Source organism: Anabrus simplex, chromosome 1 (genome assembly GCF_040414725.1).
Source record: "Anabrus simplex isolate iqAnaSimp1 chromosome 1, ASM4041472v1, whole genome shotgun sequence".
NCBI classification, from domain to species: domain Eukaryota; kingdom Metazoa; phylum Arthropoda; class Insecta; order Orthoptera; family Tettigoniidae; genus Anabrus; species Anabrus simplex.
The window spans coordinates 854164792-855206106 of NC_090265.1; the positions used below are offsets into that span (position 1 = coordinate 854164792).

General features: G+C 40.6%; 1 protein-coding gene across 1 annotated transcript; it reads left to right on the forward strand.

The window, feature by feature from the left end:
- Window positions 1–11431: 11431 nt before the first annotated feature.
- Window positions 11432–646779, forward strand: Slob (Slowpoke binding protein). Its single transcript, XM_067147746.2, has 11 exons — window positions 11432–11485; window positions 283707–283782; window positions 310654–310724; window positions 547130–547290; window positions 553857–554125; window positions 582849–583137; window positions 615143–615234; window positions 618503–618628; window positions 632182–632258; window positions 641197–641259; window positions 646148–646779. The coding sequence occupies exons 2-11, from the start codon at window positions 283726–283728 to the stop codon at window positions 646308–646310; spliced, it is 1368 nt and encodes a 455-aa protein (XP_067003847.2). The 5' UTR covers window positions 11432–11485; window positions 283707–283725; the 3' UTR covers window positions 646311–646779.
- Window positions 646780–1041315: the final 394536 nt, after the last annotated feature.

A 1041315-nucleotide genomic window follows, 5' to 3' on the forward strand; every position in this document is an offset into this window, starting at 1 on the left:
GTTGGCGTTCATGAAGGACATTCGGGCGTACAACAGGGCCAAATCCATGTGTGCGACACAATTCGCACCCGCGGCCCCGCAGATGTAGGAAAAGTCGTAGAAGAAGAGGAAGATTATTATTATTATTATTATTATTATTATTATTATTATTATTATTATTATTATTAATAAGTTTTTTGCTATTGGCTTTACGTCGCACTGAGACAGATAGGTCTTATGGCGACGATGGGACAGGAAAGGGCTAGGACTGGGAAGGAAGCGGCCGTGGCCTTAATTAAGGTACAGCCCCAGCATTTGCCTGGTGTGAAAATGGGAAACCACGGAAAACCATCTTCAGGGCTGCCGAAAGTGGGGTTCGAACCCACTATCTCCCGAATACTGGATACTGGCTGCACTTAAGCGACTGCAACTATCGAGCTCGGTATTATTATATTACCATTCTTCTTGTTCTTGGACTTTTCCCAATTACCTGGGGTCGACACTTTGTATGAGTTTGGCCTAGTTTTTCTGCCGAATGTCCTTCCTGAGGCCAATACTGTGTGGAGACATGTATTCACTTTTGCGCGTTGATGTGGTAGTTTGTGCTGTCATTAGAGTGACCAACTGCTGAAGGAAGGTACGATGGTCAATCCAGTCCAAAAAGGGGGTCATTCCGCAATTTCGGGGGACAGATACATGTTTAGAAGCTGTTTTATAACAACAAAATATTTAACATTTTCAAAAATGTGTTGGCACATTCCCTCTTTTTGAATCCAAAAGTACCTTTACTGAAGTAATAACAGAGAAACTGTACAATTTCTTCTTAAGTCTGCGGGTTGAAGATTCCTCATCAATCGGATGTACTGAACGTCTTCTTGCAATGTTTACAAAATGTCTTCGATCAGGAGATAAGTGCGGCGTGTTGGTTTCCCACTTCGCATTATATGCACATAAGCGTCAAGTTTTCCCTTTTGCCTTCTCGGGTTTAAATGATGGCTTTCTTTTTTGTGACGAGGTAGAAGAACAGTCATCACTATCCGACGGCGAATTCATTTCAAAAATCACAAAAAAATAAAGAAAAATACCAGGTAATGCAACACGTCTATGTTGATGCACTCCGTGCTGGCCACACACGCCATACCACGGATTAAACGGTAACTCAAGTCGGAAGGTACATCCGGAGCGCTTCTCCAAAAATGCTATAACCTGTTTCTTTGCACTTTCAAAGCGCTGGTGCCGTTTTGCGTCCCCCCTGCGGTGGAATAGTAGACGACTTCATTCCCGCTTTCGATAAGTTCGCCGAACAATAACATTCGTATTGATTCCGTTAACTTTCGGCTGGCGGCGCTTCGCCAATCCATTCCAGCTGACCTTGATTCTAGCCCCGCGCATCAGTCAGGCTTGTAAGTAGTCATTGCACTGCGTGTGAGCGATGGAGTTGGGTACAATGACAAGTGAAACGGGCGAGAAACTGTTGGTGACAGACGGTTATAAATTCTGTTTCCATAAGATTCCATGATGATGGCGTTGATAGATACATTTGCTCTGGGAGAACATGTAAGTGTTTTGTGAAATTAAATTCTTCATATTTTATTGTTGGTTTGCAATTAGACCATAATAATGAAAAGGATGACTCTGGTATATTAAGCCGTCAGAGAGTCAGTAATATTGTGAAGGGAAAGGCTGAAGAAAATGTGTGCGAGTGCCCCTCCAAATATATACGTCTCTAGTTCTAATGGTGATATTGACACTCTTACAACTCATAATTTGGTTCGAATAACGAAAAAATATTAATGTCATCCGATTACACAAACTTCCGAAGTTGCCAAGTAACTTACCAGAATTAAATGAAGCACTGGCGAAAAATGTTTTCTACACAAACAGGGGGATTTTATAAAATTTGAGACCGACTCTGAAAAGAATATTGTAGGTTTCTCATGCCAGATCAGTTTAAATTTTCTGAAAAAGTAGAGAACTTCATTTATAGATGAGTCCTTCAAGAGCTGGCCTAAGCTGTTCCATGAAATATGTATAATTTATGGGGTAAAGGAAAAATTATTTCCCAATGGTACTTTTTTGCTCCCAAACAAAAAAGTTAAACATAATTAAGCTTTGTCCTTAACTGCAAATAACACCAATCCGGGCATTATATACGTTGACTTTGATAGGGCAATTCACCAGGCAGTTGGCGTTTAGCCCCTAACGAATATAAAGGGCTGCAGATTTAATCTCGGGCAGATATGGTGGAGAATGATTCAATCATCTGGATTATTAAATAATAATAATTTCGTGTGGCTATTTCTAGCCGAGTGCAGCCCTTGTAAGGCAGACCCTCCGATGAGGGTGGGCGGCATCTGCCATGTGTAGGTAACTGCGTATTATTGTGGTGGAGGATAGTGTTATGTGTGGTGTGTGAGTTGCAGGGATGTTGGGGACAGCACAAACACCCAGCCCCTGAGCCATTGGAATTAACCAATGAAGGTTAAAATCCCCGACCCGGCCGGGAATCGAACCCGGGACCCTCTGAACCGAAGGCCAGTACGCTGACCATTCAGCCAACGAGTCGGACGATTATCAAATGATTTTTTATTATTTACAGTAATTCATACTTATATTCTTGCAGATAGCGACTTTCAACCTATTATGTGGGCCGACTTTAGAAGTAGTTCTGAACGGACTACTAATTACAATGAGGCACATCACTCAGAATTGAACGCTCAATTTTACTCTTCCCATCCCAACATATTCTATATGTTAGAGACATTAAAATGTGTTTAAACTCAAACTTACGTTAAATTGAGAAGCGGGAAGAAAACTACTAAAAAAAGAGGGATAAACAAAACTGCATAAAAGAACAAATGCTTTTTCTATTTGCTTTACGTCGCACCGACACAGATGGGTCTTATGGCGACGATGGGACAGGAAAGGCCTAGGAGTGGGAAGGAAGCGGCCGTGGTCTTAATTAAGGTACAGCCCCAGCATTTGCCTGGTGTGTAAATGGGAAACCACGGAAAACCATCTTCAGGGCTGCCGAAGGTGGGATTCGAACCCACTATCTCTCGGATGCGAGCTCACAGCTGTGCGCTCCTAACCGCACGGCCAGCTCGCCCTGTATATATCATACTTTGGGATGGAGGGAGTACATAACGTAACAGCCGTGTCGTGTCTTCAATTTCACTCGAAGGCAGATTTGCGTCACGTAATGTTGTCACGGGAATCCAGCGGGACAGCCCCTCCTCAGCTGTCCCCACTTGTATATTTTTTATCAAATATCTTGTTTATCCCGTCGGGACCCAGTCCTTGAAAATCTGATGTTCTCATCCGCCATACATGCGCCAACATTTGAAGACATGCTTAAGTTATTGACATTTAAAATACGATTAGGCACTTATATCTGATTGCATCTTCTTTGTGTATAATTGCAATTATGTGTTAATTCATCATCATCATCATCATCTGTTTACCCTCCAGGTTCGGTTTTTCCCTCGGACTTAGCGAGGGATCCCACCTCTACCGCCTCAAGGGCAGTGTCCTGGAGCTTCAGACTCTTGGTCGGGGGATACAACTGGGGAGTATGACCAGTACCTCGCCCAGGCGGCCTCACGTGCTATGCTGAACTGGGGCCTTGTGGAGGGATGGGAAGATTGGAAGGGATAGGCAAGGAAGAGGGAAGGAGGCGGCCATGGCCTTAAGTTAGGTACCATCGCCTGGAGGGGAAGTGGGAAACCACGGAAAACCACTTCGAGGATGGCTGAGGTGGGAATCGAACCCACCTCTACTCAGTTGACCTCCCGAGGCTGAGTGGACCCCGTTCCAGCCCTCGTACCACTTTTCAAATTTCGTGGCAGAGCCGGGAATCGAACCCGGGCCTCCGGGGGTGACAGCTAATCACGCTAACCACTACACCACAGAGGCGGACATGTGTTAATTTACTGCGTGATTTTTACTATATCGTCGCTGTGCCTTACAAGACCGCTATGTGGCGATATTGTCGGAGAAATACTGACCCGCAGCACACATATAATTAAGAACAAGGATTGTCTGAGATAATTCTTACAATAAAACCTTAGATGACTGAATCTTTCGGTCAGAGCTGTAAGCTGAACTATTTCACACAGCTATTTTTCTAGGTGCAGCGACGATGTATATTCTGCAATATTATTTGCTGAAATATACAGCTTCAGCACTGCTTCTTCAATGAAATGACATGGCTCTAATTATTATAGTATGTGCGGATTTTCAGGTGCCATCTGCTATTCCCTTGTAAATTACGTGGGCACACTTATTCTTCTTGTATGTGCAATGTCCAGTATCCTGAGCTTTGATTTCTGTTATAGTTTTCTTGGAAAATACAATTGTATCCTTGAGAATACACGTGAATGTGGAGACATCAGCAGTGAGAAATGCCGAATATATACAATAAATGTGGATGCTACTATTTCTTATGAGGGTGAGCGAGTGATGTGCATGAACCTCTGAGTGAAGAGGGTGATGTAGTATTTTGAGTGAGACTCTGACGAATGGGGTGGTTTAGTGTTGGGAATAGGATTATGACTAAATAGGGTGATTTAGTGTTGAAAGTGAGACTTATGAAGGTGGCGTAGCGTTCAGAGTGGGACTCTTACTGATGAGGGTGATTTAGTGTTGAAAGTGAGACTTATGAAGGTAGCGTAGCGTGAGAGTGGGACTCTTACTAATGAGGGCGATTTAGTGTTGAAAGTGAGACTCTTACTGATGAGGGTGATTTGGTGTTGAAAGTGAGACTTATGAAGGTGGCGTAGCGTTCAGAGTGGGACTCTTACTGATGAGGGTGATTTAGTGTTGAAAGTGAGACTTATGAAGGTGGCGTAGCGTGAGAGTGGGACTCTTACTAATGAGGGCGATTTAGTGTTGAAAGTGAGACTCTTACTGATGAGGGTGATTTAGTGTTGAAAGTGAGACTTATGAAGGTGGCGTAGCGATAAGTGAGACTCTTACTAATGAGGGTGATTTGGTGTTGAAAGTGAGACTTATGAAGGTGGCGTAGCGATGAGTGGGACTCTTACTGATGAGGGTGATTTAGTGTTGAAAGTGAGACTTATGAAAGTAGCGTAGCGTGAGAGTGGGACTCTTACTAATGAGGGCGATTTAGTGTTGAAAGTGAGACTCTTACTGATGAGGGTGATTTGGTGTTGAAAGTGGGCGTCTGACTGATGAAAAAGAAAACCGAGTTAGACCCGGTTTCTTCAATGAATGTTTAGTTTTAACACTGCCGTTAAGTAGACTTAACACACAATTTAACGAAGTGACCGTTTCATCAAGAATTGTTGAGACTAACAAATTGCTATTACTTGTGTGTTAAATTAACAGGGCACCATCCCTGTGTCAAACATCTCAACAGGTGTAAAACTATGAAAATGGAAGCATCTAGAGGACCTAAGTTTGAAGCTGTAATACTATATGGAAACTATCTATAAACTGAAGAAGGCAAAGGATGACCTATACTAAGAAAAATGCCCCTTTAGAGTTGGAGCAGAAGGTTTCCTACAGAGATAGGTATCTCATTACCAAAGCCATTAGGAACAAGATCCTAGAAGAATCGAAAATAGGCCAGAGTTTCCAACAGATTGAAACTTATCAGTGTATACAGTGTAGGAGTAGCTAATAATTCTTAGATATTATACTTTAGACTATTTTAATGTAACTGTAGGTGACAACGCTCACGAATGCAAGGCAAGAGTGTTGAGAATTAGCCGGACTGAGTGGCACAGACGTTTGAGGCGCTGGTCTCTGACCCCAACTAGGCAGGTTCGATCCTGGCTCAGTCCAGTGGTATTTGAAGGTGCTACAAATACGTCAGCCTCGTGTCGGTAGATTTACTGGCACGTAAAAGAACTCCCGCGGGACTAAATTCCGGCACCTCGGCGTCTCCTAAAACAGTAAAAGTAGTTAGTGGAATGCGAAACAAATGACATTATTAGGCTCTTCTTATTCTTCTTACTATTAATATTGTTTCTGAGAGTTCGGGCCGATGACCTGGCTGGTAGTCCCTTTTACACAACAAGCATCATTGGCGTCATCATTGTTGAGAATTATGAAAAGAGATTCCGGTGCATTGGCAAGGCATTACATTACTTCCCCGCAGTAAAAGTATGTCCAAATATCATTTAAGGTGTATATCAGTTATCATAATTTCCCGGTGTTGTAGGAGCCTTAGGCCAAAAGCGTGTTGGAGTTGTTCACCTCGCCACCTCGCACCTCCCCTCAGCAGAACATACTGAAGCATTTTTCGTCACCTCACTTCCCGCCGTTTAATGCACGGAGTAGTAATATTCAGTCAGTGAGCAAGTTCCTTTCAGATAACACTACTGGGGACTGTACTAACGTAATATTGAGATGCTTGCAGACTCTGATAGTGATTTATCTATGGAAGTGATTACTTTTCAGTATGAGAAGAAAATATAGCGTACATCCAGTCAATGTCCGCCTCTGTGGGGTAGTGGTTAGTGTGATTAGCTGCCACCCCCGGAGGCCCGCGTTCGATTCCCGACTCTGCCACGAAATTTGAAAATTCGTCCACTCAGCCTCGGGAGGTCAACTGGGTAGAGGTGGGTTCAATTCCCACCTCAGCCATCCTGGAAGTGGTTTTACGTGGTTTCGCACTTCTCCTCCAGGCAAATGCCGGGATGGTACCTAACTCAAGGCCACGGCCGTTTCCTTCTCTCTTCCTTGTCTATCCCTTGCCTGGTGTGAAAATGGGAAACTACGGAAAACCATTTTCAGGGCTGCCGACAGTGGGGTTCGAACCTACTATCTCCGGAATACTGGATACTGGCCGCACTTAAGCGACTGCAGCTATCGAGCTCGGTCGTAATCAAATTAAAATATGGTTGTCATATATACCGGTATATATACATATGCCTTTTTATTTTATAAAACAGTGATTAAATGACTAGAAATGAAGGCACAAGGCGTGGTGAAATACAGGAGGTCTTCTCGTAGTGGGGGGAAGTCCCAAGCTGTACAGTGTGGAGATAAGGTGTTGCATCGTGCAGCAGCAGTCAGTGTCAGTATTCATAGTGAGAGAAATTCGCATGTAGTGAAGTACAAAAGAGGAAGACCGCTCAGAAATGACCACAGGCAGTGCACTGTGAATGTGTTCAATAAACTAAGTGAACAGAATCCAGGTTTAGTCGTTTATTCAGAAGTTTGGATATTCGCACTGTTGTGGTACGCGATGCGCAGTCCTGTACGTCCGAACACGAGACACGCGCTCAGCGAATCATAACTCTTTCTTTGGCGGAGGCGAGGACATACCGTGTTTACATCAGGATTAAACTCTCGTGTAAACACATATATTATGATGTGATTTGTGACGCTGGTCCCATATAGCAGTATTTTGGAAAATTTCACTTGTTAGTTGCTCCTTGTCCATGACGACAGGGCTACGACACAACAGTTAGACATTGCATAGAGGTGACAGTATGGTGACCTTGAGATAACCAATCACGACGCTAGTTCTAGGCAGCTGCAGCCTGAAATATCAAACCAAGATTCCCGGAGAACGGCGGTGTGAGCGGCGAGATGCGTGGCTAGGTGTGCGGCTTTAGCATATTCTGAGTCATTTGCTACTGTTTGTTTTCTGATCGCCACACGGCGAGATGCGCGGCGAAGTGGACAACTCCAACATGTTTTTGGCCTAACATGCACTCATGTAAGAATATACTGAATGTTGTGATATAACCGTCCGTTATGTCTGACTCGTTGGATGAATGGTCAACGTACTGGCCTTCGGTTCAGAGGGTCCCGGGTTTGATTCCCTACCGGGTCGGGGGAATTTAACATTCATTGGTTAATTCCAATGGCTCGGGGGCTGGGTATTTGTGCTGTCCCCAACATCCCTGCAACTCACACACCACACATAACACTATCCTCCAGCACAATAACACGCAGTTACCTACACATGGCAGATGCCGCCCACCCTCATCGGGGGGTCTACCTTACAAGGGCTGCACCCGGCTAGAAATAGCCACACGAAATTTAATTTTTTACCGTCCATTCTTTTATTTATCAAGCACACCCGCATGCTTTCAAATTCAATCTATAACAGCATTTGTCTCGTATTCAATATAATAGCGCTTCCCTTCGGGCCTCTCGGAGAGAAACAGTGGTATTAAGTCGTCCTCGGACCGGCCACGGTATCCTGACTCACTCCCATCTATTGAAAGAAGAACCCCCTCCGGTGTGTACTTGCGGCGATCACCTTACCGTGGTACACATCCTTACGGAGTGTGTTGACCTGGTCGATCTGCGCCGTAGTCTTAACCTTCCTAGTACAATCTCCCTTATCTTGCGAGATGACGAGCAGTTAGCAGACGTCGTCATCCGCTTTATGAGGGATAGTGGTTTGTTTTATCGTGTGTAATGATGTCCTTTGTCCTAATGTTTTTGTGTCAATTGCGCTTTTATCCCATTGACTTCTTTTTAGTTTGTGTTGCGTATTTTAATGTGTTATTTTAACGTCTAATATAAATTATGTATATATATCTGTACTACCAGGCAATGCCTTATTCCTTTGTTTCCTGTATTTTCTCTTATTTTATTAGAAAATAAGGCATTGTGATTTAGATCCACAGACTGTCTTAATCTCATACTAATTTTTCTTCATCACCATTTTTTAAAACTCTATTCAGCGGACACATTTTAAAATTTTATCTATCATATATCATGTCGTCCATTTCGTTCCATTAGGGGCCGATGACCTTCGATGTTAGGCTCCTTAAAACAACAAGCATCATCATCATCATCATCATCATCATCATCATCATCATCATCATCATCATCATCATCATCATCATCATCATCAATATAATACCGCCTTTGTTGCCTCTTACTGCACGTTTAAGTTTTTGAAGTCTCCGTTAACCATAACCTATAATAATGTCAACCATGGTATGACAAACTACAATTCCGGTATACCGCTCCGGGCGCTTTATGTAAAGAAACCAAAAGGCGCTCACTGTAAAACACGTTCAGAAATCTCACGGAGAAGTGTTAATTTGTCTTTAACAATTGTTCCGTTACAAATGTTGGAAATGTGTTCGTGAAACACGGGACTTTTAACCGAAGTGTTAAATTAGTAACAATTGTTAGTTGACATTTGTTAAGCAAAATGTAACACAGCGCTGAAGAAACCGGGCATTAGTGCTAAGAGTGGGACTCTGGCTGATGGAGGTGTCTTAGTGTTGTGAAGGTTAGTGTGACCCATTGTTGTGGGAGAGCCGGGCGGAGTGGCTCAGACGGTTGAGGCACTGGCCTTCTGACCCCAGCTTGGCAGGTTCGATCCTTGCGCAATCCGGTGGTATTTGGCGGTGCTTAAATACGACAGCCTCGTGTCGGTAGATTTACTGGAAAGTAAATGAACTACTGCGGGACTAAATTCCGGCACCTCAGCGTCTCCAAAACAATCAAAGTTGGTAGTTGGACGTAAAACCATTATTATTATTATTATTATTATTATTATTATTATTATTATTATTATTCGATTTTGGACTACTTTGGACCACTGTAAACAATTGACTTGATGGTTAGTCCTCTTTTCTTCTCCCAGAACTGCTTCATCACTTCACTTTGGCTCCTCTTCCCCTCCTCTGACCAGATGTTCTTGGACTTTCCATTTTGTTCTTGCTGGAAGCCCCTGAATTTATCAATTTTAGCTCGAAGCATTAAAGATTTATTTTGGATTGATGCCAACTTCCTCCATGTCCTTTCTTGTTTCTTCTACCCATTTAGTAGTTACTTTTAATTTGATGATGTAGTTAAAGATTTCATTTGTTAGTCGACTCTCGTTCATTCTTGTGAGATGTCCATGAAATTTTAGCCTCCTCTTACGTGTGGTATCCGTGATCTTCTCTGTCTGTCTGTATAGATCCTCATTTCTCTTCTTCCTCCATGTACCATCTTTTCTTTTTTTCGGGTCCTAAGATGTTTCTCAAGATTTTTCTTTCTTTCTTCTCTAACTCACCCGTTTCCCCTTTCTTATTCAGTATCAGACATTCTGAGCTATAAAGTCCCCCTGGCTTGATAACCTTTACTCTGTAAGATATCGTTCTTGTATTGCATCTATTCTGTACTAATTTATAGGCTAACTCCATCTTTCTCGCCCTACCCTTATATGCTTCTTTATCAAGCCCATTCGGCTGGATCCATTCACGAAGACCTCTTGATTTTCCCATACTTTGTTTTCAGGTGCTTTTCCTTACAATGTTTGTATTCTATGTACTCTGCCTTTTCATATGAGATCCTGAGTCAAGCTTTCTCTGCAATTTCATGTAATTTTTCAAGCATTATTTGGGCTTCTTCTTTATCTCCTGCTAACAATGTCATGTCATCAGCGAATGCTAAGTAATCCGCCTTCACATTCTGCTTCTTTGAACCTAAATAGAGTTCTTCTACTTGTTCTTCTTTTATAACATTATTATTATATTATTATAATTATATCGAGAGATATAGTCTGACTGATAAGGATGACCCACTGTTGTGGGATAGACACTGACTGATAAGGCTGACCTAGTGTTGTCGAGTAGACTTCGATTGATAAGAGTGACCGTTGTGGGATAAACTGTGACTCATAAGGGTGATCTGATGTTGTGCGATAGACTCTGACTGATAAAAGTGACCCACTGTTTTGCGATAGACTCTGACTGATAAGGGCGACCTAGTGTTGTGGGATAGACTCTGACTGATAAGAATGACCCATTGTTGTGGGACAGACTCTGTCTGATAAGGCTGACCTAGTGTTGTGGGATAGACACTGACGATAACGATGACCCACTGCTGTGGGATGGACTCTGACTGATAAGGGTGACCCACTGCTGTGGGATGGACTCTGACTGATAAGGGTGACCCACTGCTGTGGGATAGACTCTGACTGATAAGGGTGACCCACTGCTGTGGGATAGACTCTGACCATAAGGGTGACCTAGTGATGTGCGAGAGACTCTGACTGATAAGGGTGACCTAGAGATGTGCGAGAGACTCTGACTGATAAGTGTGACCTAGTGATGTGCGAGAGACTCCGACTGATAAGGGTGACCCACTGCTGTGGGATAGACTCCGACTGATAAGGGTGACCCACTGCTGTGGGATAGACTCTGACTGATAAGTGTGACCTAGTGATGTGCGAGAGACTCTGACTGATAAGGGTGACCCACTGCTGTGGGATAGACTCTGACTAATAAGGGTGACCTAGTGATGTGCGAGAGACTCCGACTGATAAGGGTGACCTAGTGTTGTGGAGACAGAGATTGTTGAGCGGTGAGTTTGAGCTACGAGGATGCAGCTGCTCGCCACCTGACGATCAATGCGGTGGCCGGCCGGGCTCGATAGAAGCATGAGCCGCGCCTGAGCGTCAATGTCTCGCTTCTCGTTTCCTCCCAGAGTCGCAACGCGGGCATCCAGTAGCGTCGAGCCATTCGCCTCCGCCGCACAGCAGCAGCCATGACGCCGGTCGTCAGTCACAGCGCAGGTTAGTCGAGCTTCTTGCTTACAAGTGCATCGAAACAAATCTCGACTTGCACTCAAAAATATTTAGTAAATTCTCGTTTATATACTTATCATGAATTGTGTCGAGAATTCTTTGCTTTTTTTTTTCAATTTTAGTAATTATAATGGCAATAATACAATTTTAATTTGGAAGCATGAAATCGAAATTTTACCCATACTAACATTTTATTTGTAAATTCTGCATTCATTGATCGAAGATTAAAATTAAAATTTAGGTTTAAAAATTATAAATTATTCGAACTATTTCTAATTAATATCTGATTCATTTTAAATTATAACCTGTTCAGCACGTAGGCTGCACTTGATTGGATTTTTAAAAGTGAAGTGTTAAATGTATATTCTTTTGAAATAATCTAAATTCATTTTGCCCAAGACAGCTTGTCAGGGTATGTTTATGAAAACACTTTTTAAAATCGGTCAATTCTGCAATGAAATACGACAGCAATATTTATTTTAAAAATCATACAAGCTATCACGTTCTAACTAATGACACGTGTTGATATCTCCAGGATGGATACAGACGTCTAGTAATGGTGCAGTTGAGGTACAAGTCGTACATGCGCTCACACGGCTTCCTCATCTTGACCCACGATACTGCAGCAACCACGTGCAGAGCTACGACAACAAAGTGTGCATGCTCCTACGCTGTGTTGTAAGCTCGTGATGAGAAACACCTCCGCGTTTTTCTTAACTTAGTTAAATCCTACTCAGTTACTGACCATTCATTCATTCATTCATTCATTCATTCATTCATTCATTTCACTTCGCTCAGTTCAATTCTATTCAGTTGTATTCAGTACATTTTATTCCATCACACGTCATTCATATCATAATCTGTATTATTTAAAGCATTGACCTTGGCCGAATGATCAGCGTCATGACATTCTATTCAGTGTTCCACGTTCGATTACCTGCTGGGCCAGTGATTTTATCCTCGGCTTGTTCGGTGATTGGTTGTTTGTCGTTGGTTCAACACACCTGCCATTTACATCATATTATAAACCCCCACCGAATCCCCTTGTGGGTAGGGGTGGTTGAATAATATCCCCTGCCTGTCGTAAGAAGCGACTAAAAGGACCTCCAGAAGCTCTTAACATGGGAGAGGGGGTTGGTGAACATTGGGCCCTTAGTTGAGTCCTGGCATTCCTTCCCCTTAGGTACTTCTGCTAGGCTCCTCACTTTCATCCATTCAACCCGACCTTCCTTGTTCAAGACATGTTCTTTACCGACCCCGCTGGTATTCCGTTTACGAAGTCTAGGTAGCCTTTCATTTCATTTTCACGTCCTTGGTGGCCCTTGTCTTTCTTTGGCCGATACCTTCTTTATTCGAAATGTCGGACACCTTCCATTTTTTCCATCTGGTTGGTGTTAATAGAGGATCCGACTCGTTGGCTGAATGGTCAGCGTACCGGCCTTCGGTTCAGAGGGTCCCGGGTTCGATTCCCGGCCGGGTCGGGGATTTTAATAGCTTCTGATTAATTCTTCTGAATCGGGGACTGGGTGTTTGTGTCAGTACCAACACTCTCCTCTTCATATTCACTCAACATTAACCACAGAAACACGCAATAGTGATTACATCCCTCCATATAGGGTTGGCGTCAGGAAGGGCATCCGGAAGTAAAACAGGGCCTCATCCACATGTGGTACGCAGTTCGCACCCGCGAAGAGGTAGGAAAAGAAGAAGAAGAAGAAGAAGAAGAAGAAGAAGAAGAAGAAGAAGAAGAAGAAGTGTTAATAGATGATGGTAGTCCAGTTGTACTTCCTCTTAAAATAATAATCAACGGCCGAGTTGACCGTGCGGTTCAGGGCGCGCAGCTGTGAGCTTGCATCAGGGAGATAGTGGGTTTCAAAGTCCACTGTCGGCAGCCCTGAAGATGGTTTTCCGTTGTTTCCCATTTTCACACCAGACAAATGCTGGGGCTGTACCTTAATTAAGGCCACGACCGCTTCATTCCCACTCCTAGCCCTTTCCTATCCCACCGTCGCCATAAGACCTATTTGTGACAGTGCGACGTAAAGCAAATTAAAAGAAAGGAAGGAAAAAATACACCACCAAAACATACTTTAGTGCATATAGCACTACATAGGGGCTGCTAGGGGCTGACTGGCCGAGGCGGTAAAGGCGTGCTTGGTTCACCCTAAAAGGATGTAAATTCGATTCCCCGTCAGGAAGTCGAAAAATTTAAGAAACGAGATTTCCACTGCCGGATGTGTATATGGTCCTGAGGTTCACTCAGCCTACACCAAAAATGAATTCCTGGGCGCAAAGGCGACCAGACGTAGAGCTAAACACTCTACCCCACCAGGTACTGAGGTTACGGATAGTGGAAACCTTTACCTTCCACCCATCCAAGGGCATTTATGGCCTGTACGGGGATGACTTTGCTTTACTTTGCTTTTTACACTGGGCAGCATTGGGAAGGGCATCCGTCCGTAAAAGAGTTCCAGCAACGTGTGAGAAGAGTGGCGGTGAAGGAAGACAGTGACCGGCAGGGCGTTGTTTGTTTGTTTGTTTGTTTGTCCAACCCTTGTCCCGTTTCTCTACCGTATGGGGTATGGCGGGTTTTTATGACCGGATGCCCTTCCTGACGTCAACCTCATCAGAGGAGTTAATGAGATGCAACGAATGACGTGGTATATGATAGTAGGAAGGGAGAGGGTAAACCAGGTGCCGGCACATAGCCTACTCCTGTTGAATAGCACAAGTGAGCCTGCTCAAGGCTTAACGTCTCCATCCGAAGGAAGAATCACCACCAACAGCGTCATATGTCCTCAATCGATATGAGCACTGCGGACAGGTTTGGAATTTAATCTAGGCTTTTTGCACGCTATCTAGTGACTAGAAATTGTACTTCCACCTTCCCTACCCTGCCGGCAAAAATTCTGATGGTGAAAATGTTTTCGACAAACGGGACTCGAACCGGCTAACCTCAGTGTCAGACCGTTTAGACTTCAACGCGTTAACGATCATGGCCACCAGGCGGGCGACCGAATGTATTTTATTTTTTCGCTATTGGCTTTGCGTCGCACCCTCTCAGATAGGTTCTATGGTGACCATGGGATACCACGTTTCTAGGATTGGGAAGGAAACAACTGTTGCCTTAATTGGTGTTCAAACGGGAAGCCATGGAAAGCCATCTTCAGGGCTGCCGACAGTGTGGTTCGAACTCACTATCTCCCGAATGCAAGCTTACAGCTACATGATCCAAAACGCATGGTCAACTCACTCGGTTGTTTGCAATTTCACTACAGTATGTTTGCGATACCGCATACCTTAATAACCAGCTGAGAAGTCTATGAAATAATATATCGGGCTGAGAAGCTCAGGCGATTACAGCGCTGGCCTTCTGAGTTCAAGTTGGCGGATTCGAACCTGGCTAAGTCCGGTGGTATTTGAAGGTACTCAAATACGTCAGTCTCGTGTCGGTAGATATACTGGCACGTAAAGGAACTCCTGCGGGACAAATTTCGGGCAGCTCAGCGTCTCTGAAAACCGTAAAATTAGTTAGTGGGACGTATAGCAAACAGCATTATTAAATTATCTATGATAATGTGCTCCCTTCTTCGGTTATATTTGTCCTTTGGGACGTAGAAACTGTCAGGTAATTTTGTTTAAATGTGACAAAGTGTACAGATATTGAAATATACGTACTGGGCGAGTTGGCCGTGCGGTCAGAGGCTTGCATCCGAGTGATAGTGGGTTCGAATCCCACTGTCGGCAGCCCTGAAGATGGTTTTCCGTGGTTTCCCATTTTCACACCAGGCAAATGCTGGGGCTGTACCTTAATTAAGGCCACGGCCGCTTCCTTCCAACTCCTCGGCCTTTCCTATCCCATCGTCGCCATAAGACCTATCTGTGTGGTGCGACGTACAGAAAAAAAAAGATATACGTACAGTCGAAACCGGTTATAAGGACTCCGGAAGGATAGCCAATTAACTGTCGTTATAGGCGATAGTCTCACAAACCGGCCTTTTCTTTGGTTGTTGCTAAAAATGCCATATCTGTACGTTTCAGGCTGCATACTTATGTCCGATTAACATAATAAAGTTTAAACTTCAAAAACCATAGTCTTTGCTATACGGTATTTGTAGAATGGGACTGTGGGGAAATTTTCTTCCATGTTTACGCAGTACGTACAGCAATAAGTCAGCAAAATATACAAAATAATAAGTGAGGAAATAATTAGGAACAATGTAAATTGATCGATAATGTCGCACACGGTCTTGGCTAATAAATGAGATGTTCTTCCAAGTTGTAAAAATCTTCGTGTGAGATGCATCCAATTCCTTCGCGATGCTGAGGTTTCTTTCCCTATTCTGTAATCGCCATATTTTGTGTGACTTCTCTTCAATATTAAACACTTTCACTTTCTTTTGTTACATCTTTACAGCAATGCTTGCTGATTTGAAATCTTAAATCTACGGATAATAATATTTTTGTAAATAAGCTTTGCATTGTTTTCAACAATCCCCAAACGCGTAGCAAACAAAAATCAACATTGGATGTCGTAATAAGCGATTTCTTGAATAAAGTGTTTATATAGGATTTAGACGGAACCATTTTTAAATTATATTTGTTCGTGGCGTCGACCTTTGTACGTCTTTTGCCACTACTTGCACCATATTATATGAACCTGCGTCAAATTGTAATTGCGGAAGTGTAAAGTGTTGAATGTGACGAAAGGAACGTTAAGGACGACCACAAACACCCAGTCCCTAGGCCAGGGATATTAATCATTTACAATTAAAAACCCCTGACCCGGCCGGGAATCGAACCCGGGGCCGCCGGTTGACAGGCGGACGCCTTACCCCTACACCGCGGGGCCGGACAGACGGAGCCACTAGGTTTCGTCGTTATATTCCAATACGTTGTTAAAAGCGATTTCGCAATAAGCGGTTTCGACTGTATATCTAAAAAAATGGAATGAAAGCAGAAAGCAAGCCTGATTATGGCTATACGTGTCTGTTGATGTCGTGATCAGAACCTCAGGACCTTATCCCCCTGTGGGTGGGGGCGGTAACCCATGCCTGTCGTAAGAGGCGAATAATAGGAGCCTCAGGGGCTCTAAACTTTGGAGCGTGGGTTAGCGATCACGGGGCCCTTAGCTGAGTCCTGCTATTGCTTCCACTTGTGCCAGGCTCCTCACGTTCATCTATCCTATCCGACCTTCCTTGGTCAGCTCTTGTTCTTTTTCGACCCCGACGCTATTAGGTTTGCGAGGGCTAGGGAGTCTTCCATTTTGCGCCCTTCGTGGCCCTTGTCTTCCTTTGGCCGACACCTTCATTTTTCTAAGTGTCGGATCCCTTTTTTCCCTCTGATTACGGCTGCTTTGGTAAGAAGCTGGGGACGAAGTCACTCGGCTATCATGCCTTCCCAAATCATTGATGAAGATCAAAGCATACGAGGAAGATGAGTAAGAAAGCTACAAGGTAAGAAACGTTTTTGAAAATAGACGTAATGAAATGTAGAATGAAGAAAATATGGCCGAGTGTAGCTTACCTTGATATACAGTGGACACCGAACGTGTTATATTTGCTCAGGTGATCAGGTTAACTCACTCTCCTCAGGCCAATTGATAATCTTTCTAATACGAGAGGTGGTAGACACTGTGGAGGAGGTCAAACAATGTGGCTGAGTATATCATAACGCTGACCACGTGCCCCCCAATGTCTACCGGTATCTGGCTGGGGCAGTGGTCGTGTTGGCAGGCCTTGATGGATCGTTCTTGTTGCTCATGTACTGTGATACTGGAGTGCCACAACGGATCCCCTACTGAGTCTGGCATTGGTTAAACTAATTTATTTTAGGCTCAACACTTTCATTTTTCTGTATAATCTGTAACACCGCTAATAGGCTTATGAGACCTAAGAAATCGTTCATGCATTCTGGAGATAGTGGGTTCGAATTCCACTGTCGGATGTCCTGTAGATGGTTTCCATGGTTTCCCATTTTAACCTTGTACGGTTCTACGTAAGTTACTGTACACGCAGTGCGTAAGATTATATTAAATTGCATGTCTCCTAGGGTTATTCGAGAAACAAAACGGCGAGGACCCCATACGTTGTTTCCGATGTAAGGAAATTTTGAGGATAATGGCAGGTCGCATTTCCTACAGCTATTCACAATCGAGTTTTCTATAATAACGGCAGGCTCACTTGCCAACTGCCATTTAAATAGAGAAGGGCAGTTTTTATTATAATGACAGGAACAGTTTCCTAATGTCAGTCACAATCGAGCTGGAGAGATTTGATTATAATCGAGAAATGTTGCCCTATCTAAAGTATAAAGAATCGAGATACGACAATAAGGCATAGGATCAAAATTGAAGATCTCTCCAAATTGAGAAGCGATTGTGTAATCTGCTTTGTTAAACGACTTAACGTTTACAAAGTAGTTACCACGAAACGAAGGCCTGCAAATCATTGAAAATGCCACCGTATATCGATATTTTTCGGGGCCTAAAAGTAATACATTTGAACAGCCTGGAAATTTCCCTCAAACGAAAGAGTGTCCAATGATCAAGCGAAATTGTGTACACAAGATAAGTTGTTTAATATGAAAGCGACGATTCACATATAGTGCACGGATTTTACAGAAAATCAATAGTATACGAGAAAATGGAAGAAAACTGTTGTGATTTCCCTACATACCCCGTTTCTATTGAGTGATTTTTAAATCATACGAATACCTAAACCTTCCCCTTGGTGAGTATATTCAATATATGAAGTCTGGTCGAGATCTATCCAGCCGTTTCACAGTGATGGTGGAACAGACAGACAGACAGACAGACAGACAGACAGACAGACAGACAGACAGACAGACAGACAGACAGACAGACAGACAGACAGACAGACAGACAGACAGACACTAAAAACCTCTGATCCGTTCTTGAGTTGACCTAAATCGGATAAATATATAAAAATTGGCATAATAAAGGAAATTGACAAACAGCGGACCTCCTACAAATTTATAAACATGGGCACGTGTTTCGAGATTTACTGCTTTTAAACGGTACGTAATATCAACAAACAGGTTCCACCATCAGACGCTTTGTTTAAACGGTAGGTAATATCAACAAACAGGTTCCACCATCAGACGCTTTGTTTAAACGGTACGTAATATCAACAAACAGGTTCCACCATCAGACGCTTTGTTTAAACGGTACGTAATATCAACAAACAGGTTCCACCATCAGACGCTTTGTATAGTTTTACAAGTTGTTTTACGTCGCACCGACACAGATAGGTATTATGGTGACGATAGGATAGGAAGTGGCTAGGAGTGGGAAGGAAGCGGCCGTGGCCTTAATTAAGGCACAGTCCCAGCATCTGCCTGGTGTGAAAAGGGGAAAACACGGTAGCTTTTTTTAGTGTTTTACATAGTTGGTCATATAATATTTTCTCGTATCTCCTATATTTTTGTGTTAGATTGAGTTATACACATTAAATAGGGTGAAAGTTTGGTACATTTTTCATATATTACTTTATTTTTCGGAAACTTGTGTGGCAGCTGGAATCATAAAATTTGGCTAACATATGAACTGTGGTTCTATCAATGTGCGTACCAAATCTGATGATTCTGTCTTTCCTATGAGTGTGCCAAACGATAAGATATACGTGTATAAAGTACAAAATTAACTTAAAATTGAGAAATGCTGCTCTTTCTAGCGTATAAGGTATCGAGATACGACAATATGTCATAGGATCAAAGTTTCAGATCTGTCCAAATTGAACAGCGATTGTGCTACCTGTTTTGTGATACGACTTACCGTTTAACCACCAGTCACCCCGAAACGAAGGTCTGGATCGTCATTGAAATTGCCTCCATATTTCGATATGTTCCGGGGTCAAAAAGTTACACATTTGAGCAGCTTGGAATTTTCCTCAAAGGAAAGAGTGTCCAGGTTTCTGAATTAGCACTCGCATACATACGGAGTAATTAAGGAAGAAAGTATTACGATTAAGAAAGTTGAAATTAATAGAAAATAGGATTATAACTAAGGACAGCCGGATAGGACGAATATGTAAATAATAAGTGGATTTATTGTAAAACGAAATGTTCCTCAGTAAATTGTGATGATTGAGTTTCCGATATAAGAAGGCAGTAACTGAGGAGAAATTTAGGCGCAGGGAGTTTTAGGTAAACAGATAAGAAAATGACTTATGGTGTTATTACCTAAGCTATAGAGGCAAGATAGAGGCAAGATATAAAAGCGGAAAACAGAAGTAGAAGAGAAATGCAGTACAACTTATAGCAAATGCCAGAGAACACCTCACGGTGTGAAATCATGGGCTACTCTACGCGATACTGTTCAAGTATTAAAGGCCCTTTAGAGCTATTCGAAGGCGATTGTAACCTCCAAGGGTATTCCGCAAATTTCACGCAGAATGGCAGCGTGACAACTCTCTCGCCTTGTACGCAAGGAACAACCTCAAGTTTACAGGACCGGGCGAGTTGGCCGTGCGCGTAGAGGCGTGCGGCTGTGAGCTTGCATCCGGGAGATAGTAGGTTCGAATCCCACTATCGGCAGCCCTGAAAATGGTTTTCCGTGGTTTCCCATTTTCACACCAGGCAAATGCTGGGGCTGTACCTTAATTAAGGCCACGGCCGCTTCCTTCCAACTCCTAGGCCTTTCCTTACCCATCGTCGCCATAAGACCTATCTGTGTCGGTGCGACGTAAAGCCCCTAGCAAAAAAAAAAAAAAGTTTACAGGAATGTTGACGAAAATGATATTATGTTACTCCCCTGCTAGCAAGCAGCTAGAGACGTTGCCATGGCAACCGTTAGGTTCGTTGTCGGTCTGTCGGCCACTCAGTGCAGAGCATGAAACCCGCATGAAGTAGTAATTTTCTCCGTCATTTGAAGAGTAAGCGAAATTATGCTCGTAAGAAAAAGTTGTTTAAAATGAAGGGACGTTTCACATGTAGTCCCCGGATTTTACAGAAGATTAATAGTATAAGAGGAAATGGAAGAAAAATGTGCGGTTTCCTTATACATCCTATTCTATTGAGTGATTTTTAAATCATATGAATACCTTAACCTTTCTCTGGATGAGTATATTCTATATATGAAATTTGGTCGAGATCTATCCGGCCGTTTCGCCGTGATGCTGGAACAGACGGACAAACAGACACGAAAGCTAAAAACCACTGATACGGTCTTAACTTGACCGAAATCGGATAAATATCTGAAAAATTTGCAAAACAAACGAAGTTGTAGACAACGGAAACCCTAAAACTTTGTTTATCTAGATAACTTGATCCATTCTTTTGCTCCTTATTCACTTCTTCAATTGATGATAAGAGGGGTTGTTAATGCCATTATTCGTCATTTAAAGCAACGCAACGTAACGCAACGCAACGAAACACAACGTAGCTCAGGGGCGTAGCCAAGGTAGGGGGAGGTCACTGAGGGTTATAGCCCCCCATGCAATTTTTCAAAAGAAACTGACAATGAACAAGTGAAATTAGACTTAAATTGTTGGCTCTTTTGAACATACACAGAGACTAAATGGTAAAACCAACAGGTCTCTTGAATCTATTTTCTAGGAAGTCTCGAAAGGTGGATTTTGGATTGTAATTTGAACATATCATTAGCCGTAAAATTATTCACTTTTATAATATTTTGCTTGTTCTGTATTTTAATGTAAGATTTTGTAATGTACCTGTACTGCAATCTGAATATCAACATAATTTACTTGTATCAGTGTTCTTGTAATGACACACATGCATGCGTGCACAACACATGCAACATGTAACTATAACCCCCTCCTCACCCATCGGTCGTTCTTGGATACGCTCCTGCAACAACAACACTACCACCAATGCCCAACTTGATGGAACTCAATGATAATTAAGTGTTGTGTATTTTTCTGTATGAAACTACCGGCTGGATTGTGTCACATTTCAAATTATTACAGTTGTTCTGCGGAACACGTTCCATTGGGCGTCAGGTCCATAATTTGTAATCAGTTTCACAATCGCACATTTTGATCCTGAACCCTTTTAAACCCAATGGTCTAGGCTTTACGAGGCTTATAGAGTCGTTTATGGTTCTTCACTCCCCTGAAGATGGTTTTCCGTGGTTTCCCATTTACACACCAGGCAAATGCTGGGGCTGTACCTTAATTAAGGCCACGGCCACTACCTTCCCATTCTTAGGCCTTTCCTGTCCCATTGTCACCGTAATACCTACTGTATCTGAGTCGGTGCGACGTAAAGCAACTAGCAAAAAATTGATAATTTTGAGTCCCATACTACTACTACTACTACTACTACTACTACTACTACTACTACTACTACTACTACTACTACTACTGAGCAAGTTGACCATGTGGTTAGGGTCACGCAGCTGTGAGCTTGCATTCGGGAGATAGTGGGTTCGAACCCCACTGTCGGCAGCCCTGAAGATGTTTTCCCGTGGTTTCTCATTTTCACATCAGGCAGATGCTGGGGCTGTACCCTTATTAACGCCACGGATGCTCCCTTCCTACTCCTAGCCCTTTCCTATCCCATCGTCGCCGTGTGTGCCGTTGCGACATAAAAAATTGTAAAAAATAAAATCAAAATTTGGATTTCGAGTAGTTTTACGGTCGGATGTTCTTCCTGACAACAATACTATGTGAAGGGACGTATCTGTGTATTGCGTATCTCTCATGTGGTTGGTAGTGTGATATATTGTGTGTTTTAGGACGATAACATACACTTAGTCTCCACCAGAAGATTTAAGATTCCCGATCCGGCCGGAAATCAAACCCGGGACGCTGTGAACAAAAGGCAGCTGACCATTAAGTCAAGGAATAGACATCGTCAAATCTGACCTCTATTGAAACATTTCAGTATTTTTTTTCTAAAAATAATCTTGAGGAAAATGCAGATAGCTGCCTCAATGAATCACACACAGAATCTCGAACTGATCCCAAAAGGTAATATAGGCCGTAACAACAATACAAGGCAAAAGTTTAGTAAAATGTTCCCTGAAATGGTTTATTTTTGAGTTATCAGGCTGCCTAGTATGATCCCAGTGTCTGATATACGTTCATTGACTGGAACTAAGTAAGAGACACTGATTTGTTACCATGTTATATGCAGTATATCTTGGCTGAAGAGTGATGCCTACACGTGCACTCTGGAAGAGAATTGAGAACCTCTCAAACGATAAGAACTACGTGAAGGATGTTGGAGTTTGTTCGGAACTCGATAAGGGGACGAACGGGTGTATGTGTCGTCTTAATCAGCACGCCATCCTCATCACGACGCGCGGGTCGCCTACGGGAGTCAAACCAAAATATCTGAATCTGGTGAACCGAACTTGTCCTCGGACACTCCCGGCACTAAAAATCATACGCCATTTCATTTTACCGGATATTGTGCCCGACATTTCAAGTCACCACTCTCTCCGAATCCTCAGGAATACGGGCGCAGTATTCAATGAAACCCTGTGAAATTTCAAACCACGTTCAACAAGTATCGAAACTTCTATTAATATCATGGCGGTGCCTGTGAACACATAAGCTGTATGGTGAGTGATACTTCAATCATGGATTCCATCTCGGATGGGAAAATTAACTACTCAGCTTTAGGAACTACGAAAACGAGTTTTACGTTATCTCCTAGATTGCATGACAATCGGGGTGTCTAAATTGAAACGCAGGCCGCTTAAATTACCTCACTTCCTAAGATCTGAAATCTCGTGGGTAAGGACAAACGGAGAATGATATTATTATTATTATTATTATTATTATTATTATTATTATTAGTATCAACATCATCATCTATATACGGTACTGAAAACACTATGTTAATTTTTGTTACATTGATTTTGAGAGAACAGCTAAACCGATTGACATCGTAAAGCATTCTGACGAAAGCTCTTGGCCTGTAGATTTGTAGAGTGTTTTTAAAAGCATAAACATATCTTGCCATATATTTTTAAATTAAAGAAAAATGTAGCATTATCAATTGTCAATGCTCTTGCTAGTACTTCTAAGCCGCCTGAACCACGAGAGCGCTGAGCAGGTGGCACGATAGGGGAGGTGGAAAGGGGTAGGCACGCATGCGCAGTCGGACGTCTTACTGGTCAGCAGTACTTCGTGGACAGAAATAGCCGCTGTTTTGCTCCCCAACAGTTGAACAGTGTACATTACGTTCAAAATATCTCTAAATTTAAATGAGAGTTCGGTATCTGGATTAAAATTAAATTCCAAAGTAGGCGACGATATTCCATAAGCATTGGGAAAGCACCAATGGCAAATATTCTATCATTAATGTGTGTGAATCGTCTTCTAAAATATATCATAGGTAACGATCCATTTCTTCTGGTGCGAAAATATTGTTCTTTGGGGGTGGTGGTGGGTGGGTGGGTGGGGGTGGGGGAGATTTCATAAAATTTTGGATTGTTTTTCCACATGCTTATCGCCAAACAATTATTTAGTTATAATTGTATTAAATAGTCTCCTCTTTCACCCTTCTTCAAAACACGCAGCATACATAAAAGTACGCGCGCAAAAACACATAAAAATGGAATACACTGTTTTTTTGTTGTTGTTGCAAGAAATCAGTAACGGGGTTTATCCCTCTGTAGATGGTGACGGATCAAATGTTATTGAACAACAAATCAGAATTTTAGCGCTTGGTGATATCGTGATTGAAATTTATACCAAAACGTTCGCTTCTGCAACAGATGACATCATTTTCTCGGAAGTTGCCATTCTTAATTAATTTGAATGTCACTGGGCTTATACCCGCTAGTTCAAAACCATACACTAGCGTCAAGAGAATAATACTGAAAATGAAAGCTAGCTACTTCATTTTCCTGCATAATTCTTGACTTTATTGGAATTAGTGATTTGTCCCAACAATTTCTTATTCTAAAAATTGGAGCCATTGTTATGCTCCTTAGAAATCGGAACGTTTCTCAAAGGCTCCTAAACGGAACCAGATTAGGACGTAATCCTAAGAAGTATGTTCGAAAAATGTTTATATTTGCAAGTAATAAATGAAAATAAAGCTGGATGGAAAACTCCAACCCCACGAACGAACTTAGCAACATCCGATAAAACACTTCAATTTCCTTTCAAGGGACATTTTGTAGCAAGACCAATAAACCTCAAAGGACGTGAAGGTCACTATTTACCTCAGCCAGATTTCAGCCATGGCCAGTTAAGTGTTGTAATGTCAAGAGGGCGATATTTTAAAGTCGCAATAGTGCCAAAAGGTAATTGTACAAGAGGAATGCACCGATAAAGTGGCTGCATGGTTTGGGTCACGTAGCTGTCAGTTTGCATTCGGGAGATAGTGGGTCCGAACCCCACTGTCGGCAGCCCTGAAGATAGTTTTCCGTGGTTTCCCATATTCACACCAGGCAAATGCTGGGGATGTACATTAATGAAGGCGATGGTCTCTTCCTTTCCACATCTAGCATTTTCCTATCCCATCGTCGCCGTCTGTGTCGGTGCGACGTAAGGAAAATTGTAAAAAGATAACGTACAAAGAATGTTGTATGTATGGAAATCCTTCAATAAATATTTACTCCTTTGACCGTCATCTTGACGGGTTTCAGCTAGTTATTATTTAAAACTGAAGTGTCTGTCTTGAAACTTTCTTCTCCTGTCTTCCTTAAAATTCGCAGTGCATTTGTGAAGCTATTCTTTTTTATATACAAATTGACGTATTGTGCTAGGAACTTCCCGTATTCCTCGAAATTGACTTTGAACTCATGTGGACATCTTCTGATTATTAATGTCAATGCGGAAACATTGGTGTGTGAGATTGTCTTTGCAAGATCATTCGGTTAAATGGAGAAGTTCCCCTTTCTCTTCATCCCGTCCTGTTTGCTGTCCGAATCACGTTCCATTGTGTATAAATTGTCTTTCATATATACTAAGACCTTCGAAGCGGAGTTTTCACTCTCTGAGCCGTAAGCTGTAGTATGGGAGGCGCGCGCATAGTTCTAAACCTTGGAATCATCCTGCACGTGTTCGACCAAACAACCATCAGTCTCCAGTCTGAATCTCATCTGTTAACATGGCGAGAAAGTTATCATTACAACACCGTATTATCGTATGTAAAAGTTATGGCTTCATTTTAATTGTCATGAAATGAAATGGCGTATGGCTTTTAGTACCGGGAGTGTCCGAGGACATGTTCGGCTCACCAGGTGCAGTTCTTTCGATTTGACATCCGTAGGTGACCTGCGCGTTGTGATGAGGATGAAATGATGATGAAGACGACACATACACCCAGCCCCAGTGCCAGTGAAATTAAACAATGATGGTTGAAATTCCCGACCCTGCCGGGAATCGAACCCGGGACCCCTTTGACCAAAGGCCAGCACGCTAACCATTTAGCCATGGAGCCGGACAATTGTCATGTGAACAGTCATAACTCTCACTATTGGTGTGCAGGAAATCCGAATGTTGTTTATGAAGTCCCTCATTATGATAAGCCAACGGCCGTCGCCGTGTTGAAACACCGGATCCCGTGAGATCTCCGAAGTTAAGCAACATTGGGCGTGGTCAAGAGTTGGATGGGTTGCCACGCGCTGTTGGTGGGAATGGAGGAGTGGAAAGGAACTGGCCACCCTACCGCACGTAAACTCCGGCTCAGGAACACCTCTGCGGAGGTTCGGACCTGCCGTCGGGCAGAATAACCCGTACCTTACCTCATTATGATAAGAAGACTGGTGTTTGGTGTGCTGTTAGTGCAAGACGAATAATTGGGCCTATTTTTTTCTGGACGACAGTAAATGCAGAGAGGTACCAAGATGACATTTTGATGCTGTTTTTCCGTCAGCTAGTGGAAGAAGAAAAATCGTGTGGACGGTTTCAACAAGATTCACTTCCTGCTCGTACAGCAGATGATTCCTTTCTTACAATCTCGGACTTGTTTGCAGATAGAGTGATCAGTGCTGGTCTATTTCCCCCTCATACTCCAGATCTAACAGTGTGTGATTTTCACTTTTGAGGTAAACTGAAAAAAGTGTATCGAATAAATCCTCACACACTGGAGGAACTGAAAGAAAACATTACGAATGAAATCAAATGTATTACTGTGGAAGAACTGACTCACGTCAGCCTGAATGTGGTTACCAGGTACAATGCCTGTATAACCGAGGAAGGACGACACTTACAGCATCTTTTATAAGGTAAGATTTTATACAAGATTGTACACACCCTTAATGTAGGGCGACCGCGCGCAACATAAATTCGGCTCAGGCAGCTGCCGTAGCGCAGAGTACAAGCGCTGTGCGTTCGGTCTGAGTTTATAAGAGAGACTCTGTTCTGTATACTTATAAAATCCGAGGTAAGAATTTTGGGCGAGTCAAAAATTCCCGCAGACATCGCATGCAGGTGTTGGCTGAAGGAGATCAACCAAGCTAACTGAGAGGAAAAGCTCGCAAGAGGAGTGAATGCGAGATTATTGTGGAGCAGCATATCCCTGGACTGAAATACCGAGTTTCAAGTTATTCTGCAAAAGCCGTTTTCCCTCGATGTTGAGACAGACAGACAGACAGACAGACAGACAGACAGACAGACAGACAGACAGACAGACAGACAGACAGACAGACAGACAGACAGACAGACAGACAGACAGACATAGAGTGAACTGAACATAATTTTACTCCTCTACATCTAATCTGAGAAAAAAGAAGTATGAGCCCGAAATTTGAAGTGCACGGAATAAATTATAAATTAATTAGCTGCATCTGTGAATCAGTGGTAGAGTGTCGGCCTCCGAATCCCAAGATAGCGGGTTCAAACCTGGCAGAGGTAGTCGGATTTTTGAAGGATGGACAATCCATGTCGTACAAGGATGACATGTATAATAACTCTGGTGACATGTTTGGTGTTTACTCGATATAAATAATTAAAGCTCAGCCAAAGACGCCCAAGAGCGATTCAGTTTACTCTGCCATCTACGATGTAGGCCTAGAGTGCCAGGCTGAGTGGCTCAGACGGTTGAGGCGCTGGCGTTCTTATTCCAGCTTGGAAGGTTTGATCCAGTTTCAGTCCGGTGGTATTTGAATGTGCTCAAATACGACGGCCTCGTGTCGATAGATTTACTGGAACGTAGAAGAACTCTTGCGGGACTAAATTACGGCACCTCGGCGTCTCTGAAAACCTTAAAAATGTAGCTGGGGGGTTGTAAAGCCATTATTATTATTATTATTATTATTATTATTATTATTATTATTATTATTATTATTATTATTACTATTATTATTATTATTATTAGTAGTAGTAGTAGTAGAAGTAATACCTATCGATCGGTGGATTGTCAGAGGCCTGCTATTCGGAACAAGATGCACACTCCCTAGTCAGGCATTGACCTTCCTACAAAATTTGAAAGTTCCATTCTGCGAAATAGAAGCAATAGTAATGCAGAGTCTCTATGCAAATAACTCACTTCCATCTATACCTGAGAACGTAATTAACATTCCTCCCCCACTAACCCTGGGAAAAAGAAGATAAGAGTATTAACGATTAAATTTCCACTTTTTGATATTTTTAAGCTCCATTGAAATCGTAAATGTATTCCGGATCCGAATGGTTACCCTCAATGCAGGACGGATGATTTATTTCTTTAATGAATATCTCTCTCCTAGAGTAAAGAGAAACGTCTAAATTGACGAGCATACAGCCATATTACGTCAAACTTAAATGCCTGCACGCGGTAACTGAGCCCATATTATTATTATTATTATTATTATTATTATTATTATTATTATTATTATTATTAATGAACATATTATTAACATCGGCCACATACACTTTCAGAGGTTTGTTAACTTATTGCGATTTTCTGACAAGCGTTTGATGTATGCGTGTGTGTGTGTGAATTAATGAGGACGAAGGAAGTGGGAAGGTAATGTGAATATTTTGACCGACGTCATGTTCTTTAATGTAACATAATGTAACCCTCCTACCGGCACGTGCTCACCACTTTGCGGACGTGAATGGCATTTCCTGCCCCACCTGAATCTAGTATTCTCTCCACTTACAAACTCTTCCTCCCATTTTTCTCGTCTGACCTCCTGCGGCCAACTCCTGCATGCGATGTCTGTGGAGTTTTTTCAACTCTTCCAACTTTCATATCCCTTCCCTTCCCTTTCCTTACAGCGGTGGTATACGCCTTCTGATTCATTTTCTATTTTCTTTCCTCTCATTCTGCTTTGTCAATATTCTTCTCTTCATCTACTGTGTATATCACGACTACAGGCGATATATTTGTACCTGACGGAAGGCTAAAGATAAATATTAAATTACATTTACTAAACTGTGTTATCCTTTAGTATTTCTGTTTTATTATTATTATTATGCCTTTGCTGGTGAGACCTATTGTTTACAATGAACTATATCTTCTGGTATGGACTAGATCAAATTTATTATCTTTCACCGTGACTGTTTAGTATTGTAGAATTAAATGTGGTTTCAGTTTCTATTAACATTTTTCAATTCTTTCATCACGGAATCATATTTTTTACACAAATGAGTAAGTGCAGACATGTTATGCCTAATGTGGACAGTAATGTTTAGGGGATTCATGTTATAGGATACTTACCGTCCTCCCTTCACAGTATACTGAAGGACGATTAAATATATAAGTTGTTTATGAGTTCATTTTGACAAAGGGAAAGAATAAAAAATATAAATCCAAAATTTACAGAGCTATTGAATTTTAAATTGCATATTACCTTAGGATACTTAGTATTCAAATACTCTATTAAGATTCCTCCTTCATCCGCCAAAGGCTACCCATTTGAATCCACTCGCTGTTAAAATTTAAGGTGACACTAACTGAAATTTGAGTGGAAAATCTAACAAAATATATACTATGAATTCATGATAAGGCTGATGTTAATGTTTTGAACAATTTTCATAGATAACTATTAAATATATCGACGTTGGTATTAAAAGTTTGCATATTTCTTCCCATGACAATTTCCCACACCTTTCATTGTTATAATACTAAGGTACGTTATCTCCAAAACTAATGCATTAATTAACATGGAGTTGTACATTAATCGGATGAACAGTAATAGTTGTACTATTAATAGAACTTGAGAAAAATGAATAACTTATAGTTCTGTTAAAGGAAAAGAATTGAAGGGAAGCTTGAAATCCTATACCAATAATGTTTAGTTACTTTCTAACGTGCATTTTTTTATCTGCGTGTGCGTAATTTGAAATCTCATGATTTAATAGCTCATAACTGTACCTTTTGCTGAAAGTTTGAGGAATTTGTTCGTTTACGTAGTAGAGTCATTAAGTTCGTGGACTGGCTGTCTAGTGCCACTTCGGTGCACTACAGCGGAGAGTTGGTACCACAGGATATTACCGCGACAGTTCTTCGCTAGTCCCAGCAAGAGGTAGTTGCGTGCTACATTATAAGCTGAAATACGGTCTGTGTTGTAAAGGATAGTTGAATGTCAGTGGCGGAACTTGAGAATGTCCTAGTTTGATCAACAGGTAATTTCAAGTTCTGCTAAAAATTCGGCAAATCCGCTAGCGAGACGTTTGAGATAATCAAGTCGAAAGCACCCGGATAACCGTGACGGAAAAAAAAAAAGACGCGAAAAGACAGGTTAAAAGACTGCGTGATCCTTGAACTGTTAGCGTCAGTCCACGAACATATTGACTGCGGTATGTACACAGGTGTACACCGTGTTGCCTACACTGTAACCGCCAGTCCAAGAAGTTATTGCCTGTAGTACATGAGTGTACGCCGTGTTGCCTACACTGTAGGCGACAGTCCACGAACTTATTAACTGTAATAATGTAATGCTGATAGCGGTGAGAGGTATTTAGTTTCAGAAGATTTAATCACTGTATCTTGTAAAGTTAGCTCAATTATATACCTGTATACACTTGTATTACCCGTGAGTCTGTTGTTCTGATGGTAAAAATACAATGTGGAAGAGGAGCTATCTGATTTAAGTGTCTGTTTATAGTCGCATTCAGTCTTTTCGAGGATAAACATCCACAGTTCTAGCCTTTCAGGCAAGAAACTCAATGTTGAAAACATCCTAGGGGTATGGCCTATGAATTTGAGGTAAATAAATTATAATAAACTATGAGAATATATTATTTGTTTCTAAAAATTGAAATAATTTTCTTAATCATCGTTATCCAGTCGATTAGATTAGCTGTTTGCCTTTTTCTACCACCACGAGCACTAATGTGAGTCAATGCATTGTTTCACTTAAGCACCACTCCGAGCGCTAATGTGAGTCAATCCAGGGTTTCACTTAGCCTTTCTAACTACATTCGGTGTGCACATTTAAAAAATCAAAAGATGCCCGAGGGTATTGAACCAAGAAAAACATTACAGAATAATTATGTAAATAAGTTAAGTTGGCTAGGATTTGAATAAAAAGGAAAACTAGTAAAGAAATAAGCGATTTTAGGCTCTTTTTCCGGAACTGCATTCAGGCCGGAGGTGATCTTTGAAAATTCATTTTTATTTTGATAGAAATATCCAAGAATCATTTGAAACCTTTCCTGGTCCTTTAGCCCGTCAACTTTCGGCACAGTTGAGGAAATTGCTTAATATTACGTTTTTCGTAGTATGGGAACCTCTACTTTGTCTACGAAGAAATGTTTTCAACTTTAAATCGAGTAAAGGAACAATCGATTTTAGGCTGTTTTTCTGAAGCTGCAATTAGGCTGGAAGTAATTTTGGAAATTTGTTTTGTAAATTTGAGAAAGCTGTCGAAGAATAACAATTTGAAACCTTTTTCGGACCCTTTAGCCCTTTGACTTCCGGCACAATTGAGTAAGAAATGTTTTGAACATTAAAATTGAGAGCTGTGCTATACGAGGTCTTGGTTAGCCTAACCAACAAGAGTAGTATTCACAGAGGGGATGCATGCTACTTGAGAGGTCCTGTGCTTTGCATAGGGATTTATATTTTTGGCTTTATCTAGTCCAGTTTAGAGAAAATAAAAACATCTTGGTGTTGCTTTACGAAGATCTTCAAGTTACTTAAAGGGGCTTGTTGTAAGTCTGCATGAACCAAAGCTGCACCGCAGTATTCTAGGGATAATTTCTCATCTTCTTCAAGTTGGCTCGCTTTATTTCCCTCGTGTATTTTCCTCTTACTTTCGTATGGCCTCACTGTTCTCTCGTTAGTGAGGATTACAGCCTTCCACGGTTCTCGGAAGGAAAATAGAGGAGAGAAAATCAACGAGGAGCGGCCTTTCCTCTTAGTAGAGAGAGGACTTGGATTTTCTCCACCCATCCAGAGTCTCCTTTGTAAATATCTTCCGCTACGTTGAGAGTATAAGGAACAGGTTGAGAAGTCAGCTGTTATACTTTTCGTTGTCTGTATATCTGAAGGAGTATGTAAGTTGTATAGATGTTCGAGAAATACAAATATTTTGATAAGTAGTCGAGAGCAAATTAACAATAATAGTTTCTTCATTTCCTCTAAAGTTCAGTGTAAAGTGGATGATATCAATTAAGTAGTATTTCTGCAGGACCTCTTCTGTTGCGCGGACTATACAGGATGGTCGGAAACAACGCGACCCGGCTATATGAGCGTTAGAAGGTTTGTAATATTGATAAATGGTTTGAAAAAGTAATTCTATACCTCGCACCGCTGCCATTTTATCAGCTGCTGAAGTTAGCCTATCAAATCACTTCGAGAGTGAATTGAAATTGGCTTTGATAGGCGGTGTTGGTAAATCTGCACGTGGCTTAAGACTGGCTTGGGAGGACCAATTGAAGAGAAGGAACTACACCAGGGAGGGATTTGAACACGGACCTCCTAGGAGACAGGATCGCACGATGGTTGAAACCCAAGGAGTTTTTGTCTTATCGGCATAGCTCTCAAGCCGGTCTTAAGTCACGTGCAGATTTTTCAACACCGTCTAATAAATCCCATTTGAATTTTCCCACGAAGCGAAGAAGTCCACTGCCTCGCCGAAGGAGGCAGCACTCGCAGGATTGATATTATAGCGATTGACAGACGGAGGAACGAAGCAGAAATTATTGATCCTACGGTACGCTTTGAATCTTCAGCCTCTCAGCCGACTGACGTAGACAATGAGAAAAATGATATCTATAATCCAACCATCCCTTTCTTTCTTGAGTCGTATAACCTTAAAAAAATTACGGTGACTGGACTTTTCTTTGGCGCGAGGGGAACAATTCCCAAATCTTTCGTCACATGGCGACAAAAATATAAACTAGCGAGAAGCCTACAAGATGAGATAGTCGTCTCACTCATCAAGTACTCCGTTTCGATTCTTCGTCACCATTTATATGGAGTTCATGCCATTTAACATGGTTAATTGTAACTTATCATTTTTTTAAACATTAATCTTTTTATCTTCCCTCAAAATTGTTATTGTGTATTATTCTGTGTCTTATGGCAAATCTAGGGTGTCCTGGATCAGACTAAATAAATAAAATAAATAATTATCAAATCAATGCTTTAAAATCTATATAAGAAATTCTTGAAACCTGCCATTTAATCTAATCTCCTTTGTAATACACATTCGTTATTCTGTTACAGTCAGCACAAATGAAAAGTGGTTTACTGCCACGTTGAATAAAGGCGTTAAGAAAAGAAGGAAGGAAAATGCTCATTAGTTATCCAGTTATAACAAATCAGCACAAGGCACACCCACTGCTGGATATGTCTGGTAGGACTTCGACTGCAAAACGTTCTGTTAGTGAAACCTGTCATTTAATCTAATGCTCCTTTGTACTACACCATTTTCGTTTTGTTACCGTGAGCACAAATGAAACGTGGTTTACTGCCACATTGAATAAAGGCGTTAAGAAGGAAGAAACATGCTCATTAGTTATCCAGTTATAACAAATCAGTACCAGGAATACCCACTGCTAGGCATGTCTGTTAGGAATTCGACTGCAAAACGTGGTGTTATTGATATCTCCCTTTTTAATCTCCCATCGAAGACGTGTACAAGAGAAAACTTTAGAAATAGATTTCCAATAAGGTTGGTAGATTTCCGATAAGTTTGGTTATGTATAATCTGTGGGAGAGTAAAATCACTGTATATATATCAGTAATTTTTCAGTTAAAAGAACTCAAACAGAGAAAACTGACGGGCAAGAAACCACAGGTAAAATGTACGTAGATGCATCGTTATTACATCTGAAATAGATAACTATAAGAAAATTTCATAAATATAATCAATGAATGAAAAAATGAAATGAAATGGCGTATGGCTTTTAGTGCCAGGAGTGTTCGGGGACAAGTTCGGTTCGCCTGATGCAGGTCTTTTGATTTGACTGCCGTAGGCGACCTGCGCGTCGTGATGAGGATGAAATGATGATGAAGACGATACATACACCCAGCCTCCGTGCCAGCGAAATTAACCAATGAAGGTAAAAATTCCCGACCCTGCCGGGAATCGAACCGGGGATCTTTGTGACCAAAGGCCAGCACGATAACCAGTTAGTCATGGAGCCGGACATCAATGAATGACTTCTTTCAAATTATTTATTAGTATGACAAACCCTCTAACACTCATAAACGCGGTTCACGGTGTTTTTGACCAGCCTGTATTTCCTCTAACATGGAGAAGTTTCCGGTTAGAGAGTTGGTGGATATCTACTTAATTTATGAAGCGTGAGCGCTGTTGAATATAGAAAAATGCTCCTTCCATCACAAAACCGACGAAAATTATGACAATGGCAAGTGCCTAGAAATAGCCATTCTATTAAGCCAGAGAAGTGGAAAAAGGGTTTACTACCTTTGTTACCCGCATTTCGGTAAGAATCACAAGTTTTTTTAACAATTTTCTTTTCCTTTACGTCACGTCGACATGACGATGGGATAGGATAGGGATAGGAGTTGGAAGAAGCGACCGTGGCCTTAATTAAGTCATGTGGTCTCCTGAGAACTGTCTCAGCACGAAGAGGAATTTATGAATTCTGTAATAAGTAGAGCCTTGCGCGGATACAAAATATTATCCGTAGCCGCACTTCCTTCATCCGCACCTGCACCCGCATCCGCGAATAGTTATTGGCGGATATTGAAAGCATCCAAGGTATTGAAACGGATTGATCTGTTAACATAATGCAATTGGCCGATATCTGGCACCAGCCACTCCACAGTCACAGGTTTATGAGTGACTGCCTCTTGCTACAACTACCGACGTACTGAGCAGTTCTTTTCTGGAACCTTTGTTCCTTCTCGTACAAATTGCAGGCAGGAGCCAGTTAGGATTAGGTAAGATTTAAGACTTTTTAAGGCTGTTTGATGATGATGCCTTTTGTTTAAACGGCCCTAACATCTAGGTCATCGGCCCCTAATGGTACGATATGCGACGAAATCCAATGACAATTTAAAAGTCCAAACCATCCACTGACCAGAATTCAAAACGTGATGATGAAGAATCAGTGGATGGATATGAATTAAAAACAATCAGTGGATCTGATCCGCAATGCCCCACCTTCCCAGAAACTATATTAAACCTGAATCGTGCCGGGCTGAGTGGCTCAGACGGTTGAGGCGCTGGCCTTCTGACCCCAACTTGGCAGGTTCGATCCTGGCTCAGTCCGGTGATATTTGAAGGTGCTCAAATATGTCAGCCTCGTGTTGGTGGATTTACTGGCACGTAAAATAACTCCGGCGGGACAAAATTCCGGCACCTCGGCGTCTCCGAAAACCGTAAAAGTAGTTAGTGGGACGTAAAGCAAATAGCATTATTATTATTATTATTATTAAACCTGAATCGATGATGCTTGTTGTCTAAAGGGGTTCAAAATCCAGGTCAACCGTCCCTCATAATGGTACTTATCACTAGGAAAGTTGAACTATGGTATTTCTCAAGTTGCGGTACTAATTAAAAGTAGCGTAAACTCACGGTATTCCAAAAATTATGGTACTACTCACAAGTATTGTACGTAGTACAGTGACGCAGACCTATGGTGTTCCCCAACTAGGTGTACTAATTACTGGTGTTCCTCACATAGTGAGTACAAATCACAGGCGACTCAGACCAACGGTGTCGCTCATGTAATTACAATAATCACAGGCAACGTAAGCCCGTAATGTTTCGCACATAGTGGTACTAATCACATGTACTCAAGACCTACAGTGAACCGCTCTCTGTTGCTACTAATCACAAACCTATTGTGTACTTAACATAGTGATACTATTCGCAAGTAAAGGCGACTCATGGTGTTCCACGCGTGATGGTACTAATTACAAGTAGTTTCATAGTTCTAATTCAATCATCCCTTGGTCTCCCCTTTTAGTCGCTTCTTACGACAGACAGATGATACCGTGGGTGTACTCTTCGTTTGCATTTCGCACAAACAGGGGGTATCAATGGTCTTTAATATCACCATTATACCGATCAACGGTCATCTTACCACAAGCAAAATTAACGGCATGAAATATGTGACCGGGCGAGTTGGCCGTGCGTGTAGAGGCGCGCGGCTGTGAGCTTGCATCCGGGAGGTAGTAGGTTCGAATCCCACTATCGGCAGCCCTGAAAATGGTTTTCCGTGGTTTCCCATTTTCACACCAGGCAAATGCTGGGGCTGTACCTTAATTAAGGCCACGGCCGCTTCCTTCCAACTCCTAGGCCTTTCCTATCCCATCGTCGCCATAAGACCTATCTGTGCCGGTGCGACGTAAAGCCCCTAGCAAGAAGAAATATGTGAAAGGCTGACTTGTTAAGATTTTTAGGGTGTACCAGAGTGAAAATCAGTAAGGATCATTATTTAGAAATTATCTGCAAAATAATCCGCACTGCCATACAGGTTGCATCCGCCAAGACACTCACTTCTCGGATATCCGCGGATGACCGTACATGTGCACGGCACTGTCTATAGGATGAGCTCAGACAGTTCCCAGTTTGCGGAGAACATGGTTTCAGCACAGTTTCAAAATGAGAGCACAAACTTCAGACTTACTATTTTCACCAACTGAGAATATTACAAACGGGTCAACTCTGTCCTAGAGTAACATTTTCCGTGTAATTTCATGTAGGCCTACAAGGACTAGTTTCAACAAATTTGATGAAGGAAATTATGGATGCTCTGCCTTCTAGCAGTCCAGTCATGTTAGCTGTCCGGTGTAGAACGCGAAACTGGTCGTAGAAGACCAGCACTCTGTGTCTACTCGAGTGACATGACGCCGATAGATGACACTAGCGTGTTGCTATCATATCTGTTTGCTCCTACTTTGTCGCTACAGTACAATTTGTGTGATCCATACTGCGTTCGTATTGCATCGAGTACCGTATCCCTTACTGTATCGTCTATCGTATCACACCAGTATTCATTTCACCTTACCTTAACAATTTTTTCGATGACGTCAGATCCTGTAGATCAGGGGTTTCCAATTTGTAAGGGCTCGAGGGCCACATAAGTAATCTTAGGGATGATCGCGGGACAATTTAATAACAGGCCAATTTTCGTAAAATTTCGCAAAGAGAACAGAGGTACCAGTATGAAATGGTATGCATAGTTCAGTTGAAATGAAGGTTTAATCATTTTAATTACTTAAAATGCTATTTTAAGAGTGCATGAAAGAGTGAAATAGAAAATAAACACTGTTATACCAAGGACAGTTTAATTTTGAAGAAGAAAACCCAACGAGGTCAGTTCATTTGAGTTAATATTTGATAAATGACAAAATATAAAAATAATTACCTAAAAGACAAACTGGAATTAATAATGCAGTGAAAACAAAACTTAAAGAAGGACAATTTAGTGAGAGTAGTGTGAAGTGAACCATGATATACAGGTTATCAAGGCCTGAAATCCGTGCAATGCATTTGAAGGAGTATTCGCCTGAAAATTTCTTCGATTGTGCAGCATTGTGTACAAGCCATTACCACCAATGAGAGAAGAACGAAGAAGTGAAACCGCTTCTTACACCAACGGCAATTAAAGTATTTCTTGGTATACACTGCAAACTACATTGCATAAAATGTCCACAATGAGGTAGGCATGGATCCCATAGCCATTTTTATAATGGTGAGGGCTCATTAATTACCGCCAAAGTGTGTATTTTAAAATTTTTAAATAAAAAGTAAACTATTCAGACAAAGTGAATACTTAAAAACAGGAAATGATATTAAAGAAGTAATTAGTTCTGACTTGGCCCTCGGCGATCGAAGAATATGGTCGCCATTTGGAAACCCCTGCTGTAGATTAATGGTTAAACATTTTCTTTGTATAACGTAAAATATTTCTCTCAAAATATTAAATTTGACGTGTCCGAGTCTTTGTTTAAAAGTGAGTTAATTTTAGTTCTATTGGTATTATTTGTTAGGGGCTTCCTGGCTCAGGTTGTAAAAGCATGCTCTGTTCACCTGGAAGGACGTCGGTTCGATTCCCGACCAGGAAGTCGAAAAATTTAAGAAATGAGATTTCCACTTCCGGAGGTGCACATGGCCCTGAGGTTCACTCAGCCTATACAAAAAATGAGTACCCGGTTAATTCCTGGGGGCAAAGGCGGCCGGAGGTAGAGCTAACCACTCTAACCCACCAAGTATCGGGGTTACAGATAGTGGAAGCCCATACCTTCCACCCCTCCAAAGACCTTCATGGCCTGTACGGATATGACTTTGCTTTGGCATTATTTGTTGGGTATGCGAAACCATGTACGGATATGACTTTGCTTTGGCATTATTTGTTGGGTATGGGAAACCATGTATACATTCCTCTCACTTAGAAGAAGAAAATGTATTAAATGGACATTGGTCTGGAAACGCCTTATTTCTTGTTAGAACTCATTCTCTACAGCTCTGCATAATACTGTACGTTAATCACGGGAAGCACAAAGGAACAGAACTTACCAGCATAGCATATGAAACTCTTTCTTACATGGAATGTTCAAAATACCCTCCGTTAGTATTGATACGTGAATTAATCCGCCCTCGCATTGACATCAGCGCATCACTTTTTAACTGGTTGAGGCAACAAGTATACTTACTTGGTCGCGAAGTACAACAAAACTTCAAATATCCAATGGTGACATTCTTAAGTGCGGCCAGTATCCAGTATTCGGGAGATAGTAGGTTCGAACCCCACTGTCGGCAGCCCTGAAAATGGTTTTCCGTGGTTTCCCATTTTCACACCAGGCAAATGCTGGGCCTGTACCTTAATTAAGGTCACGGCCGCTTCCTTCGCACTCCTATCCCTTCCCTGTCCCATCGTCGCCATAAGACCTATCTGTGTCGGTGCGACGTAAAGCAACTAGAAAAAAATTGTTGACATTGAGGGGAAGAGGGTATGGAGGGAGATCCTACTTTTTTCATTAAGTTTCCATTCCCCTCCCTGGAGGGGAGGGGCGGGCCACCGTGCAGGTTACGCCTTCACTCTGTCCAACTGATAATACTTGAATACCCTCCGATACTGATTACTCTATAGGCGTCGCATAGCTGTGAGTTCTACCCACCGCATCCTTCAAGACAATGTTCCATGGTCTCCTGTTTTCACGTCAAGTAAGTAGTAGGGATCTTCTTTAATTAAGTTAACGGGTTCTATTTTTCCAGTCCAACTAGACATGCCTATCCATTGTTATCGAATAACTTTGTGTGTTACTGCGAATTTCATTAACAAAATAAATAGCTCTTATTCAGTTTAGACCTCTTTGAGATTAGAGAATGTTTTTGTGGCTAAACAGATTTTACTATACAAATCGCCTACGTAGGTTAATTCGTCCTTCCCATTTTCAATTCCAGAAGTGACACAACCTGAATTTTTTTTTCAGTGTAGCATAATACAATCATCTTGTAGGCAGTCGTCCTTCATAGGAAATTACAAACTTTATCTGAAGGAAAGGAAAGTACTGGTAAAGAAGAAAAACCCACAGGGACCGGACGGCAGAGAGAAGAAATAACTAAGAAACGTCTTTTATTTTCTCAAGACGATTGAATAAACCTATTGTTTGTTCCGTGAGAGGAAAGGCTTGTGAGGCTCTTTCTAAGCCAAGGGATATGCGTCTATCAAGACATGCCGTTATGAAAAAAGTATCGAATTGATCCGGACTTCTTTTAGTGGAATTTTAGATCTCTTATGTAGAACCATTTGCGAACAAATGAACCCTTCGTATATATATATATATATATATATATATATATATTTTGTAGTATCAGTATTCGGGAGATAATAGGTTCGAACCCCACTGTCGGCAGCCGTGAAAATGGTTTACTGTGGTTTCTCATTTTCACACCAGGCAAATGCTGGGGCTGTACCTTAATTAAGGCCACGGCCGCTTCCTTCCCACTCCTAGCCCTTCCCTGTCCCATCGTCGCCATAAGACCTATCTGTGTCGGTGCGACGTAAAGCAACTAGCAAAAAAATAAATAAATAAATTGTAGTATAGGGTAGTTTGTTTTCTGGAATGTATTTCAAGTAAGCCTAGTGAATGATTTAAAGTAATTAAAACCGGGCGAGTTGGCCGTGCGTGTAGAGGCGCGCGGCTGTGAGCTTGCATCCGGGAGATAGTAGGTTCGAATCCCACTATCGGCAGCCCTGAAAATGGTTTTCCGTGGTTTCCCATTTTCACACCAGGCAAATGCTGTGGATGTACCTTAATTAAGGCCACGGCCGCTTCTTTCCAACTCCTAGCCCTTTCCTATCCCATCGTCGCCATAAGACCTATCTGTGTCGGTGCGACGTAAAGCCCCTAGCAAAAAAATAATTAAATTCTCATTATTTCATGTACAGCAGTATTTGAAAATTATTATTATGATTATTATTATTATTATTATTATTATTGTTATTATTATTATCATCACTTCGTTTCGGTCGTCTGTGGACAATCTTTGTGCTATTTTATCCTTCTCTGCCTTCTCTGTCCTACTTCCTTCTTCTGCTCTTCTCTATAGGATCTTCCTTTTCTCACTAGTGTTTCCCAGTCTCCTGGAAACCGCGGAATGTTTCGACGAGTTGTCTAAATTTATTTCTGTCCCTAATATAAATTGCCCGCCCCGCGGTTTTGGGGTAGCGTGCTAACTCCTTACCTGGATGCCCCGGGTTCGATTCCATGCCAGGTCATGGATTTTTACCTGATTCTGAGGGCTGGTTCGAGGTCCACTCATCCTACGTGATTGCAATTGAGGAGCTATCTGACGGTGGGATGGTGGCCCCGATCTTGAAAGCCAAGAATAACGGCCGAGAGGATTCGTCGTGCCGACCACACGACACCTCGTAATCTGGAGGCCTTCGGGCTGAGCAGCGGTCTCTTGGTAGGCCAAGGCCCTTCGGGGCTGTTGCGCCATTGGGGTGAGGGTCATAATATAAACTTCCGGATCCCTCATTTTCATCAAGCCCAACCTCACTTCTCGAAGCCATTTCAGCTCTGTCTTCCTCTTCCTGAAGAAATATAAAATTCTCTTCGTTAATCTATTATTGTCCATCCTCAACAAATGTCCACAGAACTGTAACCTTCTCTTTCTCATCAGTGCAACCACTCAATTATTATTATTATTATTATTATTATTATTATTATTATTATTATTATTATTATTATCATCAGCTATCAACTTGCATTCGGGAGATAGTGGGTTGAATCCCACCGTCGGCAGCCCTGACGATGGTTTCCCGTGGTGCCCTCATTTTCACACCAGGAAAATGCTGGGGCTGTACCTTAATTAAGGCCACGACCGCTTACTTCCCACTCCTAGCCCTTTCCTATCTCATAGTTGCCATAAAACCTGTCTGTGTCGGTGCAACGTAAAGCAGATTGTAGTTTTGTCATTATTAATATTATCATTACTTTTCCACACTTACCTATTTCACCTTTCCTATATAATCTATGTTGTTTGACTCTTGTTGCTTTCTAATCTCAATGTTAAAGGAATTTCAATTTTATTTCGACTAAAACGTGCTTTCTTCTTCTGTTCGTCTGATACTGTTATTCTGGGAGGGAAAGGTATTCTCTCCTTTCTTCAGTTTAAAAATGTGAAACTAAATGCATCAAATTTCGTCTGGATACGTGCGCTGATGGGAAAGAACAATAAAGGGATGTGATTATAGGAATTATTACTTTATTATGGACTCAACTGTTGCGCATCTGCAAGTTTGTTGTAAAATTGGGAACATAGTCAATATAAAAATATCCGTACGTATAGATAATTCCTGCACAGTACAACGCCTGTCTTCTGTTAAGCCCTTTTCGATAACGGTCACTGACACTTTGAAGTTACTTCTCGAACTCAATCATTTATTATTTAATCATATTGACACTACCGAAATTATGTTGTAGTATAACAAGTAGTCCACCTTATTTTCCAAATTTTCCAGCTTTCAGATGATCATCTCCGGCAGTGAATATTCTACAACTGCTGTTGGTGAAGTGATTTACTCCGCCTTCCTCGGGCTGGTATAGAAGCTGAGCTGTAATTCAGTCACCTCTCAACGCTTTTTGGGATCGCGGCATTCTCTTTGCTTTTTCAGCATCCCTGGCTCGAGTCCAATATCACTTTAAGAACGTTATATTCCATTATCCAGACCATCTGTGGCGGATCATAATGCTTCTTCTGTAGTTTATCTGCCTTCAATACGCAATTATCCTGGATTTAGACTCCATGGAATTTTTCTTAATGTGTGTTACCAGTCTCTTTGTAGGGATTTGTTTTTAAATTTAATTTCTTAGGTAATGGTGAAGTTAGGACTCTTGGTCCTCTCTTAAACTTAACCACATCCTTGTACTGAAAAATTATGGGGAATTTTAAATATTTTAAAAGAAAATAATTTGTAATATCAATTCGAAGTAATTGCAATATGTCCACCTCTGTGGTGTAGTGGTTAGTGTGATTAGCTGCCACCACCGGAGGGCCAGAGTCGATTCGCGGCTTTGCCACAAACTTTTAAACATCCTAGGAGGACTGGAACCAGGTCCACTCAGCCTCGGGAGGTCAACTGAGTATAGGGGGCTCGATTTCGACCTCAGCCATCCTCGAAGTGGTTTTCTGTGGTTTCACACTTCTCCTCCAGGCAAATGCCGGGATGGTACCTAACTTAAGGCCACGGCCGCTGTCTTCCCTCTTTCTTGTCTATTCTTTCCAATCTTTCCTTTCCCCCTCTTCAGTATAGCATGTGAGGCCGCCTGGGAAAGGTACTGATCCTCCTTCCCAGTTGTATCCCCGACCCAAAATATCACGCTTCAGGACACTGCCCTTGAGGCGGCAAAGGTGGGCCACTCACAGAGTTTGAGGCAAAACCAACCCTGGAGGGTGAAAGGTTTAAGTAAACAAGTAAGTAATAAAGGCAACATAATAATTATATAAATATGTGGATATCTTGTCTAACTACTAAATTAAATTAAATGAAAATTAAGTTTAAATTAATGAAAATTAACAAAATTACACACACTCATCAAGATTTACACCTGTGGTTTATGTAAATAAGGTGTATTTTCTGTAGGAATATCTACAGTATTTAGATCCGAAGTACCGAGCCAGTTGGTCTTACGGTTAGGGGCGCGCAACTGTAAGCTTGCATCCGGGAGATAGTGGATCACACTGTCGGCAGCCCTGAAGATGGTTTTCCGTGGTTTCCCATTTTCGCACCAGGGAAATGCTGCAGCTGTACTTTTTTTGCTATGGGCTTTACGTCGCACCGACACAGATAGGTCTTATGGCGACGATGGGATAGGAAAGGCCTAGGAGTTGGAAGGAAGCGGCCGTGGCCTTAATTAAGGTACAGCCCCAGCATTTGCCTGGTGTGAAAATGGGAAACCACGGAAAACCATTTTCAGGGCTGCCGATAGTGGGATTCGAACCTACTATCTCCCGGATGCAAGCTCACAGCCGCGCGCCTCTACACGCACGGCCAACTCGCCCGGTGCAGCTGTACTTTAATGCCACCGTCGCTTCCTTACCACTCCTAGGCGTTTCCTATCCCATTGTCGCCGTAAGACCTATCTGTGCCGGTACGACGTAAGGCCAATTGTAAAAAAAAAGAGGATATGAAATTATACAGAACTACCATGATTGAATAGCGCAGCTAGTTGCGCATGATCCAGCCAGTTAACGTTAAGTTCTCCTAGAAAATATATCTTCGGGGATGTAACTTAAGTGTACCAATATTTTGACGTCAGTTTGAATTATCTGATGCTAATTCGTGCATTTAAGCGCCCTTTCAAGCTACCAACGTACAGTACGTAGATCGTTGTGGTGGAGCGAGAATCATGGTCAGAGAAACCCTGTGTCTGTTTGTTGCACCGTTCACATCTACCCTACCACAGATCTGCGGGAATGGTCCAGGGAAGGTGCAGGAGAACGAGAGACTACCACAGGAATATAGCTTAAGGATATATTTCAGATACGAAACTTAATGAAACCTAACAACCTGACAGATGGATCGTTCGAGATTACCCTCCCGCTCGGCCTACTCGCCCACTTAATGTATGACATAAATAATCGGAAATGTAATTATATATAACTTAAGTTATCTAGTATTTGTCGATAGGTCCACTAATGACATAAACATTTGATAATTCAATTCTAGGACTTTGGCTAAACTACCATTTCACTCAGTGTGAATAACATTATTTGTGGCCTAAACTTTATCGCCTCATCCCCCGAATTCAGATACTGATTTTCATTAAATTCTCTTCAGCCATTCTCTCATCATGCGCAGACAGACAGACAGACAGACAGACAGACAGACAGACAGACAGACAGACAGACAGACAGACAGACAGACAGACAGGGATAATGAAATATCAAAGAGTCCATTTACTTTTTACTGTGGACACTTCTGATAAAGAAATATTAAATCAATTCGGAGTAATGTACAAACAAAATTCTTATTTCATATATACAGACTGCGGAGTATGGTTATAGAATCTCGCATTGCGGCGATCGCGATGTATCTGGTTGGGACCAAAAGACTCGTGGCAAAAAACTTGGGTATTGTATTGTTGGCGTGCAAGCCTCAGCTACTGTAGGCCTATGCTTGACTGGTCGTTAAAGTACGCTGATGTTCATACCTTTCCGTCAGAAAGGTGAAAGCAATCATACCTCATTAGTTGCTCTCTAGTGAAACGAGGCTTATGACCATTGCTTTTACAAATTATTGGAAAGAAGATACCGGTCAGGCTATTGCAGTATATTGCGTTTCATTATGAAACACAGTCTGGTGGCATAATGGATAGATGTGGGAAGGTACTTGAAGAGACTGTCGTTATGGAATTTCCAGGAATTTCCAGGTAATCTGCAAATGGACCTATACCAATTGCTGGAAAGACACAGTACAAAGTGTAACAACTTAACCCTCAGTTCGTGTGTTGTTGTTGTTCAGAATTCGCATTCAGTGTTTGTGGATTTCAGTTGTAAACATTGCTTATAAATCGATGCGAGTAAATCTTGGTGAAATTTCTGGACTTAAAACGACTGTTGTATGGTTATAGACAGAAAAAAACAGTGTTTTGTAAAAAATACGGAATATCATTCAGTTATTCTGCAAGTACAAATATTTTCCAATGTCATCTTAAACATATTCATCCTTTCCAAAGTGTATCTGCATCCATCAGTGTCACTACTAGTTCATCTCCTCAGTCAGTGTTGGAGCACCTAATAGTGAAGTTTCTGTGCTTTAATACGGAAACTGACATTACAAGTAAACTAATTTAATGGGACCGAGCTCGATAGTTTCAGTCGTTTAAGTGCGGCCAGTATCCAGTATTCGGGAGATACTGGGTTCGAACCCCACTGTCAGCAGCCCTGAAGATGGTTTTCCGTGGTTTTCCATTTCCACACCAGGAAAGTACTGGGGCTGTATCTTAATTAAGGCCACGGCTGATTCCTTCCTACTCCTCGCCCTTTTCTGCCCCATCGTTGCCATAAGACCTATCTATGTCGGTGCGATGTAAAACAATTTGCGTAGACGTAATTTAATGGGTTGTGCAGGATAGTAGGCCACATAGTACTTATCGTAGCACCGAAGAGGTTTTACGAGAAGCTCTCATTTCTCACTCACCATCTTCCCTCTACAGACACGGTAACTAAATTAATTAATTGATTAATTAAAACAATAAATAATAGGCTTAAGTAAATAATAAATAAATAATAAATAATAAATAAATAATAAATAATAAATAAATAAATAAATAAATAAATAAATGACAAGTTGTATGATGTAGAAAGGTCAAAATTATTAAATGAATTGAAACAAGCAGAATTTATTCTTGGTCTTCTGTACCTAACCGTAGATACTGGATTGGTTCAAATGGGGAATATCGAAATTCAACATAATACGTTAAACATGTTAGGAAAAACCGCAATGCCGCAAACTGCGCAGAAGAGTTTGAAGATGTAGTTCGGGAATGTGGTTTGGTAGAGAAAGTTGTCGCTGTTTTCGCTGATAATGCAAGAAACATCGTTCTAGAAGATGAGAGAACAAAGTACGACAATTTTCGGTGCAGACTATACCTGCTTTACAATTCACTAAGTTTAAATAAAGCTATCAAGGACACTGTGCGAACCCGATTAAAATTTGATTATTTGACCCATTAATCGACTAAAGGCATTCGGTTAACTGATCAAAATTATTAATCTATCGACAGCCCTAATTTACACCCCCAAATACACGTTATTTTGTCATTTACACGCTAGTGTAGATGCATTTATTCGTTCGATAACCTTGAGGTCGGCACAAACAGTTGTGGAACGAGAATAACAGCTAATATGATCGCCTGCACACTGTGAGAATGCTGCTAGAAATGGTCAAGGGAAAGGAGCTTAGTTCCAAATTGAAACAGCATACTACAGTAGTTCTGTATTCCCTAAGCGCGTGAGATGCATGTACATACTGACCCGTAATACAGAGCGAGTGAAACGCATGTATACAGGGTGTTAGGTGTATACGTGCAGATATTAAGCTAGTCGGCAAAGAAAAAGACATCTCACAATATATGCTATGTACTTTTTATCTTGTCCTATTAGTTTGCCCGTAACTGAGCCAAATATTTCAGGACGTAATGTGTTTTGAACGGCCGTAGCAGGATATGCCGGTTACGCAATTCTGTCCACGCGTAGTGGAAGTACAGTAGCAGAGTCTAGGGCTTGTTGAACCTGTTTCTTATCGCAGGCCAACACATGTTGTTGTGCACTTCCCCTAAACGCTTGGCAAGTAGGAGAGGATGACTCACGTGCCAGGCCACTTGCTGTACTCGAAAACCGGTCTAGGGTACTCTGTGTGAAATGTACACAGGATCCTTACAGTGACCTCGAAGATACGCACCAGCACATACGTGCGAATAAAGTATTGTGTAGTTGTGTGTGATTTATAAGACGTCAATGGCATTACTCAGTGATCCAACCTGACAAAATGGAAGGAAATAGTTAATAAGTAAATGAAAAATGAGCGCAACATTTCTGTGCTGTTGTTGCGACAGTCTACGATGAATTTCTGACAATAGACAATGCGAGTTGTCTATGCTTATTCATAAACTTTTCAGGTCAATGAAAGGACGGTGGACACTAAAAGAAGAAGGCTGTAAGTATTCAGTCATATTGTTATTAATGAGACAGATTTCAAAAACCGTAGTTGCAACCATGCGTGAACATTGCTCGAAGGAACAATAGCTACTGTGGATTTCTTTTGCTAGATGCTTTACGTCGCACCGACACAAACATGTTTTATGGCGACGATGGGACAGGAAAGGGCTAGGAGTGGGAAGAAAGCGGCCGTGGCCTTAATTAAGGTACAGCCCCAGCATTTGCCTGGTGTGAAAATGGGAAACCACGGAAAATCATCTTCACGGCCGCCGACAGTGGGGTTCGAACCTGCTATCTCCCGAATACTGGATACTGGCCGCAGTTAAGCAACTGCAGCTATCGAGCTCGGTCTACTATGGAATTGCCGCTGGGCATTTCTAATAGAAGGCTTATTCTTCTTTTTCCTAATCTGTTTACCTTCCAGGGTTGGTTTTCCCTCGGACTCAGCGAGGGATCCCACCTCTACCGCCTGAAGGGCAGTGTCCTGGAGCGTGAGACATTGGGTCGGGGGATACAACTGGGGAGAATGACCAGTACCTCGCCCAGGCGGCCTCACCTTCTATGCTGAACAGGGGTCTTGTGTAGGCCTAGCGGGGGAATGGGGAGATTGGAAGGGATAGACAAGGAAGAGGGAAGGAAGCGGCCGTGGCCTTAAGTTAGGTACCATCCCGGCGTTTGTCTGGAGAAGTGCGAAACTACGGGAAACCACTTTCAGGATGGCTGAGGTGGGAATCGAGCCTCCTCTACCCATTTGACCTCCCGAGGCTTAGTGGACCCCGTTCCAGCCCTCTACCACTTTTCAAATTTCGTGGCGGAGATGGGAATGGAACACGGGCCTCCGGGGGTTGGCAGCTAATCACACTAACCACTATACCACAGAGGTGGACAGAAGGCTAATTACCGGACAGTAAGTGCCGATAGGTAATGTAACGGACCCGTTTAATTAAAACGTCCGTAATAATAATGTTACTACTACTACTACTACTACTACTAATATCTTTACGTTCCACTAACTAATTTTCACGGTTTTCGAAGACGCTGAAGTGCCAGAATTTTGTAAAGCAGTACGTTTTTAAATGCAAGTAAATCCACAGACACGAGAATGGCGTATTTCAGCACCTTCAAATACCACCGAACTGAGCCGCCATCGAACCTGCCAAGGTGGGATCAGAAGACTAGCGCTCTATCGTCCGAGCTACGCAGACCGGCATTGGGGCTTAGAGTAAGTTGATCGTGCGGTTAGGGGCGCGCAGCTGTGAGCTAGTATTCTGGTGATAGTGGGTTCGAACTCCACTGTCGGTAGCCGGGAAGATGGTTTTCCGTAGATTCCCATTTTCACATCAGGGAAATGCTGGAACGGTACCTTTATTAGACTTCGAACGCTTCCTTTCCACTTGTATCCCTTTTCTCTCCCACTGTCGCCGTAAGACCTATTTGTGTCGGTGCGACGTAAAACAATTTGTAAGTACATGCTTCGGTAATTTCGGAGACATGTCTGCAATTATATTATTAATAATAATTCGGACCTGTTAAAAGTTCACTATTTTCTTTAGTGTTTTCTGACAGATTACGAGCTACGAAGTTTGAGTAGGGCGATTAACTTTTATTTTCTTAATAGTCAGTAATAATAGACTAACACAGTTTTTATAATAATATTGTTAGTGGCTTTTCGACGGATGCAAGCTAATCGCACGGCCAACTCGCCCAATAATAATAATAATAATAATAATAATAATAATAATAATAATAATAATAATAATAATAATAATAATAAATCTTCACGTGCCAATGGAGACGCGCGGTGTCGGAATTTTGCCCACTGGTATTCTTTAACGTGCCCGTAAATCTACCGATCAGAAGCGGTCGTATTTGAGCACCTTCAAATACCAGCGGACTGAGCCAGGATCGAGCCTGCTAAGTTCATGGAACCAGTGCTTGAACCGTCTGAGCCACTCAGCCTGGCAACGTTTGTTTTGATACGTTGAATAGGCACTGCAAAATCAGCAGTAAGCTAGAAGGTTCTCATTTACATTTAAACATGTTCTCTTCGGTTGGAAGCACGAAATAAGGTACGTTTAATTAATTTATGTTTATAAGATGTCCCTTACTGGTATGAAGTAAAACGTTCGATGTGTTTTGACATTTCAATTCCGATACTACTCACTTTGAAATTCTATCCCATGCATTCTTTCGTTGACGTAATAAACTTTATTTACGTACACGTCAACACGGGTTGTTTCTGCATACGGCGAGCTGGACTCCCAAAAGACCATTATATTGAAATCGCACTGTGGGAGAATATTCCACGTAAGCAGTTCGACAAAAGCACTAGACCTGTCACATGCCGGTTGTCTGCTGTTCTTAGCGACGGGGATGTCGCTGGACGGGTTCCCCACCCCTACATGAAACCGGTCTGTCTGACCTTGACCTGAATAACAGCTGTCAGAGATGCGAATTATCGTCCGTACTAGTACGCGAGTTACTTCGTAGTAGAAGTAGTAGTATTTGAATAATGCCAGTGTATGAATACCACGAATACCATTATATGCTGCTAGTGTATCGTGTGGCAGAGCAGAACACGGGTCGCCCTTCATGAATCTATCGGGAAAGTCTTCCAGCAATTTATATTATGTTTCTTATTCCCTACGAGTTAAAACAGAGGACACTTTGCGTTTTAAGGGCCGATGACATTAAGACAGCAATCATCATCATCATCATCATCATCATCATCATCATCGTCGTCGTCACGTATAAATATTGAATAAAATAATCGTTTTATATTCATCATTACTGAAATAGGAACTATAAGTTAACATTTAACTTAAGAAGATTGCCTAGAGTGTTTTGTTAATTTACAAAAGAAAGTTTAACATTTCTTTTAATGCAATCTGTATGTTTTTGTTTTCTAAACTGTTGTACTGTAATGTTTAACATAGGTACATTATGTTGTTCACAGGCGTTTTCGTGTACGTTCGTAAATCCGTACTTTTCTATTCGAGATAGTCTTGTTACCGTCCACCTGGAATTACGGAGCCCGTACTGTATGTTAGTTCATTATTTTTCTACAACAGAGTGTTACGAATTCGACTGTAGTTCCCGCGACCACGCCACTCTTATGTCTGTGTCACTAATGTGCACTTTGTTCAGCTGTGTGCTGCTTGACTATGTGGCTCTCGTTACCTTCTTCTTCCTCTTCTTCTACAGCAGCCTTATGTCTTAACAGGTATACTGTATTCTACCGACATCATCTCAACACGCAGTAGCGTAATCTGCTGCGATTTACCGAGCTCGATAGCTGCAGTCGCTTAAGTCCGGCTCCATGGCTAAATGGTTAGCGTGCTGGCCTTTGGTCACAGGGGTACCGTGTTCGATTCCCGGGAGGGTCGGAAATTTAACCTTAATTGGTTAAATTTGCTGGCACGGGAAGTGGGTGTATGTGCCATCTTCATCATCATTTCATCCTTATCACGAAGCGCAGGTCGCCTACGGGAGTCAAATCAAAAGACCTGCATCTGGCGAGCCGAACTTATCCTCGGACACTCCCGGCACTAAAAGCCATACGACATTTCATTTCAGTGTGGCCAGTATCCATTATTCGGGAGATAGTGGGTTCGAACCCCACTCTCGGCAGCCCAGAAGATGGTTTTCCGTGGTTTCCCATTCTCACATCAGGCAAATGCTGGTGCTGTACCTTAATTAAGGCCACGGCCGCTTTCTTCCCTGTCCTAGCCCGTTCCAGTCCCAGCGTCGCCATAAGGCCTATCTGTGTAGGTGCGACGTAAAGCCAATAGCTGCTGCGATTTGTTATTAGCACCATCATAGTAAAATGTAATATAGTTGTGGCGGAATCTTCTTAGATAAGTTCGACATCTGTGGATTGTGTATAATTTGATAACTCATCTGTACTCATGAAAGCGACCGTCGGCCTGGCGTTCAGGTTAATAGCTACATGTCTCTAACGTGCAACCTTGTTTATGTTTCTTATATTTGTTGATGTGTATGTTTGATGTTTATACACAATACGAGATTACAGCTGACTCATCCCCACGAGCTTGACCTGGTTCTCGTTTTACGCATAGTAATCTGTAGGTAACTACTGCGACCGATGCTAACTCACGTGACATACATTTCATCTTGTTTCCTCTTAAACCACGCATATTTTACTATTTTCTTCCACGTATTTCAGCTTTTAATGACCTAATAATAATAATAATAATAATAATAATAATAATAATAATAATAATAATAATAATAATAACAATAATAATAATAATAACGTTAAGTGCTTTACGTCCCACTAACTACTTCTACGTTTTCTGAGACGCTGAGGTGCCCGAATTTAGTCCCGCACAGTTCTTTTTATGTACCAGAAAATCTGCCGACACGAGGCTGACCTACAGTATTTGAGCACCTTCAAATACAACCGGACTGGGCCAGGTTCGAACCTGTAAAGTTGGAATCAAAAGGCCTGCACCTCAACCGTCTGAGCAACTCAGCCCGGAAGGAGGCACGAAATGTAGGTACGTTTAATTTATTTAGTTGTATAACATGTCTAATATTCCTTTGAAACTAAACGTTCGATGTGTTTCGATAATTCAATTCCGATGCTACTCATTTGGGCATCCCATAACTGCTTTCGTTGGCGTAAGGACCTGCCATCTTTCTTGTACCTTTACGCAATGCACACGGGGATCTACTGTATTTCACGTCCCGGCGCGCCTATACCAACCAATAATTATATCACACGCTCGTACAGGTCCCGCACCAATTCAGGTTTTCAGGTCATTTCCATACTCACTAGACCACGGGGCTGATGACCACACATATCCCAATCCCTTAAAGGACATAACAGCAAATGAACCAGTATTAACGCTGAGAATTCGGTACATCCAGGGTCCGAAACCGATGACCAGGGTTGTCTGAAGCCCCTAAGACGGAAACTGAATACTGACAACTACGAAACCAGTCTGGCGTGAATGTAACGTAACAAGGCATACGCTACTGTAGTAGCCACCTTCAGTTGTTATCGTAGCTCAGTTGCTCTTAAACATAAAACCAGTTTGACAAGTATATTACGTAACATCTCGTGCACTGCATAGGTAGCGTTCAGCTGTTGTACGTAAACATAAAAAGAAACCAGTTTGGCACGCATGGCGCGTGACTCGCCTGTTCTGAAAGGGAAGCTATTCATTCACAGGAACAAGGCATACTACCTATTCTAAAAACATCGTATCTCTTTGCTCTCGAAAATAACTTCCGAGAATTACTAAAAGCTTGATATATAGTGGTTCGTCACATCGTTCTCTATTGCTAGAAGAAATATCTGCAGGTATACACCTAACACCTGTATACTGACCCGTAACACAGATTTGGTGCAAAGCAATTACTGTTAGAGCTACGCTCTGACCATGCTTCATATTCTCCGTAGCTCGCTTGAAACGCAAGCGGAGTAGAATGGAGTGAAAGAGAATAATAATAATAATAATAATAATAATAATAATAATAATAATAATAATAATAATAATAATAGCTTTACATCCCAATAACTACTTTTACACCGAGCTCGATAGCTGCAGTCGCTTAGGTGCGGCCAGTATCCAGTAATCGGGAGATAGTGGGTTCGAGCCCCACTGTCGGCAGCCCTGAAGATGGTTTTCCGTGGTTTCCCATTTTCACACCTGTACCTTAATTAAGGCCACGGCCGCTTCCTTCCAATTCCTAGGCCTTTCCTATCTCATCGTCACCATAAGACCTATCTGTGTCGGTGCGACGTAAAGCAAATAGCAAAAAAAAAAAAGAGAGAGAACTACTTTTACGATCTTTGGAGACAGGGAGGTGCCGGAATTTAGTCCCGCAGGAGATCTTTGACGTATTTGAGCATCTTAAAATACCACCGGACTGAGCCAGGTTCGAACCTGCCAAGTTGGGGTCAGATGGCCAGCGCCTCAACTGTCTGAGCCACTCAACTCGGCGAGTGAAAGAGAAAATGCTGGATACGTGCAGAGAGAATATTTTTTGATCATGCTTATTACATGCATGTGAGACTCTCTCTCGTTCACCTCTGTGATGTAGTGGTTAGTGTGATTAGCTGCTACCCCCGGAGGCCCGGGTTCGATTCCTGGCTCTGCTACGAAATTTGCAAAGTGGTACGAGGGCTGGAATGATGCCCACTCAGACTCGGGAGGTCATCTGAGAAGAGGGGACGGGTTCGATTACCACCTCAGCCATCTTCGAAGTGGTTTTCCGTGGTTTTCCACTTCTTCTCCAGGCAAATGATACCTAATTTAAGGCCACGTTCGTTTCCTTAGTGTGATTAGCTGCCATCCCTGGAGGCCCGGGTTCGATTCCAAGCTCTGTCACAAAATTTGAAAAGTAGTACGAGGGCTGAAACGGTGTCCACTCAGCCTCGGGAGGTCATCTGAGTAGAGGTGGTGTTCGATTCCTACTTCAGCTATCCTTGAAGTAGTTTTCCGTGGTTTCCCCTTCTCCTCCAGGCAAATGCTGGAATGGTACTTATCGTAAGGCCACGGCCGCTTCCTTCCCTCTTCCTTGTCTATCTCTTCCAATCTTCCCATCCCTCACAAGGTCCCTGTTCAGCATAGCGGGTCAAGCCGCCTGGGAGAGGTACCTATCCTCCTCCCTAGTAGTATCCCCAACCGAAAGTCTCACGCTCCAGGACACTGCCCTTTAAGCAGTAGAGATGGGATCTCTTGCTGAATCTGAGGGGAGAAAATGAACCTTGAAATGTAAACCGATTAAGAAAGATAAAATAAATAAATAAATAAATAAATAAATAAATAAATAAATAAATAAATAAATAAATAAATAAATAAATAAATAAATAAATAAATAAATAAAATAAATAAATACATTTAAACCAATAAACTAAAAGAAATCGGCACTATCAGAATGTTATTGAGACCCTGCCCTAGGGAATGAACAACAATTTTAGGAAGCATGGGGAGTTCATGTATTTAAATATCGATCTCTAGACGGCGTGTGTCATTGTTCATTGGCGCTGGGGTATCGTGGCAGCTGAGCCCAGTTCAATACGGTCCGTGTTCACATGTGAAGCTCAGTCAACTGTTTGCTGATGTGGGTCGATGGTCCCTGGTATATAACAACATACGTTTAGTTTACTACTGAGTGTTACAGATGACGACTTAATATACTAGATTATTGGACACCCATAACATTAAGAGGCATTGACTTTTTCTTGCTATCTCTTTCAAGTCGCAACGACATATGGCGGTCTTTTTTTGTTTTTTTTGTTTTTGCTCTTTGCTTTACGTCGTACCAACACAGATATGTCTTATGGCGACGATGGGGAAGGAAAGGCCTAGGATTGGGAAGGAAGTGGCCGTGGCCTTAATTAAGGCACAGTCCCAGCATTTGCCTGGTGTGAAAAATGGGAAACCACGGAAAACCATCTTCAGGGCTGCCGACAGTGGGGTTCGAACCCACTATCTCACGCATGCGACCTCACATATAGCGGTCTTAAGCGACGAAGGGATAGGGCAAGGCACGAAACAGGAAGGGAGCATAACATCAAACAACCAAATTAAAACAAATGTTTGTACTACTACTACTACTACTACTATATTATTTTTTAACATCGTAATGCCAATCTAAGGAGCGCAATTGAACTTATTTAGTAGATGAATGTGCTTTCTTCTCTTCTCTGAATCTCTTCATCGTCTCGTTGCGCTTTTTCCTCCGTTCTTCCGTCCGTGCAGGGGTGGTTCTCATCTTGTTTTTTTTTTCTTCAGAAAAATGGTGTTTGTTCACCTACGTTCCACAACTAGGCCTGTCCCATACAACTTCACCTGTTATATGCTGATTTATTCAAGGTCCTTTTCAATTTCGATTATTCAATTATTCTTGACTTTTAGTGAGGAAGCATAATTAAATACCTTTTCTTAGCAAGTCTTTCGTTGTCGATTCTTTCAATGTGGCCATTAAATTCCACTAGTTTCTTTCTAATAATATCTGATATTTTCTCAGAACGCTGGGCCATTCGATCTCCTAAGCCGTGCAGGCACAGGGCTTTCCTCGTCCGAGTGTGTACCATGAGTACGTGAATTCAGTCATAACCACCGCAGCTAGAGTGAATTGTCACGGTGTGCAATGTGTTGATTCACTCACGGTTTCAATACGGGTCTACACTGAAGTTTCAGCAACCATACCATTCAGAACCATTTCATCGCAATGGGGTGCAGAAGCCGCCGTCCCACTAGGGTACATCTGCTCACCGCACGTCAGAATGCACAAACAATGACATGGGCAAAAGAACAGCGCTATAGGACATTGGAAGCATGGAAGGTCTTCTTGACAGGTGAGTCGAGTTACCAGTTGGTACACGCCAATGGCTGGTCATCCGCATGAAGCAAAGGAGCCCTTTTGCAAGAAGGTTAGAGTTCAGGCTGGTGGTGGTGGTTTCCTCATATGGAGGCTGTTCACACGGGATTCAATGAGGCCCCTGATACACTTGCCAATATAACTCATCGGCGAATAAGGCAGGGACCTGCCACCAGATCATGTCCACCTATTTGCTGCACGGTGAAGAATATCTGTATCTACTGCAATACAGGATGTCTTTGAAGAAATGTTTCAATAGTTAGAAAAGGTAACACGCAGCGCACGAAGGAAGGAAAGTCCTATAAACATAGCTCGCAAACCCACTACCACTACCATCAGTGATCACCATATCTTTGATCTCCTCTTCACAACCTGTGCTCGATGTGACCGCCATCCATTGCAGTGCAACCTTTCAGTACTGCGGTGTTACAACAATCCATGCGCCATTTGAGTACTACCGTGCACCTGACGAAACCAACCTACCTGACTGAGAGAGCAATACGACCTGTAGTACGAGTGGAACACTGTACGTTGACTAGTACGCTTCATCTACACACAATGGTTTCTCATATGTTTCGTCACAAAGTGTTCGGAGCGTAAGATACGCCCCTCCTACATAATAAGACCATGACACAAGAGGCCAGTAGGTTTACGGCCAATATTTAGGTAGGAATGTATTTCCGTCCTTTTTTACATGCGACCCTCTGTAAATTATTAGAACATCGTCATCATTGATAGTAGTTATATCGGACCATAACACCGAAGTTATTGAGTTTGCGACCAATGTTTATAGGATATTTTATTCTCGAGTTTGTTGCGTGTTGCCTCCTCTATAAATGTTGGAACCTTTTTCAAGGACACCCTGTCCTGTATAATGCACCGGTCCAACACTCCCGTACTGTGACCAGTTCGTTCGATGAACACTCCACGGTCAGGAGAGCTCTTGCTTAGCTCCAAGGGACATCCACCCCACTGAAAACAACTAGGGTACTGTCGAGAGGAATGTGTGCACCCTGGACCCTCTTTCAACAAAACTCTGTGCATTATGGGAGGCTGTGCAGTGGTCATGGGCCAGCACGTCTTCCCCAAAGTTTCCGGTGTTGTTGTAGAGCAGAGGTGCTCGTGCTGAGCTTTTCAACCCGCGAGCGCCCAGCGCAGTAAGCGGGCGGGCAGGCAGGCGATGAGCCTGGTTAAGTCACAGGCCGTGAAGCTTGGGCGAAGTTCTCCCAGCCACTCTCGATCACTGCAGCGATACTCGAGTTTGAAATGGGAGCAGAAAACAATGAAAGGAAGGAGGCAGAAATCCACGTCATTTTCAATGTACGTTTTAGGAAATAAGTTACAGTATTTCTGTTCATTGCAGTTCATGTATTTTGACCGGATATAGTAAAGAGTTAGGTCTACAACCTCAAATATTGTTGTACTGTACATTACAATTTTTGTTATTGTATTTTAAGAGGTGCTTCAGGAATATTTATATTACAGTACGGAGTTAAGGTGGAGAAGCTGTGGCTTGTGCTTGCTTGGGTTTACATTGTGTGATTAACTCACCAACAATCCAATCACGCTTACCGGGAATAACATCAGTTAGGTAATTTATTTGAAGACGTACTGTATATCTATTTGGTAGATGAAATTACATTGTTTTATGTTAATCTTGGTTAGTAAATAACTGTCTTCACTCGTGATGAAACTCCCTTGCCATTTAGAGACTAGATATTATCATCGGAGACCTGACAAGGAAAAGGGAAAGTCACACATCACTACAATACTATGCAAAATAAAGCAGTAAACTTGTTGAATTATGTAAATATATTACGTTCTGCTGAATGGGTAACAGGAATTTTACTTTTATTGAAATGAAGGAACCGTAAATCGTAGCTTATAATTACACTTAAACCCTCTATCTTTGTAAATTTCAACACAGAAATTATGTGTCATTTTATTTGAATGAATAAATATAGGAAAATAAAACTGACTGTTTATATCGAGCAGCCGACCCCGTGGTGTAGGGGTAGCGTGCCTGCCTCTTACTCGGAGGCCCCGGGTTCGATTGCCGGCCAGGACAGGGATTTTTACCTGGACCCGAGGGCTGGTTCGAGGTCTACTCAGCCTACGTGATTAGAATTGATGAGTTGTCTGACGTTGAGATAGGGGCCCCGGTCTCGAAAGCCAAGAATAACGGCCGAGAGGAATCGTCGTGCTGACCACATGACACCTCGCAATCTGCAGGCCTTCGGGCTGAGCAGCGGTCGCTTGATACGCCAAGGCCCTTCAAGGGCTCTAGTGCCATGGGGTTGGGTGGGTTTATATCGAGCGCAGTATAAATCAAACCTGAATATATTGGAAAGGTCGGTTTTCTTGCGATTATAGCGTATGTTTAAAAAAACACCGTACCGTGACGACATTTCGCTTAGTAGTGGAGGAGAACTTCGTAGTCACAATCGGACGTCACTACTCCACTTCCCTGCAAAGTGTGTCCAATGTCGCGCTTCACTGTGATGTATGCTTGCTACGTAAGCTGACCCCATTTTCGTCAGACCAGCCCGGACGCACTGGGCTAGCCTCAGCAGGTGCCCAGCTATGCACCTCTGTTGCAGAGTGTATGTCACGCTACATCGTCACCATCATCCAGTCGAAAGTGAATGCTACACGCTGATATCCAGGTATCTTTTATTCATTTGCTCAACTACTGGACATAAAGAAATGAAATTTTGGGCATACATTCATATTAACATGTAGGTGCACGTTAAGAGAGGATTTTTGGATATTCCGTCGCTAAATGGGTGAAAAGGGGAGTGAAATTTTAAAATGAGTGTATCTATATCTCAAAACTTTAAAAGTTTACAGATGTAAAAATTGGTATTAGAATCTTCTTTAAAGAAACACGTATTTTTTGTTTTCGGAAAATCCCAATAGAAGGGGTGGAAAAGGGTAAGAAAAAGGGGTTGAATGCCTTTAATGAGGATACTTATATCTCAGAAACTGAAGATATTACAGATCTGAAAATTGATATTTGGGATCTCCTTTAAAAATGAAGAAACACGTATTTTTTGTTTTTGGAAAATTCAATTAATGGCAGGGTGAAAAGGGGGGATGAATTTTTAAAATGAGTGTAGGGCCTATCTATATCTCAAAACTTTTAAAGTTTACAAATGTAAAAATTGGTATTTAGAATCGCCTTTAAAAATAAAGAAACACGTATATTTTGTTTTCGGAAAATCACAGTAGGAGGGGTGAAAAGCGGGTTGAATGCCTTTAATGAGGATATTTATATCTCAGAAACTGAATATATTACAGACCTGAAAATTGGTATTTGGGATCTCCTTTAAAAATAAAGAAACGCGTATTTTTTGTTTTTGGAAAATCCAATTATTGGGGGTGGGGTGAAAGGGGGTGGTGGTGAATTTTTAAAGTGTAGAGATGTAAAAATTGGTATTTAGAATCCCCTTTAAATATTGAAAAACACGTATATTGTATGTTTTCGGAAAATCCCTATAGGCGGTGTGTAAAAGGGTGAAAAAGAGGTTGAATGCCTTAAATGAGGATACTTATATCTCAGAAACAGAAGATATTACAGACCTGTAAATTGGTGTTTGGGATCTCCTTAGAAAATAAAGAAACAAGTATTTTTTGTTTTTGGAAAATCCAATTAATGGAGGTTAAACAGGAGTGACAAATTGGGGTGAACTTTTAGAAAGACTATATCTACAGTATATCTCAGAAACGTAAAATGTTACAGACGTAAAACTTGGTCTTTAGAATCTCCTGTAAAAGTAAAGAAACACAGGTGATTTGTTTTTGGAAACTCCACTTAAGTGGAATAAAAAGGGGGTGAAATTTTAAAATGAACATTTCTACAGTATATCTCAAAAACTTAACATGTTCCTGAAGTGAAAAATAGTATTTTTATCTCTATTAAAAATAAAGAAACATGGATTCTTTTGTTTTCTGAAAACTACTTGAATGGAGGGGTAAAAGTGACTGAAAATGGGGTTGAATTCTTTTAATTAGGATACTGATATCTCAAAAGCTGAAGATGTTACAGACGTGAAATTTGGTATTTAGAATCCCCTTTAAAAATAAAGGAATACGTATTTTTTGTTTTTGGAAATCCACCTAAGGGGGGAGGGAAATTAAAAAAATTAGTTGAATTATTTTTATGAGGATACTATTATCTGAGAGCCTCAGTGGCTCAGACGGCAGTGCGTCGACCTCTCACCGCTGGATACCGTGGTTCAAATCCCGGTCACTCCATGTGAGGTTTGTGCTGGACAAAGCAGAGGCGGGACAGGTTTTTCTCCGGGTATTCCGGTTTTCCCTGTCATCTTTCATTCCAGCAACACTCTCCATTCTCATTTCATGGCATCTATCAGTCATTAATAAATCACTTTGGGAGTGGCTACCCCATCGTACTAATAGCCTATATATGATTCATCCATCACATCCCTGACCGGGTTAAAGACTGGAAATCAGGTTGTAGGTTTTCATTTCATTTTCACTATTATCTCAAAAACGAAAGATTTTGCAGACGTGAACATTGGTATTTGGAATACGCTTTAAAATTAAAGAAACACGTATTCACGGAAAATCCAATGAAGAGGGAGAGGTGAAATAATTGAAAAATTAATTGAATTAATTGTATGAGGATACTTACATCTAATTAAAATTAAAGTTGTTACAGACGTGAAAATTGGTATTTGGATCTCCTTTAAAAACAAAGAAAAAAGCGTTTTGGGGTGAAATCATCTTGGAGGGCGGGGGTGAAAATGAGTTGTATTCCTTTTTTGAGGATACATATCTCAAAAACTGAAGATGTTAGAATTGTAATAATTGGTATTTAGAAGATCCTTTACTAATAAAGAAACAAGTATTTTTAACGCGAAGTTCACTTGAGGGGGGTGGAGTGTGAAAGGAAGTGAAAAATGTGAATTCTTCTTATGGGGATACTTATATCTCAGAACTGAAGGTAACAGACGTGAATATTGGTATTTGGAATCTCCTTTAAACATAAGGAAACACACCACCTTTTTTTTGGGGGGGGGGGGCAAAACAACTTAACGGCGGTGGGGTGAAAAAGGAGTTGAGACCAATTGATTTTACTGTTCATAATGTACTTATTCTGACCATAAACTGATCATTTTTAATCTTTCCTGGGTTCGTTTTCAAGAACCATCTTTTCCTTTGGAGAACATAAAGTTAGATTAGCAGATTCTCCTGGCATATAAATAAAAATTTAAACACATTTGAAATAAACGATAGGAATGGCATTGACCGTGCAATTGTTCACCTCTATAATAAGGTCAATAATGCTCGAAAGTATATCATTCGTGTCGCCAGAAATCTCGCGCACTTGCCTACGCGCAACGATAGTGCTGGTCACATTGTCAGCAATGACAATGGCAGCAGATGTAATTTACCGCCAAGTAGCGGCCTTACATCTCGCTGTGGGTTTCAGACCATCAATAATAATAATAATAATAATAATAATAATAATAATAATAATAATAATAATAATAGTAATAATATTCTGGACCGTCGTCAAAATGTGCGGACCGCGCTGGAAACGGGTCTTGGCCTGGTAATGACTACGATTGCAGTCCGGCCGCGGGTTCAGTACCACCAAGGCACCCACACCACGCCAGATCTCCTCAAGGATTTGATCCATATTAAAAATTCTTATAGGAAAAGATGGCAAAGATTTAGGGACCCAGGTGACCCGGTGGAATACCTGGACCTAGCCCGGGAAGTACGAAATCGATTACTGGAAAGAAAGATTGAAAAATGGGAGGAAACTTGCTGTAATCTATTAGAAAACGAGTCAGATCGCGAATTTTGGCGGAACCTCTCAGAAAAAGAGTCAGATCGCGAATTTCGGCGGATTATATATAAAACAATAAGCATTCAATTATTAATTTCAGTATAATACCGTAGCGAAGCATGGGTATCTTGCTAGTAAGCATATATGACGGCCTATCTTTGCCCCCATGAATAAACCCCAGGTCCATCTGCCTCTTCAGAAGTGGAAGGGTAAATTCTTCCTCAACTTTTTGCAAGGGAATTGAACCCACGATCTTCCCGCTGAACCGAGTGCATCATTACCACCTCGGGTGGACAGCCCCCCAAAAATCAACTATCCTATACTTTAAAAGGGACTGTATCTCATGGAAAATTAAGATCACAATGAACTTTAGCAATGTATTGTTTGTGGTTATGAATAATGGATGGCTTAAGGCTTTACCTTCCATTCTTAAAAGAGGCCTACATGTGATATTTACACAGAATTCTTACTCTAGTAATAAGTTACAGGTCAGTAATAGCACTCTTCAAAGAATGTTGTTTGTTTAGATGTTTTACGTGATTCATTATCAATGGTAAATCACCATTCATACGGTATATGTAAAGAAAAATAACCATTTCCTGTTCGAGGATAGCTGTACAACGCCGGCCCCGTGGTGTAGGGGTAGAGTGCCTGCCTCTTACCCGGCGGCCCCGGGTTCGATTCCCGGCCAGGCCAGGGATTTTTACCTGGACCTGAGGACTCGACCTACGTGATTAGAATTGAGGAGCTATCTGACGGTGAGATAGCGGCCCGGTCTCGAAAGCCAAGAATAACGGGCGAGAGGATTCGCCGTGCTGACTACACGACACCTCGTAATCTGCAGGCCTGCGGGCTGAGCAGCGGTCGCTTGGTAGGCCAGGGCCCTTCAAGGGCTGTAGTGCCATGGGGGGATAGCTGTACAACAGGGAATTTCAAAATTCATATATATATAAGCTCATTCTATCCTAAGATAAATAGTGCGAATATTATTATCTATTTTATGCTGTTACCGTACGGCACCCCTTGTTCTAAGGCAGCTATTCCTTGTGGACTCTCTCTCTCTCTCTCTCTCTGTATATATCAACTCTAACTTTGTACAATTGTTTAGCCAGTGATGCTCAAGATAATGGACCATAGCAGGTAAGTGCTTAAGGATGAATATTATAAGTCAGCAGGTCTACATCAGACATGTCAAGGTCACGAGCTGACTGACAGTTCTGCGTGCACGAGAAACAGCTGTTACGAGCACTAGCCCAGGACGTTGAGATAGCGCACGCCTGGAGGGGTGTACATTACACGTTAATAACTATGCTACTTCGTAAAATACGCATATATTCTTTCATGAAAGGTCATACTATACATAATTGAATGTATTCAACCCAAAAAGCAAAGCAAAGTCACCTCCGTACAGGCCACGAAGGCCTTTGGAGGAGTGGAAGGTAAAGGCTTCCACCATTGTTAACCTTGGCACATGATGGGGTAGAATGGTTAGCTCTACGCCCGGCCGCCTTTGCCCCCCAGGAATTAACATGGTACTCATTTTTGGTGTAGGCTAAGCAAACCTCAGGGCCTTATGCACCTCCGGAAGTGGAAATCTCGTTTCTTAAGTTTTGCGACTTCCTGACGGAGATTCAAACCCACGTCCTTCCGGGCGAACCAAGCACGCCTTTACCGCCTCGGCCAGGCAGCTCCTGTATTCAAGCCAGCGTTTGTATAAAATGTGTCGAACAATGCAGTCACCGTATACCAGAAAAATAAATAATTTCTTTAAAGGTTACCATAAGTAATGGAGTACAAAATAATAGGTATTTACTTTTAAGGGCCTCAACAAGCTCAACTCTGCTATGAAAAATAATTATGAAGCAGAATAATACCGAATACTATGCCGCTACTATATCACTTCTATAGATAAACGCGATGCTTTTATAAACTCAAACGAAAGAAAGTCCGCCTCTGTGGTGTAGTGGTTAGCGTGATTGGCTGCCACCCCCGGAGGTCCGGGTTCGATTCCCGGCTCTGCCACGAAATTTGAACAGTGGTACGAGGGCTGGAACGGGGTCCACTCAGCCTCGGGAGGTCAACTGAGTAGAGGTGGGTTCGATTCCCACCTCAGCCATCCTGGAAGTGGTTTTCCGTGGTTTCCCACTTCTCCAGGCAAATGCCGGGATGGTACCTAACTTAAGGCCACGGCCGCTTCCTTCCCTCTTCCTTGTCTATCCCTTCCAATCTTCCCCATCCCCCGCAAGGCCCCTGTTCAGCATAGCAGGTGAGGTCGCCTGGGCGGGGTACTGGTCATTCTCCCCAGTTGTATCCCCCGACCAAGAGTCTGAAGCTCCAGGACACTGCCCTTGAGGCGGTAGAGGTGGTATCCCTCGCTGAGTCCGAGGGAAAAACCGAACCTGGAGGGTAAACAGATGATGATGATGAAACGATAGAAAATAGCTATGATAAAAGTAGCATCTCTTCAAGCGCTCATGTTGATTAAAAAAGTACACAAATACAAACACAGTAGCAAATAACTGTATCAATCTTTATGTCACGACCTATGAAGCTGTTCGTTTCAACTATTACTTGTAGATCAAAACGGGTTACAGGAGCCTGGAACCATTAGGCATGCACAGCCCTGAGTCAGTAACGTGGGGAAGTATACTAGTGTTCATTTAAATCGCGGACCAAAAATATTCATTTCAGGCAGGGGAATCAGTACAGCGAACAGAACCACCCAGTATCAGGTTACGCTCTTGCTTTAATTCGTCAGTTTCGTGCGGAAGCATAACGCACGGACCTACCTGAAGAGTGAGGGGGGAGAGGGAGATGGAGAGAGTGAATGACGGGAGAACTAACATGATCCAGACGAGAGGAAGGTGCTTGCTTTCCCGCCTTCCCACACGCCTGTCATGACCTTGAATATGCCGTAGAGAGGGAAATGAAGGTAGGAACCGCACGGGCTCGTATGCCAATTCAATGAGGCTCAAATTCTTCTATTTCTTTGTAATTGTTTTGAGAGAAGGCTGGGTGAAATGTTAGCCGTCTCGACCATGATATTATTGTCAAATGGCATCGCGCCCGACCATTTTAAGAAAGAATGACCCTTATTTTCGTCAATATAGGACTTATTAAATTTCTCTACATTAATAACTTTGCAAGCATTGTCGAATGAAGAATTGGTATATATTGCAGTAAAATATGCACGGACATCAAAATTTGCACGCAAGAAATCAAGATGAAGGAAAGTAACCTTCACTAAGAACTTAGTAAAGGCGGTTCGTGTTTCATTTAAAGACATACTCTTTTACTGAAATATCACACCATGCTTTTTCTTAATATAATTATGGGAAATGGAAGAGAAATTAAATGGGATGAAATGATGTATAAAAATAAAAGACAGAGGCAATACTTACATTTAAAATACATGTAAATGAAGAATATTATTCACAATACAAAAAATAAAGGTAGGTGAGTTGTAATAAATAAAAATAAGCTATTCTCATAATAGCATAGTAAAATGTCTGTAAAAAAAGGAGTGCATTTTGTAAGAATAAGTAAATAAATAAAACGAACTCTTCCCTCACACGAAAATAATTGTATGTGTATAAAATGAATAGTCTATATTCTTAAACAGTGCACTAGTTTTCGACAAACCGGGCGAGTTGGCCGTGCTGTTAAGGGCGCGCAGCTGTGAGCTCGTACCTGTGAGATAGTGGGTTCGAATCCCACTGTCGACAGTCCTGAAGATGGTTTTCCGTGGTTATTAAGGCCAGGGCCGCTTCCTTCCCACTCCTAGGCCTTTCCTGTCCCATCGTCGCCATAGACCCATCTGTGTCGGTGCGACGTAAAGCAAATAGCAAAAAACAAAACAAAAAACCAAAATTTTCGACAAAATTAATAATTTTCTAGCCATTAACACTAATCAGGAAACAACGAAAACTGAATGGTTCTTCATTACTTTCTTAATAGGAAAGGATTTTCGTTCTTGGCTTCTAAAAGAGTTGTCTCTTCGCGTAGTTGCCTTCTTAGGTTTTACCGGGCGAGTTGGCTGTGCGCGTAGAGGCGCGCGGCTGTGAGCTTGCATCCGGGAGATAGTAGGTTCGATTCCCACTATCGGCAGCCCTGAAAATGGTTTTCCGTGGTTTCCCATTTTCACACCAGGCAAATGCTCAAGCTGTACCTTAATTAAGGCCACGGCCGCTTCCTTCCAACTCCTAGGCCTTTCCTATCCCATCGTCGCCATAAGACCTATCTGTGTCGGCGCGACGTAAAGCCCCTAGCAAAAAAACAAAAACAAAAAAAATACCTTCTTAGGTTGCCACGATTTTCTGCGAATTTTTATGGCCCTCCGTGCCCTCTCCCTGTATTTTCTTGTCTAAAACCAAACTGTGTTTTCTAGTAAGACGGTAAAGTAAAAGCACTGGGAACTTTTTACAGTCATCGACTATTGAAGAATTTTAATATCGGTATGCAATTTGGAAACACTGAATTACATAAGATACCCGTATTCAAGTGAGCCTGATCGTGATCAGTATTTGAATGGGTCGAGGTGCTGTGTGCTATTATATATTGCCATAAATACATTAAAAGTACGTAAGTTATTCACAGGGGAAAACGTGCTAAGTACGTCAGTCTTTACCTTTTGTTTCTTTTCATGAACTGCCGTGTGGTATAAACATATTCCTTCTTAATATGACCATTTTTCTACTTGTATAAAGCCGTTGAATTTTAAATAACTGCTGAGTTTAATTCCCATAGGGTTTAATAATAATAATAATAATAATAATAATAATAATAATAATAATAATAATAATAATAATAATAATAATACTAGAAAGGCGAATCATGAGGAAAATATTAGGCCCACAAAACACAGCAGAAGGTTGGAAATTACGAAGTAATGCTGAAATATATCAAAAAATAGAAAATATGTCAGATGTAATGAGGAAAAGGAGACTTATGTTTTTTGGACATTTATATCGAATGCAAGATAGTAGATTAACCAGTAAGATTTTCAGATATTTGTGGAGTAAGAAATCAACGACAAGCTGGGTCAACGAAGTAAGAAAGGATTTAGAAAAAAACAATATAACAACAGAAGAAATAAATAATAGAGAAGGCTTTCGGTTAAAAGTATTGAAAATAGAAGGATTCCAAGGTAGGAAAGTAAAAACGACTGGTTCAAAGTGGTCTGAAGACAGAAAGAAGAAACATAGTGAACAGATGAAAGCGTACTGGAAGAAAAGGAAAGAACAAAGAAGAAGGAATTGAAATTGGCACGTGGTCCTCTGGTGGCCCATTCGAAAGAATAATAATAATAATAATAATGGAAAGTAAAAATTACAAACTTTACTGGTATAGAAGTATCACCACTGATAAAACTACTACTTGCAATAGACCAGATATAACTTTTGTAGATAAAACCAAGAAAATTTGCTTCGTAATTGACATAGCCTGCCTTAATCCTCACAGCCTCCAATCAACACATACAGAGAAGATTTCCAAGCACACAGATCTGGACACAGAAATAAAAACCATGTGGAAATTCAAAAATTTTATCATTATTCCAGTAGTGATTGAATGTAATGGTGTTATACCAAAGACACTACACAGGAACATTGAAACAATTAGTTTCCATCCTCTCGCTTACAGAGAATTACAAAATGCAGCAATCCTGGCCACTTGCTATATAGTAAGGTATGAACCATCCACCATATACAGAGGATTAATGAAAGTAGTACACTAATAATTTTGACTATTTATGTATAGTAAATATCCTATAAATATCTGTCAAATTAATCAACAATGTAAGTATAGCCTATATCGGTATGTATGAAGCATATGTGCGTATGTACTAAATAGTAGTTCTTCCATGTGCATCGTACCGAAGAAGCTCATAAACCCAATTTCAAAATTGTGAATAATAATAATAATAATAATAATAATAATAATAATAATAATAATAATAATAATAATAATATATTTCATACTCGTCAACCAAAGTAAAAATAACCTGGCATTAAATAATTATGATCATCAGAGATGCAAGGATGTTTGGAAAACCGTTTCTATGGAGTTATTGTCAGCGCTGATCAAGCACTTAAATGTTGTACGTATTGGGGAGGGGTTACATCGCTCACATGTCTTCACAATTACATTACAGTTAATTCATTGTTTTCCTTGATTAGGGGACGCCAGTATAGCCGGAATGTTTAATCATAGAAGCATCTTCATCAATTCCTGAGAAAATGGTGTTGGGTGTGACCTATGATTGCGTAAAGTCACAGGTCACACCTCCTAGAAGCCAAAAACATGTGATGTTGCCTCGCTTACTTCCCTTTCATACTCAATGTTGACCAAAATCTACGCCCAAACGTTACCTGCTTTCCTTTCCACCCAGATTTCTTGTGATCACGAGTGTACAAGCTGGGTGAGGGGAAGCGACTTGCACCCTCGTGCACAGGTACTTCTAGCACGGGCATTGAACTTACCGCGGGGAAGCTTTGATACCCGTGGCCTACAATGACGATATTTAATCTGAGGGAAACATGTGTTGAGGATTGCTATTTTCCTATATTTCAGTCCGTTAATGACTGTACATAGTTTCTTAGGTTTTGAAATAATTCTGTTATATAAACGATTAAAAGTTAGGAACAGATGTGCTGAACGTCAGTAGCAATAAAACCATGGAACAGTGAGTACAGCCTCAACGGATATTACATACGCAACTGCTCTAAAACTCGACCATGCTGGAAGAAGTGTAGCTTGTTTGCTCGTAAGACTATTGTGCCAAGGATACTCCAAGTTCCTAAAGTTCATTTAACTTTGCGGCTTACGGTGTAAACTTCCATTCCCCACTTGTAGTTCGCTACAGCGCTGAGTGAAGTGTACCCTGGGATGCAAGATTGCAGTCTGAGTCATTGGGTATAAAAGTACGGGTGACATCGGTTAGGTACAACTTGCTTATATACACCACAGCAAAAATTAATTTATTACTTGTAATAATAATGTTATTGGCTTTACGTCTAGCTAACTACTTTTACGGCTTTTGGTGGCACCGAGGAGAGGAGCTGGAATTTAGTCCCGCAAGAGTTCTTTTACGTGCCAGTAAATCTACCAACACAAGGCTGACGTATTTGAGCACCTTCAAATACAACCAGACTGAGCCAGGATCAAACCAGCCGTGCTGCGGTCAGAAAGCCAGCACCTCAATCGTCTGAGCCATTCATTCCTGATAGCCAAGAGTAAAAATAACAGTGAAATCCTATTCATTTATCTACGCCGTGTTGGTAAGAGTGAAGGAAAAAAAAGGAATTGAACGAATACTTAACGGTCAAATTCCAGTGCAATGCAAGTATTCTCAAATTGTACTTTAATACGGTTCAGTAAATCAGAAAATAGGTTAGTTCTTTACTAAAGAAAAGTATTAATTTCAACAACGTGCCATTATAATGAACCGAGTCGTTAAAGATGTGATCCATCATAGGACGTGAACTGAATTCTCCGTTAGGAAGTCGAAAAAGTTAGAGGTGGGAGTACTGGAGTACTACGGACAAAGGCGGCCGAGCACTGTATTGAACCTGTCATTCACAGTCATCAAAACGGAACCTTAAACCTACTAGCCACCATAGGTACGAGATAAGTTGTTGGGAAAGGAGCATCTATTTGTGCATCATTACTTGAAAAGCACCCTGTACCTTCGTCATGTGTGTGAGCTTGCATCCGGGAGATAGTAGGTTCGAATCCCACTATCGGCAGCCCTGAAGATGGTTTTCCGTGGTTTCCCATTTTCACACCAGGCAAATGGTGGGGCTGTACCTTAATTAAGGCCACGGCCGCTTCCTTCCAACTCCTACTCCTTTCCTATCCCATCGTCGCCATAAGACCTATCTGTGTCGGTGCGACGTAAAGCCCCTAGCAAAAAAAAAAAAAGAAACCCTTCTTCATGTTTCGTATCCAGGAGACAAGAGCTTTGAGATTGGATTTCATTTCTTTGGGCATGCAAGGAATCCTGGTTTATAAGATCCTAGGGGAGAATTTCGGATGAATTCGAGTATACCCGTGGCTAATTCTAAATACGATCATTATCCAGATGTAAATTAAAACTTTGGATTGGTACACTGGAACGTCCAGTAACTTCGAAGGAATTTTATGTTATGAATTCTCTTCCAGCCAAAGATGGAAGGATTGTATTAGGCCATGGGAATATTCGAAGCCACACGTGTATGACGTCATAGCGGAGGAAAATTATTTATCCAACCCACGCTTCAACATATTAGACCTTTTAGAAGCAAATTAAAATGATGAAATCATGAGAGTCATATACCTCGAATTTTTCTGAACATTATGAATATCAACAACAAAGATAAGACCCGTGGGATGACAGAGCTGTCTAATGTGATGCAATCTTATTATCACTTTCTCGCGCCAAAACGCAGGCATATACTAGGATTGCCGACTGAGAGCCATGCATTCTATCATAGGCAGTTCGGGAGTTAAGATCTGTGTTTCGTCTTGGTCATTTATTTATGTGCGAATGGTATTGAATACTCAAGATTGGTCATGGTAGGAATGAATACCAGCCTAGAAGAAGTATGGTAAGAACTTATGGAGTGTGAAATGAAATAAATACTCAAATTCGTGTGAATGTGAAATTTGTCCTGTATTTGGCGTGTGAAACAGTGTAAAATTAACGGCCTATCTCAGCACGCGAATTCCTCTGGCCTGTTAAAAGTGTCGGATGGCGTAAATATTAAAGTATGAATAATAAGTGAATTGATAATAAATTATATGTTATGAGTGTACAGTGTTTTATATGTCCAACTCGTTGACTGAATGGTCAGCGTACTGGCCTTCTGTTCAGAAGGTCCAGGGTTCGATTACCGGCTGGGTCGGGGATTTTAATCGCTTCTGATTAATTCTTCTATCTCGGGGACTGGTTGTTTGTATCCGTCTCAACACTCTCCTCTTCATATTCACACAACACACTACACTACCAACCGCCACAGAAACACGTAATAGTGATTAAATCCCTCCACATAGGTTTGGCGTCAGGAAGGGCATCCGGTCGTAAAACAGGGCCAAATCCACATGTGCGACGCAGCTCGCACCCGCGACCCCACAGGTGTGGGAAAAGCGGTAGGATAAGAAGAAGAAGTGTACAGTGTTTTATATGTAAGAATATCCGAGAAGAATCGTGTGAAATAACATTGACGATATACATATATTTATTAAGTATTAACATTTTCAGTGTGTAGAATGTAAGAAATAAAACTGAATAATGTTGTTAATTAAGAATCTTCGAGAAGAAGTGTGTGAAATATGCTTAATCTGTGTCAACGTGGTGCATTAAGCCCTAGTTGAGCGTTCAGTGAAAGGCAATGTCCGACAAAATGCCACTGTTAAGCAAAAATTCAGGTAGGTGACTTGATTTGTACTCTCTAAAGTGTATTCTGCATCGTTATGTTCTCTGTAAATAAGGGCCACAGTTTCAGGCCGATATCTTATTGTTTTTCATTGCTTTTGTGTAAATATTAAACGCTGTGTTTTTAGTGTGAGAAGTTTACGCAGAAGTTATGATAAAATCCCAGAGTTTCAGATAATTAATTTAAATCTGATTAAAGGAGGTATCGCATAAATATTAGCTATATACCAGTTTGTCGTTGAAGAATTAGTGAGTCAAGGTTTTGTGTCAAATTATAATGTGTAAATGTAGTTGAGTTTTGATAAATTTTGTTTCGTAGATATCGGATAGAGATATCGTAATGTCTAAATTAAGTCAAAATCAACGTGATTTTCCTGTCATTTGAAGTTTGATATTTGTTAGAAGTTTGTTCCAGTAGTCTACGTAATTTCAGTACGACGGCGAATCCGTGAAATAAGCCACGATATAAAATTAAAATAAATGAGATTAAGATAGGCCATATAAAATTGTGTACGAAATTATTCTGAGATCAAAAATAAATCCAATAGCCATGATGAGGAAGTGACGGACCATTAGGGAAAGTGTTAAATAAATTAGTGGAGTTGAATTCCAGAATGATGTGATGCCCCGAAGGAAATAATAGAAGTGAGGATGTGTGACGCTCCTGAAAAGGGTAGTGAATGGATTCCGGGCTGATGTGATGCCCCGAAGGAAATAATAGAAGTCGGGATGCGTGATGCTCCTGAAAAGGGTAGTGAATGAGTTCTGGGATGATTCCCCGAAGAAATAATGCTTTAGAATGTCGAGAAAGGCATTTGCAATGTCGTGGGTTCGAAGACTGTGTGATTCGAGGAATTATATGTTCTCAAAAGTTTAGATGTTATCTATCTATCTATCTATCTATCTATCTATCTATCTATCTATCTATCTATCTATCTATATATCTATCTATATAACATGAATGCATGTTTGTATGTATGTATGTATGTATGTATGTATGTAAATGACGCATCTGGTTCTAAACCAATGGAGCAAAATCAACGAAACTTGGTACAATTATAACGCATTATCTGGAGACGAGCACTGTGGGAGTAAGCCATCACTAGCACCCTTAAGGGTGGGAGTCAGTGGTGCTATATATAAAATTAATCGAAAATAGTGTCGAATACATAGTTTTAGGTTCACTGAGACGAATAGTGTCACTCCGGATTTTTGAAAAGTCCAAGTGATATATAAAAATATTCGAAAATAGTATCGAATCCATACATTTCGGGGTTGCTGAGATGAATAGTGACACTCCGGATATATTTAAAGTACAAGTTTGGCCCGCTTTGGGGTGGGAGGCCTACAAATATTGCCTACTCTCTGGAAACATTCTCAGGGGGCAAGACGCCCCTAATACCTATAGAGAAGGGGGTGAAATACAATCTATGTTAAAAATGATAGTCGGTTTGGAACGATCTATACAGACTGTTAGAGGTATACGTGCAGATACTGTATTTTGCTAGTCGGCAAAGAAAAATACATCTCACAATATGCTATGTACTTTTTATCTTGTCCTATTAGTTTTCCCATAACCGAGCGAAATATTTATACTTCGCAGTACTACCTCTTTTCAGAAGTAGAGATATACAGCCTAAATGTTATGCTATAAAAACCCTCATTCGCAGTATAGTGATACGTGGACCCTCCCAAAGAAAGCCGTGGAGTAGATAGATTCCTTCGAAAGGAAAATCCTGAGGAGAATTTATGGACCCGTATGCGTACAAGGTGAATGGAGAATTAGATATAACAATGAACTATATTCCCTGTATGGGAGGCACCCCTGTCGCATGCCATTCGAATTAAGAGACTTAAATGGGCAGGTCATCTAATGAGGATGGAAGAACACCGAATCCCAAAGAAGGTATTCTTAGGAGACTCTGGAGGAGGAAGGCCTGTGGGAAGGCCAGGTAACAGACGGAAAGATGGTGTACATCAGGACGCAGCACACATCCTCAAGATGAGGAATTGGAGAGTTGCTGCGCGGGATCGACAATTTTTCCGGAGAGCAACAGGGGAGGCCATGCCCCGAAAACGGACCGTCGTGCCATAGATAAGTTAAGGAGCGAAATATTTCAGGACCTAATGTGTTTTGAACGGCCGTAGCAGGATACGCCGGTTATGTCATTCTGTCTTCGTGCAGTGGAGGTACAGTAACAGAGTATAGGGGGTTGTTGAACCTGTTTCTTATCGCAGGCCAACTCATGTTGTGTTCTTCCCCTGTCCGTTTGGCAAGTAGGGGAGGCTGACTCACGTGCCAGGCCACTTGCTGTACTCGAAAATCGGTCTAGTATACTCTGTGTGAAAAGTACACACAATTCTTATATACGTATCCACACTTGTACCTTCTCATGTTGCCGCCGAGTGTTATTCTGTACTCGTTTACGAACAGTACGTGACGTCGAATATCCGTAAAAGCACATACATGCGAATGAAGTGTTGTGCAGTTGTTAATGATTTATGAGACGTCAATGACATTACTCAGTGATGCAAGCTAACAAAAATGAAGGGAAATAGTTAATGAGTTAACGAAAAGTGGATGCAACATTTCTGTGCTGTTATTGTGACAGTCTACGATGAATTTTTGACAATGCGAGTTGTCCGTGCTATGTTCATAATATTTTCAAGTCAATGAAAGGACGGTGGACATTGAAAGAAGGCTTTAAGTGTTCAGTGAAATTGTTATTAACGAGACAAATTTCAAAAACCGTAGTTGCATCCATGCGTGAACATTGCTTGAAGGTTAAAGAGGTACTGTGGAAGTGCCGCCGGGTATTTGTAATACAAAGCTTATTATTGGACAGTAAGTGCCGATAGGTGAAATGATGACTGTAATTGACCCGTTTAATTGGAGCTTCCGTAATAATAGTGTTACTACTACTACTACTACTACTACTACTAATGTTTTTACGTTCCACTAACTGAATTTTACGGTTTTCGGACACGCCGAGGTACCAGAATTTTGTACCGCAGGGGTTTTCTTTATGCAAGTAAATCTATAGACATGAGACTGGCGTACTTGAGCACCTTCAAATACCACAGAACTGAGCCACCATCGAGCCTGCTAAGTTGGGATCAGAAGACCAGCGCTCTATCATCCAAGCTACTATGCCTGGTAAGTTGGTCATGGGGTTAGAGACGCGCAGCTGTGAGATTTCATTCGGGAGATAGTGGGTTTGAACTCCACTGTCGGCAGCCCTGAAGATGGTTTTCCGTGCTTTCCCATTTTAACACCAGGAAAATGCTGGGGCTGTACCATTATTCTGGCCAAGACCGCTTCCTTCCCACTTCTATCCCGTTTCTGTCCCATGGCCATAAGAGCTATGTGTGTAATATAACGAAAGTATTTTCTGGGCCGACATTATTGGCGCGTAATCAATAATAATAACAAAAACAATAATATAAGCTTTCGTGGCTCAGCCGGCAGCGCGTCAGCCTCTTACCGCTGGGTAACGTGGTTCAGGTCCCTGCCACTCAGTGTGAGATTTATGCTGGGCAAAGTGGGGGCGGGACAGGTTTACTCCGGATACTCTGATTTTCTCTGTCATTTCTCATTCCTGCACCACAATCCAATATAATTTCATCCGTCAGTCATTAAGCATCGCTCAAGAAGGGTGGGACAGACTTCGACGTCCGGCACAATTACTATCCTCGCCGCTAGATGGGGCTTCAGTCATTCCTATTCTGACTCCTCCAGGGGGAATGAAAACAGGTTAGTAGTAGTAGTAGTAGTAGTAGTACTGTAACAGCTGCGTCAGTTCGTTCTCCCATATGAATGGTATACGTAGTGGATTTGGGCTCCACTGGCGCTGAGTCGTGGGAACAGTTGTAGAACTAACACCAATGTAGCCAGCTGATTACATACTGGAAACATTTACTTTTGTTGAGTTAGTTGATATTCACCTCGTTTACGGAGCAGCTGGAGGATCTGGTCATGCGACGATGGGACAGGAAAGGCCTGGGAATTGGAAGGAAGCGGCCGTGGCCTTAATTAAGGTACAGCCCCGGCATTTGCCTGGTGTGAAAATGGGAAACCACGGAAAACTATCTTCAGGGCTGCCGACAGTGGGGCTCGAACCCACTATCTCCCGATTACTGGATACTGGCCGCACTTACGCGACTGCAGCTATCGAGCTCGGTGCCTCGCTTCTTCCTCGGATCGAGGGTCGTGGACCGCATTGTGATCCTGCGGATGTTCGGCGGGAACAAGAAATTGTACGCCTTTTCGAAAAGAGACCAAGGATCTTGGCGAGTAGTTATCCAAAAAATTCATGATATTGAAATCACACTTTGGGAGAAAATTCAACATAAGCAGTTCGGTGACAGAACTAGAAGTTTCATGTGCCAATTCTGTGCTCGCTCTTCCTAGCGACGGGTATGTGGTTAGACGTGTTCCCGCCCCCTCGATGAAACCGGACTAAAGTTATGAGCCGCTTGCCTGACCTTCATCTGAATAACAGCTGTCAGCAAGATGAACTATCGTCCGTACTCGTCGTACGAGAGTTACGTAGTAGTAGTAGTAGTAGTAATAGTAGTATAGTAGTATGTGAATAATGCCAGTGTATTAAAACCACGAACACCTTGATAGCGCTTCGCGAATCTATCGGGAAAGGTTTCCCAACAGATGGGTGCCGAATCCAGTTGCTGTAGTACAGCGTGTTCGCGATACAGGTTGTGTTACATCACACTACGAAATGCGAGGGCCCGAACGGCCACGTGTATTCCTAGATGCGGAAGAAAACATCCTGACAGTGGTAGACCATACGCGAAGTAAGATACGTGCCATTGGTATATCAACTTGGACCGTGCGTAGGACACTGCATGAAGAGCGAATGCATCCTTACCGTATTGAAGGGTGCAGTGTCTCTCACCAGCTGATTTAATTTTTTTTTACGTCGCACCGACACAGGTAGGTCTTATGGTGATGTTGGGACAGGAAGCGGCTAAGATCAGAAAGGAAGCGATCGTGGTCTTAATTACTGTAAGGTACAGCCCGGTGTGAAAATGGGAATCAACGGAGAACCATCTTCAGGACTGCCGACAGTGGGAAATCGAACCCACTATCTTCTGAATACTGGATACTGGCCGAACTTAAGCGAGCTTGGTGATGATTACTAATGAAGAGTGGATTTCTGCCGCCGGTTAATTGATCTAGCACGCAATCTAGATTTTCTGTCGAGTGTATTCGTGACAGATGAGGCAATTTAAACACGACAAGGAATGTTTAATGTTCACAACACTCACTCATGGGCTGTGGAATATCCCCGCACAGTACGTCAAGGCAACTTCCAACACAGGTTCTCAGTTAATATCTGGGTGGGTGTAGTAAGAGGTTAGTTACTTGGACAAATAATCTTTTTTAATGTTATTTGGCTTTACGTCCCACTAATTGTTTTTACGGTTTTCAGAGACGTGTAGGTGCCAGAATGTAGTCCCGCAGAAGTTCTTTTACGTGCCAGTAAATTTACCGACTCGAGGCTGACGTATTTGAGCAACTTCAAATACCACCGGACTGAGCCAAGGTCGAACCTCCCAAGTTGGGGTCAGAAGGCCAGCGCCTTACGCAGCGCGGCACCAATCATCTTACCTGCACGACTGATCGATTGATCAATGTAACTTACCAGGAATTCCTCATAGGTACGTTACTTGAGATTTCAGAGGACGCGCTGCTTCGATTACGCAGCACCATGTGGTTTTTACTAGATGGTGCACCACCTGATTTTAGCTGTTTACTGCGTGAACATTTGGATCAGACATTTCGTCAATGGTTGACAGGACGATGTGGACCCATCACTTGGCCCGCCAGATTTACAGACCTTAATCCTATGAATATTTACACTGACTGACAGAGCAAATGCAACACCAAGAAGGAGTGGTCATAACTTTATGCAATTGCAGGGTAGACTGACGTCACTGAGGCATGCTCATGATGTGAAATGCGCCGCTGTGCTGCGCACGTAGCGAACGATAAATGGGACACGGCGTTGGCGAATGGCCCACTTCGTACCGTGATTTCTCAGCCGACAGTCATTGTAGAACGTGTTGTCGTGTGCCACAGGACACGTGTATAGCTAAGAATGCCGGGCCGCCGTCAACGGAGGCATTTCAGGCAGACAGACGACTTTGCGAGGGGTATGGTGATCGGGCTGAGAAGGGCAGGTTGGTCGCTTCGTCAAATCGCAGCCGATACCCATAGGGATGTGTCCACGGTGCAGCGCCTGTGGCGAAGATGGTTGGCGCAGGGACATGTGGTACGTGCGAGGGGTCCAGACGCAGCCCGAGTGACGTCAGCACGCGAGGATCGGCGCATCCGCCGCCAAGCGGTGGCAGCCCCGCACGCCACGTCAACCGTCAACCGCCATTCTTCAGCATATGCAAGACACCCTGGCTGTTCCAATATCGACCAGAACAATTTCCCGTCGATTGGTTGAAGGAGGCCTGCACTCCCGGCGTCCGCTCAGAAGACTACCATTGACTCCACAGCATAGACGTGCACGCCTGGCATGGTGCCGTTGCCGGGCTAGAGCGACTTGGATGAGGGAATGGCGGAACGTCGTGTTCTCCGATGAGTCACGCTTCTGTTCTGTCAGTGATAGTCACCGCAGACGAGTGTGGCGTCGGCGTGGAGAAAGGTCAAATCCGGCAGTAACTGTGGAGCGCCCTACCGCTAGACAACGCGACATCATGGTTTGGGGCGCTATTGCGTATGATTCCACGTCACCTCTAGTGCGTATTCAAGGCACGTTAAATGCCCACTGCTACGTGCAGCATGTGCTGCGGCCGGTGGCACTCCCGTACGTTCAGGGGTTGCCCAATGCTATGTTTCAGCAGGATAATGCCCGCCCACACACTGCTCTCATCTCCCAACAGGCTCTACGAGGTGTACAGATGCTTCCGTGGCCAGCGTACTCTCCGGATCTCTCACCAATCGAACACGTGTGGGATCTCATTGGACGCCGTTTGCAAACTCTGCCCCAGCCTCGTACGGACGACCAACTGTGGCAAATGGTTGACAGAGAATGGAGAACCATCCCTCAGGACACCATCCGCACTCTTATTGACTCTGCACCTCGACGTGTTTCTGCGTGCATCGCCGCTCGCGGTGGTCCTACATCCTACTGAGTCGATGCCGTGCGCAATGTGTTACCTGCATATCGGTTTGAAATAAACATCAATTATTCGTCCGTGCCGTCTCTGTTTTTTCTCCAATTTTCATCCCTTTCGAACCACTCCTTCTTGGTGTTGCATTTGCTCTGTCAGTCAGTGTATATCTGGGGAGACCCTCGTGTTTTGGCTCGATTGCGTCGCAACTGGATTCGGAGACGTGAAGCTTTCATAGAAGCCCATGGTGGTCACTTTGAACAATTGCTACGAGTTTCATTTTGATATGTCAGATGTTATGCCATTTCTGCAGCGTATTGACTTGGGAGTACAGTATATTTATATAAGCTGGCTTGTTTCAAAGTGATGCTTCCCATGTAAAGTTACTGCAAGTATAAAATGACAAGTGTTAGTCTTCGAGGAGTGATGACCGGCAAGCTGTTAGCCCGAAGGGATGATATATTTAGAACACTGCGTCCCGTTATCAGACGACTGTTTGGGAATGTTCAAGAATGCCAGAAGTAATAATAGTATTATGTATATTATGTAAAGGATATGGAGTCTTTAAGTTCTTGATTGCTGTAACAGTGCCGAATAGGAAGAGCAGTGATGGTAAAGAGTAACACAATTTTATTATTATTATTATTATTATTATTATTATTACTATTGTTATTATTATAAAAAGTAAGTTAAGTAGAATCCTGACGTAACGATACGAAGCTAATGCACAGAACTTGCAGTTGCAATCAACTGTCTTATGTAAGAAGTGAGTTATTGGATGAAATTATCATTGCATAGGTATATTTTCAGACCATCTTTTCTGTCCTGCAGTGGCAGCTGAGAGGATTCAAGACATCTTGTTTATAAGGTACAAGTAACAGATATTAAGATAACGAATTTGATAGCTTGTACAAACAGCTGGGAATAATGCCAGGAGGGCGCTAGGAATGAGGAGATTGGGGGTGGGGGTTAGGTTAGGAATGAACTGGATGGATGAAACTGTACATAAAAACCAGCTTTGGTGGTGGAATCATGCGAGGCGATTGAAGGAGATATTATTCAGAAGAATAATGGAAACGACTATAGAGTGTAAGAGAAGCAGGTGACCACAACCCCGATTTTCTAATTTTCTGATTTTCTAATAATTTCAAGGAGGCACGACGTGTGGAAGAAATGAGACCACGCTAGTAGTAAATGAAGGATTGTGGAGACGAATAGTTAATTGACAGAGGCTTGCAGATTGAGCACTGAAAGTTATAACCGTCTGTAATTGTAAATTCATGATCTCATTCCGAGGTGGTGCGGCACTTTTCAGGTACACCCCAAATGGAGGTGAGCTGCATGTATCTATTTAATCACATACCAGCCCTCCTGTCAATCTCAAATTTCTGACAGTACTGGGAATCGAACCTAGGCGCCTGACGATGGCAGCTAATATCACTAAATTTAATACTGCGGAGGTGAAAACAGTCTGTAATGAAGATATATGTATGAATGTACGTACATACGTTTTTTAAAAATTGTTTAATCACATTATACTAAGGATGAATATAATATTTCTGCGTGAATCTCTGTTAAATTCAGGTTTCCAGTGGCATTCTGAGGAATCAGGACAATCTCTTTTCACTTTGAAACTTCAGGGGATTAGGGTATTTGAATTTTTACAGAGAAGGGGAGAGACAGAGATATATAGATAGATAGATAGATAGATAGAGAGAGAGAGAGAGAGAGAGAGAGAGAGAGAGAGAGAGAGAGAGAGAGAGAGAGAGAGAGAGAGCTCTTGTGAATTTTTTAAAAAGATCTACTTCACTCCAGTGAAGCATATATAACCTTTTATCTTTGCATTCAGACAGAAAATAGTGAATGGAGCTGGAGTTGGCCTCTGCCATGAGGTCAGTGAGCACAATTCTTCATGATGGAAACCCTTTGTATCGCCTGGACCAGTTCGCTCCAGTAACCTTGAACTCTCGGGAACATTTATCAAGATCAAGCCAGACGCGCCGCGGGGAGAAGAATTGCTTCTTCAGCTAGGAGAGGGCGCACTGCACTTTCTTGAAGAAGATAAGGTCCCGCCCGATGCAATATTTTAATGGACCAAGAGCATCAAGATATTGTTAAATTACGGAGGATTTTTGACCGTTGAAGGAATAATAATAATAATAATAATAATAATAATAATAATAATAATAATAATAATAATAATAATAATAATAATAACTACTACTGACTCCCAAAAGTCCACATAGCTTTTTCTTCTGAAGTAGTTAGGGACGTGCAGATGTGAGCTTGCTTTCGGGAGTTAGTGGGTTCGAAGCTCACTGTCGGCAACCCTGAAGTTGTTCGTGGTTTCCCATTTTCAAACCTTAATTAAGACCACTCCTAGCCATTCCATCGTCACTATAAGACCTATCTGTATTGTTAGAACGTAAAGCCAACTGTAAAAAGTAAATAAATTCTTCTGAAGGTGTAAACCTTGACGTCATAATTCCTGTAATAACTCACATTTACAACTAATCTTGTCTTGAAGGGACATTTCATACTGCCAGGAAACAAGAAAACGTACGACCGTTATAAAGAACTCCAGCTTCCCTTACAGCTTCATATTATCGGGCTAACAGTATTCTATCTGTTTTATCTAGAGCACGTGAATAAATTGTTGGTTTACACGTTACCATTTACTTAAACAGATCCTAGGTCCTTTACACTCAGGTTTCAGACAAGGACACAGTATTACCACTGCCATGTTAAAGGTAACTGACGACATATGTAAAAAATATTCTTGTACTGATTGACACAAGCAAATCATTTGATACTTACTGGGCAGGTCCCAGAACAATACTCTCTGTAGGCACTGCCACAGAGGGCACGAAATGCTTGTCCGTGCGGAGATGTTAAGCAATAGTCAACACCACACGATTCGACATATGATGGCTGGCACCCTCAAGGGCTATATGCTCTACCTTACTAGGAAGTGTCTGGATTGGCAGCAAATGGAGGCACCAGCCTTTAAAGGGGAACAGAAGAACGGAATAATCATTGAGCCAACTGTGCGATTTGAATCCTAATTTTTAACCACCTCCCCCATATGAAGATGGCGGCACAATCTCCCAGACAAGTTAGAAAATTGAAATTTGGCAAAATTATAGCTTTGTTATACGTTAAATTTGGCTGTATTTCTGGATTTACCCAAATTACCACTTTGTACACGTATAATTGATGGTTTGATTCACTTATAGGAAAGATGGGACCATCAAATTTTACACGAATATTGGCTCACCCCGTAGCCATATGTGAGCGAAATTCTATGTTTGAAGCTGTCGCATAAATATCTGAAAAGTAATTCGCTATGTGGAAATCTTACACAAATTTCACTCTATTCAACGTTTCTGCAACAATCTTACCTTCAAATAGATGAGATACGAGGAAATATCATAGGGCCGGTCATTTAGATTGCTAAATGAGGTCAGATGTGTCTTACCGTACAATCCGCTTTTCGATATCATGCACCGTTTAGCAGCAGATATTCTGTAAATGTAGGTGAACATGCATACACTTCCGTATGTCGATCTACGTTTATTCATTGAAGTCGATTTGTAGCTATCTAGAAGGGGGCGTGTCTGACATTGTAATTAATATTTTACAAATCAATAGTGACTGTCAGCTGGAGGACGTCTGCTGTTGTAATCAGTACTCCCCACATCGACTTTAAGTGGCAGTAGGAATGGGGACCTCCTCCAACGCTTGTGTACAATTGTAATGAATAATGCCCTTCTCGATTTGACTAGCAGAGAGCAAGGGAGCGTGCATTTTTCAAAACTCTTTTAGCTGATTCTCTTTATCGTTAGAAATAGGTGCCCTCTTGCAAGGGTGCCACCGATTATTAAAAGAATTTACCCATCAAAATGTGATTGACGTTACGCATAGTGAATTGCGGTAGACAAGTGGACCTGTCATTATCATCACAACTCTTTAACTCGCACTTTACATTGGAAACAACGTCTGCGGACCTTCCTATGCTGTTTCTCGGATAACGTCAAGACACATGCAATTTGAAAAAATCTTATTCACTTCATGTACAGTAATTTATTTTTATATCCGTTTACAATGTAGAATACCATAGCGAAGCAAGGGTACATTTGCTAGTAAGGAAATAAAATGAAAATAATCGACATCTTACTGAGTAAACGTTTTTCACTTCACTTTTCAAACAATTTCGCATCACGGATGTATTGTTATCTTCTCATCGACGACAATATATTTCTGATGATCAGATAACATCGTTATGACACTCTGAATATTGGTGTACCACAGGGCTCTGTACTGGACCCTTTTCTGTTCTCTCCGTCTGTCAACGTTATCTCCCAGAATTTGAGATTTTCAAGCATCATATATGTGCTGATTACCTACAAGTTTACATACAAGTGGTTTCGGATGATCTGACATTGGCTATGATCATCTCAACCAAGACCAACTCACCATGGTGTCATAGTCTCGATCGCGCAGTCTTAACCCAACTAAATTTCAAGCCTTATTTATTGGATATTCCGAGCTCTTAGCAAAAAGTAAACTGAGTAAATATTTCTCCTATTTTTATTTGCGACAGTGTAATACAATTTTTATCCGTAGACTGGCTCCTTGGCTGAATGATCAGCGTAGTGGCCTTCGGTTCATAGAGCACCGAGCTCGATAGCTGCAGTCGCTTACTTGCGTCCAGTATCCACTACTTGGGAGAAAGTGGGTTCGAACCCCACTGTCGTCAGCCCTGAAGATGGCTTTCCGTGGTTTTCCATTTTCACAACAAGCAAATGCTGGGCTGTACCTTAATTAAGTCCAAGGACGCTTCCTTCCCACTCCTAGCCCTCTCCTGTCCCATCGCCGCCATAATACTTATCTGTGTCGGTGCGACGTAAAGCCAACTTGCAAAAGAAAAACTTCAGAGAGCCCGGGGTTCGATTCCCGAGTGGGTCGATGATATTAACTGTGTATCGTTATTTACTATGGCTTCGGAACTGGTTGTTGGTGTTCGACTATCAATACACATCTTCATCTACACACAACACATCACACAACTAATGCCATACAGACACGTTTTAATGATTACATCTGTTCACATACGGTTAGAGCAAGGCAGGGCATCCTGAAATAAAATTGGGCCAAGTGTACACACACGTACTGTCACCAAGAAATTGGGAAAAAGCCATGAACAATAATATCATTTTCATGCAGAATGGATTATTATTATTATTATTATTATTATTATTATTATTATTATTATTATTATTATTATTATTATTATTAACAAATACATCGCAATCTGGAAATATCCCGGTGGCAATGGTCACTTAAAGTAGTGTGATAATAGGATAAAGTTAAAACATAATTACCTAACAACAACAACAACAACAACAATAATAACAAAAACAACAACAAATAAAAGTACAACAAGCAATTTCATGGAAAGAAAATATTACAGGAAATATTACTAGTTTAACAAAGTATATCCATTGCTTTACATTACGGCTTACAATACTATAGGTAGAGCTTAATACTAGCTTAACATTACAAGTGATAATAAAGTAAAATTAAAAAACTAACTACCCAACAACACCACTACAACAGCTAGAGTACAACAAGCAATTCCATGGAAAGAAAATACGGCAAGAAATACTACTAGTTTAACATTCTAAATCCTGCATCGTCATATACATTTCACACACAACTTAAATATTTTCAGTGCTTAATACTACGGCTTATAATACTATAGGTTGAGATTACTACTAGCTTAACATTATTATCACTTGTAAACTTAAAACATAACTACCCAACAACAACAACAACAACAACAGGAGTACAAAGAGAAATTCCGTGGAAAGAAGACATACTACTAGTTTAAAATTTTTAATTCAGCATCATCATATAAAATTTCATACACAACTTAAGTATTTCCAGTGTTTCACACTACGGCTTACAATATTATAGCTTGATCTTACTCCTAGCTTAACAATACAATGCTAATAAAGTAAAGTTAAAAATATAATTGCCCAATGACAACAATAAGAACAAGCAAATCCATGGAAAGAAAATATGACAAGAAATATTACTAGTTTAACATTCTAAATCTAGTATCATATACAAATTGAAACAAAACTTAAGTATTTCAGGTCTTAACACTACAGCTTACAATACTGTAAGTTGAGGTTACTACTAGCTTAGCATTACAAGTGATAGGTAATTACCCGACAATAACAACAACTACAACATAAGTATAATACACAATTCCCCCGAAAGAGAATACTACAAGAAATACTACTAGTTTGACATTCTAAATCAAGTCATTGTCCGTAATTTAAAACTTTCACTTTTCACTTTACACTAGCACTTACATGACTTGATACCGGAAGGAAATGTATCACCGAACTTGACAGGTTCGATCCTAGCTCAGTCTGGTGGTATTTGAAGGTGCTCAAATACGTCAGCCTCGTGTTGGTAGATTTACTGGTACGTAAAAGAACTCTTGCGGGACTACATTGCGGTACCTCGACGTCTCCAGAAACCGTAAAATTAGTTAATGGGACGTAAAGCAAATAACACTAATTAATATTATATCTATCGAAGATTGCTGCAGGTAATTTATTCCAATCCCTTATGGTCCTGTTTACGAAGGAAAACTTGCCCATATCCGTATACTGGTTTCTGGCCCTACTTTTATGCTTGTGATCATTTCTCTATAAGTACGAGGGAGGTTCCAACCTATTTCTATTAATACTCTAGGCAGCCCTCCTTGTATAGCTCTTATAAATACCACACAGGCGTGCTCTAGTTCTTCTAGATTCAAGACTTTCCCATTTAATAGTATTCCTCCTATTCCCGGTCACGAAACGCATCGCTCTTCTTTGAACTTTTTCTAGGGAATTTATTATACCTACCCTGTACGGATCGTAGCACGCTAATCCATATTCGAGAATCGGTCTTATCAAGCATTTATAAGCACCAGAATTAGCTTTCTTGAGATTCTGCTTAATAAAATGTAACGATCTCCAGGATTTCTTAATATTTTCCACTTGCTTTGACCAGTTTAAGCCTTTTCTAATAGTAACACCTAAGTAATTACAACTTTAACATCACTTTCCCCTTCAAGTACGTAATCTTTCTTTCCTGTCTTTTTTTTACTGAAACATAATTTCTTGCTTTTTCCGCTGTGGATTTTCATTTGATTTTCACGTGCCCATTTATCAATCGTATCTCAATCCAGCTGAAGTAATAGTTCGTCTTCCTCTGTCTTTATCTCCAGGTATATGGCGGAATAGTCATCAAAGAGGCGCACTTCCGATTTTATCGATTGGTTTGGCATTTTCTTGGATAATGGCGTGTGGCCTACGGAGAGGCCTGGTGCAGGTCTTTCGAGTTGACGCCGTATAGGGTCTGTGAGAATCAGGCCCTATCTGATGAATTCTTATGATCAAGACGGCACACACATCCAGCCCCCGAGCCACTGGAATTAACCAATGAAGACTAAAATCCCCGACCCGGTCGGGACACGAATTTGGAACCCTCAGGACCAAAGGCCAGCACGCTAACCACTTAACCATGGGGCCAGACATAGTCTTGGGTAAAAGCCTGTCATGGAATGTTCATGTACAGGGACGCAGGAATGAGTAAACGAAATCGACTACAACGATCGTTTTAATGGCTTTAATTAATCTATAAATACAGGCAGTTGGTTCTGAGGAGGCGAAGAATCATTTTCGCTTAGAAACAAAATACTATTATGTTTACCATTCTGATCTATGAAAAAAACATATATAAAATGATTATTATTGCGGTATAATAATAATAATAATAATAATAGTAATAATAATAATAATAATAATAATAATAGTAATAATAATTTCATTGGCGGAAAAATATCCAAACACCATGAAATATTGAATGTAGAATACGGAAATTTTGGAAATATGTTTGTCGAGGTAATTTATTTCAAAGGTACAAAACTACAGGTTAATATCCGCGTGAGGAAAGCCATCGCAAATGTGCCGTGCTGGTTCATTAATAACCGGTGTAATCGCCTGACTGTTGAATGCGAACATGCAAACGTGCATGCATTGTGTCATATAGGTGCCGGATGTCAGCTTGTGGGATGGAGTTCCATGCCTGTTGTACTCGGTCTGTCAATACAGGCACGGTTAATGGCGGTTGTGAATGACGTTGGAGTTGTCGTCCAATGATGTTGCATACGTGCTCGATTGGGGACGCATTGGGGGATCGAGCAGACCAAGGTTACAACAGCGGCATGGGGGCGTGCATTAACCTGTTGGAAAACACCCCCGGAAATGCTGTTAATGAATGGCAGCACGACAGGTCGAATCACCAGACGGACGTACACATCTGCAATTATGGTGCGTGAAATAACCACAAGAGTGCTCCTGCTGTCATAGGTAATTGCTCCCCAGACCAGATTACTAGAACTCCCGGTGTATGTCCAATGTATCGACGCCGTAGACAGGTGGAATGCAAGCGCTCACCTGACCTCCTTCTAACCAACACACGGCCATCACTGGTACCAAAGCAGAACCGGCTTTCATCGGAAAACACAACGGACCTCCAACCTCCAATGAGCTCTCGCTTGACACCACTGAAGTCGCAGGCGGCGGTGGTTTGGGGTAAGTGGAATGCACGCCGCAGGGCGTCTGGCTCGGAGCTGTTCTTCAAGTAATCGATTTCGAACAGTTCGATGCGTCACTGTGGTGCCAACTGCCGCTCGAATTGCTGCTGCAGACGCAGTCTGTTGCGCCACAGCCATACGTCGAATACGGCGGTCCTCCCTCTCGGTGGTGCCACGGGGACGTCCGGAGCCCGGTCTTCTTGCGAGCGTACCTACTCGTGAGCACTGCTGCCAGCACGCGTGCACAGTGGAGACGTTCCTGCCAAGTCGTTCTGCAATAGCGCGGAAGGAAAATCCACCTTCACGTCGCCCTAGTATGCGCCCTCGTTTAAACGCAGTGAGCTGTTGATACTGGCCTCTTCGTCATCGTAAAGGCATTCTTGACCTACTCACAGTCCCTCCGTCGAATCTCACAGGTAACTAACGCTCTCGGACAGTACAGCCCGTATTTAAAGCAGAACTGACGTGCGACGTCTTGAGATAGCTGCTAGCGCCACGCTAATGCAATTTGCGGGAAATTTGAATCAACATCATCTTGCAGATGTATAAACACGCCTACCAAATTTAGTTAATCTAGCACAACCACTTCTTAGTGTTCGGATTTTTTACGCCAGTGTATTATTATTATTATTATTATTATTATTATTATTATTATTATTATTTATGCATTTCTTTTGTTCCTTGAGCTTAAGGAAAGTGTCACTCACAAATAACCTTCAAACTGGTGTATATTTTTTCTGGATAGGATTAATGAGAAGTATATACTGAAGGGTCAAATTGCATTTTTAATTTTATTGGTTTCCTTTATCGGATATGCCCTGTTTAATATGATAAAAATGTAATTATTTCCGCTACTTTAAAACCTGCTCAGGTCTATCTGTAATGAGAAAACCAAACCAAACCCCATGGCACTACAGCCCTTGAAGAGCCTTGGCCTACCAAGCGACCGCTGCTCAGCCCGAAGGCCTGAAGATTACGAGGTGTCGTGTGGTCAGCACGACGATTCCTCTAGGCCGTTATTCTTGGCTTTCTAGACCGGATCTGTATTGAGATACAGTGTGCAAACTGTATTGAGTCTTCTGGTATGGACTAAATCAAGTTTGATACATTCAGTTTTCTGTCTGGCTTAGCCTCATCCTTGGCTTTGGCGATGTAAAAGTAACTGAGGTATGAGGTAAGAGCGATGATAGGAATGCCATTCCTTATTCAGTCGGTCCCTGTAATGAATGGTGTGAAGGTGTTGTTAATTGTGTTGGTTGGTATATACATATCAGTGAGATTCGCAGGCTGATATGTAACACCACACTCTGGCCCAGTGAAAAAAAGCAACGGGAAATTATCTCATTCCTCATTTCCCTAATATGCCTCTTAAGTGATATATAGGATACTTTTGTCAGTTAATGACGGTTCTGTTGAGGTTCCAACCAGTCTTCGGGCTGAGTACTCGACATACATACTTTAAAATACGTGTTTGTATAGTCCTATGCCCATGCATGTTATTTATTACTTTTTACGCTGGCGTATGCTTGCTGCTCATTTTCCGTAATTTTCATCTTTTTCTGGCAGTAAATTCCTCTATCTTCCTCTCACAGTAAATACTACGGAAGGAGTAGATTCATCATTGGTTGATGTATAGAAATAATTATCAAACGAAACGTAAAACGCGTAATAATAATATACCAGAACATAGAAAACATAATAATGCGGTAGAAACCATTGATATTATATGAACATTTATATAGAATGGATGACTACAGGTTAACCAAACAGATCTTCAAATGTCTTTGGAACAAGAAGTCAGCAACACGCTGGATTCATGAAGCCGAGAAAGGTTTGAAAAGAAACAATATAAGAGAAGAAGCAGCAACAGAGAGAGATTTTTAGAAAGAAAGTGTTAAGAATGGAAATATTTCAAGGTCGGAAGGAAAAGAAAACAGGATCATAATGGTCCGAAGAGAGGAAAAAGGGGCATAGTGAGCAGATGTAGGAGTATTGGAGGAAGAAGAAGAAACAAAAAAAGGACGAAGCATAGAAATTGTTACATGGTACCTAGAAGATCCTAACGGGGAAGGAAAAAAGAAAGAAAGAAAGAAAGAAAGAAAATAATAATAATAATAATAATAATAATAATAATAATAATAAAAATAATCTTCTGCTGCCTTTCTCCATGTCACTGTGTTTGGGAGATTATACATTATATGCAATGTATTACTGAAATATTTTCTCGAAAATGTATAGTCTCTCTGATACAGTAGAATAAACGCATGAGTTATCATAATTCAAAAACTATTGAAGGCATTTGGATTTAATTTTTCACGGTTATGAATTTTACTTATATAGATAACATGCTTTAGTCTCTTTTCTTTGATAGATGTAATTTAAATTCTATAAAATTAATAGAAGTTCAAAATAAGAAAAATACTAGAAATGTAGATTTAGAAAACAATTCTGGAGGAATATCTGAGAGATTTTAGAATTAGTCAATAAGTCATTTAAGTATATCAATCATAGTATTTATAATGAAAACATAATTTAGCAACGAAAATTATTATAGGAATTTATTTAAAGGAATCGATCTGACAGAAACAGAGTTAAAGTTGGATTTATTTTGTCGATGTTGGTAGAAGATTATTTTGGCCACGAAGGAAGAACATTGGTAAGGGAGACGATTTGTGTTAATAAAGACTCAACATGTGAATGATTTGAGTCTAGTCTGAGTAGTTGCATAATATCTTTATTGTTGGTTGAGGCTGTAGTGAAATATGTTCAAAGAATAACTATTATAGTAATTTTCAACCAGATAAATGTCTTCTGAATTCAGTATTTTCAATTTGGAAAAGTACTTCCTCACTGTGACTAGCTCAGTCTTGCAGACAAATCATAATCGAAGTAATGTATTTAATAAAATATAGTAATCAATGTTTGTCCGTTACCCAAATTGTGTGTTCAAGTGAGCAGCGTTAAGTATTGTAATTATCAGACTCTGCGAAGGGAAATTAACGTCTGTGGAAACTAAATGAAGTGAACATAAAGCCATCCATAACGTCTGTCGATGGAGTGCTGACAAGAAGGTTGATGGTTAATGTGGATTTAATTGGCCTACCAAATCAGTTAATCTCCGTTATGCAAGAAGTTTTAATTGTTCAGTCACGCTAGGTTGTACCTTTCCCTCCCTCTCACAGTAAATCACACGGAAGGAATAAATACATTATCGGTTGCTGTTTAAAAAAGAGCATTCATATTTCAAATAATAATAATAATAATAATAATAATAATAATAATAATAATAATAATAATAATAATAGAGGGTTGATATATAAGTTCGTGCGGTATTCGTTTGGGTTGGCAACAATGCGGCATGAAGGGATTGCTTATCGTTATTCAGTTGTTTTAACTGGGTTTGGAATTCAATAAAGAAAATGTATCATGCGATAGAGCAATGCAAAGCAGATAGGATGAGACTAGAAAGCTTATCTTGAGGTGAAACATCCTGGCTTGCGTTATCCACCAGTTCGGTGCACATTTCCAAGATGCGTGACCTCCGTGAACGACTTACGGTGTAAGCCAATCGTTACACAGCTGCTAACAGTCTGCCTGTCTCTGCTGCTGCTTCCAAGTTTGCATTCCCCACGCTGAAGAGGTGGGGCGGGCCACATAGATTGTGTCGCCCTCTCCTTGGCCAGGGGATTGGAGGAAGAGGGAGATGGCGAAGAAAAGGATTATTGGGTTTGATGTTGTGTTGAATTATTGGATTGTCTTGAGGCAAGGGTGGGATTACTCTTTATTAGATAGTGCAGGCATAGGAGGGACAGGGTTTCGTGTTTATTGATTTATTTTTATTTATTTATGCTTAATTTTGTATTTACCGGGCGAGTTGGCCGTGCGGTTAAGGGCGCGCGGCTGTGAGCTTGCATCCGGGAGATAATGGGTTCGAATCCTACTGTCGCTAGCCCTGAAAATATTTTTCCGTGGTTTTCCATTTTCACACCAGGCAAGTACTGGGGCTGTACCTTAATTAAGACCACGGCAGCTTCCTTACAACTCCTAGGCCTTTCCTATCCCATCGTCGCCATTCGACCTATCTGTGTCGGTGCGATGTAAAGCCACTAGCAAAAAAAGTATTTTTTCAGGTATAATAGAGCATCTGGTTAACATACTGACATTCTGTGGTTTTTTATATTTTTACTTTTTTACAGACTTTATGGATAGCTGCGATACGAAATTCATGATTAATACACGTTGATTAACACCGTAGATATAAGGAGATATACATGTTACATACTTTGGAACAGGAGAAAAAATTTAAACGTACATAGATATTTATCGTTTCTTATCAGAGCCTAATACAAAATATGAGCGAATTATAAAAGATCTAACATGCGCGCCCCAGGTTAAAATACACAAACTTTACATTAGAAAACAGGATTGAAGCATTTACATATGATCTATATTGGATATACATAAATTAAGGGACTATCTACTAATTGTCGCTATACCAAGTATAAATTGGCATAAAAAAGGTGAGTGAAGATAAGTACAAATTGGCTACTGTGTGGTAAAAAAAGAGATGACGTGGTAACAACGAATATGGGAAATTGCCCATAAACAGCCTCCACATGCTGTCCGCGTGGAGCGGTCCGTCGAAGGGATTTGAGGATATGGAGTGGAGTGCTGATAAAAAGAGGGGTCCTGAAAGGGGATGCAGAAGAAGGGAGAGGATGGGATTGTTACAGTCAAGGGAACGTTGGAAATGGTGGGTGGTGAGAATGGAGACGGAAGTATCTGGTTTGGGAATTGGAAAGATGTTTTACAGGCTAGAGGTATGAAAGAGTGGAGGAAGGCGGAAAGCAATGCGGACTAGGCGGCGTTCCATGGATAGGAAGGTATGAAGGAGGGTAGCGTGGGAGTCGGCAACGGCCAGCCAAGCGGTGAAACCATAGACGATGGCAGGGCGGGTGCAGGCGGTGTAGGTGAGTAGGAGGAATTTGGACTTAAGACTCCAGTTGGTCCCGACAAGCCGACGAACCAAATTGGCTCGATGGGGGGATTTGTTTTGAAGGGTCCGGAAATGCGGGCGGGAAGTGATTAATTCGTCTATGGTTACACCAAGGTACTTGAGGGAGGGTTGAGTGGTAAGTGGGGTTTCGTGGATGGTGGGTCGGAGGAGGTTGGGGTCACGGGTCGCTGAGAAGCGACGGTGGCTACGACGGATTAAGATTGATTGGGTTTTGGAGGCGTTTATAAGGAGATGCCACTTGTCACCCCAGGATAGGAAGGAGTCAAGGTAAGATTGTAGGAGGTTGTTCATGCTAGTGACAGAGGGAGGGATAGTAAGATATCAGTATCGTCCGCGAATTGAAGTAACTGAATGGGGGCGGGTGGTTGAGGAATATCTGCTACGAACAAGATGAAGAGTGTGGGGGATAGTGGGGAGCCTTGAGGAACACCATTGGACATGGGAAATGAAGAGGAGAGTTTACGATTAACGGATATCCTGGCAGAGCATTGAAGATAAGAGGCGATGAGGCGAATGTTGGTAGCAGGCAGAGCAAAAAAGTGAAATTAAAAGATGAGCGCCGCGTACCAAACAGAGTCGAAAGCTTTGTTGAAATCGAAAGTAATGAGGAGGGAGGGTTTGCGTGGTTGAGCTGGTTGGAGGCTATTTGGATAAGCTTGAGGAGTTGGTCGTGGAAGGATAAGTCGGTACGGAAACCTCCTTGGGAAAGCGGGAGAAGGTGATGGGACGACAGGTAGGAGTGGAGGCGGCGGACCAGGATTTTTTCTAGAAGTTTGGATAGGACGGAAATGAGACATATTGATCGGTGCCAGTCTAGGTCGGACAGGGTTTTTCCGGATTTGGGAAACAGGAGCATGATGGATTTCTTCTGGCGGTTGGGTAGAAGCCAAAATGCAGGATGAATGTGAAAAGGTTGGCTAGAAGGGTGAAGAGGATAGGAGGTGCTTTGCTTCACGGATATTGTCAGGGCCGGGTACGGTGTTGCGAGTTTTGGAGAGGGCGAAATGAATATCGGTGGAGGTGATAGGAGAATTGCAAGGGTGAGGGGAGGGTGTGTGTGTGTGTAGCAGAGGGCATGAGTTCAGGAGAGTATTGAACGGTATGATAGAGTGGTGCATCAGCAAGGCGGATTGGGAGATTTGGTTGTTGAAGCGCCAGAGAAGATCTCCAACTTTCCCGTGGTGTTAGCTGGAGCCTTTCCTTGGTGAATGATAGGATAGGCAGGGGTGCTATGCCGGTCGAGGAGGCTGGAAAGACGACGCCAGTATTGGGAGGGATGAGCATATAGAGAGTTGAGGGTTGTACAGGTTTGGGACCATGAGCGACGTTTATGAGCGATAAGGTAGTTACGCACTGCACAGAGTAGTTGACGGTGCAGGTGGAGAAAATAGGTGTCACGGGCGCGAGTGTAATCCTGGAGATAGGTTAGGGAAGGTTCTGGAGACGGAGAAATTTGGGCGGGAGGCGCGGTTTGGAGGGGGAATGTGAAGTGGTGGGGATGTTGGCTTAGGAAGTAGAGGTGATAGAAGATTGCAGGAGATCCTGGAGGGTGTTAACTGAGGCCTAGTCGGTCAGGGGGATGGGGGAGGGTGGGGAGTGTGGGAACAGAGGGCGGAGCGATATGAATTCCAATTGGCATGGGCGAAATCGGGTACTGGTTGGATAGTGGTGGGTTTGAGGATGGGTGATGAGCGGGCATTTGTAAAAGAACAGGTAGATGATCACTGCCAATGTTGGGAAGGAGTGTAATATTGATGAGATGTGTAAGAGTGTTTTGGGTGATGATTGCATCAGGTGTGGTCTGGGATGAGGGGCGTGTTGGGCCGGGGAGTGAAATAAGGGAGGCATCGATGTCACTGAGGAGGGAGTGGAGGCTGTGCATTTCTCGAAAGGATCTGCCTGTGAGATTTAGGTCGGCAAGAAGAATGTAATGCGGAAAGGTGCCACGCCTATATAAAAACCCCAGGCGGCCTAATGTCACAGTCTCGTCAGGGAGCTCTCTGAGAAATACATTGTGTTCCCGAAGACTCGCTGTGTAGTGCGTTGACTTCAAACAGGTGAGGTGGCACCACAGCAGTTATGATCTGTCCAGATTCATCTCTGGCGAGATACTTTATTGAAAGTATTAGCTAGAAGAGGTTTATTACTTTCATTATCTACCTCAATCTCACCCTTGACTTTGATAATGTGAATGTAACGGGGGTTCGATCGATGGTTGTAACATCATTCCTTCTGCAGTCAGTCCCTCTGATGAAAGGAGTGGAAATGTATCTCATAGGGTTGGCTAATGTATGCTTCTTAACGAGACGGGCAGACTCATTTCTAACAGCTCCTTTTGTCTCGGCGTGGAAAGCAATGGGAAACCATTTAATTCTTTATTTGCCTCCTTGTGTAAATAATCCACGTCACACGTTACGTGACATCACAGAGATACTCAACACATCGTCCGTCGTTGCTCCTGAAAAGACGATGTAGAAGAAATACTGACCCGCAACACACACATCATAAAGAACGTCTTCTTCTTTGATATAACTCCTGCACATAACTTACTTACAAGGTTTTCAATCTGTTGAAACACGATACACAATTCTTAGAATCTAATGTCCGAATCCCTGAAGATGGTTCTGCGTTGTTTTCTATTATCACACCAGGTAAATGCCGGGGTTGTACCTTAATTGAGGCCCGAGTCGCTTCCTTCCCACTCCTAGCCCTTTCCAATCTCATCGTCACCGTAAGACCTTATTGTGTTGGCCCGACGTAAAACAAACAGTAACATTTAGAACGCTATAATATAAGGCACGAGGGCAGAGGGGGGGGGGGGGGTCCGTCCCAGTACCTAACTTCGTCCCCCTAGGGATTTCCAGTTTACACGGTTGATACATAATGTTTAGCCGCGAGCACATGCGTATCCTCATCCCGTTGTCTTGTTGTGAGAGTTAGTTGTGTGCACCACGTTTAGTTCCCGTGTACAAGGAGGATTCACATTTCATGCTGAGCTGAGTTAATGCAGCATTCCTAGAGTGAGCACTCATATGTGAATGAAATACTGGACTGCATTTCAGTCATGTGGAGAAGTTCCTGGCGTGTAATCACTACAGTGAGGTGGTTGGCGTGAGTTACTGTAGCGGCCTTTATAATAAACCAGGCAATTTCGTAATTTCGTCCCCCTTCATCTTATTTGTTATTTGTGAAGTTTATTATTATTTTAGGATAGGAAAACGCAACCAGTGAGATAAGGAGGCTAAAGGCTATTAAGGCAATGAGAGACAAGATAATGGGTTACAAACGTGTAAATAAAGCCTTTAACATCTCACGAGCAACGCTGAAAGACTATGTTAAAAAAGAATACCAAGAAAACATTTTTCATAAATGCTCTTCAGGTAATTATTTATAGGGAAAGTGCTTGGTAAGGTTAGAAAGGAAAAGAAGATTAAAATTATTTGTTCTTTTTATAAATTTGATGGTAGTTTTAGTAGTTTTTGCAGTGTTTATGTTTATGTCAAATATTGACTACCTTACACTATAACATTTCCACTGTAACTTGCTCGAAAGTGGAGAATATATATATACCAATTTCTAGCCTTCTTCAAATATTCCTGAATTTCTACAGGTCAAAATCTGCTAAGGGGACCAAATATGGGCCCCCTACCTTACCTGTGAAAAATGGACAGTTAATTCCTCACAGATACACTTTCCTCAGAAACAATTGCATCTATAAAATGTTCGTTGTAGGTAACCACAGGGTTTGTGTCTACATGGGAGGTGGATTATATATTGATAATAATTGAAATTAAGTCCGATAAAATATTTAATGTGAGGAACATACAGTACAATGCGCTCACTTATTCTTTGAGCGACTGTACATCTTTGTTTCATCGAACAATTTATACAAACTTCTCGTACAAACTGATATAAAATACACGGTTTCAAAATGTTGCTCAGAAGCTGAAGTAGCCCATAGTGGGATCGAAATACACGTACTACAACTTTTAATAATAATAATTAATAATAATAACAATAATAATATTTGATTTACGTCCAAATAACTAATTTCACGGTTTGCGGAGACGCTGAGGTGCTGGAATTTAGTACCGCAGGAGTTCTATTACGAGCCAGTAAATCTACCGACACGGGGCTGACATTTTTGAGCACCTTCAAATACTACTGGAGTTAGCCAGGATGGAACTTGCCAAGTTGTGGCCAACCGTCTGAGCCACTCAGCCCGGTACTACAAACTTTGAATACGAACATATATTCTAGGACGAAACCCTACATTGAATATAGTGTGTGACAGTTCGAATAGCTTCTTTAAATAACATTCATTATCTGGTGTCGAACTTCTCTGTGTGCACAAACAACTATCACTTCACTGATTGCCAGTTATGAGTTATTTAAGAATGTAGAAAATTTTCAAATGCATAAAAAAATACATTGTCCATTATGCCATTTTTTACATTCCCTGACGCAGATAACTTTCGCATACATTTATTTCAAGTTACTTTAAATGTAACTGGCCTTGTTTGGTCTCTAAGCTCATGCGATAATACCTGTAGGGAGAATGTTTCCCATTGGATGCAAAAATGCTTAATCTTGTCCATTGACTCTGTTTTCTATTTGATCTCAAATTTAGAACGTCCCAGTTCTGCCCCATCGATGGATTTGGGAACGTTTAGAATTTTTGAGGGATCATGGGGGTATATCAGGTTTTTAGGAACTAAGTTTACGTTTCTAGAATGCTCAGTAGTGCCTCATTAATCCGTGTCTATTTTCATTTTCATGCCTACCTTTATTCTATCCTTCGACTTCGGTTTTCTTGGTGCACTTATATGTATTCACGGTTGTACTTGATGTAGCTTAACAGATCATAGCAACTTATTTTATACCTGTTTTAGAACACGCCAGCTGGCTGAAGAACAATGCAATGGAGATACATAACTCACTTGCTGCTGCTGTTACTACTACGTACTCCAAGAAATGTTGTTGTACTTGACTATAGATACCGTGATTATAACTAAAAGGACCTTCACTTTGAACGTGGAATACGATCTGCAGGGTCATAAGCTTTGAATCCGAAAATCTCACATGCCTTGACGGGGACTTCAGCCGCAGCCATCTTAGTGAGTAGCCAGATAAAATGTCAATCGGCTACTACTACTACCACTACTACTACTACTACTACTACTACCTAACGACGAACCAGTGTGCTACACATGAAACAAATAGGGATCCAGACCTACTAGAGTGGAACTGTTTCTTCTCACGATTCGTGTAGCCCCCCGTTATGGGGCGAAGACTTGCAAGCTAACCAACATTTTTGTCTCAAGGAAATGAGGTTCTGCAGTCGAGGAGAGAGAGAGAGAGAGAGAGAGAGAGAGAGAGAGAGAGAGAGAGAAAAGTCGCTGGCTTCTCATGGAAGCGAGTACACTGGGAGAATCGCAAGTAGTTCTGCGGTGTACGTGTAATGGAGAGTGTCCAAAAATATCCTAGTGCTCTTCTTATTTTCCTGATTATTTCTTTCCTACTGAACATTTTTCTATTGAACTACTTAATAATTTTTTAAAGCATACCAAATTATTTTCATTTCTTTGGAAGTTTTCTTTCAGCTGATAATACGAACGGTGATAATCAACAGGAAATTGTACCGTAAGTCGGAAAATGCCATTTTCGTTTATGTTATTATTTATTATTTATTAATACATAATATAACGATCGTCCGTCTCCTTAGCGTTGATTCCTTCGGTTCAGAGGGTCCCGGCTTCGATTCCCGGCCGGGTCGGGGATTTTAATTGCGAGTGATTAATTCTTCTGGCTCGGGGACTGGTTGTCTTTGTTTGTCCCAGTACTATCTTCTTCGTATTCAGGCAACATACCACACTACAAACCACCACAGAAACACGCAATAGTGATTACATCCCTCCACACAGGGTTGGCGTCAGTAAGGGCATCCGGTCGTAAAACAGGGCTAAATCCACATGTGCGACACAGTTCGCACCCGCGACAACACAAGTTGCGGGAAAGGCGGTAGAAGAAGAATATAACGATAGTTTTCTTGAAAACTGTAAGTCGCTATCTTGAACAGTGAGATGATAATAATGTTATTGTTTTTACGTCTCACTTATTACATTTTTGACGGTTTTCGGAGACGCCGAGGTACCGGAATTTTGTCGCGCAGGAGTTATTTTACGTACCAGTAAATCTATCGACACGAGGCTGACGTATTAGTGTACCTTCAATACCACGGGACTGAGCTGGGATCGAAACTGTCAAGTCTGGGGGTCAGACGGCCAGTGTCTCAACCGTCTGAGCCACTCAGCCGGCTTGAACAGTGAGCATTTGCCAAAACTTGTAAACCGAGTTCACAGAATTATTTAGCGTCCATAACGTGTATCAAGAGAAATTTTAGAGGCTTTCCAGTGTTTTGACAAAGGTATTGATGCTATCATCGTATAGTCTGAGAACAAAGCCAACCAGTAGTGGTGGTGCGTGAATCTTATCAAAGTGTTACGCACCAGGTTTTTAGAAACATGCATTAAAACAATGTATGGGTAATATTTTGTGCATTAGCAGAAACATGAATTTTTAAACTTACACAAATTAATCCTCACATTCTTCTGCAGGTCCTAAATTTTATAACGGCGATTTTTGGCAGCAAAATATCCATAACATAATCATGGAAACTCAGATTTTTCTTACAGTTTTTCAGATTTTCTTACAGATTACAGTTCATTCTCAATTGCGGGTTGACAAATTTTCGTTTGTGAACTAAATGAGTTTTATTTATTTCATTGCTGAAGATCGTTCGACAGAAGAACTAGTAGCTGGACAGTCAAAATTAAAGAACGAAATTTATTTACTTTACTTTTAATCCTAATTATGTTACATATTCATAATGTTCTAGCATGCAGGACTTCTTGAATAATGTTGATGTATAGATGGCCGACAACTTCGTTTAGAGTACCAAGACACTGAAATAACTAAGATATGATATAACTTGAGATTCCAATGACCTTAGGAAAAAATTAATTCACCTTACAGGCAGAGAGTCTGTGTATGTTTCATATAAGTCGAAATCGAAAAGTGCAAAAAATTCCAGCTTACTCAGTTCGTAAAAACGGTCAGTTAAATGTCCAACCATTGCGTCTAGTACTCCACACTACAATCTGCAATATGATTTATTTTTGACATTTTTCACATCAATAATGCGCTGCCGTTTAGCCAAAAATTCATTTTTGTTTGATTAAACTGATGAATGTTAATCTGTGTACTGCTTTATAAAAAATAAAATGTATCATGTTTGTCATTCAGGCATTTTTTGAATTCCTCAGCCTTAAGTGCACAATATCTTCGGTCATTAATTTTGGTTTGTAAAATGTTAAACGTCCGCCTCTGTGGTGTAGTGGTTAGCGTGATTAGCTGCCAGCCCGGAGGAACGGGTTCGATTCCCGGCTCTGCCACGTAATTTGAAAAGTAGTACCAGGACTGGAACGGGATACACTCAGCTTCGGGAGGTCAGCTGAAAAGAGGAGGATTCGAATCCCACCTCAGCCATCTTCGAAGTGGTTTTCCATGGTTTCCCACTTCTTCTCTAGGTAAATGCCGGGATGTTACCTGTCTTCAGGCTACGGCCGTTCCCTTACCTCTTCCTTTTCTATCCCTTACAGTATTCACATCCCCTCACAATGCCCCTGCTAAGCACAGCAGGTGAGGCCGCCTGGGAGAGGTACTGGTCCTCCTTCGCAGTTTCATTCTCACAATCCAAAGTCTCACGCTCCAAGACACTGCCCTTGAGGCGGTAGAGGTATGATCTCTCGCTGAGTCCGAGGGAATATCCGACCCTGGCGGGTAAACAGATTAAGAAAGAAAGAAAGAAAGAAAGAAAGAAAGAAAGAAAGAAAGAAAGAACAAGAAGAAAATGTTAAGGCAGTACAGCTGAGATAAAAATAAAAACAAAATAAATTAAAAATTTTGTAGAGTTGGAAAGAAACCTCTTGAACCGATTCTTGTTTCACCGCCTCGTTCTTCGGTGTTACTTATGACGGACTTAACAATACCTTCAGATCCGTTTTTACTTCTGATATTACTTCAACCAAACGCTCGGGATATAGTATATCCAGCAGACTGGGGCAAGAGATGGGAAGTGCTTAGTAGTAAAAGCATTAAATGCAGCTTTTCTCTTTGAAGATCTTGAGAAAAGTGTTGTTAATCCGCATAGAGTTTCAAAGAGCACTTTACATGCCATAATAGCTGTAACTGGTTGTGTTGATACCAGATTATGTGAATATCAGTGCAATGTTCTCCCTAGGACCTTTTTAATGGGCTCACCGCCTTGCCGATTTTATAGGCTGCCCGCATAATATAACCTATATAGGTGCTAAAAGCAAAGTCATCTCCGTACAGGCTATGAAGGCCCTTGAAGGGGTGGAATGTAAAGGCTTCCACCATTCCAAACCTCGGCACGTGATGGGTTAGAGTGGTTAGCTTTACGCCCGGCCACCTTTGCCCCCAGGAATTAACCTGGTACTCATTTTTGGTGTAGGCTGAATGAACCTCAGGGCCAGATTCACCTCCGGAAGTGGAAATCTCGTTTCTTAAATTTTACGACTTCCTGACGGGGATTCGAAACCACGTCCTTCCGGGTGAACCGAGCACGCCTTTACCACCTCGGCCAGGCAGCCCGTTATATAGGTGCTAGTTAAGTTACATAATATTCATACATATTGAAGTTATTTGGTGCTCCATATTAACATTTAAATACTGTAAAACTGTTAATTTAAATGATAAATCATTATTGTCAGTATAATTGCATCAATTATATCGGAGATGAAATGTTAGGTTGACCACCACGTGGCGTCGTGCGCGAGCGGGTCTGGATTAGCGTGGAATCGCATGCGAGCCCTCTATTCTCCATGATGTCACAAACCCGTATGGCAGTCCACATGTCCACAGCAACCGAGTGGTAAGCCTAAGCCCGCTGTTACATGCTTTGAAAGGAGTGGTAGAACACTAGACGTTCAATGTAAATGTTTATCTGTTTGATATTATTGTTAATGCTCTGAGGGTAATAAACTGAATTTTCTTCATATTGAAGTTTTACGTAGTATTCCCCGCCTGGCTACTCAAACCTGCCACCCGCCTGACTAAACTTTCTGGGGAGAACACTGCAGTGCACAAATAAGGCTGTCTGATATTTGGCGAGAATGATCTGCTGAAGGCCATTATATCCTCCAGCCATAACAGAATACCTATGGTTCATCTGAGCGACTAATTTACCACAAAACTGGAACTTTATTAACTTGAAAACATGCCCAGCCAGAAAAACATCAGAGCCATCAGTACGTACATCGATCTAATAAATCTCTTCTTAATCTGCTTACCTTCCAGGGTTGGTTTTTCCCTCGGACTTAGCGAGGGATTCCACCTCTACCGCCTCAAGGGCCGTGCCCTGGAGCGTGAGACATTGGGTCGGGGATACAACTGGGGAGGATGAGCAGTACCTCGCCCAAGCGGCCTCACCTGCTATGTTGAACAGGGGCGTTGGTGGGAATGGGAAGATTGGAAGGGATATACAAGGAAGAGGGAAGGAAGCGGCTGTGGCCTTAAGTTAGGTACCATCCCGGCATTTGCCTGGAGGAGGTGAGAAACCACGGAAAACCACTTCCAGTAAGGCTGAGGTGGGAATCGAACCCGCCTCTACTCAGTTGACCTCACGAAGCTGAGTGGACCCCGTTCCATCCCTCGTACCACCTATCGAACCCGGGCCTCTGGGGGTGGAAGCTAATCACACTAACCACTACACCACAGAGGCGGACCTAATAAATCTCTCAAGAACATAATGATGTGTAACGTAACGAAACATGGAAGAAAGTTGGGATGTAAGGTTAAGTTCATAGCCTTATCTTCTATCACAGCTACAAATGGCGTTTTTTGATCTCTTACTTTATTTAATTTAACAAAACAGCTGACACTGAGTCACTTAAGTCATTTTGGATATCATGAAAAGAACCAACAAACGCAGCAGATGTTTCCAAGTGGTTCCATAATTTTTCATAGTAACTGGCTCTATAATGAAGTAACTCAACAAAATTTCCTCTGTTCATTGAGTCGTAGTATTCAGTATGTGCTGTAAAAGGCAACTCTCGCTCTGCCAAGAAACAAACAGTATCTGGGCAACGAACTATTTACTTGTGGCTTTAACTTTTTCATTATGTTTATCCCCTATTAATTTTGTCACCAAGCTACTGGTACCAAACTTAAGTTAAGTTATTTTGGAATTAAAATAGTCTACAGCCCGTTCATGCCGTTTATCTAATACGTAATAATACTTGGTAACATCATAAACATACTCTGTTGTCCAAACATTTATGTCTGTTGTAAACAAAAGGCAAGGCCATCAATACAAAGAACACGACTTCGCACTTTGCCCTTTTGTTTTTTGTTTCAATAGCTGGTAAGCTGATATACTTGGTGTGAGTCTCCCTTTGCCTATGATTTGTTTCTTAGCAAACAATATTTGTCTAGCGAATCAATCGTTTTATAAGTCCTCAATAACACAGCTGCGTTCGTCCTCCAAAATAACTGAATCTCCCTTTAACAACAACAACAACAACAACAACAACAACAACAACAACAACAACAACAGCAACAACAACAACAACAACAACAACAACAACAACACCAACACCAACACCAACAACAACAACAACAACAACAACAACAACAACAACAACAACAAAGCCGTAGGTGGTACATGACATGCTCATAACAATCACTATATAACATTCTTCTTCTTCTCTTCTATCGCTTTTCCCATACCTGTGGGGTCGCGGATGTGACTGTATAGCACACGGGGATTTAGTCCTGTTTTACGTCGGGATGCCCTACCTGACCACAACCCTATGTCGAATGATGTAATCACTATTGCGTGTTTCTGTACTGGTTGGTAGTGAGGTGTGTTTTGTGAATATAAAGAGGAGAGAGTTGGGTGAGAGCCAAACACCCAGTCCCCTGGACAGAATAAATAATCAGACACGATCAAAATCCACGAGTCAGCCTGGCATCGAACCCGGGGCCCTCTGAACCGAAGGCCTCAACGCTGACCATTCAGACAAGGAGACGGACAGTCACTATTTAACACTGCAGGTGATTAATGTTAAGTTAGGCTCTCGACTGGGGCAAACAGGTGTGCCTGGTAGTCAGCATGGATAGCTGTGTGTTGTACTACCGACCGCATCGAATGCGCAAGAGCGTCTCGTCTGAATTTGCCTCAGGGAAACGGCAAACTGAGCGCACAGACTGCATGTCTTCATCTCTCGATTAATGCAAAGCTTTCATAATTGAAGTATAAAAATGAAATGGCGTATGGTTTTTAGTGCCGGGAGTGTCCGAGGACATGTTCGGCTCGCTAGGTGCAGGTCTTTTGATTTGACACCCGCAGGCGACCTGCGCGTCGTGATGAGGATGAAATGGTGATAAAGACGACACGTACACCCAGCCCCTGTGTCAGCGAAATTAACCAATGATGGTTAAAATTCCCGACCCTGCCGGGAATCGAACCCGGGACCCCTGTGACCAAAGGCCATCACGCTAAACATTTAGCCATGGAGCCGGACATCATTGAAGTATTATGTATACGGAAGACGAATAGCGTATTATTATTACTGTGGTGCATTATGCGATATTATATTTTCTTTCTTTCTTAATCCCTTTACCCTGCAGGTTGGTTTCCCTCGGACTCAGCGAGGCATCCCACCTCTACCACTTTAAGGGAAGCGTCCTGGAGCGTGAGACTTTTCGTCGGGGGATACAGCTGCGAAGGAGGGACCTTGTGGAAAGGATAGACAAGGAAGAGGTAAGGAAGCGGCCGTTGCCTTAAGTTAGGTACCATCCCGGCATTTGCCGTGAGGAGAAGTGGGAAACCACGGAAAATCACTTCGAGGATGGCTGAGGTATGAATCGAACCCCCCTTTACTCAGTTGACCTCCAGAGTCTGAGTGGACCCCGTTCCAGCCCCCGTACTACTTTTCAAATTTCGTGGCAGAGCCGGGAATCGAACTCGGTCCTCTGGGGGTGGCAGCCAATCACACTAACCAGTGCACCACAGAGGTGGACACGGTATTGCATAAATAGTATTAATGCTGTAATATTATGTACTCATGTTCGTTGCTTTTGTCCGCCTCACGGCCACACGACTATGAAGCCCGTGCAGACTCAGTTCCATTTAAATGCAAGTGGACGCGCCAGATGGGCATGGGATCGATGGACACGTTGACCCATGCCATCAAATAATAAAAAAAGACATCAATATCAACAACAGGGTATACTTGCCAATGGCTTTGCTCAAACGGATGGACGCCAATTTGTAGCGGCCGACTGGACGCTTGGAATTTTATCAAGCAGGGGTCGGATACCGTACCGCATTGCAGTATGGCAGGACAGTTTCTCGTATAGAGCGAGATGAGGCTGGGATGTCCCACTAATGCTGGAATAGGAATTAATCCAAGAAAAAGTTAAGAAATTAAGTTTCCGCGGAGTACAAGTTTGGGTTTATGGAATTTAAGGAGTATATCAAGGTAGTTACTGGTCCAAATTAGAATCGAAACTAAAGACATATTTGTAAGAATACTTTTCGTTCATCAGTTCGTAGGATTTTCTGAGCAGGAGTTATATATAATCAGACGGCCAATTAATTTTAGATTCTTCTTATTCTTGTTCTTCTCCATGTCCCTCAGTAAACTCTGTATAGTCTGATAAAATGTCCGCATTGTGAGCACAGCCCATGTTTCCTTTAACTTCGGAGATCGATCGTGATAAGCTGCTTCAAGTCCGGCTCCATGGCTTAATGGTTAGCGTGCTGACATTTGGTTCAGTGGGTACAGGATTCGATTCCCAGCCGGATCGGGGATTTTAACCTTCACTGGTTAATCCCATTGGCTCGGGATCTCTCTCTCTCTCTGTGTGGTCTTCATTATTAGAATTCATCCTCATAGAAGCACAGGTCGCCTTTTCGGCGTCAGATTGAAAGACTAGCACCAGACCTCTTCGGAGGACACACATAATTATTATTAACTGATTCAATCAAGGTAAGAAGAATAAACGATAGGCAAACCATTCAAAGATGCGTAACTGTTCGCGCCATCTGAGGAGAGCTTTGCTGTGACGTCACCGCGAGGATTCTCAGATATGCAGAATCTCGGGTATAAACCAAGGCCAATTGCACGGTGTTTGTATTCTGTGCTACAGCAACTACCTCAGCCAAACTTACGTCGCATGCGGCCGCCTTGATTTAAGCGTGTATTCAAATCTTTTATGCTATCTTATAAAACATGCTGGAAGTGTCGTCCTTTCTGGGTTATACAGGCATTGTATCTGGTAACCACATTCTGACTGACGCGAGTGAGTTCTGGCAATGTGTTGTTTCTGATTTAATTTTCTTTCAGTTCCTCCACTGTGTGAGAATTTGTTTGATATACTTTTTCTTTCAATTTATCCCACAAGTAAAAATCACACACTGTTAGATCTGGAGCGAGGGGCAAATAGACCAGCACTGATCACTCTGTCTGCAGACACTTCCGAGATTGTAAGAAGGGAATCTTCTGTTTTATGAGCAGGGGCTCAATCTTGTTGAAACCACTCCCACGATTTTTCGTCTTCCGTTAACTGTTGGAAGAACGGCGCCAAAATTTCATCTTGGTACGTCTCTGCGTTTACTGTCGTCTCGAAGAAAAATAGGTCCCATTATTCATCGTGAACTAACAGCACACTAAACACCAATATTCCTGTCATAGCGAGGGACTTCATAAACGACATTAATTCTCTGCACACAAATAGCGAGAGTTACGATTGTTCACACGACCATTAAGATGACACCAGAACTTTTCCGTACGAACATACGGTGTTACAGAGATAACTGTCTGACCATGCTAACATCTAAGATTCAGACTGATGCTTGCCAGATCGAACACGTGTAGGCTGCTTTCAAGGTCAAGAATTATGCGCGCGCCTCCCATGCTACAGCTTACGGATCGGAGATTAAAAACGCCGCTTCGACGGTCTTAGTTTTTATAGGAGAACCTGAAACGAGCCTCTAAGGTACCGCGCGTTTAAAGATGTTGTTGGCTAACACCGAGATTCTTCTGATATGTTTAAGTCATTTGGCCGTATTTGTGTTCAGTGCTGTTGTGAAGTCAATGATCAGTATGCCGTTATATTTCTTAGCCGTAATTGATTTTATTTTTCGTAACGAGTACCGTATTTCTATAAGCAGTATTTATTAATGAACAAAACAGGCTTCCAGCCCAGATACATGTTCACAAAACAATAATCCTATAATAATAATAATAATAATAATAATAATAATAATAATAATAATAATAATAATAATAATAAACAAGAATCTTCCTACAAAACAACCAATCTAGCCCTACCCTGACCTTGCCTTCACCACATGAGCGTCACAACAGATAGTTCTGAAAAAGGAAAAAGAAACCGCTGACCCTACGCTACAGTGGATTCCACTACAGTCCTTGTAACGAGCACTGGTACCGGTTGTCATAATTACTGTGCCGTTTCGACCTGTCAAGAAAAACTCACAAGTGATATTTCATAAGTTTCCTAAAACAAGTGAAATTAAAAGGGAAGAGTTATAATTTATAATTTCGTGTGGCTATTTCTAGCCGAGTGCAGCCCTTGTAAGGCAGACCCTCCGATGAGGGTGGGCGGCATCTGCCATGTGTAGGTAACTGCGTGTTATTGTGGTGGAGGATAGTGTTATGTGTGGTGTGTGAGCTGCAGGGATGTTGGAAACAGCACAAACACCCAGCCCCCGGGCCAATGGAATTAACCAATTAAGGTTAAAATCCCTGACCCGACCGGGAATCGAACCTGGGACCCTCTGGACCGAAGGCCAGTACGCTGACCATTCAGCCAACGAGTCGGACAAGGGAAGAGTTGTGAGGTATAAACGCAAAGACCACATAAACGTTGATAGTGCACGCGTATGTTCCAATCTTTTCCTTCCTGAGGCGTATGAAAGAGATTTAAAGAACGGACTTCTAGCGTTGTCATTGAAAAGTTGATATCGAGTACCATTTCTTCTCAACAGATACTTGACTGGCATAGAGAAAAATGCCTATAGAAGAGGTGAGTCTAAATAATAATAATAATAATAATAATAATAATAATAATAATAATAATAATAATAATAATAATAATAATAATATGTCGGGCTGAGTGGCTCAGACGGTTAAGGCGCTGGCCTTCTAATCCCAACTTGGCAGGTTCGATCCTGGCTCAGTCCGGTGGTATTTGAAGGTGCTCAAATACGACAGCCCCGTGTCGGTAGATTTACTGGCACGTAAAAGAACTCCTGCGGGACTAAATTCCGGCACCTCGGCGTCTCGGAAGACCTTAAAAAGTAGTTAGTGGGACGTAAAACAAATAACATTATTATTATTATTATTATTAATAATAATATGTGAATTTCATCGTGCCAGCGGTTAGCACTACTGGTGGGAGCTATTACTTTTATTATTTCAAAATTCCTTTCAATATCGCGAGTAACCTCGAGATTGCTGGCATACGCCGATTACGCGGTAACCTCCAGACTCAAAAATCACAGTGAATACCGCGCGAAGGGCACAATATTCCGGGCCACACCGGGCGGTGGTCGCTGCGTGGAGGGTCTACTTTACTTATCATACCATGTTTGTTTATTTTAATTGTATATTTGTTTGGTTCATTACTAACAACACAGGGTCCAAATTGGAGGCGACCTCTGTATTGACCCATTGGAAATAAATAAATAAATAAATAAATAAATAAATAAATAAATAAATAAATAAATAAATAAATAAATAAATAAATAAATAAATAAATAAATAAATAAATAAATAAATAAATAAATAAATAGTAGTAGTATTAGTAAGCCGGGCTGAGTGGCTTGGACGGTTGAGGCGCTGCCCTTCAGAACCCAGCTAGTCAAGTTCGATCCCGGCTCAGTCCAGAGGCATTTGAAGGTGCTCAAATACGCCAGCCTCGTGTTGGTAGATTTACTGGCACGTAAAAGAACTCCTTCGGGGCAAAAGTTTGGCACCTAGTTGTCTCCGAAAACCGTAAAAATATAGGAATGGAAGGATCTCGGAGAATAATATTAATCATGACGTAATAACTAACAGAAGTAACTACCGTTCAACTATCAAAACCAGACCCTTCCTAACATCCTAGAGAAGCAAATCACGCTGATACCAGTAAATGTTCCGAGGAGCGCAAGGTAGAGTTTAGCAAGATGTTGAAGGATTACTGGCCAACAGAGAAGCTGAAGGTACCAAAAAGAAAGAAGCAGCCAAACCCACCATCAAGAAACACCAGAAGTGACAAACATCGACAACAACACAGCTAAGGAACAAGCACCGTGGTCCTCAGGTGGCCCAAGCGAACTTTAAAAAAAAAAAAAAAAAAAAAAAAAACTCTGAATTCTAAATCTCTAATATATTGAGGGGGAATCAAGCCCACGATCTATCGAACTATCCAAGGCTACGCAGGTGAGAGTATTAAGCGCCAAATATTTATATGTGTGCTTCTCAGTGCAATAAATTAGTCATTCTTCGAAGGCATAACAAATCGTCGCTGCCGAGACAAAACATATGTGAAATATTTTAGCTTAGAAATTTGGCCGGTAAGATTCTGTCATCTAAGATGAAATATTGTGTGAATGTTGTCAAGGCATTCTCGCTCTTCATAATGTATGTACTGCGGGTCAGTATGTCTCCAAAAATATTATCACATATGAGGTTTTGTCCCGGCAACGACGATACCTTTAAGGCCTGCGTTAGGTGTGGAGGAAGTAATTCTTCAAATCAAACACCGTATAAGTAAATACATTGGAGCACGCGAAGCTAATATATCACAGGGGCGGTTTGGTATCTTAATCACGAAAGCGCACACCACATAATATCCTTGGTATTCGGTAAATAAATATGAATTTATATTTCACCGTCTTGGTGTGTAGCGGAAATGATTGGTTTAAAGCCTTGGAAATATTCATTTTATTTTGGTAGTCCCCGGAAGTAATGTATTTTAGACTATTCGGCCACCTGTGCACTTTAATTTCACAACTTAACGGATTAGGAATACAATCTTATAAATAAAGTTGTAGAGGTTCCGCTGTCTGTAATTTCGTTTGTTTTGCCAATTTTTCAGATATTTATCCGTTTTAGGTCAACTCAAGACCGAATCGGTGGTTTTTACTTTTCGTGTCGGTTTGTCTGTTTGTTTGTTTGTTTGTTCCACCATCACGGCAAAACGGCTGGATAGATTTCAACCAAACTTCATATGTGGAGTATACTCACCCCGAGGTAGGTTTCTATATGAATTTCATTTTAAAATCTTTGATTAGACGGGGATTTATAGGAAAACCGTTCTGGTTTTCCTCCATTTTCTCTTATACTATTGATTTCCTGTAAACTCCGTGGACCGTATGTGAAACATCTCTTCATTATAAAGAACTTTCGTTATGTTCATAATTTACCTTACTATTCAAATGACGGAGAAATGTACTATGTTCTTCGGGTATCATGGTCTGCGTGTATGACCGACAGACCGACAACGAACGTACAGGTTGCCATGGCAACGTCTCTGACTGCTTGCCAGCAGGGAAGTAACGTATTGCCATTTTCCTCATCATACCTTTAAATTCATGGTTGTTCCTTGGGTAGAAGGCAAGAGCGGGCGTCAATCGGCCATTCTGCGGGATATTGGCGGAATATCGTTGGAGTTTATAACCGTCCTCGAATAGCTTAAGTAATAACACCATTAGTCATCTTATCTGTTGACCTAAGAATGCCTGCGCCTAAATTTCTCCTCTGTTACCTGTTTCTTATATCCATAACTCACACCAGCATATTTTATTGAGGGGCATTTGATTTTCCAATACATTCACTTGGTATTTACGTATTTGTCGTCATCCGACTGTCCTCAGTTTTAATCCATTTTCTATTAATTTCAACTTTCTTTACTAAATTATTTTCTTCCTTAATTACACCGTATGTATACGAGTGCTAATCCCGAAAGCTTGACACTTTCCTTTGAGGAAATATTCTAAGCTATGCAAATGTATAACTTTCGGCTCCGGAAAATATCGAAATATGGATGCAATTTTAACGATGGTGCACACCTTCGTTTCGGGATAATTGGTGGCTAATCTGTAAGTCTTATCACAAATCAGAAAGCACAATCGCCTTTCATTTTGGAGAAATCTACAACTTTGCTCCTATGACTTTTTATCGTATTTCTATTCCTTATACGTTAAATAGAGCCGTATTTCTCGATTTCAAGTTAATTTTGTACTTTCACACGTATATGTTAACATTAATTTGGCACACTTATAGGAAAGATAAAATCATGACATTCGGCACGCACATTGGCAAGACCAGTGGCAATGTGATAGCCAAATTTTATGATTCTATCTGTCACATGAGTATCACAAATATAAAGTAGTATGCAAAAACTGTACAAAATTTCACACCCAATGATTCTAACTCAATCTAACCCATAAATATAGGAGATGCGAGAAGATGTCATGGAACCAACCATGTCGAGCACTGAAAGAGGCGTCTGATGGTGAGGTCCGTTTTCAGATATGTCGCAGAGTTTCAAAGCAGTAACTCTCGAAATAAAGGTCTGCACTTCTAGGGTGTGTCTGTACATTGACTATTTTGGCGACATTTCTGTACAGTTATCTGTTTCAGGTGTAATAATGACCATCTGCATACTTTTAGCTTTGGTGTCTGTTTTTCTGTTTGTCTGTTTGTCTATAACTTGGAAACTAGTGGATATATTTCCACCAAAATTCATATTTAGATTTGCACTCCCACAAAATGTACACAACCAAACTTAATAGAAATCTACCTGCCTTAATGGAAATTAATTTTTAAACCTTTTTTCTCATGTGCATCATTTCGGTAAGAGGATTTGTAAGGGAGATATCATTAACCGGACTTAACTTAAGAACGGGTGCGTGTTGAGCGTATTTCTTACAACTTGAAAACTATTAAAGATATTTGAATCAAACTTTATATTTAGCATTAACCTTTCCAAAGGTAGATTTTAAAGGTCAATAACATTTCCTGTTCCTGGAATGGACTGGTGGTTTATAGGGAACCGAAATGGTGAATTTACTCTTCTACAATATATACAGTACATGACCAACCTGACTGGAAATCGACCAAATTTGTTGGAAATCCATTTCTAAAACTTTTTTTCATGTGTATTTTCTCGACAGAAAGATTAATAAGGGAGATATCATGAATGGTCGGTTTTGCAGGGTAAGTCCAGAAGACAGAGACCAAAAGGTGTTGTACGTGGAGCAGATTCCTTATTTATCTATATTAAGTAAAATCCTAACGACTGTGTGACTGTACATTGACTATTTTGGCAAAATGTTCACACAGCTACGCGTTTAAGGGGTAATAATAACAACCATCTGCATAATGTTTTGGTTTAGTTTCCTGAAAGTCCTAATTTTAACCCTCCTCGCCCAAAATCCACATTGCGGCATAATCTGCTAGACGAACAAGAAAACAGAAATTTGGCAAAATTATACGTTTTAGCCTGTAACGGACAGAACATTTCCAAGAGCTTTAAATTTTTCACTTTTTCCCCCGAAGAATATCGAAATATGGAGGCAATTTTAATGATGGTGCAGATCTTCGCGAAGTCCTATCACGTAAGGGAAGGCACAATCTCCGTTCAATTTGGAGTGATCTACAACCTTGGTCTTATGACTTTTTGTTGTATCTGTATCCCTTTTACGTTTGATTTTTGTGTATTTCTCGATGTTAAGTAAATTTGGATTTTTCACATGCATAATTCATACTTTCAATCACTTATAAGAAAGATAGAATCATCAAACCCTACACGAAAATTGGCCCACCCAGTAGCCATATATGAGCCAAATGCTATGTATGTAGCTGTCACATAATTATGTGAGATATTCTTACAAAAATTTTACCCTATTCAACGTTTTTAATTCAATCTGACCCATGAATACATCAGATATCATACGACCAGCCATTTAGGCCGCTAAATCTGACGTCTTATGGTACAATCCTTTGTCGATATGACGTACCGTTTTGCAGCAGTCAATCTGCAAATGAAGGTCTGCAATATTTTAAGCATGCATTTACTTTGGTATGTCGACCTATATATATTCACTGATGTCGTGTTGCAGCGATCGAGAAAGGGTGTGTCTGCTATTGTAATCAGTACTCCCCACACCGACTTTGACTGGCAGTAGGAATGGGGTCCTTCTCCAACACCTGTGTAACTGGCATTAGTAAGGAAGGCCTACCATTGTAGTGAATAATTCACTTCTCGATTTGACTTGCAGAAGGCAAGGGAGCATGCATTGTTATTTAAAAGTCCCCTACCCGATTGTGTTTGGCTGTAGGCAAGGGTACCCGCCCTTATAAACAAATGTATCCATCTAAAATGTGACTGGTATTAGGCATAGTGGCCTGCTATTTTGATGGAAACTCACCAACTTGGTGTGACTGGTAGCAAGCTGGCTGGCTGTAGGAAAAGGGGCCTGCCATTATAATTATAACTGCACAACTCAATTTCGACTGGTGGTAGGGAAGTTGCCAAACATTCTAATGAAAACTGTAATCTGTCTGGAAGTAGGAATGGGGGCCTGCCATTATAACGAAAACTCCCAAATCGATTGTGACAGCACAGTAGACGATGGGGCCTGCAATTATAATGAAAACTTCCACACTCGATTGTGAATGGCAGTAGGCAAGTGAGCCTGCCGTTATCATCACAAATCCGTAACAAGCACTTTACATTGGAAACACCGTATTGGGAACCTCCCTATGCTGTTTCTCGGATAACGCTAAGAGACATGCCATTTTAAAACAATCTTATTAACTGTATGTACAGTATTTACTTCGATATTCGAATACAATGTAGAATGCCGTAGCGAAGCACGGGTACATTTGCTAGTCATTAAATAATTATTATACTAAGCGATGGTGTATTTCGACGTCCAGACTGAGTTAATCATTCTCACTCCTGGGGAAAATTGAAAGCATATCTTATTTGAGATCCTGGGTTCACCGAGCAAGTCGCCGTGCGGTTTGGGTCTCATACCTAACACTTGCATTCGGGAGAGAGTGGGTTCAAATCCCACTGTCGGCAGCCGTGATGATGTTGATGATGTTTTTCTGTGATTCCTCATTTTCACATCAGGCTGTACCTTAACTAAGGCCACGGCCACTTCTTTCCCATTCCTAGCTCTTTGCTATCCCGTCATCGCCACAAGACCGATCTGTGTTGGTACGACCTAACGCTAATTGTAAACATTATCCTTGGTTCGATGTATTTACCTATATGGATTCTGAAGTAAAGCAGGATGGCGCACAGAGTGTAGCGATAAGATATGGTCAAAATTTAGGGACATATTCCTCGCACATGGAAGAAGAAGCTATGTTATTCCGGCAAAGGTCCGGAAACGATTTACTTCCATGTTAGAACTCATTTCCTACGACTCTACGTAGTACATAATCATGGAAAATACTCAGGTACAGAACATATCGCCATACCATATGAAAATCTTTCTTACTTGAAATGTTCAAAATGCCCTCCGTTAGTGTTGATACGGGCACGAAGACTCTCTGCATCTTGTACCGAGATTCAGCGCGACGTATGGAGACTACCAGTGACATTCGAACGAAGACAACTGTTTGAAAATGTTCCACACTCATGTGTATAATGTTGGGAAATATTTCACATAAATTTCTCCAAGTTTGTTAAAATCGTCAACTGAATAATTATGCCATTATTGGGCATTCCTTCCCCGAAGAGTTAGTTACGAACCATTTCATATATTTCACACTTATCATTCTTTTTTGTCGATCTCCAGATACAAAGATCGTGGGTTCGAAGTTGGCAAAGGTAGTCGGATAAATGAATGGTTCATTCGACACTTCATGTCGTACGATATCGTCATGTAAAAGATCTCTAGAGACAAATTTGGTGTCTCCCGACAAAATTAATTGAAACTCACCCAAAGTTTGTCCAAGAGTGATGCAGTGTAATCTGCCGTATAGTAGAGCAAAGTGAAACATTATCAGGGCCAAGATTTTGATGATCTAAAAATGTTAAGAAAATCTATAAAATGACGGCAAAAATCCAGTAAAATGTACCAAAAATCAAAAAGTGACAAATTTTAAATGAAATTTTACAACGAATTTACTATTCGAGCTGTTATAGCCTATATTCATGTTATAGACATTATAATAAGCTTTTTGATTTCGCCATGTCAAGAACACAAGGTGAAATTCTTTACGTTTCGCAGAGAACTTTGCTCGGCGTCTTCAGAAGAAAATCTCGACTGTTCACGAAGAAGACTTCTACAATTAGAGGCGTATCTCCTGGAATATGGACATTTCTAAGAAGGAAGTGTTGGAAAAGGTTTCTTTAGTCCCCAGATTGACAAAGCGTTGTAAAGATTCTGAAGTCTCGGTATTCATCCTCACTTAAAGTTGCGATAATGTCCAATACCGCAAGCGTAAACGCTTCAAAATCCTCAAACATGTAAGAAAATTACTAAAAAGTTATAAAATTGCCTAATAAATTCCGTAAAATGACCAAATAACGACTTATACTTTTAGAAAATGACCTATAAATACAAATATAAATTAGCATTTCTACAGTGCGGGAACTATGATCAGGATTTATGTACAAGTTAGGGATATTAACTGGTTATGTTGATGTATCCGCCTAGTCAATTCTATACGAACAGTACCAACAGTACAATAATGACAGGCGGATACACCAATGAAAATCCTACAATCTGTTTTCCAGTTAGTGACCGGGTCAGGGAAGGAATGAAAGAAGCCCCCAACTTGCGGTGAGGATAGGAACTGTGACGGCTGTGGAAGCCTGTCGCACTCCCCTGGGACAAAGATTTATGAATGACAGATGAAGTGAAATGATAGTGGAGAGTTTTGCTGGAATTAATGACAGGGAAAACCAGAGTACCCGCAGGAAAACCTGTCCCGCCTCCGCTTTGTCCAACACAAATTTGACATGGAGTGATGGGGATTTGAACCACGCAACCCAGCGGTGAGACGCTGACGCGCTGCCGTCTGAGTCGCGGAGGCTACGCGGATATACCAATATAACTAGTTAATGTGATTAAGTCAATATGGACCCATCACTGGCCAATATGGTCAAGATTATAAGTAAAAAGTTAGCAATGTCTGTTGTGAACCTGCTTATTATTATTATTATTATTATTATTATTATTATTATTATTATTATTATTATTATTATTATTATTATTATTATTATTATTATTATTATTGTTATTATTATTATATTTCATTAAATATAATTCACAATTTTATAATTGGGTTTATGAGCTGCTTATTATTATTATTACTATTATTATTATTATTATTATCATTATTATTATTATTGCTTTACGTCGCACCGACACAGATAGGTTTTATGGTGACAATGAAATAGAAAAGGGATAGAGGTGGGAAGGAAGCGACCATGGCTTTAATTAAGGTACAGCCCCAGCATTTTTCTGGGGTGAAAATGGAAAACCATAGAAACTATTTTCAGGACGGCCGATAGTATGGTTCGAACCTATTATCTCCTGAATAAAAGCTGACAGAAACAGGACCCAAACCACGCAGGCACTTGCTGAAACATATCAAAATTGACGTTCAGTTAGCCTACATGGCGTCAAATGAAAATGCCTGCAAATGGTAGCTGAGGCCATACGATCATCATCATCATCATCATCATCATCATCATCATCATCATCATCATCATCATCATCATCATCATCATCATCATTTCTTTTGTTTCAAGTAATTGGGAAGCTTTCTCAATAAACATCTAACCAGAACACACATAGCAGAAATATTGTCTATGCATTTTTTCCTTGAACCCATTTCAAAAATATATTTTTAAAGAAAAATCAACAAAGAATATTCAGGTGAAAAAAGGGGGTTAAAAGTACGTTTCCAACAGAGTTGCCAACCTCGGAAAAATTAAAAAACGTACGGTAATTACAAATAAACCGCATTATTTAAAATAAAACAGCACAGTGCCGATTTTCACCGGAAAACACTAAAATTCAATAAATAATTAGATCAAACAGGAATACTTAAGTGAAACGTTTACTAGAAGTTAAAAATGCAACATATTTTCAGTCACCATTAATCAATCATCAAACGTGATTGCTTCTTCAATATCCCGAACACCCTGAACTTGTGATTGAGTTCTAGATGGCCCAGGTTTATTACTCTCATAAAGTGAATGTTTCTTCATATAACGTGACATGTCCTCACTTGAAGGAAGGTCCTCACATACTAACCCATTCGGTTTTACACACTGAAAGGCTAGCACACACGCATGTATTGTTGATGTGTTGAGTAGATTTCTATGTTTCGCCGTAATTAATCTTGCTGAACACTCGCTCACAATCATTAGAAAGTGATGAACTGAGGGCTGAAAGTGCAAACTGGGATATCTTTATGAATGGAAATTCACCAGAACTTTCCTGCAACCTAAGTAATTGACCCCAAAACTTGTCATCTTCCCTACAACATTTAATTTGTTGTGGGAGAGCAACAGGCGACAACTTTCGTCATTCATCATTTCCTGAGTGTAATATTACCATTGTCTGCGAAACTATTCTCGGCAGCTGTGTGAGTAGAGGTATTGATGTAGGATTCACACTTTGCTTCTCAATCGACAATGCACTTTTTTGGCGTTAGGAGAGGAAGTACTGACCACAGTGTGTTCTAAACAACCTATTTTTGATGAACCACTTTGCTTCCCAATTTCAGCTTTTTGAACTGCCTGAAGCACCTCCACCTCCACTTCTTTTTTTTTTTTGGTAGGGGCTTTACGTCGCACCGACACAGATAGGTTTTATGGCGACGATGGGATAGGAAAGGCCTAGGAGTTGGAAGGAAGCGGCCGTGGCCTTAATTAAGGTACAGCCCCAGCATTTGCCTGGTGAAAATGGGAAACCACGGAAAACCATTTTCAGGGCTGCCGATAGTGGGATTCGAACCTACTATCTCCCGGATGCAAGCTCACAGCCGCGCGCCTCTACGCGCACGGCCAACTCGCCCGGTACCTCCACTTCTAAACACATATATCTGGGAGGAATGTCTCACTCTTACTAGGATCAATTTCAGATAATTTTGTCTGCATCACGTATGGCCTATCCATATAGTCACAATAACATGTGTTTGTAAGAACTAACCATGTTTTAATGTAGATCAGTTACTACCAGTTTGCTATTCAGAAAATGCTCATGGTGGTACTGAACTGTGGTAGAACTCAAAGTAAAGTAGTTTAGGAAAGGGGCAATCAAGGAGCTGCGAATTTATTCAACGCTTATCAGTCGTTCATCTAGACGTTCCGAATCGATAACACACCTTAAAGCACGCCACTATTTAACAATTCTAATTACTATTGAATGCAATGACAGCATCTCGACTGTGATGGATGGAAGCATTTTATCAATCGGCAGCTCAAAGGAGGACTGAATTTCACGCATCTATGCTTGTCTTTTCGCACTGGCCCCAAAATTGTTGTAAATATTACGCAATGAACCTTTACAACGCCTTGGGAGACACTTGGAAGCTTCACTTGCGCACAAGTGAAGAGAAAGGAAGACATATTTCATTACTACTATATCTGGACACATTTATTTTTTTTTTTGCTAGGGGCTTTACGTCGCGCCGACACAGATAGGTCTTATGGCGACGATGGGAGAGGAAAGGCCTAGGAGTTGGAAGGAAGCGGCCGTGGCCTTTACAGCCCCAGCATTCGCCTGGTGTGAAAATGGGAAACCACGGAAAACCATTTTCAGGGCTGCCGATAGTGGGATTCGAACCTACTATCTCCCGGATGCAAGCTCACAGCCGCGCGCCTCTACGCGCACGGCCAACTCGCCCGGTACACACATTTATTTAAAGTAGGCTTTTTGACCCCATCATTACGTTAGACTCCTCTGAACAAAATTTAATGATATTTTCAACCATAATTTCATATTCAACTATAGGATTAACAACACTTTGGAACATAATTTCACTGGTAGCACCTTCGCTGTTGCTGTTTTCCAGATCATAAATAATACTGAGATTCCAAAATTTGCTTTGCATTCTGTTAGATTCTTGGTCAAAATATCTAACCACGATAAAATAAATATTTACACTCCATATATCGGTTGATTCATCTGCGAAAACACTGAATTTTACAGATTTAAGTGTCTTTGCAAGATTCTGTTTGTGGTTTCTCTCCATCATATTTCTTTCAATGCCGTACATTTGATTCGTTTCATTTCCATGGTTTCTGTGATTTTTGAATCAGGAAATACCTGTCTTAGTACGCACTGTAAATGATCCATGGCTCTAAACGGTACATTGTGTTCCGTGAAAAATCCCGACAGTTTTATTCCTGCACTGTGTGCTAATTTCTGAACACACGCTACGTTAGTTTCTTTGTTGAAAAAAGATTTAGAATTGGCCTGACGGGTAACGGATACAGTCTTCATGCCTTACTTAATTCTTAGACAATTGTCACGTTACAAAGCTTACACTTTGCCCTGTTCTCACATTTTGGGTCAGGACGCAATCATTTCTTATATTTCTTCTATTCTCTTCTGCGACTGTCAGTACTTTTGTGTCCTTCTGGGTATTTAAACATAAAGTTTTAATATTTTGGGTGTCAAGTTCCTACTTTACTTAAGGAATCAGAAGTGAATACCATCTTTACTTATTTCTTTCTTTCTTTCCTTCCTTCTTTCTTTCTTTCTTTCTTTCTTTCTTTCATAATCTGTTTACCCTCCAGGGTTTGTTTTTCCTTCGGACTCAGCGAGGGGATCACCTCTACCGCCTCAAGGCCAGTGTCCTGGAGCGTGAGACATTGGTTCGGGGGATACAATTGGGGAGGATGACCAGTACCTCGCCCAGGCGGCCTTACCTGCTATGCTGAACTGGGCCTTGCGGGGGAATGGGAAGATTGGAAGGGTTAGACAAGGAAGAGGGAAGGAAGCGGCCGTGGCCTTAAGTTAGATACCATCCCGGCATTTGCCTGGAGGAGAAGTGGGAAATCACGGACCACTTCCAGGATGACTGTGGTGGGAATCGAACCCACCTCTACTCAGTTGACCTCCCGAGGGTGAGTGGACTCCGTTGCAGCCCTCGCACCACTTTTCAAATTTCGTGACAAAGCCGGGAATCGAACCCGGGCCTCCGAGGCTGGCAGCTAATCACACTAACCACTACACCACAGAGGCGGACTTTACTTATTTAACATAGTTAATACATAATATGCTTACAACACTGGAACCACAAATTTGTCAAAGCAAATTGAAATGACAGGTCTTTACCTTGAGATGATTATATAGGCTGAGGATGCTTGAAATTCAAGCGAAACATGTCCCTATAAAATAGTGTTGTGGCATTATGATCTAACAAAATAAAACCAATTGTGTTGAAAAGGTGGAATAAAAATCACAATATTGTAAGCATATTATAGCAAATTTCAATACTGATCTAATCATGAGATTAGTTACATGTAATAGTTAATGCATGTCAAGATCACCCACACGAATAACGCAAAAGAATCTCTAAGTACATCACAATATCACTCGTGAGAATGACAAAATAGCATTATCCATAAAATTTACAACAAGGTGCTGTACTGTTAGCCGTCTGATGGTACGCTACACTTCGCATTTTCGATGGCTGATTAGGAAACGATTGACGGAGTTCGGTGTGAGCTTCTTCAAGACTGTGACTATGAACATAATATATAGGACTAAGAGATCTACAGTTGATAATGACTGAAGCAGGGTACTTCCGGCTGCAGAGTGAGACAGAAAAGCCCCGCGTGTCGGATTATACAGACACATCAGTGAATAATCTGAAACCAGCTCAAAGGTAAACCGTATCAGTTCAAAGCATGAGAATCCCCTAGAGAAATGCAGGCCACGTCATACGTTATTTCCAACAAATGAAGTGTGTTCAAATAGGAAAAAATATTTTGCATCAAAAATTTAAATTTGCAGTTTAAAAATTATTTATTTTAAACCTTCACAGAACCGTATATGACACATACAGTTTGACATTCGAACCGTACACAGAGGACTGAAAACAGTAAATGTACGGTTCAAACCGTACGGTTAGTACAATACGAAGAAGGGACTGAATGGTTCTGGCAAGAGATGTGAACGCAATATATGGGAGCCGTGTTCGAAACTGTAAATTGTCTTTTTTTAAAAAAAAATATTATGGCCTATTAGGTCCGGCTGCATGGCTAAATGGTTAGCGTGCTGGGCTTTGGTCACAGGGGTCCCGGGTTCGATTCCCGGCAGGGTGGAGAATTTTAACCATAATTGGTTAATTCCCCTGGCACGGGGACTGGGTGTATGTGTCGTCTTCATCATCATCCTCATCTCGTCGCGAAGGTCGCCTATGAAAGTCAAATTAAAAGGCCTACACCTGGCGAGCCGAAGTCCTCGGACACATCTCGGCACAAAAAGCCATACGCCATTTCGTTTTACGACCTATTAGGAGAAATGTTTACGGGAGGTCATTCGGGATCTCTGTGAACGATGTTTGAAGGGTAGTTAGCTTATATAAATAAGAAAACCAGCATTTCTAGCTATAGCCCGACAACGTAATTTGCAGCAGATTTTTCGCAGAACTATCATGCCTATCTTATCTCACTCCCCCTGACAGGCTTTCCAGAGACCATTGATAGTGTGTGAACGTCTATATCCTAAGGCACTTTTTTTGGAGTCCAAATACACAGAAGTCCATGGATGACCCATCGGATGCCTTCAACGGAATGTCAGTAAAAGGAATTGCACGAATTCCAGTTTCCATCACCATTCTTTCTAAGAAGAGGCGAGTCGAACGAGTAGTGTGGCTGCATACTTTATCTTGATGCACCCACACCTGATTTTTCGCCCTCCCATACAGGGCTGGGATATCTGTATTGTAAATGGGCGTTAAAACCTCTTGCTGATAGTATGTATAGTTCACCTTCACGTTATTAGCGACACGGAAAACGGTTAACTTGCTATTGTAGCAGTATCCAACGGTAATCATGAAACTCCTTTCAAAACTTCCTGGCATTCTTTATACATTGTTTGATATTTTTTTGTCTCTAGGGTGGTAGCAAGTAGAACGGGGTTCGTTACACTCACTAAGGCACACATATGCTTCGTCTAATGTCACGACATTTTTCCATCTGTCCCCTGCTACATAACCTTCATACAGCTTTCTTGCGTTAATGCGACGTTCCAAAATGTGACGAGGCAACAGCTTGAGAACTCGGCTCTTATGTTTTTCTAATTACAGGTCCTTTTTAACTATGGTGTTAACTGTTGAAACAGACATCCCAAACTTACGTGCGATAGTTCTTTGGGGAACAAGGTTACCACCTGAGACAAGGGCCTTCACTTTCCTCACCACTTCTGGTGTACGGCTGGTGGCTGGTCGTGGATTGCCTGGTTTTTCCCCTCTGGAATTAATCTCAGTCGGCGTTTGCCTTTTATATTCAACGCAGCATTGATCCAGTTCTTTGATGTCAAGAAATCATGCTTCTTGCACATTCCTTGGATTGCAGAATAGCTATATTTAGCATCGTAAAGGGCTGTTATGTAGCCCTCCCAGTAAAGATGTATCCGCTTCGGCATCGTTGTATCTAATGTCACGAAACACACGTTCTAAGTACTGGCGTGAATCATCACTCCCCCTTTTAACGTGTTCAAGTCGATAACAGCGCCGCCAGCGGCCTTCAAACTCGTCACCAGAGATCCCGAATGACTTTCTGTACTTCGATGGTGACTGACTTTAATTTTATATGACAGGCGTCTGTACTGCTTCCTGATTACACTAGGTTATGATTCAAGGTGTACTTTTGGTTTTCTAAAAGCAAATAATTCGGGAGATAATGGGTGTGAACCCCACTATTGGCATCCTTGAAGATGGTTTTCCGTGGTTAGCAAGCAAATGCTGGGGCTGTTCCTCAATTAAGGTTACGGCCGCTTCCTTCCCACTCCTAGCCCTTTTCCATCCCGCAGTCGCCGCAAGACCTATCTGTGTCAATGCGACGTAAAACAACTTGAAAGAAGAAACATAAAATAATCTGCATTGGCAAAAAAAAAATAAATCCAAACACCATGAAATAAGGAATGTAAAATACGGAAACTTTGCCAATATATTTGTCGGGGCAACACATTCAATTTATTAACGGTACAAGACTATAAGTAAATATCCGCGGGTGAAAGCCATCGCAAATGTGCCATGGTGATCCATGATTTACCGGTGTAATCGCCTGGCTGTTGAATGTAAGCATGCAATCGTGCTTGCATTGTGTTGTACACGTGCCGGATGTCAGTTTGTAGGATGGAGTTTCATGCCTGTTGTACTTGGTCGATCAATACAGGGACAGGTCATGCCGATCGATCAGGCCAAGGCAACATGTCGACACTCTGTAGAGCACGCTGGATTACAACAGCCGCATGGGGGCGTGCATTATCCTGTTGGAAAACACCTGCGGGAATGCTGTTAATGAATGACAGCAAAACAGGTCGAATCACCAGACGGACATACACATCTGCAGTCAGAGTGCGTGGGATAACCATAGGAAATTGCTGTCATAGGAAATTGCTCCCCAGACCAGAACACCAGAACTTCCGGTGTAGGTCCAGTGTGTCGACGCCGCAGACAGGTGGAATGCAGGCGCTCACCTGGCCTCGTTCTAACCAACACACGGCCATCACTGGTACCAAGGCAGAACCGGCTTTCATCCGAAAGCACAACGGAATTCCACTCCATCCTCCAATGAGCTCTTGCTTGACACCACTGAAGTAGCAGATGGTGGTGGTTTGGTGTAAGTGGAATGTACGCCACAGGGCGTCTGGCTCGGAACTGTCCTTCAAGTAAGCGATTTCGAACAGTTCGTTGCACCACTGTGGTGCCAACTGCCACTCGAACTGCTGTTGCAGACGCAGTCCGCTACGCCACCGCCATACGCCGAATACGGTGGTCCTCCCTCTCGGTGGTGCCACGGGGACGTCCGCAGCCCGGTCTTCTTGCGAGCGTACCTTGTCATGACCACCGCTGTCAGCTCCCATGCACAGTGGAGACATTTCTGCTAAGCCGTTCTGCAATAGCGCGGAAGGAAAATCCACCTTCACGCAGCCCTATTATACGGACTCGCTCAACCGTAGTGAGCTGTTGATACTGGCCTCTTTGTTGTTGTAACGGCATTCTGATTCACTCACAGTCATTCCGTTCATTCTCAGAGGTAACTAACGCTCTCGCACAGGTACAGCCTTATTGAAAGCAAACTTTATGTGTAACGTCATGGGGCCGCTACAAGCACCACGCTAATGCGATTTGCGGGAAATTTGAATCAATGCCATCTTTCAGATGTATAGACACGCTTGCAACGTTCATTAATCTAGCACAACACCTTCTTGGAGTTTGGATATTTTTCCCGCCAGTGTATATAAATATAGTTGTAGCGGGTCCGCCGTCTGTAATTTCGTTTATTTTGTCAATTTTTCAGATATTTATCCGTTTCAGGTCAACTGAAGATCGTATTAGTGGTTTTTAGCTTTCGTGTCTGTTTGAGTGTATGTTTTTCTGTTCCACCATCACGGCGAAACGGCTGGATAGTGTAACCTTTCCAAGGCATCAGTACATGAACCAGTTACCATTGTTCATAAATATGACGTTAGAATGGAGCACCATCGGTGAGCTTCGAACTCAGCCTGGTTTGTCGAAGCCTCACCCTCCCCTACTAGAATAGTTCGCTAGCTGAGTCGGTATCGCATTTTCGGGTCTGTGGACTGTCCGATGGGGCGGTAAGTCCTTTAGTAATAGTCTCTATAGTAGGGGGAAAAGTTAATTATGAGAGGAACACCATTTCATTACTAATGAGAAGAGAGACAATATCTTGTATAACAAATTTTTACTTATACTAGTGAAACACATTATTTACATGGGTATGCCATACAAACACCTTACATACAGTAACTTGGGTGATCTTGACGTTTAAATGTTCGGTAGTCTTTTTCTACACTTCATTATACGTTTAAATATTCAAACTTAAGAAGGCGTTCCCTCTCGAACTATTACACTACCTCAGACTTAGAGAGGCGTTTCCTCTCTAATTATTTCACTCTACAATTATATTACATCACACACATATTTAATCATTATGGACACACCCCGCTGTAAATCTGTTTACCTGCCAAGAATTAATATATTCAATTTGCATCAAATTATGATATAAGTTTGCTAGTATCGTATGAACTGAAATAGGCAATTTACACTCCCAATCCTTTGAAAGTCCGGTTACAACACTACCTTAAGTTAAACGTTGCCAAATATGCAGTATGATAAACACGCTCATTTCATTAGGATTTTTATCAACACATATATCAGGACATTATTTACACAACGATGTTACCTATGGACAAGCATTTAGCGACTTCAATACCAAACATCATAGACAAAGTATTATAGCACTACCTGCAACAAATGGACAAGAATATATACATTTCACATACACACAATGAACTACAGGTGACCTTATTCACCTGCCGCTTGTGACAGTAAGCTTTACTGTCTCCTGCAATGAACTCAGGACCTTCTGAGACAGGGTATATCTGACCTGGAATTCCCTATACGCTGTGAATAATTAAAGAAATAAATTGGAGGGATCCTTCCTTTAATGCTCATTTGGAATCTCTGCGACGTTGGCTATATTTAAATTAACACGCGTAATCTCTGTGCCGAAAGGAAAAAAACTCGCCACTTGTATCTGTTCTATTTCACTGAAGAAAACGCCTTCACTCCCCCGTTTAAAGGGGCTCATAAAACTCCAGCTGTGAGCTGCCCGTGACACACTTCCAAAGAGCGGTCCACTAAGCCTTCTCGGGCAATGGCTTCACGGCAAATAATCTATTCACTTCTTTCAATACTGGCCACCATGGCATCACACAAATCACGGCCCTATATCCGGCCGTAATCAACATATTCACATCGCGATATGCGCCTCGCGTGTCTTAATGACAGATTCCAAGGGAACTTCACATTTCATTTCACAATATATATTATGGCTACAGCCTGTTCAGCCATTTCATTTCCTCTCGGTACATCGACCACGATGCAAATTCAGCGATGATCTACTGCCACCAGGGTCCAAATTAACTTGCGCATTCGCGAACTAATTAGCGATGTAAGATATATACCCCAATCTCATGCTCCATTCGTTGTTCCAGCAGTTTTAATTTCTAGTAAGGAGGATTTCCTAAGAGCTTGTGAAGTACAAAAAAAATCAGTTACTGAGACATCTTTGGGGACTCCTATTGGCTGTAGAAAGATGATAACTGGAGTCGTTTACGTAGAATATTTAAGCACTTTTACTTGACAGTACTTCACACTTTATTAATCTGAGGTCCTTAAATTTACGTCATGCATTATCAAACCCTTGTAAAAAAATGGAAGTAAAATATGGTCGTTCCCAAACCATGAAGAAAGTATTCTATAAAAGACCCAAATAAAAATGAAATTATAATTATTATCCCTCTGAAATGGCGTGCTTGCAGTCTACGTTATATCTAAGTGAAAAATCTACATATTTACAATGGGACACGACCTTCAAAGATATAAATACTTGGAAATGTACTCAGCCTTCTGGATACCACGTTCACAGCTTTACAGGAGGGCACTCCATGGACTTAGACTGCTTGCATCACGTCATCGGCGATGTGAAGACCCATGATGACTTCCTGGCAGGTCATACACATGACAGCGACGTTCCAGACGTTCTCGGCTACCAGACGAAATTCCGGCAAACAGCTAGATGACTCGTTCACTCCGGTACACAGGCAAAATTCTGGCATTCAACTGGACGTCGGCGTTCACTCCGTTCACTCGTAGACATGTAAATGAGGGGAAATTATCTCAAGTGAATGCGTTAGTTTATTACACACCACAATTTGAACATATGGTTGGATTTGCTCAATAGCACGAGCATTCCAACCCAATGTCGGTAATGTCCCAGAAGCCCGACATTAATCCCTTCTCATTTATCTATTCTTCTTGTAGGCAGCGATTATAGGCCCAGAAATTTCACTAGTTTCCCTAGAAACGACAGTGGTTAGGCCACTAATGTATTAGCATTCTCGTATTCATGATACTAGTTCAGGCCTGTTCTAATGCACTTAGCCGTGGGTCGAGCTCTCAACTGTACTACGGATTACTTTAACGTGGCGCTGTCCTCAATTAGGTCTACACTGAGCCGTTCACTGACTTTCTTGGTAATTCATATTGATATCAAGCACGTTGGCTCCACCCACTTCGCTAAGTACGTCCCTATATATGTTAACTGAGCCGTATTAACTTAGACACATAGGAGGCTCGATGTACGACCTCTTCTACACACGGACATCGGTTATTACGGTTTCGTACCGTTCATATTTCTTAATTTGCGGCACACTGTACACGATAACATCTCACTCAGAGGGTGATTATTTCCATATACTCACAGACTTTAATGAATCACTGTATTACACTGCTCAAATTACAAGATTATTTCTTCACAAACGACTCACACACAAACCACGACGAAATACTACCGTACTGGCGCTACACTGCAAATGCACTGGGTAGTGTCTCCTTCTCAGCTCTTGAATATATAGGCGCGCTACGCTAGAGACCCGAATGCTGAGGGTGGGGGAAAAATGCAATCCTTTCTCACACGTTGGTCCGTCAATACGCAACGTACAGTGACGAACAGGGTATCAAAATGTAGCTCCTGTATTCCCATCTCCACTGAGTGACTGTTATTAAAATAACTTCGTAGGTTCTGAAGCAATCTTAAAAGCGTCCTTTAGTCTCTGGCGGTGAATGATGACGAGCACAGGGGATTCCTTGTGTTCGCTCTCACGGTTAGGGTCCAACATCTGTTAGTCATTAAGACGCGCCCTTGTTTACAGCGTAGTTACCGCTCTGTCAGTTAAGTAGAGCACTTCTCGGTCTCATAATTATGCGTAAAATTCCCTGATTCAAATGAATGTTTGCGCTTAATTATCCATTGGGTATTTTGCGATTTATAAAAATTAACAGAAATAAAATAGTTGAATGCGTTAAGTTGGCAGTGGTGAATAAGCGAGGAAAACAGGGTATAATGTTAGTTTTCACGTTGGATGTACTCTCTGGGCTCAGCTAGTGACCTAGATTCTTTGTCACGTGATAACGCGTATCGTTTCATCTCGCTCGCGGTGGGAGTGAGAAAACTTCGAGTACAAGCGCTCTTGCACCGCCTTGCTGCTAATTACCAGCAACTAGAGCTGGGTCGCGCGACTCTGGATATTGCAAATCGAGTCCTGGAGCGGGCAGAAAAATTCTAACTTGGGCAGTTTTTATCGTACATGACGCGGAAAACGGCATATTTCATCTCCTGGATATCATGACATACCATAGGTGACGTTGTGAACGGTCACAATAGATCTCAACCAAAATTCATGTTTAGAGTGTACTCATCCAGTGATAGGTTTAGATATGCATATAATTTATTAATCGCTGAATATACGGGGGGTTTATACGAGACTTTGAACATTTTTTTCAATTTTATCTTATAGTATTGATTTTCTGTAAAATCGGAAGACCGTATGTCTCTTCATTTACAGACTTTTGTTATGTACATGGGGAGGTTGTAAGCTGCTTTGGGTCAACAAATCGAATTTTAGATTTATGTTATTTTGATAACCAGCAGTCCAATTTATAATGTACATATGCTTCTTTACTGAAATTGTTTGCTGAACGCCATTTATAGGTCATTTAAATTCGATGTGTCCTGAAAGCCACGCCCCTTTTAAGATCTATTCTTGAGATCCGGCATATTTTCGGTTTTTTGGGTTCCTTTCTATTTCAGAGGTTTGTGGTTTGCAGGGGAGTTTTGTGTGTCGGTAAGAAGGGAAGGCGCTTTTGAGACATTCATTTGTTGGCTTGTAAACAACCAAATTCAATATCTTTTCCTCGTGTCTAGAAGTTTTATTTTTGTGTGCTAAAACAATGCGAATATCTCAGAAAATATTCAAGTATAAGCCGGACCTGGCAGAGGACGTACTGAAAATGGCAATGTACAAAGTGAAGGAACTGTAAATGTGAATAACTTCGAAACAAACCTGTTGCTTCATGTAGTAGGTTATGTGAGAGGACTGAATTTTCTAGTGCTTCTAGAAAGAAGTTATTTCATAGTGAAACTGTAAATACGCCTATAAATAAGAATTCAAACATTTCAATTGTAACAAAGGGCAACATTATGATGGATTTAGGCCTACTTTTAGCGGCTCTGAGTGAATTTGTTCAGTGTAAATATTTTGGTGTGAACTGTGTGCAGTGATCTGATGACACAACTCAAAGAGTAGGTTTAGTGGCTACATTAATATTTAAGTGCTCCAGGTGTGATGCCCAACACACATTTGGAACTTCTAAGGGCAGTAGGAACACAGGTTATGACACTAATGTTAGGTTTGTGTTTGACCTTCGTACCATTGGGAAGGTGCAGGCAGCAGGGAAAGCATTCTGTGCTGTCATGGACCTTAGTGAGCCACCTTCAAGGTTCGAGTCTTTTTATAATAGAATAAACAAAGCTCTGGAGGAGTATGCTAATTATTCCATGATGAAATGAAATGGCGTATGGCTTTTAGTGCCGGGAGTGTCCGAGGACATGTTCGGCTCGCCAGGTTCAGATCTTTTGATATGACTCCCGTAGGCGACCTGCGCGTCGTGATGAAGATGAAATGATGATGAAGACGACACATACACCCAGCCCTTGTGCCAACGAAATTAACCAATGATGGTTAAAATTCCCGACCCTACCGGGAATCGAACCCGGGACCCCTGTGGCAAAAGGCCAGCACGCTAACCATTTAGCCATGGAGCCGGACATTCCATGATGAATGCAGTGAAAGGGGCTGTGGAATGGAATCAGGGTTGTACTGATATTGCTGTTGCGGTAGACGGAATGTGGCTAAAGCGAGGACATACCAGCTTAAACGGTGTAGTTATCTGTACAAGTGTAGACACAGGGAAGGTTTAGATGTGCATTTTTTAACAAAATACTGCCAATCATGTGAAAACCTGAATAGTGACACAGAGAAACTGAAAGAACAAGAGAGAGAGAGCGAGTGGTGGAATGGAAACAGAAGGTGTTGTATCATTTTTGAACGGTCTCTTGAGAAGTATGGTGTTATGTATACTAATTTTTTAGGGTATGGTGATAGCAAGGCCTACACGAGAGTTTTGGAAAGTAAACCATATGGAAACACAGAAATATCAAAACTAGAATGTATTGGCCACGTCCAGAAACGCATGAGTACACGCCTCAGAAAACTGAGGAAAAACCATAAAGGTAAGCGTCGCGAGGACAACAAACCTTTAACAGGACAAGGTAGGCTCTCTGAGAAAGAAATCGACAGGCTTCAGTTTTATTATGGGCAGGCTATAAGAACCAATACAGATATATTGGAAAGGATGACTGCAGCAGTTTGGGCAACTTTTTTCCTTAGGCTTTCTACTGAAAATGAACCAGTACATTATCATTGTCCCAGAGGTGAAAACTTATGGTGAAAATATAACACGACTCAAATTACTGGTGAAGAGTACAGTCATCACCCCATACCTAAACCTGTAGCAGACATTATTAAACCAGTTTACGGAAGTTTGGCCCACCTAGATCCTCTTCGAAAATGTTTGCTTTGTAGGACTCAAAAGCCCAACGAGTCGTTCCATAACATGATTTGGACCAGGATGCCAAAAACAGTGTTTGTGGGGAAAAACAAATTGTTAATAGGTGTATATGATGCTGTGCTGGCATTAAATGATGGAAACAATGGTAGGATTAAAGCATTGAAAAACTGGGTATAGAACAACAAGTGAACATGATTGGCGCGTGCTGTGAAATGGACAATTTCCGCACGAAAAAGACTGATATAAAATTTCAAGCAAGTTCTAAAGAAGCTAGGCAGTTAAAAAGAAACCAGAAAAGGGGCAGAGAAGATGAAGACAACCCAGACGATCCTGAATATGGGCCAGGTGCACATTAAGGTAACACTTTGTTTTTTTTTCGAGGCAAATGTTCCTTTTTCTCAGGAAGTATTAACAATAGCGCTCTGAATTTTTTCAGTAATTCAATATGATCAACTAAAGGATTGTATGTTTTCTTGTGATTTTATCATAAATAGAAAAAACAATATTTTATGTTTTCGTAGAGAAATAAGTTGAAAAATGTAATATTTGAAACAAATTAAAAATATTATTTACAAACACACACATTTCCAAAAATAACCATTTAAAGATAAAATATAGATATAAATATCTGTAAGGTTTTGTTTCAATAGGTTAAATACTTAATGAGAAAAAGGAACATGAAGTTGACAAATTTAACACGGCGGAGATAGGGCTTACAACCTCTCCTTATACGAGAACTAGAACATATATTTTTTCATTTTTCTCTTATAGTATTGGTTTTCTGTAAAATCCGAGGACCGTATGTGGAACTTCTCTTCATGTGCACAACTTTTGTTATGTACATGATTTCGCTTACTCTTCAGATGACTAAGAAAATTACTATTTTCTGCGAGTTTCATGCTCTGCATTGAAGTGACTGACAACAAACCTGCCGGTTACTATGACAACGTCTCTGGCTGCTTGCCAGCAGGGAAGTAACGTAATGCCAATTTCGTCATTATTCCTATAAACTCGTGGTTGTTTGTTGGATAAAAGGCGAGAGAGACGACAAGCTGCCATTCTGCGAGATGTTTGCGGAATACCGTTTGTGTTTACAATCGTCTTCGAATAGCACTAAGGGAGGCTATTCATATTTCAACAGTACTGCGTACTGTAGGCCATTATTTTGCACCTAAAATTATTTTATGACATTTGATATAAATCTTACTGTATTTCTCTTCTACTTCCGTTCTCTACTTTCATTTATTGCCTTAAATGGTAGTAGGCAAGTGAGTCTGCTATCATAATAGAAACTCCCAAACTCGCTTGTGAATTGCGGTAGGAAACTTGCCCTGCCATTTTCATCAAAACTTCCCAACGTGCACCTTACATTCCAAACAACGTATGGGGTCTTCTCAGTGGTATTTCTCGGATAAAGTTAAGAGGCCTGCAGTTTAATATAATCTTACTCACTGAGTGTACAGCAATTTACGTAGAAATCCATATAAAATGAGGAGTACCGTAGCGAAGCACGGGTACTTTTGCTAGTATTTATATAAAATTACAAATAATTACGGTGCTAGATATTTGTGGCAGAATTTTACTCATTGATTCATTCTCCTGCAGTAATTTTTATACCTGACATTTGTTAGGGCATACATTTTTATTGTTTTGTGTAAATATTGTAGAAATAGTCAAAGTGAGAACTATTTTTGTCTTATTGATGCTTCATATTGAAGTTTTGTTTTCCGGAGGACTTGATGAGCGCCGCACTTTATCAGTTTCTAACCAGACGTCCGAGCTTCGAATCCTTGTGTACTGTGGGAAGGAATTTTCACCTCAGTAATTACGCAGTGACAAGAAAGACTTCAGTTAACCTGAAAATGAGTCAGGGTGGCTTCAATGATTCCCAGAAATATGTGAAAATATTCGGATTACCTTTGGTTCATTACAGATAATACAAGACTTTTGTCGTGCACAGTTCATATCTATGTTTACTAAACTATGACTTTCAATTACGGTCTTGTTAAACAAAAAAATGATAATAATTTACTACCGGGTGAGTTGGCTGTGCGGTCAGGGGCGCGCTGCTGTGAGCTTTTGCGTGGGTTCGAATCCCACTGTCGGCAGCCCTGAAGATGGTTTTCCGTGGTTTCCCATTTTCCCACCAGACAAATGCTGGGACTGTACCTTAATTAAGGCCACGGCCGCTTCTTTCCAACTCCCAGGCCTTTACTTTCCTATCATCGCCATAAGACCTATCTGTGTAGGCGCGACGTAAAGCCACTAGCAAAAAAAAAAAAAAAAAAAAAAAAGAAAAAACGAAAAATTTAAATGGGAAATGCATCAGACTAACGTGTGATTGATTTTGGAAGTAGACTGTCTCTTGTTTGAGTACAGTTTATGTTATATCTGGATACGAGAGGGAAGTTATTGAATTACAGTTCCAACAGGTCGACAAAAGATCGGCTTAGCCTGGCTTTAAAGCCGATAGAAGCCATACAGTGCAATCAATAACAGTGTTCTCATCCAGTCGATACCTCGTAATAATTAATGAGAATGCAATTCAGCCTGGGGCTTTATTTCTCAGTGAGGTCATCTGTCATTATAGGATGAAATAAAAACTGCATGGAAATGTAAAGTTACACGTGTTTTATGTATGTTTTTTGACATTATTTTTTCCTGTCTTTAAGCAGTTGACAGGAAAACGGCGTACTGATGTTGAAGCACCAAATTCCTTAAGATATCCGAAGTTAAGGAACATTGTTTGTGGTCTCCACTTGTATGGGTAGTCACGCGCTGTTGGGTTGAGGAGGAGTGAAAAAATGGCTATCGTACCGGAAGTAGATTCCCGCTCAGTATGTCTGATGAGACGAGGACAGTGTCCAGGTTTGGATAACGAAATCCTTCCGTAGCTATCTATCTATTGATAAATGCAGAAATTATGTATCTTCGTCTTGGCTTATGCCGTAACAAAATGTAGCTTCCCCTGAAGTCTGTCTTATTTATGGCAGTGAAAGTATGGCAGCTAATGAGGTATGACTTATAATAATAATAATAATAATAATAATAATAATAATAATAATAATAATAATAATAATAATAATGTTTTCATGACCTAATAACTGTTTAACAAGTATGATTGTCTTCCAAAGGTTAAAGTTCAAATAACATGAATTCTGAATTCTTTGATGACTGTATTATCCAATTCTGGAACCTCGGACTCATCCACAATGTTGGCACACGTTGTCTTGGGTAGCTACTGGTTCTTGAGGGTTGATACTTCTGCTATTCATTCGCTATTTCGTAGCATTGCGTTTGTCATCCAGAAGTTTCCTCCGCTGTAGTTCAAAGGATAGATGCCCTTGGTGGACGAGGTGACGCCATTCTGGACGAGTGGATGTCCAATTTTCGGGGTCAATTTGACATTTCTTTAGATTCGCCTTAAGAACGTCTTTATAGCGTTTTTGTTGCCCACCTTTTCTTCTCTGCCCGATCTTCAACTGACAGTTTGTTTGCTAGACGTGACTCAGGCATGCGAGATACATGACCTGACCATCGAAGCTGGTGTTTTATTATGAGAGCCTCAACGCTGGTTGTATTAGCTTGCTCCAAAACACTTACGAGTACGTCTGTCTTGCCATTTTATTCCTAGGATTCTCTCAATGCAGCGTTGATAGTACTTTTCCAGATATTGTAAGTGCCTTCTGTATGTAACCCAAATTTCACAACCATAGAGTAGAGTTTGAACAACAACGGCTTGGTATACATACAGCTTAGTTCGAGTACTGATGTTGTGGTTGTGAAACACCCTAATTCGCACACAACCATAGGCTGCGCTGGCACATTTGAGTATGAGGTATGAGTGATGACTAAGCTGGCGATATTTCCTACAATGCTTATTTGTTTCCGCAACTGATAAATATGCAGAGTAAAGATAAAAACTCATTTTAGAACAGATTATTAGGAATGAAACACATTTATTAGTGCCTAAAACGCCTAATCCGACCGTTAGCGTGTAATTTGCAAAACAAAATACCTGTTCAAGCCCCTAAAACGTTAGATTTTAACTTACCGAGCTCGATAGCTGCAGTCGCTTAAGTGCGGCCAGTATCCACTAATCGGAAGATAGTGGGCATCGAATTCCACTGACAGCAGCCCTGAAGATGGTTTTCCGTGGTTTCCCATTTTCATACCAGGCAAATGCCGGGAATGCACTGATGCACTGATCTACATTTAGGGCAATTACCCAGGCGGCAGATTGCCTAGCAGTTTTTTACATAGTCTTTTGTTAAATAATCTGGAAATGTATCAAACACCTCCCTCTGTTGAGATACAGTATGCAGAGTGTCCTATGTCTCCTAATCTGAGCTAGGTCAAGTTTGTTACTTTGATTTCTGTGATTTCATGATATGCAAGTGACTGAGGTATGAGCGATAGTAATAATGGTAGTAATGCTATTCCAAATGCAGCCAGTCCCTGCTGTGACGAATGGTGTGAAAGTGTTTTTCATAGGGTGCTTGACATACTGATATGTTACAGCAACTGCTGTTCTGGTAAGGAAAGCAACGGGCAACTACTTCACTTCTCATTTCCTAGTCGGATACACTTCTTTAGTGGAATCTAGGATACTTGATAGCTGAATACTGAATATAGATACTACGACTTTAGCGAAAGCACATAGCACGAGTTCGATTGAATTGTCTCTTACCCATCTTCGTATAATAATAATAATAATAATAATAATAATAATAATAATAATAATAATAATAATAATAATAATAATAATAATAATAATAATAATAATAATAATAATAATAATAATAATAATGTTTTCATGACCCACTAACTGCCCTTTGGCGGTTTTCATATTCGAGACGGCACACTTTTTGAATCAGCAGCCAATGCACCGATCAAGTGGCTGCGTGCTCTGGTTCACGTAGCTATCAGTTTGCATTCGGGAGATTGTGGGTTCGAACATCACTGTCGTCATCCCTGAACATGGTTCTCCGTGGTTTCTCGTTTTCGCACCAGGCAAATGCCTTAATGAAGACCACGGTCGCTTCCCTCCCTTCTCCTAGCCCTTTCCTATCCTATTGTCGCCGTAACACCCGTCTGTGTCGGTGCGACCTAAGAAACAAAATAAAAACACACAATCCGGTATAATAGGTTTAAAAGTTAGAACCAATCACAGCTGAGTATCGCCACAATTTCATTCTTCTCTTTTTATCATTTTACTTTTATCACACCATCCGGCTCCATCGCTAAATGGTTAGCATGCTAGGAGTCCCGGGTTTGATTACCGACCGTGTCGGGGATTTTAACTTCCGTTAGTTAATTCCTATGGCTGGGGGGCTGAGTGTTTGTGGCGTCTTCAGCATTATAATTTATTTCAGACACGCAGGTCGCCTATACGGCGTCAACAAGAAATACCTGCACCAGGCCTCTCCGGAGGCCACCCGCCATTATTATTATTATTATTATTATTATTATTATTATTATTATTATTATTATTATTATTATTACGGATATATCGTGCTGGATAGATGTTAAAGAAGGTGCGGGCATGAATGGGTGGATTAAATAGGAATTTGAAACTTAAAATTCGAAATACATTTCTTTCCTGAATATGTTTTTTCTTTCCTTTTCAAACTTTATACTTTGATAAGCAAATAACAATTAATCAGGTACAAGGTCTAGCTCGTGAGCTCAAGAAGCAGTATAAGAACATCCATAATAATCAGATAACAACCTTTTAACAACGTGAGCTTGAAGCTCCCCCGTTACAAATTTAACAACAGCACCATCGCTCCCTTCAGTACATATTCAAGGAGACGAAGCTCCAAATTTTACATCAGCAGAAGGAGCGATTTGCTCCACACAATTACTCACTAGAGGACTATTCTCTAAAATTTACAAGTTCAGGCCTCTAAAAGCACAATCTACATTTCATCAAAACTAAACAGTATTCACTGCCTTATCTGCTCAAGTCTAATTTACCTTAAAAAAATGGAATAATATAAGTTGACTTAACAGGGGTAACAAGCAGCCATTCTACGTGGCCTTATTTTAAAACGGCTAGCCGAATATCAAAATGTTAGGAGGTGAATACAGGTACTTCTTGAAATTCACATAAAAGTACTTAAAACCCTATGTGGGCTTATGGCCCGACGTTACAGAGGCTAAGCCTATACTACGGAGATGACTAGATGAGAAGTTTTAATGTACAAAATTAAGAGATAGAGTTTAAATATTAAAAAATCATAGTCACTGTTGTATACAAGGAACATGGTATACAGTAACACAACATAAAGTTTATTGCTTCAATAGTTTTGTACAGTATTTACAAGAAATATAATGAAACTTGTCTTGAAGCTTGATTAATGGCACGCAGTAATGCTGTTATTAAATGATAGACTGAAAGTCTGTGGCACAAATATATATTTACAGAGAGATAGTCCTATGTACACATTCACACCTATCTTGAGGAGATAGTCTATTCCACTGGGAAATGTCCTTAGATAGTCGAAAACTATCTGTTGTGGGATAACAAGTGTAACTTGTAGGGAGAGTCGCGTTAGTATAATGCTAGTATTGGACTTAGACTTGCAAGGAACTTGTATCAATATCTTAATTCGCAGAATGCTAAGATAGTCGTCGGAGCACTGGTGAGGACTAGAGAGTGTAGCAGAATGCTTGACTCGGGGCTCGACGTGGCTACGGGAATCAGGGAAGATGAGGCAATGTCCGGAGGTGAGACCTCACGACCAGCAATCTGTCCACCTGTTCAAGACACATTTTTAAGAGGAATGCCTCCGTGTTTGACTTGCGGTGTGGGCTGGCCGTTGGACACTGGGGTAGTCCTCAGTAAGGCGAGGAACGTCGCTCCTTATATATATATATATATATATATATATATATATATATACCGAGCTCGATAGCTGCAGTTACTTAAGTGCGGCCAGTATCCAGTATTCGGGGGATAGTAGGTTCGAACCCCACTGTCGGCAGCCCTGAAAATGGTTTTCCGTGGTTTCCCATTTTCACACCAGGCATATGCTGGGGCTGTACCTTAATTAAGGCCACGGCCGCTTCCTTCTCACTCCTAGCCGTTCCCTGTCCCATCGTCGCCATAAGACCTATCTGTGTCGGTGCGACGTAAAGCATCTAGCAAAAGAAAAAGAAAATAAAGCTCCTTATATAGCGCTGGCTGACGTCACAGACGAGCATGCCAGGCGCAGTGCAGTCCTCTCGTAGGCTCTGGAAACATAGGTGATGCGGCGGGTTGCGGAGCTTGTAGGCGCGGAGCTGAGCGCGGAGCACACACACAACAGCCACCTCATTATCAAGTTGAGAGGGAATACAAGAGGGTAACTCACTCTTTATTCCCTAAGTTGGTTAAGTTCTTTAGACTAGTGTGAGAACTCTAAGTTACATTACGAAAATTAAAAACCTTCCCCTCGAACTGTCTATCGGAGACTATTACATGATAACACGGAGTCTGCCATTACCTTGAGCTGGTGGACCTACCGGCGATAGACGAGGTAGCCCTTCCGCTGCCTCTGCTACGAACATACTCTAAACCTCTTAACTGGAGCGATCGAAAAGGCAACATGGCCCGAACCGTCCCAGCTTTTATAGTTCCAGATTACTCCGGGCCGAAGCCCTGACACACATCGAATTTCTATTGGACAGTTAAATGAATATCAAAATGTTCTCATTGGTGAATTAAATAAATGTACAAAATGCCCCATTTGTTACAATATTGTGTTGGCGAGAAGAGTGTAGATAACTTTAGAACACTAAAAAACAAACTAGAAACAGCTCAGTTTGGAAAATCTTAACACAAAAATTTTCTTTAAATTAATTGTTCATCGTCGCCCCAGAGGGCGCACATAAGTTGATAGTAGCGACATCTGTCGATAAATGTTCATACTTCTTCTACCACATAGTTTGAAGTACAAGTCACAGGTTGCCTTCTAAAAGGTGCTTAATTTAAATACATGGAATGGGTGTACCTCCGGTAAAATCATTATTATTATTATTATTATTCACCTTTAGGGCCACTAAGGAAGGCGAGGTCTCAACTATTTGACTTCTGGCGGGTCCACCAGGTCGCAGCTCTTATTCATTCCCTTCATAAGGCAAGGTAAGGGTTATTCTGCTCGAAGGCAGGTCCAAACCTCCGCAGAGGTGTTCCTGAGCCGGAGTTTACGTGCGGTAGGGTGGCCAGTTCCTTTCCGCTCCTCCATTCCCTTGCCCCCCACCAACAGCGCATGGCAACCCATCCAACTCCTGACCACGCCCAATGTTGCTTAACTTCGGAGATCTCACGGGATCCGGTGTTTCAACACGGCTACGGCCGTTGGCTCCCTTCATAAAAAGGTGATAAATCGGATGTCAGTTCCTTCTGTTACTTATAAAATCATTTTCAAAACCTTACTCACTAGAACCGTAGAACAACTTGAATCACAAAAGGTGAATACCAAGCCGGCTTCCGAAAATGCAGATCCTCGGCAGAACAGATGCAAAATCTAAAACAGACTATCGCCTACCGGTAACTCAGAGCCAGACCATTTGTCATCACTTTTGTAAATTTCCAGAATTTCAACTCGATTGACCGCATAACCCTTTTCGAAGTTCTCCAAGAATTTAGTCTAGACAACAAGACCCAACAGATCACTCAAAATACAGTCACTGGCACGTCGTCCAAGTGAAATTCAGATCTGAGATTTCTGAAGCTTTTCAAACCCAAAAAGGAGAGGGTCATCCGGGAATGGAGACATGCTCTCCGGTCTAAAGGAATTTCTAATGGAGTTCAAATAGGCAGAACTCGTAAGGACATCAGTATTGACTGCCTTGCTTTTGCAGATGACCTCGTTCTTCTTACTTTCTCTCCTGAACTAGCTACTCAACAAATCAATTTCCTGCATGAATGCGCAGTTAAGATTGGCCTCAAAATCATTTCTAGCATCATACATGCTCCACCACATCTTCTGACTACCCACGGTAGAATCTTGAAAGTGGAAAGATTCAAGCACCTTGGTGAATGGTTTGAATCCAATAATTCTGAGTTCACCGTTTTAACACGTGTCAGCAAGTTTGACACAGCCTTCCGACTCACTCAGAACATACAGGGTGGCCCACTTAAACCTTTCACCGCAGATATATCTGGAACAACAAGAGATATTGAAAAATGACTTTCACGGGCATGAACGCAGGGAAGGGGCTAATTAAAGTAAATACTATGAGCTAGTCTAAAACGTAGGAAAATAGTATTTTCAACATCAACTTAAGTTTTTTAAATGGACACCCTGTATTATTTCGTAAGCAATCGTTAATATGAAAAATCACTTAAGTAATGGCGTTTGGTTCATCGCAATAGGTCAATTACATCCCGAGATATTGCAACGTGAAGTTGACGCTTGAGATAAACGAAACGCGCAGCAGTTGCACTTCCCGAGACTCCAGTTCGAACCTCACGGTCCTCGTACTCGCGATATGATTGCCGTACTACAATGCGACATGCGCTATACTTAATGTTATTTGTACTGCTATCAAGAGGGATGAAAATAAGAGAATTTCGTTACAGTAACATTGTTGTACGAATTATGTACATTCTGAAGTAGTACAGTACAGAGTACTGCAATGTACTGTGTAGGTAAATAAAACACGCATGAGAGAAACCGTTATTTACATACCCTTTTGCTGTGGCAAGAAACCCTTCTCTTATTTTCATCCCTCTTGATAACAGTGCAAATAGCATTAAGTACAGCGCCTGTCGCATCGTAGTACGGCAATCATATCGTGAGTAAGAGGACCGTGAGGTTCGCGCTTGGATCTCTGGAAGTGCAGCTGCTGCGCGTTTCGTTTATCTCAAACGTCAACTTCACGTTGCAATATCTCTAGATGTAATTGACCTATTGCTATGAAACAAACGCCATTACTTATGTGATTTTTCATGTTAACGATTTCACACAAAATAATACATAATGCCCATTTAAAAAAAACGTAAGTTGATGTTGAAAGTACTATCTTCCTACGATTTTGACTGGCTCATAGTATTTACTTTAATTAGCCCCTTCCCTGCCTTCATGCCTGTGAAAGTCATTTTTAAATATCTCTCATTGTTCCAGATATATCTGAGGAGAAAGATTTAAGTGGGCCACCCTGTATATAACAAAAAGTCCATCTCTCGAAATGCAAAAATTCGACATTATTATTATTATTATTATTATTATTATTATTATTATTATTATTATTATTATTATTATTATTATTATTATTATTTTTATTTTTATGTCAGACTCGTTGTCTGAATGGTCAGCGTACTGGCCTTAGGTTGAGAGGGTCCCGGGTTCGATTCCCGGCCGGGTCGGGGAATTTAACATTCATTGGTTAATTCCAAAGGCCCGGGGGCTTGGTGTTTGTGCTGTCCCCAACATCCCTGCAACTCACACACCACACATAACACTATCCTCCACCACAATAACACGCAGTTACCTACACATGGCAGATGCTGCCCACCATAATCGGAGGGTCTGCCTTACAATGGCTGCACTCGGCTAGAAATAGCCACACGAAATTACATTATTATTATTACTATTATTATTATTATTATTATTATTATTATTATTATTATTATTATTATTATTATTATTATTATTATTATTATTATTTTATGGCATATACATATACTTGTTTTATGTACATTCATCGGAACAGCGTATTGAGACATCTTTATTGCTTCTTTAGTCTAAACATCAGCGTGCTCTAAAAAATCAATGATCAACATAGCAGTAAATTGGAAACGTCAGATGCAGACTTTATAATTTAAAATGTATTTTATAATTCTACATTTAATTACTGTTGTACGCTGTCATTCTTCAGTTGTCTTCAATAACACATTTGACCACAGAGCGTGCAATTAACAGGACGTAACTCTGTTATTGTGATGAGGTCGACAGCCAGCATGTTGGCAGGCTATCATGAAAAAATATTATTAAAAAATATTATGAAAAAAAATATTATGAAAAAATTATGAAAAAATAAAACAGTATATTTCTCTGCTGAAATTCTTGTACTCTGAATAGGTTACAGATATACCATGGCATAACCAAATAAAATACCTATGTATTTCATTTGATTTATATTTATTTAATTCCATTATCATTTCTTATTTAATTGTGCAGTTAATCGCTAAATATTCTCTTCTCACCCTTAGTTTTGACGATATGGAAGTAACTGAGGTATGAGCGACACTAGTAATGACGCAGCCAGTCCCTGAAATCAAGGCCGTACACGTGGGGAGGGGGTGGGAGTCAGGGGGTTCAAACCCCACCCGAAATAAAATATGACTTCATAAATTTAAGCAGCACAAACGGGTTTTCAAAAATTCAACTATTATGAAACTAATATAAAGCTCAGTACCAATGTTAATATTATAAAACTATTATGAAATCAATACTTTGGAAAATATAAAAATTGAATTTAAACTATAAAACTTCGCCTTATTTAAAGGTTTCTCCCTGAATATAGTTAACAAATTTACTGAAAAGAAATTAAAATTTAATTTTTTGTGAAATTTGCTTGTTTGAATGTTTTAAATAAATTTAAAACTTTCAATTATCTAAACTTCAGACCAAGTCATTCTTGTCTAAAATGTTTTACTTGGGCCTTTTATTAGCGTCGTATAAAAACGGAAAGCGTAAAATATGAAGTATATTGTCCAAATATTTTAAGTGTTGAAATACTAGTATATTTGAAAGGTTAAGTCCTAGAACCTTACGACAGTCTTCACTTTGATGCACTTGTTTTCGGTTCATGTTGATACTTCTACTTTCATGACCTTTTCCCATCGACCCTGACAGACTGAAGAGGCCAGGCTACTGCATGTTATATTAACAATGCATCTAATTCTTAGTTAGTTCAAGGTAATTCGCAATACGCAACTTCGTGAACAGCAGTTGGATGAAGGATTTATTAATGTGGTTACGACCTGGACTGGGTTCTGTGTGATCTGCTCGATCGGTTGTGTGTGATCCTGCTCTTGCTAGCAGACTGAGAGACCTTCTTGCTTGCTCGTTAGCTCAGAGCGGGCTTTAGGTTTACGCCTTCTTATTTCTCTCCTTCAGCATTATTAATCCTACTTGGGTGGGGTCTTTGGTGTGAATATTTCTCATCCATATTGGTCTGTCATATGCCATCCCTTCCACATGAACAACCCATTTCATAATTTCTTGAATGCTCTCCAGCCTTTGCCTCCTGTTCCCCAGTGGCTGCATTTAAAATATCTGTTCTGGTTATCTCCTTTTGATATCGCCATACCAACTGATTCAAACATTCCTAACCTTCTCCGATATTCTGCCATTTTAAAAATATATTTAATTTCCTAATTTCTCGCTTTATCCGATCTTGTATGCCCAGTAGCAAATCTCAGCATTTTCATTTCTCACACCTATATCTTCTTGTCGTCAGTCAAGTTTTTCCCCATTAAGCCATAGTTTGTTCTGACCACTGTCAAATGAACTTTGACTTAGATCGCAAGTTATCAGTTAGTATTAGAACTGTTTTGCCCGCCTCTGTGATATAATGGTTAGTATGATTAGCTACCAACCCCCGGAGGCTCGTATTCCATTCCCGGCTCTGCCACGAAATTTGATAAGTAGTATGTGGGCTGGAAAAGGGTCCACTCAACCTCGGGAGGTCAACTGAGTAGAGGCTTGTTCGAATTCCAATATCGCCATCCTCGAAATGGTTTTCCGTGGTTTCCCACTTCTCCTCCAGACAAATGCTGGAATTGTGCCTAACTTAAGGCCACGGCAGTTTCCTTCCCTTTTCCTTAGATATTCCTTCCAATTTTATCATCCCCCCACAAGTCCACTGTTCAGCATAGCAGATTAAGCTGCCTGGGAGAGGTACGGTACTGATCCTCCTCTCCAATTGTATCCCCGACCAAGTAATGCATAATGCAGGACATTGCCCTTTAGGCGTAGAGGTGGGAACCCTCGCTGGATGCGGGGGAAAACCACCACCGGAAGATAAACGAATTAAATAAATAAATAAATAAATAAATAAATAAATAAATAAATAAATAAATAAATAAATAAATAGAACAGTTTGAGAATATTGTTATATTAGTGTGATTAGCTGCCACCACCGTAGGCTCGGGTTCCATTTCCGGCTCTGCCACGAAATTTGAAAAGTTGTACGAGGGCTGGAACACGGTCAACTCATCCACGGGAGGTCAACTGAATAGAGAGCCTGTCTCCTACCGGAAAGCACTAATTTCGATTCCCTGCTAGATCAAGTTATTCTACCTGGATCTACGGGGCTGGTTCGAGGTACATTCAGCCTACGTGAGAACACTTGAGGAGCTATCTGACGGTGAGATAGTGGCTCCATACTGGAAAACCGAGAATATTCGTCAAGCTGACCGCGTTTCACTTCGTAATCTGCAGACCTTCAATATGAGGAGCGGTCCCTTGGTACGCCAAGGTTCATGAAGGCCGTAGCGGCATTTTGTTTTGCTGTAGGTTTTAAACTACTTTAGTGACGGTTGGCTCAAGTTGTGAAGACCTGATTTATATTAAAATGATGGATAATGTTAATATAATAACCTGGGCCTCTCAGTGAGTCATTCTATCAATTGAGTGGCTAATAAATTTAAACATACTGTAGTATAAGCAGAAGCATAGTTTGTTAGAATTCTAAGACATCAAATTAATCAAATCGACTGTTTATGATAGGGATATGAAACTAAAACGTAATAATCACTGGCAGAAAAAATATCCGAACACCAAGAAGGGTTTGTACTAGATTAACAAACGTTGGTATGCGTGTTTATACATCTGAAATATGACGTTGATTCAAATTTCGCGCAAATCACATGAGCGTGGCGCTAGAAGCGGCTCCATGAATTTACATATCTGGTTTGCTTTAAATACGGGCTGTACTGTGCGAGACCGTTAGTTACATGTGAGATTGGACGGAGTGACTGTGAGTGGGTCAAGAATGCCTTTACGACGACGAAGAGGCCAGTATCAACGGCTCACTACGGTTAAGCGAGGCCGTATAATAGGGCGACGTGAAGGTAGATTTTTCTTTCTGTGATATTGCAGAACGACTTGGCAGGAATGTCTCCACTGTGCATGCGTGCTGGCAGCAGTGGTCACGACAAGGTACGCTCGCAGGAAGACCGGGCTCCGGACGTCCTCTTGGCACCACCGAGAGAGAGGACCACCGTATTCAGCGAGTGGCGGTGGCGCAGCGGACTGCGTCTGCAGCAGCAGTTCGAGTAGCAGTTGGCACCACAGTGATGCAACGAGCTGTTCGAAATCGCTTACTTGAAGGACAGTTCCGACCCAGGCGCCCTGCAGTGTGCATTCCACTTACCCCAACCACCACCGTCTGCGAATTCAGTAGTGTCAAGCGAGAGCCCATTGGAGGATGGAGTGAAAGTCGGTTGTGTTTTCCGATGAAGGCCGGTTCTGTCTTGGTGCCAGTGATGGCCATGTGTTGGTTACAAGGAGGCCAGGTGAGCGCCTGCATCCACGTGTCTGGGGCGTCGACATACTGGACCTACATCGGGAGTTCTGGTCTGGGGAGCAATTTCCTATGACAGCAGGAGCAATCTCGTGGTTATCCCACGCATCCTGACTGCAGATGTGTGCGTTCGTCTGGTGATTCGACCTGTTGTGCTGCCATTCACGAACAGCATTCCAGCAGGTGTTTTCCATAAGGATAATACACGCCCCCATGCCGCTGTTGTAACCCGACGTGCTCTGCAGAGTGTCGACATGTTGTCTTGGCCTGCTTGATTCCCCAATCTGTCCGCAGTCGAGCGCGTATCGGACATCATTGAACGACACTCCAACGTCATCCACAAGCGTCCCTGTATTGACCGACCAAGTTCAACAGGCATGGAACTCCATCCCACAAACCGGCAAGCGGCACCTGTTCGACACAATGCATGCACGTTTGCATGCCAATATTCAACAGTCAGGCGATTACATCGGTTATTAATGGACCAGCATGGCAAATATGCGATGGCTTTTCTCGCGGATATTAACCTGTAGTCTTGTATCTTTAATCAATTAAATATGTTATCTCGACAAATATATCCCCTAAATTTCCCTATTCTGTGTTTGGATAATTATTTTCCGCCGGTGTATACTTTTCTGTCAGGTGGTTATCATTCTGTCTTGTTTACTCTCACGTCCTTTCATCCCTTTAAATTAAATTTATATAATTGTTAACTATTAGAGTGCCTCCGTGGCTCAGACGGCAGCGCGTCGGCCTCTCACCGCTGGATACCGTGGTTCAACTCCCGGTCACTCCATCTGAGATTTGTGCTGGACAAAGAGGAGGCGGGACAGGTTTTTCTCCGGGTACTCCGGTTTTCCCTGTCATCTTTATTCTAGCAACACTCTCCATTCTCATTTCATACTATCTATCAGTCATTAATAAATCACTTTTGGAGTGGCAACTCCATCGTACTAATAGCCTATATCTGCTTCGTTCATTCCATTCCTGACCCGGTCATTGACTGGAAAACAGGTTGTAGGTTGTAGGTTTTCATGTTAACTATTAATTATGTTCCATTTCTTCCTAACACCTACTTTTCCATTTTTAAAATTAACCACTCTCCCAGTTAATTCGAAAATTTATGAAGTGTTGATTGAAATGTCAAAATCGTTAGAGAGAGAGAGAGAGAGAATCCACTTAGGATAGCTGGCCTAATACTAGGGAAACCACAAAGGTTCAGCCTTCTGATTAATCCGTAAGGACAATAAGAAAATTCATTTAATTAATTTTAATTTGAATGTTTAAAAATGCTTCAAAATTTATTTAACTAAAATTATTTATAACTAAAAACTGATGCTCCTTAACAAGCCACGATGGAAATATATAGGAGGCGTAGTCACGTCAAAGCACTAGATTCCATGAGACCACTGAAGTTGAGCGACATTGGCATTGACGATCTTTTGGATGGGTAGGCCACTTGATGTTGGAGAGAGAAGTAGTGCAAAGGAGGTGGTCAGGCTACCGCATTTAAACTCTGATTGACAGTACCTGACCCGGGGCCCTGACCTACGTCTGTAAAAAACACAGCTGTTGTACACTAACGGTGCCAGAAGTAAGGGGATGGCAGTATTTAAATGTAATCGTTAGTCACACCACTGTACCGTGACGTCTTGGAAATATCCAGACCTGTATCAGATGTGATCTGACATCTCGAGAGTGGATGAAAACACCGTCTGTGCTGGTCCTGCCAAGATGATGTGAATTAATCTCTCGAAAGGGGCATGATAGTTGGGGCCAGATGAATGGAACATTCCATTGTCGAAGTTTTGCGGATATTTACCATTCCTCGGAGTCACGTGTATATCGGGAACACCTCATGGAAGGCAGTGAACAGCGCATTAGCCGACCACGGGTGCTTAATGATCGCGATTAATAGCGTCTAGCTAGAATTAATTGTCCGTGGTAATAGACAAGCCACACTAGCACATCCACTTTAAATTCGGGAGGTACAAGATGCATATCCAGCAGGTCAGTGCTGCGTTCTTTAACGTCCGTGAGATGTGGGAGCAGAAGACCTATCAGAGAGCTCTTCTTAATACGACGATACCGGGCACACGTCTCACGTGGGCGCGTGCAGGGCCATGGTCGACGGTATACGCTGTATGCCCTCAGCTTAAATCCACTCGTTAGAGTATGCCTTCTGATTTCTTGTGTGTATATTCTGCTTTAGTATTCCTTCAGCCAATTTTTTCTATCGGACTACGCTCATAATCACGAACATCCAGGGTTCAGCTTGATAACATAATCAGCCATTAGTACGTCACTTATTTAAGATCATCACTGTTCTTTGCTTACGTATCCGCCCTTATTGATTCAAATACCCCATTAGTTGACCGATTTAAATCTGTGAAATATGCGAAGACGAGGCTGAACAACCACCGTACTACATCACACACAAATTCAAGAGTTCGTTCCAGTGAGAAGTACGATCAAAATCAAAAGAGGCACTTTGGAATTTTTAAAAATAAATAGCTGGAAGTAGGTCCAATAGAATACTACGATATAAGCAGACCAGTGGAGTATAATATAAATTTCTTCTTTTTAATCTTAAAATGCCTTCTATAAGATACACTCCTTCTTTTTTGCCGAACTGAGGGAAGTAACTGTAACCCAATAATTTCAGACGCCAGGGTTCTCTGACATCCGGGATTTGTCATACCTGACTTAGTATTCTTCTGTCGATTTTCTCACATGTGTGGGGTCGCGTGCGCGAAGTCGCAAATCTAAACTTGGTCCTGTTTTACGGCCGTATACCCTTCACTACGTAGAGGGATATAAGCACTATTGTGTGTTTCTGTGGTAGTATGGTATGTTGTCTGAATATGAAGAAGAAAGTGTTGGGACAAACACCCAGTTCCCAAGCCAGAAGAATTAATGAGACGCGATTAAAGTCACCGACCCGTCTGGGAATCGAACCCTCGACTCTATGAATCGTAAGCCTCAACGCTGACCATTCAGCCTTGGATTCAGACACTCTGACTTAGAGTATACCCTGCAAACATTTTGGGACTAGAGCGCTGGGCGCGTGACATTGCTAATTGAACCTTAGGGGACTGGCGACATGTAATGTGGTCCGATGAGTCACTGTCTCAGTTATCTTGAGTGGATAGTGCGGTTCGGATATGGCGCAGGTCCCATGAAGTCCCTGTCCCGAGTTGCCAATAAGGTACCATACAGGTTAATGGTAGCTCTATAATAGTGAGGGGTGTGTTCACATGGCATAGGCTGGATCCGCTGATCATCCTGAACAGGTCGTTGACCAGTGATTGCTACGTTTAACTGCTTGGCGACCACTTGCAGCCCGTCATTAACTACACGCATCCCTACAACATTGAGTCGAAGGTGCGTTCTGGTGAGTTTCAACGACTGTTGTAGCCACGTCGTTCGCCTGATATGAACCCTATCGAGCATTTATGGGACGTAGTGGCGAGGTCTATTCACACACAAAACCCTGCACCTACAAATAGCAGGAACCTATGGGTAGGTATCCAAACGGCATGGGGCAGAATCACTCCAAAGGTGTTCTTTCCACGTGTGAAATCGCTGCCAAGAGGAGTTGCTCCTCTTGGCCGATATACTGTAGAGGAGGACGTACACGATACTAGACCTCGTATTTCATGACTTTTGGCATGTCAGTGTACAGCGGACCTAACGCTCCGCGGAAGTTTGATACAAATCATGTGATCACTAAGAAATTGATCTTTCTATCAGCTTATCAGCCCAGAGGCTAGTCGGATCCTCAAATAGCACCGCCAGAGGTTATGTGGTCACGGAGAAACCACAACAACCAATGGCGGCATCAAATTGAGGCGTGCTAGGCAAGACGATCAATGAAGTAGTTTGCTACTGATTTCTTCACTGGACCAGAAAGTGCTGTTGTAGTACAGCTAGTCCTATGAGCAATACCTTTCATAATACTCCGACACACTGGCCGTTATCCAAATGTCATTACTCAACACTGCCCATACCCCAGCAGCTTCTATATTGTCACAACCATGGACGAGACTGGGACTTTGATGGAAGCTACACATTGCTCTGCCCTGTGCCAGGAGACAGATGCAAAATTACTGCATCCATCAAGAAATGGAAGTAGGCAGTAGGTTTACCACACTTTTAATTTTTTAACTAATCTGGTCATGATGTTAGAGAGGATTAGCTAATGCTGTGCTGCACAATTGAGGCCTTAAACCCATAATACAGTAACAATTACGAGGAGCCGACGTAAACACTTCCGTAGCAACTAGCGAAGTGAACGTTCCTCCCCCTTTTATTCTCGCTGCAGCACATGGACTCACCCGCCGTATGAAACACATTTTGTGCGCAGCTAAGGTTTTGTGTCATCAGATAGTAATATACCTCTACCACTTGCAACAGACTAGCACCACAGAGTCGCAAACCATACTAATATTACAAGGTCGCAATTAATTTAACACAAAATATTTGACGCCCTTACCACTCGCCATAACGTCAACGATTATTGAAAATAATTTCAAAGAATATTTTCATCCTTCACTTTTCTACCCGGACATTAACCATTTAGACAGCATTCATAGCTGCAAAGTTTTGAAGCTGAACTTGCCATCTTACATTCCCGTGTGACGCTCGAAAATCTGCGGGGAACACAGTACATGAACGAAACAGAAGACGTTTTCTATAAAAAAAATCCTTCCTTTCTGAAATTGTGAATTAGCGCATTACGGAGATCAACTCCCTCATTATTTAGGCAGTTTATGTTTGTATGTTGATTGAGATTTATCTTTATTGCAGCGATCCTCGGGGAATTATATCTTTCTGCACCATATTGGGCGATCAATCCAATGCTCCAGCCATTTCCCCTATTATGCCTATCATGTCTTCGGATCGAATGAACAGACCAATGCAATAAAATATGTGATGCTAAAATGTCGGCAGCTATCCAAGTTACCATACGTCGTATAGTGTTTAACTTATTGTGTCAAAATCATTTTCAACCGACGCAGTAATACCATCTCTTCGACTCATTGCACTCGTCAAAAGATTTTCTAAGTTGCTACGCGACACCTCTCAGGGATTTTACTGCTCATCACTTAAGAGAAAAATATTTTTTTACGTAGGGTTCAACCGGGAACCCATTTCTTCATACGCAAAATTCACCCATAATATTATTCATCTGTCAATGTCAATTCTCAATTGCTGTCTAAAAATCACTTTCGATAGCTCGTTAACCATGCAAGTTCAACATAAACTTATCTACTAAAATCAAATTAGTTAACTTCAATAATATCCTTTTTTATAAATTCTAATTTATTAATGATCATGAATTAATAAAAGAAAAGAAAATATAACTTTCTATAACAAATATTCATCATGCTTTTCTTGAAATATATATCGCCTCTTTAAAGGATTCGATCATTCTTCCATCAGAATAAATATCTTAATCGCCTCATGAAAAACAAAGAAAAGTTTGCCTACTTTCATAAATTGTAGCTGTTAAATGAATTAAATTTAATCGAATCAAATAATTGAATAAATGAAAACAGTTAAATGCATTGAATAAATTAGATAAATCAAACAAAACAAACTTGTTCTCAGTTCTGAATATTATTATTTTCTGAATATTCTTATTTTCAGTTCCGATACCAATTTCATCTTCATGCATCTTGTAAAAAAAATATGTATAACATCGGCAATGTCAGCAAAGTCCCAAAGCAATAGCTCTATTCGGCTATATTAATTATCTTTCATCAAAAATATCAATCATTTTTATCATGTCATTAATATGTAAATGTAACCATCTAGTATTCTAATATCTCCGGTAGGTACAATATAATAACAAGTTATTAATGTTATACTATCAATCGATGTATCTGACGTGCCTCAAATTCGCATCCGGGTCCGAATAATATTTCATAACATCCCTAGGAATACAGCTGGTGACGTATTTCATTTGCTTATGGCAGAGAATAAAATTTAAGAAGTCATTTCACCCTTTAAAATATGGCTTCATCCATAAATATCAAATAACATTCACTACCCCGTTTGGAATTCTCCAAGAAGACATCAAGTTTTAGCTTTACTTATACTTCATTTATAGGTTGTAATTTGAAGACAGTTTTCGGTTACCCTACCACTACACTATGTTACGTGACGTCGTATAATCACATATATCTAACCCAAAAGTACCACAGTTCATTCTAACTGTCGTACCGCGCACATCAAATAATATTAATGGTTAGTAACAAGTCATAATTACTAACAACAACTCTCAAATATGGATACACCCTTCCATATATCATTGACGAAGTGTTTAAACTTCTTCTTTCCTGATTTTAATTACTTAATCTCTTCGGTATTACGCTAGATTTTGGCGTGATCCTTTAAAATTCGCTGGAAGTACTAATTCTTCAGCTAAATATTCCTTCTTCTGTATACGACGGTTTCTTCTGCGTAGAAAATCTCGTCCCGTTGCAGTGAAATTTTTTTTATTATCCAACTAGCGAATGTACCCGTGCTTCGCTACGGTATTCTACATTGTATTCGAATATCGAAGTAAATAGTGTACATGCAGTAAATAAGATAGTTTTAAAATTGCATGTCTCTTAGCGTTATCCGAGAAAGAGCATGGGGAGGTCCCCGTACGTTTCCAATGTAAAGTGTTTGTTACGGATTTGTGATATAACGGCAGGCTCACTTGCCTACTGGCATTCACAATCAGGTTGGGAAGTTTACATTATAATTGCAGGCCCCATTGCCTACTATGCGGACAGAATCGATTTGGGGAGTTTTCGTTAAAATGGCAGCCCCCCTTTCCTACCTCCAGACAGATTACAGTTTTTATTATAATGGCAGGCAATTACCCTACTATCACTCGAAATTGAGTTGTGCAGTTATCATTATAATGACAGGCCCCTTTTCCTACTGCCAGCCAGCGTACTGCCAGTCACACCAAGTTGGTGAGTTTCCATCAAAATAGCAGGCCAATATGCCTAATGCCAGTAACATTTTAGATGAGTACATTTCTTTATAATGGCGGGCACCCTTGCCTACTGCCAAACACAATCGGGTAGGGGAGTTTTAAACAAAACTGCATGCTCACTTACCTTCTGCAAGTCAAATCGAGAAGGGAACTATTCATTACAATTGTAGGCCTTCCTTACTAATGACAGTTACACAGGAGTTGGAGAAGGAACCCTTTCCTACTGCCAGTCAAAGTCGGTGTGGGGAGTACTGATTACAATAGCAGACCGACCCTTTCTCGATCGCTAAATCGACATCAGTGAATATATATAGATCGACATACGAAAGTATATGCGTGTTTACAATATTGAAGACCTTCATTTACAGATTAACTGCTACTAAACGTACGTCATATCGACAAAGGATTATACCATAAGACACGCCGGATTTAGTGGCCTAAATGGCTGGTCCAATGATATGTCATCTATTCTTGGGTCAGATTTAGAAACGTGGAACAGGGTAAAGGTTTTGTAAGATCATCTCACATTACATTACTTTTCGGATAATAATGTGACAGCTACATACGTAGCATTTGGCTCACATATGGCTACTGAGTGGGCCAATTTTCGTGAAGAGTTTGATGATTCTGTATTTCATATAAGTAATTGAAAGTATGAATAATGCATGTGAAAATTCCAAATTGACTTAACATCGATTAATAGAGAAAAATCAAACGTAAAAGGGATACAGATACGGCATAAAGTCATAAGACCAAGGTTGTAGATCATTCCAAATTGAACGGAGATTGTGCAATCCGTTACGTGATAGGAATTTCCGAAGGTCTGCACCATCATTAAAATTGCCTGCATATTTCGATATTCTTCGGGGATAAAAAATGAAAAATTTAATGATATAGGATTTTTCATTCGTTACAGGCTAAAACGTATAATTTTGTCAAATTTCAATTATCTTCTTATTCTTCTGGCAGATTATGCCACAATGTGGATTTTGGGCGAGGCGGGTAAAAATTAGGACTTTCAGGAAATCAAAAATTATGGAGATTGTTATTATTACCCCTTAAACGGAAAGCTGTACGAAAATTTCGCCAAAATAGTCAGTGTAGAGGTACACAGTCGTTACGATTTGATTTATATAGATAAGGAATCTGCTCCATGTAAAACACCTTTTGGGCTATGTCCGCTGGACTTAACCTGCAAAAGTGACCATTCATGATATCTCCCTTATTAATCCTCCTGACGAAAAAATGCACATGAAAAAAAAGGTTTAGAGGTGGAATTCCATCAGGTTTGGTCGATTTCCAGTCAGGTTGGTCTTGTTCTGTATATATTGTGGAAGAGTAAAATCACCATTTCGGTTCCTTATAAACCGCCAGTCCATTCCGGAACATGAAATGTTATTTACGTTTAAAACCTACCTTTGGACAGGTGGATGCTAAATATAAATTTTGTTTCGAATGTCTTCAGTAGTTTTCAAGTTGTAAGGAATACGGTTTACACGCACCCGCTCGTGAGTTAAGTCCGATGGGACTTGTACAGAAAAACGGTCCTTTAATGATATCTCCCTTATTGATCCTCGTATCGAAATGATGCACATGAGAAAAAAAGGTTTAGACATTAATTTCTACCAAGGTAGGTAGACTTCCATAAACTTTTGTTGTGTATATTTTTTGGAAGTGCAAAATCACTGTTTCGGTTTCGTATAAACCCCCAGTTAGTTCAGGGATTTAGAAACAATATTTGCCCTGAAACCTATCAAGGACAGGTGTATTCTAAATACGAATCTTGGTGGAAATGCATCCAGTAGTTTCTAGCATTCACGTACATACGGCGTAATTAAGGAAGAAAATAATACAGTTAAGAATGTTGAAACTAATAGAAAATGGATTATAACTGAGGACAGCCGGATAACGACAAATAAATAAATGCCGTGAGTTATGGATATAATAAAGCGCTAACAGAGGAGAAATTTAGGTTCAGTGATTCTTAGGTAAACAAATATGAAGATGACTAATGGTGTTATTACTTAATCTATTCGAGGGCGGTTATAACCTCCAACGATATTCCGCCAATATCCCGCAGATGAGCCGATTGATGCCTCTCTTGCCATCTACCCAAGGAACAACCACGAATTTAAAAGCATGATGAGGAAAATGGCAATACGTTACTTCCCTACTGGCATGCAGTCAGAGACGTTGCCATGGTAACCTGTAGGTTCGTTGTCGGTCTGTCGGTCACTAAATGCAGAGCATGATACCAGCAGAAAATTGTAAATTTCTCCGTCATGTGAAGAGTAAGGTAAATTATGAACATAACGAAAGTTGTTTATAATGAAGAGACGTTTCACGTACGGTAAACGAAGTTTACAGAAAATCAATAGTATAAGAGAAAATAGAGGAAAACCACTGTGGTTTTCCTATAAACACCCCGTCTATTCAAAGATTTTAAAATTATATGCATATCGGAACCTTTCCTGGGATGAGTATACTCTAAATATGAAGTTTGGCTGAGATCTATCCAGCCGTTTCGACGTGATGGTGGGAAAACCACTCTGGTTTTCCTATAAACCCCCCGTCTCTTCAAGGATTTTAAAATGATATGCATATCTAAACCTTCCCCGGGATTAGTATACTCTAAATACAATGTTTGGTTGAGATCCATCCAGCCGTTTCGACGTGATGGTGGAAAAACCATTCTGATTTTCCTATAAACCCCCCATATATTCAAATATTTTAAAATGATATGCATATGGAAAACTTCCCCGCGATGAGTATCCTCTAAATATGAAGTTTGGTTGAGATCTATCCAGCCGTTTCGACGTGATGGTGGAAAAACCATTCTGGTTTTCCTATAAACCCCCTGTCTATTCAAGGATTTTAAAATGATATGCATATCAAAACCTTCTCCGGGATGAGTATACCCTAAATATGAAGTTTGGTTGAGATCTATCCAGCCGTTTCGACGTGATGGTGGAACAGACAAACAGACAGACAAACAGAAACAATTTTATTTATATAGATTTTTACACTCGTTCTTCACCCCCTTTCCATCCCCGCCCAAAGGAGTCCTATGAGTCCCTTACACAACAGTATATTTTTTTCCCAGATATTAAGTCTTATTTGTACCTATTTTGGTTGACAGCTATGCCCAAACGTACATGCATAATCTCACTGCTCTAGAATCCTGGAGCTGACGTTGCCATGGTTACGGCAGTTCATTTCTTTATCCGATTCCTAGAGCAGGGGTAGTGTGGTGCCAATATCTCCGTAACGGTTGGTTTTAGGGCCTTAAAACATGGTTTTCGGGCCCGTAGGGCTTACCGAGTTTTGTTCTTTGCGTCAAGAGGATTAAATTGAGCTTTGTCTCGTCCTTATACGACAAATTCGATATTTTGCCTATAATAGTATAAGAGAAAATGGAGGAAAACCGTTTTTCCTATACAACCCCCGTCTTTTCAAAGATTTTAAAATGATATGCATATCGAAACCTTCCCCGGGGTCAGTATACTCTAAATATGAAGTTTGGTTGAGATCTATCCAGCCGTTTCGACGTGATGGTGGAACAGACAAACAGACAGACAAACAGACAAACAGAAACAATTTTATTTATATAGACTCGATTTTTAACAATCCCAAAAGCATTCTATTTTTTTCTCATCACGGCCGCATGGATTCTACCGGTCCGTACGTCTAACTCCCGAAACCAGTGGCCTGTCTGCATCGCCAAATTAGCATTTCTCCGACATGTTACGGCTTCTTTGACTCTTTGCACCAGTATTTTATTATTTTGATAACCACGGCCCCTTTGATTAATTGTGTTCGTATATTTTTAAATGTACAGCCCAACCAAGTGAATCTTCTGGCGTGCATGGCAAATTCTAACGCCGTATGACCTCGTTTATCTCGTTATCAGGACGATGAAATGGTACAATATATTGACGATAATGGTAACAGAAAATTACGCTATCATACTATCCACCTAGGTCCACACGTTGCCATCAGAGATATGGGCGTTTTCAAAGCGAAGCGGGGAACTATTCTTTAGGGATAATTCGATTATAGTAACCGACATGTTTGAATTTTATTAGATGTTGACAGTTTTTCGCCCACGAAGGGGTTTCTTTACTTTGATGAAGAGAGCGTATTAGAATAAAATTAGGTTGTTTAAATATGGTGGATATTACGGAATAGTGAACCCTACAGATGACAAGTTCCAGTCTTGGCAATATCATGTAACTGCAGGGCATGACGTATCCATTTCCACGAGTCTGCCTGTGTAAATCTGGAGCCTATGCACCTTATTTCTACATGGTAAGGTAAGGGTTGTTCTGCCCGAAGGCAGGTCCGAACCTCCGCAGAGGTGTTCCTGAGCTGGAGTTTACGTGCGGTAGGGTGGCCATTTCCTTTCTGCTCCTCCATTCCCTTACCCCCACCAACAGCGCGTGGCAACCCATCCAACTCCTGACCACGCCCAATGTTGCTTAACTTCGGAGATCTCACGGGATCCGGTGTTTCAACACGGCTACAAGAGTTACGCATATTTTATTTTTAGTTCTCCACTGCGCATGAGATCACACACACGACTGAATTAATTCTAATCACTCGTAGTCATGACTCCGGCAAGCTCTGTTATTCATTGACAATGAGTAAAAACGTAATGTGAAGGGTCTTAAAAATTATAATTAATTCAGATATTAAATAATGACCTGATACACATGAAGAAATGTCTGACCCTCACAGTTAAGAGGTAAATATTAATCTGTTAAGAAGGAAGCGATACTTCCCAGTGTCGACTCTGTTAAATGTGACTTAAAAGCTTTTCTTTGTGTCGAACGCACAGGTCAATATACTACAGCATACCTGTAACAAAGGATGACATGTTTCGTTCTTAAAGCAACGTCATCAGCCTGTCAACCAGCACATCCCAGGCTGAAATCAAGAAAGAACCTCTTGACAACCACTGAAGCTCCTAAAGGAACACCACAGCAAGCAAGAATCTCAATGTGGCGGGAAAAATGTCAACATTTGAGAGAATGGATGGTTCCAAAGGAAGAACTTCCTCTTGGACATTCTGAAAAGTGGACAAAATGAAAGGCTCTCAATCGATTACGCTCCAGTACCACGAGATGCAAGACCAACCTACAGAAAAGGGGCCTTCCTGTGGAGACAGTTTACTGCAAGTGTGGTACTAAAGGCTAGTACACACCAAGCGACAAAGTTGCGGAACACGTTTATCGCGACAAGTGCCTGGGATGTCCTGCAACATTTTTCCCGTGTTTGGGACTGTCACGATACAAAAGTTGCATGTCGCAGGTCTCGCATTCGAAATGGGATACATGATACAAATGTTGCGCAACATGTTGTAGTCTGGACGTGTCGCGAGACAAAGTCCCGGAACACGCCGATGCCAGTGTGCAGACAGCCGCCACGTGTTGGTGTTGTGTTTCGTGTTCTGTTGTTCTGCGATGGAAACTACTCCAAAATTCATTCAGGATTTACACACCCTCCCTTACGGAATCAAAAAAGTGGCTCTTCCCCCAAGAAAATCTTACTGCAAACTGTTCCACCTCAAAGAGAATGTAGAAGTCCACCGATACCCAAAAGAAAGAAGAATAGCGTTGATCAAAATTACGTCGCGAAGGAAACTGTTAACTGCATGAAAACATTGACAGAGGCGGTTACTCGAAGAGATGAATTTTCGGTTTACGGTGAGCATATTGCTTAAAAACTAAGAAACTGCGGAAAGAGCCCAGTGAAAGTTTCATTAGCTTAGCGTGAAATTGATGATATAATAATTAAATTTCAAATGGGAAAGTACAGCACAAACCAGTCAACTTGGGCAACCCTGGGTTCCCATCCAATCAATAGTTCATCATCAACAACCAGTAACATAAATAGCAACCACTCAATCTATTCGGGTTCCTTTTCACCATCTTTCGAAAGTGTCCCTACTCCAAATTCAGATGCGATGGGACAAGACCAAACATTACAGACTTTTTTAACCGCTTTTAAATGATGAAATACCGCTAAACTTGTTACCAATTTTGAGTAAGTAGGGAGAAATTTTTCGTTCATTATCGTGCTAATTAGTTATAATTATGTTCAGCATTGTTTTTTCATTAGCACGGACAGAATTAAGTCAATTTATTGTTACCAATATTGTGTTATTTTGAATACATATTTGTTTCATTAATAAATATAAATAAATTACGTATGTAGTAGGTAAATAAATTTTTTATTATATCTTAGCTTTACAAATCCTTTTAGAGAAGTAATTAGGGTCTCACAGACGTTTGGAATGATACGTGAAATAGCTTGTTTTAAAATTCGAAAGGTATACATTAAGCTGGAAAAAGATTCACCACTAGCAAGGAACCGCAGAGTGACAGCATGCCTCACAGAAGTTGGAATAATATCCCGAAATACAGTCTGATTCTTTGAAATATTTCCTCCAACCATTTGCAAAACGATTTCAAAATCGGTTGAGTTCATCCTTAAAAAATTACGATATCCCATGCCATCTTCCTAATTTCAATCTTTCAAGAAGGGTAATGCCTCCCCAAGAAAGGTTTCTCCTCCAGTACCGCTTACTTTTTCGTTTTTCTTCTTTGTACGGACAATAAGTAGTTTAAGCACAAATTAAAAGCAGCAATTTCTTGCGCCATTTCGTGCCAATTCCTGTGGTGCAACTGGCTTTATAGATGTGGACGCGGGACATTGTATCGCAACTGTCCCCATACAATGCCCCGCGATTCTGTCGCTAGGTGTGTACTAGCCTTAAACAGACTAACGATCATCATCTACTGTGTCCTTCTTCTCCAGCCACTTGAACCATTAAAGATCTAATGAGGGCAACTCCAAATGCGCTTGTCGTGGCCATTGTTTGGTCAACCAGTGTTTAAAATTTCCTCTGTTTAATTTTTGTCTCGTTTACGTTGTGCTTCTGACACGATAAATAAATGAATAAATAAAACAGATTCTATCAAGTCACACTCAAATATTTAGAAATACTGTAATGTCTAATGCTGGAGTTAATGCTAGAGTGGGGATAAAAAAGACATTATTAAGATAAGTCCTAGAATTTAAGTACCTAAATATGAAACAGAGATAAATATTATTTCTAAATACTTGAGTGTGACTTGATGGAATCTGATGATGTTCTCTTAAGAACAAAACATGTCATTCTTTGTTTAATAGTGTGTCTTTTTATCCCTTGTTTAATAATGTGTTTTTTACAGGTATGTTTTACTATAATATTTATATTGAACCTGTGTGCTCGACAGACTGAGGAGCTTTTGGGTTACAGTAAATATTAAAAAGCAAAGCAAAGAAGCAAAGCCTTCTCCGTACAGGCTATGAAGGCGCTTGGAGGGGTGGAAGGTAAAGGCTTCCACTATCCGTAACCTCGGCACTTGATGGGGTGGAGTGGTTAGCTCTACGCCCGGCCGCCTTTGCCCCCAGGAATTAACCTGGTACTCATTTTTGGTGTAGGCTGAGTGAACCTCAGGGCCATATGCACCTCCGGAAGTGGAAATCTCATTTCTTAAATTTTACTACTTCCTGACGGGGATTCGAACCCACGTCCTTCCGGGCGAACCGAGCACGCCTTTACCGCCTCAGCCAGGCAGCCCCTACAGTAAATATTAAATAAACAAAAACACAAATAACGCATAAAATTGTTTAGAATATTATATAGGAAATTCACGAAGATTTGTGGTATTCATTGCTCCTATACCATTTGCTCAAAAACACGCGTGTTGGTATTGTATTATTATCGTTTTCTGAAAGAATACAAGGTCAGCACGTGAAATTATAAGCTCCGGTAACGCAGCAAGATATAAAGTATAAGGTAGTTATTTAGGGAGTAAAAAAGAGTCTCTGAGGGAGGTGTGATGCTGATCATTCTGATAGCGAAGCAGCCGCCTCTCTTTGCCACGAGGACATAAAACAAAATCAATGGTCCATTATCCCGAGAAGTACTCTTGGCCCTGTCTTACCTACACTATGCTGCGCCGTGACAAAGACACTTGCTCACCGCTTTTTTGCTTATGCGGCGCTGTCTCTACCGTCGTTAATTACGTCCGTAACTCCACATTGCTCGAGGTAATTACATCGAAATAATGTGTGGACTGTTTTGTTGGTACTACGGTAAATATTCTCTCACGTTCTACGTGGCCGTACATTGGATCAAGAGAGATGTCAGTGAAATGTGAAATAACGTTAAAATCTTGATCTTCACCGAGTTTGTATTATTTAACGACAGGGCTGAATGACTCAGACGGCTGAGGCGCTGGCCTTCTGACCCCAACTTGGCCGGTTCGATCCTGGCCCAGTTCGGTGGTATTTGAAGGTGCTCAAATACGTCAGCCTCGTGTCGGTAGATTTACTGGCACGTAAAAGAACTCCTGCGAAACTAAATTCCGGCACCTCGGCGTCTCCGAAAACCGTTAAAATAATTACTAGGGCGTAAAGCTAATGACGTTATTATTCTTATTCTTATTCTTATTCTTATTCTTATTCTTATTCTTATTCTTATTCTTATTCTTATTCTTATTCTTATTCTTATTCTTATTCTTATTCTTATTCTTATTCTTATTCTTATTTAACTAGTTATTAACGTACTCGGATGGATATCATTCTCGACGAAGTTCTTCAACTCTCTAAAGATTATTATATTTTATCACTAACATACATACTTACTTGAACTGTAATTAATCGGGGGGGTTGGTGTCATTAAAGGAAAAGGGTGATTAAGTATAAAAGTTTGTTACACACTAGTCTTCTGTGTTCAGAGTCCGAAGATCGATTACCAGTGTAGTCGATTTATATACAAGAGTCCTTCAGAATAACATCGTCACTGACTTTGTATCAAGGCAGTCGCAGTTCGAATCCCGGCCAATGTATATGGGATTCCTAAAATGAAAATCTCATATCGCTGTGTTTCGGATTTTACGTAAACCTGTAGCTATCATGTCGTTACTCACGATATCAAAATTCAATTAAAGCTTGCTTGCTTTGTTTTTAACCTTGCATCAGTAGATTTACTGGCACGTAAAAGAACTGCGTGACAACATTTTGTGACCTCGGCGTCTCCGAAAACTGCGAAAGTAGTGGGACGTAAACCCAGTGACGTACTACCCAAAGTGTTCTCTCCAATTTTGATCAAACTAGTGTCGCTGAAAAATTATTTTAATTAAAAAAATGATGCCCATTTCGTGGGCAATCACCAATGCTTGGTAGTGAAAATATAGAATTTTTGTTTTAAACTAGTAAATGGTTTAATTAATTCATGGAGATCGGAAGGCATAGACAAGTAAGAGGGAAGGAAGTGGCTGTAGCCTTAAGTTAGGCACCATCCCGGCATTTGCCTCGAGGGGAAGTGAGAAACCACGGAGAACCACTTCGCGGATGGCCGAGGTGGGAATAGAACCCCCTCAACTCAGTTGATCTCCCGAGGCTGAGTGAACCCAATTCCAGCCCTCCTACCACTTTTCAAATTTCGTAGCAGAGCCGCGAATCGAACCAGGGCCTCCGGGGGTGGCAGCTAATGACACTGGCCACTACACCACAGAGGCGGACTAATAATAATAATAATAATAATAATAATAATAATAATAATAATAATAATAATAATAATAATAATAATAATAATAATAATAATAATAATAATAATTTTATTATTATAATTAAATATAAAATTAAATATAAATAAATTGATTAAATATAATAAATATAATAATAATTTATTATTATTATTATTATTATTATTATTATTATTATTATACAGTAGTGCCCCTATCCATCTCTTCTCCTACCTTCAGTACAGGTACTTCAAGGCGCTATTAATATGCTTACTCTGACAATCCTAATCCAACACACCATTTGAGTTGAAACTTGAACCATGATTCTTCCAGGCTACTTAGCATATAACGATAAACATAACTTGTAGACGCTACCCAAGAGTGCAATTTAACTTTCTTTCCAAACGTGCTTCAGTAAAAATACTTTTGTGTTCCGCTCGTTGAGAGAATTGTCACCGTGTACTGCCATGATTTATTAACACTACACTCACATCTGTGGCCTGTGAGATGGAGTTCTTCTGCAATACTGAAGACGGGAAGTCACTCAAGAGATAAGAGATCTCAACGGTTGGAGGAAATTGTCATTCTCAATGTTTGTTACGGGAATAAATATAAAATGGAATAGACTGTTGTTTTCAGGAGCAACGAAAGGAGATCATCAAATCCTCTAACATCAGAGTTATCACTCTGAGAATTAATGACTTACAAACACTCAGGTCTCTGTGAGGAAATTTCCTTATAACTGAAGGGCTAGTACAAGGAGACAGCCTCCAAATAACTAGCGACAACTACGTTCTAGGATTCAAATAATGAAACTCATTGAATTAATTCTGTTTACCGTTTGTGTCTGATGCGCTAACATCGGGACAGACAAACAGAGTATCGTACGGTATAAACCTCATCACGATCCGTATTGACAACATTCACATCTATAAGAAGTTAAATGAAGCTCCCCTATTCAATACCATTTAATATGATGTCAAATTACATATACAATTGGACCGGTTTCGACCCCAATTTGGGTAATCTTCAGTCACAGAATAGAAATGACAATATGTTGTGAAAATGAAATTTAGGACGTATTAAAACCGTTGAATTTACACTTTTCAAGTCAAATCAAAATTAAAAAACAAAGATTTTCGCTGTAAAAAACTGCTTCTTCGTTATTGCGAACGTTTTTTGTTCTCCAACACAGCAGTAAACTTTCTTTTTTCCCCATTATTCAACAGGGAACACAATTAAATGAATACTTAAATCATGCTCGACTTGTTCAAGTATTCAAAGTAGCACGTTAAGTAAACAGCTGAAAATCAACATTATTTCACTTATAAAAATCAAACATTTTCCTGTGCACACTGTATACAAGTCGAAAACTTAATCTCAAGGAAATATTTACAGGTAAAATAAATTTAAGAATAATAGCAGTTCTATAAAAATGTGAAATGTTCCATTGTTGGCGCCAGCTAGAACTGCGTGCCTTATTTATAAATAGGCACCTCAACTGTTTTGAGGCGAGCCTGTCTTGTCGCCTCGCACCAGCGTGGTCCAGTGATCCACGGACGCCACGGATCCGCAAGGGTAACCTAGTTCCATATGCAGCAATATTAACTGCCTTGTAAATATTTTATTTTCATTTTCCCTTAATATTTTTTTATTTTCCTTGCTTTCTTTATAAATGTTGTTGTCGTTTTGTCATTAGCCAAGTTTCAGAACACGATACATCGTCGTAGAAACTTTTCAAGATCAGAATATTTTCTGTACCTTCCAGTAATCCTCGCTGTTCTTCCATCCAACTCCCTATACAGCTTCTTTCTTTTCACTCCTTCTAAATTAAAGTCCATCAGAACTTTATGATTATATTTTTAAGCTTCAGATTTTAAACACTGGATGAAGTCGTTGATTTTGTGGAGTGGCCTTCCAAACTGACTGGTTTGATTCCAACCTGTACTGAATTTTCCTTCCTATTACGTCGATGATAACAATTCCATGATTTAAGTGACACTTCAGGATTTTCTAGCCATTGCTCTACAAAGTAGTCAAGGAATTTGACGAGATTCGTTTTTCATATGGTGGCTTGCCCGTGGATATATACTACGATTTTTCAACATTTTCAGGCCTGGGAAGAGAAAATGTAGCACACATTCGTACACACAGTCTGACGTCTTAATTTTCCTTGTATAGTGAAGTTACACCAACATAATGAACCAACCTGCGGATATATTGCGTAAAATGAAGAAACATCCGCTGATTTTAGCTGAGGGAAATGCCTTCTTTTAAGGATGAGATAGCCGAAGTTTCAAAAACAGTATATACCATCTCAGGCTTCCAATAAGATACTTCTCGTAAAACCAATCGGAGTATTCGTAAATTTCTTTCTTTCTGTCAGTAAATGTTTGTTTCATCTTCTGTGCTTCCAAGATCGACAGTATGGAGTAAATTTTATGAACTAGCCTTTGAGTTTTACGACTAAAAGCTTCTCCCCTCTAAAAATCTCCTTTTCTTGTCTCCACCGAACACCAACAGCCTATATTTTACACCATCATCGGCCAGGAGAAAATTATCCCGTGGTTTGGATGGAAAAGCGTTGGTCTTCTAACCGTAGCTTGGTGGGTTCGATCTTCGATCCCTTCCCCGTCAGTCCAGTGGTATTTGAAGGTGTTCAAATACGTCAGCTTTGTGTCGGTAGATTTCCCGCATGTGAAGAATTCCTGTGGGACAAAATTTCAGGACATCGGCGACCCCAAAAACTGTAAACGTAGATGAAAACAAGGTGAAATTCTTTACGTTTCGCAGAGAACTTTGTTGTACGTCTTCCCATAATACTAGTAAGTCCGTGAAAGTGAAATCCATTTTTATTCATTTTGTGAGAGTTTGAATACGTGTTTTTCGTGTTACGTACACAACATGGATGGTCGAAGACGATTACGGTAAGTGGCGCAAATGATCGCAGATTAGCAGAAGAGATGAAGAGAGGGAAAGTGAAGTGTTCTGTCAAACACTAAAATTAGACTATGGAACTATAAGTGAAAATCATGAAGACGATCTAGTACCAAGAGAAGGCATTTTTAAACCAAACGATTACCCTTATTTTTGGCTTATTAAAATGTTACTAGAGACTACTATGCTAAACTCTTTCCAGTTAAACCAGCATGTACCCGCAGCTTCACCCGCGTTTATTAATTCAACCGTTAAACCATTTATTTAAAAGCAAAAGAATTACATTATTTGTAATTATATTATCACCTTCAATGCTTAAGATAACCGCGTTGGTGGATGGTAAAAATAATATTAAAACAATATAAAATACCATTCTGTATCAAAAACAAACTAATTTTTTCCTTACAGAGCTTTAGAATGAGCTATGTTAGATGTCCTATTTAGAGCTGCGATATACAGTATAGTGTGTTTGTCTTTCCAACTCTTGAACAACCCACGTACAGTTGACCATGGGAGAAGCACTTTTTCCGAAGACTGAGTCCTACAACTTTAAGCGGTTGTCCTTGTGCCTTGTTGATGCATATAGTGAGATTCAAAGAAACGGGGAACTCCAGACGCCTAAATTGAAACGGTATATCCGGAGTGATGATTTAAATCTCAGGAATTAATACTACATTGCCCGCGGCATGTCCGGTCCTGATGGTGTCTTCACTAATATTCGGCATCACTTTATTGACTGAGAGTCGTGCTCCGTTGCAGAGGGAAGGAAGATTCGCATTCCTGAGAAGGATAATCGGTGCCACAATATTCAGCTTCAAGATGTTCAAGGGTACTCCAGGTGACTCCAAGTTGTTCCGAAGCTCTGTTGAGCATTTGACAGCCTCATCTGTGTTACATGCTGTGTCGATATACTTGTACATTTGCAGCAATTCTTGTAAAAGTTGCTTGTTGATGACGTTCACAGCTTCATTTCTCGGAGCAAGAATTGCTCTCTGACACAGACGTGCATGAAAATATTAAGTGAATGAAATTAATATCGAGTAAATAAAATAAATAACTGAAATGATAAAAAGGAATAAAATAATTAATCTCTCTATTATAACTATTATGGTGTACACCTCATCATATGAAACACACCGATGTAATACGATTACCAGTTCACGTTTGTATAAACATTTTAGCCCTAATATGAATAATTTTGTAAACTATTGGTATAATTTTACTAGGGATGTAAATTTTAATGTATTTCCAATGTCTTTGTTTTCTTTCCTTGGCTGATGATGCCATACAATTTTTGTCGAAACCAGTCCCATATGACTAAATAAATGAAATGTGAGGATATAACAGACTTGTAGAATCTATCACATACTTTTCTTCAGTATTGAATAGGTGGACCTTATAATTCCTTTGATTATTTGTAAACTAGCTGTAGTGCCCGGCGTTGCCCGGATAGTTTCTGAATATTCCCCTTTATGATTTGCATTACCAGTGAAGTGAATTTTTATAGAATTACTTTTTGACTAGCAGATTGATATGTTACGATCACCTGTAAAAAGATTCATCTAAGAATACATCTCTGTTAACAATTTCAAATCTCTGATTGCCATCGATTTTGCTGGGCATCGAACAAGTATACACAGACAAACAGTTACGGATATTACCTATTGAGTATAGCTCCTCGGGTCGGGGACCGAAAATGGCTTCCTACGCCATGGACTTAAAATGGCTCCTTGACTTGTATTGCCTATCTTATGTACGTTGCCTAGCGACAGTGAATCTACGTATTTAAACCTGTTGACTGCACGATGGATTATTTTATTATTATAAATATATTTCCGTTGATTTTTCAAGAAATGCAAGATTTTTCCTGTGCTATTGAGACGATTAGAAAGATCTTCGTAGAAACCGCACCTTTAACTCCTCTGGTTTAAGAGCTTGAGTTTTGTGAAACATACAAGTTAGCGTTTTATAAATACTAGCTGACACACCCCGGCTTAACACGGCTGGCCTTACATATTAAATATCTCCCGGATATACTACGTTACGTGACTCTCTATCTGGGGCCAACGTAAATACTTTTTCTTTGTAAGAAACACGTGACAGGGCCACAGAGTTTACCATGAGAAAGCATTCAACCTCAGGTAATCCGTAACGTTTACAGTTTGGCCCTATTCTATATTAATGGTCATAATAAAATTTTTAGTGGAAAGTGGAGCCTTTTAAACTAAAATAGTTCGTCGGTGGTTATCATTGGTATTCGAGGGATTAAAACAGTTTTACCGGCTCCACACTGTGAGGATCGTGCACCTAAGTAGAATTTCTTAAACGTATTTTTAGCAATCTTGTGCCATTGCATAAGTGTGGCACGTTTAGGTTGTGGGGCAATAATACCGGAGAAACTGCCTTTAAAATCAGTTTGTGGAGAATAGTTCCAGGAGGAGTCAAAGAATTTGACAAATCAGTTGGATAATGTACTGGCTCTTCTATATCCAGGACAGAACCAACTGAACGGTTAGAATGTTCAGCAATGAATTACGATTCTACCACAGATTACAAAATTATTAGAATTACGTGTTCTAATCACATTGTGATCTTGTTGTGCATTCCTGGTGCGATTTCTGAGCATACTGAACCCTTTAGGTCCATATTGAGGGATACCTACCTTTCTTACCTATCATCAAAGTTCATGAGATCTGTCTCTTGGGTCGTATCGGGTTCTTCGTCACTTGCTGAGGTAAAGGTAGGGTTCAGTAATTCTAATCTATCTACTGGAATTAAAGGTCTGTTTAAAAGATTCCTATTTATTCAGGAAAATTTCGAAGCATTCTGATATGTCAATGGTATCACAGAAATCAATTGTGTCCACTGGACACCACAATCATTTTTACATAAACGTCAGAACACTGGTGTGAGACTTTAACGTAACTGCCTGATGGGCATTCTTACTAGAAACCATTGTCTCAATCATTAATCATTTAAGAAAGGAAAGTCTGGAAATCCTTAAATTCGGCTTCCATGTGAGACCACATGTACCATCATAGTGATTCGTTATGGTCCAGCCCTCGTAACACGAACTCTGGACTCTGGGTATAATTAAGGCAGTCCAATTGGTGTGTGCCACACAGTGGTTCTACGGCATGGACCCTTAATTGAATCGATGTGACCTGCGTCTATGTCATGGACCGACATCTAATCTTCTAAGTTACTTTAAAGTCATTGTGGATGATGACCGCAAGGAAATGATGCTACAATGGCATATGGCCCTAATCTAAGTCACTGAGGTTGATGACCCCTGACCATCCAAGTTTCTAGGCTGAAGGCTAAACACAATTAAGTTACATCGGTTGATGACCAAAGTTTCCACTTTACTATCCCCAGCACATTCACTGCTCAATCAATCAATCAAAGTTCAATAATTACAACAATAGCAATGCTCACAAACTTTGTGGCAGTAAAATCCATTTCCATCGGATATGCCCCTTTAACCGTTACTTTATATTTTAATATTCCCCCAGAAAAACAAACTAAAATTTCCAGGATGCATCTCCAAGTTATTCGCTTGATTAAAGTTATTTCAAAATGCGGTTTCATTGAATTTAATAATTAAATAAATTTAAATGATTTTATCGAAATGTGAAAGAACAGTAAATTTTATCTCCGCGGACTCTGGTTTCTTCACAAATTCCTACGCAGCTGTGATGTGAATTCAATCTGGTGATATTTATCTGGCTGGAAAAGAATTGTTACATAATTCATGTCCAGTTATATATCTTGTCTCCTGATCTCACACTTTTAAAATCTAATCTAGTCCTAACCGTTATTAACACTTGGATATCCTAATACTCTACGTACAAATCAAACAACTCGCCATATAATTACGATGTCATATCTCGTCATTACCATTTATGAATTTTGCACACCCCTCACAGACAAACCGATCATCACAACCACCGCTCTATATTTTGGACAACCCTGAATTTGGTTACTCCGTTCCTTATACTCAAAGTTCGTGATTTCAAATGTTCATTACGTCCCCAATTACAGTATTTCACAATACTCAGATCATTACCGGCTATGAATTTCAACTAAATCCAGCATTTAACGTTTCCCTGGCCGAGAAATACAATCTCAATTCCACGCCTGTCCCGTTATATCCCCGCTGTTTTCCCCTATCAGCTGAGGCCTCTCACCCCCAAGTTCACTTGGCAGTTACATGAAACACCTGGTTCGTTCTACCTGACTGACTTCTCAAATGCTCTCTTTAAACTCTGCCGACAAAATTAAACAAATACGATATTCTAACCAACAAAATGCACAGATTAAGCTTCAAGATGCCCACACTAATTATACGCGTCGCCAATTACTACCGCTATGGATTTTTATGAATTTCTTTCCATTCCCAACATTATAAAATATACCTCGGGCTATCGTGTCCCGGCTTCAATGACAGGATTCTAACCTGATTCGCACATCTCATCTCAACTCATATAAAACATTCCTCGGGCTTCCATGTCCCGGCTTCAATGACAGGTCCAACCTGATTCACAAATCTCATATCAACAAAACTAACCTCTGTTTCTCAGCTCCACAATTATCATCGACAAAGAACTGGAATAAAATCCTCACTAGAAATCTCGACGTCTAATATCGCACAATGCATTAATCATGAATAACTTCGCATAAAGGATATCGTATTTAATAACTTGACTTTTACGAGAAATGACTGAAACATTCTACTAGATCTTTTATTGTCAGTCAGACACAGTTTAAAATGGGCCTAGAAAAACGTTTCTCTCCGTGACCAAATTCATCACCCTAGGTTCTCACCCGACAGCGCGCTTCCACTCGATTGAAAATGAGTGACCATGGATTATTATTTTTAACGTCAAATTGCAGACAGAAAAATTTTACGTCGAATGAACATCTTAATTTGACATCACAAAATATAGGCAGTACACTCACACGGATGACGATCTACATTGGACGTGATATCACTTCGAAACCCTATTCAATAACTTTTACAACATTATACGGCACTCGCAAGACTTCAAAAATTTATCCAAGTGGAAAATAAAACAAATGACTCTTTTAGTCGTACTCTCACATTTACAAAACTTAGGAGGGGTGACCACTGCGTATATCCCCATTCAAATACACTTTTAGAGACCATGAGACAAGATATAAGAGGTAGTAAGATGGAAAGTCACCTACCTCATGTAGTCATAGGGCTCACCTGCGACCCTGGCATTTTATTTAGCCATTTTTACATTCATGGCTTTACAAACCATTATGTTTCTTCAGGATTCCTGGAATAAAGCATAAAAGAAAGAAAATACCCTTCACTTGTTTGCTGAGCGCACACGATGGACTATAATTATTTCCGCACACGAATTACTTAATCACATTAGAATTTATTCAGTACTTTGACCGTCCTATCTGGTACAATTATTTCACTCAAGAAAACTATCTCCTCATGGACTCAAGACCTAGCCACACTGGCTGAAATCTGCAGTTGAACTCAGTCTACTTTCGTTGTTTGATTTCGCAGAGCAGCTCAACAATTTTTCGTCCGCTTTGTATCACAAATGCCGGAGAAGGAGACTTCTTCATGGCGTCCCTTCATATTTATAGCAGTTACCCCCTCTCTTCGGATATCTCCCTTTGCCGCCAAGAAAATTTCTATAAATTTTCTGACTTACCTAAACTGTAATTTCAAGAGTTTTGAAAGTGACTACATGCTTGCTACATTTCTGGCGGTAGTGTTCATGGACATTTAAAATGTATACGGGTTCGATTTGTGAGATGATTGACCTCCTTTGATAGGCACTATATTTTTTGACTTGGCTTTGATCACGCCATGTACACGCGCTTTGAAATAGTTCACAAAAATGACTTGAGATTCTTCCGCCGTTGACACGTGTGGCTGACGTCACGTACCCCAGAGCGTGGGACCGAAGGTAATCACCTCCTCGTCACGTGTCAAATCCATGCTATCAAGAATCCAACTTTTAAATGATTGTCGATTTATGCATAATGTTCTTAGGGCACAAAGGTCATGGGTTCAATACGCTGTTCTCTATCAACAGAAGTTTCTCTCTCTCTTTGGAAGCTACGTCTTTCACAATCTCGAGATAATCATTTCGTTCCAGGTAAGTTTCCATATGTCTCCGCAGAGACTGGTTTGCCCTTTCAGTCTCTAAATGGTCTTCTCTCTCATTACTTCAATTATTGCGAAGTACGCGTAGTCTTTTAGTATTTGCCGTGTTGTATCCTATATTAGCACGTCGTCGAGGCACGAAGAAATTGAAAAGGAAACAAAACCAACTACTTTATCACACACTATTTATATTATTGCTCAGCTCGACCATTCACTGTAAAGAGATAAAACTAAACGACTTACTTGACATAAAGCGTGACTTTCAGTCTCTAAACGGCCTTCTCTTTCATCATTTCATTCCTATATTATCACTGTGTCACCTTGGTACCGAAATACAGCGGACACAAGTAACGGACACCTTCAGACAACAAAAAAATCAAAGCATAGGTTGAAAAAGTAAAAAGGCAGGTAACTTACTTTAAGTAGGTCAGGGTGTGCAGAGTAAAAAGAAGAAATGTGGATCGAAGGAACACTTCCAAGTACGGATAAATTATTAAGGGTTTAAAATAATTACTCCCTTTTAAAATCATATAAATGTATTTACATTAAAAAGGAAAGAAATTGAAACAAACATTTATAAAGTCGCCTCCACTCAAGATATCAAGAAAAATAAATAGTATAACAGTAACTCACTAAAATACACAGTTCAAAAAATTAGGGGAACATGTTTTTGAACGTATGTCATGCTCCACAAAACAATACGTCACACCCAGGTATATTACCAACTAGTCCGGCCCCGCGGTGTAGGAGGAGTTTATAATTGTAAATGATTAATATCCCTGACCTGGGGACTGGGTGTTGGTGTTTGTGTCGTCCTTAACGTTCCTTTCCTCACATTCAACACTCTACTCTTCCGCAATTCCACTTACACGCAAGTTCCTCTCAAATGGTGAAAGTAGTGGCAAAACATCTATAGAGGTCGACGCCACGAATAAATATAATTAACAAAATATTACCAACCTTTATTCTTTACCGTATACAAAAGTATATAAAAGGATATCGATGGATTCGCGTTCATTTTCAGATCGCAAATGGAAATGTCGAAATAGGGGCAAAAACAAAGTGATACCAGTCCTCCAGGGTGGATTTTTACCACAGTTGGAGAGATTCAGTATGGTGTTTGTCTTCCACGAGCATTTATCACAGCTTGGCACCTACGTGGTATGCTCCGTATAAGTCGACGGAGGTCGCGTTGCGGTATCAGGTCCCATTATTCAGTGAGAGCCTGTTCGAGGTCTTGAAGAGTCTGTGGTGGAACAGGACGCCCTTCTGTAAAGCCTATCCCACACATGCTCGACGGTATTAAGGTCGGGACTCACTGCTGGCGATTCCATTTCTTGAACGTCCAGTTCTCGCTAGACAGCTCTGGTGATGTGCGCTACATGAGCCCTGGCATTGTGGTGAATGAGTACGAATTCAGGGCCAACACCGTATGCAGAAACCAAAAAATGTTGTAGCAGTATCTGCTCGATGTACCTCGCAGCGGTAAGATTACCACGGACGACGACAAGATCCGTACGGCCATCAATACTGATGCCACTCACATCAACACAGAAGCTTGTCCGAATCGGTCACCTTCCTGGACAACATTTGACATGTACTGCTCATCACAGCGTCTCCACACTCGTTGACGTCCATCAAGCTGTGTCAGGGGAAATCTGGGCTCGTCTGTGAACAACACAGGTCTACAGTGGCGAAGTTGCCAGTTGACGTGGGTACGGGCAAACAGAAGGTGAGCTGCGCGATGTTGCTGCGTTAAACGGGGCACTCGAACATGATATCCGGGTCGTAAGGACACTTCTCTTAACCTGTTCCTTACTGTCTGGTCAGACACCATGACTCCAGTGACCCTCCTGAGGTCTTGTTGCAATTCTCGGGAAGTTGCTGAACGATGCCGCAACACACAGATGGTCAGATATTGGTCATCCTGTGGGGTTGCCATGCGTCCACGATTTTGTCCAATCCTCCTTGTGAACTGGCCTGTCTCATTGTAGCGATTCCACAAGCGTTGAATAACTGACGGAGAGACATTGAGATCCACAGCAACACGACGAAAAGTCCATGCTTCCGGGATCAAAGTGACGGCCCTTGCGACTTATGATGTCTTATGGGATGTGTTGGTTTACGTACAACGTGTTCAAATGACCGCGTTCTGATTCGATTTTAGATACAGGTTGTTTATCTTCCTTCCACAGAGTTCAAAAAATTAGGGGAACATGTTTTGTAACGTCTGATATGTGAACGTTAATTTGGTAGATGGGGTTCCAATGGTCGTACATCATAGCTTGAAACATTAGCTACTCAGGGTATGTCAAATCGAAGTTATACTCCATCTGTAGGCTTAGCCATGCATTAAACTGTCAGGTGACACCTCAAAACAAAGTGAATTGGATAGAATATCATAATGTTTTACCGAATGAGGATTTGTAGTCAAGAAAGGCGAGCAAGTTGAAGAGAAAAAAAAGCAAGTGAAAGTTATTAAGGTTGCAATAGACCAAGATTTAGTTACCTATCAACAGAGCGAGCGGTTTAAGGTGCGATGGGGGTCGTTCATCAATCTTGTGCTGGAGCTGGCAGGTCTCCCAAACTGCCACGAGGCGCGTAAAATCTATTATCCGCAGATACTTCTTCTTTTCTCTTCTCATGACACGAGAAGAGACTTCACAATGGCTTCACACTAAAATTTTAACTTTGCGTCTTGTGCATAGAATTTTAAACGTCAGTATTGACAAAAACCTTTTCAAACAATACCGTAATGTCAAACGTGGTAATCTAAAGTCAATAAGGCCACCTGTAGGATTTGTGGGAAAAACGAGAAACTAGAAACGATTACTAGGATAAGCTATTTAGGAGGGTTGGGGACAGATGGTAGAAAATGAAGGCACAGGATGTCATAAACACACACCGGATTCATGGCTAAATGGTTAGCATGCTGCTCTTTGGTCCGGAGTGTCCCGGTTTCGATTTCCGACCAAGCCAGGGATTTTAACCCTCACCGGTTAATTCCGATTGCTCAGGGGCGGGGTGTGTGTGCAGTCTTCATCATAAGAATTCATCACAGGTAGGGCCCAATCCTCATAGTCGCGCAGGTCGCCTATACGGCGTCAACTCGAAAGACCTGTACCGTGCCTCTTCAGAGGCAACACGCCATTAATTAATTACCAGGAGTAAAACTAATTTGCACGGTCCTGTTATGTCCATTTTCTGAGTGAGTAGCTGCGCGGTCTGGGTCACGTAGATGACAGCTTGCGTTCGGTAGATAGTGGGTTCGAAACCCACTGTCGGCAACGCTGAAGATGTTTTTTCATGGTTTGCCATTTTCACAGCAGGCTGCACCTTATCATAGGTTATGAATTTGGAGGGCATATGTCCAACCATTTGTCAGCGCACAATAGAGAAGAGACGCTCTGGTGACGAAGTATTCACGTTGTGCATGGTCTTTGTGTGGCCACAGGGATAATGCCCAGAGGATCGCCTGGGCCTCGTGCTGGTTCCTGCCCACTGGGGTAGCGGGCACGAGAGCCTTCAGGGACTCTGCCAACCGAATCACATGGGGAACTTCAGGAATAGGCAATGCCTTACCATAAGAGGCTGGTACCAGAGATCGCCAATCATAAGCAAGTTGAGGCTGGGGCTTGTCGTTCCTGAGATGGTAGGGATTCAGGTCCTCTTCGGGTTGCCGATGCTGTGTCACTTCAAGCTGTAGGCCTTCCTGACTCTGCTGTATTTGCTGAACCGTTTGCATGAAGTCAGCCAAGGTGGGTTCGTCTTGGGCCATGCTGTTGTTGGTATTAAGGATCTGCTGGGACTTGGAGCGAGTCGTAAGCTGCGTGTGTCCATGTGTACCTGGGATCTGTGGTTGTTGTTGCTGCTGAGTCTTTGCCGGTCTGCCGGCGTGGCGAGTAACAGGGAAATACAATGAGAAGGACGACTGAATGGTGATGGTGGCTGGGTGCTGTGTTACGCGCACGACAAGATAATACACAGAAGAAGAAGGCCGTCCTCCCTAACCACTAACAGACTGCTCGCCAGGCCACGGTCGCTTCTTTCCCACGCACTAACCCTTTCCTAACCTCTCGCCACCATTAAGCTTATCTGTGTCGATGTGACATAAGAAAACTTATTGTCACTTTTTCACACAGAGGAAAACAATTACCGCATGGTTATTCGAAAAAACAAATGACGGAGCCTCCAGAAGGTTCGCACTTGGTACCAAAATCTCCCATGTACTGAATTGCTTAGGGTAGTCATATTTATGAAGGTTCAGAACGGCACACCTGCTCTAAAAACACATCTCTAACGTGGTGCCTTGAAAATGACTTAAGTAATTTACGTACGTATGACCGCATGCCACATAGAATTTTCTTCCACTGATATTCTATCAGCTTGAGGTAGACTTCAGCCGTGACAGCCAAGACTTGCACATTTACTTGAGCTACGAGATCTGGAAGAGTTTCTGATGAAGTAAGGCAGAAACATGTGTTTGACGGGATATTTGGAATTTATATGCTCGCGTGAAGCATATGTTGGGTAAGGCTTATTAACGTCTTAAATTTAAACATTGGGCCATGGTACGGTAGCACTGGCGCTGAAGCCTCCACTGATTAAAGTGGAAATTAGACGTTGTGTGAAGCTTACAGTGATATGTGCTTTCCTACCTTTAAATGAAGTTGGTCATAGTTAGTATTTTCCACGTGATACCACGAACATGCAGACAGGAACCTTACGAAAGTCACCAGGTAAAGTTATTTATATACCAAAGGTAGAACAACATCGAACATTATGATGAGAGAGAAAAGAAACTGGCCACATTATTGCAGATAAATTCTAAAACAGGTTACCATAACCTTAAAGTTTCAGTTCGTTGGGAGCATTGATCAAGTTACTATCGTATGAAGATAAGGTATTGGACTAATCGCACATTTTTGTGTGCTGGCTCCAAGAACATTTCGATTCAGGAAAGGTCCAACAATATTATTCGTTTCATGTCCCAATAATTACTTTTATGGTTTTACACAGTTGTGCTGAAATTTTACTCTTGAGTAGTTATTTTACGTGCCAGTAAATCTATCGACACGGGGCTCACGTACATGTGCAACTTGAAATATCACTGGACTGAGGCGAGATCGAATCCGCCAATATTTGACCAACGCTTTCCCGTCCGAAACAGTCAACCCGGCATCCAGGAAAGGCACAATCGTTGGCCAAAGAAGGCAATGAGACAAAGAAATTGGAAACAATAGTTCTAAAACTCTGTGGACATCATTCCATTGCAGTTCCAGTTACATTTGTATGTCATGACGTCCAGGAGACGAATCGAGAAATTAAACAGTAATTCTTTTTTTACAGGTTGCTTTATGTCGCACTGACACAGATAGGTCTTACGGCAACGATGTGATAGGAAAGGGGTAGGAGTGGGAAGGGAGCGGCCGTGGCCTTAATTAAGGTACAGCCCCAGCATTTGCCTTGTGTGAAATGGAAAAGCACAGAAAGCCATCTTCAGGGCAGTGGGGTTCGAACCCACTATCTCCCGAATACTGGCTACTGGCCACACTTGAGCGACTTCAACTATCGAGTTCGGTTGCAGTAACTGTAGGACTTGTGTGTCTCCTCCAGGCTGAGTGGCTCAGACGGTTGAGGCGCTGGCCTTCTGACCCCAACTTAGCCGGTTCGATCTTGGTTCAGTCCAGCAGTATTTGAAGGTGCTCAAATACGTCACCCTCGTGTCGGTAGATTTACTGGCACGTAAAATAACTCCTGCGGGACTAAATTGCGGCACTTCGGTGCCTCTTAAAACCGTAAAAAGTGGTTAGTGGAACCTAAAGCCAATAACATTATTATTACTTATAAATCCAATGTCCAAGTTTACAAGTGACAGAAACCTATAGAGCTCTGGTTGGGTGGAACTGGTAGTAGTAAGGTAGTAATAGTATCCCAGCGTTCTTTCTGATATACTAGTTGTCTATCTACATTAAAGAAACCAAATTTCCGTCTGTTCATTACAAAACTTCTTTCTCTTTCTTTCTTTCTTTCTTAATCCGTTTACCCTCCAGGGTTGGTTTCTCCCTCTGACTCAGCGAGGAATCCCACCTCTACCGCCTCAAGGGCAGTGCGCTAGAGCGTGAGACTTTGGGTCAGGGGACACCTCGCCCAGGCTATGCTGAGCAGGAGATTTGTTCGGTGATGGGAAGATCGGAAGGGATAGACAAGGAAGAGGAAAGGAGGCGGCTGTGGCCTTAACTTAGGTACTATCCCGGTATTTGCCTGGAGGTGAAGTGGGAAACCATGGAAAACCACTTCGAGAATGGCTGAAGTGGGAATCGAATCCCCCTCTAATCACTTGACCTCCCAAGGCTGAGTGGACTCCGTTCCAACTCTCGTAACACTTATCAAATTTAGTGGCAGAGCTGGGAATGGAACCCGAGCCTCCGGGAATGACAGCTAATCACACTATACTACACCACGGAGTCAGACATTACTTCTCGTACTTCTTGATACTGGAGTGAGTGAGTAGACCTAATGACCAATGGTAGCTTTAGTGCATTGAACGTAATGATGTGAAAGAAAAGAAACTTGCCACACTAATTGCAGATAAATTTTTTGTTTGATTTATCACACACGAAGGATCCGAGTACCATTTTACAAAATCTAGTGTTTGAGAAGAAGAAAAACATTACTTGTCTTGGATACAGACTATGTCTATATAAGCCTAATATGGTCGGTTGCTTGTTGCTATTCCTTAAACCGGGTGAGTTGGCCGTGCGGTTAGGGGCGCACAGCTGTGATCTTGCATCCGGGAGATAGTGGGTTCGAACCGCACTGTCGGCAGCCCTGAAGATTAGAGGTGGGACATTCCCGTTGAATCTCTAAGAAACTCACAGTTAAGCCAGCCGACGAGAAAATTACACGAAAATACCAGCCATGCCCTCCAGGCCGGCTGGAAGCTCCTCGGACGGCTGATTCACTAGTCCCTTCCAAGAAGTACCGAAAGGGCCTACCACAGGCCTGGCAGTTAACAGTATGGTATATGGTATGGTGATTATTTTTTAAGAGGAAGTACAACTAGACAACCATCCTCAGTATAGTACAGAAGTTGCTGAGGTATTTGGTGCGGGTACGGGGGGAGGGGACAGGGGCTGCTGAGCAATGACATTTGCTTGTATCTGGATGCTTTGGAAGGCGTCCCAGTCGTGTATACACATTGCTCATCTTGTTTAATACGACTCTTTACAGCACCGTAAACGATTTTGTGCTCAACGATGCTGAAATATAAATATTATATGCTAGAAAACTGAATCTTAATGAGGCTTCATTATAATTCAAGTTTCATTATGATACATGTTCTCCGCCAATATGAGTTCAGATTTTCATTATGATACAGGTTCTCCACCAATCAGAGTTCAGATTTTTATTATGATACAACTGTTTGACCAATTAGGTAAGGATAGCAAAATCAAACATGCCGGACACACACATTAACATCAATTCACCTTCTACTTCCAATATTCCACAACCACACGGCACATTCCCGCAAATTGACTTCACCAACCGTACAATAAAAATTTGTATTTGAAATAAAGCTAGGTTAGGTTATGATAACCGTCTATCAAAGCTTTGAAAACATATTACATTGTGAATGTCTCTGATCCACCCACAGTCTTACATAGGTACGGCTCACGCTGATCAGAATATGTTGTAGAGGAGAGAGTTGGCAATATTGCTTTGGCAGAACAATGTATTTGTTTTAGTAAAAGAATAATATAGTTTCTCCTTGAAAATAAAGAAGAGATGTTGGGTCATGAATGAAGTGACATCTTTTCCTAGTGTAAATGGTAGAGGAAATAAATTCTACTTACGTATACACTTCGAGAGTACGACTGTTATTGCACTCTGCTGCACCATTCCTTGATCACAGAAGAAAGATCACCGCTAACATCACGTTAACTTCTTAATCACTCCGGCTTCTCAATCGCGTCGAAGTCATAAATTATCGTGCATTCCGTCTCATTACTGTAATATATACGGCAACATGAACGATACCGAATGAGGTTTGCTGCGTTCCACTGTTTGTCGGTATTTTCGCGTCACATCAAAGAGCTGCGCCCACGGAAGTTACAGCAAGCTTAAACGTACACAGAACCTCAGTGCGAAACACGCATTCGCCTCTGTTTGCTTGATCAGTAAGCATAGAGTGGACCGAGCAGAACACACTGCATTTTATTGAAATATACAGAGGTAAGGAAATTCTGTGGTTAGCTGAGCATCCCAAGTATTTCAACAAAATGTTAAGGAATGATGCTTCGGAGGAGCTGACGTCCTTGCTTTCTTCATTCCAAAGGGAAAAGGGAAAACAAAGAAGAGCATAGGAACAGGGTCAGGTGTGTATAAATAAAACTATATAATATTACGTATAAAACATGGCATCAGACTGTAGGTACCAATCTGGTAAAATTTGTATAAATGTTAAATACTTGCAGAGAAACCGTGTGCGGCAGAATCTGTGTAAAAGTTGGAAGCATAAGATTAATAAATGATTGTTGAATTAACAGTGCAGTAAACATGAAGAGAAAAAGTCTAAAGGAGAGAAAAACGGAGTTTGCCACCATCGCCTGTGTTTCTGTCTCGGTTTACTTGCATAATGCAGATAAATATAGGCTGCTGCAGTTATCTTCATTATTGAAAGCTATACTAGCTCAACTGGCGGAATGCTAGTAAGTTACTCATTACGGGCTGCAGTGTTTGGTGGAAAAGTTTACCTCGCAAACGCGGTGCGTAACAATGATCCGTTTAAGTTTGGCGCGCGACGAGGTTACGCTCCAGAGGTGGGCGCCATATCTGTACTTGCCTTTATACACACGTACAAGCCGGCACCGTGTTGTATGGGTAGCATACTCTCTCCTAATCGAAATTAGATACCCTGTTTAACAAAAACAGAAACTGAAAACTGGAACAGGGTTCACCTATTTCGCAATACCTATAGGGCTATAGGTGATTTTGATATGAGATGTAGCGTATTCCGTCAGTGTAATGCATATAGCACCTTTGAATTAAGAAGTCACGTTATTGTGGCTTGCATTGCCTGTAATTGGATGCCCCGTCGCTAAATCAAAATTCACGTAAAACTACAAAGTCCTTTTCTCTTTACTTAATAGAAACTAGCAAATGTACCCGTGCTTCGCTACGGTATTCTGCATTGTATACGAATATTGAAGTAAATACTGTACATGCAGTAAATAAGATTGTTTTAAAATAGCATGTCTCTTAGCGTTATCCGAGAAACAATATGCAGAGGTCCCCATACGTTGTTTCCAGTGTAAAGTGCTTGTTACGGATTTGTGATGATAACGACAGGCTCACTTCCCTACTGCGATTCACAATCGAGCTGGGAAGTTTACATTATAATTGCAGGCCCCATTGCCTACTGCGCGGTCACAATCTATTTGGGGAGTTTCCGTTACAATTGCAGGCCCCCTTTCCTACCTCCAGACATATTACAAATTGAAGAGTTTTTATTATAATGGCAGGAAACTTCCCTACAACCAGTCAAAATTGAGTTGTGCAGTTATCATTATAATGATAGGCCCCTTTTCCAACTGCCAGCCAGCTTCCTGCCAGTCACACCAAGTTGATGAGTTTCCATCAAAATAGCAGGCCAGTATGCCTAATGCCAGTCACATTTTAGATGGGTACATCTGTTTATAACTGCGGGAACGCTTGCCTACAGCCAAAGACTGTATGCTGCATGCTCCCTTGCCTTCTGAAAGTCAAATCGAGAAGTGAATTATTCATTACAATGGTAGGCCTGCCTCATTAATGCCAGTTACACAGGAATTGGAGAAGGACTCCATTCCTACTGCCAGTCATAGTCGGTGTGCGGAGTACTGATTACAATAGCAGACACACCCTTTCTCGATCGCTACAAAATCGACATCAGTGAATATATATAGTTCGACATACGAAAGTATGTGCTTGTTTACAATATTGCAGACCTTCATTTACAGATTAACTGCTTCTAAACGGTACATCATATCGAGAAAAGATTGTACCATATGACGCCGGATTTAGCGGCCTAAATTGCTGGTCATATGATATCTCATCTATTCATGGGTCAGATTGAGTTAGAAACTTGGGTAAAATTTGTGTAAGATTATCTCACATTGCATTGCTTTTCGGATAATTAAGTGACAGCTACATACATAGCATTTGGCTCACATATGGCTACTGGGTGGACCAATTTTCGTGTAGAGTATGATGATTCTATCTTTCCTCTAAGTGATGGAAGGTATGAATTATGTATGTGAAAAGTACTACTTTACTTAAGATCGAGAAATAGAGAAAAGTCAAACGTAAAATGGATATAAATACGACAAAAAGTCGTACGACCAAGGTTGTAGATCACTCCAAATTGAACGGGGATTGTGCCATCCGTTATGTGATGATACTTCCCGAAGGTCTGCACCATCATTAAAATTGCCTCCATATTTCGATATTCTTCGGGATAGAAAGGGAAAAATTTAAAGCTCTTGGAAGTTTTCCGCCCGTTACAGGCTAAGTCGTAAAATTTTGCCAAATTTCAGTTTTCTTTCTCGACTGGCAGATTATGCCGCAATCTGGGTTTTCAGTGAGAAGTGTAAAAAGTAGAACTTTCAAGATACTAAACCAAAAAATATGCAGATGATCATTATTACCCCTTAAGCGTGTAGCTGTACGAAAATTTCGACAAAATAGTCTATGTACAGGCACACAGTAGTTACGATTTTATTTACATAGATAAATAAGGAACCTGCTCCACGTACAACACCTTTTGGGCTATATCCGCTGGACTTAACCGGAAAAACGGACCGTTTATGATATCTCCCTTATTAATCCTCCTGTCGAAAAAATGCACATGAAAAAAAGTTTTAGAGATGGAATTCCATCATGTTTGGTCGATTTCCAGTCAGGTTGGTCTTGTACTGTATATATTCTGGAAGAGTAAAATCACCATTTCGGTTCCCTATAAACCGCCAGTCCATTCCGGGAACATGAAATGTTATTGACGATTAACACCTACCGTTGGACAGGTGGATGTTAATATAAAGTTTGACTCAAATATCTTCAGTAGTTTTCAAGTTGTAAAACATACGCTTTACACGCACCCGCTCTTGAGTTAAGTCCGGTGGGACTTGTACCGGAAAACGGTCCGTTAATGATATCTCCCTTATTAATCCTCGTATTGAAATGATGCACATGAGGAAAAAGGCCTAGAAATGAATTTCCATTACGGCAGCTAAATTTACATTAAGTTTGGTTGCAAAATGACGGTTTCGGTTTCGTATAATCCCCCAGTCAATTCAGGGATTCAGAAACAATACTTGCCCTAAAACCTACCAAAGGACAGATGGATTCTAAATATCAAGTTTGGTGGAAATATATCCAGTAGTTTCCAAGTTTTAGACAAACAGACAAACAAACAAACAGACAGACACCAAAACAGAATATATGCAGATGGTCATTATTACACCTGAAACGGATAACTGTACGGAAATTTCGCCAAAATTGTCAATGTACAGACATACTCTAGAAGTGTAGACCTTTATTTCGATAGTTACTGCTTTGCAACTGTACGACGTATCTACAAACGGACTTCACCATCAGACGCCCCTTTCAGTGCTCTACATGGTTGGTCCTATGACATCTTCTCGTATCTCCTTTATTTATGGGTTAGATTGAGTTAGAGTCATTGAATGGGGTGAAATCTTGTACAGTTTTTGAATGCTACTTTATATTTTTGATTCTCATGTGACAGCTAGAATCATAAAATTTGGCTATAACATTGCCAATGGTCATGTCAATGTGCGTGCCGAATGTCATGATTCTACCTTTCCTATAAGTGTGCCAAATGATAACATATACGTGTAAAAGTACAAAATCAACTTGTGTTTAATGTATTAGGGATAGAAATACGACGAAAAGTCACAGGACAAAAGTTGTAGATCTCTCCAAAATGAAACGCAATTTGCTTTGTGACTTTTGATACGACTTACTGATTAGCCACCAATTACCCCGAAACGAAGGTCTGCACCGCCGTTAAAATTGCATCCATATTTCGGAATTTTCCTGGGCCAGAAGTTATACATTTGCATAGCTTAGAATATTTCCTCAAAGGAAAGAGTGTACAGCATTCGGGATTAGCACTCGCATACATACGTGGTAATTAAGGAAGAAAGTAATACAGTTTAGTAAGTTGAAATTAATAGAAAATAGATTATAACAGAGGACATCCGGATGACGACAAATATATAAATACCAAGTGAATGTATTGGAAAATCAAATGCTCCTCAATAAATTATGCCGGAGTGAGTTATGGATATAAGAAAGCGGTAATCGGAGAGAAATTTAGGCGCAGGGATTCTTAGGTAATCAGATAAGAAGATGAATATTTGTGTTATTACTTATGCTATTCGAGGACGGTTATAACCTCCAATGATATTCCGCCAATATCCCGCAGAATGGCCGATTGACGACTCTCTTGCTTTCTACCCAAGGAACAACCACGAATTTAAAGGAATGATGAGGAAAATGACAATACGTTACTTCCCTGCTGGCAAGCAGTCAGAGACGTTGCCATGGTAACCCATATATTCGTTATCGCTCTGTCGGTCCCTCAATGCCGAGCATGGTATCGGCAGAAAATAGTAAATTTCTCCGTCATTTGAAGAGTAAGGTAAATTATGAACACAACGAAAGTTGTTTGTGATGAAGAGACCTTTCACATACGGTCCACAGAGTTTGCAGAAAATCAATAGTATGAGAGAAAATGGAGGAAGACCGTTGTGGTTTTCCTATAGACCCCCGTCTTTTCAAAGATTTTAAAATGATATGCATATCGAAACCTTCCCCGGGGTGAGTATACTCTAAATATGAAGTTTGGTTGAGATCTATCCAGCCCTTTCGACGTGATGGTGGAACAAACATTTTTATTCTTTTTATTTTGCTAGTTGCTTTACGTCGCACCGACACAGATAGGTCTTATGGCGACGATGGGACAGGGAAGGGATAGGAGTTGGAAGGAATCGGCCGTGGCCTTAATTAAGGTACAGCCCCAGCATTTGCCTGGTGTGAAAATGGGAAACCACGGAAAACCATTTTCAGAGCTGCCGACAGTGGGGTTCGAACCTACTATCTCCCGAATACTGGATATTGGCCGCACTTAAGCCAAACAAACAAACAAACAAACAAACAAACAAACAAACAAACAAACAAACAAACAAACAAACAAACAAACAAACAGACAAACAGAAACGAACAACTTTATTTATAAGATTATTTTTATACCACTCCCCTCGCCCCCTGCCAAAAGGGTGCTAGGGGTGTCTTACCCTCACGCGGTTTGTTTCCTGATACTAATTGATAAGTGTACCACGTTTGGTGAAATTGCTCCAGTGGTTTAGGAGGAGATGTGTCATATACACACCCACACCCACACACCCACGCACACACATACATCAATTTTTATATATAGTAAGAAGAAGAAGATAATATTTTTATATGTAGTTTTTCGATTAATTTTATATCTCACCCCCTTCGCTCCCCACTTGGATTTGCAAAAAATCCGGAGTAATACTATTCATCTCAGAGACCCTGAAATCTATGGATTCGAAACTGTTTTTAATTATTTCTATATCTCACCCTTTGCTCCCAACCTAAAAGGGGGCTGGATTTTAAAAAAATTCTAGAGTATCACTTTTCAACTCAGCGACCCCGAAAACTATGAATTCGACACTATTCTCGATTATTATTGTAACTACCACCCCCCTGACCCTCTCCCTTAAGGGCGCTAGGGATGGCTTACCCCCCACAGTGATCGTCTCCCGATAGTAAGTGATTCGTGTACCAAGTTTGGTTGAAATTGCTCCAGTGGTTTAGTTGGAGATGTGTCATTTACACACACACTTCCATTTCTATATATAGTAAGATTTTTACACTCGTTCTTCACCCCCTTTCCATCCCCGCCCAAAGGAGTCCTATGAGTGCCTTACACAACAGTATATTTTTTTCCCAGATATTAAGTCTTATTTGTACCTATTTTGGTTGACAGCTATGCCCAAACGTACATGCATAATCTCACTGCTCTAGAATCCTGGAGCTGACGTTGCCATGGTTACGGCAGTTCATTTCTTTATCCGATTCCTAGAGCAGGGGTAGTGTGGTGCCAATTTCTCCGTAACGGTTGGTTTTAGGGCCTTAAAACATGGTTTTCGGGCCCGTAGGGCTTACCGAGTTTTGTTCTTTGCGTCAAGAGGATTAAATTGAGCTTTGTCTCGTCCTTATACGACAAATTCGATATTTTGCCTATAATAGTATAAGAGAAAATGGAGGAAAACCGTTTTTCCTATAAAACCCCCGTCTTTTCAAAGATTTTAAAATGATATGCATATCGAAACCTTCCCCGGGGTCAGTATACTCTAAATATGAAGTTTGGTTGAGATCTATCCAGCCGTTTCGACGTGATGGTGGAACAGACAAACAGACAGACAAACAGACAAACAGAAACAATTTTATTTATATAGATGTGTTTAACTGTTCCCACGTTATCAACCTAAAGTACTTCTTACTTTAATATATCTTACATACAAGGCCATAAGAGGCTCATTAAACGAATCATATACCGACCGCGTTGGCCGTGCGGTCAGGGTAGATTAGCTGTGAGCTTGCATTCGGGAGATGGTGGGTTTGAGTCCCACCGTCGGCAGCTCCGAATATGGTTTACTGGGGCTATACCTTAATATGGCCATGGCCACTACCTTCTCAATCCGAGCCCTTTCCCATTCTAGCGTCGCCAAATAAATAAATAAATAAATAAATAAATAAATAAATAAATAAATAAATAAATAAATAAATAAATAAATAAATAATTCGCCTCTGGTGTAGTGGTTAGTGTGATTAGCTGCCACCTCCGGAGGTCCGGGTTCGATTCCCGGCTATGCCACGAAATTTGAAAAAGTATTATGAGGGCTGGAACGGGGTCCACTCAGCCTTGGGAGGTCAACTGAGTAGAAGTGGGTTCGATACCCAGCTCAGCCATCTTCGAAGTGGTTTTTCCGCAGTATTCCACTTCTACTCCAAAAAAATGCCGGGGTGGTACCTAACTTAAGGCCACGGCCGCTTCCTTCTCTATGGTTTGTCTATCCCTCCCGATATTCCCATCCCCCCGCAAGGCCCTTGTTCAGCATAGAAGGTGAGGACGGCTGTTCGATGTACTGGTCCTCCTCCTCAGTTGTATCCCCGCTCTAAAGTCTCACGTTCCAGTACACTGCCCTTGAGGCGGTAGAGATGGAATCCCTCACTGAGTCCGAGGGAAAACCAACCTTGGTGGGTAAACAATTTAAGAAAGGAGGAAATAATAATAATAATAATAATAATAATAATAATAATAATAATAATAATAATAATAATAATAATAATAATAATAATAATAATAATAATAAGCCTCATTGGCTCAGGCGGCAGTGCACCGGCCTCTCACCGCTGGGTTCCGTGGTTCAAATCCCGGTCACTCCACGTGAGATTTGTGCTGGACAAAGCGGAGGCGGGACAGGTTTCTCTCCGGGTACTCCGGTTTTCCCTATCATATTTTATTCCAGCAACACTCTCCAATCCCCTTTCTTTTCATCTGTCATTCATTAATCATTGTCCCAGAGGAGTGCAACGACAGGCTATGGCAGGCGGCACAATTCCTATCCTCGCTGCTAGATGGGGCTTCATTCATTCCATTCCTGACCTGGTCGAATGACTGGAAACAGGCTGTGGATTTTCATTTTCAATAATAATAATAATAATAATAATAATAATAATAATAATAATAATAATAATAATAATAATAATAATAATAATAATAATAATATAATAATAATACTAATACTAATAATCATAATAATAATAATGATAATGATAAATTCCGAATTTAATTTTCTGGCTCTTTCACTTCCTACTTGCTGTTAATATTCTTATGGCAGAGAAACAGATCGAACTTCTGCAAAATGTAGTTGCTAATATAATAACTGGGCATGGCCTCCGAAGATGCCTGGTGCAGGCAAGTCTTTCAAGTTGACGCTAATAGGCGACCTGCGGGTCTATGCGGATAGGGTCTTATCTAGAATTTTGTAATGTTAAAGACGGCAGACACACCTATCCTCCGAACCAGAGGATTTTAAAATCATCGACCCGGCCGAGTTTCGAACTCGTGACCAAAGGTTAGCCATACTAACCAGTTATCCACAGAGCCGGACTCAGATAAAATGGATCTTTAGTATTCGGAAGACAGTGGGTTCGAACCCCACTGTCGGCAGCCCTGAAGATGGTTTTCCTTGGTTTCCCATTTTCACACCAGGAAAATGCTGGGGCTGTACCTTAATTAAGGTCGAGGCCCACTGCTGCTTCTTCCCAGTCCTAGCCCTTTTCTGCCCCATCGTCGCCATAAGACCTATCTGCGTGGGAGGACGTAAAGCTACTTATAATAAACAAAAACATAAAGAAAAACCCTGATCCTAAGGCAAGATTGGAATGGTGTATGGAATTCCTTAGAAGGAATCCAAATTTAAATACCTTACCTCCAATAACAATGAAAAGGAAGCACTGGGGAAATAGCAAGGAAGATTTAAACAGTATTTAAACTGTGCCATGGTATTTACCGTTCCGATCCATGTCCTTCCAAGAAAAATTGAGATACCACTGAAGTTCAATCAGAATGCCTCTACGCTACGGTGACAATGAGAAAAGCAGAAGATCCTGCGAACGATAAGATCTTAAGACTCTTTAAAGCAGTGTTATTCAAAGTGTGGAACGAGTACCACTAGGGATATGCTAATTTATCGTAGCTCCACTGTTTCCAGTAAGCAGTTCAGAAAAGAGTTGAGCCTGCTTTTTTTCAATAAAATATTGCTCTGATTTAGTGTTTTTTCTACCATTACACAGAGTCTCCTTTCCGAACTATTCATTCTAAAATATATGTCAGTTTGTACCTCCCATTGACTACGTATGTAAAGTGCTTACTTACGCTGCATTACTCTTTTTCGAAATCCACTCATTCACTTGAATTTTCTTCAGTAGCGGTGTATATAGCACAGTGGTAATTGTTGCATTAATAATAATTCAGACTCTTATGTACAATTATATATACAATAAATTATTGTTAATATTGGGGAGCAGGGTGGTGTAGTGGCGTAGCTGCTTGCCAGTCATGCCGCCAACCTTGGATTGGTTCCTGGTGTTGTTGGGGTGGGATTTTCATTTGAAACTCCCGTGGTGTCGAGAAGGGCTTGTGACCTTAAATCCCCGGCCACAACTCTTTCATGCTTTATTACGTGCAGGGTCCTTGAGCAAGCACGATAATCTGCGGAAGATGATGATGATTACAGTTAATATTATTTGGTATCCAGCAACAACCATTTGTTATTTCTGGTAAAATAGCAATGTACTCTTACTTCGGAGGTACGAAAGTAAAACAATTCGATTTTGGGGTACGCCAACCAAAAAGTTTGAATACCACTGATTTAAGGTATCAGAAAAATTTTCCTTCCACCTGAGGTCCAACAAGGAACTATTATGGAAGGACCGGATCACCGCCACAATGAGAAACAGGAGATCGACCTTTTAAGGATAACAGAAGAGGGTGAACTTAGAGAGCTTTCCTCATGAAGGACTTCAGGAGAAATGGAAATCCATCCCCTCTGGCTAACAAAGGTACACTGCGATCAACATTAAGGTATAAAACAATCAGAAATTCAAGACCGACTTGTGTCCCGAAAGAGAGTGACAGAATTGGAGGATAATCCTGAGAAACAACTTGTTGAGCCGTAGAATATCTCGACAGAGGAGAAGCCTGAAGTTGAGAAACGTTTGGAGAACTTGTGAAGAACTGTAATCCTGAGAACAAAAAGGTGTCATGCAGCTTCTCTGTTCGTAGTCTACAGTTGGCTCTATCGATATAAATAATAAATAATCTTGTAATATGTTTTAACACGGTTGGATATGCAGTATTTTTCCGTAATTTCAGCGGTAAGTACCTTACTACATCTTCTCTATAAGAAATATCTGGAAACCTCGTATACAATAATCTCTCTCTTAGAATGCCTTATCCTTTCCATTCCCTCCCGAGGGAAGGAAACTTTTTGTGCAAGCTCGATATTCTAAGAGCAGGTTAAAACGTGCATGAGAGATGGATCACACAATGCTTTTCATACATGAATTCCCACTTTAACATAGTAGTGCAGTGAGCTTCAGCCGTTTCTACTCTCTTTTACACACATATACTGGGTGAGTATCTGCCCTTTACTTTTCTTGACTTCCGTCCCCCATTCTAACGATCGATCGTCCTTCGTTTCCGTCTGATATTTTAGCAAGGTTTTGAGGGTGTACCTTGCAGGGCGCAATAAGTCTCTAGAGACAAACATGGGCGTAACGTTGGGGACTGCAGGGCATGCAATGCAGGAGGGCCCGGGCATTTACGTGCAAAAAAATAAAAATAATATACGGGGTGAAGCGAAATTCGCGCACTCGGGCGTCGCAGCGCGACTCTTCACATGCCAGCAATAATAAAATGTCTCACACAAAAGTTCGTCCTGCGAGTATATCCGGAAGAAAAAGGACGTTGAAGCGTGGCAATCTGGCAACACTGTAACCACATATAGGGTAACTACCTCTGTCAACACATATTGCTCGTGCTGTACAGATGGTGCCGTGGACAAAGTTTTGGGTTAGCATGCAGGAGATCGAGGGTCCGATCCTGGGTTGAGGCGTATGTTTTTTACTTCGTAAATGTAGTCCAGGTGGTATGGTATCTGTCACCTTAATCGTCAACAGCGATTGCAGCGGGTCCTCTAGAAACAATTTGCACTTACATACTACGATCCTAGATATGGACGAACATTCGTTTTCATTGGTCAGCGTTGAAAGACGCCCTTTCCACTTCGTGGACGTGAATTTATTCGTACCACTTCATCTACTAGATGCGTTACAACGTGTTCAGCGTCACTAAATTTTGTAAATGTAGGATACATGTGACCTAAGAAACGGTGTCTTACTGTATTACAGTATGTAATGTCTGATGGAAATTAGCAATTAAAATGCGCCTCAACCCAGGATCGAACACTCGACCTCCTGCATGCTAACCCAAAACTCTGTCCACTATACCAACCGTACAGCACCACTAATACGTGCTGACAGAGGTAGTTACCCTACATGTGGTTACAGTGTTGCCAGATTGCCACTCTTCAACATTCTTTTTCTGCCGGATATACTCGCAGGACGAACTTTTGTGAGAAATATTTTTTTATTGCTGGCATGTGAGGAGTCGCGCTGCGACGCCCGAGTGCGCGAATTTCGCTTCACCCTGCATATCCAGCCGAATGTCACTCTGCACGTTTTATGGAATGATCCTTATCTTTTTCTAACATTTTTTTACATATAGGAATTGCCACTTGGTTGCATCTAGCAGCAGTTTATAGCGTTAAGTGTAACGCAGTACAACTGTATACAATTCTTGCCCTTGCCGTCTGCCACAACACCGTGGTACGCTCCTCAGGAAAATCCATATATTAAAAGAGTTTACTAAAAATAGCTTTGGCAAATCCGTCCGTCCGTTTGCTGGACCGATTTGCTACATTTCTGTTTCATTCTCTCCGGAATTACCTGCCGGTGAATAATGAGACTTTGATAGATCTCTAAGTTCAGCCAACTTTGAGTAATAATAAAATCAAGTCGTTAAATGATCACTCCAATAATTGCAGGCGAAGGCTTACCCTAACCCGCAATACATCCTGTACTTAGCGGGTTGCTAGACAACTAATTCTTTCATTAATATTCTTATCTAATTATGCGATTATCATCCTTAGCAATGTCACTGCACGCAGCCATGTTTGATTACTGCCTGTCAAGCCAGAGAATATACACTTCCTTTGATGATGGAAAAATACTATTCTCTGCTAGATACTCTTTGATTCACTGACCTTCTCCAACTTCCGAATATACTCAACAGATGGCAGAACGTTCTTAAAACCCCTTCAGTGGCGGGTTCTGGCAGACCTCCTGTGCCAGAAAAGTGATTTTTTTCGGAGATTTTTTTTTATTTTTCAGGAAGCAAGGAATGAGTAAGAGTTATTAAGAGAACACATTCATTTAATATTCAAGGTTAATAAAAATTTATACTCTATTTACGCGTTTTTTACAGTAGGCCTGTGATATGGTTTCATAAAATATTGGTGTTTTGAGATTACTGTCCTGTGAGCAGTACATTTTTAATTTCAGGCTTTTGTATTATTCCCAACAACACTAACGCAATAAACTGTCAAATTTCGTAAGAGTTTGTTTCTTTCCAAAACTGTGCCCTTGCCTGCGGAGATTTATTTATTTACTTTTAGTATAGGGCCTACGAATTTTTTCGGTCACTGTAAAATTTACAATTTCATCCGTTTAGAAACAGTTCAAAGCAGTCAATCGCACTCACCTCTGGTAATAATCCAACCCTCACACCATGATTTCCCCTAAATGGAATTATATTAGATCGCACATTATCCCCCAGGTTTACACTTTTTCCACACGAATGTATATTCAGCATCTCCTACCATCACCTTAGCTTCTGACATAATATCTTCTTCACTTTCACTACAAATAATAAGGTAATCATCCGAAGAAACATTATCACTACTATCTGAAATACTAATGTCACTTAGAGATTCATCTTTGATGTAATTCCTTATTTTGTCTTCAGACAAGCATCTTTTCCGTTTCGCGCTCGCCATTTCTGTTTACCTCGTCAGCTGGTCAGAGATTGTATATGTAAAGTAGAGAAGATAAGGCATATTTTAGGCCAGAGACATCATGAATACAGCTTGAAACCCTCCCGCCATCTGTTGCGAATGCTGGAAAAAATTTTCGAAAGAGATTGCACTAACCGAGAAATTATTGGGCGATCGCGAAATGAACACTGCAACTAAACGAGAATTTCTCGGGCGGTGACGTTATGAGCAAACGTGCGCAACCCGAGAATTTCTCGGGCGTGCCACTGAAGAGGTTAACAATTTACATGCTGCTAAGAGAAAAGAGTCTACGTACGTACAGACGGGAAGGTATCAAGTCGACTAGCCTTGTGTATGACAATTAATAAAACGCAGGGACAAACGCTTGAAAAAGTGGGTAGTTAGTCTACTTACCCGAACCAGTATTAGTAGTATAATGCAGGGATTCGGCCGCCTCCTCCCGTGGGAAATTTGAATTCTGGCGGGAAATTTGAATTTTCGGCGGGAAATTTGAATTTTGGCGGGAGATTTGAATTTGTAAACAAAGCCACGTGCTTTTTGACAGCTGTCATCGACAACAACGCATCGCTAACCTCACTGCTGCCATCTTGACGGGCCTAAACCTCAGTAGAGCCAACTTAACCTAACTAGCGCGAGGTAAACAAAGCCACGTGTTTTTTGACAGCCACGTGCTTTTTGACAGACAACAACGCATCGCTAACCTCAGTACTGCCATCTTGACGGGCCTAAACCTCAGTAGTGCCAACTTAACCTAACTAGCGCGAGGTAAACAAAGCCACGTGTTTTTTGACAGCCACGTGCTTTTTGACAGACAACAACGCATCGCTAACCTCAGTACTGCCATCTTGACGGGCCTAAACCTCAGTAGTACCAACTTAACCTAACTAGCGTGTGGTAAACAAAGCCATGTGCTTTTTGACAGCCATGTGCTTTTTGACATCTGTCATCAGCCATCTTTAAACCACAGAGCACTGCGCTGCCCTCTTTATCGTAGTAGATGTAAAATTCGTCACCTGTCATCGGCAGTGCTGCCATCTTGGCGGGCCTAAACCTTAGTGCTACCAACTTAACCTCACTAGCGTGAGATAAACAAATCCACGTGCAGCTGACATCCGCCATCTTTAATCTATAGAGCACAGTGCTGTCCTCTTTAGCTACTTACCTTTGAAATGTGGTACGTCACAGCTGTCATCCGCCATCTTTAATCCAGAGAGAACAGTGCTGCAATCTTTAGTTGAAATGTGGTGGCGGCAAATTCCACGTGCTCTTGTTTGGAAACAAATTCACGTGCTATTTTCTGACAGCTGTCATCCGCCATCTTGCATCAGAAACCTCAGTGCTACACTCTTTAGCTAGATACCTTTGAGATGTGGTGGCGGCAAATTCTACATGCTCTTGTTTGGAAACAAACCTATGCGCTTTTTTGACAGCTATCATCCGCCATCTTTAATCCAGAGAGAACAGTGCTGCAATCTTTAGTTGAAATGTGGTGGCGGCAAATTCCACGTGCTCTTGTTTGGAAACAAACCCATGTGCTTTTCTGACAGCTGTCATCCACCATATTTAATCCAGAGAGGACAGTGCTGCACTCTTTAGTTGAAATGTGGTGGTGGCAAATTCTACGTGCTCTTGTTTGGAAACAAACCCATGTGCTTTTCTTTCATCCACCATCTTTAATCCAGAGAGAACAGTGCCGCACTCTTTAGTTGAAATGTGGTGGCGGCAAATTCCACGTGCTCTTGTTTGGAAACAAATTCTACGCGCTCTTCAGCTGTCATCCACCAACTTTAATCAAGAGAGCACCGTGCTGCCCTCTTTGTGGTGGCGGATAATTTGAAAAATTCTTTTCGACAAGCAGCCATCTTTAATCCAGAGAGAACAGTGCTGCCCTCTTTAGCTACTTACCTTTGAGGCGGTTCATTTGAAAAATTCTTTTCGACAAGCAGCCATCTTTAATCCAGAGAGAACAGTGCTGCCCTCTTTAGCTACTTACCTTTGAGGCGGTTAATTTGAAAAATTCTATTTAACAAGCTGCCATCTTTAATGAAAAGAGCATCGTGGTGCTATCTTGCGGGTAAATTTTACGTCACAGCTGTCATCCACCATCTTGCATTGCTAACCTTAGTGCTGCCCTCTTTAGCTACTTACCTTTGAAAAAAATCTATTTGACAAGCTGTCACCCGCCATCTTGCATCGCAAACCTCAGTGCTGCACTCTATGTACTGGCGGATAATTTGAGAAAATATTTTTGACAAGCAGCCATCTTTAATCAACAGAGCACCGTGCTGCCATCTTTAGCTACCGCCATCTTACATCGCTTACCTCGCTGCTGCACTCTTTAGTTGAAATGTGGTGGCGGTTAATTCGAACAAGTTTAATCACGCATCGGGCAAGCTAGAGTAAGGACGTGCTGCAGTGATGACGTCATCATGCATGTTTAGACTTGTCCGTTTTCTTAAGAGTAAGTCGGTGTAAAGGAATGCAATAAGTATGCATCATAAAAACAAGAGTTTGCATGCGCTGCAGTGATGACGTTATTGTGCATGTTTAAACCCGTTCGTTGACTAAAAGCTTTAGTCTTCGAGAAACAGTGATAGAGAGTAGAGTGCAAACATGACGAAAACATTAATAGTTGATGTGCAAGGCTTTAAAGTAAACGGAAACAAATTTGTGTTTAAAGAGGTGGCTGTGTTAGATTGCAGTGTGTTGTGGGCACCAAAACTTGTTAGTTTAGTATTTAGTCCACCGTTCCCTTACTGTTTGCAAACAGATGAAGATATAAACCAGACTCAGTGGATTGAAAACAATTTAGGTTTGAAGTGGGAAGAAAAAGGAATACCTTATCGTTTTCTACCTTTAATGATGAATGCACATTTGTCAAGAGCAGATCTTGTTCTTTTAAAGGGTTGTGAAAAGAAAGAATGGTTGCGTGATTTTCTACCATCATCGTGTGAAGTTATCGACATGCATGAATTGGGGTGCCCATCATTTAAAACTAGTAGTATGACTACTCTAGTAGTGTAATTTCTGCCTGGGAGACTGATTACCTCGGATCGAGTAGGGGTATTTCAGTCGCCTTATCAAAGAATACTGCAATGTATTCGAAACGTCGGCAAACTGTACGTGATGTGGGCACAAGTACAACACGGTTCAACGCGGAAATTAAATTAAATACTCATTTATTATGTACCGGGGTTAAATGTTCATAAAACTATTGAAAAGGGCAGGCAGAACAATATGACTGCGACAGGAATATCAAGACGGGTTATCTGACCTACTTATAAGGAATGCTGTGGAACAGCACGCGTCCACTAGTAATTATTTAAAAATAATTACAGCAGTGAAAATTGATACCAAAATATCATATTTTAGTTAAATTATACTTTCTTGATGTGTACTGCATCTGAGAATGTATTGTGCACACACATTGCAGAACATTTAATTTTTGACATACACTTATACAGTGTATAATGCCAATAAGAAATTGGTGTAATGACAGTCAGTCAACTCAGTATTGAAAGAGCTCTCTTTGCGCGAAGTTAGTAATACGCTTTTCGGTTGTGGAGTTCGATATTTTTCAAACGTTATTTGAACAGTTTGTGACTTAATTTATTTTTGGTATGGGGCCGATGACCTTCGATGCTAGGCCCCTTTAAACAACAAGCATCATCATCATCACCATCATCATCATCATCATCATCATCATCATCATCATATTTTTGGTATATTTTTCTGTGTTGTAATTATAACCGACACTTCAATATCGGTTACAAAGTATAATTCTATAGTAACTGAAAAATGAAAGCTTTTAAAGTTAAGTAAGAACTTTTGTAAAGTAGTGCATGGTTGGCAGTTGAGCAGCTTAGCCGTTAAAACACGTAGGCAGTCATATAAATCCCATTAAACATTACAATGAATAATTCCTTTGTTCATATAACTTGACAATATATTGCATCAATTTTACCTTCTGTAATTAAACTTACATTAGTTGTTCATTGGTTTTATATTTTATTTTACTGGGTGAGTTGGCCGTGCGGTTAAGGGTGCGCAGCTGTAAGCTTGCATCCGGGAGATAGTGGGTTCGAACCCTACTATCAGCAGCCTTGAAGATGGTTTTCCGTGGTTTCCCATTTTCACACCAGGAAAATGCTGGGGCTGTACCTTAATTAAGGCCACTGCCGCTTCCTTCCAACTCCTAGGCCTTTCATCTCCCATCGTCGCCATAAGACCTATCTGTGTCGGTGCGACGTAAAGCAAATTGTAAAAAGAATTTTTTTTTGAGGGGGTCCACATTTTTATTTTGGCAGGCGGGTCCGTATCACATTCGTTTCACCCCTGGTGACAGACTACTTGATAATGGGAAGACCATTGTTAAACATATAATATTCATTATGTAGTTAAATAACGTAGTCAAAACATCAGGTGATTATAACGGTGATAAAACCTACATGCCTTTCCTACTTGACTTGTTTGTCGAAAGAAAGTTGCAGCACTGAGGGGTAGTCTAGAGAAGCAAACTACTAAGGAGTTCTTCATTTTACAATAATATCCATGCAATTACAATCAGTCAAATAAAACAATTAAAATAAGTAAAAAGGATGAAGAAAAGAACAGACTGGACAATGATTATATATACATTTAAATAATACTGATAATGTTTAATTTAATGTTTTGGAATGACAACAGTAAACTTTTCCATCAGACATAGGCAGTCTTTCCATCATGCAGCTTTCTGTTATACAAGCAGTCACTCCAACTGAACAACATAAAATGTTAGTTGATATTTGTCAATATTGCTACGTATGAAATCTGGTCATGATATTTGTGTACATTTTCAGCTGTGCAATTTTTTTTCGTACGTGTTAAAGCGTTCTAAAAGATCATTCGTGAAAGATACGTGCGTGGCCGTGTCAAATGTAAACCTTAAATATTTTTCAACTTGTTTTATTGAACGTGGTACACAATTATCATTTTCTACGTAGTTTTCGTTACATTCAATGCAAATTCTCCAGTGCTTACTAAGTGCATGGATTCATCTAGAAAGAAAAATCCTTTAATTGTCTGAGTAACCACTCATGCACTACCTTCACCCTTAATCTTCATCCGAATGGAACGTCATTCCTCCTAGTGGCACTGCGAATGGCTCAAACGTGTGGTAAATACTAAGGATGTGGTCTAGAGAGTTTGGTGGATGTGGAAGACATTCAAAATACAGATCTTGGATGGCGGCAACGTATTCCAAGCGCAGTGTTGGGCCGATCATTGTCATGTTGCTACTGTGATACACGTGCTTCACCATGAATCGTTATTCGTCGATGAATTTTCAGAGGTTTCATACCCTCACTACTCACTGGTACAGATACTGGTTCTACTACTAGTACTTAAATAGTGCTTTCTTGTCTGCACGGTGTTGCCACCTATAGCATACTCGTTAAAGCCTTTGTAACAGAACTGTCCATTGGCAAAATCGTGCCGTAACGTTTCAAGTTTTAACATATTTTTAATACATTCATTTGACTTACCCTCGTGTAATGTCTGGAATATTATTAGTTCTCTTTGCTCCGTGCACTAAGAAAGGTATGGATGTTGAAATATTTGTGTCTCATAGTGATTTATGTTTCCGTAGTTTCATAATATTACAAATAAGTGCTGGCTGATTCTACATATATTGCTTGTGTACGTGCCGAGTGCTCTTTCTGAGTTCTGGGCGACGGGCTCTTGTTCAAATGTGTGATGGACTGTAATGTGTGCGTGTGTTGTCACCCAAACCCAATTATCCTCGTGTAATACACTGAGATAATCCCAGTCAATTTGCTAATTAATAACACCAGCTCTTTTAACGTGCTGTTAATTGACATGGCATCAGCTCTCAAAGCCAAAGCGAGCTTTCGATAACGACTCGCAGTTCAAAATCATGACTGTGACTCCATCAGTAGTTAGTTCGATGAAACTGTAACCTTGCTTGTGTATTATTACAGCATGGCTTTCCTTCAGTCCTACAAGTAATAGCACATTTCAAGAAGGGAGCTGAATTATTTACACCAGGCAAACGCACGAAGAATATGGTTATAGTAATGTGTATATCATAATACAGGCAGAAATATATAATTTTAAATTGAGTGAGGGTGAGAAAGAGTGTTTAATTACTCACCCCACTTACCCCACTGAGCTTCTAAACAGACTTAATTATGAATATCTTTATCAATCATTTACTTGGGTAGTAATGGCGTATGGCTTTTATTGCCGGGAGTGTCCGAGGACTTCGGCTCGCCAGGTGCAGGTCTTTTTATTTGACTCTCGTAGGCGACCTGCGCGTCGTGATGAGGATGAAATGATGATGAAGACGACACATACACCCAGCCCCCGTGCCAACGGAATTAACCAATGATGGTTAAAATTCCTGACCCTGCCGGAAATCGAATCCGGGACCCCTGTGACCAAAGGCCAGCACGCTAACCATTTAGACATGGAGCCGGACACTTGGGTAGTGAACCTCCATTATTGATACTTATATTGAGGTTAGTTTGTTGATGGTTATGTCTCGTGATTTCAACGTATAACTAATTTAATCATGAAACATTAAAAAGGGCGACCGCCGTGAGAGATCTAGGTGTTACTTTAATACGAAATATTTCATTTAATTTGCATATCGATAAAATTTGTAACGATACGTATAAACTACTAGGTTTTATTGTAAGAAATAGCCGAGATTTACAAAACCTGATTTCAATTACAACTCTCTTTAATTATTTATTAAGAAGTCGTTTGGAATATGCCTCTGTCATTTGGATGCCGTATTATAAATCAAATACTGACAAACTGAAGAGAATACAAAACACATTTTTGAGATTCCTATACTTTAAAATATATAACCGTTCTTATTTGGATAGAATATCATATAGTAACCTGCTAAGTGATTTTAATTTTGTCCCCTTAAATAATCGAAGAGAAATATCACAGTTTATTTCCCTATACAAATGTGTGGATGGCATATTGGACAATATTGCGTTTTGCTTGAACAGTTTAATTTTAATGTGAAAACGTGAAGCTTACGTCTAAGGCAATTTTTCCACTGTAATCGAATCAAAACTCTCTACCATAAAAATTCCTCAGTGCAGAGAATATGCGTAGCATTTAATAATTTGGTATTAAAGGGCATAGACATTGACTTTCAGTTTACATTTTCAAAATTTCTTGTTTTCATCAAAGAACTGTTCAGAATATAAAATCCGAATGTTGTAATTTGTAGATTTATTTTATTTCATTTGTATACTGTAACAAAGCTCTTAAGATATATATTTCTACGTTTGTTCTTTGCTACCAATGTGGCCATCGATGTAAAGATAATATCGTAGCTTACTGAATCGTAATTTATTAGTCCTCTTTAAATGATTGTGCATGTTGCTGTAACATTATACAAGAATTTATAATTTTACTATTAGGTTAGTCTTTAGTTTAGTTTTGCTATTACTATTAGTTTTTCTCTGTTTATGTGTTCTTTATGCCTTTGCTAGCAGGACCTAGTGTTTACAGTGCACTATGTCTTCTGATATGGGCTAGAGCAATTTTGTTACTTTCATTGATCTGTCTCTGTCTTATCCTTGGCTTCGACAATATGAAAGTGATTGAGGTATGAGCGATGCTAGTAATGCCATTTCTTGTACAGCCAGTCCCTGCTATGAATGGCATGAAAATGATACTCATAGGGTCGGTCGGTGCATGCATTTCAGTGGGCTTGGCAGACTGATATGTAATAGCAACTTCTGGCTCAGTGAGGAAAGCAACGGGAAACTAACTCACTCCTCATTTCCCTAGTACGCCTCTTCAGTGATGCTTAGGCGATCTATGACAGCTGATGGCAGAGTTGTTGAGGATCCAACCAGCCTTAAGTCTGAAGACTGAACATACACATATGTGTTCTTTTTTTTTATCATTCTATAATTTTGACTATAGTCTACTGCAACTGGATCATTGCTATATTATAGACTGTATTCAATAAATAAATAAATAAATAAATAAATAAATAAATAAATAAATAAATAAATAAATAAATAAATAAATAAATAAATAAATAAATAAATAAATAAATAAATAAATAAATAAATAAATAAATATTCAAGTTGGCAGCAGTGATGAGCCAGACAATAGGGTAGCGATATTTGCTTTTTAGCGTATAACCTTACGTGCCGTGTACCATACTGTACAACTGGAAGCAATAAAAGGCCAAGCTAGAAGCCACTTTGTTGTCAACCCACAATCAAATTGAGAGACCCTCAGGAATCATCTTTTACAACTGGCAGGGATAATGTCTTTATGCCTCCATCCATTTAGGAAGAATTGGAATAATAATAAGAAGTGTTAGTACCTCATAGTTTCTGTAATATATCAATAACAACTTTCTTTGCATAACTTCTTTAATGAGACATAGAGTCAAAACAATAGGACAAGAAACATAAACAGGATATCACTGGCAACCGTAACTAAGTAACTACAGACACTACAGTTTCATTTTTTTGATGTTTCAATATCTTTGCTTGTTTGACTTGGTTCTTGTTCCCAGTAAGTCTCAGCATGATGATTAATGGTAATATTCAGACTAAGAAATGGTGGCAAGAATGGCCAACACGTAGCATAACATAACAAATGATAGAGTATATTTCTATTGCAGTTCACCTGTGACAGCTCGGGCTAAATGGGCTGTATATTCACAGTGTCAAGTGTCCACTATGGGGTGGCCGGCACGACATCAATATCATTTATCACTTTATTCCTCTCTCTTCACTCACATTACTTTATGCCATCGCAAAAAGTAGTTGTGCGCAAATAAATGTTCGCTTTACGTCGAGCTGTTTCAATTTTTGTGTTTGAAGATGAATGAAGTTTCAGTTATGGAGGAATAATTGCTTAGTAATCAGATCTAAATTGAAAATTGATTCAACCTGATCCGTCATAGAAAAGAAAATGCTATGGTAAAAAACATGTACCATTGCATACGTACATAGGTGCATTTTCATTATGAACTATTGTGTCTTTCAGCCTTCACTCTGCAAGCCTCTGTGAATAAACTAAGCGCCCCTGATTTTGGAACCAGCGTTGTGGCCTCATTTAATTTCGTAGCTCTTATCATTAAATCACTTTCAACTGAAATAATAGAGGTGCAGACACTTTACTCTTACGATTTTATTTATATGACCCAAATTCCTGGAAACATGCATCCATTTATACGCTGAAATACTAAAATATAACATGATGTTGATGATCGTATCCGATTATCCTCAAATGCTTAAGTGTGATGCAGTTAGTATAGTCTCATCGCCGACTACGACAAAATAAGGCTGTCTTGAATAAAACGTGTCCTATTGACTCTGGATGCCTCAGACCAAAACGGCACCACCCGCTGTTCGACGGCAATTAGCGACTCAAACTGATAGTGAGAAACTGAAACAAGAGATGGATAATTGCCATCCCCTGCAGACCTCCCAGCAATGAGACCATGTCACAGATCATGGAAGAATTTCATGAACAGCGTCAAGCCTGCAACAGGTAAAGCAAGAGCTCTCAGGACCAGTACTGGCAGTAACAGCCGAAATTAACCGGACTGAAATAAGCCAACAGGGAGGACTCTTACTCATGGCTCACAACCATGATCGGTATGAAGGATAGGATAGCAAGAACTAGGGCCACTGTAACAATAAATGGGCACATATACAAAATGATGCCTGTGTGTGCTGACTTTTCTAGATCTGCATTATCTGTGCCATTGCCCAAATTGCCCTGTGGAAACTCAGTATGCAGGAGTTGGTCCATACGTGAAAAACATAATCAGCTGCAGGAAAACAGAGTACCAAAGCTGTAGTTTTCACTACTACTGAATATACTCCCGAATTAAGTACTTTCAACATCCTAAGTAAGCGGTTTCCTGCTTAAAAATCCACGCCGACGGAATTGAAGTGTCCTTCAAGGTAGACGTGCACGAAAATTAATTGATTTTACTAAATTCTCTGTAACTCGGACATTAATTGAGTTACAATCATGAAACTTTGCACACTGATTTAAAATACAGCGTTCTTAGCTATACACGTTAATGAATTAAATCGGATAAAATGTTTTTGTAAAAAGAAAGATTTTTTCACATTTTAATTTTGGTCATATTGATGTACCTTTTCCTCAGCAACGCCAAGGTCCTGGACCTTGTATTTTTTTTAGTGATTTCTAAGAACTTGATGATTTAATGCCTGCCGGCATTTTAAATTTCATATATATAGCCTATATAAACTCTAAAGTCCATAATATAACATGATTTGTAATTTCCTTGCAGGAAAATGTGTGAAAGTGTTTAGGATGCCTGTCTATCAAGTTTCAGATCGATACATTTTGTGGTTCCACAGAAAAGTATATTTATCATGTAAAAAGGAAGTCTTGAAATTACGATTTAATTTCGCAATACGAAACCTCGCACTATATCTCTCAGATCAGAACAACAAACTTTCCGCGGTGATCGCTATGCTTGACCAACCGGAAATGACGTTTCACAGACTTCTTTAATATTCGCAAGTGTGATACCGTCAACTGCCTGACAAAACAGTCGTCAAGAGTTCAGCGAATATGAAAAACGGAAAAAGAATTGCGTGAAAAAAGAGGGAGTGGTATGGCACCTGACGTGTATGGGTTAGAAATTTAGTGTACTTACGTACTGAATTCAACTAAATCTTTTTTTGTGGGACTGGATTCCCAGCATAACAAGCTAGCAATTTCAGCAAAAATAAATTATAGTTTTGAATGATTTCAAGCACGTGTCCCCTTAAATGTGAGTTTAACTACAAGGTACTTGACTGATGAGGGTTATTAAAGTTCTCTTCCTTCCGAACAGATATTCTATAAATGTTTTGCAACATAATTGCGAAGATAAAACATTGTGACCTGTGTTTTTCCAGGGTTTTTATTTGTGTTTAGGAAGTTGTCATTCTTAAAGAGATCATTGGGGCAGGTCTGTAGATTACATTCTATGCCCTATGTACTGAGCTCCAGCATGAAGAACATTAACATACAAAAAGTGCTTTGTGTCCTTACAGATAATTTAATCATTCGTGTATACATTGCAAAAGATTGCTGCAAGGACAGTACCTTGCGGGAGGCCATTTTGGGATCCCTCTAATGACTCTCGTTAGTGTGAGGGAACCCGGACACTGAAAGTGATAAAATTTTTGATTTTCAGTTTGTTATGAAATAAAATACTACAGCATTTATTTTTTAAATTATAATAATAGCGTGTGGCCTCCGAAGAGGCCGGGTGCAGGTCTTTCGAGTTGACGCCGTATAGGCGACCTGCGTGTCTATGTGAATGGGGCCCTACCTGTGATGAATTCTAATGCTGAAGTCGCCACATACACCCAGCCCCCGAGCCACTGGAATTAACCAATGAAGGTTAAAATCCCCGACCCGGCCGGGAATCGAACCCGGGACCCTCTGGACCAAAGGCCAGCACACTAACCATTTAGCCATGGAGCCGGACACTTTTTAAATTAAAATGTTAATCTTCCATGTAGGTCAGCTCCAAGTATTGCTGTGTTGGGTGTGCCAGCACATACAATTTCCATGGATACGCGTTTGAAAATATTCTTATTCAAAATTCCTGGTCTTTTCAAAGACATTATATTAAGTATGTAGGGCACATTTCTTCTGTTGGCTTCTTGATTTGACAGGTTTGTTTTGTCTGCATTCCTTGGATATTGTTGGTTACATTGAGTCATGTACAGGTTAGTTAAAGATTTGTATTGCATTATTTCTATTTTGTAACTGGAATTTACCGAACATGCCTCGATTTGGTAATAGAGTATATAAGATGAAAACGTCTTCTTCAAGGTACACTAGTGGAACTGAGACAATTTCTCGTACCGTAGGAAATTATTCTGAAAATAGTGAGGTTATACATGAAGTGATATTTACTCCTGTCTCTAGCACAATCAAGAGGTTACAGTACATGGATCAACAGTGTATTGATAATAATATGAACAAAATAATGATAATTTAATTGCCATAAAAGGTGATATATAATTCAGTATTGTCACAAAATGTAAAGCAATGCAAAGGACTTCAAAATCAAAATGAGAGTGTGATTAATGTAATTTGGACCAGAATCTATAGGCCTACCCTTCATTTGGAGTATATGATGCTATTGTTACATACAACAAAGGTAGCATTATAAAGTATGATATGCTGCAGAAGATAGGAGTGATGCCCAGAAAATACACGGTCACTGCTATGATGTCAAAAGACAACGAGAGGACTGAATGCTGAAAGGAAAGGGAAAGGGGCGTGAGAGGCAAATCACATAATGTATGAAAGGTGTAAAAAATGAAGGCTGGATGAGAATACGTCTACTGACAGTGAACATTTCTCCTATGGTGCTGGACTCCTCTAAAATGCTAATTAAATTTTGAACCTCGTTTCACACAAGTTTATTTTTACTATATAATGAACATTTTCTACTAAACTATTAGACACACAGACTTCAAATTTTCAGGGATTGTAAATATTGCCAATATACACCTTTTTTTGTCCTACTTAATTTATAACAGATTTCATGTCAAAGATACTATGTAAAGAAATGTGTCAATTACTTTCAGTAACAAAATAACGAATATCTTCCCAAAAATACCAAAACATTAAAATCCCCTATGGTTCAAGATGGTATATAAATGAAATATACTACTATTAAAGTTGTGTCATTTTGGTTTTAATAATTTAGAAGAAAATGTTCCTTACATTGAACATTTGAGGTATAGAAAGTTACGGGTCCCCTTGAAGTATCACCTGGAATATTCTTACCTACGGGAGGCGTTGAATAGTACCGATACTTGCGAGTTTGAAATCTCGTGTCAGTTTTTACAGCGTGTATACAAGAAGTCGATGGTTGACAGTATCAGAAACGGCAGTCAAATCTATAAAAACAGCATCAGTTGTAAGACCTTTCAGATGTCCGTCCTCAATATATGGATTAAGGTTCAGAATTTGGTTAGTACATGATCGTCCTGGTATGAAACTCTGAAGCTTTCCATGTATGGGGCCTTCCTGTTAAGAACAAGGCGTTCAAACAGTTTCAAAAGGTGAATCGGAAGAGAGACAGGCCTGAAATTCTTTGGATGGTCTGGTGCCTTTCAAGAGTGCCACAATTTCGGCCCTAAGCCAGTTCTGAGGGACCTTCTCAGACTGAATACACCAATTAAAGTAGTTAGTGTGCTACGCCGAAGTCTTGACACCGAAGTTCTTGTTCCCCGATACCGTTCATACAGGCAAAGTTTCCTGCTTTAAGGTGTTTGATGTAGTTGTTGCTTAGAGGTGTCCAGACAGAAAGATTGGGCACTCTCTGCTTGGCTAAGATGAGGGAGGTTTATACACAAAGATTTGTCATGATACTCATTCAGGATGAGCTGAGCATGACATAAAAGCTTGAAAATACGATGCAAAAGAAATTAAACATTGTCCAAAATTTGGTTAGAGACCATAAAAGAACTGGCCACTGGCTACAAGAAATTGCAAGAATAGTCAGATTTGCGAGACCCTGATGGGGTTAGAGGGACATATGCTTGCACACGTTGTGACAACAGCGAATGTTCGACCACCATATGTTTATGAGCGAGTGTACCGGAACATGATACCACCATCTATGGAAAGATTGGAAAAGTCAATCGATTCTGGTATCTCGGCGAATGGGCGCATCCCAAAGGTAGAGACGGAACCTCCGTCTTAGACAGATGTGCCAAACTCAACGCAGCATACAAACTGTCGCGAAACCGCTACAACAAGAAGTGCATTTCGAAGAATGCCAAAATATGGCATTACAAAACTCTTGTCAGATCCCATTTCTTATATGCTGCGGAGACCTTGCTGATGAACAGGAAAGGCACCATGGAAGACCTGGAAAAAGTAAAAAAAAGGTGTCTTCCGTAAAATACATTGGCCAAGAGTGCTCCCGAATGGAACCTATCGACTGAAAACGAACTTTGAACTGTACCAACAGTTAGACACGGCTAACACTAGCATGTGCCGTAGGCGGCTGAAGTTTTTCGGGTACTTTTGAGAATGGACAATGGTAGCTTGCTAAAGATTTTCTCACTCATCAAAAGCTACAAGACTGGAATTATGTGTTCAATGAAGTATATATATATTAAAAAAACCGCTTCCGATGGGATTTCTGATACTGATATCTCAGGTCGTCCTAAATTTTGTAAACTTGTAATCTCTTGGTCTCCTCTACCAAATTAAATAAAGCTTCCCCAATAGTGCCTTTTCTGGGAACGTCAACATGCCTCGATTGCAAGCGCATCAGACGCCCTCTCCCACGATAGCTCCTTTTATACATTACACAGGTCTCATGCGGCATCACTGACGTGTTGCTGTCCAGCGCCATCTGTTGGCCAGTTTAAGCACTCGTTGTTGGTTCAATAAAATCCAGTGTCATGCATGTGTGGCCATTTGTGCCTGACGTTTTGCTGTCCAGAGCCATTTGTTTTCCATTTTATGTACCTTATTTTGGTGCCAGTGAAACCCCATGTCATGCCAATTATGCGTGTCTATTATCTTTCTATATCCAGTATTCCTTGAAGTATTACCTAGTCAAATGTTAATGGACTTTAGGGTCATCCTGTACTTGAATCAATCCAAAGATTAATATACATGATTGCTAATCAACCGGGACAGGATTTTGATGACATGTCCATCATACACATTGCTAACTTAAATAGCATATAAAATATTAATCTTGAACATCTGATTACAGAAATGCGTATTTATTAATTTTGTAGTCACCTTTTGTTATTTTTTGTACTTTCAGGTATTTCTTCGATTCACCTCCTTATTTTGTAATATTCAGTAATTCGTGATATTAATTTATTTCTAAAAATCATATTTCTTTGTTCTGCTTTATTATTTAAACATTTCTCTGAATTTCTGTTGGATGATCAACATATCTGAATATCGTCGGAGCTTTCGATAAACGAGAATTCTCAAACATCAAAAAATTTACTCAATTCAAAAACTATGAAATATTATAACCTTCTACAAACTTTATCCGAACTTTCTGGAAATCCATATCCTTAGAGAGTGAAAGTATGTTTGTTCAACAGATGGTCAGATACCTTTCTGAGAAATATGCGAAGTGAAAGGGACAACAAATTAAAGATTTACCATTCAGCAACATGCGAGTCACGACAATCACGTGGTATCTATAATATAATTGGATCGCAGTGATTATATAATATCTTATAAGGCGTTATCAAAAAGTTTCCGTTTGAGGGTGTTGCTGCAGTGGACATGCAACTTAGCGCAACTCCGATGCGGGTATATAAGCACGGACATGTAGGCAAAGAGATTAGTGTTACTGGCGTGTCACGCCGAGGTGTGTGCGTTGAATACGGTCACGTGAACTATGGTGACGTTATTACGAAATGCGTCCAAACAGGACCAACGTGCTATTATTTTGTTCTTGGCTGAGGATATCCATCCGAGAATGAAGACTGTGTACGTGGCAGCATGTCTGTCAAAAACCACCGTTGTGGAATGGTGCGCGAAGTTCCATGTGGGTCGCGTTCCGACACAAGACGCCGGTCGATCTGAGAGGCCAGCCTTGTACATTATGGACAACAACAACTCAAGTGGGAGACACTCGAGCACTCGCTCTATAGTCCTGATCGCGCCTTCGGTCCCCTCAAAAAGGCCTTGAAGGGTCGACGCTTCCTCTCGGACGAGCATGTCCAACAGGCGGTTACGGACTTCTTCACGCAGCAGGACACGATGTTTCACCACACGGGGATCTTCAACCTGGTGCTTCGGTGGGATGAGTGCCTCAGTACTCCGGGCGATCTTGCCTGACTGGCATCCCGATTCAGGACTGCACGGCCGTCGAACAGAAACTTTTTGATCGCCCCTTATAATAATGACGACATATTGATGATTAGTTATTTTGATAATTCTAAAAAGGACTTAAATTGTTCTCTCAGGTGTTTTTATATGTATTATTTATTTTTATGACACTTATTATTTGTATTCGCTCCATTAGGAGTTAAAGGTAATGCGAACAGTGCACGCGTTTACTGTTTTAGATAAACACGTATTTTCCTTCATATTTTGGGGTCATTTTCTCGCACATTTTATCATTTTTTGAAGATTTTTAGGTTATGTTCATAGGTCAGTTTTGGGCGTTTATTAGAGCATAACAATTTGGACCCTCGTGATAAAACATGACAAAAATTAAAATCAATCCGGGGATATCTAAATTATGATTTGTAATATCAGTGAATACTGAAAATTGAAACTCTTTCCGTCACTGAAACTTATGTTAAACTGGTTTCATCTTCTGTCTGTATTTCACTTCCTTCTGTGGTTGTCTCCAGAAAGATAATGCTTCAGTTTGGTCTCATTGGCTCCTTTAAGAAACACCCAGCTGCAGGTGAAAAATGTTGACATTGACTTTTTTGGCGGTTTTATATACTTACAGTGTAGAGGAAACAAATACGTTGAAAACATGTTGTTATTAAGACAAATGCGTATTTAAGGAGATTTGAGTCGCGAAGGTGCCCTTTGGAAGGACACGCACACTTTTAAAGAGTTTTAAATTTGAACTATAATTTCTGAACTATTAGAGATAGATTTCTGAACTCACTTTCGTTCTACTCAGTAAACTGCATATTTATGTTGGTAATTAAAAGAATGTTTTTAATTAAAAGAATGTTTTAATATCGCTTGTTTATATTTGCAAAATATTTTTGTGCTTTTTTAGATTGAAAGCATCTGGTATGGGAAATCTTTATACACGGAAATGTTACCGTATATATGAGGTTAGTCTGTGAGCCTCCGTGGCTCAGGTGGCAGCGCGATGGCCTCTTAACGCTGGGTTTCGTGATTCAAATCCCGGTCACACCATGTGAGGTTTGTGCTGGACGAAGCGGAGGTGGGACAGGTTTTTCTCCGGGTTCTCCGGTTTTCCCTGTCATCTTCCATTCCAACAACACTCTCCACTATAATTTCATCTGTCAGTCATTAATCATTGCTCCAGAGGAGAGTGATACGCTTCGACAGCCGGCACAATTCCTATCCTCGCCATTAGATGGGGGCTTTAATCATTCCATTCCTGAGCCGGTCGAATGACTGGAAACGGGCAGAGGATTTTCCACATGAGGTTAGTTTAGGTGAAAATGTGGATGGTTCAAATGTGTGGCAGGGGTTAATGTTGCAGAAAACACCGTCATGTGCTAATTCCATGTTGAATTTCAACCTGACGCAAGTAGGGCTGTTGCAGCTTCTTTAAGTTGTCCAAACTACTTTAAGTTCTGGTCAGAGATGAAGGAGATGACAAATAGAGCCATAAGAAAGAAGAGAAACTTAAAGGAAAACAAAACAAAACGAACCAAACTCCATGGCGCAACAGCTCCGAAGGCCATGACCTACCAAGCGACCGCTGCTCAGCCCGAAGGCCTGCGGATTACGAGGTGTCGTGTGGTCAGCACGATGAATCATCTCGGCCGTTATTCACGGCTTACTAGACCGTAAAAGTAACCGAGGTGGACAAAAATAATTCAGAGTATAGGGCAGGGATATTCCAAGAATTGTCTGAAGTGAAATATTATGTAGTAAATCCTTTTTTGTAGTTAGGTACCATTCTCAAGGAAAGTTTTAATGTTAGGTCCCTGAATTTTTTCTGAACATTAACATGATCCTAATTAAGTGGAATAAAAAGGGATATTTTATGTAAATAAAACCTAAAAGAAATTTTTTGTCATATTTTTAGGTAAAAATATTGCAACTCCAAAATATCCATACTAGATAAGTATTTGGTTTCGGAAAGTAAGTTCTCAATTCTCTTTATTGTTACAGGTAAAGATGCAAGCGATTAGAATTTCGAGTGGATAACCCAAATAGATTTTGAGAAAAGCATACCCGAATTTTGAGCATGGACGAGATTGGCGGGTGTTTCTCACATTAGAAAATCACTTGACTTAGTTTAGCATAAGACCAATCCTATGGCGATGGTCATATTTATTTTTCATGTAGTTGGCTGGGTTCACTCGTCAGATCTGTGTGGAATCGATTATACAGGGCATTGATCCCGGGGTGCACTCATCCTCAGCTATAAGGGGCGATCAAGAAGTTTCCGTTCGACGGCCGAACAGTCCTGAATCGGGGTTTTAATCAGGCAAAATCGCCGTGAACACTGAGGCACTCATCCCACCGACGCACCAGGTTGAACATCCCCCCCCCCCCGTGGTAAAACAACCGTGTCCTGCTGCGTGAAGAAGTCCGTAACCGCCTGCTGCACATCCTCGTCCAACAGGAAGCGTCGACCCTGGAAGGCCTTTTTGATAAACGCATGGAGAGAGATCAGGACTATAGACCTCAACCACCGCCCGATTGTTGTTGTCTGTACTGGATGAGGCTGTCCTCCCAGATCGACCGGCGTCTTGTGTCGAAACGCGACCCGCACGGAACTAGATGCACCATTCCACAACAGTGGTTTTCGACAGACATGCTGCCCCATACACAGTCTACATTCTCCGATGGATGTCCACCGGCGTTTGTTCTTCGGCAGCCAAGATCAGGATAACAGCACATTGGTCCTGTTTGGACGTCTTTGGTAATAACGTCACCATAATTCACGTGATCGCATTGTACGCACGCACCTCGGCACGACACGACTGCCACACTAATCCCTTTGCCTACATGTCCATGCTTATATACTCACATCGGAATCACGCTACGTTACATGTCTGCTGCAACAACGCCCTCAAACGCCTCATAGTTCAATTGTAAAGAAGAACAAGTGAGATTGTACTTTTAGGTGATTGTCGACATCGTGACCATACCTCTGCGAGCTCTAGTTTTATGTGAAATTAAATACACATGTACGTACGTGACTTCTCATTGCCCTAATCCCATTTGCATTGGCCGGGATTCGAGTTGCAGCCATCTTAGTGAGAATTCCCTCGGATATTGCGTCCCTGTAGGAGGAAAGGCATTCTTTCTTCATCCAGTACGTCTTCTTGGAAATAATCCCACTTAAGGAGAAATAATATCCTGCTAATTAATTTTTCTTTCGTTAAAAAAGTCTTTTGAATTCAGCTCTGGAGCATATTTATATGAACTACAGACGAACTCTACCAAGCTTAATTTAATACAGTTGAGTTTCTCGAGGAAACTAAAGTTAAATTACAGAACGTCATGGTCGTGGTCTAAATTAACTTTCTCTTGTAGTGACGTGACTTAGCACTCTCAACATTTACATCCACCGCCAGAAATATTGAAGAAGAGTCCAACTCATTTGGAGTTAGAAAATGTACATTATCCTTGATTTCATCGAAAGCTTAACACATCGGCTGGAGTTCGCATGCACAATATTAGTTCTAAATTGAAGACTTTTCTGCAGGAAAATGGTAGATACGAGTAATTTAAAAGCAAAGTCATCTTTGTACTGGCCACGAAGGCCCTTGGACGGGTGGAAGGTAAACGATTCCACTATTTATAACTTCGGTTCTTCGTGGGTTAGAGTTGTTAGCTCTACACCCAGTCACCTTTTGCCTCCAGCAATTACCTGGTGCTCATTTCTGGTGTAGGATGAATGAAGCTCAGCACCATGCACACTTTCGGAAGTGGAAATATAATTTCTTCAATTTTTTGACTTTCTGACGGGGAATCAAGCTCTTGCCCTTCCGGGTGAGCTGAACACCCATTTACCGCCTCGGTGAGGCAGCCCCTATACGAGGAATTTCTCTTTTATTCTTCTTCTACTACCGTATCCGTCATCGGACGTTGGCGATCATTTTGGCTATCTTAGTTTTGTTGATGGCTCCGCCAAATAGGGAAATGGTTGTTCTTCCAAACCACTGTAGCAGGTTGTCATGCAAGCCGTGCGGGGTCTCCCAGAACCTCTCTTCCACAAGATCTACTCTTGTATAATGATAATGATGTATAATGATATGGCCAAAGTAGGTGAGCTTCTTGATCTTAACAGCCCTACACAGTTCTTTTTTCTTTACACGTCCTGGTCAATACCTTCTCGTTCCGTATTCTGTCTAACCAGCTGATACGAAGCATGTAATTAACATTCTCAAAAATATAAATATTCCGCCTCCGTGGTGTAGTGGTTAGTCTGATTAACTGCCAGCCCCAGAGGCCCGTGTTTGATTCGGAATGTGGTACGAGGGCTGTAACAGGGTCCACTCAGCCTCGGGAGGTCAACTGACTAGAGGGGGATTTGATTCCCACCTCAGTCATTCTCGAAGTGGTTTTTCGTGGTTTCCACTTTTGACCTGGTCAAATAACGGGAAGGTACCTAACTTCCCACTTCCTTATCTATGACTGTCAATCTTCCTATTCCCCACAAGGTCCCTGTTCAGCATAGCAAGTGACGGCACCTGGGCGAGGTACTGTCCCTCCTCCCCCGTTGTATCTCCCCGACCCAAAATCCCAGGATCCAGGACACTGCCCTTGAGGCGGTAGAGATGGGATCTCTCGCTGAGTCCGATGGAAAAACCAACCCTGGACGGTAAACGGATTAAGAAGGAAAGAAATAAAGAAAGAAAGAAACAAACAAACAAAAATACAAATAAATTAAAGAACGAAAACAAAGCATAAATAAAACAGGTAGAGGGCGACACTTGTGAATGAATACCTTTAGTGCTCATCATTTGCAAGTTGTTGGTGTATTCTCAGAATTTTGTTGAATACAGGGCAAGGATTAGGAGTAGTAGGAAATACAACATATGATTTACAATCAGCGTATATGCTTGCAGATAATGTATCAACAGTGGTATTCTTCAGAGTTGTGTATTCTTTCAATGGACGTGGACAATTGGGATTTATTCTGTGGAAAGTCTGGAACTTGATTACTGCAGACATTCACACTGAGCTGGATACGGTGTTTGATCACAGAGGGATCTCCATCCTGGTGTGTCGATGGAATGAGCGCCTCATTGCTCACGGTGATTTAGTCTGATTTGCATCCCGATCCAGGACTGTACGGCCGTCGAACGGAAACTTTCTGATCCCCCTTATAGATTTTTGTGGTCAGTGCAATGAAATGTTCTTTATTCTTTTATCATGGTGCACATTTCATTAGATCGGTTTTTTAAAACTCTGACGATCATTATTCTGTTGACATCCAGATTCTTTTCACACCTAAAGGGAAGGTTTCCCAGTATTCTCCTGTGGATAATATTCCTTATTACAGAGGCAATGTCTTTATATTCCATTAATGCCCTTGTAAAAAGGAAGGTAAAAGCTGCCAAATGTTGTAACCTCGGCACTTAGTATGATCAGTTTTATTCGCGGCCACCATTGTCACCAGGAATTAACCTGGTAAACTGAGACAAAGTTAAACCCAAAACCCTGTACCGCTACAGAAGTAGCAATTTCGTTTCTAGATTTTTCGATTTGCAGACAGGAAATCGAACCCACAGATGAAATTAACACACCTTTACCACCTCTTTCTTAAGGTCAATTTTGTCTCAGCTTGGCAGCCCAATAAGGTTTCCTATTATCAGACGTTGTGTCGCACTTTCAAACGCTACAAACAATATTGTGTTCTCCCGACTTCGAAGTGGGATGGCTTCTTCATGAATATTCCTGCTTTAGAGTAAACGATAGGAGAAGAAGCAGGCCTTTGTTGTTTGTTATTCACTTACTTTTCCTCCTCTGAAGGGACAACATTTACATTTCTAAAAAGTTTTGGGAGGCAGGCATCTGATGTCGACTTGATAGCCGTATGAAAGTGGAATTCTTTGTAAATATAAAGGAGCTTTTATGCGCATTCATTGTGCAGCTAATGCATCAGAATAGGCCCGGAAGAAGAAATGAGTAACTGGGAAATGTATGAAGTTAAAGGATCTTTGTAACGTGGGCTGCGCATTTTAATGGCAGTGAAACTACTGTACCTGCTATTCTCAAGTAGGTCAGCGGACTAAAATAAGTTGAAATGAGAACTGTGTTACGATGAAATTTTCAAACGTTCAGTTGAAGACAGAGAATCAATCATTGTTAAGGAAGAAACATCGATTGAAGGGTTCACTGGACGTGGAGCTGAGAGTATTCGTGTGATGCGTCCCAACCCTCTGATATCCAGAAGTAAAGGTGGAATACATTTCGAGATGTGTAAGAATTTTATTTCTAATCCTGTGTTCCCTCGGAGAACCAGAATGAAATTTAAATATTTCATTCCTGAAGTACAAAGTACCGAGCGAGTTGGCCGTGTGGTTAGAGGCGCGCAGCTATGAGCTTGCATTCGAACCCCACTGTCGGCAGCCCTGAAGATGGTTTCCTGTGGTTTCCCATTTTCACACCAGGCAAATGCTGGGAATCTACCTTATTTAAGGCCACGGCCACTTCCTTTCCTGTCCCATCGTCGCCATAAGACCTACCTGTGTCGGTGCGACGTAAAGCCAATTGTGAAAACAAAAGAAAAAAGAAAACAAGAAGTACAAAGTCCAGCTCCACGACTGCATGGTCAGCATAGTGGTCGCGGGTTAGATTCCAGGCTGGACCGGGAATTTTAGCTGCGTAAAGTTAATTCCTCTAGTTCGGACATTGAGAGTCTTCATGTACAAAACACACATCATACTAACATCCACCATAGAAACACGCAGTACTGGATACCTACATCCCTCCACATAAGATTGGAGGCAGGAAGAACATCCTGCCGTAAAACTGGTCTTTTATCAACAATGATGTTAATTCCAGGTAATTAAGAAATGGGCCAAGAAATATAGGGAGAAAATATTCCTGAGGTACTAAACACTATATAGTTGCTTTCTGTTCTTTCAACAGAGCGCGAGTATTCAAGTATGCTGAACCTTTCGTCCTCCTCCTCCTCATCTTCTTCTTCTTCTCCTTTTACCGCTTTTCCCTGTCCGACTCGTTGCTAAATGGTCAGCGTACTGGCCTTCGGCTCAGAGGGTCCCGGGTTCGATTCTCGGCCGGGTCGGGGATTTTAACCTTCATTGGTTAATTCCAGTGGTCCGGAGGCTGGGTATTTGTGCTGTCCCCAACATTTCTGCAACTCACACACCGCACATAACACTATCCTCCACCACAATAACACGCAGTTACTTACACATGGCAGATGCCGCCCACCCTCATCGGAGGGTCTGCCTTACAAGGGATGCACTCGGCTAGAAATAGCCACACGAAATTATTATTACCGCTTTTCCCTGATATGTGGGGTCGCGGGTGCGAACTGTGTCGCACATGTGGATTTGGCCCTGTTTTACCGCGGGTTGCCCTTACTAGCGCCAACCCTATATGGTGTGAGTGAATTACTATTGAGTGTTTCTGTTGTGTTTGGTAGTGTGGAGTGTTGTGTTTCTGAATATGAAGAGGAAAGTGTTGGAACAAACAAAAACCCCCAATTCACGAGCCAGAAGAATCAAGTTGACAGCTACATGACTCGAATCACGCAGCCACTCGCTCTGTAAAGAGTAATTAAAGCGTTATTTGGGACTCAGGATTATATACGATATTGACGTAAGTGAGCGCGTTACATGGAGAGGTTATAAAAGAGAAATAATTAGTATGATTAGTACCGGGCGAGTTGGCCGTGCGGTTAGGAGCGCGCGGCTGTGAGATAGTGGGTTCGAAACCCACTGTCGGCAGCCCTGAAGATTGTTTTCCGTGGTTTCCCCATTTTCACGCCAGTCAAATGCTGGGGATGTACCTTAATTAAGGCCACGGCCGCTTCTGTCTCATTCCCAGGCCTTTCCTGACCCATCGTCGCCATAAGACCTGCCTGTGTCGGTGCGACGTAAAGAGGAATGTAAAAAAAGTAAGATTAGTAATGAGTAATTTAGATATACAAGAATTCCCATACAGTTTCTTTGAAAGTTTTTTCCGTTATGTATAGCCCTGATATTCTCCGGAATGCTGTTTCATTGATGAGATGTGAAAATTGTGGAAGGAGTTGGTGAACGTGGTAGTTCTGCGAGTCGACATGCTTATGAGCGTATTCAGGGATTCAACACGTAAAGTAGTGGGCGTATATGTCTCCAGTAAGACCCCAACTAGGGTACTGTAGGGTAGGGTAGCCCAAACCAGGACTATTTGATACGAGAACTGGAAAGATCTAAAGGAAAGTAGATCGATTTGTTCTTGGTGATTTCCGAGTGTTACGAAAATGTTTTCTTAATTCACATATAATTACAAACAGTGTTTTACCTGAAGTTATATCACAAAGTATTTACAGTTCTTTTGTTTGTTTCCGAATTTGGCCAATTCTGGACCGTATAAAACTTAAGGCCTCTAGGTCTTTCTTCTCTTATCTTCCCAAAACCTCTTCGTTCTTTCGCTTCTCATCTTTCTTTCCTATTTGGAAATGATCTTACGGGCCTCCATTTAGTACTTTATCTTCAAATGATTTTAGACTGTCGATTCTTCTTCTGAACTCTCTTCTATTATGGACCATCTTTGGTGGAATTCCAACTTCTTCCGCATCCCTCTTGATCTCTTCTATCCACTTTGAGGTGGCCTTTAACCTCATGATGTACATGAAGATCCTCCTAGTCAGCCGTTTGTCATCCATTTTGTACCATGTGTCCGTAGAATTTCAGCCTTCGTTTCTGCATTGTGACCGTGAATTTTTCAGTGTTCTTGTAGATCTCCTGATTTCTCCTTTTATTCCAAGTACCATCAGTAGTCTTCTGCGGTCTCAGAATTTTCCTCAAAATCTTTCGTTCCTTTTTTAGAGTTCTTGAAGCTTCTTTTTTTAAATTTAAAATCAGGCACTCTGCAGCGTACAATCCTTCGAGTTTTATTACTGAGTTCTAATGTCGGAGTTTGGCCTTGTAGGATATTGCCCGTTTGTTATACATGTTTTGTGTTAGATTGTAGAGCAGATGTAATTTTCTGGCTCTTGATTTGTTTGCCTCTTTATCCACTCCGTTGACTTGGATTCATTCAGCCAGGTATTTGAACTTGTTTGTCCTTTCAATCTTGCTAAGTTTTATCTCTGTATAACTCTAACTTAGGTGCTTATAAATGTTACTTTTATAATGTTACTTTGTTTTACGTCCCACTATACTTTTACGGTTTTCGGAGATGCCGAGGTGACGGAATTTTGTCCCGGAGGAGTTTTCTTACGTGCCAGTAAATCTACCGACACGGGGCTGACGTATTTATTTGAGTCCCTTCAACCTGCCCAGTTGGGGTCAGAATGCCAGCACGTCAACCGTCTGACCCACTCAGCCCGGCACTTTGGTGCTTGTATTCCATATATTCAGGCTTTTCATAAGAGACTTTAAGACCCACTTTATCGATGGCTTACAGTTTATTTGCAATATATGTATATACTATTAGAGCATATGAATCTTGAAATGTGTTGAAGATGAATTTCAAAAAGTTGGTAACTTTGTCCGCGTTAATGTGATATTTCAGCATCAGATGTAGTGGGGAATTTTGAAATACTTCTGGCCTTTCTCTGTAAAGCAGTGTGCATTCCGTCATAAGATGATGTGCCATTTGTAAAGCTTTTTCAGGACAGTCATAGTTGGTGAAGAAGCCTCGTTTATTCTGTGCAGGTAGAATTGGAAACTTAAAATCTGCATAAGTATACAGTTTGGGCATAGTTGCGGGGAGAGTCTGTGGAAAATAGTGGGTATGAATAGTTTGGTGTGGGCTGTAATTTCAGAGCTAATACATGCTGAATTTAAGATTGTACTATAGTAATTCTTCAGTAGCTGCTTTTCCCTGCTCAATGGAATTTCGTCGTAATCTATAGTGTTTCTATATCTTGCGACTGTTTTTGGCCAGATAATCAGTCCTTTCACTTCCTCGTGTTCTAGTATGTCCTTTTAGCCAATGGAAGGTGACTGAGGTGTGCTTTTGTATGTTTGTTGCTTTCGTTCTTATTTCGACATACTGGTCGTCAGGTGTGTTTGTCCGCTATTGCCAGTAATGCTCCTGTGGAGTCTACGTTGATGGAGTAGGATTAAGTGCTTTATTGGTGTTCTATCCAGTCTATTGCAATTTTAATTCCCGGAAGTTAGGCTTGAAATACTGCACATTCTGTGTTTAATCCTATAATACTAAAATGTATACCTTTTGTGTCTTCCATAACGATCATTGCTGTCCCATCATGATTCTCAGTTTTTGTACCTCCCGAGTAAATCCTAATGTTAGCCTTTACTTCCATTCCAGTGAGTTCTACACTAATATACTGTTGAAATTGGCTGGGAAGACTTGGGAGTAAGGAGACGAGATTCTCGACTATGTGTGGTATGTTTTGAGCTGTCAGTGGAGAGATGGCGTGGAATGACATTAAAGACGAATACACTTGAGAGGAGCTTTTAAAAGTAGAAAAGATCATGATACCAAGATGAAGTTGGAATTCAGGAGGACAAATTCGGTCAAATATTCATTTATAGGACAAGGAGTAATTTATCATGGGAAATGTTCGATAAATTCTAAGTTACTTGAAAATGTTTAAGAAAACGCTAGATCAATCAATCAATCAATCAATCAATCAATCAATCAATCAATCAATCAATCAATCAATCAATCAATCAATCAATCAATCAATCAATCAATCAATCAATCAATCAATCAATCAATCAATCAATCAATCAATCAATCAATCAATCAATCAATCAATCAATCAATCAATCAATCAATCAATCAATCAATCAATCAATCAATCAATCAATCAATCAATCAATCAATCAATCAATCAATCAATCAATCAATCAATCAATCAATCAATCAATCAATCAATCAATCAATCAATCAATCAATCAATCAATCAATCAATCAATCAATCAATCAATCAATCAATCCTGATCTGCATTTAGGGCAGTCGCCCAGGCGGCAGATTTCCTATATGTTGTCTTCCTAGCCTTTTATTAAATGATTGCAAAGAAATAGGAAATTTATTGAACATTTCCTTTGGCAAATTAGGTCAATTATTCCAGTCCTTTCCTTCCTATAAATGAATATTTGCCCCAGTTTATTATCTTGAACTCCATCGTTATTTTCATATTATGATCTTTCTTGCTTTTATAAACACCACTCAAAGTTATTCGTCTACTGCTGCCATTCCACGCCATCTCTCCACTGACAGCTCGAGCAGCTCGTCTCCTTTCTCCCAAGTCTTCCCATCCCCAAGTTTACAACATTTTTGTAACGCTACTCTTTTGTCGGAAATCACCCAGAGCAAATTGATCTGTTTTCCTTTGGATTTTTTCCAGTTCTTCAATCAATTAATCCTGGTGAGTGTCCCATACACTAGAACCATGCTCTTAGTTGCGGTCTTACCAGAGACTTATATGCACTCTCCTTTACATCCTTACTACAGCCCCTAAATACCGTCATAACCATGTGCAGAGAACTGTACCGTTTATTTACAATCCCATTTATGTGATTACCCCAATGAAGATCTTTCCTATTAACACCTAGGTACTTAGGGAATCTCCCAGTTGGGTGACAGCCCTAAGTAGAGATCATTGATGACGGATTGATGACTTATACAACGAGGGTGTTGCTGTTACAGAGCTCGGATTTGAACCAAGTAATCAACTTTCGTCTATGTCACACCTCTGTGTTTGTAGCGTGTTACGAAAGAGAATTAATAATGAAAACATTCTTCATGTATTCAATGAATACCGTTATCTTACACAATAGCTTACTCGGAAGTTCTAAGTGTCTGCGTTTGTCTTCTGGGGACAGCGGGAAGTCTTTGATCTCAGCACGACAAGATATTTCCGAGCTGCAGAGAGACACCGCATTTGGCTGGCACAAATTATTACGGAGAACAATCGTTTGTACGAGCGATGAAGCCTGCGAAAGACTTGTCGCTAATATGTGTAATCAAAATTATGTGGAGCTCTGTTACGGGTCACAAAAGAGACCAACACAACTTCCTTGCGCGTACCAAGTGTTATCGATGACAATTGACCTTCCAATTAATCCTCGAACGACACAGATGTTACGGGCATGTTAAATGTTCTGAAACTTCTGATGTAATGAATGTTATCGGCATTGTTATAATTATCGTAATTTATGCACAGAGGCGCAACCTTATAGCCAAGGCCTTTAGGGGTCCCACGGACTCATTGCAAAGAAATAAAAATAATATACCCTAGACCAGAGTTTCGCAAAATTTTTGTATCCCAGCAACCCCCCCCCCCACTTAGAATATCGTATTCCTGTCCAAGGACCCCTTAGCCACAGAACATAAACTGAATTTAGTGAATAAAAAGCAGAATTTTGTAATGTTACCATGTTTGATTGTATTCGTATATTTTTAAAAATTTCTTTTGCTAGTGGCTTTACGTCGCACCGACACAGGTAGGTCTTATGGCGATGATGGGATAGGAAAGACCTAGGAGTTGGAAGGAAGCGGCCGTGGCCTTAATTAAGGTACAGCCCCAGCATTTGCGTGGTGTGAAAATGGGAAATCACGGAAAACCATATTCAGGGCTGCCGACAGTGCGATTCGAACCCATTATCTCCCGGATGCAAGTTCACAGCCGCGCGCTCATAACCGCACGGCCAACTCGCCTGGTTCGTATAATTTTGGACTATTCTTTTCCTTTAAATTTAAGTGTGTAACTTCATAGAGATACTTTATGTATGCATAGAAATTATAATACAATGTGATACTCGCCTAATAATTACACCAGTCTGGATCTGGAAAGTTACTTGAGAAAATTCACTTGGTACAATTGTTCGATCGATGGGGCGAATGGTGCTGTTTCCGAAAGACAAAGCGTTTTACTAGCATAGTCACCCGAGCCGAAGATCAGTTTTAACATTAGTTCCGTTTCTGTACTTCGTTTACATTCGTGTGGAAGTGGAAAAGGTGCACTCACACAGGTATGCTGTCACGAAAAGCATTAAACGCAGTATTTCCTTTCTAGAAATGGTAGGGTATAGGGGATGTCATGTACAAAAATGTCGATCAGAGGCGTGGAGTTGTGATACAAGGTCTGCAAAAGATACTGCCAACTTGTACCAATTATCGGTCAAAAATCACAAATACTGTATGTAAGTTATACAACAGTGAAGGCATATGTTCCTAAATTTAGAACAAGGATCTATGAATTGTGTGTGTACAATAACATTTCGCTCTTTATATACAACTTGTATTGTTATTGTGGACGCCTTGTATTATCGTCGCCCCCCCCCCCTCCCCAAGGGGTCCACGGACCACACGGTGGGAATGACTGCCCTAGACTAATATCACTCTGCACGGAAATGGTCTGGGTGGTGTTTGCAGGATCAGTCGAAATAATTTGTTTTTCAATTTATACGTAGATGAATTGACATTTGTTGCATCTAGCATCAGCTATTATACTTGTGTTCAGTCCTTCTCGCTAAATACCTGCATCACATTATTAAAAACAATGAAAATTGTTACAAAAATGTCATATTTTAGTTAGAAAAATGATACTTTCCTGATGTGTAGTGAACCTGAGATAGTATTATCCACAAATTTTGCTGAACATTTAACTTTTATCACATATTTATTCGACAAAATATAATGCCAATAAATGTATATATTAACAATCAGTCAATTAATTTAGGAACGAGCTCCCTTTGCGCGAAGTTAATAACAGGCTTATCACTTGTACTGTTTGATATTTTTCAAACTTTATTTGAACAGTCTTTCTTTCTAATTTTGTTCGTATATTTTCAGTGTAGTAATCGAATGAATTACGGCAACTGAAATTTCGGTATCGGTTACAGAGTATGGTTCTGTAGTTACTGAAAAAATTAAATCAATTTTAAGTACTGAAAAAATTAAATCAATTTTAAGTACGAACAATAAGTGGTGTATATACTTGTAGATATGATATGGGCTTTTTGGGCTTATGCTGTGTCTAGAAAATAAAGTGAAATGGTTCATTCCAAGCTATGTGTTAAGTTTTATACATTCATGACGTGTGTACACCGGTTATGCACACCCCCCCCACCCACTCGAACCCTCCCACATCGTCTCATATCATTATCATCCTCTGTATTCTCTACACACTTTCTTTCCATTCTTCAGCTCTGTTCTATTCTATCCTGGTGTCTTTTGTTGCATTTTATTTTATTAGCCTAGTTTCTATTTATTTCTTCTACTACATTCGTCGCTGATTAGTCTATGTCCTCTGTGTTACTCTTCACGCACACACGGTGTGATGAACATCTTAATTGGAGCTTAGTGTTGTCGTCAGCTCCCGCTTGGAGCGCTGTGCCAGCATACAGCCACCTGGTGAAGAACGAGTGTACCACTAAAACTCCAACGTGGACAGTCGATATTTTCTTCTGAAGACGCGAAGCAAGTTCTCTGCGAAATGTAAAGAGTTTAATCTTGTTTTCTCGACACGGCATAAGCCCAAAAGCTTATATCATATCTGTAAGTGGTGTATGGTTCAACAATTTAGCCGTTAAACCACGGAGACAGTAAAATAAAACATATTATTTTTTAATAATCTTACAATAGAGAATAATCCCTTTGTTTATATAATTAAATGTGTACTATTTATTCATAGGTTTTACGTTATATTTGAGGGGGTCCAAATTTTTATTTTTATTTTTATTTTTTTATTTTGGCAGGCGGGTTCGTATCACATTCGTTACGGCCCTGTTCATGCAGTAAGTATGAAAAGCAAAACTGAGCAGTCGAATTCAGAATTAGTTCGCTAAAGTTCGTGTAGTCTATATGGGACGTACAATACCGTTTAGTTAAATAAATCTCCAAAGTACATGTGAAATTTAAAATTGTTTCAAAAGTAAAAGAAAAATGCCAAATAGACTAATTTCTTCCCGGGTTTGTTGTGCATTAAAACGAATTTTCACTGAGCAAGTGGCCGTGCGGGTTGGGTCACGTAGCTTACATTCGGGACATAGTGGGTTCGGAACCCACTGTCGGGAGCCCTGGAGATGATGTTCCGTGGTTTCCCACTTTCACAACAGGAAAATGCTGGGGCTGTACCCTAATCAAGGCCATGGTCAATTCCTCCTCACTCCCAGCCTTTTTCTATCCCATCGTCTCTTTAAGACATATCCGCGACTTAAAGCAGACTGTAAACAATGTGTTTCCAAGCAACAATGTATAGCAGCGTTTTTGTGCAGAGAGGCCAATTTCCCGGACGATACTATCTTTACATTGATCTGTTTTCGGACCATCTTTGCTTTACGGGAGTGAACGCTGGGTGTACTCACGATATCTTATTCATAAGTTAGAAGGAAAAGGCATGAAGGTGTTGAGAATGATCACTGGTACAAATATGTGGGAACAATGGCAGGAGGGTACTTGAAATGAAGATATAAAGGCTTAAGTAAGGTATGAACTCGATGAATGAAGCAGTACTCATAATCCGGCTTCTGTGGTGAGGTCATGTGAGGCGAAATGGTAGATGCAGACCAAGATTGGGTTAGACTCAGTTTCTAATGATTTAAAGATAAGACATCGCAGAGCTAGTTATAAATATCGACTTCGCAGAGGCTTGCAGACCGAACGCTGAAAGGTACACCAGCCAATAATAAGATGCATGTACAGTATGTTGAAGGTACACGTAGTAATAGGTCATTTTCACCTAGATGGGAAACAATAAGTGTTACGTATAATGTGTATCTCGTGTTTTAAGAGCACTGAGGGACTGATAACAAGTTGTTTTCTTTGATGGAACTACACCCATTTCTGTCGCATACACATTTCGTCGTAGATAACCGCATTCAGCGATGCAGTTATTTCTATTGATGGTAAAGTAACATTGGCGAAGAAAAAGTATTGAGAGTACGTCTTAAAATGTGGTCAGTAGTTAGTAAAACCGCAGGTCAAGAAGACAAAAGACAAATGTTCCTCATACACCTTGCTGATGTCACCAGGGAGAGTTGACATACAAACAGTCTCTGCCACATAACCCTTCTCATGTACCAGTCTTCTCCATATCCACACGGCACCACTTTAGAAAACGTGCACACTTAAGCCACCACTGCTAAATGTTTCACCGTGGAAATAATAGCGTCGCTGAATGTGGCTACCTACGACCAATTATAGACAGGACAGAAATGGTTTATACAATAATTTATTAAGAGCAACATCTTATCACTGCCTCGGCACACATGGCATGTTCGTTTATGTACCTCTTGTTGTTACTGTATACATCTGGGTGAAAACTGCCCATAAAAATCTCCAAGGAGTCAGAAGTTATTTGAGGTGAAATAATTCGTATACGATACGATCATAAGTCGTAGGTGTGACGACGTCTACGTGCCGAATATAATGGAATGAAACTGTGTCGAATGTAACAAATGTATTCGTAAGTCGCTGAATCAATTGAATGAAACACAGTTTTCACTCTGTATTGTCCCATTGTCACTGTTGCACAGCACAAACGAGGCTTTTCGCAAGATGGTGGTGCCGATGTCGTCCTGTCAGCGTCGGATGTACTATGATCATCATTTTGGATGTATATCTCTTGAAAGGATGGGGGCGTTTAGATGATTCCTTCACCATCGTCTTTGTCTTGATCAGGTCTATCTAAGTTTGAAACTTCAGCGATATGTATGCTATAGAAACGAAGACACAGGTTTCAAAGGTCACTTTTAGCCTGAGATTTAACTTTTACGCGGAGTTAGTAACACGGTATTGTCAGCACCTCAGACGTTAGCTGGTAACAGCGAGTCAACGGTACTGAGTGCGCGCTCGGACGGTACATCTCAGGGGCCGTGTCATCACACGCCAGCGGTGGAGGGGAATGGATGGGAGTGTTTGAAACGAGTAAGGCATCGAGTCAAGTACAGTAGTTACATAACGACATGAGAACAATTGGTTTGTGGTTTATAGTCACCCCGTTCTTATAGTGACATCTGTATTTGTTGCACAATGTTTGAGTGCATACACCCCTTCGGTTGAAGATGTTGTTACGTAAAAACATAGGTGCAACACACAGTGTTGACGTATTTTTTAAGAAGTACACTAAAGTTTTGCTGTGATGACTTGAGCGGCCTCTAAATTACAATTCTTCGCACTATTATGACAGAAAAGCAACTGTTTTGGACACCATGCACTAAAACGGACTAAGTGGTGGCAGATTCAGGATAGATCGGTCGCCAGTATTGGTCGTTCCTTAGTTAATTCTCCATTCTGCGTATGAATTTTAAACCCATGATGTCAATAATATGGCACAAATTTTATATTCTTATGGCAGAATGATCAGTAGGAAGTATCTGAAAGCTATGATTTACTTCTACGGTGAAAACCATTCGTCGGTATGAGGGCACTAAAATGAAAAGTTGTGAACTGCCTGAACTCCATTGCAGTATAAACTTTTTGGAAGCACGAAATAGACTATGAATGTGTTTTATTTTACCCCTATAGATGGTTTGAATGGGATACAGATGCCTTGGTTTGTTTTCGGATCTTCTCATAACCTACCGTTTTGTAAATGGAATGGAATTGTGATATAATGAATGTTATCAAGCATGAAGCTCTAAAAGAATAAACAGTGGAAGATTTAAGAAAAACGCGACGTTAGGCATTGCCTGTTTAATCGTAAACTGAGTTTCTTCTTCTTCTTAAATTGAGTACGTTATTACCCATATCATAGAACTATCAATAGGGAGTGTCTGAAAGCACTGACATATTTCTACAGTGAATATAATTAGTGTCCGCCTCTGTGGTGTAGTGGTTAGTGTGATTAGCTGCCACTCCTAGAGGCCCGGGTTCGATTCCTGGCTCTGCCACGAAATTTAAAACGTGGCACGAGGACTGAAATGGGGTCCACTCAGCCTCGGGAGGTCTACTGAGTAGAGGGGCTTCGATTCCCATCTCAGCCATCCTCGAAGTGGTTTTCCATAGTTTTCCACTTCTCCTCCAGGCAAATACCGGGGTGGTACTTACATTAAGGCTACGGCTACTTCCTTCCAATCTTCCCATCATACACAAGGCCCCTGTTCAGCATAACAGGTGAGGCGTGGGCGAGGTACTGGTACTCCTCCCCAGTTTTATATCCCCGACAGGAAGTCTCACGTTCTAGGACACTGCCTTTGAGGTAGTGGAGGTGGGATCCCTCGCTGAGTCCGAGGGAAAACCAACGCTGGAGAGTAGACGGATTAAGAAAGAAAGAAAGAAAGAAAGACAGAAAGGAAGAATAAAATTTGAGGGCACTGAAAATTTAAAAATTTCGAAGGCCATTCTAATACTAGGAGATTTTGAAACACCAAATATTCTATGAATGCGTTTGATTTTAACGTTGTGGATGATCTGAGAGGGGTTGCCAACTATTCCTCTAATCTACCGTCCAGATTTTAGATGAGCTAGCAATTCCTAGGAATATACTGTTCAATATGGAAGAGACTGGAATAACTACGGTGTCGAACAATATTCCAAACGTGATTTCTATGAAAGGGAAGATCTTTCTGGAGAGACAGGTTGGACTGTGACAGCGGTGTGCTGCTTTTTGTTGCTCCTGCCATGATTTTATCCCGAAAAAGGCTTCACATGGATCAATATCGAGACGCACCTGAAGGTGCACTGCCATTAATATCAGATTCTGGCGTCATCAATAGTGAAGTGTTCACTGAATGGCTAAAATATTTCGCCAAGTTTGTGAAACCAAGTGAAAAAATAGTTTTTTACTCATAATTGACACGTTTTGTGCTCCATATGAAAGGATAGTGACTGTAGAAAAGGGAAGCAAATCCTTCCGAACTACTGGTATTCACCCTATCAATCCGGCAATTTTCACAGAGGAAGATTTCAACCTTCATCCGTAACAGAGAGGCCAGTTACTTTGCAGGAAAATTAAGAACCTTCTTGAGTCAAATACAAACAGATGAATAAAATAAATCACTGCCAGTTACACCAGAAACACTGCAGCATATTCCTAAAGCAATCCATGAAAAGTAAAACAAAACAAAAAACAAAACAGGAAGTACGAGAGATCTGAAGTTATGGTATCATCTTCATTTAAGATCTTATTACTCTAAGCTAAGTAGAAGGTAAGTGACAAACAACGGGCTCTTAAAAATGTATGTTTTTTTCGTCCAGTTCTTCCTTCGACCTCCACAAATTCGGAAGAAACAATCTGTACAGGATGTGAAGAAAGGTTTGATGAGGACTTGGTCCAGTGTAACAGCTGTGGATGTTGGTGCCATGAAGCCTGATCGAGCTACGAAGGAGCAGGCATATTTCTATGCGACACTTGTAGTGCGGTCCCTCAGATGACTCTCTTCACTCTTACAACAAATGATCTCATTGTTTCATAAATATCAACATGATATCTGACAGATGATATCTAAAAGTTAATAAAGTTATTGGGAGTAATAAACGAAAATTATATTACACTGTATGGTGAAGAGAACCCAGTTTACATTGAGTGTGTACTCGAAGGTGCCCTTCCCCTAATTTCTTTTTAATTTAATTTATTTGTAGTACCATCGCAAGCAGGCACTGCCACCAGGATTTTGTAATATAGTTGTTAATAATAATAATAATAATAATAATGATAATAATAATTGTACCGGTTGGTACACCTATACGCCGCACGTTTGAATTTTCCGCCTTAAAGTACTCCTCTACAGCTGAAACTCTGAACTTTAAAACTGAATTAATTCAACCGTTTATCAGAAGATGTCACTGTGTTAATTTCGAATTGTTTTTGTTTACTAATTATCAAGAAGTGTGGACATTCTCTCACAGATGTCTCTACCTATGATCATGCACCCTGGTGCGAGGTGAAGGAACTCTTCTTGATGATATTTCGTTTTCATAAGTTTGTTCTTTACTAAATGTTGTTCTTTTATTTGTGGGTTGGCAATATTAATCTTTATTTCCGCCAGTTTTAAATTTAGCCAATCGTAAATTTCTGTAATTAATTTTTGACCAATCGGGTCTTTCTTCTCCAATTTTGATGTGTAACCTTTAGTCAACCAATAAAATGTAGTGGGTGTTGCTGTTTTATTCATGAAAGGTCTCGAATCTTCCACGAGGGTATAAAAACGGCTGATTTTCTTGTCTCTCGGCCACTCGTACAACATCTTGCTTAGTGTATGGAAGTATAGCAGGAGGCGGGAAGCGCCTCTTTCATCCGCCAGCAGCTCTTCTACAAGGTAATGGCCTTCTAACATCTTTATTTCTTGCTAGCTCAGCAGTTTAGCCCTCGGGGAAGGTTCGAAACCTTTTCAATGTAACCTACCTTTCTAAAAATGTAACTTAGTGCCGGCTTATGTAAAAATTTCTTACTACTTTAACTGTAAATCGAGGATAGAGAGTGCTTTACCCTCTCGAGCTCCCCTTCATTTTGAGTTGAGGTGACTACGTTTTCATAACCGATTTTCTACTCTTAATGTATTAAAATGTTCTTATACGAGTCACCTCCCTAGTTTGGGAATAGCCCCTGTATCATCGGCCTAGTGCCTCTTAGGTTTTATAAGGTTTCATGTAGGAGTGCGAGCAACGCCTCCATTCATCTTGGTATTTTGGGCCATTTACTTAACCTGTTCTTCTCCACTGAGGCCCAGTAGGTTGGGTACGAGATACCCCCGTTTCATTTGATGTAAGCGGTGCCTTGATGGCAATTTGTGTAATAGTCTGGTATTGCCGTTAATAGGCTTGAAAAATTGAGAGCGGCTCAGCTCTTTCTGGTGTTTGAAAAGTGCCTCTGGGAGGCTTGAGGTTAAAAGTTGGGAGTAAGTGCTCCTTGAATGAAGGGGTTTTCTGCCCTTTGAATAAATGAGTGTACCTTGGTAATGTTGGGCTTGTAGCTCAAGGATTGTGTAACTGAGGCTCGAAGCCAGAACTTTTAATGATCCCCTTGTGCTTTCGTGCTCTGGTTTATAACTTATACCTTGTACCTGATTTTGGCTTGTTGATTTGTTACTTGTTGAATTTTGAAAGTCTATATGAAAATTGTTAAGTTCTGAAAATATAACCTTTATTGCAATTTTAATTCATCTTTCAGCTTTGTACTTACACCCATTCCAGCTCGCACATTCTTTCACCTCTGCCTTCCACGGATAACTCCGTAATAATAATAATAATAATAATAATAATAATAATAATAATAATAATAATAATAATAATAATAACTGTATCAGGAGTACACCTTCCCTTCCTATTTTTGTGCGCCTTTTCTACTATGGCCACCTCTGATAGGAACTCGTTAGGTGGCTTTAACGTATATTTTGGAATTAACTCTGAGGGAACAAGCCCAGACTAAATTGTTAGGAAGTTTCAATGTTGAAGGTGGTTAACCTGTCGTTATGCTGATGTTATATTTTGTGTTTCCAAAGTTGTCAACTATACCACGGACGCCTCCTCCCATTCTACCAGCCTATCAAACGCTAGAAAGTTAAATTATTTACCAACCTGGACCTGCTTTGTAACTTGTGGTTGCCCACTCACATCCTTGGATTGTAAAGATCTAGATGTTTTTCCCTTTCTCCCTTTATAAGGGGAGAGCTTCTGGGTTCCGGATCTTCTCTAGCTAGTGCGATACTGAGTGCATATTGAAGAAGGATTGACTGAGGCTCCCGTGGGAGTTGGGGAGGCGGGAGTCAAGACCTGAAGGCGGTCCAAAACTGAAATGTATGGCAGAATAAATCTAAATAAGTGACTGTTCCGACGTGTGAAGTGCGGGGAAGACTTCAGCGGTTTTGCATTTAGAATGTAATGGCTAGGATTTCATCTTCTGGTAATGCATAACCTTCGGACTTAGAATTAATCAAATGTAAGAGAGCACGTGTTGTTACCCTCGGAATCTGCCCCTTCTATTCGAATCAGGTGATTAAAATTTCTTAACTTATAAATTTTGAAATCCGTTCTCGGCCTTAAATATTTTTACCTTTTAGCCACCCTGTAGCGTGAGATTAGCCCCTGTTTCTTAGAGCCTTAAGCCATACTAGATTTTCTTTCTAGAATATTTGTGGGAGTGGTTGTTTTCCGCCTCTATTCTTTTTTAAACCGGCCTTTAGTAAATACTTCCTTTCTTGGTTTTCGTGGCCTCTGCAAGTACTTGTCTGTTGATGGTAACCTTAACTTTAAATCATTTGTGATATTTTCATAGGTAAAATTTATATTGCCCAACCTGAGCATACTTAGTGGTATGTGTCACCGGGTGGTGTCTTTTCAATTAATCGTGTACCAAGAGACTGTCTCTTTCTTTTGTAAATACAAGTATGAATTTGTACTCTGCTGATTGTACGGCTAATGAACTAAGATGCTCCTCTAGCATGTTGGAGAAGAGATGGGAGTTCCTTCCCTGATTGTTATACCTGTTTAAAACTATACGCTCATTATTGTACCAGTTTCAGAGGTTACTAGCTCTTTTTCAAGTGTTGAGAGCTGACGGCCTCTAGTTTGTTAAGTATCATTTTGTTGAACATCTATGCTCTTTGTTGACTGTTGTTCATTTGTTGAAAAATTATTTTAAAATCAATCTGAAAGCAAAGAAATACAATTTCTCGAATATTATTAGGGTAACTTGTACTCTAACTCGTTCACTGTCCAACCATTCACCACACACTCTTTCTTACCTCTGCTGACTAATGAAATCCCTGTAATAATAATAATAATAATAATAATAATAATAATAATAATAATAATAATAATAATAATAATAATAATAATAATAATAATAATAATAATAATAATAATAATAATAATAATTGGAAATTTACGGAAGAAAGATTTTAAGGAAAATTCTTGGCCCTGTTAAAGAAAAAGATGAATACAGGCGTCGGTATAACCATGAGCTGTCTACTCATGTCTAGTAGATTTCTGACCGAGCTCGATAGCTGCAATCGCTGAAGTGCGGCCGGTATCCAGTATCCAGTATTCGGGAGATAGTAGGTTCGTACCCCACTCTTGGCAGCCCTGAAAATGGTTTTCTGTGGTTTCCCATTTTCACACTAGGCTGTACCTTAATTAAGGCCACGGCCGCTTCCTTCCCACTCGTAGCCCTTCCTTGTCCCGTCGTCGCCATAAGACCTATCTGTGTCGGTGCAACGTAAAGCCACTAGCAAATAAAAGAAGAGATCACTGATGTCCTGCGGAGGAGGAGAATTACATTTTACGGCCACTTGATAAGAATGAAACCAACCTATTTTGAAGATAGGAAGACCCAGGCAACTTGGTTCAAGGAGGTGAAAAGGGATCTACAGAAGATGAGGATCACTTATGAAGATGTACAAGAAAGCAACCCTCTGAGAACGAAACTAAAAGACCACCACCAAGGACAAAGTTGAAGATTGGAAAGACGTGGATGGAGGAAAGAAAAGAGCAGCACCGGCAACGAATGAAGGAGCACGGTCCTTAGTAGGCCGATATGAATAATAATAATAATAATAATAATAATAATAATAATAATAATAATAATAATAATAATAATAATAATAATAATAAATTTAACATACCTGAGAAAGTGCATACTCAATTTAAACAGTTACATTATTAAAACTATTCAAATGCCGGGCAGAGACAGTAGAGCGCTAACTTCAGGATCAAGTTTGGTGGGTTCGTATTAGATCGTACTTCAATCCTTTTTCATTGCTAAAACTGTTCATTTTATACTGCTAGTAGATCCGCAAAGTAAATGAAAAATAATGTGAGTTGGTGTGTAGGCAGCGTTGACAATATCACCGCTGTCAGTTAATAAAAATACTCGTATTTGAACTAAAATTTTTACGTCCACTAATACTTCAGTTCAATGTTTGTTATTTTAAATATTGTACGGAAAGTAATGTTTCCATATTTATTGAAATGTCGCTCTATATCATCCTGCTGTCTAAAAAAAATCCATGCTCCTAGCCCTGGAATCAACCACTCGCAATTCTTTTCATGCTGAGCACTTCATTACAAGTTATGCGTCCGCTGGGAGCGAGGGGTAGATCCCACAATGTTATCGCTGAAGAGATAAATACAGTTTTTAATGAGACGTAGCTATATGATACGGGAGTACCGAGATAACTTACACAGTATGATGACGAACTCGCAGCTTCAGTGTTATAAGTGAGGTCTGTAGGAAGATGGTGATTATCAAGTTTCTCCCATAATAAACTGCGGCAAATATTTGTTGGGTGACTACTGAATTTAGCATAAGGTCAATTAATATTTAATACGTAATCTGATGGGGATCAACGAATTATTACCAGTATATTAATAACAATAATCCTAGTCCGCTCCTGTGGTGTAGTGGTTAGTGTGATTAGCTACCATTCCCGGAGGTCCGTGTTCGATTCCCGGCTCTGCCACGGAATTTGAAAAGTGTTACGAGCGCTGGAATGGGGTCCGCTCAGCCTCGGGAGATCAAGTAAGTAGAGGGAGGTTCCATTCCCACCTCAAGCATCCTCGAAGAGGTCTTGCGTGGTTTCTCACCACTCCTCCAGGCGAATGTCGGGATGGTAGGTCTACCTAACTTAAGGCCACGGCCACTTTCTTCCCTCTTCTTCGTCTATCACTTCTAATTTTCCCATCCCCCACAAGCCGCCTGTTCATTATATCATGTGAGGCAGCCTGGGCGGCGTACTGGTCCTCCTCCCCAGTTGTATCCCCCGACCCAAAGTTTCACTCTCCCGGACACTGCCCTTGAGGCGGTAGAGGTGGGATCCCTCGCTGTGTCCGAGAGAAAAGACAACCCTGGACGGTAAACGGATTAAGAAAGGAAGAAAAAGAAAATGATATATTGGAGGCAGCTTCTCTTAAAGTGAGCATTCTCATTCTTGAATGCTTTAGGACATTCCGGAAATTTAATCCTGTCTGCTCTTTTAAATATCCTTTGACAATGTGTTCGGCATTCGATGGGATAGGAACGAGGCAGTGTATACAGCTTTCTATCTATCAAATGCTTTCATTCCATTAAATGCTTTCATTCCCACCTAGAGGGTGTCGCCCTCTCTCTGGCCAAGAGATGCTACAGCTTTCTAGGAATATTAGAGGCGTATCCAGACACGGTGCAATTTCTCTAAAGCAGGTAATATTCAAAAGCCTCGCCTTTCGAAATGTTTGATGGGGAAGCTTATTTAAAGATTCGCTATTGTCCTTCATTTACAAAACTCTCCACCAAAGTCGAATACTTTTGGTATTTGTTAGAAAATTTCCGTTATATATTGAGTAACTTACTGTGCATTCTATGATTGCATGAAATAGCCTCATCATTCCATGCTTGCTGCCAGTTCAATTTTCTGTATGTTCTAGCACTGAAATTCTAACATTTGTTTGCTCGAAGACGGGAGTGTTTCAGATAAGAGAGGAAATGGTGACATTTAGTAGAATTTGTGGAAAGGTGAAAGTGTGTGACACGAACTCCGGATGTGAGGAAGGCAGAGAAAGGGAATATGGAGAGGTATTGACGAAATGGCAAGCCCGTTAGAGCAGCAAGCAAGCTGAGAAGAAATAAAAAAATATACAGTTGGAGGTAGGAAATTGAAGCCGAAAACAACTCCAGCACGTGTGTTGGTACGGTTCTTTCTTCTTTAAAGTAACTACAGACTACAGTAGCTAGATTTATTAATAAAGTACTAGTATGTGAAGGAGATAAACCTCAGTTACACAAATACGATATCTTCTTCTTTTTATTCTTATTTTCCTACCGCTTTTTCCCCACACCTCTGGGGTCGTGGGTGTGAACTGCGTCGCACATGTGGATTTGGCCCTGTTTTATGGCCGGATGCTCTTACTGACGCCAACCCGATATGGAGGGATGTAATCACTACTGCGTGTTTCTGTGGTGGTTGGTAGTGTGGTAATTTGTTTAAATATGATGAGCAGAGTGTTGGAACGGACACATACACCAAGTCCCCGAGCCAGAAGAATTAATCAGAAGCGATCAAAATCCCCGATCCGGCCGGTAATCGAACACGGGACCCTCTGAGCTGAAGGTCAGTACGTTGATCATTCAGCCAACCAGTCGGACACTAATACGATACCGGTATCTACAGTATATAAATAAAATTATAATTTTGTCTGCATATTTCAGATTTCTGCCCCATACTTCGTATACGCCTTTGTTGGCGAGACCTATTGCTTACAGTGCTCTATTACTTCTGGTCTGGACTAGATCAAATTTGCTACTTTCATTAACCTGTCTCAGTCCCATTCTTGACTTTGGCGATACGAAGGAGGCTGAAGTATGAGCGATGCTATTAATACCACTCCTTATGCGGAGTGCCAACGGCCGTAGCCGTATTGAAACACCGGATCCCGTGAGATCTCCGAAGTTTAGCAACATTGGGCGTGGTCAGGAGTTGGATGGGTTGTCACGCGCTGTTGGTGGAGGGGTAAGGGAATGGAGGAGCGGAAAGGAACTGGCCACCCTAACGCACGTAAACTCCGGCTCAGGAACACCTCTGCGGAGGTTCGGACCTGCCTTCGGGCAGAATAACCCTTATCTTACCTTATGCGGAGTCGTAAGGATCCAAACTGACAAATTTGAACATTTCCACGTTTTTCATGTTTCCTGAATGTGTGGATCACTCTACATAATTTGGTGTTTGTTTTATTAAAGTAGTCCCTTATTTACTATTTTAAATTTAATGTTGCATGTATTGGTGCGATATTATTGTGATGGAAAATTCTGAACATGTACACAATTTTTGTTCTAAGACTTGGTGTATATACCTGAGGGAGGAAGAAGGTATCCTAGAAGCGTTCACGCACAGGAATAAGACACCAAATGCCATTATGCTCGCCATGAAACCTGTGCTTAGGGATCTTGCTCATCTAGAATTGTTGAAAATGTGCTTGAAAGGAAAAACACGAAATTCCAACGAATGCTTGTGGTCGAGAGTTCCCAAAAATGAGCTTGCTGGTAAGTCAGCATTACAACTTAGTGAGTTTGATGCTGCAATACATTTAACAATGCCTACACTGCAAGACTACGGGTCCCGGATGAGCTTGGAGTACCACTGGGATTCAATACTGCAAAGAGTGTGAAGGAGTTGCAAAACAAATGTAAATTTTGAAGGTGGACGTCGCAGCAAGAAAGAAATACCTCTATCTAAGCAAGAAAGGAAAGACTTTCTTTCATTTTACATACCCACTTTATTCGAAAAATATATTTTTATGCATAAATGCCCCTTTATTTACGAAACCGCTGGTTGTATCTCCTATAAATGTTTACGATGTGAACATAATATCACTATAATGCTTCGGATCCTCTGAAAAACACATTTCTCCAGTCGATGATTTAAAAATTGAAATGTCCGACTTTCTTGAAATAATAGGAGCTCCTATTAACAATTCACAGCCATTTCTTTAATATCTTTAAGTGATTGAGGATCAGTGTATTCAAGACAAATGAATGAAAATCTTGATAAAAAATCAGATCCAAATACCCGGCAGATCCTGAGAAAATGGGGCATTTATTTAAGATTGCTAACATTGGGCTTAACGACTCTCCTTATGCATCCAGACCCTGTTATGAATTGTGTGAAAATGTCGCTCATAGGGTCGGTTGGTGCGTGCATTTTGGTGGGCTTGGCGGACTGAGATGTAATAGCAATTTCTGACTCGGTACTTACTCGTTAGATTCTGGGTTGGCCGTGGTGTGATCTAGGCTATATAGAGCGACCCTCAAACAAGAGTTTACGGCAAACTCAAGCGAGACGCGCACAGTGAACAGACGGGAAGTACAGTCCAGACTGTATTCCACCCCTCAAGGGGCAAGAAAGAGGTCAGAAAAAGAAAACGGAAGTCTATTCCGGATCTATCTTCAATACTTGCATGGTTGAAAAATGGAGCCAAGTTGTGTCAAATGGCGAATTGGGAACGCAACATCTAGGTACAGAAATCACTGCTACAGTTCACAGACTTCTGTGTGGTGCAAAAAATGTAATGTATTATTAACTTTCACATGTGATCGTAAATGTTATGTTTACATTCATACCACGTTGGGTTCAGAACATCTTTTTAAAAAGGCTTGAGAATGTTCGTAAAGAGTCAATTTTTGTGAGAGGTTTTTCTTTACATTTGTACTGTATTTATACTGAAATGTCCATTATATAAGCATGATTATAAACACACACTCCCACTGTTGTGACAATCTTCTGTCTATATAGTGTTTTAATATAGATCTTCTGAACTACACATGATGCATGACGATCGGTAGAACGGCAAAACAGAAGCCGCTTCTTAAATTCTAATGCTGTAAACATAAATGCCAATACTTAGAAATGCTAGAAGCTACGATGAAAGTATTTAGTTATGAAAGAGTTTCAATTCTCCTTAAATTCTTATGATAAACATCCTAGTCTGTACAGCAGTTCTGTAGTGCTCGGGAAAATCGGCACCAATCTTAAAACCTACTTTTACAGGAGAGGAAGGAAAAACCGTCCTAGCGAATACATTATTTATATTTAAGTACTTCAATTTAACTTTTACTTAACTATATATTCACAAAACATAATAATATAGTATTCAAACAACATTTATATTATATGCTTAAAATGAATGACTTATGCCACTAGAAGCATTGGCATATGTCATTGAGTCCACCACAAACAAATGTTGTAATACAGTCTGGAACAATAACATGAAATTTAAATAAATTAAGATAAATGAAACAAAATATTCTTACATTTATCATCATCATCATCATCATCATCATCATCGATTTGTCTTTTAGTTAACTGTCATGGCTTCATCATCACTGCTATCCACATCAGGATCTATTTCTTCAACTAAAATTTACAGGAAGATCCTTGTAAAATGGGTTCAATTAGATGAAGCATATCCAACAAGTCCTTTTCCTTGTCCTTGCTGACGGGAGCAGGTCCATTGAAAGATTTTTTCAGTGAGTGATTCTTAATACTTTGTCCTCGTCGGTGGAAGTTCATTACTTCAAAAGGAGCGTCATTATCCAAGGTTTTCTTGACAAATATTTTCCCAAGTTAACGTTTCAAATATCTCAAACAATTTACATCAATCTACCGAATGCACTTCTAATTTTTTGTAATTGTGAATGTTTCTTTGAACCAATCGCCCTTTTAGCAGGTCTCCAAACTAAAAAAATCATATGTTGTGGCATTCTGTGACTTGAATTTTTTCTTCTGCTAGCATCTCTCACTAGATCATACAAATCTTTGGGATGAGCCATATTGGTTTTGGAAAATTGATTCGTATATTGGTTTTGATACTGGTTTCTTGCTGGTCTTCCTATACATTTCATAATTTTTTCTAATGTAAGCTATGCTGGAAGATATTTCTTGCTTGCCCTCTTTCTTGAATACGACTCGTATGCAGGGAGCCTGTTTATGTGTGCCTTTATTTTCTCTCTAGCCTCACTCGACCACTTGAGCATTTACTCTTCGGGGGATCCTTTCCTTTCGTGTCACAATCTGTCGCACCACTAACAGAACTACTATTCTCCATCAAACATGTTCTAAAAATCTGGCTGTAATATCCTAAGGTTTTTTAAAGCACCCCTTGCATACTGGCATCCTAACACCATTTGCACACAAAAATTATTTATTTGTTTGTAATTTGAATTTTCGTTCAGTTCGAAGTTCCATTGTTGCTTTCTCAATAGTTTCAATAAGAGATGTCACATATCTAACTCTATTTCCAAAGTTCCCCAAACTCCATACTTCCTTGAATATAGTCTCTCATTCTTGTGCACTTCATCCTACAGTTTGGCAAGGCTTCGAATTTCTTCTCTTTCTTCACTTATGCCATTCTTTTGGAGTAAAGACACCGATTTCCACCATAAAAACAAACTCAGTAATGCTGGATAATAATGACACATGTCTGCATGCGAACTGTAGGAGTGCAGCTAAATAAAATCCGCTCGAGAACAATGACATAAGTTGACTTAAACATCTTTTCACAAGCTAAGTTAGGTTAAATTGAATTACGCCACTTTGAATTGTGCCATTTTACAGTAGTTCTGATAGACGGAGTTTTGTCCAATTTCCCAAGCTGCATGAATTGCAAAATACAACCTTTAAGCAAATTAAAAAATCGGCAAAATAGACTATGCCACCTTTCCCGCGTACTACAGAGTTGAAGTTACAAGATATTTTTCTCATCACTCCTCCCCTGTCATTCTCTTTAACCGTTACCATGGCCCTGATGAAACTTGGCTTACGATGCGACCATTGAGCTGTACGAAAACCTACAGATTACGAGGAGATGCGTGGTGAGCGTGACGAATCCTCTAGGCCAGGGTTTCCCAAACTTTTTGTCTGTGAGGGCCCCTGGGCATATCGCATGCATGACCAAGGACCCCTAGCCACAGAACATAATACTGCATTCAGTAAGCGAAAAACAGCATATGTGATGATACCTTGTTTGATTTTATTCATATAAATTAGGAATAATATTTACATTATTTGTATAAGCCTGCGTGGCTCAGGCAGCAGCGCGCCGGCCTCTCACCGCTGGGTTCCGTGGTTCAAATTCCGCTCACTCCATGTGAGATTTGTGCTAGACAAAGCGGAGGCGGAACAGAGTTTTCTCCGGGTACTCCGGTTTTCCTTGCCACCTTTCATTCCAGCAACACTCTCCAATATCATTTCATTTCATCTGTCAATCATTAATCATTGCCCCAGAGGAGTGCCACAGGCTTCGGAAGCCGGCACAATTCCTATCCTCGCCGCTAGATGGGGACTTCATTCATTCCATTCCTGACCCGGTCGGATGACTGGAAACGGGCTGTGGATTTTCATTTACATTCTTTGAAAGTTTAATTTAACTTCATATACATACATCATAAATGCACAGAAATTATAAAACAGTGTGACACTTGCCTAATAGTCTGGATCTGAAAACTTACTTTAAAAAATTCACTTGTTGCGATTGTTCGATCAATGGAACGGATGGTGCTGTTTCCCAAAGACTGGGTGTGTTACAAGCGTAGTCACTTGAACCGAATGTTAGTCTCTACATTAGATCTGTTTCTGAACTTCTTTTTCATCTGTGGGAGAGCAGAAAAGGTACTCTCACATAGGTATGTATTTCCTTTCTAGAAATTGTAGGGTATAGCGGATGTCACGGACCCAAAAGTCGATCGGAGACATGGAGTTGTGATACACTCATAGAACTTCCTGGAACTAAGGATATCAATCCGTCTGATCGTACTTCAATTTATTTTTCACTTTCTCTGCGAAGATACTTCGGCTAGTTGATCTTCCTCAAGAGAGAGAGAGAGAGCAGTTCATACTCAGTTTCAAAGAAGGGATTTCAGATCCAGGAGATGTTCTCAACACGAAGTGGAAAATATGGTCTGAGTGTGGATACTGGCAATTCCAAGTGACTCACAATTACGTCACTTACACTACCTTGTAGTATTTCTTCTTTTTTTCTGCTGCTGACTTGTATCATCTAGCGGCCAAGTTATGAGTTACATATACTGTATGTAAGTTATACAACAGTGAAGACATAGTTTTTTAAATTTAGTATAATGTTCTATGAATTGGTTGCGTACAATAAAATTTTACTCTTCAAATACAACTTACATTATTATTGCGGACCCCATGATTATCGTCACTGCCCCCCCCCCCTCCAGGGATCCACGGACCACAGTTTAGGAATAGCTGCTCTTACGCCATACACTTGACTTTCTTAGACTAGGACAGCTATCTCGCCGTCAGATAGCTCCTCAGTTGTTTTCACGTAGGCTGAGTGGACTTCGAAACATCCCTCAGACCCAGGTAAAATCCCTGCCTTCTCCGGAAATCGAACCCGTGTCCTTTTCTCTACGTCTCTAAATAATGTCACAAAGGAACGCACAAGTGAGTGTACTGACTTTGTAACGAACTTCTCTTTATAACTATGGTAAATAAACGTGTAATACTCATACACGGCAATATGCACATTATCAATAAATGAAAGCAGCGCACTTGACCCAGAAAGCGGACTGATGACGCAAATAACTAGTTGCATTATAAAAGTAAAGAGAGAATCCATTCGAGGGTAAACAACAGTTCGATAATATTTCCAATGCGATGTAATATCATTCGTGATGTGGAGTTTTCTGGTGATACGGTCGAAGGTAGAAAATCCTACCACAGCTGAAGTAATTGACTCTCCAGTTCCCTTGACAGCGGATGCTGTTATTCTAATTACACACATGCTCCATGTATGACACATCTGGGGAGTTTATTGACCAAGGAAGTAGTATGCTGTCAGCTGCAATAAAATACATCTCAATATCTTGAAAAAAGTTCATTTCTCTAGGTCTACGAAATAATAATAATAATAATAATAATAATAATAATAATAATAATAATAATAATAGCTGGAGTTAAAAGAGAGGAAGATCCTGAAGAGGATATTAGGACCAATCAGAGAGGAAGGAGGCACTTACAGAATCCGCCATAATGATGAACTGTATGAACACCAGGAGGACATCGTCACATCTATAAGGAAAAGGCGCCTGACCATTTATGAACACTTGGCCCGTCTGGATTCCAAAGGACTCACCAACAGGATATTCACAGTAACAGGAAGAGGCAAGGCTTCTAAGAAGACTACAGGAACTAAGTGGACAGAGGAGAGAAAGCTGGCTCATAGTCAGCAAATGAAGGCGTATTAGAAGAAGAAGAAAGCAACAACTTTACCGAAGAGTAGGTACGAGCCCCGTGGTTCTCAGTAGGCCTAAACGACAAATGATGATGATGATGATGATGATGATAATAATAATAATTGTTACGGATTTATCCGTGGACGTCAGATGTGAAAGAAGGTGCGGGCTGGAATGGGTCTAACTACAAGTTCGAAAGATGAATTAAAATTTCAGTAAGGTTATATTTTCAAGACTTAACAATGGTGACATAGAATTTTGAGCGTACAACAAATAACAACAAGTTAAATCAGGTACACAACCAAGAGAAAAATTTAAACAGTTTCCACTAGGGGGAAATAACAAGAAAATCAGGTACAATGCCGCTTTACAAGAAGGCACCAGTTAAATGGTCTTTACAAATTCTGGGCTACGGGCCCAAATTCATCAATCCTTGAGCTCTCAGCTCACAATCACAAAACACCAAAGGGCAGAAAACCCTTAATCACATGGAGCATTAGCTCCCAACTTTACATTTCAAGCCTCTCTAAGGCACTTTTACCACAACACCATAAAGAGCTGACCCGCTCTCGATCTTTCAAGCCTATAAAGGCAATAACAAACTTTTACGCAAACTGCCATCAAGGCATAATAAAGAAACAGGGGTATCTCGTACCCAATCTACTGGGCTTTATTGTGCAAAAACCAGGTTAATTTAAATGGCCCAAAAACAATAGGATGGAGGCGTGAATTTGCACTCCTAAATCTACATTTTAAAACCTAAGTGGCGCTAGGCCGATACACAGGGGCTAATCCCAAGCTAGGGAGGTGACTCGTATGAGAAAACTTTCATACATTAAGGAAGAGAAGAAACGGTTATGAAAACATAGTCACCTCACTTTCAAATGAAGGGGAGCTCGAGAGGGTAAAGCACTCTCTATCCCCGAATTAAAGTTGAAGAAAACTGAAGTTTACCAGAAAAAAAGGGTTTATATGTTTAATGGTTTACATATGAAAGGTTTCGAACCCTCCCCGAGAGTTAAACTGCTGAGCTAGCGCGAAATAAAGATGTTAAAAGGCCATCACCTTGTTGGAGATCTGTTGCCCGAAGAAAGAGGCGCTTCCCGCCCCCTGCTACATATCCACACACTAAGCTAGATGTTACTGAAGTGGCCTGGAGACAATAAAATCAGCAGTTTTTATACCCTCGTGGAAAATTCGAGATCTTTCAAGAATGAGTAGACACACCCCCTCAATTTTTATTGGTAGACAATGAATTACACATGGAAATTTGAAGAAGAAAGCTATGATTGGAGGAAAATTAATTACAGAAATTACTGATTGGCTAAATTCAAAACAGGCGGAAAGAAAGGGTTAATATTGCCAACCCACAAACCACGGAACAAAATTTAGTAATGACAAAACTTATGAATACAAAATTTCTTCAAGAGAGTTCATTCCATTGCACCAGAGTGTATTACCATAGTTTTTGGTAGAGACCTCTGTTAGAGTCTGTCCACACTTCTTGATTAATAAAAAAGAAAAGCCAATCAAAAACCACACAGTGACATCTTCTGATAAACAGAAGAGTTAGTTCAGTTTTTAAAGTTCCGAGCTTCTCCTGTAGAGGAGTTTCAATTGGCGCAAGATTAGAACTTGCGTCGCGTAGAGGTGTACCGCCCAGTACAATAATAATAATAATAATAATAATAATAATAATTTCGTGTGGCTATTTCAAGCAGAGTGCAGCCCTTGTAAGGCAGACCCTCCGAAGAGGGTGGGCGTCATCTGCCATGTGTAGGTAATTGCGTGTTATTGTGGTGGAGGATAGTGATGTGTGTGGTGTGTGAGTTGAAGGGATGTTGGGGACAGCACAAATACACAGCCCCCGAGCCATTTGAATTAACCAATGAAGGTTAAAATCCCCGACCCGACAGGGGATCGAACCCAGGACCCTCTGGACCGAAGGCCAGTCCGCTGACCATTCAGCAAACGAGCCGGACATAATAATAATAATAATAATAATAATAATAATAATAATAATAATAATAATAATAATAATAATAATAGAAAAATATATTTTGTTGAAAAACCCAAGAAAAGAACCACCACTGCATGGATGGAAGAACGAAAAAAAAAAAAAAGAAATTGCACTGCGAGAGGATGAAGAGATTCAGGGAAGAGAAGAAAGAAATTCATTTTCTATCTTTCTTAATCCGTTTACCCTTCAGGATTGATTTTTCCCTTAGACTCAGCAAGGGATCTCACCTGTACCGTCTCAAGGGCAGTGTCCTGGAGCGTGAGACTTTGGGTCGGGAGGATACAACTGGGAGGAGGACCAGTACCGTGCCCAGGTTGCCGCACCTGCTATGCTGAACAGGGACCTCGTGGGGTAGGGGAGGAAGTTCGTAATGGATAGACAAGGGGGAGGGGAGGAAGCGGGTCTGGCCTTAAGTGAGGTACCATCCCGGCATTTGCCTGGAGGAGAAGCGAGAAACCACCGAAAACCACTTCGAGGATAGGTGAGACGGGAATCGAACTTTCCTATACTCAGTTAACCTCTCGACGTTGAGTGGACCCCGTTCCAGGCTTTATGCCAATTTTCAAATTCCGTGGCAGAGCCGGGAATCGAAGACGGACCATCGGGGGTGGCAGCTAAGCACACAAACCACTACACCACAGAGGCGACGTAAATTAACTTGCTAAATAAATTCAATCGGGCTCTTTGGTTGGGCACACCGTTATGAATAATAATAATAATAATAATAATAATAATAATAATAATAATAATAATAATAATAATAATAATAATAATAATAATAATAATAATTTCATGTTGCTATTGCTAGATTGATGCAGTCGTTGTAAGGTAGACCCTCCAACAAGGGAGGGCGCCATCTGCCATGTGTGGGAAACTGCGTGTTATTGTCGTGTTAGGTGTGGTGTGTGATTTTCAGGGATATCGGGTACAGTGCAAACCCCCAGCCCCCGAGGCAGTGGAATTCACCATTTTTAACGTTATAATCTCCAACCCTGCCTGGAATCGAACCCGGGGTCCTTGAACTGAAGGCGACTACACGGACCGTTCAACCAAGGAATTGCTACGGCAATAATGTGCGTTTAAAATCCCATTAACTATTAGCTGCCTTAAGAAATATCTGGGTACCATTTCATCCTGGAAAAGATAAATCTTCGTACGTAGGTCTCGCACATTGAAGTACAAACGAACTGTTATTCATAGGAAGTTTATCAGTCGTCTCGTAAGTTGCAGTTTACTGGATTGAATCTCAGCCGAGGCGATTGACGCTTGTAAGAGGTTGAATAAGAGTAACTCGTGTGAAATTTGTTACTTCCATCCCGTTTCGCAGAATTCCACCATTTCTACCCCTCTTAAATATGGTATTATTATTATTATTATTATTATTATTATTATTATTATTATTATTATTATTAATAGTAGTAGTAGTAGCTGCGAATTCTCCCAATATTGGAAGACGTTAAACAAATAACTCACTCAGTTCTTCTGTGGGTTCTTCTTGTTGTTCCAATAGACTTTCATTCTTTCCGAGAAGGCTTGTTTACGTTCTGCCGACCACTTTGGTCTGTACTGTCCTTGATTGTTGCCTGTAACCGTCTTGGGTGCATCTTGCTCCTAAGATTTTCCTAATGATCGTCCTCTTGTCGTGACCTACCTGTCCTGCGAGACGTTCTAGTTGGTTGGTCACCAGGCCGTTGGAGGTGGTGTATTACCTGTCCTGTCGAGCGGTTCTGTAGGGAGGTAAAATGTAGGTGCGAACTCTGTCCCGCAACTCCCGAAATAATAGATGAAGTAAGAAATCACTGTCCTTCATTACTTAGGACGACTATGTACACTATATACAAATATATTTACAGGTTCTGAATAGGTTGGTCTGACGAGAGCTTGCTTCACGAGCCTACCCTACGGCTACGCGCTAAGTCCGAATTCTGCCCTGCGGCACTTATGTACAACTTCACTGTCACGACTGACTGCTCGAAGGAGCCCAGTCCTAAGAGTACGAATTACCGGTCGAGAGAGAGCCCCGTGCCATCTTGGCTTCGGGTTATATCTGCTTTCCTTGAAGCAAGGGTCGGTCCCTTCCCACTAACATAGGGGTAGGGCTCATGGGCGTTACCTGGCTGATCGTCTTGTAGGTGGTGCGCTCAATTACTATTATGAATTAATTGTCTCAGTAGGTGCTGCTCTCTGGGCACTACTGTCTCTGTCCTTCTCCTTGCACTTTTGTTTCCTTGTCTTTACTAGAGTACAACTGTACTGGCTTCACTGATCTCTATACCTGGATGGCTGGTAGGTTGGGTAGCAGTAAGCCGAATAGAAGATGACTGGCGTAGTAAGATGGCAGCGAGCGCATGGTGCAATAGACCACGAGGAGCGCGCTTGCTTTTTTTATGCTTAGTTCAGTGACGCCAGGCCTCTTGATTGTAGTTCCACGAGTGTTCTGTGCTGTGTTATTGCAATGTAAATACTAGTGTATTTTACGAATTTAGGTTCGTTGCCTTGTAGTATACTTGTGGATTACAAGATTCAATTAAATATGTATGTGTTTATCTGAAATATGAATGAAGAAACATTCTACGGGGTATTAACATACCGCAGTGTTCAGCTTATGGATGTACAAACAGAACCGATCAGCAGAAGGAGAAATCATTTCATCGGGGAGTTTTATACTGTACGTAAGAATCTTCCTAGGGTAGTGTTTTGAGTTTTAGGTTTATTGTATCTTTTTTCGCATATTCCGGGAGCAAAATGACAATTAAATTTTGTAGGTTTCCTTTCTCGAGACCCGAACTTCTAAGATCGAAAAACAAATTACAGTACAGAGAAATAAATTCTTAAAATGAAGTACAAAACCAAAATAGATGACAGGAGGGAACACCTTTCATCACGTTAAAACACCATGTGCGTGAAATACTACTACAGTATCATAAAGTAATATTTATGTAATGTAAGAGATACATCACTCATAGCTAATTAAGCTGACTTCTTTTATAGGAGTGATATATTGACAAGTTTTGAATATTTGCTGGTTTTATAAATGTGTACATTGCTTCAATGATATTTTAATTTGATAATATGCGCGTTATTTCATGGAAACAGAAATTCATTATCAAGCACCGATTACGATATGTCGAATCTAGGCCTGTATAGTGAGCTACGTTTACAGGTACATCATTTTAAGAATGCATAATTTCGTGGCATACATGTATACAATGTACAGCAATGTTTCCAGAAACTGGTTTTCACTCGTATTGTGTTACCGATCGCTAATTGCATGTATTCAGCACCTAAGTTAATATTTGTCGGCCGTTATTATACACCCATATTTATTGCTATCCCGGAGATTTACTGACCTCGGAATGACATGTCAGTGATCCCAATGTCCTTATGCTTTGAGTGAACATGTCTCTATAATTTTAATTATTCCAATGCGCCATTAATTGCGACTTAAAATTGACTATATTATCATTGCTTCCCCATAAGGAGAGCTCTAGGTTGGGTACGCCAACATGGCGAACCGCGCGCTCAACTTGGCGTACTTTCTCCTGCAGCGGAGACCTGCCATCAGCGATCCATGTATAGAGATCAGTGACTGGCTTTGATCTCTGTCAGCGAGCCGCGTGCTCCAGTGCCGGCTATTAGACTCTGCTTGTCAATAAACAAACAAGCAAACATCCTCTGTTGTAAACATGTTTTTGTAGGCGCGTTTCGCAAGCTCTCTGCCTGACTAATGCTCTCCACTACTTGTAACTTCACTGAAAATTTTCTTCTTCCTTCTAATTATTAAATCTTAATATAATTAACATACAAATGTTCTGACACTACAAGGTGCCACTTATTACTGGTTATTACTCTGATACTGATTTATTTCCCTTGATACTCTGAGATCGAATCTCGGCTGCGAATCCCGGCTGCCGTTCATCTGACAGTCCGCCGGTTCGAACCCTTGGGGAGGTCGGTACGCGACACTCTCATATTTTTTGATTTCTTCAAGTTCTTGTTTTCTGTTGCGTGCCAGTGTTTCACTTGCGTAAAGGACTGTTGGTTTCATGACTGTGTTGTAATGGCGAATATTTGTATGTCTTAACATGGACATTTTGTTGTAGATGTTTTGAACTAACCCTATTGTTTTTCCACGAACCTACTACGCTGGCGTAGCAGGGAGGAGAGGTTTTACTCCCATGTGGCGCGTCCCAGGTGGAGGATAGAGGGTGTCCTAACCGGCTTGCTGGCGGACTTGAGGGAAATAAAGTACCTCTCGCGGGCCAAACATACAACCCCACTGTGGGTGGGGATGCAGACGAACAATACACCCACGGTATCCCCTGCCTGTCGTAAGAGGCGACTAAAAGGGGTGACCAAGGGATGATTGTATTAGAACCATGAAACTACTTGTGATTAGTACCATCACGCTGGGAACACCATTGGTCACTTTTACTTGGGCGTAGTACCACTATGTTAGGTACCAAATGGGTTTGTGATTAGTACCACGCAGGAGCACCGTGAGGTCAGCCTTCCAATTACAGTGCACTGTCGGCTTTTACAGTACCTGTGATTTGTACCACTGTATTAGCGACACCATGGTTCTGGCTTGCCTATGATTAGTACCCACTATATGAGGAACACAACGGGATAGTACGAGTTCCTGTGGTTAGTACACTTGTGATGAACACCATAGGTTTGCGTTGCCTGTAAATGGCGCCGCAATGTGCAAAACACCATAGGTCTGTATTACATGTGCGAATTTCATTACCTGTGAGTAGTACCATAATGTGTGGAATACCCATTTCGACACCAGGCAAATGCTGGGGCTGTACCTTAATTAAGGCCACAGTCGCTTCCTTCCCACTCCTAGTCCTTGCTTAACCCATTGTAGACATAAGACCTATCGGTGCGACATAAAAGCAAATTGTAAATTAATTTATTTTATTTTATTCTAAATGAAATTATATTTATAACTGTAAAGAAATGAAGGTTACTATTATTGATAGTTTGTTCATAATAATTCTATATTGATCGTCGAGAAAATGTAATGTATTCAACATGTGATGTTGGACAGAGGAAGCTGTTATTGTGCAAAAATGTATAATTCTAACCACCTTATTTTTACAAGATATTACTTCAAATTTAAAATTTGCTCATTTCTTTTGGCTGTATGATTTCACATCGAATGACTCCTTCGTAAAAAATACGTTCGGATATATTGGAAATGCGAGACGATCACCAAATCGCACAAGAGACTGTACACGACGTTCCTGTTATTACTTTTGTTGGCAATAAAGAGGATTTATTAATATTTTTCTGCTCTATTGAGAATCTCACTTGGGTGACAATGATTAGCGCAAATACACAACGCAAGATGAATAATAATTTAACGAGTCAGAGAAATAACGTATCGTTAACTGCCGGCCGGTTCTTCTGTAGTGATAAAAATATCTGCGAGCACAATGGAGAGAGGTTTTTCTAAAAACGTTGTACCGAAAGGAGAAACTGTTATTTAGACAGTTGGAAAAAATATTTATATTTTATTTTTGCTGTTACAAGAGCACATACAGGCAGCGGTGTCCACTGCTAAGCAGGACACCAGTAATACAAATTATAGGTCTATGTGACACTCGTGACAGCGCTATCATTCAGGGGGAATGTGACCTGACAAAGCTGTGACATTGAAATTTGTCACTGTAACCGGGGGGTATGCGTCTAGCATTCCGATGTCCAGGTCTGATGAACACATTGTTCACAGTTAGGAGTGCACCAGGAATAGAAGGGGGGTTCTTTTATGTTACTAAAGGATGCAATATAAGTGTTCTCAGTTTCTTGAGGATGTGGAACTCTTTTTAGAAACTGAGCTATGTGTATGTTCTCAATCCCGTACTTTAAATTTTCTATACTTGTAAGTCCCTAACATGACCGTCAGTCGAATCCGTGCCTGCGTTAGAATGCTGAAAATGACTCCTTCGTGTTGACATATGGGAATCAAAGAAAACAATTCAGAGGTTTAAATGGTTAGTAACACGGTATACCCAGTCAAGAGGGTAAAGGCGTTCTCGGTTCGTCTGGAAGGACGTGGGGTGGATTCCACGTCGGGAATTTGAAAAATTAGATCTCCGGTCCTGGAGTGCTGCATGTCCTTGACGTTCGCTCAGCCTACACCAGGTTAATTCCCGGGTGTGATCGAGCATAGAGGTAACCACTCTACGGCCCGGTTTCTTCAACTCTGTGTTAAATTTTACTTAACAAATGTCAACTAACAATTGTTATTAATTTAATACTTCGGTTAAAAGTACCCTACCGGGGGAGTTGGCCGTGCGCGTAGAGGCGCGCGGCTGTGAGCTTGCATCCGGGAGATAGTAGGTTCGAATCCCACTATCGGCAGCCCTGAAAATGGTTTTCCGTGGTTTCCCATTTTCACACCAGGCAAATGCTGGGGCTGTACCTTAATTAAGGCCACGGCCGCTTCCTTCCAACACCTAGGCCTTTCCTATCCCATCTGTGTCGGCGCGACGTAAAGCCCCTAGCAAAAAAAAAAAGTACCCTGTTTCACGAACATATCCAGCATTTGTTACGAAACAATTGTTAAAGACAAATAAACACGTTTCCGTGAGATTTCTGAATGTGTTTGGCAGTGAGCGTCTTTTCTTTCTATGCATAAAGCGCTCCTAGTAATATGTTGGAATACTATTTTGTCACATATGGTTGATATTATTATAGGTTGTGGTTAGCGAAGACCGCTAAGCTGTAAGCATGTCAAGCAAGAGGGAACAAAAGCGTTATTATGATGAATGCGAGACAAATGTTGTTACAAATTTAATTTGAAAGTATGTGAGTGTGCTTGAAAAATGAAATAACGGACTCTTATAAAACCGCATTTAGATATGTCTTGAATTATTTTCGGACATTCTTTTACTGCGGGGAAAATAATGTAATGCCCTGTTAAAGCTGCAATGGCAGCAGGAATTATTTGCAGAATTCTACACACTCTTGTATTGCATTCATGAACATAGTCGCCTACAATTACATGAAAAGAGTCTGACGCATAATATCGAAGAATTTTTGAGCGACGGTGAGCAACTGCTACACTGGAGACACTGATAAGTTTCAGTCTGTGGAAAACTAACCCATTTTCAGTTCCTTCTTGTACCTTATTCATTATGGCTTTGGTAATTAGGCATCTTTGTAGAAAACTTTCTTCTGACAACTCTTAAATATCGCTTTTTCGCAGTAGGGGTCGTCCTTTGCCTTCTTCATTTTAAGAATAGTTTTCAAAGAGCAGTTTACGTCTTCTACATGCCACCATTTTGAAATTTTAACAGCTGTAAGAGGTTTAACACAGGGATGCTGCCATGTTTATTTAACACAAGTATTAACAGTTTGTTAGAGTTAACAATTCTTGTCCGAGCTCGATAGCTGCAGTCGCTTAAGTGCGGCCAGTATCCAGTATTCGGGAGATAGTGGGTTCGAACCCCTGAAGATGGTTTTCCGTGGTTTCGCATTTTAACACCAGGCAAATGTTGGGGCTGTACATTAATTAAAGCACGGCCTCTTCCTTCCAACTCCTAGCCCATCGTCGCCATACGAACTATCTGTATCGGTGCGACGTAAAACAACTTAAAAAAAAATCTTGATGAAGCGGCCATTTTGTTAAATTATGTGTTAGGTGTCCTTATCAGCAGGGTTAACACTTAACATTCGTTGAAGAAACTGGGTGGAAATAACCTCGGAAATAAGCGAGAAAGGCCAGCGTCTGATTAATTCCACTGACTCGGGGACTGAGTGTTTGAGTTTGTCTCAACACACTCCTCTTCATACACACACAACGCACCTCACTACCAACCTCCACAAAACCACCTGTGGGTAGGGGCGGTAGAATAACACCCACGGTATCCCCCGCCTGTCATAAGAGGCGACTAAACGGCGCCTCCTGGGCTCTGAACTTGGGAGCGTGGGTTGGTGACTGCGGGGCCCTTAATTAGTCCTGGCATTGCTTTCCGTTACTTGTGCCAGGCTTCTCTCTTTCACCTATACTATCTGACCTCCCTCGGTTAAGTCTTGTTCTTTTCCGACCCCGACGGTATTAGATTACGAGACCTAGGAAGCCTTTAATTTTAACGCCCTTCGTGGCCCTTGTATTCCTTTGGCCAATACCTACATTTTAATGTCGGATCCTCTCCATTTTTCTCTCTGATTAGTGTTATATAGAGGATGGTTACCTAGTTATACTTCCTCTTAAAACAATAATCCCCACCACCACCACCACTCCTTTAGACAATCCCCCTGTAGGTGGGGGCAGTAGACACCTAACAACTGTGAACGCGATCATTACAATGACCTGCTGACTGAAAGGGAACGTGCTGTACAAGAAGAAATCTTCGACGTAACGGTGCACAAGGACGAGGTAATCCTGGTTATGAAAAGCATGGCTGTGGACACGTCAGCCGGACTCGACAGGCTTCTAGTCAGAGCTATGAAAGATGAAATGGCATCAACTATCATAGCTAAAATTGCTACGATAATGTTACAGACTGGGCATGTTCCATTATTGTTCACAAAGGCGCGCACCATTTTGTTACCTAAAAATGGAGAACCAACAGAATTGTCAGACTGGAGGCCAATCACTATATGTTCACTCCTTCGTCGTTTCATAGAGATGTTTGACGTAATATTAAGGAGTTACATCCAATTTAGCAAGCATCAAAGAGGATTAATCAAATCATTTGACACCATCATAAACACTGCTTTACTCAGATCTGTGTTAAACTCAGCAAACCCAACTTGGCAGGTTCGATCCTGGCTCAGTCCGGTGGTATTTGAAGGTGCTCAAATACGTCAACCTCGTGTCGGTAGATTTACTGGCACGTAAAAGAACTCCTGCGGGACTAAATTCCGGCACCTCGGCGTCTCCGAAAACCGTAAAAGAGTAGTTAGTGGGACGTAAAACAAATAACATTATTATTATTAAACTCAGCAAAACACAACAAACAAGACGTTACTCTGGTCTTCATAGACATAAGCAAGGCTTTCAACAACGTGGGTCATTTACACTTACAGAAAACGTTAACTACGTCAACTGCGCCAAGAAAACTGAGCAATATAATTTGCAAGCTTCAGGAGAATAATACAACTTAGTTCCAGGCCAATTTCAAGATAGCTAGTCCCATTAAATTACGCCGTGGTGTAATGCAAGGATCTCCATTGTTACTAGTTGTATACAATATCACTATAGAACACATTTTTCGAGAAATCGGTGAAAAAGAAATATGCTAAATGCATGGTTATTCTCTTGCTAACGGACTTCAACCTCTAACAATATTGAGATTCGCAGATGATACGATTAGTGTAGGAAAAATTCGAGAGTCTGCAGTAGAACTGACGAAAATAGCTTGGTCTAACAGTAAATCCTGAAAAATCTGAAGTTGTTATCAACAGAGGAGAAATAAAGGGCTCATTTCAGTCGAAGAAGGTACAGAGATTAAATGTATTTCGAGGAACGAATGCTCAAATACTTAGGGGTAAATTATGCAGACAATGCACTCCTTCAGCAAAAACCTCACCTCGTTACCATCCTGTCTCTGGCTTCATCTGGATGAGAAATATTCTATTCTCAATTGTTCAGTTTGCCCTACGTTGACTTACCAGTTCCTTCGCGTTCCTGCAAGCAAAAAAACAAGGCGGTTTTTGGAAGATGCTGATAAACCTGTTAAGAGTACGCTAAAGGAGATATTATCCCTTCCTACTGACACTCTAGACTCTGTGATTTACTCAGATAAACGGTACAAAGGTTTAGGTGTTTTCACGGCAAGCTGGGAAGCCTTGCTTCAGAATATAAACAGTTGCAACATTCTGAAACGGGAGGGGAACCAATATATTGACGCCACTAGAAATATGGAGAGATTTACACATTCTTAACTGAGCTAAACGTAAATGATAGAACTGAGGATATGAAGAACAGGCACGGTGAGTGTGATACCAAGAAGCTAAGAAATGAATGACGAAAATCTGAATTTGAGAAAACCGGGCTAGCTGGTTGTGCGATTAGGAGCGCGCAGCTGTGAGCTTGCATCCGGGGGATAGTGGATTCGAGACCCACTGTCGGCAGCCCTGAAGATGGTTTTGCATGGTTTCCCATTTTAACACCAGGCGAATGTTGGGGCTCTTCCTTAATGAAGGCCATGGCCGATTCCTTCCCACTCCTAGGCCTTTCCTATCCCATCGTCGTCATAAGACCTGTCTGTGTCGGTGCGATGTAAAGCAAATTGTAAATAAATAACAAGAATTTGAAAAATGGTGCCAGTTGAGAAGAAAAGGTCAGGGAGTGTGTCTGTACAAGAAGTTTCCTCCTGCAAACCGCTGGGTTAGACCAATCATGCGAAGTATACAGGGAACATAAGTCTATCTACCTGCCTACAATGCCGTATTATAAGAATAAATAGGTACGAACTGGACGACGTAGAATTGAGGGGTCACGTGATACTCAGACACCACTTATATTCGTCAGAGTGAGACATAATTTAATTGTTTTATTTTTGAATGAAATTTGTTTTCGTGTATTCTTTGTCCGGCTCCATGGGTAAGTGGTTAGCGTGCTGTCCTTTGGTTACAGGGCTCCCGGGTTCGATTCCCGGCAGGGTCGGGAATTTCAACCTTAATTGGTTAATTTCGCTGGCACGGGGGCTGGGTGTGTGTGTCGTTTTCGTCATAATTTCATCCTCATCACGACGAGCAGGTCGCCTACGGGAGCCAAATCAAACGATCTGCATCTGGCAAGCCGAACTTGTCCTCGGACACTTCCGGCACTAAAAGCCATACGCCATTTTTTGTGTATTCTTTGTCTTAGGCAAAATAAATAACATACAGTACAAACGGTAATAACAGTATAATGTATACTTTAAAATGCAGTAAAGTACAGTGGATAATTTAATTGGTACTTGTTCCGCAGATGTGATTCATGATGTTGGACACACTGCTGCGGATCGCTTACCTACTGATATTCAGTTAATGGTGAATAGTTAGCAAAGATTTATCAGGATTTATAGATTTATTGTATACGAGTTGAGAGAGCTTGACTCATTTTTGCGAATTCTCTATTCGGGGTATAAAACAGGTTTGGATAACAGTAAAACATGAAGCCTGTCTCTTTTGGCTTGTAGTCCAGAGAGTTTTTGTTATTTTTCCTTCATTGAAGGCATATTCCTTTCCAATAGCAAATGTCCGTATTACCACAAAAATATTTCAAAATACTGTTCAAAACACATTTCTGCTATAGCCAATTGCAAAATTTTCTGATGCAATAAAATGTGTTGAAAAACAAGATATAACAGTAACTGAAATAGAAGAAGAAATAAACAAACTGATGGAAGAGTTACAATGCAGGGAGACAGAAACTCTTCTTACCATTGCTGTGAAAAATCAGTTGCAAGAAAAAGAAAACGAAGGATATAAAGAGTTGAAAATTTCTAAAATATGTGGTAGACTCTGGTATGAATATATTCAGGAGTGATGTATACCATTTTCCTACCTCTTGGGACTACAGACTGGATCAATTTGTAGGTAAGAGAGTCTGTGCAGGGGCGTAAAGTTAGGGCCTGCAGGGGCTGAAATTATACGCGGGCCCGGGTCTGTAAGGGCCCCCGCAGCCACCTCACGAGAAAATAAAAATGATATACATATCTAGCCTAATGTCACTCTGTACGGAAATGATCAGAACGATTTTACAGAATCAGTCAATTTTTTTTTCTTTTTCTCCATTGGCTACATGATTGCATCTAGCAGCAGTTTATTGCGTCTTGTGCAACACAGCACAACTACTGTAAACAATGCTTGCCCTTGTCGTCTCTCGCAACACAATGACACGCTCCTCAAAAAACACCCGCACCAAATTAAAAATAATTACAGCAATGAAAATTTATACCAAAATATCATATTTTAGTTAGAAGTGATACTTTCTTGTTGTGTACCTGAGATCGTATTGGGCACACATTTAGCAGAACATTTAACTTTTGTCACACATTTATTCGGCAACACTGTATAATGCCAATGAGAAGTTGGTATAGTCATAATCAGTCAACTCAGTTTCGAACGAACTCTCTTTACGTAAAGTTAATCAGTTATCAGTTGTACGATTTACTATTTTTCAAACTTCATTTGAACAGTTTTTGATTTGATTTTGTTCGTATATGTTTATGTGTTGTAATTTCATACATTACTATAACCGGAACTTCAGTATCGGTTACAGAGTATACAGGGTATTTCATAATGAATGAACCGATTTCATCAAGCTATATTTTTCCAACAGTCAGTAGTACAAGATTAAACCTAAGACACATGTGTATGACTAATGTTCAAGTTTAGTCCTACTAGTGTTCAATATAACCACCACCAGCAGCACGGACCACATCAAGGCGATAGGACAATTCCTCCCAAACGCGTTGCAGCATATCACGATTCAGTGAGTTGAACACACATGTTATCCGCTCTTGAAGGTCATCCAGTGTAGTAGGTAGTGGCGGAACATAAATTTTGACCTTGACGTGAACCCACAGGAAGAAATCGCAAGGAGTGAGGTCTGGGGATCTGGGAGGCCATGCCAATAGAGCATGATGAGTGAGCTCACTGCTGTGCAGGTTGAATGGAGTCGCGGGGAGGGTAGGGGAGGAAGGCACGGAGCACTCTAGTGACTACTAATAGAAATGTGAGGCCACGCCCTTTGTAACGATATGCAACTCGTTCCTCTGCGTGGCTTGAGTACGGCGCAATAAGCTTTTGAAATCGGTTCATTCTTTATGAAAGACCGTGCAGTTCTGTTGTTACTGAAAATGAATCCTATTAAAGTTAAGAACAATCATATAAGTGATGCACGGTTGGCAGTTCAGCAGCTTAGTCGTTAAACCACAAAGGCAGTAATTTAATAGTACGTTATGCAAGAAGCCTATAATGGCAATAATTAAGACACGAGTACGTTTGTAAAACGAGCGAAGCGAGTTTTATAATTTCCATACGAGTTGCTTTTACTGAACAGAGCACAGAGCGCATGCGCTGGGTTATTGACTTTCCTTGAGCGGATCAGAGACCTTGACAATGTCATATGTTTTCAAAGCTTTGATAAAAGGTTATCATAACCTAGTTTTAATTCAAATACAAATCGTTTATTGTACGGTTGGTGAAGTGAATTTGCGGAAATGTGTCGTGTGGTTTTGGAATATTGGTGCATTGATGTTAATATTTGTGTCCGACATGTTTGATTTTGGAAACAAGTGCGAAGCTAGTGTGTTGAGCGCAAGTGCGATGTTATCCTTACCTAATTGGTCAAACAGTTGTATCATAATGAAAACCTGAACTCTGATTGGTGGAGAACCTGTATCATAATGAAAATCTGAACTCTGATTGGTGGGGAACCTGTATCAGAATGAAACTTGAAATATAATGAGCTTCATTAAGATTCAGTTTCCTGTCATATAATATTTATATTTAGGCATCGTCGAGCATAAAATCTATAAAACAGGATCTTACAATAACGTATAATCCCTTTCTTCATTCAATTCGACAATAAATTGCATTACTTCTACCTACTGTAATTACATTTATATTCATTTATTCATAGATTTTAGCCTACATATTATTTGAGGGGGCCCGAATTTTTATTTTGTCAGGCGGGTCCGTATTATCTTCGTTACGCCCCTGAGTCTATGAGAACACTACATACTCATGAAGAGGTGTTACCAAATATTACTGTAAATGAAGAGGACTCGTTGACGAGCTTGCAGCTGTTAAACATATTATGATATTGAATTTGAAGTGTGGAGTGAACCGAAGGATCAAAGTTTCAGTGAAAAATGGTGCAAATGTTTTCCAATTTTCAAATCATTGTATACCTCAAAATTATGACATACCTGCTAAGTTTCTGTTAGGCACTACCAGAATACAGTGCAGTTGTTGAAGGTCTTTTTGCGTTAATAGATGGTCTGCCTCTTTGGTGTAGTGGTTAGTGTGATTAGCTGTCATCCGCGGAGGTCTGGCATGAAATTTGAAATTATTACGAGAGCTGGAACGGGGTCCGCTCAGCCTTGGGAGGTCAGCTGAGTAGATGGCGTTTGATTCCCACCTCAGCCATCCTCGAAGTGGTTTTTCGAAATTTCCCCACTTCTCTTCCAGGAAAATGCTTGGATAGTACCTAACTTAAGGCCACGACCGCTTCTTTCCTCTTCCTTGTCTATCTCTTCCACTCTTCTCACCCCCACACAAACCTCTGTTCAGCATAGCAGGTGAGGCTGAATGGGTGATATACTGGTCCTCCTTCCCAGTTGTATCCCGGACCCAAAGTCTCACACTGTAGGACACTGCCCTTGAGGTGGTAGAGGTAGGATCCCTCGTTGAATCCCAGGGGAAAATCAATCCTAGATTGTAAACGGATTAAAAAAGAAAGAAAGAAAGAAAGAAAGAAAGAGAAAGAAAGAAAGAAAGAAAGAAAAAAGATGCACTATGAACATATGAGTAAAAGAATCTTAATATTGAGTTAGTGAAATCTTTAATCACAGTGCTTGTCTCGTGCTGAGTTCCATACGGAACATTCCTTGACCAGATTTATAAACCTGATAAATACTCCGATGAATCTTTAAATTCGAACTTCACTGTTGTATGCTTTGTAGCACTATTTTTTTTAAATTCTAAAGTGATTGTGACTTATGATTTATGATATGTGATGGGTTTATTTCTGAGTTTGCTATTGAATTGTCCCCCATTCTTTTTTCGACATATCCCAGGTTTTTAAGTAATTTTTTTCTAAATGTTCTAATTAATAAATCTATTATGCGAATCCTAATATCAAATACATTTCGACACCTTTGCGCCTTCCAAAACCGTAAAAGTAGTTAGTGGGACGTAAAATCTATAACGTCAACATTGTTATTGACAGCAAGAACAACAAAAACAACACCATTAACGTTCACGATGTCGCTAACCGCTAAGAAGTATCGGGTCTGACTGATCTCTTGTAACGACCTGACTTGAGCAGTTGTACGCAAAAGGACGTGATAAATGGCTCTAGCCAGGTAGATGGTTGCTATAGTTACCGCGTGTCCACAATCTCAGGGTTCAGATGGCTCCATATGAACGCAGGCACTGCAACACCGCTGCTATCCTCTCACAATCAATATCCGGCCGTGACGTCATACAATACTGCGGTTAGGTTCACTTCTCTCAGCGAACCACGTGCTTCAAGTACTTGGACAAGAGTACAGATCCCATTATCATATAACTCTTCCCTATCCGCGACCAGTGGCCAACACTACAAACCACCCACTTCCTCGCCGGTGATCTCGTTCAAGACCAGCTCCGTGTTTCATTACGCGTGGTAACATGCCTCAACCTATGGGTTAGCTTCCTCTGTAGGTCAGAGACAGATCCCCCCGTGAGTGGGGGCAGTAGAACAACACCCACGGTATCCCCTGCCTATCGTAAAATGAGACTTAACGGGGCCCCAGGGGCTTTCAACTTGGGAGCGTGGGTTGGCATCAACGGGGGCCTGAGCTGAGTCCTGGCATTGCTCCCACTTACTTGTGCCAGGCTCCTCACTTTCATCTATCCTATCCGACATCCCTTTGTTAACTCTTGTTCTTTTCCGAACTCGATGGTATTAGAGCACTTGAGGCCTAGTCATTCATTTTCATGCCCTTCGTGGCCCTTGTCTTTCTTTGGCCGATACCTTCATTTTTCGAAGTGTTGGTTCTCCCTCTGTTTAGTGTTGTATAGAGGATGGTTACCTAGATGCATTTCCTTTTAAAACAATGATCACCACCACCACTCAGAGACAGAGTGTCGGCCTCCCGACCCCAAGGTTGCAGGTTCAAATCGGCGAGAGGTAGCCGGAATTTTAAAGAGCGGAAAGAAGGCCATTCGAAACGTTATGCCATACAATGTTGGTATGAAAAAGAATGGTGTTTAACCAACTCAGCCTTTAGAGCACCCAACAGAAATCCGTTTCTATGCTATCTGGTGGAGTAAAAATGAACGTCGAAATTGACACGCAGGCAGCTTTGATGACGTTAAATCAAAATGTCTGCATATGGTAGTTGATATCATAAAAGCAAAAGCAAAGTCATCTCCGTACAGGCCATGAAGGCCCTGGGGGAGGGGGGGGGGGGTGGAAGGTAAAGGCTTCCACTATCCGCAACCTCGGCACTTGATGGGGTAGAGTGGTTAGCTCTACGCCCGACCGCCTTTGCCCCCAGGAATTAACCTGGTACTCATTTTTGGTGTAGGCTGAGTGAACCTCAGGGCCATATGCACCTCCTGAAGTGGAAATCTCATTTCTTAAATTTTACGACTTCCTGACGGGGATTCGAACCCACGTCCTTCCGGGCGAGCCGAGTACGCCTTTACCGCCTCGGCCAGGCAGCCCCTAGTTGATATCATGCGGTTATAATAATAATAATAATTATTATTAATTTCTTCTTCTTCTTCTTCTTCTACATCATTATAGACTGTTGTGACCTTCAGCGTTCAGTCTGTAAGCCTCTGTGAATTGACTAAACATCGCCACAATCCTATATTTGTAACTAGTGCTGTGGCCTCATTTATTTCTATAGCTCTTAATCTTCAAATCGTTAGAAACTGAATCTAACCATCATCGTCTATTTCTCTTACCCTCCATAACAGAGCCCATTATTCTAGATAACTTACCCTCCATTCACCTCACATGGCCTCACAACCGAAGCCGGTTGATGCGTACAGCTTCATCCATCGAGTTCATTCCTTAGCCTTTATCTCCTCATTCCGACTACCCTCCTGCCATTATTTCCACCTGTTTGTGCCAGCAATCATTCTCGCTACTTTCATGTCTGTTACTTCTAACTTATGAATAAGGTATCCTGAGTCCACCCAGCTTTCGTTCCCGTAAAGCAAAGTTGGTCTGAAAACAGGCCGATGTGAAGACAATTCCGTCCGGGAGCTGACTTCTTTACAGAATACTGTTGATCACAACTGCGAGCTCACTGCATTAACTTTACTACACCTTGATTCAATCTCTCTTACCACACTACCATCTGAGAGAACACACATCCAAATATTTGAAATTATCTATCTGTTCCAGCTTTGTATCACCAATCTGACATTCAGTTCTCTTGGATTTCTTACCTACTGACATAAATTTAGTCTTCGAAAGGCTAATTTTCATACCATGCTCATTGCACCTATTTTCAAGTTCCAAGATAGTAGACTGCAGGCTTTCGACACAATCAGCCATTAAGACCAAGTCGTCAGCATAGGCCAGACTGCTTACTACTTTTCCACCTGTCTGAATCCCTCTCTGCCACTTTATACCTTTCAGCAGATGATCCATGTAAACGAACAACAAAGGCGAAATATTACAGTCTTGTCTAACACCTGTAAATACCCTGAACCAAGAACACATTCTACCATCAATTCTCACTGCAGCCCAATTGTCGACATTGTTATTATTATTATTATTAACCAGAACAATCATCCAATAAACATTGACGAACACCACTTCGAAAGTGAAGTTCAAGGGAGAGATTTCGGACGCCTTTGAAATCAAGACAGGAGTTAAGCAAGGAGATGGACTATCACCTCTACGCTTCAACTGCGTCCTTCAAAAGGTCATCCGGGAGTGGCGCAAAGAAATGAATAATCGGAGTCAGGCTAGGGTGCAAAAGCCAAAATTTTGATGTTAATTGCCTAGCCTTTGCAGATGATCTAGCAATTTTCTCCGATTCTTTAAACACAGTCATGGAACAGGCTTTTCAGCTTAAAACACAAGCAGCGAAGGCAGGGCTACAGATCCCTATTGAGAATACAATTTTTTAACCAATGTCAATCTGGCAGGCAGAGAGCTCACAGTGGGACAAGAAAAAATTATACGAGTAGATAAGTTGAAGTATCTGGGAGAACTGATGACACCAAAGTTGTCAGATTACGGATGAACAAACTGGAAATGGCGTACCATTTAGCCAAAAGTATCTTAAACAAAAGATCCATGTCTTTCAAAGCAAAGCTGAGACATTACGGCAGTGTCATCCGTCCAATTGTCTTATACGCTTCAGAATGTCTTGCAATAAACAGAAAAGGCTTGATCGTGGAACTGGAGGCCAAAGAAAGGAAGATTTTGAGAAAGATCTTAGGTCCCTTCAAAAAACAGTGGGGAATACAGAAGATGGCATAACGACGAACTATACACCCACGTAGAGAAGATCACCGATACCATGCGGAAAAGAAGAGTTATCTTTTATGGGCAAGTGACACGAATGCACCCAACAAGACTGGCCAACCGCATCATTACCTTCTTTCAGCAAAAGGAAACAGAAAGGGTTTGGTTCATTGAGGAAGATAGAGATCTTGAAGAAGTGGAAATCGCACATACTGACATCAAGGAGCGTGTACCACTTAAGAAGAAACTTTGAGCGTTCCAGGGTTTCCGAGATAAGCCAAAATTCAAAATTGGAAAGGAATGGACGCAGGAGAGGAAAGAACGACACCAAGAACGCATGCGGACGTATTGGGCAGACATTAAATTCAGAAGTAGCCAGCTGAAATGACGTGGCCAAAGTTGGCCAATACGACATGAATGAAATTATTATTATTATTATTATTATTATTATTATTATTATTATTATTATTATTATTATTATTATTATTATTATTATTATTATTATTACAACCTGTGACAATAAAGTTCGGTGAATAGTCCTGTACTATCAAAATAGATGAACAATGCACGACAGTGACCTTACTGTCCTTCGAAATAGTCCCCTCCCATAACTATGCACTGCTGAGATCGGCGATACATGTCCTGGAAACTTTGCAAGAAGGCTTCCTTTGAGATGGTGTTTAAAAGCCTCGTCACGTTTCGTTGGATGTCAGGAATATCGTCAAATCTCTTTCCTTTCAAAGCGAGTTTGATGCGTGACTTTTCGGCTCTGACCTTTTTCCGACGAGGGAATCCCGGAGAACGCCATTCCATGCTTTGCCGTTTCGTTTCAGGGTCGTACCTGAGACACCAGGTTTTATCCTCAGTGATAATACAGTTCAAGAAATTTGGTGTCGCATCCGCCGTTTCGACAAAATTCTGTGAAGCCTCTAAACGTGCCTGCTTCTGATCGTGAGTCAAGTGATGTGGCACAAGACGAGAACACGTTTTCCTCTTTCCTAACTTCTGGGTAACGATTTGTCGCACGGATTCATGGTTAATCTGCAGTTCATCCACCATCATGCGCACAGTTAATCGTCGACCGTTCGTGATTAATGTCCTTACCTTCGCAATGTCTTCGTCACTGAGGGCGATCGCCAGTCTTCCGCTTCGGGGGTTGTCAGAAACACTTTCCCGGCCTCCTCGAAAACCACTCGTACACACATTACAAGGACAGTGCTTGATCTTTATAAACACGTGCCAGCATCGCATGCGTTTCTTTCGGTGTCTTGCCAAGCTTAAAACAAAACTGTACATTGATCTTTTGGCCGTTCATGATCCTGTTCGCCGTTCAGAACCAACACACTAAACACGCACTGTGTCATACAGGCCTTACACGGCACACACACAAGACGCACAACTGAACAACGTTGGGAGAAGGTGGTCAAAACCTGCTGCTACGCAGGTGCAATATTGTGTGTCGCCAATGTTGCCGCATCTGAATTTATTCACCGAACTTCATTGTCAAAGTTAGCATTATTATTATTATTATTATTATTATTATTATTATTATTATTATTATTATTATTATTATTATTATTATTTATTACTGTTCCGGGGTTTGCGTGGAACGCAGAGATGGTGAAAGAATGTGCGGGCTTGAATGGGTCTACTACAGTATCAAGAATTGAATTAAAATGGTAAAAGGTTATATTTCTTTTAGAAATTTAAACTTAACAATTTTTCATAACAATGGACATCAGGTATAATGACAATCTTGGGAAAAGACTAGGGAAATCCAAGATTAGTGATTTTTATAGATTCTGGGCTCCTAGTTTTACAATTCCAGATATACTGGATCCAGTTTACAAAACTTTAATGAAAAATTAGGAATCCTTTAGTGAAGGGCAGAAATTCCCTAATTCAAGAGCACTTGCTCCCAAAATACAATATCTAGCCTTCCAGAGGCACTCGTTACTATTACAGAACTTTGAAAAGAGCTTACAGGCTCACAGTTTCTTCCAGCCTACTCAAGGCAACAACAACTTACAATCTCTGGCCTCTCAAAGCACAACTTACAAATTGAAAATAATTTTAAACAGGGGTATCTAGTACCCAACCTACAGGGCCGTTGCGAAAAAGAACAGGTTAAACAAACGGCCCGAACACAAACTGAATGGAGGCGTACACTGCGCTCCGAGATAATGAAATATTAAAACCTACAGGGCTCTCGGTCGATGAAACAGGGGCTAATCCCAAGCTACTTGAGGTGGCGCGCATGGAAATAACGGTAATACATTACAGAAACAAAGGTTGCTAAATCGCAGACACCTCAAATCAAGATGAAGGTGAGCTCGAGAGGGTAACTCACTCTCTATCCCCGATTTACAATTAAAGATTTTATGAAATTTTTACATTAGCCGAAAGAAAGTTACATTTTAGAAAAGTATGGTTACATAATTAAAGAGTCGGACCTTCCATTCGAATAAAACTGCGGAGGTAGCAAGAAAGAATGATTTTATGTGGCCATTACCTTATAGATGTTCTGCTGAGCGAAGAAAGAGGCGGCCCCGCCTCCTGCCTAACACACACACACAGACACTTATAAAGACGGTGATCAATTGACAAGGAAACGTGAAAAGCCGCAGTTTATAATCCCTCAGGGAAGGTTCGAGATCATTCAAGACTAATCAGGACACACCCTCTTCAGTTTTATTGGCAGATTCAAAGAGAACAAGAAATGCGCGATTGGTTGAACATTAATTACAAAAATTCGTGATTGGCTAGATACAAAACTGGCGGAAAGAAAAGGAAGTATTGCCAACCCAAAAGTAAATGCACATAGATCAGTTATGGAAAACCTAGGAATATGAAGCTTCTTTAAGTTATAAGTTCTTCCACCTTGAACCAGAGTGCATGATCATAGTTTTTAGTAGTGTCATCTGTAGAAAAATGTCCAAACTTCTTGATGAATGGCAAACAAAACAAATAGAAATTCGATTAGTTTAGGAAACTTAACAACAACACTATTCCTTAACTTTTCAGTGGTGACATCTTGCGATTAAAGTTCCAAGTTGTGTAGTTTCAGTTTCACCTTTTGACCGATAGAGAAGTTCATTAAGGCGCTGATTTGAATGCGCGGCGTTGAGGTGTACCTCCGGGTACAATTACCTACGGGCTCACAGTTTTCATTTTAAATGGAATTGAATTGTTCAGCACAGATTTTTAAGAAGGAAAACAAATTACGGATACAAAATAAAAATCGAAGACATATTTTTTCAGTAACGTGTATTGAAGTCGGTCTCTTGTAGGAATATAAAACTAATAATCACTTCAAAGAAATAAAACAGTGAATATTAGCTGACATAAAGTAGCCACCTCGTGGCCAGATCGTTAAGACGTTAAGTCTATATTGTCCTTCACCGTGGTTGGCCAGTTCGGCTTCCGTTAGTGGAAATGTATTTCACCATCGGAATGTTGATCGGCAGGTTGGAGAGGTCGTAGTCTACAGTTTATATCACTAGATTACGTGCCAAAAACCTGGATCAAAATTCAAATTCGCAGTGCTCATACGGAGCGACGGCATATGATACTGTTGACGCTAATTCTTCCACCGGATAAGAACGTTAAGCCTTGAGCAAACAGCTTGGTGTTGTTCGACAGGAATAGGCTATGTCAGTGGCGTGCGGTGAATACATTCATTACCCCAGCTGCAAAAATGTTAAAAAAATATAAGCAAACGAAGTTCCACTCCACACTCTAAAGTCAACATTACCGTTTTATAAGGGTGCATTTTTTGAGGAAACGTCTACCTGAGAAAGGTCTTTCAAGAATATTTTCAATCACATACTCGCATATATTTCCAAATTGATATCCAATACAGTGACGACATCATCACAACTTAGTCTATAGCAGATTTGAAAATGCACTTACAGTTTCGCCTGGTGACGCTTCGTGATACTACAGTCATAGTTTCCATAAAAATAAAATGGGACTATTTGTTTTTAACTTAAGAAGCCTAACCAAAACTAAATCAGCCAAATTTGACTGGTATTTTAGGTCGCCGAAGTTTTATAGATTCACTCGCATTAACGACAAACGAGAGAAAGTATTCGTCACGACGTATTACACACGTTATATTAACTAAGAATGGTACAAAACTCACGAAAACCTCATCTATAATCCAAAAGGAATACTACAAAAATTCACTATATACCACCATCACATACAACCAAATACAAAATTATTTTACTTCGCATTTCTTTCTGTTTTCATGCTGGACAACGTAAATATTTTTCTGCGGCTATCGGAAAACATCAATGAATTATTCAAACATACCTAAATCCAAAAATAAAATATATTCTTCTATATTACATTTGATTTCAAAAACTGGCTCTATTTTATTAGCAAGACGATGTGCAAGTGATTATACGGTTAACATGTTGATATTTTTCTTGTAGTCTCTAGTGTGTGGCGCTGAATACTTCGAGTTTCAAATATTAAACCTAACATTCCTTACCTAAGCTACCTGGCCTTTCGCCGTAAATTCCTCTCGGGGGAGGGCCCGTAGCCCCGCCCGCTCCCAGGACAAGGAAGCTTCAAGTGCATGCATCAATCAAGCGACTTAAATTTCGCCGGAGTAGCTCTCTTTCGCGCCGGCAAGGAAACCCAGCTCGTTGAAGAAGCTGAACTGCAGTGCACGAGCGCGTTGTCGATACAGGTGTACTTAGTTTGGCTTAGATGATCGCAGTTTTTACACTTTATAAAAAGCGGTCTAAGGAATAATAAGAAAATGTAAAAACAAAGTTATTTACCCCAGCGCTGGGGTAGATGGAGTTCAGTGCACACCACTGGGCTATGTGCCGGCACCCCAAATCCTGACGCGCATGGGTGTTGAATAAGCTGCACCAGGCAAGCCGAACATGTTCCGAGACACTTTCGGCACTAAGGAAAAGCTATTCGAAAAATGAATCAAAAACGTGACAAAAATCTGAATGACTCTCTTTTTTCGGAATACACGTTTGTTCAATACACTTATGGTCAATAAACTTGTGTAGTTCTATTGATTCAGGAATGTGACCTACATGGTTTAGGACAATTTGGAACGAATGTTATCAATCATTTAAAGTCATTCCAAAATCACCGAAGTGCATCTTTTATTTAAATAACCGTTACGGCCTCACTGGACCACGTTTATTGAGGTTTCCAATCATGTTTACGTATCCGTGCCCATATGCCCTTCATTCTCTTAACGTGAGCGTTTCTTCTGTCAGGGAATTCGTTTCGCTGGTTTGACCTCATCTTCAGGACCCCTCCCCCCCCCAATCCTGGATTTTTTTGTTTAAAGATGCGTCTATCTAGGACATCTTGTTCCGTTGTCCCGCTCAGAGCCACTACTTGGTGCCATCTGGATTTATCTTTGAGATTTTAAACTTTTGTTAGGATCTGTTTCGTCAACCTACTGTCAGATGTACGGAACACATGACCGAAGAAAGTTAGCCTCATTTTCCTGATAACATCCGTTACTTTTTCCACCTTGCTATGCACTTCTTCATTTTTTCTGAGCTCCTATATTCCTACTTTTTAAATGGGTCCTAAGATCTTTCTCCCCATCCTTCGTTCTAGTTTCTCCAGTTCGCGTTTTGAGGTTTTATTTCTGAAGCTCAGTGTTTCTGATGCATTTAAAACTTCTGGTCTTAGTGCATCCTTTTTTTAATCAACTGTAGAATTTATCACCACCTATCGACTAGCCAAGAAATTTCTATGACTATTTAGCTCAAGGTTTCAGTGGCCAACCCAGTACAAAAATATCAGTAACTTCAACCAATTAACAGCTCTGTATGGTCAAAGTATAATCACTTCCGTATTATCACACGTAATGCTCTTGGTTTGATATAAAGTTATCTGAATAGACTGCTCAAACATTTTCACAGCTTTCTTGTTCTGATATCAAGGTTCAGTTGTCTCCAGTAATACATTTATGAAATGTGTTATTCTTGATGAAGCCGATAGCCATCATATTTTCTTTCTTTCACTATTAGCTTTACGTCGCACCGACGCGGATAGGTCTTATGGTGATGATGGGATAGGAAAGGCTAGGAGTGGGGAGGAAGCGACCGTGGCATCAATTAAGGTATAGCCCTGGGATTGGCCTGGTGTGAAAATGGGAAACCACGGAAAACCATCTTGAGGGCTGCGGACAGTGGGGTTCGACCGCCTGTCTCTCGAATGCAAGCTGATATCTACATGACCCAAACCGCACAGCCACTTCTTCGGTGCCGTCATATTTGTAGACTGCGGCCCAAAGAGTTTAATACAAACATAAAATATTATTTGTCCGTGCTGGAAGTTCCGTTCTCTGCATAGCATGTGAATATCTATGCATGTTATTTATTTTAGATTTATGTACTTTTATTACAAGCCCGCCTGGTGGCCATAATCCTTAAGGGGTTGAAGTCTAAACGATCTGACATCGAGGTTAGCCAGTTCGAATCCCGTTGCTAAAAAAAATTTTCACCATCAGAATATTGGCTAGCAGGCTAGGGGAGGTGGTGGTATACAATTTCTAATCACTAGCTTGCGTGCCAAAAGCCTCGATTACCGAGCTCGATAGCTGCAGTCGCTTAAGTGCGGGCAGTATCCAGTATTCGGAAGATAGTAGGTTCGAACCCCACTGTCGGCAGCCCTGAAAATGGTTTTCCGTGGTTTCCCATTTTCACACCAGGCAAATGCTGGGGCTGTACCTTAATTAAGGCCACGGCCGCTTCCTTCCCACTCCTAGCCCTTTCCTGTCCCATTGTCGCCATAAGACCTATCTGTGTCGGTGCGACGTAAAGCAACTAACAAAAAAAAAAAAAAAAAAAAAAAAGCCTCGATTAAATTCCAAACCTCTCCACAGTGCTCATATGGAGTGAGGGCATATGACGCTGTTGGTGGTGATTCGTCCGTCGGATGGAGACGTTAAGCTTGAGAAGACCCCTGGGTGCTATTCGACAGGAGTAGGCTATGTACCGGCATCGGGTTTCACCCTCTCCCTTCCTACTATCACATATCACGTCATTCATTTCATCTCATTAACTTCTCTGATGAGGTTGACGTCAGGAAGGGCATCCGGTCAAAAACCCACCACGACAGATTCATCTCATCTTATACCCGACCCCATAGAGAAAGGGGACAAGGGTTGGACAAACAAACAAACAAACAAACAAACAAACAAACAAACAAACAAACAAACAAACAAACAAACGAACGAACGAACTATTATGTACTTTTATAACAATTACTTATTTAATTTTATAGTTATTCGCCCAGGCAAAATAAATACAATTCGATTTCCTGATTCTGTCTAGATAAAAACTTGAGCTATCGTTATCGCATTGTTCTTCTTCCTTACGGTTGAGTTTGTTCTCGAGAAAATACTGTTTTCAGCTGGGACAATTTTTTGTGTCAGTGATTGTAGAGTTGATCGCAAAAACACACTCATAGAGTGACTATCCAATATTTTTAACTGTAAGATATTTTTTGAATAAAGAATGGCTTGTTCGATCAGACAAGTTGAAGAAACTGATAAACATAACCAGGACATTCGCTGACTGCCCTAAATGCAGATCAGTATTGATTGGTTCCGATTGTTCATTCGACAGAAATGAGAGATCACCAGGTGGTGAGCAATGTTTATTCAGCAGGAAGCTGAAGACCCCTTCTCGTAAAATATAATATCAGACATTTGTTATACCTTGTTCGGAGAAATACTTTGCATTGTTGTGAGTTGTGATCATTGTGGTAAACCGTAGTTCAAGACGTAACTATCTATTCTGAACGTACCAGGTGACGTATGTGATAATAAGCGTTTGTTTTGGAACGAACAGTGTCTTCTGAATATGAATGGGTGCTTATAAATTTTGAACAAATCAAGACCTACCTGAGACTGGCATTGCCTTCATTTGCTTGTTGTAGACGTTTAATTTATTTTCTTCCGAACTACCTTGTTCGAATATTTATTTTTCCTTAACTGGATGGCATTAGGTTTGTGAAGACTCAATAGTATTACATTTCCCCAAATTTCATAGTCTTCCCGATTCTTCATCCGATATTTCCATCCTGCGACGAATCTGAACTCTTTCAATTCTTGCTTCAATTTATGTTACACAGGGCTAATTATTACAACTTTGATTTCGTAAATCATTTCTTGATTAATAATTGACAATTTTACTACTACTACTACTACTATTAATATATTAGAACGAATCCTAATCCATGCATGTGGAATTTTTAAGTGCAATGTTAAATATCGTAGTTCGGTTTTTCGTAACTGGAGGCGGCTGTGCTGAAGGTTTCAAGTAACGTAACACTACAAGATTACTTGCTTTCTAATAATGTTATTTAGGACCGATGATCTTAAATTTTGGTTCCTTAAAACAGTGAAGCGTTAAAAATTGCAAGTTACTTGTTTAATGTCTGCCACAGTCGTAAATGATCTTTTGGGAAGCCAGGGTGTTGAAATAGAATTATGTACTACAGGAGTTCTTTAATTGTTGAAAACCAATTATTTGGAACACTCGCATTTAAATACTCTCAAATGCCACCTCCACCAATCGTGAGTGAATTTACTATTAATTTCAATAATTTGTTTTCCTATTTCCACACCAGGAAAATGCTGGGATTGTACTTTAATTAACGCCACGGCCGCTTCCTTCCAACTCCTAGGCCTTACCTATCCCATCGTCGCCATAAGACCTGTCTGTGTCGGTGCCACGTTAAACCACTACAAAAAAAATCTGTTTTACGTCGCACCGACATAGATAGGTCTGGTGGCGACGATGGGATAGGAAAGTGTTAGGAGTGAGAAGGAACAGGTGGCCTTAACTAAAGTACAACCCCAGAATTTGCCTGGTGTGAAAATGGGAGACCACGGTAAAACCATATTCATGGCTGCCGATAGTAGGTTTCGAACTCACTATCTCCCGAATGCAAGCTCACAGCTACGCGACCCTAACCGCACGTCCAGCTCGCTCGGTACTAATGTGGTAATGGAAGGTCAACCATATCAGTGTGTTATTATTAATAATTAATATTAGGCTAAGATAATCAGCTCCATGATTGAAGGAGAAGATGAAGAAGAAAGGGAAGGAGAGATAGAAGACGGAAAATAATAATAAGAGCTGTTGTTCGATAAATAGGAGCTGTACCTCACGAACCTATTATTATGGTGGTCGGGAAAGTCTGATTAGATTCAACCGAGGGGGATAGTAGGAAGGGGGAGCTTTTAGCAGTGATTGGATCCAATACCATTCTCAATTAGACCAAGTGACCACCACGAAAGTGTACAAAACAATGAGTTGCTCTCTTGTCTAGGAGTTGGCCGGGTAACTTCAGCTCTGTTGTACTCATTATTTCTAGTTCTGCCACTAATTTAAGAATGACTTAAACTTATTATTCCTCGGAAGTAAATGTGATGTGGAATGTTGGTTAAAGGAACACACTCTGTGATTCTAAAGGTGGTGTTCTCCAGATGATTATTCATACAGTACGTAATATGTCCCTTCCTGAGGTTAAATCATTTGCCCTCACACACAACCTGTGAATTTAATTGGGTCGGATAACGCTTGTTAGTACAGTATTTCGTGGTCCGCTTGATGACTTTCTCATCCGTATTTTCCTAATTTCTCGTCTGGAGGCATTACTTCTTGTACTGCTCAGCGGATCAAATTTCATTTCAAATTTCGAACAGAATTACAGTCCTGGATCGAATCGAGAATCAAACTTTTGACCTCAAAATAAGAAACAGAATTACAAAGTTACAGAGTTACAGTTACGAAAGCCGGGTTGATTGGCTCAGGCGGTTGAGGTGCTCGCCTTCTGACCCCAACTTGGCAGGTTCGATACTGGTGGTAATTGAAGGTGCTTAAATACGTTAGCCTCGTGTCGGTAGATTACTGGCACGTAAAAGAACACCTGCGGGAGTAAATTCGGGCACCTTGGCGTCCCCAAAAACCGTATAAAGGTTGATAGTGGGACAATAACATTATTATTATTATTATTATTATTATTATTATTATTATTATTATTATTATTACAGTTACGAAATGCATGCAAGTAGACTCCATCTTCACTGGAGACTGTTGGTCAGAGTGAAAAAACAGTGAAATATTATGTGTCTTCCGTGGATTTAAGATATTGTACACGACGTGGTGTTTATGTTTTTTACAATTGGCTTTACGTCGCACCGACACCGGATATGTCTTATGGCAACGATGGGATGGGAAAGGGCTAGGAGTGGGAAGGAACCAGCTGTGCCCTTAATTAACGTACAGCCCCAGCATTTGCCTGGTGTGAAAATTGAAAACCACGGAAAACCAGCTTCAGGGCTGGCGGCAGTTCGGTTCGAACCCACTATCTCCCGAATACTGGATGCACTTTAACTACTGCAGGTACGGAGCTCGGTATGTAGTTGTGCAAAGAGTTGGATGGACACTGAAGAAGTCCGAAGACGGGTCAACGCTGACCATTCGACAAAGGAGCTGGAATAGTATAGACTAGAATAGAATAATTTTACTGTCGTTGAACAAAGCAAAGTTGTAAGTGACCAAATCGATCACATAGAAAAATAATCGTCTCATACGTACACATAAATAAATAAATTCCTAATTTTTTAGCTAACGGTTAACTTGAAACATTTCGACGACGCAAGGACGGGGAAGGTTTAGAATCGGGAAAGGAATAGCCGCGGCCTTATTTGAGGTACAGGCGCAGGATTTTGCTGGTTTGAAAATGGTAAACGACGGAAATGTACCTTCAGGGATGACGACGGTGGGAATCGAATTCTCCACCTCCAGAATTCAAGCTCACAGATACTTTAGCTGAACTGATTAGTTAACTAGCTCATTGCTAAAGTGAAGTAAACTCGTGTTCTCATCCCGAGGTTGTGCAGCTATTTTCATGCACATCCTTAATGGAGCTGAGCTGCATGTACCATTTCATCCACATTCTTAAATTTCTGGCAGTACCGAGAATCGAACACAGGTCCCCCGAGGACGGCAGCTAGGAACACTAACTATTACGTTACGGAGGCGGACCGCTCAATGCTGAAAGCTGTGGTGTACATATATGGCCACCTTTACTGCTAACATTGTGGTAGAGGATATCATGAAGGGCAGCAGAGGTGACTTATGGTGATGGTATAAGGATGATGGAAAATTTTATGGAATTGTTATTTTAGAAATATATAATAAAGGAGAACATAAACTGTTTGATGTAGTACATGAGAAGCTGGAAGAATAAGGATTAAAATCATTGTGGAGTAAAGCAAGACTTGTGAGGGCAAGTGGAGAAGTGAGAAAGGAGTAATTAATGCAATAGAGGGTTAAGGAAAAAGAGAAGATGATAATTAACTCAAAGGTTGTATTTAATGTTTAGGCAAAGGTCTATCACATACATTAACTTTAGAACACATAATGAGGTTGAGGGATATTACACAAGGTATAAAACTGAACGAGAAGGGTATTTGTGAAGGCCACCTACTGGAGAGAGTGAACGGTTGGGAGATAAAAGCTCGTTAGACGTGGAATATGTTTCCCACAGGTGTGTGCTTGAGAGTGTGATCAATAAATACCCGAGACTTGTGATCCCCAAACTGTGATACGCAGAAACATCCCAGGCGGAGCATTAGGTCAGATATTACAAAGTGCTGCGCTCAGCAAGGCGGTGGTTCACATGGTAAGTCAATAACAATGATTTGGATTTCATTGTTTAGAACTATACGCTTCTCTCTCAATGAATGTTTGCAGTTATTCCATTTTCTTATTTTAGATTCGTAGTAAGATACGTAGTAAACCGAGCGTGTTGGCCGTGCGGTTAGGGTAGTGTATCTGTGAACTTGCACTCGGGATATAGTGGGTTCGAATCCTACCGTTGAAAACATTTCTTAGCAGACAAAGTACGGGACTCCATACTACAAAAAAAAAAAAACAACAACAACGTAAAATTAAGCAATTTCCTCAATTGTGCCGAAAGCTGAAGGGCTAAACGGCCCGGGAAAGTTTCAAATTATGAGTCTTAGATAGCACTATCAGACTTAAAAAATTCGAAAATCCCTCCCAGCCTAAGCGCTGTTCCAGATAAACTGCCTAAAATCGCTTTTTATTTACTCGTTTTTTTAAAATTCAAATCCTAGCCGAATTGACTTACATAATTCTTTCTGTAATGTGTTCCTTGGTCCAATACCCTCAGGCGTTATCTAAATTTTTTGAAAAATGCCACACCGAATCTCTATAAATAAAGTTGTAAGGGGTCCGCTGCAAATTTTTCAGATATTTATCCGATTTAGGTCAACTCAAGACCGGATCAGTGGTTTTTAGGTTTCGTGCCTGTTTGTCCGTCTGTTCCATCATCACGGCGAAACGGCTTGATAGATCTCGACCAAACTTCATATATAGAATATACTCATCCAAGGGAAGGTTTAGATATGCATATGATTTAAAAATCACTGAATAGACTGAGTGTTTATAGGGAAACCACAGCAGTTTTCTTCCATTTTCTCTTATACTATTGATTTTCTGTAAAATCCGTGCTCTAGATGTGAAACGCCGCTTCAAAGTAAACAACTTTTTTAATGTGCATAATTTCGCTTAGTCACTGGATAGTCTTTCTTATGAGGGAAAGTTCCAGGCTGTTCAAATGTATTACTTTTAGGCCCCGGAATATATCGATAGATGGTGGCAATTCCAATAATTTGCAGTACTTCGTTTCGTGGTAACTACTTCCTAAATGCTAAGTCATTTCACAAAGCAGATTACACAATCGTAGCTCAATTTGGAGAGGTCTTCAAATTTGGTCCTATGCCTTATTGTCATACCTCGATTCTTTCTACTTTTGGATAGCGCAGCATTTCTCGATTATAATCAAATCTCTCCAACTCGATAGTGACTGACATTAGGAAATGGGGCCTGCCATTATAATAAAAAGCTATCCATCTCTATTGTGGATGGCAGTTGGCAAGTAAGCCTGTCGTTATTGTAGAAATTCTCAACTCGATTGTGAATGGCAGTAAGGAATGGTGCCTGCCATTATCATCAAAATTTCCCCAACGTGTGTCTTACATCGGAATCAACGTATGCTTCTTTTTTTTCTATTTTGCTTTACGTCGCACCGACACAGATAGGTCTTATGGCGACGATCGGACAGGAAAGGCATAGGAATGGGAACAAAGCTGTCGTGGCCTTAATTAAGGTACAGCACCAGCATTTGCCTGGTGTGAAAATGGGCAACCAAGGAAAACCATCTTCAGGGCTGCTGACAGTGGGGTTCGAACCCACTATCTCCCGGATGCGAGCTCACAGCTGCGCTCTCCTAATTGCACGGCCAACTCGCCCGGTATCAACGTATGGAGTCCTCGCCGTTTTGTTTCTCGGATAACGCAAAGAGACATGCAATTTAATATAATATTACTCACTGCGTGTACACTAACTTACGTAGAACTCTGTATACCAGTTAGAATACCGTAGCTAAGAACGGGTACATTTCCTAGCAAAAAAAATAAAACTATATAATAAAACCGTCAGGACAGTGTGTCTGCACATTGAATATGTGTGCAAAATTTTCGTATAATTACCCGTTTCAGGTCTAATAATGACCATATGCAATTTTTTTTTAACTTTGGTGTCTGTCGGATTATATGTTTGTGTGTCCGAGATCTTACACAGTAACTGCAAAGGATATATTTCTATCAACATAATTAGAAACCATCTGTCCTTGGATATGCTTCAGGGCCAATATAATATTATTTTGAATGGACCGCGTGCTTATAGGAAGGTCGAAACAGCGATTTTATACTTCCAACCAAAAATACACGAACAACATTAATGGAAATCTACCAGCCTTAATGGAAATTGATTTCTAAAACTTTTTCTCGTGTGCACCTTTCAATAGAAGGACAACAGACGGTTTTGCAGTCCACGTGCTAGCGGACTTAGCCCAAAAGCGAGTGAAATTTGTAATCTGCTCATTCAGGATTGTGTTATCAGGTGCATGTGATGTCATGGTATGACCTGGAGTTAGCGATTATAGTAAGATAATTCCCAATATATATTCGTTAAAATAGGTCTATCAAAACAGTGTGTAAACATTGTTTAAGAATATCTTATTTCAGTTATTTTATGCCGTGTATGTATTTATTGTACGCTGGATAATAACGGAGACGCTTACGAAAAATTGGATTTTGTGTTCAAGGCTCGTGGAACACTTGATGCGTGTCACAACAATTGATTCAGTCGTTCCAGAAACTCGGTCTAAGACTGAACCTCGAAAGAGAGGGACCTGTAAAACCCTGTCCTGAAGAGCAGTCCTTGACGTTGTCCCGAGTTCGGCTGTCACCCCGAGGATATTACCAAGTACAGCGTGGGCTTCCTGCTGCCTTAACTTTATTAACTAACGATAGAAGTTTTCGTAGAAGTGACGGCCCCTCTCCGCCGTCACCCGTGGCGGCCATCCAAAGAGTTGGTGCGTTTTGCCGCCTCCAGAATCATTTCGGACGTGCACCTTACATTTTTCCTCGTGTATATGCTAACACCTCCGAGGACTCAGTCGTTCCCGAGACTCGGTCGCAGATTGAAACTCGAAATAGAGGGAACCTGTAAAACCCTATCCATAAGAGCAGCCCTTGACGTTGTCTCGAGTTCGGCTCTCACCCCGAGGATATTACTGAGAACAGCGAAGGCTTCCTGCTGCCTTAACCTTATTAACTAACGATAGAAGTTTTCGTAGAAGTGACGGCCCCTCCCCGCCGTCACCCGTGGCGGCCATCCAAAGAGTTGGTGCGTTTTGCCGCCTCCAGAATCATTTCGGACGTGCACCTTACATTTTTCCTCGTGTATATGCTAACACCTCCGAGGACTCAGTCGTTCCTGAGACTCGGTCGCAGATTGAAACTCGAAATACAGGGAACCTGTAAAACCCTATCCATAAGAGCAGCCCTTGACGTTGTCTCGAGTTCGGCTCTCACCCAGAGGATATTACTGAGAACAGCGAAGGCTTCCTGCTGCCTTAACCTTATTAACTAACGATAGAAGTTTTCGTAGAAGTGACGGCCCCACCCCGCCATCACCCGTGGCGACCATCCATAGAGGTGGTGCGCTTTGCCGCCCCCGGAATCCTTTCAGGCTCGCACCTTACATTTTACCTCTTGTATATGCTAACATCTCCGAAAATCTTGAAAGAGAGGGAACCCGTAAAACCCTCTCCTGAAGAACAGTCCATATCGTCGTCCCGAGTTCGGCTGTTATCCCGAGGATATTACGAAGTACAGCAAGGGCTTTCTGCTGCGTTGACCTTATGAATTATATCCCAAATGTTGTCGATAGGAATTATGAAAGTGGGGATCTTGACGCAAGTAAGTGGAAGCAATGCCAAACTCAGCTAGGTGAACTGTGGTCGCCAACCGACGCTCTCAAGATGAGATCCCCTTGTCCGTTTGGAATAAATAGCTTTAAAAATTCATACATCATTTTTGTTGTTTCCATAAAATCTCTTGGGCAGGTTATTTTGATGCTTTCTAGCAGGTGATGCAGGGAAGAGTGCTGCCCGGACGGTGAACAAAGGTGGTGGGGTCCACGTTGTGCCTTTCATGTCGCAGTCAGATATTGTAATGGAGAGCCATTGTTGTGTACATATGGCGAAGTTCGAATTCGCTGTCTTTCCACACTCAGGTAGTTATGGCTGCAGTTGAGTAGAAAACTGGCGGTATTGCATTCGTTTTCCTCGTATTTTCCTCTACGACTGTCCGACTTACTGGAGGTTGTGTGACGACATCGTCTCTTCAACGAACGGTTTTTTGTTTGTTTTTGTCTTATTTAGAGCTAGCTGCTTCCACCTGGGCCAAATTTCCATTTGGTCTGTCTCTGGTCTCCCTTTTAGTAACTTTTTACGACAGACAGGGGATAGCATGCATTTATTCTAATGCCCACAAGTATAGTGGATCTTATATTAACCGAATGCAGACTGCACAGTAAATGATCTTTTCAACAAAGAATCTGTCTTCTCTTAATGCTGACAATGGAACACTGAATGTATTGTGACTTTAGCGTGTAGGCCTCTCCAAATGCTATTGTTTCCAACCAGACATGAATATTAGGCTATTCTGAGGATTAAGATCCAACGACCGAACTTTTCTCGTATATTGTTTTCTATCAGGGGATTTTTGCTGTGGGTAGTAAAGTTCTCTACTTTAGCATTACATCCTTGATATATGCATTATTCAAGAATATCTTACTGCAGCTGAGTCACTATAACATCATGCTCAATGAACCATGGTTACAATATGTACCAAGTACTACAAGTTTCGTTTCTTCACACAATAATATACTCAGTGGCGGTAATAGGTTCGTATGTTTCCTTAGAAACCGTTCCATCGTTTCAAGCTTGGTGAAAGCTAGAAACTGAATCGTAATTATTTTCAGTTATTCAGAGTCTTACATTCGTGATGTACAGGCCGTATTGTAGCTTCCACAACAGACATTTGCCCCGTATAATCGAAATACTCCCCAATAGCTACAGGATATGTTCCCATCATGTAGTCGCAAGCAATAGTAAAGAACGTAACCACAGTGGGGTCTGAAAAACCCAACTGGAATATACAATTCCAATCATTTTTATTTTTAAAAGTGAAATTCAGATTCATCTATATAAATCAGGTTGGTACCTCTCTATGCGCTACAATGAATACTTCCAATCTTTTAGGTACAAGAGGTATTCGGATAACACAAACAAATACAGAGCAGGGTCCCAGAAACCTAGGCATGGTATTCACGGTTGAATTTTCCTCATGCGTGAGTAATTTCCTACTGAAAAACCTACCTAACTTAATGTAAATCAATTTCTGAAACGTTTTTGTCATGTACACATTTTCGATAGGGGGATTAATAAGGGAGCAATAATTAACGGAACCTTTTACAGTCTAAGTCCTAGTGGACATGGCCCGAAAGGGGTTGCACGTAGAACAGATTTCTTATATATATAAAAGCCGTAATGACCGAGTGTCTGTTCATTGATTATTTGGGCGAAATTGTCTTGTGGTGGTTCGTTTCAGGTGTAATATGCTTAATGACCATCAACATATTTCTAGCTTTGTTGTCTGTTTATACTGTATGTTTGTCGGTTCGTCTGTTTGTCTGAGTTCTTAAAATTGAAAAACTACTGGTTATATTTCAACAAATCTTCATATTTAGAATCCACTAGGACAAATTCCCCACCAGCAGCATTATGCATTTTAGGTAGAACATCTACGTTGAATTACAGAAGATAGTGGTTTTTGAAACTTGCAGTATTTTGGGGGAAGTGATGAATAGTGAGTGATTTGAAGGATGTATGTTTTTTCATTACTCTTAGATATTAATCCAACCTAATGTGACTGAACACCGAAGAAATATGAGAATGACTGGATGACGACGATGATGATAACTTTTCTCTCTCTTTGCGTTTAGGCCATCTGTGGACCACGGTGCTTGTGTTCTAGCTGTGTTTTTGTCGTCGTCTGCCCCCTTTTTTTTTTGCTATGGGCTTTACGTCGCACCGACACAGATAGGTCTTATGGCGACGATGGGAGAGGAAAGGCCTAGGAGTTGGAAGGAAGCGGCCGTGGTCTTAATTAAGGTACAGCCCCAGCATTTGCCTGGTGTGAAAATGGGAAACCACGGAAAACCATTTTCAGGGCTGCCGATAGTGGGATTCGAACCTACTATCTCCCGGATGCAAGCTCACAGCCGCGCGCCTCTACGCGCACGGCCAACTCGCCCGGTCTCTGCCCCTTTTAGCATACTGAATTGTGTTCTTAGTGGCCTCTTGAGCCTCCGAGGTACTTCACATTTTTAGCTCTCTTGATGTGTTTTGTATCACTGACTCCCATTGTTGTAGGGACATCTTTGATGTTGGTCATAAACTCGGTCTTTCCAATGTTGATCATGAGGCCCGCTTTAGCTGCAATAGAGTGCAGTGTTTGAAGCTGCATAGTGGCCTCATGCATGTCGTTTGCTAATAAAGCAAAGGCCAGGCATGGAATCCTCAGGTTGTCTGATTTAAACCCCATTCTTAATCCGGTGTTCTCAGGTAATGACCTGGTCCATTCTCTTATGATCTTTTCCAGGACACAGTTAAATAATATGCATGAGATACCATCTCCTTGCCTCACCCCTGTTTTGATTGTGAAGCTCTCTGATAATTGACCTCAAAACTTAACTTTGGAAGTGGTGCTGTGCAGGGTGATTTGCACCAACCTATTCATTTTTTCGTTTAGTCCCAGTTCTCTTAAGGTGTTGAAGAGTGTGTTCCTATCCACGGAGTCGTATGCCTTCTGGAAGTCGACAAAGATAGCTACCCACTGTCGGCAACTTTTCTTGCTATATTGAAGGATGGTCTTCAGATTTTGTATCTGTTCAGCACAAGACCTTGCAGCTCTGAACCCTGCTTGATATTCTCCTAATTCTTTATCCAGTTGTCTTGTTATGTGCTGTTCCAGAATCTTGGAAAAAACTTTATACGATACTGAAAGGAGTGATATTCCTCTATAGTTGCTGGGATCTGTTTTGCTTCCCTTCTTGTGGATTGGATGGATAACAGCTGATGTCCAATCATAAAAATAAAATAATAAGAACGATAACAAAAATAATAATACTAATCTACATACATAACATCGTAACGCTCATGTCTCTGTACAATAATTATATGAGCAAAATTTTCTTACAACTATTTGTTTCATACCTGATAGTGTTGGTCCAAATATTTTTTCCCTTTAGTGTCAGCCTCTCTGTCTGGTTACTTATTCGGTTTCGTTTCTAAAACTGGAAAACAGCTAGACATATTTAAACCAAACTACGTATTTTGGATTTACTCATTCAGGATTGTGTTATCAGGTTCATATGATGTCAAGGTAATACTTGGGAGTTAGTGTTCATAGGAAGATTATTCCCTAATATATTCGTTAAATTCTGTCTGTCAAAATATTGTATATATCGAACGTTTAAGAATATGTTTTTCCGATATTCTATGCCGTTTAAGTATTTATCATAACAAGGATAATAATGGACATGATTAGGAAAAATTGAATTTTTGGTCCATATTCCGTGGAACACTTGGTGCATGTCACTTCAAGGTGGGTTAATGGGAAGAACTGAAGAGCCACTATACTCTATTCGATAGATCAGAGCATAAGGAGGTATCATCTACGATGGGCTTTATGGGTCTTCAGTCACAGCTCTACGTCAGTGGTCAGTGAAACAATTTGTAACTGAGAAGCAGGAAGAATTCGCACAACTTCGGACCAGAAACTGTACCGTAAAATAAATATTAAAATCGTCTCCGTTCTGTATCCACTTTGTTCAGCTTTATCGTACTTCACGTTATCGCCACATGCTTTCAGAGAAAATGTTCAAGTTAACATGCTGTACTGAACGTGTGAATAGAAGCATGTAACTTTGCATAAATTCATGAAAGAAACATGTAATCCTCCATTGAGAATTCCCGTGCGAAGAACGGGTACAAGTGCTGGTGTAGTTACAAGGTCTTAAATGAAACCTTGCATTGACTCACATTAGCGCTCTTAATGGTGCTTAAGTAAAACAATTCATTGACTCACATTAGCGCTCTTAATGGTGCTTAAGTAAAACAATTCATTGACTCACATTAGCGCTCTTAATGGTGCTTAAGTAAAACAATTCATTGACTCACATTAGCGCTCTTAATGGTGCTTAAGTAAAACAATTCATTGACTCTCATTAGCGCTCGTAGTGGTAGAAAAATTAAAACTATTAATCCAATCGACCGTACAACGATGATTAAGAGAAGAATTGTACATTTTTGGAATAAATAAAGAATATATTTTCATACTTTATTATATTTACCTAAAATTCTTAGCTCATATCCTTAGAATATTTTTAAAAATGAGTTGCTTGCCTGACGGGATACAACTGTGAATTTTTCCGTGGTTTCCTATTTTCACACCAATTAAATGCTAGGAAATATAACTTGATTAAGGACACGGCTGCTACATTCTCACTTCTCACAAACCATTAGCAAGAAAAACCGTGGAACCGGCAAGGTTCTTCGGCGTTCATGCTGCAAGTACCTTCATTACGGCAAATGTGATATATTTTATAATTGAGTCGTTTAGTTAAAAAGCAGCTACATCCCTTTTTAAAATAAATTTTGGTGTTGTTTGGTTTGTTCCCTCCAAATAGTCCTCTACAATCCAGTAAGTGCAGAAGAGTGCATATGCAGGTACATCATGCTGTTGCAAGCAGGTGCAGTTGGGTTAGTTTGAAAACCAGCAAAGTTAGTATATCACGCGCAAAGCCAGACACATCGGTAAGAAGGCACTGCTCTTCGCCTTTTCCCGTCCATTGTAAGCTGTTCACTCTGATCAGCTGGTGATGACCGCGCATCTGCTCAGTGGCACTTTCTATTTAATCCCGGCAAAATATTTTTCTTTAAAAGAAACAGTGGGCCCTCTGTGGTGTAGTGGTTAGTGTGATTAGCTGCCATCCTCGGAAGCCCGGGTTCGATTCCCGACTCTGCCACAAAATTTGAAATGTGGTACGAGGGCTGAAACAGGGTCCATTCAACCTCGGGAGGTCAATGAATAGAGAGGGTTTCGAATGCCATCTCAACCATCCTCGAAGTGGTTTTCCGTGTTTTCCCACTTCTCCTCCAGGTCAATGCCGGGATAGTACTTAACTTAAGGCCACGGCCGCTTCATTCCATCTTCCTTGTCTATCCCATCCAATCTACCCATTCCCCACAAGGACCTATTCAGCATAGCAGATGAGGCCACCTGTACGAGGTACTGGTCCTCCTCCCAACTGTATTCCCAGTTCCAAAGTCTCAAGCTCAAGCTCCTTGTGGCGCTGAGCCCGAAGGAAAAAACAATCCTGGAGGGTAAACGGTTTAAGAAAGACAGAAAGAGAGAAAGAGTGGAAATGTTCCTGTTAAGGGAGAAGTCCATGACAGGGTTAATTTAGGATGCTACAGGACTGTCTGCAAATGGAACAAGACAGTCAAGGACGTGCTACCGCCTACTATGATACAAACAGGTGTTAAGGTGTCTCCGCTGAAAGTCCGTCCTGTTTCAACATTACTGAAAAAAAAAAAAAAAACACTTTGGTCCTGATTGGTTGTCACTGGAGGCCTTGTACCATAAGAATATAGTCCGGATAACTCATATAGAAACTGCTAAAGATGCGTGTGAAGTTACTGATTTGGTTGTGTAGGCTAGTGAATTGCCAAGAAATGGGAACAAACGTTTCATTTCCATGTTTAAATCTTTTAGCTCGACTGTTCTGCAACTTATATTTTACCATACTATCCACATGTTCAAGTTTCATTCATATTTTGACAATGGTATTAAGACGTATTTATATTGATTCAAAACGAGGATTATCCGTGCATCTCGCTTTTAAACCAGATACATACAAGATAAAATCCCAATTATTTACGAAACAATAAACTAATATTCGTTTATATCTGAGGTATGTGTGTACTTATCTCGTGCAAAAACTCTTGCCATAGTTTCAAAGTTTACTTCTTTAGAGTGAGAGTGTTCATATAAACTAAGACCAAATGCATGGTGTTTATACTCTGGGCTATGGCAGCTGTCTCAGCCGAACGTATGTCGCGCACGGCCGCCCTGCTGAGCGTGTATACAATCTTATATGAAGTCTTATCTTATAAATGATGCTGGAAGTATCGTCCCTCCTGGATTATACAGACATTATCTCTGGTAACCACATTCTGGCTGACGCGAATGAGCTCTGTCACTGTAATATTCCTGGTTTCATTCGTAATGTTTTCTTTCAATTTCTCCAATGTGTGAGGAATTTTTCGATACAATTTTTCCTTTCAGTCTACCCCACATGTAAAATTCACACACTGTTGGATCTGGAGAACGAGGCGCAAATAGATCATCACTGATCACTCACTCTGCAAACACTTCCGAGATTGTAAGAAGGGAACCTGCTTCTGTTGAGCAGGGGCTGAATCTTGTTGAAACCACCCACGCGATTTTTCTTTATCTATTAACTGATGGAAGAACGGGGATCAAATGTCATCTTGGTACCGCTTGGCATTAGCTATCGTCTCACCGGGCGAGTTGGCCGTGCGCGTAGAAGCGCGCGGCTGTGAGCTTGCATCCGGGAGATAGTGGGTTCGAATCCCACTGTCGGCAGCCCTGAAGATGGTTTTCCGTGGTTTCCCATTTTCACACCAGGCAAATGCTGGGGCTGTACCTTAATTAAGGCCACGGCCGCTTCCTTCCAACTCCTAGGCCTCTCCTATCCCATCGTCGCCATAAGATCTATCTGTGTCAGTGCGACGTAAAGCCCCTAGCAAAAAAAAAAGCTATCGTCTCGAAAAAAGTAGACCCAATTATTCGTCTTGCACTAAGAGCACACCAAACAACTATCTTCCTTTCATAGTGAGGGACTTCATAAACACCATTAGGATTTTCTGCACACCAATAGCGAGAGTTATGACTGTTCACACGATCATTAAGATGAAACCAGAGCTTTTAATTACGAAAATACGGTGTTGCAATGATAACTGTCTCACCACGTTAACAGCTGAGATTCAGACTGGCGACTGCGGATTGCCAGTTCGAACACGTGCAGGTTGCTTGCAAGGTCAAGGACTACTGTATGAGCGCGCTGTACTTCAGCTTAAGTATCGGAGAGTGAAAACGCCGCTTGGACAGTCTTAATTTATATGAGAGACCTTGTATGTGTTCCGAAATTTTAGTATTTGTGACTTATACGCTTTTGGATCGAAACGTCTCAATTATACTGTTATGTTGTACAGTGTTAAATGTCTGGCTTCTTGGCTGAATGATCGGTGTCGAGGCCTTCAATTCAGAGGGTCCCGGGTTCGTCTAGTTAATTCATTTGACCTTGTGTCCGGCTCCATGGCTAAATGCTTAGTGTGCTGGCCTTTGGCCACAGGGGTCCCGGGTTCGATTCCCGACAGGGTCGAGAATTTTAACCATAATTGATTAATTTCGCTGGCACGGGGGCTGGATGTATGTGTCGTCTTCATCATCATTTCGTCCTCATCACGACGCGCAGGTCGCCTACGGGTGACAGATCAAAAGACCTGCATCCGACGAGCCGAACTTGTCCTCGGACACTCCCGGCACTAAAAGCCATACACCATTTCATTTCATTTCATTTCATCTGACCTTGTGGCGCAGTTTGCACTTACAACCCCACCTAGGGGTGGGAAAGCTAGTAGAGAAGACGTCATTCTACATATATAAAAGCGTCCTCTATTCAACCGGTAGGAAGTGAATTTGATTCCCCGTCAGAGAGTGTGGGGAGATATACGGGCCTCGGCCTACACTAAAATAACGGGTACTAGTTTAATTTCTGGGAGTAAAGATGGCCGGGCATATAGCTAACCGGCTTGAAAAAGCGTTTACCTTTCTCTCTTCCCAGACAATTTATTAATACTGATGGCTAGGTGGATTAGGTACCTCTAAGTGATCACTGCTTGTGTTTAAGATTGTGAAAAGTTAGAAATTTGAACCGGTCATCAGCGTTCAGCAGTGATTTAATTAACACTCCAGATCTATATTAGTTCACTTATTGGCATATGAAGGAATCGTTGCAGTGAATCTTTTCCAGTCGCTTAAGTGCGGCCAGTATCCAGTATTCGGGAGATAGTAGGTTCGAACCCCACTGTCGGCAGCCCTGAAGATGGTTTTCCGTGGTTTCCCATTTCCACACCAGGCAAATGCTGTACTTTAATTAAGACCACGGCCGCTTCCTTCCCACTCCTAGACCTTCCCTGTCCCATCGTCGCCATGAGACCTCTCTGTGTCGGTGCGGCGTACAGCAACTAGCATCTTTTCCAATTCGTAGTTCTGAAATTATCTTAATACACGTTTTCAATTGTCGCCAATGAAGATATCCCTCATGAAGGCAAATCTTACTCTATCATATTACTTGTAAGAAATGATGGAAAATGGTAAACTTTCCATTACAAAACACGAATCGTAAGAGTCCATTACATGCCACTTGCCTATGACCTAAGTGTGATGTATTCGTTCCGAAGATCTCGCTGCTGAGGTGATAGCATTTGAGAATGTTTGAATGCGACACAACTCCACATCGTTGGCTTCCGAAACATTGAAAATTAACCACGAGAAAATTTCTGGCATCTCAAATCTGTAGTAACTGAATGGGCTTCAAACGAAAGGGATTCTTTTTCTCTTCCGGGCGAGTTGGCCGTGTGGTTAGGAGCGCGCAGCTGTGAACTCACATCCGGGCGATAGTGGGTTCGAATCCCACTGTCGGTAGCCCTAAAGATGGTTTTCCGTGGTTTCCTATTTTCACACCAGGCAAATGCTGGGGCTGTACCTTAATTAAGGCCACGGCCACTTCTTTCCCATTCCTAGGCCTTTTCTGTTCTATCGTCGCCATAAGACCTATCTGTGTCGGTGCGACGTAAAGCAAAATAGCTTAGAAATATTCTTCTCCTTTTTATTATATTCTTTTTCTTTTAGGCCTTCTGAGGACCACGGAGTTCGTACCTTCTCGTCACTTGGCCCTTCTGTTTCCTCCTCTTCCAGCATTTATTCATTTTCTGGCTGTGAGGTAGCTTTCTTTCCTTCGTCCACACAAGTCTGCTGGTCCCTGTGTTCTTCCTACTCGTAAGTGACCTTGAAAAATTTCCCCGCTGAGTGGCTTGCCGAAATTGTGGGCGGTCATGTATGGACTCATGCGGCATCCCCAGTTGTTCCAGATCCGACTTCATCGAAGAGATCCACTTATTATTATTATTATTATTATTTCCCAAGAATGATCAGTTGTCCTTTTATATCTAGTTGACCAAAACTCCTCTATATGTTGCAGGTGATCCGCTGTTCAAGGTATGAAGGCGGCTAAACCTGACCACACAACAGCAGGGTCCACCGTTCATTACTACTGGGTAAGTACACAGACAGAACAATATCTTTATCTATCTATATCAATAGCTATATCAATAGAATGTAACATAATTTCATTCAAACATGTTAAATATATCAATGTATCTTCATGATGATAATAATAATAATAATAATAATAATAATAATAATAATAATAATAATAATAATAATAATAATAATAATAATAATAATAATAATAATAATAATAATAATAATAATTCGTACTTTCTAGTTATAGTGTCCCGCATGTACTAATGATGAATGGGATGCCTAATCGCTGGTTTACAAAGGAGCGCTAATGAAAATGAAAATCCACAGCCTGTTTCCAGTTATTCGACCAAGTCAGGAATGGAATGAATGAAGCTCCCATCTAGCGGCGAGGATAGGAATTGTGCTGACTGCCGAAGCCTATCGCACTCCTCTGGGGTAATGATTAATGAACGACAGATGAAATGAAATGATATTGGAGAGTGTTTCTGGAATGAAATATGACAGGGAAAACCAGAGTACCCGGAGAAAAACCTGTCCCGCCACCGCTCTGTCCAGACAAATCTCACATGAATTGACTGGGTTTTGAACGACGGAACCCAGCGGTTAGAGGCCGGCGCACTACCGCCTGAGCCACGGAGGCTCTACAAAGGAGCACTACAACGTGCTATGTTTCGAGCGTGACACAAATAGCAGTCATTTTACTACACACTTCTGTAACAGAGTGTATTTGTAAATATGCCAAAGATGCAGAAAATAAATCACTCGTTAATGTATACACGTACAGATCACTATACGAGAATGTTGCTCTTATATGACATGTGCTTTGAGCAATTCATTACAACTTATTTGCAACTCGTGGCGAAATACGTGTATAGAAGGCAGGTGGCTATTTGGAAACTCCTGCATATTACTCTACGAGCTTCGGCTGCGTTCTGACTAGATTCTTCATAGATTAAAATTATGTCTGTGTATTCGTCATTGCTGAACACATCAGTCATTGTCGATATGTTGGCAGCAACTATAGTGCTCCTGTACTAAATACCAGCCTACTGCTATGCTGCATTCGACGGGTAGCGCTGAGGATCATGCGGCGAGCGGCCGTTCGGTTGTTATGCCGTAATATTCTGACGTAACCTAACTTCAGGCGGTAATAACCCTGTGAAAATCCGTTATTAGGCGCCCCATTCATCATTAGTGTATGCGGGGCACCTGTAAGTAGAAATTACGGGTCTGGTGGGCCACCTGGTATATATGAGGACTTTCTACTTTCAATAAGGACATTTTAAAATTAAGAAATTGAATTCAAGACATCTGAGTATTTTGACAATGGAGGATGACTTAAAACTAATTTTGTGCAAATTCAATGAGCTTACCTAGCGTTGCTCTAGATATGTCGAAACGTCTGCTCACGTCATAGAAGTCTGTTCAATCAGCGAAATTATAAGCAGAGTTAGATCAACAATTGCTAATGCCTTGAAGAAAGAGGGTACACAGCATTTGAGGAGGCACATGATCTCTCCAGTAACATTAAGTTAGTAATAGGTGAATTGATATTAAACAGAACTGTACCATCAGATTTGAGACCCATGAGAGCTAACCTGAAGAAGTAGATTACCGGGCGAGTTGGCCGTGCGCGTAGAGGCGCGCGGCTGTGGGCTTGCATCCGGGAGATAGTAGGTTCGAATCCCACTATCGGCAGCCCTGAAGATGGTTTTCCGTGGTTTCCCATTTTCACACCAGGCAAATGCTGGGGCTGTACCTTAATTAAGGCCACGGCCGCTTCCTTCCAACTCCTAGGCCTTTCCTATCCCATCGTCGCCATAAGACCTATCTGTGTCGGTGCGACGTAAAGCCCCTAGCAAAAAAAAAAAAGAAGTAGATTCCTGTTTATTAATTTATTTATTTAGCGTAGGCTTTCTGGATATATTCTGAGAAAAATAATTACATTCATAACTACAGTATATTAGAAACAAACATCTAGTTCTTGGATGTATCTGGTGGAATTCGGGGTTTTCATTAGGAATTCCTCATACTCTCCTCCGTAAGCTCTATTTCTGCCTTCTTCCCTAATATGTTGGTTGGTCTGCCGTGGTGAGCCGCAGTCACATGCGGGTGAGGATTTCGCTCCCCACTTGAAGAGTGAGTCTCCACATCTTCCATGCACTGTTCTCAACCGATTGAGTGTTGTCCATACCTTGCGAGGTAGATCAAACCCAGGGACCGTCTCAGAGATACACGGTAACAGCTAACGTGTTTATGGAGAATTATGAAGCCATTCTCTTCTCCAAGAATCAATGATGTTGAATCTAGTGGGATTCTTTCCAAGTGCGAGAGGAGGATATCTTAGAAGTCTGTTGATTATTAGGTCAGGAATATCAGAATGCGATGGTAGTCGAGGATTTGCTATGATCTTATTTTATTCCTTAATGAATGATTTTTTTCGAAGATATGGTGGTGGTATGTGACTGAAGACAGACAGCCAGATGGTGCGTGTAGACCTAATTGACCCTGAAATAATAAGCGTAGTATTAAGTTGGACGTCAATTTTTTGTTTTACATAGACACTTTTCAACCATACTGATGCACAATATTCCGCCGCAGGCTCAATTAATAAGTCCGCAGAGTTGTTGCAGATGATCCCCACGTCGTTCCACAAATATTTTGAGTGATATTATTTCTTGTTCTCAGTTTGGCGGCAGTTTTTGTAAGGAGTGTTTTTTTTTTTGCTATTGGCTTTACGTCGCACCGACACAGATAGGTCTTATGGCGACGATGGGACAGGAAAAGGCTAGGGCTTGGAAGGAAGCGGCCGTGGCCTTAATTAAGGTACAGCCCAAGCATTTGCCTGGTGTGAAAATGGGAAACCACGGAAAACCATCTTCAGGGCTGCCGACAGTGGGGTTCGAACCCACTGGATACTGGCCGCACTTAAGCGACTGCAGCTATCGAGCTCGGTGGAGTGATTTTATAAGACAGGGTAGAGTTAGAAAAGAGACTCAAATATGAACCATCCATGGAATGCTTATTCTATTCTATTTGGTGATTGGTAGCAAAAGGACCATTTTACTTTTCGTAAGAAACTGTTTGTAAATGTTTTCACAAACATTGTAAATGGGGCTCTATTGAAATATTAAGACACCAGTCTTTGTGTGTACTGCAATACTATCACTCATTCTACACGTTATCAAAATTTGCCCAAACTTCAGTGTAACCTACGAACGTTAAATTTAATGTATTGATAATTATCTTCTAATGTAACGGTACTTTTCACCTCCGTGACAAGCTTCATTTGTTATGGGAAGAATTAAAAATAAAAGTAATCACTTTGGATTCCAGTTTGAATCCTTGCGAGTGAAAATCTAGTGCGCTATCACTCACACCTCAGAGGCCATGCGTAAAAGGGGCCTTTACATAAGATGTGGTAGTCTGCTACATGTTTAAAACGCCTTATCTACATACGAATTTATTTCAACGTTGTAAATAAATCCTGATAAACAGAATAAGGAATTTGGTGATTCTTAACATGTAATGTTGTTCTCTGACGTTCGTAAAAATACCTTGGAGGCTTCATGATCAAGTGCGATTAGCTCTGTCACAGGATATAAAAATTAAGGTAGGATAAGAGAGAGAAAATCCACTTAGGATAGCTGCTAAAATACTAGGGAAACCACCGAGTTTCAACTTACTGTTTAAATATAAAATACTTTTAATTAATTTTCATTGGAATTTTAACAAGTATAATATTTATTAAATTTAGGGCAGCTACCGACCGATGGATTCTATTTATTCAAATAACTTTTAAGTTATACCGATGATTTTGTACTATTTGGAGCGAATCTATCAAAATCGCAGTTGACATTTCTTGTAGAACAGTATCAGGGATTCGAAACCTTTTGAAAATATTCACAGAGAAATTTGTGATTGTTCAGTGCGCACCAAACAACATACCAATAATTTCCCAGTTATTAATTGTATACTTGTGTCCCAAGTCACGAAAGCAAGGCTCATAATGCCTTTTCTTTTCTGTACCAACCTCTTTGGACTGCTTTTCATCTCACTCAAATCTGAGTGTTGGATCGATTATGACGTCATTGTTAGATTTCCTATCAATTACTACAATGTAATGTAACGTGAGGATTATATCGATGGTGTACAGGTCAATTCCAGTAACCCTTCTTAAGTTTGAGGTTATGTGTGAATCAAGTAGTGACGCACATTCTGGTAAATTGGCGTAACCCTCAACACCTTCCTTCAATGCTAGAACCAGAAGAAAGTTGATGGCGTAACCCCATACATGATAAGGTCAGGCAAGCCACTTTGCCTAACACACAGTTAACAGTAGGTTTTACCAGTCTACTGGCGTAGCCACTATACTTGCGGCAGCTAAACCTCTCGATATCACAAGCCTACACAAGCCAGCTGGCGTAACACAGTGTCTGTCTTTGTTTTGATAGGTGTGCCTGATTTAGATGTTACTAAAATTAACAACGTAATTGAGTAATAGTATTTTTGTCATCCTGTATACAAATACTTACTAGTATACGATGTTAATTCAGTTTCGTTGTGAATTTGAGAGTTACTTCTGTGAGGGTAATTTTGCTGCTTTTGCCAGAGGCTTTACGTCGCACCGACACAGATAGGTCTTATGGCGACGATGGGATAGGAAAGGCCTAGGAGTTGGAAGGAAGCGGCCGTGGCCTTAATTAAGGTACAGCTCCAGCATTTGCCTGGTGTGAAAATGGGAAACCACGGAAAACCATTTTCAGGGCTGCCGATAGTGGGATTCGAACCTACTATCTCCCGGATGCAAGCTCACAGCCGCGCGCCTCTACGCGCACGGCCAACTCGCCCGGTTGAGGATAATTTATTTAAATAAATCAGGATAGAAAATTTGTGTTTTATAATAGTTTTCTTACTATTAATGATCATTCCTTCACATAATAAATCTTCACCGTTGTTGTTATTATTTATTCCAATGAGTGTGAACCAAAATATACATTGTTGTAACCAACACTGAAGTTGTATTAATCCCAGTCAAATGGCGTAATTCTCAAATTTTACGTTAAATAATTAATTTCAAGAAACTGTATGACCCCACACCACATATTACAATAGAGTGAAATCTTGGATAGATTATAGAATTCAAATAAACAATTAAGACAGATCAATGCCTGTAGTGAGGTGGAAAACTGTTGTTTGTCTTTTCTGAAAAATTTACTTTTTGTGGCTCACCCCAGTTGAGCTGTACACCATCGATATTATGTTGTTGCTGGATATAAATTATATAGTTTGTTTTTCAATAATTTCAATAAATTTGTTCATAAGTGTACATGTTGAAAATGACCTATTATACTTAAGGAGTTGTTTTAGAAATAAGAGAAGTAATTAGATATGACGTGGCAACGCGGCATGTACGGAAATTTGGCGTTATGAAAATCAGCCTATCACAAGCTGTTTCTGGTTAGACGTAAGGGATAAATTTGATATTTTGACATATTAAGGTAAGTCGAGGACTCCTCTAAGTATTACAACAATAAATTTAGTATGATGATGCAAGTTCTCCCCGTGGAGCCTCGTGATTTGTACGCTCCGTTACGCACACTCAGTACATTTCTAAGTTCCGCTACGAGTGGACGCGCTGACCGATTTGAAATATTCTGGTTTTTATTCGTAAATAGACAGGCTTACAAATATAATTGACATCATAGCGAAAATAAATAAGTGACTGTAAAGGTAGGAAGTTTGCAGCGGAATTTCGAATAATCGGCTCCTAGTGAAAATGAAAATCGACAGCCTATTTGCAGTCATTCGACCGGGTCAGGAATGGAATGAATCTAGCGGCGAGGATAGGAAGCCTGTCGCACTCCTGTGGGGCAGTGATTACTGAATGGCTGACATATGTAATGATGTTGGAGAGTGTTGCTGGAATCGAAGACGAGTGGTAAAATCGGAGTACCTGGAGAAGAACTTGTCCCACTTCCGCATTGTCCAGTGCAAGTATCACATGGAGTGACCGGGATTTGACCAACGGAACCCAACGGTGAGAGGCCGGCGTACTGTCGCGGATAATTTTATACTAAGTTATGCGGAGTCTAAAATGTAAATATTTCTTTATTTGCTTCACGTCGACTTGTGACTGTAAGTTGCAATCCACGCCGTCTCTACCTTCTTCTTATTCTTTTTCTCCTCTACGATGAGGCCTACTAGGGATCACATGCCAATTTCCATTCATCCTTCCTTGTTTCCTCTTTCGTTCTTTCCAGTTACATTGCACTATACTTTATTCTTCTCTCCTTAGGCCACTTTGGACCTGGTTTTGTTTTCATTCTTCATTGGAATCCTTCCATTCTTAAAACCTTATACCAGGGCCTCTCAGGGTGCATGCGCCTGGTGCATGCACTGTGCACGGTGCAAAACACGACTTCGCTTGGTTGACCAGAGTGCAAATCCCCACTTCTCGATTTGGAACAATAGCGCTGACTCTCTCTTTCCCCACGCCTGTCTCGCTCGCTCCGCCTGTCTCCCTCTTCCTCACTTGCTCCGTAGCGCTACAAATCCGGGCCGAGTTGAGCCGAGCTTATCCGAGTAGTCCAGAGACGAAGCGTTAGTCCGAGCCGAGCCGAGCAGGACCGATACACTGTGGACAGGAGCTCTGCACCGCTGCTTGCACGCGTGAGATGTTGGGCGTTTGAGAGACCCTGACTTTAAAAAAATCTCCCTTAACAGAGTTTCCACTTATTTTATATCTCTCTTGACCTATTTTATCCAGCTTATTGTTGATTTTTTCTCCCAAAGGTACTTGAATATCTTATTTGTCAATCTCTCATCACCCATTCTATAGATATGTCCGAATAAATAGCAATCTTTTTACTTTTTGTTTCTGTTATATTTTTATATTCTGGTATATTTTCTTATTACTTAATTTTCATTGTTCTGTTTTCTTTCGACGCAAGATTTGTATCATGATTATTCTTTCTGGTACTTCAAGTTAATATAAACTATAGTTCAAAACTAGACATTTACTTGAGTAACGATACGTCTATCATTGAAAAGAGAATCTTACGTCCAACAAAAAGGTACCATTCCGGTAGACTTAGGAAAGCTAGAACAGGAGTTACAAGGTGTAAGAAATTTTTTAATTACCGAATATACTGTACTGAAGCATAATATGCTCGGGCTTTAAATTCGCAGTAAGCCATTCATTTCGCTAGACAACCGGTTAGTTTTCTAGACATTTTACTGATATTTTTATTATTCATTTCTCGTTTTCGTTTTATTTTCTGTTTAAGGACGACACACTCCTCCAGTTCCCGTGCCAGTAGAAATAACGAATTGAAGTTAAAATCCCCGACCCGGCCGGGAATAGAACCCGGGTGTCTCTAGACCAAACCATTTAGCCATGGAGTCAGACGTAGTTTTACTTGACTATTAATATCGTAATCGTAACTATAGGACCTCCTGTTCCGTGTGGAATTCGAACCATATGGACGTGTCTTTTAGTTTCAAAAATTCCACTCAGGATTAATACAGTTCTCACCTTGATAAGAAGCTTATGTCAATGTGATTCGGCTACAATCAAGGAATATATAAATTGGATTTTTATTTGTATTTATATGTGTCAGCCGCCCTTTCTTAAAGCCTAAATCCATTTAAATTTTATTTGGGAATGTTTGGGTACAAGATTGGCGTTATAATATCGTTACTGAATTTGAATATTGCTAATAACCAGGGCCCAGATTTTGATGACCTATTAAATGCCAAAAAATTGACTATAGGAAATCCTCAAAAATGACTTAAAATTAGCAAAATATTACCCAGAATTACAAAGGAAAATATTTTACCCAAATCAGTAAATTTGTACTACTACTACTACTACTACTACTACTACTACTACTACTACTAATACTGGGCTGAGTATCTCGTACGGTAGAGCGCTGGCCTTCTGACCCCAACTTGGCAGGTTCGATCCTGGCTCAGTCCGGTGATATTGGAAGGTGTTCAAATAAGTCAGCCTCGTGTCGGTAGATTTATTGGCACGTTAAATAACTCCTTCAAAACAAAATTTAGGTTCTTCGGTGTCTATGAAAACCATAAAATCAGATAATGGGATTTAAAATCAATAACATTACTACTACTACTACTACTACTACTACTACTACTACTACTACTACTACTAAGTCTGGGAGGTTGTTCGCTAGGATGGGATGATAGCACTGCTTAAGTTGGTCTATCAGAAATAAATTGTGGTATTTTCCCTGTTTTGCGGAGCATCTGGACAAGGAGATATCTATTGCGGTCCTGCCCCGTGTGACGTCACCGCGCCGGAGCCTCGCTACCCGTTGCACATCCAACCAATCGGGGGTAAGGTCGGATCGCAATGGCCAGACCCTGCTACAGTGACCGTCATTGGCCGCTATGTCGCTGGAAGCCACGAGGGGTACAGAAACGAAGAGGATCGCAGTCAGAGGGCCTTTCATATCTGGAGGTTTTTACGGGGTTCGAGTGACCGATGTATCTCGAAGGGTCGGCCAGTTGTATACAGTATAGGTCAATTGCGGCCTGCAAGGTTGGTTTGGTTAGTAAGGAACTCAGCTGAAACTCAGCCACTGAGCGAAGGAGAGCAAAGAGTGCCACAGCCAAGGGTCCTGTTGGTATTGCGAGTTTAGTCTGAGCTCAGCCAGTGAGCGACGTATAGGAAAGAGTGCTACAGTCACGGGTTCAATTCGAGTAGTTGGAGTCGAGCCCAGTGTACCAGTCTGTTGGAGTGTCCATCTGTAGAATTAAGGACTCGTTCCGCTGCCAGTCGTAGTGGGTGGTGTGTCTTGGACCAACTGCTTTGGGAGAACGTAGCGTGTCATGGTGCAGCGAGGAAGAGAACACCGGATACCGGCATGCGTCTGTGTACAGAGTTCTATCGGAGTGTGTGGACAGCGGATACCAACCTGAACTGCGTGACTCACGTGTGCAGGCTGTAAACTGTGCACTGTGACAGCGGCAACGAAGTAACTGTGTGAGACTGCAGTGCTAGTGACCGAAGTTTGAGTGAATAAGTGTGAGTGAAGCGTGAGAATAAGAGAGAGGTCGCGAACTGTGTAATTGTGTGTAATGCACTATGAGCGTAAGTTGTGATCTCGGCCTGCCTGTAAGTGATTGTGTACAGGCTAGTAGTTAGTTAATACATTTCAGAAGTAGGACGCTACCAGTTTCTAAATGTATTTTTCTACCCAGCCAACTCTTGACAGCATAAATAAATAAATAAATAAATAAATAAATAAATAAATAAATAAATAAATAAATAAATAAATAAATAAATAAATAAATAAATAAAGTCATTATAGACTATTATGATTTCAGCTGTCTGTATGTAAGTCTCTATAGGTAAAATAGTTCATTCTACAAGCAAAAGAAGAGCAAAGTCATCTCCGTACAGGCCATGAAGGCACTTGGAGGGGTGGATGGTAAAGGCTTCCACTATCCGTAATCTCGGCACTTGGTGGGGTAGAGTGGTTAGCTCTACGCCCGGCCGCCTTTGCTCCCAGGAATTAACCTAGTACTCATTTTTGGTGTAGGTTGAGTGAACCTCAGGGCCATGTGCATCTCCGTAAGTGGAAATCTCGTTTCTTAAATTTTACGACTTCCTGACGGGGAATCGAACCCACGTCCTTCTGGGCGAACCGAGCACGCCTTAACCGCCTCGGCCAGGCAACCCCTAGGTAATTCTTCAGTTCTCTTTATTAAATCTAGCTCCTTGGCCTCGCTCAGTTTAACAATACTTACTTTTGAATCACTAAGTCACTTCAGCTTCTCCTACCCCCCATTACCGATTCCCTCATCCTCCTAGGTAACCTGTCGTGGTGTGAGTTCCTGTAATCATATTCTGTTCATTGAACCATGGGTAACGGCTGTTGTTGTTGTTGAGTCATCAGTCCATAGACTGGTTTGATGCAGCTCTCCATGCCACCCTATCCTGTGCTAACCTTTTCATTTCTACGTAACTATCGCATCCTACATCTGCTCTAATCTGTTTGTCATATTCATACCTTGGTCTACCCCTACCGTTCTTGCCACCTACACTTCCTTCAAAAACCAACTGAACAAGTCCTGGGTGTCTTAAGATGTGTCCTATCATTCTATCTCTTCTTCTCGTCAAATGTAGCCAAATCGATCTCCTCTCACCAATTCGATTCAGTATCTCTTCATTCGTGATTCGATCTATCCATCTCACCTTCAGCATTCTTCTGTAACACCACATTTCAAAAGCTTCTATTCTCTTTCTTTCTGAGCTAGTTATCGTCCATGTTTCACTTCCATACAATGCCACGCTCCACACAAAAGTCATCAAAAACATCTTCCTAATTCCGATATCAATGTTTGAAGTGAGCAAATTTCTTTTCTTAAGAAAATTCTTCCTGGCTTGTGCTAGTCTGCATTTTATGTCCTCCTTACTTCTGCCATCGTTGGTTATTTTACTACCCAAGTAACAATATTCATCTACTTCCTTTAAGACTTCGTTTCCTAATCTAATATTTCCTACATCACCTGCCTTCGTTCGACTGCACTCCATTACTTTTGTTTTGGACTTATTTATTTTCATCTTGTACTCCTTACCTAAAACTTCATCCATACCATTCAGCAACTTCTCGAGATCTTCTGCAGTCTCAGATAAAATAACAATATCATCGGCAAATCTCAAGGTTTTGATTTCCTCTCCTTGGACTGTGATTCCCTTTCCAAATTTCTCTTTGATTTCCTTTACAGCCTGTTCTATGTAAACATTGAAAAGGAGAGGGGACAAATTGCAGCCTTGCCTCACTCCTTTCTGGATTGCTGCTTCTTTTTCAAAGCCCTCGATTCTTATCACTGCAGACTGATTTTTATACAGGTTGTAGATAATTCTTCGTTCTCGGTATCTGATCCCTATCATCTTCATAATCATAAATAGCCTGGTCCAATCAACATTATCGAATGCCTTTTCTAGATCTACGAATGCCATGTACGTGGGCTTGTCCTTCTTGATTCGATCCTCTAAGATCAGACGTAAAGTCAGGATTGCTTCACGTGTTCCTACATTTCTTCTGAAGCCAAATTGATCTTCCCCCAACTCAGCTTCAACTTGTTTTTCCATTCTTCTGTAAATAATACGTGTTAAAATTTTGCAGGCATGAGATACTAAACTAATAGTGCGGTAGTTTTCACACCTGTCAGCACCGGCTTTCTTGGGAATAGGTATAACAACATTCTGCCGAAAATCGGATGGGACTTCTCCTGTCTCATACATCTTGCACACTAAATGAAATAACCTTACCATGCTGGTTTCTCCTAAGGCAGTCAGTAATTCAGAGGGAATATCATCAATTCCAGGTGCCTTGTTCCTATTTAGGTCACTCACAGCTCTGTCAAACTCTGACCTCAAAATTGGGTCTCCCATTTCATCAGCATCAACAGCCTCTTCATGTTCCAGAACCAAATTATCTACATCGTTACCTTGATACAACTGTTGGATATGCTCCTGCCATCTTTCTGCTTTGTCTTCTTTCCCTAGAAGTGGCTTTCCATCTGAGCTCTTAATATTCATGCACCTAGATTTCCTTTCTCCAAAGGTTTCCTTGATTTTCCTGTATGCAGCATCTACCTTTCCCAGGACCATACAGCCTTCGACATCCTTGCACTTCTCCTTCAGCCATTCTTCCTTAGCTATCTTGCACTTTCTATCCACTTCATTCTTTAATCGCCTGTATTCTTTTCTGCCCTCTTCATTTCTAGCATTCTTGTATTTTCGTCGTTCATCAATCAGGTCTAGTATCTCCTGAGTTATCCACTGATTCTTAGTTGATCTTTTCTTCCTTCCTAACATTTCTTCAGCAGCCCTACTGACTTCATTTTTCATGACTCTCCACTCTTCCTCTACTGTGTTTCCTCCGGCCTTTTCATTTAGTCCTTGTGCAACATGTTCCTTGAAACAATCCATCACACTCTTTTCTTTCAACTTGTCTAGATCCCATCTTTTTGCATTCTTTCCTTTCTTTAATTTCTTCAACTTCAGATGGCATTTCATGACCAACAAGTTGTGGTCAGAGTCCACGTCTGCTCCTGGGAAAGTTTTGCAATCCAACACCTGGTTTCTGAATCTCTGCCTAATCATAATGAAGTCTATTTGATACCTTCCAGTGTCTCCAGGTCTCGTCCATGTATACAGCCGTCGTTTGTGGTGTTTGAACCAAGTATTGGCGAGGACTAAATTATGGTCAGTGCAGAATTCAACCAGCCGACTTCCTCTTTCGTTCCTTTGTCCCAATCCAAATTCTCCTACTGTGCTACCTTCTCTTCCTTGGCCTACCACTGCGTTCCAGTCTCCCATCACAATTAGATTCTCGTCACCTTTGACATATTGTATTAAATCTTCTATCTCCTCATATATTCTTTCAATTTCTTCATCATCCGCTGAACTAGTAGGCATATAGACCTGCACTATTGTGGTGGGCATTGGTTTGATGTCTATCTTGGCGACAATAATTCTTTCACTATGCTGGTCGTGGTCGTAGTAGCTTATCCGCTGCCCTATTTTCTTATTCATTATTAAACCAACTCCTGCATTACCCCTGTTTGATTTCGTGTTGATAATTCGGTAGTCGCCTGACCAAAAATCCTGTTCTTCCTGCCAACGTACTTCACTTATACCAACTACATCTAACTTTAGCCTATCCATCTCCCTTTTCAGATTCTCTAACCTAGCACAACGATTCAAACTTCCAACATTCCACGCTCCGACTCGCAGAATGTCAGTATCCATCTTTCTGATGATCGCCCCCTCTCGTGTAGTCCCCACCCGGAGATCCGAATGGGGGACTAGTTTACCTCCGGAATATTTTACCCAGGAGGAAGCCATCATCAGTACATCATTCATACAGAGAGAGCTGCATGTCCTCGGGAGGTGGTTACGGCTGTAGTTTCCCGTTGCTTTCAGCCGTGTAGCAGTATCAACACAGCTAAGCCATGTTGAGTATTATTACAAGGCCGTATCAGTCAATCATCTAGACTGCCGCCCTTGCAACTACCGAAAGGCTGCTACCCCCCTTTCGATGAACCATTCGTTAGTCTGGTCTCTCAACAGATACCCATCCGATATGGTTGCACCTGCGGCTCGGCTATCTGCATCATTGGGACACGCAAGCCTCCCCACCGCGGCAAGGTCACATGGTTCGCAGAGGAGGGGGTAACGGCTATGTTACCTAAACATGGCCCTGTGAGTCGGGATACGAGTTTAAACGGAGTAGAAGTGGCCATCTCGGGCATATTCTGGGTCATATCCCTCCTTGTGCTCAGGCGGCTAGCTCTACCCAAGCCAACTCTTCTTCCTGGCTTTTTCCGATTTCTTGGAGTCAACATTTTGTAAGGTTTTGGCCCTTCCTGATGTCAACCCTATGCGGAAGTATATATTAATTATTGAATGCGTTTGTGATGGCAGAGCCAACGACCGTAGCCGTGTTGAAACACCGGATCCCGTGAGATCTCCGAAGTTACGCAACATTGGGCGTAGTCAAGATTTGAATGGGTTGCCACACGCTGTTGGTGGAGGTAAGGGAATGGAGGAGCGGAAAGGAACTGGTCACCCTACCGCACGTAAACTCCGGCTCATGCACGCCTCTGCGGAGGTTCGGACCTGCCTTCGGGCAGATACACACCCCTTTGTGATGGTACACCCAGTCCCCGAGAAACGAATCAGCCATACGCAGCTAAAATCGCCACGAAAGCCGAGAATAATACCCGGACTCTCTGAACTGAAAGCCATTCTACAGCTAACACTGTCCAAACCACCAGGGGCCTTAAACCGTTAGAGTAATAATTCTCACTGAAACTATGTGTGAGGCCAATGCCCTGATTTAAATATCCTTGTTTATCACTTATAATGCTTTTACTAGTAAGGAAACAGGTAAAATTATTTACAATTTCAGGAACGTTTCTTACCACACGGTGCCATTTCTACTTTATATTCATAGTGAGAAGAACAGTGTGTGATATTTGTTTATGAGTAAGATGTGCGAACAGTAGTGTGTTTTCAGACTACACAGAGTTATATTTAATATTTAAGAAGTGGCTGGTGCGCTGCGAGTCTAATATGCAGTTACATCCCGTTGATATAGTCAACTTGTGGTACTTACAGCAGAGCGCTTCTGTGTGCTCATGTGAATTTCGGAAAGTGCTGTGCTGTTATAGAGTTGTAAGAGGGATGAGAATGTGGGAGTGACTCGCGTGAAAGAGCACACCGTTTCATCGAAACCTGGACCTTCACGGCCATGTCAGTAACCCACAAATAAGCCGGCGGTTCACTGATCTGTCAGCCTGAACCAGATTTCTCTTTTGTAAGAAGGAGATCAGTAGAAGGGGGTGGAGGGGCGGGGAAGTTCATGACCTATAAATCACTGAAAATGATCAAGAAAATTTATAATTATGAGAAAATAATATAAAATAAGCAAGAAATGACTTTGAAACATTGGAATAAATTGAATTCTGGTGACTATGTAACAATGGTTTTACAAGTTATATTACCTGTTTTAGTCACTGCACAACTCTTTATTTTACACTGACTGACAGAGCAAATGCAACACCAAGAAGGAGTGGTCAGAACTTTATGCCAATTGCAGGGTAGATTGACGTCACTGAGGTATGCTCATGATGTGAAATGCGCCGCTGTGCTGCGCACGTAGCGAACGATAAATGGGACACGGCGTTGGCGAATGGCCCACTTCGTACCGTGATTTCTCAGCCGACAGTCATTGTAGAACGTGTTGTCGTGTGCCACAGGACACGTGTATAGCTAAGAATGCCAGGCCGCCGTCAACGGAGGCATTTCCAGCAGACAGACGACTTTACGAGGGGTATGGTGATCGGGCTGAGAAGGGCAGGTTGGTCGCTTCGTCAAATCGCAGCCGATACCCATAGGGATGTGTCCACGGTGCAGCGCCTGTGGCGAAGATGGTTGGCGCAGGGACATGTGGCACGTGCGAGGGGTCCAGGCGCAGCCCGAGTGACGCCAGCACGCGAGGATCGGCGCATCCGCCGCCAAGCGGTGGCAGCCCCGCACGCCACGTCAACCGCCATTCTTCAGCATGTGCAAGACACCCTGGCTGTTCCAATATCGACCAGAACAATTTCCCGTCGATTGGTTGAAGGAGGCCTGCACTCCCGGCGTCCGCTCAGAAGACTACCATTGACTCCACAGCATAGACGTGCACGCCTGGCATGGTGCCGGGCTAGAGCGACTTGGATGAGGGAATGGCGGAACGTCGTGTTCTCCGATGAGTTACGCTTCTGTTCTGTCAGTGATAGTCACCGCAGACGAGTGTGGCGTCGGCGTGGAGAAAGGTCAAATCCGGCAGTAACTGTGGAGCGCCCTACCGCTAGACAACGCGGCATCATGGTTTGGGGCGCTATTGCGTATGATTCCACGTCACCTCTAGTGCGTATTCAAGGCACGTTAAATGCCCACCGCTACGTGCAGCATGTGCTGCGGCCGGTGGCACTCCCGTACCTTCAGGGGCTGCCCAATGCTCTGTTTCAGCAGGATAATGCCCCCCCACACACTGCTCGCATCTCCCAACAGGCTCTACGAGGTGTACAGATGCTTCCGTGGCCAGCGTACTCTCCGGATCTCTCACCAATCGAACACGTGTGGGATCTCATTGGACGCCGTTTGCAAACTCTGCCCCAGCCTCGTACGGACGACCAACTGTGGCAAATGGTTGACAGAGAATGGAGAACCATCCCTCAGGACACCATCCGCACTCTTATTGACTCTGTACCTCGACGTGTTTCTGCGTGCATCGCCGCTCGCGGTGGTCCTACATCCTACTGAGTCGATGCCGTGCGCATTGTGTAACCTGCATATCGGTTTGAAATAAACATCAATTATTCGTCCGTGCCGTCTCTGTTTTTTCCCCAGCTTTTATCCCTTTCGAACCACTCCTTCTTGGTGTTGCATTTGCTCTGTCAGTCAGTGTACATAAATAATTATCCCCTAATTTATTTGGAAGTGTATATAAATATGGACATAATGATTTGCTGGATATAGTGCTAGCACTTTGTTACCGAAGAACCTGGGAAAATCTGTTGTTCTTCGCTCTCGTCAAATCTTTTACCGGGAGAGTTCGGCATGCGGTTAGGGGCGCGCAGCTGTGAGCTTTCATCCGGGAGATAGTGGATTCGAACCCCACGGTCAGTGGCTCTGAAGATAGTTTTCTGTGGTTTACCATTTTCACACCAGGTCAATGCTGGGGCTATACCTTAATCAAGGCCACGATTAATTTGTTCTCACTCCTAGGCTTCTCCTATTCCATCATCGCCATAAGACCTATCTGTGCGGTGCGACGTAAAGCAAATAATAAAAAGAAAGTTACAGCTTTCAGACGAGTTACTCATTTAATGCGCTGTTGTACAACAACCCTCCTTTCCGCACTCACTTTAACACTGAAAAATTAAAAAAGAAAAACTGTTGTTTCTAATCCCTTCTCTTTTCCGTTTGTTCTTGTCCGTGAGGTACGCGGAGGTGAATAACCGGCTGCAGGGGAGGTATAGTGAAATGTGTAAAACTAAGAAATTTTGCTAGTGGCTTTACGTCACACCGCCACAGATAGGTCTTACGGCAACGATGGGATAGGAAGGCCTAGGAGTGCGAAGGAAGCGACCACGGCCTTAATTAAGGTACAGCCTCTCCTATTTGCCTGGTGTGAACATGGGAAAGCTCGGAAAGCCATTTTCAGGGCTGCCGACTGTGGGATTAGAACCCACTATCTCCCGGATGCAAGCTCACATCAAACTAAGAAATTGGAAGTAATTAGAACTCTAACGGCATTCAGGAGAGAGGGTGATCCCGAGGGTCGTGAACAGTACTGTAAACTATGAAAGGAATATTATTAGTAGAACATAAGAGGATATGGCAACAGGAGCAGACGAATTCAATAAACACAGATTGTAAAAATAATCATAGTGATAAGGTATGGAATAGAATTAACATATTAAGGAGAGGTGATAGAGGTTATGTTAATGTTAAAATTGCAAATGAAGTTTGGGTTGATTATTTTAACAAATTGTTAGGAGGTCATGGTACTTCGATAAACAATAGAACGTGTATGGATATCTCGAGGGGTCTGGAGATACGTATCCCCTTCTTAGATGAAGAAATATTAGAATGTGAGGTTTAGAAGTGATTGTTACCGTGATTTGGTGGATAAGCAGAGGTGAAAGAAGGTGCCGGGGTGAATGAGTCTAACTACAAAACCAAAGTTAATTTAAAACTGTAACAAGGTTATTATATTTCTCTCTCTCTCTTTTTAAGAACAACAAGAAACAATGCAATAGGTACAAGTAGCAAAAATTAACTCTAGGAAAGATAAGATTGGTGGTATAAACAGAACTTGGGCTTCAAGCCCACCCTTTACATTTTCTGAGCTCTCAGCTCACAAACACATATTTACCAAAGGGCAGAAAACCCCTAATACCTGGAGCACTTGCTCCCAAAAATTGCAATATCAGCCTCCCAAAGTCACTTTTACACACTGGAAAAGAGCTAACACGCTCTCAGATTTTCACGCCTATTCAAGGCAATATCAGACTTTACAATTTATTGCCATCAAGGCACGACTTACAACAATGACACGGGGGTATCTTGTACCCAATCTACTGGGCCTTAGCAGGAAAAGAACAGGTTAAGTAAATGACCCGGAATACCAAAAAGAATGGAGGCGTGTACTTGCACTCCTAAATACACATTTCAAAACTTAAAAGGCACTAGGCCGATGAAACAGGGGCTATTACCAAACTATGGAGGTGACTCATATAAGGAAGAAATTTAAAACATTAAGGAAAAGAAGAAAATCAGTTACCAAAACGTAGTCACCTCAAGCCAAAATGAATGAGAGCTCGAGAGGGTAAATCACTCTCTATCCCCGAATTACAGTTACAGATTTAAGTAAGATTTTACATAAGCCTGCAGAAAATTACATAGTTAGGAAATGAGGTTACATTGTAAAAGGTTTCGGACCTTTACCGCGGGTTAAACTGCTGAGCTAGCAAGAAATAAAGGTTAAATGGCCATTACCTTATTGAAGACCTGCTCCCGGATGAAAGAGGTGCTTCCACAGACTTAGATGTTGATCGAGTGTCCAAGAGACGTGAAAATCCGCAGTTTATAAACCCTCGGGGAAAGTTCGAGATCTTTCATGAATAATAAAGCCACACCCTCTCACTTTTATTGGTTAGTTTAAAGTTACACACCAAAACGAAGAAGAAGCCAGTGATTGGTTAGAAATTAATTACAGAAATTCTCGATTGGCTAAATTCAAAACTGGCGGAAAGAAAGATAAATATTGCCAACTAACAACTGAATGAACGAAATTTAGTAAAGAACAAACTTGTGAATACAAAAATTCTTCAAATAAAGTCCCTTCATTTCGCACCAGGGTGCATGATCATAGTTTTTTCGGCAGTGACATCTATGAGAGAATGTCCAAACTTCTTGATAAATAGTAAACAAAAACAAGTCGAAATTCACACAGTGACATCTTCAGAGGAAAAATTCAGGTTGGTCCAGTTTCATGTTCACTGTTTATCCTGTAGAGGAGTACTTTAAGGCGGAAGATTTAAACGCGTGGCGTAGAGGTGTACCACACGGTACAGTATTAAAAGCCAGATGTAGGAAAGCGGGGTGTCTAAGTGGTATAAAAATGAGTTTTGGAAAGAAACAGTCAAAAGTCAACTAATACTGGAAATATTAATAAAATTGTTCAATAAGGTATTTGATTCTTTAGAATTTCCTCAGTCGTGGCAGATAGGTATAATATGTCCAATTTACAAAAAGTGTAGGGGAGATATAATCAAAGCAACTACAGAATCATAACACTCCTGGAGTACCTAAGTAAATTATACACAGGAATTTTGGCAAATAAACTGATGAAATGGGCGGAAGAATTTTTCACCCTCTCTAGATATCAGAGTGGTTTCAGGAAAGGTAGAAGAACAGTAGATAACATTAAGATTGTAAAAAAACAGTAAGTTAATAGATAAATATAGTAAACGTAAAGCAGGAAAAGCATATACAACGGCTACAGATTTTGAAAAGGCCTTTGGCATAATCAGCAAGGCCACATTGGTCAAGAAATTACGCCTATTAGGGGTGTCTAAAAAGATGATACAAGCGATTGAAGTGATCTGTGGAGGGGTGCAATGCACAGTAGTATTAAGGTAGGTGATGGGGTAGTACGTGGTCAAATAGCATCTAAATTGGTACTTGAAACAAGGGTGTAAGCTATCTCCTATTTTATTTATTTTCTCCAAACATCAGAGTTTTATATTGTGTTCCTGCATAGAAACACAAGACGCACAGGTATAAATCCTTCTCTTACCCTTTCTTCGTCACCGGCAACTGCTGGTCAGTTTGCCTGGTTATGAAAGGTATTTAAAAAATGTAACCATATGTAAGAAACATTTATATATTTTTTATTGTCACATATTGTTAACTTTCATCAATCTGAAAATAAGGAATTAGTGCATAAATGAAGAGAATCATTTCACATAAACATTCTTAATAATGCTATGTATTGACCTAAAACCTTCTTAAAAGTGGAAATAATAACTGATCATCCCAAATCGGCAAAAAATGTAAAATAATACAAAATAAGAACTTGTTATTGTCCTTCTTTAAATCGCAAAATAAGTTTCTATAGGCCTACTTCTGAGCAACGTCCTAATACAAAGGGGAAAAACGATGACATTTCAGAAACATCCTCCCCATAGTGATCAGTAATTCTCCACTACGTATGCAGGCAAGAGCACGGCATATACTATGGTCGTGTGGAACTACCGCGCATGCGCCTGTCTCAAGTCTCAAGACTTGACAATAAACATCTTTTCCATCCGCGGTTACTCTTGCGAATTGAGATGCTGTTTTGAAGCTTCAAAGTGGTAGTGCAATTATGCTTTAGTACATATTTAGCCGACTTACATATTATAGGTCCCGCCTATGAACAAGTTAACAGTGAACATGCATCCGTTTCAGAAAGTTCGCAATGTCTGTCACGACGAATATTTGTAGCTGTAGTATCTGTTACTCTTGCCGTACCTACAAGCTACCGCGACTTCTCGTGAGACCAGATAGTACTCATCTAACTGATAACTACGGACAATGGTGCTTAACTTCGGTGGTCTTACAGGGACAAATATCCTTATATGGTGCTTTGTAAGCTAAGGTTCTTGGTAAAGGTATATAAAGAGGGTTCTTCCTTCGCACGCGGGTGTGGCTAACTCGTAATATAATAATGCGCATCTATTCTTTTAGACTGACTTTCTTGGTGGGATCGATCAGTCCTTTGGTATTTGATGCCACTCAAATACGCCAGTCTAGTGTGAACAGATTTACTACCTCGTAAAATAACTCCTGTGGGACAAAATTTGTGCCACCTCGCATCTCAGAAGGTGGTGAAGTACTTAACAGAAGATACAAATAAAACCAGTAACATTATTATTTGATTATTGTAACCGTTACTTCAGCGGCTACAACAAACACAGTAAAGGGAGGAAAGTAAGTGCAATTACATGGTACCTAAGACACTACACACACAAGAAAACAGCTGATGAACTACGCGGAACTCCGCCGATAACAACACTGGTAAATATCAGTAGGGGCAACTTCACGATAAAAACCCAGGAACGTGAAAGGAGCTGGGAACCTACCAAGGGCATTGAGATGGCTTAGGTTGCAGATTCCGGAAAATCAACCCCTGATCCTTGATTTTCAAAATATATTATTTACCAAAATATTATTTGAAAAGGACTTTACAAACGAATTCCGAACAATTTCAGTCATACCGAACTTGTGAAATACAAATTACGTGTTCCTTGAGAGACACAAATTTGACGTTCCTTGACAATAGCTTCCTATAAGTTCAAAGAGTCAAGCAAATACCATACATCTAATTACAACCCAAGTCGTACAATACAATTTAGAGTGAAGTTAAACGTATCCTTCAAAATATCTGACCAACATAATTGATAAAAGGTAAAATCAGAAATATCTAAATTTGGCGCAGAGGCCAGTTCAACTTGGTCCCACACCTAAAAACTCTTCTGATGCGGGGCGGAGGAAAAACTAGCGTACGTCAAGTGACACGGAACTACTAGAGGCAAAACCCCCAAGGTAAATACATAAAACTACAATTTACATGTTTAGTGAAACAAGGAAAGGGGAGTGCCTCGGAAGCAAACAGGTAAGCCCAGCTGAAAAGCTAACGCATCCGAAATAATTGAGTGGGGAGTCTGGGTGAGGTTAGAGCAAACTCCTATATGAAAAAGCCAGCGAATATTCATTGAAATATAAGGTGGAACAGAAATCGAGAGTGCTTACCCTAAAGTGGCCCATCCCGGTAGCGAGACGACGTCAAAACTTCGGACAGTCAAGAGATAGAAGACGGACAGCCAGACAGACCACGAAATGCTGCCTCGCTCTCTTTAAAAAGGAAACCCTGGCCAATCAGAACGGAGGAGCCCGTCTATCGCCACCCAGATTCACCAATCACAACTCCTACTTCAGTCGCGAAGTTTAAATCATTTTCTCGAATACGCACGATCGCGAATCTTCCATTTCTAGAAGAGTCAAAAAACATACTTTCTAGAATACATAACTAACAAAGACCAATGCACCATGTTCAAAAATTCAAGTTACAACTTTCTGGATAGTTCCAGTAAATATAGAAATGAAATCTAGTTGTTACAAATACCATATGTTACCAGAATATTTACACTGTACAGGTTAGCCCTTACATGGAATACAAATAAAATATTTTATCACCACACTTCAGATCATACAGTACGTACTACTTAACAAGGTTTACAAATAAAATCTTCAATAAACACTTTCCACTTCCAATATATTCAACACCTGTGACAATTATCTTGAGTTTAAGAAGCTCCATCATAAGACAAATTTACTCTGACCAACATTTAAAATAACTGTAGAAATTTTATAGTGCAGGCATTTTTATATTTTATCCCGATCTTGGACAGATAACTTCAACCTTAATCCCTTAAAATAACAATCATAATCATAATCATTATTCCGATATTAAATGAACAGAATACACATTTGTCTGCATAATGTATTTGTAATAAAAAGAACAGCATGTTGTGAAGATGAAATTTGTTTACACTCCTATTTACACATTCGAAAGATATGGCAAATATACTTTATATTTGTATACAATTCTACTTATTTTTATTCGTTTTGCTAGTGGCTTAACACGGCGCTAACATAGGTTTTTAGCGAGGAAGCATGAGGAAGGGCAAGGCGGTAGATTATAGCCTTAATTATAAATGCAGCCGTTCGTGGTATGGAAACTGGAAAACGCGTAAATCTTTTTTCAGGCTGCCGACGGTGGGATTCAAACCTACCATCCCCCGAATGCAAGCTTATAGCTACATGATCCGCACCAGATAGTTAACTTCCTTTGATGGTATTATTATTTATTATTATTTCTTTGTTTCTTTCTTTCTTTCTTAAACTGTTCAGCCTCCAGGGTTGGTTTTCCCTCGAACGCAGCGAGGGATCACCCCTCCACTGCCTCAAGGGCAGTATCCCGTAGCGTGAGACTTTGGTTCGAGAGGGGATGGGGGACCAGTACCTTGCCCATGTGGGCTCACATGATATGCTGAACAGGGCTCTTGTGGGGGATGATAATGCTTGTTGTTTAAAGCGGCCTAACATCTAACGTCATCGGCCCATGTGGGGAATGAGCAGATTGGAAGGGAAAGACATGGAAGGGGGAAGGAAGCGGCCGTGGCCTTAAGGTACACTCGTGGCATTAGCCTGGTAAAGCATGGAAAACCACTTCGAGGATGGCTGAGGAGGAAATTGAACCCCCCCCCCCCCGCCTACTCAGTTGACCTCCAGAGGCTGCGTGGACCCCGTTCCAATTTTCAAATTTCGTGGTAGAGCCGGGAATCTAACCCTGGACTCCGGGGGGACGGGAGATAACCAACAAAGGCGGATTCTTCTTCTTCTTTCTTTCTTCGTTATGCCCATTCATAGAGCGCGTTTGAACTTGTTAGTAGGTTTGATGGTTTGTGCCTTCTAATCCTCCCAAAATCTCTTCATGAATGCACTGTGTTGCATCTTGCGTTCTGTCGACCACTTCCTACCAGTTGTCTTTTTTTGGTTTCTCCCTAAATTTATGATTGGCTACTTTTGTTCTAAAAGCTCCACGATTTTCCATGATGTCGTCTGTGATATTTATTTCTTGGAGGTCCGCCTTAGTTTCTTCTAGCCATTTTATTTTGACCTTCTTTGAGTTGATTACTTTGAATAATCTTTTAGTTAGTCTGTCGCTGTTCATTCTGTAGATATGGCCATAGAAATTAAGGCGCCTTTTCTGTACGGCATCAGTAAACCTGTCGGTGAAGGAGTAGAGGTCCGCTGTTCTCCTCTTAATCCACATTCCATTTTCTCTCGTAGGACCATACATGTTCCTGAGAATTTTCCGCTCCTGCTTTTCAATTTCTGTAATTCTAGAGTGACCACCTAAGCATATGGTTTCTGAGGCATATAAAGCTTCGGGCAATACAACTGTCTTGTAGTGTCGTAATTTTGCATTACGCGATATGACTCTTTTGTTGTAGTAATTCCACGTCAGTCTGTATGCCTTATGTAGTTTGGTGTTTCTTTCTACATTGGCACTACTGTCTAATCCTGATGGTAGTATAATTTCTCCAAGGTATTTGAAGGAGGGCACCTGTGAAATTGTGCCGTTTTCCATCTCTAGCGGAGTTCTTTTGCTATTTTGACGTAGATTTTCCATGTACTTGGTTTTCTCGTAGGATATCTGGAGGCCTGCCTTTGATGCTATATTGTGTAGTCTCTGTATGACACACTTGTTTCATCCTTGGTCTTAGTAATGATTGCGAGATCATCAGAAAATACTAAACATTTCACATTGACCTTGCTTCCCAAATTTCCGATGTTCACACCCTTGATATCCTTTTCTCACTCTCTAATAACTTTGTCTAGAACTAAGTTAAACAGAATAGGGGAGATGCCGTCACCTTGACGAACGCCCGTACATACTTCAAAAGGCTCAGAGATTTCTCCAAGGAATTTCACTTTAGAGGTCGTATTTGTGAGGGTCTGCTGGATAAGTGCTCTGGTCGTCTTGTCCACTATGAGTTCTTCTAGAGTATCAAATACTGTCTGTCTGTCCACAGAGTCATACGCCTTCTTAAAATCCACAAAGGTGACGATCGTGCTGGCACTTCGGCGAATCATTAATATCGTCTTCAAGTTCCATATTTGTTCTGCACATGATCGACCTTTCCTGAAACCCGCTTGGTACTCGCCAATCAGATGATCTGTCTGTTTTTCTAAGCGGTTCAAGAGAGCTTTGTAAGGAATTTTGTATGCTATTGGCAGTAGAGATATGCCTCTATAGTTGTTTGGATCTGCCTTGTCACCTTTCTTGTGCAATGGGTGTATTAATGCACACTTCCAATCCTGTGGAATCATTTCCGTTTCCCATATTTCTACTAGTATTGCATGAATTTTGCTTACAAGATCATCTCCAAGTTTACACATCTCTGCAGTGATGCCGTCCTCTCCAGGAGCTTTATTATTTTTAAGCGATCGTATGATCTCTGCTGTTTCCTGTATTGTCGGTGGCTGTGAATCGGGGTTGGGCAGGGGCTTTTCAAAGTTCAGTCTTTCCTTTGGAGGATCACAATTGAGGAGGTCTCGGAAGTAGTCAGCTAGAATAGTGCAGTTCTCTTTGGTGTTCGTTTCTAATGTTCCATTTTCTCGACGGAAACATAAAGATGGTGGTTGATAACTAGATAAATTCTCACGGAAGGTCTTGTAGAAATTCCTGGAGTTGTTTCTAAGGAAATCTTGTTCGATTTCCATGAGTCTATTTTTGTCATAGGCTCGTTTCTCCCTGCGGATTATTTTTGAGGAGATTTTCTGAACTTTTAGGAAGGTCTCCCATCTCTTAGTTGTTTGATGTCCATTCCACTGATTCCATGCTTTCATCCGTTCATCAATGGCTTTATCACAGGTCGTGTTCCACCACCTATGTTTGCGTTTCCTTGGAGGCTGTCCTAATTTCATGGCTGATGTCTGAAGTGTTTTACAAAGGCCTGGCCAGTCCTTGGGGTCCTGCTCTCGTATGTCTTGTAGAAAGGTCGTGGCGTTCTGTCGAAGACATTCTGGATCAACTCTTAGAGATCTTTTGTGTTTAGGTCTGCATCTGTTGGGTTGGAATCTCACTTTGATTTGTGTTAGGTAGTGGTCCGAGTCGACAGCTCCTTTCCGTACTCTAACATTTTGGATCTCACACATACTCTTTCAGGAGATTGCTACGTGATCGATCTGGAATTCGCCCAATAACCGGTTTGGTGATTTCCACGTTTTCTTCTTATGTGGGGGTCTCGCAAAATGCGTAGACATTAGTTTTAAGACAAAGATTTTACACAAGTCTATAAGACGTTCTGCATTCTTATTCGTTCTCCAATGTGCCGAGTGATGACCAACAATCCATTTGTGTTTCCTCTCTCTGCCAACCTGTGCGTTAAAATCACCTACTAAGATTTTCACGTGATCCTTTGGAATTTTGTTAGTGGTTTCTTCTAAGAGTTCCCAGAAGGCTTCCACTTTCTCTGTTTTTTTTCTTATTGTCAGTGTTTGTGGGAGCGTGGGGATTGACCAAGGAGTAAGCTTTATTGCCAGATTTCACAGTAAGTACTGAGATTCTTTCAGATGGGGATGTAAAGTCAAGTACAGAACTGATGATAGTTTTTCGTACCGCAAAAGCTGTTCCAAGTTGTGTTAAGTTCCCATGGATTCTTATGGCAGGTTTGCCCTTAAATATCCTGTACTCTTCAGAGTCAAAACGGTTTTCATCCTGGTAGCGCGTTTCCTGGAGTGCTATGATTTGAATATCGAACTTATCCAGGGTGTCCGTTAGCTGTTTAAGCTTGCCTGTTTTCAGTAGGGTGTTGACATTAATTGTACCTAAGAAGGTCTTATTCTTGGGACGAAGAGATTTTGAGAAGCTCCGACTCTTCTCTGCATGATGCTCCCGATCACCCAGAATACGATGATCGGGAGAAACCGGACTAGGTGTGTCCAGAGCTTGGGGTAGTTGCTGTGATAACGTGTTATCCATCATGCCAATGTTGCAAGTTGAAGATACATGCAGGGGGTGATCATACTGGTATGATCACAAGATTACAACTCGATGATTAAGATCGAGAGGTGCCTCTTGGTGTCTTGCGGCTAAATTATCATTTACGATTAATTAGGAGTCCGTGGTTAGAACTTCGGTTGTAAGCCGAAGAGCCAGTTCTTTCCGCTCTCTCAGCCGTTGGGTAATATCCTCTTCCGCCGTCGAGACCGTTGACTGCAGTCCTTTTTGCCTCAGTTGATCCGCGGGTGCTTATTTGGCTTGGCCTTATTCACACCTGTCCTGCATATCTACAGGAGCATCCCCTATCAGCCATATGGGACGCGCCGTTTCGGGGTTGAGGCCCCCCACCCCAGTGTCTTCCGAGGAGTTATGTTTAGCGCTTACTCAATTCGGTGCCAGACCCCCACGAAAGCTGACTGGGCACGGCAAAGGCGGATTATTATTATTATTATTATTATTATTATTATTATTATTATTATTATTATTATTATTATTATAACAAAAGTCATGCTGTATTGAAATACAACTACTTTGACATTACTTTGTACATAGACCTGTCAGGGAGATTACTGGTGTGGAAGATGGGAGAGAGTTATGGAGAATTTGTGGAAGCAGTATTACCAGTGTCTTACTTATTTGTTTAATGGATGCCACTGTGTGTTGCAGGTTGCCTTGCTACTAGTCTCCACGGGGGTTGGTTTGCTAGCCGTGTTGGCGTGCTGGCTACGGAAGTGCAGGTCAGTGTCTTTATTTGCTTCATGAGCCTTTACGTTTATATTTGTTGGCAACAGATGTTATTTAACCGATTCAGCCGTGCTGTGCATGGGAACATTCGTATCACTTCTTTCAAAACATTATGATATGGCATCTGAAATAAAGAAAAACATGCATAGTACGTGTACAAATATTGTTACGAATGAAAAAGTTTGCCTTCCCATTTTAAAGAGATGCTTCAAAATACTTATTATGAACTAATTTGGTGAATGATATTAGATATATCGCTTCTTTTTCCTTGTAATTCTGTTCCACCGATTACGTTTCCGTTTTACTACCAAATGTTCTCAAACAATTAGTCAAATTTCCTCCTTTGTTAAGATGGTCATAGCTATTGGACATAATGTTTAAGAGTTTTAATCCTTCTAAGTAACACTATTCCAGCCGAATTTTATGCAATTTATTCACAAGTTGCTTATACAAATTCAGTACATTGTTTCAATCACTACTGATCTGCATTTAGGGCAGCCACTCAGGTGGTAGATTCCCTATCTGTTGTTTTCCTAGCCTTTTCTTAAATGTTATTAAATGAAGTTACTGAAGTTTTCAAGTCCGTGTAGGTCATGATTTATTTTGAAAGCTGAAACAACATTAGGTAAGTAATTTCCGCTATATGAGAAATGCATCATACTATTTTTAACATAATATATTGAAAATTCTTGGCACAAAAGTTGAATTATTTTCTAAACTGCTTCAAATGCGTAGTATTAAATTTGATCGTTTTAAAGTTATATCCAGGAAAGTGATATAAAGTTAAATCTTTCAAAATCAAATCTTTCAAATATATTTTGTCAGTTTTAATTGGATTTTGAACCAGTGCAAATGTCAGTAAAATATACTTGTGGTAAATATTTTTCGAATATTTTATACGGATTCTCTCCTCAGATAACTACTGAAATGTCATAATTCACTTCATCTATGCATAACCAAGCATGCGGGATGTAAACCTCTAGAGTCGTTATGTATGATGCATTTGATCTTTACAAGATTTCACGAAATGTTGAATAACAATTGTTTCTGATATGTTTGAAGTGTTAATTTTAGGTCTGAGTTTATGCTGCTAAAACTGAAAGTTTAAAATATTATTTAATTATTAAATCTTGATCATGGATCCAGTTGATTCTTTGTCGTGAAAAGTTCTTTAAAACACTGTACACTTGGTGTTTCTCCTCGATACTGATATTTATAAATAGCTAATAATGTATAAGAATTACTGGTCAGTACAAAAGTATAAAATGTGACATTGAAATATGGCTACAATCCTGGAGAAGCGTGAGGAATAACAGCAGCCAGGTGAGAATGATACATTCTCAGACGTGCAACTACTGGCGTTATTTGAACATTCCAAACTTTTGATTGGCTGTCTGTGAAGACATCATGCGGTATGAATGTAATTCTCTTCCGCTGGGTTGACTGTGTGTACAGACATAAAGTGATATACTGTAATGATTATTCTACCTGTCTTAACGGAGTAAATTATCTCACGATGAATGGTAGATTCTGGCTCAAGTTCAAAGAGCAACCGTATTTGAAACTTTCTCAACCTCTTTGAGGGAAGCTGTTATTTAAAGCCATTTATAGATATCACAAAATAGGCAGTCTTTATGAAGACTTGAACAATCAAAGAAGTTCACATCTTATGAAAGGTTTCATTGAAACCCATGAAGTGATATCTTCTTCTACTACATTCCCAGTTCATTATTCTCTTATCTTAATTGACTCATATTCTTCATGAATTACTTGATGTAAGGATCTCGTTAAACTAAGAGAAGACGAAAGGGAACATCAATTCTGCACCCCACACACTACTGATAAATTTGTTGCTGATGCTACGGAGATGCTTAGACTGAGATATAATAATAATAATAATAATAATAATAATAATAATAATAATAATAATAATAATAATAATAATAATAATAATAAAACACACTCCTTCCTCTCCGCACCATGAATGGATCTGTTAAATATGTGCGTATATATCCAGAACTACCCTCGTGCGTCAACTCGTAATTTGCTCTCTGAACATACAAACAGTTGTGCATACCTAGTCTTTTCTTAAGTTATCAATATAAATGCGTTATGTATGTTCTGCTCAGAAGTAATAATAATAATGCTATTTGCTTTACGTCCCACTAACTACTTTTTCGGTCTTCGGAGACGCCAAGGTGCCGGAATTTAGTCCCGCAGGAGTTCTTTTACGTGCCAGTAAATCTATCGACACGAGGCTGACGTATTTGAGCACCTTCAAATCCCAGCGGATTGAGCCAGGATCGAACCTGCCAAGTTGGGGTCAGAAGGCCAGCGCCTCAACCGTCTGAGCCACTCAGCCCGGCTCTGCTCAGAAGATACCACTGGTTAACAGTAGTAATGTTTTGGGAACAGAGGTAAGGAAAGTATATCGTTGACTAAAATCTCGTATCTCGCAACGCTCTTCTTATCCATTATGTTTCTTAAGATAGATCACGTCTTCCAGCCACATGTGGATGTGCAGTCCATCAGAACAATTCGTTGTGTTCATTTTCCTATGATTACGTGTAAGGAAAAATAAAGTTTACCATGCACTACTGAAGGAATGTATGTTTGCATGATGCATATACGTACTCCTACAGCATACTGTATATAAGACTCATTTTCCTTTATACACAGAAACACCAAAATTAACACAAAGGAAATTGTTCTAACGGACTTAATGTCCACACGGAGCTGGGAGACGTGACCAGTCTTAAGGAAAGTAGTGGACAGGAAGAGCGTTGTGGGACATGAGGTATTGTTTCTTAGGCGACGATATGATGTCAGCCATACACTTCAAATAATATTGTTTGAATTGGGTTAATGTTATTAATATTTAGATTTACAACATGTCTTGGAAAAAGAGACACGATTCTGAATAATGAATGCCATTTCGTAAGATTTACAACTGTTACCGTGTTTTTGTGGATCACAGAGGTGAAATAAGGTGCGGGCATGAATGGGTGGATATACCAAAATCGAAAGATTGAATTAAAACTTTAAAATTGGCAGTTTTATTTCTTTTCTTAACCTTTCGCCTTTTTTTCTTTTGAAATCTTACTACTTTGCCAAGTAATTAACAATTAATTACAAAAGTTAGCTCGTAAGCTTGAAAAACATCAGATAATCAGATAACAATTTTAAAGGCTGAACTTGAAGCTCTCAATTACAATATTCACCTGAACACTGCTGCTCCTTTACATCAATAGTCAAGGAGATGGATCTTTTACACCAAAATTAAGAGCATCTTTACTCTATCAATTTACACTTAGGAATCTATTTTCGAAAATTCACACTTTCCAGGCCTATCATTGGCATAACCTACATTTAACAAAATTAAACAGTACTCACTGCCTGAACTGCTCAACAGTCCGATATCCTTAACATGAAAATAATGAAATAGAGTTTAAGAGGGGTAACAAGTACCCATTCTACAAGGCCTTTGGTAAAAACAAAAGGTTACAGTTACTGGCACAAAAATCAAAATGGTGAGACGCGAACACTTGCACTGCTTAAAATTTACATAAATGCATAAAACCCTATTTGGTTTTATGGCCCGACGTTACAGAGGCTAAGCCTATACCACGGAGCTGACTAGATGGAGAAAAATATTTAACTTTCAGAAGTACAAGGTAGATTTTAAAGATTACAAAATCATTGTCACCTCAAGATCAAGTTGAGAAGGAATGCGAGAGGGTGCCTCACTCTCTATTCCCTGATTTAGGTTTTTTCGGCTAGTTTGAGATTTACATTTCAAGTTTTAGAAAATAAAGTTACATAACTAAAGATCTGAAACCTTCCCCTCAAGCTAGCTTTTAAGGACTATCACATTGTTAAGTTGAAACTGCCATTACTTTGAGCTGGTGGACCTCCCGAAGATGGACGAGGCGCCCCTGCCTCCGTTACGAACACACACTAGACTGTAGACTGGAGCGATCATAGAGAAAACCTGGTCCGAAAGGTGCCAGCTTTTATAGTAGAGGGGAAGGTTCCAGAAAACTCTGGGCCAAGGGCCCGACACACCCCAATTCCCATTGGATAATCAAATACATATCAAAATGTTGTCATTGGTGAATAAATAAATGTACGAAATTTCTGATTGGCCAACGCCTTAAGTTGGCGGGAAGAGACAGAAGTGTTGAAAACTTTTGAACAACAAAAACAAACAGTAAATATTCCAGTGTAGGAAACCTTTACATACAAAGTTTATCTACATTTTTAATAGTTCATCTTTACACCAGAGGGCACAACATAAGTTTATAGCAGCGACATCTGTTGTTAATTTCAAACTTCTTGAACTAGTTGATGCAAAGTTTATATTTCAGATGGCATTCCCCAAGGCGCTTAATTTAAATGCCCGGGGCGGGTGTACCTCCAGTACAACAACGACAAGGACTCGTAAGGTATGCTATTTTCGCATTAACAATGCAAGCGACAAAGCATATTTTGAAGCGGTTTTGTGATATCGTAACGAATCATTTAATTTTTAATGAAAAAGTGGTTTATTTTCCGAATTACAGTTAAATGAGACGATAAGGTCAATTAAAAACGACATGTACTTATTTTGCTATAAGTGCGAAACTGCAGCGAAATTCGCAAAAAATAACGAGCTTGAAATTCTATTTCAATATCACGTGAGTTAAGGGAAACAGAAGACAGAAGTACCTGCTCGTTTTAATATTCTGGGAAATACCTTAATGGTATGGCAACATAGGGTGATGGAGGCCGGGCAGTGGCTCAGACGGTTGAGGCGCTGGCCTTCTGAACCCAACCTGGCAGGTTCGATCCTGGCTCAGTCCGGTGGTATTTGAAGGTGAAATATGTCAGCCTCGTGTCAGCAGATTTACTGGCACGTAAAAGAACTCCTGCGGGACTAAATTCCAGCACCTCGGTGTCTCCGAAAACCGTAAAAGTAGTTAGTGAGACGTAAAGCCAAAAATTATTATTACATAGGATGAAAGCTAAGGCCATCTACGGTGAAAGGGCAATTTGTTATGTAATCTTCGTTCTGCTATATAGGGCTATATTATAGTCCTCCTCAAGATTACGTAAGGATAAGTTCCTATGTATATGTTTTTAATAAATAATTCATAAATAACACAACTGAGACATTTTGTGAATAATTTCCGAAAAGCAGTTTTTAAATTTCTTGTGGTTATTTCTATACGGGTGCAGTTCTTGTAAGGCAGACCCTCCGATGAGGGTGGGCGGCACCTGCCATGTGTAGGTAACTGCGTGCTATTGTGGTGGGTATGTGTAGTGTGTGAGTTGCAGAGATGTTGGGGACAGCACAAATACCCAGTCCCCGAGCCATGGGAATTAACCATTTAAGGATAAAATCTCCGACCCGACCGGGAATCGTACCCGGACCCTCTGGACCAAAGGCCTGCATGCTAACCGGATATAATTACAGTGAAATTCCAGCAATGGCTTAAGACCTATTTCGCGGAATAACGCGAAAAGTAGTTTCTTTCTCGAAATCATACGTAAATTAAAACGAAAAAACATGCCTCCAGGTAGCGGAAATCCATGGAATATGGACCAGAGTGTAATTTGGACCGATAATATTTTTGGTATTTACAAGTTTGGTCACCCCCTGTCCGAGGCAAGGTCAGCAAGACAACCGAGGGTAGTTTTCATCCTGGAAGTTGTTTTGCTAATGGACTTAAGGCTGAAGGGGGAAAATGAAAACAATTTCAGTACTCACATTCCTTGTAAGTTTATACGATGACAAGTAAGTGTACTGTGAAATAGTTCTTTCATCCAAGGGGGTGTTTAGCTTTTACAAGTAAATTTACTGATGAAATATTCAGGTAAGTGTTAACATAGTTTCATCCATAAATTTTAAATACTTTGCATATTATTTAATTGTGTATTAAATATTTGCATGTCGTGTAATTTGGACTGCTCGATATTATGTAATTAGGCCGTTGAAACAACTGTAATTATTACGTTTTTTCGTGGTTTTCCTTGTGATTCTAAAATACCTTGTTTTATAATTTGAGGTCTGCCCCGCGGTGTAGGGATAGCGGAGGCCCCGGATTTAATTCCTGGCCAGGCCCGGAATTTTTACCTGGATCTGAGGACTGGTTCAAGGTCCACTCAGCCTACGTGATTACAATTGAGGAGCTATCTGACGGCATCTTATGTGACAAGTATTATGACGAAGATTGGATTCAGTTCAATAGTTGCAGAAGGTGGGCTCATAAAAACTGCACCAAAATTCCGGATGAATTATTTTATAATTGTCCTCCATGCCAAAAATATTGACTACGATTCATAGTTTATTTATAAATGACGATGACCCTTTTAGAAATGTAACTCGTATTTATTACAGAACATGCCAATGTGATGGGTGCTCCTATCTCTTTTTTGTTTTGTTTTGAATGAGAGTATAAATCCAGCCGAATTTTTTCCCGGGATGTTATTGAGAGGATTAAAGGCTTCATTTTAGAGACAATGAAGTTTATTTCTATGCTACCATGGAGAAAAAATTATCGTTCTCAGTTGCGAAGTTTCGGTTACTTTAGTTTGTTAGTTGGCAGCAAATCTGAATACGTTTACAGTTCGATGTACACACTATTCATAAGTGATAATGCAGCTTTATTGCTTTTATATTTTTTTACAAATTGCTTTAGGTGGCACCGGTATAGATAGGTGTTATGTCCATGATAGAATAGGAAAAGGCTAGGGGTGGAAACGAATCCACCGTGACCTTAATTAAGATACAGCCCACCATTTGTCTGGTGTGAAAATGAGAAACCACAGAAAACCATCTCCTATAAATGTAGCGTGACACATACGTCGTATTTACCTGATATGAACATGGGGAAAGGCAGAAAACCACCTTCAGAACTGCCTAGGGTGGATTCAAACCACCTTCTTTCGAGTGCCTCCGAGCTGCGCGACCCGAATCGTGTAGGCAACTCGCTTGGTAATCCTTTTAAGCATTTTCAAGAGGATAGTTTGAAATTATAATGTCTGCTCACTGACTTCCGTGTCGCATCACTTAAAGAAAGATTCTCTTAAAACCTTACACAACAGAATCCAGGCTGGTTTGAAGGCTAAGGGAAGTTCAACACGTTGCTGTCTACATGTATCCAATAGAATGGCATAGCAGAGTGCCACACTTCTTTAGGAAAGGACAATAGAGTTTGAAAGGGGTGCATCTTGTCATTACAAGGTTGCTGGGGATAAACGCTGGAGGTATCGCAGATCACACTACTTTGCTACGATAATTCGGATTAGTAATTGCATGTTTACCTCAGAGATACTGTGGTACTAACACGCGGCGTAAAATGTGGTGCAGGAGATCAATTAGGCTTCGCTGAACTTTAGTGGAATGGCAGGAATCCAGAGGGTATGCAAATCAATAGTATTAGCGGAGGCTTCAGAGAAATCTCTTGTGCTGAGGGAGAAGCAGTAATTGAAACCATGAAATATGAACTCCACTGCCCTGTGTAGGACAGATAGTGACTGAAATAGAAGGATTAATATCTGTTTAAGCAAATTTACTATCATCATTCAATCAAACATTCTTAATTAAACTGATATTTCATTATTTTAAAAATATACTGTTACTTTTCATCTATTTTAATCTATGTAATCTTACTTACTTAATCCGTTCATTTCCCGGGGTTGGTTCCCCTCCCCTCCTCTGACTCAGTTAGGGATCCTACCTCTACCGCCTCAAGGGCAGTGTCCTGGAGCTTCAGACTTTGGGTTGGGGATAAAATTGGGGAGGAGAACCAGTACCTCACCCAGGCGACCTCATCTGATATGCTGAACAGGGGCCTTGTGGGGGAGATGGGTAGATTGAAAGGGATACACAAGGAAAAGAGAAGGAACCGGCCGTGGTCATAAGTTAGGTACCATCCCGGCCCTTGCCTGGATGAGAAGTAGGAAACCGCTGAAAACCACTTCGACGATGGCTGAAGTGGCAATCGAAACCCCTTCTAGTCAGTTGAGCTCCCGAGGCTGAGATGACCCCATTCCAGTCCTCGTACCACTTTTCAAATTTCATGGAAGAGGTGGGAATCGAACCTGGGCCTCCGGGGGTGGAAGCATATCACTCTAACCACTACACCACAGGGGCGGACATCTATGTAATCTGCTCCATATTATCCGAATTCTCTGGGGTCGCGAGTGCTGATTGTGATTCATAAAGAGTACTTGACCGAGTTTTACGGCCGTATACCCTTCCTGACGCCAACATTTTTGAAGGGATGTATGCACTATTGAGTTGGACTCGTTGGCTGAATGGTCAGCGTACTGGCCTTCGGTTCAGGAGGTCCCGGGTTCGATTCCTGGTCGTGTCGGGGATTCTAATCGCTTCTGATTAATTCTTCTGGCTCGGGGACTGGGTATTTGTGTCCTTCCCAACACTCTCCTCTTCATATTCAGACAACATACCACACTACCAATCACCATAGAAACACGCAATAGTGATTACATCCTTCCATATAGTGTTGCGTCAGGAAGGGCATCCGGACGTAAAACAGAGCCAAATCGACATGTGTGACGCAGTTCGCACCCGCGACCCCACTGGTGTGGGAAGCAGTGATAGGAAAAGAAGAAAAAGTATTCACTATTGAATGCTTTTGTTGTGGTTGTTAGTGTAGTATGTTGTGTGTATATAAGGAGGGGCGTATTGGGACCAGCACATATTGCCTAATATCCGACTCAGAGGAATTAACCAAATGCAGATAAATCCCTGACCTGACAGTGTTGAGTACTCTATGATAAAGATAAAGAATTGGTTACGGAAGTAAAATTTGCTCTATTTTATCGTGACTTCAACTCCTGCAACAAACTTACGAGGCACTATAAAAGCATCAGAAGTAAACAAAGATGGCTCACACCGGTGGTATATGAAGGTGCTCAAATACATCGAACCCCTTGTCGGTAGATTAACTGTCACGTGAAGGAACTCCTGCGGGACAAAATTCCGCCATCTCGGCGTCTCCGAAAACCATCAAAATGTAATTAGTGGGACGTAAAAACAAACACATTATTATTAGGAAATTAAATTGCGTGTTAGTTTTAAATGAAGTGACTATTAAACGACGAGAAAGAGCTCATTTGATAGGAAACATGCTGTCTCAATAGCAAACTTTAAAGGAGCATGTAATGTCGCAGTTTGATAGAAAATGTGCTTATAGATCTACAGTTCACTAAAGGCATTTGAAAACGTGGGCAATAGAAGCGAATAAAATAGTTGGCCTGGTCAGTTTCAAAGCTTCGATGAATCATTTCAACATTCTAGGCTCAATATGGCACTTCATCGAGGCATATTACTACATTCGTCACGTAAGGATATAGAAGAAGATGATAGTATACGCAGGAAGGCACAAGAATTTGTGAAGTAAGTGAACAAATTTATAACGTAGGAGAGTGTGGACAAAGAACATGTTTGGAACAGTCACTGAAGTCAATTTCGTTACGAAATGTCTTCAATGTCAACACTACTTCAGATAGGAGAGAAGAGGACAGCTTGCAGGTTGCATTCTTTTTATTTATTTCGACTTTCCCCACCTAGAGATTGCCTCTGAGGACAAAGTAAAAGAATCAATATTAAAAGTTATTGTGAGTTGATTATATAATGGTTCTTAAGCACATTTGACATATTTTGTTGCATTAAAAAGTTTGGAAGATATGGTTCTTCAGGATTTGGATAGAATATTTCAAGGCAGTTTCTGCAACTTCACTTATTAAATTCCAATTCTTTCAACTTAGTTCTTATTTTCTGCGGGTCTAAAAAACCATAATTTTAATTAAATAAACTGTCATCTGTTGTTAAACGAAGTCTTTTCAAACAGTTGAGGCTTTTTTGGTTCACTTTTACTGTATTCAGTATGCAAGGATGTCTGGAATTAAAAAGAGTATTGTATTCTAAGGGTGTTAATGCGTTGAAATGAAAAATGAAATGGTGTATGGAGTTTAGTGCTGGGAGTGTCCGAGGACATGTTCGGCTCGCCAGGTTCAGGTATTTTGATTTGACTCCCGTAGGCGACCTGCGCATCGTGATGAGGATGAAATGATGATGAAGACGGCACATACACCCAGCCCCCGTGCGAGCGAAATTAACCAATGATGGTTACAATTCTCGACCCCTGCCAGGAATCGAACCAGGGACCCCTGTGATCAAAGGCCAGCACGCTAACCATTTAGCCATAGAGTCGGACTTATGAATTCAAGAAGAGCCTCCTAACATGAAATAAATATCCCTAGACCCTTGAATTTCCTAGGCCTGTATAGTATGATGTCCGGAATATCAGCGGGAACTTGTAATATTTCGTTCAGTGTGCATCTGATCATTTCATCTGAATCTTAGAGGAATTTGACAGGAATTTGTTCCGTGGGAACTGTTTGGAACTGGTAAACAAGAGATGGACAAATTGAGGTATTTAGAATACAGAATTATTTATTAGTTTGCAAAAGAGCTGAAGATGACAGAGATTCTAACTTATTTCTTAGACTAATAATTGAAGCTTGAGGGTTGATTCTGATAATACTCTCAAAATTTACTCCCAAATATTTAATTGACTCTCCCGGAGATATCTTCACCAATGAGCTTACCTTGAACAATATTGATACATACTGACTTGGCCAGATTAATATTCAAACCGATATCATTGAATCCTTGAATTGCCATTCGTGCAAGTTCGAGAGCAGATAGTTTATCTTTTCCGACAAATGACGGTATCATCCGCGAAGCCTAAGAAAGTTAACGGCTTAAGGTCGAATTTTGCGGTAAATCCATATTCTGTTGCAACAGGTTCCTCGTTGAGTTCTTTCAAAATATGATCCGTTGCAAGATTGTATAACGCTGGAAATAAAGGAGATTTCTGCAAAACGCTATACAATTGATATGGTTTTATCAGTGAGTGGCAAATTAGCTAACAATTTAAATATCTATTTCTAAGAGACCCACGTCTCTTTCAGCATAAATATTTCAAAGAAACATGAAGAGAAAAGTGGAGGCAGGAAAGAGTGTAAAAATGACTAAAGAGCATATGAAAGGTTTTCTAACTTCATTCCTTGTGAACATGTAAGTGAAAAGAGCCTATTGTCATACAGATTGTACCCTTTTAGACTCCAGTTTATAAACAAAGTTGTTATATTCTACTGAAGTTATTACCACCGAAAACGGAAAGAAATATTGCCAACCTGTTTAAGTGTACTTCTTTCAGAAATACACGCTTTAAATTCTCACTTCGAACATGTAAATTAGAAAGATGTGTTTGAAGACTTTCGTCTGAAGCGTGGCATTGCATGGAAGTGAAGCATGGACGATAACTAGCTCAAAAAGAAAGAGAATAGAAGCTTTTGAAATGTGGTGTAACAAAAGAATGCTAAAGGTGAAATGGGTAAATCGAATCGAGAATGAAGAGATACTGAATCGAATTGGTGGGAGGATATCGATTTCGCTAAATTTTATGTGACAAGACACATCTTAAGACACTCAGGACTTGTTCAGTTGGTTTTTGAGTGAAGTGTAGGCGGTAAGAACGGTAGGGGTATACAAAGGTATGAATATGACAAGCAAATTAGATTATATGTAGCATGTAGTAGTTACGTAGAAATGAAAATTTTAGCACAGTATAGGGTAGGATGAAGAGCTGCATCAAACCATTCTATGGACTGAAGACTCAAACAACACCATCAACAAGTTTTATATGAGAAGGATAAATGATTTTGCAACACTACAATGTGAAAATACATTTTATCATTATAATTCACTTTGTGATATGCAATCGACTTTCTCCACCAAAATACGAGCCTATTGCAAAAGGATTAGCAAAAGGCAAGTTAGAACATTGACATACCCATATCATCATTTGAAAATGTGATTAGTTTGGTTCATAATATTGGAATACAAGAATTCGAACGTGATGCCGATTGTAAAAATGTGGCTTTAATGAGATGTTCATGTTTTTCTCTTCCAATTTGATTGAATCACTCCGTTGAAATCCCGCATCTGCTCCATCTGACATATCGTGTCAGTAGAACAAATGTGTTTTTACGTATCGTAGTTACTCTGAGCAAAGGGTTTGTGACACTGTTGATGGAAAATGGAACAATGTATTCACAGCATTGAATTACGTGTCTTTTACTCATACTATGTTGTAAGTATTTCTCCTTGCGTTTCCTCTTTTGGGATTTGAATAGATGATTATTCAGATGTCGCTTCAGGTAGGATGCACGGTTTTGCATGGCAATCATACCGCTGTTATTGCGTTGAACGCATGGTTTTGTGCGGTACAGAGAGTTCGATGTCAAGGGTGTCCCTTGTGAGCCAATATTTACGTTTATTAGGTTGATTAGCTCCTATCCTCTCGTCTAGTGGCCAGTAGAATGTGTTCACCAAACGAAGTACTGAGCAGGTCAGATAAGGCCTCCCATTCCAAAACTTGCTAACTCCACTTGAGGATTTTTTCAGGAAACACAAAATACTGTTTTCAGCTACTATGACACTGACTAGCAACACAAATGGCCCGGACGTGTTAAGAAGGCATTGCTGGTGAATCTGTATTAATCGTACATAAATTCGTCTAAGTAATTGAGTGAAAAATGGAAAAAAGATAAATGGAGGTAGCGAGTTTTGGAATAACAGAACTGGGAAAGAAATTTATGGAATGATAATTTGTGGAGAAGGACATTTTGGGAATTCCCACTCAAGTAGAGTAAAGAAATTCGTGATTGCCTGTAATTTTAAAGTAAATCGTAAATGTTAAAAGAAAAATCAATATTACAAGGAAACAATTATGAAAGACCCAAAATGTATTTAATGTTCAGTGCAGCACATAATTCTACAGAAAATCATATAGTGTGTTCATACCAATATTGGTTTGGAACATCAAATTGGTACTCCAAATCCCGAAAAGAGGTAAATACAAGTCGAATGCTGATTCTTAAGTCCTCGTCTTAACTAGGATCTGTGTTTTCAAAGTACAAAGTATAGAGGATGGTTGCCCAGTTCCTCTTAAAACAATAATCACCATCACTTCCCAGTACAAACAGTGCACTGTCACAAGCATAACTTCATATTGTATCTTCAATGTGATTGGACAGGTTTTTGAAAAACTGACTACGTTCATCTTCAGCACACTACTCACCAAAATGACTGGCCAGTAAGGTCTCGATGTCCGTAACTTTCCCTGGTTTCTGTACCCCACCTCGTGACACAACTTCATGAGCGCAGTCACCAAATCGCTTTTCCCCTCTTCATCACAGACTTTCCCTCTCCTATATTTATATTAATAGTGGGATTTAACAGTGACAGTTATACTGCCTGATTAGGTCTTTTCAATACCTTGTCATTTTCGTAATTGTTTTCATCTATTTACTCGGATCACTCGTTCATTTTCGTCCTTCCCCTACTGGGAATGGCGTTACAGTTCTGTCACAATCCATTTTTCGTCAAATATTGTTTAAATCGTGTCAGTAACAGAAATAACAACACAAAAACTTAGCTTGAAAACAGCAATTCACTTTCCTGGAGAAGCCTTAAGATCACATCACGCGACTGCAATGCATAGCATTCATTGGCTGCTCGGATATTAGAAGTTTTTGGAACGATATCGGCGATGGAGTTAGCGATTTCTGGAATGATTACTGAATTTAAAAACGCTAGTATAATAGGTTTGGACAGGTTTTGGAACAGTATTAGTACTTTAATTATTTAGCCCTCTTGAAGACTTACCCAATGCAGTAGCTGACTCATTCTTTTAGGAATAGAGTTAGCGAGGTTTGGAAAGGTAGGCGTCACATGTTACTTCATCCCATCTCATACCAAATCCAGTGTGTAAACATTGTTGCAATCTTGCTTTTGTATCTGCAGTTTAACTGCAATAATGAGGAATAGAAGAGAACGATCCCCTTTCCACATAATGGATGAAGAAAGGGTTATGTTACCACGTGATTCTTATCATAATCATAGCCGCGAAAGGTCCTGTTGTATCTTTCATTTCGAAGCTCCTACGTGAATTTCCCAATATTTACGATTCACGAGGGGCTGCACTTCGTTTTTGTCAAAACAAGAGATTTGATTCCGCTCTCATCATTACGGACTCTCAAAGTATTTTGAAAAAAAGTAATACAAAATCTCCAGTGGAATCTGCAAACGCATGCTTACTTGTATGACATCGCGGAGCGTGCTTTTAACACCTACTGTTCAGGTTGCTCCGTAGCATTTCTTTGGGTCAATGGACATAGTGAAATTTTTGACAATGAAAAGGCTGACGTACTAGCCAAAAGTGGTGCATCGGAAGGTCTACTTACAGCGCTGCAACTCCCATGGATGGACTTTATTACCGGGCTGAGTGGTTCAGACGGTTGAGGCGCTGGCCTTCTGACGGCAACTTGGCAGGTTCGATTCTGGCTCAGTCCGGTGGTATTTGAAGGTGCTCAAATACGTCAGCCTCGTGTCGCTAGATTTACTGGCACGTAAAAGAACTCCTGCGGGACTAAATTCTGGCACCTCGGCGTCTCCGAAAACGATAAAAATGTAGTTAGTGGGACGTAAAGCAAATATCATTCATTATGGACTTTATTCCCACTATTCGACAACAAATTCGTCACCAGTGGTCTACGGAATGCGAAACCTCTCAACTTCACAAAGGTAGAGCTTATGCTCTCGTACAACACAACATCCCTCCTAAGCCATGGTATTATAAGTTTCATCGGTCACGTGGTCTAACGGTTTCAGTAATCGGAATGAGGATAAATAATAGATCATTACCTTCATATCTACATCGTATAGGAGTTTTGGTTTCGCCACAATGTCGATGACAGTATGCAGAGGATGGCAATCTCAACCACATTCTATTTAAGTATGGCCTTTATGATGCTCCTCGAAGCAGCTTTCTGTAAGAACTATGCCATATACACATGCCGTTCCCGACCAGCGCTGCATTGGTGTTGCAATGTGAAAACAATTCAGTTCTCAATGCTGTGATGGACTTTTTGAGAACCGCATATACAGTATAAAAATTTGACTTTGTGCTCATCGTATTGTTTCCAGTGTTTGTTCTCCCCCTCCCCTCCAGGAAGAGAGATTCAGTTTGGTTTTATGTACTTGAAGAATGTGGACGATTTTATTACTTATGTGTACTTTGCGCTGACAATTCATATTTTTGTTTGTGTACTGTGAGTGTTCCTTGTACATGGAGGATGACCAAATGTTGTTACAACAAAGGTCAATTAAATAAAATATAAAAGATTTACGAGTAATGCAAACTCTTCCTGAAATATGCGACTCTAAAAGTGTTGGCCACCTGAAAACAAAGTAGGGTGGTAAAAATAAATCAGTAAGTTGATTATATGCAAACGTAAATAAAACGAACTCCTGTTTATAAGTAGAAAGGAATGCTCTGTTGCTGTTCTTTCTATGTACTAATAATGTTGTGCTAATCCCAGTATATGTGTGTGTGCAGTATTGTACTGTATAGAAGTGAAACCTAGACGCTTGGCTTGGATGGCCAAATACTGACTGCAGCGTTCGAGAAGTGCTGTTATGGAAGGATACTAAAAATATCACGGATGGATAATAAAGTAGCAAATGAGGAAACGCTAGAAATATTTGAGGAGAACCCATATTTGTAGAATATTCCGACTCGAAGGAAAGAGAGCTAAATAGGGCATGGGTTTCGGCAAGAAATTCTCCTGCATGCATGTTGTATGGACAAGAAGAATTGCAGACGTCCCCAGCTTGAATACATCAGTCGAATAAAGGGAAAAAGGTCGTTTCACAGCTAACTAGAGGTTAGTTGATGACCAGACAACATGGAGAGATGCTACAAACCAGCCTGCGGAATGAATCTGCAGAAGAAGAATCCCAGTTATCTCTAGGGTCAATTAAGTCTAGTATTTTGTGTTTTGTATTTCTGCTGGCACGTGTCGTTTTAGGTGAAATTTTTTAATGTAGGATAAATCGAGATTGAATTTCGGTCGTCTGGATAAAATGGCAGTAGCCAAGCCACCGTATTGATCATATTATATGCTGATAGCTAACAATTATACGGCATAATCCATAAATTAAAAGAGTTTACTAAAAATATCTTTGGCAAATTCGTCCGTCCGTTCTACTGGACCGATTTGCTTCATTTTGGTTTTATTCTGTCCAGAATTACCTGCCTGTGAATCATGAGTAATCATAAAATCAAATCATTAAGTGATCACTCCAATAATTGCAGCGTAAGGCTTACCCTGACCCGCAATACATTCTGTACCTAGCAGGTTGCTAAGCGACTAACACTTTCATCAGTATTCTGATATATGTGATATTCATCCGTTGTAATGTCATTGCATGCGGCCATGTTTGATTACTACCTGTCAAGCAGAGAGTATACACTTCCTATTATCACGGAAGAATACTATTCCCTGCTAGATACTCTTTGATTCTCTAATATTGCCTAGTTTACAAATATATTCAAGAGATGGCAGGGCGTTCCTAATAACTTTTATGCTTCCACGAGAAAAAAATGTCTACGTACAAGCAGGCGTCATCATGGTATTCGTCGTAGGCATGATCTGGGAACACCCGTCGAAGGACAACCTAGCTACATTAGAAAGAGTAGAGGCCACGTATCTGAAACAAAGTTCTCTGCCTGGCGAAAACAGCTCTTTCGAGACTAAACTATGAACTCACAAGACAACCATTCTATATAGAAGAACTACTATTAAAAATACCATTGCCTTCTACGACACAATACCAAGCTTTTCATCAAGAACTGCAGGATAAAAATAACGAATATATAGATAGATATTTACCAAACAGACGGCATGATGACGTCAGAATTGATGAATTCTGACTACGAACTGCGGCATACCATAACGCGCTTCTTATTAAATGTTTGTAAAATCATTGAAAATAGCAGGCAAACAACACCTGACTTATTTATAACGAATGCTACGGAGCATCACGGTATCTCTAGTATAATTTAAGTTACTTCAGGAATGTAATTTATACTCTAAATCATAACCTAGTTTATTTACATTTAATACCACTTTATTAATTTGGTAACGTTAGCTACTGACGAAGGTCGGATTGAATGTCCCATCTCTGACAGAGTTTCAATATTTGGAATCCTTAATGTCCCTCGTGTGTACTGTATCACAACGCTCTTGTATCCGCGGTTACAATCAACGCAGAATCAATCGATATTACCGAAACTTGACTTTTCATTTCTTATTAGCTTCAAGGAGATTTCCAAAGCCAATCTTGGCTGTCATTAAAAATGCATGGAAGACTTAATTTTACTTTCGGATATTTGCCGGTATATTCTCAAACGCTACAGGCTATCCGCTAGTGGATTTATACACAGGTGCAATGTATATGATTGGTTTTCTGATTCAATGGTATGCGCTGCGGCCTTCGTTGCAGAAAGTTCAAGATTTTATTCCCGGTCATATCGAATATTTTGGCCACGTCTGGCTAATTTCTAAGGTTCGGGGAATAGGTGTTTTCACCTATATATTTACACAGAGCACACGACATTGCCAGCCACCACTGAAACGTGAAATAATCGAATGCATTCCTCCACATAGGGTTGGAGTCTGAGCACTGTCTCTTAATATCGATGATCTGCACTTTTCCGAAGATTCCGTTTCGTCCAGGACAGCAGTAGCATGTTCTCAGACAACTGTTCGATTTACAGAAGTTGCAAAAATTGCAACTTTGTGTATTAAAATAGAGAAAAATCCCCATTTCTTGCAGGAATGAGAGAATATGCAACATGTTACGATCTCGGATGGGACGACTGCGAACTAGATTTTGACTATGAATTATGTTGCTGGGGTTGTACATTAACCAAGGCCACGGTCGCTTCCTTCCCACTCCTGGTCCTTTCCTTTCCCATCGTCGCCATAAGGCACATCTTTATCTGTGCGACGTAAAGCAAATTGTAAAAACTAAAATAAAAATGATTTTAATAATAATGTATGAACTCGCCACACTGAACGGCTCAGACGGTTGAGGCGCTGGCCTTCTGACCCCAACTTGGCAGATTCGATCCTAGCTCAGTTCTGTAGTATTTGAAGGTGCTCAAATACATCACCCTTGTGTCGGTAGATTTACTGGCACGTAAAAGAACTCCTGCGGGACTAAATTCCAGTACCTCGGCGTGTCCGAAAACCATAAAAGCAGTTAGTCGGACATACAGCCATTATTATATATATGAGCTCAGTTACTGTGTGTGGTAATTTTAATATCACGCCATTTAGCTTGACTGCGTGCCAATTTTGACGTTCCGTTTTACTCTACTAGATTGCAGGGAAACCCGAATTTTATTGGACAATGTTTGGATGAGCTTTAATACATTCGGCAGGCAAATATCACTCGTGTCATCATCGACATCGTACGACACTGAGCACCGATATAACTTCTTTCCGACCTTAAAAATCCAACTATCTCTGAGGCTTTGGCCCACGTTCTTAGCTACCGGAGGTTTACACTCTACCAGCCATCCACAAAAGGAGCTCTAATAATGGTTCTATTAGCTGGTAGTCACATGAAGACATGGTACGTCAATGGCTCTATACACAGCCTACGGCAAATGAAATTGCAAATGCTATCATTCTACAAGACAAAGTACCTCCGTATTTTGCCGCTAGTGCTCGAGAATGTGTTAATGATCTGTTTTGAGACAGGTTGATTGGGTGATGTATTGTTGGGTTTTATTAACGACAAGGGCTGTCTACTTCCATAGTGTATTGATTAGCGAATATCTGCCATACCCGAACGCCCGGGTTCAGTGTTTGGCACTGCCACATATTTAGGATTGGCAAGAGAGCTGTTAAGAAGAGATACACTGTGGCTAATCTCCACTGAGGCTGTTTCTGAAAAGAGCTAGACCACCTCGGGAGCAGGACACGAATTCACATTTTCAACGGCGAAGGCTGTCAATGACGCTAACATACCATGAATAAACTGCAGTCGGCTGACGAGGAACTCACTCCACTTCGAGGTCAGAAAAACACAATGTTGTTGATTTCTTTGTAACTGCCACAGAACATTTTTTAAATAAATTTTAAAATCTGCTTTACGTCGCACCGACACAGATAGGTCTTACGGCGATGATGGAATAGGAAAGGTCTAGGAGTGGAAAGGAAGCCCCCGCGGGATAATTAAGGTACAGTTCCATTATTTGCCTGGTGTGAAAATGGGAAACCACAGAAAACCATCTTCAGGGCTGCCGACAGTGGGGTTCAAACCCACTATCTCCCGCATGCAAGCCTACAGCAGCGTGCCACTAACTGCACAGCTAACTCGCCCGGTCCACACAAAATCTAGTTCACATGCGCAATGTTAACTGCTAATGGAAAATCTTGTCTACAGGAGAACGATGGGAATTTGCCTTTGAATGATCTGAAATACATCTGACGCTGAGTTGATCATCAGAGGTCACATTAACTTGCATCATGTGCGCGAGTCACTACATTGATAACAAAAGTTCATTTAATGTTAATTAAAGTGAATATCTACGATGTGGGATACCATTCGGAGGATCATATTTATACAGGGTGGCGATTAATTAAATTAAATTTATTTAAATTAATTTCACGTTTGATTACTCACACTATCGTCCAGTAGGAGTTCAGTTTTGAATTTAATCGAGTGAATTGTTGTGTTTAATTAAGTAGAGGGACTCCTTCCTTATTGTCAGGCTGAGTAGCTCAGACAATAGAGAGCTTGCCTTGTGAGCTCAAACTGACGTATTCAAACCCGGCTCAGTCCGGTGGTATTCGAAGGTGTTCAGATACGCCAGCCTTGTTTCGGTAGATTTGATAGCATGTAAACGAATTCCTGTGGAACAAAACTCCGAAACCTCGTATCTGTGGAAACTGTAAAAATAGTTAGTGACCATTCTTCTTCTTATTCTTCTTCTTGTTATTTTCATTCCTCATACACTTCTTATTTCTTCTTCTTTCGTATTCCTTTTATCCTCCAGGTTGGTTTTTCCCTCGGACTCAGTGGCAGTGTCCTGGAGCGTGAGACTTTGGGTTGGGGATACAACATGGAAGGAGGACCAGTTCCTCGCCCAGGCGGCCTCACCTGCTATGCTGAACAGGGGCCTTGTGGGAGGATGGGAAGATTGGAAGGGATGACAAGGAAGAGGGAAGGAAGTGGCCGTGGCCTTAAGTTAGGTACTATCCAGACATTTGCCTGGAGGAAACTTAGGAAACCACGGAAAACCACTTCGAGGATGGCTGAGGTGCGTATAGAACCCCCTCTACTCAATTGACCTCCCGAGGCTGATTGGACCCCATTCCAGCCCTCGTAACACTTTTCATATTTCGTGGCAGAGCCGGTAATCGAACCCGGGCCTCCGCGGGTGGCAGCTAATCACACTAGCCACTACATCGCAGAGGTGGACTCATTCAGTTCTTATGGTGAAAATTTCAAATATTTGATCATTTTGTGGCTTGTTGTGATGACCTATTTTTGAAATGTAAATTATATCTTCTGTAGATTATATTCTTATTCAGAGGCAAATGCTTTTCCTACCTCCCAAAGTTCGACGTCCCATCGATCTCCCGAGGACAATGTTTTCCATTAGCAGCTAATATAGTGCCTATGAATGATATCAATAACATTGTGCTTTCACGACCTCGATGAGCGGTAGTTCCCTCGTGAGTCAGTAAGTGTTCAGGCATGACACCATTTTTTATCTCTAACGTGACGTCATACTCTATCGTGTAACGATAACGACGATGCTTGCGTTGGTATGGTGGTCACATAATCATCAATATACTCGTATGTTATGATATAAAGCCAGTGACAAGACCAGTTTTATTTATTTTAACAATTTCTCTTTACATTGTACCGATTTAGATAGGTCTTATGGTGAAAAGGGGGTATGAAAGGGCTGGAAGTGTGAAGGAAGCGACAGTGGTATTAATTAAGGTACAGCTCCAGCATTTGTTGGTGTGAAAATGGGAAACCACAGAATACCATCTTCAGAACTGCCAACAGCGAGTTTCGAACCTACTGTCTCCCGAATGCAAGCCGACAGCTACATTTATTTATGAAATAAAGGAAGTGTAACGTGATTTATGTATTTATAATAACGTATTTACGCGAATAATCCCCGCATATATTTTAAACAATTTTGAGGCACGAAATTGGGGTGCGGGTTTTATTTGCGTCAAGGTTGGCGACACGCTCCTGGCTCACCTAGTTATGCTTTGTGTAACCGCAGATGGAAGAAAACTGTCCCCATTTGTCATATTTAAACGGAAAACAATTCTCACTTTTAATTATAAACTGCCTGTACATTTTAAAAATAGCATTTTACAAAGTAATTTAAACTAAAAATGTCTCCGCGTCACGATAGAACGCATCTTCTGGAACGTGCAGCGGTAGCTTTCTGCACTTTCACTCACTTCGGTGCGTCTATAGTGTGTTTCATAATTGAAGTTCGAGTGCAATCGTAATTCTTCTGTATTCAGAGTTTTAAGGAACGCTACAATATCACGTAGCTGGCAGTGTGCGGAGAAGCAGAATCCGCGAAATCTGGCGATGCCGACAGTTGACGAAAAAGCGTGGCTCATAATTATAATCAATTCGTAGGCACCGAAAAATACTGTCAATGTCGATGAAACAGAATTTTCTTAATGCCCGGCCCAAACGGATGGCAATGCAGACGGAAGGGGAAGAGTTCCTCCCCTCGTCATAGGGAAGTTCGATAAGCAACGAAGTTTTAAGGTTGTCGGACACTTCCCGAGCAAGTACAAAGCATCTAAAACTGCAAACAGTATAATAAACCAAAAAATTAGAATAATGCACTTGCGAGGAGAAGGTGAGCCTACATTTGTCCGCGTCCTTGAATCGTGTTCTTTTCTTCTCCCGTTGCGTAAGGTCACGTTTGCCTCTGACTTATCCAAATGTATTATTTGAATAATATAAATGCACCTTGTTGGATACATTTAGGAAATAGTTATTTCATGGCATTTGATATGTTTAAACTGTGAATCAAAGTAATTGCATGCATTAATCAGTGTTAGAATACTTTATTACGCGGAAAGAGTTTGTATTACGAGAGAACTTGAGAAGTGCCATGGCGGGAAATCGTACAAGGTGAGTCACTGTACTTTAGTGCAATGCAAATGGAAGCGAGAGCGATATATCCTACAGGCTTAATCCGCTTGTAAACTTGCCCCAACCTCATTTATTCACGAAACATCGCTTTTATTATACATAAGACTGGTGGCTGGAAGTAACGCGCGAGCGAAGTCCATCAAATACAAGGAAGGAGAAGAAGAAGAAGAAGAAGTGAGAGACTTCCTACTTCTTCCCCTCGGCTTAAGAATGTTCGATAAACCACGATGTTTTAAGGCCATCGGATACTTTCCGTGCAAGTACAAGGCATCTAAAATGTATACAGTACAGTACAGTAATCCTGCCTTTGAATAATTATTTTTCTTTCGTTGAATGAGGTTATGTTTGCCAGTGAATTTTCCAAGTGGATTATTTGAATACTGTAAATGCACCTTGTTGGATACATTTTGGAAATAATTTTTTCATGGCATTTGAAAATTTTAAACTGTTAATCAATGCTAATTGCTTGGAGTAATTGGTATTAGAATATTTTGTGACGCGGCGTGTGTCGGCATTTTTTAATTACAAGTTGACGGTTAATTCGAAATCACGTAATTCAAATTCCGATTTCTGCTTTCCAAAAGGCTTCGTATTAACGAGGTTTTACTGTATCGCAAAACTAACATCCGAGTGCGCCAGTGTGTCTGTTTTAAGTGTTTACATTGCACGAAAAGAATTATCCAACACCGGTCGTGTTATTATCTGAGTAAAAAGAGACCGCGCGTGAGAAGTGTTTTAGACGTGAAGTGTGACAAATAATTTAGTAATTTAGGAGATGGTTCTAGTGATGCAAGAGACAACGAATCATCCGATCTACAGTGATTGAACCTATTGCAATTTCATATTAATGAAATACCTGTCACGTAAGTAGACCTACTTGCTAATTTTCATGGCAAATATGTTTCGTAGGAGTCATAATGTACTTTTATCATCTCAGGTAAAGGAGCTATATCCGTCATGTTCATATTTGCGTAAAGAGCACGTGGACAACGCGGAGTGATGTTAAATGTTTGTTTATGCATACGTTACTCTTCCATTGGAAGGAATTTGAGTTCATTTCATTTTTTTAAATGAGCCTTCCTAAAAATAGGGTGCGGGGATTATTCGCGTAAATACGATATTTCTCAAGAAAGGATACCACAAGCGGAATTGAAAAGTTCTGTAAAAGTAGTAACACTAATCACTATTCAGAATGTATGATACATACAAGGCTGTTGACATACAAGAAATATATACAGATTTTATTTTAGATTAGGTGTTGTGTACCTTTCGTGGATGCGTTAGTTCTTGTACTTGCCGCAGTTATCGTTCTAGATTCGCTGATCATGGTACAAGTTGAAAGTATGTAATCATTTTATGACCTCTAACGATGACCTACTTACGAAATGTAACGTATCCTTGATAAATCACAATATCATCTAACAGAGATGAATTTCACACCTCGATGTTATGTGTCATCACATTTTGTTTCCGTCCGGATCGGCGATTTGAGAACTTTAATCCCCCGACCTCTTCTATACATTTAATATTTTCTATTCCCCAGTCTTTCGAGTTATAGATACTTACCGTTTTTCTTCTCAACTCCATAGTCACCTTCATTATCTTTCTGATTAATGGGAGCCAATGGCCACGAGGTTTTCATAAAAAACAACTTTACCATCGTCAGTTAGTTCGTTACCATGACAACTGAACAATATTTCCATGTCAGCGATTTTTGCCGTTGATGGACACGGTAATAAAAATAAAAAATGTCGGTATCTCCATTATTGTAACTCTTGCGGCTAAAATTTGTTATAGATGCATGATTGGAAATTAAAATTTTGATTATTGTTGATATGTACAATTTCTTTGATACACCTAATATTTAGGTAGATATTTGACAGTTTGTCAAAAATGTAATAATCATGATACCTCTGTTATTATTTCTCTCACGGTAACATTTAATGTAACACAATATATACTACTTCACACGATGGTTATTATATCCTAATTTGCGATTCAGATAATACTAACGGAGAATTTTGAAATTTCCACTTTTGGACACTTTTGCATTGACACTGTAATAATAAATAGCCTAGTGCACACATCGGTTATTCTAGAAACTAAATACTGAGTTTCGTGAAATTCTGTTAAACCGTTTTCCCATGATGTCGACACAAACGAACGAACGAACGAACGAACGAACGAAAGAACGAACGAACGAACGAACGAACGAACGAACGAACGAGCGAGCGAGCGAACGAACGAACGAACGAACGAACGAACGAACGAACGAACGAACGAACGAACGAACGAACGAACGAACGAACGAACGAACGAACGAACGAACGAACGAACGAACGAACGAACGAACGAACGAACGAACGAACGAAAGAACGAACGAACGAACTACACTGAAACTATTTTCGACTTTTACATACCTAATTCGAGATTAACACGAAGTACGAGGCACAAATTTAAAAGTTTACAGGCAGAATTATAGAGTTATTGGCAGTACGTAAATACATAATAATCATATGCCACTTTTTAGACATGTCATCACCGCAATAAGATTACTAATGTTTTGCTGTTAACTAATTACCTACATTTGATTCATTTTCTTTTGTTGTTTGCCATAGCTTTAGTGTGTAATCGTTCATTCCAAGTGTCTGGTGCCAGGTAATGGAATTCTCTCCCGTTGAGAGTTATGAACTGCTCGAAATTGGCCTCTTTTAGAAGATCTTGCCGGGATTTTCTCCTAAGCGTGTAGCCAGGCTGTGTGAATGCATGGGTGAATGTGAGAATGAATGACGTAGTGATTAAGTATTTACCAAAATTCATAAGTTACCTGTATTAAGATGCATTAGGTCACGTATAGCATTTGTCAGTACGTTATCATATACCCCCTTTTTCATAGAGATTGTTGTTAAAAGTTGCTCTCTCCCATTACAATAATCATCATCGTTGTTGTAATCATCATCTTATTGATTTGTTAAGAAAAGACAATTTAACCTTTAGCATAGGATGTGATTAAGTGTAAGAGAGGGACAATACCCTTAACTTCGCCACATACAAATAAATAAATAAATAAATAAATAAATAAATAAATAAATAAATAAATAAATAAATAAATAAATAAATAAATAAATAAATAAATAAATAAATAAATAAATAAATACAGCGTATATATGGTTTCTAATGTACAACATTAATACTTCAAATGACAAAGAATAACACATTTACTTAACCTAATATCTGTAGGTCACCGGCCCGTGTGAGGAAGGAAACATTGTCAATATATAGTTTATTATCATTCTAACCAGATATTCAGTCATTCTTATTTACAAATTATATGGTGGTCATACATTACCGTGGTTTTGCTATTTAAACTATTTCCTATTCTTCTCCTTGTTTTTTCTACCGTGTTTCCCACACCTGTGGTGTCGCAGATGCAAACTGAGTAGCACATGCAGATTTGGCCTTGTTTTACGGCTGGATGCCTTCCTGACCCCAACCCCACGTGGAGGGATGTAATCACTGTTGCGTATTTCTGTGGTGTTTTATAATGTTGTGTGTTGTCTGAATATGAAAAGGATAGTGTTGGGACAAACACACACATCCAGTCTCCGAGGCAGAAAAATGAATCAAACGAGATTGAAATTTCCGACCCGGCTGGAAATCGAGCCCGGAACCCTCTGAACAGAAGGCCTCAATGCTGACCATTCAGCGAATTAGTCGCACATTTAAAGAATTTCCTATTAAAGAATAAAATGATAAATTTAAATATTAATCACTATACCATGTTGTAGGAATTTTGTCCTTCCTGGAAATTTCCCAGTTCCCAGGGGTTGGCTCATAGTGTGGATTCAGCCCAGTTTTATGACCGGATGCCCCTCCTCACGCGTTCTCGAGGAGGAGGAGGAGGAGGAGGAGGAGGGGGAGGAAGAAGAATGTATTCATTATTGCATATTTACTGTGATTGCTTGTAGTGTGATGTGTTGTAGGTAAATGAAGATGTTTATTAAGAGGAAACACACAATTCCAGCCTCCGAGCTAGAGGGATTAACGGGATGCGTTAAAATCCCTGACTCACCTAGGAATGCAACCAAAGACCTTGTGAATCGAAGGCTGTTAAGCTGACGCTTCATCCTAGGAGCAAGGTGATGTTCTGAGAATAACAGTGGAAATTAACTATAGCTACATTTACATTAGAATACCTCTCCCTACCTTTGGTCGCAGATCAACACAGAGGAAACGTTATCCATACAATGTGACGCTGCCGTCGCTCTAAACTGTGACACTGCTGTAATTGTGTGTCACAGCACTGGCGTTAGTATACAGTACATAGCACAGTGTGTTTCAGCTAATGGAAACTATACGAGATTTGATCCTTTCCTGCCGGTGATGACAGTGGTAGAAATAACAGAGATACTGTATGCCCACAATTACCGGAGAAACGACGTAAATAATTCGCCGCTATTTTGGTTTGTATCATATTGTAATCGCTTCACGTCCCACTATTTACTTTTATGGCGTTCGAAATTTCGAAATTTTGTCCTATATAATTTCTTTTACGATAGTAAATCTGCCGGCACTAAGCTAACTTACTTGAGCATCTTCAAATACCACTATATTGATCCGGGTTCGAAATCACCAACTTACGAGGGGAAATGGGCTCGAAATAAAAGTCAATGAAATTAAGTGCCGAAAGGATACCGACTAACTCAAAATATTATGTATATCCAAGCAAACAAAACTAAGACATTACAATACAGTCGTTAAACCAAAAAGCCTTTAAGGGTCAGAAATGCTAATTTTGAACAGGAAAGCAAACATTGCGAAAAAGGAACGCAAAATCAGAAGGAAAATTCTAGGCCCAGCAACTCGCCAACCGACACTATCGACTCAGACGCAGACAAGGAATTAAAAAATACACAAATATCCACAGTGACATTAGAAAACGCAGGTTAAGATTCCATGGACATATTAAAAGAATGCATCCAGACTGACAAAACACAGTTTCGAATTCTATGAAAACAGGAGTAAAGCCAAAACAGACACAATGAAATGGATCGTCAAAATCAAAACCGATTTGAAATAGATAGGAATTAAACCAGCAGATGTCCAAAACAAGGTAATCTTCAGAACCAAAATGTGATAGTCCATATATCACACCCTCGCTCTGTATTCACAACTAAGATCTATTATTATTATTTCATTTGTATATTTATTCTTAATATTTTAAGTTGGAAGGTCTCCATATGTGATATGAGTAATTTGTTTTGTACAAACGGATAGAAAAACAGTGCTATTTATAACTCGGATAGTTTCTGTGAGGCACGTGGAACAGCGCAGCGTCCGTTGACGTGGCTTTATTATTGCCTTGGGACCAGGAAGAGGTTCGGGGCGTGGTCTTGGAATGGCAAGAGGATCTTCCACTCGTAATTGGATGACGATTAGGACCTATCTAGACGTATCACGAGAGAGTAGGGGGAAGCTGAGGTATATATAGGCATGTGAGAAAGCAGAGGAGGACTTGCCTTAAAACTTATGTGGAAAGTGGTTGACTTGAAATTTTTGTGGAACGTGAAGTGTGGTTCTGGCCTATAAACTGTGAAGTGCTGAGGCACTTGGTATTATATCACTTGTAGCTGTTTGGCCACCAAATGTCTTAATTTTGGTGAAAGCTATAGGGCACTGTATTTTCAAACTTTCCATAATCTATGGTCTGGAACAACAAGCGTGTGTTGCTGAAGTGAAAGTATCATTAAACCAAGTTTTAGAATCAGTGAACACAGAATTATAAAGGTACAGTATTAATGTGGTATAACAAGTGCCGATAGTGAGAATCTGCAAGTTGTGTTGATACACAGAGACACACAAGTAGTTTTACGTCGCACCGACACAGATAGGTCTTACGGCGACGACGGAACAGGAACGATATAGGAGTGGGAAGGAATCAGCCGTGGCTTTAATTAAGGTACAGCCCCAGGATTTGCCTGGTGTAAAAATGGGAAACCACGGAAAACCATCTTCAGGGCTGCCGACTATCTCCCGAATATTGGATACCGGCCGCACTTAAGCGACTGCAGGTATCGAGCTCGGTACACTGAGGGAGTGAAGCGTATTTATCCATATACGTAAATTTCGTAATTGTTGCTCAATGGGATAACTACAAATAGTAGTTTGGTTCTCGCTTTTATATCCCACTGATCGTTTTTAAATAGTGGAATATTGGGTAAATATGGAGTCTTCCAGCAGAATTTTGTGAGTGTATTCTATGTATATTTCGATGTGTCGGTGAGGTGCTCATGCACGGATATTATTTAAAACATGATTATTTTAGAATCAGTGGAGTTATTGATACACCTATATGAAGTTCCCATCTATTTAGTCGTCTTAAGAAGGTTAGGTAAGACCTAAAGCAGATGTACCAGTACGCAGCTTTATGTACACGTGCTGGGAGAGAGAATTATCATGTTCTATTAAAATTCGAGGGATCCACTTAGGTGAACTCCGGCTCCCATATTACGGACAAATTGATTAATTATTTTATTAAGTTAGTTAATTTATTTTGTTATTAAAATAATAAGTTATATTACACGTGACGCTCAAGCGTTTGGCGAGTATTCAATGTTATTTTATTTCAGTTTTATATATATGTTTTTAAAATCACAAAATTTCACAAATGATAAGCTGGCCTTGAGAAAAGACCCAAGAAGAAACCTGGAACAACCTGATATTCAAACAGAAAGGAAAAGCACAGTAAAAGAATTAAGGATATATGGGAACAAGGGAAGGCAAATGCATACCTATAAATACTTCGCGCAGTCCTAGTGGGCTTATTCGCATGTAAAATAATAATACTGTGATAATAACAATCTTAGTACAATAATTTATTGTCAACAACAATTTGTTACATTGGGATGGAGCATTCTGTATTGTTGGTATTGCTGTACTTAATATATTGATGAATTTGCACAAGCAAAACTGGTAAAGTAATTCACTTTGTCATAAAGGACTACAAGTATATAAAAGGTAAGTCTCTTATGGCCATACATTTCTCATTTTTTCAAAGAAGTGACGTATGAAAAGTATGTCACATGCCGGAACGACGATACAAACAAATGTACTTAAATTTGGAAAAAATTCTCCTCTTCTTCATCTTCTTTTTATCTGCTGTAAGTTACGTTTCAAATCTGACGAGTTTTCTCAGAAATCACAAAACTAAATGCAGAGATTAATATAATTCTCTACCTTTACAGCTGAATTCCGACTGGAAAAGTGTATTTTCTTGTTGTGTTCATGGGAGCTATGGAGAAAAGGTATATATGACCACGTAGTTGCTACTAGTTTTAATGGCTCACACTTTGCTCTTAGTATTTAATGCTCGGGAATGCTGAGACAAAGGAATTACTTGAGTTGCTGTCAACTCTGACAAATTTGTAATGGCAGTATGCACTCAAGGAGAACACTGGAATTATGTGGTCGCTTTGTTAGGTCCGTGTTCTGAGGACCCGTTATGAATAGTGCACTTAGGTGATGACTCTCTAGGAGTCACACGTTGGAAACATGCATGGCAAAATTCTAGCGTCGATCTCGAATTCTTAGGTTAGGTTCGTCTCTTTCATCTTGTCCATCCAGTCGCTCTCGATCATCCATGCAACTCTGATCTAGATTGTGTTAGGTGTCACGAGAGCAAGGGAGATTTTAATAGCAGACAAGGTAGGGGTCCCCATACTACGATAAACGTAAATTTAAGCAATTTTCTCAATTGTGCGGAAAATTGAAATACTAAAGGTCCAGGAAGAGTTTCAAATTGTGAGTCTTGGATAGCTATATCAAACTAAAAACACAATTTTCGAATATAAATTCCGGTCTAAATGCAGTTCAGCGAAAACAGCCTAAAATCGCTTGTTTCATTACTCATTTTATTTTTTAATCAAATCCTAGCCAAATTAACTTACTTACATAAATATTTCTGTAAAGTGTTCATTTGCTCAATACCCTCAGGAGTTTTTTTGAAAAATGTCCACACCGAATGCAGTTATAAGGGCTTAAGCGAAACTCTGTATTGACTCACATTAGCGCTCGTAGTGGTGCTTAAGTAAAACAATGCACTGACTCACATTAGCGCTCGTAGTGGTGCTTAAGCGAAACTCTGCATTGACTAACATTAGCGCTCGTAGTGGTGCTTAAGTGAAACAATGAACTGACTCACATTAGCGCTCGTAGTGGTGCTTAAGTGAAACAATGAACTGACTCACATTAGCGCTCGTAGTGGTGATTATGTGAAACAATGCATTGACTCACATTAGCGCTCGTAGTGGTGCTTAAGTGAAACTCTGCATTGACTCACATTAGCACTCGTAGTGGTGCTTAAGTGAAACAATGAACTGACTCACATTAGCGCTCGTAGTGGTGATTATGTGAAACAATGCATTGATTCACATTAGCGCTCGTAGTGGTGCTTAAGTGAAACAATGCATTGACTCACATTAGCGCTCGTAGTGGTGCTTAAGTGAAACAATGCACTAACACACATTAGCGCTCGTAGTGGTAGAAAAAGGCAAACTGCTAATCTAATCGACGGGATAACGATGATTAAGAAAAGGATAGCAATTTTTAGGAATAAATAAGGAATATATTTTCATACTTAATACATTTTGTTCACCTAAAATTCGTAGCTCATATCCATAGGATGTTTTGAACATTGAGTTGCCTTGCCTGAAGGGCTAGAATTGTGGATTTTTGTTTCCTCGTTTTTCAAGACACCCCGCGTTAACCTCAGTAGATAAAGAATCTTCTACTGTGCTCACAGTTACGGGATTGAATATCGGAGTAGTTGGTTGGTATCTTGGTATGTTTAAAGAATTTCTTGACACGTCATGGAACCTCTAAAAGGACTAAATACCGGAACACTGGCGATTCCAATGGATGTTACATGGACGTTAAAATATTGTATTTACATTTTTCTTAGGCTTTAATAGTGCATTAACACATGGTTTTCCAGCGATGCTAGGCTGGGAGAGGGCTAGAACTGGAAAGGAAGTAAGTGTAACTTAATATGGTACAGCCCCCTCACCACATATTTTGGGATGTTGACGATGGGCTACGAACACATCACCTGCCGTTGCTAACTGACCGTTTCTGTAATATTCCGTATCATTATTACTAATTTTGATATTATTATTATTATTAGAATAACTGATTAAATTGACCGAAGCATCTCAGTAGTGAAGAAGATTGATACTACTGTATATTGTAACCATTTAAATGCAAATGTACGAGTTTCATTGAAAATATTGTTTACTGAGTAATAGGACTTACATTTTTACTGATTACATACATTTTAGAAAAATACAATGCAATGTGTTTAAAGTTCATTCTACTTCTATTGGGGAGGGAGGTGGGTGATGACCTCAGTGTCTGCCAACTTAAAACAACCAACTCCATCAACACCACCACCACCACCACCACCACCACCACCACCAAAACCCCAACCACCATCATCGTCATCGTAATCAATTCTGTTGGTCTTAACTGACACCGGAAAGAGGACTCTCAAGACGTTTCTAGGGGTTCTATCTTTGAAGTACGAAGGTAATCCAAGAAATAAAGCCTGCTACTTTTTATGAATAGGCCTACATAGACCTGTTTATTTCTACAATGGTTTACATCATTTTACAGCTTGAGCATTTAGCTATTTTTCTACATAATCACCATTTTTGTGGACGCTGTAACAGTTTTTGTATGCCCATATCATACCAGCATGCCGCCATGTTGTTCAGGATGTTGTGAACCTCACCTTTCACCTCATCGTCGGTGCTGGCACCCATCTTGCGCACACCTTCCGGTAGTTTACCTTTTCCGTTAAAATTCTGTGAGCGGCGTTTCGGGAAACCTCAGGAACCAAAGTGCAGAGATCATCCAGGGTGATCCGTCGATCTTCATACATGATTTGCTCAACCTTCACTACTGTCTCGACGGAAATTGACGGTCCCCCACTCCGTTGTTCGTCGTGAATTTCAGTCTGACCGGCTGCAAACTTACTGCACCACTTACGAACATTTTTGACATCCATGCACTTGGCGGTAACATCCAACGGGAGCTCCATTCTCAACGGCTGCCAAGCGAAGACTAAGTGCCTCTGCGCAGCGTGCGCATATTTACATTTACCCTCGTACATAGATAAATGACAACCGACTGCTCTGGAGAATGTCTGTCCGACATGTCTGCTGCGCAAGGAGTCAGACATTCGAGATTTGAAGGTGTGAAATATTTCACTTGCCTACTCCTTTAGCTTAGGCAAAAGTGTCGTTTCTCACTAGTCTGTACTGCGGGTTGCGTACACCCCTGAAAGTACAACGATCTCGTGCTTTGTAGAATGGAAATTAAATACGCTGTTAGTGATTCATACTATGAGCATGTAAAAACCTTTGTTATCACTACCATGTCATTACATATGTAGATATTGTGTGGTATCCGGATCTATATATATTTGTGAGTTATTTATGATTTTTATTCTAGAATAGAAAAGTATGCGATAAACCTCGACAGAAAACCATTCCTCTTACAAAATCCCAACTCAGTAAGTTTCAAGCCTCGGTGCATCTATTTCAATTCTACTTCCAATAATCTGTTGTTACATTAATTGTTTTGATGTTTCTATTGTTTGTGTGTGAATTCTTGAGCCTTTAATTAATCTGGCTGGAGTCTCACGAAGGCATCGTAGGTTAGAAAGTAATTTCAGGAGCCCATATCAAATAGCCACGTGACACTAGAAGCCTGTAGTGAGTAGTTTGATAAAATACCCCTCAGAGAGCATTCAGTGGTATGGCAGTACCATTGGTACCCTGCGAATGATCAACGGACAACGACTGTGCCCTGAACGCTATTATTTGGTACAGAGGGCAGGAACATGTAGTTTTATGTGACAGTTGACACTATAATTATAGTCACGGAGCCTCTAATTTTACATGAAGTTCGTTTCAAAACTCCCACATGTATTCGACGCGGACTTGAACCGCACTCGCCTTTGTGAGAATCTAGTGACGATGCCACTCGACTATCATGCACCGATGATGTCTTTAGTTCGCTGAAAATGTTTCAGACATTCTCTTACCCACTACTTGTTATTTTACAATCCGTCACATGAAATGCGGTTTGTAGTAGCGTAAGTTAGTACACTTCCATCGGTTCTATGGAGTGTCCAAGCTTCTTGGTGTGGTGTCATTGATTGTCGTTTTGAGGGGCAAAGTAAAGTGATCATCAGACACTGAATAAGCTTCGCTGTCGAACATGGTAATGGATTTAAGGAAAATTTAGTCCGGCTTGCTGATGAACGAGGGAGAGTTTATTATTTATTATCTCTATTAAACTTGTCATTTATATTTTATTGTTGTATATTATTTTCCTCTACTTGTTGGAAGGCTTCAGTTACTACGTTGGTATTTTCCCTATCACTGTTGACCCATTCGACGACTTCGCATTGCCATTGTTTTATATTTCATTTATTATTTACTTATTTAATAATAAATAATTATTCTGGTGAGTTATAGAGGGTAGTTAAATAAATAAATAAATAAATAAATAAATAAATAAATAAATAAATAAATAAATAAATAAATAAATAAATAAATAAATAAATAATTTCCATTTATTTTGGAAATACCTCCTGTATTTACAGGCTGCCGCTAACAACAAGGTAAATCATATCAAATTTTCTGTACATATCTATTAATTAAGGAAAATTCAAAATTAGCTGTAGTGGCGGTGTCTCAGGATCTTGATGGAGCCTGGGAGGACGAGGGTCGCAATTTCGGGGATGAGCTTCGTTGGGAGTTGGAAGCGCTTCCATGTGGCGACGAAGTGACGAGGTATGGTACTGCGAGTTCCGACCATTATCCCAATTATTTGGATTTCCTGAAGGTGGTATTTAGATTTGTAGTAAGGGATAGTGGGTTTGTATTTGTTAATCTTTTCTAGACTAACATCCTCTGGCTGACCGTTATGGTGCTCGAACCTGACAGTCGGATCTAATATGAATCCTTGAGAGCTGTTGTCTTCTCTGCGAACTACCATTAAGTAAGAAACGATTTATTTTTCCGTAAGAAGCAGTAAATAATAATAATAATAATAATAATAATAATAATAATAATATATGTTTAAGTTACCTAACATGTCTCTTAATTGCTTTAACTTCCCAGCTTTCCGAAGTGTGTTGATGTTTAGACTTCGAATGAAAGTCTTACATTTTGGGAGAACATTTTTGGCCCAGTTTGTATAGAGGAAATGTGGAAGAATAAATCACCCCAGGAAATATATTGTCATTCTAAAAAAATACCTCACACTTTTCGAAAAAGGCGATTTAAATTTTATGGACACGTTATCAGAATAAACATTAACAGACTAAAGTAATTCTCAGCCTGGCCCTTTCATCTAAAACCAAGAACAGCTGGCTTCGTGAAATTAAAACAGATCTATAGGAAATCAACATCTTGGAAGAAATTGTACAGACCAACCAAAATCTAGTCATCAGTTGGAAGACAAACCCAACACCAGAGCTATTATAACTTGGACAGAAGAACGAAGGAAGAAGCTCAGCGAGAGAATGAAGAGATTTTGGGAGGAGAAGAAGGCCAACACATCAGCTAAGCTGATTCAATCGAGCTCCTAAGTAGGGCATAACGATGTAAAAACATAAATAATAATATAGGTGTAACTAGGAATATCTACAACAATAAGTGTTTACTAACAATCTCAAAATACAACAATACAACACAGTAGTCAAATCGGAATGCCTATACGCGAGTGAATGTCTTGTACTGAATTACAAGCTGAATATATTAAAAGTAATTACTGGAAAGAAAAATTTTACGAAAAATACTTGGTCCGCTAAGAACTACAGAACTCTGGAAATCATGAAGTAATGATGAAAAATACCGGGACACAGAAAACATAACAGATACAATGCGGAAGAGGCGATTGATATTTTCTGGACATTTATACAGAATGGATGATAACAGGTTAACCAAACAGATCTTCAAATATTGTTAAAACAAGTAGTCAACAACAACTTGGATTCATGAAGTCAAGGAAGATTTGAAAGAAACAATATCAGAGAAGAAGAACCAACACACAGAGAGAGAATTGTTTTTAGAAAGTGTTAAAAATGGAAGGATTCAAAGGCCGGGAGGGAAATAAAACAGGCTGAAATTGGTCCGAGAAGAGGAAAAGGAGACATAGTAAGAAGATGAAGAAGTATTGGAGGAGGAAGAAGGAACAAGAAATAATAATAATAATAATAATAATAATAATAATAATAATAATAATAATAATAATAATAATAATAATAATAATAATAATGTTATTTGCTGTACGTCCCACTAACTACTTTTTAAGGTCTTCGGAGACGCCGCGGTGCCGGAATTTAGTCCCGCAGGAGTTCTTTAACGTGCCAGTAAATCTACCGACACGGGGCTGTCGTATTTGAGCACCTTCAAATACCACCGGACTGAGCCAGGATCGAACCTGCCAAGTTGGGGTTAGAAGGCCCACCAACAGGCAGGGTATACCGTGAGTTATTCTACCGCAGAATAGAAATCGCCATTTATCTTCCAAAATATTAAAATTACTACGTACCCCCAGATCTGGGCCCCCCTCTAGAAACTCTCATATGGGCGCCCATGAGCCGGGATGAATAGCTCAGACGGTAGAGCGCTGGCCTATTGAGCTCAGGGTGGCGGGTTTGATTGCGATTGAGTCCGGTGGTATTTGAAGGTCCTCAAATACGCCAGCCTCATATCGACAGATTTACTGGCACGTAAAAGAATTCCTGTGGGACAAAATTTCGTCACCTAGGCGTCTCCAAAACTCTGTTACTGCTGCGTGATACATTATTAGGCCTATTATTATTATTATTATTATTATTATTATTATTATTATTATTATTATTATTATTATTATTATTATTACTCCGTTAGTATCTTCTAGGAATCGCGTGACAATTTAAATGCTCCGTCGTGTCTTGTTCGCCGGGCTGAGTGGCCCGGCATTGAAGTATAGGGACAAGAGGTGATATACTATTTTATAGGAGTGTACATAAAATTACGGTAAGGATCTTTATTTTTTTGTTTGAGGAAGGTCTACTCTATTAAAAAAGTGGAAAACTAAAATGTGATTTTTTTATGGTTTCACAAAGATGGCCGGCCATAAACCTAATAACTTGGTACCGGTACCCGTGTTACGAATAATAGAGGGCTGCCATGTATCTTCTTGCGCTGTAAAGAAGTAGAGATTTTACATAGTGAACTCTGTTGTTTGCATTTTTATTTTGTTATATTATTATGTAGGGGCTGTCTGACCGAGGTGATAAAGGCGTGTTCGGTTCGCCCGGAAGGACGTGGGTTCGAATGCCCGTCAGAAAGTCGTAAACTTTAAGAAACGAGATTTCCACTTCCGGAGGTGCACATGGCCCTGAGGTTCACTCAGCGTACACCAAAAATGAGTACCAGGTTAATTCCTGGGGGCAAAGGCGGCCGGGCGTAGAGCTAACCACTCTACCCTATCAACTGCCGAGGTTGCGGATAGTGGAAGCCTTTATCTTCCACCCCTCCAAGGGCCTTCACGGCCTGTACGGAGATGACTTTGCTTTGCTTTGTTTTATATTATTATGTAAATTGCTGTGCGTGCCAAAAACCATACTTGCTGATGTGCATGTACGGTGTGTGTGTGTGTGTGAAAGACAGAAAGTGGCTCTGAACATTACGGAAGCGGAAAGCCAAAGCATATATCATACTTGTATCTCCGTGATTGGTAGCCAGGAAATGGAGCGTACATTTGATTCTGCTGGAATCGATCTACTGCTATCAGTTCACTAATCTGATTTCGACTTCTACTGTTGTGGCCACTGATTTTAACTTTGTCTGGAGGAGAATAAACTCCATTTTAGATCTTACTTTCTTCGCAATCCCGCAATATGACAATATTAATATTCATATCACCTGGAATAATAATAATAATAATAATAATAATAATAATAATAATAATAATAATAATAATAATAATAATAATAATAATAATTCTTTCTTTCATAATCCGTTCACACTCTAGGGTTGGTTGTTTCTTCGGACTCAGCGAGGGATCCCACCTCTACCGCCTCAAGGGCAGTGTCTTAGAGCGCGAGACTTTCGGTCGGGGGATACAACTGGGGAGGAGGACCATCATCTGAACCGGGGCCTTGTAGAGGGTGTTGGGAAGATTGGAAGGTGTAAACAAGGAAGAGGGAAGGAAGCGGCTTTGGCTTTAAGTCAGGTACCATTTGCCAGTAGGAGAAGCGGGAAAACCACTGCTAGGATGGCTAAGGAGGGAATCAAGCCCCCCTCTTCTGAGTTGACCTCGCGAGGCTGAGTGGATCCCGTTCCAGCCCTCGTACCACTTTTTAAATTTCGTGGTAAAGCCGGGAATCGAACCCGGGCCTCCGGGAATGACAGCTAATCACACTAACCACTACATCACAGAGGCATAATAATAATAATAATAATAATAATAATAATAATAATAATAATAATAATAATAATAATAATAACGGGTGGGCTGAGTGGCTCAGACGGTTGAGGCACTGGCCTTCTGAACCAAACCTTGCAGTTTCGATCCTGGCTCAGTGCGGTGTTATTTGAAAGTGCTCAAACATGTCAGCCTCGTGTCGATAGATTTACTGGCACGTAAAAAGACTCCTGCGGGACGAAACTCCGGCACGCCGATGTCTCCTAAAACCTTGAAAGTAGTTAGTGGGACGTAAAGCAAATAGCATTCTTATTCATTAAAATAATAACAACAACAACAATAATGCTCAGCTCCTTGGCTGAATGGTGATCATACTGGCCTTCGGTTCCTGATCAGATCGAGATCTTACCTGCATATGGTTGATTCCACTAACTCGAGGACTGCGTATTTGTGCTCTCCCCAACTTTCCGCGCATAACACTACCCTCCAGCACACTGACATGCTATTTCCTATACACGGCAGACTCCACCCACCTTCAACGACGGTGCCGGTGGTATAACAAAGTCGTTTTTTAGAGCCGTGCATACTTTATATTTGTAAGACCTTAAAAGTGATACAGATTTATTAATTAAAACCATCTACACCCAATTCCTTAATCCAACATCGAGATCGCCCTTCAAGAGCTGCACCAGGCTACCAATGGCCACACGAACTAGAACTACTACTACTACTACTACTACTACTACTACTACTACTACTACTACTACTTACCGGGCGAGTTGGCCGTGCGCGTAGAGGCGCGCGGCTGTGAGCTTGCATCCGGGAGATAGTAGGTTCGAATCCCACTATCGGCAGCCCTGAAGATGGTTTTCCGTGGTTTCCCATTTTCACACCAGGCAAATGCTGGGGCTGTACCTTAATTAAGGCCACGGCCGCTTCCTTCCAACTCCTAGGCCTTTCCTATCCCATCGTCGCTATAAGACCTATCTGTGTCGGTGCGACGTAAAGCCCCTAGCAAAAAAAACTACTACTACTACTACTACTACTACTACTACTACGACGTTCTTAAGAATAGCAAATATCATGATATAATTACAATTATTAAAGATTAGGTTATTTTAATTAATTGTATGGTTGTTCGTCTCTGTGGTGTGGTGATAAGTGTGATTAGTTGCCGCTCCTGTAGGCCTGGGTTCGATCTCCGGCTCTGCCACAAAATTTGAAAAGTGGTACTAGGGCTGGAACGGGGTCCACTCATCTTCGGGACGTCAACTGAGCGGAGTGGGGTTAGGCTCCCACCTCAGCTATTCCGTAGTTTTCCACTTCTTCTCCAGGCAGATGCCGGGATGGTACCTAATTTAAGGCCACAGCCGCTTCCTTACCTCTTCCTTGTGTATCCCTTCCAATCTTCCTAGCCCCCCCCCCCACACACAAGCCCCATATTCAGCATAGCAGGTGAGGCCGCCTGGGCGAGTTACTGGTCCACCTCTGCAGTTGTATCCATACAAACAAAAGTCTCACCCTCCAGGACACTGCCCCCTTGAGGCTGTAGGGGCGGGATCCCTGGCTGAATCCGAAGGAAAACCAATCCTGGCGAGTAAACGGATTAAGAAAGAATGAAATTGTATTGCGATTACAACTATTGTGCAAATTCACAAATCCAAGCCCAAGTTTTGCAGCCACTCACTAACACCTTCTTTGAGATGAAACAGGTCGCTAAGGATTCCGGAATAGGAATTCAGTGGGCAGCGCTGGGTGACATGGTCCATCGTCTGCTCCCCTTTATTGCTTTCACACATTGGAGTATCTATCCATAGCCACTTATGACTCCAGTATATACAGTGTCCTGCCTGGTCTCAAAGTGTTGAGGCGATATCATAATTTTCGTCGAAACTCTTCATTTCATTTGTCTAATTTTACTCATGAGCACTAGCTGTAGATGTTGCATTTTACAACTCACCCTCCCAACACTGATTTAGGTTGAAATGATCCGTCATGATTTGATCGGCCAGTACACTTACCGATCTCCTAGGTCGAAGTCGATGTGGCGGTGGGCAACGAAATTCCTGGTGTATTGGTAATGAGGGAGAACTCTTCTTTGCTCTCTCAGCAGAGCTTCCTTTCTCCTCAGATGGGTTGGTGGGGTATGACTGAATGCAGCGGGGTTGACTTCGCGTTAGGCCAGTTATGCAATGCATGGCATCATTCAGTATTATGTCTCTACATGTGTACTGTCAAGTCATACCGGAGCTCAGTGTTGCTCTGCAGTGTAGGCAATTCTGATACTCGTTAATGGTGAGCAGTCAGTCGAGGTTCCCCTGAAACTGCCTGCCTCAAAGCTTCTAGCGAAATTATATGAGCTATGCGAGATCCTCTTTGTAGCACAGAGTCCTGTCCAAGGTGCCTCCTAAATACGGAGTCTCTCATATAAACCCAGACCAAACGCACAGTGTTTGCACTCTGCGCTACGGCAGCTGCAGTATGGGAGGCGCGCGCATATTACTTGACCTAGCATGCAGCCTGCAGGTGTTCGACCTGGCAAGCATCAGTCTTCAGCCTAAATCTCAGATGCTAACATGGTGAGGTAGTTACCATTGCAACACCATACTTTCGTATGTAAAAGTTCTGGTTTCATCTCAATGGTCGTGTGAACAGTTATAACTCTCACTATTGGTATGCTGAAAATCCTAATGGTGTTTATGAAGACAGTGCCTCATTATGATAGGAAAAATTGTGTTTGGTGTGCTGTTAGTGCAAGACGAATAATTGGACCTATTTTTTTCGAGACGACAGTAAATGCAGAGAGATACCAAGATGACATTTTGACGCCGTTCTACCATGAGTTAACGGAAGTAGGCAAATCGCGTGGGTGGTATCAACAAGATTCAGCCCCTTCTCATACAGCAAAAGATTCCCTTCTTACAATCTCTGAAGTGTTTGCAGACAGAGTGATCAGTGCTGGTCTATTTCCCCCTCGTTCTCCAAATCTAACAGTGTGTGACTTTTACTTGTGGGGTAAACTGAATAAAACGTGTATCGAACAAATCCTCACACATTGGAGGAACTGAAATAAAACATTACGAATGAAATCATAAACATTACAGTGGCAGAACTGACTCACGTCAGCCAGAATGTATTTACTAGATACAATGCCTGTATAACGCAGGAAGGAAGACACTTCCAGCATATTTTACAAGGTAAGATTTCATATAAATTGTATGCACGCTTAAAGTAGGGCGGGCGCGCACAACATATGCTCGGCTGAGGCAGTTGCCGCAGCGCAGAGTACAAACACCATGCATTTAGTCAGATATGAGAGACTCTGTATTTTGGAGACGGATTATACTTTTATTTTTCATCACCGAATAGGATAGTTAGATCGAATAGAATAGAATAGATTTATTTATCATCAACAGGTTATTTTCCCAATTAAAGATGATTCAATAAAACATAATATACAACAAATACACTTAAGTAAATAACACTAATTTCCTAAAATAATAACTAAGTTCAAACTAAACCTAGAGACCTTTTTATATGCATATTTACAAAACCTTAAATAAATAAAATAAATAAATAAAACTAAATCTCCTTAAATAATTTACATTATTAAACTACATCTAGTAACATTTACATATTTACATATCTTTCAGATAGGGACTTACATTCACGAGGTCATTAGGGCATGTCTGATTTTAGACGGGGGTGAGTGAAAGAAATCCCCTGATTCACCCACCTCATTCAGCGTAGTTTGCGAGTCGTTTGGGAGAGATGGAAACATGAAACATCAGTCTTAGAAGTGCTTGGGATTAATCACCAAGACTTGAAAAATGTTGCTAGATAACCAGCTTATAGGAAATCTGTCTCCTGGACGACAGCCCTAAATACAGATCAGTGTTAACTGAATGATTGAAAGTGACGTAGGACTGTCGATCATACATACTTTTCATTTTCGGCGTCCCCGTCCTCCGTTTGCTTCCCGACGCACATTCAGGCACTTTCACGAATGCCTACTTAACCTGGTCTCTGGATTATGACATTATCTTTAATGAGATTGATTTCAAATATCTTAAGGAACTCTTGTGTGGACAATATCCATATGCCATTGTGTCTAGTACGATCGAAGCCAATTAACTGAACTTTAAATGAATGATATTGTTATCTAAAAATTGTGTTCCCAGAATGGAGCCATTATTTAATTTCAACGTTTGAGTTATTTTCAATAATTCCTTAGGGCCTCAACGAAATTTATCCGGCTTGTTCTATCTGCTGCCAATGTTTTCACCTCTCTCCATGTCTTGTTGACTCCAGCAATCTCTCTGCATATGGTTCTCTTCCAGGTAATCCTCCATCTGTCTTGCCTGCGACTACCTTGTGGATTCCAGCTCAATACCTGCCTTGTGATACTTTCTTATGGCAACCTGATGATGTACTCAATCCATCTCAATTTTCCTCTCATTATCTGTTGCTGTCTGGGACTTTGACTTATGGCCTCCCAAAGATATTTGATTGAGATAGCCTTTGGCCACCATATTCTCATAATGTACCTCAAGCAACGCTTTATGAAAGTCTCTAACCTTGTGGTAATGTCTTTGGACACGCCCCAGGTCTCACTTCCATACAGTCACACCGATACAACTTTTGCGTTGAATATCCTTAGCTTCATTTTTATGCGAATGTGAGTGGATCTTTATATTGGCCGTAGCTGTACAAAAGCACCTTTGGCTTTATTTATACGACTCACCACATATATAAAAGCACCTCCACTCCGGTTTACCATGCTTCCTAAGTAACAAAATTTCTCTACCCTTTCTATATCCATTCCATCTAGAGTCAAGCTAGAATATTGTCATCGTTTGCGAATATTAAATTATGCAAGATCCTTAGATCTTATCAATCGCGAAATTATCAGCGTTTAGCTTCAGTGTGCAGTGGGCTCATCAGTTGAATTGACATACCTTTCGTTGACATTTCACTTGTACAAGTACCTTTGGATCAACGGCACACTGGACGCCAGCCTATTGGAGCCCGTTGCAACACTGGAGCGATACGCTAGCAATTTCACGATTGGAAAGGCCAAAGAGCTTGAATAATTTATTATCATGGTTATTATTATTAGTTATTAATCGACAGCTTCGAGATTCAGTTTCACAATTGAGTGCAAAGAGAGGGGATTTATGACCAACTACTACTGTCGAGCAAGTTGGGCGTGTGGTTAGTGTCGCGCAGCTGTGAGCTTGCATTTGGGAGATAGTGGGTTTGAACCCCATTGTAGGCAGCGCTGAAGATGATTATCCGTGGTTTCCCATTTTCACGCCAGGCAAATGTTGGAGCTGTACCTTAAGGTCAAGGCTCCTTTCTACTCCTAGCTTTTTCCTATCCCGTCGTCGCTGTAAGACTTATCTGTGTCGTTGGGACGTAAAGCAAGTTGTAAGGAAATGACCAACTATCCTACACAGCTGGGTAAAGTATAATGTGTACTAGTAATGAATTGTCAGATCTTCCTCTACACTCACAACTCTAATAATAAAGAAGCTTTATAGGAAAAGAAGTTGCTCAATATTTTTGTAACTATATGTGAATCGTTTCCATGGATTATCATGTTAATTTATTATTATTATTATTATTATTATTATTATTATTATTATTATTATTAATGACAGTGATATTTAATTGCTGTTAAAGGTTCATTATAGTTTTCATTTTGACTTATATGTCACCTGGATTATGTTCTTAAATACAAAGCATTTTGATTGATTTCTTTATGGTTGATCTTTTGAAGGAAGAGGCCTCGCCTATCGGCAAACACGGAACCGGGTTTACCTTGGACCACTTTTTATTCCTTGAGGGAATTCGTAAGGTACTGTAACTGAATTCTTTTTCCTGTTTCTCTCCTTTTTACTGAGTCCTTTATCTTTGTTTAAGAACTCGCTATGTTGCACCACCACGTTCTGTAGCTAGGCCTACCAGTTTCTCGGACAGTATTAGCCCTTAGGTAAACAGGTGGCTCCCATATTCTAAACTCCCCAATTAATCACCCCTTGGTAAATGTTTCAACGTAATGCCCCCTAGACGGCGTGCCTGTCTCATTAATTAACGCCTTGCCACATCTGACGCTCCTGTTGCAGACAAGACTCCTAACACTGTGTTCTGTATTACCGTAATGTGTAAGGGGCGATCACAAAGTTTCCGTTCGGCGGCCATACAGTCCTGAATCGGGATACCAATCAGGGAAAAGAGACGTGAGCATTTAGGCACTCATCCCATCGACGCACAAGGTCGAAGATCTCCGTGTGGTAAAACACCGTGTTTTGCTGCGTGAAAAAATCCGTAATCTCCTGTTGCACATCCTCCTCCAACAGGAAGCGTGGACACTTCAAGGCCTTTTTAAGGGATTGAAGGCGTGATAATCACATGGGGAGAGATCAGGACTATAGGGTGGGTGATCGGTTGTCTCCCAATGGAGTTGGCTTAATGAATGAGGCTGGCCGGTGTCTTGTGTCGAAAAGCGGCCCGCACGGAACTTGGTGATTTTCGACAGACATGCTGCCCCATACACAGCCTTCATTCTCCGATGTCCACCGGTGTCTGTCCTTCGGCAGCCAAGAATATAATAACAACACGTTGGTCCTGTTTGGACGCATTTAGTAATAACGTCACCAGAGTTCACGTGACCACATATAACGCACGCACCTCGGCACGACACGACTGACACACTAAACCCTTTGCGTACATGTCCTTGCTTATATATCCCCATCGAAGTCACTCTACGTTGCATGTCCGCTGCAGCAACGCCCTCAATCGGAAACTTTTTCACCATGACTTATAGAAGCATCATTATGTGAGAACTGAGTTTTGGAGCGTTTTCATTTCTCTGGCTCATTCTTATCCTAATCTTTGACAATATGAAAGTGACCGAGGCATTAACACTATTTCCAGTGCAGTCAGTTCCTATGCTAAACGGTTGAACATGTTACTCATAGTGTCGGTAGGCGTATGAATTTCATTGACATTGGCAAATTGATGTGCAATAGTACATTTTGCCTCAGTGAGGAAAGCAACGGTCAATTATTTCAATCTTCATTTTGCTAGTATGCTTCCTCAGTGACTCTCAGGCTGTCTGTGATAGCTGATGGTGGATTTGTTGAAGATCCGTGCTGCCTTCGGGATGAGGATTCAACCTACATAATTTACATCCGATTTTTTTAATGTTATGAGTCGAGATCGTGGGAGATAAGGTTAGATGTCAAATTAAACCTGAACATAAATCTTATTTTTTTGCTAGGGGCTTTACGTCGCACCGACACAGATAGGTCTTATGGCGACGATGGGATAGGAAAGGCTTAGGAGTTGCAAGGAAGCGGCCCTGGCCTTAATTAAGGTACAGCCCCAGCATTTGCCTGGTGTGAAAATGGGAAACCACGGAAAACCATTTTCAGGGCTGCCGATAGTGGGATTCGAACCTACTATCTCCCGGATACAAGCTCACAGCACATAAATCATTAAAATATTAAAAAACATAAATCATTAAAATATTCTTAAAATTTAGTGAGTCAGGAAACCCTGTAACTGATTTTATTATTTTTTAATCGAATACGTGAGTCCACTATCGAAGAGAGATGCGAGTGGAAGAATAAAAAAAACGAATGGCATAAGCAGCTTGGGTCTGCCGAGATAACTGCTACCCAGTCAGACACTCTGCAAGTACCAGATGCTGGAGAGTCACGTGGTTAGTATGGTGGCATTCTCTGTTGTACTGCTTGTATTCATGACTTAGTTCTCTGCCTCCCACATCATACAACTTCTAAATTTGTCTCACGAGCTGGGCGAAACTTTTTCCAGCCCAGAGACCAGGATTGAAGTCCTTGGACGAACTCAGAACCTCTGGGTAACAAGGCAAGCACGTTAGATCTGAACCAAAAATTAGTGTTATAGGTTTTATATTTTTTGCAAGCTTGTTTACGTCGCACCAACACAGACAGGTCTTATGGCGACGACGGGATAGGAAAGGGCTAGGAGTTGGAAGGAAGCGGCCATGGCCTAAATTACCCCAGCATTTGCCTGATGTGAAAATGGGAAACCACGTAAACCATCTTCGAATCCACTATCTGCCAAACACAAGCTCACAGCTGCGCGCCCATAACCGCATGGTGAACACGCTCCGTGCTATCGTTTTAACTGTAGAGCAGACTTGCAGATTTTTGTGGACTCCGAGCCATAGGACATTGATTTCTTATTTCAATAATCTCAGTTGCCATTGGTGGGATTATAACCATGACCGTTTTATGAGAATTTTAGTGCCCGGACATAGTCACCACGGGTTTAAACATTTACTACTCTTTCCTTTACTTGTTCATGATTGATGATAATATACTCAAGGATTTTTTTTTTAATATTCGAAATATTTTGGAAATTTTGAGATGTTACATATTTGTTATGCCTTTGCTGGCGAGATGTAGTGTTTACAGTGCACTATGTCTGCAATTTGTTACTTTCATTCACCTATCTCAGTGTCATCCTTGTCTTTGACAATATGAAAGTGGCCGAAGTATGGGCGATGCTAGTAATATACTTACCATTCCTTATGCAGCTAGACCCTGTTATGAATGGTGTGAAAATATCGCTAATAGGGTCGGTTGGTGCATGCATTTCAGTGGGCTTCGAAGACTGTTTTGTAATAGCAAATTCTGGCTCGGTGGGGAAAGCAACGGGGAACTACCTCACTCCTCATTTGTCCGGTACGCCTCTTCAGTGACGCCTACGCTATTATCACAGCTGTTGGCAGAGCTATGGAGGATCAAGCCAGCCTTCGGCCTGAATATCCAACATTCTTCCAGCCATACTTACATACATACATACATACATACATACATATTGGTAACACTGGTAATTAAAGTTTGAAGTTAATTTTACAATGAAAATAATACTTTAGGATAAAATGTCGTTCTGGGAAAGATTGCGAGATAAACTTGTAAATATTAATCTGTTCTACATTTTCATTATGTTTCATAAATACTATTTTGTGTTTACAGATCAGTTGCGCACTGTGGTTTCTTTCCCCCGGCTCTACCAAACAGTGTTCCCTTAATTTCTCCTATCTGGATCTACGTTTCAATGATTTGTAATTCTTTTCGTTATCTGTCAGAGTCAAATTGTTTTTTAATGCTGAAAAAACTGAAAAAGAGTTTCTAAATCTAATGGGGTCATGATTTTGGACACTAATGGGTAGGCTAAACTGGCTTCCCAGTAACTATGAACACCAGGCATTTGGCAGAGTCCCATCCTCAGGTACAGCCCTAGAAGATTTTTCAGTTCTCCCTTATTGGTATTAATGCACAAGCCTGTCTTCTTTGTGTTGTAATGATTAGTCTCTTCTACAACGAGGTCCAGCATAAATCGTTTGCACATACTTTTCAAAACCATTATTGCCAATTCTTACAGAAATGTAACACATACTTTTGAACAAGGCTAATTTTGATGATTTCATAGTAAATTATAAGTTCTGCAACAACCACGATTCAAAGTATAATTTCTATGCAACCAAACTATTGTTTAAAAAATTATACCGTACCGTCGAAGCCATGCTTTGTTTTCAGGTAAACAGCTGAACTGAAATGCTATGCTAAAAAAATGCAGGACCGGGCGAGTTGGCTGTGCGGTTAGAGTCGCGCAGCTGTAAGCTTGCATCTGGGAGATAGTGGGTTCGAATACCACTGTCGGCATCCCTGAATCCGCGGTTTCCCATTTTCACACCAGGCAAATGCTGGGGCTGTACCTTAATTAAGGCCACGGCCACTTCCTTCACTCCAAGGCCTTCCCTATCCCATCGTCGCCATGAAACCTACTCGTGTCAGTGCGACGTTAAGCAAATAGAAAAAATAAAAGAGAAATGCAGGGTAATTGAGTTTAAAGGATGTCCACCAGGATGTGTTCCAATCACTGTTACTGATGTGTAACAGTGGGTATATTCGCGGAAAGAAAGGATGGATAGCGGAGGTAAAGCTATTAAAGCTCACTGTTACATATATAGATGGCTTTTTTTAAAACCTCGTATGTCACAATACTCTTCCTACCCATTATATTCCTCAAGATTGGTAACGCCTTCCAGCCACATGTTTAAATGCAGTCCATCAGAATAATTTCCGTTGCGTTCATTTTCCTATGCTAATGTGTAAACGAAAATGACCTTATCGTACCGTATTGTAGAGATGTTGTTTGCAAGCGAAATTACGCACTCCTACAGTATAATGAATTTAAGGTTCATTTCACGAGGTTTTAAAAGAAAGCCCTAAATATTTGTAATACACAGCACTAGTGGGAGTTCCTGTAATGGAAACGTTTTTCCTTATCTGGAACAAAATCTGTGATACATCGATGAATTCCATCAGATCAACGAATAAACTTCATTAGAAAATTTGCCATGAGACTTTGGATCTAATCGGAGTGTGATATTTTTTAATAAGTTGCTTAACTCGGACCAACATAGATAGGGCTTATGGTGACGATGGGGTAGGAAAAGGCTAGAAGTAGGAAGGCCGCGGCCTTGGCCTTAATTAAGGTACAGCCTCAGCATTTGCTTGCTAGTATTAGGTTTCCTACTTTAATTTTTATTGTATATTATTTATAACATTATAAATCAGAAATGGAAATGTTCTGTAAGTGGGCAGAAATGCCTGTTGAACAATAAATAAAAAATAGATAAATAAATAAATAAAATTATCTGTAAGGCTGACGACGTCCTGAACTCATCAACTCCCGAATCGAACCTCGCAGCCAGCTTGCTTTCAGATAGAAATGCTTACCGGTCTACCGCTCTTCACGCTCTGAATTGTCTTGAGGCTTGTCTACTTGTCATATCCGGGTCTGTTGAATTGTGCTCACTGCTACCTTGGATGACGCAAATCCATAAGATAAAATGACGGACTTTCATAATACAGCCCATGATTAACAGTCGACACTGACGATGAAGAGACTAGCAAGGTGGATTCTTCGTTGAATATCTTATTCGTTCTTCCTGTTTTAATCCGTTTACCCTCCAGAGTTGGTTTTTCGCTCGGACTCAGCGGTGGATCCAACCTATAGCGCCTCAAGGTCAGTGTGCTGGAATGTGAGACTTTGGGTCGGGGATACAACTGGGATAGAGGACCAGTACCTCGCCCAGGCGACCTCATCTGCTATGCTGAGCAGGGGCCTCGTGGCGGGGTGAGGAGATTGGAAGGGATAGACAAGGAAGAGAGAAGGAAGCGGCCGTGGCTTTAAGGTAGGTACCATCCCTAGAGGAGAAGTGGGAAACCACGGAAGATCACGTCGAGGATGGCTGAAGAGGGAATCGAATCCCCCTCTACTCGTTGACCTCCCGAGGCTGAATGGATCCCGTTCCAGCCCTCGTACCACCAAATTTCGTGGCAGAGCCGGGAATCGAACCCGGGCCTCCAGGGGTGGCAGCTAATCATACTAACCACTACACCACTCTCAGTGTATTTCACCTTGTGAGGTACGCGATCTACAAACTGTGTCGTGAATCGTGTTGTTTCGGGTCAGTGCACATCAGAAGAAGAACCATGGAGAATAAATCAAAGGGCCGTCGTATTTCCAGTGTGATGATGGTGTGAACGTGGCATCGTGGGGTGACCTGATAACCTAAGTTGGTGCATTGCTGAATCATGGAAAGACGCGGGACTAGGACGAGTACATCTGATTGAATATAATCTATGAACAGGCATAGCTAGTTGTCATTTAAATTTGTACACAGTCATTTATTGGACGTGATATTTGAAATTATTTGAGTTAATTATGTAGAAAGAGTCAGCTAGGTTAGAATAAGTTATCTTGTGGTACTAATGCCATGGGGATGTTTATATTTGTGCAAATAGTTCTAAATTAATGTTGTTAATTTTATTTTGAAATTATATTCTTTAGCGAGTGTTGAAATAATCTCCTGTGTCAATGAAATATCAGCGTGTGTTAAAGTAGTGGAGATAAATATTAGATGGCATAATGTACACTTACAGTAGTTAGTGTAGGCATGTTAATGTATTGGCATTTTCTTCGAGGAAATCCATCAGTGTTGTGCAGCGGACTCGAACCAGTAACCAACAACAAATATTACAGCTTGTATTTAGAGTCTTCGTATGTGATTAAATGATTTGATTTCGGTTGAGATAAATATATGTGCTCTGAGGCAATTCATGTTCCTTTAGGTGATTTATTTAGGGACATGTTGAGAGAGGATGTATTTTAAACATCAGAACGCTAGTGACGGAAGACAAATAAATGAGAGTTATGAGATGAGATACCAGGAGACCTACAATAGAGGCAAGAAATTGTGTATTCCGGATTATAGTGATTTGAGGAATATTATGTTAATCCTGGTGAGATATTGAACCTCTGGAAGTTGATAAAAAGGCCAGAGGTAGGTCAAAAATTTGGAAGGTATTCTGAAGAAAGACTGTAATATTGGAGAAACGAACTTAATCTACAGGGATTTTCCCATAGGGAAAATATTAATGATTGATTAATGGTTGCCTTGTTATGAAGATAGTGAGATAAAGTGCTGACATGTGTGTTGCGTCAAGAGAGCGTTGAAAGATAAATGTTTACTCTCAAGTATAAGAGCCTCCTCGCAACTGCGTCTGAATGTGAAAGATTATGTCATGTTGAGATAGGGTCATTGAAGAATACTAAAAGACGTTATTTCATAAACAGTTCTGATTGATTCAGTAGAACCACAGCAAAAGTTCGTCTGAATAATTAACGTGATATGAATATCATTCTGGTTAGAATTCGGAGCATTTCAGGTATGTTGTAATTGGATGTCTTGAAGGACATCGCTTCGATATCAGTGAATAAGATCAGATATACTCGTTCAGCCGTGTTCGGTTCGCATTAGTAAATCATAGGAATGATTGGGCAAAATGATGATTTGATTTTTTAAAGATAACACAGGTCAATTATATTTTGAAATAATGAAATTAATAGTTTTAATAATGAAACCCAACAGAAAGGCAGACAATCTGTAATGAATTGTAATGATTTACGTCAGTAAATGTTTGTAAACCGACCGTGGAGGAATATTCCTTTTAGCAATGTAAACAAATTTTAAGCCACTCAATGAGAATTTTTGTTTAGGATTTCAAGATTTCGAGGGAGTGTTGTATTGTGTCAAAGAATTAATGAGTGGAAATTTTATTAAACAAACCGACTTAACATATTTAATCAGTGAGGCATTGTGCCCAAATGGACAGTAAGACTTGGAATGTACAACGGAATTATTCAATATCCGATTGAATTTTTAGTCGGCCTTCATATTAATTGACCTTGCGATTTATAATAATCATTTATATCCTTTTGTATAGTGCTTTATTTTTTGACGTCGTACTGCCAATGTTAATAAAATAAGTTTGCAAAGAGTTCTCATTCATAATATTTTTTACTCTATCATTCCTGTCTATTAATTGAAGTTTATGTTTTAGTTTCTAAATATCACCTGGGATCACCCGTATTCGACCCTGGGATGAACACTCGGCGCCAAACTTGTAGGCTGAAACGGTAGAATATATTATATGTAGAATATTTCATGCGTGAAAGCATGCAAAACGAACTCAGCAAATATGGGGAGCATGCCGAACCACCAACAATACATAATGGTTTTAAGTGCATACAGCAATTCAAAAAGAATGTTCTGTAAATATAAGATATCTCGCGTGCCAATAAAGTCACAAGAACAAAATGACAAGAAATATTAAAAAATATGGGTAAACGGTACGAAGAGAAAAGACTTAGACTTCTTCTGCTTCTTCTTCTTCTCTTTTTTCTTCTACCGAATTTACTATACGCCAGTGGCATGTGCCACACATGTTGAATCGTTCCTGATTTATGGCCGGATGCCCCTCCTGACGCCAGCACTATGTCAAGGGATGTTTTCATTATAGCGTATTTCGGTGGTAGTTGGTAGTGTGTTATGTTGTATTGTATTGTGTTGTGTTTGGATAAAGAGGAGTGTGTTAGGACAAACACAATCACCCAGTCCTCGAGTCAGAGAAATTAACCAGTCATGACTAAAATCCCGGAGCTTGCCTGAAATCGAACGAGGGCCCTCTGGGCTGGAGATCTCCAGCAGACTATTCTGCCAGGAGCCGGAGACAAAACAGAGAACAACTTCTTCTCTTCCTTCTTCCTTTTCTCCTTGTCCCGCTTTTACCGCACTCTGGTGGGTTTGCGTGTCGCACACGTAGGTTTGGCACTGTTTTACGGCCGAATGTTCTTCTTGACTCACACTCTATATAGAGGGATGTATTCACTACCGCCAGTTTCTGTGATGGTTGGTAGTGTGATCTGATGCGTAAATATGAAAAGGAATGTGTTGGCTCAAGCATGAAACATCGAGACTCCAACTCATAAGAATTAACCGGAAGATATAAAAATCCCCAATCCACTCTAGAATCGAACCCGGGACCCTCTGAACCGAAGGAATCAGCACTTACCTTTCAGCCAAAGACCTGGAAAAACAGAGGAGACTGATGAAGATATTTCGGTTTCTGATCGTTGACTTCGAATGCTGCCTCAGTAACGCCGTAAAGAAGTTAGTTTGGTATTGTACCAGTAAAGTAGCCCGACTTTATGGATTAATTTTAAGGTTAGCACGAAGTAGGTCTCAGGGCAATACTGGTTGATTTCTAGCTAGGGCTTGGTACAGGAGGCAGAGTCCTCTCTACAAGAACATTTTAAATATATTAAATAATAATTTTTATTCAGAAATAGCATTTTAAAGTGCACATCACCTTACTGTTGATAGTCGCTGTCTTCAACATCGCCTCTTGGTGACCCGTGCTCCCAGTTCACCAGGCTGAACGGGACTGGAACACGTTCTGCAAGTTGCCAATATTACGTTGAGATAAGGCCGGAACACCCTGGTCAGCTTGATATGGGTTTGAGTCTCGAACCTTCGACGTTCAGGACGATCTCCGACGATGTTGAGCGGTAATCACTCGTCACATAACTTATACGAGTGTCCAGAATTACACAGTCCCCCGACACTTTGGTTTAACAGCACTGTTTCATTTAATATGGTTGGGATATGCCGTCGAATTCACTTTTAATCTTGTAGATATAATTTATAAGTTCACTAAAGATGAAGATGCAGGTAGCCTCGAGAAGGGAAAAAAATAAAGCACAGTTCATGAATGGAAATAATGAAACTGAAAATTGTTCACGCACTTGGCAGAGTTCGTGGTGATTTTCCACTAAATAAAGTAGCACTTGACATTGAAAGAAATGTATGACTGCTCTACAGTTTATCAAAGACACTGCTGTCAGTCATGCAATAATACTAAACAATTTGACAAAAAACTAAGGTTGAAATGAAAAGCACAGTTCGTTGTTAGGCGCAATTGACATAAATAAAATAGGTGACTATTCGAGATTTTATCAGAGATACACACACATGATTTACACTCTTCAAAATAAATAATACACAATTTTGTTTGAATTGGATAAAGAACACAGTTTGATGAATATTGAATTTTCACGACCGCATTGTAATCGAAACAGACTTTCAACGTATTAGGTCGTGTTACGTACATGTAGTACGTGTCGAAGGGATGTTAAGTACATGTATGTAACACGACCTAATACGTTGAAAGTCTGTTTCGATTACAATGCGGTCGTGAATATTCAATATTCATTGACATGCCCCACAACGGGCGACTTAAACGCACTCTACAGTGTGCTAGCAGGAGTGCCAGACCTGTAGCTCAGATCCTTTCAAACAGAACAAAGATGGCCTAGGCCACCATAGCTCAATTGGTAGAGCAACCGACGCGAAATCGGGAGGTTGTGGGTTCGGATCCCACTGGTGTCCGGCTGGCCATTTTTGTTCTGTACTTAACATCTCTTCGACACGTACTACATGTACGTAACACGACCTAATACGTTGAAAGTCTGTTTCGATAACACAGTTTGAGTTCGGAGTGAAACACTGGTGTCGTAGCACACGGTTATGGTAAACACTTGCGTTAACATTCATATGAAAGTGCGAACACGTTTCATGAACTCCCTTGTTCATAAATGAAATTATGCTGACTGAGATTTAACAAAATGTCACAGTTAATAGTATAACGTTGTAGTGTCACATTGTAATTAATGACATGTTTGTTCAGAGGCTAAGTTTCACACAGGCAACGTAGCAATAAACTCAGTTCTACAAGAACGAAAGTAAATTATATCGAGAAGTTTCTGCAAGTGCACAGATTATAGGTTCAACTGAACTGTTGTCACCCAAGTCCAATAATTAGCTTGTCATAATCAGAGTTCCAAAACACGCAAAATTTAAAAGTTCAACTTAACTGATAGACTCAATGTTCATTATAAAGACTTTGTTATACATTAGAGCTCACACGCGCACAATTTATAATTTCAACAGGACTGTCAGAGTTTAAGTCCCACATGAAGACTTTCAATATTCAAAGTTAGACTCTGTCAGCACTTCGTCGAACACTGCAGCGTGGAGAGTCAGGCTGGAAACCCAGCTATAACTGTGTGATCAGGTCGAGTGAGCTCAATTTATATTCAGTTTGGGGCTCCTACGTCATCAGATAACGTGATCTCTTTGAGGCTGATTATCTCACGAGTCCCTCGACGGATTTACTTGAGATTCATAATTTGAGACGTTTATGTTATCCTCTTCAAAATACCGCATCGCTCAAGTCGCTGCGATTATTATTACAGAAGTTTTGAAATTTTTCAATCGAATGTTCGCGAAGGCGTGACGTTCATATCCAGAACATACCAGGCCATGCAGGCTACACGTGGCGTCAGGCGGGTAGTCTATCTTATCCCTGCAGCTACGTCACACACACCACAGCTGTCGCTGGCTCGCCTGCTCGCTCCTCCGAACGTAAACAAACCAAGTTCGCTCTGAATGTCTTGCGCGGTGATGATGTACAATTAATAGTAAAAAAAAAAAAAAATACGGCATGTACAGGTCGTAACCCGTACAGTATGCTTATATTTGAAAGCTTTAATTGCTTGTGGTTGGTTCACTAGAAAGAATGTGGTTTCGCTTCCTGTGCAGAGAAGTTAGAAACAGCATTTCCACTTCTGAACACACACATTGCCCTGGGCTTCACTCAGCCCACAAAGTTAAAAAAATGCGGGATTAATTTCTGAGGGTGAGTTTATCAGAGCACAGAAGTAACCACTATATGCCACTACTTCGGTTACGAAAACTAGAAGACTTAAACTTTCACTCCCCGCACAGGCTTGAAACGGAATTTTTCGTTTTTCTTTAATTTGCTTTCTACTGCTTAGCTATCCTTTCACTTTGGTACCTGAGTTTAAATGGAGAACAATAGCCGCTGCCGTCCAATATCTCTTTTTTTTTGTTGCTTTACGTCGCACCGACACAGATCGGTCTTTTGGCGACGATGGGATAGGAAAGGGCTAAGAGTGGAAAGGAAGCGGCCTTGGCCTTAATTAAGGTACAGCCCCAGCATTTATCTGGTGTGAAAATGGGAAACCACTGGAAACCATCTTCAGGGTTGCCGACAGTGAGGTTCGAACCCACTATCTCCCGGATGCGCAATATCTCTAAAAAATTATTCAATTTTTTTCTTTCTCATAAAGTGAATTTCCTTATAAATATCAAGAAATGCGTATCCAAACCTCCTTAAAGATGCCTTTCTGTTCAGACTACGGCATCAATGTGGTGTGGATAGCAAAACAACTGCGTTAATTGAACAGACTTTGCCAGACCCAAATTCTACAGTAAAGTAAAATTCATGGGTGAAATCTCCGAACATTTTCAAATCAGAACAGGAGTAAGACAGGGTGAAGGGTTGTCCCCTCTCCCATCAACATAAAGTACTTTGCCTTTGCTGACGATCTAGCAATAATTACTTGGACTCCTGAGGAAGGCAGACATGCCATCGAGACACTTCATGAAATCGCCATCAAAACTGGCCTCCAAATATCTTTACGAGGAAACACAATACATAGACTCCAAGAATCAAAGCGTGAGATCACTTACAACCAAATATGGCAACATTACACAAGTTAAGCAATTCAAGTACTTAGGTGCAATTACCGGGAACACCGCAAGTGAAAAAATAGCTAATACAACAAGTGCAGAAAAATTACATATAGCCTACAAAATCACTTGGAATATGTACATTAAGAAATCGCTTTCCACCAAAGCTAAACAGCCCCTGCCACCACCACACAGTACAGTACGCGAAACTAAAAGTGCTGAATCAGTAGACCTCGGTTATCTTCGAGATTTGTATTAGCAACATTTGACACACAAACTTTGAATCGATTATGCATCGCCGTGAGACACTTGACGTAAGTGTACTGTTGTTGTTACCGGGCGAGTTGGCCGTGCGCGTAGAGGCGCGCGGTTGTGAGCCTGCATCCGGGAGATAGTAGGTTCGAATCCCACTATCGGCAGCCCTGAAGATGGTTTTCCGTGGTTTCCCATTTTCACACCAGGCAAATGCTGGGGCTGTACCTTAATTAAGGCCACGGCCGCTTCCTTCCAACTCCTAGGCCTTTCCCATCCCATCGTCGCCATAAGACCTATCTGAGTTGGTGTGACGTAAAGCCCCTAGCAAAAAAAAAAAAAAGTACTGTTGTTGTTTACACAGCAAAGCCGAGGTGATATTTCTGAGAATTCATGCAACAAGATTCGCATCGAGAAATGTTATATAATGTGTGTGTGACACAGATTTTGGCTTAATATAGTAAAGGTTTAGAAAATACATATCGATCGACCATACTACCGATTCAATTCAGATTTCATTTTCATTCAGTTGGCGGTATTACCGGAACCGGGGTAGCCCTCTCCTTACTCCTCACCCCCGTAAAATGAAGTATCACTAAACGTTTCGTGGCCTGCAGTTCTCCAGAAACACTCCACGCAATTGAAACGCCATCCCTAACCATCAACATCAGGGACATAGAGAAAATAGTACGGCAGATATTGAGGAAGATATTTGGACCCAAGGTTCAAGAGGGTATCTGGATGCTTAAAAGCTCAGAAGAATTCTATGACTGAGTGATTCTTCTCAGTTCCAAGGAAGAGGCATATCAAATGTTGCGGACACGCAGCACGAATGGACGACACTCGACTGACCAAAAGAATCTCTTCATCATTAACGGAACCCGACAAACCAAATTACACTGGTTGGTAGACACTCAAAGCATCCTTGGAGAAATTAATATTGACCCACTGGCAGCCAAACGGACCATATTCAGACAAAAACATCACTTAACATAAGTTCAAATCCAAGAACCTAACAGCCACGAACTTGGAACTCAAAAATGCTTGGACACAAGAGCGAAGACAAAACCCATAGTGAAAGGATGAGGAAGTTTCGGAAAGATAAGAACAAGAAGTCCAGTGCTAAATAATGATTCTACGTGCTCCTTAGAGGGCAAAACGCATTATATAATAATAATAATAATAATAATAATAATAATAATAATAATAATAATAATAATAATAATAATTGGACTAGTTGAATGATTCAGACGATAGTTTACCCCTAGGGTCCGGTGAGTTCGATCGAGGTTCAGTCGGTTGGTCTACTGTCGACAGATATTTACCAGAACGTAAAGAAACGTCTACAGAACAAAATTCCGGGACTTCGGCTTCTCAGAATACAGTTACTGCTGTTACAGGAACGTACAATCAATACAATTAGTATTATACCTAAGTAATTATGGTTATTGTAATGAGGATGAGGGTATCGCATGTCACCAACTACCATTGATTCATGTCTTTGCTTTGATAATCGGTTTCCACATTTCATTCTCCCTAACAGCCGGATGCCCTTCCCAACACCAACCCTATGTGGTGGGGTGTAATCACTATTGCGTGTTTCCGTGAAGTTTGGTGTTGTCCGAATATGAAGAGGAGAGTGTTGGGACAAACACAAAATCACAGTCCCAGAGCCCGAAGAATTAATATTATGTGATTATTAAACCCGAGTCGGCCGAAAATCGAACCTGAGATCCTCTGAACTGAAGCCCTCATCGCTGACTATTCAGCCAGGGAGTCGGATATTCCTGCAGTCAACTCTTCTGGTAGGCGCATGAAGACAATTTTTGCTCGCTGAGCGTTACGAATTTTCCCGGCGGATACCTATTCTGCACCAACTTGAACGGTACTACGAAGTACGAAATGTATCCTCTTCAGAAATCCAACAACTTTGGCTAGAATGTCACTTGTGATATTCTACGGTATTCGATCACGCAACCCCACCAGAGAGCGGTAAAAGCGGTACAAGGAGAAAAGGAAGAAGGAAGAGAAGAAGTTGTTCTCTGTTTTGTCTCCGGCTCCTGGCAGAATGGTCTGCTGGAGATCTCCAGCCCAGAGGGCCCTCGTTCGATTTCAGGCAAGCTCCGGGATTTTAGTCATGTCTGGTTAATTTCTCTGACTCGAGGACTGGGTGATTGTGTTTGTCCTAACACACTCCTCTTTATCCAAACACAACACAATACAATAAAACATAACACACTACCAACTACCACCGAAATACGCTATAATGAACACATTCCTTGACACAGTGCTGGCGTCAGGAGGGGCATCCGGCCATAATTCAGGGACAAATCAACATCTGTGGCACATGCCACCGGCGTATAGTAAATTCGGTAAAAGAGAAAAGAGAAGCAGAAGAAGCAGAAGAAGTCTAAGTCTTCTCTCCTTGTACCGTTTACACATATTTCTTTTTATTTCTTATAATTTTGTTCTTGTGACTTTATTGGCACGCGAGATACCTTATATTTACAGAACATTCTTTTTGAATTGCTGTATGCACTTAAAACCATTATGTATTGTTGGTGGTTCGGCATGCTCCCCATATTTGCTGAGTTCGTTTCGCATGCTTTCACGCATGAAATATTCTACATATAATATATTCTACCGTTCCAGCCTACAGGTTTGGCGCCGAGTGTTCATCCCCGGGTCGAATACGGGTGATCCCAGGTGATATTTAGAAATAAAAAAAATGAACTTCAATTAATAAGCAGGAAAGATAGAGTAAAAAATATTAGGAATGAGAACTCTTTGCAAATTTATTTTATTAATATTGGCAGTACGACGACAAAAAATAAAGCACTATACAAAAGCATATAAATCATTAATAAAAATCACAAGGTGAATTAATATGAAAGCCACTAATAATCCAATCGGATATTGAATAATTCCGTTATATCTTACAAGTCTTACTGTCCATTTGGGCACAATGCCTCACTGATTAAATATGTTAAGTCGGTTTGTTTAATAAAATTTCCACTCATTAATTCTTTGACACAATACAACACTCCCTCGAAATCTTGAAATCCTAAACAAAAATACTCATTGAGTGGTTTAAAATTTGTTCACATTGCTAAAAGGAATATTCCTCCACGGTCGGTTTACAAACGTTTACCGACGTAAATCATTACAATTCATTACAGTTTGTTTGCCCTTTCTGTTGGGTTTCATTATTAAAACTGTGAATTATATTACTTCAAAATATAATTGACCTGTGTTATCTTAAATCATCATTTTTCCCAATCATTCCTGTGATTTAATAATGCGAACCGAACACGGACTGAACGAGTATATCTGATCTTATTCACTGACATCGAAGCGATGTCCTTCAAGACATCCAATTACAGCATACCTGAAATGCCCCGAATTCTAACCAAAATGATATTCATATCACGTTAATTATTCAGATGAACTTTTGCTGTGGTTCTACTGAATCAATCGGAACTGTTTATGAAATAACGTCTTTTAGTATTCTTCAATGACCCTACTTCAACATGACATAATCTTTCACATTCAGACGCAGTTGCGAGGAGGCTCTTATACTTGAGAGTAAACATTTATCTTTCAACGCTCTCTTGACGTAACACACATGTCAGTACTTTATCTCACTATCTTCATAACAAGGCAACCATTAATCAATCATTCATATTTTCCTATGGTAAAATCCTTATCGATTAAGTCTGTTTCTCCAATACTACAGTATTTCTTCAGAATACCTTCCAAATTTTGGCCTACCTCTGGCCTTTTTATCAACTTCCACAGGTTCAGTATCTCACCAGGATTAACATACACTGACCGACAGAGCAAATGCAACACCAAGAAGGAGTGGTCAGAACTTTATGCCAATTGCAGGGTAGACTGACGTCACTGAGGTATGTTCATGTTGTGAAATGCGCCGCTGTGCTGCGCACGCAGCGAACGATAAATGGGACACGGCGTTGGCGAGTGGCCCACTTCGTACCGTGATTTCTCAGCCGACAGTCATTGTAGAACGTGTTGTCGTGTGCCACAGGACACGTGTATAGCTAAGAATGCCAGGCCACCGTCAACGGAGGCATTTCCAGCAGACAGACGACTTTACGAGGGGTATGGTGATCGGGCTGAGAAGGGCAGGTTGGTCGCTTCGTCAAATCGCAGCCGATACCCATAGGGATGTGTCCACGGTGCAGCGCCTGTGGCGAAGATGGTTGGCGCAGGGACATGTGGCACGTGCGAGGGGTCCAGGCGCAGCCCGAGTGACGTCAGCACGCGAGGATCGGCGCATCCGCCGCCAAGCGGTGGCAGCCCCGCACGCCACGTCAACCGCCATTCTTCAGCATGTGCAAGACACCCTGGCTGTTCCAATATCGACCAGAACAATTTCCCGTCGATTGGTTGAAGGAGGCCTGCACTCCCGGCGTTCGCTCAGAAGACTACCATTGACTCCACAGCATAGACGTGCACGTCTGGCATGGTGCCGGGCTAGGGCGACTTGGATGAGGGAATGGCGGAACGTCGTGTTCTCCGATGAGTCACGCTTCTGTTCTGTCAGTGATAGTCACCGCAGACGAGTGTGGCGTCGGCGTGGAGAAAGGTCAAATCCGGCAGTAACTGTGGAGCGCCCTACCGCTAGACAACGCGGCATCATGGTTTGGGGCGCTATTGCGTATGATTCCACGTCACCTCTAGTGCGTATTTAAGGCACGTTAAATGCCCACCGCTACGTGCAGCATGTGCTGCGGCCGGTGGCACTCCCGTACCTTCAGGGGCTGCCCAATGCTCTGTTTCTGCAGGATAATGCCCGCCCATACACTGCTCGCATCTCCCAACAGGCTCTACGAGGTGTACAGATGCTTCCGTGGCCAGCGTACTCTCCGAATCTCTCACCAATCGAACACGTGTGGGATCTCATTGGACGCCGTTTGCAAACTCTGCCCCAGCCTCGTACGGACGACCAACTGTGGCAAATGGTTGACAGAGAATGGAGAACCATCCCTCAGGACACCATCCGCACTCTTATTGACTCTGTACCTCGACGTGTTTCTGCGTGCATCGCCGCTCGCGGTGGTCCTACATCCTACTGAGTCGATGCCGTGCGCATTGTGTAACCTGCATATCGGTTTGAAATAAACATCAATTATTCGTCCGTGCCGTCTCTATTTTTTCCCCAACTTTCATCCCTTTCGAACCACTCCTTCTTGGTGTTGTATTTGCTCTGTCAGTCAGTGTAATATTCCTCAAATCACTATAATCCGGAATACACAATTTCTTGCCTTTATTGTAGGTCTCTTGTTATCTCATCTCATATCTCTCATTTATTTGTCTTCCCGTCACTACCGTTCTGATGTTTAAAATACATCCTCTCTCAACATGTCCTTAAATAAATCACCTAAAGGAACGTCGAAGAACATGAATTGCCTCACAGCACATATATTTATCTCAACCGAAATCAAATCATTTAATCACATACGAAGACTCTAAATACAAGCTGTAATATTCGTTGTTGGTTACTGGTTCGAGTTCGCTGCACAACACTGATGGCTTTCATCGAAGAACAAAATCCACATACAAAATGCCAATACATTAACATGCCTACACTAACTGCTTTAAGTGTACATTATGCCATCTAATATTGATCCCCACTACTGTAACACACGCTGATATTTCATTGACACAGGAGATTATTTCAACACTCGCTAAAGAACGTAATTGTAATATAAAATTAACAACATTATTTTAGAACTATTTTCACAAAAATAAACACTCCCAAGGCTTTAGTACCACAAGATAACTTATTCTAACCTAGCTGACCCTTTCTACATAATTAACTCATATAATTTCAAATATTAGTGCAATAAATGACTATGTACAAATTTAAATGACAACTAGCTATGCCTGTTCATAGATTATATTAAATCAGATGTACTCTTCCTAGTCCCGCGTCTTTCCATGATTCAGCAATGCACCAATTTAGGCTATCAGGTCACCCCACGGTGCCACGTTCACACCATCATCATACTGGAAATACGACGGCCCTTTGATTTATTCTTCATGGTTCATCTACTGATTTGTTCTGTCCCGAAACAACACGATTCATGACACAGTTTGTAGATCGCGTACCTCACAGGATGAAATACACTGAACATAAAAAAGCAGATAGTATCAAATATCACACAGCACAGATAAAAACACAATGAAATAATCGCCTTTACGATTCCGTTTGCATAATAGTTCAGTCCTGTAGTCTATTCTCCACCGGAGCCTAGATGTTAATGTTAGTTAAAAGTTCCAATTTAACTCGCTAATTTGATAGTTATCAAATTTCACTCTGCTAGCACAAAAATGGCTCGCTACTTCACACAGATATTTACTTATTAGTTTGTAAAATCAACCACTAATATTTTCCCTATGAGAAAATCCCTGCGGATTAAGTTAATTTCTTCAATAATACAGTCATTATCTCTGCCTACAGAAATGCTCAATGCACTGACTCCTCCTTTTCCAAACGACGTTCCTCCAACGCGACCGACCCGTTCAATTCAAGATATTAGAGAGAGCTCATGATTAGCGCGTGGTGGCGTCGTACTGCTTTCCTATTTCATGGTATATACACTGACTGACAGAGCAAATGCAACACCAAGAAGGAGTGGTCAGAACTTTATGCCAATTGCAGGGTAGACTGACGTCACTGAGGTATGCTCATGATGTGAAATGCGCCGCTGTGCTGCGCACGTAGCGGACGATAAATGGGACACGGCGTTGGCGAATGGCCCACTTCGTACCGTGATTTCTCAGCCGACAGTCATTGTAGAACGTGTTGTCGTGTGCCACAGGACACGTGTATAGCTAAGAATGCCAGGCCGCCGTCAACGGAGGCATTTCCAGCAGACAGACGACTTTACGAGGGGTATGGTGATCGGGCTGAGAAGGGCAGGTTGGTCGCTTCGTCAAATCGCAGCCGATACCCATAGGGATGTGTCCACGGTGCAGCGCCTGTGGCGAAGATGGTTGGCGCAGGGATATGTGGCACGTGCGAGGGGTCCAGGCGCAGGCCGAGTGACGTCAGCACGCGAGAATCGGCGCATCCGCCGCCAAGCGGTGGCAGCCCCGCACGCCACGTCAACCGCCATTCTTCAGCATGTGCAAGACACCCTGGCTGTTCCAATATCGACCAGAACAATTTCCCGTCGATTGATTGAAGGAGGCCTGCACTCCCGGCGTCCGCTCAGAAGACTACCATTGACTCCAGAGCATAGACGTGCACGCCTGGCATGGTGCCGGGCTAGAGCGACTTGGATGAGGGAATGGCGGAACGTCGTGTTCTCCGATGAGTCACGCTTCTGTTCTGTCAGTGATAGTCACCGCAGACGAGTGTGGCGTCGGCGTGGAGAAAGGTCAAATCCGGCAGTAACTGTGGAGCGCCCTACCGCTAGACAACGCGGCATCATGGTTTGGGGCGCTATTGCGTATGATTCCACGTCACCTCTAGTGCGTATTCAAGGCACGTTAAATGCCCACCGCTACATGCAGCATGTGCTGCGGCCGGTGGCACTCCCGTACCTTCAGGGGCTGCCCAATGCTCTGTTTCAGCAGGATAATGCCCGCCCACACACTGCTCGCATCTCCCAACAGGCTCTACGAGGTGTACAGATGCTTCCGTGGCCAGCGTACTCTCTGGATCTCTCACCAATCGAACACGTGTGGGATCTCATTGGACGCCGTTTGGAAACTGTGCCCCAGCCTCGTACGGACGAACAACTGTGGCAAATGGTTGACAGAGAATGGAGAACCATCCCTCAGGGCACCATCCGCACTCTTATTGACTCTGTACCTTGATGTGTTTCTGCGTACATCGCCGCTCGCGGTGGTCCTACATCCTACTGAGTCGATGCAGTGCGCATTGTGTAACCTGCATATCGGTTTGAAATAAACATCAATTATTCGACGGTGCCGTCTCTGTTTTTTTCCCAACTTTCATCCCTTTCGAACCACTCCTTCTTGGTGTTGCATTTGCTCTGTCAGTCAGTGTACATCGGGACTTCCCCTTTACATTACATCATACTTCCATTCTCTGGTTACCACATCCTTTAACTTCACAAGCTTCCAGTATATTTTAACTTAATTTATACATGATTATAAGTGCCTCGTTCACTTTTTATAATCCTTTCTTCTGGACTCCTACCTTCCTTCGCAATGTCATTATTTTGGTACTACTGCTATCATTCCAATTACTTACTCATTTGCGCGCTGACGTGTGATTCGTCGGTTCAAATTTTCCGCCGATGAATATCTTTAGCTGTGTTTCATCTTGTTCTCAAGTCTCTCTCTCTACCGAACGGAAAGTTTCAGTGACCTACAGTATAACATGCAACATCCGCTAATCCTTTACGCATGTAGCTCTGAAGACATGATTCAGCTTGCAGGATTCCCACATATATCCTGCTCCAATAGGAAATATTTCCCCCCATATTTTCCCTTCAGGACATCTTATTTATATGCCAATGACATCGAAACAAATCGGGTTCAACATTATGTCTATCATCCACAGAGATATTGAGAAAAATACGCCCACACATACAGACAATAATTAGAGGAAATGTCAAAACATAGGTCATGTCACACATTTTGTACATGTTTCAAATTATGGCTTCAACATTAATATCAACGATAGTTTAAACACTATTACTCCGTTGTTACTACATACTTAGGCTGTTCCTGACTCCCATCCCAGTGTTTATAATCAAGTTGTGGAGTTTACGCCATCGCTTTTACTGCATCCGCCACTACATCAGAAATCCTTCGGAAGTACATGACGTCCATGAAGGTATACGGCCTCACTTTAAGGCGTTTTGGATCGTCAATGACTGCATGAATTTCGTGTGTTATATCAACAAATGTTTAAATGAGCCCACCATCGAACGTACTAAAACTCCACCAGAAAGGCGAAAAGAGTAAACAAAGGCAGAAGTAGCAGTTATAGAGACAAACAACTGAAGCTAAAACTATACGTTTCGAGAAGGATGAATTGAGAAAAGTTAAGTCACAGGAGAGAGAGTAATTTGCAGGTTCATACTTCTAACATAAGAATGTCGGAACATGCGGAGTAAATGGGACAGGAAAACATGGCTCCCCTTTACGCTCTTTCAGCAGTAGGTCAGCTACTTTTAATGAACAACAAATCACCTTTCGCTAAAAAAGCGATCTTGCTTAGTGCAGACTTCAGACAGCGCCTGGCAGTAATTCCTCGCTGTTGCAGGCGTTATCCAGTCAAGTTTTAAATATTCTTCTTTTTGGCCCAAAATTAAGATTTAACTTCACTGAAAGGCTTCTAAACCTCAAAAAACGTGAAATAGGCCAAATGACACTGTTGAGATTCAACAAAACACTATATTTCAGAATTTTTTTTTATATGTTTCAATTGGTTCTTCGTTTCAACCAAGACAGAGTACAATGTTTTGCAAGTATCAATTTTCTTTCCAAAGAAACGAAAAAGTTAACATAATCAACCAATGGGTTCTGGATAGTTTGATAGGTGAACAAATGACGTACATTAGCATTGCCTCCACAATGTACGATGATGCTAATGAAGTTAATAAGTTTGTCTTGTGCAATGGGACCAGATCGAATCTACGGAATATAAACAAAAATATCGTTCATTCAGAAATTCAGATGGACTCAGCTTCGGGAAGAAAGATGCAAAGAATGGATACCAACAGTAGATTTAGAAGCAGTCAATCCGTGTATCCCATTCGATACAAAGCTCCATCGCTTGGGTATTAAGACACGGTGGCTACACAACGCGCAAAGAGATCCATGGGTTGTCGCATACCGACAGTATCCGTAGGATTGATATGATAGGCTTCAAAAAATTCTCTGGAAATAATTATTATTGATCCTACGGTTTGGTTTGAATCACACCTTAATCAGCCCAGCGAAGCACATGAGGAAAATAAATTAATTTACGAGCCAGCTATCCCTTTCTATAGACTGAATATGGACTGGATAACATCGAGGTGATACGCACCATGGTCGGTGCAAGAGGAACAATACCCAAGTTGTATAAAGAATTCCGCCAACGATTCAACCTGCCATTATTGTTGAGGAAAATTTGGTATTGATCTGCCACACATCGAACGATACTTTTTCTATTCAACATCCAACATTACCAACTTGTGCTTTTGTTTCTTTTCTGTTGCTTTTGCATAGCAGGCTGTATACTGTTTTCCTTTCTCTATACCATTTGTAATTTATAATGTACATAATACACACAGCAACTTGAAAAGTGGACTAAGCCAGAATATGCAAAACTTTTTTGAGTACTATATATTTTGGATGAGAAAAACATGATCATTGCTGAGGAAACGGGATGGCAAGGATGTGTATTTTAGAGAATCTTTTCATAAAAGCTTTAAAATTGACGGGTGACGGCTAATAAGTCCCGTTTTGGTAAAAAATGAGTGTGCAGTGACATCTTGTAACTTAATTCAGACAGAATACATATATGATTCTCTTCAGCACAGAAAGTGCATAGTCACCCGGTTATTGAAGGGAGAATAAATTCGGTAGCGGGTAATAGTGATCAATGTTCTGGCGCTGACGAGCATCAACAGACCAGTGTCCACATGCTTCGCCTAGCCTTTCCACTCCACCATTACGGTTGTTCATAACCTACCTACATCAAGCAAAGCACATAGTTCACAAGAATAGGCGTTTCGATAGTGTAAAAGTTGTTTCCCCATATTCGGACATTCGTATATGGAGGGCGATAAAGATATGAGCATTGTTAACACCAGGGCCTCTCAAACGCCCAAAATCTCACGCGTGCAGATAGAGGCGCAAGAGCTCCGTGCACTGTGCATCGCTGCCGCTCGGCATGGCTCGGATCAACGCTTCGTCTCTGGGCTACTCGGCTAAGCTCGGCTCAACTCGCCTATGCTCGGCTCAACTCAGCCTGGATTTGGAGCGCTACGGCGCATGTGGGGCAGAGGGAGACAGGCGGAACGAGCGAGACAGGCGTGAGGAAAGAGAGAGTAAGCGCTATTGCTCCAAATCGAGGAGTGGGGGGTCTGCACTCTGGTCAACCAAGCCAAGTCGTCTCTTGCACCGTGCACAGTGCATGCACCACGCGCATGCACCCTGAGAGGCCCTGGTTAACACAAAGTGACACCACATGACTGTAGGGATGTACTTAGAAGCAGTAGAATTAAACCTTCGCCTTTCAAAGCAGTAAACTCTCATAGCTGGATAGAGTTTTCTTCACAGTTGTAGAAACCAAAAAGTCCTATCCAAACAAGACCTATCAGAATAGTGAAAATTGACAAACATTAGCCGAAGTTTGACATGAAAGTAATTACTCTGGAAGTTACAATAAACCTGTCATGGTTCCAAAAAAGGAAGACAAACAAGAAAACTGCGGGCCACACAGAACAAAAAAGATTGTGCAATCAAACATTGCCTATAAAATCTGCAAAGTTGAAGGACTTATTATACCCGAAACAGCTTTTGGTCAATCCTGATGCTCAGAGGTTTTACCAAGCGTTAATTGTAACAATACTCCGAACGAAGATGAAAGTGGCATTGAGTTACCAGACGATCCTCCCGTAGATGACGGCGCCTAACTGGCAACCAAGATCGACGCCCTGTACTTGTGTTTTTCATCTTACTGTAAATGTACTCTTTTTTTCTTTACGTTATGTGCAATAAAATAAGTTGCTCTATGTAATGAGATTAATTACAAATTTTCTATCACTAATTTAAAGTAAGATAATCGACTTGAAAACTTAAAATTGAAATTCTGGACAGTTAGCAAATTGTGAGTCTGATCGTTTTTAATCATTACCCTTCAATTGTGTTAAACTATTATATTGAGTATCTGAGTAAAAAGTGGAACATACTTAGCGAGCCACACTTCATACTAAAACTTAAAGCAGGAGAGGCGCTCACTCGTTACATTAGGAATCGATTTCTTGTCAACTTTCGTCGGTCGGTCGGTCAATATGTCCTTGGCTGTAACGCCTGTAACATTCATTAGCGTTGTTAGCTCGCCCTTCGTTAAGAGCGGAAGATGGCTTTTGATGATGGTTTTGTGACATGCTGTATTGATTGGTGACATAGAGAAAGTGGAAATTATAATGTAATGACAGTTTTAAATTGAAAATTAAGAAGCTATGATTGGCTCAAAGGAACTAAAGAACGGATGTTCGGCCCTCAAGTTTGTGGCGTAGAATTCCGGCTTAGTCTAGTACCACAAAATTGTGCTTATGTGCAATAAATTCACCTTCATTGAGTCGGATTACGTATTGACATCCTGATTCTGAAGGCCTCACGTTCGAATGGTCTCTACCAGAATTTAATATTTGTAGGTGCTAGAACGTCGTCTTGTCATTTTTTGGAGTGAAAAAGTAAAAATATTATTTCTTTTACGTGGGTCTTCATATCGCGAATTCGCACCTCCAGTTTTACGTGGAATCCGAATGACATGACTTTTCTTTTCAGAAATCTCACTTGCATTGCCCAGACTTCGAACCACAATTTAAAACCTGACTTGAAAACTAGCACTAGAACACGAAAAAAAGAAACAAGCTTAGAGTTGCGCCGTGGTTTTTGATTTAGGATAGCCTAAGTCTATAGTGTCTGGACCGTTATTAGGACCAGTGAGTGTTACAAAGACATATTTTAAAAATCGAAATACTTTCTAAGTTCACCTCTGTGATGTAGTGTTTAGTGTGATTAGCTGCCATCCCCCGGAGGCCGGGGTTCGATTCCCAGCTCTGCCACGAAACTTGAAAAGCGGTATAAGGGCTGTAACCTGGTCCACTTAAGCTCGGGAGGTCAACCGAGTAGAGGGGAGTTCGTTTCCCACCCCAGCCATCCTCGAAGTGGTTTCCCGTGGTTTTCCACTTCTGCTCTAGGCAAACGCCGTGATGCTACCTAACTTAAGGCCACGGCCGCTTCCTTCCATCTTCCTTGTCTATCCCTCTCAATCTTCCCATTCCTTACAACGCTCCTATTCAGCGCAGCAGGTGAGGCCGCCTGGGTGAGGTACTGATCCTCCTCCTCAGTTTCATCACCCGATCCATAGTCTCAAGCTCCAGGACACTGCCCCTGAGGTGGAAGAGGTGAGATTCCTCGATGAGTCCGAGGGAGAAACTAACACCGGACGGTAAATTAATCAAGAAAGAAAGAAAGAAAAAAAGAAAGAAAGAAAGAAAGAAGGAAAGAAAGAAAGTTTTTTTCTTAGTCAACACGTGCAATGGCAGTGTTCAAAATCTCGTTGTAAAGAATAATAAGTATCAATGTATCTGGCCTCAGTATGACGTCATCGGTTAACGCAATAGTGCTGCCATCTTGAGGTAAAACGATCTTCGTGGCGCGTGGCTAACAAGTAGCGAAGCTCTCAAATTTAAGAAGACCGAGCGTTTTGAGGGGGTTCTGCGCTACTAGAGATTTCTACTGTTGGAGTGGGGGAAAATGATTCAACAACCATGATTAGAAGATATGTACACTTGTTTACTATAGATGAAAAACCTGGAAATTCCAATTTCAAACCCCGACTATATAAGAACTAATTTCGAGAGTGAATGTCACGTGGTACGTAATTTGGTCAAAACCTTCAAACGTGACCCAGACGCAGCCCTGTTATTATTTTAAATGAGTGATAACTGCATACGTTGAACCCTTTAACAGATTTAATACATTAGATATTATTGTAAGTTTACAGTTTAATATTGTTATCAAGACTTTACAACACTTTTTCAGGTGCAGTTTTAGTAACTGGGTGATTTAAGGACACATTACCTGACTGTCGAGTACTTACGGGGATAAGTGGCTATTTGTATCAAAAGGAGCAATCTCCACCTTCTTGCAATTTACTGTAGGAGTAATAATTTTATCTAATGCATTTCTATTCACTCTACCCGAATGGTTTTTGTTTTATATAGACAGCAAACTAGTTGCATTCGAGTAATCCACGAAAACCAAGCACATGATTAATAGTTAATTAGACATTTTAAACTTTATTTTGGAGATTGACCCCTTTTTGATATAAGTTGAACGAATTTTGTCAATATTGCTCTTTTCTATATCAACATGCATGGAGATGGCTCTTTCTGATGATAACATATAGAACTGTGATATCTACACTTCTTATATTAGTATAAATGCCATTATAATATTATTTATATTCTCACACTAAACTGAAAGGTTAAGAATGATACTACAGTATAAGGTACGTTTATTTAATATTGTTGCAAAATTGACGGATATTATTATCTAGACGGAAGAAAAACAGAAGACAACAACATGAAACACATTAGTGTTTAGATTTACAAACATTACAATTACCAATACATTCATTACAGCGTACAATACAATTTAAAAATAGTGTATTCAGTAATTAAAAAAATACTTCATCCTTCAGAAAGTGGGTGAAACAAAAGAAGAAGGAGAATTTTTAAATTTGCAATTTTGTATTGAACCCTTTGGTCCATATTGAGGGATACCTACCTTCATTACCTATCAGCAAGGTTCATGAGATCTGTCTCTTGGGTCGTATCGGGTTCTTCGTCACTTGCTGAGGTAAAGTTAGGGTTCAGTAATTCTAATCTATCTACAGGAATGAAAGGTCTATTTAAAAGATTAATATTTATTCAGGAAAATTCTGAAACATTCTATGTCAACGGTATCATAGAAGTCAATTGTGTCCACTGGACACCACAATCATTTTACATAAACGTCAGAACACTGGTGTGAGACTTTAACGTAACTGCCTGACGGGCATTCATACTAGAAACCATTGTCTCAATTATTAATCATTTAAGAAAGGAAAGTCTGGAAATCCTAAAATTCGGCTTCCATGTGAGACCACATGTACCATCATAGTGATTCGTTATGGTCCAGCCCTCGTAACACGAACTCTGGACTCTGGGTATAAATAAGGCCGTCCAATTGGTGTGTGCCACACAGTGGTTCTACGGCATGGACCCTTAATTGAATCGATGTGACCTGCGTCTATGTCATGGACCGACATCTAATCTTCTAAGTTACTTTAAAGTCATTGTGGATGATGACCGCAAGGAAATGATGCTACAATGGCATATGGCCCTAATCTAAGTCACTGAGGTTGATGACCCCTGACCATCCAAGTTTCTAGGCTGACGGCTAAACACAATTAAGTTACATCGGTTGATGACCAAAGTTCCACTTTACTATCCCCAGCACATTCACTGCTCAATCAATCAAAGTTCAATAATTACAACAATAGCAATGCTCACAAACTTTGTGGCAGTAAAATCCATTTCCTTCGGATATGTCCCTTTAATCGTTACTTTATTTTTTAATATTCCCCAGAAAACAAACTAAAATTTCCAGAATGCATCTCCAAGTTATTCGCTTGATTAAAGTTATTTCAAAATGCGGTTTCACTGAATTTAATAATTAAATAAATTTAAATGATTTAACGAAATGTTAAAGATCAGTAAATTTTATCTCCGCGGACTCTGGTTTCTTCACAAATTCCTACGAAGCTGTGATGTAAATTCAATATTGCGATGTTTATCTGGCTGGAAAAGAATTTGTTACATAATTCATGTCCAGCTATATATCTTGTCTCGTGATTTCACACTTTTAAAATCTAATCTAGTCCTAACCGTTATTAACACTTGGATATCCTAATAATCTACGTACAAACCAAACAACTCGCCATATAATTACGATGTCATATCTCGTCATACCATTATGAATTTTGCACACCCCTCACAGACAAACCGATCATCACAGCCATCGCTCTATATTTTGGACAACCCTGAATTTGGTTACACTGTTCCTTATACTCGAAGTTCATGGTTTCAAATGTTCATTACGTCCCCAATTACAATATTTCACAATACTCGGATCATTACCGGCTATGAATTTCAACTAAATCCAGCATTTTAACGTTTTCCCTGGCCGAGAATTACAGTACAATCTCAATTCCACTCCTTTCCCGTTATATCACAGCTGAGGCCTCTCATCCCCCAAGCTCGCTTGGCAGTTACATGAAACACCTGGTTTATTCACAGTTGACTGGCTTCTCAAAATGCTCTCTTTAAACTCTGCCGACAAATTTAAACAAATACGATATTCTAACCAACAAAATGCACAGATTATGCTTCAAGATGCCCACACTAATTATACGCGTCGCCAATTAATACCGCTATGGATTTCTATGAATTTCTTTCCATTCCCAACATTATAAATATTCCTCGGGCTATCATGTCCCGGCTTCAGTGACAGGACTCTAACCTGATTCGCACATCTCATCTTAACTCATATAAAACATTCCTCGGGCTTCCGTGTCCCGGCTTCAATGACAGGTCCAACCTGATTCACAAATCACATATCAACAAAACTAACCTCTGTTTCCCAGCTCCACAATTATCATCGACCAAGAACTGGAATAAAATCCTCACTAGAAATCTCGACGTCTAATATTGCACAATGCATTAATCATGAAGAACTTCGCATAAATGATATCGTATTTAATAACTTGATTTTTACGAGAAATGACTGAAACATTCTACTAGATATTTTTATTGTCAGTCAGACACAGTTTAAAAATGGGCATAAAAAAAGTTTCTCTCCGTGACCAAACTCATCACCCTAGGTTCTCACCCGACAGCGCGCTTCCACTCGATTGAAAATGAGTAACCATGGATTATTATTATTACCGTCAAATTACAGACAGAAAAATTTTACGTCGAATGAACATCTTAATTTGACATCACAAAATATAGGCAGTACACTTCACACGGATGACGATCTACATTGGACGTGATATCACTTCGGAACCCTATTCAATAACTTTTTACAACATTATACGGCACTCGCAAGACTTCAAAATTTTATCCAAGTGGAAAATAAAACAAATGACTCTTTTAGTCGTACTCTCACATTTACAAAACTTAGTAGGGGTGACCACCGCGTCGTATATCCCCATTCAAATACACCTTTAGAGATCACGAGACAAGATATAAGAGGTAGTAAGATGGAAAGTCACCTACCTCATGTAGTCATAGGGCTCACCTGCGACCCTGGCATTTTATTTAGCCATTTTTACATTCATGGCTGTACATATCATTTTGTTTCTTCAGGTTTCCTGGAATAAAGCATTAAAAAAAGAAAATACCCTTCACTTGTTTGCTGAGCGCACACGATGGATTATAATCATTTCCGCACACGAATTACTTAATCACATTAGAATTTATTCAGTACTTTGACCGTCCTATCTGGTACAATTATTTCACTCAAGAAAACTATCTCCTCACGGAGTCAAGACCTAGCCACACTGGCTGAAATCTGCAGTTGAACTCAGTCTACTTTCGTTGTTTGATTTCGCAGAGCAGCTCAACAATTTTTCGTCCGCTTTGTATCACAAATGCCGGAGAAGGAGACTTCGTCATGGCGTCCCTTCGTATTTATAGCAGTTACCCCCTCTCTTCGGATCTCTCCCTTTGCCGCCAAGAAAATTTCTATAAATTTTCTGACTTACCTAAACTGTAATTTGAAGAGTTTTGAAAGTGACTACATGCTTGCTACATTTCTGGCGGTAGTGTTCATGGACATTTAACATTTTTACGGGTTCGATTTGTGAGATGATTGACCCCCTTTGATAGGCACTATATTTTTTTGACTTGGCTTGGTCACGCCATGTACACGCGCTTTGAAATAGTTCATAAAAATGACTTGAGATTCTTCCGCCGTCGACACGTGTGGTTGACGTCACGTACCCCAGAGCGTGGGACCGAAGGTAATCACCCCCTCGTCACGTGTCAAATCCATGCTATCAAGAATCCAACTTTTAAGTGATTGTCGATTTATGCATAATGTTCTTAGGGCACAAAGGTCATGGGTTCAGTATACACCTACTTCAACACACAGTTTAAAAATTTTACACAACTTATATGTAACTTTAGAACCACACACCAAATATTTTGATTTTGATTAAAGTACCAAAGCTAATGATGAGCGCTAGTCAAAACTCAAATATGAATTAAACCATCAAAAGAGAGTCATCATCGTAAATATTTTCACACAACAAAAAATAATTTTGCAGATTCTCGCCGCCTTCATTCTCTCTTTCTACTCTGTGCAGCACATCCACGTAGTATCGAAACTCGGGAAGCTTTTTAGGTCTTCACCGAAATGAGATGACAAAAGCTTCGAAATGGCTCTCGGTTTATCTTTTGATAAGTTCTGTACATTGTTCACACGTATTTCCATGCGGTTGGTTCCAGACATAGAAGAATTTTCCTTTGTAATTTTCTTTGTACCCTTTCTACATTTTTGTAATACAGTTTAGTTTGATATTACTTTCCAATACGTTTTTCATTTTCTGGCCTCCTCCTCCTCCTCCTCTGCACAGGCTATTACCTCAGTATTTTAACAACAACTGATTTCCATTTGCTTTGATCCCGGGTCCATTTACTAGCTTTGGTGGTTGATATAGGTGTCAAGTTTTACGGTATCGTATCCGTCTCAGAACACTACGAAGAAAACTTGTTTTGATAATACAATATGTTCGTGCACCTTCATATAACTATAAATTCGACAAATTTGCATGGCGTATCACTTTATAACTATATTGAACCAATATGGCAGCATTCACGTGACCGGGACGTTATGAGCTGATTGGTAGTTGTGGAGATAGTCACACTTGGTTCCAACAGATGACGGAGATTGTTCTGTCTGAAAGAAACGTTATACTTTCATGCCCTGAAAGGACTGGATTTTGTTCTTATTTGCAAAAAACAACACAGTTTAGTAGAGGGCTAGTAGGACAATACAAAGTTGTCAGTAACTCAATTTTGATGACAATTGGAGATTGCTCCTTTTGATACCAATAGCCTCATCTAGTGGTTATTTATATCCCTAATCGCCTTTGCCCCCAAAAAATAAATTCATACGCAAGATAAGTAAAGTTCTAGAAGAAGAATTCCTCTACTTCCTGATGGGGGATGACAATGATGCTGGTCAACACGCAACGTTCAGACAAGTAAGTACGATGTGATGACAAAGCATATTCGAAGAAGAAGAAGAAGAAGAAGAAGAAGAGTAAGAATAAGAAGAGTTGATATCATTTTCACTTTTTTTCATTGTCTTTCGGCCGGTTCCTTCAGACTCAGCGAATGATGTCACCTCAATAGCACTGTCCGAGTTCGCAACACGATACGGGTAGCTACGAGGTTGCATTCAAGAGATGGTAAGTTCGAACCCCTCCGTCGGCAGTTCTAAAGATGGTTTTCGTGTCCCCTCCCCTTTTACACAATGTAAATACCTGCACTGGAACTTCATCAACGCCTCGGCCACTAACATCCTAGTCTTGGCCTTGTTTCCTTTCGGCGACGCCGAAAAGCTGTTTAAGTTAGTGCGATGTTAAACCACTGGAAAAAATGGAATATCATCTAAATTCCGCCTTCAAAAAGTGTCTCAGAGCTTGAGACTCATATTGAATTTTTGTGATTATCGTGATCGCACTGAATTGACTATTAATTTTATGGAGAAAAATATTGTCATTGGTTTCAAGTCCCTCTACACTAATATTACTGCTACGGTTTTAGAAGACGCTGAGGATGCTAGAATGTTGTTCAGCAGGACTTCTTTCACGTGCTGGTGAAATCTGCCGACGCGAAACTAGCATATTTGAGCACCTTCAGATTCCATCAGACAGAGTTAAAATTGCGAAACTAGCATATTTGAGCACCTTCAGATTCCATCCCACGTAGGCTCAGACCTTCTTACCATCTCTGCATTTGCCTGCAATAGGTGAGAAACCACTTCGATATTTGTGATATGTGTGCTTTCAACCTCTATTCAAATGCTCTTACTGAACATACCTTCAATCCTCACGCCATACACTGGTTCCAAATGCCAAAAACGTCGCCAAAAGTCCTAAATATGATTTTTCAAATCCATCTATATATAAGACTTTTTGTTGCTGAATTCGAATCTGACATAATTTGTTTGAAAAGCAAAATTGAGGACCAATATGGCGGACAACAAATTTTAAAACAAAGTCATATTAATAAAATAGGTAGGTAAGGGTTTTTAAGGTCGCTAATTCTGAATTTTGAGGTTTTTGAAAAACAAAATGGCGGTCTCAATATGGCGACCATAAAATTTTAAAGTAATGCCATATTAATAAAAAGAGGTAGGTTAGAGTTTTTTAGAACGTTGATTCTGCAGATGGACTTGTAGATGGCTCGTTATAAGTCGCGGTAAAATCAACGACAACATCTGGCCACAATCCATTCGTTGTCAATTATATGTCTTGCATTTTGTTAGATAGTATTAATTTCGTAACTTCCTTAACTCAACCTTGGATTTCTCGCTCGGATTAAAAGGTTAGTATTGGACAAATTGTTTTCGATCAGTTCTAACTGAACATATTTTTCGACGTAAACCTTGTCTTTAATGAAAACCTACAACCTATTTTCCAGTCAGTGACCGGGTCAGGGCTGGAATTAATGAAGCCCCAATTTTGCGGCAAGGATAGGAATTGTGCCGGCTGCTGTGGATGCACTCCTCTGGGGCAATGATTAATGACTGACAGATGAAATGAAATGATATTGGAGAGTTCTGCTGGAATGAAAGATGACAGGGAAAACCGGAGTTCCGGAAAAAACCCTGTCCTGCCTCCGCTTTGTCCAGCACAAATCTCACATGGAGTGACTGGGATTTGAACCACGGAACCCAGCGGTGAGAGGCCCGACACGTTGCCGCCTGAGCCGTGGAGGCGTAGTAAACTTTATCTTTAATAACAAGAAATATAATCTCTTCTACTGGGAGACATTTTTCACCCCTTTCTTTTACAACTTCCTGGAAAAAACATGCATCAATGTTTAAACTATTTGGATATATATATATATAAAAATTGTTCAAAGTGTTATTAATATTATTATTATAAGTAATAATTTAAGAAGTATTAAAATAAAAGCGTTATAAATAAATTTTATTACTTAAAGTAATAATACTAATAATTATATACATAACATTTAATAGACAGTATATAAAGATAATCAAAACAAATGCAATTTTATCAAAGAAAAATTAAAAACATGGACAAGAATGGGCACCTGCTTTGTTGTGCAATGTATAAAAAATTCTTTTAGAAGCAGGGAATATTAATTTTATGGCGAGATCTTGTGGGACTTTCAGCTTATACATTATGGAACTTTGATTACCGACAATTTTAGGCTATTCCAATTGTTTAAATTATGTAATAACAATTACAATGAATGATATCATGTTTACTATGTACAAATATACTTGCTTCCAATAGTTCTTTCTGTGATAAAATCAGTCGTAATAACATACAGGGGTCCGCCTCTGTGGTGTAGTGGTTAGTGTGATTAGCTGCCACCCCAGGAGGCCCGGGGTCGATTCCCGGCTCTGCCACAAAATTTGAAAAGTAGTACGAGGGCTGGAACGGGGCGGTCCACTCAGCCTCTGGAGGTCAAGTGAGTAGAGGTTGGTTCGATTCCCACCTCAGCCATCTTGGAAGTGGTTTTCCGTGGTTTCCCACTTCTCCTCCAGGAAAATGCCGGGATGGTACCTAAGGCCACAACCGCTTCCTTCCCACTTCCTTGTCTATCCCTTCCAATCTCCCCATCTCCCCACAAGGCCCCTGTTCAGCATAGCAGGTGAGACCGCCTGGGCGAGGTACTGGTTAACCTCCCCAGTTTTATCCCCGACCCAGAGTCTGAAGCTCCAGGACACTGCCCTTGAGGCGGTAGAGGTGGAATCCCTCGCTGAGTCCGAGGGAAAAACCGACTCTGGAGGGTAAACAGATAAAGAAGAAGAAGAAGAAGAAGAAGAAGAAGAAGAAGAAGAAGAACGTACAGGGACAATCATTCATCGCGGTCGAATATAAAGCTAATTGCGGCCTTCTCACACTCCGCGCTCTAACTGACTCTTTAGGTGAGGTTATGAAAGTCGCATGCTTCTTTCGAACGTTCTTAATGCTCATTTCTAACATTGCATGTACCAACTTAACTATTTAGGGCATTAAATGTATACAAATTTGGTTTTGGGGAGTTTTGGCCAGGTTCTCGGCATTTGGAACCACTTTGCACCGGACTTAATTTTCTGTCAGAACCTAGAAGCGAAACCAGGATGTTCCCGGTCACAGATGGCTGATGGTAGACCTAGATATCACGAAGTGAAAGTTAGAAAAAGCGTTTTGAATGACTGTCCTCAAGTTGTCATTTCTTCAAGGGGAAGACGGAAGGGTGTAAAACTAAAATTTTTCACGTGACATTAACGATCGAACGGGACAAGGAACGCCCAGGAAAAAGGGTTCACTTCCGTCTACAAGTCTGCACGCGAACTAAATGCATGTAGCCGCCCTTCCTCAGTCTTGGTGGGGCGTTTAATGGACATCTGCCATGTGCGGCAGCGAGTCACTCTAACAGCTGACAATGTGCTGCCGGGGACTGTGAAGTGCATAACAATGAACCGGAGCGTTAAAAGAACATTAGCACTAAAAATTATGGGCGTTTCATTCAAATATGAGTTATGTGTACAAAATAATTTACCTTAAACGACGTGTTGTTGACGTTTATGTTAAATGAAACATTGTCCGCTTATCTGAAGAACTGTTTCGGCTCTTTCATAATTGATGAGGTTTTCAAGTAACGTAAGTTATAGCTTAATTATTATTATTATTATTATTATTATTATTATTATTATTATTATTATTATTATGTCCGGGTCCATTGCTAAATGATTTGCTTGCTGGCCTTCGGTCCAATTTTTTCCCGGGTTCGATTCCCGGTCTGGTCGGGGATTTCAACTTTCATTGGTTCATTCCGATGGCTCGGTGGCTGGGTAAGTATGCCGTCTTCATCATTAGAATTCATCAGAGGTAAGAGCCCATCCTAATAGACATGCAGGTAGCCTATACGGCGTCAACTCGGAAGACGTGCACCAGGCCTCTACGCCATTATTTATTATTATTATTATTGTTATTATTATTATTTGCTAGTCTGGATGATTCGTACAGTAAGAGCTTTCTGAGCTGAAGCTGGTGGGTTTAATCCGTGCTTATTCCGATGGAAGTTGAAGGTGCTGAAAATACTCCAGCTTCGTATTACCGCCACATAAAAGAACTCGTATGGGACAAAATTCAAGACTTCGGTGTCCCCAAAGGATCACGGAGGTAAATAATGTGTGGTAAAACTAATAATATAAAATGATTACTTTTTTCTTTCATACTTAATCGGTTTACTCTCCAGCGTTGGCTTTTCCCTCGGGCTCAGCGAGGGATCCCATCTCTACCGCCTCAAGGGCAGTGTCCTGGAGCATTCGACTTTGGGTCGGGGGGATAGAACTGGGAATTAGGGCCAGTACTTCGCCCAGATGGCCTCACCTGCTATTCAGAACAGCAGAGGGTCCTGGGTTCGATTCCCGGCTGGGTCGGGGATTTTAACCTGCAGCGATTAATTCCAGTAGCTCGGGGCCTGGATGTTTGTGCTGTCCCCAACAACCCTGCAACTCATACACCACAATCACACTATCCTCCACCACAACACAACACGCAGTTACCTACACATGGCAGATGCCGCCCACCCTCATCGGAGTGTTTGCCTTACAAGGGCTGCACCCGGGTAGAAATAGCCACACGAAATTAAAAAAAATTGGTGTTAATGGAGTTAAGACGTAAAAACCAACTGAACTGACATGAATTGTGGATTTATATAACATTTTTTGCTAGTTGCTTTACTTCGCACCGACACAGATAGGTCTTATGGCGACGATGGGACAGGGAAGGGCTAGGAGTGCGAAGGAAGCGGCCGTGGCCTTAATTAAGGTACAGCCCCAGCATTTACCTGGTGTGAAAATAGGAAACCACGGAAAACCACTTTCAGGGCTGCCGACAGAGGGGTTCGAACCTACTATCTCCCGAATACTGGATAATGGCAGCACTTAAGCGACGGCAGCTATCGAGCTCGGTTATATATTACAAATTTGAAAGGTGAATTCGGAAATGAGGATATATATACGATGAATTGTGATTATATAGATTCACCTGCTTAGCAGTTAGTGGTCCCCTGGCCGCCGATGCATGCTCCCAAATCGAGGATTTCTGAGGAAATTTGAATGTTTTTCATTAAAATATCCAATAACTTTTCTTAGCCGTTCTCGGTGATTTCAAAGGACGGTATATTGTCTAGTAGTTACAGGCCCACAAATGCTCTTTCTTCATTCTCCATTTTCTCAACATTTCGTCGTGTAAAAGTATGAGTATGCTGTAAATATTCCGAATGTATTGTATTTTTGGGAGAATTCGCGTGAACATTCCTCGAAACTTGACGAAGATTTCCCGGGAGTTGCAGGGATTTCAAATTAATCTGATTTTTAAAATACTTTGAATTCTAGCATAAATTTTGAAGTGTACAATAAAATAACATTGGGGATCTTCTAAAACTGAATTTATTATTATAAGTGATTTAAACCCATTGCGGAGCGCTCAAGGCTAGTTCTTTTTGGATGGTGGCTTCCGTTCCCAATATCTCTTGAGCGAGGTCCTGGAGCTTGAGACATTTGGTCGGGAGATACAACTCGGGAGGGTGACCCGTACCTCGCCCAGGCGGCCCCACCTGCTATGCTGAACAGGGGCCTTGAAGGGGGATGGGAGGATTGGAAGGGATAGACAAGGAAGAGGGAAGGAAGCGGCCGTGGCCTTAAATTAGGTACCATCCCGGCGTTTTCTGGAGGAGAAGTGGGAAACCACGGAAAACCACTTCCAGAATATATGAGGAGGGAATCGAACCCCCTCTACTCAGTTGACCTCCCGAGGCTGAGTGGACCCCATTCCAACCCCCGTACCACTTTTCAAATTTCGTGGCAGAGCCTTCAGGGGTGGCAGCTAATCACACTAACCACTACACCACAGAGGCGGACCCTAACATAAAACGTAAAATACTTATAGGCCTACTTTTTATTTATTTATTTATTTATTTATTTATTTATTTATTTATTTATTTATTTATTTAATTTATTTATTTGAAAGGTAGCAGTTTTATATATAATTGTAAAACCGTAACATAGTTAAGACCTAAAAGGAACCCATTCATTAACGTGAATCGCTGTTATCTTACAAATTTGAAAGGTGAATTCGGAACTGAGGCTATATTTGAATGAGTGGTGATTGTGTGGATTCACCAGTTAGCACATAGCTGTTCAATGGCCGCCGCTGTATGTTCGGGAGTTCCTGAGGGCTACTCACACATGATACCCAGATTATGAACAGTGGAAGCCTTCAACAACTGCATGGGTCATCATGCAGATAAAATTACTTCTTGATGTTTTTAATGTCGTACAACCAGCATGTTCCCAGCAGTGTAGCGCAGCGGATGACGTTAGGCGTTAGTCTGGCAATCGATGGAGTGTGCGATCGGCGGTTCGAATCCTGCATCGTTCAAATAATTTTGCATCGGTATGATGTTTCAATACGTAAATACAGGCCCACGTTTGCCACATTAAAACAGTAGAACGCCGCTGTTATTCATATATGCTCTGTGCATACTCCGCTGGTTAGGGCCTGAATGTAATCTCTGCATGTTTTCCGCAGAGAAATACGTTGACATGCCCCTCATTTATGGGGAAAAAGAGACAGAACTTGCGCGAGTTAAGTCTGTACCAGAAACGGTATCCCGACAGGCAAAACCCTGCTGCCACGACATTCCGCCGTGTTGAAAGACGCTTAAGGACAACAGGCGTCATTTCGAAGCAGCCACAAGTCCGTTAGACCCGTTACATCGGATGAAACAGAAGAGGTCGTTCTGGAGCCAGCTCGTAATAATCCACATATCAGTAAAAGAGCGACTGCACAACAGCTGAACACCAGCTAGCCGGCCGTCTGGTGAATGATGCATGAACATGAATTTCACCCATACCATCTTGAATTACAGCAAGAGCTCCATGGGCGGGATTTCGAAGCTCCAGTGGAGTTCTGTCGGTGGCTATTAGGCAGGCTGGAGAATGATGTAGTGTTCGTACCGCAGATCTTGTTCTCGGACGAATCGCACTTCCACAAAAACGGGAACGTCAATCGCCACAACATGTACTATTGGAGTCCGGACAATCATCGCTGGGGGCGACAGGCGGCCCATCAAGTACGATGGGGAGTGAATGTTTGGTATGGAATCTAGGGTGATCGGACCTTATTTCTTTGAGGGCCATTGTACGGGCCCACGCTACCTGCACTTTCTGCGTCAAGTACCCCCACTGCTGCTGGAGGATGTGCCCTTGCGCGATCGTGTGACGATGTGGTTGCAACAGGATGGAGCTCCACCACATTCGACTTTGCCCGTTCGTAACCATCTGAACGAGGAACTGCCACAGAAATAGATAGGCCCTGTTTCTTTTCCCGCCAGATCACCGGATTTAACGCCGTTAGACTTCTTCTTGTGGTTACATTTGAAGAACATCGTTTACACTCAAGCTCTGAAAAACCCCGACTAGCTCCGGCAACTCATCACGGACGCCTGCCGAGCAATTACGCCTGGAATTCTTCAGCGCGCAAAACGATCTATTCCACACCGGGCCCCAGTGTGCATAAAACAAAACGGTCATCACACCGAGTATTTGCTGCTATAAAACATTATCAGGACAGCTGAGTCTCTATTATTTCCGGCTGTATGTGTCCAGTCTGCTAACTAATCGGTCCTTCTTTGGACCACAAACACATCATTCACACACAATTTGCATGAAAGCAGGTATTGAATTTACATTGCGTGCGGTACGTATTAAACAAATATTATACAAATTTGTAGTCCTCGCCCGGGACGCGAACCTCCCACCTAACATACAAGCCCGTTCCACCACGCCTTTACCAACTACACTACGGTTCCGTACGGCATGCTGGGCAGCTTATACGAAGTATTAGGTTTATTGTGGTCACAATAACAATTTAGTGTTTCGCCAGCGTGTCAGGTTCACATGATCTAGAAGGCACACGCATGTCTTCTAGTGTTTAATACGAGTATAACATTACGGCGTCCTATCATGGTGAGGCGTTTAATACTAAGATATCTGGTTGTGTTGTCTGAGCATACCGGCAGGGCAGATGTTTTCAGGACGGAATGAATATTGTGGGTTGCATAAAACTACATTGGAAGGGGTGGCTGAATCACGCTGTATGTGTACCTGAATGAAAGGTATGAGAGAACCGGGTCAAGCATCTTCGGTGCTCTTCAGATAATATTTCCTCCTTGCTCGTTGTGCTTATCAGGGACTCATTTAATCTTGTAACGCGCTGTCGCTTTTTCCAATCACCCCCTCCACGTTAATACTGTTAAACTCGCAGAGGATGTCGTGTCGATCACAGCACTCAACTTTAAGGTAATGTACTAACAGCAAGGCTCACATAGAGTGGAATTAACGCTGTGCAAGGCATAAGGTGGCAACACGCCAGACCATAACATTTGTCTACATGGATTGCGAGAGAACTTGGGTCAAGTAAATTGTACAAGAATCTACTCTCAGCTTCCATCGCGCTGACATGCAATAAATTTAGCGTCGGTAACCAGCACAGCTCCTCAGTAAATCCCCCGCCACCAATCGATTAATACAGGAGTAATCGACTTGACGGTGAACGTACAGTGCTACCCAAATGAGCTCCACTGGATTCTCCCACATGAAAGCCCCTGTCTATATTTTCTATGCCATTTATCTTCTTCACTTTATCATTTTAAAGCCACTTGAGTACAGAGTCTCTCTCTCATTATCCCTTTCATCAAGGCTGTGCTTACTTTTAATATTCTTGACGGTACATAGGTACATTCACAATACTTTTCCAGTTCTTTAAAGATAGGGCATGAATAATTTTGCACAGTAATAGTTTGGTATACAGCCTAACTTAGCGGGTATAGCTGTCCTCTATTGCGCACGCTTCTTAATACGATTTGCACAAACATGGGGGACATTCTATAACACCTAACACCTTCGCAACTCTCACTGCACAACTGTAGTGCGAGCTAGATAATACTCCCTCAATAAATTTACTTTCACGTGATCAATAATAATAATAATAATAATAATAATAATAATAATAATAATAATAATAATAATAATAATAATAATAATAATAATAATAATAATAATAATAATAATAATAATAATAATAATAATAATAAGTGGAATCCCTTCAAAACATCACGGTCAATGGTGTAAATATTTAGTGAAGAATTTCCACATATAAGACATTCTTTGTACAATTACTTTTTGGCAATATTGTAACTTTAAACACGTCACACGTTCACACTCTTGATATTGTAACATATGCCATGGGTGAAAACTGGCTCAGGTAAATTGAAACCCAGACGTTCCACTGTTTCCTCCTTTACCCTTTGTTGCCTGACGGTACTTCAAAGTACCATCTCATATTTCATGGCTTTGGAATTATTCAGTAAATCCTACCCTTGTATTTTCCTCATGGGACTTTCCAGTAACTAATTCTTGAAACAGAGATATTTCATTTTTGAGGTTGGTATTGATGAAAAACGCTGGAGATCGTTTTATTCTTAGGAGTGTACTCATCGTGTTACCACTGTAAACAAATGACGTTTGGATTGATTATTTCTTAGCTCCTATTGTTACATTCGACCTGCAAGTGATCTTAGTACATGTAAGTATGCTTCTGCAATGCAATAAAATACTCAAATTGATGAAATTTGCAATTGGTGTGGATATATAGCTAGTAAATGGCGAGGTACGTAGAAGTACCGTCAGGCCATATGGAGGGTCTCATGTTAGTCATATCCAAAACCGAAAGTAATGCTTTCCTTTGATGGACATCAGTGTTTTTCTATGGAAAGACAGTAAAGGTGTGTGCTTAGCATCTAATTTCCATAGAACAGAAGCCACTACTGTTTATAGGAAACAGAATGATGGAAGTAATGTTACTGTTGTTTGCCCGGTTGTTGTGCAAGACTACAATGCACACATGGGTGGAGTGGACCATGCTGACAGACTTAGAGGCGTATGTGGTTTAGACCGTCGATCCAAAAATGGTTGCATAGATTATTTTGGGGAATGATTGAAATAGCATTTGTCAATGCCTACATCATATACTGTAATCTGCATGAAAAAGTCCCTCTAATGGCATTCCGGCATAATGTGGCCCTTGGATGATGAACCAGAAAGAAATTCCTCTTCCTGGAAAACTTTCACGTGATATGAGATCACCAAAGTCACCAGAGCAAACTTCTCTACCAAAAAGGAAGAGAACAGAATATTCTGTGCCCAGTGATGTCAGACTAAGTAATCGTGGAAATCATTTTGTTGTTTCTGTAAAAACCCGTGGTCGATGTGAGGTGTGTTCGAGAAGAAAGGTGCAGTCAAGACCGCATTCACAGTTTACTACATGTAGCGTTTTGCTTTGCTGCAATGAAAAAAATTGCTTTGCAGAGTATCATAACGTGTCAGCTGTATAGGATGTATAAAAGATGTTCTACATATGAACAATAATACTAGGAAACTTCACTCTTATTACACATATTTGCTTGAAATTTTGCTTTTACGTTTTTCTAATAGTTTTAGGTATGAAAAACATGTTCTACTAATATTTTGAGACAATAAATGTGATATAATTCCAAAATGTGAACATTCTTATGTACCCAAATATGAAGCCTCCTATATGCCTGACGGTACTTAAAAGTACCAGGCCCCAAAAACATACCAAAAATTAAAATTATGATTTGAAAGTATTAGCATTTACTATTTGAACATATTCCATTAGAATAAGGTGAAAAAATCAAGTATAATTATTTTTCACTATTCAGGCAACAAAGGGTTAAGCTTTATTGCTATTTGCTTTACGTCGCACCGACACAGATATGTCTTATGGCGACGATGGGATGGGAAAGGCCTAGGAAATGAAAGGAAGCGGCCGTGGCCTTAATTAAGGTACAGCCCCGGCATTTGCCTGGTGTGAAAATGGGAAACCACGGAAAACCATCTTTAGGGCTGTCGACAGTGGAACTGGAACCCACTATCTCCCGAATACTGGATACTGGCCGCACTTAAGCGACTGCAGCTATCGAGCTCGGTAAGCTGTATTGACAGTGATGAAAAAATACTAAGCGAACTGAAAATTGGTGCCTCTTAAAATAAATTGTAATTACATCGTCTTGACGGATTATAGCTCTCTGCCTATTTTGAATGTACAGTGCACTGATCGACCGTTGGGAAGCAAAATGGTGGCTATTCCTGTCCACGCTTCGAATACAACATGCAGCAGTAAATTGAAGCATTCCTGTATTAATCATCGGTGCATATATATATATGTGTGTGTTTTTCCAGTGTGCACGGGATCATTAATGAAAAATCCATTGGCATGTTTCTGCTGAGATGGAATTTCTCATGCTTGGTTCTTTCACGAGAAACAGTGCCTCTTATTCAACGAGGTGAGGTTGTCATTTTGTTGCACATACTGTAATAACCTTAACGGTATCTATTGGCATAAGACTCAACCAAGTTTTATTCTCTGGTTTGGAGAATTGGAGGTTGGAGTTTTGGAGTTATTTCAACCGGCTATACGTCCACAGAAATGCGCCGGCAGAAATCCCTCGGGAGAACATGACGTCCATGAAAGCATGAGGTCTCTCCTGAAAAGATTCTTTTATCATCAAAGGTTGTATGACTTTCGTGTGTTAAATCAACAAATTCAAGTGAGCCGACCATCCAAAGTACTAAAACTCCACGAGGAAGACAAAAAGAGTAAACAAAGGCATACGTGGCAAATATATAATTTGCAATTACAGAGACAAACAGCTAAAACGATACGTTTGAAGACAGATGAACTGAGTCAAGTTCAGTCACAAGAAAGAGTAATAGCTCTAAATTCGCAGACCGAATATAAGAATGTCAGAAGATGCGGTGTAAAAAAGAACGAGCTAATCGTATAGGAAGAGGCAACCATGACTCCCCTTTTACGCTCTTTCCGCAGTAGATAAGCTACTTATAATCACACATCACCTTTCACTAGAAACGTGGTCTTGTTTGGTATAAATTTCCGAATGTGCCTCGCAGTAATTCCTCACTATTACAGAACCGCTGTTATCCAGTCAAGATTTAAATATTCTAATATGTGCCTCAAAATTATTTAATTACTGACGTACTTGTAAACTCCGAAACGGAGAACTAGGCGGAATGGAATAATCGGGATTAAAAAAGACAGCGTTTCAAAAAGTATTCTACGAGATGCACATGATACTTCTTTCGATCCAAGTGAAAGTACAATGTTTTCCAGGGTATACATTTTTTGCCCAAATATAAAAACAAGAAAATATCATCAAACAATAGGTTCTGAATAGCTTCGAAGATGACCAAATAACGTACATTACTATTGACTCCATAGTGTGCGATGATGTTAATGGGGTTAATAAAGCTGTTTTGTGTAATGGAATGGGATTGAATCTACGGACGCTGGACAAAAATATCGTTCATGAAGAAGTTGAGATGAGCTCAGCTTCAGGAAGAAAGTGTTTTATTCCAAGAATAGATTTAGCACCCGTGAATGCGGGAATACCATTCGTTCTTCAATGGAGGCAATTTCCTCTAAATTTAGCCTTCTCTGTCACAACGTATAAGCCACCAGCTGGGATGAATCTTTCACTCTAGTGTTCTGGACAGTTGTACGTAGCTTTTTCAAGAGTACTCAGATCCATAGATTTCAAAGTACTACTCCGAGCTACAACTGCATTCAATATGATTGGTAAGGAAATACTACAATAACTACTTTGATTCCATTCAAGTGCCATATAAAACCTGCAAAGTGTAAAAGTTTTCCATAATGTATATCAAGTAATACTATATTTAGAATTTCCAATTACTTTATAGATAGTAAATTCGACTGTCGAAGACAGTCCTACATACCAGCGAGTTATAAAGAGTTTTTCTCGAAAACGTTGTTATTGTTTATCTCACACCGCGCCATTTCACGAAGTTAATGAGTCTCTAATATCTGAGTCGTTAAAATAGTCCAATCTGGAATGAGCCACCTAGCGAGTTATGGATTTTCCTGTCCCCAAGACTCCATCGACCTCGGTTGAATTCGAATGCGTAACCTTGGGCATAAAAGGCTTGCTAAGGGATCAGTCACCAGCTATGACATTGAAAGGTCAGCAGGCGAACAACCTGAAATAAATTAAAGATATTTGCATTTCAGAATTCTTCATAAATTATGTCCAGTAGAAAAATGAAAGAACATGACACTGAAGACGGCAACGAGTTTATTTCATTTATATACAAGTAAATATCAGGAACGTCCACCTCTGTGGTGTATTGGTTAGTGTGATTAGTTGCCACCCGGAAGGCTCGAGTTCGATTACCTGATCTGCCACGAATTTTGAAAAGTGTTGCGAGGACTTAAACGTGGTCCACTCAGCCTCGGTAGGTCAACAGGGTAGAGGATGGGTTCGATTCCCACCTCAGCCATCCTCGAAGTGGTTTTCTGTGGTATCGCAATTCTCCTCCAGGAAAATCCCGGGATGGTACCTAACTAAAGCCACGGCCAATTCCTTCCTTCTTCCTTGTCTATCGTTTCCAATTTTCCCATGCCCTCACAAGGCCCCTGTTCAGCATAACAGGCGAGGCCGCCTGGGTGAGGTACGGTCCTCCTCCCCAGTGAAATCTTCCGAACCAATGTCTCGCGCTCCAGGACACTGCCCTTGAGCGGTAGAAGTGGGATCCCTCGCTGAGTCCGAGGGAAAAGCCAACCCTGGACGGTAAACGGATTAAGAAGGAAAGAAAGAAAGAAAAAGAAAGAAAGGAAGAAAGAAAGAAAGAAAGAAAGAAAGACAGAAAGAAATATTAAAAACAGCATCTTTGGAATGGACTGGGAAAAATTATAAGGGTGTAGAATTCTGCATCCAAATGTATATTTTCAACTTTAGAAAGTTGATCGCCCCTTAAAGGTGTAGAAATCGACCTTGATAGTGCACTGATAGAGCTTGGCACATATTGTATAAACAATGTCCGGCTCAATGGCTAAATGGTTAGCATGATGGCATTTGGCTATAGGGGTGTCGGGTTCGTTTTCCGGTAAGATCAAGGATTTAAATATTCATCGGTTAATTCCTCTGGCTCGGGGGCTGAGTGTTTGTGCCTTCTTCAATATTAGAATTCACCGTAGGTTTATCCCCGTTCTCACCCCATGGGGGTGCGGGTGGTAGAATAACACCCATGGTATTCCCTGCCTGTCGTAATAGGCGGCTAAAAGTTGCCCCTGGGCCTCTCAACTTGGGAGCGTGGTTTGGTGATCACGGGGCCCTTAGCTGAGTCCTGACATTGCTTCCACTTACTTGTGCCAGGCTCCTCACTTTTATCTATCGTATCTCACCCCCCTTGGTCAACTCTTGTTCTTTTCCGACCACGACGGTATTAGGTTGTGAAGCCTGTGGAGTCTTTCATTATGACCCTTATCCTCCTTTGGCTGATATCTTCATTTTTTGAAGTGCCAGACCCCTTCAATTTTGTCCCCTCTGATTTGTACAGTATTAATAGAGGGTGGTTGCCTAGTTGTATTTCCTCTTAAAACAATAATCACCACCACCACCACCACCCCCTCTCATATTCTCACAGACGCGCAGGTCACTTACAGGACGTCAATTTCAAGGACATGTACCAGGCCTCTGCGGAAGCCACGTGCCATTATTATTTTTGTAAGGGCAATCACATGAAACTTAACTTCACTGAAAATACAACTGTGTGCTTTTCACCTTAAGAACATGGAGAAATCTAATAAATTAAGGATTTCTTGGAATAGCCCACCCCTCTTGAAAAATTGATTCATTCCAGAAACCGTAGAGTCACTTTGTTCTGTTCTCTGACCTTAAAAATCCCGCTACTCTAACACCAAATAGAGGGTCAATGCTACAAATAACACCTTAAAGGTTTCAAATTTGGTGAGATTTCTGGCACGTGGTCTGCCTTGTTGGTCTGAATACTGCCGTGAGGAATTAGGATTTTTCTTTTCCTCTTTCATCCAGGAAGGACTGCCCTTTCAATCAATCACTACTGATCTGCATTTAGGACAGTCGCCCTGGTGGCAGATTCCCTATCTGTTGTTTTCCCAGTCTTTTCTTAAACGATTACAAAGAAACATGAATTTTATTGAAAATCTCCCTTGGTAAGTTATTCCAATACCTAATACCCCTTCCTACAAATGAATACTTTCCCCAATTTGTCCTCTTTAATTCCAACTTTATCTTCATATTGTGGTCTTTCCTACTTTTAAAGACACCGCTCAAACTTATTCGTCTTCCTCTTCTTCTTTCGAATGGGCCTACTTTGGACCACGCTTGTTCAACTGTTGGACTCTTCTTTGTCCAGTATTCTCGCATCTTCTGCTGGTGTCACTCTTTTCTCTCTTCTGTCCAAAGGCTACCTTTCCTTCGGGGTTTTCCTGAAACCCACGGACTTACTTCAGTGTGCGTCTCACAGACTGTCTGTTTTGGAGATCTGTTATTCCCAGTTCTTTAATATCCTTCTCGGTTTCTGTCAACCAAGTGGTCAAGTGGTACAGACATTCTTGTTTTGCCAGAAGGTGAACAGACGGTTGGTCAGTCGGTTTGGAGGCAATCTTGCAACATGGCCATAGAAAGCTACTCTTCTTTTCCATGCACAGTCAGATAGCCACGCAATATGTTCGTAGAGCTCAGAGTTACGTTGCATTCGGAATTCCCCATCTTCCTTTACTGGGCCTAGGACCTTCCTGAGGATTCTCCTGACTTCCAATTTCTCTACCAGACCTCTTCGATTCAAGGAAAGACACACCATGGTATACAGGGCTTCTGGTCGTATGAATGATGTGCAGTGTTTCAGGTTGCGTGAGAGGCATTTCTTGCTGTAGGTGTTCTTAGTTAGTCGATAGGCTAGTTCCAACTTGTTGACTCTTATGGATAATAATGCTCTTTCTGATAAGTTAGGTTCAATCCATTCGCCGAGATATTTAAATTTCTCAGTCCTCTTGATGTTTCCCTGCTCTAGTAACATTTTTCTCTTAGCTTCTTTGATGTTGGTGAAGAATTCTGTTTTTTTTCAGCGACACTTGAATACCCACTTTGGCAGCGTGTTTCCTGAGGCAATTTACCTGCATTTTTGCCATTTCAGGAGAATCAGTGCCATGTTATCTGCAAAGGCCAGGCAATCTAAAACCAGTCCATCGTTCTTATGGCCCAAGTAGACACCACTCTGAACACCCAAGTCTATCAGTTCCTTGAGCCATTCTCTAACAACCTTTCCAAGGACGCAGTTGAAGAGAAGTGGAAAAAGTCATCCCCTTGTTTAGCTTCTGTTTTTATTTCGAAGCTTTCTGAGATCTCGCCTCTAAATTTAATTTTGGAATGGGTGTTGGTCAAGGTTTCTAGGATGAGTCTGCGGGTTTTGCTGTCTAGCCCTAGTTCCTGGAGTACTTTGTTAATGGCTAATTGCTTTACGTCGCACCGACACAGATAGGTCTTATGGCGACGATGGGACAGGGAAAGGCTAGGAGTGGGAAGGAAGCGGCCGTGGCCTTAATTAAGGTACAGCCCCAGCATTTGCCTGGTGTGAAAATGGGAATCACGGAAAACCATTTTCAGGGCTGCCGACAGTGGGGTTCGAACCTACTATCTCCCGAATACTGGATACTGGCCGCACTTAAGCGACTGCAGCTATTGAGCTCGGTGTACTTTGTTAAGCGTTTCTCTATCAACGTAATCGTAGGCCTTCCTAAAATCAACGAAGGTGACCACCACCTTGGGGTTTCTCGTCTTCGAATATGCAAGCACAGTTTTAAGGTTGAGGATATGTGCAGCACAGGATCGGGTTTTCCTGAAGCCTCCCTGATATTCTCCCAGTTGACTATCCAGCTGATTTTCTGCCCTTGTTAGTAACGCCTTGGAGAAAATCTTGTATGTTACCGGGACGGCAGAAATTCCACGGTGGTTGTTTAGGTCAGTCAAATCTCACTTTTTGTGAAGCGGATGGATCAGAGTGGTTTTCCAATCAGGTAGTAATTTATCTGTTTCCCAGATGTCCTGGATGATCTCGGTGAGCTTGACCACGGCATTGCTCCTAGCACATTTACAGTTCAGGAACGAAAGGGTCCTCTCCAGCTGCGTTGTTATTCTTGTTACCGAGTTTTGGTGGTAGGTAGAGGTGTAAGAAGGTGCGGGCGTGAATGGGTCTCAAACTACGGAATCAAAGTTAATGTAAAAGTTAACAAGGTTATATTTCCTTTTCAATATTAAGTAATAACAAAGAACAGGTACTTAGTAGCCGAAACACAATTTGAAATGTACAATTACAGGGATTACAGAGTTTGGGCTTCGAGCCCTGAGTTCACAATTTTTGAGCAACTAGCCCAACTTTCCGATATACAAATTTTAACAAAGGGGCAGAAGACCCCAATCAAACCCTGGAGCACTTGCTCCAAATTACACAGTAAAGCCTCCTCGAGGCATACAACACTCCGTTTCCAAAAGAGCCACACGCTCTTTAATTTAAGCCTCTCCTAGGCCACACCAAACTCCACCTTCAAGTTGTCCTCAACGGACATAAACACAGGGGTAAAATACCCAATCAACTGAGGTCTATTAAATGAAAAGCAGGTTAATTGAATGACCTCTAAAACAATTTGAGAGGAGGCGAACTTGCACTCCTAATACACTTGGTTTTTAAGACCTACTTTGGCTCTTAGGCCACTGATGCAAGGGCTAATCCCATACTACAGAGGTGACGTAATAGCAGTTTACATTACATTACGGAAGAATTGGTTGAGAGAATAAGTTCACCTCAAGACGATGTGAGTGGGAGCTCGAGAGGGTTAAGCACTCTCTATCCCGATATGTCGTTTTAAAATAGAATAGATACCAGGTGTTTTTACATTTTAGGAAAAGGTTACATGGTTGAACGCTTAGAACCCGCCCCGAAAGTTAAACTGCTGAGCAAGAAAAGAAAGAATTTATTAATCGGCCATTACCTTATTGTTGACCGCCGCCGAGGAAAGAGGCGCTTCCCGCCTCCTGCTATGTACTTAATACACTGAAAGATGGAACAGAAGTGGCCCGGAGACCCTAAAATCAGCAGTTTATATACTCTCGCGGAAGTTTCTAGGCGTTAGGGGAATGAAAACACCCGCCCACAATGTTTTTATTGGATAGGACCCCGCAACAGATACAAGTTGGGGGAAGATACACCAGATTGGTCAGAAATTACTAAAAGAAATTCGGGATTGGATAAATCTAAAACAAGGGGAAAAAGAGGGGTATACAGCCAACTTAAACAATAACAGAAAGAAATTTAACAAGAAACAAACTTTTGAAATAAAAATTTCTCCAACAAAATAGTTCTTTGACTCCGCACTAGGGTGCGCTATTGTTGATCTTCAGTAGTGTCCTCTAGAAGAGAAAGTTCACACTTCTTACTTCAAGCGAAACAAAAACACATCAAAAGTGACACAGTTCAAAAACTCAAAATTTTCCACGTGGTGACATCTTCTGAGAAAGTAGAGAATTAATAGAGTAGATAAAGTTCAACCTTCCTCCAGAAGAGGAGTTTCAACTGGCGCAACTTTTAAATAAACGGTGTAGAGGTGTACCGCCCGGTACAATTCTTAAGAAGTTGAATTATATTTTTATGTATCAAAGTTGTCTACACTTCTGCTGCTTCCTTCTTCAATATCAATCGATCAATCAATCGATCAATCAATCGATCAATCGATCAATCAATCAGAAATATGAAAATATTCTCGATAGCCAATTTAATTGGGGGTGTGTACTAAAATCCAGCCTATCTGTAAAGAGTTCTGGAAACTTCCTCTCGAAATACTATAACAGCTGAGCGCTTTAGGGCCGAGTAATTACACTCTGCTGATTCCCGTTCAACTTGGTATGAGGTGACCGAAGTTTCTAATCATTTAAAGTTATTAACACTCTCTTGGAATTTAATGTTTCTCATTTAGTCACCCCGGCGTAGAATAGGCTTAGGCTCCGTATCTTTGGGCCATAAACCCACTTAGGGTTTTAAGATATTCTGGAAGGAATGCATGTGTTTCGCCTCCTAGGCTGATTTTTTAAACTGTAAGTCATTGCAGTTGGAGCTGTCGAGCTCATTATAATATTGACATGGTTTATTCAGATGTTCTAATTGTCAGATTTTAATTAAAAATGGAAAGAAATAAAATTTCGAATTTTGTTGTGTTAAGTTCTACTCTTGATAATTACTTGTCCACCCATTCACCCCTCACGCTTCATACACCTCTGTAAGCAACGGTATTTCCTTAACATCTTCTAACAAAGTCGTACTTGATGTAGAAGCACCTTCATTTACATCAAAGTAGTTACTTAATTTAATCTGTTTCCGCTGTTTCAATTTCTAATCGTAACACCTATTACGCCCCTTATCGGTTCAATTCTTTTATGTCTTCATGATTCACTTTTCTCATTTCAACTCTTTCTTTTGTACGTCTTTTCCGAATCCCAATCAAATCTCTGTTTTCCATTATTAAATTTGTTATTCTTTACAATTGACTAAGAAGTACAGCAAGACCAAGACGACGATGGTTAGACTCAAGTTTCTAACGATTTAAAGATAAGAGGCATAGAACTAAATGAGGCCACACCACTAGTTGCAAATAGAGTAAATTCACAGAGGCTTGCAGACTGAACGCTGTAAGGCATAACGGTTTATAATGATGTATGTATATATGTATGCATGTATGTATGTATGTATGTATGTATGTACTTCTTAGTCAATTGTAAAGAATAACAAATTTAATAATGGAAAAGAGAGATTTGGTAGGGATTCGGAAAAAAACTTGCAAAAGAAAGAGTTGAAATGAGAAAAGTGAATCATGAAGACATAAAAATGTATGTATGTATTATGACCTTCCAATGACGTGTAATTACATGTCAGGGAGTCATTGGTCATAATTATGATAAATGCATATGGACGGCATAGATGTAAGATAAATTGTTGTTGCACGGCGAATTTATATATATTCGTAATATATGAGCCGACACAACTCGCGAATTGATGGTAGATCTTATGGAAGAGAATCGGTAGATCAAGCTCAGAACCCTGTTGTATATATTGGACCGCATGAAAACAGTGTAGTCGCAAGCGGGTATCAATATTTGCAGTAACAGCTGAGAAGAAGAAAGGCCAGACATTACATCTAGTATTACAGACGTCAAGGAGGCCATGGATTGAGCCTGAATTACATACAGCTAATCATCTAACAGGCGTGTGGTGTGACGTACTTCAAGTGGAGAAGAATAAACAATAGTAGCGTGTGTTCCTTTGTGAATCTCCGTGATAACGTTTCCTCAAATGTCAAAATCATATGTAAAGAAGTCAGGATCATAGTTATGTGGTTCGTGGAAAGCAGCCTTATTATTATTATTGTAAATAATGAAGTTAGAATTTGTTTCAATGTTAATTATTGAGTAGCAGAAAAAGATCGGGAAGCAAATAGTGAGCACAGCTCTTGTATGCGAGTTAAAGTCTTTAAAATTAAAGAAGTTGAGGCCCCAAAAAACGTTTGATAAGCTAAATATAGCATTGAGCGACACTAATTTATACAGGCCAGTATTAATCGGTAACAGTGGACTTGTAAATCTGTATGAATTCGCCCTAATTATTTTGTTCGAGTTTCAGATTGAACCCAAGATGTTGCCTATATTTGTGAATAAGAAAGTTCGAGTAAACCAGTAGGATCCTGGTGGATCCGCTCCCTGCCGAGATGAATGAGATGGCTGAAAAAATAACCTGACGACCAATACCTGTGGAGAAGCGAGGAAGTCAGATGAGTAGTCGAACCTTGCCCTTCTTGTTTACTTGTAGATGCTTATAGTAGAAGTAGGTCTTTTTAAATGTCACACAGGTGATATAAAGTGAAATAACTTGAATGTTCTGACGTGCTAACGGTGTTGGTTTAACGTCATATAATGCTACTGCGTATATTAGAATAATGTTTCCGTCGGTGAATATTAGGGTTAGGCGATCTTTCCTGCGTTGTTTTCCGTGTTAGTGGAGCAGCTGTGAAGCGAGTGTGATCTTGAATGCTTGAAGTACCGATGTGTGAGATATTTGATGTGGTGATCTTATAATGTGAATAATTCCGCGGAGTGTTGTGATATGTTTTGTGGATCGATTCAGTGATGGTTGTATGAATAATAGTGAAGCTCTTCAAAGATATTTTAGCTCATTTATGTAGGAAATGATGAGTATTTTCGTTATGTGGTGGACATTGTGTGGCGTAAAATATGTAGGGTCATCTAAAGGTATAGTTGACGGTATAATCAGAGAATGATTTATTGAGTGGTGAATTGCGGTAGCAATTTAATTCTTTGAGATGGCCAATGGTTAGGATAGTGTTATTGAGAAGTATTTCCGCCGCGTATGTTTGAGTTTATTAGATGAGCGAGTTTCGTAGCGTTGATTGAATGCTTTTCGAAGAGATTGGTTAGGCATACGAGCTGACTTGAGTTTAATTTGGTATCCCATGGATAGCGGAATCTATTTTACGAACACACGAGTAGGATCTTCGACAAGCTACTTGAACGATAATTAGATTGTGGGAGTATTGTCACCTGTACTGTAGATCAACTTGTAGCATTGCTAGATGTAGTAAGTTGGCGCTGTAGAAGTATTTTCCAGCAGTATGGAGTGGAGCCGATGCAACGCAGATCGTCTGACATTTGATCGTTCACTTATTTATAACAGTAGTTAGTACTTTATTTCAGGTGCAGCCATATGATGCCGTTGGTTGGATGGAGACATGCGTTTATTTATTTATGGAGCAATGATACTGTTATTATGTATTTGAAGGATTTTTTTTGTGTTTATCATGCGCCGTTAGAAAATTCAAGTTATTATTCAGTTAGTTAGAAGGTTATAATGAAGTAATAGGAAAAGTAGAGCAGGGAGGACAGGTTCGTCTATGCGTCAGCGAATGAACAAACAAGATGAATGAATAGAAACTGAAATAGCTGATTTTCCATTATATTAATTTACATTTATTTAAGTGAATCAGTGTTGTGTAATGATGAGATTTTAATTTAATGACTGACAATTATTTTTCAAGATGGACTTGATTCTTTTAATGCGGTGCGATAAGAGATGCACAAGGATAATTTATTTTACGTTGCATATTCAGTTGTTCAATTGTAGTCAGTTAATTTCGTTTTATTAAAATTATTATATTTCCAATTTCTCATTGCAACTTTCATTTATGCCTAATTTAAGTGAACTCATTATTTCGAAACTGATGTTGGATCATTACCAGGTTCATTATTGATAGGATGTGACCGCTTTCTTTCCGAAGGGCCATGCCCTGAGTGGAGGATCATGTAAACCACTGAATTCTAGTCGAGCGAATTATAAAATTTATTATCATCTTCGAAATAGGCGTCCCACGAACGGTCACAGTATGTATGTATGTATGTATGTATGTATGTATGTATGTATGTATGTATGTATGTATGTATGTATTTATTGCACCCGTAATCCGACTTTAAAAGGGCAGAGTGTGTATGTATGTTACAATTGACCGCGGCGTATTCACAATCACAACTAACCTATAACTGAGCGCGCGAGTCAACACAGCGCCATCTTATAACAGAGTATGCATGTAACGTCACATATTTATCACAAATTTCGCCTTACTTTGAAGCGCTGTTTCATGAAAATTACGTTTCAGATTTATGTTTTGCAGCAGGTAGCCTTCTCTTTTATCCGTCAATTGAGATATTAAACATAGTCCTAATTTAAATACTATCGGTGATATACGCGTTCTACTCAAACACTAGAAGCGCCTTAAAATTTCTCTTTCCATGTATCAGCTATCGAGGAACGGAAGTCTACGTCCGATCCAGACTGGGTAGCTCAGTTGTCAGAACGCTGGACTTCTGAGCTCAAATACGTCAGTCTCGTGTCGGTAGGTAGAAGAACTCCTGAAGAAAAAACTCAAGCACTATTTAATGGGGCGTAAAATCTATAACATAACAAAAAATTACCTCTGTTTTCCTATGTACGATACTACATTCGTCACGTAGAACAACACAAAACAACACTCGATGACGGTAACAAGGTAAATAAGATTCCAACACATGGAAACACAAGGACTTCTCCGTCTCCCCATACGAGTATTATCAGATTGTTGAGTGTTTACAGAGCTGTCTGGGACAGGCGCTTGTTGGGCTTCGCGCTTTTGTCACAGCCAACTTATTTGTTATCTAAAATATCATTCCCTAGTGCATACATAGCCCCTTCTGCAAAGCAAGCTTTCAACACTCTTGTTCCAGAGAATGTCCCTATCCCTGCTCTTTCGAAAAAACGTTCGGTCTTAGTGCAAGGTCATAAGTTGTAAGTGTACATGTCCCTAGTTACCTTATTGGAGTGGTTGTGGTGATTATTGTTTTAAGAGGAAGTACAACTAGGCAACCATCCCCTATATAACACTAATCAGAGAGAAAAATGGAAGGGATCCGATCCTTCGAAAAATGAAGGTATCGGCTAAAAGAGGACAGGGCCAAGAAGGGCGTAAAATTGAAAGAATCCCTAGGCCTTGAGTGCTCTAATACTGTCGGGGTCGTAAAAGAACAAGAGTTGACCAAGGGAGGTCGGATAGGATAGATGAAAGCAAAGGGCCCGGAACAAGTAAGTGGAAGCAATGCCAGGACTGAACTAAGGGCCCCGTGGTCGCCAACCCACTCTCCCTAGTTGAGAGCCCCTGGAGCCCCTTTTTATTCGCCTCTTACGACAGGCAAAGGATACCGTGGGTGTTATTCTACCGCCCCCACCCACAGGGGGACCTAGTCACCCTACTAACGGCAAGCACAGATGCATTCAAATTTTAACTCATAATTCAGGCATGTAAATTGTCTATGCGTAGTACAATTACTAATATTATAGTAACATATATTAATCTTCCTTATGATCCCTGCACTTCGCAAACTACACCCATCATTACCCTCCACCACAATAACACGCAGTTTTCCATACACAGCCTAAGCCACCCACCCTCGTCGGAGGCCTGCACCAGGCTAGTAATAGCCACACATAATTATTTTTATCGTTATAGACGATAATGTCTTTCATCGTTCAGTCTGCAAGCCTCTGTGAATTAACTGTGTGTTTACACAAACCCCAACTTGCTACTAGCTTAGTGGCCTCGCTTTGTTTAACACCTCTTATCTTTAAGTTATTAAAACACTTCTTGTTAAAAAAGAAAACCATTTAAGAAACCTTTTAAGATTTTCGGCCTGTCGAAGCACAAGGTATAACACAGAGAACATCAAAACATACCTGTAAAAGAACACATTAATAACAGAATGACACGTGCAAGATTCTGTCAAATCACTTTTAAACATGCGTGTATGTATACAATATACTTATAGTTTACGTAGCGTGAACTTGTCAATGATTGTGAATGGGTGATTCGACGAAAAAAATTGACAAGTTATATGAATGCTGAAGTCCGTCATTAACACTTCAATAGACTTGAGGAATATTTATGTGAAAAATAAAAATCCACAGCCTGTTTTCAATCATTTGACCGGGTCAGAAATGGAATGAATAAAGCCCTCATCTAGCGGCGAGGATAGGAATTGTGTCGACTGCCAAAGCCTGTCGCACTCCTCTAGGGCAATGGTTATTGACTGACAGAGGAAATCAAATGATACTGGAGAGTGTTGCTGGAATGAAGTGTGACAGGGAAAACCAAATACCCGGAGGAAATCCTGCCCCGCCTCCGCCTTCTCCAGGACAAATCTCAGATGGAGTGACCGGGATTTGAACCACGGAACCCAGGGGTGAGAGGCTCGCGTCCTGTCGCCTGAGCTATAGAGGCTCGAATATTTCTGTGCTAAACTTAATTAAAGCTCTGATCCCACACGTTTGTTACCATCTCCAGTGTTTTTTCGTACCTGTACTCATTTCAGGTCATTGGCATCGATCGTAGTTGTTTGGCTAGTCGTACTTGAACACTTAGTGGTATAGAACTTTTACTTCTATGCTCCACCATCCTTCTCCCCCGGGACTTAAATTGGTTCTCATTTTTGGTGTAGGCTGATTGAGCTCCAGGATCATATGTCCTTCCAGAAGTGGATGTCTCGTTTCTATTCTTTTCGACTTGCTTACAGTGTATCGAACTCACATCCTTCCGGACGAACCGAACACATTTTTACTGCTTCGGCTAGGCAGTTCTCTCTTTATATGTAACCTTCAGATTTTTAACTTGACGCTTCCTTCTGTAAGATGATTCCAATATCCTTACAATTTCTAGACATCTGAGATACTGGCGTGAGTAATAAACTTACGCCCAGGAGAAGATATCGTTCACAAACCATTGAGGCCTGGAGGTAAGTAACACGTCGCGCTTGAAGCTTCGTAAATATTGGAGTTTGACTTATTCACCAGAATCCGTCTGATAACTTGAATTTATTGCCTTCTCTCATCGATTTACATTCCATTTATTCATCGCATGAGCAACTGCCCTGTTCCATTATGCATTTCTTCCACTGCCTAGCCATTCTTGCTAAAACTGTCATCAGTGCTGCTTTCTCGAGGGTCATTCTGGTCTCTTCCCAATTACTAGACACGGGAGACGATTAAAATGAAGTAGAACTAGACTCCATAGCAATGCAAACGATGCGACAAATAATATACTAGCATTTAGTGTCTGTAGTCAAATAATAATAGTATGTATAAATACACTTGTATTTCCATACCTACTGTAAGTTAATTCTGAAAAGGAAATGCTAAATTTTCGAAGAAATGCTGCGAAATGGGAAGAAGAATATGCTCACGTATCAAAACTACCGGCAGGGCGTTTAATAACGTCGATAGGTCCACGCTCTTTGATTCCCAAGATAATTATGTGTACCAGGTGGCCCGTCAGCACCTTACTTTCTAATTTCCCGCGTTCAATAATGATGAATGGGTTGCCTGGTTGCTTGCTTACAAAGGAGCACTACAACGTGCTATATTTCGGATGTGAAATAAATAGCAGTCATTTAGTGCACCAACAAGTTACTTGTTCACTAGCTCTTAATTGCAATTCTGTACGGTGAAATACGTGCACAAAAGGCAGTTAGCTATTTGAAATCTCCTGCCCATACCATCTATGAGATTTGGCTGCATTGTGGCTTGATTCTCCACAGATTAAAATTATGTCTGTGTATTCATCGTTGCTGAATGAGTCAGGTGACGCGGGAGAATATGAAATCATTAAGTGAAATATTTAAAAAAATGATGGATATTTATTTTTGGTTAATAAAATAAACAATGGTGACGGACATAATGAGGACATAAAAAGTAGAAATATAAACATAATCACGTTATTGTGGGTTATATGGAAGTTAAGCATGGAAAATTACTAGTGCAGGGAGAAGTGCAACAGGTCTTTGAAATGTGGTAGTGTGCAACTTTTTTCAAGAAGTACCATAGGGTAACACTATTCCTTCTCAACGCTAATCAGAAGAGTGAATAGGAGGAATTCCCACCCTTTGATGAATAAAGTTATCGATTTAGGATAAGGAATGAGAGTCGTGAAAAAGAAAGACACCTTTATTATAATACTGCCGGTTAGTTCCTTATTTCACTTTCTGGAACACGGAGCAAGGGGAGGAGTTGCTTAAGTCCGTAGCTATCTGCTTGCATTCGGGGGATATTGAGTTCGAACCCCATTGTTGGCAGACCTGAAGTTTGTTTTCAGTGCTTTCCCATTTTCGCACCATGCAAATGTTGGGTCACGATCACTTCCTTACCACTTCTAGCCCTTTCCTATCACATCGTCACTATAACACCTATCTGTGTTGGTGCGCAGTAAAGCAAATTGCAAAAACAAAACCACAACTCTCTGGAGCATTATTACCTAACTTCATAACTTCCAAATAGTTCAGTAACACAGGAAATGATACAGATTTAAACACCAATTATAGACTGATTCCAATAAAAATGGTGTATGGCTTTTAGTGCCGGACGTGTCCGAGGGTGAAATGATGATGAATACGACAAATACACCCAGCTTTCGTGCCAGAGAAATTAACCAATGATGGTTAAAATTCCTGACCCTGCCGGGAATCGAACCCGAGACCCCTGTGACCAAAGCCCATATAGATTCCAATGATAATATTCAGACGATAATTGAAAGCAAAACCAAACCAAACTCCATGATGCAAGGGTCCCGAAGAGCCATGGCCTATCAATTGACCGCTGCTTAGTCCGAAAGCCTGCTGATTACGAGGTGTCGTGTGGTCAGCACGACAAATTCTCTCGGCCATTATTCTTGGCTTTCTAGACAGGGGCCGCTATCTTACCGTCAGATAGCTCCTCAAATGTTATCATGGAGACTGAGTGGACCTCGTTCCATTCCTCAGATCTAGGTAAAAATTTCCGACCTCTCCGGGAATCGAATCCGGGGTCTCCACATAAGAGACAAGAACGCTACGCCTAGAGAACGGGGCCAGCTCGGAATATAATTGAAAGAATTATTAATTCATGACCGCCTCTGTGGTGTACTGGTTAGTGGTTCGGTTAGCGCCTCTGTCAAGAAATTTGAAAAATGGAATGAGGGCTGGAACGGGGTCCATTCAGCCTCGGGAGGTCAACTGTGTATAGGAGGCTCGAGTCTCACGTAAGAAAACCTTGAAGTGATTTTCCGTGGTTTCCCCACATCTCCTCTAGGCAAATGCCGGCATGGTACCTAACTTCAGGCCACGGTCGCTTTCATCCTCTTCCTTGTCCATCCCTTCCAATCTTCCTATCCCCCTAGGAGGCCTCTGTTCAGCATAGCAGGTGAGGCTGTCTGGGAGAGGTACTGGCCCTCCTCCCCAGTTGTATATCGCGACCCAAAGTCTCACGTTGCAGGACACTGTCGTTGAGGCGGTGTAGAGGTGGGATCCCTCGCTGAGTCCGAGGGAAAAAGCCAACCCTAAACTGTAAATGGATTAAGAAACAAGAAAGAAAGATTCATTTTTTAACAATTTGCTTTGCTTCGCACTGACACAGATAGGTCTTATGGAGACGATGAGATAGGAAAGGGCTAAGAGTAGGAAAGAAGCGGGCGTGGCCTTAATTAAGGTACAGCCCCAGCATTTGCCTGGTGTGTACAGTACATTTGGTCGGACACGAACACAATTCAGAACAGGTCGAGGAAGTGTCTATTAATCCCAATACCTTTCAGGCCGAAAAGCAGGTGAGTTGAGCTAGCTTGTACTTGGTGGCAGAGAAGAGCATAGTAGTAGTGGTGAACCTAGCGCCGAGAGAGTAAGGAACTGAAAAGGTACTGCTACACGTTTAGGATGGTGATACGGAAGATGAGTAAGAGTGTAAAAGTAATGTATAGTGAAAGGGGTAACACACTCCTACGTTTTAAAAACATTACATTCAGACATTTTAGGAAAGTGAAAGCTGCTGGTGATCAGGGATGGACATGATCGAAGAAGGAGAACTAATGCCAAACTTCTAACAATGGGGAATGATCATGAACTGGGGTACGAATTGTTGCCACATCCACCTTATTTACCTGATTTGGCACCATCAGACTTTCATCTATTCCCCAAGCTGAACATTTTGCTCGGTGGACGGAGATTTTCTACAAGGGAAGAACTGACAGCCGAATTGGAGAGGTATTTTGTAGGCCTGGAGGAATCTCATTTTCGAGATGGGATCAAGACATTGGAACATCGCTGGACCAAATGCATTAGTCTACAGGGAGACTATATTGAAAAATAAAAGCAGTTCCACCGAGGTAAGATACTTAATTCTAGTACATTCCGAGAACTTTTCAAAGCACCTACGTATATTGCCTAGGCGCGTGGGAAATCGCTCTCTTGATCCATCTTGAGAAGAGTACAAACGGATACATTCTGCTAAATAGCGTCGGATCTTGTTTCATATCAAAATTTCTGACATGAAAACTAATGGGCGACATCCAGAAGAAAAGTGTGCAATGGCAAAATTGTGAAACGTGTTTCGGAGAAAGTTTAATTGTTACCGTTAGCTTAAAAATTATTTTCTGAGTGAAAGTACTTCCAATTGAAGCTCGTTATTATATGGCTTACTGATGTGTTGCCGGGAGTTGCCAAGATAAAATCAAAGGTCTGCTGTTGGTTGCTGTGTACTGGCGGTAAGGCCAGTTTTGGGCAAGTTGCGGAGTTCGTGTGAGGCGGTACATTTATAACAGTCAAAACTTACCTGCTTGTATAACCGTTTCACAAGGGTAGTTTTGTTTGGTAGAAAGCGAAAGTTTCATTGTGGGATCCCATCTGGATGCTGTCACAATCAAATCTGCCACATGTTAATAAAAGAGTTGCTCATTAATAAATTAATAAACGTTAGATACAAATAGTGCGTGGAGGCATAGCCTACCGGGAATTTAGACCTTCAATTAGGAATTGCTTGGCGGGGAGAAATTCCATTTTGTAGATATATCTTCCGTAAGCAGTTATCATATTGTGCCTCTGAAAATGGGCTTCTGATAAATGCACCTGGAAAAAATCTGGGGTCGTTAATTAGGGCCTGACACATCCTTCTCTCGTGAGTCTAGAGTCAAGCCTAAGAGGAAACGTTTGGTTTATAGAGCAAACGCCTATAAAGCATTACATCTAACGATAAAGTAAAGACAACAAAGTGGTCACGCCATCACAAGACTACTGGGGTTAGAAAGTCCCTCCCTAAAGCCTCTTATCTCTGCCGAAGTGAGCACTAAACTTTTGGAATGGGAGATAGCGGTAAACTTCGAATTTGCTGAACTGACAGAGCCTTTTGTCATCTTCGTTCTTTAATCTTGTTCTCCGTACTCTCTCACTCACTCACTCACTCACTCACTCACTCACTCACATTCTCCTCTCTATCTATCGCACACACACGCACACATACAGTACAGAGCAAAACCTCGACAAGATGCCGTCTAAGGGACCTGATGTATACCACATTTTAAACGGGACCGCTGATTAAGCGGGGAGAAACTAAGTGATATAATTACGTAATTGCCCGGCTCCATGGCTAAATTGATAGCGTGCTGGCCTTTGGTCCAAAGAGTCACGGGTTCGATTCCCTGACGGACTGGGAATTTTAACTTTCATTGGTTAATTCCGATGGTCTGGGGGCCTTGGTCTGAATGCCGTCTTCGGCATTAGAAATCTTAAAGGTAGGGTTCTTTTCTCATAGACGCGCGGGTCGTTTATCAGGCGTCAACTCGAAAGACCTGCAAAGAATCTCTTCGGAGGGGACACGACATTATTATTATTATTATTATTATTATTATTATTATTATTATTATTATTATTATTATTATTATTATTATTATTATTATTATTACGAAATGTATATGTATCTCATTGTTAAGGAAACTATATACCTACGTGTGAAATATGATTAAATAAAGTGGGTGGTTGTGTGATTAGCCCAGTGGTTTAGCCGCTGGCTTCCCACGTGGAAGGCTTACGTTCGAATACCGCTCGATTCTAGGTTGAGATTTTCTTCTCAAAAATGACGTGGCGTCATGAAAGGCATCGGAACTTAACCCTTCGGCCAAAACAGAAGTGAGTCTGCGTGGTTCCAGTGACCCCAGAAATAACAGGTATAAGCAGAAGAAGGCTTATGGTAGTTAAATTAAACACAGTAAGCCTATAAAATCTTGTAGACATGTATTATACAGAATGTCCTTAAAAAAGTTCCCAATATCTACAAGGCATCTAACACGCAACAAACGAAGAATAAAAGGTCTTATAAACATTGGTTGCTAACCCAATATCTTCGGAACTATAGTTCACTACCACTACTATCAATAATCACCATGTTCCAATAATTTACGTTTGGTCGTATACAAATAAAGACGGATATAAGTTTCTACCTAAGCATTGGCCGTAAATGATTGCAAATGTGATACATACATGATTGGTCTAGGAGGGCCAATACCTTGGTCTGCGCGTTCACCTGACCTTAACCCTCCAGAATTTTGGCTTTAAGTACATGTAAATACCATGATGTATGCTACCCCGATAAAAGATTCGGATACATTACGAGGACCCGTGTTGAATGCCTGTGATGCAATCCGGCATTAGCAAGGGGTATTCCAACGAATGCATGATTCCATGCCACGTAGGGTGGAAGGCTGCATTGCAATGGATGGCGGTGCGCTGTGTGTAGATGGATCCGGCTAAACAATGTAAAATGTCTACTTGTTTTATGTCTTTACATTTTCTGTCTTGAAGCCTCCGTGGCTCAGGCGCCGACGTGCGGCCTCGGGTTCCGTGGTTCAAACCCGGTTACTCCATGTGAGATTTGTGCTGGACAAAGCGGTGGCGGGCGAGGTTTTCCTCCGCGTACTCCGGTTTTCCTAGTCATATTTTATTCCAGCAACACTCCCCAATATCATTTCATTTCATCTGTCAATCATTAGTCATTGCCCCAGAGGAGTGCGACAGGATTCGGCAGACGGCACAATTCAAATCCTCGCTGCTAGATGGGGCTTCATTCCATTCCTGACCCGGTCCAATGACTGGAAACAGGCTGTGGATTTCCAACACTTCTTTCTTAATCCGTTTACCGTCCAGGGTTGGTTTTGTCTCGGACTCAGCGAAGAATCTCACCTCTTCTACCTCAAGGGCAGTGTCCTGGTGCATGGGATTTTAGGTAGGGGATACAACTGGGGTGGAGGACCAGGCGGCCTCACTTGCTATGCTGGACAAGGGCCTTGTGGAGAATGGGAAGACTGGAAGGGATAGACAGGAAAGAGGGAAGGAAGCGGCCGTGGCCTTAAGTTAGGTACACGTGCCATACCGGCATTTGCCTGAAGGAGAAGTGGAAAACGATGGAAAACCACTTCGAGGATGGCTGAGGCTGGAATCGAACCCTCCCTCTACTCCGTTAATTTCCCGAGGCTGAGTGGACCCCTTTCCAGTCCTCGTGCCACTTTTTAAATTTCGTAGCAGAACCGGGAATCGAACCCAGGCCTCCTGCGGTGGCAGCTAATCACACTAACCACTACACCACGGAGGCGGACTATGTCCTTACTCAAATATGGAAAAGTAATGTCTCTGATGCTGATGTCGTTGTTGTTAATCAATGCAAGTTCACGTAATTTGAATTTATAAGACAACATTATCCTCGTCAGATATTCTTATGAGGCAGTAAGAACGACATTCATCCATACGACATAGCTTGGGTTTCATCGGTAATCATACTCTAATACACTGACTGACAGAGCAAATGCAACACCAAGGAGGAGTAGTTCGAAAGGGATGAAAGTTGGGGAAAAAACAGAGTCGGCACGGAAGAATAATTCATGTTTATTTCAAACCGATATGCAGGTTACACAATGCGCACGGCATCGACTCAGTAGGATGTAGGACCACCGCGAGCGGCGATGCACGCAGAAACACGTCGAGGTACAGAGTCAATAAGAGTGCGGATGGTGTCCTGAGGGATGGTTCTCCATTCTCTGTCAACCATTTGCCACAGTTGGTCTCCGTACGAGGCTGGGGCAGAGTTTGCAAACGGCGTCCAATGAGATCCCACACGTGTTCGACTGGTGAGAGATCCGGAGAGTACGCTGGCCACGGAAGCATCTGTACACCTCGTAGAGCCTGTTGGGAGATGCGAGCAGTGTGTGGGCGGGCATTATCCTGCTGAAACAGAGCATTGGGCAGCCCCTGAAGGTACGGGAGTGCCACCGGCCGCAGCACATGCTGCACGTAGCGGTGGGCATTTAACGTGCCTTGAATACGCACTAGAGGTGACGTGGAATCATACGCAATAGCGCCCCAAACCATGATGCCGCGTTGTCTAGCGGTAGGGCGCTCCACAGTTACTGCCGGATTTGACCTTTCTCCACGCCGACGCCACACTCGTCTGCGGTGACTATCACTGACAGAACAGAAGCGTGACTCATCGGAGAACACGACGTTCCGCCATTCCCTCATCCAAGTCGCTCTAGCCCGGCACCATGCCAGGCGTGCACGTCTATGCTGTGGAGTCAATGGTAGTCTTCTGAGCGGACGCCGGGAGTGCAGGCCTCCTTCAACCAATCGACGGGAAATTGTTCTGGTCGATATTGGAACAGCCAGGGTGTCTTGCACATGCTGAATAATGGCGGTTGACGTGGCGTGCGGGGCTGCCACCGCTTGGCGGCGGATGCGCCGATCTTCGCGTGCTGACGTCACTCGGGCTGCGCCTGGACCCCTCGCACGTGCCACATGTCCCTGCGCCAACTATCTTCGCCACAGGCGCTGCACCGTGGACACATCCCTATGGGTATCGGCTGCGATTTGACGAAGCGACCAACCTGCCCTTCTCAGCCCGATCACCATACCCCTCGTAAAGTCGTCTGTCTGCTGGAAATGCCTGCGTTGACGGCGGCCTGGCATTCTTACCTATACACGTGTCCTGTGGCACACGACAACACGTTCTACAATGACTGTCGGCTGAGAAATCACGGTACGAAGTGGGCCATTCGCCAACGCCGTGTCCCATTTATCGTTCGCTACGTGCGCAGCAAAGCGGCGCATTTCACATCATGAGCATACCTCAGTGACGTCAGTCTACCCTCCAATTGGCATAAAGTTCTGACCACTCCTTCTTGGTGTTGCATTTGCTCTGTCGGTCAGTGTAATTCGATGTGTAATATCTGCGCAGACCTTGTGCTTCTAGAATTGCTAAGGACCCGCAATAGACACCATTGTGCACTTACAGGTCATTCGTTTCAGACACTAGCGAGTGAATGCCTATGAAGGTGATAATGAACAAGGGGTGTACCTTTCTTCGAATAAAAGCCTATTTATAACACGTACAAATTGATTTAATTTAATTTCCGGGTTGAACCGTGTTGTACTTGTACGCATATCACGTACAGTTTGCCGACGTAGAAACGTAGAAATTTATAACAGTCGGAGCTTTAATTTCTAAAAATGAACAAAAAAGTCAAATATGTAGCGGGAATAATATGTCAATATTCTGGGGCGTCTTATACCACAAACGCAGAAAGATAACTTAGACTGTGCATTCACTACACTTTCTACCTCATACTAGGACGCATAATGTAGTGCAAAAACTTACAGAATTATTAATTTGCAATGCAACTAACAGCGATTCAGGGAGCTAGGTTTAGACAGGAATAAAGATATAAACGAATCTTCTTCTTCTACCGCGTTTCCTACATGTGGATTCGCAGGTGCGAACTGAGTCATGTGTCTGGATTTGTCCCTGTTTTACGGCCGGATGACCGTCCTGACGCCAACCCTATATGGAGGGATGCAATCCTTGTTGGCTGTTTGGGTAGTGGTTGGTAGTATGATGTGTTGTCTGATTATGAAGAGGAGAGTCTTAGGACAGACACAAACACCCAGTCTCTGAGCCAGAAGAATTAATCCCCGACCCGGCCGGCAATCGTACCCGCAACCCCCTGAACCGAAGGGCAGTACGCTGACCACTCAGCCAACGAGTCGGATAAATATATAAGCGGATCGAATTAGTGTTATTATTATTATTATTATTATTATTATTATTATTATTATTATTATTATTATTATTATTATTATTATTATTATTATTGAAAATCCACAGCCTGTTTCCAGTCATTCGACCGGTCCAGGAATGGAATGAATGAAACCCCCATCTAGCGGCGAGGATAGGAAATCTGCCAGCTGCCAAAGCCTGTCGCACTCCTCTGGGGCAATGATAAATGACTGATAGATGAAACGAAATGTTAATGGAGAGAGTTGCTGGAATGAAATATGACAGGAAAAACCGGAGTACCCGCAGAAAAACCTGCCCCGCCTCTGCTTTGTCCAGCACAGATCTTACATGCAGTGACCGGGTTTTTGAACCACGGTATCCAGCGGTGAGAGGCCGGCGCGCTACTACCTGATCTACGGAGGCTAGTCTATTATTATTATTATTATTATTATTATTATTATTATTATAGCACCATTTAGACCCCCCTAACGCCAAGATCGTCGGCTTAAATCTGACCGGGATAGTAGAGAAAATGCCCTACGTCACGTAGTAACGCATTTGATGTTTGCTTGACAAGATTAACTAAGGAATCAACCATGGAACGCCCACAAGAGTTCCGGTGCCTTTTCCACCTGATAGAGAAAATCAGAAAGTCAAAGTTGATACCCAAGCAGTTCAAATAACGCCAAATCAAACTGCTTGTATTATTATTATTATTATTATTATTATTATTATTATTAGTATTATTATCATTATTATGGGATACAAGGGTAGTAGAGAGGGAAAAGCACCGGGCGAGTTGGCCGTGCGGTTAGGGGCGTGTAGCTGTGAGCTTGCATCCTGGAGATAGTGGGTTCGAACCCCACTGTCAGCAGCCCTGAAGATGGTTTTCCGTGGTTTCCCATTTGCACACCAGGCAAATTCTGGGGTTGTATCTTAGTGAAGGCCACGGCCGCTTCCTTCCCATTCCTAAGTTTTTCCTATCCCACCGTCACCATAAGACCTATCTGTGTCGCTGCGACGTAAAAGCAAATAGCAAAAAATGAGAGGAAAAATCGGCAGGGCTAGGTTACTGGAGAAATGATGACACACAACTTTAAATTTCGAACAGACTTACTAAGAGATATTTTATTTTCTATTTCTATTTTCTTTTCAAAGGCATTAACAACAACAGCAGCAACAACAATAGAGAATAACAAGAAATAACAACCAGATTTAATAATTAGAAAGGGATATTACAATAGTAAGCTTTAAAGCTTAATACTTAAGACTTGCTTGTCTTAACACATCCAGATACCCATATTACACTTGAAAGCTTATCAGCTTTATTGAATTAGACACTCACTGCTCTTACTTCAAGGGGAAGTAACAGTACCAAGTTTGGGATCCGAAGGTTCCAGGAAGTAGGAGCAGATGCTCATACTACGCGGCCAATGATGACAAAATACCCCTCATGGCACTGCAGTCCTTATGGGCCTTGGCCTACCAAGCGACCGCTGATCAGCCTGAAGGTCTGCAGATTCCGAGGTGTGTGCTGAGCACGGCGAAACTTCTCGGCCGTTATTCTTGGCTTTCTAGATCGGGGCCGCTATCTCACCGTCAGATAGCAACTTAATTCTAATCACGTAGGCTGAGTGGACCTTGAACCAGCCCTCAGATCCAGGTAAAGATCCCTGACCTGGCAGGGATTCGAACCTGGAGCCTCCGGGTAAGAGGCAGGCACGCTACCCCTACACCACCAGACTGGCTATGACAAAATAATGGTTGATAGAAAAGGTTGAAAACAAAATAGAATGGGATGCTGAACCCACTCAAGCAGTCTCGTGATATGAATTGTCGTAAAACATAATGGGGTAGAAGTTCAGGTGACACAGAGGATGAGGCATACTACTTTTGTGATGAAGACGGAAAGAAAATGACTGCAAGATGAAAATGCAAGATGAAAAATTTAGAAAATTGAAAATGCTTTGTCACCAACCAACAAAGTCAACAAGGGAAACGAGGGTCCACACTCGTGCATTCTTAAAACATTATATGACACCCAGTTAGTCTAGAAACCTACATGTTACAACATTAAACAAATTAAGATAGTCTAGTTTAAAATAAAGGTGAACGTGGTTCAGCCCTAATTGTTACATGTTAGAGGAGAACGTTGATATCTTCCCGTCGCCATACGCAAGTTAAGTTCACATGAGAGAATAAAATTTAGCCTACCGAGCAAGTTGGCCGTGCGGTTAGGGGCGCGCTGCTGTGAGCATCCGGGAGATAGTGGGTTCGTGCTGCACTGTTGGCAGCCCTGAGGATGATTTTCCGTGCTTTCCCATTTTCAAAGCAGTCAAATGTTGGGGCTGTACCTTAATTAAGGCCACCGCCGATTCCTTCCTATTCCTAGGCCTTTCCTGTTCCATCGTCGCCATAAGACCTATCTGTGTCTTTGTGACGTGATGGAAAAAGTACGCCAGGCTGAGTGGCTCAGACGGTTGAGGCACTGGCCTTCTTACCCCAACTTGGCAGGTTCGATCTTGGCTCAGTCCGGTGTTATTTGAAGTGCTCAGTCCGGCTCCATGGCTAAATGGTTAGCGTGATGGCCTTTGGTCACAGGGGTCTTGGGTTCGACTCCCGGCAGTGTCGGAAATTTTAACCTTAATTGGTTAATTTCGCTGGCCCGGGGGGTGGGTGTATGTGTCGTCTTCATCATCATTTCATCCTCATCACGTAACGCAGGTCGTCTACAGGAGACAAATCAAAAGACCTGCATCTGGCGAGGCGAACTTGTCCTCGGACACTCCCGGCACTAAAAAAGCCATACGCCATTTCATTTTGAAGGTGCTCAAATACGTCAGCCTCATGTCGGTAGATTTACTGGCACTCAAAAGAACTCCTGCGGGATTAAATTCCTGCACCTCGGCGTCTTCGAAAACCGTAAAAGTAATTAGTAAAAACCAAATAACATTATTAAAACTTTACACGTTAATGTTTTTTGTCAGCCTGAAATTCTTAAAAGCTCATTTAATCAACAGCACGAGTAACCTTCCATGTAAGCTTGATTCGCCTCTTCTTCATTCTGCTGGTTTCCGATGCAGGATCTCCACGTCTGAATCTGGTGACAATAATCTTCCAATTTTACACAAAGCAGCGAGAACCAAATAGTTTGGGAAGTTTTCAAATAGCATTACACTAAAGAAAAGAAGAAATCTCTAACTGTTGTTGGTTTCAGAGATTATTAATACATTATTATTACATCTGAAAATTATCGTAATTCCTTATTTCGATCAATATTAACGGTGTGGTTGAAAGCCGACTGTAGTTCCTCCTTCGCTGGCAGCGCCATCAATCTTAGTGCTCTAGGACTTGTGACAGACGACATCGTACGTGTATATCTAAAAATACAGTAGCTGTTAGGAACTGCCTTTAGAATATTCAATACCGGACTTCGCCTTGTGCTATGATAGCCAGTTTCTTTCAATAAATCACAGAGGGAGACATATACTGCAGAATTCTTTGAAGTCTACTGAAAGTAAACTACTGATCCATACTTCCTGGCATGAAGTATAATTTCTTACTGAGCTTTAACGATCTTTATTAACAAAATTGCTTACTTCCCTGTACTGATTAAATATTTCAAGATACCAATTTCAATTTAAACTTGGGTTACATCAATTGTTGAACTGATAATTGTTACGTAATTAAGATTTTATATTTTATTCTAGATAACCACAGTAGGAAGGCCCATCCAATTACAGATGATTGCTACAGATCTTCTACAATAATATTGTAAGCGCTTTACTTACTCTAGATGTAAATTTGTCTCCGAGCGAGTTGGTCGTGTGGTTAGGAGGCGCGCAGCTGTAAGCTTGTATCCGGGAGTTAGTGGGTTCGAACACTACTGTCGGTAGTCCTGAAGATGTTTTCCCGTGGTTTCCCACTTCCATACCAGACAAATGCTGGGGTCTGTACCTTAATTAAGGCCACGGCTGCTTCCTACCCACTACTAGGCCATTCTTATCCCATCGTCGCCATAAGATCTATCTGTGTCGGTGCGACGTAAAGCAACTAGCAAAAAAATTAAGGTATAATTCTAGCATTTGCCTGGTGCGAAAATGGGAAACTACCGAAAACCATCTTCAGGGCTGCCGACAGTGGGGTCGAATCCCTATCTCTGGAATACGAATACTGGCCGCACTTAAGCGACTGAAGCTATCGAGCTCGGTTTTCCCATTTTCACACCAAGCAAATGCTGGGTCTGTACATGAATTAAGGCCACGGCCGCTTCCTTCCCACTCCTAGTCCTTTCCTATACCATCGTCGCTATAAGACCTATCTGTGTCGGTGCGACGTAAAGAAAGTTGTAAAAAGAGGAACAAACATAAAAACTGCTGGAAATGTTCCGGAAAGCTTTTCAAGCTGCTTCAGGGGTGTTCCTTTAGTTTACACTTTGCAGTTTTCTAGGAGCCTCTATGCTCCTTATATCACCAACCGTTCAGCGGTCCGTTCAGACAAGGAGAGGGGAAGAATGAGGTTTAATCAGGAAATTATTGAAGATAAGAACACTGGGGTTATAGTAAAATAAGGACACTGCAGTATCCAGAAGGCTGATATGAATGAACTGAATGATATTCTAGGGGCTGCTTTCAGGATCTTCCGAAACGAAGACGGCAGAGGTATTGATAATACCTTGAATACTTTGAAGAAAAAAATGACCATTAATAGGTAAGTTGCTTATTTATTATCTAATGATTCTTCCGATCAGAACCACGTCTTTTATTTACACTATCAAGCGTCTCGCCCAGAATAATATAGAAAGATGCCAGTTTGTGTCGGATGTTTTGCGTAATTATAGTTAAATGATGTTGATCTATTTACACAGGGTGGTCGTAAACAATGTGAACCGAGTCTATGAGCGTTACAGAGTTGGTCATACTGATACATAATTTGAAAAAGTAATTAGATATCTCGCGCCATTTTCATTTTATCAGCTGCTGAAGTTAGCCAATCACATGGCTTCACGTGCGAATTCAAATGGTTTTTACGAGGCGGTGTTGCTAAATCTGCCTAGTCTAAGTAAATATATTAACTTTAAGTTAGCAGCACTGAAAATAATGAATCCTAAACAACTCTTTGATCTCATTATATGAAGAAATTTAAACCGAGCAAGTGGCCGCGTGGTTTGCAATCGGGAGATAGTAGGTTCGAACCCCACTGTCGGCAGCAATGAAGATGGTTTCTCGTGGTTTTCCATTTTTGCACCAGGCAAATGCAGGGACTGTACTTTCATTAAAGCCACGGTTGCTTCCTTCCCATTCCTAACCCTTTCCTATCCCATCGTCGCCATAAGACCTATAGTCTGTACGACGTGAAACAATTTGTAAGCTAAAGTTAAGAAGAAATTAAATGTATTAATTAGTCTTCCGAGTTACGTGGCGTTGGCCGTAGTGAGAAGTGACTTTATGTCCGGCCTGTGCAGGGAAGGTGGTGGGAGGCGGCCGTACAAGTGAGCACTAATGGGATCTCAGTTGTATGTTTGAGGCCGCGTGACGGTAGAACACAGCAGTCCCTCAAGCCACAGGCGAAATGTTCAGCATCTATCAGTCTATGGGACAGAAGCGAGAGGCGGACGTTATCGAACATGATCGTTTCTGTCAGTGCTCTGAAAGGATGTCCCGTTCTTCTACCAAGAAATATCGTCGTCGAGGAGTCACAAGGCGAGCTCAGTCGGCCTCCGAATTGAATCCGCGGGCGCTTGCGGATGCCAGAATGCAGATAGTGTCACGGACAGCGAGCGCGGACATTGATGAGAAGACACCACTGCTGACCAAATTCCTGTCGTGTATGGTGCTCTCCTCCAAGTCCAACCCTAATCTCGCGTCCAAGTCGAGATCCAACACCTCGCTACATTCTCCCACGGTGCCATCTTCTACACAGACAATTTCTCGGTGAGTACACGTCAGTACATTGAATGGTCTATATCTAGTCTCAAAGGCAATTATATTTTTCTGAACCCGTCTCAAAGTCCATCAAAGTAATAGGGGGACATAAAACCATCCTTCTTCTTCTCTATATTATTATTATTATTATTGCTGCTAGTGGCTTTACGTCTCACCGACACGGATAGGTCTCATGGCGACGATGGGACAGGGAAGGGCTAGGAGTGGGAAGGAAGCGGCCGTGGCCTGGTGTGAAAATGGGAAACCACTGAAAACCATTTTCAGGGCTGCCGACAGTGGGGTTCGAACCTACTATCTCCCGAATACTGGATACTGGCCGCACTTAAGCGACTGCAGCTATCGAGCTCGGTATTATTATTATTATTATTATTATTATTATTATTATTATTATTATTATTATTATTATTAATTTCTAAATACTGACACAAAATTGAAATTTAGCTGGAAAAAAGGCAATTTACTAAAAAAAAGTGAACGATCAAAGCTTCTTTGTGTTTTAAGGAAATAAATAATAATGTTATTGATGTTAACATTGATGCTTTCATGGCCCAAACTAGTAGACATGATGTGGGCTTTTGGGCTTATGCCGTGTCAGAAAACAAGGTGAAACTCTTAACGTTTCGCAGTGAACTTTGCTTCGTGTCTTCTTAAGAAAATCTCGACTGTTCATGAGGAATACTTCTACTTCCGTCCGGCTCCATGGCTAAATGGTTAGCGTGCTGGCCTTTGGTCACAGGGGTCCCGGGTTCGATTTCCGGCAGGGTCGGGAATATTAACCATAATTGGTTAATTTCGCTGGCACGGGGGCTGGGTGTATGTGTCGTATTCAACGCCATTTCATCCTCATCATGACGCGCATGTCGCCCACGGGAGTCAAATAAAAAGCCCTGCATCTGGCGAGCCGAACTTGTCCTCGGACATTCCCGGCACTAAAAGCCATACGCCATTTCATTTTATTACTTCTACTTCCAAAAGTGGGCCTAAAAGCCCATATCATGTCTATAAATGAGAGGAATTCGGACAAAGTTCTCCTAAATAAATTTACAGTTTACCGCCTATAACCTCGGCCACCCTACCGCAGCAATGACTTTTTTCAACTAATCATAAGGGCATTGGAACGTTATATTTCATTTTCGATGCTTGTGGTACATTCCTTAGCTTGTTAATCCGAGCAGAATTTGGACAACTAGGTAATCTGATTGCTGATGACCTAATTTATAACGTAATCTTTACAGCCCACGCATTTGTAATAATTTTCTTCATAGTAATACCTATTATAATTGTGGGATTCGGAAATTGATTAGTTCCGCTCACACTTGATGCCCCTGATAATGGTTTTCCGCCGGGCTGAGTGGCTCAGACGGTTGAGGCGCTGGCCTTCAGACCCCAACTTGGCAGGTTCGATCTTGGCTCAGTCCGGTGATATTTGAAGGTGCTCAAATAGGTCAGCCTCGTGTCGGTAGATTTACTGGCACGTAAAAGAACTCCTGCGGGACTAAATTCCGGCACCTCGGCGTCTCCGAAGACCGAAGAAGTAGTTAGTTGGACGTAAAGCAAATAGCGTAATTATTATTAATGGCTTTCCTTCGAATAAACAATATAAGTTTTTGATTATTATCTCTTTCACTAACATTATTACTTAGAAGTAGTTTATTGGAAAGCGGCTTATCGTGTTTTTTGCCTCTACGCGATCTACTTATTTATCTAATCATACAATAACATATGGACCATATCTACTACCTACTGATAATTTACCTTGAATAACCAAATAATTACTCAATATGCCCAAAGGGTGGCCCCCGTAATACATATTTAAGAGAAATATATACAGACATGGACAAAAGTATTCATACCCCAACCCATCCAAAACAAAATGCTTTATTGCTGGACCAATACGGAGTACAGGTCAAAATTACAAACCGAAACGTATACATTGTATAGGTGTGTACATTAAAAAGCACAAAATAAACTGGAAGTAAATAACAGTACATAACAAAGTAACAAATTCGTACTCCATGACACTACTTAAGTATTCATACCGTATTCCAGAAGAGTTCACAACTCAGTGAAGAAACAGATATTACCAACTCGATCAGTAGCGCGTTAGTTTGTCTTTCCTGTATGTTATTTCGTTTAACCTGCTGGACATTGAGAACTCCAGTTTCCGTGTTAGTTCAGATGAAATGTTTGCCATTCTTGTTGTAGTAACTGTTTCAAGTGTGTTTTACTTATTATGTAGTGTTTCCTTAGTCTGGACTCCAATTCACTTAATAGATGCTCGATGGGGTTGGTATCCGGCGATTGGGAGGTGTTTTTAATGTGTGCGGCGTGTTGTAGAGTACCCACAAACGAACAATTTCCGCCGTATGTTTGGGGTCTTTGTCGTGTTGGAAGTAAAACTCATTAGCAATCCCAAGCTCTTCGGTGCTATTGCGAACGTTTTCTTTCAAGATGTTCAAATATTGAAATCTGTCCATAAATACCAACTCCCCGACACCTGAAGCGGCCATTGAGCGCCACACCATAACCCCACCCTCGCCTTGCTTCACAGTGGTAACGAGGTTCTGCTCATCGAACTCTGTGTAAGGGCGTCTCCGCACTAAAATGCGTCCATCACTTCGGAAAATATTAAATTTACTCTCATCTGTAAACATCACTGTCGACCAAAACACATTATCTTTCGTCACATATTCTTTTGCAAATTGTAGTCTCTTCCGTTGATTCACTTTCGTAATGTGCGGTTTCTTTCTTGGGACCCTAGATCGAAACCCAGCGCGATGAAGGACCCTCCTTACTGTTTTGTTTGACACTGCATGATGGAAATATGCTGCCAGCTGCGATGCTATTGCCGAAGATGTCGTGTGTGGTTGTTTTTTAATTGTGTTTACTATGAACTTTTTTTCGTGCGGTCAGTTTCTTCGGACGTCCACGTCTTTCCCTGCTTAATAAGAACATCCTGTCCTTTTAATCTTTGTATGATGCTTTGCACAGTTGGTTTACTTCTTCCAATGATGTTTCCGATCTCGGAATACGATTTTCCTTGGTGGTGAAGGCGTAGAATAAGTCGTCTCTCTTCAACAGACGTTTCCTTGGTTTTCCTCGCCATTGGGCTAGTACCGTCTATGACCAGTTGATCAGTCCGTCTCTGTCTGCATCTACTACACAATTAATGCCACGGAACAACACAGGTTCCTCTTTTCTCGTTCAAACCCCATTTTTACACGTAAGGTATGAATACTTATGTCTAGACAAGTAGTATCATGGAGTACGCATTTGTTGCTTTGTTATGTACTGGTATTTACTTTCAGTTTATTTTGTGCTTTGTAATGACCACTGCTGTACAAGGTATATGTTTGGCTTTGTAATTTTTTCCTGTACTCCGTATTGGTCCAGCAATAAAGCATTTTGTATTGGATGGGTAGGGGTATGAATACTTTTGTCCATGTCTGTATAATTTTTACATCTAACTAACTACTTCTGACACTTTCCGGAGACGCTAAGGTGCCGCAACTTTGCCCCGTTGGAGTTATTTTACGTGCCAGTAAATCTACTGACACGAGGCTGACGTATTTGAGGACGTTCAAATACCACCGGACTGAGTCAGGTTCGAACCTGCCGAGTTGGGGTCAGAAGGCTAGCGCTTCAACCGTCTGAGCCACTCAGCCCAGCGTGTGTTATAAGAATTAAATATAGATAAATAGATAGATACATAGATAGATAGATTAGATACATGCATTTATTGGCCTAGTTAAGGCCATTAAATCTTCCCTTACAGTAAACCAATTGGTATACATTAGAATCATAATTAATACAACCGTAATTAATAGTCTACTAGATAAAGCACAATCAAAATAAATAACTGAAATAAAATCCCACCCCAATGAGACATACATAGTTACAACAGCAATAATAATAATAATAATAATAATAATAATAATAATAATAATAATAATAATAATAATAATAATACTGCTGTTCGCTTTACGTCGCACCAACACAGATAGGTCTTTTTATTTTTTTTTTGCTATGGGCTTTACGTCGCGCCGACACAGATAGGTCTTATGGCGACGATGGGATAGGAAAGGTCTAGGAGTTGGAAGGAAGCGGCCGTGGCCTTAATTAAGGTACAGCCCCAGCATTTGCCTGGTGTGAAAATAGGAAACCACGGAAAACCATTTTCAGGGCTGCCGACAGACAGGTCTGATGGCGACGATGGGATAGTAAAGGCCTGGGAAGTGGGAGGAATTGGCCGTGGCCTTAATTAAGGTACAGCCCCGGCATTTGCCTGGTGTGAAAATGGGAAACCACGGAAAACCATCTTCAGGGCTGCCGACAGTAGGGCTCGAACCCACTATCTCCCGATTACTGAATACTTGTCGTACTTAAGCGACTGCAGCTATCGAGCTCGGTATAATAATAATAATAATAATAATAATAATAATAATAATAATAATAATAATAATAATAATAATAATATTGTAATGGCACGATCAATGAAATACCAGAATTGCACAGTTCTTTCGTATCCTGCTGTACCTCTTAATGCTCTTTTAAATGACACTGTGCTTGGTATTCCTGTGACGGCTTCCGGTGAGCGGTTCCATTCTCGCGTGGGACACACAGAAAATGAGTTATGTGGGGCAGTTCGATGGTGAGGAATGACAAGCAGGTTTGATGCTTGAGGCCTTGTATCTCTGTTACGAACATTTGAGAAGTAATGCAAACGCGAAGAAAAGTAAGATGGGGAAGGTGCAGTAAGACCTCGCTGGAGGTGGAGGAGGACCATGGTGGTTACTACGCTTCGAAAATTCGTCAGCGATATGGAGATAAGAACGAACATCCATGCACTCAAAGGCGATGTTTTATTAGGATTTAGTAAGTTTGTTTCACAAGGCTCCTGAAAATGTCAGCTCTATATTGCAGTTGAGAAGTCGAGTGCAAACGCCGGCCTGTGTGGCTCAGACGGTAGAGCGCTGGCACTCCGATCCCAAGTTCCAATGTTTGTAGGTTCGATCATTGTGGTAATCGAAGTTGCTCGAATTCACCAGCCTCGTGCCATGTACTGGTACACAAAATAACTCCTGCGGCATAAATTTCCTGTAGCCAACTCTCGCTTCTTTGAAATCCGGCAAAGTAGTAAGTAGGAGGTAATAAATATAATAAATAATTATATTTTTATTCCAGTGTAAAATTATGAAAAACGACTCAAAGGTCAAGAAATGCAGATTTTCGGAAGAATTTTATTTAAACAAATCGTAATTTATATTACTTAAGAATTATACGACTTGTTGCACATCCATGATTGACTATATTTTTTAACTAAATTCACTTTATTGTTGTGTTATTTAGATGTATAATGATCACGTCGTTCAGTAATGATAAAACAGAGCTTTGGTCAAGGTCTGCGTGATTTCAATTTTTTGTTTATTTATTCTGATTTTGAAACTTTACCTGTTATCCAGAAACAGCAGATATTTTCTATGTTATATAAAGAAGTAGATATGTTAAATGAATTATATATATCATATATATATTAGCTTCACCCGTGTTTATTAATTCGACAGCTAGGTGTTTTTAAAAACATTTATTTAAAATCAGATTAAATATAGTTATTAACACACATCGTTTTTACAAAAATTGCAATCATTACATTGTTTTATTTTTTAAAATATTGCAAACTCCAATGCTTAAGACGTACCGGGTTGGTGGATGGTACAAATAATATTAAAACAATATAACAGAACTTCCGGATATACTGTATTAACTGCCCTACCAATTGGAGCTAAGTTGTATAGTGTGATTGCATTCGAACTCGTGAACAACCCACATAGAGCTGACCATAAGAGAAGCACAGTTTCCGATGATCCAGTCCTACGATTTTTATGTTTTAATGTTTCGAGTTGTCAAAAGAAAGCAAGTTGGCGTGAGAACATATGATCAGTTGACAGGGAGATTGTACGTGACGACCGAACGTCATAAATTTGTAAGACGTCAAAAGTTAGATTCTCACCTTCAAGGATGCCAGGCGTATGCTCAGCGTATGACTGCACTAATCGAGGTGCCTAGTGCTTGTGCATTGGTTTGATGTAGGCCAGATCAGACAAACGTCCACAAAGTAACTTATGCTAAATACAGTATTTTACTGCTTTCTGTGAAATTTATGGAGTGTTTATTGCATATGTCAGTCACATTAATATCTAACATATGGCTGAACATCACAATGGACAAATTTCAAGGTTATATTTCATTTATAACCCCAACATGTTAAGGTAATTGAAAAAAATGTCCCCTACATTATAATAAATCATAATTTAAACAATTATAGTGGTACTCACGGGAATGCAATACGTTTAAAAATATGATAAGAATGAGGTGGGTTGTTTTTAATGTCGCACTAAGACTTCGTAGGTTTCGGCAAGGGAAGAATGGGAAAGGACTAGGGTTTGGAAGGTAGCGGTCGTGGTCTTAATTAAGTTACAGCCCCAGCATTTGCCTTGTGTGAAAATGGAAAACTACGGGAAACCATTCTCAGAGCTGCCGTCTGTGCGATTCGAACCCACTATCTCCCGAATGCAAGCTCACAGGTAGCGCGACCCTAACTGCACGGCCAACTCGCTTGGTGGAGGAATGAGGTTGTAACCTATCGTAGGTTCCTTTCGTTTTAAGGATTGCCGTCCTAAATACTCATTCTGTCGACGGTTCTTTTTTATTGTCATTTACACTTAACCACAACAGCCGAGCAGGCTAACGCTCTTGATTCGATTTCATATGTCACTGTACGACGGTTTTCCTTAGATACATTTAAACTACCTTACAGTGATGCTGGCCTCACTCCGCAACCTAGATGAAGCGGTATTAGCAATCTATTATTATTAATACTCTAAGATTTCGGCTAACGGTCTTTAATTTTGTACCTGTGATTTTATAATGCGTAATTTCAACTTTTTTCGTCATTCGAGAATCACGTCCCCTTGTTTATTTGTCCACTGGAAATATGGCGGACATTCGTACAGTTAGGTTCAGCTAGGCGGCCCTTCCGCCTCTCAATGTTATTCTAGCTCATTGCATTCACTACAGGAACATATATTGCATTTCATTCCCACTTCCAGTTTCTGAGAGAGAGATTACTCGCCATTTTGCCTGTCTCCAAGTGGATCGTTGTTGTGGTTTGGTAATAACAATTAGAGCAATTCAATGAGAAATTCACACACATGTAGAGAAACCTACCACAGCCTTTTAAATTGTGCTATAATTTGTGAATTTTATTTTTGCTGTAGTTACGTAGATATTACGCTTTTCGTTACTTATAGCTGTAACTTTTGTTACCTTTTGAGAGTAGCGGTGCAACAAGCTGTGCCCGTTGGTTGTGGCGTAGGATATGTCTACGATATTCCCTGCTTGTTGTAAGAGGCCACTGAAAGGGGTAATCCTAGTCTCTAAACTTGAGACCGCAGGGCCACTTGCCATGTCTGACATTGCTTCCACGTTCTTCTACCAGCTTCACCACATACATCATTCTATCGGATCTCACTTAGTCAACCCTTGTAGTCTTCCGATCCGGCCAGTATTTAGCTTGCGAGACCCAGCCAAACTTTTAATTTGCATAGCTCCCTAAAAACAGTATGTATGCCCATTTCTTACTCTGATCCGACCTCGACGTTGTTAGGTTTGTGAGATTCAGGAAGAGGACTTGGCCCGGATTTACGACCGAATGCCCCTCATGGCACCAACCCTGTGTAGAAGGATTTATTGAATAATTACGGGTTTCTGGAGTGGTTAGCAGTGTGCTGTGTTGTGTGTGTAATTTGAAGATCGGAAACAGAACCCCATGAACCAAATAACATTATTATTGATTTTATGCCCCAATAACTACATTTCAAGTTTTTCGGAGACGTCGAGGTGGCGTAGTTTTGTCCCGCGGCCGTTGTTTTAGCTGCCAGTAAATCTACCGCCTTGAGACTTCGTACCTGAATACAATGAAATATCTCTTCTACTGTCCCAGGTAAACAGCTCGACTCGCAGGTGAAGGCCGTTACGCTGGTTATTCAGTCATGAACTGTCCGACTCGTTGGCTGAACGGTCAGCGTACTGGCCTTCGGTTCAGAGGGTCCCAGGTTCGATTCCCGGCCGGGTCGGGGATTTAAACTTTAATTCCTTAATTCCAATGGCTCGGGGGCTGGAGGTGTGTGGCGTATTCAACATTAGAAATCATCCTAGGTAGGTCGCCTAATAGGCCGTCTACCGTCTGCACTAGGCCTCTCCGGAGGCCATACGCCATTAAATTAAGTCATGATCATGAATTTACTAACCTCTATTTGTAACGAGTTCTTAGGCCTCGTTTACTTCTAAACCTCTCATCTTTAAATCATGCGAAACTGAGTCTAACCACCAGCGTCTTGGTTTACTTTTCTTACTTTTCATAAAAGAGTCCATTGAGTTGCATGTATTCATTATTATTATTATTATTTAATCTGTTTTGCGCTACTCATATCTTGATCTTTCTCTTCTATTGTAATCCCTTAACAGTCCTTTCAGTGCAACACATCACGAATCACCTTTATTTATTTATTTATTTATTTATTTATTTATTTATTTATTTATTTATTTATTTATTTACCATAGCGTTATTTATGCATTTTCACTTTTTACGCTTTCTCAAAGACCATATCCTAGAACAAAGCAACTCCTCTAGATCCCGTCTACCATAGTTTCAGAGAAAATAAGCGTTTGTTTACCTATATTTTTCAAGTCGTTGTGAAAACATATCTCTCCGTTCCGTGGATTTGGCCGCACATCGCACATATAGGCTACAAACACTTCGGATATCACGGACTGACCGAACATGGCTCCTCGTGCCTGGTACAGAAAATGGCTTTCTACACCATAGACTTAAAATGGCTCCTTGACTTGTATTATCTCTCTTAATTACGTTGCTTAGCGGCAGTGAATCTATGCATTCAGTCTTGATGGCAGCACGTTGGATTGTCATATCCCAATACACGTTTTCCGATGGTTTTTCATTCATAACTCACCAATGAAAGTGAAAATGAAAATCCAGCTTCGAGGTCCATTCACACCCCCTTCCATCTACCTATGTTCAAAATTTCAGATCTCTGCGTGCTTTAGATTTTGCTGGACATCGCACACGCACACGCGCACACACACACACAAAACACAGACAAACACTTCCTTTTATTATGTATGTATATATATATTTGTTTTATCTTACTTGTTTAACGTCGCACTGACACATCAAATGTTTTCGGCGATTTAGGGATGGGAAAGGGCTAGGATTGGGAAGATAGCGGTCGTGACCTGAATTAAGGCCTGTTGTGAAAATGGGAAGTGACGGAAAACCATCTTCAGAGCCGCCAACGGTGAGATTCGAACCGACTGTCTCCCGAATGCAAGCTCATAGCTGCCCGACCCTAACTGCGCGGCCAACTCGCTTGGTACTTCTATATCAAGTGCCATGCATTTCAACTTTCAGTTTGCAAGCCTCTGTGAATTTACTAACTTCTATTTGTAACGAGTTTTCAGGCCTCGCTTACTTCTAAACCCCTCATCTTTAAATCATTCGAAACTGAGTCTAAACACCATCGTCTTGGTTTACTTTTCTTGCTTTTCATGAAAGAGTCCATTAATCTCCTAGGTAACCTACCCTTCTCCATTCGCTTCACATGACCACACCACCAAAGATGGTTTATGCGTACAGCTTCAACCATCGAGTTTGTTTCTAATTTATACCTTATCTCCTTATTCCTAGTATTCTCCTGCCGTTGTTCCCACCAGTGTGTACTTGTTTCGCTACATTCATGTCTGTTACTTCTAACATATCAATCTTACTCGTATCTTATCTCCTACCCCGCCGACGTATGAACGTACAAACCACTGCTCAATCTACCACTATCCCATCTCAACCTCACACAAATTGTCCAGACACAAAATCTTCTTCTCTCCCTATATCTCCGGCGACAGTAATTCTGTTTGCAAATCATGATTTCGTATCTGCAAAACAGACTTCCTTATGCAGTATAATATTATTGCTACTGCATCTGGCAACAATTATTATTTTCGTTTCTTATTTCAAACTAGCAAATATACCCGTGCTTCGCTACGGTGTTCCACATTGTGCACTGATATCGAAGTAAATTACGGTACTGTACATGCAGTGAATAAGGTTTTCTTTTTAAATTTCACGTCTCTTAGCGTTATCCGAGAAATAGCACGGGCAGGTCCCCATACGTTATTTCCAATATAAAGTGTGAGTTGCGGAGTTGTGATGATAATGGTAGGCTCACGTGCATACTGCCATTCACAATCGAGCCGGGAAGTTGACATTATAATGGCAGGCCCCATTGCCTAATGGACGGTTACAATCGATTTGGGAAGTTTTCGTTACAAGAGCAGGCCCCCTTACCTACCTCCAGACATAATACAGTTGAGGAGATTTTATTGTAATCGCTGGCAACTTCCTTACTTCCCGTCAAAATTGAGTTGTGCTGTTATCATTATGACAGGCCCCTTTTCCTTCTGCCGGCCAGTTTACTGCCAGTCATAATGTGTTGGTGATCTTCCATTAAAATAGTAGACCCCTGTGCCTATTGCCAGTCGCATTTTAGATGGGTACATTTATTTATAAGGCAGACACCCTTGCCTACAGCCAAACACATTCGGGTAGAGGAGTTTTGAACAAAATTGCATACAGTTGTCCCTTGCCTTCTATAAGTCAAATCGAGAAGGGAATTATTCATTACAGTGGTAGACCATCCTTACTAATGCCAGTTGCACAGGAGTTGGAGAAGGACCCCATTCATACTGCCACTCAAAGTAAATGTGGGAAGTATTGATTACAATAGCAGACACACCCTTTCTCGATCACTACAAGTCGACATCTATGAATATATATAGATCGTTATACGAAAGTATACACATGTTTACAATACTGAAGACCTTCATTTACAGTCTAACTGCTGCTGAACGGTACGTCATATTGACAAACCATAAGATGCCGTATTTAGCGGTCTAAATGGCTGGTCCTATGTTATTTTCTTGTATCTCATATATTCATTGGTCATATTGAGTTAGAAACGTTGAACAGGGTGAAATTTGGGTAAGATTGTCCCACAGTGCATTACTTTTTGGATAATTATGTGACAGCTACAAACATAGCATTTGGCTCACATATGGCTACTGGGTGAGCCAATGTTCGAGTAGAATTCTCACTTTCCTATAAGTGATTCAATGTAGAATTATGTGTAAAAAATTTGCAAAACTCACCTATAATCAAGAAATAGCGACAAATCTAACGTATAAGGGAATCTACATGCTTAAATTTGCCAGGAGATCTTATAAAGATAGTCTGAGAGCCAAGTGCAGACGTTCAGTTCAGTATTTGGGATACCGGGCGAGTTGGCCGTGCGGTTAGGAGCGTGCAGCCGTGATCTCGCATCCGGGAGATAGTGGGTTCGAAACCCACTGTAGGCAGCCCTGAAGTTGGTTTCCTTGGTTTCCAGTTTTCACACCAGGCAAATGCTCGGACTGTACCTTAATTACGGCCACGGCCGCTTCCTTCCAATTCCTAGGTCATTCCTGTCCCATCTGTGTCGGTGCGACGTAAAGCAAATAGCAAAAAAAAGTATTTGGGATATCAAATACCTATCCAGGGGCACGAAGTGGACGAATCAGCTTCACCCCCACGTATAAGGGAGAGAGGTACGACAAAAAGTCATAGGGCCAAAGTTGTAGATCACTCCAAATTGAACGGAGATTGTGCCATCCGTTTTGTGATAGGACTTACCGCTTAGTCACGAAATACCTCGAAACGAAGGTCTGCACCAACATTAAAATTGCCTCAATGTTTCGATATTCCTCGGGGATAAAATGTGAAATATTTTAATATCTTGGAAGTTATCAGTCTTTTACAGGCTAACAGATATTATTTTGCCAAATTTCAATTTCCTAATTCGTCTGGTAGATTGATTACGGGAGAGGGGGTACAAATTTGGACTTTCAGGAAACTAAAGCAAAAAAATATGCAGATGGTCATTATTACCCCTTAAACAGATAGCTGTACGAAAATTTTGCCAAAATAGTCAATGTACAGACACACAGGTAAGGAATCTGCTCCACGTACAACACCTTTTGGGCTATGTCGGCTGGATTTAGCCTGCAAAACCGACCGTTCATGATATCTCCCTTAAAAATCCTCCTGTCAAAAATGCACATGACAAAATTTTTAGAAATGGATTCCTATCAAGGTTGGTCGATTTCCGATCAGGTTGGTCCTATACATATTGTGGGAGAGTAAAATCACTGTTTCATTTCTCTATAAAATCCCAGTCCGTTCGGGGAAATTGAAATAGTATGATATTAAAACCTACCGTTGGACAAGTGGATGCTAAATATAAAGTTTTGTTGAAGTACCTTCAGTAGTTCTCAAGTTATAAGAAATACGGTTTACACGCTCCCGCTCTTGAGTTAAGTCCAATGGGACTCGTGCTGATTCATCCCTTATTAATCGTCCTATTGAAATGATGCACATGAGGATTTAGAAATTGGTTTCCATTCAGGGTGGTAGATTTCCTTTAATTTTGGATGTGCATATTTTTATGGGAGTGCAAAATTACGGTTTCGGAAAACCCCCAGGTAAATGCAGGTATTCAGAAATATTGTCCCAGAAACATACCCAAGGACCGGTGGATTCTAAATATCAAGTTTGGTAGAAATATATCCAGTAGTTTTCAAGTTATAAGAACTCAGATAAACAAAGAGATAAACAAACACAGACAGACATCAAAGCTAAAAAATATGCAGATGGTCATTATTAGACCTGACACAGAGAACTGTACGAAAATTTCGCTAAAATAGTCAATTTGCAGACACACGGTCGTTACGAATTTATTTTTTTTATCGATGATAACATATATTAGATAAAGGTGTAGGGGGTCCGCTGTCTGTAATTTCGTTTGTTTAGCCAGTTTTTCAGATATTTATCCGTTTTAGGTCAACTCAAAACCGAAACAGTGGTTATTATTTTTCGTGTCTGTTTGTCTGCTTATTCCACCATCACGGCGAAACGGCTGGACAGATCTCAACTAAGCTCAGATTGAGAGTGTATGCATGCCGCGGAAGGTTTCGACATGTAGATGATTTAAAAATCTCTGAACAGACGGGGTGTTTATAGGAAAACCAGAACATTGTTCTTCCATTTTCTCTTATACTATTGATTTTCTGTAAAATCCGTGGACTATATGTGAAGCGCCTCTTCATTATAAACAACTTTTGTTATATACATAATTTCGCTTACTCTTCAAATGACGGATAATTGCTGTTTGCTGTGGGTCTCATGCTCTGCATTGAGTGACCCACAGACCGACTACGAACCTACAGGTTACCATGGCAACGTCTCTGACTGCTTGCCAGCAGGGAAATAACGTATTGCCATTTTTCGTCATCATTCCTGTAAACTCGTGGTTGTTCCTTGGGAAGAAAAACAAGACAGACGCCATTCAGCCATTCTGTGGGATATTGACGGAAAACCGTTGGAAGTTTCAATCGTCCTCGAATAGCACTAAGGGGCGTTTTTAATATTTGAACAGTACCGCGGTGTGTAGCCCATTATTTCACACTGTACTTCTATTCTACTTATGTTTTCCGCTTTAATTTCTTTCCACTGTTTAGGCTTAAGCAATAACACCATAAGTCATCTTCTTATCTGTTTATCTAAAAATCCCTGAACCTAAATTTCTCCTCTGTTACCACCTTCTTATATCCGTAACTCATGCCATCACAATTTATTATCATTTTATTTTCAAATACATCCACTTTGTATTTAAATATTCGTACTTTCCGACTGTCCTCAGTTATAATCCTATTTTCTATTAATTTCTACTTCCATAACTGTATTACTTTCTTCCTTAATTACTCCGTATAGGCTATATATGAGTGCTAATCCCGAAACTTGGACACTCATTTTTTTGGGGAAAAATTCCTAAATGTATAACTTTTGGCCCCGGAAAATATCGAAATATGGATACAATTTTAATGACGGTTCAGACCTTCGTTTCAGGATAATTGGTGGCTAAACGGCAAATCGTATCACAAAACAGATTGTATCACAAAACAATGTGGACAGATATACAACTTTGGTGCTATCCCTTTTTGTCTTATATCTATCCCTTATACGTTAAATAGAGCTCTATTTATCGATTATAATCAAATCTCTCCAGCTCGATTGTGACTGGCATTAGGAAAAGGGGCCTGTATTTATAATGAAAACTGTTCATCTCTACTGTGAATGGCAGTTGCGAAGTGTGCCCGGCGTTATATTAGAAACTCCCGAACTCAATTGTGATTGGCAGTAGTAAATGTGGCCTGCTATTATCAACAAAAATATCCCCAATTCCTACATTACATCGGAAACAACGTATTGTGCCTCCCTGTTTTGTGTCTCGGATAGCGCTAAGAGACATGGATATTAATATAATTTTACTCACTGCCTTTTAAGTAATTTACGGGGAAATCCGTATACAGTGTAGAATACCGTTGCGAAGCGCGGGTTTATTTTCTAGTTAATTAAATATACTTATTTTTTGTGTTATTATTTCCGCTATTTATATAGCCTATGCTACTCGGCTTAAGATACTCCAACGTAGTTAATACGAACAAAGTATATATACGAATATTTGAAATACTTTACGACTCCTACTATTATCCTATTTCATACACATTCAGAAGGAAATGTCAAATTTTGTGATCGTTGTTAATGTATCCATTTTGGTAACCTCTTAAACAGAAAATTAAAATCAAATGCCACTTGAAACTAGTTCAATCTTAATGAAGGTATAAATTAAACACCGTGACCTGCACTTCGGAGCTGAATATATGTACCTTTACAGCATACGCGCACTTGTATTTCATAGCTGTCCGAGTACTTATCTGGCAAATCCACTCAAATACATTCTCTTTTGATGCGGCAATGCCCTCGTTTTTACGAAAGCTAACCGTATCTTTCATTATGAAGCAGATCAAGTGGTTTTAACCAAAATAAATTGGTATGTCTTGACTCATTTCTAACCGTAACTATTCATATGACGGTCTGTCTGTCTGTCTGTTAATTTTTCAACCTGAAGGCTGGTTGGATCCTCAAGTAGTACCAGCAAAGGTTATGCAGTTTAGAGAAACCCTAAATCTGATAGCGGCGTACTAGACTTGAGGAAGAATGAGGTAGTTACCAACTGATTCCCCACAGGGAGAAAACGTGCTATTGCAGAATGACCGACTCCATAAATAAGAGTAAGGGGCACTAATACTCCTCAGCAGCTTCGTTACCATGAATAAGGCTGAGACTTCAGTGCAAGATATGGCCAGTTCCAAGAGACTTATGCATTCATATATAATTATTTATAAAAAGCGATTAATGTGATTACGTAAACCTAGTTGATACCTGGCGTGCGCTGCCACGCTTTAATAAATAAAAGGCGTTTTTAGATCAATTCTACTCTATGCAATTTTGTATTAACATTTTTCTTAATTATTTTTGGTTGTTTTGTAATTTATATTTTTTCTTATTACATTTACTTGTAATTTTACTTACAAAACAAAGCAGTTATTACTTTAAATATGTTCTATTGCTTGATTCCTGCGTCTATTAATTTGTCAAAACTATTTATATTTGCTTACATAAATGGCCATTTATTTGCATGATTATTCATTACAACGCGAGTGATACATGGCATTCTTTGTTGTCCATCTGGTGCGAAAATGAACGGATTCCTCGGCAATGAGTTGCCTAGTTACATGAACCTCCTAGCTAGAAAGGTACGTCATAAAACGTGGCGGCGTGTTCCAATCCTCCTATATACAGTCACGATAATGAACCTCCTAGCAAGAAGGTACTTCATAAAACGTGGCGGCGTGTTCCAATCCTCCTATATACAGTCACGATAATGAACCTCCTAGCAAGAAAGGTACTTCATAAAACGTGGCGGCGTGTTCCAATCCTCCTATATACCGTCACGATAATGAACCTCCTAGCAAGAAAGGTACTTCATTAAACGTGGCGGCGTGTTCCAATCCTCCTATATACAGTCACGATAATGAACCTCCTAGCAAGAAAGGTACTTCATGAAACGTGGCGGCGTGTTCCAATCCTCCTATATACAGCATTTCTTACCGGACTATCATAATACAGAGTACGTTGCAGACGCTTGGTGGCAATCCCATCAACGTCGATCCAAATCTTGGTGCGGTTTTGTAATTAAATTAATTACATAAAATAAATATATTTCCGTTGAAAATACAAGATTATTCTGTATTACGGAGACGATTTGGAAGATTTTGGTACAAACTGCACCTTTTAATTTGGCTTGAGAGCTTGAGTTTCGTGAAACGTACACGTTAGCGCTATATATATATATATATATATATATATATATATATATATATACAGTATAGATGAAGTAAGAGATTTCATTTCCTCCTCAAACTTTATAACCCTCTTCTACAGGGTGTATCAAAATTAAATACTCCAACTTCTGAGGATTATAGAATAGATCGAAACAAACCATTTATCGTAAATTTTCACGGGTTTGAAATGAATTATTAACTGACAAAATCAGAAAATATACTTTCAGGGTATGAATGAATTATGACCCTCATTCTTCAAAACCGTTAGTAAATTCCATTAAACATGCCATGACCGAGTTCGATAGCTGCAGTCGTTTAAGTGCGGCCAGTATCCAGTATTCGGGAGATAGTGGGTTCGAACCCCACTATCGGCAGTCCTGAAGATGGTTTTCCGTGGTTTCCCTTTTTCACACCATGGAAATGCTGGGATATGCCTCAATTAAGGCAACGGCCGCTTTCTTCCAACGCCTAGCCCTTTCCTATCCCATCGTCGCCATAAGACTTATCTGTGTCGGCGCGACGTAAAAGCCAATTGTAAACAAAGGAACGTACCATGGCGTCAGATTACAATGTATGTGAAGTACGTTTCCGTAGGGCATGAGACTCCAATTTCATCCGAGCAGGAACTCGTCTCTCGGGTGCATGCAACTACGTACTCTCTAAAGCACATGCATGGAGTCTTTGTTGAAGTGTGCGACGTCATTGCAGAGCGTGTAGTGAAGCAGGAGTACACACTTTTGAACTGTTTACGTGAAAGATTTGAATTAAATTGACATGTAATAGTTGTAATATCAACCACAACATAATGTGCTTCAGCAAATCTTTTCCTACCTTTGGTTATTTAGTTAAAAGAATATGCCTTTTTGTTCTTTTGTATCATCCCTAGAAGTTTGAGTATAGAATTTTGATGCAACTTGTAGGTGCTGAGGTGTCGATGGCTGGCGAATTAGATGGCAGGTTTCCTCCATTATTGTATGCCCTGAGCGAAGCGGTGAGGTCGAAGAGCTCTATTATACTGACCGTCTCAAAAGGCTGGAGGTCTATCTCTTTAATTTACTCTGGTACATTCCCTCCTACAATGAGTTTCTCTACGACACCTGCTCTTCTGGTTGTGTGTCACAGGAAGTGGAGATGTAAGTTTAAGAATAATGCTAACGATTAGCATCCTATTTACCTGCAATGGGTACTTGCCTCACTGACTAGCGTGTAAGTACTCTATGTTATTACCGGGCGAGTTGGCCATGCGGTTAGGGGTGTGCAGCTGTCAGCTTGCATCCGGGAGATAGTGGGTTCGTTTATCAATATACAACCAAGACTATTGTCCCACATAATAACAGACTTGTTACTTTATCACAACACAGTCAATAAATTAACATTCGGAGACAGATTCTAATAATGACGAGTAATTTTAAGTTATCATATTTTAGAAAATGGAGTGGATATTAAGTCATCAGCCAAAAGACAGTTTGAATACTAAGAGGCCCTAATCTACCATAATAGGTTACGTGCTTATAAAACGGAGAGTCGAACTCAGATCTAAGGAGGAATGCCAAGCAATGCTATCTTTATACGTGCCATGAAAGTCCCTGTAGGAGTGGATGGCAAAGGCTTCCATTATCCGTAACTCCAGCACTAGGAGGGATCCAGAGACCATTGCACCTCCTCCCCGTAGGAATTGATCTGGTCCTCACTTCTGGTGTAGGTAGATTGAATTGCAGAGACATGTAATTTTCCAAAAGTCGATACCTGTTTTCAAAAATTTCGAAGTCCTGACGGAAGTTGAATGCATGTTCTTCAGGGTGAATTCGAGCGCGACTTTACCCCCATGGCTAGGCAGTACCCAGAAATACTAAATCATAATAAAATAAAATATGGAAGTAATTTCCTATTCCCCTGTGTACTTCACAGTGTTTGTTAAACACATAATTCTTTAACCAAAACGATGTACATACAATAGATATTCTTTTTCTGGCGAGACAGGCAGAAGAGCACAATAATTGCGGAGAATTAAATAAGGAAAGAAAACACTACCAATTATTCTACGCAAAACTTTGGTGGATTACAATCGAAATCTCTTTAAGAGTGCATTGCTTAAGGGGTGGGTTATCTCAGTAGGTTTACTAGAATGTCTCATAGGCTATTTTGAGGGAAAATCGGCATTCGACGTCTATTAAAACCAAATCCAATTTTATATTTCTTTGCATGAAAATTTGATTGATTGAAATATAAGGCCTCGAGCACAAGCACGACCTAAATAATGGAGCACATTATTGCAGAAATAGATCAGTTAGTTAATTTCTGTTTTTACATTTCATTTACGTCTGACCGACACAGATAGGACTTAGAGAGACGATGGTATTGGAAACGGCTAGGAGTGGGAAGGAAGCAACCGTGGCCTTAATTAGGGCATCAAAGAGGGAAATGGCAGAAAAACCGTCTTCAGGGACGCCAATAGTGGGTTTAAACCTACTGTCTACCGAATGTAAGCTAACAGCTACACGCCTCGAACCGCAAAGCTATCTCGCTCAGTGAGAACTGTATCTGAATTGACTTCAAACGTATCGCATGATTTTTCTTCCACTAAAATCCACAGTACCAAGTACATTTCGCGGTATGAAAATATGTATTATGACGTCAATCATAGGGAATACAATATGTTTGTTAATAATTTTATCATCTGTTATTTGCCAACAGAAAAATCTTTCCTGAAAGACCCCGTTACAAACCGTACTGCGTAGGCACGTTTTCTGGCATGCATGTTAGGCGGGTAGTATTAATTTTGTCACTGCCACAGCAGAGCCTACGCTGCTGAGTTATGTACCTTTCTAGTTCGAGAAGAACGTTTCAAAACAAATACTGTTCGTAGTTTATACCTTTATTGTTGTTCGTGAAGTACTTGAATGGTCATTAAAAAATAAATGTCGTAGAGATGGCTTTAGAGGCCGTAACACCGAGCAAGTAACCGCACGTTTCGGGTCACGTAGCTATTAGCTTGCATTCGGGAGGTAGTGGGTTCAAACCACACTGTGGGCAGCTCTAAAGATGGTTTTCCGTGGTTTCCCATTTTCACACCAGTAAAATGCTGGGGTTGTACTTTAATTAAGGAAATGGTTGCTTCCTTCCCACTCCAAGCCCTTTCCTATCCCATCGTCGCTATGAGACCTGTCTGTGTCGGTGCGACGTAAAGCAAATTGAAGGGAAAAAAGTTGTAATTCTAAGATGAAAGAGCCTTTGGAACAGAGCCGGAATCCCGTAGTTCAAGGACGAATGTGTTAACCCTCCCACAAGGAGGACGACCATCGCATGACAAGTGGTAAAACTTAAGAGCTCGTGTGCTCATCCCGATGTAGTGGGTCTCTTCTCGGGAGGTGAGCTTCATGTACCATTTTAACAACATAACAGCCCTCCCGCCATTCGTAAATATCTAGCAGTACGGAGAATAGAACCCGGGCCTCCGAGGATAGCAGCTAATATCGCTAACCGTTATGCTACGAAGACGAACATGACAAGTGGTGAAAGATGTTGATTAATGTTTAAATGTTAGTAGAGCTAGATAATCATCCTCTCCAACGAACTCACTAGCGACTTGGACTACTTATAGAAGGCACCTAAAATGCCTTCAAGGATGAATGAGGGAATATTGAAAATTAAATGGCAAGATCATCGGACGAACGTCAGTATCCTCCAGGAATCCAATACTACAAGCAGAGAGGCACAGATAATCAGGAGACAACAACGCTGGTCGGGACATACTACAGTTTGCATGTCAGAAATACGCCTCCCAAAGAATATCCTCTATTCCCAACTAAATAATGGCCTGCGTAATCATTGAGGGGAGCTTAAACGATGTAAGGATATTTTGAAATGTTATCTGAAAAATGTCAATTTGACACTGTTGACTGGAAAACTATTTATTTATTTATTTATTTATTTATTTATTTATTTATTTATTTATTTATTTATTTATTTATTTGTGTCTTTATACAGTGACGAAGTTACGACTCTTGTCCCTATCTTACACTTAACCATATACAATTTTTAGACTTTTACAGCATTAATAAATATCATGGTAATTACTTACAGTTTATGAGATAAGACGAGTAAGTTAGATAAGGAGGAACAGTAATACAGTTAATTAAGCTTACTATTGATGAACAGATCATGGAATAAATAAAACACAGAGGTCAAATTAATAACAAACTTTATGGTGTAGTGGTTAGTTTGATTAGCTGCCACCCCCGGAGGCCCGAGTTCGATTACCGGATCTGCCATGAAATTTGAAAAGTGGTATGAGTACTGGAACGGAGTCCATTCAGCCTCTGGAGGACAACTGAGTAGAAGGGGGATTCGATTCCCGCCTCAGCCATCCTCTAAGTGGTTTTCCGTTGTTTCCCACTTCTCCTCCAGGCAAATGCCAGGATGGTACGTAACTTAAGGCAACGGCCGCTTGCTTGCCTCTTCCTTGTCTATCCATTCATATTTTCCCATCCCTCCACAAGGATCCTGTTCACCATAGCAGGTGAAGCCGCCTGGGAAAGGTACTGATCCTCCTTTCAAGCTACAGGTCACTGCGCCTAGGCGGTAGAGGCAGGATCCCTCACTGAGTCCGAGGGAAAAACCAACCCAAATGGATTAAGAAAGAAAGAAAGAAAGAAATGAAGAAAGAAAGAAAGAAATGAAGAAAGAATAAATCTACTGTTAGTAACTCAAAGGAAAACTTGTTCCAATATGAGGCAAAGCTAAATTAACTGAATATTGCTATGTTAGAATCTGAGTTCACTAAAAGCCATGTTACTATGTTATCTATTTCTAGGAACAGTCTTCAATGAGAAGAGTAAAAGCGTACATGAGATATCCTTAGATACTTAAATCTAAAACGTAATATTTGAATTCATTCACACGTTATTCACACTTACATTCATTCGAGTCAACTGTATGAACTTTGAAGGAATTTACTAATAGCCAATGATAGATAAAAATGGTGCCATATCGTATATGATGGAGTTAAAACACTTTGAGCAAGGTGATTAGAACCTGAGAGACGGAATCGCAGGAAAAACCCAACAAGAACGAGGTATGTAGCTCCTTTATGACAATCCGCTTTGACAACTGGTGTGTGCTATCACTGTATTAGAGTCTGTGGGTCTCGAACTGGACTAATGAGCCACTTGAGAAGACACAAGAGATGTTACAAATGAAGTATTTATTTTCGTTTGACGAATAAATGCCTATGATGATGATTATACTGTAATTATTACACTCACTAACAAGAAAGTTAAGCACCGGGATGAATTGGCCTTATTTCGACGTAATTTGGTACACGTGCATACAATAGATTTTTATATAAATACTTAAAGTTTCAATGGCCTATATCATCTACAACGGCCACCAGAGTGCACTGGTAGTGCCATCACGATTATAGCGATGTTAGTTTTAACCTTCTGAGGCCAGGATAATTTCTCTATTGGTCAAACCTCATAAAGGTATGAAATTGGTGGAAGACAGCGAAGTGAGAAACATACCACACCAAGGTAAGTGAATATCCAAAAAAATTGGAACATAAACAAATGTTGAATTTTTATTTCTTTCTTTTTTTTTCTCTTCCTTAATCCCTTTACCCTCCAGGGTTGGCTTTTCCCTCGGACTCAGCGAGGGATCCCGCCTCTACCGCCTCAAGGGCAGTGTCCTGGAGCGTGATACTTAGGGTCGGGGATACAACTGGATAGGATGACCAGTACCTCGCCCAGGCGGCCTCACCTGCTATACTGAACAGGGGTCTTGTGGGGGACGGGAAGATTGGAAGGGATGTCAAGGAAGAAGGAAGGAAGTGGCCGTGGCCTTAAGTTAGATACTATCCCGGCATTTTCCTGGAGGAAATTTGGGATACCACTGAAAACCACTTCGAGGATTGATGAGGTGGGAATCGGACCCCCTCTACTCAGTTGAGCTCCCGAGGCTAATTGGAGCCCGTTCCAGACTCGTACCACTTTTCGAATTTCGTGGCAGAGCAGGCAATCGAACCCGGGCCTCCAGGTCAGTTAATCACGCTAACCACTACACCACAGAGGTGGACTTATTTATTAAAAAATACTTTTTGCGGGACATTCCAGTTTTAAATAGTGTTCTTTTAAGAGGACCACAGGCCTCAGGAGGTTTTTAGCACGTGGGGAGTATCAGTCGTTCAGCACATTGAAAGAAGGTCAACGGACACAAGAACATGCATCGATGATACTTTGAATAGGTTTATCAGCACTTGATGTCCGACTCGTTGGCTGAATGGTCAGCGTACTGACCTTCGGTTCAGAGGGTCCCGGGTTCGATTCCCGGCCGGGTCGGGGATTTTGACCTTCATTGGTTAATTCCAATGGCCCGGGGGCTGGGTGTTTGTCCTGTCCCCAACATCACTGCAACTCACACACCACACATAAAACTACCCTCCACCACAATAACACGCAGTTACCTACACATGGCAGGTGCCGCCCACCCTCATCGGAGGGTCTGCCTTACAAGGGCTGCACTCGGTTAGAAATAGCCACACGAAATTATTATTGCACTTGATCACTTGAGAGTGGCTACTTTGTGGATATCCATTTGGCCAGGGAATTGCATCGTCCAATTTCCTGGTATGTGGGGACAGTGTCAGTCCGGAAACTAATTCTGGCGTTATCCTGCAGAGATCTCACTAATTAGCAACACATGGTTTAATAGTCCTTGCTCAGATGATATCTCCGAGGACAGTCAATTCATGATTTAAGAATAATTGGTTTTACCTCCCAAAAACTACTTTTATGGTTTTCGGAGACGCCGAGGTGCCGGAAGTTAGTCCCGCAGGAGTTACTTTACGTGCCAGTAAATCTACCAACATGAGCCTGACGCACTTGAGCACCTTCAAATGCCACCGGACTGAACCTGCCAAGTTGGGGTCAGGAGGCCAGCACCTCCACCGTCTGAGCCACTCAGCCCGGCCATGATTTAAGAGCAGAGTGTGTCTGTCTCGTACGTCAGGAATTCGAGTGTTCGATGTCGGCATGTGAAATGTCTCTGATGACACATTCAGTTTTTACCCGATAGGTTGCACAACCGTGTTTCTCTTTCTCTACCCTCTGATAGAATAGAACGAAAAATAGTATCGGCACAACTTCAGCCTAAACGGCGTGAAGAAAATCTGGTGCGGTATTCAAGCTGTGTATTGAAATATTAGGTCCCTTGTAAGTAAAAAAATACCAAAGAAACTAACAGCGGATAAGATAGTCAGAACAGTTTAAAATGCATAGAGATTCACGAAAGGAAGGTGAAGAGGTGGAAAAAATCAAGACGAGCTGTACATTTCCACATTTCTGTATACGGCATGAAACTTGGAAGACATTACCTGGATGACGTAGAGGTGTTGAAGTCTTTACAGATTTATCTGACTCTAACAATTGTATTTCTAACAAAGCCGGCTTTTCCACATCTAAATGGATCACCTGTATTAAAACGAACGCAAACGTGGCGGCTATCCGGACTATTCCAGGCAGATCCTTAGACGGTACCCGATGCAGACACTGCACCGAGAACGAAATACTTGGACATGTCTTAGGTTTCTGTGATAGAGAAACATTACTACGTAATTCACGCCATCACATGGTGAGGACTAAGATCGCTAATGCTTTGTGACAGAAAGGGTGGAAATTGCACGAAGAAATCGCATTCGTTTGCTCAGATGGGTCTACTACTGTAGAAGAGTTGATATTATTGCATATTCTAATAATACCTCAAGGCGTGGCATAATTATTGACTCTTCTGTCCTATTCCAGGTTGGTCTTCAACAAGCTGAGCAGATTGATAAAGGAATGGCAGCTATCTATGAACCTAATTAAATGAATTATTATTAAAATGCAGATATAAGCTCAAATGCGTTGATGTAATCGGTCTACTGCTAGGGAAACGATGTGTTATACCTCGTTCTTTTGAGGAATTTCGAAAAAAAACCACTTTCCAACTTACGTACGAGATGCGATAGTCACCATAGTACTAAAGAAGAGTTGTCAAATTCTGAGTCACCATCTTAATCCACACCTTTAGATGTTGTTTGACATTTATAATGAAAAATGAAAACCTACAATCTGTTTTCCAGTCATGGCTGGGTCAGGGATGGAATGAATGAAGCAGATATTAGTACGATGGGGTCACCACTCCCAAAGTGATTTATTAATGCTATGAAATGAGAATGGAGAGTGTTGCTGGAATGAAAGATGACACGGAAAACCGGAATACCAGGAGAAAAACCTGTCCCGCCTCCGCTTTGTCCCGCAAAAATCTCACATGGAGTGACCGGGATTTGAACCACGGTATCCAGTGGTGAGAGGCCGACGCGCTGCCGTCTGAACCACGGAGGCTCCTTGAAATTTATAATATTCTTATTCTTGTTGTTTCAATATTTTAATTATAATTTTTGATGTTAATTATTATTTTCATGTGGGTATACTGAGTCCTTTGGGGCTACCTTCATTGAGAGGCAGTTTTGTAAATAAAAATAAATATAATACAATAACATTTTCGAACACACAATTCCGTGGATATTTTGGATGTGGATATTTAAGGTGAGTTGACTTGTGTACGTGGACGTTTTTGTTTGTAGGAATTCCTGTTTGTGGACGTTTTACAGTGGATATTTTTTACCTCCAACCGGCTAGTAAAAAGGCAATTATTTTTTTAGAAAAATGCTATTTGTTCGGGGCGTCGACCCATGTGGATCTTTTGCTCCTACTGGCACCATATTGTATGAACTTGCGTGTAATTGGAATGGCGGTAATGTGGAGGAAAGGAAGATTAAGGACGTCACAAACACCCAGTTCCCAGGCCAGGGATATTAATCATTACAATTAAAAACACTGACCCGGCTGGGAATCGAACCCGGGGCCGCCGGGTGACAAGTGGACGCGTTGTCCCCTACACCGCGGGGCCGGACATAGGCCAATGATGCTCCATTATAAACAACGGTGACTCCATGCTCGTAGGCCTCGGTCGAATTGTTAAGTTACCGAGCAAGTGGTTGTGCAGTTTGCGCCACATAGCTATCAAGTTGCAATTAGGGGGATAGTGGGTTCAAACCCCACTGTCGGCACACGTAAAACGTTTTTCCGTGGTTTCCGATTTTCACGTCAGGCGAATTCTGGTGCTTAATTAAGACCAAGGTCGCTTCCTTTCCACTCCTAGCCCTTTCCTACCCCATCGTCGTCATATGACCTACCTGTGCCGGTGCGACGTAAAGCAGATCGTAACAAAAACATTAAAAATGTTAAATTCGGAATGGCATGGCTCGTGAACCATGACTACGAGCTGGATGAAACGATTGTTCAACGGTATTTTCCAAGCTCATCTGTGCTTTCAATTCAGATAAAAGTCTAAATACAAACGATAAATAAAGTTAGAGAAGTTTAAGTGAAAACTGATAGGCATTTGCGGCTACATGGTGATTAGAACAGCGTTCATCAAAGATAGATGACATGGCATAATATTTACCGACAAAATTCGCTTCTGTCGGCAACACGATGATGATTGCACCCGATTTTTGTGGTACCGTGGCAACATAAAGTCCAAGTTTTTGGTCAATAAGTACAAGTAGAAACAGGCATAACAGTCCATAGTGAAGATATACAAGCAGACATCGAGAAAAGTATGGTGTCTAATATTATGAATTCTCCTGAAAAATCTTACGACACACCATTCACAGTGGCATAAAATACTATGGCTTATAAACAAGAGATTAAAGAGCGCGTGGCCGAGACAAAAGCTCAGCTACTCTCTGTGGTTATCTGTTGAGTATTCCCAAATACAGTAGAGACAATACGCGACACTCAGCGAGATATCGAGGGACAGCTATTAGAGTTCTCTCTAGCGGATTGACCTGAGAACTACTGCTTCTGTCATAAGAGCACGTGTATTTGTGTGTGAAGGTTTTGGTGCTATTTATGCATTTTTAGTGAGTTGACATAATTAAATAGTAGCGTGTGTCATTCCTTGATATCTCTTCTCAGCATGAGGGGAAAGGTATGTGCTGTGTTTGGCTGCAGTAACTTCAAGGAAAATTGTCCAGCTCTTAAATGTAAATTCTTTGAATCATGTGTGTAAGGAATGTGCCGATATTTTTGTTGACACGTGTTTTAATATGATGATAAAATGCTTTTAAATGAGAAAAAGGAAAAATCTAGCCGTGAACGTTCAGGCAGGAATTCTAAAGCTGAAAAAGTAATGCATAAATGAAAGATCAAGCCCTTTCACAGCAGTCCATTTCACATCTCGATGATATGTCTAATTTCAGTCTTTAAATAATAACCTGTTAAATAATTCTTCGTTCATTTATCCAGAATTGCTTTAGCAACTTTGAAGTTAATATCTTAATAACACTTTCTTTCTAGACGTAATTTATTTATCATTTTCCGTACATACATTTTCATTGATATTTGAATTTAGAGCGAATTTTCAGGTCAAGCCACTAGTAGCGCCACTTGCGACTTGTCTCGCATTTTAACAAGGCTAAATCCGGAAGTGTCGCGTATTGTCTCTACTGTATTTGGCACTCCATCAACTGTGAAAAGAAGCGCACACGCTCTAAAATCACGCGACGACGTTATCACATTTGTTTTATTGCCATGTCAAAAAATATAGCCCGCAATTTTTCTCATTGTTAGGTATTATATATCGTGGTTTGAACGGAACTCGAACACTTCCAATAATAAATTAGAGGGCAATGAAGGAAAGAGTGAATAAATGAATGAAGTAAGAAAGTAATTAATTAATTAATTTAAACATTCTGGTATAGGGCTATTATATTCCTTTTTCTATTTCTGAAAGTGCTTGTTATTTTGATTGAAGGTTGTTTTAGACGTAATTCGGGTCTTCGAATGAAATACTTTATTTCGCTACTTGTCACATATTGCAAGTCTTCACATGCATGGCTGATGACCTTCCTCAATTATTTTTGAAGATGCTTGTACCGAGCTCGATAGCTGCAGTCGCTTAAGTGCGGACAGTATCCAGTATTCGGGAGATTAAGGCCACGGCCGCTTCCTTCCCACTCCTAGCCCTTTCCTGTCCCATCGTCGCCATAAGACGTATCTATGTCGGTGTGACGTAAAGCAACTAGCAAAAAAAATAGATGCTTGTTACTTCAAGTGATTTTGTCCACACACAACAGGCATTCGCGGCTAAAATGATGATTAGAACATCTGTCATGGAGGATGGATGACATGACATAGTATTTCCCGATAAACCTCGCTTCTGTTAGGATACAATGATGATTGTACCCTGTTTAACAGGATCGTGTCCATATTTTGTGCGAGATACACCATTGCGCATTGCCCAAACTGATCTCTTTTGAATTCACCCACGTAGGTTGAGCATTCATAATAATATCTCCATAGTATAGAAGCCTGTTGTTTTCCCTTATTTACAATGTCTGAATAAGAATATTTACCAAGAGGACATTGAATGAGTGCATGTGACATGCGTCACCAGACTACCTTTCATTCTTTCTTAATCCATTTACCAAACAGGTTTAGCTTTTCCCTCAGAATTAGCGAGGGATCACACCTCTACCGCCTCAAGGTCAGTGTTCTGGAGCGTGAGACTTTGGGTCAGGAATGAAACTGGGGAGGAGAACCAGTACCTGCTCACCTGCTATGCTGAACAGGGAGCGTTGTGGGAGGATGGAAATATTGGAAGGGATGGACAAGGAAGAGGGAATGAAGTGACCGTGGCCTTAAGTTACGTACCATCACGGCATTTGCCTGGGGGAGAAGTGGTAAACCACGGAAAACACTTCGAGGTGGGTATCGAATGCCCTGCACTTATTCGACTTCCCGAGGCTGAGTGTACCCTGTTCCAGGTCCCGTACCACGTTTCGAATTTCGTGGCAGAGCCTGGAATCGAACCTGGGCCTCCGGGGGTGGCAGCTAACCACACTAACCACTACACCACAGAGGCGGAGAGTGATACCAGGCAATTTCTAAAACAGGACATAATTTTCTACTTTCTTCCTTGGTCAGCACATTTTATCTATCTAAATATTTTCATTCCCCTCCCTGAAGGGGAAGGCCGGGTTGAGACACTCAGACGGTTGAGGCGCTGGCCTTCTGACTACAACTCGGCAGGTTTGACCCTGGCTCAGTCCGGTGGTATCTGAAGGTGCTCAAATACGTCAGCCTCGTGTCGGTAGATTTACTGGCACGTAAAAGAACTCCTGCAGGACTAAATTCTGGCGCCCCGGCGACAACGAAAACCGTAAAAGTAGTTAGTGGACGTAAAGCAAATAACATTCTTCTTCTTCTTCTTCTCCTTGTTCTTCTTCTTGTTATCATTATTCAGGAGAGGGGCAGACCACCTAGAGGGTAACGCCCTCTCTCTGACCAGGGCCGCATATTCCGTCACCTATTGAAAATATGTGATTCATTATCGCTTAACGATTAACTACTTTGGTAAATGTAGGAGGGCAGATCAGAAAATAAGTTGCACTTCCGAGTTATGGCCAATTATTACACCACCTATACAACAGTAACACGACTATAACGACATACACTGTAACGTTACTTTTTCACAAAGTTTCCAAGAGACTCCAAACATTTCTGCGAACGCACAACCAACTTGTCGATGCCGGATGCATAGAAATTTCCTCCAGCGTTCTGCAACCACTCGGAGACAGCGGCCTTCACCTCCTCATCGGTTTGGAAACGTCGACCACCGAGCTCCGTTTTGAGCTTACCGAACAGATGAAAGTCACATGGCGCTAGGTTGGGATTGTAGCGTGGATGTTGCCAGGCCTCCCATTTGAAACGCTGCAGCAGTTCTCTCATTTGGCGGGCTTGTGAGGTGTTGCGTTATCGTGCAACAAAATCACACCGGTGCTCAATTTTCCCCGGCGCTTCCCTTTAATCGCTTTACGCAACCGGTGCAACGTTTGACAAGTACGACGCCGCGTTGATCGTCGTTCCTTTCGGCATGAATTCCACGTGCAGCAACCCCTCCGTGTCAAAGAACTCTGTCGCCATAACCTTACCGGCTGAAGGTTGAACCTTAGCCTTCTTTCGTGGTGGTGATGAGGGGTGCACCCATTCCATTCATGTTCGCTTCGTTTCGGGGGTGAAGTGGTGGACCCACGTTTCGTCGCCTGTGACGATTCGCCGCAGAAATCCGTTGCCGTCTGCGGCATAGCGTTGCAAAAATGCCAGGGAGGATTGGAAACGTCGTCCCTTGTGCTCATCGGTGGGAAGACGTGGGGCCCATCTTCGACATAGCTTACGATATGCAAGGTCTCGTGAACAATGGCGAACACACTGCCATACGACATGTTCAGCTGCGTCGCGATTTCTCTCAGTTTAATGCGCCGGTTCTCTCTAATGATAGCATTCACACTGTTAACCTTTGCACGTGTCGTGGACATTGCGGACCTGCCTTCGCGATGGTTGTCCGTGATATCCGTGCGTCCGGCTTCGAATTGCTGACACCACTTTACGATACCTTACGGGAAATGGCCCGCTCCCCGTACACAGCACTAATTTCACGATGAATGACCGTGCAATTCTTCCTTTTGGCCCATAGGAATCGGATTGTCCCACGCACCTCATATTTGGAGTGAACGTCCAGTTGACGCGACATTGCACACAATACTAGACGAGACACTACAGCGACCTGCCTAACAGACGTGTGGACAGTGTCTGTCCGTTTCTCTGCTGTGCCTACGTCTGCGACACACAACGCGCTGCTGCGGCGTGTTAGTGCAACTAACCTTTTGATCCACCTACGTATCTTGACAAAAATGAAAGATTGTGTAAGTCAATTAGCTTTCATTTCCACAATTAAGTCTAACACATGACACAACATGATACGGTCAAGGAAGCATTGACAATGAAAAAACATTCGTCTCGAACTGGAAGAACGTGCAACCAAGTTGATTAAAACTTTAATTTCGGTTGTACATTAAAATACAATATAGGATGCAACAAGATACGACTAAAAGAGGCACTTACCACAGAATATTAGAGGCATTGACACTGAAAGTACACTCTCTTCCAAGCTTACTGAAAATACGATACACAGAGTAGAGATTCGATAAATTAGGAGTAAACAGTAAAAGCCAGTTGCAGAGCTTACGCTTCGTACTGGCATTCCTTTGAGTCTCAGGTCTTTACAATACCATACAGAACGCGGGGCTAAAAAACATGCACTTTGCAATCGGAACCATACGGACTGACATATCCCAGACACACGTCCAATGTCTCTTCTTCTTGCCGCTTGAGGTGGCTCGACAAAGTAATATTACATATGTCGAACCGAGATGAGAAGCTTGTATCCAAAATGTACCAAATCCACAAAAATTCAACATTCAGGTGATGATGGAAAGCATACGTTGGAATGAAGATTCATAATATTAAAGAAAAAAGTCGTCAAAACGGTTAAACAGGGCGCTAAAAATCGTGTTTGATACCAATATGTACCAGATTCCACGGAGTGAACTGGTCAAAACGTAACGTATCCTTGTAACCAAGGAGAACCATTTTCCGGAGCACTCGACCATTTCGATTATTTCATTTTATATTATTTATCTAATCTGCACCGTCACTGTAAATAACTTAATTTTGATCACTGTATATACAAATAAAATCAGTGTCCTGATGATTGCAATGGAATTTCTAACTTTCAGAGGGAAGTATAAGGCGCGGTCAAAAAGTTTCTTTTCGGCGGCCGTACAATCCTGAATCGGGATGCCAATCAGGCAAAATCGCCGAGAGCATTGTGACACTCATCCCACCGACGCACCAGCTTGAAGATCTCCGTCTGGTAAAACACCGTGTCCTACTGCGTGAAGTCCTTCACCGCCTGCTGCACATCCTCGCTGGACAGGAAGCGTCGAGGCTTCAAGCATTTTTGAGGGGACCGAAGGCGTGATAATCACATGGGGAGAAATCAGGACTATAGGGCTCTAATCACCTCATCCACCACTCACCTGTTGTTGTCCGTAATGGATAAGGCTGGCCTCCCAGATCGAGCGGCGTCTTGTGTCGAAATGCGACCCGCATGGAACTTGATGCACCATTCCGCAAGGGTGGTATTCGACAGACATGCTGCCCCATAAACAGTATTTATTCTCCGATGGTTGTCAACCGGTGTTCGCCCTTCGACAGCCAAGAGCAGAATAACAACACATTGGTTCTGTTTGGACGCATTTGATAATACTGTCGCCATAGTTCACGCGGCCGCATTTAACGCACGCACATCGGCACGACACGATTGCCACACTGATTCCTTTGCCTACATGTCCGTACTTACAAACCCACATCGGAGTCGCGCTGCAGCAACGCCCTCAAACGGAAAGTTTTTGGTCACGCCTTATACAATAATGTATGGCTGTCATTCTAGTTGGAAGACATTGTGTTCCATTTTTTAAAGCTTAATATTTTATGTAATTATATGGTTAATTAAGTGCTTTTATGTATGTCATCAATTCCATTTTAAAAGTTCTTCTAAATGGCTAAATGGCTGCCCAGTTGTACTTCCTGTTAAGACAATAATCACCACCACCAACACCATTTTAAATATTATTCATTGCTGCTATATTATTTTGAATATTTGTGATATTTATTAGAGTCACTCTAACCCCAACTATTAATCACTTTGTGGAAGTGTACAGTATTCTACAGTACAGTATTCTGCAGTTACAGAATCCAAATATAATTTATGATTTATTTATACTATATTCAGGTTATTTACATCATGGGTTATGACTTCTTCTAGGAAATCAACCATAGAGAATATGCATTTATAGGAGGTTCTGGAAGAAGCATTAAAGACGTAAAAGGAGGGTCTCTTAAAGTATGTAGGACGTCTTAGCAAAAAGGAATCCAAAAATAAGCAGTTCTATGCTCATTTTTAAATACCAATATGAACTGAAGCAATGTGACATCACCATATAAGAATGTTTTCAAATTGTTTTATTACAATGACTTTGAGATTGCATCCGGTATTACCGGGCGAGTTGGCCGTGCGGTTAGGGCCGCGCAGCTGTGAGCTTGCATCCGGGAGATAGTGGGTTCGAACCCCACTATTGGCAGCTCTGATGATGGTTTTCCGTGGTTTCCCATTTTCACACCAGGCAAATGCTGGGGCTGTACCTTAATTAAGGCCACGGCCGCTTCCTTCCCACTCCTAGGCCTTTCCTGTCCCATCGTCGCAGTAAGACCTATCTGTGTCGATGCGACGTAAAGCAAATAGCAAAAGCATCCGGTAGTTAGTGAGTTAGTGCGTTCGAACCCCACTGTAGGTAGCCCTGAAGGTGGTTTTCCGTGGTTTCCCATTTTCACACCACATGAATGCTGGGGCTGTACCTTAATTAAGGCCGCGGCCAGTTCCTTTCTACTCATAGGCATTTCCTACACCATCGTTGCCATAAGACCTATCTGTGTAAGTGCAATGCAAAGCAAAAAAGAAACGTTTTACTCGATTGGATTTGGGAGAGCTCCTTATTTATTAGAATAAATGTATCATAGTTTTAAAATGTTATAAATATATTAATACTTTTCTCAATTTAGTTCATACAACATACCTTCTTTCAAGTAGGGGCCCAGGTTATGCTGTGATAAACTTGGATTAAATTGAGAAATTTAACAAACTAAATACTGCCTAAAGCAGAAAGCAATTATCTGTACCCTTGCTCCATCTAAAGATTGATCCCATCAATTGTTCACTTTCCTTAGACTAAGCATTCACTTACCCAGTAAGCAGGTTCATTGAACAGCCATAACATTGGCATCTAATGCATATGTTTAATCAAAATACTTGAGTGTCAATAATGCATTTTACTCAGAAAACCCCAAGCTAACATCTGTCGAAGTTAGAATGAGATATTATGACCTTTTTCCTCAATATACATTTTCAAATTCGAACAAATCAAATTTTGGGTTAAAATTATCCCATTTCAGCTTATTTTTTATGTACACATACAGTAAATACCTAATACGGAGAATGTGCCAACGGCCGTAGCCGTGTTGAAACCCCGGATCCCGTGAGATCTCAGATGTTAAGCCACATTGGGCGTGGTCAGGGGTTGGATGGGTTGCCACGCGCTGTTTGGTGGGGGGTAAGGGAATGGAGCAGCGGAAAGGAATTGGCCACTCTACCGCACGTAAACTCCGGCTCAGGAACACCTCTGCGGAGGTTCGGACCTGCCTTCGGGCAGAATAACCCCTACCTACCTACGGAGAATGTAAATATTTCTCAAATCATGGAATTCATTCCCAATACTTCCAACAGATTTGTCAAGCTGAGCATTACAGGGTCAGATGTCGATCCACATACGAGCTACATGCTAATGTTATGACTATTTAATGAACCTGCTTACTGGGTTAGTGTATAATTATGCCCGGGTAAATATCAGGCGTTACGAAACCGTCGTAAAACTCTTACCGTGGTATTGTCATTAGCCTGTTGCCCCATTGCTAATTATTGGTTTCGAAACCGCGGTTTCTTGATGATCGTTTTTCTCGCTATTATTCCCGTCGGACGTACTGTAATTAAAAGTAGTATTCAGGAGACGGTGATGAGTTCGATAGTCACTTGCATTTAATTTATCCAGGAGACAATGATATTTTCGACAGTCATGTGTCTGTAATTTATCCAGTTCCCAGTTGTTTATGTTTTGTCTGTAATCGTCAGCTGTCATTTTATATCTAGAAGGAAGTGGATATTATAATAGATTCGAAGTAGAACAGGTATGAAAATATTTCTTCTTTTAAAGGTAATTCATATTTCCATACTTCACCGGTGCTTGATTGTAGATGCTTATAGTATGAATAATAGTATCAAAATATTAAAGTAGCGTTTCACTCAACTTTGAGATTATCTGAGATTTCTGCCCGGAACGCTTTGCTCATTCTAGGACTTTTTTCTTGCTATTTGTTTTACGTCGCACCGACACAGATAGGTCTTATGGCGACGATGGGATAGGAAATGCCTAGGAATGGGAAGGAAACGGCCGTGGCCTTAATTGAGGTAGAACCCCAGCATTTGCCTGGTGTGAAAATGGGGAACCACGGAAAACCATCTTCAGGGCTGCCGACACTGGGATTCGAACCCACTATCTCCCGGATGCGAGCTCACAGCTGCGCGCTCCTAACCGCATGGCCAACTCGCCCGGTTAGGATTTATTATTTCTCCGTACGTCGAAAGGCACGGTACCCTGCAGAAAAAGAAATTTACGAACTTAGCAACATTCTACTAAACTTTTACTTAGAACATTCATAATTTAACTGCATCTTTTTCTCCTTAAGCCGTTTACCCTCCAGAGTTGGCTTTCACCTCCGACTCAGCGAGGAATCCCACCTCTACCGCCTCAAGGGCAGTGTCCGGAAGCCGGAGACTTTGAATCAGGGTAATACAACTGTGGTGCAGGACCAGTATCTCCCCCAGGTGGCCTCACCGGCTATGACGAACAGGGATCTTTTTGGGGGAATGGGAATATTTGAAGGGGTAGACAAGGAAGAGGGAAGTATGTGACCGTGGCCTTAAGTCAGGTACCATTCCGACATTTTCCTGCAGGAGAAGTAGGAAACCACGGAAAACCACTTCGAGAATGGCTGAGGAGGCCTTAGCATGCTGGCCTTTGGTCCAAGGGGTCTCGGGTTCGATTCCATGTCGGTTCGAGGTTTTTGCCTTTCATTAGTTAGTTCCTATGGTTCGGGGGCTGGTGTTTGTGACGTCTTCAGCATTAGATTCCATCCTCACTGACCCGCAGGTCGCCTATACGGCGTCATATCGGAAGATCTGCACCAGGTCTCTCCGGAGGCCACACGGCATTAAATTATTAACTAGAAGGTGAAGCTCACTATCTCAGTCCGATGTCTAATGGAAGTAAATAGTATCCAACTAACTACTTTTACAGTTTTCTGAATCGCTGAGATGCCAGAATATTGTCCCCCAGAAGTTCGTTTACGCGTTAGTAAATCGACTAACATAAGGCAGATTTATTTGAGCACCTTGAAGTACTACTGGACTGAGTGAGGATCGAACGCATCAGTTTGGGCTTTTACCATCTGAATTATTAATGTAGGAGTGTCCCTTATAAAGACAGAAAGTGGACAAACTTTATCACGCAAGTTCGTGTCAGGAATACGTGATTGCGTGTCAAAAGGTGCTTGGATCATATGGTATAATTGACCAAAATGTGCTAAACGCTTTCGTAAATAGAACCCAACTCTTTTGTTTTTAGACACGTGTAGGACTGTATTGCAAGCCTAGTCTACGTTGGAATGGATTAATAGTATGCAAAAGCAGTTGACTTGAATAGTACGTTCGTTGAACGTATTCAGTTTTATATTTAAAATATATACTTCAGTTAGGAACTAAATTATCAGATTTCATTCATTCTTCTTCTTCTTTTCCTACCGCTTTTCCCACACCTGTGGGGTCGCGGGTGCGATCTGTGTCGCACAAGTGGATTTGGCCCTGTTTTACGGCCGGATGCCCTTCCTGACGCCAACCCTATATGGAGGGATGAAATTATCAGATTTCATTATATGAGATATATTCAGTAGAATCTTGCTCGTCTCGATCCGTATAATTTGGATATCAGGACTGATTGTCTAGATAATATATCTACATTAAAATGACTCTTAAATAGGTTTTAAACCTTAGTTGAATGCTCCTCCCAATCTAAGAGTATTTCATTGATAAGATGAAAACCCTTTAATTCTAAACTTTTTCTGATATATAATATGAATAATTTTAGAATTGATTTGTTTTGTTTCCTTGACGATATTCTTAAACAATCGTTTTCAGAGGGATACTTCCTAATTTATTATGCTTATCTCTGAAAAATGGGAGCAGATACGTAATCCTGAATCCGCTCTGAAACAAAATAATAGTAGTTTCCTTTCGTGAAAAACCCTTTTGACTTTCTAGGTTTATGTCGGTGCGGACGTTCCGCTGGTGAACGTAAGAGCTCTTATGTTCTTTATTCAAATAGTTATTTCATTTCTGCCCGGTAAGGGACAGGCGGGCCACCAGCTAAACATGTAGCTCTTTGGCCGGTGAGTGAGTACATAAAAGTAGAATTTTGGAACACATACATAGAAGTATGGTAAGAGCTCCACTCCCTCCTTGCTTTAAGTGATGTACAGCACTCTCACTAAAGTAGAATTTACAGTGTATTTGTAATTACTATTACATTTAGATACGTATTTTGCTTTTTACTCTTATTAATGCTGTAAAAATATATAAAATGTGCAGCAATATATGCAATAACATTTAAACTGTATTGTTTGTCATTAACGAATTTTCTGTATTATCCGAATTTCCGATCCGATCTGGTTCCTTTTGAGCCGGATAAATTACATTCTATGCTAAAATTATTAATCAAAATATATCCTCTGTGGCCCAGGCGGCAGCGCGCCGGCCTCTCACCTCTGGGTTCCATGGTTCAAGTCCCGGTCACTCCATGTGAGATTTGTGCTGGACAAAGCGGAGGCAGGGCAGGTTTTTCTCCGGGTACTCCAGTTTTCCCCGTCATATTTTTCATTCCAGCAACACTCTCCAATGTCATTTCATTTCATCTGTCATTCATTAATCACTGCCCCATAGGAGTGTGACAGGCTTCGGCAGCCGGCACAATTTCTATCCTCGCCGCTAGATGGGGGTTTCATTAATTCCATTGCTGACCAGGTCGAATGACTGGAAACGGGCTGTGGATTTTCAATATGTCAACGAAGTGCCTTATACTGACCTAGACGTTGGCGACATGGTCAGTGCCCTCATCTACAATAGTTCAGGGACCACTGGCCAGCCACACTGAGCCGGAATTTACTTGCGGTAGGGTGGCTAGTTCCTTTTCCGATCCTCTCCCAGTCTACAACACGTGAGCTACCGATTCTTAACCCTCTACTGCATGAATTATTTTTCGTTTCCGTTTGGTGAAGAAAATTTCAAGCTTTAATGTTCAACATACGCTCAGTGGTTTAGATATACCAGCAATTCTTAACTGGGCCTAATAGCTTAACACTCGTATGCGATGTGGATTGCCATATTGGAATATATATACGATTTTCCACGATTTTACGCTAAGCTTTTAACATTCAAAGACCGAACATTACTGCCTACTGGCCATGGGTACGTATTGCAGGGCGCAAGTATACTTGCACGACCGTAGGTCGGTAATGTCTTTGAGGTTGAGCCAGAGGTACTCCTGAAGCCTGTGGTAATATGATGGGGAGGGCCCACGTAAAATAAACGGTGGTTGGTTCGCGTGGATGTTGACGGGGTGGAAGGAGTACCTTTGGTTGTAGGGCTGTTTTGACTTATGTTATGTAAAAAAAAAAAAAAAAAAAAAAAAAAAAGGCATCACTGGGATATGTGTTTAATTGAATGTTGTGTGCTGGTGTTGTGTGTTGTGTAAGTTTCAGGGATGTTTGGGACAGCACAGTCACCCAGTATTGGAGCCGAATGAAATAACCTTTCATAAAATCTTTCCAGTTTGTCGAACACACAATTTCAATAACAATTATAACACTATAACATACTTGTAAATAGATACAGGCTATTATACAAAGAACTTTCCTTCTTGTGTGATTACTTTCAGGGCTTCGTGGCTCCGTTTTCTAATTATTTCTCTTTGTGGTAAGGGGACTTTCTCGCAAGTAATTTCTACTGTTGTTTTCGTTATGACATTCCTGGCAATTAAGTTTGAGTCCCTTATTCAGCAGAAAATACATTCCAACTGGGGATCGAGCCCTAGACCCTCTCAACAGAAGACCACTACGTTGACAATATAGGCAATGAGCCGGAAAAATGTTTGTCCTCGTCCCGAGGTAGTACAGTTCTTTTCAGGTATACCCTTAATAGAAGTGAGCTGCATGTACGCTTTTAACCACATATAATTCCTCCTGTCAGTCTTACATTTTTGGAGGTAATGAGAATCAAAACTCGGCCTCCGAGGACGAAAGGTAATAATACTAACCGTTACACCAAAGGTGGAAAAATTCGTGTACTTGTCGCAAGGTGATGAAGCTTTTGTCAGGTGAACCCCAAGTTGGGGTGAGCTACAAATACCGATTTATTCACGTGCCACCCCTCGTGCAAATCTTGCATTTCTAGCAGTACTGGAAATCGAACCCGGACGTCCAAATACTGCAGTTAACACTGCTAAACGTTACACTACGGAGGAGGATATCAGTGAAGATGAGATAGGTATACGTACATTTATTAACATTGTAAACCTTTAGTTAACAAATCTTTAGTTAACAAAGGGAAGACTGAACATATAAATGCCATTTTGTCTGAATTGTAGTTCGGAAATACTGCCTGTTTTCTTTTAGATATAAACCCCTCACTTTCATCAATACTGACGCTGTCTTCTGAAATCTTCCCGATGTACAAGTATGAAGGATGAGTTCTCCACCTATTCAATACTTTATTTTACATAGTGTCAATAATTTACATAAAAACAGGACCGGTTTCGACCCATAAATAGGTCATCTTCATTTTCCCGATGATTCTTAATTAACTCTACGTACAATATTTGGATCCAGTCCACTCAAGGTTTCGTTCATTCAGGTTCATATTACTTTCTATATCACTAGTAACAGTAAATCATTCACAGGCATCGTATTTCTGAGTTGTTTCGTTGGGTAGAATTAGGCACCGCTGTCCTTAAAAATGGCGCCACACGGAGTCGAGTATAATATCCCCTATCTGATACTTATGACACATGGACCGCGCTCTGCGCCTTATCTCAGGAGCGCAATGGTTTGAACGGAATCGAGATATCCAAAATGATCTAAAACTAGAATATATCTACTCCAGAATCAAAAAGAATGCCAGAACATTCTACGCCAGCTTACCAGACAATCCAGATGCGTTAATATGATCGTAGAATAAACCGCCGTCTGGATGTAGACCATATTCTGGCCAACTCGATTCCGTTCTAACAATTCCACTGTTTGTCATCTATGCTGTCCAACTTCACCATGTTCAGAACTGCACTCAAGAACCCAATGGGTTTGAGAGCTACATTCCTTCAATAGATTGGCTGAGGTGTTCACTTAATAAACGTACACATCTCCTCAAAGAATTAAGAATTTGTTTTCTTCAAAGTTGGTACCTCTAAGTATTGTACTGTTAAACTTTCAACACAATTAACTTTTAATGTATTCAATTTAGTAATAATACATAGAGAACCTTTTGTTGAGAATGAAGCCAGACTTTCCGGTGTCCACTTTGTAAAATGTAAAATAAAATCTTTCCAGCCTCTCAAATACAAAATTTCAATAAAAATGATAACACTATAACATATCAGTAAAAAATTACACACTATGTAACAAAGATTTTTCTCGTGTGATTAGTTTCAGGACTTCGTCGGTGGCTACGTATTTTATTATTTCTCTTCGCGGTAAAAGGATTTTGTCGAAAGTGATTAGCTGTTTCATGCTGTTTTCGTTATGACGATCCTAGCAATTGAATTTGCGTTCTCTAGCTGATTTATTTCATTCTTTGAAAAGGTAGTGTCTGATCTATTACTTAACCTAGGGTAAAAATTGGCGAGTTTGTAGTGGTTATTGATTTCTGTTTATTCTATTTCTCGATTAGGGTACGTATTTTATTGTCAGTGACCTTCTGTTTCCTGAATGCTTTTTTAATATAATAGTGTAAAACATTAGAGTAGGATGTCCATTAAGTGTGGTGCCAAAAGCTGCTTCTATAATAGTGTGTACTTTTTTGCAGGGATGTTATAATTTTTATTTAAAGTGAGTTTTTGACAAATTGGAAAGATTGTGTGTTACATATAGAACCGAATGAAGTCGCTGCGCAGTTCCAGTCGCGAAGTTACGAACTTGCGTCCGGAGATGGTGAATTTGAAGCAAATGTTGGGGCTGTAATTTAATTACGGCGATGGCCGCTACCTTCCCAATAGTAGCCATTTTGTATCCTTGAGTCGAATAATACCATGTATGAGTTATTGCGCCGTTAAACCATTAGTAAAAAGATATGCACAGGGTGTTTGTAATGTTTCATTTGGCCTAGAATTATCTGGGTGAGATGGTAAAGGTGTGCTTGCCTGACTTAGGAAGCCTTGTATTCGATTACAGGAATTTGAATTCCATTTCTGGAGAGGCACCTGATGCTGGAGTTCAGTCAGCCTACAACATATGTTGGGGCTATCACTAATAAATTAAACACTGAATCACTTTACTTCGTCATGGCTGCCATCTTTATTCTTACTTACTACAAACCAGTACAAAACAAAAGCATAAATACAAGCGATATGGCAGTTCCCAGTAGCTCCGCTAGATAGCAGGAGCTCATACTTGAAATACTAAACTATGTACAGGGAGATTGCATATCCAAATCACATAACACCGTTAGAGTGTGTACGAGTCCTTTTCTATGAATCTCCAACATCCTCCCCACCCTGGTCTATCTCGAGTGGGATGACCAGCTGGACAGGTCGTGTCACATTGTTTCCGTCCGAGGTGCGAAGAATAACCGTTCTAGTTCTCCCGTCACGTCCTTCGCGTAATTCTTCGACCCGTGCTTTATTCCACATGTGTCTTGGGCGTGTATCCTCTTGTAGTAAAACTACGTCACCGACCCTGTTTCTTGACCCGTGGTCTCTGGGCTGGCGAACTTCGTGAAAATTCCGCAATAGTAGCAAATACTCTTTACTCCAACGCTTCCAGAAGTCGTCAGTCATTCGCTGGAGTAGTCTGAAGGTTCTAACAAGGTCTCGCCTGGGTGGTTCTGGTCCAGTAGGTATCGTGGTGAGTCGATCGCCAACGAGGAAGTGGGCTGGAGTCAATACACCACCATTGTCATCATGTTGCGTCAAGGGTCTTGTGTTTAATACGGCTTCTATGCTGGTCAAAACAGTCTGTAGTCCTTCATCATCAATAGCGGAACGTCCAAGTATTTTCCGTAGACATCGCTTGGTGAGGCCGATTAGTCTTTCCCACCATCCTCCCCACCAAGCGGCACGTGGGGCAATGAACTTCCATATGATACCTTGCTGGACCATATAGTGGTGTGTCCGTGCCGCTGTCAGTTCTCTCCACAAGTCTGTTAACTCTGCGTTCGCTGAATGGAATGTCTGAGCGTTGTCGCTGTAGATCGTGTGTGGTATACCACGTCGGCCTATAAACCTCTGCAAGGCCTGTAGGAATTTGTCTGTCGACATGTCACCGCACAGTTCCAAGTGTAAGGCACGCGTTGTTGCACAGGTGAGGCCAAAGGGTAGCCGTGTGAATCGGTACGTTACGACGTCCTCTGTTGTCGTGTAGATTCCGTCTGTAGTAGTGTCGATGCGATACCAAAGAAATCTGGTGAGATCTCTATCTTTTTCGTCGAGGGCTAGCTGGAGGAACGCCTGGGTACCGTCACATGCGATGGCCTTTCGATGCAATCGAAACCTTAAGGGGGTGGAAAAAATTTCGGGTAGGAGATTTGGACCCATGTGGAGGGTATCGTTGAGGGATGGGAATCCTGGTTCGTGAGAGGAAGCGTCGTACACTATTCTCCATTTAGTGGCATCTCGTTTCTCCTTCTTGACGGCATGGTGTGGCAGATAAAACATATTTCCCAGGGGCTAGTTCCACTTGCTCTCGAAGCACGTAGTCCAACATTAGCGTCTGATACATGTTCTTGAAAGTTGCGTCTTGATGTAGCCGTCTCTGTAGTGTTCGAAACCTTGCCTCAGTTGTTGCCAAATTATCGGATAAGACTATATCCCGTTTGCGAGGAAGGGATACGACTCTTCGTCCGTCATGGATGCGGTAATTGTCGTGGAACTCTTGAAGAATAGAAGCATCCGTGTCGTCTAATTGTCTGTGTTTCGTCTCTCGAATGCCGATTGTCTCGAGGTCCCAAAAACGTCGCATGGAGTCGTCAGATATCTCGTCATTGTTGACTGAGACGTGGTTCGTCATGACATGATTGACAGTGGTACCAGAACGGTTGCCTGTGAGGACCCAACCGAAGATTGTTGGAAGTAGGACTAAAGAGGGTGTGATGGGCTGTGGTGGATCTAGTTTCACGACTTTCCAATAATTGTCTGCACCAATAAGGATTTCAATCGGCAAGTCATCTGCATCGTTGGTTTTCGGATCAGCGAGTGGCAGATTTCTGTGGTTAAGAGTGACTGCTGGGTGAGATGAATAAGTGTTGGCACTTTCAAAAGCTGTGATAGTGACGGCGGTTTTTGTCAAAAATCCGATAATTTCAAATTGGGTGAGTCGACGTGGCTGAAAGCTATTGCTAGTTGTTTCGAAGGCTGTGACTGCTAGGTCTCGAGTACAGATTACTGGTAGCTGTAGAGTGTCCAATAATGACGTGGCAATAAAACTTGATTGACTTCCAGCGTCTAGGAGGCATCGTGTGATTTTGTGTGTCCCTGATGGTCCTTGTATCTGAACACGGGCTGTCTGCAGAAATGAAAAACTGGGTGGCCCTGTTTCAATCTTTCCGACAGAAGTTGACTGGGATTGGCTCTGGTTGCAGATGGATACGTGGTGAAGTTGTTTGCATTTAGAGCATGACACTCTGCCCTTCTTGTTGCAGTTCTGGACGTTGTGACCTCGATTGAGGCACAGAAAGCATCTTTTGGAGAGTTTCAGCTTCTCCACCCTAGCTTGTGGTAGGACTACTTGTGTGCATCCCTGTGCCCAGTGACCTCTGATTTCGCAGAAGGAACAGAATGGTGTTATTGCGGGCTTGTTCTGCTCCCTCCTTAGCTTTTGTGGCCTAGTACTGACTTGGAGAGCAGCTGCTGTAGGTTGGTAAAGTGATGGAAGTGCGATGCTGGTCTCTCCCCTGAGTTTCTGAATGCTAAGGGCCGCTTCTACCTCCTCACGAAGAAATTCTATCAGAGACATAATATGACCTTCGGGGATTTTATTGCGCTTTGCGTGAATTAGCCAACGTGTGCGGATCGCCGCTGGAAAAGCTCGTAAAATCTTCGGGGCAATCACGCGTCCGTAAACATTAATGTCTTCGCCGAGTGCCTTGAGGGCTTGAACTCTACGGTGGCACTCCAGGTATGTCACGTTGAGATCATCAGGATTCTCTGATAATGTGGGTGGTAAATTCTTCAGGTAGTTCAGATGAGCCTGAATTATTTTATCCTTGTTGCCATAACGTTCAGTAAGTAAAGTCTTGACCTGGGCGTACGTTTCCGAAGTAAGTGCTATACCATCGACGAGCTGCTTGGGTTCCCCTCGTAGATATCCTCGTAATAACACGTGCTTGCTAATGTCTGGAATCGTGGTGTTGTTGTCAACTGCTGTCTCGAACTGTTCCCAGAAACGAGACCAGGACTCTATGTCACCTGAGAATGGCTCAATGTGTATTGTCGGGAGTTTAAATTCTGGAACAACTGGGGGTGGAACATAATAGCTAGAACTGGGAATGCATGCTGACGCATTTGTCTCTGCTGTTTCCCGTGTAAGAATTTTGTTGGCATGCTGTATAGCTCTTGTTGCACTGTCGACATAGTTTTCACATGCCTGTACATCTGTTTCATAATTTGTGTCGGGTAACTGGTCGTGTATAACATCATCTGAGGAAACTAATAATTGCAAAGTGTTCTGAAGTCTATCACGAAGATATTCTATTTCGTCATAGTCTGGTGTACTTGTTTTGTCTTTTAAAAGATTGACAAAGCGCGTTAAATTTGCTCGCAGAGTAGTTCGCTTTCTTTTCAGAAGGGACAGGTCTTGTATAGACATCGCTGACGGTGTGACAAACGGGCGATTTATGACAGCTGAGGAGGGGGTGCAGATGAACGTGCTGCAGGCAGAGCTTTGTTCCCGTGACTGTAGGTAGTTGGGCGGGTAATAGTACGCCTTGTTTCCAGTAGGTGGCAGCACTAGTCACACAGACCGGCGTGGATTTGTTTTAGAAATAACGATATTCTTGAAGCATGCAGAAATAATATCTACATCAACGCAATAATGCCGTACAATCCCCGTATAGCATGCTACGTTAGTGATTCAGTACATTGTATCTCAGAAGAAATAACTGTTCTTCTCATCGTGATCCTGGGTCGAGTGGCGTGATGAAACATTCCCTTTACAGGAGATCCGTGGTTACTTGGCGAGAAAGTTCTCCAAATCTTGAAAGTTCGTGATGAAACGTATCGTAACTTGAACAGATGGGTTATTTCGGCACCATAAATGTTGGGGATATCACTAATAAATTAAACACTGAATCACTTTACTTCGTCATGGGTGCCATCTTTATTCTTACTTACTACAAACCAGTACAAAACAAAAGCATAAATACAAGCGATATGGCAGTTCTCAGTAGCTCCGCTAGATAGCAGGAGCTCATACTTGAAATACTAAACTATGTACAGGGAAATTGCATATCCAAATCACATAACGCCGTTAGAGTGTGTACGAGCCCTTTTCTATGAATCTCCAACAACATAAATGAGTACCGGATACATTCCGTAGGGGCGAAGGCGACCGGATATAGAGCTGACCACTCTATCTCTTTTAATGCCGAGGTTACGAGTAGTGGAATCCTTTGTGATAAATCAGAACCCGGAATTTTATGCATTAATCGGTTCGAATGCAAACTAATTCGGTTATGAAGTGGCGTCATGTAGGTCACTTTTCGGCAATGTGTTAAGAGTAACATAAATTAGAGGGTTTCCGTTATGCCGAACACCTAATGTTTATGCAAAACTCATAGCATAACCATTTCGTAGATTAGGGTACATCTGTTACTCGTTTTAGTAAGTTTGCATTTTAACGTATAATTGCATACAAATCCGGGCTCTAAATAATAATAATAATAATAATAATAATAATAATAATAATAATAATAATAATAATAATAATAATAATAATAATAATAATAATAATAATATAATCTGACACTAAAATGTGCTTGCTATGAGACACAGAATAATACACTATTTATTTACATGCATTTGTAACAAATTTAAAATCATGGTTTCTTAGTGAAATTTCAGTGCTTTGACATCCGTGACTTGTATGGAAAGGGCATTATTTTGCTAATGCATGTCATTCGAATTCAGGCCATTCAAGTATGTGTTCTCTTGAGAATGATTCAAATTTCACTTTAAACAATAGGCTATCTATCAGTTGACTCCTTTGAAATGTCTGCTTTCACCCTGCACTTTTGCATTCCCACTTGCATCTCCAGCAAGAGATACATTCATGCAGTTCATTTTTTGGAATATGCCCAAATGTTGACTCCATATTTACAATTTTTCTTCTTCATAAACCAAATTAGATTATGACGATCAACTAAATTGACTGGATTTTCGATTCAAGTAAATAAAACAGTTCAGTTTCTCACTGCTCAAATCTGCAATTAATGAGGTTCCTGGTCCTGAAATTCCTTTTATACTTAATAATAACATTATTGGTCCGCCTTTGTTGTGTAGTGGTTAGTGTGATTAGCTGCAACCCCCGGAGTCCCGGGTTCGTTTCCGGCTCTGCCACGAAATTTGAACGGGCTCTGCTAAGCCTCGGGAGGTCAACTGAGTAGAGGGTTTTTGATTCCCGCCTCAGCCGTCCTCGATGTGGTTTTCCGTGGTTTCCCACTTCTTCTCCAGGAAAATGCCGGCATGGTACCTAACTTAAAGCCACGGTCGCTTCCTTCCCTCTTCTTTCTTTATCCCGTCCAATCTTCCCATCCCCCAACAAGATCCCTGTTCAGCATAACAGTTGAGGACACCTGGGCGAGGTACTGGTGCTATTTTTCAGTTGTATCCCGAGCCTAAAGTGTCACGCCACAGGACATAGCCCTTGAGGCGATAGATGTCAATCCATCGCTGATTCCGAGGGAAAAACCAAACCTGGAGTGTAAACGGATCAAGAAAGGAAGAAGATATGTTGAAGTGCCAGATCCTTGTACTGTAGGAGGTTTTTATGTGTTGTTAAATATACGGACGCGAGACTTAAAACAACACCGCAATGAGCCGGTCTCAGAAATATGTCACTTAACTATCTGAATTATTCGGCCCGATCTTTTCATATTTATATCAAAAGAGTTACTCTGGTGCACACAATTGTAAGAATGTCACTGCCATGTCCTCCAGATAAATGAGCAATTGTTATTATTTGTTATTCATTGCTATTAAGACTGCCTCTGTATTTCATAACCAGTCGTGCAATACAATGTATATTTGCTCGAAAGAAATAATGAGCGCACGGTATTTTATTAGACTTTCTTTTAATTATTATCAAAATATAATTCATCTTACAACTATATATATAATCCCTATTCTGTCTGTCATTCACAGTGATACTGAGAAAAAGAAAAGGTTTAAACAGCTGAAATTGGTACCAGTTATAGATTGTTACGTCTTCTTTACATGAAAAACAATGAACCTCTCACGACCACGACTTACGTACTGTTTTAAGGAAAAATGCGTTTCTATCAGCGAAATTGTCGCATATTCGCCATGGTGACAGAAGTGCACAGCTATATCTATTGTCATTATTATCTGACTGTGTACATCCTGGATTCTGTTGCCTTCCACAGATATGTTTGAGAGACTAAAACTGGTACCAGGAATGGATTACAAGAACAATGCAGTGATCACCGTCATACTTGAAATGTTCAGTGAAAAATGTATCATTCAGTGAAATGAATGAATCATTTCCTTTTTTCTATTCTGGGATTTATTTCTATCGACAAGCACGAGATAGAGCAGCCCACCTGATGACCACGGTCGTTAACGCGTCAATATGGTCTGATACCGTTGTGATTCGAGTCCCGTTCGTTAAAAATATTGTTACCATCAGAATGTTAATCATCGGGATAGGGGAGTGGGGGAGTAGTGTTATAGAATTTCTAATCACCAGAGTTCGTGCCAAAAGCCTGCATTTTCATAAGCTCTCCAAAGTACTCATATGGAGTGAAGGCATATGACGCTGTGGATAGTGATTCGTTTGGGACAGTTTTATGTAACTTTATCAAGAGTACACAGATCAATAGACATCAAAGAATAACTCCGAACTGCAACTGCACTAAATACGGATTGTAAGGAGACACTGCAATAACTATTTATTTATTTATTTATTTATTTATTTATTTATTTATTTATTTATTTATTTAGCATATGGCAACATTGAAAAAAATATATAAATGATATACTAAAATAACTAGAGCGTTATTTAGACTATTACTATTAGACTGCTATACCTGTTTTGATTCCATTCGAATGCCGTATAAAACCTGGAAAGCATAACTTTTATTCATAAGATATATTTTTACTTCATTTAGAATTTCAACTTATCTTATAGATGGTAATTTTGACTGTTGAAAGCAGTTTTATATATCGGTATAAATAGAAACACTGTGGATGATGTTGCTGGGAAATGTGAACCTGCGAGTAACTTATACAAGTACCATACACTCACCCTTTACGTTATTACCAGTGTTGTGGCGTTACATTAGTTGACGGGTGACCGCGCCCTGAATAGTATCGATATCATGAACTTGTCTATCATTATATAGTAGGCATGATGTTATATAGTAATGTGCTTTTACTAGAAGTATTATGAAAAGGCAAAGTCCTTTTACAGACAGTCGAAGTTATAGGAGGTAATGCAGTCAATTTTGTGTGATTTCATCGTAGGTCATTTAGACTATCTTAAATTTCCTTTCAGTCTCTCTCTCTCTCTTTCTCTCTCTCTCTCCCCGAGCACAAAATGCTATACCGAACAGGTGTCTGTGCGGTTTGGGTCACGTAGCTATCAGCTTGCATTCAGGAGATAATGGGTTAGAACCCCACTGTCGGCAACCCTGAGGATAGTTTTCCCCGGTTTCCCATTTTCACACCAGGGGAATGCTGGGGTTGTACCTTAATTAAGGTTATGGTCGCTTCCTTCCCAGTTCTAGCACTTTCCTATCTCATCGTTGCCATAAAACCTGTATGTGTCAGTGCGACGTAAACAAATAGTAAAAATGTTATTACACATACTTGAATATAATGCTGTTTGCATACAACCACGATTAAACTAGGCAGGTAACCAATCTCACCATAGTAATCATTGTAATATAATAAAAACTGTTGATTCCGAGAAATTCCAAACTTTTCAGGCGTTTTCAATAATATCATACGTATTGAATATATATCGATCGACATACGAAGGTATATGCACGTTTACAATATTGCAGACCTTCATTTACATATTAACTGCCGCTAAACGATACGTCATACCGACAAATGGGTTGTGCCATAAGACTCCGTATTTAGCGGTCTAAATGGCTAGTCCTATAATATTTTCTTGTGTCACATCAGTTCATGGTTCAGATTGAGTTAGGAATGTTGGATAGGGTGAAATTTGGGTAATATTGTCTCACAGTGAATTATTCGGTGATTCAAAGTATGAATTATGTTTGTAAAATTTGAAAAAATTACCTTCAATAGAGAAATAGAGACAAATCTAACGTATAAGGGAGAGATACACGACAAAAAGTTATAGGATCAAAGTTGTAGATCACTCCAGATTGAACCGAGATTGTGTCATCCCTTTTGTGATAGGACTTACCGTTTAGCCACGAAAAATGCCTGAAAACTAAGGTCTGCACCATCATTAAAATTGCCTCAATATTTCTATATTCTTCGGGGATAAAAAGTGAAAATTTAAAGATTTGGAATTCTTCCGTCGCTTGCAGGCAAATCGTATAATTTTGCCAAATTTCAAATTTCTAGCTCGTCTGACAGATTGTGCCACAATCTTGATTTTGGCGGAGGGGGGTAAAAATTAGGAAATTCAGGAAAATAAAGCTACAAAATAGGCAGATGTTCGTTATTACCCTTTAAATGGATAGCTTAACGAAAATTTCGCAAAAATAGTCAATGTACAAACACACGAGCGTTAAGATTTTATATATATAGGTAGATAAGCAATCTGCTCCACGTACAACAGCTTTTGGGCTATGTCCGCTGGACTTAGCCTGCAGAACCGACCGTTCATGATATCTTGAGGAAAAAATGCACACGAGAAAAAATAATTAGAAATGGATTTTCATCAACGTTGGCCGATTTCCAATCACGTTGGTCTTGTATATATTGTGGAAGAGTAACATCACTGTTACGATTCTCTGTAAAATTCCAGTCCGTTCCGGGAATTTGAAATAGTATGGACCTCAAAACCTTTCTTTGGATAGGTGGATGCTAAATATTAAGCTTGGTTGAAATATCTTCAGTAGTTTTCAAGTTATAAGAAATACACTTTACACGTATCCGCCTTTGAGTTAAGTCCGTTGGGACTTCTGCTGAAAAACCGACAGTTAATAATATATCCCTTATTAATCATCCTATCGAAATGATGAACATAAGAAAGAAGTTTTATAAATTTATTTCCTTTACGGACGGTAACTTCCGTTAATTTTGGATGTGCATATATTGTGGAAGGGCAAAATCATGGTTTCGGTTTCGGATAAACCCACAGAAAATTTAGGTATTCAGAAAAAATATTGGCCCTAAAACCTACCCAAGGGTAGGTGGATTCTAAGTATCCAGTTTGGCAGAAATGCTGTATATCCAGTAGATTTCATGTTATAAGAAATCAAACAAGAAGATGAACAAAGACAGACACAACAGCTAAAAATATGCTGATGGTCATTATTACACCTGAAACGGATAAATGTATGGAAATTTCACCAAAATAGTCAATGTAATAAACACTCGGTCGGTACGATTTTACTCATATACAGTAGATGACAGATAAGAATGGGAACGTTTGTAAATGCAGATCTTCATTTCGTGGTTTACTGCTCATAAACGGTACACCATATCAAGAAACGGTTTTCACCATCAGACGCTCCGTTTATCGCTCGACGTCTTTGGACCTAGAACATTTTCTCGTATCTCCAATATTTATGGGTTCGATTGAGGGTATTTTAATGGGGTGAAATATGATTACAAACATTTTACATTATGTTTCGCATGCTTATGTAGAAGCTAGAATCATGAAATTTTGCTCGCATATAGCCATTGGTCGTGTCAATGCACGTGCCAATTTCGATGACTCACTCTTTCCTATAAGTGTGTCAGACTATGAAATACACGTGAAAACAGGAAAAATTTACGAACAGTCAAGAAATACAGCCAAATCTACCGCGTAAGGGAGAGGGAGAGAGAGAGAGAGAGAGAGACACGCCTAAAAGTCATAGGACCAAAGTTGTAGATGACTCCAAATATAACGGAGATTGTGGCATCGCTTTTGTTATAGGACTTACCACTTACCACGAAATACATTGAAGCGAAGGTCTGCACCGTCAATAAAATTGCCTCAATATTTCGATATTCTCCGGGGATAAAAGGTGAAAAATTTAAAGATCTTGGAATATTCTGTCGGTTGCAGACTAAAACTTTAATTTTGCCAAATTTCAATTTTCTAGCTCGTCTGGCAGATTGTGTCGCAATCTTTACTTTGGGGGAAGGGGTAAAAATAAGGACTTTTAGGAAACTAAAGCTAAAAATATGCAAATGGTAATTATTACCCGTTAAACGAAAATGTGTACGGAAATTTCGCAAAAATAGTCAATGTACAGACACACGGTCGTTAGGATTTCATTTCTATAGATAGGTAAGGAATTTGCTTCACGTACAACACCATTTGGGCTATGTCTGCTGGACATAGCCTGCAAAATATACCGTTTATAATATCTCCCTTGTTAATCCTCCTGTCAAAAAAAAAAAAAAGGAGAAAAATTATTAGAAATGGATTTCCATCAAGGTCGGTAAGTAACATAACTGTTTCGGGTCCCTATAAATCTCAATCCATTTCGGGAATTTGGAATAGTATGGACCTTAAAACCTGCATTTGGACAGTCGGATGCTAAATACAAAGTTTGGATGATATATCCTCAGTAGATTTCAAGTTATATGAAATACACGTTACACGCACCCGCTTTTGAGTTAAGTCCATTGGGACTTCTGCTAAAAAACCTACCGTTAATTATATCTCCCTTATTAAGCCTCCTATCGAAATGTTCACATGAGAAAGCAGTTTTAGAAATTGATCTCCATTAAGGATGCTAGATTTTCATTGATTTTGGATGTGCATATTATGTGGGAGTGCAATATCATGGTTTCCGGTTTCGGATAAACCCACAGTAAATTAAGGTATTGAGAAATATTATTGGCCCTAAAACCTACCTAAGGACAGTTGAATTCTAAATATCCAGTTTGGTAGAAATATATCCAGTAGTTTTCAAGTTATAATAACTCAGACAGACAGACAGACAGACAGACAGACAGACAGACAGACAGACAGACAGACAGACAGACAGACAGACAGACAGACAGACAGACAGATAGACAGACAGACAGACAGACAACAAAGCTAAATAATATGCAGATGGTCATTATTACTACTGAAACGGATAACTGTTCGGAAATTTTGCCAAAATAGTCAATGTACAGACCTCCCATCGTGTCTGCAAAACAGACCGCTCTTGATATCTCCTTATTAATTCCCCTTTCGAAAATATGCACATGAGAAGAAGTTGCATACATGTATTTCCATCAAGGATGGTCGACTTTCAGTGAGTTTGGTCTTGTATATATTTTGGGAGAATAAAACCACTGTATCGGTTCCGTATAAACCCCAAGTTCATTCCGGGAATTTGACATGGTATGGACCTAAAAAGCTACCTTTGGGCAGGTGGATGCTAAATATGAAGTTTGGTTGAAATATCTCCAGTAGTTTTCAAGTTATAAGTAATGCGCTTTACACTCACCCGCTCTTGAGTTAAGGCCGGTGGAACTTAAACTGAAAAACTGTCCGTTAACGATATCTTCCTTATTAATACTCACATCGAAATGATGCACATGAGAAAAAAGTTTATAAATTGATTTCTATTATGGCAGGTAGATTTCCATTATGTTTGTTTGCGTATATAATGTGTGAGTGCAAATCCTGGTTTCGGTTTCGTATAAATTCCCAGTCAGTTCAGGAAGTTAGAAAGAATATTGGCCCTAAAACCTACCCAACGACAGGTGGGTTCAAAATGTGAAGTTTGATAGACATATATCCAGTAGGTTTCACGTTATAAGGTCTCAGACAAACAAAGAAACAGACACCAATGCTAAAAATATGCAGATGGTCATTGTTACATCTGAAAGGCATAACTGAATTCAAATTTAGCCAAAACACAGTAGTCATTGTACAGAAACACGGTCGTTACGATATTATTTATATAGACAAAGAATCTGCTCCATGTACAACACCTTTTGAGTCATGTCCGCTGGACTTAAGCCTGCAAAACAGACCGTTCGTGATATCTTCCTTATTATTCCTCCTATCGAAAAAGTGCACATGAGAAAAAAGTTTTAGAAATGAATTTCCTTCAAGGTTGGTCGATTTACGGTCAGGTTGGTCTTGTGTACATTTTGGGAGAGTAAAATCACTGTTTCAGTTCCCTATAAACCCCCAGTCCATTCCTAGATTTTTACATGATATTCACTTAAAAACCTATCATTGGACAGGTGAATGCTGAATATGAAGTTTGGTTGAAATATCTCCAATAGTTTTCAAGTTATAAGAAATAAGCTTTACACGCACCCGCTCTTGAAAGTCGGGTGGCACTTGTACTGAAAACGCCCCGTTAACAATATCTCCCTTATTAATCCTCGTATCGAAATGATGCACATAAGAAAAAAGTTTTAGAAATCTATTTCCATTAAGGCAGGTTGATTTCCGTTAAGTTTGGTTGTGTATATTTTGTGGGAATGCAAAATCACGGTTTCGGTTTCGTATAAACCTCAGTCAGTTCAGAGATTTAGAAATAATATTGGCCCTGAAACCTACCCAAAGAAAGGTGTATTCTAAATATGAAGTTTGGTAGAAATATCTACAGTAGTTTTCAAGTTATACGAACTCAGAGAAACAACAAACATACACCAAAGCTACAAAATATGCAGATGGTCATTATTACACCTGAAGCGGATAACTGAATGAAAATTTCACCAAAATAGTTAATGTACAGACACATGGTCGTTATGATTTTATTTATATAGATTCTCTATCGGTAAACCGTTGTGTTAGAGAAATGTAAGGGGAATGAATGTAAGAAAACGGTTCAAATCTATATTTAAGGGAATTTGACGTGATATTGACTTAAAAACCTTCCATTGGACAGGTGGATTTTGAATATGAAGCTTGGTTGAAAGATCTCCAGTAGTTTTCAAGTTATAAGAAATCATTCTCCATTTAAATAATAATGTTTTACGATTTTATGTTCCACTAAATAATTTTACGATTTTCGGAGACAACGGTATGCCAAAATGTTGTCTTTTACGTGCTTATAAATATACTGACAGGAAACTGGCATATTTTAGTATCTTCTAATATCAGTGGACTGAGCCGAACTCGAACCCGTCGACTTGGGTTCAGAAGCCCAGTGCTCTACCGTCTGAGCCACTCGTCCCCGGATCATATTCCCTTTCCTTTTCGACAAATATATTAATACATTTTCCTGATACGCGTTTTATATTCTATCATTCACGTATTCTTAATTGCAACTCTGTATGTTGGAATAAATTGTAAACTGCTGTGAACATATTCTGCGAGTCTCAGCAACATTCAGACAGTGACTGACGTGGAATATACATTACTTCAGTGTACTCATCTTAAATGAACGCTCAAGGCATTGTAATACGCTTGACTGAAGAACGTAGAGTATAACTACAAACACATTATGTTCGCACCTTCAAAGCGTCTGTCATCATCACTACTGCTTCTACTACCACCAGAGAGAAGATAGTACTGAATCTGACGTCTCGTGTAGTAATCCTATTTCCTAGAACAGGTACTAGGCAAGCCTTCTCATATTAATGTCTGCCGGGAGAATCTGGTTGCGGTGCGCATGAACTCTCACTAGATCACACTGGAAGTTGTTGCTTTTAAATAAATAAATTGTTGTTAGTGACGGAATATATTAAATCTTTTTCGTAATTGAAATCCTAAATTTCTAACTGTCTCGTCAGGTACAGTGTTCAGTGTAAAAATAATACATCAATTTTAAATCAAAGAAGGCACAAAAGTAAACGCAGTGATCTTGTTTTCCTAGTTCGTATTCAGCTCATCCCATTTGAGGGAAGTCGTTTAATAACTTTAATGTAATATAAGTTCTTTCTAAATGTGTTCCTGTCATTAGCGTATCTTGTATTCTTTCCATGAAAGTGATCGGTCAACTAATTTTTCGTTTTCCTTTAGCTTCTTTGACTTTATATCTGCAGAGTCTGCCTTTCCTGCAACCATTACAGGTTTCATTATTTTTACACTCGTGTTTTAGCCATTCCTCCTTAGCCACATTCCACTTTCTATCTACAACATTCTTCAGTCACCTGTATTCCTGTTTGCCCCATCATTTCCTTTGCACTGTTGTGTTTCTGTTATTAAGGGATCCTGTAGCTTCCTTTGATTTCCGCTAAAATGCCGGCCTCCGTATCCCAAGATATTGGGTTCTGTACTAAGAAAGGTAGTCAGAAATTTAAAGGGCGATGAAAGGTCCATCCGATACTCCATGTCGTACAATGTTGGCATGGAAATTATTTCAAGGGTGACAAATTTGGTTTATTTAAAACTCAGCCTCAGATCGCTCAAGAGAGATTCGGTTTACTCTGCTTTCTGGTAGAGTAAAAAAAATAACATCAAAATTGACGCGAAGGCAGCCTAAGTAGAGTCAAATCAAAATGTCTTCACTCGATACCAAAGACCACCCTGTTATTAGCATTATTATTATTATTAGTATTATTCACGGTCTAGTAACTCACGTGTAATTCAATGATTCATATTTGATCCCTTCTTTCCTCCTGTTTCTTCATCAGCAGCCCTAATGATCTTCCTACTCAGGGCTGTCTACTCTTCATCTGATGTGCTTCATTCACCGTTTCCATTTACTTCTTGTGCAACACATTCTTTGAAATGTTCCTTCACTCTCCTATCCTTCAACTTATCTACTGTACTTCCCGTCTCTGGTAGCAACCCGTTCAGCAATGTCGGCTTCAAGGCAGAATGATCTGACGATAATTTCGTCAAAAACTTACTCCATTCTTTCAGTATAATTTTACAAGTGTTCATTTAAAAGAATAGTCCACAAGTAATAATAATAATAATAATAATAATAATAATAATAATAATAATAATAATAATAATAATAATTGTACCGGGCGGTACACCTCCACGTCGCTAATTCAAACTTTGCGCCAGTTGAAACTCCTCTGGTGGAGGAAGTCTGAACTTTATCTAAGGTGTTAATTTTCAAGTTTCTCAGAAGATGTCACTACTTGGAAATTTTGAAGTTTCTGAACTGGGTCGTTTTCGATGTATTTTTGTTTTGCCTGTAGTAAGAAGTGTGAACTTTCTCTTCTAGAGGACACTACTGAAGAACTACAATGGTGCACCCTAGTGCAAGTGAAAGAACTGTTTTTTGGAGAAAATTTGAATTCATAAGTTTGTTCTTTGTTAAATTTATTGCAGTCATGGTTTAAGTTGGCAATATTAACCCTTTCTTTCCCCTTGTTTTGAATTTAGCCAATCCCGAATTTCTTTAGTTAATTTATGACCAATCAGGTGTATCTTCCCCAAAGGGGATATGTTGCTAAACCCTAGCCAATAAAATGATTGTGGGCGGGTGTACTCATTCCTGAAACGCCTCGAACTTTCCGCGAGAGTATATAAACTGCTGATTTTCGGGTCTCCGCGCCACTCCAGTAACATCTTTTGGTGTGTAAAGTACATAGCAGGGGGCGGGAAGCGCCTCTTTCTTCGGGCAGCTGTTCAACAACAAGGTAATGGCCGTTTAATAACTTCTTTTCTTGCTAGCTCAGCAGTTTAACTCTCGGGGCAGGTCCGATGCTTTTCCACCATATAACCTTTCCCTAAAATGTAAAGACTCTTAGTATCTATTCTCTCTTAAGCTGCATATTGGGATAGAGAGTGCTTAACCCTCTCGAGCTCCCACTCATATTGCATTGAGGTGAACTTATTTTTTTCTCAACCGTTTCTTCCTTAACGTAATGTAAATTGTTTCATTCTAAAGTCACCTCTTTAGTATGGGATTAGCCCTTGCATTAACGGCCTAGTGCCAAGTAGGTTTTATATAAAATGTGTTAGGAGTGCAAGAACGCCTCCTCTCAAGTTGGTATTTTAGAGGCCACGTAATTAACCTTTCCTTATTTAATAGGCCTCAGTAGGTTGGGTATTTTACCCCTGTTTTCGTGTCCGTGGAGGACAACTTGAAAGTGGAATTTGGTGTGGCCTTTGATAGGCTTAAGGTTTGAGAGCGAGTGGCTCTTTCTTGAAAATTGAGTGTTGTATGCCTCGAGGAGGCTTTTCTGTGTAATTTAGAGCAAGTGCTCCTGGGCATGAATGGGGTTTTCTGCCCCTCTGTTAAAACTTGTTTTGGGGTAAAGTTGGGCTAGTTGCCCAAGAATTGCGAGTTCTGGGCTCGAAGCCCAAATCCTGTAAATACTGTAATTGTACTTTTGTTGCCTTGCTACTCTGTACCTGCCATGCTTGTTATTTCTTGATTTTGAAAAGAAAATATAACCTTGTTAAATTTTATCTGAACTTTAATGTCGTATTTTGAGGCCCGTTCAACCCCGCACCTTCTTTCACCTCTGCTGTTCCACAGATACCTCGGAACAATAATAATAATAATACCGGGAGGTTCACCTCAACCCCGTGCATTTAAATGAAGTGCCTTGAAGAACGCTATCTATCACATAAAAATTGAAACAACTAGTGCAAGAAGTTAGGACGTTGATCAACAGATGTCACTACTAAAGCGATAGAGTAGTGTTTTATTTTAAGGTTTCTTAAGCTGACTGGATTTTTGGGGGGTGTGTCACAGTTTGCAACAACTATTTTAAGAAGTTTGGACTTTTCTCCATAGATGTCTCTGTTTAAGAACAGATGTCATGCACTCTGGTGCAAAGTGGAATAACTAGAAATTTAAAGGAATTTTTTCATAGGTTTTCTGAACTAAGTTGTCCTTCTTCGTTTTTTGATACTTCAAGGTTTGCAACACTTCTTACTTATCCCGCCAACATTGGATTCTGGCCAATCAAAAATTTTCCGTATTTATTTTTCTGCCAATCATAGGCTTCTTGTAACTTTTCGACTGTCCAATAAAATGAGCGGATGTGTCTGGTTTTAGTCCAAAGCCTTCTCGAACTTTCCTCTCGCGTATAAAACCTGACGCCTTTTCGAGTTAACTTGTCTTATTGATCGTCGCGTTACTGGAAGTGTATGTTAAGAGAGGAGGCAAGGGCCTCATTCTTCGGCAGGCAGAACATCAGTTAAGGTAATGGCCACCATTTTTCTATCTCAGTAGTTATCACCGCGACCGAGCTCGATAGCTGCAGTCGCTTAAATGCGGCCAGTATCCAGTATTCGGGAGATAGAAGGTTCGAACCCCACTGTCGGCAGCCCTGAAAATGGTTTTCCGTGGTTTCCCATTTTCACACCAGGCAAATGCTGGGGCTGTACCTTAATTAAGGCCACGGCCGCTTCCTTCCCTTTCGTAGCCCTTTCCCATCCCATCGTCGCCATAAGACCTATCTGTGTCGGTGCGACGTAAAGCAACTAGCAAAAAAAGAAAAAAAAGTTATCTCCGCAAGCTAACTTGAGGGGAAGGTTCCAATCTCTAACTATGTAACAGTCGATTCCCTAAAAATGTAAACTTTCTTCTTTCTCATGTAAAAGTTCAAGTAAGTCATAAGTACTTAAACTGAAAACCGGGGATAGAGAGTGCGTTACCCTCTCGAATTCCCCTTCAATTAATCTTGAGGTGACCATGATTTTGTAATTGTTTTTGCTTGTAAATTGTAACTTAACTTGTCCATATAGTCACTTCAGTAGTTTAGGATTAGCCTCTGCATCGTCGGGCCACAAGCCCAAGCAGGGTTTTAACATTTGATTTCAAGGAGCGCAAATGTTCGCCTCCATACATTTTGATTTTTGGGCCAGTAGTGAACTTGTTATTTTCCACGAAGGCCCGGTAGAATGGATACTCGATACCACTGTGTAAACTTAAAAGGTAATTTACATGGTCTCGTAAATTGCAGATTGTGCCTAGAAAGGCCTGAAACTGGAATTTTATTGAGCAAAGACAATCTATTCTGAATTGTAAAAGTTAATGGTTGTCTTGAGTAGGCTGTAAGGGTTTTGGAGCGTAGTGTCCTTGGTAGAATTATAGAGCATTGAGGCTCTTTTCTTCAAATGTAAAATATATTTCTGTATTGTCTTTGGAAGGCCATAAATTGTAACCTTTGGAGCAAAGTGCTCTTGAAAATTGTGAAACAAATTGGGAAATTCGTCTCCTTGCCTACCTAATTAAACGTAACATTAGTGATGTTGGGACCTTTGTAAATTAAGAGCTTGAAGCTCAAATTGTAACTTACCAATCCTAGGTTTTTCCGCTTTTCTTCTATTTTGTACAAAACTACCTCTGTATCTGAAGTCTTGTTGTTTGTTCAAATTTAATATCTGAAAAGAAATATAATCTTTATTTAAAAGTTTTAAATTAATCTTTGACTATCGTAGATAGACCCATTCAAACCAGCACCTTCTTTCACCTCTCTGTTCCACGGAAAACTCCGTAACAATAATAATATAAATAATAATAACAAAATCTCCGTAAGAAATAGCGTATACCATCTAAAACGCAGAATCACGTGGGTTAATGCAGTTCAAATCATAGAATACGAGCAGATATACTGTAGTTATAATCATAAGTCTGTCCGAATCGTTGGCTGAATGGTCAGCGTACTGGCCTTCGGTTCAGAGGGTCCCGGGTTCGATTCCCGGACGGGTCGGGGATTTTAACCTTCATTGGTTAATTCCAATGGCCCGGGGACTGGGTGTTTGTGCTGTCCCCAACATCCCTGCAACTCACACACCACACCACACATAACACTGTCCTCCACCACAATAACACGCAGTTACCTACACATGGCAGATGCCGCCCACCCTCATCGGAGGGTCTGCCTACAAGGGCTGCACTCGGCTAGAAATAGCCACACGAAATTATTATTAATCATAAGTTTGAAGCAACGTTTCCAATTGTTAATAGAATATTAAGGAGTAATATAAAGGTGAATAGCTAAGCTGTTTTTTTCCTTCTGCCCAATTATTTTAATGAAGTGGCTCTTCATTGAAAATGAAATGACAGCCAGCTTTAATAGAAACGTTCATCCCACCTAATTATGTTCTGTGAAAATTGATACTCATGAGGAGTTAAATTAAACTACGGCAGTTAAAAATTACACGAATAAAACAGAAAAGGAGAGAGAGAGAGAAGTGAAATTTCTGATCATAAGTTACATTTACTGATGTTCAGGTCTTTTGGAAGTACACCTAAACAAAACCTGCTGTTTAATACAAGAATACTCTCTCCAGTTGACTTTTTCGTCTTATTGAGTGTGTTAAACCTTATACCTTTTCTCTACGAGGTCAGTATGAAACTTTGTACCGAGTGTTTACGACCAAATGCCCTTCCTTACATCACCCCCCGTCAGAGGAGTTAATGAGATGTCATAAATGACGTGATATAGTATAGTAGGAAGGGAGAGGGTGAAAAACCTACTCCTGTCGAATAGAACAAGCGGTCTTGGACATTGTATAATATGACGTTCATTTTTTTTCTAGTTGCTTTACGTCGCTCCGATACAGATAGGTCTTATGGCGATGATGGAAGAGGAAAGGCCTAGGTGTTGGAAGGGAGCGGCCGTGGCCTTAATTAAGGTACAGTCCCAGCACTTTCCTGGTGTAAAATGGGAAACCACGGAAAACCATCTTCAGGGCTACCGACAGTGTGATTCGAACACACTATCTCCCGGATGGAAGCTCACAGCCGCGCGCCCCTGACCGCATGGCTAACTCGCCCGGTAGGCAACATTCTAATGGTGACACTTTATTTTTCGACCAACGGGAATCGAATCGGCTATCCACGGTGTCAGACCATATAGACTTTACGCCTTAACGATTATGGCCAGCAAGCGGGCTTTTTAATTTTATTCCGAAATTGTTGACATATTCTACATGAAACTTTATGTGTTACTGTAACCTTAAACAAGTAGCAAAGAGATTGAAAACATACAAATTAATAAGAAAATAAAAATGGAATAATTATTTTAAGACACGAATAAATTCTATAGCTAAGGCTCCATCACTGCATAAATCTTAAATTCACTCACTCACATCAGACAAACGTGGCTTTCTGTTATAAGAATACATATGAAATGATCTACTCTGTCAGACTTATCAATGGTCTCAACTACCTGGCGGAAGAAAGGGGCTTCTAGAATAATCTTTGAACTCTATGAAGGCACACATTACTTCACATCCATCATAGTCTGCATTGACTACAAAGAAGGAAGTTTCGATCCTACGGCACGTATCGAGCGCTAACACATGGTCGTCAGGACAACAGGCACGGTGAATGGACGCTATTGGAGCGTCGCGGTGCATTCCTCGAGTAGCGTCGTACAGTGCCGGACGTGTTGGTGTGTATACAGTGGTGACAGTTCCGTCGTTTTTCGTATTTTGTAAGCTGATGTGCCTCAATAAGGAAAAAGTAGATTTTAGCGTGAAGTTTATTTACATTTTTGAAAAGTGAACGCTCCTCATTTAAATAATCACGCGATTGAACTTTATTTTTTATCGATTTCTACGAAAATAAACAGGTGTGATTAAAACGAACCTGTTATTCTAAACAATTCAAGACTTATGTCACACAAATTTTCAAGCACTAGGATATTGATGTTTTATAACTTCGAATCATAGACGATTCTTTGGTAGTCCATAATTAGTGAAGAGCATGTCGTTACCCAGAAAATTGCTGCGTATGTTCTAGTCAGGTTGTAGCGAAATTTGTAGATTCTAAATATCATTTAACACAGCACTGAAGTTATTACAAAGAAACAGCTGTTTACAAAATGAACTATTTTTCAAATACACACAGAAATGTGTGTGAAATGTGAAATATTCTTCGAAATGCAGTTTATTTCAATCTAGGTTTACGGGAATATTTTCACGTACGTAACATCTTAAATTACAAGAACATAGAATTGAGGTGGTGAAATTTCTTCATAATCTGTTCCTAAGCCGTCATATAACTACACTCTAAGTATTACATTATCACTTCTTTGTTACGTGTTGACATTGCATTTTAAAGCCTTTATGGTAACTAGTAACCTCACGGAATTAAACAATTCAGCACTTTTCCAATTTTAAGCGATACACATAACTATGAAAATCTCTGTTTGGAATGCTATATTTGGCATCTCAAAAATTAATCGACAACAATTAATTCATTATATGAGATCCTGGAATGTCAGTATGTCTTATTGATAAACGAGGCGTAGTATATTTATTGATTTTGAATGTCATGTGGTTAATGCTTCTCAAAGGATAGACTTAGCTGATTTCTACCGACTTTACATTCTATGTATAAGCAGTATGAAATTTCTATAAAGCTTCCTTCAACCTACTTAGTTTCTATGTTCAATATAAATATGCATAATATATATACTAGGAAGTCTTTGGGACAAAGACATTTACGATCATTACTGTGAATTAATAATATTTCTGTACCAGAGTGAATTAACAGTAAACAATCAGAAGTAAATTAAACGAAGAAATTGGAATCCTTGAAATATAAAAATAAGACATTTCAATTATTTATTTTAAAATTTTATTAGTGGAAAAGTGAACTCTATATATTATTTCTCAATCGCTTATAATTTAGTGATTCCCTCCTAGGTTTTGGCCAAATTTGAAGATTATTAATGATAAACTAGAGGTTCAAGGACGCTACATTGTTATTTTCTTATACAATTACTACATTTTTCTAAGTGTAGGAAAGGGATGACAATATTTTACACATCCCCGTGATAATCATGTTTTATTTTAAATGTTAAGTAGACAAATATATTTATTTAAAAACAACACTTTTTTGAGGAAGTGATTTTCAGGTACTGCTGTTGCGCAGTATATCAATCAGAGTTACATTGCGGCTGTACGTTTTCACAGTTGTTATTCACAGTTACTAATGAGGGTTATTATTCACAGTTCACTCTCATCTAAAAGGATAACTGTAATTAGGTCCTCTCCACACCGGTGGGACATCTTTTCTCTCTAGAGACTTATGGAACGTACCTTTATTGAAGCACATTCCACGAGACGACGAGACTTACGGAACGTATAATTAATGGCCTTTGTGAAACTGTTGGAACGCGCAACAGGTTTGGACACCAACTATGCCCAAACGAACGCTAAGTGAGGAAAGCTTCAAGGAGCTTCCACAGCACCGTACAATTGGCGCCCAGGCCGTTCTACAACAATCAGAAGCTGCTTCATCTTCCGAAGATAAAAGTGCGTCTCGAGGATGGATTCAGATGTTTACTTTCAGGAAATGGGTAGGAGGGAAGGAAACCCTGGGTGACAGGTATGAAAAACAGAACATTTATTTTATTGGTGATAACTTCTTTATGTAAGGTGATAAAATAGTACACTGAGGCCCGGTTTCTTCAACTCTGTGTTAAATTTTACTTAACAAATGTTAACTCTTCTTCTTTTTATATTTTTTATCGCTTTTCCTACATATGTGGGGTCGCGAGTGCGAACTGTGTCGCACAGGTGGATTTGACCATGTTTTACGGCCGGATGCACTTCCTGACGCTAACTCTATAAGGAGGAATTTAATCACTATTGGGTGTTTCTGTGGTTGTTGGTAGTATAGTGCTTTGTCAGAGGATGAAGAGGAGAGGTTCGGCACAAACACAAATACCCAGTCCCCGGATCAGGAGAATTAATCAAACGCGATTAAAATCCCTGACCCAGCCGAGAATCGAACCTGGGTCCCTCAGAACAAAGACCTGCTGACCATTCAGCCAATGAGTCGGACACTTAACAAATGTCAACGATCAATTGTTATTAATTTAACACTTCGGTTAAAAATACCCTCTTTCATGAACACATTTCCAGCATTTGCTACGGAACCATACTTAAAGACAAATGAACACGCTTCCACGAGATTTCTGAACGCGGTTGGCAGTGAGCGTCTTTTGTTTCTTTACATAAAGTGCTCCTAGCGGTATTCTGGAATAGTATTTTGTCACACATGGTTGACATCATAATACGTTTTGGTTAGCGAAGACCGCTGAGCCGTAAATATGTCAAGTAAGAGGCAACAAAAGTGTTAATATGATGAATGTGAGACAAATGTTGTTATAGATTTAATTTGAAAAGTATACGAGTGTGCTTGAAAAATGAAAGAATGGACTGTTATATTATAACATTCAATATATTCTTATATGAGTGCAATCTAATGCTCCTACCACACGGGAAAACTGTGATAATTTATGTGTCTTGAATGATTTTCGGGCATTCCTTTACAGCGGAAAAGTAATATAATGCCTTGTTAATGCTGCAATGGCAGTAGGAATTCTTTTCTGAATTATACACACTCTTGTCTTACACTCATGAACACAGTCGCCTACAATTATATGAAAAGAGTCTGAAGGATAATATCTGAGAATTATTAGCAACTGATGCACAGGAGACACTGATAAGCTTCAATCTGCGGGAAACTCTAACTTGTTTTCATTTTTTTTCTTTTTGATAGTTGCTTTACGTCGCGCCGACACAGATAGTTCTTATGGCGACGATGCGACAGGGAAAGGCTGGGAGTGGGAAGGAAGCGGCCGTGGCCTTAATTAAGGTACAGTCCCACCATTTTCCTGGTGTGAAAATGGGAAACCACGGAAAACCATTTTCAGGGCTGCCGACAGTGGGGTTCGAACCTACTATCTCCCGAATACTGGATACTGGCCGTATTTAAGCGACTGCAGCTATCGAGCTCGGTTTTTTTCAATTTCTTCTAGTGCCTTATGCATTATTGCTTTGCTAATTAGGTACCTTCGAAGAAAACTTTCTTCAAACAACACTAAAACGTCGTTTTTTTTCTTAGTATGGGTCGCCCCTTGCCTTCTTCAGTTTTTTCTAAATAGTCTTCATACAGCAGTAAAGCTTCAAACGTTTTTTACATGCTACCATTTTGACATTTTAACAGCTGTTAAGAGGTTTAACACAGGGCTGCATCCATGTTAATTTAACAAAAGTATTAACAATTTTTAGAGTTAAAAATTTTTGATGAGACGGCCATTTTATTAAATTTTGTGTTAAGTATCCATAACAGCAGTGTTAACAGTTAACATTCGTTGCTATATATTTTGTGCCCTAAGTGTGCGACATATTAATTTCTTACAATCAATCCATAGATAACACCAGTTAGAAGGACAATTTATTATATTTGTCGATCAAACTGCCTTAAGTGTCGTCCATTTTGCATGCTTTAAAACCATAGCCATGGAAGCCATGATACAGTTGGGGACTCAACTCTTCATATTCTGCGTTGCTTAGGCCGCAGAGTTTGTGTTGTTTATCTACACCTTCTGCGCTTACTTAGCCATCTTCAGGGCGGGAAAACTGCGTAGGGACTGAAAATCTTCCAGTATACGAAGATCCCCTATACCAAGTGCCAAGTCTCCCTCAGAGTGAATGAGCTGGTATAGGTTGGGGCACTCTATTGTCCTGGGGGCAGGAAATTATCCCTTACGGCGGAGGAATCAAATTTTGATCAACAGCATCAGGATGTAGAAGGCAACGAGAAATCACTACATTCAAGATCCTCGAGAATATCCCTATAAATTCACGTAGTAACGGCTCAGTGCACTGCAAAGATCAGAGCACGCTACGTGGATTACCAGCCTTCATGTAGAGACGGTGTCTTGAAGAAGGAGAAGAAAAAGAAGATGTATACAGGGTAACCCGAGAGGAAAGGACAATATTACAGGATGTGATACTACTGACCATTGTGATAAAGAAATATTCATAAGAAAACTTGGCCATTGTGAGACGGTTGTCGAAATAGTCGTGTTTGAATATAAACACTGATAGATTCTTAATACATGAGGCGGGCTGCTCGCTAGCATAATGGATGTTTTTTCTGGCGTACGGGAACATCGCGATGATCTCCGACGGACAACACGTGAAGAGGGCTTGTCCTTTTCCCCTGGCCTTCCATAGATACTATAAAGTTTTATGGTAAATAAATAAATAAATAAATAAAATAAATAAAATAAATTATTGAGCGAGTCGTCAAATGCATTGAGGTCACTATTGGGATCTTTGAGAACTTATTGTGAAATCATTGTCAATGGACCACAAAATGAAATGACATGAAACAGAAAGGTTGAGTATTGTAATATAATCTTTACTGTTATGGATCAAAATAAAAACATAAAATCAATTAAAACAATAAACTTATTTTCCAGGATTTACATTCAAACAGTGCTATCTTGGCAATCGTCTCATATTGACCCCATGTTCATATGAACGTTTTTGATCACAATGGCCAGTGGCTAGTTGAGGTGACTGTTATTTTAAGAGGGAGTACAACTGGGCAACCATCGTTTCTGAACATTAATCTGTGGAAAACTGGAATATGTTGGACCCTCCGAAAAGTCAACAACTGAAGGGGAATACCACGAAAGACTTGACATAAAAGAGACATTAGGCCTCACAAACCTAATATCGGAAAAGAAAACGAGTTGACCAAGAGAGGTCGATTATGAAAGATGAGATTGAGGAGGCTGGAACAAGTAAGTGGAAGCAACGTAAGACCCAGATGATGACCACGTGCTCGCTAATTCACGCTTCCCACCTGGGAGCCCCAGGGGATATGTAGTAAATAATTTAGTCGAAATCGCCAGACATAGATCGTAACTTGAAATCCTATATGTTCTGCAGTAAAATAAGTTAACAACTCGTAAATGCATCTGTATATAATGCCAATCTGCTGGCCCCCAGTTTCGGCTCTCAACAAATAGGCTACTTATAATTTAATTCTGAACGGGAGCTGGAACTGGATTCACTGGTCTTTGTAAGACCAAAGCGGAGCAGTCTGATGTGAGAAGCATGAAAGTCAGGCAATGGGTTGAAGATATTTCTACGCTGACCACGTGGAATTGATATAATTACCTGCAAGCCGTCTGACTGGGCAGTTGTTAGCTTGGAAGGCTATGGGATTGAATGAGCTCTATGTATCACGGATTAGTAATGTCCCTTTACCTAACACTATTCTTCCAATATATTTTTATTGTATTTAGTGCAGTCTGAGGATATCCACTTGATTGTTTTCTTACTTTTTAAATCTGCTTACCCTCCAGGGTTGGTTATTCCCTCGGACTAAGCGAGGGATCCCACCTCTACCACCTCAAGGGAAGTGTCCTGGAGCGTGAGACATTGGGTCGGGGATACAACTGGGGAGGATGACCACTACCTCACCCAGGCGGCCTCACCTGCTATGTTGAACAGGGGCATTGGTGGGGGATGGGAAGATTGGAAGAGATAGACAAGGAAGAGGGAAGGAAGCGGCCATGTCTTTAAGTTAGGTACCATCCCGGCATTTGCCTGGAGGAGAAGTGGAAAAACACGCAAAACCACTTCGAGGATGGCTGAGGTGGGAATCAACCCCACCTGTATTCAGGGTCTATCCACCTCTACCGTGACTGAGTTGACCCCGTTCCAGCCCTCATACCACTTTTCAAATTTCGTGGCATAGCCGGGAATCGAACTCGGGCCTCCGGGGATGGCAGCTAATCACAATAACCACTACACACAGAGGCGAACTCAAACTATTATAGAAAATTAATAAATATTTCGTTTCTACAGGGCCGAGTTGAGTGGCTCAGACGGTTGAGGCGTTGGCTTTCTGACCTCAACTTAGCAGGTTCGATCCTGGCTCAGTCCGCTGGTATCTGAAGGTGTTCAAGTAAGTCAGTCTCGTCTTGGTAGATTTAGTGGCATATAAAATAACTTTTGCGGGACAAAATTGCGGCACCTCGGCGTCTCCCAAAACTGTTAAAGAGTGGTTAGTGGGACTTTAAATCAATATTATAATTTTTATTATTATTATGTGTTTTGTCGGATATCGTCGATGTATATGACAACTTTTGCAATTAATACGATATACCTTGACACATGGAAGGTTACACGAAGATTTATCTGACAAGAAACGAATTCTGGCCTTGGAACTTGCCCTAAGGTATAGGAGAAAGGGAAGACAATACATCGGAGAAAACGTAGGTTTGGTTGCCTTAATTAAGGTGCAGCCCCAGCATTTGCCTGATACGAATATGGGGAATCATGTAAAATCATCTTCATTCTGTTTTTAGAAGAATATTATGAACTTGATCTGAGGTAACGCAGCATAATGCTTTTATATACCTATTTTGCCCCGGAAGATTGCAGTTGGAGGTTACACACCAGAATGTCTACGGGAATAGACAAACATGTAAACACACTGTCAGCTGGGGTTAGGACCGACCCTCATTTGCCCACTTCGCCAATATACCTGTTACAGACATCATCGTTCGTGTAATATCGTGGTACGTGGCAGATAACAGTGAACAAGATAAGATCTGATAGAATTGACCATATGCGATAAAGTCCTTGCTGATTCGACAACTAGAACATTAGCAGTGTCCAGTGAAATATTCTTTTTTGTTTTGCAATTTTCTTTTACGTCGCACCGAGACAGATAGGTCCTGTGGCGACGATAGGAGAAGGAAGGGTTAGGAGTGGGAAGGAAGCGACCATGGCCTTAATTAAGGTACACCCCCAGCATTCGGCTGATATGAATGTGGGAAATCAGGGAAAATCATATTCAGGGATGTCGAAAGTGGGTTTCTAACCCACTATCTCCCGAATGCAAACACCAAACCGAGCAGCCACTTGATCGACAAGTATTTATTTACAATGAACGTGGAGAAGGTTGGATGTCTCACTGAGGTTACAGTGACTTTCTTCTTGGGGAATATATAATAAGAAGGATGATGAAAGACGTTTTTAAGGTCTTAAAAAGAGTAAAATGTAAATTCAGGTTATATGGAATATTGGAATATAAGAAGTACTAATACAGATGGTAGTACTAGAATAATGGGTGTAGATTTTAGCCACAGTACTGAAAATGAAAATTCTAGCCTGCTTCCAGCCTTTCGACCGGATCTGGAAGGGAATGAATGAATCCCCATCTAGCAGCGAGGATAGGAACTGTGCCGGCTGCCGAAGCCTGTCGCACTCCACTGGAGCAATGATTAGTGACTGACAGATGAAGAGAAATGATATTGGAGAGTGTTGCTGGAATGAAAGATGACAGGGAAAACTGGAGTAACCGGAGAAAACCCGCCTTCGCTTGTCGAGCACAAATTTCACATGAGGTGACCGGGATTTGAACCACGCAACCCAGCAGTGAGAGGTCGGCGCGCTGCCGCCTGACCCTCGAAGGCTCATTAATAATAATAATAATAATAATAATAATAATAATAATAATAATAATCGGATGTCTCCAGCCATCGCGAGCAGTCATTTTTAATTGACAGCGTTTAGGGTAACTCTGTCTAAGTGTCTAAGTTCCATTTCTCTCTGGTTGGCGAAACAAATTTCGAGAAGTTATAGGGCATAATATAACTTGCAGAATATAATATATTACAAACCGCACAGTAATGCGCGTTATAGGTTAACGTTCATGTACTTATATTCTAAGCGCAAGGGTCAGGTGACCGTAATTTTATTAGCATATCATACTACTAAAGTTGCACCAAGAATAACAACAACAGTAACAACTACTACTACTAAGTCTTTGAGGATCGGAGAGTTTTAAGTACAGAGCTACAGTTACAAGATATATTTTTAAATATTCAATGTTGGGTCGTGCAGTGAGGTCAGGAACCGCCTGGCACCACGATAATCAGAGGGTCTTGCGTGCTTTGGAGTCTCTAGTTAGCACGACCCAGCACGCGATCTGTCCGTTGTTTTGCAATTTTCACATATGCCACTATATTTAGCATACTTAGCTTAATAAGGTTGTTCCTTCATCTTCAAAGATTTATTACCTAACTGTGTGTCACTCACGAGTTAAATTGGTGAGTTGAGGGTTATTTTTACCCATAATAAAATTAAAATGTCTGCCTCTGTGGTGTAGTGGTTAGTACGAGGCCCGGGTTGGATGTCCGGCTCTGCCAAGAAATTTGGAAAGTGGTACGAGGGCTGGAATGCGGTCCACTTAGTCTCGGGAGGTCAACTGAGTAGAGGGGGATTCGATTCCGCCTCAGCCATCCTCGAAGTGGTTTTCTGTGGTTCTCCACTTCTCGACGCAAATGCTGGGATGGTACATAACTTACGGCCATGGCCGCTTACTTCCCTCTTCCTCGTCCATCCCTTCCGATCTTCCCATCCCCCCGCAAGGCCCCTGTTGAGCATACCAGACGAGGCCACCTGGGCGATGTACTGGTCCCTTTTCCCAGTTGTATCCCACCGACCCAAAGTCACACGCTGCGGGACACTGCCCTTAAGGCGCTAGAGGTGGGATCCATCGCTGAGTCCAAAGGAAAAACCAATAAATAAATAAATAAATAAATAAATAAATAAATAAATAAATAAATAAATAATAATAATAGCCGGGTTGAGTGGCACGGACAGTTAAGGCACTGGCCTTCTGAACCCAACTTGGCAGGTTCGATTCTGGCGTTGCCCGGCGTTATCTGAAGGTGCTCAAATAGGACAGCCTCGTGTTGGTAGATTTGCTGGCATGTAAATGATCTCCTGCGGGACTAAATTCCGGCACCTCAGCATCTCCAAAAACCATAAAAGTAGTTATCTGGACACAAAGCCATTAACTTCATTTTAGTAGTAATAATAATAATAACCTTGTCACTCATCCAAAGCTACAAGACTGGAAACATGTGGCTCAATGAAGTAAAAAAAAAAAAAAAAGACATTGCTTCCGCTGGTATGTTTATACTGATGTCTCAGATCGCCCTAAATTTTGTAAATTGGTAAATGCATGTTTTCCTCTACCAAAGGCTGTTACATCTCGCAAATCTCTTCCACTGGAAATAAAGGAAAAACTAATGACAGGACTAAAGAGGTATTAGGAACGAAAGCGAGCATCCAAAGATAACTAGTCATAAGCGCTTCCTAGTTGGCTTAAACCAATAATAATAATAATAATAATAATAATAATAATAATAATAATAATAATAATAATAATAATAATAATAATAATAAAAACTACATATTACACACAGTGAAGTCTTCTAAAAACAACTCTTCAAAGATCCAACCATCAAGGACAATAGAACTTGTTCTTAACATTTTACTAATTAACACTGGGAGAATAAGTTGAACTAAGATTTAATACCTGTTGAAACTCCTCCTTGACAGTATTTTTTATGTATTGTTGGTAAAAAAGTACACACTAAGAATTGGGCTCAGTTACACTCAAGAAGGAGTATCTAAGATACCAAGTATTGGGTACTACTTTTATCAGGTAAATGGTACGTTACTGCAACTTAAGTCCAAATCTCCGTCAGAAATTCTCATTCGGTGCCAATTAGCACTGATTAAGAATAATACTAATAATAATCACAGTGTGTGGCCTCTGGGGAGGCCAGGTGTCGGTCTTTCGAGTTGACGCTTTTTAAGTGACCTGCGCGTCTGTGAGGGTGAGGCCCAGCCTATGATGAACCACTCAGCCCCAAGGACAGCTTCAGGAGAGTATACACCGCAGGCTGCAACGACGCACATCAAACCATAATTTTGAGGAAAACTGTTTGCCAGATATAGCAGACAACCTGGTCAACCACTTAGATGTGGCCAGAAGAAAAAACAGGCATAAACAATTAAATTCTTCAATTTTAAGCATTTCAGCAGAAATCGATCGGTTCTTCCAAAGGAATTGTAGGAACTTCACACACTCCTCAACAAAAGTAAATATTACGCCTAACGAGACTGCCATCTGAACTTCGGTTTGTCGAAAGGTTCACCATGTATAGAACATAACCTCCTAACTAACCCCATGGCCCTACAGCCCTGACGGGCCTTGGCCTACCAAGTGACCGCTGCTCATGTCGAAGGCCTGCAGATTACGAGGTGTCGTGTGGTTAGCAGCACGAATCCTCTCGGCCGTTAGTTTTGGCTTTCTAGGCCGGTGCCGCTATATCACGGTCAGATAACTCCTCAATTCAAATCACGTAGGTTTAGTGAACCTGAAACCAGCCCTCAGATCAAAGAAAAATGACTGACTTGGACGGGAATCGAACCCGGGGCCTCCGGGTAACACATGTATAGATCATGCTTCAACTTAGAACCTCTGTAAGTTGAAAAGAGAATCCTCCGCTAAATTCTACATTGTTCCGTCCCTTTTCAGGAGGTGAGGTTTTAACAGTTCTAAGAGGGCTCACAAATGGCAAAGGCTCCAGCGTTTGACGATATACGCCCAGAATTTCTTGTACATTTTGGGAATAATGCCAAGAAATGATTTGTTTCTGTTCTTCACAAGCATCTTACTTTAAAGCAGATTAGCTCTCGAATTGAAAGAGACTAAAATTATAGCTTTTCATTAACCTGGATAACCTGCTGGCCGTTCGGGAAACCATAGACAAATTGATCTGTTAAGGGTCAATGTCTGTTATCGGGTTCTGGAGCGTCTAATGGCTTTAGGTCACAGAGGAGCAGTGATAAGGTTTTTTGCATTGATGACTCCATAGAGGTTGAATTTTAAAACCGAATCAAATATGGTGACGTGTTCTTTGATATTCAGGTGTCCTATGATACTGTATGGAGGAAACGTGTTGTCTTGTTGTCTACAAACTACTAAAAGTGACAAGAGGTCAACTTCTATTACAGCTAACCAATAACATGATGACGAACCGAACCTTTGAAGTAGCTATAGGCAGTGATCGCAGCAAACAAGACTCCTCAACAACGATCTTCTTCATGGCTGTCCCTATTTTGTTTGAACTATAGAGGATCTCCATGAAAATTATCCCAATATTTACAGAGAAGGCAGTACGCAAAAAGCGAAGGGAAAAAGTCCTATAAACTTTGGTCGCAAACCCAATAACTTTCGAGTTATGATCCACTACCATCGATGATCCCGATGTCCCAATAATTTATGGAGGGACGTCTACAACAAAAACCGAAATAAGTTCCCACTTAATCATTGGTCGTAAAGGACTGCTACATGAATGGTGGAACTCCGGCCCATTTTGGGCTTTGGAGACCTGTGAAGACTATGGTGTAAGTGGTCCCCATAAGTGATTTGAATACACTACGAGAACGCGTCTTCAATGCCTGTGACGTAAATCCACCAACGGTAAGGAGTGTTCCAACGAATGCGTGATTCCGTGCGACCTAGGGTAGAAGGCTCCGTTGCAATGGTTGACGGTCACATTGAGCACATGTTGTGAGGAGTAGATTAAAGACAATGTAAACATTGATGATAGCGGACCATGACTCTGAAGATATTGGATTCGGGACCTTCATTTGTTGCGTGCTGCAACCTGTGTAAATATTGGAACCCGTCACCCTATATATTACCGATATACCGGATACCCTCTCCTATGTCGATGATCCCACAATAGTCGCCCAACACACTGTAGTGGGTGAAATACCGGGCGAGTTGGCCGTGCGCGTAGAGGCGCGCGGCTTTGAGCTTGCATCCGGGAGATAGTAGGTTCGAATCCCATTATCGGCAGCCCTGAAGATGGTTTTCCGTGGTTTCCCATTTTCACACCAGGCAAATGCTGGGGCTGTACCTTAATTAAGGCCACGGCCGCTTCCTTCTAACTCCTAGGACTTTCCTATCCCATCGTCGCCGTAAGACCTGTCTGTGTTGGTGCGATGTAAGGCAAATTGAACAAAAAAGTAATTGAAGCCTTGGCTGATTGTCATGTAGGTTGCTTTCAGCTTCCTTCCCTGATACCCGCTGTCGTGAACTAACCATTTCCTCAGGAAGCCTGTATTGTGTTGTGTAACTATTTATTTCACAAATAAAGTAGTACTTCAATCAATCAATCAATCAATCAATCAATCAATCAATCAATCAATCAATCAATCAATCAATCAATCAATCAATCAATCAATCACCACTGATATATATTTAGTGCTTTCGCCCACGTGGCAGTGCCCATATCGTTTGTTCACCTACCTATTCTTAAAATCGAGGAAGTGGCTGTGCGGTTTGGGTCACGTAGCTATCAACTTGTATTCGGCAGATACTGTAGTGGGTTCGAACCCCAATGTCGGCATCCCTCAAGATGGCTTTCCATGGTTTTCCATTTTCACACTAGGCAAATGCTGGGGCTGTACCTTACTTAAGGCCACAGTCACTTCCTTCCCACTCCTAGCCCTTTCCTATCCCACCGTCGCCATGAAACCTATCCGTGTTGGTGCGACGTACAGCAAAAATTGTAAAAACTGCAATATTTTAATTGCTTTCCTGTGACATGAAATAATTTGGAAATTTGTTTGTTAAACATCTTCCATGGTAAATTAATCCAATCCATATTCCTCTTCCTATAAACGAGTATTTCTCCCGCCCGTCCTCTTGAATTTGAACTTTATGTTCATATTATAATCCTTTCCACTTTTAAAAGCTCAACTGGAGCTCATACGTCTGCCACTGTCATCCCCGTCCATCTCTCCTCTGACAGCTCGGAGCATTCCGCTTAGTCGAGTTGTTCGTCTCCTTACTCCGAAGTCTTTCTATCCTAAAGTGCACAACATTTGTGTAACACTACTCACTTGTTTTAAATCACCCAGAATGAATCGCTCTGCTTTCCTTTGAATCTTTTGCAGTTCTCGAATCCTGGTGAGGGAGTCATACACTTGAACCATACTCTCACTGGGGTCTTTCCCTGGAAAGGTGAGCTTAAATTTCTTAGCGGCTCCTTCTCCATCTAGTTTGCTCATTTGGTTCTTGTTGCTTCCCGAATGGAATTATTTACCGAACTCTTGGGAGGAGCATCCTGTTCGTCGTTACGCGATACAGGTCAGTAGCTGTTAGGTTGATTCAAAACAAGGTGGATTCAGACCTCACCGTCGACGGCGGGACAGGAGTTCAAGTTTTACCTTCTGAGTCCTATACCAGCGCTGCGGGAAATCTAGCTATTTTAAGATGTTATACAGGGTGGAAAAAATAAAATTGGCCCGGAAAAATGTACAATAGGACTGATGAGGGATAGACCCTCGTTAATGAACATCACAGAATATGCTGGAAATGGCCACTGCTGAAGTAAATGAAGCGCTATGCTCGATTTATCAAACTGTGAGACACGAGTAGCACCTCTGCCTGAGGGATTGCTGTAACTCTTTCAGTGTGTAAGGATTATTTGAGTACACCTGACCCTTCAATATGCCCTGCTGGTAAAAATCAGAGGGAGAAAGATCAGACGATCGAGGTGGCCAGTTGATTGCACTGCCTCTGCTGATTGTCCTTTGTTCACTGATACTTCATGCACTCATGACAAGGTTTTCAAGGTGGTATGTTCTGTTGCTCCGTCTTGCAGAAATTATCCATACATTTGTTGACCTTGATGATAATAATGCCTCTTGTTTAAAGGAGCCTAACATCTATGTCATTGGCCCCAGTCGTTCATCTTCTCTGAGTTGATCCACGTATGGATTAACCAGTGCGGTTAGCATTAACAGATTGGTGATGAAATAATCGTATTATGGTGCGGACATCAGACATTGCGCACTACACACCAATCTTGAGATTATGCAACGGCTTTTCGACGTATTGATGGGGATTTTCTGATGCATAATGGCGACGTACTAGGTACAGAGCATGCGGAAGGTGCGCACATTCAGACATGTGACAGCAACATCGCAATCACGGTTTCCAGCATTTCTTGTGATGGGCAGTTCTTCCGTTCATTAAGAAGGGGCCACGCGGTTAGGGGCGCGCAGCTGTGAGCTTGCATCCGGGAGATAGTGGGTTCGAACTCCACCGTCGGCAGCCCTCAAAATGTTTTTCCGTGGTTTCCCATTTTCACACCAGGCAAATGCTGGGGCTGTACCTTAATTAAGGCCATGGCCGCTTCTTTTCCACTCCTAGACCTTTCCTCTCCCATCGTCGCCATAAGACCTATCTGTATCAGTGCGACGTAAAGCAATTAGCAAAAAAAAAAAAAAGCATCAGCAAGGGTCAATTGCACGTCATTTTCCGAACCAATTTTATTTTGCCCACCCGGTATAACTAACAAGTGGTACAAAGCTTCCCCTTTCCCTTCACCGTTTAATTCCCAATTTTTTGTCAAGGGCTCTTTGTTCTGTTCAACCCCAATAAGTCTGTCTGGTAAATTATCCATTTTTTCCACTCACATTCAGAAGTACAGTAAACGAGCTAATGTTCTTCATACGAATCTTAACATTGCTTCACCAACAAGGAGTAACAAGATTTGTTCACTCAGATAAAATTGATTCATATCTCAGCTCCCCGTTGTCAGTATCGTGCGGAAACAGTAGAATACACCACAGTACACGCATATGGTGCGTGAGAAACAGCTGTAGGGTATAGCAAGGGGAAATTCGCTTATCGGTGATTTTTACTGAAGCATTAAGTCTTTGTTCCGATCCTATTTCGAAAATCAGGCTCTGAAGCTAATCTGCTTATAATAATACTTCCACTGGTCAATATACCCCCCCCATGGCACTACAGCCCTTGAAAGGCCTTGGCCTACCAAGCGACTGCTGCTCAGCCCGAAGGCCTGCAGATTACGAGGTGTCGTGTGGTCAGCACGACGAATCCTCTCGGCCGTTATTCTTGGCTTTCTAGACCGGGGCCGCTATCTCACCGTCAGATAGCTCCTCAATTCTAATCACGTAGGCTGAGTGGACCTCAGTATATTCGAAACAATGAATTCTTCTTCTTTGACGTGTGGAAGTGAGTACGCTACATGAGCCTACTATCGATTAGGAAATTATAATTGGTATACAGGTACGTGAAAATCCATCTAGCACGTATTTCAGTTGGTTTTTCGGTTTTCCCTACTCACGACCCTTCTTTTCTGTGAATAATAATACTAATAAAACAATAATAATAATAATATAAATCCCCCTCTGTTGTGTAGTCATTTATGTGATTAGCTGCCGGTTTGATTCCAAGCTCTGCCACGAAATTTGAAAAGCGGTACGAGGGCAGGAATGGGATCTACTCAGCTTCGGGAGGTCCACTGAGTAGAGGGGGATTCGATTCCTAGCTCAGCCATCCTCGAAGTGGTTTTCTGTGGTTTCCTACTTTTCCTCCAGGCAAATTCTACCTAACATTGAGCCACGGCTGCTTTATTCCATCTTCCTTGCCTAACTTTTCCGATCATTCAATCCCCCACAAGGCCCCAGTTCAGCATAGCAGGTCAGGCCACCTGGGCGAGGTACTGGCCCAGTTGTCTCCCTCGATCCGAAGTCTCACACTCCCGGACACTGCCCTTCAGGCGGTCGAGGTGAGATCCCTCGCTGAGTCCGAGGGAAAAACCAACCTTGGAGGGTAAGCGGATTAATAAAGGAAGTAGTAATAATAATAATAATAATAATAATAATAATAATAATAATAATAATAATAATAATAATAATCGTACGACTTAAACTACTCTGTGCGGGTGTCTAATTTGACAACCATCTGGCTGTTTGCTCGTCAGTTTCGACTTTTCATTTTAATAATAATATTATTGGCTTTACGTCCCACTAACTAATTTTATGGATTTCGGAGACTCCTAGGTGCTGGAATTTAGTCCCGCAGGAGTTTGTTTACGTGCAAGTAAATCTACCGACACAAAGCTAATGTGTTTGAGCGTCATCAAGTACCACCGGAGTGAGCCAGGTGAGAACCTGCCAAGTTGGGGTTCAAAAGGCCAGCGCCTCAACCCTTCTGAGCCACTCAGCGCGGCTTTCCGCTTTACTCCAGGACCACTTGGGGGTAGAGTTAACCAAATATCTTTTGAACGTCTACGGCTGAGTTTTAATGAATTTTGACGGGAAAACGCCAAGTGTGTCGTCAGAGATCTTTTACACTCCTATATTGTACATACGACATGGAGTGTCAAATGGATTGTTTCCGCTCTTAAAAAATCCGAGTACTTCTGCCGGGTTTGAACGCGCGATGTTGGGATCCAGAGTTATTGGGATTCATCAATTTTTCGGTCCGACACGTTGGCAGAATTGCCAGCGTACTGGCCTCAGATTCTGAGGGTCCCGGGTTCGATTTCCAGCCGGATCGGAGATATTAACTTTCATTGGTTAACTCCAATTGCCCGGGGACTGGGTGTTTGTGTTGTCCCCAACATCCTTGCAACTCATACACCACACGTAACACTATTCTCCACCACAATGACATGCAGTAACCTACACGTGGCATATGTCGCCCACCCTCATTGGGAGGTCCGCCTTACAAGGACTGAACTCGGCTGGAAATAGCCTCACGAAATTATTATTATTATCATCAATTTTTCGGAAATTATTAGGTTACGGACATGGCACGTTTAAGTAAAATTTCTTCGCTTTTTAGTGTTCTATCACCTCCGCTTGGTCCGAAGTGGATCTTGGGTTATGTCATTTGACCTCAGTTGTTTCGTTAATGAAAGCGTATTGACCTAAACCCTTCTACACGAGTTACTGTTGAGTGTCCCCCAACAGATACATTACCGGGTGAGTTGGCCGTGCGGTTAGGGTCGCGCAGCTGTGAGCTTGCATCCGGGAGATAGTGGGTTCGAACTCCACTGTCGGCAGTCCTGAAGATGGTTTTCTGTGGTTTCCCATTTTCACACCAGCCAAATGCTGGGACTGTACCTTAATTAAGGCCACGGCCGCTTCCTTAGAATTCCAAGGCCTTTCCTATCCCTTCATCACCATAAGACCTCTTTGTGTCGGTGAGACATAAAGTAAATGAAAAAAATAGATACACTGAAGCTCACTGAAATAGGTTGGACGCAGGGTCTGGCCTCTCCTTGTTAGTGCGTTACTTTACTCATCAAGTGAGTCAACTTGGAGAAAAAGCAGTATTCATTCATGATAATGCTAGAGCGCATGATGCCATCATTGTTCGGGGATTACTACAGGTGCACCACGTACAAAGAATGGAGAGATCATTCAGAAGTCCTGATTTGAAACCATTAGAACAAGTCTAGTACCAAGTGGAGCAATGCATTCGGGAAGAAATCCACTATCCCAAACACTGCAAGCACTTGAAGACACCCTTTTGGAAGAATGGGGACATTTGCCGCAACTGAACGTCCGACGCCTTGTGAGAAGCATGAAAAGGCGTTGTGAGGCTGTTATCAATGCGACGTGTGACAATACTCCTTATTAGGACGCTTAATGACAACGTAGCGTTTTTTGTGTGTGGACAGGAACGACTTTGATTATGAAATGAAATGGTGTTTGGCTTTTAGTGCCGGGAGTGTCCGAGGACATGTTCGGCTCGCCAGGTGCATGTCTTTTGATTTGGCGCGCGTAGGTATGATGATGACGACACATACACCCAGTCCCCATGCCAGCGAAATTAACCAATGGTTAAAATTCCAGACCCTGCCGGAAATCGAACCCGGGACCCCTGTGACCATAGGTCAGCACGCTAACCATTTAGCCATGGAGCCGGACTCTTTGATTATGACACGTTGTGTCTATAGAACGCAGTTCATTTCAGTTCGTAATTGTTGCAAATAAGAAGGTTTGTTTTCATTGCGGATCTGTTTTCATTTCAATGTGTGTACGTTTCATAGAGGCAAGAACATACCATAAAATGGCGACCGCGTTACTTTCTTGAGTAGTGTATTGTTGCAACTACTGAGCTATCCGTTCAGCCTGAGATGAGCGCAAAGAGAACTGCTCCCGGCTTCTTGAAGTTTTTTAGATGAACGCACCGAATTGCATGGAAACTGGAAGGAAATCTGAAATGCGGTAACTCAAAACGGGTGTATGTTTCTTCTCCCTGTAAAATTACGCATTTCATCAAACGAGTAACTATAAACACTTGCAGTTTGTAACGTTATGTTATGACGTTTGATCGCAATGGTATGTGCTGTGATGTTGCTACTGTCAAATGTGTGCCTTGTTACTCTGCATTGTGCGTCGAACACTTCAACGAAAAGCCCCTACTTAGTTTAGATATTAACTTGGAATATACAGAGACACGCCTCATCCATTCCAACGTTTAATGTAAAATAAGTGTGTAATCGACTTTGAATTATTACACCTGTATTGTTAATATTACGGTGACATCCATGGTCCATAGAGAGGAAAAAAGCGTGAGGGGTGAATGACTGGACAAAGCACGAACCAAAGTTTATAATTAGCAAACACAATCTATTAAAACTTTTATTTTCTTTCTATTCTTGAGTGGGGAATGTGAATCAACACCAACAACAGGTTTACAATGAAGGTATCACCAACCAGAGCTTAGAGTTCGAAAAATATAAAGAGGAGCTCAAAAGCACTTAAGACGTTTCAATTAGGAGCCCGTAGGCTCAGAAAATTCACAACACTTTTGGTCGTAAGCACAGAAGAAATTACAATATTTGGGGATGGGGGCTCCCACCTCAGGAGTCTGCTGACCAGTAAGTTTCGCAATTAATACCAGTTCGGAAAATTTAAGCTAGCCTTTACAATTTGATGAAAGTTCACTCCGGCTTAGCTGCTATAACATTGTACATATGACGGTTCTCGGACCACGGGAGTTCAATTTTAATCCTTTTTACACATACATCCACATTAGGGTAGTAAGTTACACATGGGACAGTAATAATCTTTGCTGGAATAATAAACTTATTCAACTTGTAAAATACCTATTGAATATGATCGAAGGATCCCAGACTAGACAGGGGCAGAAGGCCCATACTACACGGCCACATAAATAGACAGTAAAAGAGTACATTAGAAAGTCCGAGATTTAATTGAGAATGGAAGCTGAAACAACTAGCACTCCAAAGTAGAGATCAAAATCACTTAATAGGGCATTAGACCCGATGGTACAGTGGCTAAGCCATACTACTGAGTGACTAAGCGGGTAAATATTGAAGTCCAAAGGCGTAGTTCCAATTTTGAATAAGGAAGGAAACTTAGTGACTTGCAAGAAATTTGTTGACGGGAACGAGGATACCCACTCGTGCGTCCTTACAGCTTACAATTTCCCATCTTTTAAAATATTTCCAAGTCCGAAGACTCTCTAGATGAACCTAAATTTGTAAGGAAAACTCTGATTTCAAGACGAACTGGACGACCAAAAAATTAGATGTTAACAGGGTCGATGGAATCTGCCCTAACTTCACACGCAGTTAGATTTCACTTAGATTATAATTCTGCCATACCTTGTTAATTAGCGTCTTTTCATACCGAACACCCTACTCATCTCCCAGAGGGAGATCTCATCAGTCCTTCTTCAGGTAGTACGCACCCTAGCACAACAGCAAGTCAAGACAAGACAATTTTACTCAGAAAATTTACTTTATATATAGGCTTCGGCCGATGTTTCTGGACTAATTTAATTATCTCGATTTTGATTGGGGAAAAAGGGGTTTTGATATCAGCTTTATTATTGGTGAATAAATTTGATATCAAGCCTTTGACATTCTGATTAATTTGATAACAATTTTGGTAAATTCAGAGTATTAAGAACAATTTAATGTTGATATGTTATCCCACTTCCAAATAGATTCTCAATGATTAGTAATGGGCCTTTAACGCAAGTTAGCGCGAAAACTTTCTGTCAGGGATATCTTGTCCCAAAAATTAAAATTACAAGGATATCTGATAGTTCATGGTGTATAATAGAGATCACAGGATTGTCAACTTTAAGAGGCAATTTAAAACGACGGAGAGCCCTTACTCTCTGTACAGTTACTTTCATTCATTTACAGTATATCGAGTGTTTTCCGGTAATTTTCAATGTTGCAACCAAATGCACAATATAATATTACTAACCGCAACTATTTGCAGTTACTCGTTTGATCAAATGCGTAATTTTGCACGGAAAAGAACCCTACAGCTCTTGAGCTTTCATACCATTGTTCCTGTAAATCGGAGTGTTCGAACACAAATATATCCATTGTTAAGACATCTATTTCAATTTTCGAGATGCCAATTGGATTTGAATAAATTTAAGCCTACTCTGGCAGCACCTTTTTACCTGGAGTTGGATATTTGATAGTGAGAGCATTATTGTGGAGACTTGCTGAACATTTGAAACGTCTGTAAGAAATAACGCCACGCAAATTGCCTCCCTCTATCCGCAGCACTTAAAGGAAACATGATCTAACTTGACGTTTTAATTATGTACTTGGTGCTTACCAAACTGCGTGTACTCTTCGCGTCATGGACTTAAACTTAACGAGCTAATAACTACTAACGTGTACTACACTAAGAGGCCCGCCGTCACTCATTACCACAATATAATAAACACTCTGTCATAATTCGATTTAACTAGAGTGGAGTGTTGGGTTTCGTTCTCGACAAGACTCACTTACCCAGTTTCCTGTGCAGCTTAAGTACCCTACTCTTATGATCCTAAAATAACATTACATTAACTAGATCGGATACCCGGCGTTGTCTATGTAATTTTCTTCTATTTATCTGCATTTTGATTAGTCAAAATTTATAAAATAAATGACAAAGGATTCATTATCTAGCACAAATTTCACGTGTATCAATGGGGATTTGAACGCAGAGTCTAGATGTTGAAAATCAGGGTAAATTTACAGTTTTAATTAACTATTGACGTCATAACAGCCAAGGGACATGAATTTTTTGGTTACCACTTGCTTTACGTCGCACCAACACAGATAGGTCTTATGGCGACGATGGGACAGGAAAGGGCTAGGATTGGGAAGGAAGCAGCCGTGGCCTTAGTTAAGGTACAGCCCGAGCATTTTCCTGGTGTGAAAATGGGAAACCACGGAAAACCATCTTCAGGGCTGCCGACAGTGGGGTTCGAATCGCACCATCTCCCGAATACTGGAAACTGGCCGAACTTAAGTGACTGCAGCTATAGAGCTCGGTACATGCAATTTTACGTTGAATCCAAGCAATAGGGACATTACATTTAATTTTCAAAATCCCATATGCATTTAGTGGGATCTAACCTAGCCACCTACGTAGGTACTTTTGCAAAATCATTGGGATATCATGCCCTACAGAATGGTTAAAGACTGATTATTAAACGCTTCAGCTAAGGAGAGGCAGATTGCTGGGTGTCCGGACATCTGCGGTTACGGAGATTTGCGGTCACCCCCAAATCACGGACATTTGCGGCCATTGAGATTGTGTTTGTACCCGGGTTGTTTCGGCCGAGGTGCGAAAGCTATCTGCCTTCGGAGTGGTGCGATCATCACTCCAGTCGACCAAAATATTATATGTACTGGAGTTTTGAGGTTGTTTATGAAATGAGCGATAGGCTTACAGAAAATTCAACAATACCATCAATTTTCCTCGCTTCGTTTCACGTTAGGAACGTACAATTTATATTTTAATAGATTTTATTCCAGGCGGAAAGCAAAAAGTGCCCGTTTCTAAACGTGTTTCAACGATGTATCAAATTTAAGACATTGTTTCGCTAAATAATGTGCGCGAGAGAAGAATGTTGCTCTCGAGCGAGCGAGCAGGAGTACAGGCAGGTTAGCGGGGATACCCCGAGATGAAGCTAATGAGACCAACCTCCTGCTGAAATGACCGCAAATTCCTGTGACTGCTGGGAAATTTCTATGAGTGGGCACAAGAATATCCCAGTGACCGCAAATGTCCAGTGACCGCAAATGTCCAGTGCCGCAAATATCCGGCAACCGGTTGGCATGGTGTAATCCTCAAATCCTGGTAAATATAAATCAGGGTAGAAGCCATATAAAATAACACAGCATGAGTAAGCAAACTCCACGATCTTATGTGAATTGTGTGCATTCCAAAAATAATTGTTAAACAATTTACGTGTGTACATACGCTCAATTCTCTTAAAACATTCATCTTGATGATAAGATTGATGAGCGAGGCTCTCGTTCGTGTTTAGGGTACTTCTGGATTTCAGCTGTGGGATTCAGTGTTTGTTGTATTCATATAACAGGTGCATTTCGGATGTACATGTCTGAAATCTATCATATTCGCTCTCGATGTGTAAGGGTGCACTGCCTGCTAGATAATGAACTTATCACATGGTACTAGTCTCAAGCAACCAGCGATCAATCTGAATGTTTCACTTAAGGGGAATTATGACTGAAATGTTGAGAATGTTGACCAAAAAGTAGAATTTTCAATTCAACCTTAATATTCTCCAATTCAACCACTTTCAAATCTCGTTATCAGTTTTTCACAAACGGTGTTTTTAAAGATATAGATGCCGGGTTTAAATGACAGTGGCTCGGCGGATACAAAGCAAGCCGACGTCTCTTTTTCACACGCTGTATGAAAAATTAGCATCAATGTTCTTTCGGACTACAATTTTAATAATACTGCTGGAATATATTTAGACTGTACTAGGCCTACGCTGTGGGTGAAACGAAAAAGACATCCGAGGGAGTTATTTACAGTCCGGGACAGTTTTAAAGCAAGTATGTTTCTTAAAACATTCAATATTGCTTTTCTCTATCTTTTCCAGCTTTCTTTGCCATGCATGAAGTGCTCCTTGCCACACAGTTTTTATGGAATTCACCTGGAAGTTCCAGGGAATGTGTGAATATGTACAGGAATTATAATAATAATAATGTTATTTGCTTTACGTCCCACTAACTACTTTTACGGTCTTCGGAGACGCCGAGGTGCCGGAATTTAGTCCCGCAGGAGTTCTTTTACGTGCCAGTAAATCTACCGACACGAGCCAGGATCGAACCTGCCAAGTTGGGGTTAGAAGGCCAGCGCCTAAACCGTCTGAGCCACTCAGCCCGGCTGTACAGGAATTAAAAGTAGTTCTGCATTTTATTATCAGTTGAATATTACCTTCATATTTTTACTCTTGAAACAGCACGAAACTCGATTTTTGCCTATTGAATGAATAATGGTCCGCCTCTGTGTGTAGTGGTTAGTGTGATTAGCTGCCACCCCCGGAGGTCCGGGTTCGATTCCCGGCTCTGCCACGAAATTTGGAAAGTGGTACGTGGGCTGGAACGGGGTCCACTCAGCCTCGGGAGGTCAATTGAGTAGAGGTGGGTTCGATTCCCACCTCAGCCATCCTGGAAGTGGTTTTCCGTGGTTTCCCACTTCACCTCCAGGCAAATGCCGGGATGGTACCTAACTTAAGGCCACGGCCGCTTCCTTCCCTCTTCCTTGTCTATCCCTTCCAATCTCCCCATCCCCCCGCAAGGCCCCTGTTCAGCATAGCAGATGAGGCCACCTGGGCGAGGTACTGGTCATCCTCCCCAGTTGAATCCCCGACGCAGAGTTTGAAGCTCCAGGACACCGCCCTTGAGGTGGCAGAGGTGGGATCCCTCGCTGAGTCCGAAGGAAAAACCGACCCTAGAGGGTAAGCAGATTAAGAACGAACGAATGAATAATGAGAAATTGAAAATAAATGTATCTCAAATAGTTTATATCTCACTGCAAAACCCTGAGTTGTGCTTAAATATATGAGTATATTTGAAAAGCCTGCCAAATTATAGTCCAAAAAATTAAGATTTTGCCGCAAGGTGAATTTTCCACACAACATATAAAAATAAAATTGTCAATAATTTTTCAACCAAACTAATCTACTCCAAATTCTATTTGGAGCTACACCTTGTTAATACGAGCTTGTGGTTTAAATTCGGTTTTGAAAAATGAAAACCTACAACCTGTTTTCCAGTCATTGACCGGGTTAGGGATGCAATGAATGAAACATATAGATCCTATAGTCTGTTATTAAATGGGGTCACCTCTCCCAAGGTGATTTATTAATGAGTGATAAATGATAATGGAGAGTGTTGCTGGAATGAAAGATGACAGGGAAAACCAGGGTACCCGGAGAAAAACCTGTCCCGCCTCCGCTTTGTCCAGCACAAATCTCACATGGAGTCACCGGGATTTGAACCACGGTATCCAGCAGTGAGAGGCCGACGCGCTGCCGTCTGAGCCACGGAGGCTGGTGTAGTGCAGTAGTGTAGTGGTTATCACATCCGGCTAACATACGGAAATTGGATTTTGATCAGTGGTAAATTGTAGATGTTCAGAATTTCAGTCATGACTCCCCTTAACACAGTGCTCTCTTGTTTAATATCACACGTTCTGCATCTACCGTATATTCTGTCGTAACGTGACATAGTGCAGTAGTTCTCGTTGTTTGAGCTTGCGCCCCCAACGTTAATTCCAGATATTCTGCGGCGATTACCATGCAGGTACCTGGTGTTTACACAGTGTTTTTCGTGTGTAAGTGCGCAATGCAGTGCCATTTCTAACTACTGGGTGTTGTACAGTGAACCAAAAAGTTGCCTTCCCGGCTTAATTGAAATATTCTTGTTTCCTGATTGTTCTTTCGGTGAACGGCGCAAATTTTTCAAAATCAAAGTACTGTAGTGTTGGGCTTCAACTGGTTTTCTGTCAGTTATTTCATCATCATCATCTGTTTACCCTCCAGGTTCGGTTTTTCCCTCGGACTTAGCGAGGGATCCCACCTCTACCGCCTCAAGGGCAGTGTCCTGGAGCTTCAGACTCTTGGTCGGGGGATACAACTGGGGAGTATGACCAGTACCTCGCCCAGGCGGCCTCACCTGCTATGCTGAACAGGGGCCTTGTGGAGGGATGGGAAGATTGGAAGGGATAGGCAAGGAAGAGGGAAGGAAGCGGCCGTGGCCTTAAGTTAGGTACCATCCCGGCATTCGCCTGGAGGAGAAGTGGGAAACCACGGAAAACCACTTCCAGGATGGCTGAGGTGGAAATCGAACCCACCTCTACTCAGTTGACCTCCCGAGGCTGAGTGGACCCCGTTCCAGCCCTCGTACCACTTTTCAAATTTCGTGGCAGAGCCGGGAATCGAACCCGGACCTCCGGGGGTGGCAGCTAATCACGCTAACCACTACACCACAGAGGCGGACCTGTCAGTTATTTATAAGAGTTTTTCAACTGAAACACAGATAGAGCTGGCAACACTGCAAATAACTGAGGGAAAGCAAAGAGGTGATAGCACTACTTGGTTTGGTGAGAAGGACTCAAATAACCACCGATTTGCATTTAGGGCAGTCTATCAGATGATAGATTACCTATCAATTGTTTACCTGGCCTCTTCTTAAGTAATTTAAAACATCGGAAATTTGTCGAACATCTCCCTTGGTGGTAAGTTTTTTTCAATCCCTAACTTCCATTCCTGTGAACGAATATTTGCCCCAACTTGTCCTCTTGGATTTCAACCTTATCTTCATATTGTGATCTTTCCTACTTTTAAAAACACCACTCGGACTTATTCGTCTACTAATATAATTTCACTCCATCTCTCCACTGACAGTTTGGAACATATCACTTAGTCGAGCAGGTCATCTCCTTTCTCCCAAGTCCTCCCAGCCCAAACTTCACAACATTTTCGTAACGCTACTCTTTGGATACTGCCTGCTGTCATTTCTTGATGGATACAGTACTTTTTCATCCGTCTCTTGGCACAGGCCAGAGTAAAGTGTAGCTTCCACCGAAGTCCCAGTCAACATCCACGGCTGGGTCAATATGGAAGTTGCTGGGGTATGGGTAGTGCTGAGTAATGACATTCGGAGCATGACTAGTGCATCTGAGTGTTATGAAAGGTGCTGGGGGTCAGTCGTGCTGCAATAGTACTTTCTGACCCAGTGAGGAAAGCAATGGCAAACTACCTCACTCCTCATCTTGCCTAGTACGCCTTATTTTGGCGCTGCCATTGGTTTTGGGGGTTTCCTTATAACCGCATAACCTTTGGTGGTGCTATTTGAGGATCCAACCGGTCTCTGGGCTGATGACCTAACAGACAGACACACTCTTTGAATGGAAATAACCCATAAATCACCCGGAATAACCCATGAGGTCAGTCTGAGACACACGTCCACTGGGTAGAGGAAATATCTGAATCAACATTAGCCTTCCTGATACAGGCGTTGTGCCTGGTATACATTCTATCTACTTTCTCCATAGATGAGTGACATATCTATATACTCGTCGCTGGAATACATTATGAGGCCGTGAATAAGCTTTGTGTTGTGTTTTGTTGTGACTTGCCTGAAAGGAGGGAAGTTCGAGCAGCTTGGGTACACACTTACCTGCCATCGTACGTTGTTATTGTTCTAGTAGGGCACACTTTGCCCCACCTGTGGTCTACGAAGCTTGGAACATGTACGAAGTAGCTAACTGTTGCCTGTGTCCTAGCCAAAGAGCATCACCTCCTCATTCTCATCCAACCCACTTCAATACCCTACGCCACGATACATACGACCCATTACTGGGCTAAATAAACAAATCCGTCTGTGGAAGCTATCAAGTATGCAACTTTACTGCATCCAAGGCAATTGGCATCAAAATAAAAAATAAAATAAAAATAATAATTGCGTGGCATTCTAACCTTCGAGTACTGTCCACTATCACAAATCCCACCGCGCCCCTACCGAGCGAGCTATTGCGAGTACAATGTGGAAGTGTACTTGTGCTCCATAGCAACGCACGTCAACCCTCTGCCAACGATGGGTTATTTTGTATCACTTGCCTAAAAGCCCAAATCTTCCCCCTTACGATATTTGGTCTGCTGAGGAAGTCCTGAAAAGTGCGTATTTCACCACCGGTTAAACGATTCCTGATGCTGTGGAACAGGGGTTCAATCTTCAACTGCGTTGAGGAGGGTATAGAAAAACTTGTTCAGCGTTGAAACAGCTACCTGAACGAAGGGGCATAGCTTTTTGAAGAGCAAGAAGTTCTTTCGACACTCCAAGTCAGCATTTAAAAGAACATTCGGTGTGTACCTCGAATAATTTAGTGAAACTCAACGATAGCTTGTTCAGCAGCTTTTCGGTTTCTCTCTCATCTGGTAGAGAGAAGTGAAACGTCGAAATTGACTCGCAGGCAGCCAAGATGACGTCAAATCAAATGACTGTAGATGGTAATTTAGTTATTATTATTATTAATATTATTATTATTATTATTATTATTATTATTATTATTATTATTATTATTATTATTATTATTATTATTATTATTATTATTATTATTATTATTATTATTATATGCCAATAAATATACTAACATGAGTCTCTCGAATTTAGGTACTTCAGTTTTCATCAGCTTCCATGCAGCACAGTTTTGTTATGTGCGTTCTATTTCATTTCGGGAATTTTTTAATGACAAAACGTATACTGAATATTTAGGCGTTGGTTCTTTCAGAAACGCGATTGGCCCTTCATAAAATAGATTTAAATACCTGAAACACATGTTTCGTTTATCCCACTACTGCTCATGTTGCTATAACATAATACCAATATTTCTTTCTTTTACATGATTGTGTTTTAAAGTGTTTCCTCATAGCCTTAGTTGAATGACCAATAGTAAAATAATTCAGCGTAAAGTTCAAATATTAAGAAATCAAATTATCGTTAATAGCCTACAGAACAGAGATAAAAATACCAATTAAAATGAACATAATCCGCCTCTGTGGTGTTGTGGTTAGTGTGATTAGCTGCCACTCTCGGAGGCTCGGGTTCGATTCCCGGCTCTGCCACGAAATTTGAAAAGTAGTACGAGGGCTGGAATGGGGTCCACTTAGCCTCGGGAGGTCAACTGAGTAGTGGTGGGTTCGATTCCCACCTCAACCATTCTGAAAGTGGTTTTCCGTGGTTTCCCACTTCTCCTCCAGGCAAATGCCGGGATGGTACCTAACTTACGGCCACGGCTGCTTCCTTCCCTCTTCTTTGTCTATCCCTTCCAATCTTCCCATCCCCCCGCAAGGCCCCTGTTCAGCATAGCAGGTGAGACCGCCTGGGCGAGGTACTGGTCATCCTCCCCAGTTGTATCCCCGACCCAGAGTCTGAAGCTCGAGGACACTGCCCTTGAGGCGGTAGAGGTGGGATCCCTCGCCGAGTCCGAGGGAAAAACCGACCCTGGAGGTTAAACAGATTAAGAAGGAGAAGAAAATGAACATATTTTCTGATATTTTTCCAAAACTCGACTATGAAATATAAAAACAAAACATCCAAAAATATACAATATATTCTACTTTAACGTCTTCTTCCATATACAGAGAATCGTTTACTTGTGCCATAATCAGTGTTACAGAATACTGTGATTCTCCAATATATGTGTGTTTTTGGATAAATTCATTTGAACGGTGACGATTTCGTAAATAATGGAAGCTTTCAAATTAGCTTGCGAGGTTTGTAAGTTAATCTTTACCGGGCGAGTTGGCCGTGGGGTTAGGGGCTCACAGCTGTGAGCTTGCATCCGGCTGATAGTGGGTTCAAATCCCACAGTTGGCAGCCCTGAAGATGGTGTTCCGTGGTTTCCCATTTTTTACGCCAGTCGCCATTAAGACGTAACGTGACGGTGCGACGTAAAGCAAACTGTAAAAAACAGAAAGTTATTCTTTCCAGTGACGTGATGGGCATTCTTGTCAATTTCTAATGCTTCATTCTTGCCCGTAGGTTCTACTATGGTTGTTAATTGCAGCCAAGGGTACTTACACCAAACCTAGAACTCTATTTCAGGAATTAGAAAAGCTAGATAAACACCGGCATGAACGACATGGAGTGCTATACACTTCCCGTCTTAGAGACGTAAACCGACTTTGACCAGGTCTGTGGCACGGTTACTAGACTAGACGGTAGGAGTCACGCGCAGGCTGGCTTTGGCTGATGACGTCATCGGGTCTCTTCTGGCCGGCTTGCAGTGAACGCGACCCATTGTATTTGTGCGTTTCTGTTAATGATTTGCTTGTTTTTATTTAACCATTTGCCTAATATTTTTCAATTTTGTCAAATGTAATTGCCGGTTGTTGTGTAGATAATTATGTTGTAATTTATTCGAGTATTTTTCAGAAGATTACAAGTAATATAATGACCCTGTGCTTAACGAACTATTCCAGTAGCTTTCTCAGTATTACATTATCTTTCGCCTCGCAAATAAAGTATTAACGGTTCGGTTTTCGTATTTTCTATCCATCCAGTGATTTTAGAACGATTTTATACATAGATTTATTTCTAAAACTCGTTACTAAAATTAAAGAAACATGACCAATCGCACGGGATGTTTTTTACCGTTGTTTTGGCGAATTGTTGGTGTTAAGTAGTGTTGTAAACACCTAATATTATACTTTTGTATAAGTAACTATTTATCAATGTGTATTGGCCGATGGAATGTTGGTAAAAAGCCCCTGAAGAAACGTCAACCTCTTCCACCATATCAGGGGTCACTCTTTTTGGGGGGAAAAGAGGCTTCCACAGGCTTAGGCCATATAGATCTGTGGTACGGAGGAAACCCTCACAGTCAGAAAATGCGATCAAAAGTTCAATATTTAAAAGCACCTAATAAATACACCCATTTTTTATGATGGTGCTAAAACTGCATACATATTTATATTATAGAGGTACCACACAAAATATTTACATCTAGATGTTATTTCGTTGCTTTACATTATTTAAAATCAGTCTATCCAACAACTTTCTTAACTTTTTTCACACTTTTCCTTTTTTCATTAGGAGTTCGTTTACACCTCTTGTAAGAATGCATGTGCCTAAGTTTGTTTATGTTTTTCATCCTTATGAAGGTTCTGGTTCTAACAAAACATGAAACAACAAAATCTTCAAGATCAGGATATTTTTTCTTAAATTTTTTCATTTAACAATCTAAAAACTCTTGGACATTTCATAATGTAGTTTCCATGGAAGGCACTAAATTCATTTTCCATTTTAATAATAGAATTAATGCACTCATCCGTGGGTTTCATTAAGTACCCTCTCGAAATGGTTTCTAGCCAATTCCTAGGTGAAGGAGAAATGTTCACGGTTTGGGTCCCGTACATGTTAGCTTTCTGGGGATACTTTCTCTTCAACCTATAAGCTACATAGCCAGCAATCATTTGTAGTAGCTTGTTCTTCTCTCTAACTACTTCGACAGACACGTTTGCATGATTTAATTCGCTGGGATACAATGGTAGGGAGAGGATGATCATAAAAGCGACCGAGTCCTCGGATCTGGGAAAAGTAGCTCTCAATTATGTCCTGGTAACATTTGTCCGCCATTACGTAAGTATAGCCTTCTGATTTTAAGTCCTTATATAGACCACGAAGGCTACTTATAGACATTAGAAAACCTTCTTGAAAAGGAAGGAGTTTGTTTTTGCCAATTATTCTCATGGTGAAAATTAATTCGAATAATTTATCAAGAGCATGATTTTGTTGCTCTATACAATTCCCATAGGCTCTTTTCAAGCTGTTTGTGCCACACGCGTGGACACGGGAGTTTAGGACGTCAAATCCATTATTAATCGTGATTACAGTCTCTCCTACATAGCTGAGCTCTGGGAAGTTATGGCATATTGCTTTACCCACAGTCAGTGATAACAGTTCAGCGGCTTTCCGTACATTTTGCCTCTCCGTTCCAGTCACAAGGATATGCTTCATTGAAAGCTTGTGAGCATACTGTAGGTCTTCGCCCTCACTTTGCATTTCAATTAATTTTGTAAATGCTTCTTTTGTGAAACATTGCCCACTTTCCAGTTTATATCCTTCATCAAGAAGGTGATTCCGCAGTAATTTAAGTACATGAGGCACATCACCAAAAAACCATATGTTACGTTCTTAATTTGATGGGTTTTCCAGCGACGGTTTTTGCCACGAAGTATTCAGATCTGTCATACATTTCCTATTTGAAGGTCCCATGTCACATACAACTGCCTTAACTTTAAATCCGGAGCTTTCTACGACATGAATTACTTCTATTAACAGTTCTCTTGACATCGCTGTATCAAAGTTGTAGTAGATAGGTTGCATCCACTTTTGAACTAAACTTCTTATTACAATGACTTGGACATTATCATGAGGTCTTCTAATCATTTCTTCATTTTGATCAAAGCACAAGTCGTTGTTAACCTTCATTTCATCAAAGCTGAGAACAACATCTCTTTCAAAATTTGTAAAAAGACTTGATTGTGTTTTTAAGATATTAATGCTCAGCTCAATGAATCCAGGAGAAATAGAAAACTGTCTTAGCCGTCGTTTGATTGTAACTTCGCTAGGAAGAGGGTAATTAATCACGTCTCTAACAAAACACAATGCTTTATATAATATAGACCGCAAGGTTACCGCCTTAGCAATGTCCTCAGATGACCAACTTGAGCATCTTCCTTTTACTAAAGCTTGCTGTTGACTTTTAGAAAAAGTACCCTCAAAAACTTGAACTTTATTTTTTAATTTTATTATCTCGGTATAAGCTGCACTAAGACGGTCCTGAAGATCCTTATTTTGCTGTTTTAAGTCACAATTTTCTAGTCTAATTAACTCCAATTCTGAAGTCAGTTCAGCAATTTTCTCATTACAGAAACACTGATGTTTACTTCTGTCATCTAATTCCTTCCTCAAGATTGCATTATTAATATTTTCTGCTTCAATTGGCGCCTGCGATGGTAAAATTTGCCGTATCTCCTTACGATGATTTCGCTTTTGTGCCCTTATTTCTCGATCTTTACAGGACTGACTCGCTAAAGTATTACTACTCAGTGGTAAATTTAAATGTGGTACTGTGCCAGTCCTTAAATTACGTTTAATTGGAAAGTTTAACAACTCACCCTTCAAGTCCCTTCTGTAGTCCGAATTGTCGAAGTGTACAGAGCATACACGAGCATTCTCAATAGTAAAGGAGTCAGCCCGTTTACAGGCATTAATCCACTTTAATTTAATGTCACTGTTCTTTGGAAAACGATGAAATTTAATGTCTAAATCCTTCTGGTGTCTATCGTGGTTAGAGCAACCGGCGACAGCACAACACACCATGGCACAGCACAACACAGCACAGAAAAATTAAATTCTTACACTGTTGACAAGATAAACACCATCACTAGACTAATAGCACTCTGCTTCGTTTAGCGAACAAGGGTGCCTTGTGACGTCAGGAGGCGTGGCTTGCTATTGCGCACCCAACTGATGACCCCTACCGTCTAGTCTAGTAACCGTGGTCTGTGGTATGTTCTTGAACACACGAAGCTAGCGGGCCTATGACCACGCTCCCAGGAATTAATCACATACCGAACAAGTGGTCGTGCGGTTAGGGGCGCGCAGCTGTGAGTTTTCATTCGAGTGACAGTGGGTTCGAACCCAAGTCTCTGTAGCCCTGAGGATGGTTTTCAGTGATTTCCCTATTTCATAGCAGGCAAATGCTGGGACTGTACCTTGATGAAGGCCTCGCCCGCTTCCTTCCCATTCCTAGCCCGTTCCTATCCCATCGTCGCCATAAAACCTGTCTGTGTTGGTGCGACGTAAGGCAAGTTGTAAAAAAATCTCATACTGCCGGTCTGATTGGTTCGGACGGTTAAGGCGCCGGCTTTCTGAGTCCAAGTTTGTAGGTTCCATCCTGGTTCAATCCGGTGATATTTGAAAGTGCTCAAATACGTCAGCCCCATGTCAGTTGATTTACTGGCACGTTAAAGAACTCCCGCGGGATTCCGACACCTCGGCGTCTTCGAAAAACAGCGAAAGAAGTTGGTGGGACGTAAAACTAATAATAACATTATTGTAATCCTATATTAACTTCTGTTTTGGGCTGAGTTAACCCCAGGAACAATGGTGTATTTGAACAAATAGAAGCCTTGTTTCTAAATTTCTTGACTTTCTTATGGGGGAATGAGCCCAGTTCCTCGTTGTTAAGCAAGTGCGCCTTTATGACCTTCGTCAGAATTGTCTTCTTCTTCTCCTTCTGATGCCTTCTTCTCATAGAAGATTGGTGATAATCATAATGTGCTTATTCCTATTTTTTCACTCCCCCTGTCGAACCATTGTCGGAGTTTCCGCATCTGGGATAATCTCTGCCCTCGTGCATATTTCCCCCTAGATTTTACCATCCGTTGTACCAGGCTGTATTGGTCATTTCTGAAGACATGAGAGCGAATACTTCATTTGATTTCCCAGTAGGTGAGTAATCCTCGTTAGTGATGCGGTGTAATTATCAGGTAATTATTCAACATTCTACGATACAACCACATTTCAAAAAGTAGCAGTTAGTACACTGTCAAACCCTTAGTGTAGCCTGTACTGTACTTGGTTTCTTAAGTGTTTTGAGAATTAGAGCCGAGTGTCATAGTCGCTGGATACTCACCTAAGTAGGTGCAGATCGATTCCTGACCAATATGGGAGAAATTTGTGAAATTAAAAGTTACACCTTATATAATTCGATTTTTTTTTTTTTTGTTAGTTGCTCTACGTCGCATTGACACAGATAGGTCTTATGGCGACGATGGTATAGGAAATGCCTAGGATTTGGAAGGAAGCAGCCGTGGCCTTAATTAAGGTACAGCCCCAGCATTTGCCTGGTATGAAAATGGAAAACCACGGGAAACCATCTTCAGGGCTGCCGACAGTGGGATTCAAACCAACTATCTCCAGGATGCAAGCTCACAGCCGCGTGCCCCTGACCACACGGCCAACTCGCCCGGTACAATTCGGATTATACAAACAAGAAACTAGTGACGTCGGTTTGTTTGCGGTCAGGATATCGTTAGTCATGTAAAAATATAATATAAAATTTAGCCTGTGTAATCTGTTTACCCTGCAGTCACAGTCATCCTTCCATTTAACGCAACCCCATCCGCTGCACTTTCACCCCAAAAGAGATCTCTACTGTTACATCCCTTTAATGAAGGCTTCCCTGGATGTTACACTTGCGCTGGTGCTCGCGTGATGTAAGAGGCTTTTCCTTATACAGAGAACTGCGCGGAAGAAGTTTGTTGACAGTAGCGTTCTTCGGTGTAATTGCTTAAAAATTAATCCCTTCGTGAGCAAGTGCCATATATCGTAGCTGCGCTTGGCTTAAGTAGTACGATAAATAATTACTTGAAAGCACAGTTTAAAATAAATTTTAAGATTTTCCCCTTCTGACATACTGAGTGCGAGATTGGGGAAGATGATCCCACATCTTCTGCGAGTAAATGAGGGTTGTATGAGATGGGAATAATTGTGGATTACATTTATTAATCGGCTACGAATAAACCATACCATAGGGAGAAAATAAAAACGTCTATATTTCCCTGTTATAGACATTCCGCGGGAATTTCGGATTAGTAAATTAGTAAATTGGTTAATCCAAATTAATGAAATTTTGTGAATCTCTGGATTTTGTGGAATGTGATGCTCGAGTCTTTAGCCGACATTGTTCTCTGAGTGGTATAAATTAAGAACCTTCTTTTCTTATTTGATAATGAATGACCGAATTTGTATTTCTTTTCAATATAATGGACTAATACATTAAAAAAAGGAAAAAGTGATGGTGAAGTTTATAAAAAATGTTTGGTAAATGCTGGCCAAAATATTTTAGAAAATGTGAGACCATAAAATCAAAGCAAAGTCTTCTCCGTACAAGCCATGAAGGCCCTTGGATGGGGTGGAAGGTAAAGGCTCCCACCATCTGCAACCTCGGCACTTTATGGGGTGGAAGTGGGTAGCTCTACGCCCGGCCGCTTTTGCTCCTAGGAATGAACCTGGTACTCATTTTTGGTGTAGGGTGAGTGAACTTCACAGCCATACGCACCTCCGGAAGTAAAAATTTCGTCTCTTAGATTTTTTGACTTCTTGACAGGGAATCGAACCCACGTCCTTCCGGGTAAACCGAGCACGCCTTTACCGCTTCGGCCAGGCAGCGCCTTATGAGAGACCTTTGTGAGACTTTAAATGAACAACGTGGTGAGAAAGTTGTTTCATCCTCAGTTTGAAAGAAATAAGATACCTTGGCCACGCGGTTTTGCAACTTACAGGATGGTTCCCCGGTTGTACCTTCCTTTAACACTTTCTGCACCTTATAAAGATAATCAGTACAGCAACAACCACCACCACCTAAAATATTTTTGTTACGTCGGTGGATGCAGAGTGGGTCTCGGCGCAGAAGTGGACACGGCCGGTGCGTGGTCCGAAAGCTCTGCACTCCGACCGGCCAAACGAGCAGAGGAGGGATGGCCACGGCTTCACCGTTGCTGTACGCCTCTGTATTCGGGAGACGAGGAGGGGCTGGCCCCCATCGACGGCTGTCCTGAAAATGATTTTCCATGGTTTTCTATTCTCCTGCACTAAGGGGAATGCCGGGACAGTTCCTAGCGTAGGCTACGGCCGCCAACCCTCCCACCTTCTCCGTACATCTTCACCGCAACAAATCTCCCGGCCTGAGAGACGGCTTCACTATTTAAGAGGCCCGCCTCACCCTTCAGGGGAGGAATGAAAATATTTTAACAGTGCTATTTTTTTGTTAGTGGCACTAACACATTGAAGGTAGGATTCAGAAGGAAGCGACAATGGTCATAATTATGATACAGCCTGATTTGCCTGGCGTGAATATGGGAAACCACGGGAAACCATGTTCTGGGCTGTCGACGGTGGGGTTCGAACCCACCATCTCCTGAATGCAAGCTCAGAGCTACGCACACCCTAACCACACGGAACATTGGTAAACAAACATAATTTTTCTGAAAACCCAAGATGAAAACCACAACTACATGGACGGAAGATGGGAAGAAAAAGCACAGCGAGAGGATGAAGAGATTCTGGTAAAAGGAGAGAGCAAATTAATTTTCAGAACAAGTCCAATCGCGCTACTTAGTTGGGCACAACGTTGTTAAAAGTATAACGATTTAATAATATTAAATGATATCTGATTACTGAAATCTGGAGGAGGGGCCGATGACCTAGACGTTAGGCCCCTTTAAAAAGCAAGCACCACCATCATCAACATTATCATATCTGGAGAAGTGGTGATCTTCAAATGAAAACACACATATAATTCCAAACTGGATAACTTTTAATTTTACGCTCTTTTCGCGGGAATATACCGAACCAATCAGAAACCTTCTCGTGATAGAATAACACATCTGAACTCCACGCGTTTCTTTCTCTACGGAGTTCAAGCGATTGTTTTCTTTTTATTCACTTGTCGGAGCAAATATTTTCGCGGAGCGTCTGACAAGGTGTTGACAAGGCTGTCACTTGTTTTTCATTTCAGGCTAGTGCCTACACACGGCTCGATAGACGTCGCTCACCTCCCGGGATACGCAAATCATTACCTCCGACAATGGCTGTTATTGATGAGGTTTCAACACACGCTGGGTCATACGAGGTACTTCTGATGCCATTCGTTTAAAAGATATCGATCACCAAGTTCATTAACCCAAATGTCTCCTCTGAAGAGCGACCTAACTGTCAAGGTCACAAAGTTTGCTGACAGACCATCGCCTATGTATGCCAGTTCTTTACAATATTCCTACCCTATTAATTGCTACCTGGTCTCAAAATAACATAGCCAACTCCATCTAAATTCAACTGCCGACCTCAGCAAATATATGGATAAATGACTCGCTGATTGTGACAAATATTTCATGCCTTGGAGACAGTAGGTGAAGATAATACTACTACTACTACTACTACTACTACTACTACTACTACTACTACTACTAATAATAATAATAATAATAATAATAATAATAATGTCCGCCTCTGTGATGTAGTAATTAGTGAGATTAGCTGCCATGCCCGAAGGCCCGGCTTCGATTCCCGTCTCTGGCACGGAATTTTAAAAGTGGGACGAGGGCTGGAGCGGGGTCTATTCAGCCTCGGAAGGTCAACTGAGTAGAGGGGGGTTCGATTCCGTCCTCATCCTCATCCTCACCCTTTTCCGTGGTTTACCACTTCTCCTCTAGGCAAATGCCGGGATGGTACCTAACTTATGGCCACGGCCGCATCCTTCCCTCTTCTTTGCCTACCCCTTCCAATCTTCCCCAGACCACCCACCCCAGCAAGGCCTGTTCAGCATAGCAGATGAAGCTGCCTGGATGAGGTACTGGTCCTCTTCTCCAGTTGTATCCCGCGGCCCAAAGTCCAACGCTCCAGGACACTGCCACTGAGGCGGTAGAGGTGGGATCCCTCACTGAGTCCGAGGGAAAAAACAACCCAGGAATGTAAATGGATTAAGAAAGAAGAAAGAAATAATAATAATAGTCCGCCTCTGTGGAGTAGTGGTTAGTGTGATTAGGTGCCAACCCTGGAGGCCCAGGTAGGATTCCTGACTCTGCCATGAAATTTGAAATGTGGTTCGAGGGCTGGAACGGGGTCCAGTCTGCCTCGGGAAGTCAACTGAGTAGAGTGGGTTCAATTACCACCTCAGCCATCCTCGAAGAGACTTAAGACTTAAGATCAACTAGTATTCTGCTCCTCATTTGTCAGGAAAAGTTAACCCGATATCGTTACTAATCTCTCTGATATTAAACTTGTCTATGATGCATTCGCCATTTTCCTCAATTTCCCGTGTATATTTTCCTGGGCCAAAAAAGGGTGGACCTACGGTATTTAGTACCTAATTCCCTTCATGGTTTAACGTAACAATAACATATCAACGTTTTGCGACGATGCAAGGGTAGGAAAAAGCTAGGAGGACTGGGAAGGTAGTGGCCGTGCCCTTACTTAAGGTACAGACCACAATTTTGCCAGGTATGAATATGAGAAACCACGGAAAACCACATTCAGGGCTGTCAACGGTCGGATTTAAACCCACCATCTCCCGAATTCGACCCGAACCACGCAGTCCATTCACTCGGTTAACGAATTAGTTCTCTCCTGAGGGATGCAATTGAACTGCTGCCACTACCACTGAACGTAGTGACTCAGTATCCAAAGAAACCAGAGAAGTGAATGTAATATTCAACCAAAAGTTTTCATCTGGAAGAATTGTTTGATAACAACTGACTGCCAGCAAGCATTCTTCTTCAGAACAAGCAAGTACATATTGTGTTTTAACTGAAATAAAATGACTTAAAACACATAATTAAACACAAACGCTTTGTACCTGAAGTAGAGTTTCAGCCGCCCACTAACTAATTTCCCCGGCAGGCTCGGGAATTTTAACCATAATTGGTTAATTTCGCCGGCACGGCGGCCTGGGTGTATGTGTCGTCTTCATCATTATTTCATATTCATCCAGACGCGCAGGTCGCCTACGGTGTCAAATCAAAAGACCTGCATCTGGCGAGCCGAGCTTGTCCTCAGACACTCCCGGCACTAACAGCCATACGCCATTTCATTACCTATGACCATTTGACCACAATTTGTTTGACGTCAACGTTATGTCTACGCCATCAAATATTTATGACAGAGATGTACAAAGCCAAATACCACATTTCGCTGCCACATAGTCATGGCGAGCGACATTTTAAAACTACAAAACTGTCATGTCTTTATTAACATAAACGGTACTAGAAAATTCACAAAGAGAGTTTTTTATTTCATGCTATGATTCTTACCGTACTCCAAAGGGTACGGAAAATAACACTTTACTGTACTGTAATTAATTTTCCACACTGTTTTGTTAGAAATCGCGTCTCATTAGGAAACACGAATAGATTATGAATTAATCTAGTTGAATTATTCCTCTGGCAGATTGCAGGACGGTGGTTTGTGCCCATCTACAGAAAAAATGGTGTCTCTGCATTTCGAACTCAAGTAATCTGCCGCCATCACCATGTTGATTAATGTGTATGTTAAACAGATAAATATTGTATATATTACAATATATGATAAAATGTCGTATTACCTTCATTACTCCAGGACCGAACGACCATGTTTACAACCCTGGTAGCTTAGTGGACCGTTCACAGCTTCAAATAACATTTTTGATGTTTTATTACCATATAACTCCATATATATCTCTCTTATATATTTCTTATCAAGATAATCACAACAAATCAACAAGAAGGTAACTGCATGAATCAAACGTGTGATTTGCGTGATGGCATGTCAAAATTATTTATAATTAAGTTAAATATGTAATTAAAATAAAATTCACCATAGTATGAAATTCCGCTCTCGCCTGAGGCTTCTACATAAATATCTCACTCGTGAAGTAAATGATCACTTTCCGTAAGTTGGTGTAAATAACTGTTTCCGTTCACCTTTCTTGGAGTGATTGGTTCTCAAATAATAGTCCACAAAGAGTAACTTTAAATCGTGAACATGAAACTCATCAACCATTATCATTACCATCAAATGTACGCTTCCGTAGCCTAACGGTTAGTGTTATTACCTGCCGTCCTGGGGGGCTCGGGTTCGATTCCCGGTACTGACAGAAATTTAAGAATGACAGGAGGGCTGGTATATGGTAAATGAAATGAAAAATGAAATGGCGTATGGCTTTTAGTGCCGGGAGTGTCTGAGGACATGTTCGGCTCTCCAGGTGCAGGTCTGTTGATTCTATCTGATTTGACTTGCGCGTCGTGATGAGGATGAAATGATGATGAAGACGACACATACACCTAGCCCCCGTGCCAGCGAAATTAACCGACGATGGTTAAAATTCCCGAACCTGCCGGGAATCGAACCCGGGGCCCCTGTGACTGAACGCCAGCACGCTAACCATTTAGCCATGGAACCAGACAGGTATGTGGTTGAGATGGTGCATGCAGCTCACCTCCACTGGGAGTGTGCCCGAAAAGAGCTGCACAACCTCGGCATGAGAACACGATTTTACCTCACCATCAAATTTACCTGGGAGCCGGTGACCTAGCTGTTAGGTTCCTTTAGAAAACAAATATCATCATCATCATCATCATCATCATCATCATCATCATCATCATCATCATCATCATCATTATCAAATTTTTTCCTTCGTGACTAAAAGTTTGACGGCTCATCCCCGGCTCGATCGATTGTATTTTCCAATCCTCCAGGCTCTGAACTGTTATAATTACCCGAAATGTGAAAAATAACTGTGGATGATGAGTCCCTGACCCAGTTTAAAAATAATTATGTTTGTTGTTTAAAGGGCCTAACAACTAGGTCATCGTCCCCTCGTTTAAAGATATCTTATGTTGCACATAAATGCATATTTCTCCCATTCTTATTGTTTGGTCGTATTTGACTCATTTTAGCGATATAAAATGAGATGTTCCACCTATTCATTACTATTCAATGTTGATATTATTTATTACATCGGGAACTCCAAAAGTAATGCTAAATAAAAGATACAACAAACGGACAACATAATAATGTACTGTTTTATATTAAGACTACGATTTTCTTAAAAGAAAAAGTGACACGATATGTAGTGTTGGACATATGTGCAAAAGACATCAGTTTTAATGGACTCATGTGTAACCATAACTTCTTCTTCTTCTCTTCTACCGCTTTTCCCATATCTAAGATTTGCATCAATGTAATGTAATGAATAATTTAGTTATCAAGAATTTTATTTTTCGTTATTACGATCTAAAACTTGTATCAATATAACTGTGTCGCACATGTGGATTTGGCCCTATTTAACGGACGGATGCACTTCCTGACGCCAACCCTACGTGGTGGGATATAATCACTACTGCCTGTTTATGTGACTCTTGGTAGTGTAATATGTTGTCTGAATATGAAGAGGAAAGTGTTGGGACGAACACAAACACCCAGCCCCCGAGCCAGAAGCATTAATCAGACGAGATTAAAATCCCCGACCCGGCAGGGAATCGAACCCGGGACCTCTGAACCGAAGGCCTCAACTCTGACTATTCAGCCAATGAGTTCGTGTGTAACCACAACATATTTCATCAATGCTTCAAGACATGCCAGTAGTGTTATATTAGGTGTTGGTGTTTTCAAATTACATTTAATGTTCTTTTCCATTTATAATTTAAGGCTGAAGATGGCCCAATACAAGGGTCGAAACTAGTCCCGATGTAATGAATAATCTACATATATAAAATAACTTGTCCTGACTGACTGACTGACTGACTGGCTGATTCATCATCGCCGAGCCAAAACTACTGGACATAAAGAAATGAAATTTTGGCGATATATTCATATTAAGATGTAGGTGCTCGCTAAGAGAGGATTTTTGGATATTCCGTCGCTAAGGGGGTGTAAAGGGGGGGGGGGGTAAAATTTTAAAATGGTAGCTATATCTCAAAACTTTCAAAGTTTACAGATGTAAAAATTGGTATTTAGAATCTTCTTTAAAAATAAGGAAACACATATTTTTTTGTTTTCAGAAAATCCCAATAGGAGGGGTGAAAAAGGGTAAAAAATTGGTTCAATGCCTTTAATCAGGATACCGGCACTTATATATCTCAGAAACTGAAGATATTACAGACCTAAAAATTGGTACTTTTGATCTCTTTTAAAAATAAAGCAACACGTACTTTTTTTGTATTTGGAAAATTCAATTAATGAGAGAGTGAAAATGGGAGTGAATTTTGAAAATGAGTGCATCTATATCTCAAAACATAAAATTTTACAGATGCAAAAATTTGTATTTAGAATCTTCATTTAAAATAAACACGTATTTTTTTCGTTTTCGGAAAATCCCAATAGGGGGGGTGAAAAGGGTTGAAAAATGGATTGAATGCCTTTAATGAGGATACTTATATCTCAGAAACTGAAGATATTACAGACCTGAAAATTGGTGTTTGGGATCTCCTTTAAAAATAAAGAAACACGTATTTTTTTGTTTTTGAAAAATCCAATTAATGGGGGAGTAAAAAGGGGGTGAGTTTTTAAAATGAGTGTATCTGTATCTCAAAACTTTTAAAGTTTATATATGTAAAAATTGGTATTTAGAATCTCCTTTAAAAACAAAGAAAGACGTATTCTTTTGTTTTCGGAAAATCCTAATAGGAGGGGTGTAAAAGGATGGATAATGGGTTGAATGCCTTTAATGAGGCTACTTATATTTCAGATCCTGAAGATATTACAGACCTGAAAATTGGTGTTTGGGATCTCCTTTATAAATAAAGAAACATGTATTTTTGTTTTTGAAAAATCCAATTAATGGGGGGGAGAGTAAAAAGGGGGTGAAATTTTTGAAATGAATATTTATATCTCAAAACTTTTAAAGTTTATAGATGTAAAAATTGGTATTTAGAATCCCCTTTAAAAATAAAGAAACACGTATTTCTTGTTTTCGGAAAATCCCAATCGGAAGGGTGAAAACGGGTGAAAAATGTGTTGAATGCCTTTAATGAGGCTACTTATATTTCAGAACCTGAAGATATTACACACCTGAAAATTGGTATTTGGGATCTACTTTAAAAATAAAGAAACAGGTATATTTTCGTTTTTGGAAAATCCAATTAATGGGGGGTGAAAAGGAGGGTTAAATTTTTAAAATGAGTGTGTCTACCTCTTAAAACTTTAAAAGGTTACAGATGTAAAAATTGGTGTTTATAATCTCCTTTCAAAATAAAGGAACACGTATTTTTTGTTTTCTGTAAATCCCATTAGGAGGGGTGTAAAAGGGTGAATAATGGGTTGAATGCCTTTAATGAGGATGCATATATCTCAGAAACTGAAGATATTACAGAACTGAAAATTTGTGTGTGGGATCTCCTTTAAAAATAAACACGTATTTTTTGTTTTTGGAAAATCCAATTAATGGCGTTCAAACAGGAGTGACAAATTGGTGTGACTGGGTATTTGGAATTTCCTGTAAATGTAAAGAAACATAGGTGATTTGAATTTGGAAACTCCACTTAAGGGGAAATAAAAAGGGGTGAAATTTTAAAATGAGAATTTCTACAGTATATCTCAAAAAACTTAACCATTTTTCACTTCTGTAACATGTTATTTTTTTATCTCACGGAAAAATAAAGAAACGTGTATTTTTAGTTTTCGGAAATACCACTTGGGTTGAAGGGGGGGGGTGTAAAAGTGACTGAAAATGGATATTTCTTTTAATTAGGCTACTGATATCTCAAAATCGAAGATGATACAGACGTGAAATTTGATATTTGGAATCTGCTTTAAAAGTAAAGAAACACGTATTCTCGGAAAATCCAATGAAGTGGGGGGGGGGGGGGGTGAAAGAATTGAAAAGTTAATTGACTTAATTGTATGAGAATACATACATCTAATAAAAACTAAAGTTGTTACAGACGTGAAAATTGGTATTTGGATCTCCTTTAAAAAACAAAGAAAAACGCGTTTTGGGGGAAAAAAAACCATCTTGGGGGGGATTGATTTTACTGTTCATAATGTACTTATAAGGAGCCTCCGTTGCTCAGGTGGCAGCGCGCCGGCCTCTCACAACTGGGTTCCGTGGTTCAAATCCCGGTCACTCCATGTGATATTCGTGCTGGACAAAACGGAGGCGGGACAAGTTTTTCTCCGGATACTCCGGTTTTCCCTGTCATCATTCATTCCAGCAACACTGTCCAATATTTCATTTCATTTGTCATTCATCGATCATTGGCCCAGAGGAGTGCTTCGGCAGCCGGCACAATTCCTATTGTCGCCGCTAGATGGGGCTTTACTCATTCCATTCCTGACCCTGTCGAATGACTGGAAACAGGCTGTAGATTTTCGATGTACTTATTCTGATCATAAACCGATCATTTTTAATCTTTCCTGGGTTCGTTTTCAACAGCCATTTTTTCCTTCGGAGAACGTTCTTACATTACAGTAGATTCTCCTAGCATATAAATAAACAATTAGACACATTTGAAATAAACGATAGGAATGCGACTGACCGCCAAATTTTTCACCTCTATAGTAAGGTCAATAATGCACGGAAGTATGTCATTCGTATCGCCAGAAATCCCGCACACTTGCCTACGCGCGACAATGGTGCTGGTCACATTGTCAACAATGACAATGGCAGCAGATGAAATTTACCGCCAAGTAACGGACTTGCATCTTGCTGTGGGGTTCAGAACATCTAATAATAATAATAATAATAATAATAATAATAATAATAATAATAATAATAATAATAATAATAATAATAATAATAATAATAATAATAATAATAATAGTAATGTTCTGGACCGTCGTCAAATGTGGGGACCGCGCTGGAAACGGGTCCTGGACGGGTAATGACTAAGAATGCAGTCCGGCCGCGGGTTCAGTACCGCCAAGCCACCCAAGACGACACCATGCCGGATCTTCTGAAGGATTTGATCCATATTAAAAACGCTTATAGGAAAAGATGGCAAAGATTTAGGGACCCAACTGACCGGGTGGAATACCTAGACCTAGGCCGGGAAGTACGAAATCGATTGCTGGAAAGAAAGATTGAAAATGGGAGGAAACTTGCCGTAATCTATTAGAAAACCAGTCAGATCGCGAATTTTGGCGGATTCTCGCAGAAAACGAGTCAGATCGCGAATTTCGGCGGATTATGTATCTAAAACAATAAGCATTGAATTATAAATTTCAGTGTAATACCGTAGCGAAGCACGGGTATCTTGCTAGTATTAACATATTATATACAGTATTGCATAGGCGGACCTTCTCATCCTCGTTGGCAACACTGGAGGTTCCCCTTCAGAGATTTTTGACATCTAGGACATAAAGAACAGCCTTGTAAAACATTGCAAACTTCGTACGTGAAACAATTTTCGAGGAATGAAGGTTTTTCTTTTCGGAGATAATCCCCATTTAGGCCCCTTAGGGCTAGAATGTTTTAAAATAGTTCTTATATAAAAATCACTTTCCTCCACAACTTTGCCCACACTTGTGATGTAGCACAAGTGGATTTGGCCCTGTTTTACGGCCGAATGCGCTTCCTAACGCCAACCCTATTGCGTGTTTCTGTTGTGGTTGGTAGTGTGCTGTGTTGTACGAGTATGACGAGGAGAGTGTTGGAACAAACACAAACAGCCAGTCCCCCAGCCAGGAGAATTAATTAGATGCGATGAAAATACCTGACCCGACTGGGAATCGAACCAGGCCTCTAAAGGGAAGGCGTCAAGGTTAGCCGTTCAGCCAGGGAGTCGGACAGTTCTCAATTAAAAATCTAGGACATAAATGTGCAACCATCACTTGAAAATTTAATTTCGTGCGTCGAACTGTTTTAGAGGAATGCATGTGTATCTTCTCATTTAACCCTCTGAAAACTCTTACCGGGCGAGTTGGCCTTGTGGTTAGGGGCGCACAGCTGTAAGATTGCATCCGGGAGATAGTGGGTTCGAGCCCCAATGTCGGCATCCCTGAAGATGGTTTCCCGTCGTTTCCCATTTTCACACCAGGCAGATGCCTTGATTAGGGCCACGGCCGCTTCCTTCCCACTCCTAGCCCTTTCCTATACCACTGTCATCATAAGACCTATTTATGTCGGTGCGATGTAAAACAAATTGTAAAAAAAGACACCTTAGGGATTGAATGTTCTAAAATATGTATTTCTGACTTAACACATAGGACGTAGATGCGATTATAATCTGAAATGTTAACATCGTACGACAAGTGATTTCGGAGAAATTAATATTTTTATCGAGCCTATATCTCTTATTCACATAGTCCCCTTAAGGGTGCATTGTTTAAAGATAATTTATTATTTAACATCGGAAACACAGAAGAGCAAGCATCATGTGGACTTTCAATATCTAATTTCCAACGGTTTCGGAAGAATGTACATTTTTGTTTTCGAGACAACTGAGCGATGAAATGTTTTCAAACCTTGTCTTCTTTGTTTATTTATCTCTTCATGGAAATAGAAGCAACTGATATGTGAAATTTCGAATTCGTTCATCAAATGGTTTCGGGGAAATGAATGCTTTTGTTCTTTTTCAAAACTTGCCTTATTTAACATTTGGGACGTAAAAAAGGAAAGGAGCAACCATTACGTGAAATTCCTACTTTGTGTGGCGAACATTTTCGGAAGAACAAATATTATTGTAATTTCGGAGTTTAACCACCGTTTCATCCTCTTAAGGGTATAATATTTTCAAAGCCTTTATTAAAAAACACCACACGCATAAGGGTAATCACAGTAAGAAATTTCATCTTTCTACATTTGGAAGTTGTGTAGATACGGTAAACTAATCAGCCAGTGAGTCAGTGGAATTTCGCTTTTATACAGATTAAGATACATACTCGCGTGCTATGCACTGTCATAATATCAACCCATAAATTGGGAATTAAAAAATCTCCGAGCTTGTTGGCTGTTCGATTAGGGCCGCGCAGCTGTGAGCTTGCATTCGGGAGATAGCAGGTTCGAATTCCACTTAGGGCATCCCTGAATATGGTTGTCCGTGGTTTCCTATTTTAACACTACGAAAATGACTGCACCTTAATTAAAGCCACGATTCCTTCCTTCCTTCCTTCCTTCCTTCCTTCCTTCCTTCCTTCTCCGAGCCCTTTCCTATCCCATCGTCGCCGTAAGACCTATGTGTGTGGGTGCAGTGTAGAGCAATCTTAAAGAAAACAACGAATGATAAAATAACAAACCTTTGCTGCAATAGCCCATTAATGACCTTGGCCTCCCATGATGACTGTTGCCCAGCTAGATGGCCTGCAGTTATTCGAGTGTCACGATGTTACCATGCCGACATTCTCAGGCGTATTTTTAACTTACGCGATTGTTCCGCTACCTCTAGGTATAGAGGCCTAGGAAGTCTTACATTTTCACGTCCTTCGTAGCCCTTGTCTTTCTTTACCGATACCTTATTTTTTTGAAGTGTCGTATCCCTTCATTTTTTCACTCTGATTAGTGTTTTGTAAAGAGGATGGTTGCCTAGTTGTACTTCCGCTTAAAACAATGATCACTACCGCTCGTATCAACAACTCCTCCATTGTTCTCACGAGGCTGAGTGTAACTCATTCGTGCCTTGAGTCTAGAATTATAATCCATCGACTTGTGGGAATCAAACCGGGTGCCTCTGTGTAGAGCCTGATACGCTACGCTCGTCTACGGGGCTAGCTAAAATAAAATAGTATGAGCTCACTATGTACTCAATGTACACCTCCATTCTGATATCATTAGAAGCCTAGTTTAATCTGAGGTAATCTAATCTATCTATTTACGTTTTCCTGCATTTTATATTTTTCTAATATTTGAAGGTATTTTAATTGTTTCAGGTTTTATTGATAACGAATATGCACAAATATAATTGCACGTTCGTGAGCTAATCACTTGAATACCACTGGGCTGATTGCAATTATTTGTATCCATCACTGGCCTGATTCAATCAATGGCTGATTGGACACAAAATGGTCAACTCGACTTATTCGCCACTGCTATAGTCGAGTGTTACAATGCTATCGTGTCACTGTCACTAGATGTCATTTAATTTGATGTGTGTGTGTCTAATTCCATTTTAAATGTTTCATTTTAGACCACCATGCGTTCATGTCGTATTCGTCTCATTTATGGCTTAAAAAATATAATGCGCCTTTCTCTTTAAATGATTAATACACTGACTGACTGACAGAGCAAATGCAACACCAAGAAGGAGTGGTTCGAAAGGGATGAAAGTTGGGGAAAAAACAGAGACGGCACGGACGAATAATTGATGTTTATTTCAAACCGATATGCATGTTACACAATGCGCACGGCATCGACTCAGTAGGATGTAGGACCACCGCGAGCGGCGATGCACGCAGAAACACGTCGAAATACAGAGTCAATAAGAGTGCGGATGGTGTCCTGAGGGATGGTTCTCCATTCTCTGTCAACCATTTGCCACAGTTGGTCGTCCGTACGAGGCTGGGGCAGAGTTTGCAAACGGCGTCCAATGAGATCCCACACGTGTTCGATTGGTGAGAGATCCGGAGAGTACGCTGGCCACGGAAGCATCTGTACACCTCGTAGAGCCTGTTGGGAGATGCGTGCAGTGTTTGGGCGGGCATTATCCTGCTGAAACAGAGCATTGGGCAGCCCCTGAAGGTACGGGAGTGCCACCGGCCGCAGCACATGCTGCACGTAGCGGTGGGCATTTAACGTGCCTTGAATACGCACAAGAGGTGACGTGGAATTATACGCAATAGCGCCCCAAACCATGATGCCGCGTTGTCTAGCGGTAGGGCGCTCCACAGTTACTGCCGGATTTGACCTTTCTCCACGCCGACGCCACACTCGTCTGCGGTGACTATCACTGACAGAACAGAAGCGTGACTCATCGGAGAACACGACGTTCCGCCATTCCCTCATCCAAGTCGCTCTAGCCCGGCACCATACCAGGCGTGCACGTCTATGCTGTGGAGTCAATGGTAGTCTTCTGAGCGGACGCCGGGAGTGCAGGCCTCCTTCAACCAATCGACGGGAAATTGTTCTGGTCGATATTGGAACAGCCAGGGTGTCTTGCACATGCTGAAGAATGGCGGTTGACGTGGCGTGCGGGGCTGCCACCGCTTGGCGGCGGATGCGCCGATCCTCGCGTGCTGACGTCACTCGGGCTGCGCCTGGACCCCTCGCACGTGCCACATGTCCCTGCGCCAACCATCTTCGCCACAGGCGCTGCACCGTGGATACATCCCTATGGGTATCGGCTGCGATTTGACGAAGCGACCAACCTGCCCTTCTCAGCCCGATCACCATACCCCTCGTAAAGTCGTCTGTCTGCTGGAAATGCCTCCGTTGACGGCGGCCTGGCATTCTTAGATATACACGTGTCCTGTGGCACACGACAGCACGTTCTACAATGACTGTCGGCTGAGAAATCACGGTACGAAGTGGGCCATTCGCCAACGCCGTGTCCCATTTATCGTTCGCTACGTGCGCAGCACAGCGGCGCATTTCACATCATGAGCATACCTCAGTGACGTCAGTCTACCCTGCAATTGGCATAAAGTTCTGACCACTCCTTCTTGGTGTTGCATTTGCTCTGTCAGTCAGTGTATGATCTATTTACGTTCCTATGGGTGAAAAATTATGCGCGTTGTTAATGAAATAGGTTATCGCATTTTAAGAGTAGAAATGGTTTATACTGGGTTCTATCGTTACTGGGCTATCCATTGACCTCAGTGTTCGATAATAACTAAAACATGGCGGTGACGTGTTTGTCGTTTCACTGTGCCAAGCTTTGTACTGACCCCTCCAACTCAGAATACCGTAAATGACATTTTCGTGGTTTTGAGATTGTTCGCTTATCATGTACAAAAAATTAGCTCTATCAACTGGAAAATTATTCCACCCTGATTCGCATTATATTTTTAGTTAACTCAGTATTTAAGAACGTAGTAACTGTTATTTTTTAATTTGTTATAATTAAGAACATCGTAACTTAAATGGAGTGTTGCCTATAACAAGTTCTGTAAAAGTGAAGTTACGATTATCTCACGGGAAGTATTGAACTCATTCGCTCAACACTGCATGTTAAGGATTGCACTGATGTTGAGCATCTGTCCGCATTGATGTCCTAAGATGTTCCAAGTTTCCATTCTTACTGCTTAGTGATCTGAGAGATCATCAGTTGATTATACACTGATCAGCCAGAACTTTATGACAACCTACCTAATAGCCGGTATGTGTACCTTGGCATGGAAGTAATGAGGCCTTGGTAGGTCGCTGGAGGGAGTTGGTACCACACCTGCACACACAAGTCGCCTAATTCCCGTAAATTCCGGGGGACGATAAGCTCTGACACCACGTTCAATCACATCCCAGATGTGTTCAATCGGGTTAAGATCTGGTGAGTTGGGCGGCCAGCATATCAATTGCAACTAGCCACTGTGTTCCTAGAACGACTCCATCACACTCCTGGCCTTGCGACATGGCGCATTATCTTGCTGAAAAATGAAACTGCCGTTGGGAAACATGACCATCATGAAGGGGTGTACGTGGTCTGTAACCAATGTACGATACATCTCGGCCGTCAGGGTGCCTTGCACGAGCTCCACTGGTCCCATGGATGTCCATGTGAATGTTCCCCAGAGCATAATTGGGCCGCCGCCAGCTTGTCTCCGTCCCGCAGTACAGGTGTCAAAGAGCTGTTCCCCTGGAAGACGACGGATTCGCACCCTTCCATCGGCATGATGAAGAAGGTATCGGGATTCATTAGATCATGCAACGCTCTGACACTGCGCCAACGTCCAGTGACGATGGTCACGTGCCCATTTCAGTCGTAGTTGCCGATGTCGTAGTGTCGTCATATTGCATGGGTCGTCGGCTGCGGAGGTTTATCCTGAGGAGTGTTGGGTGCACTGTGTGTTCAGACACACTTGTACTCTGCCCAGCATTAAAGCCTGATGATAGTTCCGCCACAGTTCGCAGCATATTCTGTTTTACCAGTCTGCCAAGCCTGCGACGTCCGACATCTGTAATGAGGGGTGGCCACCCAACCCCTCGACGTTTGGACGTGGTTTGACTTTGGTTTCGCCACTTGTTGAAGACATTCACTACAGCACTCCTCGAACACGCGACAAGTCGTGGAGTTTCCGAAATGCTCATGCCGAGTCTTCGAGTGATCACGGTCTGCCCTCGGTCAAACTCAGGTAGATCGCGCGCCTTTCCCATTCTACAAACGGACAGTACGCTCACTACATGCACCGTGCGTGTGTCTGACTAGCAGTTATTCCTCATCAGGTGACGCTGCTATAGCCTGGACGGGTTTGTATCGATAGTAGGTAGGTGATCATCATGTTCTGGCTGATCAGTGTAGTACTCATTATAAGAGCTAGGGAGAGACATTTCCTGTCACTGAAGTTGGGACACAGGACAGGGGGATATAACGTAAAATGCCGACTAAGATGTCACAGTGATTGTTGTGCTTAGTCGTTTAAACATTCCAAAATGTATTCAAGAGGCAAATTGATGGTTAATTTAGTGAGGAACATGGCTGGTTATTCAACTCAGTTACAGGGTAAGTGTATATTCAGTTGTTCAGCAGTACTAGTACACGTTAATCAGTTCAACAGTATTTTTACATCTCTACCTGTGATTAAAGTGATTAATGGCGCAAAATGAAATTGTGAATTATAAACTCCTTAACACACAGCATATACACAATGATAAAAATAGAAACACTTAATATAAATATAATACGATGATGATAACAATGAAATTGGAAGAATAAATGAATTGTAGCCCACAGCAATTTTTCACGCTTAGCACTCTCATCAATACAACTATAATCTTCAAATGTAGACTTTCACGACCAGTAAATGACATAATCTTGTTTTGAGATTTCCGTCTTGCTATCAAGAGTAATGACAATGTACTTATAATGAAATACGTTAATGTCATTTGTCACTCCATAGTAAGTGGACTCAGGACAGAAACACCCTATTAGAAATGTAGTTCATTCCAGTGCCTCCGTAGTCAAGTTAACTATTGAGGGCCTGAGAAGGCCAACAGAAGAAATAAACTTCTTCAGCGGAGGGACTGAACAAGGACCTCCCTGCTGATGGGTACGTCCCATAACAAGCGGTGGCACTGGCTGAAATCCTCTGAGGGTTAGTGTTTGATGCTCATTTCTCAGTATGGCTCTCAAGCCCGACCAAGCCACGTGTAAAGCCCATTTGAATTCGCTCGCGAAGCGATCTGATTGACTAACTTCAGCAGATGATAAAATAACAATGGCGCCAGATATCTAATTGTTTTTTACAATCATCTATTAGTATGACCAATGCTCTAACGCTCATATACTCGGTTCACATTGTTTCTGACCGTCTTGTATAAACTAGTACAGTTTAAACCAATAGGATCGTTAACAGATCTCAAGCTATTGCCTATGATTATCTTAGGTTTAAGGATGGTGTTTGTACTGTGCCTTCTGAGAATATTGCTAGTCCTATCCGTGACAGATTGTACGTATATGACGATATGGCTTTTTTTGCAGAAAATTCCATTTCAAGCCTACAAGGTGTACTTCATTTTTCGATTGGGCTGAAATATATCAAAATAAAAAATATCGTTTGTATGACTCGGGATTTGATATCTCTACTTAATGCCAACTCAATCGGTTCAGTAGTTTTCGAGCCCTCTCAGAACAAACAAACAAGCAAACAAACACCATATCATTTTCATTAATAGTATAGATACGGATATACTTTTAACTGTATTTATAAATAATACAGAAGTACTAAAACACTGACAGTTTGATGTATTCATATTCTCTACGCGTTAGCAAAATAGCGTTTGAAGAGCGTTAAATTCTGTTCGTGTTGCCAAAATCCCATTATGAAGTGTTTTTTTAATGTTTACTTTAAAATACAACTATCGATATATTTTTACAGCCTATACGCAAGGTCATTCTACGAGATCATGAGATAATTGCTCCGAGCCACCCATCTATTTTTATGCCTTTAATTATACAACTATCGTTAATTTTAAGGAAATTATTATTATCGTTAAAATTACGATACCTATGTTAACAGAACATTAATCCAAATTTCATTAAAATCTATGTGGTCCAACCCAAACCGTTCTGTTGAAAGTAGATTTGCTCCATGTCTGATCGCATTTGTCTGAAGAAGTTGGCCTGAAACTCATTGCTGTTGCAGGATGAGTGAACTCCAGGATCAGGTGTCTCCTAAGAGGTGGAAGTATGCTTCTGAATTCTTAGACCTTCCAAAACCACATAATTTTATGGGGACAAGCACGTCCGTTTCACCGCGGCTACGCAACTTCCAATTTACTTAGCTTATTAAGTGATGTGGAAGTAAATACGATAAGTTCACCTATAATGGGATATCTTCAACGTTCCTTTAATAGTTTTTGAGGTATGTAAGTGCTAGAAATAGGCTTGAAAAAGGAGTTCCCTAATGTCGTACGGAATCTATTGGTTAGGGCTTGTCGCTTTTAAGCGCTCTTAAAGATCAACTGCCAGTAATGGAACTGAATCTTGGAATTTTAGGTGACGAATTCTTCAACCAACTAAACTACATACAAGGAATATTTAATTTAGACTACCAAGCGAGTTGGCCTTGTGGTTAGAGTCGCGCACCCGTGAGCTTACATTCGGGAGATAGCGAGTTCGAAATACAGTGTCGGCAGCTCTGAAGATGAATTTCCGTGGTTTCCCATTTTCACACCAGGAAAATACTGTGGATACACATCAAGTAAGGCCACGGCCGCTTCCTTCCCATTCCTAGCCCTTTCCTATCGCATCGTCGCCCTGCGTCGGTGTAACGTATAGCAAATCCATACTTAGTTATCCTATGAGTAACTTCTGTGTTGCCGACCGAAACATTAAATTTAGACCTATCCATATCATACCTCTCTATCCTGTGCATAATTTGTGTCTTACTGACAAATTAGCTCCTGGTTTGTGTTGCAAATAAGTAATAAAAGAGTTATGATTACGATAAATACGCTCCTAAATAACGAGACCGACGAAGTATTGTACATTATGTGAAAAGGTTAGCCTCTGAATGACGTAAATTCTTGAAATTAACGAGGTTCAATTTTCTCCTTTAGAAAGCACTAGACTTTATAGGGTTTACGAGTAGAAGATTAAACTAGGTAGATTTCTTATACAGGATGGGCAAATTTTTTCTTTTTTTTTTTCTATTTGCTTTACGTCGCACCGACACAGATAGGTCTTATGGCGACGATGGGATAGGAAAGGCCTAGGAATGGGAAGGAAGCGGCCGTGGCCTTAATTAAGGTACAGGCCCAGCATTTGGATGGTGTGAAAATGGGAAACCATGGAAAACCACCTTCAGGCCTGCCGACAGTGGGGTTCGAATCCACTATCTCCCGGATGTGAGCTCACAGCTGCGCGCTCCTAACCGCACGGTCAACTCGCTCGAGTGGACAAAATAAAACTGTCCCGGGCAATATTAATAAGACTGACATAGAGCTGATCCTTGTTAATGAACAGAGAACTGCCCATCACAGGAAATGCTAGAAACCGTGATTTTGATGCACCAATCGTTGCTGTCACATGTCTGCGCGTGCGCATCTTCCGAGTAGGTCGCTGTGTCATCACATGTGAGTGAGACGAGCAGATGTGTTTAGTGACCAGTTGAATGCAACACAAAATGCTCACGATAAAACAGCGCGTGTTCATTTTCAAGTGTTATGCGAAACACGATTCGTTGAAAACCTGTGTGGAACTCTTCGTGCAAGAGTTTATGACTGAAGTGTTTCGCAGAACCTCTAGCAAAGTCTACAATGCAACACTTAGTGGCAAAATGGCGTGAAATAGGAGAATGAAAGCCGTAATTATTTGAAAAGATTTCGAACACCAGAAAACATTTCTCGAGTGAAGGAAAATCTGGAACGAAGTACGACGAAATCTCAACGCCGTGTATCTGTGCAAGTGGGGAAACATTTTCAAAACGGGTCTGCATTTGTATTCTTACAAATTTACTGCTGAGCATCCGTTAAAAGGTCCAGACGAACCTTTGCGTGTTGAGTTCTGCCGGTGGTTTCTGAGTAAAGTGGCAATCCTCAATATTTAATTTCTTCATATGAGGCTATTTCCAGCAGCTTCATTAACAAGGGCCAATCCCGCGTCAGTCCTATTATAAATATTTTCCGGGCAGGTTTTATTTTTCTCACCCGTTAGGTAGCTTACAGATGCTTCGTCAAGGTTTCTAGACTGCAGTTTGTTGCCGGTAGCGCATCTCTCATTTAGGCTAATAAAATATGTTTTGGAAATGAAACTACATTGTCTACACGTTGCTGAATTGCTCGACGATTCGGTCTTACAGTACTTAACTACTTGACTTTCGTGGCCAATGTAGTCAACTACCGGATCTACAAGGAGAGCTGATGCTGTTGCTATCAAACCCCGCACACGTACAGCCGTGCTGCAAGACCCTGCAATACACTTAGAAAAGCATACAAGTCAGGCCGCGGATGTTGACACCAAGAGAGGTGACGTTTATGAACCATGAATCACTGACCTGAGACGGCGTTACGACCAGACAATTTGTGTTTTTATCGCACTGCTGTTCCGTAGCAAAGGCAGCAAGAACAAATATAGCCTACTTATGACATCTGGAAGCAATGCGGAATTAGGTTCAGTACAGCATTGTGGAGGACTTCACTACTGATGTAATCTAAGACTCTTTAAGTATCTTGAATTATCACCTGTATTTTCATGTTTTTTCTATTTGTTTTCATTTTAATGTTGAAAACATTTCTTAACAGACAAAGTAAGGGTCCCCATGTCCGGTCCCGCGGTGTAGGGGGCAACGCGTCCGCCTGTCACCCGGCGACCCCGGGTTCGATTCCCGGCCGGGTCAGGGGTTTTTAATTTAATGATTAATATCCCTGGCCTGGGGACTGGGTGATGTGACGTCCTTAATCTTCCTTTCCACTGGCGACAGCCCTGAAGACGGTTTTCCGTGGTTTCCCATTTTCACACCAGGCAAATGCTGGGGCTGTACCTTAATTAAGGCCACGGCCGCTTCCTTCCCTTTCCTAGGCCTTTCCTATCCCATCGTTGCCATAATACCTATCTGTGTCGGTGCGACGTAAAGCAAATAACAAAAAAAAAAAAAAAAAAAAAATCTTCCTTTCCTCACACACAACATTCCACATTACCGCCATTCCAATTACATGCATGTTCATGCAATAAGGTGCCAGTAGGGACAAAAGATCCAAATGGGTCGACGCTCCGAACAAATAGCATTTAAGAAGAGGGGTCCCCCTACTACGAAAAACGTAAAATTAAGCAATTTACTCAATTGTGCCGAAAGTTGAAGGACTAAAGGACTAGGAAAGATTTGAAATTGTGAGTCTTGGATAGCTCTATCAAACTAAGAAAGCAAATTTCAAAAATAACTTCCGGACAAAATGATTTTCCAGAAAACAGCCTATGATTTCTTTACTTGTTTTCTCTTTGATTCAAATCCTAATCCTTTCAGTAATGTATTCCTTTGTTCAATACCCGCCTCTGTGGTGTAGTGGTTAGCGTGATTAGCTGCCACCCCCGGAGATCCGGGTTCGATTCCCGGCTCTGCCACGAAATTTGAAAAGTGGTACGAGGGCTGGAACGGGGTCCACTCAGCCTCGGGAGGTCAACTGAGTAGAGGTGGGTTCGATTCCCACCTCAGCCATCCTGGAAGTGGTTTTCCGTGGTTTCCCACTTCTCCTCCAGGCAAATGCCGGGATGGTACCTAACTTAAGGGCACGGCCGCTTCCTTCCATATTCCTTCCCTATTCTTTCCAATCTTCCCATCCCCCTACAAGGCCCCTGTTCACCATAGCAGGTGAGGCCGCCTGGGTGAGGTACTGGTCATACTCCCCAGTTGTATCCCCCGACCAAGAGTCTGAATCTCCAGGACACTGCCCTTGAGGCGGTAGAGGTGGGATCCCTCGCTGAGTCCGAGGGAAAAGCCGAACCTGGAGGGTAAACAGATGATGATGATGATGATGATGATGAAATAAATAATCTATTTTCATGCTTTATTATACTTTGTTTACTTAAACTTTGTAGCTTATATCGCTAGGATATTTTCAAGATTGTGTTCCTTTCCTGAATTTTTCAGATATTTTAGTTTTTTCAATTGAATTGCAGTGTATTTATAATTGTGTTTGTTTCAGAATGTTCAGTTCACATGTTGTATGTTGGTCAGGCTTTCTGGGTTTTTGGTTGCTAATTAGTGGTTCCTACTTTTAAAATCACCGCTGCACTATTAAACGATGTATCATATTATTTGGAATTCAAAATCCCTGATGTCATAAACTGCTGAGTGTACTGATGTTCTTGTTGAAATGTAATAATATTCGTCGACAGTTTCAGTGTTAGCCGATGGCTTACGGCAGGATTTAATTATTTTTTCTTTTACAATTGGGTTCTTGTCACACCGGCACAGACAGGTCTTATGGCGACGAAGGGATAGGAACGGGCTAGGAGTGGGACGGAGGCGTCCCTGGCCTCAGTTAAGGTACATCCCCGGCGTTTTTTGGTGTGAAAATGGGGAACTATGGAAAACCATCATCAGGGCTGCCGACGGTGGGGCTCGAACCCACTACCTCCCAAATGCAAGCTGACAGCTACGTGACCCAAAGCTCACAGCCAGTTTATCGGTAGGATTTAATGAGAGGAAATCGGAAGAAGAATATCTAGACTGAAATGGCAGTTGATTGGATACGTAGCTAGACAAGACTATAACAGACAGGCTTCTATCATTGTTCTATGGAGACAATGAGAACGCAGTAGAAGCGTAGGAAGGACCTACAAGACATGCATCCACGACATCAAGGAGAGAATGCAAATACAACGGTATTAAGTGGCTGAATATTAGAAAACAATGGATGCGCTATTTTCCGTTCAGCTACTTCGCTGAATGGTCAGCGTCGAGGCTTTCGGTTTAAAAGGTCCTGGTTTCGACTCCCGGCCAGGTCAGAGATTTTAACCACGTCTGATTAATTCCTCTGCTATAAGAACTGGGTGTTTTTATTCATTCCAGTACATATCTCTTCATATACACATCACACTACCAACAAAGTGAAACGTGAAATAGTGAGTGAATACATCTCTAGAGTGTTGGATGTGCGATTCATGTCACGTAGTTGTGAGTTCGTATTCGGGAGATTGTGGGTTTGAGATTGTAGTTGCACGATATTTCCTCATTTTCATCCCAGGAAAATGAAGGCTACTGTGGGCCTCCATTCCAGTCGTAGATCTGTCCTATCGACGCTGTAAGATATGTCTGAGACGGTGAGACATAAAACAAATAGTAAAAAGGAAACAATACATGTCTCCACATAGGGCTGGAGTCAGTATGGGCATCTGCCTATAAAAGAAGGCCAGATCTGCAATGTGACATATTCAGTAACCGTGTCCTCCCCTGAGTGTGAAACATGAATGGAAGAAGAGGAGGAGAAGAAGAAGAAGAAGAAGAATAATGTGGTATACAGTATGTTCAGTACACAAGTTATCCAACTGAGATATGGCACTTTTTCTACCAATATACCACTATTCCAACTTGAGTGGAAAATACATTTCAAAAATATTATCGTATTATTGTTCTTTCATAGGATCTTTTAGTATATTTAGATGATCTTGATCATGTGTAAAACATGTATTGAAAATGTCAGAAATGGAAGTAAAGTCAGGACCACTTTTGAATTTAGAAATTATGTAACGATTATTTCATCATCCTCTTGTCATTTTAACTATTCCTTTTTAAACAAGATATACAGGTGTCCCAGAAGGAATGGTCAATATTCAGGGACATGACAGGAACGATCATATGAAGCAAAAAACTTGATATGGGCGTATGCCCCACTCCGAATGGTTTCCGATATAGAACACATTTAATGTACATTTGTTTTTTAGGCTAGTGGCGCGCACGTGTGTGTCTTAACAATGGACTTCTTTGACGTTTTATTCTTGCTTTCAACCTCTTTGCTCGGGATGTCTTTCCGCCATTGATCTAGCCCGCTGAACGAGTAGTTGTCCATGGTGTGCTGTGAGTAAAGTAGTACAGTATGAGGGATTTAGAGTGTATCAGAGAGAAACATCGGTTAACTGTGTCTGTACACGCGCTGGATAAAATACCACCCGATTACACTAATGATGAATATGCAAATATGGTGTACGTTTAAGGCTTCTGGAATGATAGTGCTCCTGCTGCTGTCGAGGAATACTGTCGACGCTTTCCGACACGTCGCATTCCTGTTCGTAGAGTGTTTACCGGAGTTTTCTGCACATTGCGTGAAACGCGTATTCTTCCAAGTTCCCATTTTTGTACCGAACGTGTAGTTCAACAACCTGGGCAGGAACAGCCACACATTGTTGAAATGGTGCAGAGTAATCCTACTACCAGCACACGGCGATTTTCTGCCAACGTATCTATGTCCCACGAACACGTGTATGGCGAGCATTACATGAGTAAAACTTGTACCCATTTCAAAGCATACACACATACGTGCGTGCCACCTAGCCCAAAAACAACATACATCATTATACACTGTTATGCCTTTCAGCGTTCAGTCTGCAGGCCTCTGTGAATTTACTAAACGTCGCCACAATCCTCTATTTGCAACTACTGCTGTGGCCTCATTTAGTTCTATACCACCTAGCCAGTTGGCCGTGGGGTTAGGAGCGAGTAGCTGTGAGCTCGCATCCGGGAGTTAGTGCGTTCGAACCCCACTGTCGGCAACCCTGAAGATGGTTTTCCGTGGTTTCCCATTTTCACACCAGGCTAATGCTGGCGCTGTATCTTAATTAAGGCCATTGCCGCTTCCTTCCCATTCCTAGGTCTTTCCTGTCCTATCGTCGCCATAAGACCCCTGTGTCGGTGCGACGTAAAGCAACTAGCAAAAAAGAAAGAAAAAAGTTTTATAGGCCTACCTCTTATCTTTAAATCGTTACAAACTGAGTCTAACCATCGTCGTCTTGGTCTCCCTCTACTTCTCTTACCCTCTATAACAGAGTCTATTATTCTCCTAGGGAACCTATCCTCTTCCATTCGCCTCACATGATCCCACCATCGAAGCCGGTTTATGCATAGATCTTCATCCATCGAGTTCATTCCTAACTTAGCTTTTATTTCCTCATTCCGAATACCCTCCTTCCATTGTTCCCATCTGTTTGTACCGGCAATCATTCTCGCCACTTTCATGTCTGTTACTTCTAACTTATGAATAAGATATCCTGAGTCCACCCAGCTTTCGCTCCCATAAAGCAAAGTTGGTCTAAGAACAGACCGATGTAAAGATAGTTTTGTCTGGGAAAAACTTCCGTCTTACAGAACACTGTTGTTCGCAACTGCGAGCTCACTGCAAAAGCTTTACTGCAACTTGATTCAATTTACTACATTACCATTCTGGGAGAATTGCACAAAAACAATTGTAAATTAAATTTCTCTCTCGGAAACCATTCGAAAGTTCTTTGCTTCAGTGGTCATTCCTGTCATACCCCTGAATATTGACCATTCCTGCTGGGACACTGTAATCTGTTACTATAGGTCCCACGCCTTAAATTTCACTATTGAGTTATTATTACTATAGTTTATGACCAGAGATGTGTACTGTATTGTTCCAGGCATGGCGGTCGGTATGAGTATACAGCTCTGGAAGCGGACTCCAGCGTGCATGAACGACTGGAGCTGGAGAGGAAGGCCCGGGAGCGAGCCCAGAGCGCGTGCCTGCACTACCTGCGGACGTGCCCTCGCTATACGCTTCTTCACCACCTCAACGACATCGGTAAAATGTTTATACCTCTTCATATAGCAACTAAAATGTATCGGCAAGACTCATTCTAAATTACGTCAGTTCACAACTCCATAAAGTTGAGCGCCTGTTGACACTGCTGCTCATTAGGGGGAACTGTTCCAACTAGGCATTTTTAATTTAATTTTTTACAATCTGCTTTAGCCTACATCGCACCGACACAGATAGGTATTATGGCGACGATGGGATAGGAAAGGGCTTTGAATGGGAAACGCGACCCCAGCAGCGTCCGCCTCCGTAGCGTAACCGTTAGTGTTATTAGCGGCCATCCTCTGGGGTCCGGATTCGATTCCCGGTACTACCAGAAATTTAAGAATGGCAGGAGGGTTGGTATGTGGTTGAAATGGTACATGCAGCTTACCTTCATTCGGGATGTGTCTGAAAAGAGCTGTCCCACCTCGGTATGAGGACACGAGTTTGCAATTGCATAGCTTCTTCGGCTCCGTGGCTAAAGGGTTGGTCTTTGGTTACAGGGATCCCGGGTTCGATTCCCGACAGGGTCCGGAATTTTAACCATAATTGGTTAATTTCGCTGGCACGGGGTCTCGGTATATGTGTCATCCTCATCATCACTTCATCCTCATCACGAGCCGAACTTGTTCTCGGACACTCCCGGCACTAAAAAGCCAAACGCCCTAGCATTTGCCTAATGTGAAAATGGGAATCCACGGAAAATCATGTTCAGGGCTGCCGGCAGTGGGATTCAAACCCGATATCTCCCAAATGCGAGCTGATAGCTAGGTGATTCAAGCCGCGCGCCCACATGCTCGGTACCAGGAAAATGTTGAGGCAAGAAATGATTGAGTGATTCCAGAGAGAATTAGATATCACTGATATCACCTAAAATACATCACCGGGCGAGTTGGCCGTGCGGTTAGGCCCGCGCAGCTGTGAGCTTCCATCCGGGAGACCGCCACTATCAGCAGCCCTGAAGATGGTTTTCCGTGGTTTTCCATTTTCACACCAGGAAAATGCTGCGGCTGTGCCGCTTGCTTCCCACTCCTAGGCCTTTCCTATCCCATCGTCGCCATAAGAACTATCTGTGTTTGTACAACGTAAAGCAGATTGTAAACAAAAATATGCATCACCAAGTGAGTTAGCCGTGCGGTTAGGTCGCGGAGCTATGAGCTTGCATTCGGAAAATAGTGGGTTCGAATTCTACCGCCGCAGCCCTGAGAATGGTTCTTCGCGTTTCCCAGTTTTCACACCAGGCAAAATGCTGGGGCTGTACCTTAATTAAGACCATGGCAACTACCTTCCCAATCCAAGCTCTTTCCCACACTTCCGTCGCCAACAAGTAAGAAACCAATCAGCTAATGGATAGTGATGAATAGTCCGACTCCTTGGCTGATTGGTCAGGGTTGAAGCCTTCGATTCCGAGGGTCCCGAGTTCGATTCCCGTCCGAGTCGGGGATTTTCATCGCGGCAGATTAATTATTGTGGCTCGGGGACTGGGTGTTTGTGTTTGTCCAAACACTTTCCTGTCCCAAAAGCACGCAATAGTGATTACATACCTGCACATAATGTTGGCGTCAGGAAGGGCACCCTGCCACAAAACAGTACCAAATCCACATGTGCGACGCACTTCGTACCCACGTCTCTACAGCAATGGGAAAAAAGGTAGAAGAAGAATGGGTAATGATGAATAATTGTTCAATGTCTCTTCAGCATGACTTAAGTATTGAAGTTAAATTACAACTTCCCTCATTAGGAGGCTACTAATGGAGCAAAAATATCAATTATCAAATAAGTCTTTGGAAGTTACGGGTGAAAATTAATTAAATATTTTCTAGAGAAATGTTCAAACGTTCTGAAATATATAAGGGACACTAAAGCTACACAAATGGTATTTTGAGGTGTGTACAGTGAACCTCGTATTGCAGTGATAGCGATGTCATGAAGTCGTGCCGGTTGAGTCCACGATAATCTCACAGTTTTAAGACAAATGTAAGGATTGTGTCCATATATTTGGTTATCCATTTTACATAACATCAACTTAACAATAACTATGAAACGTTGTATCTATGTATCGACGTCGATATCGCTGAAATTTGTCATGAGTCGAACGAGCTTAAGGAAATTTGACCTTGAACATGTCAATGAAACTATACATCACCTCAACGATATCGATGAAATATGAGTACTGTCGTGGAGAATTTCGGGAGTTGTTCCACGCAAGAATTATTGTGTTCGTAAGATATTAATAACAATTTTACTGGTTTTACGTCCCGCTAAACAACTTCTAAATTTCCTGCAGACGCCGAGGTGCCGGAAATTTATTCCGTAGCAGTTCTTTTACGTCCCTGTGATTACAGACTTGAGCCTGACGTATTTTAGCAACTTCATATACCACTGGAGTCAACTGAGGTTGAACCCACCAACTTGAATTCAGAGAACCAGCGTTCAACTATCCCATTCAGTCACTGCGCCCGTAATATAAGGAATATATTTGGAATTAAAATCTTGGAAAATAATATAGATTGAAGGCAGTGAATTAAACAAAGGAAATGCTTGGTTGCACGTGAATTGAAGTAGTCACCACGGAAATCTCCCTCTAATCTTACACTACCGCTTCTAATCGTTCATTTGTTATTGCTACAAATATTGTATGATCATGATTACAAGTTTAAAAGAACATGCGTGGGTCGTATCTCCATGTATTTAAACCTTTCTGGCTTGGGGTACTTTGCCACCACGAAAGCTAAAGCCAAGTGTCCTTGACAACAGATGTAGCAACGCCCAATGCTAGGAATGATTCGAATGCACACTTTTGTGCGCCCCTGATCTTGATTACCGAAACCCTCGCGGTGGTTTATTCGAGTCTAGAAACTTATATCTAGCTTACAGGCTTAAGGGTGCGGAATAAAATTCAGGACGCTCTATGCTACGGCAAATGGAATTCTCCCAATATGAGCAAACAAATATTTAATGGCCTTGGTGACAAACAGAAGAACTGTAACATAAACTGACACATATCTTTACATAGGTCATTAGGACAATATTTCGGAATATGTGACCCTCCGAAGAAAAAAAACGCACGGGACGAAATGACTTTGAATTAGTTTCAGACAAGTACATCCCTATTAATGATCTAGTTAAGTATTGTAATTACAAATGCGTCACCGAACCTTATGTTACTCTCCCTTCGACCCTGGGAACAAAGTTACACCTGAAAAAGAATAATAATTGAAGCTATCATTTACACCAAGAAAACAAATAAAATGAAATTATACACTTAAATAGAATGGTCCACTATTTGGGCCTGAGAAAATACGAACCCAGAATCATTACGTGAGTAAAGACAGAACTTACTGCAACAAACAAAACCACAAAACCACATATACCAGCAAACAACAAACAACAAACAACAAAACAATCAAACAATCCATAATCAACCCCTGACTGTGTGCACATTTCTCTCCAGCTCAAGGAAAAACCCGGGCGAATTCACGTTGGTTTTGCCGGGATTCGGATCATAGATCTTCTGCCATTAAGGTGGGTCGCTGAAAAAGAAAACCCTAAATACTTTATTCGAGAAAGGGATTCCTACTACCTACATTTATCAATTGGTTACCTGGCCTTTACGGCCGAACTATTACATGGTATTCAAAACAAACCTTAAAAGGATTTAAAACTCCCTTCTGGAACGTAAACACGGACTTGCTCAAATGTGTTTCCTTTCTCTTACTGACGGCCATCACTCCCCTAAAGAAGGCCATTCATTAACACTGACAGTTGAGGGCTGACACATAATGGACACGACCCGCCGTTCGCATTGCTGGCGCAGTCCTTCACCACACCAAGCCCTTTTAAAATATCACCTCTGCAAGAAAACCTTACGTAATACTTAAAACGTCTCATTCTATTGAGAACATTATCTCTTAAATCCCATCTCGCACAAATGTCGCTGTCAATACCTTTGGCAGGATCAAAATTCACAATTTAAAATAATCGTATCCTTAAAAGGGATTTTCTCGCTACCCAATTCCTGCTGGCACAGTCTCAAGAAATATAGCCCGGAGTTCATGACCTGATCACGTCCGAGGAAAAACAACACTCTTAAACTCAAATGACCTGTCATATTAAAAAAATCTTTAAAATTCAGGGGAGAAGAGGAAATTTATATGAAAGTGCTTCCTTACGGTAGGCTCTATCTAAATGGGGGTCTTGGATTCGGATCCCAGTGTCGTTCATAGTACACCATGCAGCAAATATGCAACCATGGACCTTATGCTACAAAACTCCTACTAATTTATGTAAAAAAAAGAATATTGATTGCATTCCTGATCCAACCAACAGGCTTCAAAGACATGCATTAATTACACTATTTACATACAATTATTATGCCATTATTTACCAACACCTTAACCTTTAAACCACCCACAAAATAAATCGAAAATTCCTATTGTGGAAATTTATATCTAATACGTTCCCAAAAATTGAACTACACGATGACTGTGAACTAAGAATTAAAGTTGAGTAATTACAAAGACCCCTTCGTGATTTCTTGCTAAATTAACGAAATTAACTCACTCAAAAGCTTCCTGTATTCAATCTCTAAATATGATAGACATCCTAATTTAATAACGACATATTTGAAAGCTACGCATTCATGTTTACTAATAATGGGATTATGCACTTAGCTGATTACTGCTTTGTGCTCTCCATTCGAACCTCGGGAAGGCTCATGTTGAGATGACTTAAAATTCTGTCACACCGGCGATCGTCCTTGGAACATCATCAATCAATCACTACTGATTTGGATTTAGGGCAGACGCCCAGGTGGCAGATTCCCTATCTGTGTTTCTAGCCTTTTCTTAAATGACTGCATGTAATTGGAAATTTATTGAACATCTCCCTTGGTAAGTTATTCCAGTCCCTAATTCCCCTACCTATAAACAAATATTTGCCCCAGTTTGTCCTTGAATCCCAACTTTGTCTTCATATTGTGATCCTTCCTTCTTTTAAAGACACCACTCAATCTTATTCGTCTACTAATGTCATTCCACGCCATATCTCCACTGACAGCTCTGAACATATCACTTAGTCCAGCAGCTTGTCTCCTTTCTCTCAAGTGTTCCTAGCCCAAACTTTGCAACTTTTTTGTAACGCCACTCTTTTGTCGGAAATCACCCAGATTAAATCGAGATGTTTTTCTTTGGACCAACCAACCAACCAACCAACCAACCAACCAACCAACCGATCGACCGACCGACCGACCGACCGACCGACCGACCGACCGACCGACCCACCCACCCACCCACCAACCAACCAACCAACCAACCAAGAAATAAATAAATGTTCTATTTATTTTTTTACAATTGGCTTTACGTCGCACCGACACAGATAGGTCTTGCGGCGAAAATGGGACAGGAAAGTGCTAGGAGTGGGAAGGAAGCGTCCTTGGACTTCATTAAGGTACAGCCGTTGCATTTGCCTGGTGTGAAAATGGGAAAGCATGGACAACCATCTTCAGGGCTGCGGACAGTGGGGTTCGAACCTACTCTCTCCCGGATGCGCGTTCCTAACCGCACGGCCAACTCGCCTGGTGAAAAGGTTCTTAAGGGCTTCGGAGTAGTGTGGTTCACGTGGTTTACAGCTCCCCGATTTAAAGTTTTTTAGGTGAAGTATTTCAAAAATATATTGCTCAAGGTACTGAAAACGAGTCAGCAAATATTTCACTTTCTCGGAATAAATTTAAAGCATTTTTAAGCGTTTTACGGATAAAAAATAGGATGTATACGAATATAGCCAAATATAGGTTCTAACCTCAATTGAGGCATTTTTGGGCACTATAGGACCACCATTTATAATTTTATAAATTCATTAAACGTGTAACGAGAGGGAAAATCCACAAGGGATAGCTGCCCTAGAACAAACGGTGCCGTATGGTAACAGCATCAGATGGTAATAATGTACTTAGGGCTATTTTAATTTTCACACTATTAGGATAAAATGAGCTTACATATTCTTTAATTTTGAAATTCCCCTGATGTGCAGATAGCCCCGACAAGGAAAACTTTATTTTTCTTTCCATACTACGGTTTAAATGATAATTTACCATTGACAATGAATTACGTAAGGCATCTAAGCGAATGTCTTTTAAAAATGAAACAGGAATACCACAATGAAGGAAGAAATTAGCTGAAAATTTTCGTGACAGATTCTTGCACACCGAAGGGCAACCCAATCACCCCCCAGCAACTGCCGGGTAGGCCTATGTGATACTTTTCCTCAAAATACTTAAAACAGGGTTCGTAGTGTCTTTTCTTTTCAGAATGAACTTCTTTGGCCTGTGAAATGTTACACTCAAGCCTTATTGTTTGTATCATTAACAACGCAGATGTTTCTCTTCCTGTCAATGTATGCACGTTTACTGGAACTATTGTTAGAAATACTTCACTTTAAGTTATCTCTTCAGGAACAACATAGTTTTTTTGCCTAAAATCCGAAGTCTAGTAATTATTCAGTGAGCAATGAGGGGCTCTTGAGTCTGTCAGTATCAAGCAGTATAACACTGGACTATGATGTGTTGTCAGGTTCTCGAGTGGACAAACACTGGTTCGTGGTGCGCGACACCTCGGTGAAGACTGAACGCCTGCTAACGCTGGTGCCCCGTAGTGCCAACTGCCCTATCCAGTGCAACCCCAGTACCCGTAACACTATTCTGGAGCTGTTCCTCGCTCTTCAGCACCCCTACATCTACCCTGTGCTGGACCTTGAGTTTCGTGAGTCCACGGGGCAGAGCTACGTCATTCTGGTGCTACCCTTTAACAGCAAAGGTAGCCTCAAAGATCTCATATACAAGGTAAGTGCTTAAGTATGTTAACAATAGTGAGTAGTTTATGAATGAAGACCACATATTTGTCTAGTGATTCCATTTCAGATGTCACTGAAAATGCCTGACTGGTTTCCTGTTCCAGTATTCACTGTACAAGGTGGCCCAAAAGCCCGTCAACATTTGACGAGGCAATACTTCACGGAATATTTGAGGTAGAGATGTAATCATTGACACACATGATTGGAATGACAAGGGATTTTATTGACACCACACTAACAGAGCATTCTCAGGTAACGTCAACATATCGCGATTGCAGGCGCATCTGAAGCCCTCTCTATCTATCTATCCACAAAAGTTTTCATCCCCCTCCCGGAGGGGGAGGGGCGAGCCACCTAAAGGGCAACGCCCTCTCTCTGGCCAGGAGGTTTAAGCGGGTTGGAGAAGGGGAGGGATGTATGTGGTGGGTAAGTGGAGACGTGAGATGTTGGAGAGGAGAAGCCCTCTCTCACGACTGTTCCTTTTATATCGTACACGGGTCCCATGCGGCATCACTGATGTGTTGTTGTCCAGTGCCATCTGTTGGTCTCTTTGTGCACTCGTTGTTCGTGTCAATCCCCATGTCATGTCAAGCATGTGTGGCCATTTGTACCTGACGAGTTGCTGTCCAGTGCCATCTGTTGGTTATTTTGTGTACTTCATTTTGGTGTCAATAAAAAACCCATGACAAGCCAATCATGTGTGTCAATTATTACCACTCTACCTCCAATATCGCCTCGTCAAATGTTACCCTTTAGGTCATCCGTTATTTGTGGCATTTATTTATCAAAAGCAGAAGCCTCCGTGGCTCAGTTGGCAGCGCGCGGCCTCTCACCGTTGTGTTCCGTGGTTCAAACCCCGGTCACTCCATGTGAGATTTCTTGCTCGGCAAAGTGGAAGTGGGACAGTTTTTTCTTGGGATACTCTGGTTTTCTCTGTCATCTTTCAGTCCAGCATCACCCTCCAATATCATTTTATTTCATCTGTCAGTCATTAATCATTGCTCCAGTGGAGTGCGACAGGACCTCGGCAGCCGGCAACACTTCCTATCCTCGCCGCTAATTGGGGGCTTCATTCATTCCTTTCCTGAGCTGGCTGGAACTGGAAACAGGCTGCGGATTTTCATTTATCAAAGGCAAGGTGTTGAAGAGTTTCTCATTTACAAGATTAGATCAGGAACGAGTTCTAAGTTTTTTAAAGTTTCAACCTGATTTTAAAATAAATTTTATAAGTTTAAATGCTATTCTAGCCTTTGAAGTACGCTTGAAGTTGATGGATTGTTGGTGGTCGTCATTTGAATACGATCTTTGAAGGAAATTTCTCTTTCTTTCTTTCTCATATTCCAAAGAATTTGTTTTATTCACTTTTGATCTTAAGCTGGTGCTGACACATGGGTCGGATAACTCTCGTAAATTATTCGTACTAGAATCCTAAATAAAAAATTCACCATTAACATTTTAATTTCCTCTAGTTCTTTATTAATATTAGGCGTGGTCCATTTGAAAAACGGAACTTTCTAAAATAAACACACGTTCTAATAATTATTAAAATCTGTATATGGGCTACAATTATGAGAATTCAGTTCTGTGAAAACAGTAGGCCTACATCAATAACATCTTATATTTCAGAAATATTTGGGGGCATTTTTAATTATTCACCCTGTACGAATACTCAATTACATTTAGAACTTTGGGTAAGTGCGACGTTAAACTTTTAACAAAAAATGTTCCATTCTTTCAGCGGCTCTCAGTAGTAAAAGTATGACCCAAACCCGAGTAAGGAATGTGCCAAGTTCTCCCTCCACTTTAGTGAAAATCAATATGAATGGTGAAAAAAGAAAACTCCAACGTAGCTTCGAACAAGAAGTGCTTCCAACTGGAACGGATCAATTACAGAATATCCGCTCCAAAAATTTAATTCAATATCCTGATTTTCTCACTTGAGGCTTAGATATACGCACGTGCTTTCTATGAGCTATTTAGTGAGGATGAAATGATTTGTCAGTGGTATAAGGATTTAGATATTATTTAATTTCGCTGGAAGTCTCTAATAATACACATCATTTCGATGGTGAACTATATGAGTAGGATCATGTTGTGTATTTGTTTAGATCTGGATTAGTCTCAATGTTAAAAAAAATGAATTCAATACTTAGATTTGTTTTGTTATGAAGTATGTGTATTATACCATATAATGTACGAGTTATTAGCGTCTAAGTAATCAATATAATAATAGACAACTCAACGGACCGCACAAAATCCAGATTGAGATTTGATTTGTATTTAGAGTATATTACTAAGAGTTATCGTTACTTAATATACAGTATTTCAAGTTCTTATTTTGACTGTGGATAATTAAGGAGTATTATTGTGAATTTTCGTACATTTACGAGATGATGCCTGCCAGTTTTCCAGTGAAAATGTTCATAAACAGAAATAATAATTAGTGGAGACTTCGTGGTTGTATGCAGCTCTATCATGTAGTATATGCATGTGTGTCTCTCTCATATGCAGAGTCTTTGGGTTCTATTTATGACTTTCTAAAGATTGCAATACTAGTTTGAAAGGTGGAACAAGGTTCACTCATTCCTGTGAGACCCTCTGTCAAAGTGTCTGGAATAAGAAGTACTGAAACCGGTCGATGAAACCTAGTGGCTATTAATATTACAGGCTGAATGAACGCTAGATGTATGTGCGTCGTCTTTATAAATTTATTGATTTCTTGGCTGGAAATCGAAGTGACATTCTTCCAGGTGAGACAAGCACGCCTTTGCTACCTCAGCTTTGTAGCTCTCCTGATAAAGAACTACACAGACCTGTACCTAATAGTTTGTATTTCAACTAAAAAAATGTGTTGATTATAATATAGACATAGTCAAGATATATGCAAGGGGATGCCTAATCGAGATTATAAATGTGTCGTCGGTTCACACGGAATGGCATGGATACGATTCCAAAAACAAAACGTCCACTTATGGAGAAGTATGCGACTCTATGGCCCACTCATCCTGCAACATAAATGAGGACCATGTTAATTCCGTAGACAAAGGCGGTCGGACATAGTGCTAACCAGCTAATGCCACTTAGTGCTCAGGTTATGAATTGTGGAAGCCTTTACCTTCAACTCTTTCAAGGGTCTTAATGGGGTATGCTGAGATGAATCTGCTTTACTACTGCTTTGTAAATCAAATGCACTGACAGGGATGTTTGTATGAATAAATTTACGTATTTTATAATCGAATAAGTAATTTCAGAGTCGTTTTCTGGGTAAAACAAACTGACATATTACAGTGTTTCAAGAAAGAACAAACCCCAGTAATTAAAGAAATCTTAAAAATCAGAAATTATTATTATTATTATTATTATTATTATTATTATTATTATTATTAACAAATACATCGCAATTGGGAAATATTCCGGTGGAAATGATCACTTACGGTAGTGTGATAATAAAGTAACGTTAAAACATAATTACCGAGCAACAACAACAACAACAACAACAACAACAACAACAACAACAACAACAACAACTACTACTACTACTACTACTACTACTACTACTACTACTACTACTACTACCACTACTACTACTACTACTACTACTACTACTACTACTACTACTACTACTACTACTACTACTACTACTACTACTACTACTACTACTACTACTACTACTACTACTACTACTACTACTACTACTACTACTACTACTACTACTACTACTACTACTACTACTACTACTACTACTACTACTACTACTACTACTACTACTACTACTACTACTACTACTACTACTACTACTACTACTACTACTACTACTACTACTACTACTACTACTACTACTACTACTACTACTACTACTACTACTACTACTACTACTACTACTACTACTACTACTACTACTACTACTACTACTACTACTACTACTACTACTACTACTACTACTACTACTACTACTACTACTACTACTACTACTACTACTACTACTACTACTACTACTACTACTACTACTACTACTACTACTACTACTACTACTACTACTACTACTACTACTACTACTACTACTACTACTACTACTACTACTACTACTACTACAAGAGTACAACAAGCTGTTGCATGGAAAGAAAATATTACAAGAAATCCAGCAACATCATATACAAATTCACACACAAGTTAAGTATTTGTAGTATTTAACACTACGGCTCACAATACTATAGGTTGTGCTTACTATTAACTAAACATTACAACACCGTCATATAAAAATTCACATATACCTTAAATATTTCAAAATTTTATACTATGTCTTACACCACCACCACCACCACCACCAAGAGTACAACAAACAAAGAGAAAATATTACAACAAATACTACTAGTTTAACATTCTTAAGTTTAACATTCTAAATCCAACATAATCCTATACAAATTTGCAGAAATGTGAATAACTTACATTTAGTATTACGTTATGACTATGAAAATAATACCAAAAGCAACTTAAGTACTATGGAATATTTTCAAGCATCTGTGCATTGAAAACCTGAGAAAGTTGGAGAACCTCAAAGCCACTTTCCTAAATAGAATTGTATAAAACAATATAAAAAACCTTCTTCTGATTATCTCAGGTGTTTCTGTGGTCATTGGAGAACCCTTCATCATTTTGGTTTTCGCTGAAGTGTTAAGGCGGGAGGCCCTTCCTGACGCCACATGACTTTACAGGTAAAAATGTCAACCTTGCATTGATTAGATTTCGAACTTCAGTCTTCTGGGTGAAAATTCAGTGGTTAAGCCCATGCGTCAATCCCGCTTTCCCACACTAACAACAACTTAGACATTTTTGTAAAAATTGTATGCTAATCTCCCAAATTGTTTTATTTTTATTTGCTATACACATTGTTTACAATAATGAAATAATACTTTTAAGGTATTTCTGTACTGATAATGGTAAATTATTGTTGAGCAGTCCCTGTTTTTATCCTTGGCTATGAGTAGATAGGATTAGTAATGATTCTGTGGTACCGGAATTTACGTTTATCTCTTTGTTCGTGATCTGAAACTTCAAATAATGAGCTGTTTCTAACATTCATTTAGTTTGAAAAACCATAAAACAAATTAGTTCAAATCCGGGAAGGGCGTAAAATCATTAATTGGTAGGAGAAATTGATAAAATCAAGAGATATGTCAGAGATTGCAGACCTCTAAGGTGAATTAAGATGGATTTTGACTTAGTCCAGGACGTAGTCATTAAGGACGGAAGTTAAGACGAAATATCAATATTTACAACAATGGCGCCGCAGGCATAGAGTGACTTACTCTCAGTCGGAGGCTGCGGGTTAGATATGTGGCCATTCCAAGGTTTTAATTCTGAATTGAGGGATGGAATAAGATTCATTCATTGCCATGAGACCAACTGAGGAGCTATTGCTACGAGAGGCAATGAACCCGGCCACGAGAGCTATATGACAGAATTTGTCATCATCATTGTCGGGTTGAGTGCCTTAGACGGTTGAGGTACTAGCCTTTGGACCCCAACTTGACAGGTTCGATCCTGGCTCAGTCAGGTGGTATTTGAAGGTGCTCAGATGCGTCAGACTCGTATCGATAGATTTACTGGCAAGTAACAGAATTCCTGCGGGATTAAATTTCGGCACCTAGGCCTTTCACTGAAAAGCGTAAAGTAGTTAGTGGGACGTAAAGCCATTATTATTATTATTATTATTATTATTATTATTATTATTATTATTAGAGGTTGTCATCACCTGATAACGGACCCTCTCGTATCTGCACAGGGTTGACTGGAGAGCGATTGTCTTAAATGGACTGTATGCTACAGAGAGGCGGTAACAGAGTAAGTTTAACATTAGTCAAATAATTTGGCTTGGGACTGTACCCACACCCTCGCCCTCTGTCCGTGGCAATCTCCAATCTCTTTCGCAATCCACATCTTCCTGTCGCTCTCTCACTCACGTTCTATCTTATTCTCTCATTAACTCGACCGTTCTAAGTGCGTTCTCACACCAGATCTTCGTAATGAATTACTTAAGATTCTAATAAAAGGAAAAGTTTCTAGTTTAAAAGCCGAAGTTAGGAACATTGTAATTGCAACTTTATTCCGCATTTATTAATCAGTTGTCTGCCCACTATGAGGGCTGGTCTAATACATTAATTTAAATGGCACAGAAGCCATATTGATTTCAGAACAATTTCCACCATCACAATAAGATTGATGTATGAGTCGTTAACTTGACGAGCTCCTCTGACTGGGTGATCTTCATTAACATAAAAGTGGATTTGGGCAGAGCTTGCTGTTGAGCAAAAGTTACATAAGCTGTTCTACGAAGTAAGATCCGAAAGTTAAGGTAGGCATACGATAAACCAATGTAACCCGTAGTACATACAGCTGCCTTGGATTGCCAAGACCGAGCGAGTTGGCAATGCGGTTAGGGTCACGTAGCTGTGAGCTTCAGTTTGGGAGATGGTGGGTTAGAATCCCACCGTCGGCCATCCTGAAAATGATTTTCCGTGGCTGTTCCTCAATTAAGACCACGTCTGCTACCTTCCTAATCCTAGCCCTCTCCCATCCTTGCGTCGCCGAAAATCTTGCATGAGTTAGTGCGACATTAAACCACTAGCGGGTTGCTAAGGCGGCTGGTGCTCATCCGGATAGTCTGCTGATGTTAGAGTGCTACGTGGTCGGCGTGATTGCATTCTCAGCCATATTGCTTGACTTTTGTGACAGAGTTCACTACCTATCTTATCAGATAGCTTCTCAGTTGTTGTAACGTGGCTGACTGAGCTCCGTTCGAGTCCAGAATTAAAATCCTTGGACTGGCCGGGAATACAACCTGGAGCCTCCGAGTAAGACACACGCACGCTACTCAGTAAAGCAATTCGTTCTACATTCCCTCACTTCTATCTTCTATACCCCATCCAGGTATTCATTATTGCCATTTTTATTTATGTGTTATTTGTTAAATTCTGTCTTTGTTTCATTTCATACCGGCTGTTAAAGTTAACGAGGTAATTTTGCTATAATTGCAGCAGTAATGCCGTCTAGCGGATATGAGTGGTAACAGAAGAGACGAAACAAACACAGCTCAACTAACAGTAATAGTCTGTCAGGTTTATGTTACTGTTGATAAGTTTTAGGTACTTAGGATATTGTGGGTCATCACATTTTCTTCTTTTCCGGGTCAGTGATAATATAACATTCGAGGACTGGCATCCATCCCCCACTTTTATGATTACATTTACTCCCTCATTCTTCGAGTGATTATTTCGTCATGTTACACTTCTTATTTCGATGATCTTCAATCTTTTTCAAAATGCTATTTGCTCGGGGTGTCGACCTATAGAGATCTTTTGCCCCTACTTGCACCATGTGATATGAACCTGCGTGTAATTGGAATGGAGGAAGTGTAGAGTGTTGACTGTGAGGAAAGGAACATTAAGGACGACACAAACACCCAGTCCCCAGGCCAGGGATATTAATCATTTACAACCAAAACCCCTGACCCAGTAGGTAATCGAACCCGGGGCCGCTGGGTAACAGGCGGACGCGTTGCTCCCCACACCGCGGAGCCGGACATGATCTTCATTACACAAGCCAATAAAAGAAAATTAAAACTTTTTTGACATTAATATGTGCTTTGTATGGTTTTGTTGATACTGATTCCAGATCTACTCCCTGTGGGCTGAGGACGTAGACGAAGAACACACCCACGGTTTACCCTGCCTGTCGTAAGAGGCGACTAAAGTGGGCGACCAAGGGATGATGTTATTAGAACCATGTGATTACTTGTGATTAGGACTATTACGTGCGGAACACCATGGGTCGACGTTACTTGCGACTAGCACCACATTGTGAGGAAAACCATGGGTCTACGGTACATAGAAGCAGTACCATTATGCGAGAAACACTACGGGTCTGGGCTTTGCTTGTGATAAGCGTCATCGTGTGCATTTCCAACGGTCGGTTCCACTGTGTTTAGAATGGGTCTGCATTACCTATGAGTAGAACCACTTTGTAAGAAACACCAAGGGTCTACGTTGCCCGTGGTTGGCACCACTTTGTGAAAAAAACACGGGTTTGACTGGTTTTCGTGATAAGTACCACTGTGATGAAAACCATGGGTCTACGTTGCCTGAGAGTAATACAATAATTACGCGAGGAACACCTTGGGTTTGTGTTGCCTGAGAGTAATACAATAATTACGTGAGGAACACCTTGGGTTTGTGCTGCCTGAGAGTAATACAATAATTACGTGAGGAACTACTTGGGTTTGTGTTGCCTGAGAGTAATGCAATAATTACGTGAGGAACACCTTGGATTTGTGTTGCCTGAGAGTAATACGATAATTACGCGAGGAACAACTTGGGTTTGTGTTGCGTGAGAGTAATACAATCATTACGTGAGGAACACCTTGGGTTTGTGTTGCCTGAGAGTAATACAATCATTACGTGAGGAACACCTTGGGTTTGTGTTGCCTGAGAGTAATACGATAATTACGCGAGGAACAACTTGGGTTTGTGTTGCCTGAGAGTAATACGATAATTACGTGAGGAACTACTTGGGTTTGTGTTGCCTGAGAGTAATGCAATAATTACGTGAGGAACACCTTGGATTTGTGTTGCCTGAGAGTAATACGATAATTACGCGAGGAACAACTTGGGTTTGTGTTGCGTGAGAGTAATACAATCATTACGTGAGGAACACCTTGGGTTTGTGTTGCCTGAGAGTAATACAATCATTACGTGAGGAACACCTTGGGTTTGTGTTGCCTGAGAGTAATACGATAATTACGCGAGGAACAACTTGGGTTTGTGTTGCCTGAGAGTAATACAATAATTACGTGAGGAACACCTTGGGTTTGTGTTGCCTGTGAGTAATACAATCATTACGTGAGGAACACCTTGGGTTTGTTTTGCGTGAGAGTAATACAATAATTACGTGAGGCACACCTTGGGTTTGTGTTGCCTGAGAGTAATACAATAATTACGTGAGGAACGCCTTGGGTTTGTGTTGCGTGAGAGTAATATAATAATTACGTGAGGAACACCTTGGGTTTGTGTTGCCTGAGAGTAATACAATAATTACGTGAGGAACACCTTGGGTTTGTGTTGCCTGTGAGAGATACATTATGTGTGACACACCATGGATCTACATTGCCCATGACTAGTTGCACTATGTCAGCAACACCATGAGTATACGTCGCTCGTGATTAGTTCCACTAAGTGAGGAACTCCACCGGAATAGCGGCGCCCGTAATTAGTCCCACTATGTGAGAAACACCATGGGTCTGCGTTGCTTTTGAGCAGTACCCTTATGTGCGAAACACCATAGGTTTGTGTTACCTGTGAGTGGTGCCAATATGCCTTACATACCATGGGTCTACATTACCTGCGATTAGTACCACGATGTGAGAAAAACCATGAGCCTATGTTACCTGTGATTAAGTACCACTATAGAAGGAACTCCATGGTTCTGTTTTACCAGTGATTAGTACCATTATGAGGGACCGGTGATCTGGATTTTGGATCCCTTTAGATAAGTATCATCCGAGTACGTAAGGTATTGTGAATAGGATCCACGGATTGTTTTTGTTTCACAATTCGTCATTCGTTTTAGACTCCAGGTAGTGGATACATTTTGAAGTTTTAATTTTCATTTCATTCACCTCGTACTATTAGGGAGCGATGACCTAGCTGTTAGGCCCCTTTAAACCACAGTCATCATCATCATCATCGATTCCAGATCTGACCTCAATTCTTTTTATCACCCGCGGTTTCGTCACAGTGTGACTTCGTTACAAACCATAAAATAAGCTAAACATACTATAGGAATGAAAACTAAGTTAATGTTACAGTATTTACAAATATTTTAACTTAAAATATCTCTACTACATGGGCTTAGGTGTCTATTTTCTTGTATTTCCATTCTCTGTTCTCGTTAAAGCTTCTGGTAGGTCTGTAGCTTATTCTCCTGTGAGTATCGTGCTTAACTGCAGTACTCTCCCATCATACTGGCATTCCAGTGGCCCTGATACCTTCTTTCCATCACTTTGATACCTTCCATCACCTTGCTCCTCACTCATATCCCCAACTTTTTGGGAAAAAAAAATCATGGTGACAGTTCAAAAGTTGAATCTTTAGGATCATCAAACATCCTACCCAGCATGTTGGCTTCAATACAAATATTATGTGGGTCATTTTTGTTACCCAAGAACTTGGTAACAACCTGCTTGAATGATACCCAAGGGTCCCTCTGATTTACTTTCACTTTTGACTCAAAGTTGGAATCGAACATAATTTTTCGGATCTCAGGTCCAACAAACACGCATTCTTTCAATTTCGCTTCTGATAAATGAGGAACCTTCTCGTAATATTGCTCAATTTAGGTTAAGGCATTCATGAACTGTTTCATTATGCCTAATTTGATGTGTAGAGGTGACAACAGACTCCAACGAGTCTTCAGCTACAAACAAAAAGAGGATGTCTTATAATTAGTTTTCTCAAGATTAAATTTAGAGACAGATTCAATTTGTTGTTCTGTCATAGAACACGTCTATAGTTTTGGAAACGTTCTTGGGCTGGGGAGCATTGCAAAAACATTATTATTATTTTAATATAGAAATAATTTCTGGGAAACACGTGCGATGAATGTTCAATATCTCATTTTAAATCGGAAAAACAAATGCCCCTAACAACAAGAGTCTGATCTCGGTATGACAACGTCGAGTGATATAGTCGCACGTCGTCACCATTTTGAGGAACAAAAATCGCCGTGCCGCGCAGGTAAGAATTAGTATAGAGCCTGGACTCCGGCGTGATAGCACGAAATGTGAGGGTCGTTTGATTTATCTCAGTGAATTCCACAAGTAGACAGCAAACTAAAAATAATCAAATCTATATAATAAAGTTGTAGGGGGTCGGCTGTCTGTAATTTCGTTTGTTTTGCCAATTTTTCAAATATTTATGCGTTTTAGGTCAACTCAAGACCGCATCAGTGGTTTTTATTTTCCGTGTCTATTTGTCTATTTGTTGCATCATCACGGCGAAATGGCTAGATAGATATCGACCAATCTTCACATGTATATGATTTTAAAATTTCTGAATAGGTGGGGAGTTTATATGAAAACCAGAACAGTTTTCTTCTATTTCCTCTTATATTATTGATTTTCTTAAAATCCGTGGAATATATGTGAAGCGTCCATTGGTTATGAACAACTGTTGTTATGTACATAATTTCGCTTACTCTTCAAATGACTGAGTTAATTACTATTTTCTGTGCGTCTCATACTCTGCATTGAGTGACCGACACATCGACAGCGAACCTACAGGTTACCACGGCAACGTCTCTAACTGCTTGCCAGCAGGGAAGTAACGTATTTACATTTTCGACATAATTCCTGTAAACTCGTGGTTGTTCCTTGGGTAGAAAAGAAGAGAGACGTCAATGGGCCATTCAGCGGGATATTGGCGGAATACTGTTGGAGGTTACGATCGTCCTCGAATAACACTAAGGGTCATTGTTAATATTTTGACAGTACCGCGAAATATAGCCCATTATTTCATACCGAAAGGTGTTTTCTTGCATTTGCTACAATTTTTACTGTATTTATATTCTAATTCTGTTTTCCGCTTTAATTTCTTGCCTCTGCCTTGCCTCTTTAGGCTTAAGTAATAACACCATAAGTTATCTTGTTACGTGTTTACCTAAGAATCTCTTCATATATATTTCTTCTCTGTTACCGCCTTCTTATATCCGTAACTCATACCATCACAATTTCTTTATTTTCATTTTATTTTAAAATACATCCACCTGGTATTTAAATAGTTGTCCTATCCGGCTGTCCTCAGTTATAATCCTATTTTCTTTTAATTTCAAAGTCCTTAACTGTATTCCTTTCTCCCTTAATTACTCCGTATATATGCGAGTGCTAATCCTGAAACTTGGACACTCTTTCCTTTGAGAAAAAATTCTAAGCTGTTCAGATGTATAACTTTTGGTTCCGAAAAATATCGAAATATGGATACATTGTAATGACGTTGCAGACCTTAGTTTCTAGGTAGTTTGTGGCTATACGGTAAGTCGTATTACAAAACATATAGGACAATGGTCTTTCAATTTGGAGAGATCTACAACTTTGGTCCGATGAATTTTTGTCGTGTCTGGATTGTTGTTACGTTAGACAGCGCTGCATTTCTGGATTATAATCAAGTCTCTCCTGCTCCATTGTGACTGGAATTAGGAAAAGGGGCCTGTCTTTATATTGAAAGCTCCCCATTCCTACTGTTAACGGCAGTTGCCATGTTAGCCTGCCGTTATAGTGGATACAGTTGTGATTGGCAGTAGGAAATGTGGCCTGCCATAATCAACAAACCTTCCTCAGTGCCTACCTTACATCCAACGTTTGGTGACATCCCTGTTTCGTTTCTCGGATAGCGCTGAGGGACATGCCTTTACAGACATTTATTGAGAACTCTCTATACAAGGTAGAATACCGTAGCGAAGCACGGGTACATTAACTAGTAGTGAATATTTTAGAAAAGTATGGCGTGAAGAACGGCACACAATTTATTTCTCTCACAAAACCGAGCGTCATAAGGCTAATCGGGAGCGTTTCAATTAAGACGGCCGAGCATCACTAGGAGATTTACCACTGCCCATTAACAAATATATGTTATTCTCACATCAGAGACTGGAAAATCGTCTTTTTTGAACAAATATAAATTTTTTTGTAAAGAAATAAAATGTCAGCAATAAAATTTCAAACCTGCACCGACCAGATACTTTATTTTGACAACAATATCTATCTTGGGTACGTATTCTACAAGGGCTGCAAATAAAGTAGTGGCAATATTGATAGAAAAGCAATATATAATGAACGAACAAGTACAAATGCATTAAATTCCTTCAATGTAGTCACCCACATATTCTATTGCCTATTGTCAAATATCGAGAAGTCATTAGGGACCGTTGGGAAGGCATTCATGTGTGATGACAGCAATTGTGCACCCTATCGCGCGAAGTACAGATGCCACATCAGGAAATCGGCTGCCTCGGAGGGCTTCCTTGAACTTCGGTAACAGGTCGAAGTCACAAGGACTCATGTCTGGTGAGTACGGAGGGTGTTCCAAGGCGGGCCAATGCTACCATTGAAATGCGTTGTCATGCAACACAGTAGGGCGATCGTCTCGCAGTAAACGTGGACTTTTGCGCCGTATAACCTGACCCATTTGTGGCTCAAGAAATCGGCAAAAGGAGTGATTGTTGATGGTTTGTCCCTCAGGCACAGCATGCGTAAGATTAACACCCTCGTATCGTATGCCACAGTCAGCATAAGCTTCACCCGATTGGGTTCCTGTCGAAATTTCTGTGGACGTGGTGAACATGGGTGACGCCATTCATTCCACTGACGTTTTAACTCGACAAAACGCTGCAGAAATGCGTCTCCGTCGTCGCGGTATCTGTCCAGCTGATGCCAGCCAGTGCATACCGGTGCCATTTGTGTACGTCGGTGAGTCGGAGAGGAACCCAACGGGACGCAACATTCCTTATGTTTAGACATTTCATCGGTATGTGCCACATCGTTTGATGACTGAGACCAACCTCTACTGATAGTCATCGATGGTCTACGGCAGGGATGGCGAACCTATGCCACGCGTGTCATTAGGTGACACGCGAACACGATTTCAGTGGCACACCACATGGACATATTAAAATTTTTGTGTACGTTTTGTACTATAGACTATACATATCTCGTGCATCGTATAGTCATAGTGTTTTAGGATTAAGAAATAAATATTAAAAATCTAAATTCTAGTTCCATTCGAACGTGCATTATGGCAACACTACAACACTGATACGTCCGGAAGTCGCCGACGAGCCATTCGCTCATCCACATCAGTGAATTAGTGAAGTTTGGCTTGTGTGTGGTTGTCAGCATCGCGTAATTATTACTAGTGAGTAACTGTTTGTTGTGAACTTTGTAAGACAAATAGTTGCCAAGAAATTATTCCAATTTTGAAATTTGGAGAAACTATCGCACTTTATTTCAAAACCTCACACTGTACAAATGAGGTTTTTTTTGAGTGGTTAGATATTGATAGTTTAGAAATGGAGTTGACTGAATTTTAAGAAAGCATGTATGGGTGAAAAAGTTCGTACAACTTGATGAAGCATTAGTGGAAATCGAGTGTGCTGTTGATGGTGGATACTCTCTCCAGAAGCCGGAGAACTTAATACATGAACAGTTGAACAGCCTTCCACAAAAGTTTCGGCCATGAAGAAACTTGTTACAGCGCTACTTACTTTGTTTCGGTCATCATACGCCTACAACCAACTTTTCTCTACAATGAACGTTGTGGAGACGTTATGAACCTAACATAAATGACATAGCTACTACGTATTTTTGCGGTATTGGCAAAATACCACCATGAAACATGCAATCACATGTATCTGGTATTTTACAATATAACATATTATGAAACATAATTTGGAATTAGGATGGAAGTCGGTGGTAGCGGTGGCAAGTGGGGGCGGGGGTTGTATCCATTACAAATGAAAATAACAAGTGGTACAGTAGACAGTTGGGAATAATAATCCAGACCTATAATGGCACACTAGTTGGAAAAGGTTCGCTATCCCTAGTCTACGGGAACGAGACCACTCACAATGTCCATCTGATCTTGAGGAATGGACGGCCGACCTGTGCGATGCAAATCCGCATTCTCATTCTGAACCGTACGAAACGCCTATACCATCGTGCATCCATCCTATACCGTGATACATTTTCACCACAGCCTTCACGTAATCCTCGGTAACATTCTGATGCATTTTTTCAACGGGCAAGATCGATTTTAATCCACGAACCCTCATCACCTTTTCAAAACATGCTTTAGGGCGGTGAAGTCTACACTCTTCACTTCAACGCCACACAACAACTACATTCCCCAAATTTATGCCAGTCAGATGCACACTACACATCGACAACAGCGCCACCTGACCGCTTCCATATCCTATTTGCGCATGCTCGAACTCTTGCGAGTGTCTGGACTACGTTGCCACTCCTTTATTTACAGCCCTCGTACGTCAAAACTTCCGGCTGTGAATCAGAGACAGCCCCGTTCGACATTTTTGTCTGTGATCTTAACGTACGAATAAGAATTATCGTCCACGGTAATTTTTCCTAAGTGAAGAATGCAGGAAATCTTATCGTCGCGTCCTTCCCTGCCTAATATTTTACCACATTACTTACAAAGAGCTGCACCGAGCGAAGCTCAATTTGCTTGACGTATCTTGAGTACAACCAAAATAAGATTTATTTATTTATTTATTTATTTATTTATTTATTTATTTATTTATTTATTTATTTAATTTAATGTGGATATACAGGCGGCAAGCCAAACACATGTCTGCCAACAGTACCAATAAATTTCGTTTGCATTTTTGAACACTAACTTTTTGCAAATATCGGACCACATCTGATGATAGAATGAAGGGCAGTTAGACTCATATATGTCAATTGTATTCTTATTCTTATTCTTATTCTTATTTGAAATGAAATGAAATGGCGTTTGGCTTTTAGTGCCAGGAGTGTCCGAGGACATGTTCGGCTCGCCAGGTGCAGGTTTTTGATTTGACGCCAGTAAGCGACCTGCGCGTCATGACGAGGATGACATGACGATGAAGACAACACATACACCCAGCCTCCGTGCCAGCGAAATTAACCAGTTATGGTTAAAATTCCTGACCCTGCCGGGAATCGAACGCTAACCGTTTAACCATGGAGCCGGACATTATTAATATATTATTATTTATTACTTAGGCTGTAATTCAAATTTTAAATAAATCATAGAGTTGCTACCGAAACTTTCAATTGAAGAACTCGTTAAAGATGAAATACTGTAAGCTTCATTACGAGAAAGAGCAGAGCAATTAGCGAGCTGCAGTAAGAGTACTCTATGTTGCCACTAATGACTTCACCCTACAGAGAACGGAACTCTGACATGCTAAAGAATTCTAAAGCTTGACATTCTATATAAAAATTTGGATTTCAAAGCGCAAGGTGTACTGAATAAATGGAAAGCGAAGTCGTCTGAACAAAGGTCAGGTGCATTTTCTAATATTAAACTGTGAGCGTTCAAGGAATTAATGCGTCTTCCGAGCATGCTTTAGAACGTGAGTGCTCAGAAAGTTTATTTTATATGTCAGCGACACACGTAAAGGAGGCAGATGAAATTAAGACGAGGCTTTCGAGAGGTACAGCTACTCCTAAAAGGATGCCAAGTGTAAAAACGGTGTTTGTTTATGTGAGACAGAAGTGAAGGGAGATTAAGTAAATGAGCATACGAAGGGAGAAGTTTTCATGTGAGTGTAGCAACGATTTAGCCTTTGAGAGAGATAATGAAGATGTGAATGAGTGAGTGCATAGAAGAATGAATAGAAGAGAGTATGTTTCAGTGTTTGAATGAAATAAATACAATGTAAGGAAAGGAATGAAAGTGAATGTATGCAAAATACAGAGAATGATTCATTGTGGGAATGAATTAAAGCTGTTTAAGGGCAGTAAGTGAGTGAAACAGTGAGCAAATAATAGACAGGAATACATATGTACCTCAGAGTATAGGATACTCCATCCATTTTTAACCAAAATGAGATTACTGGCATACCTATACGGGTTTCTGTATACCCGAAGGTATACAATACTATGTCATACATCAAGTATTGGGGAAATTACATGCTTTTAAATAAACACCATGTCCACTTTTACTTAGAGGAATTGGACAATATCTCGACATAGTGTTGTATAATCCTGCATAGTCTGGTGGATTTTTCGTGAACTATGGAAACACATTTGCAGCCCGGTGAGTTTTACATGTGATTTCACATCTTTATCTCCAATGTGTGTGTATAGTAGGAGTTGAAAATAATGACTCCATACTTTCATGAGTATAAAATTATGGATTTATGGATTTAATATTTTAAGGCAGTATAGTACTGCCTCAATGGGTAAGCCATTGTTTCCTATAGTCCTTATATTAGTGAATACTTACTATGGTTGCAAACATAAACTAAATTATTAGGCATTTGTATTTCAACAGACCATAACTCAGAAGATTTTACGAGAAGGCCGTACCCACTGCTCATGCTTTGATAAGGAAGGAAAAGAAGGAACTGATACGAGCATTTTAACACCCTGGGACTGGCAACAAATGGTAAGAGAAACTTCCAGAAAAATGCACTGTTCATAATATGGAACTTCAAGATATCAAAAGTTTCACCTTAATGTATGTCCAAAAAAACGACTCTGCAAACTCTCCTCTTGTTCATAAAAAGAGCGATATTGACAAATGACAAATAAAAATGTGAACAATTATAAGTGAAACAGGAAAACATAGGAACTCAGTATTTAACAACACCCTTTACTGGTGAGAACCAAGAGGTTAACTTCGTTAGATTTCACTCTTTCTTTTACAGTAGATTAGAAACAACTCTCAAATATCGCATTACCTATTTTCCAGAAGAAATATGATGATTCAGTGGCACTGCTGCCCTGTGCCCCTTCGGTTTGCCATGAGTTTTATAAAAAAAAATAGAACATACGAGCAATACAAACAAAAGGGACTGTTAAGAGGAAGACAGAGGTGAGGTTTATGACCGTGTTCTTAGAGCAAGTCATTTCACAATGTTCTGTTTATGCACTATATCATCTTATATAATTAAATACATTGTGGCTGAGTAATGTGTTTATAGTTAATTCTTAACACTGCTTTAGGCGCGTCCTAAAAGTAGTATCAGCGCTCATGTTGTATCTGAGGGATACATAAATTCAGTCCATCTACACACCCCCTATATAATTTGTGGAAGATGGAAACCAACATAAAATGAACTTCAACGTTTATTTTCAATATATCGACTGAAATATTGAGAAAGTACACTGGCATATTTGAAACAATTACACTAATTATCCGATTGTTCCTTTTCACAGTCTTCAGGATGCTGAGATCGTAATGTTACTCATTAGTCAAACAACTCACTGAACACAATGCAATTTTACAAATCATCATCGTCATCATCACAACCATATTCAATTTCAAACGATCTCGGGCTGCAAGCAATAGCACAAACAACGATGAGATAATTCACAGCAAAATAACGAATTAAAGAAGAAGAAAAGAATTACTCGCGTGGTATCTGTGAGATTAAGCTGGCAGCAGCTCACGACATTTGTATTGTATGAAGGTCACAACAATACTAGATATCACCACTTCCGAGACAGGAAGCTAGGAGGGGAGATGGGCTTCTAGCCTCAAGAAGCTCAAGTTACAGCAAATAATCACCACCGTGTATCTCGCGGATAACACGCGACTAATGCGGTGATAAATACCAAGACCACTATATCACAGAATACAACATGCTCATGAGTGTAATAAAACACCATGTCCATAGAAAATCAGTAAAGAAACTAATGACGTTAATGTAAAACACCATGATACACAATGTTCACAGATTTAACTGGTAAAATTGTGTTATAAAGACGCCATCAATAGGCAAGAAAATTAAAGGAGAACAAAGTTAAACATATTCAAACTGCTCTCCTGTAAAACTTAGTAAACGTGACATAGTGTCATGTGCCTCCGTGGTACAGAAATATGAGCGAGTGAAAAAATAACGAAGAGTGATTTCAGCGTTAGATGAATTAAAGTATGAAGGAATGAATGTGTGCGATTGAGTGAATAACAAAGATAGTGATGTCATATTTTTCACTGAAATACAATATTAGGGGAGGAACGTAGTCTAAGTTATTGAATGAATAACGTAGAGTCAATTTTCGGATGAATAAATTACAATGTGTGAAAATGAATGTGTATGGATGAATAGTTAAGACGCAGAATAGTTCAGTATTTGGGTTAATGAAAGACAGTGTGATGGAATAAACGTGAGCAAGATAATTAACGTACATAATAGACTGCTATGCCTTTACCACATGTCTGCACAATCCTCTATTTGTAGCTATTTGTAGCTAGTGCCTCATTAAAAACTGAGTCTGAGAATTAATACCAGAGATAATTTGACTGTGATTGATTAAATCAAGAAATAAAGGAATGAAAGCGATTGAATGATTGGAAATGCCAGTACGTAGTAAACGAGGGAGTAAACAAAAGTATGAATAAACACGAGTGGGAATGAAGTACTATGTGCTTAAGTGAGAACTAAATTGAATTGAATCGAGCTGAATTCATTCACACTTGCCTCCAGTAAACCTAGGAAGCCTTACATAATTAATTTAATGCGCGATAGGCTTACATGGATAACGGTAACTAGTCTCTTTATTTAAGTCAGTGCCACTCATTTTGAATAACAACCCCTAATAACAGCAAGTTACAATGTTCGTGTGAATATCATATTTACATACTGATTAATAATTTTCACATGATATTATTAATTCTGTAAATATTTCTTCCGATAGCGAGGCAATTTGTGAAGCAGCAGATGAAGATTCATTGCATTCCACTGTCGACAATCACTGATTATAAATGAATTTGAAAATTATTTTAGTCGTACTGTAGATGAGAATGTCCATGAGGTAGCTGGTGGATCTATTAATTTGGTTGTGGATAGATGACATAGCAATCAATTGGTTAGAGAGGTATGTCGGAGTTCGGTTGGCTTCATATTGTAGTACTACCGGTAGTACTTCCGTTCTGGCGTTCTTTTAGTTTCAAACAGGCAACTTGTCGATTATGTGGAGTTACGTAACTATTGCGTCCTACGTTCAGCACAAAATGTGCGCACGCGTTCTGTGCCTTTTGGAGACGCAGGCCTATGCTCAGCGTGTTGGAAAGATCAGGCAAAACTTGGAATGCATATTCGAAGATGGAAAATTTCAAAGACTGATTCCTCGAAAATTACGAAGACACTTCATTAATTAAAACAATTGCATGAGGTGACCAAGAAAGGATATATTTTAAGAGTTAGTTTTAGATTTCGGAGGATGTCATCGTCACCAACTACGACAGAGGACCCGTTGTCACAATTCAATTGATTTAATAGTTTCGAATATCATATCACTATATACTGTGTCTTACTACTATTTAATATTAAATTGTGACTAGTAGACCCAAAGTTCAATCGTCGTACCCCTTAATTTATTTTCATAGTATTTTCGACTTGTAACGAAAGGGAAATATGATGATAAATCTGTGTATCGTCGGCATAAAAGTGGTAGGAGCAACGAATGAAATTAGAATCAATGTCATTGATATACAGTGCAAACAACATGGGGTGAAAGCACAGAGCCTTGTGGTACTCCGACAGTGACATAGGGGCAATCTAAACGTCATTCTAGGTTTAGAATTATACGCTACATTTGACTAGATACATACGACCTAAGTAGAGAAGTCTGAACAACGCATCTTGTCAAGACAGGACTGTAATGAACAAGATCGAAAGTCTGGGTACTTCCATCTTAATAATCTTAAACCTGATGTCATCAGTTACTTTTATCAAAGGAATTTTTGATTCTGTGGTGTTTATGGAATCCAGACTGTAAACTACAGTATTTAATGCAAGCCAAGTAATTACTCATTTAGGAATGAACGATTTTTTTAGGAATTTGCTCAGAAAAAGAAGAAAACTGATAGATCTGACACCTGAACAAGAATGGGGATTTTGTATTTTCGGTATAGGCCTAACATCGCAGTTTTTTCCATTGAGGTGAGAACACCGATGATTGAAGAGAAAAGAGGAATATATGCACAAGAACAGGCATTATTACTTCCAGTGTTGTTATTATTATATTCCTTGTGTTTTCGAATTACAGAGAAAATATATTTATTAGAAGAGGACAAAAGAAGATGTTTTGAATAAGTGAAAGAATGAGTGGCTAATCAAATATATGAATAAACAATAGCTAATTCGCAGTTTCTCATTCAGATAATATAAGGCGTGATAAAAAATTTTCATTTGACGATGTTGTTGCAGCGGATATGCAACGTAGCGCGACTGCGATGCGGGTATATAAGCACGGACATGTAGGCAAAGGGATTAGTGTGGCAGTCATGTAGTGCCGAGGTGCGTGTGTTAAAGTTATGTATCACTACATTACTATGAATGATCACGGAAATATTTCGGTTTAGGGATGCCCCGACAAATATTTCTATGAAAGCAACTGACGGTTGGATCTACAGACTACCTTCCTTCCTTCCTTCCTTCCTTACTTCCTTCCTTCCTTCCTTCCGTTGTTATTTTGATCGAACTGAAGATTACAGATAATTTTCTGCATATTAAAATTAAGAATGAAATCTTTAATGAGGATCGCAGTAGGACAAGTGCGTGTTTTTCCTAGTGTCTATTGATTTCTGCCGCGAGAGTTTGAAAGCAGAGCTAGAAGCTGGGAATCTCTCTCGTCTGCCAGTGCTAGTCTGGGAGTTTTACGAGTTGCTCTTTAACACTGTCTTCTGGGAAATGAAATAACAGTGGCACAGTGAGATGAGCCGACTCCACAGGGAGCTCCCTCATTGAGCAGACACGGCTCTGTATTATGTAACTCCCCACGGGACGTCATGGGAGTCAACGTGATGGGGTGACGTAACAATCTGGAGTGTTCTTACTGCTAAACGAAGTGGAATTCCTATTACTTTACTTGTGTGATGTAATGGATTACTGGAGAAAATATACTGGTAATAATCAGGTAACATTACTGATCCCTTCCAGTTGAATGGTACGATACGGCAATATGATCTTCGGCAATTCATTCATGATTTGACTACACGGCTCGTGTCACGTAAGCTAGTAGCTTACATTCAGAAGATGATGTGCTCTGACCCCATTACCAGCAGTTCTGAATATGTTTTTACGTGGTCATTCATGTTCACACCAGGTTAGATGCTGAGGATTGTACCTTAATTAAGCCACGGTGGATTACTCCTGAGGCCTAGCCCTTTTCCATCGCATTATCACCAAAAACTCTGTCGGTGTCGGTGTGACGTTAAACCACTAACAAGGAGAATACCGAACTCGGTGTATCGGGGTTCCGGTCGCAAGTTTTGAAGTGAAACACGTAATGCGAGATGGGTATTGGCGAAAGAATGTAATTAGTCAGTATGGGTATAAAATATAGTAGTTAGCATTGTATTAATTCTTTCGCGTCAGGGCTTAAGAGTAAGTTAAAAATAGTTAGATTTCAGGACAGAAATTTTCGGTTTTAAAAACAGAGGCAAAATTGATCGTAATGGTTTTGAAATGAATAGAACATTCAGAAAATTAGTTTATTCGCATATTTTATAATACTTGTTTTCTTCTGCTAACTGATGATAATTAAATCAATGACTTGTACTACGTTATTTATTTATGTATTGTCCGTCTCTATGGCTAAATGGTTAGCGTGCTGGCCTTTGGTCACAGGGTCCCGGGTTCGATTCCCGGCAGGGTTGGGAATTTTAACCTTAATTGGTTAATTTCACTGGCAGGGGGGCCGGCTGTATATGTCGTCTTCATCATCATCACGATCCGCAGGTCGCCTCCGGGAGTCAAATCAAAAGACCTGCATCTGGCGAGCCGAAGTAGTCCTCGGACACTCCCGGCACTAAAAGCCATACGCCATTTCATTTTTGAAGAATTTTTTCATTAGCTGATGCACCCGTGCTTCGCTACGGAATTCTACATTGTATACAGAATTGTAGGTTAGGTAGAGTACACGTGGTGATCAAGATTGTATTAAATTGCATAGCTCTTAACGATACAATAGAAACGCGACGGAGAAATCACCAAACGTATTTTCCCATATGAAGACTGCATTAGGGAATTTTCATTGTAATGGTAGACCCGCTTGCCTACCATCAGTCACGATCAGGTTGGGGTGTTGTATTATAATGGCAGACACTCACTCTCCACCTGATTGTCTTAGAGGTTTTCCCAATTGAAATGAACATAGGTCATTACAATGACGTCAGTAGAAATGGCGCGAGCAAAAGCAATGATTTCACGTGAAATACTTGATTAAAAGAAACACCACATATTTTCTCACTTTTAATGAACAGTAGGCTACTACGCTGTCGATCTAACAGTCCAAAGTTCCAGAGCTGGAGTGACCAGGCCGCAGACAGCCATGGTCTGTGAACACAGTCTTTTTTTTGGGGGGGGGGATTGAATAGTGGAGAGTCCCAGGGCATAAACTATGCCCTTTTATTAATCTGTCTCCTAGGAGTACCCGATGAGTCGAAAAATCTCAATTCACTACATTGGCGGCGGAAAGATCTATCTGACATGGAGGCAATTTATTCCTCCAAGCCAGAGGAGAAACCTCCTCTTCACTGCAATTTTCGAATAAAATGAATGTAGAATTTAATAAAAGTGAAGAGGAAGAAGATTTTTTCTTTAAGAAACGGCTCTTTTCAGGGTTGAATTTTGAGTTATTTAGTGAAATGTGGTGCTATAATTTGGAATATGCCCTAATTGTAATTCTAGACCAGGTCATACTACTACTACTACTACTACTACTACTACTACTACTACTACTACTACTACTACTACTACTAAGTGAGCCTCTGCCTTAAGAGTGCACACTGCTCATTCAAAACAGCGCGTCAGAGTAAGGATCGAATAGCTGGAATACTATGATGAACGAGTGAGTTACGTACCAGCAGTGCGGTATCAGAATATGTATGAACCAGGGGAATGACATGCTAAAGAAAAAAGTTTTTAACTCCCCAGCTATTTCCCACCAATATTCAGTCAGGCTGTTGTACTCGGTGCGCATCAGTAATCCCATCTATCAGAGTTGAGCGGCAGCATAAGAGACAAAGAACATCACCACAAACAACGTCCGGCTCCATGGCTAAATGTTTAGCGTGCTGGCTTTTGGTCGCAGGGTCGGGAATTTTAACCATCATTGGGTAATTTTGCTGGCACGGGGGCTGGGTGTATGTGGCGTCTTCATCATCATTTCATCCTCATCACGACGCGCAGGTCGCCTACAAGTGTCAAATCAAAAGACCTGCACCTGGCGAGCCGAACTTGTCCTCGGACACTCCGGGCACTAAAAGCCACGCCAGTTCATTTTTACCACAAACAACGGTCAATGTAATTATTGTTGATCAATGTTATGCAGTTTCACATACATATAGTTTTCTTGCGACTCTGAAATACCACTCTTATCATAATCGGTACGGTAAAATTGAATAAAACATAAATGGTCGGAAATTTTATTAACTTTTGTTATGTAGTACTTTTCGGTAGGACTAATAACATAGGTATTTAAAAATTAAATTTAAGGCGCCTCCTCCTAAACTACAATTTCATCCAGGGCGAATGAAGCTGTCTGAAACTTAGAGTGTAGTTTCTTATTCCCCGACTCTATATACCGACTTTCATTAAATTCTGTTAACCCATTTTCTCGTGGCTCAGCTTTGATATGGACTTGGCAACAAAAATACAAATTCATGAATATATGTGTTATCAAAGGCGGTACGGTAAGAATGTATGACATAAATGATCGAAAATTTAATTCTATATAACTTTAGTTATGTCCGACTCGTTGGCTGAATGGTCAGCGTACTGGCCTTCGGTTCTGAGGGTCCCGGGTTCGATTCCCGGCCGGGTTGGGGATTTTAATCGCTTGTGATTAATTCTTCTGACTCGGGGACTGGGTGTATGTGTCAGTCCCAACACTCTTCTCATCATATTCAGACAACATACTACACTACCAACTACCACAGAAACACGCAATAGCGATTACATCCCTCCATACAGGGTTGGCGTCAGGAAGGACATCCGGCCGTAAAACAGGGCCAAATCCACATGTGCAACGCAGTTCGCACCCACGACCCCACAGGTGTGGGAAAAAACGGTAGAAAAAGAAAAAAAAGAAAATAATAACTTTAGTTATGTAGTATTTATCGATAGGACCTCTAATATTATAAATATTAGAGAATTCAAGTTTAGGCATTCCCCTAAACTACCATTTCACTCATCGTGAGTAAAATGATGTATAGCCTATATTGTAGTGGCTCATCTCCCGACTTCACATACCGATTTTCATTAAATTATTTTCAGCCGTTTTCTCGTGATGCGTATACAGACAGACAGACAGACAGACAGACAGACAGACAGATAGACAGCCATGGCGGAGAAATAAAAAGTGCATTTCCTTGTTACTATGGACATGACCAATACAGATATACCATTCTTTTCAAATTCTAAGCAATGTACAGACAAAACTCTTATTTTATATATAGATATATTAGTGCCATTTTCAGTGGCGAAGTTAGGGTTCGAGGCCCTCTCATACACTTAACCACATACTAATTAAAATCTTAAATAAATTGCTAAGACACTTAAAATAGTTAAAACTGAATACATTTATAGGATTAAAAATTAATTTAGATGTACTAACTAAATTAATGTTGAAACTAATTAATATTAAAAACTCTTTAAACTGATTAATCTTCAGGCACGCACACGTTAATTTTCAACTATTCACTCACCTTTCCTCAGCAGGTAGTCTCGGCAGGCGATCTTAAATCTTGATAAAGAGCTAGTTTCTCTGATCTGAGCTGGCAGGGAATCCCATGTCTGGCGCCGGTCACCACAAATGATCTACAGTATTAATTTTATTTTTGCGGTGCACTGGAATAGAAAAAATGTTGAACGTGTATTTAAGTTGTGAAATGATGATAAAACGGTGAATTTAGAAGAAATATACAGCGGCTGATTTTCAGCTAACACTCTAAACACCATCTTTAAAATGTGTAGCTGCCGACATTTATCAGGCTTCAGCCACGCGAGAGCCTGATAGTATAGTATGATATGAACATCATACCTGATATTGTAAATAAATCGCAGGAAGGAATTCAGTGCTCGTTGAAGTTTGATTGTTTCTTCTCTTGTCAATTCAACTAAAACCAATAATCAATAATAGAGGGAACCAGTGTCAGTATTAGTTTGGCCTTTAGCTCAAATGTAAATACATCTCTCTGCCGTTAAAGAGGTGAAGCGTTCCAAAAAAATTCGTGTTCCTTTCGTATGGTCAGACCAATCAGGTGTTTCATTCATAATAACGCCGAGATTTCTAACCGTTTTGCTGTAAGAAATAATGTTACCATTCAGTAGGATAGGTGGGATTGCTGCATTGTTAAGGCAGCTTAATAATTTTAGTGATCCTATTATGACTGCCTGAATATTTGTGGCGTTTTGTATAAGAAGAGAATGTCGTTGTGTATGTATATTCTTAGTATCTTGAATGTTTCACCTGAGTCTGAAGTCTTGCAGAGTCGATAAATTTGAAGATCTCAACATAGAGGTGGCGTGTGTTGTTTCCTATCACAGATGGCAAGTCATCAATATAAATACAGAGAAGTAAGGGGCCAAGAATACTACCTTGAGGGGCACCACTAAGTTTATTTTCCATTTAGAGGACTTGACGTTTATTGTCACCCGCTGTTGACGGTTACTCAAGTAAGAACTAAATACTTCAGCGCAACTGGGTCGAAATTTATCAATTCCATTTTCTTTGTCATAGTCTGAATTTCTACAGTGTCAATGGCGCTACTGAAGTCAAGAAGGATAAGTATAGTGAGCAGACGTTTGTCATTAGCGTTCCTAACATCTTCTGTAACCTTCGAAAGTAAGGACCTAATGCAATATGACTTATAGTCTTTAGCCCTGTGACTAAATACTTAATTCTAAACTTAAGTGGGGTCGTAGATATGCTCGGCTGGGGCTTCAGTACAGCGGAGCTCTCCCCACAATGTTCGGCCGCCTTAATTTTCAGACGCTTCCGATAAACTTTTGTTGCTTAACATTCGAGATAATGTACTTTTTTGGAATTCAGAAAAAACACTATCTTTTTGAATGTATTTCCAATTATTTTGAACCCATTTAATGTCAATATCGCGAAATTTTTGCGGAAGAAAGAAAACATTTCCCCCTTCTATCCAGCGCTATTGCCTCAGATGTTAATTATTTGTTTTCCTTTTGCAGTACATAGGCTACGTAAGGTTAAAAAATGAATGACACCTCATAGTATGTGCTATCATGCCGGAGATCAGAGCTACACTAATTGTTAGCCACCAGGCATGGTGATTTTAGTACCTTAAAATGGTGTCGGTATTGCATAACCAAATGAGATCGCACCAAGATCGGACTCCTATTGCTAGGTACACTAATCCTTCCTGTAGAAGCATAATAATAAGAAGAATCAATTTATTTATTATTTATTTATTTGTTTATTTATAAATTGGCGAAGTTAGGGCAATTTTTAGACGTTTAGAGCATTAATTTAAAATATCATGGTGATTAATAACAGTTTATGAAATAAGACGAGTAAGTCAGATAAGAAGTAGCAATAATACAATTAATTAAGATTACTACTGATGGGAAAATACGAGATAATAGAGAGTGGACGATAACAGAAAGGTAACAAATTATTCCAATATGAGGCAAAAATAAATTAACTAAATATTACTGTGTTACAATCAGAGTATACTAAAAACCATGCTACTGTATTATTTATTTCTAGGAACAGTGCATATTCTTAAATGAGAAGAGTAAAAACGTGCATGGGATAGCCTAAGATTCTAAAATGTAATCCATAATTTTTTGGATTCATTTACACGTCATTCACTTACATTGTCTGCCTCCGTAGCGTAATGGTTAGTGTTAACTGCTGCCGACCTCGTGGGCCCGGGTTCGATTCCCGGCACGGCCAGAAATTTAAGAATGGCAGGAGGGCTGGTATGTAGTTGAAATGGTACATGCAGCTCACCTTCATTGGAGGGGTGCCTAAAAGGAACTGCTCCACCTCGGGATGAGGATACGAGTTTACTTTACTTATTATTACATTCATTCGAGTAAACTATATATACTCTGGAGGAATTTACTTATGAGATGTGTGGTTATACTCTATTACAGACTGTGTAAAAACTCTGAATAATGCTGTGATAATCAGAATGAATGGACTCTGGCGATGGATGCGTTATCAGTGGCGGCAACGACGAAGTATAATCTTACTGAGGGAATGAACAACTCTGAACACAACGAATGTCATCGTACCAGGTTGTAGACCAAGTCAGTCACCGTGCCGTATGAAAGCTGATATATAGTATTTAGTGTTCACAACTTCCTCCTGGAGACAGGGTGAGATGGCCATGCGGTTAGGGTTGGGCAGCTGTAAGCTTTCATTAGAAAGACAGGGGGTTCGAACTCCTCTGATGGCATCCCTGAAGACTTTTTCCGTGGTTTACCATTTTCGCAACTGGCAAATAATGGGGCTGTATCCTACTTCAGGTCACGGCCGCTTCCTTACGACTCCGAACCTTTTCCTATCCTATCGCCGCCATAAGACATATCTATGTCAGTAGGACGTAAAACAAATTTAAAGAAAAACTTCTGAAGATGCCACAGATCGTGATAAATGGTACAACTTATTCCTCTGAACGACTCCTTCCACTTAAAACACTAGAAGAAACATAAGATACTCCATGGATCCTATCAAAGTTATTCAGTATTTCCTGCACAACACCAAAGGAGAGGAGAACTATATGTTACGGTTCCTCACACTGTGATTCCAGGCAAAGTCGGTGTGTGTTACTGTCACTGCTTGTTCACACTTTAAATTTGTCACTCTAATATATTAATGCCTAATTTCTTTTCTAGTTAATGTGCATGGTAGTTATGAAGAGTAGTTTTGAAACCTCCGCATGTTCTTTTCACAGAGTCGGTGGCAGGATGACTGGAGTCAGAAGTATGGACAACGTAGCGAAGGTCTCCCAGTGTCTCAGGTTCAGCGCCTGGGTCGGCAAATCCTGGAAGCGTTGCTGTTCCTCAAAGAGAGAGGATTTCCACCCTGTAGCCACTTGCACTCCGGAAACGTGATCCTGCAGAATGGAGTGGCACGACTCACCGGCCTAGAAAACACCTTACTGGGTCATACGAGTAGGATCCATCCAATCATCTGGAGCAGAGCGCGGACCGACCCTCAGGCTGTGGATACCATCTGCTTTGGTGCGTATTGTAGACAGTAAGTGGGTTCACTCTTATTGGCATATAATGGTTAACAAAGGGAACTACTTCTGTCTGTAAATCTCTAGCAATTGCAACTAAAGAGGTACCATAATTAGTGACTGGGAGATTTTTGGCGCAAAGATTTTGCAATAGTCTTTAAGCTTATTAGGTCGTGTCGAGTAGATTAGTGCAAGTCGAAGAGATGTTAAATACAGAACTAGAATGGCTAACTGAACATAAAACCTTCGTATTTCGCGTACTATGCTCTCCTGCAAATGCTGCTGTGAATTCGGTCATTGTTTTCCTGCTGGTAGGGATCTGAGCTTGCCCGCTGTGTTTCATTCAATATATACCTGTTAAGAGTACATTGTGCGTAAAATAGCTTAGTTTGTGATAATAATTTTGAAACGGACTTTCATTTCATTAGGCCACATTGCGTACATTTAGTTCTTGCAACGTCCTCGTTAGCGACCGGCACGCTTTTGAAGCCTAGCTGCCTGGTTGTGTTTGTTTACATTCCTTATCCGTGGTGTGCCAGAATTTCTCCAACTCGAGATATAACGTTGTCAACTCTCCGTTTTAACTACTTAGCCTCCGAGAGCGAGCAGCGAGACTGGACATAACTGCGTGCCGCTGTGCAACACAGGAGACCTGACAAGTGAACCGGCTTGAGGACCGGCACGCTTTCAAAGCACTCAACGTGGACTGTCACTGACAAAGCAAGCATACTATTGGTCAAGAGTCATCTGCTATTGGTCACAGCAGAGGTGAGTGTAGACTGTCGAGGGTGGGGGCGGAAGCACTTATCGTTTGAGTCGCTGGCAGTTCACGAATAAATTGATAGAACTATAGAGTACACGCAGAAGTACCCAACAAAAATGAGTCCGGACACCGTGTGATTCGGACCTACAACGTTCAAATTTCGTGTTCATTGACCTGAATATTCAGTTCACATTTATTTCTAGTTAAGAACACACTACATACTCTTGTGCTACAGGAGCGTGATGAGCGTATTAGCCTTCGGTTCGGAGAGCCCTTAGTTCGATTCTTGAGTGGATTGGTGATTTTAGTGGTATCTCGTTCATTCCTATGTTTCGGGACTGAGTGTTTGTCTTCGTCTTAATACACATCTTCACTTTCATATCACACAATACAACGAACCACTATAGAAACAGGCAGCTGTGAATAAATTTCTCAATATAATTGGCCGCAGATAAGGGATCCGCCTGTGAGACTGTGCTTAAATCACATCTAGTAACTGACAAAAGGCCAGAAATTAGAACATGAATTACTCTTCAACCCACTATCCTCTTTTGATATCCCTGTCCGATAAGGAATTTTCTTTCTGGTGGTAGTGTGTGGTTTTTATTTTTTTTGATGAGGTTATTGGTACTTTTATGTTACGAAGAAACATGTTTTTTTATCGTAATACAAGCTTTAAAGTTTTTGCAAGTAATTCTAATTTATAGAAGTGTATTGCACAACTGGATCTTTCCTCCCTATAGCATGATGAACAACCTAGAAATAGAATAGTCCTTCACTGGTGACAAATGCTTGAAATCCTACGTTTGAGGACAAATGTCACAAATCACAGTTTAAATTACAGTAGTTTGCGAAATTCTACATACCTGCTATAAATTCCTGATATGATTAGCAAACTAAGAAATCCGCTTGGTGCTATGATCGTTAATGCGTCTAGTCTGTATGGTGTCATACCGAGGTCGAAAAATTCACGATCGTAATATTCACAGTAACAGGAAGAGGCAAGGCTTCTAAGAACAAATGGATCACGTCAGTTAAGTCGGATATAGAACAACTAGGTGTCCCACTGGGACAAACTCATGACCGACTACTGTTCCGTCAAGCCATCCGACACGGTGTTTTCCCAACGTCCCTTACAAGTAAGAAGACTCCGAACTAAGTGGACAGAAGAGAGAAAGCTGGCTCATAGTCAGCAAATGAAGGAGCATTGGAAGAAGAAGAAAGCAACAAATTTACTGAAGAGCAGATACGAGCCCCGTGGGCCTCAGTAGGTCTAAACGACAATTAAAGATTCCTCTCTTCGTGACGTAGGAGTGGTAATAATATCTTATCGGTAGGTCACTTTATAACTTTCACATGTTGGAGGAAGTGTAAAGAAATATAAAAATAAAAATAATAATAATAATAATAATAATAATAATAATAATAATAATAATAAAATGTGTTGTATTTATCCAGGCAAAGTTAGGGATGCACTGCCTTTCTAGCACTTAACCAGTCATAACCTAGAACACTTTTAATAATAACTACTGATGATAATATATAATACACATCATGCATTGAGTACATTAAATTATATGAATAATGAGTACTATAATCACTACTTAAGAGAAAGTTTAGAAAATATATACATTTCTAGTGTACCAAGATATCACCTTCAATTGAGAGGTGGAGGGAAGGATTGGTAAGTAGAAGAAGAAGAGGAATATCTGTGAAAGGTAGAGGGAAATAATGATGAAGATGCGGTAGGAGGAGATGTTTTCAGGTCAAAACTTGATTATTCGTGCATGTTTACCTAGTATTTCGACACAGGCATGTTTAAAAGCTGAGCTGCTGGAGATACTTCTGACGTCCACTGGTAGGAGATTCCATTGTCGGCCTGCGGTAACGGCGAATGATTTCGTGTAGATTGCTGTTCTGTGTACAGGAAGGGATAAAACATGGTGTTGCAGGATCGGGTATTTTTTGTTATGGCTTGTGGAGAGGAGTTTGATGCGATCACGGAGATAAGCTGGTTGAGAAGTTTTAAGAATTTTATACTAAAAACAAAGAGTATGAAGTGTGCGTCGTTATTGCTCGCATAGCCACCCGAGCCGTGTGTAAGATGGTGTGACATGGTCAGCGTAACACGTCACATACTCGATAACGAGGAAATTTTACAGACACCCGCAGACTGTTTCACAAATTAATAACCCAAGTACATAACTTCCGTTTCCGTTTGTATAACACTCGAAGGCAAAGTATCTGTACTCCACACAGTTGTGACGGTCACCCAGGGGCGTAACGAACGTGGTACGGAACCCCCTGCCAAAATAAAAAATAGCCTCCCCGCAAAAAAATGTAAAACCTATGAATATCTAACACAATTTAAAGTACAGCAGGCAGAAATGAAAAATCGTAATATAAATTTAACATCCAAAATTTCATTTAGGATTTTTATATATTCCGCCGCTAAGGGGGTGAACAGGGGAGCGAATTTTTAGAATGAGTATCTACGAGGGCTATTTTTTTTTCAAGGTCCGATCGGTCGCGACAGTCAAACGCCCGCGAATATATGATGAACTGCTGCGCAGATGTGTTGCACAACGTCTCTGAAATGACCGTTATGCGCCTCACCTCAGTCCCGTCAGTAGTGAACGTGCAGCGCGCTCGTAAACATGGCTACAACGATCGCTTCGCCCGCCAAGTGTGAAGTGCGCGGTGTAATTCGATTTCTTCAGGCTGAGGGGTGCATTGCAGCCGAAATTCATTGCCGAATAAGTCGTGTGTATGGTGAAACGTGCATGAGCGACAGCAAAGTGCGACAATGGTGCAGGAACTTTACAGCAGGGCGTACAGACGTCCATGATGCAGGCGGCCAGGGAAGGAAGCGTGTGTCAACCGATGATCTTGTTCAGAGTGTGGATCAGGCAATTCGTGAAAATCGTCGGTTCACAATTTCTGTGTTGAGTGCTTTGTTTCCTGAAATTTCCAGGTCAGCTCTCTACACAATTGTGAGTGAGACACTTCAGTACCGCAAACTTTGTGCGAGATGGGTTCCGAAGATGCTGTCTGAACGTCACAAAACACAGCGAATGGGCGCCGCTTTAGCGTTTCTCCAGCGCTACCATGATGGACCGGATTTTTTGAACAAAATTGTCACAGGGGACGAGACATGGGTTCATTTTGAAACGGAAGAAACAAAAGAGCAATCCAAACAGTGGATGCATTCGCACTCCCCGAGTAAGCCAAAGAAATTCAAGCGAACGTTGGCTAGGTGGACAGCGTTTTGACACCGACGAGGCGCTGCAGACTGGCGTACAAAGATGGTTACAGGCGCAGGCGGCGACGTTCTATCAAGAGGGCATTGACAAGTTGGTACCACGCTACGACAAATGTCTCAATCTGCGAGGCGACTATGTTGAAAAATAGCTGTGATGTATCAGTAAGTGTTACTAATAGAAAAGTGTCAAATTTGTACTGCGGTTTCATTTCGTGACCAATCGGACCTTGAAAAAAAAAATAGCCCTCGTATATCTCAAAAAATTAACAGTTTAAAGACGTGAATATTAGTATTTGGAATCTGCTTTAGAAATGAGGAAACACGTATATTTTTGTTTCCGGAAATTCCTTTTAAAGGAAATGCGGTGAAAAGAGGTTAAAAAGAGGTTGAATACTATTTACGAGGATACTTATATATTAAAAACTGAACATGTTGCAGATGTGAAAATTGGTATTTGAAATCTTCTTTGAAAATAAACACTTTTTGTATTTTTGGAATATCAAGTTTTATAGGGGTGAATGGTTGACAAAGGGGGTAAGTTTTTAAAAGACTGTATATATCTACAGTATTTCTCACAAAGGTAACATTTTACACATGTGAAAATTGGTATTTGGAATGTCCTCTGAAAGTAAAGAAACACAGGTGATTTGTTTTCGGAAAATCCGCTTAAGGGGAACTGAAAAAGGGTATGAATTTTTTAAAATGAACGTATCGACAGCACATCTCGAAAACTTAACATGTTACAGACGTGAGAAATTGTTATTTGTAATCTCTTTTAAAAATTAAGAACCCCATATTTTTTGTTTCCGGAAAAACTCTTAAGAGAAGGGGTAAAAAGGACTGAAAAGGTAGTGGAATTCGTTTTATTAGAATGCTGATATCTCAAAAATTGAAGATATTACAGACGTGAAAATTGGTATTTGGAGACTCTTTTAAAAGTAAAATACGTATTTTTTTATTCTCGGAAAACCCACTTAATGGGGTGAAAGAATTGAAAAATTAGTTGAATTCTTTGTAAGAGGATATTTATATTTCAGAAATTAAAGGTGTCGCAGACGTGAAAATTGGTATTTGGAATCTCCTTTAAAAACAAGAAACACGATTCTTCTGTTTTCGGAAAATCCACATAGGTGGGAATAATTGGGACATTAGTTGAATTATTTTTTACGAGGATACTTGCATCTCAAAAACTGAAGATGTTATAAACGCGAAAATTGTTATTTGGAATCTCCTTTAAAAATAGATGTATTTTTGTTTTCGTAGGTGGATTGGGGGTGGGGTTAAGACTAATAAAGGGGTTGAATTATTTTTATGGGGATACTTATATCTCACAAACTGAAGACGTTACTGACGTGGAAATAGGCATTTGGAATCTCCTTTAACCCGCGAGTGGTTGCTATATGAGATTTCCTCTCACGTTATTTGTTTTTGTGATATTACTTCACAGTGATGAAAGTGAGGTGACTGTTCCCTCTTCTAGCTGAGTTTATAACTGTCGTGAGTAGAGCGATTCACATTTGAAGGGTAAGCACCCCCTTCCCTAGTCAGAACAAAGGTTCCTATATGTCCGTGCGCGCTGCGTGAGAGTTTATCTCATCGCGCGACTAATGACGTTGGTGTTATTTTGAAGTGGAGCGGGAAAATTACTCCTGTTGTACGCATTAGTTAGTATTTGACTTAGGTCGTGCGCGGAACGTTCTCCATTTGCAGTTACTGATAAATGTGTTCTCAAAAATGTTGAGTCGAGGAAGAATGCTAGTTGAATTAGCGCTGTTACAAAATTCAGGTAACTCACATGTTGAGAGAAGACCTAATGTACTTCATTCTTGTCTTTGTATTGCGACTGTCATAAAGTCTTATATTTTCAATATTACGAATATTACGTACAGACATGTGATTTAATTTAAGTCTAATTTCCAATAATGTTATTTTCAGAAATTAATGCATGGCGACAGGAATCCTGTCTTGACTGCGTGGACAGTGCTCAAGAGTAAAACCACAGATGTCATTACGCAACGAGACCCTGTAATATGAGCACTTCTTGTGTTTGAAAAAGTTATTGTGTACAGAAACCTTGCTTTGAACGTAAATCTTACTAGATATAATGCATGTGTGAGATTTTTTACAACTTCAGGACGGAAGTTATTTTTATGTACATTTCATATGTTATTTTAAGTAGTAATTTGTGCATCAATAAACAACTAATAATTTCATTTTTACCTACAATATATACGGTAGAACTTGCGTTTCGTTTCAGTAGTAAATTTCAGCCTTACGCCCCACAAAACTGTGAAAAATATCATATTTATTTTAATGTGAAAGTCTCACGCTGACCGCACACGTTACATGTCGGCTAGCGACCACTCGCGGGTTAAAAATAAACATTTTTTACGACTAGAGAGAAGACTATTTCTCACACCTACAGTTCTAAGTTGCATCTTAGACCCAAAAGGCAATAGAACAAACGTGGTTTACAAAGACTTTCCGGGGTAAATGAAACTGAATTATTCGGTGAGTTTTTATACTTTAGGGATTTTCAGATAATGTGTTAGTGAAGTACCAAGGAACGATTACTTTTATCGGATGACGAAATCCACGCGAGCGAAGCCACGGGTAACTGCTAGTGCAATATATATAAGTTCCATAGCCTACAAGTTATATAAACAAAGGGATTATTCGTTATTTTAAGATTATCAATTAGGTTTTATTTGCCTACCTCCGTGGTTTAACGACTAAGCTGCTGAACTGACAACCACTTAGATGTTCGAACTTTAATTGGTTTCATTTTTCAGTAACTACAGAATTATACTCCGTAACTGATACCGAAGTCTCGCTTATAACAATGTATTAGATTACAAAAAAGGAGCAGAATTAAATAATAAACTGTTCAAATGAATTTTTAATAGTATCAAACTGCACAACTGATTAGGCTAATTTATTATTGATCTCATGCCGAGAGAGCTCATTCGAAACTCAGTAGATTGATTGCTACTAAAACTTCCTGTTGGCATTATACATTGTAGAACAATAAATGTGTGACAAAATTCAAATGCTCAGCAAAATTTTTTGCATAGCAGGTAACAAAGTATCATTTCCTAACTTAAACATATTTTTGATATCAATTTTCATTGGTGTAATTATTTTCAATAATTTTCCTTTGCTGGCGCGACCTAGTGTTTACAGTGCACTATGTCTTCTGATATAGGCTATAGCAATATTGTTACTTTCATTAATCTGCCTCAGTCTTATCCTTGGCTTTGGCAATGTGAAAGTGACTGAGGTATGACCGATGATAGTAATGCCATTCCTTATGCAGCCAGTCCCTGCTATGAATGGTGTGAAAATGTTGCTCATAGGGTCAGTTGGTTCATGCATTTCCGTGGGCTTGGCAGACTGATATGTAATCGATCACAACTCCTGGTTCGTTGAGGAAAGCGAGGGGAAACTACGACACTCCTCATTTTCCTAGTACGCCTCTTCAGGGATGCCTAGGCCCTCTATGACAGCTAAGGTGGAGCTGTTGAGGATACAACCAGCCTTAGGACTGAGGACTGAACATACCCACATAATCTGGTTGTGAGGAGCGTATCCCGGTGTTGCGAGAGTTGACAAGGGCAAGCACTGTTTAAAGCTGTGCGGTGTTACACTCAGTACTGCTAGATACAACCAACTGGCATCCCTCAACGTACAAATTAAAAAAGAAGTCGAATGATTCTACAAAACCGTACTAATCATTTCTATGCTGAGTGACATTAAGCTAGACATAGTAGATTAATTTCACTTATTTGCGAGGTATCTGCGGGGCCCCTTATAGGCCGGGCCCGCCTGCATTGCAGGCTTTCTAGGCCCTAACGTTACCTCCTGCGTTCAACGTCGATATATCTGCTGGCCTTGACACGCCGCCCCGTTGTTCCAAAGACTTCCTGACTGTGGTTACGTCATCCCTCGTCTCAGCTGATGGCGAGCACTTGTCAAAAAATGGGAGGGAACAATACATACATAGTGTAATATACCTATTACACTCAACTCTCGATTAACCGGGATAATGTAGGGTAAAGGCTTCCCGATAAGTAAAATCGCGGTTAACTCGCAAAGAGTTAAAAATGTGTAAGTGGTTTTCCGCGGTTTCCCACTTCCCCTCCAGGCAAATGCCGGACTGGTACCTAACTTAAGACCACGGCCGCTTCCTTCCCTCTTCCTTGTCTATCCCTTCCAATCTTCCCATCCCCCCCCCCCCAAGGTCCCAGTTCAGCATAGCAGGTGAGGCCACCTGGGCGAGGTACTGGTCATCCTCCCCATCCTCCCCGGTTGTATCCCCCAACCCAGATTCCAGGGCACTGCCCTTGAGGCGGTAGGGGTGGGATTCCTCGCTGAGTCCGAGGGAGAACTAGCCCTGGAGGGTGAACAGATAAAGAAGGGGAAGAGTTAAAAGCATAATATGCGTACTGAAATTACAGTCAAAATGATATGAAATGGTTACTATTGTATTGTTTTTATTAACTAGCGAATGTACCCGTGCTTCGCTACGGTATTCTACATTGTATTCGAATATCGAAGTAAATAGTGTACATGCAGTAAATAAGATAGTTTTAAAATTGCATGTCTCTTAGCGTTATCCGAGAAAGAGCATGGGGAGGTCCCCGTACGTTTCCAATGTAAAGTGTTTGTTACGGATTTGTGATATAACGGCAGGCTCACTTGCCTACTGGCATTCACAATCAGGTTGGGAAGTTTACATTATAATTGCAGGCCCCATTGCCTACTATGCGGACAGAATCGATTTGGGGAGTTTTCGTTAAAATGGCAGCCCCCCTTTCCTACCTCCAGACAGATTACAGTTTTTATTATAATGGCAGGCAATTACCCTACTATCACTCGAAATTGAGTTGTGCAGTTATCATTATAATGACAGGCCCCTTTTCCTACTGCCAGCCAGCGTACTGCCAGTCACACCAAGTTGGTGAGTTTCCATCAAAATAGCAGGCCACTATGCCTAATGCCAGTCACATTTTAGATGAGTACATTTCTTTATAATGGCGGGCACCCTTGCCTACTGCCAAACACAATCGGGTAGGGGAGTTTTAAACAAAACTGCATGCTCACTTACCTTCTGCAAGTCAAATCGAGAAGGGAACTATTCATTACAATTGTAGGCCTTCCTTACTAATGACAGTTACACAGGAGTTGGAGAAGGAACCCTTTCCTACTGCCAGTCAAAGTCGGTGTGGGGAGTACTGATTACAATAGCAGACCGACCCTTTCTCGATCGCTAAATCGACATCAGTGAATATATATAGATCGACATACGAAAGTATATGCGTGTTTACAATATTGAAGACCTTCATTTACAGATTAACTGCTACTAAACGTACGTCATATCGACAAAGGATTATACCATAAGACACGCCGGATTTAGTGGCCTAAATGGCTGGTCCAATGATATGTCATCTATTCTTGGGTCAGATTTAGAAACGTGGAACAGGGTAAAGGTTTTGTAAGATCATCTCACATTACATTACTTTTCGGATAATAATGTGACAGCTACATACGTAGCATTTGGCTCACATATGGCTACTGAGTGGGCCAATTTTCGTGAAGAGTTTGATGATTCTGTATTTCATATAAGTAATTGAAAGTATGAATAATGCATGTGAAAATTCCAAATTGACTTAACATCGATTAATAGAGAAAAATCAAACGTAAAAGGGATACAGATACGGCATAAAGTCATAAGACCAAGGTTGTAGATCATTCCAAATTGAACGGAGATTGTGCAATCCGTTACGTGATAGGAATTTCCGAAGGTCTGCACCATCATTAAAATTGCCTGCATATTTCGATATTCTTCGGGGATAAAAAATGAAAAATTTAATGATATAGGATTTTTCATTCGTTACGGGCTAAAACGTATAATTTTGTCAAATTTCAATTATCTTCTTATTCTTCTGGCAGATTATGCCACAATGTGGATTTTGGGCGAGGCGGGTAAAAATTAGGACTTTCAGGAAATCAAAAATTATGGAGATTGTTATTATTACCCCTTAAACGGAAAGCTGTACGAAAATTTCGCTAAAATAGTCAGTGTAGAGGTACACAGTCGTTACGATTTGATTTATATAGATAAGGAATCTGCTCCATGTAAAACACCTTTTGGGCTATGTCCGCTGGACTTAACCTGCAAAAGTGACCATTCATGATATCTCCCTTATTAATCCTCCTGACGAAAAAATGCACATGAAAAAAAAGGTTTAGAGGTGGAATTCCATCAGGTTTGGTCGATTTCCAGTCAGGTTGGTCTTGTTCTGTATATATTGTGGAAGAGTAAAATCACCATTTCGGTTCCTTATAAACCGCCAGTCCATTCCGGAACATGAAATGTTATTTACGTTTAAAACCTACCTTTGGACAGGTGGATGCTAAATATAAATTTTGTTTCGAATGTCTTCAGTAGTTTTCAAGTTGTAAGGAATACGCTTTACACGCACCCGCTCGTGAGTTAAGTCCGATGGGACTTGTACAGAAAAACGGTCCTTTAATGATATCTCCCTTATTCATCCTCGTATCGAAATGATGCACATGAGAATAAAAGGTTTAGACATTAATTTCTACCAAGGTAGGTAGATTTCTATAAACTTTTGTTGTGTATATTTTTTGGAAGTGCAAAATCACTGTTTCGGTTTCGTATAAACCCCCAGTTAGTTCAGGGATTTAGAAACAATATTTGCCCTGAAACCTATCAAGGACAGGTGTATTCTAAATACGAATCTTGGTGGAAATGCATCCAGTAGTTTCTAGCATTCACGTACATACGGCGTAATTAAGGAAGAAAATAATACAGTTAAGAATGTTGAAACTAATAGAAAATGGATTATAACTGAGGACAGCCGGATAACGACAAATAAATAAATGCCGTGAGTTATGGATATAATAAAGCGCTAACAGAGGAGAAATTTAGGTTCAGTGATTCTTAGGTAAACAAATATGAAGATGACTAATGGTGTTATTACTTAATCTATTCGAGGGCGGTTATAACCTCCAACGATATTCCGCCAATATCCCGCAGATGAGCCGATTGATGCCTCTCTTGCCATCTACCCAAGGAACAACCACGAATTTAAAAGCATGATGAGGAAAATGGCAATACGTTACTTCCCTACTGGCATGCAGTCAGAGACGTTGCCATGGTAACCTGTAGGTTCGTTGTCGGTCTGTCGGTCACTAAATGCAGAGCATGATACCAGCAGAAAATTGTAAATTTCTCCGTCATGTGAAGAGTAAGGTAAATTATGAACATAACGAAAGTTGTTTATAATGAAGAGACGTTTCACGTACGGTAAACGAAGTTTACAGAAAATCAATAGTATAAGAGAAAATAGAGGAAAACCACTGTGGTTTTCCTATAAACACCCCGTCTATTCAAAGATTTTAAAATTATATGCATATCGGAACCTTTCCTGGGATGAGTATACTCTAAATATGAAGTTTGGCTGAGATCTATCCAGCCGTTTCGACGTGATGGTGGGAAAACCACTCTGGTTTTCCTATAAACCCCCCGTCTATTCAAGGATTTTAAAATGATATGCATATCTAAACCTTCCCCGGGATTAGTATACTCTAAATACAATGTTTGGTTGAGATCCATCCAGCCGTTTCGACGTGATGGTGGAAAAACCATTCTGATTTTCCTATAAACCCCCCATATATTCAAATATTTTAAAATGATATGCATATGGAAAACTTCCCCGCGATGAGTATCCTCTAAATATGAAGTTTGGTTGAGATCTATCCAGCCGTTTCGACGTGATGGTGGAAAAACCATTCTGGTTTTCCTATAAACCCCCTGTCTATTCAAGGATTTTAAAATGATATGCATATCAAAACCTTCTCCGGGATGAGTATACCCTAAATATGAAGTTTGGTTGAGATCTATCCAGCCGTTTCGACGTGATGGTGGAACAGACAAACAGACAGACAAACAGAAACAATTTTATTTATATAGATTTTTACACTCGTTCTTCACCCCCTTTCCATCCCCGCCCAAAGGAGTCCTATGAGTCCCTTACACAACAGTATATTTTTTCCCAGATATTAAGTCTTATTTGTACCTATTTTGGTTGACAGCTATGCCCAAACGTACATGCATAATCTCACTGCTCTAGAATCCTGGAGCTGACGTTGCCATGGTTACGGCAGTTCATTTCTTTATCCGATTCCTAGAGCAGGGGTAGTGTGGTGCCAATATCTCCGTAACGGTTGGTTTTAGGGCCTTAAAACATGGTTTTCGGGCCCGTAGGGCTTACCGAGTTTTGTTCTTTGCGTCAAGAGGATTAAATTGAGCTTTGTCTCGTCCTTATACGACAAATTCGATATTTTGCCTATAATAGTATAAGAGAAAATGGAGGAAAACCGTTTTTCCTATAAAACCCCCGTCTTTTCAAAGATTTTAAAATGATATGCATATCGAAACCTTCCCCGGGGTCAGTATACTCTAAATATGAAGTTTGGTTGAGATCTATCCAGCCGTTTCGACGTGATGGTGGAACAGACAAACAGACAGACAAACAGACAAACAGAAACAATTTTATTTATATAGACTAACCCAATACATTGCAGTGAACGTAGCACTTAGTACAATCAATAAATGGAAAAATAAATGGCACTTTTCGTTGAAACTAATACAGCAAAGGAAAATATTCAGCCTACCTAACTTTAACTGTTTCTGAAAATCAGTCATGGCTTTCTGCTTTTGTGCCGAGAAACACTTTCTCATTATACTGTTTTTCAAGTTTCTCAAACCAAGTTTTTCGTTGATGAGAGCATCATCCTGGACCTCGAGTACTCCAGCAATGACTCGCCATTTGCCAAGGCAGCCCCATGCGTAACTGTTCGTTGTGCTTGTGCGGCGCGAGCAGTAGTTTCCGCCTCCTCATCACTTTCACCTCCTGTTCCGTCCCTACCCTTTACTTTGTCAACAATCTGTTCCTCTGTCAGCACTTGGTCGTTCTGTTCACAATCGAACCACTAACGAATATTGTCTTCGTCGAATTCCTCTCCATCTGGGACAGTTTATACGGCTTCAGCCATTGTACTAACTGTATCGGCTTCCTCAAATCCCAGAAATTCACAGTCTTCAGAAATATCTGTATTACAGTAACTCCCAACACTCATGAATTTTTAGTGTTTTTGATATCACGGTTAAGCCGCAACGCGGCTGATCCGATTACGGTAAATTGAGAGTTGAGTATACCACTGTACTACTGTTGGGTGACAATAACAATCTACTTAAATACTTTGCCTCATCCTTGGACGTTAATTGTAACATTAAAACAATTATATTGATAAAAATATTAATTCTCGTGCCGTAACTGAACGTAATTCTCACATGGCGACTTCCAATGAAATACGATTTAAAATAAATAAATAAATAAATAAATAAATAAATAAATAAATAAAAAAAAATAATAATTTAACGAAAATTTGCCAGACGTCAACAGGAGTCACCATGGAATCCCTGAATTTAGAATATTAATATAATAATAAGAATAATAAAAATAATAAATGATCGGCCATAAAATATTCTGCTCAGGTCGTGTTCATAGAGCTGCAAAACTGCTACTCTACTGACAGGGCCTTACCTACTACCCCACTGAAAACGTTAAAAAATGGTAGGGGGATGCTTATCAGGCTACCGTAAATAAATTTCATTAACTGTTTGACTCGAATATATCTGTATATAAAATAAATAAGATCGTGTACAATTTTACAAATTAATATTTACAATTATCTGTAAAAAATCAGAACAACCCTAAGCCCACGTATGATTGTTTCCTTTCTTACCATCTTTAGAATAGATGGTCTCTCACTCCTATAGCTTCTTGCCTCCGTGCTTGGATTTGAAGCCTCATATTCCGGAACTCCAGAGCCGTTCTCAGTTTGATCCTCCTGCGAAGATCCGTCCCCATACTATCACCTTATTATCGTCTCACGTGAAGGATACGCCTAATCACCGTTGACATAAAGTGCCATCCAACTTGATGCAATTGGTAACATATACCACATAGCCCGATACGTTGACGATACTTCGCGTGCGACCAAATTGAGGCAGTCCACAGTTTATCCCTCACTTTACAACGCTGGCACATCAAATACACTCGCAAAAACATAAATATCGGACCGACAGCACTATATGTTGATAACAGTTGCAATACACAAGCAATGAGTATGGATTGTGAGTCACTGCAGCACAAGTATTCACCGAACAATATGAGCAATGTCACGCGTCCTCTGAAATCGAACAGTCAATCCCTCCAGACAACTCTTCCTGCGTATTTATGTCCTCGCTATCCACCTTTTCTACTTCACTCGAAACGAAATCTGTTCCTTTCCATCATTCCACGTTTTCACAATCGGGTGCTTGAATAAACACAGCCTGCCAAGTTTTCCGTTCTGTATTCATCACATGCGCATGGCTGCTCCTTACTGGATATTCATGTCCAAAGTATTACCCAAGATTACATACGTAGGCTAGGTTGACATGACCCAGAAAAGGCTGTCTGTTTCTTAGCACTAATATTGTACCGGGAAATGATCAGGTATGAAGGCATGAGATACACACTTAGGGGTGGATGGTTCTTATGGAGCAGGTACAGAGAGAGGTATATGCTGAGCAAAATAGACGAGTTTAAACACTTAATTTATTCATCTCAATGAATTTGACGTGTATATCTCCTATTATTTCTGGCTCGAAATATTCGATTAAACCAAATATCTTATGAAAGGTTTATTTATCGTCTTGATATTTGAGATTAAATCAATGGCAACAAATGTCTGTCATAATATCAGAGTTGTTTCCTATAATGTTTCCTATATTCTGATATTAAATGAATGTTATTTCACTTCAGAAATAATTATTTCTTCATTTGTAATGTTCATGAAGTTCTTCCTAAAGTTTGTCAAAATAATGTAAAAATGAAAATTGTTTTGTTTCAAAAACAAGCATTTCTTCACTTGAAAAATTTACGAACTTTTCCTAAAGCCTTTCTAAATAATTTAACACTTTGAAAAAACATCGCAAACATTATTCTTCTTATAGAGTTTTGTCCTACAGTCTCTTTAAGGATTGATATTTAACACTTAGAATGGTATCAGCTTATAAAGAAACAACAAAGTCCTTGGGTCACGATACTCAGTCATGAGTGAAACTACTGGAGAGAGAGAGATAATATGATTTACAATAAGCATCAGTTAATTGTTTATAAAACTGCCAACGAAGTCACTGATTCTAATGGTCCACTTACAAAAAAGTCTGGTGGAATCTTAAGATGGTTTGAAATGCACTCATATCACCTGTATACGCTGAACTCAGGATTGGAATGTAGAGAGATGCAGTTCAGTGAACAGCAAGTTGAAACCATAGGCAGCCGGTGTCGTGATGTCATCCCCATGGTACCACGTCCAATTCCCACGTAGAAATCACGATCCAACTCCCACGTCGACTCGAGATAACAGCAGGTAGATATGATGGTTAAAGAAAATAGACACTCTGCCAGGATTTCACGCGTTACTGTTAGATTTATGAACAAGAGAAAGTCCAATTGACTATAATGATTTGTGAGTGTCCTATCTAGCATAACTCATATTTGAAAATCGTAAGATGAGCATAGTATTTTATTAAGTGCACTCTACAATGTCTAACCACCAGCAGTGAAATTATTAAAGCTCATTTGATTGGAATTACTGTTGTATGAAAGCACAGTTCTAATATATTTACAAGTATTTGACACGAAAACCAAAAGTTTATTCACAATAGCGAAATGTTTTAACTCGTGAATATTTATAAGTTCCGATAGCCGTAGTGTTATAAAGCGTCGAATGCAGCACAATCTTATACACTCGCGATGAAAGTTTAACCGTATTAAAAGTTCAATAGACTGTCATTAAACGCGTGATTAAGGTACTGTTATGAAATCGTTTGTTTCAATAGACTGAGTGTTTAATTAGTAAATGAGAAAATTGTCTTAATATGCACACGTTTATCAACTATGAACGTTCCAAGTTAATCTAACTCTTAATATGAGTACAAGTTTAAATGATTTAAGTTCACTCGGGTTGTATTTCAAATATGAAGTTCCGTAAAGTGAGTTAATAATAATAATAATAATAATAATAATAATAATAATAATAATAATAATAATGTTTCTTGCTTTACGTCCCACTAACTACTTTTTCGGTCTTCGGAGACGCCGAGGTGCCGGAATTTAGTCCCGCGGGATTTCTTTTACGTGCCAGTAAATCTACCGACACGAGGCTGACGAATTTGAGCACCTTCAAATACCACCGGACTGAGCCAGGATCGAACCTGCCACGTTGGGGTCAGAAGGCCAGCGCCTTAACCGTCTGAGCCACTCAGCCCGGCCGTAAAGTGAGTTAATGGCACACATTCTTGTAAACACTTTGAAAATTATGGGAAATATAAATTAGTATCGCAGTGATTGAAAGTTTCTAAGTTCAAGGCGAACATTTGTATTATAAGTTCGTTGAAGATAATTACCGTAGAGTTGTACTTCGCGACGACTGAGTTCGAGTCTCGGCGTATACATTCGCGTACGTCAGCATGTTTGCAAATCGACTGCGAGTTGAGAACTGTTTTCTACTCAGAAAATCCTGGATCTTTTATATGATTTGGCGGGTTGGACTTCCTCCCATCTTGGCAGAATTGAATTTCTTTATAGTGGAATTATTCGCAAGTCCGTAGGCGAAATTTGAGTATATTGGCTTTAAATAACGGGCTACAAGATGATATATTTCAATAAGTGATATCTCATCGGGATCAAGAGTTAGCAGAATTTGTTCTAGAAGTCTCCATAGCACCATGTGCTCGTGTACGTGATCGGTGCGTCACTTCGAAGTCAACCTCCAGCGTGGAGCTTGTGACGTAGTTTGCTCGCTAAATCCATGCCCGCGCCGTGCCGTTTCGGTTCCTTGCACACTAAATGCATGCCAGGGCTGTGCCGTTGAAGTACTTGACATTGAATAACATAATGTTCCAGACCGTAAGCGATTCCTGGTACAACATATATAATTTTAAGAAATAAACGCCCGAAATGCCTAACTTAATTGTTGTAGTCCAGATATGTAGCAATTAACTTTGGCATAATAATAATAATAATAATAATAATAATAATAATAATACGATTGCCCCCAATATTTACTTATATATTAATAACATACAACAACCTAGACAACCGGTTGCTTAACACGGTACATTTTACAATAAACAATGGGAAATTAAAACTTGCACTTGCGTCTTATTCTGGACATGACCGACACATAATTTTATTTTAAAAATAAAAAAAAATGCTCACAAAACTCTTATATTTTTATATATAAGTCGTGATAAAAACGAATCCGTTTCAGGTCGTTGCTGTAGCGGACATGCACCGTAGCGTGACTTTGATGCGGGTATATCAACCATGGAGATGTAGGTGAAGAGGTTAGCGTGGTATTCATTGGTGCTGAGGTGCGTATGGCCACGTGTACTATAGTGACGTTATTATCAAACGCGACCAAACAGGAGCAACCTGCTGTTCTCCTGTTCCTGGTTGCCGAAGGACAAACACCGGTGGACATCCATCGTAAAATGAAGACTGTGTATGGGGCTGCATGTCTGTCGAAAACCACCGTTGTTGAATGGTGCACCAAGTTCCGTGAGGGACGCGTTTCGACACAAGACGCCGGTCGATTTGGGAGGCCAGCCTCATGCATTACGGACAACAACAAGTGGTCGGTGGATGAGGTCTAGAGTTCTGACCTCTCTCCATGCAAATATCACGCCTTTGGTCCCCTCAGAAAGACTTTGAGTGGCCGACGCTTCCTGTTGGACGAGGATGTGCAGCAGGCGGTTACGTACTGCTTTACGCAGCAGGGCACGGTGTTTTACCACACAGGGATATTCAACCTGGTGCGTCCGCTGGAATAAGCGCCTCTATGCTCACGGTGATTTTGCCTGATCGGCATCCCGATTCAGGACTATACATCCATCGAACGGAAACTTTCTGATCGCCCCTTATATATCACTAGTAATAATTGTGTAAGATGCAAAGAGCTGAGTCTATTTTGCAATGAACTGAATAGGATAGGCTACTCCATATACTCGGTATTAGCATAATTGTTAGTTCTGTTTGTCACGGATAGATCAAGTATGACAAATTTACTTGAACGCTTGTCATATATTCAGTTAAACCTGTTTTGTTTCATCACTACTTCCAACATCCATGACGAAGTACTGGAAAGAAATGCATTAACTTGAATGAATTTATTTCAGTATATCTCTTTCAGTTATTACGCAAACAGCTTTAACTAAGTAGATCAATTTACTGCATTACGGAAATGAAGTGGTAATATCCTGGTGAATGTTTACTTAGTGATATGATTTTTTCATACTGTATTTACTCACGAACAAAAATTCCATTATCGAAATGAGATAAAGGAAGATCTGTCATTGTGTCTCGCATTTGTATCTGCGCCAAAAATGTTGAATATATACGGAGGAACGTAGCACCACTTTGCTTAATTCAACAGAGAAACGTCATTCGTCTAATAGATAGCTAGTCTACTCGTATTAAAGTGTTTATTCCAGGCTCATATTACAATCTCTGACGTTTCTTTGAATCTTGAGAATTCTAGTACGCAGCTATCACACACTCCACTTCCCCTCCCTTCCCCGAAGCACAGCAGTGCACAGTGGATTATGTTCTGACAAAGTAAGTACGGCAAGTTCGTCAATTTGAATCGCGCTCTCCGAAGTTACGAATTAGCCCCATTTTCTCGAACATACTTTTCTTCCCGCCAATCCCATTTCGCCATAGTTCATTAGGTATATATAACACGAACAGCATTCCTGACATTTTTTGTCGGTGTACTTAAGGTACAACTTATACTTACTCAACATAAAAACCAATGACATCATTATTACTGAACTTTCCTTAATTAATTGGAGTGAAGTTGAATATTGATTAATCCCTGTTTATGGCCATTTCTGACACCAACCTTATGAGGAGGGATGTGTTCAATAGAGCTTAGTAGTGTTGTGTGTTAATCAGAAGGTGTATTGATTCGAACACATAACACACCAGCACCGAGCTGGAGGAATTAACCAGTCGCGGCTAAAATCCCCGACCGGGCGAGTTGTCCGTACGGTTAGGGACACGCAGTTCTGAGCTTGCATCCGGGAGGTAGTGTCTTCGAACCCCACTGTCAGCAGCCCTGAAGAGAGTTTTCCGTGGTTTTCCATTTTCACACCAGGCAAATGCTGGGCTGTATCTTAGTTAAGGACACGACCGCTTCCTTCCCACTCTCAAATTAGTTTTAACTAGTACTGTTATTTTATTTATATCAACTTATTTTATTATTAAGGTTTTTGTTGTTTTTATTATTAAATAAATAAATATATATACATATATTAAGAGTTTTGTCTGTACATTGCTCAGAATTTGAAAAGGATGGTATTTCTGTATCGTTCATGTACACTGTAACAAGAAAATGCACGTTTTACTTTTCCGTAATTTGTCTATGTGTCTGTATGTATGCCAACGGCCGTAGCCGTGTTGAAACACCGGATTCCGTGAGATCTCCGAAGTTAAGCAACATTGGGCGTGGTCAGGAATTGGATGGGTTGCCACGCGCTGTTGGTGGGGGTAAGGGAATGGAGGAGCGGAAAGGAACTGGCCACCCTACCGCACGTAAACTCCGGCTCAGGAACACCTCTGCGGAGGTTCGGACCTGCCTTCGGGCAGAATAACCCTTACCTTACCTCTGTATGTATGTACACGCATCACGAGAAAACGGTTGAAGAGAATTTAATGAAAATCGGTATGTAAAGTCGAGGGATGAGCCACTACAATCTAGACTGTAAATCATTTTATCCTCGCTGAGTAAAATGGTAGTTCAGGGGAAGGTCTGAAATCTAATTCTCAAATATGTATGTATTATAAGTGGTCGTATCGACAAATACTACATAACTAAAGTTATATAGAATTAAATTTGCGATCATTTATGTCTTATACATTTTTACCTTACCGGCTATGATAACACAGATATTCATGAATTTGTATTTTTGTTGCTAAGTCCTTATCAACGCCGAGCCACGAGAAAATGGGTTAACAGAATTTAATGAAAATCAGTATATAGAGTTGGGGAATAAGAAACTACAGTCTAAGTTATAAGCAATTTTATTCACCCTGGATTAAATGGTACTTTAGTAGAAGGCGCCTAAAATTTAATTTTTAAATACCTATGTTATTGGTCCTATCGAAAGGTAGTACACAACATAAGTTATAGAAAATACAATTTCCGATCATTCGTTTTATTCAGTTTTACCGTACCGACTATGATAAGAGTGGTATTTCAGAGTCGGAAGAAAACTAAATGTGAAGGCCTACAATATCGAAAGCGTGTAACATTGATCAACAATAACATTACATTGACTATTGTTTGTTGTGATGTTCTTTGTCTCTTATGCTGCCACTCAACTCCGATAGATGGGATTACTGCTGCGTACCGAGTAAAACAACCTGAATGTATAAATTTTGGTCCCGGAAAATATTGAAATATGAATGCAATTTTAATGACAGTGCAAACGTTCGTTCCGGGATAATTGGTGGCTTAACGGTAAGTCGTAATTCAATACAGATTGCACAATCGCCGTTCAATTTGAAGAGATCTACAACTGTGGTCCTATGTCTTATTGTCGTGTCTTGATTGTTTATGCGTTAGATAGCGCTGACTTTCTCGATTATAATCAAATCTCTCCAACTCGGTTGTGTCTGGCATTAGGAAAAGGGGCCTGTCTTTATAATGAGAAGTCTCTATCTCTACTGTGAATGGCAGTTGCCAAGTGAACCTGCAGTTTTAGTAAAAACTCCCGAACTCGATTGTCAATGGCAGTATGAAAAGTGGCCTGCTATTATCAACAAAACAACCACAATGCCTATCTTAAATCGGTAGGCGTCCTCAGTGTTTTGTTTCTCGGATAGCGGTGAGAGACATGCAATTTAACATAATCTTACTCACTGCCTTTAAAGTAATTTACGGAGAAATCCGAATACAATGTAGAATACCGTAGCGAAGCGTGGGTACATTTGCTAGTTATAACTATTGTTTTATTATTATTATTGTTATTATTATTATTATCATTATTTATTATTATTAATGCTTCCTTATTACAATTTATATTTTTTACTAAGATGACTATTATTATTATTACGGAATTACGGTGGTTTAATTTAATTCCGAATTTACTAAATAGTTTTTTATTATTGTTTTCTTATATTTATCGTTAGTAAAAGTATTTTTGGAAGAATTTTTAATATCAATTCCATATAAGAAGTCATCTCAGTTATTACTTTTATCTTCGCTTGACATCCAGAATCAGTATTGTGTAGTGTATTCATTTCGTTTTATTGTGTACTATTTTGTTTTGTGTATTTTTACTGCCACCGGTTGTAAGCCACTTGTAGTAGAAATACTTACTTATGTACTTGCTTACTTACTCTTGGGCCTTTCCTATCCCATCGTCGCCGAAAGACCTATCTGTGTCGGTGAGACGTAGAGAAAAATTGAAAAAATTAAAGAGTAATTGAAATCCCTGAAACGACTGGGAATCGAACTTAGGGCCCTCTGATTTGAAAACCATTCAGCCGAGGTCCCGGACATTATTATTATTATTATTATTATTATTATTATTATTATTATTATTATTATTATTATTATTATAATTTAGAGTAGAAGGCACTTGTAACAGGACCTCCACAAAGTATCCACTGTTGTACTTTAAGCCGAGCCACTGGTATTTCCTGAGGGTTTGAATTCATTTACTCTCCACCAGCTTTTACCAGCCCTCTGGTGTTCGCTCACTTCAGCCGTGAGCAGGAGATATTTGCCGGCGCTCGCTACTTGTCCAACTAACGCTGCCTGGATTAAAGTTAGCGCCTGGCTTCATTGTGAAACACGCTGTTCCCGGGCTCATGTATGCAATCTTCTCGTGCTACGGTGCCTGGGGTGAATGGAGGTATTCTACTTGTTATGAACAAGCCGCACAAGATGGGGCTGTTACTGTCAGGTCAACTGTTGTCTCTTCCGAGTAAAAAGATGTATCACATGATTGTTGAGCTGAATCACTATGCATAAATAAACTCACCAATATCCAGATAAATGTTTGATTGTTGGGTCTTCATCAATAAGGCTAGTTGTATCCCAGTCAAATTCACCGTACGTTATCAGAGAATGTCCAGATGTCAATGAACGGAAATACTAGGCAAGTGAATAATGAGCTAATTTCCCGATGCACACATGTATATGTATCACTGATATGTATTTACTAACAGACCTTACAAGACACACCATTCATCATTGGGACTTGCTGTAAAAGGAATGGTGTTTTTTTCTTTTTTTAATGATATTTGTTCGAGACATCGACCTCTTTAGCTCTCTTACCCCTACTTTCACCATATGATAGGAACCTGCGTGTAAGTAGAATTGCGGAAGTGTAGAGTGTTGAATGTGAGGAAAGGAACGTTAAGGGCGACACCCAGTACCCAGGCCAGGAATATTACTCATTTACAATCAAAAACCCCTGACCCGGCCAGGAATCGAACCGGAGGCCGGCGGGTGACAGGCGGACGCGTTGCTCCCTACACGGCGAGGCCGGGTAGGAATGGTGTTACTAACACCGCTCATGCCTCAGCCACTTTCATATTGCCGAAGCCAGAAATCGTATTGAAGTCACTTCCATATCAAGTCACTGAATTTCAGCATTTTCTTGGTGTGAAAATGAGAAACCACGGAAAATAAACTTCAAGTCTGCCGGCAGTGGAATTCGAACCCGCCAAATCCCGAATGTTGCCTAACAGGTCCATAAATCAAATCACGTTGCGGCTGAATGTCATTTCCTATGTGGATGCTGTGAATTTTCCACGGATACAACTGGCTTTGCCAGCTACTGGCCTTACCTGCAGACATACGGCACTGTAGTGCTAGCGCACCTTAAAATAAATCGATGATCATAGTAAACTTGTTCATACCCTCACCAGAAGGCACAGGATACTGTAAACGTTATGTAGCACGAGGGATGGATCTGCTTTTTAGAACTGCTATACTCCTTCACTAGAAATCAGTCGAATTAAAGTAGATAATGTGCTTTCCTTCGTTACTGTACACATTTAATATGCTTTGTCATTCCTCAATCAGCTGTCAGTGGAATTTAAGTTGACATAATCGGACTACATAAAACTATATTGAATCATCCCATAATTTAAAATAAATTTTAGGACTTTGATCGTTTACAAAGACAATGACGTTTTCGGAAAACATATTTATGAGGTCATCTAACAACTTAGCGGTAAAAAAAACTATTTAGGGTCTTTAGGGTTCTTTAGCGTGAAATTACCAGCGTTTCGCCCTAGTGTAGCAGTGGGCTCATCAGTTGGATTGCTACACCTTTCCAAGACGCTGGCGCTAGTAAGCCGTTGAGACACCACTGCAAGTCTCCTGTTTATGACAATGCAGTGACGGTGCCGTGGGGGAAGCATGCGCCTCCACTTATATAAATGTCTGCCTTTGGCCTTTCTATCCAAAAATATGGTTCCTAGAAGGAAACCATAATTTAACTTCACCAATTGCAAATGTTCATTTAAGCTCTTTAGGTTTTTTCAATGGTGAAATTACCAGCGTTTCGCCCCAGTGTAGCAGTGGGCTCATCAGTTGCATAATAATAATTTAGCGGTATATCCTAAATAATAACACTACAGAGCAACTATACTTGAATAAACTAAATGAAAAGCAGTTTCTGGAATAAAACATATGATATATGAGAAAGAAATATTTCGAAAATCAACACCACCATGTTAATAAGGAAATCATTTACCCTTTGTATATTTAAAAATGAACACATATTACATGCTTATGCATGAATAACCATACCACGTGCAATAACAGGATAAACATATCATAATTTATAGATTTATAGGATCAAATGCACCATTATGAAACAGAAAAGTACAATATATATTCATCGCTCTTCGGGAAAATGGTCATACCTCACAATGCTATTCCTGTCCACTAATTTCCTTAAGACTGGTCACGCCTCCCAGCCACATATGGATAAGCAATCCATCAGAACAATTTCAATTGTGTTCATTTTCGTATGCTAACTTGTAAACGAAAACGAACCTGAAGTACATTATATTGTAGGGGGACATAAATAAGTCATGCAAAGATAATTTCCTAGAGTGCGGTACGGCAAACTTCATTTTCCTTTACACGTAAGCATAGGAAAATGAACACAACGAATATTGTTCTGATGGACTGAATATCCATATGTGGCTGGGAAGCGTGACCAGTCTTAAGGAAAGTAATGGATAGGAAGATGATTGTGAGATATGACCTTTTGCCCGAACAGCGGAATCACTTAATTTTAAGCTTTAGCCAACGACCGCGCCGCTGAAATTCAGTTATTTTTGTGAGGCCTGTTCCGAAAAACAGCCCAAAATTGCATGTTTCTTTAGTTTTCTTTTTGATTCAGATTCTAGCCAAATTAACTTTGTTACACAATTCCTTCTGTAATGTGTTCCTTGGCTCAATACACTTACGTGTGTTTTGCGTTTTTTGAAAAATGTCCACACAGAATGTAGTTATAAGGGCTTAAGTGGAACTCTGCATGAACTCACATTAGCCCTCGTAGTGGTAAGGAAAGGCAAATTGCTAACCTAATCGACAGGATAACGATGATTAAGAGAAGAAGAGAAGAATTCTTATCTCATATCCCTAGGACGTAGGATGTTTTCAAAATTGAGTTGCTTGCCTGAAGGGCTACAACTGTGGATTTTTAAATACACTAGATTTAAAACTTCGAATTCCTTGAGACGTAGTTTTGGGTCTAAGATAACCCCAGTGAGCCACTCCGTTAGTTCTTGACTCTCTGGTCTTCATCCTAGCTGAATGAGTAGCATTTGAGGATGTTAAGATGTGATAACTCGTTATGGTGTTTTCATTATTATTTATATTGAAGTTGAGTCTCTATGTACTGTGTATTAAAAACAACATAACTTTCCGTGTCCAGTTCTTCTTTGTCTCCTGGGTTTTGTATCATGCGGTCTCTTAAGCCCATAAGTCGACCCCTGTGTATAAAGGAAAGGGTGATAAACATAAAGCTGAAAATTACAGGCCAGTAAGTTTGACATGTATTGTATGAAAGCTTTGGGAAGGCATTCTTTCTGATTATATTAGACATGTTTGTGAAATTAATAACCGGTTCGATAGCAGGCAGTTCGGTTTTAGGAAAGGTTATTCCACTGAAGCTCAACTTGTAGGATTCCAGCAAGATATAGCAGATATCTTGGATTCTGGAGGTCAAATGGACTGTATCGCGATTGACCTGTCTAAAGCATTTGATAGGGTGGATCATGGGAGACTACTGGCAAAAATGAGTGCAATTGGACTAGACAAAAGAGTGACTGAATGGGTTGCTATATTTCTAGAAAATAGATCTCAGAGAGTTAGAGTAGGTTAAGCTTTGTCTGACCGTGTAATAGTTGAGAGGGGAGTTCCTCAGGGCAGTGTTATCGGACCTTTATGTTTTCTTATATATATATAAATGATATGAGTAAAGGAGTGGAATCGGAGGTAAGGCTTTTTGCGGATGATGTTATTCTCTATAGAGTGATAAATAAGTTACAAGATTGTGAGCAACTGCAACGTGACCTCGAAAATGTTGTGATATGGACAGCAGGCAATGGTATGTTGATAAACGGGGTTAAAATCCAGGTTGTGAGTTTCACAAATAGGAAAAGTCCTCTCAATTTTAATTACTGCGTTGATGGGGTGAAAGTTCCTTTTGGGGATCATTGTAAGTATCTAGGTGTTAATATAAGGAAAGATCTTCATTGGGGTAATCACATAAATGGGATTGTAAATAAAGGGTACCGATCTCTGCACATGGTTTTGAGGGTGTTTAGGGGATTGTAGTAAGGATGTAAAGGAGAGTACATATAAGTCTCTGGAAATACCCCAACTAGAGTATGGTTTTTTAGTGTATAGGACCCTCACCAGGATTACCTGATTCAAGAACTGGAAAAAATCCAAAGAAAAGCAGCTCGATTTGTTCTGAGTGATTTCCGACAAAAGAGTAACGTTACAAAAATGTTGCAATGTTTGGGTTGGGAAGAATTGTGAGAAAGAAGAAGAGCTGCTCGACTAAGTGGTATGTTCGGAGCTGTCAGCGGAGAGATGGCGTGGAATGACATTAGTAGACGAATAAGTTTGAATGGCGTTTATAAAAGTAGGAAAGATCACAATATGAAGATAAAATTGGAATTCAAGAGGACAAACTGGGGCAAATATTCATTTCTAGGAAGGGGAGTTAGGGATTGGAATAACTTACCAAGGGAGATGTTCAATACATTTCCAGTTTCTTTGAAATCATTTCGGAAAAGGCTAGGAAAGCAACAGATAGGGAATCTGCCACCTGGGCGACTGCCCTAAATGCAGATCAGTATTGATTGATTGATTGATCGATTGATTGATTGTATTTCCCTCCCATCGTCTGGCCACTGATGCTGCTTTAAATCCCTTATAGCTTTTGATTGTACATCTTAATCAGTGGCACAGCCGCACCCTAAAGCTGAGTTGAAGAAGCAATATTTTACGCAGAGCCACAATGAATTTCATAACACAGTACTTAAACTTGGCCACTTTCTTCGACTACCAATTTTCTCACACCTGTGGGTGCGAACTATGTCACACATGTGCATTTGACCCGGTTTTATGGACGGATGCCTTTATTGACGCCAGTCCTATGTTGAGGGATGTAATAATTATAGCATGATTCCGTGATTGTTGGTAGTGTGGCGTGTTGTCTTTGAAGAGGAGATTGCCGGGACAAACACAAACACCCAGTCCCCGGGGCCCTCTGAAGCGAAGGCTGATAATTCAGCCAACGAGTCGGGCACTTAAACTTAGTTAACATCCTGACTTATTCATTCATCAGTATACTTATCATTATTATCGTTGCTGTTTACGTTAATTAAATAATTACAACTAATAGATATAACAGCAGAGCTTTTGAAATATGTTGGTTCAGACTTGTAATTGCATTGTGTTACGAAACAGGAGATATCCTAGACGACTTTAGTAAAAGCAGAAGAATCATTGTCCGAAAAAGAGGAAATGCTAAGAAATGTAGTAATTATAGAACGATCTCAATGGTATCCCATACCTCAAAAGTACTCTTAAATATAGTAAAGAACAGGATAAAATTTAAGATAGAGCAGTACATAGATGATGATCAGTTTGGATTTAGACAAGGCAAAGGAACGAGAGGAGGAATCCTTGCGTTAAGAATGATACTGGAAAGAAGGTTACAAATAAACAGAAAAGGGTTTATAGCATTCAGTGACTTGGAAAAAGCTTTTGACATGATAAACTGAGAACTATTGTTTAAATCAGGGCCTCTCAAACGCCCAAAATCTCACACGTGCAAATCGAGGCGCAAGAGCTCCGTGCACTGTGCATCGTTCCCGCTCGGCTTGGACCAACGCTTCGTCTCTGGGCTGCTCGGCTAAGCTCGGCTCAACTCGGCTCGGATTTGAAGCGCTACGGAGCAAGTGAGGAAGAGGGAGACAGGGGGAGCGAACGAGACAGGCGTGGGGAAAGAGAGAAACGGCGCTATTGCTCCAAATCGAGGAGTGGGGGTCTGCACTCTGGTCAACCAAGCGAATTCGTCTTTTGCACCGTGCACAGTGCATGCACTCTGAGAGGCCCTGGTTTAAATGTATGAAGAGAGTAGGAATTGGCATTTTTTGATGACATTTCCATAGTAGCAGGCTCTGAGAATGAATCAAATAGAATGTTGACTCTTCTATGTGATAAATTGAAACATTACAAACCTAAAATCAATAGTAAGAACACTAAATTTTTGTTGTAAGCAAAGATGGGAAGGAAGTTACTACAAACATAAGAATAGGAAATTCCAAAATAGAACAAGTATAACATTTCGGTTATTTAGGAAGCATTATAACTGTCAACAATAGATGCACCAAGGAAATACAAAACGAACAGCTCTTGTTAAACAGACCTCTCAACATAAAAGTAGTCTTTTCACAAATACACATGGAAGTTTAGAAACAAGGAAGTAAATTCCATAATCTGGAGTGTGCTACTTTACGGTTGTCAGAACTAGACTATTGGAAAGCAGGAAAGAGATTCATTGGAATCAGCTGAAATGTGGAAGAGGGAAATGTCGAGGACATGCCGGACTGAAAAAGAATTGAGATGTTCTAAAACGAAATCACTGAGCAACAGGGACTGATAAAGGATATCGAAAGAAGGAAGATCAAAGTTGTAAGTCATATCCTGAGACATAATGACTTCCTAGTAAATGTCTTTGAAGGAAAAATACTAGGAAAATGAAGAGGAAGACCAAAGAAGACATATATTGGAGGTTGTGAGAAAGTCGATGGGTTGTAAATATTCAGGGAAGTGATGAGAACAACAGGCCTGAGAGGAGAATGGCTGCAGCGACAAGGCTCAGCCTTTAGTGTATGATTATTATTATTATTATTATTATTATTATTATTATTACTGTAATATTAAAATCTTGAATTTAAGTAGGCCACCTCTTTGCAGTTTACGGTCAGATTCCGCTAGTCTCCTGTAAAATCTTGTCAATACGATTTGCTTGATTTGTTGCCGCTATCCTCAGTAGATTTCCCAAGCTGACTTGAAACTGCTTGAACTATTTTTCTGGAATTTTATTCAAAAACACTAAAATTCAATTGTTCAGCTAAAGAAGAGTGTAAAAGTTTATGGCGTATTAGACCACGCGAAGTTAGCTGGAAAAGAGCGCAAGATAAACAGTATGACAAAGAGGGGAGCTTGAAATTAAACTTGTGTGGGCACCGATATGGATCAGATATTTTTAGTCTTGATCCTTCATTGAGAAGACTCCTAGATTGTTAAGTGTGTTCTCATTAGTGGAAAAAATAAAATTTACTATTTCTTTCTGGTTTCTTTCTTCTGTTTGTGTTCGGATCATCCTCTCAGACCCGATTACTTTAACACGAATCGCAGACTGATTATCCATAACTTTTAACTTAAATACCAAGTTTCTGGTCATTTTGCCATGATTCTGTTATCAGGCTCCTGAACAGAAAGACAGAAAATTCATCTTAACCCGACATTGAATACTGCAGTATACAGGGTGAATCAGAACACTCCGGACAAAAATTTCAGGGTTGCTGTTCGCGTTAAGTTAAGAACGATGGTGCAATCGGATTGGCGGGGAAAATTTTTTCTTTTCGTAATAATGAGATTACTTTGTTACTTCCGGGCGCGTCATTCAAATTGACGAACTCGCCGTATTTGCTATGCCAGAGCACAAGCCGCTGCCGTGATTCAGGGAAGGGAGGGTAAGTGGGGTGTATGATGGAGACAGAGATAATGCTCTGCGCGTATGAACAAGTTTCCTTGTTCGACTCGCACAGGATGGTACTTATCTCTTACACGCTATACCCACAGTTCGTTTATTAAACAGCACACACAGTACAAGAACACACTGTAATTAAGACACAGTTGTCAGTCACGGAATGCACCAGATCGTTTCTCCTCTCCTCTGTTGGTCGCAGTAACGTTCTTTATTATTTAACTTGCTCAAAGATGCAACGATGCCGCCCCACGATTGTGTAGTCCTTCACTCACAACATTTTAAATGGAATGAAGTGTTGAACCAAGGAATGCCGGGTTGAGTGGCTCAGACGGTTAAGGCGCTGGCCTTCTAACCCCAACTTGGCAGGTTCGATCCTGGCTCAGTCCGGTGGTATTTGAAGGTGCTCAAATACGACAGCCCCGTGTCGGTAGATTTACTGGCACGTAAAAGAACTCCTGCGGGACTAAATTCCGGCACCTCGGCGTCTCCGAAGACCTGAAAAAGTAGTTAGTGGGACGTAAAACAAATAACATTATTATTATTATGAACCAAGGAAACAATGCGCCCAATGTTTTGATTACAGTAGATATTCAATATGATCCCTCCTGTTTCGATGCACAGTTCACAACCACCTAGAAAGCTGCCTGTTTTCTATGGGGTTCGTATTGTAATGAATTGGTGCAGAACGAACTGTACACTGATTACTGGGACTGGGAAGCGACTATGAGAAACGAAAGATAAACTTTTGCATTCCCACCGAGCTTTACCTCTGTCTCCCACTTCCCTTCCCTCCTGTGACTCACAGCAGTATGGAGAGGCTGGCGCTCTGGCTTAGCAAATACGGCAAGTTCGCCAATTTAAATCGCGCACCCAGAAGTAACGTCATTTCCTCGAAAAGAAAGATATTCTCCGCCAATCCGACTCCACCATCGTGTTTAATATAACACGAAGAGCATCCCCGATTTTTTGTTGCTATAGTTCTTATACAGCCTGTTTATGAAAACTTAGTGTCAGGTAAATATTATAAAATTTCACACAGAAATACGATTTATATAAAGAAAATATTCCTTAGTTCATATACGAAATCCTTTGTAACTTTATTGGAGAAAATTATATACAGTGCACAATACCTTGAGCAGTCATATACGGTACTAAATGGTGTGATAAGTAGGGAAGGGATTTAAGGTGGAAAGTATGGTCAGAAAAAAAAGGGGGGAGGAAGGTTCTGAAAATACACATAAAAACTGCAAAAAAGTGTTGATGAAATCACGTTATCAAGGTTTAAACCAGCTACATGTATTTTCCTTATCCAATTTATTAGATTCTAATAATTAACACACTTGTTATATTGGATTGCACACAATATTTCAATGTACTTTACAGTAAGTCGCTGGTGCTTTGAGCTTAACAAATCCTTATATATAGAGAAACTCCGCTCGACCTCTACAGAAACCAATGGAGCATGTCTTGTCAGCACTCACAAAGGGAGTTCAGTCAAAGTTGGGAAGGTTTCCACATCTGGACTGTTCTGCAAATTTAATTCAAGTTTGTCTTTAGCAAATGCATCAAGGTTCTCCGTAACACTCATTAAATTCTTCCAAACTCTGAATCACAACTTCTTCTTAAATTTCGGTATTACTTTGTGTTGTGAAAAATACGTTCAGTGTTGGACTATAGTAGTTTCTACCGAGCTCGATAGCTGCAGTCGCTTGAGTGCGGCCACTATCCAGTAATCGGGAGATAGTGGGTTCGAGTCCCACTGTCGGCAGCCCTGAAAATGGTTTTCCGTGGTTTCCCATTTTAACACCAGACAAATGCCGGGGCTGTACCTTAATTAAGGCCACGGTCGCTTCCTTCCAATTTCTAGGCCTTTCCTATCCCATCGCCGCCATAAAACATATCTGTGTTGGTGCGACGTAAAGCAAATTGCAAAAGAAAAAAGAAAAATAGGACTATAGTAGTAAAGCACTAAGATGGCCAACAAGAGAGTACACAGTTGATGGGAGGAGCCGTCAAATTCATGCCAGTACTAAGCGAACTTAGTTTAAACTGTTGCAACATCATCATTTACACTTTAATTTGATTTCATAGATGCAGGTTGGCTATTCTTTCTGGAATATGAATTACTGGTGATTTCTATAAATTATATTTTAAAAGTTATCTACTGACTGTTGTTGACTTCTGATTAAACAAATTTTTAAAACCTGCTCAAGAAGAGAGAAAAAAAAAAGGTTCTCTATAATCTTTTAAAAACACAGATGAAAGTGTGGGGGGGAAAGTTGCTGATGCGTGAAATAGAAGGGAAAAGGTGGCAAAATGTAGTAATCTCACGAAAAACGTGCAACAAATTGTGTTTATTTAGATTCATTTCATGTTCCCAAATGCATATATTGACATGGAAATAGCTATATTTTTGGAATAGTGCTACACACTAAAATCCTTTCACTACTATTAAGACGTAACATGCCACTTAAAAGTTACTGATCATATCTTCTGTGTTCTAGGGCACGTCTTGTTCGAGATGTGTGCTGGGTACGAACTGTGCGCCCCTCAGCCTTCAGCGGGACACCTCATGGATATACAGGACTATCCACAGGTAAACACCAGAAAAGTAAGTTTTGATGCACTTGTGTGGAGGTTCTGGAATTTGTTCAAACTTACGAGAAGAGGAGAAGTGACTAACAAACCGTAAGTTCATAGATAAAACAACGTCATTCTCAGGGTTTCAAAGGGGTCGAATCAAGCACTGGACACAGCTCCAAATCTATGTCCGACAATACAGGGTGTATCAGAATTATATCGACAAAAAATTCAGGGACGCTCTTCGTGTTATGTTAAGGAACTATCTGACGGTGAGATGGTGGCCCCGGTGTTGAAAGCCAAGAATAACGGCCGAGAGGATTCGTTGTTCTGATCACACGACACTTCAAAATCTGCAGGTCTTTGGGCTAAGCAGTGGCCGCTTGGTAGTTCATGGCTTTTCGGTTTTGTTGCGCCATGGGTTTTGGTTTGGTTTTTGGAATTTTGTATGGAAGTGTAGCGAACCTACAAGACGAGTGCCATCCAGACATCTGACCGAAGGTGAATGGAGGAGTTAAGGAAATATGATTCTAGTATTACAGAATTTAGTATTTTCTTGTTACTTGACAATGAGCACATTCTGTTCCAGTCCGTTAAGAGATGGATGAATCCATGGGAGAACACAATCTTACACGGGCCATCCGGTGAAAAGCTACTATTCTCAACCCTAGAAACTTGCTATGGATCCCTCTTGACAGGACTTGAACTAAATTACGGATTGGTACTAAGATTGGTATCCTATCGGTAATCCTTTCTATTAAATGCCTTATAATGAAACTCACAAAAATATAAATGAATATAGTTTCTTGTCTCATTTTATTAGGAACTATAGCATTTCCCATGCAATTGGGGTTCTGCTTGTGAGTTTGCTTTCTTTGGTAAGTTTGATGTCACCGAAGCGACAGTTGTACTTGAGAACAAATCTCAGGTAGACTACAAGGCACCGTACTGTTTGTTGGTTTGTTTGTTTGTTTGTTTGTTTTGGATGAGATAAGTATATACCTAATTCCCAATATACTGTGCATATTAATTGCATGTTGGTTGAATGAGAATAGTTATTCATTAATTCATGATGTCCGACTCCTTGGCTTAATGGTCAGCGTTGAGGCCTTCGGTTCAGAAGGTCCTGGGTTCGATTCCCGGCCGGATCGGGGATTTTAATCGCCTTTGATTAATTCTTCTGGCCTGGGGACTGGGTGTTTGTGTTTGTCCCAACACTTCCGTCTTCATATTCAGACAATACACTGCACTGTCAACCACCACAGAAATACGCAATAGTAATTTCATCCCTCCATATAGGGTTGGCGTCAGGACGGACATAAAGCAGGGCCGAATCCACATGTGTGACACAGGTCGCACCCGCGACCCCACAGATGTGGGAGAAGCGGTATAAAAATGAGAAAAAGAAGATTTATTCATTCATGAAACTCTCTCCCAAGTTGGTGGTTATCCGTGACTGAGTGAGAAGAATGTTCATTCATTCATGCACGAACACAATCATGAAATCATGCATCCACCAATTCATATAGGCATTCATTCATCCGGCCCCATGGTGTAGGGGTAGCGTGCCTGCCTCTTACCCGGAGGCCCCGGGTTCGATTCACGGCCAGGTCAGGGATTTTTACCTGGACCTGAAGGCTGGTTCGAGGTCCACTCAGCCTACGTTATTAGAACTGAGGAGCTATCTGACGGTGAGATAGCGGCCCCGGTCAAGAAAGCCAAGAATAACGACCGAGAGGATTCGTCGTTCTGACCACACGACACTTCGTAATCTGTAGGCCTTTGGGCTGAGCAGCGGTCGCTTGGTAGGCCAAGGCCCTTCAAGGGCTGTAGTGCCATGGGGTTTGGTTTGGGTTTGGTTTTATTTATTCGTTCAAATGTATGTTACAATTGTAGGATTTCGTTAAAATATGTGTAACTCCCGATTTAAGCATTACTTCTAGGAGTGTAGAAACCACAGGAGAACATTCTGTTAATTTTAGTGTCCATTGTTAGGTCCAGGCGTGAAATCAGATTTTGTATTATTTAGAGATCGCTGTATATCATTGCAGACATTTTGAACGACTTGTCTAGATCACGCGCAGGTCGCTTACGGCGTCAGATGTAAAGACTTGCACCAGGCCTCTCCGGAGGCCACACGCCATTCTACTTCTTCTTTACTCGCTAGGTCCATCAAGGACCACGTTAAGTTTTGTTACATTTAGCATTGAACTTTTCTTTCATTTGAGCCCAGAATTACCTCATTCGTTCTGAATGGGCCTGCTTGCGTTCCTCTGTCCAAGAGAGACAGTGTCTTCTTTTCGGTTGTTCATCTCACAGTTTGGCCCATTCATTACTACCTTTTTTCGGAAAAGGCCTCAGCCAAATGCGTCTACCGGTTTGATCAGTTACACTGGAAGGTCTTCTTTGGTGTTTCTAAACCAAGGCATCGTGGTTTTAGGTTTTGAATCAAACAAGTAAATGATCTGTTTGGTCAACCTGTTTCCGTCCGTTCGTTTGAGGTGACTGCAAAATCGTGCTCGTATTTTGCTATTCGTGTCTGTAATTTTCTCTATATTGTTCTACGTTTCCTTATTGGATCATTTTTGGTGAATGCCATTCGTTGTTGTTGGATCCCATGGTTTTTCTAATTATTCTGCGCTCCTTTTTCTCTAGTTCTTAGGGAGTCCTTTATTGGCATTTAGGGATAGATTTCCGAATGCATACAGAACTACTGGCTTTAGAACCGTTTCACCGTGACGTATCTTGGTATTCTGGGAAAGGCTTTATTTGTTGTAGATCGTGCGTAACGTTTGGTGGGCTAATATTATTATACTCAACTACTCATTACTTTTGACTTTGCTGGCGGGACCTAGTGTTTACACTGCACTAAGTCTTCTGGTATGGGCTAGAGCAATTTTGTTACTTTCATTGATCTGTCTCTGTCTTATCCGTGGCTTTGACAAAATGAAAGTGACTGAGGTATGAACGATGCTAGTAATGCCATTCCTTACGCAGCCAGTCCCTGCTATGAATGGTGTGAAACTGTTGTTCATAGGATCGGTTGGTGGATGCATTTCAGTGGGTTTGCCAGACTGATATGTAATAGCAACTTCTGGCGCGGTGAGGAAAGCAACGGGAAACTACCTCCCTCCTCATTTCCCTAGTACGCCTCTTTAGTGATGTCTAGGCCATCTATGACAGCTCATGGCGGAACTGTTGAGGATCCAACCAGCCTTCAGGCTGATGACTAAACATACATACATACACTCATTACTTTTGGTGATATTTATTTTATATTGCAGGTAGTGGAGGTCTTGGAACTCATCTTCCACCATCCTGAACGCCGTTTCCCTACCGTTGAGGAGCTGCTACTGCTAGATTTCTTCAGGAACATCGACCTGAGAGAGATGAGGGCTACGCCGCTCCCGGTTAGTGTGATAGTCAAAATGGGTTCTGTGCATTTTCTTTTGTTCTCTAGTATTAACCATTTGGTTTAAAGATGAGGAAGACCAATCCGAAGGAACATTAACTACTTGGTGTTGTTATCCGCTAGTCAATAACCTCATTACTGGAAATAAAATGGGTGTTTATTAACTGTGTAACATAGTCAAACAACTAATATATCTCATTTCTATCCCGTATTGGCTTTAAGAACTAAGGTCAAAGGATTTTCTCACCGTCTAATACTTACTTTATTTTTATAGACTTGACTATTTTGCGAATTTCGAATAAAGGTAAATAGATGAATATTTTGGAAACGTTTTACTAGAAGAAATTACTACAACGGAACCTCCATATCTCGAATCACCTGGGGTGCTAAATTTTATTTCGACCTATCGAAATTTCGAGATATGGAGAATACCGTTTCTGAGCATATATAGAATATACCGGAATCACATGTATCTACGGGCTTATACTGAATACATTATTTTTAACAGTATTGAAAAATATACAATCAAACTCTATTTTACGGCATCACTTTAATTATAGTCCTTACTACAGTAACATTTTAGAAGACAGGATACAGTACATGCAGCAGTGAAACAAGAAACATTCCTCCGTTAAAACATTTGTAAAAAAATCAGTCAGTTTCTTCATTTTGTACCTGTTAACCTCTCCTCCCTTCACGTAGAAACTTTTCGTCAATAGCACGCAGCCGAGATTGTAAATGGAACTTGTCATCCACGACTTCGGGGTGTTGGTTTCCTACGTGACTGGTACGAGAAACAGTGAGGCGTTGCCGATTTTCCGATCACTATAAGTTTTAGTTTTTTCGTTTCCTAAAATACCTCTCCCGGACCAAACACACTACCCCCTGCGGGTGGGGGGACGCACATGTAGAATACACCCGCGGTATCCCCTGCCTGTCGTACGAGGCGACTACAAGGGGCGACCAAGGGATGATTAATTAGAGCCATGAAACTACTCTTGATTGGTACCATCATGCGGGGAACACCGTGGGTACTTGCGAGTAGTATCACTAAATTGGTACGAAATAGGTTTGTGATTAGTTGCAGTAAAAAGCCTGGCCTGGTGGTTTCCAGTACCCGTGCGTCGTACCCATGTGAGCAACACCGCGGGTCTGGGCGTAGCCTGTGAGTTGTACCGCTATATGAGCGGCACCGTGGGTCAGCGTTGCCTGTGATTGGTACCCACTATGTGAGGAACACCACGGGAATACCGGCGCCCGTGGCTAGTACACCTAGGTGAGGAACCTTACCGGTTTGCGTTGGCTATGAGTGGCGCCATTGTGTGAGAAACACTATAGGTCTGCGTTCCCTGTACGAAGTGCAATACCATCTTGTGTGGAACACCGTGAGTCTTCGCTACTTTTGATTAGTACCCCAACATGACAAATACCATGGTTCTACTTTACTCGCGACATGTACCATTCTGTGGGGCCTTAGTCGTGGATTTTGCACCCCTGTAGACATCAAGCATCATTGTGCTTTATAAATGGTCCCTTGGTCAGTAATACTATTATTCACGACCTTTCTTTTTGTGTCTGATCCACGGTTTTTTTGTTTTTTTGTAGGGTTCATATCCATCCATTCATTCTTCATGACATTTTTTATTTTAATTTGTTCAGTGGATTAATTCGAACTTTTGGTTATTTCATTTCGTACCATTTGGAGCCGATGACCTCGATGTTAGGCCCCTTTAAACAACAAGTAGCATCGTTTTTTCGTTTCCCATCTTATTAGCTCCCAGTATCACTGCAACCCTTTCTTTACTTTTTAACTGTTCCTCACAACCACAAATACTGTATTGCACAGTTAATGTTGCACAGAATTTGAGTTACAGAATATTTTTTCCTTCAAGGGAGGAAATGTTTGCTTTGAGAAATCGAGAAATTCGTGTAACCAAATTTCCAGTAATAGAGAAATAAATACACGTGAAGGAAATGACAAAGGGCCGGGAAATTTAAGTTACTTCGAGATACTGAAAATGAAAGTACTGGAGGTTCGAGATAATAAGGTTCGACTGTAATATGGATTCTCGTAGGAAGGTCTCCAAAACGAATCCGGTGAAATATCCCGTGCACTTCTCTCTCACCATTTCCACTCCCAATGATACAACCGTCACTCCCCCTTTCATCTTGACTCCTCTGCTTCGCCCTTCATTCACATATCAACCTAACAACACGCGTAGTCAGTCAGATGACGGCACAAGGGAAGGAGGAATATAACGGGGCCGGCTGGGAGGTAAGCATTTGATTGTTTCTCCACACAGCATTGCCACTTATTCAAGAGGTTCTTTACTCCCTTCTAATACTTTTATTTCCTTTCAGTACAGACTGTCACCAACATTTATTTATTTTTAACCAGGAATTATAATCACCTAAGGTTAAGATTTTAAGTAGTCCCCCCTCCCGTACTTATACTGTAGTTTAACATTCAAGACTCAGTATATATCGTAAGTTACCGGAATGTACATCGTATAATATCAACCACATTTTTATATTTAGAAGAAATAAGAAACTCTTCCCCTTTAAAGATTAATGCCGCAACGAACTATATTATCAATACGAGGAACGACGTGTTCAGTGATTTAATTCCCTACGGAAGAGCATTTGAACTTCATTATCACCTTTAGTGTTCTCATTATTTTACAAAAGTCAGTATATGTACTTAATATACGTTCTTTAAACTGAATATGTTCCAAAATTGAATGGAACCTTATAACATTTAGTTAGAATTTAAAGTCACACATGTTTGTATACACGTAACAACAAGCTATAAAAATCAAATAAATATTGGACGGAGAGTAATATCCTTTGACCTTAATTGTTAAACAAGTATTGACGAGGTAGTAAATGGTTATAAACACTAGAAATTTGAAAACTTTCACAGTTATTTTGTTTAATATAACCATGTTTCACAATTATTCAACTAGAGGTGGTGGTGGTGGTGGTGATTATTGTTTTAAAACTAAGTACAACTAGGCAACTATCCTCTATTAACACTAATCTGGGAGAAAAATGGTAGGGATCCGACACGTCGAAAACTGAAGGTATCGGCCATAGAAAGACAAGGGCTCCGAATGGCGTATAAATGAGACTCTCATGCCTCCATACTTAACGCCGTCGAGGTCAGAAAAGAACAAGAATTGACCAAGGGAAGTCTAATATGATACACGAAAGTGAGGTGCCCGGCACAAGTAAGTGGAAGCAATGTCAGGACTCAGCTAAGGACCACATGATGACCAACCCGCCATTCTAAGTTGAGAGTCCCTGGGACCCATTTCAGGCGCCTATTACGACAGGTAGGGGATTATGTGTGAGTGTTATTCTACCGCCCCCACCTACAGGGCGATACCGACTAGAAGACTTAAAACGCGTGTACACTGTACTCACCCCATCGCCTGCCGTCCACTCAGATAATTTCGTCGATTCTCTGTTTGGTTTACTTCATTAATATTTTATTTTTCTAATGTTTTCTGATATACACTGACTGACAGAGCAAATGCAACACCAAGAAGGAGTGGTCAGAACTTTATGCCAATTGCAGGGTAGACTGACGTCACTGAGGTATGCTCATGATGTGAAATGCGCCGCTGTGCTGCGCACGTAGCGAACGATAAATGGGACACGGCGTTGGCGAATGGCCCACTTCGTACCGTGATTTCTCAGCCGACAGTCATTGTAGAACGTGTTGTCGTGTGCCACAGGACACGTGTATAGCTAAGAATGCCAGGCCGCCGTCAACGGAGGCATTTCCAGCAGACAGACGACTGTACGAGGGGTATGGTGTTCGGGCTGAGAAGGGCAGGTTGGTCGCTTCGTCAAATCGCAGCCGATACCCATAGGGATGTGTCCACGGTGCAGCGCCTGTGGCGAAGATGGTTGGCGCAGGGACATGTGGCACGTGCGAGGGGTCCAGGCGCAGCCCGAGTGACGTCAGCACGCGAGGATCGGCGCATCCGCCGCCAAGCGGTGGCAGCCCCGCACGCCACGTCAACCGCCATTCTTCAGCATGTGCAAGACACCCTGGCTGTTCCAATATCGACCAGAACAATTTGCCGTCGATTGGTTGAAGGAGGCCTGCACTCCCGGCGTCCGCTCAGAAGACTACCAGTGACTCCACAGCATAGACGTGCACGCCTGGCATGGTGCCGGGCTAGAGCGACTTGGATGAGGGAATGGCGGAACGTCGTGTTCTCCGATGAGTCACGCTTCTGTTCTGTCAGTGATAGTCACCGCAGACGAGTGTGGCGTCGGCGTGGAGAAAGGTCAAATCCGGCAGTAACTGTGGAGCGCCCTACCGCTAGACAACGCGGCATCATGGTTTGGGGCGCTATTGCGTATGATTCCACGTCACCTCTAGTGCGTATTCAAGGCACGTTAAATGCCCACCGCTACGTGCAGCATGTGCTGCGGCCGGTGGCACTCCCGTACCTTCAGGGGCTGCCCAATGCTCTGTTTCAGGAGGATAATGCCCGCCCACACACTGCTCGCATCTCCCAACAGGCTCTACGAGTGTACAGATGCTTCCGTGGCCAGCGTACTCTCCGGATCTCTCACCAATCGAACACGTGTGGGATCTCATTGGACGCCGTTTGCAAACTCTGCCCCAGCCTCGTACGGACGACCAACTGTGGCAAATGGTTGACAGAGAGTGGAGAACCATCCCTCAGGACACCATCCGCACTCTTATTGACTCTGTACCTCGACGTGTTTCTGCGTGCATCGCCGCTCGCGGTGGTCCTACATCCTACTGAGTCGATGCCGTGCGCATTGTGTAACCTGCATGTCGGTTTGAAATAAACATCAATTATTCGTCCGTGCCGTCTCTGTTTTTTCCCCAACTTTCATCCCTTTCGAACCACTCCTTCTTGGTGTTGCATTTGCTCTGTCAGTCAGTGTATTTCATTGAGGCAAAATAATCCGCCTGTGTGGTGTGGAGGTTAGTGTGAATAACTGCCACCCACAGAGACCCGGTTCCATTCCCGGCTCTTCCAAGAAATTTGAAATGTGGTACGAGATCTGGAACGGGGTCCACTCAGCCTCGGGACGTCAAAAGAGGGTGTTTCAATTCTTTCCTCAGCCATCCTCGAAGTGGTTTTTCACTTCCTCTCCAGGAAAATGCCGGGATTGTACGGCTGTTTCATTCTTACTTGCCTGTCCCTTCCAATCTTCCCAACCCCCCTCCAACAAGGACCCTGCTCAACGTAGCAAGGAGGTTGCCTTAGCGAGGTACTGGTTCTCCTGCCCAGTTGTATTATCTACCAAGTGTCTCACGCTCCAGGACACTGCCCTTGAGGGGGTAGAGGTGGGATCTCTTGCTGAGTCCGGGAGAAAAAACCAACCCTGTTAGAGTTTAATTTACACGAAAGTAAATTTCTCAAGTTAATAATGGCTTTGCCAACTTATACTGCTGATAATGGTGTGAAGGTAACAAGAAACAAATATATGTCCATATTGATAAAGAAACAATTAAACATTGATTGAGAATAAAACTGATGAAGAATCCTAACAATAATGTAACACCATGAAATGTCACAGAATTCGTTAATAGGTCGACGAGTTGAAGAACTTCTGGAAAACGTAGGTATAAAGTGTTATTCGAGAATAGTTTTACAGAAAATATTACGTTCGAAAGTGATCCTATGAATAAATGAAACAACAAATGATACAATCGGGAAATTGTGTAATAGTAATATAATAGTGGCAATATTCTGTAGAATATGTTCAATATTATCAGTCAGGGCGAACATATTAACTGAAAGGGAAGAGAGGTTAAAACTAATAAATTAATTATAAAAGATCCAAGAATAGTGAAGAAGTTAAGGATCAGAAAGTCATTAATTTCAAATACTGTATATAGCTAAAATAACAATCGTTTAGAGAAGGAAACAGTTAAAGCAAGAATCCGGAAGCAGGAACCACCAAACCAATTACAAAGGATGTGTAAAATAAATCTATCAGCCTGAAAACAAAACTCAAACATTATAACGTAAAGATCAAGCAGCAAGGTTTGTAGATTGCTGAAATCTTGGATCTAACAAGCAAAGGTTTACTATAACAACTGGAAAGGAGGGAAAGAAAGACCTTGAGGAAAAGTCTGCAACCTAGGTACGTTGATGGACAATGGAGAATTAGACCAAATAATCAATGGGAAATGTTTTACTAACATCTCTTCAGAATGAATGAGGGGAGGCTTACACATAAGAACCACACACACTTTTAGAGACAAAATTTCCCTCAGATGACTCACTGAAATCTGTTAAGAAATGGAAAATGTGGACATCAGACAGGAATATATCCACGATAGGAACCGCTGAAGGTGAATGAGGTCGGGCTTCGAGATTTTCCTAGAGGAAGTTGGAATGTGGTCTTCTAAATATAAAGAATAAAGGAAACGATTAACAGAATGAAGGAATACTATTGGAACATCGAGCAAATGTAAAATAAGAAAAAAAAACCAAGTTCAAAGTCCATTGTCATCCATACCGAACACAGTAAGAAGTACATGGAAGTGAAAAACCTACCAAAACCTGCGAAGTGAGAAGATAAATCAGAGGAATGTAGACATAACTGAAAACAAACTTCAGTTATGTCGACAAATATGGAATGAAGTACTTGAGGTTGGACGTGAGGAAACCAGAAGAAAGGGGCGTCCACGGATGGAGTGGGATCTGATATTACAGACTATTAATTTCATTTTCCGTATTGACGTTTCAACTCTTACAATAATATATTCATTTATTTATTCTCCTGTTCAATACATTATTTCATTCATAAGATGAGTTAAGTTTATCCAGGCATATTTCGACTGCTTACGACTCATCTTCTGTAACCTATATTAACTAAAATATTTTCAGATGGAAATATATGTATATACTGAACCCTTGAACTTACCATTCCATCGTTGGTCGGCCACGGCTGCTACAGTAGAACAATCTAGAACTCTTAAATCATGGGTCGTTGCGGGAATAAATTCGGTCACGATCTTAACCAAACGATGGGGTTCAGAAGAGAGCCTAACTACTTGAAATGAGGAGCAAAGTGTGCTTACTAACTTTTATTAAATTGAAATAGCACGATAACATTATTAATTTAATATGCATTCTTGAAATAAAAAAAATTATGAATTATTGATTTTTGAATGTTTCAAACACAGTCACATTACATAGCGTTGATTTGTTTCTTACAATATCGAAGAGTTGCTTCGGAGAAGTTAATATATTAGTGGACAGCGAAACTTAAAAACTGAAAAAGGGAAGACATGAAAACCGGGCACCTATTATTCCAAACGAGAACTGAGAGTTAATCCACACGATCCGTGGAAAATCTGACTTTCAACAAGTAGAACGCCTGATTTTCTCTCAATTAAGGTTATCCACCAGTCGAATACCATTTACGGATACGGAACACCCGCCGAATGGACCCTTAATCGAACCAAACTGACTATCAGTTGCTTTGGATAGGTTGCGAAATGTTATGGGAAAGCATGGTGTTCACTACGAGTTAACAGCATCATTCACAATTGAAATAAAATTCCACCATGTATTTGTCATTCATGACACCCTTAAGTGATAAGGTAATCCCGATGCTAAATGTGCATCACCCAAAACAGCTGTTCGGAAGGAACCAACAACAACATGATCCGTGAGGATCTTACGTTATGTCGTTCTAAAGGAACAAAACTGCGAAATGCAGGAAACACTTATTCACCATGCATTTAGAAGAAATGCCAAACACTGAAGTTAATTAAAAAGTGGAAAATCACTTGAAAAGTATTATTATCGAACCGATTTTCAGGTTAGAAATGGTTTTGTTACGCTAAATAAAATTACCAGTCCACGTTAAAAATTACTACAAGTTTAAGGAATTCTTTCCCTTGAAAAACAATGCTACCAGTACAGATCTATCTATTTACTGTCTGTCCCAACACACTACTTATAAAGTGATTACTTACTTACTTCAACTATGAATAAAATGAAAGTACGACAAGATTGAAAATAAAATATTGTTACTGGCTGACGAATCGAAACCGCATTTGCAACTCAAGTCTCACACTAATACACTGAGTGTCAATATGCACACTATCAAACGAAACGGACGTAAAAACGATAAAACAATTAAGTCCGTAAAATAAATTAACATATCGAAGTTATTAAAGCTCAACACGCGCGGAGAATTACAGTAAAATATTTAATCTATATCGGACCGATATCCAACATTTGGGCAACCCTCACTCACTAGCGGTCCCGTTATCTCAAGGAGAGCTACGCATTGACCCTCTTCATACATCATATCATACTGTAGATGCTACCTTCGTCCAGGCCACTTTAACAAAAAAAAAAAAAAAGAAACATCTAATCTGAGACTTGACTGTGTACAGCTGCCATCCCAGACCTATCGTCGGGCTCACTTGAAATCTGTACATCTTAACACTAATCACTATGTACATGATACCTTCCAAATTCTATCGTCGGGCGTGAACTAGGACGTCTCATCATCAGTGACTCCAAGGATAACATGTGACGTCCTAAATCTATCGTCGGGCGTCAAAGTGGGTCGTACTACGCCTCCCTTAACATATCAGGCGAACTAGCAATTTCAAACAACTCCGACATTCAATACTAAACCTGGTCCAACTAACCCACGACGGAACCACGTCTCTTACTATCAAACGAATGCAAGTCAAAAAATATAGTAAGTCTCTACCTCGTTACAATACGTGAATTCAAAAATAAACATACGTGACGAACAATTCTCCACCTCGAACACAATCTCAGCCTGTGCACTGAAGTTTTAGGGAAGCAAATGAAAATTCCCAACACACGTCTACCATTTAGTGGATGCCTACAAAATAATAATCATCACTATCGCATTCGAAACTCAAAATCGCCTATCGTCAATTCCAACATTTTATATCAATGACATATCCAGTGAACAAATTCAGTGAACTCGATTCTTCACCTTCCATTTTGTTATAATATTCCCTCACCAACAAGTAAACCCTCATTAACCTCAAATTCCGTAAATTGAAAATGATAAATAACCTCTTCTCAATTTTTGATCCCACATCTAGTGTTATAAATTTATCCCTCAATTGGTTAAGAGACCAATTGCTATTATTGCGTAAATTATTCCTAAAGTACCAAATGCTTCCTTTTTCCCTCTTTCTTCTCTAGAATAAAGGGTGGCTAATGTAGCCATCTCATTACCTTAATACTAGTGAACTACTATAGTCGTGAATTTATTTTACTGATATCCTCCTCCTTTTGATTTTCCTACAGGTGCAGCTTATGATCAAGTAAGAGATGGATTACAATAAAAAAATTTAAATGGATCTTGCATTGAAAGGTGTAGAAATAAGAGATGAATTATAACTATAGACCATGGGTCTAAAATGCTCTTTTATCCTTGAGGTCACATTATTTTACTATTCATACGGGCTTTAAGTAGCAAATCGCCGGACGTTTACTACCAAGATTTTAACATTTTACTAGAGTCGTTTTCACTTGGGATCTTACTAGAAATCTACGGTGCTTCACACAGTAGTCGTCTCAAATTTCGGATTTATAGCGGAAAACAATACAGCCTGCCTCAACACAGCCTGTTTCCTAAATACTTCCTCTTCAAAAATATAGCCTGTCTCAAAGTCATTCTCCTCGCTTTATTCCAGGGGTATCACTTAAAATCCAGGCTTCATTTCATCCATCTCTCTCATCTCCACATACATATAAATTCGTCGCTCTCAATCCCTTTTTCTTATATTTCCAAGACCCTTTTTCATAATTCATTCCCCTGGTGAAAACAACAACCACTGTAAAACACATCTCTTACTTTACTGTTATTACGACTTTCAGACCTCGAGAATCCAAGAACACACCGCGACTTTTCATATCATTGATATACACGATGTCTCAAAATTATCCTTCCCATTAATAACTGTAACTCTATCAAATTTCACTGAAATTACCTAAATATGCCTGCGATCCTTGTAAAAATATACTGGTTAAATGCACTTTTAACATAGAAAAATTTCTTTATCCCGCGGTAGACATTATTATTATTATTATTATTATTATTATTATTATTATTATTATTATTATTATTATTATTATTATTATTATTATTATTATTATCATTGACAAACATTTCCGAATTCAACTGATATTTGAAATTTAGGTATTCGCCACGACTAATTTATAACTTATAACTTCCCAAAATTCCACGCTTTGGACAATATCTCATCGAACATTAACACCAAATTTTAAGCGTCGCATTTTACCGTTTCTTGACATGAAATTTACACACTGAAAGTTTCACACGCTGACCAAAAATTACAACACCTTTCGCCTGATAATTACGAATATCAACCCGACAATCATCTTGAAAAATTTGTTGGGACAGAACAAATAAAACTAACTACAACATAATATAAATATAGACAGACCTGCACATGGCACCATTGCCACTATTCTGGTTACATCGTCACCAGCTGACCTCGCTCCTTAGCCGTACATTTTCACAAAGAACATTATCATTTCCAACATCTCACTCTTACAAACACTACCCTTCTCACACACGATATTAAAATTACCACATAAATCACGCACTTTTCTCTGTAATTGGCACCACGAACTTCCCTCGTTCTGCAGTCGGCTACGACTGTCTGGTTCGTTCCCAGAGTTGTCTCTCTCCGTTACTCCAATAAAACATGTGTTCAACAGATAAAGAGAGCAGAACTACTCTGAATAGCTTCCCCAACCCTGTTCACTTTCAAACGTACATGAGATGATATAAATAAAATCTGCTGTGTATATTTTAACCAACGCCTACACTTTCCTAGTTCGTCGGCAAACGTTCAAAACTTTTCCAATCACCTTCTCTTCTTAACCGAGTATGTGGACCTTAGCCACGGACATGTATTTTGTTATTTGTCGATTAATCTGGCGCGAATTTCCAATGACGACGGGCACAAGCTCCCGCGGCTTCAAGTTCCAGATCGACACTGAAAAATATACGGGGGGGGGGGTTCTTTTATAATCTCAGAAGGGACGCTATCCCCACTATTAAGCTTGATTGTGTAATCTGCCAATTTTGCGTCCAATAGACCGATTTTGATGAGACTTGTCCCAGACTTCCGGACAGGCTTGGAATTATTTTAGATGTTAATCTTATAATTTTACCACACTCACAACAGGGGAAATAAATTACTTCTGCCCGTGCGTTTCGCGCGTTTTCTTCATCCCCTGACCTTGGCACGTGTAGCTGGTTCACTGATCTGACGCTAACATGTACTTAGGCTTAACTACATTTATGTTTTTCCCTGGGGGCTCTGTCTTCACGTAGGGTGTACGAATAATTTAACTTATTTATTTCTTTATTTACTGTATTGCCAAAATCCCTCGTTGTATAGTATTCCATGAATTTAAAGAATTGTCGGGCACTCGAGTTCCGCCGAGGTGTCCCGGTATTTCACGAGCTTGCCGTGAGTGAGATCCTTCCCACGCGACATCGGGGCTCTTAGGAGCGCAACATGGCTGCCCTCAAACATAAAAGTAGCTTCTTGATATCAAATAAATATTGAGAAAAAAAAGTATTTTTCTCTCCGTAGAATTATGGGTTCAATACTGTAAAGCCCTTGTTGTGGGGATATTTATTATTAACACTGATACGGATTTTACTGGACTGTAAAAAATGACTGGAAAGACATAAGGCAGCTGGCACGGCACCAAACAGAGTACCGGAGATGGCTGGAAGGTGCGATGCGAGTAAACCAGAAAACCATTGTGTTTTTGAAATAATTATACTTCAGTTAATTACTAATTAAAATTATGAAATACCTCCATCATTGTACCAACAATCAAGTTCATTCAGGGAAAGTCATCTTAAATACCGAATAATAATTCGTATCAACTTCAGGATTGCAGATCTGCAAACAATAGTCAATACCACTATCACAGCACTCACAAATATGAGGTCCCTTCCCCACATCGATGCTAAATGCTTGCTGTGGTAACTATTTTTGATCAAGCACACGATTACATGTGAGTACACAGATCACACCTGTGACGTTAAAACTGTATGGTAAATAACGAAAGGCGGCTGTTGTTTGCATTTGAAATGCGCCATCGTAGTACCCGTTTAGCTTTTTGTTGCTCGAATATGAAATAATAAAAGTTTATTTTTGAACGATTTATTTTAATTTAACAGGAGAGGTACAAATTTTCCTCCATACTACGAAAAACATAAAATTAAGCTCTTTCCTCAATTGTTAAGAAGGTTGAAGGGCCAAAAGGCCCGGGAAAGTTTCAAATTGTGAGTCTTGGATAGCTCTATCAAACTAAAAGAAACAGATTTCGAAAACCACTTCCAGTCTAAGTGCAATTCCTGAAAAACAGCCTACAATCGCTTGTTTCTTTACTCGTCTTCTTTTTGGTTGAAATCATAGCCAAATTAACTTATTAACATAATTATGTCTGTAATGTGTTCCTTGGTTCAATACCCTCGGGTATTATTTGATTTTTTGAAAAATGTGCGCACCAAATGTAATTATAAGGGCTTAAGTGAAACTCTGCATTGACTCACATTAGCGCTCGTAGTGGTGCTTAAGTGAAACTATGCATTATCTCAAATTAGCGTTCGTAGTGGTAGGAAAAGGCAAACGGCTAATCTAATCAACTGGATAACGATGATTAAGAAAAGGATTGTAATTTTGAGTATTAAATAAAGAACATGTTCTCATACTTTATTTTATTTTATTTACTTAAAATTCCTAGATCATATCCGTAGGATGTTTTCAACATTGAGTTGTTTGCTAGAAGGGCACTGTGGATTTTTTATTTAACGCGAGAGGTTAAATTTAAATTGAGTAAAACTCAAATGTGTATAGATCAGCAAGTTGTTACGCCACTCAAACAAGATTCCGAATGCTTAACGTACATTCATTGACATTAGGGAAGTAATGTCCAGATTTTGATGAAGCCTAGAAATTACCTGCAAAATTTTGGCCAAATTTGGATGTACATACTTTTGCATATAATCGGTATTTTTACTGTAATTCTATATTCATGGAATATTTGCATGGTTGTTTTGCTAATATTATTTACCTGTATCTACTGTAGATTATACTCTACCATATGATTTTTCACATTAAATGCTCCAATTTTTCCCAGTACCAATTTTGATCTGAGTTACATGTGTGAAAGGAGAGATCCAAGAGTATGTTGTTCATGTAATTAAAGTTATTATGATGAAGTCTAAGGGTAATAAAGAATTAAATGGAAAATAACAAACATGGACAAAGTTGGATCGAACAAGTTACATACATGAACATTTATAAATATGTCTTCTGAAGTAACGGAAATATTTTTTCTTCATCAGGTTATATAGGGAAGGTGTATTATTGTATATAGAAAATGAACGTATTAATAAGAATGTTTTTACCCATACAGATGTACCATTAAAAGGTTTGTAACTTAACGCAAGTTCGCATAAGAAATAATCTCTTTCTACTTTCAGCAAGTATTCCGCGCCAGAATGACATCCTCTACCATGAGCTTACTAAGTGACATCCGGAAGCATCAAAACGGACGCAGGTATGACAGTTCGATTTCCTCCGGGCGCTCATTTTTTACGCCCCAGAGTATGTACAATCCTCTTTAATTTGAGAACGGAATTCGACAGGAGTAGAAATAAAATGTCTTGGATAAACTATATGTATAACTGCATGATAAATATAATTACTAGCTAAGAAGCCTCTATTCTTGAACAATACCCGGCGGCCCACGACAGCCGTACTTTCTACTTATAAATGTCCCTCATGCACAAATGATGAATGGGATACCTACAATCTATAGAAAATGTGGTGGGAATACAACCGAAGCTCGCAGACGGCATGCACAGGAGATTAGAAAGACGTCTCTCTTTTACACACGTAATTTTCCGAACAGTATTAGTTTTTGTTTCGTATAAAACACTCTTTTACAGAGTGGAATGTCTACATGTGTATAAATTAATAAGTTATTAGATTTTCGTTTCTGGATCTTTGGCGTATTTACAAATGCACCCTGTTACGGAACGTGTGCAGTAAAACGACTGCTATTTGTTTCACAACATCCACAATACAGCACATTGTGGCACTCCTTCGAAAACAAGTGTTTAGGCATCCCATGCATCACTAGTGCATGAGGGACATTTGTAAGTAGGGTGTACGGCGCTCGCGGGCCGCCTGGTACATATTATATTTTATTTATACGGTAATCTAAATCTTTTGTTGTGCCACTGGTCAGGAAAAAAGAAGTGTAGTCTAATGGCTGTGTATGTATGTATGTTCAGTCCGTCAGCGATGCCGCTGGTGGGATCCTCAACAGCTCTGCCATCAGCTGTCATAGATGGCATAGGCATCACTGAAGAGGCGTGCTAGGGAAATGAGGAGTGAGGTAGTTTCCAGTTGCTTTCCTCACCGAGCCAGAGTTGCTATTACATATCAGTCTGCCAAGCCCACTGAAATGTATACACCAACTGACCCTATGAGCAACATTTTCACACCATTCATAGCAGGGACTGGCTGCATAAGGATTGGCATTACTAGCATCGCTCATACCTCAGCCACTTACATATTGTCAAAGCAAAGGATAAGACAGAGACAGATCTATGAAAGTAACAAAATTGCTCTAGCCTATACCAGAAGACATAGTGCACTGTAAACACTAGGTCTTGCCAGCGAAGGCAGAATGACTGTGTGGAAGAATTAAATTGCCATGGGCGGGGATAGAAAAGCTGCTGCTTCATCTTATAGGTTAAAAATATTGTTACCAACAATCAACCTGGTAAAAATGTGCGAAATCCGGATTATGACGTATATGAGTGGTCGCGCACGAAGGGACCTGAAGAGATCGGAAGTATGTTCCTGTTTTGTCAATATTGTTAACATTATTGACACGGGAGATATTTTCAGAGTTAGTGCTACAGTGAATGTTCACCGTTTACATTATTTGGAAATATATCTGGAATGAAGTATAAGTGTAATGTTAATATTTAAATTAACGAATATTCCAGTGTTCAATACCATACTTCAGATTTCCCATGATGTAGTCCCTCGCTTTGAATAAATTATTTTTCCGTGAATATGATCACGATAACAACAGTCAAGTAAAATTACAAGCTTTTTTGATCAAATAGTAGTTATTTGTGATCATCTGCGACCCCGAGGTCCAGGTTCGATTCCCCGCTCTGCCATGAAATTTAAAAAAATGTTACATGAATTGAAACGGCGCCCACTCAACCTCGGGAGGTCAACTGAGTGGAGGAAGTTCGATTCGCACCTTAGCCATCCTCGAAGTGGTTTACCGTGGTTTTCCACTTCTCATCTAGGCGAATGCCGGAATGGTATCTAACGTATCTTCACGGGCGCTTCCTTCCCCCTTCCTTGTCTATCCCTTCAAATCTTCACAGCCCCTCACAAGGCGCTTGTCCAGCATAGCAGGTGAGGCCGCCTGAGCGAGGTACTGGTCCTTCTCCACAGTTTTATCCCCGACCCAAAGTCTCACGCTCCAGGACACTGCCCTTGAGGCGTTATAGGTGGGATCCCTCGCTGAGTCCGGAAGAAAAACCAACCCTGGAGTGTAAACGGATTAAGAAAGAATATATGTGATTGAGGAGTCCGGTTCCTTGGCTGAATATTTTCTTCTAGTTGTTTAGCCTCGCTCTAACGCACTGAAGGTTTTCGGCGACGAAAGGATGGGAAAGGGGTGGGATTGGGAAGGGAGTGGCCTTGGCATTAATTATGGTATGAGAATGAGAAAAAACGGAAAACCATCTTCAGGGCTACCGACCGTGGGATTGGAACCAACCGTCTCCCCAATGAAAACTCAGAGCTGCTCGACCCTAACGGTACCGCCAACATGCTCGATAAGATCAATATAATTTGCTTTATTCCAGTGAGCCTCGGGTTCGATTCCAAGCCGGGCTAAAGATATTAACTACGTCTGGTTAATTCCGCGTGCTGGGTGTTTGTGTTAGTCTTGATACACATCTCTAATTAAACACTACTAACTACAACAGAAACATGCAATAGCAAGTACATCCCTCCACGTACAGTTGATGTTAGGAAAGCTGTCAAACTGGGCTGATTCACACACAGAGCCAACCTCAGGAAATGAAAATAAGGCGAGGAAGAGGAGTAGAAAAAGCAGTCGATTTACAGATTTCACACTTATCTTTGCTTACTTCTGCGTTCTGGATTTCATTTCTCTTTTCATTCTCAAAGTAGGGTCCGTAATCAAATCCTTCGTTGTGTTCTCCTGCATAGAGATCACTGTTTAGATTACTCATTATATTGGAAGGGCCGGGCAAATTGGCCGTGCGGTTACGGGCACGCAACTGTTGGTTTGCATCCGGGAGGTAGTGGGTTCGAACCCCACAGTCGACAGCCCTGACGCTATTCCGTGGTTTCCCATTTTCACATCAGGCAAATGCTGGGGTGTACCTTAATTGAGGCCACTGCCGCTTCCCTCCCACTAATTGCCCTTTCCAGTCCCGTCGTCACCATATGACCTATCTGTGTCCGTGTGACGTAAAGGACATTGTAAATATTGTATATATATATATATATATTGTGCCAGGAAAAGTTGATTTCAAGAGCATGAGGTCTTTCTAAGGGGTACCTAGTCCTTAGGAGATGGTACAGAGAGGGAGGATTGCAAGGCAAAATAATATATATATCTTTCTTTCCTTTATTCAATTTCTGGAAGATCACCCGATTATATTGCCGAATCATAGATATTTACTAGAAAATAAATCCCAATTTCAACAACAGAATATCGAAAAATCAAGTTGATCAACTAAAATTCAACTGAATAATGTCTTTCTCAATCAGTTATGTCCATCACAACTTTCATGGCATAAATTAATAATAAAGCATGTTGTAAGTAAATAAGAAATCCTAAAGTCTTTTCTATTGGCACTTGCGATTTCAGATTACGCTTTCTACATAAATAAAGTAAAGTTGGTAATTCCTTCTTGTAAACACATCAAACTCAAATATGAAACACTTGAAATTAAATCTGATCTTCTCGTGTAAAGTTCTGAGTATTGTCTTATTTTTTGTAAATTATTGTACACTTTACGTAAATATTGTAAATTGAGAGTTTATGATACACTTCCACTATGAATGAGGCACTCAATTGGCATTTTAAAGTTCCAATAAATGAGAATATACGACATTACGAGAAAACACTGTTATCTGAAAATCAACCTTTATTTTAAGAGTTGTAAAGCGTTAATTTTCCAAGTTTATAAAATATTAAGTAAGTGAGCTTTTAATGTTCTTTGTCAGTAATGACACTCTTTATAATAGTTCTGTCCAAAGTCAGAATTATGTATTTGACTTGGAGAAGAAAGCACTGATATCACCTGATATATGCCTTCTTGTTGTGCTTGAACAGTTGAATACTGCTCTGCAAGCAGCAATCTGGAACTCAGCGAACAGCAACCACTACGATGTTCCATATTACCACGTCCCTGGAACTGTCCCTCGTAGTACCAAGTCCACGTTGATCTACATCAAATCTCCGTCGATCTACGTCGATCTCCGTCGATCTTCGTCGATCTCCGTCGTTCTCCGTCGATCTCCGTCGTCTTGAGTCAGGATTTCTCATGTTACTAAAAGAGTGGCTTTAACACGAGAAAGTCCAACTGACTGGGTTGAAATGTGCACCATTTGATTTGCACTGTTAGAATATAGATAATCACCATCACTGTATGAGAAATATGTCGGAGTACTGTCTATTATCGTAAATTACGATAATGAGAAAATACACTTCCCAGCACAGTTCATCTTGACATTTTCTGCACCTCTGTTCGTATTGTCAAAATAACTTTCATTCGAAGCACAGTTTATCATGGCTCACTTTCACAGCAAAGAAATAAATAAATAGCTCTCTCTCGTAATATCTCGTAATGTTCCTTCTCACTATCACAGTTCTACAAGTATTCATGTATGAGTCCTATACTTTACAATATCACTGAATTACGAAGTTCATTTTACAGTCTATCCACACGGGTTATTTTAAATGGTACAGCCTATTATGACGATACGCGAACAGTCTTTCGGCACAAATTAAAGTGTTCTAGGCTCTGATAATACTCAAAATAGTCAATGTGTTGCAACCTACACTTATGATATTCTAAGTTGAAACAGTTCAAGATCATTACAATTTAAGTTAGCCGTGCTAACTTCAAGTTAAAGTCATTCACACGAAAATTAAGATATTTGTCAAGTTAAAATATTGGTGAAATATTACAAGTCTTATGACTTTGATGTTATTCACACGTTAATTCCCTAAGTTTGAATGTCTGACGAATTGAAAGTCCAACAATTTATACGTTACTCACTGGTATTCAGAGAAACTAAGTGTCAACTTGCCGTATAAATTATCTAAGTATTACGATGCCCGGCAGTATGAATACTGAGTTCGACTCATCGCGTGCAACATGACATACGAGCCAGCTGTGAAGAATGCGAACTGAATTGCTATGGTCAGGTCACTGAGGGAAGTGTGATTCCTTTCTCGCTTATATCTCTTGAATGCCGTGATGGATTTTATTGAAATTGACATATGTGTACGTTCAGAACATGAGCTACACGATGATATATGTCTCATTTCCTTAACTTTATCGGCTAAAAAGTTAGACATTTTGTTCCAGTTCATTCGAGAGAAAGGCGCACAACATGTGGCAATGATGTCACCCGCAGGTTCATTGCTGGTGACGTGTCCAGCACACCACGAGCAGCTTCGTATCGCGCTCGCACAGGATGTCGGGCATACGAACACATATTATCGCCGTCCCTTTTCCATATATTCTGGCAATTATAACACAATGTACAGGGCTGGAACAGTTCCTGGTACTATATATATATATTTATTTATTTGAAGGATCCGTTGGTGATTTTATTCTGTAGGGCTTTGAACAGTGATATGTATGATATGCAACTGGAAACAAATCATTTCCCCCATTCCATAGAATGTATCGTCAGTGATGTCTAGGTTTCCTAGGAAAGCTTATGTTGGAACTGCTGGGGTTTCCCAGCAACTCAAAGACAACTCAAAGAATGAACAAGGTGTCAATTTTTTAAATTTTAGGTTAGTTCTTAACAAACAAATATATTACATGTCTCTTACTAAAACATTGATATTGAAAATAAGAAGAGACTGTTCAATTTAACATTTCTGAAACAGAATATTTTATGTAGTTTCCTTCGTGAAACTTATGTCTGGTACTAATCATTCTGTGAAGTTAATTTACGTTAAATAGAAGGTTTACTTACATAATACGAAGTGATATAGGAAATTCATTATGTAGTTTCAATCTTTGCGTGAAACAAAAGTGAAGACGTATTTTGCATTTTGATTCATATGGAGAAGTGTTAGTTTGCGACAGAGATTTATTTCATAAGGGGCTATTTTCACCCTAAGAAAGTTCTGGAAAAACCCAAGGAAACGTATTATAAAAGGAAATTACATACAATATTCTGTTTCATAAGTGTTAAAATTCAATAGTGTCCTCTTTGTTTCAATTTCAATGTTTTTAGTGACAGACATGTAATATATTTTTTGTTAGGAAGCACTTTCTAAAATTAAAAAAATGATACCTTGTTCATTCTTTTGAGTAGTCCATGATCTACGTGTGGTACTACTCTTAAGGAATTACATATTTCTGGTGTAGATTGCTCACGGCATTCGATAGTATTCAAATACTTCAATGTATATGCACAAAATACTAAAACACTTTTAATGTTAAAAGCATTTATTAGCGGACAAAGCAGGGATCCCCATACTACGAAAAGCGTAAAATTAAGCAATATCCTCAATTGTGCCGAAAGTTGAACAGCTAAAAACGTTTCACATTATGGGTCTTTCATAACTCTGTCAAACTAAGACCAATCTAAAATCACTCCCAGGCCTAAATGCAGTTTCAGAAAAACAGTCTAAAATCACTTGTTTCTTTACTCGTTTTCTTTCTTATTCAAATCCTAGTCGAATTAACGTATTTGGATAACTCTTTCTGTAATGTGTTCCTTGGTTCAATACGCTCAGGTTTTTTTTGATGTTCTGAAAAATGTCCACACTGAATTGAGTTACAAGAGCTTAAGTGAAACTCTGCATTGACTCACATGAACGCTCGTAGTGGTACAAAATGGCAAACTGCTAATCTAATCAACCGAATAATGATCATTAAGAAAATAGGAATAAATAAATAATATATTCTCATACTTTATTACATTTACCAAAAATTTGTAGCTCATATCCCTAGGATGTTTTCAACATTAAGGGGACCTGGGACACATTTTTTCGGTAAATGGATGAAATTGTCGGAATTTGAATTCTGGCATAAATAACATTAACCTTCCTCTACATAACAGAAGTGGTTTTGTGCCGCTGTGACTATTTTAGACATAGTTACGGCCGTTTTTAAATGGCTATGCACGGTCATTTGATTCTCCACTGCGCCCCCTTTCCTCTGTATGCTCGGCTATCCGTGTCCCTTCTGTTACCATTAATTCCCTCTTTACAGTAGCATTGAGATGAGAATATTTTTTAATATTGGAATATATACTGCCATCTGTTGGCTATGTTATGAACTATTTGAACCTACAATTTAGTCAACATAAAACTTTATATGTTAGAACATGTTTATAATTATATCCATTCTAGTGACATGTTTGACTTGAAAAAATTCTATGTGTTTTTAGAAGTAGTATTTTAATATGTTTGAGAGTTTCAATCAAATGCATATATTTAATAAGTTAGTGGACAGCCTGACATCAGGCTATACACTTCCTTGTTTACTGTTGGGTTTGTTTTGGTCAGTTTCGTGAATTGCAAGCAAGGTTGTGGGAAATTGTTAGTGAATATTATATCAAATCATGAGGGAGTAGATCCATCCAATGTAGGTGGACCATGTGCTACACAACTCTGCTTTCTGATGGGGATGCCAAAACATTTCTCCACCTTTCAAACGAAGCAGTCCATTGACCAGATGTACAACTGAAGAAAGAAGAGTGCATTAACCATGTTGCAAAAAGGATGGTGACTGGTTTGAGGAATTTGGTGAAAGAGTGGAAAGTAAAAGGAACTACACTTGGTGGAAGGGGGCCTGGAAGTTTGAAAGAAGCAACTATTGTGAAGCTCACAAATTATTATAGGCAGGCAATATGTCCAAATATTCCTTCAGTAGATAATATGAAATCTGCAATATATGCCACACTATAGCATTACTCCTCCACAGATGAAGATCCTAAGCATAAGAAATGCCCCTAAGGAGATGAATCATGGTGCTTCTATAACAAGAGTATCGCAACAGGACAAACCCCTCAAAACCCACAAAAAATTCAATTCACAACTGCAATGCTGCTGAAAATTGTGCCTGTATAGGTATACCAAAGGCTGGCATCAACAGAAGTTCTGTCTAGATGTTGTGGAGGGCCTACTCAAAATTCCAATGAAAGTCCTCATGCATGTATATGGAAAAAGTACTCAAAAGAGACCTTTATGTACTCAAAAAGACTTGGTATAGCTGTTTCTAATGCAGTTGCAGAATACAATATGTGATGTAGTGCAACACAAGATATGAAACTGGCTGTAAGGAATTATAAAATTTCACCAGTATCCACCAAACTTGCCACACAAAGTGATGAAAGAAGAAAATTTGACAGTCAGCGGTCAGTCACACAACAAAAGAAAACGCCAGGAAAAAAACTAAAAATCCTCAAGGTACACATGGAGGAAGCCATGAAGAAGCAGGAGGGTAGGAGGTACAGTGCTGGTGAATTTTAAGAGATTTGGAAAGGCCGTAATGAAAATTTTTAATGGTTTTAGAACTAAAATTCATTTAACTCAAAACACCATTTTTTGTAACTTGCAGTGTTCCATGCGGGTCAAATCTAATCCTATATTTACCAAAGTTGGTACGTAGCTTCTATGTGACCTAACAAAGAAATTGTGGGATGGATTTTGCATTATTCTTCAATATATTCATTCTATGTGGCAAAATGTACAGAAAATTAGTGGAAAATTACATGAAATAAAATTAAAAATTTGAAACAGGAGTTCATTGAGCAACATAGTGTGAATCAAAAATTCCATCCTAGAGTCTTTTTATGTTATAAGGAATAATCATTTTACAAGTTTTCAAACTCTCAGGTAAAAATCCATCCCGCAGGGAACTTTTTGAAAGTTGCCTGTTTTGCGAGTGTCATAAACACAAAGTACATGATATCTCATTAACTAATAAGGATATTATGCTGAAATTAAGATTATATTCTTTCCATAATAGCCCTACATATTCCATAAAAATTTCATTGTGATTGCTCAAAAATTGTGGAAAATGAGAAAATGTGTCCCAGGTTCCCTAGTTGCTTATGTGAAGGGCTAGAACTGTGGCTTTTTGAAGTGGAAAAAGCACCTTTTGAACGCACACTCCTCGTTTACCGTAGGACTGAATCCTCTACATAATATATATGTTCTGTTTCAGAACAAGACGTTCGCAATCGGCTTCCACCACAGAGGCACCGTCCCCACCCCCAAGAGAACGTAGGTGAGTATCATAGTTGACATTCAGAAACTTCACGATGCTTGAAACTGCACTGAGGTTCTGATGCAATCACTATCTACATCTGTAATGCACAGCGTTCAAAGAAAATTAGGCACTCTGTAACTTCCCGTTTTCTATCGTCATGAGCAGTGAAAAATATTTCTCTATTATCTTGAATTAGGGACCATTTATTTATTCAGTTGGCTACAGGTATTTAGTTCTGGTGTTGAAATAAGAGAGAATCAGTCTCAAATCCTGGTTATTTATGTTTGACACATTTAGAGAATTATACCAGGAATCATATTATATCTTATGTCCGACTCGTTGGCTGAATGGTCAGCGTACTGGCCTTCGGTTCAGAGGGTCCCGGGTTCGATTCCCGGCCGGGTCGGGGATTTTAACCTTCATTGGTTAATTCCAATGGCCCGGGGGCTGGGTGTTTGTGCTGTCCCCAACATCCCTGCAACCCACACACCACACACAACACTATCCTCCACCACAATAACACGCAGTTACCTACACATGGCAGATGCCGCCCACCCTCATCGGAGGGTCTGCCTTACAAGGGCTGCACTCGGCTAGAAATAGCCACACGAAATTAAATTATGTCTTATGCTAAATACGGAGTAGTTCTAGTTTCTATTGTCATAATTTGTGATAAATAGTCTTTGGTATCAGATAATTTGACTATTTGAGTGTAAAGAACAATATCGGGGAGTGTCTTACGTGCAGTACACCAAACAATAGATGACAACTGAAGGAATGCACAAAATGTCCATTTTTTCACTTTAGGCCCTAATGCAAATACATGAAGAGCTTTCGCCGATATTAGGTGGCGAATTAAATTTAGACCATTATACTACATTTGAAAGCAATACTTATGTTTGGAGGAAAAACACAGTGGTCAGATGGTTACTGTATATGTTAATTACTCTCAACTGTGAATGCAAGTAGCAGATATATATATAATACGTCCCAACCTCAGTGCTCTGTTATCAATCATTTGCATGATTTCATGTTTGCTTATACGAGTAAGTAACATGCATGTCCGTGTATGTGGAATGTAAAGAAATATCAAGTACAATATTATTGGCAATTTAAATACTTTCTACGAAATGTTCAATAATCACTTGCAGAACTTTGCATTTGTTTATACTATTCTTTCAATGTTCTATAAAATTTCTATAAAATATATGCATTTATTTAAATAATATTGTCTTTAGAATGAGACTGCTTGCCATTCAGAGCCTTATGTTATGTGGCATGATTCAGTGTATTGCAATTCCTGAACGACAATAGCTTGCAAGCATGATACTTAGAATGGAAGACAAGATAATGAGGTATGTAGTTTCTATAGCATAGTGGCATACAATGAACGAAACTATAGTGTAGAAATATATTTGTGAAGTACACATCATACTTGGTGAGGTTAATTCACATTCAATTGAAGGCTTTCTTACATAAATGATACGTGAAATGTATTACGTATTTTCAACCCTTACTTGAAACAAAATTCAAGACGTATTTCAGGCTTTGATTCATATTGACAAATTTTAGTTTGTGTATTATTTACAGTAGAGATAAGTGTATGCTACTTCAGCGTTTAGATTCTGTATGTAGAACAGATCAATAAGAAGCCTGCAATTGAATATATTTTATAATATAAAATCGTTAGTCCCCTTAAAATAATTGTGAAATCATTCATCCTTCGTCGTATAACTTACTGTTTTATAGACTTAGTTCGGTGTAAAAAATCTACTAGAATAGTAAGGATACCCTAGAGACTTTAGCACTTAGAAATTATTCGTTAGATAAATGTAGTAAGTAACATTTCAGATATGAATATTACGAAATTAGATTTTAAACACAATGTGAATTCATAGCAGACTTGCCCAAGGCGTTGCACGACAACTATATTAGATAATGATCTAGAATTCGGTTGATTATACATCGCACAAAAGAAGATTAATCTCATTTGTGTGAATAAATTCTTCTTGTATAGTAAATTACACATTCCAGTAAAATATAGATTGTTGCCGAGGTTAGTATTGAAGAGCTTTAGTCCGTCGTTCTGTGTCTGTTGGAGAAAACGTTCACTGAGAAGTACATTTAAGTGAAGTTCATTTACTGTAGTGACACGAGTAGATATACAAACTAATTACACTAATTAATAAACATGGCAGAACTCACCTACACAATAGGAACTCACCTTCCTTACGGTTTAAACACGTTTGAAGAATATTTTTTCAGCAGTCAATGAAATCAAAGAGGAATTTGGGAAGGGAATCACAATGCAAGGAGTGGAAATGAAACCCCTGAGATTTGCTGATGATATTGTTATTTTATCCAAGAGTGCAGAAATTGCTGAATGGTATGGACGAAGATTTGGAGAATGATTACGAGATGATAACAAATCAGTCCAAAACGAAAATGATGCAGTACAGTCGAACGAAGACAGGTGATGTAGGAAATATTAGATTAGGAAATCTTATGAAGTACGGTATTGCAGGAAGTAGATTAATATTTTTACTTGGGTAGTAAAATAAATAACGATGGCATAAGTAAGGTGGATGTAAAATGCAGACTGGTACAAGCTAGGATGGCCTTTCTTAACAAAAGAAATTCACTCACTTCGAACATTGATATAGGAAATAAAAAGATGTTTCTGAAGACTTTTGTCTGGAGAGTGAAATATGGACGACAACTAAGCCAGAAAGAGAGAGAATGGAATTTGAAATGTGTTTTTACAGAAGATTCCTGAATGTGGGATGGATAGATCGAATCAAGGATGAAGAGATACTGAATAGAATTGGTGAGAGGAGATCGAGTTGGTTAAATTTGCAGAGGAAAAGAGATAGAATGATAGTGAACATCTTAAGAAACCCAGGAGTTGTTCAGTTGGTTTTTGAAGGAAGTGAAGGTGGTAAGAACGGTAGGGGTAGACCAAGGTATGAATATGACAACCGACTGGAGCAGATGTAGGATGCAACTGACGTAGAAATGAAAATATTAGCACAGGATAGGGTGACATCAAGCCAGTCTATGGACTGATATCTCAAACAACATGAAACCATAGACGTGTTGTTAGTGTGTGTAATAACTTCCGAAATGAAATCTCCCACTACTCACAATCACTGCGGCGGCTCAGACTATGGTAACACTAGTGTTTTCCGTCCCAGGGTTCTTAATAGTAAATGAACGGTTCAGAACCATAGCAAACCATGTCCATCAAACAATACTTGAAAAATGAAGATTAGAAGTTTTAATCAATAATTCAAGCCAGGCTGAGTGGCTCGGACGGTTCAGGTGCTGGCCTTGCTACCCCAACTTGGCAGGTTCGATCCAGGCTCAGTCCAGTGGTATTTGAACGTGCTAAAATACGTCAGCCTCTGATCGGTACACGAACTTCTGCGGGACAAAATTGCGGCACCTCGGCGCCACAAAAACCGTAAAAGTAGGTAGTGGGACCTAAGAACAATAATGAAAATGAAAATCCACAGCCTTTTTTCAGTGGTTCGACTGGGTCAGGAATGGAATGAATGAAGCCCCATCTAGCGGCGAAGATAGGAATTGTGCCGGCTGCCGAAGCCTGTCGCACTCCTCTGGGGTAATGATTAATGAATGACAGATGAAATGAAATGATAACGGAGAGTGTTTCTGGAATGAAAGATGACAGGGAAAACCGGAATACCCGGAGAAAAACCTGTCCCGCCTCCGCTTTGTCTAGCACAAATCTCACATGGAGTGACCGGAATTTGAACCACGGAACCCAGCGGTGAGAGGCCGGTGCGCTGCCGTCTGAGTCTCGAATGCTCTGTAAGAACAACAATATTGTTATTAATTACTTAAGTCAACTCAAGTGATCATATGGCAATATACAGTGAAAACACTTTCTTACTGACTCATGTTTAAAATTTAGAAATTAATTGCTCTGAATGTAAAAAATAAAACAACATCATTTATCGTGGTTACAATTTACTGTATTCTTCTAAGGATTCAAATGATGAGTGAGAAAAATATTCTTCAAAAGAACTAATTTTCGTAAGCTATTTGATTGACTGTAATTTCTGTATGTGCTCTTAGTTCAGAATGGCTATGTAAGAAACAAAAATATTTCTAACTTCTATTTTACAGAGATGCCAACTCCCAGACAGCAAATAAACTAATGTATTGGTTTACTAAACAATTTCAAGCATTTACTACAAAAGATGGCCGAAGGATGGAGATTAAATTGATGATATTTTGTGTAATTTTATGTTATTATTCGCACAACGAGAGAAAGCCTCTTTTTTGGCATTTTTACGAACAATTGTGCATTTGGCCTTCTGGACATTTTGGTCTAAATCTTCGAAGCTACTACAATTTAAAGTTCTACTAGCCTCTGTGCTTTCATCTTTTCTTTAGACGTAGTAAAAATAGAGTTTAAGGTTAAACTACAATACAGTTTACGGGGAGTTTGCCTACAGAAATGGAATATCACACCAGTTGTGTGCTAGATTATATTTGTTAATTTTTGCTGCAGTGGCATAATAAGACCATCATCATATTTGCATGTAAACCGTTAGCGTGTTTAATCAGTAAATGAAATTATTTTCTCCAACACACAGCTGAAATTTCTTTCCATACGTGCCTGTGATTATTATCTAGAAAAATTGAAGGAATGAGTGATAAGTCGTATTTAGATCTGTCACCTATTAGTTACCCGATTTAGATTAGAACTATTGCCCTTTAGTCTTGATTTTTCTAATAGTTAGGCTCGTATAGTTTCACATGACCGGAGAAAACAATAGTACATATATAGAAAGTCCACCTACTCCATGTGTAGAATACATCTTCGCGTCTCTTAGAGTTTGCACGGAATAACAACGATAATTTCTTTAAAATGTTCTAGTAAATTTGTAGCCGAGTCGGTGTACCTACAACCAGAGAAATGGATAGCACCTACTATTTACAGATCTAAGAAGCGAAGTCTGCCTTACGAAGAATTTTTCATACTCCGTCAGGCACCTCGAATCTGCGAGGAGACTACTAGACCTTGGGAAACTCAAGTGTAAACAGTGAATAGAATATGTATATATCGGAACAATGCGAACAGTGTAGATACTACTAATGAAGTGAAAACAGACTTAATCGACTAGGAACTGTGCACGTGAGATATTTGTATATTATCTCGCTTTTTGCTAAGCATCCATCTATTATAGGAAGAAAATAATGGATTTTTCCCACAAAAAGTAGGTTAAGATAAGAAAAACATCTAGGGGATATATTTTGTAGAAACATTATAAGAAGCTTTCAGTTCATGTTTGTAAGCTATGCTATAGATTTTGCACTATTACACGATAATTTTATAAATGAACTTTGCACAGAATAACACCAAAAAATGAAGAATGTCAATACATGTCAAGATATGAATAATTGTGACTTCACAATCAAACACTAATGTATGCCTTACTCTTACTTGAATGAACCAATTATTATTGCCCAATGTTAGTTGAAGAATAGTCACATATTTTCTAGCACATATTACCACGTATGTTCTTTTGGCCTGAATTAATTAGCTGCACAGCGACATTAATAAATACGTTCAGTTCTTACATCCTAACACGAAATCTCTATAAACGGATTATCGGCTGAGACTTGATAAAAGTTACTTATTATAATTATTATTTGTGTGGTAATATTCGAATATTACTTATCAAGAGGAATAATTTAACAACTGTAATTTACAAAAAGGCAGTGTAATGGCATTTTAAAAATAGTAAAAATATGTTATTAAGTTTCAATACCTTGTTAATAGAATTTAAATGTTCACTATTAATTTATTTCTTAGGACTATACTGCAGTACTTATTCTATTCCTGTTATAGTCGACTGAATATGTTTAAGTATTAATGTGCACTAGTATGTTTTACGTTATATTCATGAGATAAGACGTTATTGTTGAACAATTGCCAATAAAGTTAACATAAATTGAGTTCCGTGTAGAGTATCTTATTTTCCAATTGAGAACATCAAGTCATAAAAGATGGAACATATTCAAGTTTCTCAATCGCAAAGCGATGGTAGGTATATGTAATAAGTGGTGGTAAGTATCTCACCTAGTGCACTGTCACTGCAATGGAGCGTTCTGGACTGGTGTGGCTTCCTAATTAATGATCTTGCTGCCACATTAGGGTGAGACGCTGATAATTTTACGTACCTTGTTGAAACGGGAATTAATTTAAAATTAGCCTGTTTTACAAAATCTATCTTTTAATGCTGAAAACATTTATTTGCAGACAAAGTAGGGGCCTACATACTACGAAAAACATAAAATTAAGCGATTTCCTTAATAGTGCCTAGAGGGCCTAGAAACGTTTCAAATTCTGAGTCTTGGTTAGCTCTAACAAACTAAAAAACGAAAATTTCGAACATCACATTCGGCCTAAATGCAGTTCAGAAAATGCAGCTAAAATCTCTTGTTTATTTTCTCGTTTTCTTTTTATTCAACATACAGCCAAATTAACTGATTTACATAATTCTTGCTGTAATTTGTTTCTTGGTTCAATACACCCAGGCGTTTTCTGATTTTTTTTGAAAAAGTGCGCACAGAATGTAGTTATAAGGGCTTAAGTCAACCAATGCATTAACTAATATTGGCGCTCTTAGTGGTAGAAAGGGACAAAGTGCTATTATAATCTAGTAGAAAACGATGGTTAAGGAAATGATTGTAATTTTTAGGGCTAAATAAAGAATATAATATTCTCATACTTACTATATTTTATTTACCTAAAATTCGTAGCTTATATCCCTAGGATGTTTTCAACAATGAGTTTCTTTCCTTAAAGGCTAGAACTGTCGAATTTTGTTTGTTTGTTATCGTAAATGTCCAATTATATCGTCTCTGTTTACTAACGGTCATTTTGTATCAAGAATCTTGTATAGTAGAAGAAAGTTTCATTCCCAAACGGAAAGATTGAAAATAGGACCACTTTTCGGAGCAAAAATATGTTCACATTGATATATATATATATAGTTGAACACGCGTGAAATATCTCTTAGGTGAACCAAGACGAAAGTTTTAATTGCAGTAATAGACCCGCAAAGAATGGAAAGGTGTGTCTAAACGTATCTGGTTAAATGTTACGACCATACAGAAGTCTAGTGTTACGACGAGGGCCCTTTGGTATAAAATAAGTTTTACCTTGTTAATGGGCATATTCATTAAAAGCAGTAACAAGAAACGAAATACGTTAGATATAATATTAAATTTTTAAAACGTAATCAATTCAAGTAAAAAATAACAGAGTATATGGTCTTGATAATATTTCGCTTTGTTAATCTAAAAATAGTATACTTGTAGAAATTTGGAAATTCGGATATATATATATATGCCATAGTGAGTGAGAGGGCATAATACTTGGTTCGTTTACTGTAACTAAAATAATATTGCACTGAGAAGATTTTTAGAATGTAATTATAGTGTAATGTGATGAGTTCAATAAACAGTAACTGTTTGTGTCTTCTCCTGGTGTGGCTTCCCAGAACGTGACGTCTGCACACAGTGTTCACATTCCGGAAGGTGTTGTACTAGCAAATTAATGTTGTGCATGGAGTCGAACTTATCTACTCGAAATAAAAGCCTTTTACGGTCATTCTTCTTTCTTTAGAATTCTTTAATTAATTTGAAACAATCATTTCCAAAAGTACTTTAGGATTTTATGAGCATTTTCAATAATATTGTCTTTTAATAATACAAATTTAATTTTAATTACAGATAATCATTGCAATTTAAAGCTGTCGAACTAACCTCATGTGAGATTTTAAAGATTCCTTTAACAAGAACTCGCGCCGAATGCACTTGTTCTTTAGGACTTCTCGTAATTCTTTTAGTAAGATACAACCGCTATATCCTGGCTTTCTCATAATATCTGTGTCATTTCATCAGAGTGAGTCACCAGTTCAAAGCAAAGTGCAACTTCCTCGCTCGCTTGTGTGACAGTCGTACGTTATCCCCTTTACTCCCTTGAACGAGCAGCCCGCCTTGCACAGCTGTCTGGAGAGTTGCCAAGTGATCTGAGGGAAGACACTTGCCATTATTGTTAGCTCATGGAATAGAATACCATTACTCTGTCAGCGTGGACGTACAATTTTAGTCGCTTAATTGACAGATAAATGGAAATACAGAAAATATATACAATAAATATTTATATATGAACAATTTCAATATAATCTACTTTAAAAATTGATTATTGGTCAGATAAACACGATAAATTTTAAGGACACTTACAGAATGCAAACATTAAGGTTTCTGAAATGCCTGCTTTCTAAAATTCCTGTATCTATAGCAAGATGACCTTGACAGGAGCATGCCAGTGGATGCAGAGTGACGAAATATGTAAAATACACGGGAATCAAATTTATCTCGTTCCGATTAAATCTGGACAAGTGGACTGATGGTGATGATGAGGAGGAAGAGGAGGGGAATAATAATGAAAAACAGTTTTTAAAATATAAATACAGTTAAATCCTCAAATTTAAGTAAAGTCGTTTTAAATAGTGGCATTCTCTTGATCACTTGGCGTATCTTAAGACATATAGAGCCGTGCTGAGTAGCTCAGAGGGTTGAGGCGCTGGCCTTCTGACCCCAACTTGGCAGATTCAGTCGGGGCTCAGTCCGGTGGTATTTTAAGGTGTTCAAATACGTCAGCCTCGTGTCGGTATATTTACTGGCACGTAAAAATAACTCCTGCGGGACTAAATTTCGGCATCTGGGCGTCTCCGAAAACGTAAAATTACTTAGTGAGACGTAATTCAAATATTATTGTTAAGACATATAGAATGAGTAACCGTAATTTAAGGCGCATATTTTTTAAGGATATGTTTCTTGATGAATTCCAGATCTACTTAATCCTGCCTTTAGTGCAATTTTTAATATTTTACAAGATAGAAATGCCTACATTTGGGAAATTTAGATGATGATTTCTGTGAGAGGAATTGTTTAACTAGAGAAAAATTTATCACACAACACAAAACCGTTGTCTTTTTTGCATTGGACAGTAGTCTTACAAACGAGTGTAACTAAAAGGAATATACAAATGACAACTAAATCAGGCCTTCATAAGTAAGCTGTATGGTTCGAGATAGCCAAATGGCATAGTCACAGAGTTTTCCATCCAAGCAGACCATGGTTCGAAACCCAGACAAAGTATGTGGGATTTTTAAAATAAAAAGTCATGTCCTTGTTCGAATTCCACAAAAAACTGAAGATCCCGTGGCTATGGTCATGACATCAACAACAAACGTAATACTGGAAGATTGATTGATCTTGCCATTCATATCTTTCAAGTTGCTCTTTTAGAGACTGGTGTTTATATTCGGGAGATAGTAGATTTGAACCCCACTGTCGATAGCCCTGAATATGGTTTTCCGTGGTTTCCCATTTTACACCAGGAAAATGCTGAAGCTGTAAATTAATCAAGGCCACGGATGCTTCCTTTCCGCTCGTATCTATTTCCTATCCTATCATCGCCATAAGACCTATCTGTGCCGGTGCGAATGCAAGCAAATTGTAAAAAACTAAATACATACTTGCAAATTTCATGATAAGGTACAATTGTCAATTGTGTATTCTGACATTTACTGTAAGAGAAATCGTTGTCTGTCGATCCCAACTTTAGGCTTGTCTATCTTGTAATCGATTATAATGTGTATTAAGGTTTGTTAGGTTAAATCATTGTAGAGTTCAACAAGAAATATGTCTTCAAAATTATGCATTCTAAATTATATGACAGGAATATAGAATGTAGTTTGGTAATATCGTCGATAGCATATTACCCTTTCTGAATTACAGGTATATCGGCATATATTCCCAATGTAACTGAACACTTTACGGTCACTAGGACCCACTATGTCCTACTGAAGTTTTGTAAAAGATATTAGTACGATAACTGTTTAGGGACACTGTGTGTGACGTCACGACGTGTTTGCGCATGCCTTGTCTTCGTTTCATTCACCAGTGTTCTCTCCGCACCAGGCCGCGGTCCCCAGAGCCCGGCGTTTGGCAGATGTAAGGTAAGTCCTAATTTCAGTATATGCATTTTTATGATTCCTGTTAAACAATATCTTAAGTTAATGAATATTATTCAATTTTCTCTTCCTCAAAGGCTTTCGACTGAAAGAATGTTTTGTGAGAAAAATATTGCAAGAGAATCTTCATATTTCTACAGGTTTTGTTTACTTGTCTATGTCCCCTTGTCCTAGATTAATTTTCTTCCCAACCAAGCTCGATAGTTGCTGTCGCTTAAGTGCGGTCAGTATCCAGTATTCGGGAGACATTGGGTTCGAAACCCACTGTCGGCAGCCCTAAAGAGTGTTTTCCGTGGTTTCCCCATTTTCACACCAGGCAAACGCTGGGCACCTTAATTATAGGCACGGCCGCTTCCTTCCCACTCTCAGCTCCTCCCTGTCCCATCGTCGACATAAGACCTATCTGTGTCAGTGCGACGTAAAGCAACTTGTAAAAAAAATATCATCCCCTCGTATGAGACATAACTGCTTGACATGCTCATAGAGTAACTGTATTTATCTGTTTGTATATACAGGGATCCAGAATAGCTACAACATTATTACAATTTTTTATAAATATATAAATAACTTTAGTGCAGCCAAATAGCCATACAATGTAAGAGAGAAGATTATTATACTATATAATTACATTTTTAGTTCGTTTAGTTGGCATACTCGCTTATTGCTTTTGATCTTTCAACACATAATTCCAGATGATAGCTTTCTCAACCTTCTCCACAGAGTTGAAATTCACATGTCGCATTTGGTTCGTGAAATGATGTGATTTTAGAGTTGAGGTGATGGAATGCATGCACCGCCATCCTCGTAAAGGTATGTCACATTTCAAAATTGCCCATAATCCAAGTCCGGTCTATCATAGCTCCGGTGCGATAAAATTCTGGCCAAATTCTTCTCTTCGTCTTTGTTGAGATGTCAGTAACTCCTCAGAGGCTTTAGTGTTCGGTAAAGTAAAATTTATCCTTAGATCTTCTACGAGGAAACTTTCTCTTACCAGAAAGTAGACAAAATCTCTTCCCCTCGTATGAGATATAATCTGCTTGACATGTTCATAGAATAATTGTATTTATCTGATTGTAAATACAGGGATCCAGAATGGCTACAGATTTACAAATTTTAATATATACCAGGTGGCTCCCGAACGCCGTACTTTCTACTTATAAATATCCCGCATGCACAAATGATGAATGGGACGTCTTCCAACTGATTTTCACAGGGGTACTACTGCCAGCGGGCAGGTTACGTCAGAATATGTAGAAATAAGAACCGGACTGTCGCTCGCAGCATGTTACTCAGCGCTACAAGTCTAATGCACCCCTTGCATTAGTAAATCTCGTTTTCCACTGCACAGTTCTAAGCTGGTGTATGGTACAGCCGCACTATATTTGCTGTCTGTATATCGGCAATAGTTGGTGTATTCAGCTTTGACGAATACACAGACATTATTCTAATCTGGACAAGCTGGTCGGAATGCAGCCGAAGCTCCAAACGGACGTATGCCTTCTACACACGTATTTTGCTGAACAGTATTAGTTTTTGTTTCATACAATCAACTCTTTTATCGAGTGGAATGTCAACTCGTGTATAAATTAATAAATTATTACATTTTCTTTTCTGCATATTTGGCGTGTCTACAAACAGTAGCGGCGATTAGAGGGTGAGCGAGGAGGGAAAGTCACCCCCACTCCTACTTTGTGGAGTAAACATTACATTTTTATTCCTCTTTAACCAGCTGGAACTTGGAATTATTTAAAAAAATAGCTACTTGTACAACTCCTGTTGTCTTATCTGCTCATTTTTTCCTTTATTTTATTTAATTATTAACACACCGAGCTCGATAGCTGTAGTCGCTTAAGTGCGGCCAGTATCCAGTAATCGGGAGATAGTGGGTTCGAGCCCCACTGTCGGCAACTCTGAAGATGGTTTTCCGTGGTTTCCCATTTTCACACCAGGCAAATGCCGGGGCTGTACCTTAATTAAGGCCACGGCCGCTTCCTTCCACTTCCTAGGCCTTTCCTATCCCATCGTCGCCATAAGACATATCTGTGTCGGTGCGACGTAAAGCAAATAGCAAAAAAATAAAATAATTATTAACATGATTATTGGCGGAAGTACGTACAAAATACCGTTCCTGTAGGCTAACCTTTTTGTATAGCGCGCTACGGCAATTAGTGGAGACTTTGCATGCGCTGTGAGGAAGGGTAGTAGAGATACATATTTTTTTGCCAAGGTCGAGCACACTGAGTTATAATTCACCCGCTTGCCGCGCACATTCGTCAGTCTGGCAGTCTCTTTATTGCCCGTTCGTTGCTTAGTGTGTATTCAAATACTAGATGATTTTTAATTGCATAATCATGCCGTACTTTCATTTAATTGTATGGGCGAGCTGGCTGTGGTGTTACGGGCGCGCAGCTGTGAGCTTGCACCCGGGAGATGGTGGTTTCGATTCCCACTGTCGGCAGTCCTGATTTTGGTTTTCCGTGGTTTCCCATTTTCATACCAGGCAAATGCTGGGGCTGTACCTTAATTAAGGCCACGGCCGCTTCCTTTCCACGCCTATCCCTTTCCCGTTCCATCGTCATTGTAAGTCCTATCTGCATCGGTGGGACGTAAACCTCATTGTAAAAATTATTGAATTGTAATTGAAATTTCAACGGGAGATAATACCAACTTTACTTTCACCGGACTGAATTCTTTCCCTTGTGTTATATATTATCTAACTGTAATTAACCTGCCCCGTGGTTTATTTGTAATAATAATTTTTTTGATAATTTGATTCAATGTTGTATAATAAAATTTTCACCAGGTCTCACAAACAAACCACGGGGCAGGTTAAATACATTTCCTTAATAAATAACAAAACACAAAATAAATAATTTTGTCCAGTGAAAGGAACGTCGGTATTATCTCCCGTTGAAATTACAATTGCAATTGAATACTTTTTTTTTTACAATTGGCTTTACGTCGCACCGATACAGATAGGACTTATGGCGACGATGAGACAAGAAAGGGCTACGCGTGGAAAGCAAACGGCCGTGGCCTTAATTAAGGTACAGTCCCAGCACTTGCCTGGTGTGAAAATGAGAAACTACGAAAAACGATCTTCAGGACTGCCAACAGTGGGATTCGAAACCAATATCTTCTGGGTGCAAGCTCACAGCTGCGCACCCCGAACTCCACGGCCAGCTCGCCCGGTACAATTAAATAGAGGTACGGCATGATTATGCAATTAAAAATCATTTAGTATTTGAATACACACTAAGAAACTAACGGGCACTAAAGAGACTGTCAGACTGAAGAACGCGCGCGGCAAGCGGGTGAATTATAACTCAGTGTGCAGGACCTAGGCAAAAAAAAAAAAAAAAAACAACAATCTACCCCTACTATCCTTCCTCACAGCACATGCAAAGTCTCTACTACTTGTCGTAGCGCTATACAAATCGGTTAGCCGCCACGAACGGCATTTTGTACGTATTTCCGCCAATAATTATGTTAATAATTGAAGAAAATAGAGGAAAGACTGAGCAGATAAGACAACAGGAGTTGTACAAGTAGCTTTTTTAAAAATAATCCCTAGTTCCAGTGTACAAATAGCTTGTTTTTTAAATAATTCCTAGTTCCAGCTGGCTAAAGTGGAATGAAAATGTAATTTTTACGCCGCAAAGTGAGGGGGGAGGGGGTTGACTGTTCCTCCTCGCTCACCCCCTAATCGCCTGTACTGTTTGTAAACACGCCAAAGATGCAGAAGAGGACATTTAATAATTTATTTATTTATACACGTGTAGACATTCCACTCGATAAAAGAGTTGCTTGTATGAAACAAAAACTAATGCTGTTCGGCGAAATGCGTGTGTAGAAGGCATACGTCTGTTTGGAGCTTCGGCTGCGTTCCAACCAACTTGTCGAGATTAAAATAATATCTGTGTATTCGTCGCTGCTGAACACACTAGCCATAGCCGATATGCAGACAGCAAATATAGTGCGGCTGTACTATACACCAGCCTAGAACTATGCGGTGGAAACCGTGATCTGCTAATGTAAGGGGTGCATTAGACCTGTAGCGCTGAGTCACATGGTGCGAGCGACAGTCCGATTCTTATTTCTACATATTCTGACGTAACCTGCCAGCTGGCAGTAGTGCCCCTGTGAAAATCAGTTGTAAGACTTCCCATTCATTATTTGTGCATGCGGGATATTTATAAGTAAAACGTACGGCGTTCGGGAGCCACCTGGTATATATACAATTTTAATGCAGCCAAACAGCAGTACAGTGTAAGTGATAAGATTAGTACACTACATAATTACACTTTTTAGTTCCTTTGATTTACATACTCGCTTATTGATTTTGATCTTTTAACACATAATCCCAGATTATAGTGTTCGAAACCCTTTCCTTTCATCTTTGATATTCCCAATATTCGTTTGATGAAGAGTGTTTTCACTCCCTCTAATGTGTACAGATTCCTTACAGTGAGGGGTATTCAAATAATTTCACTCTCGTACGTTAGTAAAGGCATAATTTTAGTTGTGAATAATGTCATTGCAGTTTCTAGTCCAAGGGATCTAATATAGCCCATTTCCTTCATTGCCGGTATTGCCTTCTCTGCTACATGTTTTGTGTAACATTTACCAATTGTTTGCAATGTGATCTCTAAATTTTTAAAATCTGGTGCAATATTGATTTTCGTCTTCTTGATAAATATTTCCGCCAACGCAGGCTCATTTCCTCCATTCCTAGAAACTATCGTTTCAGTCTTAGTTTATTTCAAATCCATTTTCGACACAGTATTCTTCCATACCGTTTATGGAGTTTTGAAATTTTGTGATGTCCGTTGATCCTATTACTATATCGTCAGCATAATCATATTACACCTTCCTTTTGGGCTATTTTAAAAATTTCTCCACCTGCGAGGATGAAAAGTAGAGTACTAAGAGGATCACGCTGTAGTACTCCGTTTGATTTAAATATCGGTTCTGAAAGTCAGAGAATGTCCGAAATTCTTACTTTGTTCCATTCTAATATTGGTCTTATGATGTTTTTCCATCTGTATATTTAACATGATTTTCTTCCAGTGTTATCATTATTCATTTTATATTTATAAGGTCAAACGCTTTTGTAAAATCTATAAATACTACATAAACAGTTCTTTCCTTTCTAGAGATTCCTATATCTTTCCTAGCAGGAGTTCTATTGCAGATATAGTTGATTGTCCATGCCTGAAACCGAATTGAGTTTCTGGGAGATTTTCGTCAATTGTTTCCTTTATTTTTCCGTTATTATTTTTGTAAAAGCTTTGAAAGGAACGTTTTCCAAAGCAATGTCTTTTCACTTATTTGGTCCTTGGGTCATATCTATCTTTATATATCACTTTTATGATTGACGGTATCCATTGTTCTGGTATATTGGCCGTCTCTATGCATTTATTTTAGAGTTTAGTCCACGTGGGTAGCTACATGTGAGCAGTATCTTTTACATATTCACTGAATAATTTGTCTGGTCCTGCAGATCTTTTGTTCTTGATATATTTAAAGATATTTCCGCCCTCATCTGTAGTTAATGGAGTCCACTCTTCTGCCATTTGTTCGTCACCTTTCTGTGTGTTTTCTGGTATGTTATTGAGTCCTTCTTTGTTCATTGTGTTCTGAAAGTGTGTCTCCCATTCCTTCATATCAATATAATGTGTCTGGGTTTGCTTCTTTGGACGTAATGCTATATATGGATCTTTTTTACTTTCATCCACGATTCTCTTTCTTCTCTTTCCATAAATGTTTTCTTCTTTTTTTAAGTCTTCTTGTAAGTTCTCATTTTCCCTGCATACATGGCTAGAATTGTAGAATCCGCAGAATTCTATTTTATTCGGTGTAATGTCTCCAAGACATCTCTTCTTATCAAATAGCACTCCTTGTCAAACCATCTTTTCGCCTTTCTTGTTTTCACGGGAGTTGTGGCTTGTCTCAGGAGATTCGCAAGTACCTTCATTGCTTCTTCCAGTCCTGTGTTATCTATAAGTGTTTCTATTTCTCCCAGCTCACATAATTTTTCTTCTACTTTTCCAATGTCTATTTTCCTTGAAACCAATTGTACTGCTTGTTTTTGTTTTGCTCGTAATTCACCCTGTATTTTAATTTTTACTGGAATATGTTTTCGCAAATGAGCGTGTTTTTCTGCCCATAGAGGTGTTATATCATCTTTGATTGGACCCCTTATAAGCGCAATATGTATAGTACTTTTTCCATTAGGTGATATGTATGTTGAAACATTACGATTATTTAATAGAGTGAAGCCTTGTTCCTGTAGTGTATCCATCACCAGTTCAGTTTTGTAACTGAGAATATCTAGTCTGCAATTTAAATCACCAGCAATGACTAGGGGAGTGTCATGTGTATAGTTTACAGTTAGTTGATCTAATTCATCTATTATGTCCATAGCCGTTGTATTTGGTTGGAAATAAGTTGATATTATAGTTATGTATTTTGCTTCTATGAGTAGGCAATGTTCCTTTTGAACTGTTGAGATTATTTGGGTTATCCATGGTTTTAATGGAACTGTTATTCCTCCTATAGGTCTTCATCTTTATCCTTGTTTGATTCGAAGGTGAAAGCTGTAATATTTCGACTGCTGCCGTTGATGGACTAGAAATGTTTTTGTGAAGATGATAATGTCGTATCCATTCAGAAAATCTAATGATGCCATATCCATGGCAGTAAATCCCTCTATATTCCATAACACGATATTCATGTTTTCCATTTCTTTGCACTTTATCAAGTTGTGTTCTGTTGTCTTACCCAAGATATACTCCTTCGCTTCTCTGAAAGAAGCGAAAACGTCTAACAATAATTCTTGTTGGCCAAAATTTTGCTTCAGTTGTCCTTTCTAGGCAATCAAAGGGAATTCCTACTTTGAAATATTTACTGCTGCTTTTACTTATTATTTCTTTTCTTATCGCAGTGTCTTCAATTCCCTCCCTAGGAAGGAATTTTCTCATTGACTCCGTTGTGGTGTCTTGTCTCAGTCTTCCCACGAAGAGCCAGACCATCTTGTCAGTTGCCTTTGTGTTGGTGAGTTGTGATTCAGCCACCCCTAACATGGAGAACAGACGATGTCGGGGTACCGCCACTAACATGTGGAACCGTCGTGCACTTTGTGTGCTGTACTCGTATTAATCCCCAAGTACAGGGTTGCCTCTGCTGTTGATGTCGTTGAGGTCTTCACTCGTAACCCTGAGTTGGGACCCTTACCAGACACCGCACACCGGGTCAGTGTGCTCTGGGACTCACATAGGCAGGGTCGCCACTCCCTGGGTAGAGCTGCCTCCAAGGAGGGTCTCTACCCGTTACCTATCACACTAAATATTTAATAAAACAGCTGCACGACATTGGCAGTACAGTACATTACAAACTAAAATATCCTAAGACAATTATTAATTAGTTTCTCTTTCTGAATAACCATTCACATCTATCTTTCAAACACTGCAGACCAATCAAATCCTCTATCTACTCAGGGGAAGGTAGGGAATCCGAGACCAAATTGCCTACCCAGCCGGTACAACTTCACAAGAAAACAGTATACATCACGCTCTCATCACAGACATCAGGGAATGGTAGGCAACCTAGATTCAGGCTGTCAAAACAACCCCTTGCACACACCCAATCAAAAAACGTTCCAACTACACTTGAAACCTTATTGGTCATATCACATTACACACAAAAACTTTTATCTTTAGATCATCACACCCTGAATAGCGCCGATTTTTAAACACTGCATGTCCAAATATCAATTCCTATCTAATAGCACAATACTACTATCTACTGAACGTTAAATACTATCATAAAAATATCCTACTTGCAAGCTCTAAGAGCCCCTTTATAACAAGAATTCAGAGACCCCAATGGGTCGGAAAATTCTAGCCCCCATGACTTACTAAATTGATTATTCAGATGCAGATGTAGATGACTAGGCATCCTTCGCTTAGACTTGAACGTGAGCAAACGTATTTCTCAGAGCTCTTACATACTAAATGAGCCCGACAACCATCAACCCTCAACTTCAGCCGGCCATTGCAGTCTTATCTGTGATTGGTCAACTCGGCTGAGAGACAGCCAACCAGCAGAGAGCAAATTTGACCATGTCCTCTAGGATGTAAATTGTGTGTCCTGTCGTCGAGACAGCACTTATCAACTCTTACCTGAGGCACATTAGCATCTGAAGGACACTTCCCTTTAATAAGAAAGATCCACCTTCGGGTGTTTGACCGGTCCTCCCCTGCTAAGTGTGACCAGCCTTCGGGCCCTTGGTCTAAAACTTGGCGCTTAGAGTGTGCGAGCATACAGACTTCTTGGTAACACCACCAGCAGAGAACTGCCGAGATGTCTATTGGCCCCCAGATACACCAAACTGATGAGACACTTCACGAAGGTAACATTTCATCTGTCGAAAGGGACACTTCGGTCTCCACAACACACACGCCAGGACACCCAACTCAATCTTCTTCCTCCCTCACCTCTCCTACCCTAACTGGTGGAGACCCGAAACTTCAAAAATAACAAAGAATTTCTTAAAATTCAGCCCGAAAAGTCTAAAGTGTTAGCCACAACCAGAAAAACTGTGTTTCTAAGACACACTCAAAATCCAAGCCCAAGGAGCAAACTAAAATCGTGACTAATATGAACAAAATACCCAATCCAGAACAAGTCTTTAAACAATTATCCCAACCCTCAACCTCCAAAAATCAACCTAATGAGATTCAGATCATAAATGATAATATTCCACTTCCGAACAAGCCCAGAAGGACCCATGCTATAACGGACGAAGATGGATACCAATACCCCCCACCAGAAAACTGCCCGTATCCAAACCACTGAAACTCCTAACCAAATCAATATCCAAAATCATTATGAAATAATATCAGAAGAAATGGACGGCAATTTAACTGATCCGCCCACAACTACCTCATCACAATCTCAACCAAGAAAGCTCCCTCCAGTTACCATAAAAACGATAAGCGGCTGTGAGCTTGCATCCGGGAGATAGTAGGTTCGAATCCCACTATCGGCAGCCCTGAAGATGGTTTTCCGTGGTTTCCCATTTTCACACCAGGCAAATGCTGGGGCTGTACCTTAATTAAGGCCACGGCCGCTTCCTTCCAACTCCTAGGCCTTTCCTATCCCATCGTCGCCATAAGACCTATCTGTGTCGGTGCGACGTAAAGCCCCTAGCAAAAAAAAAATAAAAAAAACAAAAAACGATAAGACCTCGAAACTTGTGATTGGGGGAAAATAAAACCTCCGTACTAACCTATTCCACCCTAGGCAGAGAGGGTGGCCAGAAAGGAAGAAGAATTAAATTTACAAAGGTGATAACATAAGGGTAGAAATACTGATGGAAAATGAAGAGCACAGACACCTCTCAGGCAACTCGGGGGACACTTTGTTAGTATGGCTCTACGCCGAGGCCAATCCAGCGAGGGAAAATCTGAGCTGCCACAGCCCTCGGGATCAACAGGCACACACACCCCCACACCGACGACAGGTGATGGTTGTGGGGATTATTGTTATAAGAGGAAGCATATCTAGGCAACCATCAAATATATAACACTAATCAGAGAGAAAAAATGGAAGGGGTCCGACACTTCGATAAATGAAGGTATCGACCAAAGGAAGACAAGGGCCACGAAGGGCGTGAAAATCAAAGTGCAAAATCTTACATTAAAATACAGAACTTGCATCCGGGAGATAGTGGTTCCGAACCCCACTGTCCGCAGCCCTGAAGATGGATTTCTGTGGTTTCCCATTTTCACACCAGGCAAATGCTGGGGCTGTACCTATATTAAGGCCGCGGCCGCTTCCTTCCCACTCCTAGGCCTGCCCTATCCCTTCATCGCCATTAGACCTATCTGTGTCGGTGCAACGTACAGCAAATTAGAAAAGAACAGAACAACAACAATACAACCAAGGATGAACAGAACGAATGGTATGTTCAGTTTACATTCTAATATCTCACTTTCGAGGCTTCTTTTAGGAAATAGATTCAAGAGATCCGTTGGTTTTACATTAATTATGTCTCTGTGAACGTTCAAAAGAGCCAACCCATAGAGTTGACTTTCATTTTTTTTTCGCTTTCTGCTTATTTTTTTTTGGAAAAATTCTATGCGGGAGGGAGGAGTATTTCTAAACCCTAGTAATCCCGCTTGGATACGACCCTGCCAAATACTCACAACACTGAATGATATTTTAATGAAAATCAACACCCGTTCTGTTTTTTATTTCAAGCCATGCATTGATGTAACTTCATCATCTGCAGCTCATATTGTAATTTATTTTTGGTTCGTACGTAAGTTGCTCGACATAAAGAGTATCATTGAACTCACACGAGGCACAAAGTATTGCTTTCTTTGTATGAGTAAACCGCGAACATCTTCAGAACTATTTATCCACCACTTTCATGTACAACATTTAAACACATATGCATTTCAAAAACGGTAGGGAATTACAACTCTACGTTTGAGACAGAACTTTGCTGAAAGACTTGGTCTAATGCCAACTTCAAAGTGGTGTCAAATTTGGCTCTAATTACCCAGCAGTTATTATTATCGTTATTGATTTTTTTGCCTAGGACATCATGTTCACTTTTATTTTGATGTTATTTAGGTATTTCAGGTAATTCATCATGAAATCAATGACCAAAGTTGTGATTTGCTATAGATACGGATCAGAGAATATACTTACGTTATTGAAATATAGCCATGACATCTAGAAAGCCATCTGGCCTCTTAAAGTGTGCTTAACCCGCATTAGTACCGACACCTTGTGCCTGAAAAGTGGTCACGAATAATAATAATAATAATAATAATAATAATAATAATAATAATAATAATAATAGCATGGGTTAGTGGCTCAGACGGTTGAGGCGTTTGCCTTCTGACCCCAACTTGGCAGGTTTGAACCTGGCCCAGTCTAGTGGTATTTGACGGTGCTCAAATACGTCAGCCTCGTGTCGGTAGATTTACCGGCACGTACTAAACTCCTGTTGGAATAAATATAATTAAATTACATTTAACGTAAGGTCTGTAAACTAAATTATTCCTATGCTCTCAAAATTTCACTATACACACAACACGAATACATGTCCTTGATCCCAGTTAGATGCGTATATATCAAATTAATGGAAAATATTTAGAGTGCTTGATACAATAGAGTTAAAAGGAGTTATCAATAAAATTATTCATTTAAAGAAATTATTTTCTGGAAGATAGACATCATACGATGTTCAACAGGCGATTTTGGCGTTAAGATTTTCAACACAAATATTCTTTCAAGCCATGTAAAAAAGTATTTGAGTGCTTTTGGTGCTTGTCATGAGAAACTACTCTGAATGTCTGCAACAAACTCAGTGCTCTAGTAGCTGAAGTAAACCCTCTTTGTTATTTAATGGGAAAGTTAAGAGACTAATCCATCTTCACAGTTACACTTAATTAAGGTTTACATCCTTGAGTCTGTCTGCGATATCAAGATGAAGAAGGATTGCAACAAAGGAGGGAGTAACAAGTCACTCGACTGTAATAATCTTAGAAGAATTCAAATAAGTTTGGTATTCTTTTGTACAAAAGACCGCCCACAGTGATCCGGGGAAAATATGCCTTGTATTAGTCAGGACATGAACGACGTGAAATGTACAAACTCTTCTCTGAAAACCGAGCGAGTTGGTCACGCGGTTAGGGTCGCACAGCTGTGAGCTTGTATTCGGGAGATACTGGATTTGAACCCCGATGTCGGCAGCCTTGAAGATGGTTTTCTGTGGTTTCCCGATTTCACACCACGGCTATTTCCAGCTCCTAGGTTTCCCTTATATCATCGTCGCCATACGACTTATCTGTGTCGGTGCGACGTAATGCAAATTGTAAGCAAAGCGGCGTAAAGCAAATAGAAAAACTTCTCTGAAATAATTTAATTTGACAAACAAGATCTTATCATATTATTTTATTAAGTGCGCAAAATTTTTGCATTACAATCATGAATAATCACAGATAATTTTTGATCGTATTTACAACTTAGAATGTGGTAGCGTTCTCGGCGTTCATTACAAAGTTCGCACACACAATCACTGCTGGGGATGTGATACTTCTTATTTATGCACAATTTGGTATGAAACCCGTGCATCGCCATCTTGGTCATCACATGTCGCAATTTCTGTTTCGCTTGTCTCTGTTTGGTAGTCATCACTTCTTCTGTTGTATAGAAGTCTTCCCATATTTGATCGTCGTTCTCCCGTCTGTTCTGCAGAGCAGTCTTCGCTGCAGGTGCCTTTGGTAACAAGTGGCTTAAAGTTAGATCTTCCAACAAAAATGTTTCTTTTGCTATAACATAAACTAGTCGAGACAGCGTGTATTTTGATACGCCCATAGTTCTTTTCAAGAATCTGGCTTTTAGAGCCTCGATATCTTCCAGTTGCTTTTCAGTTAGGTGTTCCCAGATGATCTCTATTCCCCATGTCAACGTGGGTAGTATTTTCGTATCGAACAAATTCAAGGCAGTTTCCAGGGAGAGAAGCTGTAGATTTTTAATTTCGTTAATTGCTTTAACTGACGCGATCAGTCTTTCTCTGAGGTGTACTGACAAAGATTTTGCACTCATCTGCTTTGTGATTCCTAAATATCTGTACATGTTCTTTTCTTTAAGCGGTAAATCTTTGCAGAAGATTTCATCGTTCGAGGCTAGTCTTCCTGCTTTCCTGAAAATCACTAGCTCCTTTTTGTCTCGATTCATCTGTAGTTCGTTCGTTTCTATCCATTCAACTAAGGAGTCTAGTCCTCTTTGAAGCCCTTCCCTGTTGTTCGACGCCAGTGCCATATCGCCTGCATATATGTATGAAGATACAACTCGTGATCCCTTATTAACTGCAGCTGCTACATCGTGAGTAAGAATATTGAAGAGCAATGGGCTGAGTGGATCACACTGCAATACTCCATTAGTCTGATTTAACAATTCAGTCTGTCCAATACTGTCGTTGATTTTCACAAAATTTCCGACAGGATGCTTGATATGAGTTTTATTGTCCATGGGTCTTCGTAGAGTTTTCTTAGTTTTTCCAGTAGCTTCCTGCAGTTAACCATGTCAAAAGCCTTTGAGAAATCTATGAAGATCACATACGGCTTTCCTCGTTATTTACTTATTTGTGCTCGTATTTGTCTTATGAGACATTCGGCTGCCATTAATGTGGAGCGACCTACTCTGAATCCAAATTGCTCGTCTGGAAGATGTTCCTCTATTATTGGGTCTATCCTCAATACTTTGAATACTTTGAAAGAATCTACTCCAAGTGCTATACCTTGGTACGCTTCCGGATTATTTGGGTCTCCTTTGCCTTTGTATAATGTTTTTATTGTGGAAATGCACCACCCCATTGGTATATTTTCTGTCCCTAAATATTTGTTAAACAGGTCTCTGCCTTTACTGTGTATGTCTCTTGTAGATGTTCATTGCAGAGTCCATCCGGTCCTGGTGCTTTCTCTATCTTTAGTGATCTCATGAAATTATCCAATTCATCCTTGGTAAAGTATGGACATGCTTCATTCAAATATGTTTCTTCTGTAAAATTTGGTCTCGTTTCCTTGTGCGATAAAATTTTACAAAATGATGTTCCCAACTTTCCATGGGAATAGATATTGTGAATCTTGGTTGCTTTGTCCGTAAGGCTTGGAAACGGTCCTTTTTCGCAGCTTCTGCTTTTCTAATAGCTTCTTTTTTGATGACTTACATTTGCTTCCTATTTATTAGTCTTTTGTATTCCTGCCTTTAGCGTTGATATTCCTTCAAGGTTTTCTCGCATTTTGATGTTTTAAGCTTTCTTAAACTGGCTAAAGTGTATTTTCTTTTCTGGTAACACTCTGTGACAATGTGAATGGAAGGAAAGCTACTTACTCTCTTAATTAAAGTAATTAGCTTTTTCTACCCGATGGTCGAGAATAAAAGCTCTTGTGTAGAATATCAAAATATACTATGTGTTCTGTAGAGAAAAATATTAGAAGGGAGTGAAATGATCCGCAATTAGATCGCAAGGAACAATAAACTGTATGACGACAAAAGCTAAGTGCCAATGTGGAATGTTTAATTTATTAGGAAAATACAAAATTAAATCAGTATGAATCAGCAGAGAGAAGAGTACAGGCATCATAACAGCTATGACACATGATACAATGGAAAACCGTGTACATTTGATCGAGCGACTGAATCACATTTGGAAAGTTATATTATACGAAGGCTAGATCAACCCCCGCTTCACTCGGTATAACTATTTCAAAGGCTGTAAATATTCTTAAGCCTCTCGCGTTATAAAAGGGCACATATTTTGTCAAATTATATTATGCAGACTGGGGTATATCACAGGGCCATATGGAAATAATTGAGATGTTGACATGGGAAAGGAAGTATAAAAGAACCGAAATTTAGTTTTTCTATGGAGAACGTACTAAACCCTCATGCCAATGGCATGGAAAATGTAGCAAATCAACTAATACAGTAGATTAGTTTCTACGATTGGTGCAAAACGCAACCTGTGCTAAGTCCACGAGGTTTGGCGTAGAGAAGGTAGTAGGTTAGCCCGTGTCTCTGGTGAATTAGGTACAACCTTTACTATTTGTTGAAAGTCAACTGCGTGTAAACTTCGTTTATAATTCTTAGAGTTCCTTATAGTGATACTTCAGTTGCCAGAATGCCTCCGAAACCTATTCCATTCCAAACAGTAAGTCGTTATTGCCAGCATCTGGATATGACGTCCATACTATTCCTTTGTTTCCAAAAATAGGTACTGCGTGTGGCCAACAATGGTTCCAAAAGAAGTTGTGGAAATAATCAGAGAGTCTAAGCATTTTAGACCATTTCATGTAATCACGATTACGCCTGGGGATTTTCGTGACTTCGCCATGGAAAGCAAGAGGTATTTAAATACTCAACGCCTTAATATTAGCACTGTGAGCTGGATAAGGATTTGAAGAGCCGAGCTACCCTCAGTCAAGACAAGGCAATTACCGGGCGAGTTGGTCGCGCGGTTAGGAGCGCACAGCTGTGAGCTTGCATCCGGGAGATGGTGGGATCGAATCCCACTGTCGGCAGCCCCAAAGATGGTTTTCCGTAGTTTCCCATTTCTACACCAGGCAAATGCTGGGGCTGTACCTTAATTAAGACCACGTCCGCTTCCTTCCCATTCCTAGGCCTCTCCTATCCCATCGTCGCCATAAGACCTATCTGTATCGGTGCGACGTAAAGGAAAATAACAAAAAAAAGCAAGGCAATCATTCCACGAGTTATAACCGTGGAAAGAGCACAATATCCTCAAAAGAGGACTGTCCTATACAACCACATGGAAGGAGACTAATCATCAGCGAACCGGAAAAAGCACTTATTGACTATGCTGTATTTCTTGGATGAAAAATATAATTTGTTTTATCGTCAAATTTCAGCTTGAAACATACACGTCAGCTGAAAAGCTAATTACACAGTGATTTTTCACAACGTATTTTATCGTACAGTTTGTGCCTGAATCATAATTAGCAACCATTTGTGTGTCAAACTTGATTGTACATGATTTATTTTCAGTACCATCTGCTTCAGAATATTGGAGAAACTATTTCTTCTTCTCCTGTAAAATTCAAATTTGTGACTTACCATCCTTCCCTGTTAATGCCTCAATTAATGTAGGAATGATGTAACATAGGGGAGAAGAACAAACCCGTCCAAGACAATGAACTACGACATCGCAGAATAAAGCTCCTATATATACATTAATGTATATGACGAATGAAAGTTAGTTAAATTAACAGTATGAAACTGATAGAACACGGGTATTTTTGCTAGTTGCTTTACGTCACACTGACACAGATAGGTGTTATGGCGACGATGGGGTAGGAAAGGGCAGGGAGTGGGAAGGAAGCAAGTCTTTTCATGTTGTTGTAAATTGGACATCGGCATGGAGAAGCACGTCCTATCGTATTGCTGTAAGTGAGACAACTGTCTGTTTCTCTAAAGTCAATAAACTGCGACAAAATACAATAAAGCCCATATTCATACATCAACACGTATTATGAATTAAAGAATTAAACTGTGATAGAACACAGAAATACGTCTGATCGTATTGCTGAAAGTGAGACAACTGCCGGCTTCTCTAAAGGCAATGAACTGCGACACGACACAACAAGGCTACTACATGTATACATTAATGTTCATTACTTCTACAGAAGGAAGTTATACACTTGACTGAAGATTTTTTGACTGCGGTGATGTTTGATGCAGCAAGCTACTTTATATTACAACAAAAGAGGCATAGCCTAGGCTAAGACCAGGTTTTCTTGAAGATATTGCTTCTATTTCTCAGTCTTGTAAATAGCGAAGGGAACTCTTTATGGTTATTCACAATCATTATGGCAATAAGAGTATGGAAATGTAGATCCACTAACTAAATTATCTCGCCAGATTAATGGTATCTATGAATTTAAAAGATTTATTCTTAATCAGAATAGCTTGAAAATAACTAAAGCATCAATTTGGTGCTATTCACAGTCATTATCGCAATAAGAGTGTGTAAATATAGATCCAGTAACTATAAGAGTATCTCAGCAGATTAGCTCTGTCTATGAGTTTTAAAATAGCCCTATTTAAGCATAAAGTCGTGTAACGGTGAATCAACACTTTGGCGCTATTCAGAATTAAAGCTAGTTAATCTCTCCTTGGTCTTGCTGTACACGTGCTGCACTCTAGAACCCTTGAGCTGACGTTGCCATGGTTACAGCCAGTCATTTCTTTATCCGATTCCTACAGCGGGAGAGTGTGGTAACAATATCTCAGAAACGGTTTGTTTTACGGCCTAGGTTTTCGGTGTCCGTTTGGACATATCGAGTTTTGTTCATCGCGTCGTGGGGCTTAAACTCAGCTTTGTCTAACTGAACGACAAAATCTATGTTTCCCCGTATTAGCCTATGTTAATGTGTCAAAAGGCATAAATTCACGGTTCTCATGGGAATCCTTTGATACTTGTATTTCGGGATGATACATAGCCTAGGCTAAGACCAGGTGTTTTTTTCTTTCTTTGCTATTGGCTTTACGTCGCACCGACACAGATAGGTCTTATGGCGACGACGGGATAGGAAAGGCCTAGGTGTTGAAAGAAAGCGGCCGTGGCCTTAATTAAGGTACAGCCCCCGCATTTGCCTGGTGTGAAAATGGGAAACACGGAAAACCATATTCAGGGCTGTCGACAGTGGGATTCGAAGCCACTATCTCCTGGATGCAAGCCCACAGCTGCGCGCCTCTAACCGCACGGCCCGGTAAGGTGGTAAGAGTATGGAAATGTAGATCCACTAAGATCCAAATGCTGAAAGAATTTTCAATATCGGTCCAGTAGTTTCTGAGATTATCCATTACATATACACAAATTCGCTTATACTTATTATAGAAGTATAGATATTTTTCTTGTCCTTTTCCTGTATAGCTCGGTTTCTGAACTCTTGATATTTAAGTACATTAATTTAATGCCATCAATATCGTCATCACCCTCAATAACAAAATATTCTTCCTTGTGTGTTGTTCCATGTCTTTATATGTTTAAAATTTGGAGTTTCCGTATGTTTGTTAAAATCCTACATTATCTTTTATTTTCCCTTTTTCCTTTTACCGAAAATTTTGCCTGTAAAAATGTTCTGTAGAAATTTGATCAGTGATGATATGACCTACAAATATAATTTTCCTCTTTTCCCCAAAAATATTTATCAATGTCTTTTCCACAATCATTTGAGTTATTTCTTTACTTAGTTTATTTACATTCTCATGCAGTTTTTAGCATCCTCCTACAAATCCACATTCCAAAGACCTCATGCTGTTTAATAGCTTGCTTTGTCAGGGTGAATCTCTCACTTCATTATATAAACTTGACAAAACCCAATGAGTAGACTGAGGACTAAGGCTGAAATGACACTCAAAATACACTTGATTAACTAAAATAAGCACTCTGTCAACGAAGAGAGGGAGTGAAATAGGTTGGAGTGAGGTGAAACTTATAGGACACTAGCTGATGTACCCAGGCTTCGCTATAGGAGTCTCAGAAGTAAACAACGGCCAATATAAAAATGTCAGTAGGAAGGTAGCGATTAAAAGCAATGTTGTTATATAAAATACTCGATCAATTGAAAAACAGCATATTTTCTCACTTTTAACGAACAGTACTACGGTGCCGATCTAACAGTCCAAAGTTCTAGAGCTGGAATGACCAGGCCGCAGACAGCCGTAAACACTCCTCTGCCATTATTCCCTTAAATATGTTCACTGCTCATTCCAATTCGTGCTTCAGAATAGGGACTTATAGCTCGAATGCTATGATGAACCAGTTTGTTACGTACCAGTAGTATCAGAAAATGTATGAACCAGAGGAATGGTATGCTAAAGAAGAAAGTTATTTAACTCCCCAACTACTTCCCTCCAATATTCAGGCAGGCTGTTACATTCGGTTCGACCGGACGAATTGGCTGTGTGGTTAGGGGCGCGCACCTGTGAGCTTGCATCCGGGAGATAGTGGATTCGAACCCCACTGTCGGCAGCCCTGAAGATGATATTCCACGGTTTCCCATTTTCACACCAGGTAAATGCTGGGACTGTATCTTAATTAAGGCCAAGGCCGCTTTCTTCACACTCCTGGCCCTTTCCTATCCCGTCGTCGTCATAAGACCTATCTGTGTCGGTGCAATGTAAGGCAAATTTTAAAATAATACTCGGTACACAGCAGTAATCCTATCTATCGGAGATAAGTGGCAACAGAAGATACAAAGCCCACCACAACAAACAATGGTCAATGTAATGTTATTGTTGATGAGCTATATTGTAGGCCTTCACATTTAGTTTTCTTGGGACTGTGATATTAGGGCGTCTTATAAAATTATGTATAACATAGACTATAGTTCCTTATTCTCCAACTTTACCCCCCCCCCCCCTGATTTTCATTAAATTCTGTTTACCCATTTTCTTTGACTCGGCGCTGATATGGACTTAATAAGAACGATCCAAATTCATGAATATCTGTGTGATCATAGCCGGTAAAGTAACAATGTATAAGATATAAATGATCGGAAATTTAAAACTATATAACTTAAGTTATGTAGTAGTTACTGATACGACCACTAATAACATAAATACTTGATATTACATTTTAGGGCTTCCCCTAAACTACCATTTCACTCAGCGTGAATAAAATTAGTTATGGCCTAGATTATAGTGACATTCATTGACTTTTCATACCGATTTTCATTATGATAGGACCACTAATACAAATATTTGAGAATTAAATTTTAGGCTTTCCTCTAAACTACCATTTCACTCAGCGTGAATACAATTATTTATGGCCTAGTTTATAGCGACTTATTCCCCAACTTTGCTTGCCTATTTTAATTAGGATACCACCATTAATAATACATATTTGAGAATTAAACTTTAGGCATTCCCCTAAACTACCATTTCGCTCAATGTGAATACAATTAAGTATAGCCTTGATTGTAGCGACTTATTCCCTGACCTTGCATGCCGATTTTCATTAAATTGTCTTCAACCGTTTTCTAGTGATGCGTGTACATACGTACAGATAGACAGACAGACTGACAGAATTTTCGGAAAATTAAACATGCATTTTCTTGTTACAGTGGTCACGACTGATACAGAAATACCATCCTTTTTAAATTCTGAGCAATGTACATACAAAACACTTATTTTATAGATATATACACTTCGAAATTAGGAAGGGAATTTTACAACCTCCAATATTAGTCCGTCCACCGACAATGTTGGAATTTCACATTCTTTCCGCAGTTTTCAACCTCGGAATCATGTATCGTTGAGATGTTATTGTCACAGGACAAAGCGATCCACGTACCCCCAGACTGATTGAATAAGCGCATCTCAAAATGTACATAAAAATAGATGAAATAATAATAATAACAACTATAATACGCTTAAAGCTGCTTCAATAACTGACGGATTTAATGAACGTATGAATGCCAATGGGATTGAAAAGAAAAATATTCTGCTGAAGGTTTACTGACGGTGTTAGATATTTTGATCACATCGATAAAATGCATCGTTCCCAGAGCAATGTGCTACCCTGATCGCGTTATATGCAGCCTTTACGTTGAGTAGAGTTGAAATTCTAAAAGTGTAATACATAGACAATTTCAGAATTTCGTTCCACGAAATAATTTAAATTTTCTTGATAAGGTTGGTCGATCATTTGATAAGAAACTCCATCTAGAAATGCGTTTTCAACGTTGACACAGTTAGTTCATATTACAGTATTCCTTAAGTCATACTGACACAAATAGTTCTTATTACTACGAAGGCGTAGTAGTGTGAAAGAGGCGACCGTAGCCCTAATTACGGTACAGCCTCCAGCAATTGCCTAGTGTGGCCACAGAAATCCATCTGTCTCCATACCATTCGGTAATTCCTCCAGATATTCTGCAGACGTCCCATAACCGGTTACATAAAATATATTCTACTGAATATTGACCTTTTGTTTACTACTAACTAATGTCTGTTGGAATCTACACATTGCTGGAAACGATTCGGAAGGTTTTCTAAGTAATTTACATCTAGGAAGCTTCCTAATTAATTTATCGCAGCCACCTAAATATCTGTAATGTCCCCATTTCACTTGTCTTCCAGCACTCCACGCGGCTGGAAATCAAGGAAGAAATTAGTTGACGTATCAGAAAAGTATGGAGGGAAAGAACGCTGAAATAAATATGCTGTAGTCACATTCACTTACCGAGATGGCAAGAAAGGTGGTCTGAAAGGCATACTAGATCCAGATTTTACAGTTCATGTGACATCGGCAACAATATATAAAACTAAAAGGAGAAAAGTGCCATTTGGCAGTAATTCTTTTTTTGTACAGTGACTATTTCTCAAAGTCATTTCAATTGTAATTTATTCCCTTATCTTTGGTACATTGAACTTCAGTGATAGGACAGGTGTCTGGATGACGTTTGAACTAAATTAAACCGAGCTCTATAGCTGCAGTCGCTTAATTGCGGCCAGTATCCAGTATTCGGGAGATAGTGGGTTCGAACCCCACTGTCGGCAGCCCTGAAGATGGTTTTCCGTGGTTTCTCATTTTCACTCAAGGCAAATGCTAGGGCTGTACCTAATGAAGGCCACGGCCGCTTCCTTCCCACTCCTAGCTCCTTCCTGTTCCATCGTCGCCATAAGACCTGTCTGTGTCGGTGCGATGTAAAGCAACTTGCCAAAAAAAAAAAAAAAAGAACTAAATTAAGTTACGTACTGAACACCCCTGCGTCACCTGTTAATGAGAATGCTGACTACAATTAAATAAATGTCATGCTAGAACTCATCAGTAAACGTCACATTGTGATTCCGCGTATGTGGAATAATGGAATGAAACTCTATTAGAAATTGAATATATTATACCTTAGAATATGTAAACGTTTAAGTATCCAGTATTCGGGAGATACTGCGTTCGAACACCACTGTCGGCAATACTGAAGATGGTTTTCCGCGGTTTCCCATTTTCGCACCAGGCAAATGCTGGGACAGTACCTTAATTAAGGCCACAGCTGCTCCCTTCCTACTCCTAGCCCTTTCCTGTCCCATCGTCGCCATAAGACGTATCCGTGTCGGTGCGACGTAAGGCAACTTGTAAACAAAAATGTAAACGATTTCCAGTGATAAAGCAAGAAAACTGTATTTATGTGCCTGAATATGTATTGGGTTCTCCGTAAAGTTTTCTTAAATAAAATATATATTTTCTATTGGATAACTTATTTATTTCATAAATTATTCTCTATTCCCTCAAACATCATTTTATGATGCCTGAGACTTCCATCATCTTGTAGGTTCAGATGTCAAGTATTTTCGGGCAGAAAAATATAATTAAGGCATAGTCGCCACCTCCCCAGTTTCAGATCTTCCAGTTGCACTAAAATAAACAAATTCAACTTCTGTTCATGTGGTGTGAAGCAGTTGGCAAGAAATACATTTTATGCTGAATCTCGAAATGCAAACTCATTCAGTTATAACTCTACAGGTCATTGTGTTGGAGTGGGCAATGTCACCTGAAATGTCGATGACGATTAAGAACAAAAATTAATGAAGTTGAATATATCATAAAGTTGTAGCCAGTAATTAACGGGGATATAACTGGGAGGAATGAACATAAATCTCGGTATTTCAGATGTTGTTCATTTACATTGGGAAGAGGGCTTGGTAGAAAAGAGCAGCACATAATTGCCTCATATATTTGCTATAGATAATACCCTGCGATTTACAACGTACGGTTCCCAGAGGATTAGCGGAGTCGAACATTAACCGACCTATATAACACGAGCGAACGTGAAAGAGTTAATACATACATGTCAGTCTTGGGATAAAGATGAATATTCCATTTATTTACCGTTTAACTCCTCAAGTTTATTCACTGTTATGAATGTTTGATGTCAGGTTTTATCTGGGTGTTTTAATAATATACATCCTCTATTGAAATACAAACGATCATCCGATCGGGTATTAATTCTTACTGTATTCACTAAAAGATTTTGTTCTTATGCGGCACGTCGCTAGATGATACTTGGTACACTCTTGATTACATAATTCACATACACATTTGTCACTCGGGCTGTGAAATGTTCTGATTGAACACATCTAATGGTAGAAACCATGAATGGCGAGTCTCGTTATTAGATCTTGATTCTCGCTGGCCCACGTTCTGGCCATCATGGCGTCAATATTACAAAAATCTTGGTCGATCTGGTAGATCTCTCTTCTCTTTGCTTGTCTACACTCTATTAGATGTATAGATGATCCTGTAACTGCCAATGATAATATCTGGGTGTTTTGAAAATGGCAAAATTGGTTAGTAAATTATTGATATTTGCATAATTACTGCTCGATCAATGAAAGAAAAAGTCAGCAATAATTCTTTCTTGACTCTCTTGTCAGAATTTATCGACTGTACGATACATTTCCACAGATTTATTTACGATAATACCAACTACGAGGGTCGAGTCATAATTCATGGCAAGTATTTTTTCTCGAGAACAGGAGACAACACGGAAAATCTAAGATATGCATTTGGAAATATACTGTAGGGCATGTACTTATGCATAGTGCCTGAAGACAAATTCTGACTTCAGGAGATTCTCGTAGGAAAGTGACAGAATACAGGCCATTGGTAAACGTTGTTTTATTATGGTATAGGCAGCAAATACACAAGAGTACGCACAAAGGACAGGTCTCCACTTGTTACAGACCTTCAAAATAATCACCCAAGGTTTCCACTGTGCGTTGCCAGCGGTGAGGCAGGCGCTGAATACCATTCGCTGCATGAGTATCGCTAACGCCACCTCGCCACTGTTCTATAGGGCATGACATGCACACCTAATGCTTCCCGCAGCTCTGCATGGCATTGGCGTGCATTTCTGCCGAGGAGAACTGCTATTTTAATATACGATCGTTGCTCCTGCTTGTTGACTTCCATTTCGTGACGCTGTCACTCACACACTGAATTTAGGGACATAATTAGGCCCACATTGTTGTTTACATATACCATCTAGTGGCATCATACGCAAGTACATACCGTACGTTTCCAAATGCATATTTTAGATTTTCCGTGTTGTCTTCTGTTTGCGAGAAAAAAATAGTTGTCATAACTTATGACTCGACCTACGTATCAAGATTTCATAATAATATAATTACAGTGACTGTTCAGCTCTTTAATCGGTGACCAATCCTCTATGGGAATTGGGAATTTCAACCAACCACAACTGCCTATCACCACAATGTAACAGTTTTCCTTTTAGCGCTTTCATTTTATAGTTACTAAATGCATTTTTTACGGAAATTTATCAGAGCAGTTTTTTTACAATCTGCTTTACGTCACACCGACACAGATAGGTCTTATGGCGACGATGGGACAGGAAAAGGCTAGGAGTGGGAAGGAAGGGTCCGTGGCCTTAATTAAAGTACAGTCTCAGCATTTGCCTGGTGTGAAAACGGGAAACCACCGAAAGCCATCTTCATGGCTGCCGACAGCGTGTCTCGAACCCACTATCTCCTGGATGCGAGCTTAGAGCGAGCGCACCCCTATCTACATGGTAAAATCGCCCGGTCATCAGAGTAGCTCACTGAAATATCTTTATAGCTTCTTAGACCTAAACGTTGGTGGACTTCAATAACACACTTAACTACAGAGCAGACAGGACGCATCTCTCTTATTATGATGAAGCCACCTGTGAACTTGCTGGTAGGTTACGGACCAAAGAGAAAACATATTTACGTGCTGGAAATTCTGTTCTCTTAATAGACTACAGCCAAACCATGACGTAACCTAATCAAATGCCCATGTATTTGATATTTTATTCACTTTTATTGTCATTACTTATTTTACTTGATGCCGGCCTCACAGTGTAGGTATAGCGTCTGCCTCTTACCCGGAGGCCCCGGGTTCGATTTCCGTACAGCTCAGGGAATTTTACCATGGATCTGAGGGCTGGTTCGAAGTCCACTTAACCTACGTTATTACAATTGAAGAGCTATCTAACGGAGAAATAGAGGCCACGGTGTAGGAAGCCAAGAATAACGGCCGAGACGATTCGTCGTGCTGACCACACGATACCTCATTATCTGCAGGCCTTCGGGATGAGCAGCGGTCACTTGGTAGGCCATGGCTCTTCGGTGCTGTTACTCCATGGGGTTTGGTTTGATTTTATTTAAGTTGACAGTTATTCACTAAACTCTGAGCTTTCCCGATGATTTTGTTATTTTATCTGAGTCTGCAGATGATCTGAATAAATTGGTAAAAGGCATCGACGCAGTCTCGGAGAAGTACAAGGTCAAAATATATATAATCCCAAAACAAAAGTAATGGAGTACAGTCGAAAGAAGCCAGGTGATGCAGGAAACACTTGATTAGGAAATTAAGTCTTGGAGTGGTCGTGGTGTGATTATTGTTTTAAGAGGAACCACACCTAAGCAACCATCCTCTATTAACACTAATCAGAGGGAGAAACGGAAGATGTTCGACACTTCAGAGGTATCGGCCAATGAAAGACAAGGGAGACGAAGGACGTGAAATGAAAGACTCCCTGGGCCTCGAATGCTCTAATTCCGTCGGGCTTGGAAAAGAAAAATTGTTGACAAAGAGAGGTCGGACATTATAGGTGAAAGACAAGAGCAATTTCAGGATTCAGATAAGGGCCCCATGGTCGCCGCCAGCCCGCGCTCCAAAGTTAAGATCCTTTGGGACCCCATTCAGTCGACTATTACAACAGGCAGGGGATACCGTGGATGTATTCTGCCACCTCCACCGATAGGGGAAGACATCTTAAAGGAAGTAGATGCATATTTTTACGTGGGAAGTATAATTACTAACGATGGCAGAAGCGAGGAGGGCATAAAATGCACTCTATCACAAGCAAGGAAACTCTTTCTTAAGAAAAGGAATTAGAGAGATATTTCTGGAGACTTTCATCTGGAGCTTGGCATCGTATGGAAGTGAAACTTGGGCAATAATTCGTTCGGAAGGAAAAAGAGCAGAATCTCTTGAAACGTGGTGTTCAGAAGACTGCTGAAGGTGAGATACTGATGGTGAGAGGGTAGTTATTTGTCGAAATTTAACGGCAAGAAGTGATAGCACGACAGGACACATCTTAAGATATCCAGAACTTGTTCATTTGGTTTTTAAGGGAGTTATAGATGGCGGGAACGGCAGAAATAGACCGTGCTATGAATATAAGTAGCAGATTACAGCAGAGGTAGTAGTTACGTAGAAATGAAGAGGTTAGCGCAGGATAGGGTGGCATGGAGACCTCATTCAAACCAGTCTATGGACACATCATCCATATAACAACAAGAACAACGTTCGCTGAATAGACAAAATAAATACAAGTTGAGCTTCAGATTTTCGGAAGATAAATTCTGGTGCGATCATTATGTTAGCGTGCTGGCCTTTGGTCACAGAGTTCCCGGTTCGATTCCCGGTGGGGTTGGGAATTTCAACCATAATTGGTTAATTCCGCTGGCACGGGTCTGGGTGTATGTGTCTTCTTCATCATCATTTCATCCTCCTCATGACGCGCAGTTCGCCTACAGCGGTCAGATCAAAAGACCTGCACCTGGCGAGCCGAACTTGTCCTCGGAAACTCCCGGCACTAAAAGCCATACGCCATTTAATTTCAATGTTGAAAACATTTCTTAGAAGACAAAGAAGGGATCGCCATACAATGAAAAACGTAAAATTAAGCAATTACCTCAATTTTGCCGAAAGTTGAAGGGGCTAAAGGGCCCAAAACGTTTCAAATTGTGAATCTTGGACAGCTCTATCAAACTAAGAAGAAAGAAAATTTCGAAAATCACTTCCGGACAAAATGTATTTGCAGAAAAACAGCCTAAATCGCTTGGTTCTTTACTCGTCTTTTCTTCGATAAAAATCCTACACAAATGAACTTATTTACATAATTCTTTCTATAATGTGCTCTTTTGTTCAATACCCTCAGCTATTTTTCGATTTTTTTGAAAATTATCTACGCCGAATGTAGTTATAAGGGCTTAAGTGAAACTCTGCATTGACTCACATTAGCGCTCGTAGTGGTACTTAAGCGAAACAATACATTCACTCAGTAGACTCACATTAGCGCTCGTAGTGGTAGAAAAAGGCAAACTGCTAATCTAATTGACAAGATAACGGTGATTAAGAAAAGGATTGCAATTTTTAGGAATAAATAAAGAATATACTCTCATACATTAGTACATTTTATTTACCTAAAATTCGTAGCACCGAGCTCGATAGCTGTAGTCGTTTAAGTGCGGCCAATATCCAGTATTCGGGAGATAGTAGATTCGAACTCCACTGTCGGCAGCCCTGAAAATGGTTTTCCGTGGTTTCCCATTTTCACACCACGCAAATGCTGGGTCTGTACCTTAATTAAGGCCACGACCGCTTCCTTCCCACTCATAGCCATTTCCTGTCCCATCGTTGCCAAAAGAACTATCTGTGTCGGTGCGACGTAAAGCAACTAGCAAAAAAAAAAAAAAAAATTCTTAGCTCATATCCCTAGGATGTTTTCAACATTGATTTGTTTGCCTGGAGGAAATTTTATTAACAATAAATTCATAATAATAATAATAATAATAATCAAAATTCGATTTACTCATCTCTGAGTGTCATGACACCACTGGCTTTGCAGGTTGCATCACTGATGTGACTTCGTCTTTCCTGGACGATCTTTGCTTTTTCTCCGGGAACATTACAAAGATAAACGCAGATAGTCTTCACTTATCCTATACACCTGGTGGCAGTCCTTTCCCGTCCTCTACTGCCCTCAACCTTCCCTTCCATGATGATTAACTTCTGTAGATTTCTCCAGGTCGTCTCGCAGTGTATCCAAACAACTGCCGTATTCTTTCACTGATACGAGAAGCAAGGCGTTTCAAAATCTTCAGCTCCTGAAGAATGGACGCATTGGATCCTCTGTCGGTCCAAGGCACACGCAGCATTCTTTGCTGGCACCACATTTCAAAGACATGTCCAAAGCCTTTACGGTCCAGGTCTCACAGGCTTATGAAAAAACAGAAAACGCAAGGGTTTCTTCTAGACGGATATTTGTCTTAGCAGTAATTACCCTGTTCTTACAGATAGTTACTTTCATCATAGCTAATCGGCCTAGCAAAATCCTTTTCCTTATCTCTTTCTCGATACTTCCCGTATCACTGATAGTTGACCGAAGGTATACGAAGTCGTGCGTTACATCCCACTCGTTCAAACAACCTGTGAGCATGGTCATGTGAGTTTGTTCTTATTGAGGTCCGCACTCAACATTCACTTTCTTCACTCTTGTTAAAATGTTACGTTTCCTCACTGCTAGCAAGTAGAGTGGTTTCATAAGAAAACCGCAAGTCGTTAATTTTTATCCCACCAATTGAGATGCCCCCAACCCAATCATCAAGTACCCCCCTTATGATATATTCACCGTAAACGTTGTAAAGTTGAGGGTAACTTACAAGATGCAGCTTTGTCTGAGACCAGGGCACACACTGAAGTATTCTGAGATCTCATCATATACATTTATAGCTGCAGTGTTGCAATCATACAGAACTTTCATTAGTGAAATAAGGGACATATACCAGTGGCAATGTCAGTTCACAGCATTATACCAACGACATTAAATAATAACATAAATTACATATCAAAAATCAAGTACATGAAAACAAGATATTGGGAGAAATTATATGAATGTAGGAAATCGTATGATAATAAAGTAGTCCACCTCAGTGGTGTAGTGGTTAGTGTGATTAGCTGCAAGTACCGGAAGCCAGGGTTCGATTCCCGGCTCTACCATGAAATTTGAAAAGTGGTACGAGGTATAGAACGAGGTTCACTCAGCCTCAGGAGGTCAACTGAGTGGAGGGTAGGTTCTACTCCCTCCTCAAACGCCCTCGAAGTGATTTTTCGTGGTTTCCCATTTCTCCTCCAGGCAAATAACGGGATGGTACCTAACTTAAAGCCACGGCCGCTTCCTTCCCTCTTCCTTGTCCATCCCGTCCGATCTTCCCATCCCCCCACAAAGCCCATGTTCAGCATAGCAGGTGAGACCGTCTGGGCGGGGTAGTGGTTCCCCTCCCCAGTTGTATCCCCGACCCTAAAGCCTCACGCTCAGGAACACTGCCCTTGAGGCGGTAGAGGTGGGACCCCTCGCTGAGTCCGAGGGGAAACCAACCCTGGATTGTAAATGGATTAAGAAAGAAAGGAAGAAAGAAAGGAAGGAAGAAAGAAAGAAAGAAAGAAAAAAGAAAGAAAAAGAAAAACATAAAGAAGACGAAAATAAACGAAATACATTAAAACAAGAGACAAAGTATATGGAATTTAATATTTCTAAGAGTAGTATAACACAAGGCCAGCCCTGCTGTGTATAGGTAGCGTGCCTGCCTGGCCTGGTCATGGACTTTTACCTGGATCTGAGGGCTGGTTCTAGGTCCACTCATCCTGCGTGATTACAGTTGACTGTGAGATAGAGGCCCCTGTCTATAAGGCCAAAAATAACGGCCAGAAGAATTTGTCGTGCCGACCACACGACACCTCGTAATCCACAAGCCTTCGGGCTGGTCAGCGGTCGCTTGGCAGGGTAAGGCCCTTCGGGGCTGTTGCGCCAAGGGGTAACACAAAACTTGCAATCAAATTCACGGAAATTCATACATAATTTAAAAGTAAGTTAGCTCAACCCTTTACACATAGCACAACATAATTACATCGCAGTCTTTCAGGAATTAACTCCTTACAAAGTATAGAAAATAAAGACATATTATACGTCAACATTACTGCACTGCACCTACCTCTTCAAAACTGATGATATTTCAATCAAAGCAAGAAGTATAATGAATTAATAATAATAATAATAATAATAATAATAATAATAATAATAATAATAATAATAATAATCGTATGGCCTCAGCTACCATGTGCAGACATTTTAATTGGTCGTCATCTGGCTGTCTGCTCGTCAATTTCGTCGTTCCGATTTACTCCGGGCCTACTAGATGGCAGACAGAGTAAAACTGAATCACTCTTGGGCGTCTGTGGTGAGATTTAAGGAATTCTGTCGGGTAAACACATGCCGACATCGTACGATATGGACTTCTATCCAACCTTCAAATATCCGACTACCTCTGGCGGGTTTGATTTCGCTATATTGGGATCCGGAAGTCGACACTATACCAGTGATCCACCGAGGCAGCTATAAGGAGTTAGTATTTTTTATGTTCCTCATTTATACAAGTGAGTTACTGCACTATATCAGGATATTTAGTTACTCTTGGGTGAGCTCCCGATGAGTAGCAAGTGTGTTTAGGCGCCGTGATATTACTACTTTTTTCAATGTCTTCGGGGATTCGATTGTACTCAAATCTGTGAGCTGTGCTGGCCTCCAACATCATGTTTGTATGGTTTAACACTCCAATGCCGAGCTTTTCCGTTTGCCTTTAACGCCCAACCTGGGTCAATTTGACTCAAGCTATAAAATGTTGGTTTGATGATTTTGTTGTTGATAATAACATTTTTAAATTAAAGAACTATTACTTACGAGCAGTAATATTTATTGGAGATCCAGCCCTATGGGAAACAATCTTCATAAATTACAATTGCAGGAATACAAGAGTATTAGAAATCCTATCAAAAAGTCAGCAAATACTGAATTTACATCCATGAATTGGAGAGAAGAAAGAAATTTACAATGAAGGGAGGGAGAGAGCTTTTCAGTTTCTTTATATTTCTGTATCGTTCGTGATAGTCCTACACTCACTCATTTATATTCATTTGTTGTGCATTCCACCTCCCCGCATTCAGAATCCCTGGATGCTTCGTCTGATAGAAGTACGAAATCATCATCTGGTTCATCCAAACTTACATTTCCTCCGTAAGATTCTCCCTCCATATGAAAATCCGCAGCCTGTTTCCAGTCATTTGACCGGATCAGGAATGGAATGAATGAAGCCCTCATCTAGCGGTGAGGATAGGAATTGTGCTGGCTGCCGAAGCTGTCGCACTCCTCTGGGGCAATGATTAATGAATGACAGATGAAATGAAATGATACTGGAGAGTGTTGCTGGAATGAAGGATGACAGTGAAAACCGGAGTACCTGGAGAAAAGCCTCTCTTACCTGCGCTCTGTCCAGTACAAATCTCACATGGAGTGACCGAGATTTGAACCACGGAACCCAGCGGTGAGAGGCCGGTGCGCTGCCGCCTGAGCCATGGAGGATCCTATTCTCCTTCCATTTTGTAATTCTTCGCAGATTTCATCTTCATGCAAACGTTTACGAGATATCTTTAGAACAAGCTCTCAAGAGAAGCAGACAATAACCACATCATGCCAAACAGCAACAAACAAATAAAAGCATTGTTGCTTTTCTTGCATATAATGCCATTGTTGGCTGAGTAAATGCGGTGATGCACAATCAGAGGCGCCAACATAAAACTTAAAACACTTTCAATGGTTGGGCGTTCTAGGAAAAGTGCTATTTTTTTTCGGTAAGTTCAGTATTTATAAAAACTGGGCGCTCTAGTTTTAAATGGCGTCTAAAATCTCCTCAGCATACTGGAGACTAGTCAGATTGCTGTCGATAGAAAGGAGACGGGTCGCCGTTCAATCAATATTTCAGTTTAGAAAATAACATCTCCGCCAGTAGATGGATAGACCTACTGAGTGTGACCGTACTGCTGAAGGTACCTGACACGTTTCGGGTCAGGTCTCAAACCAATCATAACTGAGCATCACATTCCAACATTCTTCAGTGATCCATTGTCGATGATCATGGCTGATTTCCTTCGATGAACTTAGTTTCTCTTGTTGCATTACAAAGCGTCTGAAAACCTTTCAAAAGGGAGACCACCAGCACATATTACTGATAATCTCATGAAGTCCAGAAGAATTCAGATCTAAGATTCGTTGCAATAGATGTTTCTTCACTGTAAACCAAAGTTTGGACGTATTCATCCTAGCGTTGTAAAGGAACACGAACGTTACGAAAACCTTTACTTGTTCTACAGCTTATGCATACCATCCCGAGTGACATATAACCATTTGGAAACCTCTTGCTGTTTATAGCTTACTAAACTAAAAACTAATTCTGAACTCTGCCGGCGTTGCCACAGAGAGTAAAAACACTGACCCACGTCCTGGGATGATGCCCGTACAGTGAAGCACTGAAAAATTACCGGCACCATCGAGTAAGATCTCTAATCGCGGATGACCTTTGGAGGAAAGATTATACCGTTTATGAAGAATTCTATGGCTCATAATGAGATGGCAGCCCTAGACGAACTGACATGATTGTCCTTGAAAATAGCGAGAATGAAGTCTATGTCATAGACCCGACCATCAGGTTTGAACATCATAAAAGCCAACCAGCAGAAATACACGCTGAGAACTAGACCTTTTATATTACGACAGTCACACACCATAAAAAAGAAATAATGTAACAAGTAAACAAATAAATATTCGACTCGTATCGTCTACACTAAGATTTATCTATATAAATAAAATTGTAGGGGGTCCGCTGTCTGTAATTTCTTTTGTTTTGCCAATTTTTCAGATATTTATCCGTTTTAGGTCAACTCAAGACCGAATCGGTGGTTTTTACGTTTCGTGTCTGTTTGTTTGTCTGTTTGTCTGTTTGTCTGTTTGTCTGTTTGTCTGTTTGTCTGTCTGTTTGTTTGTCTGTTCCACCATCACGTCGAAACGGCTGGATATATCTCAACCAAACTTCATATTTAGAGTAAACTCATCCCGGGGATGGTTTCGATATGCATATCATTTTAAAATCTTTCAATACTCGGGGGGTTTATAGGAAAACCAGAATGGTTTTTCCACCATCACGTTGAAACGGCTGGATAGATCTCAACTAAACTTCATATCTAGAGTATACTCATCTCGGGGAAGGTTTCGATATGCATATTATTTTAAAATCTTTGAATAGACCGGGGGTTTATAGGAAAACCAGAATGGTTTTTCCACCATCACTTCGAAACGGCTGGATAGATCTCAACCAAACTTCATATTTAGAGTATACTCATCCCGGGGAAGGTTTCGATATGCATATTATTTTAAAATCTTTCAATAGACGGGGGTTTATAGGAAAACCTGAATGGTTTTTCCACCATCACTTCAAAACGGCTGGATAGATCTCAACCAAACTTCATATTTAGAGAATACTCATCTCGGGGAAGGTTTCTATATGCATATTATTTTACAATCGTCGAATAGACGGGTGGTTTATAGGAAAACCAGAATGGGTTTCCTCCATTTTCTCTTATACTATTGGTTTCCTGTAAACTTTGTTTACCGTACGTGAAACGTCTCTTCATTATAAACAACTTTCGTTATGTTCATAATTTACCTTACTCTTCACATGACGGAGAAATTTACAATTTTCCGCTGGTATCATGCTCTGCATTGAGTGACCGACAGACCGACAACGAAACTACAGGTTACCATGGCAACGTCTCTGACTGCATGCCAGCAGGGAAGTAACGTATTGCCATTTTCCTCATCATGCTTTTAAACTCGTGGTTGTTCCTTGGGTAGAAGGCAAGAGAGGCGTCAATCGGCCTATCTGCGGGATATTGGCGGAATATCGTTGGATATTATAACCGCCCTCGAATAGATTAAGTAATAACACCATTAGTCATCTTCTTATTATTTGTTTACCTAAGAATCACTGACCTAAATTTCTCCTCTGTTACCGCTTTATTATATCCATTACTCACACTAGCATAATTTATTGAGGGGCATTTGATTTTCCAATACATTCACTTGGCATTTACATATTTGTCGTTATCCGGCTGTCCGCAGTTATAATCCATTTTCTATTACTTTCAACTTTCTTAACTGTATTATTTCTTCCTTAATTACGCCGTATGTACGCGAGTGCTACAAACTACTGGATGTATTTCCACCAAGACTCATATTTAGAATACACCTGTCCTTGATAGGTTTTGGGCAAATATTGTTTCTAAATCCCTGAACTGACTGGGGGTTTATACGAAACCGAAACAGTGATTTTGCACTTCCACAAAATATACACAACCAAACTTAATGGAAATCTACCTACCTTGATAGATAATAATTTCTAAACCTTTTTTCTCATGTGCATCATTTCGATACGAGGATTAATAAGGGATATATCATTAACGGACCGTTTTTCTGTACAAGTCCCATCGGACTTAACTCCCGAGCGGGTGCGTGTAAAGCGTACTCCTTACAATTTGAAAACTACTGAAGACATTCGAACCAAAATTTATATTTAGCATCCACCTGTCCAAAGGTAGGTTTTAAACGTAAATAACATTTCATGTTCCGGAATGGACTGGCGGTTTATAGGGAACCGAAATGGTGATTTTACTCTTCCACAACATATACAGAACAAGACCAACCTGACTGGAAATCGACCAAACGTGATGGAATTCCACCTCTAAACCTTTTTTTCATGTGCATTCTTTCGTCAGGAGGATTACTAAGGGAGATATCATGAATGGTCACTTTTGCAGGTTAAGTCCAGCGGACATAGCCCAAAAGGTGTTTTACATGGAGCAGATTCCTTATCTATATAAATCCAATCGTAACGACTGTGTGCCTCTACACTGACTATTTTGGCGAAATTTTCGTACAGCTTTCCGTTTAAGGGGTAATAATGACCATCTCCATAATTTTTGGTTTAGTTTCCTGAAAGTACTAATTTTTACCCGCCTCGCCCAAAATCCAAATTGCGCCATAATCTGCCAAAAGAAAAAGAAGATAATTGAAATTTGACAAAATTATACGTTTTAGACTGTAACGAACGGAAAACTTCCTAGATCATTAAATTTTTCACTTTGAATCCCCGAAGAAAATCGAAATACGCAGGCAATTTTAATGATGGTGCAGACCTTCGGAAATTCCTATCCTATAACGGATTGCACAATCTCCGTTCAATTTGGAATGATCTACAACCGTGGTCTTATGACTTTTTGCCGTATCTGTATCCCTTTTACGTTTGATTTTTCTCTTTAATCGATGTTAAGTCAATTTGGAATTTTCACATGCATAATTCATACTTTCAATTACTTATATGAAATACAGAATCATTAAACTCTTCACGAAAATTGGCCCACTCAGTAGCCATATGTGAGCCAAATGCTATGTATGTATCCGAAAAGTAATGTAATGTGAGATAATCTTACAAAACCTTTACCCTGTTCCACGTTTCTAATTCAATCTGACCCAAGAATAGATGACATATCATAGGACCAGCCATTTAGGCCACTAAACCCGGCGTGTCTTATGGTATAATCCTTTGTCTATATGACGTACGTTTAGTAGCAGTTAATCTGTAAATGAAGGTCTTCAATATTGTAAATACGCATATACTTTCGTATGTCGATCTATATATATTCACTGATGTCGATTTTTAGCGATCGAGAAAGGGTGGGTCTGCTATTGTAATAAGTACTCCCCACACCGACTTTGACTGGCAGTAGGAAAGGGTTCCTTCTCCAACTCCTGTGTAACTGTCATTAGTAAGGAAAGCCTACAATTATAATGAATAGTTCCCTTCTCGATTTGACTTGCAGAAGGCAAGTGAGCATGCAGTTTTGTTTAAAACTCCCCTACCCGATTGTGTTTGGCAGTAGGCAAGGGTGCCTATCATTATAAAGAAATGTCCTCATCTAAAATGTGACTGGCATTAGGCATAGTGGCCTGCTATTTTGATGGAAACTCACCAACTTGGTGTGACTGGCAGTAAGCTGGCTGGCAGTAGGAAAGGGGGCCTGGCATTATAATGATAACTGCACAACTCAATTTCGAGTGATAGTAGGGTAATTGCCTGCCATTATAATAAAATCTCCTCAACTGAAATCTGTCTGGAAGTAGGAAGGGGGCTGCCATATTAACGAAAACTCCCCAAATCGATTTTGTCCGCGTAGTAAGCAATGGGGCCTGCAATTATTACGTAATCATCCCAACTCGATTGTGAATGGCAGTAGGCAAGTGAGTCTGCCGCTATATCACAAATCCGTAACAAACACTTTACATTGGAAACAACGTACGGGGAACTCCCCATGCTCTTTCTCGGATAACGCTAAGAGACATGCAATTTTAAAACAATCTTATTTACTGCATGTACACTATTTACTTCGATAACCGAATACAATGTAGAATACCGTAGCGAAGCACGGGTACATTCGCTAGTTAACTTATATAATAACCACGTACACCAGAACACAGTTACGCAAGTCTGCTCGCTGTGCAGACCTCGCACATAGTCACTCCAGTTAACGCACTCTCTCAATGTTCAATCACACAACTTATTCAATCTAATATGTACGAGCTAAAACAATTGCATAACGTTCCCTAGTGCTACTGTACTTTTCATCCTATACTGTATACTCTATTCTAATAGCGGCCACATACTTCATAGTCCAGTGCACATCAACACAGTCTTACATGCACACGCATGATACTCTTCGCTCTTCAAGGTCCATATTTCACCTTCGCCGCCAGCCCACGCTGTAGCACGCTAATCCGGCAGTTACAGCAATTCACGCACTTTACAGAACTTCCCTCAGCAGCACATTCCCGTCACGATCGCCGGCAATCCCACACTGAGTGAGCTCAAACTGAACCGAACTTGCATTCGTCTGTCACTTTTATATAGAAAGACCAAACGTTCCAGAATGGTCCGGGATCCGAATACATTCAGAAACCTCGCGTCGTAGAACATTACAGATTAATTGTCTCGTAATTACCACTTGACCGCCGTGACGAGCATATGGAGAGGAGGGCGTGCCTTGCACTAGACTTGTCCATGAGTGGTGCAGTTGAAGATGAAGCGGGCGGGCCATACAGTTGATATCACAAGCCCACCCAAAGTCGCAAATTGGAATGGAAGATGCTATAACCAATGCAATACCATCTACAAGAGATTGAAATTATTGGGATGATGCTTGCAGCACGCGGTAAGGTGCCAGCATTCTTCATGAAGTTCTGGAAGAATTTTGGTTTGTCAAAAAATTGGAATACGAGAAATTGGCTGTAATGTAATACGTAGATCATTGGGCATTGTAAAATACCAAATCTACAGTTAATAATACCCAACACTATACAATGTATTTACACAGACTGTACATTTACAGCAATGTAGGCCTATATTTCATATGGAAATAGCTCACATTTTGTCGACAGTGACAACGTGTAAATTCAAGAATTTGATAGTTCCACTATTAATCATCTTTCTCCGTTCACAATTTCTCTAAATGGAAGGAGAACTTAAATCTTTAGATGATCAATAAGATACAGGACGATCGTAAGATATAATTACGCGGTCGTACTCGTCGATTTCAAGAAAGCATACGCTCTCCTTGATCGAAAGTCCTTATGGAATATTCTGAAAGAGTTTGAGCTGGAGAATAAGTACAGAACCCTAAAAACGAAAGTGTTCAAGGTGAAATTCGTGAAAGATATCTCAGAATCAGATAAGCTGTGTCAAGTTCGTTCAGAAATGGAGGAAGACACTGAGCCAAGAAAACAGAATGAAGATCGTTTCGGAATAGGTACCAAACTCAAAGGAGAGTACGTTGATAATCTGTCCTCTCCGTATGACTTGGCTACTTTTATCAACGACATCAATATAGTAATCAAGAAAGGACGAAAGAAATTGCTGAGTGAGTAGGACTAGAGGTCTCCTTTAAGAGGATGAAGTACATGACGAACAACAGTGATTGATCTGAAGGGATAATGAAATGGCGTATGGCTTTTAGTGCCGGGAGGTGTCCAAGGACTTCGGCTCGGATATAACGCCATTAAGCGTCGTGATGAGGATGAGATGATGATGGAAACGGCACATACACCCAGTCCTCGTGCCAGGGGAATTAACCAATTATGATTAAAATTCCCGACTCGTTTGGGAATCGAATCCGGGACCCCTGTGACCGAAGGCCTGCACGCTAACCATTTAGCCATGGAGCCCGACATCTGAAGGGATGATCACTAATAACGGGAAGAATGGACGGGTAAATAAAAGAAAACACGTAGGCGAAGTAATCCTACGGGATTTACAAGAACTAGGAAGCTACCAGTGCCAAAATCTGGAAATTAGAGTGAGCATAACACCTGATGAAAACCGTTAATAATAATAATTTGGGTACAGGAGCCAAGCTTAGACACTACAGGATAGTTGTTAAACCAGAAGGAGTGTACGTTTCGGAGAATTTGACCATGGGTAGTAAGGGATAATTTGGCCAGCTAGAAAAAAACATAACATTTTAATGCGAAATATTTTAGGTAACAAATGGGTTGACGGACAGATACAATTTAGAACTAATGAGCTTTATTATTATTATTATTATTTTTTTGCTATTTGCTTTGCGTCGCACCGACACAGATAGGTCTTATGGCGACGATGGGACTGGAAAGGCCTAGGAATGGGAAGGTAGCGGCCGTGGCATTAATTAAGGTACAGCCCCAGCATTTGCCTGGTGTGAAAATGGGGAAACGACGGAAAACTATCTTCAGGCCTGCCGACGGTGGGGTTAGAACCCACTATCTCCCGGATGCGAGCTCACAGCTGGCGCCCCTAACGGCACGGCCAACTCGCCGGTAAATGAGCAATTATACAGCAAGATAAAGTCAATACCATCCTCAGGTATAAAGAGAAGATCACTGTTCTGCAGGCTAATGACCGACTAATTGTGATGATTCAGAATTTCGTAAGACCAAAGGTGGATGACTGAGTAGCTCAGACCGTAGAAACACTGGCCTTCTGAACCCAACTTGGTGGTTTCAATCGTGGTTCACTCTGGTGGTACTTCCTCAAATACGTTTGTCTCATATCTGTAAATTTACCGGCACGTAAAAGTACTCCTGCAGGACAAAATTATTTCATATAGGTGTCTCCGAAAACCGTCAAAGTAATTAGTGGAACGTGAAACATTCTTATTCTTCTCCTCCTTCTTCTTCTTTCCTCTCATTTCCTTCCTGTTCCTCCAGTATTTCTTCATTTTTTTAACTACGTTCCCTCCTTCTTTCCTAAATCCAGGCAGATTTCTTTTGCTTCTTCTCTTTTTCCTGCAACACCTGTTTTTGAAAATGGCTCTGTTTACCATTTCGTTTCTTGTGATATCCATCTCAGTCTTATCCTGTTCAACTTCGATAAACCATAAGAGTTGTGTTTTGAGGATTTTGATCGAAATGACCAAATATTCTCTTCGTTAGCATCTTTGGGATCATCCGGAACTTTCATGGCCGAAACTATTATTCTGTTAGGTAAGCAATTTTTCCGTGCACCTCACATTGCCACCAACACTTAAGAAGGTTTATACGTACAGCCTTATCCATCGTGATTTTTTCTAACATAACCTTTATCTCCTCTTTCTCAGAACACTTCTTTCATTGTTCCCAGATTTTTGTACCAGCATTCGTTCTTGCTACCTGTGTTCATATTATATTATAATTTGTATACAACCATTAATTGATTTCCCATCTAATATTGTGAAACGACACTGCGTATTATTTACATACCATTTTCGAGGACATTTAACACGGGAAATGTAATTATGTTCAATGTTGAACCAACTATGAACGCCTAAAATGTATTTCACTTTGAAAATGTACTCAATTTGTAGACTGAGCTAATTAGCCCACAACAGGGGAGTGGCAAATGATAGACGACAGGTGTTCTCGTATTAGTTTTTAATTCGTCTAACTAAAAATTTATTTAACCCGTATGCATATAGACATTTTTCAATTCCGTGATATTATTTATCGTTGTAATGGATACTATATTATAGGCGCTAAAAGAAAAGGGGCAACAAGACTTAAAAGCATTTGCATTTGCAGATGATGTAGCAATTTGGGGTAACTCAGAGAAAGATGTAGAAGAGTGACTGCAGGGGTGGAGTCAGGAATTTGAGAGATATGGATTAAACATCGACAAGGCTAAAACGGTGGTGTTGAAGGTACAAAAGGGTGACAATCAGCCAGAAATCGTGCTAAATGGCATTAAGCAGGACAGTGTCACAGAATTTAAGTACTTGGGTAGTATAATGTCCAAGGATAACTTAGCTAAATATGAAGTAAATAGTCGAATCAGCAAAGCAATACATTTTTACCTCGAAGTAAGACAGCTACTATGGGATAAAAATTACCACTCAAAACCAAGATGACACTGTATAAATCATACTACACCCCTGTCCTCACATACAGCCTGGAAACCGCTACATTAACAAGAAAGGACAACTCGAAACTCCAAGCAGCAGAAATGAAGTTCCTATGCACAATGATCCAGAAGACCAGGAGGGATAAAATCAGGAACGGAAAAGTCAGAGAAGAGATAGGGCTAGAAGACTCCTTACTCCGGAAGATCCAAAAGGCAAGACTGAAGTGGTTTGGTCATGTGAAGAGAATGAGTGCCAACAGGTCCGCAAGAAAGGAGAATGAAAGATAAATCAGGGGAAAGAGATCAGTGGGCAGACCTAGAGAAAAATGGACAGACTTAGTAAAGAAGGATGTAGAGGAGAGAGGTCAGGATTGGGAGCGGATTGTGAACGAAGAATAGTTCATGGACAGAACAAAATGGAAGGGGGTCGTATACCATACCTGGGAAACTGGAGTTGGTCAGCGATGATGATGAGTAAATAAGAATGTAATACATACAACCGTGTTGGTAGTTGACAGTACTCGAGAAACTTTACAAGTCATTTTGCAGAAAATGACATTAAGTCCTTAAGTTTTTGTAGTAAGTAACAATGTGGTAACCTATTCCTTTTGTGGGCACATCTGAATGTCAACGAACAAGTGTCTTGTGTTTCAGTTTGGCTGCAGTCTGATCTTCTAACAAACAGTATTATTTTAACAATTTTTTTTTTTCTATTTGCTTTACGTCGCACCGACATAGATATCTCTTATGGCGACGATGGGATAGGAAAGGGCTTGGAACTGGAAGTAAGCGGCCGTGGCATTAATTAAGGTACAGCCCTGGCATTTGCCTGGTGTGAAAATGGGAAAACCCGGAAACCCATCTTCAGGGCTAGCGACAGTGGGGCTCGAATCCACTGTCTCCCGATTACTGGATACTGGCCGCACTTAAGTGACTGCAGCTATCGGGCTCGGTTTAACAATTCTTGAAGGTATATGAGCTCACAGGCAGATTCCATTACATATCACAAAAAGTGAGATGTTATAATATTCATATGTTCCTCACATTAAGGATGATCTTCTTCGTAATCCTTTCCATATATTTAAATTAAAGTATAAGGTAATAAAATTCTATCTCATCACCATTGCATTATTTTCTAATCTGTATATTCCCACCTTTGATCGGAGTACTTTTACTAATTACTTGGTTGCTCGGAAAAAATCATAAAACTACACATGTTTGTTTAGTCATCAGCCCGAAGGCTGGTTGGATCCTCAACAGCTCCACCATGAGCTGTCATAGACGGCCTAGGCATCACTGAAGAGGCGTACGAGGGAAATGAGGAGTAGGGTAGTTTCCCGTTGCTTTCCTCACCGAGCCAGAAGTTGCTATTACATATCAGTCTGCCAAGCCCACTGAAATGCATACACCAACCGACGCTATGAGCAACATTTTCACACCATTCATAGCAGGAACTGGCTGCGTAAGGAATGGCATTACTAGCATCGCTCATATCTCAGTCACTTTCATATCGTCAAAGCCAAGGATAAGACAGAGACAGATCAATGAAAGTAACAAAATTGCTCTAGCCCATACCAGAAGACATAGTGCAGTTTAAACACTAGGTCCCGCCAGCAAAGGCATAAAAACTACACATATGAACATTAATAATTTTTGGGAAGTGTGACTAATGTGAAACTGCTCGAAATAAGTTTCAGCTTCACCAACTTTAGCTTTATCCCCTAATAATTTCATGGCTGTTTGAGAGATTCTGGTTGTGAGAAACTATTACTGGGAACAAATGTTTATTTCTTAAGGAATTTATTCCTGTAGAAATTGATAATGGGAACTATTTTAGGCGAAAACGAAGGTAAACCACTTCACCTCTACATCATCCAGTAATGTCTTCCTTTTAAGCTATCTGGTTTTTGGAGCTTTTCAGAATTCAGTCAAATCCTGAAATGATGACTTACCAAACAAACGAAAAAACAAAAACAAACAAAGAAACAAATTATAAGGGTATCAAACAACAAATCAATAAAAACAAAGTCACCAACATAAACCTATTCCTGACGTTACTTTTAGTTCAGTTTATGCAACTTATATGCGTCTAAATTTTACAGAAACACAATATCGCCTATCATATCACAGAAAATTTATAATAATAATACTGTAGATTATTTTAAAGAATTACACACATTTTAGAGGGTTTTTCTTTTATAAGTTGCTTTACGTCGGGTCGACAGTGATAGGTCTTATTGTGAAGATAGGATAGGAAAGTGTTAGGAAAGGGAAGGAAGTGGCCGTGGTCTTAGTTAAGGCACAGCCCAAGAATTTTTCTTTTGTGAAAATGGTAAACCACGGAAAACCATCTCCAGGGCTGCCGATAGTGGGGTTCAAACCCACTATCTCCGGAATGCAAGCTCACAGCTGCACGCCCCTAAACGCTCAGCCAACTCGCTCGGTCATTTTATAGATGAAGGTCCTCTTAACACTTACATGAAGTTAAGTGAAGAATGATGTGTTGACTCACTACAACACTGTGGATTTTCTAATATATTCTTGTATATGTTTAGGAACAGCGTTGGAAGCAGCGACTGGGGACAGCAAGAGGCGGACGACAGCGCCAGCGACCGACAGCCGTCCCCAACGCAGGTAAGCGCATACGTCTGTCATATTGGAATATAAAACATTCTCCAGAAAATGTTTAGTCAGAGATTATGTTAGTTCTCCAAAATTATCAAAACAATGTGTTGTACAGTTATATTTCAGGTGCGATTTTGAAGTCTCCAGATAAATTTTCTGAGTAGGAAACCTATTACAATATAAAATTGGAGCTCCTTCTCCCCTCTCAATGATTAATCTCTAAAGCTTATTTTGAATATCCCTTCCATATATTTGTTCTTATCGTTATTACTTGTTAATATTGTCGTTATTTTCTTTTAAAATAATGTTGAAACAGAAAAGCAAAGGGAAGATAAATTTGGGATTACATTCAAAATTGAAAGTTATTGATGAGGTCTTTTGTTCATTCGCATAGGCCCTGCTGCTTCTTTCCCTCTACTACCTTTCTCTTCTATACTACTTCTTCTTCTTCTTCTTGATCTGTTTATCGTCCAGGGTTGGCTTTTCCCTCGGACTTAGCGAGGGATCCCACCTCTACCGCCTCAAGGGCAGTGTCCTGGAGCTTCAGACATCTTGTGGGGGATACAACTGGGGAGAATGACCAGTACCTCGCCCAGGCGGCCTCACCTGCTATGCTGAACAGGGGCCTTGGTGGGGGATGGGAAGGTTGGAAGGGATAGACAACGAAGAGGGAAGGAAGCGGCCGTGGCCTTAAGTTAGGTACCATCCCGGCATTTGCCTGGAGGAGAAGGGAAACCACGGAAAACCACTTCCAGGATGGCTGAGGTGGGAATCGAACCCACCTCTACTCAGTTGACCTCCCGAGGCTGAGTGGACCCCGTTCCAGCCCTCATACCACTTTTCAAATTTCGTGGCAGAGCCGGGAATCGAACCCCGACCTCCGGGGGTGGCAGCTAATCACACTAACCACTACACCACAGAGGCGGTTCTATACTACTACTAATAATAATACTACTACTAACATTTTATTCCACTTTCCTTCTACAATGAAGATTGTTATCAACGAGAAACATGTAAGGAAATGAATTTAAAGAAATACATTTATCCCCATAAATATCCGAGCACTATCGCCAATCGTGATAAGATATGAGTATCATAAGATTGGAATGCTATACAATACCGATGACCGAGCTCGAAAGCTGCAGTCCCTTAAGTGCGGCCTATCCAGTGTTCTGTTGAAACTAGTGTCGATACCACGCTACTATGTAAGACACGTGTAAGTCAAGCTATTGTGTCTGGAAGAGGTCACATTGTTAGCATACTGGACTATCCTGTGTCGTTTCAGAAAATTGATTAGTCAGTGGTACGCGAAATTCCCGTTTTGCATTGGGGGAAGACAAAGCCAGGTTTGATATATGAATGGCCATAAAGATATGGGTGATGAATTTCTCTGTTTCATCTGCCGGATAACCCAAACGTCCATTAACATTTGACGAGACTATACTTCACGGAATATTCAAGGTAGAGAGGTAATAACTGACACACATGATTGGCAAAACATGCGGTTTTATCGACACTAAAATTAAGGGCACAACATGACCAACAGATGGTGGTGGACAGCAACACATCAGGTACAAATGGCCACACATACTTGTCATGATATGGATTTTATTAACACCAATAACGAGTAAATAAAAAAAACCAACAGATGGCACTGGATACGTCAGTGATGCCACATGAGACCCGTGTACGGTATAAAATGAGCTGTCATGACAAAGGACGTCAGATGCGCCTGCAATCGCGGCATGTCATTCTTGGCCTCCCCTGTCTCCCGACCTCAATTTGTGTGATTATTGGTTGTGGGGTTACCTGAAGTCGCAAGTCTACTGCAAGTCGGTCCGACCTTATTAGGGATGCTAAAAGACAACATCCTACAGCAATTTCTCACTATACCTACGGATATACTGTACAGTGCTGTTCACAACATTTCCCCTCGATTACAGGTATTGTTGACGAATGACTGCCGACATGCTGAGCATGCGTTGAAAAGGACATCGTCTTTGCTAAACCTCGATTTGTCTGCTAATTATTGCTTGTGTATCGTATGAAGCGCCATCTGTTGGTCACTAAAAACCCCATATCTTGCCAGTCATGTGTGTCAGTTATTACCTCTCTACCTCCAACATTCCGTGATGTATTGCCTCGTCAAATGTTAACGGACTGTTGGGTCATCCTGTAGAGTCTAATGAAGCACTGGTGAACAAAAATTTGTTATCAAATATCTTAGGCAAATTTCGTTCCCATTTCTTACAGTGTGCATAATGTTTTCTTTGCTTTCTCCGAAGGTTAGGTTCATAAACCGTCATAAGACTGTCAGTTTGCAACAAAACATCGAACGATGTTTCTAAAGGGAAATATGGGGATATACTGTGTCGTTCAACATGTCACACTTCTCTTAAAGTGGACAAAATTGTACACATCCTTTTAGTTGCGGTGCCATCAAAACTATATTCACGCAGGAAATTTACGGAGGACACTGGAAATGTCTGGAAAATTACCACCAGTACTGATAATTGGTAGGGAGTAAAATGGCTGGACCATTCATCAAACACTGGTATCTTGAAGGAAGCGAATGCCACGAGCTTTGATGCAATTATTATATCAAACATGAACTTTAATGAGTCACCTAAGTCGACCGCATGTCTAATACACGCCTTCCAAAGGAAGACGTACTTCCATAAGATGATGGTCAGTGAAATCTGGGAGGACAGCAAAAGCGATAATAGTACGTTCTAAACGCTGATAAGCAAAAATAAAAATCTACAGCCTGTTTCCATTCATTCGACCGGGTCAGGAATAGAAAAAAGTAGGGCTTATTAATTTCCATCTAGTAGTGAGGATAGGAATTGTGTCGCATGTCTTTGGGGCAATGATTAATGACTGACAGTTGAACGACACAGTATATCCCCATATTTCCCTTTAGAAACAGTTGAAATGAAATGTTAATGGAGAATGAGTGAAAGATGACAGGGAAAACTTCAGTACGCGGAGAAAAAAATCTGTCTCAGCTCCACTTTGTCCAGCACAATTCTCGCATGAAGTGACGGCTGATGTGCAGAAGTGTCAAGTTAATATCAGCGATTGGGAAGATGTTCCGCTTAATAGGCCAGTAAAGTAAGCTGTATTAAGGAAGGAGAAAATCAGAGGAGATATGATCATCAAATTTTAAAACAACAAGCTTTGAAACGTTTGATGTGCCAGCATTGCGACAAATATTGTGGAGAAAAAATTAATTTGTACATTCGTTCATTAATTAATTAGTTAATTAATTAATTAATTAATTAATTAATTCGTTCGTTCGTTGTTCCCTATGTGGATCAGTGGTACAATATCGGCCTCCATATTCTAGCATCATGTGTTCTAACCCCGGCAAAGTCGGATGTTTTAATAATAATATTATTGTTTTTACGTCCCATTCACTACATTTGACGGTTTTTGGAAACCCCAAGGTGCCGGAATTTTGTCCCGCAGGAGATGTTTTACCTGCCAGTAAATTTATCGACACGAGACTGACTTAATTGAGTACCTTCAAATATCACCGGAGTGAGCCAAGATCGAACCTGCTGAGTTGGGGTCAGAAGGCCAGCGCCTCAACCGTCTGAGCCACTCAGCCCGGCAATAATAATAATAATAATAATAATAATAATAATAATAATAATAATAATAATAATAATAACAATACTACGGAAAATCTTGGGGCCAATACATACTGAAACCGGATGGAAACTTTGAAGCAACAATGAAGCTTATAAAAATGTGGAGAACACTTCAGAAACCATGAAAAAGGAGAGTTATCATTTCTCGGACATTTGTACAGAATGGACAAATCCAGACTAACCAAAAAGTTATTCGACTAGCTGTGGAACAAGAAAACAACAACGGCGTGGATTAAGAAAGATCTTAAAGATCCAGAGAAGCCCGACATCCAGGAAGTTCAGATGTTAGTAAATAAAACATTTCGGACCATGATTCAATATCTGGGAGGATTTCAAGTCGAAAAAACTGCAACGACGGGAAGAGCCTGGACGGATGAACAGAAGAAACAGCATAGCGCACATGTGAAGGAGCAGTGGAGGAAGAGGAAATTTCAGACAAAGAAAAAAAAAATGAAAACAAAGCGTGATTCTAAGTGGTAAATTCGCAATAAATAAATAAATAAATAAATAAATAAATAAATAAATAAATAAATAAATAAATAAATAAATAAATAAATAAATAAATAAATAAATAAATAAATAAATAAACAAATAAATAAATTAATTAATGAATTAATATAAAAAATCTTTTCTTAAATATATACGTGCTGCGGGTCAGTATTTCTCCCATAAAATTGTCCCCTAGCCGTTTTCGCAGGCGCTACGACGATTAGAACCTGTGTTCCATTCTCAATACTACGATCATCATCATCATCATCATCCATTTCTTATGACAAGGACCGTTCCTTTCCCAGTCCAAACCATTTCCTGTCCCATAGTCGTCGAAAACATAACCTGCTGTGACACAAAGCAAATTGTAAGAGAGAAAATTGTTTTATTGTTCCAGGAACACCGAGATCTGAGTCTTCATCTCCAGGATGATAGTACACTTTCAATGGAGACACGCTGTCTTCTGAGATAGTCGTGTAATCGAATTTTACTCAGAAAATGGTGAGACTGCAGGATACTTCAGTCACGTGACTTCCCAATTCTACAACTGCTGCCACTTCTACTGTTGCTGCTGATATTACAGCTGAGAGACTTTATAAGATGTCACGTGGCGGACTACTCCGAACTCCTAAAATTACATGGCCAAAATACAAGGAATGGTTCCTTTTCACTGGGCTTAAACTTCGTAACGTTTCGTTTGATTTAATTTCAATGACGATTTAACGACGAATCCCTATGCAAGTCAATATAAGTAATATAGAATGAAGATTGATCTAACTCACTTCTGTCCCTGATAGCCGTAATTCTTTACTCCTGCTGAAAAAAGTTTCCAGCTTTTCCTTAAAGTCATGCATAGGAAGTTCGTACTGTTACATTGTGTTTGTTATGTGTAAATCTAGCCCCAACAACAGGTAGTTATGCATTAACTACTAGCAGTATCCAATTGGCTGCTTTGACATCAGGCGTAAAATATCTGTACTGCAGAAATACATGTATAACACCACCATGGCACAGTGGGACGTACTCAAACTGTCGACAGAGGGCGGTGCATCAGTAACTTCCCTCCCAACCACCCCAGCACAGCGCCACGATCCTTGAGTCCAGTTAGTGGGGTAGGCCGTGGATAGTACGGGCATGACTTCCATGTTCCTTCAGATAATTTCTTTGCTCACTGTCGGAGGCAAAACTTCACATGCCCTGATGAAGGCCAATGCAATTTGGCTGAAAGCTTGGCTTTATTATTAATAAATATATATATATATATATAGTGGCTTTAATCCAGTTCATTTATTTCTTTATGTTAATACAATGAGCCACGAAAACTTACGTTCGTTAATTATCTGTGCTGAAGTCTGCTTATGAAGATGAGAATGGGTAGTCGTAACGTGTATTAATCGTATTCCGTATATACAGTGCAACTGATTTTCTTAAAGAAAATAAAAAACAATTAATGAAGGTAGAGAAAGATGTCTGTTGTAACTGATATATACGATATGTGGGGTGATTTGGAACATTAGAAAGTGGTGAGGGATATTTTTTTATGCACAAAGGCCAGGGATATCCAGATTTCAGCAATTAGTTTAAGAGTAATAATTAAAACTATACTTTACATTTTATATTTGCGAACACACATCATTTAATTGTATCTACGTAGTTTCTGAGAATGTATATAGCTAGTGAGTACCACAAGCAAACAGTTAATTTTAAAGCTCTTGCGATTCTTTTGTTTTCTGTAAGACTGGGTAACAGAGATTTGATCTAGCACACTATATCCATATACTTCCCAGAGGTATTTTGCGTTTCTAATTATAAAAATATTTGTTCCTGTTTCATATTCATCCAGTAGATTGTTTACATCTTTATAAACACGGATATAATTATTTATTAATCGTCGTCAATTATTATAACACAATCAAATAATTGCATTGTCCGACTCGTTGACTGAATGGTCAGCGTACTGGCCTTCGGTTCAGAAGGTCCCGGGTTCGATTCCCGGCCGGGTCGGGGATTTTAATCGCTTCTGATTAATTCTTCTGACTCGGGGACTGGGTGTTTGTGTCCGTCCCAACACTCTCCTCTTCAAATTCAGACAACATACCACACTACAAACCACCACAGAAACACGCAATAGTGATTACATCCCTCCATATCGGGTTGGCGTCAGGAAGGGCATCCGGCCGTAAAACAGGGCCACATCCACATGTTCGACCCAGTTCGCACCCGCGACCCCACAGGTATGAAGAAGAAGAAGAAGAAGAAGAAGAATCAAATAATTGCATTATAGATAAATAACTTCAGTTCAAAAATTATTTGTTAAATATTTAAAACATGTGCATTTGGATTTGAAGATATCTCAGTGAAAATGTTCGCTTAGAGTAGCATAATAACAAAATTAAATGAAAACGTTCATTACGTAACAAAGGCAACAAAAAGTCACATTTGAAAGCTATTCTATCAAAAGAAGAAATTGGCTGACATGAAAGTAGAGGAATAAACATTCAACAGATAATAATAACTTCGTGTGGCTATGTCTAGCCGAGTGCAGCCCTTGTAAGCCAGACCCTCCGTTGAGGATGGGCGGCATCTGCCGTGTGTAGGTAACTGCGTGTTATTGTAGTGGAGGATAGAGTTATGTGCGGCGTGTGAGTTGCAGGGATGTTGGGGACAGCACAAACACCCAGCCTCTGGCCATTAGACTTAACCAATGAATGTTAACATCCCAACCCGACCGGGAATCGAACACGGGACCCTCTGAACAGATGGCCAGTACGCTGACCATTCAGTCAACGAGTCGGGAATTCTACAGATGAAAATAAGGTCAGAGAAATACATGAAGATTGACGATTATTGATAACTAATGCAACCTTAATGCAACTTAATTCGAAACAATCCCATAGAAGTGAAATTTACAAAAGAGATCTAAAAATATGTAATTAGGAATGTAAACAATCTTTGAATGCAATAAAACACTATGAATGAAATTATAATCAAATTTGCGGAATGTTGAGATATAACCGTGATCAACCGATATTTGTTGTTTGTTTGAGTCATCAGTCCATGGGCTGGTTTGAAGCAGCTTTCCATGCCACTCTATTCTATACTAATCTCTTCATTTCTATGTAACTATTGCATCCTACACCTGTTCTCCTCTGCTTGTCATATTCATATCTTGGTCTACTCCTACCATTCTTACCCTCTACACTTCCCTCAAAAACCAACTGAACAAGTCTCGGGTGTCTTGAGATGTCCCCCATCATTCTATATCTTCTTCTCTTCAAATTTAGCCAAATCGATCTCCTTTCACCAGTTCGATTTAGTACTTCTTCATACTTGATTCGATCTATCCATCTTACCTTCAGCATTCTTTTGTTACACCACATTTCAAAGGATCCTATTCTTTCTGAGCTAATTATCATCCATGTTTATCTTCCATTCAATGCTACCAAGATGAAAGTCTTCAGTAACATCTTTCTAATTCCTATGCCAATGTTCGAAGTGAGCAAATTTCTTCTCATAAGGAAGACTTTCCTTACTTGTGCTAGTCTGCATTTAATGCCCTCCTTGATTCTGCCATCGTTAGTTATTTTACTATCCAAGTAACAATATTCGTCTACTTTATTTCTTAATTTAATATTTCCTCCATCACCTGACTTCGTTCGATATTATTATTTTAATGTAATATTAATATTTTATTTTTCGATACCGGTATTATCAAAATAATAACACTGAAATATTGTATGTTCCCAACTTTCGATTAAATTGTTTTGAGTTAACTTTATTGGGTGACTTACTCGTCAAATTCGATATTTCGTTCTCACGAATGAGTCGTGCTACTGTAGTTAACTAGGCATCGCACATCTGCAGTATATGCCAACGTGAACGACATAACGAGATATGGATTTTCCGGCTCAAATAACAATCCACTATTGTCGGTCATATCCGAACCCATAATGTTAGTACACAAACCATTCTGCTAGTTGGTAACACAGTGTCCTTCACCAGATGGTTTATATTTAGCAGTCTGTTGTTGGTGATTATTTAAGAACTCAATGTCTGTACGAACTTCCTAGCTCCACTTGAAATAATGAATAAGAAAACATTTTATACACATTTTATTTCACTTCTAAGTATATATATTAAATTCTCCAAGGTGAATATTGAAGGTTTATAGATATATTATTCCTACTTCTTCAGTGAAAAGGAGGAGAAATCTATGAAAGAAATGAGTTCCAAGACAGAGAAATTAAAAAAAAATCACAAGATAGCAATCAGAACATAGACAGAGCATTCAGGAGTGAATCACTTAGGTTAAAATACCAGAAAAACTGTCACTGACACCATTCTATTCAAATAGTTATGTAAGATATATAAATATGTATTTACATTGCATTTTTGAAAAGATATTTTTCAAAAACTGTGGTCTGAGAAATTCTTGAAGGTAGCTGTAAAAATGAGTGACTCTAGGAAAACTAGTTAATAAACTAGTTATTCCTATATCTAATCATAGGTTGGTTTCATCTTCAAAGAAAATTATTTCTTCAGTTACGTAAAATATAAATCACCTAAAACATTTGTTTGAAATATTTTAGAACTTTATTTTTAGAAGAAGTTATTTTAAAATATATGCAAAATGCACGATGAACTTTTGATATGTTCACGGTAAGAGCTGTGGTGGTACGGCTACTAACGGCTGCGGGGGCACTGAAACAGTAAGATCTCGTCCACAGAAAGGTGTTGTTGGTGACTTGTGATTTAGAGGGTACGATCTTAATTGGTGATGCTGAGTGACCGGGCGGCGCGGAAGGCTTTTCATGCCATAGGTGTGGATATGCAGGAGGCGGGGGCTTGGTAATGGCTACTCGGGAACTGACAGCAGGAAAACCAGAGGGAAAGATCGTACATACAAATCATATACATAAAGAAAGGAAACCATAATGCAGAAGGCCTTAAAATAATAAAAAACGTATATAACCTTCAAAGCTCCTGCTAAATTGATTAGTAAGTTAACAATGAAGTTACACAAGTTTTATTTGCGAGATGTGGACTCTAAATATCCTCTCTGTGGCTGGATTGCTTACTAATAAGGTAACTCGAGTCAGGAAATCTAAAATGATGCATGGCCCATGAAATCTGGGGGCAAGCTTGCCCGCGGGAACAAAGTTTTTTACCATAACTTGATCTCCTACTTTTAAATTTGTGGGCCTCCGTCCACGATCATATCTTTCCCTAACATTTTCATGAGAAACTTTAAGATTGGCCTTAGCCTTCTTCCATAGATCTCTAATATTATCGGGATCTCAGGTAGAATATCACTAAGGGACCAAAGGTTAGAGAGCGGCGTGTTAGGCACAAATTTAAACATCAAGGAAGCAGGAGTGAACTTATGGGACTCATGAACCGCTGAATTCAAAGCAAAGGCCAATCTATGCAGGGACGTATCCCACCTGGAATGATCTTCACGATTAAATGCAATAAGCGTTGATCTCAGGTTACGATTGACCCGCTCAGCCAGAGATGGTTGAGGATATTTCGCTGAAGTAGTTACGTGTGATATAAACAGGTCAAAACAGAATTTACGGAAGAGGTTGGATGTAAATGCCTTAGCATTAACAGAAACTATGTATTGACACGGACCAAAAGAAGCAAAGATGGTATTTAAACAAGAAATAGTGGACTGAGCGGTAGCCAGCTTAGTCGGAAATAACCAGGAAAATCTTGTGAAACCATCTACACACACAAGAATGAATTTGTTGGCATTCCCCTTTGATTATGGGAAGGGTCCTACGTAGTCGATATAGAGGCGTTCCATGGGGCGCGACGCTTGATGAGAAGATAGTAGACCTAGCTTAGTGGACAAGGTGGGCTTACTAAGCCAACAAGGTTTACAAGCTTTTACTAATTCTCGAATTTCACCGTCCATACCTTTCCAGATAAACATCTCTCGGATCTTTTCTCGAGTTTTGAAGATGCCTAAGTGCCCCCCTAATGGGGTCTCATGGTAGTACTTGAAGATCATAGGTACAAGAACAGCTGGAACCACAACTTTCATATTTTGATCATGCCTCGATGGGCAATATAAAACCCAATTCCTCAACACACAAGGGACGACATGTTCCCCATAAGAAAGGGTATCCATAATAGGAGTCAGCATTGCATCTTCACGTTGATATTTTTCAATATCTCTAAACAACATGGGGGCATCAGTTAGAATGTCATTTACACCAGGAGGTATGGGCTTGGGAAGAGAAGAACTGTCTTCCAATTCACAGGTCTCTACATCATGAGCGAACATGCGGCTTAGTCCATCCGCAACATTTTCAGATCATCTAATGTAACTAACGTCGAATTGGAAGGCAGAAATCATGATGGCCCATCGGGCTATACGACCCGTACGACGCGGCCTAGCTAAGACCCAACTTAAGGCTTGGTTATCTGTTTCCAAGTCGAACTTGACGTGTTCCAGATAGAGGAGGAACTTCTCTAGTGCAAATAAGACTGCCAAACCATCAAGTTCATAGATGAAATGCTTGGCTTCTTGAGCCGATAGTGTCCTAGATGCATAGGCGATGGGTCACCTTCCTAGTTCAGTCTCTTGAAGACGCACACCAGCCACCGCCGACGACGATGCGTTTATTATTATTATTATTATTATTATTATTATTATTATTATTATTATTATTATTATGTTACTGTTTATACATCCAACTATCTAATTTTTTACGGTTTTCTGAGACGCCGAGGTAGAGAAATTTTGTCCCGCAGGAGTTCTTTTACGTGCTAGTAAATCTATCGACACGAGGCTGATGTATTTGAACACCTTCAAATACTTCTGCACTGAGCCATGATCGAACCTGCCAAGTTTAGGTCCGAAGGCGAACGCTTCAACCGTCTGAGCCACTCAGCCCAGCATTATATTATTATTTTTATTATTATTATTATTATTACACTGCAAGAATATTGCATATTATTACGCGCGGTGCAGGTTATAAAGTTACTTGCCCGTCTGTAATAAATATAAACGAGTAACTGACGTTTATGAGATCGGTCTGGCTAACCATCTTTATCAGATTTAGTGGACCATTACCTGTGCGTGTGTAGAAAGGACCCATTGGTGTGTTAATTATTAATATTTATTGTTTGGAAAGTCGATTAGTTTTTATTCATATCGGGTTCGCAGTGACGGTAGAGGATATTTGTTTTTGTTTTTGTGCTGTTCAGTTGACCTAATTATGCAGCCCATTCCTATTCATCACTGTGCCGGGTTTGGCTGTGGCAGCGCATCTTGTCATAGCGCTTAATGTGTTACGGATGTTCAACCAGGCCTGAATCTCACTCTCCAAACGAAATCCAGCATTTCACACAAATTTAAAATAGGCCGCTTCCTAGCGCCGTGTTTTCATTACCTTCATGTTAGCTGTTCTGAGGCAGAACTGCACAACGTGACGATAATGAATGAAATATTACTGCTTCGCACATTTTATTTTTACCATGTTTATACCTAAAAGTCGATCTGGTCGACAGGCAAACGTTTGCGCCATGAAACTGGAAAATTCGTCGAAATATTCTCGTAAATGTTCGCAAGAAAGGTACTTCCTTAATGTTGTTGAGAAAAAAGAATTATGCTGCATTTTAACACTTAACCTCTTCAAATACACACACATATATATATACAATCTGTTTTATGTCGCACCGACACAGATAGGTCTTATAGTGACGATGGGAGGGGAAAGGTCTAGGAGTGAGAAGGAAGCAATCGTGGCCTTAATTAAGGTACATCCCCAGCATTTGCCTGATGTGAAAAGGGGAAACACGGAAAACCATATTCGTGGCTGTTGACAATGGGGTTCGAACCCACTATCTCCTGAAAGCAAGCTGATAGCTACATGACCCAATCTGCACAGCCACTTGCATGGTAATAATAATTTTTGTGGCCTGCTAGTAATTTATCCAAATTTACTTACTTTCAAATCCGTGTGCGTAAAGTTACACATTAACAGACGACTGAGAAGTTTTGGTGAACGTGAGACGCAAGTTGATACTTCCTATATATTATCAATAATCAAATCCTAAACAATTTATTTTGTTCATTCGGAGATTGAGTGTTTAAAATTAGTAGACATTTTAATCGTTTTACTATAAAAGTCACGGAAAATTAAACGATTTATTAGAGTATCATTCAACAGAAGTTATCCAGTTAACACTTTGTTAGTCACAGAGTGAGAGCCAAGCCTTTGTTTTAAAGTATCTATGGATTCAGTAGTCATTGCACTAAGATTCAGAACTATTTCCTAACTCGTATGTTTAGAGACGAACTATTGAACAATAGCTTGGGGATAGTGGGTTCGATCTCCACTGTCGGGAGCCCTAAAATGGTTTTCCGTGGTTGTTCATTTTCACACAATGCAAATATTCGGACTGTACCTTAATTAAGGCTACGGCTGCTTCCTTCCCACTCCTAGCTCTTTTCTTATCCCATAGGCGCCATAAGACATAACTGTGTCGGTGAGACGTAAAGCCACTTGTGAAAAGAACAGTAGCTTGCAGACAGCCGCTATCTGTTCTGTGTCCTTCAGGTGAGTGCAGTACTTATCCTTATTTTCAAATATCTGTGAATTCAACAGTCGTTGGTCTAAGAAATAGAACGCCTTCACGCCTCCCATTTCAAGAGCTGTAAAGTAACAAATACTGTACATGCTGTTAGATAATGGTTGCTGAGCAGCCGTTTCCAATATCGTGTCCTACAGTGTACCCGTGGCTAACCACGTTCTGAACTTGACCATAACCAACGACGGGTAAGATTTTCAAATACAAGGAACACGGGTACATACCAAATGTGGAAACAGACTGACAATCAGGCAAGGACACAAATACAAGTGTATTTCCACAGTATGTCATTTGAAGAAAATATTATAAGGCCACCTTTCACACGGAATTTGAACAAGTAAATGGTGCAGCTGTGTTCAGCACCACTTTGAAAGTGCAATACGCTTTCCCTCACAGAACGTTGAATAAGTGAATCAAATTTCGTAAATAACCTGATATTCTCAACATTTTGTCCTCGATCTGGACGTGTAAATTATCTGTTCAAATTAAATTTAGGGATAGTGGCTACACATGTGCCACAGATTAAAGTGAGCTTTTGTCAGTGTTATGGTTCTCTGGTGGGTTTGGTGTATTGAGAGGAGGAAATAGGTTGTGTGTCTAACATTTACATTTTTTTAAATTTATGTAGAAGTACAAAATGTGAAAAATGAAAACATAAAAAAGAAGCATGAAATGGACATAAGTACACAAATATGTGTTCATCGAATGACTTCAAATATTCCCCACCCAAAACTTAGCCACTTCGAGAGCACTTGAATTAGCTTGAATCAAATCACTCATTGTAGCCTACATCTGGATGGGCACAAGGGAAAACCTAAGAGATGTTGTTTGTAATTCGCCACAACCACATTAGTCGGAAAATGCCACTTATATAAGTTGTCCCTTGTACTTGCAACTTCAGCTTGGAGTCTGTTCAGGGACTTTCAGATTGACCAGTTCTCTGTGTGGCCAGGAGAAGAGATTCTTTCGGTTCCATCCATGATAAAGGGGAACATACCCAAACAGAATGTAATTCTCCAATATTATCTCAATGACAAAATCGCATTCATTTATGTACTACCGAAGAGGGAGGCATAGACAAGAAGTTCTCAGTTCTGGAAGAATATAAATTCGATTCCCCGTCAGAAGATCGAAAATTTTGGAAGCGAGACTTATACTTCTCTACAGGCTCATGACTCTGGGGTTCAAAATACAACGGAATGAGTACCAGATTAACTCCTAGGAGCAAAGATGTTCGATCGTAGAACTAACCGCTCTACCTCACTTAGTACCGTGGTTACAGAAATTGGATGTCTCTACTTTTCACTTCTCCAAGGGCCTTCATGGCATGTATAACGAAGGCTTTGTCTTTTTTTTTTGTTATATGCTGTGTTACCGAGATTCTTGAAAGTCAAGTAAAAGTAATGGACTCCTATAATATTAGGGTATATTTTTGAACGATTTTTTTCTATAATATGATTACATAAATTAACAAGGTGTTGTTTCTAAACTAGATCCAAGTAAATAATATGAAATCATCCCGGATTTTCTGAAGGTCAAGTGGGTGGTAGGACTGAAAATTCAATTAAGCACTGATGTATCATTTACATTTTTCTTAGAGCTAATTGACTATTCACTATTAATCTACTCTTGAAGATGAAACCAATGTATGGAATTATAATCTATGAATACATTTTGGATATAAACATGTACTGAGACCAAACGCAGTTGATCACTATCCCTCCAGTCACGACCTCAAAGCTAAAGCATATCATTCATTATAAATGACAAAATGACACACAATAAATTGATAACAACGATTCTTTTATATAAAAGGACCTCTATTTGATTAGTGTTGATGTAACTTGCAAGAAACAAGCAAACATTTTCGTCACAAGTGATATGGTTTGTACATTAACGATAGATTGCTTAATCCTCACACAAATATTTCTGGTGTAATCCGTATAATATGAGTTTGTATGGACACAGTTAATATTTCATTGTAAACAATACATAACTTAAAAAAGGTTTAATGAAATAATGTTGTATAATTTTTTAACGTAAAATGTAACAACTATGTGATAACACATTAATTTATTTGTACTGACATAAGATACCTACATTTTACCTTTTATGTTACTGAGCTCATGACGAAGATATTTAAATAAATATTCCATGTGCAGAGAGAAATGTCACTAGGCAAGAAGTTCAGAAATGATAGCTTAGTAGATATTAACTTCGATTTAATACGAAAGTTATTCTCAGGTATAAATCACGGCAGAGAAACGTATGTTCAGCTAAATGTATTTACAAAATTTATGTATTGCCTATCACATGTTCAAAACTCCTACCTGTTTGAACAATACCTGATTAGAAACACTCAAATTGAACGGAAATTTTAAACCTAATCAAGGGAAGAAATATTTGAATCTGCAGTGGCTGCTGAATTTGTCACAAAAATGTGAATTAATTAGAAAATGAGGAATTAACGGAGAGTTCAGGAATGATGTTCCTGTTTTGTGGAACAAACCCATCGATGTTAAAAGCATAATTATAATCTGGCCTAGAAATATATCAAACCACAAAGAAGAAACTGAGGAATTAGTTCTTGTAGAGAAACAGTATTTAGCATTGAAGATATAAAGTTCATTTCCAGTTAATTCAGAAGTTATACTCTATAGGTTTATGAATTATCTTAGGTCTCAACCATACCGTAGCCTAATAATTGTAACGCCGAAGTTCAGTATTATATAAATCAATAGCACACATACATTAAACCCTAAACCTAACCCTCCATCATAATTTATATCCGGGTGCATCTACATACGGAGACTCCATCCAACACAAACCGCCCGGGATTCTACTATATCGTCCATCGGAAGGAAGGTTTATAATGCAGAGGACTAAATCTTTTACGATACTAACTTCTCATGAAGAAGATTAATATACAGTATCAAGTAAAATTATTCCAATTTGTCGAGTCGTTTTGTAATGAAAATTTAATGGCAGTTACTGATAAAAAAATTTACTCGTTTAGTGAAGAGACGGGATGAAAATCAGTGAACGGGAGAGAAAATAGTAAGATGGGTAGATGGCATTTAAAATTTTCTTTCTGAAAGTATCTCCCCGAAGATTTTTCTTCCACTAAATTACCCCAATCCCTTTCCCGACACACACACACACACACACGTCTATATAGGGTGTACCATTTAAGGCATACGACAGGAATGACCATTTGAAGCAAAAAACTAAATTTGTTCATGTACCCTATTCCGAAAGTTTTCCAAGATAGAACACCTTTAATGTGCATTTGTTTTTAGGCTAGTGACCGCGCACCTCCTTGACGTTTTATTTTAGCCCAATCTACCTCATTGTTTCAACCTCTTTGCTCGGGATGCCTTTCTGCCATTAAACTAGCCCGTTGAACGTGCAGTTGGCCATGATGTGTTGTGAGTTGAGTAGTGCGAGGGATTGAGGGTGTATCAAAGAGAAGTATCGATTAACTGTGTTCGTACATGCGCTTTATAAAATGCCACACATATACACTAATGATAAATATGCAGATATGATGTATATTTACGGCTTCTGTGATGGTAGTGCTCCTGTTTCTGTCGAGTAATACAGTCGGCACTTACCGACATGTCGAATTTCTGATCGTAGAGTGTTTACTACAGTTTTCAGCACATTGCGTGAAACAGGAATTCTTCCAAAGTTGCCATTTTTCTTCTGAACGTGTAGTTCAATAACCTGTGCAGAAACAGCAACATATTGTCGAAATGGTGCAGTGTAGTCAGACTACCAGCATAGGGTGACTTTCTGCACGTATCAGTGTCCTACGAACACGGGTATGGCGAACATTACATGCGGAAAACTTGTACCCATTTCAAAACGTCGAAGAGTTTGAGTGTGTAAGTCACATAGGTGCTACAAATGATCGTTCCTCTCACATCCCTGAATAATGACCATTCCTCCTGGGACACTGTATATACACACTCATGTTCATAAAAACAGAACAACTTAAAAGACTAGAGACAGGAAGTTCATATTCACAGGACATGTTCATTAGAATGTTCTTCAGAAACGATTAGCATTTCAGTCACCTGGGTTCAGCATGTGTCCTGTTGCCTAGCATATACTGAGTCCTCCATGGGCACTGATAATTTGTTCCGTGCGTGATGGCATCGACGCGTATAAGGCGCGAGTGTCGTCCTGGGGTATAGCCATCCATGCTGCAATCACGTGGTTCCACAGTTCATCGTTGGTGGTTGGCATTGGGTCACAGCGCTGTACCCGTCCTTTCATATATCCCACACATTTTCGATTAGTGACAAGTCCGGTGATTGGGCGGGCCAGAGCAACAGTCTGGCATCCTGTGACAACAAGAAGGCACGTGTTTGTGCAGCAACATGTGGTCGCACATTGTCCTGCTGAAATTTGACGTCAGGGGTGTCGTGCATAAAGGGTATGGGTACGGGTCGCAGGATATCATTCCCGTAGGTCAAACTGATCACAGTTCCCTGGACACGCACCAACTGTGATTTGTTGTTGTACCCAATAGCACCCCACAGCATAAGGTCTTGAGATGGCGTTGTATATCTCGTGCGAATGCAGTCAATGTGATGCCTCTCCCCCTGTCTACGGCGAATCAAAATGCGGCCATCACCTTCAAACAAACAGAACCAGGATTAATCCAAAAACACTATCTGCTGCCATTCCTGTCCCCTGTGACGTCTTTGCATACACCAGTGCAGTCTAGCATGTTTAAGCACATTTGCCAAAGGTAGGCGGTCAAGTGGACGACGCGCCAGTAACTCATACCGCAATAAACGGCGACGGACTGTCACTCCTGATACTGTACGATGTGTTACACTGTTCCTCTGTTGCGCCAGAGCCGAGGAGGACGCAGATCTGTCCTGCAACGCCATTCGGATGTGGTATCGATCATCTCGGGGGTGGTCTGCAACCAGACCCATCTCGTCGTGTTCTACGGCATTCTGTGAACCTATCAGAGTACGAATTATCCCAGGCAGGACTTTGATGGCAACATTTGTCGACATTATCAGAACTCTAATTAATGCCTAACATCTCAGCATTCGTTCCGTCCTAGTCTAGAAGTTGAAGGAGTCCGGCGTAGTGGGCAACAATCGTCGAAAAGAAATCATAGCCTTCGACGAAACTTACAAATAGATCCCACCATCAGAAACAAGACTAATGCGACATATCCAGTTAAATTCCACAGATATAGGAAGGGTAGATGCAACCCGTGTATCCTTAACTATTTTAATAAATATCACTTCGAGGACTTATAATCTGAGCAAGAGGCTTGGTTACGTGTTTCTTTGTTGATTTCTGCGACAGATGAGATTATTTTGGTGATATTTGAAGCCATTCTTTTACAGTTTCGACTGAAATAATTTATAACTCTTAGATCCTTCAGTCTGCCCAAAATTATTTATGAATACATATCAATTAATAAGCTACCTATTTTAATGAAGTTGATAATTTTATACATAATTCTATTATCATATGTTTTTACATGTAGTTTAAACATATATTTTTTTCACAAATTAGTTTAGACATTCTGGAGGAACTAACAGTTATTTTTAAAAGTCAGAATTATCCAAGACGTCATCCATGCCATTGTCCTCCCAGCACTAAAGAAATCTATCTGGATATTGAGACACAACTCACATAGAGCCTCATTTTGACGCACTCAGTCCACAGAAAATAAAAAAATTTCTTTTTTATTATTTGTATTTCACTCTCTTTGTTCACCTCACCCTAATTCCCTAATCATTTATTCATTTATGGTTTTATTATGGATGTTTGTGGTCATCCGTAATTTTATACAGGTTAGTAGAGTAGTTAGATTTTGAATTATTGACTTATCCGAATACAATAATCTAAACAATTCTTCATCGTATATTTCTGTTTACCTTTCGACTCTAATATCACCAATTGTGAATTCCCGAATGGAAAAAAAGAAATGAATCTGCAATTATTTCTGAGTCACATTGGTACATTTAGGAGTGTTTCGACAGGGGCTTCAAAATATAATGTACAACATTTTTCGGATGACCATAGTCGTTAGGAGCCGAACCTCGATCATCAGGATGAAAAGGCATTAGCTGACCTATTGTGGAAACTTAGACCTTTCCCTGTAGAAAATAGAAATGGAAATATAATTATAGCCTGTACTTTTCTGACACTCTGGTATTGTTGCAGTGAAGTGTCCTTTGTTAATGATAACTGGCAAATCTCCAATTCAGAAGCGTCCAGATTTGTATTTACAGTCCTCTGTATTATCACCTTTAATTCGACTAATGTAATATTACCCCTAGGGTAGACAAACAGATTAGTATGCAGTATATCATCTAATTTCTTATCTTGGCACTTACTGGGAACTAAATCTTGTTAATATTTGTCTACATATCAAGGCAATTTGCTAGGAAGTAAACCATTTTTCAACTATAGTATAGAGTGTCCAGAAAAAAATTGCCAGGGTAATGGTTGTTGAGACAGAAAATGAAAGTTAAATTATCTGTTCAAAGTTTTGAATTACAGAAATATACAATTCTCCCTCATATAGTACTGCCTCTTCTTACATTTACGAATAATAACATACTGAACATAATGTTAATAAAAATTATTCAAAAATGACTAATATTTGAGAGATATTCTGAAGAAATTCTGACAGTGAAATTGATATGGCAGTTAAAGACTGAATGTGTTTCTATGATGCTTACTGCATAACCCCTTCAGTCCTGCGGAGTGGGAAACTTTCTCTAATATTTTAACGATAGATGTGATCAAATTTCTTTACGGTTTTCATCATTAATTGTTTACTTAGTTTTTGAGAAAAACCGATATAGCTATTATATGACAACTCAGGGCTGTTCATGAAAAAAAACGTACAGAAAATTATACCATAGGTCCCAAACACTTGATGCGTCATACTTTGTGTAAGGAGTGGGAAGAATCAAAGCTCCATATGTTGGCTAAATATTAAACCAAGACAAGTAAATGATGGGAAATTATTGGAAACTACATAATATAAGGTACGAGAGGCCCTAACCACTCTTTTCTTCATACCTTGTGTGAATATTAGAAAGACACAAAGCACATTTCATAATCCCTCAGGACTGAAGGGTACAGTACATTAGGAGTACTGCATCGTAGAAATTCAAAACGCTGTAAGGAACTGTGAGAAATTTAGATAAAATATCTACACGTATATTTGCACTTGGAATGGGGTATAAGCATCTTGTTCCTGTGATACCTATATACATTCATCAATGAACTGCAAACGAATCTGTATTCACAGTGTACGACAATCCGCAGGCACTAATAGAGCATGGTCATAAATTACTTCATATCAGTCATATCTTATATAAATATGAATGAAGATCTAGGTGTGAATTACTGCTCAATAAAGTCATATCATGGATATAAAATAATTGAAGTAATGCTATCAAATATATAGACATGATCTCCGTAGACAATAAGATTCGATATTATGACCATCATCTCTGGCAATTTGCTGTATTCTCTCTATTTAATGAATGACATACTTTTGTATATCATAGAAATTCATAAATATTTTAAAAAGTTTACCTCTTGCAATTTCACTTCATCTCTCTACCAATAAAACTAATATCATTTCTTCAAATAAGTTTAGACTAAGGTCATTCTTCTAAAAAATAGTTACCTCCAAACTATCTGCTATAAGTTTAGTAAACTCGAGCTAACCTTCAATTAACGGGAGTATTGGATTTATTTTGATAATTATTAATTGCACTTAAATCAAAGATGTGAGTAATTCAATTGAAGCGAACAATGTTAATTTAAATTACATTTTTAATATCATTAACACAGCGCACATAATGCGCGTTCTGAGAAAGGGAATAGAGGAAAAATATATTGGTGACAAAATGATTTCTCCTAAATTTTCTTAGCACAATGTGGTAAAACATTGTAAGGGTTATTAGCCGATACGATTTCATATTTCTTTCCACTTCTTCTATGCGAAACTGGTTCAGGCTACTTAGTGAGAGGTGAATGAACCAGAGGGGATGCAGATAACTAAGAATAGTTAGGAAATAAAGGAAAGGTTATAATAATAAATAGTAAATGAAATGAAATGTCGTATGGCTTTTTTAGTGACGGGATATCCCAGGGCGGGTTCGGCTCGCCAGGTGCAGGTCTTTCTATTTGACACCCGTAGGTGACCTGCACGTCGTGATGAGAATGAAATTATGATGAAGACAACACATACACCCAGCCCCCGTGCCATTGAAATTAACCAATTAAGGTTAAAATTCCGATAGGCCGGGAATCGAACCCGGGACCATCTGAACCGAAGGCCAGTACGCTGATCGTTCAGCCAACGAGTCGGACATAGATAGTAAAAGTGATTAGCAACTGAAATAGGTCGCTCAGTTCGTCAGTAAGTTACAGTAAGATATGTCACCCGCAGGTTCAAACTCGGTGGAGGTAGTGGATACCGTATCATACACTGTGGACTATACTGTAATGTTAATTCATCCTATGAAAATAGAAACACTATGAATATTAGTCGTAGGTAATAAAATAAATAATCAGGTATCCGGTGACACATTCGATGTTTTCCCAAAATGTTTAACTAAAAGCTCATTGGTAGGTCTATTAAGGGGGACTGACACCTTTGACCGAGCAAAAATTCAATTTAAAATTTATTATTTAAAATTGATAATACTGCAACATTTTTGTTAATATCTCCAATACTTTCGGAGTTATGACAAAAAAGCTTAAAGCTCTGTCACCCAAGCAAGCCCTTTGTCGTAGGTTTTTTGCTCGTTTTCGGCAACTTTTGTTTTTCAGAACCGTTCCCTTTGTAACTCTTAAATTTTTAAGATATTAAGACGAAATTTTACTTGCATGTACTGTATATTTCACAGAAAAGAAGATATACTATAAGTGTTGAGCTATCTTCAATGATAAAGTATTTTTAAATGAAAATTAATGGAAAAATTGACTACTTGAAAAAATTTACTTGGCGAATATCACTGATTATAGTGTTTGTCGTATCTATAACATTACTATTCATAATAAAAATGAATCATAGAAAATATTTATGTTTGGAAATGATCAGGAAAACGCCAAATGGTGGCCATGGTACACCACCACTTTGAATAATTAATTTTATATCATTGCATAGGTTTATTTGATTTCTAAATATGTAGCCACATTACTAAGGAATAATGAGTTTGTTATACGAAGTTTTCTTTCAGTATTCATTTCAAATGCTGCGAGGCAAAACGTTTAATGCACTTCATTCTTCTGTGTTCAAATGTGTAGGCCCGCCTTAAAAGAGTTCTAATTACTCTACAATCTGGTAGCGTCAACGGAAACTCAAGCAGTCACTTTAAATGGCCTTAAATTGAAACACATTTTTGGAGGCGTAGAATAATTTTGTCACTGGCATTATTATTTTTTACTCCATCTCTTTTATCCAAACTTCGCGCTAATTAATCCTCATGTGCAAGTAATTGTTAGTGTCTTCATTTACTAACAGATATGGTAAACGTTTAGAATATTGAAATTAAAAACTTCACATTTTGACAGTTGAATTTATCATTTATAACCTTATTAGTGTAAGCGTTTATCATTTTGTAGTGTTCTGCAATGAAATAGACTTTTAGGGATGGAGAATTGTTGGACTTATTTTAATTCTGTATTTTTCATTTCAAATTCTTGAACGTAGCTAATTGTAAATCTATTAAATAAAATATTTAAAATAGTTTATGTTGTGTCCACCTTGTCAATACATTTTTAATGACTGAAATTATTTATGCAGTCATACATGTTTCATGAGCAATATCCATTCCCTTCATCATTAAAAGTGTATTGGAAAGGTGGACACAAAATAAACTATGTTTAATATTTTCTTTAATAGACAAGTCAATACAGGATTAAATCCAGCACCGATTATGGTTAATTTTATCAACAGTAGCTAACTGGACATAAATAATTAAACATAAATTGTGAACATTTACAAATATTCTCACTGATACTAATTTCCAAAATTATATATACCAACATGAATTTTCGAATGCATTGCATAGTTTAACTTTGATTTGCTTAATTAACTGAACACAAGTAATACTTTAATTTGATTTTCTTAACCCTTTTAGTTTTCATTCATTATCGATCTGCAACGTATATATTAATGTTGATACATAACAGAACTCAAAGGGTCATCCAAGCGGGCAGTACGTTATACCTATGGTGGACACAGTGCTATGACCAGAGAGAGCTAACAAAAGAAAAAAGCTCGATAAAACTGTTTGATGAAATGTAGAGCCTATCCCGGCCTTTTTATTTAAAGTCAGTGCAAGATTAGCTTACTTTTATACCTTATAAATATTATACCAACATGCTCTTATTTCGAGGAAACATGTACCCTTTGTGCATTACGCTGAATTTCACACTTTATCATGAATTAATATACCACGGTAACACACTGAATTGTCCCTTTAAACGTTAAATTAATTTTTCATTTTTTAGTAATTTTTGATATTTCGTATGTATCACGATTGCAAAAATCTACCATCTCTATTTATTAGTGATAATTCTTCTAATTTCACGAGTATTTCCCTTGTTCTTATTTCCAGAGTTATTCTTCGCCGATATAGAATTTGATAAACAATTTTCACTGAGAAAATATCGAAAGGAAAGAACATCATATCAAGCGTTAACATAATTCCGCAAATGATTTATAGTTTACAAAGGAAAAAGCGTTATTGACAACTACGCTTCTCAAATAATGGAAATTCACATTACGTCCCCGATGTGTTTATGAAAATATAGTACCAATTATTCATTTATAATAAGCTGGAATAACGTGCCATGGAATGAAATAAACTGAATAGAAATGTGAGTTAATAATAAGTAAGTTCATACATGGTTTAATTTTATTTCTTGTTCGCAAATTTGAATTATTCATCTCATGGACAAAAAATGTGCAGCTAATATTATCGTAATTTTTTACTTCATGCATTGCAAATTATAATTAAATACTATTTCTAAATAGCCATACGAATGTAGGATAATAAAGTATTATGGTCTTCGTAACACATGAAAAACTTAACTATCCATATTTCTTTTAGATAAATTGGCTAATTTTCTTCCACCGTCCTTCTTTACCTCCCTGTCTGCACGCCACTTTGAGGTAATGTCTGTGACTTCGTCTTGAACATCCTTGTATGATGTTCTGTTCGTGGCATCAAAGTAAATTTGCCACGAAATATGTACTTCTTAACTCTCTGAGTTAATTATAACTCTGTACAACCGTCGAGTATGTATGGAATAAACATTGTAAGAATTCAGAGATACGTCTGAGCTGTTACCTGTACTGTCATCTGGCTTTATATACTTGAAGCATTTCCATATGCCAAAACAATGTCCTTGTAAGATTATCTAAAGTTTACTAATACTGTACAGTGATGTGAATATACCATATTAGTTTTGTAAGTCTATTTCGTACCTTGTAAATAAACATTCTATCTTCAATAATGTGTAAGTTATTTTCAATAAAATTGGAATCCAAACACTGAATATTGTCGGATTTATTTTCAGTTAATGATGAAGTAGGTTTGTAACTTATACGAGGGCTGTATTTAATGAACTAACAAGTGCAAATGAATTGCTTTCTTTTGACATTGTCACCCTCAAAGTATATCACCTATTGCCAAATGTCGGGAATCCGTTGGGGACCACTGGCAAGGTGTTCTCTGTTGATGACAGCGACGGAGCGCCCTATTGCGCGGAGTACAGATGCCACGTCGGCGGACTCATACGGGTTCCTTCAGCTACGGAAACAGGTCGAATTCACAAGGTCTCTCATGTTTGGTGAGTGTGGGGGGAGTTCCAAGATCTCACAATGCCATCGCTGCAAAATGAGCTCGACATTGTTTGTGACATGACAACGTGCGTTCTCATGGAACACAACAGGGCGATCGCCTCGCAAGAAACGTGGATGCCAGCCAGTGCATACCGGTGCCATTTCTGTACGTCCATGAGTTGAAGTGGAACTCAACGGGACGCAATTTTTCTCATGTTAAGACATTTCGTCAGTATGTGCCACATCGTTTGTTGACTGATACCAAACTATACGGATAATTCCCGGACAGTCCATCGATGGTCTACAGAAACGAGACCACTCACGATGTCAATATGATATTCAGGAATGGACGGCCGACCTGTGCAGTGCATATCTGCAGTCTCATTCCGATCTACACGAAACGCCTTAACCCATGTATTCTCACCGCAGGCTTCACTAATCCTCCATTCTGATGCATTATTGTCAAGAGCAACCTTGATTTTAATCCACGAACGCTGATCACCTTTTGAAAACCTGATTTAGAGCGGTGAAATTGACACTCTTCACTTCAACGCCACACAACAACAACAATCTCAACTGGATGCCTGTCAAATGCACACTACACATCGACAAAAGCGCCACCTGACCGCTCCCATACCCTATTTGCTCATGCACGATCTCCTGCGAGTGTCTGGACTATGTTCCACTACTTTATTCACAGCCTTTGTATTTGCGTTTAAGTAAATTTGAAAAAAGTACTACTGTATATATTCGTATGTGTATCTCAACAGATGTGAAGTCAAACTGGACTTCAGATAGAATATTTTCCAGACCTTTCTACAGTGCTTGATTCCCCATTCGTTAAGATATGGGGATGTCGCGACTAAAAACAGCAGTATCAAGGCAACATTGGAATACGACGAATTTCGAGAGTGAATATCAAAATAATATTTATACATTGCTATATTTCTTTAGCACTCCAAAATAATATTATAACGTGTTGGCGGGGTAGATAAATAAATTCCCACGACAGGTAGCGTTTATTCTAAGTTACTGACCAGCTCTAATTATTACTTACACAACTACATAGGCACACAATCACACCAGCTCGCACACTCTATTTTTGTTCTTAGTGTTAACCTCCATGCACTCGCGCCTATGAAAGTCTCAACGAGTGTATAATGTTCTAAATATGCTGAAACGGAAATGGATCCTCTGATGCCGGGTTGATTAGCTGGACGGTAGAGCGTTGGCTTTCTGATCGCAACTTGGCAAGTTCGATCCGGCTTAGTCCGGTGATATGTGAAGGTACTCAAATACGTCAGCCTCGCATTGGTAGATTTAGTAGCATGTAAAATAACTCATGTGGAACAACATTCTGGCATCTAGATATCTCCGAAAACCCTAGTAGTAGTTAGAGGGACGTAAAATCTAATAACATTATTTATTATGATTATTATTATTATTATTATTATTATTATTATTATTATTATTATTAAAGCCGAACCGCTTTACGAGTACAGCAAGACCTCATCTCGCACGTGCGCTGCCTCCCCTCTTCCCCAGCGGCTAGTAGAAAGGCACAGCAACACGATTTGTTCTGCGATAGCAAACAGATTCAACAAACCCTGTACTCTGCTACTATAGTTGAACATGTGACTCAACAACACGAGGACAGAATGACATAATCGGCGTTTCCTACTATTGCAATTCAAAACACATTAAGTCCTGAAATATTTCGCTCGTTTAAGGGGAGGGGCGTGATAAGCTTCATTTCAACGAGATGATAGATGTTCTAACATCAGTGGCCTCTGCGGTGAAGATTTTATCTGAAAAAGGATCAAGTGACGTCGGAAAGGGCATTTCATCTTAAATTTGCCCCAAACCTAGAATGGTTCAAGATGATTCGGTGAATCCAGAAGTAATCTGAAGGAGGATTAAGGTACAAGGTAACCACTAAAACAAGGAACTGACGGAAACAAGCAAGAGATCTTATCGCACTTAAATTCCATAGTTTGCTTCTGTTATGTAGAGTACTATTTCCATATATCGCATTTTAATATTATAACCACATTTCTTGTGTGTAAGTATTCCCAAATAAATGGTGTAACAGTCCAAACTTTTTCACAGGTAAGTACAAATGTATTTTCAGTGCCGTTCGAAATAAAGAGAAATAATCCACCTCATAGTCGCCCCAATTAGGAAATTAATATATCGGCCACCTAATCAATTTATATCAATATTATTTGTTTTATGTGATGTTTGGATTAAGCAAGCCTTGATTCATAACTCAGAATTACTATTGCCACCTTCAGGCAGATTGTCACATTCAGATTTTACTTGTGAAATAAAATCCAATACATGCTTCTTCAAGTTAGGGAGTACAAGTGGTGTCTTACAATCGCCAATGAACTTTTCAACGCTGAGTCCGCTATGGTCTGAGTAATAGTGTCCGGGATTTTGTTTATTCTTAAGAAGTTCAGCGTCTCCTTACGAATTGTCCCTCTAGCGCCAATAATAAGGCAAATGACTTCCCGTTTTGTAATTTCGTACTTCTTTCCGAGATCCTCAAGGCATGGTTCATAAATACATTTTTAATATGTTGAAAGTTACGGGAAATGAATTAATGGTCTTGCAACTAGCTGACATCTATGAGAATGAATTATGATCATAATTATTCTGTAAGTTCTTGTACGGTTCTTATTCTTGATTAATCTCACTTATGTGGGTTCACTGATATAGTCCTCCACGTTCCCCTGTCCTGAACCATTTCCTCTTAGCCTTCTATGTTTCATGCTTTCTTGAATGCTGCCTATCAATCGCCGTCTGGGACGTCCTTGACTTCTTTTCCCTGGTGGAAGCTTAATAATCATGTTATTCCCTACATAATCTTGATCTCTTATTTTAACATGACCATACCATCCAAGCGCAGCTTCTCTGATTTTACCAGAAACTTTCACGATGTTAAGTCTTCTCCCAGTCATGTCATTTATCACTTTGTCCAAACTTCACATCCACTTGCCGACCTCAGCATTCACATTTCTGCCACGTTCAGTACTTTCCGCCCGTCTCTTTGTTATGTGTCAAGTTTCTGACCCACATAGCATTACTGGTCTCACCACGGCTCTGTGTACCTTCCCTTTTCATTTTTCATGAAATCTTTTTTGCACAGACATTCGATGTCTTTCTCCAGTTGAACCATCCCGATCGTTTCCTGCTCCAGTCCGCCATCTTGTTGGATAAGTTTACCAAGATATCTGAATGAACTTGCTTTTAGGATCTCTACTCCAGCCAACTTTAAACCTGTTTCAGCTCCCCTCAGGCTCACGAACTCTGTCTTACGACTGCTTATCTTCATTCCTCGGCTTCCTAGTGTCTTTATCCTTTCCACCAATCATTCTTCTCCAAGTTAATTCGTCTCTGCATACAGGACCACATCATCAGCGAACATCATAGACTATGGAGCCTCGTTCCTGACTTCCACTATCAAACGTCGATGAATTACAAATTACAAATAGTAATGGACCGAGGACGGAACCTTGGTGTACGCCTACGTTCATAGAAACGGAGTATGCACTGTAGTTCCAAATATACATCTGACCATAGATCTGAAGCCCTTGTATGTCTTGGATCAGGCATTGTACGTCTTGGATCAGGCATGCATACATTTTAGGCACAATCTTCTGTCGTAGGCGCCCCCATACTTCCAGTCTTTGTAGTTTGTCATACATTTTTTCCAAATCAGTGTAGACCATCGACATTGTATTGTTTCCTTTTGGATACTCTTAAACTAGTTGTCTTAGGGCAAATATAGAGTCTGTTGTTCCTTTGCCATGTACGAAACCAAACAGCTCCTTGTTGATCACCACTTCTTGTCCCAGTCGCTGTTCGATCACTCTCTCCCATAAATTCATGGTGTGACTAATCATTGTGATTCCCCTATAGATGCTACGAGCTGGGTCATGATCATCCTTCATTATAAGGTACGTTTTTAAGCATACTCATTAGGTTTACTAAATTCTATTATATTACCTTTCTTATTCGCTTTTCTATTTCTCACACATACATTCCTAAACCACCACAAGCATGCCCTGCGTGGGCGTAGGGAGGGTTGACATGTAGAAATAATGGAAAATAATTTCAAATCCACAGTTGTCTGGGTCATTGAGATGAATAGTGACAGTCCGAATATTGTTTTAGTCAAGGTTCATCCCCAAGCAGCATGGGGGGGGGGGGGTTGCGAAGAGGTGGAAAAGAGAATGTCCGAAATGGCCCAGATTATGGATGTATGTGTGTATGTTCTAGCATAGATTTCAACCAAATTTGGCACGCATTTCAATTGCTGTCTGCAAGAAAAATGTTGTGGGGGCAAGACACCCCTGACATTCCAAGGGTTGGGGATGACATTTAAAAATAACCGTAAAGACCAATATTCAGATTGAATCCATAGTTTTCGGTGTCAGTGAGATGAGTAGTGACACACCGGATGCCGTTTAATTTGAATTTCAGCCTCATCGGCATGGGTGATGAGAAAGGGCTGAAAAAGAAAATGTCCAAATTTACTGAGATTATAGATGAATGGGTGAATATTCCAGAACATCTCTAAACAAAACATGGTACACACATAACTTACAGTCTGGAAAAAAAAAACCTAAAACTCCACGTAAAAATAATCGAAAACGAAAAATATTATAGCTGAATCCATAGTTTTCGGGGTTGCTGAGATAAAAGGTGACACTATGCTCGCCATTTTGGACCAATTTCAGACCCAATTAGCATGGGGGTGGGAAGGGTTGAAAAAAGAGAATACCCAAAATGACCGCCATCGCGGATGCACACTTGTATGTTCTAGCATAGCTCTCAACCAAACTTTATACAAATATGACTTACTATCTGGAAAAAAAGTACTGTGGGTGCAGGGCACCCTTATGATCCCAAGTGGAAGGGGTGAAATGTAAATGTAATTGAAAACGACCGATATTAGCTTCGAATCCACAGTTTTCGGGGTCGCTGAAATAAACTGTGAAACTCTGGTTGCCTTTTAAATAAAAGTTCGTCTCCAATGAGGCTTAAAATGGATGAAAAAGAATGTCCATAATGACCGAGATTATGGATCATCGGATTGGAGGTTAGAAGAGGTAGAAAAGAATGTCCAAAACGACCGAGATCATGAGTGTATGCATGTATATACCACCGTAGCTGTCAACCAATCTTTATATTGTTACAAATACTGTGAGGGGCAAGACACCATTAGCACCGCTAAAGGCGGGGGGTGAAAACGGGCTGAATATTAAAAATAAACTAATAAAAACCACTAATATTAATGTATGATGTACAGTTTTTGAGGTCGACGAGATGAATTCCGATGTCGTTTCAGTCCAGCTTTAGCCTCATCGCCATGGGAGAGAGGAGTAGAAAAGAAAATGCCCAAAATAACCGAGATTACGGATGAATGTGTATATGTTCCAGCATAGCTCTCAACCAAACTTGGTACACATCTGAAGAAATTACTGTAGGCCCCTAGCGCCGTTATACGTCGGGGTGAAATAAAGAAAATAGCCTAAAAAGGCCGATATCGGTGTTTTTGGGACGCTGAGTTGCACTGTGACAATCTGGATGTCTTTTAAGTCCATATTCAGCCTTCCTCGGCATGGGGGTTAAAAACGAGTGAACAAGGAAATGGAACAAAATTACCAAGATTATTGTCGAATCCACAGTTTTCGGGGTCGCTGGCCTGATCAGTGACAGTCCCATTGACAGTTGGAATCGAGTGCATCATATCTATAGCGGGACGCATAAATACATAGTTATCACTTACTATTATTATTTACTAGCTGTAGTACCCGCAGTTGCCCTGATAGTTTCTGAATTTTTACCTTTAAGATTTGTAATGCCTGTTAATTATGTGTGAAGTGATTTTTTTCGAATTCCTTATTGAGAAGATGATTTTTATTTTACGAGCTATTATGTAGTTCTAGAGTTATTTATTTGTGTTCGATTTCAAGTTTAGATTATTTCATTTTCGAGTAAAACTTTGTCCTTGTGGAAGCCCGAATTGACTGGGAAATATTTGATCCTGTCAAAAAAATATTGTGTATGGTGTACGTGATTCCAACTGCCATTAAGACTGTTCACCAATCATCCTTGCGACAACAATTGTAGATTCAACACTAATCCCGCTAATTTCAAACTATTTACTTTTTACCCCATCTCAACCCCATCCCAATGGAGGCTGAACGGGGGCTTAGACGGCATAGAGCGGGGGTAGGAATTTCTCACCTCCATAGCTTCTTTTTTCGAGATAGTAAGTCATATGTGTACCAAGTTGGTTTGAGAGCTATGCTGGAACGTACCCTCCTACATCCATAATCTCGGTTATTTTTACATTCATTTTCACGCCTTTTCAAATTCCATTGCCAACGGCCGTAGCCGTATTGAAACACCGGGTCACGTGAGATCTACGAAGTTAAGCAACATTGGGCGTGGTCAAGATTTGGATGGGTTGCCACATGCTGTTGGAAGGGGGGTAAGGGTATGGAGGAGCGAAAGAGAACTGGCTACCCTATGGCACGCAATATTCGGCTCAGGCACACCTCTTCGGAGGTTTGGACCTGCCTTCGGGCAGAACACACCCTTACGTTACAACTTCCATTCCCACTGCGGCTGAAGTATGACTTAATTGGCATCCAGAGTGCCACAGTTCAACTCAGCGACCTTTAATTCGACATTAATATCCATCGCTTTCGATTATTTTTATATTTCACCCCTCCCCTACGGGAGCTTAGAGTGTTTTACACCCCCACCCCCACACAGTGATGATTTCAAACAGTAAATGGTGTGAGTACCAAGTTTGGTTGAGAGCTATGCTGGAACATACACATATGTCCAAAATGTCGGTCATTATTGGACATTTTCAGTTATTTTATATGCTATCCAACCCAGCCTATCCCTAGGAGTGCTAGGGGTGACTTACACCCACCGTATTTGTCTCGATATAGCAACTCATACGTGTAGCAAGTTTGGTTGAAATTTCTCCAGTGGTTTAGGAGGAAGTGTGGAATTTATAATAATAGCCTACATCATCCTCATCATCTGTTTACCCTCCAGGTTCGGTTTTTCCTCGGACTTAGCGAGGGATCCCACCTCTACCGCCGCAAGGGCAGTGTCCTTGAGCTTCAGACTCGTGGTCGGGGCATACAACTGGGGAGTATGACCAGTACCTCGCCCAGGCGGCCTCACCTGCTATGCTGAACAGGGGCCTTGTGGAGGGATGGGAAGATTGGAAGGGATAGGCAAGGAAGAGGGAAGGAAGCGACCGTGGCCTTAAGTTAGGTACCATCCCGGTATTCGCCTGGAGGAGAAGTGGGAAACGACGGAAAACCACTTCCAGGATGGCTGAGGTGGGAATCGAACCCACCTCTACTCAGTTGACCTCCCGAGGCTGAGTGGACCCCGTTCCAGCCCTCGTACTACTTTTCAAATTTCGTGGCAGAGCAGGGAATCGAACCCGGGCCTCCGGGGGTGGCAGCTAATCACGCTAACCACTACACCACAGAGGCGGACATAATAGCCTACATACTTCCATTTATATATTATATAGATTCGTCCTTTCTCATTGGGGGCTCCCAGTTGCTCTTCGTTAGGAGTGGGTGATGACTCGTGCCATTCCACTAATGATAATCTACATATTCAAAGCTTATTAAATATATTTTCACATCTAATGCACAGCTGCATTATTCAAGCTTGGCAGAGATATCAAAGATGGTGATATGGTATAAGAGTACATCTCGATCATGGTATGTTGGATTGCTGTTTCCAATAACAGGCATTGTTATGAACCTCCTAGCAATAAAGGAACTTTATAAAATACGGCGGCCTCTTCCCACCCTCGTATGTACAGCATTTCTTACCTAGCCTAGCGACAACGTGTCCATCAAATGGATCCACTGTTGGTGCGGTCTTGCAGTTAAATTATATAAAATTCTTCTCCTTCTTAATCTATTTACCTTCCAGGGTCTGTTTTTCCTCGGACTCAGCGAAGGATCCCACCTCTACCGCTTCAAGGGCAGTGTCCTGGAGCTTCACACTTTGGGTCGAAGGATACAACTGGGGAGAATGACCAGTACCTTGTCCCGGCGGCCTCACCTGCTTTCCTGAACAGGGGCCTTGTGAAGGGATGGGAAGATTGGAAGGGACAGGCAAGGAAGAGGGAAGGAAGCGGCCGTGTTCTTATGTTAGGTACCATCCCGGCATTTGCCTGGAGGAGAAGTCGGATACCACGGAAAACCACTTCGAGGATCGCTGAGGTTGAAATCGAACCAACCTCTACTCATTTGACCTTCCGGGGCTGAGTGGACTCCGTTCCAGCCCTCGTACCAATTTTTTAAATTTCGTGGCAGAGCCGGGAATCGAACCCTGGCCTCCGGAGGGTGGCAGCTAATCACGCTAACAACTACACCACAGAGGCGGACTATAGAAATCTATATATGTAAAATAACTTGTCCTGACTGACTGACTGACTGACTGACTGATTCATCATCGCCGAGCCAAAACTACTGGACATAAAGAAATGAAATTTTGGAGATACATTCATATTAAGATGTAGGTGCTCGCTAAGAGAGGATTTTTGGATATTCCGTCGCTAAGGGGGTAAAAAGGGGGTGAAATTTTAAAATGAGTGTATCTATATCTCAAAACTTGAAAAGTTTACAGACGTAAAATTGGTATTTAAAGTCTTCTCTAAAAATGAATAAACACGTATATTTTTTTCAGAAAATCCCAATAGGAGGGGGGGGGGTGAAAAAGGGGTTGAATGCTTTTAATCAGGATACCGGTACGTATATCTCAGAAACTGAAGATATTACAGACCTGAAAATTGGTATTTTTGATCTCTTTTAAAAATAAAGAAACACGTATTTTTTTTTGGAAAATCCAATTACTGGGAGGGTGAGAAGGGGGGGTGAATTTTTTAAAGTGACTGTATCTATATCTCAAAACTTTGAAAGTATACAGATCTAAAAATTAGTACTGAGAATCTTCATTAAAAATAAAGAAACACACATTTTTTGTTTTCGGAAAATCCCAATAGGAGGGGTGAAAAGGGGTGAAAATGTGGTGGATGCCTTTAATGAGGATACTTATATCTCAGAAACTGACTTAAAAATTGGGGTTTGGAATCTCCTTTAAAAATTAAGGAACATGTATTTTTTTGTTTTTGGAAAATCAGATTAATGGGGGTGTAAAAAAGGGGGTGAATTTTTAAAATGAGTGTATCTGTATCTCAAAACGTACATACGTAAAAACTGATACTTAGAACCTACTTTCAAAATGAAGAAACACGTATTTTTTGTTTTCGGAAAATCCCAATAGGAGGGCTGAAAAGGGGTGAAAAATGGTTGAATGCCTTTAATAAGGATCCTTATATCTCAGAAGCTGGAGATGTTACAGACCTGAAAATCGGTATTTGGGATCTCCTTTATAAATAAGGAAACATGTACTTTTGTTTTAAGAAATCCAAATAGGGGTGGTGAAAGGGGGGGTGTATTAAAAAAATTAGTGTATCTATATCTCAAAACGTCAAAAGTTTGGAGATGTAAAAACTGATATTTAGATTCTCCTTTAAAAATAAAAGAACATGAATTTTTTTGTTTTCTGTAAATCCCAATAGGAGGGGTGAAAAGTGTGAATAAGGTGTTGAATGTCTTTAATGAGGATACTTATATCTCAGAAACTGAAGACATTACAGACCAGACAGTTAGTATATGGAATCTCCTTTCAAAATACAGAAACATGTATTTTGTTTTTGGAAAATCTAATTAATGGGGTTAAACAGGAGTGACAAATTGGGGTGAATTTTTAGAAAGACTATATCTACAGTATATCTCAGAAACGTAAAATGTTACAGACGTAAAAACTTGTATTTGGAATCTCCTTTTAAAGTAAAGAAACAGGTATTCTCGGAAAATCCAATGAAGGGAGGGGGGGGGGTGAAAAATTGAAAAATTAATTGAATTAATTGTAAGAGGATACTTACATCTAATAAAATGTAAAGTTGTTACAGACGTAAAAAGTGGTATTTAGATTTTCTTTAAAAATAAAACGACGCGTTTTGGGGGAGGGGGGTTCGGGGAATCATCTTTGGGGGCGGGTGTGAAAAGGAGTTGAATTTGTTTCATGAGGACACAGATCTCAAAATCTGAAGTTAATCGGTATTTAGAAGATCCTTTACTATTAAAGAAACAAATATTTTTTGCCGAAAAATTCTCTTAAGGGGGTGAGCGGAATGTGAAAGTAAGTGAAAAAAAGTTATTTATTTTTATGGGAATACTTATATCTCAAAACTGAAGGTAACACACGTAAACATTGGTATTTGGAATCTCCTTTAATCATAAAGAAACATGCCTTCTTTTTTTTGGGGGGGGGGAGGGGAATCAACTTAACCGCGGTGGGGTGAAAACGGAGGTGAGACCAATTGATTTTACTGTTCCTAATGTGCTTATAAGGAGCCTCCGTGGCTCAGGCGGCAGCGCGCTGGCCTCACACCGCTGGGTTTCGTGGTTCAAATCCCGGTCACTCCATGTGAGATTTGTGCTGGACAAAGCGGAGGCGGGACATGTTTTTCTCCGGGTACTCCGGTATTCCCCGTCATCATTCATTCCAGCAACACTCTCCAATATCATGTCATTTCATTTGTCACTCAGTAATCATTGCTCCAGAGGAGTGCGACGGGCTTCGGCAGCCGGCACAATTCCTATCCTCACCGCTAGCTGGGGGCTTTATTAATTCCATTCCTGACCCGGTTGAATGACTGTTGATTTTCAATGGACTTATTCTGATCATAAACCGATCATTTTTTATCTTTCCTGGGTTTCGTTTTCAAGAGCCATCTTTTCCTTTGGAGAACCTTCTTAGATTACAGTAGATTCTTCTGGCATATAAATAGAAATTTAAACACATTTGAAATAAACGATAGGTATAAGATTGACCGTGCAATTGTTCACTTCTATAATAAGGTCAATAATACACGGAAGTATGTCATTCGTATCGCCAGAAGTCCTGCGCACTTGCCTACGGGCGACAATGGTGCTGGTCATACTGTCATCAATGACAATGGCAGCAGATGTAATTTACCGCCAAGTAGCGGTCTTGCATCTTGCTGTGGGGTCCGGAACATCAATAATAATAATAATAATAATAATAATAATAATAATAATAATAATAATAATAATAATAATAATAATAATAATAATAATAATACCTCAATTCAACTAATTTCAACCACCCTAATAATAATAATAATAATAATGTTCTGGACCGTCGTCAACATGTGCGGACCGCGCTGGAAACGGGTTCTGGACGGGTAATGACTACGATTGCAGTCCGGCCGCCGGTTTAGTACCGCCAAGGCACCTAAGAGGACACCACGCCGGATCTCCTCAAGGATTTCATCCACATTAAAAATGTTTATAGGAAAGCATGGCTAAGGTTTAGAAACCCAACTGACCGGGTGGAATACCTGGACCTAGCCCGGGAAATACGAAATCGATTGCTGGAAAAACGATTGAAAAATGGGAGGAACGTTGCCGTAATCTCTCAGTAAACGAGTCAGATCACGAATATCGGCGGGTTGTATATAAAACGATAAGCATTCAATTATAAATTTCAGTATATTACCGTAGCGAAGCACGGGTATCTTGCTAGTTAACTAATAAAAAAACTAACTCGCCTTGTGGCCATGAACATTAAGGCGTTGAAGTCTAAACGGTCTGACATCGACGTTAGCCGGTTAGCCGGTTTGAATCCCGTTGGCCCAAAAATGCTCACCGTCAGAATGTTGGCCGGTAGGTTAGGGGAGGTGGTGATATACAATTTCTTATTACTAGATTGCGTGCCAAAAGCCTGGATTAAATTCCAAACCTCTCCGTAGTGCTCATATGGAGTGAGGGCATATGGCGCTGTTGATAACGATTCGTCCGTCCGATGGGGACTTTAAACCCTGAGCAGACCCCTTGCTCCTATTCGAAAGGTGTAGGCTACGTGCTGGCACCGGGTTTCACCCCCTCCATTCCTAGTATCATATATCACGTCATTCATTTCATCTCATTAACTCCTCTGATGAGGTTGACATCAGGAAGTGCTTCAGGTCATATAAACCCGCCAGGACAGATTCATCTCACCTCACCTCATATCCTACCGCATAGAGAAACGGGAAAAGGGTTGGACAAACACACTCATCATAAAAAAACCAACCATCGGATAGAGAGGAGATGAAAGGCTTCCACTATCCATTGCCTCGGCAGTAGGTGCAATAGAGAGGAAATAGAAGACTCCCTCTATCCATTACCTCGGCACTAGGTGCAATAGAGGAAAATGGATGACTCCCACTGTACATTACCTCGGCACTCGGTGCAATAGAGAGAAAATGGATTGACTCCCACTATACATTACCTCGGCACTAGGTGCAATAGAGAGAAAATGGAAGACTCCCACTATCCATCACCTCGGCAATGGGTGCAATAGAAAGGAGATGAAAGGCTTCCACTATCCATTATCTCCGCACTAGGTGCAATAGAGAGAAAATTAAAGGCTTCCACTACCCATTACCTCAGCACTAGGCGCAATGGAGTGGAGATGAAAGCCTCCAACAATCCATTGCCTCGGCACTGGATGCAATTGAGAGAAAATGGAAGGCTCCCACTATCAAGGCTTCCAATATCCATTGCATCCGCACTAGGTGCAATGGAGAGGAGATGAAAGGTTTCCACTATCCAATACCACGGCATTACGTGTAATAGAAAGGAAATGAAAGGCTTCCACTCTCCATTATCTCGGCACTAGGTGTAATAGAGAGGAAATTAAATGATCCCACCATCCGTTACCTTGCGACACTAGGTGCAATAGAGAGCAAATAAAAGGGTATCAGTATCCCTTACTTCGGCATGAGGTGCAATGGAGAGCGAATTAAAGGCTTCCTCTACCCGTTATCTCGGGACTACGTACAATAATGGAAAAATAAAGGTGTCCATGATCAATTATCTCGGCACTAAGTGCAATACAAGGAAAAGCAAATGATACCTCCATCTACGATACAGGCAATCAATTTTTCACTGTCCATTATATCGGCACTAAGTGCAATAGAGTGCAAAGTAAAAGCTTCGCTATCCATTATATTGCAATAGAGTACAAAGTAAAGGCTTTTACTATCCATTATTTCTACCCTACGCGTGAAAGAGTGGAATGAAATGGCTTCCAATATACGTTACCTCGACACTAACTACGATATAATTGTTGACTTCATGCTCGACCACCTTTGTTCCAAGCAATCAACCTCCTGCTAATTTTTATTGTACACTGAGTGATTGGCAGAGCTATGTACCTCTTCGAATGTGAGGGCACATTTCAAATTTCTTTGAATCTTTGACAGGAAATCAAACCCATGTTCTTAAGGATGAATGTAGAATAGCTATACCACTTTGATTTAGAAACCTATATAATTAGAGTATATTATTATTATTATTATTATTATTATTATTATTATTATTATTATTATTATTATTATTATTATTATTTTCGTCTTCTAAAGTTGTACGATCACTACACGTTTATTGCTAGTCATTCAGGTAATTTGATGAAATTATGTCAAGGCAATGCTTAAACAATGTTAATACCATTTTTCTGGTATCCTTACCAGGAAATTTTATTTCTTCTCGTTATTAATCTCATAGCTCTCACAAGCTTGATGTAGAACACAGTTCAGTGAATTTCATTGTGTTCAAAGTTTTTATATTACGCACATTATTTACGAAGTTTAATATTAAAGTTTCCCCACTCTATCACCCGAGTGGGGACATTCACGAAGTGGTGTGCCAAGAGCCAATATTGCTTGAAGTCCCACAAGTAGGTTAAGATATTTTTGCTTAGTGTTGCCCCATAAATCATCTAAGATTTAGCTCTGGATTTGCCTCATGATTGAACTCGGAAGCTGAGTAACACCCCAATTCAGGAGCAGTTGGTTTAGCAAGGAAAAGAAGTTTCTCAAGAAGATGGTTGGTAACTCAGCCCGGATAGTAAGTGTCGCTTACTCTTAAGCAATTATTCCTATCTCTATTGGGTTCCATAAGAGATATATATTGGCCGCTTTTTGAAGGGAAAAATGACAAGGCCGCTCGTACTCCACCTGGACGACCAACGGCATTATACTAACCGGTCATCCGGTGGCGTTGGCATTTTTATTCGTACTTATACCTAAAGCGAATAGGTTCAACTAAGAACTCCACTGAAGGCTGTAGCAGTTCGCGTTCCACTGTCTGTCATAACAACAGTGTGTAATGTTTATTTCCCACCAGGCCAGCCTCTTAACATAAATGATTTAACTGATCTTATAGATCAGCTTCCATTTCCATTCCTCCTATGAGGAGATTTTAACTCCCATCAACCTACATGGGGCTCTGAAATGCCTTTCCCAAGGGGAAGGGAGTTGGAAACATTAGTAAGAGAGGTGGATCTATGTATTTTGAATACAGGGGAGCCAAGTCATTTCCGTATACGTTTCGGCACATTCTCTCGCATAGACGTCAGTCTGTGCAGCCGAACGCTGGTTCCCTTCTATCGGTGGAATACACACGATGATCTCTGTGATAGTGACCATTTTCCCATTGTTCTTACCTTGTTGAAACAGAACAAAAGTTATTCTTGCTGCTGCTGAAGAGTCCATTCTATAGTTTTTAGGGACTCCTCGCCGAATTCTCGCTCCTTGGTGGAACGAAGAAATTGTAGCAGCTACGGTATCGTAGACAGCCTAATGTGGCCAATTTGGTAACATTTAATGAAATCTGTGCTAAGGTGCGAGTTCTTATTCTACAAAGTACGACAGCTTCGTGGGATAGATGTGTGTCGTCTATGACGTCACATAGTCCGCCATCTCAAGTGTGGACTAAATGTTGACGTATTTCGGGTATCCAAGGATCGTCTTCTGTACAGGGAATTTCCATTGCAGGCAGTATCGTCACTGAACCGCTCTCGTTGCTAACCATCTAGCCAGTCATATCACGGATGTGTCCGCTCTGAAGCGGGAGGCAGAACGTCATCACCTCCGTTTTGTCACTCAAGCTTCAGAGGACTATAACGTGCCCTTTACGGAGGAGGAACTCCGCAGCGCTTTGGCACTTTGCAAGGACACATCCCCTGGACCAGACAATGTCCATAAGCAGATGATGAAACACCTTAGTGAGGATAGTCTTATATCTACTTCGGATGTTCAACCGAATCTGCAAAGAGGGTGAGTTTACGTCTCAATGTCGAGAGGGCATAGTAATTCCTGTCCTTAAGCCTGACAAAAATCCTAAGTATGCAGGAAGTTACAGACCTATTTGTCTTAGTAACTCTTTGTGTAAGCTATTTAGAGGATGGTAAATTACGGACTTGTGAGGTGTCTGGAGAAACAAGGACTGTTGTCCGAGTGCCAATGTGGTTTTTGAGCTGCTCGCTCGACCACTGACCGCTTGGTATGGCTGGAGAGTTCTATCCATGATGCATTTCTCCGCAAACAGCATTTGGTGGCTGTTTTCCTTGATTTAGCTAAAGCCTATGACACTACAAGGCGACAAGGTATACTTTCAGTCCTGCGTCAGTGGAGATTCCGAAGTAACTTGCCGGTATTTGTTCCGAATTTCTTGTCCCTCCGTCTATTCCATGTCCGAGTAGTGAGGGCACATTAGCAGTACCACTTTCAAGGAAATGGAGCCGCGCTGGGATCGGTTATTAGTGTCACTCTGCTCGTGATTGCTATAAACGGTATTGTCGCTGCTGCTAGTTCAGCAGTAATACCGTCGCTATATGTGGACGATTTTGCTCTGGATTATACAGTAGCTCGCATAATATGGCAGTCGCAGAGCGACAATAATTACAACAAGCTATTATTAGGAGAATTGAACAGTGGACTTTAGAACATGGCTTTCGGTATTCAACCGCAAAGACCTCTGTTGTGCACTTGTGCCGGAAGCGCACTCTTCACTCGCATCCTGACTTTTATTTAGGAAATACCGCTCTTCCCGTAGTTGACACTTACCGATTTCTTGGGCTCCTTTTCGATAGAAAATTACCGTGGGAGCCACATGTACGGCAGTTAAAAGTGCAATGCACTAAGAAGTTGAATATTTCGAAGTTCCTTAGCAGTACTAATTAGGAGGCTGACCACGAGGTGCTCCTACGATTTTATAGGACAGATAATTTATCCAGATTAGACTATGGCAGTGCAGCATATGAGTCAGCAAGGCAAAGCGTTCTTGCGAAACTGAATAGCATCCACCACAGCGGGGTTAGGTTGGCAAGGGGAGCTTTTCGTGCGAACTTTTCGTGCTCACATAATCTGGTGTGCTGCCTTTACACCTGAGGCGACAGCAAATGCTTCTGTCCTATGCTGCAAATTTGCGACAGATGCCGCTTCACCAAGCTATACTTGTTTATTCCACCATGGCAACTGTCGGCTGTATGCTGCTTATCCTCGAGCAACGCTACCGGCGGGAATACGCTTGGATAGCGGTCACACATTGTTTGATGTACTTTCGGTTACCTGTATTGTCAGGCAACCTAGTGGGGTATCCCTGTGGATAATACGATGACCTGAAACAAACCTGGATCTGCTCACTGGCCCGAAGAAAACCACGGACCCTTCGATTTATCGGAGGCTCTTCTCCGTTGTTGACCGGTATCCAGGTTCAGTCGTCGTTTGCATGGATGGTTCGCCGGCAAGGGAGCTGTGCGTTCGTTGTGGACAACGATAGGTTTCTTCTCCCAGAATCTTGTAGTGTGTACACAGCGGAGTTCTATTGCACCGTAACCTGTCACAAATTCGGCTAAGCTCAGGGTAAAAGCGCGTGGTAGTCCGGAAGTTAGCAACAACAAAAGTCTCTAATTACTAAGTTGTACTAAAAGTATATGGACAGGAAGTACGGACACATTTCTACTGAATGAGAACTTAGGTATACGGGTAGGATGGATTTATTAATCTAAAAACATAAATTTGGCTCATACTAATCAAAATAGAGAAATAAAATCAACGCAAAAGTGATACGTGCATAGACATTATTTACATGTTAGCGAAAGTTATGCAAAGAAAAGCAAGTGACGACCCGAAAATTATAATTACAAACATCTACATGGAAATCGGAACGCGTTACATAATTTTTGGATGGTGTGACTGCTTCGTTAAATCCCTAAGTCCGTTGCCCGTAGGCTCGTTCTAAAATGGTCCATTAGATATGTCGGTAATAATCGATACACTGGTAAATGGTCTGACTAATATACACAACGAAATACTCAGACACAAAAAAAATAAACACTTGTTCAGGTCTGTCCCTAACCAACCCTTCCAAAATAACACTGACCCTAATAATATGGGAACGTACCCATTCGCAGATGAAACTGAACATAACCTGCTTCTCTTAAATTAGCCGGTGTGCTAATACATACCATTACAAAGCACAAGACAAAGTCACAAAATAAACATTAAAACACTAGACAAAAATAAACAACACAAGGTGCACACACAGAGTCGCGTGCAAATAAAACACAAATATGCACTGAAGTTGATACAGTCATCGGGAGTCGATTCCGTCATATTAAGGCTCTGAAAATGTTTATCCTAACAAGACACAACATCGCAGTCCCTTTCCACATGGCCTGGGCGAACAGCTGTAGGACAACAAACATTAAGTAACTGGGGCAGGAGTGCAGTTCGTGGAAATAACGGACACGCTTGTAAAAATACTTCCACTCGTAGAGTTCTCACAGCATACAGTTAACAAGGGCTACCTACGTGGGAGCTTAACAACGGTCGGAGCAGGCCAACGCTTTATCTCTGCAGCAAGGCATGAATTCTCTCTGACAACATTTTACACACAGCCAATGCATTCTCGAGCGTAATCACAGGCTGGCTCAGTAACACATACAAATCAGAGCTCCCAGTAACTTTACGGCTTTCTCGCCTATCTAGCATTAATTTTGCCCCATCAACATCTAGCGGCATCTCTAGCCTCTCACATAATATATCTTAGGTTCGATACCCCCACGTTCCTGAACTCGCCTGCCCCAAATATTATAGATCCTGCTCTGCTTTCAACGGCGAATGCAACTCTACCAAACAACTCATTCCAGCTGAAAAAATCATGCTTCATGCATAGAAATACATCCTGATCTTCTGCTGTCTCTAATCTGTTCTGTAAATCACGCAACGCTGACGGCTTGCAGCCTATTCTACCCAACATATCTCTCAAAATCAACCCACAAATGAATAGAACACATTATGTAAAACAAAAGAGACATACATGTAACTAACCTTTGTTCCCATATGATTAAAATATATACACTTATCGCGGGCTTAATCATGCTTTGCAGCCCTGAACGTATTTACTCTTACAAAACTGAATAAAACAAGTGCCACACTGGCTTGCATTTAATCAATAAGTTACTTGAAAATTCCTACACTAGTGTTAGACCATCACACTCCGCATGCTTAATATAACTTAGGAACTTAACTTTGCAGCCATCTCTCCACCAGCGACGAATCACATGACCGCTATATCAAGGTCGCCTAGTCCATCACAATTGCAAACATCACGGGCTGAATGGTCATCCTCTTGAATCCTGGTGACGCCATGGTTGTCGTTTGCTTGATCCTGGAATCGTCTGCAATGGTGTTAAATTTCAGTACATCTGCTTCACCGCTTGGCGTGATCGTACACAAGATTTATCCCTTAGCGACATAATGCCATTTACTACAGCCCGTGCACAAACAATTAGTCCCGATTTGTATGTCATTGTTTTAAGGGAACTATACCGGTCGAAATCAGTCTTTCTCAGTGGTAATATCTTTACGGCACGCACACGTTACCATCGCGATCCGCGAACGTGTTTTTAAGGTTTTATGCTAGTTGATGACGTTATTAACTCTTATGAGTTCACTCGCAGTTATTGAGTACCAGTCTTGCGAAACTTACAATTAAATGTATCTGGCAATAACTCTTATTTCGCCTGGCCGCACTTGATGTTCATTACGATTAATAAAGTCAAGTTAGAAATAACTGTCTGCGAATACTGAAAGTCACAGGGCAATGATAATGAACAAGTTTCTGTAATACGCACTCACAACGTGCAGCTGAATTCGAATAACAGAATGAGCTTCAATGGATGAATGAGTAAACTGAGCTTCAATACGAGAATGAGAAAACAGAGAATGAGAGCGCTTACCGCACGAGGCAGGCTTATATAGCCTTACAGCGATGCCGTTGTATAGGTGAATCCCTGACTAACATTGGCTCTGGCTTCGTTACGGCCGAGTGAGTGTCAACGGCCTCGCCGTTAAATGAGCATTTCTTTCAATAAAGCACAAGTAATCAATATTACCGATTCCTAGTATATGATAACTCTATTCTTGATTTCCTATCAAGTCGGACCTGTAGAATCTAGCTCAGTGGCGGATATATTGGATTAAATTCAGATGATTTCAGCCCTAGGAGAGCGAGGTTTGTCAACCTGATACAACTATTATGTGGATCCCCACGTTCAAATTACTTCCTTTCCAGCTCTTGATGCTATAGTATTGGTCTACATGACTGAATTCACGGCTAACAGCTCAATTCACACTTGAAGAGTCCATTCCTACCGGATCGATACGGGGTTCACATACCCTATGCACGGCCTTTCAATATTCCTGCCTTCATTCCCTGCGACTCAATGATGCTTTAAATAAAATTATGCCATACTGTTCTGATTAATAAATTGAGGCATATCGTGATATGGCTCACTATGATATCTATGAAGCTCTATGTTACGCATTGTCCGATGAGCCCCGACACTTTCTGCAGTGTACTGGCTCCTTAAGCTCGCTACAGTCTGTTGAAACCTGTTTTCCTCGGCACCGTCTGGTGCAGCGGATCCAGGACCTGTCGGCCCGGTGTTCGAATGCCGGCACCAGAATCACGTTTATGTGGCTCCCAAGCCATATGGGTGTAGAGGGAAACGAGTTAGCAGATAAGGCTGCCAAGGAGGCAGTTATATTGCACCCGTTGTCTTACAAGTTTCCAGCAAGTGATATTCGCTCCCAGCTGAGACATTTGGTTATGTCCCATCGGGATATGGAGTGGCAGGCCGCTCCATTCCAAATAAGCCGAGAGCGATAAAATGTACAACGAAGGTATGGAGGACTTCCCTTCGGGCTTTTCGGAGGGAAGGATTGGTATTATGTCGTCTTCGGATCGGCCACACTATAGCATCGCATTCCTATTTAGTGAAAGAACCACCTCCGCTGTGTGCTTGCGGCGATCATCTTACCGTGGTACTCATCCTTACGGAGTGCGTGTACCTGGTGGATCTGCCCCGTAGTCTAAAACTCCCGAGTACCATCTCCCTGATCCTCCGAGATGACGAGCAGTCAGCAGACATCGTCATCCGTTTTATGAAGGATAGTGGTTGGTTTTATCGTATATAAACATACCTAGTGTTTCGTATTAGTCTTTGCATTATTGTTCACTACGTTTTATTAATTTGACTCTGTTTTAGTTTGTGTTTGTCTAATTTAATTTGTTTGCTAAATAGTCATTTGTATGATATACTGAATTATTGCCTTTTAAGGCAATGTCTTATTCTACCATTACCTATCATCATTAATTTTACCGAAAATAAGTCATTGCAAATTAGATCCACTGATTACTTTAAATTCACCATCATTATTCATCTTCATCCGCTTTAAATTCTAGACAGTGGATATATTTTAAAATTTTAATGATCATATCCAGTCTAGCCTTAGCAAGCAACAGGAGTAGACGTGTGGAGTGGTGAGTGCGGAGAGTCATGGTGGGAGAGGAGCAGTAGCCGGCGGCTATCGGGAGCTGGCTGAGGAGGTGGAGGAGAACTACGTAGCGGATGGCAAGAAAGGATGGAAAGGGGAAGATTGGCGAGGTGCTATTTGTAGTGGCGGTGATAGCGGTGTTTCTGGTGATCGGGGGACGGAATTGAACCCCGGCCAGAACACTGGCGGAAACATGAATTGGGAAGACACGGAGCAGATTCGGGAAGTGGTGAAAGAAGTGCTGAAGGATCTGTGCCCCTTTGATAGGGTATTTGAGAAGTTGGAGACTTTGAGCAAAGGTCAAGAAGACCTGTGTGATCGGATGAATAAGTTGACGGTAGAGGTTGAGACAAAAATAGGAAGTCACAGGAAGGAAGTACAGGTATTGAGAGAGAAAGTTAAAAGTCTAGAAAAGGAGGTGGTTTTATTGAAGAGAAAGGCAGTAGCCATCAGCAAGGATAGGTTGAAGAAATGTATTTTCATATATGGGGTGCAGGAAGAAGGTCCAGAGACAAAGATAGATATTATATACAAGGTCGTGCACGTTATACGAAATAAAATTAAAATTAATTTTAGTGAGGTGGACATTGACGACGTGGTCAGAGTAGGTAAAGTGAAGGGTCACAGACCAATAAAAGTCCAATTGATATCTACCCTATTGACGGATATTATAATAAGAAATTCGAGCAAACTACAAGGGAAAAAGTTTTGGGTTAAGAGAGACGTAGGGAAGGAAGGTAGCGAGAATCTGAAGATACTGAAGGGACACCAAGGGAGAGCAAGACCTCAGGAGCTGAAGGCGCATATAAGTGGGCAACAGCTGTTTGTTTCCAACGTGAACTGGAGGCATTTTTGGACAGTAACAGACCTGGAAGCTATGGAAGAGAAACTCAAGAATGAAGAAGAGCTGGGTTCAAGGCAAGGGAGAAGACATGTGGCAGATCAAGAGGATCAAGAGGCCGAGGAAAGAACTGAAACCAACGAAGTGAAAAGTGTCCAAGGTAGGGTGGAGCTAAATTCAAGTGTTCAGGAGGTGGAGGTGGTGTGTGATGCCCAAGAGAAACCTAATGCAGAGTCCATAGGATATGGGTATAGTAAAGGAGGAAGTGGGTCGACGGATGAGAAGAATGGGAAAGGCACTATGATGAAGGGGAGGAGCAGGAGCCTAAAAGTTCTGTGGAGCAAGAAAAACAAGGACAAGAAGGACAAGAAAGAACGTCAGAAATTGTCAAAATATGAAGGGATGGAGATAGAAGGGGAGAGTGCGATGGTCACGAGAAGTAAAACTAAAGAAGGTAATGGGGAATGAAGAGCAGGCAAGTTATAACTAGATCCGAAGATAGGATTTGAGAATATTGAAGGATTACTAAAATAAATAATAGGGAGGTGATAAAGATGATCGAATGTTTTGATATTGTTGCACTATTGGAGACTTGGATACCACCAGGGAAGGAGATAACTTGGGGCGGATTTACTGTTAAATATAAGTTAATAAATAAGCAGAGTAATAAGGGGCGAATGCGAGGAGGATTAGTTGTGTTAATTACAGAAGAGATCAATGAATTAGTAGACGAAATTGTGAACGAGTTGGATGAAGTAGTTTGTTTAAGACTGAACATAGGGAGGGAGATGACAAGAGAAAGCAAGGTATGTATGGCGTTTGTTTACTGTCACCCCAAGGGATCTCCTTATACGAATGATAAGTTTTTGAGGAGTTACTTCTAGAAACCAGTGTTGTTAGGGGGAAGTCTGAAGAAGACGGAATATTACTACTTGGTGATTGGAATGGTAGAATAGGGAAACAAAGCCCAATGTTCAGTAAAGGAGGAATAGGGGAACAACGCTCTATGCCTAGCAAAGCAGATGAGAAAGACATAAGGGTAGAAAGGAAGATTAAGGATAAGGAAATAAACAGCTATGGAGGAAGACTCCTGGAATTTTGTGAGGCAGGAAAATTCTATATTCTGAATGGTTTCTGGTGGGGGGAGGGGAACGAGAAGGGGGAAGTGTGATTGACTTAGTGATGTGTACGGAAGATATGCTCGGAAAAATCGTCGGAGAGGAAGAATGGGAGGGGTAAAAAAGGGCTGTAGAGCAGAATAGGAGGTATGTATGTATGTATGTTTAGTCCTCAGCCCGAAGGCTGGTTGGATCCTCAACAGCTCCGCCATCAGCTGTCATAAATGGCCTAGGCATCACTGAAGAGGCGTACTAGGGAAATGAGGAGTGAGGTAGTTTCCCATTGCTTTCCTCACCGAGCCAGAAGTTGCTATTACATATCAGTCTGCCAAGCCCACTGAAATGCATCCACCAACTGACCCTATGAGCAACATTTTCACACCATTCATAGCAGGGACTGGCTATAAAATATAAATGGGCTGAGAATTCACAAAGAGAATTTTAGGGCCTTATGAAGAATGAGAATTAATCAGATGCGGATGGGAAGTAGCCTTGAAGGAAAATAATATCGACAGAGCCTTGGACCTAATTGAATATCCTATAAGGAGGGTGGCAAGGCTAGAGCAAGGACGGAAAAGAAGTAATAGTAGAGAGGGTGGATGGTACAATAAGGAATATAAGGTACTGAGGCGCGCAGTCATGAAGGTCTTGGAAAAATATAGATTATGTGGAGTTAAGTAGCCAGCAGAAAAAACAGTTTACGAAAGACAGTTTACTCAGCAGAAAGAGTGGTGTTGTCATAGTTGACTGGTAGTGATATATCGTAATACCAAACTAGCCAACTCAGGCAGTTAAGTTATGGATCAATGACAGGTGTCGCTTGTAGAAGCCGATTGCCTTAGTTTAAGTTTTTTGTTACGTAACCTGTTGACAGGTCACGTCTTAACTGCCAACATTGCCAACTGTCATAATTAAGAATTTCTATTTATTTGTGTTCAGTACCAAGTTCACGATCTTACGTTTCATATACGTACTTGGTTGTGATTTATACATGCTTTGTAGTTTTAGAGTCAAAAGGGGAGGAACAGTCTCTAAAGGCTCTTTGAATAAATAAATAAATAAATAAATAAATAAATAAATAAATAAATAAATAAATAAATAAATAAATAAATAAATAAATAAATAATCATGTCGTCCATCTCGTATCATTAGGGGCCGATAACCTTAGAAGTTAGGCCCCTTTGAACGACAAGCATCATCATCATCTTCCTTTCCTGTGCTAGGCCATTCCTCTACCATCATCGCCATAGGACCAGTCTGTGTTGGTGCGATGTAAAGAAAAATGTGCACTAGATGTACCCGCGTAAAGATTTTTCAACAAGAGATTAAAATGAAATCAAAGTTACAAACAGTAATTCCTATATTTTGTGATTAGGGCGTTCATTTAACAAAACTGGAAATATATATTTGGATTTCTATGTAATATACAGCGAAGTACGTTAGTAGCTAACTGATAACTCTGTTTCAGTCATAATGGACGCTTTAGCTACCTCAGAGGTTTCCACAACAGGTGTTAGCACGATTCATTCATGTAAATATTTTTTTTTCTCATGGAATCGTTCGTCCATGTTTTGGTAATATATCTGCACCTGAGAACCAAACCAACGTAAGTCACATTTTATGAAACTTAGAACTTTTAACGTAAGTTCACTGCAATTTTATTTTTATGGCAATAAAATAATAATTAATCATTTTAAGTGCAAATTATATCAGTGAGTGTGTTTAGTAATAACAATTACAAAAAAATATGTCAAGAACAATGATGAATATTTATTGCCTAAGTCATAATGCAGCAAACTTCAACTGACGTGTTTCCTCTCTCCTGTAAAATGACTGAAATGTGACTTACATTGGTTTAGCTCTCTGGTACAGATATGTGCATTTATTTAGTTTCTCTCTTGTTTAATAAATAAATAAATAAATAAATAATAATAATAATAATAATAATAATAATTGGATCACGATGCTGTCAACTTGCATTCGAGAGATAGTGGGTTCGAACACCACTTTTGGCAGATCTGTATATTCTGTACCTGAGAACTAAACAAACCTAAGTTACAGTCATTTTTACAGGAGGGAAGGAAAACGTCAGATGAAGAGCATTTTTGCTGCATTATGACTCAGGCAATAAATGTTCATCATTGTTCTTGACATATTTTGTGTAGTTTTGATCACTGAACACATTCATTAATATACTGTAATGCACACTTAAACGGTTAATTATTATTTTATAGCCATTAAAATAAAATGAGAGTGGACTTATGTTTACACGGCTCTAATTTTCATAAAAAGTGACTAACGTTGGTTTGGTTCTCAGGTACATATATATTGTCAAACAGTATATTGACGTTACATGGACCGTTCAAGTCCCATTTAGATACTCTTATGGATAACATTCTGTCCTGGACCTTCCATGCCAAGCATTTGGTCAAACATCAGTCTCGACGAAATTTGCCGTATCTTCCTTTTTTTTTTTTTTTTTTTTTTTTTCGGTGAGAAAGATGTTGATCCAAACTGTGGCATTTCCTATTTTAGATTACGGCACTGTAATTTACAGCGATATCTTACAGAAATATAATACCAAACTCCAGCGTATTCAGAATGCCTGTGTGCGATTCGTCTTCAGTATTCTTAAAGACTGTCACGTAACCTCTTTCTACAAAGCCGCAGAGTCGTTGAAACTTAGGGACAGACGATCATACTCAGCTGCATGCTTACTGCTAATAATTTTAAAATCTAATGCTCCCTCATATTTGACCAAGTCCTTTGTTCAGATGAGTCAAGTGCATGATCGGGACGATAGGTTTAAAGCTAACACATGCCGGGCTGAGTGGCTCAGACGGTTGAGGCGCTGGCCTTCTAAACCTAACTTGGCAGGTTCGATTCTGGCTCAGTCCGGTGGTATTTGAAGGTGCTCAAATACGACAGCCTCGTGTCGGTAGATTTACTGGCACGTAAAGGAACTCTTGTGGGACTAAATTCCAGCACCTCGGCGTCTCCGAAGACCGTAAAAGTAGTTAGTGGGACGTAAAGCAAATAACATTATTAAAGCTAACACCCTTCAGGTTCCACAGCATCGTACGGTAAATTGCAGTAAGTCATTCATTGTCACTGCCTCCCAATTATACAATTATCTTCAACTATGTGAAATACAGAAAATTAGTGTCAGACTCAGAAAAATGTCTTAAATACCGCTATCTTTCCACTTATTAAGCCATGTGAGTGAATTTTCAGCAAATTAATGAAATAGTGCGAAATATTATAATCTCTTGGATGCATTTTAGATGCTCAGTTGAATTCCTAATTCATCCTCGACATTAAAATTCTTAGGTTTTTTAAGTCTTCTCTTCCTTCTTAGTATAGTCTATGCTTATGAAATGGTAAAAGTATTATAATCTCTTAGATGGTTAGTTTTTGATCTTATTTTTACAACCTCAGTAGGAAAATCTATCTTACGCTTTCTATGCATTCTGTTTATTAGATTTTACATTTAAGTTAAAGTGGCTGTTAGTTACAACCAAAGGGACCTCTGGTCCTCCTTGTAATTAACTTTGAATAAATATATATTTCTACCTTGACTTAACATGCTCTGTGAGAGCTCTTGTAGTCAGAAATACCCTGTAGTTCCAATATAACGTCATGACCACGGACGGCAGCACTGAAGCTAGTGCGAGTTCCCGTGGAACTGAGAGCACGACGCCATCTCCGCGATCTGGCGTTGAAACTAGGTAGCGTCTGCCAAGCAGTATTTAGTTCCAGCGTCAAAGGCATACTCAAAGATAGCGCTGTGTACTGCACTGCCAACCAAGAACCTTTTCAAGGAGCAACTCCACAGTTGTTGTTGTTGTTGAGATAATGATGGTGAAGGTAATATTGATGCTGTGTTAGTATTCCTTTCTGTTAATAAGTAGCAGTAAGAGATATGTTAAAGAAAAATTCGACACACTTATCTCAAGCGTATGAGGAGTTAACACGGCTCAATTTTCAAGCAGTCATATTAAGATCTAGAATAAAAATATTGTTTCAATTTTTTTACAAGTTGCTTTACGTCGCACCGACACAGATATATCTTATGCCAACGTTGGGGCAGTAAAGTGCTAGAATTGGGAAGGAAGCGGCCATGGACTTAATTAAGGTACAGCCCGAGCATTTGCCTAGTGTGGAAATGGGAAACCACGAATCTCCATCTCCAGGGCTGCCGGCAGGTGGGTCCGAACCCACTATCTCCCGAATGCTGAATATTAGCAGCTATCGACCTCGGTATATTGATTCCAATAACTTTCTTTCTTTAATAATACTATTATTTACTTAGTGTATGACTTTCAGTGCTGAGAGTGACCGGCTCCGTGACTGAATGCTTATTGTGCTGGCCTTTGTTCACAGGGGTCCGGGTTCGATTCCTGGCAGGGTCGGGAATTTTAACCATAATTGGTTAACTTAGCCGGCACGGGGGCTGGGTGTTTGTGTCGTCTTCATTATCATTTCTTCCTCATCACGACGCGCAGGTTGCCAACGGGCGCCAAGTCAAGAGACCTGCACCTGGTGACCCGAACTTATCCTTGGACACTCCCGGCACTAAAAGCCATACGCCATTTAATTTTTTTTTTCAGTGCCGGGCGTGGCTGAGGACATGTTAGGCTTGCCTGGTGCAAGTCTTTCTATTTGACGCCCATAGACGACCTACGGGTCTGGATGTAAGATTATTGTGATAATGAAGTGGAGAGAAGGCTAAACCCGATGTCGGCACATGTCCTACTCCTGTCTAATGTCAACCAGAGGTCTGCACAAAAATTAATGTCCCCATCAAACGAACGAATCACCATCAACAGCGTCATATGCGCTCACTCCATACGAATTACGATTGGAATTGAATCCCGGCTTTGGCACGCAATGTAACGATTGGAAATTGTATACCACCACCTGTCCTACCCTCCCAGCCAACATTCAGATCGTGAAAATTTTTCCATCAGCGGAACTCGAGCTGGTTAACCATGGTGTCAGACCCTAGGGACTTGATGCCTTAACGATAATGGCCATCAGGCGACCGGTTAATTCTTTCTAGAGTTCCAGGAGCCACTCCGACTCATACTCAATTTTCTTAGAAGCTCAAGTTTACACTGACGATTTTTGTCAGTGGCCTCGTTTATGGAGCAACCACAGTATTTGCCTGGTATGAAAATAAACCACAGAAAACAACTGTCAAGATCTACATTGACGAGGTTTGAATCCATCACCTCCAGAATGGAAACTTAGAGTTACACGGCTCGTACGGCGCAGCCGGCTAGCTGGTTCATTTTCGGTTTGACATGAGTTAAAAAGCTCGATGCACCTCCTGACACTTCATGTTTTTTTCAGGAGAAAATTCCACACAATGATTCACCGGGATTCGAACATTAGCTGCTTAAGTGGAAAACCGTCAACTCAACTGCTGGGATAATCATGGTTATTATTACTTCTACTGAAAATGAAAACCTACAATCTGTTTTTCAGTCTTTGACCGGGTCAGGGATGTAATTAATGAATCATATATAGGCTAGTAGTACGATGGGGTCGCCACTCCCAAAGTGATTTATTAATGACTGATAGATGCTATGTAATGGTAGTGGAGAGTGTTGCTGGAATGAAAGATGACAGGGAAAACCTGAGTACCCGGAGAAAAACCTGTCCCGCCTCCGCTTTGTCCAGCACAAATCTCACATGGAATGACCGGGATTTGAACCACTGTATCCAGCGGTGATAGGTCGACGCACTGCCGCCTGAGCCACGGAGGCTCTTATTACTTCTATTAATACTCATAAATAATTGATTTTAATATTATTTCTTGCTTTTATTTTATTATCTTTTATTCTTCATGGACGTGGCAAGTAGGGACTGAGGATGACTGCTGTGGTGACCCTCCCTTGGGAGTGTCACGTTTCCGGGGTATCCAATGGACCTCATGGCATGCTCATGGAATCTTGTATTTCTCTTATTTTCTTTTGTTTTGTGTTGTAATGCATGGAAAGGGGCCTTGTGAACATGTATCGGGGCTAATTCGCCTGTTATTTTCAATAAATACTAATAGTAATTAAAACAAAAATTAATTTAAACACAAATAACTGACCAATTTTTTCTTCCTCTATTCCTTTCTTAATCCATTTACCCTCCTGAGTTGGTTTTCCTTTCGGACACAGCTAGAGACCCCACCTCTACCGCCTCAAGGACAGTGTACTGGATTGTGTGACCAGTGGTCGGGGGATAAAACTGAGGAGGAGGACCAGTACCTCGCCCAGGCGGCTGATCTTCTATGCTGAACAGGGGCCTTGTTGGGGGATGGGAAGATTGGAAGTGATAGACAAGGAAGATTGAAGGAAACGACCGTCGCCTTAAGTTAGTACCATCCCGGCATCGGACGAAAAGTGGGAAACCACAGAATACCACTTCTAGGATGGATGAGGTGAGAATCGAACACCCCTCTACTCAGTTGACCTCCTGACGCTGAGTGGACCCCGTTCTGGCCCTCGTACCCTTTTTTAAATTTCGTAGCAGAACCGGGTAATCATGTATAAAGGCGAACAGCTCTTGTTGTTCTTGGATTTCTAGACCGGAGCCATTGTCTCATCGTCAGATAGGTCCTCAATTGTAGCTGAGTCGGCCTCGAATCAGCCATCAGGTAAAAGTCCGTGACCTAGCCGGAAATCGTACCCAGGGCATCAGGGGCAGGTAAGCTAGACCGCGGTGCCGACGCTGATCATTGCCTAAAAAATAACTCACATTACAAGAATATAACCAATTTCCATAATCCATATTCTCTCTCATATGCCTATTCATATATAATACACATTCATTTATTAACTAGCTGTTACCCGCGGCTTTACAAGCGTGAATTTCGTAATTTCATAAAAATAATCATTCCCCGCACTGCATTAAGATATTATCTGAAAAAACCCCGAAGTATAAAAACTCGCCGAAAAAATTAGTTTCTTTTACCCCCAGAACCTATTTGGAAACCGTGTTTGTGGTATTGCTTTCTGGGGCTAAGATGACCAGGCTTTTTTTTTTCACTTTATTTACCTCCGTTAAGAGGTTCTTCCGAAAAACATGCTACTTCGTTTATTTTTAAAGGAGATTCCAAATACCAATTTTCACATCTATAACATGTTAAATTCTTTACAACCTGTATACTGTAGATACACTCATTTTAAAAACATACTCGCTCTTTCAATTCTTTCTCCCCCTGAAGTGATTTTCTGAAAACAAAAATACGTGCTTCTTTATTTTTAAAGGGGATTCAAAATACCAATTTTCACGTCTGCAACATGTTAAGTTTATGAGATTTACTGTAGATATGTTCATTTTAAAAATTTAACAGCTTTTTCAATTATTTTAACCCCCTTAAGCGGATTTTACAAAAACGAAAGAATTAGATGTTTCTCAAATTTGAAAGGAGATTCCAAGTACCATTTTTTACGCCTGTAACGTCTTCAGTTTCTGGGATATATGTATCCACGTAAAATGAATTCATTTTACCCTCCTCTCCCATTAAGTGGACTTTCCGAAAAGAAAATAATACGTGTTTTTTATTTTTAAAGGAGATTTCTAATATTAATTTTCACGTCTTTAAAGTGTTACGTTTTTGAAATATACTCATTTTAATAACTCCTTAGTGACAGAATATTCAAAAATATTTCCTTAGTGAGCACCTACACTGTATTATAAATGTATCCCCAAAATGTTATTTCTTAATGTCCAGTAGCTTTGACTCGGCGATGATGAATCAGTCAGTCAGTCAGTCAGTCAGTCAGTCAGTCAGTCAGTCAGTCAGTCAGTCAGTCAGGACACGTTATTTTATATATATAGATGACCAATCAAAAGGTAACGGAACTTTCACAGTTCTAAACGTAATAAAATTGTTCAGTATTAAATATCTTCTTTAGTGAAAGTAATGAAATATCAGCTTCACACTCTTACTTTATCGACCGAAGTATATTGGCACTCTTCCCAGAAGCCAAAGAAAGTACTGTGTCCAGATGAATGGCACTATGTATGCATAGCGTATTTCTAGCAATCTCAGTAGTTTGTTGCTGTAAAGATTAGGGAAGTGATGGCTGTAGTAGATGGCAGAGCAAGGTACTTGGTTAATAAACTTATATCAAGTCGGAAATATTGTAAACATATCTAAACCCACTGACGATTGGTGTTGATTATTCCTTTAATGGGAAGTTCAACTAGTATTAATCCTAAATCTCTCAAATTACTAGTGATAATTTCATAGAAATCTTTCCAACAAATTCATATCAAAACGTTACTACACATGCTTCGCATGCTTATTTGTTTGTTAGTTTGCTCGCTTGCTTGCTTGCTTGCTTGCTTGCTTGCTTGCTTGCTTGATTGATTGATTACTAAACGAATACGATGAACTTAGGTACAGTTCTACCCACAATACTTTGATCCTTGACCACCCTGACATAGACTACAACTGTTGCTCGTTATCCAGAAAGTAATGATCCAAGGACAGATTTTGATGACCTAAAATATTCTTAAAATCTATATATATAAAATAACTTGTCCTGACTGACTGACTGACTGACTGACTGACTGACTGACTGACTGACTGACTGACTGACTGACTGACTGACTGATTCATCATCGCCGAGCCAAAACTACTGGACATAAAGAAATGAAACTTTGGAGATACATTTATATTAAAACGTAGGTGCTCGCTAAGAGAGGATTCTTGGATATTCCGTCGCTAAGGGGGTGAAAAAGGGGGGTGAAATTGTAAAATAAGTGTACCTATATCTCAAAACTTTAAGAGTTTACAGATGTAAAAATTGGTATTTAGAATCTTCTTTAAAAATAAGGAAACACGTATTTTTTTGTTTTCGGAAAATCCCAATAGGAGGGGTGAAAAGGGTGAAAAAGTGGTTGAATGCCTTAAATCAGGATACCGGTACGTATATCTCAGAAACTGAAGATATTACAGACCTGAAAATTTGTACTTTTGATCTCTCTTAAAAATAAAGAAAAACGTATTTCTTTGTTTTTGGAAAATCCAATTAATGGGAGGGTAAAAAGGGGGGTGAATTTTTAAAATGAGTGCATCTATATCTCAAAACTTTTAAAGATTACAGATGTAAAAATTGGTATTTAGAATCTTCATTAAAAATAAAAAAATCACGTATTTTTTTGTTTTCGGAAAATCCCAATAGGAGGGGTGAAAAGGGGTGAAAAATGGGTTGAATGCCTTTAATGAGGATACTTATATCTCAGAAACTGAAGATATTACAGACGTGAATTTTAGTGTTTGGGATCTCCTTCAAAAATAAGGAAACATGTATTTATTTGTTTTTGGAAAATCCAGTTAATGGGGGGGGTGAAAGGGGGGTGAATTTTTAAAATGAGTGTATCTATATCTCAAAACTTTTAAAGTTTATAGATGTAAAATATGGTATTTAGAATCTCCTTTAAAAATAAAGAAACACGTATTTTTTTGTTTTCGGAAAATCCCGATAGGAAGGGTGGAAGAGGGTGAAAAAAGGGTTGAATGCCTTTAATGGTGCTACTTATATTTCAGAACCTGAAGATATTTCAGACCTGAAAATAGGTATTGGGGATCCACTTTAAAAATAAGGAAACACGTATTTTTTCGTTCTTGGAAAATCCAAATAATCGGGGGTGAAAAGGGGGGTGAATTTTTAAAATGAGTGTGTTTATATCTTAAAACTTTAAAAGTTTACAGATGTAAAAGTTGGTATTTAGAATCTGCTTTAAAAAGAAAGGAACACTATTTTTTTTTCGGAAAATCCCGATAGGAAGGGTGGAACAGGGTGAAAAAAAGGGTTGAATGCCTTTAATGAGGATACTTAAATCTCAGAAACTGAAGATATTACAGACCTGAAAATTGGTATTTGGGATCTCCTTTCAAAATAAAGTGAACCGTGTGTTTGGTCTCCTCCCGCCTTAAAGGACTTGGTACCTGTGCTGTGCTCCTAGCGAGCTCATTGAAAATTTACTACCATCATTGTGCGTATTTCTGAATGTCCTAGGCATTGATTGTGTAATAAATGTGTCTCTCCCTGTTCCTCACTTATGGCTCCATGGACAAGGAATTCTTTCCGTCCTGGGGCGTCCCTCCGTATTTGCATTTCTTTCGTATGTCGATCGTCTGCCATGCTCCCTCGCGTGTATCTTACTTACCCCCTCCCGGCTTCTCCGAGAGAGGGGGCGTGATGACGTTGGTATCGAGACCTACCCCTCCCGGCGAGCCGGTGTGCCTCGCCGGGCGGTGGTCCGTCTCACTTACCTGCTGCTCCTTGTGGAGAGCACTTACTCTTGGGTTGAACCAAGGACCGTGAGAGGGGCATGGGAGGTAAGATCTACTGGCTTGCTATGTGTTGGTAGGATGATGGGAGGAACTAGGAACTTGTACAGATATGTAACGCCATGTATCTGGTGGTAATTGATAAGGAACGGCTTGGTGCCGAGATATTTTGTGAAAGTAACGTAAAGTAACTTACAGTGTTGTACGTTTCTTGTTATACGTTATGTTAAACCTTTTATTAGAGGAGTGGAATTCCTCTTATATTTTACAAGGATGAGAAATGGAAACGGGTTAAAACCCTTCTTTAGTTATGTTGTGTTGATTTTCGTGCGCTTCCGAATTGGTTTGTTTTACATTGTCTATGAATAAAGTTGTTGTCAAGCTGTTTGAATTGGGACTTGACATTATCCTCTGGGTTGGACCTTACATTTATGTCCAGATCCCTGGCCCGCTCTCCTTTGGGTCATCCTGCCGGGGGTACGGCACAGTGGTGGCAGCCAGGAGCGTGGTTCGATCTGGATTTCCTTTTTTTTTCATTTACTTGCGAAATTTGAGCTCCCAGAGCTCTCTCGTCTCGGTGCTTGTAATTTTGCCTTGTGTGTTGTATCATTTACACGATGTCTGCTCGCGACATTATTTACCCGGGAGCTTTGCGGAAGGAGGAATTGCTGTATGAGTTAGCAATACGTAATTTGGAATCGAAAGGGACAGTTAAGGCCGATGAACTCTTGTTGAGGGACAATTTACATCGGAATGTCTCAGCGCCCTGTTATACCGAACGCGAGGTCACGAGTTCGGTATCCCTTATTGAGACTAACCTCTCTGATATCGCCTCAGTGATGGATTTTCTGGAGAGCGACGTCGCTTCGCCCCATCAACTTAAGAGAGTGCAGGGTCGTTTGATGCATTATGTTCATCGTGTAGGTGATTTGCTGTCATTAGAATTAAAGGAGGAGGTGTTAAATCAGGTTCAGGATTTACAGGTCAAATCTTCTACGCTTTTAGAGAAAGTTGAGACTTGGCTAGCTGACCCGTCTATCAAGACTAAGCCAGTGTTACCTTCCACTGCGGCCGTGGTAGGCGAGTTAAACCAACCCACTCCTGACCTTGGGCCTGACGGGCAGCGAACTTCCCTCGAGCCGCATTTCTCATCTTTAGAGCGTTCTTCAAAACAGACTACGAGGCAACAGCCACCCTTGTCGCCGCAGGTTTCACCATTTTCGAGTATTCCTCACCCATTGAATAACATGCTGAAGGACAGCCCGCGCTACTCAGTGAATTCGGCGAGTGATGTGGTTGCATTTCTTCGTTTTCTTGTCGAATTCTTGGATCACGCTCAAGTATTTGGGTTGACGCATGCACAAATTTTACAGGTGATCTATCCGCATACTGTTGGAGTTCTTTCTGATAAGATTGTTAATGCTATATCGGAACAATTATCGTTGCATCAGTTTCATGCCCATATACTAACTCACTTTATCCCCGCTAGGGCTCTTAATTCTTTGGTGCAACAATTCTACTTTCGTGTGCAACGTTTAAATGAGACCTTATCAGAATTTATTTCTGACATTAAATTTTATGCCAGGGTATTCGCACTTGATTATACGGAGGAGCAGGTGGTTTCGACTATCGTGGAAGGGATTACTCCGTCGTATCGTTCTTGCTTGTGTTTTGTGTCTCAGCCTCGTAACTTTGCCGAGTTGGAAGCTATGGTCGTCTCGGCGGAGGGCATTCGACATGCCGACTCGCTTCGCGATCCTGGTCTTTCTTCTGGCCGGGGTGTTTCTGAGCGTGCTGTTACTCGTAAACCCGCCCCGTCAAAAATATGTTTTGGCTGCGGCGCGTCTGATCATCTCCGTAATAAGTGCCCTTCTCGATCTCTTCAGGCACAAGGGCCTAGCCGTGGTTCGAGTACCGAGGGGCCGCCTAGGGTTTCGAAGGTTGTATGTTTTCGCTGTGGGACCCCGGGTCATGTAGCGAGGGATTGCACGAAAGGGCCGAAAGGTATCTGACTAGACCGACAAAAGGCCAGGGACAGGCTCATTAATTCGCCGTCGCCTAGTCAAAATCATCGTACGACTCCAGGTGAACGTTTGTCATCCTGTCCTGCCGAATGTTTGCAGATAACGACCGAGAATAAGGGGGTAGCTCCATTTGTCAAGGCCGAGATTAATAATGAGCCAGTGACGGCACTCTTAGATACTGGAAGTGTTGTTTCCTTGGTAAGCGAGAAGTGGTTTGGTCTGCATAAATCTGTGTGTAAATTTCCCGTCGTCCACCCGGTTTCCTTTTCCTGTGTGGCTGCTAATTCTTCTAGAGTTGAAGTCTTGGGAGTTGTGAAGTGTAAGATTCGTGTTGCTAATTTTTCGTGGAAATTTCCGTTGTATGTGGCCAAAGATTTACCGTGTCCTGTAATCTTTGGATCTGATTTTTTCGCTTACTCAGGCTTGGTTTTGGATATACAGGAAGGGTCCTGCTGGTTCAAATTTTGTCGTGATGTTCGGATTCCTGTATTGCGGTCTAACTCGAGTTCTTCTTTTGCCGTGGTGCCCTCTGAGGACGAAAAGGGCTCCGATCTTAGCCATTTGCCCGAGGATCAGGCCAAGAGCGTTAGGGAGTTGTGTGATGCCTTTCCCGAGGTTCTGACGGAAAAATTGGGGATGACTAACTTGTTGGAGTACAAGATAGAGGTCTCAGATTCTATTCCTGTTAGGAGTCCGCCCTATCGTCTTTCTCCCCCAAAAATGCGAGCATTGAAGGAGATCATCGATAACATGTTGCAGGAGGGAATAATTCGGCCTTCCACGTCAGCTTACTCCTCACCCATATTTCTCGTGCCTAAGCCTCAGGGAGGTTACCGTCCAGTTTTGGATTATAGGTCATTGAATAAGAAGGTGATATTGCAATCTGTTCCGCTCCCAGACTTGCATTCCTGTTTTTCGTGGTTCAGAAAGGCTAGGTATTTTACCGTCCTGGATTTAAACCAGGCATATTATCAAATCCCTTTGGCAGAGGAGTCCCGTCATTTGACAGCCTTCGCAACCGACTGGAACCTCTACGAATTTTGTCGTTTGCCCTTTGGCATTTCCACTGGCGCTGCGGTGCTTAGTAGGCTTCTAGATCAGTTGTTTTCGGATATTAAATTCAGTTATCTTTATCATTACCTCGACGATGTCGTCATCTATTCGGAAACCTTTGAGGAGCACCTTGACCACCTGCGCGAAGTGTTGTCTAGACTGCGTAACGCTGGCCTGACGGTTAAATTGTCGAAGGTTTCCTTTGCAAAGCCGCAGATGTCCTTTTTAGGCCATATAGTGTCATCTAATGGAGTTTCAGTCGACCAGTCTCGCACCCGGGCCATTGATGAGTTCAGACCCCCACAGGACGTTAAAGGCGTCGCCCGCTTCATCGGGATGGTAAACTTCTTCCGTAAGTTTATCCCTAACCTTGCTAAGCGTGCTGGGCCTCTTAACGCCCTCCGGCGTAAAGGGGTGAAGTTTGAATGGGGTACTTCACAACAAGCAGCCTTCGAGGATCTGAAGTTGGCTATAACTAATGCTCCCATACTTGCGATGCCCGATTTTTCCAAAACCTTCATTGTTCAGACCGATGCTTCAGCCTCGGCGGTTGCAGCTGTCTTAATGCAGGAATCCGACCTGGGCCGGCGACCTGTTGCTTACGCTTCCAGGACCTTGACTCCTCTTGAAAGTAAATATTCAGTCTATGAGTTAGAGGGTTTGGCTGTGTTGTTTGCCCTAGAGAGGTTTCGAATGTATTTAGAACATGTAAAATTCGAGCTTGAAACCGATAACCAAGCGTTGAGCTGGGTCCTGGGTAAACCTAGGAAAACGGGCCGTCTAGCTCGGTGGGCCATAAGAATATCGGCGTTTCAGTTCGATGTACGGCACATTCGAGGCTCGGACAATGTTGTGGCCGATTCGCTTAGCCGCATGTTCACTGGTCAGCCTATTCAGGATGATGACTCTTCTGACCCTGAGGTCCTAACTTCTTTACCCCTGGCTGGAGCGATCTTGACTGATGCCCCGTTGTTATACCATGATCTTGCAAAATTCCAAGTGGAAGATCCTATCTTAGGGCCTATTGTCCAGCAGTTGAAAGAAGGCAAGATTGTTAACCCATATGTGTTAAGAAATGGTGTTCTTTGCTGTCCCTCCCGCTCTGATCACAAGATGAAAGTTGTTGTTCCATCGGTATTAGTACCTATGATATTTAAATATTTCCATGAAACTCCTTTGGCTGGTCATCTGGGAGTGTTTAAGACCAGGGAGAAAATTCGCGAAACCTTTATTTGGAAGGGGCTGGATGCTGAAGTCCGTGAGATGGTCAAAGCGTGTAAGATTTGTAGGATGAGCAAGCCTGCCCTTAATACTCGGGTCGGCCTGTTGTCTTCTACCCAGGCTACGCGACCCATGCAACGTCTATTTATAGATTATGTGGGACCCCTCCCCAAGTCAAGGACGGATGGCAATAGATTTATATTTGTTTGTGTCGACGGCTTCACTCGTTTTTCTTGGTTTTTTCCGACGAGGTTAGCCACGGCAGAGTCCACCATAAGGTGTTTAAAAACCATATTTTCTTCTTTTGGTCCGAGCCAGTACTTGGTGTCCGATAATGCGAGGGCGTTCACGTCGAATTTGTTCAGAAAGTTTTGCTTTAGCCTGTCCATTACGCATGTGACAACGTCCCCGTACCACCCCCAACCCTCTTATGCCGAGAGAGTCAACCGCAATTTGCGGGCCGCTCTCATCGCCTTCCATCATGACGATGTGTTGAGATGGGATACTTCGTTGCCATGGCTGGCTTTCGCATTTAATTCTGCTGTACATGAAGCGCATCAGTTTTCTCCTGTGTCTCTTATGTTCTCCTTCGTTCCCAACTCTCCACTCAGTAATCTCTGGAACATTGATGAACTGTTACCAGAGAGGATTGACCCCCTTAACATCAGGGCAATTTGGAAAAAGGCTAAGGAAAACCTCAAGGTGTCCTATGAGAAGAAGAGAGAACGTTACAATGAGGGGCGCCGACCGACCGATCTCGCTGTAGGAGATAATGTTTTTGTTAAGAATTTCGTGCCTTCCGGGAAGCTCGCTCCTAGATTCCGAGGACCGTATGAAATTATTGATTTCTTAACGCCGGTCACCTTGTTGGTAAAGGATCCGGAGACGGAGAGAGTCTTCCGAGTTCATCTTTCGCAAGTAAAGCCTGCTTAGCGTTTCAGCTACGGGTACCTTGGTTTCATGTGGTATGAAGCTTTAACTTGGTTATCCGGAGAGTTTTGACTCATTTCCATTCTTGTCGGAGATATGCTCTTCCCTTAGTTAGTTTAAGTTTGTTCTTCCCTTTTTAAGAAAAACAGATCTGGATGTATTATTTATTTATTATGAATGATTTAATGTGAGTCCTCCCGGAGTCCTATCGCACCCGTACTGCTCCCATGCCCCCCGGTCCGGTCCCCTACACTGCATTGGCCCCCTGTACCCTGTACCGGTGGATGGATATCTTTCGACATCTTTGCTGGCCTTCTGCTTTATTTTACAGTGGACTGGAGTATCCACCTACGCCCACTGCTCCATGAGAAGGGCCCCTCGTGGCTGCGATTCCTGGCGATCATTGACTCCAGCCGCCGTGTCTTACGGCTACCGAGTTCAGAAGGATTGGGATTTCCAGCGTCTGAGTTGCCTAAGGAGGCTCCGAGACGGTCCGCTACTGTGGCCGTTGTCCTGCATGCATGCCGCTCAAAGTTTGGTTGGGTTGTATCCCAGCTATGATGGTTGCCGGCCCTGATGGCCCACCTTTCCCCTGGCGATTGCTGGGGACATCTTCATTGAACTGAATGTTGCCATATCCCGGGATATACTTGTCAAAGACTCGCTACTTCATTGTGGTGTACAGTAAGAAACTAATTTTTTGATACAGCAAGAATGTAAAGTCAGAGATAGGCTTGGCAAAGACTCGCTACTTCATTATGGTGTATAGTAAGAAAGTAATTTCAGTGCTAATCTTGGCAAGAACTCGCTATTTCATTTAATGTACAGCAAGAATGTAAATTCAGAGATAATCTTGGACTCACTACGTCTTTTGGTGACCAGCAAGAGTATTAATTTTATATATTATCTGGGCAAAGACTTGTTTCTTCATTTTTATGTGCAGCAAGATGTTACTTTTGTATATAGTTATTTATTGTAAAGCAAGAACACTATTGTATATCCAGCAAGTATTCAAGATAATGAACTTTATGCGGCTGATCTTTATGGAAGGAAAACACTTTGGTCAACCCTGGGTTGGTGTTTTGGGGGGGAGGTCTGAACCGTGTGTTTGGTCTCCTCCCGCCTTAAAGGACTTGGTACCTGTGCTGTGCTCCTAGCGAGCTCATTGAAAATTTACTACCATCATTGTGCGTATTTCTGAATGTCCTAGGCATTGATTGTGTAATAAATGTGTCTCTCCCTGTTCCTCACTTATGGCTCCATGGACAAGGAATTCTTTCCGTCCTGGGGCGTCCCTCCGTATTTGCATTTCTTTCGTATGTCGATCGTCTGCCATGCTCCCTCGCGTGTATCTTACTTACCCCCTCCCGGCTTCTCCGAGAGAGGGGGCGTGATGACGTTGGTATCGAGACCTACCCCTCCCGGCGAGCCGGTGTGCCTCGCCGGGCGGTGGTCCGTCTCACTTACCTGCTGCTCCTTGTGGAGAGCACTTACTCTTGGGTTGAACCAAGGACCGTGAGAGGGGCATGGGAGGTAAGATCTACTGGCTTGCTATGTGTTGGTAGGATGATGGGAGGAACTAGGAACTTGTACAGATATGTAACGCCATGTATCTGGTGGTAATTGATAAGGAACGGCTTGGTGCCGAGATATTTTGTGAAAGTAACGTAAAGTAACTTACAGTGTTGTACGTTTCTTGTAACATGAAAGAAAGATTCCAGAATGATCTGGACGTGTAGGTTAGGGAGTATGCGTGTCATTGCGAGTTCACTGATAGAAGAGTTTTCCTTACCTTGTAACTGGGGAGCTGTATATACGTTGTAGCGCTGTAGTGATTAGTAAGACATTTATTTGGTACCAAGGTGCGCAGCTTACGTTATGTTAAACCTTTTATTAGAGGAGTGGAATTCCTCTTATATTTTACAAGGATGAGAAATGGAAACGGGTTAAAACCCTTCTTTAGTTATGTTGTGTTGATTTTCGTGCGCTTCCGAATTGGTTTGTTTTACATTGTCTATGAATAAAGTTGTTGTCAAGCTGTTTGAATTGGGACTTGACATTATCCTCTGGGTTGGACCTTACATTTATGTCCAGATCCCTGGCCCGCTCTCCTTTGGGTCATCCTGCCGGGGGTACGGCACATAAAGAAACATTTTTTTTTTGCTTTTGGAAAATCCAATTAATGGGGGATGACAAGGGGGGGTTAATTTTTATACAGTACATCTCAAAATCTTAACATGTTACAGAAGTAAAAAATGGTATTTTTATCTCTGTTAAAAATAAAGAAACGTGTATTTTTAGTTTTCGGAAATACCACATGGGTGGAGAGGGGGGAAAAAGGGACTGAAAATGGTGTTGAATTATTTTAATTAGACTACTGTTATCTCAAAAATGAAGTTGTTACAGACGTGAAATTTGATATTTGGAATCTGCTTTAAAAGTAAAGAAACACCTAATGTCGGAAAATCCAATGAATGCGGGGGGGGGGGGGTAGGTGAAAGAATTTAAAATTAATTATCTCAAAACTAAAGGTAATAGACGTGAACATTGGTGTTTGGAATCTCCTTTAAACATAAAGAAACACGCCTACTTTTAGTTCTTTTTTTGGGGGGGTGGGTTAAATAAACGGAGGTGAGACCAATTGATTTTACTGTTCATAATGTATTTATAAGGAGCCTCCGTTGCTCAGGCGGCATCGCGCCGGCCTCTCAAAGCCGGGTTCCCTGGTTGAAATCCTGGTCTCTACATGTGACATTCGTGCTGGACAAAACGGAGGCGGGACAGGTTTTTCCTGTCACCATTCATACCAGCAACACTGTCCAATATCATTTCATTTCATTTGTCATTCATTAATCATTGCCCCAGAGGAGTGCGACAGGTTTCGGCAGCCGGCACAATTCCTGTTGTCGTCGCTAGATGGGGGCTTTATTCATTCCTTTCCTGACCCTGAGGAATGACTGGAAACAGGCTGTAGATTTTCGATGTACTTATTCTGATCATAAACCGATCATTACTAATGTTTCCTGGGTTCGTTTTGAAGAGCCATCTTTTCCTTCGGAGAACGTTCTTAGATTACAGTAGATTCTCCTGGCATATAAATAAAAATTTAAACACATTTGAAATAAACGATAGGAATGAGATTGACCGTCCTATTTTTCACCTCTATAATAAGGTCAATAATGCACGGAAGTATGTCATTCGTATCGCCAGAAATCCCGCACACTTGCCTACGCGCGACAATGGTGCTGGTCATATTCTCAACAATGACAATGGCAGCACATGTAATTTACCGCCAAGCAGCGGTCTTAGTAATAATAATAATAATAATAATAATAATAATAATAATAATAATAATAATAATAATAATAATAGTAATAATAATAATAATAATGTTCTGGACCGTCGTCAAATGTGCGGACCGTGCTGGAAACGGGTCCTGGACGGGTAATGACTAAGAATGCAGTCCGACCGCGGGTTCAGTACCGCCAAGGCACCCAAGACGACACCACCCCGGATCTGCTGAAGGATTTGATATATATATATATATCAAAAATGCTTATAGGAAAAGATGGCAAAGATTTAGGGACCCAACTGGCCGGGTGGAATACCTGGACCTAGCCCGGGAAGTACGAAATCGATTGCTGGAAAGAAAGATTGAAGGATGGGAGGAAACTTGCCGTAATCTATTAGAAAACGAGTCAGATCGCGAATTTTGGCGAATTCTCTCAGAGAACGAGTCAAATCGCGAATTTCGGCGGATTATATATAAAACAATAAGCATTCAATTATAAATTTCAGTATAATACCGTAGCGAAGCACGGGTATCTTGCTAGTCTATATATAAAATGATGGCAGTACCCAGTAAAATGATCCGAAAACGCTTAAAAATGACATAAACTTTCAATGAAATTTTACAATCAGTTTACTAATCGAGTTCGTATAGCCTATGTTTAGGTTATAGACATGATAATAAACATTTGGGCTTTTGCCATGTCAAGAAAACGAAATGACATTCTTTACGTTTCGCAGAGAACTTTACCCCGCGTCTTCAGAAGAAAATCTCGACTGTTCACGAGGAAGACTTCTCCAATGGAGGTGTCTGTCCTGGAATGTGAACATTTCCAAGAAGTAAGAGGTGAGCTCTCCGCCTCTGTGGTGTAGTGGTTAGTGTGATTAGCTGCCACACCTGGAGGCCCGGGTTCGATTCCCAGCTCTGCCACGAAATTTGAAAAGTGGTACGAGGGCTGGAACGGGGTCCACTCAGCCTCGGGAGGTCAACTGAGCAGAGGTGGGATTGATTCCCACCTCAGTCATCCTGGAAGTGGTTTTGCTTGGTTTCGCAGTTCTCCAGGCAAATGCCGGGATGATATATCCCCCACCGAGGCCCCTGTTCACCAGCGCAGGTGAGGCCGCCTGGGCGAGGTACTGGTCATCCTCCCCAGTTGTATCCCCGGCCTAATGTCTCATGCTCCAGGACACTGCCCTTGAGGTGGTAGAGGTAAGATCCGTCGCTCAGTCCGAGGGAAAAACCAACCCTGGAGCGTAAACAGATGAAGAAAGGAAGAAAGAAAATAAGTGGTGAGCGAAGTTCCTTTAGTCCCCAGATCGACAAAGCTTAGTGAAGATTCTCAAGTCTCGTATTAATCCTCACTTAAAGTTGGGATAATATCCAATACAACACGCGGAAATGCTTCAAATTCCTCAAACATGTAAGAAAATGACTCAAAAAGTACGAGTATAAAATAACCAATGAATGACGTATAATTTTTGAAAATGACATAAAAGTATAAAATGGCAAAAAATGACAAAAAATTACCTAATAAATTAACATATCTACAGTGTGGGAACTATGATCAGGACTTTTGTACGAGTTAGCAATGTCACTTGTGAACCAATTAAAAGACGTGTCATCAAAATCCTAGCTCTGGTTATGACACAGAAATAAATAAATAAATAAATAAATAAATAAATAAATAAATAAATAAATAAATAAATAAATAAATAAATAAATAAATAAATCATCAATGACCTGAATTTAGGAAAATTTTGTATATTTATTTGTAAAGGATAGACTCAAAAACTACTGAACCGATTTTAAAAATTACTTCACCTATAGAAAGCTACATTACCAATGAGTAACATGGGCTGTATTTTATTTTCAAAACAATTCGATGGGGAGGGGAGGGTGCGACGGGGGGGGGGAAGGTATAAAAATATAAAAATAATAGGCTAATATAGGCGAAATCGATTTTGTCGTACCCCTGCTTCAGGAAACGGATAAAGAAATGAACTGTCATAACTATGGCAACGTCAGCTCCAGTATTCTTACAGCAGCGAGAATTATCTTCTTACAAATAAAGTTGTAGGGGGTCCGCTGTCTGTAATTCCTTTTGTTTTGCTAAATTTTCAAATATTTATCCGTTTTAGGTCAACTCAAGACCGAATTGGTGGTTTTTACTTTTTGTGTCTGTTTGTCTGTTTGTTTGTTTGTTTGTTTGTTTGTTCCACCATCACGTCAAAACGGCTGGATAGATCTCAACCAAACTTCATATTTAGAGTATACTCATCCCGGAGAAGGTTTCGATATGCATATCATTTTAAAATATTTGAAAAGACGGGGTTTTATAGGAAAACCACAACGGTTTTCCTCCATTTTCTCTTATAGTATTGATTTTCTGTAAACTCTGTGGACCGTATGTGAAAGGTCTCTTCATTATAAACAACTTTTGTTATGTTCATAATTTACCTTACTCTTCAAATGACGGAGAAATGTACTATTTTCTGCCGATACCATGCTCTGCATGAAGTGACCGACAGACTGACAACAAACCTGCAGGTTACCATGGCAACGTCTCTGACCGCTTGCCATCAGGGAAGTAACGTATTGCGATTTTCGTCGTAATTCCTGAAAATTCGTGGTTGTTCCTTGAGTAGAAAGCAAGAGAGGCGTCAATCGGCCATTCTGCGGGATAATGGCAGAATATCATTGGAGGTTATAACCGTCCTCGAATAGCTTAAGTAATAACACATATATTCATCTTCTTATCTGATTACCTAAGAATCCCTGCGCCTAAATTTCTCTACGATTACCGCTTTCTTATATCCATAACTCACACCGGCATAATATATTGAGGAGCATTTGATTTTCCAATACATTCACTTGGTATTTACATATTTGTCGTCATCCGGATGTCCTCAGTTATAATCCATTTTCTATTAATTTCAACTTACTAAACTGTATTATTTTCTTCCTTAATTACCACGTATGTAAGCGAGTGCTAATCCCTAATGCTGGACACTCTTTTCTTTGAGGAAATATTCTAAGCTATGCAAATGTATAACTTTTGGCCCAGGAAAATTCCGAAATATGGATGTAATTTTAACGACGGTGCAGACCGGGGTAATTGGTGGCTTATCAGTAAGTCGTATCACAAGTCAGAAAGCAAATGGCGTTTCATTTTGGAGAGATATACAACTTTCGTCCTATGACTTTTCGTCGTATTTCTATCCCTAATACGTTAAATACAGCTGTATTTCTCGATTTCAAGTTGATTTTGTACTTTTACACGTATATGTTATCATTTGGCACTCTTATAGGAAAGGTAGAATCATGACATTCGGCACGCACATTGACATGACAATTGGCCATGTTATAGTCAAATGTTATCATTCTAGTTGTCACATGAGTATCAAAAATATTAAGTAGTACGTGAAAACTGTACAAAATTTCACCCCATTCAATGACTCTAACTCAATCTAACCCATAAATATAGGAAATACGAGAAGTTGTCATAGGGCCAACCATGTAGAGCACTGAAAGGGGTGAAGTCCGTTTGTAGATACGTCGTACAGTTTCAAAGCAGTAACTATCGAAAAAAGGTCTGCACTTCCCACAAAATATACACAACTAAACTTAATGTAAATTTACCTGCCTTAATGGAAATTAATTTCTAAGCCTTTTTCCACATGTGCATCATTTCAATACGAGGATTAATAAGGGAGATATCATTAACGGACCGTTTTCCGGTACAAGTCCCACCGGACTTAACTCAACAGCGGGTGCGTGTAAAGCGTATTTTTTACAACTTGAAAACTACTGAAGATATTTGAGTCAAACTTTACATTAACATCCACCTGTCCAACGGTAGGTGTTAATCGTCAATAACAGTTCATGTTCCCGGAATGGACTGGCGGTTTATAGGGAACCGAAATGGTGATTTTACTCTTACACAACATATACAGTACAGACCAACCTGACTGGAAATCGACTAAACTTGATGGAAATCCATTTCTAAAACTTTTTTCATGTGCATTTTTTCGACAGGAGGATTAATAAGTGGGATATCATAAACGGTCCGTTTTCAGGTTAAGTGCAGAGGATATAGCCCAAAAGGTATTGTACGTGGAGCAGGTTCCTTATCTATCTATGTAAATCGTAACGACTGTGTGCCTGTACATTGACTATTTTGGCGAAATTTTTGTACAGCTACACGTTTAAGGGGTAATAATGACCATCTGCATATTTTTTGGTTTAGTTTCTTGAAAAACCCAGATTGCGGCATAATCTGCCAGTCGAAGAAGGATATTGAAATTTGGCAAAATTATACGTTTTAGCCTGTAACGGTCGGAAAACTTCCAAGATCTTTAAATTTTTCCCTTTTTATCCCGAAGAATATCGAAATATGGAGGCAATTTTAATGATGGTGCAGATCTTCGGGAAGTATTATCACGTACCGGATGGCACAATCCCCGTTCAATTTGGAGTGATCTACAACCTTGGTCTTACGAATTTTTGTCGTATTTCTATCCCTTTTACGTTTGATTTTTCTCTATTTCTCGATGTTAAGTAAATTTGGACTTTTCACATACATAATTCATACCTCCCATCACTTATAGGAAATATAGAATCATCAAACTCTACACGAAAATTGGCCCACCCAGTAGCTATTTGTGAGCCAAATGCTATGTATGTGGCTGTCACTTAATTATCCGAAATGCAATGCAATGTGAGATAATCTTACACAAATTTTACCCTATTCCACGTTTCTAATTCAATCTGACCCATGAATAGATGAGATATCATAAGACCAGCAATTTAGACCGCTAAATCCGGTGTCTTATGGTACAATCCTTTCTCGATATGATGTACCGTTTAGCAGCAGTTAATCTGTAAATGAAGGTCTGCAATATTGTAAACAAGCACATACTTTCGTATGTCGAACTATATATATTCACTGATGTCGATTTTGTAGCGATCGAGAAAGGGTGTGTCTGCTATTGTAATCAGTACTCCCCACAGCGACTTTGACTGGCAGTAGGAATGGGGTCCTTCTCCAATTCCTGTGTACCTGGCATTAATAAGGCAGGCCTACCATTGTAGTGAATAATTCTCTTCTCGATTTGATTTGCAGAAGGCAAGGGAGCATGCAGTTTTGTTCAAAACTCCCCTTACCCGATTGTGTTTGGCTGTAGGCAAGCGTTCCCACAGTTATAAACAGATGTGCCCATCTAAAATGTGACTGGCATTAGGCATACTGGCCTGCTATTTTGATGGAAACTCACCAACTTATAGTGACTGGCAGTAAGCTGGCTGGCAGTTGGAAAAGGGGCCTGTCGTTATAATGATAACACAACTCAATTTTGACTGGTTGTAGGGAAGTTTCCTGCCATTATAATACAAACTCCTCAATTTGTAATATGTCTGGAAGTAGGAAAGGGGGCTGCCATTGTAACGGAAACTCCCAAAATCAATTGTGACCGCGCAGTAGGCAATGGGGCCTGCAATTATAATGTGAACTTCCCAACTCGATTGTGAATGGCAGTAGGCAAGTGAGCCTGCCGTTATCATCACAAATCCGTAACAAGCACTTTACATTGGAAACAACGTATGGGGACCTCTCCATGCTGTTTCTCGGATAACGCTAAGAGACATGCTATTTTAAAACAATCTTATTTACTGCATGTACAGTATTTACTTCAATATTCGTATACAATGCAGAATACCGTAGCGAAGCACGGGTACATTTGCTAGTCTACAATAAATCACAAAAACCTAACATTTTACAGACATGAAAATTGGGATTTGGAATCTCCTTTAAAAATAAAAGAATACACATTTTTATTTTCAGAAAATCCACTTAATTGGTTAGGGGGTGGGGGTGAAAGGAAGTGAGGAACGAGTTGAATTCTTTATATGAGGATACATATATCTCAGAAACTGAAGATGTTACAGACGCTAAAACTTGTACTTGGAATCTCTTTGAAAAATAAATGAACACAATTTTTAGGAAAAATTCACGTAAGGGGGTGAAAATAAAAAGTCGGGTGAATTTTTTAAATAATTATCTTCTTCTTCTACCGCTTTTCCCACACCTGTACGGTTGCGAGTGCGAACTGTGTCGCACATGTGGAGTTGACCATGTTTTGCGGCTGGAAGCCCTTTCTGACGCCCACCCCGTGTGTAGGGATGTAATTACTATTGCGTGTTCCTGTTGTGGTTGGTAATGGGGTGTGTTCGGTGAATATGAAGAGGAGAGTGTTGCGACAAACACAAACAACCTGTCCCCGAGCCAGATGAATTAATCACATGCGATTAAAATCACCGACCCAGCCTGGAATCGAACCGGGAAATCTGTGAACCGAAGGCCTCAACTATGTACACTCAGCCAAAGAGTGGGGCAGTTTTTAAAATTTGTATATCTACAGTATGTCTGATAACTTAATAGTTACAGACGTGATAATTGGTATTTGTAATCCCCTTAAAATTAAAGAAACACGTACTTTCCTTTTTCCGGAAAATCAACTTAAGCTGGAGATCGAAAATAAGTTGAATTATCTTTATGAGGGTACTTATATCTCAAAAACTAAGATGTTACAGACGTGAAAATCGGTATTTGGAATCTCTTTTAGAAATAAAGAAACCCTTCCATTTTTTTCGACTTAAAAGAGGACTGTTTCTCACATGTGGATTTCCATATCGATTGTTCCAGTAGCCTGGTCATCTTAGCCCCAAAAGGCAAAGCCATAAACGTGATTTACAAAAAGGCAAGTCACCTTCGGTGAGTTTCCATACTTTAGGCAATTTCAGATAATGTCTTAGTGCAGTACCGAGGAACAATTAATTTTTATCAACTTATCAAATCCTCGCGAGTGAATCCGTGGTTAACAGCTATTTAAATAATTGTAAATAACTTGGAAATTTATCGAACATTTCCACTGATAATGAATTCGAATCCCTTACTCCTCGACCTATAGATGAATATTTTCCCCAATCTGTCCTCTTGAATTCCAACTTTATCTTCATGTTAGGATCTTTCCTAATTTTAAAAACTCCACTCAAGCTTATTCTTCTACCTTATTCTACGCGGTGATTTGGGGTAAGTGGAATGCACGCCGTAGGGCGTCTGGCTCGGAGCTGTCCTTCAAGTAACCGATTTCGAGCAGTTTGTTGCGTCACAGTGACGTTCGTTAGTCTACTATAACCCTTTCATGGTGTTTGGATATTTTTCCCACAGTCTATGATTATTATTATTATTATTATTATTATTATTATTATTATTATTATTATTATTATTATTATTACATTACAAAGTCCCTCACATTCGAAATGTGTATTCATTACTGTTCATATAGCGGAGCGCACGGTTTCCGCTACTTGTTAATAAATTAACAGCATGGCTTCCATTCCAGGTCAATTAGTCCGTAGTGCAACTTCTAGTGTATAGAAATCTCCACAAGTTAAAGTATTCAATACATGATTTAATTATTGTATCTCTGGTTTATATTTCATGTAAGTCGTGCAGAAATCCCTTGGTGAACTACTGTACACCGGCATGATTCCGACCGCCTTTGTGGAATTCCTATCAAACACCAATGAAAGGTTGTCATAGAATCAGTAGTGTAAATGAGGGTTTTTACTCAAAATTCAACCAAGGATTTCTGGACATCAAATAGTTCAAGAGAAGGTGACCCGAATACCACAATCCAAATTTAAAATGGTCACATAAACGTAAGCTACCTTCTAAATAACAAGTACGTTACTAATCAAAGGTGGGTTGAAGGAATTTTACTTCGATAAAATGAATACGATGCCAACAAAAATATAAAGGTACATCTGAGGATGTTTGTGGCCATACTTTTAATAGGAAGTTAAGCTAGATATTAATCCTCGATTTCTGAAGTTACTAGATATAATTTCATAGAAAACTTCACACCAATATCAATAAAGTTTCCATTTATAATTCGAATGAAAAGAAATTGACCGCCTCTGTATTGTAGTGGTTAGTGTGATTAGCTGCCACTCCCCGAAGCCCAGGTTCGATTCCCGGCTCTGCCACAACATTTGAAAAGTGTTACGATGGCTGGAAAGAGGTCCACTCATCCTCGTGGGGCCAACTGAGTAGAGGGGTTTTCGGTTCCCATCTCAGCTATTCTGGAAGTGATTTTCCGTGGTTTCCCATGCCTCCTCCAGGCAAATGACTGCATGGTACCTAACATTAGGTCACGGCCGCATCCTTGCCTCTTCGTTGTTTATCCCTTCCAATCTCCCCATCCCCCAACAAGGCACCTCTTCAGCATAGCAGGTAAGGCCTCCTGGGTGAGGTACTGGTCCTCCAGTCCAGTTGTATCCCCGACCCAATGTTTCACTCTCCAGGAAACTACCCTTGAGGCGGTAGAAGTGGGATCCCTCGCTGAGTTCGAGGGAGTAACCAACCCTGGAGGGTAAAGGGATTTAGAAAGAAAGAAAGATGAAAAGAAATTATTCCACATCACTTGTCAGTTGCAGTAATACAAATATAAAGTGAATATTTGGGAAATAAATAACATGTATCTTATTGATATGAACTTCATCGTAATTAACTTTTATATAATAAATGTCTCTGGACATCTTACTTAACAGTATGTTATGCCTCATTATTGCAGGCAATTTCCATAATGGGCTTTTTTTTCCTTTTTTTTATTTGCTTTACGTCGCACCGACACAGATGCGTCTTATGACGACTATGGGAGAGGAAAGGCCTAGGAATTGGAAGGAGGCGGCCGTGGCCTTAATTAAGGTACAGCCCCAGAATTTGCCTGTTGTGAAAATGGGAAACCACGGAAAACCATCTTCAGGGCTGCTGACAGTGGGGCTCGAACCCCCTATCTCCCGATTACTGGATACTGACTGCACTTAAGCGACTGCGGCTATCGAGCTCGGTAATGGCCATTTATTAGGCGCGGAAGTTTATAATAAATATCATCTAACGACTGGATATTTTTGATACTGGGCATTAGAGGACATTTTTGCAGTAGACATGTCATTATGGACTAACTGACCGATAATCCAAAGTTTCTAATCAATCAGGTGTTAGGTTCTTGCAACATCTTTAGAATACCAGTCCAAAAATAAATTCGAGCAGTACGTTTGTCATCATGCAGACCACGTGGCACTCCAGTGCATGCAGCCGGTCTGGCTGGGCAGCAGTCACCTTGGCAGTCAAAGCCTAATGGCCTGTTGTGCCATGGGGTTGTTTGTTGTTCGAATGTATAATGACTTGATATGCTAGATGTTAAAAAGAACTATCTATATTGTACGAATTCAATATATTCACTTAAAGTATTGCTTTCCTTTTTTTTCTTTTTTTGCTATTTGCTTTACGTCGCACCGACACAGATAGGTTTTATGGCGAAGATGGGACAGGAAAGGTCTAGGAGTGGGAAGGAAGCGGCCGTGGCCTTAATTAAGGTACACCCCCAGCATTTGCCTGGTGTGAAAATGGGAAGCCACGGAAAACCATCTTCAGGGCTGCCGACGGTGGGTTTCGAACCTACTATCTCCCGAATACTGGATACTGGCCGCACTTAAGCGACTGCAGCTATCGAGCTCGGTAAATTATTGCTTTCATGGCGCTATGAATGTCAGCTTGAGAAGTGATAGACACGAAACATCGCTCTGGCCATGAGCTGAAACTCTTTTGTTTGCTTCCGGCGCTATATTGAATGCTGCTGTCCCAGCCAGCTGCTATTGCACCTGAAACAAGATACATGACGGTAATTTACTGCAGTGTCAGGTGTCCTGTTTCTCAGTTCAGGTCAAAAAGGACATAAAGAAGATAATAAATCAAGCTATTTGCAACACAACATTCAATAAAGTGGATGAACAATGACGGATTCATGATTGACAAATACGCCAATTCAGACTGTGACAGATTTCTCTTATCTCGAGTACGACAAGTGCTAATGATACCATTTATTCTGAGTGTTAAATGTCCTATCGAAAGGCTAGTACAGAGTTGATATTTGAAATAGAATTAAAACTCACTGTTGCACTAAAATCAAACTAGGGCCACTAGTTGTCGGTTGCAAACTATGAGTTTCTAATTTAAAGACGATTTATGTGTTCTAAATATTCAGTCTATGTGACTTGATAATGTAAATTAATGGTAATAGTAATTATTTAAACCATTTTATCTATTAATGACAGTCATTCACCCTCTTCTATGTCTTTTATGGCTTTAACGGCTGCTTTATAATTAAATAGGAGTTACTGCTGTTAATTATTGACTATGAGTAGCCTTTTCATCTTTCTAACGATGTTGTCACTTTGGGATTTATTCACCTTGATCATTAGCTGAGTACACTTAAGGAGAGTCATAACTGGAATTTTTAACCAGAAAATTATAATTTATTACTATAAATGTTCATAGATCGTAAAAGTCGAAGCATAATTTCACGAAGGAATTCCAATTACTAAATGAAACAGAACGTTGCTAATTGAATCGTTATAATAATATTATTGGTTATAAAAATCACGAACTACTTTTACGGTTTTCGGAGGCGATGAAGTGCCGGAATTTTTTCCCGCAAGTGTTTTTTTCTTACCTTTCGGGTAAATCTACCGACACGGGACTGATGTATTTGAGCACCTTCAAATACCACCGGACTGAACCAGAATCGAATCTGCCAATATGGGCTCAGAAAGACGGCGCCGTAACCGTCTGAGCCGCTCAGCTCGGCTTGTGAATCATAATGGATAACTTCCAGTAGAGAGTATGATTCTAGGGTGTATTCTGCCCGAAGGCAGGTCCGAATCTCCGCAGAGGTGTGCCTGAGCCGGAGTTTACGTAAGGGTAGGTTGGCCAGTTCCTTTCCACTCCTCCACTCCCTTACCCACATCAACATCTCGTGGCAACCCATCCAAATCTTGACTACGCCCAGTGTTGCTTAACTTCGCAGATCTCGCGGGATCCGGTGTTTCAAAACGTCTACGGCCGTTGGCAGAGTATTATTATATAATAATAAATCATCTTTGTCCTGTTCTGAGTACATAAACGCAGGTGAAGGTGTCATCGAACCTCACCGCAGGTAGATGGGTTCCTGGTAGGTCATTCAGCACAACCCGTTGTCGCCAAAATGGTTGCAACAGACAGAAACCCTTGCACATGTGCTGGATTCTGCTGTAGCACTGACCTATTGCGCAGCCATTACCACCACCGTTTAGGAACGTCGATTGCAAAAGTCTTGGGACAGCGTGGATGGGAGGTGCACGAAGAGGTTCACTGCATCTCATATGATCATGATGCTTGCTGTTTAAAGAGGCCTAATATTTAGGTCATCAGTCCCACTGCATCTCTTTTTCTGTTAGTTGCTTTACGTCGCATGGCCACAGACAGGTCTTATGGCGACGATGGGACAGGAAAGGCCTAGGAATGGGAAGGAAGCTGCCGTGGCCTTAATTAAGGTACAGCCCCAGCATTTGCCTGGTGTGAAAATGTGAAACCACGAAAAACCATCTTCAGGGCTGCTGACAGTGGGGTTCGAACCCACTATATCCCGGATGCAAGCTCACAGCCCCGCGCCCCTAACCGCACGGCCAACTCGCGAGGTAAACTGTATCTCTAACGATGACTCTCATCGGAGGGCTAATATCATAGTCGTTAGCAGAAAGGGCAGTAAAGAAATGATCTTAGATCCCACCATTCACTTTGAATGAGACTTGAATCAGGCTCGGGATGTAGACCTAGAAATACAAGCTATTTATGTACCATGCTTGCCTTACCTGTCAGAAAAGTGCAAAATACCTATCGATCGGTGGATTGTAAGATACCTGCTAATGCGAGCAAGAGGCATCCTCCCTAGACAGATGTCGACCTTATTACAAAATGTGAAAGTTCCTTTCTGTGAAACAAAAAATAGTAATACAGATAGTAAGACAATCAACAAATAATTCATTTCCATCTATACTTGATAACGTGATTAACATTGCTCCTCCCCGCCCCCCCCACGGAAAAATAAGATAAAAACAGCATTGACAATTATAAATTTCCACTTTCTGACTGTGTTAGGAATCCTAATGTTTGGAGGAAGGACGATTTATTATTGTTTCTTTAATAAAACTCTCTCTCAGGTTTCTCTTGCTTGACAGTTCACTGTGATCTATTTACTGTAATCGACCACATGTCTGTGCAAAATAATTCCTATTTGATTTATAAAACTTTGTTCATGGCATAGTGTTGTGGGGAGCAAAGCACTATCTTCAGCACGTAATAATATGCGATTTAGTCAGTAGGAATCGGCAATGTTTGACATAATGTTATCGAAGTAAGGAGCACTAGATAGACCTTGTGTTCCTTTTCAAGTTTTTGCCAACGGAATGCCATCCATTTAACAGAAGCCTACGAAACACATATAACGTCGTACATCAATCAGGTCTAGTATTTCCTGAGTTATCCACTGATTTTTAGTTGATATTTTCTTCCTAACATTTCTTCAGCAGCCCTACTGACTTCATTTTTCATGACTCTCCACTCTTCTTCCATAGTGTTTCCTTCAGCCTTTTCATTTAGCCCTTGTGCAATATGTTCCTTGAAACAATCCCTCACACTCTTTTCTTTCAACTTGTATAGATCCCATCTTTTTGCATTCTTTCCTTTCTTTCTTCAATTTCTTCAACTTCAGATGGCATTTGATGACCAACAAGTTGTGGTCAGAGTCCACGTCTGCTCCTGGGAAAGTTTTGCAATCAAACACCCGGTTTCTGAATCTCTGCCTAATCATAATGAAGTCTATTTGATACCTTCCAGTGTCTCCAGGTCTCGTCCACGTATACAGCCGTCGTTTGTGGTGTTTGAACCAAGTATTGGCAAGGACTAAATTATGATCAGTGCAGAATTCAACCAGCCGACTTCCTCTTCCGTTCCTTTGTCCCAATCCAAATTCTTCTACTGTACTACCTTCTCTTCTTTGGCCTACTACTGCATTCCAGTCTCCCATCACAATTAGATTCTCGTCACCTTTTACATATTGTATTAAATCTGCTATCTCCTCATATATTCTTTCGATTTCTTCATCATCCGCTGAACTAGTAGGCATATAGACCTGCACTATTGTGGTGGGCATTGGTTTGGTGTCTATCTTGACGACAATAATTCTTTCACTATGCTGGTCGTAGTAGCTTACCCGCTGCCCTATTTTCTTATTCATTATTAAACCAACTCCTGCATTTCCCCAGTTTGATTTTGTGTTGATAATTCCGTAGTTGCCTGACCAAAAATCTTGTTCTTCCTGCCAATGTACTTCACTTATACCAACTACATCTAATTTTAGCCTATCCATCTCCCTTTTCAGATTCTCTAACCTACCACAACGATTCAAACTTCTAACATTCCACGCTCCGACTCGCAGAATGTCAGTATCCATCTTCCTGATGATCGCCCCCTCTCGTGTAGTCCCCACCCGGAGATCCGAATGGGGGACTAGTTTACCTCCGGAATATTTTACCCGGGAGGAAGCCATCATCAGTACATCATTCATACAGAGAGAGCTGCATGTCCTCGGGAGTTAGTTACGGCTGTAGTTTCCCGTTGCTTTCATCCGTGTAGCAGTATCAACACAGCTAAGCCATGTTGAGTATTATTACAAGGCCGTATCAGTCAATCATATAGACTGCCGCCCTTGCAACTACCGAAAGGCTGCTACCCCCCTTTCGATGAACCATTCGTTAGTCTGGTCTCTCAACAGATACCCATCCGATATGGTTGCACCTGCGGCTTGGCTATCTGCATCATTGGGACACGCAAGCCTCCCCACCGCGGCAAGGTCACATGGTTCGCAGAGGAGGATGTATAGTTAACTAAAATTATCTCTAGACCTAGGATAGAGAAAGTGAAATCTGTCTGCAAACGAATAGGGCTATAAAATCGCCTTAGACACAGATACTTAAAATTGCATTCATAGCTACATATCAGTACAGTAATAGATAGTGTCAGACACGTTTCAAAAATGGACGAAATTAACATATCTGTATTATGTAGATGATGGTGGTGTTTACAGTTATAAGGGTACATGGACGAATAATTCTATCATCTAAAAAGAATAGCATTAGTCGTTCTAGGATGGTTGGAGAGTATTTCACTATAACTAGTACTTCACTTGTCAGGAAAAGAACAAAATATATTATTCTCGTATAATTCAGTTTCATAGGCAACTATTAATTATTATAGCTTGAACATTTTGTATAACTTATGAACATTTCTTTTTCGAGAATAAGAAAATCCTTCATCCAAGGTTTCAACGAGGCTCGGAAGCCAAGTGGATTTCTCACGGTCTTCTCACCATGCTGCTATTCAAATCCCGAACCCATGTGGGGTTTTCGATATTGAAACGACTTGTCCCTGTGATTCGAAATTGACGTAAGAAAGGAGGTCCAGTGACTATGACCACGATGTCATCAGAAAAGTAAAACGGCATGCTTCCTTGCGAGGGTCTCCTGAGGGTGCGGGCGATGGAATAACACCTTTTAATAACCTCTCTTAATATACGATTAAAAGGGGCCCCTGGGGCTCTTAACTTGGTCGTGTGGGTTTGAGACTACTGAGTCCTGGCATTGCTTCCAATTACTTGTTAGGCTCTTCACTTTCATTTGTCCTATCCGACCTCCCTTGTACTTGTCCAGTCCCGACGATATTACGTGCGGAAGACTAGGAAGATTTCATTTCACGCCATTCGTGGCCCTTGTCCTTCCTTGGCCGATACATTCCTTTATCGAAGTGCCGGACCCGTTCATATCTTTCTCTTTGATTAGTCTTAATAGAGGTTAGTTGCCTAGTCGTACTTTTTCTTAAAACAATAATCACCGGCATCACCAACACCACAACGAAGGAATGTACTGAACTACAGGTCATAGTTCAACGATTTGCGGAGGAACAGAAATTTCTAATCCACGAAATACTATGAAATAAAACAGCAGCAGGACAAAGGTGTGTCCCTTGCGCCAAGAAAATTGGCGCTGATGACCAAGCAATACAATATGAGGGCCCATGCGCAATTTGGTTTCACAAATACTGTACGACTTTAAGGCAAGGAGAATTTGACGTCGTGATGAAAAACAATTACAACTTAAACTGCCTATGCACTGAATGCATTAAAGCATTAAAAACCCTGAAATATCAGGAGAACATAACGCAGAGACTGATGGGAAACATTGAAGACTTAATAATAATCAACGCAATAATGAAAGAATTGACGCAAAAAGAGAAAAATATGTCTGAATTCATAACCACGAAACTAGATAGAGTTTCGGAAGAAAAAATAAGCGTAGCGATCTCTCAAAGGAACATTAATAATAATAATAATGTTATTTGCTTTACGTCCCACTAACTACTTTTTAAGGTCTTCGGAGACGCCGAGGTGCCGGAATTTAGTCCCGCAGGAGTTCTTTTACGTGCCAGTAAATCTACCGACACGGGGCTGTCGTATTTGAGCACCTTCAAATACCACCGGACTGAGCCAGGATCGAACCTGCCAAGTTGGGGTTAGAAGGCCAGCGCCTTAACCGTCTGAGCCACTCAGCCCGGCCAAAGGAACATTAAAACACCAGAAAAACTAAGATAAAACATAGAACAGGACCAACTAGTTCGGCGAATGACAAGGGGGAGGACTATTATGCACAAGTTATGACTCAAGGAATGCAGGATTTTGGCAGCAAAGATCAAAGCAGAGAGGAGAATATCAATGGAGTAGGCGGAGGCGAGGACATTAGCAACAATGCTGGGCACAATTTAAAATGTGGAAGAAGAAAATGAGATCGTTCATTATACAGACTGGTAAAGGCACTAAGGAGGTAAATAACGATTTTACAGGCGGTGGATAAAACGGCCTGGATGTATGTGAGAAAATGAAAGCATGACACTACACTAGAAAAGATGAGAGAATACTTAGTGAAGAATGGAATATCGGGTACACTGGAATGTGAGGAACTGTCGACATTAGGGGCAAAGAAGCTTTCAAATTTCGGAATTCCTTTCCAACACCCGGAAAATGCAAACAACTCAGCCCACTGGCCAGGAGGTGTACTCGTGAGGCGTTTTCGCTTCTCACACAGGAAAAACGCGGGAGTTTCCCTTGAATACGAAAAGGGCAAGAATCATATTATGGAACTCCGAAGGACTGAAAAACGCACTGCCATTTATACCATTTAAGACAATCGAACAAACAGATGTGTTGTGAGCCACAGAAACATTTATGATAAATCCAATAGACATACCTATGTTCTACGGGATACATGCACCTGCAATAAACACGAGAGGGAAACCAGAAGGAGGTGTATCTTGCTTCCTGAGGGACACTGTTGGGAAACTGAGAGTTTCGTATAAATAAGACAATATGGTTATGGTGAGAACTACAGAAATCATTGTCACTTGCATATATATAAATCCAAACTCCAGTACAGGAGAGGTCATAGAGAAACTTGCAGCAGCTATTGCAAAATTGACAATAAATACAGGAACATATTTCTAGCAGGGTATTTCAACTGCAGGATAGACAAATTAAATACAAAACCGAACTAATGCCTGACATGATGATGGATGAAGGTTTCACACTAGTAAACAAGAAGGAGGAGAAGACATATTTTGCACCCAACGGATCTAGTAGTATAGAATTGTTTTCTACAAAGGATGAGGAATAACTATAATTAAGCAAGAAAATTTATGGAACTCGGGAGCAGTACCTATTAGAAAGTATTTGCCGTTGGCTACACATTTCACAATTGGGAGACATGAGCAATCCCAACCTGCAGGAAGAAGAAACTAAACCCCTCAAGAATTCTTGATTTAGCCAAACTTATAGAAAACGGGGAAACAGAAAAATCAGCTCAACACATTGAGAAAAGTGACCTAAATGGGGCGGTGGAAAACTGACAACAGCTCTACAACAAGCAACAAAGCTACGCAGACTGAGAAGAGCTCAACCTTGGCTTGATAACGATTGTTACGCAAAAAGGAAGGACAACAGCTCTACAACAAGCAACAAAGCTACGCAGACTGAGAAGAGCTCAACCTTGGCTTGATAACGATTGTTACGCAAAAAGGAAGGAAACACTCAAAGTCCTGTATAGAGCGAGAACTGTAGGATAGGATTCGTATTTACAGATCTATGGAAACCATAAAAAGAGATAAAGACAGTTACTACAAGAAAAGCGCTCAGTATATATGGAGGCAGAGGCAAGGAAATCAGTGGAAAAAGTACAGTTAGACGCCTTTATCGCTCTACGGAAAATATGAACCCAAAGGGCAAGGAAATACGTATGAGTAAATGGGAACTCACCTTGGGGAAGTATTGAACAACCGAAACTTTGATTACGTACAAAATTCATCGAGTCACCCTTCAGAGATAGACACTACAACTACATCACTACCCATAAAGGAAACGGAAGTCTTAGAAGCACTTTAACAAGCAAGAAATGGGAAGGCAGCTGGCCCGACCAGATTTACTGTGAACATCTCAAACAGTCCATCGAAATGCTACTACCACTTTGAACCAGCATATTAAACTACTGCGTTAGAACAGGATTAATTCCGGACAGATGGAGACAGTCCACAATAAAAGTTCTGTATAAAGGTAAAGGAGGAACAAACGACCCCAACTCATACAGAGGAGTGGAACTGGAGAATATTCACTTTGAGGTCTACGTGAAGATGGTAGCAAACATAATGGAAGGAGAGTCAAATATACCGGACTGTCAGTTTGGATTCACTCGAGGGAGAACCACTATACATGCAGTTATTTGCTTGCTTGGAGAGATAGAAGAGGCCCTGAGAAAGGAAAATACTATGCAGTCTTCATTGACTATAAGAAAGCGTTTGCCCTGTTAGACAGACAAATCTTAATGGAAAAAGTTAAAAACATGACTGGAGTGAATAATCAGATAATAACATCGCTGGGAATCATTTTGGGATTCAACACAGTTGTTATAGAGGATGGCGTCACTACTTCAGAACCCATCATACAGACGAACGGCGTGCTACAGGGCGATTCCCGAAGTCCGCTATTATTCAACATCACCAGAGCAGACATTACTGATATCACAAAGACAACTCCAGGAACATCACTTATATTATATGCAGACGATATGGTAATATGTTCCCAGAGCAGACAGGAAATACAAAAGTCACTAACAGAGCTCAAGAAATGGGTGAAAGTAAATCACCTTGAAATTAACCTGAATAAGACTGTTCAAATGACATTTAGGAAGGGAGGAAAAACCTCAATGAAAGACACAGTCTACTTGAGTGGACAACCACTAAAAACGGTCAATAAATTTAGGCATCTAGGAATAACCCTGCAAACCACAGCGAAATCATTCCGACATCATGCACAAGCGAGAACAGTAGCCGCGATAAGAGCAATTTATAATATCAAGAATATAACGGACCTGTCCCTGGCCACAGCAATTACCCTTTTCAAGACAACCATATCTCCAATAACAACTTACGTCTTATAGGTAGTATGGGAACACTTGTTGATTAAGGACCTGGCAAAAATTGAGAGTGTAAGGAGTCGATTTTTAAAGCAAGTATTGAGAGTGCGGAATTTTACACCGACAAGGCTGGTCTATGAACTAGCTAAATAAACCTTCTATGTAGAAGATCTAAGGTTATGATTGTCATTACCATCAACAAGAAGCTATATCGATCATATAGAAGGAAGAATAGCCAACAGGAGAGAAATCGATCCAGATTTCTACATCACCGACGCCATTCTCGACAGGAAATGGACCAGAGAAAACCAAGAGCAAGGACATATTATAATTTGTCATTTATGGCTTTCACCACAAGATTTGTGTGAACAAAACCTACCAGGATCCTAATAAAATTTGTGTGTGTATTCTGTGCAGTAAGAAGTGTGATAGATATCATATAACCGTGTGCCGAGTGAGAACAAGATCTTTGAATGACTATTGTGAAACCTAGTTTATAATCTAATGCCCATTCGGGTGAACCTTTCTTCTTAATAATAAAATAGTTCAATGTTTTCCCGTATGTTCCTGTGATGTTTACTTGACTGGTCTGGATAAGTTGTGTGGCGGTTGCGGTCCCTTTAGGCGTGCATTTTCATTCCGTTTAGCAAACTTTATTAGCATTACAATAAAAGGAGAATGGGAAAAATTTGGAGATCATGATTCGATCAGGAAATTTATGATTTTAAATAGAGAAGTATGTGGGACGCAGAAAATGTGTCTTCCGTATCCGCTACATATGCTGAGAGGAGACTGAAAGGAGTTACTCCCCAGCAGCTCACAACTTGAGATCGTTTATATATAAACATTCTTAAAACGAAGTTATAAGCGTTTTTTGACGGCTGTGGGATCCCAATTATTGGTATTTCTTCAACTTACCTGCATAAGGTCCTTTCTTTATCCGACCACACTTCGTCAACTATTATTTTTCTCCAACCCGGATAGTATTGTGTTTTCGAGAAGTCCTTCATTTGCATGTCTTGCGTTTTCCCGATATCGTGATTCATTCTTCTGTTTTTATTATAGTTAAGAAGGTATATTACCGAGCTTGATAGCTTCAGTCGCTTAAGTGCGGCCAGTATCCAGTATTCGGAAGATAGTAGGTTCGAACCCCACTGTCGGCAGCCCTGAAAATGGTTTTCCGTGGTTTCCCATTTTCACATCAGGAAAATGCTGGGGTTTATTACTTATTGTTTATTAGGTTTATTATTGTACAATCCTTTAAACGAATAATGAAAAACGCCGCTGTCATACATGTAAGTTCACGAGAGAGGTAGTTTTTTCTTTGACTTCTGTTCTGAAGAATAAATCAACACCTACTATTAGTACAGAACACGATTTAATAGGTTGAAAGTTACTTTCTATTGCCATCTCTCTTTCCCCTTATCCTATTACCAACCATGTCCAACTCCTTCATTCTCTTAAGTAACGAATCCTCCTAAATTCACCTGTCATGACCCTACAACTGAACTAAAGTCTTTTGCACCAGCTTCATCCAGTCGAATTAATTCCTAATCTAGCCTTGTCACGGTTGGCTATGGATCCTACCTTTTCTTGTACCTGCACACATTCTAGCCCCTTTCAAGTCTTTTACTTCCAAATGAATAAAATATTCCGAGTCCACCCACTTTTCACTCCTGTACAGCATAATCGATTTGAAAACAGACCACTGTAAAAATCGCCCAAGCGCTCAATTTTATTCTTAAAGCATTCCATGGCCAGTCATGAAGAAATTATAAGTTACCAGCTGTGTTTTACGTTTAGCTTCTCCTAGCACTTATTATTGATTAAACGTGTCTTGTAGCTCAATGTACGGAGGAAAAGAAACGCACCCTAACATTAACAGCATTACTACGACGTGAAATTTGGAACATAAACGTTATATTACCGAATTAATGGCCTATCGTGACCGGGACTTTTTATATCCTGATTGTACATTAAAATAGATGCAATATACTGTGGATCGATATAAAGAGTCGTAACAGAAACCATTAAGGACGTGGCTAAAATATGGCATCTGTATTACTTGATGCAGAGTGCCAAGTCACTCGGTAACTAGAACCACTAGGCCTACGCCTGAACCAAAGAGATTGCAATGCTGACAAATTCAGGGTCTCATAGATCTGGAGCTACTATCCATGGATGAAAAATGTAAAAATGTGACCTCCAGCAACTATACCTGAAACAATGATAATGCAATGCTAATAAAGTCAGGGTACAATAGATCTGGAGCTACTATACGTGGATAAAAATGTGAATGCAATGCTGAAAACGTCATGGTATCATAGATCTACAGCAACTATACCTGGAACAATGAGAATGCAATGCTAATAAAGTCAGGGTACAATAGATCTGGAGCTACTATACGTGGATAAAAATGTTAATGCAATGCTGAAAACGTCATGGTATCATAGATCTACAGCAAATATAACTGGACTAATGATAATGCAGTGTTGATGAGTCATGGTACCATATATCTAGAGCCACTACCTGGACCAGTGAGAATGCAATGCTAATAATGTCCAAAACAGGACCAATGAAAATGCAATGCTGGTAAAATAATGGTACCATAGGACTTAAACCACCATTATAATAAAAATCATACCATAGTGATATCACAGACCAGTCAAATTGCTATGCTTGTACTGTAATATAGTGGTACCATAGGCCGGGGTCACTTGACTTGAAGATGCAATGCCGATAAAATCATGGTATCACAAATCTAGATCCAATATACCTGGACCGGTGAATATGCAATGCTGATAAGGTCATGATACCTAAACCCAGATTCTTTATACCTGACTCAGTAAGAACAATTTTATAACAAAAATCAAGTTCCCGGATAGTAGTGATAATTTAATTTCACCTATTTTGAATATTAATGTATGCAGACTCTTTTCAGTCTTGTGCATCCAGGAGATAGTGGGTTCTGTCGGCAGCCCTCAAGATGGTTTTCCGTGGTTTCCCATTTTCATACCAGTAAAATGCTGGGGCTGTACCTTAATTAAGGCCACGGCCGCTTCCTTCCACCTCCTAGGCCTTTCCTATCCCATCGTCGCCATAAGACTTATCTGTGTCAGTGCGACGTAAAGCCACTAGCAAAAAAATCAGACTTGAAATTACTAGCGTCTCGCCTCAGTGTGAAAGCGAACTCATCATTAAGATTGCCACACCTCTCCAAGATGCTGGAGGTACGTGTCTAGTCTAGTTCACTGTCACTGCATTTTTCATCAAAGGACAATACAATGTGCTTTACGTCGCACCGATACAGATAGGTATGATACTGACGATGGGATAGGAAAGGGCTAACAGTGGGAAGCAAGTTGCCTTGGCAAGGTACAGCCCCTGCATTTGCTTGGTGTGAAAATAGGATATCGCGTAAAACCATATTAAGGGCTGCCGGCAGTGCGGTTCGAACCCATTTTATCCCGAATTCAAGCTCACAGCTGCGTGACTCTAACCGTATGGCTTACTCGCTCGGTTTCAGCAGCGTGTCTCAAGAGCGTACTAGCCGCCAGGAACTCGCAAAGGTGTGACACTTAAACTAATGAGCCCACTGCCGTACTGCTGTAAAAGAAAGGATGCTAATTTCACGATTGGAAAAACCAAAATCGCTTGATCACTTTGATGAGAATGCTGTCTAATAATTCCATGGTTCTAATAATTTGTGACCACATAACTTGAATCAATGAGAATACTGTTCAATGGTTCTAGAGCCACTATATGGGGACCAATGATAATACAGTGCAAAGGATTTCATCAGTACTGTATATTTTATCTGCCCTGTGAAACACTTATCACGTCTCCTTCATGATTGTTGAATATTTAAGGAGAGTAGGATAAGCTTAAACTTTCTTATATTCTGCTCTCTCGGCTGTAGCTGCTTAATGTACCCCGATTGCCAGTAAACAGCATTTGTACTGAACTCCATAGAGAAAGAACATTTCAATGCTACCAGCCATGGAGTTGGTAGTGAGGGATTTAAATAAGTGGTTACAAATCTTTTACTCGTCTCACTTGTCAGTCGCAGCTCATAGAAGTTTATTCTGTTCATTATCGCAGTCACTAGACGGTTCTTCATAGTCAGAAGCAATCCATGTTGAGTGTAGTTGTTTCATAAGTTGTATAACTTTCAAAGTTACCCAGTTAGAGAAAATGGAATAAAATGAACTTTTCATTCAGCCAATACTTGGTGAATATTTGGAATTAATATTGGTCTGGGATATTTCACTTAATGTATAAATATTCTTCTCTGTGAAAGAGCTTAATATACTTTCCACTGTAAATGCAGTATAATAAGATAAGCTTTTGGTTTGATCAGCACATAATAATTCGATGGTTCATTAATTTGAACGACGTAGATAAATCCTCAGTGGATATAAATTAAAAAAAGCATTTGTAAATGTAAGTGGGAGACATAAAGTGATGGGACAGATAAATGACATGAAATGACAATTATATCGGGGAATATTATGTGTATTAAATACGTTTACACTGTAATATTAACTTATGTTGAAAGTATAAGTTAGGTTTCGAGAGATAGCTTTTGAATCATATGTGGCGGAGCTGAGTTTATAAATCAGCTTAAAAACAACGGGCTTCAGCATGGAAATAATAATTTATTTAAAACTTTTATTTATTTATAACTTATCTAAAATACATTTGCAAATATGCAGTAGGATATTATACATTATCTTTGCAATTATTTACACCTGCAAAGCACTTGATGTGCTTATCTGCCGGTGTAGTTGTTTCACATTTGTATACATTGTTGCAATACTTATTTACAACATTAATAAGGTATGTATATTTACATTAGCATTGTAATTTTGTCCTGTGGTGTGAGTTTTTCTTAATCCCTGAAAGTATCACTCAAAGTAGATAAGCCTTTGGTACATTTTTCATTCATGAACAAATATTTAAACTGTAATTTTATTATCTATGATCCATAGTTTCACATGTTTTTTAAGTTGATATTTGGTTTTCAAGTGTGTCAATTCTGAGGGCAACTTGTTCAAAAATTTAGGAACTACAACTTGCAGTGTTCTGGATCCATATTTGTTGTAGTACCTCATGACCTGAAAATAACTTATATGCCTCAGTCTTGTTCCATGTGTATGTTCATTAACAATTCTATATTGTGGCTTCCAGTAATTTTCTTTAATTATGTTGTACATATAAAGTTGTTTAACTCTCAAGAACCTTTCTTTCTGGTACATCCCTGTTAACATATCCTCACTTAAGCTAAATATTCCTCTGTTTTCATACCAAAAGAATGCTTTGACAATGCGATTTTGTAACATTTGTACCATGTTTATGTCTGTAACAAAAGCTGATCCCCATACACTTACACCATATGATATAAGTGACTCAACAAGTGAATGATAAACCAATTTTAAGCTATCATGAGGTATTATATACTTAACCATTTGCATTTTGAACAAGCTTAGCCTCAGTCTTTCACACAACTTATTAATATGTTGCTTCCATGAAAAATATCTATCTATTATTATACCTAAATATTTCATGTTATCAACTTCCTCTATTACATAGTCACAATTGCATGATTTTTGTTCACCATCGTGAATGCACTGAACTGAATGGCCTGTTATCTTAATGTTTTCTCTTTGCATTTTTGGGGTAGTAATGTACAAGACTTTTGTTTTTGAAGTGTTAATTATTAGACCCTTATCATGGCACCATTCTTGAAAGTAGTTGTACTCCATTTGTAAATGTAATAATAATAATAATAATAATAATAATAATAATAATAATAATAATAATAACAATAATAATAATAATAATAATAATAATAATAATAATAATAATAATAATAATAATAATAATAATAATAATAATAATGTTACTGTTTTTACGACACCAATATAAATGGTCAGTTATTGGACATTATAAATTTTCCAGCTAACTCATTCCTGGTTGCCAGCGTTTCGCCCCAGTGTGCTAAGTTGGGATTTTTAGTTGTAAATCATCCATCATACGCTTAAGTACCGGAATTTTATACCACAGGAGTTCTTTTACATGTTAGTAAATCTACCGACAGCTGTCGAACGTATTTGAGTTCCTTCAAATACCACCGGACTGAGCCAACATCGAGCCTGCCAAGTATGAATCAGAAGGCCAGCGCTCAGCCGTCTGAGCCACTCAGGCCGTGCGGTTAGGAGCACGTAACCGTGAGCTTGCATCCGGGAGATAGTTGGTTCGAACCCCACTGTCAGCAGCCCTGAATATGGTTTTCCGCGTTTCCCTATTTTCACACCAGGAAAATGCTGGTTCTGTACCGTAATTAAGGCCAAGGCCGCTTCCTTCCCACTCCTAGACGTTTCCTATCCCATCGTCGCCTTAAGACCTATCTGTGTCGGTGCGACTTAAAGCAACTAGCAAAAAAAAAAAAGTTTCCTTCTGAGAGGGTTCCGTTCTTGTATATCTTCATAAGTGATCCCCATCTCCTGTAGGTCCCTTTCCACCTCCTAGAGCTAAGTTGGCTGGGCCTTCCTATCTTTAAAGTTCTGGTACGATAATTGTGTTTGTTTCATTCTTATCAAGTGGCAACAAAATGCAATTCTCCTTCTCTGCATGGCATCAGAGATCTTCCGGACATTAATATATAACTCATGGGTATGCCTACGTTTATATTCACGTTTGTATTTAATTGCGCAAATAATTTTTCTTAAAATATGTCTTTCTTTAATAATCCATATTATTATTATTATTATTATTATTATTATTATTATTATTATTATTATTATTACTATTATTATTATTGTGGCAGGGCGCTGGCCTCTCACCACTGGGTTCCGCGGTTCAAAACTCGGTCATTCCATGTGACATTCGTGCTGCACAAAGCGGAGGCGTGACAGGTTTTTCTCCGGGTACTCCGGTTTACCCTGTCATGTTTCATTCCAGCAACACTCTCCAATATCATTTCATTTCATCTGACACTCATCAATCATTGCCCCAGGGGAGTGTGACAGGCTTCGGCAGCCGGCACAATTCCTATCCTCGTCGCTAGATGGGGGCTTCATTCATTCCATTCCTGACCCGTTCGAATGACTGGAAACATCCTGTAGATTTTAATTTATTATTATTATTATTATTATTATTATTATTATTATTATTATTATTATTATTATTATTATTGCGGTGTGCAGTATGTTATTGTTGTTTGCTGTGAAGATTAACTTACTCTACAGTAATTGAAATATTCTTGTATAATTAAGCCAAATAACTGCAGTGCTCATTCAGGCATTATTGCCTTTCTCACAACAAAACATTCCCAAGTTTCTGATCGTATATTGAGATTTAACTAGTTTCTTGTGGTCTTCTACATGTTTGGTTGCAATGCAATGCATTCTTAGTTGAACAAAGCTCAAGATAAGAGTCGTATTATGCCACGGCTCTAATGCGTAACGAGGCTTCTACTCTTGCCTTTTCTATTCTTAAAACGTTATCTTGAGAAGTGGACCATTTAGAGATTCCTTTTGGCAGGATACAGCGTACCGACTTCCTTTCGTAGAAGGAACAGTATACTATACATGGAATTGAGGTCATTCTAAATACGACAGTAATTGTTCGTGGAAATAGTTGCAATTTCTTACTTTGTACATTCGTCTACTTCTCATCATCTACACAAAAAATTCAGAGAACCGAACAATAATAAAAATAACATAATAGTAATAACTGCCTTGGCAAAGACCATGATGTTCTAGTTTCATTTTATTGTAGTTTCTGAAGTCAAGGACACACAGTTGTCACAGTTAGACACTTTTAAATGCAGCCGTGATCGAACTCAACATCTGAGTAACAGAAGGCTGAGACTAAGTTTTTGCGTCACTATGGTCGGTAATGCCGGCCCCGTGGTGTAGGGGTAGCGTGCCTGCCTCTTACGCGGAGGCTCCGGGTTCGATTCCCGGCCAGGTCAGGGATTTTTACCTGGACCTGAGGGCTGGCTCGAGGTCCACTCAGCCTACGTGATTAGAATTGAGGAGCTATCTGACGGTGAGACAGCGGCCCCGGTCTAGAAAGCCAAGAATAACGACCGAGAGGATTCGTCGTGCTAACCACACGACACCTCGTAATCTGCAGGCCTTCGGGCTGAGCAGCGGTCGCTTGGTAGGCCAAGGCCCTTCAAGGCCTGTAGTGCCATGGGCTTTGGTTTGGTTTGGTATGGTCGGTAATGCTTTAATAATAGCAATATCATAATACTACTACTACTACTACTAATAATAATAATAATAAGTAAGTCATGTAATTAATCACCATCATTGTTATTACTATACCGAGCTCGATAGCTGCAGTCGCTTAAGTGCGGCCAGTATCCAGTACTCGGGAGATAGTGGGTTCGAATCCCACGGTCGGCAGCCCTGAAGATGGTTAACCGTGGTTTTCCATTTTCACACCAGGGAAATTCTGGGGCTGTACCTCAATTAAGGACACGGTCGCTTCCTTACCACTCCTAGCCCTTTCCGGTCGCATCGTCGCCATGAAACCTATCTGTGTCATTGCGACGTAAAGCAACCTGTAACAAAATGTATTACTATCTGAATTTGTTTTCTAGAACGGATGAAAATACTCGAATACGAGCAAGGGAGAATTATACAGCAATAAATTTAAATAGGATATATCCTCTGTATGGCGAAACGATCTTATGGTTCACCTGAGCCATTATTCTTTCAAAGAAAGGAAAAAACCGTCATACTACTTGTACTGAAATCCAGGAACTGATGTATCAATTATTCGACTAAGAACGATTACGAATTGTTTTAAAGGATTTGTAAAGATCTTTATTTCCTGGATTTATAGTTTCTTTCACGAAAGAAACGGTACACAAAACACTTGTTCATGCCGACCATTCAAACATGATATCACCATTATATAAACTGCTGAGCTGTTTCCTGAGTGCACTTAAATTTTTTAGCATAGTATCATAAAGAAGGTAATTTATACGCCTAGGGTTTAACTGTCCTGTGTACGTAGATATGTGGATGTTCGTGAACAAAGTTTTCATTCTATCTGCTCTGTTGTATTCTATACAGAACAAAATACCTTTCTATGTGACTGATGCTATCGTGATTATAGCCACAACTCCTCGAGTGTTACGTAGAATGTGAACTACAGCTTAGTGAATATTTATTTTAAGAACACAGCATGCGCTATCTTGGATAGGAATAACGAGGAGAATAAGAAACTGATATAATTCATCATCATCGTTATTACTATCTGAAATATATTTTTTCTAGAACGGATGGCAATACACTATTATGATCAAGGGAGGAACATTAGCGAGCAGAGGTGAAAAGCAAGTGATGATATAGCAGGTGGCCCACTAGCGCCGTAATTTCGACTTATAAGTGTCCATCATGCTCTAATGATGAATAGGATACCTAATACCTGATTTTCGCAGGTGAAGTACTGCCCCAGGAAGGTTAAGTCAGAATACGAAGAGATAACAACCGGGCGGCCTTTCGCTGCATGTTCCTCAGCGATAACCGTCAAACGCACACCCTTGCGTTAGTAAGCCTCATTTTCGGACGTTCAGTAGGAGGCTGGTAATTGGTACATGCATTCACAGAGATGATTTCCCAGCATAAACAGTCAACACTGCCCCACCACAGTACTCAAAAGGAGGGGAGGGAGTGAAGGGGTAGTGTTGAAGGCCACTCCAGTACGGAAAGTAGGGAAGGGAGTGGAGGGATAGTGTTGAAGGCCACTCCAGTACGGAAAAGGAGGGAAGGGATCGTAGGGGTGGTGTTGAAGGCCACTCCAGTATCAAAAAGCAGGGGATGTAGGGAAGGGGTAGTGCTGAAGGCACAGTGTATGTGTTCCCATACATCCACCACTGTGTCCATTTCAATCACAACAATATTGTAGCGGGCTGTCTACCTGTGAGAGGACTTCATGCTTTGTTTATACTCCGGACACCATTTCTGTGTATGCATGTATACTAACATTAAAGTTGCTGCCAACATACCAACAATGGCTCATGTGTTCAGCAACGGCGACCACACATACATAATTATAACCTATGGGGAATCAGTTTGGAATGGAAATGAAGCTCGCAGATGGTACGCGCAGGAGATTCAAAGAGCCACCTGCCTTCTATACACATATTTCGCCGAATTTCGCTGAACAGAATTGTAATTAAGAAGTAACGGATCGTTCAAGGCACAGTACAAGCAATATTTCGGTAGAGTGGAATGTTTGTACGTATATAATTCAACGAGTGATTAAAAGTTATTTTCTGCATCTTTAGCATGTTTACAAATGCATGCTGTTACAGAACGTATGAAGTGAAATGAGTGGTATTTGTTTCACATACGAAACACAGCACATTGTAGTGCTCCTTTGTAATCCAGCAATTAGGCATCCCATTCATCATTCGCGCATGTGGGCACGTATGAGAAGAAAGTATGGGGCTGGAGGGCCATCAGGTAACCATCATTACGTCCCATAACGTACACTGATAATTACGAGCGTCAGTAAATCGAAAGATGAATGTTAAAGTGGGAACAGCATTGCAAATTGTACATAGTTCTATAAAATGGTTTACTTGGCGAAACTGTAATTTAACGAATTATTTATTGCATGCGATGCAAGTTAGGAAGTATAATCATCGGCTGCTCACAGCGGAAACTAAAATAACTTCATTACGTCAGGAAACAGCCGATAAATTTAAACTTCCTTATATTCTCACCTCCCCGCTGAAGCTACTTAATGTAGCCCGATAATCAATAAACTCCACTGAGAATGACTTTTCAGTGCTATCAGCCATGGAGTTGCTACAGAACACAACAAAACTTTATAATTAGGTCGTTCTGCGTAATGTACTAGGTGACGTATCATGAATGTAAGCTACCTGTAAGATAGAAGTAGCAGGTTTTAAACAGAAACAAAAATAATTTAGGGGAAATCCTCATTAGATTCATCTTTGTACACTCCAATAATGTTATTTTCCCAGGTAGACTTTTGTGCGTCATGCCAAGACCCAAACACATTCCTACCTACCAATAAGTAAGCTGATGCTTGAGGAAACATCTATACATATGCTCTTCGTTTCTAGTTCAATTTTACAGTGAACCATTAGCAGGATTCGGCTGGAATTAACTGGCCTCCCAAAAATGTGTCTTATTGGTCACTGAGAAAGGGATACAAATTGAATATTTGATTTCATTTTGTCTTTGTACCTATCAGATAAATTTTCAATCAGAGAGAGCAGAATGATGTAGAAACTTTTCGTTATCAGAGTGTTATTCCCTGTTGTAAGCAAATGCGTCGGCCTATCTAAAATGCTTCAGTCATATGCAATTATCCGATAACAGAACGCAATAATATAACAAGGAATTGCCTCTACGCTATTTATTCAGTTGAAATTACCACTTTTCTGTTCCAATGTGCCAGCGGACTCATTAGCTGATTGCCGCACGTTTGTAAAACGATGTGAACTAGAGCTCCGTTGAAATACCACAACATCATATTAGAAGAAGCTGATGATATTTAAGAAAAATAAAAGGTGAGTTCATATATAATATTCGAATAATTGTCTTTTCAAATTTACTAATAATTGCATTGATCTTGTTTTTGTTGCTTGATATAAAATACATAATATATTATATACGTATCCTTCATCCCTCAGTATTTAAATTTTTATATCTGCCATGGCAGACAACCAACACTCAAGAAGTACTGTAAGAATTTGTCACTTACTGAATCATTGGCATGTCTACATAGGACCATTGTCAGTGTGTCTTCATGATCGGAGCCGTCTATGAACCTATTTAAGTTTTGAGGAACACAACATGCTTTTTACAATGTCCTCAGCAAGACTTGTTTGGACGTTTAAAGGCCGATTTGTTGCTTAAAATTTCGAAAGTACACTCAGCACATCTTCGAGTCCAGATCAACAGACAGTTCAGATGTTTCTTGGACCATCACGGCGTAAGTTTTCGTGTGGTTTGTTTCCCGTATCATAGATCCCATATTGTGGATTGTAGCATTATAGATACACGCTTGACTGTCGAAACTATAAATAAGTATTTACAAAGTCATACGGTACTAGCCTGACTTCATTAAATCCTTGAAATATAACTGGTTCTTCTAAGTATCTACAGTACTATAAGCGTTCCATGCTTTATGTTGCCTTGGCTAGGTTAATTTTGGCCAGTTTGCTGTGATCAAAAAACGTTGTGTTCTCTTCCAATGGTGTCATTTACATTTAATTGATGACTTCGAAGTACCTTGTGAAACCTGGACGCTTCGGATTGCTGGATTTACATTGTGTTTCATCTGAAGCGTAATAAAACATGCCAAAAGCTCAATATATATATATCCCCTTCTCAACTTTTGGCCTTAAAGGATTAAGTTACTCTCCCCAAATTAATTCTGGATATAAATTACGAGTTATTTATTACCCGTTGTTAAGAACATGTCACATAACCTTTTAAAACTAATTAAAGTGTACAAATTGAACCTAAGAAAGTAAGCCGATTACTCTGAATTACATCGAAGTTTTATTACAGTGTAATTTGTGTGGGCCTCACAGGCTTAAAATTTTAGTTCCTGCATGTCAAAACTCTTCTAGCATCAGCTTACTCCTAGAACTATTCCCTCATATTAAGTGTGATGGTCACCTTTATCATGGCCTATGATTATAGAACGGAATGTGTGAATACCGTGCGTAATATTGTGTTGCTACTTATATATACTCATTCCAGAAGTATTCTGTATCGATACCATAGCCTTCGGAACCTATTCCAATCTTAGATGCAAACAGCCGCAGTCTCTCAGTATACTACAGGCTCCAAAAGTACACAGGTGAACAAACAGTACCACACCAGGCACAAGAGAATTATTTCACATGTTTCTAATCTTTACATCATTGTGCACAGTAATGTGAAAATAAATAATATCTGAAGACCGCAACGCCCTGATTTACACTCATATCATATAATGTATTAGAATATAAATTATGGCATTATGATCAGAAATATGTACATTCACCACTTGGGCTTTAAGATAATTATTGTGATAAAATGAACTAAAATTTAAAATGTCACTGTATGAGAAAGTCGTGCGTCACGAACGTAAGCAGTTCACTCTTACATCTCAATTGTTTATCATCCCAAATATATTTTAAGGCTTATGAGAAAAACAGCGAAGCCAAAATATTTCCCACCAGATGTTGTTTAAAATTCTGTGACCAGTATGCCTCTTCGAAAGGTAACAGACCTGGCCATGTTCTAGGTTCTCTGCAACTTCTTATTATTTCTTAAGCCATTTGTTACCCATTGTTAAAAACATGTCATATAACAATTTTAAACAAATGATAGTGCACAAATTGTACCTATGACAGAAAGCCGATTATATTGAATGACAATCAAAGTTTTATTACAGTGTAATTTGTGTGGGATTTACAGGCTTAATATTTCACTTTACTGCCTGCATGTCAAAACTCTTCTGGCATCGGCTTACTCCAAGAATTACGTACGTTCACGGTAGCATTTAAGCTTTCGCCAAACTCCAGGGTAATATTCGGCTATGGTAATTATTTTCCGATAATAAGGAGAAAACTAAATTTTATCTACCTGTCCCTCGGATGATCACAAAAGAAAGACAGAGAAATATATGAAAATGTGAAACCTTCCTTTGCAATACCTGCTGACAGAATGAAACATCTGTCCTTCACCCATTTGTAATTTTGGGAATATTAGTACATAAGAAATCTAGAAGTAAGTAAATAAAATCTGCAAATTAAGTATTTGTGTTATTTACGGGATCATGTAAATTCCAATAAACCACTGCTAGATGCAGTTAAGTGGCAGTATTCCTCTGCGCACAAATTGTAAAAGAGAAACTATTTCGACTGGTTCTACGAAATCGTCCTGATCATTGCCATGCAGAAGCCAGATATACGTATATTATTTGAAAAAATCGGTTAATTCTATATCAGAATAGCATTCCGAAGAAAGCATTACACAAACCTTCAGTACTGTCAAGGTTTATACGTCACAAGGCGGTATTCTCTCTCCGAGAGGGAACGTCACACTTTACACCGAGCAAGTTGATGTGGACGGGGAGATGCTTTCATGGAACACCGCATGTGCATTAGACTTTATGCAATTCTTAGTGTTTATGAAATACATGTAAAATAAACTTCACCTTCCTTACACTGAACACTGAACTAGATAAAAGTTGTAAGGATAATAGCCTTTTACGATTCAGAATACTTTAACACGGAAAAGTGGTCAAAAGTAAGCAAAAAACCTATTCAGTAATGACACAGGAATGAAAACTGCCTATACCATCCAGGGAAATACACTGCAATTGGATTCTCAGGTAAGAGACCTACGAGTTGTAATAGACTGTAAAGTGACCTTCTCTGCTCATATTGAGTCAATAAAATCCCGTGTTATGCGTACCCTAGGCATTCTTTACAGATTCACTGAAATTAATGATAATAACGCCTAAAAATAATACTTCGTCTCCTACGTTCTCCTTATTATTGAGTCTTTGTTCTCCTATTTTGTCCCCATCTGCTATCATGAACATATCTCAGCTAAGTAGTATTTTCAACTTTTCACCTTTATAGTTAAGTTTCGCAATCCTGTTTTTAAGAAAAACCTAAATATGATATTTTGGACTACCTACCTGACCTGAGAAGTCGTTTACAGTTCTCCGATCTATATTACCTTCGTAAAATAATGAATGGCTACACCAAATGTAATACTCTCCCGATATACACTGACTGACAGAGCAAATGCAACACCAAGAAGGAGTGGTCAGAACTTTATGCCAATTACAGGGTAGACTGACGTCACTGAGGTATGCTCATGATGTGAAATGCGCCGCTGTGCTGCGCACGTAGCGAACGATAAATGGGACACGGCGTTGGCGAATGGCCCACTTCGTACCGTGATTTCTCAGCCGACAGTCATTGTAGAACGTGTTGTCGTGTGCCACAGGACACGTGTATAGCTAAGAATTCCAGGCCGCCGTCAACAGAGGCATTTCCAGCAGACAGACGACTTTACGAGGGGTATGGTGATCGGGCTGAGAAGGGCAGGTTGGTCGCTTCGTCAAATCGCAGCCGATACCCATAGGGATGTGTCCACGGTGCAGCGCCTGTGGCGAAGATGGTTGGCGCAGGGACATGTGGCACGTGCGAGGGGTCCAGGCACAGCCCGAGTGACGTCAGCATGCGAGGATCGGCGCATCCGCCGCCAAGCGGTGGCAGCCCCGCACGCCACGTCAACCGCCATTCTTCAGCATGTGCAAGACACACTGGCTGTTCCAATATCGACCAGAACAATTTCCCGTCGATTGGTTGAAGGAGGCCTGCACTCCCGGCGGCCGCTCAGAAGACTACCATTGACTCCACAGCATAGACGTACACGCCTGGCATGGTGCCGGGCTAGAGCGACTTGGATGAGGGAATGGCGGAACGTCGTGTTCTCCGATGAGTCACGCTTCTGTTCTGTCAGTGATAGTCACCGCAGGCGAGTGTGGCGTCGGCGTGGAGAAAGGTCAAATCCGGCAGTAACTGTGGAGCGTCCTACCGCTAGACAACGCGGCATCATGGTTTGGGGCGCTATTGCGTATGATTCCACGTCACCTCTAGTGCGTATTCAAGGCACGTTAAATGCCCACCGCTACGTGCAGCATGTGCTGCGGCCGGTGGCACTCCCGTACCTTCAGGGGCTGCCCAATGCTCTGTTTCAGCAGGATAATGCCCGCCCAGACACTGCTCGCATCTCCCAACAGGCTCTACGAGGTGTACAGATGCTTCCGTGGCCAGCGTACTCTCCGGATCTCTCACCAATCGAACACGTGTGGGATCTCATTGGACGCCATTTGCAAACTCTGCCCCAGCCTCGTACGGACGACCAACTGTGGCAAATGGTTGACAGAGAATGGAGAACCATCCCTCAGGACACCATCGGCACTCTTATTGACTCTGTACCTCGACGTGTTTCTGCGTGCATCGCCACTCGCGGTGGTCCTACATCCTACTGAGTCGATGCCGTGCGCATTGCGTAACCTGCATATCGGTTTGAAATAAACATCAATTATTCGTCCGTGCCGTCTCTGTTTTTTCCCCAACTTTCATCCCTTTCGAACCACTCCTTCTTGGTGTTGCATTTGCTCTGTCAGTCAGTGTACTTCGCATTACATGCCCTCCCACCCCCACCCCACCACCACCACGCAGCACGTAACCGGCATACTCATCATGTGTCTCGTCCGTGCCCAACGTCTCCCTACCCTTGGTAACTCACTACCCGATATTGATATATTCACACATTTCGCATCCTTCAAACACAAAATCAAGAGATTCCTTTGAAGTCCTCTCCAGGTTTCCGTTTTCTTTCGTCCATCCAGCCCATGACCTTTCTTCTTCTTAACTCTCGCCAGTTAAATTTGCCGTTGTTGTTACACAGTTATTGTTAATAATTTAGTGTTGATACTTAATATTGTTGTTTATACCGATTGTAATATTTTATACTTATTTAAACTTGTTGTTATTATTAATGTAAAATGGCCCTCCGTAGGCTGTGTCTAATAATTAAATGAATTTAATGCTATTCATAGAATAAGCTAATATAGCACTTTGATAGTTAATACGCTTTATCTTGCTGACAATTGAAGGTTCACCCTTTGAACGGAAATAGGCGAATTTCTTAATTTATCTTAATGTGGAAAATATTTTTCTTTCTTTGTATGTCATAGAGACGAGAATGCATTAAAACACATAGATATGGCTGAAGCACGTCAATATTTCTTAGGGATGCAACATATAAATGAGTAAGATGAAGCTCTCCGAGAATTTCTGAGAAGGGTCTGTCAGGACACTCAAGGATGTGCGGAATGGTTTTTTGAGCCGCTCATAATCCAATAATCCTATAATAATGAATTTAACACACTTTATTTATACATTAAATAGGCACATCTTCCTTTAGTTGTCCTGAATCGATTCAGGAGGGTCAATTCGAGGCTTCCTAAATCGTAGACATGTGATTGGGCGTTTGGATCTTAGACACGGTGACCCTTTGCGGGTTGTGAAGCATTATACACTGAACCAAATATTAAAAATCTAAAGCTGTCTGAAGCACGTTCATGTAAAGTTCAGGCTGATTTTTTAACACTCTAAAAAAAACCGGATTCATCCTCTGACCACAAAAATTGTTGTAATTTCTTTCTTGGATAGGTGAGGTATATTGGCATTATAGCATATTCGTTCACAGAATCACTCCCTCTCCTGAAGAAGAAGACGCAGATCTGCGTGTCAAAGAACAGTATCTTTTTGTATATAGTTTTGTATATAGAAAGAACCTTGTTTTCTTTGTTGTATTAAGCTGGGGCTGTACCTTAATTAAGGCCACGGCCGATTCCTTCCGACTCTTAGCCCTTTCCTATTCCGTCGTCGCCATGAGACCTATTTGCGTCGGTGCGACATAAAACAACTTGTAAAAAAAAATTGCTGCGTCAAGTGAGTCAATACAACATTTCAGATTTGTACACAACTTCTAAGCGTGCAATAATTTTTCTTTATATGTGTTAAGCAGTGGCTGTGGTAGTGGTGGTGTTCACTGCTTCACGGCAGAAGTAAATATTAATAATAATAATAATAATAATAATAATAATAATAATAATAATAATGAAATGAAATGTCGTATTGATTTTAGTGCCGGGATATCCCAGGGCGGGTTCGGCTCGCCAGGTGCAGGTCTTTCTATTTGACTCCCGTAGGCGACCTGCGCGTCGTAATGAGGATGAAATGATGATGAAGACAACACATACACCCAGCCCCCGTGCCATTGGAGTTAACCAATTAAGGTTAAAATCCCCGACCCGGCCGGGAATCGAACCCGGGACCCTCTGAACCGAAGGCCAGTACGCTGACCGTTCAGCCAACGAGTCGGACATAATAATAATAATAATAATAATAATAATAATAATAATAATAATAATAATAATAATCATCACCATCATCATCATCATCATCATCTCACCGGGCAAAAAATGTGTCACCCCTGGAGAAATAATCACAAGCATCATTTAGTACCGTGTAACTCTGCCTCTGGACTTGATGACCGCCAGGATTCGGTTAGGAAGTGAGTCGCATCCAAATTACGCCACTCGCTGAGAATTTGACCGCGGAATTCCACCCAAATTGCGGGAATGCTGATATCGGCGTTTTAACCACTTTTCCAACATGTCCCACAGATTTTCAGTGGGGTTCAAGTCAGGTAATTTGTCAGGCCAATTTAGATGTAATAGGATGGGGAGTGCTCATAAAACCAGTCACATATGCGTCCAGCCCGATGAACGCTGTTATCATCTTGAAAAATTGCGGTATCAATATTATACTCATCATGCAGATGTTGACTGAAAGGGAACACCTCATCATCCAGAATGTTTAAATAAACAAGCTGCTTGATGTTAGTGGTCGCCTCAGTGAGCCGGCACAATCCGTGATACGAGAAACACCCCCAAAACATCACGAACCCAACTACGGCTTGAGCCTTACGTTGTACACATCCAGGATGAAATGCTTCAGTTTGTCGTTCGGTCCACCCGACGACGTGCGTCAGTGAAATACAGGCAAAAGCGCGATTCGTCAGGCCACATGACGTTCCGCCAGTCAGCTACTGTCCACGTTCGATGACTTCTAGCCCACTGAATACGCGTAGTTTTATCTCCCTGTGTGAGCAATGTCTGCGAGGTGACCGACTCCAAATGTTCATTGTATGCAGTTCCCGTCGCAATATTCTCTCGCTAGCAGATTGGGGCGGACCTTCATTCACTGACTGCAGCAATTCATGCCGGGTTTGGAAGTGATGTTGATTCACAAGCCGTGAAACGCGTCTCCGGTCCTTTTCAGTCAGGATCTTTTTTCGACTACAATTCTGACGTCGGGTTTCGTATCCATGTGAAGTAGGCCTACACCACTGCTTGCAGACACTTATAACTAGAGCCGGGATTTTTATGCATTAATAGGTTAGAATGCAAAGTTTCTGAAGCGAGCAGCAAGTATAGTCCACCTTCACAACGATTATGCTATGGGGTTTGCGGGAACATTAGGGGTACGGCCCATCAGAACTCCTATAATTTATGTTACTCTTGCTACATTGTGGAAGAGCGGGTGGCCGACACTTCCTATTAACCAAATTTAGTTTGCAATCTAACCTGTTACGGCATGAAAATCCGGGCTTTGCTTATAACAGTCCCCTACGAAACACCAACAAATCCAAAACTTCACACAACGTATGGCCATGGCATGGCAAAGCACGATTGTCCCTTCTTGCCACTCTGTCATATCCTTACATGTACCCATGCTGACGTAGGCCTACATTGTCCGCTTGAATCTTCACTGTCTCTCTGATCGCCACTGCCTTACGCTCACCTAGAGGCAGTGCGCGTGCGGTTGAGCAAGGGACTCGTTCGCTGCGCAATCTGTACAGGCTTAACGATCCATCTGTGCGTGCGCACTAGAATGACTAGAGTAATTTTCTGTCTGGGGAGCTTAATACTGCAATGGAGCCATCCCTCTTTTAGCCGTTATGAGAGCCATCCGGTCTCTACCTTTATCTATTTGTACATTCGTTTTAAATTAATAATTACAGGGAGTTTCAAATGCAATATCAGAAACTTTCATTTTAAATGTTATCCGTCTATGATTTAAATTAGAAAATAAAAAATCACAGAGAATGTAAATTGCAATCACAAAATCTTTCCTTTTAAAATGTCATTCGTGAAAATATTGATTTCTTTGTTTACAACATTGCCTATGCTTCTCTATGCATTTAAAATACTCGGTTTCAAACATACAATGTTTGCAATGCGATTGCTGTCCAGTACAAATGTATACCCTTTCTGCAGCACACTCGGTGCAAACCTTACGGCTACGTTCAAGACAAATGGGGTTCAAACACTTTATACACTTGTATTGGGTTTTCCTTTCTCTTGCAGAAGGGCATTTGCTGCATGTCTTCCTCTTTTCCAAACGGTCACAAGGAATTCCCTCTGGACATGTAGGAAGAACATCATTGTTCCCTAATGCCTTTGTGATGCTGTCCCTGACATCCCGACGCAGGTTGGGTGTCTGAAGTCTTCTGTGAAGGTTTGGCTTGATCAAAACATTTCCCAAGTCTTTTATGAACTGAAAACGTGTCATCAATGGACATCATATGTAACACATGTACAAAATGAAACAGTTGATACTGCCAATGTTGAGGATCCTATAAAACACAGCCAGTAGCCAGCACCTTGTTCTCCTACTTGATGAGTAAACCGCGCACTTCATATCCACAATGTCCACTCCGCACTTTGTTTCATTGTAGAAACATATCATTTCAAGTTTAGTCTTTTCTGGGTCAGTTTCTACATTGCGATGCATCGTTGAGGTCAGTACAACAGCTTTGTTTCGTTTTGGCACGTATGGCAATAGTATCTTCTGTCCATTGAATCCGTAGAGAGCGGATCCAACATGCCTTTGGGGATCTGGCAAGAACTGAGGAGGGATTTCTGTTTTATTCTTATTCATTGTTCCCACAAAGGTTAAACCTCATTTCAGCAGTTCATCAAGGAGTTCAATGCTGGTAAACCAGTTGTCGGTAGGGTTGGGCAGACCGAAACAGTCAGCCGTTCCGCATCATTAGGAATTTGAGGTGGAGTGTTTCGGCACACTGTGCCGGCACATGTCGCACGGAACTGTAAATGCGCAGAAGAGATAACTTCGCGAGGGAACACTGCCTGCTCCACGTCTGCTGGAAAAGTGCTTGCACCGGACGTGCTGCGTGTAGTTACAGTCAGCGTAAAGCTGCCGGAGTTTGATGGAACAGTCGAAACACTGAAATTCGCCTCCAATAATCACGTTTACGGGCTGATTTTAGGTTAAGATTTTGCAGTCAATATGAAAAGCACATACCACGGTTACAGCGATAGTACAGTTGTTTAAAAGTAATTATTTCAAGGATATTTCCACCAATTGAAATGTATCGGCTTGTATTATAAGTAATTAGGGCCAGGATAAAGCTTCACGGCACGAGAAAAAGCAGTCGGAACTCTGAAATAAAAATTTAAAAAATCACATTTAAATATTTACACTTTACACCGACAGTAGATTAGTTTATAAATATCACAAACAGAACTCTGGTGTGACATTCTGCGATGTTTACCATCTTTTTGTGCGGTAGCCTATAATATATGTTGAAAAGACTCTTACAGAACAGTTGAAAACAAAACAGAACACATTAAGTGATTCGCATGTAACGAAGACCAGGGGCCGGTGCAAAGGAACAAAGGATATGACAGAACAGAGAACATTGCAGTACGTGGTGGCACGCAGTCAGCTAGTAGGCGAAGGGCGAAGGGCAGTGCATAGTGGCGCTTCTAACAGGACAGCGAGTCACTTCCCCGGTCTCGCCACGACCGACTTGATGCCTCGTTGTAGCTAGCATATAAGGAGCGCAGCGAGGGATCCAATCGACCGTGGTCTCGCCCATCAAAATATATTTAAAAAATTATGAAAACTAAAGTCAGTCAGTCCGGCCATTCCATTCGGTCGATTTCCTTTATTATTTTTGAACTGAAAGGTATTCATGCACAGATTTATTATGGTAAGGTAAGGGTTATTCTGCCAGAAAGCAGGTCCGAACCTCCGCAGAGGTGTTCCTGAGCCGGAGTTTACGTGCGGTACTGTGGCCAGTTCCTTTCCGCTCCTCCATTCCCTTACCCCCCACCAACAGCGCGTGGCAACCCATCCAACTCCTGACCACGCCCAATGTTGCTTAATTTCGGAGATCCCACGGGTTCCGGTGTTTCAACACGGCTACGGCCGTTGGCAGATTTATTATCAGGTACTATAAATCACTTAACATCCGCCTTGCTAAAATTATTTGATTTTTCAATTTTTTTGTCTCTTTGAAGCAATCATATCCTTGGTTCTAATTGAGGTGCGGAGTTTGGCCTAAGAACACTCAGTGGACCAAGCGCTTTCATTTCAGCTCTTAACTATTCAAATTGGTTGATTCTGAGGAAAGTTATGAGTGCACATTCAATTTGACGTCTAATTTCTTCAACATTTTTTCTCATTGAAGCAATCATATCTTTCGTTCTAATTGAGATATGCGGTTTGTTTTGGCCTAAGAACACTCAGTGGATCAAGCGTTTTCTTTTGAGGTAATAAGTATTTAAATTGGTAGATTCTGAGAAAAGTTATGAGTACATTTGTCTTTGCAGGACTTTTTAACCGTTCGGCGCGTACTGTTGTTCCAAGGAACGTTTAATTCAATTTCTTTGTGTGATGTATTTGCAAGTTTGTTGACTTAATATTACACTCTATTTCCACAGCAGATCTGTGCTTTATTTCATTAACTAGAAACTTTGTAAATACATCCGTGAGGATAATAACGAACAACACCATACTTTGTACATTACGGGCGGAGCCAGCGGGAAACTGCTAGTAGTGTTAGTAAATAATACATCATTTACTAACTCTATGGTCTCGCCACGGCCTACTTGGTGCGTCGCTCTAGCTAGCTCCGTACTTGGTCTCGCTTGAGAATGTTGCGAAACAACGGACACTCATTGTTACTGAACAACGGAACATAACTGTACACCGGCACAGTGAGCCGAAACAGGGACGCAGTGCCCAACTCTAGTTGTCGGCAGTAATAATTTTGTGACTGCCTTGAATAGGCTTACACACGCGTAGGACTGCCTGTGTTGGTATACCAAGTTTCTTCTCTATTGCTGGCAGGCCTGCTCCACCACTGTTTTACCTGTGTATATGTGCATTGTAAACATACAAAGTTTTGGCATCAACTAGATACATTACTTTGATGCCAATTGCTTTTTGCTTTTGAGGCATATATACTCTAAAAGCGCACCTTCCACGGAAAGGGATAGGCATTTCATCTACCGTATCAGTGATTGATACGCAATATTGCTGCTGGGAGTTTTCAATGAACTTCGCAAATATCTCAGAAATAGGAGCTGCCTTATGTTGAGTTTTTCCCTCTGCGCACGTCACTGCGTCATGAAATCGTAAATAGGCGATCAGAACTAAGTACTTTTTTGTCTTAGTCGCATGAAAAATAGGGCGGGATGTAGCGCCTTGATTTAAAAGTGATGTAATATCTTCATTGTTTGATTTTAAAACTGACTCCAACAATAACAGTCCAATTAGTGCATTTATTTCTAACATGTCAGTATTCCTGTAAGTACTTTTATTGGTGCTGTCACCTACTGACCCTCTAACTGCAGACAGCTTTATATTTGTATTGGTCACTACTTTATTCAGCATTCTGTCATCAAAGACAAGATTCCATATGTCCAGTTTCTGGGGATTTTGTCCTAGAGTTTTAGCTGAGCCCCTAAGGTCTGGTAATCCGCCCCTTACAATGTTATGAGTAGGTGTTCTGACATTTCTTGAAGGCTCTTTACTACTCCACTGGAAGCCAGGTCGAGGACCGTTCCTTTTATTTCTACCATACTAAAAATCAGGTTGTAATTGGTTAGCTATAGCAACATCAGGCTCACTTTCAGGATCTCCAACAGGTCTTCATCGGTTTCTGATTGAGAATCAGATCCTTCTGATTCTCTTTCCTCAGTTGTCACTACACAATCTGCATCCGCATCAGAGTCATTAATGAAATCACTGTCTTCTTCAGATTCACTTTCATTAACCGACAATTCAGTGTCTATCATCTTTTGAATGCGATCTACAAAGTCTACGTCACTCCCGCGTACAGATCGACTTGTGGAAGGTTGATGTATTGCAACTGGAAAAAGATAATGCACAGCACTTCAAACGTTACTAGAGCCACCCGGTATGAGAGACCGGGCACTATATGAACATTACTAGAGCTATCCGATATGTGGGACCAGTACGTTTTCAACTATCGATAGTTACCGCTGAACGCCTCATTACAAATGAACAAAACCCCGAGCTTGGAGAAGTAATGGGGAGGGATGAAGGTACTGCGCGGGGGAGCGACCTTAACCAAACAGGCTGGCCAATGTAGAAACATCAAATAAACTCCCGGTCTCACACACCGGTGGCTCCATTACTGTGTTAAGAAGAAGAAGAAGAAGAATGGCGTGTAGCTTCCAGAGAGGCCTGGTACAATTCTTTCGAGTTAACGTCGTATAGGCGACCTGCGCCACTATGAGGAGAGCGCCCTAACTAGTATGAATTCTGATTAAGAAGGCGGCACAAACACTCAGCCCCCGAACAAGAGGAATTAACTAATGAAATTTAAAATCAACGACTCTGCCTGGAATCGAACAGGAAACTCTTTAGACAATGGTCATCTTGCTAGTCAAGGGGTAGCAAAAGTAAATGAAGGACTACGATGGGCGTGAATAGCATCGGGAACAGAAAATAACTTGGCCAAGGGACGTCATTTAGAAAAGTTAAACTAAGGGTAAAAGCGAAAGTAAATGGGTATAATGCAATTTTGTACTAGGGGCTCAGTGTCACCTACTTTCCTTAATTTCAGAGGCTCTGTGATGCCCCTTTTAAACACCTCTTACGACAGGCACGAGATGTAGTCTACGCCCTCTTTCCTAGTAGAGTATTAGATAGAACACGAGAGGTGGAGGTTAAGTATGAGGATTAATTGCTCCTGGCACTTGGTGATGATACTGTATAAGAGATGGCGGTGGTAGTTATTGTTTTGAAGATCAAAACAATCGAGTTATGAGCTCTTTTTCAAATTCGGTGAAAGAAAAAGTGAATAAAAGTAAACCTGAAACTAAAATTTAAAATGAAATTGGTAATGAAGAAAAATATGCAAAGGAACGATATGAGTTTTGTACTTGTAGACCACCAATGTGAGCTGAGTAGAAAAATGTTCGTAATATTCATAAATAATTATTTTACTTGTCTTTAAGGTACTATTCTACAGAGTTCATAGTGTTGTTCAGAAGAACAAAAAAGTGAATAAACTCAGGGCTTTTGACAGTGAACTAATAAGAAATTGTCGCAGTACGAAGACGAGCAAATGAGCAGTATTCACTTCAGACTTCATAGCGACACACGAAGTTTGAGACCGACGTAATGTAGCGTACTAAGCGACCGTGACTTGGGCTACTGGAAATGGTATCCTTGGATCGCAGCCAGCCTGTCACCCAAGAGATAACTTATTGCTCACTAGAGCACTGCGGTGACCAGGAATGTAACTCATCTCATAAAAAAAGCCATTCACTTTTCAGCAGGTTAAGGGAACACAGATTTTTGTTGCATGTGGCATTAATTACAAGCTTGAGAGCTGAATGGAAGGATTTCGATGTGTTTAACACACCACTATATGGCAATATGGCATACTTTAACCTGATGATCAGCGACACTATTTGTCCAAAACGTGTCCCGTTTCTCTATAGGGCAGGGTATGAGGTGAGACGAATCTCTCGTGGCGGGTTTTTATGACCGGATGCCGGTCCTGACGTCAACCTCATCAGAGGAGTTACTGATATGAAATGAATGACGCGATATATGATAACAGGAAGGGAGATATTGGAACCCGGTGCCGGCACATAGTGTACTCTTGTCCAATATCACCAAGGGGTCCACTCAAAGCTTAACGTCTCAATCCGACAGACGTTGGTTTTTGTTGCTAGTTGCTTTACGTCGCATCGACACAGATAGGTCTTATGGCGACGATGGGACAGGGAAGGGCTAGGAGTCGGAAGGAAGCGTCCGTGGCCTTAATGAAGGTACAGCCCCAGCATTTGCCTGGTGTGAAAATGGGAAACCACGGAAAACCATTTTCAGGGATGTCGACAGTGGGGTTCGAACCTACTATCTCCCGAATACTGCCGCACTTAAGCGACAATCCGACGGACGAATCATCAATAGCGTCATGTGCCCTCACTCCATATAAACACTGCGGAGAGGTTTGGAATTTAAACCAGGCTTTTGGCACGCAATCTAACAACCAGAAATTGTACACCACCATCTACCGTACCCTGCGGATAACGTTCTGATGGTGCAAAATTATTCGACCAACGGGACTCAAACCGGCTAACCTGTGTCAGAACGTTTAGACTTCAACTCCTTAACGATCAAGGCTACCAGGCGAGCATTAGCGGCACTAAAGACTGAAAAGGTTTCCCAAAAAGTATATTTACAAAGAATTTTCATTCAATCACAGGGTTATCAGAAGTGATGACGCAAACAGAAACACTGCAGTGTACACGATAAGAGAAGCAGAAATGCCTCAGTAAAGACAGAGTCACGATTGAACCGTTCGTGTGGTAATGACGGATGTACCTATATTGACGCAGCGCCACCGATGTGATTACATGTACACATCGTATTTTAACATTTATAATCTTGCCCCGTCGTCCTAGTTAGTGCCAAGTAATCAAAACACACTATGCACTTCGTTAACAATAGATTTTATCGAACACAATGTTTTATTTACGGCTTTGAACAAGGACGATATTACATGACCAAAACACGCCTGTAAACACAGGATTGTTACGGTAGGTAGACTTACTCAAAATGTCCTAATAATAATAATTAGAGGAGTAGTACTGCTCCACTGCATTCGTTATAAACAAGTCAGATAATTTATCTTCATTTGCCTGTCGTATTATTGTTTGCCTGACCTTTTCAGTGGTTTTAAGAACATTTAATAAGAAGCGCGTACGACGCACTTCGTAGTCAGAAATTCATCCATTCTGACGTCATCATGCCGTATGCTTTGTTAAAATATATCCATATATTCGCTTTTTTACCCCTCAGTTCTTGATGTAAAGATTGGTATTGCGTCGTAGAAGGCAATGGTATTTTTAATCTCAGTTCTTCTATATAGAGCGGTTGTCTTGTGAGCTCATAGGTTAGTCTCGAAGGGGCGTTTCTTGTCAGGCAGAGAAAGTGTGTAATGTTACATGGCCTTCACTCTTTCTAGCGTAGCTAGGTTATCCTTCGATAGGTGTTCCCAGATAATGTCCAAGTCGTATGTCATGATGGGGTCTGTGTGTACGTAGACTTTTTCTCCTAGCAGCATGTAAGTTATTAGGAACTTTCTGCCATCTGTTGACTACATTTAGACGCTGGGGAAGGTCAGAGAATCAAGGAGTGTCTAGCAGAGAATAGTATTCCCCATGATCAGAGTAGGCCTAAGTGTATAATTTCTGGCTTGACAAGTAGTAATCAAACATAGGTGCACGCAGTGATATTACTAAGGATGAAAATCACGTATATCAAAATATTAATGAAAGTGTTAGTCTCTTAGCAACCTGCTAAGTACAGAATGTATTGCGGGTTAGTGTAAGCCTTCGCCTGAAATTACTGGAGTGATCATTTAATGATTTTATGATTTCCCAAAGTTGGCTGAACTTAGAGACCTATCTAATAATAATTTCGAATGTCTATTTCTAGCCGAGTGCAGCCCGTGTAAGGCAGACCCTCCGATGAGGGTGGGCGGCATCTACCATGTATAGATAACTGCGTGTTATTGTGGTGGAGGATAGAGTCATGTGTGGTGTGTGAGTTTCAGGGATGTTGGGGATAGCACAAAAACCCAGCCCCAGAGCCACTGGAATTAACCAATGAAGGTTAAAATCCCCGACCCGGCCGGGAATCGAACCCGGGACCCTCTGAACCGAAGGCCAGTACGCTGACCATTCAGACAACGAGACGGACAGAGACCTATCAATATCACATGATTCATCGGCAGGTAATTCCGGACAGAAATGAAGCAAATCGGTCCAGTAGAACACAGGACAGATTTCTCAAAGCTGTTTTAGTAAACTCTTTTAATATATAGATAATATGATCTCTCTAAACCATTTGGAAATAAAACAGCCCTGAGGCAAGGAGATAGTTTTTCTCCACTCCTATTTAATTGCATCCTAGAAAAGGTCACCAAGGAATAGAGATCTAGAATGACTGAAAATGAAACTGAGAATTGGATTGTGGGAAGATTGCACTCATGCTGGATTGTCTAGCCTTCGCAGATGACGTTGTTTCTGATAACAGTCAAGCCTCACAGAGCCAAGAATCAAGTTGAAAAATTACAAAGTGTTGCGGCCAAAACACGATTAAGAATTTTCTTCCAGAAAGCAGCATTCGTAGACTTAGACAAACCCGAAGACACTGACAGAATTTTAACTGAGTTTGGGGACACACATCGCGTTTATAAATTTAAATACCTGGGAGAAATTCTCACTCACAATGAAAATGAAAAGATGGCATTAAAAGAGAGGGTAAGGAGGATGGGGATGGTCTTCAAACTATGCCATGGCACATACAAATTCAAGTCCATTTCCATTCAAGCCAAATTAAGACATGTGGTCAGAACGGAGCGCCTTTATGGAGCAGAAACACTGACAAGTGTGGCAGTGAAAAAGAGAAAGGAAAGTTGAAAAATAGTGTGGTACCAATATCTCCGTAACGGTTGGTTTTAGGGCCTTAAAACATGGTTTTCGGGCCCATAGGGCTTACCGAGTTTTTTGTTTGCCTCAAGGGGATTAAATTGAGCTTTGTATCGTCCTTGTACGACAAATTCGATATTTTGCCTATATTAGCCTACTAGTTTATATCCCCGTGCCCCCCAACGCGAATTGTTTTGAAAATAAAATACAGCCCATGTTACTCACCAGCAATGTAGCTTTCTATAGGTGAAGTAATTTTTAAAATCTGTTCAGTAGTTTTTGGGTCTATCCGTTACAAACAAATATACAAAATTTTCCTCTTTATTATATTAGTATACATAATAATATTAATAATAATAATACTGGGCAGGTTTGGGGTGCAGCTTGGAGCGCGCAGCTAAGAACTTGCATCCGGGAGATAGCGGGTTCGAGGCCCACTGTCGGCAACCCTGAAGATGTTTTTCCGTCGTTTCCCATTTTCACACCGGGAAAACGCTAGGGCTGTACCTTAGTTAAGGCCACGGCCGCTTCCTTCCCACTCCTAGATATTTTCCGTCCAATCGTCGCCATAAGTCCTATCTTTGTCGGTGCGACGTACAAAAGTTGTAAAATAATAATAATAATAATAATAATAATAATAATAATAATAATAATAATAATAATAATAATAAGAATCTCATGTTTTATACAAACTGGATTTTGACGTTCTAGTCATGGACCCCAGCTAAGCCAGGGGGCAGCTGCTCAGGCATACTTAGTTGCAGTTAACTTGCGGTAAGGTATCCAGTTCCATTCCACTGCTCCTGTAGCCAACAGCACGTGAGTTACGTATCCAAGAGAGGTTAAAATGAAAGCCATTTCTATTCAGGCTTTCTCAGGTATACTATGTTAATAAAGGTTTAAATTTTTAGGTATACTATGTTAATAAAGGATTAATTTTTCAGGTATACTATGTTAATCAAGGATTAATTTTTCAGTTATACTATGTTAATAAAGGATTCATTTTTCAGTTATACTATGTTAATACGGGTTAATTTTACAGGTACACTATGTTAATAAAGGATTAATTTTTCAGGTATACTGTGTTAATAAAGGATTAATTTTTCAGGTATATTATGTTAATAAAGGATTAATTTTCAGGTATACTATGTTATTAAAGGATTAATTTTTCAGGTATACTGTTAATAAAGGACTAATTTTTCAGGTATACTATGTTAATGAAAGATTAATTTTTCAGGTAGACTATGTTAATAAAAGATTAATTTTTCAGGTATACTATGTTAATAAAGGATTAATTTTTCAGGTATATTATGTTAATAAAGGATTAATTTTTTCAGTTATACTATGTTAATATGGGTTAATTTTTTCAGGTACACTATGTAAATAAAGGATTAATCTTTCAGTATACTATGTTAATAAAGGATTCATTTTTCAGGTATATTATATTAATAAAGGATTAATTTTCAGGTATGCTATGTTATTAAAGGATTAATTTTTCAGGGATACTGTTAATAAAGGATTAATTTTTCAGGTATACTATGTTAATGAAGGATTAATTTTTCAGGTATTTTCTAAATTTAAGTTTTACTAAATTACTTTTGAAGATCGAAGGACCTCGCAATTATAAAAATATGTCCTGGGAGATATTTCACGGAAAGCGGTGTACACCTGACGGCATAAACGGCTTGAAATGTAAATAGGTGTTTTATTAATGCCTTCTCTAGACTTATTTAAATTATTTTTCGAAAATGTTCGTTTAAATGTTAGTGCAACTGTGCATTCAGAAACATGAAGAAGTAAACATTTTGTAGAAGAATATCGATAATAACTGCAATATTATGCATTTTATAGGTGCTATAAGTGTATTTTTGGAGGGTACATGAAGTATGCTGAAACATTATTATTATTATTATTATTATTATTATTATTATTATTATTATTATTATTATTATTATTATTATTATTATTATTATTATTATTATTATTATTATTATTATTATTATTATTATTATTATTATTATTATTATTATTGGTTCATTGTATAGGTTATTGTAGTCACATCCTAGTTCGTGAACCATGGGCAACGGCTGAGTGGACTAGTAAGTGGTCTTGAGATTCGGGATACCAGTTGCTATGGAATGGGAGTGGGCATCTCGGACATATTCTGAGTCATGGCCGACCTTGTCCTCAGACTGCTAGAACTATACAATCCACCAGTGGTCCCTAACCCGTTAGAGGAGAGATCCTCACTTGGACTATGTGTAAGTAGAGTAGCATCCTGCTTCATGAATTTACCGACCTCAGAATATTTTAACCAAGCCTCGGACTTATGGGTGTAACGGAGCCCCATTTCAATTTACTGGCGAGAGACTCCATGGAAACAACTTGGCGAACGAAACGAAATTCGATGGGGAGCTATCAATATTAATGGGGCTTATGGAGGAGAGAAAGTAGAACTCGCTGAGTCAGCAAAGAATATGCATCTGGATGTGCTAGGAATAAGTTATATTCGGGTAAGGGGAGATAACGAGGAAGAGATAGGAGATTATAAAGTGTACTTGATGGGTGTTAAAAAAGGGTACGGCACAGTACCCGATAGTACTGTTTATCAGGAATACTACTAGGTATTACATGCAAAATAGTTTCTATTAGGCACGTAAATGAGCGAATGAGCGATTTGGCAGATGGAGGAATTAGGACGAGAATTGTCTTAGTGTATTCACCGTATGAGGGTGCAGATGAGGATGAAATTGACAATTTTTATGAAGCATTGAGTGACATCGTAGTCAGGATCAACAACAAGGATACCGGGCGAGTTGGCCGTGCGCGTAGAGGTGCGCGGCTGTGAGCTCGCATCCGGGAGATAGTAGGTTCGAATCCCACTATCGGCAGCCCTGAAGATGGTTTTCCGTGTTTTCCCATTTTCACACCAGGAAAATGCTGGGGCTGTACCTTAATTAAGGCCACGGCCGCTTCCTTCCAACTCCTAGGCCTTTCCTATCCCATCGTCGCCATAACACCTATCTGAGTCGGTGCGACGTAAAGCCCCTAGCAAAAAAAACACAACAACAACAACAAGGATAGAATAGTGCTAATGGGCGATTTCAATTCGAGAGCTGGAAATAGAACTGAAGGATACGAAAGGGTCATTGGTAAATGTGGGGAAGATATGGAAGCTAATGGGAATGGGAAGCGTTTGCTAGACTTCTGTGCTAGTATGTGTTTAGCTGTTACGAATACATTCTTCAAGCATAAGCCTGTTCACCGCTACACATAGGAGGCCAGGGATACCAGATTCATAATAGACTAAATCTTAACTGACTTAGAATTCAGGAAGTCTGTTAGGAATGTACAAGTTTTCCGGGGATTTTTCGATGATACAGACCACCATTTGATCTGTTGTAGACTAAATATCTCTAGGCATAGGATAGAGAGCGTGGAATGGAACTGCATACCTTACCGCAAGTTAACTGCAACTAAGTATGCCTGATCAGCTGCCCCCTGGCTTAGCTGGGGTCCATGACTAGAACGTCAAAATCCAGTTTGTATAAAACGTGAGATTATTATTATTATTATTGTACCGGGCGGTACACCTCCACGCCGCTAATTTAAAATGTGCGCCAGTTGAAACTCCTCTGCTGGAGGAAGTCTGAACTTTATCTACGGTATTAATTTTCTACTTTCTCAGAAGATGTCACTACCTAGAAATTTTGGAGTTTTTGAACTGTGTCATTTTCGACGTATTTTTGTTTTGCTTGTAGTAAGAAGTGTGAACTTTCTCTTCTAGAGGACACTACTGAAGATCAGCAATAGTGCACCCTAGTGCGGAGTGAAAGAACTGTTTTTTTGGAGAAATTTTGAATTCATAAGTTTGTTCTTTGTTAAATTTCTTTCAGTCATTGTTTAAGTTGGCTGTATACCCCTCTCTTTCCCCTTGTTTTGTATTTAGCCAATCCCGAATTTCTTTTATTAATTTCTGACCAATCTGATGTATCTTCCCCCAACTTGAATATGTTGCTGTATCCTACCCAATAATGTGATTGTGGGCGGGTGTTTTCTTCCCTAAAACACCTCGAACTTTCCGCGAGAGTATATAAACTGCTGATTTTTGGGTCTCTGCGCCACTTCTGTTCCATCTTTCAGTGTGTAAAGTACATAGCAGGGGGCGGGAAGCGCCTCTTTCGTCGGCAGCGGTCAACAACAAGGTAATGGCCGATTAATAACTTCTTTCTTTGCTAGCTCAGCAGTTTAACTCTCGGGGCGGGTCCGAAGTTTTTTCCGTTATGTAACCTTCCTTAAAATGTAAAGAAACTTGTATCTATTCTATCTTTTAAACTACATATTGGGATAGAGAGTGCTTAACCCTCTCGAGCTCCCACTCATATTGTTTTGAGGTGAACTTATTTTTTTTTCTCTACCTATTCTTCTTTAACGTAATGTAAATTGTTTCCTTCTTAAGTCACCTCTGTAGTATGGGATTAGCCCTTGTATTAGTGGCCTAGAGCCAGATTAGGTTTTAAAAACAAATGCATTAGGAGTGCAGATCGCCTCCTCTCAAATTGTTATTTTAGAGGTCATGTAATTACCCTTTTTCATTTAATAGACCTCAGTAGGTTGGGTATGTTACCCCTGTGTCTATGTCCTAAGAGGACAACTTGAAGGTGGAGTTTGGTGTGGCCTTTGAGAGGCTTAAAGTTTGAGAGCGTGTGGCTCTTTCTTGAAAATTAAGTGTTGTATGCCTCGAGGAGGCTTTTCTGTGTAATTTGGAGCAAGTGCTCTTGAACATGAATGGGGTTTTCTGCCCCTCTGGTAAAACTTATTTTGGAGTAAAGTTGGGCTAATTGCCCTAGAAGTGTGAATTCGGGGCTCGAAGCCCAAATACTGTAAATACTGTAATGGTACCTTTTGTTGCCTTGCTACTCTGTACCTGCCGTACTTGTTATTTCTTAATTTTGAAAAGAAAATATAACCTTGTTAAATTTTAAATTAATTTTACTTTCGTAGCTTGAGACCTGTTCACCACCCCGCACCTTCTTTCACGCATAACTACCGCAAAAACACGGTAACAATTATTATTATTATTATTATTATTATTATTATTATTATTATTATTATTATTATTATTATTATTTTACAATTTTTGTACGTCTCACCGACAAAGATAGGACATGGCGACGATTGGACGGAAAATATCTAGGAGTGGGAAGGAAGCGGTCGTGGCCTTAACTAAGGTACAGCCCCAGCGTTTGCCCGGCGTGAAAATGGGAAACCACGGAAAAACATCTTCAGGGTTGTCGACAGTGCGCCTTGAACCCGCTATCTCCCGGATGCAAGTTCTTAGCTGCGCGCCCCAAACTGCACCCCAAACCTGCCCAGTATTATTATTATTAATATTATTATGTATACTAATATAATAAAGAGGAAAATTTTGTATATTTGTTTGTGACCGATAGACCCAAAAACTACTGAACAGATTTTAAAAATTACTTCACCTATAGAAAGCTACATTGCTGGTGAGTAACATGGGCTGTATTTTATTTTCAAAACAATTCGCGTTGGGGGCCACGGGGGATATAAACTAATAGGCTAATATAGGCAAAATATCGAATTTGTCGTACAAGGGCGATACAAAGCTCAATTTAATCCCCTTGACGCAAACAAAAACTTGGTAAGCCCTATGGGCCCTAAAACCAACCGTTACGGAGATATTGGTACCACACTATCCCTGCTCTAGGAATCGGATAAAGTATTGGACTGTCTTAACCATGGCAACGTCAGCTCCGGGATTCTACAGCAGCGAAATTATCCACAATATATCACAAAAAGCTAACATGTTACAGACGTGAAAATTGGTATTTGGAATCCCCTTTAAAAATAAAAGAACACAAATGTTCGTTTTCAGAAAATCCACTTAAAGGGGGAGAGGTGAAAAGAAGTGAGGAAGGAGTTGAATTATTTATGTGAGGATACATATAACTCAGAAAATGAAGATGTTACAGACGTAAAAATTGGTACTTGGAATCTCCTTTAAAAATGAAGACACTGTTTTTGTGGAAAATCCACTTAAGGGGGTGAAAAGAATAAAAAAAAGCGGGTGAATTTTTAAAATGAGTATCTTTTTCTTCTACCGCTTTACCCACACTTGTGGGGTTGCGGGTTCGAACTGTGTCGCACATGTGGATTTGACCCTGTTCTACGGCTGAATGTCCTTCCTGACGGCAACCGTATGTGTAGGGATGTAATTACTATTGCGTGTTCCTGTTGTGATTGGTAATGTGGTGTGTTGAGTGAATACGAAGAGGAGAATGTTGAGACAAATACAAACAACCTGTCCCCGAGCCGTAAGAATTAATCACACACGATTAAAACCCCGACCTAGCCCGGAATCGAAACCGGAACCCTGTGAACCGAAGACCTCAACGCTGACCACTCAGCCAAGGAGTGGGGCAGTTTTTATAATGCGTATATTTTGCTCTTTATAATCGCCTTATGAGTGCAATATCTACATTATATCTCATAAACGTAACATGTTACAGACGTGAAAACTGGTATTTGTAGTCTCCTTTAAAAATAAAGAAACACATACTCGAAAAACTTAGCGCAAGGAAGTTTAGAGAAATGGTAAGAAAAAAAAAAGAGTATAGCAACTGGTGTGCATTAAGAAGTCACAGTAAGGGAGCCAGCCATCCTCTATCAGGAATACACGCCGGCTAACCGATGGATCGACATCGTAAATGGACTCTCTGTATGGTTCCTGTATGGGCCCTCCCTGGGCGTAGCCGGAAAATCAAGCTGGAGAACGAAAATACACTGACTGACAGAGCAAATGCAACACCAAGAAGGAGTGGTCAGAACTTTATGCCAATTGCAGGGTAGACTGACGTCACTGAGGTATGCTCATGATGTGAAATGCGCCGCTGTGCTGCGCACATAGCGAACGATAAATGGGACACGGCGTTGGCGAATGGCCCACTTCGTACCGTGATTTCTCAGCCGACAGTCATTGTAGAACAAGTTGTCGTGTGCCACAGGACACGTGTATAGCTAAGAATGCCAGGCCGCCGTCAACGGAGGCATTTCCAGCAGACAGACGACTTTACGAGGGGTATGGTGATCGGGCTGAGAAGGGCAGGTTGGTCGCTTCGTCAAATCGCAGCCGATACCCATAGGGATGTGTCCACGGTGCAGCGCCTGTGGCGAAGATGGTTGGCGCAGGGACATGTGGCACGTGCGAGGGGTCCAGGCACAGCCCGAGTGACGTCAGCACGCGAGGATCGGCGCATCCGCCGCCAAGCGGTGGCAGCCCCGCACGCCCACGCCACGTCAACCGCCATTCTTCAGCATGTGCAAGACACCCTGGCTGTTCCAATATCGACCAGAACAATTTCCCGTCGATTGGTTGAAGGAGGCCTGCACTCCCGGCGTCCGCTCAGAAGACATGGTGCCGGGCTAGAGCGACTTGGATGAGGGAATGGCGGAACGTCGTGTTCTCCGATGAGTCACGCTTCTGTTCTGTCAGTGATAGTCACCGCAGACGAGTGTGGCGTCGGCGTGGAGAAAGGTCAAATCCGGCAGTAACTGTGGAGCGCCCTACCGCTAGACAACGCGGCATCATGGTTTGGGGCGCTATTGTGTATGATTCCACGTCACCTCTAGTGCGTATTCAAGGCACGTTAAATGCCCACCGCTACGTGCAGCATGTGCTGCGGCCGGTGGCACTCCCGTACCTTCAGGGGCTGCCCAATACTCTGTTTCAGCAGGATAATGCCCGCCCACACACTGCTCGCATCTCCCAACAGGCTCTACGAGGTGTACAGATGCTTCCGTGGCCAGCGTACTCTCCGGATCTCTCACCAATCGAACACGTGTGGGATCTCATTGGACGCCGTTTGCAAACTCTGCCCCAGCCTCGTACGGACGACCAACTGTGACAAATGGTTGACAGAGAATGGAGAACCATCTCTCAGGACACCATCCGCACTCTTATTGACTCTGTACCTCGACGTGTTTCTGCGTGCATCGCCGCTCGCGGTGGTCCTACATCCTACTGAGTCGATGCCGTGCGCATTGTGTAACCTGCATATCGGTTTGAAATAAACATCAATTATTCGTCCGTGCCGTCTCTGTTTTTTTCCCAACTTTCATCCCTTTCGAACCACTCCTTCTTGGTGTTGCATTTGCTCTGTCAGTCAGTGTAAGTGAAAAAGGAGTTGAATTCTCTTTCTGAGTATACTTATATCTCAAAAACTAAGATGTTACAGACGTGACATTTGGTATTTAGAATCTCCTCTGGAAATAAAGATAACTTCTTTTTCTGACATAAAAGAGGACTGTTTCTCACACATAGAGTTCCATGTTCCGTGTTCCAGATTTAGGTCTACCAGTATCTTGGTCATCTTAGCCCCAAAAGGCAATGCCACAAAAGTGGTTTACAAAGAGGTTCTGGGGTAAATGAAATGCAATTTTTCGTCAAGTTTTTATACTTTAGGAATTTTCAGATAATATCTTAGTGCAGTACCGAGGAACAAGTAATTTTTATCAAATTACGAAATCCTCGCGAGCGAAGTCGTGGGTAACAGCTAGTTATTATTATTATTATTATTATTATTATTATTATTATTATTATTATTATTATTATTACTGTACTTCATAAATATGGCGTCTTTTGGTGTGTATTTATTGTCCAGAACGTTTGTAAAGTCGGAACTAAATTAATATTTGAATGTTTGATCCATCTGTTCACCTGTTCTCTGTTAAGAGACAGATAATCCCTTTGGAAAATATCCCACCTGCACCACCTGTTCAAGGCCAGTGTACTGGAGCGTGAGCTATTTTGGTCGGGGATACAGCTGGGGAGGAAAACCAGTACCTCGTCCAGGCGCGACCTCGCCTGCTATGCTGAACATGGCACTTGAGGGAGATGTGAAGATAGGAAGGAAGAGGGAAGGAAACGGCCGTGGCCTTAAGTTAGCTACCATCGCGGCATTTGCCTGGAGGAGAAGTGAGAAACCACGGAAAACCAATTCGAGGATGGCGCAGGTGGAAATGGAACCCCCTGTAACTAAGTTGACCTCGCGAGGCTGAATGGATCCCGTTCCAGGCCTCGTACAACTTTTCAATTTTCGTGGCAGAGAAGGGAATCGAACCCGGGCTTCCGGGAGTGGCAGCTAATCACACTGACCACTACACCACAGAGGGGTACAGGAAAATATACACGGGTGCTTATTTGCATGAATAATAATTGGGTTTAAAGTTGTCTAATGTATGGTGTCGTCTCCACATCCCATATTTGAAAAATAAGCGTGAGGTGAGGTAGGGTAGAGCAAGGAAGTCATGAACAAGCACTGTCCCGTTCATCTATGAATGTTTTTTATGCACCTTTGCAACTGTGATAGAAATGACTAGCGAAATATTTGATGACTTGGAAAAAAGTGAAATGGTCTACCGGTATGGCTTTTAGTACCGGGAATGTCCAGGGACATGTTCGGCTCGCCAGGTGCAAGTCTTTTCATTTGACGCACGTAGGTGACCTACGCCTCATGATAACGATGAAATGATGATGAAGGCTACACATAGACCCATCCCCCGAGCCAGCGAATTTAACCAATTATGGTTAAAATTCCCTATACGGCGAGGTATCCAACCCGGTACCCCTATCACCAAAGGCCAGCACGCTAACCATTTAGCCATGGAGCTGGATGATGACTAAATTACTCTTATTTTCTATAAATGTAAAAGAGTCCTCAGTACCCACGCACAGAATTTACAGTGGCAGAGAATGTCTTAACCTGTCTGATAAGAAGACAGAGAAGTTAATTACGAACGTCTCTTTACATCTTGTAGAATAAATCCTCTTATATTAGATATTATATTTGTCTAGGGTTATATCATCCGGTCTAGAAAACCAAGAATAACGGCCGAGAGGACCCTTCGTGCTGACCACACGACACCTCGTAACCTGCAGGCATTCGGGCTGAGCAGCGGTCACTTGATAGGCCATGGCTCTTCGGAGCTCTTGAGCCACGGGGTTTGGTTTGGTTTGGGGTTATATCATGTGTAACGAAACAAACTACTACAAAACTTTACGTTCCGCGCAGGTATTGCACCACACACAAATCTCGACTGTTCTAGAAGAAAGCACAGTATACTGGGCCGCAAAAGTATAAATCAAGACTCTCTGACACACATTAGGTTGTGGTTATTTGAGTCATCAGTCCAGAAAAAGGTTTGTTACTGCTTTCTATGCCTTACAATCCTGTGCAATTCTAATAATTTCTACAAGACTACGGTATCTTACATCTACATAAATCTGTTCATCATATCAATCTGCTGGGTCACCCGAACCGTTCTTAGCCACTACACTTTCCTCAAAAATGAGCTGAGCTCGTCCTGAGTTCTTCAAAAAAATTTCTACCAACTTTCAGCATTCTTCTTCTTCACTGAATTTCAAAAGCAAATATCCTCTTTCTGTACTAGTTATTTTCCATGTTACACATCAATACAACAGTACGTTATACAATAATGCATTTAAAACACTTTTCTAATATGTTTATCTGAGTTTGAAAATAGTGAAATTATTTCCGTACTAAAGGTCTTACATAGCTGGATAGATCGTGGATTGTTCTGCTAGCCAAGAAACTGTATTCGTCTACTTCCTTTAAGACATCATTTCCTAACGTAATACTTCCCGCGTCATCCGACCTCTTTTCAGTGGATTCCATTACTTTTGTTTTGGTCTTATTTTAATCCTATACTTCTTTTCCATGTGTCGATATCTATTCAGTAAAATGCATTGAAATATCAAACTATCATTGTTCGACTACAAATACAAAATGAGGACTAAAGATCACAGATGCCAGTCTACACAATTTTTACTGTCACAAACAAAGTTTCGAGAGCTGAAACATTGTTATTTGACATACTCAAGACCTCTCGTGGATGACATGTTAATTTTTTTAAACGTGAAGGCATCATGGTTAGAAAAGAACTGAATTTGATCCTCAAATGCTACAAGAGAAAAAAGAGAGAGAGAGAGAGAGAAAGAAAGAATAGGACTTAGCATAATTTAAACTAACACAAGCTCACTGGTTATAAAGTTCTCAACTTCAGTTATAAGTTACAGGAATTTTTCTTTTTCGCTATTTGCTTTACGTCGCACCGACACAGATAGGTCTTATGACGACGATGGGATAGGAGAGGCTTAGGAATGGGATGGAAGCGGCCGTGGCCTTAATTAAGGTACAACCCCAGCATTTGCCTGGTGTGAAAATGGGAAACCACGGAAAACCATATTCAGGGCTGCCGACAGTGGGGTTCGAACCCACTATCTCCCGATTACTGGATACTGGCCGAACATAAGCGACTGCAGCTATCGAGCTCGGTAGGAATTTTTTATTAATAACGTGGGTGAGTTGAGATGCTTAGAAAAGAGACAAATCAGTATCCCAGAAAATATTACATGGATGATGTAGACTAATGATTAAGGGCTGAATCACAGCCTAAAGAACTACTGAGGGCCTCGGTAAGAAGAGCGAAAGATTGCACTGATCGATGAGCTTATGAGATAAAGCAGGGTGCCAAAGCCAGCAAACGAATGGGATTTAGACACTAAAATAGATTTTTAATACACAGTCTATGGGAGTTCAAATGGAATTCACTAAAATCGCTTGGACATCAAGTGGATTTTAATCTGGAATATTCAATAAATTTTGATGACATAATTTATCTTCTTGGAATCGATGGATAGGGGACTGAATCAATACGTTTGACGGTTGGATTCCATCTGAAGGAACATGAATGTGGTGTAAGAAAACTTTACAATCTAGAAAAAGGGACGAGAATTAAACTTTCAATAAAATACCATTAGCGGATAATCGCGTAGCGAGAATGAAAGCGAAACGTGCGATAAAGAACAAAGTTTGTAACCACTGCGAAAGAAAACTTCCGTGCATAACGAATGTGAAGAAACTTTACCATAAAATCAATGAGGGTGTTTCTCACATTATAAATGTAAAAATAAACGTTCTCTCGCTGAAATTGTTATCACTAGATCAACTCTGAGTTAGAAACGTCAGAATTACATTACCTTTCTCTTCCAGGGACGAACATTTGCAAATACAGTTCAACTTTGTTATAACGACACCGGTTTCATCGACAACTCGTCTATAACATAATGTTTTCAGTGGTACGGACATATCCCTTATAAGAAATGTGTTTTTCAGCCTTGCCTAATACGATAAACGTATGTGCGTCTATCTCGTATAGAACGGAATTTTCCCTCAGTCTGGAAGATTTTCTAAGAACCAAAGTATTTTTGGAAATATTTTGTTGACATCTGGCAACCTGGAAAATTCTTTGCTGTCCCCTTTATTCATTAAGCTCGGGAACGCAGGCAGATTCCCCACCCCATTGTAACAACCCACCCGAATTCTTGCAGTATTAGCGGTACCTGCGTACGGTCAGTTTCGACTGGAAGTTTCCTCTAAGTGCATGCAATTTTACGCATAATGACTACTAAAAGAAATGTTTTAACGTTGGAAGAAAAAGATAAAGTGATTCACCAACTTGAGAATGGAATTAAAAGAGCTGGCGTGCGTTGTGAGTTTGCCCTTGTTAATTCCACAGGCCAAATAATTTGGAAGAGCGAGGATAAAATTAAGTTTATGTTTATGTTACTGTATTTTTCACTTTCCACCTTATTAGACTGTTAATACGAGTCTCGGTTACCACTACAGTCGTTTATAATGACACCATTTTTCAGGTGTCTTCGATGTCGTAATAACTGAGTTTTACTGTATTAATAATGTAATTAGTTTTACGTCCCACTAACTACTTTTGACGGTTTTTGAAGACGCCGAGGTGCCGGAATGTTTTCCTGCAGGAAATATTTTACGTGCCAGTAAATCTACTGACTTGAGGCTGACGTACTTGAGCACCTTCAAATACCACCGGACTGAGCCAGGATCGAACCTGCCAAGTTGGTGTCCGAAGGCCAGCGCCTCAACCATCTGAGCCACTCAGCCCGATGCGGACATTTGAAAAATAGTCCTCATTGCACTAAAATCCAGCTCCACGATGTTTTGGAAGTTCTTGGGGCAGGTTAAACGTGCTCAAGAGGCAAGTGATTCAATGTTTCAGTGTTCGTCTCCATAGCGTAACTATTAGCAATATTAGATGCCGTCCACGGAGGCCCGCTTCGATTCCCGGTAATGTCAGAGATGTAAGAATGACTAGGGGGTTCATATTTGGTTTGAAATGGTACATGCAGCCCAGCTCCATTAGGAGTGTGCCAGAAAAGAGGTGCACCAGCTCGGGGTGAGGACACAAGTTTATTAAAATGCGTCGGTTAAATTATCTGTAAAATACTGAAAGATGGGAGGAAGCCTTTAATTTTATGGTACATTTCATATTGCGATTATACACACTGGACATGTCGTTTTACTTGGATTCCAAACCATTGCAAAGTGATTTTCATTTCAAACATCCCTCACGCATTGGCTGGGATTCTAACCTCAACATCATCGTGAGTCGTGTAACTCATTGCTGAGCGTCGTGACCCCATTTGACTTCACACAATATTCTTGATTAAGCGGCGCCAGCTTTGACGATGTTCAGCTTCTCTTAAAGCCCACTGAAGAGTCAGACCGGTGGTGCGCAGAACTTATCAATCCACCTGCTCGATGTCCTTCCTCGTGGTCTTCTGCCGACAACTTTGCCTTCCATGATACATTTCTCCAGATTTTCACTATCCCATCTTACAATATGCCCGAAGAATTGGACGATTCTCCTTATGATGCGAGAAGAGAGACGATCGGAGATATTCAGTTCTTCAATTATAGATGCATTAGTTCTTCTTTCCGTCCAAGGTGCATGCAACACCCCATCTTAAAGGCGTCGATACGGTACTTATCTCTTGCCTTGAGAGTCCAGGTCTCGGAACCATACAGGAAGACAGAGAGCACAAGGGAATCAACTAGTCTAATCTTTGTACTTTTTGTTATTGCTCTGTTCTGCCATATTTTTGTGAGTTTTTTCATGGCAACGCGCCCTAAGGTGATACGTCTCCTAGTCTCTTTGTCAGAGCTTCCGGTATCGCAGATGCTCGACCCCAGGTATATAAAGTATATAATCACAAAAACTTTGTGAAAATACGGTGAAAGTGCCACTCGATTATAGCGTCTCAAACTACTACAAGCACATAAAGCTGTTAACGTAAAACATATCCTCCTTTAGCTTATGAAGTTATTGTACCTGTTTAATTCATGATTTAATCTAAATAACATAATATTTGTTCAACATATACGGGGAGGGCACTGGACAGCTTGCATGGTGGAGTGTCAGTTGGAGCGAGGATGTTAGAGAATCTGCGATTTGCTGACGATACTATTCTATTAGCAAGCAGTGACGATGAACTTGCTAAAATGTGGCATCGGTTAGTTTGGATTGGAAGTAAATCGCAGTATAGCCAATGTGATGGTTGTTGATACAGGAAAGAAGCTCCAATTTAGTGGTTATCTAGTAGGCCTAGATATTGTAAATGAATTTCTTTATCTTGGCTCCTTGATGATCAACACTGGCAGCTGCGAGAAAGCAATCAAAAGAAGATTTTTTTCTTAGAAAAGCTATGGATAAGTTCCAAACGATCTGACGTGACCGAGTAACATGTGGTTTGTGTCTTCTATGGCTGTGAATATTGGACACTTTAAGGCAAAGGGCAAAAAGAGCATAGATGCATTTGAAATGCGGTGCTGATAGAGGATGCTACGAATATCTTGGAAGCAGAAAATATCTAACTCCTCCAAAATCGAAGGTCGACCTTCCACTCTTGTTAGAAGGAGAAACCTGCAATTCATTGGACATGTATTAAGGAGAGGAAAACTAGTTGTTCAAGGAAACGTAAACAAAATCAGGCCGCCTGAAAGAGCTCCCAGAAGATGTATAGAACAGATCAAAGAAACAACTCACGCAACTCTTCGAGTGACAATCCGGAAAACAGAAGACTGTAGACAATGACGTCTACCGGGCGAGTTGGCCGTGCGGTTAGAAGCGCGCAGCTGTGAGCTCGCATCCGGGAGATAGTGGGTTCGAACCCCACTGTCGGCAGCCCTGAAGATGGTTTTCCGTGGTTTCCCATTTTCACACCAGGCAAATGCTGGGGTTGTACCTTAATTAAGGCCACGGCCGCTTCCCTCCCATTACTAGGCCTTTCCTTTCCCATCGTCGCCATAAGACCTATCTGTGTCGGTGCGACGTAAAAGCAAATAGAAAAAAAAAAGACTATGACGACTGCTGGTGGACACCGTCGAATAGTAAAAGTCAAATACGCTATAGACAATACCGGACATTTCCGTATTCTCCTGAAGTAAATTGAAAGACATGTTGACAGTGGTGCACCTGGCGGCCCGACCTTAAACATCAGGCGGCAAGATTGAAACTATAAAAGTTGAATGTTAATACTGATAGAAATAATGAAATTTAATAATGATTTCGTTTTGTCCGAATCCTCAGCTGAATGGTCATCGTTGAGGACTTCGTTTCACAAGGTCCCGGATTCAATTCCTGGCTGAATCAGGGATTTTAATCTCTGGCTCGGAGACTGGGTGTTTGTGTTTGTTCCAACACGTTTTTCGCCATAATTCAGACAATGAACTACACTTCCAACCACCACAGAAACATGCAATAGTGATTACTAGACCTCGGATTAATAGTGGCTTACCGGGCGAGTTGGCCGTGCGCGTAGAGGCGCGCGGCTGTGAGCTTGCATCCGGGAGATAGTAGGTTCGAATTCCACTATCGGCAGCCCTGAAGATGGTTTTCCGTGGTTTCCCATTTTCACACCAGGCAAATGCTGGGGCTGAACCTTAATTAAGGCCTCGGCCGCTTTCTTCCAACTCCTAGGCCTTTCCTATCCCATCGTCGCCATAACACCTATCTGTGTCGGTGCGACGTAAAGCCCCTAGCAAAAAAAATAATAGTGGCTTAAATGTTATTTTAGCTGCCTAAAATAGACTGAAATAGATTTTAAAATAATTTTACACTGCTTGAATTTTACGTTTTTAACAGGCATCAATTAAAAACTATGTTTATTTTGCTAAATTGATAACTCATCAGGGGAAATATAAAACAAGTTTCACTCACCTCTTTGCTGAAACGTTACAGAATATAATTTTAACATCCGATGTGAAATGGAGAAACTCGTGAACCTACTTTTTAATTAAAGACGACTTGGCATCTGTCACTTTCGGCATTATTTACAGTGTTTACGTTCAGTTTCAACGCCGTCTCGCTAGGTGCATTGGCAGTCAATGTTTTGCGATATCTCGGTAAGTGGCACGTATTCTCTATAGTGTATTTGTAAAAGTAAGCGTAAGATCACGATACTGATCAATGAGTTCTGCGACTAAGAAGACTATTTGGGCAAAAAAATAAACATTAAAGAAAGCGGTTTCGTTCCTCGTTAGAAAGGTGAGCCATTCAGACACCTTATTCTGGGTTTATCTCAATCTACCGTAGGAATGAGTGTTAGGTTATTCCCCCAAAGGAAAAGTGATGATACAGATTATAAGGGCCTTCAATCTGTGTTTATTCAGATAAAGATACTAAACACACAGTTCAAAAAATTAGGGGAACATGTTTTTGAACGTATGCTTTGCTCCACAAAATAATACCTCACACCCAGGTATATTACCAACCAAACCTTTAGTCTTTACCGTTGAAGTATATATAGGAAAATGGACGGAATTGCGTTCATTTTCAGAACACAAACGGAAAAGTCCAAATAGTTGCGAAACCAGTGTGATAACCGTTCTCCAGGGTGGATTTTTATCACAGTTGTAGAGTTTCGGTATGGTGTAGATCCTCCACGAACATTTATTACAGCTTGGCACCTACGTGGCATGCTCCGTATAAGTCGACGGAGGTCACGTTGAGGTATCAGGTCCCATTCTTCATTGAGAGCCTGTTTGAGATCTTGGAGAGTCTATGGTGGAACACGACGCCCACGAACACTTCTGTCAAGTTTATCCCACACATGCTCGATGGGATTAATGTCAGGACTCACTGCTAGCCATTCCATCTCTTGAATGTCCAGTTTTCTGAAGACAGCTCTGGTGATGCGCGCTATATGAGCCTTTGCATTGTCGTGCATGAGTTAAATTCAGAGCCAACACCCTACACAGCAACCAACACATGCTGTAGCAGGATCTGCTCGATGTACACCGCAGCGGTAAGATTACCACGGACGACGACATGATCCGTACGGCAATCAATACTGATGCCACCCCACACGATTACAGAACCTTGTCCGAATCGGTCGCCTTCCTGGACAACGTTTGGCATGTACTGCTCACCACGGCGTCTCCATACACGTTGAAGTCCATCACGCTGTGTCAGGGGAAATCTGGACTTGTCTGTGAACAACACAGGTCTCCATTGGATAAGCTGCCAGTTGACGTGGGTACGGACAAACATAAGGCTAACTGCGCGATGTTGCTGCGTTAAACGGGGCACTCGAACAGGAGTCTGGGTCGTAAGGACGCTTCTCTTAAACTGTTTCTTACTGTCTAGTCGGACACCGTGACTCCAGTTACCGTCCTGAGGTCTTGTTGCAGTTCTCTGGCAGTTGCTGAACGACGCTGCAACGCACAGACGGTCAGATATCGATCATCCTGTGGGGTTGTCATGCGTCCACGACCGTGTCCAACACTCCTTGTGAACCGGCCTGTCTCATTGTAGTGATTCCACAAGCGTTGAATAACTGACGGAAAGGCATTAAGATCCACAGCGGAGAAAAGTCCATCCTTCCTGGATCTAAGTAACCGCTCTTGCGACTTGAACCTCGTTACGAAGTCTCATGTGATGTGCTGGTTTACGTACAACGTGTTCAGATGACCGCAGTAGTCTGTGTACCTCACAACGACACACCGACGCACCGCTATTCACATTGTTTTGAGTGGTCACCTGACTTTTTAATGCATGTCTACGCCTAGAGATGGAGTGTAACTTCGATCTGACATACCCTGAGTAACTACGATCTCAAGGTATGCTGTACGACCATTGGAACTCCATCTAGAAAATTAACGTTCACATATCAGACGTTAAAAAATTATGTTCCCCTAATTTCTTTGTACTGTTTATAATTCAAGTCATAATTTAAGGAAAGTAGATATTCTAGTTGTCAACAACGTCCAGGTTTCCAATGGAATATTGGATAACACACCCGACAAATGATATGAACAACACAGTGGTGAATGTTCTAAAATCTGACTTTGGATATATCTCTGCATTTGAAACAAAACGTAGATTAGTCTTGTTCTTGTTTTCATATACACCTGCCAACGTGTGTACAATGATTATGAAATACTTATTTTCTTTTATAAATTCTATTTGTTCGGGGCGTCGACCTATGAAGATATTTTTCCCCTGAAATACTTATTACGAAACCATATAAATATATGGGGTTTTATTATTAGAACAAACAAATACTCTTACAGTTTTCTTTGTCCATTTATATTGTGATTATGTCGAACAGATTAACAGATTAACGTACTCGTCAATATTGTGTCAGTATAATAGAATCACCTTGTGCTGAGTAACCTAAAACAAGTATGAGGTACTAAACGTTCTTCCTTAAAAAATTTTAAATTTATTAAAAATGTGTTGTAAATAGACGTTCCAGATCTCTTCAGATATGAGCGTATTTAGTGGTTGTAGTGAGTATGTTAAGGAGGGAGTCATTGATAGGACCCGAATCAGAATATGGTTGTAGTGTATGGGATTCTCAAAAGGATTACTCGATTCGAGAATTTAAAAAATATCCAAAGGAAAGAAGCACTATATGTTCTGAGTGATTTCCGAAAAAAGAAGAGTTGTCTTTCGGAAATGTTCTACCTTTGAGCTGGGAAGTCTTGGCAGTAACGAGACCAGCAGTCCAAGCTGTCAGTGGAAAGATGGCGTGGAATAACAGTAGTAGAGGAATAAAATCGAAAGCAATTTTCAAAAAGTAGGATGCATAATAATATGAAAATAAAGTTACAATTCGTGACGATGTATTCATTTATAGGAGGTGGAATCAGGGACTTGCATAATTTACTAAGAAATGTGTTCAAAAAATGCCAATTTGTTTAAAATAACTTAAGAAAATGCTAGGTAAACAATTGACAGGAAATCTGCTCCATGGGTGTCAGGCTAAAATGCAGATCACTGACTGATGATTTAAATAGTTTGAAAGTAACTTCCAGATGTTCATGGAAGAACTCACAGTCCGGACAGTGTCATGCCCAAGGGAGAAAGTCACTGAAGTGGTAAGGCAGGTACAATAGACCGAGAGAGAGATATTGAGAGACCAAAGGTTAGGTATCGATTCCCACAGGGACACTGTAGTCACACTTCACGCTTTCCTCCACTCTTCTTTCTCAACTTGGGGAACTGTTCTTACAAATTTTTGATCCTGTTGTCTATCGGTCGGGAGACATCTAGCGCAAGTTTCTAGTGAGTTCAAATAAAATAACCAAACCTCACCTATTATCATCGCCCACTTTAAGGGATTAGTACCCAGTGGTGTAATTATTGCAGGAATGTTTAAAATGTCTCTGAAGTTATCTGATATTCGTAACATATACCTTAAATATATTTTAAGTTATTTTCTGCAAATTTCTATGAAACTGATTTTAATTGCAATGTTACATACCTCGTAAGATATTTACAGTTGTCTAATATTCGTGTTTCTTATTTGAAGGTATTGTCCGGATCCACGGATAACTTTTTATCGTGCGGGTGTTTGCTCCAAAGAGCCCGGGGTTCGATTCCTGGCTGGGTCAAGGATTTTAACCTTCATTTCGTTAATTCCGATGGTTCGGGGCCTGGGTGTGTGTACTGTCTTAAGTATTATAATTTATCGTAGATAGGGTCCAATCGTCATAGATGCGCAGGTCGCTTATAAGGCGTCAAATTGAAAGACCTGCACCAGGTTTCACTGGAGGCCACACACCTTTACCTTATTCTATTTGAAAGTATTTTCTTTGTCTTCTTCTTTTTTTACAGTTGGCTTTACGTCGCACCGACACAGATAGGTCTTATGGCGACGAAGGGATGGGAAAGGACTAGAACTGTGAAGGAAGCGGCCGTGGCCTTAATTAAGGTACAGCCCCCAGCATTTGCCTGGTATCAAAATGGGAAACCACTGAAAACCATCTTCAGGACTACCGACAGTGGGGTTCGAACATTCTATCTCCCGGATGCAAGCTCACAGCCGCGCGCCCCTAACCGCATGGCCAACTCTCCTAGTCTTCGTTTTTTTCTTCTCGATATTATTATAATTATTTCTTTACCATGAAATTTCTTATTTTGCTACAGGCCTACTTCATTGTAATCTTTTGTTCTCGTGTAATTGTTGGATATTTTTCGTTATTGCCGCTATATACGCTATCTCTTAATTTTATTTCATTGCTATCAATTACATTACACAGTCATTGCTCTCTGGATATCTTCCAATTTCAATAAATGTAATCATAAATAATAAAAACCGAACTAAGAGGCTGCGCGTGTTAATGCGCTACGATTATGGAGCCAACTCTGCATTCGGAAGGCGAGTGGGTTCGAGCTCCACCGCCGGCAGTCCGCGGAGTGGTTTTCTGTGGTTTCCCATTTTCACTTCCAGGTAAGTACCGGGTTAGTTCATATTCATAGGCCTCATCCTGTTCCTTCCACCGCCTTCTTCCACCATTTTTTCTTATATCTGTGGGGTTGCGGGTGCGATCTGTGTCGCACATGTGGATTTGCCCTGTTTACGGCTGGATGCCCTTCCTGACGCCAACCCTATATGGAGGGATGTAATTACCATTGAGTGTTTCTGTGCTGGTTGGTAGTGTAGTGTGTTAGAATATGAAGAAAAAAGTGTTGGGACAAACAAAAACATCCAGCCCTGGCCAAAAGAATTAATGAGACGCGATTAAAATCTCCGACTCGGGACCCTTTGAACCGAAGGACTCAACGCTGACCATTCAGCCAATGAGTCTCCTTCCATCACCTTCATTTACCATAATTAATTTCATCTTCATTAGCTCCTCAAATGAGGTTGGCTTCAGGAATAACGTTCGGCCTAAAACAAATGCCACACTTTCATCTCACCTCATCCCCGACCCCATGTTCCGCTCCATGGTTAAATGGCTAGCTTCTGGCCTTTAGTCACAGGGGACCCGCGTTTGATTCTGGCAGGATCGGGAATTCTCACAATAATTGGTTAATTTATTTGGCACGGGGGCTGGGTATATGTGTCGTCTTCATCCTCATCACGACGCGCAGGTCGCCTACGGGATCAGATCGAAAGACTTGCATCTGGTGAGCCGAACATGTCCTCGGACACTCCGGACACACATACCCAGCCCCCGTGCCAACGAAATTAACCAAATATGGTTAGAATTCCCGATTCTGTCAGGAATCGAACCCGGGACCCCTGTGACCAAAGGCCAACACGCTAACCATTTAACCATGGAACCGAACATGGTGTCGGGGATGAGGTGAGATGAAAATCAATGCCTTAAGTGATATAGAGTCGGCGATGAAACTATAATTAAAGTAAATTTCATATATACAATACACTGAGTGGCCGAAAGTCACGGTAAGGTATGTCCTATTAGACAATGCGCCGTGTATGACCTCTGAGTGTTGCGGCTAGCTGCGATGTAACTGAACAGTCTGTCACAGACACCAGTGTCGTGAAGATGGCAACACTTCGCGAGTTAAGCGACTTTGAACGTGAGATGATCATCGGCGTACGGCGCATGGGTCATAGCATTGCAGGGATTACATGCGAACTAGGGTTTCCGAGGTCAACAGTATCGAGGGCGAATCTTCAATATTTCGAAGAGTACATTACCACCCACCGCATGGGAAGAACATCTGTGTTTAACGAACGGACATCATGTCACCGCCGCAGAACCATACTGGGCGCTCGGTGGGCTACTGTGAGTCAAATCACCACCCAATTGAATGTAGGGAGACAAGAACCCATTTCTACCAGGACTGTAAGGAGGCAACTGCACCACACAGGCTTCACCAGCCGACGACCAACTCGTGTCCCTTTGCTGACAACTCGACACAGAACAGTGGCGGCGTATCCGATGAATCCAGGTCCCAGTTGTATCGAGCTGATGGGTGCATGAGAATATGGAATATACTCCATGAAGCCATGGATCCAGCTGTGAGCTTGCATCCGGGAGATGGTGGGTTCGAATCCCAATGTCGGCAGCCCTAAAGATGGTTTTCCGTCGTTTCCCATTTTCACACCAGGTAAATGCTGGAGTTGTACCCTATTTAAGGCCACGGCCACCTCCTTCCCACTCCAAGGCCTTTCCTGTCTCATCGTCACCATAAGACCTATTTGTGTTGGTTCGACGTAAAGCAAACTGTACAAACAAACAAAAAACAGATGAATGCGTCCTGCGCGTCATGAAGGTTGTGTCCAGGCGGCAGATGGCTCAGTTCTGGTCGCAATTAGGCCCCGTTCTCCAGATGCAGGGAGCGTTGACAGGTTCACGTTACGTGGACATTCTTTCAGACCATCTGCATCCCTTTCTGGACCTAGAGTACTCTGATGGAGATGCCATGTTTCAACAGGACAAGTCGCCTGTGGTGGCACGCAGGTGGTTGGAGGAGAAGCACTCCAGTGAAGTTACGACCATGGATTGGCCCTCCAGATCCCCCGATCTTAATCCAATCGTGCATTAATGGGATGCTGTCGATGCTGATGTACGCTCCACGAACCCCTTATCAACTACACAAGACCAATTGCGGGTAGCAGTGCAAGATGCGTGGGTCCAGATCCTCCCAGCCCGATTCCAACACCTTGTAGAGTCGACGCCTCCCGTATTGCTTCCGTGCTGAGGGCTCGCGGAGGAGCAGCTCGTTATTAACTTCACGTTCAGTGTCTTTCCATGACTTTTGGCCACTCAGTTTATAATACAGTGAGTTTCTCTCATCGGTTGACTCATCACTAAAGCCCGGATTTTTATGCAGTAACAGGTTAGATTGCAAACTAATTTGGTTAGTAGGAAGTGTTCGGCCACCCGCTCTTCCATAATGTAGCAAGAGTAACATAAATTATAGGGGTTCTGATGGGCCGTACCCCTCAAGTTTATGCAAACCCCATGGCATAGTTGTTGTGAAGATAGACTATACTTGCTACTCTCTTCAGTAAGTTTGCATTCTAACCTATTAATGCATAAAAATCCGGACTCTACTCATCACTTTCTATTACACAGCGCAGCGACAGCATGGGAATGCCCGCACTTCGCAGTTCAACTCCGTGATTAAAACGTGTATCTGTCGCTGCAACTTTTCTCGAGGTCTGAAGTGTAACTTCGGGATATCATTCTCATAAAGCCTCCACATGTGAAAACAGAGTCTTGAAATGAAGTCATTAGGCGATATGGAACACAATTTCCATGTGTACGCACTCAACATAGACAGACAAAGCGAAAAATTGTAAACAAATTGTGAGGAACTGGTTCTTTACTCGATAAGAAGCAAAGTGTTACAAAATTGTACTTAACGAGGAAAAAGTAAATGAAATCGCACAAAGTTTAGAACATAAGCCTACACAATCTCTAAGACGAATTGGACAAGAAGCCGGGGTTTCGAAGAGCTCTGCATGGCGGCCTACGAAAATGTTACAATTGAAATAGCCTCAATTACGGAAGCCGAATTTATGCGTGTGAATCGGAGTTTCTTAAGACGATGCCAGAAATGTGTGAATGCAGGAGAAGAACATTTCCAACATGTCCTGTCATAACGTACGAGCTTAATTTCTTAATTATTAATTTTCTTAATTCTTATTTTCTTAATCCTTATTTTCTTAATTTTAATTGTTATGTTATGTTCTGCACGAATAAAGTGAGCGAAGTGCTGTCCCTGTTGCTATGGTGCAGAGCGGGAAGTGATGAGTCAACGAGAGACAGATAAGTTGGATTCGCATGCCGGTCAACCCATGAGAGAAACTATTTCAAAAATAATCTTAAATAAAGCCTTTATTTAAAAATTTTGAAAATTTCTGAAATTTCAAAATTGTTACTAATCTTTATCAACTAAATCTATTTTAATTACTTTTTCACTAACCTTAAAATTTCCAAAAATTCTTGATTACCAAAAATAGATCTTTATATGGAATTGTGCCTACACTTCTTTATAACTCTATAATAATTATAAATTCTATTCTAAAGCTTATCCCTTAAAATATTATACTCAAATATTCACTTATTCATCTCTATAAAAAATTACTAAAGCTGAGATAAACAATACAAACCCTATGAATAATAATGATATTCAATCAAACAAAAAGGTTATAACAATTGATTAACAATGGATTACCACTTCGATATGAATAACTAATAATATCAGTATGTGAAACTCACTTCAGGATAAAACAACAATTGAAGCTCTCAGAGAGAAAACATCGACGGGAGATGGAAGGAATGATAGTTGTGTGAAAGAACTAATATCTAACTGCAGTGCTTATTTATTCAACAGGGAAGGGTATAAAAAAGAAACAAGTAAATACATAAGAACTTAGATTGGCCTGTGGCATGGACTGAATGAAGTAGACTGGCAGAAAATAATATCCAAACACCATCAAATAAGGAATGTAGAATACGAAAATTTTGGCAATATATCTGTCGAGATAACATATTTAATTGATTAAAAGTATAAGACTACCCAAGAAGGGGTCGTGTTTATACATCTGAAAAATGACGTTGGTTCAAATTTCCCGCAAATCGCATTAGCGTGGCGCTGGTAGCGGCCCCATGACGTTGCACATCAGGTTTTCTTTAAAACGCGCTCTACTGTGCGAGAGCGTTAGTTACCTCTGAGATTAGACGGAGTGACTGTGAGTGGGTCAAGAATGCCTTTATGACGACGAAGAGGCCAGTATCAACAGTTCACTGCGGTTGAACGAGGCTGTATACTAGGGCTACGTGTAGGCGGATTTTCCTTCCACGCAATTGCAGAACGACTTGGCAGGAATATCTACACTGTGCACGCGTGCTCGCAGCAGTGTGCACGAAAAGGTACGCTCACGGGAAGACCTGGCTCCAGACGTCCCGGTGGTACCACCGAGAGGTAGGATCGCCGTATTCGGCGTATGGCGGTGGCACAGCGTACTGCGTCTGTAGCAGCAATTCGAGTGGCAGTTGGCACCACAGTGACGCAACAAACTGTTCGAAATCGGTTACTTGAAGGACAGCTCCAAGCCAGACGCCCTGCGGCGTGCATTCCACTTTCCACACACAATCGCCGCCTGCGACTTTAGTGGTGTAAAGCAAGATCCCATTCGACGATGGAGTAGTGGTCCGCTGTGTTTTCCGATGAAAGCCGGTTCTGTCTTGGTGCTAGTGATGGACGTGTGTTGGTTAGGAGGCCAGGTGAGCGCCTATATTCCATCTGTCTGCGGCGTCGACACACTGGGCCTATATCGGGAGTTCTGGTCTGGGGAGCAATTTCTTATGGTAGCAGGAGCACTCTCGTGGTGATCCCACGCTCCCTGAGTGAAGATGTGTGCGTTCGTCTGGTGATTCGTCCTGTTGTGCTGCCATTCATGAACAGCATTCCGGGGAGTGTTTTCAGACAGGATAATGCACGCCCCATGTCGCTGTTGTAACCCAACGTGCTATACAGAGTGTCAACACGTTGCCTTGGCCTGCTCGATCTCCCGATCTGTCCCCAAGCGAGATCTCAATGTATGTTTTAGCTGGAGGGCTATGCATTAATTTATATTTGAAGGTCGTTGCTATACTATCGAATCCAGAAATTGTTACCAGAATGTCTCCTAATGGTAATGGGACATCATTGGACGACAACTCCACAACCGGCGTTAGCCGTACCTGTATTGACAAACCATGTGCAACAGGTATGGAACTCGATCCCACAAGCTGACATCCGGCACCTGTACGACACAATGCGTGCACGTTTGCATGCTTGCATTCAACAATCAGGCGATTACACCGGTTATTAATGGACCAGCATGGCACGTTTGCGATGGCTTTTCTCGCGCGGATATTAACCTGTAATCTTGTACCTTTAATCAATTAAATACTTTACCTCGACAAATATATTGCCAAAATTTCCGTGTTCTACATTCCTCATTTCATGGTGTTTGGGTATTTTTCTCCGCTGGTGTATGCCACCAATTTAGATATCTTAGTGTAGTATTTATAATATAAAGAAAGTGTTGATAATTTTAGATTCCTAATTGTAATGTGTAGCCATATGATAAATAAATAAATAAATAAATAAATAAATAAATAAATAAATAAATAAATAAATAAATAAATCAAAAACTTAACCTTGTGATGGCGGCATACAAACTGATAATGAAACCAAGTCGAATATAACGTGTACTATCGATTATTATTGTTGTTGTTGTTTCTAACTAAAGACTTTCAAAATGACGAGATAAATCGTACTTGGCACCGTCCTAGTTAAAGGTTACGCGTTGTCCATCGACACTGAAAAGCTATCTTATTCTAGCGAGAGAAGGACGAATGAGCCTGGGAATCTCTTTACCTCATAATGAAATGTTGCTGTCCACCCACTCACTCGGTATGCCAAATGTTCAAAGGCAGTGGAAATGTGTTAGTGGAATCCCAGAGGGAATAGCCTGGCACGTGATGTCGCATAGCTCAGGGTTGATCAAGTCCCTGCCCATTAAACATTAGCCAACTCACGAAGTGGTTCTGAGCAAGTGAGAGAAGAATACCAGTGCGTGCATGTATGTGTCAGTGATATGTAGCAAAGGAAATTATAGAACGAAGTGGGATGGTTCAGAGTGTGCTTTTTAGAGATCAGTACAGATGATTTTAGCGTTATGTTAAAATTCTTTACTTCTGATTAGTGAATAAGTGAAGGAAAATAGTTATATTCTGAAATTTCATGTGAATTCCTAGGTGATTGCTTGTAATAATCATGTTACACAACTTGTAAGTTTAATTTTCAGCGAAAGGAATGTTATCTCCGTACAGGCCCTGAAGGCAGAGCGACGTGTGTTAGGTAAAGGCCTCCACTATACGTAACCTCGGTACATGATGGGGTAGAGTGGTTTACTCTACGCCCAGCTGCCTTTGAGCGCAGGAATTGCCCTGGTACTCATTTTTGGTGTAGGCTGAGTGAACACCAGGGCCATGTGCACCTCCGGAAGTGAATCTCGTTTCTTTCTTGTTTCGGCTTCCTGATGGGGAATCAAACCCATGTTCTCCAACGTGAAACGAGCACGCATGTTTCGCGTCGGCACGGCAGCATCTTTTAAATTTCAGGATTTTTAATATTTATTAGTTTGCTGTTTCCATGTGTATTGCATTTATGTAACTATTTAGAGACCGGACGAGTTGGCCGTGCGGTTGGGGTCGCGCAGCTGTGAGCTTGCATCCGGAAAATAGTGAGTTCAAACCCCATTGTCAGCAACCCTGAAGATGGTTTTCCGTTGTTTCCCCATTTTTACACCAAGCAAATTCTGGGGCTGTACCTTAATGAAAGCCATAGCAACTTCCTTCCCACTCCCAGGCTTTTCCTATCGTATCGTCGCCATAAGACCTATCTGTACCGGGCGAGTTGGCCGTGCGGTTAGGAGTGCGCAGCTGTGAGCTCGCATCCGGGAGATAGTGGTTTCGAACCCCACTGTCGGCAGCCCTGAAGATGGTTATCCTCAGTTCCCCATTTTCACACGAGGAAAATGCGGGGGCTGTACCTTAATTAAGGCCACGGCCGCTTTCTTCCTATTCCTAGGCCTTTCCTCCCATCGTCGCCATAAGACCTATCTGTGTCGGTGCGACGCAAAGCACATAGCAACTGTCTCGAGATATGAATGTATGTTTTAGCTGGAGGGCAATGCATTAATTTATATTTGAAGGTCGTTGCTATACTATCGAATCCAGAAATTGTTACCAGAATGTCTCCTAATGGTAATGTATTTGTTAATAATACAAAGCCTCCGTGGCTCAGGCGGCAGCGCGCCAGACTCTCACCGCTGGATACCGTGGTTCAAATCCCGGTCACTCCATGTGAGATTACTGCTGGATAAAGCGGACGTGGGACAGGTCTTTCTCCGGGTACTCCGGTTTTTCCTGTCATCTTTCATTCCAGCAACACTCTCGATTATAATTTCATTTCATCTGTCAGTCATTATTCATTGCCCCAGCGGAGTGCGACAGGCCCCGGCTGCCAGCACAATTCCTATCCTCGCCGCAAGTTGAGGGCTTCATTCATCCCATCCCTGACCCGGTCATTAACTGGAAAATAGGTTGTAGTTTTCATTTTCAATAACAATAATAATAATAATAATAATAATAATAATAATAATAATAATAATAATCATCATCATCATCATCTGTTTACCCTCCAGGTTCGGCTTTTCCCTCGGACTCAGCGAGGGATCCCACCTCTACCGCCTCAAGGGCAGTGTCCTGGAGCTTCAGACTCTTGGTCGGGGGTTACAACTGGGGAGAATGACCAGTACCTCGCCCAGGCGGCCTCACCTGCAATGCTGAACAGGGGCCTTGCAGGGGATGGGAAGATTGGAAGGGATGGACAAGGAAGAGGGAAGGAAGCGGCCGTGGCCTTAAGTTAGGTACCATCCCGGCATTTGCCTGGAGGAGAAGTGGGAAACCACGGAAAACCACTTCTAGGATGGCTGAGGTTGGAATCGAACCCACCTCTACACAGTTGACCTCCCGAGGCTGAGTGGACCCCGTTCCAGCCCTCGCACCACTTTTCAAATTTTCGTGGCAAAGCCGGGAATAGAACCCGGGCCTCCGGGGATGGCAGCTAATCACACTAACCACTACACCACAGAGGCGGACAATAATAATAATAATAATAATAATAATAATAATAATAATAATAATAATAATAATAATAATAATAATAATAATACACTCATTTCATAAAAAAGAACAGAACACCTTGAAAGACTAGAGAGAGGAAGTTCGTATTCACAGGAATGTGCATTAGTATGGTCTGCAGAAACGATTACTGTAGTATTTCAGTCACCTAGGTTCAGAATGTGTCCTGTTGCCTAGTAGGTACTGGGCCTCCATGGGCACTGATAACTTGTTCCATGCGTGATGGCATCGACACGTATAAGGTGCGAATGGCGTCCTGGTGTATAGCCATCCATGCTGCATTCACCTGGTTCCACAGTTCATCTTTGGTGGTTGGCATTGGGTCAGATCGCAGCACTCGTCGCTTCATCATATTCCACACATTTTCGATTGGTGACAAGTCTGATGATCGGACGGGCCATGACAGCAGTCTGACATTCTGTGACAACAAGAAGGCACGTGTTCGTGCAGCAATATGTGGTCGCGCATTGTCTTGCTGAAATATGACGCCTGGGGTGTCGTGCAGAAAGGGTATGGCTACGGGTCGCAGGATGTCATTCCCGTAGGTCAATCTGGTCACAGTGCCCTGGACACGCACCAACTGTGATGTGTGGTTGTACCCAATAGTACCCCACAGCATAAGGCCTTGAGTTGGCGCTGTATGTCTTGTACGAATGCAGTCATTGTGATGCTTCTCCCCCTGACTGCGGCGAACCTAAATGTGGCCATCATTTTCAAACAAACAGAATCTGGATTCGTCCGAAAACACTATCTGCTGCCATTCCTGTCCCCAGTGACGTCCTGTCGTACACCAGTGCAGTCTAGCATGTTTATGCACATTAGTCAAAGGTAGGCGAAGAAGTGGACGACGTGCCGGTAACCCAGACTGTAATAGACGGCGACGGACTGTCACTCCTGATAGCGTACGATGTGTTACACTGTTTCACTCTTGCGCCAGAGCCGAGGGGAACGCAGATCTGCCCTGCAATGCTATTCGGATGAGGTGTCGATCTTCTCGGGGAGGGCGGGGAGAACTGGGTGGTGCCACCAGACCAACCTCGTCGTGTTCTACGGCCTTCTGTCAACCATCCTGTACACACCCGTTGCACTGCGGACACACTTCGTCCCACACGAGCAACATTTCCTGGATGTATGCATTACGTTCTCTCATGCCGATAATGAGCACTCTTTCAAACTCACTCATTTGACGGTAGGGTTCTCGCACACGTCTGCAAGGCATCGTGTACGTCTGCTCAAGTCACACTGATCCATTACCTTCGGTTTATAGCGATAACGAGAGCCGCAGGTACATTTTACCAGTCGGTGGTGGTGCGAGGAGATATCAATGTGGACCTTGAACCTGAGGTCCGACACGGTTCAAATGCTAATGATTTCTTCAGAACATAGTAATGCTCGTATCCTGTGAATATGAACTTCCTACCTCTAGTCTTTCAATGCATTGTGGTGTTTATGAACATGAGTGTAATAATAATAATAATAATAATAATAATAATAATAATAATAATAATAATAATAATAATAAGTGGGTATGGATTTAACATTAAGAATAAGCGAGAAGAGCTATTCAAAATCAGCCACCTAGTCTATATGGATGACTTTAAGCTGTATGCCTCTACCAAACCCCATCTCCAACATCTCTCCTCAATTACCAAGACGTTTTCTTCAGATATAGGCATGCGGTTTGGATTGGACAAATGCAGAATTCAAACTGTCATCAGAGGATCCTACTCAGCACAAGGGACACCTTCTAGTTTAAGCGACGAATCCATACAACAGCTGGAGGAAGAAGAAATGTACAAATACCTCGGTTTTCATCAGAGCACTCGTATGAAACATGCCGACATCAAGAGAAATGTTACGCAGCAATATATAACACGTCTCAACAAGGTACTATCATCAAAACTGACAGCTAAACATCTTACCAAAGCAGTCAATACGTACGCCGTACCACTGCTCACATACTCCTTTGGTATCATAAAATGGACTCAAACAGAACTTCAGCAGTTACAAACGAAAACAGGAGTTTCACTCACCCGGTACAATAAGCACCATCCTAAATCTGCAACCGAACATCTTACACGCCCGAGATCAGAAGGTGGTAGGGGCTTCTTATCCATTGTCAATTTACACAGCAATCTGATATCAAGTCTAAGAGAATATTTCCACTAGAGAGCTGATACATCGTGTCTTCATCATGCTGTTTGCAGAGCTGATATAAACTAAACACCTCTCAACATGTCGTCGCCAGAAATGCCCGTTTCTACCCCACCTACAAAAGAGATGAATATGGCCACGTGGAAGCGAAAACCTCTTCACGGGAAATACCCCAATGAACTGGATCAGCCTCATATCGACAAACCTGCGTCGCACGCTTGGCTGACCTACTCCGGTCTTTTCCCAGAAACAGAAGGATTTGTTCTGGCCAGCCAAGATGAAGTAATTGCTGCACGGAACTACCGTAGATTTATCATGAAGGATCCAACAGTTGTCTCAGACAACTGCCGGCGCTGTTCCAGAACTACAGAGAGCATACAGCACGTCATCTCTGGCTGCCCACACTTGGCCAACATCGATTATAAGCACTGACATGATCAGGTAGCAAAAATCATTCACCTGAAACTTTCTGTAAAATGTGGATTTCTTCAGTCATCAACTGCATATTGGAAATATACACCTCCACCCATTCTCGAAAACTCTTCATACAAACCACTATGGGACCGAGAAGTCTTAACCGATGTCACGCTCAGCAACAATAGGCCAGATATTATTCTAATCGATAAATCAAAAAGATCCGCATCCCTTATAGAAATTGTTTGTCCAAACATCTCCAATCTGCAAACAACAATAGCCACAAAGATATCAAAAGACACATAACTGGCAATAGAAATACAGCGCCTGTGGAAACTAGAATCAGTCACCACAGTCCCAATAGTAATATCATGTACTGTGTTATTCCAAAATGCTTGCACAGCTCTCTGGCCGCATTAAACCTGCATCATCACAAATACGTAGAACTACAGCAAGCCACCCTCCTGAGCACGTGCCACATTGTGAGAAAGTTCCTAGGAACAACTTTTCCTCTGACTCATGCTAAACAGCATGAAGTTCCAGGCCGCAGTTCCAGTAATACTGAAGAACAGATTCCCAAAACGGGGACATAATAAGTTGTTTGAAGTTGTTTGTATTTATTGTATAAATGTATATGTTGTAATTATTTCTGTTGTAAATGTTTGTAGATATATGTACCTGTAGTTTCAGAATCAAGAGGGTGACTCCTTACTTAGGCCGAGTCAGCCCATTATGTTACCGGCACAACCCGAGCCTTCCTAAATTGATACAAATAATAATAATAATAATAATAATAATAATAATAATAATAATAATAATAATAATAATAATAATAATAATAATACCGAGCGAGTTGCTCTTGCGGTTGGGAGCGTGCAGTTGTGAGCTGAAATGAAATGGCGTATGGCTTTTAGTGCTGGGATGTGTCCGAGGACTTGGGCTTGCCAGGTGCAGGTCTTTTGATTTGACGCTCGTAGAAGACCTGCGAGTCGTGATGAGGATGAAATTATGATGAAGACGACACACACACCCAGGCCCCGGGCCAGCGGAATTAACAAATTATGGTTCAAATTCCCGACCCTGCCGGGAATAGAACCCGGGACCCCGTTGACCAAAAGCCAACATGCTAATCATTTAGCCATGCAGCCGGAAAGTTCTGAAATTGTATCTGTTAATAATCTTTACCCTGTTTGTAACTCTCCGTATTTACTGTGGACTTAGTTTGTAGACCGCAATGAACTGCTGACAGAAAGTGTAAATTAAACTTCTATTGATCGTATTAATCATTGACTCTACGTGAATCATCCGTGATTTCGTTACGGAGAACTATAAACAGACTAAAACAATCCCAGGACCAAATAATGTTAAATCTACTTTGTAATCTGATCCAATAAGCGGACAAATGTCCATTAATGTTCATAAAATGTGTGATAAGCACTATACTTCGCTTTGTCCCCAACACACTATTCATACAGATGAGTATCTTCTTTATTGCTTTATTCAAATTAAAAATGAAACTCCTTCTCTGTCAGTTATACATTCAAGGCACATACAGTCATTACAATGCACCGTGGTTGTATACCTTATAAATATATTGACGTAAATTTGAAGTAATTGCTCTTCGCTTCTCGCAAAGACAAATGTAACTGGGGCTCTAATTCACGATTATAATAATGCTATTATACTGTCCATATAGCCATTAGGGGAACACAAGGTAATTCCAGGAATCAATTACAACTCAACTACCCTATGAACTACATGGACACTTTCGCTGCCCCAGAACTATACGGCCTTAACTCAGAAACGTATGTTTTTGAGATAATGCTACCACTAGGAGCTCTATTTGATTTAGTTTCTGGTGAAATGCAGCGTTAATTGAAGATTAACACGAAAACTGATTTATGTAATATAATTCTGTTTAGAATTTAAAGAAATATTTTGAATCGCTGGTAAAATACAGCACTATTTGCAGTCAGTGCCGTATAGCACTGGCAACTTTAATGAATGGCCTGAGGTATTATGGCATTATTTCGCAATAGTTCGAATAAAATCGACAATGGCACACACGGCTATATCAAAGCAGAATTGCACAATGCTATGACTTTGTTGTTCATAATATATAGTTCATATAATTACGTCTGTGTGACTGTGGGGAAACACACTTGTGTTACTATTTAGGTAGTTTGAAAGAATCCATAACGAGTTCTATTTTGCATACTATGGGGAAAATAGCGGTGAGAAAATTAGTTTGTGCACAACTTTCCTAATGGGAACATTAAACATCAGCAATATATTCCTAATCACAGCACAAGAGAAGAAAGGTGATCGTGGAATAGTTGAAGGAGATTTGCGAAGTAGACGTGGGAATCGCGTAATGATGGATAACAAAATAAAGGAAGGAGTACGTGCACACATAAATTCATTTCCGAAAGTATGTCGGATGAGAAACCGTACTTGATACGGCACAATAATCAAGTCTGAATTCAATATATCGTTTTTCAACCTAAAATGGATCAGCGCAGTCTTTGAAAAAAGTGTAAAAATGGGTACAAAGAAGACAAAGCCATAATACAAGAAAAGAATGAGTTACATTTGAAAGATAAAATATCATCTGAAGAAACGAAGAGGAAATAATGTAACACTGACAAGACAGTCAAAGGATCTGATGCTGGCAATATTCGATTTGCAAGCCGACCTTCCATCACAACCAATACTGTACAGGAGTAGTACAAAATGAATTTTCCTTCTATAATTTCAATGGCAGTGAAGTGGGTTTCTGTTATTTTTGGCGTGGGAGATTAGCAAAATATGGAGCTAATAAAATCAGAAGTTGTCTTCTGCAATACCTATCACAGGAGTGTACAAATGGTCAACATGTTGTTTTCTTACAGTGATAAATAGGTACGGAAACACAGGAATAAGTATTTAAATGCTCAATAGTTTCAGTGTTCGTCATTTGCATACACAATCGGTAACTCATAAACATCTAGTAGTAGGACATATGGAAAATGTAAATCACCTTCATTCTTGATAGATAGAGAGAGAGAGAGAGAGAGAGATAGAGAGAGAGAAGAGAAGGAACAAGTGCTGAAAGGAAGTCCTATTTATATACCGATACATTGGACGTTCGTAATGAAATTAACGAAGAAAACAGAACATCCCTAAGTTTAATGAATTGGACACTACAGGTATGTTTGATCTAAAAAATACAGATTTGTAAATTTCACTATCAATGATGAAAATTAAAATTTGAAATGGAATTATACCTCTGAATTATGAATTCAGAGAGAGAGAGAGAGAGAGCCCGGATATTACTGGCCTCGCTGTGTACGGGTAGCGTGCCTGCTCCTTAACCGGAGGCCCCGGGTTCAATTCCCTGCCAGATCAAGGATTTTTACCTGGATCTGAGGGCTGGTTCGAGGTCTAATCAGCCTATCCGATTACAATTGAAGAGCTATCTAACGGCAAGAAGCAGCGCCGGTCTTCAAAGCCAAGAATAATGGCCAACAAGATTCGTCGTGCCGGCCACACGACACCCCGTAATCTGCAGGCCTTCGGGCTGAGCACTATAACTATAAACTTTGTAGGCCATGGCCTTTCAGAGCCGTTTAGCCATGGGGTTTCCTTTTGCTTTTTAGTCCATTCATTGTCTACCTCAGGAAAAGGGGACGGTGTAGTTGTGAAGGATTTTCTAATTTGAAGAAAGCCTACAAGAATCCACTGGCCATTTTAACACTCTAGAAAATTGATCTCCTTGTATTGGATGATGCACTCGCAATTCCATGGGTCCACTGGTACTTTTACAAAAGCCTCGTTTCACAACAAAATCAAGATGAGGAAGTACTGAGCAATAATGTTGTTTATTTCTAGTTAGAATTAAGTTGCCATGAACTAGTTATAATTTTATGCTAACAAAAATTAAAATTGTTTTTATTCTGGCATTGGTATTGGAAGAATAATGTAAACCAAAATTTTATATCATGTTTTTATTACTTAGTAAAATACATTTTAGTATAATTTCAAATGACATTTTCCTATAATTAACCCAGCCTATTTCTATAATGTCCTAATGGCATTATCTAAGGAAGATGTTCATGTGTACATGAAGCAATAAGGTACTAACTAATAAATCTTTACTAAAATGGTGTTTATATATCCAGAAAAGTAACACTACTTACACGGTTTGATAGTATTTATTTAAAAACAGGTACTGTACTCTACTGTAAGAACATCTAAGCCGTATCTTATCTGTTAATATTTTTAATACTTTTAAAACAACATTAAGTATTTAATTTCAATTTTTCTAGAAACTTTGCTTTTTGAGATAATCCCATATAGTTCTGGGACAGCGATTTGGTCGCCCCACACACTGGCATATTTTATAAGCGAGATTTCTGTCAGGGTTTCACGTCTCTAGTGTGTTGCAGCGAATTTAGGATTCCACACCAGTCTGGCATTGCTTTAAACTGAACGGGTGATACCAGGAAGAGAAAATTTCCACTTGACCCTACTTTAAAATTAAAAACTAAAAGTTGCACGAAGAAACTTACAACTACATACTTATTCATTATAATTACAATAGCAATATTCCGCTAGTGGTTTGTTTTGCAAATCATTATTTCAATCTTTATTTCATCTCTGTTATATTTTCAAAGTTGGTAGAATATTTCCCTTCTTGGTCTCAAATGAGTAAAATAGTAATGATAATACACAAACAAAGTTTTCACTGTTAATTACAAGATGTTATTGCCTTAAAACATAAAAAAATGATTAAATAAGTTATAGACACATTTAGGTTTCAGAAGAGATATCAATTCTTCACCTTTTAATCTTTGCAGAGCTTCGTAATCCTTACTGTCATCATCTTCAGTCTGACTAGGGGTTAGTTAGTGATGGGCAGTCTGAGATGGGATCTCGAGATTTCTTGAGAGTAGCGCGGACACTGGTTATCGCGAGAAATTTCGAGAGGTCTCGAGTGCATTGTCCCCATATTGTGAGGCGGGCAGCGTGTCATAGTCCTACAGGTAGTCGGAGCTGAATGTTGTTTTTGCCAAGTACGCAAATAGCTAACCATGGGCTTCTTCATTCCATAAATAAGTGCTAACAAGCGACTAGTTTGTTCATTTCTACCGACGTCTATTTTTACGCAGTGTAACATAATTATAAAGGATACGCATTCTTGCATTGTATGAAGCGGTAAGTACACGAATCAGTAGGCTAGGTATAGAAACTGATGGCTACTGTAGGTATACCTACCTGGATTCTAGAGGCGTGCATTTTTCGAACTCGACCCTGGGCAAGATACGCCTTGTTGCATATGAAACCACCATTACGTATGAGTGGAACGTATAATCCAAAATGCCTGTGTTTGTTCCAATTCTTTCGACAGGGTAGCTATGTACAATGCTCGTGAGATATTTACCAGGTTAAAGGCGCATGATGATTGGTGGAATGTTTCCCTTTTGTTTAGCTCAACGGATGAATTTTAAATCGAAGAACGACATGGCTATTTCTGCTCATTTTGTCAAAAAAGTAGAATTTTTCCCTTGTTGGTCTCACTGATTCAATTTCTTCAGTAGAAATTCTTTTCATTTTATCGTTTCTACCCGATGTCAATAATAATGGTATTTATTTTATGTCCCATTAACTACATATTATAGATTTCGGAGGCGCTGAAGTGTCAGAATTTCTCCCGCATCAGTTCTTGTATGTGCCAGTAAATCCGCCTATTTGAGGCTGACGTATCTGAGCACCTTCAAATACCACTAGACTGAGTTTGCTGGACTCAGAAGGCCAGAGCTCTACCATCCGAGCTACTCAGCTTTGCTATCCAATATTCTTTGGGCAACTATTGTTCTCAGCGAGGCAGAGTGGCTCAGATAGTACAGCCCTGGCATTCTGGGTCCAAACTGCTGATTTCGACCCTGCACCAGTCCGATGGTATCGATGCGCTCAAATAACCTAACCTCGTGTAAGTTAAATTTACTGGTATGTAAAATAACTTCTGTGAGACAAAATTCCGGAACTTCAATATCTTCAAAAATCCACAGTTCTTCAGGCAAGCAACTCGATGTTGAAATCATACTGCGGATATGAGCTACGAATTGTGGGTAAAAATATTATAAATTATGAGAATATATTCTTTATTCTTTCTAAAAATTACAATAATTTTCTTAATCATCGTTATACCACTACTAGAGTTTATGTGAGTCAATGTATTGTTTCATTTAAGCACCACTAGGAGCGCTAATGTGATTCAATGCAGAGTTTCACTTAAGCAGTTATAACTGCATTCGGTGTGAACATTTTTCAAAAGTAAAGAATAAGCCTGAGGGCAGTGAACCAAGGAAGACATTACAGAAATAATTAAGCAAATAAGTTAATCTGGCTAGGATTTGAATGAAAAAGAAAACGAGTAAAAAACAAGCGAGTTTAGACTGCTTTTCCGGAACTTTATTTAGGCCGGAAATGATTTTCTAGGTTTGTTTTTATTTTGATAGGTCTAACTCTGAATTTCAAACATTTCCGAGCCTTTTATCCCTTCAAATTTCGGCACAATATTGAGTAAATTGCTTAATTTTACTTTTTTGTCCTATGGGGACCTCTACTTTATCTGCTAAGATGTTTTCAACACTAAAACTGTAGAAGTATATACTGCAAATTAAAATAAGAACAAGACTTGGGAAATTTTATTAAGTACAACCGGAGAATAGGACTTTTAGCACAAGGGCAGAAATTGTGTGGTAACCTAAACAGGTTTTTGAAAATGGAATATGATTCAAAAATGTTATGCAACATAATTATCAGTAAACCTATTGAACGAACCTTTTAAATCTACAGGAAAACAATTATTTGTTATTTGCTTCTTCTGTAAATTAGTTCAATTGGTAATACAAACATTTCATTCTTAGGTGTCGAAATATCCACGTTTGCCCTCTGATTTAAAAATGATACTGATTCCAAGTGGAAGAAATGGAGATACACTTACCAATATGTTAATAATAATGTTATTTGTTTTACGTCTCACTAACTACTTTTTAAGGTCTTCGGAGACGCCGAGGTGCCGGAATTTAGTCCTGCAGGAGTTCTTTAACGCACCAGTAAATCTATCGACACGGGGCTGTCGGATTTGCGCACCTTCAAATACCACCGGACTGAGCCAGGATCGAACCTGCGAAGTTGGGGTTAGAAGGCCAGCGCCTTAACCGTCTGAGCCACTCAGCCCGGCTACCAATATGTTGATATAACATTAAATCATAAAGGAAATGGTACCTACATTCGAATAAAACCGACAATCAGTTGTGAATTCGATAAAATCAGCACACGCAACAGCATTAAAAGAAATACAGCGTCTCTCTTATAAACCCAGACCGAGCGCATGGTGTTTGTTCTGTACTCTGCGCTACAGCAGCTGCCTCGGCCCAACCTACGTCGCACGAGGCCGCCCCGATTTAGGCGTGTGTATAATCTTATACGAAATCTTACCTTATAAAAGCTGCTGGAAGTGTCATCCTTCATAATGAGGGATTTTCATAAACACCATTAGGATGTTCTGCACACCAATAGCGAGAGTTATGACTGTTGACACGACCATTAAGATGAAACCAGACCTCATCCTAAAAGAACACAAGCTGTGGGTCGAATAAACGATCATTCAATGATGCAAGATACCACCCACAAAGTCTCACACTTTTGGGTGGATGAGCAGGTTTTAAACAATAGGCCCGTGTATAACTGCACGGTTTGATGTGTAACAGCTTTGTAGCTCTGTTTGCAGAAGAAACCGAATCCCCTACTCTTTGTGCTAAATTCGTGAGTGATTTATTCGGTGACCGTTCAAGATTCGCACCAATGTCATCTAGCTTTTTCTCTTCTAAAACTGTTCGTGTGCACGCATGTTTCTTATTGAGCACTGAGCCAATAGTTTCAAATTTATTTGCAATTACGTGAACCTGTGCTCATGTAGGCGACACTTCACGGGAAAATTGCTGAACAAATGCATCGCGTACCCGTCGAGTCGTTCAAGCTTGGATAACGTACTAAAACTTATTTCCGTCTTCAACAAAGTTTTATTCTAAATTGTTTTAACTCCTCCCCAGAAGGGGAGGCGGGCCTCTTAGACGGTGACGACGTTTCTCTTGCCGAGAGATTTGTTCGGTGAAGGAAAAGGTGAGGGGGTGGGCAGCCGGGCCTGTTCTAGGAACTGTCCCGGCATTTGCCTTAGTGCAGGAGAATGGAAAACCACGGAAAAGCATTTTCAGGACAACCGACGGTTGAGGCCAGCCGTGAGGTCGAGCCCGGTCCTGTCTCCAGAATGCAGAGGCGTAGAGCCACGGTAAAGCCGTGGCCACACTTCCTCTGCTCGGTTGGCCGGTCAGAGTGCAGAGCTGTTGGACCACGGGCCAGCCGTGGCCACTTAAGGGCTGAGACCCACTCTGCATCTACCGACCCAAGTTAGTTGTGACGCAGAGAAACTCTAAAGCTTCTATCGTTGTCGATCCTTTGAGGGTAATAATCTTTACGACGCTCAGAGTGTTTTTAAAGTCAAATATTATAATAGTAAATTTTTGAAAGAATTTGGCTCATACCACATAGAGAGCCGATGCCCTCTCAAACGTACTCAATATAGAAGATTAGAATAACCTTTTGATTTGCGAAAAATGTTAACTCACCTGATCGCTTGTCATTGGACCATGTAAACTCTGGCGGCTCTCTGGCGGTACCCTTCTAACTTTATTTTGGTGGAAGCAGTGGTGTAACGTTAGGGCCTGCAAAGCACGAGCCCACAGACTTCACCCCAAAAGTAAATGAGTAAATAACTTTACCCGAACGCCACTTTGGGCGGGAATATACACCGTGATGTGTTTGTAGAATGGGTCGAAAAAGTTTACTTTTACAGTGCGTTGTTGAGTAATTTCCGGATGGTTACATCTGCCTGCAAATTATTATTATTATTGTAGTGCTGAGTCTCAGCTGTTTGTCGTAACGCAAGCGGCACGTTCACTCACAAATATCGCCACCAAGTTATCGCAAAACGATCATTTTCGAAACTGAAACTTATAAAGAACTCCCTACGGAATATTATGACCTAAGACAGACTCTGTGAACTGTGATGATACGACTGTATCAATATTTTTCATTTGGGATCTGAATAGTCTACGAGACATATAATTTATACACGTGTCTGTACGACACGGTTCATCTTATATGATAAAATGCATGAAGCGCTTGGCATTTCGGTATTGGCAATATATGTGTGTATCGGACTGTAAAGTGTAATCTGACGCTGTCTGTCCGCGAACGGTGGAACTAGGATTGTGTACGAACTCTTATCTCCAGAGAGCACAAGCATCGCTAGACTACACCGCTTCGCGCGGCCTACTACCGAAAGTTCCTGTCTGCTGTCAGAACTGCTCGCGAGTGGACGCCTTTGGTAGTCGTGTCTGACTTCCCATCTTCTAATATGGACCACCTACCGACCGGCATGGGTTAATAATAATAATAATGTTATTCGTTTTACATCCCACTAACTACTTTTATGGTCTTCGGAGAGGCCAAGTTGCCGGAATTTAGTCTCGCAGGAGTTCTTTTACGTGCCAGTAAATCTACCGACACGAGGCTGTCGTATTTGAGCACCTTCAAATACCACCGGACTGAGCCAGGATCGAACCTGCCAAGTTGGGGTTAGAAGGCCAGCGTCTTAACCGTCTGAGCCACTCAGCTCGGCAGGTATGGGTTAAAATAAAGTAGTAAACCCCATCACGGGATTGATTACTCATATTTATTTTTAATATTATTATGCTAAACCATGTGTAAATATTTAAATTGTTTTCATTCTTTCCTGTGAGTGTTACTAGTACATGGGTCAATAACAGTAAGTTACCTTGGATATCTCGCTACCCATTTAATGAAATTTCTTTTGTTCCTATAATTTTATCATGATGTGTCGTTTAATTTTGTTTGGTGTGCTTCTGGTGGTGAGAATTCTGTTTTGGTATTCGCTTTGGTACGCCGTTTAAGCTCCAAGTGGGTGCCACGTAAATGAGATGCTATTGTTTTGACCGTTACCTTTAAGATTTTCCTTTGCCCTTCTAAATTTTATTTTCTCCTCTGATATATTTGTTTTTCTGCTTGTTTGGCGTGTGCTTCATGGTATTATTTACTTGATGCGTGTTTTGTGTCTATTTTAAAATTTATTGCGGGTCGTTGCTGTGTTTTCATTGCCGGTCTGTCTGTTAGGTTACCAGCCCAGAGGCTGGTTGGATCCTCAAATAGTACCAACAAAGGTTATGCGGTTATAAGGAAAGTCCAAAAACCAATGGCAGCACCAAAATGAGGCTTACTCCTCATAAAATATTTTTTATTTAACATAAGGTATTTTAATAACTTGTTAAGACTAGCTAGTAGGGTGCACCATTTTTATTTGCTAATGAAACAGAATTATTTTAAAAATATATATTTATTAAAGTCCGCCTCTGTGGTGTAGTGGTTAGCGTGATTAGCTGCCACCCCCCGGAGGCCCGGGTTCGATTCCCGGCTCTGCCACGAAATTTGAAAAGCGGTACGAGGGCTGGAACGGGGTCCACTCAGCCTCGGGAGGTCAACTAAGTAGAGGTGGGTTCGATTCCCACCTCAGCCACCCTAGAAGTGGTTTTCCGTGGTTTCCCACTTCTCCTCCAGGCAAATGCCGGGATGGTACCTAACTGAAGGCCACGGCCGCTTCCTTCACTCTTCCTTGCCTGTCCCAACCGATCTTCCCATCCCACTGCAAGGCCCCTGTTCAGCATAGCAGGTGAGGCCGCCTGGGCGAGGTACTGGTCATTCTCCCCAGTTGTATCCCCCGACCCAAAGTCTGAACTCCAGGACACTGCCCTTGAGGCGGTAGAGGTGGGATCCCACGCTTAGTCCGTGGGAAAAACCGACCCTGGAATATAAACAGATTAAGAAGAAGAAGAAGAAGATTATTAATTTATTTACACTTCACGCTAAGTTGGTTTATCCCTATGTTATATTTAAAAATGTAAGATTCTAAAGAGGTAGTTCTTGTAACCATAATGGGTTTTCATTTGGAACTTTGGACGTCCCTTACTGTAAAGTATCTACCATTCGTGGTTCTTATCTTTTATTCATATTGTTGTGTTGTCTTATCCAGACTTGCCAGTTACGTAACTGGCTCATTATTGTCTTACCGTAGATGGCTTCTTGTTCTTTCGTGGCGTCGTTAATGTGATAATGGATTATTTTCGTCTTGAAACGAGTTTCGTGTTTGACCCTCCTGTTGTGTTGACGACTTTGGTTACTAGTACTGCTTCGTTCTCTAACTTATTGACAATGAGTTTTTCATTTGCTGATTTTCTTAGCCATTGGATTGTGTTTGTGATTTTAGTTTAATTTATTGGTTTCAAAATTTTCTGATTTTGTGCGGGCCTTGTGTAAAATATTATCGTAAGGATATGTTCATGTTTTAATGTTTCCGTGGGCATTGCGGCGGAATGATCCTTTTCACTGGGGTCTGTCAAAAGCTTCTCAAAGTTATTCAACCTACGTTTCATTCCTCATAAAATATTTTTTATTTAATATAAGGTATTTTAATAACTTGTCAAGACTAGCTAGTAGGGTGCACCATTTTTATTTGCTAATGAAACAGAATTATTTTAAAACAATACATTTATTAAAGTTCTTTCTTCTATTTATTAATTGTATTTATTCAATTACTTTTCTTGTTGCTCATATTTAAAGTTTTCTTTATTTAAAAAACCTTTTAAGGTTTTCAATTTTTATTTGATGTAAAATTATTTAAGATCATTATATAGTTTTTCTTTAAAATTTGTATTAATTTTGATTCCCGGGGATGGGCCTTGCTGCGATATTTCCTGGCTTCCACGCATGTACGGTAAGTTATAATTCTGAGTTGCTGTATTGTATTATTGTTTGTTTCTCCATCCTTTTGTGCATGTTACCCTGTGGTGTTATCTAGCCTAACGTCATTCCTTGTTATAGCTTAGGGTACGATCATACCGAAGATGCATCGCAGCTCGTGGTCGCGGTTTACATCGCGGTCGATGCCTCGATGTCACCTCCTGGTAACACAAACACACAGTTTTAAATGGAACAGTTCATGCCAAAGATGCTCGCTTCCATTTACCATCGCGATTTACCAGAAGGTCTAGCGCGATGACAAGAAAGTTTGTGTTCCCATCGCTGTAGAACGGGAGGCATCGATGTAGCTTGCTCCTGATTGGCTTGTCCGGATTGAGATCACGTGATATATCCCCCCGTTCTACTGTGCCTTTGATCCAGGTGTTCACAGAGCCCACGTGTGTATTCGTGTGGTAGTTATTGTACTTCACAGTATCAATTTTTTATTACACATTGTTGCATATGTATTGGAACGTCTCAAGAGACTTTCTCATGTATCAGTGGGATCTGTCAGGGTGGTGTTTCAGTTCTTCAAATAAGTTGTGATATTCCCCCAGCTCCTGCCTTCTTTGTTTTATAGGATGAGCATTCCACTGGCGATGGACTGATTTGAAAGTAGCCACCATCGTATGCTTATGCACATGAATCACTATCTCCATTGTCACTTGAATATATACTCTATACTTGTAAAAGCTCAGCAATAGAGGATAAATTATCTTTAACTTCAACGCGGAGATTAAACATTACGTCCACTCACTGTAAACACATCTCAGAACACTGAAAGGTAAACCTCTTCGGTATGTTCACCCTCCATCGACCGCGAGGTGTGATGCATCTTCGGTATGTTCGTACCCTTAGAGAGCGTCGCATAACTCAGCATCGAATGCGTCATATCATTAAAACCATCAATGCCTTTGCATCCCAGAAAGTTCGCTGCATTATTTAGAATCAAACGTGAGTACAGTGAAATTTAAAAAAACAAATTAAAGACAAATGTTATAAATGTATCTATATATTAAACGAGTTTACTAAAAAAGGTTTGGTGAGGCCGTCCGTTCGTTCTACTGGAGCGATGTGCTTCATGTTTTAATTCTCTCCGGAATTACTTGCTGGTGAATCATGAGATATTTCTAGGTCTCTAAGTTCAGCCAACTTGTAGTAATCATTAAATCGAATTATTAAATCACTCCAGTTATTACGCCAACGGCCGTAGCCGTGTTGAAACACCGGATCCCGTGAGATCTTCGAAGTTAAGCAACATTGGGCGTGGTCAGGAGTTGGATAGGTTGCCACGCGCTGTTGGTGGGGGGTAAGGGAATGGAGAAGCGGAAAGGAACTGGCCACCCTACCGCACGTAAACTCCGGCTCAGGAACACCTCTGCGGAGGTTCGGACTTGCCTTCGGGCAGAATAACCCTTACCTTACCTTACCAATTATTACCGGCGAAGGCTTACCCTAACTCAAAATTCATTCTGCTAAGCGACTAACACTTTCATTAATATTCTGATACATGTGAAATTAATCCTTAGTAATGTCATTGCATGCAGCCATGTTTGATTACTACCTGTCAAGCCAGAGAGTATACACCTTCTCTTATCACGAAAGAATAATATTCCCTTCTAGATAGTCTTATTCTCTAACCTTTGCCAGCTTCCAAATATATTCAACAGATGGCAGAGCGTTCCTAATAACTTAAATGTTGCTAAGAGAAAAATGTCTGCTTACAAATAAACCCTATCATCGCCATAAGACCTATCTGTGTCGGTGCGACGTATAGCCCCTAGCAAAAAACAAAAAAACAAATAGACCCCATCATGACGTACGCCTTAGATGTTATCTGGGAACACATATCGAAGGATAACGTAGCTACACTACAAAGAGTGAAGGCCATGTATCTCAAAAAATGCTCTCTGGCATAAAACGCTCTTTCGAGACTAATCTATGAGCTCACAAGACAACCATTCTATACAGAAGAACTGCGTTTAAAAATACCATTGGCTTCTACGACACAATACCAAGCTTTACATCAAGAACTGCAGGATTAATGAAAGCGAATATGTGGATATATTTTTACCAAACAGACGGCATGATGACGTCAGAATGAATGAATTCTGGCTAGGAACTGCGGCATACCATAACACCCTTCTTATTAAATGTACATAAAACCATAAAACCATTGAATAGGTCAGACAAAACAATATCACTACGACAGGCATATCAAGACGAGTTATCTGACCTGTTTGTAACGAATGCTGCGGAGCAGCGCGGGTACTCTAGTATTTATTTACGTTGTATTTCAATCCGCGCATAGGGTAATTCCGGGAGAGTTGCCGCACTTTTTATGTCTTTTGTTATATCTCGGTATATTTAGTTTAAAAATTGTTGCAAATTCATCGAGCATAATTTGAAAACATGTACATTTGATCAGGGATGAACAAAATATTATCAATTGAAAGTAAATGGGAGAAATGAGTGAACAAAGGAATTGTTGCATCTGCGGCGTCTCTCCCTGGATCCCGGTATAGATGCCGACTTTGCTCGGGAGAGATGCCGCGAGTAAAATAATTAATGACAAAATCAAATTTAAGCCAATTTCTTCAACTTTAATACAACCGAACACTAGAACGTACTACAAGACAATTACATAATATAATCATTCAATGGAAAAAATCTATCTGATAATTTACAACATTAAAATCATATTTTAATTTCGATTTACTGTAAATGTGCATGTGCAATGGATTCTTCACTGTGTTATATAAAACCCCACGGCACTTAACACCCTTGAAATGGCTCTGGCCTGCACAGCGACCGCTGCTCAGCCCGAAGGCCAACTATCAGGGAGAGACGCCGCACCCTCCTGTTTTCGTACCTCAAGGTTATCATGGCCCAAAATTAGCTTACTCTCAACTGCAGTTATGTTTCTGACGTCTGCTGCACTAAAAACGTCTGATGTAAGCATTTGAAGCCAACTTAATATACAATAAATTAACACACGCAAAAACTTTGACAGGAGGAAACATGTACTCGCCTCATGACATCGGCTATAATTGGTGTAATATACGAGCAAATTTCGTCACACTCGCAGACAGTAGTTCTTCCTTAGAAACTGACAAACCACACATATTGCCATCTAGCTGTAACGATGGGAACCTTTAGCTACAGTGTATGCGGCATCTCTACCGGGGCGGCATCTCTCCCGGATTTACCTTATTATTCAACTTTCTAATTTTCAACTATTTAACTTTCAAAATAAAATCTCTAAATTAATTATTATTAAACTCTTATAGTAAGTCCTTTGTATATATATTTTCATGGATATAGACTGCATTCAAGTATTCGCTATAGTTAAATGTACATGTATTATTGATAGACTTTGTACAGTTTCTTTGAGGAGGCCCAATTTTGTTTCATGCAGGTTAGTCCGTATCATATTCGTTACGCCGCTGGGCGGTAGACAGCGAAACAACAGTATAACCACACCTCTTGTTCTTCATGGTCTTCTTTCTAATTACTTGAGATCGTCACTACATGTTGATTAGGCCCAGTTTTACGATCAGGTGTCATTCATGACCTCAACGCTACGTTGTGTGCTCCTGCGGTGGTTCGTAATGTGCAAAGGAAAATTTGTATTTAAAAAATTACTAAGTCCCCAAGCTGATAAATTCTCGGGTCGGCTGTGAATCGATTTCATTTCCTCGTCAACGAAGGACACTATGTTTACCATTCACTCAAGGAACCGAATTTAAAATCACAGTTTCCTTCTTCTTCTTGATCTTTTTACTAATTTATTGGGGTTAAAACATGATGTGAATTTTGTCCGGGTTTACGCCCGGATGTTCTTCCTGACGCCAATCCTATATTGAGAGAAGTATTCACTATTGCGTGGTGGTATGTAGTGTGGTGTTATGTTTATAGATGAAGAGAAGTGTATTAAATCGAACAAAAAGTACTCAGTTCCCGAGCCAGAGGAATTAACCATGTGCAGTTAAAATCTCCGGCCATGCTGGGAATCAAACCTGGGGCGCTCTAAGCTGATGACTAGTAAACTTATCATTTAGCCAAGGAGCAAAGTAAACCAAACCATACCCCATGATGCAACAGCCTCAAAGTGCTTTGGTCTAACAAGCCCGAAGGCCGCCAGATTAAGAGGTGTGGTGTGGTCAGCACGACGAATCCTCACGGCCATTGTTCTTGGTTTTCTACACCGGGGGAGCCATCTCACCGTCAGATAGCTCCTCAATTGTAATCACGTAGGTTGAGTGGACCTCGAACCAGCCCTCAGATCCAGGTACAAATCCCTGACCTGGCCAGGAATCGAACCCGGGGCCTGTTAGCCTTCCATCGCGTGGTCGGCTGTTATCCAAGAAGCCGGATTGAAAATCGTAGTGTACCAAGGTAAATTAATTTCAAATAATACACTGAATGATTGTTTTCGTTTTGAGTGTATGCCAAATCTCTGGAGGATATTCATAACTTTTTTTTGCTAGGGGCTTTACGTCGCACCGACACAGATAGGTCTTATGGCGACGATGGGATAGGAAAGGCCTAGGAGTTGGAAGGAAGCGGCCGTGGCCTTAATTAAGGTACAGCCCCAGCATTTGCCTGGTGTGAAAATGGGAAACCACGGAAAACCATTTTCAGGGCTGCCGATAGTGGGATACGGACCTACTATCTCCCGGATGCAAGCTCACAGCCGCGCGCCTCTACGCGCACGGCCAACTCGCCCGGTCATAATTTTACATACATTACACGGTTGGTTAGATACCACCTACTTCAGAGGGGATATTCATAACTTTATATACGTTACGTGGATAGCTAACACCAACTGTAGAGTACAGAGTTATAAATAATTGGGAACATGCATCATTTTCAAAAATACTTTTTTTGAAAAGTACACCAATGAAATAGTACGTAAACGTATTACATTGTGGTATGTTGCCTTGTTTTCTACCATTAAAAAAATATTTAATAGTGCCTTTCCGCAAGGCGAGTGAAACGGCCTCTGACGTAAGCGGCGCGCTGTGACGTCACGATCCAGTACCGCATGGAGCTCTACCAGCCGTTGTGCATCAGCCGTTGCTAAAAGCCGATTGTTTATTATTCATGATCGCGAATAACTTCAAAATGACAGAAGAAAGGTTCAAAACAGCACAATCAGACAATCTATCATGTGTAGATGTCATCATTCTTGAAAAATAGTGACTTTTGTGGCCGCAGAATTTCGCGGATAAAAAACAAGTTTGTAAGTGGCATCTTTTATATACGTGCAATGTACTGTAACCCATAGTATTAGGATAACAACGAACCTGGATAGATATCACATCACTTTCAACATTTCCTTCTAGACTGATTCCCCTATTAAAGAATAACATTACATTTTCGGGCTTTCAGCATTAGTAAAGTAAGAAATCGGATTTCAGCACTAACATAAACATATAGGTAGCATTATAGTACTAGTCCGCTTCTGTGGTGTAGTGGTTAATGTGTGCCACTCCCAGAGGCCCGGTTTCGATTCCCGGCTCTGCCATGAAAGTTGAAAACAAATAGTACGAGGGCTGGAACGGGGTCTACTCAGCCTCGGGAGGTCAACTGAGTAGAAGGGTTTCGAATCCCACCTCAGCCATCCTCGAAGTGGTTTTTCGTATTTTCCTACTTCTCCTCCAGGCACCTAAGGCCACGGCCGTTTCCTTTCCTCTTCCTTGTCTATCCCTTCCGATCCTCCCATCCTCCAACAAGGCCACTGTTGAGCATAACAGGTGAGGCCTCCTGGGCGAGGTAATGGCCCTCCTCACCAGTTGCATCACCATACTCAAAGTCTCACGTTCCAGGACACTGCCCTTGAAGTGGTAGAGGTGAAATCCCTCGCTGAGTCCGATAGAAAACCAACCCTGAAGGATAAACTGATTAAGAAAGAAAGAAGGAAAGAAAGAAAGATCATAGTACTATAGGGCTGTAATCTATCATTCCCAAAAAAATATATATTTATGGTTGGGACAACTGGCCTACCCACTTCCGGGGCCCATGGAAGAGAATTAAATATCTTTGTGGAGGGAAAAAGTTAAACATGATAAAGGTAAATATGACTTCATCTAGTTTTCACAAGTCGGGCTGAGTGGTTCAGACTGTTGAGGTGCTGGCCTTCTGACCCCAACTTGGCAGGTTCGATCCTGGTTCAGTCCGGTGGTAGTTGAAGGTACTCAAATACGTCAACCTCGTGTCGGTAGATTTACTGGCACGTAAAATAACTCCTGCAGGACTAAATTCCTGCACATCGGCGTCTCCGAAAATCGTAGAAGTAGTTAGCGGGGCGTGAAGCCAGTAACATTAATTACATTTGGCTTTTAACAAGCTGAGCATATCAGGAAAGAAAAGTGTCCTGGTGACATTTTAGTCGCTCAATACAGGAATGTCTTAGGGTTCTGTGACTTTAATTTTTTTTTTTTTTTGCTGTTTGCTTTACGTCACACCGTCACATAATGGCGACGATGGGACAGGAAAGGCCTAGGAATGGGAACAAAGCGGCCGTGGCCTTAGGTACAGCCTCAGCATTTGCCTGGTGTGAAAATGGGAAACCACGGAAAACCATCTTCAGTGCTGCCGACAGTGGGGTTCAAAACCCACTATCTCCCGGATGCGAGCTCACAGCTGCGCGCTCCTAACCGCACGGCCAACTCGCGCGGTATTTTTACCCTTCGGTTTATTGACTTGGCTTGTATAACCTAAAACTTAGGCTAAGTTGGATAATATTTTAAACACCTACATCACTATTTTCACCTGTGTGCAATTATGTTATTTATTTCATTAATATTATGATAATTATTATAATTGAGCATTGTTAACTTATAAGACTCCAACAGACAAGCATTGGTTTTGTGTAGAGTTATACATTTGTTAAATTCACGTCGTTTCCTTTCATGATGTACACGCCTATTCTTTGTTACATTATAGGGTATTTAGATATAGCCTAAATTTCTTTACCAATTAAGCTCTTCAATAAAGACATACATAACTGTCCCATGCCAAGATATATTGGTAGAATTAGAGCTGTCAAAATGGTTCATAACCCCTTTGATTTTTGATTTATTATCTTGACATTGATCACCCAAAACATAGGTTAGGTTTGGAGAATACTTTAATAATCAGCATTATTTAATGCACCGTTTATTACTTTCATATTCCAAGATGTAATTGAAGCATTTAAATAAAGCATCATATATTAAAATTTAAAGTTTTACCACTAGAACAGCTGACATGGAAAAGTGATTTGAAAATTCAAACAAATTCATCTTACGTTAAAATCTTCAAAAAAATAAACTGTTGACTTTTCCGATATATCACCAGCATTTCTCCAGCTCGCCAAAATCCATTTCTCCCTAGTTTTAGCGTCTTTGGAACGTTTATAAGCAATTTGTTTGGGATGGTATGCGATGTGCTATTGCACATCGGAACTCTACACCATTTATAAGTTTTCTGCCTCACTGTCTGCGCAGGATTCATTTTAAGTCTAAAATATACCACTCAGATTATTATCCAATGTATAGACCTCGAATTTAACCATACTAGACACTAACGTAAAGTAGAAATACGCGAAGTGTATCCTGCTTCTCACAGCACACTACGTGTTATTTCGTCTGCTAATTCAGTCAACCTGTACGATGACGTCAGGCCAATGAGATCGCGTACTTGCGTGACGTGACATTTTCGTAGATTTTTATCATGTTTGGAGTTATTATTTGTACATTCTGATCACATTTTTGAATTCTGCATGCAATTTTGTATCAGATTAGCATATTTTTAATTAACACCCCGGATCATGCATGTTCCCTATTGTATTGCTCTAACGTTTGCACGTTGTCCCGAGCATAAGTTAGAGATAAGTGACTGCAGCTCACACTGCATGAAACTTTTGTTTGCACTATTTAATTGTCGGAAGTAAAACGGTACGGTACTGCAAGTTATAGCGCATAAAAATTCTGAAAACAAAGCGCCGGGAAGGAGGCCCGCAATACAAGCTGTCAGCACGCAGTTGATGCATGAATGTGGCTGCGGTATGTATAATATTTCCTTCAGTAAACTATGAGACTGTCCACATTTCTAACCATCTTTGTACACGGCTAGTTAAATCCGTTCCAACATGCTACTTGCAAATAGGCACTAAGGCTTTGCTCTCACATTCACACCACGACATACTTGATAATAATAATAATAATAATAATAATAATAATAATAATAATAATAATAATAATAATAATAATAATAATAGAATGTATTACACGTCTCTTCAACTTACTATAGCTGAATTTAATGTATGAAGAACTCTCCAAGATTTTGTCCTGACACGGAATTTCTAAACGTGTCATTAACGACACTCTTCTGCGCTTCGAGATTTGATCCCACAACGTTGAATGGGGGTGGTGATTATTGTTTTAAGAGGAAGTACAACTAGGCAACCATCCTCTATATAACACTAATCAGAGAGAAAAATGGAAGGGATCCGACACTTCGAAAAATTAAGTATCAGCCAATGAAAGATAAGGGCCACGAAGGGCGTGGAAATGAAAGACTTCCTAGGCCTCGAGTGCTCTAATACCGTCGGGGTCGGACAAGAACAAGAGTTGAACAAGGGAGGCCCAATAGGATAGATGAAAGTGAGGAGCCTGGCACAAGTAAGTGGAAGCAATGCGAGGACTCAACTGAGGTCCCCGTGGTCGCCAACCCACGCTCCAAAGTTTAGAGACCCTGGGGCCAGAATGGTCTGAAACAATACGAATCGTGTATATAAGCGTTAGAGGGTTGGTAATACTGATGAATAATTTGAAAGAAATAATTCGGTATCTCGCACCGTTGTCATTGTATCAGTTGCTGAAGTTGGCCAATCAGATCACTTCGCGGGCGAATTCGATTGGGCTTTATAAGGCGGTGTTGCTAAATCTGTACGTGGCTTAAGACTTACACGAGAGCACCAGTCGAAGAATAAAATTTCGCCGGGGGAAGGGTTTGAATACAGACCTCCGAGCTGACAGCACCGCTCCACTGGCTGAAACCAACGTTGTGATTGTCTTTGAGGCTGATTTCTTGTCATGGCTCTCACGCCGTTCATAAGTCACGTGCAACACTGCCGCGCAAAGCCCATTTGAATTCGCCCGCGAAGCGATCTGATTGGCTAACTTCAGGAGCTGATGAAAGGATAACGGCGCGAGATATCGAATTATTTCTTTCAAATTATTTAACAGAATGACCAACCCTCTAACACTCATATACCCGTTTCATGTTGTTTCAGACCACCCTGTATATTTCACGACAGATTTATTTACCAGTATATCTAATCACCTGCCAATCTTTCAAAATCACAATATTCGCAGATAAATTCACATTTCAAATGCTTCCTGCTTTCTATAGAGTTTTTCATAGGGCTTAAATGTAAGAAATTCGTGCACGTACTGCATGTCATTCGAACCTTACATTTCATTACCAAAAGTAGAGAGAAATGCAGTGAGCCATGATTGAACAGTAAATGGCGCGACCTGTTCCACACATAAGTGTGGGGAAAATATAGCCCTTCACTATTCGTAGTTCCAGGTTCCGACTTAGGTCGTATTTTCAAAGGAGTCTTTCCGTTTTCATGAAGTTTCATCGTGACTTCTTGTGATTAACACGTTCAGTTCTCACTAACTACTTTTTAAAGTTTTCGGAGACGCCGAGATGTAAGAACGTAGTCCCGCAGGAGTTCTTTCACGTGCCAGTATATCTATCGACACAAGGCTGACGTATTTGAGTACCTTCAAATACCACCGAACTGAGCCAGAATCGAACGTGTCTAGTTGGGGTCAGAAGGCCAGCGCCTCAACCATCTGAGCCACTCAGCCCGTCTTTGATTATTGTGAACATTGTTTAGCTGAAATTTATCCTGAATCCTAAACAGTTATAATGATTCATACTACCACGGATATTATGCTGTAGTGTACCTCGAGTAGGATTTTCAATGTGACCAACGAATAAAAAGTGTATACGATCTTAAGCCTCTGGCCAGGAGTTTACCTGAACCTGGATGCCCCGTCGTTTCACATTAATTGGTATTGAAAAATCCCTCTTTGTACCCGAATTACGTGTGTTATCATTGTTGCTTGTTAATTTACCTCCACATCTGATAGCAACAAGCCTTGTGCTGGACAAAGGGCAGAGCGCCGTACAAGGACATGCGATAACCATCATTTTAATGCTGACCATTCCAATAGACACACGTTTTCTTGTATGTGTAGTTAGCTCGTCCTAAATTTGCAAATAACATGTTAACTTATTATCGTTAAACTCAGACGACTTCGTTGCAGGTTCGCTAGTGGATGGTACTTTCTTTACAATGGTGTTTTTGTTGTATAGTCCAACATTACGGTCATTTATCAGGGGTGAATATGAGATACATACAGATAGAAGTCGACTCACGCACCCTAATATTAGTACTGTCATATAGTGAGCAACTCGGAATTTTCAAGGTTCCATTATGTTGCAAAGGAAAACGTTATTCTGAGAATACGAAATAACCGATTAAATTCCCTGAACTGTTTGGAGATCGGACCTAGGGCATTAGGTAACAGACTGGCACGATACGCCTGCACCATTAGGGCTGGCCTTTTAATATAGATATACAAATTCATTAAAAAGGAGACCTGCGACTTATATGCGATTGCTTTACTGATCACTTCCGCTTGAACACACGAGGTTGGATATTTTGAGTAGATCTCGGGTTGGAACTTTCACTTCAGTTATCACGTAGCGTCATGAAGGGCATCGAGCCATAAACTCCCGGCAAAAATCCAAGCTGTGGCATAATTATTCCCAGTGGTGTATGCTGGGATTAAGACTGGGCTACCAGATTATCCCTTTTCGATGGTTGGTTTGGTGAACATCAAGTTTTGAGTTGCTGCCAATAGCCAACGGAGTAGACAGCTGTATTTTAAAGGCTGCTTCACAAGCTAATGCCCTGGCCTCTGCTACTGTCAATAGTCAACATCTGATCAATGGAGATGGTAGCCGAAGGTTTAGCAAAATAAAGTACTTTGCAAAAGTCCGGTTTTGTGGCTAAATGGACAGAATGCTTGCCGTTGGTCCGTTCGCCCCGGTTCAATTTTTCAGAATCAAACCCCTCGTTCTCTCAATCCCCTTGGTTTGAGGACTGGGTGTTTATGATAACTTCGCCATTCATTTCATCCTCATTAGGTCACCATTATTATTATTATTATTATTATTATTATTATTATTATTATTATTATTATTATTATTATTATTATTATTATTAAATACAAATTTTGAATTTTACAGCATTACCAATGGTCGTACCCTCGAGAGATCAGTGGTGGTGTGCGACCCATGATTACGCGTTCGATTCCAGCCAACAAAAGAGAACGCTAAACTTGAAGGATTGCATTTCATAATAGCAGCCCAGCAGTGTCTTCCTAAAAGGATGCAGTAAACGGGAGTGAAATGGCAGCACTCTATTATCTGTGAATATGAGGTGAGGAAGTGTATACGATGAGGAACGCATGGTTGATAGTTAGCATTGGCGATCTAACAAACCGAAACCTAAAGGCCCGCTCCCAACTAGTGGAATGGGATCGAATCGAACCGAACCGAATTTGTTTTTAACATGTGTTTAAATGGGAGGTAGAGATGGTGATCGCCACGAGTCGAATCGAATCGAACCGAACGGAACAGGGTTCTCTGCCAAGAATATTTTTCGACTAGCGGAGCGGAATCAAACAGAATTATCAAGATTAGTGCAACTTCGTAGATGGTCGGGTCGAGATCTTTCGGACGACCATTTGGCGGCAAATGTGTATCAGCTTCAGTTGGAAAGTCAGCTGTTTCTTTGATACGGTCGGAAATGTTCTGTTTTGTGATAGTTTATTTAATTTATTAATACTAGACACGGAAAACTTAAGAGTTTCATTCAAAAATATAATTTCTTCTACTACAAGATCCTTGAGTATTACTGTAACAATGTAAAAAATAATGCCTGGGAGGAAATAAGGAAGGCTATAAAAACTAATCAAAATATCCAATTTTGTGGTAGGTTACTACACAATTTATTTCATAATTTTTGTTGACTTCATCACAAAATCATGTTCGGTTGGAGTCCACATACAGTATATCAGTACGATAATTGACATCACATCTTACATGGAATGCATCTTTAAGGGCCTATTATATTTACAGTGAATGATTTCGTAAGTTGCATTTCCTAGGTTTCAAACTGTCGTAACTTATATGTGTTCCCAACAAATAGTAAGCTACTGTATACGAAATTGCTCTGCTGTGGACAATAAATCCACTTCACGGTGATTAATTAATGTTAGAGAGTTGGCCGTGCGGTTTAGGGTCGCGAGTTTTCATTCGGGAGATCGTGGGTTCGAAGCCCACGTCGGCAGCTCTGAAGATTATTTTCCGTGGTTTCTCCATTTTCACACCACACAAATTCTGAGCCTGTATCTTAATTAAGGCCACGGTCCTAGCCTTTTCCTATCACATCGTCGTCATAAGACCTATCTGTGTTGGTGCGACGTAAAAAATTGTAAAAGGAATTAAAAAAGAATGCTGAGGCTACCTTGATTAATGATTTCATTGCCACGGGACGCAATCTCCAGCATTAAACTAGTTTTAAGAATGATCTCAGACTCCCATTGCATCTGAGGTAGCATTTTCTCCTATAAAATTTAAATTTTCTGTTAAATTCTACTATCTGAAATAATTGTTGAAATTACAATACAGTAACTCTGAAGTGGACCTACCGTCAGGACTTAGCTTCATCGCGCAATAAACATTCAAATAAGTCTGAATATTCTCAGTTTGGCTCTCTTGTTAATTTCATGCACCCAGAAACTTCTCCGATCTCCCATAATTTTCTTCCTCCTCACACCTTCGATCAGACCGCCCATTACAAGCCTGAAGTTTCTCGTGGAATCCCGTTCGATTCTGTTCCGCTAGATGTGAGCGGTCGAGTGGAAATTTCGGCTGTTCGGTTCGATTCGATTCCACTAAGTGGGAGCGGGCCTTAACACTCATATCCTCCCGTTCCCCGCATCTATCGGATATCCAGTGCCAAGACGTGCGAGCTGAGACGAGGGGTAAGAGACACAGCGCATGGATTGCAATATCAGTCTCCGATGCCTTGCTCGCAGGAATCCGTGCGACGTTTTTTCTCATTTCTTTCAAGTTTTGTAAATGGAACAAAGTGTCAGATGCTTATATTATAATGAGCTTTAGATTTTCATCGTTCTCATTTGAGGCTTGGGCTTCACCGATAGCCTTGGTAGTCCTCAGTAAACGCCACTGATTATTCCGGTGATCCCAGAAGCACTCTGGATAACCTAAAGAATATTCCTTTTCGAATCTGCTTTATTATGGTTGTTTCTTAACTTCATTCCACGTACTATAGATACTGTATATCCCCAACGTGCAGTCTTGTGCTGGACAAAGTGCTGAATGAACTAGTAGTTAACTAAGGACAAAACATACTCAGAAGAGTATGCAAACACGACCGCTGTAATGCTAATTATCCCGGTAAATAATACATGAGCTTACCGTCGCACAAAAGGTACGTACACTATTAACATGACAAAAGGTTGAGATTATTTGATATGTAGTGTATTTTATCAACAATAATTACAGTACTTCACTTCTAGGACTTGGAAGGATATACACATGCTGTTCTCTGGAAACAGAACACTAAGGCAGGGATTTATTATTGTGCACTATAGTTACGAGAGCCATACAAGAGCACGGGTTAGCATGCCACTTTGGAAAACAGTTAGTTTTCAAAACAAATCCAATGAGGAGAACAATAAGAGTTATATCATGAGTACGTTCTTCATTTTCAACGAGAGCAGATATTTAGGATGAGGCTTTTCTAAATTTATTGAAGAAATTAAAAAGCAGAAAAATAAAGTAGACGTGGTTGATAGAATCGGCACAAGTTTGAAAACCTGTGAACTACTTTATGGAGTGAATATATAATAAATAATAATAATAGGCCTATTTCCTGTCGAGTGTTTGTTTACGTATCGTATGTCCGTACAGAATCCACTCGTGCTTTTAGGAGATTATTTCAAAGAAAATGATCAAATGTTCGAGTCCCAAGTCGTGGGACAGTTCATAGATCAGTTAGTAAATTGTCGCGAAACGTGAAATATTAATGGTAAGTAGCAAAGAAGGTGACGTACAGCGCTAAAAGAAAAAATCTTGAAAACAATGGGCAACGCCTGAAAAATCTCCAAAGAAATACCTTAGCCTTCTTTCTCAGCAAATGGGGAATTCTTGCGATTCCTTACAAATAGGTAGAAAGTTAATTAAGTTAAAACCCTATAAAACCTATAAATGTACTATAAATGAGCTTCCATTCGGGTGAGAGTGGATTCGAATTAATTCGTCGACACCCGTGAAGATAGTTTTCTATTGATTTCTGTTTTCACACCAGGCAAATGCTGGGACTGTACCCTAATTAATTACACAGCTAATACCTTCCCAGTCCTAGACCTTTCCCATCCTTTCGTCGCCAGAAACCTTTAATCTGCTAGCATGACGTTAATGTTAGGACACATGCTTAATGATGTGTTCCTTATTGCTTTGTTTCTGTGGTTTTTCATAGTGTTTTGTGTTGTATTGCAATGAGGAGATGGGAGCTGAAGCACAAATATCGAGTCTTCGAGGTGGTGGTGATTTAGAGGAAGTACAACTAGGCAATCATCCTCCATTGAAACTAATTATGGTGGAAAAAGAAAGATGTCTGACACTTTGAAAATGAAGGTATCGGTCAAAGAGATATACTGTAAGGGTCACGAAGAACATGAACATGAAAGACTCCCTAGGCTTGCAATGCTCTAATACCGTCGGGGTCTGAAGAGAACCAGGTTGAACAAGGGAAGTCGGATAGGATAGATGAAAGTGAGGAGCCTGGCACAAGTAAGTGGAAGCAATGCCAGGACTCAGCTAATGGCCCCGTGGTCGCCAACCCACGCTCCAAAGTTAAGAGCCTTTCGGGCCCCTTTTAGTTGTTTGTTACGACAGACAGGATTTACGGTTGGTGTTATTCTATCACCCCCACTCACACCCCGAACCAGATGCGATTAAAATCCTCGACCTAAACGGGAATAGAACCCGGGATCCTTTGAATGGAAGGCCGCGATGCTGCGCATTCAGCTAACTAATCGAACATCAATGCAATTTACCACTGTGCATTGCGAATAGTATCTACCCCTGAATAGGAAGACTATTTGGAAGCAGGAGTAATTTTTAATGTAGTCATCGTCAGAGTCAAAGACGACTTAAATTTCACCATGGGCAGCGAACGACGAAAGAGTCACTGCACTTACCATAACAGCTCACTCTACCTAATTAAAAGTTAACTCCTTCAGTGTGTTAAACAGTTAAGGAAAATTACATGTGTAACCATTTGCTTAGCTCATCATGCTGAAAATAATAATAATAATAATAATAATAATAATAATAATAATAATAATAATAATAATAATAATAATAATAATAATAATAATAATACACTGACTGACAGAGCAAATGCAACACCAAGAAGGAGTGGTCAGAACTTTATGCCAATTGCAGGGTAGACTGACGTCACTGAGGTATGCTCATGATGTGAAATGCGCCGCTGTGCTGCGCACGTAGCGAACGATAAATGGGACACGGCGTTGGCGAATGGCCCACTTCGTACCGTGAGTTCTCAGCCGACAGTCATTGTAGAACGTGTTGTCGTGTGCCACAGGACACGTGTATAGCTAAGAATGCCAGGCCGCCGTCAACGGAGGCATTTCCAGCAGACAGACGACTTTACGAGGGGTATGGTGATCGGGCTGAGAAGGGCAGGTTGGTCGCTTCGTCAAATCGCAGCCGATACCCATAGGGATGTGTCCACGGTGCAGCGCCTGTGGCGAAGATGGTTGGTGCAGGGACATGTGGCACGTGCGAGGGGTCCAGGCGCAGCCCGAGTGACGTCAGCACGCGAGGATCGGCGCATCCGCCACCAAGCGGTGGCAGCCCCGCACGCCACGTCAACCGCCATTCTTCAGCATGTGCAAGACACCCTGGCTGTTCCAATATCGACCAGAACAATTTCCCGTCGATTGGTTGAAGGAGGCCTGCACTCCCGGCGTCCGCTCAGAAGACTACCATTGACTCTACAGCATAGACGTGCACGCCTGGCATGGTGCCGGGCTACAGCGACTTGGATGACGGAATGGCGGAACGTCGTGTTCTCCGATGAGTCACGCTTCTGTTCTGTCAGTGATAGTCACCGCAGACGAGTGTGGCGTCGGCGTGGAGAAAGGTCAAATCCGGCAGTAACTGTGGAGCGCCCTACCGCTAGACAACGCGGCATCATGGTTTGGGGCGCTATTGCGTATGATTCCACGTCACCTCTAGTGCGTATTCAAGGCACGTTAAATGCCCACCGCTACGTGCAGCATGTGCTGCGGCCGGTGGCACTCCCGTACCTTCAGGGGCTGCCCAATGCTCTGTTTCAGCAGGATAATGCCCGCCCACACACTGCTCGCATCTCCCAACAGGCTCTACGAGGTGTACAGGTGCTTCCGTGGCCAGCGTACTCTCCGGATCTCTCACCAATCGAACATGTGTGGGATCTCATTGGACGCCGTTTGCAAACTCTGCCCCGGCCTCGTACGGACGACCAACTGTGGCAAATGGTTGACAGAGAATGGAGAACTATCCCTCAGGACACCATCCGCACTCTTGTTGACTCTGTACCTCGACGTGTTTCTGCGTGCATCGCCGCTCGCGGTGGTCCTACATCCTACTGAGTCGATGCCGTGCGCATTGTGTAACCTGCATATCGGTTTGAAATAAACATCAATTATTCGTCCGTGCCGTCTCTGTTTTTTTCCGAGCTTTCATCCCTTTCGAACCACTCCTTCTTGGTGTTGCATTTGCTCTGTCAGTCAGTGTAATAATAATAATAATAATAATAATAATAATAATAATAATAATAATAATAATAATAATAATAATAATAACAGCTTTCCGGCCGCATTAAACCTGCATCATTACACATACGTTGTTGAACTACAGAAAGCCACCCTCCTGAGAATCTACCAAACTGTGAGAAAGTTTCTAGGAACGACTTTTCCTTTGACTTACGCCAAACAGCATGAAGTTCCAGGTAGCAGTTCCAGTAGTACTGAAGAATAGATTGCAAAAACGGAGAGATAAGAAGTTGTTTGTCGAAATCTTCTGTGCATATTTATTGCATAAATGTATATGTTGTAATTATTTCTGTTGTAAATGTTAGTAGATGTTTGTACCTATAGTTTCATAATCAAGAGGGTGACTCCTTGCTTAGGCAGAGCCAGCCCATTATGTTGCCGGCTCAAGCGGAGCCTTCCTAAATGGATGTAATAATAATAATAATAATAATAATAATAATAATAATAATAATAATAATAATAATAATAATAATAATAATAATAATAATAAATCATCCATAGTGTATGTATAAAATGGAAATGACTGCGTAGGTAAGTTACTGAACGTTTTACATGGCATAGATTGAAATACTTTATAATCTACCACACTCTCACTTCATTAGTTTTAAGTTGTATTATACCGGTACTAAAATGCAAAATGTATATGGGATTAAATATTTACAGTAGAATAGATGGGAGAAAGCTTTGCAAATGTCTCTCGTTAAAAAAAATCTACTTTTGAAATAATGACGATAAAAGGAAACTGAATAAATCATCCTCCATTTCAATTCATTAGTCATAAACATTTAAATATAACTTCCGTTCTATGGAAGAAAGTAGAAAAAGAAAGAAAGAAAAGGGTTAAGAAAGAAAGACAAACACATGATGAGCTGTGGTCATCAATCACTGGATAATATCAAAGTTATACGAACTATATGCCTTGCCGTTGTGACATTTTACAAGCGAGTGGGAAAAGTATTTATAGCTTCATTTAGCAGGTAGAGAATAAATAGAACAAAGTAGCCGAATTTTAATTTAAATGGACACGAGAACCAGTTTAATCTAATTAAAACGAGATGAAAGTAACTTTATATTGCTTAATAACTGCCCGAGAGACAAGACATTCTCTGAGCAGGGAGATAGGAAGTAAAACTCTCCGTTATTAAGCTGAAAGAAAAAGGTTGAAAGTGATGTTAATAAACTCCTTTAATTTCTCTCTGCATATCACAGCCGGAGAGAAACGCGCTACTTAATATTTCTCTTGATATGTCTAGTTACCACAGATTTACACTGCACAGGTTGTAAGGAAAACAGTTGTTCATAAGTGGAGCGCTTTTGGTTAGTAATGAAGATGATACTAATAATAATAATAATAATAATAATAATAATAATAATAATAATAATAATAATAATAATAATAATAATAATAATAATAATAATCATCATCATCATCATCATCATTATCATGATTATTATTGTATGGCCTCAGCTATCGTATGCAAGTATTCTGAATGGACGCCATTTAGGCTGCCTGTATGTCAATTTTGATGCTTCATTTTCCATAATCAGATAACACTGTTTGGGTGCCGTATTGCAGAGTATTATTGATTACTTTTGTTAATTAGACAGTAAATGCATCACCAGAGATCGTTTATTTGCGGACATGGTATACAGTAACGCGGAGAGTCCAATAGAATGTTTCAATCGGGCGAGTTGGCCACACGGTTATGGCCTCGCAGCTGTAAGCTTGCATCTGGGATGTAGCAGGTTCGAACCCAACTGTCGGCAGCACTCAATATGGTTTTCCGTGGTTTCCAATTTTCATACCAGGCAAATGCTGGGGCTGTACCTTAATTAAGGCCACGGTCGCTCCCTTCCCACTCCTAGCCCCTTCCTGCCTCATCGTCGCCATAAGACCTGCCTGTGTCGGTGCGACGTAAAGCAAATAACAAAAAAAAAAGATAATGTATTCCAATCCCTCACTCCTAGACCTATAAATGAATATTTGCCTCAATTTGTCTTCTTCGATTCCAACTTTATGTTCATACTATGATCTCTCCTACTTTTTAAAGCTCCACTCAAGCTTATTCGTCTACAAATGTCATTCCACGCTATCTCTCCACTGACAGAGAGAAACATACCACATGGTCGAGCATCTCTCCTCCTTACTACCAAATCTCCACGGCCCAATGTTTGCGACATTTTTGTAACACTACTCCTATGTCGGAAATCACCCAGAACAAACCGCGCTACTTTCCTTTGAATGTTTTCCAGTTCTCATATCAAGTAATCTTGGTGAGGGTCCCATAGAGTGTAACTATACTCTATCTGCGGTCTTACTAGAGACTTATATGCACTCTCACTTACATCCTTACCACAACCCCTAAATACTCTCTTAACCATGTGAGGAGATCAGTAACCTTTCTTAACACCTCGTTAATATGATTTCCCCCGATGAATATCATTCCTTATATTAACACCCTAGGTACTACAGTGTTCCCCATGAGTTACTATCACCCCATCAATAAAAAAATCATATTGATGACCATTTGGGTCTAGTTGCAAGATGTTTGTTTATCATCATTTTTTCAGTAAGCACTATATTACCAAAGCCAGAAATAGTAAAATCCATAAACATTTACAAGTCACTTCAAAAGTAATGAATTATAGTGACACATTGGAAAGAACAAAACGCTGGTCTGAAGAGACTAACATATTTTTTTTCTTCCCCTGTCGTCTTTTAACTCCTCACAATTCGCTGCTGCTATACGGTGACTTCATAACTCACCAGACTGACCGACACTATTTTCAGAATTACATGAAAAATAATTTCCGTTTGGTGCTCGCTGGTTTGATTCCGAAAGAGGAATATGGGAAGCAATTGAGTGCAGCATGTTGACAATTGTTATTTCCAATTATCTACAAAAAGTTAAAGCGGCCTGCATTGAACAGTTATGCTCGTACATTCATCGGTAATGTGAACAAATAGCAGTGACAGCACTCCAATTAATTAACCAGTTCCGCAACATTCGTCACCATGATGCGAGTGTCAGCTATAAATATTTATTCGCCTAAAATCTCTGTCATTGACATTAAACAAAGATTTTATTCACTACTATAACGCAGATAATAAAATGTGACTTGATTTATGTTTCAAATTGGGAATCAATGTACACGAGGGTAATTCAGTAAATAAAATTATAACTTCTCTCAACGTATTAAAACTCATAACTTCTACGTGCATGTAAAATAAGGACTTGTATGAATCCAACCGTAATGTTTATTGATTTCCATTGTCATGTTCTATCTCCTTCCTTCATCAGTGATCCAACGAGATGAACATCAGTCAGGAATCGTAATACAGAAGGTCGCTCGGGATCTGTGGAGACGATGTTTAAAGGATAATTAGCTTACGAAAAGCCATTTCTCCACCAACTATCATGCTCAGTTGGAAATCCAGCATTTCTAGCCCCGACAACGTAATTTTCATTGCAGCAGACATTTTTCGCAGAGCTACCATTCTATCTTATCCAACTCCTCCTGACATTCTTTCCAGAAGCCACTGATAGTGCTTGGACGTCTATTTCTTAAGGCACTTTAAGAGTCCAAATGTACAGAAGTCCATGACCCAATGGGTGCCTTCACCGGAATGTCAGTGAAAGAAATTTGCAAGGATTCCACTTTCCATACGCATTCTCTCTAAGAAGAGACGAGTCGAACGAAAGGTGTGGCTGAATGCTTTATCTTGATGTACCCACACCTGATTTTTCGCCGTCCCATACAATTCTGGGATATCTGTGTTGTGAATGGGTGTTAAAACGTCTTTCTAATAGTATGTAGAGTTCACCTTCACATTATTAGTGAGACGGCGAATGGTTAACTTGCCACTGTAGCTGTATCCAGGCATTGGAAAGTTCCTGAGATTGTTCATGCAATGTTTGATAGAAAGATTTTTTTCTCTAGGGTGGTAGTAAATAGAGCGGGATTTGTTGCAGTCACTAAGGTACACATATGCTAATGTCACCACATTTCTCCATCTGTCCCCTGCCAGATAGCCCTCATACAGCTTTCTTGCGTTAGTGTGACGTTCTGAAATGCTACAAGGCAACAGCTTGTGATCTTGGCGCTTATACCACTTTTCTAATTGCATGATCTTAACTGTTGAAACAGGCATCCCAAACTTCGATTGTCTTTTGGGGAATCACCTGAGACAAGGGCCTTCACTTTCCTCACCATTTCTGGTGGACGGCTGGTGACTAGTTGTGGATTTGCCTGTGTTTTCCTCTCTGGAATTAAGCCCAGTCGGCCTTTGTCTTTTTTCTTAATACAGCACTGATCCCGTTTTTTATATCAATAAATCACGCTTTTAGCACATTCCTTCGATTGCAGAATTTAGCATCACTTAATTTATGTTGAATTACACAATATACTAAAATTGTGAAACTTATAGACTAACTGGAAAAGTTCACACGGTTAATATTTGCATGAAGAAAGTACTGAGTACTAGGAATGTCTCTAATTTCAGTCGGCAGGGAATTCCACAGGCGGATAGTGGCGGGGATGAATTAATCATTGTAACTAGTACTGTGAGGATGACCTTGTTTGGTAATTCTTTCTGGATGATACGTACTGAAGGTCATCTCTCAAGTAAACTGGTGTTTCGCTCTTTAGAATACTATGAATAACTGAAACAGAGAACAGATCTGATCTCTCCCGTAAATATAGCCAAGATAACTGATTGACGTAGGGGTAAATATGGCAATGTCCCTGTTTACTGAAGATAAAGCGGATACATACGTTGTATTCGCACTGTAATTTGGTCTACAAATATATCAAATGTATTGACTGACTATTTATTTCATACACCATAAACTGCCAATTTTAATATGAATGCATGGCACGTGTTTTCTCGGTTCACTGATTGGCTGAGAGGTCGCCAACTTCGACTTACCAAATTTCTCATTCATACATTTAAGCGCTAATGTCTATGCCAGAGAGGATAGGCTAGCTGTTGTGTTTCTTTCATGGTACTTCTCTACATTCTTGCTTCACTGAGTATCACCGTGTAAGTCCTTCACTCACGTTCTGTTCAATAATCACGTTGCACGTAGATCGAAGGTTCTGCAGATTTTCGTCCCATATCCATTATTTTCCAAACAACTCTTTCTAATATATCGTAAAATTCGGAATTACCTATGTCTGATGCAAAAGTGTGTTAATTTTAGGGTTGAAATTTATAGAAATGGCATTGACAGGTATTGTTGCTATACTGTTACAAAATGGTCGTAGACATACTGTGCACAGTAAACTATAATTACCTTTAAAACTGCATGAAAATCTGTCTCATCGTTGAAAGCTCTCGTAGGTAATGTACTGTACATGTAACACTACAAGATAGCCCCGCGGTGAAGGGGAAGTGTGCCTGCCTCCTACCCGGAGGCCTTGTGTTCGATTACCGCTCAGTCAGGGATTTCTACCTGGATCTGAGGGCTGATTCGAGATCCACTCAGTCTATGGGATTACAATTGAGGAGTTGTCTGACGGTGAGATAGCGTCCCCGATCTGGAAAGGCAAGAATAACGGACAAGAGGATTTGTCGTAGAGCTGGGAACGGTAGGAGCGGAGCAGTTGTTTTCGTTCGTCCTCCGGAGACCTCCGGTAGTCCTCCGATTGAATTCACTGGCGGAAAATTCAAATGCTTTGATGTGGGCAATGTTGTAACGATGATCTTAGGAGGAATTACAATTTAGAGTTCAGTACTAATTCCACAGATGCATGTGTTCCCCTACGTTTATCATTCAAATGATGTCGTATCAAGATCGCCGCGTTATTTGTTATGGTATGAATAACAGATTTTGATCTGCTGACATGCAGTTTGCAATAGGTGCAGATGGATAGCATACTTTAGATTGAATATTGGTATATATTATACCGTTGCAAATGCGTTTACAATATTATTAATACTCGTAGTAATATAGTTTAAGTAACAATTATATTCCATTGCATGTAAATATGTATTATATACGATGCTCTTACATTAATTATACTCGTAGCTCATTTATTACGGAACAGTACATCCGGCTCCATGGCTAAATGGTTAGCGTGCTGGCCTTTGGTCACAGGGGTCCCGGGTTCGATTTCCAGCAGGTTCGGGAATTTTGACCTTAATTGGTTAATTTCGCTGGCACTGGAGCTGGGTGTATGTGTCGTCTTCATCATCATTTCATCCTCATCACAACGCGCAGGTCGCCTACAGACATCAAATCAAAGGACCTGCACCTGGTGAGCCGAATTTGTCCTCAGACACTCCCGGCACTAAAAGCCATACGCCATTTCAATTTTTACTGAAGAGTACGAACTGATTGGAGCTGGTTATATGCTGTACCGGGCTGAGTAGTTCAGACAGTAGAGAGCTGGCCTTCTGCGCTCAAGCTTGCGGTTTCAGTTCCGACTTTGCTCGGTGGTACCTGAAGGTAGTCAGGTGTACTGGCACATGAAAGAACTCCTGTGGGACAAAATGCCGGCACCTTAACGTCACAGAAAACCACAGAAGTGGTTATGGGAGTATAATAATAACAATAATAATAATAATAATAATAATAATAATAATAATAATAATAATAATAATGATAATAATAATAATAATAATAATAATAATAATCTTTCCATCAATTTATCCTTCAGGGTTGGGTGTTCGCTCGGACGCAGAGAGAAATCCCACCTATACCGCCTCAAGGACAGTGTCCTGAAGCGTGCGACTTTGGGTCGGGGATACTTCTTTTGTTCTGTTTTACGTCGCATCGACACAGATAAGTCTTATGGCGACGAAGAGATAGAGAAGGCCTGGGAGTGGGAAGGAAGTGACCGTGGCTTTCAGTTAGGTACTATCCCGGCATTTTCCTGGAGGAGAAGTGGGAAACCACGGAAAACCATCTTCAAGACTGCCGACAGTGGGATTCGAACCCACTATCTTCCAGATGAAGGTGGGTTCGAACCCCACTGTCGGCAGCCCTGAAGATGGTTTTACGTCGTCTTCCATTTTCACGCCTAGAAATTGCTCTCCTTAGCCGTTCCTATCACATCGTCGCCATAAGACGGCATGACGTAAAGCAAATTGTTACAACAGTAATCGACAAATGAAACACGAACGATAAATGAGAATGTATATATTTCCTATATTCGCCTTCGTCATACTTATAAAGCAGTATTTACTATGTTGCTAGCACATCCGTTGCGCACCACGGATGGAACTGCAAGCGAGCACACATTCAATACTGTTGCTCCGTCCTCCGTTCGCCCTCCGCTCGCGTGCCGAAGCACCGATTGGTTTCCAACCAACAGTTTACTGCCAGAGAATACCGGAGGGAGCGCTGCACTCGCACTACCGATTGCAATCATAGGAACAACTGCTCCGTTTCCCAGCTCTACGTCCAATGACGAACCGATGCAATCTCAGATGAAACTGTGGAACATGACATAACTAAGACGAAGACAGACTGCCTAGAGCTGAGAACGGTAGGAGGGGAGCGAAGCAATTGTTACCGCTCTTCCTCTGGAGACCTCCGGTGGTCCTCCGATTGAATTCACTGGCGGAAAATTCAGATGCTTTAATGTGGGCAATGTAGTAGCGGTGATCTTGGGTGGAATTACAATTTAGGTTTCAGTATTAAGTCCACAGGTGCATGAGTTTTCAACGTTTGTCATTCAAATGCTACAGTCGTTTCAAGATTGCCTCATTATTTGTTACGCTCTGAATAACAGATTTTTATCTGTTGAAATTCAGTTTGCGTCCGCCTCTGTGGTGTAGTGGTTAGTGTGATTAGCTACCACCCCAAGAGGCCCGGGTGGTACGAGTGCTGGAACGGGGTCCACTCAGCCTCGGGAGGTCAACTGATTAGTGGTGGGTTCGATTCCCACCTCAGCCATCCTAGACGTAGTTTTTCGTGGTTTCCTAGTTCTCCTCCAGGCATAAGCTGGGATGGTACCTAATTGAAGGCCACGGCCGCTTCCTTCCCTCTAGGCGGTGTTGAAACTACCGAGTGAATGTACTGTTGTGGCACGTTTAAACACGTTGCTGGTATGACAATATAAAGGTATTTCACCCGTCTATTCAATGCCCATTTCTCACAACATAACTGTTTCGCTTAATACAGCAATGTTGTTTTCTGCTGCTCATTTCATGCTTGTGGTGCCTCTTGATATGATCCCACAAATTTGATGCACTACCACCCGTTGCGTAAATGCGGCCGCAGAATTTGCATTTTGCTGATGTTTATTATCAGTACGAGTAATTTCAAAGAAATGTCAAGCATCAGACGGTCTTCGCGGCATTTGTGGTACAAATTTCTGTAAAAATTTATTAAATTCCTTTAAATATTCTACAACATGAATACCATCTAAAAATGGGATTACATATCAAACCAATACCACAATTATTTTCTAATATACTTTGCATTATCTACAAAACACAACAAGCACAGGAAATATAGACGCAAATTTAATAAGCACAGACTGAATACAGGTACAATACACTTACAAGGGGAGGCCACGACGTTCGGATCACGGACTGCCTTCAAACTTTGTACACATTTAGAAGTCCATTAGGACAACATAATGTGCAAGTAGTAAGGCGTACTACTAAGGCGTTCTTGAGAAAATCGCAAGAGAAATTTTCGCGTCGAATATGTACCCGTGCGTTGGGGGCACGAACACGAAACGGCGGTGGTCGAGTGATTAGCGTTCAAGCTCCGTAAGCGCTGGTTCAAGTCCCACTTGTCGCTTTGTTTTTTAACACCGGTCATTTTCTATAAAATGCTATTTGTTCGGGGCGTCGACCCGTGTGGATCTGGCACCATATTGTATGAACCTGCGTGTAATTGGAAAGGCGGTAGTGTGGAATGTTGTGTGTGAAAAAATGATTAAGGGCGTCACAAACACCCAGTCCCCAGGCCAGGGATATTAATCATTACAATTTAAAAAGACTGAACCGGCTGGGAATCGAACCCAGCGCCGCCTGGTGACAGGCGGACGCGTTGCCCCCTACACCACGGGGCCGGACAATACTTGTCATAGTCTATAGGTAATATAATGACAAACATTTGCATGGACTTTTATAGGTTATAATATATATATGTCCGCCTCTGTGGTGTAGTGGTTAGCGTGATTAGCTGCCACCCCCGGAGGCCCGGGTTCGATTCCTGGCTCTGCCACGAAATTTGAAAAGTGGTACGAGGGCTGGAACGGGGTCCACTCAGCCTCGGGAGGTCAACTGAGTAGAGGTGGGTTCGATTCCCACCTCAGCCATCCTGGAAGTGGTTTTCCGTGGTTTCCCACTTCTCCTCCAGGCGAATGCCGGGATGGTACCTAACTTAAGGCCACGGCCGCTTCCTTCCCTCTTCCTTGCCTATCCCTTCCAATCTTCCCATCCCTCCACAAGGCCCCTGTTCAGCATAGCAGGTGAGGCCGTCTGGGCGAGGTACTGGTCATGCTCCCCAGTTGTATCCCCGACCAAGAGTCTGAAGCTCCAGGACACTGCCCTTGAGGCGGTAGAGGTGGGATCCTTCGCTATGTCCGAGGGAAAAACCGAACCTGGAGGGTAAACAGATGATGATGATAATATATATATTATGAAACACTGACGATAAATGAGAATGTACATATTTCATACATTCGCCTTCTTCATACTTATAAAGCAGTATTTACTATGTTGCTAGCACATCCGTTGCGCTCCACTACTGGAACTGCAAGCAAGCACACATTCAGTACTGTTCCTCCGTCCTCCGCTCGACCTCCGCTCGCCCTCCGAAAACACCGATTGGTTTCCAAGCAACAGTTTACTACCGGAGAATACCGGAGGGAGCGCTGCACTCGCACTACTGATTGCAATCATAAGAGCAACTGCTCCGTTCCCAGCTCTAATTTGTCGTGCAGACCACTCAACACCTCGTAATCAGCGGGTCTACGAGCTGAGCAGCGGTCGGTTAGTAGGCCATGGTCATTCGGGAATGTAGCGCTTTGGGGTTTGAATTTTGATGGGCTGATAGACTCCTCAACGATTTCATGGACAGTAGCATTTATTTTGAAGGAAAAGTAATCGTACTTGGAAGAAAATTTAGACAACTCCTGCCAGTATTTTAACATTCCCCTAAATACTCAACACTGTTTGAAGCTTTCTGCACTTTGGACAGATTTTAAGATATTTCAACTACTTAAGCGGACAAAACTAGGTGCATTACACTTCTCTGATTTCTTGCTTCAAATTGTCGACCATCTTCAGAAATCTCCAGCGTTAGAAATTTATCGTCTAGGATAAAACCGAAAGAAGACACTGTTTCATGTATTTTGGAATGGAGTTTAAATCATCGGATGATTTATCGATTTTATTTCGCAATGTTCTATTCTTACCCTAACATTGAAACTGCAATGAAATATACCGTATACTTAGATCATCGAAGAATAAATCGACATTAACAGTTTAACGCAAAAGAAGGAAACGCACTCGTTGATTATCCAACATTTCTTTAAATGTTTGAAATTAAGGGGGTTATACACATATAAACATGTGCTATAGTGATTTTAACAATGAATTTAAATTCTTCTGAAGGCATTTTAAATGGGACACGATTAATTGTACGAAATATGTATATCAATGTCTGGACATGAACTCATTACTGGTTGGAGGATAGTTCAAATATTTTTAATTGCAAGAACCAGTCTAACACCACCAGACACAACGCTTCCCTTTCGTTTAAAAGACTACAATTTCCTATTCGCTATGCTTTGTATGTACTGTAATGATCAACAAATCACTAGACCAAACTTTAGATCATGTAGGTATCTCTACGCCAGACAGTATTTACTCATGGCCAGTTACAAGTTGCAATGTCTGGAGTGGGTTACTCCAATAATTTTAACGTGCGAGCAATATCTAAATAGTGAGCCCTTGAACTTACCATTCCATCGTTGGTAGGTGTGCTAGGTACCAACTGATGAGCCCACCCTAGCACACGAGGGCGAAACGCTGGCAACCAAGAATGAGCTAGCTGGAAAATTTATAATGTCCAATAACGGACCATTTATATTGGTATTATAAATTTACTCATTCAGGACAAATATTTCAGATTCCCTATGGGAATCAACATCTATGTCATCTGATGGCCAAGCAGGCATCAATATTTGATAATGAGACTAAGTCTCTTAGTGCATTGGCACTGCCGGTGGCTCCAGTTGGCCTACGCAGTGGCCTCCACGGTATGCACTAGCCAGCGTATTGGTAGGTGTGCTAGGTACCAACTGATGAGCCCACCCTAGCACACGAGGGCGAAACGCTGGCAACCAAGAATGAGTTAGCTTGAAAATTTATAATGTCCAATAACGGACCATTTATATTGGTATTATAAATTTACTCATTCAGGACAAATATTTCAGATTCCCTATGGGAATCAACATCTATGTCATCTGATGGCCAAGCAGGCATCAATATTTGATAATGAGACTAAGTCTCTTAGTGCATTGGCACTGCCGGTGGCTCCAGTTGGCCTACGCAGTGGCCTCCACGGTATGCACTAGCCAGCGTATTGGTAGGTGTGCTAGGTACCAACTGATGAGCCCACCCTAGCACACGAGGGCGAAACGCTGGCAACCAAGAATGAGTTAGCTTGAAAATTTATAATGTCCAATAACGGACCATTTATATTGGTATTATAAATTTACTCATTCAGGACAAATATTTCAGATTCCCTATGGGAATCAACATCTATGTCATCTGATGGCCAAGCAGGCATCAATATTTGATAATGAGACTAAGTCTCTTAGTGCATTGGCACTGCCGGTGGCTCCAGTTGGCCTACGCAGTGGCCTCCACGGTATGCACTAGCCAGCGTATTGGTAGGTGTGCTAGGTATCAACTGATGAGCCCACCCTAGCACACGAGGGCGAAACGCTGGCAACCAAGAATGAGTTAGCTTGAAAATTTATAATGTCCAATAACGGACCATTTATATTGGTATTCCCCTAAATACTCAAAACTGTTTGAAGCTTTCTGCACTTTGGACAGATTTTAAGATATTTCAACTACTTAAGCGGACAAAACCAGGTGCATTACACTTCTCTGACTTTTTGCTTCAAATTGTCGACCATCTTCAGAAATCTCCAGCGTTAGAAATTTATCGTCTAGGATAAAACCGAAAGAATACACTGTTTCATGTATTTTGGATGATTAGATGATTAGAGTTAGATGATTTATCGATTTTATTTCGCAATGTTCTATTCTTACCCTAACATTGAAACTGCAATGAAATATACCGTATACTTAGATCATCGAAGAATAAATCGTCATTAACAGTTTAATGCAAAAGAAGGAAACGCACTCGTTGATTATCCAACATTTCTTTAAATGTATGAAATGAAGGGGGTTATACACATATAAACATGTGCTATAGTGATTTTAACAATGAATTTAAATTCTTCTTAAGGCATTTTAAATGGGACACGATTAATTGTACGAAATATGTATATCAATATCAATAACTTTAGATCATGTAGGTATCTCTACGCCAGACAGTATTTACTCATGGCCAGTTACAAGTTGCAATGTCTGGAGTGGGTTACTCCAATAATTTTAACGTGCGAGCAATATCTAAATATCATAATACACTTTGATACATTAAGAAACGCTTTAAAAAGAGCATTAGACGCATAGGCCTAAATATGAGATCAGTTACTTATATCGAAGATTATTGTATGTTATTTCTATCATTACAAATATGACTTTATTTTCACAATTAAAAAGACCCCACGACGAATTTCAATTGGGTATATAGCGGCGATAGGGCGCTTTAAGATAACAATTAATAAAGAAAGGATTTTGAAACATGAAAATACATTTTTAATCGTTAAAACCATATCCTAAATTCAAAATTTAACAAGCTAAGACACATGACACATGACAGTTACAGGCACGATGTGGACAGTGGAAGGAACACTACGAGGTTGAGGATCGAAGGACTTTTGTGGCCGAAACTTCGACTAAAGTACAATTTAGTTTATACCTAATTACAGTTAATACCTATTTATTATAAAATCTTAAAGAAAGAAATAAGGAACACTTCCCGTAGCACAAACACAAACTAGAAATACAAACCCGGATATAATTAAGTTATAGTCTTACAAGCTTTCCGGTACTAGTCTTCATGGAAAATACCTTTAATATGTAAAGTAAAATGGGTCCATTGCACAGAGTGGGTCTATATTCAAGAAAAGATCCTTAATCAATGACATGCTGAAAATGAGAAGCGACCAAGTTCGCTATAGAAAAATACAGGTCATACTAGAACATTTTAAAAAGAATCAGAATTACTGACGTCCAAAATATACACAGCTGAAAAAAAACAGGGGATCATGTTTTCGAGTTCATTTTCACAAATGGAAATGTCCAAATAGGGGCAAAAGCAAAGTGGTAGCAGTCCTCCAGGGTGGATTTTTATCACAGTTGGAGACCTTCAGTATGGTGTATGTCCTCCACGAGATTTATCACAGCATGGCACCTACGTGGCATGCTCCGTATAAGTCGACGGAAGTCACGTTGCGGTTTCAGGTCCTATTCTTCAATGAGAGCCTCTTCGAGTCTGTGGTGGAGCAGGACGCCCGCGAACACTTCTGTCAAACCTATCCCACACATGCTCGATGGGATTAAGGTCGGCATTCACTGCTGGCCATTCCATCTTTTGAATGTCCAGTTCTCGCAAGACAACTCTGGAGATGCGCGCTATATGAGCCCTTGCATTGTCGTGCATGGGTACGAATTCAGGGCCAACACCGTATGCAGCAACCAACACATGCTGTAGCAGTATCTGCTCGATGTACTCCTCAGCGGTAAGATTACCACGGACGGTGGCAAGATACGTACGACCATCAGTACTGATGCCACCCCACACCATCACAGAACCTTGTTCGAATCGGTCGACTTCCTGGCTAAACATTTGGCATGTATTGCTCACCACAGCGTCTTTATACACGTTGACGTCCATCACGCTGTGTTAGGGGAAATCTGGACTCGTTGGTGAACAACACAGGTTTCCATTGGCGAAGTTGCCAGTTGACGTGGGTACGGGCAAACAGAAGGCGAGCTGCGCGATGTTGCTGCGTTGAACGGGGCACTCGAACAAGAAGTCTGGGTAGTAAGGCCACTTGTCTGAATCTGTCCCTTACTGTCTGGTGAGACACCGTGACTCCAGTGACCCTCCTGATGTCTTGTTGCAGTTCTCTGCCAGTTGTTGAACGACGCCGCAACGCACAAATGGTCAGATATCGGTCATCCTGTGGGGATATCATGCGTCCACGACCTTGTCCAACCCTCTTTGCGAACAGGCCTGTCTCATTGTAGCGATTCCACAAGCGGTGAATAACTGACGGAGAGACATTGAGATACACAGCAACACGACGAAAAGTCCATCCTTCCTGGATCAAAGTAACGGTCCTTGCAACTTGAACCTCGTTAAGATGTCTCATGGGATGTGCTGGTTGACGTACAACGTGCTCAAGTGACCGCAGTAATCTGTGTGCCTCACAACGACACACGGACGCACCGCTATTCACTTTGTTTCGAGGTGTCACCTGACAGTTTAATGCATGCCTACAAGTACAGATTGAGTTCGACCTCGATTGGACATACTCTGAGTAGCTACGGTCTCAAGGTATGCTGTACGACGATTGGATTCCCATATACCAAATTAACGTTCACATACCAGATGTTACAAGACATGTTCCCCTAATTTTTTTGAAGTGTGTACTGCATAAACTCTCGCAGCACACTTCACAGGGCCAGTCTTGTAAGTTTATAACTGTAGTTAATTATATTGTACATGTTTTACAATTTAAATATCGAGTGCTTCCAATATTTAAGTAGTGTAGCTGACCAGCCAGGTTACAGTATGTGCTCAGAAGTAAGGACTTAGTCAGGGAAAATCGGATTGTATTATTGGAATATACGGACAAGTAGTCTCCAATCATGTATGAAAGTGAAGTAAAAACTGACGCCCAAATATCAGGCAATATTCTGTACTAAATACGTCTACGGTAAATTGTATATTTAAGAGAGAGCCATCCTAGAAAGGAGCACTAATTAACATCAACCGTAAGGAAGACGGGATGTGTTTATTTTGTAAACCCACACGTTAGTATGGTTAGAAATGAATGATCGAAGCAAGTTTAAAATTGTACTCTGTGATGCTAATTAGTATGATCATTCCCATGGAGTTCTATATATATTACCAGATCCCCGTCATAAGAATGGGGAAATAAACACCATTATGGGTATCACTTTGAAAACTGCACCAAGAGACAGATACAACTAACGACATTTTGTTTATCACCGTTGGGTGCAATAAAGTTTTATTTAACATTTCGTGCCTTCTTATTAGCCATAAACTCAACACTTACCCAGTACACCAATTGTGTACGTATAAAATCGATGTAAAGAAAGTGCTCTCAACGTTTTGCGAATTACTTTCAAAGCAGGTGATACGCTCAACATTTTACCGATTGTTGTTCCCAAGAAAATTATTGAACGAATGGAAGAAATTAAAATTAATCTAAAAAAAGACCTTAGGTATAGTAATGCTTGGCTAAGCATGTACACTTAGAAACATAATAACCTATGTAATGAAATATATATGATGATATATTTTAAACATTAATTAGTCGTTTTGATCATTGGTGAGCGTCCAGAGCCCATAATTCTTTATCATATCTGCGCTGCAGCCTTGACTAGATGCTTTTATCCAGAGCGGTTTTCAACTTTCCTTTACATGATCTGAAGAGATAGGCCCGTGATATTCCTCACCTGATCTAACCATCTACTTGCTGTTCTTCTTCTACTGCCTTAAACTTTGCCTTGCAAAATAGTCCTTTTCCAAGTTTTCTCCTTTTCTTCTGAAAGTATGGCCAAGGAATTGGAAGTAACACTCACTCACACAGGAAGATAGACTCTTTTGATGCTCAGTTCGTTCAGAATGGAAGCATTAGTTCTTCGTTCATTCTTTCCGTTCTCAACCAACACTTTTGTCTCTAGCATTCACAGTCCAGGTCTCACAGTCGTACAAAAAAAGACTGAGAACACTAGTGATTCCACTAAGTGCATCTTCGTATCTCTTGATATTTCCCATTTCTCTCATATCTTAGTTAGTTTAACCATTGCAGCACGACCTAGAACAATACGTCTTTTGATCTCTATTTCACAGGTTCCCGTCTCATTGATGACTGACCCACAGTATACAAATTACTTTACTACCTCCAGGTCCCTTGGACATCCTGTAGGTTGGATTTGACCTTGCTGATCAACTACCAATAGTTTGGTCTTTTTCAAGGTCATCTCTAAACCATATTGAAGGTCAGTGAGTTCCACTTCACTTATAAGTATAAGGGAAGTGTTAGCTTCAAATCGCAGGTTGCTAATTTTTCTGCTGATAATCGAGACTCCACCATTACAGCTGTCGAGAGCTCTCTTGGGCCCGGTTGTATAAAACATTTGATCTGAGTTTAACGAGGAAAAATGGCTGCCAGTCAAGTTGAACTTCGATTTTCCGTTGTATAAACGCTAATCTAAGATCATCTCGTCTCGATCTAAGTTCAGATTTGACTGGCGAATATTCGTCGGTTAATCTCCTTGAACCTAGATCATTATCGTTCATATTAAACATTGAACTAGTACTGAAGACTTGAGAAGTGTTTCCTTGTATCGTATCTGCGTACGAATACCGCGTCTTAATAATATCGAGATGAGTTATAAATATCTTGAATGCTAGTAATTAAATTGTATTGCTAAAGATCGCTAGATTTTTCAGAAGTGAGGTTATGTGAATATCATATAAACAATAGCCTACTGCCATACCAACACGTTGTTGTTACTTAGTTTTATGATACTGCTTCAATAATGAATTATTTTAAATTATGTTTCAAGTTTACAAAACAAAGCAACTAGCAGGGATGTCAGATTATTCCGACTTTTCGTCTGATGAAGAAGAGTTGATTTTACAATGAGCTCCTCGCGTCTTTCGGTACAGACGGAATCCGATGATTGAAATGAGCGATCAAATGTTCAAAATGAGATTCCGTTTCTCGAAAGATGTTGAGGAACGACTGGAACTGAAGTTAAGGGACATACTACAAAAACCTACTCAAAGAAATTATCCCCTGTCACGCATGTGTATGTTTTATGCTACAAGAAGTTTTCAATTGGTTGTTGGAGATTTCTTTAAATTGACAAGTCAACAGCTTTCTCGTTCAACTTTGATGTCACCATATCGGTTCTTTTATTTTCTATTATATGTTTGTAGCTCGATAGTACAATATCCACCAGATCGTCCTTTTATTTCGGTGTGAAATTCGCAGAACGCTCCTTTGAATTTCCTTCCATGTTTACTTCGCGAGATTTCAATATTTCTTCTTCTTCTCCTGCTTCGACAGTCACGGCAGTTTCGTATTTCATTTGTTTACAGTCACGGCCAGGTCAATCCCGCCATTTATGTATTATCCAAATGGCCGAGCTATTTCGTATTTCATTTGTTTTGCGGTGTTGCCACGTCCACTTTTTTGAACTCCGATTACATTTGAACTACATATGTGTAAACCGAGTTCAGTTTTATACAACGCGATGAAGTCGTAACCTCCGTTCATTTTCAGAACTAAGTTCTTAATTGACCTCCAGTCAGATGTCTTTATACAACCGGGCCTTGAAGACACACTCTGCACGGATGGTGTAGAGTTGCCTTCCTCCATTTGCCACAATGAAGATGTCCGAGAGATCACCATCCACATTTATGATGTTTATAGAGACCATTCAATAATGATATTAAGTGCAGTGGAACGCCACATTCATTTATCACCTGCCACAACTTGTCTTACATAACGCAATCAAAGGCCTTTTTGTAGTCAAGGAAGCAAAAAAAAAAAAGCAGGGATATGAAACTCGCGACTTTTCTCGATTATCTGCCTCATGTTCAGGACTGACTCTCGTGTTCCTTTACCTGCGACAATGCCTGCTTGTTCTGCGAATATCTGATATTGTGGGAATTGTTTTGGGCGTTAATTTATTATGAAGAGCAGGACTTTCCTTGCATGAGATATTAATTCAATAGTACGATAATTGGAACAATCTTTTACGGACCCCTTTTTGTGAAGAGTGATTAGTACAGATGTTGTCCGGTCCATGTGTCATTCACCAGTTTTCCACACTATATTACATACTGAATGTAAAACACACATGCCACCCTGCCCCATCACTTTCACCATTTCTCCAGAAACACCATCAATACCTGTGGCTTTGTAATTCTTCCAGATTCTTTCCTTTATTCATGTCAGAAGTAAAAACTTTACATACAGATATTTAAAATTCTTGAGATGAGTAATAAGTAATGAGTAATCTTCAATCACCCATGTACGTGGTTTGAACTCACGGGTGATGCTATTAGCATTTTTAAAAAGATCATATGTTTGATTCAACTTTTGTTGGTGATCTGTTTCATCACAAATTCTAGTGGGAACCGTGTCCTGTGAGTTCTGCAATTGCGCTGTATTTCGCGGCGAAGTGCGCTGTATGCTTGTTCGTCTTGCTTGGTTTGGATGCCGAGCTTTTTCAGTATGCTCCTCTCTTCTATCAGCAGTAGTGTTCGATATCCAGAGAGTGTTTAGTTTGGGGAGGCTTAGTAATTGATTCAGAGAGAGAAGAGTTAATAATTGTCTTGAGGTTGTTCCATGTTTGGGAGGCTGGTCCTTCTCTCTGTACTTCATGAAGTTTTGGTCTTATTCTTTCACCAAAATCTTGGAGAATATTTTTGTCAGTAATGCAAACCTCCATTTTTACAGTTGGACGAACACACTAGACCAGTCCGCGCACCAACAAAGACATAACCCAACCTGTGAGTTGTCACTATGCAGTTCTCCTATCACAGCGATGGCAATATTGATACGTAACAACAGGGTTTCCAACTTTCGCGCGGAGTGTGTGTCGTGGCCAGTGTTGCCAACCTCCATTAAATAAAAACAAAAACTCCAAAAACAGACAATGACCACAAAATGGTTTAAAGTGGTGTGCAAAAATTGAAAACCCGTACACAAATTCAAAATAAACATATTCTTCATCGTAAAACCATGCAGTACTAATACTCACCCAAATACACAAAAAATCAGTAGAATGCGTGTAATAATAGCAAGTTGCAATAATATAAAATAGGAATACCTAACTGAAACGTTTTTCTAGAAGTAAAAATATGTAACATTGCCCTTTCTTCACATCTTAAATCAGGGTGCAGCCACTTCTTATACAGTCTATACTCTCGCACGACTGCCTGCACTTTTGTTTCCTTCTGGGTGTTTTAACAAAAAGTTATAATTTTTTTATTGTCGAAGAACCTTTTTCTTTGGAACCAGAGGTTAACCGCATCTTTCCTTATTTACCATTCAAAATAAACGCCAAAGTAAATAATATATCACGATTACACAGTAAGCTAACAAACAAGACATTGAAGCACTGCACTGTCATGCAAAAGAAGTTGTAAATACATCACAATATTAATCATAAGTTTGACGAAATCACATTATTCGTAAGATTTACAACTGTATGCTGCACTGTTACATGTTTTATGTTAAACCAGACTTCACATTGGTTAAGAAACGACTAACATGTTTCGGTTTGGGCTGATTCAATAGTGTAACTGTGAATAAGTATACGACTACTAGACCCACAGTTTGAAGTAGGGTAATCCCGGTGGCAGAGTGAGACAGAAAATCCCACGTGTCAGACTATTCAGGCGCTTCATTGGTTGATCTGAAAGCAGCTCAAAGGTGAAATACAACGTTCAAAACTTGGGATTTCCCCGGAGCAATGGAGGCCAAGTCATCCAGGTCCAGGAAATGTTCAAACAGGAAAGGAAAGTAATTTTGTATACAATATCTGAACACTTCCAATAATAAAAAAAATGTTCATTTAAAAATTTCGCAGAACCGTATATAACGCGTGCGGTTTTACATTCGAACCGTACATCGTACATAATCGTACATAGAGAGTTAAAAACCGTAAACGCACGGTTCAAACCGTACGGTTGGCAACGTTGTATATGGCGGGTGCTCGGTTTTCATTTGAATACACCTTATAATATTCCCCATTAGGAGAGAGATGACTAATTGATAATATTGCAATAAATTTTTAAATGTACAAATTATATGCACTACTCTAAATATTTAATTGGAATGATACCATATAATCAAGTAGTGCTCCTATCACGATTATGAATCTGACATTTTAATCAAAACTAATAATTATTTTCCAGTCTCGTCAACTGTGACGTAACAGAATTGAGCTGGAAATACACAATAGCTACTCGTTAACACTTGATAATTGCACAGCTTGAATTTGACTTTGTGTTCAGCTACGGGGCCTTAAACTTCACTTCTAATTAACTGGGGAAAGGATAATGACGACAGAGAGGAGGAAATTAGAGTTTTTGAGGATTTTCTGTACTTCTGACAGCCGAGCAAAAGTATGTGCGGCAGAACCTAGAAGAAAATACTAGCTCATATTCCACTTAATATTTTTTAAATAAGATACTGTACAGGATTCACCACCGCGACCTGACCTCAAAATATCGAGGGAGTTTTATTTTAGAATTTACTTTACATCGCACAACACAGATAGATCTTATAGCGATGACGGGCTAGGAAAGCGTTAGTAGTGGAAAGGAAGCAACCGTGTTCTTAATTAAGGTACCGCCCCAGCGTTTACCTGGTGTGAAAATAGGAAACCATGGAAAACTATCTTCAGGGCTGTTGACAGTGGCGTCCGAACCCACTATCTCCCGAATAGAAGCTGACAGCTACGAGATCCAAGCCGCGCGGCCACATGCTCGGTGAAATCGAGTGAAGGAAATGATTTGCTCTGAAGACATGGCCAAGTAATTGTAGGTTTCTCCTTTCCAATATCCGACTCGTCCGCATTCCCAGAGCGCTGGTACATGTGTTCCTTTGTCCTCATTCCCCACTGTCCAGGTATAGTTAGAAGGATGGATGGGACTCTTGGACTCATAATGAAGGCTACATTTCTATAAGAATGAACTTCCTTTCTAATGTTACAAGAAAAAGCGAATTGTGTTTTGTTCAAATTTCTGTTGGTATGAAAATCCACACCCTGTTTCCATTCATTCCACCGGGTCAGGAATGGAATGAAGTCCCCATCTAGCGGCGAGGATTAGGAATTTTGCCGGCTGCCGAAGCCTGTCGCACTCCTCTGGGGCAATGATTAACCCGCGAGTGGTCGCTAGCCGAAATGTAACGTGAGTGGTCGCGCGTGAGACTTTCTTTCACATTAAAATAAATATGACATATTTTACAGTTTTGTAGGGGGGGGGGGGGCGTAAGGCTGAAATTTACTACTGAAATGAAACGCAAGTTCCACCGTATTATTTTACATAAAAATGAAATAAAGAAAATGAAATGGCTTATGGCTTTTAGTGCCGGGAGTGTCCGAGGACACTTCGGCTCGCCAGGTGCAGGTCTTTTGATTTGACTTCCGTAGGCGACCTACGCATCGTGATGAGGATGAAATGATGATGAAGACGACACATACACCCAGCATCCGTGCTAGTGAAATTAACCAATTATGGTTAAAATTCCCGACCCTGCAGGGAATAGAACCCGGGACCCCTGTCACCAAACGCCAACACGATAACCATTTATTTATGGAGCCGTACATAAAAAAGAAATGATTAGCTGTTTATTAAAGACAAAAAATTGCTACTTAAAATAACATATGCGATGTACATAAAAATAACTTCCGTCCTGAAGTTGTAAAAAAATAAAATCTCACACATACATTATATCTAGTAATATTTACGTAAAAACCAAGGTTTCTGAACACAATAACATTTTCATAATACAAATACTAACGCGTACAACAGGAGTAAGTTTTCCGCTCCACTTCAACATAACACCAACGCTATTAGTCGCGCGATGAGAGAAACTCTCACGCACGGATATATAGGAACCTTTGTTCTGACTAGGGGAAGGGGTGCTTACCCTTCAAATGTGAAACTCTCTGCTCACGACAGTTATAAACTCAGCTAGAAGAGGGAACAGTCACCTCCCCTTCATCACTGTGAAGTAATATCCCAATAAAAAATAATGTGAGAGAAAAACTCATATAGCGACCACTCGCGAGTTAATGAATGACAGAAGAAATGAAATGATGATGGAGAGTGTTGCTGGAATGAAATATGACGGGGGAAACCGGAGTACCAGGAGAAAAACCTGTCCCGCCTCCGCTTTGTCCAGCACAAATCTCACATGGAGTGACCGGGATGTGAACCTCGGAACCTAGCAGTGAGATGCCGGCGCGCTGCCGCCTGAACCACAGAGGCTCCTCAGTTGGTATATGTTGTGGAAATGTCAGCGTAGAAAAACTGATCATTCTTAGAAATGTTACAGGCGAGAGAGATCGTGGACGAGTTCAATCAATCAATCAATCAATCAATCAATCAATCAATCAATCAATCAATCAATCAATCAATCAATCAATCAATCAATCAATCAATCAATCTACGGCAGTCGACCAGATGCCTGATTCCTTATCTGTTGTTTTCCTAGCCTTTTCTTAAATGATTTCAAAGAAATTGGAAATTTATTGAACATCTCCCCCGGTATGTTATTTCAATCCCCAACTCCCCTTCCTACAAATGAATATTTGGCCCTATTTGTCCTCTTGGATTCCAACTTTATCTTCATATTGTGATCATTCCTACCTTTTTTTTTTTTTTGCTATTTGTTTTACGTCGCACCGGCACAGGTAGGTCTTATCGGGATGACGGGATAGAGAAGGCCTAGGAATGGGAAAGAAGCGGCCGTGGCCTTAATTAAGGTACAGCCCCAGCATTTGCCTGGTCTGAAAATGGGAAAGCACGGAAAATCTTATTCAGGGCTGCCGACAGTGGGATTCGAATTTCCTAGTTTTAAAGACACCGCTCAAACTTATCCGCATACTAATATCATTCCGTGCGTCTCTCCACTGACAGCTCGGAACAAACCATTTAATCGAGCAGCTCGTCTCCTTTCTCCGAAGTCTTCCCAGCCCAAACTTATCAATATTTTTGTAACGCTATTCTTTTGTCGGAAATCATGCAGAACGAATCGAGCTGCGTTTTATTCCCTTTCGATGGTCGAATATAATCAAGAGTATAACTGGATTGAATATCTTTGTTGCAGCACGTCTGGACGAGGAACGCAAGAGATGAAGACAACTGACCAATAGCCTCCTCGGAGATAACGATGCTCAGAAATGAGGGAACAATTGGAGAGAGAGAGAGAGAGAGATGTTGGTGTAAGAAAACAAGGCAGTGTGGTGTTTAATCTCCTAGTTTCTAAAAGCAGAGAAAGAAATATGACAGTTTTTTCATATTTTCTGATATCATAGAAATATGATTCGAATTCATTTTTATTTCTAATGTCATACAAGAAAGTCCCAATCGAATATCTTCTTTTTTCCATTATAGATTAATATAATACATTGTCTACAATACGGGCCACACCTAGTCTTTGTCGCACCTCGCCATTTATCACATGGTCGTAGTGAGTTAAACCAAGGGTCCATCCAAGCATTGTAATCTCCATGGTGTGGATCTTCTGGTCTTGTTTCCTCGTCGTAGGGCGACATTTTGATCCGTAGACGGCTACAGAGTTCACTACTGTTTTATATACTGGGTTTCTCATATAAACTAAGATCGTCCAAGCCCCGATTTTACTCTGCCCACACTCTTGACCTCGCAAGCAGCCTGGACGTGTTCAACCTGGCAAGCATGAGTCTCCAGCCTGAATCTCAGCTGTTAACATGGTCAGACAGTTATCTTTGCAACACCGTACTTTCGTTATGTAAACGTTATGATTACATCTTAATGGATCAGTCATAATTCTTGCTATTTGTGTGCAGAAAATCCTGATGGTGTTTATGAAGTCCTTCCTTATGTTAGGAAGGTCGGGTTTGGCGTGCTGTTAGTGCCTTTTTTTTTTTCGAGGCGACAATAAATGCAGAGAATGACGACAGTTTCATGCCGTTCTTACATCAGTTAACGCAAGAAGAAAAATCGCGTGGGTGTATCAATGAGATTCAACCCCTGCTCATTCAGCAAAAGATTCCCTTCTTCCAATCTCCGAAGTGTTTGCAGACAGAGTGGTCAGTGCTGGTCTATTTTCCCCTCCTTCTCCAGATCTAACAGTGTGTGATTTTTACTTGTGGTGTAAACTGAAAGAAAAAGTGTATTGAACAATTCCTCACACATTGGAAGAACTGAAATAAAACATTACGAATGAAATCACAAACTTTACAGTGGCAGAACTCACTCGCGTCAGCCAGAATGTGGTTACCTGATACAATGCCTGTATAACCCAGGAAGGACGACACTTCCAGCATCTTTTATAAGGGAAAAATTCACATAAAATTGTATACAAGTCTATAAGCAGGGATACTGCGCGTGACGTACGTTCGGTTGAGGCAGCTGCCGTAGCGCAGAGTACAAACACCGTGTGTCCGTCTTAGTTTATAAGAGAGACCCTCTACTTTCACTTGAGGTATTCGGGCTCATGTGCCTAACGACACGGACGGCTAATGTTTCAAAACATTGCAATAGCCTATATCACACACCATGTAACTTGTGCCCTTACTGTCGAAAGTCTTCCGTAATGGTACCTTAATGTCGGCCGTAAGACATACCGAATACCATTATTCGACATTTACTTTTAGATGTAGATGTGATGCAAATTAAGAAACTCTCACATTTTTGAACCCGCATGTCGTCCCAGGAATGCTAGCTCATAGCACGTGACGGCCAGGAAACACAGTGTCCTAGACGTCGGTATAGGCTATATCTGAAAATAATTTTTGGAGTTCACTTCTTCTATTGCTAAAGTACAGTGAAACCTGTTCACAACGGAACCTGCATATAGCGGAAACATTCCATGGCCCCATGCTATTAACTCTAAAATATATACCAAAGTATCTGTACTTAGCAAAACCTGCACAACGCGGAAACGGAAACAGTTACTCAGTATACGGAGGTCAAGTCATAAGTCACGGCAACTTTTTTTTCTCGCGAACAGGAGACAACACAGAAAATCTAAGATATGCATTTGGAAACGTACGGTATGTACTTGCGTATGATGCCACTAGATGCTGTATTATAACAACAGTGTTGGTCTAAGCACGCCCACAAATTCAATGTGTGAGTGAGAGCGTCACAAAATGGAAGTCAACAAGCAGGAGCAACGATCGTATATTAAAACAGCAGTTGTCCGCGGCAGAAATGCACGCCAATGACATGCAGATCTGCGGGAAGCATTAGGTGTGCATGCCATGCTCTATAGAATAGTGGAGAGGTGGGTGGAGACGTTCAAACGGGGTAGAGTATTAACTGCCGATTTGCCTCACCCAGAACGTCCAGTGTCCATGGACAAAGACGTACGGATAATGGTGATCGATCAGTGTTTACATGAGGTCTGTAACCAGTGGAGACCTGTCCTTTGTACTCAGTCTTGTGTATTTGCTATCTATATCATAGTAAAATAATGTTTACCAATGGCCCGTGTTCTGTCACTTTCCTACGAGAATCTCCTGTAGTCAGAATTTGCCTTCAGTCACTATGCATAAGTACATGCCCTATATTTCCAAATGCATATCTTAGATTTTCCGTGTTGTCTTCTGTTCGCGAGAAAGTTGCCATGACTTATGACTCGACCCTCGTACAACCGAAAATAAACAATTTTTATCTGCGTAATTTTGCATTCATGGTGAGAGCTGAATTGTTTATAAGTTTTTGAATTAATAATAATAATAATAATAATAATAATAATAATAATAATAATAATAATAATAATAATAATAATAATAATAATGGTTACACGTCGCACTAACCATATATTTTACGGTTTTCGGACACGCTGAGGTGCCGAAATATTGTCTCGCAGGAGTTCTTTTACGTGCCGATAAGTCTACCGACATGAGGCTTGCATTTAAACACCTTCAAATACCACCAGGATCGAACCTGCCAACTTGGAGTCAGAAGGCCATCACTCTACCGTCTGAGCTACTCAGCCAGACATTAAAAAATTGAATCTCTAAGGAAAGAAATAATGTTGATAAATGTACAGGTTATGTCCAGAAATCAATTCGTGTATATTCAAATTTAATTAACCCAATGTCGCAACAGCTCCGAAGGACTGCAGATTATCCTCTCGGCCGATATTCTTGGCTTCTTAGACCGGGGCCGCTATCTGACCGTCAGATATCTCCTCAATTGCAATAACGTAGGCTGAGTGGACCTCGAACCCTCAGATCCAAGTAAAGATTCCTGACCTGGCCGGGAATCTAACCCGGCGCCTCCGGGTAAGTGTTAGGCTCGTTACCCCTTAAACGCGGAGCCAGCTAACACATTGTAATAATTGTTACGAGGAATTTAACTGGCTTGCAAACATGAAAAACTGTGAAAAAGAAATTTGTTGCAGTCTCTCTTGTGCAAAGTAGACAGTTACAGCAAACAGTAGTCTGTTGTTTATCGTAAGAGGTCCACAATGCAGTAATGTGACTAGAAAACCTAAAGCTACCAGTACACAATACGTGAGTCCAATGAACCTTCATCACGTTTACCTGTTCTCAACAGAAAACTGCACACAGCGGAAAGGAGACGTAGCACCATGAGATTCCGTTGGGTACAGGTTTCAATGTGCCACAGAAAAATGTACGCACTTCGTTACAAACAATTCTTCTTGTACTACTACCGCTTTGCCCACATCTGGGGGTCGCGGGTGCGCACTGCGTCGCAGATGTGGATTTTGCCCTGTTTTACGACCGGATATCATTCTTGACACAACCCTATATGGAGAGATGTAAACACTATTCCGTGTTTCTGTAGTGATTTGTAGTGTAGTGCGTTATCTGAATATGAAGAGCAGAGTGTTGGAACAAACACAAACACCCAGTCACCGCGCCAGAAGAAATAATCAGACGCGATTAAAATCCCACCGACCCGGCCGGGAATCGAACCAGAGACCATCTAGAACGAAGGCCTCAACGCCGACCACTCAACCAAGGAGTCGGACACTTCATTAAAACAATAAATTAATTAACAATCATTCCCTTAACTCATAAATGTTATTGGTGTTAACTTAACAAGCTCTGTGGCGCAACTGTGGTTAACGGCGACGTGAACGAATATTATCCAGAAAATGTCATTGTAATTTTTGTCCTAAATGGAAGATAACAATTGCTTTGACGTAAATCATCAGTAAAATTAGCGGCAAATTAATAAATACCATTATTACTCGAGAAAATTATATACGTAACTACGGCGACAATTTCGCTGTACACACGACTCTCTTCTGTGGCATTCCACACTTGTTTCCTTCCTGAGGTGATGGCCCATGAATCTATCTCAAACATGGAGAAGTGGATCGTAATGAGCGCGTGGACTCACGAACGACCCGACACTAGAATATCAATGAAAGATTTCCGGCATAATTTTACTGCTATGTTTCAGAAACCTTTCCCTCCAAAAATCAACTAATTTACGATGAGAGAAAGAGATCTTTGGGGGTGGCTGAGCACAAGATACAGTAATCTCCGCCCAGAATGATCATCAACACGACAAGAAACGAGTTTGAAGGATGCAGCATCTGTCCAACGTTCGCCAGCAATCACAGGAAACTATCCTGTGCGAAGCATAGGTAGTTCCACTAGTTACAAATAAAATTACACTCCTTTTTCTACCGTGGTTAGGTTATTCTAATCATTCTCAAAACAACAGTCATCCAAAAAAATTCAAACATAAAAGTGACCCATAGGTGCAATACTGAAAGGCCCCGTAGCTAACAAACATCACCCACATCACTACACCATAAAAATATAACAGTAGAATTTTAGTCGAAAAGGAGATTAGCAGCCTGAACGTGGTGTAACATAAAGTTCTTTATTAATATTTTTATTATTTTGGCTTAAAAAAGAAGCGAATATAATACATCATCAGCTTATTAATATCACTCACGTGGACATTATTTCCTACACAAACTAACCTCAACTAACCTACCATAATATGTCATTTCCCTTTAATGGAGATCTCTCCAGAGGCGTGAAATGAAACAATCTCCATAAATCAAGAGGTACCCGGCTTAACTAACAGCGCCATCTCCTCGAATCCATTACCTAATAATCTTTCATAAGCCGTCCATTAACTAGCGCATTAATGAGGAGTTAATAAATTACGTTTCGTTGAAAATTACGTTTCGTTGGTTATTAACACATCATTTATTATCCTACTGTCATCTCATTGTTCAAACTTGTATTCAATATTAACGCCTACATTTAAGAGATTATCCCTTTTAAAGTATGTTGTTATCAAAGTTCGCAGTTCGACATTGATTGTTATGCCCGCTACTTTCTCTGTGTACGCGTGCTATGTATGTTTAGTCCTCAGCCCGAAGGCTAGTTGGATCCTCAACAGTTGCGCCATCAGCTGTCATAGATGGCGTAGGCATCACTGAAGAGGTGTACTAGGAAAATGAGGAGTGATGTAGTTTCCCGTTGCTTTCCTCGCCGAGCCAGAAGTTGCTATTACATATCAGTCTGCCAAGCCCACTGAAATGCATACACCAACCGACCCTATGAGCAATATTTGCACACCATTCATAGCAGGGACCGGCTGCAGAAGGAATGGCATTACTAGCATCGCTCATACCTCAGTCACTTTCATGTTGTCAAAGCCAATGAAAAAGCTGAGACAGATCTATGAAAGTAACAAGATTGCTCTAACCCATACCAGAAGACATAGTGCACTGTAAACACTAGGTCCCGCCAGCAAAGGCATGTAGGCGTGGTAAGAAGTCATTATTATTATTATTATTATTATTATTATTATTATTATTATTATTATTATTATTATTATTATTATTATTATTATTATTATTTTCTAATTGAGCCTCTGTATACTGTTTGTTAGCAACTAATCTCATTTTCAGTGTCCGTGTCTTGTTCATGTGCCGGCTTTGACATCCTGCCAGTATCTCTTGAGCCCATCGTTAAGCGATTTCTTCCACTCCTCTAGTAAAGATCCTCTTTTGTTTTTTTTATGTTTGTCTCCACCATAAAAACCTAATAGCTTTTCACCATCCTTCTAAAACTAACCCTGCCATTGATTTTATCCTCCGTAATGCCCACCTTTCCCAGACCTTTCTCACACTCCAGGAACCATCTCAACTTAGATGCCTTTGGATTTAGAAAAATCCAGATTTCGTTGTGAGCTGGTAATTATTCATACGGAAGATGTGCCCATAACACAGCAATCTTCTCTTTCTAATCGTTGTTGTTAGTGGTTCCATCTTGCAGCTTGTAGCTCCAAAGTTGCACTATTCCAAAGAGCACCTTTGCTTCACTCAATTTACGCTCTAGGAGAATGAACTCCAAAACTTTCTACAACCTAGCCTCTCCAAGGCACAATTTTCTTATCCAAACATTAGATAAACCTAGAAAACAGAGTTCACTCTCTTTTCTGCTTGACAGTCTGATCCACAACAGACTATGAGTAAGTACCAATTAAACAGAGGCAATAAGTGCCCATTCTAAATGGCCTTAGAGGTAAAAAGAAAAGGTTTAAGAAATCGCCCATAAACAAAATGCTACGAGGCAAAATGAAATGTCGTATGGCTTTTAGTGCCGGGATATCCCAGGACGGGTTCGGCTCGCCAGCTGCAGGTCTTTCTATTTGACACCCGTAGGTGACCTGCGCGTCGTGATGAGGATGAAATGATGATGAAGACAACACATACACCCAGCCCCCGTACCATTGAAATTAACCAATTAAGGTTAAAATCCCCGACCCGGCCGGGAATCGAACCCGGGACCATCCAAACCGAAGGCCAGTACGCTGACCGTTCAGCCAACGAGTCGGACAATGCTACGAGGCGAAACACTTGCACTCCTTCTGAAATACACTTGAAAACACTTAAGATCCTATCCGGGCTTATGGTCAGAAGTTACAGAGGCTAAGCCTTATACTACACAGTGTGACTAGATGGAGAAAATATTAAGTTCCAAAATAAGGTTAAGATTTGAAGATTTAGAAAGTCATAGTCTCCCTCATACCATGTTGAATGGGAACTAAAAGAGGATGAACACTCTTTAATCCCCAAGTTACATTTTTCTCAGCAGGGATTTGAATAAAGTCCTTAGACTTGCTTGAAAATTTACATTTAAAAGATGATATTCAACTTTAGAAATTTGCATTAAGAATGAAGTCTGAAACCTTTCCCTCAAGTTAGCTTTCTGAATCTATCCCATATTTAAAAAATGTCTGCCATTACCTTGAACTGGTGGGCCTTCCGATGGCGGGAAAGGCTTTTCCCTGCCTCCACTACATATGTACTCTAGACTGGAACGATGAAGAAGACAGCATGGCCCAAATGCTCCCAGCTTTTATAGCATAGGGGAAAGTTCCAGAACTCTCTAGGCCGATGGCCTGTACACATTCTCAATTTTGATTGGTTACAAAATTAAGCACCAAAATTTCTGATTGGCAATAATTTAAGCAGGAAGGAAGAGATATCAGTGCTAGTAACGTTAGCACACCAAAAAAATCTACAAGCATTTAAGTTTAACAAACTTATAAAATATAGATTCCTTTAAAAATTAATTGTCCGCCCTCACAACAGAGGGGGGTACATAAGTCGACAGTAGAGACATCTAAAGATTAAATTTCAAAATTCTTCCACTACACAGTTGACGTTTACATCACAGGTGGCCGTCTAAAAGGTGCTCAGTGCAAATATACGGGGAACGTGTACCTCCGATAGAGTTAATATTATTATTATTATTATTATTATTATTATTATTATTATTATTATTATTATTATTATTATTATTATTATTATTATTATTATTATTATTATCAGCCAGCCCTATGATGTACAGGTAGTGAACCTGTCTCTTATTCCAAGGCCCTTGTTTCGTTTTCCAGCCTGTTAAAATGTTATTTCGGGCTGAGAAGTAAACCGGGGTTCACTTGATGCTAGATTGCCTCAAGCTCTTAGTTACAGGAAGAAAGCGCACAGTGATAAGATGGCGCTACTGACCTCGTATATATATAGACATGGTTACGATGGTATCGGTAAGTTGATGATGCTAATCCCTACAGCATATCCATGTAAACAGATAGAAAAATCAATAAAGCTTATCCAGATGGTGCTTTTGAACCTCACTGTCCGCAGATGGTCTGAAGATGGTTTTCCGTTGTTTCTCCATTTTCACATCAGGAAAATGCTGGGGTTGTACCTTAATTAAGGCCACGGATGCTTCCTTCCCACTCCTAGTCCTTTCCTGTCCCATCGTTGCCAGAAGACCTACATGTGTCGGTGCGATGTAAAGCAACTTGTATAATAAAGAGATGGTTTTCTGTGGTTTACAATTTTCACACCAGGCAAATGCTGGGGCTGTACCTTAAATAAGGCAATGGCCTCATCCTTTCCACTCCTAGCCCTTTCCTATCCCATCGTCACCATAAAATCTACCTGCGTCGGCGCGACGTAAAGCATATTGTTAAAACTTACCCAACTATAGAATGTGTTAAAAACGTTCTCCTTCAGCCTGTAGACAAGCATTGTAGTCTGTGGTGACATTCCGGTTCACTCTATGCAGTTCAGTCCTTTTAAATTTCAAAATATCGGTAGAAATTGCATTTAAAATGCTATATGGCACGAAAATACAATGTTTAAACATAAATATAATTCAGATTATTTATTTTGAATTAATCAATCTTTTTGATTGGAAGTCAAAATTAGCCTACTGCTGCATAACGAACAATCACGTTCTACGCTGTACACAAGCTTATCGCAGACTACTTATGACTATCAATGGTTGAGCTATATGGGTCTGGCAGCTATTGCACCGGAAATAAACCGCAACTCGATTTAGGTTCGCACTGTATGAAAATGTAAAGTGAAAAAATGAAATGGCCTATGACGTTTAGTGTCTGGAGTGTCCCAGGACAAGTTCATCTCACCAGATGCACGTCTTTTGCTTTGACACCCATACGCAACCTGCACATCGTGATGAGGATGAAATAATGAAGAAGACGACACATACACCCAGCCTCCGAGCAAACGGAATTAACCGATTATGTTTGAAACTCCCGACCCTGCCGGGAATCTAACCTGGGACCCCTATGACCAAAGGCGAGCACGCTAACCATTTACCCATGGAACCGGACTTACGTAAATGAAAATCGTTATTAAGACGATCACAATCACCCAGCTGCCGACCTACATGTATCAACCAAACGTGGCTAAAATCCCCGACCCGGTCTGGGCCCTTTTTATTTTATTTTATAAAACTTGACAGGTGCGACAACTTTAACAATTATGTTAGATCTGACAAATTTGTCAATATGTCATGAGAGTTTTCTGTTTCATAAATGCTACAATGCTACAATTTTCTTTAACGTGACAGGCAAAATATTGTAACTCATAGAACTTGTTTCATAAACGCGACAATTTTATGTCAGATCTGAAGTTTACTGTTTTTTTTTTTTTTTATCTAGATAGCTCTGAAGAGCGATATCTATATTTGAATGCGATGCACTAACGATAGACTGTTATCAGGAAACTGTAAAATCCAAGACTGAAATTTAAGCTACATTTTCTTTCTACTCACGCAGACAGAATGACAAGTAATTTCGATAAGATTACGATATTAAACAGTCAATGTGGAGGAAACAAAATTCAATCTTGAGGTATGAGTGAATAAATGTTGTGTTTGTCACTGCAATTATTCGGTCCTGCGGTGCAGGGAGAGCGTGCCTGCCTCTTACTCGGAAGACCCCGGGTTCGATCTCCGACCAGGTCGGGAACTTTTACCTGATTCTGAGGGCTGATTCGAAGTCCACTCAGCCTACCTTATTACTACTGAAGAGTTATCTGACGGTGAGATAGCGGGATAGCCAAGAATAACGACTGGGAGGACTCATCGTGCTGACCCCGCGACACCTCGTAATTTGAAGGTCTTCAAGCTGAGCGGCGGCCGCTTGGTAGGCCAAGGCCCTTCGGGCCTGTTACGCTATTAGGTTTGGTTTTGGTCTTTTGACTGCAATAGCTGTCCTATAGGATTTACTGTAATATGTATTCAGTTGATGTCTTACTAATAAGGAATTTATCTTTGAATACAATGTCACTAAAATTGAAGGTTACGTTAAATTTTTATGTAAAAATCCGGTGTGGTTTCATTTCATTTTCTCCATTAGTGCTACTATCGCTGATATTTAAGTTCATAATCCATAAGAGATTTTAATTACAAAACATTCTCGAAAATAAACTCCCTAGTTATATACAGATTACAGGCTACATATGAAGGATTACCTGCCAGTTCTCCAGGGACAATTCTACAAATTTCTAAATATATCAAAAACTATCGACGTATATCTATTTCATAACACTATATTTAGCCTACAGTTTGACAAATTTGTCAGTTTTTAACCTGTCAGTTCCTAAGTGTTATGAAACATACATTTGTAAAATTGTCGTAAAAATATCTACAAAATTGTCATGACAATTTTGGAAACTTATAAGTTGTTATGAAAACGAAAATTGTATAAATGTAAACCAGTCTGATAATTTCCTATCATCTGTCACCTGTAAAATTGTAACTATTAAGAAATGCTATTTGCTTTACGTCGCACCGACACAGATATGTCTTATGGCGACGACGGGATAGGAAAGGAAGCGGCCGTGGCCTTAATTAAGGTACAGCCCCGGCATTTGCCTGGTGTGAAAATGGGAAACCACGATAAACCATCTTCAGGGCTGCCGACAGTGGGGCTCGAACCCACAATCTCCCGATTACTGAATACTGGCCGCACTTAAGCGACTGCAGCTATCGAGCTCGGAAATTTTAAGAAATAAGGCCCTGGAATCTATGCTGAGACCCTGTGAACTGAAGGCCACTAAGCTGATCATTTAGCGAAGGAGGCGAACTAGGCCATGTAAGGAAGCGTTAATTTTAATGTGTGATACTGGACATAGTACTTCCTGGCTAAGATCTGTAGTGCTCAGAGAGGCTCATAATTCCAACGTTTCAGTAATGTGTCTTGTGTGTTCCCTTTAATGAAGCTTAGCTGTAGCTTTAGGGGCGAACATAACGACCACGTGGCAATGTTACAGTAATGCCAAGCGGGATAATAACGGCTTGCAGCGGAGCCGTGTTAACAATTATATGTACGATCATGAACGTCACACTGATTTATGTTAAGCATTTCCCGCCAAGGGAATGGCGACATTACATGGTTCTAAACGGACACTGTCACAAGGCTTTTCTCACTTCAGGCATTTATCGGTGTATTGAAAACTGACAGCGAACCTCCTCTCCACCCGCTCTCTTTTCTCACAACCTGTGGAATAATCCTCATACTTCTATTTCTACACACGCCAAATTGTAAAGCAAACATAACTGAGGAACTTCTGCACTAATTAGTGGGCAGTAAATTGTGGTGATGTACATAGGTGGATATAAAAGTGAGTAATACATTAATCGCATGGCCTGAGACAACATGTTAAGATGTTTCAATATGACGCCATTTAAACTGATTGCACCTAAAATTTGACTTTCTGTTGAGCTCCACCAGATAACAGTGTGAACAGCATCTCTTTTGGGCGTTCAATGGATGAATTTTAATTCATCTTGACGGGGAAACACTAGAGATGTTTCAGAAGCCGACATCGTACGACAAGGAGTGTCAATTAATTCTTAATTCTCTAGACCAAGCAATCCAATTAAGCGTTCATTCATTCCTCTGTTTTGAAATACACTAGCTGTAAGATCTGTTACCGACTGACATTGGTTGTAAAAACGAGTCAATCAATCAATCAATCAATCAATCAATCAATCAATCAATCAATCAATCAATCAATCAATCTGCATTTAGGGTTGTCACTCAGCTGGCAGATTCACTATCAGTTGTTTACCTTGCTCTGTCTTAAATAATGTCAAAGAACTTGGGAATTTACCGAACAATTTCTCTTGATAAATTATCCCAATCCCTAACTCCGCTTCCTGTAAATTAATATTTGTCGCAATATACCCTCTTCAATTTAAATTTTATCCTCATATTATATTTCCCACCTTTGAAATCTCCACTCAAGATTATTCGTCTACTAATGCCATTCCACGCCATCTCTCCACTGACAGCTCGGAACATACCGCTTAGTCGAGCAGCTCGTCTCCTTTCTCCCAAGTCATCCCAGCCCAGACTTCACAACATTTTCATAACACTACCCTTTTGCTGGAAAAGTGGTTGAATGTGTGGCTAAATTTCTAGAATATACAGTAGAACTCACACAACTCGAGTAAGGTCTTTTACTTTTTGTGGATAATATTTTACTGTATAGAGTAAAACAGGTTACAGGATTGAGAGCGACTTCAAAAAGAGATCTCGGTAATGCTGTGAGACGGACAGCAGATAATAGTGTGATGGTAAATTGGGTGAACATTTTACCAAGATGAAAATCCCTCTCAGTTGTGATGAAAGTACGCCAATGGGGATCACTATAAGTTTCTAGGTGTTATTTTATAAGGAAATATCTCCATTGGGGTAATCACATAAATGGGATTGTAAAAGAAGGGTAAACATCCCTGCACTAGGTTATGAGGGTATTTAGGTGTTGTAGTGAGGATTAAAGTAGAGGGCATATAAGTCTCTGGTAAGACCCCAGCGGTCGCATGGTAGGCCATGGCCCTTCGGGATTGTTGGGCCATGTAATTTGGTTTGGTTTTTATAACCTAGATACACATATATCCGTATTAATGACATTTAAAATAGACAGTATATAAAGATTCAAATTATAATTTCGTTTTCGATGTGCACTAGAATCGTGAAAAATGTCAATGAGATTCAAATCACATCTACTTTTATCTTCTTAGTATATATAGGAATTGTTTGATCTTAAAGGTAACGTATATCTCGTACTTGGAAACCCTTTTCTGATCATAATTGGAAACTCTGTATGGGCTACATTCACAACCCCTGTAACTATTTATATTTTATGCAAACAGTGCATGAATAATTCTATTCTCTTTTCGAAAATACTCATGATGGTAATAGGATTATCAACTTCACGCGCAATTAATCTTCATCTGATCAATATCACTTACCGATGTTTCTATGTTTTTGATTTAAACAATATATTTATTTGGTCATTTTTCCGTTAGGGACCACGTCAAGCATCATTAATTTCTTCTTCTTCTCCTTCTTCCTGCGATCAGCCCAATATTTCTTCATCCTTTGGTAATGAGCTTCTTTATATTCTTGCGAACAAGTGTTGCCGGGCGTTTCCTATTCGTGAGATCTTGGTTGATGGTTTGATTCGAAATCCCGTAATTTTGTTGATGGTCATCCTATAATAATGTATGTTAAACGGCAGAGAGATGTATTTCTATTTGAGCTAAAGGCTAAACTAATACAGACACTGGTTCTCCCTATTCTTGATTAATGTGGCGGTGTTTACTTGACATAACAAGAGAAGAAACACTTTAACTTCAACGAGCACTGAATTCCTGCCTGCAACTTATTTAATATAACGGGTATGATGTTCATATCACCCCATACTATCAGGCTCTCTCATGGCTGAAGCTTGATAAACGTGGGCAGCTACACATGTTAACGATGGTGTTTTCAGCCACTGTGTATTTACTTTAAATTCACTATTTTATCATTTCACAGCTTAAATAGACGTCCGAGATCCTTTCTTTCTATTCCAGTGCACCGCACAAATAAAATTAATAGATCATTTATGGTGACCGACGCCATATTATGGAATTCCCTGCCATCTCATGTCAGAGAAACTAGCTCTATATCAAGATATAAGGTCACCTGCCGAGACTACCTGCTGAATGGATGAAGTATAAATGTGTATGTGCCTGAGGATTAGTCAGTTTTAAGAGTTTTTAATATTAAATAGTTTTAATAATTTAGTTAGTAGTTTATTTAATTCGTTTTTAATTCTATTAATGTATTTAGTTTTAACAGTTTTTGGTATATTAATATTGTATTTATGATTCGCCACTGTAAAAAAGGCACTAATTAATACACTGACTGACAGAGCAAATGCAACACCAAGAAGGAGTGGTCAGAACTTTATGCCAATTGCAGGGTAGACTGACGTCACTGAGGTATGCTCATGATGTGAAATGCGCCGCTGTGCTGCGCACGTAGCGAACGATAAATGGGACACGGCGTTGGCGAATGGCCCACTTCGTACCGTGATTTCTCAGCCGACAGTCATTGTAGAACGTGTTGTCGTGTGCCACAGGACACGTGTATAGCTAAGAATGCCAGGCCGCCGTCAACGGAGGCATTTCCAGCAGACAGACGACTTTACGAGGGGTATGGTGATCGGGCTGAGAAGGGCAGGTTGGTCGCTTCGTCAAATCGCAGCCGATACCCATAGGGATGTGTCCACGGTGCAGCGCCTGTGGCGAAGATGGTTGGCGCAGGGACATGTGGCACATGTGGCACGTGCGAGGAGTCCAGGCGCAGCCCGAGTGACGTCGGCACGCGAGGATCGGCGCATCCGCCGCCAAGCGGTGGCAGCCCCGCACGCCACGTCAACCGCCATTCTTCAGCATGTGCAAGACACCCTGGCTGTTCCAATATTGACCAGAACAATTTCCCGTCTATTGGTTGAAGGAGGCCTGCACTCCCGGCGTCCGCTCAGAAGACTACCATTGACTCCACAGCATAGACGTGCACGCCTGGCATGGTGCCGGGCTAGAGCGACTTGGATGAGGGAATGGCGGAACGTCGTGTTCTCCGATGAGTCACGCTTCTGTTCTGTCAGTGATAGTCACCGCAGACGAGTGTGGCGTCGGCGTGGAGAAAGGTCAAATCCGGCAGTAACTGTGGAGCGCCCTACCGCTAGACAACGCGGCATCATGGTTTGGGGCGCTATTGCGTATGATTCCACGTCACCTCTAGTGCGTATTCAAGGCACGTTAAATGCCCACCGCTACGTGCAGCATGTGCTGCGGCCGGTGGCACTCCCGTACCTTCAGGGGCTGCCCAATGCTCTGTTTCAGCAGGATAATGCCCGCTCACACACTGCTCGCATCTCCCAACAGGCTCTACGAGGTGTACAGATGCTTCCGTGGTCAGCGTACTCTCCGGATCTCTCACCAATCGAACACGTGTGGGATCTCATTGGACGCCGTTTGCAAACTCTGCCCCAGCCTCGTACGGACGACCAACTGTGGCAAATGGTTGACAGAGAATGGAGAACCATCCCTCAGGACACCATCCGCACTCTTATTGACTCTGTACCTCGACGTGTTTCTGTGTGCATCGCCGCTCGCGGTGGTCCTACATCCTACTGAGTCGATGCCGTGCGCATTGTGTAACCTGCATATCGGTTTGAAATAAACATCAATTATTCGTCCGTGCCGTCTCTGTTTTTTCCCCAACTTTCATCCCTTTCGAACCACTCCTTCTTGGTGTTGCATTTGCTCTGTCAGTCAGTGTAAAATTATATGCTGCTTCCTGTGGTATGTTCTTTTTCCTCCATCTCCTCCTTGGCGCCTTTAAGCCAGTTAATTTATGTTTTTCTGCTCTCCTTGTATTACAGAATTTTTTTAGCTTTTCTCTCTGGCGGAATTCTTTTGATTACTAAGTTATTTCACTTATATATATTTGATGTCAAATGTTATATAGTCTTTATTTGAAAACCACGTTGTCATCTGTTATAAATGCAAAGCTATTCAGGAGCTCTTCAATGCTACACCTTCTCAAAAATTTATTTTTCCCTTGATGTTTTGTGTAACAGTGGGCTTTGCACGAGTTGTAACTTGTTAAGAAACCACCTACGTTTTGCTCCCACTTGCATTGTACTTGTCGTTCTTCCCACGACTCACATCTTTTGTGATGGAGGTTACTTCCACCACGTGCCAAAGACAGAGAGCGAGAGAACCAGAATATGTACCTCAACGAGGTGTAATTCTAGAGTTTATGTGGAATCGAATGAAAACGAAAAGCTCTCAGCGAACTTCGATTCAACAGTCTCTGGAATCTAGATTGCTTACCACTGAATGTGAAAGATCATTCCTTGTAAAGCTTATTTTCTGTCGTTCGATCTCAATTTATAAAGTAAAAACGTACAATCTATAAACAAAATTAAAATCTACGTGGAGTTACATGTTTGGTACAATAAAATATACATCTTCGATTTAATAAACATCAAATAGAAATGGATTACTTTTGAAATACATACGCGATCTAGATGTGTTTATTAACTGTAAAAGAAGATAAGGTTAAATAGTTTCAAATTGCATTCCATCACGCTACATATAAAACGAGAATTCTATTAGTACGATGTGAAGCACAGCGATATAACATACAACTATTCTTCACAAACGTACATGATGTAGCAGATAAGTGATGACTGTTACTTTATGATAAACAAGGTTGATTATCAGTTCCTCTACGACTCTTACTTGGAACTTATACAATCGTCATCTCATTACGACTGCCTCTCCTCTCAGGATGAAAGTATAGTTAGAGAAATCGTGTCCTAAAATAGGAAAGCTGCTGGAAATAAAGTAATTTATCGTTTATATGGCTCAAATGAAATAAATATACTTAAATATGATTATACAAATGGAAATATACTGCGTAAACTTCATAAAGTAAGACCTCAATTGATGCCTCAAGTTAGAAATTCTAACGTTAGGCTTTATATGCATTAAAATACAGGCTACTGACACCACGAGCTCACAATATCGGTGTGTGTGTAGAATGGCTATCATGTAGTCTTTAGGAGAGTTTAGTACTTCTCCTCGTGCTTGGCAATGTCATATTTTCCATCTGTATACGTACGGTTTTGTTCTCTTCCGACACATGGTGTTAAGTTCGCGAGCCTAGAGTGTTTCACATGATTATGCCCTTCATGGTCCTTTCATTGTTTTCTTAGTACTTTCATAGAAGAGTCAGTCTGTATTCCTTTCTGTCCTATGATCAGTGTTAAGGAGGGTTGATTATCTTGTCGTATTTCCCTTGAAAGCAATGTACAGCAAGAAAGAGATACAAAACCTAAGCACATCTTAATTGAAAATAGAATTATGGATAATATTTGGAAGACAATTTACTTATACATTCTTATGTACCATTGCCAAGCAATGTAAAATTGGCGGGCTTTTTCACCTTGCCTTTAGCTCGGTATACTCCCTTCCCTGACATGTATGAACAGTATGTGACAATTTGGTCGGAAAATAATTCTCACAGTTGCTGTTTTCGTTCTGTTTGCAGGTTTTCCCACAACTATTGTAATATAAAGTTTTGGAGGTCTTAGGAGCATCATATCTCACGCATCACTTGTCAAATTACGGCAGATATGGCGAATTTGTAAGTCAGGGAATTAGTCTAAAGTCAAGTAACATCTTGATCACTTGAGGTGTGTACACCATAACTAGTTGTTGAAGCACAGTCACCTCTAACTGCCGTGACAACATGGCAACAGTAGAGGACATACGATACATGATACATAATACAGATATCATACCATACATCACCCACAACGTCCTTCCATTCACACCGACCTAGGTGGTCACTTGGTTTGTATCACGTAGCTGCCAGCTTGCATTAGGGAGGTAGTAGACTCGAACCCCACCGTCCGCAAACCTGAAGTTGATTTTCTGTGGTTTCCCATTTTCAAAGCACTTAAATGCCGGGGCTTTACTTTAATTACGGCCTCGATTGCTCCTTCTCAATCCCTATCTTTTCCTATCCCAATGTCGCCTTAAGACCTGTCTGTGCTCGTGCGGCGCGAAACAAATAGCAAAAGGACGAAAGTCTACATGTACAAATGGCAGCCATTTGCGGTCAGATCCAAGTGGCACCGATTTTTTATTAAGACGCACCATCATTTTACATGAGTTCAAGCCTGCTAGTGATTGCCATCATTACGTTTAAAGCAACCGCTGATTTGAAGTTCACAGTTCTAGCCCTTCAGGTAAGCAACTCAATGTTGAAAACATCTTAGGGATATCAGGTACAAATTTTAGGTTAAATGAAATACAATGAAGTATGAGAACATATTCTTTATTCCTAAAAATTAAAATCCTTATAATATCATCGTTATTCAGTCGATTAGATTAGCAGTTTGCCTTTTTCTACCACTTTTTGCTACTTGCTTTACGCCGCATCGACACAGATAGGTCTTACGGCGACGATGGGACAAGAAAGGCCTAGGAGTGGGAAGGAAGCGGCCGGGGGCCTTAATTAAGGTACAGCCCCAGCATTTGCCTGGTGTGAAAATGGGAAACCACGGAAAACCATTTTCAGGGCTGCCGACAGTGGGGTTCGAACCTACTATCTCCCGAATACTGGATACTGGCCGCACTTAAGCGACTGCAGCTATCGAGCTCGGTCTACGAGCAGTAATGCGAGTCAGTACAATGTTTCACTTAAGCACCACTACGAGTGCTAATGTGAGTCAAAGCAGACTTTCACTTAAGCCCTTATAACTATATTCGGTGTGGACATTTTTCAAAAAATCAAAAACACCTAAGGGTATTTAACCAAGGAACACATTACAGAAAGAATCACCCTATTAAACAAGTTAATTTAGCTAGGATTTGGATCAACAAGAAAACGAGTAAAGAAACCAGCGATTTGGGGCAATTTTTCCAGAAATGCATTTAGGTAGGAAATGATTTTCGATGTTTTTAGTTTGATAGATCTCTCCAAGACTCATAATTTAAAACCTATCTGGGCCCTTTAGCCCTTCAACTTTCGGCAGAATTGAGTAGGCCTACTTTGTCTTCTAAGAAATGTTTCCAACATTAAAACATAGGAGCCAATGCATATCTGCTGTTGATCGTTACTAAATAGTGGCTTGGAATGGCATCAGATGCTATAGAAATTATTGTGGATTTCTAACAGGGCTTTCTACAGTCTGGTCTTATCTCCTGATTCAGCGGTCATCATTTAGAGGTGTCCGGCTCCATGGCTAAATGGTTAGCGTGCTGGCCTTTGGTGACAGGGGCCTCGGGTTCGATTCCCGGCCGGGTCGGGAATTTTAACCATCATTGCTTAATTTCGCTGGCACGGGGCCTGGGTGTATATGTCGTCTTCATCATCATTTCATCCTCATCATGACGCGCAGGTCGCCTACGGGGTCAATTCAAAAGACCTGCACCTGGTGAGCCGAGCATGTTCTCGGACACTCCCGGCACTAAATGCCATACGCCATTTTATTTAGACGTGTCTGTGCAGGCAAGACCTTTCCCGAAATGTGTACGTGACGTCACGGGATCAGTTGATTTCTATATTTGTGTTACGTTCCTTTGTTACACTGGTGTGATGTGTTCATCGGGTTCCAAAAATCTGCAGATTGCCATTATTGACATCGGATATGTTTTCAAGACGTCCTCTCAGCCTACACGCATCCCCCCCCCATGGTACTACAGCCCTTGAAGGTCCTTGGCCTACCAAGCGACTGCTGCTCAGCACGAAGGCCTGCATATTACGAGGTGTCGTGTGGTCAGCACGACGAACCCTGTCGGCCGTTGTTCTTGGCCTTCTAGACCGGGGCCGCTATTTCACCGAAAGATAGCTCCTCAATTCTAATCACGTAGGCTGAGTGGATCTCGAACCAGCTCTCACGTCCACGTAAAAATCCCTGACCTGGCCGGAAATCGAACCCGGGGCTTCCGGGTAAGAGGCAAGCACGCTACCCCTACACTACGGGGCCGGCAGCCTACACTCACACTCTTACAATAATAGACGAGTGTGAATAACTGAGTGGTCTTGTCCATACAATGTCTTTGTATGAACTACTGTAATTGAACTAATTGATCATTACCGATTGGTTGCAATGTCGTATCGTTTACATAGAAACAATTTGCACGTCCCACGACGAAGTAGCTCTTCTGCAACTGATAGTGCTTTCAGTGTTAAACAGTTTGAGGTGAGGCGCAATGCTTTTGCTATAGAAATATCAAGATATTTCGCTGTAAAGCACTCCATACACAGCTTATTTCTATAGTGAAATTATTAGAACCAGTATGCGGAATATACGGAATATATTGTTGATATTCGTTTGACTTTTAGAACAAATTCTGCCGCACATGAAGCGATACTAATGCCTACTTATTCCAGTATGCAGGTCATAGAACCCTCTCTCTGTGATATGAATCGAGCCTTTCTTTACTTGTGCAATAAATTTCACAAGGAACTTTGTATTCTCTTCTCGGAAATATTCATCAATGCGAAATGGGGATGAATTTAACTTACAGAGGTACATAACATTGAGGAGATGAACTCGGACTCTCATACTACACTGCAATACATACACATAGAAATACACGCGAAACAATGCATTTCGAAGATAGTACGATCTACCAGATTTTATTATTATTTAATCAGTTTTCCGTCCAGGGTTGGCTTTTGCCTCGGAATCGGTGAAGTATCCCACCTCTACCGCCTCACGGGCAGTGTCCTGGAGCTTGAAACGTTTGTCCGGAGGGGATACAAAAGGGAGGAAGACCAGTACCTCAGCCAGGCAGCCTCACCTGCTGTACTGGACAGAGGTCTTGTGGGAGATGGGAAGATTGGAAGGGATAGGCAAGGAAGAGGGAGGGAAGCAGCTGTGACCTTAAGTTAGGTACCATCCTGGCATTAGCCTGGAGAAGAAGTGGGAAACCACGGAAATCCACTTCGAGAATGGCTGATGCGGGAATAGAAGCTCTCTACTCAGCTGAGCTCACAAAGCTCCAATCTTCGTACCACTTTTTAAATTCCGTGACAGACCCGGGCCTCCGAGGGTGGCAGCCAATCAAACTAACCACTATACAACAGAGGGGCTGTTGTATAGTGGTTAGTTTGATTAGCTGCCACCAGCTGCCACTAGCTGCTACCAGGTTTTAATTTATTTTACCCTACTCCCTTTGTTGACCGGTGGAAGTGTGTTGGCCTCGGATCGGAAGCTTATGGGTTCAATCCAGTCAGAGGTACTCGGATCTTTAAAGGGCAGAAAGAGGCCATTTTGGTGCTTCATATTGTGCAATGTCGGTTTCTGTGTCACCCGGTAGAATCAAATAGAATATCGAAATGGACATTCGGGTGGCCTAAATGACTCCAAATCATAATGCTTGCACATGGTAGCTAAGGCCATATTTATTATTATTATTATTATTATTATTATTATTATTATTATTATTATTATTATTATTATTATTATTATTATTATTATATGTAAATATGCCCATTAGGACTACGCAAACTACTTAGAGGCGAGCATTTGCCTTCGTTTGTGCCCGTATTTCTATTATTCTTTTACTGTGGGCTTCCTTTCTGTCTTCAGACCAGATTGTTTCCAGTCTTCTTCTTTGTACTTTCCTCTTGGTCAACATGCCATTTGTGAATTTTGTGTCTGAAGATTACCCAGTTTTGGACATGTGCTGGTGTAATTTCTGCCTGTTTCAAATCGGTTTTGATTTCGCCAATGCATTTCACTGTGTCTGTTTTCATAGAATTCGGCTATTTGTTTGGTAAGTCTGTCTGGATATATTCTTTCACTATGTATCTTACATAGAATCATAGCCTGCGTTTTGTAATTTCACTGTGAATATTTGTGTATTGATTGATTCCCTGACTGCCTGTAAGTCAGTATTGTCCGTCGGTGAGTTTTGAGCCTAGAATGTTCTTATGATTTTGCGTTCCTTTTCTCGCAGTGTTTTCAATGTAGGCTTTCATGTTTAAAATTAGAGTATCTGATCCATAAAGACATTGTGGGTTAATGACCGTTTTGAAATGTTTTAGTTTTTTGTGCTTGGAGATACATTTTTGTTAAAGTTACCTTAGGTTAGTCGATGTGCAGTTTCCATGCAGTTGGCATCTAATTTCACTGGTTTTTGTTTCGAGTCCATTTTCCTGAATTGTTTCACCAAGATATTTAAATTGTGATACTCGTTTAATTTTGCCATGCTTTGTCTCCATGAGTTTTGGTGCTTGTTTGATGAAGGTCGTGTCTTCTTTCTTTTCAAAAGATATCTGAAGGCCGACGTTTTCCGGAATTTATTTCAGGAGTTCAGTCTGATATTCGGCTGTCGAAATGTCTCGGGTTAAGAATGCTAGGTCATCCGCAAATGCTAGGCAATCTATTGCTAGTTTTCCTCTGCCTATGGTGACTGCTTGGTGAATATTAAGGACCAATTTCTGTTTGCGTCAATCTTGTATCACTTTTACAATGACGCAGTTGAAGAGTAAAAGTGAGAGTACATAATATTATTATTATTATTATTATTATTATTATTATTATTATTATTATTATTATTATTATTATTATTATCTCCTCCTCCTTCTTATTATTATAGTTTTATTTTGCTTATACACTTCGTTAAAAATTGAATCTGGCTACGAATCGCTTTAACAATACGTACGGAGAGAGAACGATTTTTCCAAGCTTTCCTATGAGTCTAATAGGATTTATCATTATCTGAAGGTGTCCAGAGAAAGAGATCGCAATTAGTTGTGAGACAATATATAACAGACCGAAATAATGTCCACCTCCATAGCTTAACGGTTAATACTATTAGCTGCCGTCCTCGGGGCCAGGGTTCGATTCTCGGTACTGCCAGAAATTTAAGAATGGCACGGGGGCTGATATGAGCTGCACCACCTCAGGACAAGGACACGAGTTTACTTTACATTGCAGAAACAGTGATCCTTATATTCTAAAACGTTACAGAGATAAAGAAATATCATTTTCCACGGGCACGTTATAAAAGAGACAGAATAGGTTCATAGAAAATATCGTCAAACACCTTAGAGAGTTGACAATACCTGGATTATTAAAACTGAACATATATATCAGAACTCCAAATTATCCAAACAAGCTACATCACTGAGAACTAAATTACTAAACTCCAATGGTTTAGAAGTAAAGCACAAGAGGTTGAACGGTGTATTTTCGACTGAGAAATGAAAGGAATAAAAATCAAGAAATGAAAGAGATTTGGAAAAGGAGAAAAGTGAGGGAAATGAAAAGAAATTGAATACAATCCACAGTAGTTCATAAGAACCATTAGTAATAATGATGATAATAATAGAAGAACAACAAAGCAAAGTCCTCTCCGTACAGGCGATAAAGGCCCTTGGAGGAGCGGAAGGTAAAGGCTTCCATTGTCCGTAACCTTGGCACTTTGTGGTATAAAGTTGGTTAACTCTACGTCCGGCCGCCTTTGCCCCCAGGAATTAACCTGGCACTCATATTTGGTGTAGGCACCTCCGTAAGAGGAAATTTCGTTTCTTAAAGATTTTCACTTCCTGACGGGGAATCGAATCCACGTCCTTCCGGTGAACCAAGTCCGCCTTTACCGCCTCGGCCAGGCAAGCCCTAATAATAATAATAATAATAATAATAATAATAATAATAATAATAATAATAATAATAATAATAATAATAATAATAATAATAATAATAATGTGCCCGTTGCATTTTCCGACGTGTTCCAAAATGGCGCCTAGGAAAGGTATAGACCACTCAGACCCAAGAGAGTATACAACAAAGTCTTTACATTTAGATACAATAGGAGGCCATGATTAACTTAGAACGAATACATTTCAAAGGCGGTGCAGAACAGCGGAATGTCAAGCGAATTGTTTTAAAGAAACAAGTAAAATAGAATAGATTATTGAGAAAACTTACTTGAAAAACTGAACTCGAGAAGACAAGAAGCAAATTGCTGTTGCTCCGTAGAAGAAAGGAAATTGTAAAAATTCCGGCAGAAATTCTGAAGAAAAGCTATTATAATTTTTAAAAAAGACGGCAAAACAACCTGCAGAAACACTGTGGAGGATATGAATACAGCGAGATATAAGATAATTTATTTAAATACGTATACTGATAGACCCGAGGCGCAAGATCAGCGATACTTCGGGAAACGTAAATTGGAAGCCGTAAGAAGAGAAAAGGATAGAAGAGAATTACTCCATTAGAAGGAAAATCGAGGAAGGAATAATATTTTAGAAAATAAATAATTTAAATTTGAATACTTTCGTAAGAGTATTTGTCAATTATAACACAAGAGAAGACTAAGATAATAGTTTAAAAGGAAATATTATTCTAAGAAGAATCTAAAATGAATATTTACTTCTCGATAATATTTGATTTTATTGGCTGTTATTCCGAGAAGAAGATGAATTGCTAAGCATCCAGATGGACCAGCCTGGAGGGAGATGTCATCCGAACAGCTGAACCTACCCAAGATGAGAGGAAGGATTCGCCCAGCCGAACCAACCTAAGATGAGATGAGGAGTCCAGCCGAACCTCGAACCATGGCCAGTGAACCAGCGATGTGACGAGCATAAGGAGAGCAACTGACGGCTGATATGAAGAAAAACGAGCTAAGTGTTTATAATAAGCAATATAATTCTTAATTTAGCTAGGCATATGCATTCGAATAGAGTATTCTGAGTGTGAAATATTTAAGAGTGCAAGTGAAACAGTGAAGTGAAGTGCGTTACATTTAAGCTGCTAATACTATATTAAGTTAGTGTATAATTAGATAGATATCTCGTGAAGTATGACTATGTATGAACAAGTGGATCAACGAGGTAGTTGACAATACGAGTAGGAAGAAAAGTTATCTAATAGCTGATTGCAAAGGATGATCATATGGAGAAAAATATCTATGAATCTCGCGAAACCATTCAGTCACAGGTGGATCGCATGTGAGAAGTGAAAGATATAGTCGAGTTATTCCTTGTAAAGTAATATTGTTAAATGCACAAACGCAGTATTTAAGGTTAAGAATCGTAATTTTGGAAGAAAATTGGTCAATGTAAAGGAGTATTTACGTACAGAAGAATGTTATGTCTCAGTAGTTCCAATTATTATGGAGGAGGTTATGGATGATGAGAATAGATATTTAGAAAGATGAAATGGAATTAATTGAAGGTTGTATAAGGTAGTAAGAAGATATATGAATTGATTTGAGTAAGATAATATGCGTTGTGGTAATTATGAGACATATATATTGCACCCATAAGCGAATGTACGTAATTAATTTACAAAAATTAAAAGTTGAATATTTCGCATATTGGGATACTACAGTAGGCTGTGAATCTAGCAGTCACAAAGGAACATTCTGGCGCCAGTCAGTCGGCAAGGAAATCCTCGAAACTCTTCTTAGAGCACGAGCAACTTGTAAACCGCCCTGAGTACTGCATCCAATAAATTTTATGGTACCGCCTAGGAGTGGCAACTTTCTGCTTGGTTCTCACGAGAAAATCACGCGTTGAGGCTTGACCTACTTAGCAGGACAAAGGAGACAACGATAACACCCACCAACCCTTGGGAGAAAATGGAAGCGTCCATGCTGCGGAGAGCGCGAACGTCTCAGCCAATCACAAAATTCCAAATTTGAATGTCCTGTCATACAGTCAGTATTTCGCTATTTGGAGCCCGGAAGAGTTGTGTAAAACAGTGTCCTGACTTCCTAATAATATTTGAAAATTTATCGGTGCGAAGGTGTGTTTAATTATTGGCTAATTAATAAAATTTTAGCTCTACACGGAAGAGTAGTATCGCCCAGGAAATGAACTGTCATGGCGGGAAGGAACCATTCGCTGGAAGAAAATAACGCCGGTGACGCGCGCCGTCGTGTGGATTATCCTGTGATCGTTTCCCACGGCGCAATATAACAAGTAAGTCAGACCGAAATTAGGAAGATTTTGTACATAAATTTTGAAACTTTAACCTACGGATGTATGATAAAGCGCTCCCGAGTGCTGGATTACTACGCCACATCCCTTCCACAGAACTATTTTCAAGGTGGGGGGAGAACTCATTACAAAACCAGCGAGCAGAATGGTGATTCTTCAGTGTTCGTGGGTTAGTTGAATCTTCAGTGTATTTAGAGTGTGTCAGCTAATTCAGTTAGTCAGCTTTGAACTTTACTTTTGTCTGGTAAGAAAGCGATCAGAGACACTTGATGGCATCCGAGTGAGCCATGTATTTTACTTGGGAGAGTAACATTTCAGAAATGAACACTTTAACAAACTTTACTTTGAATTTATGCAGAGATAACAGGCAATAGCTACACTTTCAACACTTGGCTTAAATGAACTCACATTACTAATCGAGAGGGACAAGTCCATGTTCAGCGTAGCTGCATAAAACCTTTCTAATCCACGTGTAGTTTGACATTTTGTTGGAGAGCTATTTTATTCTTCATTTTTGGAGGATGATCAGCATAAATTTCTCCACATCATTGGAAACTGTACTTTAGCTTGCTTTTACCACTTACAATAAACTGTTATGGCAAGCGAGATGTTTTCGGGGAGAAACTAGTTAAAGCAGATAGGGAGCAGAATGTCTTTTCATTAATGAAAGGCCGCAATGTTAAAGACCTTGAGCAAACTGTTATGTTCCGAAGAGGTGAACAACCGGTAAGCCACTAGGTAAACAAGCTGAGAGAGCGGTGTGGAGACCAGCAGGTGTTTTTCAGCCAGGTAGCGGAGAGGAAACTTTCGACTTCACGTCAGGAGTCTATGCAGTGCGATTGTATAATCTTCACTGGAGTGCGAGAAAATGCGAGTGTTTATGTTAATGTAAGCGTGTGTAACGCCATGATAAAAATGTATCAAGTTTGCGTGTGTGAAAATTCGGAATACCACATCAGCTTCAAGATCGAATTCTAATTCACCATGACGGAGCCCGGAGGGTGATCCAACATGCCTCCAGCACCCAGGTATGAGCATCTAAAATAATGTATAAATAAATATGTAGGATTGTGAGCTAATCGATGATCAAATGTAGCTTAGACTGTTAGGTAGGATTGTAAATAATTCACATTTTAATAACCATAATAATAATAATAATAATAATAATAATAATAATAATAATAATAATAATAATAATTTTTGCACTTTTAGCTAGGGTTATTTGCGCACTTCCTTTATGTAGATGTGTTTGCGTATTATTGTGGATCATTTGTAGTAAGTCACTTTGACAATTTAGGATGCTATATTATTTGATCTCAACGAGTGTAATGCCGATTTTGAAATTATAATAATAATCATCATGTTATTATAACTTTAGTTTTTGAGCGATATTTCTGTTGTAGTTGTGATCTTGTAGACGCCGCCTTGTTGATTTTAATGCTTATTTGGAGATTTGCGCATTCAGCTTGTTTTATGTTGTGGAATCATCATTCAGATGACCGTTTCCGGTAGTCGTTATACCGTGTATTTTGCGACGATATTTTTGTTTTGGTGGACGCGAGTATTTATTTCTGTGTAGTTGCGGTTACACATTTTTCAATAGCTGTGTTTTGAGAGGCAATCTCGTCTTTTAGTAAACAGTTAGTGACAGGAAACCATTGATGAGTCAGCTCTGATATTTTGTGATATGTGAAGCAGAGAATGATCTAGAGATCGAGCTAAATGAATAATATCCCTGATGATCTACGTTGATAATGGAAATGTGATATTTGGACCATGTCATGAACTGTCGTAAGAAATAGAAATGTGCACGACAGATATTTCGCCCGCCGGATACGAGCGAGGCCGTATTATGAAGTACTACGTAGAGGATAATGATGAGTAAATAGAATTGAGAGATGAATAATTTAACCAAGAGTGTTAAATATGTTACGACATGGGTTATGATTGTAGGCAGAAGCCTGTATTTTGTTTCAAATAGTTCCAGGGAAAGTAGATGCTGGGCAAATAGGCCAGTTTATGCTAGCCGTAGTACATGTGAGCAGAGCGACGAATTAATGTGTATTTTTGATAGTCATGTAGAGTCATGGATGACATGGAATAGCGGTAATTATTGTCCATAAAGGTTAAATAGTGTCATGGCCAGACATTTGTCGTCTGAGGTTAGAGATTGCCGTCAAATTCACAATATTTTTGCTACTCGTAGCGGGGAAAATTTTCTTTAGACTCCGATATTTTGCGCATTTTGTTTTATTTATTATTTTAATTTTTCAGCAGGCAGCGATGTTGGGATCTAGTTTTGTTTATTTGTTATTCTTTCTGAGTGTACCTTTTATTACCGTTTATTTGTAGAATGTGATCGTATGTGAATTATTTATATTTGATTTGATGTAAATAGATAGATGTAGCTAGGCTAGTTGTGATTTCTGTATTTTCTTGTTGGAGCAGTGTTTCTCCATTAACAGATTTAATTATGTAAATATGATTTCATGTGTTAGGATTAGAGATCATCGATTAGTTCAGAGTAGTAGTGGTATGCTCATACCAGGCATTCAGTAATTACCAAACCTTTTTTTAAATCCACTACATTTTTAATTAGGAAATGAAGCGATCTTTAATAAACCAGTTGTATAATAACTGCCGCAATGAATGAGGTAAATAAGATGGGGTCTGCATCCATCTAGTGGTGGTACCACAAATTATGAGTTCGTAATGAAATGCAGTCAGCGGCAAATTAAGTAAATTTTAATGTACAAGTATCGCTTTCATTTGAAATGTAAACATGAGGCACTTGGCCTAATCATTATTTATATTTTAATGAGGTCCAGGCTATCACAGTCATGCAGGTGAAGCGTAAATAATTAAATGAGTGATTGTAACACTCAAGTTCATGTTTCAATAATTTCTTGTTTTGCAACTACGAGCAGGTGTTTGAATGTGACAGTGGTTATGTGGTAAATAATGTACGATGTTCATGGCTGTTTTCTTTGAATTATTCCTTATTTGTTACACATGGTTAGCACAGTCCACGATTATTTTAAAGTTGGGTGTTCCCCACTGAGTCACATGTGTTATAGATTTGATAAACACCTCTGAGTCAGTGTTGATGTGATGACGTAATTAATTAATTAATTATTCAACTACATTAATTTATTTTGAGAGACATTTTTCTACGTAGTACAATTCTGTATTTCAAATGAGGTGGTGTTTTCTGACCAGAGTTTTGAATTTATTCACGTCATCGTCTTCAAGACAGTGTCAACGGAACCTGGAATATTATTGATTTGATTGACTTTCAGTCAGTTTTATTAGGCAAATATTTGAATTATTGTAAGGCAGATCTTCAATCTTTTTTTTAATTTCTATTCCATTACACTTTGCTTATTTTCACCAGTTCCTTTTTCAATTTTTGGCACTTTGCACTCTATTCAATAAATCAGTTTGTTATTTAAATTTTAATTCAGTCTTTGGGTACCGTCATTTATAGTTAGTTTACCCCAACTTTTCATTTCCTCACTCCCTGATCGACGTGTGGCCTATCTTCGGGGATAGCATCGGACGGTCCGCGACTGAGGAAGAAGAGTCTACATGCAGCGGTGAGTATCGTTTAAATGTCATTTATTACAGGAGCAGCCGGCGCACAGAAGAAGGAAGAAGTTCACCGCAGTTGTTGCCTGGAAAAGGGCACAATATGGATGGTAGATACTAACTATGAATGATATTGGATCAGTTAGACGATGCAAGCACAGGGGAAGAAATACACCGCGTGAGTGACATGAAATAAGGTATGGATGGTGAATATTCGTAAATAGTTGAGATTTGAGAGGTGATGTAGTATCGAATACAGCTGTTGATATTAAGATATATGAATTTTGTGACGTATTCTCGTAACATATGTGAAGTGTAAGGTATGTAAGATAATATAATAGAAGTGACGTATATACATAGTACCGAGATATCATAACGCAGATACTTGTTGAATTACTTGCACATATGATATATTTGAGATAAATTTAACGAATGAATGCATATTAAGCCGAATAACAATAAATTAAGAATTATTTAGATAGAATAGTGAGATAGATTACTTTATGTTTTGAGTGTTGTTTTATAATTCATGCTAAAATTTTAAATGAGAAGATAGTAAATTAGGAGTCGTGATTTAAGAGGCAATAGGGATGGAAACCTTAGCACGTCAGTCATCATAATACAGTTCTTTGCAATGATATTCGACATTAACGAATTCAGATTCCATGATTTAAAAATTTATAAATTATAAGGAGGAATTCCAAATTTTCCTAATTCCAATGTAATTGTGATACAGTGATGCATGTGAATAACTTGTTTAATTTTTCAAGGATGATTATAGATAACTTGAGTTCATTTCAGAAATATTGAATTCATAATATCATATTATTTTATTAGTAAGCCAGCGCTGACTTAAATATTGAATTTCACGAATTATTATTAATTTAAGCAATGATTATGGAAATTTATAATGATACGAGTTCTCAGTTCTTTTGATTTTTTCTTAGTTTAATAAATATGTTTTCTCACTATTTTATAATACAGTGAGTGATAATTTGTAGTAGTTATGAGGAGATTGACTTAGTTTGTAAGGTGTTGATTATGCGATTTGCGTTAGAATATTGCGGTCGGTGATGAATTTACATTTCTATGCGATAGGATGGAGACGTTCATCGGTGATTATCGCGTACGGTCCCTACGTTTTTCTTTGAATTCACGTAAAGCCTAATCTACAAGAAAAATTAAATTTTTTTCTTACTTGATGAGATACCCTGAGATTACATCTGACTGTCGGGAATTTATGGCTGTGTCGTACCTGGACGCGGGAAGGGCTCAGTAACAACAACAACAACAACAACAACAACAACAACAACAACAACAACAACAACAACAACAACAACAACAACAATAATAATAATAATAATAATAATAATAATAATAATAATAATAATATGTCAAGTAGTGTCCACGTCCCGTGGTGGCGCAGAGCTTTTCAGGTACACCCCAATGGAGGTGAGCTGCATATAGAGAGTTAACCACATACCAGCCCACCTACCAATCCTAAATTTCTGGCAGTACTGGGAACCGAACCCGAGCCTCTAAGCACGCTAGCTAATAGCGCTAACCGTTATACTACGGAGGTGGACAATAATAATAATAATAATAATAATAATAATAATAATAATAATAATAATAATAATCCATTGTAAGAAATGTTCCATTCTATTTTGAAATAAACCGAGCTCGATAACTGCAGTCACCTAAGTACGGCCAGCATTCAGTATGTAAGTTCGAACCCCACTGTCAGCAACTTTGAAGATGGTTTCCCGTAGTTTCTCATTTTCACAACAGACAAATGCTGGGGGCTCTACCTTAATTGGCGGCTTCTTTCCCACTCGTAGCTCTTTCCTGTCCCATCGTCGTCATAAGACCTATCTGTGTCGGTGCGACGCAAAGCAACTAGTAAAGAAGGTAAGGTAAGGGTGTATTCTGCCCGAAGGCAGGTCCAAACCTCCGCAGAGGTGAGCCTGAGCTGGAGTTTACGTACGGTAGGGCCAGTTCCTTTCCTCTCCTCCATTCCCTTACCCCCCACCAACAGCGCGTGGCAACCCATCCAAATCTTGACCACGCCCAATGTTGCTTAACTTCGGAGATCTCACAGGATCCGGTGTGTCAACACGGCTACGGCCGTTGGTAGTAAAAAAGGTAAAACATTTAAATAAGGAAGTAGTTTAGAGAACTCTCTTCAGCTTATTTTGAACACGTTAAAGTTTCTGTTATTAGTCACTAAAGTATTAATACCATTAGTGTGTTCTTAGAAAGTGATTCTCGATAAGATGGATAGTATAACGGCTAGTTCACGATTTGTGTTCCACATTGCTCTAATGCAGGGCCATCCAGCCATTGCGCTCCGAGAGCGCGCCCCCACTCGGGGAGCACTGGGCAGTCAGACTAGCGCTCCTTCCCCTACCACCACTACAGTGTGGCGGCGAGGAGACCTGAGAGAGACAGACGATGTTCGGACCGCGCTGACCAGATACGTACGAACAGTCTTGCGTCCGACGGCTTTTGTGGGTTTGTTGACATCATATTGATAGGGCTATTTTGCAGTAAAAATATACCGCATCTACAAATCGAAAGGTACTCCGATGTATGGAATATGCAGGAAACGAAATCAAGTGCTAAGTAAAGAATACAGTAATGTGATTTATTCAAAACTGAAATTTGAACATATCTGAGAGGAAAATTCAACAACGTTTTACCGATATGAACAGATAGTACAGACATTGAGTGACTTTTGGTCAGTCGTTTTCACGAGCTTTTACTTTTGGAGCAAACAATCATCTCCAAATTGAGTAGGCCTACAATATATCTGGACACAGCTATTCTTAAACAATTGCGCAAGTTTCTATCGCTTATCGTTGCACGATGTTTACTTTTGGTAAACTTAAGAACCGAAAGGAACACTCAAAAATGCACGTTGAGCCGAACATTGACAGAACTTTACATGCATGTTTATACAAAAGGGGGTATTCTTCTTGCAGAAAGCCGCTGCAAAATTCTTCTAAACTTCGTGACATTACAAAGCGGTCTTTAAGACGAACATTGCATTGCAGTTTAAGCAACTCAAATTGAAATAGCTGTGGAGCACTGTCTGCACTAAGAGAAAATGGTCGAACAAATACATCTAACACCGCTTGGAGTTCTGTATTCTGAAAATCTCTTTTCAAACTCTTTTTGTAATTGGCGAATTACCTGCAAATACTCATCAAAGTCGACACTGTATTTCACTGTTTCAAGCAATGGAAAATGTCCTGTGTTCCTTGCACGGAACTGGTTTTCCCACAAAATCAATTTTCTTTCGAACGCTTGATTTTTTTCCAAATCGGAGATAATGTGCTTGTCGCCCTGAAGCGAAGTGTTCAAAGTATTCAGATGGGCAGTAAAGTCACTTAAAGGGGCCAAGTCCGCCACTCACTTAGTATCACGCAAAAGAACTTCGGGCCACCCTTTCATGTCATAAAAGGTATCTATTGCATTCCGCAAGCAAAAAGCTCGATGAAGTACTTCGCGTGGCTCAGCCATCTTACTTCTGCATGGTACGGGATATCCGGATACTCCGCTTCGATGTCATCCAAGAACTCTGATTTTTTTCTTTTGTTACTTGCTTTACGTCGCACCGACACAGATAGGTCTTATGGCGACGATGGGACAAGAAAGGCCCAGGAATGGGATGGAAGCGGCCGTGGCCTTAATTAAGGTATAGTTAAGGTACAACCCCAGCTTTTGCCTGGTAGGAAAACGGGAAACCACAAAAAAACATCTTCAGGGCTGCCGACAGTGCGGTTCGAACCCTTTGTCTCGCGATTGCGAGCTCACAGCTGCGCGCCCCTAACCGCATGGCCAACTCGCCCAGTACTCTTTGAATTGACGGTGCGTGAGTTCATGCGAGCGAAGAAAATTTACCACTCGCACAACTGTTCCCATTATGTCTTTAAGCTTGGCGACTTTTGCACAGATTGTCTCCTGGTGTATAAAGCACTGGATCGCCACTATTAGGGTACTACTGTTCTCAGCCATGTTTAATTTTACATAACTGAGGACCCCGTGCGTAGACTACGTAAAGCAGGAGCTCCATTCGTCGTTACACTCGTCAGCCGCTCCCATTTTAATCCCATTGACTCAAAAACACCCTCCACTGCTTGGAAAATATCGAAACCGGTAGTGGTGTCTTTGAGAGCTACCAAGTCTAGGAAATCCTCGGTAACCCGAAGATCGTCATCCACCCCTCAAATGAAAATAACGAGCTGAGCTGTATCCGCAATGTCGGTTGATTCGTCGAGGGCGATGGAAAATGATACAAAATTTCCTGCCTTCTCCATTAATTGCTGTTCTATATCAACGGCTAAATCGTCTATTCTGCGTATTCTGCGATCCACAGTTTGTGGAGAAAGAGAGATTTTATCAAATTTCTCAACTAGTTCCATAGGACAGATACATGCCGCCGCATCCATTAGGCACTCCTTGATTACATTCCCTTCTGTGAAGGGTTTCCCAGCTTTGGCAATTCGCGGCGAACATTTGTAGCTTGTTCGTAAAATGGGTCCACCAACCTCGCTCTCCTCAATCATCTGTCAGACAAAAATACGGCAAGTCACAATTTTAGTATTTTTCAGATAATTCAATCATTTCTTCATTCCCGTTTGTAAACAAGCATTTTAAAATTAAAACAATTATATTTACAGAACAGTGCTGCTTGAAATTTTCTTTCAATTCTTCCAACTTCGATTGGCGACTGGCGTCTGTCAAATCACCGTAATCATCCCTGTGGTTGGCACTGTAGTGCCGTTCCAAATTGTGCTTCTTTAAAACACATTAAATCTCGGTGGTGTGACCGTTCACAACGTCACCTATGGTATGTCATGATATCCAGGAGATGAAATATCCCGTTTTCCGCGTCATTCTACGATAAAAACTGCCCAAGTCAGAATTTTTCTGCCCGCTCCAGGACTCGAGTTGCAATATCCAGAGTCGCGCGACCCAGCTCTAGTTGCTGGTAATTAGCAGCAAGGCGGTGCAAGAGCGCTTGTACTCGAAGCTCTCTCACTCCCACCGCGAGCGAGACGAAACGATACGCGTTATCACGTGACAAAGAATCTAGGTCACTAACTGAGCCCAGAGAGTAGGTCCAACGTGAAAACTAACATTATACCCTGTTTTCCTCGCTTATTCACCACTGCCAACTTAACGCATTCAACTGTTTTATTTCTATTAATTTTCATAAATCGCAAAATACCCAATGGATAATTAAGCGCAAACATTCATTTGAATCAGGGAATTTTACGCATAATTATGAGACCAAGAAGTGCTCTACTTAACTGACAGGGCAGTAACTGCGCTGTAAACAAGGGCGCGTCTTAATGACTAACAGATGTTGGACTCTAACCGTGCCAAGGAACACAAGGAATCCCCTGTGCTCGTCATCATTCACCGCCAGAGGCTAAAGGACGCTTTTAAGATTGCTTCAAAACCTACGAAGTTATTTTAATAACAGTCACTCAGTGGAGATGGGAATACAGGAGCTACGTTTCGATACCCCGTTCGTCACTGTACGTTGCGTATTAACGGATCAATGTGTGAGAAAGGATTGCATTTTTCCCCCACCCTCAGCATTCGGGTCTCTAGCGTAGCGCGCCTATATATTCATGAGCTGAGAAGGAGACATCATCCAGTGCATTCTCAATGTGACGCCAGTACGGTAGTGTTTCGTCGTGGTGAAGAAATAATCTTGTAATTTGAGCAGTGTTATGCAGATTCATTAAACCCTGTGAACATCTGCGAAAATATCCACAATTTAACTAAGTTTTTTTTTGCGAGTATAGTGTGTCGCTATTTAATATAGTGGGAGCAGCACGAAACCGAAATGACTGCTGTCCGTGTGTCGAAGAGGTCGTGCGTCGAGCCTCATATGTGCCGATACTAATACGGCTCAATTAACCACAATAGCCAGGTAACTCAGTGCGTGGAGTTGTGTGTGTGTCTCGACATAATTGAGAGATACAAAGAAAGTGCGTGAACGGCTCAGTGTCGGCATAATTAAGGGTAGTGTCACGTCTATAAATCGATAATGCAGTTGAGAGCCTGACTTACGCATGACTAGGCGAGATAGAATATGCTTGAAGTGTGGTTGTGTGAGACGAGAAATTTTAATCCAGTAGTGGCCTAACCAGTGACATTCTTTATTCAGGACCTAGAATGGCTGTATGCCGTTTATAAAAGAATAGGTACATGAGGAGGGAGCAGTGTCGGGCTACAGAGACAATACCGGCATTGGGTTGGAATGCTCGTGCTACTGAGCAGATCCAACCATATATTCAAATTGTGGTGTGTGATAAACTAACGTATTCACTTGAGATAATTTCCCCTCATTTACATGTCTACGTGAACGCCGGAGTGAACGCCGACGTCCATCTGAATGCCAGAATTTTGCCTGCATATTAGAGAGAACCAGACGCCTAGCTGTCTTCGCCTGGTGTAGCAGAGAACGTCGAGAACGACATATCAGATCAAGCCGTCATGTTCGTGACCTGCCAGGAAGTCATCATGGGTCTTCACATCGCCGATGACGTGATGCAAGCAGTCTAAATCCATGGAGTGCCTTCCTGTAAAGCTGTGAACGTGGTATCCAGAAGGCTGAGTACATTTCCAAGTATTTATATCTTTGAAGGTCGTGTCCCATTGTAAATATGTAAATTTTTCACTTAGATATAACGTAGACTGCAAGCACGCCATTTCAGAGGGATAATAATTATAATTTCATTTTTATTTGGGTCTTTTATGGAATACTTCTTCATGGTTTGGGAACGACCATATTTTACTTCCATTTTTTTTACAAGGGTTTGATAATGCATGACGTAAGTTTAAGGACCTCAGATTAATTAAGTGTGAAGTACCGTCAAGTAAAAGGGCCTAAATATTCTACGTAAGCGACTCCAGTTATCATCTTTCTACAGCCAATAGGAGTCCTCAGAGATATCTCAGTAACTGATTTTTTTTGTACTTCACAAGCTCTTAGGAAATCCTCCTTACTAGAAATTAAAACTGCTGGAACAACGAATGGAGCATGAGATTGGGGTATATATCTTACATCGCTAATTAGTTCGCGAATGTGCAAGTTAATTTGGACCCTGGTGACAGGAGATCATCACTGAATTTGCATCGTGGTCGATGTACCGAGAGGAAATGAAATGGCTGAACAGGCTGTAGCCATAATATATATTGTGCAATGAAATGTGAAGTTCCCTTGGAATCTGTCATTAAGACACGCGAGGCGCATATCGCGATGTGAATATGTTGATTAGGCCGGATATAGGGCCGTGATTTGTGTGATGCCATTTATGGCCAGTATTGAAAGAAGTGAATAGATTATTTGCCGTGAAGTCATTGCCCGAGAAGGCTAGTGGACCGCTCTTTGGAAGTGTGGCACGGGTAGCTCACTGCGGGAGTTTTATGAGCCCCTTTAAACGGGGGAGTGAAGGCGTTTCTTCAGTGAAATAGAACAGATACAAGTGGCGAGTTTCTTTTCCTTTCGATACAAAGATTATGTGTGGTAATTTAAATAGAGCCAACGTCGCAGAGATTCCAAATGAGCATTAAATGAAGGATCCCTCCAATTTATTTCTTTAATTATCCACAGCGTATAGGGAATTCCAGGTCAGATATACCCCGTCTCAGAAGGTCCTGAGTTCATCGCAGGAGACAGTAAAGCCTCCTGTCACAAGCGGCAGGTGAAATAGGACCACCTGCGGCCCATTATGTGTATGTGAAGTGTATATTCTTGTCCATTTGTTGCAGGTAGTGCTATAATACTTTGTTTATGATGTCTGGTATTGAAGTCGCTAAATGCTTGTCCATAGGTAACATCGTTGTGTAAATAATGTCCTGATATATGTGGTGATAAAAATTCTAATGAAATGAGCGTGTTTATCATATTGCATATTTGGCAACGTTTAACTTAAAGTAGTGTTGTAACGCGACTTTCAAAGGATTGGGAGTGTAAATTGCTTATCTCAGTTCATACGAACTAGCAAACTTATATCATAATTTGATGCAAATTGAATATATTAATTCTCGACAAACAAACAGAATTACAGCTGGGTATGCCTATGTTGAATAGATTTGTGTGTAAAGTGATTAGTGTAAATGTAAAGTGAAATAATTAGAGAGAAAACGCCTCTCTAAATCTGAGATAGTGTAAATAACCCAAGAGGGAGCGCCTTCTTAAGTTGGAACATTTAAACGTATAATGAAGTGTAGAAAGGACTACCGAACATTTAAACGTCAAGATTACCCAAGTTACTATATGTAAGGTGTTTGTATGGCATACCCATGTAAATAATGTGTTTCACCAGTATAAGTAAAATTTTTATTATACAAGATATTGTCTCTCTTCTCATTAGTAATGAAATGGTATTCCTCTCATAATTAACTTTTTCCCCTACTATAGAGACTATTACTAAAGGACTTACCGCCCCATCGGACAGTCCACAGACCCGAAAATGCGATACCGACTCGGCTAGCGAACTATTCCAGTAGGGGAGGGTGAGGCTTCGACAAACCGGGCTGAGTTCGAAGCTCACCGATGGTGCTCCATTCTAACGTCATATTTATGAACAATGGTAACTGGTTCATGTACTGATGCCTTGGAAAGGTTGCATAATTGGCGTCCCGTAACGTGTGGCCTTATTGTTTTTTGGGGCGAGCTACATATTGTTCTCGCGACGCATAATTTAGCGTCCCGTTGTTGGGGCAAGTTTGTAAAGCCCTACGGCACCATAAATATTGATATAGCCAATATTATGGCACAAGTTCGAATACCACTACTATAAAAGGAGTACCTAAGGTAGTAGGATTATCAAATTGATTCGGTTAGAACTGAACGAATGGAAATACCAAATTTTACCCGTATATTAAATTTGCTAGGAGAGAGGATTACAAAATAGAATCAGAGCGTGTGAACGTGATAGTTAATATGAATAATGTGTCGGATGGAGTGCGTAAGCCGCTACCATAGACAGTTACGCCACGCGCAACGATATTTGAATGAGTGACTGGAATAAATTAAATTTAACGGATGTAAGGAGAAGAATGAAGAGATCGTGTACCAGGTTAAGTGGAAATATACACGATGGTCACTCAGAAGTATGGCGGACCTGCAAAAAGTTATGGAGTTGTGTAACTTCAGGGGAGCAATAAAATGACCTTCCCATTATTGAGGATAAAATGACTGGACTGAGTTCTTCAAATTCTTCTGGTCACAGGTTCATGCCGAAGGCGATGCATTGGTAGCAGGCCTTGGTAGTTTAGGGGATTCATCCAATGTAAACAGAGTAGATATCGCGGACAAGAGTGGAAGCCTCATCACTCTTAATTTTTTTCTCAAAATGAATAGTGCAATGTTGTCAGTTCGAGACGTGGAATTGTGTGCTAAAGCATCTTCCAAATCTCGAGGCTGAAAACATCCAATGTTTATTAAGTGCATCACATTTCTGGCACACGTAAGGTACCGAGCCCATTTAGGTCGCGGATTTAGGTAATATTTATTTTAATAAAGGGCTACATAAATTTAATTATTTAAAAAAACAATATGTCGGGATAATGTTTATGAATTACGTAGGAAAATACTAGGGAAACACAAGTAATTGTTAGGAGGTGTGACGCAGCTGTTTTGAAGCTAATTTTGGCGTAAAACGACTTGGTCATTTTCAAAAATTGCACACCTTCCTAAGTTTAGGAAACTGAATCGTATGAACTGAAATACCACGAGCAGCTTAATTCAGGGGGGCACACATTTCTCAAGAAGTGAAGTATTATGGATGTGGAAGGTATTAAACAGTTGATGGCCGCCTTACTGGCCGAACAAAGTGAGAAGCAGGCAGAGCTTTTCAGAGAACAGAGTGCGAAGTTTGATGAGCGTCTTGCGAAATTGGAACAGGCTAATGCGGACAATAGTGAAAGACAGGCAGGACTTTTAAAGGAGCAGCTAAAGACCGATAGTGAAAGACAGGCAGGACTCTTAAAGGAGCAGTTAAAGGCTGATAGTGATAGGCAAGCAGAACTATTAAATAAACTAGGACAGGCAACCACACAAATTGAAGAACGTTTAGACCAGCACAATAGTCGAGTAGGTCAGCTCACTGCACGGTTAGACGGATACGAGGCGTCGTGTAAAGCCCAAGCCGCGGAGCTCAAAGAACATGTTAACTCCCGCATTGATGACGTGACGACACGCATAGATTCCCTCGCGTTGAAGCTAGAGCAAACCAGTCGCCGTCTGGATGAGCGTACGGCCGAAATAGAAATAAAAATGACAGCTCAGGAAAGCAAAATGGAAGAAATGGAATCGAAGGTTAACGCCAGCACGGAAGCCATGATAGACCTACAAACAAGATTTGAGGACCTGTCTTTAAGGACTGAAGAAATGGAAGGACAAATAACGCAGGTTCGGGACAGCACAGAGACTAAATGCAAGGAATATATTGATCAGCACATGGATCGGGCGAAGAATGAATTGAACGTTAACGCCGAGGGAAAACATCGGGAAACGCAGGGAAAGGTCCAGGAGTTGAAAAACAAAATTGATAAATTTGAACTGAAGGCTCATAAAGCTACCATTAAATTAGACGTCCACGAGAGGCTAATCTTGGAACTCCAAGAAGAAGTAGAAAACCTTAAGACGCAAGAATCTCGAGGAGACGACGTGTTGAAACCCATTTTGAACAAGTCCGCTAAGAAGGACCAGGAACCGCCAGGAACGCACAACGAATCTGACTTGACGGGAAAATCAGTTCCCACCCATGAGGACAATCAAACTCGCTTTATGTCAGGACGTAGCTCAACACCACAGGATCTTGGTTCGATCCCTTTTTACAACCTTTTGCGTTTCAGTCATGATGAACCTAAGAAATTCGGGTCCAATGCCCATATGACACCGAAGGGGTTCTTAAATGAGACGGACCAATATTTTTCCGACCACAATGTCCCCGCAGAGAGGCGCCTACGGATAGTTGAAAGATATCTCGCGGACCAGCCGTTGATATGGTTCAAGGCATTTAAATACTGCTTTGACGGATACGAAGAATTCCGGCGTAGGTTTTTAGAGAAATACTGGGGCATCGAGACACAGCAAGGGTTACGCCTCGAGCTGTACTCACGGCGATACTCGGCAACCGGACAAACGAGGTTTTGTGAGTACTTCGTCCATCAGCTTCTTCGCATGAAAGAGTTAGACAGTCCACCTTCCGAGTTAGAGCTGATCTCAGCGATCGGGAAGCAACTTCCGCCGGAAGTCCAAAAGATTCTCATCTCTGCCAATGTTAAGACCGCAGTAGAAGCTGAGCACATTTTGCGCCAGTTGGACCAGACAACAAGTGGAGGACATGTGAGACAGAGACACCACGAGACGGTGCACACGATAGACGTGAAATCAGAAGGAGGATCACCGAAACGTCGAAATCAGGGCACGAGTACCGAAGAGAGAAGGGAAACTTACTCAACGTCGAGGGATGGTGATAGAAATCCTCCGAGATGGAGTGAGCCGAGAGATAGACGCCGTGAAGAGTGGAATTCCAGGAGTTATGACTACCAAAGACGACCTGAACGGAGAAATAGGTTTAGGTATAGTCAGGTCGACCATTGTAGAAGGCCATACGGTAGATGGAGAGGAGAGAGTAGACGGCCATGGGATAGACCGAGGAATATGGACAACCAGATACGGGATCGACAGGCGGAATCGAAGAGGTACGTCGAGCAGCTCCGAAACCAGCCCGCAAGAACTGACAAATGGCAAAGGCCTATCCAAGAGATGGCATCATCTGAGGAAGTCACAGGAGCTGAGAGTATCGAATTTCAAGCTCAAAGGGAACAAGACCGAGGAAACCGGCTGAACCCTCATGCGTCAGAATACTTCGCAGGGGGCGGAGCTGTTAAAAAAAAGCAGAACTAGGTAGCGAGGAGATAGTTTCTCCAAACATTAGCAACCATCGAGACGATTCAGACTTAGTCATTGTCACGATTGACTCATGGGAAATTCAACCCGAAGATTTGTTAGAGGATCCAAGTCCATGTTGTAAAAAGATTATCCGAGAACTTCCAGTAATTTATATTCGTGTCCAAGAGTTACGCGTACGTTGTCTAATAGACACAGGAGCTAGTGTCAGTGTAGTGTCAAGAACGTTTGTACGTGAAATACAGTCAAAATTCAAAATTCCGACTTTACCCGTTTCCAAGGTGAAGGTGCGAGACATCATTCCGGATCGCACGGCGGTATGTGACACGCAAGTGTATTTGGATTTACAAATAGGCAACGCCACACTCGCACATCCATTTCTGGTCATGGACCGAATGGAATACAACGTTATCCTGGGATCTGACTTTTTACGTGAATACAAGGCAGTCGTCGACATGGATCAAAACCATGTTAAGTTGTACATAAATATGATTCAAGAGAACGTAAAACTGAATGATAAACCAGAGACCATGGACGGAGAACGGATATGGACGACCCAGTTGTCACAAGATACAGCGGAAGACTACCATGAATTCTTGAATTGGGACGAACAGAAAGTTGAAGAAATTAGAAAACAATTCGACGAGATGGTTGCTAATCTGGAGAAAGTGGAAGAAGCAGAACCGAAGTTTGAGGATATTGTACAGGTCAAATTGAGCGAGGCGAAGATTGATGACGAGAACAAGTGTAAATTGAAGGACATTTTGGAAACTTATCGGGATGTTTTTGGATCTCAACCAGGGAAGATCCTAAATTTCAAATATAACATGGTTGTAACTAGTTGGGAACCATTTAAGAAAAACCCCTACCCTGTACCAGAGAAGCACTATCCTAAGGTGCGTGAGATCATCAAGGAGATGGAAGACAATGACATCATTTCAAAGGCTCCAACACCGTTTCTAAATCCATTGGTCATTGTTGCTAAACCAAACGGATCTCTGAGGGTTTGCTTCGACGTCCAGGCAATTAACGAGAGACTCGTGCCGGAATACGACCTTGCGCCGAATATCAAAGAGCTCCTAAAGAAATTTCAGCATATGCAGTTCTTTTCCAGTGTAGACTTGCGAGCATCCTACCATCATGTAGAGTTGTCAGCCAAGTCAAAGGTCTTGACTGGTTTTCTGTTTGACCAGCAGACATACGTGTACAACCGTCTCCCGTTCGGACTCAAAAACGCTGGGTCAGCCCTCATTCGAGCACTTGATCGCAACTTAAGTGATAAGGTGAAGAAAATCACAGTTCAATATGTAGACGATATCTTGATAGCTACGCAAACTTTGGAGGAACACATGGAACATTTGCGTCTCGTTTTGGAAGATTTAGGCCGAAACAATTTCAAAATTAACCTTGAAAAATCCCATTTTTGTCAGCGCAGTATCCTCTTTCTAGGGCATGTCGTTGATGCCGAGGGTATCTCTCCAAATCCTGTGAAAATCAAGGCAATTCAGAACTTCCCGAAGCCAACCAGAGTGAAGCACGTTAGGCAGTTCTTAGGCTTATGCGGATTCTTTGCGGATCACTGTCCGTCATATACCACCACGGTTGCTCCGTTGCAAGAGCTATTAAAGAAAAACAACCGTTGGAAGTGGGATACAACCTGTGAGGAAGCTTTCCGTAAGACTAAGGATCTGATGAGTAACAGCCTTAAATTAGGATATCCTGATTATAGCCAGAAGTTTATAATACAGACGGACGCGTCCATGATTGGTGTCGGCGCAGTGTTATATCAGGAGAAGGACACTGAGCCACGAATAAATTACTTGGCCTTCATGAGCCGCAAGCTACGCGGACATGAGCAAAATTACACCGTTACCGAATTGGAGATGCTTGCGATCGTAACTGCATTGAATCACTGGCGCAAATACATCTATGGCTTTCCCATTTTATTACGAACGGATCATCGAGCTTTAACATTTGTACTCAAATCCACCATGGCCTCTGAAAGGGTAAATCGTTGGACCTTATTCGTTCAGCAATTTGATCTGGAGATAGAACATTGCGCGGGCAAAGAAAATATCATTGCAGACACCCTTAGCAGAAATCCTGATCCCGAGGGCGAAGCCATACATCATCTACAGCTAGTTGAGGAAGATCGAGAGACCTTGGATCGACTCAGACAAATTCTTGAAGAACAAGGAGGTTGGCCGGAGACCCGTCGAATGATTCAGTTTCTGCGAAAACAGTTGCAACCAGGAACGCCAGAATATCAAGACGCTGAGAGACATGCACAAAACTATAACTACATTAATGGGATCTTGTACAAATATGTGGATGATGCGCATACTCGTCTTAGAGTGGTCGTTCCACCCGCTCTCCAGGTTGACTTAATATGGCTGACGCATCACTCCATAGGACACGCTGGTGTAGACAAAGTCATGGCGACGCTCAGAGAGACCTTTACATGGCCGCAAATGAGGAGGATGACTCGTACAGTTTTAATGACTTGTGACATCTGTCAACGTATTAAGCCCAACGCGTACTTACTCAAACAACCACCGAAGCCGTTGATTCCTCAGAAGCCCCGTGAACTGTTTTCCATGGACTTCTATGGTCCGCTTCCAAAGGCGACCAGGGGGCTCCAATTCATTTTGGTGTGCATGGACGTCTTCAGCAAATATGTTATGCTGTGTCCAGTACAGAAAGCGAATAGGCGTACCGTTGTCAACCAGATAAGGAATAAGATCATTCCCAAGATGGGCAAATCCGATAAACTCTTAACCGATCACGGATCGCAGTTCACTTCAGCCGCGTTCCGTAGAGACATGGAACAGATGGGAATTCAACACCTCATGAGTTCGATTCGACATCCAGAATCGAATCCGTCTGAAAGGATTATGAGGGAGATCGGAAAATTTTGCAGAATCTATTGCCCGAGACAGCATTGGCGGTGGGTAGATGTTGTTCCAACCATCATGGAATGCATAAACTCAACCGTACACGAATCGACAGGGCAGATTCCTAGCGTCCTGCACTTCAACGAACATCCCGAGAGACCATGGAAAGACGTCGTGCCATGTCCAGAAGATCCAAGACCATCAGTAGAGTTGAGGGTGAGAGATACGTTGGAATCTCTGAAGAAACAGGCAGAGAAGCGGTTACGACGATTGCGACGCAAACGATTCCACAAACCTCTACGCGTGGGAGAACTTGTATTGGTCAAACGTCCCGCAACTTCGGATCCACCACGGAAATTTTACCACAAATTTGCAGAGCTGTATATTGGGCCTTATCGAATAATTCAAAATTTAGAAAATAACGGGTACAAGGTACAATCCATGGATGGGACAACTGAGGCTATCTATAACGCCTCAAATCTAAAATTATACCATGTGCCAGGACAATTACCGGAGGAGAATCCAAACGATCCAGATGACCTAGAAGATGAAGGACAACATCCAGAAGAAGACGAGGACGACGACGGAGTGGACGTCGCGGATGAGGAGGATCCTGAAGAAGAAATGGATGGAGTAAACTACATGGAGCTAGAAGATTACCATGGGATGGATGATAACATTGGCGAGTCGGGAGATGAAGATTGTCTAGCATGCACGGAAAGACGAGATATCATGACCCAAGAATACTTGCGTATCCTTATGTCCCGATACGCTCTAAGACAAGAAAATGCTATCCTACGATACACTCACATTTAATAACACGAGAACAATGTGATTGGTAAGAAAAATCCCTACCCGTGATTTTTCTTCTTTTAAGCAGGGGAGGGATGTGACCGTTCACAACGTCACCTATGGTATGTCATGATATCCAGGAGATGAAATATCCCGTTTTCCGCGTCATTCTACGATAAAAACTGCCCAAGTCAGAATTTTTCTGCCCGCTCCAGGACTCGAGTTGCAATATCCAGAGTCGCGCGACCCAGCTCTAGTTGCTGGTAATTAGCAGCAAGGCGGTGCAAGAGCGCTTGTACTCGAAGCTCTCTCACTCCCACCGCGAGCGAGACGAAACGATACGCGTTATCACGTGACAAAGAATCTAGGTCACTAACTGAGCCCAGAGAGTAGGTCCAACGTGAAAACTAACATTATACCCTGTTTTCCTCGCTTATTCACCACTGCCAACTTAACGCATTCAACTGTTTTATTTCTATTAATTTTCATAAATCGCAAAATACCCAATGGATAATTAAGCGCAAACATTCATTTGAATCAGGGAAATTTACGCATAATTATGAGACCAAGAAGTGCTCTACTTAACTGACAGGGCAGTAACTGCGCTGTAAACAAGGGCGCGTCTTAATGACTAACAGATGTTGGACTCTAACCGTGCCAAGGAACACAAGGAATCCCCTGTGCTCGTCATCATTCACCGCCAGAGGCTAAAGGACGCTTTTAAGATTGCTTCAAAACCTACGAAGTTATTTTAATAACAGTCACTCAGTGGAGATGGGAATACAGGAGCTACGTTTCGATACCCCGTTCGTCACTGTACGTTGCGTATTAACGGATCAATGTGTGAGAAAGGATTGCATTTTTCCCCCACCCTCAGCATTCGGGTCTCTAGCGTAGCGCGCCTATATATTCATGAGCTGAGAAGGAGACATCATCCAGTGCATTCTCAATGTGACGCCAGTACGGTAGTGTTTCGTCGTGGTGAAGAAATAATCTTGTAATTTGAGCAGTGTTATGCAGATTCATTAAACCCTGTGAACATCTGCGAAAATATCCACAATTTAACTAAGTTTTTTTTGCGAGTATAGTGTGTCGCTATTTAATATAGTGGGAGCAGCACGAAACCGAAATGACTGCTGTCCGTGTGTCGAAGAGGTCGTGCGTCGAGCCTCATATGTGCCGATACTAATACGGCTCAATTAACCACAATAGCCAGGTAACTCAGTGCGTGGAGTTGTGTGTGTGTCTCGACATAATTGAGAGATACAAAGAAAGTGCGTGAACGGCTCAGTGTCGGCATAATTAAGGGTAGTGTCACGTCTATAAATCGATAATGCAGTTGAGAGCCTGACTTACGCATGACTAGGCGAGATAGAATATGCTTGAAGTGTGGTTGTGTGAGACGAGAAATTTTAATCCAGTAGTGGCCTAACCAGTGACATTCTTTATTCAGGACCTAGAATGGCTGTATGCCGTTTATAAAAGAATAGGTACATGAGGAGGGAGCAGTGTCGGGCTACAGAGACAATACCGGCATTGGGTTGGAATGCTCGTGCTACTGAGCAGATCCAACCATATATTCAAATTGTGGTGTGTGATAAACTAACGTATTCACTTGAGATAATTTCCCCTCATTTACATGTCTACGTGAACGCCGGAGTGAACGCCGACGTCCATCTGAATGCCAGAATTTTGCCTGCATATTAGAGAGAACCAGACGCCTAGCTGTCTTCGCCTGGTGTAGCAGAGAACGTCGAGAACGTCATATCAGATCAAGCCGTCATGTTCGTGACCTGCCAGGAAGACATCATGGGTCTTCACATCGCCGATGACGTGATGCAAGCAGTCTAAATCCATGGAGTGCCTTCCTGTAAAGCTGTGAACGTGGTATCCAGAAGGCTGAGTACATTTCCAAGTATTTATATCTTTGAAGGTCGTGTCCCATTGTAAATATGTAAATTTTTCACTTAGATATAACGTAGACTGCAAGCACGCCATTTCAGAGGGATAATAATTATAATTTCATTTTTATTTGGGTCTTTTATGGAATACTTCTTCATGGTTTGGGAACGACCATATTTTACTTCCATTTTTTTTACAAGGGTTTGATAATGCATGACGTAAGTTTAAGGAACTCAGATTAATTAAGTGTGAAGTACCGTCAAGTAAAAGGGCCTAAATATTCTACGTAAGCGACTCCAGTTATCATCTTTCTACAGCCAATAGGAGTCCTTAGAGATATCTCAGTAACTGATTTTTTTTGTACTTCACAAGCTCTTAGGAAATCCTCCTTACTAGAAATTAAAACTGCTGGAACAACGAATGGAGCATGAGATTGGGGTATATATCTTACATCGCTAATTAGTTCGCGAATGTGCAAGTTAATTTGGACCCTGGTGACAGGAGATCATCACTGAATTTGCATCGTGGTCGATGTACCGAGAGGAAATGAAATGGCTGAACAGGCTGTAGCCATAATATATATTGTGCAATGAAATGTGAAGTTCCCTTGGAATCTGTCATTAAGACACGCGAGGCGCATATCGCGATGTGAATATGTTGATTAGGCCGGATATAGGGCCGTGATTTGTGTGATGCCATTTATGGCCAGTATTGAAAGAAGTGAATAGATTATTTGCCGTGAAGTCATTGCCCGAGAAGGCTAGTGGACCGCTCTTTGGAAGTGTGGCACGGGTAGCTCACTGCGGGAGTTTTATGAGCCCCTTTAAACGGGGGAGTGAAGGCGTTTCTTCAGTGAAATAGAACAGATACAAGTGGCGAGTTTCTTTTCCTTTCGATACAAAGATTATGTGTGGTAATTTAAATAGAGCCAACGTCGCAGAGATTCCAAATGAGCATTAAATGAAGGATCCCTCCAATTTATTTCTTTAATTATCCACAGCGTATAGGGAATTCCAGGTCAGATATACCCCGTCTCAGAAGGTCCTGAGTTCATCGCAGGAGACAGTAAAGCCTCCTGTCACAAGCGGCAGGTGAAATAGGACCACCTGCGGCCCATTATGTGTATGTGAAGTGTATATTCTTGTCCATTTGTTGCAGGTAGTGCTATAATACTTTGTTTATGATGTCTGGTATTGAAGTCGCTAAATGCTTGTCCATAGGTAACATCGTTGTGTAAATAATGTCCTGATATATGTGGTGATAAAAATTCTAATGAAATGAGCGTGTTTATCATATTGCATATTTGGCAACGTTTAACTTAAAGTAGTGTTGTAACGCGACTTTCAAAGGATTGGGAGTGTAAATTGCTTATCTCAGTTCATACGAACTAGCAAACTTATATCATAATTTGATGCAAATTGAATATATTAATTCTCGACAAACAAACAGAATTACAGCTGGGTATGCCTATGTTGAATAGATTTGTGTGTAAAGTGATTAGTGTAAATGTAAAGTGAAATAATTAGAGAGAAAACGCCTCTCTAAATCTGAGATAGTGTAAATAACCCAAGAGGGAGCGCCTTCTTAAGTTGGAACATTTAAACGTATAATGAAGTGTAGAAAGGACTACCGAACATTTAAACGTCAAGATTACCCAAGTTACTATATGTAAGGTGTTTGTATGGCATACCCATGTAAATAATGTGTTTCACCAGTATAAGTAAAATTTTTATTATACAAGATATTGTCTCTCTTCTCATTAGTAATGAAATGGTATTCCTCTCATAATTAACTTTTTCCCCTACTATAGAGACTATTACTAAAGGACTTACCGCCCCATCGGACAGTCCACAGACCCGAAAATGCGATACCGACTCGGCTAGCGAACTATTCCAGTAGGGGAGGGTGAGGCTTCGACAAACCGGGCTGAGTTCGAAGCTCACCGATGGTGCTCCATTCTAACGTCATATTTATGAACAATGGTAACTGGTTCATGTACTGATGCCTTGGAAAGGTTGCAGTGGCAAACTCAAAATTTATCATGCCCTTTATAAGCTGTACAGAAAAATGAAATTTCCCATTCTGCTTTGAAGGCTGCTGCTTCACCACTCCTTTTTTTTTTTGTGTATGATGTTCAGCCATGACAACTGCGAAGCTGATTTAGTTATTTAGTTACATGCTGTTAACAAAGCGCATTGTACTAGACTACAGTGACACTACACTATATCTATAGAGTCACTGTAGACTGGACTACGACTGATAGATCGACTGCTCTCTTCGGCGCGGCGGGCAGACCGCTCGCTCAGCCAGCCAAGCTTCTCCCACCACTACCTTCCCCAAAGCGCTCGGAGCACTGGCTTGGAGCGCGGCCAGAGCGCTAGCGCTCGGGGAGCGCTGTTTGGATGGCCCTGCTCTAATGCAATAGGCGTTCGTCTCCACGACAACACGCACCACATTTCTTACATGCCTGAAATTTCGTATTATCTACGCAGTGTTCCTAGCGCTCCAATTGAAGGAGATTGAATTTTCAGCCTCTTCTAAAACAATTCACTCCCGCTACGTTGTTAAGACAGTGTGTGTCCGTGAATGTAGTCGTGTAGAAAACTGTTATCTCTGCGAATACCACGAGTTATAGAGATTATTATATTCGGTTGAATCTCACTTTCTGTTGGCTACATGGGGTCTAGGAATAGTAGTTACTTCCATGCAACAAGTGGAGTTAGTGTTTAGTCTAATGAAAATCATCCGTAATTGAATGCAAATAATTCCTTTGGAATTGCAGGACTATTTACCTCCATTAGTTGACGAACTCTATTGCTAAACCTATAAGACCAGACACTCAGAACGGGGTTTAGCTTCCTAAGAAGAGTAAAATGTGCAAATTATTTAAATACGCATTTTGATATTAAGCTCTTCAGTTAAATTCTTTCTCTCTTTCTTTCTTAATCTGTTTACCCTCCAGGGTTGGCTTTTTCCTCGGACTCAGCGAGGGATCCCACCTCTACCGCCTCAAGGGCAGTGTCCTGGAGCTTCAGACTCTGGGTCGGGGATACAACTGGAGAGAATGACCAGTACCTCGCCCAGGCGGCCTCACCTGCTATGCTGAACAGGGGCCTTGCGGGGGGATGGGAAGATTGGAAGGGATAGACAAGGAAGAGGGAAGGAAGCGGCAGTGGCCTTAAGTTAGGTACCATCCCGGCATTTGCCTGGAGGAGAAGTGGGAAACCACGGAAAACCACTTGCAGGATGGCTGAGGTTGGAATCGAGCCCACCTCTACTCAGTTAACCTCCCGAGGCTGAGTGGACCCCGTTCCAGCCCTCGTACCACTTTTCAAATTTCGTGGCAGAGCCGGGAATCGAACCCGGACCTCCGGGGGTGGCAGCTAATCACACTAACCACTACACCACAGAGGCGGACTCAGTTAAATTCATGAAAATGTAATTCAGTGCTCGACTACTGCCGGTGATCCTGCCACAGTCTGAAGTGTTTGCTGTTCAGAAGGAAGTGACACTTTCCAATGCCGACTCAGTTAAATGTAAATTAAAAGCTTGCCAGTATGTCGAACACACACGTTAAATATAATACTAGCAGTTTCCCGCTGGCTACGCCCGCAATGTACAATGTACGGTGTTGTTCGTTACTATCCTCGCGGATGTATTTGCAAAGTTCGGACTTAATGAAATAAAGCTCTTGATCTGCTGCGGTAATAGAATGTAATATTGTATCAAGAAAACACTTAAAAGTACATTACACAAAGAAATTGAATTAAACGTTCCTTGGAACACACTACACGCCGAACTATTAAAAAGTCCTTCAAAGATCTTCGTCATGGAGAAAAATGTACTCATAACTATTCTCATAATCTACCAATGTAGGAAGTTATTACCTCAAAAGAAAGCGCTTGATCCACTGAGCGTTTTTTAGACCAAAACGAACTGCGTACCTCAATTAGAACGAAGGATATGATTGGTTCATTGAGAAAAAATGCTGAAGAAATGAGACGTCAAATTTAATGTGCACTCATACCTTTCCTCAGAATGAACCAATTTGAATAGTTAAGAGCTGAAATGAAAGAACCTGATCCACTGAGTGTTCGTAGGCCAAAAAGAACTCCGTACCTCAATTAGAACCATAGATATGCTTGCTTCAAAGATACAAAAAATTGAAAAAATGAAATAATTTGAGGAAAGTGGAAGTTAAGTGATTTATAGTACCTGATGACAAATTTGTGCATGAATACCTTTAAGTTAAAACAAAAATGAAGGAAATCGACCGGATAGAATGGCCGGACTGACTGACTTTAGTTTTTATAATTTTTTTAATATATAGATTACACTATAACATACGTGTAAAAAGCTATGAAACAAAGAATAAAAATACACACTATTAAACAAAGAATGACACGTTTCGTTCCTGAAAGAACATCATCAGATTGTATCTAATCATACTCAAATATTTAAAATATTTATGTTTATTTCTGTTTAAACAGTCACATAAAGTTCCATTTTCACTACCATAAGATGGATTATTACACAAAATCAAAACTGACAATCAAGCAGCCTAATACCCTCCAATCCAAAAGCCTGCACACGGTCGTAGATTCTTATTCTTATTCTTCTTCTCCTCCTCCTTCTTCTTCTTCTTCTTATTATTATTGTTGTTGTATTGGCCTGCTAAGGACCAGGTTATTTCAGCTATCTTATCTAGATTTTGATCTTTGCCTAGTGCTCCTTCATTCATTGCCTGTTTGCTCTTCTCTTTCCTCCGATCTCGTCTTTGCCGTCTTCAACTTTGGACTTTCGCGAAAAACCTGGTCGTCTTTCAGTTTCCTCCTGAGCAGGTTACGATCCTGTGTAACTTCATAAGTGATCCACATCACCTGTAGGTGCCTTTCCACCTCCTTGAACCAAGTTGGCTGGATTTTCTTATCTTTAAAATAGGTTAAGATCCATTTCGATAATCGTGTTGTTTTCATTCTTATCAAGTGGCCATAAAATGCGATTCTCCTTCTCTGCACGACATCAGAATCTTCTGGACATGAGCATGTACTTCATGGTTATGTCGACGTCTATATTCAAGTTTATGTTTAACTGGGCCAAGAATTTTCCTTAAACCGAGCCCGAAAGCTACTGTTGCTTAATTGCGTACAGTATCCAGTATCCGGGAGATAGTGGGTTCAAACCCCAACGTCGGCAGACCTGAATACCGTTTTCTGTGGTTTCCCATTTTCACACCAGACACTTTTTTTTTTTTTGCTAGGGGCTTTACGTCGCACCGACACAGATAGGTCTTATGGCGACGATGGGATAGGAAAGGCCTAGGAGTTGGAAGGAAGCGGCCGTGGCCTTAATTAAGGTACAGCCCCAGCATTTGCCTGGAGTGAAAATGGGAAACCACGGAAAACCATCTTAAGGGCTGCCGATAGTGGGATTCGAACCTACTATCTCCCGGATGCAAGCTTACAGCCGCGCGCCTCTACACGCACGGCCATGTACCATAATTAAGGCCTCGGTCACTTCCTTCCCACTCCTAGCCCTTTCATGTCCCATCATCGCCATAAGACCTATCTGTGTCGGTGCGACGTAAAGCAACTTGTAAAATCAAAAAGAAATTATTTCTTTCCTTAATTTCCATTTTATTATAAGGCCTTTCTTGTTCATGTTAAGGCATTCCGCTGCATACAAACCTCTGGTATAATGACAATGCAATAATGCCTGAGTTTTGCATTCAAGGATACAGACTTTTTGTTGCAATCATCTTTGTTCATTTGATAAGCTAATTCAATTTTATTATTATTATTATTATTATTATTATTATTATTATTATTATTATTATTAATAATAATAATAATAATAATAATAATATTAAAAATTGTAGGAAGGGATGTAAAAAGGAAATGAATAGTGTTTTGGGTAAATCAGGTGAACTTATAACAGATCCAAAGGAATCATTGGAGAGGTGGAAGGAATATTTTGAGAATCTTTTCAACGTAAAAGGGCATCTTCCTTGTTAGGTCGCAAGCAACCGAATTCTTGGGGAGGAGGACTATGGTGTTGGTGGAATTACACTTGATGAAGTGGAAAGGATGGTAAATAAAATTCAGTGTCATATAGCAGCAGGAATAGATGAAATTAGACCTGAAATGGTGAAGTATAGTAGGAAAACAGCGAGAAAATGGCTTCGTAGAGTAATAAGATTAGCATGGAAAGTTAGTAAGGTACCTTCAGATTGGAAAAAAAAAAAGCAAGAATAAGCAATGGAACAGAAAAGATTGCAACAACTATCGAGGTATTTAATTAATCTTTATACCTGGCAAAGTGTTCACTGTCATCTTGGAAGGGAGGGAGCGATCAGTGGTAGAGAGGAAGCTGGATGAAAACCAGTGTGATTTCAGACCACAGACGAGCTGTCAGGATCCGTTATTCAGTATGCGGCAGGTAACTGAAAAATGCTACGAGAGGAATAGTCAGTCATGTTTAGGTTTCGTAGATCTAGAGAAGGCATATGGCAGAGTACCGGGGGAAAAATGTTCACCGTACTGGGGGACTATGGGATTGAGGGTAGAAAGTAACAGACATGAAAGTAGCGAGAATGATTGCTGGTACAAACAGGTGGTAACTATGGCAGGTTGGTACTCGGAATGAGGAAATAAAGGCTAAGTAATGAAGTCGGTAAATGGTTGTACGTATAAACCGGCTTCAGTGGTAGGGTCATGGGAGGCGAATGGAGGATGATAGGCTACCTAGGAAAATAGTGGTCTCTGTTATGGGGGGTAAGAGGGTTAGAAGGAGACCAAGACGACGACTCAAACTCCAATTACTAGATAAGTAAACGAGGCCATAGAACTAGATAAAAATAGAGGATTGTGGTGGCGATTAGTTAATTCACAGAGACTTGCAGACTGAACGCTGAAAGGCATAACACTCTATAATGAAGATGTATGTGATGTATGTATGTTCCTATTATTATTATTATTATTATTATTATTATTATTATTATTATTATTATTATTATTATTATTATTATTATTATTATTATTATTATTATTATTATTATTATTATTATTAAACGGTTCTTTTTTCACCGAGCCAGGATTTATTACATTTCTGTCTGACAAACCTACCAAGTTGCACGCACCAACGGACCATGTGAGTGATATGTTCACACCATTCCTAACAGGGACTGGCTGCACAGGGAACTGATTCGCTAACCAATCGCTCATACCTCATTCACTTTCCTATTGTCAAAGGTGAGGACTAGACTGAAATAGAATAATGAAAGAAGTAACTTATTTTTTTCTCTAGATCATATCAACTCACTTAGGTTAACACTTACAAACCCCATATTCAAAGTGAAATTTCGAGGAAAGATCAGCAAACCCTTCAAGATAAAAACAGACCTGAGACAGGGTGAGAGCTTATCACCAACACTGTTCAACGTGGTTCTAGATAAGGTCATGAAAACACTGTGGAAACATAATGACACAGGTGCTATAATAGGTAGTAAAAATAAACATGTCAAACACAAGTGTTTGGCCTTTGCTGGTGATTTGGCACTAATCGCTAAGACAGAACCGGAAGCAATAACACCGATAAATGAACTACAGAAGATAGCCGAGAAAACAGGTTTAAAAATCTCCTTCACAAAAACAGAGATGATGAGCACGGACAGGAATTATGTGAAGAGAACAATGAAGACGAAATATGGCGAAGTGAAGGTCAATACGCATTTTGAATACTTGGGAGAGATCATCAGCAGCAACGAGATGGATAAAGAGACCATGAAAAATAGGAAATTGTTGGGAAGGCTAAACACAGCCACCAAAGACATTTACAACAAAAAGAATCTTTCCATTATTGCCAAACTAAGACATTATGATGCTGTGGTAAAACCAGCGATTCTGTATTGGGTGGAAACAGCAACAATTTAACGAACCTGGGAAAACTACTAAAGATTGAAAGGAGAATACTAAGGAGGATTTACGGCCCAAGGGTGGTAGAGGGAAACTACATATTACGATCAAATAAGGGGATATACAAAATAACAGACCTGGAAACAACAATAATGAAAAGACGGCTGCGATTCTATGGGCACATGGTCAGAATACATCCAGCAAGGTTAAACAAACAAATTTTTAACAAAATATACTACTTGAAGAGCCAGGGGGGATATGCCAAGCAGTTGAAGCAAGAACTCAAGAGGTTAGGAAATGCAGATGAAGAATGTCGTGATAGAGACCAATTCAGGAAAAGACTTTCCAACATAAAAGTTATTCTGGAAGAGAAGAAAGAGGGCAGAGGGGGAAGATGGACTGAAGAGAGAAGAGCGCAACATTCTGAAAGAATGAAGGCACTGTGGAGAAAGAGGAAGGAAGAAGGGATGATAAGAAGGAAGTGAAGTGATATTGGCGTGGTCCCTAAGTTTGGCCGGTTCGCAAGAAAGAAAGAAATCCCATAAACTGTATATTCCATTAATAAAATAATATTAATCATTAATAATTTTCCTTTGAGTTTGTACATACGCAGACACGTGCTGAAAGAACCTTATTGCATTTATATTGTTGTCATGTTGGTTTGTTGTCATTTGGTGGATCGGATTCGGAAAGGACACAGAGAGAGTCTTTTTGCCATTATAATGCAAACTACTGAACTCGATTGGGACTGGCAGTAGGCAAGAGGGCCTGCCATTACAATGAAAATTCCCTAACCTGTTCTTCACATGAGAAACGACGTATGGTGACTCCCCCATCGTGTTTCTGGGGTAATGCTAGGAGCTATGCAATTAAATAAAATCTTACTCACAACGTTTATAGTACTTCACCTGAAATTCAGTATACATTGTACAGTTCCGTAGCAAAGCAAGGGTACATCAGCTAATAATAGTAACAATGATAATAATAATAATAATAATAATAATAATAATAATAATAATAATAATAATTCTACATTCTGGTAAATCTACTGACACGTAGTTGGGGGAATTTGAGGGCCTTCAAATACCCACCAGACTTAGTTGAAATACGAACCCGTCATCTAGAGTTCAGAAGATCAGTTCTCTACTGTCTGAGCTACTCAGGCCGTCATTCTTTAAGAAGGATCGAACCATGGACTTTTAGAACATGGGACAGGTGTGAATATGATGCGGCTATGTACTCATCAGGCCGCTAGTGTCGAGGAAACCAATTACTAAGCCAGCTTTGTTTTCTCGCTTATTGCGTTGTAATTCGGCACTAAAATCACTCATCGACCTAGAGGCAATAATTATTACTACCACCTCATATCCGGACCTATTGTTTAACCTGCCCATGGAAATTAATGTAATTTTATTGCACGTTATTTTGATGTGGATTAAATCTTTTTGTTACTCTGACTACAGTATTTACAATTATTACACTTCCCATACGTAATTGTTTTCACTTTGTTCTGTATATCACTAATTATACCCTGTGGTTACATGCTAAACCATTGCCTGGTGCAACACTAATGTCGGAGTAGGAAACATGAAACGAATTATATGTACAATAAAGTCGCATTAATGATGATACTATTTCTGTGAAGCGAACGTAAATATTTTATTTGAAGTTTTAATGCACATTTCGTTCGCCACAACAGCGTCCGACTGGCGTAACTTGATGTTTCTTTTTCAATTCCCGAACAATTTAAATTCAATAGAACTAAGTAATAAAAGCAATGAAACGAATGATTTAACTCCAGTACTTGCTATAGAATTCAATGTATCGACAAATCATCAAGGTTATTTTCTGCATAGCGAATAATATTTATCCAAGCTCCTTTTTATGTAGGGACTGCCTGGCCGAGGTGGTAAAGGCGTGCTTGGTTCGCCCGGAAGGACATGGGTTCGAATCCCCATCAGGAAGTCGTAAGATTTAAGAAAAGAAATTTCCACTTCCGGGGGTGCATATGGCCCCGAGGTTCACTCAGCCTACACCAAAAATGAGTTCCAGGTTAATTCCTGGGGGCAAAGCGGCCGGGCGTAGAGCTAACCACTCTACCCATCACGTGCCGATGTTAACAATGGTGGAAGCCTTTACCTTCCACTCCTCCAAGGGTCTTCATGGCCTGTACGGAGGTGACATTGCTTTGCTTTGCCTTATTATGTAGACAGTTCCAAGTAACATTAAGTAGTCTCCAATGTATAAGGCGTATAACCTGCAAGTGTGAATAATGGCCAGCTCCATGCAGAACAAGGAGAGGGCAACGTTGCGTACACATTACCAGTCTTGATCCTGATAAAAAGGCCACGCGGCCCAGTGGATAAATCAGTTGATGATCAACAGGCAGTGAGAGAAACACGTGTTTGTATGAGAAAGTCGTTCAAGCAGAACAGAGGTCGTATTATCGGCATGAGAGACTGCAACGTGCTCTACAAATATATTTTAGGACATGCTTTATCCCTCGTAACCATAATCTGTAGAGAATAATATGAAGATGGGTGTGAAATACGTAACAATGTTATTTGCTTTACGTCCCACTAACTACTTTTATTGTTTTCGAAGAAGCCAAGATGCCGGAATTTCGTCCCAAAGGCGTTCTTTTACGTGCCAGTAAATCTACAGACACAAGGCTGACGTATTTGAGCAGATTAAATTACCACCGGGCAGAGCCAGGATCGAACCTACCAAGTTGTGGTCATAAGGCCAGCGCAACAACCGTCTGAACCACTTAGACCTTCAGACGGGCGTTTTACACAAGGAGGTATCTGACCATTACAAGTAGGCCATGTCGTAAGAATAACATCTACTTCAGAAATAGCTTTAGCTAATTGGGGAGCAGCATCATGGATGTTACCGCAACGGCGGTGCAACGTTACACATTCTTTTACAGTACTTTTAATCTTTCTTTCTCTCTTTCTTTCTTTTTTCTTCCTAATAGGTTAACCTTCCAGGGCTGGCTTTTCCCTCGGACTCAGCGGGGATCCTCAATGGTACTGTCCTGGAGCGTGAGACTAAGGGTTGTGGATACAACTGGGGAGGAGGAGAAATACCTTGACCATGTGGCCTCACCTGCTATGCTGAACAGGGGCCTTGTGGGGGGATGGGAAGATCGGTAGGGGAAGACAAGGAAGAGGGAAGGGAGCGACCGTGGCCGTAAGATAGGAAAACCACGGAAAATAACTTCGAGGATGGCTGAGGTGGGAATCGAACCCACTTTCTTTTCAGTTGACCTCCCGAGGCTGAGTGGACCCCGTTCCAGCCCTCGTACCACTTTTCAAATTTCGTGGCAGAGCCGGGAATCGAACCTGGGCCTCCAAGGGTGGCAGCTAAACACACTAATCACTGCACCACAGAGGTGGACGTTTATTTATTTACTCGGAAGTAATCAGATACAGGTAGGAAGTACTCCATATTACACTGACTGTATAACAATATAAAAATTGTACATACTTACATCACCGTTATAGACCATTATAAATTTCAGCGCTCCGTCTGCAAGCATCTGTGAATTTATTAAACGTCGCCACAATCCTCTATTTGCAACTAGAGCTGTGGCCTCATTTAGTTCTATGCCTCTTATCTTTAAATCGTTAGAAACTGAGTCTAACCATCGTCGTCTTGGCCTCCCTCTACTTCTCTTACCCTCCATAATAGAGGACATTATTCTCCTAGGTAACCTTTCTTCCTCCATTCGCCTCACATGACCCCACCACCGAAGCCGTTTTATGCGTACAGCTTCATCCATTGAGTTCATTCCCAACTTACCCTTTATCTCCTCATTCCGAGTACCCTCTTGTCATTGTTCCCACTTGTATGTACCAGCAATAATTCTCGCTACTTTGATGTCTGTTACTTCTAGTTTATGAATAACATATCCTGAGTCTACCCAGCTTTTGCTCCCTTGAAGCAAAGTTGGTCTGAAAACAGACCGAAGTAAAGATAGTTTTGTACAGGAGCTGGCTTCCTTCTTACAGAATACTGTTGATCGCAACTGCGAGCTCACTGCATCAGCTTTACTACACCTTGATTCAATCTCACTTACTATATTACCATCCTGGGAGAACACACATCCCCACAACCCAACTGTCGGCAGTCCTGAAGATGGTTTTCCGTGGTTTCCCATTTTCACACCAGGCAAATGCTGGGGCTGTACCTTAATTAAGGCCACAGCCGCTTCCTTCCCACTACTAGCCTTTTCCTGTCCCATCGTCGCCATAAGACCTATATGTGTCGGTGCGACGTAAAGCAATTAGCAAAAAAAACAAAACTTGAAATTGTCTACCTGTTCCACCTTTGTATCACCAATCTGATATTCAGTTCTGTTGAATTTCTTACCTACTGTCATCAATTTAGTCATTGAAAGGCTAATTTTCATACAATGCTCATTGCACCTATTTTCAAGTTCCAAGATATTACTCTGCAATATCAGCATAGGCCGGACTGCTTACTACATTTGCATCTAACTGAATCCCTCATTGCCACTTAATACGTTTCAGCAGATAATCCCTGTGAACTATGAACAATAAAGGTGAAATATTACAGCCTTGTCTAACACCTGTAAGTACCTTGAAACAAGAACTCCTTCTACTTTCAATTCTCACTGCAGCCCAATTGTCAACATAAATGCCTTTGATAGATTTTAATAATCTACTCTGACTCCCTAGTCCTCCAGTATGGTGAACATCTTTTCCCTCGGTACCCTGTCATATGCTTTCTCTAGATCTACGATATATAGACACAACTGTCTATTCCTATCTAGCATTTTTCAATTACCTAGCGCATACTGAAAATCTAATCCTGACAGCCCCTCTGTGGTCTGAAACCACACTGGTTTTCATCCAATTTCCTCTCAACCACTGATCGTACCCTCCCCTCCAAGATGCCAGTGAATACTTTGCCTGGTATACTAATCAATGAGATACCTCAATAGTTGTTGCAATCCTTCCTGTTCCCTTGCTAATAGATAGGTGTAACTACTGCTTTTGTCCAATCTGAAGGTACCTTACCAGCACTCTATGCTAATTTTACTACTCTATGAAGCCATTCCATCCCCGCCTTCCCACTATACTTCACCATTTCAGGTCTAATTTCATCTATACCTGCTGCTAATTTACCATCCTTTCCACTTTCTCAAACGTAATTTCATCAAAATAATTTTCCTCCTCCCCATGAGCTTGGTTGTTCGCAACACCACCCATTTCCTTTTACGTTGATACGATGTTCAAAATATTCCCTCCACCTCTGCAGTGATTCTCTGAGATCTAGGCGTATTATGAGTTCACCTGAATTACCCAAAGCACTGCTCATTTTCCTTTTCCCTCCCTTCCTAAAATTCTTTATTACTGTCCAGAATGGTTTACCTGCTGCTTGACCTAGCCTTTCCAGGTGGTTTACCAAAATCTTCCCACGACTTCTTTTTGGATTCGACAACTATTTGTTTCGCTCTGTTTCTTTCATCTACGTACAATCCTGTCTGCCTCGTCCCTTATTTGGAGATATTTCTGATAAGCCTTCTTTTTACGTTTACAAGCTGCTCTTACTTCATCATTCCGCCAAGATGTTCGCTTTTTCCCATCTTTATACACAGTTGGTCCTAGGCATTCCCTTGCCCTTTCTATTACAGGATCCCTGTATGCCACCCATTCTCTTTCTATATCCTGAACCTACTTACTGTCTACTGTTCGAAACTTCTCACCAATCATATCCATGTACTTATGTATAATTTCCTCGTCCTGGGAATATTCTACCCTTATTCCTTTGCACACAGATTTCACTTTCTCTATTCTAGGCCTAGAGACACTTAGTTCACTGATGATGAGATAGTGGGGACTTCGATGATGGCTAAGGTATGAATCGAACCCACCTCTCCTCATTTGATCTCCCGAGGCTGAGTGGACCCCGTTCCAGACCTCGTACCACTTTTCAAATTTCGTGGCAGAGCCGGAAATCGAACCCGGGCCTCCGGGGGTGGCAGCTAATCACACTAACAACCATACCACAGAGGCAGACCACATTTGGTGATCACCCGACAAAATTTATCAATATCAGGCTAGCAATAACAACACAAAGTAATGCCGATAATAATAATAATAATAATAATAATAATAATAATAATAATAATAATAATAATAATAATAATAATAATAATAATAATAATAATAAAGAATTCAATATCATTATACTTGTTGTCCGCGATATAAACTCTAACAAACAAATCTGAATTAGGTCGTGATGCAGATTGCACCATTTGAATAATTAATTTTTCTATGTCCCTTTTAAACACATAATTAGAAACTGCCCATAACAATCATTCATCACATTAACAAAAGTTCAGAGATTTTAATCAGAACTATCTAGAGGATAACTGTTTAGCGTTTTTTGCAATTGGAGAGCTCAATGTGCTGACTATTCATTTCCTTCCTATTGACTGACAGGATATAGTTTATGAGACACAGACCGAACACCGGAACAATACATTTGCTCGACCATGAAAATAAGCAATAAAAATGACAAACTGAGCATATCCAGGTCTGTTAATAGAGTTACAGCACGTAGAAAACTAGAAAATCATTTAGTTACTCCGTGATCGTATCGAAATTAAATTTGCTATTATAGGAAACGCTGAGGTGTCGAAATTTTTCTCTGCATAGGAATTATTTACGTGGCATTTAATCTTGGACCAGGACCCTCACATTTGTTCTGAATGTCAGTTGACTTCGTCCGGATTCAATTCAATTTACTCGAAAAAAGAAGGAATTGTCAATCGGAAATGAAATGTTACGATGATCCGTTTGTCTTCTTCCAACAGCAGATTAAACGAAAGGTGTAAGTTTCACTAAGTGTGACCCGCCTACGTTTCGATTTGAAAAATGAAAATCCACAGCCTGTTTCCAGTCATTCGACCGGGTCAGGAATGGAATGAATGAAGCCCCTATCTAGCGGCGAGGATAGGAATTGTGCCGGCTGCCGAAGCCTGTCGGACTCCTCTGGGGCAATGATTAATGAATGATACATGAAATTATATTGGAGAGTGTTGCTGGAATGAAATATGACAGGGAATACCGGAGTACGAGGAGAAAAACCTGTCCTGCCTCCGCTTTGTCCAGTACAAATCTCACATGTTGTGACCAGGTTTTAAACCACAAATCCCAGTTGTGAGAGGCCGGTGCGCTGTCGCCTGAGCCACAGAGGCTTCATGTATCGATTTCATCATCATCATCATCATCATCATCATCTGTTTACCCTCCAGGTTCGGCTTTTCCCTCGCACTCAGCGAGGGATCCCACCTCTACCGCCTCAGGGGCAGTGTCCTGGAGCTTCAGACTCTTCAGACTCAGCGAAAGTTTTTGTTTGGTTTAATGCAGCCCTCCATGCCACCCTCTCCTATGCGATTTTTTCATTTCTATGTAACTACTGCATCCTACATTTGCTTTAATATGCTTGTCATATTCATACCTTGGTCTAACCCTACCGTTCTTACTGCCTACACTCCCCTCGAAAACCAACTGAAGAAGTCCTGGGTGTCTTTGTGTCCTATCATTCTATCCCTTCTTCTGGTGGAATTTATCCAAGTCGATCTCCTTTCAGCAATTCGATTCAATATCTCTTCATTCGTGATTCAGTCTATCCATCTCACCTCCAGCATTCTTCTGTAACACCACATTTCAAAATCTTCTATTCTTTTTCTTTCTGAGTGAGTTATCGTCCATGTTTCACTTCCATACAATGCCACGCTCCAAACTAAAGTCTTGAAAAATATCTTTCTAATTCCTATCTCAATGTTCGAAGTGAGCAAATTTCTTTTCTTTCTTCTGCCAGTGTAAAATTTATGTCCTTACTTCTGCCATCTTTAGTTATTTTACTACCAAGTAACAATATTCATCTAGTTCCTTTGAAGCTTCATTTATTAATCTAATATTTTCTGCATCACTTGACGTCGTTCGACTGCACTCCATAACTTTTATTTTGGATTTGTCCACACCATTCAGCAATTTCTCAAGATCTTCTGCAGACTCAGATAAAATAACAATATCATCGGCAAATCTCAGGGTTTTGATATCTTCCCCTTGGAATGTGATTCTCTTTCCAAATTCCTCTTTGATTTCCTTTATCGTCTGCTATATACTATACAAATAAACACTAGCAAGATACACGTGCTTCGCTGCGGTATTATACTGAAATTTATAACTGAATGCTTATTGTTTTATATATAATCCGCCGAAATTCGCGATGTGACTCGTTTCCTGAGAGAATTCGCCAAAATTCGCGATCTGACTCGTTTTCTAATAGATTACGGCAAGTTTCCTCCCAGTTTTCAATCTTTCTTTCCAGCAATCCATTTCGTACTTTCCGGGCTAGGTCCAGGTATTCCACCCGGTCAGTTGGGTCCCTAAATCTTTTTCATCTTTTCCTGTAAGCATTTTTAATATGGATCAAATCCTGAGGAGATCCGGCGTGGTGTCGTCTTGGGTGCCTTGGCGATACTAAACCCGCGGCCGGACTGAATTCTTAGTCATTACCCGTCCAGGACCCGTTTCCAGCGCGGTCCGCACATTTGACAACGGTCCAGAACATTATTATTATTATTATTATTATTATTATTATTATTATTATTATTATTATTATTATTATTATTATTATTATTATTATTATTATTGTATTATTCTTAGATGTTCTGGACCCCACAGCAAGATGCAAGTGCGCTACTTAGCGGCATATTGCATCTGCTGCCATTGTCATTGTTTCCAGTCGTTCGACAGGGTCAGGAATGGAATGAATAAAGCCCCATCTAGCGGCGACTATAGGAATTATGCCGGCTGCCGAAGTACTCCTCTGGGGAAATGATCCATGAATGACAAATGAAATGAAATATTGGACAGTGTTGCTGGAATGAATGATGACAGGGAAAGCCGGAGTATCCGGAGAAAAACCTGTCCCGCATCCGTTTTGTCTAGCTCGAATGTCACATGGAGTGACCGGGATTTGAACCACGGAACCCAGCTGTGAGAGGCCGGCGCGCTGCCGCCTGAGCAACGGAGGCTCCTTATAAGTACATTATGAACAGTAAAATCAATTGGTCTCACCTCCTTTTACACCCCACCGCCGTTAAGTTTATTTACCCCCATCCCCCCAAAAATTAAAAGAAGGCGTGTTTCTTTATGTTTAAAGGAGATTCCAAACACCAATGTTCACATCTATTACCTTCAGTTTTGAGATATAAGTATCCCCGTAAAAACTTCATTTTCACTACCTTTCACACTTCCCCCCCCCCCCCCCCCCTAAGGGAATTTTCCGGCAAAAAATACTTGTTTCTTTAATAGTAAAGGATCTTCTAAATACCAATTATCACAACTATTTTATGTGTCCTCATGAAAGGCGTTCAGCTCCTTTTCACTCCCGATCCCCAAGATTGTTCCCCCCCCCCCCTAAATGCGTTTTTCTTTGTTTTTAAAGGGGATCCAAATGCCAATTTTCACGTCTGTAACAACTTTAATTTTTATTAGATGTATGCATTCTCATACAATTAAGTCAATTCATTTTTTAATCCTTCCACCCCCCCCCCCTTGCCTTCATTGGATTTTCCGAGAATACGTGTTTCTTTACTGTTAAAGCAGATTCCAAATATCAAATTTCACGTCTGTAACATCTTCATTTTTGAGATATCAGTAGCCTAATTAAAAGAATTCAACACCATTTTCAGTCACTTTTACCCTCCTCCTCTACCCAAGTGGTATTTCCGAAAACTAAAAGTACACGTCTCTTTATTTTTAATAGAGATAAAAATACCATTTCTCACTTTCGTAACTTGTTAAGTTTTTTTGAGATATACTGTAGAAATTCTCACCTTGATATTTCACCCCTTTTCAGTTCCCCTTAAGTGTAGTTTAGAAAACAAATCTCCTATGTTTCTTTAAATTTACAGGAGATTCCAAATACCTACTTTTTATGTCTGTAACATTTTACGTTTCTCAGATATTTTGTAGATATAGTCTTTCAAAAAATTCACCCCAATTTGTCACTCCTGTTTAACCGCCATTAATTGGATTTTACAAAAACAAAAAGTACCTATTTCTTTATATTTAAAGTAGATACCAAATACCAATTTTCAGGTCTGTAATATCTTCAGGTTCTGAAATATAAGTAGCCTCATTAAAGGCATTCAACCCGTTTTTCACCCTTTTCCACCTTTCCTATTGGGATTTTTCGAAAACAAAAAATTCGTGTTTCTTTATTTTTAAAGGACATTCTAAATACGAATTTCAACATCTATAATCTTTAAAAGTTTTGAGATATAGATACACTTATTTTAAAAATTCACCCCCCTTTTCACCCCCATTAATTGGTTTTTCAAAAAACAAAAAATACGTGTTTCTTTACTTTTAAAATAGATCCCAAATACCAATTTTCAGGTCTGTAATATCTTCAGGTTCTAAGATGTAAGTAGCCTCATTAAAGGCATTCAACCCATTCTTCACCCTTTTCCACCCTTCCTATTGGGATTATTCGAAAACAAAACATACGTGTTTCTTTATTTTTGAAGGGGATTCTAAATACCAATTTTTACATCTATAAACTTTAAAAGTTTTGAGATATAGATACACTCATTTAAAAATTCACCCCTTTTCACCCCCATTAATTGGATTTTCAAAAAACAAAAAACTACGTGTTTCTTTATTTTTAAAGGAGATCCCAAACACCAATTTTCAGGTCTGTAATATCTTCAGTTTCTGAGATATAAGTATCCTCATTAAAGGCATTCAACCTTTTTTTCACCCCTTTTCACCCTTACTGTTGGAATTTTCTGAAAACAAAATAATACGTGTTTATTTTTAATGAAGATTCTAAATACCAACTTTTACATCTGTAAACTTTAAATGTTTTGAGATATAGATGCACTCATTTTAAAAATTCACTCCCTTTTCACCCTCCCATTAATTGGATTTTCCAAAAACAAAAAAAATACGTGTTTCTTTATTTTTAAAAGAGATCAAAAGTACCAATTTTCAGGTCTGTAATATCTTCAGTTTCTGAGATATAAGTACCGGTATTCTGATTAAAGGCATTCAACCCCCTTTTCACCCTTCCTATTGGGATTTTCTGAAAACAAAAAAATACGTGTTTCCTTATTTTTAAAGAACATTCTAAATACCAATTTATACATCTGTAAACTTTTAAAGTTTGGAGATATAGATACACTAATTTTAAAATTTCACCCCCCTTTTCACCCCCTTAGCGACGGAATATCAAAAAATCCTCTCTTAGCGAGCACCTACATCTTAATATGAATATATCTCCAAAATTTCATTTCTTTATGTCCAGTAGTTTTGTCAGTAGTGAGTCAGTCAGCCAGTCAGTCAGTCAGGACAAGTAGATTGAGAAAGAGAGTGGGCAAATTGCTGCCTTGCCTCACTCCTTTCTGGATTGCTGTTTCTTTTTCACAGCCCTCGATTCTTACATTAGTAGACTGATTTTTATCTGATCCCGATCACCTTCAGAATCGCAAATAGCTTGGTTCAAACAAAATAAAAAATGATGTTCTTAACTGAAGACATAACATTGAACAATAGTCAAAGTTACATTTCTTAATAGTAGCTTTGTCATGAATACTCTGTATTTCACATTTGACTTTGTAATGTCAAGCGCAAGTCGGAACGATATTGAGCGCTGCTGATCTATTTTTCATTATGGGAGAATGGTGGAATGCTCCTTGGTAACGACTTTCGAAGTGCTTCAAACAGTGAATCTTTCCAGCTGAGAAAGGTAATCACAGAAAACATGATATTTCCTCCGCTTTCCAGGAATTCATCAGTTCAATTTGTTTTCATTCCCACACCCTTTGTCAGGATACGGAGATTAAAATAAGTTGTGAGACTAGAAATGAGACATTATCCCAGAATTTTCCTTAAGCACAAGGGAATCAAAAGTTCTGGAGAGAACCAATTTCCTACTCCACAGAAGTAATTCCTGTATGGTGTTGTGGTCATACAGTATTAAAGAATGTTTTACTGTGCAGTTCGAAAAATTAATATACAATTTTATTAGTTACGTAATAGAAATACATATCAAAACAATGCTGATACCCTAAGTGAGCAGTACCTCTGGTCTAGTAATGGCATTTAAAGAAGGCTATTACATCTTACCATGTGCAAGCGTTTCTGGACTAAAACTGACGAAAATTAGGATAATCATATTCATCGTATTTGTCGGACATTAAGATGCACATTTTTTTTTTTACAAAGTTCCGCCTCTGTGCTGTAGTCGTTAGTGTGATTAGCTGCCACCCCTGGAGGCCCGGGTTTGATTACCGTCTCTGCCACTAAATTTGAAAAGTGGTACGAGGGCTAGAACGGGGTCCACTCGGTCTCGGGAGGTCAACTGAGTAGAAGTGGGTTCGATTCCCACCTCAGCCATCCTGGAAGTCGTTTTCCGTTGTTTCCCACTTCTCCTCCTGGCAAATGCCGGGATGGTACCTAACTTAAGGCTACGGCCGCTGCCTTCCCTATTCCTTGTCTATCCCTTCCAATATTCCCATCTCCACCAAGGCCCCTGCTCAGCATAGCAGGTGAGGACGCCTGGACGAGGTACTGGTCATCCTCCCAAGTTGTATCCCTCGACCCAATGTCTAACGCTCCAGGACACTGCGCTTGAGGCAGTAGAAGTGGGATCCGTCGCTGAGTTCGAGGAAAAACCAACCATGGAAGGTTAGGCAGATTTTTTTTTCTAGGGGCTTTACGTCGCACCGACACAGATAGGTCTTATGGCGACGATGGGATAGGAAAGGCCTAGGAGTTGGAAGGAAGCGGTCATGGCCTTAATTAAGGTACAGCCCCAGCATTTGCCTGGTGTGAAAATGGGAAACCACGGAAAACCATCTTCAGGGCTGCCGATAGTGGGATTCGAACCTACTATCTCCCGGATGCAAGCTCACAGCTGCGCGCCTCTACGCGCACGGCCAACTCGCCCGGTGTTAAGCATATTAAGAAGAAAAAGATACTGCCTAAAATATGGCTGCGTCTTATGGTCCGAAGGTCTAACATATTTAGACAATGAGGTCCGCTTTCTTCAACTCTGTGTTAAATTTTACTTAATAACAGCAGGAATTCTTTTCAGAATTCTACACACTCTTGACTTGCACTCATGAACTCAGTCTCCTACAATTACATGAAAAGAGTCTGAAGTATAATATCTAAGAACTATTGGCGACTGTAGCGCTGGAGACATTGATGTGTTTCACTCTGTGGGAAACTCTAATCTATTTTCAATCTCTTCTAGTACCTTGTCCATTATGGCTTTTAGTAATTAGGTATCTTTGTAGAAAACTTTCTTCTGATAACTCTAAAAAAAAGGCTTTTTCTTAGTATGGGCCATCCTTTGCCTTCTTCAGTTTATAAATAGTCTTCAAAGAGCAGCAAACTTAACGTCTTCTACGTGCTACCATTCTGAAATTTTAACAGCTGTTAAGTGGTTTAACACAGGACTGCTGATATGTCCATTTAACGCAATACTAACAATTTGTTAGAGTTAACAATTCTTGAAGAGACGGTGATTTTGTTCAATTATGTGGTAAGTCTCCTTAACAGCTGTGTTAACACTCTACATTCGTTGAAGAAACTGGGCCTGAGTATACATGGCATGCTTCACCAATGCTCTAAAATTTCCTTACAATACTCACAGCAGTTGACCGCTTTTATTACTGCAGTTAAGAAAGTTAAGAAACAATGCCTATGGGATACCTTTATTTTTCTGACAGGAATGTCAGTTGCCAGGGAATTCATAACAAGACGGATTGCAACCCCTTTCCTGCTCGTTACCTTATCATACCAGGTAAACACAAAGAACTGCGACCTTGTCTACCGTCATAGGCAACTTTCAAGGATCATTAGCAAGTTCCAGTAGTAGTAAGTTCAGGTCGTGAAAATTCACCGTACTCAATGTCAGCTGTGCAGAAGAAGTTGTTTTACAATATAGCATTTAATTAAAAAAATGTGTAATACGCAAAATTACATAGTAATATGACAGAAGAAAGATAATTCGAATCTCCACCAACTGAGAAACTGTCATCAAGTCATTTATGAAATGTGGTATAATTGATGGTACTGAAAGCGATGTAGACCAAGCGTTTGAAGAACCAGAAAATCAAAGTGAAAATGAAATTTCCGAAAACAGTGTTATGAGTGACGAATAAGTGTGAGAATTGTGAATGCCTACCTACTTGGTACAGTGGCAGTATTGCACTACCTACCAGTAAATTGTGTTTGTATACAAATTAAATTATTTCTGTAAAATGTTTGAGAATAGAATGAATACTAGTTTTCCTCAAATTTTCATCAAAATATCAGGGTTAGTCTAATGGTCTGCATCGTCTTATGGTCCGAAAAATACGGTAACTACAAAGATTTGATATAGTGCCCAATTATAAGGCGCGATCAAAAAGTTTCCGTTCGACGGCCGTACAGTCCTGAATCGGGATATCAATCAGGTAAAATCTCCGTGAGCATTGAGGCACTCATCCCACCAGCGCACCAGATTGAAGATCCCCGTGTGATAAAACACTGTGTCCTGCTGCGTGAAGAAGTCCGTAAACGCGTGAAGCACATCCTCGTCCGACAGGAAACATCGACCGTTGAAGGCCTTTTCGAGGGGACCGAAGGTTATACGTCGATCCGCCCTAATCACCTCATCCACCGCCTGCTTGTTGTTGTCCGTAATGGGTGAGACTGGCCTCCCAGATCGACTGGCGTCTTGTGTCGAAACGTGACTCGTGCGGAACTTGGTGCACCATTCTTATACGGTGATTTACGACAGATACACATGCCCCATGCACAGTCTTCTTTCTCCGATGGATATCTACCGGTGTTTGTCCTTCCGGCAGTCAAGAACCGAATAACAGAACGTTGGTCCTGTTTGGACGCATTTGGTGTTAACGTCGCCATAGTTCACGCGGCCGCATTTAACGCACGCACCTCGGTATGACACAACTGCCACACTAATCCCTTTGCCTACGTGTCCGTGCTTATATACTCACATCGGAGTCGCACTACGTTGCATATCTGCTGCAGCAACGCCCTCAAACGGAAACATTTCGATCACACCTTATATAAATGGTAAAATTGACACCATACGTCTTTTATTTAATGCTATACGGTGACAACATTTCCTGGGCGTATGGCTGCGCCGTCAGGGTTCCTTTAAATACCATCAGCGGGAAGCGGAAATAGTAGGAAAAAAACACCTAACCTCTAGTTAGGGTGGCGTGCTACTCTTCATTGAAGCTTGAGTCACTACACTGGGCCAGGCTGTCTCCAGACTCAAATTCTGCGACCGTGATTCATCGTTGAACACCAGTCGTCACCAATTCGCAAGCCTTCATGCTGGCATTCCGGGCAGAATTTCAGACGTACAAGGGATGCCTTGATGACAGATCCTGCTGTAGTAACCGCCTGGGTGTAACACTGGTGGGCACAGCCGTATACCCAGTTTCCGTGATATGTCTCTGGAGGGCTTCGTTAGAGGTCGTCGAACGATGAAACGATCCTCTCTGCTGACAGTCCACCAGGGTCGACCCTTGTGTGTGTGTATCCTTACGTTCCCACTGCGTCCAACACCGATGCAAACTGTTCATTAGAACGGTTCAAAAATCGAGTACTGTACAGAAAACGACAACCTGCCTCCATAGGTGCGGCAATGTGACTCCTCTCAAACTCATCTAGCTGATCATTGTCGAATTTGCCGTGTTCACTCAACTTAGCTCTGAGGCTCACACTGCTCAAACTACTGCTGAGTCAAACAGAAAGCGAACTGTCCGCGCGATCAGATCGCACTGCGTGCTGCGGGCACTGTCTCCTGCAATATTGCATCATTCTGGTCAAACAGAATGCGAGCTGACGTGGCGGTGCAAAATAGAGACCGCGGTGGGCAGTCTTCCGCTTGTAATTTTCTACAGAGTTCGCCCGGGTAACAGTGAAGACAGAGAAGACACGAAGAAATTAATTGATATGTTGCTTGGTCAGGAACACTTGCACGACACACGGCACGCCGATTAAAAAGATATGTCAGAGAAGGTAGAAACGTGGAAGATATCAATTATTTATTTATTTATTTATTTATTTATTTATTTATTTATTTATTTATTTATTTATTTATTTATTTACACCCGCAGGCCCGGGTTCGATTCTCGGCACTGCCACGAAATTTTAAAAGTGGTAAAAGGGCTGGAACGGGGTCCACTCACCCTCAGGAGGTCAACTGAGGAGAGGAGGGTTTGATTTCCACCTCGAATGGCTTCCCGTGGTTTCCCAGTTCTCGTCCAGGCAAATGCCTGGATGGTACCTAACTTAAGACAACGGCCGCTTCCTTCTCTCTTCCTTGTCTGTCCCTTCCGATGTTCTCATCCCCCACAACGCCCCTGCTCAGCATAGCAGATGAGGCCGTCTGGGCGAGGCTCTGGTCTTCCTCCCAAGTTGTATCCCCCGACCCCAAGTTTCACGCTTCAGAACACTGCCCTTAAGGCGGTAGGGGTGGGATCCCTCGCTGAGTTCGTGGGAAAAACTAACCCTGTAGGTTAGAATGATTAAGAAAGATAGGTGTGTTTATTTATTTATTTATTTATTTATTTATTTATTTATTTATTTATTTACTTATTTATTTATTTACTTATTTAATTTATTTATTTAAATTGAATACATACATTAATGAATTCCACAAAGCTACAGTATGTGAAAAATGCCTTAAAATTAAATCAGTTCTCGGCACTTCCCTTGTTTTTTATTTATTTCATGCACCAAGTTTCTTTCTCGTTTTGCTTTTCTCAAAGTAAACAGAAGAATTCGGAAGAACTGCTGGACGTTTTATTAAAACCAAAAACAAACTATGAGTTCAAGAAAGAATATATTGAATGAAGTTGGTACGCATGCGCTTACGGCTGCTTTCACGCTGGTTCGCCGTGACTTGTCCGCATTCTTTTGGACTACCCCAGCCCATGACGGTCTGCGGTCATTCCTTCCGCGCGGGCAGTTCGCTTTCTGCTTGACTGATCCTTTATCCGGTGTCTTGCGCCTTTGAAGATAATGTGTGGCAACCTTCGTTGTACTCGCGCGATTTATTCATGGTGTGCATTTTCTTTTTTTCAAATGAGTGTTTATTATTCAACTGTGATGAGCAACCGTAAGAAAAAAAATTACATTCGCAAATATGCTCTGCAAAAAAGGAGGTTGAATATTTGATGGTAAAAATATGAACTACTGACGCACAGAAACAAATTCTAATGTTAACTGTAAAATAACTCGCAAATTATTGTTTATAATTATTTAAAGTACGTTAAGAGAGTAGTGAATATTGTGTGTGTCCAAGGGGGGCCCTTTTAAAAATGTGGTTTATTCAACTTTTTTCTGCAGTAATGGATATAAATACTAAAAGGAAACTTAGTATGACAAACGCACTATTTCTTAATAATATGCCTGTATATTTAAAGATCATATAAAACAATGTCATTGTAATTAGTTATTCAAAATGGCGGTGTATCGTGGCCACTATTTTGTCGTTTCCGTGATAATTTCCAAAAGCATGAATATTTTTCTATGATTCTTTTTTATTATGATTAGTAACGTTATAGCTTCAACATGTACTAGAAGCAGTGAAGTCGATCAAGAATTAATAGTTTTTTCATGAAGTAATTTTCAAATAGTCATTTGCTTCATTTCCATTTTTAAAAATATTTCTTTTAACCAATCAAGCTAGTTTAATAATTCTAGTATACGGTATGTTCTTCTTCTCTATGAAACATAGATACATTCAAAATTTCGTGTTAATATCTTAAAAATTTCCAGATTTATCAGGGAAACGTTCTGAAAAACAAAAATTACGGAAAACGAACAATGAACTTACCGATAAGAGCTTGCTTGGGTGACAGGGCGTAACAAAAAGTTCACTGTTATAAAGAAAAAAATCGCAATTTTGGTCTTCAAAGGTTTCGATTTCCCCTTAAAGCTTATCCAGTTCGCAAAATAACTTTCAACTGCTGAGCACTGATTAAGAATATGAATGAAAACTGGAGTACTAACACACTCTCCGGTCCTTAGGTACAATTTTGTTGCGTTTTTCTACCTTGTTGGCATGTTCACATTGAATCGTTTACATTTTGTGCATCGCAAGTACTCTTCTCAAAACCTCTACTTTCTCTTTAGCGGTAGATCGCGGTGTATGGCAAGGTGCCCGATTACTTTTCCACATGAGAACAGTACACATAAAACTAATCCCAACAACCCATTGCGGGTTCGGTTTTCTCCGGTCCGATTAGCCATTCTTATTCTGTATTTAACATTGATTCGGATGTACAGTCGCTCAAAAATATAATGAGCACAGTGTCATATACAAGTTCCCCACAGGTGTATATTTCACAGAAACAACTCAACCTAACGGTGAACATTTGTTTTAAATATCCACAGGGATTTTATTGACTTGGGAGGTGAATTATTTTTCATAATCATTGTAATGTCTGATAAAATATTCAGTACCAGAAACATTCAATACCATGCCAAACAACCAAATCAAACCAAATAAATGTCGTATGGCTTTCAGTGCCAGGATATCCCAGGACGGGTTCGGCTCGCCAGGTGCAGGTCTATTTGACACCCGTAGGTGACCTGCGCGACGTGATGAGGATGAAATGATGATGAAGACAACACATACACGCAGCCCCCGTGCCATTGGAATTAACCAATTAAGGTTAAAATCCCCGACCCTGCCGGAAATCGAACCCGGGACCCTCTGAACCGGTAACCAGTACGCTGATCGTTCAGCCAAAGAGTCGGACATCAAACCAAAGCACTGGCGCAACAGCCCCGAAGGACCTTGGCCTACCAAGCGACCGCTGCTCAGCCCAAAGACTTGCAGATTATGAGGTGTCGTGTGGTTGGCACGACGGATCCTCTCGGCCGTTATTATTGGCTTTGTAGACCGGAGTCGCTACCTCACCGTCAGATAGCTCCCATTGTAATCACGTAGGGTGAGTGGACCTCATTTTCTTTTACAATTTGTTTTACGACACACGACACTGATAGGTCTTACGGAGACGATGGGGAGGAAAAAGCCTAGCAGTGTGAAGTAAGCGGCCGTGGCCTTAATTAAAGTACAGCCCCAGCATTTGCCTGGTGTGAAAATGAGAAAAAACGGAAAACCACCTTCAGGGCTGCCAACAGTGGGGTTCTAATCTACTATTTCCTGGATACAAAATCACAGCTGCGTACCCTTATCCGCACGGCAAACTCTCCGGTGAGTGGACTTCGAACCAGCACTCAGATCAAGGTAAAAATCCCTGGCCTGGGCAAGAATCGAACCTGGGACCTGCGGGTAAGAGGGAGGAACTCTATCCGTACACCGCGGGACCGGCATTCACTTCTGTACCTTGAGCTCATTCGTTTTTGAGTGACTGTGCAATATGGATACAACGTGACCCAATATATTTTTTTTGCTAGGGGCTTTACGTCGCACCGACACAAACAGGTCTTATGGCGACGATGGGATAGGAAAGGCCTAGGAGTTGGAAGGAAGTGACCGTGGCCTTAATTAAGGTACAGCCCCAGCATTTGCCTGGTGTGAAAATTGGAAACCACGGAAAACCATTTTCAGGGCTGCCGATAGTGGGATTCGAACCTACTATCTCCCGGATGCAAGCTCACAGCCACGCGCCTCTACGCGCACGGCCAACTCGCCCGGTGACCCAATAAAACGAAACTATATTTCAAGTATTATGCGTCCGGGCTAATCGGAATTCAAACTTGCATTCCGTCCATTATGATCTACGCAACAGTTGCTCGCGAAGTGTTTAGTGGTTTAAAATAGTACACAGGTAAACATTGAGGAGGTTTGATTGTGTTATTAAATGAAGGTAATTGAATCAAGTTGTTCAAATGGGAACAGTTTAATGAGATGATACACGACATGGAGACATAAAGAACTTGCTCTGACAGTCTTGGTGGAAGATATAGAGGACAAAAACTGAAAAGGAAACGAAGAGTTTGAACGTGACACACGTAGAGTTATTCGCAAAGGTAAAATGATTGAGCTGAAGACAAAGTGTAAAGGATTAGTTCCTCGTCTCTGGACCCTAACCATGACGAATATAAGACCAAGTGTGAGGACTCAGCCATTATAGCATGGAAGTTTGTGGTCCCGCCACTGCAAGCGCTGCAAGCGATTAAATCCAATACGTGCTCCAGTAGTTCCAGCAAGCCGGGTATAGAAAAGTGCGGGAGACTTTACTGTGCGAGATATTTCAGTGAATAAGTCGATTTTTCTTTGCTTTCAGTTCTTAAACTTAGTTCATAGTGTGTTGTATACTTCAAGCATGTATCTTATGCGGCTTGATTAATTTAATAGTTCAGCATGCTGTACTGTTTTGTGCCTGGCTGTAAGTCAGACTATGGTGGAGTAGTTGATGATTATGATTGTTTTCACCACAATTTGAAAAATGGACCAGAGCTATGCTTGGAAGGATACTGAGTTAAAGCGTAATAGCAGAATTTGTCATATTCATTTCTCTGATAATTTGATAGTGAAATCAGATAATTTTATAATGAAAGGTGAAAAAGTTGATATCTCTCGTGTGAGATGGAAATTACGTCCAGGAGCAGTGCCTCACATTTTCCCTAATTTTCCGAAATACCTTTCAAGTGAAATTAAGTCCCGTGAAACTTCCAAAAGGATAAAGAACCTAGACACCATCAGGAATAGAAGATTGAAGACGGGAGTGCAGCAGCGAATGGGTCAGTTTATGGGTGTTTGTTTTAATATTCTGAGAGTTATGCGTTATTTGTCTGTATATTTACAACGTGTGATGAAGGCCGTAGCTCTTTTTTCATGTATGACTTTTTTCCATTGTACTGTCGTGAACGGCGGCTCACGACGCGCCTTCCGCGTATTAACGAGAGAGCGAACGGGTTCGAACGGGATTCGAATCCGCGAACTCCAGGGTAAAAAGCCTGTGATTTAAAAGTAGCAGGCATGTGAACGCATGTATATATGAAGGGAAATGATAGGAGAGTGTGTATACTCATAACTCATAATTCATAAAGGACAGTAATAATAATAATAATAATAATAATAATAATAATAATAATAATAATAATAATAATAATAATAATAATAAGAGAAATAACAGAATATTTCAAAGAAGGATTTAGAATATTCGATGTTGCTTTGGGAGCTCGTAAGCCAAGAGCTTTGTGTCTCAATATTGTGAAACATTGTGTAAGTTAAAATACGCACTTCCTTTGGGTTGGAAATATACAGAGTCACGTGTAAAAGGCATAGAAACAGTTTCCAAAGTGTTCTGGAACAATGTGTGTAATGCAACGTGAGTGGGTGCTTCTATGCCAGAGAACCAATCGGAGAACAGTGCAGTCGTGACGTGAACTAGTGACTTGTGGTGGTGGTATATGAATCAGTGGGATTATTCGAGAAAGAATAGAAGAAACTATAAGACTTGGTAACTTGTAAACAACAGGGCTTTTGACTGTGATCCCTCGAAGAAGACTGTTGGACTAGCAGACCTCAGAGGAGGCTTTTCGACGGTAGGCAGTGTCGCGCAGAAGAGTGAATAGTTAATTAGGGAGAACTGTTCGAGTGCTGGTAGACTTAGCATTCAGTCGCAGTACGCGGTAAAGTGATAGTAAGGTAGAGGGGTATCAGGCTCTTGAACTGAGTGTGATTTGTTGCTGAACAATCACAAAGATTCCCCACACCGATTGTCAAAGTAGGTGTTGGAATACCAGCTTATAGACTAGCAGCTCAATTGTAATTGGGAGAATTCACGTCGCCGTAAAGAGTAACGAGTTCCAGGGATACCTACGCAGAAGAGGAGAAGACAAGAAGAGAAGAGTGAAGACGTCAGCTGTACAAGAATCAGCTGTACTCCGTAATTAAGTATTCAACAGCAAATATATGTATTATAAGTATTCTTGTGTGTACTAGGAACAAGACTTTAATACTTTCACAGAGACCTGAGGTCAAGAAGGGTAATCGGTGTCAGAGATTTTGTGTTGTATATATCATTGTGTGAATATTCTGGGTTTTTAGAATATAATTATTAATCAACTTGCCAATCTGACTATACGCTCCCAGAATTCCGAACCCAAGTCCTCAGCCTGTTGTACATCCCATAGGGTCACGACAGTACCCTGCCGTGGTATTTTATCATTGTAATGTCTCACTGCTTTTTAAACAATGCATATACTTATCAGTTACGGAGTAATACGTTTCCTCTGGCGCCATTCCTAAGACTCCTGATCGGTTCTGTGGAGTTTGCCCACTCTAGCGCTGCCTGGCAGGGCGCGCTTGAACTCGAGGAGTCCTCACACTTGTTCTTATATTCGTCATGCCCTAACGACACCGAAGATCTTTATAATAGATTACATGAACACTTGACTATTTGATACGAGAACTGGAAAAGATCCCAAGGAAAGCACGATTTGTTCTGGGCAATTTCCGATAAAAGAGTAGTGTTCTGGAAATGTTACAAACTTTGAGCTGGGAAGACTTGGGAGTAAGGAAATGAACTGCTTTGCAAAGTGGTATGATCCGAGCTGTAGACGAATAAGCATGATTGGAGCTTTTAAAAATAGGAAATATCACAATTTGATGACAAAGTTTGAATTCTAACCAACATATTGGGACAAATATTCATTTATTGGACGACGAGTAAGTCAATGGAATAATTTATCAAAGAAAATGTTTTATACATTTTAAATTTCTTTGAAAACATTTGAGAAAAGACTAAAACAATTGATAGGGAATCTGCCACCTGAGCGACTGCCCTAAATGCAGATCATTGATGACGATGGATTAACAGAGTTTCAAGCTACATAATCGTATTGGTATGGGAGTTATTAATTAAGATTTCTTAAACACAATGTTTACATTACAGATCTTTACGGAAAGTTGTTGTCCTCAGCGTAAAATCTTAATGATTTATTCCTTGCTATGCACTCGGGTAGATGGTAGTGGTCATATTGTTGTCCATATAGTGTACAGATTCTCTAGTGGAAGCCATGTGCAGCCGTTCTTGTATAAATGTGTCACAGTGAGAATTATTGATTCCTTCCATTCATCTGTATTCATGGCTGGTGTAAGATAAAATTCGTTTTCAATTTAATTAGCCTTTTCTTCCCTTTCTCTTATATGGGCTTCAAATGTAGGAGTTTGGGGGTAGCTTGTTCTTTATCGCTATCTCTCTGATGAAAAAATCTGTGGTGGCTAGGAGATAGACGTCTTGACCTAGCTGTTCGTGATAGTCTAAAGGCTCTAGGTAGGTAGGTTACTTTGACTCTCTTTATTCTCCTGAAGTTTGCGAGAATGAGGTGGGTCCAAATTTGGGTACTTGCGTAACAAGCTACTGGGGCAATCTTGATGTGAAATAAATTTAAAGCTGAATCAAGTGATAGTTTCTCTAAATTATTGACTGCAAATATGGCTTTGACAGCAGTGGTATGGGAGTTGTGGTAGAATGAAGCTCCATATTATGTTTTATATTTACTTAGGTTTAGCTCACTAAGTTTCACAGCATTGGTAATATCCTCTCTTATCCCAAACCGTCTGCCAAACAGCGCTTCTTGCACTTTGGAGATGAGGTCAAAATCACACCGACACAGGTCCGGTAAGCATGGCAGTTGTTCCAGTACTTCCCAACCCTAGAGCTGAAGTTGCCTCCAAACAGCCTCTGCTACATGCGAGAAGGATGACGTTGTATACAATAACCAGGCGTTTGTCTCAAGCTGCGTCTGCAAGAGTTTCTGTAGTATGTTGCTGTCATCGTTGTGCACGCTATCACGCCTCTGACGATGTAAGCCACAATGACTATCAGCTTTAAGGGGGAACGCTTTTGTCAGAGCTTCTGTGTTCGTGGTGATCCTGCATTTCACCATTCTGGAGACTGGCGTTTTAGCTTCGGTTCGTTCGTCCTGGCCCGACATTTACCCACGATCACTATTTTCTCCAGCATTAGCTCGCCTTCATGCCGAGAGCGTACCAAGTGGCCAGAAAAGTCCACAGTAAGTGACCACTTTTCCACGTCAGTGAGTGCACGTGGCACTCGCTATGATGCAATATTACGCATCTGGAGATCTGCCCGCAAAATTCTGCGGATGGTTCGATTTCAATTCCTGTTTCGGCTTGTAACTCCAATATCGTCCATCGTAATAATTGTACATGACACATCTGTCGGGATACTAACAGGTCTTCCGGTCCAGCGCACGTCGCTGCTTGTTTCCCGACTACGCTGAAATGGTGCTGCCCGTCTTGCAACGGTTCGGTATTTACTTGACCTATTTGAATAAATTCCTTAAACTCCTGTTTAGGAGCACAGAGCCGAGACAAGGTTCCACCATCTGGTTCTGTGGTGTACCATGTGTTTCAGTTTTAGCCATGTGTACCCAACCCGCTCACTCTCTGTCTCTACTGATCCCCTTCATGTCATCTTAGGTCTCCCCCTCCTCCTCTGTCCCTGTTGATTCCACTCACTCAAGGGCTTGTATTGCTATGCTGTCATCAGGTCTACGCAGTGTATGGCCAATCCACTGCCACTTCCTTGACCTGCTGTTCGATCGGTAATTGGTGCATTCTTTGCCACATGACACCACTTCTGGCCAGTATATCCCTAAGATGAACCTTCCTTGTCAAAGACTTTGTCACTTTCCAGATTTCACGCGCGAAAAGCAGAACAGACTTAACATTTCTATTGAAGATCCGCAGTTTTGTTCACATACAGAGTTCTTTAGACATTCATATAGGAAGAAGTGTTGTGGGCGCATAGCTTTGTTCAACAGGCTGGTAACATCTTCATCAGGCCTTCCGTTTACCATTGCAATGCTTCCTAGGTAGCAGAAGCTATTCACTCTCTCCATAACCTGCCCATCCAGTTGAAACGATGTATTATTTCGATTTTCTATCGCATTTCCTTTGTCTTCTAAAGGTTAATCCGAAGTCCAACTTCCCGTGCTTCAGTTTCCAGGTCTGTGATCTTAATTTCCGTATCTCTACAACTATGAATAAGTAAGCATAGGTCATCGGCAAAGTTCAAATCTTCCAGTAGTTGAATAGGATAATGATTCGGTACGAAAGGACATTATTCTCTACAGATTCCACAAGCTCTCTATAACATTATTTGATATTGGAACCCCGTCTAACGGTTGGCTGTATGTCCGCAGGGTCTTCTTGCCGCGCAACATGTATTCTACACAGAACCTGAGTCATAACCACAGTGCCATCGCTCTTGGAGTGGTACCTGTCCAACACACCACCATCTGGTGCTGTGTGCTGTGAGTGTCATGCTTCCCAGCTCATTGTATGATAGCACCGTATAAATTTGAGGAAAAACTAGTACATATGAGGATATTTGAGGAAGAATTATGTTATCCTTTTTTTTTTTTGCTAGTTGCTTTACGTCGCACCGACACAGATAGGTCTTATGGCGACGATGGGACAGGGAAGGGCTAGGAGTGGGAGGGAAGCGGCCGTGGCCTTAATTAAGGTACAGCCCCAGCATTTGCCTGGTGTGAAAATGGGAAACCACGGAAAACCATCTTCAGGGCTGCCGACAGTGGGGTTCGAACCTACTATCTCCCGAATACTGGATACTGACCGCAAGTAAGCGACTGCAGCTATCGAGCTCGGTAATTATGTTATCTAAACAATTAAACAGGGTGATCAAAATAAAACTGGTCTGGAAAATATTTATAAGAATGAAGCGGAATTAACTCTTGTTAATGAACAGAGAACTGCCCATCACAGGAAATGCTGAAAACCGTGATCTCGATGCACCAATCGGTTGCTGTCAAATGTCTGTGTGCGTGCGCATTTCCCGAGTAGCTCGCGGTGTCATTACGTGTGAGTGAAAGGAGCAGACCTGTTCAGTGACCAGCTGAATGCAACACAAAATGGTGCTAACGATAAAACAGCGCGTGTTCATTATCGAGTATTATGTGAAGCACGATTTGTGGAAAAACCTGTGCGGAACTGTTTGCGCAAGAATGGACGTGTTTTTCCAACAAACAACAAAATCTGTAATCCAAAATTTAGTGGCAAAATAGCGTGGAACGGGCTCTGTAGCGAATAAAAACGGTAACTATCCGAAAAGAGTTCGAACACCAGAACACATAGTTCGAGTGAACGAAGGCCTGGAACGAAGTCCAACGAAATCTCAACGCCGTTTATCTGTGCAAGTGGTAATTAAGAGATTGTCGTATCGAAACATTATTAAAGGGACCTGCATCTGTACCCTTACAAATTTACTGTTGTGCACGCCATAAAGCGTCCAAACGAACTTCACGTATTGAGTTCTGCCGATGATGTCTGAGTGAAGTGGAGTGAGGACTTTTCGATCCTCACTTTTTCATTTCTTCAGATGAGGTCATTTCTAACATCATCCGTGATGGAAATTCTAAGTTCCTAAGGAGGGAATTAGATATTTTTCCACCAATAGAGCATGTTAAAAAAACAGAGCAGATGTAAGGCTTTTCAGGCGTTTGCTCTATTAACCAGCGATTCGTGTTAGGTCTGACACTAGACTCATCAGAGTGGGATGTGTCAGACCCTACCCACTGACGCTGGGGAGTATGCAGGTGAACTCATCAGAAGCCCTATATAAGAGGCACAGTCTGATAACATCCGTGATGTTCACTGGCAAGGGACAATCTCGCGCCATTCCTCTAGTAAATATTTTCTGGGCATCATTAAGTGATCAGCATTTGCGTATGTTAATTTGAAATCTAAAGGAACTAAGAACAAGAACAATCCAATTATTCTAGGAATATTTATAACATACAGAAATACCAACATTTAACATACCAAACAGTAATAGTGCTTGGCTTCTACTAATGAGTTCAAATGAGTTAAACGTTGGAAAATATAATACACAATCTTATCCATTCCCAAATATATATATATGCAATTTGTTAGTAAAATGTTACGCAAAGTTTGATAATGAAATATTCCCACCTACGCCTTAGAACATACCCAGATGAAGATACCTGAAGTGCTTAAGAAACAAATTTATTAATAATGACTGTGATAGAATAGTTTTATCAGGACAAGAGTCAAAGTACCTGTACAGAATTTACGAGATGCTACATGAAAACAAAGAAGAATGTACATAACCGGCGTCCATACTCGTGTTGTTCGCCATATTATATCCACGATGACATAAGATCAAAACTATTAAATTCCTTTCATCGCCTTTTCTGTTGTTAAGGAAACTAATGTATTTCACCTCCTTTCGATGCTCCATCTTCACTAGAACATGATTGTCCTCTTACAATAGAGCGCCATTCTTCTCTCCACCCCTTGCAAAGTATTTTCTGCTGTTCCATCTCGTGTTACAACGCAATTTGCCGGAGTTCAGCTCTCTTAACCCTCACCAGTCATTCCAAGAATGCGATTCATAGTTTTCTGCAACGTTACCCCAAAAGAATATTACACCAGGGTGTACCGTAATATATATAACACGGACTCTCTTCAATGTTATAGTATCTGTTGAGCATTTCAATGTAATATGAAATTTATGTTCCTTTTCCATCATGATTACATCCCAAAGAACATATATAAAGGCTGCAGTTTTAATATACACACGTCGTGACTACTATCGACCTAAAAACTAGAATATTATATCAAAATATCACCATTCTACAAGACCAAGACCAATAGGTTAGAGATATCACAAGAGATAGGATTGAAGTCGATGACCTTCGATGTTAGGCCCCTTACAACAACAAGCAGAGATAGGATTTGAAACTGAGAAACTGAATAAAACATGGCTTGCACTATCATACAAGTAAGGGTAGATAATAACAGTTTTGGTATGTCAGTAACATATTGTCATCAGTCAACTCTTTTTACCCCTGCATTATTATAAATTTTGAAATATGAGTCTGGTAGAGCGTTGAATATTAATTCTGAAAGTTCTCCAAGAATGTGTGAAACTTTTAATAATAATACTAATGTTATTTGCTTTACTTCCCACTAACTACTTTGTTTACGGTATTCGGAGACGCCGAGGTGCCAGGATTTTGTCCCGCAGGAGTTCCTTTAAGTGTCAATAAATCTACCAAAACGAGGCTGACATATTTGAGCACCCTCAAATACCACCGAACTGAGCCAGGATCGAACCTGCCAAGTTGGTGTCAGAAGGCCAGTGCCTCAACCGTCTGAACCACTCATCCCGGCGTGAAAATTTTAATTAAGGACATGGCTTACATCAGTCCGAAATGCACTATAATATGACAGATGCTACGAGAATCATCAGTCAATTTCGTGTAAGACGGAGACTTTACTAAGTCTTGCTGATGAAGGCATCTTTTTTTTCAATCACTAACGATTCCCATGGAGCATTTCTCATAAAAGAAAGCCCTGCTCCCGGACCATTTAATTCTTCTGTCTTACTTAATATTGTGTAATTACTTTATGTATATTTTGTGTAAAATCTCGCGATGTCGGATACAGCATACCTTGTTCGCACTTCTCGATAATTTTCTTAACTTTCACCGTAATCATCTCCTTATTTCCTTCACCTTTGATTATTTTCTTCGCGCTGCCCATTGTTGCAGTAAATTTAGCCTACTAAATAACAGTCATTGCACTTGGTAACAAATAACTTTATGCACACACGTGATGCAATACTATACTATATATTAGAATACGTATACGATCGTGTGGATGTTGACTATATGAGCGACGCACGATGACACTTGACGGTCAGATGAACACTCCTCGTAGCAATACTTCGCTTGTTTATCGGATGATAATTCATTAACAAATTTTGCTCGTCAGGCAAAACATTCGCAGACCGAGTTTTTGTTTTATTTTTTACAGCTTGCTTTACGTTGCACCGACACAGATAGGTCTTATGGCGACGACGGGACAGGAAAGGGCTAAAAGTGGAAAGGAAGTGCCCATGGCGTTAATTAAGGTACAGCCCCAGCCAGCATTTGTCTGGTGTGAAAATGGGAAACCACGGAAAATCACCTTAAGGGTTGTCGACAGTGAGGTTTGAACCCACTATTTTCCGAATACTGGATACTGGCCACACTTAAGCGACTGCAGCTATCGAGCTCGGTGCAGACCCACTTGTTCGCAATCCAAGGTTTTACTGTATCCCTCACTGATAACTTTGAAAAATGAGAAATATTTCTAGCATTAGTCGATGCTGAACGTTCATAACGTTCTCGCCGCGTGCTATAATCATATTCAAACTATTATCTGCATAAACTATCCTCGATAGGAAATTCATGTTCCTCCGATCGCTCATCTTCTCGGCACTACATTATAATCTCGCATGTCATCAATGCTACTCTTTCAAACTCAATAAGTTGACCAGTATGTTTCTGCCCCACGCTAACGTGACATTAACAGGATCAACAAACTGCTGGCCAATGAGCACTGAAATTACTACCCAATGGCAGGTCGTGTATTACTGGTTAACACCAATTTAATACCAAACAACATTGCACCGAGCGAAGAGCTCTACCTGGACCAAGGAAAACGCATTGTATACCATTTTATCAGAACTGTACAATAAAACTGCGAATGATCAAACCGTGGAGTTTGTAGGAAACGTATCTACAAGTGGAATAAAATTCAACTCTCCATAATGCGAGTGTGGAGCTAATATACAAACTGTCGAGCGCATCATTCTAAGTAGTATCTAGCGTGGCTGTGAAAGAGTCACGAAAGACGTCTTTATTCCTAAATCCATAGGCAGTTGATTGCATCCAAACCCTGAATTCAGAGTTTGAATATATAATTATATTGTTGTTTTGCAGTATTCAGCGTGCTGAAAAGGCATACACTTAAATAAATAAATAAATAAATATAAATAAATAAATGAATAACAAGTGACTGACTTCATGAAACTTCAACATTTCTGGAGGGAAGGGGAAAAATGCTAAATGGACGAAACTGGTTCAAAAAGACCAAGCTTTTTCTTTAATTGATCCCAAGTATATATTCGAGAGGGATAAATTTAGAATCCTGATAAGAACATCCGACACTGTCCAGTCACTGACAGCTGAAACATTGCGTCCTGGAGTGGGATTAAAGTGGACTCAGGAAAGGGAAGCAATCCACAGTCAAAGATGAAACATATTGGGCTGAGAAGAAAGCTCACCAGAGTTAGGAACCACGTGGGCCAAGAGACCTCAAAGAAACACGAATAAATAAATAAATTGAAATAAAGATGTACTGAATAATTTACGAAGGGGTCACTGTGCAGAACTGGAGACTCCCGATTTTCAGCGACATGATTTAACAGCAATGCGGATATCATCGACTAGAATACATCTTGCATTATAAATCATATATTTCACTTTCGTTTCAGGTCAAAGTAATGATATGCTAATATTATTGACTGAATTCAGACTGGCGAAGCTTGATGTTCGTATCAACGGGCCTAGCCCTGAATGACTATTATATTCAACCGGTGTCATACATTCTAGAACCTGTATGTATAGACACTTCGGCTCATTGTTGGTAACTTACGGGGGGGTCGCTGAATATTCAATGAGACCAGATAACATTGAATTTCAGTTCCCACCTCTTTATGACTGATGCGGTACTTCAAAGAGATCTGCATAACCATTACCATAACGTGTTGAGGACGTCTGGCAATCGAGTGTACTTCGACACGGACACCTGAACTCGTAAAAGTTCATAACACGGTCGTTTCCACACATTCTGCTCGCTGGTGATTCGAAACAATAATTCAAGAAAGCCAAAATATGGCTATAGTTTTCTAGATGCATAATTCAGTCACGATTGAACTTTATGTAATTGCCCTTGTATTATTTCATACAGTGAGGTTTAAAACTTGTGCAAAGAAATGTATACATGCAAATACAAAGGAAATTTAAAACTTGTTATCTTTCCTAATGAGTCATACGACCACGCAACCTCGAAATGATTAAGTTATACACAGAATCACTTAACAAAAAGACTAACCCCAAAGCACTACAGTCCTGAAGGGCCTTGGCCTACCAATAGACTGCTGCTCAGCCCGTAGGCCTGCAAATTACGAGGTGTCGTGTGGTCAGCACGATGAATCCTCTAGGACGTTATTCTTAGCTTTCTAGACCGACAGAATCATTTAAGCTTGGTCTAAATTCCACTTATATTATTTAATTCATAAGAATGAAATCATAACCTATGAACATCCAAGGAAAGAATTCAATAGTGATTGATGATTTGCGGCACTCAACCAAATATACCGAGAACTTCTTATGTAATAACTTGACACTTATTCATGGTAAGTAAAATTATAGTTTTGATGAATAATACTTAACACTAAAGACGTAAAATATTTCAAGCTAAATTCAACCCACATGGAATGGAGTTCTCCTTTTGAACTAAATCGCGAGATGCTGAAAAATCTAACGAAGTCATTATTAAGTATCCACTTAATATTGAAGTATTTCGTATTTAAAATCATGACTCTGTATCACCCATGTGTCTTATTATTCCGACCTTCCTTCCACATTCCTTTGTTCCGTAATTCCTCTGTTCATTCAATCTTTTCTTCCACATTCCTTTGTTCTGTAATTCCTCTGTTCTTTCAATCCTTTCTTCTGTTTTGCTTTCCATTCTTACCTACCTACTTACTTCATACTTATTGCTATTGGTGATATCTGAGAGTTGAAATAAAATTTCAAGGCAGTCAAAGTACGCAAAAATGGTTTCATTCCCTAAAGCGTTTGCTTTGCTGTGAATTAGCTCAATATTGTTTGTGATAGTGCTTACAGTTCGAGATCTTTTGAAATTGAAGATGAAGATTATTTTTAAAACGGTATTGTTTTCAGTGAGTTGTTGACTAATCAGTAACATTACAATCTCAGAATCCTCAAGACTGTGAAAGTGAACAATCAGATAATTAGTCTAATTGTTTAAAATATGCCAGTGTCCTTTCTCAATATTTCAATGGCTATGTTGTAAATAAAACTTAAGGTGCATTTTATGTTGGTTCCTATCTTCGTGAAATTATGTAGGAGTTGTGTAGACGGACTGAATTTATGAATCTCTCAGATACCACGCGAACACTGATGCTAATTTTAGGACGCGCCTAATGCAGTGTTAAAAACTCACTTACTGATTATTTACTACAGTAAACAAATCGTCATCAAAATTTAAAATGCCGGGCTGAGTGGCTCAGACGGTTGAGGCGCTGGCCTTCTGACCCCAACTTGGCAAGTTCGATCCTGGCTCAGTCCGGTGGTATTTGAAGGTGCTCAAATACGTCAGCCTCGTGTCTGTAGATTTACTGGCACGTAAAAGAACTCATGCGGGACTAAATTCCGGCACCTCGGCGTCTCCGAAGACCGAAAAGTAGTTAGTGGGACGTAAAGCAAATACCATTATTATTATTAAATTTAAAATATCGAATGTCGTCTGGTTATTTTCAATGTTTTCAACAGATAAAACTGCTGTGTTTAGTGGTGATTTGTAGCTGACGATCATCTCCCAACAATGTCCTCATATTGGCATGCATTGATAGACTCAGTCATAGAGTGCGAATGTTTAAATCACTTGCATGAATTAACTATCATTCTGTGATCCAATTTGACGCTCCAATTACCTAACTACAGTCATACAGTTTGGATATTAATCCACAAACCCAATATTTCCCATTCATTTCACTCATTTGAGAGGTTTACAGCATTTAAGGGATAATCGGAGTCATTGCGCTGCTGCTGAATTGTGTACAGGTATATCAGCTGCAAATAATGCCGTGGTAATGGATTCTCTTAAATATTGTGTGCAATGTGCCTCAAAGTATTGCTGTAACCGGATGGTCACAGACTACAGCGCCAGATTCAGGTCGTAGCACACGGCTTGAAAATAACATTCAGCATAATGTGATAAAACCACATCATAATATCATCGATCAGTTGCGAATGAAATATAACATATAAGACTATACGGTACCTAGGTTTGTCTTTACGTGTTCGTGCATGTTTCTATGAAAACTAAGGCGCAACTGAACTAACTAGGATTGTGTCAACAGACGTAAAGAGAAATCCTGACGAGCAATTGAGGGATTTGGTTAGTGCAGAGAATATTAACTTTTGCATCAGGTTATGAGATTTTCTTTAAATATAGTTATACCGGAGAGTCAGCCGTGCCTGACGATTTATGCTGTTAGGCATCCCACCGAACATCACTGGTGTCGTTATGGTCTATTCTCCTTTGCCGTAAACCAAGCAACAATCGCCTTTTATCACTTACTGCACCATTACCGTTGCAAAAACATGTACACCGAGCTCGATAGCTGCAGTCGCTTAAGTGCGGCCAGTATCCAGTATTCGGGAGATAGTAGGTTCGAACCCCACTGTCGGCAGCCGTGAAAATGGTTTTCCGTGGTTTCCCATTTTCACACCAGGCAAATGCTGGGGCTGTACTTTAATTAAGGCCACGGCCGCTTCCTTTCCACTCCTAGCCCTTCCCTGTCCCATCGTCGCCAAATGACCTATCTGTGTCGGTGCGACGTACAGCAACTAGCAATTAAAAAAAATTAAAAATTATAGAAACATGTACTGCCGGGCTGAGTGGCTCATATGGTTGACGCGCTGGCCTTCTGGCCCTAACTTGGCAGGTTCGATCCTGGCTCAGTCCGGTGGTATTTGAAGGTGTTCAAATACGTCAGCCTAGTGTCGGTAGATTTACTGGCACGTAAAGGAACTCCTGCGCAACTAAATTCCTGCACGTCGGGATCTCCGATAACGGTAAAAATAGTTAGTGGGAAATAAAGCCAATAAAATTAGCATTATTAAAAGATGTACCGTACGCGACAGGCATTTACACAATGCATCAAACCGTCATACGGTTATGTAAAAAGTACGTGCCAATTGTGAGCTTTCCGTAGGATTTAAAAAAAAACGTTAAAAGCGACGGCATACTAATAGAAAACGTGTGTGCTTTTGTGAAGCGGAAGTAGTAGTCTATCTAGTAGGCTTTCTGGAAACCTGCTCGCTGGAGTCGCCGTGGTGTCTGAAGTCTGGTGCTCTTAATACAGCTGCGTTTGGTAGATGGATTCGAATCCCACTTGAGCCTGTAAATGTTATTCTCATTTTGTTCTTCGAGAAACATCCACAGTGCCAATATATCCGAAGCACCTCACGTCGTGGGTTATTGAATTAATTTATTTATTCGTTTATTTCTTCTTAATCTGTTTACCATCCAGGGTTGGTTTTCACTCGGATTCAGCGAGGGATCCTACCTCTACCACCTAAAGGGCAGTGTCCGGTAGCGTGAGACTTTGGATACGGGGATATAACTGGGAATAATGACCAATACCTCGCCCAGGCGGCCTCACCTGCTATGTTGAACAGGAGCCTTATCAGGGGATGAGAAGATTAGAAGGGATAGACAAGGAAGAGGGAAGGAAGCGGCCGTGATCTTAAGTTAGGTACTATCCCGCAATTTGCCTGGAGGAGAAGTGGGAAACCATGAAAAACCACTTCGAGGATGTTTGAGGAGGGAATCGAACCCCGCTGTACTCAGTTGACCTCCCGAGGCTGAGTGAACCCCATTCCAGCCCTCGTACTACTTTTCAAATTTCGCGGCAGAGCTGGGAATCGAACCCGGGTCTCTGGGGTTGGCAGCTATTCACACTAACCACTACACCACAAGGCGGACTATTTATTTATTTATTTATTTATTTATTTATTTATTTATTTATTTATTTATTTATTTATTTATTTATTGTAGCACTGTTCTTGGTGATTAGGGCTGCTTTTGTGGATGTTTTATAAGCAGGGCTAGACGAGGATAGAATGGTTGGGGATTTGAATTCGCTCGACTGAGAAACAGCCTGTTATCGCAGGAAGTGTTCGAATTGATGGCCTTCTGCAGTAATGCACGTTTCAGCACGGCGTTGAACTGCCATTCGCGCTGTTTGTAGCATTGTAAGTGTTACCGTTTCACAGGCTTCCGCAATAAGGTTTCGAAGGCTTTCAGGATTTTCCGGCTGCTGAGCGCACACTACATCCTTCAAATAGTTCCATAGGGAGAAGTCCGGTTGCGTCAAATCGGGCGATCTAGTAGGCCAGATGACAGGTCCACCAATCGGGCGATCTAGTAGGCCAGGTGACAGGTCCACCCCTTCCTATCCATCGACCGGGATGTGTAACATTTAGGTAGTTGCGAACATCTGCTGACATGTGAGAGGGAGCTCCATTGTGTTGATACCACATGATTACACGCTCACCTAAGGGCTCATCCTCTAGCAGTAATGGTAGTTGCTCTTCAAGAGACTGTAGGCACCGGGCCTCTGTCACATGATCCTCAAAGAAATGTGGTCCATTTAGGTGAACACCCAGTATACCACACCAGACATTTACTCCCCCTCGTGCCTGAAATGCTGCCTGCCTTACCCAGTGGGGATTTTCAGCACTCCAGTAGTGCATATTATGACGATTCACAGAGCCATTATTATGAAAGCGTGCCTCGTCCGATAATAAAATGTGAGATACAGACGCTGGATCATTTGTTACTTGCGTCAGTATCCGCACACAGAAATCAACACGAGTTTCGAAACCTCGTCCGTGGAGTTCTTGATGTAGTTGCAGGTGATATGGACGGAAAAATCTGGAATGCAATATCCTTATAACAGACGACTGGCTGATGTTATCCTGTTGTGCTATTGCCCAGGTACTCGTGTGAGGATCCTCCCGGAAAGTGCCCTAAACCATCTTTCACCGGACGAAACTGGTGCCTCTCTCATAGGACCTGTTCGGGAAAAAGACGAAGTCATACGCAATCGTCGCTCCACCCTTCTAAACGTATTTGCGCTTGGTTGTTGTCTGTGTGGAAATCCTTCCTGGTACAGGCGCTGTGCTTCCTATGTGTTCTGTCTTGCTTCACCGTAGATGAGGAGCATGCCAACATACTCATCTGTTGAATACATACTGAAGAAGTGACCAGGACTGTTAGGCTACACCAAGTGTCAGGCCACTACACATTCAAAATGCATGCTGTTGGTCGAATATGGCACGAATGGCCTCTTACTGTATCCTCAAAGTTTAAAATGTGAATACAAATATTTATCGCTCGTAGGGTTCAAACCCACCTACGAACGCAACATGCGTCAACACATCTGCGGTTAGTCCACTACACTATGGTGACTGTTACATCTTGATCAGGGCCTCTCAAACGCCCAAAATCTCACGCGTGCAAATCGAGGCGTAAAGCTCCGTGCACTGTGCATCGCTCCCGCTCGGCAGGGCTCGGACCAACGTTTTGTCTCTGGGCTACTCGGCTAAGCTCGGCTCAACTCGGCTCAATTTGGCTCGGATTTAGAGCGCTACGCAGCAAGTGAGGAAGAGGGAGACAGAGGGAGCGAGCGAGACAGGCGTGGGGAAAGAGAGAGACAGCGCTATTGCTCCAAATCAAGGAGTGGGGAGTCTGCACTCTGGTCAACCAAGCGAAGTCGTCTTTTGCACCGTGCACAGTGCATGCACCAAGCGCATGCATCCTAAGCAGGCCCTGATATAGATTATCAGAAAGCTTACTTGGTGTAAAACTACGTCACGCTTCACAAACTCGCACACGTTTTCTATTGGTATGCCATCGCTTTTAGCGGTAATTTTATAAGCAATCGAAAACTTGTAATTGGCATGTACATTTTACATAACCGTATGACAGTGTGATGTATTGTGTAAATACCTGTCGCATTCATGTTTTTGCCAAAGTTGTGCAGTGATGACGCAGTAAGTGCTTTAAAGGCGACTGCACCTTGATATACGGCAAAGGAAAATCGACCATCACCCCACTGACGTTCGTTAGAATGCCTAAAAGCAGAAACGTCAGGCGCGGCTGACTCACCCGGTATTGTACTCTCATGTGACTGATCGTCTTGTGAAAAAGTGTATTCGAATTTATACTCCATCGTCGCATAATCTTCAAAAGAAAGTCCTCAAATTGGAACATGCATTGTTAGGTTCAATGTACCGAGCGAATATATTAGTTCTTTCTTAATCTGCTTACCCTCCAGGATTGGTTTTTCCCTCGGACTCAGCGAGTGATTCCACCTCTACTGCCTCAAGGGCAATGTCTTGGAGGGTGAGACATTGGGTCGGGAGATCCAACTGGGGAGGAGGACCAGTACCTGGCCCAGGCGGCCTCACCTGCTATGCTGAACAGGGGCCTTGGTGGAGGATGGGAATATTGGAAGGGATAGACAAGGAAGAGGGAAGCGGCCTTGGCCTTAAGTTAGGTACCATCCCAGCATTTGCCTGGAGGAGAAGTGGGAAACTACGGAAAACCACTTCCAGGATGGCCGAGGTGGGAATCGAACCCACCTCTACTCAGTTGACCTCCCGAGGCTGAGTGGACCCAGTTACAGCCCTCGTACCACTTTTCAAATTTCGTGGCCGAGACGGGAGTCGAACCCGGACCTCCGGGGGTAGCTGCTAATCACGTTAACCACTACACCACAGAGGCGGAAGAATATATTAGTTACTTGTAATGATTAGCTATCGCTCCGAGATCCTATACGAAATGCACATTTTACACCTTAATTTTGAAGGATGTGAAATATATATCGGGTGGTTCACCAGACCCTTATTTTTTTCCGAGGTAGGTAGCCCAACTAACGCGTATATCATAGCCATCCGAACAATATTAGTACCTGCTTCTTTATGGCCTTAGTACAACTATACCGTTTATGTAAGGCTCACGAGTGTGGTAGAAACCACTAGCTGCAGTGCTTTTCTACTATTTAAACTATAATAAACGTGTTGAACGATCACAGCTGCGTTTGGACAGGAAGTGTCTATAAGGGCTACAACATGCTAGCTGTTCAGCAAGGTTTTGGGGTAGCTGAGGTGGCTAAATCACGGGTCGCTGTTACTGTGTCAGCCATGCTGTCTGGTAGTAGGTTCGATTTACTGGTTGGTACACTCTGTTTCACGATTAACGCCGTTTACAGGACTGTAATATGGCCACATATCATCGTGTTCCAATGAGTGAATTTTTATTTGGTCCTGAAAAGGACAGTTTTTATCCGATGTTATGTAGCCAGGTTGGACTACGACATGATGGTCTGTCGATAGGAAGTAAAGTACCCTGCATATTCAGTGTAACAATTGTTCGAAATTTTGACCACCTTGGTTTATGCGAATTTCAGCACGACGTTTTAAAGCCATTCTTGCACGTTGTAACATGTCAGGTGTAACAGCTTGGCATGCCTCGGTGATCACTTGCCGAAGGTAACCAGGTTCTTTAGACTCCTGTGCATACACTACATGCTTTAGGTAACCTCACAGGGGTCCATCCCTCCCTATGCATTTATTTGGATATGAAGCATGAAGATGGTTCCCGGGTGACTACTGATCCGTGAGGTGGAGCCCCGTCCTTTTGAAACCACATTCGAAATCGCTCGCGCAGTGGCATGTTCTCCAGCGACTTCGCGAGTTCATTTTGAAGAAAAGGAAGGTAGCGTGTTCACCTCGGTAGTGTAGTTGTTAGCATGATTAACTGCCACCCCCGGAGGCCCAGGTTCGATTCCCGACTCTGCCACAAAATTTGAAAAGTGGTACGAGGGCTGGAACGTGTTCCGCTCAGCCTCCGGAGGTCCAGTCAGCCATCCTGGAAGTGGTTTTCCCTGGTTTCCCACTACTCCTCCAGGCAAATGCCGGGATAGTACCTTACTCAAGGCCATGGCCGCTTCCTTCCCTCTTCCTTGTCTATCCCTTCCAATCTTCCCGCTGTCTTACCCAATGGGGATTCTCCGCGCTCCAATAGTGCATATTGTGCCGATTCTCGATGCCATTGTTGTGAAATTGTAATTGTCTGAAAACAGGACTCTTGGCAAGACAGGCTGCATTATTGGTCACCCTGAGTAATGCCCATTGACAAAATGTTACTCTAGCATAGAAATCACGTCCGTGGAGCAGCTACTGGTGTAACTGCAGATTGTATGGGTGAAATTTTTTATTGGGCCGATGACCTAGATTTTAGGCCACTTTAAACAATAAACATCATCATCAAATGTATTGTTATGCAGTATATGCCTGACTGATGACCGGCTGATGTTAGTCTGTTGTGCAAATGTCCGAGTACTAACATGAGGGCTATTATGGGCAGCATCCAAGACAGCGTCTTCATTTGGACCAAACGTTATAGGAGCATCTCTAACGGAAGTTACCCTTCCAAGTTTCCCAGATGACCGCAATCTTCCTTCAAGATTTTGGAACGTAGACGACAGTCTTCTGTCAGGAAAAGGCTCGTGATAGAGACGTTGCGACTGGACTGCGTTCTGCCTTGTATCCCCTTAAATGAGCAACATATCGTCGTACTCGTCACTGGAATACATCGTGAGTAAAGGAATACGTGCTGTGATGTGACTTGGTAAGTGTGCATAAACAATGTATGTCCGTTAAAATGGGGCACGGTCTGTCGATCAAAAATATATATAAACATGAGTATGGATAGAATAGGACCACTGCATTCCGGGTATTCCGACACCATGTGTCACCAACCCTTAAGCGACTCAGCCACAAATACAACAGACGAGAAGCTCGCTAAAGGATTATTACTTAAGTATGGCCGTTCGATATCAAAAGTTAATATCCATGTCAAAGTCTTCAATGATGTTTTACGGTGTTCATTTATCTTCTTTACATTACAGGACACGTGACATAACCTGGGTATTACGGATACCTGCTTTATTTCAAGACGCAATAAATCACATGCTTGCAGGATGGTCTTTAGTATTTGGCGCGAAGTTGTGCATAGTACTTTTTCCTTTGCTAGGTCCATGGACCAATTTACACTGCTTACACACAGGTATCGGAGAGCCTTATCGGCCATAGGAGAAATTTCAAGTTATATGGTGTTCATAAAAGTAAATTATAAGGATCTATTTGCTATTTGCTTTACGTTACACCGACACAGATAGGCCTTATGGCGACGATGGGATAGGGAATATCTAGGAGTGGGAAGGAAGCGGCCGTGGCCTTAATTAAGGTACAGCCCCAGGATTTTCCTGGTGTGAAAATGGGAAACCACGGAAAACCATCTTCAGGGCTGCCGACAGTGGGGATCGAGTCCACTACCTCCCGGATGCAAGCTCACAGCCCTAACCACACGGCCAGTTCACCCGGTATTAAAAGGATCATTAGGTTATATGCGTTAATTGAGTTGCCTACCTCCGAAAAAGTAAGCGGGCGGTGAAGCACCAGGTATAGAGCCTCCATGGCTCTGGCGGCTGGGCGCCGGCCTTTCAACATTATGTTGCACATTTCTGGTCGGCTCAACGTTTCAACGTTTTCATATATCCTCTACTGTAAATACAGAATGTCCCAGAATCTCCGTCCACTATGTTCGAATAGGTATGAAAAAGGACAGCATAAAGACAGAGTAAACACTGCTGGTATAAGACCTCTATTGTTTCAGTGAGTATTGTATTACGTAAAATGACTTGCTTACGTTTCAGTTCTTTACTGTAAAACTGGCCTTCTGGTATTGCTAACACTGTCACCACGTACGAGGCAAGTGCATTCAGTGTACTTACTTTGCTTTCATTGTTACAACGATGTAATCGACGTACGTTTTTTTCGTTGATTCGCATAATACTATAATATCAATAACATGAATAATTACATTGATGTTTTCACGGCTCGTATTAACCAAAAATAATCTTGTGGGATTACAGCCCAAACCCAAAAGATTACCATATGCAATATGAATAATAATTAAATACTCCGTAATCATAATGACAATTTAAAAAATCTGCTTTAAATCTGTTTTACATCGCACCGACGCAGATAGGCCTTATGGCGAAGATGGGATAGGAAATGACTAGGAGTGGAAAGAAAGCAGCCATGGCCTTAATTATGGTGCAACCCAAGCATTTTTCTGGTGTGGAAATGGGAAACCACGGGAAACCATCTTCGGGACAGCCGATAGTGAGATTCGCACCCACTATCTCCCGAATGCAAGTTCACAGCCCCGCGCCCCTAACCGCACGGCCAACTTGCCCGGTAGATATAATAATAATAAGGAGAAGAAGAAGAAGAAGAAGTAGAAGAAGAAGAAGAAGAGGTCTCGTCCGTCATGAATCAGAAATGTGGAAATTGTCCATTTGGTAGCGAATTTGACCTTCATTTCCGGAACAATGTTTTGTGTACGAGTGGTTAGGGCTACGGGTTTCTGATGGAGAGGACCTGGGTTAGAATACCGGCTCCACCTACAGATTTTTAAACCTGTATTACCCACGTAAATGTACGTAGTTGTGTGTTATTTCCAGGCGTATCGAGAAACATTGTCCTGTACGTTTTTAGAATATTCCGGTCGGCTATAAAAGTGATGGTTCCCTCGTACAAGTACGTCTTACAACAGAAACATACCGAAGATATACACATACAGCGATAGTACATTATTTTGCGGGGATGGATGAAACCTTTCTGCTGCACGAAGAGACAAAGGGGCATGGTGAGAGCGTCTCCTTTTGTTTTATCAAAACATTAATACCGTTTCAATTTACTGTAAGACCAACCTTTAATTTTTATCGCATTCCATGGTAATGACATATACATACACACACACAAACATATTATTAATTCTTGCGAGATAATCGCTTATAACAGTAAAGCAACATTGGTGGCCATGTTGGTGAAAGGGGTACCTATTCATTTCAAGGCAGTTATGGGAGAACTCGATCGCACATCATAATTAGGGATCACAAGAAAGCTCCAAAATCAAAACCGTAGTACAGTAGAAGCGATCCCAAATTCACATAGTGGTCACTTTTTTGGATGGGTGCCGATCACTCGCATACACAAAGGAGCAAGTTGAGAACTTCTTCCTTACAGTATAAGCAGTAAAACAAATACACTTATACAGTTGTAAGTCTGATACTGAACAAATTTAACTTAACGATAAAAAACTGCAATTAGGATGCGCGCTACGTCAGCACTGTCTGAAGCAGTACATTCCCTCACCTAAATCCAAAATACTACAACAATTCAGATCCTAGAGCACAGAATCTAAAATTATCGGCTGTAGGATACCACAAATGCTTACACTCAAACACCGGAAGAGAAGCACACTTCTTCCTCCCGTCTACTCTATAGGGTAAACGCACAGGAGGGGAAACACGTATCGCACATATCGCAGGAGAGAGAGAGAGAGAGAGAAAAATTATCCCAGAAAAGATAAAGTAGACAAAATGCTCGACTAAGTGGTATATTCCGATAAAGTTGGAATTCAAGAGGTCAGATTGGAGCAAATACTCATTCATAGGAGAGAAATAATTTACTAAGGGAGATGTTCAATAAATTTCCAAAGTCTTTCCAATTATTTAAGAAAAGACTAGATAAACAACACATAGGGAATCTGCCACCTGGACGAATGCCCTAAATATAGATAAGTGGTGATTGATTGATTGATTGATTGATTGATTGATTGATTGATTGATTGATTGATTGATTGATTGATTGATTGATTGATTGATTGATTGATTGATTGATTGATTGATTGATTGATTGATTGATTGATTGATTGATTGATTGATTGATTGATTGATTGATTGATTGATTGATTGATTGATTGATTGATTGATTGATTGATTGATTGATTGATTGATTGATTGATTGATTGATTGATTGATTGATTGATTGATTGATTGATTGATTGATTGATTGATTGATTGATTGATTGATTGATTGATTGATTGATTGATTGATTGATTGATTGATTGATTTAGATACATCAGAATGCCTTTAGAATTAGAATAAAAGCAGTAAACCTTAGAGATGTAACATTAGTAATTCTATGAAATGCCCTCACACTAATGAACCATTTGTACTGCCTGTATTATACACGAAATTCATTTAATTTCACCAAATTCAACATATTTTCATAAGAAACGTTCAGGATCATCACGACTTCTGACGAACATGCACCACCATATTTAAAGCCACGTCTTATAATGCAATTTTTCACCAATTCTAAAACCCCTGTTTTTTTGCTATTTGTTTTACGTCGCACCGACACAGATAGGTCCTTGGCGACGATGGGATAGGAAAGTCCTAGGAAGTGGAAGGAAGCGGCCGTGGCCTTAATTAAGGTACAGCCCCGCATTTGCCTGGTGTGAAAATGGGAAACCACGGTAAACCATCTTCAGGGCTGCCGACAGTGGGGCTCGAGCCCAATATCTCCCGATTACTGGATACTGGCCGCACTTAAGCGACTGCAGCTATCGAGGTCTAAAACCCCTGTAACATGCAACCAACAATACCGGCACGCCATGCACAATTATGAGGTGTAACTTCCAGAAGTGAGTAATAATTTGAGGACAGCTTGTATGGTAATCGAAAGTTACGTGACATTTACATTTTACACAAGAAGAAACAACTGTTCTCAAGCTACGTTATTCATAGTTGTACCATAGCGTATCGAAGAGGAAGTGCGACATCTTCATGAGTTACCATGCACAGATGGCACTGCCATCCACAGTGATGACTGAGCGCGAGGATAACAGAGGTATTAACGGGACTACTACAAAATCTACTAAGAAACTCAAGCATGCAACATAAGTTTGAAAATGATTTCATCTGATGGACACTTTGGAATATTTCCTGGATGATTTCGCTGCCTTCGAAGTAACCAGCTCCCTTCTTATCTCCTTCGTGCGGAAGAAGAATCGACATTTCAAGTAGTGAAATATACGAGTTTTGGTAGCAAACACAGCACATGATCTTCACAGCACTCCAACTGCGATGACTTCACTTTAACAACATCTAATTTATCCAAGCACTCGAAGAAAGTATCACTCCATAAACTATCCATACAAGATAGTTTTTCAGCAACATATTATAAACACTTTACGACGCATACGTGAGATATTTGGCGCTTTGTATTGAATCGTACTCTTTAATTTGTATTAGAGAAGCAGGCACATTATCAGTCGGTTTACCGAAAAGGAAAGGACGACATAAATCACACTGAATCACTTGTGAAATATTCCGCACAACGTATCTGGCTAAATGATACACTAAGTACTCTTTGCTACAATTCCGCCCACTTAACTCATGTAAACTGTTTTCCCAGTCTGGTATTTGAATGTCATTTTCGATGTACACAATTTTCTCCCTGATTTCATCTTCAGCTTGTGTCTTTAAGCACGATTTTTACTTTCAATTTCTCTTGCAAGAATACGCATTTGATTAACAAGAGATGTCAATGGGAATTCAGCTCTGTAATCACAGTTTCCGCCAGATTATAAGGCCAGTTTAGTCGCTACGTAAATAGACTGCAACGTGTATAAATGTAGAAAGTCAATAGCGGACGGATGACCATCACAACTTAGTGATCACAGGATACCGAAGTGACGTTCTAGGGGATCTTGATTAAATTTTCCTGTCAAAACGTGTCTATAATTTTGTTCCCACAAATATTCAGGCACTTCTAAGGTACTTTCCACGGTAACTCTTAAAGACTCCAGTGTCCTTTGTGAAGCGAATGAATTTTGAGTATCTCTGAGAACATTCTACCATTTAATTACAGTTTCATGTGCCTGAGATCCTTTATACAGTGTTTGAGTGGGAATAGCCGAATTTAATGCGTCAATCAGACAGTTTAAATCGCTTGTGAAAATTTCCGTTCGTTTACTGTCTTCTAAACCCTGTGTTTTAATACCCCGATAGAATGCTATACCATTAGCGACTGATCTATTGAATAGTTGAAATACCAGTCTTACATTCATTCGCTGAAACGAATTAAGATGCAAGTGAGCAGAGGTCAGTTTGTAGCAAACTTTCAATCCGGAAAATTCAGGAGACGAGTCACATTCGTAAACTTTCCTGTAGAATGAATAATCAACAATATTGCCATTATAACTAACCTGTCCTTTGTCATGAAAATGATTTCTTACACATTTAAACATATGTGGCAAGTCTGAAAATGCTCATAATATTTTGTTAGAGTCAGCTGGATTGGAAATATAACACTTCAGATTCCTAATGTTACCAGATATTCCTAAGCATTTCCATAACTTTTTATTCGACTAGCTACCATCCGATGTGAAACCAATGATTCGGACACCTACTTGCCCTAACTGTATGATGACCTGAATGAGAATGTTCGCAATTATATCACCAGGGGTGGCGTTCCGGCTAGCATATATCGCTATGGGTTGTATCCAGTTATATAGGAAAGGAATAGATATAAAAACTAGAGCATAATTTGCCAACTGACACTTGCTTTTATCTTCAGTAAATTTCCCCATATCAACAAAACCATTCACTTGCAACGATTCCGAGTTAAAGCGAATTCCTTCTCGTAACTTTACCTCGTCAAATATAACATCCCTAAGCGTTCATGTTCCTCCTTTCCATTAAAAAGATCCGCTATTGCAGCGGTAGCATGCTCATTTATGCCGTACGAACATTTTAGGCCATTCACCAAATTTTTAAATTGGGATTCAGAAGGCAAAGGCAGCAAGTCATGATTTAAACAGTGACGATATCCCTTCGGAGACTTTATTTTTAAGAAGTGCATAAAGAAGAAATTCATCACTATATCTCATTCCATTTTCACTTTTCGCTTGACATTTCATTAATATTGTATCGACTATAATTTTCTGGTTTTTTTTTTTTTTGCTGAGAGAACCGAATTGTTTTAACTGAGTGAAATTTCTCTTTTTCTTTTATATCAGAAATGTCTTTTTCAAGCAATTGCTTTAGCGACATTGAGTTGATTCTGCGTTCTAATTAAATTACGTTTCTGATTCTTCAATCCCCTCTTTAATAGAGCAATTGTTTTCCTAGCATCTACGATATTAGAGCTATCTTCAACTGCTAAGCATACAGGTTGATCACTATCACTGATGTTTACGATCCATTCAGGGCTTTTATTAGAGAAATCTCTTCGTGTGGATTGCCTGTTCGTGGGGGAGTTGCGTTTATTAACTGCCTTAGAAATATACTTGGGTAGATTAGCAAATATGTGAGAAAATGCTTCTGGTTTTAATTTCCAGCGCTGTTTTGTTATCTCTACTCTTTCACCATTCCCCGTATACGAATCTTCTTTTACTAGAAAGTCATCGCAAAAATGAATGTCACAACGAAACAGTTATGAGTTAATTTTCGAACTTTTCTATGGACAGCCTTCTCCCATTTCAGTAAAACACCATTCTATTTAGGGGGCCTAAAGAAATGCCTACCTGAAGACGATCGGTTATATCCAGATGTGCAGCCGGGTACAAAACACGAGGGCATGATGTGCTAGTTTCCTCCCGCACTGATATACGTTGCCTTATGGCACAATAGCGACATAGACCGAGGTATTTAAAACATAACACTTCTCCTACCACTCAATCGTGAATACACTAATAATGCAAACTGTCGAGACATCTCTGACAGCGACAACAATGAGCAATAAAAATTACTACAACTAAAGGCGAATAGGGCTAATGGCCAAGAGTCTCTGTTGACATCACAATCGCCGGTGCTGCCACCAAGCGGGTGTCCCACCAACCTCTTGAGCTCTCTTACGGGCGAACGGAGAAGATATCGCACTTCCCCTTCGATACGCTATGGTTGTACTGTCAAAGACGAATACAGTCACATTTATGAATTAGCCGTCACATAGTAAGCTGACAGACTGGCCTATATTGTACCAAATGTTTAACCCTAGGGAAGTTATATATTTTTGCAAACCTATGTATGTGATTATATCAGTCTAAAACAATGAAGGTAATAAAATTTGAAAATACGAATGTTGCTTATTTTTACTTACTTCGTATGCAATAGTATATGTTTCGGGTCAAGATCACCTCTCAACAACCGTAATACATACACTTAAAATATTAAACTAAGGTCAATAATAATAATAATAATAATAATAATAATAATAATAATAATAAAGTAAGATCATTTCCTCATGAATAATCTCTTATGAAAAGCCGTATAATATTATTAATTGTTAGTATATTAATTTTGCACTTTACTTCAAAACTGGAGTAACGTGTGGCTAGTTCCGTCTTCAGCAGTGTCATCTCTCACTAATTCTGTCATGAAAATTAAATTCCCTTACTGGTTTTACCTTCCCTTTCTGAATAAAGTGCAGTTGAACTTAACAGATGGTCAACTATCAAATTATGAAAACATTTTCTGATTATTAGTTATTAATTTTCGTAAGAGGTGACTAAAGGGAAATCCATAGAGGTTCTTAGGATTGTGATTTGGTGACTATGGGGCGTCCATCTGAGGCTATCATTGCTTCCAATTATTTGTGCCAGACTCTTAGCTTTCATATTTTCCGTCTGACCTCAGTTGGTCAACTCGTGCTTTCTTTCGACCCGATGGTACTAGGTTTACGAGGCCTAGGGAAATTTTTATATGCACGCCCTCTGTGGCCCTTCTCTCTCTTTTACCAATACCTTAGCTGTTCGAAGGATCTGACGTCTACACATTTCAATTTTGTTAGTGTTAAGAGAGGATCGTTGCTAATTTATACTTCCTCTTAAAACAGCAATGCCATCATTATTAGTTTCGCATTCACTCATACCGGAATCAAGAAGTTTGCTCGTTACATCTTCTTAAACCGTAAATTTTAGTAGTTGTTAATACGTGAGACCGTTCAAACATCAAACGTTTGGAAATAAAATCTAACTCCTTATTAAATACTTGTAATGTGTCTCTTTTATCAAGTATTTCCTTACATAGAATGATTACAATTGAAGAATTGCAGTTGTCGAGTTATTCTGAAATTTCAGTGAGTTAGTACATAGCCCCTACCGGTTTCGGAAAAAATGGGAAACAAATTAATATAGAAATGATTAAAATTATTGTTTTATGCATGAGCTGAGTTTACATTACATCAGGCACAAGTAAAACAAGGAGCACTCATTCAGTCAATAGATCCCGTTCTCTCGCCGCCAGCAATTTACTTGAAACTATCGACGCGGAAGAGAATTATGGTTCCTTCCAAAGTAATTTGGATTCTCGTCAGTAAATTTTCCGACTTGGGAATCTAAGGTGTAATGTTTCAAGCTGCGAGTAAGAACTGAGGGTTCTGACAGATATATTGAGAGCTTCAGCCAAGTGTTACATCAGGTGATGTGTTCGTAAGCCTCAAAGGAATTTACGTAGCAGGCTGCTGATTATTCCAAATTAGTACCATGACACGGAAAATAATTCATTTGATTCTTCGACGTGTTCTGCGTGATGCCATTTATAGTGTCAATTAAAATATTTGTAGTGAATAGTTGCACCATGCTTGCAACAATAATCTATTGTGTTGATATACCTTGCAATGTTATACCGAAGTTAAATTCCTTCTCTCGTAGAGTATAACTCCAGAATAGAGTTTTGTTTTATCAATGGAACATTTTGGTACCTGACTACCATTGTTATTAAGAGCTAGACTTATGTACTGTACTTAATAATTTTCCGTATAGACATATTTTCATGGCTAAAAGATAACCATGTTGCTGTTAAACGAGGAGCCTCAAAAGGAACGCGTTATTTCCCAACACAGGTTCCATCAGAGGAAATTTCCTACTGACCACTCATTTGTACAAATTGTGAACTTTTGTTACAAGCTAACCAGATGGAAGAGGACATTAACCAGCGACCGTTAATGCTACGTGGACCGTGATCTGGTGATATGGTACACTAGATATACTGATCCTCTCTCTCTGCATTAAGATATTGAATGCTGTCTACGCACCTTTTATGCTGAAATAGTGTGGATATCAAAACTATCATATGACATAAAAATTTCTTATCGAAAATGTTCGTCACGAAATTAGACATCAACATGTGTGATGCAATGCTACTTAGTAACCGTGCAGGATCTGATGTGAAGTATTGATAGATGGCATTGACTGAGAGACATATTATAAGCGAGAGGAGATGTACAGATGTCGATGTGACCTTGCAGGTTGTGATGTGAAGTATTGATGTATGCCATGACTGAGAGAAATAAAGAAACTCTGTGCCCTTTTTTGTGAAGTGATGGAAATAAACGAATCGTTATTGATTTGAGTTTCATTTATTGCAGACATATTTATATTTTTTTCGAGTTTTACAAACGAAAATTTGACATTTGACGGTTTGAAATTTTGTTATAGATTACATCCTTCTAGAAAATTAAGTTTAGTTTACTATGCCATGACCGCATTCTAGTAAACATTATGCCATATCCACTGTCACCCAGAAGCACAGCATCAGTTTGTTGATTATCCATGACTCTGTACACGTCAGATCGCTTCAAAATTCTATAACCAAGTATAAATCCATGCAAATAGATGTTTTGAAACCCACTGTGGCTCTACATAAGTGAAGTACTCCTTACAATATTACAGTGCATTTTGCCTATATATTATGCTAATTTCACCTTTTCGTAACGGTCACCGGCCTAAGTACGTTTCTGAAATTATGGACGTACGGTATTATATGTCACCAGGTCAATGCATGTTTTATACACAACACTCCTTTTTTTTACGTCCGTAATGAGACGAACTATTGAAAACTTTATAATATGCGAATACTTTGTTTCGATTTCTCAGAAGTCAACCACGATTAAACATATCTAAAAGTATTCTTAAAATATTCAGATGTTCGAATTCAATAATTGACCGTTGCTCTATTGTTGAAATGGTACCCTCGTTCGTCACTAGGTGGCTCACCGTCCGCTATTACAATCGGAAAATAATTCATGTCACCATATTAGTACAGTGAGGTAGAAATAGAGTATAGTAAAGTCATTAGACTGACAATTAAGCTCATGGCTCTAATGACCAATCTGGTATAAGAAATCAGAAAATTCAATCAATCGGCAGCTGTACATGCCAGTGTTTTATCATTTTAGTATTATTACTTTCATTTTACCGCATGTACGTGTACTTATTTTTACATAGATTCATTAGAATAACTAACTGAAACATCCCAAATAATACATTTGACCACAGACCGCACAACCAACAGGTCGCGGGGGGCGTAGCCATGGGGTTGATACTGGAGGTTAGACTCGACCTACCCCCACCTCGTGGAAATTTTACAAAAAGAAAATAGACATAAAATGACAATAAACAGCGAAGATTCAGAGACATATTTATAGAACCAACAGATCTGTTGAATCTATTTTCTAGGAAGCCTTGAAAGTTGGATTCTAGATTGTAAACTGAACATACCATTCGTTGTCAAACTGTTGGCGTAGATCGTATTGTTCTTTATCTGTATTTTAATGAATTATTTTATAGTGTACTGCAATCTGAATGTGAACACAATTCATTTGTATCAGTGTTGTTATAATGACAAGTCTTGCTTGCGCGTACCGCGCACGCACAAGCACCTTCATTGTGTTCTATCATCATTCTGTAACTATAACCCCACCTCTAGGCCGATTCTGGCTACGCTACTGACAGGACGTAACCATGTTATTCTACTGAAGCCTACGGCCGACATATTGGGAAACTGCGGCCCGAAGACATTAAGAGCCGGTTTCATCAAGGAGGGTTAAATATAATCTAACCCTGGGTTTGTTAACTTCGGGTTATTTTAACTAACGCCGTATTAACCCTCGCTGGAAACAGCTACCGCAGCAATGAAGGAGGCTGGGACTGAAAATTACAGGTTATGAACTCAATTCTTGTGCTCTTACTTTATTTCGAATATGCGAGGTGTTTTGTTGTCTTCCATAATTCCGGGGTAGCCTGAAATACTCTTTTATAATAGGCTTGATAGCAGTGATTGAAACAATGGAGGAGATTTAGAAGACAAACAGTCACAAACTTTCGCTATTTTGCTATTTGCTTTACGTCGCACCGACACAGATAGGTCTTATGGCGTCGATGGGACAGGAAAGGCCTAGGAATGGGAAGGAATCGGCCATGGCCTTAATTAAGGTACAGCCTTGCCTGGTGTGAAAATGGGAAACCACGGAAAACCATCTTCAGGGTTGCCGACAGTGAGGTTCGAATCCACTATTTCCCGGATGAGAGCTCACAGCTGCGCGCTTCTAACCGCACGGTCAACTCGCCCGGTACAAACTTTTGTGTTTTAGAGAAACCATTACTAACTGAGTTAGTCACCAAGTATCAAAACATTATAGAATGTAATAAGACTGATGGTATGATTTTTTTTCTTAAAATTTGCTTTAGGTCGCACCAACTCAGATAAGTCTTATGGCGACGATGCGATAGGAAAGGCCTACGAGAGCTAAAGAGGTGACCATGGCCTTAATTAAGGTACAGGCTCAGCATTTGGCTGGTGTAAGAATGGGAAACCACGGAAAACCATCTTCAGAACTACCGACAGCGGGGTTCGATCCATTATCACCCGTATTCAAGCTCACAGCTGCGCGTTCCTAACCGCACTGTCAACTCGCCCGGTGTAAGTTTAAAAGAGGAAAATGACTCACGGAAAGAAATTACAGGGAAATGTAGTGGCATTGTCCACGTGAAGTGCGAATTAGAAACCAATTCAAACGATTCTACAAACACTTTAATGATATAGGTGAGGACACTTTTAGAGACCATTCTGCTGACTGATCGTAGCGTCCTGAGTACCCCAATGTTGTTTCCAACAGTTATTTGAAACGACCACGTGGCGTAAAATATTAATGTAATCAATACCCGTACAATACCAGTACCTAATTTCTGTCTGTTGTATATTCTAACCTCTCACGAATTTCATTGATGATTTTATTGATATATAGGTAGATGGATATGGTTTATTTTAACTGGAAAAGTTAGGGACAGGTGTCCCCGTCTTACACTTCACTAGTGAATACATCAATAACATAAAATAAAAAGATACCGAAACAAATTACTATGTTATCTTACTGAACGTAAAATATATATTATAACACACAATGTAAATTTAATATTTTGCTTCCTAAGTACGAAAATGTATTACCTACGAAGAAATGAAAATTATTTTCTTGACACGGCTTAAGCCCAAAAGCCTATACAGTATCATGTTAATATAGATAAACCTGCTATTATTTATAATTTAATGTACAATTTACTAACGACTACTTTTGACAGTCTATACCCCTTGAGAAATTGTTCCTCGGATAGATTTTTAAGATAGTTCCTCCTCATAGGCCTGTTTCTGTTAGGAGCACCGTTTAACGTAACTAAATAAAGCAACTCTACATCGAAAGTATGATTTAAGGACGCCATTTTGCTTTAAACCTCGAGTTAACCGTTTAACCCAGCTTAAAGGAGGGGTTAATTTAACTCCCACCTTAACTTAAAGTTAAAACTAACCCCCCTTGAAGAAACAGAATGTATAGTCAAATTCATAGTTAAAACTGAGTAACACTGAGTTAAGGTTTTCCCCACTTTGATGTAACCGGGCCTAAATGCTATAATTCTGCGCTGAAGGTTTTATACAACCTATGTGTTCGATTTATTTTATATTTGTGTGAACATTTTTCATTTTAAGTATTTATTTATTTATTTATTTATTTATTTATTTATTTATTTATTTATTTATTTATTTATTTATTTATTTATTTATTTATTTATTTATTTATTTTCGTCGCCATAAGACCTATCTGTGTCGGTGCGACGTAAAGCCCCTAGCAAAAAATTATTTATTTATTTATTTATTTATTTATTTATTTATTTATTTATTTATTTATTTATTTATTTATTTATTTATTTATTTATTTACTAGTACCTAAGCCTGTCTTCGACTGTCCTAATGACTATCCATAATTTGAGTATTAATATATCTTATGAATAAAAGTTAGACTTTCCATGTTTTATACGGTATTAGAATGGATCAGAGCAGGTATTGTAGTATTCTTAGTGCAGTTGTATATCGAAATTGCACTTTTACGTCTATGGATCTGCGTACTCTTGAGAGAGTTACATACAACTCTCCAAAACGAATAACCATCAACAGCGTTGATATGAGCACTGCGGAGTGGTTTGTAATTTAATCTAGGCTTTTGGCACGCATTATAGTGATTATAAATTCTGTAACACCACTTCACCTCCCTTACCCTGTCGACCAACAATCTGATGGCAAAAACATTTGCAACGAACAGGACAACTACGGTGTCAGATCACATAGACTTGACTAGTTCATGGCCATCAGTGGGGCTGCTCAATCTCGTACTTATCGATAGAGATAATCCCCGGAAAGGAAAATAAAATCATCCGTTTATTTCGCTGAAAGATAGTATTTTTCACTGAACAGTTCAAGTATGATGGTCATTATTGCATTATCCTTCTAACCTATAACGGGTACCTATTTCAGTTTCTCAAATATATCTGTGGAAGGCCACATAAACCAGCATGTACGCAGTTCGGCATCACGCCGACAGATATAGCTGTGTACCTACGACGCCATGGCGAATATGTGACGACTTCGCAGATAGAAACATATTTTGCTTTCAAAAAGTACGAAAGTCGTGGTCGTGGGAAGTTCATTGTATATTTCTTTTAAAGAAGACATAGCAGTCTATAACTGGCACCAATTTCAGTTGTCGAAACCTTCTCTTTTTCTCAATGTCGCTGAAATGAAATGGCGTATGGCTTTCAGTGCCGGGAGTGTCCGAGGACAAGTTCGGCTCGCCAGATGCAGGTCTTTTGATTTGACACCCGTAGGCGACCTGCGCGTCGTGATGAGAATGAAATGAAGATGAAGACGACACTTACAGCCAGCCCCCGTGCCAGCGAAATGAACCAATTATGGTTAAAATTCCCGACCCTGGCGGGAATCGAACCTGGGACTCCTGTGACCAAAGTCTAGCACGCTAACCATTTAGCCATGGAGCCGGACTGACACTGTGAATGACAGACAGAATTAGGGATTTTATTTATTTATTTATTTATTTATTTATTTATTTATTTATTTATTTATTTATTTATTTATTTATTTATTTATTTATTTATTTATTTATTTATTTATTTATTTGGGAAACCAAAACAGTGAGATAGCGTAATATATTTTTCAGTGGAGTAACACGAAGCAAACTTTAAAGGTATAAATGAAGGAGTAGCAAAATATATGTCAAGAAATAATAGAAGTAGCCGAAGGAAATTCAAAACTAACATGTTAAATATAGGGTACAACAATTAACAATGAAATTAATGACAAATTAGAAGAATGCGGAAATATAAAGATTGAAACTAAACGCAAAGAAGAACTTACAGCTAAGCATAGTAAGAAAATTACTGATATGATAATCATAAATGGTAGAGTACAGTTCTTTTCTTTTCTTCTTTTCCCGCCGCTTTTCCCACACCTGTGGGGTCGCGGGTGCGAACTGCGTCGCACATGTGGATTTGGCCCTGTTTTACGGCCGGATGCCCTTCCTGACGCCAACCCTCTATGGAGGGATATAAGCACTATTGCGTGTTTCTGTGGTGGTTGGTAGTGTAGTGTGTTGTCTGAATATGATGAGGAGAGTGTTGGGACGGACATATACACCCAGTCCCCGAGCCAGAAGAATTAATCATAAGCGATTAAAATCCCCGACCCGGCCGGGAATCGAACCCGGGACCCTCTGAACCGAAGGCCAGTACGCTGACCATTCAGCCAACGAGTCGGACAAATGGTAGAGTACAGTAAAAAGAAATATTACATTATGAACAATAGAGGGGGCAGCAATGAGAAGCGAAACAAAAGGAAGGTGAAGGAAAGAATCTAGGTTAAGTTAAGGAAGATTCGATCAAAGGAGGAATACGAAGTAAGACATCCAAGTTCCTGTCAGAAGTTATTTCTAGTCTTTTGCAAAATAGTCAAAATAAATACAACTTGAGCTTCAGACTCTCTCTAGACAAATTCTGGAGCTCTCGCTTCTACATAATATTATTTTGTGCTAATGGTGTGTATAATGAGGCTAATTGTGGGAAAACTTTACGTTCCGCGAAGAGTTTGCTCCTCCTCATTAGAAGTATGCCACGACCAACCCCGACTGTTCTAGTAATAACAAAATGTTTTTGACCCCTACCCTATTGATGAAATGGAACACTCGTTCATCACAAGGTGACTCACTGTGCGTGAAGTCAGTTCATATCCTCATATTAATACAGTGTGGTAGTAATAGAGTGAGGTAAGGTTATTAGACTGACTATTCAGCTCATGCCTTCGAAGTCCAATCCAGTATAAGAATATCATGAATTTCTGCCAATCAACGCCTGTCTATTGTCACAATTTTATCACTTGCATTTGATCACTTTAATTTTGTCACACCTAGTAATTAATTTCGTGTGGCTATTTCTAGCCGAGTGCAGCCCTTGTAAGGCAGACCCTCCGATGAGGGTGGGCGGCATCTGCCATGTGTAGGTAACTGCGTGTTATTGTGGTGGAGGTTAGTGTTATGTGTGGTGTGTGAGTTGCAGGGATGTTGGGGACAGCACAAACACCCAGCCCCCGGGTCATTGGAATTAACCAATGAAGGTTAAAATCCCCGACCCAGCCGGGAATCGAACCCGGGACCTTCTGAACCGAAGGACAGTACGCTGACCATTCAGCCAACGAGTCGGACGTCACACCTAGTGCACTTGTTTCTTACACAAATTTATCAAAACAGTGCACTGAATCATCCTCATAGCTCACATTTGGTTACAGACTGCGCAGTCAAGAGGCCTTTCCTCCGTTATTCTTACAAAGCCAATGGTCGGCTTATGGGGAGACTGCTGCAAATGAAAAAAGAAAGCAGTACAGGGTCTGTCATGTAAACTGAGACCGTCGAAGCGGCGTTTTTACTCTCCGAGATGTAAGCTGCAGTATGGGAGGCGCGCGTACAGTTCTTGACCTTGCAAGCAGCCTGCACGTGTTCGACCTGGCAAGCATCAGTCGCCAGTCTGAATGTCAGCTGTTAACATGGTAAGACAGTTATAATTGCAACACCGTATTTTCGTATGTAAAAGTTCTGGTTTCATCTTACTGGTCGTGTGAACAGTCATAACTCTCGCTATTGGGGTGCAGGAAAAGCTAATGGTGTTTATGAAGTCCCTCATTATGATAAGAAGATTGGTGTTTGGTGTGCTGTTAGTGCAAGACGATTAACTGGCCCTTTTTTCTAGACGATAGTAAATGCATAGCGGTAATAAGATGATATTTTGATGCCGTTCTTCCATCAGTTAATGGAAGAAGAAAAATTGCGAGGGTGGTTTCAACAAAATTCAACCCCTGCTCATACAGCAGAAGATATCTTCTTACAATCTCGGAAGTGTTTGCAGACGGAGTGGTCAATGCTGGCCTATTTCCCCCTAGTTCTCCAGATCTAACAGTGTGTGACTTTAACTTCTGAAGTAAACTGGAGGAAAAAGCGTGTCGAACATAACTGAAAGAAAACATCACAAATAAAATCAGAAATATTACAGTGGAAGAACTCACTCGCGCCAGCCAGAATGAGGTTGCCAGATACAGTGCCTGTATAACCCACGAAGGATAACACTTGCAGCGTCCTTTATAAGGTAAGATTTCATATAAGATTGGCTTAAAGCAGGGCGGCCGCGTGCGACATACGTTGGACTGAGGCAGCTACCGCAGCCTAGAGTACAAACACTGTGCGTTCGGCCTTGGTTTATATGAGAGACCATCTATACGACCACGTTGAAAGATTTCTCTGTATAATTAATGAATATTTAAGTACAGTACTTGAGTTTGTAGTTATTTGCTAAATAATTGCAAAACAATACAACTGGAGCTCAAGTTTCTGTATACGTAAAGCGAGGAGCTCTCGGCGTATTATACTACATATTAAAAAAGTAAGGCAAGTATTCCATATAAATGAAGAATAAACAATAATGGAACGCAGGTGAGAAAGTCAAAGAAGAGATATAGTTAAAACAGTGTTTAAAAAATGGGGACGTAAGAAATCAAAGAAAGGATAGGTAGGAAGTTAAAGCGATGAAAGAGAAAACCTCGCTACTTAAAGAAACAAATAAAATAAATTATTTTCTTATTTGGAAATGCCGGTTCCGAGGTGTAGAAGTAGCATGCTTGCCTCTTACTCGGAGGCCCTGAGTTGGATTCCCGGTCAGGTCAGGGTTTTATACCTGGATCTGAGGGCTGGTTCGATGTCCACTCAGCCTACGTGATTACAATATTCAGGAGCCATCTGATAGTGAGATGGAGGCCCCGGTCTGGAAAGTCAGGAATAACGGCCGAGAGGATTCGTCGTGCCGACCACACGACACCTCGTGATCTGCAGGCCTTCGAGCTGAGCAGCGGTCGCTTGGTAAGCCATGGCCCTTCGGGGTGTTGTGCTATGAGGTTTGGTTTGTTTAGGTTATTATGGGAATGTTGAGTGATTGTTTGTGGCCTCCGGAGAGACTGGATTCCCTTGGGCGACCTGCACGTCCGGCTATCTGTGATAATGAGGTAGGAAAACCAGTGTCGGCACATAATCTGTTCAATGCTTAACGTTTCCACCCGACAGTGTCATATGCCATCGCTGTAATGTGCACTGCCTGCAGCTTTCTAACTAAACTTAACCGTCTGAGACGCCATCTGGTGATTAGTAATTCTGTACCACCATCTCTTCTACCCAACTTGCCAACATTCCGGTGGTAAAATATCTCTCTATCAACGGGACTCAAACCAGCCAACCACTGTATCAGACGATAAGGACTTGTCTCCTTGGCCTCCAGGTGGGTGGGACGTTAGTGAATGCATCTGATTTATGTATTTGAGCAGATGTGTCAATGACTTGATCCATTATGGTATTCACATACAGGCTGATTCAGAATGAATGTGACAAGTCTTGCGGAACTGCAAACTTCACTTTTCAAGACTGGGCCATTATGCGGAAATATATGCCTTGGTCGCTGTGAGGCATCAACATTTGAAAATGATTCGGATATTTTGATAGAAGTGTGGTCCACATTTTGTCGAGAAATATCCACCAACCCAACCAGATCAACGCAATATACATTAGAGAGCCTGCATCGTCGGTGCAGAGATTGACGTACATGGTCAAAAAACATTATTATTGGGATACTATCAAGGGTATAGTGTACCAGACTCCAGCGTGACCAAAGGAGGAACTTATTGCAAGAATCCACCGGGCGAACGAAATGCCGAGGACTGGTACCAGTATTCAAATCTGTGCATTGTACACTACTAACGAAGGCCCTGTATTCAACATTTTTTTAACAAGTTGCTTTACGTCGCACCGCCACAAAAAAGGTCTTATGGCGACGATGAGACAGGAAAGGGTTACGAATGGGAAAAAGAACGTCCGTGGCATTAATTAAAGTACAGCCCCAGCATTTTCCTGGTGTGAAAATGAGAATCCACGGAAAACCATCCTCAGGGCTGCCGACAGTGTAGTTCGAACCCACTACCTCACGGATACTGGATACTGACTGCAATTATGTGTAATCAAGTAGGAGGTCGACAATTCGAACCCACTTTCTCTTTTAAGGCAAGATGTGATGTTCTAGTCACGTTGGTGGAGATTCCTTGACAAAATGCACATGGCACACCAATCGTTATATACGAACCGTTGTCAAACTCAGACGTTCCAAAGCTTTCACCATACATTTTAGGACATGGGGCCCCGCTAGAAAAGTAATCACTGTGCCCTTCCACACAGCATACTAAGCCTTGTTGCATTTATTCTGAATCACCCTGTATGTTTTAAGTGTGGGATGTGACTAACAATCCACTCCAGGTCATGTCATGGGTACATACTGTATATGTCACTAAAGTAACGTGAAATCATGAGCTTGTTCTTAAACCATTTCCTAGCAAACGTCAAGTTTATCAGTCCCATTATTTCCTTGTGATATCATTAAAAGTGAGTGTTTTATATTTCGACCAGAACTAACCACCTTAGCCGAAATAATCTTTCAAGAGTAATATGTTCTCATTAATTGTTCCAATAAAATATGCCATTCATGCATGAATGGGACCCACAAAACACAAAGTGTGCGGATAATTAATTTCTTAGGATACACCATTCACGATTCTTCGTGGCTCCGGCGGCAGTTAGCTGGCCTCTCACCACTGGGTTCCGTGGTTCACATCGCGGGCACTCCATGTGAGATGAAGTGGAGGCGGGGCAGGTTTTTCTCCCGTCATTCCAGTTTTCATGTCATCTTCAATTTCAGCAACACTTTCTAATATAATTTCATCTCTCACTCATTAATCATAGCCCCAGAGGAGTGCGACAAGCTTCGGCAGCCGGCACAGTTCCCATCCTCGCCGTTGGATGGGGTTTCATTCACTCCATTTCTGAACTGGTCGAATGGCTGGAAATAGGCTCATTTTTCATACCATTGTTCACCTCACGCGAGCTTGTTCAGTGTATGCTGCACATGACAACGATTCTACTTTCTTTTAATCTAATTATAGGCCTGCATGCAGTGAAATCCTATAGCATTTTCGATCTGTGTGACTAGATAATGATTTTCATTTTCTCAGGGGATCAAATTGCTCACAGGAGACGTTCTATCTTGTTCTAATTTGTAATAAAGTTGCAATCGTACAATGTTGCGACAAGTGGAAAGGTGATGATGGGTTTCGAGATTTACTACAGATGTACTACAAACCCTACTCTGAAGTTATAAACAGATTTATGGACAATGTATCTGTTTTCACAAACCAGAATTTTTTTCACAGTTTGAAAATTATTTATCCACAACCTACATATCTGTAAAAGAAATAAAGGGGTAAAGCAGCCGGATTGGATGAAATATACCCAGATTCCCTTTCAATACTCAAAAGAACAAATATAGTAGCAATCCTTAAACCAGGGAAAAGTGGAGACAGTGTAGAAGATTACAGGCCCATAACCCTTTTAAGTGTCTGCTACAAGCTACTGGAGAGAGTAATATACAACAGAATTTCAGCCAGAATCCTAGAGCACATACCACTTGAACAAGCTGGCTTCAGATCAAGTTGCAGCTGTACCGACCAGGTGTTAGCCCCAACCACCCATACTGAGAGAGGATTTCAAGATCGAAAGTGAAGACCGTAGCAGTGTTCGTGGATCTGTCATCAGCTTATGGCACAGTCTGGCGAAAAGGAATGATCCTCAAATTCCTTAAGTTAATGCCTTGTAAGACACTTGCCACCCTGCTGAATAATACGAGTATGTTGGCTAATAGAATGATTGAAGTACACCTACACGACAACATAAGTAAAACTTACAAACTGAGTGACGGATTACCACAGGGATCGGTACTGGCCCCATTGCTCTTCAACATATATACAGCAGATCTACCTTCAACTAATGCTAGGAAGTTTATATACGCTGATGACATTTGCTTGGCAGCACAGTCTGGTGATTTTGCCGGAGCAGAATCCACACTCATTAAAGATCTCTGCAGAATTGATAATTATTTTAAAACCTGGCGACTGAAACCAAATATAACAAAAACAGAGGTCAGCTGCTTTCATTTGAGCAATAAACAAGCCAATTATGTCCCTCAGGTTCAATTCAGAAGTCATATTCTGAAGTTCAATCCACATCCAAAATATCTAGGCGTTTCCTTGGATCGATCCTTGACTTACAGCGAACATGTACGCAAAACATCAGCCAAGATCAAAACCCGCAATAACATCCTGCACAAACTCACAGGAACAAGCTGGGGCCCATCTGCATCCACCCTCCGAACTACAGCACTTGCGTTAGTATACCCAGTAGCCGAATACTGCTGCCCGGTATGGCTCAACAGTGCCCATACAAAGAAGATAGACACTCAGTTAAACGATACAATGAGGACTATATCAGGAACTATCCAATCCACACCTCTGGATTGGTTACCAGTTGTTTCAAATATTGCACCTCCTCATCTCCGAAGACAAATGGCACTGAAGAAAGAATGGCTTAAATGCTGTGATAATCCTCTCCTACCAATGCATCAAGACTGCTTACATGATGATCTCAGACTGAAATCTAGGAACCCTTCTTGGTTACTAGGAAAGAGGCTAGCCCAAGATGAATTTCATACTAACACTGCCTGGCGGGATGGGTGGGCAGCTTCAAACCCTGACAGATTAGGTCTAATTTCGGATCCAGTTATGCAACCTCCTGGTTTCAACTTACCCAGAAAAATTTGGTCATCACTTAATAGGATCAGAACTCAACATGGCAGATGCAACTTCTGGAAACACAAGTGGAAGATTATCAGCAACCCTTATTGCAACTGCTCTGACGTGCCTCAGACCGTTCAACATATCGTCACAGAGTGCCCACTCCGAAGATTCAGTGGGACAATAAAGGACATTCACGAGGCCAGTGATGAGGCTGTGAGTTGGATAACAAAACTGGACATTTAGCTTTAGCAGCAATGCAGATATTGATGAGCTCAAATGTACAAATATTGTTTGTTTTATTACGTACATGTTCTGTGTGTATAGATGAAACTTTTTTATCCTGTAATTGTACATATTTGTAAATAACCAAATTGTAACAATGTATCCTCATGCCATTCGAAATATATATATATCATGAGGATCAAAGAAATAGGGATTAAAGTAATTAAAGATTTACAAGTATGATTTTACTGGATAAATATTTGCAGCTAAAATGGACAGTGATTTTCTTAATTGCTCTCAGCGATGTTAAGAACCGATGTTCAACCATAAAACATCGTTACTTTTAATTATCTTTCAAAACAGCCATTTTAATTACGCCAATACTAACGATTAGAAACTTTACAATTCGATTTTAAATCGATATGCACTGTTTTACAAATTTATAAGGCAATGCTATAATTTTGTATGTAAATACTGGAAATGATATCGGTACGAACTAATTAATAACTAAGATTATATTTTCATCTGATAAACTCTACTTATTCCCTTTAACGGAAGATTACTTTTTAAATATACTTTCTTTATTCAAACGATATTTTTACACATCAAACTAATGCAAAAGGTGTTATATAAACCCGTCCAAGCTGGCAAAACACTGAGAGTATTCTGAGTAGATCCTACAAAGTATTCACTGAATATCAAGTTCGTAATTTCAGAGTCCGATTAAAAAACTGTGACAGGGGGTAATTTTTCGTTGTATTTGTCATAATTTATTGGTTGATCTTTTAATGATTAAATATTGCAAGAAAATGTAGAATTATTTTAAAACTCGTCAGCTTCGGTACAGATTACCTTCAATTTCTCCTAATTGTGTCTCTTCCTAATATCGCACTATGTGTAGTAAAAGTATTATATGGTCAATAACTCCAGATTTCAGAATTGATAGAACCTTACATTTTCTAGCATATTACAGCATATTAAGGAAGTAATTAAAATGTATTATATCTTATGAAATACAGTACCGATTCGTTCACTCTTGAGATAGTTACATTAACGAAATAAACATCAACTAAGCACGTTTTGCTCTCGTCGTATCTTCATTTCACTCGTTAATGATTCAACCAGAAACATATAACTTTACCTGATTCTCTCGCAAGAACGGCCGCAAGGTATAAATTCTTTCAAGTGATGGCAGAGCTGTCAAGAACCAACTCGTAAATCCCGTGAGTTATAACGGCCTGGAGCAACTTTCTCGTGTGTCTTTTGGGGAAAATATACTGTGTTCATCTCTGTTCGACTTCTGCGTATCCACTGAAGTTCACATTTGGTTAGCGACACTAGGGGCTAGGATTTAGGGTAGCATCTTCCATTTGAAATAGTACTACCGTTTTTTGCTATTTGCTTTACGTCGCGCCGACACAAATAGGTCTTATGGCGACGATGGGATAGGAAAGGCCTAGGAAGTGACAGGAAGCGGCCGTGGCCTTAATTAAGGTACAACCCCGGCATTTTACTGGTGTGAAAATTGGAAACCACGGAAAATTTCAGGGCTGCCGACAGTGGGGCTCGAATCCACTATCTCCCGATTACTGGATGCTGGCCGCACTTAAGTGACTGCAGCTATCGATCTCGGTGAAATAGTACTAGTCCGATACTTGACACAGTTACGAATTAATTAATCGTATGTGGGTCTAGAACGTTGTAAAATTAGCTTCAGTTATACAAGTAAAGAGAAACGTTTAAAAAATGTGTTCACCGTCCAGTTCTCGTTTATGCTAGAAACCATCTTGTGTGCTTACCACTTCAGTTCCCGGCTAATACCTGTTTTTCTGCTTTATATATTGATAATTGTCACTTTTATTCCAGTACTACCCCATTTTATTATTCCACTCTCGCACTTCATAGACTCGACATCAACGCAGGTAATCAAACGAACTTGACACGTATAAGGTATATGAGGCTGTTCACAATGATTTTGCTAGTAGGTTTACATCACAAGAGTAAAGACAACAATATCAACAACATGGTCGATCTCTCTCTATGAGTCTTATAATGTTGTATACTCCACAAAGAAATCATCGAAAGTAATACTACATTGAATCAAGAACTACTAGCTTTCGTCGTTATTTCATACAAAAGCACTAGGCACTAAGTTATCATGATCAACAGCCGTGTTTGGTTACTATGTATGTGAATTTTTATCTATTTATTTATTTATTTCATTATTTATTTATTTATTTCATTATTTATTTATTTATTTATTTATTTATTTATTTATTTATTTATAATTCGCTAATCGGTCAACTAGGAACCACAATAATTTCCATTGCACATTTTGGAGTTTACTCAGTTTCCGATTGATCCAGCAGATTTTCATCAGCTCGATGTGTCGAGCACGCCGTTCATCCGACCACTTTGCACTAGTTGTCCACTTCACATTCTGCTTGTTCTGAAAAGTTCTCTTTTGTGCACATCTTCTTGTCGTAGGCCCATTCTTCGAGGTCTTTCTTGACGTTAACGTACCAGGGAATTGTTTTTGGTTCTGACACAAAATTGTAAAAAATGCGTTCTGTCCATTGAGAGTCGTCCATCCGTCGTAGGTGACAGTAGAAGCGATCCCTGCGTTTGAGCATTGTGTCCGTGATCTTCTCTATCTTAGAGTAGATTTCTTGTATGGATTTTCTTATATAGATCCCGCTTTTGTAGTTTGGGCCAAGAATTTTGCGGAGAATAATTTCCTCTTTTTGCTCTAACTTCGCGAGTGCACATTTCTGAGAGAGGCTAAGGCATTCTGACGCATAGAGAGATACCGGCTTGACGACAGTGTTATAATAGTGAATTTAGGTAATTATAGAAAACCACTTCTTGTTATGTATGTTCCAGGAAGTTTGGAAGGCTACCCCCATTATTTTTGTGAACCTTGAACTATGTATCTGAAGATATTTCGACCTTTAATTTTTAGATGTCTCTACTTTCGACCTATGTGCCCCCACTGCACAGTGCGTAATTTCAGGAATCTAGCCGGCCAAAAATGGTATCTCGGAAACTAATGGACCGATTTACATAAAACTTAGTATGTAACTGCTATTATTGGAGATAATTAAGTGTGTGGTCAATCAAGTACAAAGAACAAATGACTACGCCAGGAATAGAATTAGTAATCTTTGTAATTTTAATAATTTTCCGTTATAGCTTTAAGAAATTAAATGGATGTTAATAGAGGGACATGCTGTTTAGAATGTTTGAAAACAGATACAGGAATACATGTAATTGCCAAACAATTTATTCATTAGATGCAGTTACATCAGAATCGCTATCGTCACTTTCATTATCTCCTTCGGCAGAACCAGATACAGGAGGCTCAGACAGTAAGTTGAGAACTTCTCGTGAAAGCGAAATCAACTTCCTCCTGCTTGATTTCCCTAAACTGGTAATATAATGGTCCGATGATATAGGCAGCCTATGGAAAAGGTCAGTATTTGTTTCTTTCTGGAAGGTTTCCTATTATCTTTATTCCTGGTCTCCTGGGCTTCCTCGGAGAGATGTCCAATAGGTATAATACAGTGCCATGACCCAAGAGTTTGTGCAAAGTTACAAGCATGTAGTACGATTTGTATTTTTGTAAGTATAATTGTATAGTTTCCTTTGCGTACATGCCAATGTTACTTTATCAGTGGCATACCCACACGAAAGAGTTTTTACGATGGCACGTAGATGGTTTATTAAATTTATATCTACTCCAGTAATATCCGCAGAAGTGTAAGCCTGTCTGAAGAATCTTCTAGCGGTTTCCATCATTGGTATTGCCAACACTTTGCTTCGGATATCAACCAATAGACGCGTTTCCTCCCTGAACTTCTGTAGTGAAGTCATCTACAGTATTTATTTATTGCGTGTGTATTTTAGGCTCTAAATCAGTGCGTAAATGTATTGTGCTGAATGAGAGTTATGCGATTAGCCTACGTGTGTGATTCATTTCTTTAACATTAATACTGTGATCTTTTGTACTCATCTGCAGTATTTATTTACTACGTCTGTTTTCTAGCCTTTATTGTCTGGATAAATTTATTAAATGCAATTAAATACATCACCCGCCCCTCAAGTCCATAACAATTATTTGTCTATTTTCTCTCGCAGTTTGCCTTATATTTCAGTGCTGAGGTTTCTTATGTGCCGTAGTTTACCTCTGATTCTGTACGAACCAAAAGTGGCCCCTGTAAACCCCACGTCCCCTTCAGTTCGTAAAAGTAATTTTTAGCTTAGTTTCTTCAGCCTTTTGTCTTGAACTTACATATTGAATTTCACAAATGTATGTGCCGCCGTTTTCCGTGATGGCGTTGAGCGGAGCGTTCGATATGGCAACCCTGTAGTCATAAGAGCAATACTGTTTTCTTAACATGGAATGAGCTACAGTACTGGCAGGCTCATCTTGACATTGTTGTTATACACGTCCTTCTGCAAGGCTCATTCTCTGCTCGAACTAACTTTTATTGTACTTCAGCAATTTGTCTCTTTTTCTACCATATTTTATCCAGCGTGATCCAATTTTAGCACAAAAAATACTGACAGATTTCCTTATTGACTTGGATATATCCTCAGAACAATCCTCAAAGTCTAAATGTTCAATTTTAACATTCGCAATATCATCGTTCCGCTTATATTCCCTGCTGTTCCTCAACAGCACGAAAACCGACCTCCTGGTTACAGAGTACATGGCTTCTGAAAAAAAAAAAAAAAAAAACTCTCATGGTCGCGCCTGGTCGCAGCAAAAAGTCACAGTTTTCTATTCTTTGAAGTATAGATAACTCATCTAAAAGACTTTTATTGCGGAAGTCAAAGGCAATCCATTTTGAAAGTCAGCTCGAATTTGTATAATTAGATAGCGCTTGGACACCGTGTACCTGAATTTTAAGTGCATATTTCGGACAACAATATAGTAATTTTCAGAAAATGCTACGTACTATATAAAATACATACCTTCATCTATTATAACCACATTACAAGATAAAGAAATATTTAGTTTTGACGTCTTTACTGAGCCCTCACATAATAATAACTGCGCGCTCGCCTCACCAGAATATGATGCCCTAACGGAGGAGAGCCACTTTAGGCCTTCGGTGAGAATAGATAATCAGACAGCGCGACTTTTCAGTACTTAATTACTGCACCCAAGAGTCTTATAAACACGACTCACAGAAAATGCGCACCAAAGACAAGGGTTGAAAATATCATTTTTGGCCGGGTGGATGCTAGAAATTACCCACTGTGCACTGGCGGGAAGACGGACACTTAATTTTAATGAGAATTTTCATATTTCCATAGTGGTAAACCTTAAGTGTTTGTAGATTGTTTTTATATGCTGAGGTATTCAGTACTTTTACGGCTTCTTTCTTCCTTAAGTTATGAACGAATTAGAGATTTTTGGATATATTTTTGCAGCCAATTAAAATTGGGGGAGTGTGCAATAGACTGTTGAGCTGAAATGACAGTAAACACAGTTTTTGAACTTTATCTAGTGTAAATTTGGCAAGAAACTTGTGAGGCTAGTCTTTATTAAAATTTTGGAACTTAGTCTCCTTGAATGTAAGCGAGTGGAGTAAATATGCTCTTTGAAATAGTGAACATTAAGAGCTACAGTGCTCATTCATTTTTAAACTATTGCGTTGAAAATCTTCTCTAATATAGTCCACTTTTGTTATCCGAGCTGACGAGCTCACTAACTGTTATTTATTGTTGCTTATTCAGATTATTTATCAAATATTAAAATCAAAGGAAAAAAAAGGAAATATAATTTCAGAATTTAGTGCTTTAATTTATGCTCTGATCTTTTTTCCGTCCACACATTTACACCGTCACCTACTTACACCTCTGTAAACCACACAAATGTGGTATCAATTTTTCTTCTTCTTATTCTTCTTCTTATTATTATTATGATGATTATTATTATCATTATCGTTATTATTATTATTATTATTATTATTATTATTATTATTATTATTATTATTATTATTATTATTATTATTATTATTATTATTATTATTTGTTTCTTTTTTGTTAGGGGCTTTACGTCGCACCGACACAGATAGGTCTTATGGCGACGATGGGATAGGAAAGGCCTAGGAGTTGGAAGGAATCGGCCGTGGCCTTAAGGTACAGCCCCAGCATTTGCCTGGTGTGAAAATGGGAAACCACGGAAAACCATCTTCAGAGCTGCCGATAGTGGGATTCGAACCTACTATCTCCCGGATGCAAGCTCACAGCCGCACGCCTCTACGCGCACGGCCAACTCGCCCGGTATTATTATTATTATTATTATTATTATTATTATTATTATTATTATTATTATTATTATTATTATTCCATACCCACGTTACTTCGTTGTCTATTCTGGTGCATGAAATTCATATCACAATATGAAAGCCATTGGCTGTGAAAAATTAAAATATAGAACGTCAACATTTTCTTCAGTTTCAGTGTAAATAGATAAAGACGGCCTAGAGGCCTCCCTGTTACCGGGAACCTCTGGATTCATTTTGTGAGTAGTTCAAGAAACTCTGATCCCAGGACTGGCTGGAGGTCCACTCAGCCTACGTGACGACAATTGAGGAGCTATCTGACGGTAAGATAGTGTACCTGGTCTAGAATGTCAAAATAACAATTGGGGTATTCGTTACGCTGACCACGCTCCCGTCATAATCTGTAAATCTTCGGACTGGGCAGCAGTTGCTTACTAGGACAAGATCCATAAAGACTCTAACGTCATGTGATTTGTTTGCTTCTTATTATTAAGAACGGATGATAAGCTTGTCAAATTTCCACCGCCATATACTTCAGATGGAACTGCGCGCAGTACAGCATTGAAAACTTTTGGTGTCAACTTCAACTTTTCCAAGGACCAAGTTTTGTAACCAAGCGAACAGTGTCCTTCAGACAACATAAACCTTGCATATTTTGTCTATTTTCAACTAATTTTTGTATGTTCATAAGTGTCCCACGTGCAATTCAAAGGCACTACATGCATCCTAATCTTTTTATATAACAGGATGCATCGGACTCTTTAATTTTGTGGTTCTTTAGATCTGGAACTATATAGAATATGTTACTTTCTCAAGACGGTTGTGATTTCGATAAATACAATACTTTGGATAGTAAGAAAAAATATTTCTCAAAATTTGTTCAAATTTTTACAGGAGGAGGAGGATACGTTGTGTCATTGAAATTATTTCTTGTCCAGAAGTAAGAGGATTAATGGCCTCTGTGGCTCAGGGGGCAGCGCGACGGCGTCTCACCGCTGGATACCGTGGTTCAAATCCCGGTCACTCCATGTGAGATTTGTGCTGGACAAACCGGAGGCGGGACAGGTTTTTCTACGGCTACTCCGGTTTTCCCTATCATCTTCCATTGCAGCAACACTCTCCACTATCATTTCATCTGTCAGTCATTAATCATTGCCCCAGAGGAGTGCGACAGGCCTCATTAATCCCATCCGTGACCCGGTCATTGACTGGATAACAGGTTGTAGGTTTTCATTCATTCAAATAGGGGAATTAGTCATTCTTAGCTTACTTTTAAATACTTTAAAATAAAACAACAGTGTCATTTACATTTTTATATTATGAAATATGTTAAGAAATGCATTATTTCATACGTGATCTACTTCTTAACACAGCTCTACAGTATTTTGATATCTTAAACAACCTATTTCACATAATGCAGGTAAGAACATAAATTTGATCACACGTACTGTACGTTTGTGGATGCAACAAATGGATACTAGTACGTATGGTTAGCTGATAATATTCCTTAGGATAAACAGATGAGGTCGGCTTTAAGGTTTGCGGATCGCGTCTAACTTCGAAGGTGGCTGACCTTTCCGGAATAATAATTCCAATTACTATGATTTCACAGAATGAAAATTATACGCTTTAACCGATGAGAATATTTAAGCATTTTGTTCAGTGTTGGTATAATTGCCTTAAGGAGGATAATATCGGGATTCAAAATAACTCTTAATTGCAGTCATAGGAGGAGTAAAGAAATTCCAACATCAAGAAGAAAAATAAGAAGATATCGAATGAACAAAGAGAAGGAAGTGAGGCGGAAATTAAAATTACCGTGCAAGTCTTCAATAGAACAAACTGGAAGAGTAACAAGAGTTAACAAAAAGGGGTAAGTTGGGAGTCCTATGGCCCTATGGTTGCCAGTTCATTGCTCAAAATTACGAGATTTCCTGCGGGGTGGGGATGAGAAGAAGTTTCTTAAACCACTAAAGCCTTGTTCAGTAACCTAAGCCAAACAATGCGATTTTTGTCATCCAGGTGCCTGCGATTAGGGACTGATAGTGTGCACAATTGGCTTTCAGGAACGAATGTCTGCACTATCGTCTTCAATTTGCAGTTGCTTAGGTGTAAGTTATCCATATCAATACATGTATTTGTCCACCAAGGAACACTTTTTAAGTAATATTCCAACAAACAGGCTTCTACGACGTTAAGCTTACATCACTAGTACTTTTAATTAGATGAGTGTAAATATTTCACCAAGACAGTTCCTTTACACTTAACTCTCTCTAATGTTCCTTGATTAATTTTCTTTTATCTTGTTCTGATCTTGTTATGATGCTTGAATGAAAAGTGGCATTGCACTGGTAACCAATACCATCCTACCTGTTACCTCCCTCGGGAAAAAGTTGTAATATGTTGTATGGTATGGTAGAAATGCGAAAATATATTTGTATTGATTGGGTAACATCAGTCACTCTGTTGCAGGAGTAATATTTGTAGATCATGGAGGTTTTGTTCAGATCCAAAAAACGTTGACAAGATCATTCAACACCAGGCAGCTTTTAGCACAAGTGCATTACCGTACCTGGTAATACGCTACTTAATGTTTATACAGGAAATATTAAATGTATTAAATTCCGCTTGTAAGAGTCACTTTAAAACTTCGAGAGGCTGATCAGACTTGGTGTTTCCATAGAGCTAGCATTTTTTCCTAAACTTACTAACCATTTCACAATTGTTAAACTAGGCATTGTTTACTCACATTTCTACATTATTATTAGGGAAAGTATTTTAAGGTCAAAGGTATGGTCACAAAAGGGGGAAAAGGTTCTGAAAATACTTTCAAGAAGGTGTTGATGAAATCACTTTATTAAGGTTTAAACCAGTTACATGAACATTCTTTATCCCATTCGCTGGGTTCTAATATTTAAACTTCTAATATAGGACTACACACAACATTTAAAATTTTTTTACAGGAAGTCTTGGCGTTTTGAGCTCAGTAGATCCTTGAAGGATACGTAATGGGTACACATCAGAGGATGCATAATATTTCACTCAGACTAGATATTAATTCGTGGATGATGATGTTAATAATAGTAGTAATAATAATAATAATAATAATAATAATAATAATAATAATAATAATAATAATAATAATAATATTATTATAGGAAGCCTTTACGACAGTCTTGCCATGGCAAACTCATGCAATGACCGCTGCTTTTCAGGAAGGGGAGTTAGGGATTGGAATAACTTACCAAGGGAGATGTTCAATAAATTTTCAATTTCATTGAAATCATTTAGGAAACGGCTAGGAAAACAACAGATAGGGAATCTGCCACCTGGGCGTCTGCCCTAAATGCAGATCAGTATTCATTGATTGATCCTGAAGCGAAGCCATGTGTCCGAGTAGTTTGCTTAGGTTTTGTCTTCGAAGTTTAATGTCCTTTATATATTTTCTGTACTGGATGTGCTGATTTATTTCTTTGATGCTTGTCATCGATTGCAATATTTACCTCGCAAACGATACATCGAAGAATGATACCATCAGTTTCGACAAACTGCATCTTGAAATCTTCTGAAAGTGCATACAACTTCTCCTCCTTAACCATATGCATGATTTTATGTTGTAAAAATACTTTCTTGTCCTGACTGGTAAGACACTAACACGGTGAACAACAGAGTACACAGTCGGTAAGTGGAACCGTTAAATTTATGCAGTACTAATTGAACTTAGTTTAAACTGTTCCAGCATCGTTGTTTAAATTTGAATTTGATATCACAGCTCCAGCTTGGCCACTCTTGCTGAGGATGGTCATTGTTGCTGGAATATGGCCTGTCAGATTTTATAAATTATACTTTAATATGTATTTATTGACTACTGTTGACTTCTGACTAAACAACATTTTAAAAATATTTTCAATAAGAGAAAAATTGTCTAATTATTTTTAAATACAGATAAAATGGGAGAAAAGGTGCGAAAGGTGCAACACATTGTGTTTATTTCGCTTCATATCATGTCCCCACATACAAATATTGACGTATCTGTACGAAAATAGCTATATTTTTGGAAAGGTGCTCAACCTTAAAATCCTTTGACTAATTATTATATACGCTTAGAGAGAGAGAATCAACCTGATAGGCGCCCCCTATTATGGAATCGATTGATCGGCCTCCTAATCAGTTCATTTGAACAATATTTGTTTAATGATGTTTGGGTTATGATGATGCTTGTTGTTTTTAGAGGCCTAACATCGCAGGTCATCGGCCCGATGTTTAGGTTAAGCAGGGCTTGAGTCATAACTCAAGATTAAAATTGGGTTGTCTCTTCCAGACTTTATTTGAAAAATCCAATACCTGGTACTTCAAGTCAGGGAGTGCAAATTGTGTCTAAAAGTTGCCAATGAATTTTTCAACGCAGAGTCCGCTATGATCTGGATAATGGTGCCCGGGATTTTGTTTATTCTTAAGAAGTTCAGCGTCTCCTTTGGAATTGTCCCCCATAGCGCCAATCATAAGGTCAATGACTTCCCAATTTGTGATTTCATATTTATTTCCGAGATCCTCAATGCAGGGTTCATATATGGGCTTTTTCTTCTCACACACTAATCGAGGTCGCTGTTCATTTTCCTCGAATCTTACAGTGAGATCAATCACCATACCCATACAATTCGCCCGGTCGGTGACAACAATATCAACTCGTCTTGTGGATCCATTGTGGAAAAACATCCTACTACATGGATATCTAAGCGTTGTTCTTTACGGAGGCTTCCAGCAATCAATGTGCGAACTGTATTGTGCCGATTGATACTCATCAAAATTTAATTTATATTCCTTTTCATTTGAATGCACAATTCATTTAAGGAGGTTTTAAGATGCATAAGATTCAAAGAACCAGGATTTTCTTGAGCAGACCCCTTTGTGCTGTTGGGCAGGAGTAGGCTACGTGCCTTCACCGAATTTCACCCTTTCCCTTCCTACTGTCATATAATTACGCCTTTTGTTTAATCTCATCAACTCCTTTCATGAGGTTGACGTCAGGAAGTGCATCCGGTAGTAAAAACTCGCTACGAAAATTCATCTCACTTCATACCGACCGCGTAGAGAAACAGGACAAGGTTTGGACTATATTATTACTAGCTGATGTACCCGTGCTTCGCTACGGGATTCTGAGACTGACTGACTTTGTGGTTTTCCTAACTAAAGTCAACATAGGTCATTACAAAAACGTCAGTAGGAATGTAGCGATTAAAAGCAATGCTATCATATAAAATACTCGATCAAATGAAAAACCGCACATTTTATCACTTTTAACGAACAGTACTACGGTGCAAATCTAATAGTCCAAAGTTCCAGAGCTGGAATGACCCGGCCGCAGACTGCCGTGACCACTCCTCTGCCATTATTCCGTTAAATATGCACACTGCTTATTCCAACCAGTGCCTCAGATTAGGGATTGAATAGTTCGAATGCTATGATGAACCAGTGTGTTACGTACCAGTGGTATCAGAAAATTTATGAACCAGAGGAATGGCATGCAAAAGAAGAAAGTTATCTAACTCCCTAGCTACTTCCCATCAATATTCAGGCAGGCTGTTACACTCTGTACTTCTGGGCGAGTTGGCCGTGTAGTTAGGGGTGCGCAGCTGTGAGCTTGCATCCGGGAGATAGTGGATTCGAACCCCACCGTCGGCAGCGTTGAAGATGATATTCCGTTTTTCCCCACTTTCACACCAGTCAAACGCTGGGGCTGTACCTTATTAAGGCCAAGGCCGCTTCCTTCACATTCGTAGCCCTTTCCTATCCCATCGTTGCCATAAGATATCTGTGTCGGTGCGACGTAAAGCAAATAAAAAGTTACTCGGTACGCAGCAGCAGTCCTATCTACCGGAGATGAGTGGCAAGAGAAGACACAAAGCACATCACAACAAACAATGGTTAATGTAATGTTATTGTTGATCAATGTTATGAGCTTTCTATATTGTAGGCATTCACATTTAGTTTTCTTTCGACTTTGTGATTTGTAAAATTTTTATAGCGTACGCTGTAGTTCCTTATTCTCCGACTTTACATACCGATTTTCACTAAATTCTGTTTACCCATTTTCTCATGACTCGGCGCTGATATGGACTTAGTAACAAAAATCCGAATTCATGAATATCTTTGTGATCATAGCCGGTACGGTAACAATGTAAAAGATTTAAATGATGGAAAATTTATAATACTACATAACCTCAGTTATGTAGTATTTATCGGTTACACCTCTAATGACAAATATTTAAGAATTACATTTTAGGCCTTCCCCTAAACTACCATTTTTCTCAGCTTGAATACAATTATTTACAGTCTAGATTGTAGCAACTTATTCCCCGACTTTGCTTACCGGTACCTATTTTTATTAAAATATGACGACTAATAACATAAATATTTGAGAATTAAATTTTAGGCCTTCCCCTAAACTGCCATTTCACTCAGCGTGAATACAATTATTTATGGCCTAGATTGTATTTCGCGGCTTATTCCCCGACTTTGTATACCGATTTTCGTTAAATTCTCTTCAGCCGTTTTCTCGTGATGCTTGAACAGACAGACAGACGGACAGACAGACAGACAGACAGACAGACATTACGGAAAATTTAAAAGTGCATTTCTTTGTTACTGTGGACATGACTGATACAGAGATTTCATCCTTTTTAAATTCTAAGTAATGTACAGATATAAATCTTATTTGATATATATATATTATTATTATTATTATTATTATTATTATTATTATTATTATTATTATTATTATTATTATTATTATTATTATTATTATTATTATTATTGTCCAGCTGCTGGTCTGTATGGTCAGCATTGAGGACTTCGATTCAGAGAGCATCGGGCTCGATTCCTGGCTGGCTCAGTTATTTTAATTGCGTATGTTTAATTCCTCTGATTATATGTACACACACAACACACCAGAGGAAAACGTAATAGTGAATACATCTGTCTACACTCTTTCAATAGTTCAGTCGTTATATACGCAATGAACACGGTACGTGGGAAAACGCTGCACACAACGAACTGAAAATGTTACTCTGTGATCTCGTCGTGTACAGTAGGTGGCACGGCGACGCTGTGGTCTGAGTGGGTTTTTCTCCCATTGTACTTGTTACCGAGTTTTTGTGGTAGTTATGCGTGAAAGAAGGTGCGGGGTGGTGAACGGGTCTCAAGCTACTAAAGTAAAGTTAATTTAAAATTTAACAAGGTTATATTTTTCTTTTCAAAAACAAAGAAATAACAAGCATGGCAGGTACAAAGTAGCAAATCCAAAGGATAGTTACAATATTTACAGGATTTGGGCTTCGCGCCCTGATTTCACAATACTAGGGCAATCAGCTCAGTTTTACCCCCAAACACAAGTTTCAACAGAGGGGCAGAAAACCCCATTCATGCCTAGGAGCCCTTGCTCCAAATTACACTGAAAAGCCTCCACGAGGCGTACAACACTCAATTTTCAAAAGAGCCACTCGCTCTCAAATTTAAGCCTCTCCCAGGCCACACCAAACTCCACCTTCAAGTTGTCCTCAACGGACATAAACACAGGGGTAAAATACCCAATCTACTGAGGTCTATAAAATGAAAAGAAGGTTAATTAAATGACCTCTAAGGTAACAATTTGAGAGGAGGCGAACTTGCACTCCTAATACACTTTGATTAAGACCTACTTGGCACTAGGCCGTTAATACAAGGGCTAATCCCATACTAAAGAGGTGACTTAAGAAGAGAACAATTGTTTTACGTTAACGAAGAATAGGTTGAGAAAAATAAGTTCACCTCAAAACAATATGAGTGGGAACTCGAGAGGGTTAGCACTCTCTATCCCAGTATGTAGCTTTAAAAGAGAATATATGAAAAGAGTAGTTACATTTAGGAAAAGGTTACATGGTGGAACGCTTAGAACCCGCCCCGAGAGTTAAATTGCTGAGCTAGCCAAGAAAGAAGTTATTAATTGGCCATTACCTTGTTGTTGACCGCTGCCGAGGAAAGAGGCGCTTCCCGCCTCCTGCTATGTACTTAATACACTGAAAGATGGAACAGAAGTGGCCCGGAGACCCTAAAATCAGCAGTTTATATACTCTCGCGGAAGTTTCTAGGCGTTAGGGGAATGAGAACACCCTCCCACGAGGATTTTATTGGTTCATCCATAAACCCCCTACACAATACTAAGAAGAAGCACAGAATTGGTGGGAAATTAATTTAAGAAATTCGGGATAGGCTAGATTTAAAACAAGGGGAAAGGAGGGGTTAATATTGCCAACTTAACCAATGACTGAAAGAAATTTAGCAAAGAACGAACATTTGAAATAAAAATTTCTCCAACAAAATAGTTCTTTGACTCCGCACTAGGGTGCACTATTGTTGATCTTCAGTAGTGTCCTCTAGAAGAGAAAGTTCACACTTCTTACTTCAAGCAAAACAAAAACACATCAAAAATGACACAGTTCAAAAACTCAAAATTTTCCACGTGGTGACATCTTCTGAGAAAGTAGAGAATTAATAGCGTAGATAAAGTTCAGACTTCCTCCAGCAGAGGAGTTTCAACTGGCGCAAATTTTAAATTAGCGGCGTGGAGGTGTACCGCCCGGTACAGACCTCCTCCCCCCCCCCAAAAGTACCTCCAGGGGTGGCACATGAAATCTGTTTGAAACAAGGTCCAAGTTATGCTGCGGATATGAAGATTGATTGCAGAAGCATTTATAAGATTTTCTTAATTGGGTTTGATTCAGTTTCAAAATTTGTTGTTGCAGGTGAAGTAAAGTCTTTATATTTGTAGAAGTTGAATTTCCGAAGATAAACTTTTAATACTTAGAGGTGAAGAAAAATTTTGCAATTGCCGCCAAATATTGCTGTTGAATTCCCAAGTGTAGTCATTGCTTATCGTTACTGTCCATGTAGTTGATGTTGATTAAGTTGAATGGCCAGACCGGCCGTTGCAGCTTGCGTCCAAGGGGAGGCCGCTCGGACCCCTCAAGTACCCTGAGATACCGCTCGCCCGCACTATGAGGGGAGCAGAGGTGTTGAAACACGCCGCGCCCGCGGTGAACATATACAGGCTGCGGGCAAGTAGCAGGTCGTGCGCCGCGCATCAGCCTTGGCCGGGAGGAGAGCTCCGGCTCGCCGTGCACCTGACGTACTCGCTGGAGAAGAGGGGGCCCGTCCTCTGCCCCAGTTGCTGCACGGCGCCGCGCGGCTGCGGGGGCACTGAAACATTAAAGCTAGGCGGCAGAATTGTGTTGGACCATCATCTTTTTGAGGGCACAGGCTTGGTGAAGAGGTTGAGGGGTCAGCGGCGTGCAGATGTCCATGGCATTTAATATAATCCAGCCACAGTGTGTATTGGAGCAGGAGACGGGAGCGTGGTAATGGCCGAGGCAAGGACAGGATGGCAGTTTAACAAATCGGGGGAGGTTTCACACAAATGCTTACATATAAAACAAAATATTATAGAAGGGGCAGAATGCCTAGAAATTGAAAACTCAAAAAAATATAACCTTCATATCCCCTTTCACAATAATATGAAGCAAGTTAACACAGAAATTACACCGGTTTCACCTGTGACAGGTGAACCCTAAATATCCTCTCGGTGGCTGGATTGCTTACTAACAACGTAACTGGCGTAAGAAAATCGAGAATGATACAAGGCCCATGAAATCTGGGGGCAAGCTTGCCCGCGGGAACAAAGTTCTTGACCATCACCTGGTCACCTACATTCAAAGTGGTGGGTCTCCGTCCACGATCATACCTTTCCCTAACCTTTTCATGAGATACCTTCAGATTGGCTTTAGCCTTCTTCCAAAGATCTTTAATATTATCCGGATCTATTGTCTCGGGTAGAATGTCACTCAGAGACCAGAGGTTAGAGAGCGGCGTGTTGGGAACAAATTTGAACATCAAAGAAGCTGGAGTAAATTTATGTGATTCATGAACCGCCGAATTCAAAGCAAAAGCTAACCAATGCAGGGACGTGTCCCACCTGGAATGATCTTCATGATGATAGGCAATAAGTGCGGACCTGAGATTACGATTAACCCGTTCAGCCAGAGATGGTTGAGGGTAATAAGCAGAAGTAGTTACATGAGAGATGGATAAGTCAAAACAGAATTTACGAAATAAATTAGATGTAAAAGCCTTAGCATTATCAGATACAATATATTGGCACGGACCAAAAGAAGCAAAAATAGAATTTAGGCAAGTAATGGTGGACTGAGCGGTAGCCAGCTTAGTCGGAAATAACCAAGAAAATCTGGTAAAACCATCTACGCATACAAAGATGAACTTGTTAGCATTACCCTTTGACTGGGGGAAGGGTCCTACATAATCAATGTACAGGCGTTCCATGGGGCGCGACGCTTGATGGGAAGACAAAAGGCCTACCTTGGTGGACATGGTTGGTTTACTAATCAAACAGGATTTACAAGCCTTTACTAGTTCACGGATTTCACCATCCATACCTTTCCAGATGAACATTTCACGAATCTTTTCACGGGTTTTAAAGATTCCAAGATGCCCTCCTAATGGGGTCTCATGATAATATTTGACGATCATAGGCACGAGAACAGCTGGAACGACAACCTTCATCATCTTGTCATGCCTCGATGGGCAACATAAAACACCATTCCTCAGAACATAAGGGACAACATGTTCCCCAGAAGAAAGGGTTTCCATTATCGGAGCCAGCGTCGGATCTTCACGTTGGTATTTCTCAATATCCCTAAAAAGCATGGGAGCATCAGTTAAGATGGTATTAACATCAGATAGTGTGGACTCGGAAGGTGATGAACTGTCGACCGGTTCATGGATCTCAACGTCGTTTGAAAACATACGGCTGAGTCCATCAGCGACAATATTTTCGGTACCTCTGATATGTCTAACATCAAACTGGAAGGCAGAAATACGAATGGCCCAGCGGGCTATACGACCAGTACGACGCGGCCTACCTAAGACCCAGCTTAAGGCTTGATTATCTGTCTCCAGGTCGAATTTAACATGTTCCAGATAGAGACGGAACTTCTCTAAGGCGAATAAGACTGCCAAACCTTCGAGCTCATAGACGGAATACTTGGTTTCTTGAGCCGACAAAGTCCTAGATGCATTAGCGATGGGTCGCCTCCCTAGTTCAGTCTCTTGAAGAAGGACTGCCGCTACTGCTGACGACGACGCGTCGGTTTGGAGGATGAATTTCTTCGAGAAATCAGGCATAGCAAGAACAGGGGCATTACAAAGAGCTAATTTAAGGTCTTCAGAAGCGGCTTGTTGAGAAGGTCCCCACTCGAATTTGATGCCTTTCCTACGAAGAAGGTTTAAGGGCGCCGCTCTATTAGCGAAGTTAGGAATAAACTTCCTGAAGAAATTCACCATACCAATGAACCTGGCGATACCTTTAATGTCCTTGGGAGGTTTAAAATCACGGATGGCCTGTGTTCTAGAATGATCGACGGCTACACCATCAGATGACACAATATGCCCTAGGAAAGACATAGAGGGCTTAGCAAAGGCGACCTTGGAAAACTTAACAGTTAACCCAGCCTTGCGAAGGCGATCGAGAACTTCTCGCAGATGATCTAGATGTTCTTCAAAAGTCTCTGAAAATACGACTACATCATCCAAGTAGTGATATAAGTACTCAAATTTGATATCGGATAAGACCCTATCTAGCAGCCTAGTGAGTACAGCGGCTCCCGTGGGGAGCCCGAAAGGCACGCGGTTGTATTCATATAAATTCCAGTCCGTGGCAAACGCTGTAAGGTGTTTAGACTCTTCGGCAAGGGGAATTTGATTGTAGGCCTGATTCAAGTCCAAGATACTAAAGAACTTGGCCTTACGAAACCATGAAAAACAAGAATGAAGGTCGGGAAGAGGCACAGATTGTAACACCACCTTCCGATTGAGAGCCCTATAATCAATGACAGGCCTGAAGCCTCCTTGGGGTTTCGGAACTAAAAAAATAGGCGAAGAATACGCCGACTTAGAGGGCCTAATAATACCATCCTTCAACATCTGATCGATAATTTCTTTCAGAGCCTTCATTTTAGGTGGAGATAGCCTATACGGTGGAAAACGGACAGGAATCGAATCCGTGACCTCAATTTTGTATTCGATCAGGTCAGTAACACCAAGAGTATCAGAAAACACCTCTGGAAACGACTGACACAGCTTACGAATACTATCAGCCTGCTCCTCAGGTAGATGTCTAAGATCTAACAACATCTCATCCTGGGTAGGCGAAATAGAAGAACATGATGCAGAATTACACTTTAATAAAGGGATGTTACAATTAGAGGCAAATTTGAAAGTGCAAGACCTACTCTGAAGGTCGAGCACAAGACCAGTGTGAAAAATAAAGTCCGCTCCCAATATAATGGGGCAAGACAAGAACTTGGCCACAAACAATTTAACTTTCCATGTGAATTTAAAAATACGAATTTTGACCAATAAGGAACCTAGAATTTCTAATGGGGATGAATTAGCCGAAACATATTGAACAGGAGATGAGACATAGTCAGGGAGTTTACAAACAGCCTTCAATTTAGAATACCATTCAGCCGAAATAATCGAACAAACACTGCCTGAATCTAAGAGAGCTGTTATAGGCTCGTTATTTAACTCAATCTTAAGAAAAGGAACCGGTGCGGGGGAATCCGCCGCAATCCTAAGACACTCTTTGGGACCTTCAAAAGATAAATTTGAAAATTGCTCGTTCCCTGAATTTACAACCTGTTTACTAGGGGCTGAGTCTCGGGAAGATGGATTAGTCGACTCAGCCGAAGCCACTAGTCACTTTTTATTATTGGCATAGGTAGAATTTGCACCAGAAGTTGAGCAGGAGGGGGTGCTAATCGAGTTTGGGCAATTCTTGGCGATATGTGAGAAAGCCCCACATTTAAAACAGCCTTGTGCTGAACCAGCTCCATTATTTGCCCTACTAGTTTTGACCAATGGACATTTATTGCGAAGATGGTCAGGCGACCCGCAAGCATAACATTTACGGGGTGTGACTGGTCGGCGAGGTGGAGGCCGAGTATTACTAAACGAAGGAGGGGGTTCTTTTGCCACACGCAAAGAATCGGCATACCTAACTCCTTCCGCTGAGACGGCCAACGCTTCAAGTTCAGAGAAAGTTTGAGGGCACGCCGCGAAACACAAGTATGACCTATAAGATGGTGAAATGCCTTCTACAATAGCCTGTACAATCTGATCTTCAGGAAAATGAAGGGCAAACACCCTAGTATAAAACTTGATGTCTTGTATGAAATCAGCCAAGTTCTCATCCAAGCGCTGTACACGATAATAGTACTTCTGAATCAGAGATGACCTCGCGCGGGCGGGAATAAAATTTGCAAGCAAGTGTGCATGAAAATCTTCAATAGATGACTGTTCGGCTATGGCTCTTACTATTTTGTCAGAAAGAATACCAATTGCATAAGGATAGATGATTTGCAAAATTTGACATGGAGAAAGAGAAAATACAAGGGCATGATCCTGAAATTCAACCAGAAATCTTAAAAATGAAATTACTTCACTGGTGGTATTAACCGAAAACTTAGAGATACCTCTGAGCAACATTGCCAATGGATGAGGCAAGCTGCTAAACCCGGGTGACATAGTAGGTAAAGATTTCAATGGCAAGGTAGTTAATTCAGAACGGCTGTTACTCAACGATGCACGGCGTTCAGACTCGTCCAATGGGGCAGAAGTTGTTTGAGCAGCAACGGTTATCCTATTAACTTCTCCCTTATGAGGCTCTTCCTCGCTACCTACATTCACCGTGACGGGTTGATCAGTTTTGGGAGGAACCTCCCCAGTTAACAATTGAGTGACCTTGCTAGATAATTCAGACATATTTTCAAGCAGCGTACTAGCTTCCTTCTTCTGAACGTCATTCAACTTCAGAGACAACAGATCATTAACTCTATTTGAAAAGTGATATAGCCTAGCTTGCACACGCTTAATTTGATTAGGAGAAGGATCATTTTCATCAAAAAAACTAACTACAGAAGCTAGCCCAGTAATATTCTCCGTGATCGTGGAAAGAGAGTCGTCAATTTCTTTCTCTCCCAAATTGGGGATGGAAATGGGCAAATCTAGGGACTCTCTAAGCTTGTTTGTGTCTACTGCAACCGTGCCTCCAGATTGTACATTTCTAATAGTCAATTCATAGATCAACTCCTCCTTGCGCAAATAGTTAAGATGGAGAACATCGCGAGGGCCGGGCATGGTGACAGAACAATTTTGAAAAACTCAAAAAATTCCAGCAACTGGGAAAATAGTTAGAGTTCGGAACAAAACAATGTTTAGCCGTCAAAAGGGGCTAAATTGAGACCCATTCAACCACGCTCTGCTACCACTTGTTACCGAGTTTTTGTGGTAGTTATGCGTGAAAGAAGGTGCGGGGTGGTGAACGGGTCTCAAGCTACTAAAGTAAAGTTAATTTAAAATTTAACAAGGTTATATTTTTCTTTTCAAAAACAAAGAAATAACAAGCATGGCAGGTACAAAGTAGCAAATCCAAAGGATAGTTACAATATTTACAGGATTTGGGCTTCGCGCCCTGATTTCACAATACTAGGGCAATCAGCTCAGTTTTACCCCCAAACACAAGTTTCAACAGAGGGGCAGAAAACCCCATTCATGCCTAGGAGCCCTTGCTCCAAATTACACTGAAAAGCCTCCACGAGGCGTACAACACTCAATTTTCAAAAGAGCCACTCGCTCTCAAATTTAAGCCTCTCCCAGGCCACACCAAACTCCACCTTCAAGTTGTCCTCAACGGACATAAACACAGGGGTAAAATACCCAATCTACTGAGGTCTATAAAATGAAAAGAAGGTTAATTAAATGACCTCTAAGGTAACAATTTGAGAGGAGGCGAACTTGCACTCCTAATACACTTTGATTAAGACCTACTTGGCACTAGGCCGTTAATACAAGGGCTAATCCCATACTAAAGAGGTGACTTAAGAAGAGAACAATTGTTTTACGTTAACGAAGAATAGGTTGAGAAAAATAAGTTCACCTCAAAACAATATGAGTGGGAACTCGAGAGGGTTAGCACTCTCTATCCCAGTATGTAGCTTTAAAAGAGAATATATGAAAAGAGTAGTTACATTTAGGAAAAGGTTACATGGTGGAACGCTTAGAACCCGCCCCGAGAGTTAAATTGCTGAGCTAGCCAAGTAAGAAGTTATTAATTGGCCATTACCTTGTTGTTGACCGCTGCCGAGGAAAGAGACGCTTCCCGCCTCCTGCTATGTACTTAATACACTGAAAGATGGAACAGAAGTGGCCCGGAGACCCTAAAATCAGCAGTTTATATACTCTCGCGGAAGTTTCTAGGCGTTAGGGGAATGAGAACACCCTCCCACGAGGATTTTATTGGTTCATCCATAAACCCCCTACACAATACTAAGAAGAAGCACAGAATTGGTGGGAAATTAATTTAAGAAATTCGGGATAGGCTAGATTTAAAACAAGGGGAAAGGAGGGGTTAATATTGCCAACTTAACCAATGACTGAAAGAAATTTAGCAAAGAACGAACATTTGAAATAAAAATTTCTCCAACAAAATAGTTCTTTGACTCCGCACTAGGGTGCACTATTGTTGATCTTCAGTAGTGTCCTCTAGAAGAGAAAGTTCACACTTCTTACTTCAAGCAAAACAAAAACACATCAAAAATGACACAGTTCAAAAACTCAAAATTTTCCACGTGGTGACATCTTCTGAGAAAGTAGAGAATTAATAGCGTAGATAAAGTTCAGACTTCCTCCAGCAGAGGAGTTTCAACTGGCGCAAATTTTAAATTAGCGGCGTGGAGGTGTACCGCCCGGTACAGTACTCATAACAATTCGCGACGGCTTCACTCGTGCGTTCGTTACCGTACTCCGCGTTGGTGTGAGCAGAGTTCCGGCATACGAAAATGAAGTATTGGGGTGGAGGCACAAGGAATCGCATTAATAGTGTATTCAAACCTGAGCCATTTTCACATTGTCAAAGAACAAACCCCCATGGCATTGCAGTCGTAATGGGCCTTGGCCGACCAAGCGACCACAGGTCAGCCGAAAGGCCTGCAAATTACAAAGTGACGCAATGTCATTTCGATTAAACCTCTCAGCCGTTATCCTTGGCTTTAAGATAGCTCCTCAATTGTAATCACAGTGGCTGAGTGGACATCGAACCCACTCTCAGGTTCATGTAAAATTCTCTAACCTGGCTGTGAATTGAACCAGGGACCTGGGCCTGAAAGGTAGGCACGCTACAAATAGACCGCGGGGCCAGTCATTTTGTCTTAGCCAATGATCAAATAAAAATCCACAACCTGTTTCCAGTCATTTGACCGGGTAAGGAATGGAATGAATGAAGCGGCGAGGATACGAATTGTGCCGGATGCCGAATCCTGTCTCAGTCCTCTGCAGCAGTGATTAATGACTGACAGATGAAATTATATTGGAGAGTTTGCTGGACTGAGAGATGACAGGGAAAACCGGAGTATCCGGAGACAAATCTATCCCACCTCCATTTTGTCCAACAAAAATCCCATATGGAGTGACAGGGATATGAACCACGTAAACCAGCGGTGAGAGGCCGGCGTGCTACCGCCTGAGCCACGGACTTTAATGAAAGTAGCAAACTTGTTCTAGCCTATACAAGATGATACACTGCACAGTGAATAATGTAATATGGACTGCTAAGAAATACATTTTTCTAAAACTGTGATATCCACATAATAGCTTTGTTCGTACAGCTATACGAAACTATCCCAAACTGTCAGTCGCATGTGCACATGCATTTCACTGTATTTGAAGCGTTCGTGCAGAGAGAATTTGATATTCCGACTGCTAGTCTGTTGTTCTTGCAGGCGTGGATTCTAGTTTCGTGATGTTTGAGAACAGTCAACAGAATTTGGGGATTGTTTTCGGATTTCTAAATGATGCTACTTCAGCGCCTGTCACACCTGGCTTACAAAGCACAGATCCTTATACACTGTGGTCCAAAAAAATATCCCCACTACGTATACTGGCCCAATATTTCAATTTCAACCTAATTTTCCAACAGACTTGCATTGGTACCAGCGTTTTCGTGCTATCGGTTTATTTCCTATGAAGTTAAGACACGCTTCAAGTGGCATTTGTTATTAAAAGCTCAGTTTTGATAGGTTATTTGGAGTAATGTGAATGATAGAACAAAATGATAAGATTTATCTTTATATTGGCCGTATTCACGGTACCAGCTTCCGAGGCACATTCAAATACGGCGCCTAGGAGACATTACAATATTTGGTCACAAGATGGCACGCACATGCTTGAAGTTCACAAAATTCCCACCATATACCTCTAGTCGTACCAAACCGTCTGCCTTCTTATCAGTTGTTCTTCAGTAAGCTGAATTGTAAAAAGAGAAGCCAATCTGGTAAGTTTTTAGAGAGCTAGTGTTCTGTTTCTCAATAGATAGAATTGTGTTCCCATAGCTTACTGGATTTTGAGAGAATTTAAGATTGATATTCGATTTTACTTTTTTTTGTTTTGGGAAAGAAGGAAGGAAGGAAGGAAGAAGGAAACATGGCATGATTCTTGCGTTCAGTTCCCAACGAATATCCAACAGGTAAATTGCTACGAGGTTATTCAATGACCATAAAACAGTGGGTAATGTTTTAAAGAAACAAAAGAAGAGATGGATGACAATTATGAGGCTTAAATGTGGTCGCAAGAAGAATGCCAGCCCGAGATTGTGCAGGGCGCTGAAAGCAATGGCGAAACAAGGACGAATATTTAGTTTCAGGCAGCTTTCGTGCAAATTGCAACATGATCTAGGCCATTCCATTGCACACCAAACAGTGTTAAGACGTCTCTCAGATATGAACATTATAAAGAAGAAGCCTGCAAAGAAGCCACTCCTGACAAAAATGCATATCCAAGACAGAAAAAAAAATGTTGAGATATATGAAAATTGGACAATTGAGGATTGGTGCAGGGTGATTTTTTTCAGACGAAATTTTTTTTCATGTGTTCGGTAATGATGGTGGTGTAAAACTGTGAATGGAGCCCGGAGAGAAGTTAAAGAAGGAATGTGTTGTGGAAATTAAGAAATTTAGTGAAAGTAAGAATTAAAGCTTGCACGGGTTCAATCAATGGAATGGCATACTCTGACATCAATAAGAAGGAAGTTTTGAATACTGATATGGACCATTTTAGTGGTGAAAACCTAGGACCGTTCATTATCCAAGACGACAATGCCAGTTGTTTCACCGATCCAGGGTTGTACAGCAATGTGTCTTAGATCTCGGCATTCAGCGATTATGGTGGGCCCCAAATTCACCCGATATGAACCACATTGAGAATTTATGGGGTATTATGTATGCAAAACTGAGGAAACATTGTTACACTACCAGAAAATAATTAATTGAAAAATTGTTGAAGTGTGGTATCATGAAATTGAGCCTGCTACTTGCGAAAAACTTGTTCGGTCAATGCCACAAAGAGTACAAGCCCTCAAAAAGGACAAAGGTGGTCACACAAAGTACTGAAGCATGTCACATATATTTTAGAAATCCTGTATATTGCTATTCTGAAATAAAACATTCAAATTCTTTCTCAATACTCTCTTAAAATATGTTTTTTCCTTAAAACATGCAGGTGGGGATATTTTTCTGGACCAGTGTGTAAATACACTCATGTTCTTAAAAAAACAGAGCACCTTGAAAGACTAGAGATAGCAAGTTCATATTCACTGGACATGTTCATTAGTATATTCTGCAGAAACGATTAGTATTTCAGTCACCTAGGTTCAGCAAGTGTCCTGTTGCTAGTGGCCCTACATCGCACTGACACAAATACGGTAGGTCTTACGGGCGACGATGGGTTAGGAAAGGCCTAGGAATTGGAAGGAAGCGGCCGTGGCCTTAATTAAGGTACAGACCCAGCATTTACCTGGTGTGAAAATGGGAAACCACGGACACCATCTTCAGGGCTGCCGACAGTGGGATTCGAACCCACTATCTCCCGGATGCGAGCTCACAGCCGCGCGCACCCGCGCGCCCCTAACCGCACGGCCAACTCGCCCGGTGTCCTGTTGCCTAGTAGTCACTGGGTCCTCCATGCACACTGCTAACTTGTTCCATACGTGATGGCATCGAAGCGTATAAGGCGCGAATGGCGTCCTGGTGTATAGCCATCCATGGTGCATTCACCTCGTTCCGCAGTTCACTTTTGGTGAACTAACTCTGTAGAAGTATCTGTTATTATTCTACGGAAATAGTTGAATTCATAAACAAAAGGTAACTGCTTTTTTTCTATAGCACTAGTTAAATTAATTATTTTGAAAGGAGCAATAATGCAGATATTTGTAACATTTTATCTTCACCTAAACTATCTCTATACCCTATAATATTCAAATAATTTACTGTAAAGTAGCTTTCCTTTTTCTTTATGTTTTTGTCAAATTATGTTCAGTTTTTTTACACGATATCGAAACAGACAAAAGTGCAGCTGAAGTTATCCTTGATTAATATTAAAATATGCTGACTTTGCTACCATATAGTACTTTTCTTTGAGTATATTCGATCATCTTCAGGACCTTATGTGATTTATCTTTTCGGTAAACCAGATACTTCGTTGGAGTACATTCAACGGATTTTTCTATATCATGCAGACTTCAGTTGTTAGAGACAATGACTTCAGTTCTGAAGATGGACGAAGATAATCGACTGGACGTACTTCAACGAAATAAATTGTCTAGCATATAAACGGCAGGGAAGCCGTAACGTTTCACTGTTATTCTTATCATCACTAAATAACGAACGTAAGAATCGATGAGTCCATATTCGAATTTTATACGTATAACCCTACAAAAATATAAGTACTGTAATCTCAATCATCCCAATGCTCTCCTTAATATTTTATCTATTTCCTTGTATTTTTTGGGGTTAGCGAACATTCTAACGATGGTGAGTAAAGCCCTCTCTCAATAGTTAGACCTAACGTGATCCGATAGTCTTACTCCTTCAAGCCTACATAACTTCAAATTTACTCTAACACAAATTCAATGAATTGGGATCATAGAATCAGGTAGTTTTACCTTTCATCACTATCAAATCTAACATCACATATACCAGTATGTTTATCAACATGATAAATTACTGAAGGAAGGAAACAAGCAAAACTGAATATAGTGTATTTATTTATTTCTGATACATTAATCTTAGTTATTTCACAAAATTATGTACACCAATTTAAACACACAAATATTTGACATGTTCACAAAGTATTACTAAATTATTTCCTCCATTCAGAAGTGACAACCTCAAGCATCCATTTACACCGTTGAAATATTCTGTAGGATGAACAAATATGGCTACAGATTACTCTGAATGTAATTTCATTGCTAAATACTAAATATCGTAAAGTAATATTCTCGACTCAATGTCAGGTTCGTACAAAAGTAGCATATCAGTCCTATAAATCACTTTATTCAGTATTTGCCCAGTATAATAAACAGAGCACTTAGAGCGTGTATATAAACTGTACCGACAAAAAATCAGGGCTGCTCTTCGAGTTATATAAAGAACGATGGCACAATGTGACTGGCGGAGATATTTTTTTTATTTTCGAGAAAATGAGGTAACTTTATTTTTCCGACCGCGCGATTCAAATTCACGAACTCACCGTATTTGCTGTGCCAGAGCGCAAACCGCTGCTCGCTGATACGCTTCAGGGAAGGGAGAGGGATTGGGGAGCATGATAGCTGGAGATTGAGATAACGCTAGGTGCAAATGTACAAGTTTCTCGTTTGTTTAGTGAAGTTACTTCATTGTCCCAGTAAACATTATACAGTTTGTTCGGTCCATATCGGCTAGTACGAGGCAGAAATTGGTGAGAATGGCTCCGTTTCGGTAAACTAACGAAGAACTGCCTGATATGTACCTAGACCTTGTCGTAGCAAATAGCCACGGGGGAATAGCCACACAGTTTTATGGCGTGCCGCACCCTAATCTCCGCCAGACTCATCATTCAAACTTCGTGTCCATTGCAGAAGACTGCGTGAAGGTGGGTGGATGAAAACCCTCATGTGACAGTAGTGCGAACATTTCAGCATCGGTTTAGTGTAAGTATATGGGCCGGTATTGTTGGTGACTATATACTTGGGTCGTATGTCCTTCCTCCTCGCCTCGATTTTATCAGTGCCTGGATTATTGGAAGATGTTTCTCTGGGTATTCGACGGTGAATGCAGCTGTGTTATAACGACACTCCACCACATTTCACCCACCGTGTCACGCAGCACCTAAAATGGTCATTATCCAGGCAGATTGGCAGGCCGTGGTGGGCCAGTTAAATGACCTCCACGCTCGGCAGATTTAATCCCAAAGGATTTCTCTTGTTTCATGTAGATGGAAGTAAAGAGGGGAATATTGAAGATTTAATGTAATCAAGCCATTGGGTGTACTTTTTCTTTCCTTCAGAATTTAATTTCTTTTACAATGTGGTGAGTTAAAGAATGCACGATCGTGTGATGGCAGCGATGCACTTTCGCGCGTGTTAAATAATAAAGGACGTTACTGAAACCAGCAGACGAGATGAGAAGTTATCGGGTGCATTCCTTGGCTGACAAGTGTGTCTGAATTACTGTGTATGCAATTACGGCTGCTCAGTAAAAAAAATGTGGATATTGCCTGTAAGTGGTGAGGACAATTCTGCACAAGTCGAACGAAGATACTTGTGCATTCGCGCGGAGCGTTATCTCTGTCTCCGTGTATAATACACCCCACTTTGCCTCCCTTCACTGAAGCACAGCAGCGGACAGCGGTTTGCGCTCTGGCGCAGCAAATACGGTAATTTAGTCAGTTTTAATCGCGCGCTCTGAATTAACAAAGTGTCCGACTCGTTGGCTGAATGGTCAGCGTACTGGCCTTCGGTTCAGAGGGTCCCGGATTCGATTCCCGGCCGGGTCGGGGATTTTAACCTTCATTGGTTAATTCCAATGGCCCGGGGGCTGGGTGTGTGTGCTGTCCCCAACATCCCTGCAACTCACACACCACACATAACACTATCCTCCACCACAATAACACGCAGTTACCTACGCATGGCAGATGCCGCCCACCCTCACTGGAGGGTCTGCCTTACAAGGGCTGCACTCGGCTAGAAATAGCCACACGAAATTATTATTATTATTAATTAACAAAGTAACCTCATTTTCTCGGAAAGAAAACATTTCTCCACCAATCCGATTACGCCATCCATTTTTAACATAACACGAAGAGCATTCCTGACTTTTTGGCGGTATAATTTAGATATGTGATTTATATCAGTTGACTGTAATGTAAAATATGTGATATAAAATTTTTCTCCACATTCCACATGGTTGAAGGATGAACGTATTTGAATTTTACATTCTTCTCACTGAATGGGAAGAACTGCAGGTCTGTCAGTTCTTTCATAATTAAAAGGCTTTACATCTACAAGCATTTGAAGCAGAATTCTAAATTCGTGTAGTACAGACTATTATCAAAGGTTTGTACAGCAGATGGGTAAGCAATTTAGTGACTGTTAAAATTAAGAAATAGCACTACAGTTTAAAACTAGTTCATTATATTTACTAATTTGGTATGTTGCTTTAAAACTTCAAACTGCGAGGCTGCGCATGAATTAACTTCGTTTTTAGCTGTATATTAATTTATACAACCCGTATTTGTTCTGCAATTAATATTTATATAAAATACTAGGAAGGTATCCGCGCTTTGCTCCGATTTTAAGCTGGATACTCTCTTTGAAAGAGATTTCGGTAATTCTACTCTCGTTTGAGCTTGTAGTTCATACCCTCCTTTCATAAGTCTTGAGCATCGACAATTTTCTGTTTTCGCGTCGTAACCCCCATACACCCCGCTGAAAAGTGAATTACTTTTTAACCTTGCCTCATTTAACATACAGTGAATAGAAGCGGCCATACTTTGAAACTTTTACCTCATACGTGGAACAAATCAGGAGGAATGAATATTTTTACGGAGCTAACCTCTATCTGAACAGCTTAGAGATTGAACCTCTTTATATGTTTTTATTTCGGACTTAGTGCGCAGAAGCGACCAACGTGTGGAGTTTTAAATTCGTACATCAAACAGTTTCAGAGGAATGAATTTTTCATTTTCTGAACGAATCTTCTTGGGGGAAACGATTTTAAAATATTTCATATTTTTATTTCCAGGACATGAAAGAGCAACCATAATAAATACCATTTTAACTTCTTATATCAAACGGCCCTGGAGGAAAGACTATGTTTCATTCTTGGGGATAACCGCAATTTAAACCCCTTAGGTTTGGAATGTTTTAAATATTTCATACTTCACATTTAGGATGTGAAAACATAAACAATAACGTGAAAATTGCTATATTTGTTTTCGAGTCTTACCCCACCCACATGCCCCCTGGGGGTGGGGGATAACAATATAGAAGCTGCTGGGGTATGAGTGGTGCTGAGTAATGACGTTCGGAGCATGACGACTATATCTGAGTGTTATAAAACGTGTTGCTCATAGGGTCAGTCGTGCGACAATAGTACTTTCTGGACCAGTGAGGAAAACAATGGCAGAATACCTCACTCCTCATCTTGCCTAGTGCGCCTCGTTTTAACGCCACCATCGGTTGTAGCGTTTTCTGGTAACTGCATAACCTTTGGTGGTGCTATTTGAGGATCCAACCAGCCTCTGGGCTGAAGATCTGTTAGATAGACATCATTACAAAAGCCGGTGATCAATGACTACAGAACACTACAATATATCCAGTTCCTCATCTATGTTTTCCACTGCAAGTAATCCTGTATTATTATCACATCTCATTGACTGATAAAAGGAAGGATATGGAGGTGGTACAAACTGAAGTAAAAGCAGATTTAGCTAATACCTTAATTTTCCAGCCTTTATTTGTCGGTCATTAAAACAGAGGTTTTCATGTTCCTTATTTTACACTGCATGCATACTTTCAATCAGCAACCAAAGATGAAGCGCCAAATTCACGAATATGATATTTTCGGTTTTTAATTTTGTCAAATTAGCCCTGTTATTCTCCCACAGGTAAGAAGCGATAATTCGATATTGAAGTCACAGAACTTGAAAACAAGTAGTTTTCTTCACTCACAGTAGTTATTGTCTATCTTAATAGATGAGTAAGAGGGCAGAAATAGAGAATACAAGCTCCATATACCTATCTTAATAGACATGTTTTATTTATTTAAATATTTATATATTTATTTGGTTGGGTTGGGTTGGGTTGGGTTGGGTTGGGTTGGGTTGGGTTGGGTTGGGTTGGGTTGGGTTGGGTTGGGTTGGGTTCACTTCTAGTCATATCATCTCTCATCGTTGCTGAAAACCATTCTGTGCTGAAGTGGTGTGAAACAGATAGTAGAAAAAATTATTTTCTCACGTAGAGCTGTATAATTTGGTTTAGTTTATTTATAGTCTCCGGTAATCCTGTAGATTTGCGCCTTGCAGCATCAAATATCACTCCCGTTACTATCAACTATCTTAAGATGGGTAAAATGGAAATGAAAATAATTCCTAATATATTCCGATCGGATTATTATCCTGTCATCTTCCCATTTCCTTTCAAAGGCAGTAGCAGGTTTAGGTACATAATTTTACTTTTAGTGGCTTTAATTTTCTAGTTGCAGTTTGGAAAATATTTCATAAAGTTGTCTATTTTCTAAACTTTTCAATATTTTATAAATACAGCACCGTAAAATACAGTATAACGTAATCTGTAGAACAATTTGAGACTGTACTACTGTACTGTTCTGAGGACTAATATATCGGATGGATATTGTAAGAAACAATCAGTAGATAGACATCCATTTATGTCTTTAACTTGATATCCCTTTTAATGAACCTGGTGTGGGTAGAATCGAATGTTCAAATCTCCAGTTTTAATACAATATCTTCAATATCAATTATGTATCAATGTTTCTAGAGCACCAATAAACAATACACTAAACATCCATCGTAGAGATTTCGATAATAGGACTCATCGATAGGAATAATTATCTAGAAATTCAATGTCATGTTCGCTAGTTTTTATTGGGGTTAACTAACCACATTACCACGAAGTATAGAATATCGCGTGTTAGTTTTCAACAAGACGTTCATGATCAAATACAGCACAACTACGGCAAGTACGCGAATGTGGCGTATTCGTTACTTTGTCGCACATCAAACCTGAATGTTGTTGTTTAGTCCTCAGCCCGAAGGCTAGATGGATCCTCAACAGTTCCGCTATCAGCTGTCATAGATGGCCTAGGCATCACTGAAGAGGCTTACTAGGGAAGTGAGGAGTAAGGTAGTTTCCCGTTGCTTTCCTCACCGAGCCGGAAGTTGCTATTACACATCAGTCTGCCAAGCCCACTGAAATGCATGCAACAACTGACCCTATGAGCAATATTTTCACACCATTCATAGCAGGGACTGGCTGCAGAAGGAATGGCATTACTAGCATCGCTCATACCTCAGTCACTTTCATTTTTTCAAAGCCAAGGATAAAGCTGAGACAGATCAATGAAAGTAACAAAATTGCTCTAACCCATACCAGAAGACATAGTGCACTGTAAACACTAGGTCCTGCCAGTAAAGGCACCAAACCTGAATAGTAGAATTAAAATAGCAATACGAAGTTGCGAATGTGATAGGGGCCTATTCGCAGATTTTGCCATTGGCACATTAGGATATACCTCATATTGGTCAAAATGCAAGGGTTTATTGCACCCTTTCACTAACGGCTACAGATTCGACAATTTATCATAAGATGTGTGACTCACAACGGCAACTGAAAATTCCAACAATGAAAAATGCAGCTTTCTGGAAAATTTACTTGTCAAGATGATGAAAGTGCATGCTTAATGAACGTTCCCTGCCTGTTTGCCATTTTAAAAATTAATGCGTAGGTGTGATTACTTGATTGTTACATGCAGAATGTAATAAATATGTTGTTATAAATATGGAAATTATTTTGAAGAAACTGAACCACGAATAACATTTTTGAAAACGTTAGTGAAATTGTAATGATTTTATTACTAATTAATACAGATTTTTTTTGTACATATGAAGATTTACAAGAAACCCACATGATGTGATTATTTGATTAATATTTCGTCGATTGTATTTTAACAATATCTTAATAACCTCGGGGTAACGCAAGGAACACTGGTGGAAATCATATGGTAACAGAGGTATATTTCTTATTGATAAGTGATATGTCACCTCTAGCAAGTGCTGAATCTAACCCGTAAGAACCAAATTAGTACCGGTAATTCGAAAAATGAAGAACTGACTTAAAACGCAAATATATTCTTAAGTATAGGCGGTGCAACCTAGATAGTATCTTTATAATAACCTGTAAATTAATGATTCACCGTAAAAGCCTATAGGAGGAAAACTTTCCTATTCTAGAATTTATGTTTATCGAATCAAGGTGAAAGAAGTTACCTCAGTTACCGAAAGTATTTACTTTAATTTTGAAAGTGGTTTAACTTTACACATTCACTTTCAGTTACAGATCTTCAACTACGTTTGCAACGATAAAATGCATGCCTCTTTTGGTATGCATTGCAGTAATAAACTATTAGTATACATTCGTGTATATTGTAACATAACACTTATAGACACAAACTACAGTCTCTTTAAATTTTACAACAATATATTCAATGTCTCGTAGGAAATAATTAACAAAGTCACAAGTGAATCTCTTCATTCAGCATATATGAGAACACGTATAAATAATGTATTGAAATATTTAAAAAATTAATATTAGTATTCGTAGATCACCAGCATCAAAGCAGTTTTCTTCATATCCTCTGATCTGGTTCTCACTTCCATTAAGGTCCAGGAATCTTTCATGGATATTCACCATAGAGGTTAGGATAGGGTTAGTAAATTCATACGATTCTATATCTGTAGTATTAGCATGGGTTTGATTCCACGAACTTGTCCAGAATCGGGAAACCAAGCTAATCATAGTTACGTTGAATCATCCACTGTGGAGAATATCAGAACCAATGGCAATGTTATCGTACAATTTACTGCCAACTTTAAAGCTAAATGATTTGATATTCCAGTACTTCAACAAATGGATGAATATAACTGATTATACTCTTGATATTTAGACTGATGCTTTCACGGCCCGAAATTGTATACATGATAACACTGTTGGGCTTTTGACGTGTCAAGAAAACGAGGTGAAATTCGCAGAAGGCTTTGCTCCGAGTCTTCAGAAGAAAATCACGTCTGTTCACGAGCAAGACGTTCGAAGTTAAAATGCTTTACGGTTGGTCTATACCAGGGGTTTCCAATTTGTAAGGGCTCGAGGGTCACATTGGAAACCTTAGGCATGATCGTCGGCCGCACTTGAATAATAGGCCAATTTTAGTAAAATTCTACAAATAGTACAGATGTACCAGTATGAAATAATATGGATAGTTCAATTCAAATGAAGGTTTGATCATTTTAATTGCTTGAAACACCATTTTACAATTGCATAAAAGAGTGACATTGGTTTTTTTTATTTTTAAAATAAAAAGTACGGTAATATAATATTCAGATCATGTTAATACTTAAAAAGGAGAAATAATATATTAGAGAATGAATTAGTCCTGACTTGGGTCTACTGTATAAGAGGTATATAATTTAAAAATTTTCACCGGGCTATGATTTTTGTTTTGTTTTATTGAAAATTTTCTTCACATTATTTCTTAAAATGCTCTCGCGGGCCGCAAGATATGGTTTCGCAGGTCTGCGGGCCGCATTTTTAAAACCCCTGTTCTATAGTAAGTGGTAGCCTCGTTCGTCACTAGATGGCTCACTGTGCGCTAGCCTTCCGAGCTCTAGTTGAGATATATCTTGTTCCCTCGTATGTGTATGCGAAGTAAACAGCAAAGTCGTCAGACTATTCAGCGACAAATATGGTAGAAGAAATAAAATGATAAATAAAGTGCAACGAAGTACTGAGAGGGTGCAAGAATAGAATAAAATAGAATAAAACTGAAGATTGAAGTAAGGGTGTGTAGCACAAAAACCGAGAAAAATGAAATAAGTTTCGCTCGTTAAAACACGAGATTTTCTTCTAAAGACGCAGAGCAAACTTTTCCGAAAAACTTATTTTTTGATACAGCATAAGCCTAAAAGCCAATTATTATGTCTATACTCCTGATATTTGAATCTTAAAGTGTGAAAAGCACATCCATGTTAGGTATATCCACAAACTACAACATAAACATCTAATTAGGTGAGAATTATGCGTGGAGAAGATTCCGTTCTTAAAATCCATTATCCTCTATCGTGTTAAAACAAAAAAGATGTGTCATAAAATAAATTTTTAACTTGAAAATAGTTTTATACAGAAAAAAACATGACACGAAAGAGGTTTAAATATAAATAATTCATCTAGAGTGTTAAAAATTTTATGAATGTATAATGTTTTAAGACATTCTAGGATTCCCAAATGGGTACGACAAAAAATCTAATTAGCGAAAATAAGAGAAGTTCAATGTGGTCCCAACACATGTAAATAATAATGAAAATGGTGGAACTCTTTCCCATATTATTAACACGTAAACCAGGGCAATGATCTCATTCCATACTGATCGTCATGCTATTAATTCACACCAAGCATCCAATGAACAGCATTTTTTTTTTTTTTTTTTGCTTTACGTCGCACCGACTCAGATAGGTCTTATGGCGACGATGGGTCAGGATAGGGCTAGGAGTGGGAAGGAATCGGCCGTGGCCTTAATTAAGATACAGCCCCAGCATTTGCCTGGTGT

Excerpts from the sequence above, each read along its gene's own strand:
- Slob (XM_067147746.2), top strand. The coding sequence starts at position 283,726 with ATGAAGGCGGCTAAACCTGACCACACAACAGCAGGGTCCACCGTTCAT. Across the intron at positions 583,138-615,142 it reads TGTGGATACCATCTGCTTTG|GGCACGTCTTGTTCGAGATG; the intron begins GTGCGTATTGTA and ends TCTGTGTTCTAG. Across the intron at positions 641,260-646,147 it reads CCACCCCCAAGAGAACGTAG|TAAATTTGTAGCCGAGTCGG; the intron begins GTGAGTATCATA and ends AAAATGTTCTAG.